A 1,082,529-nucleotide genomic window follows, 5' to 3' on the forward strand; every position below is an offset into this window, starting at 1 on the left:
TAATTTTTTTCTCAACAAGAAAAAATGTTATTATGTGTAACTGGGGCATATAAATACAGTACCAAAATATCAACATAAATACATTCAGAAATATATGTCTAGTGTCCACTGCTGCACTAATACAAATTTAGTATGCATCCTTCTTGTGATATGTTTTGAAACAACCACCAACGCAGATCCCGATTTTGCAATTGGGGCAGTAGAAGTGTTTATCGTTGCATATTTTCTTATAATATTTTTTATGTTGCTTACACATGAAAGGGTAGAATGTCAGACATGTCCATTGTGTTATTGTAGGCTATGACACCACAAGGCTTAGTGACTTCCACAAATACCCTGACAAGAACATTGACAGTCTCTGCATTTTATGAGGCTAACATTTTTCTTGCCTAAAAACTTGATTGCAATCATTTTGCTTTTTTTTGCCACAATGATATTGCACCCCACTGCAACTTTACATGACTGAAGTCACCAAGAGTATCACAGTGGTTTGGTTGTACCATGTCATATTCATCAGGTTCGCTATAAGTGTTGATGTTTGATGACTAATTCACAGTGTCATCATTATCGCGTGATTCAATTAATGGTTCTGTTTCAGTTTGTTCTAAAACTGACTTTACAGATTGTCATTTACACACCATTGTGAGTTTTGGTTGAAGGCTCCACTCCACTCATGAATACTGACGAGTTACCTTAGAGCAGTGGTTCTCAAACTGGGGGGCGGGCCCCCCTAGGAGGGCGCGAAGTAACAAAAAGGGGGGCATGTGAAAAAAAGAAAACAAGAATCGAAAATATGAAAAATACATCTATTGAAACCAAAACAAATTAACTTAAACTACATTCTGATACTAAAAAAGTAAATATTGAGTTAGATAAATGTCGATAAAAGTTAAGTAGGTATAATGAAATATGCATCTATGATATATCATTAATTAAAAAAGAACAAATTGGTATTAGTGGGCTCCTTTCAAAAAAACGTTAGGGGGGGGCGCGATTAAAACTGTTATGAAAACTCAGGTCGCAAATACTTAAAGGATGAGAAACTCTGCCTTAGAGTGACAAAATGTAGAGCAATGTTCATGCTTTTTGTGCAGCATGATATTAGTTTATTCACTAGATGCCAACAGAGTACTGCCCCAAGTGTTCTTTGGGTTTACACTTTACATTTGGATCTTAACTCATTAACCTGAGAGACATTCATTTCTACATTTTTTACATAGAATTCTGAGCCCATGAGACACTTGGGGTTAATGCCATGGGGGTTACTAAGGGTCCTTAATAAGATTCATTTTAGCATTATCCACAGGGTTTAAGTATGTATGTCTCCTGAAGAGTAGATTTTCATGTATTGTTGATCTGAAGTAGAAGGTAGTGCAACTTTAGAGATTGCTTGTCCACATATGATGAGATTATCCTGTGTAAGATATGCATGTCCTAAGTGATAGTATTCCACATACCTAATTTATTTGATATTCTTTAGCACCAGAATAACAGTTAGTTGTTAAGCCAACAAAAGAACATTAACAGGACCCCTAATTAACACGGGGTATTTTATGTACTGTAAAAATTTCAATGTTTTTTATAACCATACAGTTAACTTTCTGTGATGATAAGGACTGTGACTGTTGCACAATGTAGAACAGATATATTTTTGTAGCTTGCCATTTGCTGTAGTTTGCCTTGGTAGTGCAGTAGTTATTACTTCATCCTTACATCTCTAAGGTTTGAATCCTTGTCCTGACATGGTGTGGATTTTGCAGTTTCTCCTTGTGTTCATGTGGAAGTTCTCCAAGTATTCTGTTACAGGTACTCAGATTGAGCTTCTGATTATATACTTCAGCAAACAAGCAATATATGCTCAGGAGCTGTACTGACACTGTGTAAAGTTACAGTATCGGAGATGTATTCCATTCTGAATTAAAAAGATATTATATAATTGGTGGCCTATCATCATATCATCTTTGAGTAAAACAGGTTTTACATGGAGATCTTAACTTTTTTGTTTGGTATAGTCATTTGTTTTTTGAGGCTTGCTGTTGTATTCATGCAGATGATTTGGGGTGGCATTTCAGGCTAATTGGATCACTAGTCTATGCAGGCCCAATGTTACAGGGATATCATCTGACTCTCCATGACTCTGGAATTTAAATAGGAACTTAAGAAAATGAAAGTATGGGGTTTATTATATTTATCATTTAGTCAGTGAAATAAGAGGGGTCTTTTCTTGCAGCACTTCACACCCAGAACAACACAGGTAGAAAAAGGTAAAATATATAAAAATATGACATTTGTATTAGAAAAAATGAGCCAGGGAGGTATACACAGAAGGGGACATCAAACTATAAAATAAACAAAGCTTAAATAAATGTTCCTACCAGTAATCGAGTTGCCTACCTTACCCTTTAGCATTTTCTTTATCTTTCTTTCTCTGTATTATTTCTGTTATTTTGGTGCACTGGCTTATTACTATTGTGAGCATGTAATAGACATACTGTCCACAGTGCACTGCCCCCTAGTGGCCTGTATGACTGTCTCTCCCACCTGTCTGGAAACTGTCTAGTGGACTGTTCTCTACCATGTGCCATCTTGGCTGTGCACTTGCCCTACAACCCCTTTGCCAGCTAAGAACTTCACTACATGATTTATAAATTATGGTGACCTGATGGGCTTTTTATCAGGGAAGATGTTTTAGAGTTCTGTGATTCACATTGATCATATATACCCATCCTGTTTTTAGTTTTAGTCTTTACTCCTTTACTTTTCAGTTTCCAAACATCAGTACCTTATCCCACAAGCCTGGCATATCTCTGTATGTGACCAAAATATCTTACATTTAGATACTGTACTACTGTAATATGCTACAATAAACAGCATTAGTGTGTAATCAAGATTACCCTGAGTTTAAAGTTACTGATATATTTATTTCCCTTGCTGTACAGAAGCACCCAGTTTCTTCATGGTTTACATGTCAAATTCATGTTTTGACACTAGAAAGACTGTAACTGTGTGGACTGTTGTTGTCAGTTGTAACATCTTTCCAGGTTTTTCCCTGCTCAGGGCTTTTTATTGTCATAGAAGGAGACAATTCATATTTTCACAATTTCCCTTCTTCTTTCTTTTATTAAAGAAGTGTTGTTATATGCCCCATATAGAAAATGTTTCATTAGCAATAATAATAATAATAATACTAATGCATTGGATATATAAACTTGAGAATGCTATGTTGTGTTAAAATAATAATAATAACTTCTTCATGTTCCTGAAAGTGTTCATTTAAACTGTTTTCAATTCCTAATCTTTAAAAACTCCCTTCCTCATATATGTTTACTTTCCAGCAGTCTGTGAGTGAAACATAAGATTAATCCTGTCTGGTCTCCCTGCTTGCTCTTGGCATTATTCTGATGTTTATTGTTCAGCCAATGGGCTGGGCTGCAGGGATGACATCATGGGCTCAGGAACAGCAAGGAGCCAGTGAAGCATCCAAGCTGCCGAACAGCCAAGGGTTGGGGTCAAGAGCCGGTCTGCAAACAGAATGGCAAGTGTGCAGATGGACTGTCGTTAGGGTTTTACAACTGGCAACAATCGGTCAGAACCTTGGGACCAAAAGAAACAGGAAAATAATGACCAGATGTCATTCAGGTAATGCTTGCATGTCTTGTGGATCAGTAAGTTCCTCTTTATTTGTGGCAATGGGAAATGCTCTGGTGTGCCTTGCAAAATGGGCTCAGGCATTGATGCGTGTGTTCTGTCTTTGTGGAAGTGCAAACAAACCACAGCATTTTGATGCTTTTCAGATGCTTAGCTTTAAACCAAAGCGCTGGTGTTTTTCTTTTTTTTATTTGATTCCCCCTTTTATCAATTCTCAGGGCCGGCACAGGTGCAGCACGGTTACCAATCAGCTCTTTCATGGTTTCCATGAATCAAAATGAAGGAAGACCTTCTTTAATCTTCGTCTCAGGATGCCAAATGCACAGTTTGATTTATTCATTTCTTTGATTATTCATTTTTGGAGGAGGAGTTGAGAGGCCATCTCTTTGTAACAACACTGAGGGGCTCAGTCCTGTTTCTTTCTTGAGGCCTTGTACATTGATGAATGAACAGTGAGTGGGTTGCTTTTGGTTGCATTGGGGGTTTTCAAAGGAACGGACACTGTAGTGGATCCTGACTGCTGAGGAGATGTCACTGGGGGTACATCAGCATGATCGTATAAGAATGAGGCACCTATTATAAAGAAAATGCTTTTTGTCACTGGCTTTGTTAACTTCTAGCCCTAATGTTGACTGCAGGGTTTTGTGTTGAATAATTCTGTGGCTGCAAGCCTGCCTTGAACATACATTAATTATACAGATTTTTTTTTAAGTGTACTTCAGATATGAGGGTTATTAACTGGATGCACTGAGAGAAGAGTGAGGGTGAATCTAATTGGATGAAGGGCGTTATTCCCGTTTAGCCAGAAATAGCTTATTTACGCAGTGAGTGTGAAAATGGAAACACAGACTATAAGCTATGATTATGGGCCTATCTTTGAAGTGAGACACACACACTATACATTCATATATTTGCTGGATATATATATATATATATATATAAATACCTTACTGTGTTTACTTTATCATTGCTCAGTGACTGCTTGTACTACAAAAGGTGCTACTCACATTTAAAACTAATAGGTTGTACTATAGAATATGTCTGCATAATAATTTAACTTATTCATACTGTATAGGTACTATTTTAAAGTAGAATTGACTTTATGCATGTGGAGTTTGCACGTAGTCTCTGTGCCTGAGTTTCAGCTGTGTATTTTACACCCTATTGAATATTATTATGTCCCAGCATATGTGGGTGTGTAGGTGGGTGTGCATGAGAGTCTCCTGTAATGAACTGGCATCCCTTTCTGGGATAGTTTCTGCCTTAAACCCAATCCTGCATGGATTAGCTCCATATTGGATCACGCCATTTCAGAAAATGATAAATGTAATGGATGGTGGAATGTATGGGGTTATCCCATCTGTAGTTGGTTCTTTCAATGAGCTCATTACAAAAGGGATGAGCTATGTTCCCCATAAATATTAGGTGGGTTCAGTAATCAGTGGTAAAAAAGAAGATGTCAGGCACACATTGGCAAAAAAAAAAAATTTAAAATTATTTTTATTTTTATTTTAGCAAGGCTAGAGATACAGTGTAGCTGTTAAGCTTTTGTCAGGTGTATAATTCACATGATAAAGGTTTCTCTTTATCTTTCAGAATGGTATTTGCTTCATATGCTTCTAATGTGCTTGGTGTGTATGTTAGTTGTTGAGACTGTTTCTTCGGGAATCTTTGCATTTTTGTTCACACATGAGAGTATACTTTATGTTGCAGTTACATTTAATGTATCCTTCATTTTGTAAAGATCAAAAATGCAACCAAAAAAGGCTGAAATCAATAGACAAAATACTTCCTTAACTGAATGTCATGTGCTTACTGTCACACCTCAGGCCTTATTATTCAAAAATAAACATTGTGAGTTGCACCTTAAATGAGCAGAGTGCTCGTGGGTTTTCCCATGCCTTGTCTTGAGCAGCTGAATGACTGCACTCTATGAATGAGTTAATAAAATGATTTTATACGGGGTGTTAAAAAAATCCACACAGTTTGAGAAAATGAAATTAGAGTCTTGTGTCTAAATGATGAATGGCACGGACAGAAATACATTGTTCAGAAATATTGATGAAAGGTTATAGGCGATCACCTGAAGTATTGCTAAAAACGGATAAGAGGGGAATGGGCTTTTATTATTACTAATTTATATTAATGACAGTGACTCTGCTGTAAGTTGTAAACTTCTGAAATTTGTAGGGACGCCAATACTGAAGAAATAGAAAAGACTCAAAAATAATTCAAAAAGACCTGGACAATCTTCAAAACTGGACAAATACTTTGAAAATACTTTTAATGTGGAAAAGAACAAAGTGCTGCATGCAAGCTAGAAGAGCTTTATTAATACAATGATGCAACATTCTCATCATCTACATGATTGATTAAATTGAAAAGACAAAATGATAGGTTATATTGTAAAAACTGTTGAATAGAAATCAAAGGGTTTTATACTGAGACTAAGGTGACCACATCTGTTTGCAAATTTTGGTTCCTGCACTTGAGAAAAGGCTCAATTGAGAGAAAGCACCCAAGTCCATCCTCAGACTAAAGGACGTGTCCTACCATGACAGGCTCAGGGAATTAAACCTGAGTAAAGAAGACTGTACAGGCTGGGTGGGGATCTAATCCAGGTCTTCCCGACTCCTTTAAGGTATCAATAAAGATGATCAGATTTAAAAGTGAATCTTGTACTTGAGGGGTCCTGTGGAAATGAAGTGTATTTAAGACAAGCCAGGAAGCACCTCTTCACTCAAAGGGTCATGAGAACCTGAAAAACTACCATGTAGTTAAAGCAGAATCTTTGACAAAATATATGCAGTAGTTTATCTGAAAGAGATACAGTAACTTTTAGTTAATCAGATTAGCTTGATGGACTGAATGTTTCCCTCTCATTTACTGAACTTCATATGTTTATTTTATATTCTTATTTATTATTATGATCAATTACTATGAGCATGCTTGCATTTTAGTATTCAGTATGACATTTTAAGTAATGAATTTTCCTTTTAGCTGTTGAAATTGGTGACCATGCAAATTAGCCCACATTTTAATGTCACATGAATGATAAAAGCAGGAGTTTTTAGAAGTGCTACCAGTGAAGCCCAGAACAAATAACAAATAAGAACATTTCAGAGGTGAGACTACAAACTGTCAAGGGAAGTCTGTCTTTCACAGGGGACCATGGAATGTCTGCGGGTTCAGCTCCTAGAGAGTAATATTCAAGAGCTTGGGGGTCATCAGTGAATGAGGGACCCATTCATGACTGGTGTAAAATAACATCAATAAAGGTCATGCTCACAATTTTTAATAGATTAATTCAAAGTTCTATCCCTTAGGGCATGATTTATAGAAAGAACATTGTTCGCCACCAAATCAGAACTCAAGTTCTTCATTTATTTACATCACTAGTGTTAGCTGTGTTTTCAGATTCATCCATCTATTACGTATAATCATTGAAGCACTTCAGAAATGTTGAGAGGGTTTTGAAGTACAGTCAGCTAAAATGCATCATTGTCAACTAGAAACACATTTCCCTTTGTCTGGATAAAATGATGCCTTGCAGTCCTGGAGTTTTTATACAGGAAGTTTTGAACTCGATTTGCTCTGGAAGGCAGAAACCTAGCAGGGTTTAGGTCATGGAAATCCATGGCATATGATGTTTAAAAATCAGATGACTCAGTTTATCTTGTAAATAAACAAAACTGTTCATTCTGGAAATAGACCATCACTAGTGAATAAATGCAAGATCACTACATAAAGAAGTCAAATTGCAGACAACATCCATCCATTCATCCATTTTCATGTTCTCTAGGTGTGTATGGGTTTTCTCCTCAAAACCCTCAAAGCACAAGGATTAGGTTAATTAGTGACTGTAAAGTGACCTCCGTGTAGGTGACGTGCCCTGTTTTCAGCCTGGAGATTGCTTCCTGTCTCATGCCTAGTGCTGCTGGGGAGTTTAACGTGTGTATGTATGACAATTGCACTAAACTAGGTAAATTACATAATATCAGAATGTATACAATACTGCAACTCTTTTAAAAATGTCTACATGGATTTTCTCATGTGAAGTCATTTCAGAATATTACCGGCACACAGCTCCCTTCTGTCCAGGACACAAATAATGTGCTGACTTAGAAATGTGAACAGAATTTATTAAATACCTCAGCCATCTGGTACAGTCAATAGTCAACCCTTCTTTATTCAGCCAGATTGTACAGAATTAGAATTGTACCATTAGAAATTGCACCACAAGGTTCAGGGACAGCTTTAAACCCCAGGTCATAAGGTTATTAAACAGCTACTCATACTAACAACTGCATGGTTGTTTCTTATATCTACCTCACCATGCCATCCTTAATTAACCAATTTAAACATAGTTTATCATATTTAAAACATAATAGATAAGCATACATCTTGTTGTTTTTGTGGAAGAGTGGAGCTCTGCTTGGGTGGAGATAGTAGTGTCAAAATATAGCTATTATGTGATGTTGTATTTAAGAAATGGTGGTGTACTCCTTGGCTTTTGTTAGTATGGCATTGCTGCCACTAGTTGGTGGCAGACAAGCAGGTAAGAATGTCCCTACAATATGTCCAAATAACAATAAATTTAAACTTTTACTTGAAATTAATTAATTCACTTCCTGTCTAGAGACACTTTTGATGCTTCTGGCAAAAGCTCCACCAGTGTACCCCAGAAACCGGATTAGTGGAAATTGGATAGATGGATAGATGGAAACTAAACTGAACAACTTCTAGTTGTCTTCATTCTCAGCTTTATAATCACTATGAAACCTTCCAGGTGACAATGAGACATTTAAAGCCACCTTATAAGGTACTGTGGTCCATTGCTTTGAGCTTTTAGTGACTCAGGATCTTCTCTCAGAAAAGCTACAAAGCTTTGGAAGAAATTCTTAAGATAAACCTCAGTAGCCAGTACTACACCCAGGAATAAAAAGTTTAAGCAAAGATGGTGGTCTATAATAAACATTTTCAAGAAAAGGATAACACACATAGAGCTCAAATTATAAAATTAACAGAGACAAAAAACAATTTAATGGCTTCCCTGAACATTCGAATGTGCAATCCCAACTATCAGACCCATCACTCCTCCCACGGCTTCATTGTCTCTTTGGAGTGAGTGTTAGGAGGATTTGCCCAGTGCTGGGTTGTGTATCACCTAGTGTCCTAGGGAAACATCAAGTGCTACCAATCAGGGTACACTTCTTGCTCTTTCTCTTTTTCTTTTATCTCCCTCTCTCATATGTCATGCCCCATCTCCCACTCATCTGGGCCAAATGGCACATATAAAGTTTCTACTGCCTCTTAGCTGCTTCTGTGCTTCCTCCACACTAACATATTCAAGACCACTCCTTTCTTTTAGAGAATTTCTGTGGCACTTACCTACACTGTACCATGCTGCTGAAGTAGATCCCCTTGTCACCTTTTGCTAACTGAGCACCCATCCATACTAACTGAAATTAAGAACAAAATAATTTCATATCAGCCACACAGTGGGCAGTGCTTCTCATGCATATAGTATGCTGCAGCTCGAAGTGCCCATCCTTTGCTTCTATCACTTGAGGAATACAATAGAGTGGCTGGTCATTAAATAATTCCTTTGTTTTACACTTAATTACCCAGAAATGGACTGGGGAATATTGCTGGGTGTGGACCTGTTTTATCCTCTATGCCTATAATGGTTGGGTCATTTGAAATTTTGAAATATTTTGTGTAACATTATTTTTTGATTGCCACCATTGAAGTACTCTTATGTCACTAATTTCTAGCATAATGTGAGTGCTACAGTGCCTAAGGTCATTCAACCTGGTCTCTTTCACATTATCAAGTGCCATTTATTGTAATTGGTTGGCAAGGACATGGTTCCTGTTCCATCTTACATGTGGAGTTTGCACATTTGTCCCATGCCTGCATTGGGTTTCTTAAGGAGACTGTGTTGTCAAAGAGTCAAAGGCTTAGATGGACTGTGGCTTTGAATTAACCCAGTGAGGGTGTGTATGCATGTCCTGCAATTGACTAGGCGGGTTTCTGCCTTGAAATTCTACGATATTGGCTGTATTGGAAAAGAGATTCAGATAATCAGTGGATGGTTGCTGTAGTATGTATGTATGTATGTATGTATGTCTCATACTTTTGAAAGAAATCAATAAATAAGGCTGGAATCCGGTCTAAGGATGGCTTCAGCCTCATGCCCTCTGCTGCTGGGATTGGCTCTGGGCCCTGCAATCCTAGAATGGATGAAATGAATTTGGTAATGGTTAGATGGAGTAACTCACAAATCAGTTGATACAGTAGTTTCTAAGGATGCAGTTTGTATTACACTCATTATGTGCATTACATAGACCCGAGTGAGAGTATGGAGCAGATGATCATCCCACGTTTTAGTGATTTAAGTGAGAATGACTGGCCAGTTGATGTAGAAGAACAGTGTGTGGTTGCTGAATCAAGTAGTCTGGATACTAAAACAGGAAATGTTAAGCTGAAATCTGTGATGCAAAAGTGACAGTGAGTAGTGCTGTCTCGACGGCTGTGAGCATTGACAAATCATCATGGATGAAAAGATTTTAAGAATGGCACCTTAGTTTTTCCTAGTAATATGGATTCCTAGAGCCCAGGCAGTAGACAAATGTAGAACTGTGTCCACAATTAATAAACTCAGGTTAATGGAGAAATGCATTTTGTCCCTAAATTAAAATCCCACAAGACTCTTGTGCCTCTTTGACCTCACCTCTGGCCTTTCTTGTGAGTTGAGCTTTTGCCCGTGCCTACCCTCCTGGCTTGAAGCTCACCAATTTGCCAGCCAGAGTAGAGGTGGTTAATTTTCTCTTCTGTGGTCATTCCTGGTCCTACCCCAAAAAAACATCCACATCAGGCGTGGGTGTACATTTGGCCCTGGTACACTAGGCTAGAACTCCGCTGAGAAGCCCCTTCTGTAACCCTAAACACTCTGCTGACTTAACTGTAGACACACAAACTTCATCACCCTTGGTGGATTATTGCAGTACATATTAGACTAGAAAGACAACTTGTGCAGTTCTCTTCAGGGCAATCTTTCCTCTTTTACTCAGTCTCCAAATGGCAGTCCCTGATATGTAATGCCCCCAGGCTCCTGTAATGTCAATTTTAACCTTCCACCCATCTACAAGATACACTTACACTAACTTTCCTAAGGCCATTTTCGTGTTGCCAATGTAGGTATCAGCATGTCTATGGATTGTGGCTTCAGAAGACACCTTCATGATCATAGCTAGAAGGTGTAGAATCAGGGCTTGAGTACAGTGGGGTGCATAATGATAACTGCTGTACTAATATCCTAACCTCCAAAGACATGTATAAGGAAAAAATGTAATAAGTGTAAAAATAAGTTAAAATATTGCTATGAAGAAGGTCAAATAAGGACAATACATTAAGGTCATCAAATGACTGGTTTAATTTATCATTAATAGAACCTCATAATGAGACTGCTATGTATATTTTTAAAGGTTACCAACTTTCCTGAATGCAAAAACAATGAAAACGGCCGAGCAGAGGCACCAGTCTGAAAAAAGGGAAGATGTGGAACAGGTTTGGGTTGAAAATTAGGAAGTTCTGGGAAAAAAGAGACCAACGTAACTGAATAGAGATCAAAAAGAGAGAAAACTGGCTTGGCCGCATTACTGGGAACAAGAGCCGGATTATCTGTGTTGTTTGAAACTAAGAAAGGGAACTGAGAATAATAAAAACATAAAGAGAGATCAGGTTAATTAGTGTATAGAATTGTCTAACAGGAAAGGAAAGACAGACAGACTGACAGAGAGACTAGCACATCTGTTTGAAAGTCTAATTGAACAAATTTTAATTTACACAAATCTGAAATTTCTACTTTACTGAACGCGACATAGAGGTTAGTCCAGCTGCCTCACATCTCCAGGTATAAAGTGAGTGTGTGCCTTGATGAATGTATCTTATGATAGGGCGAAAACTCATCCTGATTCTGCTTAGATAAGCTATGGTGCCTATTACACTTTAGTAGACAAAGCAGATTCTAAAAATCGATGGTTGTATGAAATAAGGTGCTGTATATACTGAATGTTAAAGGTTTTGTTTTGCTGAATGAAAAACTCAATATACTGTATAATAAAGTAAGTGTGAGGAAAAACATTACAGTCTTTCCACTGTCAATACAGAATCGTTGTCTGGAAAGTGTTTTTCCACTTCAGAAAACTCAGTATCATCAGTCACAAAACTCTCAGATCATGTGGCCAAGTCAGCAGATTTGTGCATTGTTCTCAGAATTATTATTTTTTTCATCTTTTTGTTTTTTTTCCTAATACTGTTTTTTCACTCTGGTAGTCCTCTGCTTTCTGAAGCTCCTAGGTGGTTGTGACGTCGTAACATCACCTTGATGATGGCTGCTGTTGTGCAAGTGGTGGGCAGGTGTGAGCACTCACTTAATGAGTGTGTGGAGATGGAGTGTACTGGTACGTGATATTACAACAGCCTACCTTTTCTACATAAGGGGCCTTAACCTGTCAGCTCTTTGGGTCTGTATTAGAAAGCTAGAAAGACTGCTATCCTACAGGTGTTTCTGTCCAGCTACTATTGTTAGTAATAATCCTTCTTTTGTGTCTTTTGCTCATTAACTTTTAAGCACTAGTTACTTTGTGGATGCTGTAGCTCCTTGGATTTTTCATATTTTCTCTTTCTTCTTTTTCATCTGTTTTCAGTACCATAGCATTATGTTTGTTCTCAATGGTAGCTATTTATATTGTGGCTGATACTCATTTTTGACTGTGTACAATAATGTGTGTGAAGGAGGCCCTTGCAGGTTTAACACAGGTTTGCTGCATAGATTCTTTTTTAGGATGGAGCTGGCATCTGCTAGGGCTTCACACCACATGCTTTTTTTGGAACATCGCACTGACAGTAATAATCCAGTAGTAGCCCAGGTGACTCCACAGTACGAATTTTATGGCCTCCCTTTGAAATTAATTAGTACTAGTCAGTCACTCAGCTTCCCTAACCTGAGATGCTGATCCTCCAAAATGGTAACCAGCTAGGCATACAAAATTACTTCAATTAAAGTCACTTTGTGTAAAATCTGTGGTCAAGAATACTGTATTTTTTCATCTGCATGCTTGAAATAAATGCTATAGACTAAAGCTGGCATCACACCAGAGGAGTTAGCATTACTTCTACGTGGACAACATGTCAAATGTAATCATATTGGTTGTTGAATCTTGTTGTCTCTCATGGTGTCAAATTATAACACTAGGAATTGCATGGGGTGTGACCGATTACACAGTTCCCTCTCGACTTTCCAACACGATTCTAAATCTTGTTATTATGTCGTGAAAGAAGCACAAGGTTGCCTCATTTTGGCATTCAATTAAAACAGAGCACATTGGAATCGAACAGGAGCTTCAAGAAAGCACCCAAAGAAAATGGAGGACAAACAAGTAGTTGCTGCCTTTGCTATAGCTTGTGCTCTCCTGTGATGTGACAAACCTGAAATATGAAACAGAAATCTGCTGGCTCCAAAGTTTGTTGAGCCTCTCTTCATTTTGCAGTCCAAAACAGTTGATTTCTTACTTCCCTGCAGCTGTCATTGTTCTTCACTTTTGTGGGCATTGTTTGTGTTGTACTTCCAGTTAAGCGCTCATTGGCTGTTAACTCTTGTGGAGAACAAGAGTCTATCAGTTTGATTTTGACTCAGAATTGCAGAGTCAGTAGGAGAGTCACCCTATACATCTGATGGTAACGGATGCATGCTGTGACTGTCTACAACCATCTTTGAGTTTCTTAAGATTTTGTAAGTGATTGGAAATCACAGGAAAAGTTGTATTGAATAACACTGTCCTTAACCAGTCATTATCTAAACATTATATTTTAAAACTTTAATTTGGTGGTGGGGGGCAGGCCTATCCCAGTGCCATCAGACATAAGGCAGGAAACAACACTGAATAAAATGCTAATTCGTTACTGGACCCTCTTACACAAACACTAAGTGTCACTAATGTGGGCCACATTAGAATTGCCAGCTATCCCAACCTGCACATGTTTGGGAAGTGGGAGGAAAATGGAATTGCCAGGAGAGGAAAACCCATGAAGGATGAGCAATCTCAACTCCGGTCCTGGAGAGCCCCAGTGGTTGCAAGTTTTCTTTCTACCCCTTTTTAATTAGTGTACTGTTTTTACTGCTAATTAACTTCTTTTGAATTAATTTTAATTGACTTGTTTTTTAAGATTTGTTCCCCTGAATTTCTTCATCATTGCTTTGAATTGCTTCATTTCTTTCCTTAAATGGCACCCAAACAGAAATGAAATGTAAATTGACTGAGCCAACAGAAGACCAACTAAGTCAGGACCTCAAACTCCAACCAATTTCACTCCAACCAGTTGCTTAATTAGGCACAGATTCTTGCTGTTAATTAAACTCGTACTTTAATTCCATGGCTTCTTGCTGCTCTCATTGTACAATAGCACACATTTCTGAAATTTCCTCTTTTCTAAGAACGGTGTTAAAATGTTTGAGGACCCTGAGCAGATCAACATTCCTGAGACCTTCACTTTTCTTTATTTTCAGATATTGCATAATGGACACAGTTTGCTGGTCATGTTTTGGCTCAGTTTGCATCTCGTTATTGTCTGGCTGCTAGTTAAGGAAAAAGAAACAAAGGGTCTGAATCTCCAAGAGCAAGTCAATTAAAATTAATTCAAAAGAAGTTAATTAGCAGCAAATACAGGTCACTGAATAAGAAAAGTGTTAAAATGAAAACCTGCAGCTACTGCCGCCCTCCAGGACCACAGCTGGGGACCCCTACTCTATGGTGTCAGTGGCCAGTTTCAGGAATCAATCCCTGGACATCCCATTGGCGAGGCCACAGTACAAACCACTGCATCAGATCAGGTCATTAAGCCTCATTTTTCTTTTCCTTTAATGTGTAAAATGGACAGAAACTAAATATGAAATTTGTTCTCATGTTGTTCCTCCCATAAATATTTTAAAGGTGTAATACACACAATTTGTGTGGAAGAAAATAAACAAATATTCTGTAAAATTAAATAGGATGACAAAATATTCAAAGTAGTATGTTGCTTAAAGCATATTTAAATAGTTTTGTAAAGATACCTAAACATTCCTCACATGCATCTTCATGTTTTCTATTTCCACCATCTGCGTTCATATAATTTAAGCATACCTCACCAAAAGGGCGACATTTCTTAAAGGGTTCTTGATAAACGAAGATTTAGTCCATCAAGCTTGTTGGATTGTGTTATTCCTAAACTGACCTACAGTAGTATTATATCCTGATCAATGACTTGAACGCACTTCTCCTAAATTTTCTGTGATATCTTCATGTAGTTGATTCACTATCTGATTGAATGATTTCTGTTGTATCAACTTTTATTAAAACTATTCAGAATTTTAAGAGCTGAATCAGGTCCTGACAGCTGGAGCTCACTTTAACCTCAATATTTAGAATAAATGGGAAAGAAAATAGATGGATAGTTTAGGTCCTCACATTCTCTTCTCTTCTCTTCTCATCTCTTCCCTTTTCTGCTCGAGACTGGAGATATTCACTTCGTTTATGCTGACCAAGTAGGACTTGTCCTTCTGGTCTGGATGCACTTGGCTGCTCATCATTTCAGAATGCTGAATGCTGCTTTATCGTTTCTGTTGTACAGTAACCAGAACTGCACACAGGATGTCAGGTCCACTAATGCATTTTAGTGTTGGATCCTGTGCTGGATTGTCCAGGTTATCCCTGCCTTGTGCCAAACATTGCCAGGATTTATTCTGGCCCACCTGACCTGGCTTTGGACTAAGCTAGTTCAGAAAAATTAATGAATGGGTGCCTCACTGTCTTTTGCAGTTTACACAGGACATCCCTAAATAATATGTAATAGTTTTTTAGAACATTTTATTAGTCTTTTCAATTGCTTCATCAAATTGCCTGTAGGGTGAGAAAGTTATGCCAAAATAAACATCTAAATTAAATAAAAGGCTTCAAAGGAAAAGTACAATTATATTAATAGAAAACTAAAAAAAATTATTAAAATATTAAAAAAATATTAATTTGCATGGAGTTAGCATGTTCTCCTTGCGTTCATGTGAGTCTCCATCTATCAGTGTCATGGAGCCTGACGTGATTCTCAAATGAGAATACACATCTTGGGACAACCTGATGTTGTCACACATGTTCATCTGTGGACCACTCTGCAGGCTCATCAGAAGTATGTAGTACTGCTCCAGGGCAAGAGGATGCACTGAAGCTAACATTCTGCTCTCTTGTTTCCACAAGTGAGGGCAACGGACTCCACCCCTTCCAGTCCCTGAGCTATAAATCCTGCTGCTGCTCGGAGGAGGTGTTCAGTCTTACATCAAAGCCAATATAGGATGGCACTCCTTCCCAACAACTTTCTAACCATGTGGCCTAATGGCAATCTTCTTTTGAAGCTTTTCGGTTGATGTGCCTAGCAGCCTTCATTTTTGTTTGACTTTAAATGAAATATGTTTATTGAAATTAAAGAGGGTGACTGGGTTGGTGCCCCACATTTTGCAGTGGCAACTTGCAGTTTGTTTACTCAACTACACCGTTAAAAAGTAAGTTGTGAATAGTGATGAAATCTGGTGCTGTAAAAGCTACACCCACAGGACTTCTTCCTAAAACACCAACCCTCAATTTCTCTAGTCTGTGTGTTTTAAACCACTGCCAGGGTTTCAGGGAGATAGCAAAAGATGCTGAACAAAAGACCTGATGTTGAAAGAAAATATAAAACTAAAATTGCTGTTATCCATATAGAAGCTCAGGAGCACAATGTAACTGAATCTTAACAACTAATCTGTATGTAGTGTAATAGATTTCACACCACACAGAAAGAGGTTTGGGGGCAGCTGCCCGAATACTTGAATTTGGCTGCCAAAAATAACGAAGGCTGTGCTTCAATGTTACAGATTTCAGTCCAGAACAAGAACAAAGCAAACAGGCAAACATGGTGGTTATATAGTGGGAAGTGGGAAGTTATGTCATCAGAGAGGAACTGGAAGTGACATCCTCAGTGACAAAATCAGAAGTGACTTCCTTGGGCCCGGGACCAGAAGTGACATGTCTGGGACCGGAAGTGGCGTCATCAGACCCAAGCGGAATTTGCCGTGACTGGTCTGTCAATGGAAAAGAACAAGGATTAGTTCACTCTGCCATTCCCTGGTTTGGTGAGGAATTACCATCAATTGAGCCTTTTAGCTGCCTCCCATGCACTTGTGTGTGACAGTAGTAATGAGACAGTAGAGACAGACATACACACACACACACAGACCACCGCAGCTACTGGGTTTCACATATTTGAGAAGTGCCTCTGTCCGCTATGATATCTTTCTGTCATTTGAACTATTCCATGACTATGTGACATAACAACAGCAAATAGAGTTTAGATAAGCATTGTGCTCTATAGATATACACTGTGTTAAAAACTCTGCATCTATTTTGTCATGGCATGTTTACATTTTCAATTAGACAGCGATGTTAAATTTCTTTAGCTATTCATTTAGATGTGTAGTCAGAAGGTGGATGTAGTATGAAGACAGAAGAGCAGCTTCAGCGACAGACTGCTGTCACTGTCCTGCTCCACAGACAGATTGAGGAGATCGTTCCTCCCCCAAACTATGCGACTCTTTAATTCCACCAGGGGGGGTAAACGTTAATATTTAACATTATACATAGTTATTGTCTGGTTTTTTTTTCACCTGTATTATTATCATTCTTTAATTTAATATTATTTATTGTATCAGTATGCTGCTGCTGAAGAATGTGAATTTCCCATTGGGATTAATAAAGTATCTATCTATCTATCTATCTATCTATCTATCTATCTATCTATCTATCTATCTATCTATCTATCTATCTATCTATCTATCTATCTATCTATCTATCTATCTATCTATCTATCTATCTATCTAGTGCAGCCTCATCTGTGCATCTACTGGTGCTGTTAGGCAGATTTGTTGGTTCAGGTGTTTTGAGTACTGAAATCTGCCTCTTCTGTTAATGGTAATTCTTTTGACGGTGTGAGACACACAATGTTTTCTTCAAATGCATATTTTACAGCTCATATTTTCACAAGATGCCAATATGTTCAAGCTTACATCAACTCCTACACTATTGTCATAACGCTGAACAGCAAAGAGCTCACATAACACCTGTTACAACGTATCGTTCACCATTGATGCCTTTCAATGCCAATATATAATGTGCTGCTACAGAAAGGTTTTTCCCTTGCATCAGGTTATGTTTATTTTTAAAACAGGTTAAATTTAATTTTAAAATGTGAAATGTGACCTCTGCACTCATGACGCACATTTATATGTCTAATAAGATTTTTTAGGAGACTTTTCGAGCGTAGTCTGTTCATTGTAATCAAAAGTTTGCTGACTGGGTTAATGGAAGCACATCTGATATTTGTAGTTCTAAATGACCAACTCTATTTACCTTCATGAGGTGTTGGATAGGTTTAGAAATGTGGCAGTTAGTGAGCCATCTAATTGTTCTCACCCAGTTTCAAGTAAAATTCACTCATGGTGTCTGCCTTCAGTTTACTGTAGTTCTAATGTGTGCTGTTAAACTGATTGATGTGACTAAATTTGCTGTGTGGCGTAGTATGCAATGTTGTGCTCTGTTTTGGACTGGAACCCCATCAAATACTGATTTTTGCTTTGTACTCATTGCTGCCTGAATAGGCTCCAGCTCCTTGCAACCCTGAACTAGAAAAAGTTGGATCAATAGACAGATAGACAGACAAATGTATCATTAAAATCTCTTATATTCTAAATTATAAATGATATATTTCTTACCATTTGGCATTCAAGCAGTTTTTAGAGATGCTACTTTACAGCTCCAGGAGATCATATTTAGTTTGTGTGCCTGTTCCAATATACTTTGTAGTCAAAAATGCTTATGAGAAACCTTAGGTGAGAAATTGTTGCTTGTTTTTCACATTACTTGAATAGCACAGAAAGCGAGTAACAGTTCAACAGTTTTATTCAGTTCAAACTGGTTGTTCTACCCTGCCACACCCCTCTAGGTGTCATATGAACATTAACATCCTCCAGTATAATACCAGAGTGACTAGGTGGTCTTTTAAGAATTGTATGTCCCATGTCTATAGAAGTCACCTATAAGTGCATGAGGTACATGTAAACAACAGTCAAATTCTCCTTTCTGCAACTGAAAGTTACATAAACTCTAACTGTTTGACAGCCAGCCAAGGATTTATGGGTATCTCCAAATATTCTCACAAGACCAGCCTTTGGGGTGACTGGCTTGTCTTGGTAGAATAATATATTACTCTACTTTCCCCTTTGGTATTATTAATGTGTAGCCTTTGTCAGAATGCCTCAAATCTCACAGACTTATCACTGTTTATAAGGTATTGTATTTTATAACTTCTCCCCACCTTCCCTTCTGCATTTATAACCTCAGGCAATTAGGTGTAGTAAAAGACAAGCATGAGTTAAGTTACAATTTAAACAATGTATTATTGATAATATTCATAAGTAATAACAATATGCAAAGTACATTTGAATATTGGCAACCATACAACCTGATAAATGCTGATGTGTAGTTTCAGGCGGCACACAGACTTGTTAGTTATTTAAAATGTCTCTAGTTAAGTCCTCATTTGTGGTCAGCTTTCTTCAGAACAGGCCACATGCCTGTCTCAATATGGCTGCTGAGCTGAGCTCTTCATCGTGTTGTCCTTTTCAGTTCATGGTGTGTGAGATGGTCTTCCACCAGATGTCTGTAAGAGAGAGAGAGAGCTGGGGGGGTAAAGCAAGCAAATTTATAGATTCTCTGTCCACACCCTACAGCCAATAGGGCATCATGGTACTTAACCCTTAAACCACCGGAACCAGCTATAGTGGTTTCCAATGCAATTTGCGAGCACACCGGAGCTCAGTATATTTGGTGATGTACATTCGGCAATGTACATTTGTTGAACGCCACAACTGGCTAAAGTTGGTTCCCAGTGAAGTGTGCCAGCACGCTGGAGCTGATCAGCCAGTGCTCATGACCGCTGCCACACCCTGCAGCACTGCAGCATTACTGTCCCTGGGGTTCTGCTGCTGTACTAGACTAGCCTTCAAATTGTGCTTGTGTGCTGCCAGTTCAAGCGCAGTTGGCTAGGTGATTTACTGAATTTCATCAGTGGCGTCAGTTGCACCTTGTACATATTGTTCCAGTAGTTTTTTAATAGTTTTTACGGTTCATTGGCAGTGTGTAAAATGATCAGTGTTGCAGTAATTGTAATGCTATTTACATGAAAAAAATATGTGTTCCATTAAAATTTCACTTTTTCTTGGTGAATTGTGACGTTTACTTAAAAAGTGCAGCAAAAAAGTATTTGCCGTCCAGGGGTGCATTAAGTCCCTAAGTATGGGGACTTTAAGGGTTAAAGGTTTCTGATACAAGCTAATTCCAAATAGCCATACTTCAGACCAATGGGGCACAGAATACCTTCACAACTGCCCCCAAACCCATGTGTTGAGCTGAAGCTTGCCAGCTAGGCTTTTCTGTGGGGGTTGACTGAGAGAGTCCTGCAGAGAATCACTTGCCAAACTTGTTTTAGGCACTTCCCCCAACCCTGTCGTAAAATTCACTATCCTAAATTAGTCCTTGGGTGGGTGGTGGTGGTCCTTGGGTGGTGGGGGTTAAACATGAATGCTTCTCACTAATGAAATACTAATATTACTTTGCTTTGTCTAAGTTACAAATAAAGACATACAAAATATTTATCAACTTGTAGGCAAAATTTCACACCACAACAGGAACTCACGAGTAGGTCAGTCTGTCTAATATGGAACAGACCATGTTCAGCCCCAGTGGTGCAATGCACACAGTAATGATTCCCAGCTTAAGTACCACCAGACCATATGAAACTGACTTGCAATGACTTAGAAATGAGATATCTAATGTGCTATTTGGAAATGCATTCTTTAAAAATGGTAGTCATACTGAAACCAGTGAATCCCCTTGCTCAATACCCATGGCTGAGATGTTAAGTCTAGTGATAAATAAAGCAAGAGCTTTGCTTGTTTTTAAAAGTTGGCTTGCACTCCAAATGAAAACAGCTGAAGGAAGACAACAAAAATCTTACCAGAGACTCTAGTGATGTGCTATGTGATCTGCTACTGTACAGTATGTGTCTTCCTCTGGGATGCAGGAGAGTTATCCTAGACACTGCCAGTAGGAATATCATTTTTTCCATTTGTCCAAATGTGACAAGGTGTGCTAACACTTTTTAGAATCATAATATAGTCCTTTGCCTTAAAAGCAAACCACATTTTCAAGAAATCACATGCTAGTCTGACTAAACACTTGTTTAAGATGTCCAAACTGGTCATAAGGATGCAGATGTTCAGCCTGTCTTCTCATGTGATCACTATCCCACCTGTACATGTCATGCACACTTTGGCTTTCTGGGAAATTACACCTCAAATAGTTAGATCAAAAGCTCTGTTTTCCTTTTTCTTCCAAACGGTGTAACAGCATCATGCTTTCATCGGGTGTCGTATCCGGATCCCACTGACACAGGTTTTTTTTTTGCTGTAGCAAGCTATATTTCTGCATTAATATTGATAACTGTTCATCTATTATTGAGTTAGTACTACTGACATGACTGAATGAAGGGATATTGTCAGTATAATCTTTAGCAGCACATCTTAAGGCTTGATTCCAGTCCTGGGCCATCTGTGACTCAGATCATGTCCAGCTCAACATACAGTCAAGCACATATATACTTACAGACTACAGCAACTTATTAATTATTACCTATTGTTCATCTCTAGCTGCTAATGGTATTATTATGTAAAATAAGATGAAAGATCAATGGATTCATGATTTTAGAGATACATGCATCTAGAGTCATCTTATCGATTCTCTTCGCCATCAGTTAGAAGCTTTCCGAACCTAATTAGTATTAAAAACATGTGTAGATATACATATTGAGCTATTAATATTTATTAAGTTACTAGGGGCTCTTCACCCCTGCTTGCTTCGCTTGCCCACCCCAGGGTTTGGTTTACCGGATAAACAATTTAAAGAGATTGTTATTTTCATGGGAATTGTTACATATGCATTACTTTCACTTTTACTTTAAAACTTTTGTAAAAACAATATTTGACATTTATTTCCTGCTCTGGGCGTGGTTAAATCTCTTTCTCGTGGTGCGTAAATCTCTTGCTCGCGTTGTGAAGGGGGGGGGGCTAAATGCACGCTAAAGAGATGCGGTCGGTTCAGCTTCTGTCTTGCTGCTGCTGCTGGCGAGCTGCATGTTCTGCTTGTTGTGCTGTGCGTCGATCATTTAAAAGCCTGTACAGCAGCTGTCCTTTTACCACTTTGCGTCTCTGCCGCTTGTGTTGTGAAGGTGGGGGGGTTGAATGCACGCTAAGGAGGTGCACTTAGATCATCTGCTGGCTTGTTGCTGCTGGCGAGCTGTGTGTTCTGCTTGTCACTTGTCGTTGTTTTAAGAGCTGGGAGCACATGAAGTGTGTCTGCCAAAAACATTCCAACAACTGTGAACTTGTTTTAAATTGTTTGCAAGTAGGGCGTGACATGCAAAAGGCACCGTCTCATGGGTCTTGCTTCCTAAGGTTGTAATGTCTAGTCTCGCATGTTGTCAAAGTGTCTCTCCGAGATGATCAGGTCTCGAGCGCTTCGCTCAACCCCCCCCCCCAGAGGCACGCTATGCTCCTGCCACTTCGCGTCTCTCCCATTCGCGTTGTGGAGATGGAGCTGAACGCACGCTAAGGAGATGTAGACGGATCAGCTAATGGCTTTGTGCTGCTGTTGCCGAGGTGCGTGTTCTGCTTGTCGCACTTTGCGTCGATCATTTAAAAGCCTGTACAGCAGCTGTCCTTCTGTCTCACTGCCTTGTCTCGCCTTGTCTTGCCATGACATTAAAGTGTCTCTCGTGGGATGTCAAATTGTCTTCCGAGAAGATGACGTCTCGTCTCCCTGGTCTCCCTGCCAAGGTTTTTTTTTTATAATAGAGAGATGTGTATTTATTTCTCGGTAGACATCACACTGTCACATGTTTCATTGTTTAGCACTACTGCCTTACTGCTGCCCCATCCATATGAGTTTTCCTCCCACATCCCAAACAAACACGTGTCAAATTAATTAGTAACTCCAAACTCACTGGTGTGAGTGAGTGTGGGTATTGATATCTGTGTGTGTGTGCTGACCAGAGTCGGTTCCCATTTTGTGCTCAATGTTGCCGGGATAGACACAGACCCCCTGAACCTGAGCTGAATCAGCTTGTTAAAAAATACTAGTCAGCTTCAATGCATCATCACATGAAACCGATATTGTAAATTTTGTGAAGTTAAAAGGGAAAATCCACAACACCTTTCTAAAACCAAAACCTCCACTACATATTAAACTAATATATCCATTGTTCAGTAATGAAAGACAGAACAAACTACAAATAAACAACTGAAGGAAGAACTACATTAACAAAGAGCCGAGAAAAGAGGATGGAAATAAAATTCTAAAATATAAAAAAAAAACAACTAATAAGGAAAACTAGAGGAAAGACAAAAAGAGAAGCTCAAAAGGGAGAACTAATACTACAAAGAAAATTCCAAAAATTACACAGCAAAACCTAAATCATGCAAGGATAACACATGATTCAAGCCAGAAACAGAGAACAGTAATTCAAAATAATTAAATAAAAAATTATGTAATACAAATCCTAAAGGAACAGATTGAGTTTTCCTATGATTTTCAGTCACAGTCTTTATGTACACTCTATGAATAAATTATGGGAACACCTCTTCAAATGACTGAATTCAAATGTTTCATTGCTAACAACACACAGCCATGCATCTCCATTGACAAACACTGGCAGCAGAGTGGGTCGTACTGAAGAGCTCAGTGACTTGAAATGTGGCACCGTCATAGGATGCATCCTTTGTACGAGTCAGTATGTGACATTTCTACTCTGCTAGATCTGCCCCAGTCAACTGTAAGTACTATTATTGTGAAGTGGACGTGGCTAGGAGCAGCAACACCTCAGCCATGAAGTGGTAGACCGCACAAACTCACAGAGCGGGGCTGGGCTTTGTTAGCATAAAAATTGCCTGTCCTCTGTTACGTCACTCACAACAGAGTTCCAAGCTTCCTCTAGAAACAACATCAGCACAACAACTGTGCATTGGGAGCTTCGTCAAATAAGTTTCCATGTCTGAGCACCTGCACACAATCGTAGGCTGGGTTGGTGTAAATGTGCCATGGGACTCTTGAGTAGTGAAAACGTGTTCTCTGGAGTGATGAATCACAATTCAGTATCTGGCAGTCTGATGGACGAATCAGGGTTTGACAGATGCCAGGAGAATGTGACTTTCTGGATTACATAATGCCTACTGTAAAGTTTGGTGCACGAGGGATAATGGTGTGCTGTTTTTCAGAGTTTTGGCAAGGTCCGTTGGTTCCAGTGAATAGTATTGCTAATGCTACAGCATACAGCATACAAAGACATTTTAGACAATAGCGCTCTTCCTGGCAACAGGCCCTCTGTGCAGGAAAGCCAAGTCCATAAAGACATGGTGGATCAGGAGTGGCCTGCACAGAGTCCTGACCTCAACCTCGTTGGACACCTTTGGGATGAACTGGAATGCTGATTGCAAGTGAGATCTTCTTATCCAGCATCAATAGTTGACCTCATTTTCAATTTGTTTGGAAAGCCATCCCAGAAGAGTGGAGGCTGATGTACCCACAAAGGGTTGGGAGTGTAAATCCATTTTAATGTCCATGACTTTGGGACTGATGTCTAACAAACTGTTCTATGTGTGATGAATGTAAAAAGATTAACAATTACAAGGGAAAATGAAAAAGGCAAGAAAGAGAAAAACAGTGGATCCAGGAACATTGCATGAAAACCTGACATCTGATTGATTAAGATTTCTCTTTTATTGTTTCTGTATCATTGAATGGGGTGGCACAAATACTTACATTTGCCATGATTTGCAAACAATGCAAGTATTTTAGATAGAATTTTGGCTGTTCTATTGATATTAACGATTAAAAATTTTGCACGGATTGCTCATCATAAACAAGTGATTAATATGGATGTTCCTCAATATGCTTTTCCAGCTCTTTCCTTGCTTGTTTGCTTTGGGAGTTGAAAGAAGTTCAGCAGCCTTATTTTGCAATGTGCAATACATAATAGAATTCCAAACTGAAAAATAAACGAATATGCCTTTAGGCATTGCCAAAGGTGGTAGTAGTTGGCAAATCACACATCGGGAACGAAAGCAGTGTACTGACAGCTATTTTCAAACCCCAGATGTTGTTTCCGAATGTAATCTCAAATCTGTAGGCATTCTCTGCTGGCCTTACTCTCCACATTAGGTTCATTTACCAATTGTGGCAGCTCTCTTGCAGCATTGGCATACAAATTAGGCCGGAAACCAGGCTAAAGTCCAATATTCTGTTATTCATAATGTTATAGAAACATCTTGGGGATAAACAAAGAGGGTACAAAGGTGTGTGACTGGAGTGAATAAAACTGACGGAAATGCAGTACATCAAATGGTGCTGTGATATTACAATTCCTGCCTAAAATCCTTGTGGCTTCCGGCTGCACCTGATTCTCCTGTCAACCAGCATTAGTCCAGTCTTTTTTTTTTTGCTGGATTTAATTCAATCTTTATTTGTGTGTAACATTTTCACAGCTGGTTGGTATGGTGGTTAATGCTTTTACCTCACAGCTCCAGGAATTTGAATTTTGTTTCTGGTCTGGTCACTTTCTGTGTGGATTAAAAATATTTCACTCACCACCCAGAGACACTCACGTTAGGTTAAGTGGTGCCTCTAAACTAACCACTTTGTATGTTAAGACTGCCCAGCATTGGACTAGTGTCCAACCCAGACCTTACTCCATTTTTGTGTTTCCTTTTGCCAGGATACGCTCCAGTTCCTTGCGATCCCACAGTAGGTTAAGCAGGTTAGTAAAATATATGAATCTACTTTTAGCAGCAGGGCTTTATGCTGCAGTTGTGGTCTCTGGAACTCTAAGTTCCATTTTCTGACCTGGTCACTGCTGAGGATGAGGAATTTGGATAGTCTCATTGGAGTTGTGTAGATTTTCAAGAAATTCTGGTTTAAACCCACATCCCAAAGACAGGCATATTAGGGAGAGTGTGTGTATGTGTGTATGTCTGCCGCTTGTCATAGATTAATTGCCACCTTGTTCCCTATGTAGTGCTGATGGCATGGTCGCCGAAGTACTATGCTGTACCTCAGCAGAGGCTGACTGAGAGGGAGAGGGAGAGAGGGAGAGCTCAGCTGACATCAGCAGGAAGCGCTCTGTTTGCAGTGTTCAGGTACGCTATCTGTTCAGCCGAGATAGAAGAGCTTCAACAACAACACAACAACATTTATCTTCATACAGGCAATGTAGCTCAAAGTACTTTGCAAGTTAACCAAAAGAAAGTTACATGAAATGAAAAACAAGTAAGATTAGGTAAAAATATTAAAGAATAAGTAACAAAGGCGAAAGGTAAGGTCAGATGGCCGGGAAGACAGAGTAACCAAAAAAAACTGCAGTTAGGCTGGAGAAAAAAATGAAATCTGCAGGGGTTCCAAGGCCAAGAAGACCACACAGCCCCCACTGGACATTCTACCTAACATAAATGTTCCTAAATCAGTCCTCTTTGTTTGCAGACTTCACATGATAGTAATCGATGATGGTAGTCATGTGGACATTTGGGACACCTGCCTTTAATCTGTCAATACAGGGTGCTGCATGGTGCCTTGATCAGGCGGTGATGATACAGATCACCACCACAGAAAAACCAGAAAAGGCAGCAGAGAGTAGTAGAGATTAGTACAGATTGTGAATCCCTGAAGAATATGATAATTCTATGCCCATACAGTCTATTAGGAATATAACTAAAATATAGCTACAAAAAGCCATATTCAAATAATGGGTTTTAGCAGTTTTTTTAGAATGATCCACAGTATATACCATATAAAATATCATGAGTCTCTGAAATAGAATCACCACAACTAACAAAGAATTTTCTACCTGTTAAGTAAGAGAAACCTATTGAAGACACTGCCAGAGAGGCCTACCCATGTTCTAAGGTGATTTACTGTATAGGAATCCTGTGGTCTTTGGTGCCAAATATTACACTCCATGTCTAAGAGAACAAGAACAGATAAACGACCTCTGTCTGCATTAACCCACAAATCATTCACTACTTTAACCAGTAATATGATTTGTTCTAAAACCTGAGTGAAACTTATCAAGAATAGAAAGTTGAATCAAGTAATCCTTTAGCTCAGGCTGATGAGAAGCTGCTTCCGTGAGCCAATGATATCCAGACATGTCAGGTTGTAGCTGGCCACTGCCAGTTGTCATAGTGCAAATCTGCAAACTCATTAGATGGCTAATGGTGTGTGTGTGTGTGAGTCCACAACAAAACATTGGGATCGACTCTGTCTCCCTGTGCTCCTTTAATCATAAATGTTCAATCGGGAAAAAAGATATGTAGCTTTTCCACAACAGATAGTTCAGAATACTGCTCAAAACAGTAATATAGCATGAAATTTTCAAACTTGCATAATCCAACTCAAAGCAGGAACCAGCCCTGGATGGGACAGCAGTCTATTACAAACTGTGCAATAATCTAACTCTAAAGTAATCAGTAAACATACAAACAGTAATTAGTCATGGGAATTATAAATCCATGAAATGTAATGAAGGGTAAGTATAGTAAAAGAGAGGAGAACAAACATTTTATTGTCATGCAAATTTTAGAGAAAAGAAACATCTGGGATCTATTAGCATAACATTCTGAAACCCATTTAATCTATTTCTGCCTTGAAGTGGGCTGGAGACTAGCTTGACAGCACTGGGCACAAGCCATCAAAGGGTTTGCTTGTGCATACGCCAACCCAGATCCAATTTAGAATTGCCAAATAACTGATCACATATGTCTTTGGGAATGTGGGCTAAAAACTGGAGCAAAAGCAAGGAGAATGTGTAAACATCACACAGAAAGACAACCAGGTGTGGGATGTGAACCCAGTGTGCTGTATTTGTGGGGTTGAAGTGCTAAAAACTGCACCACCCATTTGGGTCCCACAATAAAGTTAAATTTGGCAAGCGCTAACATGCCTGGGTCATCTATCTCTCTCTCTGGGTGATCCATGATGAATCAATAAGAAACTATTTAGACAGGTATCTAAGAACTATTCAGTCAAGTGCTCTCATGTGAACAACAACAACAACAACAACATTTATTTATATAGCACATTTTCATACAAAAAGTAGCTCAAAGTGCTTTACATAATGGAGAGAAGAAAAATAAAAGACAAAATAAGAAATTAAAATAAGACAACATTAATTAACATAGAAAGGAGTAAGGTCCGATGGCCAGGGTGGACAGAAAAAAACAAAAAAAAACTCCAGAGGGCTGGAGAAAAAAATAAAATCTGTAGGGGTTCCAGGCCACGAGACCGCCCAGTCCCCTTTGGGCATTCTACCTAACATAAATGAAATAGTCCTCTTTGTAGTTCGGGTTTTTCACGGAGTCACTTGATGCTGATGGTCATACAGATTTCTGGCTTTTAATCCATCCATCATTGTTGGAACATCATGGTGCTTTGGGTAGATGGTGGTGGCACACGCCACCACCAACAGGACACCGGAAAAGGAAACAGAAGAGAGAGTAGGGGTTAGTACAGATTTTGAATGAATGGTTATTATAATGAATTAGATATACAGAGTATCAGGATTAAATTACAGTGAAGTTATGAGAAGGCCATGTTAAAGTAATGTGTTTTCAGCAGTTTTTTAAAGTGCTCCACTGTATTAGCCTGGCGAATTCCTACTGGCAGGCTATTCCAGATTTTAGGTGCATAACAGCAGAAGGCCGCCTCACCACTTCTTTTAAGTTTTGCTCTTGGAATTCTAAGGAGACACTCAGTTGAAGATCTGAGGTTACGATTTGGAATATAAGGTGTCAGACATTCCGATATATAAGCCGGGGCGAGATTATTTAAAGCTTTATAAACCATAAGCAGAATTTTAAAGTCAATTCTGAATGACACAGGTAACCAGTGTAGTGACATCAAAACTGGAGAAATGTGTTCGGATTTTCTTTTCCTGGTAAGGATTCTAGCAGCTGCATTCTGCACTAGTTGCAAACGATTGATGTCTTTTTTGGGTAGTCCTGAGAGGAGTGCGTTACAGTAATCTAGCCGACTGAAAACAAACGCATGAACTAATTTCTCTGCATCTTTCGATGATATAAGAGGTCTAACTTTTGCTATGTTTCTTAGGTGAAAAAATGCTGTCCTAGTGATCTGATTAATATGCGATTTAAAATTCAGATTACAATCAACGGTTACCCCTAAGCTTTTTACCTCCGATTTGACTTTTAATCCTAATGCATCCAGTTTATTTCTAATAGCCTCATTGTATCCATTATTGCCAATCACTAAGATTTCGGTTTTTTCTTTATTTAATTTGAGAAAGTTACTATTCATCCATTCTGAGATACAAGTTAGACATTGTGTTAGCGAATCAAGAGATTTGGGGTCATCAGGTGCTATTGATAAATACAGCTGTGTGTCATCAGCATAGCTGTGGTAGCTCACGTTGTGCCCTGAGATAATCTGACCTAATGGAAGCATGTAGATTTGAAGAATGTCCTCTAGCAGGTGGATGCTCATTCATTGTATAGAAAAGTATGTTAAATATTCTGGCTGAACAACATGAGAACCAAGGTCAGGATCACCACAAAATATGCTGAACCCCAGCCAGGACTACATGTTGAGTCACATACTGTTGTCATGGCCTTGTTGGCACTCTGGCCCTGACTTTAGGTTTGTGCCTTCTTGTGTTAATTTCTTTCTGTTCGCTTTTTTTTTTAATAATATTTAATTAAGCTTCCTCTCTTTTGTAATCCATGTAATTATTATGTTTTCTTTTTATTGTGTTAATTAGTTAATTTAACCAATTTATAAAACCTGCCATGTGCACATTTGCACACAATTTACCCATTAATAACCATAATCATCTTGTACTGTATATGTAATTCCTCCCTGTTGCCACCCTAAAACAGCCATATATGGATTATGCTAATCAATCTCATGCATATTCAGGAAGCTGCAGACCTTCATTGGCTGGTAGAGTAGCCTCCACCTTGATGCATCCAGACACCAGCACCTGCATGTTGCCTGCACTTGAGGAGTCCTATGGTGTGTACTTGTTTTGTCTTGGTAGAGTTCTATATTACTCTACTTTCTCCTTTTGTATTATTAATGTGTAATCTTTGTCAGAATGCCTAAAATCCGATAGACTTGCCACTGTTTATAAGGTATTGTACTTTATAACTTCTTCCCACCTTCCCTTCTACACCTGTAACCTCAGGCAATTACATAGAGTAAAAGACAAGCAGGAGTTAAGTTACAACTTTAAATAATGTATTATTGATAATAATAACAATAAGCAAAGTACATGTGAATATTGGCAACCATACAACCTGATAAATGCTGATGTGTAGTTTCAGGTGGCACGCAGACTTCTAGTTACTTTAAATCTCTCTAGCTTTCTTCAGGACAGGCTTGTCCCAATATGGTTGCCGAGTAGTGCTCCTCCTGGCAATGGTGTGACAGAGAGATGCTTCTTCGTGATGATGGTGTAAGAGAGAGAGGGAGGAGTAAAGCAAGCAAATCTATACAATCTCTGTTTAAACTCTTACACCAACAGGGCGTCGTGGTACAGAATGGTCTCTGATTTGAACCCAAACAGATAGCTTTAGACCAATGGAATTCTGATGCAACACATCCCCCAGTTACGGGCTAATTTTTACACCTACCCCCAAAAATCATTTGTTGAGTGAAGCTTGCCAGCCAGGTAGTTGGGCTTTGCTGTGGGGGTTGATTGAGAGAGAATGCCCTGCAGAGAATCATTTGCCAAACTGGTATTAGGCACTTTGTCATAAAATTACAAAGACTCAGTAGTAAAGACTGGGGTGGGGGTGGGGGGGCTTTGGGGGTTCTTTAAACATGAAAGCTTCTCACCAATGAAAAACTAATATTACATTGCTTTTTCTAACATACAAATAAAGACATACAGAATATTTATCAATTTATATACAAAATTTCATACCACAACAGTACTGCATGGCATTAAAGTGTGGGGTCAGGGAAAGGAGAAAGGAGCCAGTGTCTGAGCAGGTAGCTACTATCACCTGGCACATGTAATGACATGATTGCTGTTACAATAAATAGTACCGGCCATATGAAACACTTAGAGTTCAGCCAGTTACCCTACTAACAAACCAGCCATCACATACTGTACAGTAGCACTGTGAGTAACTTGCCTATCAACGCTATTTTGCCTCAAAATAAATGAACTATGGGTTGAGCCAGGCCACTGAGTCACATCTTGGAATTGAAGATGACTTGTGTATTGATGAAATTTCACTGATCACAGTTAACAAAAGCAGCATCATTCTTGCTGTGTGCCCTTATTGGTAAACATGCTTTCAGTTGCTCCGATTATGTTAGGAAAACCAAATAGCTTTTTGGAGCCTAAATTGACTCATTATCAAAGGCAAAAAAAAAAATCCTACAAGTTCCTAAAACGTCATTCCCTTCATATATAAACATCTGCATAGTTTTCAAGCACTGCCAAAGAAGCCATGTTGTTTCAAAAACAGACTTTTTTTTCCACTAACATTTTTCACATTGGCCATTGTACAGCATTGGTTTTACGTCATAAACGTCTTTCTCTCCATTCTGCATAAAAATATGAGGTAAAAAAAAGTAGCAGGTCAGGTCAGGTCAAGTTGGAGAGCATACACTGGTACAGCACGTTGCCGTACCCACCACATAACGAAACAGCTCGGGATCCTGGTTGGCAACCTTCCAGGCAGATATGCGGTCCAGTCCCACTCTTTGGAAATGACCCCCTATCAGCCTCAGCCAGGTGTTACATGGGCATCCCCTTGGCCTGATCCAGCCATTTGGGTCTTCAACAATGAGTGGACCCAGAGATATCCAACGTCCTAGCCAGACCATCACCCTTAAACAGCTGATCAAAGTAGCCAGCCCAGTGGGTCAAGTATCATATAAAGACATATCATTTTTGGGTGGAGTATCTCTGGGCCTAGCATGACCCATACTGACTGCTGGACCCTCATTGTAGCTGGCTGCTGTCTGCCTCTTTCTTTTCAGTTTGTATTTGCTTTTTATTAATTTTTGATCATAAGTAATTTACAATTTGATATTTTTTGGCTTTCATGTATTTTAGGACTAGATGTAATTTGGCTGTTTTATAAGTTTGGTTTATGTCAGTCAGTCAGTCAGTCATTTCCCAACCCGCTCTATCCTAACTACAGGGTCACAGGGGTCTGCTGGAGCCAATCCCAGCCAGCACAGGTGCAAGGCAGGAACAAATCCTGGGCAGGGCACCAGCCCACCGCAGGGCAAACACACACCAAGCACACACTAGGGACAATTTAGGATCGCCAATGCACCTAACCTGCATGTCTTTGGACTGTGGGAGGAAACCCACGCAGACATGGGGAGAACATACAAACTCCACGCAGGGAGGACCCAGGAAGCAAACCCAGGTCTCCTTACTGTGAGGCTTCATGGCTAAAAATAATTTTTCTTTCAGTAATTTTTGGGCCTTTTTGTAAAATTGGGCTTTAGTATTTTTGGACTTCTTAATACCTTTGCCCTTCTCTTTTGTATATTTATTGACCTTTTCTCTTTTTGAACTACTTGGCCTAATCTTCCTAAGTGTTGTTTTGCTTCTAGTTGTTAATAAATCAATTAAATTAAAGTAAAGACATTTTCCGTTTCCATACCCATGCTAAAGTTCAGAAGCCTGCACTGATCCTTCCTCTTGTGTGTTGCCTTTCTCTGCCCCACCCATCCTATGATGTTGCTAGGCAATGCCTGTTACACAACAGTTTCCTGACAGATGGGGAAACAAAGAAGTAAAGTAGACTCCTCAGTATGGATTGAGGGACTGCGCTCTGTATATGTATGATGATGTCTTCTGCTCTGAATTTTTCACTTTTTGTCTGTTTTTGGCTTTGTTACTGTTTGTTGCTGACAATGTTACATAATTTAATATTTTTTTATCTCCTAACTCTCAGCTTCCACTTGTGTCATGGCTCCTGTGTTAACAGTTACCAACACATTTGGGTCGATTCTATTCGTAATCTGTAGTCAGTCCTTCTTCAGGCGCGCCCCTCTGACCTCTAAACTCCTAAAGCTTTGCAGTTGGTAGTCCACACACTTTAAAGGCACAGCTGGCCAACATAGACATGGCACACAGATGGAAATACTTTGTATAACTGTGAAATCACACTGTGCTAATTAATGTTACCCTTATATCCAGCATCAGTAACTAAAAATGAATTTACATTAAACACTGTAGGATAATCGGGTCAAGGCCCTAAAGTCCTACTTTCTGCCACACTACTTGGTAACGTATTCCATATGTTCATGGAAAAAAACTTAGTAACATTTGTGAAAAATTTCCCCTTAACAAGTTTCAATCTGTGTCCCCATGTTCTTGTTGAAGAATATATTTTAAAGTAACAGCAAGGATCCACCATACTAATTCCCTCAATAATTTAATCACTTTTATCGTGTCTCCCTGTTTGCGTAAACTGAAAAGTTTCAATTAATTTAATCTTCCCTGTATGCTCCTGAAAGTAGGAGTAAAAAAAAAACAAAAAACTGTAATGCACATTTTCTATCAAGGGGGATCTAAGCATATCTACACATTTTTCATATGTGCCAATCCTCTGGAAACATTTGACTTTTAACAAGTTTTAGTTTTGATATTTATACATACATCAACATGAAGATATTTACTAGAATGCTTTCTGGTAATCTGGTAATTCTCAAGGAAAATAATGAGCTGTATGCATAACCTACTGTCAAACCATTTGAACCAGTGGCAAACAGAGACAAACGGAGATTATAAATCTTAAGGGCACCATGAAGGATAACCAAAATAAAACATGTGGTATAGCACACTAGGAAAGAAAAAAACGTCAAAACAACCTGAGTCTCCATAAGACTGACTCAAGATGGCTTTGCTTCCAGAGATAAAGGTCCTGGGCAGGAAGAGGCAAGTTCAGGTGGGTGGAAACCTGGAAGTGATGCCAGAGGTTTTCATGGTTGTCAGTCTTCCTGTCGGCAGAGAGAGGAAGAGAAAAGGCATTAGTCGACAGCACCCCTTGACTTGTTGGAGGAATAGTACAAATATCTGAGCCCTTAAACTGTCTGCATTTGCACGCGTGTGACACCAGTTTAGTGTAATCAGGACTGTAGTCTACTACACCAGCCTGTAGGGGGCAGCACTGAATCACGGAAGTTGCATAACATCCTTAAAACTATTTAATCCAATTCAGGGCTACAGGGCCTGAGTTTATCTCAGCAGCATTGATTGCCAGACAGAAAATAACACTAGCATGTTCTAATGATTTATGATATTAAAAGTTCAGTAAAACAGTGAGTGAGGTATGTCCATCCATCCATTATCCAACCCGCTATATCCTAACAGGGTCACGGGGGTCTGCCGGAGCCAATCCCAGCCAACACAGGGTGCAAGGCAGGAAACAAACCCCAGGCAGGGTGCCAGCCCACCGCAGGGCACACACACATACCTACACACCAAGCACACACTAGGGACAATTTAGGATCGCCAATGCACCTAACCTGCATGTCTTTGAATTGTGGGAGGAAACCGGAGCACCTGGAGGAAACCCACGCAGACACGGGGAGGAGATATGTACAATAGAAAATTGTGGCTAAGCACCCTGATACATGCTAATAAGTTATTAGTACTTTATCGCCTGTAGGGGCAGTTGTGAGCTGTCCAAAAAAGCCACAAAGATACTGGAAAGGTGCAACGATGGCAGTAAACAACACGATAAATACAGAAGGGAAAAAAAAGAACCAATTCCCAAAATTCCCAAACAACAAATGAAGTGTCTAATGCATTTGTCTTGATTATGGCTGGAATGTGAGGTCTTATAGCCTTTTTTTGTTATTGAAGCCATTTTTGTGTACCCTGCCTTTCCATGGGTGTAGTCTCTGGAGTCGTGACCTCAAAATAATCAGAAGGCGGGATAAAAGGTCAGCCTTTTGAACTGACCCTTATCCAATCTGCGGATAAACCCTTCTAAACCTTTTTGAATTCTCTTTGTGATTATTTTTCATGTTTTGCTTGGTTTTCGACTTATTGCCTGATTATTGATTGTGATTTTTGCCTCTTGTCTGAGTTTTGGTTGCTTTGTTTCATTATTATTTTCATTTGTTTTGCCTTTTCTATGCTTCTCCCGGTTTAACTCAAGAAACTCTGTTTTCCTGCCGAGTTAAGACAGCACTAACCTGCCCCCTACTCCTCACTCCCAGCATTCTAACCACCTTTGGCCTCACTCCTTCCTGCTACTTGACCTCTTGCCTATTATGATTGATAGTCTTTATTTTTTATGTGTTTCTGAACCAATATGCATTGATAGTTTTTTTTTGGGGGGAGAGTGTCACAGATTTCATTTCTGACATTGCTCTCTTTCTAAAGTGTTGATTTCAGAGAGTTATGAATTTTTTGCATCCTATTTCGATGTCGTCTTGATTATTATACGTGGTTGTATTTTAGTAGACCCATTGTTGTAATGCAAAAAGATGACAAGTGAGCCTGACGTCTTTCACGCATCAGGTTAAAAGGTCACCTATAATGATTGTTCCTGATCCAAGTTTATGGATAATTGTAAAGAAATTTCTGTATAGTTGTTGTTTTGCTCTTTGTTAGTATTAATAGACCCCTTTGTGACTTTCATTTTTGTTTTACATGTAGGCTTTGATGAATTCTCAATTATGATATTTGTGCATGTATTTATTGATGTTTCTTCTCCCATTCACCTCCATTATTCAAACTCAGTCAGCTGGTCATTTTCTAACCTGCTTAGTCCTGAACAGGGTTGTGTGGGGTGCTGGAACTTATCCCAGCTTGCATAGTGCACAAGGCAGGGAAAAACCATGGACTGCATGCCAGGCCATCACAGGGTGAACACACACACACATGCACACGCACAAGGGCTAATTTAGTATCATCAATCCACCTGACCTGCATGTCTTTAGACATGCAAACTCCATGCCGGGAGGACCTGGGACACAAACCCTGTTCTCCTTACTGCAAGGCAGCAGTGCTACCACTAAACCACCATGCTGCCCATTATCCCAGGTTTGTTTCCTTTCATGGCAAACATAACAATTCAAGCATCACCTTTCCCAACCCTCACCTCAACTGCACTAAAACCAGATGGAGGTTTTTAGCTTCCTCTGGGGATCACTGCAACAGTGAGACCCTGGAATACCCTGCAAAACTCTGGATGCTATCTTCCTAGAACTTCCTCTGGCTTCCTGAGATATCCCTGCAATATTAGTTTATATTTAAATGTCCAGGCAGTATTTGCAGAAGTTAAGATTTGCATGCTCACAAATGGTGAAAATGTGTGAGGCCTCTAAAAGACTCCAGAATCCAGGCCAGGGTCTTCACTTGCCTGCCTACAAATAGTCCTCACATAAGACTGACCCCAAACTCTACTAGCTGACTTCGGCCTACCTGAGCCAAAAGGGCTTGGGCTCCAAAAGTTTAAAATACACTTTAATGTTCCAAAAGATATAAAAAATATGCTGTACAAGGGAGGGGAACTGTAAAAACTTGTGACTTGGAATTGCAAAAAATTCACAAATCACAAAAACATACAAAAAAGGCAAAATAGGAGCAAAAAGGATTTAGCTAAAAAAAGCATTCCAAAGCAAGTAAGTAAAATCTGCAATCCAATAAACAGTAATCCCAAAAACAAAAGCAAGAAATCCAGAAACCAGAATTTTCAAACAAAAGCAATACCTGCAAACTCCAATATATACTCAGATATATAGGCAGAGGGCAGCAGTGACATCACATTGACCCCACCTCTTGGGGTTCCACTCACAAAGGGCAAGAACCATAAGGGAATACATAATACATAGATGCAAAGCAATCTACTGTATAAACAGAACAATACAAGGTAATCTTAAGGGCTAATGTCTGGTTATCTCATGACTCTGCCATAGAGTCTCAAAGAATGCATAATGAGCGTTAGAGCTGCTCGTGAACGAGAAACCACCAAATGAAATGACGTTACAGCTGAAGGTTTAAGTAGACATATTAAAACATACAATTTTGTTACTTCACTCATAATGTTTTCAGATATGCTGTCTTTGTTGTCTAACTTGTTTAAGGCATGGCAAATGTAAGATGTTACAAGTTCAAGGAGGTTATGTCCAAGCTTTATGATGCACTGGTTAGGCCTCATCTTGAGTACTGTGTACAACGTTGGTCTCCAGGCTACAAAAAGGACATAGCAGTGCTGGAAAAAGTCAAGAGAAGAGCAACTAGGCTGATTCCAGGGCTACAGGGGATGAGTTATGAGGAAAAACTAAAAGAGCTGAGCCTATACAGTTTAAGCAAAAGAAGATTAAGAGGAGACGTTATAGAAGTGTTTAAAATTACAAAGAGAATTAGTACAGTGGATCGAGACTGTTATTTTAAAATGGAACATGGGGACACAGTTGGAAATGTAAGGGTAAATTTCATACAAACATTATGAAGTTTTACTTTACACAGAGAACCACAGACAGAAGGGATAAGTTACCAAGTAGTGTAGTAGACAGTAAACCTCTAGGCACTTTGAAAACTCGAATTGATGTTCTTTTGGAAGAATTAAGTGGATAGGCCTGGTGAGCTACGTATGTTGGGCTGAGTGACCTGTTCACATCTAGATTGTTCCGTAGAGCCAATCTTTCCAGCCACAAAACTATCCATCATGGAAGAGAAATACACTCCTAGTCGCCTAGTAGACATTTAAAAAAATGTCATTACCATCCTCCTGTTATGACTACAAAGCATTAAAGAATGACCAGGAGAAGAATGTACAAAAACAAATAAGGGGTCAGAACTGGAAAAATCAAAGAAAGCTGTGCAACAAGCCAAAATGGAGGACAACCTCAGAGTCAAAAAGAAATAACAAAGATCAGTACACAAGAAATATGACACACAAAGATTTTCAGAAAAATGACTTAAAAAAGGGTTCATCCATAGCTCGCATAGAGAAGGATTGACCTTTTAATGCTGTCACACTGAAATCAAAGTCATGACCTTCAATGGCACGCCCAGAAAAACTAAAAACACCCTAACAATGGGTACTCATAATAATGGTGAACATGTATGACCCTAAATAACTGTCAAAGTGGCCCAAAAGTAATAAATGATCCCAAAAATTGACACAAAATATCTGAAAAGTTACCAGAAGTAAGATAACTCCTAGCACCTCCAGACGAATAGTCAGATTTGCACACTAATTATTCACATGCTATTGTTATTACATTCAAAGCCAAAATTTATGATAAGTACAGAAGCATAATTGTTAACCACCTCAATGGAAGATTTCCTGATATGCCAATCATTTCCTGCTTTTCAAGTGCTGAAAGTTATCATCAAAGTGAGGCTGCTGAGATTCTTTTTGATTATTACTCTAAAAATGGCTGCCCTCCAGTTGTAAACTATGCCTGGACTACACAAGAATGGGCCATTGAAGCAAAAATGATTAAAGAGCAATCATACAAAAATCTAAATTCAAAGCAAATACTGCTAAAATTCTAGACAGAAAGAGCCTTTTTGAAATTTAGCAAAGCTTGCTGCTGTTGGACCGGTCATACCTGTGAGCACAGCTGAATGTGAAAAAGGATAAAAAACCTGTTTGATAACTGAACGCTGATTATTCTGGACGGACCACATTCATGTGATTTTAATTATGAAAAGCCTGCTGACACCTGGGCTTCCAAGAGATCAGAAAAATTAATATTGTATATAACATTTTAAGCTCAGTAATCACTATGAGTATTAAAAGGTTTTCATTAACTGATGACTAAAATATACTGTAGGCTACTCCTTTATTCTTCCAAGCTGCAAATAATTTCAAGGATGAACAATGCAATATTAACTAAATGTACATTAATGAAAATGCATAAAAATGCTTTAGAAATACCATAAATGACAAAAGAAAAGAAAAAAAGACATTAGTTAGAGGTGTGCCCTTGCTTGAACATCAGAATAAAAGCCTGTCCACCTTATGTTACATAACATATGCAGTATTGAGAGCCCCCCTCTTGAAAATGACCCAGCTGGACTCTGCAATATACACTTTATAGTAACTGCAAAAATCAAACTTAACTGTTGTGAGATATGGCCGGCTATTTATCCCGGCCAATACCCCCAGGCCGCCAGATGGAGCCCTCCTTGCAGCATGGATCTACCCTGAATGCCAGCAGGGAATTATGGACAGTGGACTTTTAATGCACAGCCCTGCTGGATACCACGGGGGCCGCCAGGAGTCGCTGCAGGGTGGCCCAGGGACTGTTATTTGCACCATAACCCGGAAGTGTGTCTTAATCACAGCGACACAAGGAATGACGTGCTTCCGGGGTGAAGAAAAAGGATTTTTATCTGACCTGGAAGTGTCCCATGTCACGTGGACAGAGAAGGCGATAGGACTGTGGGAAATCCCAGACGTTGATCTGAGCTGGGTGGTAGGGTGGCTAAGTGTCTAGGAGTGTGGAGGATTATTAATTATTGTAGTGATTATCGTTTATTGGAGTGGTGTGGAGTAGTGGTGCTTTGTGCACTGTATTATTATAATAAACCATTATTTGGACTTTTATCTGGTGTCTGACGTCTGGTCTGAGGGTTCAAGGGGTCGACAGTGCCTCTATTTGTCACACTGTATACATGCAGTTAACTCATTCTTCCATCCATTATCCAACCCGCTATGTCCTAACTACAGGGTCACGGGGGTCTGCTGGAGCCAATCCCAGCCAACACAGGGCGCAAGGCAGGAAACAAACCCCGGGCAGGGCGCCAGCCCACCGCAGAGTTAACTCATTGATTCATAAATGTTTCTCAAATAGCACTTTGAGTAGTGAGAAAAGTGCAATATAAATGTAAGGAATTATTATTATTATTATTGTCTTATAGGCAAATAAAATAAATAATTAAAATTTTTCTAAATTGATGAATAATATGTTTTCATAATAATAACTGTAATAATTCTTTACATTTATAAAGCACTTTTCTCGCTACTCAATGCGTTTCAGTGAGTAAGTGGGGAGCCACTTCAACCACTACTAATGTGTAGCATCCACCAGGATGATGTGACGGCAGCCATTTTGCCCCAGTACGCTCAACACACATTAGCTGTTAGGTGGTGAAGAAGTGAGAGTGATAGTTAGCCAAATAGAGACAGGGAATGATTAGGGGGTCAGAAAGACTAGGCCATGATGGGCAATTTAGCCAGGACATTGGGATACACTCTTGTCGTTACGAAGTATACCCAGGGATCTTTAATGACCACAGAGAGTCAGGACTTCGCTTTTACATCTCATCAGAAGGATAACGCCAGTTTTTTCAGCGCAGTGTCCCTGTCATTGCACTACAGTAAGGCATTGGGATCCACACTTACACCACAGGGTAAGCGCCCCCTGCTGACCTCTCCAACTACTCTTCTAGCAGCAACCCAAGCTTTTCCAGGTTCATCTCCCATCCAAGTACTGGCTGAGGCCCAAACATGCTTAGCTTCAGTTGGATGACCTCTTCTGAATGTAAAATGTAAAATTTTGACATCAGAGCTATAAAGACTACGGCATATACTGCATATGTAGAAATGAATGTGTTCTTGTAAAGTTAGCTTGATTAAATGATGTGTTACAAATGGTATATTTCACAATCAAGACAAAAAGACAGCATGCATTGTAAGCAGACAGCATTGTTAACTTCATATTCATAGTAGCAGTAGTCCGGTTGTCATGTACACAGGGGACAGTCATGTTCTTATTTGAGTGTCTGACCAATATAACGTATGCCACCATGTTAAAGAACAATGTATAAAAATACAGAAATTAACATTTGATACAAAACACAAATCAGTTTATGGTATATTAGTGAAATCAAAATGCATGATGTGCCGATTAGGCGCCACCAAGCTTCAAATCCCAGACACAAGTCCACGGGTTCAAAACAAGTATTTATTGAACAGTGTACCTTTATTGGGCTTCTTTTCACACTGCACGATCCTTTATTCTCTTTCTTTCTTCCACTCCTCCCAGGTGAGTGTCGTCCCATCTCCTCTCCCAACTCCGAATCTCCGAGTGTAGAGGAGGGCTTCCTTTTAAGCCCCAATCCAGAAGTACTTCTGGTACCAACTGCTTCGTTTCAGGAAAGCATTTTGCCTGAGCCTTCACTTGCCTACAGCTTCTATGGAACTCAATGAGGCAGTCTTAATGGGACTACAACTCCCATACTGCCCTGTGAGTGTTCATACCATGAGGGATGGCGTCATGCACTGTATGAGGGAACAACCTGCATATGAGAGGCATTGTCCCATCACTTATCCCGGTCATCCATCCATTTTGTCCTTTGGCATCCCAGCTGGGCATGTGATTCCCATCTATTGCTGCTAGGACGCCAGTGCTGCTTCTCTTCCCTTCTGTACAATTCATTACGTTGGCCTCCTGGTTAAATAATGGAAGGGAGTCCATCTTGGCTGTGACACCGGAATATCCGTTACAAAGAATACACAATGAAAAGGAAAAGCAAGCAATGCAGGTGAAAGAATTATATTTCATGTGCAGATTGTTTATATGACTACAAAGCTTATTAAATGCGCGGACCACACTGACAAAATGAATACTGATTGAACTACACTACCCAAGCAAATGTCACATGTGTATTCTGTAACAATTAGCATACTAAAATAGACATTAAACTGAATTTAAAATATAAATTAGAAAAGTGTATAATTGGATATTTCACATTAAGACCACAGATGGTAAAGCGCAGATTCCTTGTTGCATGCTGACTCAGTATTGGCTAATTTTTAATTAAAATTCAGGCCTGACGGAATCTGGGTCAAAAGGCAGGCTTGCGGAGGAGCAGCTACAGGTAGACAGCAAGGCAGAAAACAAGGATATGTTTGATTCAATGTGAATTCTGAAAGAAGGTTGGGCAGTGGGTAGCACTGCTACCCAGTGGGTTTAAATCCTAATTCTGGTTGTTGTCTGTGTGTCGTTTATACATTTCTCCCTGCATCTGCATTTTTTCTCAATACTCTGGTTTTCTTCAAATATCCTCAAAGACCTGCTTTCCTGGTTGACTTTTTGACTGTAAATTATTTACGTGTGTATATGTGAGTAGGCCTGGCACCCTGCCCAGGGTGGACTCCTGCTTTTCTCCCCATGTTGCTACTATAGGCTCTGTCCCACTGCAATGCTGACTTGGATTAAGTGAGTCAGAGAATGAGATGAGTTTTAAAAAACCTTAAAGAAAATGTTTAAAAACAGTGACAGATCTGTGCTCTCTACACATCCTGAAGGCCTTTGCTTGGTGCAGCCTGCTCATGAAGATGTGTACTCCTCAATCCACAATTCTTATCCAACAATGAGTTTGGTTTGAACAAAAGAAATCCAACTCTTTGGAGAAATGGGCTTGTAAGGAGAAGAGGAAAGAAAACAAGGAAAGGATGATAGAAGGGAAGAGTGGACTCAGCGTGCACCATGGAGTCACGCCCTGGGATTAGCTATAAGCATGGCCTTGGTGGATATGCAGCTCCTACATGACTCTGACACTGGACAGCACTGTCTTTTATTAAGAGGAAATCAAAATGATGAATAACATATGAATATAATACTTGCAAAAAATGTACAATAAATAAATATACTAAACACAAGGTGGCAACTGAGGCAGGACCTTTAGCACCTAATGAAAACTAGAAAATGGAAAGCCAATTGAAGTACAGATTGTAAACATGAATCATCAACATGAATCATGGAAAATATAAAAACCAATAAATTATGCAAGTAAAAGCTTTCAATTCCGTATTTCAACTTTTTACACATTTAACCAGGTACTTTTTGCACAGCTGGCATTGCCCACTCTGTTTTTGTGGTTTACATCCAACACAGAGTGCAGTTGGTCAGCTGAGTCAAACATAAACTTCTTTGGTTCAAGTAACTAGTCGAGCTTCAGACTGATAGTGTCTTTGTAGTGGGCATGTCCCATTTGAGCCCTCCAGCACCATGTTAAATGACATAAAATCAGACATTGTACTCTCCATTGCATTATCCATTCAGCTTGCCATTTTCTAAATGCAGGGAACCTGAGACTATCCTGGCAGCTTACAGGGCAACCCAGGAATAACATGGAATTGGGTACCTGTCACTGACAGCAAACACATACAAGTGCCACTGCCCACACCACCCCACCTAAAGCACATGTCTGGCATCTGTATGAAAAACTCTTATGAACGCTTTAGACATGGTGAGTATATTGGATTTTCACCCAGAACCCTGGAACTGTGAGGCAGTAGTGCTAACCACTGCACCATCCTTGTCTGTATTACAGAAACTTTATAAGTAGGCGTCAGGAGATGTTTCACGGTTTCAGGAGATGACCCATATCACCATAGTCATGGAGTTTAAAGTTCTCCCCATGACCTATTATTGTATTCTCTGAGTACGCCTAGCTCCCTCCTAAACCTTGGTAGGCTTGCATCTTTTATTAATTAATCAATTATTAGATCTGTATTAACCTGGGATGAGTAAGTTTGGGATTGAATGTGTAAATGTGGCCATGAAGTAGCACACTGTCTGGGTTTGTTCTTGCCTTAATCCTCATATCGTAAAGACAGACTCCAGACCCCACCACTGTCAAATAAATAATGCCAGTTCAGAGGAGAAATAGAGAAAGTTTTCTTGAGCTATATATTCTATGCTACATAGTAAGTATGAGTAATCATTCACAGACTTAATAGAAACATTTCCTGCAAATTCTACAAATGACAAGAACCAGATATGCGTTAAATCTGTAGTGGTGTACTTTTTGGTACTTCTGTTAGAAATAAAGAGTTCATGAGAGCCACTCAGAGATGGATATAATAATTAAATCGTGTTAGGTTAAATTATTAGATTAAATGTGATGGTGCTTCCCGCTTTTAACTTTTTTTTTTTTTTACTTACTTACATTTTTCTTCATCATATACAGAGGATTCAGAACTTATTCAATGCCCTTCACCTTCTGGACAGTTTATTGTGTTGGAGATCTAATTTTAAATGGATGCATTTGCCATTTTTGACCATCAATCAGTACAGAGTAACGGGGATTGTGGAAGAGAGGTGAAAAAGAGAGTGCAGGCAGATTGGAATGGGTGGAGAAGAGTGTCAGGAGTAATTTGTGACAGATATCAGCAAGAGTGAAAGGGAAGGTCTACAGAATGGTAGTGAGACCAGCTATGTTATATGGATTGGAGATGGTGGCACTGCCTAGAAGAGTTAAAGATGCTAAGATTTGCATTGGGTGAGATGAGGATGGATAGGATTAGAAATGAGTACATTAGAGGGTCAGCTCAGGTTGGACCATTAGGAAGACAAAGTCAGAGAGGCGAGATTGCGTTGATTTGGACATGTGCAGAGGAGAGATGCTGAGTATATTGGGGAAAAGGATGTTAAAGACAGAGCTGCCAGGCAAGAGGAAAAGAAGAAAACTAAAGAGAAGGTTTATGGATGTGGTGAGAGAGGAGATGCAGGTGATGGGTGTGACAGAGCAAAATGTAGAGGACAGAAAAATATGGAAGAAGATGATCCGCTGTGGCAACCCCTAACGGGAGCAGCCGAAAGAAGAAGAATCTAGACTCAATTTCCCATAATGGCAAAGTGAAAACATGTTTTCAGCAAGGTTTGCATCCTGTTTGCTTTATTTCTCTTTGAGGTGTGTCTAGAACTTGACTGGGGTCCAACTGTAACAAATGGAATTGATTGGACATCATTTTGAAAGGGGAACATCTGTGTGTATATAAGGTCTCAGAATTCACACTGCACTTCAGGTCAAAACCAAGACATGAAGTACAAGGAACTCCCTGTAGACCGCAAAAAGACATCAAATTGTGGTCAGGCCATGGGGATAAAAACATTTTGAAAGCTTTGAGTATTGCCAGAAGCACAGTGGCCTTAATGATTGTAAAACAGATGAATTTTGGAACCACCAGAACTCTTTCAAGAGTTGCCTGTCTTGCCAAACTGAGTAGCCCAGCAAGGAGGGCCCTGGTCATGGAGGTGACAAAGAACCCAATGGTCACTATGACAAAGTCTTCAGTAGTGAGATGTTCTGAGTTCTCAGTTCTGATATGATAGAACATATTGGGAGGATGAACATCTCAGCAGCTCTCCATCAGTTAGGCATTTATGATAGAGAGGCTAGATGGAAGTAAAAGGCATATGACAGTTTAAGGGAGAAAATAGATTCTCTGGTCTAATGAATCAAGATCTGAACTTTTGGATAGAACTTCAAGTACTATGTGTGATGAAGACTTGGCATTGCTCATCACCTGCCTTATACCAATGGTGAAATATGGTGGTGGCAGCATCATGCTATGGGGTGCTTCTCAGCAGAACAGACCGGGAGACTGGTCAAAATTGAGACAAAGACGATAGCAGCCATATACAGAGAGAACCCTTAAGAAAACCTGCTCCAGAGTGCCCACAATTTCACACTGGGGTGACACTTTACCTTTCAGCATGGCAATGGCTTGGAGCACACAGCCAAGACAATAATGAAGTGGCTTCAAATCTCTGAATGTCCTTGAGTGGCCCAGCCAAAGTTCAGATTTAAACCTCCATAGAATATCTGTGGAGAGCCCTGAAGATGGCAGTTTACAGATGCTTCCCATCAAATGTAGCAGAGCTTGAGAGGATCAGACCAAGAAGAATGGGATACAGTGCCCAAATTAATGTGTCCTTAGCTTGTAGAAACTTATCCAAGAAGATTCAAAGCTATAATTGCTGCCAAAATGGGCTTCTACAAAGTACTGAATTAAGGGTCTGAATACTTACATGTATGAATGAGAGATTTCAGTTTTTGATTTTTAATAAATTTGCACATCTTTCTGAAAACATGTTTTCACTTTGTCATTATGGGTTGTTCAGTGTAGACTGATAAGCAAAATGACAAATTATATTTATTTTAAATTAAACCTCCTACACAATAAAAGTCTGCAGAATCCACTGTACATTTGCCTAGCTCATGTGAAACTGAACTATTTCTTGCAATCCCTCCCACCAACTAACACTGTGAAAGAACAAAGAATAGATAAAACATGTTTGGAATGTTATGTTATGTACAAGAAAACAAACTAACAAAATAACTACAATAAAATGACACCCAGAAATGTAAATGATGGATTTTCACTCCCAGCACTGCATCCTGGTTTCTTCAACTACCTTGAATGCTTTGACTCTGCAAGGCACTCTTCAGACATTTAATAACATACCATAATATTCTCATACCCATTTTGAAGAAATTCAAGGTTGCCCTGAGGAGTGGTAGGGGTGGGCCTATCCCAGCAGCAATGAAAGCATAGCAGGAAACAGCCCTGAAAGGAGCATCCATCCATCCAGGACCAGTTCTTTAGGTAATCCATCAAATGCCACATCTTCAGTTAAAAAATCTGCAAATCTGCAACAGTCTAGTAAGTCAGATAGCTGGCTGAATGACATGTTGTTACAACCAAGGTTATTATAGTTAACGAAAACTAAAATCAAAACTGAAACTATTATTAAATTTTTTTTTTCGTAAACTGAAATAAAATAATTAACAAAACCAAAATGAAAAACTAAAACTAAATGAGACTATTAAAGTAACTGGAAAGACTAACTGAAATAAAATAATAATTTACTAAAATATTTTTAGTTTTCATTTTTGAATGATTATTTTTGCCATTAGTCTTTAACCCTTGTAAGTTTTAACTCTAAAACAGAAAGTCATCCACCATGAGCCGCCCGCACATATTCATCCAGTGAACGGCGGCTGGTGACTGAGGGCGGCTGTTCACACAGCATTTGCTGTGACAGAGTGAGCTGAATACAGGTGAAAGCCTGTGGAAAAGAAAGCGATTTACGTGCCGCCTTTCTTTGCGCTTGTTGTATATCAAGATGTAATTCAAATGGCTGAAATCAGAATGTGCTGGTCAACAAAATGTTTACCATATGGACAGAAAAATCACAAGTGAGTAACGTTTCAGTTTATTTCTCAGGTGACTGCCTTTTGTTGACAGCAATTCATCTGCCACTTCGCACAGGAAAAATGGTTTTTACTTTCTCATATACGAAGTTTAGAGAAAGTATAGTAATCATGACAAAATTCGACCTCGATATTTTGATTAATCTTGACATTATAGACCTCCCAGAGTCCAAAAATACCGTTTTTTGGAATTGTGTGCATGTGTGTGTGTCTATGTGTGTGTAAACATGGTAACTCAAAAACGCAACTAGATAGATAGATGAAATTCGGCATGTGGTTGTTACACCACAATTGTAGATCTGTATTAACTTTTGGGCCAAATCCATCACCCGGAAGTGGTACTTTACCTGAACATATACTTGATGTTTTTTATTTATTCATGCAGCTGCAGAGTCCGATTTATTCAACTTTACTTTTATAATAATTGTTCAATATATTATTAATTTGATTTGATTTGTTGTTGATGGTTCCTTAATGTACATAATATAAAAATATAATCATTGTCTTGTGGTTTACTCCTCAAATATCCATCCCCATATCTTAGTACACAAGTAAGTTGAGGGGAGACCACTCCCGGTTTTTGAAAATAAAACGGCACTGATCGAGAGACTGACTAGGTCATCATACAAGATCAGCATATTGTTGTTGACCAATCACTTTTGCTTTAAAAATATCGTTTAACAATGAAGCAATACAAACAAAGGCAGATAGGTGAAAAGAGTCTGCCAAGTGATGAAAAACTAAACATACTAATGGGTTTTTGTATTTATTCTATATCTATAATAATAAAAGGCAAAGCCCTCACTGACTGACTCACTGACTCACTCATCACTAATTCTCCAACTTCCCGTGTAGGTGGAAGGCTGAAATTTGGCAGGCTCATTCCTTACAGCTTACTTACAAAAGTTAGGCAGGTTTCATTTCGAAATTCAAAGCGTAATGGTCATAACTGGAACATATTTTTTGTCCATACACTGTAATGGAGGAGGCGGAGTCACGTATCGCGTCATCACGCCTCCTACGTAATCACGTGAACTAAAAACAAGGAAGACATTTACAGCACGAGTCACACGCGGGAATGAAGGTAAATGACGTTAATTTTTGACTGTCTTTTAATACTGTGTAAGCATACATATTAACACATGTGCAATTAAACGTGTGCATTTACGGGGTGATTTCTCAGGCTTAAAACCTCACCTTTTATCAAACGCGGGAAGAAAGGTAAATGACGTTGTTCACTGTCTTTTAATACTGTGTAACCATACCTTTTAACACATGTCCAATTAAACGTGTGCATTTACGGGGTGATTTCTCAGGCTTAAAAGCTCGCCTTTTACTAAAAAGGTAAATGCAAAACTATTTTCAATCAGTTTATTAAAACGCTCCCGTTAAGGATTGCAATAACATATTCGCGAGATAAAAGAACGAAGTAGGGGGAAATGGAGGAACAGCCGCAAACAGCGAAGAGCAAAAAATTAATTAAACAATTGAGAATGGAGCGAGTTAAACATACAAGCATGTTCATAAGTGGCTCACGTGAAGTGACTGAACGCAGCAGGAGTGATCACTTGCATTAATCAAACCTGTTCAAAAAACACATTACACAATTGATAAGGTAGGAAAAGAATATGAAACAAGGCACGGTATAAACCGTAACTTTAAGTTTATAGAAACGCTGCTGTTTGCAATACCATATTCGCCCCTGCGAAGCGCGGTGATTTTGCTATATATATTAAACTATTTCAACCATTGTATGATCTGCTTCTCGCAACTGAAAGAGGGCACCGTGGCAGAAGTTAGCCGACTTGCTCACCAACCACAAGCGTTACCTGGTAGGTAACCACCCATACAATCAGATTGTGAATCAGACTACGAATGCCTGCAATGTAATTACCCCGATCTACATGCTGTCAAATGAACGAACCTCACGCCGTGGCACAACGTTAGGGGCTTCGCCTCTACGTCCGAGGATCGATTCCCGTAAGGGAGTGCAGTAACTCTGTACTCCTGATGAGCACACAATTACGGCGAAACACGTGTCGCATACTATGCATCTTCAAAGCACGGTGTAAACAGTAAGTTTAAATTGAGTTTATAGAAACGCTCCCGCTGCCCTTTGCAATACGATATTAGATGACTTTGTAACAGAGTTAAAATTGCTGGAGCGATAAATTTTTAACTGCCGGGTCATGTCGCGTGTTCTTGGGTAGGTACACCAAAAAATGTATACATTTATGCATGTAATGGGCAAACAAAAAATGTACTATACCCGAAAGCACTACAGTAGTACTCAATGTATCTTTACTTCTTAAATGTTAATGTTTTACTGTTTAATAATTTATACGATTCTTATAGGTTATTCAGATTCTTTTATCAAAATACCAGTAACAGCGCACTCCACGATAACGTGGAGTGAATACACTTGACATGACCATTCATAGTATTTATCCTCTTTCTCTGTACGTTTACCATTCGTTTGCTCAGAGGTTGATGCGCTTGCTGCTTAATGAGCAGCTCTTGACCCTAGCGTCGCGCTGCTTCTCTTCTTTCGTCGGCATCTTTTCCCGTTAAAACTGATTTCTTTTAAAACTTAGTATGTTTTCTTTAATTTTTCAGTTAAGCTGGCACTTAAGTCTTCAATCTGCCTCAACAATGATTAGCGAAGGTGGTAGACAATGAAAATGTCAGCCGTACGCATCCGCCACGCACGCACTGGTGCGCGCAGCTGTGAGTTGATTCTACAATAAAATAAAATAAAGATAAAAAGAGTAATAACTTGCACCACCGCTATTCAATTACACTTGCCTAACGCCTCTCCTAAGGGGAAATACTGTGGGATCTGGACATCCGTCAAAGCAGCAATCACAAGCCCGATTACAAAGCGGGAAGCTGTGATTTGTCGTCTCCCTCCCATGTAACAATCACAGCCCGTGTTGCAACGCACATATGTATATATGTGTATGTGTCTGTATATGTATGTGTGTATATATATATATATATATATATATGTGTTCATATGTGTGGGAAAGTGAATAGTAGACGTGACGTAGTATCTGTGTACCAAATTTCAAGTCAATAGGTGAAACGGTTTGCGAGCTACAGCTCATTTAAAATCCTAAACAGACAAACTAATAGCCACGGTACTGTTTTATAGAAGAACATTTTAATGTTTAATAATTTATATTTATATGCAATGTGCTTCTTATATATTACTTCATATTCTCAAATGATAATGTTGTTTATATTGATTTCTATGTTATTGTAAGTGCTCTTTATTTGTTGAAAAATAAATTTGGCAATTTAACTTATTTTATACATACATTTTATTTTTTTCTCTTGCACTCACTGAGCGAATCCACTGGCTAATCAGCTATATATATATATATATATATATATATATATATATATATGTATGTGTATATATATATGTGTATATATATATATATATATATATATATATATATATATATATAGATAGATAGATATATGTGTATGTATGTAGATATACAAATATGTATATATATGTATATATGTTTATATATATGTAGATATACAAATATGTATATGTATATATATGTATATATGTGTATATATATGTAGATATACAAATATGTATATGTATATATATGTATATGTGTCTGCATGTGTGTGTATATATATATATATATATATGTATGTGTATATATATATGTTGATATATGTATATACATGTGGATGTGTATATGTATATATTTATGTATATACAGTATGTTTATGTATATATATGTTTACATAACCTCTTTAACACACTACTTCTCCGCTGCGAAGCGCGGGTATTTTGCTAGTTTATTAATAAACTCAAAATACCTGATATTGTGAAAGTAATCCATTAGCTGAATTATATTTTAAAATATTTGTCTCCCTTTTTCAATGCTTTTCTATCTCTCTTAAAATAGATAGTTGAAATATCATATTCTTTTTGTTTTTAACATCAGCCATATCATTCATATTGCATACCAGGGATTTTTCCTGCCTTACATCCAAACCTGCTGCGGTAGGCTCCAGGTTTCCTGTGATCCTGCTCTGGATTAACAGGTTTAGATAATGTATATATTGTTCTTAATCTCAGATGCTGTCTCTGTCGTTTTATGCCTGTCCATACTCCTATTACCTGCTCTTGCTCTGCTCATTATGGGTTTACTGTCCTTTATGTTGGGTTATTCAAGTCTCACTTCCCCTGACCTTGACACTACATGCTTGTTTTTCTTTGTTTCCCTCAATGCAGTTAGGTGGGGTCTGCACACTGATTCAAGTCTAAGAGCCCTGTTCTTCCTAAGCCCCCATAATTTTCATGAGAAAATATTTTCAAAATTATAAAATTGTGTAAAATTGTTCATATTCGGTATCTAGTTTTGATGATGCTTGTTTTTATCAGACAAAAATAAAACCAGACAGTAAACCATGCAGTATAGTAAGCTTCCACTAACATTAAACTCGTATCCAAATCTGTTAAGTGTACAGTTCAGTCTGATTGTGACACAAAACTAAACTTCATAGGAGCTCCATGACATAATTACTTAAACTAAAACTGAAACTAATGGATATACAAATAAAATAGAAATGTGTTTGTGAAATAAAAACTAAACTAAAACTAAAAATACACAATGAAGGAAAACTAAAACTAAACTGAATTTCCAAGTAAGGTCAGAAAAAATATAGAAATAAAAGCTAATATAAAAAGGCAAAACTATGATAACCTTGATTACAATGTGCATTATTGTAGCTGAGTGGTCCTCTTTCTTTTAAAGTTATGACACACCAAGTGCCTTGACTGTAAGAGATACTTTTTGAATGTGCACATCACTTATCCCAAAATATGTTGTTAGCATTTTATAGCGCAGTTTAGCACGAGTGTTAAGTCTTTATCTGATGGTTTGAAGAGTGTGTACGTGCAAAGCATTCCTTTGAGGTACCAGTATAAAGATCCGTCTGTTCATTTTCTCATCCGCTTAGCCATTTCTCCATTGTGTAGAAACTAAATAATGAAAAATAACTTTCTTTTCTTAGCGTGACACCTGTGGACCAATTCTCACAATTACAGCAAGAGAGAGTGCCGGGTGAAAAAAGCATTTTGCACAGGGAGGAGAAAGTCATTTTTTTCTTACTTAGCTCTTTGAGAGTGAAGTTGCAATCCAACACGGCATCACAGCTATTATGGCTGCTGGAGCAGGTCTTTTATATTAACTGAGATGCTGTAAACGAAGGCACCCTTCAAATCTTTGTTTAATATTAAAACTGTTTTAGAAGGGATCACGTCCAGTGTTCTGAGTACTGACTCTATGGAGTTTCCAAGTTCTCCCCAGGTCTGAGAGGCTATTCCTTTGGGTTCTCCAGATTTGCTCTGTGATGGACTGGCGACCATTCAGGGTTGGCTTCTTATGCTGCTAAAAAATGGGTTTCTGTCCCCTGCATTGAATTGAGCAATTCATTGAATTGGTATGTGACATGTGTCTTACTGTTAAAGATTATATTTTGTATTCTCAGTAGGTTTGGTGGTGGGATACCCCTAAAAAAACACGCTATACTTACAAAAATTATTACTGTAATTTAGAAAATGTCTTTCTAAAACAAAAAAATCACAGTACAGAGTACATTCTCTAACATTATCAGACCTGTTTAATTCAATTCAGGGTTGCAGGAGGCTGGAGATTATCTCCACAGTACTGTTCACAAGGCAGGAGTCAGGTCTAGTCATGGTCCCACTTCATCCACTGTACTGAATATACTTCAGTTTTTGTGGACTGATTGACTTTCAAACTCCTTTCCCTAAATTTGTCTTTTTTGAGCCAAATACCAGACTGCAAATGTGTGGCACACTTAACTTTCATATTTTAGATGATCTCATTGAATTTCTGAAATGCCAGACTGACCTGCCCATGTAAGAAGAGCTGCAACACATTCTGTCTGTGCTGGTTTTATGGTGTAAAACTGTTAGTTTAACTCCTAAGGTTCTTTGTATATTGGTGGACAAGTTAATATTGGAAATGCCTAAATTATTAGCCATGATTTACATATATACCCCACATTACTTACCTACTTAATTTTTACTCATTACTCACGTTTTGAAACACAATGGTGGGCCACAAAGGATCTGTTGCTGCCCCTGCCAGGTTACAGATCAAATACAAAGCAGAATACTACCTTTATGGAGATACAAGAGCCGACACTGGGCACTTCCCCTGAAATGGCCACATTACAAAATACCTTAGCAAAGGCCAACAGCAACTTCAAAAGCTGCACTTCAAACAGAGCAATATGGTTGAAGTTGGTGACCTCAGTTTGAATACCCTAGCAGGGGCCAGAGGATGGCTACCTTATTGTTACCCCAGAAGGGGCTGCACAATTCTAACAGAATGAGAAAAAATTGCACCTGAACAAACATGCAAGACATAATCTAACAATTTTAATTTAATCATTACTTATGCTTATATCCAGGGAAACCAGACATCAAATACTAGATGCCAAAAGTGGAAATAAAACATTTACAACCTGAAAGAGTCAAGTCAATGTCCATAAAATTAAACTTTGCTTCAGTTTAACAAGAGAGAGATGTCTGTGTAATTTAAAGAGTCCATTCTTCTTAATCCAACTGAGGCATTTTTTTTAAAAGTATGCACCTTTACAGCACAGCGTTGGTCTGCATCTTCATTTAGGTGGAGCTATACTTTCATTTTTGGACAGCATGACATTTTGGTGCATCTTCAAAATAACCTACACCTTCTTTCTTATATGAACGCTGCATTTACATATTTAAAACTGCATGTTATCTCAATAGCTGCGCTTTCTTCTATAACATGGCTTGATTGCTATTTTTAGTAAGTAAAATTAATAAAAATCAGAGGAATGACAATATGCCCATGGTGGTCTTGCTCTCCTGTTGGTCTGCTTTTCTTGGTGTTCTTCTCTTCTGAAGTTATTTTAACATAATTATTGGATACAAGTTAAACAATAAAGTTGCCAAAAGCCCCTCTTTCAAATCTTCTTAGAAACATGTACACACTGGTTAGTTTATTTGAGCTTAAGTATAACCATTCTAATAGATAGTAACAGTTCTTTATAATGTTTGCTTGATATTTACATATCCTTCCCATAATTCTTGCCTCATTTTCATATGCCACAATTCAACACTCTGTTAAAATACAATGCTATTCCCTATAATTTGTTTAGTTGATGGTCCAAAAGAAGACATTGTTTCTACAGTGGTTCCAAACTTGGCCCCCATAGTCTTCTAAAACTTTTACCTCTCTTACTAGCCTTTGAACCCTGTCTTCATTCACAGTTCAGCTTCACTGCCCCTGACAGTATGATGTCATTCTCTGCCTGTCAGCTTTAATCAAAACCAGTGCTGGTCGAAGCCCATTTGGAGGCCTAGGCAGGGAGGGGTACGGATGGTAAACAGTATTAGATTTTGACGACTGAGGTCATTGAGTCAACTATCTGGTATCCTGATCATGAGCCCCTTCAGTTACATAAATGAGATCCCACATACCACAGAATTTCCAGAGTGTGCATTGCTTACCATTAATATGTGGTGCCTTTCAGGGGACAGGCTGCAAACGATATTAATACAGTATATCAGAAATGTATTCAATATATATTAAAAACATTTTTTCATATATATATATATATATATATATATATATATATATATATATATATATATATATATTTATATACAGTATATATTGAAACATATCAAAAATGGCTTACAAGGGAGAGGGTAATCACAAATATCTGTCTTGCTGAGACAATCCAAGCAAAGAATTTTTATAAATTGATAATACATTGACAAAAAATGAGCAAATGGCAAAAACAGAATAAAAGGCACTGAAAGGGCAAAGAAGAATTTACCTAAAAGAAAAGCCAAGGTGAACAATTCCCAATACACAATCCAAGACCTGTAATCTAAGAGTAAAAGAATTAACCAAATAGACAAAAAAATTTGAAAGAAAGCAAAACTTCTAATAAACTTCTCAAAGTCAGTGTTCCAATGTTGGGGCCCTCCCTCTCACTTCAATATAAAGGGTAAGGGAGGACCCAGCAGCAATGATGTCAGGGTGGCCCGACCTCCTGAGGCTCCATCCATAAAACACAAAGAATGACAGAACATTTAAACATACAGTACAACAGTATTAAATAATAAACAAACCGAACCTAAGTGAAATAAAAACATAAACAGTAATTCAAGTAGAATAACATCCAAACATAAAATACATGTAAAGCACGAAAGAAATCCTGGCTGAAACATAACACTGCCATGGCCACAGTACTGTGCCATGTGTTCTTGGTCTTGCATGCTTTTCGACTTCCTTTTGTGGTTCCCCTGCTTTAGGATTGCACTCTTTGTGGATATTTTGGCTTGATACAGTTTTAGGTTAATTTAGTAATTTGAAATGATTGCTTTATGTTTGAAGATTTTGAGCTTGGATTTTTTTGTTATGGAGAGCTCTTCTTTGTTTTCAGAGTTTTTTTTTTGTTTATTCTATGAATTAGTTTGTTTCTTTTTTTCCTTTTGACTGCTTCTTTAATTGAATACTTTTGAATGTTTTTATTATTGATTTCCCTAATTTTGTTTTTTTATTCTTTATTTGATGAATAATTTCATTTTTAAATGATTTTATTAAATACAAGTACCATTCCATACAATCAAGTCAAACTTAACACGACTAAATTCAATTCATTTCAACTCCCACCCAAGAGAAAGAGCAGAAGGCCAACAGCCAAACATTTAAGAGTAGAAAAGAGGGAGGATAATCCTTTCCCCCAATATAAATGCTTACTCTAAAATGTTATTGATAATGAATAATTTCTTTAAATAATTGAAGTATTGTTGGTTGAGATGTTTACTGTTTTTGCATCTCCATTTTTGGCCCTAGTAGTAATCAGTTTCGCTTCTAACCTCAGTTCCTTCTTGCTGGTCACTGTTCACCTTCTCATCGACCATTCTTTTAAATGTAAAGTTGGATTTCTGGGTGTAGTCTTTAAACTCATCCTAAGGATACCTCCTGGGCCAGGAGTGTCCTATCAAATTCTATAGATGCTTGGACATGCCGAGGTGATAACATTCTTTCTTACCAGGGCTTTAAGGCAACCTCCAGGCAGCCTGCTGTCTCTTTGGGACAGCAGTGTCTTGCTTTTTTCAGTGACATCACTCTGGCCTAGCGGACATGAACTGTTAAACACGACTGTCATATGCCACTCTGCTGGCATTTTTGTCCCGCCAATCCTTTTTCACTTGGGCGACACTCCAAACCCTGTATATCTTGTGATCTTCTACCTCCTGACATTAGAGCCAGTTTTGAGCCTTTGCTTGACAAATGTTGAACACCCAAAGGTCTTATTGTTGTTCTCCCTTATTCAGGGTGCTTTCAGTATGCCTGTGATCCCTGTGAGTAGCTCCTCTGGCTTGTTGTCCCCATATTAGATGACATAGAGTCACATTAAATGGCTTGTCATCATAATGCAGCCCAATTTCAGTAATGCACATCAGATCATTCCTCGAGCATCAAATCAATGATCATGTACAACTTTCAGCATCCATCACCAGAACTGGAGTTGCTAGGCGACTGAACCACTTGTGTTCTTCCTGGAGCACCTTTGTGGCGGGCTGTGAGATGCAAGCCTGCCTCTTGCTACATATTTTTGTACAATTCTAATCCTCTGTTTGTTTGTCCATCTGTCTGTTTTTTTGTTTTTTTTTTTGTCTCTGCACTCCTTGAACGGTCATAGCCGTCAGCTAATTTCTTCAAAAGGCTGGCCAGTGCCCATTCAGTGGCAGGGGAAGAAAGAGCCAAAGCATAACAAAGGAGATGTGACAAGTGCAAACAGGAACAGCTTAAAGCAACAACTCACCTCTAAGAATAGGTGAAATAAGAGTGAAACGAGCAAGGCTTTCTCATGTTTTCCTTTGGAGAAATGAAAAGTGTGAAAAGGATGACAAGCATAGCCAAGAGCTGGAATAGGCAGCCTTAGTTTAACAGTTGGAGCAGCTATTCCCAGGACTGGGGAGGCAAAACAAAAGCAGTAAATCAGGTTAGACATCTTCAGCTGTTTGAAAGGTGCTGAATCGAGAACAATAGAAACGGAGGCAAGCGGCAATCTGTGTCCCACAGTCCCTGAAGGCCTTTTGGATTGGCAGACAAGGTGGCAAGCAGGGAGAACTAAAGCTATTCATCTGCTTTTAATAAAATGTCGCGGCTAAAATATTACAGATTTACATTTTGGAGGAGAGAACTAAATTCTCTAGCAAACCCAAGTGCATATGTTTGCACTGTGCGGTCCCTGCTGCTGCCAGGTTAGGGTTCAGCTCTCTGAGTAGCGGATAAGGTGGATTCACAAAATGAATGGATGGCTGCTTTTGAATTATGGCATTCATTGCCTTCTATATTATTTTTTTTTAATATTTAAATGCATCCTCATCCTGCTGACAGAGCATATTATTTTTTTCCAAAAATGATTTATTCATGATGCTATAGTGTCATTTTAACAGTATAGACGTATCACAGTACTGGAGATTTGCAAATGTCATTTAGCTTAAAAGCTACAGAAGCCTTGCTCATAATGTGTCACATTTGTAGTCTGGTTTGCAAACAGCAAGATCGCCAGTGGGAAATTAACACTTTAAGACTGTTTATAAGAAAGCAGTGCTTAAACACCTTTAAGATTTACTTTTCACTATGACAGTGAAGTTTACACTGGGGATTTTGCTGTGCAGAAGCACTTATCTAGCACCTTTCATATGTTTAAATCAAAACTAAAAACACCATTTGGGTTATTTTTTTGTTTGTTAATTTGTTATTTTGGAATTGTCTCAGTTTCTCTGCTGATCTGTAATGAAGTAAGAATCTTCTGAAACTGAGCGGATGAATGACAGGATGGCCAGAATTGACAAGCACTTTACTGCCCAATCCTACAAAATCCAGCCCAGTATTGATTAGGCCATTTCAAGCTAGCCACCGATTGGACAATTGCTCCCTCATTTGCATGAGAAGACCAAACTGGATAGTTACATTTTGAGAGCATTTTTTCCCAGTGGCTAACATCTGAAGGTACATCTTACAGGGTGAAGCTTTTAAATGGATTTCTTTAAATATGATGAACGATAGAAAAAAAACTATGATGAGAGCGTATTGGCTATGCGTGCTGCATTTTTATTTTCTTTCAGATAACACAACATAGCACACAGTGAATGGCCATGTCCGTGTACATCAGCACAGGGAAAAAAATGTTAAAAGTTAATTTCCATGCTGAAAAAAAAACAAAAGTAAGAGACCCAAAGTTAGGTCAGGTACATCTCTTACCTTCTTTTTTTGTCATCAAGAAAATAACTTTATTTTTTTTCTTTGTCAGAAAAATATGACACCACTAAACCCAAGCAATACAATTTCAAACATCATGGTTAAACAAAACACAGTTTTTTCACACATGATGCATCCTTTTTAAAAAAAAAGATGGTAACAAATGCGTAAATGTATTTAACGGTTTAATGTTGTGTTAAATGTTGCAGTTAAATAAGAAAGAATTACTGTATTGCCAACTATGTTGCAGGCTTTAACCTTCATATTGCATTAAAGAACAGAAGCGATCGGTTGTTTCTGATTGGGATTATCTTCCCATATCTTCTAATACATGTTTTTTCTATTAGTAAATATTTTTATATTTTTACCACATGTTTACAAAAGGTGCTCTAAAAATAGTAGACTTAAAATACAATACTTTCTTTATGGTTGTTTTCCTCACCTCTGCATTTCTGGTTTGGACACCCATTTGTACTTTTCAGTCAGCTGTAATGGGGAACCCCAACTGCATTGTTCAATTTTATCGATGATTGAATGGCAGTAGCTGTGACTGACAGGCCATTGGATGAATGCACTGAAACTATCTGTCAAACTGACAGGTTTTAAATTTTAAATGAGTGGTGAGGAAAAAGAGTTAAAAGGGCATGGAAATGCAAACACACATGTTTAGTCTTTGCAAAATTGTGCACAATTTCAAGAAAAATAGCCCAAAATGAAAAATCATGCCCAAGCCTTTTTGTCACATACAATGGATTTAAAAAATTATCCCAATTGGGTGTGAAACCACACAGTCTGGACTGTCCTATTGGTTAATATAAGAAAAAAGCAGCATGATATCGCGTTGAAATATAATTAGAATGAATTAGAACCATTAACATAAAGAATCCTGTCTTAATATTACTTTCTAGACACACATTCAAGCTTTCTGGAAAATTCCAGATCCCACTGGCATTCTGTTTCGATGGTTAACACATTAGGATGAAATTACTTCAGTAATAGTCTCCGTCATGGCAAAGGCCACAGGTTTATCTAAAAATTATTGCTGAGGAGTAATTGATCTTCTCAGTTTCAGTAAATGCAATCAAACGAAATGAGGAAATACAGAATCTGTTAGTCTCTACAGCCCAGTGTTGGAAAAATGAATAAATTAATAAATCCACCAGTCTACTCTGTAGCGCCAATTATTCATTAGCTCAAGGCCATGAAGACAGATTATAGTATACATAAAAAACATGATTATTGCATTACCAGTAAATCAGAAGAAAACACTGGTCATTTATTTATTTTGCAGAGTTTACACATGTTGTTTCTTTTGATGGATGGATGGATGGATGGATGGATGGATGAATAATATAATATAATATAATATAATATAATATAATATAATATAATATAATATAATAATATTCTCAAAACCCTTTCATCCAAGGGCCATGGGAGGCTGGCACCTATGACAGCTTTGCAGAAAACAATATAATATAATATAATATAATATAATATAATATAATATAATATAATATAATATAATATAATATAATATAATATCTGCGGTGGGTTGGCACCCTGCCCGGGATTGGTTCCCTGCCTTGTGTCCTGTGTTGGCTGGGATTGGCTCCAGCAGACCCCCGTGACCCTGTAGTTAGGATATAGCGGGTTGGATAATGGATGGATGGATAATATAATATAATATAATATAATATAATATAATATAATATAATATAATATAATATAATATAATATAATATAATATAATATAATAAAGAGAGACATAATAGTATTGTGATTCTGCTTCATTCCCCTCTGCTTCGTGTCTCTTGTTTGAAGTTTGGGTTCCATTCAGGAGTGTTAACTTTCCCCATATACACATGATTAAGTGGGCTGATAGATTTAAAATGGTCTCCTATGCTTGTGTGTGTATTTAGATAGGCTCCAGCCTCCTACAATCCCTATCAGGTTAACTAATTTAAAAAATAGAGAGATGATGTAAAACAAAACCTGAATCCAGGTGTGTACCCAGCATGGCTTGTGTGTCTATGTGTGCACTGAGGTGTGGCACATTCTCTGGTGGAACGCGTCCAGTTCACTGTGTGCATCTTGAGAGAACAGGTGCTTCCCACAGCATGTTAGAGCAATTTAATGTAAAGATAGTAAACAAATTATATGCATTTTCTGAATTCTGGGCAAGAGCTGTCAAACGATTAACTCGGTACAAGACATTCTGACTTCATTAAACATTAAAAAGTGCTTTCTCATTCTAAACAATCACGAAATCCCAGGTTCAATTTGTGTTGACATTTTATTTTATTTTGTTTTTTTCATCCTACACCAAACAATTAAGAGCAAAAGATAACTACAGCAATATAACCAAGTCTGTCCCTGATTTACTTCATATAGTGCCTTTCAGAGTGAGTACAATGCCAGTAGCATTTCCTAACCAATTTCGAGCTCTGCAGCACGGCGTCAAGCATAACTGCTCATTTCAGCACCATGAACAGTTCCCTTTGAATCTTAAGCAGCTGCTTCAGCCTACATCAGGGATGCTGCCATGCCAATCAAAGTGCCAGGGAAAAGTGTGTGGGTGTGCACGCGTGGGTGAACGAGACTTTTAATAGAAACATACCCTTTTAGTTCGGAAGGGCAGCAACACACACTGTTTATTGGTTTCATAGGTACAGGAAGGATGACATTTCAGAGTGCATGATGGATGTCTTGCAGCTGTGGATCTGATAAGGGCCTTCTTATTAGTTTGTTTTAATGAGCAAAGCCTTGGCTGGGTGATGACTCTGCCCTTTCTCAGTCACTGACACAGAGGACATGGGTTATTTTAGAATTCTGAGGCTCAATGACAGGGGTATCCCCAGGTGTATCGTGCATTCATTATTCTCTTACTATCATGCTACAGGCAGACCTAATAAAGAGGTAAGAGAAGCATCCTCACACACATTCATCAGCTCACCTAAAAGACTCTGGGTGGAGGAGTCATTAGACCTAAATAGGCACCTCTGGGTCAGAGACAATGCTAATCTCTTGGCATGTTCTAAATGACATCCAGGTCAGACTATAATGGCCCCTAATGTTACCCTTATTCTCTCTGGATCCCATCTAGCAGGTTGTTTCCTTGTTCTTCTTGTATTCCCTCTGTAGTCTGCAGCCTCTTCTAAATGAGCTTTCTTAGCCTTTGTAGTACTTGATCTTGTTCATTAGGTACTTTATTAAATGCAATAAATCTGGCTCCAACTTTGCTGAATATGACGCCATGTGTTCCACTGCCTTCAATACAAAGGCTGCTTATCACTAAATGTGGGCTATTGTAATCTGAAGATCAGTGGCGACACCAGAACTCCTACTTTTCCCCCAAAATGCTGCCTCCTGGAGGCTCCAGCTCCCATTACAGTCCTGAGTTATGTACAGTACACTGGCAGCCCTGTTTTAGTAACCTCATGCCCCCTAGTGGAAAATATGCACAGCATCGCTGCATAGTATCACATACTCCTTCATAGAATATAATTCGAAAATACTACCAATGCATATTTTTTCATAAGGTTAATATCTTTTTATTTGTGTTTCCATTGACTCCTTGTCCAGTTTGGGCCTCTTTCTATCCCACAAACTACAAATGAATTCAGGTCATCATTGGTAAATGCCCCTTTGTTAATCCTGGTGCTGTGCCTGTCTAGTGCCAATTAAGTTTTTGGATTCATGGATCGAATGTTGCATGTGATGACAATTTTTACTGCTAGGACAGTAGTGCGAAGGAAGTTTATTTTTATGTCATGAGTGCATTTAACTTTAATGATTTAGAGGTTTGAAGCTTGTAAAGTAATGGAAATCTCCAAACTGGTCCTGGCTATAGAGATTATTTCTTGATCTGAGTCTTTCCCTAAAGACTTCAGTCACATCCTTACAAAATCTGTGTTGTGTGCCACTCTTAGGCTCACTCTTAGGCTGGACGTATCCATACATTTTTTAGCAGCAGCAACTCTTTCAGGTACTTTGGTATGTCACCTATGATATTAGCAGAATGATGAACCTTTCTTTTGCTTTGGCACAGCTTTGTGGTGTTGAATTCAAACTGAGCTGCTATAAATTAAACAACATAAACCTGTTAATCATCGCCATGTCTGAAACAGCAGTCATCACAACATGTCACGTGAGGTTGACATCTGTGCACTGTCTTGGGGTCTGCTGACATGTGCGCTTGGAGGTGGTCTCTACACAGAACATTTGTCTTTCTGCTGTAAAGGGGCCCAGGCCTCACATTAAAAATACACATCATGAATGAATGAATCGTGGAGAGAGTATTATACAGTATTTAACATAGCGTTATACTATTACTATGTCTCTGGGATAATAAAGTCTATCTAACCTAACGTAACCTAACCTATTAGAATTATATGTTAAACAGGATTGACAATGCTATGTATTTATGACATTTATTATTATTAATAGCTATATTTTGGAGCCAGTCCCAATCCCACATAAATGGGGAGAGGTTGGCGTCAGGAAAGGCATCTGGGCACTAAAGTCACAATGAAACGTATAAAACCCCAGACAGCAATGGGGAAAGATGAAGAGGAAGAGAAAGAATTAAAATAGTTTGTTATATTTCCAGCTGAGCCAAGTTCATGTGCAAAGGGACAAAGCTGACAGCCAATGACAAATGATACACTAACCTGAAAAGAAAAAAAAAATCAAAGTCAAAATTTAAGAGCAGGAGATGAGGGGAACATTAGCACCAGGCAATACGATACACAGTAAAGGACAAGAATGTTGGACATGTTGTCTGATTGCCTGAATGGAAGCCTGCTCACTAACAGCCACTTGCATATCCTAATGATGCCTCTGACACTTCAAAAGCAAGAAAGAGCACTGCTACCCTCTTTAATAATGCAAAGGCAGCATGCTGTTTATCAATCAATCAATCAATCAATCAATCAACACATAAATCTTTCCATCTACCAAAATGAAATAATGGGCTTATGAAGCCATGCATGCCATCCAATTCAAGAGTATAGTGACAGCACATGGTGTATTGCCTATGAAACAATTCATTCACTAATAAAACAAGAAGCAATATTCTTATTGACAATGCTAACCTCTTCAACACTTCAGGGACAGCACACTGCCCATTGCCAGGCATTCATTCAATCAGTCAGTTATTCCATTTCCTATATTCACTTTAGGTTTGTTTTGTCCCAACCACTTGATCCCTGACTTAATCTAGGGGTGCTAGGGGTTGGTAAACCTCTCCATTTCAGGAACGTTTGCCCCTAGGATACCAGATCTGGACTTATTCTAGTGGCCCTTGGTGCCATGCTTACCTTTTAGTTGCCCTTAAAGGGCAGCCTGCTCCATAGGTCCCATTTGTTTCCTCTTGTCAGTGGGTGCTACCATCTTGGCCTTTCCTCTCCCTTGCCAGGAGGGTAAACATTTGTGCCTGCTGCTGGGTTGTCTCCCCCTGGTGTTCTGGGGGTGTGCTACATGATTCGTCCCATGCTGCCATCTCTCATATTTGTGCTGACACCCTGTCTCTTGCACTTTGCATTTCTGAGGCACTCAGCACACAAACACCAGTGTGACCAGTGAACACTTTAGTGGTATTTGCTGAGGTTTGGAATCTCCAAGCTGAGAATCAGAATTGCTAAACAGGCCGACAGTATATGACTGTTATGTCTCGCCAAAGTTCCTCCCGTGGCTGGGGTTCAAATTCATGTTTTGTCTCTTTTGTTCATTGTTGTGTTCTTTATGTGCATCATTCTTTATGGTTTTCTCTATGTATATAACCTGCTTTTGTTATGTTCAATGTGTTTTGTGGGTGGTTCCCCAAGAGGCGGGGCCACCTGACAATCACTCCTGCTGCCAGGCTTGTGTCCCTGTGGTCTATGGCACCATCCGCAGAACACCTCTCTCAGCCACTCCTTCCCCTCACTCCGGTGAGCCCCTACAACCGAGCAGCGCTTTGGCTACTCCAGCTCCCAGGTCACTCAGCAGCAGTGGCTCACACACTCCGAGGGACTTCCTCCCAGCTGCCTGTCTTCTCTGTCTTTCTTACGCTCACTTACACCGGATCTCATCCTCGCTCCTACCTTTTTCTCTACTTTTCACCTCCATCTTTCTTCAAATCGGTCTCTCTTTTGATTCTTTTTTGCCCTTCTCTTTTTTTTCCTTCCTGCACTCATGTTTCCCTTTTTAAGAGGGGATGTGGTACAGCTATGGCAATCAGCAGCTCCCTGCGCCAGCTAGGGTCACAGGTGATCCTACACCTGTGCATTGTGCAGGACCATCCGTGCCCACATCTCACATGGGAAATGCTCTCGCCCCGCAACCACACCCCCACCTGAAGACATGAATCTGGCAATTATTTATTTAAAAGACGCCAATCAGCCACGGACCTCACATTACCACGATGCAGCTCCAGGCCAGTGGTTCTTTCTGCTGCCTGAATAACCCATTGCTTTTTATATGGTTAGAGAGCACATATTATGGAGGAACTAAGGATGGAATCAGTGATTGTCCTTGAAAACGGGGCCAGCACTGATTGTGGTAGATTAAACTTTTTAAGATGATGGACGAAAAAATATTTGATATCAAGATAATGGCCACACTACTGGTGATCCCAGGTTGCTGGCAGTGATGCTTTCTGCCATCCACAACCATTTCAGCTGCTTGCATGTGTGAAGTATAAGAAGACACAGAGAATCGATTAAAGTTTGGGGAAACCGTTCCCGTATAGTGTATACAGCTCAGGCCAAGCAGCAGTGCTGAGGTACCGGTTGTATGCATACAAAGTACACGTTAGACAGAGAAACAGTTTCCAGAGGATGCTTTATGGGATGAAACCGGAAGAAGTACAATCATAAAGGAAATGAGAGTGACAGAGGAGTGGGGTGATGAAAGTGACGTCAGCGTGGGAAGCCTCGCAGGAGGACATCAACAAAGACATGAAGTCATCCTGGGGAACTGTAGACTGATGCGGAAGTGTGTTGTTGGTGAGTTGTCTCTTTACGTTTTGTTGGGTTTTGTCTCTTCATTTTTCCTGCTGAGAAAGAGAGAAAGGCGTTAGCACTCTGTCAAATAGTCCCCTCCTTGATTTTTCTACGCTCTGTCGAGCCCGTTGGCTGCCCCCTACTCGTTCATGTGTGACACATGTTATTTAGTTCCAAAGTGCTGATGGCAGACCGTATGGTCAGCCAATCCATCTCCATCATACACAGCACCTTCTTCCTGAGCAGTCAGTATGTCAATTCAGCATAAATTGTCAGAAAAAGTAACACAAAGAAAACAGAGTGAAAATGAAATTGGCTCCCTTCTTGAGACCCTTACTGCAAGTATAAACCTGGTTGCATATAAATCTGAACTGGATAAGCGGGTTATCAAGAGAGATTGTATGGATTTGAATGCTAGGACCAAAGGAGCTCTATGAACAGACTTTGGACGAGACTTCTGGAAACCTAAATGAGCAAGTACAAAGAACCTTTCAGAAAAGAAGAAGGTTACATTAATGGTGACCAGGGTGGACTGTCATTCAAGGAATTTCCATTTAAGACCATTCCTAGGGAGGATTCGGCAATGGAGCACATCCAGTGTAGTTAAACCCACTGACTGTGATCCTTGGCAGCATCATCTGGGGATTTGTCATGACCTTTGTGGAGAATATGAAGAATAACAGCCAAAGGGAGCAGATTGACTTTCACCCTTCTGATGTTAGTGTGCGACTCCCTGCATGCCAATGACCCCAGCATGAAGCGCTAGACGTGCAATTACTATATATTATTGATGAATGGAGCAGACTCTGCAAAGGAGCAGTCAGTGTTCCGCTTCAACCTTCGGATGGCTTAACCAACAATCAGGCCCTCAGTGTCTTTCCACAATAAAGAGCTTACAGAAATAATTTATTGACTTCATTAAGCCCCTGTTGAGAGCTGCTGGTGAATGGGAGGTAAAGACAAAAGACATTCCCTTAGCCGTCTGATTGCTTAGGCTACCATCTGCCTTTTTTAAATGAACAGAACCTCTTCAAGCAAAAGTCAAATTATTACATTCATTTCTCAGTGAAGCTTAATTGTACAGTATATCTTGTCGTTCATGGAACCACTACCCCAAAAAATGTAGTAAGCTAAAAGTACAAGTTCTTTGGTGAAGTGACTGACACAATATCTCACACTCAGCCTGGGGAACGGCAGTAGGAAGCCAATTTGGGGTTTACATTTACATTTATTTGCTTAGCAGATGCTTTAACCAAAGAGCTGTCCTTAGTTACAAGGGTCAAACAAAGCCATTATCAATCAGACAGATACACAGAACACGAGAGTCTTCTTAAATGCTTAAGAAATGCTTCTTAAACAAAGTGAGGGAGTCAGCAGTTCGGTTAGAGGTCAGCCACCTCTGAGCTACACATAATAAGAGCCTGCATTGAGAATTGATGGCACCTCTCATGTCTTTCATTATCAGGTCTGAGTGTGCGAGAAGAAGCTTTGGGCCTCATGAGTGATTCCATACACACTGATGCTGACCCACTGACTACTCTGTAGCCAAGCATCCAAGTTCTGAACTTAATGCCTACTGCTACATTGAGTCAGTGTAAGAAGAGGAGTGTCATGTGCCTGTCTCAGCAGGTTGAATACATGACTCATTTGAATCATGTGCAGCGGCCTGGTAGCACATTCCGGTAGTCCTTCCAGTAGAGAATTGCAGTAGTCAAGACTTGACAAGACCAAAGCTGGCCCAGGAGTTGTGCTGCATATTCTGGCTGATCTTGCAGCTTCAGGTCTAATAGCATATTCTCCCTTAAATCTCTGCCAGCTATAATGGAAATGGAGGAAAGTTGAAAATGAAAAGGAGTTCAAAAATGACACCTGACACTACAGCCCACTTGGTATAGAAGCTAACTCTCACTTTGTAGAGTTTTAGTTTTCAAGGCATGAATCCACTGAGAGATAATGCACACAAGAACTGCTGCCATAGTTACACTGTCACCTCCTATGACATCATTGATGCCAAAATCGCAGTCACATGACACATCCTACCATGTCAAAGGAAACAAAATGGGTAACGAATCTAAACCTTTTCTACATAAATCAAAATTATTAATAAACCCTTGAAAAGAATCTGCATAGTAAAAAATACAGAATACACCAAAATACACGCATAAAACATGTTAAATGTTACATTTACATGGTCGATGCCATTCTGACACAGTCTTTTCATGTCTCAAGCATATTGTTTATGGTCACCGCCTTCTGTTAGTCATGTGACATATTGTGTCATTTTGGTCCACCTATATAAGATAGAGGCACACAAACCCTGGCTTTCACATATTACATCAAGTTTACATTTACAACAATTCTTTCATTATTTTTCGTCTAGCTATCAGGAAACAAAAAGGTGCTTTTCAGTCCCATTCAGATTATTTGTATATACTGCTTTTTCCTTGAGTTCAGAGCAGGGCACCGTGACATGTTCTCCAATAAAATTCAAGCAAAAATTTTCTAATTTAAAATTCAAGTAAAAATTTTTTTATTCTTTAATACAGAATTCATACATGTAAATATACAGATTTGTTAAAGCACACAAAAAACAAAGTTGAAACTGATTAACATATATGACTGTTTAGAATCATGCAGGTTCACACTGCAGAACTTCCACAAGATCAGACCTTTTCTGACCGAGTATGCAGCATAACTTCTGGTTCAGGCTTTGGTCTTTTCACTTCTGGACTATTGCAACTCACCTTCATGCGCTATGAAGCCACTGCAGATGGACCAGAATGCAGCGGCCTGTTTTGTATTTAACCAGTCGAGATGGGCACATGTCACTCCTCTCTTCAGGTCACTACATTGGCTCCCTGTAGCAACACACATTAAATTCAAGTCCTTGATGCTGGCCTACAGAGTAGTTGACAGGTCAACACCTAAGCATGTGGAGACACTGGTTAGGTGCTGTGCTCCTTCTTGCTCATTCAGGTCTGCCAGCATACAGTGTCTAGTGGTATCAAGTCCCATTCCGGACTCTTTTCCTGTGTAGTTCCTAGTTGGTGGAATGAGCTGCCCACCTCCATCCAAATTGCTGATTTCCTCAATGTATTTAAGAAGCAATTGAAAACCCACCTACTCTTTGAATATTTGTCTAATTGATTGAAAAAATAACTTTACTCCGTGATCTTTTATATTGTTGGTTGATTTGTTGTTACATTACGTTAAATTGCTTTATTGATTGTTAATCTATGATTGTAAACTTATTAGTTATTACATCTTATCACTTGTGGCAATCAGCTTCTGTTACCTGTCCTACTATACTTGCTGAACAAACAGGTCCTAGCTTAATGTTACTCGACTATGTTCTAAGTCACTTTGGATAAAAGCATCTGCCAAGCAAATACATGTAAATGTACATGCAAATGTAAATGTAGTTAGGTTTGTTTTCTTGACCTTGATTCTTGTTTTGCATTTTGGATTTGTCATTTAGTATTCTCTGCTTTCTTGCTCAATATTCGGACTCCTTGCCTTTCCCTGGTTATGAGCTGATTGCCCCCTACTCTCCATTTTACTGGTCATAATCCAACTGTCTGGATTTTTAGTATTTAGTCTGATTGGATAGGTAGTCCACTTAGAATTAGATGAGCAACGTCAACCCTTGTCGGCTCTACAATAAGCTTTTGTGGTAGCTCCTTCTTTGGGGTTAATGGTAGAGGCCATCATGTGGTTGTACACATTTTTATTATAGTACATCAGAGGCAGGTTTTGTAAAGGCTAACATCCATAAGACTAATAACAGCTTTTTTCCCCCAATTTTATACTGTCTATTCTTAAATTTGTTAATGTTTTGTAATTTTGTTAGTCCTGGAAAGTACATTGTAATATTCAGTACTCTTAATGGTGCTATATAAAACAAGGATTGATTCATTAAAAAGTGGCTAATCGAGATGAACTGCTGGTATATATTGAAACCCAACGGTTAAGTCCATCATTTCTCCCCAGTGAACTGTTTTGCTTCATTATCAATAACACAGGCTCTCGAGAAAAGACAACTTGTGGTCTGCAGGGTATTTCTCTGCTTTTCTGCTGCTTTAATGTTCAATTTCATTTGTTTAAAATGACAGGTTAGGACTTTTTCCTTTTCTTTTCTTTTATTTTATAGTTTATCTTATCTTGCTGCAAATGTATCAGGAACTCAGGTTTTTTTCCAGATATCCAGTAGGTAGAAAGCAACATTCCTAAAGAAATACAAGCAGGTGAAATGTGACTGATGCATGCTGAAATCTGTAAGACATGTGCAGGGAGAATGGAGCCAAATGATTAGCAAAACATGAAAAAGCAGGGGAAAACGATTTAAGACTGTATGTGACGGATGGCTTGTGCTTTAAATATGTTGTTGCATCGTTTTGTGGATTTTTATTTCCTTATATTGTGTTAATGAAATTATCGCTAATCCAATTGAGATAATCAGTCAACCGTATGTCAGGAAGGTCAGGCCACTGGCCCCCACAAATGGTCCTCCTACAATTACCTGGGTTGCCCCTGAAAAAAACCATCAAAGCCTATTGTGCCTGGAGGCATTTGGCCATACTGATCAGATTACCAGAGGTTTCTGTAGTATAAGGCCACATCACGATAGTCCAGACATCGTGTTTGAATACCATTATGTTTAAAAAATCAGCCTCACCAATGATCTGCAAGACCCTTGCTGCGTTGACAGTGAAATGTTTACAATGGATGCTTCCACTTGCCAAAGGAGTTTTTTAAAAATTATTCTATTATTGGAGATTGAGGCAGTGCTTGAGGTCTGTTTTTTTTAAGTAAGCAAACTGGGGTGGGCAAAGTCATTCCTGGAGGGCCGCAGTGGCTGCTGGTTTTTGCTGCAATCCAGCTGCTTAATAAGAAGCCCTTATTGCTCAAGTAACACTTCTGCTTCATTTTAGTTGTCTCGCTCATTAAGATTTTGGACACTTATGGCTTATTTAGTCTTAAACAGCTGCATTCTCAATTTTTAATTGTTCCTTATTAGCAATAAGATGTAAAAGACAAACGAAACCAGCATTATTCCATTTAGCTAGTTTCCATTTACACCTGTGTGTATTTATCATGCACTATTGAGTTGAAGTAAATACTTGGAAGTAAAGTGCAGAGAAAAAAGTGAAGGACTGAGAATTACTCACCAGTTTTAGACTTCATATCATTTGGATGATATCCTTAGAAAGGGGAAGAAAATAAGGATATGAGAATAACTTGACATAGCAGAGTTAAAGCACTAACAAGACATTAAATTTAATTTACTAATTAAGCAACTGGGTTAGAACAAAAACCTGCAGCCACTGCGGCCCTCCAGGACTGACTTTGCCCACCCTTGAAGTAAACGGTCAGAACATCTCATCTGATGTGTAGGCCTGTGCAGTGAGGTTCATCTGGGTTTATTCTGCTATTTTATTCTCTTTGTCCATTCTTTATCTGTCTCTTTGATTGAATGAATCTCATTATTTGAATATCCTGAGCTGTTGTTGCTGTTATTCTGTCATTGATAATGACGGTCTTTTTCTTTCATAGCCTTTATTTCTCTCTTTATATGTTTAGAGGGTGCAAGTGTGTGCAAATTACAAGAATGAGGGGGAATCAAAAAGTTTTGTGATTATATTTGAAAGGGTCACTGTGCAGTGCTGATCTTGTGAGTGGCCAGGTATGAGCTCCAGTCTGCTAAAATTGTGCATTACTTGATTCTGGCACTTGTAGTTTATTGTGTAGGTTTCTTGTTTCTGTTGGAAATCACAAAATCAAGTATTGTTCCATTGTTATTTTACTAAAACTAGAGAATAAAACTTCTTCAGAAGTTCATTCTCACTAGCCACTCTGTACCACGACCAATAAACCACAGCCTAGAGTTTGGCTGCAGAATTGCATGATGGCAGGATGTCACTAGAAGATGACCCAAAGTGTGGCCAGTCTTCAATATGGACATATGGAGAGCATTTGTGACTGTGAAATGAATCATAATGTGAGACAGCAGATGCTAAAGTAGTGCTGTGTGGTTTACCAGTACTAAAAAAGTACAGAAGTATCACATTTTTGAAATGGTACTATACCAGCATTAATGCAAAATTTGGTAATTCTACTACATGAACATTTGACTGAAATTGCTTTACGCTGCTTGAATTGAAAAGTAAGCTCTGTGTTTTTTTAAAAAGGCATGGAGAGCACAGACCAGGTGTGCTGAATCTCTGTAGGGGTGTATGGAGTTAGATGCTCATGAAATGCGTGACGATCACACATGGACGTTTGGCAGTAATCTACCTGCAGAGTGGAGCTGCATCTGTGTGACTAGCAGGAGGCAACATGTCAGATCTTTCCAAGCATTTAGTCCTTGTTTATCCTGATGTCTTACCGGGGTTAGAACCCTACAGGTGTAAAATGATATTTACAATAAAAATAAGAAAAGTTAAGATTAATATATTTCAATGGGTTAACAAGTGCAGCATTTTCACAAAGCACAAGTTCTGAAAGAACCGCAAAGACACAAACACAAACTCAGTTATATTTGTGATTTTGTAAAGTGTGATGCAAAACATCATACTAAATAGTGTTAACCCGCAATAAATACTATGCATGGCACACACTGGTTGTGCATTTAGTGTTACCTTATGGTTTCTGTGTGGACCTCATTACCCCAGTCTAAAATGCAAAATGGCATTTCACAGGGTGTGACAAACAAGAATGTTGGATCACGATGCACCAAAACTGACTGAGGTGCATTGTCCAAGTTTATCAGTGACTTGCAGTGTGCCGTCATTTGTAGGTCATTTATTAGTTAGTGCTCCTGCTCTATGAGATGAAAAAAATCGAGCATTGTGCACACTGTTGTCACCGGAATGAGCTGCAGAAATGTGCATTCTCGAGAGTTCGTAAAGGAAAATTACTCTTATTAAGAGAATGGTCTGTAGAGAAGGGTTAGGTCTAGTAATAATTTCTGTGCAAGACCAGGTCGTGAAATGTCACTGATTTCAAAGTTTAATTGACATTTTTGCCAGGGTGGGGGGGGGGGGATACAAGGGAGAATCAATTGGTTGCTTACACTCTGCCCATCTCTCCTGCTGGCGGTCCTGGCAGTAGCGCAGCAATTTTAACTGTGTGGCGCAGCTCATCAGCTGTGTTTCATTGCTTAGTGGCACACAGGCATCATTTGGTCACGGGGGTCCCCAATCCCCCAAACCCCTTGATCATTGATTGTCTAGCATTTCCTCAAAGTGCGGATACCCCAACCCCCAGATTGTCAATCAAGTGTCTTAAGCTTCATGGGGGGCACAACCTCTGTTTGCTCTTTATTATTTACCACTTTACTGCTTTGCTTACACTCACTCCTGAATGTTATATGCTTTACAAAGCACTTTGTGATTGCCTTCTCTGTGAAAGATGCAATAAAAATTTAAAAATGATCGATCACTTAGTTTAAACATTAATTGAATAAATTGATCTTTATCTTAAATAACACGACGATAACACTATTGCTGTGAGTACTTTCACAAAGTGTCTGTCAAAGGAGAGAATATAATTAAATGCTTTGCAAATCATATGCACAACCAAGAACAGGGGAGTGTCAGAATGGGGGCTAAAACAGAGCATCAGGGCTTCAAAAATATACAGTATGCTTGTATCTCCTGCCCCAGACTCATATGTGACCCTAAACAAGACACCCAGATGTTTCAACTGCAAAAATAACCATAATCAGCTGTGCTCAGTCCCTGTACTTGTATACTGCTGTGTTATGGTGGTTATCAAAGAAAGGCACTATATAAAATAAGTCCTTTAAAGGGGTCATCATTCAAGGTCCACTCCTAGCAAAAGTTCTAGGCACATAAGTGGTAGCCTTTTTATTGTACAGTTTATTTTTCTAAGAAGGGTGAATGACTAGACTTTAGTAACATTGCCATTTCACATTGCTTGGGCTCCATATTGCATTTTTAGGCTGTGGCAGCCTCTCTGTGTATTGTCTCCTTCAGTTCAAAGTCACGCAGGCCATACAACTGATGACTAAATCTCCATTATGAGTGAGTGTGTGTGTGTGTGTGTGTAAGTCTTTGTGGGTGACATGTAGAGTCGTGCTGTTCCACCAAGTATTGGTTGCTGTCTTTTGCCCATTACTGTTATGGCAGCAGAAAGCAAATCCATCCAGCCATTGATAAATCCACTTAATCGAGCTCAGGTTTACAAGGATCAGAATCTATCTGAAGGCGAGAGGCAGCCATGGAAAGAACATTAATCTACAGTATGGCAGGCACATTTATCAACATCTAACAAATGTACAATGGGCAATTATTTACAGGGCATTCAGAAAGTACTTAGGTCACTTTGCTTTCTGAACACTTCACTATGTTGTAGATTTAATTTTAAATGGATAAGTTTCCCATTTGTGCTGTCAATCTACATACAATAACCCATAATCACAAAGTGAAAACAGGTTTTCAGAAGGATTCTTCACTTATTCATATAAGTGTTGAAACCCATCTTCAAGTCTTCTTAGGTAAGTCTGTACCAGCTTTGCACACCTGGATTTGGGCAGTTTATCCCATTCTTCTGAGTCCTTTCCACCTTTCTTTTTTCCTTGATCCATATTTGTTCCATCTTTGGATGAGCTGTGATATGCAACAGTCATCGGTGATCTCAGAGCTAACAGCTGAGTAGGGGAACATTTAAGATTTCCCTCTTTATGTGCTCAGAGTCTCCTACATTCTCCGATGTTTTAGACATAGGTAGCTGTCAGATTCTTTCAATCTTCTATGTTCATACTTTGATAACTTTCAAGTTCCCAACTTTTCCAAAAAGCAGTTTATATGGGATGACTGCTTGGGTCTGCGTCTACAACGACAGCAGCATATCTTTAATTTAAAAATTCATTTAAGATTAACTGTAGCAAGGCAGAAGCCACAGCTCATAATTATCATCTTATATATAAACATCTACACGTGGAAGTGTGTGTGTCAGTCTGTCTGGCCCGGAAGTGCGAGGCTACAGCATGAAGCTGAAAGAAATTGACTCCGTCGCCAAAGTGAAACCGCCGAGAAAAGAGAAACTCGCTTAGCTGCTAATACACAAGCGAGGCGAGCACATTGGCAAAACAAAACCTCCTGGGAGAGAAAAACTCACTTAGCCTCTGATAGACAATGGAGGCGAGCATGTTGGGATAACGAAAACACCAAGGAAAGAGAACCTCGCTTAGCTGCTAATACACAACCTATGTGATTGATTGATTGCAGTACCAGAATCTTAGGGTTCTAGAAGCCTGGGCTTTTTACAGCACAGGCTTACACAGCTAGTTAATAATAATTAAATAAATTGGTTCATAATCTAAAAAAAAAAGAAAGTTGTCCCAAATGATGATGACAGATAGAGAGAGAGCACACACATGTAAAAGGCAGCCATTTGCACGATGCCCACAAAAGACGAAGGGAAAAAAAAAATTGATGGACTGCGGTTGAGGTGGTCGTTGCCCTCACAGGCTCTCCCATCTCAGCAGAGAAGATCTGAAGCTCTGTTATAGTGACCACTGAATTCTTGGTCACCTTCCTAAGCAAAGCCCTTCTCACCAGGTTACTCAGTGTGGCCACACAACCAACTCTCGGTAGACTCCTGGTAGTTCCAAACATCTACCTAAACTATGTGGCTGAAAACTATCTAAAGAAAGCTACTAAACTACGCACAATCAATTCAATGTGTCACAGGCTGACTCCAATCAAGATTTAGAAACATTGCATGGAGTGCCACAGCAAAGGGTCTGAATACTTACTGTACATGAATGAGAGATTTCAGCTTTTGATTTTTAATAAAACGTTTCTTGGAACATATTTTCTCTTTCTTATTATGGGTTGTTTTGTGGTTTAGATTGAGTAGGAAAACTGGCAAATGTTTCCATTTAAAAATAAACCTACAACACAAGAAAGTGCGCAGAAAGTGAAGAGGTCTGAAAACTTTCTGAATCCACTGTAACTGCATGTTGTTGGTATGTGGATGCAAAACCAGAATATCCAGAAAAACAATCCACATGGACACAAGGTGAAACTCCACACAGCCAGTGACCTGAGCTTTGAATCCAGAAATGTGGGTCTGTGAGGGAGCAGTGCAAACACTGGTGCCTCCCTCTGGGGTGACACGACTGCTCATTTATTCAGAGCAATGTATAAATCAAATATTGATTGCATGGCTAAGTAGTTCTCATCAAACAAGTCCTCACACATACTGTAAAGTAAAAATACAGATGAAGATCAAAGTGTTCTCCAAAATAATTAATTTTCATGTCCTTGGGCTTTGTAAATTTGCTAAAGGATTAAGGCTATGTTCTGCAGGTAATGCTTCATGTCAGGCGTTGTGCATGTTATTATGTATAATGAATCTTCATTTTTCAGTTTGGAGGTCAGGTTTATGCCCTAGCTCAATGAAGTGCCAAGCATGAAGATTCTTGATTTGTGATGTACTTGGCTCTAGCCAAACAAAATGTCCTTTTTTAAAAGGAAAATCTCACTCACATTTTATGAATTTGAATAGTTTCCCAATGATCAAGCAGCATCGTTAAATGCGGCGTCCCTGAGGAAAGCGACGTGCTTGAATTACGTGTCGTGTTCGTTGGGCTCACTGGGTTGAGTTTTATGTCCCCAAGCTAGTCCTACAGAGCGACTGGAAGAAATTCCAGATTTACTTTCTTTTCAGGAGGAGGTGAGAAAGCACATTCACACAATAAATGAGGCATTCCAAAGGTGCATCCAAGACGTCGTGATGGGAGCTGTCACCATGGCAACGTGTGAGCAGTGAAGGATGCCTTAAGTGCTTATAAGCATGCTAACCAAAAATGAAAGTGTACTGCTTTTTATTTCTGTTCTTTAGTTGGATGCAACACTCTGTATAAATAAGAACTCATGTCATCCACAGGCTTGGCACCCAGTTTATGATCTCTCACCTGCCTCCAAGTCTTTTGAGCTATATGAAGTAATTTGTACTCTGCGAAAATTAGTCATTAAAACAATGTGCTAACTGACAACAATAAATATTTCTATCTTAGCTTGCGGCACCTGCTTCATGTCCAGCTTACCCTATGTAATCTGTACAAAGGGTGGTCAAAATGTTTCGAGCCTGATCTATTAAGGGAAGAAGCAGTAAAACCTAAAATGTTTTATGTTACATAATCCATGTGAATGCTTGGACTCTTCTTATAGAATTCACAGAGCTTGTCTATGGCACTCAAGGAAAACATTTGGTTTGTTATGCTCACTCTTCTATTGCAAACTCAACAGCATGGACATAGTGGGTCCCATGCTGGTAGTGACCCGGCGTCAGCTCTGAAGGACGGGTAGCTCAGGTATATCTTCAGATCTGCAGGGGTATGGGCAGGCGGCTTGTCGTGAACCAGAAGGGGGCTGATCGACAGCTTGTCGACCTCATTCTAATACCTGCTAGTAATTAATTGAAGACTACATGGAACTGCACGTCTGTGTCATGGTGGATGGGTGCACAGTGCTTGTACGAACAAAAGAAGGATGTGAAAATGGACAAATAACTCAAATGCTTACATGCTTCTGTGTATATCTGAAAAATGAGTTGCACTTTTAGCTTTATCGGATATGCTGCATGGGAGCATACGCACAAGATTCAAATTAGTGAAATGTAAAGTGTCATCCGTCAGCCATACACAGATACAAGGAAGAGAAAATAGGTATTGTATATTCTATATCAATTATAAAAATAAAACTGCAAAGACAGTACTAACAGAACTGAAGAACTTATTTTCACTGTATTTATAAGTTCAGTGCTAATCACTAATCAGTGTTGGAAGACATCCATAATTAAAAGCAAACATATTACCATCAAGAAATGAAAGTAAATACTGAAACATTAAACATGATATGAAAAAAATGTTACAATAATCCAAAAGATCTCAGTTACTTAGTATTTCTTCCATGAGCAGAATATCTACTTTAATCTTTCGTTAAGATTCTATTCAGGAAGATGTCATTGTGGGGGTAATAAGATCCAAAGAGTTCAGAACATGTTAGCTGATCGCATATAAAAATCCAAATGGGTGTGAGGACACTTATTAGTGATTAAAGGTCACTTTCAATGACCACAGTGTTATTTGTAGGTATTGAATGATGATTTTGCTGAGTTAACCGACATAATTGAGCTTGGGCTTCTTGTCAAGGCTTTTTATGAGGCTCTCAAATTCTGGTATTCAGGGATGACAGAGAGACCATCCCAATGCTAAAATGTAAACCTCCATTTTTATTAGCGATTGAATAAACAAACCACAAGATTAATGCAAACAGCTCAACCTTTTTAAGAGAATTGCGGCTGTTCAGAGAAAACCGTTCAGTATAAGTCTGTCTATCTATTCTTTTTCTTTTACATGTGTGAATATCTGTATATATCTATATTGGCATATCAAAATTCACACCTGTATATATATATATATATATATTGTAATAAAGGTGCTAGACTATATTGCAATAAAGGTGCTAGACACAGACTGACACTGGAGGCATGTATAACAACCAATAAAGTTTTATTTTTCTTCACCTGTGGGGCACAACTTCCCCGTGTCCCACAGGCAGTACACAGTCCCAAAGGCTCAACCAAAACCATAAAGCATACTCCTCCCGGCAAGCATTGTCCTCCTCCTCCCGATTCAGGCTCCTGGAGTGGTGGCTGCTGGCCCCTTTTATAGTGCTTCAGGTGCTTGACTACCTGCCTCCAATTGCACCTCCGGGTGTGGCTGAACTACGGCCCAGACGGGCCCAGGAACCCCTGCAGTGCCTCCTGGTGGCCACCCCTGATCCCTACAGGGCTGTGGAGAGCTGAACTACATCTGCCATGGAGCCTGCAGGTATCTGAGGCACAACAGTCATCCAGGGGGGCTGCCACCAAGTGTTCCGGGGGAGGTACTGCGCAGCCCATGCTTGCTCCCTTGGCACATACACAGAAGCGGCGTCCCGGCTGGGCCTATGCCCCAGCCATCCGTCACAATATATATATGTATTGTGGCAAGCAGCTGGGGGTGCAACCAGAAGGACTGGAGGAGGGATTACACCTCCTCCAGACCATGAGGGGGCGACTGCCCTGGTGCCTTTGGGGACCACAGGAACAGAGCTTAGAAGCTCAACCCTATAGGGGCCCGTGGTCACCGCCAGGAGGCGCCCCAATGCCTGAGGAGCCCTGGCCCTCAGCACTTCCACCACACCTGGAAGTGCTGGGGGGAAGAAGACCAGGGACACCCAGAGAGCTTTCGGGTGTGCAGTCGGTACTTCCGCCACTCCAGACAACAGAGAGTAGGATGCTGTCCACCAAAAAAAGCAAATAAAGAAATAAAGGTTTGTGTGTAATCGTTCATCTTCTGCAACACATTTTCACTAACATTAAAGATAAGCGGGGACCATTCAGCACGTACAGTTTTGTCTACTTTAATTCCTGCTTCAGTGTTATTTAAAGCAAACTGACTTTACTTGCTGTGGCAGGGTGCCCGCTGGCAGCATTGGCATGCCTCTGTAGAGAAGCCAGACAGCAGATAAAAATCTAATCTCTTTTTTCACCTTATGAGGCAAGCACACAGAAAAGATAAGACGCAGATAAGATCAATAAAAAGACTAATAAAATAAACTGCATCCCTTTGGGCCTTCTGTAACTGTAGGTTGCTCTTTATGGTCTGGCTGGCTTGTTTGCCTGCCCACAAATGAACGCCACCATAGTCTCCGTTCTCTTTTTGGAATTCTCTTGCCTCTTTTCCACTGTCTGGATGGGGAAGGACATATCTGTGCTTACTCTCCCTGGTCCTGTCTCCTCTCTCTGTGTTCATTCCCTGAGTTATGTCATGGAGTGCACACAGACCTTCATCTGCACCTTGCTGAGATCCAGTTATCCAACCATTTTGCCTACATGTTACAGGATACTGGGTGGTCTGTTTTGGCTACACTGAGCACGAATACACACTAATCAAGCACTCAAGTGCACACTCACATTCAGTCATTTAGAGCCAACGCCACATAGAAGCTAAAAGTCAAAATGGTTCCAAAGCTGTGGCACATTTAGCTGCTCTGAATGCAGAGTACATACTAAGGAAGCTAAAATCAAATAGAAGAGACATCTTTATTCTTAATAAAGTACAATAAAGCAATAAAAAAGGAACAAATAACAAGTTTATTTGGTATTCAATAACCCCTGCTGCCTCTCTTGGTCTGCCTACTCAGAGTAGTTCCCTGTCTGTTTGGTGGAGTGGTCGGCCCACTTTGCACTTTGGTGTCACACCCAGCACTCCTCTCTCTCATTCACCTTCCTTTGATTCCCTGGTGTGCCATTCTCCTGTCATTCAAGCCCTGGTACTGTCCACAAGGAGCTTGTATAGCCCAGCCCGAGAGTATCTTTGGGACAAATCTCCTAACTATTCTATCTTTGGGGTCAGAAATCCCCTGGAGTTCCTTCTATTCACCCAATGTGTTTTTGTAGCCCCAAGGTCCAGTTCACTTTTAAAGGGCCAGGCATCCTGCAAGTAGGTTGACTGCCATAACATTCAGCATGGGGCCAAACACACTGTACAGCACTGTATTAGACTAGGGGTCTTACATCACATTATCCAATGACCCCCTTTGCCATTGTCTTCTTCCTGTGCCCCACAGTATGTATAGTACCTGTAAGGACACTTTCCCAGAATAAAGGACTCACAGCCCTCTGAGGAATTTTATTTCTTTTTGTGTGTCGTTCCTGTTAGACATTTCTGCTGTCATCAGAGTCTTGGAAGGATCTACCCTTCGACACGTAGCACCCTGCTTTGCCTGCAGTACCCGTCTAAGCTGAGCACAACGCTAAAGATGGTAATGCATAATTATGTCACACCCTAGAGAGGATCACTGAGAGAACTTTGATTATTGTAGGACACTGCTGGGAACTGGAAAGTCATAGAATCTGCTTTATATTAACATAACGTGTAATCCAAAAGCTGCAATAATTTTGGCTAATTGGATGAATGCAAGTGCATTTCTACTTGAATTTTAACAGCCACTCAGATAGGAGACCCTTGAATTGGCTCACTGATAGCAACATCTCAAACAAGGATGCCCTACAATGCTTACAGTCCCACCACATCAGCCCATCAGCTGGTCTTCATACAGCAGAAATGTGCCCCTTGTGTCACTAACTGGGATTTGGGCCTGGCCACTGTTTGTGTGAATTTTGCATATTTTACAACACATGTGTGACAATGCATATTTCTTCCATGTATCCCAAAGACATGCGGGTCAGAGTCATGGTCATTTTTAAGCTGGCCTGGTATGGATAGATAGATAGATAGATAGATAGATAGATAGATAGATAGATAGATAGATAGATAGATAGATTATACTTTATTTGTCAAAAAGGAGAAATTAAAATTTTACATATTACAAATCCTCTTTAATAAAATCCCTGTGTGCGTCCAGGTGTCCGTGTGTGTCTTCCGGTGAAGTGCACATGCGCGGGGCACGGTGCGATGCACGATATTACTGTCAGAGAAAGTTACAGGCGTTTTACGGAAATACACACCAGTATTACTGCGAGAGGAAATTAAAGGTACACAATGCAGTGACGCATATTACAGCCACATACAAGCCAGTATTACTGTCAGAGGAGATTAAAGGCATATTACCGACGTGCACGCCTGTATTACCGCCAGAGAAAATTAAAGGTATATTACGGACGTACAAGCCAGCAGACATACAAGACAGTATTACTGTCACAGAAAATTAAAGACACACAATACACGGCGGCAGCCCACGAAGAACGGTCAGCTCAGCAAGTAAACCTCAACAAAAGAAAGGCTGAAAGAAAGAAAAATACGACCAACAAAAAGAATGAGGTCAAGGTCCCTTGCCATTTAATACAGACTGTTCCTACTAATGTTTATGCACTACTGTTCTAGCGCCCATTATTGTAACGGGCTTAATGACTAGTAAATAAATAAATATTATAAAAGCAAAGAACAACCCCCCATACACACAAAAATGAGTGCATACACACAATTATGATGGACTAGTGTTTCCTGCCATGCACCCAATGATGCTGTGACGCTGTAATGGGAAAAAAGAGTACAAGAAATGGGTGGAAGGCCATACAGTATATACCAATACAAATCAGTACCCAGTTTCAGTTATTTATTACCATTCAAATAATAATAATAATAATAATAATAATAGGTTACATGTATTGAGTACCTTTCACAAACCCAAGGTCGCTTTACATACAGAGTAAAAAAAAAAAAAAATTACACAGATGACAAAAGTTCGTAGAAAAGGAAAGTTTTCAGTTGCGATTTAAAAGTGCAGAAACAGATGCAATCTCGGAGAGACTGAGGAAGAGAGTTCCAGAGTTGAGGGGCTATAGCACTGAAGGACCTGCCTCCCAAGGTAGAGAATCTAGTGTTTGGGACAGTAAGGAGATTACTGCTTGAGGACATGAGAGAGCGACAAGGAGTGCAAGGAGCTAGTAGCTGAGTGAGGTAGAGGGGGGCAAGGTTATGTAGGGCTTTGATGGTGAGAAGCAGAAGCTTGAATTTAATCCTTGATGGTACCAGTAACCAGTGAAGCTGGGAGAGAACAGGGGAGATGTGAGCAAAACGCTTTGTGTGGGTGAGGACTCTAGCTGCGGAGTTCTGAATATACTGTAGCTTCTGTATAGATTTTGCAGGGAAGCCAATGAAGAGGGAATTACAGTAATCAATACGGGACATTATGAAACAATGAACCAGAGTTTGAACATCACAGCAGAGCAGTTATCCTTCCTTGCACTTTCTAAACTCCCTTTGTCCTTGAGGTAATCTGGCAGGACCCATTTTAACTCATTGCACTGGGATATTCATGTTAGATTTATGTCTCGAATGGGTGCTCAAGGAGTAAGTTGCAGAGCTAGGGTCCTGTCCACATTACTACATTTTAATTTAAAAACACAGATATGACTTTTGTATTTCATCTACAGTAACCTTGTGTTTTTAACCCAACTTCTGAAATTACTCTCCAGACCCATATACAGTACATCTGAAAACATAGCCTCAGTATTGTAATGTAGATGGTTGAAAATGCAGTTTTTTGAAAATTCGGATTCTAATTGTGTTCTGCTTGGTTTGTGCTTATTATGTGGTCCTTCTCTGATTGGGCCCTGCTCATTTCAACATCTTATTATATGATTGGTTACACTTCATGGCTGAAAGCCACATACTAACAAAGCTGACGGGGAAGAGTTGCTTGTTGTGTTGCATATCTGTATGTACCTAAATTGCATTTTGTGCAATTTAAATGCTGATACATCTGCAAAATTCAAATAATTTACTGGTTGCTACAATTTTGCTGTGGCCGGCAGAGTTACCATCCCTTTAGGGATTTTCTCCAAATGTGCACATGCCCAGTGCAGGCAAACATCTGTGTCATATGTTTTTTAAGTCATTTTAGTGTGGATGGAGATATTTTCATAAATTATATGAAAATGATAGTATTGACAGAGAGATGTGGTTTAAAAATGTCATTTTGAAAGGATAATAAAGTATTGAGACCAAAGCCTAAGACAGACTGAGCATTTTCCAGTTTGCTACTTATGTTTGAATATTGCTGAGATACACTTTCCTGCTTTAAATGGAATGTGCCAACCCAGCAACCAATGAGATTACAGACTGTCGGACATGCCCCTGTCACGCCCCAACACTGTATCTACATTAGTGTGTGCTGGTGGAGCAGCTAAAATGGTAGCCCTTGCCTTGAAACACTCTTAAAACTTGATTTTACATATTTTATTATTCCCTGAGGGGAAATCGTCTTTTTGAATGACCTTTGGAAGTCAAGAGTGCAGGGTCAGCCACTGTACAGTGCTCCAGAGCAATTTTCAGGTTAAGGGTCATTGCTAAAGGGCCAAACAGAGTAGGACCCCTTCTAGCATTAATGGGATTTGAACCAACAACCTTCCAGATACCAGTGCAGATCCTTAGCCTCAGAGCCACTAAGGTTAAAGTAAAATTTCAACATTAAAATCAGATATGCAAGATATTTTTTACATTTCCATTGATGATAAGGAAACCCAGAAGTTACCTGCTATAACTGATGTTTAAAAGTTTTAATGCAAAATAGCCATATGTAATGCATCTGAGCTCTGAGTCATCATTCATGCACTGTTGCCACTGATACTCACAGCAGTTCCAGAAGAGGACACATGACCTAAAAATCAACAAAAAAAGTGAGGATTTCTTTTTCAGGATTTCTTACAGTAAGATATGGTCTCTGGTTAACTGTTTATTGAATTTATGCTGCACACGATTGACATTTAGGAGCATGTCTGTGGCGTCTGACTTAATACTTGCCAGCACGGCACATGATTTTATTTATGCAGACAGGAACAGGTGGGGATGACGTTGGTCCTGTTTCAGCAGACAGGACTGAGATGAAAACTACAGAATACAATACAATGCAATTTGTTTTTGTGTAGCCCAGAATGTAGGCCAGAGTGAATTTTTTAAAATTTAGACACCTCTAGCTGGAGATTGTTCTGGTAGTAAGATGCACTAGGCAAAATGGTGAATGGATTACCAGTCCAGTACAAGGCAAGCTAATAAGCACATACTGACCAGCTTATATGATACTGTATGATTCAGAAGAACAGAATTCATAGAGGAGCCCGGGAAGGATATACAAACATCACATAGAAGACACACCAGCTGGGGACTGAAGCAAAGTCCTAGAGCTGTGCCACTACCAGCACTACTCTGGCCCTTCATCATATCCTAAGCCCCTGTGAATTTATTAGATAACAAAGTGTTGCTAACATTATTTAATGTCACAGTGTAGTGTAGTTTCAGGTCCAGCAATGCTAAGGTTAACTGAACTGCCTGGTTTGTAAGATGTGTTCACTAAGGTTTTCATCATTTGCTTGCAAACTGACATGTAGAATTGTCAAGTGTGAATCTGTCGAAAGCATCCAGTGACTCGGGATTAAAATACAAACAAAATCGGCAATGCTTGGAAATTATTTCTAGAAGGTAAGCCTCAGTGGTAACACCTCCAGCACTAATGAGTGAAATGTGGTTCAGGCAGCAAAAAATGAAACCGTCTCCAATAAATCAATGCCTGAGGAAAATGCTAATTAAATGGTCTGAAATGAAGTAAGACACATCAGTGCTGGTACACTCTGCTGACTCAATCAGTGAAGAAATATCTTTGCCTCTCAGAATAGGGTGATTATTCGCGTGATGTAGATGTGTACATTCCTACCTTGAATGTGGTGTAACATGCATTAAGACTCAAAGCCCCCCTCACCATTGGATTGCAGAGGAAACCAGACTTTCACTAACATAGCAGCGGGCTGTGTGGTGGCACATGGGTTAATGCTGCTGGCCCATGGCTCTGGAGGCTGGGTTTACATCCTGCCATGGGTTCCTGGGTCCATATAGAAGATCTCTGGGTACTCTGGCCTGTCCTGCCATGAGATGTGTGTTTTTAAGTTGGGTCCTATGATCTACCACAGACTGATGTCCTCTTCAAGGTGGGTTCTGCCTTGTTTCTGACTCTCCTGGAATAGACAGATTAATCAGGGCAGCATGGGGTGCAGGGGTAGTGCTTAGCCACTTTGCAGTAAGGAGACTCAGTTCACATTCTGGGTCCTCCCTGCACAGAGTTTGCACGTTCTGCTCATGTCAGTGTGGGTTTCCATTGGTGGCTCCAGTTTCCTCGCACAGTCCAACAGCATGCAGGTTAGGTGGATTGGTGATGCTAAATTGTTTGGTGTGTGTGTGTGTGTTCGCTCTGTGATGGACTGGCGCTCTGTTTAGAGTGTGTTCCTGCCTTGCACCCTGTAGTGGCTGGGACAGACTCCAGAGACATCATGCAATGCTGATCTGGATTAAGTGGATTAGAAAATGACATAACATGACAGGTTCATCAACTTGAAAGATCAATGAAAGGATAACATAACAGCAATGGTTGGCGGGGGAGTTCAACAAAGGTATGAAATAGAACAGTTAGGGTGGATCCAAGGTGGGCAAGGAGGGCTTATTTGGATCAGAACATTCTCCATTTACGCATTTTGTCGACAGTACTCCAGCATTTTCATCCCTCAAAGTGAAGACTTTTGAAAGTGCTCTCCAGTGTCATAGTGTGGGTGGGTGACAACACAGTTTTCGAAAGATGCAGGCTCCACTCACCCTCTGATTTGTTCGTGCTTATTACTGTAAATGGTACTTTACAACATCTCATGCCCAGAGGGGCCACTCTTCATAGAAGAAAATGATATTCCAACATGGCGGACATAAAGGAGTTGCTGTCCATGGCACTTGTTGTGTTGCTTACCTGCAGGCATCTAAATTGTGTTTTGTACGTAGAATTTGTTTGCTGCAAGCATACTCAAAAGACAAATAATTTACCAGTCACTACATTTCTGCAAGGATTTTTCTGCAGATGTGCTCATGTCCGTTGAAGGAGAACATGCACATCATACTCATTTTCAGTTGTTTTAGTTTAGACTTTTGTAAGTGATGTGAAAACGCTAGCATGGATGGAAGTAGTTTTATTTTAAAACAGTTTTTAAATGAAAAGGTAATAGCGTGGATGGAGCCAGAGTCTGAATAAAGATGTTAAATAACAAAATATAGAGACTACAACATATGAACCGGTGAAACATGCAAGGAAAATTCAACTCAATTCAGTCTATTGTAATTTTTGTGATCCCTTGGGATCTTCACTGAGTGCAGGCACAAAGCGCCATGACAAGTCCTCAGATTAAATGCAAATACAAACTGTAAAAATGACTAATTACATAACGAGCAACACATAAAGACAGGTTTGTTCAAACAGACAGGAAAACAAACTAGCTGGAAATGTCACCGTTACATAAATTCTGACAGGTACCTGTGAAGAATGTGAGCGTTTTAGTTGACATGATTTGCAGGTGTCACTCAATTTTTAAATCCAGGTAAGGAAAGGAAAAATAAAAAGGTGATAGAGCGTCATATGATGACATGTGGTAAACCTAAGAGGTATGAATGCATCAAAGGTGGCGTGTGTTCAGCTGCTGGGGAGAAGCATACAATCATTCCTTTACTGAAGACGCTAAATCGAGTTTTAGGATGGTGAGCAGTTGGAGCCTATCCTAGCAGTATTAAGCAAAAGGCATGAACCCCCTCTAGACTGGGTGACAGTTCCTCAATGGGCAAACTCATGCACACGTCCATAGTAAGTCATCTGGGCACAGTTCAGAGTCTCTAGTCAGTTTAAAGCCATGTCACATTAGATGACTTTTCCAGCGATTTTCATTTCAAGCTTTCATTTACATAATCCTGCGGTGGGTTGGCGCCCTGCCCAGGATTGTTTCCTGCCTTGTGCCCTGTGTTAGCTGGGATTGGCTCCAGCAGACCCCCGTGACCCTGTGTTCGGATTCAGCGGGTTGGAAAATGGATGGATGGATTTACATAATCTTAAAGAGTCCTGGCGTTAAGCCGGTCACATAATGTGACATACCCGGCTACTCACTCCAACAAAATCAAACTCTTAGAGGTCGTAGAGGTGGGCCGTGTGGGCACACGAGAGCTGACAGGCAATAAGCGCTCACCCAGAAGTACAATGCAGCAATGAGGAATAAGGAGTGTGGGTGTTTTGGACCTTGACAACAGAAGAGACACTTGTCTGTCTGAAGTCTCGAGTGAAATGTACCACAACAAAATAGAATAAAAAACAAATAAAGGGATGGAGATTACAAACTGAAGTCACAGTACCTGTTAACCCTTCATACAGCACCGACTCTTTCAGGTGCCACTTTGTTGCCTTTCCCTCAAAGGGGATAGTAAGATTGGGCCAGAGGGTCACAACACGGTTACTAAATCTGGCATGCCCCGGATTTTTCAGTTGTGTACATTGACACGTTCCAACCACAAGATCAGCAATATCCGTCAACAAGTCTGACATGGCTAATGACTAGAAGTTACATAATATGACACCGGTTTAGCCTTCTCATCTTTGGGATGTGTGAGGAGAGCACGTGCAGTAAAAATATCAGCTCCTTCTTCTTTGAGATCTGTTCATCTTCTTCCTTCTAAGCCCATCTTGTTCTTCTGAAAGATTTTACTTTCTCTTCCCTCTAGTGTGTCTTCACTCAGTCATTTGTTAACTTTCCGAGCTGTTGCAATTACTATAAAACTTCTACAGGGGTAAAAAACTGGGATCAAAAATTAAGTTTAAATTCGGGACTTACCATTTACCGCTTCTTTGCATTTCGGTGAGGGCAGTTGTGCGGTTAATTGGGAATTATCAACATATATTCAGCATTTTTCTCTTCATCTGAGTGTCTGTGTACTCTGTACGCGCCTCTGAAAAGCAGAGAAGATGAAAACTGATGAAAAATAAAGAGAATCAGAGGACAAGAAACTGGAACATGCATGGAAATAAGCAGAAGGTATTATACCTTCAAGGAAATGCAGGAACAAAAGCAAACAACACAAGAAAAGTAATAAATCAGAGATTAAAAGTGAAGAAAGCATCAGGATGACAGACTTAGGGTGAACTCAGCAAATGAGTGACGGGTAAGTAAAAAGAATTTCTTTAAATACAGGTGATAATTAGCAAAACAGAGCTGTCATCTAATGTCTGGAGTGCGGGCAGGAAGAGTGTCTTGGATAAGGACAGAAAAAAAAGTGTCCGACCCAGAAATAAGTGTAACAGACTGGCAACTTCATGTCACAAAAGTAAAGTGGAAATAAAAACTCACCCCTCCAAAGCTCTCCCTACTGTTTGATTCCATATTTATTTGTCCTTCTTCACAACAAGTAAGCGCATCTTCTCAGGACACATTCATCAGTCAAGCAATTGTGGGGACAAAGCGGTTAGCACTGCTGCCTTCCAATTCTAATATCCCGGGTTCAAATACTGCACCTTGTTGCTCACTGCGTGCAGTTCACACATTCTCCCAACGTCTGCCTGGGGTCTCACCTGGCCCCTCCAGTGACGTGCTGGTTAGGCCCTGTTTAGGTATGAATGCGAGTGGCTACTGTGATTCAGGGTGATGTCCTGCCTTAGAACATAAGAAATGTGACAAATGAGGGGTGACCATTCAGTCCATCAAGCTTGTGTGACTAACTAATAGCTAAACCAGGGGTGTCCAACTCTGGTCCTGGTGGTCTGCAGTGGCTGCAGGTTTTATTCTAACCATCTTCTTAATTAGTGAGCCATTTTTGATGCTGATTAACTTGTTTTGCTTTAGTCTTAATTGACATGACTCAGACCCCTTAGTTGTTTCTTTTTCCTTAATGAGCTGGCAAACAATAATGATACACAAAACAAGCCACCACGTGACCAGTTACCCTGAAGATAAAGAAAGGTGAAGGTCTCGGTTATGTTGCTCTGCTCAGGTCACCAAAACATCTTGATGGTGGTCTTAGAAAAAACAGAAAATCAACAGTCTGCTGTGGCAGAGTGAGAGCAGCAACACGTCCTGATATTCAATAACAGCTTTAATTAACAGTGAGAACTGGCATCTCATTAAGAAACTGGCTGGAGTTTGACAATCTAGTTTAGCTGGTCATCTGTTGGCTCATTTCACATCTCAATTGAGTTGGGGTGCCATTTAATGAAGAAACAAATCAATTCAGAGGACTGTATTCTTATAAAAAGGGATATTAAAATGAAGGGAAAAGGAGTTAATTAGCATTGAAAACTGCTTACTGATTAGGAAAAGGGTTAAAATGAAAACCTGCAGCCACTGCGGCCCACCAGGACCAGAGTTGGACACCCCTGAGCTAAACTCTCCCAACATCTCATCCAGATTCCTCTTAAAAGTTGTCAAGGTTCCTGCTTTTAATAACATGTCCCTGTAGTTTGTTCCTGATTCCAATGACTCTTTGTGTTAAGATGTTCTTCTTGGCTTCAGTCCTAAATGCCCTTCCCCTTAATCTCCACTGATGTCCCCAAGTACGTGATTCATCCTTGACCTGAAGAATGTTGCTGGACCTACTTTATCAACGCCTTTGAGGGGTTTAAATACCTAGATTAGGTCCCCACACAGTCTCCTCTGCTCAAGACTAAATAGGTTTAATTTTTTGAGTCTGTCACAGTATGACATGTCCTTAAGTCCCAGGATGCACTTGGTTGCTCTCCTCAACTAAGGGTACACTGTTAGAAGATGGTCTTGTACACCACTAGCTTAAAAACTGAAAATCTTTATCCTAAAAGCAGCACAAAACCTCTAGAATGACATACAAGGTGTGGACACTACAGGGCATTGGAGGTCCTCAAACCCAGAACACAAGTGCAGTCACACATTCAAAAGGCTTCAATAAAAGTGGTTTATTTAAATCCAATACTTTCAACAGACTTTTTTCTGCAATAAATTCTTTGTCTCTCCTCCTGGCAAGCTTTGTCCACCTTCCACCCAACTCTGGCTCACCTGGATGAGGCTGGATGGCTCCTTTTATCTCAGGACCCGGGAGTGTCAAATGACTACAACCTGGCAGCAGTTCCGGGTCAGGCAGAACCTCCTTTGAGGTGGGCACCATTCTTATAGCTCCCTCTGGCACCACCCACACACCCTGACAGGGTTGTTTTTTTGAGACTACATGACCCAAGATGCCCTGTGGGAGTATGAATGGAAGTACTGCCAGAGGGAAGCTGCCCCCCTAGCAAATTGGGGGAATAAACAGATCCCAGAGACAGCCCTTTCCTGTCCTTCCATTTTATCCCAGCCAGGAAAAGTACTGAAAACACATCCAGCCGGGACACCTGTCCATCCACCTGGAGGTAAGGAACCTTCCTTCTTCTTGGTTGAGATGGTCATCCATCCACCTGGGGCTTCCCGGCTGGGTAAGGAACCTTCCTCTTTCTTGGTCAGGATGCCCATCCATTCACCTGGGGACCCCTGTCAAATTAAGCACCTTTCCCCTCTCCTGGTCGGGCATCCATCCCGTATGACACTTACAAAGGATTCAGTCTCCCAGAGCGTTGATTAAAGAGTGCCGTCCATCTTTGATACTTTCTTAGCACTGTCCCCTGGTGACCCTGATGGTAGTGAAAGTGTTAAATCTACTTATCACGTTACAGGCTCTGTTTCAAAGGTGTTGGAACAAAAGAAGCAGTTGGCCATCAAACTGAAACTGATGAAATGCACACCACATTGGTAAATTTCCATTCCTATGAAACAAAGAGACATGGAAAGAAAATCCAGAACAAGCAGATATTTATCAAAAATGTGAATGGCATTGGGGGCATTCAAGTGAGCGGTTTTATTATTCACATAACAAGCTACCCCTATCATTAGTGGGTGTCCCCACCCTTCAAAAATGGCAAAGGTGAAAGCAAACAGGAATTCCTATGAAGAAAAAAGTTAGATATGCTATTTTTTTTGAGGCAGCCATACAGTAAGCACCATTTTGAGTATACCATACATAAAGAAGCAAAGTGAGAATTCAAGAAATTGTACATTTACCATTAGGGTGGAAAAAGAATGCAGATAACCAGATTCAAGTTCTCAAGTTAAGATGATCATAAAAATCAATGGGCATCAAGAGGGAGGTAGGCCTGCACCCACTGAGTTGAATACCAGAGATTAAATCAGGGTGACCCAGTAGTTGACATTGCCAGACAACTCTGCATTTACAGCCCAGTGATATCCACACTCTCTAGGGTCCCCAGCTGTGTCGAATATTCATGGTTTAAATCAGAGATGGACACATTGGTAGAGCTGAGGTCATCTCCTACCTGGCTGTGGCTTCAGTATCCATTTAATTTCAAAGCAGCACTTTATCCCGATAAATGTGCCCTAAAATAGACTGGTACTCTGTCCAGGGCTGGTTCCTGCTTTCTGCCTGGTGCTGCTGGGATATGTTCTACCATCATGTAATCATGAACCGGAATACATAGACTCAGACAATGGATGGGTGACTGGAACAGCTAAATGACTGATGCCCTATGAAATGATGATAAGTGGAGTGGGCACACTGTAGTAGGCTGCCCTACACCCCAAACCTCCAGACATTATTGCGTTGCAACATTTTACTGTACCTGACAAAACCTGAATTAAAATTTTGATAAATACTGTAATAATAATAATAATTCATTACATTTATATAGCGCTTTTCTCAGTACTCAAAGCGCTATCCACACAGGGAGGAACCGGGATGCGAACCCACAATCTTCCACAGTCTCCTTACTGCAAAGCAGCAGCACTATCAATTAGGGGCCTTGCCACCTGCTTGCTTCGCTTGCCACATCCACCCCCCCTCCCCCCATCCTGCGCTATGCGCCAGCCAGTTTGCATCTCTGACGCTTCCGTTGTGAAGAGGGGGGCTGAACGCACCCCAAGGAGACGCGGTCACTCCTCCGAAACCCCCTCTCTGCTGCTGCTGCTGCTGCTCTGAGGCTAGGGATATGCACTGACAATCGGAAGGTCGCCGGTTCAAATCCCGTAAATGCCAAAAGGGACTCTGCTCTGTTGGGCCCTTCAGCAAGGCCCTTAACCTGCAATTGCCGAGCACTTTGAGTAGTGAGAAAAAGCGCTATATAAATGCAAAGAATTATTATTATTATTATTATCTGCATCTCGCACGGCGCTTCGAACATTTAAAAGCCTGTACAGCAGCTGTCCTTTTCTCTCACTGCCTTGACTCTCTTCTCCCCCAAACATCCTCTGCTCCTGTTGGGGGTCCTGCTCCCGAAGTGCACCCCTATGAAGAGGAAGATTTTCTATTATTTTAATTGAGAGATCGGAACTGTCCCCTCCAACTACACACGGTGCTTGATTCACTCCTGAAAGAGACTTATATTTGTTTGAAGTGTTTGAATAATGTTCTGTCTCTAAAATCTCCTGTGTATCTGTGCAACTCTGTGAACCAAGCGTGACAGCGTATGTGGATTTCACTTTCACCAAACAACAAATCTTTAAATTCTTGGTGATTCACCTCTTCATTGGGAAGAAACACTACTTGTCCCTGGTGGCAACACAAATTAGACGATCTACAAGACTCCGACTTAAAGTTTAAATCCAAACAATATATTTGATCTCTTTTAGCTGTTCCATTATTTCACTGAGTAATAATTTCCATTTGTTTGCGCTAATGTGATCTTTCCTATCCTTTTTTTGAGACTTTAGAATTTTTGTACTTCCACTATCTCTAACCTGCTCTGCATGTGTATTGTGCCAATGTTATTTAATTCTTTACGACGTTCTACTTTGTCATCTACTCTTTGTCTTATTTCCAGCCCCAGGCGTAGTTAAATCTCTTGGCACAAAGTCTCTTCTCGTGGGACATGAAAGTATTTCTCTGAGAAAGTCACGTCTCGTCTCTCTTTCCAAGATTTTTTTGATTAAAATAGAGAGATATAGTACTGGGGTGGCATGGTGGCTCAGTGGTAGTGCTGCTGCCTCGAAGTTAGGAGACCCGGGTTCTCCCCGTGTCTGTGTGGGTTTCCTCGGGGTGCTCCGGCTTCCTCCCACAGTCCAAAGACATGCAGGTTAGGTGCATTGGCGATCCTAAATTGTCCCTAGTGTGTGCTTGGTGCTGCCTAGGGTGTGCTGGCAACCTGCCCAGGGTTTGTTCCTGCCTTGTACCCTGTGTTGGCTGGGATTGGCTCCAGCAGACCTCTGTGACCCTGTGTTAGGATATAGCGGGTTGGATAATGGATGGATGGATGGATATAGTACTGGCAGCACAGTATCATGGGGGTTAGGGCTGCTGCTTCAGAGTTCTAAGAAGGTCCATGTGGAGCTTGCATGTTCTCAGAGTGTCTTTGGGGGTCTTACTTTGTGTACTCAAGTTTTCCTCTTATTCTAATATGAGGTTGACTGATGGCTCACAATTGGCCCAGAGGGGCTAAGTGTGTGTGTGTGAGGGGGGACACCGTGAACTAGTGGTTAATTCCTGCAATATTACAAAATCTGTGACATTAATTGATACTAAATCTTTAAACTACACAACTCTTCTGCCTTCTTATTGTGACAAAATGAGACTTTATGTCTGATATTTTTATCTTGGCATTTTTTGGGTGCTTTGGGATGGAGTTCCTTGGGGAAGACCCCAGTTGACAGGTTTGGTATCACTTCGGATACCTTAAGCATTTTATGATAGTAATCTCTTTGAGAGGCACTATGTAAAATTACTTTACTGAAATGAGCACTTCCTCTTATGCTACCGTCCTACTGTCTGATTGCTTTATATGGAATTATGTTGTGGTACTAAATTAGGAAAGGCACGATTAAAATAAATAAATAAAAACAACTGATGGACTGGTTTAACAATTGCTTTTTTCCTCAAGCTGACATAAATCACCACTCTCTGATGCTGTGATCATCACTTGTCAGACGCGGTCTTTACCTTGAAATTGCACAAGTCCTCCTTTCCTAAATGGCACTTTACAAATAAATCTGACTGTCAGATTGTGGAGCTACAAGCATAGTTCAGATTTTTATGTTCTCTTTCTTTATATACAGTACTGTATATGCTAGCTGAAATACTCGGTGTTGCCCAGTTATATTTAGGTTACAGAAAGAAGGTTTATATGTTATTTAAATGGTGACGATGTTGTTATTGCTAGCTGTCCCATCTGTTATCCAAACTGCCTCTCTATCAACGTCTCTGCTCTCATGAGTCAAAGATATGTTCTTTTTGGGGTCTGATTGGATTCCAAAATTGCGGTAACTCCTTGCTGGGTTGAAAACAACATGAATGCTGTCATGTCTGACTTGTGCTTAGTTCATGGTGGGCAGTTTGTAATGTCTACATTATGAATTAAAGCTGTGTGTTAAACAACCACCCTTTGACTCTCCTGTTTCTGTGTTGGGCTTCCCTTCCACTCTCGATCAAGCCTAATCCAATACCACCCTTTAAAAGTGCACAGTACTCCTTTTTATATTACAGTAGATAGAAGCAGCACACCACGTTGCCCTGGTAGGTAATGTTAAGCTCTGGCCAATTTGTCTGATAGTTGGGCTTCACTCTAGATATTTTACTTGCTGTGAGCCAGCAGGTGGCACTGGTGTGCAAACTGTAAAGAAAAACAAACCCACTGGGATCCCCATGGTCGGAATTTTGGGTTGCTAAGTAATCTATCTTGTCCATATGAATCTAGACCAGGGGTGGGCAAATTCATTCCTGGAGGGCCGCAGTGGCTGCGGGTTTTTATTCCAACCCAGTTGCTTAATTAGAAAACAATCCTTGCCAATAATTACATTTCATGGCTTTTTAGTGCTTTAACTCTGCTATGTCAAGTCATTCTCATATCCTAGATTTTTTTTTTCCATTTTAAGGATATCATCCAAATACTTTGAAGTGTAAAACGGATGGGTAATACTCAATCCTTCACTTTTTTCTCTTCTTTTTCCTTCCAAGTATTTAATTAAACCAAATAGTGCACGATAAATACACACAGGTGTAAAGGGTAACAAGCAAAATGGATAACTGCTGGTTTCTTTTGTCATTTGCATCTTATTGCTAATAAGGAGCAATTAAAAACCGAGAATGCAGCTGTTTAAGACTTAAATAAGCAATAAGGGTTCATAATCTTAACGGGGGAGATAACTAAAATGAAGCAGAAGTGTTTCTAGAGCAGTAAGTGCTTCTTATTAAGCAATTGGGTTGGAACAAAAACCTGCAGCCACTGCGGCCCTCCAGGAATGAATTTGCCCACCCCTGTCCTAGACTGAAACTGTGCAGGTTTACAGCACTCCACAGGTTCACAGCATCACAGAGACAACTGCAAGCTCACTGCCTCCATGCGCAATGTGTCTGTTGCCTGATTGGTGATGCTGGGAACATTATAACTTGGCGCCAACCCTGGCCATTTGCTGTGTCTGTGTGTAGTAGAGTGGTAGCTGTTGCTGCAATCAATAAGCTGGCTGTTCCTGTTTCAAGTTGCATAAAGATGGTTTTCCTGAAGTCTGTAGACTCAGCCTCATCTTTTGGGTGCAACACAGCGACTCATACATCACTATATATCACTATCTATATATATAATTCACTAAGTAGCCGACCAGGGCACGCAAGACAACCACGGGATACGCATGACATAGCCATGCCCGCCAACTCACAGAGCCACGCCCACCAACTCTAAGACCATGGGACGAGAACGCCTGCCCGCCCACCTGACTGTTACCAGCATGCTCAACAATCAAATCAACATGTATGGTATTCATGTTCTACAAACTACTGTACGAGGGGGTACCCAAAAGAATCCGCAATAGCGCCACGCTGGACGGCGCTCCCGGAGCACACACCTCCCCCGCCACGGCAGGCAAGCACAGAACAACTTACTCCGAGGTAGTGCCCCAAGTTTCAACCCCGTCTCCTGCTGTTCTCGAACCCTGCGGTCAGCGCGCGGCTGCAAACCCCCGCCTCCCGCCGGGGAAAAAACGCCGCACCTCACCCCTTCCCAAACAAGAAAAGATTTTTCTCGCCTAAAAAAAGGTGAAATGTAGCACCTTCCCCAGCAGGAAACAAAAGCCCACAGCTGCACGCTGACCACAAAGAATGAGAAGAAGCAAAAAACGAGGTTGAAAGCTATTCCACACTCACCCACTGTTATACTATGTGTTTTTATTAAGTTTAATGTCACTGTTCTCTGTGCCCACTGTTATGGACTCATTCATATAGGAAGACCAAATATGGTACACAGGGCACAGCATCTTCATTTAGAATTGTTGAGCCAAGCACAGGACTTGATAGCCACAGACATCTGGAGAATTGAATAGTCAGCCTAAAGACAGACTAGTATATTTCTGTTTAATGTCAGTACACCATCTTATTTCCTTGTTGGGAGTATAAGAACTGTATGTAGGCATTGTGCTATTCCTGTATTTTTTGAAAGTGGGGCTGGAATCCTTCCTGCCCTTGTTTGGAACCAGAGAAACGCACCCTGCACATGGAACAACCAAAATAAAAGGATGGACCAACGACCAACACTTTGAAGCTTCCGGGCGGAAGAGTATGTCTTCTGTCCGAGGCTGAGCAGAAGATTATGTCTTCTGTCCGGCTAAAATCCTTTCAGCATGGCAACGAAAGATAACGGACTCCACAGATCAAGAGTCCCACGACTTGATATGTCTGTCATAAGCTTCCCGTTTGTAATGCGGCGTGAAACCGTCAATAAAGAGCTAAAATTATCCTAACTTGTCGTGTAAGCTTGTAACCGTCATTTTGCATGCTGGGTGGGATAATACCTTTTTATTTAAATTCAGGTTATTAAAACGCCGCAATTGAAAAGAACACATTTCCAGAGAGCTAATGCCTCTTAAGGAAACACCCACTGCAGCAGGAAAAACGTGACCCCCAAAAGCCCCGGCCAGCGCAGCACTACCGGTATCACGGACTCCCTTGGGCACCCCCTCCTATGTTAACTCTGGTTTAACAATCAACATGTATTCATGTTATACAAATTACCATATGTTAACTGCTTCTACATTTATTCAAATACAAACATGTCATCTTCTTCTAGAATATCATCACAACACTCCATATCTGAACCTGCAATTCCTTCCTGGATTTCTTTTGACTCTAATTCCTTTAGAATTAATGGCCCCAATCTCTCCTGTGCAGCAATACTGTTCTCCTTAAATGAACACTTCTTGTCCAGGTAACCTGCTCGTAGTGCATTGGCAACACAGCTTTCAGTGATTTTATCCCATGAATTCTTCACCCAAGTCACCACCTCTTGCAGCTTAGGCTTCACAAAGTCCCCCCCGCTGATTTCTGTCCATTCTGTTTTCAATGTAATCATTGACTTCTATTCGCAAATGGTCCTTGAATGGCTTGTTTATTGCAATGTCAAGTATCTGGAGATAGGCTGTCATTCCTGCAGGAATCATTACCTGATCTATTCTTCTCTCTTTAAGGAAGTTCTTCATGTCTTTAGCGCGGTGAGTGCTAGCAGAATCTGACTAGCAGACCTCTTTGGGCACCTCGCAAAACGGCTTGAGTGCACCATATTTATCTGATGTTATGCTGTACAAAAGACAACGTTTACTCTTTTAACTACTTGTAAAAGCGCCTTACCTTCTAACCAGGGCAGCTTCTAGGCTAAATACGGCAGCTCTCAGGACAGATGCAAAAACGGCGGATTAGCGGTAGGCCTTATTTTCGGGGGAGGGCTTATATTAGTGTTACATCAGAAATTACTGCTAGGTCTTACTTTCGGGGAAACACGGTATATATATATATATATATATATATATGGGAAATTTCATAAGGCAGTGGTCCTCAGTTATAGTGCTTTTGGTTTATTGAGTGTATCAGAAGTATTATCTGCAACTTTGTAACTAGGTAAGAAGCACTTTTCTGTATACAATATTTGCATTTTTTTTTATATTATTGGCAGGTATTGTGGTGTAGTAGTTAAGGCTTTAGACCTCAAAGGCTGACACTGTGTGACCATAAGCCAGTCACTTCACCTGCCTGTGCTCCAATCCATATTACTAACCGAGAATGGTAAACTGGATATGGACGCAGGGACCTGCCCGAGGACGCAGGAGACATAGTGCGCAGGCGCCACACAAAGCCCTCCCGCCCCAGAGCGAAACGGGAGAGACTACGAACCGTCTGACATGCCGCAAGCAGGATAAAGCGAGGTCAGAAATAAAAGACAGAGTAGGAAACAAAGTAAAACGTCATAAAGAGGTTAAAGAACGGGGCCAAACACATGGAGAGCAGGTTACAGATGATGAAAACTGGAATGCAACAGCTTCAAAAAAACCTAGGCACGAAACACATGCACAGCGAGGGACAGAATATAAAGGCGGAAACAACGACAGTTAAACGTCCACACCACACAGCTGAGGCAGACACGGAAGGTGCAGGCGCCTACATCGCGCGTCGGAAGGCGTGGGAAAGTACGAAAGGCAAAGGCGCCTACACAGCATGGTGAAACCCGACATAATACGGAAGGCGCAGGCGTTGACACCATATTGTGAGTGGCACTAATGTGTAGTGAAGGCGCAGGCGTCACCGCCATATTGTGCGTGGCACTACTGCTGAGTAAAGTTAGGAATAATGTGCTGCTTGGGATCGTACAAATGCGACCCACCATCTGAAACTGCGGAGGCAAAGCAGGCACGGGTTCAAACCGAACGAGCTTGACTGACGGATATACACCTACAACGCGCGTCTCAAACCGCAGAAGCAGGGCAATCACGGGTTCAAAACAACGCAAGCTCCTACAACGCGCGTCTGAAACTACGGCCGCCCAGCGTGAATGGGTTCTAAACGCCGGGGGTAGGCGAGCGAAGCGAGCAGGGGGCGGAGCCCCCTTGTTGAGGAAAAATACACAGTTGTCCATGAGCAAAACATTCCAGGTTAATTCCTGCTTTTCCTAGTGGCTTGGCTTTTGTCAATGACCACTGCAAAACACACTTTTACAGGATAACTGCATTATTTTGAATTAAAATGATAAAAAGAATAATGTGAAATTTGAGAACATATTATTATCATTATTAGATAATTATTCTTTTCTTTTTTTTTACATAATCTCTTCTTGTGCTATTCGTCATTTGTATGTGGTCCCCCTTTAAAATAAATACTTTGGGGAGCAGTAGGGTGGGGCGTGCAAATGTAAATGACTTCAGAGGGTGGGGTGAGTGTCCCTATATGCAAATGCGTATTTACCATGGAGTATTTGGTAGAAAACCCATTAAATTTAAGCTTTTTGCCATTCGTCCAGCTCTCTCTTGGATCTGAGGACATCCCTTCCTCCTCTTCCTGCTCCCTTCCTCCCTTTATGCTTTTAGCTCACAGCCACAGCAGCTCACTGGAGCTTTATATATTCAATAATGACAAAAACATATCCAGAAAAAAGTTGTAAAAAATATGTAATTATATAAAAAAATTATAAAAGATCACAAAGATAACAGAAGCGATTTCAGTTAAAATGATAAAAAAAACTGAATGTGCACAATTAAACAAAAAAAGTGCAAATAAAAAAAATGAACTTAAAAATAGTGTGGATCACCTAAAGCCTCCTGGGATTCTCGTGGAACTCTTCACCAATGAATGAGAGAGAGGGGCGGGTCTTCAATTCAAAAGGTGACTCAGCCTCCTGTTTATGATGTCTTGAGTATTCCAGAAGTAACTATTTAACAATACTTTCTCAAATATGCGTGCACTTTGCATGTTTTGAGCATTAATCTGGGCAACTGACATGTAGATTATGTGACACGAGTGAACTGAGATTTTTTTTTTTTTTAATTCCATGAATGTTTTTCACATTATTTGCAACTGCACAGCCTTGGTCACTGTTGGCTTCTCTTATCATAAACGTTTTTCACTTCATTCAGCATAAAAACATGAGATTATTTTTTTTTCTCGGCTACCACTGCAAAGTACATAAGTAATATATAAAATATAATATATAAAAAATATTATTTTGGGATGGAGTATTCCTTTAAGTAGATTCAGTAAGTGGATGGAGGGATTTGTAGCTTCTTACCTAAGCAGATCAAATGCATTTAAATAATGATCGGAAGAAGTATTGTTAATAGGACAGATAATTGCATTTTGAAGGTCAAGGTCATGAGTGATAATTTGATTTTAGATATAATTATGAAAGTCAGCCGGACATTTCACAATTTGGAAAAACTCCACGGTGATGAGCCAAGACAGGAAACCAGTTACAGCTTATACTGTGAGGAATGACAGTGATGTCTAAAGTATGTTAAAGTAATGTTAAAGTATGTTAAAGTATGTTAATGTAGTCGAGGAAATTCATACAAGAAGTTACAGTTTAGGAGAGCACAGTGGCTGTGAAGTGTCATAAGCACTGTGTAAATCCTAAAGGAAGCACGCTAGCTAATTATAAAATAAAAATGTTTAATTGTTTGCTACTTTGCATATGAATTAAAGTGCAAGCTGTATACTCTGTCAATGCTAAGGACTAATTTTAAATGTGAATATCTTTACCACTCTGGAGAGGCAGGCTGGTGCTTTGGCTGTTTTATAAATATTTATTGTTGTTGCCAAGTTCACTCCTGGGGTTGAATAGTCACAAAGTGACCCAAACACATTTGCACTGAACGCTTCTGGCAGCTCTCACTTATTTTAGGGGGGGTGACAGGTTCTGGGTATGGCTGGTGGTTCACAAATCCAGTGTTCGGCGTTGCTGTGTGTTTGGTGTTTACACCTTCTCTGGATACTTTGATTATCCTCCCACATCCTCCAAGCTGTACACTTCAGGTTGGTGGACTGGCTCCCTGTCCACCTTGTTTCCGGCCTTGCTTTTAATGTTCCCAGAATAGGCTCTGGACCCTGAGCTGGTTTAAATGAGGTTGCCAGTCTTATCTTTTGTTTCTATCAGCACTTCAGTGATGCGACTCAAACACTCATCCAAACCTTTTTAAACATGTTTTCATTTGTGAAAATTTTAGAAAGCTCATGTCACTACTTCAGATCATTGTCACTAATTTTTTGCTTACAAGGACCACCTTGCCTATCTGAACAGACCAGGCCACCCTCTCTAATCTATTGTGTCACGTTGGGGTGGTCTTACACATCTGTGGCCTAGGATACAACTGCTCCAGTCCGGGATTTATTGATAATAATGTCTTTATTAAATATCTAGCTGTGCTACTGTTCTAAGGGTTGAAATTTAAGTAATCAACATAGACTTCTACAGTTAGGTCCATAAATATTTGGACAGAGACAACTTTTTTCTAATTTTGGTTCTGCATATTACCACAATGAATTTTAAATGAAACAACTCAGATGCAGTTGAAATGCAGACTTTCAGCTTTAATTCAGTGGGGTGAACAAAACGATTGCATAAAAATGTGAGGCAACTAAAGCATTTTTTTAACACAATCCCTTCATTTCAGGGGCTCAAAAGTAATTGGACAATTGACTCAAAGGCTTTTTCATGGGCAGGTGTGGGCAAGTCCGTCGTTATGTCATTATCAATTAAGCAGATAAAAGGCCTGGAGTTGATCTGAGGTGTGGTGCTTGCATGTGGAAGATTTTGCTGTGAACAGACAACATGCAGTCAAAGGAGCTCTCCATGCAGGTGAAAGAAGCCATCATTAAGCTGCGAAAACAGAAAAAACCCATCCAAGAAATTGCTACAATATTACGAGTGGCAAAATCTACAGTTTGGTACATCCTGAGAAACAAAGCAAGCACTGGTGAACTCAGCAACGCAAAAAGACCTGGACGTCCACGGAAGACAACAGTGGTGGATGATCGCAGAATCATTTCCATGGTGAAGAGAACCCCCTTCACAACAGCCAACCAAGTGAACAACACTCTCCAGGGGGTAGGCATATCGATATCCAAGTCTACCATAAAGAGAAGACTGCATGAAAGTAAATACAGAGGGTGCACTGCAAGGTGCAAGCCACTCATAAGCCACAAGAATAGAAAGGCTAGATTGGGCTTTTCTAAAGAACATCTAAAAAAGCCAGCACAGCTCTGGAAAAACATTCTTTGAACAGATGAAACCAAGATCAACCTCTACCAGAATGATGGCAAGAAAAAAGTATGGAGAAGGCGTGGAACAGCTCATTATCCAAAGCATTCCACATCATCTGTAAAACACGGTGGAGGCAGTGTGATGGCTTGGGCGTGCATGGCTGCCAGTGGCACTGGGACACTAGTGTTTATTGATGATGTGACACAGGACAGAAGCAGCCGAATGAATTCTGAGGTGTTCAGAGACATACTGTCTGCTCAAATCCAGCTAAATGCAGTCAAATTGATTGGGCGGCGTTTCATGATAAAGATGGACAATGACCCAAAACATACAGCCAAAGCAACCCAGGAGTTTATTAAAGCAAAGAAGTGGAAAATTCTTGAATGGCCAAGTCAGTCACCTGATCTTAACCCAACTGAGCATGCATTTCACTTGTTGAAGACTAAACTTCAGACAGAAAGGCCCACAAACAAACAGCAACTGAAAGCCGCTGCAGTAAATGCCTGGCAGAGCATTAAAAAGGAGGAAACCCAGCATCTGGTGATGTCCATGAGTTCAAGACTTCAGGCTGTCATTGCCAGCAAAGGGTTTTCAACCAAGTATTAGAAATGAACATTTTATTTCCCGTTATTTATTTTGTCTAATTACTTTTGAGCCCCTGAAATGAAGGGATTGTGTTAAAAAATGCTTTAATTGCCTCACATTTTTATGCAATCGTTTTGTTCACCCCACTGAATTAAAGCTGAAAGTCTGCACTTCAACTGCATCTGAGTTGTTTCATTTAAAATTCATTGTGGTAATGTACAGAACCAAAATGAGAAAAAAGTTGTCTGTGTCTAAATATTTATGGACCTAACTATATATTAACATTTGCAGTCCCCAATGCAATGCCTATTTCTCTGTTATATGCCATTTGGTATGGGATTCGTAAAAAGCAGTGTTAATGTTTGTGATGTGCCTTCTTTTGGAATGACAGATACATAGCAATCAGACGGACACACAGACAGACACACAGATGCTTATCCTTTTATTAAGATGGATTCCAGCCAGTATAACCCATTTCCTTCTTCTTAAACCACAGTCCTCACCATGTATTTCTCCTCTGGCCCAGTCATAACCCATGCGTACTCCTGACATGCCAGGAGCATAGCTTGGAAGCAATTCCCGGTCAGACTGAGTCTCTAAAGGACAGGGAGTCAGCATCCCTAAAGCCCCCCAGTAGCCTCGAAGGTCCTCATTGGAACTAATACCTAAGCAACAATTCCCAGACAACCCTTGTGAGGCTCCAGACTGGAGCAGCCAGTGAAAGGTGCTGCTACCCTGCAGCCTGGGGGAACACATTGTCATGGTGTGCAGTCATCACTTGTATCTTCCATTATTTTACCCTCCCATCCGGGAATTGTCAACCCTGACAATTTGCTGAATTCTCCTTGACTGCTTTTACACTGCTTACAGTGCTTATTAAAATAATTCACCCCCTTGAAAGTTTTCACACATTATTGTTATACAACATTTAATCACAGTGAATATAATTTGGCTTATTTGATGCTGATCAACAGAAAAAGACTTTCGCTGACGACACTGCTATCTTGGGCTGCATCGGGAGTGGGCAGGAGGAGGATTATAGGAACCTAATCAAGGACTTTGTTAAATGGTGCGACTCAAACCACCTACACCTGAACACCAGCAAAACCAAGGAGCTGGTGGTGGATTTTAGGAGGCCCAGACCCCTCCTGGACCCCGTGATCATCAGAGGTGACTGTGTGCAGAGGGTGCAGACCTATAAATACCTGGGAGTGCAGCTGGATGATAAATTGGACTGGACTGCCAATACTGATGCTCTATGCAAGAGAGGACAGAGCCGTCTATACTTCCTTAGAAGGCTGGCGTCTTTCAACATCTGCAATAAGATGCTGCAGATGTTCTATCAGATGGTTGTGGCGAGCGCCCTCTTCTATGTGGTGGTGTGCTGGGGAGGCAGCATAAAGAAGAGAGACGCCTCACGCCTGGACAAACTGGTGAGGAAGGCAGGCTCTATTGTAGGCACGGAGCTGGACAGTTTGACATCCATAGCAGAGCGACGGGCACTCAGCAGGCTCCTGTCAATTATGGAGAATCCACTGCATCCACTGAACAGGATCATCTCCAGACAGAGGAGCAGCTTCAGCGACAGACTGCTGTTACTGTCCTGCACTACTGACAGACTGAGGAGATCGTTCCTCCCCCAAACTATGCGACTCTTCAATTCCACCCGGGGGGGGTTGGGGGGGTAAACGTTAACATTATTCAAAGTTACTGTCTGTTATACCTGCATTTTTATCACTCTTTAATATTGTTTTTTTATCAGTATGCTGTTGCTGGAGTATGTGAATTTCCCCTTGGGATTAATAAAGTATCATCTATCTATCTATCTATCTATCTATCTATCTATCTATCTATCTATCTATCTATCTATCTATCTATCTATCTATCTATCTATCTATCTATCTAATGTCAAAGTGAAAACAGAACTCTACCAAGTGAACTAAATGAATTAAAAATATTAGACACAAAATAATTGATCACATGCAAATTCACCTCCTTTAATGTGACACACCTCAGTCATCACTGGGGAAGCCAACTGGCTTTAGAAGTGGCAGAATCGGTTAAGAGGCAATCAACTGTCTGGGGTTACAATTGATTGTAATATAAATGCCCTTTTTTTAAAAACATTTCAACATTAGAAAGATTTAGACGGGAACAGGCCATTCAGTCCAACAAAGCTTGCCAGTTCTATCCATTTAATTTCTCCAAAATAACATCAAATCAAGTTATGAGAGTCCCTAAAGTCTTACTGTCTACCACACTACTTGGTAGCTTATTCCAAATGTCTATCATTCTTTGTGTAAAGAAAAACTTCCTCATGTTTGTGTGAAATTTGCCCTTAACAAGTTTCCAATGGTACCCCCATATTCTTTATGAACTCATTTTAAAATAACAGTCTCAATCCACTGCAGTAACTCTCTTCATAATTTTAAACACTTCAATCATGTCATCTCTTAATCTTCTTTTGCTTAAACTGTAAAGGTAGCCCTGGAATCAGCCTAGTCGCTCTTCTCTGGACCTTTTCTAGTGCTGCTGTGTCTTTTTTGTAGCCTGGAGACCAAAACTGCACCCAGTACTCCAGATGAGACCTCACCAGTGCATTATAAACCTTTAGCCCCTTATCTAGGATGTCCAACTTGTGGTGAGTCAGTATGGTGGCCTAACCTGTGCAATGAAAACAGAAAAATATTACTCTAAGAAACTCTGTAAACTCTGTAAAAACTCAGGGTATGGAGACAAGAAAATATCCAAGCCAGTAAATATCCCCTTGGAATCCACTTAAATACATCATTAAGGCACAGCTAAAAATCTGCTTAGAGCAGGATGTCCACAAAACCTGAGTGAATGTACAAGAAGAAGACTAGTGAGGGAGGCTACCAAGAGACCTCTGAGAGATGTAAAGGAGTTACAGGCTGCAGTGGATAGGACTGGCGAGACTGAAAGGACAACAACTATTGATAGGGTGCTTCACCAGTCACAGCTTTATGGGAGCATGACAAAGAGAAAGATGTACATGACACCTCAGAAGAAGTCACATGGGAGACTGAAGATAGCTGGAAGAAGGTCTTATAGTCAGATGAGACCAAAACCAATTTTTTGTCCATCAAACTAAACACCAAGTTGCATTACATATTTTTGTATAGCCCAAAATCACACAAGAAGTGCTGCAATGGGCTTTAACAGGCCCTGCCTCTTGACAGCCCCCCAGCCTTGACTTTCTAAGAAGACAAGGAAAAACTCCCAAAAAAAACCCTAGTAGGGAAAAAATGGAAGAAACCTTGGGAAAGGCAGTTCAAAGAGAGACCCCTTTCCAGGTAGTTCAGGTGTGCAGTGGGTGTCAAAAAAAAGGGGGTCAATACAATACACAAAACAAAACACAAGTAATCCTCACAGAGCAGAATTTAACAGTAGATTATATCACATAATAGGATTTGGATTTGTTCAGTGTCCTGGAGACAACTGGCCATCATGCTGCCTCCCTCAGTTGCCCATTCCACTGCCAATCCGATGAAAGGACCCCTCTACCCGATGATTCCTGCGATCCTCCATCAGAGATGACTTTACCTTAGGCAGGTAAAACAACTTGGTGGGTGGCCAGTGGCACCAAGTGCCACATTTGAGTACCAAGAAGAGAAACAGAATAGGTGAGGGTTAGTAACAAACTATAACTATCATGTTACTTATGTTTTAGTGCTAATGACTAACAACAGAGATGCAGTCTGCACAGTTAATCGGCAGCTCTAGTCAGGGTATGCTAAACTGAAGTAGTGAGTCTTCAGTCGGGATTTGAAAGCTGAGACTGAAGGGGCATCTCTTATAGTAGCAGGCAGACCATTCCACACTTTAGGGGCCCTGTAACTAAAAGCTTGACCTTCCTCTGTTATTTTATTAATCCTTGGAATCATAAGCTGACTGGCATCTTGAGATCTTAATGTGCACTCGGGTTTGTAAGTCATGATAAGTTCTGACAAGTTAGCTGGACCTTGGTCATTTAAGGCTCTATATGTTAAAAGGAGGATTTTGAAATCTGCCCTAAAGTTAACTGGGAGCCAGCATAAGGATTTAAGAAATTCTCATACAGTCTGCACCTTGAGAGAGCATTTGCTTTCCAGCAAGATAACAAAATGAAGCAGAAAGTCAAAGCTACACAGGAATGGATTAAAAACACTAAGATTAACAGCGTCCAGATCACAATCCAACTGAGAATTTGTGGCTGGACTTAAAAAAGGCTGTTCACTGTGAGCTTCATGAAGCCTGACAGAGCTTGAGCAGATTTGTAATGAAGTGCAGTGTCCAGATGTGTAAAGCTCATTGTGAGAGAGAGAGACCCGTGCACAGAGACTTAAGGCTGTCATGGCTGCCAGAGGTACCTCTACTAAAAACTGACTTGAAGGGGCAAATTCCTATGCAATTGTGTTTTATATTTGTAATTAAAGACCACTTGGCATAGATCTGTCTTCTTCTGTTGATTAGTGTTAAAAAAAGCCAAATGAAATTCATAATAATTTAATGTTGTTTAACAATAAAATGTGAAAACTTGCAAGGGCTGAATAATAATAATAATAATAATGGTGATGATGAAGATGATTATGATGATGATGATGATGATAATAATACATTTTATTTATATAGCACCTTTCCCATGCTCACTTATAGGCACCGAATTTCAAGGAATGCCCACCTTGCAGGCCTCTTAAAGCTGCCAAGTCAAAGCACATTTCTCTTGTTCACAATGGTATTTGGCTGCCTGAGTAATTCTCAGCGTGTTAACTGGCGCAGAAGCTGAGCTGCAGTATTTTTACTTGAGCCGGGGTGTTGCTGCTTTAGGAGAAGCTGCCTGCTCAAGGTTTTTTGATTCTAACTGAACTGATGGCTTTCAAGAGGAGTGCATTAGATAGCAAGATTCACCACTTTTGGATGGAAATTGATGGTATCTTCTTACACAAACATCTCCCCAGCTGCGGTAGGCAAACATTTTCTTAATGTTTAATTATTTGTGTTTATAGATTACAGAGGAGGAAGATACCGTCCTTGGGAAGTGCCCACTGCTGCACAGCTATTACCTTAGAAAGTCACTGGCGGACAGTGTGGCATAGTAGTTAAGGCTTTGGACTTCAAGCCATGAAGTTGTGGGCTCAGCTCCTGCTAATGACACTTGTAAATAAGCCAAGTCTGTAGGCAATTTAGAAGTAGTGTTTATTATAGCCTATCATATTTAGTTAAATAGTAATAGAGGAAAAAGTTACTTAGTTGTTAAAGTGCTCTAGCGAGGGAGAACACAGTGGCGGGGTAATGTTGAACCAAGTTTGATGTCCTTTTCCGCGTTGTCCCACTGACTTGAAGGCCAGGGAGTGAGACACATTCTCCATGCTTGAACTGGTGCTACGCAGAGATGTGTGTCCTATGCCATGATTTTATCCATAGATGCGCTTCCAGATTGAAACACCCTGATGACAAAGAGTGTGCCCGAAGAAGCTGCTGGAAGGAAAGAGTAGAGCACTGAGTTTAAGAGGTTACTGGCAGACAGAACACGTGTGCAGAGAAAGTTCACCGTATAGTGCTGAATAGACACCAACTGCGGACCTCCGCACTTCCAGTCTGCTGATCAAAATACACATATCTTGGTGCAAATAAATGACGTTACAAGTAGAAAATATGCTATCAAAATAAAAGATTTACTTGCAATTGGTGGGAAAAGGTAACGGTTTGATATCGTGAAACTGCACCTGAGCAGAGGAGTACAAGGGGAACTTGAGTCAACATCGCTTGCTATTGGGGAAGACGTAAAAAATGATTGGCTAGGCAAAAGCCTAAAACCAAAGTCGAGACCACCAGGGGTTGCTTTTGACTGGTCTTCGAACTTGCAGATGCTTCTCTATTGCTAAGTTGGTAGAGCAGAGAACAGATTGATCACATTTGTATATGTTAGTAAGGACAATTTACTTCTGATTTGTATATATGTTGTGGACACTAGGGACCACTGTTGCCCCTTAAACTCAACAGACAGCCACTCAGGACACCAGGTAAAAGCACCAAGAAGATATTTATTAATTCTTTTCTTCTTGTACAGTACCCCTAACCTCCACATCCACCAATAAACAGGCAAGTAAACAATAAGCACACGATAATAATTCTCTTTCTTTCTTTATTTTCTCCTCCACACCTCCCAGCAAGCTTTGTTCACCTCCACCCGACTCTGGCTCGCCTGCTGGGTCTTCAGTAGTCCTTTAAATAGTCCTTGACCCAGAAGTGCTTCTGTTCTTCCTTTCACATGACTTGCTAGCACTTCCGGGTCAGAAGAAGAACTCAAGTTCTTTAATACTTCGGGGCTTCCGTCCTCGTGACTTCGTACTTCCAGGCTATGGGGAAGATATGGGGTTCAGGTTCTCTCGCAGTGTCCCCTTGTGGCACCCACGGTACCCAGCAGGGCTGTGGTATAAAACTACATGTCCCATGGAGCCCTTCGGTATTCCAGGGCACCGCTACACTGCAGGGAAGCTGCCATCTAATGTCTTGGGGGGAAGTAGTGTCCCAAAGAGGTTGCCTTCTCCCATCCTTCCACTCTGTGAGGGTCCCAGTCGAGTTAACCTACCACAATGTGTTTTTGGGTGAAAGTGAACTGCGCTTGTGGGTGCTCATATCTTATTATTCTCTTTGTGCATATTTATTTTTTCACTTTTTTGTTTTTGATTATTTTTCTGTCGACCCTTCATTATTTGTTTATTGAAGAAGGAGGAAGAAAAGGCTTTTTTGCTTTTTTTGTTGGGCTTTCTCATCACATTTTGCTTTGAAAGTCACTATAATTATTGTATATAGCACCTACACTTTTTTCTTGATTTTGTTAATGTTCTTGAATTGTACCATATATATTTTCCAAGACACTACTGCAAATAGTTATCGGCACTTCTAGAATAAACCTGAATTCCGTTTTTTTTTTAACAGTCATTAACATCTGTATCTCAATTTCCTCATCTCCTGGTCGGTTGGTTACAGCTCTGTGTGCCATTGCACGGAGCACCACGACACTTGTGTGACCCTGATCAGGTCACTTCACCTGCCTGTGCTCCAATTGGAAATGCACAAGAAAAGTATCCAATTGTATCTCAGAAGCTGTAAGTCACCTTAGATAAAGTCATGAGCTTGATGTGCTGATGCTTTTGTTTTGGTGTCCAACAAAGATGCACACTTTAGACTACAGTCTAGGACCCCATCTTGAAGAAGCCAAACTGAAACACAAGACTCAAGTCAACTGAGGACTTGAGGACCGCAGGAAAATACACAGACAATGAAAAGAGAGTGACTGCTGATATCAAAGGGGTTCTTCAGTTAGGGAAAAGTGTTGAGACTAATACATCCATCCATCCATCCATTTTCCAACCCGCTGAATCCGAACACAGGGTCACGGGGGTCTGCTGGAGCCAATCCCAGCCAACACAGGGCACAAGGCAGGAACCAATCCCGGGCAGGGTGCCAACCCACCGCAGGAGACTAATACATTTCTTGTATTTTTTCACTACAATCCTCCATTTTAGAAGTGCTTATGCAGTTCAGGGTCCCAATACCTATCTTGTGAGTGCTGGACACAAGGTGGGAGCCAACCCTGGACAGGATGTGATTTTTTTACTAACATTCAGAATCTGACTGCCTCCTTACCATTTATTGAATTTACTTGTAAATGTCCGTTTGTGATTTTGCTATCCTCTTTTCTCATGGCTCTTATCTAACACATGGGGTGCACTAGATTCAAAGTCTTGAGCAAACCATTCCTAGAAATTAAATTAAATTAAACATGGAGATTAATGAAATGTTAATAGTAACAGAAACCTGCTGCAATGAAGTACTTTAGAAGTCACCGCGCCATCAAATCACCCCCTTCATCGCACATTAGTCACCCAGACAACTTTCCATTACATCAGCTTCATTGGCCTCAATTTCAAGTCGACCAGATAACATTTCAGATTTTCACATGAATGATCCTGAACCAAAGCAAGCAGCCTCATTGATTTCTGCTAGAAAACGGCACACCAACCAGACAAAAAAGAGCAAGTTTTCCTGCTAAAGAGAAAAAAAATATCTTTGAGCTCGGAGAAAAATCACAAACCAACTTCACTTTACAAGACGTCGCTATCAAGTCATTATTAGAAAACAAGTAAGGCACGGCCCATTCATTTATGGGTAATGTGTGCTGACAGACGTTACACGGGGTAAATATTATTTTTGATACGTACCGTGTTTTACAATTTAAATGCAGTGCTAAGTTGCTGTCACTTGATGCTGTACATGCAAATATGTAGAAGTATTTGTACCTTGGGGACCTTACTGAGTCAGCAGGTAAGAGAAACTGAGAAGAGCAGTCATTAAATAAGTGTGCGCCACCTCAACGCATTCTTCACGGTGACAAGCCAAGTGTCATCATTTGTTCAGGAAAATTATGCAGGTAGGAAAGAAAGAAGAATCACCTCCTAGGACGTCTCCTCTCAACTTACTGTCTCATTGCTGGAAATGAAAGTATGAGCTACCGTGTCTTCTGTGATAATAATAATAATTCATGGGGAAAAAGACATTAAGTCATAGAGGAGAGACAGGAAGTCATGTGCTCTCAGAATATACAATGAGATCAAAACAGTTAGCCATGCGCATCTTCATGATTCATAGGACTACATAATAATAGTTTGTCAATTTCATACACTAAGTGTTATGCTAGTAAGTCATGCATATGCTGGAAAATGTTTTAAAGGACTTAAATTGGATGATAGTCTGGGGGAGATTATGTGGTAGGGAGAGGGGCTGTGTACAGGTAAAGACAGGTAGACACGTGTTTCAGAAGTGAAGCTGGGGACAAGGAGGGTGGGCTGATGTCGAAAGATTAATGGAGAAGGTGAAGGATTTGGTTGATTTGTCTTACAATTTCATTTCGAGAGGTGAGGGTTTAGCGGGGAATGGTAGGAACTCAAATGAAGCTTTTTGAATCCTTTCAAGGGTGGATGTCGACTTTTGTCAAAAGTAGTGGTTGACGGTGGTAATCAACAGTAAACGGTGGCAAAACCCACAGTTATGTTTTAGTTGGACTCTCATTGCTAGAAGGAATGCTAGCTTCATTGGTCTGACCGACATTCCCTGCACTCACGCAAGTAGAAAGGAGCAAACAATGGCAAAAATGGCTTCAACATCTGGCAAGAGATCGAAGTGAATGTGTAAAGCAAAATACTCTGTGGGCGATGTTTTACACTTTATTGTCGAATTGGACTTATCAGACTCTAATTTTGACACAAGTGATTGAAAATGTGAGGTACTAGCAACAGCTGAGCAGGTTTGTGTAGCTGACGTGCCTATGGCAATGTTCGCCTGGGAGGACCGCCACGTAGAGTAACAAGAGGTACAGACCAGATAGCAATGCACTATGACCACCGCTGCTGCCCCTGTCCCCAGTCACATGAAGACAGCCATGGTAATCAGCCTGCCATGAATTCCTGGCAACCAATGCACATAGCAACAGACATTTTATGTTGATTTCTGTGTGAAACCATTGCTTCGTGTGCTTTTCAGAAAACTGCGTTTTTTGGAAAAAAATATTCAGTCCTCAAAGAGTTAATATGGATGATTATCAGTCTGGCAAAGAAGAGGGTATGGGATGCCAGGTGTATTCTGATAAAGCAAAAAACCATGTGCAGTGGGTACAAAAGAGTTTGGAAAAGGAGCTAGAAGAGAAAGCAAAGACAGACATGGAGAAGTGGGAATTCACAGCTGGTAAGGGGAGATGGAAGGGGGACTGGGAAAGAGGGCATTTACTGGGAATTACTCATTAATCAAAGATAAATGTAGGTAAAATGGACATTGGCACAATATTTTAAAAAGAGCAAGATTTGAGTTATGAAAAGAGACTATGGGAATTGCATATTTTCATTAAGGATATTTTTATTATGCTATGTAGTGGAACGGGATTTGTTGTCATAACAGTTTTAATTCTTTCGAGAGCAATGATGTAAGTGGTGGGAGACAAGAACAAGAAAAAGGTGCTTTGTGCTTTATATTTTGTCCTGTGTAAATAAAATTGGTTTTATCATTACTTCCCCTTATTTAATCAGGTTAGAGTGAATAATCTTAATTCTTTCAGTTTTGGATTTTACACTATTAATCACCATGAAAAATGTTTATTTCAAGGTGAAAACCAAATTCTATGAATCCTTCTAAAATGACTGTAAATTAAAAAAGAAAATGACAGACTAGGTACGTATTCTGCCTCTTTCAGTTCAAATTTGGTAGTGGCACATTTGGCACGCGCCTCTTTGGTTAATCACTTTTTGCCTCTTGATACAGTGGCCATGGCTTGTCCTGCCCAAAGAGGCTGAATACTTTGTATGGCCATTCTATGTAATGAAAATCTACTAAAACCGATGTCTAGCCATGGGGTATGTCAGGTATGTTAATTAAAAGTAAATTTGATTTTTCACAAGTGCCCACCCTCAGTAATTCAAATGCCCATCTTAAAATCTGATTTGGGCAACAATACTGCCAAGGCCTACAGTATTTTGGATTATTTTTAGAGATTTATCTGTTTTTGTCTTCTTGAAACCTAGTCTTAATTTGACAATTACCGTATATACTTGCGGATAAGTCGGGGCTTGATTTTACAGTATCATTTCTGGTATTTTATAATGTTGGTCATATAAGTTGAATGCGGAAAACTGGTGCTATTGATGTAAAAGATTATGATATGCTAACGCCCACCTGAGAGAGTAACCACGGAGCACATGGCCTTTTATTTCTATGTATTGTAGCTACGTGACCACATGGTAATACCTGATCTATTCCGAAGCGACGTTTGCACTGTTTTGTGTTTTTTGTATCTCACATCCTCATACACCTTTACTGTAAGAGCATCCCTTATCTATGATGGAGCGCTCGATCAGAAGAAAATATGAAGCTGGTTTTAAATTAAAAGTCGTTGAAGTGGCGAAAGAATTTGGTAACTGTACTGCTGCAACAAAATTCAATGTGTCTGAGAAACTGATGTGAGATTGGAGGAGGCAAGAAGATGTAAAAAAAAATAATAAAATTTAAGTGTCGCATTTTTGAATGGGCATATAAGTCGGGGTTTGATTTTATGATCGATTTTTCGCGTTTCAGTATATATGGTATATATTTTGTGTCTGTTTCCAGTCACGCTGTTAGGTGTGTTGCACTTGTTGCTTGGGTGCCGCTTTACTTATGTCAGTCACAAGCCATTTATTTGCCTGTTTTTCCACCATGGTTTTAACAATGTAAAATATATAAAATTGTACATTTCTTTTGATGGTTTCAAATTGGTGTGTGTGTGTGTGAATGTGCTATATGACACACTGTTTTCCTGTCCTGTACTGCCAGGATAGGCTCCAGCAACTTTGACTACGACTGCCATTAAGTGGGTTTGAGATTGCTGTGTCATGTAAATTTCCTTTGAAAAGCTTTCTATCCTTTTAAAACATTTTAAGTGAGAGCGGTGAGCCTACGGTGGACCAATATGAATGAGTGTGGGTGTGTGTGACAGACTGGCTTCTCATTCAGGTTTGGATTCAACATTCATTGTATTGTGCTTAGCTAATCCCCAACTGTCTGCACCCGTCTGCTTTAATAGGCAGTGGATCTGGATAACTGGAGGAGGAGGAGGAGGAGTAAGTGAAAACGAGCAGATCATCGATGACCAGCCGCTACTTAAATAACAACAAGAATTGTTTGGGTTGGCTTCATTCTGTCTCTTTCTCTTTGCAGGCTCAAGCAGCACCTGCTATTGCTGCTGACTGCAGTGCTCGCCATTTCCACTGACTCATGGCGTAGACCTGTTTGTGAATTTCTGCAGTTGTAGCCCAGTCAGGTTTTGGAGAAGGCCACACAGATAGTCAGATTTGTGTGTGTTTTAGCCAACACAGAGCACACGACGGGCATTGCCTATAATTTTTTTTGTGTGTATTCTACATTCACAGTGGGACTGATTTTTCAGATTTTCTAGAAGAGAGGTACATACTAGAAGCCTAATCACTTTGCTCGCTGTCACACAGTGAGTCAGTGGTGAGGAACTCTTGTGCTTTACCGTCCAGCGCCTCTGCTATTATGTCACACTGCCTGGAATTTGATGTGTTTAAATGAAACGAGTCATTCAGACATATTTTAAGGGCAGTGCTGTCATTAGTGCTGTTGCGCCACACTTCCAGAGTTCCTGGCTGTCTCTGTGGAGTTAACATATTCTCCATGTCTCTTAGTAGATTTTTTTCAAGCACTCCACGTTTTTCACAAATTGCAAAGGTGAGCAGGTTACTTTAATTGGTGACTCAGTAAAGATGAGTGTGGGGGTCCCATAATAGAGTAGTACTCCGTCCAGCGTTGGCAACCACTGCTAAAATAAAAGGCTGGGGTCCTGAATTCAAATAAGCAGATTCAGACAATGGGTTGATATTGTGGACAATGGTGGACACTGAACTTACACTACTGCCAGGGGAGACCACAATATGACAAAAATATGTTCATTATAAAAAATAAATAACAGGAAGAGGTAACAAAGGGGCAAATCATTTAGACAGAAACAAAGAGGCAAACAATAAAGCCTAATACAGGTCCTCTCTCCCTGACTGTTTTGTCGAATGGCTGGACCACTTAACCACACACCCTAAACTACGACCCCCTCACAAAACAAGCCCATTCTTTTCCATTATCTCCCCTTCTCTCTGAATTCTGGATCTTTACCCGCTGCCAGTAAGGAAGAGCTGCTTTTATACCCCAGAATAAGGTCATTTTTGTAGTGAGTGATCTATTTTGGAAGCTCTAACATGCAATAGAAAAACTTAGTAACTGCCATTTTTTTTTTCAAAATTGAGTTTTTTTTAGTTTTTGGAGTTACTAAGTCTTTCCTGATGTTATACGGTAGAGGTGATATCCAAATATCTCTTCATTCCAGTCATAGCATGATAGAAGAAGCTAGTATGTACACAGAATTTTACATACTGCAGGACAAAAACCTTGCAACTCCACTAACCAATGAGGAAAGACCGCCTACCAATGAAAACGTCGGATTACGATCACGTGATTGAAATGCTGCGACTGCCTGATTTAAATGGCAGGTGTTGTTGATTCGTGAAAAAAAATAATATTGTGTATCTGAAGCTCGGTAAAAATGAAATCTAGAGATTATTAATTATAGGGGCAACACCATTTTCTCAATTTTCCGAAAACTGGAAATGCTTTTCCACAGTTGGTCAGAGCTGTCCAGCTGCCTTCTTAAGAGTTCCCTCTTGTCGCCTTAGGTGTTTCTGAAATCCTGCAATTTCAGGGGGCCACCATTTTCAAGAAGGTGTATTATTTATTATTTATGACCCTGCCTGATCTGTGGATGTGATAGATTTTCATACTTCAGGATGGTATTGAGGTTGAGTTTGTCTTTATTAACAATAAATCTTGTAGGTTATACTTTGAAGAGCGGCAATCTTTACTTATAAAACATCTATAAGGAATATGTGGCATGATGATAATTTATTATTTAACTAAGAAGGAGTGAAATTAGCTAGGCCATGAACTGTAATCAAAGTACTGATAGTTAGGTTAAAACTTTTGGTCATAGTGACCTACAGCTTCCTAATAAAGAGGTTTATAAAGAATAAGATTTAGACATGCAATGTTTTTAATCCATTAAAATCAAAACGCTGTAAGTCTTGCAACATGTAAAATGTTTAGTTAGCTGTGTGCACTGCAGTTAAGGCGAGTCCGTTACTTTGTGGAAATGGTACAAATGAGCAGCACAGAAGATGCGGATCTGATAGCAACAGGGAAGGGCAGGCCTCAGGCAGCCAGTACTCCTCTATGCCGAGATGGTCAATCCATTAGGTAACATAGATGACCTCCTAGGGCTCCATTACCCGAGAGGTGCTGTTTATGGAAGTTATGGGGTACACAATCCAGACAGCGAGGAGGATGATCCTCAAAGTCTAATAATACTGAAGGTGCAACATTGACACAGTGAGCTCTGGCCACGTAGGGGTCCCCTGGACACCCCCATCCTCAAAGTCTAATAATACTGAAAGCACACCATGGATACCAAGGGGCATTTAATGGTGCCACTTTAAAGTTGAAAAGAAAAGGCACAGAAGGGTGCAATATAATGGCATCTGAGGTGAGCAAAACAAATGTCACTACTAAGTTGGAACTCTGATCGTCTCAGTCACAGGTCCATAATGAACGCCTTCTTCTGGTGGTCTCTTGGTCTTTATAGCGCTCTCCTGGAAGAGGCAAGCCTTGATGGAAGGTGAAGAATTGAGGTCACCCGGTAAACCTCTTAACTACAGGTGTGAAATAAGATGGAGTTAATAACAGGGCACCCTCTTGACTCAGGGTGGTATGTGGTATTGCACACCTTGCCAGAGCCCTGAGGTTGCCCCTGAAATGTACATGCTTGATACTATTTATATACATTGTGCCCTGTAGGGGGCACACCACTCCCCACAATCGACACAGACAGATGCAATTCACAAGTTCGGCACGCACATTTTTTTTATTTTCTCTTGTGGGAAATGCTTTCCCTCGTTTCCCACCGACTCAGCGCAGTTTACAATCAGAAAAAGGCACAATTTGTAGCACACAGCACACTTTTCCTTCTCTCTTTTCTTCTCTTTCTTTCCTTCCACCTCCACTCCTCCCAGCAAGCTTTGTCTCCCTTCCTTTCTGACTCTGGCTCCCCGAATGGAGTAAGGCGACTCCAGGGGTCCCGTAATCTCCATCTGGCAGTAATTCCGGGTGTGGTGGAAGTGCTGCAACAAAGGATTCAGCAATTCCTGCAGCACCCCCTGACGGCACCCATAGAACCCTACCATGTTGTCGTGTGGGGGTCAGAGGCACTGCTGCAACCCAGAGGGGCTGCTATCTAGCCCTCCAGTGGAGATAATGCCCACTGCATGTTCTTTCCCCTGGTCCTTCCGTCATATAGGCATCCTGGTCAGGTAAGGGTCCTGGCCATCTGTCACAACATTTGTATAGTGCCAGTGAAAAGTTTTAGCCCCTTTAGAAGTTTGCCTATTTTATTGTTATACAAATTCTAAATTAATTACAAACATAAAACACAGAATAACTGATTGCAGTCAGTATTTAGTAGGTGGTAGCCATGACACCCTTGAGTCTGTAAGGACAGGACTCTCTCTGCCTTTCACAAAAGAGCTGCAATTAACCTTTTAGTATTTATTTGTTATTATGAGGTTTATAATGTGGATTTGTCATGATGAATGTTCCCTTGGTGAATAAAGCCATTCAAGGTGCTGTCGGCCTGCTCTGTTTTCAGGTGTAGCTGTCATCCTCAGCCTTACAGAAATCACAGTGATTAACATGTCACTAGAGATTGGCGGCCAAAGTGTAATGTACAAGTAATAAACACCGGGAGGAACAACCAAGGGCATTCCTGGACTAAAGGGCATGTCTGTGTGTGACAGGCTGAACGAACTGAATCCCTGGAGTCTTCAATAGAAAAGGTTACATAAGGAGTTAATCCAGATGTTCAACATTTTTAAAGACATCAGAAAAGACCATCTCATAGAGTTCTTTTGTTTAAACATTGAATCATACTGTATGTGTGGACGCTGGATGAATGGATTGGTGGCAATAAGCGTAAAGTGCACAAAATAGAGTCAACAGTTGGTAAACAAATAACAGAGGTGCAAAAAAGTGCTGTATAAAAGAAACGTTTACTGTGATTTTGTCTTTTGGGAGGAATCCACTTCCTGTGGGGTGAAAGTGTTGCGCTAGTGTGTACAACTAGTGTTCTTTTGAAATGGCCAAATTTCATAATATTGGTGTTTTTTTGCTCAAAAATGACATGTAGATGTCATGTCATGACATGTATGCGTGTGTAATTGCAATACTCGGATCAATACTGAAAACCTGTCTTGGCTTGAAAAATGGATGTATTTTGTAAGTTTTAACACTAGAATTACCAGAGCCTACGAAAAAACGTGTAGATCTGGCCCACCTCTTCCTCAGCGTCTTTTGTCCTGTAAATGTGCCGATTAAGACAAGCAGCAAGCAGCCTGCTATTCCATCCCCCCACCGCCACAGAATGTGCACAAAGTTCTCCCAGCTCATGCCTTGATTATCTGGGAGTGAAGTGCTGGAGGTTTAGAGTGGAAATAATAGATTGTCATTTGGAACAAATGCATTTCATGTGTGTTCCGTTTCTACAATAATCTCTGTAAACACATTGTTAAAACAGAAACGTTTTCATATTTTAGTAGTAAATGACAAAATGTTGACATAAACTTTATAATGTGTGAAGCCTGAAGTCCAAAGACTTTCGTTGATCATCTTTACCCATGCACTGTTAATTTCGATGTAAAACACCAGTTTGGACAAGATTTTTTTTTAAATTTATAGAAAATGTTGGACTTTCTAAAACAATTTTGTATTGTGAATGCACATATATCATGTTTGTGAATAAATAAGTTTGACTTGAAAAATCCTGAACTTATTCCTTAAGCTTTTTCATAACATTGTCTTGGAATAATAGTGAACTCACATCATTTCAAATTATTTCTGTTTTGAATTCAAACAAAATCCATCCAAGATTTTAGGACAACAGTTATAAAAGTAAGCCATTACTAAATCCATTAATAACAGATGATTCATTACTGTTATGAAACATTATGCTCATCAGAATGTATGATATTAATCAGTAAGTAATAAACTGTCCTTAAAAGAAGTGACCTGCCAGCACTCCCAGATCAAATAACAACTGCATTGGTTCAATTAGTAATTATTTCACAAGCTTAGCATTGTAAAAACTATGCAGGATGGATCCAAATGGACACTTATCTGAATTTTACAAACACTTTCTTTTAAAACTTTCATCAATAATGCTATTAATGGACCAAGAAACTTTGGTAAAATGTGTCCTACAAAAAGCAATGTGTCAAGTTTTTATCAAAGAACAAAGTAAATAAACTCTTTTAAGTAAACTCTTAATCTATGAATAATATTGACCCATTTCTCTCCTAAACACCAACCCAAATATTCTGGCTAAAGCACTTACACATTCTAACCATCTTGTACCACTTTCCCTTATTTTACACTCTCTACAAAGTACAATTTATTTAGGGTAGACACTCAACCACACTGGTACACTCCAACGTGTTCTTGTTTCAGAATACAGAAAAGGCTTTAAATAGACTGGGATTAATTGTTTACCACACCGCATAGGTTTGGATTTGTTTCAAAAATTAAAGTTGGAGAAACTGGTGTATCCAAACCCTGAAACCTTAGGGACTTTAAATAATACAGACTTTCACATTTGTGCTATAAATCATTGTACACAGTAAGGGTGTCATCTCAGCACTCCTTTCAAGTGTGCAATAATGGGGAGTTTCAGAGAATTCAGAGGGATTGCTTACAACCAACATTTTCTATACATATAATTCATATTTTATAAAAGCTCTTGATTTTTCACTGTATTTCTTTTTATATGTCTACAACAAACTGTTGACAGGGTTATATATTTATCATTATTTATCTAATTTAAGTTTTGCCCTTATTTGCCCTTGTGAAAAATTCTACTCAAGAGCTCTACAATGGAAACAACTGAAGCTGCCTTACTGGATAGTGAGTCCACCAACAATGGAAATGTACAGTGCAGTATTCAGTATTATGTACATGATGTGCTGCATTACTTTAGTGTTCTGCTTTTCTAAATCTCAACATTTAGATTATTAAGAAAATTAAAAACAGGAACATGTCTGTTGTAGCGGACATAATAAGGGAAATGAACTGTAAAATATACAGTAAAGGAACCAGCAGGAAATAAGATAAAAAGAAAACACAGGAAGAAGAGAGTAGTCTACAGCTGAAATAAAGGCAGGTGTGGAATGTAATAGAAAATGGTCAATACGAGTGTCGTTTTAACAGGCAGCCTCATAATCGAATGTGCAAGGAAATTCCCAGAGCTGCATGAGTGATGAAGCTTTACAACAGTGAGAAGGTCAGACCTCAGTGGACTTCATTTGTCATCCAAAATGAATATAATTAGGGATTTTTGCATAGAGTATACAGGTATTCATTTTTATACGACCATTAGGCGTTGCCACACCGTTTTGTGACTGAGTGATGATTTCACAAAATTTGACAAATTAAAGTTTATTGTAATTATTGTATATTCTGGCCAACATCTTTTCTCATATATATATATATATATATATATATATATATATATATATATATATATATATATATATATATATATATATATAAAAGCACAAAGCCTTTTTTTGTGGGAAACTCCTTCACACCAAGTGTTTCTTGCGACAATCACAGCCACAGTCACAGTATAATAAAGCAAAGATTTTCTCTCACAAATCACTGTCTCCTCCACTCCTCCTCACAAGCATTGTCCACTTACCTCCCAACTCTGGTTCTGTCTCTGTCTCTCCTTCCACCTCTACTCCTCCTCCAGCAACTTTCATCCCTCTTCCTCCCAGAGCAGTGCCAACTGACTTCTTTTATCCTACACCTGGGAGTATTTCTGGTGGCCCATTAGCATGGTCCAGAAGCACTTCTGGGTGAGGTGGAAGCCCAATAAAGTAGGGCTCTGGAGTCCATGCAGCAACCCCTGGCAGCACCCACGAAACCCAACATGGTTGTACCAAACTCCAACTCCCATGGAGCCCAGTGGGAATCCAAGGCACTGCTGCAACCCAAGGGAGCTACCATCTAGCACTCTGTGGCAGATAATGCCCTGTGTATGTCCTCTGCCCTGGTCCTTCCTTGTTGAAGATGTCCCAGCCAGGTAAGGGCCAAATATATACACTAGCTGTGTTACTTGGCTTGACCTGGGAAATGTCTTTAGACACTGGGCTTCTGTTACAATGCAGTCAGTTAAATGGACATATCAGAAGCACCATGCAGGTACTTTTCTGTATATAATATTTGAAGGTTTTGTTTTCTTTTTTACCAAAGGTTAATATTATTAGTTCACTAGGATTCCTTACTCTTGAACATGTTACATACAGTTACCCAGGAAGGAAATATTCCTGTCGTAGGTCTTTTCCTACTGACTGACCTTGGCTTTTAATGATGATCATTGCAAAACACAAATTTACAGGAGACTATTCTTTTGAATTTAAAGAGGTGATCAGCCTGTATAACGTGAATTTTATATATATATATTTATATCATCATTAAATGTGTATGATTTTCATTTGTTTACATCATTCACTCAGAAATTTCTTTTTGTATTTTTCATCAGTTGTATGTTGCAAGCCTTTATTTTATTTGTAATTTGCTTTTTAAATTTTGCTTATACGGGTTTCCTTCGAAAGATACAGCTAGACAATAAAATTTCAACACTGAATAATGTTTTACTTTACTGTAATTATCTATGATGTTCAATGGCTGCACATTTATGTGGTCCATGAAATAAATTAAATGTTTTTTTAAATTTTGGGGTTGTTTTCTCCCTGTAAATGTAGCAGGTAGAGGAAAGAAGACATGAGAGTCTCAAATGTATATGGCCAGGGGATGAACTTATTATGAAGGAGTGATGCTCAAAACAGGAGAGAAGTAAGGATTGTACAGTAAAGAACCGGTGTAAATAAATGATATCATGAACAATGTACAGTGTCCCCCTTGTCTCTCTTCTAGTCGTGAGGCATCTGTTAACCGAGCTGCACAAATATTTAAACTGACCAAGGGATGCCACACCACTTGGGTTGTTTTGGACCAGAGGATGCCACTTTATCCTCCACTTTTCTCTCTCTAATTTTTTTGCTGCTAGTGAAGCAACACCTAAGCTCCCAGCCACAGAGCCTGGCACTCGCACTTGAGCTTTATAACATATTTGCTAACCACATCTTCTGTGAGCTTTGCTGAACATTCCACCTTCTGGTTCACAGCTCACTTTACAGCCAAATGTGATCCCATCTCTTTTTCCTGTGCAGAACACCTGCCCTCCTTCACTCATCCATCCAACCTATTGGTCAGTGCCGTTCTTCATGTAGCCCATCCATTGCTTCTGCTGAAGGCCTTCATTTGTGTAAAGAGGCAAGTCTCAGTGCTGTGATGACCATGTATGCAGAATGTTACGATAGCCTACCAGTTACAGTATTATTATTGACAGACAAAACATTTATTGACAAATGAAAAAGACACAGGTCAGCTAATCTTCTTTTTTCAATAACCTCACCAAATTTCAATCAAATCATTCAAAGCATGTTTTTTTTGTTGTAGTGGTTGTTTTTGCCCCTAAATACAATACAATACAATACAATTTATTTTTGTATAGCCCAAAATCACACAAGGAGTGATGCAATGGGCTTGAACAGGCCCTGCCTTTTGAAAGCCCCCCAGCCTTGACTCTCTAAGAAGACAAGGAAAACTCCCAAAAAAACCCTTTCAGAGAAAAAATTGGAAGAAACCTTAGGAAAGGCACTTCCAGGTAGGTTGGGTGTGCAGTGGGTGTCAAAAAAAGGGGGTCAATACAATACAATACACAAAACAGAACACAAGTAATCCTCAATACAATATCATAGTGCAGTAGAAATATTACAAGTACAGAGCAGAATTCAATAGTAGATGATATCACATAATACAATTTGAATTTGTTCAGAGTCCTGGAGACCTCAGCCATCAAGCTCCCTATTGGCCATTCCAAGCTGTGTCAGTGCTGGGCCAGCCAATCCGATGAAAGGGCCCTTCTACTCGACGATTCCGATGATAAATATTGATATATCAAAATGTCCTTTCTTAGCAGATATGTACTACTCAAGATATGCAATCCTGCCAAATTTCAGTTTTTAAATTAAAAGGAAAGGAGTGTTTTGTTGATGGGTGAGTGAGTGAGGTTTGCAATTTATACATAAATATATATTGCAATGAAAGACATGAATACAGTATACTGTCATCCCAACCAGAAGGGATGGTGTTTCTTACCCAGCCTGGAGTCCATCATAATGGATGGAGAACAGTGATGGATGGATGTCCCACTCAAAGCACCTGATACCCACTGTCCTAGACTCGAGGCTACCATGAAAGGACAACATGGATGGCTGGGCATCCCAGCCGCAATGGCTGCTCTTCCCCACCTCAGCTGAGAGACTGGGATAATGCATGGACAGAGGGTCTGCTTTCCTAGACCAGGGCTTCCCACAGTGCACTAGATGGCAGTGCCCCTCTGGTATGGCTCCAGTATGAACAGCCATAGAGCTTCATGGGAGTCATAGTTAAGGAGGACAGCCCCATTGGGGTCCTAGGGTATTGCTGAAGGGCCTGGACAGGACTCTCCTATTTGGTTTGACTCAGAAGTGCTTTCTGGGTGTAATGTTGTGGCACCAGACATACTCATGGGGGTAGCATAAAAGAAGCCGCTGTGCCTTAACTGGGGAGTCAGAGTTGGGAGAGGACAGGAGGAGGACAATGACAAAGCAGTTTGAGGAGTGGAGAGGATGAGGAGAAAAAATATTTGAAGAGGAAGCCTGTCAGAAAGCATTTCTTTAAATATAACCAAGGACTGGGGTGGAGTGCAGGTGTGCTTCATGTCTGTGGTCATGGGATGTTCCCAACAGGTCAGGACGCATAGGTAATACATACAGCAGATATTAGTATTTAATTAAAGCTTGGATTCTGAAAATCATTTCATTTTTTATGGAATGGATTACATAGTTATCATGATAGCAAATATCATAAATGAGAAATTTATAGAATAATAATGCCACCCTTAATAACTGGAGTTAAAATTTCAAAATCCCAGACATTAACTAATAAAAAACAATACAGGATACAGAAAGATGGAGACGGTTCTGATTTCTTGAGGGACATCGAGAATTTAATCACTTTATATTACAGAATAAAGAAGGTGGCAATAGAAAGTTCAAGGGAAATGAAAATATGTTGTTATGCTGTTATGCTTTCAGACAATAAAATTATATAAATAAATACGCATCTCAATATACTGTGTAAGAAAAGATAGAAGTAAAGGCGGATTGCTGTGCATATCTTGTGGGATATGTGGGAGAACATTTTTTCTATGATAAGAGATTTTATAATAATAAACAATTAGTTTTTTGGTATCACTTATGTAGTTTTGATGGTTATTCTTTTACATATATTTTGTTTAAGAACCAAAAATTCAGACTAGAGGCAGGACTGGAAGCATGATGCTGCCGACGTTTAGCCAGCACTGTTCTGAAACTGTTGCAGAGCAACACTACCATTGTCCTTTCTGACTATGAATTTAAGCATCATCACAGTTTTTTCACCATTAAATTAATTTTTTGGATTTTTTGTGCCTCAGAGCCTTGAGACTGATCCATTATTTGCCTTAGATTGTCTGCTAATATGCAAGAATTTCTTACCAGTCAGCCACTCAAACATGTAGCTTTATCCTTTTACGTCTATTTTTGTATGTAAGTTATAAATAAGATAAAAATTTTAAAAAGAAAAGGATGCAGTTGGGACCTGAACCATAATACTGCTGACTTGCAGTTGATCATACCCTGTCTGTGCTACTCTAGATCTGCTTCAGACCAGCACTAAGATGGCACTTTCTGACTATAACATATGGAGAGTCATTATGTTCTTTTTCTGATTTTGTTCATGACTTAATTAACTTTTTGGTGAGATTGGATTTTTTTTATTGAAAAACTAGGGGGCTTGCCCCCTGCTCGCTTCGCTTGCCAACCCCTGGGTGGGCGCTACACGCTAGCCACTTCGTGGATCTGCCATTCGCGTATGGGGAAGAGGATGTACAATTTAAACAGATTGTTATTTTCATGGGAATTGTTACATATGCATAATAGAACTAATGATTTTACATTACAGAGTAATTAACCATAGTAAAAAATAGTAAAACGAAATAAATTGAAAGAAAATGATTTTTCATGTTGCGTTAGAGGTATTCATTGCATTATACATTTTCATTCTGTTTGGCTTTGAAATTAAAATGCAAATACTTTTTAAACTTACAGTTTCTCAGTGCTAGGATTGCCCGGGTACTCATTTCTTCTGTTGATAACCCTTTGGAAATAATTCTTTAATAAGATTTGGACATAAGTCTTCTTTTACTGAGAACTTAAAGTGATGAAAACGTAAAAATTTAAAAGAGCTGAGAGTGCAGGAACTGTGTCTGACAAAAGCATTCACACGAATGAGAGGTGAGAGGACCGTGTGGGTGGTTGAAAATGGTTGAGAGGAGGACGGGACTTGAAAAAATCTCTTGGCAATAGTCTCGTCTCAAGATTTTCTTTTATAATAGAGAGATATGTTCCTTAGTTTACCTGCAAATAGCCAAGAATTTCTTGTCAGTCAGCCAGTCTATCTATCTATCTATCTATCTATCTATCTATCTATCTATCTATCTATCTATCTATCTATCTATCTATCTATCTATCTATCGATTGATTGATCGATTTTTCAAATTATTTTCAAGCAACAACCTCATGATTTTAGTTTCACTTCCCCCTAGTCTCTATGCCAAACAAACAATATTCATGGCAGACCGTGTAGTTTGCCTTAAGCTTTTTTTTTTGTTTGGTGCAGGTATCAAACAAGCTGTAAAGAAGCTTTGACTGCTTTTAAAATCTATTTGGCAATGGACTAACATACACTGTTTCTCCTTCTTGTAACAGGATACTGTGAGTGCCACTAAAGATGTCTGATAGTGTCGATATTGAAGAGAAGCCGCCGGCCCCTCCCTTGAGAATGAACAGTAATAATCGAGACTCTTCCGCATCCAATCACAGCACCAAGCCTCTTCCAATGGCACCTGAAGAGAAAAATAAGAAAGCCAGACTCCGCTCCATTTTCCCAGGAGGTGGTGACAAAAGTAAGCACTTGTATTTCATATTTGATGTACAACTCAAAGTCCACAGCAGAATGACTGGCACTAAAAGCAGGAGTGCAGAAGAGATGTCTTTGCAGTTCTGGTTAGTTATCTTAGAACAGAATTGTTTTATTTTACATATTGGTCTGTTAAACTAAAAACATTGAATGCAGATTTGTTTTCTGATTTACTAGCAGTAAAATTATTGTTTAACCGAATTTGTTAAATACAAAACATCAGAACAGGAGAAATCTTGTTGTTCTGTTTTCACTGTTTTCACCTGTTTTAAAGCTGCAATGCTTCAAGATGGTTTGGGCTGAAGCTGCTTTATTCTGATAGTGAGGAGCGAGGGTCTAAACTGGCCACAATGACTTCAAGAAAGACAAATGGTGGGTTGGCACACCAGTGCGTCTCCGCTGGCCTTAGTGTTAGGGGAGGTTGGCTAATACATTGCACCGGGGGAAGTGTGGCCAAAGGTGGCCTGAGTCTCTTTGATAATGAAGCTTAATCCCTCATTTGGTAATTATTTGTAGTTATTTCTAGACAGTCTCCCATTGTTCCTCACTTCTTTTGGCCTTCTAACTGGGAACGAAAACATCAACCATCCCGGAGTGGTTGCTTCATCCATTATACAGTCCATCCACTATACTGGCCTCCCTTTAATTCTGAATTTGACATTACTCTGCATCCGGAAAGTATTGTAAAAAAGTTAAACTATTTTGCCGTCTTCTCCATAACGTTTTTTTTGTTTATTGCGAGTGCTGCCATTTTATAGAGCTGTTGTTGCCATGTTGCTGGGTAAACAAACCCAGAAGTGACATCACAGAAATTGTGGGCATGAGGGTCATGATAAACACTTCTTATTTATCTGAGTTTTTGGAGATAAATGTAGAGATTTCCAAATATGTATTTTGCGAGAGTTTTCTTGGTTAACAATTCTAGTGCTCTGTGTTTTTAACTTTTTAACTTTTTAAACCTGAGGTTTTGTATTTAGTTTTGACTATTATGATTTGGAGTTTCCTTCAAGACAAAATAGGTGTGAGGCCTCCTAAAACAAGCCAGGGAGAAGGTCTGCCCAGCAGAGGCTTATCTGACTTCAGCCAGACCCCTAATGCTACCTGCTGACATTATCAAAAATCCAAGAAATTCCAACAAGAAACCACAATACTTATAGAAACCTGAATGATTCCCAACTCCTGAGCCTTCCCCGCTAATTTAAATAGCCTGAGGAGGGACCCAAGTGTGATGATATCAGGGTGGCCCCATCTCCTTGGGCCCCACCCACAAAGAACAAGGAATATAACAACATATAAAAGGACACTCCACAATGACAAAATCACATATAGAACCAACAAAACTAAAAATTACACAGGAAAACAATAAGTCAAAATGAACAAAGCAACAATCTAACATAAAACACACAAACCTTTAAGCAAATACATAACATTTATAGTCATATTATTGACTTTCTGGTTATGAATCTTGCCTGCCTCTCGTGTCAAGTCTTATCACCTGGTCCTTTTCAAAATCTTTTTCTGCTATTCTCATTCAGAGCAGTACACATTGGGCTGTAAAGAATAGCACAGACCACTACATTTAATATGGTCATATTTTACGTGTATATTTTTGCTTAAGGGGTTACAGATAGATTAAAAATTTAACATTAGTTTCACATTTATTTTGAAAATAAAAAGTAGATTTTTGATACCAATTTATTTTAATATTTACCACAATTCCATTTTGAATTTGCCTCACAGAGAGGAGACCAGGGCTCATGTCCCGGGTCCTCCCTGCATGCAGTTTGCATGCTCTCCCCGTGTCTACATGGGTTTCCTCCGGGTGCCCTGGCTTCAACCCACAATCCAAAGACGTGCAGGTTAGGTGGACTGTTGATACTAAATTGGCCCTAGTGTGTTGTTGGAGAGTGTATGTGTGTGTGTGTGTGTGTGTGTTTGCCCATTGAAGGACTGGTGCCCTGACCAGGGTTTGTTCCTGCCTTGCACTCTATGCTGGCTGGGATAGGGTCCAGCACCCCTCTATGACCCTGTTCAGGACTAAGTGATTTAGAAAAAGACTGGCTGACATTTTGAATTTGGTCACTTGATTACATTCATTGATGATGTCACAAGATGTGATGTCTAAATAGGGCGACCTAATCGCATCTCTCAGCAGATACTCCAGTTATTTTAATCTTCTAATTTTTCCAAATGTGCCTAGTGGTAGAATTTTTAAAAAATGTTGCTACGACCTTCTTTTTGTCTTTGAACTATAATTTTAGCTTCCTTTATGTCTTTGATCTATGATTTTAGCTTGTCCTTTTGATTTCAGTTCACCTGTTCCAACTTGTTACCCCAGCTTTGACCTTCTGCTAGTTCTGACCTCATTTTCATCTTAAAAGTCCGCTCCTGGCTTTGTTCCTTGTCACAATAATCCTCAGACGCCCTGTGGAAACTTATAAAATGCTACACCACTAATGCAAATCTTTAACGGAACAAGGGATTTTAGATAAGAAACTGGGTACAAAAAAATACCATTTCTTAAGCTAGCATGTGTGCTTGTGTGAGTCCATCCAAGCCCGCTCATACCTGGATGGTCACACACTCCCAAGTATGGGTGACATTTTCTTTAGTGGAGAAAGTGGGTTCAGAAAATGGATGGATGGATGAATGCATGAATAGAGAAACATTTAGGAAGACTGGCTATAGTTCAATGCTTTGTTAGGTGTTTATTGCTTCTTTATGTCTTTCAAACATGAACTATTACAAGAATAGGGACTAAAATTGTCTCTTAGAGTGAAAGCATATTTGCAGGTCTAATATGTGTAAATTGAGCCATGTGAACCTGGCAGCCCATCCAGTAAAGCTGTGATGTGCCTGCTACAGCTGCAAAAGAATAAAATGACAGGAGGTGTCTAATAATGTTGTGCTTGTAATGCCAGCTCTAAATTCAATCTCTGTTCAGTTTATTCTTATTGAGTGTAAGAGACCAGTGCATTTTACAACAGAAACTGAGCATGAAAACACAGAAATACAACATAAACGTAAAACGTAAATGGGATAACATTCTGCAATACCGCACTTACAAAGATACATGCTGTCTAGGTGGAATTTCTACCAACCAGGCTTTCATTTGGTTTTTCATATCTAGGATAAAGAACAGCCTTTTATTAAAGTCAAAATGAGAAGGCAAAAACGAGGCACAAGCAGCTGCTCTTCTAGGTCATCCAGAGTCCTGGTCTCTATGACTTCTTTCAAGAGAGTTTTCTTTTATAAAAGAAGACAAAAACAAAGTAAGCCCACATGTACTGTATCTATCTCCATGTTATCAGGGTGGAAAATATCTTTTCACAAGGCCCTTTTAGGTGAGCCAGGGTGGAGATCCGCTCCCATGAAGTGCTGGAAGTGAACTGACTGACTTTAACAAATGGCTCCTGTTATATCACACTAGGGTCAGCTGACCCCATGAGAAAATCCCTTTTCTATTCATAAACTTAACGGGCCTGGAAAACTGCGGCGTACATTTGGTGACCTTCTTGGGTGTGTCCTCAGAGAGGCATTTCTCATCTTCTTCTGAAAACAGAGTAGTGACGAACGAAACAGGCAAGTTTCAATGTACATACTGTTTTGCATAACTGACACTAAAATTTGTGTCATACTTGAAAAATGTGAAACTCACTAAAAAGTTTTTTTGGAGATTTTAAAGCTTTTTTGGGTGGAAATCAAAAGGTAAAGCCTCATTTACATTTTCACACAGTTATTGCATGTTCACAAGATAAATGGTTACCCAAAGCCAAGACTAAAATTCTTTTACCAAACATCCATCCTATCTTTTAGGATACCTTTTTGTCATAAACAAAACCAAAGCAAGGATTCTGGTAAACTAGAACATCAAACACACACTTGCACATCAACACGGAAAGGTTTGTTATAAAGTCTCATATAGCAGGAAGTACATGGAGCTGCCGTTTTTATCCTTGACCCCTGATAATGTGTGCATCCATAGCAATGCCACAGCACCTGTTATAACAACACTGCACAAAATAGTGACATCTAAGAGAAACAAAATTGCAACACAGGAGAATGTAAAATATTTTTAGGACCTTAAAAATGAGAGAATTTCAGATTTAAAATTAAATCCTAAACCAGAAAGCAAGAAAACAGTAAATTTACAAGCAGATTATGACACATGTGTACTTTTCGCAGCTGTGTAATGCGTGTAATCTGTAGCGCACCTCTCAAATCAAATCTCTATGTGTCCCTTGTTCATATCACTGAAGGGAAGTGCATTTAGTTTTTTGTATATTTTCCATATGATAAATCACTAAAATGCACCGTGGTGCACATTACTGTGTTTTCTCCACAGAAAAACTCACTACATGTGAGGCTGCTCCACCATTAACTAACAACCCCTCTTTCATGTTTCTTAAATTCCTGCAGAAGATCTTGATGACAGGTACACTCCAAGTGTTGTGGAAATTTGAGTTTCTTTTCTGTCTCAGATGCATCTTTAGGATTCCAATCACCAAGATTGTCATTATAATTGGCAAAGTGAGGTTTGTACTACCAGAAAAACATTTGGCAGCTCAACAAATTCACCAGATATCTTTACTTAAAAACTAAACAACAATCAGACACATGCAGAATTAACTAATGCAAAACCTTTCAGATAGAAACCATACATCTTTCTTATTGTGACAATGACGCAAATTCTGCTGGAAGCGAAACACCATTTGCTTTGCTCATTTTTTTGCAAAGCAAAACATTGAGCTTGGCTGCAAATTAATTTTCACACAAATTGTTTTACTCATCACTAGAGAAGGACTTACTCTGAAAAATTTATCTGGAGTTCTTCGCCCTTTCCTTTAATAAATCCCTTGTGCTTCTGGTTCTGGCCTTTGTAGAAGGCAAGGTTAATTGTGACTATATGCAGTCAACTTGATCTTGCTAATACAGTATTATTATTTTACAAATATTACTTAAAATGAGCTCATAAAGAATATGAGGGCACAGTTGGAAACTTGTTAAGGGTAAATTTCACACAAACATTAGGAAGTTTTTCTTCACACAGAGGACCACAGACACATGAAACAAGCTACCAAGTAGTGTGGTAGACAGTAGGACTTTAAGGACTTCAAAACTCGACTTGATGTTATCTTGAAGGAATTAAGTGGATCGGACTGGTGAGCTTTGTTGGGCTAAATGGCCTGTTCTCATCTAGATTGTTCTGATGTCGTAATGCTTTCCTGGTTAAGTTTTGCTAGTTATGGTGCAGCCAATTACAAAATGAAGGTGAATAAATGCAGGCAGTTGCACAAGAATCTATCCTTATAAAATCATATCTGAGCAGAACGACATTATGTTTGCACGAGTGCAGGTCATGAAGTGAACGTATTATTAGAAGATATGTCATTTATCCTGCCATTTATACTTTGTGACCACAAGGGGTGCCAGAGAGCCCCAAACCACAAACACAGTAAAGCACCATTCGTTGATGGAATAAAATAAAGGATTTTTATTCCTCTCTGAGTCTCCTCTCCAACTCTCCTTCCAGTAACACACCACAAATATAATTATAAACACGATAAACCAATGAATCTTTCCTCCTTCTGTCCTCGGCTGAGTGTTGTTCACTTACTCCTGACTCTGACCCGAAGAGTTATGGAAGCGAGCTTCTTTTAAGGTGAACCCGTGAGTACCTCTGGTAACGTTGCGTGCACATTTGGAAGCACTTCTGGCATAAAGAAAAGCCAGGGGGATCCTCCCCTTGCAGTGCCCTCCACCGTCCCCCTGGGAACCCTACAAGGCTGCACTTCTGGACTCCAGCTCCCATGCGGCCCTGTGAGTATCCAGACTGGGACCCTACATGAGAGACGCTGTCACCTAGAATGGTGGGGGATGAATTGCTCTCCTGCTAGTTTCTGACGTCTTTGAGCATCCTAGGCAGGATGAGAATCATAAGACATCCCAGCAGGGTATTGCCTGCGCTTATTCCATCCTTCCCTTATGGCATCCCAGCTGGGTAAGTAATTTAACTCCATCCTGGGCAAGAAGTCTACTTGTACACTGGGGCATCTACAACATTTTAATAATTACGCTTGCTTATTACATTCACAGGACACTTCTGCATAGTAGGTCTGGCGTCCTGTGTTGGGCTCACCCTGGTCTCCTCTGACCTTGAACTTGACTAAGTGGGTTTAAGAATAGAATATTGTGTCAGTTATGCACAGTAACAAAGGAGATTAGCAAGTTCAAATGCCTCACTTCATATTTAATTTATACAAATAGGCCTTTTGCCAGCTGTATAAAGAGAAATCTTTACCTTCTATAAAATGAAGGCTCACTGTTTCTGCTTTTCTTTTTTTCCTTCATTATCATTTGGATTGTGGTGGTGCACCTTTATGCTATATTACTTAATAATGAGTTAATGTCTCTATATTTTCTGTAGCAAACAAGAAAAAAGAAAAAGAGCGCCCTGAGATTTCCCTTCCTTCTGATTTTGAGCACACTATTCACGTGGGATTTGATGCAGTGACTGGAGAGTTCACGGTATGTCCCTTTTACTTTTTTCAATTAACATATAAACGTTAGTTTAATTATACATTACATTTTAAAATGAGACTTAGTAAATGTCATCCATGACCCTAATAGCTTCACTAACCATTTTATCCAGTGCAGTCCCGTAGGAAGGCCTAGCTTACTTCAGCAACACTTCTTCTTTGAATGTGTACTCTCATGCCCATGGCCCCTTATGCCAGACTACTTTAGAGATAACAATAATCACAACACTAGCACGTTATGAGGGAGAAGCAAACCCACAAAACTCGGGAAGAATGTAAACCTTCCACTCAGACAGTGACCAGGCCAGCCATAGTGCTGAACAACTATTGGGCAGATTTCATAACACCTGTTACTGAATGTACTGACACCACAGTCAAATAACTGTTCACCTCTTGGTAGTCACTTCACTTAGACTTCTAGGGCATTAGCTGGAGAGGCCTCAGAGACTAAGAATTCATGAAGAGAGCTTAAAGAATTTAATCAGCATCTGTGACTGTGAAAACTGTACAATCTACTGGTGAATATCATAACGAAAGAAGACTTTCCCAAAATCCTAGCAGGATGGTCCCTAGGTGTAACAGTGAGGGACTGGTGAGTGAAGACTTGCAGCAGGTATGGTGTTGGTAAGTAAGAGCCCAGTGGCAGAAGAAGTTCGGTGAGACCAGTACTCTTAGGTTGGCTGGTTAGGACTGTGGACCCCATTTTGTAAAGGGGAACCGAAAGCATGTGTCATAGTTACAGTGGAGTCAAACATACTTCCTGCCCAAGAAAGTTTGGCCTAAGGTACTTAAAATGAGAATCCAACAAGAAGTTGAACCTCTGATTCTGGACAAGTTATGTGGATATGGGAGAGTCAATCAATTCTTTGTCCTTGAACATTTAACTTGAACAATTATGATCCCTGGTTTCAGAACATCTGAATCCTCTATAGTTTGACTATTAGACAGATGGACGATACTCTGATCTACATGCTCCACAAAGCCTACTCTCAGCTGGACAAAGCCAGCATCACAGTCAGGATAATGTTCTTTGATTCTTCCAGTAGCTTTAACACCATTCTGCCTCACTGACAGGGAAAAAAGCTCAAGGCTATGCATCTTGGTGCCCCCACAATCTCCTGGATAACCAACAGACAACAGTTTGTGAGGCTGAGGGACTGTGTGTCAGAAATAGGGGTGTACTAGTACTGAGGCACCTCAGGGAACTGTCCTGTCATCTTTCCTGTTTATCCACTACACAACAGACTTCCAGCACAATACCAGCACTTGCCACCTACACAGAATTTCAGATGTTTCCTCCATTGTAGACTGCATTAATAATGGAGATACAGTAAGTCAGAGTACAGGAAGGCTGTGGAAGACTTTGACTTGTGGTGCAGGGAGAGCAACCTGCAAGTCTACAAGAACTGGTGGTGGACTGCTGGTGTGCCAAGAAGCCTCTGAAACTAGTCACCATACTGGGCGAGGTCATGGAAGTCGTGCAGAGCTATAAGTACCGGGGGGTCCATATGAACAACAAACTGTAGGCTAAGGTTTCTACACAAAAATGTAACATTGCACAGTGGATGATGAAGATAGATAGATAGATAGATAGATAGATAGATAGATAGATAGATAGATAGATAGATAGATAGATAGATAGATAGATAGATAGATAGATAGATAGATAGATAGATTTGTCTCCAAGGGTAAGTTAAAACTTTACAGAAGCTCAAGAAACTATTATATAACATAAAATAAATAAATAATATATAACATTTATGCCAAACAAAGAACGACCCAAAACCTACATAAGAACGTCTGGCTTAAATAAGAGAGCTACTGTGTCAATCACAGGCCTGTAGGTGGCGGTAAGACACGGTCAGATAGAACCCTAACCCCCAAGTTAAGTCAACAGCATTCTAAGGCCAGAATAGAATATTAGCACATAGTGAATAATTTCTGTTCTTGAGTCAATAAACATTAATGAGGGTGATGTAACTTATCTCCCAAGGCAGTACTTTGGACAAATCCAGTTTCAATAACTGAATAAAACATTTCAGTTCAAACTGTAATGTGCTCACTTTTTACCACTACTCATTCATTCATGTCCAGTCCACCTCTTGCCTCCTCCATTCCATGTGACTGAATCAAGTGAAAAGTGTCCAGCATTAAAATATTATCTGAAATAAGAAGTTTAAGCTGGTTCTCTGAAATAAACTAAAGCCACAGTACGTGAACTCACCATAACATTAAATATTTGAGGGAGACCACCCTCCATTTCATTTTATATGTGTTGCTCATAAAGTGTAAAAATATGTGTATGACCCCCTGGAGCCTGGTGGGGGTCTTAATCTGTTAATGCTATAACTCATTTTCTCAATTACATAGATAATACAGAAGAGCTGATACTTGTCATTCATTATGTGCCCAGGTTTTCCTAATAACTGAATTAGTCCAACAATCATCATTGTACTTTATTTCAAGAGAATAGAAGAATAAATAAGAGTAAATTAGAGATACAAGATAAAATGATTACTATTTGTTATTTTCAAAAAGGGGATTCCAGAACAGTGGGCCAGATTACTTCAAACATCCAACATCACAAAACTGGAACAGAAGAAGAACCCCCAAGCTGTGCTTGATGTCCTCAAGTTCTACGATTCCAAAGAGACTGTGAATAATCAGAAATACATGAGCTTTACCTCTGGAGGTAACTATAGAACTTCAGTCTATATGCAGGATATTTTGTAACATGTTTTTAACATTCACAAATTCAGAAACTAACTGGTCTGTTACATCAATCAAGGCAAATGTAATTTATGGGGAAAGGACAAAGCAAGTGGCCCACAGCATGCCAAGGAGTGTTATAATGGATTTCTGTATCAAACAAGTCTACATAACTTTTATACTAAACCTGATGTGTGTTTACAAGTGAACACTTGATATTACCATGAGATGAATAATGATCATAAAAGTAATAGTTCTCTGAAAAGGTAGTAGACTCCCAGAGACATTGAGTTTGGGTGGAGTGGTGGCTCTGAGGCTAAGGATCCACAGTGGCATCCAGAAAGTTGCCAGTTTGAATCCCCGTTACGGCCAAAAGATTTGCTACTCTACTGAGCCCTTAAGCAAGGCTCTTATAACCTGCACTTGCTCTAGGGGTGTTGTAGAATGGCTGACCCTGTGCTCGGGGTATGTGAAAAATAACAAATTTCTAATACAAGAAATTGTATAAGGCAAAACAAAGACAAAAAAAAAGTGTAACAGTAGAGTATAACACAAAGTGATGAGGTTTACATAATACTTTTTGGGGTCATTATGGTTGAGTGATCCACTGTGCTCTACACACCCCATTATGAGGACACCTTCCTCTGTCCTTGTCATTCTTTAATGACACTCGTTCAGCATCCACCCTATGCAGAGACTGTGTAGTCACGGCCAGTAAGCAGATGGTTGGCCATGTGAGTCTGTTAACAGTAATGTGACTTCTTGAGCATTAGTGATGAGAGAAACAGTTTCGATTTCCATACAATTTGGCAAAAGTGACATTAAAATGAATTTTTCAGATGGTTTCCCAATTGCAAAACTTATGAAGAGTTTTTTAAGGTTTGAAAGTTCGATAGATATTAATCCCTAAAGCCCTGTTCACATTTCTGTCTTTACCTTTGTTCGTTTCTACACCACACCACACCACCAGCAAGATCATTTCTGTTTATTCCTTTTGTTTTCTTTACTGCAGATGAAAGTAGTACATTTTATAAAAGTGTGACATGCAGCCTATTTACCACATGAACACCTTAAAACACACCATTGTGCACTTTACTCTGTTTTCTTCACAGGTAAACTATAGAGTGTGGAAACCCCCAACCTCCATTACTTAACAATTTGCTTAGCCTAGTTGAGGATTCACACACTTTTTTTTTTTTACTAAATATCTTTTTTATATTCTACATTCATACAGACACGTGCATGCAGAATGAATACATAAAAACACTTTGACACAAGTGCTATATGCCTTTCTTCTTGTAAACAGCACACATTTTGCTGCAAGCAGAGTGCATTTTATTTTCTCTATTTGCTAATTCAATTTCACATCATTTTGCTCATCCCTATTGAAAATCCTTTTGCTTTTTATTTCACCCTACTTTAGTATTGCGTTAAATCATTCATCAGGCTTCTCTTTTAGAACTCTTCTGTTCCAATCGTCTTTAGGACTGACATTCCAATGAGTGAAGAGGTAAAGATTATGAGGTTTTCAGACATGCAAAGTGTAGAGACTGATTTTATTGGTGGCAGAACACATAAAAACTAATAAATCTTAGTGATAAGAGGTCATTGAGCCCAAGCTAAGACCACTTCAATTCCAATTTGACAGTTGTGGTGTAGCAACAACAATAAAACAATAAAAGCAGTAGAGGTAAAAAGGAGCATTAATTGCTGGTAAAATGCCATCTAGTATTCTGCCCGAAGGCTGAGCAGGAGATGAAACGTGGTCAAGACCAGAAATAAGTTCATATCATGAAGATGAAAACTTTTACACCAAAGCCTAATTGCTAATCAGGAATTAAAGCCAGTTGGAAAACAAAAACTCAGAAAACAGAAATTTGAGAAAAAAATGAGCTCCATGTTCATTTGATTATGGATTGGAATGAAATGTCACGCCGGTATTTAACGGGTCACATACCATGGTACCGTTAACGAGAATGATAACACGGCGATGCCCATGCACAAAACAAAATAATGTTGTGGCACCGTGGAATAAATAATCAGAATGATCAGGAACAGTTATAATGCAAAGGTAACTGCACAGAAATGTACTCACCATAAAGAAACCCTTATTCCGATGTATACTTTTGCTTAGAAAAATGAATTCTAAAAGAAATAAACTCTCAAAGTGAACACCTCGTAACATCTAAGTTATGCAGTGACATTCTGCAGACAGTAATGCTGGATGCTGCGCAAAGCGAAAATGAAAATTACATGAGGTCATAAAATCTGGCTGAAACAATCCAAGCTGTGTTTGAAACATTATAGACCCAGTTGTGCAGATCTGTTTAAAGTCTTTGGCTGCTGTGTTATAAAATGTGTCATGCAATTTCCATCTTGTTTTTCTTGACCAAAAATAGGATCTTCAGGCAAATAAATGTGTATTTTGTTTAAACCTTATCCCTCTAACTGTTGACTCGTGTAATAAAATAATTATGGCTTTCATTACTCATTAGCTCCAAGCATTTAATAAACTGCAATATTTCATTTCTGCACCACTTGATGACAGGACATGCAATTATTTCACAGGAAATTTGTAAATTACCTATTTTTATTGCTTTTACAATGACTGCAATAAATAAATACAGCCAAATGCCAAATCCATGTATATGACTTGTAATAAATATTAATTTGCTTATTTTTCAGATAAGTCAGCTCATGGTTATATAGCGTCCAATGCTCTGGTGAGTTCTGGTCTTCCTCATCTACTCTCTTGTTGTCACTTTAATTATGTAACACAGAAAAATGCAAATGTTCCGAAGTATCCAGTGATCATTGATAGCACAAGTCATGTGTAAATGAAGATAGACTGAATTTCCCCTTGGGGATTAATAAAGTTATCTATCTATCTATCTATCTATCTATCTATCTATCTATCTATCTATCTATCTATCCGTCTTCAGTGAATTGGCTGATTTTTAACACTGGTGGAAGCCTTTTGCAGCAGCATAGAGTTTTAGTCACCTTTACATTTATGTCGACATTTATATGCTTAACAAATGCTTTTATCCAAATAAGTCAAAATAATGGAGTAAACATTAGCCAAGGGTACGAAAATGATTACCACAAGTGACGAGCTGAGAACAAAACACAAGGTAATCACACTTCCTAGATTATAAAAACCTAATCAGTTAGATAGAAATTCACCAAACAAGGGAGCTTCTTAAACACACTGGGGAGTCAGTAGTTCATAAGGAGGTGGGAAGGTCGTTGTATCAGCTAGGAGCGACACTTGAAAGGAGTCTGGATTGAGATTTGATGCCATGCAAAGGTCGCATCACCAGATGCCATTCATCAGGTGACCTGAGAGGTTCAAGACCTTACAAGTGTCTTCATTAACATAGGTGCTGATCAATTGACTAGTCTATTGACAAGCATCAAGGCCTTGAACATCATGTGTGCTGCTACAGGAAGCTTAAGTAATGATCTCAAAAGAGGAGTGACATGTGCCAGCCTTGGCTGGTTGAATACCAGACATGCTGTTGGTTTTTGAATCATCTTGGTGACACTTGGTGACTCCTGCCAGCAGAGCTGCAGTAGTCTAGACATGACCAGACCAAAGCAAAGACCAGGAATTGTGCTGCATGCTCTGTCAGATATGGTCTGATCTTGTAGATGTTGCATATAGTGAATCTGCAAGAGTAAAAGTGACATGGTCAGTAAAGGTTATCGATCACAACCCCAAGGTTGCATGCAGACCTGGCAGGTGTTAGTGGTAATGTGCCAAGCTGAACAGAGATAGGGTGCTAAACAGATGGACAATCTGGAATAGCAAGTAGCTTGTCTTTGCCAGGTTGAGCTGGAGATGATGTTCCTTCATCTAGGTTGCAATTTCAGTGAGAAGCGCAGAGATTCTAGCTGGTACCATATGGTCCTCTGGGCGGAACATCAGATACGGCTGTGTATCATTAGTATAGCACTAATGAGAGAAACCTTGGGACTGGATGATTGTACCTAGTGAGGTGGTGTATGGAAAGAGAAGAGGAGATGACCCAGCAGTGATCCTTGGGGCAACTCTGTGCTTGCCTAGTGCACCCTTGGTGCACAAGGGAGCACCACCAAGGCTCCAAACCCTACAACACACCAACACAAATACAAGTATGGGTTCAAATAATGATTTATTTTAACAAATATCTGTACAAGTGACGTACAAACACTGCACAGGCACAATTCCTCTTATTCTGTTCCTTTCCTTCCTTCCTTCCTTCCTTCCTTCCTTCCTTCCTTCCTTCCTTCCTTCCTTCCTTCCTTCCTTCTATCCCTGTCTCTCTCCCCCTCTTTCCATTCCTCCAGGTGAGTGTTGTCCAGCTCCTCCCCCAACTCCAACTGGATGAGGTCAAGCGGCTTCTTTTATGCCAGACCCGGGAGCACCTCTGGTGTTACGACAATAAAGGCTGGAGATACTTCCGGGTCAGGTGGAGGTTCTTTGAAGTGGGGACAATTTGTCCTTGCAGTTCCCCCTGGCAGCACCGATGAAAGACCACAGGGCAGCGCTGCTGGACTACAATTCGCAGCCTGCCCCGCAGGTATATGTGCAGGCACCGTAGTCCAAGAGGATTACCACCTATTGTGTCAGCAAACAAATTGTCCTTTACAATGGATAAATGGAAAGGTCTGCACTGAGGGACAAGTTTAACACATAAAGTTTAATGATATATCTTCAGCAAATAAGACAGTTAAATTTGTATCATAAACCTTTTTGAAAACTAAAAGCAAAGCCCACCTTTACCTTAAAATACTAAATCCCCTTTACCTTTTGTACACAAGCTACTGAAGTAAACCTGAAACACTGTGCCTCCACCATCCTGGTAAGGCTTTCACAGAAATTGTCAAGCTACACTCACTGGCCCCTTTATTTGGTCCACCTGTTCAACTGCTTGTTAACAAATATCTAATCAGCCAATCACATGGCAGCCACTCAGTGCTTTGAAGCCTGTAGACATTGTCAAGATGACCTGCTGCTGAAGTTCAAAGCTAGCATCAGAATGGGGAAGAAAGGTGATTTAAGTGACTTTGAACATGGCATAGTTGTTGGTGCCAGACAGGCTGGTCTGAGTGTTTCAGAAACTGCTCATCTACTGGGATTTTCACACGCAACCATCTCTAGGGTTTACAGAGAATGGTCTGAAAAAGGGAAAATATTCAGTGAGCAGCAGTTCTCTGGGTGAAAATGCTTTGTTGATGCCAGAGGTCAGAGGAGAATAGACAGACTTGTTTGAGCTGATAGAAAGGCAACAGTAACTCAGATAAGCACTCATTACAACCGAGGTATGCAGAAGAGCATCTCTGAATGCACAACATGTGAAACCTTGAAGCAGATGGGTTACAGCAGCAGGAGACCACACTGGGTGCCATCCCTGTTAGCTAATAACAAGCAACTGAGGCTACAACTTGAATGGGCTCACAAAAATTGGATAATAGAAGATAGGGTAAATGTTGCCTGGTCTGATGAGTCCCAATTTTTTCTGTGACATTAAGATGTTAGGGTCAGAATTTGACTTCAACATAATGAAAGCATGGATCCATCCTGCCTTGTATCAGCAGTTCAGGCTGGTGGTGGTGGTGGTATAATAGTGTGGGGGATATTTTCCAGGCACACTTTGGGCTCCTCAGTACTAAGATAGCATGGTTTAAATACCACAGCCTACCTGAGTATTGTTGCTGCCCATGTCCATCCCTTTATGAATGCAGTGTTCATATCTTCTGATGGCTGCTTCCAGAAGGATAACGTGCCATGTCACAAAGCTCAAATCATCTCAAACAGGTTTCTCAGACATGACAATATGTTCACTGTATTCAAATGGCCTCCACAGTCACCAGATCTCAATCCAATAGAGCACCTTTGGGATGTGGTGGAACTGGAGATTCACACCATGGATGTGTAGCCAGCTAATCTACAGCAACTGCGTGATGCTGTCATGTCAATATGGACCAAAATCCCTGAGGGATGTGTCCAGCACCTTGTTGAATTTATGCCACGAAGAATTGCAGCAGTACTAAAGGCAGAAGGAGGTCCAACCCGGTACTAGCAAGGTGTACCTAATAAAATGGCCGGTGAGCGTATGTGCTTCAAACATTGAAAGTGACTGAATGTCACATGTATTCTAAGGAGAAACAAGTGACAGTGACGTAAGGCTCAACAGTTTGCTTTCCGTCTTCACATATGAGACAGCCTTGAAAAATGAGCAAACCAGAGCTCCAAAAACACATTTCTTCAGGAGATAACAATAATAGCCACTGCCTGAAGCTTCACAGACTCCTGGCTGCCACAAGTAAATTATCATTCTGGTAATTACTTTCCGGCACCTCCTGCTTAAACCCAAAAGGTCAAATTTATCATAAAGTCATGCTTTAACAGTCTGCATTCATACTGAAAATTAAGATTGAACAAGCTTTTGGGCTGCTGATCCACAGGTGGTTTCATTCCCTCCTGGGCTACTGCATTACCATGTGACAGGTGTACTCGCGCCAGGATGAATATGAATATGAGCAGCAGGTGTCATTACTTATGTTATCCAGTGTTTAAACTTTCTTTCTATTATTTGTTAATCTCTCAATTGTATTGTCCAGATAGCCTGTTGAAAACAATAAGGCTGCTCTGATTGAGAGTCGTGTCACAGCGGGTAGTTCGGCCACCTCACAGATTCTGCATCCTGGCTTTGAATGCTGTGCCTGCTTGCTGTCCATGTAGAGTAAGAATATTCTCCCCATATCTATCTGGGTTTTCTTTCCACATACCCCTAAGGTATAGGTATAAGGTATTAGGTGGATTGGTGAGTGTCAGTGTGTGTGCTTGTGTGGATGTGTAAGCCCTGGCGCCCTGTCCAGGAAAGTTTCCCACTAGGATAATTGGCAGCTTCTGACTGGCATTAAGCAAGTTCAGAGAATTATATGTTTTGCTTTGTAACAGTTAAAACAAGATTAATACCATATTTAAGCTTAGGGGCAATATTTAAACAATAAAAAGTATCAATCAGTCCATATTTATTAAATGAAAAATTTACAAGTAGTTGTTTTAAGGTAGCTGTATGATCACTTCGTTAGAAAATAGTATTAGGTGGCTTTCGTGTCAGTGATGATGCGTGGATGCTGATTGTGATTCACAAAACATAAATACTTAGGGGTCTCATGTCACTGAAGAAAACACCTCTGAAGGACTGTAAAACATACACATTCTTTCATTATCGTCAGGATGGCCATACTCCAGTGGCCACATAGGAAAAATGGGCAACTGATCAGAAAAGCTGCAGCTGATCTGAGTAATTAGGGAAGAAACTGGACATTAAAACAAACTTCTTTAAAGGTTTTCAAGGCAAAGAGAAATTGAAGTGAATAGTACATTTTGCTGTGGTTGGTGATGGGGTATTTGTCTGTAATACAGTACAATATGAATGTGACACCAAATGAGTGACAGGAAGAATCTGGAGATCTAGATCTAGAGAAACTGAGATTTGCAGCTGTGAAAGATGGAAAGAGCACATAGGAATGAAAGTTTTCATTTAGTTTCCAAGTGGTATGTATGCATCTGTATTACTGAGGACTCACACCATAAAATGTGTTAGTTTGAAGATTTGTACTGTGGTATAACTACCAGTTCTCAATTATGAACCTTCAACTTCTGGCTCAGAAGCAGTCTCTTTACAGCGTGAGCTAATAGGACAACATCTAGTCTTAGCTGCATAGAAGCTGCTTCTGAACACTGTGAGTAGAGCACTTCAGGGTGATGTCAGCCGATGTCAGCTCCCACTTCTTCTACGTAAACCCACCACCACACTCCACCTGTCCTTAGTGCAAATCCAACCATTATCGCTAAGTGTATTGCTGTAGACTCACTCCACAAAGCATTTCAGTTTGCAGTTTGCACTATGGTGATCTCTTGGTGGTCATTCACGAGCCTGCAATGTCTGCCTCAGAAACTCGTTGCACCGTCAGCTAACAGGAGAACTCAAAGTCTCGGCCCCACGGGGCCCTGCAGAGACCATTTCTGAACACTGCAAGAGGAGCGCTTCCAGGTGAGGTTAGCTGAGCTCCCTCTCTCTCTTTCTCTGCCCCCTGATTTTGTTGCACAACACTGACACTACACTCCACCTGTCCACCTCATCATCAAGTGTATAACTATGGACTCACACCACGTAGCATCTCAGTTTACAGTTTATACTATGGAGAACTGCTGGTGGTCAGTCACAAATCCACAACATCTTGTTCAGAAGCAGTCGCATTGCACCGTCAGCTAATAGATAGATAGATAGATAGATAGATAGATAGATAGATAGATAGATAGATAGATAGATAGATAGATAGATAGATAGATAGATAGATAGATAGATAGATAGATAGATAGATAGATAGATAGATAGATACTTAATAGGAGAACTCCTAGCCTTGGCCCCTGCAGAGACCATTTCTGAACTCTGAGCTGGGTACTTGCTGGTCATGTCAGGTGAGCTCTCTCTCGCTCTCTGTCTCTCAGCCCCCACCTTTTCTGTGCAACACTGCCACTATACTCCACCTGTCCACAGTGCAAATCCCATCCTCGTCACCAAGTGTATCCCTGTGGACTCACACCACGAAGCATCTCAGTTTGCAGATTGCACTGTGATGAACTGTTGGTCAGTTGCGAACATGCAATGTCTACCTAAGAGGTGGTTTCCTTGCATAAGAGCTAACAGAGAACTCCTTAGGGAGATTTTTTTTTTGCCTGCATAGGAGTGTTTGGAAAATAGTGAGGAAAAGTTGCTTGTATTCAAAACTCTACATCTGTGGTGCATGGTAGAAACCGCAGAAAGAACATGCAGAACATGCAGAAACCAGCAGGTATATAAGTAAATAAACGGTGTTGTAGTGGAAAATAGTAAAAGGTAACAGCAATTTCTCAATGGGAAGATGTTAACGCATACAAAGAATAATGGGATAGAACACCATATAGCACTCGTAGAGTTAAGCCTTAGTGCTAGCAGAAAGTGAGGGCATATGCGTTCATTCCTTAGGAGGAAAGCATGTAATTTGAGTACTGGCAGGCGACTCACTTGTAAGTCGTAAAGAACTCCATGATACTTAGAGAGACATCTAGAGAGGGAGCGCCAATCAGGGGAAAGTCGTGGTAGAAACAGACAAGTGAATTACTAGCAGCAGATGTTCAGTAAGTGAGTTTTCTAAGTAGTGTGTAAAAAATTTTACTTGATACAATTCTTAGCATTCAACAAAATTAGCATACTTTAAAGGTCAACAGTGTAAGGGTTTATTAATAGAAAGGGGCACAAATGATATAAGCAGGGAGCTCCCAAGTATGAAATTTAATATAAGTAACTGTAAAGTATTACACGTAGGAAGTAAAAATGTTAGACTTGAATGCACAATGGGAGGTCTGAAATCTGAAAGTACACCTTATGAGAAGGATTTAAGAGTTGTAGTGGACTTTCAGACAGTGTTCAGAAGCCATTAAGAAGGCTAACAAAATGTTAGGTCATCTAGCGCCCTGATGTGTGGAGTTCAAGTCCAAGGAGGTTCTGCTCACGCTTTATAACACACTGGTGAGGCCTCATCTGGAGTACTGTGTGCAATTTTGGTGTCCAGGCTACAAAAAGGACAGAGTAGTGCTAGAAAAGATCCAGAGAAGAGCAACTAGGCTTATTCCAGGGCGACAGGGGATGAATTATGAGGAAAGATTGAAAGAACTGAACCTTTTCAGCTTAAGCATAAGAAGACTAAGAGGTGACAGTGTTTAAAATTATGAAGGGAATTAGTCCAGTGGATCGAGACTATTATTTTAAAATGAGCTCATCAAGAACACGAGGACACAGTTGGAAACTTGTTATAGTTAAATTTCACACAAACATGAGGAAGTTTTTCTTCACACAGCTAACCACAAAACATGTGGAGTAAGCTACCAAGTAGTGTGGTAGACAGTAGGACTTTACAGACCTTCAAAACTTGACTTGATATTATTTTGGAGAAATTAAGGGGATAGGACTGGCAAGCTTTGTTGGGCTGAACAGCCTGTTTTTGTCAAACCTTTTCTAATGTTTTAAGAGAAAAGCCAAGCAAAATGACACCTTTTATTGGCTAACTAAAAAGATTACAATATGCAAGCTTTCGAGGCAACTCAGGCCCCTACATTCATAATGGCTAACACAGCACAACCCCCTTCTACTAATGTTTTAATAATTGCAAAGTGGTCACTGCTTTTTCACAACTTTAGGAATATGAATTCAACTGCTTGGCCAGCCCTTGTCTCTTTGTGGGAGATCTCCAGAAACTTAGATATCCTCCCTCATCTCAAAGAGGTGCTGGTTAGGTTAAACAATGACTACAAATTTATGTGAAACAAGAGAGTGTGAATGTATAGTCTAGTGAACTGAATCGCCTCCAGTTCTGCATCACAAAACTTTGATATGCTCTTCTGCAAGAGTGTTAAGAAAATGGATGGATGATTTACTGTTTGCCGTCCTCTGGTGGTCAGTGCACTGTGTCAATCAACAATCACTAACTCCATTCATTTTTGTGCAGGGAACAAAAACAGCATCTGAGCCCCCCCTGGCTCCTCCAGTGTCAGAAGAAGAAGATGATGATGAGGATGATGATGAAGAAGAAGAAGATGATGATGATAATGAGCCACCACCCATTATCGCCCCACGCCCTGAGCACACCAAATCGGTAAAAAAATGCAGTTAAATATTGTAGAGGCAATTTGAAGACAGCTGTGTGCTAAAATTTAAAATAAGTGTTCTTTGTCAGTGCTGCTGGTGACAGTGAGAACATGAATATTTCAAAACAATATTGTTGACTAATATAAAAACTATTTAGATTTGCTAAATGTATGGAAATTTGATTGACTGAAAAAATAGTTGTGAATTAATCTGATTCAATTCAAAGTATTCTTGTATTGCGCTCTTCACTGAGTACACACTTCTTTCTACAGTCCAATGAGCGGCTCTAATGAGGTGCACCCTTATTTTCCCTCCACCTCACACTGCCACACTTTAACAGAAGCACTTGAGTCTTACACGTTTGGTGAGTTCAAGAGAGACAAAGACAGGACAGATAATTAGCTACATCATCGTCGCCAGCAGGGATTCTGGGTGCAGTGCGCAGGCTGCATTATACAGTAATTGGCTTGAAAAAGGCTGAATCATTTTCTTATGCAGATGATGGTCAAAGTGCAGACCTGCAATTAACGTCAAATAAGAAACAGATTTGAACAGAGGGCCCAGCATGGCCTAACTGGGGTCTAAACACTGAAACGTAGGTAGGACAGAAGCTCTGACACAAGATGACCTATCTGTAAGTGCACTGGCAGTAGCAACACTGTCTGTGACATAACACCACTGCCATTAGGGGATGATATGCCCCTCTAAAGTGGATGATGCCCTGGAGTTAGTTAATTATTCCTGTGGCAGACTGTAAATGTATATGGAGGACAGCAGAGGACCACATAATGTAGTTTGGGAGTCCCCCAAGCCCAACAATGCCCACTGTGTGCCAGTGTCCTAGCATGCTAAGGGGTTGCTAGGAGGAGTTCCAGAAGGTTAACCCCAGCAGTTCCTGATCCTTGACGTATTATATAGGCCTGTCCTTGAAGTGTTACCTAGCCTGGGCTTAAAAGTCCCCCTTTGAAGCAATAAAGCATTAAAGCCTTAGAGCTTAAAGTCAGGCAGTTTGGTATTGGTAAGAGCAGGAAGAAGAGTGACCAGAGTGGAGAAGAAAAGGACAGGTGGAGACATCAGGGGGTGCATTAGAGATATGAAGAGGTAAGAAAGGGTGCCAGCCACCCTGTCTAGGAGCTTGGACCCTGATGTGGCCATATGTTTGTTTGTGTTTCCTGCTATATGCCTTGGCCTCCTCAGCTCTATTTTCATTTTAGGGACTGTTCACAAGTGCTCCTAAGAGGAATATGCAATGAATAAGTTACAGATAAGTTAATATTGCAGAAGACACTACGTTAGATCGATTAGTTGATATCTGTGAAGCAGCTAAGTCAAGACAGACACTAGAAGGTTCTGGATTTGGGGAATATGTGGCAAATAAAGCCTAATGAAGCCATTAGGTGGAAGTGAGCTTCAAGAGTTTATTGAATGAATTGTAAATGGATTTAAGTGATATAAATTAATATAAAGACCCACTTAAGAGTATGAAGAGAAAAATCAGAGGGGGGCTTCCAGGTGGGATGATATTACACAGCACAAGAAAAACATACCTGCACTTGAAGCTGTGCAGATGAAAGAAACAGGTGCATCAAGTGCTACTCTGACAGACCCTTAGAATTAAACTCAAGCAGAGGAGACTGCATGGGGGCTTAGTCTAGGTATTTAAAATCTTCAAAGGCATTGATAAATCAGATCCAGAAGAGTTCCTTCAGCTTAAGGGTGAATCACGTACTCGAGGACATCAGTGGAGATTAAGAGGATGTGCATTTAAAACTGAAGCCAGGAAGCACTTCTTTACTCAAAGAGTAGTGGGAATCTGGAACAACCTACTGCGACAAGTAGTAAGAACAAACCTTGACAAGGCTTGAGAGGAATCTGGATGAGCTATTAGCTAAACAAATGGGCCTGATGGACTGAATGGTGTCGTCTCATTTGTGAAAATTCTTATGTTCTTATGATCCCCAGTGCGGTGCTGCACAGAACAAAGAATGCTGGGTTAGTTTTGAGTTGGGCTGACATTCTGACGAGGTAAGATGATTGAAGATCTGGATTAAGTTACTTTACTCTCAGCATTAGTCTATAGAATTGAAAGTTTAAGATTCGAGGACTATCTATTATTTGGAAATGTTGTTTGTACTATATACATTATATACCTTCATTGCTACTTTTGATGAAAAGATACAACATGTCTCTGCTTCTACAATTAGCTTACAGCCCCATTGGTGGGTTTAGCTTGCCAGTTATTTTTCAGCAATGTGCTCGTCTTTCTTTCAGATATACACCCGCTCCATTGTTGAACCTGCCACCCCACCTGCACCCGTGAAAGAGGTCACAACTTCGCCAGTGTCTTCAGTGCCCCAGAACACGAGCACGATGAGCAGTTTATATAGGCACACTGACAGACAACGGAAAAAGTCCAAGATGACAGATGAAGAAATCCTAGAGCGATTGCGTAAGTTCATGATGTATTATGTTTTCCTTCTTCTTCTTAATTCTTTTAAAGGCCCAGACATCTGCATGAAGCCTAGAATGTAATAAACATGGAGGTGCAGGTGTTCATACTCCAGAATCATGAGTTCAAATCCTGGCCCAAGCAGTGTGCAGGGAGTTTGCACGGTCATCTTGTGTCTATTTTCTGCTTTTTGGTTATCCTGGTTGGGCTTCAACATCACCAGAAATTTTCTGTATTGTTCAGATGTGTGTTTTTTTAATCTTAAGGAGCCCCTTTCATTTCTAGCATCTTTGAACTTGAGACTAGGGAAAATTCAGACATTTCAGCACCTGTCACAGATACAATACACAAACAACCAAACAATACACAACACTGTTACTTCTAAATGCCTATTAATTATCTGCAATGGCTAGAGCAGCTGTGTTTTCCTTGATTTTCTCTTGGAATTCTGCACAAATGCTGAATGCCACTTCTACTTTTGTCTGTCACAATGTAGCATTCATTATGCACTACTTGTTCAACAAAATCATTCCTGCTCTTTCTTTTAATTCTGTTTATTATGAAGTGATCACAGTGAGCACAGGACCAAAACTGGGAAGTGCTTACCTAGAATGGTGTCCATCTAATTTATCTATAAGTGTTGCTCTCATCAGTGTTGTAAAACTCAACACTTCGCTGCCTATTGGATCAATACAGTTCTCTGAGCTGCTGCCGACATCTTTATGGCCCTTCTCTTTAAAAGGATCGAAGTGGTTTGGGGGCAGGTACTTTTTCTCTTTATTTTGTAATAAATAGTTAAAAGAGTAATGTGAATGAATAGCAACTGCATTATGTGGAAAACTATTCTGGCTTAACTTGTTTATGTTCTGTTTCAGGAAGCATAGTGAGCGTTGGTGACCCCAAAAAGAAATACACACGCTTTGAAAAGATTGGGCAAGGGTGAGTTTTATATATTTGTTTTTCCCAAAACGAACACGTTAGGGTCCTTTATCTAGAAAGCTAAACAAGCCAATGTCTGTTGTGACAGCAGATGGCGCTATACCAGCACTTAACCCAATACAGACAGACGCAGGGGGCACACTTATAAAATCACGTTTTTTATTTATTCCTCGCTCGTGTGGAACGCGTCTTCCCCATTCCCATGAGCACACAACACAGTCCCCAAAGCACAAAACACACCTCAATTCTTACTCCTCTTCTCTCTATCTCCACCACTCCTCTTGTCCACTAACACCCGACTCTGGCTCCCTGAAGACTGTCTGCTGGTCCGTTATATAGGTCACCCAGAAGTGCTCCAGGTGCTCATTGACCTTACGGGTGTGGTGGAAGAACCGCCCACACAGGCTCAGGAATGATTGCAGCACACCCTGGCGGCAGCCCCCGGTTCTCAACAGGGCTGTAACGAACTCCAATTCCAATGAAGCCCTGCGGGCTTCTAGAGTTCTGGGGGAGGTGATGTTCTGTCCACACTTGCTCCACTGGACCTTCCAAGGCAGAGGCATCTCGGCCAGGCAATGGCCCCAGCCATCCATGACACTGTCCAATATTTTGTTTTTTTCTTCCAGCCTAAAGAGTTGCACTCAAGTTAAGGGGTTATTTATGTTAAATGAACCTAGTGAGTATGCAGAGGTCAGCTCAGTGGGTTATTGTGACCTCTACTGGGCACACTCTGTGTGGATGTGACTTGTACCCCTTGTATCCATGGCAGTTTTTTTCCTTCATTTGCTCCCATTTACTCTCATGCTAATATGTTGTTGGTGAAAGCGTTCATCACGTTGCTCAAAATTCTTTTCACCGATCAATAGCTTTGCAGGCCTGGAATGTTGTCATCTGTGGTCTTGACTGTGAACATGCTGGCAGTTACTACCATATACGTGAGCACGGTCACTTTTTGTGACATGCGATGCGTTATTTGGTTGCCAACATCAGAGTTACAAAAGTATAATGCAGTGGATGCATTGTTCTTAAGATCAGTGATGCTTTAAAATTTCACTGAGGTTTGGAAATGTGAATATAATAGTAATTACAGTACTAATCGTGATGCAGAACAGTGGCAGCCTGTCGCATACTGATTAGCACATGCAAGTAAAAATTTTCCTGTACTCTGTACACATGACAATAAATGACCTTATAAACCTATATCTTGAAGACACGCAAGTTATTCTGATTGGTGACACTTGATTGAAGCAGACTGAAGTGTAGACGGCTGAGCACGCCATAATATCAACCATGTCCAGGGTTGGTTATTTCCTTGAACCTATAATGGAAGCAATGGTTTGGTTGATGTTATGCGTTAGGCCTACATTTTAATTAAATCATCTCTTGCTGCCAGAATTAGTTTCTTCAAATGCATTGTGACCCTTTAAGTAATACAAGTAATACCTGTATTTTGAAATAAGATGAACATCCATCCATTATCCAATCCGCTATATCCTAACTACACGGTCACAGGGTCTGCTGGAGCCAATCCCAGCTGACACAGGGCGCAAGGCAGGAAACAAACCCCGGGCAGGGCACACACACACATCAAGCACACACTAGGGACAATTTACAATCGCCAGTGCACCTAACCAGCATGTCTTTGGACTGTGGGAGGAAACCGGAGTACCCGGAGGAAACCCGTGCAGACACGGGGAGAACAAGCAAACTCCACGCACGGAGGACCCTGGAAGCGACCCCGGGTCTCCTTACTGCGAAGCAGCAGCGCTACCCACTGCGCTACCGTGCTGCCCCATAAGATGAACATATTTTTGATAAATATCCTATAATAATTAATGATTTCTCTCACCATAGGTAACTTGCCATATATTGCATATACACTCACTGAACAAATTATTAGGCTCAGCTGCTTATTCGTGCACTTATCTAATCAGCCAATCACGTGGCAGCAGTGCACTATATAAAATCATACAGATGCAGGTCAGGAGCTTCAGTTAAAATTCATTTCAAACACTAGAACAGGGAAGAAATGTGATCTCAGTGATATTGACCATGGCATGATTGTCAGTGCCAGTCAGGCTGGTTTGAGTGTTTCTGGAATTGCTGATCTCCTGGTATTTTTACACACAACAGTCTCCAGAGTTTACACAGAATGATGCAAAAAAAAAAAACATGCAGTGAGCGACAGTCCAGAGGTCAGAGGAGAAGGGCCAGACTAGTTCAAGCTGACAGAAAGGCTATGGTAACTCAGATAACACTCAGAAAAGCATGTCAGAATGCACAACACATTGAACATTAAGATGTATGGGCAACAACAGCAGAAGACCATGTTGGGTTCCACTCCTGTCAGCCAAGAACAGTGCAGTGCAGTGGTCACAGAATCACCAAAACTGGACAGCCAAAGTCTGGAAAGATGTACCCTGGTCTGAGGAATCTCGATTTCTGCTGAGGCACACTAATGGTAAGGTCAGAATTTGGAGTCATCATGAATCTGTGAACCCACCCTGCCATGTTTTAACAGTCCAGGCTAGTGGTGGTGGTGGTGGAGTACTGGTGTGGGAAGTATTTTCTTGGCACACTTTAGGCTCATTAATACCAATCAGTCATCACTTGAATGCCACAGCCTATTTAAGAATTTTTGTTGACCATTTTGCTTCCCTTCATGGGCACCATTTATCCATCTCCTAATGGCTACTTCCTGAAAGACAATGCAGCATGTCACAAAGCAATAGTCGTTATGAACATTGGAGTGAGCTCACTGTTCTTCAGTGGCCTTCCCAGTCACCAAATCCAAATCCAAAAGAACACCTCTGGGATGAGGTAGAACAGACGATTTGCAGTATGAATGTGCAGCTGACAAATCTGCAGAAATTGTGTGATGCAATCATGTCAACATGGACCAGAATCTCAAACGAATGTTTCCAATGTCTTGTGGAATCCCTGCCATGAAGAACTGAGGCTGTTTTGAGAGCAAAAGGAGACCCCATAACCAGTATTAGTATAGTGGTCGTAAGGATTGGATCAGTGAGTGCTGTAAGAAAAGAAGCAAAGACAGAAAATGGTTTGGTGGTGCATCTATGACCTCGTATAATGTAAATAAATGAAAGCAAAATGATCCTTTTTGCAAAGGTGAAAATGCTGTCTTTTCAGGCAGGAGTCCAGTATAGAACTGATCCATCTTACTAACCGAAGGTTGTAAACCGCATATGGACGCAGGGCACTGGGCGCTGGGCACATCGAGGCGCATACGCACTGCCACCCGCCACAGAGCAAAAAAAGAAACAAGAGGATTCGAAGGTTGTATTACAGTACAGACGGAATCCCCACAGGTCCATGCTGTGACAACACGCGCGCACCTACAACGCGCTTGTGAAAGAAGTCACAGCTCAAACCAAACAAAACACAGACACGAGACTATGACCTGTGAACTACACCTGGGGTAAAGCGTGCACGCCGGGTTGTACAGCCGCCCGGACGAGACCGCCCACACCACCGCATATACCTTCCATGATATGTCTTCACGCAGCGGCTTCCCACCGAGGCGCATATTACGCTGTGGCACTCGCCCCACTGTCAGACGCAGCGGCTTCCCAGAGTCAGTAGGTGGCCCCCAAACGACACAACCTGTTCAAGCAGTCGGTGTCAGCGAAGGCAACACACTCACGCGCACTGCCTAATCCACTGTGCCAGTAATGTAGATCACATAACGGTCATTCACTTTGGCGCCCGCCCCAGAGTCCAGAGTCAAACGCAGCAGCGTCCCACAACACTGTGCCGCCCGCCCCAGAGTCAAACGCAGCCACTTCCCAAACCGCGGCGGCTTCCCAGAGTCAGTAGGAGGCGCCAAACGCAGCGGCTTCCCAAAACGCAGCGGCTTCCCAGAGTCAGTACATGGTGCCCAAACAACACAACCTGTGAGCTACACTTGCTCTAATCCACTGTGCCAGTAATATAGATCACATAACGGTCAGAGACTCAAACCCAGCGGCTTCCCACACTCAGTGGCTGGCACATGAACACCACAACCTGTAAACTGAACTTGCTGTGCAAAACTCTGCCAGCAGTCAGTGTCAGCACAGGCAACGGAATCACGTCTCCACAAAACGAGACCACTTTACTACAGATATGCTTATGTAGTTAAATGACATTTCCCCAGACACACCCACCCTCCATGATATGTCATCCATCCAGATATCGGACGGAACAGAAACTGATTGCCATTCTTGGATTTCCGATTCTCTAGCGAATCACGGGCTTACTAGTTTAAAATTACCAAACCTTCAGTCATATGAATTCCAGGCAGGAAGGGGAGGGTCCAGGAGGGCAGACCACAAAAGTGCCATCAGAAATAGAATGGTTGTCAGTGGAGTGGTGGCTCTGAGGCTAGGGATATGCACTGGCAATCGGAAGGTTGCCGGTTCGAATCCCGTAAATGCCAATAGGGACTCTGCTCTGTTGGGCCCTTCAGCAAGGTCCTTAACCTGCAATTGCTGAGTGCTTTGAGTAGTGAGAAAAGCGCTATATAAATGCAAATATTATTATTATGGTATTAGAACACAGCGCCAACTCCTGCTTCAGCGGGTTTTTACAATCACCAGAGCCCTTAAGCTACCTCCCATACACATGCGCGTCACAGCATACATAGCACTTTATGGTGCTGCTAAGAAATGAAACACAGTACTGGATATATACAATTGATTTGCATCTTTTGAAATAATGAAAAGTGTTCTTTTGATATTTTCTTTAGAGCATCAGGAACTGTTTACACTGCAATAGATATCGCCACCGGACAAGAGGTAAGTGGTGGTTTGTTAAGTTCTAGTGGACTTTAGTGTTGCGTTACTATTATGTTGAGAAGTTATTATGTAAAGCTTGTTTTGTTTTTATGCAGTCAGCTGTAATCATATATATTCTATATTTGTGAACTACTGGGGGTTGATTGTGGTTCATGGATTGACAAATACCCAGATGTACCTATTTAAAGATAGAGAAGGCTAGAGAAGACCATACTGGTGAATAGAGAATCCCTCAACAAGCTACCTCATTGGTTGACAGGGATCATCAGGTGGTGAATATGCCCTGTAAATGCAAAAGGTGGAATTAAAGGCAAACCTCGAGGGGCACCACATAAAGAGGGATGTCAGGAGGAAATGGCAGGCCACTAATTAAAGATCACAAATTGAAATCTGGGAAACGTTATATAGTAATATAGGGACTGCAAGTTATATAATGGGTCCAGCTGTAGCAGTTTGGACATTGTGGTATATTGGGGGGTGTCTCACACCCCATACCTCAAACACAACTGAATAAGGCACAAGCTCTAGTCTCAAAGGCTCATTTTTTAGCACAGTACCTTACACACAGACCAAAAAATTGCTGACAATATACAAAACCAGTGATAATTCCCTCTGTTTCTGTCCTTCCTGCTTTTCCTACTCACCCAGCTCAAGTGTAAAGGCTCGCATTCACTCTGGACCCAGGAGTATTTCTGGCCCATCAGTATTGCACTTCCAAGTTAGGTGGAACATCCACATGACATGGGAACCTCCTCCCAACATCTCCCTCCAGCAGTACCAAAGGGCCCCAACAGGGATGCCTGTCAGAACTACAACTCCTGTGTAGCCCAGCAGTTGTCCAAAGAGATCCTCTGTACTGGGGGATCAGTCTCCAATTGTCCATCCATTATATTGGCCTGCCAACTCTGATGCCAGCCCATCTCTCCCATTTATGATTTTGTTAAGTCCTCTTTGTATCTTGCAATGAATTCCAGAGAGAACTGTAAAAGTCATCTGGATGTGTCTGCCTCAGGCTCGTTGATAGCTAAGTCTGGAGTTTGAATGTCTGAAGGTTGAAAGCTCATCTCTCAAGGAGGGAATGTAGTCAAATTATAAAGTGAAAGAAAGAGAAAGGCAGAGAACATGTGTGCCATTCAATAGTGAGCACAACCTCAAGTCACTGTTCACATACAGAGAGTTGTTACAAAGACATGTGGTGTTGTAGAAAACAAGTTGGATACTATAAGTGACTTCCTGTGGGTCACACAGTAAGTCATTCTTGGGGACTGAAGCAGAAACTGTCATGGAGCTGACATCCTGACTGATTCAATGCAGAAATCTCCCATGTCGAGACCCCCTTTGTTTCTAAGGACTCATCTTTCAGGAGCAAAATAGCAGCCATACCACCTGCACTTCAGAACAGCTAAGCATGTTTGGGCCTAGCCAGTACTTGGATCTACCAAAGCTTAGGTTGCTACTGGGACAAATGTTGGTGAGGCCATCAGGGAACGCTCATCTTGTGGTCTGTATGTGGATCCCAATGCCCCAGTGCAGTGACAGGGATGCTGTGCTATAAAAATGGATGAGATGTAAAACCAAGGTCCTGACTCTCTGTGGTCATTAATCAGGGTGTTTCCTATTATCCTGGCTAAATTTCCACCATGGCCTGGTCATCTTGGCCCCTAATTATCTCTTGTATTGAATGGACTGTATCTACCACTCCTTTACCATCTAGTAACTAATGTGTGATGAGAGTACTGGAGCAAGAATGGCTGTCGTCGCATCATCAAGGTGGACACTGCACATTGGTGGTGCTAGAAGTGGCTGCCCACTGTCTATGTAAAGTGCTTTGAGTAGGTTAGAAAAGTGCTATATACATTTAATTTAATTATTATTATTAATTGAAAATGTCAAAACAGCTTTACAAAGCATTTGCAAATGTTAACATAAGTGAAGTGCTCATAAGGGACTTTGATAATAAAGTTCAAGATTAGCTTGAATGATTTCACAAAAAAGGACATAACTTGAAATCTGTTATTGTGTTTTGCAAGATAAGCCACAAAAAAACCCTGAAAATTGGATGACCCCTGATATGGGGGGAGTACACTCCAGTTAAACTTTTATGTGGAGGTATATGACAAAATCATAAAAGCTGTACATGTGCATGGGCACAGTAAGAGGGAGGGTGTAAACAAGCGCAAATGTCTTTGGATGTTGGTGAAAGGGGGCCGTGTGAGGTGGGGCCTGGGAAAACTGATGAGCAAAACCCATTGACTTAAATAATACTACTACTACTAATAATAATAATTCATTACATTTATATAGCGCTTTTCTCAGTACTCAAAGCGCTATCCACACAGGGAGGAACCGAATAAGCCACATTTGACAAAATTAACTTGTGGGTTTAAAATATGTGAAGGATTTTTAAGTGAATTCTAAAATTGGCAACATTTTATAGAAAATTAAATATTAAAACTGATATTTTGTTAGCTTCTGCTGGGTCTCACCATTTAGTTGAAACTATCGCAGCCTAATGTCTTATTTAGAAATGTGTTCAGTGTTACAGGATGACTCTGACAGCACAAAGTGAGGAAGAACTGAATGAGGTAGATCATTTTTGAGTAGTGTTGTAACACTAAAATGGTGTTTAACCACATCTTTAACCATAATAAGAATAAACAAGTGAATCTGGAAAAGGAATGAATGAAACGTTTTAATGTCAATTGGATTTCAGGTGGCTATAAAACAGATGAACCTCCAACAACAGCCGAAGAAAGAGTTGATAATTAATGAAATTCTTGTGATGAGGGAAAATAAAAACCCAAACATCGTCAACTATTTAGACAGGTAAGATGTTGTTATTGGACTATGGTTTTAAGTGCCGAGTCACACTTTTCATTGCATTACTAGCCTCTTCAGTCTTCCCTGTTCTTTCAAAGGCTTTCCATGCACACAAGTACACCTTTACTTATTTGGCTGATGCCTTTATCCAAGGTGACTTACAAAATTTATGATAAAATTGGTTACATTTTTTTTTGGTTTTCCAGCTGGCACACAGGCAGGTCAAGTGACTTGCTCAGGGTCACGCAGTATCAGTAGTGGGAATTGGACCCAGAATCAGGGTTTGAAGTCCACAGCCTTAACCATTACATCACACTATATATTTATATATATATATATATATATATATATATACTGTATATATACTCTCTATGTTAATACGCGGTGGTGTAACTCTGGACACATTAACGTCAAAATCTCCACTTGCTGCAGGGATATCGAACTGTTGGCCGTAAGTTTACGTCCCTACTACTTGCCCAGAGAGTTTGGACATGTCATTGTTGTCATCGTGTATATCCCTCCTCGGGCGGACGAGGAGTCAGCGAGTGACATCATCCATTCTGCTGTTGCTAAGTTACAAACGCAGCACCCTGAGGCACTTGTGCTAATCGCTGGAGACTTTAACCATGTGATGCTGGACAAAACATTACCTGCATTCTCCCAGTATGTGGACTGTAACACCCGGGGAAATAAGACTATTGATTTACTGTATGCAAACGTTAAAGACGCATACAGCGCCACCCCGCTGCCTGCGCTTGGGAAAGCAGATCATAACCTGGTTCTGCTTCAGCCTCACTATAAACCAAAAGTGAGAGTCCTACCTGTAACCACATGATCATTCAGGAAGTGGACCCCGGAGGCTGAGAATACTCTGAGAGAACTTTTTGGAACTACAGACTGGGATATCCTGCAGGGATCTCATAATGAGAACATTGAGGAAGTTGTTGACTGCACTACTGACTACATCAACTTCTGTATGGACATTGTAGTTCCATTAAGAACTGTACGCTGCTATGCTAACAACAAGCCATGGATTACAAGTGACATCAAGGGCCTTTTGAACCAGAAGAAAAGGGCTTTTAAAAACGGTGATCAGCATGAGCTCAAGCGCGTGCAGAAGGAACTCCGAGTCCAGCTCAGGGCGGCGAAGGAGCAGTACAGGAGAAAGCTGGAGCAGAAGTTGCAGAATAACAGCATGAAGGAAGTGTGGGATGGGATGAAGATCATCACTGGCTGCAGCTCGAAGCGGGGGTACCACCATTGAGAGAGACGTGAAGAGAGCAAACCAAATGAACAACTTCTTTAACAGGTTTGACCACCCTAACCCACTCTCACTCTCACCTCGGAGTATTGCACCCTCCACACATCCTTCTGCTGATACCAGCATAGGAAAGACATCCCCACCCATAATTACAACAGCGCAAGTGAGCAGAGAGCTGAGGAGACTTCGTGCCAGCAAAGCAGCGGGTCCAGATGGAGTATCGCCACGACTGCTGAAGGTCTGTGCATCGGAGCTGGGGGGCCCTCTACAGCGCATCTTCAACCTGAGCCTGGAACAGGGGAAAGTCCCGAGGCTTTGGAAAACATCTTGTATCACCCCAATCCCAAAGGTATCACGTCCTAGTGAGCTGAATGACTTTCGGCCTGTTGCTCTGACATCACATGTGATGAAGACCATGGAGAGGCTGCTGCTTCACCACTTTAGGCCACAGGTTCAACACGCCCTTGACCCTCTGCAGTTTGCATATCAGGAGAAGGTGGGAGCAGAGGATGCCATCATCTATATGCTACACCGATCCCTCTCTCACTTGGACAGAGGTAGTGGTGCTGTAAGAATTATGTTTCTAGACTTGTCTAGCGCCTTCAACACAATCCAACCTCTGCTCCTTAGGGACAAGCTGACAGAGATGGGATTAGATTCATACCTAGTGGCATGGATCGTGGACTATCTTAAAGACAGACCTCAGTATGTGCGTCTTGGGAACTGCACGTCTGACATTGTGGTCAGCAACACAGGAGCGCCACAGGAGACTGTACTTTCTCCGGTCCTGTTCAGCCTATATACATCGGACTTCCAATACAACTCGGAGTCCTGCCATGTGCAAAAGTTCGCTGATGACACTGCTATCGTGGGCTGCATCAGGAATGGGCTGGAGGAGGAGTATAGGGACCTAATCAATGACTTTGTTAAATGGTGCGACTCAAACCACCTACACCTGAACACCAGCAAAACCAAAGAGCTGGTGGTGGATTTTAGGAGGCCCAGACCCCTCATAGACCCAGTGATCATCAAAGGTGACTGTATGCAGATGGTGCAGACCTATAAATATCTGGGAGTGCAGCTGGATGATAAATTAGACTGGACTGCCAATACTGATGCGCTGTGCAAGAAAGGACAGAGCCGGTTATACTACCTTAGAAGGCTGGCGTCCTTCAACATCTGCAATAAGATGCTGCAGATGTTCTATCAGACAGTTGTGGCGAGCGCCCTCTTCTACGCAGTGGTGTGCTGGGGAGGCAGCATTAAGAGGAAAGACGCCTCACGTCTCGACAAACTGGTGAGGAAGGCAAGCTCTATTGTTGGCATGGAGCTGGACAGTTTAACATCTGTGGCAGAGCGAAGGGCGCTCAGCAGGCTCCTATCAATTATGGAGAATCCACTGCATCCACTTAATAGTATCATCTCCAGACAGAAGAGCAGCTTCAGCGACAGACTGCTGTCACTGTCCTGCTCCACTAACAGATTGAGGAGATCGTTTCTCCCCCAAACTATGTGACTCTTTAATTCCACCCAGAGGGGTAAACGTTAACATTCAACATTATACATAGTTATTGTCTGTTTTTCTGTTTTTCACCTGCATTGTTATCATTTTTTAATTTAATATTATTTATTGTATCAGTATACTGCTGCTGAAGAATGTGAATTTCCCATTGGGATTAATAAAGTATCTATCTATCTATCTATCTATCTATCTATCTATCTATCTATCTATCTATCTATCTATCTATCTATCTATCTATCTATCTATACTGTATATATATATATATGTGCCTGTCATACCCTTGAATGTTTTCACATTTTAGTGTTATACAACATTGAATCACAATGGATTTAATTAATCTCTTGACGTTGATCAACAGAAAAAAACTTTAATATTTTCAGATCTCTGCAAAGTTATCAAAATCAGGAATGTCCAATTCCGGTCTTGGTGGGCCACAGTGGCTGCAGGTTTTCATTCTAACCATCTTCTTAATTAGTGAGTCGCTTTTGCTGCCGATTTTGCCTTAGTTTTAATTGACGTGACTCAGACGCCTTAGTTGTTTCTTTTTCCTTAATGAGCAGTCAAACAATAATGAGACAAAAAACAAGCTGCCACATGACCACCTAACCTGAAAATAATAATAATAATAATAATTCATTACATTTATATAGCGCTTTTCTCAGTACTCAACGCTATAAAGAAAGGTTAAGGTCTCGGTCATGTTGGTCTGCTCAGGTCACCAAAACATCTTGACAGTGGTCTTAGAAAATAAACAGTCTGCTCTGGCAGAAGGAAAGCAGCAACAACTCCTGATATTCAATAGCGGCTTTAATTAACAGAAAGAATGGGCTTTTCATTAAGAAACTGGTTGGAGTGAAACTGGCTGAAGTTTGACGTTCCAGTTTAGCTGGTCATCTGTTGGCTCGTTTCATGTCTCATTTCAGTTGGGCTGCCATTTGATGAAGAAACAAATCAATTCAGAGGACTGAATCCTTAAAAACAGGGCTATTAAAATGAAGGGAAAAAGGAGTTAATTAACAGTGAAAACTGGTCACTGATTAGGAAAAAGGGTTGGAATGAAAACATGCAGCCACTGCGGCCCACCAGGACCGGAGTTGGACCCACCTGGTCTTAATTAATTACAAATATAAAGCACAAAATAATCCATCCATCCATTTTCCAACCCGCTATATTCCTAACTACAGGGTCATGGGGGTCTGCTGGAGCCAATCCCAGCCAACACAGGGCACAAGGCAGGAACCAATCCCAGGCAGGGTGCCAACAAAATAATTGATTGCATAAGTATAAATAATGTCTGGTGTAGAAAGTTGGCCTTAGAAGTCCCATAATTAGCTCAATGGAGGTCTACTTATCTGGAAGGTCCAGCTTGTGGTGAGTCAGTATGGTGGCTTAACATACACAATGAAGAGGAAGGAACACTTGAAGCAACTCTGTGAAAAGTCAGGATGGAGACATGAAAATATCCAAGTCACTGAACATCCCTTGGAGTTCAGTTAAATCAGTCATTAAAAATGAAAAGATAATGGCATGTCTATAAATCTGCTAGAGTAGGTCATCCACAAAAACTGAGTGATCAAGCAAGAGAAAGACAAGTGAGGGAGACCACCCAGAGAGTGAGGAGAACTCTAAAGGAGTTACACGCTGCAGCGATTCAGACTAGAGAGACTGTGCAGACAACAACTGTTGTCTGTGTGGTTCCCCAGTCATAGTATCATGGGAGTGTGGCAAAGAGAATACCACTGTTAAAAAAATGGCCAGAGTCTGATAGAAGGCACATGCAAGTCCAAGAAGTCAGCATAAGGAAGGATCTATGGTCTGATGAGACCAAACAAGAGCTTTTTGGTCTTCAGACTAAATGTCATATTTGGATATGCAAAGAACTGTACATTATCTAAAATGCACCAACCCCACCTTGAGACATTGGTGATGGTAACCTGACCCTGTGGCAATGCTGATTTGCAGCAGGCCCTGGAAGGATTATGAAGATAACATGACTGCAGCAAAAAGCAAAGAAGGAGGAAAATCTGATACAGCCTACAAGAAAGATTTGTTTTCCATTAAGACAATAACCTCAGACATAAAGCCAAGCTACACAGGAATAGCATCTCACTCCAATTAGGAATCTGTGGCTGGACTTAGTAAAGGCTGATCACTCAGACTTCTCATTCAGCAGTTTTGCAAGGAAGAATTGGGGAAAATGGCAGTGTCCAGAAGTGCAAAGTTGATAGAGACCTGAGCACACAGACTTCAAGGTTGATGTAGCAGCCAGAGCTGTGTCTACTAAATACTGACATGAAGGGGGAGAACACTTCTGCAATCAACTAATGCTGACCATATTTCAGAGGTGTCTTCTCACTTTGGCAGTAGAGAGTCTTTCTCTGTCGAACAGTGCCAAAAAAGCCAAAGTAAATCCTTGGTGATTCAGTGTTCTATGACAAGAAAATGTCAAAACTTCCATGAGGGTGAATACTTTTAATAGGCCCTATATACAGTGCATCTGGAAAATATTCACAGCGCATCACTTTTTCCACATTTTGTTATGTTGCAGCCTTATTCCAAAATGGATTAAATTCATTTTTTTCCTCAGAATTCTACACACAACACCCCATAATGACAACGTGAAAAAAGTTTACTTGAGATTTTTGCAAATTTATTAAAAATAAAAAAATTGAGAAAGCACATGTACATAAGTATTCACAGCCTTTGCCATGAAGCTCAAAATTGAGCTCAGGTGCATCCTGTTTCCCCTGATCATCCTTGAGATGTTTCTGCAGTTTAATTGGAGTCCACCTGTGGCAAATTCAGTTGACTGGACATGATTTGGAAAGGCATACACCTGTCTATATAAGGTCCCACAGTTGACAGTTCATGTCAGATCACAAACCAAGCATGAAGTCAAAGGAATTGTCTGTAGACCTCCGAGACAGGATTGTCTCGAGGCATAAATCTGGGGAAGGTTACAGAAAAATTTCTGCTGCTTTGAAGGTCCCAATGAGAACAGTGGCCTCCATCATCCGTAAGTGGAAGAAGTTCAAAACTACCAGGACTCTTCCTAGAGCTGGCCGGCCATCTAAACTGAGCGATCGGGGGAGAAGGGCCTTAGTCAGGGAGGTGACCAAAAACCCGATGGTCACTATGTCAGAGCTCCAGAGGTCCTCTGTGGAGAGAAGAGAACCTTCCAGAAGGACAACCATCTCTGCAGCAATCTACCAATCAGGCCTGTATGGTAGAGTGGCCAGACGGAAGCCACTCCTTAGTAAAAGGCACATGGCAACCCGTCCGGAGTTTGCCAAAAGGCACCTGAAAGACTCTCAGACCATGAGAAAGAAAATTCTCTGGTCTGATGAGACAAAGATTGAACTCTTTGGTGTGAATGCCAGGCGTCACGTTTGGAGGAAACCAGACACCGCTCATCACCAGGCCAATACCATCCCTACAGTGAGGCATGGTGGTGGCAGAATCATGCTGTAGGGATGTTTTTCAGCGGCAGGACCTGGGAGACTAGTCAAGATAAAGGGAAAGATGACTGCAACAATGTACAGAGACATCCTGGATGAAAACCTGCTCCAGAGCGCTCTTGACCTCAGACTGGGGCGACGGTTCATCTTTCAGCAGGACAACAACCCTAAGCACACAGCCAAGATATCAAAGGAGTGGCTTCAGGACAACTCTGTGAATGTCCTTGAGTGGCCCAGCCAGAGCCCAGACTTGAATCCGATTGAACATCTCTGGAGAGATCTTAAAATGGCTGTGCACCGATGCTTCCCATCCAACCTGATGGAGCTTGAGAGGTGCTGCAAAGAGGAATGGGCGAAACTGGCCAACAATAGGTGTGCCAAGCTTGTGGCATCCTATTCAAAAAGACTTGAGGCTGTAATTGCTGCCAAAGGTGCATCGACAAAGTACTGAGCAAAGGCTGTGAATACTTATTTACATGTGATTTCTCAGTTTTTTTATTTTTAATAAATTTGCAAAAACCTCAAGTAAACTTTTTCATGTTGTCATTATGGGGTGTTGTGTGTAGAATTCTGAAGAAAAAATGAATTTAATCCATTTTGGAATAAGGCTGTAACATAACAAAATGTGGAAAAAGTGATGCGCTGTGAATACTTTCCGGATGCACTTTATAATATAAATCTGTAGGATGAAGGAGCATGGTATTTTTCTGTTTCTCTCCTTTTATCTGTGTGATTTTCCCCAACATGCCATATGAAGTTTAAATTAGTTAGTCCCGAATGAGGAAGTGTCTGTGTTTTCATGATAGATCGGTGGTCCATCCATTTTTGATTCCTGTTTCGGTTCCCAGTGACTATAAACTGGATTGACCATGTTTCATAATGGAGGGTAGATAACTGAGTGTAAAAAACCCAAACGTCTACTCTTGCACTCTCAATAGGGAAATTTAGTGTTGTAAGACTGAATTTGAACCTGAAGAATTTCTGTGCAAAACATTTCCACAAACCTGGTGAAAGCATTACAATCACAATGAAGCTGTCCTAGCTCAAAAGCTGTGAGGCAGTCAAATCACCGAATAAGTGTGTCCCCCTACAATTAAAAATAAACCCAATGTCGAGTTTACACATGCCAAAACAGATTACTGCTTTTCATTTTGAACATGTTGATAGATAATTCATTACTGTTTGTGTCCTTCAATATATTTGGCAGCTACCTGGTTGGAGACGAGCTTTGGGTAGTTATGGAGTACCTAGCAGGGGGCTCACTCACTGATGTGGTAACGGAGACATGCATGGACGAAGGACAGATTGCAGCAGTTTGCAGAGAGGTAAAAACACATTTCTTTCTAAAGATTTTGGTATGGTGCCATTTTTAAAAATTAAGAGCTTTTACCTCACACTCATGTTATTAAAAGTTGAGCTTTAAAAAGAGGAGAAAAAAAGACAAGCCAGTGCTATTGGCTTTCCTAAACAGATGTTCAATTCCATGATTACCTGAAAGAAAGGATTACTAAACAAAATACTTTTCACATGTCCCTGCCCCTCATCTCTCACTCCTCTTTTGACTTCTCTTTCTTTACTTAAGAAGCCTTATAATTCCTTCTCAGACTTTGTGTTTATTATCAATCTTATACCACATCTTGGAGTTTATGAGGGATTATTACAAACCCGGGGAGACCCTGAAAGTGTTACTATCTGGATGCTGTAGTTCCCATCTAAATGTATTCTGTTTGTCTTGATAAATGGCCTCCTTCAGAGTCCCAAAAAGTATGGCTCTTTATATCGTATATACAGTCATATGAAAAAGTTTGGGAACCCCTGTTAATTCTTTGGATTTTTGTTTATCATTGACTGAGCTTTCAAAGTAGCAACTTCCTTTTAATATATGACATGGCTTAAGGAAACAGTAGTATTTCAGCAGTGACATTAAGTTTATTGGATTAACAGAAAATATGCAATATGCATCATAACAAAATTAGACAGGTTCATAAATTTGGGCACCCCAACAGAAATATTACATCAATACTTAGTTGAGCCTCCTTTTGCAAATATAACAGCCTCTAGACACCTCCTATAGACTTTGATGCGTGTCTGGATTCTGGATGGAGGTATTTTTGACCATTCTTCCATACAAAATCTCTCCAGTTCAGTTAAATTTGATGGCTGACGAGCATGGACAGCCTGCTTCAAATCATCCCATAGGTTTTCAATGATATTCAAATCAGGGGACTGTGACGGTCATTCCAGAACATTGTACTTCTCCCTCTGCATGAATGGCTTTGTAGACTTTGAACTGTGTTTTGGGTCATTGTCTTGTTGGAATATCCAACCCCTGCGTAACTTCAACTTTGTGACTGATGCTTGAACATTATCCTGAAGAATTTGTTGATATTGGGTTGAATTCCTCTGACCCTCGACTTTAACAAGGGCCCCAGTCCCTGAACTAGCCACACAGCCCCACAGCATGATGGAACCTCTACCAAATTTGACAGTAGGTAGCATGTTTTTCTTTTGGAATGCGGTGTTCTTCTACCGCCATACAAAGCGCATTTTGCTATGACCAAATAACTCAATTTTTGTCTCATCAGTCCAAAGCACTTTGTTCCAAAATGAATCTGGCTTGTCTAAATGAGCATTTGCTTACAACAAGCGACTGTTTGTGGCGTGAGTGCAGAAAGGGCTTCTTTCTCATCACCCTGCCATACAGATGTTCTTTGTGCAAATTGAGCTGAATTGTAGAATGATGTGCAGATACACCATCTGCAGTAAGATGTTCTTGCAGGTCTTTGGAGGTGATCTGTGGGTTGTCTGTAACCATTCTCACAATCCTGTGCATATGCCGCTCCTGTATTTTTCTTGGCCTGCCAGACCTGCTGGGTTTAACAGCAACTGTGCCTGTGGCCTTCCATTTCCTGATTCCATTCCTTACAGTTGAAACTGACAGTTTAAACCTCTAAGATAGCTTTTTGTAGCCTTCCCCTAAAACATGATACTGAACAATCTTTGTTTTCAGATCTTTTGAGAGTTGCTTTGAGGATCCCATGCTGTCACTCTTCAGAGGAGAGTCAAAGGGAAGCACAACTTGCAATTGACCACCTTAAATACCTTTTCTCATGATTGGACACACCTGTCTATGAAGTTCAAGGCTTAACGAGCTAATCCAACCAATTTGGTGTTGCAAATAATCAGTATTGAGCAGATACATGCATTCAAATCAACAAAATTACAAGGGGACCCAAATTTTTGCACAGCCAGTTTTTCACATTTGATTTAATTTCATACAACTAAATACTGCTTCACTAAAAATCTTTGTTCGGAAAAAACCCCAGTACTCAGATGTTCCTAGGAAATGAAAGACATATCACTGTTATCTTTTCTGTTGAAAGTAGAGTAAATTATTATGCAGGCTGAGAGGGGCTCCCAAACTTTTTCATATGACTGTATGTATCAATGGCCCCTTCCTCTAAAGATGATTTCTGCCACCAGTACACTGCATTATTAATACAATTACTGTTTAAATCCAAACTTGCCTTTCATTTGTCACACAAAGGTTGGTTTCCATTCTCATGTTTCCATTTTCTGGCATTTCCAGTTTCCTTGTGTTCAGGATTTCTGGTTTCTGATAACTCCAACTCCTCATGTTACTCTTTGAATCCTGTCAACTCTGTGTAAAGTGAGGAATGGTATTGAGATATATCACCACAAACTCTACTGATTGGTAAAGAGACAGTATGATTTTTTATCAGAGAACCAGGAAATATAAGAAGTCAAAAAACTAGGTGAGGTCAAAACCAAAAGACACCAGATCTATCAACGAAACCAAAATTAGAACAAGATCAAGCGCATAGGACTTGATATTTCAGTCCTAATATTGGGCACTTTCTTGATGTCTTGAATGGGAATAGGATAATTGCTTCATTGGGGTCATCAGGTGGTTACCCCGCTTCATAGGTGTTTTGTTAATAGGTCCATGACACCTCCATAGGGCTCAATAGCGACACCTGGCGTCCCAGGTGCTCTCCCCTCCATTTTAATACTCTTCCTTGTCATTTTCAGCCCAGTTTGGATTCTTTCTCCACAGTCAAATTCAGTTACTGCTTCATGTGGCAGCTTCTGATAGGGACATGATGGCTTGTTCGATGGCCCGTCCTCGTACTCCCATCCCCTTCAGAAGCCTTAGTGTTGATGTGGCTACAAACCCTCTACAGCCTACCTCTCCTGGGACCACCTGGGTATGCCAGCCGTGTTGTTCTGCCTCAGCTGCTATGACTGCATTCCTAAGAATTTTGCATTCAATTGCTTCATCAACTGCTGTGTCCTATGGCACAGTTAACAACATAATAAACAAGGACTTCTGCGAGGTTGACCCCAAGATCAGGTCCAGCCCAAGACTGGATGTAATTATTTCTGACAGAAAAATGAGCTTCTCATTTAGATCAACCTACATCTTCCAGTCCCGGGGAGTCCCCAGGAGAATCGGGCCCTTTCTTGTAGACAGTTTCACTGGAGGTTGTCCTGATGTTACGAAGGGGATGGTGTTTACAAATCTTTTGATTGGGGGAGAGAGGGCATTGGTGGAAGATCACCTTGCTTCCAGGTTAATTGCCAGTTGTTGTAGAACCTGGTTGTGCCTCCAGGTATAGCGGTCTGTATAAAAGGTCAGGGACAAGAGCAACACATTCAAGAACTAGGATTTAAAAAGTAAATGTCTTGAAAATCATAATAGAAGGGGGGTGTACTAACTGCAAAAACAACAGTCAATCCAGAAAATGAGAGAGATGTCAAGGGAAAGCGAGGGTCAAGACCAAAAGTCAAAATAGAGAATGTAAGAGTCAAATCATAAACCAAAAATCAGAGACAAAAGGCAGAGCTTTGTTTTAATAACCAATAATCAAAATATCAAGTAAAGAGAGTCAATAAGTTTGGTCCAATCTTTGATAGAAGTGACTGTTTTGGGGGAATCTCTATACCAGTGCACCGATGACATCACAACTAATGCAGCCCCAGTGCATCATGGGAGACTCTTCATGGTAACAGATGACACAAATGCCACAAAATGTGGGCACCCATTGTCAAAGCAAATTGGACTCAGAAAAGAAAGTAAAAATAACCTTCAAAATAGAAGCTCTAAGTAATTTTTACATTTATTAAATGTATAAATTATTTGGGATTTATTATTTAATGAATTATTGGGATTATTATTTGGGATTTTAAAACTCCCAAAACAACACCAAGGTTATGTTTTAAGCCTCAGGAAACCCCAAGAAAAATGAAGAAAAAAAAATTTAAATCATAAGAATAGAATTATCCATAAACTCAAATACAAAATGGACCTCAAGATGACCTTTTAATCTCTCAGCAATTGGCCCCTTGAGGTCATGACCCTAGAGGTCACATCCCTAGAAACCAGAACTCATCTCATGATAGTGAAATCCACAAAATGGTAGTGGCAAAATGAGCTTAGAATCAGAATCCCTGAGTTGCAGAAACATAGAAGAGACACATAATTAGCCAGAATTTATTCAGGATGTAGAATAAAACAATTATTAAAAATACCAATCTAACACAAAATACAAAAAATGAGGCCGAGCCCTCAAGTTCTAGGCCCAGGATTTAGACCTGCTGCTTAAAAATGGCTTGCCCTTGACTTTACAGTAGGCTTTGGCCTACATAGGCATAAAGCCCTCAATAAAACACTCTTCTTACTTCAAAAAATCAACGTATTGATTTAGAGGCACAAGACCATGTAAAAACTCTGGCTCATTGGAAAAATAAATGACGATAAATAAAGTTTAATGCAATAAAATATCCAAATACAAAAATTAATCATTATTATTAATTCATTTAACCTTTATATGGCACTTTTCTAGCTACTCAAAGTGTTTTACATAAACAATAGGGAGACACTTCAGACACCATCAATGTGCAGCATCCACCTGGATAATGAAACGACAGTCATTCTTTCATCAGTACACTCACAAAAGAAAATGCCACATAGGTGAGCCTAAAGAAGGCAACTCAGGAACCAACAAAACCAAATCCACAATCCCAAAGCCAGTAATCAAAAAGCAGAGCATAAAAAGGTTAAAATTCTTTAAATATAGGGACATAGTGCTTAACTACAGGTAGTCGTCGACTTATGACCATGTTAGGTTCCGACAGATCGGTCGTAAGTCTTTCTGGAAGTAAGACGGAGTTGTTCCATCAAACTAAAGAGTATAAAGAAACAAGTAATGTCACACATTTGGTATTTCAAAGCCATGTGTGCCTTAAAGATTTTTGAACTTATGACCAAATAGGCCTTTATTTCAACATTAGCAGCGGGCAGAACTAAAGTGTGGACATGAGACTCGTGCACACGTCAGCTGAGCACACTCCCACATTCATCCTGGTTTTGTGATGCTACAGTAAGTAGGTTGTCATGCATTTTCATGGAAGAAATTCACACAGAAGGGGGAGAATGTTCAGTTCTACAGTACATCTCCGTAGCCACTAGTCAGCTGCACTAACCACTACACCACTATGCTGCCAAACCATTACTGAGTTTTCATTTGAAAACAAAAAAGAACTATACTGTATATTCCTTCAATTAAAATATTTATCCATCCATTTTCTGAACCTCTTGTAGAACGTCTGTGATATTTGAAAATATTTTTTTAAATGAACACTCCCTGGCCTTTTTAAGTTAACTTTCACTGGCCTATTAACAATCAGACAACTCCCTCAATAATTAAGGAAGAGAAACTTGAGCTGGACAGGGGATGTTCTGTCCTGGAGGAGGCCAGCAAATTACACCTTGTGTCACTGAGGGTCCTCAGCAACTTGTGGACACTAGAGGGCTCCTCAAACCCAACACAACAGACTCAGGGCACAAGTTTAAAGCGCATGAGGAAAAACCCGTTCACAATCTTTCACAAAGTGTTTCCCACCACCATAGCCACAAGTAAATAATTGGCACAACACACAGTTATTCTTCTCTCTTTCTGTTTCTTGGTCTCTTTCTCCTTCACTCCTCTCAGCTAGCTTTGTCTACCTTCCACCCGACTCTAGCTCATTTCTGTGAGGCCGGCAAGTCCTTTTACACTGGCCAACCCAGAAGTGCTTCTGCTCTTCCACCCATGTGATCTGAAAGCACTTCTGGGTCAAGCCAAAACCTCATGCCATACGGCTCCTCCATTTTCATAGCACCCCCTGGAGGCACCCACGGTACCAAACAGGGCTGAGATAGCGAACTCCAAGTCCCATGGTGCCCTGTGGGAATCCAGGACATCACTAAAATCCAAGGGAGCTGCCATCTAGCATTTTGGGGGAGGCAGTGCTCTAAAGAAGCTGCCTTCCCCCATTATTCCATTTCTTGGCCGTACCAGCTGGGTTGGGCTGCCGGTTGTCCCTTACAGACTAAAGAGTACACTGTTAGGTGGTGGGTTCAAGACGGTGTAACAAGAAAAGCAGATAATTTGTTTTTTTAATAAAGAAAAAAAAGTTTGCCAAAGCTGTTTAAACTGATACAAAAACACAGATAAAGATTTGGGGTACCACCTTGGTAACCCCATATAATTTGACAGTTGTGAAGAATTAACTCGCAATTAGTTGCGGTGATGTCTTTACAGACACAAATCCAAACAGAACAGAAGGAAGTAACTGGTTTGTGAGTTTATGAAGGAAGATGGTGGGAAGGGCTAGGTCCAGAAAGACAGACGTCAGTGATGGTAGGGTCGTCAGTCATCTGGTCTGCAGAGAGAGGAAGAGAGAAAGGATCAGAAAACAGTGCCAACCCCTGGCTTGGTGGGTAATTACATTTACTAAAGCCCATATGCTGTCCTCCATGCACACGTGTGTGACAGTTGTAATCACTAAAAAGAAATATTAATGCAGAAATCATGTCAGTTATGAGAATCTGACATGACTTGACAGTTTGAGCCACACGATTTGCTTCAGTCATGCCGTCTTGCTGTGCTTACATCTGCTCTCTGTTACAAATTGCTATGTCGTGTTAAATTTTTTTTCTGACACAGTTTAAGTGCTAAAACAAGGCTGGCTTGATTGCTTTAATTTCCATAACAGCAGGGGACATCTTTTTAGACAATCACTTTGGTGGACAGTTACCATCCACACTTTGTCTTTATTGTGAAATTACAGGCTTTCTGTGTTTTTTGTTGTTTCTTTTTTTATAGCTGAGTGTAGCCTAGCAGCTCAGATAAGGTATTGTCTACTAGAAGGATGATGATTCTGTCCCCTGCTTATTGCAATTTTCAGCTCTTCACTTAACCTGCCAGGGTTTACACAGAAATATGGGAATGTAATGTGGACTTGGGATTTACAAACTGTTTTATAGAGAATCAACAGACATATTAACTATCATATTTAATACTTTCTTGCAGACTGTATCCTTTTAAAAGTGTTGTACTTATTATATTATTTATAAGCTGAAATTGTCAGTTATTTTTGTCCCCAAGTACTGAATGTTCTATTATGAGCACGGCATTAATGAATGCTTACTATATAGCATATCTTCTCCTCATCCATTACTAAAATGTGGCAAATATCATCATGTTTAATACAGTACAGCAGAAGATGTTTATATTTCTTGTGAAAAAATAGAAAAAGTGATGCCTGCAACTAAATAACAGAATCTTCAGTCGCTATGATATGTATCCACACATTTTGTTTCATTGTGCAAATGTATCAATTTAACAGGATTTTGTGCTTTCAGCAAAGCCAAAATGCATTTAAAATCTTATGAACAGTCCCTACTGTGTAAACATACACTGTATATATATATATAAAGAGGGGAAAGAGTTGTGGACCAGCTGGTACCATATTTAATGCTGGAAAACTAACCTCAACAAATATTTAAGAATGATCATGCATGTCCTATCCCTGTGATGCCTCATTCCTCAGGTGTCGTTATCTGTTTTTAATTCATTGAAATCCATGCTCTTTGGAACCTGATCCATATTTGAATTTTGAATGTGATCAATGAGACCTTGCATATCTTTCATTCTAAGTTTTTCTTGATTTGAGTTAATAAAGAATAGATGTTGAGATGGTAGAAGTGGGTTAAATACATTGGATCGTATTGCTAATTTTGACCTAAAATATCATGTGGGTGTTATTCGTTTATCTAATCTTGTGCGTTTCATATTTTATGACCATCCTGTTTCGCCATCAAGGAAAAGCAAAGGAAAGAGTAAAGAATCGTTTAACTCTTTCGATTCTAAGCTGCATCGCTTCTCTGGGATCATAAATATACACTTGACCGAATTGTGGCTTCTTCGAAATTGAATTTGTCGTAGCTTTAATTGTTGCGGGACCACAGATTCTAAGTTGAAAAAATCTCATGGCCAAAGTCTCGTATCGTGGCAGTTGAAAAAATCTCTTCAAAAACGTCTTGTCTTGTTGAAGGATTTTTTAATATAATAATATAAAATATAATATAATATATATATATATATATATATATATATATATATTGCTAATAATATGTAATGTCACGCTTGAGTCACAGATTTGCACAGAAACAAACACTGCAAACAAACATTTGTCTCTTTTTCAAAAGTTTAAACGTGCTCCATGACAAGTCAGAGATGACAGTTCTGCCAGGAGCAGAGAATGTCAGAGAGAGAGAGAGAGAGAGAGAGAAGCAAACAATCAATTCCAAACTGACAGAAGTCCGTACAAGCTTTTTAAGTAAGTGAAGTACCGCGCGAGAGGCTTATCACGTGACAGAGCCACCAGAAAGGTAAGGAGGAATGTGAAGGTAGTCTGTCAACGTTTTTCAGGGGTTTGCCCAGCAGCGTCTGTATTCTCTGGAGGTGCGATCAGCTCAGCAGCTCACACCCCCTCCCTCAGCTTTATTCACGTTTTCGTGAATCAAGCGACTCTCCAGACCAGATTCAAACAGTCGTGACACGACATCAGCATTGACATGCTCAGAGCCAGGTCGATGCCTGACTGTAAAACTGTAAGGTTGTAAGCCCAAGAACCCTCTCATGAGACGAGAGTTTGTTCTTTTTGACGGTATAACCATTGAAGTGGAGCATGATCAGTTACTAATGTGAAATTTCGACCCCATAAGTAATAATGAAGCACTTCTACAGCCCATTTAATCGCCAACCATTCTTTCTCAATAGTTGAATAATTGCGTTCCTTGGGGAGCAATTTCCTACTCAAGTATGTAATAGTGTGCTCTTCTCCATCAAAAACCTAGGACAGGACGGTGCCTACACCGAATGCACTTGCGTCCGTCTGTAGTACAAAATCCTTAGTGAAATCGGGATTCCGCAAAACCAGATAAGAAGAGAAAGCGGTTTTCAAATCTGAAAAGGAACGTTCGCAAATTTCTGTCCATAAAATAGGGTGGTTTTTCCTTCCTTTAGTAAGCTCTGAAAGAGGAGCAGCCCTATTTGCAAAGTCAGGGATGAATCTTCTGTAATAACCCACAAGCCCCAGAAAAGCATCTACCTGTTTCTGCGTTTTAAGCCGGGGGTAAGCAAGCATCTTTTCCACTTTTCTCAGCTGTGGACGAAGTAAACCCCTGCCCATGGAGTAACCTAAATAATGAGTCTCAGACATACCCAGTTTACATTTCTCAGGATTAGCAGTCAAGCCAGCCTGTTTCAGGCTGTCAAGGAGACGTTCTAAATGCGAATGCCAATCATTGCTGAAAATCACGACATCATTAAGATATGCCCCAGAATATTCAGAGTGAGGATGAAATATCTGATCCATCATACACTGGAAAGTTGGAGTCGCAAATGCTGTTTTCTCACAACTGTCAGCCTCTAGAGGCACTTGCCAATAACCCTTCGTGAGATCTAGCGGGGAGATATAGGTAGCCTGACCCAGATTTTCCAACAGCTCGTCAACACAGGGCATTGGATAAGCATCAAATTTAGAGACCTTATTCAAGCGCCTAAAATCAATACAGAAGTGAACCGAACCATCTTTCTTTGGGACTAATACGATCGGACTACACCAGTTACTTTTACTTTCACGAATTACACCTAATGCCAGTATCTTCTTGACTTCTTCGCTGACAATATTTCTTCATGCTTCTGGGACTCGAAACGGCCGCATCTGTACCCAGACACCGGGTTCAGTAGTGATTTTATGTTCTGCTAGGTTAGTCATGCCTGGCAAGTCTGAAAACACATCAGTGCTCCGTTCAATCAAAGTTAATAATTCTGTCTTTTGTGAGCCAGTCAAATCGTTACCAATGGCAACATCTGTATGAGAGACAGCAGCTAAGGAAATGTAAATACCCTGCCGATCATACCATTCCTTCAAGAGATTAACGTGTAAAATCTGGAATGGTTTTCACCGGCCTGGTATTCTAACTTTGTAATTTACTGGTCCCATACAGGGCCCTGCCATTTAGCTAGGAATTTGTGCGGGTCAGACAGAACCAGTACCAAAACACGATCGCCAGGTTTGAATTCGCGAAGCTTACTGCGCCTATCGTAAAGATGCTTCTGTGTTTCCTGCTTGCGTTGTTGATGCTCCACAGCAATAGAAGAAACCTTAGAAATTCTATCTTGTAACGAAACTACCCGATCTGCAAAGCTCAGCCCAAGAGCTGTTGACTCGTTTCCTATCCATTCCTCTCGTACAACATCCAGGATGCCTCTCGGGCGCCTGCCAAATAACAACTTGAATGGACTCAAGCCAGTGGACGTTTGCGGCGATTCCCGCACCGTGAACATAAGAAAAGGCAGGACAGAGTCCCAGGATGTAGGATCATTATGAGCAACTCGTCTGATCATTTGTTTTAAAGTCTTGTTAAACCGTTCAGTCAAACCATTAGACTGTGGATGGTAAACAGTGGTACTCAAATAGCAAAGCTGTCACATAATTGTTTTATCACGCGAGAAGTAAAAGTATGTTCATGACAACCTTTTCTACGACTCGCTCCATCTCGTCCCCCTCAAACCAGCAATGTACTTTATGAATCAAATCTTGTATTTGCGCCTGGATGGGACCTTCCATATTCAGTTTCCAGTCATAAAGTGTAAAACCTTTAGACAAAAAAGTCGTGGTCTTACGCAAAAGAATTTGATCCTTCAAGAAATAATAATTGCCGAGCTTATCATGAAGTACATTTCGTAAGGAAAGTAAGGTGTCCCCAGGCAAAAAAGGGGTAATTATAACAGCCCAGTGTAGTTTGTCCCATCCCAAAAAAGTCACCACTTGCTCAAAAGCCAAAAGAAACATCTCTGAGTCATTGGAAGGACCCATCTTCGTCAGCACATTCTTTGCATTTTCCGGTAGTGGAGGCAGTGGAACGATTCACTGAATATTTTGAGGCAGAACATTCTGGTGGGGGATTGGATCATCCTCCGGATCGTAAGGTAGCGGAACATTCTGAGCGATTTGAAATAACTCCTCGGCATCCATCTGTGCAACCACTCCTGGTACCACTTGTCACGCTTGGGTCACAGATTTGCACAGAAACAGAGGAGGTTGTAGAAAAACAGGAACTTTATTCAAACATTGCAAACAAACATTTGTCTCTTTTTCAAAAGTTTAAACGTGTTCCATGACAAGTCAGAGATGACAATTCCGCCAGAGAGAGAGAGAGAGAGAGAGAAAAGCAAACAATCAATTCCAAACTGACAGAAGCCCGTACAAGCTTTTTAAGTAAGTGGAGTACAGCGCGAGAGGCATGTTACGCGACAGAGCTGCCATTAAGGTAAGGAGGAATGTGAAGGTAGTCTGTCAACGTTTTTTCAGGGGTTTTCCCAGCAGCGTCTGTATTCTCTGGAGGTGCGATCAACTCCGCAGCTCACAATATATATATATATATATATATATATATATATATATATATATATATATATATATATATATATACTGCTTGTCCATTGCAGAGGCAACCACAGGTTCGCAGCGCAGCAGCAGTGGAAACAACTATGGGCCGATCAAGATCGCCTGTCGCCAATGGGTGATCCAGGAAACAGTATTACTTGGCCATTGACCTAGCCCCGACTATGCCTGTTTGCTCTGTCTGTGTATAGGAGAGTGGTAGCTCCCACTGCAATAACCCTGCTATTTCTGTTTCAAGTTGAATAAAAGCTGGTTTTGCTAAAGTACTGAGACTAGAGTAGTGATGTATTGAATATGGACTGCTACACTGAAGAGTTGCTAACCATTAGCATTTCTCAGTATCTCTGAGTGACTATTTCCTCACATTGAGTTCTTCTACTTCTTTGATGTCTAGATAGGTAGGTGGGGGAATGCCTGATCTGATCTGAATAAGATGTGGTATATCTGTAATTAATTCATTACAATAAAATCTTCAAATAAATAGAACAGCTATAAAATGGCTGCTTAATTCATATAGTCGTGAATTGAGAAAGTTATTTTGCCTCACCATTGCATTGATTTAGTACTTTAAAAACAACATCTTACTCACTCTCCTTCTTTCTCTCGCTTTACCTTGTGTTCATTTCAGTGTCTTCAAGCCTTGGACTTTCTGCACTCCAACCAAGTGATCCATCGAGACATCAAAAGTGACAACATACTCCTCGGAATGGATGGATCGGTGAAATTAAGTATGTAAAGCATCCAAAATGAATACAAAATATTATTATATTACTCTGCTTAATCAGCATAAGTCCCAGCAACACAGTGATTGTATCAGGCTAAAAATACTGCAGCAAACAATGGGTTGTATTTGCTCCATTTCAAATCAAAATAATGGCTGAAAGACTCAAAGCAACCTTGGAATATTCACCTACTACATACTGTAACTATGATGGTTTTGCAGGATGTGGCTCCATAAACATCATTTAATGCATGTCATTTTTCATGCTATAAGTGTTTCATGCTTTCTCCTTGTCAATGTATTGTATCCCACCCATTCCCTTGCTCTTCTACAGTACATGCTTTCCAATGTCTGTCACTCGTCATCCCTTTTTGTGTTCACCTACCTCCTTTATAATTTTGAAGGCTCCTATCAATCAGATGATACTCGGTGACTGAGTTCTTGCATTCAATTCTGTCTTGTCTTTAGCTTCTTACAATTTCAAACCCTGATCCTGTTCAAAGACTACCTTCATTTTTACTCTCTTCTTTTTACTAAAAATCATTGTCCATCTTTTAAGCCATTCTTCTATTTATGATTTAATTCTTCTTTTCTGTCTGATCAAATGCTGACTTGGCCTAACCTTGGTACTTTCTTCTTCCTAATAGATAGATAGATAGATAGATAGATAGATAGATAGATAGATAGATAGATAGATAGATAGATAGATAGATAGATAGCACTTTATTTGTCCCCAGGGAAAAATGTGGATTTTTACAGATGCTCAATAAATGATTCAATCAGTCAATTAATCAATACATAAATATTACAACAACTTATGAGATACACCATTCTTGAGTCTCCCAAACTCAAGTCTGCCAGACAGACAGTTCATAATCAAGGACACCACAGGCTCATCCACCTGCATATGTCTGAGTTTACCCCTTAACAGGTATAGCTGGATGGCATCGAAGGCACTAGATAAATCAAAAAGCCTAATTCTCACAGTGCTGCCTTGTGGAGCAGATAGATAATTGTATCTTACACTCCAACCTTTGTCCGATAGCCATACTGTAGTGGGGTCCAAGTGTTCCTTCATAAAAGGACACTTATACTCCAGGACATGCTTCCTGAAGGTCTTCATGAAGTGGGACGTAAGTGCCACTGGTCTTTAGTCATTAGGCGAAGAGGCACCAGCCTTCTTTGGAGCTGAAACAATGCAGGATGTTTTCCACAGCAGCAGCAGCATTTTTTGCAGGCTTAGTGACAGCCTGAACAGGTGACAGAGTTTGTTACTACAAGAAAAATGTCACTGAAACACCTTAAATACCATATCTCTGTTTGTGTTCTTGGCCCCTCTTTTGTTTTAACAATCGCGTCTTTTACATCATTTTTATGACCTCTCCGTGCTTGAAAACTTGCCTGTTTTTGACAACATCCTTGCTCACTACTTTGGTTCCTCTCGATTGTCTAGGGTGTATTCTGACCTTGTCAAGGTTTAATTATGTCTTCTTGTACTCTGACTGCCACAAATACATCAATGAACCCCTGTTTAATAAGAAACGCTTATCTGGTGGCGCCTCAGTAAATCCTTTACCACTATTTATCCCAAGGTCTTCTTACCTGCCAATAAATCCTCCTTTCATAAACATCTGACACATCTCTTATCTTACTTTGTTGTACAAAGAACCATGTCCCATTTAATTTGAAAAGAATGATATGGCAGAGGGGAACAAATGGTGTGGGTTGGTAGCCGACATCAATAGAACAGAGTCACAGAGTCAAGAGCCAGTTTAGTTCAGCCAGTTGCCTTCGTAAATTAGAGAACAACGAAAAGTGAATTTTGTTAGTCCCACTAGTGCAGCCATATCAAAAATGCAAAAATGGTATTGTGCATGGTGCAATAATGGTAGATTAAGCAATGGGAATATGCAACTGTGTCAGATAACATATAATAAATACTAGCAAAATACCCGCGCTTCGCAGCGGAGAAGTAGTGTGTTAAAGAGGTTATGTAAACATATATATACATAAACATAGTGTATATACATAAATATATACATATACACATCCACATATATATACATATATCAACATATATATACACATACATATATATATATATATATATATATATATATACACACACAGATGCAGACACATATACATATATATACATATACATATTTGTATATCTACATATATATACACATATATACATATATATACATATACATATTTGTATATCTACATATATATAAACATATATACATATATATACATATTTGTATATCTACATACATACACATATATCTATCTATCTATCTATCTATCTATCTATATATATATATATATATATATATATATATATATATATATACACACATATATATATACACATACATATATATATATATATATATAGCTGATTAGCCAGTGGATTCGCTCATTGAGTGCAAGAGAAAAAAATAAAATGTATGTATAAAATAAGTTAAATTGCCCAATTTATTTTTCCACAAATAAAGAGCACTTACAATAACATAGAAATCAATATAAACAACATTAACATCATTATCATTTGAGAATATGAAGTAATATATAAGAAGCACATTGCATATAAATATAAATTATTAAACATTAAAATGTTCTTCTATAAAACAGTACCGTGGCTATTAGTTTGTCTGTCCAGGATTTTAAATGAGCTGTAGCTCGCAAACCGTTTCACCTATTGACTTGAAATTTGGTACACAGATACAACGTCACGTCTACTATTCGCTTTCCCACACATATGAACACATATATATATATATATATACATACACACATACATACACATATATACATATACATACATAGTGCGTTGCAACACGGGCTGTGATTGTTACATGGGAGAGAGACGACAAATCACAGCTTCCCGCTTTGTAATCGGGCTTGTGATTGCTGCTTTGACGGATGTCCAGATCCCACAGTATTTCCCCTTAGGAGAGGCGTTAGGCAAGTGTAATTGAATAGCGGTGGTGCAAGTTATTACTCTTTTTATCTTTATTTTATTTTATTGTAGAATGAATTCACAGCTGCGCGCACCAGTGCGTGCGTGGCGGATGCGTACGGCTGACGTTTTCATTGTCTACCACCTTCGCTAATCATTCTTGAGGCAGATTGAAGACTTAAGTGCCAGCTTAACTGAAAAATTAAAGAAAACATACTAAGTTTTAAAAGAAATCAGTTTTAACAGGAAAAGATGCCGACGAAAGAAGAGAAGCAGCGGGACGCTAGGGTCAAGAGCTGCTCATTAAGCAGCAAGCGCATCAACCTCTGAGCAAACGAATGGTAAACGTACAGAGAAAGAGGATAAATACTATGAATGGTCATGTCAAGTGTATTCACTCCACGTTATCGTGGAGTGCGCTGTTACTGGTATTTTGATAAAAGAATCTGAATAACATATAAGAATCGTATAAATTATTAAACAGTAAAACATTAACATTTAAGAAGTAAAGATACATTGAGTACTACTGTAGTGCTTTCGGGTATAGTACATTTTTTGTTTGCCCATTACATGCATAAATGTATAAATTTTTTGGTGTACCTACCCAAGAACACGCGACATGACCCGGCAGTTAAAAATTTATCGCTCCAGCAATTTTAACTCTGTTACAAAGTCATCTAATATGGTATTGCAAACGGCAGCGGGAGCGTTTCTATAAACTCAATTTAAACTTACTGTTTACACCGTGCTTTGAAGATGCATAGTATGCGACACGTGTTTCGCCGTAATTGTGGGCTCATCAGGAGTACACAGTCACTGCACTCCCTTACGGGAATCGATCCTCGGACGTAGAGGCGAAGCCCCTAACGTTGTGCCACGGCGTGAGGTTCATTCATTTGACAGCATGTAGATCGGGGTAATTACATTGCAGGCATTCGTAGTCTGATTCACAATCTGATTGTATGGGTGGTTACCTACCAGGTAACGCTTGTGGTTGGTGAGCAAGTCGGCTAACTTCTGCCACAGTGCCCTCTTTCAGTTGCGAGAAGCAGATCATACAATGGTTGAAATAGTTTAATATATATAGCAAAATCACCGCGCTTCGCAGGGGCGAATATGGTATTGCAAACGGTAGCGTTTCTATAAACTTAAAGTTACGGTTTATACCGTGCCTTGTTTCATATTCTTTTCCTACCTTATCAATTGTGTAATGTGTTTTTTGAACAGGTTTGATTAATGCAAGTGATCACTCCTGCTGCATTCAGTCACTTCACGTGAGCCACTCTCTTGTGTGATGTTGCGATGTCCACGGGTTTATTTAATGTTAGCTAAGACCCGGCAGTTAAAAGTTTCTCGCTACAGCAATTTTAACTCTGCTACAAAGTGATGCAAACTGTCGTTTATACCTCGTGTCTTCTCATTAAACTTGTATCTCGCGAATATGGCATTGCAAACGGCAGTGGGAGCGTTTGTATAAAGTTAAGGTTACGGTTTACACCGTGCTTTTTTATACCTCGTGTCTTCTCATTAAACTTGTATCTCGCGAATATGGTATTGCAAACGGCAGCGGGAGCGTTTCTATAAAGTTAATTTAGACTTACGGTTTACACCGTGCTTTTTTATACCTCGTGTCTTATGAAGATGCTTGTATGCGTCACTCACTCGCTTCTTATTGTTTCGCTGCCTTGTCAATTGTGTAATGAATGTTTTCTTCTGCGCTCTTTGGGGCTCCTCCTTCTTTTCTACGTACTGACTTCACAGTCAGTTCACGTGATTACGTGGGAGGCGTGATGACGCGACACGCAACTCAGTCTCCTACGGCCATCTTGCTGCCTACCATTACAGTATATGGACAAAAAAGAGGTTCCAGTTATGACCATTACGCGTATAATTTTGAAATGAAAACTGCCTAACTTTTGTAAGTAAGCTGTAAGGAATGAGCCTGCCAAATTTCAGCCTTCCACCTACACGGGAAGTTGGAGAATTAGTGATGAGTCAGTCAGTCAGTCAGTCAGTGAGTGAGTCAGTCAGTCAGTCAGTGAGGGCTTTGCCTTTTATTATTATAGATTAGATATAACAATAAAGTACAACATGTACTAAAGCAGAATGGTACCAGTCACAATCTGAACAGATGTTTGGGAGTATGGGCCCCCAGAAATCACAGAGCTTTGCTAAAATCATTGTAAGACCATCAATGTGATATGTTGTTGCTGATTAAGCAGTCAAAGTGATAAATACTAAGGCTCAGCATTGACGTTCACATTAAGAGTTAATCCATTCTGATGGCAGCTCCAGTTTTTCAAGCCATCTGTGAAAGGAGACATTCCTGGTGCATAATAATGAAATTATCATTTGCCTTGTTTGGAGGGAAATATTATTTTAGGGACATAGATACTTCTTTTTTCATGTTAAGTCTCAAAATTTCTCCTGGAGCTGCTTATTCAGTCAAACCACAATCTCCGAAGATAATAGATTTTGAAGAGATTGTTGTTGTGCATAAACAGGTTACTGCTAAAAAAAACTTTTAAAAATGAAAATATCAAACCTCAATGTGCATCTGGCTTAACTAACTCAAGGTGCACCTCAGTAAGAGTTCACAGATTCTTGATGTAAGCGAATTTATATTAATAATTAGTCAAGCATAACACAAAAGTAAGAAAAGCAATTACCAATACCAGGCTCCTTGTCACCAACCCTACATGATCTCTGTAGCTTCATAAACTTTGAATTCATACATAGCAATCCTCCCTTAGCTGTACTCCAAAAGAGGGTGGTCGTTTATTATATCCCGACTGAGTCGCTGACCTTAAATGTTCTGATGCTGCACTTTTTACTTCTTTTGGAGGCTCACAACACTCTTGGCAAACCGAATGAAAGGATCAGGTTTTCCAGTGTCTCAACATCATGTCTCTTTACGTTAAAAGCAGCCCTGTATGATGATTAATAATTTAAATAATTATTGCATTCACTTTTTAGATAGGTAGATTTTATAAACAATCTTTATTCAAGTAAATAACAATAAAAGAACAAAACTCAGAAATATTGACCTAAAATACAATTAATACATATTGTAAATTGATTGATTACATCTTGCCTGAAGAAGGGGCCTGAGTTGCCTCGAAAGCTTGCATATTGTAATCTTTTTAGTTAGCCAATAAAAGGTGTCATTTTGCTTGGCTTTTCTCTACATTCATAATGGCTAACACGGTACAACACCCTAGTACTATACATATTGTAAAGAAAATTAATTTCTAACACTAAATAAGTACATACAGTATACACATGTTCTCTTCCTTCAACTGAATTTCATGAATCACATGTGTCTTGTTCTCCACACATCTTATATATAAACATCTACGCATGGAAGTGTGTGTGTCTGTAGTGACTATATGAATTAAGCAGCCATTTTTAGCTGCTCTATTTATTTGAAGATTTTATCGTAATGAATTAATTACAGATTTACTACATCTTATTCAGATCAGATCAGGCATCCCCCACCTATCTAGACAGCAGAGAAGTAAAACGACTCACTATGAGGAAGTAGTCACTCAGAGATACTGAGAAATCCTAAGGGTTAGCAACTCTTCAGTGTAGCAATCCATATTCAGTGCATCACTACTCTATTGTCTGTGGACGCAGCTATTTTAATATGAATATATATATCTTATATATAAACGTCTATGCATGGAAGTGTGTGTGTGTCTGTCAGGGCCAGAAGAGAGAGGTGGAGTCGGGGTAAGGGCTCCACCTCTGAGAAAACAGAAAACTCACTTAGCCACTAATACACAAGCAAGGTGAGCATGTCAGCAAAACGAAACATACGAAGAAAGAGTCACTTGCTTAGCTGCTAATACAGAAGCGAGGCGAACACATTGACAAAACAGTATCCCTTTTATTGTCCTTCACGCCACTAATACACAAGTGAGGCAAGCACATTGGCAAAATGAAACCTCAGAAGATAAACAAAGTTGCTTAGCCGCTAATGCATAAGCGATACGAGCACGTCGGCAAAACAAAACCTCCTAGGAGAGAGATGCCCAGAGTAGTTCCTTTCAATTACCTGACATCTCTACATTTGAATTTTTTTTCTGACGATTTCAATCGTTTCTAGGACCCCAGGCTTTTTACAGCACAGGTTTATATAACTAGTACAGTATAATTAAATACAAATTTTAATACATTACCACCATCACACCTCAGTACACTCCTCCTACTCTGCACATAAATTCAGATTGTATCTGTTGTAAATAAATTACTTCATCACCAGCACAACACCCCACTACACTCCACCTACTCCGCACATCAGATGAATACCTGACACATATAATTTAGTTCACCAGCACTCCTCCCCCAGTACATTCATCTTACACAACACATAAATTCAAACATTTGCTTGAAATATTACAAAATAATGCTTCCACTTTGACTCCAACACTACTGTACATTCCTACTCCTCACATATTTCACATATTATAAAATAATGTTAATAGTTACAGTCATATCTAGATTGACAGACAGATGTTTCTTAGAACTGATACTTGAACTCTAATCATTTAAATCATCAGAAGAGAACTGTACTACTCAAATACTCTATTGATTAGGTGATTTTGTGTTCCACAATATGCCAGAATCAAACATTACATCAGGCATTCTATACAGTATACCAAGGATGCCTGAATCTCAAAGCAAAATAAATAAAGTATGTTTATTAGAGGTATATTGAAATCCCAGTCCTTCAACAAATGGCTTCTTCACCCATGGCTTAGGAATACAAATGTGATGATGGCAGGCTAGTGTAGAGTTTATTTATAAGTCCAAACACTACAGCTTTTAATCAAACCTGATACCAAAGCTATGCTCTCATTCTGCCACTATTTTCAAAAGCAAAATATCCAATAATGATCTAATTCTTTAGGGTTGTAAAGCATTTGATCTTATCTCCAGGATACTGAAAACCAGCCCTAAACTGGGCGCCAGTCCATTGTGGCCACAAGAAATTAGTGGACCCCAAAAACTCAAGCACATTGTCCAAGTAGTCTTATAACTGCTGAGTCCTTATAATTACTAAATACAAATATGTTTATCTCTTATGAATTCAGCTAAATTCAGTTCAGTTTATTTTTATTTAGTGCTCCTCACTGAAATGTAGGCACAGAGTCCTTTGACAAGTTCACAGTAATATACAAATATAAACTTTACAAATTGCTAATTAATTACCTAATCCACTAACTAAGTGGAGTACAGTTATGCATATATTATCATTATTACCTTTATAGACTTCTCAGCTCCTGACCTTCTACTTTAGTACTTCGATTCTGATTTCTTGGGTTACCATTTGGGTTTGACGCTCTCTTTATTATTCTTCTGTTTTTGAGGCAATGCCTTTTTAAACAGCTCCTCTCCTGGTTGTACCTTTACATTTGGTTGCATTCCATTGCTAACTTAAGCAGCAAATCAGTTGAGAATAAGAAATCAGTTTCATGGAGCTGTAAAGCAGAAATGGAGAGCAAACTCCTTATTTTCTTTAATGCATGTTAACCATGAAACAGACAATAGCAACAAACTGTATGGTAAGTGATGTGGGCTTAATTAATTTTTGTGAGTGACAAAATATTACTATTGTGACTGATGATACAAACATATTTCACTCTACTATAAGCATATTGTAAACATGTATTTTCTATCTCTTTGCAGCTGACTTTGGCTTTTGTGCCCAAATTACTCCTGAACAGAGTAAGCGCAGCACTATGGTGGGCACACCATATTGGATGGCCCCTGAAGTGGTTACCCGAAAGGCTTATGGACCAAAGGTTGATGTGTGGTCTTTAGGTATCATGGCAATAGAAATGATTGAAGGAGAGCCTCCTTATCTTAATGAAAATCCACTCAGGGTGAGATTATATCTTCATGTTTCTGGTTTAATTCAGATTACCGCCACATGAAATTTAAGGAAATGCCAAGTGCAACTCTGGAGTCACCCACTGCCTATTTGCAGAAATATGTAACTATGATATTCACTTTTGTATTACACAAAAGAAGATAAAGAGGGAAAAATGTAGTGAAGTTCAAAACTATTTAAATATGGTAAACAGGATAGTTAAATTTTACTTTGCATTGTGAAACAGCACCTCCTAGTGACAATGAAAAGTAGCTCAGTATTATATTAGAAATGTTTTTTTTATACAAAAAAAATGGGAGGGATAAGCAATATAATGCAATGCATCAGATATAAATGGCAACACAAAGGAAATCCTGGCTGCCCCATGGACTTCATTGCAGAGGCTGACTATTTCAGAACCAGCTCAATATCACCCACAGAAATGGTCACCAATTTTCTCTGTCTCTATCATTAAATACTCAGGCCACACTATTTTCTCTAGGATGCCATTCTAAATTTATAAATGGCTGAGGAAAGGGTGACATTCACTCTGGGTGTCAGTAAAGACACTGCCAAAAATTGCTTAATTTGCCTTTACTGCTCAGTCTCGGATAAGCGGTGGAAAAGGAATGAATGAAAGGAAACTTGTGTGATAAACTGAGACCATGCCAGCCCAGGTGAATTGGTGCTGAAGCCAGTCCTTGAACTTGGGTGATTCCGCTATGCCAAGCCTGTCCTGCTGCAAGTACCAAAATTGTTTTTTAATGCTTAATAATAATAAGAAGAATTAATTTCATCTTTCAGGCCTTGTATCTAATAGCTACTAATGGGACGCCAGAGCTGCAGAACCCAGAAAGACTATCAGCAGTTTTTCGAGATTTTTTAAACCGCTGTTTGGAAATGGATGTAGACAGAAGAGGCGCTGCTAAAGAACTATTACAGGTAATTTTTAGAATTTATTTAAAATTTTTTTTTTTTTTTTAGCAATGCAGGATTACATTCATGGAATCTATAATGTAATGACATGAAGATAACTGATCAATAGTAGTTGTTTGAAATTTTTGCAAAAAGTGCATTAAGTAAGCTGAAATATATCAGCGCTAGTAAATTCTTTAATGTCTTCTTTCATACAGTATGTTATTATAAATCAGTGCTCCATACAAATTCCATCTGTAAAAAGTAGCAGCATGCAACAAAGCTCTCGGTCTGCCATTGGCGTACAGTCTGTGCTGAGCAAAGGGTGGAGGCTTATGGCGCTGTTGCATCACAGTGTGTTTGCTCATTTCAGTACGTGAGCGTGGAAAGTGTGTTAATACATTCTACTCATTTTACATGAAACTTGCTACTGTATCTTACAGAAAAAAGTATAGTAATCGATATTTTTGAATGGTACTTGATACCAAATGAGTACAGTTTGAGTATCAAAATATCGATTACTATGGTATCGATCTTCCCCTCCCTACTGCACAGTGCGCCTGATACCATTGCAGTGTGAGGTAAGGTTGAGGAGACCTCTGAACATTGGGACAGAGGACCATAAAAAGTAGTGTCAGTAATCAGCTTTATAGACTTTGCCAAGGATGTTATTGTAATGTTACATGGGGAGCTAAAAATTGCATACAAAATGAAGAACCCAAAATACATGGTAAGACGCAGGAAGAAGAAATCACTGATGTAATCTGCTAAGTTACCAATGTGAACAATCATCTGTATTAATCACAGCGGCATTCTGAATAAAGAAGGCCATTAGGATCTAGAAATTACTATAATTTTTACAGGCAGTTTTGAAACAGTAAGTCTATAATGTTACATTTAATTTCAGAATGAAAAATTTAAAGAGATGCAGCAAAATGTTAAAGAAACACTTCAGCCAAAAATGATAACTTCAGGAAAATAACAGCAGTACATGCAGAGGAAATGCAAACACGCGGGATCGAGCTTTTGAATTTAAGACCCACTTCTCCCCCTCATTCATTGGTCAAGAGTCCTGTGTTCTGTTCTAAAATGTGTTTCCTCTGTGTGCTCTGCTTTCATTTTCTGGAGTTATTTAATTAACAGTATTGTAGTAAAAAATGCATGCATTTTTCCCGTTCTGGTCCTGCGACTGAATGACTTGTCATGTGGATTGTGTGACTCGAGTAACATGGGATTTTTTTCATTGACAATTTTATACTGCTTGTTTTGGTCCAGCATTCATGCTATCAGAAAGTTTGTTATCTCCATTCTTTATAATAACATGAAATTACTTTTTTTTGGCCATTGCTAAAAGTACACGGGGTAAGTAACCTAAAAAATATCATTTTTGCGTGGAGTATTCTTTTAAAGGTGTAATTTAGGATAAACTGCTTGGTGTGAACACAGTTGAGGAGTAAAAGCATAGATGTAAAAGTGTGTTTCATACATTGTAGCAGCATTATGTGATATCTTCCATGCAAAACAACAGTATAATCCAGTAGTCTTCTTGTGTCCCACCATGTATTTGGATTCTTCAATTCAAAGTTGTGTGACTTTAGCACCCCATATAATATTACGCTAACATCCCTGACTTCTAAAGAAAATGCAGCTGCAAAGCATCTATATATTAATTCCAGCTCCATTGATGGCACTTAGGAGCACAATTTTAAAATGAAGTTAGAAACGTGATAAAGCTGTTAGAGCAAATATTCGTATATGTTTAATAATGCAAAAGAATTTTCAGTATTTTATCTGTAAGACCACAGATAGGGAAAAGATGAAATGCATTAATAACAGCAAGGGTGAAATAAAAGAAACAGAAAAGCATTTAGCAAGTTCTCTGGTTTTCTGTGATTTTGAATGGGGATGTGGTCAATAGTGTGACAACAGGAAATATAAAGGAAATGTTAAATATGCCAAATTTTTGTGTTTCATATGTTAAGTTTTGGTTTGCGTTTCATGTTTTTAGTTCATGTTTTTTTTTTTTGAGCTTAGCCCTTCAGAGCCACCGTAATACTGCAGTAGGACTAAAAAGAGGCTAAAAACAAAGAAGGCACCTGGAAAAGAGAAAGTTTAATTAGATTTGCTTAGTGAAGCTAGTGATTATATGAAAAAATCCATAATGTACATTTTTCAGAAATTAATTAATACTCTGGAAATTCAGAAAAACTGGCGGCTATCAACACAAATATGATTAGTAATTTAAACCCAGTTTGGTTAATTTGTATCAAATATTGCATAAATTAATGGAAGTTACATAAAACAGAAATTAATTGATATAAAATATTAACTATAATTAATTACATAATGAGGAGTCTGGATCTTAATACACCTTACCAAAAAAACTTAAGATTCCTATTATTTTTATCTCTGTGAATAAGTGGACAGGATACTGAGGAACCTCTAAGACAGTTTTAGTGCTGCTCACCAGAGGGCGCTAATCTAATACATTTGGCTTTGCTTGTTGAAAAGATCAAAGCAAAGCATTCAGTGCCACCACTCTCCTCCTGAAGGGATCCAATGTTTAATCCTGAGTGAGGCTTAAGGGAAATTCCAGCCAATGCATTTTGGATACCATACTGGAATTTGGAGACTGGATAGCAGACAACACGAGACAATCACAGGACGCACTCATTCACAAAACCATACCAGACAAGATTAGAATCAACCATTCAAGTAACATGTATGTCTCGTGATGTAGAAGGAAACTGGGCTTTCTAAAGAAACACAAACAAGTGACAAGGGGTTGAAGTCTGGTCTCTCTAGCACTGAGGAATCAACACTAACCACTGTGGTCATCTAGTACATTTTACGTTTTGCTCTTGTCATTTACTAAGGTTTCAATGCTTATCTTTCTCAGCACTCTTTTTGTTGCTTTTCTTACCATTTTCACATGTGTTGCTTGTTTCCTGTCTAAAACCTTCACCATCAACTAAACACAACACCGTTTCATGGCCTATCATTTCCGGCAGGTCATAACAAGTTAGAAAATGATGAAACATTAATTTTTTAACACCAAACACCTTTTTACTGTTTTCCATCCATCCATCCATTTTCCAACCCGCTGAATCCGAACACAGGGTCACGGGGGTCTGCTGGAGCCAATCCCAGCCAACACAGGGCACAAGGCAGGAACCAATCCCGGGCAGGGTGCCAACCCACCGCAGCTTTTTACTGTTTTGATCAATTGAATTAGAATATACCAATGTAAAATCAAAATTTAGAACGTAGCCTATTGAAAAAGCACTGAACATTATGGCTGAGTCACTTCCTATGGTAGGTAGCTATTGGTCCAGACCCTTCCTGCGACATAAGGTGCTTCCCTGTGTTTTGGATCACAGCATCTCAATCTGTCTATAGGCAGTCCTCATCCAATGAGCAGACAGGCAACACTCACATACGAAGGTCTGCTTTTGTAAAGGGTTTGAAGGTGATCAGCAGGTGATCAGCTCTTTGGTGAATGTATACTGTAAATAACAAAACAATTTGCAGAGGAATATTTATTTCAATTATACTTTTTGTTGGAATTGTAGATTTGTTTTGCCTATTTTTTTGTTTCTCCTTCTTGCTTTTGTAAGTTTACTTACCTCGGCAGTGATATTCATGTCTCTGGTGAGCCTTCCTATGAAGTCAGTAGATGGATTGGGAGAGCATGGGGTGGTCATGAAATCGCTGGAAGGGGTGTGTGGCACTCCCCATATCTCTGCAAAAGGACAAAGGTCCAAGTCTTTAGAGTCCTGATGCTTCCTGTCTTGCTATATGGTTGCATGACATGGACGCTATCCAGTTACCTGAGATGATGGTTGGACTCATTTGGTACTGTGTCTCTCTGGAAAATCCTTGGGTACCATTGGTTTGACTTTGTGTCAAATGAGCGGTTGCTTATGGAATCCCGAATGAGCCACATTACCTGCATTGTGAGAGAGCGTCAGTTATGGGACTACGGCCATGTGGCACAATTCCCTGAGGGTGATCCAGCTCATAGGATCCTCATTGCTGGGAACCTGAGTGGCTGGACCAGGCCAAAGGGCCCCCCATGTAATACCTGGCTGTGGCAGATAGAAGTTCATTTCCGGAGGGTAGGACTGGACTGCGTGTCTGCCTGGGGGTTTGTCAACCGGGATTCTGAGCTGTTTCGTCGTGTGGTGGGTGCGGCAATGCACTGTACCAGTGCATGCTCCCTATCTTGACTTGACTTGCTTTTGGTTTGTCTTCAGTTTGTTCTTTACTGTCTTTTCACCCCTGCTGTTATATTTTTAAATTTTATTTCTTCCGGCAGGCGTTTCATGTACCTTGAGTGCGCTGCAGCTTGTTCTGGTTACCAGGGTAACCTTTTATGCCATAGAGGGGTGTGGCTTTCAAGTTTGTCACCTGCTGGTAATTGCAGCAGGGGTTTTAGATAGCCACTCACTTCACTGTGTCTTTATCTCTGCTGAAAATAAAAAAAAAACTACTAAATTATTTGTGAACATTTCCTGCTTTCTGCATTAATTTCTTGGCTTCCTGACTTTTGGTTTGTCCTTCTGACCTTAATTATTATCTTACTGTTTGGCTTTGTTTTTTCGGCACTTTTCAATCTGTTGGTTTTGACCCTTTTCTGTTTCACATGTCTCTCCTGTTTTGCCTTTTAAAAATCTTTTCAGCTTCCTGACATTTCACCTGCTCATTTATTGTAGATTTTATTTATCCCAACAAAAGTTGTAGTCAAAAATCTTCTTCTTCTTTCGGCTGCTCCCGTTAGGGGTTTCACAGCGGATCATCTTCCTTCATATCTTTCTGTTCTCTGCATCTTGCTCTGTCGCACCCATCACCTGCATGTCTTCGCTCACCACATCCATAAACCTTCTCTTAGGCCTTCCTCTTTTCCTCTTCCCTGGCAGCTCTATCCTTAACATCCTTTTCCCAATATACCCAGCATCTCTCCTCCGCACATGTCCAAACCAACGCAATCTCGCCTCTCTGACTTTGTCTCCCAACCATCCATCTTGAGCTGACCCTCTAATGTCCTCATTTCTAATCCTATCCATCCTCATCACACCCAATGCAAATCTTAGCATCTTTAAGTCCTTGTTACCTCCAGCGATGTCTCCTGCTTTCTGGTCAGAGCCACCGTCTCCAACCCATACAACATAGCTGGTCTCACTACCGTCCTGTAGCAAAAGGCAGAACCAGAAGAGCATTTTAACTCAATGACGATCATAATTAGTGCTTTGAAGTGCTTTTTTTGATATTAGCAGCTTGAATAAGGAACAGAATTCTCTTACTGAAACTTTTCTTGACTGAGTGGCATTATGAACAATGCTGAACATCCTCTCTGTGACACACTAACTCTGAGGACTTTCAGCAAGTGATTTATTCAGCAGAAATTAGTCAAGAAACACTTCTGAGGCTCCTTTATACCATAATGCCTCACTGGGACTGTTACAGCCAAGTCAAAACTTTTCTTTCTTTTGATTTTTTCTTGCTTTATAGTCATTCCAGTGTGTGTTCAGACCAAAGTGTGTGTATATATTTATTTATTTACTTACAGTATCTACCTATTTATGTATTTATTTATTTAAAGAGCTTCTGTAAAAAGACATATTTCCCCTTGGGGACAAATGAAGTTCTATCTGTCTAATAATGTAAGCCCCAAAATGGTTGTGATTGTGAAAAACAAAATAGCAGCATAAATGCATCAAAACAATGACATAAATTTAAAGTAAATAGAGAATTAACAAATAAATATCAGTATAATTTTCTACAACCCACACAAATTCCAGAAAACAACTGTCAGATTTCAGAAATTCACTGAGAAAGGAGAATAAAAATAAAAAACACAAACTAATTCATAATACCTGAGATTCCTGTATAAATCTACTGCATGTCACAGCATTTCTCTGTGGAATTAGTTTGATTAGTGCAGTTCTGTTTCTTGCCTCCCTTTTGTGTTGCCTCTCGTGTAACTTTGCAGTCTTTGACCTTTTTGGCTTCTTGGATTTTTCTTGGACCTTCTATTTTGTTTCTTGAATTTTGGATGTATACTTTTGGAGGAGTTAATTCTGTTGTAGTTAATGTATATTAATGTCAGTTCTTTTTTGAATTTAAAATTTGAAGCTGTTTACATTTAATTTTTTATTTAAAAATACTAAATAAGATTGAAGGATAGTGTTGGACAAGACTTTTTTGGCAGTTTTGGATATGATAGTTGACTGTTTTTAAATATATTATTATTATTATTGTTTTAGTTGTACAGGGTGAAACAGATAAATTATTCTGGAAAGACTCTAACGACAATAGTTTGTTGCTAAAGTTTGATCTTGTTTTGGTTTTATTTTTCAGCATCCATTCTTGAAGTTAGCCAAGCCCCTCTCCAGCCTGACACCTCTGATTATCGCTGCAAAGGAAGCCATAAAAAACAGCAGTCGCTAACAAGAAACAAAATAAGAAAGAAATTTTGACCGGACAGAAAAACACTCAGCCTTATGGCAGAACCCTGATGTTGTCAATGTCATGGGAGTGAAAGACAACTGGACAACATAAAGAGAACACAATCGGAGCACTGCCTTGTCCACTCTTCTGTTAATAGAACATCACGTATGGAACTTCTCACTTCCCTGAGAGTCAATTGAGTTGGATGAACCAAATGGTTCCTAAAGTCTTCTCTTGAACGTTTATTTTGAGAAAGGAAAGAGGGGAAATCCCCTTTATTACAGCCATTCACTTGCCGAAACTTTTCTCCAAGAACTTGAGGTGTCCTTTGATCTTGTGATGTGGATGCAGATGATGGCGGCCTTGGTTTACTTCCTACTCCCAAAGTTCTGTTTGTCCAGATGTTTTGCCTTTATGGAACATGAATGAATTAACTTGCCTTCTTTTTCTGGTGCATTGTAGCAGCTGCGGCCGAATGGTGAACGTGACGCTCTTGATGAGTGATTGTCATGTCTCGCGTTACATAATGTGGTGACTTCTGTAAAAGTTATGTTTGCTGTCTCCGAAGTCACTTTTCTTATCGCTGTGATATATTTTTTCTTGCTGAAGCTGACCTCAGTTAGTCACATGGCCTAGAAGTGCTCCATAAGAAACTGAAAATTTGTTCCCCAAGTGCGAGACTACCCAGAGTGATTGGTTTACATTTATGAAATTGGACGTCATAAATGGCAGGGTTCCCTGGGCTCATATTCACTGAATGATAATGATGCCAGTGTGACGTAAGGAGACATCATCCATTCTTCGTAGATCTGGCCACCATTGCAAAATGTAGGTGGGAGCTCAAATCAGCCATCTAGTAGCAGGAGTCAGCCTTTTGGGGAATGGAGTGTGACTTCTTCCTGTACATAGAAAGCAGATATAATACAAGGAAAACTTTTATAGATATTAGGGAAAATGTGTGGTGTTGGGACCGCAAGGGAAGAAGTGATGTTTCGAGCATGGCAAATATTTGCTGTTCTTCGGCAGATAATGAGGCTCTTAGTCTACGTTGTTTTTCCATGAACCAGCAACTATATATTCATCTCTCACGTCTGAAATGTCATATCCCCTGATAATTTTCTTTGCTTTTTTTCTGGGAAGCTCCCTTAATCTTTTGTTTGCTTGAAGAAAGTTTTGTAATATTTACATTGATTGCCTAAGGATTCTAGGGATCTGGTCTGTTCAACAATTAAGAAATTGAAAATGTGTAAAGTTTTAATGGCATAAAAAATTAAAGCCTCTGTGACTCTGTTACATGTTTAGAGGTTTTGCTGTGATGATACCCACAGCGTAAGAAAGTCACATTTTTTAAAAGCTTATGGTTTGTGTTATAATGTGAGTTTTACTTAATTCATGTTCATGTAGGATCCATAATAATTTGGCATTCCGTGTGGCGCTCTGGTGCTGACCATTTGTATTCTCTACTCCATCCTTAGTTTGGATTTATAAGTGAATTATGTTATGATGTTAGGATGAACATTCAGAGTGAGCATAAAAAGTGGCAGTGGCCCCAATTCTCAGCAATCAATTATCCTAATTAGGTCATTAAAAGCGCAGAATTTGGTAGGCACTTTTGATTCATAGGAAGGCGGCGAACCAACCCCTCTGCACACAAAACGTCTGTCTTCTACCGCACTGAGCTGTTGTGATAATGGTGGCAACTTGCTTGCTCAATGTTTGAAATATTATGGAATTGTGCCAAGGTAATCTGTAATTAAGCAAATTTTTATTTTCTGATTGCAGCCTTTTTTGAAATCTGAAATGATGTTCTAAGATATCACGGGGCACTTTGTTATAACATTTCTAATGGTGTGGGGTGGGTGGGAGATTGTAGCCTAATTAGTCTGAATAGATTTCCTAACAAACAAAATGGTATGGAAGCACTCATTTTTAATATTCATCTTTTATTTCATGTTTACAGAGAAAGTAATTTTTTTTGAAATTGCAGTTTACGGAGTGGCAACTATGATCTTCAGAAATTTCACTTAAAAAAGAAACACTCCCCCTTCTTGTGCTTTAATTAAATGTATTTGTATGTGTAGAGATTAATACGGTTTGATTCTGTTTGAGCAAGCAAATCTATGAAGAGAATAGCCTGGTAAAAATACCACGCAAAATAAAAGTAACCTTATTTGTTGGGTGTTAGTTGATGGCAAATAGAAAAGTAATAGTAGACCTGATCATAGTTATTTTCAAATTAGGTGCCTAGAATGTCAGGAAAAGGTGAATTTTAGATTCAGTCAAGAAATCTTCTCACCCGTATCACTGTACTGTCTCTCAGAAGTGTAATTTATTTAATCTCATAGGATACAACAAATCATGAAAAGCAAAAAACAAACAGAATAATGAAGAGTTCATTTAAACTTGAAATCCAATTCAGCCTACATTTTGTTTTTTTAACTGAGCTCATGTTAATTCCTTTATCTCTATGCTCTTTGAAAAGCCTGAAAATATTAGTCTTTGAACCATCTACTAGCAAATAATGTCTGCCAAATTTGCCAGTAAACATTACTTTTATACGAATGTCCTGTACCTTATATCATGAGGCATTTCCTATGATATCTTTTGCCCTCCTAGGTGCCACTGAACACAAATCCAGCACCTCTTATTTTTATATGATGACCAAAACACCAGAGCTTACATTGTGATGCAAAGCTGCAAGGGGCAAAGTATTTAGCAGCATTTCATAAATCATCTAACCATCTGCTCATTGAACCTGCTTAGTCTCATTTCGGGGTCCTGGGGATCCAGAGCCCAACCGTCAGCATTGAGCAGTTCGTTTCTCAATCGTTTATTTAGATAGAACCTCAGCACTATTCCTGATGGAGCAGTAACGGAGATCATTACTGTTACCGAGGTGTGAGTCCATGGGGCAGGACATTTATGTCCTAACATTATCTGAGTATCTGTATTGAAAAAGAGACATAAGTGGTGTTAATCAAGAACACAGAGACACAGTTAGAAATTTAGTACGGGTAAATTTTACACAAATATTAGGATGTTTTTCTTCACACAGAGAACCACAGACAAATGGAAATTATCGTGGTAGACAGTAGGGACTTTAGGGACCTTCAAAATATCTAAAACTAGACATGATGTATTTTGGAGAAGTTAAGAATATAGGGCTGCCGAGCTTTGTTGTGTTGAATGGCCTGTTCTTGTCCAGATTGTTTTAATGTTCTAATGTTAAAATGCATTTCCCTACCCTTTCTTCATTAGGTGGTATCACGCTAGCTAAGAATGTCCTTTCACACTTCATCCTCATTGTTCTAACTAGAAACCTTTGATTAACCCTTTTCAGTTGGTTGACATGACACGTGTCTAGTGATGGAAAAAATGATTTGTGCAAAACTGAATTTGCAATGAAACTCAGTGTTTCATTTCTCAAACACAATCTACAAAATAAATTGTGATTTGTTTGCAGCACAATTCTTAGCAAGTTCAATTTGGTTTAACAGTTAAAAAATCCACAGGATTCCATTCCCTAAGTAACCATTCTCTTTGTTTCAAGTAATGTCCTGACACCTTCATTTTGTAAGTTAATTAGAGTTTGTCTTGAGACTCAACATTTGGTCTATGGGTGAAAATGAAGGAACTGTTACCATCTGCGATACCTCAGGGGTTTGGTTCAGGGAATGTACCTCACCAGTGCCCTGTAGATGTTCCCTATGCACACGCATGTGACAAATATATGTATATACATATTGTATATACTGTATATATATTATGTAGTGTATTAAGGGTGATAGATGTGGCATTATCTTTAGCATTCTTCTGTTACTCCTCAGATGCCTACATTTGGTTCAGGCTTAAATGAACTCTTTACTATCAATTATGCAGGACCACCACATGATCCAAATGCACAAACATTTAGATTTGCTCTAAGACCTGAGCAAGTGACCTTGGGTCACTTGTGCACTTTTCTCTGAATCTACTGATTCAGTTTTGCTGGGAAGATGTTCTTCACATTTATAAATCCAGCACACTTAATGGATTTGTTGCCTTTTGAGTTTGAGTGCATCTGCTTGATTGAAGAACCCTTATTCTGTTTTCTTCCTTTTGAGTGAAACTGAAAGAATACCTCATGTCTATCAGGCGTCACTTGTCTGCTGGATTAAGGCTGTCTTTATCTTACCGTATGTTTCAAGTTGGTTTACACTTGTGAAAAGCTCCTTGTTCTGTGTTATTTTTGGTGAAAGGAAGCTCAATTTAGTAAATTAGATGTGGACGCCACTAGGCACAGCTGCATGACATGAAGTGCAGTCCACAGGGAGAGTGTAAGCCAAGACTTAAGGATCAGTAACTTATAAAGTGAGCACTATAAAAGAAGAGGGCCTGAGATTTCCATCTACTGAGTGTGAAAGTGGTGCATGTGAGATATTGGCGGCTTATTTTTGGTTCTTGGAATGTCCGTGAAGTTTCTGGCTGAAGGTTGTTGGCTCCCATCCCATTATAAGGACCTGGCTTGTGGGGTGAAAACATGAGCACAAATATTCTTTTTCTCTGACTTGGGGCTCCAAAGTACAATAAATAGGACATACTTAACTGTGTTCAGCATCCTGTCACACTGTATCATAAACTCCTGTACATTCTTTTATGGATGACTTGTAAACCTGTAAATGTGATGTGAGACTCCTCTATTACTGTGTAAGGATTTTCTTTTTTTCTTTTTCTTTTTTAATTTGCAAAGTGTGGATCCATACCCTGTACCTCAGCATCAAGTTTTCTAAAATTCATTACAAAAAAAAAAAAAAAAAAAAAAAATCAAAACAAGAACTTCAAAATGTTTTTCGATAAGCTATTTTTAATTGTGGTTGAAGCAATAGAATTTTTTGGATTATGGATTATGCATGGCTGTGTCTTGAGTGTAAAAAAATTTGCAGTTTGGGAACTGGAACTAAATAAAAATTCAGAAAGTGTTGGCTTTTTTTTTCTTACATAAAATTTTTCATACCCACATGCCAGTTTGCTCCTCTGTTCATTGCCAAAGCTGTGAAAAAACATTGCTACATAATTTCTAGTCACGTATCTCTCTTTTCAAATATTCCTTATCTACGTGACCTTCAGTGCTTATAAAAAGTACTCACCCCATTGAAAGTTGGATTTAATTCGACTTTCTTGATACTGTTCAGGAGCTTGAATTCAATGCACTTCTTCTGGTTCTTCTGCTCGTGAGCCGTCCATGCTGTTCCCTGATGGATAGAGTGATGACCCAGATAGCTGCCAGGCATTTCTTAGGTAATGTAAGTTCTTTTTTCACCAACACTCCTTATTTATTCTAACTAATGAACTAAAATAGCCCTCATTAGCCTTCTTTTATCTCACAAGTTTCCCAAGTGGGTTTCACCTTTAAGATGCTCCATGTTATGGTAGTGTGGAAATTTGTATCAGGTAATTTTGGGCATTTTTGGATTTACCTTATTGAAGGGAAGATGGCTACAAACCAGTTGATTAATTTTTGTCAGGGCAACAAGACTATTATTAAATATAATCACCTTTAAACCCTTAATGCAGCGTTTCTCAACCTTTAAGTATCTGCAACCCGAGTTTTCATAAGTTTTAATCGCGCCCCCCTAATGCTTTTTTGAAACCCTAATAAAATTTTTTCCTATATTTTTTGCTGCTGATACACCGCTACAAGTTTAAAATTTCCCTACGAATAGCAAAATTATGCCACATATGGCAACATTCGCACCCCCTTTTTTGTTACTTTGCGCTCCCCTGGGGGGGGGCGCACCCCACAGTTTTAGAACCGCTGCCTTAATGCAACTCGGAACAAACAACCATCAATGTTAGATTTAATTTGACTTTCTTGATACTGTTCAGCAGAAAAAGACTCTTTAATGTCAAAGTGAGAACTGGTCCATGGAAAGTGGTCTAAATTAACTACAAATGTAAAACACAAAATAATCAGCTTCTTAAGTATTCACCCTCCTCATATGACACAACTAAATCATCATTGGTATATCCAATTGGTTTTAGAGGTTCCAGAATTTGTTCAATGGAGATCACCTGTTTGGAGTGGAAGTGAAACTTGTAGTGAGTCGGTATGGTTGCCTAACCAACACAATGAAGACAAAAGAACACTCTAAGCAAGTTTGTGAAAATGTGATTGGAGAGCACAAGTTAGGGGATGGAGACAAGAAAATATCCTTGTCACTTGGAGTTCAATGAAATAAATTATTAAGAAATGGAATGAGTATGGCACAGCTGTAAATCTGCCCAGAGTGATCGTGCGAGAAGAAGGCCACTTAGGGAGGCCACCAAGAAACCCACAAGAACTCTGAAAGACCTACAAGCTGCAGTAGATGAGACTGGAGAGACTGTGTAGGCAACAACTGTGCCCAGGTGCTTCAGCAGTCTGAGCTTTATGGGAGAGTGGCCAAGAGAAAGAAACGCTATAAACACTAGAAACGCATGCTATAATATATAAAACAATTTTAAAGTCCTTTTCTTTTTAAAGATCCCAGAGTACAGTGGGAAAATTATCTCTCACATAACATTTTAGAAAAGGAGTGGAAGGCAGCCATGCATAGAATTCACTATAGCTCCATATGCACAAAACATTCAATTATTCAACTTAAATTGTTAAAAATTGTCCAAAATGTTTCCAAGGCAAGATCCAACTTGCGAACGTTGCAATCGAGCTCCAGCCTCATTGGCCACATGTTTTGGGCCTGCACCAAATTAACATCATTCTGGACCAAAAATCTTTAAATGCCTATCAGACAGACTTGGTGTCACAATCCCTTGTAACCCATTAACGGCTGTGTTTGGTGTACCTCCAGATGGGCTTAAAGTGGAGAAGTGCAAACAAATTGTAATCGTCTTTACTACACTATTAGCATGTAGACGTATCTTGCTCAACTGGAAGAATCCTAGCCCACCTCTTTTAAGTCATTGGGTAACTGATGTTACAAGCTATTTAAAATTGGAAAAAAATCAAATTCTCTCTTAGAGGATCTGTTCAAAACGTTTTTAAAACCTGGCAGGATCTAATCAATAACATTTTAGAATAAGCATTTATATAGTGGAGAAAGACTCCTTTCTCTCATTACTTCTCTCAAAAAGTTTTACTCTGGTGGTTGTCCTGCCTCTCTTTCTCTTGGATTGGAGTTGAATTAAATTTAGTTTTGTTAAGTTTGACTTGATTGTATGGAATGATGGAATGTTACATACTTTTAATAGATTCAATAAAAGATAAAAAAGAACAAAAAACGTGCATGATATCTAGAGTTTGCCAGAAGGCACATGGGAGACACTGAAGTCCACTAGAAGATGGTTCTATTGTCTGATGAGGCCAAAATTTGGTTGGCTTTTTGGCTGTTAGACTAAATGTACTGCACATTATCAAAAACACACCATCTCTACTGCAAAGCATGGTGGTGGCAGCATCAGCCTGTAGGGATGCCTCTCTGTAGCAGGCCATGGAAGACTTGTGAGTTTAAAGTGGAAAATGAATTCTTGCATTCTGCAAGAAACCTGTGCCTTGGGAGAAGATTTGTTTTACAGCAAGAAAGCAACCCCAAGCATAAAGCCAAAGCTACACAGGAATGGCTTAAAAACCAATGAGGAGTGGCTGAGGCAGAGTTTGTGGATGGACAATTGAGAGTTTGTGGAAGGACTTGTAAAGGCTGTTCACTCAGGATCAACGTGCAGATGCAGCCTGACAGAGCTACGCAAAGAAGAATGGGAAAAAATGACAATGTCCAGATGTGCAAAGCTGATAGAGAGAGACCTGTGCACACAGACTCAAAAATGTCATGGCTGCTTTTGGGATAAATTATTTTGTGCTTTATATTTGTAATTAATTTAGACCACTTTGCAGAAATATGTTTAAATTTCAGCATTAAACGGTCTTTTTCTGTTGATCAGCATCAAAAACAGCAAATTATGTCCAATGTGATTCAAGGTTGTATTCATGTACATGAGGAAGATCTCTATGGAAAGGAGCTGGTGGAGCGAACATGCCGAAGGACAGACAGAAGACAAGTTTCACATCTGGAGGAAGTGTCTGCATGCTGTGCAAAGGTCACAGAGGTTTCAAGAGCCACAGGAAAACATGTGCTGGAGAGGAGATTGCAAGGAGACAACCACACATCTGTTGTGCTAGAAACTGTGACTGTGATCAATATGTATGCATGAGTTTAATGATTTGAACGATTTATAATCTTATATTCTGAGTTTACAAATTACATTTTTAATGTTTTGTTGTTTTTCTCTCAACGTTTTTACATTACCATGGCCATCATTGTTTTAGCAGCAGGTTGGATGCCAAGCACATGATCCAATGTCCTCTATGGGATGTAGGCTTTTGAATAAAGAACTAAACTCTGCTCCACGAATCTCCAATTGTGTTAGGGATAGGATTTTAGTGATGGTTAGATCATCTTCTGTTCATGTTGATTTCAGTTGCTGTAGTTTTCATATCCCAGTCCATTCTCAATTTGTACTGCCAGACCAAATCTTTTTCCAGTCTGAGATCACAATGAAAGGTTTGGCTTATTTTTACAGTGAATGACCCTAAAATGAAAAGAGTCTTACCTGAGATTAAAGGGTTTTAGAATAACCTATACGCTCAGAAAATAAACTAAATGATTTAATTGCTACCTTCCAGTAGATGTTGCTTGCATTCAATGCACTTCTTCTGTTTCTTCTGCTCGAGCCCCGTCCATGCTGTTCCCTGATGGATGTAATGATGGCCCAGATAACTGGCAGGCATTTCTTAGCTAGTGTAAGTTGTTTTTTGACCACACTCCTTATTTATTCTAACTAATGAACTAAAATAGCTGTCTTTAGACTTCTTTTATCTCACAGGCTTCCCAGTTGGGTTTCACCTTTAAGATGATCCATGTTATGGTAGTGTGGAAACTTTTATTAGTTAACTTTGGGCTTTTTTGGGTTTACCTTAATGAAGGGAAGTTGGCTACAAACCAGTTGATTAATTTTTGTCAGGGCAACAAGACTATTTTTGAATATATAATCACCTTTAAAACCTTAATGCAAACTGGAACAAATAGCCATTGATGTTATGTATTGGTTCAAAGTTATGTGTATTTTATGTTTTAATGTCATTTTTGTTTATTTTTAGTTATGATTTTTCATGTTTTTATGTTATTTATGTTGATTTCATTTGTAATTCTATAATTATATTCTCTTTATTTAAATATTCTGTTGTTCCATGTTCTTTGCGGGTGGAGTCCTAGGAGGCGGGGCCATCCTGACATCACTCTTGCTATATAAGTGAGCTGGTGAAGGCTCAGGAGCAGGTGATCATTCATTTTCAGTTTAGTTTTGTAAGTACTGCTTTCTCTGGGGATTTACTGGTTTTGTTATTTTTCTTATTTCTGATTAAGGATACTGATTTTTGGATTTTGACTTTTTTTTGGCAACTCCTTGTGCCCTCTTTTGAACTTTTCTTTGTATTTTGCTCTTTTTGCAAATAAACCTTTCATTTATAAAGATTCCTGTTAGCCCTTTTTTTCACAAGCTGGAAATTTACAATGGGAAATTTTGTGGGATTTTTTTAAATATAATTTGATACACTTTGTGTTTTATCAGCTCCCCATTTTTGGAACCTGCTCTGGCTGAAACCAGCAGGTAGTATCAGAGGCCAGGCTAAGTTCAAGTGAGTCTCTGCTGGGGAGACCAGTAAGGATTCTGGCTTGCCTTGATGGCTTATTTTGGAGGCCTCTCAACAATTACACCTTTGTGAACCTCCATATTATAACAATTGTTTTCAGTATTTAGATATGGTCTCTCTGAAGACTACAAAGATGTGGCAGCCAATCAAGATCTTGGGGACACTTTGGAAACTTTTATAAGCCTGAGATTGAAGTTGGGTATTAGACTGCAGAAGGATCACTTAAGAAGAACGGGAGAATGTTATGAAAATGTTACTTTTCCAAAAACCTCCTGAAAAAAAAACTAAACACAAAAAAAAACTCTTACTCTGATGGAGCTCAGTAAAATGTGGTTAATCTTTAAGAAATGCACAGATGAATTTTAGAGAGTCTTTGTTTTTATTGTGGCAGAGCTGGACATGCTGTAGCTAAGTTTCCTAAATTACAGGGAAACAAACTTGCTCACCGTATTTAGTTATTAATAGTGCGTGCAACTGCAGTTAATCTTATTTGAAAAATTGCATAAGTTGTAAATAATGGTGTTCTTAAAGTGGAAGCCCTAGTAGACTCTGAAGCAACAGAGAATTGTATTAAGTCAGGACTGCTAAAACAATTTTAAAATTGAAACAATTAAAAAATCCGTACTTTCACAATAAAAACAAACTACAAATTCACTCTACGGATGGGGATCATATTGGCAATGGTCTTCTGAAATACATAACACCACCTCTGAATCTTCAAATGTGGTCTTTCATTTTGGAAAAAAAAAACCTCATTTTTTACGATCGAGTGTTTGCATTCGTGACTACTTTTAGGGCATTAGTGGGTCAATCATCACAATCTAAGAATGCACTGGCCATCTAAAGGGTTAATGTCTTGGGGCAAAACTGCTTTGGGGATTGTTGAGGAAAGATTACACCACAATTATTCAACTGCTATGTTGCCCATCATTATTTTCTATTTATTTTCCTGTTTTCTTGTAATATTTTGCATTTTGATTTAAAGTATCTGTATTTTCACATTTTTCTGCAATGCCATTTTGTTTCCGGAAAGGACATGCTGTTCAGAGTCGTTATGTTTATAGCTGCTAGGCATCATTATCGGTGACATCAGAGGTCATCACTGGAGTGAAACACAAGGTCAAGGGAGATAAAGTTCACTCTCTTTGGTCTCTTCCTCATTTGAATTTGTGGAAATCAAAAAACAAAACAATTTCTAAGTTTCTTTGTGTTCTTCATGTTCCCAGCCTCCTCCTCCTCCTCTTTCTTAAGATCCTTCTTTGTTTTGTTTTTATTTTCCCCTTCTGTTTCTCTTCATTTCACGTTTAGGATTTGTCGCTGAGTTTCATTGCTCAGTACTGACTTTGGCTTCATTAGTTTGACCTCCCATTTATCTCCCAGTCTCTTCATTGCCATGAGGCATAACATAAATAATGGATCAGAAGAATAAGATGAATTACCCATTTCCACACTTATAATATCATGAATCAATCAAGTCACAGATTTCATAAATTAGATCTCAGAAGTGCTTACAATATACCGGGAATTAGAGAAGGAGACGAGTGGAGGACAGCATTTAACACCTCCATTGGATATTATGAATTAGTTTGTATTGATGATATTTCTACAGATTTCAATACCTGTGTTTGGCATGACTGAGAACTGCTGTTTAGACTACAAAAAAAAACAAACACATTTACACGTATAAGAAAAAAGACAAAGAAGTGCTTGATACCTGTGCCTGTTAAGCTAGGACACCCTGACTTCATTTGTACCAGAACACTTTACAGTAGAAAATGAGATCAGTTCACATGTATGAAGTCTTATTCTCTAAGTCCTACGTTCAGACAAGACATTTAATAATGAGCTATTTTGAGACCTTTGGATATTATTTAATTTCAGAGGGAAGCCTTTAATTTTGCAATGGAGAGTCTTGCTGCTCAAATAGAGGGCCTCCAACAGTTGACATAAATAAAGGACTCCTAATGACATGAAACTCAACAATATGTCAAAGTGTAAACTTCATTCACATATTTGTGTTGTTAAAATTTAAAAGAAAAATAAAAGCATTACAGTACAAACAGGTTAATATTTTTAACCAAATTTATTGGGCTGAGATTACAACACACATGTTGCAAATGTACATTGAAACAAATACAAATTGAATGTAAAAATGCCCTAAAAGCACAGTCACAGAGCAGATGTGTCTTCAAGGCAGTCCTCACCTCAGAATGGATCACTGTTAATTTTATTGTATTGTATTTTCAAATACTATGCGTACAATAAGAAGGCACTCATGTATGACCAAACAGAACACACTTAAATCACCGCTTTGAATCAGATGTTATGTCCATTTTTATAGCGAGGATTCTGTCCCTGCCAATCAGATTTGTACGATCTTGTTACACGTCTTTGGAAATGGGATATTTCAAGGTTCAATGGCAAAACCAGGGAGGTCTGGAGGAAGTGAACTGCTGACTAAAATCAGAGCCTTCTTATCAGAGGTACAGCGGTCAGTGTCAGCCACGCACGTGGATTTGAGGCTGCAGCCATGAGAGACAGACGCTCGGGATTCTGTGACCATGCACACCAAGACACGGGCCATGCATCTTGAATCTCTCGGTGGGTCTGTTTTCCTTAGCAAGCAACAAGGTCCTAATGCTATAAAAATCACCTACTATCTAAATCACAGAGTACTACCTAGCCTATAGATCCGTATTTTTCAATTTAAAAAGTCCATAATAAAATGTTTTATGTACAATTTGTTTTTGAATGGCACAAAAGGCAATTAAACAGTAACATGTTCATCTTACATAATAAATGACTGCTAAAACACAAACTTGTACAATCAAGCAAGAAAGTGTGACTCAAAGCTGCAATATATTTAACGGAAAAAAATGAGGCAATTTCCTAAATAGGTTTAAAAATGTCGGTATTAGTGCACATAAAAAATAAATGAAGCAATGTACAGTAACAAACAGAGATGGGATTTCAATTTACAGGTCTGAATGTAGAAAGGCATAGAAAGAAACCTTAGTAGAATACTAATTAAAGCATTTGACTGATGAGCTTTCATAATGTACATTTTGTAATGTTAATGAATGATAAAAATAACCATTTTGGAAAGTTTATTAGCCAGTTACATCATTGTTTATGGCAGCAGTGATCTGTGTTTCTGTCTTCTTGCTGGTTTTCATTTTTTATGTTATCGAGCTGAAATATTTGATCACAATCACATCTTAAAAGTGTCATTTACCGTTAAACAGTATAAAACTGTGTATCGTTCATTTTATTTATTTCAAATTATATTGAGAATAATTCATATGCACACGTATAACATGTTTTAACAATTCCAAGGTGGGTGGTAATTGTAAAACAGAGCGACCAATGCCAAAAGAAAAAAAATTGTTCCGCTCTAAATAAAATCTTTATTTATGGCATTGTATTGTTTATACAGAAGTGCATATTTTTTCTACATTTTACATTTCAGTGATGGAAATGATGAGACTGTCAGGGCCTCTAGTATGTCTGTGCTACTTGGACGGAATTCATAAAGTTCTAACTGTGCATCGGAAGATTAATTACCTAAAAAGTCCTTATAAGCTGTCAAAACAACAAAGAGCAAAATTAAATAATCCTAACAATTTACTTACAAAAATGAAGGCTACAGTTAAGAATAAAAAATTAAATCCCATTTAGTATAAACGAAGTGAGGAAATGAATATTTCTCTACCCTGTTATTCCTTTTTCTTGTGTAGGCCTGATGTCCGCAGGACCCAGACTGGAAATGGAGACCCGGTAGCCCCACCTCAGCCTGTCTGTTCGCCTATCGGACTTCCTCGGCTCTTGCTTTATAGCGCCCCAACTCCATCGGTTTCCTGTTGCTTTACGAAGTAAATGTTTCTGTTAGGAAATCGGATTAAGGCAAGCCAGGCTTTCTTAATGCAGAATATTCATTAGTTCAAAACATCTGTGTAAATGACAGGTGTCTGTAACAGTAAAAGGTTCCACAATCGGAGCCATCCCGTGAATTCTGAACATTGAATGTCTGCGTGTTGAACAATTGCAATGTTTTACTATTTTCTCATGCCACCAATGGTTTGGTACTCGGAACTGCATGATCCCAGTTCCCTTATTATGTAACGTAAATACTGCTTACTGTATATATTAGGTGCTACATGGGTGATTCACAGCTCCATGGACCCATGTTTAGTTCCAGGCTCAGCCCATGAGTAGAGTTTGCACATTCTCCTTCCTCCCACATCTCAGAGACATGTGGAGGGGATTGATTACTGGCTGTAAGTTGGCCTAGCGTGAGTTTTGGTGTGTGCATGAGTGTGCTAAGCGACGGACTGTCAGCCCCATCTATGGTTCCAGCACTCAGCACAAGGCAGGAGCCAGTCCTGTATCCACCATACAACTCCCAAATTGCAGACCAACCCATTTACGCGCCATTTGTGGTTATGTAGAAGTACTTCTTGGAAACTGAGCGAATGTAGACATTCCACACAGTTTGTCACGAGGCGAGGTGTTGAATCAAGGACCCTGCAGCATGACAAGCCACTGTGCCGCTAATTCAGTTTTATTTGGTTATAAACGTTTTGCAAGGGGGCACACCCATTATGGATCTTATGGATATGCCATTTTCTTAGGCAGCTTAAAGCAGAGACAGTAGGTTTGCACTTTTTCCTGGAGTACTACATGCAGTCAATGCTCCAGGTATGAAATGTTTCTTTACCCATGACAGTTGTATCTACTGCTTTGAAATATAAAATGAAAGACCTGAAAGCTCTCTGCCTACAGGTAAATTACCACCAGCTTCCAGACATGGCTTCAGGAGGTTACGGCCATATGAGTGTCTCATCAGACAATGAGTCTGTTTACATGCACACACAAAGCTGTTAAGGTTAAGGCAGAAACCTGGTTACTTAAAAAAAACATTTACACGTGCAAGTCCGCTTATGCTGTTCCCCATTCTGATTCATAAAAATGCACTTAAAAAGAAAGGTTAAACATCATCAAAGGCCACCATGAATCTGAGCCTGTGCCTCCCAAGATTGTGTTACTGAGCTTAGCACTCTTGGTTTAGCTCATGAACATGAATTGAGCAATTTCTGAAATATTCAGACAGATTATTTCAGCCAGGAGAAGGAATAGTGCAATCCCTTCAAGTATTTGCTGCAGGAAATTGATTTTTGAGACACTTCTACCTGTGGCTTCTGAAGGCTAACACGTGCACAGGCTGAGAGAGTGCAGTGGACATGCGCAGACTACAGAATCCTTAAGTGTAACCTGGTTAAGGGTTTACGTGGCCACATAACTGGGGTACTCACGGCGAAATCTACGTGTGTGTTAACTGATATCTTGGTTTCTCTAGCCGGAATACGTATCTACTTGGCCTTTTAGATTCTGGGTTTTTGTGAATAGCCAGGTTGTTAAAAGCACATGTAAACGCATCCATTGACTCCCTAAAATAGCTAGCCTTATGTTATAAAATATAAACGTTAGGCAAATAAATAAATAAATAAATTCTTTAATAAATAAATCATTATTGGTTGGGCTGGCTGTGTATACAAATCTGTACGAAAATGGCTATTTTAGCTCACAGAGCAATTTGCTTCTAATTTCTTTTACAGACGCAAATAGGGAACCTACTTGAATTAAGTTGTGAATATTATTTTTAATAAGAAAGAAAGATACCAGGCGGAGTTAAAAACTGCACACAAAAAGTGGAAGGCTTCCTCAATTCTGACAAGTTCTGGAAACACCAAACTCATAAAGACTGAAGGCTCTTTCCAGTGATTACCCTGACATTGCTCCTAATTTAACAACTTTTAGCTAATATTTATATATAAATCATAAAATAGAACTATTCAGGGTCCAAATTAATGAATGAAAGCCCTTATGTCATTTAATTTATTAGAGCTGATTGAAAAGGCCCAAAACAGCCTAATCCAGTAACATGTAGTAGAGTATCAGTTATTGGGACAGACAGGTGAGCTCTACGGGGAAATCATAAAAAGTATGACATTTGTATTTTGCACAATGAGGAGGATTATGCAGAAACACACAAATGGGATGCACATTTTAAAACATGACAAATGCAAATTCGTTATTCTTTCCACTTATGCAAAGGGTGCCAGCCCCTTTAGTTGAGTCTTTGTGCAAACAGGAGTACAAAGACAATGCTGGACACTATATTGTGAAGTGAATCTGAAAATATAGTTGTCCAAAAACACATTCAAAATAAAACTATGTCTCTAAATGGACAAGCTCACAATACGTTGACTTTTGTGCATCTCTCCTTTAGAAATGCAAACAGTTTGCTGTTGAAAAAAAAGCAAGCTAGCTTAAGAGTGTTTCTTTTCTTATACTAGCATCAACAGGAGCAAGTGGCCTATGTAAAGCACTTGTTAAGTTTCTTAGAAGAGCACACCAACTGTGTGACAGCTGAGCTCGCTTCGGTTAGGTCCTCAGTTCAATATACGCCTCTGCCATGCAGCAAGGCAATGCTATGAGGCAGAAGAAAGTCAAATACAGCAGATCTGCAAAGAAACAATCATTTTGCAGGTGTTATTCATCTCAAAACACATCGTCAGCTGCTGAGTAATACGTGTCTCTGCAGTGTAAAGCACGAGGACATGGCCTTGGGCCACCAAAAAAATAATATAACAAAATAAAGGACGTCAAGGAGTAATCAAACCCCCAGCTATTACAGAGCAGCAACACAACACTGCAAGGACTGAGAGAAGAAGTGCTGCCTAAATCAGACACTCAACAAATAAGGAAGGCGAAACCATTAATGCCCTCCCACTACCATGCACACAAACCAACAGCAAAAGAAGATTTATGGAACAAAGTATGATTGAAAAGTGTATCAGACAGCCATTAACAAGCCAACACATAAGTCACTGTACATTGTCAATCCAGCATACTGTTGCAGCCAATTTGAAAAGTGGCTTATAAAAAGGATTCATAATTAAGTAGCAAAGACCAGGACATAATGCAGAAGAATCGGGAGGAGGCAAAGCAGAGATCTGAAGCCAGGGAATCAAAGCCAGGGATTAAACTAAAAGATGAATGCCCATAATCACAGTCAAGAAAACTTTGCAAAATGGCCCTAACAGTAGCTGATGATCTGTCTTCCAACTAATTGTTAAACCAAATAAGAGCTTTGTAGTTTTTTTTTTTTTAATTTTGTTCAAAGGTTTGGTTACTGGGAGATGCATGCTGTCCTCTCCTGTAGGGAGACATGACTAGCAAATGGTGGAGTATATAGTATAAAATGGCGACAATGTTGAAGATTGGCGGCTATGAGTAGCCAAACATGTTTCACAGGACATGCCATCCAAGGATGTGTTAACAGAACAAAGGTGGAAACCCATATTTTACACCCAGATTGTTTGTCAGACTACGGTCAATTAGCTTTAAGAAAATGTAAAAACACGATAATCACAAATTGTGTAATATTCCCAAATCAGAATGAATTTTACATTGAAAAGAAAATTGTTTTTGTCATTAAGCATTTCTCGTCTGTCACCATGCAATGTGCTTGAATGCATCCATTTTAAAAAAGACGATCAGGAGAAGAGACAGCAATCAATTGATCAGCTTCAAAAATCTAAGAGACACTTGAAACCTTTTTAACGTAAGGACAGCAACAAAACCAATTAGTGATGTTTTACGTGCATTATTGTTATTGCTATTATTATTTTTTAGTGTCATAATGCTATTTTTTCTATAATGTACTTCTTCCTAGGTGTTGCCAATTTGTGAGTTGGTTACATTTGTGCTATCTCATTGTTTTTTAGTAATGACTTTAATGCTAGTTGTGTGATTAATGACCTATAACACTTTAAAAGAGGGCGGCACACTCACAAATGTATGCAATCTTTGGCTTGAAGGCCTCAGAAACTATAAAGTACTAACAACATTCTTGAAAAGGATAGCCAGCTAAAGTTAGGACTTTTGTGACTACAAATTGTTTCTCACCATGTGGTTGGATTCATCTTGGTTTTGGAATTTGGCCTTGCTATTTAAACGTGGTCAACACTCCTGTCTGAATGATTACTTTCTTCTTGCTTTACCCCTCCTGTCCTGTCATAACAATGGACGTTCTTTAACATTTGGAAAGGTCAGAGTTGATGACCCCATGAGTTATATATTTAGCCTACCTCGATGCTCACCACAGAAGTCAATTCAAATGTCAAAATCCATCTCACACAAACTACAAATATGTCCTGTCCCTTCCCGTGCCTTCCAATGTAGACTGTTCACACAATTATTTTCATGATTTATTTTTAAATGATATCAGTAGTTTTTTTCTCTTATTTACATTTTTTCTGATGTGTTACCTGAAAGTGCTCCTTCTTCTCACTTCTCAGAGCATTAAAAGGACACAAAATAAGACGTGGTAGACTTGTGATGACGAGAAAGTGGCTTTTGAACCATAGACATATTTTTTTCTGGAATAATTGATACGTGATTATTAGGAAGTGATATTTTTTTAGTTCATTTAAGAAACTTTCAAAATAGGTATTTTGAAATAAACACTAAATTAAATCAAAGGTATTAAGACAATTTGGACTATCAGTAAAGGTTAATGGTACCTAAGAACATAACACCCCATGACAAGCTTGGCTGAGATAAGCACTACCACTCCCAGGGGCGAGAATGGATGGTGTCGGTAACGGTATCCTCTCCTTTCTCTACAGCCCAGAGAAGATGCCCAGAGAGGGCACTCCCACCCGGCTGTGATGTCCAGAGTGTGCCCCACCCCTTCCGATCAACCCACCATATAAAGTGGAAGCCCAGGAAGGTGGGGTCTGATTGCCACCCAGGATTCGAATCTGTCAAGAGCTACAGGACCAAGAAAGAAGGAATCTCTGAGAGCACAGAGAGTAGTGTCTATATCTTTTCAGTTGTGTGTTATGCACCCTTTCGCTTTTCATTTTGTTATTTGGTTAGCATACTTTCTTAAATATTTAAATAGCATTAAGGTAGTAACCGTCTTTAAAGCCTCCATTGATTGATGATATCTGGACATCAAAAGATCTTACTTAGCTTAAATGCTTTCATCACTCTTGTTTTGACCTTTTCGCAAATCTGTAAACTCAGTGGTGAAGGTTTGTATACACTACTGGAGATGGTAAGGGCTGTCTCAGTTTGGATGGCATTTCTTAGCAGAACGTGGGATGCGCTTCTCTGAGAGCTGTCAGCTTAAGACTAACAACATTCAAGAGCAAGGCAAACAACAGTGAGATAAACTCTTGTTTTGTTCTACCAGTTTGTGTTTGATGTCTCAGTGATTCAGTGACCATAAGTAAAAGGGTCCTAATTTGGGTGAGGCATGGGACATCAAGGGCAAACCTGATACAAAAAGAAGGATGTAAAAGAATCTAACATTTAAATTTAATTAGCGGACAGTGTGAATTCAAAAAGTTGAAAATGAAATGTAAATGTGTTGAGTTTATACTGTAGTGATGCGTGACTTTTAGTGTATTTTTAAATTTTTTTGCTATTTTCTAAACTATTCAGATGAGTACAAACATATTTACTGCATGTATGCATGCACATGGAGACACCCACACAGCATATACATTCAGGAGAGGCTGAAAATTTATACTTAATCAATTTAAAGTGGTCTTAAAACATTCAGGTTATATTCGAAGATTACATTTTGGTACTGAAGCAACGGAATAAAGATCATGGAAACTTCCACCGCACCAATAGGACCACTTATACGTACCACCTCTATTTGCTTACTTGCTTAAATTGCACTTTCTGTAAACTATGTAAGCACTTTTTAGACAGTGGCTCTTTCAATACATTACAGCGATAGTTTTTCAATAATAATATTTGCTTGAAAGACAAAAGATCAGATTGTAAGCAACAAAACTGTTTGACCTCAAAATACGATTCCTCCTTGTTGAACATACCATTGGGGTCTTCTGCCAGCCTTACAAACAGTCTGCTTCATACAACTAAAATTTACCTTTAGCTTCTGAATGTCTAAAATCAATTTATGGACGTCCACCAAGGTTTACTGGTATTAAATGATCCAATTAAGTTACAGTTTAAAGAAAGATGGCAAATATAAAATGCAGATGCTTTTATAAAACAGTCAACAAAGCAAATTCTTTAGATTATGCTATTCCTTATAGTTGTGACAACCATCAAGTAGACTTTTAAAGTGTCAATAGAATATCATATGGGTGCAGACCTTGGAGGAGGATACAGAATCTGCAGATTTAAGTAAATTCTGCAATACAATATAGACTGATAATTTTTAAAATTAGACGCTATTTCGTGAATAATACACACCACACTTATGTGAACATTATTTTAAAAAATCAGTACAAACAGATTTCAGCTTCCCACAAAATAAACCTATTCAGCACGCAGTCTTGGTTAGTGCTGGGCTAAGATTAAATGAGGAGTCAATATCCAACCCACTATATCCTAACACAGGGTCTGCTGGAGCCAATCCCAGGGCGCAAGGCAGGAACAAATCCCTAGCAGGGCACCAGCCCACCACAGGGCACACACACACGCACAATTTAGGATCATCAATGCACCTAACCTGCATGTCTTTGGCCTGTGGGAGGAAACCCACGCAGTCACTGGGAGAACATAAAAACTACATGCAGGGAGGCCCCGGGAAACGAACCCAGGTCTCCTTACTGCGAGGCAACAGCGCTACCACTGTGCCACCGTGCCGCCCTTGCATTTCAGAATACTGAAATTAAATCTGTTAGAATTTCCCAAGCCAAAATAAATGTGCCAATGAAGTGCATTACTGAAACCACGCGCTGCTTTTTATCCATCAGTTGCATACAGTGGGGTCCAAAATTCCGATCCTAGATGCCTGTGGCCTTTCATTCCAGACACTTTCAAAATCAGTTGCCAATAACAGTTGTTAAAGGTGCATACTGTACTTTAATGCCTTAATTTTAATTGACTTGCCTTTTTAAGATTCGGAACCCTCAATTGTTCCCCTTTTTAACTTGATCAGCACTCAAATAATTATGAGAGGTAAATGGAGCCAAAAGATGAGCAACTACATTGCATGTGCACCTGTGCGCCCACAGCATATTTAGATGGTTCTCTCAGAAACATAAATAAAGTCTATAGTTCTGGAAATGAGAGCACTAACAAGCAATTAAAAAAACACTTTTCATTAACAGCTAAAATAGAAGATTAATTTAAAAAATTGTTAAGAGAGAAAACGGTTGCCCTCCAGGAGGTGGTTAGATCTCCAAGTGAGCTACTCATCATCTGCTGGCTTTCATTGCATCTCATTATTGAGAAAAGAAGAAACAATTAAAGGTTGTCAATCTTTGATGCTAAAGATGTTTTCGCTGTGAGCAACACAAACTGCCTACTAGTTAAGAAAGTGGCTGTAATTGAGGACCAGCAGACTCTCAACTGGACACCCTTGCTGTACAGTCTTGTTTCCAGCATATTGGATTTGAAGTGTTGATTTTGTGACTACATTCACCGATTAAAGACTAAAAAGAAGAGGCTCTGCTCCAAATTACATGGAAGTTCCATCTAAGTGAAACAGCAATGGTAAATCGATATGCTTAGTTCAGAGCCCCCTACATCTTGATTTCTTTAATAATGCCTACACCCAATGTGACAATGGCAGATTATTACTGTTTTGATAGATCCTGAAATATTTTCCATAAAATACGCCTAGAGGATTGTAGCACTACAGACTGTGCTGTACACAAAGTGGTATGCTGGAGGTAGGCAGGGTGTTGATTTGTGAAATGTGGACCTCATGGTTGCTGTCAGTGTTTTTAAGCCACTATTTATTTTCATATACATTAGTGTTTTTCAAAGTGGGTTTGGTTAAATGACAGAACTATACATAGCACCATTTGAAACAGACCTGAGTGTAGAAGTAGACGAGTTTGAAAGTTCAAGAAGTATTGCAAGGTAGAAAACCAACAAAACTCAAATGTAAAATTAGCTGTCAAGAGTTGCTTTTAAATTTAGGGGCAGTACATGTTAAGTGTACCCTGAAATTCTCCCCTTAACAAAAACACACGTTAAAAAGTTCTGAAAGCAGGTTGAAATGCCATGCTCTCAAAATTTTGGTTAACTTCATTGAAACTTCTCCATGAGTTTTTGTTACTTGTTCGACAAGAGCTCAACCGGACAGAGCTGTTCTTAATCTTGGCGTGTGCATGGGCACGGCAGCCATGTGTGGTCAGGAACAGAAGCAGCCGGCACTTCACAGCTCTGCACTGCCCAGTAGGACATTCAAATTTGTAAAGATTTAAAAACAAGATCATTTTGGTGCTTCAAAATGTATCAGAATGTGTATTTTTGTCTAGAAATACATTTCAAGGCATTGTATATTTAACCCTGTATTAAATATGGGAAGTGTTGCTGCTGAAGGGTGCAATGTAAGGAAAAAAAGGAGCTGAATTTGCTTTGTCCTGTTTTAATTAACAGTTATAAATGAGAATGAACAAAGTAATGCAAATATCCATCTATCTATGGAGAACAGCAGTGTGGCTACTTCATTTTGTTAAAATTGAAAGGAGGAACTGACCTTGAACTCGAATCCTTGTTACGATCAAAATGAATTTTTTTATATAAAATCATATTATCTACTCTGCCTGAAACCAATATGGGAGAGACATGAATTTTGTTAATGTGCTAATCAGATAACATTGCCCTAATAAAATATTGTATACTGGATTGACCATCAGCACAGTAATTAACTTTAAACAATACCAACAATAACTGCAGTTAGTTAAAATACCCACAAAAATAACAAAAAAACAAAACAACAGACAGTATAAAAGACAGAAAATACAGTAAGTCTTTGTAGAAAGACAAAACCAATAACTTAGTCCATTTCTTAGAAAGGCGCCACTACAAGTGACACTTGCATTTGGCAGAGTGGCGCTTTGTCTGGGTCGTAATGCACAACAATTAAATATTAGTGTAAACTGCTGTAGAAAAGGTTACAAAATAAAACGATCATAAAGCACACTTCTCATACAAAACAGAGAATCGCAAAAGATGTTCAGTTGTGCTGTTTAAAAAGCAGGATAATACCCAAATCTAAAAATAAAAAAAAAACAAACTCACCCAAAGTTATTTATTTTTGTAAAAGATTCACAGTGATCTGTGCTTTGTCCTACTGTTTTAACAAGTGCAGGTAGAAGAAAGGAATACAAAAGGAGGTGGATAATTCAAAAAGAGTTTCTAGTTGTTGTTATTACTGTCCCAAACGTTATGGATGCATATTCAAATATAAGGAACACAACAGGAAGATTTAGGTACGCCATAAAAAGTAAGGCTGCTTTTCATTGTGAAAGCATTTTTAATAATCTGAATAAATTATACCAGCATTTGGTTTCTGTGCTGGAATATGTGATTTTTATAAAATGTATTTTACTCCCAACTTTTGACTTGAGAAATGAACCCCATTGTGGATTACACTTTTTATTTTTTATAGTGTAGTATATGGTTGCATTATGACCTGTCAACTGTTTGCTCCCATGATTTACCCAAATGTCTTCTCAAGCATCGTAAAATGCATTCAATAATTTGAGATGTTTACTCTACTTTGCATGTGTAATTGGAGTTTGGAAATTGATTTTAGTACAAGACAATCAGCATAGCCGTTGGTCTGGACAATCATGGCACTGCATACTTTAAAGCAAAATTGCATCACCCAAACATTACATTAATGCATTCCAGGCAGCTAATCACTTATTAGGCAGTGTTTCTTTTACAAGATAAAATAGGAAAAGAAAGAAAGAAAGAAAGAAAGAAAGAAAGAAAGAAAGAAAGAAAGAAAGAAAGAAAGAAAGAAAGAAAGAAAGATATTTTTGACTTCCTTTTGGTGTTTTGAATGTTTTCAGCACCAAATTTAGCACTGCATTCAGCAGACGAGATTTTGAACTCGATTTTGCTTTTCTTCTCCATTCTCTGGCTTCTTCTCTACATCGAATCTCCAAGTGAATCAGAGTCATCGAGTGACAGTGGAAGGTACAGGTCCTGCGGTGAGAAAAAGAAGAAACAAACAAAAAAAAAACCAAAAGTGATAAATCCTGGATGCTCATCGGTAACATTATCTAACTTTGGGACCAGCCAGGGAAAAGTCTAAAAGGACAAGCTTGAATGCCAGTTGTTTAGCTTGAAAACCTTAACCATAATAAAAAAAAATATTGTGAGCAGTTTGGGGCTCCATGTTACAAAAATAATGGTAGATAGATAGATAGATAGATAGATAGATAGATAGATAGATAGATAGATAGATAGATAGATAGATAGATAGATACTTTATTAATCCCAATGGGAAATTCACAAATATAATAATATAATAATAATAATATAATAATAATATACCAATATAGAGAACAGCAACCAGGCTGATTCCAGCACTGTGAGGTATGAGGAGAGATTGAAAGAGACAAGCCTTATCAGTTAAAGCAAACAGAGATTAAGAGGTGACGGGATTGAAGTGTTTAAAATAATGAAGGGATTTAGTTCCATGGATTCTGGAAGATATTTTAAAATGAGTTTCCATCCAGAAAATGGTGGGCGCAAATGCAGGCTAGTTAACAATAAATTTTATGGAAATGTTAGAAATATTTTCTTCACTCGGATATCCATAAATATATGGAACACATTACCAAGTGTGGTCAACCATTTTGGACAGATTACCAGAGACAGCCCAAGGTCTGTTCTTATGATACAGCTGCAGAAAATCAAGACAGGATATGAACAAGCAGTGATGAAATCTAAATTGTTACTTAACAAAAATGACGAAAAGAGCTTGGGGTATTAAAATGAAACTCAAAATCAGAGCAGCTCAAATACTAAACATGAATAGAAACATAGTGTTTCAAATACCCCTACTAACCCCATGGGGTTCTATACATTCATCTTTTGGATTATTTCTATATTGTAAGAGCCAATCTTAGAAAGTACATATATGTTGACTGTGGAGTTATTTTGCTTTAAATTGGATAAGATGTATTATACAGGCTAATTGTAATGGGCAAGGCCCTGAGTTATGATGTATTACTGTCTTAGTAATGAATCAATCCAAATGAAATAAAGATCACAGTATTCCTGGATAAATGTACGAACGAGTGAGGCATGGCGCTCTTTTTGTCTTATTTGTGAATGAACTGGATGACTGTGAGATACAGTAAGTGAAGGTTATTTCCAGCAAGATAGGGCAACCTGCCACATGTCAGCTCACAGCATGGCACACATTGAATTGTTTTTTGGTAATCGGGTCATTTCAAAGGGACTATGGCCGCCTCGTTCCCTGGACCTGTCACCTCCGAAATTTCTTCCTTTGGGGAGCACTGAAAGGAAAAGTGTACAAGAACAAGCCTTTCACACTGGAACAATTACAGCGAAACACTGAACAGGAATTGCTGTGATCACCCCAACATTGCTTGCGGATACCTTTGCCAATATGGAGGGTCGTGTCGATTTGTGTTTGCAAGAAGAAGGCGACCATTTCCAACACCGAATGTGATTGGGTCATTTACACATCTATCAAGGTATGCGCTGTATTTATTTTGTTTCTATCACTTCATTATTACGGGAGTAATACATCATAAATTGGAGCCATGCCCATTAGAATCTCCCTGTATAAAGTTAAAATTATGTACAGTCATATGAAAAAGTTTGGGAAACCCTCTTAGCCTGTATAATAATTTACTCTACTTTCAACAAAAAAAATAACAGTGGTATGTCTTTCATTTCCTATGAACATCTGAGTACTGGGTTGTTTTCCGAACAAAGATTTTTAGTGAAGCAGTATTTAGTTGTATGAAATTAAATCAAATGTGAAAAACTGGCTGTGCAAAAATTTGGGTCCCCTTGTAATTTTCCATCCATCCATCCATCCATCCATCCGTCCATTATCCAACCCGTTATATCCTAACTACAGGGTCACGAGGGTCTGCTGGAGCCAAGCCCAGCCAACACAGGGTGCAAGGCAGGAAACAAACCCCGGGCAGGGCGCAAGCCCACTGCAGGGCACACACACACACACACACACACACCAAGCACAATTTAGGATCGCCAATGCACCTAATCTGTAGGAGGAAACCGGAGTACCCGGAGGAAACCCACGCAGACACAGGGAGAACATGCAAACTCCATGCATGGAGGACCCGGGAAGTGAACCCGGTTCTCCTAACTGCAAGGCAGCAGCGCTACCCACTGCGCCACCGTGCTGCCCCCCCTTGTAATTTTGCTGATTTGAATGCATGTAACTGCTCAATACTGATTACTTGCAACACCAAATTGGTTGGATTAGCTCGTTAAGCCTTGAACTTCATAGACAGGTGTGTCCAATCATGAAAAAAGGTATTTAAGGTGGTCAATTGCAAGTTGTGCTTCCCTTTGACACTCCTCTGAAGAGTGACAGCATGGGATCCTCAAAGCAACTCTCAAAAGATCTGAAAACAAAGATTGTTCAGTATCATGGTTTAGGGGAAGGCTCCAAAAAGCTATCTCAGAGGTTTAAACTGTCAGTTTCAACTGTAAGGAATGGAATCAGGAAATGGAAGGCCACAGACACAGTTGCTGTTAAACCCAGCAGGTCTGGCAGGCCACGAAAAATACAGGAGTGGCATATGTGCAGGATTGTGAGAATGGTTACAGACAACCCACAGATCACCTCCAAAGACCTGCAAGAACATCTTGCTGCAGATGGTGTATCTGTACATTGTTCTACAATTCAGTGTAATTTGAACAAAGAACATCTGCATGGCAGGGAGATGAGAAAGAAGCCCTTTCTGTACTCATGCCACAAAGTCGCTTGTTGTATGCAAATGCTCATTTAGATGAGCCAGATTCATTTTGATGAGACAAAAATTGAGTTATTTGGTCATAACAAAAAGTGCTTTGCATGGCAGAAGAAAAACACTGCATTCCAAGAAAAACACCTGCTACCTACTGTCAAATTTGGTGGAGGTTCCATCATGCTGTGTGGTTAGTTCAGGGACTGGGGCCCTTGTTAAAGTCGAGGGTCGGATGAACTCAACCCAATATCAACAAATTCTTCAGGATAATGTTCAAGCATCAGTCACAAAGTTGAAGTTACGCAGGGGTTGGATATTCCAACAAGACAATGACCCAAAACACAGTTCGAAATCTACAACGGCATTCATGCATAGGGAGAAGTACAATGTTCTGGAATGGCCGTCACAGTCCCCTGACTTGAATATCATCGAAAATCTATGGGATGATTTGAAGCAGGCTGTCCATGCTCAGCGGCCATCAAATTTAACTGAACTGGAGAGATTTTGTATGGAAGAATGGTCAAAAATACCTCCATCCAGAATCCAGACACTCATTAAAGGCTATAGGTGGTGTCTAGAGGCTGCTATATTTGCAAAAGGAGGCTCAACTAAGTATTGATGTAATATTTCTGTTGGGGTGCCCAAATTTATGAACCTGTCTAATTTTGTTATGATGCATATTGCATATTTTCTGTTAATCCAATAAACTTAATGTCACTGCTGAAATACTACTGTTTCCATAAGGCATGTCATATATTAAAAGGAAGTTGCTACTTTGAAAGCTCAGCCAATGATAAACAAAAATCCAAAGAATTAACAGGGCTTCCCAAACTTTTTCATATGATATTATATAGGCAACCTATTATTCATGAGGAAAAGTGATGAAATTGCTCGTACTGAATACATTTGTGGGTTTAATTTAACCTGCAGTTCTGGTGTTGAGTTTCATTTTGATACCCACATCTCACTTGACAAATCCTTCAGTTTTGGTTACAGAATAATTGGTATTTAATTGCTGCTTATTTTCATATGTTAACATGAAAACCAGCAGGAGATCCAGTATGCAAAATGTCATAAATTAAAATTAAAGAATTCATCTGAACTACAGTAAATCTTTTTCTTATGCATAAAGCATTTTCTGAAAGTTTCATTTTTTAAAATATCTAATTTGCAAAGCTTTTAAGACTATTTTGCATTTGCAGAGCGCTGCCTCACAGGTCAAGAAGGCTGGATTTGAATCTCAGACTGTCACCAGTTTTACTTCAATGTAATTTCTAACTTTATCTACCATAAATCAAACACACTATGTGAATATGCACCTGTCTCTATAATTATATGTTATATATCTGAAAGGTGGTATTTTAAAGTGCATTAATCTAAGAAATAACTCCACCAGCCTGTCTTTTACACGATGGATTCAGAAAGTATTCATATAACCCTTCGCTTTTGTCACATGTTGTGATTTTATGCTAGAATCTTTTAAAAAAATACAAAATAAAATAAGTAAAATAATTTAAATACAAGATAATTATATTGAGGATGTCAATTATCCAAATCTTATTATGTGATATCATCTACTGTTAAATTCTGCTCCGTACTTCAAAAAAATTTTTATTTTTTATTTTTTATTGAGGATTTGTTCTGTTCTGTGTATTGTATTGACCCCCTTCTTTTTACACCCACTGCACGCCCAACCTACCTGGAAAGGGGTCTCTCTTTGAACTGCCTTTCCCAAGGTTTCTTCCATTTTTTCCTACAAGGTTTTTTTTTTGTGAGTTTTCCTTGTCTTCTTAGAGAGTCAAGGCTGGGGGGCTGTCAAGAGGCAGGGCCTGTTAAAGCCCATTGCGGCACTTCCTGTGTGATTTTTGGCTATACATAAATAAACTGTATTGTTTTGTATTGTACTAGAGGCCCCAGAATCCAATTAAATGTAACTGTTTTAGTGCCACAGGTGAGTTTGGCACATTTCTCACTACAGCTGATATTTTGGTGAAAAACATGGAGATGAAAGTACAAGGATAAACATTTTTGATGAGGTATCTGTTATCAAATGCTTAAACATAAAGCCCATACCTTGTGCTTGCGAAGACTTCCAGGACTGGTGGGCGTAGAGATGGGAGACTGCTTGGAAATTGGAGTCGAGAGCTGGCTGCTCGATGTGCCATTAGCTACGGGAAACACAATAAGAAACAGTTAGATTGTGGAGAACCGATGGTGGACAGGTGTAAAATAGTCTTACCAGGATCCGACCTTTGAAGGATTCCACTGCCTTCTTAGGCCGGGGTTATACTTCACACGACGCGACGCATGCTGTAGTGCATGCTCCTGCTACGCAACCATTTTGCTGTTTATACTTGTGCACGTACTTTACGTAAATCTGGAGGAATCCACCAGGTGGCAGTGCGGGATATTATCACGGTGACTAAATGTTTGGCTTCGCTGTGTTGTAAATAGCCTGGAACTCCCATTAAATTCCAATGACACCATACCGCAATATCTCTGAAAAGGATGTTTAATGATTAAATCCATCAATCCAGGGATGTGTCCATTCCAGCAAGCATTGGGCATGAGGCAGAAACAATACCTGGACAGCGCATCAGCTCATCGCAAGGTGAATACAAGCACACACATATACTGGAGTCATTTTAGCAGCACCAAATCCCCAAATCTGCATATCTTTGGAAGGAAACTGGAGCACACTGTGGAAACCCAGCAGGAAAACATGTAAACTCAAGGAAGGGAATACCAGCGCAGTAACTCCCTGCAAGACAGCAGTGCTACCGCTCCACCACCATGTCACCTCCATGTGTGTAATTATTAACAGCATTCATTATTTAAACGAAATTAACGATTTATCTGTAAAATGTAGCATACATACTTTAATGCATTTCATCATGAAAGTGATATCAAGTATAAATCTAAAGATTCTAAATTTGCAGAGAGTTGGAATATTATACATTTAATGTGTTCTGATGGTGATCTATTGCTGCTTGCCGTACCGATTAAAAACGACGGTCTGCTTTAATAATAAAGTAAACTACAAGGTTAAAGTGGACATTTTGAGATTACAGCTGAAATTTCCACTTTAATCACAAAATACACGTTTTCGCCATGTCCTTAATTTTTTTTCTCTGTGGCTCAAATACAGTGCTGAACATTATGTTGCTGTTGCGAAGTTGCAAAAAAAAAAAGACGGCACCAAAGATGGTATGTGAGACTTTTAAAATGTATTGTGTCATTACGATCGGGAATATGCGACGCTTGAATATAAAAGCACCATGAATGCATTTGTATGTCGCCATTTTGCTTCACCACATTGAACCATTCACCAAACATCGAAGCACGCACATCGATCTCGTAGGATCCGCAAAGCAGTTTTCTGTCACATGTAGATAGTAACCAGAGACTCTGATGTCACATTCTCACTTTTAGCACACTGCGCCACTTTTTGCTGATACTGCAACTTGCGCACACATCGCGTTAATTTCTGAGGACCTGCTCAGAGGATGCTTCAAATGAATGCTGGGAATGCGTGGCAGCCATTATGCGGGTGTGTACGCGTTCTGAGCGTGAAGTATAAATGAGCCCTTAAACACCAGTCTGCCCAGGGAGGTGGGCTGAACAACAGGATGCTAGCCCACCAAAGCACACATGTAGACTTACCCACACAGGACAGAGTGACCAATCAAGCTAACCTGAACCTCTTTGGGATGTGGGAAAAAAGACAACAATACATAAACTCCACTAAGACAATGATGTGGAATTTGAACCCATTCTAAAAACCTCTAATTCTTATTTTGATTTGTGAAGATACAATTGAAACATCTGACATTAGGACATTAGGAATGGGCATTAAAACTGCGGTGTGCTCCATAATGTTTGGGACAAAGATATAGTTTTCCTTGATTTATCCATCTGCTCCACTGTTTAAAATTACAAATCAAACAATTCAGATGTGATTAACGTACACGTTACAGACTTTCATTTAAGGGTATTTGCATACATTTCGGTCACAGCACTTTTTCTACATGGTACCCCCATTTCAGGGCACCATAATGTTTGGGACACAGCAATGGCAGGTCTATTAGAAGCCGTCATATTTAGTACTTTGTTGCATATCCCTGCGGTGGGTTGGCACCCTGCCCAGGATTGTTTCCTGCCTTGTGCCCTGTGTTGGCTGGGATTGGCTCCGGCAGACCCCCGTGACCCTGTGTTCGGATTCAGCGTGTTTGAAAATGGATGGATGGATGGATGGATGGATGGATGGATGGATGGATGTTGCATATCCTTGCATGCAATGACTTCTTGAAGTCTGCGCTTCATAGACATCATTAGGTGGTGATGCAACCATCTTCAGCTGCTGGGGCCTTGTCTGCTTAAGTTTTCTCTTCAGCATATTGAAGGCCTGCTCAATTGGACTTAAATTGGGTGACTGGCTTGGCCATTCTATAATTTTCCATTTTTTAGTTTTGAAAAACTCTTGGGTTGCCTTTGTAGTATGTTTGGGATCATTATCTTCTTGTAGGAAGAAATGCCGTCCAATGCGTTTGGAGGCATTTACTGGAACTTGAGCAGATCAGATGTTTCTATACACCTCAGAATTTATTGTGCCACTGCCATTAGCATTGACATCATCAATGAAGATAGAGTAAAACCTTGAATTGCGAGTAACTTGGTCTGCAAGTGTTTTGCAAGACGAGCTAAAGTTTTTAATAAATTTTAACTTGATAAAAGAGCGAAGTCTTGCAATATGAGTAGTACATATACGCTTTGTCTGCTGAGCATCACGTGATCAGAACTGAGCTGATGGTTCTTCTCTCTCTCTCTCGTTGCAGGATTGTGAGTAATCGTCTCCCATTCTCGGTCTCAGTCGGCGTGACCCACTTATATAGTCAAAATCCATACGAGCGTATACTGTTTATTATAGCATTGTGACCACGTGTGTGAGTTGTAACGTGTGAGTCCCTGTCTTGCGCCCCAAAACACGAAGCCGAGTCTCAGTACTTTAGCGACACCAGCTTTGTTCAGCTTGAAACAGGAACAGCATGGTTATTTATTGTAGCGGGATCTACTGCTCTCCAATACACAGGCACAGCAGTCAGGCCAAGTAATCCTTTTATAATGTTCCCTGCATCACCCATCAATGGCAGGCGCTTATAGCATGACCGCGATCTTTTCGGTATTCGCTTTTACGTCGAACTGCTACAGCACTGGGAGCCTGCGGTTGCTTCGGGACGCTCTTCCGCGTGTCGTCCCGTTGGGTGGAATCCCAAAAGAGTTTAGAAACCTTACAGTGCGTTAAGCATTTTTTTTATTTTGTGTCCAAGTGTAGTGACTCTTCAGGCAAAAGCAACTGTCATTGGAGAGGTTTCCTTGTTAAAGTCGCAAAAAAAGAAGATTCCAGTGAGCCAACAGATAGCAGGGATTCCGTTAGTTAGAGTGAAAGTCGACCTAAACAATAACCCTCCTCTCTCTCGTCTCCCTCACACCGGCTGTGATTCTTTTCAAAGGTAATTTGTTTTATGTATTTTTACTTTATATTTTGTATTAATCATTTTTATATGAATAGTTTTGGGTTGTGGAACGAATCATCTGAGTTTCCATTATTTCTTATGGGGAAATTTGCTTTGATATACGAGTGCTTTGGATTACAAGCACGTTTCCGGAACGAATTATGCTCACAATCCAAGGTTCCACTGTAAATGTGCCAGTACCTGTGGAAGCCATAACACCTCCAGCACTGCCATGTTTAACAGATGAGGTGGTCTGCTTTGGGTCTTGAGCAGTTAATTTTCATCACCACATTTTGCTTTTGCCATCACTCTCATTCAGGTTCATACTTGTCTCATCTGTCTACAAGACCTTTTCCCTGAATTCTGCAGGCTCTTTTAAGTACTTTTTCGCAAACTGTAATCTGGCCGTCCTGTTTTTGTGGCTAACACACTTGCACTGTGGCCTCTGTATTTCTGTTCATGAAGTCTTCTGCAGATAGTCATCTCTGACACATCCATGTCTGCCTAATGCAGACTGTTACTGATCTGTCAGACAGATGTTTGAGGTTTTATCTTTACCACAGTGAAGGTCTTCCTTGGCCTACCTGTCCCTTTGCGATTACTGAGCTCACCAGTGTGTTCTTTCTTCTTAATGATATTCCAAACATTTGATTTAGGTAATCCTAAGATTTTATCAATGTGTCAATGGCTCCATTTTTTTTGCCTCTTAAAGGCTTCTTTCACTTTCATTGGCACAGGCCTTGTCCTCATGTTGAGCAATGGCACTACAGACTCCAAAGGGTAGAATCAATCCGAGGTATCTTATGGAGTAATGAAACACACCTGAGGAATCACAAACACCCAGAACACCAATTGCTCCAAATATGATGGTGCCCAGAAATGGGGGGACACCATGTAGAAAAAGTGTTGTAATTTCTGCATGGTGTGATTGAAATATATGCAAATATCCTCATATTAAAGTCTGAAGTGTTTGAATTATAATTTTAAACTGTAGGGCAGTGGGGTAAATCAAGGAAAAAATATATCTTTGTCCCAAATATTGTGGAGGGCACTGACTAAAAGTTAAAATAGCTTGTCATAATGTGGTTCACTTCAGGGCACAGACAAAGGCCACTTCAAAAACATGAAGCTCAACAGTGTGGGAGAAACGGAAACCCTGGGAAGAACAAGACCCAGACAGGAGAGCATGCTGGGAACTGAACTGGGGTCCAAATGATTTGTGATGACAACGTTTATTAGACAATGTACAGAATCATGTGCAGGACATGTATCTGCTCCATATTTTACAGAGTTTCTAGATATTTTGGAATACATTTGAAAACTGAATCATTTCTAAAAGAATAAATGAATGAATAAAGTAGCACTGAAAAGTGGAATAACAATGTTGCACTCAAAACCTATTAAAAGCATGAAGGATGCTGTGCAGGATGGGAGCCCAGCAGGGCTATTTTTAGGGGGTCACAGGGGAGAGGTTTTCAGAAGAAGTCAGATGGCTCATATGTCTGTCTGTTGCCTTTTCAGTTTTGAAATCGTTGACCCAGAAGAAGACCAGTGACCCCCAGGAGACTCCATTACCTCTCTGCCTTCTTCCATACCATTCACTGGACTCTTTAAAAGAATAATTACAGCCATCATGGCACCTTTCCTTACCTTGCTAACCTTACAGTTAATTCCTGCATCAGAGCTTTTCAGATTTCTTTGTGTTTTATCTTTACAATGCGGAATAAGGCATGCAATGCTCCTTGGAAAATTCTAGAGGCTGCATGAGAGTAAAAGCGGGTGGTTAACAGATCGATAGAGCATTTCATTATCACTCTGGAGCTTTAAATCATGTCCACGTTTGATGGAATGGATCATGCCGACAGAAGTGACAGGGCGAATTATTACAAGCACAACGGACAGGCAATGGCATTGGAAATCGTTTGGATCCTAACAGCAAGAAAACGTTGGGGAATGAGTCTGTAAATGGTGAGGTACAGTAAATGGCAGGGATTTACAAGTGACTTGGTTGTAATTATATTCTTATTGTAGCAAAGGTATACAAATGTAAAAAAAAATTAAAAGCAAAGTCAAAAAAAACTTGCTACAGTTATGAATAATTTACAGTCTACTGGATCTTTAAATGTAGAAGTCCATTAAGACCAAGTCAGCTCACATGGACTGAAAAGCAAACAGGAGTGATTTGTAAATTTATTTGGGCTTGTATTCAAACAAAAACTGCATAACAACAGAGTGTTTCAGGTTTGACCTAATCAACTACATTGTTTGTTGAGGATACACGTGTATTCTGATGACTGCGACACGTTCCAAAAACAATTAATGTGTTATGATTTGACAAGTTGAAATAACAAGGTGATGTGAAACAGGTGAGGTAATCATGTTATAGTGTATAAAGAGCCTTCAAAAACACTCTAGTCCTTCCAAGGGCAAGGAAGGGTCAGATCTCACCAGTTTGCCAACAGATTCATCAATGAATAATCTGGCACTTTGAGAACAACATTCCATCCATCCATCCATTATCCAACCTGCTATATCCTAACACAGGATCACAGGGGTCTGCTGGAGCCAATCCCAGCCAACACAAGGTGCAAGGCAGGAACAAACCCCGGGCAGGGCACCAGCCCACCGCATGGCACACACACACACCAAGCACACACTAGGGACAATTTAGAATCACCAATGCACCTAACCTGCATGTCTTTGGACTGTGGGAGGAAACCGGAGCACCCAGAGGAAACCCATGCAGACATGGGGAGAACATGCAAACTCCATGCAGGGAGGACCCAGGAAGCGAACCCAGGTCTCCTAACTGCGAGGCAGCAGCACTACCCACTGCGCCACCGTGCCGCCCTGAGAACAACATTCCCCAAAGACAAATCATTCCGGCCAGGTTGGTTGTTGATACCTTTCTCGGACAGGAGGCCATGGCAGAAGGACAGCAGATGTTATATTTTACACCAATACAGTAGTCAGCTGCATTCTCCTGGCAGAGCTCCCATTGGTACACCTGCAGAGCATGATGGGAATTGTAGTCCAAATGGCCAGCCCTATTGGAGTACTTGGGTGCTGCCATGAGAAGCTGCAGGGGAACGATGTTCCTACCTTGGTGGGCTTCCACTTGACCCAGAAGTGCTTGCAACTTGCACAGTTATGGCCTGGGTATTCCTGGGTCCAGTATAAAAGAAGTCGAAATTTGGAGATGAATTGGACAGCATTTACCTTTGAGGAGTTGAGGAATGAGAAGAGAAAGGGTTTGGTTTGCTTTGCTTTGCTGTGCTGTGAACAAATTAGTCTGTTAAAGGTACTTTGTAAAATAAAATTACTTGTTTGAACCCAGAACTGTGTCTGTGAGGTTGTGTTTGGGATTTAGGGAGTGCTGTTACGCACCCTACTGATCACACCATGCAAAGCAGAAGTTAAAAATCAACACCTGTCTAGGCTCTGTGTCATCTTAGATGAAAAGAAACAACAGTATTGTGTTTTGCGGTTTGACAAGTCAACATTTCTAATAGTTTTCGGTTTAAAAACAGCCATTGTGTTCTTCAGGCCAAAGAGGAAAATGATCTTCCCAGCCGTTAAAAGTGTCAGGTCCAAAAGCCACCATCTGTCATGGAACTGGGGTGTGACAGTGTCCCTGGTGTGAATAATTTGCACATTTGTGAGAGCACCATTAATACAGAAAGAAATATACGTTTTCTGCCATATGCACATCTGTTCCAGAGATATCACTACATTTCCAAGCAGGTCAAGGCCAAAGCACATTCTGTCTGGATTACAAGTGCATGGCTGCATAAGCAGAGAGTACGGGTACAAGAGTGTCCTGTCTACAGTCCTGACTTGTCCCTGATTGAAAATGTGTGACGCATTATGAAGTTCAAAATACGGCAATGAAGGCCCTGCACAATTGTGCAGGTGAAGTGATGCACAATGGTTGAATGGGAGATAATTCCTCTTGCTAAGCTTAAACAACTTGTGTGTTCAGCGTGCAAATGTATAATAAGTTTTATTAAAAGAAATGATGATGTAACACAGTGAGAAACACCAGATTGTCCCAATTATTTTGGAGCATGTTACAGTCATCAGATTGACATGGTGTAGATTTTCCATAAAACAATTCTATTCACAAGGTCTCTTTGTTTTTATGACCATTTTCCATACTGTCCAATCCTTTTTGGAATTGGGGTTGGACATATAGTAGAGAGCACAATGAAATTCCTCCCTGCATGAATGTTTTGTGAAGAAAAGGCACACACAAACACACTTTACCTTATATAGTGCCTTTCAATGTTGAACACCATCATCATTTGAGATTTAAGCAATGGGAATGCTGTCAGGTTAGGGCACTCGCTCGGGTTCATACAGATAGCCAGTGTGGAAGACTGAACCAACATGATGTTTGTTTTTGGTTCAGTGCCTGCCTACACTTCCTTTACGCAAAACCTTTATTCATGGAATCCGTCTTGGTGTGCTTTACAGGTGCACTGCAATGAAGACCTCACTTAAGCAAGCCATAAAGTGACCTATTACTTATATAGGTAGCTTCATACTGAGCCGCATTTCAAGGGTCTTTTCCAGAAATGCACATTGAGGTAAGTGACTCACTAATTTTTACAAAGCAAGTTGTGGGTGTACTTTGACTCAACAGCCTTTCAGTTTACAAGTAACTCAATTCAATTCAGTTTATTTTTGTATAATGCACGTCACTGAAAGCAGGCAATCAGACACTAATTCCAGGAGACTACACTTCTACCTCGACATTATGTATAATAGTACTGTTCAAAGAAAACTCCATCGCATCTCAAAGTGATTTACTTGTGCAGAACAATGAGGAGAAGTGATCCACTCGGGGTCACAGAGTGAGTTAAACGTGAACGTTGAACCAGCAGCCTAGTGGTTTACCATCCTGCGCCTCGTGCACAAGACTGTTCTGTCTGAGTAAACTTTATCTATACAGCACATTTCATAAAAAAACTCCATCCCAGTGTTGGGTGGGAGTTGATTGCTGATGTCGTTGGAGTGTCTTTAGAAGATACTGCAGTACTTGCTATGCTGTTTACATTTGCTGACTTATGCTGTGTTAGTTTGTATGTTTATTAAAATAAAATTTAAAAAATAAATGATTAACATCTCAATCCCAAAGTGCTCAATTTGAACATTAACAATGACCCCCTCAGGGTCACACAGTTCATTGGGGTAAACACTGAAGCAGCATCCTTGTGGTTTAGAAAGAATCCATTATCTCAGGTAGGAGACCATACTACCTGACTAAAATCTTTTTACACAGCATGCTTTACAAAGACTATCATCACAAGTTGCATTACGGGAACAGTGACATCAGGATGAACAATTGAACCTTTTGTTTCTACATTCCAGCATTTAAGGCAAGAAACTACATTGCCAGCCTGTTATTTATATAACATCGTTCATGATAAACTTCAACCCTAGGGGCTTTGCCTGAGTGTACAATGAGGTGAAGTGACTCACCCAGCGTTACACAGTGACTCAGTGATGAGGACTGAACCAGCAGCTTTTTGATTTAGTCTACCACTGGAGTCCACCGCCCACCTAAACTTATCTACAGAGCACCTGTAACGGTAAAAGTCATCCCAAAGTGCTCTACCTCTACGATGCAAATAAATGATGCAATTTTCCCTTTGACGAACACTAAATCAGCACACTTGTGGTTTACAATCCTGCATCTTATGCTAAACCCTGTGACTATAAAGAAGGGCTGGAGAAACACTCTTGCTGCTGATAGGTAATTCTAACCCTAACCCTAACCCTAACTTCATTAATAATTGCACAACCATCTCATTTGTAATGCTTAGCATTGGTTCTAAAAGGAGCTAAACCTTCTGAAAGGAGGAAAACCTTTCCAAAAAGGAGATGAAGATTTCAGATTAAGCAAAAGGAGATTAAGAAGTCAAATGATTGAAGTGTTTAAAACTATGAATGGGAATTCGTGCAGTGGGTTTGAGACTGTGACTTTAAAATGAGTTCAGCAAGAACACGGGGACACATTTGGAAAAGAGTTAAGGGGTAAACACTGCAAAGATGTTATGAAGTTTCTCTTCACGCAGAGAACCATAGACACATAGAATAAGATATCAAGTAATGTGGAAGACAGTAAGACTTTGGGGACTTTCGAAACTCGACTTGATGTTATTTCAGAGGAGTTAGATGGGTAGGGTTGGCAAGCTTTGTTGGGCTGAAAGGTCTGTTCTTGTCATCATTTTTCTAATGTTCTAATTACATGAGCAATATTTCTTTCCAGAACACAGCAACATCCATTCATCCATCCATTATCCAACCCGCTATATCCTAACTACAGGGTCACGGGGTTCCGCTGGAGCCAATCCCAGCCAACACAAGGTTCAAGGCAGGAAACAAACCCTGGGCAGGGCGCCAGCCCACTGCAGGGCATCCACACACCAAGCACACACTAGGAACGCCAATGCACCTAACCCGCATGTCTTTGGACTGTGGGAGGAAACCAGAGCACCCGGAGGAAACGCATGCAGACACGGGGAGAACATGCAGGGAGGACCCGGGAAGCGAACTCAGGTCTCCTAACTGCGAGGCAGCAACGATACCACTGTGCCACTGTGCTGCCCACACAGCAACATACTGTAATGTAAACCTATAAACCTATGAGTCCATCCCAAAGTGCTTTACCTGAACGGTAACAGTGGCTAACTCAGGGGAACACAGTTCATCGCACTGAACCTAACAGCCTTATCACTTACAGTCCAGGGCCTTAGCCATTAGGCCTCACTTGAGCGAGCAATAGCCATCTGGGTCAAATAGTGTTAAAGCTGCCCAGGGTCCAAAGTTCACATTATGACACAAGTGAATAACATGTTACTAAATCCCATTTCCTTAAACAAGTGCTTTGTTGTACATCTTAGTACTTTCCTCTAACAGATATTTTATAGTAGGAGCCCAATACAATTCGGCCATGCTGAAGACATTGAAGACAGAACATCATTTCCTTGAATGTATTTGGGGAGACAGAAAGTGAGCAATCAGCCCAAATAGTTTCTTCACCTGTCCATGGCTGAGATTTCTCAGCAGGCAGTCAACAGTAGATAACTACACGTACTAGGGGTAATTTTTAAACAGTTATGATTGCTTGTTTCTACAGGATATTGCAGGAAAACGTAGGGCTGTTGACTGAGAGCTGCCAATGCTTCACTACTGTGAAGTACTTGTTGCAGTGATCATTTCTTGGGATTGTTGTGTTAAATGAGAAAAGAGGCCATTGCATTATCTATCTCTACAGCTTGTTCAGTACGTGGTCACACAGAAACGTGTCTCTCTGTTTTGTGATCACATTTACATGCCTGTTTTAATTGCATTTCTGGTAAATGTTTTCAGCATGGTCACTAAGACTCACTTGATTCAACTGGTGACTTGCTGCTCCTTGTAGATCCTGGACCCTTGAGCGAGCCTTTCTGAGTAGGTGGTCCTCCTTTAGTTGGATTTCCTTTCATCACTCTGCACTCTGAATAGAGAAATACAGTAGAACAAATTTTGTTAATTCTGTAAGAGAAAAAAAATAAGTTAGAAAATATAGGCAAGGCATAAGAGTGTTTGGGGACTTACTGCTTTGAAAATCTGAGCATTTCTAACTTTTGTTCATGTCCTTCATCAAAGGTAGAAATATCACATTTTTCTTTATGAAATGTTTTTGTAACAGTAAGCCATATTCAAAAGTAATAATGATAATATATAATATAATTACATTTGTGCCTAAAATGTATGTTTTTATTAGCATTTGACACTGTCATGTACAGTAGTTGCAAATGGAGCCCAAACAGGCTTGTGGTGGCTCAAAAGCTTTCATAGCCTACAACTTCCAGTACAAGTGATGTAAAAATGGCATCAACTAATGTCCCTTTCCTAGTTTTTTGGTTGTGGATGATCTACAGTTAATTGTAGTACAAATTCTTAAACGTAACATTTTTGAGAGAAGTACCTGGCAGAGGGTTAGGTTCAAGTCTTTCCTGACATTTCAGTAACTTGTGCTGGGGATTTGATTTGCTGTCAGGAGGTGAATTTGAAGGAGTAAATTAATGATTGAGGTCACACAAGTGATCAAGGTGAAGTTAGTGAATTTCCCCTTGGGATTAATAAAGTATCTATCTATCTATCTATCTATCTATCTATCTATCTATCTATCTATCTATCTATCTATCTATCTATCTATCTATCTATCTATCTATCTATCTATCTATCTATCTATCTATCTATCTATCTACACAGAATGTTTGTGGTTTACTCATTAATGCTTTTTGTTTTGCGCCCTCCCCCACCATAACCTTTCATCTATTGGGGAGGAGCGAAAGATTTACATTCGTCAAAAATTTCAATCTTCGGTTTTCAATGGATCTCAGTGTTTTAGGGTCCCCGATATCAAAAACATTGATATCATGACGATAGGTGTGTGTGTCTGTGTGTCACAGTTTCTTGAGGACGATCTAGAGGTAAAACATCAGGACAGAAAAATATGAAACTCAAAACGTAAGCCTGTTTGAGATGACGATGTGCTGATTAGTTTGTGAGCCGAATTGTGCAAGAGAAAGAGGCACCCTAGAGGAACCCTCAAACACCGTAACCGAAATTAATTATGAATTCTTCTCGTCAATGGCTATTGCAATGACTTATTTTATGATCATAAAGATCAGCATCAGAGCAGTAAATAATTACTGAAATGTTACAGAATAGTTTGTGTAACTTGATTCCTAGGGCGCAAAGCCTACTGACACTCACGTCCAATTTTTTTAAAATTAGGATTCTTGAAATTGCAAAAACTTTGTACAGTACAACCTATTCAAGACATCTCAATGAAAATGGAAACTTCATGATGAATTTTCTTGAAGAATAAGTGCACCTAATTTCAACAAAATCAGTTACCTGAAAGGTACGCTGTTTCATAGTGACAGACAGACAGACAGACAGACAGACAGACAGACAGACAGACATCATGATGATAGTAGGTGCTTTAACATTTAATGTTGACACTCCAACAAATGAGCAAATGATGGTAGAAAATGAATAGGAAACATTGAAGATTCACACACCTGATCATTGTGAACAGGACCAGGAATTTCTAAAGAAGAATATCGTGAGAAATCAAGCCAAATGACACCTTTTATTGGCTAACTAAAAAGATATTGTAATCTTTTTAGTTAGCCAATAAAAGGTGTCATTTTGCTTGACTTCTCACTACATTCATAAAGGCTAACACAGTACAACACCCTAGTACTGCAAAGAAGAATATCTGATTTTAAGTCACTGGACATGTAATCTCACAGTCTTTAGACTTACATGGAGACCTGAATGGCGTTCTTCATATGGGCTTCTGAACTGCTGCACAGATAATAGCTGTAAAATTTTACAAGCCTACCAGTTGAATGCTTTATTTGGTCAGCATGTTATGTGATGCTGGCTATTTGAAGCATCTATGACAGAGAGCCCGAGGGGTGATCTGGACACCCCCTACCATTAGACATCTCTGCCTTTTACAGGTTAGGATCACAGACAAGGATGAGGTGCCATATTGAAAGGGGGTGAATCTGCCGGCCAGTTGGTACACCCCAACAATCTTAATTTGAATTCCCTGAAAACAGTAGAAATGAATGTGGATTTTAGGAGACACTCCTCACCTCTTTAATCCCCTAGATATTAATGATGTCACACTCAACAGAGTGGAATCATTCAAATTTCATGACACAACTATCTTGGTCACAGTGAGAACTTGCCAGCAGAAATCATCCATCCATCCATCCATTATCCATCCCGCTATATCCTAATTACAGGGTCACTGGAGCCAATCCCAGCCAACACAGGCAGGATACAAACCCCGGGCAGGGTGCCAGCCCACCACAGGGCAGCAGAAATCATTCACATTTGAATAAATCCTACCATAAAGACAGGAGCAGCCAGTTGAGTTGAGTTGCTGTAAACTAAACTGAACTTGCTCGTGACTTCTTCTCCTTATTTTTCAGTACACCAGTTTAAAACACTATAATGTGGCTTGGAAGTGTGCTCCATAAAGCACGGACTTGGCGTATATGCATTTCACAGTTTACTTATTGATAAATTTGGAGCTGAGAGACACTCTGGAGAAAGTTCATGTTCATCTTCAGATGGTTTCAGATACCCACTTGTTCCAGTACAGTCTTCCAGAGCATACCAGAAACCAGTGTTACATGGGATGCAAACCACACACGTTTTCACTGTCCTGGCCTGTTTGTCTTTGGTCTGAAAGAAAGGAAGGAAGGAGGGCAGAATATCTGGGAAAACGCACAGGAGGAATGTATAAAATCTGTAATGATTCTGAACAAGTCAGGATTTGGACTTAAGACTCCAGAGGTGTGAGACACCATAATGGCCTAGAATGAAGCTGAAGAACAAAACTTACTTAAACCATTGATCTCAGTTTGTTTGATGATAGGAACTGTGGAAAAAATAAGAAATGACAGAAAGACAGGACAGCATTACCATTACCTTCCTCATTGCAGGAATCATCCTTGTTGAATATTCATCTCATACAACATTGCAAAAAATGTACATTTTCTAAAAAGAAGGATGACAGCCACTGATAACTGTACTGTCACAGGGACTTGGGTTCAGCACTTATATGCATGGTGACACTTATTTGGTCCTATGCTGACTTTTGCCCACTCAGGTCCTCTGGTGATGACACCTTTGTGTGGCATGAAATTTCAATTTAGACTCTTCATGTGTAGCTCCTAGCTGGTGGAACAAGCTGGCCACCACCATTCAAAGTTTGAACTCCTTCAATATGTTTAAGATGTGCTTGAAGACACTCTTGTATGGTTGGTTTCTGTCTTGTTAGGTTTTTGTAGCCTAAGACTTGTAACTCTCTTGTGTTTTGTTCTGAGCTCTTCACTTGTGACAATCAAATTTGTAACCTTGTCCTGTAACACTTGTTTTTAAAACATCCCCAGACTGATGCTACTCGATTATGTTGACCTCTTTTGTAAGACACTTTGGAAAAAAGAGTCTGCTAAACAAATAAATGTAAATATAAAATGTAGATTTCCAGGTTAGTCACTGTCTGTTTGAGGTTTGCATGGTCTCCCTGTGTCCATATAAATATCAATAATCTCCAACATCTCAAAGACATGGAAGTCAGCTGTGCTGAAGACTCTAAACTGACCCAGGATGAATGAGGGTTGCTGGTGTCATTTCTGAGTTTGGACTCTGCCTTGTACCTTGATGCTAACGGGACAGGCCATAGCTCCCTTTTATATTGTAAAGAGTAGAATAAAAAAATAAGATTAATGAAACCAACATTAAGGTCTAAGCAATGCTGGCTGTTTGCATAGCACAGTAGTAAGAAATGGTGTAGACAGCTTTTATAAATCATCTGAATGTGACTTTGCGGCAGCTTAGCTATTACTCAGTCAAAGGGGGAAAATGGACTGTATGGTTTATTTTTGTATGCAGTGTCTTACAAATGTTATAATGCACAACTCCACCACATTATCAGTTATTTTCCAGCCGAAGACTCATATTATTCCCCAGATACCAATCCTGGGTGAGAAGCCAGTCCATCACAAGGCCCATTCATGCGCATACATCCTCAAAGGGCCAGTATGGAATTTCCATTCAACTCTAAAATTTTTGGGAAATGGGAGGAAACCAGTAGTACTTGAAGAGAAACCTGAAGTACTTCATGTTATACAAATATTTGAATGTAGCACAAGGGTGTTGTACCGTGTTAGCCATTATGGATGTGGTGAGAAGTTAAGCAAAATGTCACCTTTTATTGGCTAACTAGAAAGATTACAATATGCAAGCTTTCGAGGCAACTCGGGACCCTTCTTCAGGCAAGTATTTAAATGAAACTTGCAGTTCTCAAGTGTGGCCAGCAGAGGGGAGCCAAGCACAGCATTCAAATTCACTAAATCACTTGGCCCAGTTAGTCATGGCTCAGCCTTCTTCAGTGCGCTGCTTTGGTTTTATTCTGAGTTGCTAACTGGAAACCGAAGATTTAATAGTTGGAGACCTGAACGGATTAGTCTTAGATCAGTGATACAACTTATTACAGGATGGGTTTGAAGGAAACATTATCCCTGCAGCACGACAAAGCTAGGAGGTTGGCAGTAATAATGAAAAATGCCATCTACACTTTACCACATTTAATAAGTTCATACTACATATGTGAGGAGTTGAAGAAGTGAAGAAAATATTTACTAATAAATAAATAACTTAATTATTAACTGTTAATAAAGACATTAAACATATCCATCCATCCATTATCCAACCCGCTATATCCTAACTACAGGGTCACAGGGGCCTGCTGGAGCCAATCCCAGCCAACACAGGGCACAAGGCAGGAAACAACCCCCGGGCAGGGCGCCAGCCCAAAGCAGCATTAAACATATTTGCTCAATAATTTGTTTCATAGTCTTCCATCTGTTAAAGATGTCATTGTGGAAGATGAAGGTCAGTATGGTGTAAAAGGTGGCTAAGGTGGTAAAGATTCTGTTCTGTGCTTTTCAGAATTCCCACCTTGTCTTCATGCTCCATACCAAGCAGAAGAACATTAAAAACAAGAACATCTTCAACCATTGCTCAACAGCTCTCACATTTTCTAACCAGAAGGGAACCTGGAAAAGTCATATCAAGCAGGGGTATTACTTCAATGGGGAATGTATGTGACCATTAAAAATAATGTGTCCCTCACGTCAACCCTGAACCGAATAATGTGTCCAGCAGGCGAATGGTATACAAAAAGGTTAGTTTATTAACCAAATATATTAAAACAAATGATGAATAGCTCAGGAAAAGGTCAATGTACAAAATAAATATAAAGGAACAGATTTGCCCACATGTTTTTGACCTCCAGGTTGTATCTACAGGCAGGACATGAAATCTCTGAGTAACCCATGGGTTGCATCATGCATTTACAAACAATACTCTCACTAAAAAGAACCTCCACTTTCTCTTCCTCCCATCAGTCCATTGCCTGTCACACACTCTCCTCACTCATAGTAAGGCTGACCAAACAGGTGCCTAAGCCTGAGCCATGTAGTAAAACCTGGGGACACTTCTACTGTTTTATAGTAAGTAGTCCCTCCGGTGGCCCCAAGTTTTGTTACCCTTCTGATCCCCATGGCTCCATTAAAAGACACCCATTTCCGTGACATTTCTAATGGGATGCAGTGCAGTGTGTATAGCCCACTGTGTCAACCTGATGCCATTGGACTGTGCTGCCAACTAATATTTTATACAATTATGAGAAATAATGACAAAGGGATTTTTTTTATTCCATTGCCACCATCTAAATCCCGAAGGTCCTCCCTCACTCAGCACAATTGAAATTCAGGTTATACAATCTGCTTGGCAAGCATGTCACATACAGCATGAAGATAAAAAGCTGCGTGCAATTAGAAATTATCATAAAATGACTTTCTTAATAAAATGTTGAAGGACAAAGATGACAGAATACTGCATTTCTCATACATGTTTCATTAGTTCTCTCCTACTTTGTCTTTGAAAGGTGACAGGAACTGGGGACGCGCTTCCAATCCTGTGGTCACACATGTGACAGGCACCATTCCTGAAACCACGGTAGTGACATGTAATATACATACATATATCAGCAAATGTTTTTTAATTATGTGGGCGTGTGATGCAGCCAGTTTCACAATCTATCATTTGTTTATTTTTATTACTGTCTTGTTGTCCCAGCATGCAGTGTTCATGTGATCACAGTTGTCATATTTGTGATGTCATGGGCAGTTATTATAAATAGGCCTGAGTCCATGGACTCGGTTATCCCTCAATGAATTCAAAAACTACTTTTGTGACAGTTACTTTCTAATTCAAGTAGGACCTAGTGTTAGGGTTGTTTCTTTGGTTTTAATTGTTTCTGATTTACGACTTTGTTTTGCCACTTTATCAAGATTACCCCAATCATGTTTTGTTTCTGGCATTTTTAGACCCTCAGTATTACTGTTAAACACAATTTCTTGACCTCCTTTTATCTTTTGGTCATCTCTTGTTCTCAATAATCCTCAGACACCCTGCATGTCCTTAACGCTCAAGGTATATTCCACTACTCATATGCACTATCCAGAGTCAGGCATACATCTCTGTAGCAATCCTTGGCAAAGACATAACTAAATTATTAGTTTGAAAACACATCTCTCCTTCACATTCCTACTGCATAGATGTGTGTTGTGATGCCAACTGGGCAGCTAACCTGGACCAGCTTATCCGCTCCATGCATACAAAAGGCATTCCACGTGGATACTCACTATAGTGAGGCCGATGTAATTTAGGACAAGCCATGGGACACCATAGTGATGTCACCAAATTTTGGTGTGGGATTTGAAAAGTGGACCACACAACTGAAATCAAACATCTTCAAATGACATCCAGTATTGCTAATTGCCAAACAGATAATTTACACTTAAAACTCCTCTAACACAAAAACAGTAATGGAAGCCATACTGTAGTTGCAGTAGAAGGAATTACAAAGAACCTTGCAACAGCAAAGGGAGAGACCCGCTGTCGGCCTGAACTGGTCATAATTAGACTGGGCTTAGAGAGGTGAGAGATCATGAGACAAATCCTGGGCCAATCTCTGTTAAAAAGATGAAATAATGGGCATGCTCCCAACATAGAAACTTTTTTCTAGGCACCAGTGAACTCCTGTATGATGTAGGTCCTGGACCACTTATGGTCCCAGGATACTTGGGTGTGTTGCATTCCCACTGCACAAAAGGAACTGTAACCTTTATACAAAATATGTTACATGCTGTGTGAAGTGAGGCATGTTCAGGGGTTCACAGGGGACCCCCACACCTTAATGCTTCAAAGAGATTTGTGACTTCATGGAAGAAATTATTGCTTAATGTGATGCATTAAGATGCATGATGCGGTGCACCAGGGAAACATTTATGAAGAGTGATGTGGTGCAAAGCGTGGTGTGATCAAGACTTGACCAGGTATAATTCCAGGGTGCACCAAAAAAAGTGATGCAGTGTGAAGTATGGTTTGAAATCCACAGCTCCATCTTCACTGATAGCTCTCCAAACTACTACAAAGTCCAAACTACTTGCAGATTTGTAAGATGCCATCAGTGCATGTGGTCCACTAATCATCATAATTCATCACCCATGCCCCACCTATGATAGTTCTTGGTTAATTCAAAAGTATATACCCTAGAGTATGAGCTAAAAAAAGAACCGGGTACTACCTACTAGGAGTGGGAATACTAAAAAGGTTCATGAGTTTCTATAAAGTCCATGGTTCCTGAAAAAGTTCCTGCTGTGTGAAAGGGCCTATTGTGTGTTTTTGGCCTAAGATGAAAAATGTCAGCTTACAAGATATTTTCTGGCAAAACATCTCCATATAGATGTGATGAAAGGAAATAAGCAACAGCCAAGCCTGCCCACACACATCCACAAATCTGCACAAAAGATAAACTGATGAGCAACCAGCGCCAATTCGTGTGAGAATATGGAAGTACCGTAGTATGCTTTTGTTTTAGAGTTTTGACATTTTCTTTTTGTTTTTTTGTTTGTCTTTTCTTATTTTGCATTTGCAGCATCACATTTTGGTTAGGACAGTAAGTGCACTGTGGAAAGCAGAGTCCTGTGTCACAGACGTCATTGCAATGCTTGTGTTAGCCTCAGCGTGTGACATCACAGGCACCATTTTGTATATAACCAGATGGAAAGAACAGTGTGATAACAGATCTCTGTCTAGTGCAAAGCTGCACAGATTGTGACAAGATTTCACATAAACAACATAAAAAGGATAGTTCTAGATAGAACAAGGGGAAAACGTAAGTCAAAAATATAATCTTTGTTGGGTCCAAAATCTGATTGAGGTCATTGTTACTCCACTGTATTTTTGACTTGTTAAGATGACATAATTGTAAAGTTCTTTTTCTGATTCTTTGAGTTTTATTGTATCGATTTCTTTGATCTGACCCTCCTTCTGGGTTATTTGCTTTTTGAGTCAATGAATTTAATTCTGACATTCATTTGTGGTGATTCCATTTTGTTTTCATAGTTAATGCGTTTTTGCGACCATTTTGCCGGCCGTTTGTTCCAAAAGTCCACCACACTGATGTTTACTCGATTACGTTGAGCTCTTTTGGATAAAAACGACTGTTAAGGAAATAAATGTAAGTGTAAAGTTTGGGTTTTCACAATTTGGAGCTCTCACTATTAGGGCACTCATGCCCATTGTTAGGGGCGCATCTTCTGAGGGTCAGCGGGTTAAAGGGTCTCCCAGAGAGTCACTTCCTCATCTGAGTGGTGAATTCAAAACCCATCCAAATTGCTGTTCCTCCTTTTGCAAAAGTTATTTGGTTCTCGACTTTCTTGATTTTGTTTTATGAGCACAATTTTTGTCTGTTGTTTTGCAATTATGTTTTTTCCTTTTGAATTTGCAGCATTGACCCTTTTTTGGCTTTCATCTATTTCCTCATACATTTTCAAACGCTTACTCTTGCAGGCATAACAGACCTCTAATTAAAAAAAAAAATCAATTGTGACCTTTAAAGAAAATATCTATTTTTTGTGGCAAGCATAGTATACAGTACATTTTACTTATCAAACTGGACCTTTTGCACCAACCCAGCAGGGAAACAGTAATATCTTTATATAAAGGGCTGGGTGAAACATGCATTCAGAAAACAAGCCAATGACAGAACCGAGAATCAATCAACTTCTTTGCTCGCTTTGAGATGGAACTACCAGAGGCAGCTGTTACACACGCAGCAGCAGTTCACAACAACATCACCCCCTCCCTTAGGGTGGAGGAACACGAGGTGAGATGCTCGCTCCAGGCTGTCAATCCCAGGAAGGCAGCAGGTCCCGATGGTGTCCCTGGACGTGTATTGAGGAGTTGTGCAGAGCAGCTGGCTGGGGTCTTTACAAAGATCATTAATCTGTCATTGTCCCAGGCCTCAGTTCCTCCCTGTCTGAAATCCTCCATCTTACTCCCTTTACCAAAAAATTGCCCATAACCTGCCTGAATGACTATCAGCCAGTAGCGCTCACCCCGGTGTTGATGAAGTGTTTTGAGAGATTGATCCAATGTCATATCATGTCCTTCATCCCTCCCACCTTTGATGGACACCAGTTCGCTTACAGGGCTAACAGGTCTACTGAGGACGCTGTTGCAGCTGCTCTCCATGCTACCCTGTTCCATCTGGAGCACCAGGGGATCTACACACATCTCCTCTTTATTGTTTTTAGCTCTGCTTTTAACACCATCCTCCCTCACAGATTGGTGTGCAAGCTGCTAGCCCTGAGACTCCCGTATTCCACCTGTATATGGATTAAAGACTTCCTGAAAGGCCGCACACAAAGGGTTAGGGTGGGCCCTCACATCTCCTCGGCCATCAGCATCAGCACCGGCTCTCCTCAGGGCTGTGGGCTGAGCCCCCTGCTCTTCATGCTGTACACACATGACTGCGCCCCTGCCCACCACAGCAACACCATCATCAAATTTGCAGACAACACCACTGTGGTGGGGCTTATCTCTGGGGAGGATGAATCCACCTACAGGGACGAAGTGGAGCTGCTGACAGCATGGTGCACTGACAACAACTTGCTCCTGAACACAAGTAAGACCAAGGAGCTCGTTGTGGATTTCAGGAAAAAGAAAACGGACATCAAATCACTCTACATCGGAGGGGACTGTGTGGAGAGGGTGTCAGACTTCCACTTCCTGGGAGTCCACATCATGGAAAACCCGTCCTGGGGTGTGAACACAGCTGACCTGGCGAAGAAGGCTCAGCAGAGACTTTATTTCCTGAGAGTCCTCAGGAAAAATAACATCCTCCAAAAACTGCTGGTGTCCTTCTATCGCTGCTCTATTGAGAGTATCATGTACTACTGCCTCTGCGAGTGGTTTTCCTGCTGCACAACAGCGCAGAGGAAAACACTTCAGCGGATCGTAAATACTGCCCAGCAGATCATCGGCTGCTCTTTACCCTCTCTGGATGAACTGCACAGCTCTCGCTGCATAAGGAAAGCAGAACATATCTTAAATGACTCCTCACATCCTACTCATGACATGTTCCAACAGTTGCCATCAGGCAAAAGATATAGGAGCATCGAAACAAAGACTAATAGACTGAACAACAGTTTCAACCCTGTTGCTATTAGGGCACTGAATGCCACCTAATCACCTCCAATACAACAGTGCAATAGATGGCATCTTGTGCAATTGTGTTCATGTGCAATTAAGGTCTTATGTTGAATGTTTGTGTTCTACCTTATTTCTTCTTATCCTTTTGTAATTATATTTATTTATATTTTGACACTGCAGGGACTGCACCTAATTTCATTGTATTTGTTACAATGACAATAAAGATATTCTGATTCTTCAAACAAAATGGAAACAAAATTAAAAATCTTATGTCAAAACTGAGAGTAAGGGACCAAAAACTGGGAAAGAAAAAACAAAAAGCATACAAAGATTTAGAATGTGAGGTTTATCTGCAAACTCAGATACAAAATGGTTGCAGAGATAATCTTTCAGCCCCTCACTAACCGACCCCTTGATGTTGTGATGTTGTGCCGTGGCTACCAACTCTGCCTCAATGATGGGATTTACAAAATGGCAGCGAGAACAGAAAAAACAGAATGATGTTTCAGCAACATCATTCTTCAAAAACGATTTAAACATCAAATTTGACTTCAAAATCTGAATATCTGGCTTTTCAAACCTCAGAAAAGATAGTCAGAATCTCTTCTGTACAAAACACAAAAAGTTGATAAAAAATACCAATCATAACACCTTCGTGGAGATTTTGGAACGTCAGAGATAAATCAGCTTTGTTAACAGGTGTTATGAAATATAGAGGCACAAAGAACAAGAATGCATTTGGAACAGAACGGCGATTTCAATTGGTTACCATGGAAAAGACAGACTTGAAACAGAGCAGACGATGGTGTAGTCAGGGGACAGACGAGGGTTCATTAACCATAAAAAACAAAGAAACCAAAAGACCAAAAACCAAGATCCTAGGCAGAAATGTAGTCAAAACAAAAAAGTTCTAACACTAGCAGGAAATCACTTTTGTTAACTACAATACATTTGCAAGGAATTTATATATTTGCACAAAGTATGTAGCGCTGCCATATAAAGATAATGTGTTTTTTGCTGTCGATCGGGTGTTGTGGGGAACATTCTCACATCCAGAGATTGACAGCAGTGCCCCAGAGGTGGAACTTCTGGTTTTACTGTTTTCTTTCGGGAAGTGATTTGCATAAAGCGCACCGTTTTAAAGAGAGAAGAAGAAGAGGAGGAAAAAAAAAACAAAAAGGCATAGGATAATTAAAAACAGATCAGCTACTGCACGGGCCATGTAAGAAGTCTAGGAGCTCCTACAGTCCTGTCAGAAGGTGGAAGGTATTCTTTTGATCGGGGAATCGAATGTTCTGCTATTCCTACGGACTCGGGTGAGTTGCTTCAAAGGACTTATTGTATTGTTGTATCATGGCGCAAGACTGACTTTTTGTCTTTTATGACGAAGAGGTGATTGTACTAGTAGTCCGCAATTGTCAGGACTCCTCGTTTGGCCTTCTGGCATCTGCAGGGTAGAATAATGGACAACTGTGGATCTATTTACCATCTCTGCAAGGGGGACTGGGGGAATGAATATTGTTATTGTGTATATATATGTATATATTTGTGGCGCTGCAATATAAGGGTTATTTAGGGTGGGGGGTGCATGTGTAAGGGATTGTATTTTTTTTGTTTATTTTATGTAATGTGATGATAGATATTGACTATAGTTTTTGTGGGCTATAAATGCATCGGCATTAAGGGACTCTTCTGTGTAGAATAAAAGGGTATACGGGAAATTTATTGGGGCACGATATTGGCCTATTCTTTTATCATCTGCCGTCACCTAGGACAGATTAGAGGTAGCAATCGTCTCATGTTAGCGCTCGGGACGAATTGTTACAAGTATCCATAGTTAATAGGGAGGTCCTAATAACACAACACACCAGCTGGCTTCCACGGTATTCTGACATCAAGAAGATGACAGAGAATTTTAAAAATAATGAGCTAGAACAAGAGATGAGAGTCAGAAAAACAAGCGAAGAATCATAACTATGAAGTCAAAATATCCAAAATCATTGTCAAAAATGTGTAGTGCATACAGTAAGTCCTTACTAACAGCATTAACTAAATAAACATATGCTATCCTTTTGTTATTTTTCCACAAACTTGGGTACAAGATGGATTTTAAACTGACACCTTGAATTCATGTCTCCTAAGGCTTCATTCCTGGCAGACGAGACATGATTCATAACGACGAGATTCACAAAATGGCAGCGCCCAAAGAAAAATAAAACAATTAAAATAAAATAAGTTGCTCAAAAAATGTTTTAACCCCCAATTTAAGCTTTAAAAATAGAATTCTTGAAAAGACACATAAATCACTAGGATCCATTCAGGATAAGGCACAAAAATTAAAAATAATTGGAAATCATAACACATCAAGTGCAACTGGCATAGCGATAATTAATAGAATGGTCGCAGTCACATGAGGAAATCCACAAAATCATGGTGACCATTCAACAGTTTGAACACAAAATGGGGTTGACACAGTAACAATACATTTTTTAAGCAACCAAAAAATACATCAAAAAGAGTCCAAAACATAGATTCATGGTTATAGGTTCTTCCAAAGAACAGTCTTTAAAGAAGCAGAGGTTAAATGTTTTGTAACTGTGTGTCAAAACTAAAACACTACAGAGCAGTGCTTACCAAACAAAATATTTTCTTATTTATTTCATTTTTCCCTATTATTCCTTTCACAAAAATGAAACATTATTTGTAAATCAAAGTCACTTTCTATTTATTCTGATGTTTGTTGTTATTTTAAGCTGTCGTAATTCTTTTTTTTTTGGCATTGATCTGTGCCATTATGCTGGTAGTGCTCTGACATAACACCTACCAGCAGCCATGGCTTTTATGGCAAGAAAAAGCATGGTTACCATCACCAACATGGTGGCAATCATGTAAAATAATTATAAAAATGTGCAATAACAAAAAATATAGTAATAATTCCAAAAGTCACAACATCTTATGGTTGTTAGGTTTAATTATCATTTTGTTTACTTGTCTGCAATGCAATTTTGTTTGCCATCTTTTGTTAACAGACATCACCATTTTGTACCATTTGCTGTCAGTAACAACTTTCAATGCCAGTCACAGGGCTCACCTTTGGCGTTATTTCGACCTGTCTATTTAAGATGCCAGTGCACATTTCTTGACATTTAAGATTTTTTGGACTGATTTCAAAACCAAATAAAATTTGCTTTTTGACTTCAATGTTTGCCAAATGATCTGAACTTTGCAAATTGGTTTTCTTTTTATGGAGTTTTGGTATTCAAATTTTATCCTATCCTTAACTAATCTTGTGGGTTTCTCTTGGCAGTTGCTCTCATTCTCGTTTTAGCCTACAGGCACACATTTCTCCATCATGTCTATAACAGAGTCAGTGTGCAGACAGGAAGAATGGAAAAATTGGAGGTTCTTCCACAAAGGATAAGATGTTACTAACCATTGTGCAAGCGCTAACAAGAGACAATCTTGGTGTTAATGATAGTTAAGACTGTCTAACAAAAGGTTGGTTTCAAGGGGGCATCCATCTTCCTTGACGTTTTGCTGATTAGCCCACTACATCTTTAGAGGGTTTGACGATGACTCCTGATGTTCCAGAATCAGACCCCAGTGTCTACCTAATCTTCAGTATTATTATTTTGGACCTCAATTTAGGTCAACCAAAGCCACTGGATGCTCTTTTATATTGCATCTGAGGCAGATTTGATAGTTTGTTTAAAGGCCTGGCCCCTGATCCCCAGATCTTTGAGCAGCCTGGTGGTACAGGTTGACAAAAAAACCTTTGCATCTCACTTCCCCTGGGCAAACTTTAGTGCTCCAACCCAGATGTTTTGCTTCAGTAGCAATTTATGTATAGGGTAACTTCTGATGCTCAAATGTCTCATCCACTGATTCGTCCCAGGGTACAGTAAGCTCAATGATATAAACTGTATGTACTGAAGCAGACCTGAGCACTAGGTCAGGCCTTAAAAAGGTAACAGCAATCTCTGATGGAAAGGTGAGCCATTTGCCAATGTCTACCTTCATCTTGCAGTCACAGGTTTAGTGTAACTGGCCTAGCTCTGGGCATGAGGAGAGGTTCCTGGCTATTTTTTCTCCTTATGGATGAAGGGTATTGTTTTCTGAGCTTTAGTTCTTTTGGGCTTTAGTTGTTCAGTTCTCTGAGAATTGATGGTAACTCAATTGATTCCCAGGACTTTAGGACTTAGTTGTGCTTCCAAGTGTATGGTGTTGAGTAAGGCTGACCCTTGTCTGTGGGATGGTGAAATTTAACATAGGGTACTCCGTGGATCTTCACCATTCACTGATGGAAATTCAACAGTGTTGTAAGAACATTGTATGCTGCTGTGATGATAAAGCTTAACCGACTTGCTTCCATATATCACACATAATTCCTGCTGATCTTCCTCTGCTTCACACTTTCCCACCATCTCCTCTGCTCTTGTTTAGCTAGAGAGGCTGCTTTAGCACATGTTATTGTCTCCTCCTGGTGGCACATCTGCACCACCGCCAGTTTTCCCTGCTTTGATCCTGTGGCCTTTTTCCAGGACAAGTGCCTTAATAGCTGGAGAAAAAAAGGTCCAAGTTTGAAAAAAAGATATAGATGAATGAATGTGTTCTGGCACTAGGACACAGTTTAGAGATGTGGACAAGTGGACTGGCCACCCCACAGATTGGCAGGAACATCAGACCTAAAAAAGGAAGGCCCAGAGTGGCTTCACTTGTTTGTTTTGCTCAATCGATTAGTTTTTCTGTTCATTTTCCCGTGTGTTTCCCTGTTATACCATGTGTTTTTATTAAGTTTAATGTCACTGTTCTCTGTGCCCACTGTTATAGACTCATTCATACAGGCAGACCAAATATGGTACACAGGAGCACAGCAGCAGCATTTAGAATTGCCGAGCCAAGCACAGGACTAGAGAGCCCAAGACAACTGGACAATTGAATAGTCAGCCTAAAGACAGACTAGTATACAGTATTTCTGTATTCTGTCAGCACACCATCTTCTTTCCTTGTTGGGAGAATGAGAACTGTATGTAGGCATTGTGCTATTCCTGTATGTTTGACGGTGGGGTTTGAGTCCTGTCCTGTCCTTGTTTGGATCCGGAGCCAAGAACCTGCACATGGAGCAACCAGTATATAAGGATGGACACCTACGGCCAACACTTTGAAGCTTCCGGGCAGAAGAGTATGTTTTCCGTCCGAGGCCGGGCAGAAGATTATGTCTTCTGTCCGGTTAAAATCCTTTCAGCGTAGCGACGAAAGATGGCAAGACTGCGTAGGTCAAGTCTCCCACATGCTTGATTTGTCTGTCATAAGCTTCCCGTTTGTAATACCACGTGAACCCGTCAGTAAAGAGCTAGATTATCCTTTTGCTCTCGTGTAATCTTTTAACCATCATATTGCATACTGGGGATGGATAATACCTTTGTATTTAAATTCAGGTTAATTAAAACGCCGCAATTGAAACGAACACATTTCCAGAGAGCTAATGCCTCTTAAGGAAACATTCCCTACCCATCATTCTTTCTCTAATATATTTTTTTGGTTATTATTTTGGCCCTCTTTGTATTATCCTGCATTTGCTGATACCTTAAGGGCACCCATTCTTTTTCACAGTATTTTCTATTAAGTATAACTTATGTATAAAGCATGTTTTAAAAAGTTACTTTGATATTTGCTTTTGACTTCATTTGCAGACTACAGGACAAAGTCACAATGGCTAGATACATAAATTGGAATGTATTTCACGAGACAATTCATATCTGGGTCAAGTCCTCTTTTCTTTCAGAATAGGTAGAAACAGCAAGACCCCTGGCATGTGAGGAGGATGACCCAGATCAACACCACAAGAGGCTAAATCAATTAAGACAAGAACCATCTGGATAATGGCTATTTAAAAATAAAGACCTTATTTCAAGAACAGTTTCCTGTAAATAACAAGTACAATTATTGAAGGTTAAAGACAGTAAAATATACAAACAGTCTGTTGGCTTACAAAACACAACAAACATGGAAGTGTTGTTATCATGGCACTAAAATGACTGGTAGCTTAGTAAATCATAAATCCAAAATATAAATAGTCATTTTCTTGCCTAATGATAGGAAGGAAAGTTAATCTCAGGTTCATATTTTAGTGAACATAATATTTTCTGAAAGATCTGACCTTCAAGTACAAGCTCTGTTTAAGGAATTTGAGCATCGATTGGTCATATGGCAGTGCCACTTCAGTAAGCCCTCAATAAAAGTCATTCAGCATGTAGATTAGAGTACTGTATTAGCTGCGAAATTCCCTAATTAATGGATTTAAATGTATAAAGTTAGAGATTAAATGAAGCAATTGTATCACTAATAAATGATGCATCTCAAGCTCCACCTTTTGGTAATTTTTGCTAATCAAGCATATAACGCAGTAGCTCAAACGTGAAATACTGCTGGTAGAGGTCATACTGTGCATTTTTCATGGCTGCATCTGCAGATCTCAGGTTGGCAGACAAGCACTTACAGGTATGTGATGTTTCTGCTTGTAACTTGTACCTTCTGATTTAACCTTCCTTCATTAAAGTGTATACAGCTATAATATCAGTTTGCATCACTTTTGGATAGATCATCCTGCCATGAACAGGATTGACAAAACTATTCAGACTCAGAACTAGTAAGACCCTAGCTTGAGGTGAGAATAAAGAAAGTTTATCTGCACTTCCACTATAATACCAGATGGACTGAACCAACTAGCTATTTAACTAGTTAGAGCAACAAATGTATGAGCCAGCTAGCTGAGAATTCAACCAAGACGTATCAGATTTCGTGGTAAACAGATTTAACCGAGAGTTCTTATAGTAAACATTTCTTTGAACATCACCCACGGTGACTTGAAGAAAGCATGCCTGGGACAAGACCCTCCGCTACCTCTGAGCTGGCACAGTGCAACTTTGATGGCTACAATTCTAGCATAATCTTTGAGTTTGCCATTAACTTCCCTCTACCACAGTGACAGCTGCTAACGATGATCATAATATTAAAATCATTTCCAGTAAAATTTCCTGCTCATTCTCCTTTGACATCATATCCTATCTTAATGGCTGATAGAGAGACTGGGGGCAAGATTGAGTTAACTTAGGCATTCTGTCTCATTTGATGAGCTGTGTTGATCTTCAAGATAACCTTTCCCTGTAAAACTATACATGGAATTATGGGTTTCCTTTATCCAGGAACATTTCTGACTATTTATTGTGCAATAGTATTGCTTGCATAACATTGTTAATATTTGCTGTTATTAAATCAGTGCTACTGAGATGCCATTTTGTTTCTCTTCTGGATCATTCCTGTTGGTGGGACGCCTCTCCTGGTTGCCAGAGATGAGTTTATGACCATTGTCACATCACTGGGTCAACTTAAATACCGGTGCAACAAATCATTCAGTATTTGTGATTTGAATATAAACAAAACAGCTTTGTATGTGTTTTTTCTTTATTCTGGCTATTGATCTAATTGCTTTCCTTTTTTGATTTTTGGGCTGCAATCTGGCTTTGGTAACAAAATGACATCCTTTCAGTAGTGCCACATTTCTGAATTAGATTATGTTTCATTGACTGGTCCACTTCCAGCCTTCAAGCAGAAGAATTCCTGCACAAAAAAAGCTTTAAACCTGCTAAGCGTCAGGACCACAGTTATGTCTCACCCTCTTTTCAGTTTCCCTTAAGTTCTTATTGTCGCTCTGTTTTCATTTTCTCATATGTATCTTTTATTTTCCTCCAATCTTGTATTCCTAATGCTATCTTCATTTCATTTGGGTGTGCTTACCTTAGCTTTCGTTCTTTAGCATTAGTTTTCTGCCAGCTGTTGTGTCCTCTGCCCCCTCAGTAATGTGTTTTAGTTTTCTCTTTAGGAGTTCTCTCTTTGAGAGATTTATACTTCTGGCTTTGGATAATGTTTCCAGATTGGTGTTTAGGCTTATATTAATCAATTTGAACATTTATTTTGTTGGAATCTTGTATTATTTCATTTATTTAATTTTGTATTTATATTATTTGTTTCTTCCATATTTATACTTGTTTTGTATTGTTTAGGACTCATTTAATTAGAGAAATGTAGAAAAGATTTTTTTTTAATTTTGGGATTTATTTCTTTATTAAACAAAACTATTTCGTACACTTACTAAACTTTTTAAGCGGCTAGTCTGATTTTTGGAGGGGGTTTTACTATTTCACTCATTCCCGTCTTGCGATATTATCAGAGCGTTAAGTGCTTTAAGAAGCTGTTCAACTTAATGTGTTGTAGTTTTTCATTAGAGGTCGCAGAAAAGTGCTATCCAACTAAAAGCCTTCTTATTCTTTTTTTATCTATCTGATTTGTTTTATGAATACTTTAACTGTTATGAAACAAATCAAACAAATAAAAATCATCAGGTTGTGATGACAGTTGTTCAGTGCAGGTGGTTGTACATTCCCTTTAAGACGCCGTTGTTCCGTCACATTTCCTGCACTTCTATTGCCTCCACATTTTCCTGTTGTCTAACCGGAGGGTGCAGTGTGCTTACGCATCATTTACGTTCATTCGTGATTTCAGCAGTATTTTCGAAATGTGGAATTTGAGGGATTCAGGTGGTATTTCTGGTGAACTAACATATTCATTTTCTGCTCTGCAAAATCATTTTCTGTATGCAAGTTGCCATTTTCAGCTCTTGCAGTCATTTTGTATCTTCCTACAGTATTATTCTTTGAGTTTTAACTATTTTCTACTGCAGGCCATTACAGAATGTTTTATTCACAGATTTCTGTTCTGCTCATTTTTCATTTGAACTTTTTGCTGTAATTAACAGATACTATTCATATTTGTATCACTGTATTGTTTTCTTGTGCTTTGCTCCTTTTTAATTTGTATTTGGTACACTAGTTTCTTCCAGTTACTATCCAGTTAATATTCCCATTTTCAATTTTTATCGTCCCACTAGCTGACACTTTTTTCCTTAGATTGTCATTAATTTACAGTACTGGAATTTTTGATTTTGATTTTAAATTGATATACTTTATTAATCCATGAGGGGATTACCACCTGAAATTTGGGGGTCAGAGCCAGGGCTGTGGAGTTGGTAGATAAATCCTTTGACTCCGACTCCTTAGTTTCTGGTACTTCTGACTCCGACTCCTCTGTATTTAATATGCTAATGCATTTTCCATGTTGATTGGAGGAAGGCAACATACACGTCAGTTAACCACAGAACTACTGGATGGGAAGCTAACTCTCTACCTTATTGGCCAGTTTAAACAAAAGACAAGAACCCCATAACACACATCAGGCCATAGCACACACCAACACCTACATCATTACACTTGTTTACACTCAAATGAACATGTTAAACATATTATATCTGAAATGAAATGAAAACACTTTTTGTAATGTATCATAATCCAGATTACAATATATGAATGTCAGGTTGTATAATAGCTCAGATGAACTTCACACTAGCAGTAACACAACTATGCACTGGACTTTATTCTTACATCAGAGAAGTACTAAATTTGATTTTTGTTTGTAAAATGAGACATTTGAACTTGCTGTATTTTTTATTTTCATTACAATTTAAATTTATTAGGAGTCGGAGTCGGTACATTTTTGCCGACTCCAACCCCGACTCCACGTACCCAAAATTGTCTCCGACTCCGACTCTACAGCCCTGGTCAGAGCACAGGGTCAGCCATTTGTTGGATTTTCCCACTGTGGTTGATATATTAACAGTCCTCCAGGTAGAACAATGTGATAAGCCGAAGGTGCTATCAGATTGATCATTTTATAGCTGTGATTTCTGAATGCTCTTTTTCTCTTCATGTTAAGATTAACAGGAAGAATTTGAGGTGAGCCCAAAGTCACCTTGCACCATTTTCTCATTGTGTCCATTACTGTCTGTGAAAGAAGCCTGATCTGATAAGAAGTGTGGTCTGTCAGCGATGTCTGCCATATTTTGCATCCCTTGCTTTTGACTTCTTCGGGCAGAAAAATGAAATGAGGTAGCTAAAAATGGTAAAACACCAGGTTTGTTTAATCTTGTACATTAACACACAAAGACCATAAAGCATAAACGGTGCAGTTTGTCTTTGTGTAATGATGTACATATTATAAAAGTCATGTCTCTCTTGTAGTCATGAAGCAAGCACACCTCTCCCTATAATGTTATTGTTAAATCACTTAAGAGACATCCCAGCCCTCCATCCTCTCCACCATCCATGCTGGTAAATGAAATCTTGCTAAGGCTGCAGATTATCCCACCAGTGCAATTGCAAACATTTTTTGGACAAAGTGTCAGCCATTCTGTCATTAATTGTGGATCGTATGAGACCATGCTATCCCACTGGATGTTTCACGTTTAGGGTTTATGAAAACGCATTGAAATGAAAACAGCTGTTTGGTTCATAAAATTGTGCACTTTTGAACCTTCATGTACTGTAGCAAAACTGAACATTCCTGACCTATGATATCTCTAGAAATGTGTGACAATCCGACATGTTCCACCATAGGTTGCCCTCACCCTCACTAAGACACGTGTTCAGTACATTAGGACCATTGCTAAAATCCTCCTCTTCAATTCTTTTTAACAGAAAAATCAATTTAAAAGTTTTGCGTCTGATGTTAAAGCCTTCATCAAAGCCACTGAATTCAATTAAATTACTTTCAATCCAGTGGATGACAGACAAGACATGCTTTTTGTGATTGTATTTCAAATGACAAATTCTTATACAATTAATTTACATGTTAATTAAAGATTGGATCCTCTAATCAGGTTTTAGCATTAACACAAATAATTCTGATTTACAAGTAATCAGACCTGACTAATTAAACTGTTCCAAAATTCAGTGTTGAAAATAGCATGCTAATCTTTTCCTACACAGTAATGAATTTGAGGCTGACACAGAAGAGCCAGAAAAACAAGAGACGCCAAAGGGGTACAAGACAAGGGAAAAAAGCTCATAAGGCAAATAAAATTAGTGTGGGTAGGTCCCTTCACATATCTGTCTGTGTATCTTAAATCAGCTATTATAACACAAAAAACATCCATCTACTTACTGAAACCCTTTAACACAGTTTGAAGTTGCAGGCGGCTGGAACAATTGAGACGCCAATCCACAGCAGGCCTCACTGTCTTACTGTACACACCCAGCCGTGGCAGGTTTAGTTTCTTCAGTTAACATGGGAGGAAAAACTGAAGCACCACATAATAAAACAACAAATCTCCTCAGAAATACTGTAAATCATTGGTGTCAAGCTTGAGGTTTGCAAAGAGGCCAGCTTCAATAGTATTCAAAATATGTTACCTGTGACACTTGATGGCCTTGTTTTCTCAAACACCCCTTTAAAGTGACGATTATATCCATATTACCTGGCATTAAAATGAGTCTCCAGTGTCGTCTCATGTTTGTCTGTGCAGCACAGCACACTGCTGCTATTAAAATGGAGTTAGAATGGAAACTGGCTGCTTGTAAAGTGTTCTAGAAAAAGTGTAAAGAGAGTGACATACCACGTGCCCCACCATGATTCTTGTCCTCTGACTTGATTGCTCTATGTGCATGAACAGTAAACACATTTACATTTCCACTCGTGCTAAATGTGATCCATATCGATTTCTGACCAACTCCAAATGAGGTCTGGTTGAATCATCACCAGCCTGTTTAAACCTGGGGTTTTAATATGGCCAAGTGCCATTCGATTGGGACTCACGTTAATGCAGCTGTAAGTGGAAGTACTTTGCTTTAGGTACAAATTCTTGCATGTATCCATGTCACATTAGATGACATTTTCAGTCATAGCCTTCATTTATAAAATCTTAGTGATTTGGAGGCAGTCGGTGGTGCACTCCTGTGAAGACCAGTCATGTATTGTGACTTGCCCAGCGACTCAGTCCAACTAGTCTGTGACACATCAGAACAACATCAAACCAATCTTAGTGGTGGGCTCTGTGTACTTAAGAGCTGACAGCCAATGAATGGGTATCTGGAAGAACAATGGAAATAATGTAGTGATGACCTCACAGACAGAAGTGTGATTTATCTGTCTGATGTCTCATGTTTTATGTACCACAACGGAATGAAGAAAACGTCAGAGACTGTGACTGAACTTGCTGCACCTCTTAACTCTTTGTACAGCACTGGCTCCATCATGCAGCATGTTGATCACGACTGCCCTGGAAAGTCATCAAGCAGTTACTAAATATGGCAGGCCCTATGATTTTTGGTTGTCTTAACACAGTATGGCGTTAAGATTAGCATTTATCGGTCAGCAAGACTGACATACCCTACGACTAGAAGCCGCCTAATGTGACCTCAGCTTTACCCAGCTGATGTTATTTTTGACTCAATGCTCATGTTGATCCAGTGGTTTCGTAACCTGCTATAGTGTCCAAGATAAAGAAGCAAGACACTTTCAAGGGAGACATGAGACAGAATAAGTTAATTGGGATAAGCAGATAGGTACTTGTGTGTCTTGTTTGTAAAGGAAATGTGGTGCTAACTATTTGCTCATAAATTCTGTGCCCACGGCAGGTGTATAAAAGTGTTGTTTTTGGATCCAATAAAATTGAATTTCTCACCCCTGCTCTTAAACAATGTACTTACAGGCTTTCATTATTATTATAGAAATAACAGAAAAATAAAAAAATTTATATTATAGAATGAACCATTCATTAAGTTTAGTTTTAATCCATAATGAATTTAGAGGATCTATTTTTAATGATCTGCTTAACTGACAGCCTATTTTAAGCACCATCATTAGTGACATCAGACGATCAAATCAATGTAAGCACAAAGCTTCTACATGTAAGTCATTTACACCTTTAAATAGTTTTGAGTCATTTCTAAAATGTACAAAGTGTTCAAACTCACCATTTTCATCAAGTGAAAAGTCGTCCTGGGCATATCTGAATTTTTCTGGCCCACATGCAATGAAGACGTCATCATCCCCAAAGAAGTCCTGAAGACATGTAACCTAAAACAATGCAAAAGCGTTAATCGAAGGACATTGTTCTTTGTGTTCCTACATTGTCAAATGAGGACAAAGCTTCTGTTTGCAACAACCCCCCCCTTTGGTGGTCTGTGTGTTTGACTTTGCTGTGCTTTCATTATTCTGTGCAGTCTGGTGACCAAAGCTTTTAGCTGTAAACCCCATGGAGGCCACCTCTGACACGGCGGGTGACTGTTAACAAGTTATTTTACCTGCCTGCACTGAAACTGTAAATGACAAAAATAAACGATCTGCAAAGCTCTTTGGAATGGTGTTCATTGTAGAAAGAAGTTAGACAAAGCTTAAAATATTAAACTGCAAGAAATCTTTCCAGCTAAACATAGCTCACCATTTCCTTTTAGTTAATTTTCTTCTATTTAAGAGAGTGGAGCTTATCCTGCCAGCACAGGAATAATGAGGATACAAATTTAAGTTTTCTTCAGTTTGTTAAATACAATTTGTAATATTTAATTTGTGTGTCTTTATTTTAGTATTATTTACATAAAACGTATCTTTAAAATGAACTATGTGTATTTAAGCAGGAGTTTAGCAAAAAGGTTTGGAGAAAAGCAAGAGCAGGTGTATGAAATGTTGTCCTGACAGGCAGGCAGTCAGCTCAGAAATGGGCAGAGAAGCTGCAGTGGACAAGGTGTATGAGCCAGTGAGAGAAGTAACATTTTAGAGGACATTAGGGCTAAGTTTGAGACCACTTTAGAAAAGGATAGAAGGGGGCCATTAGAGTTGTTGTTCTCTTGAAGCAGCAGCTAAACAAAATGTCGGGAATAACAATGTGTTTTAACAGAGCGTTTATATTCAGGGGTATATTTATGCAAACAGACAAGGGTTCTGGGAAGGATATGCAAATGTAAAGCAAATGTTAAAAATAAGGGTTATCATTTATTACAATTTATATTTTTAAGTTCAGATAAACTAACCAGTGTGTATATGCTTGTAAGAAGATGAAAAATAGGGGCTAACTGTTGCTAACTTTTCCGCACATAAATAAAGAACAAGTGCCTGGGTGTCTGCCTGTGTGTCCTTCCGGTTGCCATGTCTCTGTCTTCTCAAAAGACAGCACATCACAAACATTTTTAGTAATAAAAATGCATTGCATTCATACAGATAGTGCATTGCATGGTGCACTTCAAACATTAACGCTAAGGTCTACGTTGATTGCCTAGATTTCAACCTGTATTTGTCAAGTAGCACAGTAAGTATTTCATAATTAGCTTAAAATAACTTCACTGACAGGTAGCAAGACCAAGAGAAATTCTCAGTCATCCAGCTTTTGGCAGATATCTCTTGGTAAAAATAGCCATCAAGCCACGGAATAAGAGTAGTCTCCTCCAATGCCTTGTCTGTAACTGGGCAGCTAAAGGCCCTTGGCCTCTGGTGTGTTTGAGATATAAGTGCTGAATGAATGCTAGGTAGATAATTATTGCACTACTAATAATTCAGGCATTTCCAGTCTTAACTTGTTTACCAAATAGAACTTTAGAGGTTAAAGTACATTTTGTGAACATTTCTTCATAATAAAACAATGACACACAAAGCAGAAATCAACCAAGGGTTCAAGTGATATTTCCAAAAATTCAGTAGGCTCACTGCTCAGCCCATGCTTCCATCCAACCTTAACTCCATTTTTAACCTACCGAGGTCCATTCAAGTTGCAAAGAAGCACACAATAAGACATTTAAAAACTTAAGCCAGTTTCATTCAGGTTAATGTCATGGGGAGGTGAAAGTAAGGGACAACCCCTAAAAAGGGTGCCTCTAACAAATAAATATAACATATGATCATATTCTATATACATTGATCCGTTTAGGTATTAAGTGCTTGATTTCATCCATCCATTGACCTGCTTGTCTATTTCAGGATCACGGGAGTTGGTGCCTAACCTCGCAGAAGCCAACATCTGGATGGTGGCTAAACTGTCACATTAGACATCCATGTACACAACCTGTGGCAAGCGGCTGGGGGTGGCACCCAGTCGGAATGCCCGGAAGGACCGGAGGAGGGATTACACCTCATCCAGACCACGAGGGAGCAACCGCCCTGGTGACTTTAGGGACCACAGGAACTGAGCTTGGAAGCTCAACCCTATAGGGGCCCGTGGTCACCACCAGGGGTCACCCCAATGCCGGAAGAGCCCTGGTCCTCAGCACTTCCGCCACTCCTGGAAGTGCTGGGGGGAAGACGACCAGGGACGCCCGGAGTGCTTCCGGGTACACAGCCGGTACTTCCGCCACACTGGGGAGTGCCGGTGGAAGATTATCGGGAGGTACCTGGAGCACATCCAGGTGATTATAAAAAGGTCTGCCTCCCTCCATTCGATGGCTGGAGTCGGGAGGGCAGAGGATGAAGTCTTGGAACAGAAGAGTGGAGGCAGACCTGAGAGGAAGGCATTAGAGAAAGGCCTGGACTTTGGGGGAATACTGGGGTTGTGTGTGTCACATTTTAAATAATAGTATTGTAAATAAACGTGTGTTGGGGTACTAACAATGTCTGCCTGTCTGTGTCCGGGCCGAGCTCCACAACCCTTATGGTGACAATTTGGAATTGCCAAATAAACAAACCTGAGCATTAGTGGAATCTTGGAGGAAAACTGGAGCATGAAACTGAACCAAGTATACTGGAGCCGTGAAGCAGCAGAGTTAACTACTTTGCCACCAATCATTTAACTGCATTATATATTTTAAAATAAGATGTGCAAAAAGTCATTTACTGTGTAAAAATAAGGAGAACAGTGTGTGCATGCGAGTCCGAGGGGGAGGAAGATGCAGCCCTTCAGTGGAATGTGTGTAAGTCTTTAGTCCACTGTGCTCAGACTGAAGCTCAGGCTGCTGGCTCTTTGAACAAATGACAGGAGGAGCTCACAAACCTATGGGTTACCATAGCAACCAAGCCAGTCAGCATGGCAACATCCCCTTGTCTCATTTGTAACTTGTCACTTCTTCTCTATATAGCAATGTCATTACTCTAAAGCCTGTGTGTTATCATTTGAGGAGGGAAATGAATTTCTAAAGACTTGGATGACCAAAACCTTCACTGCGGCAAATATTTACCAGCTGTAATTACCAAACCAGGCTCAAGTGACTGAGCTGAGAGCTTGAAGACTGCTTTAGGACAATAAGCAGTGATTGCTTGTTTATTTTGCAGGTGTTCTTCACAGAATTTTAAAGAAACAACAGTAAAAAGAATATTTACGGCACAAATCAAGGAAACCACCACACTGGGGGCTATTTTAAAGTAGAAGCTCATATTTTCCTTGAATCTATTCTGGTCACACCTTATGGCAGCACACATAATTCTGTCATTTTCAGTGTATGCAGACTATGGATATATGTTGTCACGTAACAGTGTGCTGTCCGTTGTTATTCCATACAGCGTATCTGTATCTAGTGGTCGATAGGACGACATTTCATTTATTAACAGAAGCAGGTTAATGCCTCCTGAGGGAAATTCATTCCCCTTTCAAACAAGTAGTTGAACCATGACTCAGAAGCTGTCAAGCTTCATTCCAGGATGTTTTAAAGCCCTCTCGCCCTAAGCACCCTTTGGTTAAAAGATATAAAGTAGTCTCCTCCAGCACTAAAATACCTTGGAAGACTCATAGAGTGTCTGAACGTAAAAGAAAAGTCCTGGAGAGCAGAGCTTAAATAGAGGAAAACTAAATTAAATTAACAGTCTACTATGAAACATTGAAGGGGTATATAACTGAATTTGACAAAGTAGTCCATTTTGGGAGGCAGTCCTATTTCTGTAAAATTAGAAACGATAATGCTGGAAATCCAAGAGTTTTATTCTCAACTATTGATCATCTTCTAAATCCATCTCAATTAACGGAATGCTTCCTGAAAACTTCAAGTAAAACTTGTGAGGCTTTTGCAGCATCATTAAACATGAAATAACCAACAGTAGATGTATTGTAATACTTCTCTCCAATGTTAATCCTGTTGAACCCCTTCACGTTCTTTTAGTAAATAAAATTCCTTCACTCAAATAAGTTTACCTGAACTCCGTCAAATAATTTCTAAACTAAAACTATCCACTTGTGTCTAAATTAGCTTTTTTAAAGAAATCTCTGATGTGCTTATTGGTAGCATACTTGACATAGTTAACTCGTCATTAAATACGGGGGTCTTCCCAGATTGTCTAAAGACTGCAGTAATAGACTTCTCTGTTTTTGACAACTTTGGACCTATTTCTAACCTGACTTTCTTGAGATAAAAGTACAGATAAAGCAGGTTTTCAGCAGTTAAATGATTATTTGAACAAACATTTTATTCTTGATAAGTTTCAGTCAGATTTTAGAACAAATCATGGTACAGAAACTGCACTGGTTAAAGTAGTAAATGACTTGCAGGTTAATGTGGACAGGGGTCTCGTATCTGTTTTTGTCCTTTTAGACTTGAATGCAGCATTTGACACCATAGACCTCAGCATTCTTATAAATCACCTTAGACCAGGGGTCTTCAATCACGGTCCTGGAGGGCCGCAGTGGCTACAGGTTTTCATTCTAACCCTTTTCTTGATTAGTGACCTGTTTTTGCTGCTCATTAACTTCTTTTGAATTCATTTTAATTGACTTGTTTTTTCAGATTTGTTCCCCTGAATTACTTCATCGTTTCTCTGAATTGCCTTATTTGTTTCCTTAAACAGAAATGAAATGTGAAATGGTGAGCCAACAGAAGACCAACTAAGTCAGGGCCTCAAACTCCAAATAATTTCACTCCAACCAGTTGCTTAATTAGGTTCTGATTCTTGTCGTTAATTAAACGCAAACTTTAATTCCATGGCTTATTGCTGCTCTCATTGTACAACAGCAGACTCTATTATGAAAAAAATATTGGAAGGAGATGAGACGTTATTGTCTCAGCGACACTTTCATGTACTGTGAGACGAGTCTTCGTCCCAAGTGATGTAACCACACCCAGGGCCGGAAGCCCTGCGAGACAAGAGCTTATGCAAAGAGATTTGGAAAAGTCCTGCATGGTTATGTCAGACACATTTCTGGAAGAGAGAAAGAAATGATATTCATTCAAGGGCAGTTATACGTTGCATTGTCACGATGTAATTCCAAACAAAAACAAAAATCAATGCGATATTGATGAAAAGGTAAAAAGCAAAAAGAGATCGAATATATGGACATAGGTGATATAACAGAAGTGCGCCCTTCAATGAAGATCACGTGGCACGACAGCAGCAGCAATCCAGCAGCTGATTGAGCAAAGAGGAGGTAAAAAAAACCAGTACGTGTCTTCATTGTATCACCATTTAAAAGTGAGTGTTGAAGGAGCAATCGCGTCTCCTTGGGGTGCGTTCAGCCCCCCTCTTCACAATGCAAGCGGCAGAGATGCAAAGTGGTTGGTGTGTAGCGCAGGCGGGGGGTTGGCCGAGCAAAGTGAGCAGGGGGCGAAGGGGTGAATTTCCAAAACTGTTAATTTTTCTCTTTTCTAAGAGCACTGGTGAAATGTTTTGGGGACCTGAGCAAATCAGCATTCCTGAGAATTGACAATTATAATTAAGGAAAAAGAAACAATTGAGGGGTCCGAGTCTTCAAGAGCAAATCAATTAAAACAAATTCAAAAGAAATTAAGTAGCAGCAAAAACAGGTCACTAATTAAGAAAAGGGTTAGAATGAAAACCTGCAGGCACTGCGGCCCTCCAGGACTGGAATTGAGGACCTCTGATCTACAATGTAAATAATTTGTCTTTGATGGAAGAAGTGCTAACAAGCCATATAGTTAAACACCAAGTTTCATTATCAGCAAGGACTGAGATCTAATTGGGAAACTGGCTGGAATGAAACCAGTAGCCACTGTGGCCCTCCAGGACTGTGATTGAGGTCCCCTGCCTTAGACAATGAGTGGGCCTCTCTGTCAGTGTCTTAAATCTTAACAGGTAGAAAATTCTTCAGTAGTTGTGATGATTGTTGTTCAGGGATCCTTGATATTATACAGGGCGTATCACATTATGCAATGTTACTGTCTGTTGTACCTGCATTGTTATCACTCTTTAATTTAATATTGTTTTTTATCAATATGCTGCTGCTGGAGTATGAGAATTTCCCCTTGGGATTAATAAAGTATCTATCTATCTATCTATCTATCTATCTATCTATCTATCTATCTATCTATCTATCTATCTATCTATCTATCTATCTATCTATCTATCTATCTATCTATCTATCTATCTATCTATCTATCTATCTATCTATCTATCTACAAGGATCTATTCTGGGCCCCCTTCTATATTCAATCTACATGCTCCCATTAGGATAGATTATCTGGAAACACAAGGCAAACTACCACAGTTATGCAGATGGCACACAGCTTTACTTATCTATAGCACCTGAATTGCATATCTGAAAGGATAAGTAGTAATTTTCTTCAGCTAAATAAGAATAAGACAGAAATGTGAAGGTTATAGAAATAAACTTGATCCCTTAGCTTTAAAAGTCAAGTCTGAAGTTTGGTGTAATCATGAAATCTGACCTAAACTTTAAATCTCATATTAACATGACTACCGGGACTGCATTTTTCCATTGATGAAAATTGCAAAAGTGAAACCTCTTATAACACTGCAAGATGCTGAGAAATGAATTCACATTTTTGAAATCCTGTTTCAAGGGGGTCATCCTAAAGCAGGTTGCTCCTTATGCTAGACTGTCAGACCCCTGGACATCATTCACTAGTAAGGTCTAACAAACGGCCTGCTATTAGAGACTTGGCTGTAAATCAGGATGGTGGCTCCAATTTGTCTGGAAGTGCTGCCCAGTACAGTAAACACTGCAGAGTCAAAGGTCCCAGCCAATCAATAAGTGCATTTTATGATGGCCGCTATTGTACTATGCCTGCACAATCCATCATCATTCTCAGTCTTTAATGTGTTAAGCCTTGTTGCCTTTTTGGTTTGGCGGTAAGAGCTAAATGCTGTTTGTTGGGGAGCTCCAGTTTGGTGTCTGAGCAATACATTTAATATTTTCATGTTAAGTTTGCCTGCTGGAGGGGAGAATGTCTTCTCATTGTGACGGCAGCCTCTTATTACAAACCATCTCCTCTATCTAGTGATTGAATGACTAGTATGTCAATATTGCCATTAATGTAACTGATATTGTCATCAAAGCTTTATTAAAATAGTTCCTGGAGCCAAGAACAGGATTAATTCACTTTCATATTGAAAACTAGGGGGCTTCGCTCCCTGCTCGCTTCGCTAGCCAACCCCTTTCACCAGCTGCTGGTGTGATGCTGCTGCCATCATGCGTGATCTGCAATTCATTCGTCGCCTACCCCTTCCCCCCCACCCCCCCGCCAGCGGAAAGTGCTGTTGTGAAGAGGGGGGCTGAGCGCACCCCGAGAAGCAACCACTCCTCCTAAACCCTTCTTAAATGGCGATACATTGGGAAACAAGTAACAGGTGTTTGTTTCACCTCCTCTTTGCTCGAGAAGCTGTTGGCTTGCTGCTGCTGCGTGCCGCGTGATCTGCATTTCTTGCGGAGCTTTGAACTTTTAAAAGCCTGTACTGCACCTGAATATTCAATCTCTTTTCACTGTTCCGTTATTTCTACGAGTAATATTTTCAGTTTGCTTGGCTTATGTGATCTTAACTCTCATTTTTTGAGAGTTTCGACTTTTCCTACTTCCATTATCTCTAACCTGCTCTGCATGTGTATCACGGGACTTGCGTCTGAAGGTTGTAAGTATGGCGTTATTTGTCGATCTTGCGGGATGTGAAAGCGTCTCTCTGTCTCTCTTCAAAAGATCAGCACCTCCTGACAGAAATCTTAATGTCTGGCTTAGATTTGGCTAGATAATTTTCTCCAGCCTGCTAACAAGACAAATCTCCTGTTTTTTCAAATTTTTTGCTGTGTTTTTTTCTTGCTGAGTTGAGGCTTCTAACAGTGTTTAACCTCAAGGGTGTATTTGGTTGGAATCTAAATCAATTCCAAGAGCCAATGAGATTTATATTGACAGCCTGAAAGAGTATACACTGGTTAGATCATCAGAGCGTTTCACAGTACTCTGTGGATATCAGTCCTTAAAAGCAGACAAGTTGGTGCGTAAAAAAGTTAGTTGTCATGCCCAAATGGACACTCAAACAATGTTTGTTCTACAGTAAACACTGTTCCAAAGCACTTTATAAGTGCACTGTCCTAATACATTTTGTACAGTTGATGGGTTATGTGACTTGCTCAGGGTCGCAGTGTTAGTGACAGGAGGCACTTGAACTCCAGTTACTTATGCCACTCTGCCACGCTGCCTGTGCCGTCTCACCTTCACACTCAGTTACCCATTCAGAGTCGCCAATTAATAGACATGTTTGGGATTGGGGTTGGAAAAGCCCTGCAGACACAGGGAGAACATGTATTAAATGAGCAGGCTGGGACTCAACCCACTCAGGCTGTGGCACTAAGCTTCGTGTCCCTGTGTCATCCCTGCTTAAGCCTCATAACATAAGGGTTTTACAGTGGCAGGGCTGCACTGAGCATTTTCACCTGTACAGATAGCTGAATTTGCTAGAATTGTGGTTGGATTTTTGAAGCTCCCCCACCAGAACCCCTAATATAAAAAAGTCATCACCTGCCACTCTTTCAGGGCACATGTTGACTTTTGTCGATATTCAGGGGTAGAGGGCAGTAATCAGCTGTAAACGGTGACAAAACTTGCTGTTACGTTTTAGTTTGACTCTCTTTGCTAGAAGGAAAGTTAGCTTTGTTGATCTGACCTCGATTCCCTGTGCATGCATGACTAGCAAAGAGTAAACAACCTCTAAAATGGCTTCACCATATGGCGAGAGATTGAAGCAAATGCTCCGTGGACGACGTTTTGCATATTATCGCTGAATCGGATTGTGACTCGGTGGACTCTAATTTTGATGTAAGTGATCTGGAGATAGATATCGAAAATGAAAGTGAAGTGCCAGCATCAGTGTTCTTCTGGGAGGACCACCATTTACAATGACAAGAGGTACAAACCAGACTGCATCTCACTACAAGTGCCACTGCTGCACGAAAACAACCAGACAGACGGCCCGCCATGCATTCTTCTGGCTATTAAGCCACCCCTGCACTGCCAGAAATGACGATCAGGCGCCAACAGCAGTCATAGCATGCAGCAACAGATGTTTTATGTTGATTTATATGTGAAACCATTGCTTTGTGTGCATTTCTGAATCAGCCCACAATCTAGGAGTTATCTTTGACTCTAGCATGTCATTTAAAGCGCATATTACAAAGTTGTCCAAATCATGTTTCTTCCATCTTAAAAATGTTAGGAAATTAAGGCGCTTTCTAAATAAACAGGATTCTGAGAAAATAATTCATGCATTTATCTCTAGTTAGATTGACTACTGCAATGCATTGCTCACTGGATGTTCAGACTGTTCTCTATACAGCCTCCAGTTAATCCAAAATGCAGCTGCAAGAATTATTACAAGAACAAGAAAATACGAACACATAACTCCAGTTCTTAAATCCTTACACTGGCTCCCGGTTAAGTTTAGGGCAGATTTCAAAATCCTCCTTTTAACATATAAAGCATTAAATGGCCAAGGTCCAGCTTACTTGTCGGAACTTATCATGACTTACAAACCAGAGCGCACATTAAGATCTCAAGATGCCGGTCTGCTTATGATTCCAAGGATTAATAAAATAACAGTGGGAGGTCGAGCTTTTAGTTACAGGGCCCCTAAACTGTGGAATGGTCTGCCTGCTACTATAAGAGATGCCCCTTCAGTCTCAGCTTTTAAATCCCGGCTGAAGACTCACTACTTCAGTTTAGCATACCCTGACTAGAGCTGCTGATTAACTGTACAGACTGCATCTCTGTTGTTAGTCATTAGCACTAAAACATAAGTAACATGATAGTTAGAATTGGATACTAACCCTCACCTGTTCTGTTTCTCTTCTCGGTACTCAAATGTGGCACTTGGTGCCACGGCCCACCTGTCAAGTTGTTTTGCCTGCCTAAGGTAAAGTCATCCCTGATGGAGGATCGCAGGAATCATGGAAAGGAGGGGTCCTTTCATCAGATTGGCTGGCCCAGCGCTGTTTCAGCCATGGAATGGCCACATGGGGGAGGCAGCTTGATGGATGAGGTCTCCATGACTCTAAATATATCCAAATCTTATTATGTGATAACATCTACTGTTAAATTCTGCTCCGTACTTCTAAAAGTTTTATTTTTATACTGTATTGAGGATTTGTTCTGTTCTGTGTATTGTATTGTATTGACCCCCTTCTTTTTGACACCCACTGCACGCCCAGCCTACCTGGAAAGGGGTCTCTCTTTGAATTGCCTTTCCCGAGGTTTCTCCGATTTTTCCCTTCAAGGTTTTTTTGGGAGTTTTTCCCTGACTTCTTTAGAGAGTCAAGACTGGGGGGCTGTCAAGAGGTAGAGCCTGTTAAAGCACATTGCAGCACTTCTTGTGTGATTTTGGGCTATATAAAAATAAATTGTATTGTATTGTATTGTATTTCAGAAATCTGAGTGTTTTTGGAAAAGCCCTCAAAGAGTTAATATTATTTGTGAATGCATTTTGCATTAAGACTTCTCAGCATCTGCTTGAATCATTACTGCTTCGATTGGGAAGACAGACAAATATTGCATTAATTCAATAAACAAATATCAATTTAAAGAAACAGAAAGGTGAAATTAAGGGGAATCCTGAACTAATACAATCTTTGGAATCTAATGAGTTTCATCCCTAGCTGCACCTTAGCTGGAAAATTCTTTCAATAGGAAGCCAAGGGGCATGGTGGACATATAAAATAATATTACAACAGAAATTATTAAATACTTCATTGTTTAAAATGTTGAAACTTTTATTGAAATGAAAAATGAGCAAGTCAAAGAAGTTCATCACCCTACCAGAGCTGACATAAACAGAATGAGTAGGTATGACCTGTAGGGGGTGCCAGTGAGCTCCCAAACCCTCCAACACACCAACACCAACACAAGTATCCATTCAAACAGTGATTTATTTTCACAAACACATCAACAGATGATACACAAATATCACACAAAGTACAATTCCTCTTATATTCTCTGTCTTTTCTCCTTTGCTCGTCTCCTTTTACTTCTCCAGGCAAGCTTTGTCCACATCCACCTGACTCTGGCTCGCCTGGAGGAGGCTGAGCAGCTTCTTTTATGCCAGACCCAGGAGCACTTCTGCTGTGACACGACCACAAATAGGAAGTACTTCCAGGTCAGGTGGAGGTTCCTTTAAGGGGGGATGATTTGTCCCTGCAGCTCACCCTGGTGGCACCCATGGAGCACTGGCAGGACAACACATTCCAGCCTGCCCTGTGGGTAGCCATGCAGACACTGTAGTGCAGGAGGATGACCGCTTATTGTGTCGGGTGAGGACTTAGTCCATACAATTGGTGCCCAACTGTCCTTCCATTAAGCTGGACTCCTGACTGGGTAAGGCACCTTGAACCATGCTGGCTGGAATGCCATCCCAGGCACAGTGGCCACCATATTGTATTCAAAGCATAGGCATCAGTTTGTCATAACCATGAACTGTATAAGTGGGCTACAAATTGGATGGATGGCTGTGGATGAAGTAGACATGGCAGCTGCTCCTGCAGTGTCAGGCTGAGGCACACAAAGTCGAGTTTACTGTTATGAGCGGGTCATTTCAAACATTGTAATGGATGGGAAAACAGAAACACCATTTCAATCCTTACAAATGCCAGTTTTTGAATTTTTAATTTTTTCATGATCGGGTTGGCAGCTCACTGGTGTCCAGTGCTGCCAGAATAGTCTTTATCCAAGAAAAAGAAAAAAGTGGGTGCTCCAAAATGGATGGATGGACTGTTGTTTATACTTGAGATTGAATTCCTGCTGCATTTTAAACAAAATGATCTTGCAGATGAAAATCACATTTGTGATGATCTAGAGAGGAATGATCTTTTAGCGTTAAGAAAAATGAACCTGTCACTTAGCAATACAAGTCTGATTGTTCATTTCTGTGGTTATTTTCCATGTTCTGACTGGCACCTCATTTTGGGATGATTCCTGGGATGATCCAATGTTGCCAGAACAGGCTTTTTAACCATGCATGATATTACGCAGGCTCAGGACGGATGAGTGAACTGCTAGTAATGAAGTAAACAGATTTTATGCAAGTCTCCCATTCAATTTCTAAACCCCTTTTTGCTATAGAGGATGACAATAAGCCAGAGCCTACCTTGGCAGCAGTAACAACAGAAACCAGCTTAGGAAAGAGCATTCGTCAATCACACACCCACATTCACTCAGAAACCATTGCTTTCAATTGGAGTGTATGAGGGAAACAAGAGCATCTGGAGAAAAGCCCACACAGATACAGAGAGGACACTCAAAACATCTGAGAATTAAAATGGGTTCCACATAATGGCGGAAGGAACAAGCTGTAGGCCATTTCTAGCCCTACTTCACACTCCCTGCCAATATTGTCGATATTTAACACTTAGTCCTTGACAGAGATTTTGAGGTGAGTTATGTAGGTATCTATCAAAAAGAAGGTCTGCAGCTCTCTCAGCACGACCAGCTGCTGGCACCCATTCAATTCAAATTAGGACCAATCTAATCCGATTCCCATAAACACGTGATGGCGTACTTATTGTCAAATTGTGTGGCCGCAGTGTAGAGCGCTGATGTCATACAAATTGCTTTAACTCTCTCGGTCTCCTTGACTTCATCCAGCAGCGATGCAATTCATCAGTTGTCATGGAGATGCAGAGTATTAATTACCTCGAGAACGATTACTTGATTTGTGCATGTTGAAGCTGTTTTAGAATACTAATCCAATTCTTTCAAGCCGAATGGCATGATTTCAGAAACAAGAGAGGAAATGAAAAGATAATTAATGGCAGTGCAAAGGACAGAACTCTGCATTTCCACCTTCGTTGTTTACCATAATGAGGCAGCACTACAGCTGTCATAACCCTGTTACTATTATGTGGAAAAATACAAAGCAGGTTACATCTGTAGATCGAACTGCAGCTTTCTGCAAATCTACTGCCTGGCAGAAATAAGGTGTTCTGAAAAATAGCTTTAAATGACAGTTTACAGTATCTCCAGAACAGTTTATGCCATCAATAAGTGCACCAGCCAGTTGTCCAAATACATTTAGACAGGTTTTAAATTTTTTTTTATTAAATATAACTCTCCAAGAGTCAATATCCCTGCTTTGAAATAGCTGATTTTTTTATTCTAAACATAAAAGTTGTTTAGAAATGCCAGATTTGAATTCTAAAAAAAGGAAATGACAGAGTGAGTTGTGTATTTTAATAGTGTAAATGTCCATCCCTCCATTTCTCTAACCTGCTTATACAGCTCAAGGCTGCACGGAGACAATCTCAGCAGCAATGGGTGTAAGGCGGACTCAGCACTGGAGGGGACATTTAAACAAACACACACACACAATGGCAGTTCACAAGAGATTTTGAGGGTCACTTTAAATTAGTCAGCCCTGCAACAGGCTGGCAGCCCAACCAGGATTGGCTTTCGTTGTTTTGCAGTGTAAATGTGTCAATGAAAGGCACTTTAACCACTAAGGTTCTTTTTATATTGGTGGACAAACTAATACAGGAAATGCCTAAATTATTAGTCTTGATTTAAATGTACATCCCACATTACTTACCTATATTACAAAGATAGATAGATAGATAGATAGATAGATAGATAGATAGATAGATAGATAGATAGATAGATAGATAGATAGATAGATAGATAGATAGATAGATAGATAGATAGATAGATAGATAGAGAAAGGCACTTATATACTGATAGTGTCACGCACAAGCGCATGGGGAGCGGCTTAAGGACCCGATGGGCGCCGCAACAAGTTGTGCCAGAGGAGAATGGCAGGGTACTAATCTCTCTTTTTCTATTCCTCCAGAAAAACCAAAGCATCACCGCCATGACCATTCCCTGTAGACTTCTGATTCCACCCACTTCCGGGTCCCTTTCTTACCTCTGGTCCCCTCCTGATGACATCATCTACCCATCCACCACCATTGCTTTCCCATCATTTCGTCACTTCCTGCTCCCCACTATAAGTTGTCCACCCAGCCATTTTGTCGCAGTCGGTTGTACTGTGCTTGAAAACACTGACTAAACCGGGGTCTAAACAACCCTAAACCTTTATGATTGTTGTGTCTTTTATTACAATAGATAGATAGTGAGGCAGACGGCCAGTAGCTTATCCCGGCCGGGGACGCCCCTGAAATGGAAGAATGGGGGAAGGCAGCTTTTTCAGGACACTGCCTCCCCCAAAACACTAGATGGCAGCTTCCGTGGAGTGTAGTGGTGCCCTGGAATTCTGGGACTTGGAGTCCAGTTTCTGTGAGGAGGCAACAAAAGGATACGATCAAAGTGGAGCATATGATATTATTTATCTGTACTTTCAGAAAGCATTTGATAAGGTGCTACATTAGAGGTTGGGCATCAAATTAAAAGAAGTGGGAGTTCAGGGTGATGTTTTTAGATGGGTGCAGAATTGGCTCAGACACAGGAAGCAAAGGGTGATGGTGCGAGGAACCTCATCAGAACTGACCGATGTTAAGAGTGGTGACCAGCAGGGGTCAGTGCTAGGGCCGCTGCTATTTTTAATATATATAAATGATTTAGATAGGAATATAAGTAATAAGCTGGTTAAGTTTGCAGATGATACCAAGATAGATGGATTAGCAGATAATTTGGAATCCGTTATATCATTTCAGAAGGACTTGCATAGCATACAGGCTTGTGCAGATTTGTGGAAGATGAAATTTAATGTCAGTAAATGTAAAGTATTACACATAGGAAGTAAAAATGTTAGGTTTGAATACACAATGGGCAGTCGGAAAATCGAGAGTACACGTTATGAGAAGGACTTAGGAGTCATAGTGGACTCTAAGCTATCGACTTCCAGACAGTGTTCAGAAGCCATTAAGAAGGCTAACAGAATGTTAGGTTATATAGCACGATGTGTGGAGTACAAGTCCAAGGAGGTTATGCTCAACCTTTATGATTCACTGGTGAGACCTCATCTGGAGTCCTGTGTGCAGTTTTGGTCTCCAGGCTACAAAAAGGACATAGCACCACTAGAAAAGGTCCAGAGAAGAGCGACTAGGCTGATTCCAGGGCTACATCACTTTAATTATGAGGAAAGATTAAAAGAGCTGAGCCTATACAGTTTAAGCAAAAGAATATTAAGAGGTGACATGATGGAAGTGTTTAAAATTATGAAGAGAATTAGTACAGTGGATCGAGACTGTTATTTTAAAATGAGTTCATCAAGAACACGGGGACACAGTTGGAAACTTGTTGCTAAATTTCGCACAAACATTAGGAAGTTTTTCTTTACACAAAGAACGATACACTAGGAATAAGCTACCAAGTAGTGTGGTAGACAGTAAGACATTGGGGACTTTCAAAACTCGACTTGATGTTATTTTGGAAGAAATAAGTGGATAGGACTAACAAGCTTTGTTGGGCTGAATGGCCTGTTCTCGTCTAGAGTGTTCTAACGTTCCAATATTCTAATGTTCTAATTACAAACATGAAACGAAAGAGAAAGAGAGCTTTTGTAAAGGCTAGTGCATACCTTAAACACACAAATCAAGCAATATGGCCAAGGCTGGCAACCTTAGCTTCAAAACAGTGCAAGCAAAAATACCTTAACAGGAGACAAGGGATCAGTGCCCACCAGGCAATTCCCCTGAAAGGACTACGCTTCAGAATCCCTTACCAAAACCCACAAGCCACTGGTGCCACTCCAGTTGGGTTTTTGTATACCAATGGCTAACTTTAAAATTTGCTACACCAACTAACAGGAGCCGGTTGTCTGATGTAAGATATTGTGTTATCAAAAAACTGGGACCACCGATAAGTTCTCATGGTCTGGTTGATTGTTAATTATGTTACTTTTGAAACATGTTCATCCTAAAGTCCCAGGCCTCCATTTCACATATTCTTTCAAGCATATACACATTGGTCACTTTATTTGAGCTTAAACATATTCAATAAATTCATAATTCAATTCAATAATTCATAATTCAACATTCAATAAATAGTTACACAGACGGACACGGGACACAAGTTCAACACACACACTTTATTTTTTTTTTCCTTTTTTTCCAACTCCCATGGAGCCCTGTGGGAGTCTGTGGCAATGCTGTAACCCAGAAGGGCTGCCACCTAGTGCTCTGGGGGAGGTAATGCCCTGAGTATGCTGTCTCACCAGGTCCTTCCAGTGTAGAGGCCTACTAGCCAGGTAAGAGTCTTGGCTGTCAACCACACACTCTTTAACAATTTTGTACTTATTTTCCCAGAATTCCTGTCTATGTCTATTTTGCATACACCCCAGAAATGTATCTAATTCCAAATTTGACACTCTTAGAAAGCTACCTCACAAATATTAATGATCTAATGATGCTATTTGTACAGAAATGTCAGCTCTGGGCCCACATATTAAGAGTCATTATCTAAATTATCTAAATAAAACACACCAATTAAATATTAAGAGTTGTATTTAGCATCCTGTAAAAGCACAATTTTGTAACATATTACATCCTCATTCTTCATTCACATATTACAGGCTCCGGTTTCCAGTAATGGATTAAATGAATTCTGTAAAGCTACAGGGTGTTACATTGTGATGAATGGAGCACAGGCTCACTCTGACAGCGATGAATTTAAATCGGACTCCATGAAGAGTTGGAGCTTGGCTCCTGCATACGTCTTCTTTTTTCAGAGTGACCTCAATGTGCCACCCCTGGAATGAGAGTAGTGTCACCAAATCCCCCCCCACTGACCCATTTATAAAATCCCCTGAAACCCTCTGGGTCATTGTGAAGACCTGGGAGGCAATAGGGACTGACTCCAGGTGAAATAGTTGGACAGTCTTACACATTGACATTTTTGAAATAAAGTTTTACCCACTCAAAAAAACAATATGGTTACATACTTCTCAAAATGTCAGCAATGTAAAGAGCTGTATTGCACTGTGTGCTGCAACTACAAAAAAACGAAAAGAGCATAATTGGACATACGGACAATTGGGAAGGCCTCGGACAATATGGTTTGCCTATTTTGCAGAAAGACCTGGAGGTGTGTAGTCTATGTCATTTACCATTGTGGGTTTGTGTTCTTCATGTAAACATTTCCTAAGGTACTTTTGTCACTGGAAATTAGGTTGTATGTGTGTTGTTATGTGATTAGCGAACTGTTGGAAATCAAACAAGTGAAAATGAGCAAGACAAGAGTAAAACTTGATGGTGACATCAAAAAATCAGCTGGTGAAACTCTCACAGAACAAGAGAGCTGACTGAAATTTATGACGTGACAGAAATTCCTCCAGTCATATGACAGCCAATTGTAAGATGGAATTGCACATCTCAACCCCTCTTATACTTCTTGTGAAAGGATGAAATTCTGGTTGACTCACAAAACCTTAAGAAAGGCTTAAGAAAGACAAACTGGATTATTAAAATCCCTGGCCATTCTGCACAGGCATTCTTCTCCCTCCTCAGTTTGGAGCCATTACCACTCACATAACTAGATTCAGGGATGGTGTCCACGCTCTGGTCATAAGGTCACACCCAACAGGCATTTGTACTGACAACCACATGAGCGGACCTGGTGAGTGTTTCCTGCGTCTTTTGTCTGATGTTCTAGTCATTGTCTTTTCTTTATCTGTTGTTGGTATTGTACTACTGTCACTACCTGTATTTGACAAGCAAGCAGAAATGTCTCTATACTGTGCAGACAACACGAAAACCTGAACTTGCAAAAGGTTAATACTTTGCAAACAAAAGGGAAACTACCCATTATGGATGAAAAAAATAGCTTTAATGTCCTGTTTTGTATTTTGATTTAACATCAGACAGTGAATTTTCAAATATATCCAGACAAAAAATTGAGTTTTAATACAAAAATATTTCATATAATATTTTATAATATCAACAAAGTGATTTTTTTCCTTTACAATCCTAGCCCCCAAATGCCAAATTAAGAGTTTTATAATCTATGCAGTATGCATACTGTATATCTATATACTGTATATTTACTGATAAGACATTCGTTCATCCGCTGTCCATGCCCTTGCTTGGGCATAATATCAACTGGTGTCCACAAGAGGGCATGAATGTCTGCTGAACAAAAGTAAATGGCCGGCATACATCCATCCATTTGGCATCTGCAACACAGCTTAAACGTCCAACAAAGAAAGACAACAAGCAGCACAACGAAAGGGGAATGTTAAGGGCCAGACTGTCAGTTGGAAAAGGCAACAAGATGCATAAAGAAAGAGGGATGTAAGTTCTATAAACGCATGACATGATCGAAACAGACAGACTTACCATTGTACTATTAAGCCCTTTTAATAAGCAGACATTTTACTGTGCAGATGCCATAATGCATGCACAGGTATCTCACCTGGGATGAGGAACAATACCTTACCTGGCAGGGAGGCCATGATGGATGGACTGCATTAGTGGTGGTGCAGCCGGGATGGTGCTAGGTTTCTATCTCAGTTGGGGCGGTCATATAATAGATGGACTGGGGCAGACTGGTTCTCAAGGACAGTTTATCCCCCAGGGCGAAAGGTAGTAGCACTAGTCTGGTACGGTCCCAGCTTAGACTTCTGCAGGGTTCCATGAGACATGTAGTGGAGAAGGGAAGCCTTGTCAGGGTCCCTGGGTGCTGCCAGAGTTTGCTACTAGGAGATGGTCACCCTACCCTTCTTTGGAGGTTCCACATGACCCAGAAGTGCTTATGTCATGCTATGTCGTGACATCAGAAGAATTACTCCCAGGTCCAGCAGTAAAGGAGCCATCTTACCTAACTTAGGTGAGTCAAAATCAGGAGGAACAGGACAACACTCAATGTGGAGGTGAAAGGAAACAGAACAGGGTATTATATCACAGATCTTGCAACTGAAAGGATGTGGTAAATGTTGGCCAATTGGCCAACATACCACAAGTGTTATCTGGTAGGTAACCATCCATATAATCAGATTGCAATTCAGATTTAAAATGAATATATATATATATAGTGATATAAGGCACTTTATTGGCACCGACCCAACACAGACTGACACCAGTGGCATGTGAAAACTAAACAAAAAGATTTATTTTCTTCCCTGTGTCCCACTGGCCCTACACAGTCCCCAAAACACAAATAAAGCACCCAAACCACACTCTTCTCTTCCTCCACTCCTCCCAGGGCAGCTTTGTCTTCCTCCTCCTCCCGACTCTGGCGCCCTGAGTAGTGGCTACAGGCTCCCTTTATAGCCTACCTGGAAGTGCTTCAGGTGGTAATTAACCTAAATTAGACTGCACTTCCGGGTGTGGCTGCGTTGCCGCCCACACGGGCTCAGGAAGCCTTGCAGCCCTCCCTGGTAGTGGCCATGGAGCCCAACCAGGATGAGCTCTGGTGTTCCATAATAATGGCTCCGATGCAACCCAGGGAGGGCTGCCACCAAGTGTTCCGGGGGACGTAGAGTGCATCCCATGGCTGCTCCCTCGCATCCAGTGTTGAAGGGGCGTCCCGGCTGGGCATGGGTCCTGGCTGTCCGCCACAATATATATATATTTATTTTATACATACTGTATATATATATATATATATATATATATATATATATATATATATATATATATATATATATATATATATATATATTGAAAAGGTTACTCTGTACTGTTGATCCCAAGTATTTAAATTCATCCACCTTCACCATCTCTACTCCCTTCATCCTCACCATTCCTCTGACCTCCCTCTCATTTACACACATGTATTCTGTCTTGTTCCTACTGACCTTCATTCCTCTCCTCTCTAGAGCATATCTCCACCTCTCCAGGGTCACCTCAACCTGCTCCCTAGTATCGCTACAGATCACATCATCATCAGCAAATTTGTATTGTCATCCGTATATTTATTTGTCAAAATTTTACACCAGATGCCCATCCTGATGTAACCCTCCAAGGAGAGCAAAACACAAGCATCAAAAATCAGAAACAAATCCATAAACCAATGTCAAAAGTCTATCACCATGGAGTAAAGAAACAAAGAAAATCACCAGAAGTTTGAAGGCGATATCTGATCTCGAATACCGAGCAAATGCCCAGTGCTGACCGTTTATCCAGTTTCAGTGGTGTCATTTCTTACTGAAACTATGACAACTGTAAATATAACGGCAGTGCTCATGAAAAAAAATGGCATCAAAACAAGATGTGAGAATATTTTAACTAAATAAAATTCATTTTAAATCAAAAACCCTTATCACTATTGCTTTCAGAAAGCTTCAAAACAAAATAAGAATGGAAAAGATCAGAAAACACAATATTAAGAGAGCAAGAAGGATCATAACATATTCACTCATAACAGGCTGAAGTGTTGTGATGCTGCCAAACAAAATGTCGAAAGCGGGTGAATATGCCTCAAAATTAATGACAGCCTGATCAGGATTTCACTGGTCAGCATCATAAACAAGCCTCACCCCAGGCGGCCATATCCCAAATTCTAGAAGCAGGCTTTCAGGACATCATAGACTTAAAATTAATCATTGGGTTAAAAAGTTCAAAAATCCTGTTCGATGTCCCAAAAACACAAAAATGGCATTCAAGAGAGGAAACTGTACAACCTCTATCTTAAAGAACAAGGCCAATAAGAAATCATTATAAATGAAGACTTTAGTTGCAGAAATCAAAAAAGAGAACAAAAATAGAAAAAAGCAAAATAGGTGCAAAAATATTTTGCCTAAAAAGGAAATCTGAAGCAGAACATTTCAAATCCCCTAACCAGTACTGAGAACCCAAAAACAGAAGCAATAACCCACAAAAAACAGTAGCTCCACAAACTCCAGTGACACTCCCTTGGGACCATCTCCTTAAGTTTGCTGAAAGCATAATATCATATTTGGATTTGCTTTGAATTCTCTACTACTGTCTTCTCTATTCTGTAATTTAAACTGAGAACATTACCAATGTCCTTTACAAAAACAGAAGAACCATTGCCATCTCTATCTATCCTGCATTGAAGATGTGCAGAGGAGAGTTATGAAGTGCATCCCAGGATTTCAGGGCACGTCCTACTGTGACAGACTCAGAGAATTAAACCCGTTTAGTCTCAAGCAGAGGATACTGCATGGGGATCTTCTCCAAGTCTTCAAAATGTTCAAAGGCATTGATAAAGTAGATCCAGCAGAATTCTTTCAACTTAAAGGTGAATCTCATACTCAAGGACACCAGTGCAAATTAACAGCAAGTGCATTCAGGACTGAAACCAGAAAGTTCCACAGAGAAGTGGGAATTTAGAACAAACTACTGAGACATGCAGTCAAAGGAGAAACTGAAACAATTTTTAAGAAGTGTCTGGTTGAGATACTGGGACAACTGAGCTATTGGCTTAACAAACAAGCCTGATTTACTGGATGGTCTCCTCTCATTTGTCAGATTTTATGTTCTTTATTGGTTCATGTCTGATTTTTAGCAGGGAGTTTAAAAGGGGCACTCCGTTTACAATTATGCTATTAGTAATGTATAATTTCTCGACTCCTTTTCTACAGTAATCCAATCTACTGGTAAAACTAAATGGCTTGCATACTCCAATGACTATTAGTGGGTTGTAAATATATAGATAACATGGTACTAGTGGTTGGCATTGCTACCACTTAGTCCTATGAGATGGGTTTTGCATTATGGTTCCAGTCACTTCTATATAAAGTGTTCTTCCATTGTGCATGTTGAAATTTCTCACATCCCAGGTTGATTGGAGATCCTAAACTGACCCAACATGTGTGTGACTCATGATAGATTGATTCCTGCCTTGTGTCCAGTGCTGCCTGGATAGGCCCCAAAGACCCTGAGTTACAGTCAAGGATGAAATTATTAGCCCCCCAATTGAAATGGAACTTTTTCCTAAATATCCTGAATATCTAACGATATTCATAACACTGTACCGAGTAAAACATTCATCAACGTAAAGGTCCCCATTTGGTACATGTTGGAATTTGTAAAAATCTCCTAGATTGGAGCATAACAAATTTATTGAAAACTAGCGGTACTACCTGTCTAAGACGGGTTGAAATTTAAGAAATCAATGTAGACTTCAGTGTATTCAGCATTAACGTTTGCAGTGCACCATCCATTGGAATGAGTTATGTAATACATGTAGTAATAAAATGTATTGCATTTTTCATTCCAACAGACGACGCATCTAAAACATTTGTAATAGTAAAATGCATTGAAGTTTTTATTCCAAGAAATGGAGCAATACAAACATTAGGAATCTTATGCCAAGTGGCATATAGCAGATGGACACACAGATACATAGATACACAGACAGACACTTTTATTAAGCGGGATTGGGGTGGTCAAAATTATTATCCCCCATGTGATGTCCTCAGGAAAAAAGGTTTCAAACTACACCTGAACCCCATATGATTTGATTGCCTCAATCAATCAGCACTGAGTTTTGCTAAATGGACACAAATCAGAAGGGCTAGTGGCACTTGAAGGGTAGAGGGAGAGCCACCACTCTTTAAGTCTTTGTAACAAGTAATTTCGTTATGCCAGAAACCGAAGAAATAAGCCTGGACCTCAGAAGGAAGGTAGTGGATGTCCATGTCAAGGGGTAGGCTACACTGCCATTTCCAAGCATTTCACAATTTCTAGAACAGCTGTAAGTTGCATCAGCACAAAGTACAAGGACACACATTCTGTTTGAAACAATCCTGGGTGTGATCACAACTGCAAGATTTCAAAGATTTTGAGAAGATAATTGTCACCGAACTGGCCTCTTCTGGACTCAAGGTGTCAAAAAAAAAACACAGTTGTGAAAGTTCTTCATCGTAGTGGGCTTTGAAGTCATCACCCAAGGAAAACTCCATTGCTCATACAGTGGCACATCTAATCCACATTGAAGTTTGCCCAGGACCATTTGAAACTTGGAGATGAGTTTTGGAAGCCAATCCTTTAGTCTGATGAAACAAAACTGGAGCTGTACAGGCACATAGATGTTGCTATTGTTTGGTGAAGGAAGGGAGAGGCCTTCAACATTAAAAACACAGTTGCCATAGTTAAATATTCTGTGGCTGTTTTACTGCTTTAAGCATTGAGAACCTTGTTTGGCTTGATAAGATCACGAAGAAGGAAGATTTTATTGACATTCTGAAGAATAATGTGAGGAACTGGGCTGTACAGTCTGACTATAGGTCGCCATTGGGATTTCCAGCAAGATGACAACCCAAAACACACAACAAAGTTGGTCCCGAACAACAAAACTCATAGTCCTGGAGTGGCCTTCTTAAAGCCCAGATCTCAGTCTTATTGGGAATCTTTGGTGGGAGCTCAAGGTTCAGATACATGCTGGAAAACCATCTAATTTAGGTGAGATGGGACAATTTTCCATGGGCTAAGATCCCTCAGGAGACACTTGCCAGTCTTTTTAGAAACTACAGTAGGAGGCTGCTGTCAGTTGGGACTCTGAAAGGGAACACTATTGACTATTAATTGTCAGAGGGTTAATAATGTTGACGTTGCTGTATTTGTTTTTTTCTTGTTTTAAATCATTGTATCAGTAAATAAGTATTTTCCTCACACTTCTTGGGGACTTTGTTTTTAATCTTTTCGAAATAATTATCTTATAAACAATTTTGGTACTAGTCACTTCCTTAGTAAAGCTAATGGTTGTGTTCCCTTTCAATTGAGAGGCTAATAAAATTTCATCCTTAACCTCCTTGGCGTTATATTTTACCATCTCTCATGCTCAAAATTCTGTGTAAATACAGTTAAACCCGAGTGTCTCTCTAGTGGATAAAATAATATCATATTGCAATAAAATCATGAATATTTCTATGTGTTTTGCCACACTCTATTAACTCATCAATATTCATTAGTGGGGTCAATGAAAAATTGTAAAGCCAGTTTTAGAACAAACTGAAATTGAGGCATTAGTTGGATCTAGCAATAACGGTGACAATGTGAATCGGTTATCTGACGTTGTCACAGATAGTGAATCTGATGCATACAGCTGAACTTCTAGGAGATGCCTTGTGAATTCAGCCACATGAAGCTTCACCAAGGCAAAAAGGTAAAGTGACTGTGATCAAGTGGAAGAACAAGAAAAATATTAGCCCCCTAATCACCGTTCACAATGCAGCAACTGTCAATGTTTGTGTCGGAGAAATGTGGAAGTCACTAAGCCTTGTGCTGTGGTAGCCTGCAATAACACAAGGGGCATGTCCATCATACAGATCAGGCAGTGGCATTGTACCTTCTCATGTGCAAGTAGCAGGAAAATGACGCTTTTACGTTGGGCTCTGCGCTGATGACTGTTTTCAAAACATGTCACACAAAGGACGTGAACCATATTTGTATCAGTACAGCGGTGGTCACCAGACATACCTTTCTTTATGTATTTATGTCACATTTTGACATTTTTTCTGTTACACGTGATAACATTTTGCTTTTTAGGCTCGCTTTTCTGGGAGTAAAAATGATGATAAGAAGGCTACCTATAGACAATTCAAGTAGAGAAAATAGGGACAGATACATTTTTGATCAATGTTTCATTGTAAAGAAAACTCTTAAATGTATAATCTTAATACACTGTGAGGTAGTTTTCAAATTACAATTTACAAAGAAACTGCCTCTGATTAAGTGTTGATAACATTGTCATCTAGGATTATGCAACTTATGTTTTAATGAAATAACATTCTTGCAGTAACCTCAAAACTGCTACCTTTCTTCTATTTAATGCACTGAACAGGGTCAAGTAAAAATCAAAATTAATAGCCAGTCGGCACAGCAGAATATAATTATGGACACTTGTGCTGGAGTATTAGATCAAGTGACAAAAAAAATTACATTTTCACCATTTAGGCAATTCAAGCTGCACCTTTTTCTGAATTCTACAATAGAAAGATACTTTATATAGGGCAACTACATTGTAAATATTTCAGATTTTAATTAACAATCAGAAGTGCTCTGCCTTTTGAGCCATATTTCATGTTTAGTTTGAAGTGGTGCATTTTCAATTGCCGTAATTAACAAATGAAGGCTAAACTGCCTGAATGCTAAAAAACAAGGCTGAGATTCAAACTAAACTGCTCTCCGCCCACCAGCACTGGATGGTTCAAACTGACAGGTCTGCCCCTTCCAGCTGGGGACTCTTTGTGCTGCACACCGTTACCTAGCAACCGGCTCCACCAGCTGTCAGAGCCACGGAGGAAATGCAGTTGAGCCTGGAAAGGGAAAGGCGCTGCACCAAAATCTCTGCACAGGAGCACGAGAGCCCAAAACAAAGAGACGTATTCAACGGCTCTGGGGAGAACTTGGCTAGCAAATGTACTTTGGAAGAATGTGTCGATAAACAGCAGGTTGGTCTGTGATTAATGACTGAAAAAGAATGAGATTATAAAGAATTTTAAAATGGTATACAGTATAAATGAAAGAGGGGCTAAGTGTTGAAACGCAAATGACAACAACCTTAATCATTTTAATATTCAGGTACAGAGACACAAAAAACGATATGGTTGATTTTTGTTAATTACTACTCTTTAAAGCATTGAGTCATATCAGGTGGGTGTTTAAATGCCATTAAATTGCATACATTATTAATTTTGTATGCATAAATAATTCAATCCATGCACCCATCTGCCAAACCCACTCATTCCAGTTAAAGGTCATGGACAGGGCTTTGCTCTTTTAATATTTAATAATGATTACAATATAACGTGTTTTACCATCACATTAATTCAAGTCTATAAATTCATCAATCCATCTACTTCCAAACTTGCTTAATATAAGTCTGAAGTCAGCCTATCAGTACACTTTTGGGACCAGGAACCAGCCGTGGATGAGTTTTGGGTCCGTCACAGAGTTTATAAATTGAGCCATTCATACATTTTCTGAGCCTACTTATTCCAGTTTAAAGTCATTGGGAACTGCAGCCTGTAATAATAGTACTGGCGCAGGACTCTCAGTCATTTATTAATTATTAAAATATGAATGCATACATATCACATTTATTCACACATCAGGCATAAGACAGAAGCCAGCCCCAGACAGGTTGACAGTCAATTGTGGGGTTTATAAATTGAGCCATCTGTCTATTATCTGAATCGACACAATCTTGTTTTTATGGTCATGGTGAATTGAAGTCTGTACTGGCTAAAATTAAAAACAAGGCAGGGACCAACATTAAGGCCGTGTCACATTAGAAGACTTCCAGTCGCAGACTTCATTTATACAATCTTAGGGAGGTGGACACAGTCACAGTGGGCTCCCATGGTTGGTGGTCATGTAGATTGACATCCAATTACAGTAGTTTGTTACTTGGTCCGATAAAATCAACAGGTTAAGTCATAGTCTTGAGTTGTAGGGGCAAACTATGTGTGCAAGAGTTGACAACCAATGAGTGCTCACCCAGAACTACAATGGATATAATGCAGCAATGAGGAATGATTTGGACCTTGAAAACAGAAGACAGGCTCATTTTCTGTCCCACGACAGAATGGAAAAAAGAAGAAAGAGCTGAGACTGTAGTTCAACTAACCATACCTGTTAACCCTTCATACAGCACCAGCTCAGTCAGGCACCACATCATTGGCTCTCAGAAAAAGGGGAGAGCATGTGGTTCTTTGGGAGTGTGGAACCGTACTGGAAAGTCATCACATGGCTGTGTAAATTGACATGCCTGGTGATTTCTACTCGTGTAAATTGACAAACTCCACAGTAACTGCCTTCGCCAAGCTTGACATCCCCTCTGACGAGAAGTTGTGTAATGTGACATTAGCTTAGACAGGTGGTCAGTCATTTATTAGTTACTCATTAAGAAAATATCACATACATACAAATCATATAGGTTACAATCTATATGTCCTTTCCTCCATGTATTGTCAAACCTCATTAATCCAAGTTTAACGTTTCAGAACCTAGCACAGTAGCATTAGGTGAAAGGTATGAACCAGCCCTCCTTCAGATCCATTACTAATATTATTATTATTGTATACTGGGATGACATATTCATCCAAGTTAACTTGCAGGATCAGGATGCATTAGAATTATCGTCACACATTTGTTTTAGAATTGCAGCACAGGCATGCACAATAGCTTGCTCAGGGTCACACAGTAAGTTGCAGATAGAAATCGAACTGTCAGCCTCATTGTTGAAGTCCAGTGCCATAGCTGCTATGCCACATTGGCAAATTAATCTAAATGAACTCTAGTCATTCATTTTCTGAACCCCTGGAATCCACTTTTTGAGTTCCTGGGTTGCTTGACTCAATCCTGATGGCTGTGGGCACAAGAAGGCATCAGCCTGGGGTGGGATGCTGGCCTGCTTCGGTGCTTTTTATTGTAATTTTTTTTTTGCATGAAGTACATGCATACAGTAGGTGATGATACTCCAATGTAAGGAATTAAAATCTATTTATTGTCCCTTTTTATGTCTTATTCTGCACCCGTCAATTCAAACATATTATATTATATTATATTATATTATATTATATTATATTATATTATATTATATTATATTATATTATATTATATTACACACTGATCAGCCACAAAATTAAAACCACCAGCCTAATGTTGTGCAGGTCCCCCTCATGCTGCCAAAACAGCTCTGACCCATCACGGCATGGATTCCACAAAACCTCTGAAGGTGTCCTGTGGTGTCTGGCACCAAGAAGTAAGCAACAAATCCTCCAAGTCCTGTAAGTTCCAAGGTGGGACCTCTGACTTGTTTTCCCGGCACATCCTACAGATGCTTGATCAGATTCAGGTCTGGGGAATTTGGAGGCCAAGTCAATACCTTGAACTCTTTGTCATGTTCCTCAAACCATTCCTAAGCAATTTTTGTAGTGGGGCCTTCTGAAAGAGACCACTGCCATCAAGGAAATACCATGCATGTGGTCTGTAACAATCTTCAGGTACTTGTCAACCTAACATCCACATGAATGCCAGGACACAAGGTTTCCCAGCAGAACATTGCCCAGAGCATCATGCAGACTCTGCTGGCTTGCCTTTGTCTCATAGTGCATCCTGCTACCATCGCTTCCCCAGGTAAATGACACACATGCACCCAACTGACTCCATGATCTTAAAGAAAATGTGATTCATCCGACAAGGCCATCTTTCTCCATTGCTCCATGGTCATTCTGATGCTATTGTGCCCATTGTAGGTACTTGGACAGGGGTCAGCATAGGCGCTCTGACCAATCTGCGACTATGCAGCCCCATACACAGCAAGCCACAAGCACTGTGTGTTCTGACACTTCTCTCTCATCTGTAGCATTAGGTTTTTGAGCAATCTGCGTAAAGTAGCTTTTTTGTGGGATCAGAGTGGTCACCCCCCATGTGTATCAATGAGCCTTGGGCGCCTGTGACCTTCTGGCCTGTTCAGCGGTTGTCCTTCCTTAGACCACTGCTGTGAAGTGCCTTGAGCATGGGTTAGGCGCTATATAAATAAAATGTATTATTATTATTAGTAGGTATTAACCACTGCATACTGGGAACACCCCACATGACCTGTTGTTTTGGAGATGCTCAGACCCAGTCGTCTAGCCGTCACAAGTTGGTCCTTGTCAAAGTCGCTCAGATCCTTATGCTTGCCCACTTTCTTGCCTTTAACACCTTCAAGAACTGACTCTTCACTTGCTATCTGTCCCACCCTTTGACAGGTGCCATTGTAATGAGATAATCAACATTATTCACTTCACATGTCAGTGGCTGTAAAGTTGTGACTGATCAGGGTATATTTGGCTAAACATTAATTTCTACCTTCACAGTCTAAAATTATGTTGCTGTTTTGTCTTTTGTTTCATATTAGCCCGGTATTACTGCTCTACCCATGAAAGCCTCCTAACTTATATCCAATACTTCATTGGGTTGGCCATGGCCCCTGAGACCACAATTAGATTCAGCAGTTTTGAGAATGTAATGTTATGAATGATAATGTGCATGTGGAGTCGGATTTGATTCATGAATTGCTGGATAACATTAGTACAGTCTGCTGAAAAATCATTCTGCTAGCTATGTGAGGCATGAAAATGTGCAGCGTAAGCGCTTCTGTTTCAATTGCTCACTGAAAGGCTGTAACAAACCAAAGAAACAGACTGGAAAAAATGACTGCCTAATGGAAATGTCCCTGTGTAATTTGATCTGTTCCTTGGAGGCGAGAATTCTCTAAATGCAATAATTTGGTCATGCAAAAGCCACACCTTACAGCACATCTTTGAACTGTGAGTGCTTAATACATAGACACACATAATTAAGTGGTGTGCATTTCAAGAGAGAAAAGGTGTTACTTCATGTTCAAGGTCACTTGGTGTAATTTGGCATGCTTCTGTAAATGGGGTGTGGTAAAATCTGTAAAGGAATAATTTGGCTGTGGATTTCGTCAAATGCTTTGAAAATTGTTCTTTTAATGAAATGGTGACAATGCATGAACCCACCCTACTCTTTGGAAAATTCTGTCATGGACGATGACAGAGCCATTTGGCAAACATCCGCCAAGGTTCAATCTCCATAAAGGGATGCAAAAGTGCGTACACCTGAAGAGCCCCAATAAAGGCAAAACACATGTCATGAACTCTTTGTATTATTTGGCAGATACTGTATAACATATATGTGATCTGCTTCTCGCAACTGAGAGGACGTGGCGGATGTTTGCTGACTGGCCGACCAACCATAAGCGTTACCTGGTAGGTATCCACACAATCTTGTTGATGAGAGAGATCAGATAATGGCTAGCTGGGCTTGAACTAACAGAAAGGCTACAATAACTTAAATAACTACTCTGTATGAATTTGGTTAACAGAAAAGCATCTTAGAATGCTGAACACATCAGGCCTTGAGGGCGACATTGGGTTCCACTCCTGTCAGCCAAGAACAGAAAGCTGAGGCTGCAGTGGGCACAGGCTCACCAAAACTGGACAGCTGAAGACTGGAAAAATGTAGCCTGGTCTAATGAATCTCAAGTTGTGATGAGGCACATAGAATTTGGTGTCAACAGCCTGAACCCATCTACCCAAACTGCCTTGTGTTAACAGTCCAGGCTGGTGATGTGGTGAATGTTTTCAATTTGTCACTTAAATGTCATGGCTTATTTGGGTATTGTTGCTGACCATGTGCATCCCACCATAACACAATTTACCCATCTTTAATGGCTACTTCTGGCATGATAATGCACCATGTCACAAAGCAAAAGTCATCTCAGACCAGTTTCATGAACATAACAATAATAATAAATAATAATAATACATTTTATTTATATAGCGTCTTTCCCATGCTCAAGACACTTCACAGAGTTTAAGATAGAACGGCAGGGCATACAGTATATAGCATTGTGCAAACCAGATGAATAAATAAAGAAGATTACAACAGTGAATTCAGAGAAAAAGCCTAATAGACAACATAATTGATGGCCTAGCACACACACACACAGGTTACATGAGCATCTTGACATAAAGGTAAACTGAGAGAAGGATAATAAAGTCAAATAGAGCTAAAGGCCTTCCTGAACAGATGAGTTTTGAGTTGTTTTTTAAAAGAATTCATGGAGTCAGCTGACCTGATTAATTTCGGTAGATCATTCCAGAGTCTGGGCGCTATACAGCTGAAGGCCCTGTCACCCATGGAGTGTAGATTAGTGTGGGGTACAACAAGATTGCCAGAATCAGAGGACCTTAGTGGGTGGACAGGCACATAGTGATGGAGAAGGTCACTGATGTAGTTTGGCGCGAGGTTATTTAAGACTTTGTAGGTTATTAGTAGGATTTTATATTCGATTCTGTAAGACACAGGGAGCCAGTGAAGATGGAGAAGGATGGGTGTGATGTGCTCGCTGCTGCTGGTTCGTGTAAGGACTCTTGCAGCTGAGTTTTCAATAAGCTGGAGCTGTGATATAAGATTAGAAGCAGCACCTGCCATTAGGGTGTTACAATAGTCGATGCGGGATGTGATAAAAGCATGGACAAGTTTCTCGGCATTAGAGAAGGAGAGGAAGCAGGAAACACGGAATATGTTATGGAGGTGAAAGTAAGAAAGTTTCTTAATGTGATTTATGTGGGCAGAATAAGAAAGGGAGGAATCAAAAATGACACCAAGATTATTTGCAGTAGAGGCAGGTCTGATGAGATCACTGCCAAGATGGACTTGGAAGGAGCTCATTTTCAATGAGTTTGGTGTTCTTCAGTTGCCTTCCCAGCTTCACTTGACGCTTCCCAAGCATTTGCCCGGTGGCAAAGATTACATTTTTTGTTCCATTAACAGCCATGAAACCAGGCTTCATTTCACTAACTTTCTCCTGACCCCCGATTCTTTCCTTTAGTACTTTATCAACCATCTGTCTGCTCCAAAAACCTGATTGCTTGATATGATTCACACTTCAGTGGACCACCCTTTCCTTTGTATACTGGAATAAGCACGCTGCTTTTCCAGTCTTCAGGAATCCTCCATGCACACACGATCATGTTGCACAGTTCCATCAAGCATTCAACTGCAGGACCTTGTGGACCACTGTGAGCAAGTGGCGTGAGCACAGATGGACAATCAATGTTGCATAAAAAAGCCCGTTGGTGAGCTTGTCAATCAGCCACTGGCTAAGGTAAACTTCTTTCTCCCTTTAGCTCAGCTTAATGAGAATTGCTACTTGTCACCCAGACATCCTGGGTTGATGTTTCAACCTGTGCTGTCTCAGGGAGGACATCTAAAGAGAACAGGAGAGCATCGCCTCCAGTAGTTCCCTGCTGGTGACAACTAAGGGCTCATCCACGTGCAGCATGCGATGTCACGGATGAAAGGTCAAGAGCTTCTTCAGCAGTTGGCCTCGGAGAGTACTTCTTTATGCTTCAGTAGTCTAAAGTTGTCCTTTCTGATCTGGAGGCCTGTGTTTGATTCCCACTGCTGACATCTCAGTGAAGAACTGAGTCACACTTGAATGAGTTTCTGGTGACACGCTGACTTCAGCACCTCAGGTGGGTCTACTTCTTTGTCTATCCTTTTCAGAGGTTTTGTGACCTTCACTTTTCAAAACTTCTAGCTCTGTACTTTTGTTCTCTCAAACTTCAGTAATTTTCCCACATGCTTCTTCTAGGAATCATTAATCCATTCATCATCAACCATGATGTTCTCTTAAGTTTTTTTTTGTTAAACACTACACATCTATCACATCCCGTCTTATTCTGGACATGTGCTTCACATTTCTTTTTTTCGATTCTCATTCTGGAGCTCAGTTGCCAACTCCCATCTCGTAGCTTCTTGTGCTTTCTCAATGGCTTTTCTTGTATTCTGCTTTGCTATGTTATACTGTAGATCACCTTGTCACCTTCTGCCACTCTTATTGTATCTCATCACTTTCTTCTCAGGTGCCTCATTGTGTCTCTTCAGTGCCTTTGTCCAATTTCTGTTGTTTTCAGTCAGACATTTTTCATCACTTCCCACTTTGAATTCACACCTGCTGCTTCTGAATCTTCACTTGTTCGTGCTGCCAACATCTCAACAAATTGCCAGGCTACGGCCAACTGATTACGCTTGCTGCTGACTTCTTTTCATCTGGCGGTTTGTGTATGTTGTTGAAATCACTAATTTGATTGGTTCATTGATTTCAAATTACTTATCATTGGTAGAAAATAGGATTATTTTATAATAGTTTACTGAGAAAAAGTCACATTTGGACATATAGTAGGCAAATGGGAATACAGTAAGAGTCGTGGTCCAAGTCAGCAAAGCCTTTCAGTGTAGTCAGAATTGCTCATATAGTGCCATTCATGGTTAAAACAGCATCAAGTGTTCACATACGAAAGCCTTTTTAGTAATCATTGGAAATGACATTAAGCATTAAAGATTTGTGACCGGGCCATATGATGGAAGGGCGTTCTGTCCAGCCCCCCATGACCCAGAATTGGATTAAGCAAATTTGACTATGAGATAAGATGAGGTTCATACCTGTGTAGGCTGTTCTTTAGTTCTTCCTCTTTTTGTGATCAAATTTTTTTGAAATACAAAACCCAATTCGTTACTGGAAAACATAAGCTATTTTGACAAAACTTATAATAAAATAAAATGAGGAGTCTGAGTGTTTGGGGCTTGTGAGTGTCCTGGATAAAAACCAAGATCCAGGCATTTGGTGCCCTCTTAGGCACAGCCATCAGCAGTGTGTCTGTCTGCAGAGAGAGTGTCGATCGCGTCAAGAGGTTTGCTTACCTTGGCAGTGACATTCATGTCTCTGTTGACTCTTCCTATGAAGTCAGTATACGGATTGTCAGAGCATTGGGGGGTTATGAGGTCGCTGGAAAGGGGTGTGTGACTTTCCAAATATCTATGTAAAAGAATGAAGGTCCAAGTCTTTAGTCCTGGTGCTTCCTGTCTTGCTATATGGTTGCGAGACATGGACGCTATCCAGTGACCTGAGATGAAGACTGGACTCCTTTGGTAGTGTGTCTCTTCGGAGAATCCTTGGGTACCTCTGGTTTGACTTTGTGTCAAATGAGAGGTTGCTCATGGACTCTCGTATGAGGCACATGACCTGCATTGTGAGGAAGCGTCAGTTATGGCACTACGGCCATGTGGTGCGATTCCCCGAGGGTGATCTGGCTCACGGGATCATCATTGTTGGGGACCCGAATGGCTGGACCAGGACAAAGGGACACCCACTTAACACTTGGCTTTCTTTATTAGAAAAACGTCAACTTAAAAAACAGCACTCAACAAGCAGAAACTAGAACAACTTTTAAAATTAGCAAGAACAAAATCAACACCATAACACTGATAGTTTAATTAACAATTAAACAATTTACTTAAACATCTTTCTAAATAAAGTTAACTTTTCATAGATAACAAATTCTTATATTAGTGAGCTTTCTACCACTGACAAGAGCAGATTAATTCTTTACAGCCAGAAGACAAGTGAGTGACTGCACAATGAACTTGTCACTGCAGATTTACTGTTCCTGAGATGTGCCTGTTAACGTGACTAAGTTTGGCACACTCGGCGCTCACATATAACGAGGGTTGCTTTTCCCAATGTCAGCAACTATGATGAGTGACAGCAAATGGAACTGCCATCTTCATACTGCTTACTCTTATTCTGCTCACAGCACACTTCAATTTTTTGACTCTCGCGTTTACAATGAGCCACCTCCTGATTGCCGTCGCCATACCCTCTTTTGTACGCCTCATCTCACCTCTTAATTATCTGCTGTGTGCATTTCCTGGTCACAGCCTATGAAGGAAGCACTCATGAGGCATCACAAAATCTTCTAATAAACTAATTTAACAAAGAGACAAACTGAGCCATTACATAGAATGTGCAGTTAAACATCTGAAAATGATTTGCGATTATGTGTCAGTTACGTTCAGGAGTTTGTCCATGCAGCACATTCAAGCGAGTCAGCCACAGGTTGAGAACCCCTGCCCCAGACTGGCACCATGTCAAGGGTTGGTTCCTTCTTTATGTCTGATGTTGCCAGGAATGGCAATGTCTCCCTGTGACCTTGAAATGAATTAAACAGATTGGCTAATGAGTGAACAGGTGACACTATAGATATGTTGGTGCTTTATAAGTTGGGCCAATATGACAGTATTTATCTTGATTTTCAGAAGACTTTGGATAATGTACCGCATGAAAAGTTAACAATTAAAACTAAAAGAAGTGGGAATTCATGGCATGGTCTGTACATTGGCTCATAACCAGCTCAAATACAGGAAGGAACGGATTATGATGAGAGGAACTTTATCAGAATTAGGTGATGTTAAAAATGGTGTCACCCAGAAAGCAGTGCTGGGGTCGATGCTCTTTTTAATAATCTTAAATCTGAAGAGATGGTTTGGCAGATAATCTAGAATCTGTTGAATCATTACAGAGGGACCTGGACAGCATACAGGCTTGGGCAGATTTGTGGCAGATGAAATTTAAAGTAAAGGTAAACATTTACATGTAAAGAGTATAAATGTTTAATATGAATGCACAATGAGAGGTCTGAAACTTGAAAGTATCCTTTATGAGAATGACCAGGGTGTCATAGTGGACTCGTTACTATCTACATCCAGACAGTGTGCAGAAGTGATCAGAGAGGCTAATAGAAGGTTAGGTTATGCATCATGATGTGTGGAAGTCAACAGAGGTTATGCATAAATTGTGTAACACACCAGCAAGGCCTCATCTGGAGTAATGTGTTCAGGTTCAGGTTCCCATTACACAAGAAACATAGCAGCAGCTTTAGAGGAAGTCCAGAGAAGAGTGACTAGACTGACTGCGGGACTGCCATGTATGAGGTATGAGGAAAGCCTGAAGGAGGTGAACCTGATCAGCTTAAGCAAACAGAGATTCAGAGGGGACATGATTGAAGTGTTTAGAAGTTTGAAGGGAAATAGCATAGTGGATCCCAGGCTATTACTTTAAAATAAATTGTCCAGCAACAACACAGGACACAGTTGGAAACTTGTTAAGGGCAGATTTTACACAAATGTTGGAAAGTTGTTCTTTATGAATATAGTAGTGTGGTGAAGAGAGTGAGAGTGAGAGAGAGAGAGAGAGAGAGAGAGAGTGAGGTTAGGAGCTTGCACTGTGTGATGGACACCCAGGCGACAGCCTGCCCAAACCCAGACACGATCACAAAAGCAAAGTCCTTTATCTAAACAAATGAAGGTTTTATTTGAAATACCTCCAAAAAGAATTACACAAAGCACAAAAACACTGGTCTTTCTCTCAACACAACATACTCTCTCACCACCGCACTGCCCTCCTCCAGTCAAGTGTTGCTTCTCTACCACCCAGCTCCGTCTCGCCTGAATAAGGGAGTGCAGTCCCATTTATTACAGACCCGGGAGTACTTCCGGTGCCAGGGCGATTGCCCAATGGAAGTACTTCCGGGTCACACAGAAGTCTATTATCAGAGTAGGGAGCTTGTTTCTCTGCAATGCCCTCTTGCAGCACCCCGTGACCCCAGCAGGGCTGCCCTGCCAGATGACATTTCCTGGCATGCCCTGCTGGCTTCCCACTGGGTGTGGATATCCGGGGTGCTGGGGGAATAACAATTCCCTAGTGATCTCCCTACTTTTATAGGGGCTGTCCATCCATCTTTTCCTTCTGGGTCTGCTTCCTTTCCTGCCCGGGATGTCCGTCCAGCCCGTGTGGCATCTACAACTGATACAGCATGTAGCCGCTCCCATCATATGACAAACCACCTCAGGATCCCAGATTAGGACCCTCAGCTCCACATTAGTTCAGATGGAATGGAATAGTGTGAGATTCTTTAGTGCCAATTCTGCCATCATCCACTGAGTTTTCCCTGCAGGTTGGAGGACCTGCTTTCCGGGCTGGATGCGCATTAACGTCATACCCAGGACATGGTGGAGAGCAGGACTTTAAATCTCAACTTGATGTTATTTTTGAATTGTTGGGCTCAATAGCCTGTTCTCGTCATAATTGTTCAAATGACCTAACATTCATGGTGTGATCAGACGGTGGCTTTTTGATTTGTAATATGATAAAGACATTTGGAGACTATAACGTTTACAGTCACTACTTGTTTCTTACATTTAAAAGGTTATAGTCTTATTGTATGCGTCTTTTGTTCTCTTTTTTTTCAGTTACTTCCACACTGTTGCAGTGATTGCTGCTGCTGTGTCGTAGCTCCTGGGTTCAGATCCTGGTCCTGTCAATGTCTGCATGGAGTTTATCTGCTATCCCTTTGCCAGTGGGGCTCTTCCTCTGTGAACTCAGTTTCCCTGCCAAATTGCCAAAGACAGGCAGGTTAAATTGACTAGGAGTGGGTTCAATGGAAGGACGGTTGTTTGTGCTGAGGGAGTAGACATTGTGACCTGTTGCAATGGCATTAGATTACAAACCACAAAATTGGCACTGAAGTCCCCAATGCCCGCTCAATGTGTGATCCTGAACATGGCACCTGACCTGTGTGCACTTCGTTTATAAAACACTAGCCACGATTCTTGTCAAAGACAGATAATAAAGTAATTTAAATATATTTGCCATCCCTTGCCCTACGTCCACTTTCAGCGCCTTTCCTCTGTTTTCTCATGTGTCTGAACCTCAATTCACGTAAAGCCTTAAAGTCTGCTTGTCAGACGCTGTCATTATTTTTGAGGCGCCTTTCTCATCTCCTGTCCAGTTTTATACTTTCTGTCTTTGAAGGTGACTCTCTCAGCATGCACCTTTACTTCTCCTTGTGTGTCTCACACTCGCATTTCCTCTTTTGTCACGTCACCACATCCAATCTGACCAATCACACTAAAGCCAAACTGACCAATCAGATTGTTTTGATGGACTGGATACACAGGCCATAATGTTTTATTAGATCGATAGATATTTAATAATATACTTGGGGTATAAAATTCAGGTTGTTAAGCCTTTCTTCTTCAATATAGACATTGGCTTTCCTCTGTCTGTCCTGCTTCCCAACTTTTTGAAATTCAGTTGAATATTGATCAAAATAACTAAAATGTTATCACAGGGAATTTTTTGAAATTTTTGCCTCTTAGTCATGTGAGTGTGGTTTTAACCACTTAAAAGATAATAATGTGTATAGAAGCACATGCTGAAAAAACCTAGTTTCACTTTTGTGTCTTGAATGTGACATTTTAAGGTGAATCAGGACACCAGGGAGACTGAAAGGTTAGCACAAAAATGCTAGTATAGCAGGATCTTCAGTAGCCTGCCTGTTCAAATTCACTAAATGAATGCTTTATGTCTTCCCACTGCACATCAGCACGATGGGGGGCAGATTTGGTTGAACATTAGTCTCTTTCTAGTCACAGTTTGCTTGACGTAAATCCTGCTAAGCCAATTATTTGCACATTTTAGACCTAAGACTGCCTGGCTGAGACTAACAGCTAAACAAAAGGACAGCGATGTAAGTTAAAAGCAGCAAGTCACGCTGATCATGAGCCAAGTTAAAAAACACAGACTCAGGAGACTGCACGAAAAGGCCAAAAAAAACATTATTTAAAAACTCAGATCACCTCTGTAGCCTAAGAAATGGCAACTATTTAAGTAAAAGAGGGAGACTGTGAAGCAGCTATTAAGATTTTTATTTAAAGCTCAACAAGGCTGAGTCAATAGCAGACAACAAAACTGCCAAAAGACCCTGGAAAACATGACTAAAGTAGTACCTGTTCATCAGTGCTTTTTGGTACTGGCAAAATAAGAACAAGGTAGGAAGTAAGCCTGTCAGATTGAAAATCACTATCTTTATATAGAATACGCTACCGTGGCTGTCCGTTTGTCTGTCCAGGATTTTAAATCACCTGTAGCTCGCAAACTGTTTGAACTATTGACCTGAAATTTGGTACACATATACTACGTGACGTCTACTATCTGCTTTCGGGGTGATGATTGACCTCCATGGTTATTCCTCTTTTTATTTTTATTTTATTTTATTGCAGAATCAACTCTTGGCAGTGGCCAGCAGGGCAGCCGTGCGGTGCATGCTTATGGGCGCCGTTCTCATTCCCTACCACCTTTGCCATCACTTCCCCTACCTCTTCATATCTTAAATCATTCTTGAGGCAGATTGAAGACTTAAGTGCCAGCTTAAGTGAAAAATTAAAGAAAACATGCTAAGTAATTGTAACACAAACACTGACTTAATCAGTTTTAACGTGAAAAGATGCCGACGAAAGAAGAGAAGAAGCGGGCCGCTAGGGTGGAGAAAAGAAGAGCTGCTCGGGTAGTAGCAAGCACATCAACCTCTGAGCAAACGAATGCTAAATGTACAGAGAAAGAGGATGAAAACTAGGAATGCTCAAGTCAAGTGTATTCACTACACGTTATCGTGCAGTACGCCATTACTGGTTGAATATAATTTGAATGAATTAAAAAAAAAAAAAACATTCTTCGAAGACAAAGTTAATATTCAAATGTGAACAAACAATAGTTATGTCTTACTTCCCACTAATTTCAACTTCATGTTACTCCGGATGCTCTAAGCAGTATTTTTGTATTTAATGGACCTTTTCTTGCATATCACTTCAAGGACCAGCATATTCATATTTTTAAATGGTTAGCTTGTGTCCCCAATTAGTAAAACAGATGAGAAATCCTTGAGTTGTACGCAATCTAAATCCACCCCTTTGACTTGTGGTTGTGCAGTGAGGATTCTGCTTCTTACACACTGAGACCCCTACACAATGCATTTCAGGACAGACGTTTCTACCCTCTCTCAGTTCTTGGTTCTGCACTTTTACTAAGAACAGATTTAAACTTCATCTCCTGCATCCTGAAAGTATTAGTCTGTTCCTGATCCCATTCTTGTTTGCTCTTGGACATGAGATCCCTAATGTTCTGCTATGTTATTTCAGAAGCATTCAGTAAAAAGCTGGTTTCTTTTCTCATTTTAGTTACTCTATAATGTTTATTAATTTATGCCTACAATCAATACAAATGTTTTCTTACAGTCTTGGCGAATTCAACAGCATCCATCCATTGGACTTGTTTGATCCAAACTCAATCCACAGAATCAACAGAAGCAAAGAGTGAAACAGATACATTTTGATTCACATACAGGCTTGTGAAAGTGACACCAAAATTCATCAAAGAGATTTTTGGGATTTTAATTTTTTTATTTTTGGAGTGCAAAATAAGGAATACTGCTCCCTAAAACGTCATCCACACTTCTGTGATTATCCGTGTTCTTTTCCACAGCTGCATAGAGCGTGTAATCCATACCACACTAGTAAAATCAATACTACTAACGCCTCTAGTTCACACCTCTGTTAAGAAATAAAGTGCGTTTTTTGAAAATGCGTCATACTATGTAATTTCCACATAAAGAAATGCGTCATGGATAACTTTACTGTATTTTCTCCACATGAAAACTCAGTAAACTTAGTGATCACTACCAACACTCCCCACCATTACATCGCAGCCATCTTATCCTAGTTGAGAATATGCTTGCCTTTTTTTTATTTTTTACTACACCTCTTTTTTTAAACACTAAATGACATGCAGAATTAGTGTATGAAAACACTTCCCAAACAGCAACTAAAAGCCATTTTTCTTGTGTAAAAAAGATGAATTTTGCTGGAGGCAAAACACAGTTAGTTTCACATATTATTTTGAGATGCTAAATGTCTAGTTTCACTTCAAATTCAATTTTGCACAAATTGTTTTGCTCATCACTAGTCACCAGTTAGCAGCCAGATAATGGAAGTACACACATGGACGCAAACTCTACACGTATGGCTACCAGGTTGGGATTATAAATTCTAGCTACTAGCACTCAATTATTAAAATATATGCAAGGTCAATCAGCAGCACTTTGAATTCTATGAGTTTGGCCAATCTGTACAGTAGGGTTACTATGATTAATCTTATTAAAGTAAATTAGATACTCTCATATATACCAATGATGGAGAATGTTCAGTGTGTGTGACTGTAATGATTTATAAGAGACATCATGTGTCAAAAAGTAAAACTTAGAATTTTAAAAATTGTACCAGTGGCTGGAAAAGTGTCATTAGGGGACAGGAGAGACAATCATATAGAAGAAACTGAATAAACTAAGCATCTAAAATGGAGTCACAAGGCAAGAACATATCTAAAACAAAGACTATCAAATGTCAAAAATCCTAACACTAACTTGTGTTTGAGTTCACCTAACACGCTATAATAGGGGTTAGACCAACACTAGGATACCAGAAGCTGAGCACCACAATCATTTGTAGGTCGAGCAAGATGACCTCCATATCACATGTCTGACTACAGCCTTTGGAAATGGTGACAAAAACAGGCTAAAAAATGAGGTGGCGTCACCACCATAATGAAAAAATATGTAAATAATGAAAAAAAAACATAACTAAGCATTCCAAAAAGGAAATGAGAAACTATAGTGAAGCTATAATGTACATTCAAGAAATGGACAGCTTTGGATTTCTTGATTTTGTTCCCTTAAATGGACACTAACAAAAAAAAAAAACACAAAAACATTATTATGTTACAATTCTTATTTCTATGTCAGATATGGACCCATGAGTAAGGTCCTAAACCCTAAATCCCTGTGTGTTGTGGTAACACAGAACAATATAGCAAGAGATGAGAAAAAGATTCAGAAGAAGAGACACAGATAGGAGGAAACAAAATTCAAAAATACGAGTAGCAAAATCATTAAACAAATACTGAATATCAAAGTGAAAAGGCAAACCAAAAATTCAGTAACAAAGTACAAAGAAAACTTTTGAAATCAGCTACAAGGATCCATGGTGTTATGTGCAATCTCAGATAAAGACGTGACCTTAATAACGATCTTTAACCCATTGTCTCAACGGCATCATGGACCACAACATTAAGATTTTAACCAAGGTGACCCATAAACAGCAGGTTAACAAAATGATGATGACATAAAAATGCAAAAAAATACAACAAAACCAAAACGGATCCAAGTAACAAAACCAAAAACCAACAAAATGAAATCAAATCCTTGTATTCAAAAACTCTAATAGGATGCAAAAAAAAAAAAAACACCAGGAAAACCTGCTTGGAAAAAAACTAACAAATGAAACACCAAACACCAATATAACCACTAATAAGCCACTCATAACCTGCAGGCTTTTAAATTGCAGGATGAAATGCAAACATACTAAATATTTGTCAACGGGAATTATGAGAACCACAAAGCATGGCTATCAGGCAAGAAGAAGAAAAGATCCCCTTAGAGGGGAGACAAAGATCAATCATGAAAGCGAAAGCCCCGGTAAGCAATCTGAGTAGAAATGTACCACCAGTGGACTCACCTCCTAAGACCCCAGTAATTGACCTAATTGGACTGCTCTCCATATACAGTAATACACCAATGTAGGGGTTGAGCATAATGGAGGAGCGTTTGGAGCCCTAGGAAAAGCCAGAACAGAGGCTGTACACAACAGTGTTGGCCCCAGTGTTTATTACCAAGGGTTATTGGTGCCTGTGTGTTTAAGGGGATACAGGCACACTGGGGTGTGTGGGTAGGTAGGGGCCATTATTTTGAAAGGTTTAGAGGTTTATACTAATACAGACTTTCTCATCCAGAGAATTCATCATTTCTATTTGCCACACTATTTAGAAAGAAAGGCATTGACTTTGGTGTGTCAGGTTCAAGAGGGGGTTGAGATTCTTTTGGTTACCTTCATATCCTTGTTAACCCTCAGTACTTCATGATGGCACACATTCAAGCACACAAAATGAATAAGGACCCTTACCTGTTTGCCATCCAAGGTATATATCCTCTTAACGACTCCACTTTCTAGCTTGATGGCCTCCGTAATGTCAGTGAGCACCTGCTCAAAGGAGTGCGCCGTCTTCTTGTTGAGGAGGACACGCACAGCCTTCCGTGGCTTGACTCCACTTCTCATGACGGTGACTAGCTTGGGCCGTACAAAATCCTTACTTTCCTTAAATTCATTGGATCCTTTAGCACTAGCCAGTGTCTGCAAGCCTTTCTGGTTAGCAGATGCTTTGACGTTCACTGACCAATTGGGATTGACATTCTTGGTGTAGTCTACCTTTTTGTAGAAGTTCTCTGATGCACAAACGTAGCTTTCCCCTGAAGAAACAAACCCAAAAAGCCAGAGATGAAAACAGACATACTGTAAATACTGTAACAGCGTTAAAGAAACAACTACATACAGTATCCTTATTTACAATAAAAGGCCTTAAACAGTGTTGAATTATAATCATTCATTTATGTTATATTTAGCAGAGCTTTGGAATTCTGTGTTATTTATCTATTTATCTTTTGTATAGCGCTGAGTATTGACTCAGATTGCTTACATGAATACACACCTGTAAATGAAGTGACAGCAAATTGCTAAACCGTATGACATTTACACACATAAACACACAAGCCACACGAAACACACAGTAAAACAGAGCGTGATGAATGTCTATTAGTATTTTAATTAATATATAGCCAGTTAACAAAGGAAAAAATAAAAAACAAAACCCCAGAAAACATCATCATTGCAGAAAATAAACTTTTTGTGAGTCCATAGTCAATAAAGTCAAAGTCAGACTGAGTCAGGGTTCTGATGATTTAGACTAACTAGCAAACCCTTGGTGGGCAAATTCTGCTGCCACTGAGGAAGGTCAAATTTCATGGAAGGGCAGGATACGTCTCAGTGTATCAGTACAATGGCAGTTCGATGTATCAGCTCAGCTCAACACACTATACCTTTGGCCTTCTTAGCATTATTTTGAACAAGGACAGTCCCCTCGCTATTGCACTGGTGTAGGTCCCTGTCTACATTATGTTAGGACTGTGTTCCTGTGTTTTAGTCTGTTTGTCTTTTAGTCATTTTTGTTATTTACCTTTGTGCCTTTGTTTGTTGTCTGTCTACTTTTTTCGGTATTTTACATTCTAGCACTGCAGGAGACATAGCAGTACAGTACTGTACAGTATACAGGTTTACCTTTACATTCTTTTTTTAGGGTAATGTATTAAGCTGAGTTTGAAATTAAATTAAAGTGTTTTGGGGGCATATTTAGGGTTTAAATTATAAAAATAGGCATTTATAGGCATTTTTTTGACCACATCCAAAATTTGTGGTTTTTCACAATTCGCGGGTGCTCTAGGAATGTAACCCCCGCAAATTTCAGAGGTCGTCTGTACTAGTGCATGTACATTTGCATTTATTTATTTGGCTGACACCTTTATCCTAAGTGACTTACAGCATTTGAGATACAATTTGCTATATTTCTTTTGTTTTTCCAATTGGAGCACAGGAGTGTCAAGTGACTTGTTCAGGGTCATACAGTGTCCGTAGTTGTAGTCTTCATGTATACAGGCTACAGTGAAATTTATACTTTTATGTTTGATCAACATGCAATACTTTATTTTACAGAACCATGATAAACTAATTATTAAAACAGATGTTATTAAATACTGTAGAAAATAAATGTCAGCATACCTAGTGTACTCCTTACCCGATTTCCACTTGTTAACTTACTGAAATTCTTTTGTACTTATTTTTAAAATCTTTGGACTTTTTCAGTTTTGCAATTTTATCTTGTTTATTTAATTTATAAATCTTTCCCCAGAATAGTTGGGACCCTTCCTTAAATGGAGAACAAGCAGCCTGGAAAATCCCCTTGCACTTTGACTCCTTAAGGGAGAGTTTGGGTTTGCAGATTCTGTGTCACAGACGGTGGCTAAACAAGACTGAGAACAAGAACAAGATAATCCTATATTTGCAACATCCATGCAAGCATACTAAGAATTTTCCAGTTTTGCATGAGAACATGTAACAAATAATATCATCATTACAGCTGGCAAAATCCTTTTACATTAGACTCTCAGTTATTGCTGAACATTAAGCAAAATCAAGTAGAACAAAGTGGAGCAGTGGAAGTCCTGCTGACCAGGGTTTGTGTCCCATGTCTGCATGAGTTCCCTCCGGCCGCCCTATGCTACCGTGGCAGGGTCCAGCCTTCCCTGCATCTGGATTAAGTGGGTTTGAAAATAACAAGTCAAGGTAAAAACTGAATGACTGCAGGAGTTTCATCATTCCAACAGGTGGAGTCTCATTCCAATTTATATGAATGATTCCCAGGATGCTCATCTTTTGAACCCCAAAGTGAATCAGTTCACTAGACAGCAGCAAAGGCCAGGCAGACATTCTCAGACCTTGCTTATCATGTGTCCTGAGATGTACAATGGACTGACTTTTTACTATTTATATTGTTTTTAATACCTTGACAAAAATTATTATTAGATGAATATAGTGGGTTGGATAATGGATGGATGGATGAAAAAGATACAGAGATTTCTTTTTCCAAAGAAATACAGTTGAACACAGAAGTTGGTAATGCACAGTTTTCTCAACAATTGCTGGTAGTGTAATGTGTTTTTATTCTCGAGTGACAGAAATTTGAACACAAAAACTGAAATTGTAAGTGTAAGACAAGTGCGTTCAATCGATCAATCAAACTTTCATTGTAGGATGTGGCAGGGCCATCTTAATGTATGGGTACTGGCTGGGGGGCTCCAAGAGCTTAGGGGCCCACAATGTTTCTGATGTCATTGTATGTTTCTGTTTTAAGATCAAACCATGGGCCACAGCACACTACTTTGTGCCTATGATGCCGTTTTGACTGCCCTGGGTGTGGAAGAATTTGTGTAACTTTAGAAATTGTATTTGTTACAATGACAATAAAGATATTCTGATTCTGATTCTGAAAATTTCAGTGAAGTTTGTGCTTATTTTTATGAAGTGAGACTGCTGGAATTCTGATCTACTTTATTGGGCAAGCTTTGATGTTTCAGCTTTCATTGATCGACTTATTTACTGTCCTTCTCAAGATGCACTCTGTACGCTTGGAAACAAACTCAGCTTTTAATGATGCAGGACATGTTTTCTAAGTAAAGAGCTCAAAGTGTAAAACTGCTCACTTAGCCTGAAGGGTATACAAACATTACTGATTAGGAGCTGGCGTGGGTTGAACTATAAATACCACCTGTGGCTGAAACATTCTCAAAATTAGATTTCATCTATTGCAAGGAGGATCGATCTTCCTGCGGGTTAAAATTAAAAGGCTTTCTGGACTTTCTACTTTTAAACACAGACTGAAGTGTTTGTTTCTTCCAGATGCTGAATATAGAATTCTTGCAAACAACAAATGCTTTTGATCTTCTCGCAAGGGGTTGATGAGTGCACAGTGCCACCGCATAAAACATAAAATGCGATATGAGCCAAAAATGATGCCATCAACAAAATAAAGGAAAACAAAGTAAACACTAAATTAAAATAAATTCTAGAAAACCAAACCAGTAAAAACACTTAAAATAATGCAAAACAATTGGAGATCATTACGGAGAATTTACCAGAAAATCCTAATCTAAACTGTTGAAGCTGTTTCTCCTCCAGGGTGGGCTCTCTTTTAGGAAGCGCTGTGTTTATTCACCTGCAGCTCCCAATACGACTGCAATTGCATCATTTAGGACGGAAGTGACATCACTTCTGGGTCAGGTGCATGACAATGGCAATGGCATGAGCTCTGTGTGGTGACTAACAATAAAGTCATTTTTATGACAATCTACATAAAAAAATGTGGCCGTCAGCGTCAGTAGGCCTTGTACCCTAGGAACCAAGTTACCCAAACTATTCTGTAACATTTCAGTAATTATTTACTACTCTGATGCTGATCTTTCTGATCATAAAATAGGTCATTATGGCAGCAATTGATGAGAAGAATTCATAATTAATTGCAGAATTACGGTATTTGAGGGTTCCCCTAGAGTGCACGTTTGGCACAAAAATTAATCAGCACATTGTCATCCCATAGCAGGCTTAAATTTTGAGTTTTGGTATTTTTCCATCCAGCTGTTTTAGCTCAAGACCATCCTCAAGAAACTGTGGTACACAGACACACATCCATCATCGAGATAATGATATTTTTGGTATCAGGGGACCCTAAAAAAATTCATTTTACTTGAGCATTAAGTCTCTTGCAAAGTTTTACTTTTATTCACACAAGAATTGGACACATACTGCATCTCTGTTGTTAGTCATTAGAGCTGAAATATAAGTAATATGATAGTTACAATTTGTTACTAACCCTCACCTATTCTGTTTCTCTTCTCTGTGCTCACATGTGGCACTTGGTACTGCTGTCCTAAGGCCAAGTTGTTTGCCTGTCCAAGGAAAAGTCATCTTTGAAATGGAAGCACGGGTAGAAGGGTCCTTTCATCAGTTTGGCTGTGGAATGGCCAGCAGTGGGGAGGCAGCTTGAGGACTGAGGTCTCCAGGACTCTGTGCAAATCGGAATCCTATTATCATCTACTCTTGCATTCTGCTGTGTACTTGTAGTTTTACTATTTTATTATTGTATTGTATTGAGGGTACGTGTGCTCTCTTCTGTGTATTGTATTGTATTTACCCCATTTTTTCACACCCACTGCATGCCCATGTAGTTAGTTAGTTGTATTAAATGTTTGCCTATATATTAGTGCATAGTCTATGGGAGGTTTTTATAACCCCACAAGCTGAATTAAATTGGTATATTCTGAGTATTTCTTGTCTCACTGATTATAGATTAGACTCAGTTAGTGACCTGCCTTGCCATGTGTAAGGCGTGGAGGGCACATGGTTTTAAAACATACCGTATGTGCCCAATAGTATGGAAGTTAACATGCCCTGTTGAACGTGCAGTGCCATACAGTACGTACTGAAGGTGAAGTAAAGCATCTTTAAGTATAGAAACAACTGAAGTTTGACAAGAAAAGTTTAGAGAAGGAAGGTTTTTTACCAATTTTTTTGCCTTTTATTCTGCGTGTGTGACAACCTTTTTCTTTATTCTTGCATGGACTGTGTGCTTTGAATTTTCACAAAACTTTTTAAAACGAACTTATGGACTGAGAGATTTCTTTCGGCACACATTTGACCCATGCTTGATCCTGCCTTACTCACCAGCAGCTACGCCCAACCTACCTGGAAAGGGGGGGTCTCTCTCTGAATTGCCTTCCCCAGGATTTCTTCCACTTTGTCCCTACAAGGGTTTTTTTCTTGGGAGTTTTTCCTTGTCTTCTTAGAGAGTCAAGGGGTCTATCAAAAATCAGGGCCTGTTAAAGCCCATTGCAGTACTCCTTGTGCGTGATATAGAAAAATAAATTGTATTCTATTGTTTTTTAACATCTTGGCCATCTTATGTGCCCTGATCGCCATGATGGCATGTGTCACATGTCACTTGCATCACGTTTACCAGCTACGTAGATTTATAGCTACTAGAGACACACAAAATGTCAGCAGTCATGAAAACTAGAAACACAAAATGGTGGTGCCCATACAAACAAATACACAAAATGCTGATGATAGCAGTGTCGTAAAGAAGAAACTGTAAACAAAAAAAACAAGATGAGAAATTATATAATTGACAATAAGCTTTGGCAGTATATTGTACTAAATATACCACAGAGAGATTTAATTAAGAGGTCGTCTTGCACCCAGTGTCAATCAGACAGAAATGCTAGGTGAGGTGAGGTGAGGTGTTAGGTGCACACACTGATACAGCGCATTGCCGCACCCACCATATGACAAACCAACCTAGGATCCCAGATTAGGACCCGAGTGCAACCATGCAATGGGTGACACCTCAGCACCACACTAGTTCTGATAGAATGGAACCAGTATGAGGTTTTTTATGGTGGCTGAAGTGCCAATTCTGAAATATGTAAGAATGACATTCATATATAATATGCAGGAAATCATCTATAAATTAAACATCAAGATATCAGCTACTTGAGGAAATTTCAGATAAACAAGTCTCAGTAATGTTGTGCCATGAGGACAAAAGGAAATACTGAGAGATAAAGCGGAGCTGTATATTGCAACAGTTAACTACTGAAAAAAAAACAAAACAAGCGTCAACACCCAAAACGTAAGCCTAACACATGGAAGTGGAAATAAAGTCTTAGAAACTTGAATCACATGAACAAACTTTTATCTTTTCTTTGTGAAATCTGCAAAGTTGCACAATCAAGTGATTGGGATCAAGGGATTGTCCTTGAATACCCCATGGTCCTTAACGCCACTCCATTCAAGACCCCAGATGTTGCTGCTAGCAACTGCATACCAACCGATAAACAAAACTACAGAAAATGGCCACTCCTACGGCAAAACAAAATGGCATTACAGGAAAATGCAACTAAAAAATAAAAACTTGAAAATGACCACAACAATAGGAATGGCTTAAATGAACACCAAAACGTATAAAGAGAAGAACATCCCACAAAAAGATGACACGATAACAGCATTAAAGAGACCGTCATGACAGGTAAAGGCTTGACATCATTATGGATGTTGCTGACCACAGAGGTTATTTCTTGGCATATCCCAGTAGTAGACAACTGGCAACATTTAAAACTTCAGACATGTCTAGTGTTGAGGGGTGACAAGAAGGAATAGGGGCTAAAAGAGACAGACAGACAGAACGTGACAACGATAGGAAGTTGTACTGGGAAAGTAGGAAACTAAGGCAGCCATCTCATCTGAAAGACTTACTTCTTCCTTGATATATCAAGCAGGCTGAACTGTTTTGGTTTTGTTCCTTTGGTAGTATTTCTCCTTATAAGCACTCCTCACTTGAGTCTTTAGTTTACAATATGACAACATTTTTATAATGTGCAATGATTTTTGTCCATTATTTTGGTTGCCTGGTGTGATGGATGGCCGGCTACATATTCCGGTCCTCACCCCCAGGCCGCCAGGAGGAGCTCTCCTGACAGCATGGATGTTCCCCGAATTCCAGCAGGGCCTCATGGACTTTGTAGTTTATGTGCACAGCCCTGCTGGATACCATGGGGGCCTCCAGGAGTCGCTGTAGGGAGGCTGTCGGACTCTTATGTGCCCTATAACAGTGGAGGTACGTCATGATCACATGACAGGAAGAAACGACGTGCCTCCGGGGTAAAGAAGAGTTTTTATATGACCCGGAAGTGTTCCTAATCACGTGGACAGAGAGGGTGAAACACTTCCGGGTCAAGGACTATAAAAGGACTATGGGAAATCCCAGACGTCGAGCTGAGCTGGGTGGAAGGGTGGCAACGCGTCTGGGAGAGGAGGATTGGTTTATTGATTGATTATTGATTTATTTATATGAGTATTGGGGAGTGTAGGCTTTTTTGTGCACTGTTTATTGATAAAATAAAGTCATATTGGACTTTTATCTGGTGTCTGACGTCTGATCAGAGGGTTCAAGAGAACGACCGTGCCTCAATCTTTCACACTGGATAGAGATGATCCATTCTGTGGGTCAACAGCTAACCACCCTGAGTAGCTGATGGAATGATGATGTTTAACACATTACTACCTCCTGCCAAACACCCTCCGTATGATATTTGAAATATGCTGAATTATTAACAAAAAGCTCTCCGAGGCAACATGTTCTTAGTAAAATTTGGGAGGTACGGAAATAATAAAATATACAGAATACCTGATGCTACCTAATTGTGCATTCATCGTAGCCTCTGGTTATAACTCTAACAGGTACAACAACGAGAGTGCCGACAATTCAGTGTACACTCCACTAATTAGCCAGATCTCTTTATCTCAGTCTCACTGTTTCTCACATGTGATTAGTTCTTCACGTACATAAACTAGTGTATTTTGGCAAATTCTTCAGGAAAATCCATTTAAACCTTCAACTGGTACAGGAATAATTAGAAAAATAAGCCGCCTCATTGAAAGTGTCACATCAGCAAATCTCTGTGATGGTTTCTACCATCTTTTACAGAGCCACATTACTATGGAAACCGGGTCAAACAAGTCAAGATGAAGGCAGACTGCATACCTAAGGGAGCCTCTAAAAAGACGGGGGTGGAAGCAGCCAGTATGCTGTTGGAATTTATATCTGATTTTGAGTGTTTTATCCTTGCTAATTTGGTTGGTTCTTATTTTATGTTTCATGTTTAGCACACAGTGGTGCAGTGGGCAGCCCTGGTGCCTCACACATTCAGCGTTCTGAGTTCAAAGTCCACTCCTGTGTGTATTTTTGTATGAAATTTGCACAATCTCCTCATTATAGAGGGGTTTTCCCTCACATATCTGTAAAGATTTTCAGCCTAGATTGACTGGTGACTCCATGTTGGCCTGGAGTGTGTGTTACTGAGCTTAGTGATGGACTAACACCTGGCACAAGGTTGTTTCCTGCCTTATGTGCCAGTGATACCAGGATAGGCTGTCAATGACCTTGAATTAGATTAAGTGAGTTACAAAATGATATGTCATGTTGTATTGTTTAACAGTTTTAATCATAGCGTCTACAAGCTTGAAGTGTGGAGGTATGAAAACCAGTGTGCCTTACTCTTGTGATATGTAGCACACTACAGATGAAAGACTCAGATAAATAAGTGAACATAATTATCAATGGCTAAATATTGAAAGTTTCATCATATTTGTAAAAACAGCACTCTGTATCTTCAATAACATTGTCTGTCTATCAGAGCATGTCAGCAATGTCATGATTTGAATGCATGTTGTATTTGGACTCCAGATCTTAAGGCCCGTTTATCCTTTATGCATGTACATGCCCATCAGAGTCCATGTGACATAAAGTTCATCAGCAGTCATGTACAGTAGAGTGCAGTCTTCTGCACCTGGGAACATCAACAGGTCATGTGCTGGACAACAAGACACGGCCATGTTCAAAGAAAAGGAATACCTCTGTATCAGCGCAGTACTCTGTGCACATGATTGTAGCATAAGCAGAAGACAGTGGACTTCCTCTGTCTGCAGCCATCAGTGTCCATTCAGTTTTGAAATGTAAACGTTCCTTTAGATGTCAGAGTGCAGTCAAATTAGGCATCAAGTGATATTTAATTGATTTATGAAATAAACCTCAGAACAGCAACAACTGGCCCTGAATGTTTTGTATACCAGACATCTATTTCTGCTTTAATAACTATTTTGTCATCTAAAAATGTGTTTACTTAGAAGTTCATGTCACCCACGTGACATCTCCAAATACAATTTTACCACTTTTCTGTAAAGCCTTTCTTACAAACAAGAAAGAAGTCACAAATCAGGAAGTTAAAAATGTGGGTTGGGGTGGGGGAGAATCAAAGGAAAAGAGTACAGAATCGAGGTGGGCCAATGTGAGGGTAGGCAGGCAAAGTGGTCAAGGATGTCCTGCAGGAGAGCATAGAGAAAGGTGTTCAGGGGGGTGGATCACTCCTATTGCAGTTAGGAGCAGGAGCGATCAAGGGCTAAAGGGGTCCTGCATATGCCAAGAGAGGCAGCAGAACAAGGGAGATGGGCTCAAAAGGTAGACCACATTCACCAATTTTCACACTTCTGCCATCCAAAAGAAATTACTGCAGCATCAGAGCCAGATCTGCCAGGCTGCAGGATAGTTTTTACCCCTAAGCTGTCAGACTCCTTAACACCATGCTGCCCCCTGGGATCTGTCACACTGCCTTAACCACCTCTAAAAACAGAACTTTTATACATGCAAGCCACTTTCCTGCAAAGACTAATGTGCATGTAGAAAAGAACTGCACACTGCACTTTGACATTCTTTGATATCCTTCTGCTGTGAAACATTCTGGAACCAGTCTCCTTGAGTGGGGCTGGACTCTCTACCACTCTGGAGTTGTCCCCGGTGAGAGGCGCCAAGTGGGTGTGGGCATACTTATTTCCCCCTGACTTGCAGCCTGTTCATTGGGGTTCACCCCGGTAGACAAGAGGGTAGCCTCCCTCCGCCTTCGGGTGGGGGGACGGGTCCTAACTGTTGTTTGTGCGTATGCGCCGAACAGCAGTCTGGAGTACCCACCCTTTTGGGAGTCCCTGGAGGGGGTGCTAGAGGGCGCACCTCCTGGGGACTCCCTTGTTCTGTTGGGAGACTTCAATGCTCACATGGAAGGGCGTGATTGGGAGGAATGCCCCCCCCCCCCCCCGATCTGAACCCAAGTGGAGTTTTGTTATTGGACTTCTGTGCTCGTCATGGATTGTCCATAACAAACACCATGTTCAGGCATAGGGGTGTCCATATGTGCACCTGGCACCAGGACACCCTAGGCCTCAGTTCAATGATTGACTTCATGGTTGTGTTATTGGACTTGCGGCCACATGTCTTGGACACTCGGGTGAAGAGAGGGGCGGAGCTGTCAACTGATCACCACCTGGTGGTGAATTGGCTTCGTTGGTGGGGGAGGATACCGGTCTGGCCTGGTAGGCCCAAACATATTGTGAGGGTCTGCTGGGAACGTCTGGCAGAGTCCCCTGTCAGAAGTAGCTTCAACTCCCACCTCCGGCAGAACTTTGACCACGTCCCGAGGGAGTTGGGGGACGTTGAGTCTGAATGTGCTATGTTCTGTGCCTCTGTTGTTGAGATGGCTGACCGGAGCTGTAAGGTGGTCGTAAGGTGGTCAGTGGCTGTCATGGCGGCAATCCCTGAACCCGTTGGTGCACACCAGTGGTGAGGGATGCTGTCAAGCTGAAGAAGGAGTCCTGTCGTGGTGAAAAATCAACTGAGCCGAAAGGCAAAGCTTTCAATTTACCAGTTGATCTACGTTCCTACCCTCACCTATGGTCATGAGCTATAGGTAATGACCGAAAGAACAAGATTGTGAATACAAGCGGCTGAAATGAGTTTCCTCCTCAGGGTGTCTGGGCTTTCCCTTAAAGATAGGGTGAGAAGGTCGGACATCCAGGGCGAGGTCAGAGTAGAGCTACTGCTCCTCCACATTGAGAGGAGTCAGATAAGGTGGCTCGGCACCCTGGTGAGGTGTTCCGGGCACGTCTAACCGGGAGGAGGCCCCGGGGAAGACCCAGGACATGCTGAAGGGACTATGTCTCTTGGCTGGCCTGGGAACACCTTGGAATTCCCCCGGAAGAGCTAATAGAAGTGGCCAGGGAGAGGGAAGTCTGGGCATCTCTGCTCAAGCTGCTGCCCCCGCAACCCCATATTTGATAAGCAGAAGAGAATGGATGGATGGATGAATTCTAATTTTAATTTAATTTTAATTTTTTATTTGCACTTCATGTTGTTACACTGTGGACTCCGAGCTTCACAATTTCGTCTATCTGTATACTTGTATATGGTTCAGATGATAATAAAGTTCGCTTTGACTTTGATTTGACCAGCGTCTCAGCTACTGATTGGTGAGCAGAGGGAGACACAAGAGAAAAGCAATGGGGACGAGATGAAAGAATGGCGATCTGGACTCTAATTTTATTGTGGTCTTAAATCTTTATTGGTTTGTGTCATTTTTTAAAGGCTTGCTGAGGATTTGCAAGATTTCTGACTGTCATGCTGTATGAATTCCTATGAGAAATATTGGACAGACAGCAGTAAAGGACATTCTTGCCCCTTAGGTGCCCTGTGGGCTTTTCTATAACAATCCACCGCACTGTATATGCAGAGGTGGGTAGCAACGAGTTACATTTACTCTGTTACATTTACTTGAGTAACTTTTTAAAAAAATTGTACTTCTAAGAGTAGTTTTACTGCACCATACTTTTTACTTTTACTTGAGTACATTTGTGAAGAAGAAACACTACTCTTACTCCACTACACTGGGCAACACTCGAATCGTTACTTTTTTCCCATTATATTTTTGCCAGAGAAAAGTCACCAGTGGATCTACTGCATGACTGTTTCACCAATCAGACATAGCAACAATAATCACATGACTATGTTTCACCAATCAGACATAGAAACAATCACATGACTCTGTTTCACCAATCAGACGTAGCCATGCAGTCACATGACCACACACAAACTTCCTGCGTCTGCAGCCTGTGAGAGGCTTTTAGTCATGCTATGAGCCCCTCCTGTTCACTGCTAAATGGTCACAGCTTCACTGCAAGAACCTTGAGAGCCAATTCCTGTTGAAGCTTAACCATCACTTCACTGAGTGAAGAACAAGCAGGTTTTAACCAAACATGCACAGACACAGACAGTCAAGGTAAAGTGAGACTTCTTGTATGTGCACAAGCTGCCTTGTTCTAATGTTATTTTCTATCAGCTGTGCTATTTGGAGAGCAAGTGTGTGATGATGCCAGTCCCCTACAGACTCTTTTCTTTTCTCCTTTTCTTTGATTTCCCCCTTCTTTTTTTTGTGCCAACCCATATATATACAGTCCCATCTCTGTGGGCCTTAATCACACGCCGCAGAAAGCCAATGAAGCAATTGAAAACGATCGCACCCGCACATGCAGGTGTGACTCGCTCCAACTACCTCATTAACTCCCCGCGGTCGTGCAATTGCACCTACGGAGAGTGACATGGCTTTATGGATTTGAAACTGGCCTTTTTTTTTTTTTTGGAAGCTGTGGACCCGCTACACTACAAAGTGAATATACAGTATTATACAGTCAGTGTACAGTATATCTTGTCACTGTGAGAAGTTTGCACTGTTCGAACATACATGTTACCTACTGTAAGTATTGGCTTCAAAAGCTTTGTTGTGAAAAACTGAGATTTGGAACTTTGTGTTATTTGTGCATCTTTATTTTGTAAAGATGTTATTTATTTGTACTCATTTTTTTATTTTATTATTTGGAAATAGCAGAATTTGCACATCCTCTTTAATAAAATCCCTGTGTGCGTCCAGGTGTCCGTGTGTGTGTGTCTTCTGGTGAAGTGCGCATGCGAGGGCACAGTGCGATGCGCAATATTACTGTCAGAGAAAGTTACAGGCGTTTTACGGAAATACAAACCAGTATTACTGCGAGAGGAAATTAAAGGCACACAATACAGTGAAGCATATTACAGCCACATACAAGCCAGTATTACTGTCAGAGGAGATTAAAGGCATATTACCGACGCGCACGCCTGTATTACCGCCAGAGAAAATTAAAGGTATATTACGGACGTACAAGCCAGCGAACGTACAAGACAGTATTACTGTCACAGAAAATTAAAGACACACAATACACGGCGGCAGCCCACGAAGAACGGTCAGCTCAGCAAGTAAGCATCAACAAAAGAACGGCTGAAAGACAAAGAAAAATACAACCAACAAAAAGAATGAGGTCAAGGTCCCTTGCCATTTAATATAGACTGTTCCTACTAATGTTTATGCACTACTGTTCTAACACCTGTTATTGTAACAGGCTAAATCACTATTTTATATTTTTGTCTGTCTTATTACGACATTTCTAAAAAATAAATCATTTTAACTGTATTATGTTAAAACAGTTACTCAGTACTTGAGTAGTCTTTTCACCAAATACTTTTTTACTCTTACTTGAGTAATTTTTTGGATGACTACTTTTTACTTCTACTTGAGTAATATTATTTTGAAGTAACGCTACTCTTACTTGAGTACAATTTTTGGCTACTCTACCCACCTCTGTGTATATGCTGCAGAGTCAGTTTTGTGTTTGTTTTATAAAGAAGCTCGTTTCAACTCAGCAGTTTTGGTCTTCTTGAAAATGAAACTGTGACATAAGAAGAGGAAAGATAAGTATAAAAGAAAAACGTATTTGAAAGTGCCTGCATTTTAACTAGGACATTCTGACATTTGTGCCAGTATATATAAATAAGAAATAAGATCATAAATAACACTTAACTGTATATTTTGTTCTCTGATAACAGTTTACATACAGTATATAAAGTCTTATTCCTTTTAACCAGGTATCACCCATGACTCTTACTATTTTGGGAATTTACATAATGCTTAATAGCAGAGGTGTGTTTCCGGATCATACCATTAATCTGTGCGGTGACTGGTGTGTTTGAAATGCTTCATAGTCATTATATGTAAATGAACCTAGTTGATTAAAGAAAGCTTCAGTGTTCCATGCTGCATTAAAATAGAGCATGTGGGACTCCACTTACGGGTGTAAATTACGGACATCCATGTTTGAATTTCATATATAATGATAACTCAAGACTCTTCTTTATTCACTAAATCCCTAATAAAGAAGTGTCATTAACCAGGCTTAGCCAGTTTACATCCTTTATGCTAGATATTAAAATGAAGAAAAATTTAAGTTATAAGTCAGAGAAAAGAAAAACTTACAGCAGTGTTTCTCATCCATTGGGTCGTGACACACTTTTGGGTCATGGGCTGCTGCTAGTGGGTGCTAAGTTGACATTGTTATAATGAAAGTGCATTGTGGTAGAGAGCCAAGTGGGAAGCGGTGGGTCACCTTTCAGATGATGGCAATTGAAACTACTCTGACAGGCTCGCCTGATATGATTAAGCAAAGGGGGATTCGCCACCCCTTGGTGCCTTACATGTGAAAAAATGGGTTGCAAAACCAAAAAGATTGCTATACACTGATTTAGAGAAAGGCTTGGTACCTTCAACGTCTTTTTTTTTTCTAGAAAATGAACCAACAAAATATTTGATTCATTTTATGAAAAAATATTTTAATTCGATTTACAATTCCTTGGAGTCTGCTTCTTGAAAACATGCACTTTGTCAAGCAGCGCTTACTTTCATGCCCTTAATTTTGTCTTCTGCACTTCACTGCCAATTACTCTGCAGTCACCTGAGGCCCATTTTGTCTAATCGCTGGTATGTTTATGCAGGCTCATTGCTTTCATTACTCACTTAACAAGTCCATTATTTTTTTGGTTCCTTGTGTTTCCAGTTTTAGTTTTTTTCCTTATGCTTATGACCTCTGGTTTTATTTTCTTAATCATAATGTACATGTTTACAGGGTCATTATTGAATTTTGTATCACCTTTTTCTGTTTTTCCTACCCAGACTTTCTTCACTATGATCTTGTTTTTTTCTATGTGCCCAGGTGCCCAGTTGAAGAGAACTTGGATGGAGTCTCAGTGTTGGTGGATGGCTCACCTGTGATAGCACTGGTCTGATGTGTCAGTGCTGCATATGTGTTGTGTATAGTGAAGGGACTGGCAGCTTGATTCAGGTCAATAAAAGTTTTCCTCTAATCTTTGTTATAGTTTATTAATGTGGACATTGGTGAAGCTAAGATTTGCACTGGATGTGACAAGGATGGATAGGATTAGAAATAAGTACATTAGAGGGTCAGCTCAAGTTGGACAGTCGGGGGACAAAGTAAGAGAGGCGAGATAGCGTTGGTTTGGACATGTGCAGAGGAGAGATGCTGGGTATATTGGGAGAAGGATGCTAAGGATACATCTGTCAGGGAAGAGGAAAAAAGGAAGGCCTAAGAGAAGGTTTATGGATGTGGTGAGAGAGGACATGCAGGTGATGGGTGTAACAGAGCAAGATGTAAAAGACAGGAAGATATGAAAGAAGATGATCCGCTATGGCAACCCCTAACGGGAGCAGCCGAAAGAAGAAGAAGATTAATGTGGACACTGGTGACTTTCTGTTTTATTCTGAGACTTGTAGGATTAGTTTGTTGTGATTCTGTCATGGTGTCTGTTTTATCTGGACTTTCATATGAATTTATATTTGATGAGTAAGGCCACTATGCCAGTGGAGAAAAGCAAACAATGAAAATGCCACCCAGTCATTGAATTGAGAGTAGCAGTTAGCCATGGCCTGTCCTACCTGCATTGGGTGCAAGGAAGGAACTAACTGTTCTTCCGGTTGGAAATTGAAAAATACATGAATATAACACACATGTGGGAAACAGCAAGTCAGATGTGGAAAATTCAGTGGATTTGGAAAGCTCTGCACAATTTATTGTGTTTTAGATTTAATTTCAAAGCATAAATTTGCCATTTTTGCCCATCAATCTTCACTCAATAGCCCATAATGACAAAGTGAATACGTATTTTCCTAAAGGTTTACAAATTAAAAATCAAAAACTAAAATCTCTCATTCATATAAGTATTCAGACCCTTAATTCAGTACTTTGTAGAAGTCTCTTTGGCAGAAATTACAGCTTCAAGTCTTCTTGGGTAAGTTTATCCCATGGCACACCCTATCAAAGCTCCCTTTCATTGGATGAGAAGAATCTGTAAACTGCCATCCTCTGATCTCTCTACAGAGGTTCTATGGGGCTTTGGGTGGGCTGCTCAAGAACAGTCAGAGATTTGTCACAAAGCCAATTCCACCGCTGCCTTGGCTATATGCTTTAAGACATTGCCATGCTGATAGGTGAACTGTCGCACAAGTCTGAGGTCGTGTACAGGTTTTCTTTGAAGACCTCTTGTATTTGACAGCCTTTTTCCTTCCCTCAATTCGGTCCAGTCTGCTTGTCTCTGCCACCGAGAAGCACCCCCATAGCATTATTCTGCCATCACTATGTTCTTGTTGGGGATGAGCAGTGCCTAGTCATCAGCGGACATAGTGCTTGAAGTTCTGCCCAAAGAGTTCAATTTATGTCACATCATGCTGTCAGAGTTCGTGAAATGTCATTTGGCAAACTCCAAGTAGGTTGTCATATGTGCCTGATAAATGGAATGCTTTTAACAGGACCTCTCATCTCAGAGTGATTATTGGGTGTTTGGTTGCCTCTCTTATTAAGGCCCTTCTTGCCCAGTTAATCCATTTGGCCAGACAGCCAACTCTAGGAAGAATCCTGGTGGTTCCAAACGTCTTCCATTTCACAATTATCGAGGCCCCTGTGTTCTTGGGTACACTCAAAGCTTCGGAAATGGATTTATACCCTTGTCCTGATCTATTCCCCAACACAGTTTGATTGTAGAGATCTTCACGGAGTTCTTGGCTCTCATGGTTTGAGTTTTGTCCAAAGGTTGCTGTTTTACAGCATATTGCTGCACCCACCACATGACGACCCACCCAGATTGGAACCCAAGTGCAGCCATGCAACAGGTGACATCTCAGCATCACACTGGCTGGAATGCCAATCCTGCTGTTGACCCTCAAGTTTTCCCTGTAAGTTGGAGGACCTACTTGCAGGGCTGGATGCAGATTAACATCATGCCCAGGACAATGCAATTGTAGGTTAAGGGCCTTGCTGAAGGGGCCAACAGAGTAGAGCCACTTTTGGCATTTACAGGATTTGAAACAGCAACCTTTCTATTGCCAGCGTAGATCCCTAGCCTCAGAGCCACCACTCCATCCTGAGATGCAATATAAATTGTAGGACCTTAGATCCACCACCGCATGCCTTTCTACACTATGTCCAAGCAATTCAGTTTGCCACAGTTGGACTCCAATCAAATTCTAGACATATTTTAAGGCTAATTAAAGTAAAAGGAATGTACATGACCATGATTTGATATGCCACAGCAAAGTGTCTAAATACTTACTTGAATGAGATTTTCTGAAAACATAATTTCACTTTGTTATTATGGGTAGATTAGTGAGCAAAATGGCAAATTTATCCATTTCAAATTACATCTACAACACACTGAAGTATTCAGAAAGTGAAGGAGTCTGAATATTTTCTGAATCCACCATACATTGTGCATTTTCTACTGCACAGCTAACAAACTGGTCACAATATCTGTGTAATCTCTTTGAATTTGACGGAGATACAAAGAATGAACTGAACTTGAAACGAAGCTCCTGTCTGCCCCCGTAGTCTGCTGTTTTGGGTAAGACAGCTGCTTTTGCTGCTGCTGCACTTGGCCGGCTTTCTTGAGGTGTCACGCCTGCCATCTGCTGAAGTGTGATAAAACTCAACATCTCTGTGGTTGCTACCACATTCTCCCTTTAATTAATTTTACTGAATTATCCACAAAAGTCCCTAGTAGTTTGTAAATGCATTCATCTTAATCGAATATTTTAATCAAATGTCACTTTCAGTCTTTCCTATATTGTAGATGCAGGGTAGGGTTCCTTGCCGTTCTATAATTCTATGTGTCTTCTTCAGACAGTAGTCAGCTGGAAATTTTGACAGGAATGACTGATTGCTTGGGATGAGTTTGCTGCTTTCCTGTCTTTTACATTTAGAAAATTAGAGTTGTTCTTTTTTTTTTTTTTTTTTTTATGAATACAGCTTTTGAGTGCAACCATTATTTAGGGACAGACCAGATAAAGAAAAGGAATTGTCACAGGGTACTCCGTAAAGAGTCAGTGCACATACTGCAAAACATCTGATGTGAAATTGGTGAGAGGTTCCTCTCTCCATCCATTTTCTGAACCTGCTTATTCTGTGACAGGGCCATAAAGAGCTAAAGATGATCCTGGAAGCATTAGATACAAGGTTGAATTGAACTTTGGAAAAGAATTTCAGTCCATCACATGCCATATTCATGTGCGCCCACACTCATATTGGGCTAATGTGATCTGCACATCTTTGGAAAACAGAAGGAACTCCTGAATCCCCCTAGAAAAACCTGCATGGTCATAGCATGTAAACTCCACCCAGACAGAGTGAACAGGGCTTACATATAAACCTTGAAATATTTATGAATGTTAGACATAGTGTCCCACATGGCTCAGCACTCAGACATTTCCTGCTTTCATTTTAAATGCTACCTCTGTGAGACATCATTAGAAAACCTAACATTCACTTTCACTCGTATGTAGATGACACTCTGCTATAACTTTATTTCATACCAAATGACATTAATTAATTGTGTCAGTGAGATAAACAGTGGGTGGGTGAGACCAACGTGTCTTTGAACACTGAAAATGCAGAAATGTTCATTAGTGAGCAATGATGTCCTTATCAGTCCTGTCATTGTTTTGTCATTCTATAACTCTGCATTCATAAATAACAGTTTGACTGAGTCAGCACATAAATGAGGTATTTTATATTTGACACCAATATGCCTTTTGAGATATGCATTACGACATTCTAAAACCTGATTTTCCAGCTTTAAAATTCTGGAAGATTAAGGTGTTTTTTTAATATGGAGAACACTAAGTAATGAATTCAAGTGTTCAACACCACTATGCAATATTCATGCACTGCTCAAATTATTCTGTTTACAGCTGTTATAATGCCTTTTGTTACTTAATTTTTTTTAACTTCTTTCTCCCATTTGGGGTTTATGACCTTGGAGATTATGTTTTCTGTATTTTTTTTTTGTTTTGCTTTCGCAATTATTGTACACATCTATAATTTATTTGTGATACTTCATTGTTATTCATGGGTGCTGCCATTTGTTTCTTTGCATACGAGGAATTCCACAGCATGCGATGTCATTAGGATGATAAGATATATAGTCGCACCTGATGACCTTTCCTTATTCATGTTTGTGGATATTAAAAAACGCCTTTATGCTCCTTGAAATAATCTTTAAATTTAAGAAATGCTGGTTGTGTGTTTAATTTTGACCCTTGTTTAATAGTATTGCTGCTCTTGTGATTTCCCAGTTATGATGTTTACCTGCCTCTTGACCGCATCTTTTTGCTTGATCCTTTCATCTTTAGCTGCTTGTTTTTTCTTATAGTAGTACAGTGGCCTTCAGTTAATTCAAGATGCTCTTGCAAAAATCATTACTACAGCTAACAGGTATGACAGCATAACTTCTGTTCTTAGGTCATTGCACTGGTTTCCAGTTAAGTTTTGGGCTGACATCAAAATACTTTGTCTGAGATATACAGATTTAAACAGCCTTTCTTGCTTATTTGAACTTATACTAATGATAAACCAATAAGATTGTAAGATGTCAGCCTGCTAAAGATTACAAGGATCAATAAAACAGTAGTGGGAGGTCAAGCTTTTAGCTACATGACCCCAAAACTGTGGAGAGATCTGCCTACTACTATAAGAGATGACCCTTCTGCCTCACCTTTTAACTTCAGGCTGCAAACTCACTGCTTTAGTTTGGTATACCCTGACCAGAGCTGCTGATTAGCAGTACATATTGCATATCTGCTTGTCAGTAATCTGAATATAAATATAATAATTATGAACTGTTACTATTAATTCTCTATTCTGTTTCTCTTCTCTGTATCCTCCTGTGTCTTTTGGTGTCACTGCTGTACTTCCAAATATTTTTTTGTCCATTGAACAAACACCTGAGATACTGGGAGCCTTGGAATCAATGGATGGAAAGATTCTCTCATTATATTAGGTGGGTCCAGCACAGACTTTACTGTAAATGCCCAGGAGACTGTGTCCGACTTGCCTTTTGACTTTGCCTTATAACCAAGCCTGTGCACAGTGTACTTACTATACAAGAAAAAAAATAACACCAGAATTGGACTTGAGACCTGAGCTCAAGTTACTGAATATGTGATGCAATAGTGCTACCGCAATGTCACTGTGTCACCCATGAGACTCAACAGCACAATACAATTCCAAAGATATCTCATCTAGTGAGAGGCACAAAAAGACAGGCAGACAAAGGAAGGATTGCAATAATGCAAAGGCGTGATATGAGGGGGAATTACTAGGCATGGAACAAATTAATAAATTACGCCATACGAATGCACTGTTCTGTTATATCTAAGAGTAGAGTTGTAAAAGCACTCAGACATTATACTTAAGTTAAATTAGAAGTACTTCATCAAATTTTTTACTTTCACTGAAGTAAGAAGTATTTCAGGTAAAAAATATTTTTTAAAAAGTATTTGGAAACAACAGTATACAGTATGGACCACCAGTTCAATTTAGGGCAATCAGCCATACTTGATTGAAATGTCAATGCAGACATGGGGCTAGAATGCCAACTCAATTCAATTTTAACAAATTTTAACAAAATTTCATTTATCTAATCACTACCTAGGTCATATCAATTCTATTTTTTAATTTTTATAGTGTTTTCCATACAAGACTGGCTATATACATGGTCAAATACAACAAAACTGATTTCTGCACATCACTTAAAGTAGCTGTATTGGTGTTTTGCTCAGGGTTTTTCCACACGATTTTCTTATAACTGAACAAGTGGGGTGGAGACTGGAGCAAGGTGTATTAAAATTGTTACACATTTTATACATTTTGCTTATTATGTTGCCAGAGCATGACAAAGTATTATTTATCTGTTAAATATGCTAATATGAATTTCACTGTATTCTGTGTATATGACAATACAACTACTACTAGTGTATTATGAAATAATTCCATGACAGCGTCAGAGGGACCAAAGCCTACCTAGGCACACAGACACAGTCACACTTTTGCTGACCTACTGGGCCAGTTTTACAAGTTTCAAAAGAGGAAACAAGAGCAGCCAGAGAAAACTCACGTGGATTTGGAGAGAGCATGCAATCTCCATACAGAAAAGAAAAACAAACCTGGGGCCTTTTGTATAAACAGTGTGTACACACAAAAATATTGCGTACTCCTGTTTCCACACTCAAATCGTGATGTTTAAAACCTAAACTTGGCATAAAGCCACGCACATTTTCACGGTAGCTCAAACCCAGGCGTACGCAAGTTCTCCGCTCAGTTTTGCACACTGGCGGCACCCAGTGTCAAAGCAGTGTTTTTGTTCCAATGTGGTTTCCCTTTCTTTTTTAGATCCACACTAGGGGGCTCCGCCCCCTGCTCGCTTCGCTCGCCAACCCCTGGTGTTGGGGCATGACAAAGAGTGAGATGTATGAATGAGATATAGAATAGTGTGAAGGTGTGGATGATGCATATAGAAAGCAAACAATACAGTGTTTGGCACAGAGTAATGGTTTATTGGAATATTTCTTTGTACACAACATTAGTAGTAAAGATGGTATCCTGTCCTTGAATGAGTCTTCCTTGGCATGGAGCATTTATAACTTTAACTTTAACGTCAGATGAACGTCGAACACGTGAGAAGGCAACATAAAGTTGTCCATGTACAAAAACGGGTTCAGAGAGGTAGATGCCAACCTTGTCCATGGTTTGTCCTTGTGATTTGTTGATGGTCATGGCAAATGCAGGTTTAATGGGGAACTGTTGGCGTTTCAATGTAAAAGGTAATTGTAGGTCAGAACTCGTAAGGTCAATTCTAGGAATGAGAACAGTATTGTTAGCATGTGATCCTGTAAGAGCTGTTGCTTGAATAACATTGTGTGTCATGGTGTTGACGACTAAACGTGTGCCATTGCATAAACCTTGTTTAGTGTTAAGGTTTCTTAATAGCATGATTATTGTTCCATTTTTAAGGCTAAGATTGTGTTGTGGTAATCCGGCTGGGTTAATAGTGTTCAAATATTCTAAGGGGAAATTCAGATGTTCATTGTCGTCATCAGAGTCAACTTTGTCAGAGCTTAGAAAGAGCCGTGCCTCTCCAGGAAGTAATGAAATGACCTGGTTATTAATGTGATCAACAGTAATATTTTTTGGACATAATATAGTGCGTTGTGTTAAAAGGGGTATTTGGTCTAATGAGATTGCTGTGCCAAATATCTCTGTAACTAAGTCGTCGCAGATAAAGGATTGGGGAATTGTAATAATATCTGGGTGAAGTCCATCTGTATTGGTGAGTGTACCATTTCCCAGTTGTAATAGCCAATTGTTATATTCTGGATCTGGACATCGCATGTTTTGTACTAACTGTATCGTTTGAAAGCAATGCCAATTGTCTGCGTATTTTAAGGTGGACTGAACAATAGCTGAGCGCATGGCATGTGGAACAATAGCCAAGCACTGTCTAAAATCACCTCCTAATAAAAGTACTTTTCCTCCAAAGGGAATATTATTATTCATCAACGTTTGTAGAAGTTTATCAATGGTGTTGAGTAAGTGACTGGATGCCATTGTACATTCATCAATAATTAACAGTTTTGCAAGACGGATGTCACGGGCATTGCTACTGTGAATGTTCATAGTGGATGCCGATGTCTCTGTGATTGGGACCGGTATTTTGAATAAGGAGTGACATGTACGACCATTTATTAACAAATTAGGTGCCACTCCGGTTGTAGCAGATGCGATAATCAACCGTTGTTTTGCAGCAAAGAAATGTATAAGTGTTTCATAAAGGTATGTTTTTCCGCTTCCTCCAGGGCCGTCAAGAAAGAAGCATTTGGGTATAGGGCTGGTGTCTTCCGTGGCATGAATAATTTTGTGAAAAGCAGCAGATTGTAAGTCATTTAAAGAGGAAAGCATAGTTTGTGCAATCTGTTGTTCTTGTTGGAGATCAATTGTTGTGGAATGTAGATACGGTAAGCAATCCGGAACATTTGGTAAATGGAAGTTATCCAATGTATACCCAAGGAGCATAAGAGCTAAGCGAATGTCGTTTATTGCATAGGCTTCACAGTCGATGCAGGAATCATTTGTCCCATGAAGCTTGTGGCATATGTCCTCAATCATTCCCACTTTGTTTGTATTCCAGAGGGTGAAAGGATCTGATGGGGAGGAGAAGGCACAGATATAAGCAAATAGTTGTCGAACTTGACATGGCATTGAATAGGATATGGCATCGTGTAGAGTTCTTTGCCAAATTGTATCATCTAATAAATATCCTTTGTCATTTACCGCCTGTTGGAATGTCTTACAGAGTTTGATGGTGCAGCCATCTCGTACAGTTTTAATGTCGTGAAATGATGTAGCTCCTGTTTCATGTTGAAGAAGTAATTGAAGGTAAAACCTTTCAGGTTCCTCAATACTGACAGTGTACATTCGGCCTATGACATTATCACCATGGTGATGTCGTTTTCTCCAGAATGTGCCATTGTCAATCCAAACATAGTGAAGAGGAATTTCCCAATACTTCCAACGGTGAGCCGTGGGATCGTTTTGATTGAGTTTAAACCACGCGGTTAGTTTAATATCTTTTGTGGCTGCTCTCTTTGCCGCTTGTAGCTCATTACCTGCATGAAAACAGACAGTTTGTTCGTGCTCCAAATGAACTGGCAAGCGACATATTGTGTGGCTCTGATAGTGCATAGGAAAGCAAAATATTCTCCAAATGGCCTCTGGAGCACTGACGTATCGTGAATCAACATACATTCGAGTTTCATCGTGAGCATTCGTTTCAGATATGGAGACATTAGCACAATCGTGTCCCTTGTAAACGTATTTGAATAGATGTTTAACGCTTTTTACTGTAGCGCAGATTTCAACATTTATATGGCAGTTGTAGCGTAAACATAAATAAAGATTGTATGGTACGACCCAGCTATTGTCAATTGAATGACCTGGACGAATTTGTAATTGACTTGTCTTTTGTCTTTTATATTTAGAGTATCCATTTATATTACCAAGTGTAACGTCTTGGAAGTCTTTGGGGAAGCTTTTTGAACATTTGCCATTAACCATACATGGACTGTTTGGATTTCTAGCGCCACATGGTGAATGAATCATATTTTTTATAACAATCTGAAAGAGGCGTGGAGAGGTGTCACGGTCTGGAATTTCAGCTTTGACTATTTTATCGATGTCAGATTCTGTGCGTATTTTGGAATCCTCATCAAGTATTAGTAATATATGGGCATGTGGTAAATCTCTCTTCTGAAACTTGATAACGTGGATAATGGCTGTGACAGTTCCAAATAGAGATCTATGTTTGATATCTTGTAGCAGATTATTCAGTTTAAGTCTAAAGACTCTTGCAACTAAATCAGGACGATGTTCGACTCTCTGCCAGGGCATAAGATTAGTTGTAATTTCTGTCCATTTAGGATTGCAGGTCATAGTGATAAACAGATCAGGTTTTCCAAACTTTCTTACGATAGCCATGGCATCTTGGTAATGTTGTTGCATATTGCGTGGGCTGCCTTGAAAGGATGATGGTAGAATAACAGGTTTTCAAGCAGGGTGTTCCATGACGTCAGCATCACGATTAATGTAGTCCATTAGTGATTTGTATTTATCGGCTCTAAGTGAAGGCTGGTTGTTTTTTATCCACTGTAGATCATTTGATTCCGCTCGAACATAAACGTCAACGATGTATTGTTGAGTTAGCTTTCCTGCATTGAGTAATGGATTAAAGTCGTTTCTTACTGAGAGTCTGTAGGAGAAATATTCTTTCATGGATACACGTGATCGTTTCTGTGCTTGATGTTTTTTAAATCTGGAAATTGTAGCACTCCATCCTTCCTGTCCAGTCGGAAACAATATGGGGTATATTAAAGTATCAAGTAGCGGAAAGCAAATGTCTATGCGTTGGAATGTAGGTTTGTTGGTTTTATCAGGACATAAATGTAGAACAATATCGCGGTGAAATGGAGGCTCCCCATCTTTACTTTGAAAGACAATTGCTACTTCATTAACGATGGGAAGATTGTATCGTCTTGGATCTTGTTCTTTGTCCTTTATCAAGACTAAAGCAATTGTAGTTGCTGCTATACCTTCTGCTGTTGCTTTTGTATTGGCCTCCTTTTCAACCTCATGTAGCATTTTTATAGACTTAGCTAATGGGTGATTGTTTATGACATGAGTGATGTTTCTCATTATAAGCTCTGTGCATTGTTTGTTTTCAGGAAGGTTCATTCGTTCATAGATTGCGTCATCTGGATCTAGGATGTAGATTTGTGCATATTTGCGTTGTTGATTTGTTTCAGGGTGCACTGTTCCAATGCGATGCAATATTTGTCCACATATGCGAAAGCAGTATGGGCCATTGCCTTTTGGTGGCCTGATATTTACTCCGGTAGATGCAAAAGCAAATGAACTATTGTAGGATCTAATGCAGTTCATAAAGTTTTTACTTTCAGGTACATCGTTAGTTAAAAGCTTCTGTAGATATTCAGGATATGAATGTAAAGGAGGCAGTCTAATCTGACCCTTTTGATAACAACGTGTAAATTCATTACTTGTATTGCCAGTTGTTTCTTCAGGGAAGTTAAGTGAATGACAATGATTGCAAATGACATTCATTAATCCCAATGAATTTTCCTCAATAGTGGACTCATTATTGAACGCGTTGTCAGCTAAGTGGCGCAAGCGTTTAGCAGGTGTCTGGCGTTGATGTCCGCGACGGGCATGTTTTGCTTGTGGCGTTTGAGAGGCGCGTTGTTGCATGTCCAGTATTTGGGATGCGCTATTTTGGAGGTGTAATCGATTCACCTGTGCTGTGCGAAAAGTCCGTTTCAGTCTACGTCGTGCATTGCTTGTATCGAGCCTTGTCCGTTTTTGTATGTCGGTCAGTTGAGCTTTCTGTTTTTGGAGCCTTGCTTGCTTGTTTTCCGGCAGTTCACATGCGCGTTGTAGACGTCTGCGTTCATTTATGCTGTCTCTTCGCTCCCGTTTTTGTATGTCTGAGACGCAAGGTCTTTCTGTTTGAACTCGTGCCTGTTTCGATGCAGCACTTTGAGACGCGCGCTGTATGCGTCTACGTTCATTGTGTCTGTCCATTTGGGCTCGTCTCTGTAACGGGGTTAGTTGAGCTTTGCATTTTTGGAGCCGAGACATTTTTTCTCCCGGAGTTTCAGAAGCGCGTTGTATGCGTCGCCGTGTATTTTGTTTTTTCATGCGGGTTTGTGTGTTTGGTCCCGTTATCCGAGCCGTATCGTTTTGTACCCGTGAGCGTGTATTCATGACTTGTTTGTTCTTCAGCGTGAGAAATATGGATAAGTAATAAGGAGGATCGCACTCACTGTTAATATGGAGCCTTTTCTGCAGTTGAACGGTTAATAGTGCTTTATTGTAAGGAGATCCACCTATGCTGCATAGTGTGAAGGTGTTGAGATGACGTATGTTTAATACGGACGGTTCCTTTAGAAATGGGGCTTTGGGTGTCACTTCTTATTGATGTTAGTGAGTTTGTGGGTCTGAATCGTCGTTTTTGTGAACGTTTCGTGCGCCATGTCCGTAGTCTGTCCTGTTTCGTCTCTAATGGGCTTGGTGTGGCGGTCACGGCTTCTTTTTTTTGGTGTGGTAGGAGCTTGTTGAATCCTCCTCTTTGTGTGCGTCCCGTTTCGTGTGCAATGGGATTCGTGCGGCACTGTGTGCTTTGCCGGCGTCTGGGGGGGGGGGGGATGTTGCTTGGAGGGGGTGGTGGGATTAGATAGATAGATAGATAGATAGATACTTTATTAATCCCAATGGGAAATTCACATTCTTCGGAGCGTCTTCTTTCTTTTTGTGTGCCAGGGGCTTGTTGAATCCTCCTCTTTGTGTGTGTCCCGTCCGTTGCTTGTATTGGGGGTGGGGGGGGGGGTTCGTTTTTTTTGTGTGCCAGGGGCTTGTTGAATCGTCCTCTTTATGTGTGTCCCGTCCGTTGCTTGTAGGGGGAGGGGGGTGCTTGGAGGTGGGTGTGGGATTTGTGGGGCGCGAGTGTCTTCTTTTTTTGTGTGTGCTAGTTTCGTGTGCAATGGGTTTCGTGCGGCGCTGTGTGCGTCGCCTTTTTTCTGTGCTGACTCCTTTTTTCTGTGGTCGCGGCGCCTCATTTCTTTGACTCCTTTTTTCTGTGCTCACTCCTTTTTTCTGTGGTCGCGGCGCCTCATTTTCTTGGGGCGCCTGCGCAGTACGTCTTTTTGCGGCTACGGCCCATGGCCGGATGTCCCTGCGTCCATCCGGTTTACCATTCTCGGTTAGTAATGTGGATCCTTGATGCGGCTTTATCATATACACTGAAATTAAAACGCATATTGTTTATTAGTTTAAGGCATCTGATTGTAATTAACCTGTAACAATATAATGGTCCATGGAATAGCCAAACTATTCTAAATACCATAGCTGCTTTAGCATTGTTACTCTCACTGCACCTTCTTCTTCTTTCAGCTGCTCCCATTAGGGGTTGCCACAGCGGATCATCTTTTTCCATATTACTCTCGCTGCACCACTCAGAGTATTTATATCACTATGTGGAATCAGAGATCTACAGCAGCTGATTGGAAAGAGAATTATCGGTTTACAGCATCAAGTACTGTACACGCTGCCTCAGCCATGCTGCCTCTTTGAACTGCTTCCATACGGCAAATGCTTCAGAGCCTTTCCTGTACGGACCCCGCAGTTCAGAACAGTTTCATCCCAAGAACTATAAACACACACAATTAGTCCATCAAGTGCTCCTTGTAGAACTGTTTGTACTTATAAGTTAAATTACCTCACTGTAAACTTGCGATGCAGTTATAATATTGCATAACCTGTGCCACTTTATAAAGCACGTACAGTATTTACATATGATGACTATATCATTTTTAAGATGAATTGCATCAAAATATGTTTATTATATCCATCCATCCATCCATTTTCCAACCCGCTGAATCCGAACATAGGGTCACGGGGGTCTGCTGGAGCCAATCCCAGCCAACACAGGGCACAAGGCAGGAACCAATCCCGGGCAGGGTGCCAACCCACCGCAAGACACACACAAACACACCCACACACCAAGCACACACTAGGGCCAATTTAGAATAGCCAATCCACCTAACCTGCATGTCTTTGGACTGTGGGAGGAAACCGGAGCGCCCGGAGGAAACCCACGCAGACACGGGGAGAACATTGTTTATTATATTATACAGATAAAACTTTAACTTCATTTAAATAATCTATATTGTTAATAATTAAACATGTGAGGACACAGTGGTGCTGGCGATGGCGCGACACTGGAAGGATAGTTGGATAGAATAATTAAACATGTACTACGAAGATATTTCAATGTTCCATAAAAGTTTTGAAGAATCTGTGTCTCAGCTTACAGATGGATTACTGTCTATTACTGAGCTGATTGTGTGGCGATTGGGTATTTGGAGAAAGAAAAGGAAGGACGGGAATTGGAGGTTAGTACATTTGAAAGAGACAGTACTGCTGCAATAAATTATTTTATTGAAGGTCGCGCACAGCGCACCAAGCATCTTGCATGAGGCATTAACAATCTCTGGATAAGGTGCCAGTTCGTCACTATTACTACGCCTCCGTGTCCCAATGTTTAATACATGCTTTAACTTCTATCATCATGAAAATGATATCATGTATACATCTCAGTATTTGAATTATTCAGAGAGCTTAATATTACGAATGCAATGGATACTGTGTCCTGTTGGAGGAAGAGAAAGCCCGGAACCACATAGTGATTCACCCACATAGAAGATCAAATACAAAACAAAGCATTTAATGTGCTACTTTACTTACGATGGGATTTGAAAAACTAGTAAATTAAATGATTTTAAGATGAAGTTTATGATGTTCTACTTTAATGACAAAATAAACTACGTGATTAAAATGTAAATTTCGAGATTAAAGTTGACATTTCGTGCTTTTTTCCCCACTGTGTCCCTATTTTTTTTTTCTTTTCTCTGTACCCCAATAAGCTTTCATATGACACTCAGATGGTGGGCTACGACTCTTTTTCACGGCGACTTTGATATCTGACAAGTTCTTTTTTATTTCGGGCACTGTGCGACTTTGTGAACTTGAGCTTTCAAGTTTCTCCGATACTCTATGTCACTCGATCAACTTCCTTTTATTGTTTATACCACTGTTTAAACCAACAAATAGTAAATTTTTCTTTGCCACCACTTGGTATTCGTTGAAATTCTTCTATTTCCCCCCATGCTGTTGCCATTGCCTTTTCACAGAACGCTGAGCTTAAGGACTATTTATATTGATTTGCATATTCAAAGAGGCGTAATTCTGGGAGGAGTTTGGGGAGTGGCAGCAGGCACGTGCACATGCGTTACTTTTCAAGCTGACCGGAATTTATGGAGTGCAAGAATGTGGAAGTTGGCGAACACATAGATTTATGCATCTGGATTTTTTTGTGCGTACGCACATTTCTGGTTTTGTCTGTACGTCATGTTATAGTGTGAATTCTACACAAGGCGTTATGCATGAGGCCCCTGGAATTCAGCTGGAGTTTAACTGCTGTGAGGCAGAAACACTACAGACTGTGCCAACATGTTGTCCTTTGCTAAGCAAGTATATGGTAATATTTATTCTCTAATTTGATCAGATCACATTTTAATATTCAATATTGTGTCAGACGCACAAGCTTAGTAAGTACTTTGTGGGTATGGGATTGGTTAAAAATACGGGAGGAGTTTGAATGTAACATCTGTTTTAACCTGATGTCTGTTTGCCCTACAGTGGAGGAGCACTTATGCGAGGAACTCTAATGTCATTCCTGGTCCTCATCCCATCTCTCCCACCTTCACCTCCATAAAACCACCTGACCTACGAGAAAGTCGTCATTTGTGACCTGGAGATCATGAGGGACAGACTAAGAGCTGCCATAATTTATATCAACTGACCATTACTAATACAGTAGTATATTTTTCAGGATATTAAATGGGGTCACTTTGATGGCCCACCTCTTTTCCTTTGTTTCAGAGTTTATAATTAATATACTAATCATTGTGCAACCCTACAAACACTAGTAAACCTAGGAACCTCTTTCCAATAAAATAAATGAATACACCTTTTTATACTTCATCCTGAAGATTCTGAGCCTGTATTAAAGGTATTAAAACTCTACATCATAATGTTCACCAAGAATTTTCAAATGGCATGCTTTAAAGAGCCTTAATGATCTTGTAATATTTTTTGTTCTTTTATTAACTTGAATTGTACCCATTTAGTTGTATTAAAGATTTCCAGTTTTAATCTTATTGGCTTCAGTTCCCTAATCACAGGTATTTGTGTTCATTTCTGAATTACATAAGCTCAAAAATGACAATAATTATCTTTGGTGCAAAAACAGCCATTGTTTATGTTTCATTTTCTCAAAACAAAGGTTGTAGGACCTCAGCTGACAATTTATTCCCCAATTCTAGATATACAGACTTCCTGCTATAGTAATTATGTACACTTTTAGTTGAGTTGACAGTGTCAAAGGGACCACCAAATCTAACTGCACACGATTATGAACAAGTGCCCTCAATTGTCATGATAGTGTTTGACTAATACCAAGACATCAGGGACAATGAGATAAGCCTGTGGACGAATAGGTGAGGTTGATACAACAGTAGGGAAACAATTAACAAGGAAACAGGAGCAAGAAAAAAATAGATAGATAGATAGATAGATAGATAGATAGATAGATAGATAGATAGATAGATAGATAGATAGATAGATAGATAGATAGATAGATAGATAGATAGATAGATAGATAGATAGATAGATAGAAATCCATAAAGGGGGTTAGTGAATTATGTATCTATAAATATGCAAACTGTATCACAGACCTTCACTTCTATATACAAAATACTAAGGGTTTGTGTCTGTCTGTCACTTGAGTACTTGTACAACGTTGGAGCTAGAGCCTTGATCCTAGTCATGCTGGTGAACAACAATTTCTAACAAAATGTTCAGTAAATGCTATTCCCTGTTCATGTCTTCTAATTTCTGAGAAATAAATGTTTACTCTCCATATTAATTTATGCATTTATGATATAAAATTAATTAGGAAAAACAATAATAAAAGGCAAGTCCTTCAGCCACAAACAAAATGAATTTAAAAGATTTTATCCACTCATCAAGTCACATTGCCTTATTTTAGTTATATCAGGGAACAGTTTCTGGTGCTGCTCCCACATCCAGCACTGCAGAGTGTGGAGTCCCAAGAGTTCCACATTTTCTTAAATAAAGCAGCCCGAAGTCAAGTTCAAATCAAAGCATGACGAGGGATTTCTACATGCTTCATACTCAGGTTGGCTTCTTGCTCTTCTTCTTTGCCATTGTGATAACCAAAGCTGCACATCAGCATCTGTTCTGTTCTCGCTCTGATGTTATGAAATGCTTTAAATATTTAGTTTAACTGCTGAATTCATGGTGGATGGCGTAGTCGGCAGTGCTGTTGTTTGACAGAACCCGTGTCCTGTCCAATGCTTGTTGTTGTCTGAATGCAGCATGAATGTTCTTTCTGTGGCTGTTTGGTTTTCCTTTTATTCCTGGGAGGTTCAGTTCTCCTCAAGTAATAATTTTGCATTTTTAACAAATTGTCTACTTCTATTTTCTAGTTATTAATATATTTCTTTTTAGTTAATAATTTGATATAACTTTCCTTCTTTAAAAGAGATGTAGCCTATTAAAATGGCATGGCAGTGCGTAGAACTCTATGATTGTGTCGTTTGACGAGTGGAAAGTGTCATGAGTGGGATTATCCACATGAGTACCTTTGTTTTTTGAAACAAAAAAAGTAAACACAAATTAGACGACCTCCATTCAATGATTAGACAAAGCACTCAGGATAAATTCTTAGTAAACGTACTCCATCAGTGCTCTTAGATGAGAGAAGTACCTGAGAGCTCTGTGACTAGAGGATACGAGATAAGATGGCCCCCCATAATGATAGAGCATGATGCTTCTCTTCTGTCTCATTTAAATAGGCACAGATACATTTCATTGCAAATCTGAAAAACTAAACAGCAGTCAGTGTGGGTCTGTATGTGGATGGCCTGGTCAGGTTAGGGCTTTTGCCCTTTATGAACTAGAATAGCAGACAAACGCTAAGCATACATCATGTTATGCACAGACTTTCAGAAAGCCACTTATGTGGTTCTGCACCAGAGATTAATCCTAAAGCTGGAAGCCATTGGCATCAACCATAATTTAGGAAATTGGATTACAAGATGGATAATTGGCATGAACTGTACTTTACAAAACTGGACTACAAGATAGACAGGAAACAAAGAGAACTGGCTATAGATGAGCACGCCACATGGGTGAGGACATCAGAAGAGTCCCTCAGTGATCTCCATGTGGATGGTGACTCTTTCTAATTTGCATTTACAATATAAATAGTAAATTACAGGATTCAGAGTATAATAATATTGAGCGATTCACTGAAATTAAGTAAACATAACTAATTTTAAGGTGACAGGAATATCTAGCAAACATCAACAAAACAAATTAAGACAGACACGGACAATTTACAAAAATACAGTTCAGAATATTGAGACAAACAGATAGATAGATAGATAGATAGATAGATAGATAGATAGATAGATAGATAGATAGATAGATAGTGTGGTGCCTGGCTGGGGTTCATGCCCGGCCAGGACGCCCAGGACAACAGGAGGAGGGTTCATACCTCCTCCAGAACACGAGGGAGCGTCCGCCCTGGTTGTATTGGGGGCCACGGGTACAGGGCTTGGAAGCCCAACCCTGTAGGGGCATGTGGTCACCACCAGGGGGCGTCCCCCTGCCTGAAGGACCCTGGACCCCAGCACTTGCGCCACACCAGGAAGTGCCGGAGGGAAGAAGAGAGGGAACACCCAGAGTGCTTCCGAGAGGACAGCAGGCACTTCCGCCACACTGGGCCGTGTCCGCGGGATTGCCAATACACACCTGGAACACATCCAGGTATGGATAAAAGGGGCCACCTCCCTTCATTCAATGCTGGAGTCGGGTGGAAGCAGGACAAGGTCGGAGAAAGAGAGAAGGAGGCGGTCCGAAGAGGCAGAGTGGTTGGCCTGGACTTTGGGGAAGATTGGGGTTTGTGGTGCACTTAGAGACATTGTAAATAGTAGTAGTGAAAATAAACGTGTGGTGGTGCAAAAATGACATGTCTGCCTGTGTGTGTCTGGGGCTCGTTCCACAATAGATAGATAGATAGATAGATAGATAGATAGATAGATAGATAGATAGATAGATAGATAGATAGATAGATAGATAGATAGATAGATATTCACAAATACAAACAGAAACAGATACAAGAACTATTAATTATGAATATAAAAATATCAAAAAATTGGACTAATGATCACATATGGTGTAAGCTACTAGTAAAGAGTCTTCATAACTGTTGTCATAAGAAATCGTTTTTGGATGAGACATCTTCTGCGTAGAGTTTGCATGGCTTCCCTGTGTCATGTCATCTAATGACCTGATGTTGTGGCAGCCCTCAGTTTCTGTTGTGTCCTTCTGGAAAGGTGTGTGTTCATGTGTGCCCTTCCTTATTTTAAATAGACAGACCTATAAAGAGAAGCTTATATACAGTAATTAATTATCTTATCAGATGGAGCTGATTGTAATGATTTGCCTGTTGTAATAATTTGTAGCATTTGTATCACCTTTTGCTAAAGATCATTATTTTTTATTGTTACATTTTATCAGTACTGTCTCTCTTAGATGGGTGCCACCATTTTGTACTGATTTTGGATTGTCACCACCACCTTGTTGTTAGTAACCCCCCTGAGTCCAGGATGACAGCAGCATAAATAACATTGTGCTAGTGACGTCACATGATGTGACTTCTGGGAGGTGTGGCCTAGCAACCTAGACCTGTTGCCTAGCAACTGTTACTTAAAATGGTGCCATAGAAAAAACAAAATGGGAATTCCAACAACAGCCTGCAGTAGATGAGCATCCTGTTCAAGGATTATTCCTGCCTTGTGCCCTGTGCAAGCCGGGTTAGGCTCCATCTTCCCTGTGACCCTGCCCTGGATAAAGTGTATTTGGAAGATGGATGGGTGTATAGCTGGGAATTCCAAAACATAACAGTAAAATTTTAAAAATGACTGTAGACATACGATATTCATAAAAATGAAGGCACCATTAGATTCCCCGTATTTCAAAACCAAAATAATAAGTTAGAACAGAACAAAGAAACATTTTTTCAGTCCAAAATAATAAAAAAGCTAACCTAACACTACTTGGATAACTCAGTTATTGTCTCAATAAAACAGGAGAAATAAGTTTGATGAACTGTTTGTACAATTTATTATATTCCAGTATTTCCAATAAACTATCAGACAATGAACACAAACTATAAATTTTCCTTAAAACCTTAAAGAAGACGCAGAACATCACACATTTCAAATTATCAGCTAAAATATTAACCCTAAAATTTCAGTTTTACCTACAGCACTGCTTGTTAAACCGAGTAATGGCACTCTCATTGTCTGTCATTTCTCATTCCATTGATGTAATAAATGTGTGGATTCATTCAATGCTGACCTCAGGCTTACCAAGCTGTGGTTTCTTACAAAGTAATCAAATAATTTCTGAAAATTCCCACCTGCTGACTTTGCTTTTCACTCATGTTCCTGTATTTTAACATGCCAGGCCATTAGACAACACAATACAACAAAGGAGAAAATAGCAACAGATTGTGTGACTCTTTGATTCAAGGCCATTATGAATGGCTGCCAACCTTAAAGAAACAATGGTTTATATAAAAACGTTGAGATATTACTCCAGCCAACGTTGAGACATTACTCCAGCCAACTGTAAAATATGTAGTTTGGAGAAATATATGAAGTCCACTGGACAACAAATGCAAACTGCCTTGAAATTAAGAAACAACTCCTGCAAGTAACTGATAGACACTTTCATAAAACACAGTGCATTGTGGTACACAGTCAAATTCCCATTACCAATTTGTGATAACAATATGGCGATTCAATCCACTCATGATGATTTGGTCTGAATTGACCTCACATTAGAAAAGCATTACACTGTTCTCCAGAAGATTAGTTTCATCAGTTTAAAAATGAATCATATTTTTTCAATAATCACGCACTGTAATAGGAATGAGGTCCCCAGGTCCCTGTAATTCAAGTGTGTTGAGTAGACCATTTGAGTAGACCGCTAATATGAAACTAGCGGAGGTCTGCCTCTGACTGTCGTTGTTACTTTTATTTACTGTTATTATTAAATGGAAGGTTTGCCCATTTTGAGATATGAGCTCATTTTAACTTTGTCCAGGGCTTGTGTTAACACCCCAAATCCATCTTTATCTGTTGCTTGAATTATTCAGAATTTTTATTTCACTCCAAAATATGAATTGAAATGTGATTCAACATGTGCTCAGAATGTCAATGGCTTACAGTGATATTGACAGTGAATTGAATGTTGACAGTACATTTCAACCAAATTTATACTTGATGAGGTGGTAGGTTTGGCCAGTGGATCCACTTCTACCTCACAGATCCACAGCTATGGGTTCAAATGTCCTTCTCAGAGGTCATTCTTCTGGAGTCCTCATTTTTTTCCTGTGCTTGTGTGGGTTTTCTTCTGGGTCCTCCACTTTTTGACAACCTTTAAGAAGCAGCTAGATGAGATATTGGGATAGCTTAGCTTTTAGCTAAACAAACGGGCTTGATGGACTGAATGGTCTCCTCTTGTTTGTTAAATTTCTTATGTTCTGTGCCATTCTCCCTAAGACATGCAGGTTAGGTTACCCATCAATTTCAAATTGGCCTGTGCGCGCATGAGTCGGGCCTGAAATAGACTAGCGTCCTGCCCAGTGCTGTAGCCTGCTTTGCACCCATCCAGATGCTGCCATTATAGGCTCCAACCCCCTGCAATCTTGACTTGGATTAAGCAGCTTGGAGCATGTTACATTATATATTTTTGAGTGACTCATAAATAAAACAAAGTCCTATTTTTTCAGCTCAAAGCTGTCATATCTTTTTATCAATTTCTGACACACTCTGTCATGTCTCTAGTTGAAATAGAGAAAGTGCCAGCCAGAAAAGTGAGTCCATATTGAATGGCTTTATTTTGAGGAAAAGCAAAATACAAAATAAAACCAACAAGTTAAACTACACAACAGTAAGTAGGACAATTACAAGGTTCTGGAGTGGACTCTCAACTAAATGATCTGCCGAGAGTAGAACTTTTAAAATCTCGTTTAAGACCTAACAAAAGGAATTCTATATGACACTCTCAGTAGAATCGGTCCTTAAAAACAAGAAATCGTCCCAAACTAGCCTGATAATTACTTTGAGATAACAGGCTGTGAAGGATCTCATGAATGGATGTGCAACCTGGCCGGGATGCTCTGCCTTTCCTGGATGGGACATCAATACAATGGATTTGCAGTGGTCACTGCCTGCTGGGTTAATATGTCCTCCCATTACACTGGGTTGCAGCTGCTCCAGTCTGGATGGCAATGGTCATTGTAGTGGGAGGCTGCAGATCTGTCAGAGACCTATTGGGACCACTGGAAGGAGCTCATTGAGAAGCAGCTTCCCTGCCCTTATCCATCTGCCCTGCAAGTGCTTACAAGCTCAGCCAGGTGAATTGGGAGTGGAGTGAGACAAAGCTCTCCTGGAGTGGTGGTGAGGACAGGAAGGAAGGAAAACCAGAAAAAAGAAAACAAAAGGTATGGGATTGTATTTAAATTGAGTTATAATATATTGTTATAAAGAAACCTACTTAAGGAAAGAAACAGAAAAATAAAAATGCTTATTTGAACCAAGAACTGTGTCTGGCATAGTTGTGTCTGGGGTTTGGGGGTCTGAGACGATCTCCAGAGTCCACAATGCCCTCATTGGACATTTTGTATTGATATTTCAAAATATAAACAATAAAAGACATAATTACTTGTAACACATTCTCAGACCCATTTATTCCAATTCAGGGTCACCAGATCTTAGCCTGACAGCAACTGGCACAAGGTAGGAAACATCCCTGGACATGATACCACTCCATTTAAGGGTCCACGCCTGCACATTTCCACCAAGGGGCAATTTGGAATTGCCAATTAATATAACATGCAAGCTTTTGTGATGGAAAGCCCAGAGGCACGTCTGGCTGTAGCATTTTTGCTACCCTAGTCAAAGCTGTAAATGGCACCCTGCCACACACATTGCTTTGAGTGGAATCATCATTGCCAGAAAATAGAAACCTAGGGACACAAGAGATGATCCGGGACTGGGGAGAACGAAATGTGGAGGGTTTGCATACAAAGCAGTGTATTTATAATACAATGTGAGAATGCTGAAGGGGATGTTTGATCTCTTATAGCAACGTCTGTTTACAAGACTGACTCAGAAAAACATGCACTTGAGGGGTCACATTGCAGAAAATACGTAGGAAGTGGACTCGATTAGCAGGCTTTGTTTATTGATTGATTGCATTTAATGTTTCTCTAAAGGAAAAAAAATGTATCACATAATCAGATTTTTTCTTAAACTATAACCATGTCCTATAGTGTTGTATTTAAACCAATATCTTAACAGGCAGTTTATGATGATGATGAAAATCTAGTTATAATCCCACCAAGGAAGGTCCACGAACATTCACATTTCATTTAGTTTACAGAAACAAAATGGCACATTTAATATAATCACAAAATTCAATGAAATTGAAGTATAATGATTATCTCTAAACATTTACCCATGATTTCCAATTTTTCCATCCTTGCTAACATATGCAAGTAAAGTAATATAACTATCCAATCAATGGATAACCTCAAAGAGTTTTTCCATTGAGAAACGGACGATGAAGAATTTATTTAGCGTACCAAGTGAGAATCACATAGATTTTGGTGAACAATCAAGAAAGATATTTGCCAAGTTGTAACTCAAGTTTTAATCTGAGCCCATTTCAGAGATTATTATAGTTTGAATTAAATGGGTCTTTAGCACTATATTGAAGAGCCGCAGTCCTGTTGCTGTTTTGTTTGTTTAATTTTACTTTGTTGTCTCTGTGTGTCCAATGCTATGCCAGTTATTATCATTATCATTATTATTGTTGATCTTGTTATTGTTGGATTATTATTTACTTGCCACGCTACCTGTCAGAGACAGGTAATAGAATAATTAAAAAATATTTGCTATCTCTTGCCCTACGTGCACTTTCAGTTATTTTCCTTGGTATTCGTGAGTTTATGGATGTTTCTTCACCAGCACTCCCATTCTTGAACACGTTCTTATTTTTGAGTTGCCTTTCTCGCCTTCCGTCAGGTTTAATTCATTTCATCTTTGAAGGTGACTCTCTGACAGTGTGCCTCCTTCTCCTTTTGTGTCTCAAATGCGCACTTTATTTTTCGTCATGTCACCAAAGCCATACCGACCAATCAGATTGCTCAGAGGGACTGGACATGTAGACTTTAAAGTTTTATTATATGGTAGAAAAATATTTTAGCCTATGATTTTTGCCCATCAAATCCAAACTAAAACAATGCACCTATACCTGATGGAAATAAACGAGAACATTCCATGTAAAGAGAGCAAACAGTACTACTAAGCAAAAGTAAATTTAAACAATGCCATCGGGTTAGTGGCAATCAGATATTTGTATTGGATCTGAGTGTTCGTAAATCTGTATTCTTTAAAAAAAATGCCACGTCCCTCCAAATTTTGCCACCTTGTTCACCTAAATGGTGGAGCTGGAGTGAAATGCATGTAGACAACAACCAGTGACAGGACTGATACCCCAGACACTGGAATTGTTAGGCACAGAGGGTAACTGTAGCACCGCTGTACCAAAAGACCACTCAAATAATCTATATAAAAAAAAACATGTCAGAACCTGACTAAGCAGGACAGCTACAGCTACAGGAAGGAACAAAGTGTGAGAAGTGTAAGACAGGGTTTGCTATTACACAGTTTAATGCAGAACAAATATAGTCTAAACGTATTAATGAAATCTCATTCAACAGTCAAGAGAGAAGAAAACCTGTTTAGGCTGTTTGTGTGTAACAGGGTGAACACTTGTTTAATTACTCATATTAGTATCATCATTATAGTCATCATGGAAAATACAATCTCATTCTATAATTATTATTGCTCTTTTAACTGTGTAAATGAGTTCTATGAAGCATGTCTCATTCTCTGATCTGATTCCTTTGCATCCACTGTTTTCTTTGTTTTCTTCTTCAAAGAGGCCTGCCTCCACTCTTTATTCTATAAATCTCTCAGAAAACTCTTCCTTTAATTCCACAATGGTCCTGTGATCTTGCTCCACTGGCTTCTCTTCTCTGCTGGCAAAATATTTTTAAAAATGTGAAACCCTGACTACCAATTCACCCAACTCAAAATAATCCATAGACTTTACCATACTCCCCATACATGTTTCCTTGTGGCTCTTGCTCCTGATTCACTTTGTCATTTATGTTCTCTTGGTTTACCTGGCACCTTCTTCCATATTTTCTGGCTTTGCACTCCTGGGGCCTCATGTATAACGCCGTGCGTAGAACTCACACTATAACATGGCGTAAGCACAAAAGTGGGAATGTGCGTACGCACAGAAAAATCCAGATGCAGGAATCTGTGCGCACGCAAACTTTCACGTTCTTCCACTACATAAATCCCGATCAGCGTGAAAAGTAACGCATGTGCACGCGCCTTCTGTCCCGCCCCAACTCCTCCAAGAATTACGCCTCTTTGAATAAGCAAATCAATATAAATAGCCTTCTGTGAAAAGACAATGAGAAAAGCACAGGGGAAAATATAAGTGGAGGCAAAGGAAAAACGTACTATTTGTTCGTTTAAACAGTGGTATAATCAATATAAAAAACTTGATCGAGTGACAGAGTGTCGGAGAGACTCGAAAGCTTAAGTTCACAAAGTCGCACAGTGCCCGAAATAAAAAAGAAATTACATATCAAAGTCGCCTTGAAAAGGCAAGTCGTAGCCCACCGTCTGACTGTCATATGAAAGCTTATTAGGGTACAGACAAAAAAAATAGGCACACAGTGGGAAAAAAGCACGAAATGTCAACTTTAATCTTGAAATTTCCACTTTAATCACGTAGTTTATTTTGCCATTAAAGTAGAACATCATAAACTTCATCTTAAAATCATTTAATTTACTAGTTTCTCAAATTCCATTGTAACTAAAATAGCACATTAAATGCTTTGTTTTGTATTTGATCTTCTCTGTGCTCTGTGTGTGAATCACTACCTGCTTCTTAAATGGGCTTTCTCTTTCTCCGACAGGACACATAATCCATTACATTCGTGATATTACAGCTCTCTGAATAATTAAAATACTGAGATGTATACGTGATATCTTTTTCATGATGATAGGAATAAAAGCATGTTATTAAACATGGGAACACGGTGGCGTAGTGATTGTTCATGTCTCACGCCATAGAGGCTTGCTGCGCCATGCGCGACCTTCGATGAAATAATTTATTACAGAAGTACTGTCTGTTTCAAAAGTACTAACCTCCAGTTCCAGTCCTTACTTTTCTTTCTCCAAATACCCAATCGCCACACAATCAGCTCTGTAATAGACGTGAAACCATCTGTAAGCTTAGAACGCCGATTCTTCAAAACTTTTAAGGAACATTGAAATATCTTCGTAGTACATGTTTAATTATTCTATCCGTCTATCCTTCCAGTGTCGCATCAGCACGAGCAAGAATACAACGCAATGCAGGAACAATCCATGAACTAGCTAGCGCTGCGGCACCGTGTCCTCACATGTTTAATTATTAACAATACAGATTATTTAAATGAAGTTAAAGTTTTATCTGTATAATATAATCAACATATTTTGCTGCATTTCATCTTAAAAATAATATCGTCATCATATGTAAATACGCGCTTTATAAAGTGGCGCAGGTTGTGCAATATTATAACTGTATCCCAAGTTTACAGTGAGGTGATTGTACTTATAAGTCCAAATAGTTCTACAAGGAGCACTTGATGGACTGATTTAGTGCGTTTATAGTTCTTGGGATGAAACTTTTTCTAAACCGCGAAGTCCGTACAGGAAAGTCTCTGAAGCGTTTTGCCGTGGCTCAGGCAGCGTCTGCTTCATGCTGTATACCGATAATTCTCTTTCCGATCAGCTGCTGCTGTGATTCCCCACTCAGATACAGTGATATAAATACTCCGAGTGGTGCAGTGAGAGTAATATGGAAAAAGATAATCTGCTGTGGCAACCCTTAACGGGAGCAGCTGAAAGAAGAAGAAGATGCAGTGAGAGTAACAACACTAAAGCAGTTATGGAATTTGGAATACTATGGCTATTCCCTGGACCATTATATTGCTGCAGGTTAATTACAATCAGATGTATTACACTAATAAACAATATGCAGTTACTTTCAGTTTTATAAAGCCGCGTCAGGAATGTGGGTCTAAGAAAGAAAGGTGTGACCACGCAGGAACAGTAGCACTGCTTTGACGCTGGGTGCCGCCAGTCTGCAAAACCGAGTGGAGAAATTGCGTACGCCAGGGTATGAGGTACCGTGGAAATGTGCGTGGCTTTATGCCAAGTTTAGGTTTTATACATCGTGATTTGAGCATGGAAACGTTCATATGCAACATTTCTGTGCGTACGCACCATTTATACATGAGGCCTCTGCTCTCTCCTTCTGGTTACAGAGAAGCCAGTTTCTCTCTTCCTTTCTGTGTGTAAACATCATTCTTTTTCCTCAAACTCTACTTCTGTTGGACCTTTCAAAGCTTTCTCTCACCTCTCACCAGTATGAACTGCTCTGTCGTGGTACAATAGCAACTAAATGACTTCTTGCTTCCTGTGGGAAGTCTCCTGACCTTCTTTCTTTTGACAATTGTCAATCTTCCTTTTTTAATTTAATTCATTTGGAACTATGTACCTCTCGGATTAATAGAACATCCTTAGACTCTATTGAGAACTGGTCTACCTTAGTTTAAAAAATAAAACTGAATGATCTGATGCCCATTCACATCTCAGTTACAGCACACTTATGTTCATTTGGTGATGGTCTTAACCCTTTTGTTACCTAATTATTTTCTTCCTCTTTATTTATGTATTTATCGATTTTAATTCTGCTGCAGGGCACTTGGGAATGCAGGATATGGGGGGAGTGGTTTGTGTGGGGGAACCAGGCGCTATTTGGGGTATATTGAGTTCTTCTTTTTCAATTGACCGTCTTCATGTGTATGTTAAATTCCTTGATAAAAATAAAATATTGATCCCAAAAAAACTATGCAAAAAAGTTCTGATTCAAACAAAATGAGCCTGACGTTACTTACAGTATCTATATTGCTCCACCTTACCATTTTCCCATTCCAATGTATTCAACAAAAGCAGAACACTAACCTTCCTCCAGTTCATCCATGGATCCAATTTTCTGGTTGCCATCAATAGTAAAAATGAAACGGACACCTTGCGGCAGGTTGATATGGTCAGACAAGGAGCGAGTGAGATCTGCCAGAAGAGCATCAAAAGTACGGAATCTGTCCGTGGCTACCGCATATACGATGCCCTTAAAATAGCGGTCGCCATTACGGTAGAAGCGCACCTTTTTTGCCTTCTTCTCACTGGTAAGTGTTTGCAAGGTGCGAGTGCGGTAGAAACTGCAGTGGGCACTGTGAGTAGGGCTCGGCAGTCCATTCATGCGGGTTCCTTTTGTTGTCCGGGAGGATTTGTCTCTTTCGTCGAAGTGTCCAAAATCTAGCTCCATTTTAAAGATTTGAACCAGGATGGTGGATGTATGGTGGTTTCAGCAGAGTTTGATTGTAGAAGGCCCTAAAACAAATGTAAAATGGACATTTTAGAATACAATTCTAACTAACTGGAATTAAAACAGAACATTTCATTGATTTTGTTTTTATTTGTGTCCCACCTTAAGTTCAGCAGAAAATTATTTAAAAATGTGCTTTCTGTTTGTTTGGCTGCATATCAGATGTTATTTCAGAACCATTCCGTGTGCTACCTTGGGTGATAATAAGCATTTCTTCAGACAAAAGAGACACTGATATGAAGTAAATTCCAACTGTTTTATCACCTTCAATTAAAATGTAACCTTTCCCATCATCAGAGTGTGCATCAAAAGGGCTGCCTGTGTTTGGAGTGCACGTTTGACAAAATAATACAACATCTACGCTGCCAAGTAACTAGACATGAAGCAATGATTTGCTCTTTAAAGACCTGTCAAGAGTTTTCTGAAATACTGGATTGTTACTAAACATGATTCGTGCAGCCTTAAAAGAAATAATAGCGTTATTACACCCATTCACTGAAACATGTTTTTTAATTATTTATCAAAGTCGTTTTTGGAATACTGCTTGTAACTGATTTAATTGTGTGTCCAGTGGCTTACGATCACTTAACGTGTGTAAATTAATATTTAATTGGCTAGAAGTTAAAAAAACGTATTTAGCTAGTTAGCTGAAATGTATGTGGATGAAAATATGTATAGATTATGGTGTGTGTGTAATGTACATATGTTTACATATGTAATGTACAGTATATATGTACAGTATATATGACTCAATATCTAGCATACTGTAGAGACTGATATACTTTTAATTAATTTTTAAGAAAATCTAAATGTATAATTTAGGGAAGTGACCCAGTCCATGTATGGTGATATTTATGACTTACCAGATCAAGCTAAGATATTGAAAATACCAAATCAGAACAAGCAGGAAGTAAGTACTGACTGACTAGCACTGGACTGGCAGACTGAGTCTCCTTACACTGAGAACTACACACACAGTAGTACAAGAGGTGTGTCAAGGAATATGTACAGTAAATGAGGCCTGTAAAGGCATGCTGCTATCTCCATCTGTATTTCTCCATTGTTCCGTCCATGAAGTAAGCCAGGACCTCTCTCTTTCTCTTCCATTTAAAGACTGCTCAGGTGCAAAAACCAAGCCGGACCAGAAACCAATTAACATACTAAGAAAGAGAGCCACCTGGTAGTAGCCATATGAGCACAAGGTGAACTTCTGCTTAGGTTGCATTCTACTATTTTACCAACACTCCTTTTACTCTGCTAATTTACATTTTGGCCGTAATTAGATTGGTGTTGCTTTCTCTCCTGCCTGTTTAAGTTCACAATCTTGTTGCCTGAGGTCATAAAGAGTATAAAGGGGAAAATGGGGCTATCCTAGGACCCTACCATGTCAAAACAACTCTACAATATCAAAGACATTTTTTAAATTATATTCTTATGAACAAATTGTCATTGGATATCACTTGAAAAACCCATCATGGTTAATTGTGTGGTCTTAGAAGCCTGAGGAGTCTCATAGTTGTATCGGAGTTTGAAACAGTAGGGACTCGTTGCTTCTTTTAGGAGTGATTTCTAGAAATACAGCAGATGTTGGGGTCTCACTTTGCCAGTGTGGTTTCTACTCTTTCTCTTTCTTTTGTGTTACTCTCAATGTGATGTACAACTTCATGATTCAGGCTATCATCTCCCTGGTATCAATGTTGATCTGGCCATTTGTAAGGTAGGCCTTGAGGTTGTCTCTGGCTTACCTCTGACTGTAGGGTTTGTATGGGGTGTCAGGAGTTCGCCAATCTACTTTGTACCATACCATAAAGTTGGTTTTATTGGGTCAAGTTTTTCAATGCTGGTTGTCTTTGTCACCATATGGATGCTGGAATTGGAGTGTTCTGGAGGGAACACTGGTGGAATTTCTTTAAGAATTTTTATGCAGACAGTATGTAATTCATACAGGAGAGCTAGGTAGCAAACAACTTTATAGACTGTTGGCCTTTTTTCCTTCTTGAGATCACAGTTCTCAGAATCCCTCAAGAACCTAGCTTACTAATGGAGGAACATATTGTTCTTACAGCAATGGGTAAAGGTGCAGTGGATTTAATTAAAAGATCAAGTAATGAAACACAGTCAAAAATAAAAGGGCCAGAAGTCAAAAAATGAAAGATATGTTTTGTTAACCAATATGACAAGCTAAAAACACTAAACAAAGTCATAGTCTAAGAAACAAGAACAAGAAATGCATAAGCCTTGAACAAACTAGAAAGTATGCTATAGATCTAAACTGAATGGTACCTACAAGCTTGGACAACCAGAAAGTGCATAATTCTGACATTTATACTGTTGCAATGATGACTTCACACATTGCACGTTCCTGTTGTTACTTCATACAAACCAAAGAGGCAACCATAAATAAGATGGTGGGGCAAGTACAAAACAAAGTAGTGCCATAATATGAAGAAAAAAAATCATTACAGTTAAAATGAAAAGTAACTTGTAAACAAATTAGTGAAATGAATTCTGCTCCCTCAAAACCCCCTGCTGGACTGCAAAAACATAAAAAAAAAGTCCAGAATAAAATCAAAAGGAAGGTCAGATGATAACACAGAGCAGCTTGTCCTGTGCAATCATTTCCTCTTGGGATGTTGAAAGTACTCAACAACCTTTATGGTTTTATCAGAGAAAAAATGATAGCTAGAGGCTCAGTTTCCTGCCTGGAGACATCTTGGACCTTGGATTTCAAAAGCCGATGTTCATCAGCCTTCACCAAAATCTGCATCATTACTAGGGGACAATACGTGGGAGGAAATTAATTATACATGTAAAACATAAAAGAAGTGTTTTTTCAAGTACCCAATCTCTGTAAGTCAAGTAATATTGGAGGAATCTTTGAAGAAAATTAGAACCATGCATGTTCTAGGATACTGTAGGTCTATCCCAGCTTTGCACACCTGGGGTGCTCAGTGCTCATTTTTGACTAGTCCTCTTTGTAAGTTTGCTCCAGCTCCCTCATGTTAGATGAGGATCAATGGTCCCAGGTATTTTTGACGGGATTGAGGGAAAGTACAGCCCAAAACACTGCCTTTTTTATTTTAAGCCATTGTGGTTTGTCTTTGATGGTATATTTAGATCATTCTTCTGCTAGAATATAAATGTTTTCAAATATTCCAGTCCTGTTTTTTCCCCAGGATTTCTAATAACTTTGCTTCATCTTTTTCACATTCAAATAGTCATAAGTCTTCCAGGAACTGGCGCAGGGACCAACCCCAAAAGTATAAAGAATATCCATGCTTCAAAATAATGATTCTCTCCTCAGTTTTACATTGGTTAACATTGGAGCCAAAAGGGCCCGTTTTTGAACAACATAATCCCCATTAACTTCTGCTTGATGTCTTTCATAAACCTTCTGCAAATGGCTTTCATGACCTGTCACTGTCCCCTCTCCTATAATGTGCTGTATGGGAGATACTTGAACTAGCAAATTTCAAGTGATGGGCCTAAGCCTGAAAATCTTGTCATTGAAAATCTTGTCATGCCAAATGCAGTGATCTTTGGAAAACTGAAAGGCATAGCAGTATTTAATACTGCTAGAAAGTCCAACAGGACCTTCAAATGTTTTGTATAGCCAGTCTGTTTGCAGCTTCAGGTAAATTTTGAGTCTCATGGAAATTGACTTTGAGCTTGCATGATAATGAATTAGTAACATTTTCTGTGTTTTAAGAAACTGTGCACCCTACTAGCATAAAGAAAGCCAGGTGTGTGTGCTTCTTTTGTGCAGGGGTTGGAGGGAGTGAATGCCTGCCTTTTCTTAGCCTTTTTTTAAAAAGAGTTTTCTTTTCTGTTCAGTTGCTACTTTGTGTAAAAATGGAGTGTTTAGTTCAGTTGCTGCTTTTCTGACTAACGGCAGAGCACAACACAGTGCATCTTCAACCTACCCAACGTGTTGTATTGTGTCAGCTTCTACTCGCTACAGTTACCACGTAATTTTCAAATTGCCTTTACTTTTTGATTTATTTTTGTACAATGAAACAGCCAAAATATAATTTTAATGGGATTATTCTGTTATAATGAAACTAAATGAGGTGAGAGTTCAGCATTATATCACACATTCAATCAACAAAACTTTCTCCAAATTGTATCACCGTTTGCTACCACTTGGAAAGGAGTTTACATAAAATCTTCCACTGAGGAAGCTCATATTTCCCATAGCACTTTGATATGGCATGACAGCTCTGAGAGCCAGAAACTTTAACCAGAACAGAAACCATGTGCCCAAGTAGCCTAAAATGCTACTGGACATACAGGAATTGTAACTTCACACGCAAAGAACAAGGTGCCCATGGCCTGTCAGCATTTCTGTTTACTCTCCTCTGAACTTAACTACTAAAAGTAACAGGGAGAGAAAAGAAGAGGAGAGAAGAGACGAGAAGAGCGCGAAGAGAAGAGAAGAGGAGAGAAGAGACGAGAAGAGACGCGAAGAGAAGAGAGACACTGCCTCAGTACATCTCAATGTGTCAAGAATCCTGAGGCTGCTCTAGAAGTGAAACTGTGGATCAAAAGAGACAAAATACTCTAGGTCTACCTCAACCTGAACCCACTTTAATAAAAGGCAAGAATGTCAAAAATTAATATATATACTGTAAATATACTTTAAAATTAGATTGTTTGATATAGTATGCACCTTTCATATTAATGACAACACACACTAAATATTATTGAAAGGAGTAAGAAAGAGGGTGCTAGATTCAAAAGCATAACCAGGTTAGCACAGGACAAGGGAAACTCTGACAAGAAGCCTTCAGAAAAAAAACAAGAGAACCACATTAAAACCATGGGTCCAGTCAGAGGATATAATCTATGCAAATGTACTGGCAACTGGCATGGACACCAAAACAGGTGAGACAGAGAAACATTTTAGGTGAAAGCAAGCAATGTTCACCTCTGCAATTGAGGCCCAGACAAGTGTTTTTGGATATCTCCAAGGAGAGAGCGGGCAAGAAGTTGTAGTGGCAGAGTTTGGCAGCTAACTGTGAAAGTTGTGCCTGGTAGCCCATTATTAAGTCATGTCAAGTGACTTTATGGTCATACCATCCATGCACAGTATTGAAGCAAACAGAAGTACAAAATAACGTTCCCCAAGACTGTGGTGCAAGATATACATAAAAACTCAACAAATGCAAGACAAGTAATGAACTGTGCTATACTATAATTAATTAATTCATTCATTCATTCATTCATTCATTCATTCATACCATTAAATTGAAATAGATACCTATATATAAATAAATACATGATAATAACTAATAATCAAAATAACAGTATTAACAAGTGTAAACAAATGTACTGCATATAAATAAGCTACTAGGATGGGGAAGCACAGAATTCAGAGTCTGGGCAACCAACTGGTAGAAGCTGTAGGAGAACCTGGTAAAACTCATTTGGATGCAACGGTACTACATGCCAGATTGAAATGGGACAACGAGAATGTGGAAGGGGTGGAAGCAGTCATACAGATGCTATGCTTAATAAAGATGTCTTTAATGGAGGGCAGAGAGGTCCCAGGGATCTTTCCATTGTATGACCTTGTGGTCAGAAACACTGCAGTTCCCAAACCAGATGTGACGCAACTGGTTAGAATGCTCTCGAAGGTGCCCCTGTAGAATGTTGTAAGAATAGGGGGAGTTAGATTTTTTTTCTCAACTCAGGAAATGGAGATGCTGCTGTGTATTCTTGGCTATGAAGGTACTGGTAATTGACCAAGTAAGGTCAGCAGCTAGGTGAACACCAAAGAATTTGCTTCTCTTGTCCAGTTCCACTGCAGAGCTATCGATACACAATAGGGTGTGGTCAGCATGGGCCTCCTTGAAGTCCACAATCATCTCTTTGTTTGTACCCATGTTAAGAGACAGATTGTTATACTTACACCAGTCCACCAATCATTGTATTTCTATTCTGTAAGATGACTCCACCCCATTGAGAATGGGACCCAACATTATTCTAGAACAGGGTTAGACAGACCACTTCTCTCTTGCCTAACCATGTGGGATCTTCACATATTCTTGGTGGAAAGGGGCTGTTGGCTCTCTTTTAGGAAATGGTCCACTGTCCTTATATTACATATTGTGCTGGTGATCAATTACAACATAATAAATGTTTTTCGAAAAAGGCTGCATGACCGAGTAGTGAAGGTACCAAAGTGAAAGCCACACATTTGTTAGTGCAAATCTAGAGACACTGATCCTAGCACAACTACATTATTAAAAGCATATCGAAACAACTGTACTGTAGTTCTATAGTCCTGTCAGGTACCTAGAGGTGGTCTTTAGTATGGAAAGGTACTATATAAAACAAAGATGACTGTAAAATATTTCAGTAGCCGGACATAACATACTGTGGTATTGTGTAGTGCTACATCTGGGAACTGTGGTGGTGGAGACGTAGCTGTGCTTGGTGTGTACTAAGTTACACATTAATTAATTTTAATGTGAGGTTACTAACTGCACAGGCATTTTCAGAAGAGAACATGCTGTTTGAGTAAGAATCAATTTATCAATTTTTTCTGCATGTAAAGATACCTGATTTTGAGGAAACATCAGTTTGGAATTGGTAATTAGCTAAGGGCATTTAAACAGCAGAGGCAAACTAAGCGGTGCTATTCGATTTCATGCTCTGCACAATCCTGGGTGATAAACATGTGCATCCTGCCACCTGTTCTAAAACATTTTTCATCTGCACATTTTGGCATTCTTCAAAAGTATCAAAAGCACAAACATACTAAAGGAGAACAGAGCAACCTACATTGAAAATACAACATACTGGATGTATAATTCATAGGTGGGACTGATTTGTTTTCTAGTAGCCATAAAGTCTGGACACTGCAGTCAACCGTGACATAAATGTGTACAGACTGAACACTAGGATTGGGGTACGCTACTACTACATATAATGGGGGACGTGACACAGGTGCAGCGATTAGCAGCTCCCGGCATCAATCATGGACATGGGCAATCCCACAACTGTGAACTTCAGTGTGGAAACTCCCAAGCCCGCATCGCACACTACCACACCCCCTCTTTAAGCCCCAAGTGTGGAGATTATTTATTTAAAAGTGGCCTGTGTGGAAAGCATACCCCCAGACACAGACAGACAGACACCAGAATGTCCAAAACACCCTTCTTTATTTCCTCTTTGCACCACAATGCCTTCCTTCACCAACTCTTTCTTCTTCTCTTTCTCTTTCTCTCTTCTTCTTCTCTTCTCACCTTCGACCTCCTCTCTCTTTCTCTCTTCTTCTTCTTTCTCTTCTTCTTCTCTTTCACCTTTGACCTCCTCTTGCCCTCCTCACAAGCTTCGTCTTCTTCCTCCCAACTCTGGCTCTCCTAGTGGAGGGAGGCGGCCCCTTTTATTATGACCCGGATGAGCCCCAGGTGCTCCCCCTGACATCCCTTCCTGGTGTGGCGGAAGTGGCAGGAGAGCACCTGGAAGCACACCGGGAGCCCTTGGGATTACTTCCGGCAGCACTTCCTGGTGTGGTGGAAGTGCTGCCACCCAGGACTCCCTAACTGTCCGGGCGCCCCCTGGAGGAGGCCATGTCTTCTCACAGTGGTGAGTGTCCTGGCTCCATGCCTGTGGCCCCCAATTAGGCCCGGGCGGCTACCCTCTCATGGCCGAGGAGAAGTATCGTCCAACTCGGGGACTGTCCAGGCGTCCTGGCCGGGCAGTGTCCCCGCTCATCCGTGACACCTGTTATATCAAAGGCCTCCTCTGGGTTTGCCTGCTTTTGTTGCTTATTTTAGAGGCCTCAAACCCTTTTCATGACTCCTAATCATAATTGTGGGAAAGCCCAGGAAGTTTTCTTTTTTTCCTATTATTCTGAGAGATTGTGTTCACCGTTTGTTAATCACTTACTTGTATGTAATTTCTTAATTAAATTATGCATTTACTAAAGTACACATTTTCCAGCCTTAGGCCCAGCCCACACTGCTAAGGTTTTCTTCAAAAGCGAAGACATTGGTCTCCATTTTTGCATTTCTTTCACATTATCCCAGTGTTTTCAGCCCCCGAAAACTGAGACTTTTGAAAAAGGTCTCCACAACCAGATACATCTGAAAGTGCAGTTTCAGTATTGTAATGTGAATCTGAGAAAAGGCAGACTGTAATTGCACTCTAATTGGTTTGTGCTTACTATGTGGATCTTCTTTGGTTGGATCCTGCTCATTACCTGATTGGTTACTATTCAGAGACGAAAACCATATTCCAACACAGCAGGCATAGAGGAGTTGCTTTCAATGGCCCTTGTTGTGTTGCTTTCTTGTATACATTGTCATGGGCGGCTGGGTGCCATACCCAGCTGGGACGCCTATATAGCGCCTCTGCCAGGAAAGGACAGCTGCCCTGGTTGCAGTGGGGGTCACGGGAACCGAGCTGGGAAGCTCAACCCTATAGGGTTCAGGTTCTGGATCCTGAAGCCCTGGAAGCTAGCACTTCCGACACCCCAGGAAGTGCTGGAGGACGGTAGTCCCAGGGTCACCCGGAGTGCTTCTGGTTGCTCAGCCGGCACTTCCGCCACACCAGGAAGGCTTCGGAGAGTGGGAGAAGGTGGCCCAAAAAGGACCATTGAGAGAGCCAGAAAAAGAGGTGTTTGGTGCAGGAAGCACTGTGTGCTGTCCGGGATTTTGCTTGTAAATACTGTAAATAAATGTGTGGTGGATTTAAGGCAGTGTCTGTCTGTCTGTGGTCAGGCTGACTTCCACAACATTTTAATTTCGTGGGCAAAGAATTTAGCATTCACTACAGATTTGCAATAAATCCCATGGCTGACAGCATTGCCACCCCTTCCAATGATGCATGCATGCCCAGTGTAAGCAAACATCTATGTCATATGTGTGTCCAGTCATTTCAGTGTGGATTGAGATACTTTTGTAAACAATTTGAAAATGCTAATATCAGCAGAGATCGTTGATGTTAAAAATATATATTTTTTAATTAAAACAGAATAGTGTTGACACTGACTTAAGGTCACGGTAAGTAGATCTCTATTCAGACCACATAAGGTGCAAGATATCAGCCAAAGGTGGATAGAATGATGGTCCTTCACAAGGCACCCTCTCGCTACTCGGCCAGCACAGATTTGTCAAATATGGATGTGTGAGAAAACAGGAGCAGAAGAAGAAGAACTAAGAAGAACAAACAGGAGGTGCAAACTCCGCACAGGCGGTGAGCAGGCTACAAATAAAGCCTAGGACTCTGGAACTACCAGGTAGCAGTATTAATCACTGGAAATCCAAACAATTGGACCATTTTGATAGTTTTTGGACTTCTTTGGCATTTATTCTGCATTATATTATACTATTTAGGATTGAAACATTTGAAAGCATGCTGACTCATCCCCTAACCAAAGCCCATTGCTTCATGTTGGAGCGTATTGTTGTAAAAAGATCTCCTCACCCATGGGATCAGCGTCACTGCAGACATCTGCAAAAATATCCATCTTGTAAAAACATAACTGAAATTCTCCACTCTGTTCATGGCAGATAAGTGCTTTTCTGTCATGCTGTCAGATCACTTGTGTATTATTTGCCCTCTCATAAAAAATGTATATGATAGAAGTGATTGAGCATTACGCCTGAAAGCAACACGCCGCCAGGTTTACAGATGAAGCCCACTTTATACCCCTGCACTGGTAAGGCTGCATTTAATTGCTCCACAGAGATGTTCTTGCAGTCTTTCCCTCTCATTTCCTGCCTGTCCACATTGTTACATGAGCTGTGCCTGTTTATGAGTGAGTGGGCCTTGTAATGGTGTAGAATCCAATTCAAGGCTACTTTCTGCCTTGACACCCATTCTGCTGCAATAGACTTGGGTCTCCCACCCTGAAGTGGATTATGTGGGTTTGAAAGTGGATGAATGTTATTATAAAGACAAAGGCTGAGTCTTAATATTTTGTTATGTTACTAGTAATCCCTTTTGTTTTATTCATCCACCATTTGAACTCCAGTTCAGTTTTTCATCATTTTCCTTGAACCCTCAGTCTTACCTCCCTTCAGAGTTCTACATTGGGTGCCAGCATTGCTTAATGTTAGATGTTTCTATTTTGGATTTTAAGTCTAGTGTAAAATGGAAAAAGTTCAAACTATTTTTGAGATAAACAGCATAAATAGTACAGAAACATCGTATTGCTTTCTGCAATCTGTTCTTCTCTGTTCTATCTGAAACTGCAGCACTCAAGGTTTATTTGATGCTTGAAGCCATAAGCGGCTTCTGTTAGGAACAGAATGACAGGCAGCACAAGCCTGAGAAATAATTTAAGAAGTGATGGATCATGGAAACAGAAAAGGTTTAGTGGGAAGGCCAAAATCATCAACAAAATACCAGTAGGGGTTTCTAAACCAACAGACTACTGAGGACTAGCAAACTAAGCTGAAATTTATCAAAACAGATTGTCTTGGCATTGCAGTGCCTTCTACAACAAGGTAATCTTATGTCATCATCAGTGATGAAATCTCATTCGATCTGTACTGGATATAACCTCTCCAGTGTGTCCTGGGTCTGCTCCATGATCTCCACATGGTTGGACATTTCAGAAATACCACCCCAGGGAGGTGTCCATGAGGCATCCCAACCAGATACCTGAACCACCTCAACTCACTTCTTTGAATGCAAAGGACCAGTGGTTCTACTTTGAGTTCCTCACAAATTTCTGTGCTCCTCATCCTATCTCTAAGGCTGAGTCCAGACACCCTGCAAAGGAAATGCATTTCCACCACTTGGTCAGCTTGTGGAACATAAAAGGCAGCTGACAGGTCAAGCAGAACATGGCAATGGCAGTTGCAAAAGCAAAAACTGATGTAGGAGGAGTTCAGTGAGGCCTCAAAGCGATTCTGGCAAATCATCAGGTGACTCAGGGGGGAAAAGTAATGCTTCACTCATGCTGTGTATAGCAGGGATGGAGTACTGAAGACTCTCTTATGGAAAGAGTCAAGGAGTGGAAAAAAACACTTTGAGGACTTCTTAGATCCCAGTTCCACACATTCCTTAGAGGAAGCAGAGTCAGGGGACTCAGGGGCATTCAACAATCATTGAAGATGAGGTAGTTAAAAACACTCCTCAGTGGCAAGGATCCAGGGGTGGATGATATTTGCCCAAAGTTCCTAAAGGATGTGAATGTTGTTGGGCTGTCTTGGTTGATATGCCTTTTTAACATTCCGTGGGAGTGTGGGACAGTGTCTCAGGATTGGCATACTGGGCTGGTATTTTTAAGATGGTGGACCAGAAGGTGTGCTCAGACTTTAGGAGATCACACTATTCAGCATCCCTAGGACGGTCTATACCAGGGTGATAGAAAGTAGGGTCCGTCTGGTGGTTAACCTCAGACTCAGGAGGAACAAGATGAATTTCGTCCTGGTCATGGAACACTGGACTATCTCTTTGCCCTCAGGAAAGTTTTGAAAAGTTTATGGGAGTATGCCCAATCAGTCTACAGTGCATGTGTTTTGTGCACTTGGAAAATGCCTATGACTGTGTCCCTCAGGGTGTCCTGTGAGGGGTGCTTCAAGAATATGGGGTACTGGGCCTGCTGTTATGGGCTATTTGGTCCCGGTAATGTAGGTTCATATATTTTCCATTTATTTTTACTGGACTGTGTCAGATATCTCCTGACAGCTCAAAGGTCAGAATCATGCCCACTCAATTATGAGGGCATACTCTACACTCATCGTTTATTAATAGACCACTCCTTCAACACTTCCACCAAGTCTCACCTGCCATTACCATCATACAAGGCTTGGCCCAGGTGACTTTGTCCACATTGAGTCTCCAGTTTCAACTTGTTGTAACGTTGATAAGCAAATATAATCTGCCCAGAATGGAATGTGTGCCTGTGATTGTGAGCACCAGGCAATGGGTGACACTCGTCTCTGGATGTCTATCTATCTGGCATTGAGTTTCAAAATAGATAAAAATGGACATTTTGTCGAAGTGGGACCTTCACAATTTTTGTATATATGTGGAAGTTCTAATTGACAATGTCTCGTAATAACATACAGTTTGTGAAAGGGACATGTTTGTGTAGTGTCACACACCCCAGGTAATATTGTGAAACCCATTCCTGACACATCCTGAAGCCTGATTTAGATTTCACTTGGAGGTGAACAGCAACTGCTCAACGTACACAAAGTGATGCCAATGGAGTGGAAGTGGAAGTGCGTATTTCATGTTGTGTGTCTGTTTACACAGTTATGCAGACTCACTGAAGAAGACGCCCAAATGATGTCTTTGAAGTCAGAAAAGGAGCAGGCTAGTGGACTGCAACCAATATACACTGTAAAAAATGCATATGCAAAAACTAGACAAACAAAAACTTTAAATGGGAGTTGTTTTGCTTTTATTTAGCAAAACAAAATCTGCCAGTGGGGCAAGCAAAATGTACTTGACAAGATTTCTTAAGTAATCTAAATAATTGTAAATACAACTTTTTTGATAAGTCAATAATTCTTATAATAAGGATAACAATATTTAATGTCATGATATAAATACTTTTCCATTTGTTTAGATTTCATTTTTTGCAGTGTAATACGGGAGGTGGACAATGTTAGAAAGAGGTGTTGATCCATTTGTCTAACAAGCAGCTCTGCTTCTGTGTGCAGTGCTGGTGTTCTGCCATTTTTAATGCCTTATCACATTTTTCTGCCATGTGTTAAAAGCTGGGAAAGCAAAATGTGGCAGACAGAGCTGACAGGTCACCCTCCCTTAACAGATTTTACTGCCTTCACAGACAGAAAGTGAAAAATGTGCAATTTTAGAATAAAAATAGAAAAATAAGGAAGAAATGGTATGTCTGGAAATAATACTGATAAAGGGCATTTCAAAAATGACACTTGTGGACTATTACTTCTTTAAAAATGACAATGGTGACATTAAATAGGTCATATTTGATTGTCACGTATTTCTACTCAGGGTTCAAGTTTAAGGTAAATTCAGTCTGTTCATTGGCCACTGTATGAAGGCACATGAATTGGTGTTAATATTGAACACAAATGTAAGCCATTGTTTAAACCTCAGAAGGAATTGTAGTAACAAGAACGGTGCAAAGAGATGCAAACGTAAATAAATGGGAAATTATGTAAGACATTCAAGATGCTTTACATGTAAAACATATTCATCACACTAGTGTGGCAATTTTCTAATTAACTCAATGAGAAGTGAAGTAAAATGACACCTTTTACTGGCTAACTAAACAGATTACAATATGCAAGCTTTCGAGGCAACTCAGCTCTCTTCTGCAGGCAAGTTGAAGGGAAACACAACTCTCGAAGAAAAGGAAATGGCAGTCGCACAAGTCGCAATGACTAAATGATGCAAACAGGCTTTTGCTAATCACATATTTCTCTTGCAGTTTTTTTTATAAATCTTAAAAATATACTAACAACCAGAATCACCAGTATAAAAAGTCTGAATTAGCATAAGCCTCCCTAATTCAGGATGTTTATATTATATTATTACTTCATGAGCTAGAAAGTATATAATAATCAAAAATTGTTGTATCAGATATTTGAAGTATTAAAATGTTGTTGTAGAAATTTTTCATTTTTCACCCTTCATTAGAAGTCCATAGAGGGCTAGATCCCTAGTAAAGCATCAAAAATCAAAACTAACATCATATTCATAATCACTGACATTAAAATGGTCTAAAGCGATATCCCTAATGCTTATGTTGGAAATTTGTCATTTTTAACCTCCTGAGAGTGCCTCTTAGAGAGCTAGGATGACCATTAAAGAACTAAATATTGAAAATGTTATGCTATTTGTGATCAGAAACCTTGAAATACTATAAAATGACGCTCATCATGTCTATATTACTGATCTCCAGTTTTGAGAAAAGGAGTCAGTTTGACCCCTCGTATCTCATTAGAGAATAAACTCTTCAGGTCGGTTGAGGTGGCACATACAACTTCAGTTTTTTTTGATAATTTTTCCTGAAGACACCGCTTGGTTTACTTTTGTATCATAAGGGTGTCAGAAATGAGGGTTTATTAAGTGTAGAGGGCCAAAAATAGGGGAGAACCTCAAAAAGCAGGACATCTTGCATAACTAGTGTCATGCACGTGCACTTGGGAGGCAGCTTAAGGGCACTAATGATGGTAACTACCCATTGAACCAGGGGCTGTCACTGTTTTTTGATATTTTCTCGGTTCTTCCCTCTGTAGGATGGACGATTGACAGCCATTCCACCGCTGACGTCACTTCTGTGGTCCCTCCTGGACCCACTCCTTCCTGCCTGGAATTCATATGACTGGAAATTCAGCCATTTTAAATCGGACTGCCATATGAAAAGATGTCATTTTCGCCATTGTTAAAAAATGCTTTCAATTATTCCCATTAAACGGGGGCACAGATGCTCCCTAAACCTTTTCCTGTGTTTGTTTCTTTTCTTACACTAGACATGAAGACAAGTTAAGCCATATATCACATGCAGGTATCTTCCCGTACCAGTGAGTCAGGAGGCACCGGACAAAAAACACCTGACGTGATTTCAAAGCATTCGTAAGTAATGTTAGGTTAGGTCAGGTAGACTTTGCTATCCCAGAGTTGCGAATCCTAAAGTAGCATGTGATAAATCTTCAGAAGGTGTGTTATCATATAATTTGTAACTGCAAACTCCAATAAATCACAGTAATGTAAAAAATTGGAAATATAAGTAGAAAAGCTTTGCAGAATTTGAAAAAAGTAAATAATTCAATGGACGTGCAGCAGCTGGAAGAAAATAACATAGTAAATGTGGATAAATGTGAATTTCCCATCGGGATTAATAAAGTATCTATCTATCTATCTATCTATCTATCTATCTATCTATCTATCTATCTATCTATCTATCTATCTATCTATCTATCTATCTATCTATCTATCTATCTATCTATCTATCTATCTATCTATCTATCTATCTATCTATCTAAATATGTTATACTAATGAAAGAAAGCAAAGGCAAAGTTTAGGATAACACTAAAATTCCTGAAATACAGACAGTAGCTAGTAAGTACATCAAATAAGTTAACATTACGAACAATTTAAAAACAAACGCAAAGGAAAAGCTGCTGAAACTGAAACCGAAAGTAAAAAGTACAAACTGGATGTGTGCAAGCGCTCTGCACTCTCCAATCTGAAAATGGGGAACGTTGAAGTGCAGGATTACTTGAAGGATAATAATAATAATAATTAATTTTATTTATGTAACGCACTTCCCATGCTCAAGGTGCTTACCACAATGTGACACAGAACGGTGTTGCCGATCTCTGATTACTCTATCCTAAGGCTCGGCGAGTTTTTGTGTATTTCACAAGCTAAGCTCCTAACTTGCTGTATTGCAATGATAAGTCGTTTTTTTGTCTGTGAGCTCTGCTGCTTACTGTGTTGTCTGATGCTTATCATCAATAGGAAATGTCCTCCAAACAACAGCACTCTTTATCAGCTGAGGCTCAGCTCAACATGAAGTATTCATGCAGCTTTACCATCAGGGCAGCCATGTACTGTATAAGGCCCAAAGCTACAGCAGCTGGGAAAACTGGAGAGCCACATGCAATTCACATTAAAATGATTTCTCTGTGCCTGCTCACTCCAATGGCTTTCTCCCATGCCCAGCATATTGCATTTCACCAGTAGAGTGTGGAGCATCCACCTTCACGGGATTCTGCAGCACACTAAAGACCTCAGTTTCCTCCAATTACATGTTTGTGTTGCAGTTTGTGTACATTATAAATAGAAAACCCGTGTTAGCTCCAAGCCTTAACAAACAAAAAGGGAATAGACACAAAATGAAAAGTTGTAATTTCTCCTTGGGGACAAATAAAGTACATCTATCTATCTATCTATCTATCTATCTATCTATCTATCTATCTATCTATCTATCTATCTATCTATCTATCTATCTATCTATCTATCTATCTATCTATCTATCTATCTATCTATCTATCTATCTATCTATCTATCTATCTATCTATCTGTTTCTTAGACACAGCAAGTTAAACTCAGAATCATCTCAGACTTCAGTAAGAGAAGTACACAAAATAGCACAATCTCAAAAATGGGGCCAAAGTGCACTGAGAGTGGAAATCAGAGTAGGCGTCAAACTCCGCTCCTGGAGGACTGTGGGTTTTCTTTCCAGCCACTTTCTTAATTAGTAACCAATTACTGCTGCTAATGGAGCAATTTTTGTAATTTTAAGTGGCTTGCTGTTTAAGATTCAGAAGTCTTAATTGTTTCCAGCAGTCAGACAATAACGAGATACAAAGTGAGCCAGCAGATGACCAGCATGCTTGTGTGAACATCATATCATATCATATCACATCTCATCTATTTCAGTAAAGTAGCCTGAAAACAAAAGAGTGACAGCCTCAGAAGTATTGATCTGCTCCTGGGTGAAAAACATGTTGACGATGCTTTCAGACAAACGCTTTTCAGGATTTGGGAATATCTGGTGTGGAAGAATGAGCATAGCATTAAATAACAGCTTTTATTAACAGCACAAAATATGCTATTAATAATAAAATAATGCTGTGATACAGAGGGTGGCCCTCCAGATACTTGAGTTTAACATGTCTGAGTATGTTGGTCATTTGTTAGTTGGTTAAAGAAACAAGAAACAATGAATTGTTCAGAAATGTTAAAAAGGAAAACATTAAAAATTATGTCAAAAGAAGTTTGTTCTATTTGCAGTAGCAATTGGTTACAAATTAAGAAATGAGCCCAAACAGGATCTGAGTTGACACCTCAGGTTAAGACGATGTATGCAGCTTCACTCCTTGAGGCAGTCCTTGACATAAAGAACTGGGGAGGGGGTCCGAAAGCATAAGGTTTAGTGGTCCAGTGCAATTACAGACCCCCAATGCACACCAGTACGCATACAATAGGCGCTGGTCCTCATAGAAGTAGAGAAGGGAAGTACTGGTAAGGAGTACCGGTGAGCATCAAAACACTTCATTGCACTGCCTTGTGGTCTGTTATGTTTGCTAGCTTTCTCTGCAGATGAGACCTTTCATAGCAGTCTCATCCATTCATTTTCTAAACCACCTTTATCCTGAGCAGGGACACGAGGAAGCTGGAGGCTATAGCAATCTCAATTATCCTTAACCCGTATGTAGATCATGATGGAGCAAAAGATTATGATGTCAGCATCAAGTGCAGGTCAAAAACAGCCCTGGACAGCATGCCAGCCCATTGGAGTGCCCACTCACTCACTGACACAGACCTAATTTGGAATCACCAATCCACTTAGCCTGCCCATTTCTGAAGATGCGGTACAATAGTAGAGTACCCAGAGGGTAATCCTCACAGACACCACATCAACTGAATGCAAGGTTTGAATGCTGCAGGCTGGATGTACAAGGCTACCAGGCCACCTTAGTTCAGCTTTCAGTCACTGAATAATCATTTCAACAAAAGTATTAATTTTCTGAAATCCATCCATCCATTTGTCTGCTTTCTGAATCCACTTATCCAATTCATCAAGCACAGGTCAGGAATAAAAGCTGGATTGGGAAAAGTTCTCTTATGTGGGACTTTTTAAATACGTTGTCATTATTTACATATACAACAAACAGGAGGCTGATTAAGGCAGGAGAGACACAGAGCCGTTACCTTCATGTCAGAAAGAATCTGCATGGCCACTTCACAGGACCACCGTGGGTCATTCAAGCAAAGGTCTAACGCTCAATTAACTCTCCGAAATTCTGGCTAAGGACAGGCTTATTCTTCAAATCAGACAAAGTTTCCTCTGCGCAAATTCAGCTCTCACAAGCAGCACCATCTGTCTAAATGCAGCATGAGGGACAACTACTGTGGTGATCTGGCAGATTCACTGGTAATTAGTTTACCCAACGAGGGCGCGGCTCGCACCTCAGTGATCTGGCAGACAATACTGTGGCATCAAAACACGGACTGGCGGATTCTGAAGTAGCTCCCCGGCCAAGCGGTATGTGCCATAGACGCTAAAACACTATGAGTGCTGGTCATCAATTCTGAGCCTGTTGAATGTCCTATGACATGCTGCGCACTGTCGTACATTTGTGTGTGTGGTTTTTTTTGTGCACTTTACATAACCTGATACATCGTGTATGGTCCATTCAAACATTTCTTGCATGCGCTTTACCTACTAGTGGATAATAAGTAACAAGACCTGGATGGTACAACACTTCATCACAAATCATACTTGAACACAAATATAAACTCAATCATGGTGGACCAACTTAGAGACACGAGTGCCTTAAAAAGGAGAAAAAAGTAAAGCCCTTCCATAACATCCATCCAGCTATATCCTAACTACAGGGTCACGGGGGTCTGCTGGAGCCAATCCCAGCCAACACAGGGTGCAAGGCAGGAAACAAACCCTGGGCAGGGCACGCATGCACACACACACACTAGGGACAATTTAGGATCACCAATGCACCTAACCTGCATGTCTTTGGACTGTGGGAGGAAAACAGAGCACCCGGAGGAAACCCACGCAGACACGGGGAGAACATGCAAACTCCACTTGGGGAGGACCTGGGAAGCGAACCCGGGTCTCCTAACTGCGAGGCAACAGCGATACCCACTGTGCCACCGTCTTCCATATCATAGTGAGGCAAAATATGTCCAAGGAATTGTCCTTCTGTTCTTGTAAATTCGGGAAAGGGCTCCTACCATTCAGACCTGCATAACTAGTTTTGATTTTCCAGACTGCATTCAGTGGTGCTGCTGGTCCAGTTGGGTATGTTACTGCAATGTGAGGGGAAAGTAAAAAACAAGAACAGCAGCAGCGCTGCATACCTACTGTATATAAATTCTTGGCACAAATATTGCAATGAGCACTTATGGTATCTACTCATAGTTCAAGAACATGTAAATCCTGTGAAGTAGTGTGGTCTAGTAATAAAAAATGAATCTGCTCTACTCTTTCTTCTCTAGCTCCTCTGCTTTATGAGACCACTGATGTGGAACCCCAAATACCTGTAGCAACACAACCATCTCTACATTCACTCCCTAAACATTGACTGGGCATAGCGGCTCTTTGATATGGTGAAAGTCAATGACCAGACAAGTTGTCAATTCTGTCGGAACCAAGAAACAAAGTTCTTCATTATGTGAAATGCATTATATAATAACACAAGAAGCTTTAAAATACAAAGTAATAAGAAATAATAATCTTAGTGCCTCCCTGGGAATGCCACTAAGGTCCTCCTTACTAACTCATGGGGTGTCCAGTCTACTTCCCATGAAAACCCCTTGCCTTCACTCATTCCTTCCTCCCACCTTTCCTTCCATAAACACTCTTGCCTTCTGGCCTCCTCACTAAGGGCCCATTTTAAGCCTCAGGTTTATAAGTTCTTCTAGGGTCACCTCCAGTCCTCTTAGGTCTGTAGCCTGTTCCTTGGCGAGGGACTTCAGGTGATAGCCCTCCTAATAGAACCTGCGGTCCTGCAGGAGTTTTTTTCCACAAAAACCCCTGAAAGATAAAAGGGAGCACTGGCTTGCCCAACTGGTCTGGATCTCTCATGGAACTGAAATATTGCATTGTCTAATTGGGGCGTAGTGGTGGCTCTGAGGCTAGGGATCTGTCCCAGCAATCGGAAGGTTGCCGATTTGAATCCCATAAATGCCAGAAGCGATTCCACTCCATTAGGCCCTTGAGCAAAGCCCTTAACCTGCAATTGCTCCGTCCTGGGTATGTCGTTAATCAGCAAGTAGGTCTTCCAACTTACAGGGAAAACTCGGAGGTTGGTGGCAGGATTGGCACTCCAACCACTTTAAAAAACCTCACACTGTTCCAGTGTGGTTGCACAGCTGCACTCGGATCCTAATCCGGGTGGTTTGTCGTATGGTGGGTGCAGCATGCTCCCAAAGACCTCTTCCTCCTAACTGTACATTACGGTAATTACAGAACCAGCAGCTCTGGCCACTCCAGCTATTTAACACCCAGAACATTCCTAGATGGCAGTGTCACTATTATTATTTCTAAATATTAAACAACTTCATTAGAATGACAATAGAGGAGTGAGCTGAAAACATCACTTTAAAACCAGATGGCTAAACGCAATTAAACGTCACAACAGTGCTGGCAGCTGTTATACCACACCCAAACCCACCCCCCTTCACACAGCCCACCTCACTTTTAGGCTGCACTTTTGTGTCCTTTTTATTGTTTAAAATCCATTGTTACTGGCACTTTAAGAACCTTGTGGTTTCCTTAATGCATTAACATTTATTGTCACGTTGATGGATGAGCCGGCAGATGCATTGTCTTTAAAGGCACAGCAGTGTCTTGCTATTTGTCTGTGCTTTGGTTGCGGTTCAAGTCGGCTCATTGTTGCCACATGGCTCACTCCGGGCCTTTGGGATTTCTTTACACACGCTACTTTGTCTTTCATGTTGGTTGCAGTGCTGGTCAGGTAATTTTTGCCACACAGCCTTCTTCCTGTCCACTTGTCTTATCCTCTCTTGTAAATGATATAAGGATATAAACATTTATTTTCCTGCAAAAGAACAACTAAACTGTCCTTTGAAAAAAAAAGTTATTTGTTTTATTTCTAATAAATTATAGTACTAGGGTGTTGTACCGTGTTAGCCATTATGAATGTAGAGAAAAGCCAAGCAAAATGACACCTTTTATTGGCTAACTAGAAAGATTACAATATGCAAGCTTTCGAGGCAACTCAGGCCCCATCTTGCCTGAAGAAGGGGCCTGAGTTGCCTCGAAAGCTTGCATATTGTAATCTTTCTAGTTAATAAATTATACTAACAGACTCATCTAATTGTGGTCCATATTACTATATAAAAATTATAATAAGCTACGGTGCCTTCAGAAAATATTCAGATTGTGTCACTTTTTACACATATTGTTATGTTGAAGCCTTTTGCTGAAATTGTTTAAATTCAATTTTTCTCTCATCACACAACACTCACTACCCCAGAATAACTAAGTGAAAGCAGCTTGTTAGAAAGTTTTGCAAACGTATTAAAAATAAAAAATTGAATTGTCTCACTAGCACAAGTATTCAGACTCTATGTTGTGACTCTTGAAGTCTGGCTTAGGTGCCTCCCATTCTGTTGATCGCCATTGAGGTGTTTCTACACCTTGTTTGATGTTCGCTGTGGTAAATTGAATTGATTGGACATGATTAGGAAAGGCACACACTTGTCTATAGAAGGTCCCACAGATGACAATGTGTATCCGAGCAAAAAACGAGGCCATGAAGTTGAAGGAATAGCCTGGAGAGCTTTAGAGACAGAATTGTGTTGAGGTACACATGTGAGGAAGGCTATGAAGAAATTCTTCAGCACTGAAGGTTTCCAAGAGCACAGTGGCCTCCATAATTCTTAAATAGAATAATTTGGAATAACTACAACTCTTCCTAGAGCTGGTCACCTGGATAAACTGAGTAATCCAGGGAGAAGGGCCTTGGTAACTGACGTGACCAAGAAACCAATGGTCACTCTGGCTGTGCTCCAGAGAACCTGTGTAGAGATGGCAGAAACTTCCAGAAGGACAACCACCACTGCAACACTTCACCAATTTAGACTTTATGGCAGAATAATAATAATAATGGCCAGACAATGCATGATAGCCCACTTGGAGTTTTCAAAAAGGCACCTAAAGGACTCTCAGACTGTGCAAAACAGTTATGTGGTCTGATAAAACCACAATCAAACTGCTTGACCTTTATATATAAATCCAATGGCTGTCTGCCTATGTATGTCTGTCCACTTTTCACAAGAGAACTACTTAACGGATTTAGATTGGGTTTTTTTCTATAATTTGCTTGAACATTATGGTTGATTTTGCGACTTCTCTAATCGCGCTATGTATCATAATTCGCTTGCAGGACCGATTTATTTGTGCAAATCCAAGAGAGAGGCTGTGAACTGAGGGGGCGATGGGGGGACAGGGCCCTCCTCACTCACGCACCAGCCTGTGTTTAAGTTGCCATACCTCTCGCCACGTGTTGGAGCGTATATTGCCTCCGCTTAGCTAGCAATACCTGTTTGTGCAGCAGACATTATCATCTAGAGATTGTTAAGGAGTAACGTTTGACTTTTTTGAGAGAGAGATCTGAGCTCCATGTGTTTTAGAGGGTACCTGCTCATTGGCAGAGATATCACGGCCATGTGCTTTCTCCTCATGTGGGGGATGCTCTCCCATCCCAATCAAGTTAAACATGATAACATACAGTGCCAACATTTGATGTTGGAGCATCCCTACATTCCACTTGGCCAGAATTACATTTTTTTTAATTGATTTTTAAAGGTTGTCTTGTTTCACTACTACATGGGCAGAGCCACAGAGGACAGCTCGAGCACTCTGGGCTTTAGACTGGACCAAATGTTCACCTTCGAAGAGGACAATGACCCTGAGCACAAAGCAAAGACAACACAAGAGTGGCTTAGGCTCAACTCTGTGAATGTCCCTGAGTGGCCCAGACAGAGCTCAGACTTGAACCCAAGTTCCGGAGAAACCTGAAAATAGCTGTCCACTAATGGTCTTCATCCAGCCTGACAGAGTTTGAGAGGATCCTCAAATCCAAGTGTGTGAAGCTTGTTGCAGTAAATTCAAGAAGACTCCAGGCTGGAATCGCTTCCAAAGGGGCTTCAACAAAATACTGGATAAAGGGTCTCAATACTTGTGTCAATGGAATATTTCAGTTTCTTATCTTATATATAAACGTCTACGCGTAGAAGTGGAGGCAAGCACATTGGCAAAACGAAACCTCCGAGGAGAGAGAAACTGTCTTAGCCGCTAATAGACAACGAGGGCGAGTATGTCTACAAAACGAAACTGACAACTCTGCATTTCAATTTTTTTTTCTGACACTTTCAATGGTTTCTAGAAGCCCGGTCTTTTTACAGCATGGACTTACACATCTACTTTTTAATACATTTACAAAACTTTCTAAAACGTTGCTTTCTCTTTGTCACTCTGGGGTATTATTGAGTGTTGCTTGATGAGGGAAAACATGAAATGAAATGATATTAGTACAAGGCTGTGACATACAAATGTGCCAAAAGTGAAGGGTCTGAATGCTTTATGAAGGCACTGTGGATGTAGATACAGTATAAAGTATTATTTGACCAAAATGGTACGTTTTTAATCTTTTATTTACTCATTCATTTTCTGAACCTTCTTACTTCAATATCTGGCCAGGGTCACAAAGCAGGTACATCTTCCATTCATGCATGATTTTATTTATTCATTTTTAAAATTGTTATACGCATGGTCACTAAATTCCATTGTGATTAAGGAGGCATTTGCAGAAGTGCCCTGTGCACGAACACATGCTGGAAAGGCACCCCCACACTTCAGTGGGCTGTTGACGTAGGCATGATTTAAATTGACTTCATTGAACTTCACACTTTAATCGTCAAGACGTATGGCATTCATTCACTCATTCATTTTCTGAATCTACTTATTCTAACGCAGGGTGGCAGTGGGGCTGAAACACATGGCAGTAGTCCAATCTGGAGGAGCCGCTAGGCCAACACGAGGCACATGCATGCACACAGCCCCACTGAGCCAATTTGGAACTGACACTCATAACGGAGCTGTGTGTCCTTGGGCTGTAGGAGGAAACCAGAAAAAAAATCAATGTAGGCATGAGGAGAATATGAGAACTCCAAAACTGGAATTTGTGATCATGTAAAGCAGGGAGGTGACTCCACTATACAGTGTGCTATTAATCCATCCAGTTGTGAAGCTGATTTCAAAAAGGTACCGCCATTTGTAGAGTGCTCTACAAATGAAATTGGTCAAATAATGCAAATCAAAGTTGGGACCAAATTAGATAAACTATATTTCCAAGTATACTGTATATATATATATATATATATATATATATATATACGGTAAAGTCATCTGTGATGGATGATCGCAGGAATCATCGGGTAGAGGGGTCCTTTCTTTGGATTGGCTGGTCCAGCACTGACTCAGCTGTGGAATGGCCAATAGGGGGGAGGCAGCTTGATGGCCGAGGTCTCCAGGACTCTGAACAAATCCAAATCGCCTTATGTGATATCATCTACTGTTGAATTTTTTCTGTACTTGTAATATTTCTACTGCACTATTATATTGTATTGAAGATTACTTATGTTCTGTTCTGTGTATTGTATTGTATTGACCCCCTTCTTTTTGACACCCACTATACGCCCAACCTACCTGGAAAGGGGTCTCTCTTTGAACTGCCATTCCCAAGGTTTCTTCTATTTTTTCCCCTACTAGGTTTTTTTTTGGGGAGTTTTTCTTTGTCTTCTTAGAGAGTCAAGGCTTGGGGGCTGTCAAGAGGCAGGGCCTGTTAAAGCCCATTGCGGCACTTCTTCTGTAATTTTGGGCAATACAAAAATAAATTGTATTGTATTGCATTGTATTGTATTGTATATCCTTGAAATTTCCTTTCATAGGATTGCATTCTTAAGCAATATCATGGAAAAACATTAAAAGAGACAGCAGCATACAGCTGGAAAAACAGAAAAGAGAAGGAGCAAATGACAAGCCACACTGGGTATGTTCTTTAAACTCCCAGCAGTCACTGTGGCACACGACTGTTTGTATTTAGCTCCCAGTTGACCGTTAGCTAGTGTTTGAAATACCCCCCTGCTAATCGAGGGTCTGAATTTGAAATCTTAATTGGCATTGCGAAACATACGGTTAGCTTTAAATAAGGACATGCATCTCTCAGATGGACCAGAATCTCACAGAGCAGCCACTTTTCATGACTCACACAGCCTTCTGTGCAGAGGAGCAGAAGCTACCAGCCCACCCACTTCAATAGCAACAAAATGTAGGGTTGATTTTTCATTGCTTGGAAATTGTCACGGCTCTGTTTGATTTTTTTTTTCAAACAATAAATCCAAAATGTAACAAGCAGAGAAGTTTACTTTCTTGTCTTTGTTTCGGAATAGAAATAGCACATTGCCACAGAACACAACTGTAGCTCTAGGTAAGAGCATGGATGGCAGAAGCAGGTCATGATGTGGGGATGCAGAATAAAATAAAAGAAGAAGAAGGCATTGCATTTATGTAGAGATCATCAAGACCCTCAAATCACTTTTCATAGAGGGGGTAGCCATTTCAACTACCCCCAATGTGAAGTATCCACTTGGATGATGTGAAGGCAGCCATTTTGGTGCCAGTACATTCACTACATATTCATTACGAGGTGGTGATAGATAGTTAGCCAATTAGAAACAGGGGATGATTAGGGGGCTGGAATGACTAGACTGTGGTGGGCAATTTAGCCTGGACATTGGGATACACCTTACTCTTTACAAAGGATGCCCAGGAATCTTTTATGACCTGTGAGATATGGCCGGCCATTCATCCCGGCCAATACCCCCAGGCCGCTAGATGGAGTCCTCCTTGCAACGTGGAGATGCCCCGAATTCCAGCAGGGCATCATGGACTATGGAGTTTTAATACACAGCCCTGCTGGATAACGTCGGGGCCACCAGGAGTCGCTGCAAGGAGGCCCAGAGATTTATATTTTCCATATAGCCCGGAAGTATTTCCAACTCATGGAAACGGAAGAAATTATATACTTCCGGGCTGCAGAAAAAGAGAAGTTTTTGCCTGACTTGGAAGTGATACAAAGTCACGTGGACTGAGGGACAAACACTTCTGGGTCATGGACTATAAAAGGTCCATGGGAAATCCCAGACAGTGAGCTGAGCTGGGTGGAAGGGTAGCAATGCGTCTGGGAGAGGAGGATTGGTTATTGATCTAATATTGTATTGAGTATTGATTATATGAGTAGTGTGGAGTGGAGGGTGCTTTGTGCACATTATTATTATAAAATAAATAATAATTGTAATTTTACCCAGTGTTTGGAGTGGTACCTGAGGGTTCAGGGGAGCTCTAGCGCCCCCTACTGTTACAGACCACAGAGAATCAGAACCTTGGTTTTATGTCTCATCCAAATGATGGCACCAGTTTTACAGCACAATGTCCCCATCACTGCACTGGGGTATTGAGACCCACATTCAGACTATAGAGTACGTGCCCCCTCCTGGCCTCACCAACACCTTTTCCAGCAGCAACCCAAGGTTTTCCAAATGATCTCCCATCCAAGTACTGGCCGGGCCTCAACGTGCTAAGCTTGGATGACCTCTTCTGAAGTGCAGGTGGTATGGTGGAAACTCCCTAACTAAGATCTTCTCCTAAAACTGCATTTGAGTCTTTTTTCCTAGAAACCCAGTAATGGGCACTGACTGATTTGTAACACCATAACATGTTTTCTGAATTATTTTCAGGGATACCCTATAATTTTGAATTTGAATTTTTCACAGTTTTCGGGACCCCCACTAGGACACCCATCAAGTTGAATGTAACAACTAGAACTAATTGCTTGCCTTTCATTCTTTTACCTCAGGCGGAGTGGTGGCTCTGAGGCTAGGGATCTGCACTGGCAATTGGAAGGTTGCCGGTTCGAATCCCGTAAATGCCAATAGGGACTCTGCTCTGTTGGGCCCTTCAGCAAGGTCCTTAACCTGCGATTGCTGAGCGCTTTGAGTAGTGAGAAAAGCGCTATATAAATGCAAAGAATTATTATTATTATTATTACTGGCTGCACAGGGCAGGGATGGAATCAAAAGATGGACCATACAAAATAACTCGCCAATATCAAAAACCAGAAAGACGCAATTTAGTAGACACAGCCCAGCTGTTTAGCGACTGAATGGTTTCCTCTCATTTGTCAGATTTCTTACGTTCTTATATTATTTTGTATGGCAAGAACTGTAAGTAGAGAATCACAGCTAGAAAGTCAGAAATCAATACAATGAAAAAAGCCAAAATGGTAGTTGTAAATCATAGTCAAGGGCAGAAAAAAGTTCAAAACTGGAGAATCTTTTATACATTCAAATAATAATGCTAGCTATTACTTGGATAACAAGCACCCCAAAGTCATCATGCTGATGATGTCACTTGGTGTGACTTCCCCAAGATGTTGCCTTGAAACTCGTGAAAGTATTCTTGTATACGGACGCGGTGATCAACAACACACCATAAGTAACAAAAACCAGTGTCACAAGTATCACACAGAGACATCAAGAGGGTTTGGGGAAGCCACCAGTATATTATGTCCTGGCTGCAAAAGGATGAAAATAAATCACAGATCTTTACAGATCAGAGTCTGGACAACTGAACTGATGATGTGGAGGTAAGATGGCGGCTTTAAAGGCCAGTGGAGGAAGTGAAGTCATCGAGGCCAGAACCGAAAGTGACCTCATCAGGACAAGAAATTACATCATTGATAGCCCCGGGACAGAAAGTGACATCATCAGAGGCACCGGAAACAAACAGGATTTCCCCAGAATGGTCTACACGGGATTGAGAGAGACAGTTAGTGCACCTCGCCGCCCCCTGGTCTGGCATGGAATTACTATTATTCAGGCCCTTTAGCTGTCTCCTATTCACACGTGTGTGACACCAGATGCCATCATTGCAAAGCATATTTCATTTTCAAAAACCATTAAAACTGCATCTGATCCAAAAAAGCAGACTAACAACCAAATTCTTGTATTTCTAAAACCCCCCAACTGAGTTCTCCATTATTTTTAGAGGCCAATGAGAAACTGTAAAAAATTTAAAAATAAATGCTAGACCAGGACATGATTTGATGATACATTCTCACTGTCATTTGAGGGTAGGACTGACACCTCCAAACAATGCTATCTCAATAATATGAGCAGATCAATTCATTATTGTAACAAACCCACAACCAGATATTTCTTGTGTGTACAATTGTGATTTACTTCACTATGATGCAGTTCTTTCATTTTGATACACTGGCTTGTCCCCCACCAGGGACTGGACTGCTTCACTCACAGAGTGGCCTACGCATACACAAGGTGACCTATAGTGAAATAAAAATGCCCCCCACCCCCATGCATTTGCATGATTGTTATCTGCAACAATGTAACAGGCTCACACGTTTTCTTGTTTTACCTTTTTAATGTCTGTTTACAGTAATGACGTTATTTTAATAGAAACATCAGCTAACTGTACAGTGAATGTGCAGCAGGCGATTGTGGTGCTACAAGGCATTGAATTTCTTTTCTTTACTACATGCAGTACTTAACAAGCCTCTTTTCCTAAGCATCCTTTTCTATCAAAGAAAGGCACCTTCACAGTGAGGGTCAATTCAAAAAGAGGGGTCTGCTGCAATGTAAAGTCATTCGCTGACACAAAACAATCAGCCGACACTTCTAAAGGTACCTGCTTATCATATTTCCCCAGGAGCCTTCTGATAACAAAGCACATTAGCAGCTGCTCAGTAAATGGACAGAAACAACATTCGCATTTTGTAATTATCATTGAACAGATTCACCCCTTCGCTTTCTGTATGTACGCTTCTCCTGTTCAGGAATGTGCGGAGTTGGAATCAGCCCAGCGGAGACGAGTGAACGGACGCATAAAGACAATGCCCATATGGCCTCGGCGTGGCCTTCCATGTCTTTGCAGGGTGAGTGGAAATCCACATGAACACGAGGAGAATATTTAGTATATACTGTAGTTGTCTTAAATAAAAAGATGACAGATTTAACTGTCATCTTTAGTTTTCTTCTTGCGTCCTGCTGTGGCACTTGATGCTGCTGCTACTTTGACCCACTTGCTATGATCAAGCTGACAGCCTGGATTGGAGTCTCATTTATGGAACTTGGCGTGTTTTCAATCATGATAAAATGTGCACCAATAAAAAAAGCTAAAAAGAAAATACGGGTACATAGAAAAGTATCAAAATACGTTCTCTATTAAAAAGTATGAAATTTGCCGTACATACATTTCTATATTATTTACCCTTTATAAATCACGATCACCACGTACATATGTGTGCGTGAGTGCGCCTTGAACAACACCCTGGAACTTCCATATATGGTGCATGCTAATCAACCTCATACATATGCAATCACGATGCTGAAGAACTTCATTTGGCGGGCAGAGCAGCATCTATGTACTTCCTGACGCATCGAGGACCCGCCCCCTGTATTCAAGAGTATCTGGTTGTGTTCCATAATTGAGAGCGCATGGAGGCCAAGAAATGTGTAAGATGCCATCGTCAGCACGGATAGCCTGGCACATGTAAAGATGTGATTGCTGTTACAAAGAAAAGTACCAGCCATATGTTGAGCCATTTACCTTAACAACAAGCCAGCCACCACGTACAGCACCTTCAGGTCTGTCATCGCTTCTTTGCCTCAAAATAAATGAACCACGGGTTGACCCAGGCCACCAAGGCAAAAGCAGCTTCATTCTCGCTATGTGCCCTTATGGCAATATGAGTGCGGTATATCGCTTCACTTACTTTAGGAGCACTGGTCTCTGCTGCAAATTGCCTTTTTACGTTGGCAAAAAGTTATGTCCCTGGCATGATGGGGTGAAGTTTGGCTGAGATACTCCTGACCTGTTGGCCTATTCCCTGAGAAACAACAACAGGTATGTCTAAACTGATGAAATAAAACAGTTCTTCAGTGCATATACGTAGCATTGGTCCTATTAAAAGGGAACTAAAGCAGAGTTTGTACATCATATTAATCACTTCTGAGCTTCAGTATGTTTGTCACGTTAACACACATTCGAATAAGAGCTAGTGATATGAATTATTATACTCGGGAGTCGTCATTTATCTGGTCTGGCTGCATTTCCCCGTTTGATTAATGATGCCGCTATTTCCCAGTTTCTCCAAAATGTTGCAAATGCATGTGTCAGAGTTGCTGTAAATATACCATTACCCTGTCAAGTTTTCTTTTATAAATCCTGATGTTTTCATGAGAAACTTGCATATGCACATTTCAAGTCTCTTTTTGTGCATAAGAAGGTTTAATAAATGATGCCCTTGGACTGGTAACAGTTTTGACAGAGAAGCCCACCGAATTAACAAGCTAATTAAAAGGGCAGGTTCATTTATGGGGCACGCTTTCGACCATGAAGACAAAACTAATTGGCCATTATGAACAATGCTACACATCCTGCTTATGAAATAATGAGGCAGCTAGGATCCAAAAGGGCAAAATGAGAAATGAAAGTTAAAAGGAAAAGCTAAAGTAAAAACCATGATGCTAGGTCCTACTTTGAATTAAAGCTAACCATTCTAGAGAAATTCAAAAGTGTTCTTTATCCACCGAGGAATAACGAAAGGAGTCACAAATTTATTTATAGCATCACTTCCACAATGTCATCAGTGCGACAATCGCAGTCATGTGATGCATTTGTAACAATGAAAAAGACGGCAAGGACATAAAAAAATTGAAACCTGATAACAAAAATAAAACATGATAAACAAATGTATAAAATGCATTATAAATCACTGCAACATCTAAATGCCTAAAGTAGTACCGTGAAGTAAAAAAAAAAAATACTGACGTCAAACCATCCAAAACCCAAACAGAAAGTTGCATTAGATGACTGGACACTGGGAGGCTGTGCAAACTTCACATAAATAGTGAACTTAGAGTTGTGGAGCTTCAAAGTATCAGCATTAACTTGTGGGCCACCATACCCCCAACGTACTGCATTTACCGTATATTGTGATGCAGTATAAAATTTCACTGATGCACACTTTCAGTATAGCACACTCCCATCTTAGGCAAGGAAAACAGACATTTCAAGGTAAGGCGTTGATTGACATGCAAGTAAGAACTTCACTGCACTTTGTACATGTCACAGTTATCCACCTTAGCAAAAGAAGTAGCGTCTGTGTGTGTGTCTGCGTATTAGAGTGTCCATCTGGTTGCTATGTCTCTGTTAAATTCCATATGGTATGGGATTCCTAAAAAGCAATGCTAATGTTTGTGATGCACCATCTGTTGGAATGAAAAGTGCCGTACATTTTATTACTACATCCATCCATCCATTATCCAACCCGCTATATCCTAACTACAGGGTCACGGGGGTCTGCTGGAGCTAATCCCAGCCAACACAGGACACAATGTAGGAAACAAACCCCAGGCAGGGCGCCAGCCCACCGTAGGGCACTCACACACACCAAGCACATCCTAGGGACAATTTAGAATTGCCAATCCACCTAACCTGCATGTCTTTGGACTGTGGGAGGAAACCGGAGCACCCGGAGGAAACCCACACAGACACGGGGAGAACATGCAAACTCCACGCAGGGAGGATCCAGGAAGCGAACCCAGGTCTCCTAACTGCGAGGCAGCAGCGCTACCCACTGCACCACCGTGCCGCCCTTTATTACTACATGCATTGCAAATACAGTCCAATAGGTGGTGCACTGCAAATGTTAACACTGTATACGTCCAACATAGACTAACTGCCTGACAGACAGAAATCAGCTTATCAGATTTAAACCCATCCTGGATGTGTAGTGATCCTGTAAAACTATAAACTTATTTATAGCTGAGACTCCTTCTATGAATCTCCTCAAATGTTTACTTCTTCGATGCTGTAACCACATGCTTTAAATATCATCATCATCCATCCATGTGTCCATCCACTATTGACTTCCCTCAATCCAGTTCAGGGTTGCCAGGGCTGAGCCTATTCTGCCAGGACCCAAACAGGAATGGGATGGCAGTCCATCACAAGGCGCTCTCACACCCACTAACTGTCACTTATAACAGGCTAATTTTGACAGGGCCTTTGCAGGTTGTGTAAAAATACAGAATAAAGTACATAAGTGAAGAAATCAGCATTGAAAAATAAAAATAATTTGTCACTTGAGGAGATAAATTCTAATTTAAGTTGATATTGAAACGTTATGAAATCACATTTAAAATGGTCTCCTCTGAGGAAATGATCTTTAATGTAAGGTGATGTTCAAAAAGTATATAGAATTAAATTTGAAATTGTCTCCTCTGGTGATGTGTCATTGCCGATTTCTTCACATTTGCACATTTTTCAATACATTTTATTACACACCATTTTAGACTGCATTACCTGATCTCATTACCATGACAGCTGAGCACTGGCTTGAATTTAAAAATGCTGGAGTCCCATGAATGGAAATGTGATCATTTACTGACTCCCAGCTCCAGTCACACGTCATCTGCAGACCTCCGTGTGAGCGGGCGGCCAGTTAATATTATGCAGTCTTCTATTTTGTGAACAAGCCTACACACAAATCCTTTTTTGCTTTCACAGGGAGCTAATAATTCACTTCAATATAATCCTCCTCTCAGTCCCACACACCTTCTCCTGCAGCTTTCAGAAAGACAGCCTCTCTTTTATGCTCCTGCTGGAAATGCGATAACAAATACACGTCTGTGATTTTTAATTTGTCCATGGCGCTTCTGTTCACACTATAATAGTGCATTGCTATAGCAATGAAGAGTCCTAACTCCATTACTTTGGGGTGAGCAGTTTGATCAACCAGTCATCTTCTTTTTTAGTGGGGTAGCATGGTGGCCCAGTGGTCTTCAGTGCTCCTATACAACTCCAGGGATCTGTGTTCAGTTCTCAACTAGACAAATGGTAGAAACAGGCCCAAGAAAAGCAGAAATACATGGACAGTGCTGAACTGCGAAATGATGGTTAATGCTTCTACCTCCTAGCTCCAGGGTTCAAATAATAATTTTATTTATAAGCACCCTTTATGACATTCAAAAATGCTATACAGGTTAGGGAGCATGCACTGGTACAGCATGTTGTTGCACCCACCACACCACAAAACAGCTCGGAATCCCGGTTGGCAACCCCCAGGCAGACACATAATCCAGTCCCACTCTCTATCTGCTGCATCCAGGTGTTATGTAAGTGTCCCATTGGCCTTGTCTAGCCACTCGGGTCCTCAACAATGAGGATGAGCTAGACCACCCTCGGAGAATTGCGCCACTTGGCCATAATGTTGCAACTGATGCTCCCTCACAATGCAGGTAATGTGCCTCATTTGGGACTCCTTGAGTTCATTTGACACAAAGTCAAACCAGTGGAACCCAACGATTCTCTGAAGAGACACAGTACCAAAGGAATCCAGTTGTCATCTCAGGTCACTGGATAGTGTCCATGTCTCGCAACCATATAGCAAAACAGGAGGGATATCGGGAGCGCCACACACCCCTTTCCAGCAACCTCATGACCCCCCATACTCTCCCAATCTGTCTACTGACTTCATTGGAGGAGTCACCAGAGACAAGAATGTCACTGACAAGGTAAGTAAACCTCTTGACAAGGTTGACACTCTCTCTGCAGACAGACACACTGCTGATGGCCCAAGAGGTCATTCAAGGCCTGAATGTTGGTTTTTATCCAGGACACTCACAAGACTCGACACTCAGACTCCTCACTCAGTCTCTCGAATGCCCTGATCAGAGCCTCCATTGACTCCATGAAGATGACAGCATCGTCAGCAAAATCAAGATCAATGAACCCTTTCTTCACCAACAGATACCCCACAGCCGCTGGACCCCGCAACCCTCCCCAGCACCCAGTCCATGCAAACAGTGAACAGAGTAGGAGCGACAACACACCCCTGACGAACCAACTGGGAAAAACCACAAAGGTTCTGCCTCCACTCTGCACAGCACTCACTGTACGGGTATACAGGCCAGCCATGATAGTCAACAACTTTGTGAGGATCCCATGAAGTCTCAGGATGTTCCACAGGGCAGCTCGATCAACTGAGTTGAATGTTTTATGAAAATCAACAAAGTGCTGCATGTAAATTAGCTAAAAAACATAGACATCTATGTAAGTAAAATAAGAATGACTGTGTGTCTGCACTGAGAATGGCTCAGCCGATTTGCATGACGTTTGATATGCATGTTCATCTTTATCGCAGTACAGGCTAACTTTTTTTTGCCCTCATTCTACTGATGAAGGCAGCTTCTTTGAGAAATTTTACTGTGCTACACATTATTTTCTTACATTTTCAGCCCCAAATCAAGGATTCGTACAAACAGAATGTCATGAAAACTTAGGCATAAATTAATGGCAGACCCACTTAAAAAGCACGGTATACATTACCTCGGTACTGGCTACAAACTCACAGACTTTGACCGTTTAAACATCCTCATTGAGGGTACACCCCGTCAGAGCTAGCCACTCATGTTCTGCCCTGTGTGCAGGGCTGTCTTAAAGAATGGGCACAATGGGCACTGACCGGGGGGCCCAGGAGGATAGAGGCCCACGATGTTTCTGAAGCCTAAGTATGTCTCTGTTTTGCTGTCAAAACAGGGGCACCGCACCAGTGCACGACTTTGCCCGGGGGCCTATGATCCTGTTAAGATGGCCCGGCTGTATGTTTGCCAGTTCTGATTCTAGAAAAAGAACCAATTTAATCCAAACGCTGCCAATTCTGAAACCTAAAAACAACTGAACAGCCGTTTGAAACAGTACACTGAAAATTATAGCTCTTCATGAGAAGGAATATTTTGCACAAAATTAATTAAAAAAATGAATAAATATGCAAATCAATAAAAGTACTGTGACATGACACATAAATATATGTGTCACAAAATATGTTTTTTGTTGTTTGTTTATTTCATTTTCTCCATAATATTCTTCCAAACACAACATGAAATATGGCTTGAATTTAAAACTGTTTTGTTCACTCGTCAAAGGTGGCAGGGTGGATGCTAGCAAGTGCTGATTTTTGATGGGTGAATCGTTCGCTGTACTTGTCTTACTTGACTTGGAAATCCTAAGGCTCATGTGCCTGCTCAAAGGTGCGAAATAGATATGATTTTGTCATGGTAAACTTTAAATGTAAGCTGAAGAATCTCATAAGATATGAAATGTTCAACAGGTCAAACAGACAGGGAGGAAAATAGCAACCAGAAGAGGAAAACGGTGCTTTCGCTCAACAAAGCCAAGAGCCATAACCAAAATCAAAGTCAGAAAAACCAAGAATTCTTTGAACCAGAAAATCAAGCACAAAAGAACCCAGCAATTTTTAGTGAACCTCAAATACCTGTTGGCTGACCTTTATGCTGTTGACAGGTTGTGACCTCCACTCATTTTATGGTGGAAACCACTTTAGCTACAGGATACAAAACATGGCCACTCCCTTAAAAAGCAAGCTGGCTTTGGTGTTTTTACTGAAAAGAGTCAGGAGATGAAATGTTGCTTGAAGTACAAGTTAAAGTAAAATGTTATCGAAAATTAAACCTCTATGCCAAAAATAAAAAGTTTAAATTGCAAAGGTCACACACCAAATGCTGTTATCATCCTAAACTTGAATGATTCGTGAATGCGTGTGCTGATAACACCACTCATCACAAACTCCTAGGTGGTTGTGGGTAGGAATATAGTAGCAACATCTGATGCAATGGCTACAAAGTGCCGGTGCCTATACACAAACAGAATGACATTGTGAGATAAATACTAAAGCGTTTACAGCTTTCTCGAAACAAATGCTAGAGAGAAATAAAAACCAGAATTGGATTTCTTGGGTCAAAAAAATTCAAGATCTCTGCAAAGAAGTCAACTAAACTTCACAGAAAAGGCAAAAAAAAAAAATGAATGAAAGTGTAGGGAAAAAATCCCAATCTCGGTTCCACTTAAGCACTCCTACATAAAAGGTCCTTTAGGCTAAAAAAATATATAATCATAAAACATTTACTTAACAAAGACACCTTTAGAGCACCCCTTACAATCATCAGTGATCAGGGCTGTGCTAGCAGTCCTTTGTTGGACAACGCCTTTATAGTACTGGAATCTACAAAAGCTTATTTATCAAATAACTGATAAAATGTTAATCTCATATAAGCAGGTCCACATATGGGACATTAGATCATCCTGTCTTAGATTACATAGAGAGATACCTGATGCCACCATCTGAATGTCAGGGGCTCGCTAAGGGTCCGCATACTAGAATGATTTCATCCTACTTAGATCAGTTAGACAAAAGGCAACGTAACCAAAAAGCTTAATGGACTGAATGTGTGACATAAAGGCTTTGTGCTACAAATGACACCAGCCACAACAGTAAGAAAAGATGCAAAACAAATTCAACATTGCCAAACATTATTCTCAGGTGAAATCCCATGTCATACCAAGCCTGCTTAATCCTGAGCATTGTCATGGGGGTGCTGGAGCCTAACCCAGCAAGCAATGGGCACAAGGCAGGAATAGTCCCTGGACTGGATGCCAGCCCAGCACAGTCTCATGAAATACAAGTGCACCAATGAATTCTGCAGAGTTCAAAACACCTAATGAGAAAGAGACAATTTGAAAAAGAGTAGAAATAAAGACTGACAAGCACTAAATATGACACAGTGCAAGTGTTATGGCACCAGGAACAAGTGCAGAAAGGAGAGAAAGGACCAGGATGTGAACAGCAGTATAACCACAATGAAGACTCGAAGTGGAATAATCAAGCTAACAAAGTTTAAGGGAGTGTAATACAGCACTATATAGCGCCCGACCCTGCACAGACTGACTCAGAGGCACGTGTAAAATCACCAAGACTTTTTATTTTTCTTCACCTGTGAGGCACCTCTTCCCCGTGAATCCCACAGGCAATACACAGTCCCAAAAGCACTCACAGTTATCAAAAAAACTCTTCTTCTGGCACCACCACTCCTCCCAGGCAACCTCGTCCTCTTCCTTTCCGATTCTGGCTGTCGAGTGGTGGTGGCTGGCCCCTTTTATAGCCCACCCGGAAGTGTTCCAGGTGTTTGACCACCTGGTCCCAATTGCACTTCTGGGTGGGGCTGAAGACTCGTCCAGCCGGGCTGTTGATTCCAGGCAGCACCCCCTAGCGGCCACCCCAGCTCCCAACCAGGCTGTGGAGGACTCCATTTCCCATGGAGGTTGGGGGATCACCGTTGACCAGGGAGGCTGCCACCAAGCGTTCCGGGGGAGGTATTGAGCTGCTCATGGTTGATCCCCCAGAACATATGCAGCAGGGGTGTCCCGGCCTGGCCCATCACAGGAGAAAACAACTCATTGTATGACAACACACAAAAAGCTCAAAGTTAGGAAGTTCAATAATAACACACATGAGAGCTTCTGTTGTGTATCCACAAAGCAGGACAGCATTGCGTTCATAATGGCGATCTTTGATATCGTCATGGAGATGATGAAAACAAATGTGACTTCCAGGGCCACGCCCCTAGCAACCTGAGGCTGCAAGTAGCAACGAAGTCACAAAATAACGATGGCATTGCGATAAATGAAAAATACGTTAGAATTTTTAGATTTTTACACACCACCTCCTCTGTATGTATAAAGCATGCCTAGGAAGTCGAGTTCTTTGCTAGAAAAATGTATAGTGTATCTTTCAGAAAAAAAATTAATTAATTCCCTGTTCATTACAGTAAGGATGTGAATGAAAGAGTTACATGTTCTCATGGCTTAGTGTGGGGTAAAATTCTAGCTGCAGAGTTCTGAACATGCTGTATCTGGTGGGCGTTATAATAATCAAGTCAAGAAGTGACCAAAGCACGAACAAGCATCTGAGTGGCATGATGTCTAATTTGTGAAATGTTCCTCAGCCAACAGACGGCAGATCTTGCCACATTCTCAAGTCCCAACTGACAAGTTAGAGTCCAAGATGATGGCAAAGTTCCTAACTTCTGAGGACATGGTGCAACCATTAATATTAACACTAAAGTTGCCAACAGATTTGAAAGGAGTCCTAGAACCTATGAGCAAACACTTTGTTACAAAACCAAGTATTAATGTGAGCCACACAATCAGCTTGTGTGTCTGGTGGAAAGTCAGAGATTTGCTCAGTGTGAACATCACACTGAGTGTCATCAGCATAAAAATGAAATCTTAACCCATACTTTCTAATGATCTTATCCAATGGGAGAAGACAAATAATAAATAAGAGTAGGCCAAGTACTGGCCACTCTAGTACACTTTCTATAAGAGAGATAGATAAGGATTTGAGGCTGTCATTAGATACAAATTGAGCCTAGCAGATAGACAGGACTGAAACCATGATGATGGTTCATCTGTAAGGCCTAAACAAGACTGAGCAACCACAGAATGGCACTCCATACCAAAGCCAGTAAAAGATACAGCAGAATAAGAACCAAACAACTGCTATTGTCAGCAGCCATAAGAAGATAAGCCTTCACCAGGCCTTGTAAGTGTCTGGATGGAATTCTTTTTGAGCACTCCAAGAACATAAGAACAATAGAAATTTGACAAACAAGAGGAAACCATTCAGTCCATGAAGCTTGTTTGTTTAGTTAATAGCTAAACCAGCCCAATATCTCATCCAGATACTTCTTAAAAGTCACCAAGGCTTCTGCTTCAACTACATGGCCTGGTAGTTTCTTCCAGACTCCCAGACTTCTTTGAGTACAGAAACCTTCCACACCATATTTTATGCCACATGCCAAGGACATGTGTGTTCAGTTCATAGACCTGTGTGTGTAAATGAGGGGGTCTTATGGTTGACTGCTGTGGTCTTCTGTCCTGCCTTGAACACAGTGCTGTCTGTGTTGTGACCGTCAACTGTATAAGGAATATTTGGTAATGGAAGGTGGGAGGAATAATAAATCACAGCATTTGAAAAACACAACTTTAGCAAATAAAAAAAAATAATAAAATAAATTATAAAGAAAATGTTTTAAAAATAGGTAGACTCAGAAGTGAGGCCCAGTGGGAAGTCCCCAAACACACAGCCAAAGAGAAGGTGTGAGAGTTACGCAGCACACAGCTGAATTACTTTGAGCCAGCAAAGCACTTCCAGGATTTTGTGACAAGACGCATTTCCATGGCGGCTGTTGACAAACACGCTGCCCACGTAACTCTCTGTGATGTTACAGTGTTTGATAATTTAGATGGCTTAGGGGAGTCAGCCAGAGTGTTACTTCTCATTTGCATACAGAAACCAGTTAAGGTTGGCGCAAACAAAAAAACGGACAATTCAGTTAGCAATGACGTTAAACACAATGGAGAAGAGGTGCTGTGGTCATCTTTGCTGTTTGTGTTGAAATCCCCACTTTCTGTGTTGGGTATGGATATTTTCTCCTTCATTGTTCGAGATGTTTTCTGAGTTCTCCAGACATGCATGTTAGGTGGATTGATGACTCCAAATTGGCATTGTGTATATGAGCTTGCCCAGTGATGAACTGGCACTCTGTCCAAGAGTTCCTTCCTACCTTGGCTCGCATGATCCTGAACTGTGATGATCAGGTTGGCATAATGCCTATAGCAACTGGTTATATCCTAAAGTCCTGCTGCGCATTATATTGCCATGCTCTATTTTACTGCGTGTTTATTGTACTTCATGTGTTCATGTATGTAAATGTGTGGTTTAGCAATTTGCTGCCAATGCACTTCAGTTGTGGATTTGTGCATGCATTCTAAGCCTGTGCTCAGTGATGAGCACTATGCAAAATTAATACATAAATAACAGATGGATTCATATATGTGACTTTACCTCAACTACTTCATTGTTAATATTACTTCAACAGCAGTTATTGGGTGGCATAGTGGCACATTGATTAGCGCTGTTGCCTCACGGCTCCAGAAGACTTGAGTTCAAAGACCTTCCTACTCGCTGGCCATGTTCCATTTGCACATCTTCTCAGTGTCTGAGTAGATTTAGCTCTGGAGATTCTGGTGTTCTCCCAATGATAATGCATGATATGATTGATGACACTAAATTGACCCAGTGGCGATGTTTGGATGAGTGTGGCCAGTGATGGGCTGGCACTCCATTGTGGCCAATACTGCAGAATCAGTTTGTGGTTCAGTAAATGGATTGACATCATCATCCTTTAACAATACAGCCTTGCCATCCACCTTAGTAAATGAAGAAGTTGCACCCTCACATGGCTCTGATTCCAATGATATGTGTACCTCTCCCCCAACTGGCTATTTTAATATCACCTTTAGAACCACATGATTGCCCTAAACCTTATTTCCTGTTTTGCATTTAAAAGGTGTCCACCAATGTGCACATGTGAAATTGACATAGGCCACATTTCACTTCTCTCGATCTTATACACTCCACTGTGTTTGAGATGGAATCGAAGGGCAATTATTGACACAATTGACACCCATCAAAGAAAAACTGCAAAGACTAAACTGAACTTTAATTCTAATTCTTAAATCCCCCCCCGTCCTGAATGACCGATGTCTTAGTCTTCTCACATGGCCATCATTTATGTATATGCACTCTGATCTTTCATTATTCTGATCTCTACTTGCTTTCTTTCCAACCATCTCTCCATATCTTTGTATTCACTATTCCAAGGCATACCTAATAAAGAATTAAAGGCAGAAGAAAGTATTCCTCACTTACTTTTCATCTTACAATTTAGATGTTTTTTCTTATTAAAAGTCTTACTGAGCAACCAAATGCTGACTACCGTATTACCCTTATCTGATGAGTACCGTCACGCCAACCCCTAGAGGTGACACAGAAGGACGGCGGCTCGTCCATTGTCACTCAGAGTGCTCTGTCTTTCTGAATAAATGTGACGTATGGAAGATCCAGCTTGGAGGGAGATGCCTAGCAACTGCTCTTCAGAGTGATGGCAGGAATCAATAGATAATAATTGATTAAAAACTACAAGGAACATGCAGTATTTAACATACAATGTTCCATTGTTGAGATGGAGCTGCAAGAATTACATCCCTAGTGATAGTTCTGCCTGATATCATGCATAAATTGCCTCACTGAGGCTGTGGATGTGAAGTGATACCCGTGGAGCAGCTTTCACAAGATTCCTTATTACTTTGTCCTTAGTCATCCCTTTTGCTTTCTTTTCTTCGAATTACTTCTGAAAATGTTTCAAAGACGGTCTATCAAGCATGACAATTTGAGTAAGCCATATTGTTGGGAACCTCTGAAAAGGCTGGACGATAAAAGGAAATTCCACAATTCTTCAGTACGTGGATCTTGTCCACAACCCGGGTGTTCCTTTATGAGACAGAATGCAGGGAGCTGCTGAGAGTAATTAAGCGCCTGGCAAACTCACATGTTCTCTGTCAGTTCATTGCACTTTATTCAGTTTCAGAATAATGGCAAGTTTGCATTTATTCAAGAGCATCAAGTTAAAAAATGAACCAACACTCCACAGGGTGCCAGGTCAACCACTGCTTTAGCCATTGACTGCTGCAGAGTCATCTCTGTAAAATGATCCAACATTTGGATACCAGTTTGATTTTCACCACTGTCCACATTAATTCTGATGTGAAGACATTACATGTTGCGTCATCATCGGCCCGTGTACTTTACAATGTGGTGTCATTGCAATATGCTTGTGCCCTTCAAAAAAGCCAACAACAATATAAAAAAAATAACTTAAAATTTACCAACAACATTGAAAATATGAATAAAATGATAAAGAGCAGAAGGAAATACTAGTTATTATGCTGTTAGATTTAAGCAACGCCTTTGACACGTTTGTAATTTGCAGCACACTAAATGTCAAAAAGGATGATAAAGCCCTAAAATCACACAAGCCAAATCAAAACTTCACTGACATTGACCACAAATTAGGCTTCATCCTGGACAGCCTGGCCACAGACACAACAGGCAGGCCTCCAGGTTTGCTCAGACTGAAATTGGAGCGCAGGTCGTCAAAAGTTCAAAATACTCAAAAATATATAAAAATGTCCTTCAAGGGAGATGGTAAACCATAGAAGACTTGAGAAGACAAGCCAATGAGTAATCATTATAAATTGGCCAAAAATGGAAATGGGCAAAAGGGATATCTTTAAAAATGCAACACAAGGCAAACAAGTCCAATCCTCTAACCAGAAAATCAGAATCCAAAAGTAAGGAAAAATCTGCAATAACTACAAAATCAAGTATATTAAGGATTCCAAGGATTATTAAAATAACAGTGGGAGGTCAATCTTTTTGTTACAGGGCCCAAAGCTGTGGAATGGCCTGTATGTTAATATAAGAGATGCCCCTTCAGTCTCATCTTTTAAATCCAAGCTGAAGATTCACTGCTTTAGTCTGGCCGACCCTGAGCTGCTGATTAGCTGTGCATACTGCACCCTGTTTGTTAGGCATTTGGACATAAATACAACCATGCCAATCCTTATCAAATGTGACTATCCCTTCTCTATTAGGTGTTTCATCGTGGTATCTTGTTGTGACATTTCTGCAATACAACAATCAATAGACCTGGGAGGTGATTCTGGCACCACAAAATAGTGAAGACAGATAAAAACAGCCCAGAATCCTCATTGGACTGCCCCAAGCAAGTCTGACCCCAGGCACACAGTGAGGCACTGGCCCTTCTTACTTATTTGAACTTATCAATTCATACATTGCCGTGCTCACATTATGATCAAAAGATGCAAGTCTGTTAAGGATTCCAAGGATTCATAAAATAATAGTGGGAGGTCAGGCTTTTAGTTACAGGGCCCCAAAGATGTGAAATAATCTGGCTGCTAATGTCAGAGATGACCCTTTGGTATCAGCTTTTAAATCCCAGCTGAAGACTCACGACTTTAGTCCAGCATACCCTGACTAGAGCTGCCAATTCATTGTGGATGCTGCATCCATGTTTGTTAGTCATTAGGGAAAAAATACAACCATGCCAGTCATTATCAACTGTGACTATCCCTCTTCTATTAGGTGTTACTTCTTGGCATTTTGTTTTGGCACCTTATACTACTGCTACACTACTAAGGTACTACTTCTGTTCATGGGAAAAATATTATAGATACTGGTAACCTTGGAATCAAACAGTGAAAAGATCCAATCTTCTTTTTACAATTTCCTGCACAAACGTATATAATGTTGCAGAATGTCCAGTAAGCAGTGGCCACCCAGTTGGTCTAAGTCACCAGAGCTGTGACTGTGTCTAATTGTAACTGATTGTGATTGTAGACATTGCAAAGGTTTATAATAATAATAATAATAATTCTTTTCATTTATATAGCGCTTTTCTTCCTATTCAATGCACTTCAGTGATTGGAGAGCCACTTCAACCACCACTAATGTGTAGCATCCACCAGGACGATGTGATGGCAGCCATTTACACTCCAGTACGCTCACCACACATTAGCGGTTAGTTGTTGAAGTGCTGGGAGAGATAGCCAATTAGAGACAGGGGATGATTAGGGGGCTAGAATGACTAGGCTGTGGTAGGCAATTTAGTCTGGACATCAGGATACACCCTACTCTTTACGAAGGATGCCCAGGGATCTTTTATGACCACAAAGAGTCAGGACCCCGATTTTACATCTCATCTGAAGGATGGCACCATTTTTACAGCATTGTGTCCTTATCACTGCACTGGGGCATTGGATCCACATTCAGACCACAGGGTAAGCGCCCCCTGCTGGCCTCACCAACACTCCTTCCAGCAGCAGTCCAAGCTTTCCTAGATGGTCTCCCATCCAGGTACTGGTCGGGCCCTAACATGCTTAGCTTATCTTCTCCAGGAATGCTGCTAAGTTTTTGTTTTGCAATCTTCTGTTGTCAACTGGCCATAGTTCAACTATAATATTAACGGACAAATATCACTAGGATCTGTTTATATTAACCAATTTGACATTGTTCTGTTTTACTGTATATTTAATCTGTATTTTTATATATATTGTCAAACAAGCATGAGTAGGGTGCATTCTCCAGGCTGGCGTATGAATTGTTATTCCACCCCAAGCTGGGGGAGGCACTGCCATTCACATCTTCTCTCTTACATCTGCAGACCAAATGTTCTGAAAGCTGAAGACTCATGAAGTAATGTCCACCTCTGCAAGTAGCTCTGCCTCTTCTGGTGCGGAAGCCTTTTAAAGGCCGCAACTATCTCCAAGCTTCAGCCTTGTTAATGTACAAATCATACAGGGATTACCAGCTGGTGCCCTAAATCTTTATTTGGGTTTGGTGTAATCTTTTACAATATACTGTACATCATGAAATTTGTAAAATCTGATATTTGCATTTTATCTGTAAACTTGTCACAGTGCCCTGATCTGTACAGAGTGAACATACAAAAAATAAATTGACTTGTACTGAACTGAATTAATTAACAGGATGCTAGCACTTAGCAATCAAAGTGAGGTGAGCGTAATTATACTTAAACAAATGAGAAGCTCTTTAAAGTCAACTCTGATAAGTAACAACAGTTATAATCTGCCTCCCTCCATTCATTGCTCAAGAGTGCGGTCTTCACTGCTAAAGCCCCCTCTCATGTGAAGACACTTCTTCTCTGCTCTGATTTTCCAGAAGTATTTATTGAACTATATTTTAGCATAAAATAGATGCATTTGTGAGTACATGACTTGATATTTGGATTATGTGGCACGGGTAGCATGAGCTTTCTTCAAGGATGTTTTTTATTACTTACTGTGGTCCATCACTGGTCTTCATAGATGACCATTCTATCAGAAACTTCATTCTCCATGAAAACATGAGATTTTTTTTTTTCTCGACCGTCACTACATCTAGCAACATATTAAAATACTATTTTGGGGTGGAGTATTTTTTTAAGGTAATCCTGGATTTTCAGTTCTGCTTCTTAAGTATTCATGTGGCTACCAGCTATGTTTTCAAATAACTGATGTAACAGACGTGCAACATTTAAATTAGAAAGCAAAGGATTGCTAGTTGTTTGTTTCTCAGGTGACAGAAATTTGAAAATATTTAACAGACAGCAAAGTCTTGGAACAAGTGAAGGTCACCTGATCAAGTGGCCAAGCCACCCATTGTCACAAACCACCATAACTGCAGCCTTTATAAAATTCTTATCAGTACTTACTGAGGTTTGTATTCATCAAAAGTAAAGGGACCCACAAATCACAAAACCTTTCAATTTTGACTCTTTTGTCTATAAATCAAGCCTCCAAGAAACATTGAGAAATATCAAGGTGATTTTTGGTAAATTTAAGACAAACGTTATTACTCCCATTAATGTAAAATGGTTTCCACCACACTCTACTCCCACGCTGTACATGGAGACAGTAGAGCCATGAAGCCAAGATGAAGAGGCCTGACAGTGCTGGGCATTGTTTCCTTTCTTTTTTAGGTAAAGCCCGCAGAAAATCTCTGCTTGAGCCTCCGGCTCTTAAATGTGACGTGTCTGATACATCATCAGCTGATGTGCACATAATGGTATGAAGTAAAACAAGGAAGCCTCCTTAATTACAAAAGGCAACACGAAGACACAGCATAGCATCATCAAGGTGGCAACAAACAAAACAACAGACACATTGAATAGAAATAATTTTTCAAGAAATTAAACATGGAACATTTTCCAAAACCTTATCAAAATAAATGAAACCTGCTGAAGATCCTGATGCTTTACAACTGAAGCTACAGATGAGCATGTTTTTCAATAATTTTGCAGACTTAAACCTGCTCTTGGTCTAAAAAAAGACATCCAGTTCCATGCTGATCAACCATTCAGTGCACAGGCTAAAGCAGTGTTTCTCAACCTTTAAGTATTTGTGACCCGAGTTTTCATAACAGTTTTAATTGCGCCCCCCTAATGTTTTTTTGAAACAATCTTTTTAGTTAGCCAATAAAAGGTGTCATTTTGCTTGGCTTTTCTCTTGAAACCCTAATAAAATTTATTCCTATATTTTTTTCTGCCGATACACCGCTACAAGTTTAAAATTTTCCTACGAATAGCAAAATTACGCCACATATGGCAACATTCGCGCCCCCTTTTTTGTTACATGGGCACGTCCCACAGTTTGAGAACCACTGGGCTAAAGAGATCTCACAAAAATACAACAAAGATCCACTTATTCAGAATTAATGCAAAGTTGATCCATTTTTAAATTGCTTTCCCAGTACATATTAACTGGGCACCTTATCCCAGAAGAAACAGGCACAACACAGATGTAGATTCTGAAATGCACACCAAACAGAGCTTGGTTCAAACAAACAGCAGACATGTAATCATCTGTTTCCATTTTCAAAAAGCTTTTAATATTATGCAGCAATGATCATTATTCCAAAGGTCAATGCCATTAGTTGTATTTATGGAACTGGAAGATAGACTGAAGAAAAAGCTTTGAGATCAGAGGAGAATGATCCAGATTAGGTGAGTCGTTCACAGCTCTCTGCTCAGACTTGGACTTTTTTTAATTTATATAAAATAAAGCTGGTTCAGGTAAGTAAGTAAGCTTGAAAATTTTATAAATGACCCCTTAATTGGAAGGCAGGTATTTACTGAAGATCAATCAACAAACTTAGCAGACACATGGAAAATACAAATAAATATAGAAAAGTCTGAAATGCCGCACACACAAAAGGAACATCAATGATAATTATGGACCGCTGGCCTACAGGATACAATGTCTGAAAACGAGTTGTGAGGTTTACATTGATTCTGATTCTCCAGGCACAAGCAATTCAGAAAGTAAGCAAAATGTGAAGGTGTTATGGAAAGACTGTTACACACTCACTGAGCAAATTATTAGGAACACTGTAGTAATACTGGTCAGGCCCTCCTTTTGCTCCCAAAAAGGCCTCAGTTCTTCATGGTATCGATTCTGCAAGATATCAGAAACATTCCTTTGATATTCTGATCCATGTTCACATGAGCGCATCGCACAATGTCTGTTGATTTGTCAGCTGCACATTCATTTCACTAATGCCCCGCTCTACCACATCCCAAAGGTGTTCTGCTGGATTCAGATCTACTGACTGGGAAGGCAGCTGAAGAACACTGAACTCATTGTCATGTTCATGAAACCCATTTGCTTTGTGACATGGTGCATTATCATGCTGGAAGGAGCCACTAGAAGCCAGGTAAAATGTAGCCATGAAGAGGTGTGCATGGTCAGCAACAATACTCAAGAAGGTTGTGGCATTCAAGCAATGATTGATTGGGATTACCAGGCAGAATGTGTGCCAGGAAAACATTCCCCACACCACTACTCAACCATTACCAGCCTGGAATGATGACTCAAGGCAGGTTGGGTGCATGGATTCATGCTGTTCGCACCAAAGTTGGACCCTACAATCTGTGTGCATCAGCAGCAATTGAGATTCATCAGACCAAGATATATTTTTCCAGTCTTCAGCTGTCCAATTTTGCTGAGACTGTGCCCCTTACAGCCTCAGCTTTCTGTTCTTGGCTGACAGGAGACAAACTCAATGTGGTCTTCTGCTGTTGTAGCCCACCTGCCTCAAGGTTCAACATGTGGCACATGTTGAGATGCTTTTCTTCTCTACACAGTCGTACAGAGTGGTTATCTGAGTTACCGTAGCCTTTCTGTCAGCTCAAAGCAGTCTGGTCATTTTCTTCTGATCTCTTTCATCAACGAGGCATTTCTGTCCACAAACATTCACTCAGTGGATGTTTCTGGTTTATTACATCATGTGGAGAGTTTTGTGTGTAAAAATCCTAGGAGATCAGCAGGTACATAAATACTCAAACCAGTATTCATGCTGTTCCTAATAATTTGTTCAGTGAGTGTGTAACAGTCTTTCCATAACACCTTCACATTTTGCTTACTTTCAGAATTGCTCGTGTCTGGAGAATCAGAATCAATGTAAACCTTACAACTCGTTTTCAGACGTTGTAGCCTGTAGGCTGACACTCCATAATTATCATTAATGTTCCTTTTGTGTGTGCGGCATTTCAGACTTTTCTATATTTATTTGTATTTTCCATGTGTCTGGTTTTATTAGGAACACTGTACTAATCATGCTACAGTCAAATCACTGTGATCACATTTGTTCCCCATTCTAGTGTTTGATGTGAACATTAAATTGAAGCTTCTGACCGTATCTGTATGTGTTTATGTATTGCACTGCTGCCACATGATTGGCTGGTCTGATAATTACATGGATAAGCTGGAGTACAGGTGTTCTTAATAATTTGCTCAGTGAGTGTAAGACAAGAGACGTCGTGTTCAGACAGTATAATGATCCAGTAAGGCTTGCTCTTGGGGTCTTGTGTTCTCTTCTGGTTGACAGATCCAAAAGCACACAGAAGCTCAAAAAGATGTGTAGAGTAGAGTGGACTACAGGTCATGCCCTACTTTGACAGGCCAAGGGGAATAAACCTCTCTAGTATTGAGCAGCGAAGGTTGCATAGAGACCTGACTCAGGTCTTCAAAATTCTAATCGAGGTCTCCATAGTTCTCAGTTGAATTCTAGCAGAATTCTTTCTGTGAAATTGTGAATCATAAACTTGAGGCCAATCAGGAAGCACTCTTTAAGATAAAGAGTCATAAACGTCAGTGCTGAATGACAGAGACATGTGGTTGAAGCAGACACCCAAGTGACTTTTAAAAGCAGTTCTAGATGAGACAGATGGAAGGCTTAGAAATCAGCTAAGCAAATGAGCTTAATGAACTGAATGAACTCCTGTCACTTGTAAAATCTCAGGTGTTCATTGGGTGACAGGGTGCATGCAACATCCAGTCTAGCATAATTTTAATTACAGAATGAATTTGAAAAGGCATGAAAACAACAGAAATTCTAAAATGTCAAAGTTGAAATACTAGACTCTTGTCATTAGCATTTCCATCCAACCATCCATTTTCTGAACCTGCTTCATTCAATCTTAACAGCATCAGCAGGGTAAATCCTTCATTTTACTGATTAACGTAAGGCCCTTCTGTTTACTGTAATCGACTGGCTTCTTTTACAGATTTGGTTCCTGCCTTGTGCCCAGCTGCATTAAGTAGGTGACTGGTTGAACATTTATCATTAGATGGTGGGAGAGAGTATCAAGGAGCCCAGAAGAAACCCCCATTGAGGTTGGGAGGACCTTCAAACTTCATGCATTAATTGGGCTGGGATTTGAACCCTATGTCCTAGAGCTGTGAGGCAGCCCTCTTTCTCCACGAGATCCCATTTTGTATTTTTGTTTTCAGAAACAAAGGAAATTGGTAATACCAGCAAAATAATCGTGGAGAGTTTTTTAATTGGTAATATTTACAAGGAATCTTATGCATTAACAACAAAAGAAAATGCGTAATAGGTGGGAGACATGTTCTTATGTAAATTCAGAGGTAGTCAGCCATGAGACAAAATATGCTGTATATTGTTATTGATATTTTACATTATAATAACCTTCAGGTAGAATCTTGTCAAGAGCCCAGGAGAACAAATGATCAAGTCAGCTCTGGCAAAGTCTCCAGGGACACTCAGTAGAAAATCCATAAGAAAACGGAACACCACATATCTCTGATGTCTCTCCTGCTTTTTAAAGACAAAGAGTGAGACTACTAATAAAGCGTAAGGCACTGTGTGCTGTGGTGGGTAGGATTAGCCCCCTGAGTTTGCTTTGCTAGAGATAATAAAGCTTTAATGCACTGACTCACAATAGTGAAGTCATACAGATTCGAGGGCTGTAGCACATGTAGCATCATCCACATCACATGGACTGTATTAGGCAAAATCAATGGGAAGACTAGGAAACAATGCAAAATTATTGATTAGTTGGTTCCAAGAAGTAATTAGATTTAATATTTAGAAATTATGAAAATGAGGCTGCCTGAACCTGTAGAAAATGTGGTATTGTAGCTAAATTAAAGAACTGTAATGCCAATTCTGCCATTGTGTGAGCTTGGGAGAGCTTTGCTAACAAGTTATAACAAGTTATATATGTTACAAATGTCTTCAGAGAATAACATTTGCTTATGATTTGTAAACTAATTTGGAATAAGGTACTTGCTACCTTAATAAAGACAGAGAGAATGGGAGATTCTTCATCTGATCTGTTAATCTATTCATAAAGTGTCAAATCTTAAAAATCTAGATAGATAGATAGATAGATAGATAGATAGATAGATAGATAGATAGATAGATAGATAGATAGATAGATAGACAGATAGATAGATAGATAGATAGATAGATAGATAGATAGATAGATAGATAGATAGATAGATAGATAGATAGATAGATAGATAGATACTTTATTAATCCCAATGGGAAATTCACATTCTTCAGCAGCAGCATACTGATACAATAAATAATATTAAATTAAAGAATGATAATAATGCAGGTGAAAAACAGACAATAACTATGTATAATGTTAAATGTTAACATTTACCATCCCCCCCCAATGGATGGAATTAAAGAGTCGCATAGTTTGGGGGAGGAATGATCTCCTCAATCTGTCAGTGGAGCAGGACAGTGACAGCAGTCTGTCGCTGAAGCTGCTCTTCTGTCTGGAGATGATACTATTAAGTGGATGCAGTGGATTCTCCATAATTGATAGGAGCCTGCTGAGCGCCCTTCGCTCTGCCACAGATGTCAAACTGTCCAGCTCCATGCCAACAATAGAGCTTGCCTTCCTCACCTAACCCTAAATCATGGTTTGCCCAGTGGCTCTGTTTGCAAGACAGAAAGCAGCTGCATCAGAGTAAACACTCCCACTCACATGGGGCCAAATTAGTCACCAGTCAACCCAAACCTGAACATCTTTAGGGTGTGTAAGGAAAACCTGAGCATCCGGAGGGGAACCCAATTAAAACACAAAGAGAACAAGTGGACTCCACACAGAAAGTGACCAAAATCAGGACTCTGGAGCAGTGGTGCACAATGCTAACCACTGGTCATTTGACCCGTTAATTCAGTGTGCCAAATAATTCAACTTGGTCCAAAGTGAAATTTCATCTCAAATTTTCTACAAAAGATAGAAAATGAGGTGATGCTGTAGAAATGCTGTAAGGCTGCTCAGCTCTCTAATATAAACCAGTTTCAAAAGGGAAGTCCAGTAAACGTGTTAAGTCAAGCAAGTAAGAAGGGATAAGCACTGAAAGACTACACTGCAAGAAAACACAATAAATAAGTGGTTTAGTTTAGGCTAGCTCATATTTAAGACATGTCGTACATACAATTTTCATAAATATTTTAACAAAATTCTGTTAGATAACTGTGGGGAAATTCAGAAAACCTACATGGTCACACAAAGAGCAAAGCATTTTCACAAAGACGTCATCACTAATCACTAAGGTGGATCAGCACTCCTCATTTCCAAAAAATATGCAGAGGATACCCTAACATCCTACTGGGAATACAAAACTTCTTTGTGAGGACACAATCAAGACAGCCCTTGCTAAACATACAGCTAAACTGTTTTCAAAAAGCAAAAGGTACACATGATATAGAAGGTGTAATCCAGCATGCATGATTCAGATCCCGGTGTGACTTGCCAAACTGGAGCTGAGCGTAGAAGAATCAGGCGTGTCATCTAAAGATAGGCCTGAAGAAAGTATAACTTTCTTAACACAATTAAGTAAGTTTATAACAATGCTGCAGCAAAAAAACTTTCCTGATTTTAATTATATTATTTTAAGAAGTAGACTGAGGTGTAATCTTTCTGTCCATTGCATGTGTTCTGATATTGCTTGAGAAATATACTGCAATGTATCAAGGAACCAACTGTTTTAAACACAACCTTTGCATTATAAATGTTCTGCCTGTCAGCAATGGCAGTCAAGTTGTTTTACAATATGCATATAGGAGCCATTTGTCTAGGAAACTAAAAAACTACGAACAAATTTAAAAAAGAGATCAGCTCATCTTAGGTAAAGCTGTCCTCTACTGATAGATAGATAGATAGATAGATAGATAGATAGATAGATAGATAGATAGATAGATAGATAGATAGATAGATAGATAGATAGATAGATAGATAGATAGATAGATAGATAGATAGATAGATAGATAGATAGATAGATAGATAGATAGAAAAACATGTAAAATGTAATGTTTTTAGATGTTGTTCCTTCTGGAAGCACTCTTAGATACTGTCTGTTGTGAGGTCTATCAGTACATCAGTGCATCATTAATTTAATGACAGACCCATCAAATGGATGTAATGTATGACCTCACGACCCTGAATTGGAATGAGATGGGTCAGAAAATGAATGAATAAACTTCAGACATGACAGCAGAGACCCACTCCAAGACAACCAGCTAATTAAAAAGGCAAGTTAAGTTATGGCAAAAACACACCAAGTAAGCAGACACGAAAAGTACTATAATAAATAAATGAACTTTTATAACAAGTGTACACTAGTTTTAAACATACATACTAAATGTATATATATATATATATATATAAACAAAATAAACAGTATAAATCCAATAAATACAGACATTTTATCATACTACACAAGTAGTATAACATATATAACAACAAAAGACATATACCACCCAATATTGAACAATCATATAGTGTTTACATAAACCAGTGAATAGGATACAATTTTCATACCTGTAAATAAAATTATGTACAGAATCAAGACCATATAAACCAAAATAAATATGACCAACAAGATCTCCTAGCCGCTGACAAGAGTCAACAACAGTTAAATAAATGTTATCAGTCACACATAGATCTAATGAATATATACTAATGAAGATATAATAATAAAGATATATAGATATGGCTAATACGTTTCAAGGAACCTCCTCTTCTTCAGGGCCGAGAAACCAAGTAGGAAACTATGATACAAAAACAGGCACTCACAGATGTAGGTCCACAGTAACTAAATTTCCCAGGAATGACAACTCATCCATGATCAAAATATGATTAGGAACACTCTTGTCCAAAATCCTTATAAGTGGCTCAAATAAAACTTAATCCATCATGTAACTCAAGAAGCCCCATAACTATGTGAACAGGAGTAATAACTGGAAGGTTCAGTTATGGGACATACAGTATATGCAACCCCTAAGGGTGGTAGTGGAGGAGAGAATGAAGACAAGACTGAGTGCCATTATGAACAATACTGCACATCCTACACTTTAAGTGAAAAAATAGTTAAGCAGATGTGTGTCAAGAAACACTGCTGGTGGCTCCTTTATACCAACAGTAATACACCAGCATTAACATCTTACTACGACTGCTCTTGTATGTTTAGCCTAGGCAGAAGTTTTCTTTCTTTTAAGTTATTCTGGTGTGCATTTGTTTGTCATAATATTTTTTATTTACTTTTTGAACAGTACACTTAACATCTATAATGTATCTCATGCTACATATCTATCATAGTCCAGTATAGTGACTTTCATGTATATGGTATCTATCTATCTATCTATCTATCTATCTATCTATCTATCTATCTATCTATCTATCTATCTATCTATCTATCTATCTATCTATCTATCTATCTATCTATCTATCTATCTATCTATCTATCTATCTATCTATCTATCTATCTATCTATCTCACTCACACTTCACACTTTACTAAGTAACACATGTCCTCCATCCCTGACTAATAAGCAGCACTGAAAACTGCATCTTTGCATTTATGTGGCCAGCAAGTGATCATCTTTCCAAAGGGAGCGCCTGACATGAACAATGTCACTTACCAAAACTCAAAACAGATTTTCTTTGCAGCAGCTGTTTTCAACCAAGATGATTTCCGGAATGACTGAATTAGATTTTCCCGGAGATCTGGATGCTCACTGACCAGTTGTTACCTCTTTTAAGTCCATCTGCCGCTGTGGGCAGAGGTAAATCAGTGTGACATAACCCCAGGAAGCTTGTGTCCTATTGTTTCAAGCAGCCACCCACTGATGTGCTTTTTTGTCACAGGGAACATTTTAAATGACATAAATCACAAAGATAAGAGAGCTATTAATGAAAAATAGAGCCCTACTCTAGAGGCAGCTCTCTGTATTCCCAGATTTCCTTTTTTATCAACCTGACACCTAATTTAGAGTAGAGCCACCGAGACTATGGCAAGCATTCAAGCACAAAGAACCCAATTTTTCCTGAAAAATGCACACACGTAGCTCCCCAGTTCAGACCTATTGTACTAATTGGATGACTTGTTGTTTAAGCTAACCAGGCTGAGTTTAGATACAGAAAACTTTGCTGTTCTATTATTAATGCTGGAAATGAGATTTATTTTATCAAGCACATGTTTCTTATAAATGGAGGCTTTCTGCAGCAAGCTTGTAGGTACAACATAAGCTCATAAAGAATTAAACAAATGACATTTTCACTTGGTTTCACTATTAATAATATTAATTCTTTATAGTTATTTTTTTTAGTTAGTAATACGAATGAGATGCAAATACAGTAGCATATTAAAAAACCCAAACACCTGACATGACAGCTCCCCACATTTCATTCATCTATGCCTTCCTATTTTACTGTTACGCATTTCATTTTTAAAAAGCCTTTTTTTTTTCATTTTCCATCAACAGTACTCACCCGAATGTCTAGCACTAGGAGGGTGTGGATGCTGCAGGGACAGAGAGACAATCTCACATTGCCTTTGTCTGGCTTTCAGACTACTTCTGTGAGGCTGCCAGTGATCACTGCTGGGTCCTAAGGACCGCCATGTATCCAGGCTCAAATTCTTACTTGCACGTTCAACTCATATGCGGCACATCGCCACTCTCCAGCGCCATGACAAACAAGCAAGCACAATTATAATTTACATAATAATATACTTAAATCAAGTTCACAGGAGGCCATAGCTTATCATGACAGCAGTGGGTGCAAGGCAATAACCAGCCTTAGACAGGGTGGAAGTCCCCCATAGAGCTCATTCACTCACTCACGCACCCACACAGAGCCAGTTGACCCAAAATGCATGTCTTTGAGAAGGAACACCAGAGGAGCACACAAACACAATGTGGAACCTGAGCAGCCAACATCCGGGGGCAGGATTTGAATGCTGGATCCATGAAGCACCTGGGTAACTCACTGAGCCACCATGCCTCACATGATACTATTATTATTGAATGCCTTTATTCAATGTAAATAATTATTAGTTTATTTCTTCTCATTTTGCTTTCCTTAATTGCTGAAGTTGAATGTATTACTGTCAATATTTGTTTCTATTAGAGAAAAAGGCTTCTCTTGCACTTTACAATAACACAGCAGTCTAATCTTTATACCAAGGGATAGAGTCATAATTTCATTTTTCAGCATCATATTAAGGCCCTGATCAAACTTCCAATTTTTAAAATATTTTTATTTTCTTACGTTCATTACACTAATAAACAAAACAATGGTCTTTTTAAAGCTAGACTGACCAGAATTAATCTGTTAAAAACAAAATTTCAATATAACATTGAAATGGAAAATAGATGCTGGCCATTCAGCTCGGATTGGGGGTGTTACAGTGTCCCCAACAAGCAGTACTGGTCAGCTAGCCTGCTTGTTCAGATGACACACCACCTTTATTTTATATAGCTCCTTGCAGTAGCACGTCATTTGCTAGGCCCCACCCACAGCCAGGTCATTAAATATTCATAAGCAGCCTCTCTTGTGTCCAGCCCTCTGGATGCCACACCTACTGCTAGTGAGCCCCCATTATCTCCTGATTCTGAGATTATTTAATATACATTTGTTCCCTACATTTCAATTTAATTTCAAAGACTTGTCTCTAGGGTCAGGTGAAGTGTATTTGTCGTGTCATCTGAGCTGAGTGTCTTCTGGTGGCTCGAAGCTCAGCTGCACATTGGTGACCTGCTTTGGATTTAAGAGGACCCCCTCTGTATTATAAGCAGCAATTGTACACACGACTGGGCCCCCTAGTGGTTGGTATCTAAAGCATTGTGCTCAGAGCATAAGAACATGTGAGAGGAGATCATTCAGCCCCTCAAGCTCATTTGTTTAGTTAAGCTGTGCCAGCATTTCATTCAGATTTCTCCTTCATCTCCATGTCTCGGTAGTTTGTTCCTGATTCACAAAACTCTTTGAGTAAAGGAGCGCCTCCTGGCTTTAGTCCTAAATGCACTTCCCCTTAATTTCCACAGATCTCCTTGAGTACATGACTCGTCAATAAGTTGAAAGAAATGCGCTAAATCTATTAATTTATCAATTTATTTTGTTAATATCTTTAAGAATTTTGAAGACCTGGATTAGGTCCCCACTGCAGTCTCTTCTGCTTGACACTAAACAGATTGAATTCTCTGACTTTGTCCCAGTAGGTCATGTCTGTAAGTCCTCGAATGCTCTTGGTTGCTCCACTTTTCCAGTGTATAAAATATGGCAAATGCAGACATCTAGAGACCTTATGGCTTTGCCCGTGTGTAATGACATTCTCCCACTGGGCCTTTGAGGTCATCCTTGTAAAAAACTTAATGCACCTGAACTTCTAAACAGTGAGGCAACTTGTAAAGCAGTCCCTAGTTAACTCAAACGTGATATCTTGGCTTGTGCCAGCTGGGCACTGAACTGTCACAGAACAGAAACGGGTAAGACAGTGTATGCATGGCGTAACATTCAGGTGCTTTTTGAGACTTAGTTATCTGATTTGAAGGTGGAGCATTTTATGTTTTTAGTTACTTCATCAAAGAGTCAGTTATGCTTATTAAGTATTTCTGTAACAGCGAGGCACACTCACAAATAATTCTGATAATATATGTTACTGGACCTAAGTAAATACATGCTCTTTAACAGCACCTTCCAATATTTCATGTTTAAAATTAAGTCCAAACTGGCTTGTGGTGATTCAACTGCTTTCATAGACAGCTGAGTCCAATTTAAGTGATGTAAAAATGGCCCTGACTGACGGCCTATTGTTAGTCACTAGTCATGGAGAGGCTGTGACTAATTGTGCATCTAATTTTTATATCATAACATTTTTGAAAGCAGTGCCTTTAGAAGCAGTTAAAATCTCCCTTTAAGTCTCAAGGTAAAACTGTTGGCTGGTCGGACCGTGGATAAATAAAGTGTCAGAGAAATGCTGGACTATTGTATTATGAAGATAACGCAGCCATGAAGTTGTTTTTAGTGCAGCACAAATCCTGAGTACATATTCAATCAATGTACGGTCACAGGGTGACGCTGGCATAATTACCTTCCTATTACATTAATTTACTACATTATGACTTTTATCATTTCTTTTTACTTTTATGGTAAACGTACCTGAAGCAGCCGGAGAGACCAGCTGGTGTAGCAGCACCTTAGACGCGCCTCTCCTGGAGTTTGACTAACTGGAATCTGAAATTCGTTGTGCTCTCAAGAGCAGTTGTTGAATGAGTAAAAGAAGAAAATGTACAAAGGATGAAAGTTGAAATGATGTCTGAAAGAAAATATGAATATAGGAAACTAATGTGTAATTGAAGAAACACGCAATGTTTTTAGCTGTTTTGAGGCAAATGACTTCACCTGTGCTCTCCATATTTAGAAATTTTACAAAGTACAATTCGTTCCTCAAGTGGAGAAAATGCTGATTTAGAAATGATTTGGGAAAATTCATTCAAAGGAAGAAATTGGGGGCTAATGAGATGCTAGATGAGTTTCTCCTAACTCAATCAGCGGCAGCATAGGTGTTCCTCCTGGGATAGCTGGAATTTTATTGTTTGTTTTTTTGAGAAAATGAGTTGAAGGATGAAACCTCTGGAAAATCTCTGATTTTGGAAGCCATCCAAGTTATGTAAGATTTTCCAGAAAGGATATACAGGTTAAAAAGCTATATCCTATCAGAGCTCCAACGAGTTTAAAGATGGTACTTACTGGTGTGTCGGCTGAAGGATGCACAGACTGTCACGCAGTAAGGAGATCAAGCGTTCACGTCCCGGGTCCTCCCTGCGTGGAGAGCGCTTTGAGTAGTGAGAAAAGCACTATATAACCATAGGGAATTATTATTATTATTATTATTATTATTATCTGAACAAGAAAAGGTGAGAGAAAATGTCTTGTGGTTATTGAGTAGAGTTAAGGAGGGGAAGCCAACCCACAAAAAAGTCAGAACAGTACCTTGCATGAGAAGGCTCAATAGCAGCAGACTTCCTTTGAGTTATGAACTGAAGTGACTGTTTAATAATACACTTCTCTTTGTGTTTATGTTTAGTTTAAACAAATTATATTTTAGACTAATTTTTCACTATTCCAGACACTAGGCGAGTGTTTTGCTATCAGGAACACAACATGGCAAACTAGGCTTCTGTCACAAACGTACGCACTGGGGACTCATTAAAGGCTCTGGTGGTGGTAACTGTTCGCCAATCCACTGTGCATACTAATACTTCTTCTCTTCCTTCCTCTGCAGACTAGATGATTGAAAACTTTACCTCCTGTCATGATCTGGGGAATCCTGAAGGCACAGGTACCAAAAACACTTTCCAAAGTTGCCCACTAGAGGGGGAAAATACCATCAAATACCACGAATAGATATCTGAAGGTCTGAGACAAATCTTTATAAAAATAAATGGTTTACTTTAGCAAAAAGGCTGTGCAAGTCCCAAAGCTCCAAAGAACGCAAAAGGCAAGGTAATACACATAAACAAAGATCTAATACAGAATTCAGATGTGTGGACAAAACCAGAGCAGAGGTTCAAAAAAATCAATAATCACAGTCCGAAAACGAAATCCAAAGATGAAGCTGAAAAAGAAAGTATGGGGTTGAATCCAGAAAACAATAGCAACAGCACCGAAACTCACAAAAACTCTCCACTCCATAGTGCGTTCGATGAGCCGCCAGGAACAATGGCAGGCTCTCTCTTAAATAGGGTAATAGGGTGGAGGGCCATTCCTGGCAGTGATTGACAGGTGGGCCCTGCCCCTAGAGGAGCCACCCACAAGACACAAGGAGCATTACCTAGGCCACACCCCTTTCCCAACACACACACACACACACACACACGCACACACACACACACACACACACACACACACGCACACACCCACACACACACACACATTATAATGAAAAGAAACATTAATATAAACAAATAATACAAAATTAAACAATACAGACATGGAAAAAAAACGTGAACAATGGCTAGGATAAAAATGCAGACTGAAATATGACTACACCTCTGACGTGACTTCTGGTGTCCGTCCACCTGGACCCATCCCTTCAGGCCTGCCCTGTACTTAATTGGAAGTTTCACCATCTTCATCTTGGGCTGTCTATTTCTCAGACCCGCATCTTCTGAGACATTGTTTTTTTGCTGAAAAGTATTTTATTGTTTTTTATTTACAATATATGGGGTTATGATGTTGCCCCTAACCTTAATCTATGTTTGTCTTCTTTTAAACTTCTAACTGAACAAAAACCTGACCAGGACCTTACTGGTCAGCCTCAGAAACAGACCTCACCTCAGGCAGTCTGACCCTAAACTTAAAAGACCTGCACAGGCCCAAAATGGACCACAATAAGCTTTACACAAGAGAGGATAATCAATAACATCTGACATTTAAGGACAGAGACAAAACAATGTCCATTAAATGTTTATTTATTAAAAAGAAAAAGAGAAATAAAAAGCAAAAAAAGGTAGATTTAAAATTGAAATTCATGGCATACAAGTCCAAACAAGGCAAAACCAAAGAACAGAGCAAAAAGTGCACAAAACCAAAAAATCCAAACAGTACTTGGAGGAATGACAAACACTCCACACGTTCTCAATGAACGTCTGCCAGTCTGAACTCCCAGTCAGAACAGAAAGGTGGAGGGCGGTCCTAGACCGTGATGTCGCAGTGGCTCCGCCTCTAGGGTGGTTCCATCCACGTGACAAAAAGAATGTAGCTTAAAAACTCATACATACAAAACATAATAATTAAAACATAAGTAACTAGACCTAACAAAGGATTCTTTTGGTATTCATAACACTTATAGGACATCAGTCGATAGGGCAGCATATTGACATGATAGTAAAATCACTTGGTAATATGAAGGATTCACTGATCTTATACTAAATATGTAACATCAAGACGATTGTGTCTCAGTTGAGCCACCTCAGACGACTCCAATGTGATATTTTGTTAATCGGTCACATTGCCGAGATGAATAAACACTTTACTGCTGCTTTATAAGTGTTTAGAAGGCCCAAAAGAAGAGTTTGTTAAGGTCTTGTTACATTATAGTAAATAAGTAATAGATGTATTTTTGCAGTACCTAGTGTTACCAAAGAAGATTTAAATAAAGAAATATTAACAAAATTTACATTAAAACAAAAAATACTTGAAAAATGATAATTCAGCAGTAACAGAAATAACAACAAAATGGAAAATAACTACACTGTAATAGAGAGCCTCTCGTGTTATTGAAGTCATTGCTTTATCGAAAGCTTCCATTTAAATCATAAAAAGAGAATAAATACATTTTCTTTGTACATCCATACAGTGACTACTGAAAGGCTGAGGTGATGTGGCTAATTTTTTGTTTTGAGAAATAATTAGTTAATAATAACTACAGACATTTTGAGACTGAGTAAAAAGCCTTCTAAAGCTTTAGTGATGAATAAAATCCTCAAGAAAATGACAATCTGTGTGCCAGGTGATCAAAAAATCAAACAGTTTAGCATGCAATGGTGAAGAATAAAGACGCTATGTTTAGATAAACAGCGCAATGTGAAATACCTTCAAAGACACCTAGGCAGGGCGACGCTTCCTCTGACAGAGGGTTGACTCTGCGTCTGGCTAATCTTTTAATCCACCCTTTTCATTTCTTACATTGCCACTTATCACCCCAAACCCAGCTCGTTGCTCTTTTTTTGGTTTGTTCCCCCTCTCTCCGCCCCTCTATCACAGCTGTGCCGTGGTGCAGACAACTTTCTTTCTTTCTTTCTTTATCCTTCACACTTCTGAAGACAATGCATTTGCTTCCCTTCCCCCAAGCCACAGTTGCACTCATTGGCAGCTGCTTTTATTTCTGAATATTATATTGCCTGATCTGTAATTATAAATAGATGAAAACTAAATAATCACAGTAGTATGTACAGGAAGGGATTAATCCTTGTTTTCTTAGCACTGCTGCTTCACAGCTCCAGAGTTCTGGGCTCAAATCACAACCCACACTCTGTCTGGGCAAACTCTGCTTCTTTTCCGTGTGTTTTTCTCCAACACCATCTATTTTGGTCCCACGTCCAAAAGCACAGTCAGACTAAACTGACTTTGTGTGATGGCTTGATGCCCATCTAGTTGAGGTTTCTACTTCGCACTTTATATTGATGGGATAAGCTCCAGCGGTCTTGAATCGGGTTAAGCAGGTGTGGCAATGGATGATGGGGGGACTTTCTCACTAGCACATGATGTGTTAATTCACGTGTAATAAAGAGACAGTGGATGTTGATAAAATAGAGAAATAAAAAAGGTTTAAGAAGCATTTAAGACGGGGGCGAGACGGTTAGATTTACTATATTAGCTAAACTGGGAGCAAAGTGAAAACCATCAAAGATGCACATCAGCACTTCTGCTTTCAGTCATATGGAAAGTTTCATTAGATTGAAAGACAGCACGTCAACGGCCATGTTGGCATCATCGGACCTCCGTGACAAAATGACAGTTGCTTTAGGAATGAAACTTTAGAATGGCCAGGAAGGGATGGATAGGAATGTGGCCTGATTTAACAACATTTTGTTTTTTTGAACTAATGAAGACAAAGGGCCCTAGAGGTTTATTTTCTCCAGGACATGGCTTCCCAAAATGTTTGTTTCTCTTTTCATTGCCATCTGACCGTCGCTGTTACAAAAAAATGGTGACTTCATTAGCACACCATATTTAGGACAAGCAGGCAATGGTTCTACCAACTTAAGTTACTCCACATATGTATATTTTTTAAATTAATAATTCACTCAATTAATACATTATAATATATTATATATATAATATATTATATACATATATATATGTATATATAATTTGTGCAATGGACATGGTCAGCGGTTGCGAATATATATATATATATTATATATATATATATATATATATATATATATATATATATATATATATATGTATATATTGTAATGGACAGCCGGTACCATGCCCGGCAGGGACGCCCCTACTGCATCTGTTCTGGGGGAGCTACCATGGACAGCTCAATACCTCCTCCGGGACGCTTGGTGGCAGCCTCCCTGGCAGACGATGATTCCCCAACCTGGCGCATGGCTCCATGGGAGATGGAGTTCTCCACAGCCTGGTTGGGGGCTCAGATGGCCGCCAGGGGGAGCTGCATGGAGCCTGTAGCCCGGCTGGTCACCGGCCCCACCCGGAAATGCAATTAGGGCCAGGTGATCAAGCACCTGGAATGCTTCCGGGTGGGGTATAAAAAAGGCCAGCCACCACCACTCGAGAGCCAGAATTGGGAGGAAGAGGACGAGGTTGCCTGGGAGGAGTGGTGGTGCCAAAGTGGAAGGAAAGTGTTGTTTGGTGTGCTATATTTAAGTGCTTTTGGGACTGTGTTGGGCCTGTGGGACACGGGAAGGCGTGCCCCACGGCTGAAGAAAAATAAAAGTGTGTTTTATTTAAGCACGTGCCTCTGCCTCAGTCTGTGCCGGGTCGGGCGCAATATAGCGCTTTTCACAATATATATATATATATATATACTGTATACAGTTAGGTCCATAAATATTTGGACAGAGACAACTTTTTTCTAATTTTGGTTCTGTACATTACCACATGAATTTTAAATGAAGCAACTCAGATGCAGTTGAAGTGCAGACTTTCAGCTTTAATTCAGTGGGGTGAACAAAACGATTGCATAAAAATGTAAGGCAACTAAAGCATTTTTTTAACACAATCCCTTCATTTCATGGGCTCAAAAGTAATCGGACAAATTAAATAAATGAAAATAAAATGTTCATTTCTAATACTTGGTTGAAAACCCTTTGCTGGCAATGACAGCCTGAAGTCTTGAACTCATGGACATCGTCAGATGCTGGGTTTCCTCCTTTTTAATGCTCTGCCAGGCCTTTACTGCAGCGGCTTTCAGTTGCTGTTTGTTTGTGGGCCTTTCTGTCTGAAGTTTAGTCTTCAACAAGTGAAATGCATGCTCAGTTGGGTTAAGATCAGGTGACTGACTTGGCCATTCAAGAATTTTCCACTTCTTTGCTTTAATAAACTCCTGGGTTTCTTTGGCTGTATGTTTTGGGTCATTGTCCATCTGTATCATGAAACGTCGCCCAATCAATTTGACTGAATTTAGCTGGATTTGAGCAGACAGTATGTCTCTGAACACCTCAGAATTCATTCGGCTGCTTCTGTCCTGTGTCACATCATCAATAAACACTAGTGTCCCAGTGACACTGGCAGCCATGCACGCCCAAGCCATCACACTGCCTCCACCGTGTTTTACAGATGATGTGGTATGCTTTGGATAATGAGCTGTTCCATGCCTTCTCCATACATTTTTCTTGCCATCATTCTGGTAGAGGTTGATCTTGGTTTCATCTGTCCAAAGAATGTTTTTCCAGAACTGTGCTGGCTTTTTTAGATGTTCTTTATCAAAGTCCAATCTAGTCTTTCTATTCTTGAGGCTTATGAGTGTCTTGCATCTTGCAGTGCACCCTCTGTATTTACTTTCACGCAGTCTTCTCTTTATGGTATACTTGGATATCGATACGCCTACCCCCTGGAGAGTGTTGTTCACTTGGTTGGCTGTTGTGAAGGGGTTTCTCTTCACCATGGAAATGATTCTGTGATCATCCACCACTGTTGTCTTCCGTGGACGTCCAGGTCTTTTTGCGTTGCTGAGTTCACCAGTGCTTGCTTTGTTTCTCAGGATGTACCAAACTGTAGATTTTGCCACTCGTAATATTGTAGCAATTTCTCAGATGGGTTTTTTCTGTTTTCGCAGCTTAAGGATGGCTTCTTTCACCTGCATGGAGAGCTCCTTTGACCGCATGTTGTCTGTTCACAGCAAAATCTTCCACATGCAAGCACCACACCTCAAATCAACTCCAGGCCTTTTATCTGCTTAATTGATAATGACTTAGCGATGGACTTGCCCACATCTGCCCATGAAATAGCCTTTGAGTCAATTGTCCAATTACTTTTGAGCCCCTGAAATGAAGGGATTGTGTGAAAAAAATGCTTTAGTTGCCTCACATTTTTATGCAATCGTTTTGTTCACCCCACTGAATTAAAGCTGAAAGTCTGCACTTCAACTGCATCTGAGTTGTTTCATTTAAAATTCATTGTGGTAATGTACAGAAGCAAAATTAGAAAAAAGTTGTCTCTGTCCAAATTTTTATGGACCTAACTGTATATATACAGGGGGCTCTGTCCTCTGCTCGCTTCGCTCACCAGCCCCTACTCCGTTCCCCTCCAGCACTACATGCCATTGTGAAGAGGGGGGCTGAATGCACCCCATGAAGACTGGAAATAATTATTCCTCTAGAAGCAAAACGTTTCATTTAAATCCATCTGCATAATTAAAATTCTATGTATAGTTTTTTTATATATATCTAATAAATACCACATATAACATTAACTAGCTTTTCTTTTTAATGTCTGAGTAACTGCTTAGTTAGATGCATACACACACACACACTCATATATATATATATATACATACACATACATATACACACATATATACACATATACAAATACACACATACACATATACATACATATACATACATATACACACACATACATGTTTCTACCATGTGTAATTTTTAGGGATTTGCGCATATGTATATGCTTTTGCATTTACGTTTGTTTTATTAAGTTCAAAATAAGCCTTATTTTGTATTTCTATTTTTCACTACCTTTAAAGCTTCTGCTTCTTTGTCCTCATTAAATTGAATCACATTCTAACCTGGTAAATGAATTGTTAATAATTCAACAGAATGACTTCGACCGTGCATTGGCAAGTCCATTAAATGCCACCTGCTTTCCATTGCACTGACGTACCGAGTATCTAAATATGCTTGAACTTCGTCCTGAGACTGTTCTTTGGATAAAGTTACGCGTACTCTATCGTGCCCTTTATGAATGTACTTGTAGATGTACTTAATACTCATAACCAATGCAAAATACTTAACATTAATATGACAATTGAATCAATGAATTATCGATCATCACAATTTTACCATCTAACCTTCTGTGATAAGTGTGCTGTTTGTGATAATTATCTCTTCGGCGATAATCTGGAAAGCCAGCCTTAGTCTTATCTGTTGATTGAACGTACGCTTTAGGAAATTTCTTTTAACACTTTTCTCTTTTGAGTCCCAGCAAACTGAATCTTTTAAAAGAGGTCCGTGGGACATGTGTTTAATGACTTTGTACCATAATTCAGGCTAGGTTTCTCTGTTTGGAATTTCAGCACAGACAAAGTGATCTACATCATCAGCAGTTAATAATTTATTTTGCAAAGTAACCAATAAATGCATGTGAGGTAAACCCCGTTTTTTCAAATTCGATTGTGTAAATATATGCTCTGATTTGACCGAACACCATTTCGATTCTATGTTGCATCGCTTCTCTGTTATCTCTAACCAGCTCTGCATGTGTATCACACCGTTTATGAATGTCATTATGAAGTCTTTTATTTCTGACCCCGACTGCACCTAGAGCTTTTCAATTCCACTTGTTCCGGGCTGATAATAACTTTCCTTATTTTCTGAATTTGCCCATAGATTATTATTGTTCTCTTGTGCATCCTTTTTTGCCTTATTTTCTCTCCAACGCTTTCGTGTCTTTTTTTGATGTGCTGCTCTTTCTTGTTCGCTTAGTCGTTCACATGCCATCTAGACCGTATAACATTTTTAAGAGCTGGGAGTGCATGAAGTGTGTCTCTCAAAATCATTCCAACAACTGTGAGGTTGGATGTCTGTGAACTTCTTTTAATTTTTTTGTAAGTAGGGTGTGACATGCAAAAGTGACCATCTCACGGGTCTTGCTTCCTAAGGTTGTAATGTCTAGTCTCGCATGATATCAAAGTGATTACATCTCGATCCAAGAATTTTTTATATATAGATATATACTAGGGGCTTTGCCACCTGCTTACTTTGCTCATCAACCCTCCGTCCTGCACTACGCGCCAGCCACTTTGCATCTCTGCCGCTCACGTATGTGCATTTCATTTTCACCAAACAACAAATCTTTTAATTCTCGCAGATATGCCTCTTCATTGGGAAGAAACACTACTTTTCCCTGATGGCAACATGAATTAAACTATCTACAAGTCTCCAACTTAAAGTGTAAATCCAAACAATATATTCAATATTTTTTTGCTGTTCCATTATTTCACCGAGTAATAATTTCCATTTGTTTGCGCTAATGCTATCTTTACTATCATTTTTTTGATATTTTCGAATTCTAGTACTTTCATTATCTCTAACATGCTCTGCATGTGTACCATACCAATGTTTTGAATTCTTTACGATGTTCTACTTTGTCATCTATTCTTTGTCTTTTATTTCCGGCCCCAGGTGTGGTTAAATCTCTTGGCACAATGTCTTGTCTTGCAGGACTTGAAAGTATCTCTCTGAAAACGTCATAACTGCTGCCCACGTCAATTGCACAAATGATGAGTCTTTAGTTCAGCATAAACAAATGACAGTAAGAAAGGAATTTAATGTCCAGTCCATCCTCCCTCATCATAAAGACACATGTGCCAAGTTAACTGCTAACTTTAAATTGTGAGTGTTTGCAATAAGAAGGCACACCACCCAGGTTTGGTTCCTGCCTTGTACCCACTGCTGCCAGCGTAGGCTCTTAAATGAATGAGTAGGTTTGAAAATAGATGAATGGATGGAGGGCTGTGCAGATTTTGAGTTTATTCTACAAGACCTTTCACTAATTAGGTTACATTGCTTGATGGTGTAGTGTCGTAGGAGTTCCTACACACTTCAGGGTTTAACAGAATGCCACAATCAATGCCTGTTTAGAATGCAGGAGGAGAGGAAGCCCAGCAGCATACAGGAATGATAGCCAGGGATCAGGAGTGCAGTTCACTCCACGGCCACCAGGAGGTACTGCTGTAGCCTGGTTTGTATAGAATCACAATGACACTGTGAAAGACACAGCAAGATGTTAGGCAAGTTAAGACTGGTATTCTAGATACACCAAACCAAAAAAAATCAACATACTATAAAAGAACAAAACCATTTTGTCATCCAAAAATCGAAATATTTTTAGCAGGTCAAGGAAGGTTACAGTACAATACATACCAAGACTTCATTCTGGGTGTCCATGCAGTTTCTTCTAACTCCACAAAAACAACTAAATCACAATATAAGGAAAAAGCTTAATATTTCCACATAAAGCAGAATCTTCTCAAATTTGAAATGAAATTATTCTTACATGGCATGTGTCATCTTTTAAATTTATCTGGAAATTTCTCAAAGGTTTGTTGGTCTGTACAAGAAAATATTCAGAGATTTTTTGCTAGAAAGGTTTTGAAAAAGGAATGCATGGATCTGGTTGATATTTCTATATTTGCCATGGGATTTACACTTGTTGCTTAGCAACAAGCCAACAGTCCTAAAAAGCTTTTCAAATACGTGAGAGGACGACATGTGTTGAACTAGCGAGATCATACAAAAACTGTGACTCAGACATATTGAGATAGATAGATAGATAGATAGATAGATAGATAGATAGATAGATAGATAGATAGATAGATAGATAGATAGATAGATAGATAGATAGATAGATAGATAGATAGATAGATAGATAGAAAAGGAAGGTGCTATATAACATACATAAATGGATAGTGTTATATAAGGTACTGAACAGTGACTCACCAACATGTGCTTCTTTTGTTCCTTTCATTTATTTTTTATAGCTCATGAGACTAATTTACACATTTAACTATAATTAAAATCAAAAAACAAACATCAATTTAAATAAAGCTATAAGGCATCATGAGCCATGTTCATACAAGTGTAGGTGTCCCAGCCGGGATTGCCTCCCTTCCCTTACCCTGCTGGTTGACAGTCCTGTTGCTCTGCCCTTCTATACTATTCATTATGTTGGCCTCCTGGTGACCCCTAGGTAAGGAAAAGGAGTCCATGCTGTCAGCTTTGCCAGTCCATCCATTATATTACAAATGATGAAAAAAAAGATGTAAAAATAAGGCACTGTAAAGTGCAAACGTAGCAGCTACCGCCAGTTACACAAAAAGTTATAAAAGGGGCACTTCTGTCAAGGAAGAGCAGACACAGGTCCAAAATAAATGCCCCTCCCAGTAGTCCTTTTGGTTTTATAGTACACTACCAGAAGGGGCGGGGCTTCCTGATGTCAGTCATCTTCTGCCTGCTGTCTCTTTGAGTTGCGAAGGAGAAGGCCGATTAAGTTAATAATACTGCCCCCTCTCTACATGGAGTAGTATTGCTTATCTTGAGCAAGCTTTGAAAACGTCCCCTACCTGAACATGTTTGACAACATTTATATTTATTTACTGATCGATCAATCAGTCAATCAATCAAAAGATAGATAGATAGATAGATAGATAGATAGATAGATAGATAGATAGATAGATAGATAGATAGATAGATAGATAGATAGATAGATAGATAGATAGATACTTCTAAATATTTTAAAGTATATCTGGTGTTGGTGTTCATAGTGATAATGTAACATTCTCCACTGAAGATTTGCTTAATCCAGTTTAGTGTCCCAGGTGCCTGAGCATATCCTGCAATCTCTGGGTGCAGGGCAAGTACCAGCTCAGCAAAGGGTGCCAGTCCTTCATAATACTCCCTCCTGAACACACATCCCCACTCACACAGGGCCAATTCAGAATCCACAGTTAACAGAAAATTAAATTATTTGGAAGAAATCCCAGGACATTAGATCCATAAGGCAGTAGCAGCACCAATCTAATCCTAGAGAAAAGTGATAATGCAGAATTAGATAAATGCTAATGTAAAGTATGCTACTGTAAGCTGTCTACTGTAAGATGGTTTAAATATAAATTTAAAACCTATTTCTTTGAGAAAGCTATATTTCAACTTGTAAACTAAATCAACATTATTATCATCCATATGAAAGGCAAGATTTTCTGCAGAAAGGTGCTATGTTAAAGAACAGGATACGACAGGATAGATAGATAGATAGATAGATAGATAGATAGATAGATAGATAGATAGATAGATAGATAGATAGATAGATAGATAGATAGATAGATAGATAGATAGATAGATAGATAGATAGATAGACACGGTGTTGCACTTTATTGAGTCCCTGAGGGTATTAAAGATGCCTGAGTCATAGAGCAGCCAGCTGTGCGTGTAAACTTGGTGTTGACTTCCTGTCCCCCTCCATTGATCCGTTGTCATTAATCTGCTGGTTTTCTGATGTTGAGATACCGCACTCCTCCTTTGTATTTTCTGCACATATGTCACAGCAGCTTGGATAATCTTTTTCTCCTTCTCTTTTTTAATCACTGCTCTAAAGTCAATTTCTCATTCAGTTTTTTTTAATTTACTGCTAGAAACTTAAATTGTAACACCATCTCCATCTTCTAAGATAATCTTGGACAGAGGCAGTTTTCTATTCATTTTTAAATGGTTTCTAGTTTGCTCTCAGTATCATTCTAATTTATATTCATGATGTGCCCCGCCATACTGTTTCCTTATGACTGACCTTTGGCTCTCTCTTTGCTCCTATAGCACACATCTTCTGTGTTGTATTTACTGCTCTCTGTTATTTGTTAACTTATCATGAACCTTCTATGAATATTTCTGCTGCTCCTTTCTTCAGTATATTATCTCTGTTGCTGTAGATAATCACTTTAACGGTAGACTGCCAATTAATTTTCTAACCACTGATCGACTCAAGGAGATCTTTTTCATTAAAATGTGAGTATTTGTTAGGAAGAATGCAATCCCAGACTGCAGCACCAGAAAGCAGACCATCTACTGTATCTCTTCAGCTCTCCATTAGATTTTATCTTTCATCAGTTTACCTTTTCACCTTAATTTCTGTTACAGTTCCTCCACTGAATCACATGCTTTTTATTTTTTGTGATTCATTTTTTACATATAAGGAGAGCCTTTGGGTTGGCAGTGTTCTTCTCCTAATGGTTTCGATACTCTTCATCCATGCATTCATTCATTTTCTAACTGGTTACCCAGTCCAGGATTACAAGAAGCCAGAGCCTATTGTGTGCCATGACTGGAAGTCACCCTGAAAGGGGCATCAGTCCATCCCGGGACACACTTACACTCACGCTAATCTTACAACCAGTTTAGGAGGAAGTAGAAAAAAGCACATTCAGACATGGAGGGGACGTGCAATTCAGACACACAGGCAGTGTCTGGATGCAGAAATTTAACCCAGGACTCCAAAGCTGTAAATCAGCAGCACAAAACACTGTGCCACTCTTTGAATTCTCTAACATAAATTACAAGCTGTAACAAAAAAAACTTCACTTCCACACTTAACAGTGTTAAATGTATACTGCCATTATTTGCACATATATTCTTACTTAAAATCAATTATCCTGCACAGATCTTACATATTATACAGTAAATTATGAATATATTGTCACACACATGTGCATGGGAAGCAGCTAAAGGACTTGAAGATTGGTAATCCCACACCAAACCAGAGGGTGGCAGTGTGCACTAACCCTTTCTCTCTTTTGTCCTGCAGACCATCCGAAGGAAATCCCGCCCAGGCCTGTCAACATCAGTTCTGGACCCGATGATGTGACTTCCTCTGCCCAACTATAAAAATGCCATCTTGTTAACAATGAATCAGTTCTGTTTTGGACTCAAGTCTGTAAAGATGTATTAATGATGCTTTCTTTGATGAAGTTTACGGGGTGACAACCTAAAAACTTTTTCTGTGTTCATCTCCTTTATTCACATTATTTAATATACTATGATGGACAGACGGCAGCTCAACCCGGCTGGGATGCCCCTGGAATGGAAGGATGGGGGAAGGCAGCTACTTGCTGACATTGCCTCCTCCAAAATGCTAGATAGAGTGTAGCGGTGACCTGGATTCCTGCAGGGCATCCTGGGACTTGGAGTTTGATTTCTCAGCCCTGCTAGGTGCTGTGGGTGTCACCAGGCAGAGCTGTCGAAGGATATGGGGACGAATTCTTTCTTTATATCCTGGAAATATGAGATAGTCACGAGGACAGAAGCCCCGAAGTATTACTGGGCTGAAAAAAATGTCAGTTCTTCATTAGACCCAGACAGAAGCACTTCCAGGTCAAAGAGTATTTAAAGGACAGATGGGAACCCAGCAAGCTGAGCCAGAGTTGGGTGGTAGTGGATAGAGCTTGCTGGGAGGTGTGGAGGAGAGATTTGAGTAGTATTTTGATGTATTTGGTTATTGTGGTGGACGTGTTTTGGGCACTGTACAAGAAGGCAAAAGAAATTAAGCAGCTTCTTGGTGTTTTAAAACATGGTGTCAGTGTCTGTGTGTCAGGTTAAGTACTGGTACAGTGCCATCTAGTGTTACAATACATTGTGGCCAGCAAGAGTCACTACTGAGCCCCTAAACTCAGAGACACAACTACACGGTACCGTTCTTGGTTTACACTGAAGCTGTTTTTATACCTTCACAGACCTCCATATCCTTATCCTTTTTCTCTTGTCTCTTTCCACACCTCCCACATAGTCTACTCCACACTCCTCCCGACTCTGACTACTCAAGCAGGAAACTTAACTTAATTTATATTGGACCTGGGAGTACTTCTGGTGCCACAGCATTGTACACTGGAAGCACTTCTTGGTCAGTGTACCTTCAAAGAGGGTGAAACGATTCCCTGCAGCTCCCCCTGGTGGCACCCAAGATCTCTGACAGGGCCTGTTTCATGGGGCTGCAATTCCCAGCCTGCCCTGTGAGTATCCGTATGGGCAGGGCTGGCGCAAGTGGGTGTGCAGGATGTGCACTGCACAATGGCACTAAATAGAGAGGGCACCAAAAAGTGACTAGAAAAAAATCCCACGACGAAAAAAATGTATTAATTTTTCGAGTGAGGCTTTTTGCCCACTGTGCACATTTTTCCTGGAACCACACCAAAATATGCAGCAATAATGTTGCAACAAAGTTGTTCCGAATTAGTTTACTAAAAATCGATGCAATGACAGCACAAATGTTTCTGTATGTTGGTCTTTTTTTCTATGGTATTTAAACATTTTTTCCCAACAGATGTAAAGGGGCTTTCCAGCCAGATGCAGTTTTGCGATAATATTGACTGACTCCATGAGTGGCGTTTACAAAGGAGGAAAGAAAGAAAGGAGCGTCAAGGCACACCTCTCAGAGCCATCGAGAGCTGCTATATTGTATTGGTACCCTTTCTTAGAAATTGAATTATTACTGGATTAAAATATTCTAAGAATCTCTACTTGGATTTTCCTTTAAGTCTATAGAACCCTCACCCCTCTCTTATCCCTTGGGTAGCTACGTTTAAAAGTTCCTGGAAGTTCCTGATTACCTAGTTGAGGTAAGGAAGTTCTCCCTCATTACCTGCTTCATGTGAACTCTGCATAGCATCAATCGGTCTAACGTTGCTCTCTTTAGAGGAAGGATCGCTCTGCTTGCGTGTATATTCACTTCTCCACAGTTGCAGGTTGATGCAGATAATTAGTTCTGAAAAGGTATGTAATATAAATTCAATGCAGTATTAGTTGTTAATGGCGCATGAAAGAAAATATAAAAATTAATATATGTAATTTCCATCCAAATATATAGTTAATCGGTGTGGAAAACTTAGTGAGGCGCGGAACAAGTAAGTCTTGTTTTTAATGTTTTTTTGTTTTATCACAGTTAAATACCACCTGTTTTGTCTTGGTAGAGTAATATATTACTCTTCTTTCCCCTTTTGTATTATTAATATGTAACCTTTGTCAGAATGCCTCAAATCTCCCAGACTTACCACTGTTTATAAGCTATTTTACCATATAACTTCTCCCCAACTTCCCTTCTACATTTATAACCTCAGGCAATTAAGTGTTGTAAAAGACAAACAAGAGTTAAGTTACAATTTAAATAATGTATTATTGATAATATTCATAAATAATAACAATATGCAAAGTACATTTGAATATTGGCAACCATGCAACCTGATTAAATGCTGATGTGTAGTTTCAGGTGGCACACAGACTTGTCAGTTACTTCAAATGTCTCTAGTTAAGGCATCATTTGTGGTCAGCTTTCTTCAGAACAGGCCGCATGCCTGTCTCAATATGGCTGCCGATCTGTGCTCTTCATTGTGTTGTCCTTTCCAGTTCATGGTGTGAGATGATGTTTTATCAGTTTGGTAAGAGAGAGAGAGTGAGGTAAAGCAAGCAAATTTATAGGTTTTCTGTCCAAGCCCTAGAGCCAATAGGGTGTTGTGGTATTTAAAGGCTTTTGATACAAGCCAGTTCCAAACAGCCATACTTCAGACCAATGGGGGGACAGAATACCTTCACACCTGCCCTCCAAACCATGTGTTAAACTAAAGCTTGGCAGTTAGGCAGCCTGGCTTTCCTGTGGGGGTTGACTGGGAGTCCTGCAGAGAAATATTAGTCCAACTTGTTTGAGGCACTTCCCCTAACCCTGTCGTAAAATTACAAAGAGACTCATTCCTAAAATGGGGGAACGGGTTCTTAAACCGTCAAACCACTGCTGTTATTATCAATAATGTAACACTAATGTTACATTCCATCCATCCATTATCCAACCCGCTATATCCTAACTACTGGGTCACGGGGGTCTGCTGGAGCCAATCCCAGCCAACACAGGGCACAAGGCAGGAAGCAAACCCCAGGCAGGGCGCCAGCCTACCGCAGTAATATTACATTGATTTGTCTAAGTTACAAATAAAGACACACATAATATTTATCAATTTGTATGCAAAATGTCACATCACAACACCACCTTTACAACTATAGTGCGAAATTAATTCTGAATGATTTTCTGTTGTGTTTAAGGGGGAGTTACAGCAACCATGGTGGTGAATACAGTTTTTAAACCAATTCAGTACACCATTTTATTTTAACAAAACATTTCTGTTGTATAGAATTTCCATTTAAAAAGTAACCATAAATGTAGTGTTTTTGTAAGTCCTTATACATACATTGAATCGCGAAAAAATGTATTCATCATCAGTATAGATTGAAAACGAAAATTGAATTGTAAAATGGTAATGTAGTTTTGAAAAATAAGTATTTTTTATAAAAGGCGCCAAATCAGTTTCTGCACAAAGGTGCCTTACATATCAGCGCCAGCCCTGCGTATGGCAGTAACACCAGTGGGATGCTGCCATTGTGTGTACAGGTGGGAAGACATAACGCTCTTGAGCAGACACCTTCTCTCCTTCCAAGCAGTCCTCCCATCCTGGCAAGGAACTGGCCCCCAGCTTGGATGGGATGCTGAACCAGCCTTGTCCTTCCATTACAGCCTCCTGTCCTGGGAAGAAACTTGTCTCCATCTTGGTTGGGACACAACATCAACAAAATGGTGGATCTGGGGAATGCTGCAATACTGCTTAAGGATGGTATGACAATAAAGCCACTTGAGTTGACTTGATCTCATTTGATTTGAGCAGTACACTCACACTTAAGCAAAAATATAAAAACATATATCAGTGGCACAGTGCTTAGTTCTGCTGCCTTGTAGATCCAGGATCCTGGGTTTAAATCCTGCTCGTGGCTGCTCACCAAGTGGAGTTAGCATGTCTTTCCTGTGTTTGTAGAACTCTCCTCCTACATCCCATGTCATGAACGTGATTATTCATCTCAACCTGCAATAAGGAAGCCAAGTGGATCAGAGGAGAGAGTTTAATATACAGTAAGTTGTTGCTCCGAGGTTATGACAAATGTGTTCCAAGGTATGGAAGACAGACGTTTCAAGGTAAAGTAGTTCTATTCACTAATCATGGTGTCAGAGACTGCTGCTGTGTTGAATGTTGATTAGGACATGCAAAGAAGAATTTCACTGAACTTAGTACACGGGACAGAAATGACCCCATTAACCATTTATGAAAGGAGCCAGAGGGCTCACGTGTCTGTGTTTTCTTTGGAATTCTGAAGTTTCTGACCAGGCAGCAGATCAGAGACCCCTTCCTCTGCACCCACTGCCACTCCTAACTCTGCTGTCTTTAAAAGGACCTTCATCAAGTTCAAGAGAGTTGTCCCAAGAGGCCATGAGTAACATCATTCATCTCTTACTACTGCGTGTAATGGTGGCAATGCCGGTAGGGTCTTAGCACACCTTGCATCTGTAGAAGCAGCTCGGCTACAGACAGACACACAGACCAACAATGTCCAGGACAGACATGTTTATTTTTCTTTGGCACAGCACAATGCACAAACCCCAATAAAGCTCAGTCCTGTCTTCTTTTCTCCAACTGCCTCTACTCCTCTCCCACAAGCTCCGTGTTCTTCCACCCGACTCCGGCTCCCTTGCTGGAGTGAGGCAGCCTCTTTTATACCACACCCGGAAGTGCTCCAGGTGCTCCTTGGTCAAGTTCCAGCAGCACTTCTGGGTGTGGTGGAAGTGCTGCAGACCACTGCTCTGGAACTGTCCAGGTGCCCCCTGGTGGTGGCACAGGGTTGAGCTTCTAAGCTCCAGTCCTGTGGCCCCGATGTAAACCAGGGGGGCGGCCCTCTTGTGTCCCGGGGAGGTACTTCTGGTGATATGTCCACTTCCCCGGTCCACTCCTCAAATGGGCGTCCTGGCCGTCTATCACACATCAAAAGGGGCCTTCCTGGCATGGGTCTGAAACCCATTTCTAGTTTTCTTCATGTTGTCTTTTTACAACCCAACACACACTGTGGGATTAGGGAGATGTTAACTAGTCTTACGGGTGTGTGTGTGTGTGTGCGTGTGTGTGACTGGGCCCTGTGATGGACTGGCAACCTGTCCAAGGCACTTCTGTTCCTCAAACCTGGTGCTGGTTGGGATAGCCTCAGGCCCCTCAAAACACTTCATTGAGAATATACCATCTTATAAATGCATTTCAAGGCAAAATCTAGTTATGTAACAAGCACTCTAATGCAGGGATTCCCAAACTCAGTCCTGGGGACCCACTGTGGCTGCAGGTTTTTGTTCCAACCAACGTCTCTTTTGAGTTGGACTCCTAGCCTAATCAACTGAACTGTTATTTCCTGTGTTTTGGGGTCAATGTAGAAATTACAAAACTAAGCTTAGTAAATTCTCATTAAAATGTATAAAATGGCTGCGGTGGGTTGGCACCCTGCCTGGGATTGGTTCCTGCCTTGTGCCCTGTGTTGGCTGGGATTGGCTCCAGCAGACCCCCGTGACCCTGTGTTTGGATTCAGCGGGTTGGAAAATGGATGGATGGATGTATAAAATGGATATACAGGGATAATGTAGAGTTTTTTTGTCTGCTTTATCAATATTTTGATCCTGATTTTCATCTGCTTTTCCATGTGTTTTACTTATTTAATTCATTATTTACTAATTAGTGGGTCTGACGCTGAAGTAGTTGCAGCCCTTCATCACTCAGTGTCATTTGCCCTGATGTCTGCTTTGCTTGTTTTAATTGTCATCATTAGGATGCAATGAAGAAAGCAAACTACATGGTAAAAGGACAAAATAACAGGAAAACAACATAAGAGAATGTGAAATGAACAGCCTCGACACACACAAAAAGGTTTGGGGCAGCCGCCCATATATTGTCCGTGGCTTCAAAAGGTTTTACGATGAGCACTCATGTGCACTGAATCGAGTCCTGAACTGAACTGCATGGCAGCTTTAAAGGCCATGACCGAAAGTGACATTGCAGGACCGGAAGTGACGTTTCTTCTGGGCGCCGGAGTCAGAAGTGATGTCTTTACGGGTGAATCAGGCAGGTTTTCCCATTTTTGGTCTGAAGAGACAACAGAAGAGGGTTTAGCACACCCCACCACCCTCTGGCCCGGTGTGGACTTACCTTCCCTTGGTCCATACAGCTCGTGTATGACAAGAGTTAAGCATTTAAACCTACAGGAAAAACAGAAGGGTGGCACAGTGGCGCAGTGGGTAGCGCTGCTGCCTCGCAGGTAGGAGACCTGGGTTCGCTTCCCGGGTCTTCCCTGCGTGGAGTTTTGCTTGTTCTCCCCGTGCCTGCGTGGGTTTCCTCCCACAGTCCAAAGACATGCAGGTTAGGTGCATTGGCGATTCTAAATTGTCCCTAGTGTGCATGTGTGTGCGTGGGCTGGCACCCTGCCTGGGGTTTGTTTCCATCCTTGCACCCTGTGTTGGCAGGGATTGGCTCCAGCAGACCCCTGTGTTAGGATATAGTGGGTTGGTTAATGGATGGATGGAAAAACAGAAACATTTCAGAATGACTTTTAAATATAAAAATCATATCGCTGTGCTTTTTTGAATACAGAATAACAGGAAAGAAAAAATCTCAGCTAATTCAATTATTATCAGTTATTATCACCGGTTGTGAATCAGTTTTGGAACAAAACCCAGCAGCCGCAGGGGGTCCCCAGGACTGAGTTTGGAAACCACCGCTCTAATGTATTAAAAAACATATTCTTCAATACAATAGTTTTATTGGCATTTCTTCCAGGGTTGGCTCCTACCTTATGTCCATTGCCAGAATGATAGGCTCCAGCTTCCTCTAAAGTAAAAAAAAAAAGATTCCGTTTAGGGATAGATAAAGTATTTCTGGACTATGCAAATGCCATACACTCCCCGAGCAAATTATTGCAAACATCTGTACAGCTGCTTATCCATGCAATTATTGAATCAACCAATCACGTGGTAGCAGAGCAATGTATACAGTCTTGCAGATACAGGTCAGGAGCTTCAGTTAATGTTCAAGTCAAATACAAGAATGGGGAAAAATGTGATGTCAGTGACTTTGACCATGGGATGACTGTTAGTGCCAGATGGGCTATTTTGAGTGTTTCTTGAACTGCTGATCTCCTGGGATTTTCACACACAATAGTCTCTGGTGTTTACTCAGAATCAGGTGAAAACCAAAAAAAAAAACCTCCAGTAAGCAGTAGTTCTGTGGACGGATATGCTTTGTTGATGACAGAGGTCAAAGAGGAATGGCCAGACTGGTTTGAGTTGACAGAAAGGCCACAGTAACTCAGATAACCACTTTGGACAAGTGGGGTAAACAGAAAAGCATCTCAGAATGCACAGCACGTCGAAGCTTGTGGTGGATGGGCTACAACAGCAAAGACCATGTTGGATTCCTCAAGAACAGAAAATTAAGGCTACAGTCGGCACAGGTTCACCAAACTGTAAGACTGGAAAAACGTAGCCTTGTTTGATGAATCTCGATTTCTGCTGAGGCACACGAATTATGGGGTCAGAATTTGGCAGGAATCCACATACCCAACCTTCCTTGTTTCATCAGTCCAGGCTGGTGGTGGTGGTGTAATTGTGTGGGGAATATTTTCTTGGCATACCTCGGTCCTGTTAATACCAATCAATCTTCAATTGAATGCCACTGCCTACTTGAGCTTTCTTGCTGACTATGAACATCTCTTCATTGTTACTGTTTACTCATCACCTAATGACTCCTTCAAGTATGATAATGCAGCACGTCACAAAGCAAACGTCATCTCAAACTGGCTTCATGAACATAACGATGAGTTTAGTCTTCTTCAGTGGCCTTCAAAGTCACCGCATCTGATGTACAAAAAATTAGATCATCAGTCAAGGCAAATAGCCCAATAACAGCTTATGTTTTCAGAAAGGAGTAGTTGTCTCCACTGGAGATCTATCATTGAGAGCAGGGTTCAACAAAGAATACTATTTTCTGGTTGTTATTGTTCTTAAATAGGGAACGGACTGGAAAAGGTGAGCCATATCTGGCAGTCAGGCGGAAGGAATATAATGTGTCTGGGGCTTTCTCCTCCTCTACTCTAGAGAAACAAAGTGAAACTTACTTACTGGATGTGTTACAAATAATTACTTCTCCATCATTTTTACCTGACCTGAGGAAGTGGCATGCTCCTGAGGCTTGCTCACGTGACTAAATAGATAGATAGATAGATAGATAGATAGATAGATAGATAGATAGATAGATAGATAGATAGATAGATAGATAGATAGATAGATAGATAGATAGATAGATAGATAGATAGATAGATAGATAGAGTCATATGAAAAAGTTTGGGAACCCCTCTCAGCCTGCATAATAATTTCCATCCATCCATCCATTATCCAACCAACTATATTTTAAATACAGGGTCATGGAGCTCTGCTGGAGCCAATCCCAGCCAACACAGGGCACAAGGCAGGAAACAAACCCTGGGCAGGGTGCCAGCCCACCGCAGGCATAAAAATTTACTTTCAACAAAAAAGATAAGAGTTGTATGTCTTTCATTTCCTGGGAACATCTGAGTACTGGGGTGTTTTCCGAACAAAGATTTTTAGTGAAGCAGTATTTAGTTGTATAAGATTAAATCAAATGTGAAACACTGGCTGTGCAAAAATTTGGGTCCCCTTGTAAGTTTGCAGATTTGAATGTGTGTAACTGCTCAATTCTGATTACTTGCAACACCAAATTGGTTGGATTAGCTCATTAAGCCTTGAACTTCATAGACAGATGTGTCCAATCATGAGATATAAAGGTATTTAAGGTGGTCAATTGCAAGTTGTGCTTCCCTTTGACTCTCCTCTGAAGAGTGACAGCATGGGATCCTCAAAGCAACTTTCAAAAGATCTGGAAACAAAGACTGTTCAGTCTCATGTTTTAGGGGAAGGCTCCAAAAAGCTATCTCTGAGGTTTAAACTGTCAGTTTCAACTGTAAGGAATGGAATCAGGAAATGAAGGCCACAGGCACAGTTGCTGTTAAACCCAGCAGGTCTGGCAGGCCAAGAAAAATACAGGAGTGGCATATGTGCAGGATTGTGAGAATAGTTACAGACAACCCACAGATCACCTCCAAAGACCTGCAAGAACATCTTGCTGCAGATGGTGTATCTGTACATCGTTCTACAATTCAGCACAGTTTGCACAAAGAGCATCTGTATGGCAGGGTGATGAGAAAGAAGCCCTTTCTGCACTCACGCCACAAACAGAGTCGCTTGTTGTATGCCAATGCTCATTTAGACAAGCCAGATTCATTTTGGAACAAAGTGCTTTGGACTGATGAGACAAAAATTTAGTTATTTGGTCATAACAAAAATCGCTTTGCATGGCTCATTGAACTGGATTCCAAGAAAAACACCTGCTACCTACTGTCAAATGTGGTGGAGGTTCCATCATGCTGTGGGGCTGTGTGGCAAGTTCAGGGACTGGGGCCCTTGTTAAAGTCGAGGGTCAGATGAATTCAACCCAATATCAACAAATTCTTCTGGATAATGTTCAAGCATCAGTAACAAAGTTGAAGTTACGCAGGGGTTGGATATTCCAATAAGACAATGACCCAAAACACAGTTTGAAATCTACAAAGGCATTCATGCAGAGGAAAAGGTACTGGAATGGCCGTCACAGTCCCCTGACTTGAATATCATTGAAAATCTATGGGATGATTTGAAGCAGGCTGTCCATGCTCGGCAGCCATCAAATTTGAACTGGAGAGATTTTGTATGAAAGAATGGTCAAAAATACCTCCATCCAGAATCCAGACACTCATCAAAGGCTATAGGAGGTGTCTAGAGGCTGTTAGATTTGCAAAAGGAGGCTCAACTAAGTATTGATGTAATACTTAACTTTGTTTTTTACTTTTGTTTATAATCAGTGTTTTGTCTATTGTTCGGTGTCCTTGAGTGTTTAGAAAGGCGCCTACAAATAAATAAAATGTATTATTAATAGTATTTATCTCTGTTGGGGTGTCCAGATTTATCCATCCATCCATCCATTTTCCAACCCGCTGAATCCGAACACAGGGTCACGGGGGTCTGCTGGAGCCAATCCCAGCCAACACAGGGCACAAGGCAGGAACCAATCCCAGGCAGGGTGCCAACCCACCGCAGGACACACACAAACACCAAGCACACACTAGGGCCAATTTAGAGTCGCCAGACCACCTAACCTGCATGTCTTTGGACTGTGGGAGGAAACCGGAGCGCCCGGAGGAAACCCACGCAGACACGGGGAGAACATGCAAACTCCACGCAGGGAGGACCCAGGAAGCGAACCCAGGTCCCCAGAATCCAGATTTATGCACCTGTCTAATTTTGTTATGATGTGTATTGCATATTTTCTGTTAATCCAATAAATTTAATGTCACTGCTAAAATACTACTGTTTCCATAAGGCATGAAGCTCAGCCAATGATAAACCAAAATCCAAAGAATTAAGAGGGGTTCCCAAACTTTTTCATATGACTGTAGATAGTGTGAAATAAATACACAAAACAGAATAAGGGTTGGGTTTTTTAGGCCCCATATACTGTAAATCAAAAGGTCAGTTCAGTTTCAGCAACTCAAAATTGACAATCAAAATAGGGAGGACGGACATTTTATAAGGGCGGACAGGAAATAACATGGAGGGATGCTGGGAAGTGTTGCGGTGGATTCTGGGAGTCTGACGTCATCAGGGCTCGTCAGATGTTACAAAGGAACCCGGAAGTGTGCGTTTCCTTGATATGTCCGGGTGCTCTTGACGGCTCTGCCGCCTCGGCCTTTCTGAGGAAGTAAAGAGACAGGGATTAGTACACTGTCGTAGCTCCCTCGCGGGACGTTTTAGGCAACAAACCGGGTCAATCAGCTGCTCCCTAATCGCTCGTGCATGACAATAGATAGATAGATAGATAGATAGATAGATAGATAGATAGATAGATAGATAGATAGATAGATAGATAGATAGATAGATAGATAGATAGATAGATAGATAGATAGATAGATAGATAGATAGATAGATAGATAGATAGATAGAAAAGTTACTTTCAGAGAAAGGTAATAAATACAGAATGAAGTGTAAATCCAAAAAGGCTATTGAAAAACAATATGGTGTGGTGCTGAGCATGGAAAGTGTAAGGCCAATGTTCACCACATGGCAGTTTATGCATATAAATAACATAAATTAATAAATATGATACACACAGTATACTTGAAAAGGGGTCAAAGAGCCTAAAATATATCAAAGTAGTGAAAGGAATAAACAGAAAGAAAGCAAAGTAAGAGATAAACAGAAAGTATGAACACAATAGATGCAAGTTTTTTGGTTGTCCACCTTTCTTTCTCATCTTCTAAAGTCTCAAATTTCTCCTTCTTATCTATTGCTCTGAAACTTGTACCCCAACCCCAGACACCTCCTGATCTAAGGATTTTCAGGCCACAGTGCCCTCTGGTGACTTCTGATAATATTACGTCCAATACCACTTCCTAAGGCCTGGTTGGTCCAATAATTTTTGTCACCTTTGATTGTTTGTTTTCAACATCTTTTTGTTGTCTGTAAGCTTCACACACCCTTTTAGTTTCCCTGGGTCTGTCTTTCTAAGTTGTATTCCTCTAAGACCTCCTGTCATGGCACTTCCTGTTCCTGAGTGATGTACCCCACCCGCAGGTGGCTCCTATTTTTTCACAGTTACCCACAGATGGGCTCTCTCCTAAGCAGTACCAGCTCCTGTCTTGTGTCATGCCATTGCCTTATCGTCCTGGGTAGACCATTGGCACCTGTGACTACTGGGCACAATAAAGAACTGTGTATGTTTAATATGTGCAGTAAATCAATATATCCAGCAATATGCCAAACACATCTGAAGCATGTTGAGCACTCGTGTGCCATGTCAGAGAAGGTCCTTATTGGGTGACATGGTGGCTACCACTGCTATGTAACTACTCTAGGAGCCTCAGCTCATTGTTCACTCTGGTCAAGGTCTTTGTGGAGTTTGCATGTTCACCCCATGTCTTGCAGAGTTGTTATCTTACACCCCAAAGTCATGAATTTAGTTTACACTCTGTCCCCTTGAACTGCTATGTTTTCTTAAGAATTAGATTAATGAAGTAATACAATATTATAGCATATTTTTAGGAATACAATCACAAAGTAAGGTGGCACTGTGATCTGTGCTGCTGATCCTGCAGATCCAGGTTCTGGTCCTTGTCTTCATGCATGTGTTCCTCCAGGTGTGTTTTCATCCCAACTGTTAGCTTACCTGGTGACTCCAACTTGACCCAGTGGTTGGGGTGCCTTAAGATAGACTGGTGTCCCATCTGGGGTAAACTCCCAACTTGCACCCAGTCACGCTGGGATCAACTCCAGTGCCTGATGAGTTTTTAAGAACAAGAGCAGTTTCAGAAAATACATGAACAAGAACATATCATGCAAGATCAACTAATTAAAAAACTGAAATCACACAAGTCAGCAGAAAATGTAGTCAAGTACATCAGAGAAGATGGCATGCTGGTCTACCGCCAGTCACCCTTTCAAATAAATGAAGTCTTTCATGTTGAAAATATTATTCCAAAACTAATCCAGCATAGAGCGAGACACCCAGGGAGCTGAGTATGTTTATTACTATATGAGCATACATAACAGTTAATTAATCTCTGCATTTTTAATGTGAATTTAGCTACAAGTATGTTAAGATGTGCTTACCAATCACCTTCTAAACAGACTGGAAGAAAACACCCTGATGTGAAATGAAATGACTTATTTGAAAATATAACTGAACTCAAAACGCAAGCTGATAGCAGAAGAAGGTGAACGTTCATGTGTCTGGTGTGTTGATAGTGTGGCAGAGTAGGAAGTACGGTGACCTCATGTCTTTTTATTTTAACATTTTATTGAATTTATTAAAATCAAACACCATTCCATACAAGCAAGTCAAATTTTACAAAAAACGTCAACCCCACCCATGAGAAAGAGAGCTAGGCCACCATAGTGAAACTTTAATAGTAGAAAAGATAAGTAAGTATATAAATAGAATAAAAAAGGGGAAGAGAATCCGCTTCCTCGATTTAAATGCTTATTCTAAAATATTATTAATTAGATCCTGCCAGGTTTTAAAAAAGTTTTGCACAGATCCTCTAAGAGAGTATTTCATTTTTTTCCAATTTCAAGTAGTATATAACAGTTACCCACTGACTGAAAAGAGGTGAGTTAGGATTCTTCCAGTTGAGCAAAATACGTGCCAATAGTGTAGTAAAGGCAATTCCAGTTTGTTTGTCCTTCTCCACTTTAAGCCCATCTGGAAGTACACCAAACACAGATGTTAGTGGATTAGGAGGGATTGTGACACCAAGGCAGTCTGAAAGGCATTTAAAGATTTTGGTACAAAATGATGTTAATTTGCTGCACGCCTAAAACATATGGCCCAATGAGGCTGGAGCTTGATTGCAACGTTTGCAGGTTGGATCTTGCCCTGGAAACATTTTGGACAATTTTAAACAAGACAGATGTGCTCGATAGATGATTTTAAGTTGAATAAATGTATGCTTTGCACATATGGAGGTCGAGTGCAACCTCACATCTTCAATAAGCCGCATTGAGATGTCAACCTGCCTACTATCTGGGTGGCCTTGTGACAGACTGGCCCCTGCCAGAGTGGGCTCCTGACCAAAGTGACATCAAGAAGCTTGAGACTTCGTGTGCTGGCGTGAAATGACTTCATATCACCAATCGTCCCATCGTTATGATATGAAGCATAGTTGTGATGCTACACACAATCAACACTAATCACTTACTCTGTTAAGGTGGCTGAGACTGATTGGAGAAAGCAGAGGTTGAGTGAACAATGAGAAGTGGACCACTTCATCGTGTGCTGCCTCAACTATCAGAAAAGACCCTCACATTTACAAATACCATTCCAATCTAAGGAATTGCAAACAAAATACTCTTAAAATCACTTAATTCAGTTCTTGGCTGAGGGGAGCCACAGCCCGTCTCAAGGCAGGAGACCCCATTGGAATGGGGTGGCAGTTGGGAGCCAATTTAGAATCACCAAATACACTCTTCAAAATAAAGGTGTCGGAGTGGCTCTTCAGAGCAATACTATAGGGGAACCGTTTTTGGTTCTTTAAAGAGGTGTGTTATCCTATTTTATAATAAACAGACATTGGGTACAAGCAGTCCTTTACATGGGGATTGCTTATTCCTTGTCTGATCTTTTTGTGTCTTAACAAAAGGTTATAAAGAGGAGAGGAGGTGTGAGCTAAACATGAGCTCTGCTGACGCCGGCTCTGTGACCACAGCACAAATCCTGTAGGATTTCTTAAGGCATTAACATGCACTCCCTTAAAAATGAAGGGCCCAGAGAGTGGTTCTTCACAGCAGTGCAATGGGGGAACCATTTTGATTCCTGAAAGGCCCATCCACATGAAGGTTCCATAAAGAACCCTTTATTTATTTAGATCTGTAGCAGGTTCCATATAATAAATAACCAAGATGGTAGCAGATCTGTGGAATGCCAATGGGTCCCGATTTTAAAAGGACTCCTCCTACACTCAATAACACAGGCTAAGTCCAGGTTTTCTTAATCTATTAGTGTCCTGCTAGGTAGCTTACCACACATTAAAGATTTTGAATCTTTCGATTAAAGATTTCACCTTCAAAGAACACGTCCTACAATGAAATAGTACTTGGTCAAGCAATGGCTTTATGAGGAACCACACAATCCAGTAAAGAACCATAAAATGCCATTAAAGAACCTTTACACTCTTCTGGGATGGAGGAGAAGTACCAGAGAGCCCAAAACAAGTAAGAATTCACTGTGCTCCGCACACGTGATAGTAATATGAATTACTACTTGAAAAGCCAGGCAGACATGGAAAAATGGACAATGGCCGGGCATGACATTCAAACCCGGATCTGTCAGGCAAATGTGCTGCCCACTTATGGTATCCACCCATTCATTATCCAACCCGCTATATCCTATCTACAGGGTCACGGAGGTCTGCTGGGGCACCAGTCCACCACAGACTTATGGTATCCTCCTGTGCAAAAAAAAAAATAGCATTCTACTTTATAGATTTAGGAGTGATGCATGCATTCTTGAAATTGGAATTTCTTTCTTTTTTTTAATATTTTATTGAATTTAATAAAAGCAAGTAACATTCCATACAAGCAAGTCAAACTTGACAAAACTAAATTCAAATCAACCCCCACTCATGAGAAAGAGAGGAAGGCCAACAGCCAGAGTGAAACTTTAAGAGTAGAAATGAGGAAAGAGAATCCTTTCCCCCAATATAAATGCTTATTCTAAAATGTTTTGATTTAGATCCTGCCAGGTTTTAAAAAGTTTTGAACAGATACTCTAAGTGAGAATTAGACTTTTACCAATTTCAAATAATATATAACATCAGTTACTACTGACTTAAAAGAGGTGGGCTAGGATTCTTCCAGTTGAGCAAGATACATCTAGGTGCTAATAGTGTAGTAAAGGTAATTACAGTTTGCTTGTCCTTCTCCACTTTAAGCCCCTCTGGGAGTCCACTAAACACCGCTATTAATGGATTAGGAGGGATTGTGACACCAAGGCTGTCTGATAGGCATTTAAAGATTTTTGGTCCAGAATGATGTTAATTTGCTGAAGGTCCAAAACAAGTGGCCAGCGAGGCTGGAGCTCGATTGCAACGTTCGCAGATTGGATCTTACCCTGGAATTTCTCTACCACAAACCGTTTGTAAGAGCCATTTTCCTTGTTCTATAAGATTCATGAATATTTCTTAGATGACAATACATAAATTATGGAAGGTTCCTATAACCCCTGTAAATAGAATCGCATTGGTATATTCTTGCCATTTCTAACAGCTTGGAGTAAACATTAATCTTCAGTTAGTTAGTGACAGCCTTGCCTTGTATAAGGTGTAGAGGCATACGGTTTTTAACCATGACCGCACGTTACCGTGCCTGGGCACTTGCCTATGTGCCAACCGGCTTACGAGCCTTTTGAGTGTGAGAAGCAAATATGTAAGAAAACAGCACTTAATTTATGTGTTGTGTCATACGTAAAGCGTACAGAAGAAGAAATTAAGAACCTTTACATAGAGAAGAAAAAATTAAGAACCTTTAAGTAGAGAAATAACTAAAGTCTTTCAAGAAAAGCTAAGTTTATAGAAGATACATTTTTTCCCTTTTCTTTTTGCCTTTTATTCTACGTGTGTAACTATTTTTTCTTTTATTCCTATTTGGATTATTTGCTTTTAACTTTCACTAAAAACCTTTAAAACGAACTCTCGGACTCTGAGAATTCTTTTGACACGCGTCTCACCCATGCCTGATGACACCTTATATTTCAGCAACTACACCGTTTATGCGAGAAAAACACCATTTTGAAAAAAAAAAAAAAAAAAAATTTATTTTAAATAAACTTCTTTTGTTTTACGACATAAGTATTTTTCATGGTCAGAATATCATTTGAAGTATACAATATGTTAAGCTGAAAAATGGCAGTCATTCCTCTTTCTTAATGTTAGTTGAAGTGGAGAGGGCCCTATAATTAAGTACTTATTACACATTTTTTGCTCTTTAGTTATTCTTTCAAACTAGCCAGGAGTGAATATTTAGGAGGTCAAGAACATGCTGATGTTTTAGTTTAAATGGCCTTTACAGAAATATGCAAGGTCGGGTTGATGTCTGGGCCAAGAGGAGATGGGAGCGATCGCTGAAGAACGTGGGTAATAGAAAGTGCAGTGAGTCTATGCTAGCAGACAGCTGTTGGTCATTCCACCACAAAACCTTCAGAGGAAAGAGAAGAAAAAAAAACGAAACTAGTAAATGACAACTTTTTGGAAGTAATAATTATGTTTAAAACAAGTAAAATCATAAAAATAAAGGTGCCAGAATGGTTCTTATGAGTGAGGCCATAGGGGAACCATTTTTGGTTCTTAAAACACTGATACACATGAAGGTCCCAGAAAGATCTTTAATTTATTTAGGACCATAACAGACTCCATATAGTTAATAACCAAGATGGCAGCAGATCTGTGAAACACAAATGGGTTCCCAATTTTAAAAGGACTATCAAAAGGCTAAGTTCAGGGTTTTCTAATCTGTTAGTATTCTGCTAGGTAGCCTACTGTACATCAGTATACATGCAGTGCTGTAAAGTTTTTTAAAACACAAAGAACCAACTTCATAAGTGAAGAGTCCCCCCAGAATGAACTGGTGCTTTGTTAAGCGATTGCTCTACAAGGAACCACACCGCCCAGTAAAGACCCATAAAATGCCAATAAAGAACTAAATTTTTAAGAACATATACACTGTAATTTAAATGTTTTTCATGTATAAATAATTTTTAAAATATATTGCTTTTTATTTTCCTCTAAAATAGCTTTTTTTTTTTTTCATTTTAAAAATGATTCTATCAAAATCTGGATGTGGCAGAGCAATTCTGTTGCCACATCTGGTTTAGGCATCTCAAATCTAACAACACCTGCAAATTAACAAAAGGATCTATAAACAACATCTACCTATTACCTGAAAATAATATTTAGGGAAAAATAACATCTAATAAAATAAAAGATTCATCATAATTACTCAAATGTGGGTGACATTTTTCACAGTTGGACATTTTGAACTGTGTAAATTGCAGTCTTGAAAATCCAGGTTCTTTAATGGCACTTTATGTTTCTTTACTGGTTTGTGTGGTTCCTTGTAGAAGCATTGCTTGACTAGGCACCATTGGTCCTTTGGGCTTTGAAAAACGTCCTAATATGTAGAAAAATCTCCAAATCTTTAATGTGTATTAGGCTACCTAGAAGGATACTGAGGGGCAAGGAAACCTGAACTTATGTCTGCATTATGGAATGTAGTATCCTTTTACTTCACTGTATGGAGCATGTCAAGAGTCTAGATAAATAAAAGATTCTTTCTGAAACCTTCACGCGGATGGGTCTTTTGGAAATCAAAACTGGTTCCCCTATAGCATTTGCCAAGAAGAACGGCTGTGGTCTATTTGTTTTTAAGAGGGCGCTTAGAAAGCTGTTTTAAAGGTTACATTGCTATTATCCATCCATTTTCCAACCCGCTGAATCCGAACACAGGGTCACGGGGGTCTGCTGGAGCCAATCCCAGCCAACACAGGGCACAAGTCAGGAACCAATCCTGGGCAGGGTGCCAACCCACCGCAGGACACACACAAACACACCCACTAGGGCCAATTTAGAATCGCCAATCCACCTAACCTGCATGTCTTTGGACTGTGGGAGGAAACCGGAGCGCCCGGAGGAAACCCACGCAGACACGGGGAGAACATGCAAACTCCATGCAGGTAGGACCCAGGAAGCGAACCTAGGTCCCCAGGTCTCCCAACTGCGAGGCAGCAGCGCTACCCACTGCGCCACCGTGCCACCCCATTGCTATTATTATTATTATTATTTTTAAATATCTTGCTAAAAAACAACAGTTTACCCACAAATCGGGTCATCGTCATTTTCTGTCCACCCACTTTTGGTCCCAGATATTCCAGCACAATTTCGCAAAACAAAGGCAGCAGATTTCAGTATTGGTCGAGACAGCAGTCCCCCTCAATCCTTTGCATATCCTCACTATTATGGTTGTTAACTTCATTACTTTTATTTCATTATTTTTGGGATACCAACCGCCCCCCACAGCCAGCCACTCGCATCCCGGTCATCATTATCACCTCAGTCATCAGTCACCATCACCTCTGCTATCTGAGCCACTTCAGCGAAGCACATTCGGGACTTAATTTGTCTAAAATATAAAAAAAAAAGAAGCAAGGATATTAGAATACAAGTGGTTGAAGACGACAAAAATCCTATAATAATTTGGTCATGAGTTTCAATGATATGTATTTATTTATTTATTGTGCTCATGGTACAATCTGATCAGAATCTGAAAAATGACAGACGCGCTATGCGATCTGACTGACTCAGCACATAAAACAGAATCCAATTTCATAGACTAAGCGGGTTATACGTCACGCTTTAAACGATCTTTTAGCATCAATGTACAGCCGCTACTCTCCCGTAACAAGTTCTTTTTATTTCCCATTCTCTCATCTGCATTTTGGCTTTGGTACTCGCATCAGGTCTCCTCCCGTTTCTAGAAGAGCGGCGCCGCCGTGTCGCCGTGCTGTCGACGCCATGTGGTGTAATTCAGCAATGACAGCCAACCCTGCCCTAATTGAGAAGTGCGCCCGGGCATCGGAGGACACCGCACAGTTAGACTCTGGCAGATTAGGAAGTGCGTGCTCGGCATATGAAAGAAATGCAAAGTGCAGATCTTGGCAGCAGAAGGGCGCCCCGTGGTGCACTTACAAAGAAAAGCGCTTTACGTTATCCCTGATTTTTTTCCCGTTAAAGTCCCTATTACTAAATAATGCACGCCTTTCATGTAGCATAATTGCAGTTCTGTCATTTGCCAATCGCTTGTCTCCGAGGGGGTGTCTCACTGCACGGACTTTCATTCTAACCTGTTTCTTGATCAGACGTGAATTCTGCACACCAGTTAATACAGGTATGTACTCCTATGGCTGTTCTCCTTTTACAATATGTAAGTTGTCAATTAACGTGTAGGCCTGCTTATGTTATGCTTTTAAAATACAACAATATTTTGCCAAACTTTTAAACACGGAAGTGAATTAATTTTATTACCTTAAAAGAAAATATTGTTCAGCGCCCCTGGGTCCGGATCTGAGAGGGACACGCTGCTCGGGTGGCCGTCTGGTATACCCGGGAGGGAGTCGGCAATATCAGCATACAGACACAAAACCGGGATAAACCGGCTAAGACAGACGCCTGCTTTACGTGCGCGATTCACCTTATGGAGTTCTTTCGTAAAACGCTGAGATGTGATAAAAATGCGCAAATAAGTAAATAATAAACATCATGGGAAACCATGAGTCCAAAAACGAGCATAGAGCCTGTGACTCCCAAGCAGGGTGGGAGTGTTACGAAGATTCCTGCACCCCGTGGAATTCTGTGTTTCTTCTGATTTGGCGTTACATTATACGTTACTTACAACAAAAGTAACTAATGTTTATGTAGTTATTTATTGTATCTGACTCCATTACTTTTGAGTTACTTGTATTCTTTTGTATGAAAAGCTGCAGGTTTGACAGGCTGGCATTTGTTTAAGATTCTAAGTCAGGGGTGGACAACACTAATCCACATTGGCTACAGGTTTTCATTCTTTCATTTTTTTTAAAATTACTGACTAGTTTTTGCTAATACAGTAATTAACTTAATTTAATTTATTTTTTTATTTAAGGCACAGACCCTTTAAATAAGGGTTGATTAATGTCGATCCTGAAGGGCTGCAGTGGCTTCAGGTTTTTGTTTCAACCCAATTGCTTCATGAGAAATCATTCATTGCTGATGACGCTCTTATTGCTCAAGTGACATTTTTCTACCTCATTATAGTTGTCTCGCTTGTTAAGATTTTGACCCCTAAATTGTATATTTTTTAGTCTTAAACAGCTGCATTCATTGTTCTAACTGCTCCTTATTAGCAATAAGATGCTAATGACAGTGGAACTAACAGTTCTACATTTAACTTGTCTCCATGTCCACTCGTGTGTATTCATCATTCGCTATTTGGTACTCAGAAGGAAACTGAAAAGAACGTGAAGAAGTGAAAATTACTCTTCCATTTTAGGCTTCAAATCACTTGGATGATACATATATCATTAGAAAGGAAAAAAAAATCTATGATTTAAGAATGAACAGACATGGGAGAGTTAAAACATTAACAAACTGTGAAACTAAATAAGATCTATGTGAGGATTGGCTTCTAATTAAGAAACTGTGTCAGAAAGTCCTTTGCCAGGTTAAATGGCGACCTCTAATGGCAGAACACTGGAAACCAATTGCAAAGCTTTTTTCTTGCATACTTCCAGGTGAAAGTTCATGCGTTTTTACTTTATTCAGTTACTTAGTTTACTTGCCTGCGGTGGGTTGGCACCCTGCCCGGGATTGGTTCCTGCCTTGTGCCCTGTGTTGGCTGGGATTGGTTCCAGCAGACCCCCGTGACCCTGTAGATAGGATATAGCAGGTTGGATAATGGATGGATGGATAGTTTACTTGCTGCACGTTGTGAGAACAGTTTGTCCTTTTCCCATATAACCTGAGCCATTAATGCTGTGCATCCTTGCGGAAAAGTAAGTTTATTCTAGATAATTTGATATGAAGAGGTTCAAATATTTGTTAAACGTAGACATGCAGAGTAGTTAAAATGTGTAATTGTTTGAAATATTGTGACTTAGTGTATTTACCGTATATACTCACATATAAGTTGGGTCCTGAATCCCGAAAAATCAATCATAAAATCAGACCCCGACTTATACGCCCCTTCAAAAATGCATCACATTTTTTTTTTTACATCTTCTTGCCTCCTCCAGTCTCACATCAGTCTCTCAGTCACATCAAAGTTTGTTGCAGCAGCGCAGTTACCAATTTCTTTCGCCGCTTCAATGACTGTTAATTTAAAGCCAGCTTCATATTTTCTTCCGATCGAGCGCTCCATCGTTGATAATGGATGTTCTTACAGTAAAGGTGTATGAGCATGTGAGATACAAAAAAACACAGAACAGTGCAAACGTCACTTTGGAATAGTCTGGGTATTACCGTGTGGTCACGTAGGTACAATACATAGAAAAAAAAGGCAATGTGCTCCATGGTTACTCTCTCCGGTGGGCGTTAGCGTATCATAATCTCTTGGATCAATAGTGTTAGTTTTCCTCATTCCATTTATACGACCGACATTATAAAATACCAGAAATTATACGGTCAAATCAAGCCCCAACTCATCCGCTGGTGAACTTATCCGTGAGTATATACAGTAACTTTATTTACAGACTACAGCAATTGGAATGAAAGTCCTTTCTGAGTTCAGACTGTGTTTGGAGCGATTTCTTACGTCTATACCACCTGGAAGGGGGAGTTTACAACAGTAAAATTGTGCAACTGTGGAGTTAATAGCGGCCAGACATCTGATTGTGTCTCCTGCCTTTCGGAGTTTATCTCACCGCATTTCCTGCACCGGCCTAGTGTACTGAGGCCAGCCCTCATTTACATGGTCCTTCAAGTTGGAACCAAGGATAGAGTTCAAAGGCAAATGGATAAGGAGCAAAGTGCTGATGAGCTGAGCCCTGCTCTTCATGGTACCACTTCAGATAAGGCGGACATAATCAATATGGCTGGAAATGTTAACCCTTCAGCAGCTGGTCAGGTCAGTCCTTCTGTTTCATTTACTGAGACAAGCACAACTCAACACACAAGTTCTGCTGCAAGTCAGCAGTCAGTTCACCTCCACATCCACTGGGAGACCTGCGTTCCACCCCAGCTAAGAGCCTATGAGGTGGGATATGACCCATCAAGACAAAAGGCACCCTCTGTTACAAGATATTCAGTATCACAATGGAATATTCCTCTGATGACTTTGGGCTCCCATGCAGGTCACAGCAAGCGGTCACAGCCCACCTTATCACAGCACACTACGCAGTAATGTTACACATTTGTCATTGAGCGATTCACAGAGATTTCTTAGAGAAAAAAGATAAATATGTGGAACTGCAAGAACTCAGAAAACAAATAGAGGAGGACATTAGAACTGATGAGTAGACTACTAGACAATCAGGCTAGAAAAGCATTGAAGGAAAGGGAGGTTATAGCACAGCAGCTGCCTCAGCAGAAGAGCTGAACAGGAGCTAGAAGAAGCCAAATGATTTCTTCATTTGTTTTGGAAAATGAACGCAAGGGGATTGTGACCCCTACTGTTCCACAGATGATCCCAAAGCACTTCACAAATCTGTCAGCATCAACTAAAGCAGTGGTTCTCAACCTGTGGGGCGGGTCCCCCTAGGGGGGGCCGCGAAGATGTGAAAAAAAGAAAACAAGAATCGAAAATATGAAAAATACATCTATTGAAACCAAAACAAATTAACTTAAACTACATTCTGATACTAGAAAAATAAATATAGAGTTAGATAAATGTCGATAAAAGTTAAGTAGGTATAACAAAATATGCATCTATGATATATCATTAATTAAAAAAGAACAAATTGGTATTAGTGGGCTCCTTTCAAAGAAACATTAGGGGGGGTCGTGATTATAACTGTTATGAAAATTCGGGTCGCAAATACTTAAAGGTTGAGAAACGCTGAACTAAAGGTTTGCTTAATGCGAATATGGAGCCCTTCACCATGTCCTAACCATTAGACCTGTGTGGCAAAGATAAGGAGGACAGTGCTAGGGTCCCTCCTGCAACAATAGTATCCCATGACCCCCAGGATTTGAGTTTACCTATAATTAATAAACCAGTCGAATACGTAACAAACAGTATGCAGAGTGGAAATGCCAGGCACCGACTTCCTGGGGGTCCACAACTTGTACATCACCCAGTCCCACTAATTGATGTCGCTCCTACATTTTTTGACATGCTTGCAGAATCACCCTTGCTGTCGAGGCCATCTGCCTATGCCCCTTCAGAATAAGTCGCACCCAATATGATGGATTTGCTCATTGCTTCTTCATGTGGGATTCCTAAGCCAAAACTGCCATGCTTTGTGAGTGGCAAAGACAGTGATTTTGCTCTCCTCAAAATGGGACTAGGCAGTCTTTTGCATGGCCATCCCCATCTGACTGAACAGAAGAAATATCAAGTACTGCTTGGATGTTTGAAATTTCCTGGTGCACACAAACTGGCCAAAGCATATACAGTATGTATAGCCCAAATCCATATTCGGCTTCTCTGTAACCTCTGAAGGTAAAATATGGTCAACCAAGGCACCTAGCAGAGTGAAACAGGAGCAATATTTAATGCCTCACCATTAAAATTTGGGCATGCTAAAGTATTTGAGGACTTTGTCCTTTCTGTGCATTCATTGGTCGGTATGCTTCAGGCCTTGGAAGGAGAAGGTGGTTACGAATTGAGGTGTGGATCACATGTGGGTCAGCTTTTGAGCAATTTGCTCCCTAGTTATTGTGATGGATTTGTGGAATATTGCTTTGCCTGAGGAATATTACAGTCCAATGCAGACTGTACCTACACACTGCAGAACTTGTCAATCTGGTGACAAACTAAGTCCCGTGCTAAAAGCATTTCAGAACAAGCTGCTGCCCTGTATCGGGGGAAACATTGAAGAATGGCAGAAAGGAGAATACACCCCCAGTGCGGAAGAAAGGTCCTACCAGCACAATTTAATATAATGCTGAGCCAGTTGTAAGTCAACAAAATCCTCAGCCCTCTCCTTCGCTTAAAAAGTCCAATGAAAAGCTCAAACCTTATTGCCCATTCTGTGATAACAAGGAGCTCTATCTGAGCACCTGCACAGACTTCAAGAAAATAAATGCTGAACAGTTTGCTAACTGGATAAGAGATAACAAGCATTGTTGGAAATGTGGCCGTACACACACACATACAAGGAGTTCCACCTTACCATTCTGCATGATACTGTTATGCAAAGAAGAGGACAGAGTGTGCTCATGACTGTAGTCAAGCCTGATGCCATGTACATTGACTGGAACAGACATCCACAACAAGTGCTACTTAAATACGTGAACTTTCTAGTGCACCATGCTGGGCGGTCAGTTGAGACCTTTGCTGTCCTACATGATGGATCGGAAAGGACCATTATCATGACTGCGGCAGTCAGCACACTAAAGTTACCATAAACTCCAGAGGTAATGACTATTAGAACAGTCCAGCAGGATATTGTTCGTGTTCCTGGAAGTGCAGTGAACTTCGAAGTCTCTTCAGTGAATAAACCCGACAAGAAATATGCCATTCAACGGGCCTTCACTGCCAACAGTCTGTGCTTGTCAGAATACTCATACCCTATTAATGTACCATTACCACCAATAGATCAGACATGATCTTTGCTTCTGATAGGCTCAGATTTTCCCCACCTGGTGATGCTGATTCAACCAGTCAATTTTGGTCCACCAGACACACCAGTTGCAGTTTGCACTGTTTTGGGATGGACAGGGACAAGATGAAAGTTGTGTACTGATGAATGTCTCCTCCCACACTATTGAACTGTTAGGAAATGTGGATCAGCTTTGGCAGGCGGACACTTTAAACTATTTGAACCTGCAGCATGTTCCCCGGTCCAAACAAGACCAACAAGCCCAGGACTTGCTTGAAACAAAGACTGTGAGAGTTGAGGTCCATGGGGTCAAAATATATGCCACTCCATTACTGAGATGTTCAGGAAGTTTACGCTTCCTTGCCTCTCCAGAAGCCATGCTTCCCCTCCTCAGATGTTTAGAAAGGTGTCTCCTGAAAGATCATGATTTGGCCGACTTACATACAGTGCACACCAGAAGGTTGTGGATGCAGGCCATGTCAGAATTCTGACCAAAAAAAAAAATAAAGGCATCTTAAGAGACTTGGTACATACCACATCATATGGTGCAGTGTAATGGTAAATACAGGCTTGTATTCAACTGTTAATATCAGAGTGACGGACTTGCCTTAAATGATCATCTGCTTGCAGGTCCAACTTTGAGACCCTCATTACTGGGTGTTCTTTTTAGATTTCGCCAGCATATAGTTGCCATATCTGGTGACATCAAGGCTATGTTTCATCAGAAACGATTGCTACCTTCTGACAGGTCACTACTGAGGTTTATATGGAGAAAAAAGGACTGTGATAAGTTACCAAGTATATTTGAATGGCAAGTCCTACCTTTCAGCACAACCTGTAGCCCCTGTTTTTGCCACATATGCATTGAGAAAGCATGCTCAGGACAATCAGGAAGGCTATGAAGAGATGTGGAATTGTGTCAATCAAGCTTTTTATGTTGATAACTGTCTGCAGAGTCTACCATGTATAGAAAGTGCCAAGCAGCTCATAGATAAGCTGTGTCAACACCTTTCCGTAGCAGGCTTTGAAATTAGACAGTGGGCCAGCAATTTTGTATCAATTGTCCAACAGCTCCCTGATGAGGCCAGATCAGAGAATTCTGTACTGTGGCTTTCATAGTATGGCAGAGACTCACAGGATACAACACTAGGTCTCCCTCCGCTGGAACTGTGCCATGGACAGTCTTGTTTACAGATGTTGCCAATTGAATGCACTGAGCCAACTAAGCGAAACGTTTATAAGGTGCTTGCCAGCCAGTATGACCCACTGAGATTTCTCACCCCATTTACCGCATGAGCCAAGGTTCTGGTACAGGATCTTTGGAAGACTGAAAGCAGTTGGGATGATCGCATTACCCCCAAAGCCCTTGTGCAATGATAGTTTACCTAGGTGAAGGAGCTAGGTGGTACATAACATGTCATCTTTTCTTGCTGCTGCATCCCACCATGTGCTGATACCCCCAGGGCTAAGAGAGACCTACATGTGTTCTGTGACACCGACACCGATTATATGGGTCTGTTGCCTATCTATGTACTGAAGATGAAAAGGGGGGAATACACATCAGCTTTGTGATTGCTAGGTCCAGGGTAGCCCCCAAATGGCAAATTTCAATGCATCGCCTAGAGCATTGTGTTGCTATAAGTAGCACAACTGCCACAGAGCTGAGCTTCCCTATCAGGCTGGTCCTCTTGTGGAGTGATTCCACTACATTACTGACCTGGCTGAAATCTGAATCCTGCTGGTGTAATGTGTTTGTTAGAGTAGCGGAAATGCAGAACTTAACCAATCTAGACAACTGGAATTACATTGCAACCCAAGACAATCCAGCTGATGACATTTCTTGGGGAAAGACCCTGAAGGAGCTTAGTGAGTCAAAGAGATGAAGGAATGGACCTTCCTTTCTCAGGGAGCCTATTAACGAATGGCCATGTTCCTTGATTACTGACCCACCTAAATGAGAAATCTTGTAATGGAGCAGCACACTAGACCTCCAGATCCCAGTCTTTTCCAGTCTTAGAATGACTTAGTTAAGACTACCATCCAGGATCTTCATGAGGCAGCTGATGGGAATCCAAATGCTTACTGCTTAGCAGAAACCTTGAGAGAGGCAGAGGTTGAGCTCCTTAGAAAAGTTCAACAGAGGATTTTTCCTGCGGAATTCAAGAATCTTCAATCAGGAGCAGAAATACCTCTAAGCAGTTGCTTGAGGACATTATCACCAGAATACAACCATACAATGGGTCTCATTTGAATCGGTGGCCAGCTAAGAAGAACAGAGAGTTTTGAAAGGGAAAGCATCCATCCCATTGTGCTGGACGAAAAATAAATAAATAACTAAATAAATACTAACCCAGCCAGAGGGGATGCACAAACCAGTGTGTTTCTTCATGCCGGTCCCAAACCCAGATAAATGGGGAGGGTTACGTCAGGAAGGGCATCTGGTGTCAAATTTTGCCAGATCAAAATGGATGGAGGAGAAAGATTTCTGGAGTGAGTTGGATGAAGTGATAGACAGTGTACCCAAGACAGAAAGTGGTGATTGGAGTGGATTTCAATGGACAAGTTGGTGAAGGGAACAGAGGAGATGAAGATGTGATGGGTAGGTATGGTGTCAATGAGAGGAATGAAGAAGGTCATATGATAGTGGATTTTGCGAAAAGGATGGGCATGGCTGTGGTGAATACATATTTTAAGAAGAGGGAGGAACATAGGGTGACATACAAGAGTGGAGGAAGATGCACACAGGTAGATTATATCCTATGCGAATGAGTCAATCTGAAGGAAATGAAAGATTACAAAGTGGTGGCAGGGGAAAGTGTAGTTAGGCTGCATAGGATGGTGGTCTCTAGGATGATGTTGGAGATCAAGAGAAGGAGGAGAGTGAGGGCAGAGCCAAGGATCAAATGCACTCACACTTGCTGGCTACCATTCCTGAGCAAGCTCTGCACTGATGGTGTCCTGATCCCGCAGCTGAATCAAGTTTAGGAGACGGTCCTGGAGATTGCTGGACTTTCTTGGGTGCCTTGAAGCCTTCTTCACAACAGCAATGGAAATGTTTTTTTTTTAGATTAAGTTCATTTTCATGGCAAAGAGGGACTTTGCAATTTGCAAATAGCTGGATTAAAACTAAACTGACACTTCATTAATAAGGTTTGTTTCTGGATTGCATGCAGCACACAGTTTTCTACTTGGCTGAACAGACCCAGCATACTTGCTTCCTGCTTTACACTTAGTGTTGCTGAGATAATGACAATTGCAAGTGTTTTTACTTCAATAGGTATAATGTTAGGTTATTCCTTACTTTAAAAAGTAATCGGACTACATAATACATGTTACTTTTAATGCATACCTCCAATACCTCCCAAGATAATGCTGCTGAATTTAGCACTGTATGTTCATCTCATTAACATAAATTTAGAGGTTTCTAAAATATCGAGAAAGATTATTTTAACCAGGAGAAGGAATAATGCGATCACCCAAGCATTTGCCTCAGAAAAATGTATCTTTGTGGCTGCTGGATGTGTATGCAAAGCAAAGAGTGGTGGCCACGGACATGCACAGACTGCAAAATCTTTAACTGTAACTGGGTTAAGGGTTTACATGGCCACATAACCAGGTTACTGATATGGAAAACTTTGTGTGTTACTATGGTTTCTCAAAGACTATTATCCCAGTTTCTTTAACTGGAATAAGTTTAAGAAATTTTAGAAATTGGGTTTCTGTGAATAATCGGGTTATTAAAGTACACATGAATGCTCCGATTATGAAAAAGCATTTCATTTTGCATCTCCCTTCTTCTGAGGACTACTGGCCTGTGTGCGTGGCCACCAGCAAGACTTAGGCATGTCCTTGGGTCGGCTCATGCAACTGTGGGATAGTGTGGCCATCAGCTGATCCCAGGTGAGAGAAATGAGACGGACCTTGTTGGTGTGAGTGTACAGGTAGATGGGACGAAGCAGCTTGGAGGGCATGGCGCCGCAGAAGACCTGGGCAGCATGATGGAGACGTTGCTGAAGAAGCCAAAGATTCCTTTTAGGGCCACACCAACGGTCTGGCATAAGGTGGTTGGTTCCATTCCTCCATTATACCAGGTACGTTCAAAAAGTTTCCGCACATTTTTTTAACTCTATTTATGAAGAATTTCAAAAATAAATTACATCAATTTTCTACATAATCACCTTCATTTGTGATGCAATTTTACCAGCGATGTACCAACTTTTTAATGCCATCAGCAAAAAATGTTTTTGGTTGAGCGTGTAGCCATTGATGCATTGCTGCTTTCACATCAGGGTTCTTTCTTCATTCCTTGTGGTCATGGATGTAGCTGGATGTCCGGAACACTCTGCATCCGTCACACTAGTACGGCCATTTTCGAACATTTCAATCCACTCATAGACGACTCTACGAGAGAGAACTTTATCCCCATGCTGAGCACACACACACAGATGAATTTGAGCTCCCGGCACACCTCCTGCCTACAAAAAGTGTATGACAGAATGCTGTTCCTTTTTGGTGCAATTTACTGTATATGTTTTGCAGCCATCTTCACTACAGGGTAACAACTCTTATACTAAACTGCAAGGGCAGCCAGCTTGCCAGGCAGAACTAGTCACATGACAATCTCAGACACGACCAGTTACTACTCCTCCCGCCTTCACCGTTTCCAACGAAAATATAAAAGTGCAGAAACGTTTTGAATGACCCTCGTAGTATTGAAAGTATGTTAAAACAATCAGTTGACACCACTTCATTTTGAGGTGTCCTCTTGATCGTGAAGAGATGTTTATCACAAATGGGCTTCAAATGACTCAGAACAGCTCATCTGAATCTTATTAATTTCATCCATCCATCCATTATCCAACCCGCTATATCCTAACTACAGGGTCACGGGGGTCTGCTGGAGCCAATCCCAGCCAACTCAGGGAGCATGGCATGAAACAAACCCCGGGCAGGACGCCAGCCCACCGCAGCTTATTAATTTCCAAAATTATTATTTGTTTTGCTCAGAAATAATCAATTTATCTGTGTTATACAAATAAGTAAACAAGACTGCACATTGATCTATAAAGATAATTTAAAATGAATAAACATTGAAAAAGGCAGGACATGTCCACTGTGACCACAAGGGGGCATAAACACACTCTAAAACTCTGACACAACTTCAGTAACACAAGCCTCGGGTTCAAATAAATCATTTATTACAATCTAACACCCTCCAGGTAGACTTCTTAAATTAAATTTAAAGCATAATTAAACATTCTTTTCTCTTTCATTTTTTCCTTCACTTTTCTTAGGTGAGCTTAGTCCTCTTCCAACTCCCTAGCTGAATCGGCGATGGTTCCTTTATGCTGGACATCGAGGTATTTCTGGTGCATACTACTCTGTGCCCTGGAAGCACTTCCAGGTCGGGGGAAACCTCTCTGTGACAGCAGCTCCTCCTACTGACACCCAAGGACCCCAACATGTCCGTCCACTAACACTACAACTCCCATGCAGACCTGCAGGTGTCCAACTAGGAGCCATACTGGAGGAATACTGCCTCCTATTTTACTGGGTTTAACACATGGCCCTGGGAGGTCTCCCTCCATCCATCCGTTTTAATGGCTTCCCGACAGGTCAAGGTACCACCAGCCGATTCAGTCAGGGTGCCCATTATGATAAGAATGAACGCAAGACATTATAAAGGTTTGGGCCAGCCACCCGTATAATATGCCCTGGCTGCGAAAGATTGAGATTTAGAACAGAGTTGTTCACAAAACTGAGTCCAAAACAGAACTGATTAACTGGAGGTAAAATGGCGGCTTTAAAGGCCCGTAGAGGAAGTGACATCATTAAGGGGGGCTGGAACCGGAAATGATGTCATCAGGACCAGAAGTGACATCATCCAAGGCGCCTGACCTTGAAAGTGATGTCATTGGGACCAGAAGTGACGTCATTGAGGGTGCAGGAACCTGGCGGGATTTCCCGGGAATGGTCTGCAAGGAACTGAGAAAGAGAGTCGGTGCACATCGCCACCCCCTGGTCTGTTGTGGTATTACCATTACTCAGGCCATTTAGCGGTCTCCTACTCACATATGTGTGATACCATCCATCTTTCTCCTTCTGTTATAAAGGTGTCCAGGCCAGGTAAGGACCCATCCACCTTGACTGGGATGCCAGTCAATCCATGTAATCTATGATACCACATGCACTCAGAGAAACAACAAATAAATATAGTGAGTGTGAGGACTGGCAGCAACGACAGATAAATGGCCATAGCGTATGCAGGAAAATAAGTTAGGAAATAAAACAAAATTGTACTAAAATCCCATTTGAATTATAAACAAATAAATAAAACACAAAATTGGCAGGGCATACACATAAACAATTGCCCATTCATTGTATTTCTGAGGTAGCCAGGTTTTTAATCTCTTACCAAAAATGCAAATGTATGTACCTTCACAAACTTAAAGTCCCACCTTTATGGGATTGCCTTTTAGATCCACTGCCACAGTACGTGGTCTCATGGAAGCAGCCAGTCCACCGAAGCACTGCACTTTGTGAGTAAATGTGCTGTAAGCATTTCTCGCAGTCACCCTGGTGAAATATCAGGGTAGACCCTCTTCAAGGGTGCCACGGTGGTTGTGCTGCTGCATCGCAGTACAGGGACCCGGGTTCTCGTCCTGGTTTATCCATGTGTGGAGTTTGCATGTTCTCCATGTGTCCTCTGGATGCTCCAGTTTCATCTCACAATCCCAAAACATGGAGGTTAGGTGAACTGGTGACACTAAATTGGCCCTAGTGTGGGGGTATGTGTGTGTTGGACTGGCCCAACGTCCGGGGTTTGTTCCAGCCTTGTGCCCTATGCTACCTGACCCACAGGGTTGGATTAAGCAGGTTAATCAAACCCATGACTGACATTCTTCGAATCTCTGACCAGCTTCAGAAGATCTGTTTTCTGCCGGAGCTTCATGATAATTGCATGTTTGTCTGTGTGCCTGTTTTTGTATTTGATGCACACACCCAGAAAATTCTACCAATTTGTAGAATTTCTCCCTTTGAAACTCCAATTATCCTCCTACATCCCCCCAAGACGTGAAGGTTAGGATAACTGGTTTCAAATTGGGCAATGTGTGAATGTGAAAAGTGGCCATGAGTACAACTTACTGGAGTCCTGTTTTGCGAGGATTGTCTCCAGCCCGAAGGAACCCTTAAATGGTCTGAGAAAGGCATGGCGTATTTGGGACTCTTTCTGAGAAAGTCACTATCACCTTCTCTGGTGCATTCATCAAACGGCAGTTCTTCTTTGTTTCTCTCCGTAGTTTATGATTTTTTAAAAAGCGTTTTCTTGTTGAATTGATCGACCTTTCAGAAACGAAAACAAAAACTCAAGAACTTTCTGCACATTATGAAAGTTACATTAATTAAATAACTGAAGGATCTGATACGTTAGCGCACTCGCCCCTGACTTTTACATTTTTGAGTTCATAGCTGGGCTGTTTGCAGTGTTCGTTTCTTGCGTGTCCCATCCGGCGTTTGTTCCTGTCTAATTAATGTTCCTTATTATTCTAGAGGGACAGAGAAAGAGGGCTTGGATCGTCTCTTATTCCTCGTGATCACACTGTATAAAACAAGTTTACAATGGCTGAAACAAATCAAATAAAGGGGAAATAGTAATTGGGTTAAAAGCAGCTGTTACGTGCGAGCATAGCAATAGGACAAAGTCTGCGAACACCCGATCTAGTCATGCAGGCAGCAGCAGTTACAGCAAGGAGTGAACTGTTTCCGATCGCATCTTCCCAGTGTCCTCCTAAAACAAACAAACAAAATCCCTGACGCCGACAACAAATCGTCTTCCTCCTGCGCTGACGCGGGGTAAGCGCGAGAGCAGCTGGGAATCCGACTCTTTAAATACGGGCAACCCAGCGCGTCTGAGCGCTTCTTTCAGTGGGATCGAGGGTTTCGGTTCAATGATCTAAGCAACGTGGCCGAGAGTGGTATTTAAATAAAATAAATAAAACCAGATAAATAAAGAAGAGAGCAGCTCGGATTTGACCACTTTCGTTTGCAGGCAGGTAAGCGTGAAGTTTGGGGTCCGCACTTCAGTTTGCTCGACTTCATTGCCTCAGCTGTTCTAAATGTTTCAAGCTTTTGTATTTTTCTTTTCAGAGCACACTAACGCTGTTTGTTTCGAGTACGTGCATGTTATTTGACTGTGTTGCCATTTATAATAATAATAATAATAATAATCATTCTTTACATTTACGTATATAGCACTCCATGGACGAACCAAGACTCTAAGCCATGACCATCTTACAACAGCGCTACCATTTATGTTCTTGTAAATGTTTCTATTTTTCAATTTTTGCTAATGCCAATGAAACGCGAGGATGAACGGCGGCGTTTTGTTCAATGGGGGTTCGAACAGACATGCTAGGAGAAACTTTGCGGCCAGGCGACAGCCCGGTGTCCGAACATCACAGCCGTCGACTGACCTCGCAGTTCGACTCTGTTGTTGGGGACCCCTCTACTGGCGGCAGAATTTAATTCCAACTAATATCTTAATTGCGGCTCTTTTTAGTTTCCTCCACTTAAGGGGGGTTGTTTTTGCCCCTGTGCAAAGTAGAGGTTCATAGCTGAAGGCAATGAGAGACGTCTTGATTATACTGTGGTGGGGAGCGCTTGATGTTTGGGTGTAAGAGATTCGAATGATTAAATGTTTTATTCGGGGCCCTCTCTTCACTTAAGGTAGCAGAAGGTTTTAGTATACTCGTATAATGGCTTAGTGCTTTTCATCATTTGCCTCTTCTGAATAGAAAACTAATGATCGTTCTTAAATATTACTAGGACGTGTGTTATCCTGTTTAATAACGAACAGACAATCAGTCCTTTACATGGGGATTTCTTATTCCTTAGCTCTTCTCTCTGTGTCTTAACAAAAGGTTACAAAGAGGAGAGGAGGTGTAAGCTAACTGTGAGCTCTGCTGACTCTCTCTGTGACCACAACAAGAAATCCTGTAGGATTTCTTAAGGCATTACCATGTACTCCTTTAAAAATGATGGGCCCAGAGTGGTTCTTCACAGCAGTGCAATGGGGGGGGGGGGGGAAAACCATTTTTGATTCCTGAAAGGCCCACCCACAAGAAAGGTTCCAGAAAGAACCTCCGTTTATTTAGATCCATAACAAGTTCAATACAGTAAATAGCCGTGAATAGATGGCAACAGATTTGTGAAATCCCAGTGTGTTATTGACTTTATAAGAACTCTCACTGCATATACTAACGCCGGCTAAGTGCAGGTTTTCCTAATCTGTTAGTGTCCAGGTAGCCTACCCAACATTCAAGATTTCAGGGGGGTTTTTTTAAAAATTTTTTTAAACATATTAATTTTTTCAAAGCATAAAGAACCAACGTCGTATGCAAAGCACCCATCCCAGAATGAAATGGCTTTTGGTCAAGCAGTAGCCCAACGATGAACCACCCAACCCAGTAAGGTACCATAAAGTGCCATTAAAAAAATCTGATTTTTAAGAGTGCTGCTGATGAGCATGGTAAGACAGCAGTTGAATTACAAGAGAAGTGATGTGTGTAAGATAGCAGTCTCTGTCCTCCTCCTGTCACCATCTTAAAGGGGTGAAGGTGTATAAAGATCAATATTTTCCATACTGTGTGTTTAGCTCAGATGGAATTTATAATGTTTCTTTTACAGATACGTTTTCAGAAATGGGGCAGTCAGGCAGTTCGTCTTATCTGATGTTACTTTGCACTTAATCGCTTAGAGGCAGTGCAGTATCAGCATCACCGACACCGTCGGGGGTCATGAAGTTCTCCCACAGATAGCCAGTATGGCTTATCAAGCTGTATGGGTCAGCTTCAAATGTCTGGAAAATTCTGGAAGATCCCATGATTGTTCAGCCTTAATACTATGGATTAATACATGTGTGATGTGTTTCTAGCAAAAATATGCTCCTTTGTGAGGAGGAACAGGTGGCGCACTGTCAGAGCCCTACAAAATGACGCCCATCTGGCTACTGGTGTACATGTTTCTGACCAAACTGTTAGAAACGTACTCCATGAGGGCCCAATGTCCTCTAGTGGGACCTGTGTTCACAGCACATTACTGGGCAGCTCAATTTTTCATTCGCCAGAGAATACCACAGTTGGCAGCTTTGTTATTGGCAGGTTCACAATGAGCACATGCAACTGACATGAGAGAGTCTGTAGAAACCGTGGTGAATGTTATGTGGCCTGCAACATCATCCACCATGAACGGTTTGGTGGTGGGTCAGTGATGGATTCGGGAGGCATACCTTGGAGTGTCGCATAGACTTCCATGTGCTAGGCAATGGTACCCTGACTGCTATTAGGTACTGGGATGAAATCCTCTGAGTTGTTTTCAGACCTTACACTGGTGCAGTGGGCTCTGGGTCCCATCTGGTGCAGGAAAATGCCCAGCATCTTGTGGCAAGTGTGTGTAGGCAGTTTCTGGATGATGAAGGCACTGGTGCCATTGACTGGCCTGCATGTTCTCCAGACCTGAAACAACTTGAGAACCTCTGGGACGTTGCGTATCGGTGCATCCGACTCTGACAAATGGCACCACAGACTGTCCAGGTGCTCACTAATGCCCTGGTCCAGGTTTGGAAGGAGATGCCCCAGGATACCATTCTCCTTCTCATCAGGGCCATGCCCAGACATTGGCAGGAGTGTATACATGCATACACACTACTGAGTCGCATTATGAGCTGCCATGGTGAAATTCACGCAAAGCTGCATCGGCCTATGATTTCAAGTTTTGACTTTAATTTTCAGTGTGATTTTGAATCAGCCCCTCGATGGGTTGGTGGTTTTGGTTTCAATTGACTGTTGTCACATCGTTTTGTTCTCAACAAATTATTCGATATTACTTGGTAAAGATTTTCCACTTGAACATTTCATTCATCGAGATCCGATATGTGATTTAAATGTTCCCTTAATTTATTTTGAGCGTTGGCTTTTCATTGTACGGGGAGTTATGGTGTCAATAGATTTTAAATTTTTCTTTATTTCTGTAAATTTCAAATGAGCCGTCTTTATATAGAGCCTTCTTTATTTTTTGGTGACCATTTAAGTATAGACTCCTGAAGTAACTAACTTAAGAGTCGCTTGTAACCTTCTGGTTTAAAGGTCAGTGCCTTGACCCCTGGGCCACGCTGCTTACTCAGCCAGGATGTTTGGACTGATTGAACCCCTGCCTGCGATTTGTTGCGCTGCTTGCTTCAGCTCCTTGTCATCTATTTGTGTAACATTTCATTTCCTTGGAATGGAACTGGCAATGACCAGGTACTTTGTACATATACTAGCATATTAATACAATTTATTTTTATGAAGAGCTGCTTTTCCAATACCACATCTTAGGGATGTTTTGCTTAAAACATAAATCTAGAACTGTTGATTTTACTGCTAAAAATAAAACCTATTTGCTCAGTGTGGTGGTGTTCAATTGTAGGTCAGCCTAGTGGCTCGATGGGTAGTGCTGCTGCCTCACAGAGCCAACAAATTAAGTCTGAAGTCAACGCCTGGTTGTTTTGGTCCATAGGGGTTTTGCGTACTTTCCCCTTATTTGTGTTTTTCTCTAGATTACTGCAGTGTTCCTCCCAGACCCCCAAGACATGCTGAGTTGGTTGAGTGATGATTACAAGTAAAAGGAAGCAATGCTCAAGATTTAGAACACCCTAGTTAGATCTCATCTGGAGTACTGTGTGCAGTTTTGGTCTTCAGGCTACCAAAAGGACTTAGCAGCGCTAGAAAGAGTCCAAAGAAGAGCAACTAGGCTTATTCCAGGGCTACAGAAGATGAGGAAAGATTAAAAGAGCTGAGCCTTTTCAGTTTAAACCAAAGAAGATTAAGAGGTGACATGATTGGACTGTTTAAAATTTATGAAGGGTATGAGTCCAAAGGATGGAGACTGTTATTTTCAAAACAGTTCATCAAGAACACAGGGACACAGTTAGAAACTTAAGGGTAAATTTCACACAAACATTGAAAGTTTTTCTGCACATAAAGGACCACGGACACATGGAATAAGCAACCAAGTAGTGTGGTAGACCGTAGGGCTTTAGGGCCCTTCAGAACTAGATGTTATTTTGGAGGACTGGCAATCTTTGTTGGACTGCGTGGCCTGTTCTCGTCCAGATTGTTCTAATGTTCAGACTGTGATGGTGTGTGGGCCTGTGCTTGACTGCAATATGTCATTGTGATTTTGTGCTTTCAATAAGCTTTGCATTCCTATAGATACTCTGCTCATGAAATATTCTGCTTTCATATATCTCTTATGTGAAATCCTCTTTATATCCTACATCTTACTTTTTGCTTTCAGTTGTATGCTGTGCCAATCAGTATGAAATGTATTTCTTGAGCTCTGCTAGGAGAAACCCTGAGAAAATTTTGTTTCAAGAGATTTCTCATACTTTTTAAACACTAAATGGTTTATTGTACCAGAACAATATTATTTTAAAGTTATGAAGGCGTTGCAACGCCCTTGCAACTGGGAACAAGAAAAAACAACTGGAGCACAGCACCACCACCACTGCTGACCTGGCACTTTTGAATGGTACCCTCATGATGTTCCAACCTCCAAACTTCTGCATTCTTTGACAGCACCTGGAGGAGACTACAGCCTGAGCACCAGAGCACCTCGGCTCATAGACATGAGGAGAGGGACATGGAGATGAAGATCAAGAGTCAGTGAGGGTCCTAACTGCTGGACTTATGCACATCTTTGACGAATTCCAGTGGGGTTGTATTGGCAGATCTTGAAGTGGATTATATTCTGTATGATTATCTAATACAAGCTAAGTTTAGAATAAAAATTTGTATCTTCATTTGCTTGTTGTTTTTGCTGTTGTGGCTTTGAGATGGCACTGTAAGTGAACCATCCTTCCAAAATGCATTCCCCAGCTTTGAAACTCATAAATTCATTTAGCCAGTCTCTCCTGACTGAATATACAGTGGTGTGAAAAACTATTTGCCCCCTTCCTGATTTCTTATTCTTTTGCATGTTTGTCACACAAAATGTTTCTGATCATCAAACACATTTAACCATTAGTCAAATATAACACAAGTAAACACAAAATGCAGTTTGTAAATGGTGGTTTTTATTATTTAGGGAGAAAAAAAAATCCAAATCTACATGGCCCTGTGTGAAAAAGTAATTGCCCCCTGAACCTAATAACTGGTTGGGCCACCCTTAGCAGCAATAACTGCAATCAAGCGTTTGCGATAACTTGCAATGAGTCTTTTACAGTGCTCTGGAGGAATTTTGGCCCACTCATCTTTGCAAAATTGTTGTAATTCAGCTTTATTTGAGGGTTTTCTAGCATGAACCGCCTTTTTAAGGTCATGCCATAGCATCTCAATTGGATTCAGGTCAGGACTTTGACTAGGCCACTCCAAAGTCTTCATTTTGTTTTTCTTCAGCCATTCAGAGGTGGATTTGCTGGTGTGTTTTGGGTCATTGTCCTGTTGCAGCACCCAAGATCGCTTCAGCTTGAATTGACGAACAGATGGCCGGACATTCTCCTTCAGGATTTTTTGGTAGACAGTAGAATTCATGGTTCCATCTATCACAGCAAGCTTTCCAGGTCCTGAAGCAGCAAAACAACCCCAGACCATCACACTACCACCACCATATTTACTGTTGGTATGATGTTCTTTTTCTGAAATGCTGTGTTATTTTTACGCCAGATGTAGCGGGACATTTGCCTTCCAAAAAGTTCAACTTTTGTCTCATCAGTCCACAAGGTATTTTCCCAAAAGTCTTGGCAATCATTGAGATGTTTCTTAGCAAAATTGAGACGAGCCCTAATGTTCTTTTTGCTTAACAATGGTTTGCGTCTTGGAAATCTGCCATGCAGGCCGTTTTTGCCCAGTCTCTTTCTTATGGTGGAGTCGTGAACACTGACCTTAATTGAGGCAAGTGAGGCCTGCAGTTCTTTAGACGTTGTCCTGGGGTCTTTTGTGACCTCTCGGATGAGTCGTCTCTGCGCTCTTGGGGTAATTTTGGTCGGCCGGCCCACTCCTGGGAAGGTTCACCACTGTTCCATGTTTTTGCCATTTGTGGATAATGGCTCTCACTGTGGTTCGCTGGAGTCCCAAAGCTTTAGAAATGGCTTTATAACCTTTACCAGACTGATAGATCTCAATTACTTCTGTTCTCATTTGTTCCTGAATTTCTTTGGATCTTGGCATGATGTCTAGCTTTTGAGGTGCTTTTGGTCTACTTCTCTGTGTCAGGCAGCTCCTATTTAAGTGATTTCTTGATTGAAACAGGTGTGGCAGTAATCAGGCCTGGGGGTGGCTACGGAAATTGAACTCAGGTGTGATACACCACAGTTAGGTTATTTTTTAACAAGGGGGCAATTCCTTTTTCACACAGGGCCATGTAGGTTTGGATTTTTTTTCTCCCTAAATAATAAACACCATCATTTAAAAACTGCATTTTGTGTTTACTTGTGTTATATTTGATTAATGGTTAAATGTGTTTGATGATCAGAAACATTTTGTGTGACAAACATGCAAAAGAATAAGAAATCAGGAAGGGGGGCAAATAGTTTTTCACACCACTGTAGGCTCAGGACCCCTGGGACCCTGAACTGGAGTAAGTGGGATTGAGAATGTTATCTTTTTGTATTATGTCAAAAAACACAACTGTAGCTTGAATGTGAATAACTGACACACTCTGTGGTGGGCTGTGGTGCTTTTTTGCCTTTTTCTTTGCTTGCTTCCAATTGCTAAGTACCTTATTTAATTTCAGCACTCGGTCTTAGGAAAGTTTAAAGTTCCCATTAGGTAAGGTGTAGAGCATTCTCTAGGCCAGTGGTCCTCAGTCCGGTCCAGTCCTAGTGGCCTATGGTGGCTGCAGGTTTTCTACATAATCAACTTCTCCATGCTATTTCTATTATCTAACGAAATTCCAAAACTTGAAATGTAGAAGGTGTTGGTTATATGGTGATAATGTGTTTTTTATCGTGGCTTTTAGGATTTAACATCTGCATGGTTTGATTTAGTGACCTGAGAAATCAAAATTCAAAAAATCTCTAGTAGTTTAATAGAAAAAGAGGGATAACTCAATAAACATGTATCACAGGGTAACGAAGAAACTGGAAAACATCTTGGCTGATGACATCCATTAGTGTACCTTTAGCAGATTACGCAGGATGTTCACTTTAAAGACCCCCAAACTTCCTCGGGAACTCCTTTCTTCCCAGTGCTATTTGGGTTTCAGCAAAAAATATCACATAGACGCACATGTCCTGGCTTATTGTGTAAACACGTCTACGTAAAAATGTCAAAGTTGTTATTTAATTGGCTATTTTACGACTCTGTTGTAATTCTAGCAAAAATCGTGAAATAATTAGAAGGCTTATTTTGGTTTTGTTAGAAATTTCAACCTAAGTTTGTTTCACTTAAGACATTGTCATATTGTACAATTTTTCCAGAGATTTGCAGTCGCATACTTCATTTGCATTATCTTAGGGAGATGGAGACGGGTGCAGTGTGCTCTTGTGGCATGTAGTGTGACATACCCTGCGACTCGATCCAACCAGTCTGCAATTTGCCCTGATTAAATCAAAATGGTCTGAAGTATTGCCTTAAGTCATAGGAGAAGACTGTGTGTGTGAGAGGGTTAAGAACCAATGAGTGCTCCGCTGGAAGGATATAATGCAGCAACAAGAAATAAGGAACACGGGTGTTTTGGACCTCCCAAGCAGAAGAGAAGCTCACTTGTCTGTTTTATATACTGCAATAGAATGGAAAAAAGTAAAGTGTCCAGAATTGAGGTTGAGCGCACCATCCTGGAAAGCATTCGTTCAGAACCAGCTCTGTTGTGCAGCACATTGTTGGCTGTCAGAACAAGGGATGAGCATGCAATACTTGGAAATGTGAAACTGTGCTGGCAAGTCATCAGGGAGTCATGTAATTTGTCATGTCCTATAATATCTAGTTGTTGGCTGAGGAAATCTGATTACTGTACACAAGGTCGGCAATATTAGTCACCCAGTTTGACATAATGTACCACCTGCTTTATCCAAGAAAATACGTAACCTGATCTGTGGACCCTCAAAAGGTACATGCTTAAAAAGTGGCTGCAGGGGTGATGACATCTTGTTAACTGGTTGCTAGTTAAGAAAACAATACATCATTTAAGAATGCAAATTCTAAACAAATTTGGTTCAAGTAAGAAGTTGCACAACTTTCTTCATTCTTGTAGGCAGCACATCTATGCTCTGTAGTCTAAATTTGGAAATAACAAAACCACCACTGATGTTTATTTGATCCGTTAAATAGAGTAGACTGCAGTTGGACAGAGTATGACTTTGTGGATGTGTTGGGGGTTTCTTTCCAGGGATTTGTTCATTTCATCGTTTGTTCAAAAATGAACTAAGAATTTCATAAGACAATTCTCAATTTTTGTTTTGTTTTTTTTCAAAACCCCCAAAACATTATTTCAGAAAATGAAGTTGCAATATCAAAATCAGTGAACCCTATTCCATTAGAAGTAAAACCACCACAGACCAGAAATAGTTAGAAGTCTTGATAAATGTTGTCAAGATTTTGACAAGACAGAAGTTGCATGCATTTTTTTTCTTAACACCTTATCTGAAACCCTTCTTTTCATTACCTTAATTTTCCTTTTAAATCTGAACCCAAAAATTGTATTCAGTAACTTGGACATTCCCATGAATGAGTGTTCTTCCAAGTTCAGTAAGGTCATAGCATTTCAGGATTGTAATTGGAGTGCCATCTTCAATCAGGATCTTCTAATCCATTCACAAGGGTTCTTGCAACAGACTCCTATTGTGATGTGGATTCTGTGAGGTATTGCCTATAGTATCCTAGAGGGATGTGTTCCATGCTTGCATCAGATTAAATAATGGCAAGTTGTTCCAACATGTGAAGCTACCAAGACACACACTTTCTGAGGTATTTGCTGGTTAGTAGACGTCTGTTTCATTAGATTTGATGATGGAGTATTTAACATCACAGGTTTGACTCACCAGTGCGCAATCTTCAATAACTTTACATCAAGTCACAACTAGTGTTCCATTGTGTTTCTCATGCTGCTTCTACTTTTGACCCTTGAATTTGTTTCTTGCTAATGAATTTACAGTTGCTTTATAATTTAAGCTTGTCTGATGTACCGAATTCTGATCCTGTCTCTCTGCTTTTCCATGTTGCTCATTAGATGCCATCACAGTCAAACATTCAGGAAGTGCTCAAGAGCTTTTCTTATTTGTGATAGATTGCTACATTTTTGTAGCAATAAGCACCCTGCCCAGGATTGGTTCCCTGCCTTGTGCCCTGTGTTGGCTGGGATTGGATCCAGCAGACCCCCGTGACCCTGTGTTCGGATTCAGCGGGTTGGAAAATGGATGGATGGATAATATATATCTGTCAGTGTAATTTTACAACTTGAGTTCTCCAGGCCTCTGCGGGCCAACTTTGTGGTATCCTTTCATCTGATCAGTCTGTCTCTAAGGCTCCAGAAAGTACTACTGCTGTGGAAATCATCCTGCAGTGTTCCTATTCTAAAGAAGGCAGGTGCCTCATCACCCAATGACTACAGACCAGTGGCACTTACATCTCACAGCATGAAGACTTTTGAGAGACATGGACCCACTGCAATTTGCCTATCAGACAAAGATTGGAGTGGAGGGTGCAATTTTCTGTCTGCTCCACAAGGCTGCTTCTCACTAGCACCAAGCTGGCAGCTCTGTGAGAATTGTTTTTTGATTTCTCCAGCACCTTTAGTGCGATCCAGCCATCCCTAAGGGATAAGCTCAGAGATGTGCAGGTGGAAAAGCCTATGCTGTCCTAGATAATGGACTACCTGTCAGGCAGACTGCAGTTTGTGAAACTTTAGAACTGTCTTTCTGATACAGACACGAGCAACACTGGACCACCACAAGGAACAAGGAACCACCACTCTGTACTCCTCAGACTAAAAGTATAACACCAGGTCATGTCACTTGCAGAAATTCTTAGATGATTCTGCACTTGAGTTGTATTAATAAAGGGGATGAGAGAGAGTACAGGATTCACGGTGAAGAACGTTTGTTTCTTGATGGAGAAAAAAATTGTCTACAACTTAACATCAGCAAAAACAAGGAATTGGGTATTGACTTGACATACCAAAGAGCATTTATGTCCGGTCACCATTCAGGGAGTGGATTTAGAGGTTTTCCACATCAATGACAGACTGGTTTTGTAACACAGAGGAATTATATAAGTAAGTGCAGAACAGGCTCTTCTTCCTTAGGAGATTATGCTCCATTCATGTAGGTAGTTAGATTCTTCACATCATCTACAAGTCCGTGATGGGTAGTGTGATTTTTTTTCTACCCTCTGGTCTGGTAACATCACTTCAAGAGGGGCCCACCGAATCAACAAGCTAATTAAAAGGCTAGCACAGTTATGAACATACTCTGAACCTCCTGGAGGTATAGGAGGAGATCATTTGTCTGTTTTGTTTTAATTACATTCTGTCTGAAATGTTTAATATAACAAAACAATAATAGAAAAACCTGTGATCACGATTTGAGAATGTTATACTCTAGTGCCCCTGACTGAAACCCCAAACACTATGGGCTCAAAATCTTGGCTATTGTTCTTTCATGATGAGGGATTTGTTGGATTAGGAAACTCCATAATTTGCTGTTAACTAATGCACCTTCAGTGTTTGTGGTTTTGTTTTGTTTTGCTTTTTCTGGTCATAATGGTAACCAGATACATTTATAGTGGGTGTAGCAGTAGACAGCCTGCTAAGTTGTGTACTCTGATATTATATTCTGTTATCTTTTAAATAGAAGTGGATGCATAAACTTCAATCAAGTAAATTTAGACCCACCTGGTAGTTCTCATCAGTGCAAAGGAAGCCTCTCTTACTGTATGTTTACAATCCAGTGTGACTGTAAATGTGAGCTCCTCACCAAAGTGAGGCACAAATGAATGTTACGTAAAGTGGCTCCTCAAGTGTTTCATGCTGCAGGTGACACTGTCATCATTCACAAAATAAAGGTTTGTTTGGGACGGCTTGTTCAAATTGCAGCAAGGAGAATCTTGATGAAAAAAGACCATTTGAGCACATACACCAGTATTAGCATCATCACACTGGCTGCCTGTGTCTTTTGGGATTGATTTTAAAATATTCAGTTGTACAGAAGGCACTCTGAGAGATGCAAGATTATTTTTTTTTGGAATGCCTGTTTCCATACTTCCCTAATTGTAATCTCGCATCTTATAACACTTATTTGTTAAATGCTCAAAGAACAAAGTATCTTTTTTGCACAGGACTGAATGTTACTATTTCTTAATTGTGTACCTGAAACATTCTGCATAGACTCTGCAAGCTCATCTTCTGTACACTTGTAGCCTTTGATTCAGACTGTAACAGTTCCAGTGTTGCTCAGTGGGATCACTCCTTCACCATACGGACTCTGCAGGATGGTCAAGTGAGTGGTGGTATCTTCTTGGTTTTCAAGTGGGCACCCTCTTTCCTCAATATTTTACCGATAGGTACACAATACCTTCAGATTTCACCTCTGGGCTCATCCCTTAGATGCCATACACTCACTTGAAGGCCCAGGTGGAGTCTTTCCTGTTTATCCAGAGGGACCAACTACCCTGCTCAGCAGTTCTGTAGAGGTCTTTGACAACTTTCTGGTGGGCCTTACCTCACACCCCTAGTTTGTTGAGCTGCCTTACTGTTGGTGTGGCTATGAATGCTCTGCAGCCTACAAGCTCAGCATACCTCGGCTTCTTGAGCTCGTAAGCCTCCTCCATTGCATCCTCCCAGGGCATGGTAAGCTCGATAATGTAAACGAATATAAAGCTGGAGTGAGGCCGACCATAGCACAAGGCCTGGTCTCAGGTTGGTTGCCGCAATTTCAAAAACCTAGTGAGACAGCAGTTTACTTTCTTGCACTTAAAAAAATCTGAAATTATTGAATAGGTTACTTTAGGCTAGTACTGTTAAATGCTTCAAAAAATATTGCTTTTTTTTTTTTTTTAATTTAGCCTGTTCATAATTTATTTATAATACATTTGCAACAGATTAACACTGCATGATCATGTATTTTAAGCTTTGAATTTATTTGCAGTTATAAGTATGTCTTCTTAGAATACAACTGCTAGACAGTCCTAAATATTTGCAGTACTATAGCACTGCTGACTGACACCACGGAGCATCAAAGTTCAAAGATTTGCGCAGTTGGGAGTCCGTCGCCAATTCACAATTTCCAGCAAGAACCTGTCTGATTGCAGCATGAGCTAACAGGAGAACTTATAACATGCTGGTTAGACCTCATCTGTGGTACTGTGTACAGTTTTGGTCTCCAGGCTACAAAATAGGCACACAGCACTGGAAAAAATCCAGAGAAGAGCGATCAGGTCGGTTCCAGGACTGTAGAAGATGAGTTATGAGGACAGATTAAAAGAACTGAGCCTTTTCAGTTGAAGCAAAAGGAGATTAAGAGAAGGCATAATTGAAGTGTTTAAAACAATGACAAGAATTACTACAGTAGATCGAGACTGTTACATTAAAATGAGTTCTTGAAGAACGCAGTTAGAAACTTAAAGGTAAATTTTGCCCAAACATTGTGAAGTTTTTCTTCACACAGAACCAGACACAAGGAATAAGTTACCAAGTTGTGTGGTAGACTGTAGGACTTTAGGGTCTATCTATACTCTATTTCATGTTATTTTGAAAGAATTAACTGGATAGGACTGATGAGCTGCTTTGAGCTCAATGGCCTCTTCTCTTCTAAATTGTTCTAAAAATTCCTTTAATCAAACAGTCCATTTCTGAACCCTGTGATTGGAGAACTTCCTGTCGAGGTTAGCTGAGGTCTGTTGCTCTCAGTCCTCACCTGTAGGGCACAACATCACCACTACACTGCACCTGTCCTCAGGGCAAATCCCAACCTCATCACCAAAGTGTATTGCTGTGGACTTGAATTGATATTTTTCACGGTACAAGGATTTGCACCGTGGTGAACTGTTGGAGGTGCGTCTCCTTGCAGCATGAGCTAAGATGTGTTGTAGATAAAGTCCACAGCAATACAAATGCATCTTTTTTTTTTTTTTTGCTTTTGTCTATTCCCCTGTGACCGGAGGATACAATGTTACTGTTCCTCTTGCATGTCCTGTTGTAAAAGGGAACTAAAGGAAGCTGGTGTGAGAAAGGACATCTGACTTTAAAAGTATCTGCTCCAATAACCCCTTTTCAGAAAGGTAACAAACGGTACAACCTCTGAGAACACAGTAGATTGATATTACACTGTCATTAATCCATTTCTCTTTCTGGTGTTCTGTCACATGGCAGCTACTTTTCATGCTGAAAAGGCTTAAGGATACCACTGCTGTCATGATCACTGCAACATGGAATTTTCTAGTTCTTTTCATCATACACAAATAATTCTCATCCAAAATTGTTGTCCAGGTATTGATTTGGCAAAATTTTACACTGGATGCCCTTCCTGATGTAACCCTCCCCATTTTTCTGGGCGTAGGACTGGCACGAAGAAACACACTGGTTTGTGCAACCCCTGTGGCTGGCATTAATACAGACTAAAGTTTATTTTCTTCTCCTCTCTCTGATCGTAGCATATGATATTATATCAGACATAGACTTTCTCTGTGTTAACTATTGGAGACTTATAAACCTTGGATTTTTCCATTTTACCTTATTTATATTTTTAATTCAATTTTACTTTTGAGTTGTACTTACGTGTGATAATAGCACTTATTACTATAGCACATTATGTTTAAAGAAGGCCTTGCATATTTGTATTTAGCCCTGAGTGTGTTTTCCGTGGGCTACACGGAGGATGTGAAGTAAAGTGTGACTCCATCAAAAGGGACTCTAACCTTAAATATCCAAGAGGAGTCTCCCAACACTTTTAGATTTAGAAAGTTGGCCAAAGCTTTGCAAAACAACGAATCTAAATGTAACCTGAGGCTTTAGAATTGATTCCTTGAATTGAGCACTTTTTGGTGTTTGATCCTCCCAGTCAGTTGATTTTATTTAATAATCTTTTTTTAAGAGCTGAATACAGTGATTATGAACTGCCTGGCATAGGCATACATGTGACAAGTGTGGTACCAATCTGGTCACTTTCTTGCATGCATCAAATAATAGTCAGAATTTTGAGTGAAAATCAACTTCCATAACTGAAATTAAGGAAAACTTGAATTGGTCTTTCTGACAGCTCTGTTCTTAGAGAGTGCACTGATTTTTATATTGTGCTAAAGTGTACACTGTTAGTTGTATTTCTTACTTCTAACTTCCCTTTCTCTTCCTCCCTTCAAGTTTACTGCAGCTAAAAATTGAGACATCATCTTGCCGAGTTCCTCGACATGCAGGCAGAGATGTCCCTGCAGACTGTTCACATCCACCCGGTCATTGAGGCAATGATCAATCTGACCGCAGGAGCCGCAGGTAAGCTGCTCAAAATGGTTAAACCTCTTGCTTTGCAATGACGATGATGACTTGGGTGCACCTTAGACTGCATCAGACATTGTTGGCTCTTTGTTATAAATGTTGATTGATGTGTTTCACCTTGGATCACCCTCCCACCAATCCATGGGACAGTGTGTCCTAGTTTTCTGTATCTTAACCACACAAGTTGTCCAAAGTGCACCAGGAGGCGACTTTGTTTAGTTTTATGCTGCGGTAAATAATGATAAAGGAATAGTGTCGTGTGGGGCTGATGCTAAAGGGCGCCTTGAGGAACAGAGGCCTACCTACCAGACTGCAGACTCCTACTCTGAGAACAGAAGGCGTTCTTTAGCGTCCAGTGCTCAGCTTGTCCCACTTTTTACTTGAATGCACTGGGCGCATCTTGTGCTTTTTTTTTTTCCTCCCAATTCAGTATATTAACATGGAAAGTTGTTTTTTTTTTTTTCTGCATTCTTTTATAGCCTAACCCTGTTTTGATTGATTTCTATGTTGTGGTTTCTGACATTTGCTCTTTTCCAGCAGCCTCTTAATCTCTATCGGTATTGCATTCTGTTTAGATAAGCAGTGTTGTCTAGTACAGTAGTTTTCAAAATGGGGTCTGCCACATTCTCGGGGGGCCACAGCACCCCTGATGAAGTTCACATTCAAAAAATAAAAAATCCATTCCGATTTTACAGATTCTCATGGTTTTTTAATATTCATAACTGAAAATGTTCTGCAGTTGCTTGCATGAGGGTGGGTCGGTATCAGTGTAGGTCTAGACGAGTGCTGCAGTTCTCAACCAGAGAGAGGGGCAGTGGGCTTTAAAAAGGACGGTTAGTTATACAGTGGTCTAACGATTACAGCTATACCAGCATGAATGCGCCCAATGTAATCGGATTGGGAGGCTAAGTAAGCTTAGGCTCAGTTAACGTACTTTGATGACAACCGTCTATCCCGAACCTCCATGCTAGGCTGTGTTTTCGGTTTTACTGCTTTGTCTCTCATTCTCCACTTCTGTTTTGCTCAGCCATCCGCATTATCCAATTCTGTGCCCGCCACCCTTGGTAATTCATGCCCCTGGTGTTCTGTCTTGCTTCCACTGCTCTGAGCCGATCTATGCCAGGATAGAGACTGCCCAGGTGCGACAATTCAAGACCAATGGATTTTTGCAAAAGAACATAGAAGAGAGCTGTCTTAAATACCCTGACAGAAAGCATCTCTCCTTCCAATGTTAGTTTTTTTAGTTTTGTATGGCAAGCCAAATTAACATTTAGAGATATCTTGAAATGAATTTCGGATATCTTAAAATGTAATTTACTTTTTAAGATATCTGAAACTCGCTTTGAGACATCTTAAAATACTTTCCTTTACATTTTAAGATATCTGCAATACATTTCGGGATATCTCAAATGCATTTCAAGATATCTCAAATGAATTTTCAGATATCTTAAATTGACCTTTCATGCATTTTAAGATATCTTAAATGCATTTCAAGATATCTCAAAATCATTTCCTGTAAAATTGCCTATTATTTCAATGGGACTTCTTGTTTATTATAAGATATCTTAAAATGTATTTGAGATATCTTGAAATGAGCAGGAAGTGATGTTGAGATATCTGAAAATGTATTTGAGATATCTGAAAATGGGCAGGAAGCTGTTTTGAGATATCCCGAAATGTATTTGAGATATCTTAAATTGTATTGTAGATATCTGAAAGTGCTATTGAGATATCTTGAAATAATTGAGTGTCCTTTTAAAGATATCTTAAAATGCATTTTAGATATCTTGAAATACAATTTTAGATATCTTGAAATACATTGTTAGATATCTGAAATAGAGCAGAGACCCATTTTAAGATATCATGAAATTAATTTTAGATATCTAAAAATGTATTTCAGATATCTGAAACAACAATGAATTTCAAGATATCTTAAATGCTTTTTAAGATATCTAAATTATATTTCGAGATATCTTAAAATAACTTCCTTCTCATTTTAAGATATCCCAAATTCATTTCAAGATATCTTAAAATGACTTCCTTCACATTTCAAGATATCTCAAATACATTTCAAGATATCTTAAAATGACTTCCTGCACATTTCAAGATATCTCAAATACATTTCAAGATATCTTAAAATGACTTCCTGCACATTTCGAGATATCACAAATACATTTCAAGATATCTTAAAATAACTTCCTGCACATTTCAAGATATCTCAAATACATTTCATGATATCTCAAAATCACTTCCTGTGCATTTCGAGATATCTTAAATGCATTTCAAGATATCTTAAAATAGGCAGGAAGTTCCATTGAAAGTATAAGAAATTTTACAGGAAGTGATTTTAAGATATCTGAAAATGTATTTGAGATATCTTGAAATACACAGGAAGTTATTTTAAGATATCTGAAAATGTATTTGAGATATCTTGAAATACGCAGGAAGTTATTTTAAGATATCTGAAAATGTAATTGAGATATCTTGAAATACGCAGGAAGTTACTTTAAGATATCTGAAAATGTATTTGAGATATCTTGAAATGTGCACAAAGCTATTTTAAGATATCTGAAAATGTATTTCAGATATCTCAAAATGCCTGCAGATGTATTTTAAGATATCTTGAAATGTATTTGAGATATCTCAAAATGCACATGAACATATTTCAAGATATCTCAAATTGCATTTAAGATATCTTGAAATGCATTTCAGATATCTGAAAATGTACAGCATATCACTTCAAGATATCTTGAAATCTGTTTGAGATATCATACAATTCTTTTTAGATATCTTAAAATAGATGTATTTTTAGATATCTATAATTCAATTTGAGATATCTAAAATGCATTTCCAGATATCATAAAATTCATTTTGAGATATCTCTAAATGTTAATTTGGCTTGCCATAGTTTTGCTTATTTGTTTGTTGGATCATTTTCAGAGCAGTTTTAGAAACCGGCACAGTAGAGCAAAAACATATATAATGAGGATGAAAGACAGATGTTTACAAATATTTATAATAAACATATCTGTGTTATTAATACAGCATCAAAACACCTCAAAGCCTTGAGTCAGTAACCTTCGTCCTTCCTAAAAAAAAATAAATTCAAGAACAGGCTGAAGGTAGAAGCAGAACTGGACAGCCATGAAGCAGGCTCGGCCTTTACATTCACTTGGAGCCACCTGTGAGTTAGTTCTCACTTTTTTTTTAACTATAATTTTTATGCACCTTGCGAATTTCTTTACTCCTGCTTTGATCTGAATTCAAATGTAACCGTGTACTTTCTGTAAATGTGAAGTATAGAATGGTCTTTGTTTTTTAATTCCATATCAAATCACACTACTGATTTTTACATTAAAAAAAATTTACATTTTTAAAAAGCATTTGGTATTTACATGGAAATTTATATAATGCCTACTTATTTTATCTTTAATAATAATAATTATATAGCTTCTTCCATTATACCATATGGTGTTGGGGTCTTGAGCCACTGATTACCGTATATACTTGTGTTTAAGTTCTCCTGCGAATAAGTCGGGGCTTGATTTTACTGCATAATTTCTGGTATTTTATAATGTCGTCGTATAAGTCGAATGCAGAAAACTCACGCTATTGGTCTAAGAGATTGGAGCACACTGCCTTTTATTCCTATGTATTGTGCCTATGTGACCACACGGTAATACCTAATCTATTCCGAAGCAACGTTTGCATTGATCTGTGTTTTTTGTATCTCACACCCTCATACACCTTTATCATAAGAGCATCCCTTATCTATGATGGAGCGTTCGATCAGAAGAAAAAATGAAGCTGGTTTTAAATTAAGTCATTGAAGCAGCAAAAGAAATTGGTAACTGCGCTGCTGCAACAAAATTCAATGTGTCTGAGAAACTCATGTGAGACTGGAGGAAGCAAGAAGATTTAAAAAAAAAAAAAAAATGTAAATGTTGCATTTTTGAACGGGCGTATAAGTATAATTTTATGATTGATTTTTTCGGGTTTCAAGACCCGACTTGTACGCGAGTATAAATTAAAAAAACACAGACCCATAAAACAAACTACCAAAAATCCCTTGTTAAAATTTCCCAAATCGATCTGGGGGGACTGTGAAGAAATATCATCTTTAATTGTTGCTAGTAAGAGTTCAGTACTTAACAATTTAAAATTTAAAAAATATATATATATATATATATATATATCTAGTGGTACTTCAAAACATTTCAAATCCAGGTTCAGCTTTGCAGCATTGGGCTTTATATTAGGGGGAGGCCCTGTCCAGATTGTGCCATGTTTTGGAGGGCCTTGGCATAAAGTTTGAGAACTACTAACCCAGGGGCATCTAGGATTTGTAGATATCAGGATCGTGGCATCCTCTGTTGTTTTTGAGCGTTTCAGCCGAGTCATAAATGTATGTTGGATGAAAGACCAGGAGGAAATATGGACTTGCCGATTTTCTATCCAATTTCTAAAAGCTGAGAGCTTGTGTCCTCCTTGGGGCAGTACATGTATGACAGATCGAAAAGCAGAGGGGAGTGGAGTCAGAAAGATCAGGACTTGGGCACCAGAGGTCCCTGAAGAAAAAAAAAAAGTCTGTTTTGTTTAATTCTGTTCATAAGTTCAATAACACTTCAAAATCCTGCTTTACAAAGACTGTTAATTTTTCATCCATCTGCTGAGCCCATTTTTCCTTTCATGATAGGAGGATGTCCGCGTGGCAGCTGTTCGCACACAGAATAAGTTCAAGGAGGCCAAATGTTTACAAACACAGCACTTTTTTTTTTTTTAAACTGCAAGGGAGGGAGAGCACAAAGTTCAAAGCAAGTGGATCACAAACTACACTTTTATAAAAGCGGGTTTGTTAATGGCACTCTATGGGGTTGTGGGGCTCATCTCAGAGTCTTTGCTTGACAAAGAACCATTTAATTCTGGGAAGGGTTCTTTGCCAATGAGTTTGGGTCTTTGTGCTTCAAGCAAATATGTGGAGAAAACCAAAATCTGTAATGTATAGTAGTATGGCAACCTACCAAGACGCAACAAGTTAAGAAAACCTGAGCTCAACTGGCATTATTGTATGCAGCAAATGCCCTGTTAAAATCAAGAACCATTGCAATTGCACAAATCTCTTTTCTGTTTATGCCAATTTAAGGAACCTGATACGAATCTAAATAAAAGGGTCTTTCTAGAAGTGCATGTGATGGTTCTCTTGAGTTTCAAAAGTGGTTCCCCTAATGCATTGCTCTGAAGAATTTTTTTGGCATCCTTTTATTTTCAAGGGTGTAAAAACTTCATCAATTTGCAGGTGTGACTACTTGGGCCATGTGTCCTTCTCTACTGACAGGGTGGCACATCCACTTATGCACTGCACAAACCCACTGGTCCCTGGCCTGTTTTGCCTTCCAGCTCATGCTTTCTTCACGCTTCTTCTGAAAACTTACAGTACTGTGCAAACACCTAACCAATTAAAGAAATGCTTCAGATCCAGGGGCACTAAGCTCCAGCTCAGTCTGTCCTCTTCACTGTCCCTAAAGCCTACAGCTTTCACTTCACTTTAAATAGCTAGACCTCTCAGACACCCTTAATGCTGGCTGCCATAAAGAGGCAACAAAGTGTGAATCCTTGTTGCATGGAACAGTCTGCTGCTATCTAACAGGCCTAAGATTTACCTTCTGCCAGTGCTTACCATTGAAAGGACACCATGGTACCACTTCTCTAGTTTGGGACCACGTACCATACCCTACTCATCTACATTTTGCCAACACTCTTAGCCTCCCACTGTTTGTAAGATCAGATATCCCTGTCTCACTGCTGAATTGCCTGTCCCCTAGTTAGAGCCGGTGAAAACCCATTTGGAACCCTAGATGGGGACTTGATGGATGTCTGCCTATCATTGTCCATATAGTGGGTAGTTGTTGTTGTTAGACTTCGATAACCTTGAACAAACTGCACCTTTTCATGCATCTACCACAGACTTTAAGGAGTGCACACCCCTTGGTGTACGCAGTGTGCACACTTTTACTTTCTTAATGGCACCCACTCTGCATCATCAGAGTCTGGAGATCAATGGGATTTCTCCAGTGAGTTTACTTTTACTAACGGTGCCCACTCATTATCCGAATACTTTGACAACCCTTTCCCCCCCCTCAGTGTTCCTTTGTGTACGTACCATGGACATTATTACCATACTTCTATGACCTGGGGGGGGGGTCCACCTTAGTGTCCAAAGCACACACCCCTTAACTTGTATAACTGTCTTCCCTCAGATTATGTGTTATGGAGGGAACATTGTATGATTCCATTTGAAATACTGCATACTCGATTTTCAAGCTGGATCGCCTAGTGGTTTTTGTGTTCTTGCACTGGTATATGCAGGACTCCTGAGCTGTGGGTTGTACCAGTTTTAAGACTTTCTGTAACCTAACCGATTTATCTTTTGGATATACCAGAGAAACATGTAAACTACAGACAGAGGAATTGAAACCAGGTCACTGGAGCTGAAAGGCATTGACAAGAACTACTGGGCCACTTTGCTGGCCTCTTTTTTTAGTAGTAATAATAGAACACAGGTTGACAAACACTTTTTTCCCTTTGGCTGGTACACATAAAACACCCTTTGACCTTTGGGCCAGCTCAAGGTGGCATATCTGTACTTTTTTGACAGCAGCAGCACAGCTAAGATTTCGACATGCTGCTGGCAATATGCCAAAGAGAGGTCAATATAAAATTACTGCAACTTCATTCAAAATAAAGTAATAGCATAATCTGCAGGTGACTTTTTAGATAACACTATCTGACATTTGTCTTGGTTAGCAGTGGAAGCTTATATGATGTGACTTGACATTTCAAAGTAGGTTAAGGCATTAAATTCCTGAAGACCTTCACCCCCAGCCATATGTGGACCCTGAGCAACTATAAGATTTCCAAGTACCTTGAGAAGAATAGCTGTGGCATTGGCATACTTGGTGGGTCAAGTAGTTGGTCATTTCAGTCTTCCTCTTTTGTGCCCTAATGCTTATTGTGGCACAGTCCATGTTCGGTCCAGTTCTACAGTAAAACACCATCTCACAGATGTGCAATGGAAGTCATTCTGAACTGCAAATTTGGAAACATTCTGCCATTCCTCATATAATAACACAGAATGAACAGAAATTTGTATCACATATAACAACAGTAAAACCTTTACCTAAGAAACTTCTGGTCTTCGTAGAAAAGTGGTTCATGCACTTAGATTTCCTGTTTGCTTTCAGAAGAGCTCTGTGATACCATTCTTTAAATTCATGCCATGCACTTTGTGTGAATCCAATGGAGGCTGCTTGGTAAGACAATGAGCCACAGGGTTAGCGAGCTGCGAAATGACTCTTTATTTGGGCCATGTGTATGTGTCAGCATCCTGCCATCTCACTGTTTGTCATTCATTGTCAGTGAAACGGTTCAGAATTTTGGGTTAACACTGAGGTGAGCTTGCACATTTTGTTCTTTTTCATGGCATAACTGTGTGGGTAAATTTGTTTTGAGATTCGAGTAAATGACTCTCAGTTACAATTAAAACAACCAGTCTGCTGTAGTGACCCAAGCAGGCAGCTGTCCATGCTTGTGGCTTCTGCATTGTGTATCTCTCAGCTGACGTGCGACTGGGTGGCCTGTGCGGTGTGCTTCACTCTCTGCTAATGTCACTGTTGTTCTTCTCCTGTCAGCCATGGTGTGTGCCTGTACTGCCATTTGCTGTGAAAAGGAACTGAGGCCTGCTTATATTGATGTGGTAGCCTGCACCTCGAGTTCATAAGCTCTCGATTAAAACCAAGAACATGATTCCAGGCCCAGTGGAAGACAAGTTTTTGTGTCATAAGGACAACCCTCAGCAATCCCACAGCGGAGCATCCATGCTCATTTAACTTTGCTTTTAACTAAACTAATGACAGAGTGCTACCCATAGGCCACTGTGAACGTGTTGTATTGCATCAGCTTCAGTCTGTTTCAGTTAGTGTAATTTTCAAATTGCCATTACTTTTGATTTACCGTCATAACTAGTAAATAATTAAAAAAAAAAAAAAAAACACATTCTTGGGACCCTAACCTTTTTTGTTGAATATATTCAATCGCACTGAAGTTCTTCTTCAAAAAAGAAAAATAAATATAGAAGTTGAAGAGGAAAAAGTAATTTACTCATGCATAGGTGGTCAAAATTGTTCTGTTGACTTTAAAGATCAGGAGTAGTCAATGATTAGTTAAGAGCGTCAGTTGAGCATTATCAAAGAAGGGCTATGAATGACTTTTTATAATTGCAAATAGTTCCAACACATTTTGAAATTTAGCATAGTTGGTGAGATGGGATTCCCTGATGATATAATAGTTTAGTGACATTTTTCACTTTGGAATGCTCAAAGAGCAGCGGTCTGCCTTCTGTTATTACTCTGAAGTGTACTTGCCACTAACTCCCCGTAACCGGCAGGTCTGTGGCTGCAAGTCATTCAGATTTGTTTAAACCGAAGAACGTCAAACAGGTTGCCAAGTCAGGAAAGTGAGATCGAGTCTAATTCAACAGACTGTTGAACATATATTTTTAAAATTTTTATGTTTAATTTTTTTTCTTTTGACAAATCCCACTGAATACTGGGATGTTCAATAAATTGTGGTGAATTAAAGGTATTAGTTTGCAAGTTTGTTTTTTTTTTTCCCATTTTTTTAGCACAGTTGTCACAAGTTGCTTATTTCTTTCTTATCAACTGCTTACTGTAACAAAGACATACCAGTGAATGAATACTGCTGGCATTCAGGGAAAAAATCCTGCATATGAATGAATGAGACCGTGTTCAGATGAGTTTCTTTTTTAGTCAGAGAGGCGAGATTGCGTTGGTTTAGACTTGTGCAGAGGAGAGATGCTGAGTATACAGTGGAACCTTGGTTTACGAGTGTTTTGCAAGACGAGCAAAAATTTTTAATAAATTTTGACTTGATAAACGAGCGAGGTCTTGCAGTACGAGCAATATGTATACGCTTTGTCTGCTGAGTGTCATGTGATCACAACTGAGCTGATGGTTCTTCTCTCTCTCTCTCGCTGCGGGATTGTGGGTAATCATCTCCTATTCTCCGTCTGATGCCTCACTCATATAGTCAACATCCATATGAGCGTATACTGTTTACTGCAGCATTAGCATTGTGCACACACAAGCGCACGTGTGCGCACACACGCGTGTGTGCTGTGACGTGTGAGTCCCCGTTTTGCACCCTAAAACACAAAGCTGAGTCTCAGTACTTTAGCAACACCAGCTTTATTTAGCTTGAAACAGCAACAGCGCGGTTATTTATTGTAGCGGGATCTGCCGCTCTCCTGTACACAGACACAACAGTCAGGCAGGGCCCTGCGCATTTATAATGTTCCTTGTTCCTTGTATCACCCATCGACGGCAGGCGCTTATAGCATGTCTGTGATCTTTTCGGATTCACTTTTACGGCGAACTGCTACAGCACTGGGAGACAGCGATTGCTTTGGGACGCTCTTCCGCGTGCCATCCCGTTGGGTGCAATCCCACAAGAGTTTAGAAACTCACTCACACCAGCCATGATTCTTTTCAAAGGCAAAGTGCAGATTAATTTGTTTTATGTATTTTTACTTTATATTTTGTATTAATCATTTTTATATGAATAGTTTTGGGTTGTGGAACAAATCATTCGAGTTTCCATTATTTCTTGTGAGGAAATTCACTTTGGACTACGAGCACGTTTCCGGAACGAATTATGCTCGCAAATCGAGGTTCCACTGTATTAGGAAAAGGATGTTAAGGATGGAGCTGCCAGGAAAAGAGGGAGGCCTAAGAGAAGGTTTATGGATGTGGCAAGTGAGACATGCAGGTGATGGGTGTAACAGAGAAAGATGCAGAGGACAGGAAGATATGGAAAAGGATGATATGCTGTGGCAACCCCTAACCGGAGCGGTCGAAAGAAGAAGAATTGCACTTGTACAGGGAGATTCTAATGGGCAGGGCCTCCAGTTATGATGTGTTACGTAATAATGAAGTGATAGCAACAAAAAATAATACAGTACATACCTTGATAGATGTAAATGATCCTATCGCATTCACTGTTGGAAATGGTCTCCTTCTTGCAAACACAGATCGACACGGTGCTCCATATTGGCAAAGGTATCCGCAAGCAATGTAGGGGTGATGGCAGCAACTTCCTGTTCAATGCTTCGCTGTAAGTGTTCGTGTGCGAGGCTTGTTCTTGTACACTTTTGATTTCAGGGGAGCAATCTGGAGGTGACAGGTCCAGGAAACAAGGTGGCCATAGTCCCTTTGAAATGCTCCAATTGCCAAAAAATGATTTCAATTTGTGCCATGCTGTGAGCGGACGTGTGGCAGGTTGCACCATCTTGCTGGAAATAACCTTCACTTACTGTAACTCAGTCATCCAGTTCATTCACAAATAAGACAAAAAGAGTGCCATGCCTTACTCATTCGTACATTTATCCAGGAATACTGTGATCTTTATTTCGTTTGTATTGCTTTATTATTAAGACAGTAATACATCATAACTCGGGACCCAGCTCATTAGAATCGCTCTGTATTTATTCCCAATAATGTGCCCATTTCAGCTCAGTTTGCTGTAAACCTCTTCTGTTGAAGCTCAGCTCTCTCATTTTCCAGAATGGCAATTCAAAACGCTCAGCTAAATGTTTTTGGTAGCCCAAATATCCATTCATATTATTTACTAACTTACCAACATTTTAATATATTTGTTAGACTAAAATGCTTCTATTAAAGCAGGGATGGGCAAAGTCAGTCCTGGAGGGCTGTAGTGGCTGCAGGTTTTTGTTCCAACCCAGTTGCTTAATTAGAAAACAATCCTTGTCAATTATTCAATTTCATTCCTTGTTAGTACTTTAATTCTGCCATGTCAAGTCATTCTCATGTCCTATATTTTTTTTCCTTTCTAAGGATGTCATCCAAATGATTTGAAGTCTAAAACAGATGAGAAATTCTTAGTGTTTCACTTTTTTCTCTTCACTTTCCTTCCAAGTATTTATCCATTCATCCATCCATCCATCCATCCATTATCCAACCTGCTATATCCTAACACAGGGTCATGGGGTCTGCTGGAGCCAATCCCAGCCAACACAGGGCGCAAGGCAGGAAAAAACCCCGGGCAGGGCGCCTGCCCACCGTAGGGCACACACCCACACACCAAGCACACACTAGGGACAATTTAGGATCGCCAGTGCATCAAACCTGCATGTCTTTGGACTGTGGGAGGAAACTGGAGCTCCAAGTATTTAATTAAACCAAATAGTGCACAATAAATGCACACAAGTGTAAATGGAAACAAGCTAAATGGAGACATGCTGGTTTCTTTTGGCATTAGCATCTTATTGCTAATAAGGAGCAATTAAAAACCAAGAATACAGCTGTTTAAGACTAAAATAAGCAATAAGGGTTCAAAATCTTAACGAGCAAGACAACAAAAATGAAGCAGAAGTGTTACTTGATCAATAAGCACTTCTTATTAAGCAACTGGGTTAAAACAAAAACCTGCAGCCCTCCAGGACCGACTTTGCCCACCCCTGTATTAAAGGGGAAAAAAGCAGCTCTGTGTGCGATAAGAAGGATCTGAGCCTCACTTCAGTGAGATATTGCTGAACTTAACTCAAAATCCAAAGTATAGCATTAAATGGTACTCATTTTAATTTTCCTTTTTCAAATTCATGTTGTTTTCTACTTGTTGCTGGAGCAGGAGGTGTTTTATGATGGTAATCTTCTTTCCACCATTGCTTGCTAGGATTCCTTGTATCCCTTTTCTACAAACTACATCCATTGTGTTTGACTGCTGTGCCAGATCTGCAGCTGGCTTGCCAATTATTTTAACGTACTAAAACAAAAAGCTCTTGGATTTTCTGCACAGCATTGCATGAATAACATTAACAACTGAACTGCTGTCCAAGTACAAGAAATTAACTTAAAGAACTAGAAATGGTGAAATATAATACAAAGTGAATATATTAGACCCCAAAAAAGGTTCCACTAATCATTTTAAATGGTTTATGAAACAACAAAAATGTCACGTTTTTTAAAAAAAAAAAAAATGTTTTACAATAATGAATAATTCCAAAAAAAAAAATAATACAAAAATAAATGAATTCAGCAAAAAGGTTCACACACAGACCAGTAGATTCTATACATCTTTGACTAGAAATTATCCAGTTGATTCCAATAGGAAACAATGGTGGGTGTAACTGAAGAAGGGACTGGCTTGTTAATCTGAGTTGTGCTGCTTTCAGTCTTCCTTGAATTGAAAAATGAAGAAAATCGGAGGATAAAATAAGGAAAAGGATGCATCAACAAAAATAAATGTCAATGTCAATTTATTTATATAGCACATTTAAAACAACATAGTAATGCTGTGGCCAAAGTGCTTTACAATAATGGAATAAAAGAAAAACAAAACAAATTAACATAAAACATAAATAGAAATAAAATATATGAACATAAAATATAATACATAATAAATAGAAGTAATGTTATATACATAAAAAATAGAAAATGTGTAGGGCCACTGAAAAACAAAGTCATTCATAATTAGTCCTATTGCAAAGCCCATATTTTTGAAATTATTTTCCAATATGGAATCTTAATTATGGGGATTTTCTCACCCGAGTGGCCCAGATGAAATATTCATCTCATTATTTTGGTGACACTTTCTCTCTAGACATCTTTGTTCCAAAAATCAGGTCATTGATTTCCAAGATTCTGTGGAATAGTAAGAAATATCATCTTAAGAACTCAATACCCTCTGTAGTATTTAGTCATGGCTATGTCTTCCTTCCAACCCACCTCCATGGTTCCTTATACAATTCTCCCTTTCTTCTCTATATCTTTTTCTGGGTGTTCTGTTGGTCTCCCTAAAATCTCTAGGCCCTTCTTATAATCTGTTTTCTCATATGCAATTATTGTCTAGCTTCATATGGGAAAACCTTCTTGATCTGCTGGAAGATGGCATGCACACAAGCATTCATCTTCCAAAACCCAACTTTTTCTTTGGGCAGTTGGTCCTGTGTATATGCCTCTTTGTGGCACACACAGATTAGTGTGGATGTTGATTTTTCCTTCTAGCCTTGGGCTCATGATGTCCCAAATTTAGACATTTTCCATTGTTTCTCTGAAGCAACAGCCTTAGTAATGAGGCCCAAATGTCCTTTTCCCCAGCCACACTTGCCAACTCATACTGTGGGATTCCAAGGCATTCCCTTGCCATCTGGAGATATTATCCTCCCAATGAGCCCTTGGGTCTTACACAGGGTCTCATCCCAACTGGTCATGCCTGTTAAACCTTCACAGGGAGGCATCTGTGAATTTCCCATTGGGATTAATAAAGTATCTATCTATCTAGGAGGCATTCATCAGATGCCCGAACCACCTCAATTGGCTCCTGTCGATGCAGAGGGTCAGTGACTCTACTCCGAGCCTCTACCAGATGTCTGCGCTTCTCACTCTGCCTATAAGAGTGAGCCCAGCCACCCTGCGGAAGTAGTTTCATTGTACCTGCAATATCATTCTTTCCATCATTATCTAAAGGTCATGACCATAGGTGAGGGTAGGGGCATAGATCGACTGGTAAATCAAGAACTTCACCTTCTGATTCCGCTCTTTCTTCACCACTACAGATTGGTATGGCGTCTACATGACTGAATTCACCACCCCCTTCTGTCGATCTCGCCTCCCCTTTTCCCCTCCTTGTCAACAAGAACCTGAGGTATTTAAACTCCTTCACTTGAGACAATAACTCGCCTCCCATTTGGAGAGGACAGTCCATCTTTTTCCTACAGAGGACCATGACCTCAGATTTGAAGGTGCTGAAGTTCACAGCCCAGTGAAACCAACAGGACCACATCATCTTTGTGAGATTCTAAGGTCACTAATCTGGCCTCCCCTCTGCTCTCCAACTGTGCCTTGAGATCCTGTCCATGAAAACCAGAAACAGGATAAGAGACAAAACCTAGCCCTGTCAGAGTCACACCCACTTTTTTTTTTTTTTTTAGGTGCTGATGTTTCTCTGAGTAAGGGGACACAACTCCACTGTGATTATATAAGGCCTGAATAGCCCTTATTTGGGGCCCTGAAACCCCATAGTATCCCTCAATGAACACGGTCATATGCCTTCCATAAGTGCACAAAACACATGTGGACCGATTAAGCCTACTCCCATAACCCCTCAAGAATCCTTATGAGCGTAAAGAGCTGTTCCACCGTTCTACGGTCTGGACAAAATCCTCATTTCTCCTCCTGGATCTGAGATTCCACAACTGGGCAGAGTCTCATTTCTTGTACCCTGGCATAAGCTTTCCCAGGGAAGCTGAGGAGAGTGATCCCCCTATAGTTGGAGCAAACTCTCCTGTTCCCCTCTTTTAAAAATGGGAACAGCACCCCAGTCTGCTACTCCAGAGGCACAGCTTCCGATGACCACACAACATTGCTCAGGTGTGTCACCTATGACAGTCCAACAATATCCAAAACCTTCCCGGGGTCTTGCCTCTGCAGAGTTGCATAACTATGTCAGTGACCTCCATCAGGGAAATGGTCATTGATTTCCCCCAACAGCTTCTGACTCTGCCTCATCCACAGAGGGCATGTCCATTGGGTTCAGGAGCTCCTCAAAGTGTTCCTTCCACTGCCAGAGAACTTCCTCAGTCCTGGTCAGCACTTCTCCAACCTTGCTCAGAACAGCCTGGGTGAATCCCTGCCTTCCGTATCTGTGTCACCTGATAGTTTGCCTGAATCTCTTTGCGCCCGATTGATAGTCACTTCCCATGGTCTCTCTGAACTCTTCCCACACCCAGGTTATCACTTCCCTGACCACCAAAGCTGCAGCCCTTTTGGCCTGCTGGTGGTACTTTGCTGCTCTGTGAGTCTCCCATGCCACCCATGCATGAAAGGCCTCTCTTTTCAGCCTGATGGCACCCCTCATCTCTGGTTTCCACCATTGGGTTCTTGGGTTGCCACCTTGAGGGGCACCTATGGCCTTCAGGCTGCAGGTCTTTGCAGCTGCTTCCACAATGGAGGCTTTGAACAAGGCCCATTCTTACTCTATGCCCAGCTTTATAGTTTTGTTTAAATCTTCATAGCATGACTTTCTTTTTCTACTTCCAATTCAGATCAGTGTCAATAAAATGTGACTCCCCTAACTGCTCCTGTACCTTCACAGCCCTAAGTACTCTCTTGCTTGTCCTTTTTCACCCAAAGAAAAACTTATTCCCTTTGGTCTGGTGACTGTTTCCCTCCCTCTTCCGTACGGTACAACTGGGAAGTCTGAAGTTGCCTTTGCGTCATTTGTAGCCTCTGTGTGTTCTCACTACCCAAGTGGGAAAGTAAACATGGATGACCCCAAAGAAAGCCAGTGTGGTAGCAACAAATTCTAACTTAGTTCCATAGTCCAGATCCAAGAAAAAGCTAAAGAGCAAGAAAGGTGCAAAGGTATGTTGACACATCTAAAAAATTTTACACTCCTGGCAATGATAAATAGTGCTGTTAGTGCTTGAAAGCTGCCTAATACAGAGAAGCATGCAGAAGTCTAATCTTCTGGGTTTCAAGGAACAAATATGTGCCACTGTTTGTGTAGGCTTCAGGCATTAAACATCACACATGATCAATTCTTTGCAGTCCATAAAACACAAAGCAACCATTGAGCTCAGTGTACGAACAGTAGCACGTATCAAGCTAACATTGGTTAGTCCATTACTGTTCATGCTGGTAATGTTAACGTTTACCTCCTCAATATTCAGTATTATGGATTAAAAGTAAATTCTTGTAATCAACAAATTAAACCTATAAAGTGTACTTGTACTTGCTGTTCACAGCATTTGCTGCCATTTGGGATTGGTGTCCTAGTCTGAAGACAGACAATCTCAGACTTTAGAGATGAAGTCTGAGTATGAAAGTAGTAATTCTGAGTTCAGGGTGTAATTTCTTTTCTGTTTCAGAGTTGGAAATTGCAAGTTTCAAGTTTTAGCCAAATGCGGCTTCATATTCTATGTTGTATGCTGCCAGCACATCATAAGCCAATAGTTTTCATGTTCAGTCCTGGGCAGTGGTCCGCATGTTCTGTAAGCTTTTATTCCAACCGGTCTCGCAATCCATGTGTCATTCTTGCTTTATTGATCTGTTTAGTTATCTGACCTAAAATATTTTCTAGGAAATGTAATAAATATTTGTATAGTTTGCCATAGCTTTGAGTTTTTTTTCATTTTCTTTGTAAACTTGCGCTTTTATATGAAATTTGCACCCTTATTCATATCCAAATGTTGATGATTAGCAATGAGAAGTACAGACACAAGTGAAAACAACAGTGAAGCAGGGCAATTACTCCACTGTCATTTTCACTTATCTTCTCATTAAGAGACATTTGTTAGCAATGAACACACAAGTGAATGCAGTGCTGATGTAATTGCTCCTCTTTAGCATTCAGTCTTGTCAGCATTTGGATAAAATTAAGGGAGCAAACACTATAGGAATACCAAAAAAAAAAAACACACATGGTCAAGGCAACTTAAGCATTTAATGTTTTGGCAAAGATACGTTTCAGAATTTGTTAGAATAAAATGATAGGTCATGAAAGAATGAGATCAATAAAAAAAAATAAATAAATAAAATGATGTACTCTTTATGAAACCAAACAGAATAAAAACCCACAGCCATGGGGGTCCTTCAGAACTGAACTTGAGAATCGCTGCCCTCTAATGGGCCTCGCCAATGACTCACACTGCCATTTGTTTCCCCAGGTATACTTGACCGCTTTCTCCACACTCCTTGACACCGTCTTCCCAATTTTTAGTTTTGTTTTGCATACTGTATGTTGCTCTTTATCTTATTTCTTTCTTTACGTATGTCTCTATTACCTTAACATTTCTTCTGTTAGATTCATCATAACACCTCTTCACCTTCCGACTTGTAAATTATTCTGTCATGGTTCTCCGGCAGCCAGACTTCTACTTGCTTTCTGTAGGAAGCCCCCAAGCTCATTACTGTTGGCAAATAACTAAACACAGGGAAAGCAAAAAAATGTTGGGGATCCACTCCGTATACTGAAGAAAATGCAAATACAAGTGAAGGTCTTTACAGATATGAGCTCCAGATAGAAATGAATAAGGTTACATCATGGTTGATATATGTGTAACAGACAGGAAGTGATGTAGACCGCAAGGTGGAATTCTGGGAACTGGAAAAAGAAATGATGTCAGGGTAAGGGGGGATCTTGAGGTGTGGAAGAGAGTGACGATATTGGAAGGTGACTTCTGAGGACTGAAAGAGGGATTAGGCTGAAAGATAAGGAGAAAAGTTAAGAGGACATCACCAACCCTGGTCTGGCAAGAAAATTGAAGTATTTGTGCCCATACATTGTCTCCCATGTGCACATGTGTGACAATAGATAGAACTATATTTGTCCCTAGGGGGAATCTGGCTTTTTACAGAAGCTCATATATATAAAACACACACAAAATATGTGCTGAAAGTACACCAGAGTGACTAAAAAGAAGTAACATTTAAAATAAAGACAAACTTTTTTCAGCCCCAGTACCATTGAGGCATTATGCAGGTGTGTTGCTGTTGGTATGAAGGAGCGCCCCCCATTGTGCATCTTGACACACCTCTGCTGAATATTCCATAGGCTGAATATCCCCAGTGTTAGTGTGTTGAATGTGTAGCATTGCTCATAATGGCACTCAGTTTTGTTTCAATTCTCTCCTTTTCTGTGACCTCCAGGGGGTCCAGAGTGTGTCCCATAACACTGGTCAACAAGCATTTTGCTACTGGAATTCTTTTACCTGTACTTTGACAAATTTTACTTGCCGACTCCAAATCTGAAAACCATTTTTGTCCAGCATGTCACGCTTTTTAGTTATGATGTTCCAAGTATTGGACAACTAGGGTGACTGGACAGTAAAGGCAAAGCATTTCTGCATTTAAGAAATAAGTTTGGTTTCAAGAAAAGTGAAGCCAAAATTAAGGAAGGTGTTTTTGTTGGCCCTGAAATACGTGAACTGATGCTTGACGAGGAGTTCAAAAAGAAACTGAAGCCAACTGAATCAACACCCTCATTCGTGCAGGTTGTCCAGAACTTTCTTGACAAGCACAGAGCAGAGAATTATACTGATCTTGTGGAGAACATGCTGAAAGTTTATTGGCTTATGGGAGCCAGAATGTCACCGAAGACGCATTTTTTTACATTCTCATCTCGACTTTTTTCCACCAAATCTAAGCAATGTCAGAGATGAGCATGGGGAAAGATTTCATCAAGATATAAAGGTGATGGAAAACTGATATCGGGGAAAATTCACTCCAAGCATGATGGGTGACTACTGTTGGTTCTTGCAAAGGGAGACAGATGTGCAGTACAAGCACAAAAGCGAGTGCGTCCAATATTTTTGGGCATGCTGACCTCACTTTTATATTGAGGTAAATTGACATAAATATACTTTAACATGTCTCTGGTATTGTCTTCTGGTTTGTTTTCAGAATAAACACATCAAAACAATTTTGGTGGGAAAGAGTTCAAACTCTAGATATTGTGTTGATCTATTGTATAGATATTCAAAAGTGTCAAATGGCAATGATGTGTATTTCAAAAAACCTGACATGTTAGCTTAATTCCAATTTCATATATGCAGTGCCGGATTAACCAATAGGCACATGTAGCATATGCTACGGGCCCCGCAATTTCGGGGGCCCCCAAATGGTGGACCCAATATTTAATGAAAAAGTGTAGCATTGAAAAACTGGTCTTTAAAAATATCTTTACGTTTTTAAACTGTAAATTTCTTACACAACAAAACTTTAGGGGCCCAACACATAAAATTCACATAAATATTATAAGATTCTTATTATAATCGAGAGTAAAATAATTATTTAGTCCGGTTTGAACTGTTCAGAATCTAAACTTCAGATGATGCAGACCAAAAGGGCCCCCAAATTTGAAATGTGCTACGGGCCCCCAAAGCTCTTAATCCGGCCCTGCATATATGAAATCAGTGTAAAAAACTTAATAAAGAGATGCTCTGAAGTTCCCAGAAGTAAACAAAAAATATTTTTGTAGACCAGTGTAACCTGCAGAAAGCATTAATTAGTATTGATTCAGTGGGACTTTCTTGAAGTGATGTTACCAGCCCAGCACACCACGATGTAGAAATTCACCCTGGCCATCAGAGTTGTAGAAGATGTGGAGGAGGTCACTTCCCACATTGAAGGAATGCCATCTCCTAAGGAAGAAGAGCCTGCTCTGCCCTTTCTTATATAGCTCCTCTGTGTTCTGAGACCAGCAATCTTCTTTCTACAATATGATTCAGCGTCAATAGTTTTCATCTCATATTAACAGAGCATCCTGCCAATCTGTTGAAAAGGAGGCGTCTTCAGCTCAGCTGTTCAAATTCAGGCTAGCGTGAGCACCGTGATACCACATTCTGCGAGTGCTGCTCTCTTATTGGTGTTTATCCTGCTGCGGTTTGTCTGTTGCGCCTTTTCACTTCTTTCCTGTTTGGACTGCTTACCCTAAAGTATCTGCACTTTGGTTCAAGTAGTTAGTTTTACTTTTTGTGTTTGTTACTCTGTATTTGATTTTATAAAAAAACACACAAATAAGAATTCATAGTTGAACTGCAGATTTTTAAAACATGGAAAGCAATAAGCGATAATTCATTTCATAAGCGCTTCCCTTTCCTATCTGTCTGGAAGTCCCATAATTTGTGTGATGAATTTTGTTTTCTTAAGTAAATGTCCCTTTGGAAGCTGATATAAAGCCTGATAACAATCCCATAATGAAGACCAAAGTAAATCCTGGGTAAAGCTATTGAGGAACGGCAATCTGGGTAAAACAAAAAATATGAAGGAATTTAAATATCTCCCCAATGCACAATCAACATTTCTTATACATAAACTAGCTGTGTAAGCCCATGCTGTAAAAAGCCCAGGGTCCTAGAAACTATTGAAATGGTCAGAAAAAATTTGAAATGTAAAGATGTCAGGTAATTGAAAGGAACTACTCTGGGCGTCTCTGTCCTAGGAGGATTCGGTTTGCTGATGTGCTCGCATCACTTGTGTATTAGTGGCAGGAGGAAAAGTAAAAGGGATACCATTTTGCCATTGTTAGCGGCTCAGAGACTGTCTTTCTTCTGAGTTTTCGTTTTGCTGACGTGCTGGCCTTGCTTGTGTTATTAGCGGCTAAGCGAGTTTTCTGTTTCCTTGGAGGTGCAGCCCTTACCCCAATTCCACCTCTCACTTCTGGACCGGACAGACGCACACACTTCCACACATAGATATTTATATTATAAGCTAGAGAAATGTAGCCAAATGCCAATCCATACACAGTAACTCCTCCAATAGAACACCCCATCGAATTCTATGGCTGAGACCAGAGAAACCGAATTCAACAGCAACAACTTGGTTCCTTCTCAGAAATGTTCTATAAGGGAGAATGTCGGACAAAACCCTTTACTGTTAATTACCCCTTTAAATAAGCCATTTCCATGACTAGTTCTGAACGGGGAAATTTGTCAAAGCATTTCTCACAGCATTGTTGGGTTTGCTAGTAGATAGATAGATAGATAGATACTTTATTAATCCCAGGGGGAAATTCACATACTCCAGCAGCAAAAAATATTAAATTAAAGAGTAATAAAAAATGCAGGTAAAAAACAGACAATAACTTGAATAATGTTCGTTTACCCCCTCTGGTGGAATTGAAGAGTCGCATAGTTTGGGGGAGGAATGATCTTCTCAGTCTGTCAGTGGAGCAGGACAGTGACAGCAGTCTGTCGCTGAAACTGCTCCTCTGTCTGGAGATGACACTGTTTAATGGATGTAGTGGATTCTCCATAATTGATAGGAGCCTGCTGAGTGCCCGTTGCTCTGCTACGGATGTCAAACCGTCCAGCTCTATGCCAACAATAGAGCCTGCCTTCCTCACCAGTTTGTCCAGGCGTGAGGCATCCTTCTTCTTAATGCTGCCTCCCCAGCACACCACTGCGTAGAAGAGGGTGCTCGCCACAACTGTCTGATAGAACATCTGCAGCATTTTACTGCAGATGTTGAAGGATGCCAGTCTTCTAAGGAAGTACAGGCGGCTCTGTCCTTTCTTGCACAGAGAATCAGTATTGGCAGTCCAGTCCAATTTATCGTCCAGCTGCACTCCCAGGTATTTATAGGTCTGCACCCTCTGCACACAGTCACCTCTGATGATCACGGGGTCCATGAGGGGCCTGGGTCTCCTAAAATCCACCACCAGTTCCTTGGTTTTGCTGGTGTTCAGTTGTAGGTGGTTTAAGTCGCACCATTTAACAAAGTCCTTGATGAGGTTTCTATACTCCTCCTCCTGCCCACTCCTGATGCAGCCCACGATAGCAGTGTCGTCAGCAAACTTTTGCATGTGGCAGGACTCCGAGTTATATTGGAAGTCCGATGTATATAGGCTGAACAGGACCGGAGAAAGTACAGTCCCCTGCAGCGCTCCTGTGTTGCTGACCACAATGTCAGATCTGCAATTCCCGAGACGCACATACTGAGGTCTGTTTGTAAGAACAGTGACTTTGTTTACAAAACTTTTCTCTAGAAATTTACAGTGTGGCAGTTGGTGGTGGGATTTTTATTCTCTCAAAAAGATATGACTTGTTATGCTTTGCAAGGCCAATTTGTTGGATGTGCCACCATCATTCCATCCTTATCAGCAAGCTGGTTGAGGCCTAACTGCCCCATCTCACCATCTATTCATCAGAGAGCAGCAGCAGCAACACCACCACCACCACCAGCCATTTTAGTGATAATCTGTTGGATGTGTGGAGTTTTTTTCCAGCCTCAGTGACACTGTCAGACACAGGGTGTTGGCAGCAGCAGTCGCCACCAGAGGCTGAAAAGCACAGTGAAGAGACCACCTCAGGTCCATTGGCACACTTCAGTCTATGCACACTGATGAATATGGAGTTCTGGGTCACAAGCTTGCTCGGTAAGTTCTGTAAATGCCATGCTGTTTGGTTTCCAGCACACTTTCTAAACAGGCTGGTAGTGTTGCAGGTGGGGTCTGTCTGTTAGACTGACATCCCTAGAAATGGGGGTGGCGGATCAGTGGAGATTTCCAGTCCTGTACTTCTAATTGCAGGGGCTTGATGGGTCCTTGTCTCTTACTCTCCCTTCTGGTTTTCTGTAACTTATATGTGAATTGGGCTTGTGGTGGCCAGGCCTTGGTGTATTCATGCTTCCTGTTCCTGTTTGCAATACATTTTACTGTTTTGATTTTACATTTTATCACTGTTGGGTGTATCGGTGGGAGATAAAGCTCAGTAAATTCATTTTTCTACTTCCTGTTGCCACGATTTGCAAGAAATGTCACTGTTCTGATATTTAATTCAGTTACTTAAATCTCAGGGAAGTGCAGTGGTTAGTACTGCTGCCTCACAGCTCAGGTCACATTTATAGTCACAATCGGTCCAGTGTGGATGGAGGATGGTTCCCTAACTGTTAGGGACACTTAAAAGATCTTTGCACCATTACAGTCCACTCAAAACTAATGTAGTTCTTCTTCCCTACTGTCTTCAATGCATTTTGCCAAGTTAAGCGAAACTCCTGACCCTTTCCCAAATTTTGCCAAACCTGACCTAGAAAGAATTCAGCAGGGTTCTCTCATCAATATCCATGACATCTGAAACTTTGAAGAGAATAAGAAAACACAAGTGAGACAATAATTGCAGCAATTTGGCCTTTGTTAACCAATATTCATATCTCACATAAATCCTCCTTCCTTCTAGGACCAGGATCAGTTATGTGAAAGACGGACAGTACTTTATTTGTCCCAAGGGGACCAAAGTTCATTAAATTTTGTATCAAACAGCAGCAACAATCCAGTCATACACATAAAGATGGGGGGGGGGGGGGGGGGGGAGAATGTCAGACTTAGATAATAAGAGAGCAATTACAGTGATGCGTTATGCAAGCATATTGCTGTTGGTATAAAGGAGCCCCCATAGTGTTTCTACACACGTCAGCTGAATAATTCATTGGTTGAAAGTCTTCAGTGTTAGTGTGGCAGAGAGAGGATGTGCCTCATTGTTCATAATGACACACTTAGTCACTCCGCTACTACCTCTAGGGGGTCCAGAGAGCGTCATATAACTGAAGCTGCCACCTTATTCAGTTTGTTCATTTGGCGGGCCTCTCCTGAAGTGAAATTCATACTGGCCGTCAGAGTTGTAGAAGTGCTAAGAAAGCCCATGGCTGTCAACAAGGGGCCTGCTATTTTTTCACGCTGGTTCACATTAAAGAACAACCACAGGCGAAATAATCATGGGTGTAGCTCAAGTCAAATTCACACTTGAATGCAGAAAGAAGGTGATAGCAGTTGAAAGTCGCTCTTTACCAATGGCCGTCATCCAGTTTGACTATTTGAGGAGTAAACACTGACCTATCTGGAAATGCAAAGCTGGTGTTGAAGAGGCCAAGGAGACTTCTGGCTGGAATTAACCATAGAGATTCAGTTCTTATGTGAATAATCTTTATTCAGTTTTCTGTACAGTTTAATTTCACTTGTAACTTATTCTATTAGCGATTTAGTGACAAACCAATTATATCATTAAATACAAGAGTACATAGTGGATGAGAAGTAGCATAGGACTACAGAAGTTTCACCTGTTCTGACCCATTGATTCTTCTGCATGCAAGCATCGTGGATTTGAAGTTTTTGTGAGCCACTCCAAGGAGCCAGTGTAGTGATAAGAAAAGGATGATTTGTGTCTGCTTCTGTTGGTAGAATACCAAACATGCTGCTGCATTTTGAATCCTCTACACTGGCTTGGTGACACATGCCAGTACTCATGCCAGCAGAGAGTTACAGTAGTCTAGACATGACTAAAGCAAAGCCTGGACCAGAAGTTGTGCTGCACACTCTTGGATTTGGTCTGATCTTGCAGATGATGTATAGAGTGAATCTACAAGACTGAGAGAGTATTGCAACATGGTTAGTGAAGGATGTCCATCATTCACCAGCCCAAGGCTGCATACAGACTTATCCAGGTTGCAATAACAGTGAGACATGCAGAGATTCTGATAGATTGTGGTCATCTGGAGGGGATGGCAGGTACAGCAGAGTATCATTGGCATAGCACTGATATGAGAAACCATGTAACAGGGGGCCAAGTGAAGATGTGTATAGAGAGAAGAGGAGAGGGTCTGGCACCAATCAATCATTAGGACACCATTGTGCTTGCCTGGTGCCCCCTTTACATCTCCATTCACCAGGACACATTGTAAGGTGTGCACAAAAATGTAGGACTCGAACCATCTGAAGGCAGTCCCAGTGATGTAAGGGCCAGAGACTGTGGCAAGGAGGGTCTTTACATGTAAAGCTGGGTGGTAGTGGGAAAACTGCCATCAAATGTGCAGGGAATAGGCAGGGTAGTGTGCCCTACACATAGGAGTGTGGATCAGTCATTCAGGGTTTTTTTTTTTTCCTCCATAAATTAACATTAGTAGCTTATACACAGTAAGCACAACTGTGATATAAAGGGAACTCGGGGGAGTCAAATTTAAAGAATGCACAGAAAAGACAAAGAGCTTGAAAATGTACCTGTCCTGTGCTATTCAAATCGAAGACCACTGCAAAGAAGGGTATAGTGCAACGCCACGATGCACAGCAGTGACCCACCCAGCAGCTAATTGTAGTAATCAAGACTGGCACACTGAGATCGCTTCAAACTGGTGAGCCTGGCAACACCCTTCAAATTTAAGGGACAACATTTAAAAAGTCAAACTGCAGGAGGCAGTTGAGTCAGAATTTGGGGATTTAGATAGAGAATTACAAATTAATCTAGGAGGGAGTTCTACAGAGTAAGTGGCATTAAACTGGATAAATTGTGTTGTGTGTTTGAATTGTGTACTAGGAATGTACTCCATATGCAGCATTGTTTGGTATTCCAGAGAAAATGCAGCAGATCTGCTCTAGAGGCAGGTCATTTAACAGTCCAAAAGTTATTTCTAAATCTTTTTGTGTTGGTTTCTGTGCTGTCTTTGCTTTTCCAGGTACCCCTTGATTCATCCAACTGCCACTGGGAGTCGTTTTCACTTTAGGAATTTTTTTCCGGTCTTGTTCCCTAAAGACTTGTATTAGTGCGCCGCCCTCTGGACAGTAACCCTCATGTTGGCCCCAAATCTGTGAAACTTAAAGTACACAAATTTGTTAAACCAGAACATTGCCATAAATACAAAAAACTACAATTCTTCATCAGTAGCATCTTTAAAATGATTTATATTTATTATTTGCTCCCTCTGTAGGTGGTGTTGCTTGCGTTGTAAGTGGACAACCATTTGATACAGTAAAGGTGAAAATGCAGACCTTTCCCACTATGTATAGAGGCTTTCTGGATTGTTCCGTGAAGACCTACAGACATGATGGGCTGAATGGGCTGTTTAAAGGAACAATGCCCGCCCTTCTAGCTAATGTGGCTGAGAATGCCATTCTCTTTGCTTGCTATGGCTTTTGTCAACAGTTCACTCGGCGCCTCTTCGGTTTGGAGAACACGTCAGAACTCAGGTAAGGAAAATGATGGAGCTCGTTTTGAGAAGACCCTTTAAAAATAGGCTATCATGAAAAGGAAAAGTAAACGAGTGCAACGTATAAGAATGCAAAGGTGCATAAAGGTCAATCAGGACTTCTTGGTGTGCTTGTGCCTCTGTATGTGAGATTTCTTTTGTCAGTCCATGTAATTTAAAGCTAAACTGGTGTGCTTTCTGTGTTCTGAGGTTACAAATGGGTTCCTCAGGGGGACTTCAGCGTCTTGTCAAGTGCTGTGATGTGGGTATGATCTATAATGGACTGCCATCCAACCCAAATTATTGTTGTAGAGGAAAAGGCAGGTTTGCAAAATGGACATTAAGTTTCAAATCTCTGTAGAGAAAAGTCAAGGAAAATGACACCTTTTATTGGCTAACTAAAAAGATTACAATATGCAAGCTTTCGAGGCAACTCGGGCCCCTTCTTCAGGCAAGATGTAATCGAAAGCTTGCATATTGTAATCTTTTTAGTTAGCCAATAAAAGGTATCATTTTCCTTGACTTTTCTCTACATTCATAATGGCTAACATGGTGCAACACCCTAGTACTACAAATCTCTGTAGAAGATTCTTCTACACCCCAAAATAGTATGCATGTTCATTTGACTGGCTGTAAATTGACCTAGCTTACATTTCATGTCCGGTTGATCCCTGCCCTTGCATTTAACTTGCAGAAATCCGCCTCGGCCTCCTGAGATGTAGACATCTCAATCTACAATGGAAATTCATGCATTCATTTATCCAGGCCTGCTTAGTGCAATACAGAGTTTGCATTGAGTAGGAATGTTCTAGAGAGAGATGGGACACCAGCCTGTTACACGGACACTTTAGGGTTACTGATTAAGCCATCATGCAGGTCTTTGGGATGAGGGTGTGTGTTCTGTCCAGAGTGTGACATTCACCCAGATCTTACAACTCTTAATTTCAGTTATGCCCATAATGGTGCACACCTAACGCCAAATACTACAAAATATGTAGCTTTAATGATGAAGATGGTAACAGTCTTCACTCATTCTGGCTTTCAAAATTGTTCAACACTGATTCAGAACTTGGGGGGTTTGTCCCAGTCACAATTTGGGTTGCCTAGCAGTTTGTCTGTGGGTGAACTTCAAAGCCATTACCATGGGTTCCTCACTTAAAACTCCTTTGTAAGAAGAATGGAGGCAAGAGTGGACTATTCAAAAAAAGGTGTGATGAACACTTCAAGCTGAGACTCTGTTTAAATATGAAGCACAAGAAAATTGAGATTAAGAGCTCTCTGAGAACTGAAAACCAGCATCCTGGAAAGTTTGCAATTCCTCTGCTAGTATTGTTACTCTAAATTACAGTGTTGTTAGGTTAATTTTTTTTTTTCATTGTGCTGAAATGTCCTTAAGAAGCAAATCTGAGCACCAAGTCCCATTGGACTTTAGATGTGGATCTCATAAAGCACATGTTAGCTTTGTTTTCTCTTTCATGGGATGTAGTTGAGGAATGAATGCAATGTGATCAACATATTCATGTAAATCATTACAACTCTCATAAATCTATTGCTTCTTCTGGATGCCACCCATCTGGCTTAATGCCACCCATTATTTTTGAGTGTTATTGTTTTCAACATCCCAAAGACATGAGTGTTCGGGCAGTTGGCAGCTTCCAATATGCTGTGATAGCCTGCTGAACCATCCTGATGACCTTTCATTCCCAGTGGGTTGAGTGAGATTAGTTAATGGAAGGAAGGTCATGTAGTTTTGCTATAAGTGAATATAAAATATGTGCCATCTAAATGTCCAGTTTTTTCCTACATGTTTGCTAGAAGGTTTCACATTAGTGGATTTTTTCTTTTAATCTGGGGTGATGGGGCTATGACCCAAACTTAAAATTCTTCAGCATTCTAACTTGTATTTTTTCTACTCCTTCAGTGATGTACAGAGTGCATTTGCAGGCTCCCTCGCCTCAGTGTTCTCGTCACTTGCACTGTGTCCCACGGAGCTAGTCAAGTGTCGATTGCAGGCCTTGCATGAAATGAAGGAGGCTGGCAAAACGTCTTTAGCCTGTCGAATGTAAGTAACATGTCATCCTGGTATTCCACCTGCTTGGCCTTTTTTCAGAAGTGAGCTGCCAGCTGAGTTAATGTGGTTACAAGGATTAACTCCCTTTTGTTTTTTTTCCCCCCACTTTGAGACTACTGGGGGGAGAACCTTCGGTGGAGCACAAAAAATATCAAGGCAATGTTTGATAGTTTAAGCTTATTCGAACTTGGGTGATGCAACACCAATGCCCCGAAACACCAGAGCAAATCTATAGCAGAACAGCTTAAACAGAAGAAAACTGGTGTTCTGGAATAGCCAAGTCAGAGTTCAGTGAGACCTCAGTGAGACCTGAGGTGCTGAAGAGAGAGATGTTCAAAAAAAAAAAAAAAATTGAAATATCAATGGACTTGAAACAGTTTTGCAAGAAGGAAGCGTTTAAGAATTGATCATGCACGTCTGATGAGAAGCTACAGGAAATGTTTGTTGGTGGATATTGCTGCTGAAGGATCTATCAGTTATTGAAATAGAGAGGTTTACAGACTTCACCCCATCTTCATTTTTTTTTGGTTTTTCCCCCATGTGCTTTCCTTAATTTTTTTTAATACCTAATGAAGTGATAAGGGGTGGCACTTAATAAACAATTATGACTCTCAGGAGCGACTGCTATTGGAGGTGCCATTGCGTTACAGATAACACCTGCTTGATATAGCTATTTGCTTCAGTATTATAATTTGCTACATTCATTAAATAAAATATATCCACCTTCTTGAAGATACATTTTTGTAAAGTATCAACAGACAAACTAAATGAACTGAGAACATTAGTGAACATAACTGAACGTTAGTTAAGCCTCGTTTCTTCCTCTATTCCATGGAGTAGAGTCTGTCCTCGGGAGAGTAGCTATGTGCTACACGTTTGCTGAACTTGTAAGAACTTCTCTGTACATATGACAATACTACTGCTACTGTTACCCTGTGAATGTTTAAACAACCTGTTCAGTATTTACAACACTAGTACAGTGGTTTGCCTTCAATTAGTTTAAGCAGATTGTGTTTGTCTATTTGTCACTTAACTGAAGAATAAACCACATTCTTAGGAGAAGTGAGGAGCAAAATATGTTATGATTTGTACAGTTTTCTGAAACTGCCGCTAAACTGTTTCACAGGTGATTTCGCAATAGCAAAACTTTGTGTTTACCTGAATCTCTTTTCTTCAGCCATGCATGCATGTAGCCAATCAGTTCTACTTATGCCTCTCATTCACATCATCGCAGAGGTGTGCAATGCATTTCTCTAAAATGAGATATCACAATCCACTCCCCTTTTCCCCAAGATGCACCATGCTAAGTCATGCTGTTTGCCAGCGATGGCGCTTTGCTGTTTGTTGATTCCAGCAGAAGGAGGTTTAGCACATTCTCTCTCCAAGAACTGTGCAGCTTCATGTTTCTTTTCTGTCTCTGATGCAGCCTTAGAATTGCAATCCCCAAGACTGTCGTCATACCTGGGAAAGTGGGACTGAATCGTACCTGATGAACATGTCTGGCGGCTCAACAAAATGTCCACACATGACAGAAAATGAGTCTGTTGACTCCCTACTAGTGATCTTTATCTAAATACTAAATAACAGGATGATGTACTGTATGTGGAATTAATGCATGTAAATGATTCAAGATTGGAGACAAAAAGAAAGATGTTTAGTTCCTATGGCATGAATTTCACTAGAAGTAAAGCGCAGTTTATTTTGTAAACTTTTTGGCAAAATTAAAACGCAATTTCACTGCAAATTGTTTTGATGTTAACTATTTATAAGTAGTAAGTACAGTAATTCCGAAGGGTTTACAAACCTCATGAATGGTGTATTTACATAAAATGTATTAATCCCAAGAAGAAATTCAGATGCATACAGAAACAGGGAAAAAAAAAACAAAAGTCAAGGACAAATAATACAGCCAATAAATGAGTACAGTTATATTGTGCAGCAAGTTCAAAATGAACTTAACGAATACATTGGGAGAAGGCATTGTATTGCCCGATAGCAGTGGACAGAAAAGACCCCAGTGGTGCATCTTAGCACACCTTGGTGGAATGAACCTGTGGCTGAAAGTGCTCTAAGAGAGCTCCTCATAGAGATTTTTTTCATGATGCCATCTAGTTTTTCCACCATTGTTTTTTTCTAGTGGTACTTCCAGTGTATCCAGGGTTTGCCAGGTGATGGAGCAGGTTTTCCTGACAAGTTTCTTCAGGCCTTGTTTCTTTAGAGCTGAAGTTGCTTCCCCAGGAGAGCATAGCATAGAACACCATGCTGGCTACTTTGGACTGGTAGAACATTTCATACATATTAAATAATGCCTCAAGATTATTGACCCTTTTGTACGCATACCTTGTAAGAATAATGATTTTTAGGATTCAAACCGAACTAGTGATCATAATTTAATTGTTTATTCTGATTAAGTGTACTTTCAACTATGATCCCAAGCATTATTATTTGCAAATGAATAAAACAAATAATAATATACAAAATACACATTGGATTGAGAAATATACAGGGTGGTCTTACATCAAGATTCCAGCTGTTCTAAGTCAGTATTCTGAATGTGTCTACAAACAGGGGGTGTCTGAGGTGTAAGCAAACGCTATGAAGTTTTAATTTCCCCACACCACACCACTGTAATTTTATAGCATCTTTTGGCACTTATAATTTTCCAGGGTACTCTTCGTATGTGATATCTGGTGTGTGTGTGAGAACTGATGAGAAAAGAACAGGCTATTCAGCCCAACAAAGCTTGTCAGTCCTATCCACTTAATTCTTCCACAATAACATCAAATCAAGTTTTGAAGGTCCCTGAAGTCCTACTGTCTACCACACTACGTGGTAGCTTATCCATGTGTCTAAAGTTCTGTCTGTAAAGAAAAACTTCTTAATGTTTGTGCGAAATTTACCCTTAACGTATTTTCAACCATGTCCCCTAAAATAACAGTTTCAATCCACTGGACTAATTCCCTTCATAATTTTAAACATGTCTTCTCTTAATAGTCTTTTACTTAAACTGGAAAGGCTCAGCTCTTTTAATCTTTCTTCATAACTTATCCCCCGTAGCCCTGGAATCCGCCTAGTTGCTCTTCTCTGGACCCTTTTTTGCAGCCCAAGAGACCAAAATTGTACACAGTACTCTAGATAAGGCCATACCAGTGCGCTATAAAGCCTGAACACATGGGCATTTTTAACAAATATTGTCATAAATGGTATTCCATATTGAATAGTAAGTACAACATTATATGAATGGCAATTATGAAATAATCACATGCAAAGGTACTGTGTTTTTCACAATTCATTTGTAATGAAACAAGTCATCTAATTATTATGAAATGTGAGTATTTTATAACAATTACATGTTTTATTTCAAAATGGCATTTTTAAAGACCATTTTTATTTCACAGTGCAATTTTTCCAAACAAGAGATTTCCAAATAGCTAAAAATGTGATGGGTCCAACTGCAGTCTACAATACATGTGACGAAGAATATGGGAGGCCCACATCATCAGTCACAAAATGACCTTCAGATCTTACCTAATGTGGGACACCTACCCTCCACCAGTGGCGTAGCGTAGTGGGGGCGGCAGGAGCAGCCCGCCCCGGGCGGCACTTTTAGGGGCGGCAAAATTTCACAATAAATAATAATAATATCTTGTAAAAATTTGAACTATACCTAAATAAGGGGGCGGCGGAATTTTCCTCCGCCCCGGGCGGCTGACACCCACGCTACGCTACAGCCCTCCACTCAAGTCAATGAGGCTCTTGTTATACCACCTTAATTAAAATGATTTGTTTCATGTTATATGATGCACAGTATACATTTCATTTTATTCCTGTGATATGCCTTTCATTAGTTGCATTGTTGTTTTGATTCAACTTCTTGAATAAAATATAAAGTATCTAAATTTCTAAAGGACTATGTCAAATGCAATGGTTCGATATACTGCCTCAAGACTTCAAATTTCAGGCTTCAAATCCCATTCTCACAACTCTTATTTCTTATTGGTTTGCCCCACCTGCTGCTGATCCCCTCCAGTCGTTGTCATGTTTGAGCTAGGAGAACTTCCTTTAGCCCAACAAAAGGCAGCATTGAGGCCTAGTTCAGGAGTGGTGACACCACTCCATTGCTCTTTAGCTGTGTTCCTCTGTGTTTTTAAGGGGGTGTCTCAGTCTACTGACACTCCTGTTTGATTTACTACCACAGTTAGTCCTTTAACTGAAATGGAATGCGCAAAGTGTATTGATTTTTTTTTTTTCTCTTTAGATCCACGTGGTCAATTGTCAGAAGTATACTGAGAACTGAAGGACTCCAAGGGTTTTTCCAAGGAATGACGAGCACTTGGCTGAGGGAGGTGCCAGGATATTTTTTCTTCTTTGGTGGCTATGAATTATGCAGGTCCTTTTTCACAAAGCCAGGCCAGACCAAAGATGAGCTAGGTAAGGGATCTGTTGTAACGCGTAATGTGCTCAACATTTTTTGGGGGGGCATGGGGGGGGGGGGGGCATTCCTTCATTCCCTCATTTCCTTCTGAATTTCAATATTTTTGTTAAATGAAAAATCATGCATTTCTGATGTTGAAAGCTTAAACTGAACACAGTTACTGGAGAAAGAAGTAAAAAAAGGCAAAGATAAATAATTTAAACCTAATTTTTTTAATTTCTTTTTACAACGCTTTATTCACATTTGAGACTGAATTTGTTTTATACTGCACTGTAAGCTTCTATCATTTATTTGAAATAAGATATCTGATGATAGGTTGAAGTGGGAAACAGGAAGTGCTCCATGTTTCACCTTTTTCACCTACACATGGAAGTTTCAAGATGGATATATTTTAAGCATGAAGATCAAATGGGGGGGGGGGGGGGGTCGTCCCAGGAGAAAAATTGGATTCAAAAAGTATTCACACTTCACTTTCAGTGCACTTTGTTTTATAGATTTTATTTTTTAACAGATAAATTTGCCATTTTTGCCCATCAATCTATACTCAATAACTCTTAGACGAGAAAGTGACATATTTTCAGAACTGCTTAAAAATTTATGAAAAATCAAAAACTGAAATATCTCCTTTATACAAGTACTGATATCCTTAACCCTTTTAGGGCGGATGTCAACTTTTGTCAACAGGAGGGGTTGAGGGCGCATGTCGACAAAAGTCTACATCCAGGGGTAGAGGGCAAAAATCAGCTGTTAATGGCGACAAAACACACTGTTACGTCACAGGCATTCCCGCTCTGCTTGGAGGAATGTTAGACTCATTGACTCGGCATCTGATCCTTGTGTGTGTGACATACGAAATGTAAACAAATGCAAACAAAGGCAAGATGGCATCGACAACTCACAAGGGAGTGAAGCGTGTGCAGAAAAGAAAATACTGAGCAGATGATGTTTTGAGCATTATCGTGGAGTCGGACTCTGATTTTTCAGAATCTGATTTTGTTGACAGTGATCAGGAGATTGAGCAAGAGAGTGAGGAACTAGCCGATGCTGTCCCAGCTGATTGGCTGCCAGCTGAGCGCATTTGCGCAGCCGACACGCCTACGGCAAGGTTCGTGTGGGAGGAATACCCAGACATTAATCCGTGGGAGCCAAACTGGCTACCGGACTTCACAAGACAGCATGGCTTGCTGTTGGACTTGACAGATTACCAGCCGCTGGACTACTTAAGGCTGCAATATCCTGATGCTGCTTTTCAGCTACTGTCAAATGAGACAAACAGGTATGCAGAGCAATTTTTTTGAATCGTGGGCTGCACTTACACCGCATTCTCGTTTTTCAAAGTGGAAACCCACAACAAAAGACTAGATGAAGGGCTTTGTGGCATTACAAACAGATGGGACTAGACTGGTGATATAACTTCAGGGAGCATTGGTCCAAACGTGCTTTGTCCCCTGGTGTCTTTGGACAGGTTATGCCGTGTGATAGGTACGTGCTGCTGCAAAGTTTTATTCACTTCTGTGGTAACCAGAAGCAAATCCCAAGGGGTGAGCCAGGCTATAACCCCATGTATAAAGTTCAGCCCCTGTTTGACATTGTGGAACCAACATATAAACAATTTTATCAGCCTGGCTGTGATTTGTCTGTGCATGAATCTATGATAAAATACAAGAGACGTCAATATATGCCAGACAAGCTCACAAAGTATGGCATAAAGGATTTTGTACTGGCAGAAGCAAACACTGGTAATTACATATACAGGAAAGTATTTTTTCAAAGAGAGAACTGTCCCTTGACAAGTCAGGTTGTGCTGGAGCTGCTTCAGGGCTATGAACATTTGGGTCATGTTGTGTACATTGACATTTTTTATGCATCACCAGAATTGTTCATGGAGCTACAGAGCAGGGAAATTGGAGCTTGTGGCACAGTGAGGGTGAACAAGAGAAACATGTCTTCACAGCTGAAGCCAGACAGGCTGAAGAGGAAAAGAGGTGACAATCCGGTTTTCATGTGGGCGGAAAACTTGGTGGCATTGGCATGGCACAATGTCAAACGGGTGACTTGTCTCTCTACAGTACACACTAACAATACATGTGAGAAGGTGCAGCAACAGACAATTGAAAAGGAAGCACCAGTGCAACACACATTGTAAGCAGTGCAATGTGGCAATGCATGCAATTGGCTGCTTTGAGCAATATCATACTTGTATGTGAAATCGTATAGTATGCAGGCTCATACAACATGCAAGACAGTAACATTTGTCAAAAGTAATTATTTTTTGCTGATTTGATATGTTAAACCATAGACCAAAGACTTGACCTGAAGCTACTTCCGTATTATCCTAGCGCTATCCTTTTGGTCATTGTTATATTGAAAGGTGAGCTGTTGCCCCATCCGAGGTCTGCATTCTCTTTATTTGACTGCATTCCATCCCTTAATTCCGACCTATCTCTCTGCTGTTTCTACTGAGAAGCACCACTGTAGCATCAAGCTGCCATCACCGACATGCTTCACCACAGGGATGGTATTAAGCAGGTGATGAGCAGACATAGTGCTTGGAGTTCTGCCCAAAGAGATTGTTATGTATATGTAAAAATTTAATACTAAATATAAGTTCTATTTAATGTTTCAAATAATTGCATTGAATGTGTTATGTGCCTGCACCCTGGTATTAAGGTGCACGTTACAGCCGGAACTTGTTTATATACATAAAATGGTGGAAGTTTGGTAATTGCCGTATTTGTGTCTTTCTTTATTAACTTACTATTATACTGTTGGTTTACGTGTAAAAACACAACAGAGATCAATTTTTGTCTTGTCGGACCACATCGTCCTTGGGTTCTCTGAGTCTTTAATTGGTAAACTTCAAAAAGGTTTTAATATGTATTTGGTTGAAGGAGTGCTGTTCAGATTGAAAATCCTGATGGAAGGACATCAATCTCATCAGAGGACTTCTGAAGCTCTGTTAGAAAGACCACTGGGTCCACGGTCACTTCCTTGACTAAGGCTCTTCCCATTTACTCAGTTTGGTCAGATGGCCAACTGTATGAAGAGTTGCTTTCGTTCCAGACTACTTGCGTTTCACAATTATTGAGGCCAGTGTGCTCATGGAAACACAGAAAGCTATAGAAATAGTTTTATACCCTTGCCTTGATCTATGCCTCCCCACAATTTGATCTACAGAGTATCTTGGATTTACGGCTTGTTTTTTGTCCTGACATGCATTGTGAATTGTAGAACCTTCAATACACAGGTGTGCCCCTGTTCAAATGATGGACTCCAGTCAAGTTCTAGAAACATCTCAAGGAGAATTCAAGCAATCGGGGATGTACATGACCACAGTTTGGAATACCACAGCAAAGGGTCTGAGTGCATCTATGAGTGAGAGGTTTCAGTTTTTGATTTACAAACCTTTCTGAAAACATGGTTGATAAGCAAATTTAAAATTAAACTTTGTGTTGTAGATTTTTGGGAGGGGTCTGAATACTTTCTGTATCCATTGTAGCCTCCTGTCAAACAAACAATGCAGAGGGGTTGTGAGAACTGACTGCTGGTATGCATGGACATTCACCCGGGACTTCATACAGCAAATCATAGAAGTGCCGGTGCAGATGACCAGTGAGTGCTTACCCACTTCAAGAACTGCAGCCCACCTCGTCTTGTCTTTCTGTAATTTCTTTTCAAATACAAATCTGTTTGTTTAGAGCTTTTAGGAAAGCCAGCTGAATAACGGAGTGACACATTTCAAAAGTGTGCTGCAATAAACGGCCAAGGATGTGAATTCTATTTTGTGTTTTCTCTCTCTTCATCCTTAGGAGCAATACCTTTAGTTGTGAGTGGTGGAGTTGGAGGAGTCTTCTTCTGGCTTGCTGTCTATCCGATAGATTCTGTAAAATCTCGAATTCAAGTCATGTCAATGTCAGGCAGACAAAATGGATTTCTTTTCTCCTTCATTAACATCATGAAAACAGAAGGTGCGTTTGTAACGTAACAGAGCCTGGAATGGGGTGGGGGGGACTTGTGATGAACCGAATTGTGAAACGAGGAGTCTAATGTTCATACTGTTAGACATTTTTAAAGATTTTTTTTTTTGGTGCAATGTGTTTTTTTTTTTTTGTTTTTTTTTGCATAAAATAGATCATTTTGTATTATAAAATATGTGATTATTATTCTAGTAATGTCTTTGTGTTATCAATTTTTTTTTTTTGGGGGGGGGGGGTTTGGATTTGAGTCTTAGGTGCTGTCATTTTTCCATGTAGGTTTCCATAGTAGATGTTACACTGTTTGTTTGTTGCTATCAATACAAGTATCATATGACACTTACAGAGGTCATGTGACCTAAGGGTATCTTACAGTATTTTACACATTTCGTGAACAATCTGAGGTGGCGAGTGAAGTGTGGTGAAGCATTTTTTTAATTTGTTCTTGCCCTGCAAATGAGTCAGTAGTTGTAATTCTGTTTTGTTGTAGCGTTATGTAGAATCAGTGTGGTGGAGCCTATTTAACTTTACTTTAGCCAAGTTACTTCAAATTTGAGATTAATGCTGTTTAAGTACATTGCCTTGTGGAATCACGTACTTTACATTTGTAACATTAAGCTAACGTTAGTGTAACCTCATCCTGCAAATCGGGGAGTGGCATTTTATTTTGTTAGTAGAGTTGTAAAGTGCATGCATAAGATTTCAAGACTTCATTAAATTACTACATTAAGTTAACTTAAGAATTTGTGCTAACTGGTGAACACACACGAGGTTAGATAAATGTAGCTAATGTTGCTCTCCCTGTATTAACATACCAATATGGCGTTCTTGTAATATAACATTGCAGCATGGTCATTCTCATGACCTCCTTTTCGACTTTCTCTCTGGTTGTTTGCTAGTAATGTTATCCAAGAGTGCTAACCTTTAAATGTTAAAGCAACAACATTTATTTATATAGCACATTTTCATACAAATAATGTAGCTCAAAGTGCTTTACATGATGAAGAAAGAGGGAAAAAAAAAAAGACAAAATAAGAGAACACTAATTAACATAGAATAAAAGTAAGGTCCGATGGCCAGGGAGGACAGAAAAAACAAAACTCCAGACGGCTGGAGAAAAAAAGCAAAATCTGCAAGGGGTACCAGGCCATGAGACCACCCAGCCTTCTCTAGGCATTCTACCTAACATAAATGACCTCAATCAGTCCTCATTGTATTCAGGGTTCTCATGGAAGGACAATTTGGCAAGGAGCATTAGATTGAAGCATGTTCTAGCAGAACCACTAAGCAGCAATTGTTTCCATTTCAAGTGATAAACATCTTACCTGAAGAAGGGGTCTGAGTTGCCTTGAAATCTTGCACATTGTAATATTTTTAGTTAACCAATAAAAGGTGTCATTTTGCTTGACTTCTTACTACATTCATAAAGGCTAACATGGTACAACACCCTAGTATTAAAGTTATAAACATAAAGGTTTTATCCCATTTTATTAAAAACAGTAGTAAACTATAAAACTTAGAAACATTAAGGTGCTGTTAATTTTACAGTAAATTTCTGGAAACCCTGCCATTTTTACATGTAAGGTATGTTTTGATGTAGTATTAGGGTTTTGACACATGAGGATTCTGTTTCTAATGCTTGTTATATGTTAAGATTTGAATTAACAAAGAGCAAATTCATTGGCATCTTAATTTTTCTTGAAATATTTTGTGACACTGGTCATCACACCGGATATGCTGTAAATATGGTGGCAATTTCCCTCAGTTATCCCTTAGACCAGGGGTGTCGAACTCTGGGCCTGGAGGGCTGCAGTGGCTACAGGTTTTCATTCTAACCCTTTTCCTAACTAGTGAGTAGTTTTCACTGCTAATTAACTCCTTTTCCCTTCATTTCAATAGCCCTGTTTTTAAGGATTCGGTCCTCTGAATTGATTTGTTTCTTCATTAAATGGCAGCCAAACAGAAATGAGACGTGAAACGAGCCAACAGACGACCAGCTAAACTGGAATTTCAAACTACAACCAATTTCACTCCAACCAGTCTCTTAATGAGAAGCTGATTCTTGCTGTTAATTAAGCCCATTATTTAATTCAATAGCTTGTTGCTGCTCTCATTCTGCCACAGCAGACATTTCCAAATCTGTTGATTTTTCTGTTTTTTCTGTCATATGGTGGCTTGTTTGATGTCTCATTATTGTTTGGCTACTAATTAAGGAAAAAGAGACCATTAAGGGGCCTGAGTCAAGTTAATTAAAACTAAAGCAAAAGAAGTTAATTAGCAGTAAAAATGTCTCACTAATGAAGAAGATGGTTAGAATGAAAACATGCAGCCACTGCAGCCCTCGAGGACTGGAGTTTGACACCTGCGGCTTAGACAATGCAGTGTCCAAGTTCTCCTGATGTAATTAGCTTCTTTACAAAGTAGACCTCAGTGCTCGTTTTGCCTTTGACTACTGGGAAACTAACGTCTTGTCCTTCTGGATCCTGGCTGCCTGGCTTATTTGATCTCATGGTGTTGACCCCTCGCTATCTTTGTTTTACTTATCTGCCAGTCCAAGTACTCACAATGCAGCAGCTGTACTTGGAATTTTGGCCTTTGGTGTTCTGGTGCTTGTACATTCGTATATTAACCCTAGCTATATTTTGCTCTTTTTTTTATTTATTTTTTTAATATATACCCCTAAAGGCTTGAAAAAAAATCTTACTTGCAGTGCTTCATCTGATTACAGGAAACTCAATTCTAGCACACTTGAATTCTTTTTCATAAGTTCTTTAAGTGTTAATTTAACATTGACAATTCTTCTGTGTTGGAGGTGCTGTACATTTGAAGTTTTGAGCTGAATGACATTTTTTTCCTTTTGATGATCTGCTCTAAGCCATGATGTAACATCAGTCAGTCATTTTCTAACCTGCTTAGAACAGAACAGGGTCGTCGGGGCGCTGGAGCCTATCCCAGCCATCATAGGGTGCAAGGCAGAAACAAACCCTGGACAGGGCGCCAGTGTGTGAAACTAGGTCTGTACCATCAAGAAAAACACTTTTGTGCCAGTTTAAAGAGCAGGAGCAAAAGAAGAAGATGGAATGGTTGGCCTGATGTGTCCTACCTCCTGTCCTAATCAATAGGAGTCAATACTGGAGGTATTTGATAATCTGAGTAGTATAAGACTATAGTTTTCTTGATGATATTAGATTTACTGTAGATTATAGAATTTGGTGGGAGTAGATTTTGTTGAGCCCTGAGTTGTATGCTGCTGTTCTGGTAGTATGATGCCCACTTTGCCAATTTAGAATGACAGTCTCTGTAATTGCAGTCCTAAAGATGCACTGAAGACAGAAACGATAATGTTGTATACATTTTAAGCTTCAACAGCAGGAAACATGAGAGAGGGCGGTTTCTAGGTAATGGACAGGTTTCCCATGTAGTGCAATTTCTGCTGGAGACAGCACAGTAATATGCACGGCAGTAAATGTTGGTGCATTATTGTGTAGAAACTATGCAGTGTTTATTAAAAAAATCTCCACTCTGTGATGAAAAACTTTAGAATACAGTTGGCGTGCTGTGAATTACCTACATTACACAGCTGCAGACGAAACGTTGAAATGGAGCAGTGTGAAAGAGGCCTAAGGCCGTGACACTCCTTGCTAAAGCCTCCAAAAATCATCTTTTAAGCGAGTTTCATGTCTCCTGTTTACAACATTACACGCAAAACAAATTTGAGGTTCAGTTTCATGAAATATAAAATTTGGCTATTGTCACCAGTGTTTAATTTCCTTAGCGTTATGCTTTTCCCCCCCCAGAGGAGAAGAGAGTCAAAATGTTTGAATTATTTTCCACAAGAAGAAATGTTATGTGCAACAGAGAGAATTAATAATAATAATAATAATTCTTTACATTTATATAGCGCTTTTCTCACTACTCAAAGAGCTCTCCACACAGGGAGGACCCGGGAGGCGAACCCACAATCTCCTTACTACAAAGCAGCAGCATTACCACTGTGCCACATCAAGACATCAACATAAATTATAGCAGAAGCCGTATGTCTAGTGTCCACTGCTGTACTGATCCAGATTTAGTATACGTCCTTCAAGCGCCATGTTTTGAAATGGTCACCAATGCACAGCCTGATGTTGCAACTGGGACAGTAAAGTGGGTTTCTTTGCACACTTAAAATTTATTCTGTTGCTTGTGCATGAGAAGGTAGAATGTCAGCACCTGATATGCCTGATCGATTTATTGCAGACTACCACAGATTGGCTACTTTCACGTTTCCCCTGAACGACTGACTATATTGTAAACGGTGCTCAGGGCGCTAGCATCTCCCTTGTCCTTCTTGATCAGTCATTTTGCTGTTTTTGCCATGTAGCTACAATCACATCAGTGAATTTTCAGGTAATTGAATTCAGGGCGGTTAGGGTGTACAATGCCATGTGTATCAGTTTCACTATCCTGTGTCAATGTCTGATGACCAATTCATATTATCATGACTATCACTTGATTCAACTAATGTCTGTTTCAGTTTGTTATAAAACTGCCTTTACAGCTTCGCGTTTACTCACCAATGTGATTCGGTTGAACTCTCCACCCATCTAATGAATGTTGAGGAGTTACTTTAGTGTGGCAGATTGCACAGACGTATTCGTTTTCGGCAAGATGTTTTTTATCCACTAGATGGCAGCAGAATACCATCCTGAGGGTTACTTGGGCTTAACACTGTAAAAGGGGTCATTAAATATCATCCTTGAGTCTGAGTCTGGCTTAACTGTATGTAAAAATGTCAAGCCAGGAGGTTAATAAAGGGAAAAAAAGCTTTACATCCTATTGTGCTTTTCATTTGCCCTGTTTGGCGGAGGGCACTAATTGGCCTACTTTAGCTCCCACTAATCTTTTTAGCATCAGGTCCCTTCCAACACAGTATAATTGTATTGAGTATATTTCATTTCTTTGTATTAACCTTAAACCATTTTTTTTTTTTTTTAAATCACGTCTGCCCATATCTGATTATTGCTTGTGTACATTAGTAGTGAATTTGCTGTCTCATGCAGCATCTTATAATTCAGTGTAACCACCAGTGTAACCCTAACACTTGCCTTTAAGGCCAAAACTGGAACTGCACCACCTTACATATCAGCACTGGTTAAGCAGCGTGTCACTTCTCGCTCTCTCAGAACATCAAGCACTGCTCGTCTCGAACCACCCTTACTTAAAAGAAGAGGACGACATGCATCAAGACTCTTTGCAGTGTTGGCTCCTCAGTGGTGGAACGAACTTCCTCTTGCTGTACGAACAGCGGAGACCCTCACTGTCTTCAAACGTCGTCTGAAGACACACTTCTTTAAACAGCACTTGGGGGGGTAAAGTCCCCATACTTTTTTTCTACCCTTTCTCTTAAAAAAAAAAAAAAAATTGTACTAAACTTACTCTTTTCTTCTAGCATGGTTTGTGTACAACTTGGTCAGCGGTAACTTGTTTAATGACAGTAGATTTAATCCTAGCCTAAAGACTGAAGAACAGTCGTAGACTACTAAGCACTGTTGTAAGTCGCTCTGGATAAGAGCGTCTGCTAAATGTTGTAAATGTAAATTGATATATTCATTCAGATATAGGTGAACTGTAAGTTATTTATATATATATATATATATATATATATATATATATATATATATATATATATATATATACATACATATAAATTATAATATGACAAGAAAGGTGGTGCCTCTAGCACTGGCTTATGAGAAGCCCCTTTTGACCCTAATAATGCCCACTTTGACATGTCGCGTCTCCTGTCTGTAAGCCAGTTTTGCACACCATGCATCACATCCTTATTTCCTATAGTTTAATTTCCTTCCACTTAGGCGTCAGTTCAAAAGCATTTTGATAGACCAGGCATGTAATATTGTACTCTACGCTGCCATAAACTGTGTTGTGATGGCATCATTTTCATTTTTTTTTTTCCTTTGTTAGAAGTTTATGGATACAAGGTATTCAAAGGTTTAGCATATTCTGCAGGTAGAGGCTTCTCTGAAAAGCTTATTTACTCCCATTTTTGCCACCATTTTGGGGATAGTTGCGTGGTCTTTGCTATAGTAATCTCTCACATGATGCGCTGGGAGCACGAGACAGGCAATGTCATTTACTGTATAAAGGTCACCGCATGCATTCTCGGCTTATCTGAGATTTATTTAATAGCGGCTTTGCAAATCTTATCTTAGTGCAGCTCCTGGCAATAAATTTGCCCTGATTTTGATTTTTGATAAGCAATTTGGCTTCCAGTATTAGATAGATACTTTATTAATCCCAATGGGAAATTCACATTATCCAGCAGCAGCATACTGATACAATTCATAATATTAAATTAAAGATTGATAATAATGCAGGTGAAAAACACTAACTTTTGTATAATGTTAAATGTTAACGTTTACCCCCCCGGGTGGAATTGAAGAGTCGCATAGTTTGGGGGAGGAACGATCTCCTCAATCTGTCAGTGGAGCAGGACAGTGACAGCAGTCTGTCGCTGAAGCTGCTCCTCTGTCTAGAGATGACACTGTTTAGTGGATGCTGTGGATTCTCCATAATTGATAGGAGCCTGCTGAGCGCCCGTCGCTCTGCCACAGATGTTAAACTGTCCAGCTCCATGCCAACAATAGAGCCTGCCTTCCTCACCAGTTTGTCCAGGCGTGAGGTGTCTTTCTTCTTAATGCTGCCTCCCCAGCACACCACCGCGTAGAAGAGGGCACTCGCCACAACTGTCTGATAGAACATCTGCAGCATCTTATTGCACATGTTGAAGGACGCCAGCCTTCTAAGGAAGTATAGTCGGCTCTGTCCTTTCTTACACAGAGCATCAGTATTGGCAGTCCAGTCTAATTTATCATCCAATATTGACTCCTGCCTGTTATTGATCATGTCCTTTTTGTCTTGATCATTGCTGATTTTATATAAAAACTAGGGGGCAAAGCCCCCTGCTCATTTCGCTCACCCACCTCGCAACCCCCCAGGAGCGCGCTTCACTCTAGCCACTTCACGTCTCTGCCACTTCGCGTTGTGAAGGGGTTCTGGACGCACGCTAAGGAGATGCGGTCACATCAGCTGCTGGCTTGCTGCTGTGTGATCTACTTGTTGCCCTGTGTGTCGATCATTTAAAAGCCTGTACAGCAGCTGTCCTTTTAATAATAATAATAATTCATTACATTTATATAGCGCTTTTGTCTCACAGGACATTAAAGTGTCTCTGAGAAATTGTTTGTAAGTAGGGCGTGACGTGCAAGTCATCTCGCGGGACTTCAAAGTGTCTCTCCAAGATGATCACGTCTCGACCCAAGATTTTTTTATTACAATAGACAGATATATGTATATGAATAAATACATTAAAGGGCTTATCAATATTATACAAATCTAATAATGTTTTGTTTCCTTTTTCAGGTTTTTTGGCTTTATATTGTGGACTGACTGCAACTATTGTTCGAGCTTTTCCATCTAATGGAGCTCTCTTCTTAGCTTATGAATTGACAAAAAGGGCTTTAAGTCAAGTGTCTACTAGTTGAATCTGCTTTTTCACCTGACATTTGATTTTATGATGCAATCTGCAGAGAAGAATCCTACTGATCATTAAGAAGAATGACATGTATTTTTAAAAAATGAATGTATATTTATGTATATATGATTGTATTCTAGTGCTGGAAATGAAATATGACTGTCTTACAGTTCAGACAACGCTTTTTAAAATGTGCTTTGATTTTTTTTTTGTTTTGTGTGTGTGTGTGTGTGTTTTTAAATTGGAAATGAAAAATTTGAAGCGCATCCATCTCCAGCTCGATGTAAATATTTTCTTTGTTGTGTTTTCAGTAAAAAGGTACCCTTTACATTTTAAAATTGTCAATAATATTTAAACATCATAAATATTCACGTTTTCTATTTTATGCTTATGTTGAGCATTTCTAAAAATGGTTTAATATGTCAAAATAAACCTTTGTCAAATCATCCCACTGCCCATCATTTTTCATTATTATCTAGTGTGCTTCATAAAGTTTGGGACAGAGACATTTTTGTCATTGATTTACCCCGCTCTGCTCCACAGTTTAAATTTACAAATAAAAAAATTCAGATATTTGCTCACATTTTGGCCACCACATGGCAACACTTTTTTTTACATGCCCCCCTCATCTCTAGGCACCATAATGTTAAAGGTATGTGGTGTTCCAGGTGTGTGTCATAATTTCATAAGATATCTTGATTTACTTCTACCCGTTGGAGTCCGCAGTTACCAATGTTCAACATGAGGACAAGACCTGTACCAACGAAGATCAAAAAAAGCCATAATCAGGATAAAACAAGAATAAAACCATTAGAGACACATCAGTAAATCCTTAGGATGACCTAAATCAACTGTTTGGAATATCATTAAAAAGAAAGAACACCCTGGTGAGCTCAGTATAATCACAAAGGGACTGGTAGACCAAGGAAGACCTCTGCTGCTGATGACAGAAGAATCCGCACTATGGGGAAAGTAAAAGCCCCAAACTCCTGTCCGACAGATCAGAAACAGACTTCAGGAGGCATATGTGCTTGTGTCAGAGACGGCTATCAGCAGAAGACTTCATGAACAGAAACAGAGGCCACACTGTAAGATGCAGACCACTAGTTAGTCACAAGAAACAGAATGGGAAGATTAGTTTGCCAAAAAGTACTTAAAAGCAACCTGCAGAATTCTGGGAAAAAGTCTTGTGGACAGACGAGACAAAGATGAACCTGCATCAGAGTGACGACAAAAGCATAGTGTGGAGACAAAAAGGATCCAAAGCAGACCACCTCATCTGTTAAACATGGTGGGGGTGTTGTGGTTTGGGCATGTTTGGCTGTCACAGGGACTGGCACACTCATCTTCACTGATGACAGAACTGCTGATGGCAGTAGTGCAATGAATTCTGAGGTGTATAGAAACATCTGATCTGCGTAAGTTCCAGTAAATGCCTCCAAACTAACTGGACGGCTCTTCATACTACAACAAGATAATGATGTCAAACATATTGCTAAGACAACACAGGGGTTTGTCAAAGCTACAAACTTGCAAATTCTTGAATGGCCAAGCCAATCAACCAATTTAAATCCAACTGAGCATGCCTTCCATATGCTGGAGAAAAATTCAGGGGACATGCCCCCCAAATAGTCAGGAGCTGAAGATGGCTGCATTAGAGGCTTGGCAGAGCATCACCAGAGTAGATCCTCAGCAGCTAGACGTCTATGCATCAGACTTCAAGCGGTCATTACATGTAAGGATATGTGACAAAGTACTAAATATGACTGCTTTAATAGACCTGCCTTTGCTGTGTCCCAAACATTATGGCACCCTGCAGTGGGAGACCAGGTATAAAAAGTGTTGTCACTGCTGGATGCTGTGACCAAAATGTATGAAAATACCCATAAATGAGTCTGCAGTGTGCACATTAATTGCACTCATCTAAAATTACAACTCAAACTGTGGAGCAGAGGGGTAAATCAATGATAAATGTCTTAGTCTTAGAGAACAAATTACTATTCTGGCAAGATGGACAGAAGGGGAGGTGTCCATTGTAAAACTTCAGGTAGAATGGCCTTACAATGCCATAAATGAGTGTTTACACCCAGTTTGATTTTCACAGTAAATTTGGTCAGATCTTTTTGTATCTTGTAGATGTATATAGAGGAAAGTTGGGGTTGGTTTACATTAAACTTATTCTTCTTTTGACTCTTTGATAATCAAACATGCAATCTTCATTTCACGGGAGGCACCCAGAGTTGACGTCACATCTGTACTGTAGGCTTCTGGGTAGCCGTTTCCTGATAAATACCCACACATTTTGCATTAAGACTTTTCAGTGAGCTATTTGTTATCAATAGCAAGCAGAGCCATAAACACCCACAGGTTTAGCATATTTACAGCTGTTTGTCTGTGTTATGTATGGACTACACTCTTAAGTCCCAAGTATAGCACATTTTCTTCACTATCGATGAAGAATGCATCTGCTCTGTTCAGCCATGGCGTCTGCCTAAAAGTGATGGGTCAGGCCTGCTTTAATCACTTAAGGTCCCTGCCAGAATAAACTTCCCTTGCTTCACAAATGAAAATTTCAGATCGTTCTATTTCAGTTCTGGTTACAGAAGAGGACTCTAGGAATAAGACTTGAATTGGTCCTGTGTGCCCTGTGGTGACCTGTCACCGTGTCCAGGGTTGGTTCCAGCCTTGCTCAGTCCCCGTAACTCTAAACTGCTTATTAAGAAGGTTAGAAAATAAATTGATGGCTAAATGATTCTAGAGTTGGAAAAATGACAAAATTTACCTTTTTGGTACTGGAAAACTGATAGTAAATATTATAGTAATGTTGGGTTCAGTAACCTTGATTCTCATAAAAATGTATGAGTGGAAACCTTAAACAGAAAACATCCATCCATCCATCCATTTTCCAACCCGCTGAATCCGAACACAGGGTCACGGGGGTCTGCTGGAGCCAAACCCAGCCAACACAGGGCACAAGGCAGGGAACCAATCCTGGGCAGGGTGCCAACCCACCGCAGGACACACACAAACACACCAACACACCAAGCACACACTAGGGCCAAGTTAGAATCACCAATCCACCTAACCTGCATGTCTTTGGACTGTGGGAGGAAACCGGAGCGCCCAGAGGAAACCCACGCAGACACGGGGAGAACATGCAAACTCCACACAGGGAGGACCCGGGAAGTGAACCCGGGTCTCCTAACTGCGAGGCAGCAGCGCTACCACTGCACCACCGTGCCGCCCAACAGAAAACATGATAATATGAAATAAACCTAGCATATCTATAATTCATGCACATGAATAAGCACCCATCTGGTGATTAGCAAAGCTTTCTCATTCTTCTGTGAAGGTCCTCGCACTTACTTGAGCAAACAATGGAACACTTAACTGTAGTTTCCTGGCACAACTTCAGACTCCACGAAGATGAGTTTTACCTGGATATATTTAGATTAGTGCTGCTCAACATATTCATAAAAATGGAAACAGATACACTAATGTGGTGGTAAATAAAAAAAATGCACTGAGACACAAAATTAGGAATACTGCCGTATTAGCAGACAGCTTTTTTTATTCATGTATAACCAGTTCTTTACATAGTAACATACATCACCATCCTAGGTCTCCATCACAGTTTGTTTTATTCGTCAGTTTTATTTACATCCAACATTAGATTCATGTCATTTTAATACAATATGTCAACTAATGTCTAATTTTAAAGAAATACTCTAAAAACAAAGATCAACTGCTTCTGAAGGAGAAAAATCAGATACAATTTTTACAGGCAGTGACAAGATCATTCCCATGAAAAGAGGAATGCATTTCACTTATTGAAGATAACCTCTCTTAAACAAACACTGCAGGAAGCGTATTCCCACGGACATTGTATGCGACTCCAACCCTTGGTGCCATTTTGTTTTCTCAACAATACAATACCATTACAGCAAGACTGATCATAGTAAACACCACTGGCAAGTTTTGGCTAACCGATCAAGTGAAATGCACAGATCTGGCCCATGATCCTAAGCATAGACTTATCTCCCATAATAAACAGTCAAGTACACAGTGAATGTAAACAAAAATGTGAAGTGCATTGTCTCCTTTTACCTTGTGATTTGCCATTTCTTTTCTACAGCATACACCTGTCACAACAGTACCAAGCACAAAACTTGTGCCACTGATATTTTCATTTCTTTCAAGAAAGACAACAGCAAGTGATTGTAGGTAGTGCCCTGCCAGCCCTAATGCTAAGACCAACAGGAGGGAGAATCTACCAAACAAAATTACCAAAGAGACAAAATAAATCATGAGTCCTAATAGGTTAAAGAGAGCCTAGTCTAAGAAACTTTCCCAGAATGCACTTGTACAAAAGATAAAACTACAGACTGAGGAAAGCAAATACACTGAGGGCTCAACCCAAACAAACAAAAACACAACAAAACCAAAGATATTAAAACAAAAGCAAAGACTCAACGATGTAATCAAACAACTTTGAACCTTCACAAAGCTGAGCAAAACAAACATGTAAATTATATCACTGGCAAATTTAGTTCACAATTTATACAATAAATGACGCATTTTTGTTTTTACTACAATACATAAATAGATTAAAAATAGTCTAATTTCCGGTATCTTACAATACAGATCATTGAATGATTGCTCTTATTTCTATATTTACACACTCATTCGCATACACACAGAAAATTGAATTATAATTAAAACAGTTGTTTTGGTACGTTTTCTCTTGATATATGTGTAAATCTTTCAAAGTTTTAACTATTTTCATTTGAAAGTACAAACTACGCAAACATCCATCTATTCGTCCCAATAAAAACACACCAATATATTTTGTCTTTAAATAAATCAAAAAGTATAAATCCCAAAAGCTATTTAATTGTTAAGTATAGAACAGTAAAATCATTTGAACCTGTCATATTTTCCTGTGGATTCTTCACATGGTAACAAAAGGTTAGCTAACTTCTCATTTTAACATTTCCAATACAAAATGTGCTTAATAACCTGAAAATGAAACAGATAAGGCAATGCTGTCAATTTTAAACACAACTTATCCTTTTACTTATGTCATTTTGGTTACTGAAATATGAACACATACTCATAATTCTGTTTTATCTTGTGTGAGAGAAACCTTCTTTTGGATGTCATCATCAGAAATATCAGACTCGTCTGTTTGGAGATCTCTTGCTCCTTTTGCTTTCTGCTTCTTTTTCTTGCCTTTACTACCATCCTTCTTTTCTCCCTTTTTCTTTTTCTTTTTACCAACAGTGGCCATATCTCCTTTCTTCCCAGACCAAGTTTCATTTAAGCACTCTAAAACAAATAATGAAAAAACATCAGCCATATCAATATACTGCCTATAATCCAGCTGATAGCAGTAAAGCACAATTAGTATTCACAGTGAAGATGCTATCAAAAGGAACTTTTCCATCCAACGTGCAAGTTTTCGGCTGGTTTAGCATATCTAGATTATTATCAGCATCCTAATAAAATCAACTGCATAAAGAAGAACATTACGAGTATATACGTTAGAGAGGTTAGTACTATAGAAAATGTATTAAAATGTCTAAACACCTGAACAGAACAATTATGATCTTTCCATTCCTAAAATACCAATAACAGTAGCCTTAATATGGTTGTCACACCTTGAGCATAGGTAGTGGACAAAATAACTTGGTAATACATTGTTTGCTATTCTGACAAATAAGATATGGAGTGAGGAGAACATTATACCGTGTTTCCCCGTAAATAAGACCACCTCCAAAAATAAGCCCTAGTCAAGATCGTCAGCTGAAAAGTAAGGCGCCTAAGGCCAGGTTTATACTTCACGTGATGCGACGCGTGTGCCCAAAACATCCATTAAATATTTTATTTGCCTTTTTAACTACTTCTTTATATGTCATAGGCAACAAGAATGTCTGCAATGAAAAATGAAGAGGCACAAGACGTGGGCAATCCAGAAATGGAGTTTAAAGAACTTGGTCCCTTTTCCTTGTCATCTTTTCCATCTTCACTATCCTTTCACTATCTCTCACAATCACTTATCAGCCCATAGCAATGACATCACAACCACCACCATTTCCTCCTTCTCAGTTTGTTCAGGGAGGCCAGTACAGCTACCGTTACTTATTTTTAATTACCTTTGTCTCCATCTTTCAGAACATGTTTTTCGCAAAGATAGGTTAAAAGTTCTTCATCTTGATGATTTTTGTACCAGTCCTCAATCACATCTTCATATTTTTCTATCAACACATCACACTGTTAAATAAAAAAAAATATATATAAATTGACACTTTTTTCCATGAAAACAAAAAAAACTTGAAAAAATTAGTATCAACTAATGAGTTCAAGAAATATTATTACAGACCCTTAAGAATCTATTTGTTCCCTGTGATCATCTATCCATCCATTCTTTTAACTATCTTATATTAGAATTCACAGGGTGGAAGAGACTATCCTAGTGGTAATGGGACTAAACAGGAAATACACCTTTGATGGTAATCTAGTCCACTGCAAAGGTATATGCACACGATTTGTAACACATGTGCCACCTGATGTCATGTCTTTGAACTACAAGAAGAAATAAGAGTCTCTGCAGGAGACTCATCTGATAATAAGTAAATTTTATTCAATTTCATCTGGCCTATTTGGTTAGCTAACAGCTAAACGGTCCCAATACCCAGATACTCCTTAAAAAGTTGTCAAAATTTCTCCTTCGACTCCAAGACTAAGTAATTTGTCTAGGTTGTCATGGCCTGTTGTGTGAAATGTCCTGTTTCCATCTTAAATGCAGTCATATTTTCCTTTAATTTCCATGGTGCATTTGAGTACAAGTGTTACTGTTTAACTGAGGAATTCTACTACATTGATTTTACTGAAAACTTTGAGAATTTTTGAAGATCTGGATTATGTTCCTAACAAAGTCAATTACTCTTTACATTTATATAGCATTTTTTCACAACTCAAAGTGTTTAGTGAGTGGGGAGCTACTTTAGTCTAGGGATAAATTCAGCTACAAATTTCCAATTTGGGACATGCAAGGCGGAGTGGTGGCTCTGAGGCTAGGGACCTGCACTGGCAATCGGAATGTTGCCGGTTCGAATCCTGTAAATGCCAATAGGGACTCTGGTCTGGGGCGGCACGGTGGCGCAGTGGGTAGCGCTGCTGCCTCGCAGTTGGGAGACCTGGGGACCTGGGTTCACTTCCCGGGTCCTCCCTGCGTGGAGTTTGCATGTTCTCCCCGTGTCTGCATGGGTTTCCTCCGGGCGCTCCGGTTTCCTCCCACAGTCCAAAGACATGCAGGTTAGGTGGATTGGCGATTCTAAATTGGCCCTAGTGTGTGCTTGGTGTGTTGGTGTGTGTCCTGCGGTGGGTTGGCACCCTGCCTGGGATTGGTTCCCTGCCTTGTGCCCTGTGTTGGCTGGGATTGGCTCCAGCAGACCCCCGTGACCCTGTGTTTGGATTCAGCGGGTTGGAAAATGGATGGATGGATGGACTCTGGTCTGTTGGGCCATTGAGCAAGGCCCTTAACCTGCAATTGCTGAGCGCTTTGAGTAGTGAGAAAAGTGCTATATAAAATGCAAAGAATTATTATTTCAATATTCTCCAGAAAGGTCTACTGGTTTGCTCATGTAAACTGCTTTCAAATGATCACCTTGTGTAAATGCAGAATAAATCCAATATTTCAATTGAAATATACAGACCTCAGAACTGTAAACATGGAATGCAATCTAAAATAATTTTGAATAAGATGACAAAATGTTGATTTATTAACATTACTCAAGTTCTGCTGTACTTTATCATTAACTTTCAGTTATTTACGAATATTCTTAAACATTACTCCAAGTTTTGTATATACAAAAGATTACAGCACACAAATGACACTTTTGACCTGCATTCAATAGGTTTTGCTTAATTCATTGCACGGATATATAAAGATGTGAGACAATGGATAAAGCCAATATTTTGAAGTATAAAAATGGGTGTCCAGTAAATGCCCAACTTGCCTGCCGGTTTGAGGATAGCTTGGAGAACTATTATCATCTACATACTCATCTGGCCATCACTCAGTGGAATTTCTTGGACCCTAGAAACACTACCTTGAGGGTTAATGCAGAGGGACAGTAAATCCAAGTTGAGTTTCAAAGAAAAACGGTAGTGAAGCCATATTTAATATGGAGCCAAAACAAACAGGTGTTCATCATTTGGTGTTGGCTGGTATTAATAGTGTGTTATCATTTGTGCTTGACTATTTCCTTGTGTGTGCAAAAAATTATAATAAAATAAAACTTGTGACTGGCTATTCATTAAATGAAAAACAATTTCAAAGAGTTTCAAATGCAAATATTAACATCTATTAATACTGCAAGACATACTTGCTTTTTTAGTTCAGCAACTTCAGCTGATGTTTCATTCCAGAGTTCATAAGGAATGTCCATCACCACCTTGACACCCTTGTGAACCAAATTATGTAAGGTCTGGAAAGTCTCAGACATCCCCTAAACAAAGACACACACAAAAAAATAAGTAACATTATTATAAATCAGAACAAATGTATAAATCAAATTAAAATGACCAAATGATTTAGTATAAAATGCTTTGTTATAAATCCATCTACCAAATTAATGTAAGAGATTTCAAACATTATATTTTACAAAATAAAATAAGGCTAACACAGTGGAAACCCAGAAAATAAAGTGTAATGGGATTGACTGGGTTATGAACAAAAATACAGTACATGACATTGCAATAGAGTGGTTTAATGGGTCCATCATCAGAGTCTATTTTAGAATCAAAAGACAAAACTTGAAACACCTAGCCACACTAGGACTTTGCAGTCTTTTCTAAGCAAAATGTTTTATCTTGTATGACTGAATAAACAGATGTTCCCTCTTTTATTCATGCATATGGATAATTTACCTAATCAAAATGCCCATTCCCAAAGTGCAGTGCTATAGGTCATGGCATTAGAGTATACACCATACTGTGCATTGTTAGGCAAACGTATTTGTATTATAAATATACTGCTATGTTTGTATCTTATTTATTGCATATGATTAATTTGTGTAAGAATAAAGCTCTTGCTGATTTAGTCGAACTATGATTATTTTCAAAATATCACATGAAGGAGGGAAGTAAACATACTTTTGGCTATTGTTCACTCTTATTTGGAAAGATTGGCATTAGTTCCTGCTGTTTACTATAATATGAAAATGACACATTAGTTATGTTGCCCAATTCACTAGGCTTGTGGGTATTATACGTGCAACACAGATTATTATTAATGAAATAAACAACTGTTCCTCCTTCAAATAAGGAAAGGCATATTAAAAGTGAACACTTGGTACAAAAAAAAATGCAATATCTTACACATGACCAAATTCAGATCAGTTAAAATACCTACCTTAGCAAAACGATTGCTTCCTTGTCTTTCTTTGTGCAAATTATAATCCATCAATCTTTGACAAATTGTCTCCATTACTTCTATAAATCTGATATCACTAAAACAAAAAAAATGTTAAGTATTATTTAGGCTTGCTTGGTTAAAGACGTACTATAAAATTAACAGTAGATTTTAAATTGGGCAAGTGCAAATGAGTGTGGTTAAATACAGTAAACACTTAAATAAACTGGTCTCCTTCAATACAGCCACAACTAGCCCCAGTACCTTAGAAAAGCAGGATTTTAATAACAGAGGAGTGTACTTTTTGTATGTATATGCTGTAAGAAGGTCTGCCCAGAATGTTTTCAATAGTTTTTTTTTATTTTTTAAAACAATAGTAACTATTAAAGTGTTTTAACATACTTATAGGGCAACAACATGTATAAGTTACATTCCTCATTTTTCTACATAATCTTCATCAACTTCAACTGCCTTGCACCAGAATAAAACAAAAGCACTTGTATAATAACCTTGCAATCATTTCAAAGCCCTTTCACTCAGGTGCCAACTCTCAGGCCTCCATAGATGTAGACATCTGAGTGAGCAAGATCTGTGCTATAGGGTGGATTGGTACAGAACAGTCTAACCTAGTTCTGCAATTGCTTCCATGGTTTTCATACTCATATGGCGCTGTGCATTATCATGTTAAAGGAGGATTTCAACAGCGTTTTATTTTTTTTAAATAAGGATGAACTCTCCTTGAACTAAAACTTTAAGAATTTGAATATATATATCTGTGTTAAGATTTGATCACAAGCAATAATATCTACCGAAATCACCACTTCTGCATCACAAAAAAGTGGACATGACATTCTCCACTGAACAGAGTAACCTTTAAATACTTCTGAGAAACCAGACAATGCCATTACATTCACTGTCTTTTGCATTCATGTTTCGTGCCCAGCAACAAAGCTTTTATCCTCGGCTTTATAAAGAGAATAAAAACTTGAACACATAACAGATTTCTTTACAGACAGTGTTCTGATGGACAGGTTTCATGTAACAAAACACACACACACACACACTTCTATCAGACTTCACCCCGTTCAGTTGTCAGTCTGGCTTCAGTGGATCCTCAATTATGTCCACTATCGTATTTTAGCTTGAACCTCAGGTCTTGTGTTGTTATATTTGTCATTGAGATAGCCTACTGTCTTCTTTTTGATGGTTTTGGTGAGATCTGTGTGATCCTCTTGCATTGCCAATATACAGTTGTTGAAGAAAGAGGTGGGGGGTTGGTTTAAAAAAAAAAAAAAAAAATACAAACACACACATACACACGCACTTCTCTCCAGAAAATGCATCTGTGAATTCAGCCAGAGGGCTCAGCGATTTATTGATGACCTCCAGTACATCAATGTCTTACAACAAGTGGCAAGATGTCTGGCCATTTGAAAAGACCTGGGCAAAGGCCTTCTGCTGCTCGAGACCCTGTCAATCTTGGCCTGTCTATATCCTCATCTGGTTGGACATTCTGACTTTAATGAATGTTCATGCAGATTCAGGTCTCTTCAGAGCCTCTGTGAGCTCTCTAATTTGGCTCCACCTGTAAAGAAGCTGTAAAAAGCTTCTTGCAAAGCCTCACTGCATGGTCGATTCTGGGATTCTTCATTGCATTCTCCAAGATTAAAACAAATATATATATATTTAGCATCATGATGATCTTCATATCCTTCATCAAAGTATCATCTGGCATCTGATCATCAAAGACCAGATGATATGTTAGTTACTTATTATTATTGTAAAAAAATATCACATATTACACACAGTCAGGGGGGATAGAATCCTACTTACTTATGGCCAAATGGAGTCTATGGCCGAAGCCTTGTCCATCCATTGATGACAGCCACCAACTTTATGTTTGGGGTGTTATCTGAACTGATAACAGACAAGCTTGTCCTCCGTTAAGCCCCATGCAGCCATCAGTTCCCATAGTCCATGGGAAATATTTTGCCTTGTGTGACCTTCAGGAAAAAATTCTCTTTGGAGACTCGTTGTCTTTAAATTGAATTCATCCCCAGTGTAATGAACCAATGTAAGGTTCCATGGTGCAGCTTGACCATATGTTCATTGTGATGGCAAAGTGTTTTGCTGTAGACACATCATCTGCAACTTCCTTGCTGCATTTATTACACAGGGCAGGCAATGAACCTCTGGTGAAATGGTGTTGAATAATTCTTGTCCATAATGTTTACTACTTTCTTGAATCCCTGGTTGCTAATTTCCCATTGGGATTAATAAAGTATCTATCTATCTATCTATCTATCTAATAGTGCTGATTGGGCATGTCTTTTGCTAGGAAGAATATGATGCCTTCTGTTATTGTTTTATGTCTTTGAGAACTGGACGGTTCGACACTGGCATTATAAAATGGTTTAATCAATGACGGTGTTGTGATACAAGAAGTTGAGAGGGCCTTACTTTTCTCCATTTTTATTACTTTATTGTTTGGTTAGAGACCACTTTGTGATCGAATTTCAGATGATTAAACAAACCTGTCATATTGCTGGGTGGTGCAGACATCTCTATGTAGCAAATTTTGCACAGAATATGTTGTTGTTCCTCATCGGACTCCTTGAAACCAAAATTTTTCCCAACAGATGAATCGATTTTACCTTTCCTAGTGACCAAAGGCTCTTTCTATCATCTTGGTTCAAGGTGAACTAAACATGCCACAGTCCAGAAGGAAGCTAGTTTGGGCTATTAGGGAGGAGCAAAAAAACGTGCCACTGGAAAATGGTGTGCTGGATTTACAACATAAGACAAAAACGGGAGCATCACCACAAAACAAAAAGCAACACAATAATCGCTTTATCTCCTTTGTTCTGTTTTCATAATTGTTGCAAGCTAAAATCGTAGCTAAAATTAAAATTCAATTAATTGTCCTGTCCTATTGGCCAAGAAACAATACCCTAGATATCGGGTATCTGAAAAGTCTGTAAGAGGAGAGCAATAGCAGTTGGTACTCAGTTCTGGGCAGGAGAATGATTAAGCCACTGGCAAGGTAGAATGTTTAGATTAAATATACAATGTAACAGTTCTGGGATATTCAGCTTACAGTGCTAGCTAGATGTGTAAATGTGCATCTATTATGAAAAGATAAATTATTAGGTGAATAATGGTTTAATATTCATGAAACATAAAAGGTTTCCTGAATGTAACAAGGATATAAGTTATGTTAAATAGTCATTATGTACATAGCAGGTTCCCATATAGCTTTACAAGCTAACATCATAAGTGAAGGTAAGCTTGTAAGCTTAAATTCAATGTGGCTATATGATAACATTAACAACACAAATGTAATATTACGCTTAATGATTATTTCTTTTTGGTACATCAAATGCAGTCAATAGTATTTGAGAAATGCTTTGGATCTGGCAGGGTAGTATGCACTAAATGCACCAGCATAAGTGCCAGGAACAGCAGCACTGCTTTCCTTTCACATGGATAACAAGAAAATACATGCAACTAATGGCAATCTGAAATAGACTCCTCATGAAAGATGCCTGCGAAAGAAGACATGAATTGAGAAGAGTATTGGATAAGCTACAGCCAGTTAACTTACTGTCGAGAATAGCACTAGTGCCAAAAGATGCATTTCAGAATGCACATCTCTTCGTACCTTATCATGGAGGGGTATGGCAATTTAATTTACTTATGTCAATGAAAAGCAAAAAAGATGTGCCTGCTGTGGACTAAAGCACCTTAAACACCATATGATTGGAAAAAAATGTCTGGCAAGAAGAATCCCATTTCTTGCTGTTTGATGCTGACGGCAATACTATGAAATGGTGAAAACTTCCCAAAGTACTTGGATATACCATACGGTATTGTCAATAACACAGGCTAGAGAAGGTGGTCTTATGATATGGGATATGTTTTTATGATATAGATTTTTTCTTATTACTGTAAATATCACAGGCTATCTAAAAACTGTTTCTATACGGTTACATTCATAGCATAAGTGTAAATTGCCCCTTTCAACAGGATAATGCACAAAGTTCCAAGCCTAGGAAACACCTGACCAAGCTGCTTTGAACAGAGGTCTAACTACTGCTAATTACAAAATAATATGAGATACACTGAGGTTGACATGGACCAGTATCCTCTGTCACACATTTAATACCTCAATGATCGTCAGGCTTAACAGAGGGAAACTCTCTATAAGGGTAGGAATATCCAGTAGAATGACTCAAGTCAATTAACAATACAAACAAGATTACAACACATTTTTGAACAGGAATAAGTTAAAATAATAACACAGCACAAACAGTGATATAAGGATAGAGCACTGATGCCAATGAGTATGTAAATACTTGACATCAAGAACAGAATGAGTTGATATAAAAAAATAAGACAATGAAAGTGCTAAGTAGAGTCAACTCCAAAAAAACGCCTCTTTAACAAAGCAAGCGTATTCAGCTTTGATGTCAGTATCACAATTATTATACAGCATCTCCAAATGACTTAAAAGGCAGGTTCCTGTAAGTTGGGTACTCGTATCTATATTCAAATCCTCCGCCAAATAAGTTACAAAAGCACTTTCTAGCACCGAACCTTTCTGTGAACATCTCCACAAACCATTATTCAAATGAACACACCTACACATCTGTCTTTTTGCCATCACTTGAGCACATGATTATTGTATAAACAAAATTAAATTCTGTTCAAACAACCGAACATTACCGTAAGAATTCAAAGACTAAATTTAAGTCACCTGAAAACCTGTGAACTTACGATTTGACGTATTTTATCGGTGACCCCTTCCCATCCATGAAGCCGTACTTCGTGTCAATCACCTCCTTGGTTTTCCCTGTTTCTTCAAACGCGGATTTCATTTCAACTGCAACGAATTTGCACACTGGCAAAACAAAATAAAGTGTCAGGTTGTGTCAAAAGCATTTCTTCACGAAACTTTCGCAGCTGGCATTCTAGAGGCTTCTATAAAAAACGTGCATATGTGCAGCAGTTCCTCTTTTTATTTCCGTTGTCATATACAACAAAGCAGTTTTAAATGATGTTACGGATTGGTCGGCAACATAATAAAGTTACAAGTGGCACCGCGAGAAAAAGTAATTCAATATCGAATAAATAGGGACACGTTGTGCACTTTTAAACTGAAAGCTAAAGTAATTCATATTAATGCCACTTCAAATTCGTTTTACTTTAACGGATATAGTTCAACCAGCAAAGGCACAAATTAGAGTGCAAGATAACCCGTCCTCAGTCGTTCCATCAAACACCCCACAATAATCTCATGCAGTAAAGAAAGCTCCAGTTTTAAACACTGAATATTTAACTGTGTAAATACCTTCGCACTTATTAGGCAGCTTAACCCATTCCTCGTCGTCATTTTTTGATCCAGATGCAGACATTAATAGCAGTAAACACAATGATGCAAAGATTAAATATTTCATGCTGTATCTTTGCATAACGTTTCTACACCTACTCGTGAATGAAAAACTCGCACGTATTTTAAGATACAGCTAGACATCCGCCGTAACTATGTTACGTAGAAATTCATTGGACTCCCTTGACCAATCACAGGCGGAGCAGTGGCACCGCGACCAGCCTATCTACCATAGAAAAATGAATAAACTAGATTGGCAATTCCAAGAGAGTTTTTCGTCCCTATTACCTGGGTTACTTCTCCGTTTATTTGATTTTACATTTTACTTTCAAACTGTTTTTGTCTTCCTTGCAGTTTGCATATAGTCTACTTTAAGAAGAGTTGCTCATGGGCTTCTTTTTTTCTTAAACTGTTTTACAGTGGCACAAGTGCTGTGTTGCTGCCTCACAGATCCTGGGTTTCGAGTTTGATTCAAACACTGGATATTGTCCAAATGGAATTTGTATGCTATTCCCTTGTGTGAATGGTCATTTCTCCCACATCCCAAAAGGTGTGTTGTTAAGTTGACTGGCTATTTCAAACTAGTGCATGAGTGAACCCTGTGTTGGACCGGCACCCTGTTTAAGACTATTTCATGGCATGTGCTTGTTGTTGCTATGCTAGACTTCACTCCCCCATGACCATGAATTGAATTAATCTGGTTTTAGAAAGCTTTGCATTTTATTCTGTTAATATTTTTGGACTGTTTTGGACTCAAACATGTGAACATCACAAACCATTCAACCCATTTGCAGCCAAGGCACAATATACGGGTGGCTGCTCCAAATCTTTTGATGTCTGTGGTCTGCTTTTGTGACAACAGGAAAACCCCAGGGTTAAGGTACAGTGTGTGTCACTTTCTCTGTTTAACGATTACAGACCAAAAGATCCTATTTAAGAGGTGGTTTATTAGTTGCTAGTGTATCTCAGAGAGATTTATTGCATCTTTTTTACCTGTAGCCATTTATGCATTAAGCTGTGCTAAAACATAAGACATTTCAAAAGACTGCTTATTGTATGTTTTAAACCATACTCGGCCTGATCTGGTTAAATCTCTTGTATGCTGTTGATGTGTCCTTCTCAGCACTAAAGGCAAGAGAACTTTGGGCCAATTGGAGTCTTGTAATATGGCACAGCTTTTATTGTGACACAATTGTGTCATATGTGTACTCAATAAAAGAATTCTAAAGGTTAGTAAAAATCATTCAAAATATTATGCAAAACAAGAAAACATGAGTCTAACCAAAATGGAGGCACCATTCTATTGTTACAGATTGCTCACAATCAAGTGCTTTACATTTGTAAACGATATGCAGTTAATTTTGGTGTATCTGGTAAAGCTCGCATCATGGATGCTAATCTAAAAAAGAAAGGGAAACTACACAGAAACAGTAGCAGTGCTTTGACGCTGGATTTACAAAATCGAGCAGAAACATGTGCACACATGGTCCAAGGCTGTTGTGAAAATGTGCATAGCTTTACACTAAAATTAGTTTTTCATACATCTTGATGTAAACGTGGAAATGGGAGTATGCAACATTTTGGTGCGTATGCACCGATTATACATGAGACCCCTGGCGAGTATTCCCATAAATATAGTGCCTCTTTCAAGTATGCAAAATCTTAATCAAATATCTACAAATGTCTTTATTTTGAGCTCAGATATTAATGATAACCTGAATAACAGACACACATACAAAAAATATCTTTTTTAGCAGAAATTTATAAAGGATTATTTATGCCAAAAATAAAAGCAGTCGGACATTTAAAATACAGTGAAAACCAATGAGTTTTCTATCTGGAAAATTAACTGATCCTGTTGGTTCAATAAATGGTTGCATTCTTTACCACAGGTGAAAAAACAGTTATTGCTGTTGTCCCATGTATCTGCTGCCCTGGGCTTAAATTCCATGCAGAGTCATGGTCTATGTGGAGTTTGCTCATTCTTCCTGTGTCCATATTGTACTCCAGTTTTATCTTATATCAAAAAATGTCACGTGTCTTAGCAGTCACTAATTATAATATCTGTGGGAGACATGTGTGAGAATGGTTATGATGGACTGATGTTTCAGGATTGGTCCATGCTTTGTGCCCAGTTGTAGGATAGGTCTTGGACTCCAAATTTAAAATGGATTAAGTTAGTCTGAGAATGTCATACACAGAATGTTGCATCCCTTAGCATCTCTAAGGGCCAGTTTAATGAAGCAGTTTGTTAAATCCTTATTAAAAGATGAAGTCTGTTTTATGTATTTGTGCTGAGAGTTTCTTAGTTTGGCTGAGATTAAAAAATGTGCTTTTTCAAAGACCTGATATTAGAACAGTGATTTTAATGCAGAATTTGAAGGTGCGATGAACAAACTAAAATGAGAGGCTTGTGTATCATTCAAAGAAGTAATTTCTATGTTTCTAATTAACAATAAATAAATTGTGAAAAGTGAAAAGTAAATTAATTAAGTTTAAGGAGTTTAGTTGAAACCTTATTATCAAGGCTCGCATTTTGGTTTTTTACATTCAGAATTTTTCCCTGAAAATCTTGAAGCCGGGAGGAGAAGCAGGATAAAAGATTCAGGAAATCGAGAACATGAAAGGAAGATACGAGGGATATTGGGATGTCAGTATGATGGTCAGTGCAGGATTTACGTATAAGCTACACAAGCTATAGCTTAGGGCCCCCGCCTTCTTGGGGGCCCCCAAAACAAATTGTCCGAGTGAGCAATTGTCATATATACTTAAATATACTACAGCATTATTTGTCCCAATCAGGCCCAGCCTTAGGCATAGGCGAAGTAGGCGACCGCCTAGGGCCCCGGCGTCCGGGGGGCCCCGGATCGACTCCTTGGTCTAATTTTCACGCATTTCACAGAGCTTCCAGGGGTGCTCTGCCCCCCTCAGGGGGCCCCTGGACCCCCCTTTCACCTAGGGCCCCATAATACCTAAGACCGGGCCTGATGATGGTGGACTACACTTGGATGATTCATAGGGACACACGAGAAAAGCATTATAAATGCCAGGTCACCTATCAAGGTTTTCAATCAAAACAACTAAGAAGTGACAAAAACTAGGGAAATTATACATAAGACAATGAATATGTATTGCTGATTTCTTTATATATAATATATATGTTTAGAAATATTACATTCACTAAATATTTTCATGTTAAATTGATTTAGAACAAACAATATTGAATACATGGAACAATTGTGTTATTATGTAATTTAATAAAATTTCCTTCCAGTTTTGTACTTTAATATGCAGTGATGGAAATATTCCAATTATAATTTTTCTATTGTGCTTATGAATGCAAATACAAATAACTATTGTGATGGATGGCCAGCTACATATTCCAGCCCTCACCCCCAGGCCGCCATGTAGAGCTCTCCCGACAGCATGATCGTTCCCCGAATTCCAGCAGGGCCTCATGGACTTTGTAGTTTATATGCACAGCCCTGCTGGATACCATGGGGGCCACCAGGAGTCGCTGTAGGGAGGCTGTCAGACTCTTATGTGCCCTATAACCTGGAAGTACGTCCTGGTCACATGAACAGGAGAAACGACGTGCTTCCAGGTTGAAGAAAGGACTTTTACCCTGACCCGGAAGTAATGAGGACTTCTGGATTGTCGGACAGGAACCACTTCCGGGTCAGGGGGTATAAAAGGACTCTGGGAAAGCCCAGACATTGAGCTGTGCTGGGAGGAAGGGTGGCTAAGTGTCTGGGAGAGGAGGATTGTGTTTTGAGAGTATTATTGTTGATTAGTTACTGTATGAGTAGTGTGGAGTGGAGGGTGTTTGTTGCACTGTATTATAGTAAAATAAATAATAGTTATACTTTTACCTGCTGTTTGGCGTCGTGCCTGAGGGTTCAAGAGGTTTATAAGAGCCTCTACTGTTACACTATTTATAAATAAAACATTTATTATGATGTTAATTTTGCAGACCTATTTTATTCTTAAATTGGTTGAACTAAAGGACCATGTAGCTCACTTGCTTTTCTATGAAGCTTAAATTTTAGATTGCTATATACCAATTTCTTTAACATTTTTAAGCCTATTTATACACACACAAACACACACACAGATATATACATATACACACCCACTACACTGTATATACAGTATATATAAATATGTGTATATGTATTGTGGAAGATCAGCCTTGACACAGACAGACACCAGGACAGACAAGTCCCAAAATACACACGTTTATTTTTCACAGTCCTTGGCACAACACACAGTGCCCAAACCAGTAACAATAATGCTCACTCCTTTCTTCTTTTCTCTCAGTCCTCTCTTTCTCTTTCCTGCCACCTCCACTCCTCTCCCACAGGCTCTGTCCTCAACCTATATAAATACTATACTATACTGCTATATATATAGTGATAAAAATTAGGCAGCAGACAGAAAAAGGTTTGGGTATGGCCACCTTGCATACTGAAGAAGATGGATTCTGGGTACTGAAAATGACATCATCAGGGTTTGCCGGAAGTGATGTCAACAGTGGGTGGACTGGTTGTGATGTCATTGAGAGGCAGTGTCTTTGCTGAACTGCAGAGGAACAAGTGGAGAGAGGATCAGGTGAGAGTGCCAACCACTGGTGTGTCTGACAAAGAACACTATTTGAGCCTGCAAACTGTCCCCCATGTGGATGTGTGTGACACGGTACCCTATCAGCCCAGACTCATTGGGTCAGGCAGCCCAAACCTGAGATGTTTTCAACCTGAGAAAGAGCATCAGCTTTGGCCTGGAGAGAATCCCGATGATAAAGGACAGAAAACATAAGGCTGGAGGTCTAAAAACCAATGAGTGACACACGGGTTAGACTCCTTGTGTAGTGTCATCCACTGCAGAGCGACATGATCAATGACCAGGGTAAACTCACGGCTCAAGAGGTAGTACCTCAGCTGTGTTACTGCCAATTTGATCACCAAGGCCTCCTGTTCCACCGCCGCATACCTGGTTTCCCAGTCCAGCAGTGTCCGGCTCAGGAACATGACAGGGTATTCAACGCCAACAGCACTTTGGTTTAGCACGGCAACAAGTCCTGTGTTCGAAACGTCAGTCTGTAGGATAAAAGGCAGAGAAAAGTTAGGAGTCATTAGAACAGGTGCCGATGTAAGCGTCTGCTTTACTATCCCATACCACGTTCTGAGGGACCTGTTTCTTTGTTAAATCAGTCAAGGGCAACACTCTCTCAGAGAACCAGGATACAAACCGGCAGTAGTATCCAGCCAGACCAAGAAAGGATCGGACCTGCCGCTTGGTTTTGGCAGGGGGCCACTTCAATATGGCATCTAGTTTGGAACACTTTGGTTTGACTGAACCACCACCTGCTAAGTAGACTTTAAAACTTTTGTAAAAACAATACTGTACTTGTCCTTTATTTCCGGCCCCATGCATGGTAAAATCTCTTTCTCGCAGGACGTATAATGCTGCTCGCGTTGCGAAGTGGGGGCGGCTGAACGCACGCTAAGGAGAAGCAGTCGGATCATCTGCTGGCTTGTTGCTGCTGCTGCTGGCACGCTGCGTGTTCTGCTTGTCGCGCTGCACGTCGATCATTTAAAAGCCTGTACAGCAGCTGTCCTTTTGCCACTTCATGTCTCTGTCCCTCTTGTTGTAAAGGGGCGGGGATTGGGGGTGGCTGAATGCACGCTAAGGAGAAGCGGTTGGAATCATCTGCAGGCTTGCTGCTGCTGGCGAGCTGCGTGTTCTGCTTGTCGCTTGTCACTGTTTTAAGAGCTGGGAGCACATGAAGTGTGTCTGCCAATGCATTCCAACAACTGTTAGGTTAGATGTCCGTGAACTTGTTTTAAATGTTGTCTCACTGCCTTGTCTCGCGTGACGTTAAAGTGTCTCTTGTGGGATGTCAAATTGTCTTCCGAGAAGATCACGTCTCGTCTCCCTAGTCTCGCTCCCAAGATTTTTTTTATAATAGACATATATATATATATATATATATATATATATATATATATATATATATATATATATATATATATATATATATATATATATATATATATATACATATAATTAGGGTGATGCACTAAGAGTTGCAAAGAGTTGATGTCTGTACAATCATTTCTCCACAAGTCTTAGTGTTGTCTGTTAGGTATAGTTTGCTTACCAGTAAAATAAATTTCAACCGAATTGTGAAACTTTTGAGGTCCACTCCATTCTAAAACACATTATTTGTATTGTTACTACGTACGTACTCTTGAGTGGGATTCTTAAATGTCTAAGTGATTAGTAAACAATAAAAAAATTTTAAAAAATGAGACATATAACATTCTACTAATAAGATGGAGTTCCCACAACATTCTAGTAATAAGGGAAAGTTTCCAAAACTATTTAGTATTAAGTAGGAGTTTCCAGATCATTCTAATAGTAAGTGGGAGTTTCTGTTTTAGCCCTTTCTGAGTGTCAGCAGAAACAAAGAAAAAGCTGATGCAAAGTCTGCAGCTGCCACCATTACCAGGCATTCTTTACCATCTTAAGCTGACAGATGAATATGAACATCTGAAGCTGGAAGATCTGGTAACACAAACAACAACATGATTCTTTGAAGTCCTTATGGAAAAATGCAAAGAAAAGGTCTTAGTTGTTTCTAAAGAAATCACCAAAACAATGGCCAGATGATCCAGTCTTCAGTGAACTTTGTGTTTTTCTTCGACTGGTTGCAAACAGGTCAGGTCAGATTCAGGTCAGGTTGGGGAGCATGCACTGGTACAGCGTGTTGCCGCACCCACCACACGATGAAACAGCTCAGGGTCCTGGTTGGCAACCCCCCAGGCAGACACTCTGTCCAGTCCCACCCTCCGGAAATTACCCTCTATCTGCCTCAGCCAAGTGTTACATGGGCGTCCCCTTGGCCTGGTCCAGCCACTCGGATCCTCAACAATGAGGATCCTGCAAGCCGGATAACCCTTGGGGAATCGTGCCACATGTCCATAGTGCTGTAACTGATGCTCCCTCACAATGCAGGTAATGTGCCTCATTTAGGACTACATGAGGAACCGCTCATTCGACACAAAGTCAAACCAGCGGCACCCAAGGATTCTCCGAAGAGACACAGTACCAAAGGAGTCTGTTCTTCATCTCAGGTCACTGGATAGCGTCCAGAGTAGACACACAAAAGTCTACTTCCTCTTTGCCTTCATAGGCTTTTACCTTGCTGTCTGAGGACAGCAAATATGAAAGTATCCAATATGTATTTCCATACTTCCCTGTTGTTTGTAAATCATGTTATATTCTTGGCCAAGTGTAGAGTCAATTGTTCCATTATCCTAGCAATCACACAGAAAAGGTGGTGATTTAAAGTTCAATATATATCATCTCACTTGTGATCATAGTATATGAGTATAATGACCAAAATAAAAAAGATTGTGAGTGCAGTTCAATGAAATAGATAGATAGATAGATAGATAGATAGATAGATAGATAGATAGATAGATAGATAGATAGATAGATAGATAGATAGATAGATAGATAGATAGATAGATAGATAGATACTTTATTAATCCCAGGGGGAAATTTACATACAAATGACACTCCTGCACAATGTTACTGGGCCCATTCTTTCTGATATGAAAAAATTTTGGCAATACAGGAGGATCTCAAAGTACAGCTGCTGCTTCTCTGAATTAAAAGGAGTTTCTTAGAGGTGCTTGTTCATCTATAAGGTTGCCACCAGGCACCTCCCACTACCTGACATGGCCTACTGGGACAATACCTATGAACAGACCCACTGCAGTGTTTAATATGTGGGTTATATAATCAGATGTTATATAAATTTAAGCACATTAGGCATCCAGAGAAGGTGTTGCCACTGCGCATAAATGTTTGCTGTTTTTGATTACATAACCAAATATTTATCACCAGTCTGGAAATTACGGGTGTAATTTATTTTTTTGCTTTGACAAGATGAGTTAGTTTTTTCTTTAAATTTGGGCTTCAAAATGGAGATTATGTCTTAAAGTGTAACTAGTAATGATTCTTAAGCACTATGTGAAGCTCAAGCCTTGAAACACAGATCTGTGCTGAGGTGCAAACTACAGGTGATTACAGTTAAGAGTGTAGTAACAAGCAATAAAAATACAATGCAAAATGTCACTTTTAACGTTGACAGAAAATGAGAGCTACTTGAAAGCAACAGTTAAATCATATAAGTATAAAAAAATATACACAAGCTTAGCTAGTATGTAAAACATAATAACATTCTCATCTAAAAATTATGCCACCATTATGCATTATTAGAAAATTGCATTTTTTATATACTGCACATTACTGCATGGCTCAAAGCACTGAATAGACCACTAAATAAGTAGCCAATAACCAATAAAAAGATAAAAAAGGTGTAAAACACATGTGTGGAGAACAAAATAATACAACACATTAATTTCTTCAAATGCGCTATTTCTGAGTCAGAATCTCGGGATGCGACCAAAGCTTATCCCGGTAATGTCACACACAACACAAAAGCCAACCTCAGATGAGGTGCCATTCCCTCACAGGACCCGCTCACGCATGCACCCACACTTGCATGTAGGATCAATTAACAGTTGCCACTTGCAGATTATGGGGATATGGGTGGAAAACAAACTTACCAATCAACATTGTCATGTTTTACTAATTTGCTGGAATCCTATGAGGAAGCAACAAAGGGATATGATCAGAGTGATGTATATGATATTATTTATCTTAATTTTCAGAAAGAATTTGTTAAGGTATTACATGAGAGATTGGGCATCAAACTCAAAGAAGTGGAAGTTCAAGGTGTAGTGTGTAGATGGATGCTGAATTGGCTCAAACAGGAAAGAGTTATAATAATAATAATAATACATTTTGTTTACATAGCACTTTTCCCATGCTTAAGACACTTCATTGAGTTTCAGAAAGGAACAACAGGTATATGTAACATTGGATACAAATGTTTCCTGAATAGAACACCAAAACAGATAGATGCAGGATACATAGAGCATTAAATAGAATAAAAGTCAATAAAGCAGAGTAAAATACTAAATTAAATATTAAAAGAAAACCTAGCAGATAACATCACTTTTGATATAACACACACACAAATTACACTGAGCATCTCGACAGTGTGGGGGCAGAATGTCAGGTTAAGTTAAACACCTTCCTGAACAGATGAGTTTTAAGTTGAAAGAATGAATGGAGTCATCTAATCTAATTAATTTCGGGTGGTCATTCCAAAGTCTGGGTGCTATACAGCAGAAGGCCCTGTCACCCATAGAGTGCAGGTTAGTGTGGGGTACAACAAGATTGCCAGAATCAGAGGAGCCCAGTGAGCCAACAGGAGGGTAATGATGGAGAAGGTCACTGATGTAGACTGGTGCAAGGCCATTTAAAGCTTTGTAGGTTAATAATAGAATTTTATACTCAATCCTGTAAGACACTGGGAGCCAGTGAAGGAGAAGCAGGGTGGGTTCATGTTAGGACTCTTGCAGCAGAATTTTGAATCAACTGGATCTATGATATAAGATTAGAAATGGCACCTGCCAGTAGGGAGTTACAATAATCAGTGTGGGATGTGATAAAAGCATGGCCAAGTTTCTCAGCATTAGAAAAGGAAAGGAATGAGTGAACACAGAATATGTTACAGAGGTGAAAGTAAGAAAGTTTCTTAATGTGGTTTATGTGGGCAGAATAAGAAAAGTAGGAATCAAAAATGACACCAAGATTCCTTGCATCAGAATAAGGTCTAATGAGATCACTGTCAAAAGTGACTGAGAAGGAGCTAATTTTCTTAAGTTGCGCTTTAGTGCCAATTTGCAGTTCACTTTTAATTTTAAAGAGTTCTGCTCCATGCAGGTTTTAATTTCACTGAGGCAGGTTGTGAGCTGATAAAGCCCTGATGAGGTTTTACTTTTAACATTGAAATAGAGTTGAGTATCATCAGCATAAAAATGACAACTCAGTCCAAACTATGAATTATATGGCCAAGGGGAAGCAGAGGGCTGAGGACAGAGCCCTGTGTGACTGACGTTGAGCTGGATCTGCTGTTGCCAAGACTAACAAACTCTTGACAATGCCAGAGATACCCAGCATGGTCTCCATTCTGGACAATAGAATGTCATTTCTGACAGTGTCAAATGCTGCACTAAGATCTAACAAAAGTAATATGCTGGTTTGTCGTGAGTCTGATGCCATAAACAAATCATTAGCTACCCGAAACAGAGCAGTTTCACAGCTGTGCTGCGCCCTGAAACCAGACTGAAAGGGTTCCATCAAATTATTAGAAATTAAGTAATTGGTGAGTTGGGAGGCTACAACATGCTGAAGAACTTTTAACAGAAAAGGTAAGTGAGAAATGGTCCAAAAATTGTTAAGATTGTCACCATAAAAGACCAGACTTTTATAACATTTGGGTTACAGAAGCAATTTTAAAAATGTCTGGCACAAAGCCAGTGTCAAAGGATGTATTTATTATTGTTGTAACAGTCAGGATTGTGGCATGAAGGCATGATTTAAGAAGTGTGGTGGGGATGGGATCCAGTACACAGGTAGGGGGCCTCATCTTACAAAGCATGTCATTAACAAAAGCTGGATGGAGTAGGAAGAAAGGGAAAGATATAAATGGATGATGGAATTATGTTAGTTGAATTATTTAGATCTTTAATTTTATTGTAGAAAAAGTGTAGGAATTTTTCACAGTGCTAAGTAGAGGAGGTAATTGGGTCAGATGCAGGTTGAAGTAGTTTATTAACTACAGAGACCAGTGCCCTTGGGTTATCATGACCACTTCCAATTATTCTGCTATAATGTGTGTTCTTGCCTGCAGTTAGTGCATCCCTGTAAGCCCTCTGATGGTCAGAGAAAGCCTGGGTATGCCCGGTGAGGCCAGTCTTATGTGACATTCTCTCAAGTCCTCAGCCAGCTGCTTTCATAGACCATAACTCTGAATTGTACCGTGGATCTGAGCGCTTAAATGAAGCATCCTTATGCTTTAAAGGAGTTGTTTTATCAAGTGCTGAAAGAAGAGCAAAGAGTTATGATGGTGCGGGGAACCTTATCAGAACTGGGTGATGATAACAGTGGAGACCTTCAAGGTCAGTGCTATTTTTAATATACAGTATTTAAATGATGTGGATAGCAATATCAATAACAAGCTGATTAAATCTGCAGATGATGCCAGGCTAGGTGAATTGAAAGATAATGGAATCCATTGAATCATTACAGAGGGACATGGCCAGCATACAGGTTTAGGCAGATTTGTGGCCGATTACATTTAATGTAAATAAATGTAACATATAGGAAGTAAAAAAGTTTGATTTGAATACACAGTGGGTGGTGTGACATGGTGTTATTTTGGAGGAATTAGGTGTTAGGATTGGTGAGCGTTGTTAAACTAAATGACCTGTCCTCTTTCTCTAATGTTCTAATATTCTAATAGCATGAGGACAATGTGCAATCTGCATATAGATAGCACCAGGACAGTGGATCTGTGAGGCAGCAGAATAAGATAAGATGATGAATTTGTTTTCAAATATCAAAACGCCTTTTAATAGTTTGTTTTTTTTTTGCTTTTTTTACATTAAATACAAATTTCTCAATATTTCTTAAAACGTTATTAGTTATTTTTTTACATATAGAATACATATTTATATGCGTTCATGCGTATATTCATTTACTTTAAAATTTTTTCGTTACAAAGCTTACAGTACTTATCAATACCTCACAATGAGTTATGCATTTTATTTGACAACGGCATGAGAAATGTTTCAATTTAGGTCTGTGCCGTTTATGGGGCTCTTCAAATATAGAGCACCTTTGGGGTACAGGGTAGGCCCGAGACGGGGCGAGCACTCTCTCGTCGGTCGCTATCTCGCCGCACCGCATGTCCCTTGACTCGAGTAATTAGTGTGGATTGGCACCACCTGCCGCAATAATCACACAAAAATCAGTTTGTAGCAACACGCGTTTTGTTCGACATCTCTCTGTACGCGGGGAGAAGTTTTGTCATTATTTTACGGATAATGTACATCTAAAACTCTTTCATTAAGATGCAGAAAAGCTGGAAAAAGTACTTTCTTCAGAAGCCACCGAGTGAGGTAACCATGGACGAGTACCTCGCCAGTTTGGGGTTGTATCGAAAAATTACAGCTCGGGACGCCTCATGTCTGTTCCGAGCTGTGTCCGAACAGGTGAGAAGCGAAGAAATGGTTGAGATTTAAATGAATACTCCAAAAAGGAGTTTTGTCTGTTTTAATATTTTCAACTGTTTGGTAACCCAGACCTGGCTAGTTCGGCGCAAAGTTGCGAACCCTTTGGGGTCTGCGCCAGTGCGTTTGCCAGAATTTCGGGTTACCAAATACTGCACAAGAAGACCACGGCACCGCGCCTTGTGTCATTCGAGGTTGTGATGTATCTCTGAGAAGTACACTAAGTGGAGTTGAAAAGAGCGCCCTGCATTAACACGTGTACTGTATACAAAGTAACGAGGTTACAACTCTCAGGGTAGACATTTTTTCGCTTTATTCCCCCAGCTATACTACTCTCAGAACTACTACGAGCGCATCCGAAAAGCCTGTGTCATGTTCATGAGGGCCAACCGGTGCAACTTTGAGCCGGTAAGTTACGACTTTTTGTTAAGCCCTTTGATGTATAACGTATTTATTTTAGTTTGTTTTTCATTGGACGGATATTTTTTGGTATTCCAAATTGTATTTTTGTGATAATGCGCTCTATTCTTTGTTTTTTTTATTACTTGCAGAATAAAAATAAATTATTTAATAGTGTAATTATATGTCATATGTTAGGATAAAAATATATAAACTGACGTGTATATAATTGGAGGCGGATTTATTGGTACGCGTAGGTGCCCCCACGACAGAGGGCCCAGCTCCAAATTAATAAAATGACGTAGTTTTGTAAGATTTACTAACTGACTGGTCGATAGTGTCCGATATTTTGAAAATTGATTTTAGGTTTGCACACTCGAACGTCATTTTGCGGATGTATTCACTGTGGTGAATTTCTTTCTGACTAATGGTCAGCGCGTGGCCATTCAGGAATACACCTTTTTCTGTCCGTAGATGTAAACTTTTGCCTTGCAGTAAGCTCTTATTCAGAGATGTTATTAACCCTTTTAATCGAAAGTGTAATATGAAACGTAAATCTTGATCGGGAAGTGGAAAAAACGGAGCAAGGGAGAGCCAAAGTATATTGAAACAACTTTTTTGACGAGGTTGAAGATGGCTACTTACCTGCAGCTCCTAATTCTGACACTCTTGGTGCAAACTTTGGGAAGCTGCAGTTGCCCCAGGGGGAAAAAAAAAACCTCAACGTGTGTACCTGGATCAAAAGAACAGTCACTGTGATGATTAAATGGCACTGTAAAGGGTTAAAAAGCATTGGGCCATCCCAGTTGTCACAGATGTCTTTGTTAAGTTTCAGTTGAGTTTTACTCAGCCCAACATGGGTACCTTGTCTAATGTTTATACCGTCATTACTACAGTCTACTTCTATATCACACAAAACCCGTGATGGGTCGTTTACCCGCATGCACACAAAGAATCAAACTACTGTACTTCGGTTCCGTACATAACAACATTTAGCAAGTACAGATATGCATTGCAAAAATGTACTTTTTGACAATTCACTCGACAGTTTTGTGTTAAAAATTGGTAAGAAACAAGCACTCCATATAGTTCATATGTGTAACTACACCTCAAGAAATAGAATAACAACGTTTAAAAATGTATAAATGTGGAACTGTAAAAAAACTATTAATGGTTAAAAATGATTCAAAACAAATGCAAGTATATTTACATTTTAAGCAGTGTTCAGCTTCCAATATCAATTGTTTCAAAGTGCTAAATTTTGATGAATTATTGTTGTATTACTAGACTCGCAATAATACTGGATTACAAAACAGAATATCCGTACAAATATTGTATGTAATACAAAATAGTGTTAAACCCATGACTTCTCAAATTTCTGGTTCTCATTCAGTTTTTCCTCGTATTCCAAAATTATAAAAAAAATGTAACGTTAAACTCTTTTCTATATTTATAATTAATGGATATACAGTATAACTAACAAGATTATAAGTTGTATATCTGTTTTATATTTAGTTAAAAGTAATGACTAGTAAGCCAATAAAAGCAGCTTAGCCAAATGCTCAGTTTAAAGAGAATTTGTTTACAGCATTTTCCTGTTCCACACTAAAGACAAATGTTTCTGTTCAACCAATAAACAAATATTAATGCAACAGTTTACAACAAGCTTTTTGAGTTATCTCAACATCTATAAAATTAAGTAGATTCTACTAATTGAAGTGAGTTATGTGAATTAGCTTTTCCTTAACATTTGAAAGTATTTTAAACTCTGTGTTCTTAATAACTAGGAACATAAACACAAATTTTTAAGTTGGTTGAATAAAATACCTTTACTTACTCTGAACCAACTTTTTTAAGTGTCATCTATCCATTTTATAAACACTTTCATCTGGAGCAGAGTTGTGGGGCAGTCTAAGCCTATCCAAGCAAGCAGGGGTGCAGGCAGGAGCAGTCCCTCTGGACAGGGAACTAGCCTATTGCAGGGTGAACACACATGGGACAGTTTAGCATTGCCACTTTACTTAAGGACAGTGGGGAAGAAACCCACACATACACAGCTAGAACATGCAAAGTCCATCACCATACTTAATTGCCACCACCATATTATTTTAAGTTGACATTTAACATATTTACATTTTTCAAAATAGGTTTATCTCCTTTGTTAGCATTTTCAAGTTAAATTGTGCCATTACCATAAATCATCTGTTCTATCACAAACATAGGCATTTATACAGACAGTCTTGTTTAGTGGGCAGATAACATGTCTACACAAGTTCATAGTATGTTAAGTGTATGGGAACTTCTTTTGCAAATGAAGGTGGAAAAAAAATTGCATCTCCCAACCAACTTAAGTTACCACAACAATTTTTTGTCCTTTTTATACTGAATTAATGAAATGGAGTTCAGATATAGTAAGTTGAAGTAATTATTATTATTACGAGGTTATTAAAACTTATTAAATAATGTTTGCAATTCAGAAAGTTTTACTAAAACATTATATTTGAGTTTCTACCTTGCAATCAGGCCTTTAAGTATTGGCTAAAGATCCCCAAAATTATTTTTCACAGTGAAATGGAACAGTGGTCTACAATTTTGTCAGGTGAATGATTGATTGGAATCTATTATCCATCAATTGAGATATTGTTCTATGTAATGGTAATGTGTTGGGTTACGGTGTTCTTTTAGGTCTGTTTTTAAATTTTTTATGTATAAAATAGGGTTCCCATTAAGGCCTTAGTATAGAGCCCTGTGACTTGGTAATCTGCCATTGTTAATGTCAATTTATGCATCTCTGGATTGCGACAGCCAATCAGTATTAAGAGCATGGCTGAGTAAATTTCAAAATATCTTTTTCTGTGCAGCTACAATCTTTATAACCAGAATTAATTAAATTGGCCTCAGGTAGAAATAATAACATGCACTTATTGAGTTACACGTTGACTTTCTGCACCAGGGAATAATTGAAAAATTTGGATGTGAGCGTCGGTAGGCTTTGCACCCTAGGAACCAAGTTACCCGAACTGTTCTATAACATTTCAGTAATTATCCTATTACATTTCAGTAATTAAATACTGATCTTTCTGATCATAAAATAGGTAATTATGGCAACAATTGACGAGAATTCATAATTAATTGTAGAATTACGGTATTTCAGGATTCCCCTAGAGTGCCTCTAATCTCTTGCATGATTTGGCTCAAAAACTAATCGGCACTTCATCCTCTCACAACAGGCTTAAGTTTCAAGTTTGGTATTTTTCCATCCAGCCAATTTAGCTCTTTTACCATCCTCAAGAAACTGTGACACACAGACACATCATCGAGATATCCGATGTTTGTTTTCAGGGGATCCTAAAATTTCGAGATCTGTTGCAATCCAGAGATCAAAACTTTTGACGAACCTAAAACTTTTGCTCCTCCCTCATAGATGATAGGTTATGATGGGGGAGGGTGCAAAGCAAAACTAATGCAACATACCATTCTCAAACCTGATTGTGAGGGGCACAAGGTAAAGCACAGCTCACAGATGACTGGGTGTGTGATTCACACCCACAGACGTGCATCCATGATGCAGCAGTAGTCTAAATTGCTGTTTTTCCTGTATCACTAAGCTCTTTGGATGAGGCGTGAAAAGATGAATATAGGGAATGAAAAGGAAGATGCATATGTTTATTTCTGTGAATGTTCAGTTTATTACATTTCAATTGCTGGTGGGGATGAAGTGAACACAGGTTGGTAGCAGTCTTCCTCAATTAACAAAACGGAGTGGAAATTCTGAGATTAACAGAGAACTGTTTGACCAAGGAACTGAAGTATTCTGTTGGAAATGGAGAAGCAGAGTAGTATTTATGCAAAATAACAAGGTAATCTTAAACATATGGTAGAATAAGCACTTGTTTGTGCACAGAAGCTTAGCCTAAAATACAACCATTCATCTATAAGTTTTTTTCTAGAAGAAATAAGGAAATGGGTGTTTTTTTTCTTCTACTATTTGTTGTAAACATGCAGTAGAAATACTTTGTAAAAGTGGAAACTTTGCTACTTCAAATTGGACATGTTTGGTAAGGTGTAGGATTTTAGTTTGCCTTATTGCTCCATTGTTTCCAATTGTAATTGGTTGGGCAGAGATATACTTTTATGAAGTACACTCACTTAGCAAAACAAGTTTCTCAAGGGGAAAAAAACTGAATGACACAGTAGTGTAAATCTTTTAAAACAATTTTTTTAATGTTGATGCTGGGTGGCAATTTTTATATGGATGTGGGCTAATTAATATAAATAAAACGGAAAAGCTTTAATGATCTTGGATGATATCTTTATTTCTGTGCTCCAAAGTTAGGTGGACTTCTAGGTGCTGCTTGTTGCATTTAATGTTTACCCATAAGAGTTGTAAATGTGTAGAGCAAGTTATTTAGCTTGAAGAACTATTAAACATGACCTAGCCTTTGAAAAATCAACAGTTCAGAGTTTTTAAACCTCTACAGTGCAAGAATTCACACTTCCAACAAAATATTCAAATTTCTACTCTGAGGTTGATAAAATGTATTAAGATGAGCAATGTTTATAATGTGCAGTGTTAAGAGAAACAGAAACCTTAAAGGAACATACTTTAATATTTCGTTTTTTTTTTTTTTTTTTTTTTTTCTTTTTACTGATTGGACATGGCTGTGTCTTCAGTTGCCTCATATTATTCCTTCCTATAACAGTAGAATATACTTGGATGCTTACAGAAACCTCTTAAAACATGTTTAGGCAATGAACCAACAAGTGGTATCAGTAGCATTTCCAGTTCACCTAACCTACACGTGTCCCTGGACTGTGGGTGAAACCCACAGATACACAGGGAGAACGTGCAAAGTCCATGCATGGAACACCCAGGACTCCGATCCCTATCTTTCTGATTTTTTTTTTTTTTTAATTCAAATTGATGTATGTGATGTTTGAACCTGAAAATCATGTTTATTTTAACCAAATTGTACAGTAAGACAGTTGAGCAGACACTTTAGTTTGATCAGTTGGTCACTTATAGCTAAATGATTGATGCAAAAAATGTGATGAGTGGCCCTTCTCTTACAAATGAGCTGGTTCCAAAGTCGGCTGTCTGGAATTAGCTTGAATATGAAAGATCTGATGTTGAACAAACTAGTAAAATGCAAAAGTTTGCAAAAAGGCAATAGCAGTTAAAAGTGGCAGCTCATCCAGTTTATTTCAGAACTTAAAACAGAAACCTCAGAATGTAACCAGTGCCAGAAAACATGGGAGGAAAATAAAACCTGTCCTTAACCGACTGCTTCAATGTACTGTATTTTCTACCCTGCATCAGCATGCATCGTACAATGTGCGCTCCCCATTATATAGCCAGTTAGACAGTGTGATAACATTAAGAGCAGAGACTGCATTTCTGGAAGAAAATGCCACTTTACCCTACAACAATGGCCAGGCTACAGTGGGAGAGAAGCACAAGAACATTGTCTGAAACGGTCTGGTTGGAGTGACTCCTCTATACATTTACATTTAGCTGCAGTCAAACATTTTTTTTCCTTCCTTTCTGTGGGGGGGAAAGGGAGGTATTTTCTGTAAAAAAAAAAAAAAAATGCAATCTCTTTTGCAATTTAATTTTCAAAGTCAACGTGCAAGAATGTTGCAAAAATTTAAAGGACAATGAATAGAACAGCATTTGCAATTTAATTTCCAGACTGAACAGCAATGAAGCTGCTTAAAATGCAGATAAGCACTGGCGCCACCTGTTGCTCAGTGTATTTTCATTTTCTCAGCATGCAAATAGTGTGGGTCAATGGGTGGAACTTTGCACCTCTATTTGCAAATGTAAAAACAAATTACAAAAAAAAAAAAAACAACTCCAGAAAAGTTTGCACAGAAAGTTATTGTGCACCTTGTCTTTATTGACAGCACAAATGTAATATTTAGATATATCTGGAATCATTAACTTATGTTAAAAAAAGTGCAAAACAATAAAACCCCAATCGCCCAGTCCTTGCTGCCAGTGTCATGAAATTGTTCATCAGATGGGTGAAGGTCACACACTTTTTTCACTGTTTTTCCTCCTGCAGAACTATGAAGAGCCAAAGCACATCTCTAAAGTAATTGCTGGTTGGCAGAAATTAACCTTGAATCACATTAAAGTCCTTTTCAGGGTGCAGCCTTGTGCATACCTCTGCACAGACCAGTTTTTACAGTTTTGAATTACCCTTATTTAATTGTCGTGGATGTGGTAGAAAACTAGAGTAGCTGTAAAGAACCTATATGGAAAGGCTACATCTGGGTAAAGTCCTCCCATAATTTGTGGTCTATTATGAATACAGTTCGCTGTGGATCAATATTGCTTATTATTGTGATGTTCCCACATTTTGTGTATATGCATTGTAAAGCTGGAGCTGATGTTTCTGTACAACACTAAAGGGATCATAGTTTCCACCAAGTCCATACGATCTGCATATTAACTGGTCTGGTATGAGTGAGTGGTAGTGTTTTTGTGTCTAATGATTTGGTGTCCTTTGGTTCATCACCTTGCTATGTATTTCTTGAATAGGCTCTAACCACCTTCAACCATTTGGATCATCCTGTCCAAAAAAAAAAAAAAAAAAAAGGATGGATGGTTACAATTCTTGGCAATGACTGCAATATTGTTTCCAACCTCTGACTGAAATAGAAGCTTCAATGTAGAGCACTTAATAACTTTGTTTCAAAATGAAGCTAAAATAGCCATTTCAATAGGTACTCTCCTGAAAACATTTTTTATTTTCTCCTAGTTTGTAGAAGGATCCTTTGAGAAATACTTGGAGCGGTTACAAGACCCAACGGTACAATATTTATTTGTCTTTAAATGTATATCCTTTGAAGATGTTCTTTTTGTATGTGTTTAATTTTTGCTGACTTCTCTTTCAGGAAACAGCTGGTCAGGTGGAAATTAAGGCTCTTTCTCTTTTGTATAAGTAAGTTTTAAGTATTTTCATTTGCTAAGTCCTGGCAGAGAGAAATGTGATTCACCCACATTTCTGGAATTTTAGTTATATTTAGCTGACTTTAAACAGCAGTTTGACAGTTTTATATAAAAACTTTAATCCATATATATAGATATTCTATGCTGTAGTTTTCAGCTTAATGTTACTGTATATTAAGCATTTACAGTATGCTACCAGCAGAAGTGCCACATTCTGTCAAATACAATGCAGAAGCTATGTTAACATGGAGATGCTAACTACAACACTTTTAAAGTCTAGTTTCAATGGTAGAGAAGAGAACTACCAGAGTGACATGAAATTTAGAGAAGATACATTTCTGCGACTTAGTAATCTTAAAGGCCTAGCTATAAAATCCCTGAGTGGTTGTCCTTTATTCTGATGGTATTTTGTGAAGGATTACTTTTTTAGCAGTTGAATGGGGATCATTATTTTTTTGCATATTGAACAGAATTTTAGGATTTTATGCACAAGGCTGGGAAAAAACTTCCCTTTTTTTTCAAGGAGGGGAAAAGCTTCTAAACATGCATTTTCTTTCAAATGCGAAAGAAATGCAAGTTTGCACCAACTACTAGAATTTATGTTAAGAAAATACGGGGTAGTGAAGTTTTGTGTAATAGGTTTTTACCTTGTGTCTTTCTGTAGGAGATGTTTTGTTATATATCGTCATCCAGGAAAGCCACCCACAGAAATATCTGAAAAAGATTTTAAAGAAAAGGTGAGGCATACTGTTATTTAAGTCCAATGTTTATTAGGCTCACTGTTAAAGTGATCTTGAAATAGACCTAAGCAACTGATTTTTGTTAGGCTTTATCTATTTATCTTGCACTGATCTTCCTTTGTCTTCTAAAGAAACTTAAATACTAGTTTGTATACACCAACTATTCAGCAATAGCAGCACAATTGCTGAACCTTTCTTTTGTCTTGACATTATGAAATAGTTTAAAAACGTGTGTATTACTAACATCTTGAAGTAGGGGGCAACTTCCTTGGCACATGCATTGCTGGTGCTTGTTGACCCTTAAAGCTTACATAATTAAAGTAATGATGATTGATTTAATATACTCAAAATTGTGAAACTTTTGATATTGCAGTTAATTCTGTAACATGTGCTTTATAGGTCAATATTCTGCTTTTTTGCTGGTGGTGTTTTGCTTGACTTCTCACTAAATGCATTTTATATAAAATGATCAATCTTAGCTATATGTTTGTTAGCAATAGGAATTGTATTGGCATATTTTAACCTCCCCAAAAACACTTTTTGTCAAATCTTGTAGGGGTCTATTTTTTTTTTCTTTGAAAACAGTTACTCTGTGACTCTGGTTTCCATAATCCAAGGACATTGTTAGGACACTCTTTAACAGTTTCAAGTGAAAGTGGATGGAAATTATTTATGGCTTCACTTTTTTGATAAAAGTAACAAATTTCCAGTTTGGATGACTTGCCAAGTGTAATTGCTGAGAACCTGTTTATCTTCCACTTACACCTGTAAGTTTGGTTGATGCCATGTGTGAAAGGTGCTGTCTGTAAACCTTACCCGGTCGGGTCACCCACTGTATGACCGAACAGGGGGAGACAAATTGCCAGGGCTTTGTCTCAACCTGGGTGTTAGATGGCAGCCACGGATCGCCACAGATTGCAGCATCATCACTGATTTCCACAGAGCATCATGGGAATTGAAGTTTATTGGCAAAGCCCTGTGCTAGTTGTCTTCCCTTGTCCTTTTTGGAATGTGTGTCTGTGATGAAATGTTTGTGGATGTTGTTACTTGAACTAATGCCCTGATTGTTTTAGTAGCTGGTTGTAATGAATTTGTAATTGCTCTTTTTTTTTTTTTTTTTTTTTTTTTTTTTTGTACCTACACAAGCTTTTAATTTTCAAAATTTTAAGACAAAACAAACGTCTTGAATGTTAAGATAGTCTGACGTGTGCCAGCTGGGGAACTCTGCAGACCACCTCATTTAACATCCAGAAAGCAGGGCTGTACCCTGTTGATAAAAGAAGGGCACAGCCACAGGCTGTAAGCAATAAAGGCACAGTAACTACTGATCCAAGCCCTTCTGGTTAACAATGTTGCACAGGGCAAGTTGTATAGTCGGTGGGAGGTTAAAAGTTTTATACCTCCATTTATCTAGCAACCCTAGTTGATGGCTGTCCCTTTTGGGCCCATAGAGGTTTTACCTTGCACATTGTATGACCTTTTTTTAAACAAAGGAGTTATGTCATCTGCACATGACAACTGACAAGGACAACACGTTAATTTTCATCTTGTGAAGGACCTCTGGATCTTTATTTTCAGGTTTGTACATGGTCATGGTGCTTCAGTTTTAAAACACAGATATGGTTTGCTCTGTTTGGTATATTAGCATTACGAGGCTGTTTCAGGATGTTCAAAAAAACTGTAGTCCTGTTCATTAAACTACCAGCGGAACTTTTTCTGCTTTTCTTTTGTTTAGATGCATGTAGCACTTCTCATGTAGTAATGTCTCCTCCTGTTTCGTTAGGCGGCACTTTCCTGGATGGAGTTTTAATTCGCTGCATAGAATTTTTGTACTACTTGTAATGCTTCCCAATCACCTTTTGTTTCCATAAACCAGATGTTTTAAGTCATTTATATTGATATGAGTAGTGTATTGATCCTACAGCTAAAACATGAGATCCATTCATGCCTCTAAAGGCATGATCTGGGGCTGCCAGTGGCATCAGCCAGAAGAAAAGTATGTCTTGGATATGGGTTTGGATATAAGGGCCAACTTTCAGGAACCACTCTTTCAATATAATGGAGAGTGCCATGCTGACCTGTTACCAGATTCATAGGTAAACTATTCATTACCTATATCATTGTGATCCTCAGTGAGATCTGTTTTACAGTAGTTGTCTTTCACTTGCAGAAATACATTTCTTTAGAAATGAACTGCTGCACAGGAACAGACTAGAAGATATCCAAGTGACGTGGCATTGTCTGGTGACTTGTAAATGTACTTTTCTTTAAAGAAAAAACAAATGGATTCCATCCAACATGCAGGATGAAAAATTTACATTTGAATGGCTGAAACAATTTATTCACAAAACATACTTAATATGTGCAAGATGATTTACAGAAATATCTCGAGCCGTTCACCATCATGTTCAACACATGTACCATATGTGGCAAATTGTCCATAAAACTTGTATATAAGTATATACATAGCAGTACCATAACATAATTTTGACTCGCCCTGTACATGTGAGAAATTCTCTTTAAATGCTTATGTCAGTTTACTAAATCCTAACAATATGTCTGCTACAGTAGCTCTTCCAGCTTAGTATTATCACTTGATAGTCCCAGAGCTCCTAAAATCTGTCACAACTGCTGGTTCAAAGATAAGATGAAGATAAATTACACCATTCAAAATGGCTTGGGAAAACAACTGAAAGTCATTGTCTTTTTACAGATCTCAGCTTTCTTAAAAGTTGAGGCTGTAAATCCAAACTGTAGTAATTTGAGCATGTAATAAATCATGATTTGTGGTCCTAAATTTGGAAAAGAAACTGCTGACAGTTGTGTATAAAGAGCAAAAAATTGTCTGGTTAATATTGCCGGCCAGGCTGCTGCTGCAAACTGCTGTATCTACCACCTAAAGTAACAATACAATATTTATTGACTGGCAAGCAATGCTCTGAGACGAGCATGAGGAAAACCTTTCCTTTTTTTGCTAATTTTCTTGGCAGATGCACAAATATTTGTTGCTTTGTTCAACTTTTTATGAAAATCTATTTAATAAAAAACAACTCACAACTAATTATGCATCTTCTGTAACAATTGCCACAGTTGTGCCACTCCCTTAAATCCTTTAATTCTCCAGAGTAACAGTAAGCTTTTAGTTATGAGCAGGTTTGTGTTTTTTTAATCTTAAATGTAATACTCAATTAATAGACCAAACCTTTTAGGTGACTTTCAGTTTTGTTTTCAGAAGCAAATAGTCCCCCAACATCTGCATTTGCTTTTCTGTACTGTGTGTGTGTGTGGGGGGGGGCGTTGTGTGTTTTTTGTAATTGTCCTCATTTCTACCTCATCATCACTGTTCATTTTGAGAGGTGTTGATGCATGGGTTTGTATATCACTTAAATTGAACATTAATGTAGAGACATCTTATTGTCCAAGATAGATTTTTAAAAACTATATCAGTTTATTAGTATAAAGATAATTCTGAGAGGGGTGGCACAGTGGGTAGCGCTGCTGCCTCGCAGTTGGGAGACCTGGGGACCCGGGTTCGCTTCCCGGGCCCTCCCTGCGTGGAGTTTGCATGTTCTCCCCGTGTCTGCGTGGGTTTCCTCCGGGCGCTCCGGTTTCCTCCCACAGTCCAAAGACATGCTGGTTAGGTGGATTGGCGATTCTAAATTGGCCCTAGTGTGTGCTTGGTGTGTGGGTGTGTTTGTGTGTGTCCTGCGGTGGGTTGGCACCCTGCCCGGGATTGGTTCCTGCCTTGTGCCCTGTGTTGGCTGGGATTGGCTCCAGCAGACCCCCGTGACCCTGTGTTCGGATTCAGTGAGTTGGAAAATGGATGGATGGATAATTCTGAGAGTGTTGGTACACTGAACAGATTTTATGTAGAAGATCCAGTAGCTTCTTACCTAAAACTTGAGTCGAACAAGAATGCTTAGTGTACTATAATATAAAATTGATATTTTAGACTAGTCCAATAATACTTCTTTTAATATTCAATAATCTTTTGACTTCCTAAGTTTTCTTAAGAGTTAAAAGCAAAGGAGAGCATTTTTCAGTTAAATTCTATCCTTGTCCTTGTGTGGCAAATCTCTAGTATCGCAATCTTTAGGGAATATGAAGAATATTAAGGAAGCAATAGTGACATGACTTCACACATTAGCTTGCTGCTCCTCCTAATGCTCTCTGAGATGCATCATTAACTTATTTTGATTTTAGGCGTGTATCCTTTTTAAAAGGTGATGTGTGTCATGGAACATGTGATACTTTGGAAGTATTTGAAATCATATTTGTTCAACCACGGACTCTGGATGTATTAAAACAATGCACTCTGAACGTTTACTTATGCAGTGTTGTTAGAATGTTATGAATGGTGGTGTTCTTAGTTGTACTTTTTTCTTTTAATCATTCCAGTACTACAAGAGCTGCAAGTCGGGTAACACAATAGATGCGGAATCTTCACTGTGATTATTAGAATGGTTATGTCTACTTGTTGAAGTAAAATCTAGTATAGTATACAGTCCGTATCCTTCACTAAAACTCCTCATATGTTAGTGTGGTAGCACACATTATTATCTACAACATAAATTGTATATTATTGTGTAACCATTTAATGTTAATAAATAAACCCATTAATAGGTCCCCTCCACACAGTCTCTGCAGTGAAGCATTCTCTCTTCACTTTTAAAAATTGTTTTCACAAGAGGCAGTCAGGCTAAAGATGGCTTAATTCACTTCATAAACATTTTTCCAAAATTTCTTAACTATATTTCATGCAATGTTCCAACTGTAGTTTGACACCAAGCTCGAAATTGAGCTCCGGTGCATCCTGCTTCCCCTGATCATCCTTGAGATGTTTCTGCAGCTTAATTGGAGTCCACCTGTGGTAAATTCAGTTGACTGGACATGATTTGGAAAGGCACACACCTGTCTATATAAGGTCCCACAGTTGACTGTTCATGTCAGAGCACAAACCAAGCATGAAGTCAAAGGAATTGTCTGTAGACCTCCGAGACAGGATTGTCTCGAGGCACATATCTGGGGAAGGTTACAGAAAAATTTCTGCTGCTTTGAAGGTCCCAATGAGCACAGTGGCCTCCATCATCCGTAAGTGGAAGAAGTTCGAAACCACCAGGACTCTTCCTAGAGCTGGCTGGCCATCTAAACTGAGTGATCGGAGGAGAAGGGCCTTAGTCTAGGAGGTGACCAAGAACCCGATGGTCACTCTGTCAGAGCTCCAGAGGTCCTCCGTGGAGAGAGGTGAACCTTCCAGAAGGAGAACCATCTCTGCATCAATCCACCAATCAGGCCTGTATGGTAGAGTGGCCAGATGGAAGCCACTCTTTAGTAAAAGGCACATGGCAGCCTGCCTGGAGTTTGCCAAAAGGCACTTGAAGGACTCTCAGACCATGAGAAAGAAAATTCTCTGGTCTGATAAGACAAAGATTGAACTCTTTGGTGTGAATGCCAGACGTCACGTTTGGAGGAAACCTGGTACCATCCCTACAGTGAAGCATGGTGGTGGCAGCATCATGCTGTGGGGATGTTTTTCAGCGGCAGGAACTGGGAGACTAGTCAGGATAAAGGGAAAGATGACTGCAGCAATGTACAGAGACATCCTGGATGAAAACCTGCTCCAGAGCGCTCTTGACCTCAGACTGAGGCGACGGTTCATCTTTCAGCAGGACAACGACCCTAAGCACACAGCCAAGATATCAAAGGAGTGGCTTCAGGACAACTCTGTGAATGTCCTTGAGTGGCCCAGCCAGAGCCCAGACTTGAATCCGATTGAACATCTCTGGAGAGATCTTAAAATGGCTGTGCACCGACACTTCCCATCCAACCTGATGGAGCTTGAGAGGTGCTGCAAAGAGGAATGGGCGAAACTGGCCAAGGATAGGAGTGCCAAGCTTGTGGCATCATATTCAACAAGACTTGAGGCTGTAATTGCTGACAAAGGTGCATCGACAAAGTATTGAGCAAAGGCTGTGAATACTTATGTACATGTGATTTCTCAGTTTTTTTATTTTTAATTTGCAAAAACCTCAAGTAAACGTTTTTCACGTTATCATTATGGGGTGTTGTGTGCAGAATTCTGAGGAAAAAATGAATTTAATCCATTTTGGAATAAGGCTGTAACATAAGAAAAGGTGGAAAAAGTGATGCGCTGTGAATACTTTCTGGATGCACTATAATATAATATGTATTTTATATGTACATTTTATATAAATAAAAAAGGGGTCATTGTCTATAGTAACCAGTGCGAGAGTGGGTGAAAAGTTACACTCCTAAAGCGGCTGTTTAAAAAAGAGAAAATCATAAATGGCCGTCCTAAAAGATTCAAGATTCTTTTTTACTAAGCAACTGGCTACTAGGTTTTTGCTTATCCAGTAACTAGATTTGGATTTTTTTTTTTTTTTTTTTACAGTTAGCTAGCACTGAGCTGTATCAATATATAGCAGTAGTGCAGAGTTTTCATTCCATCCTGTGAAGACGTATTTCTCAGTTTTCTTTTAAGTGAACATTAGTATTCTTGGAAATAAAGAAGGAAGTCTCATCTGTAAGGCCAATTTCAGAATGAATTTTATTTTGCTTCAGAAATTTGTGGTGGTTGGCTGTGTATTCAGACTTTATGGCAGTTAATTTACTTTTCTGGTTAAATAGTGACCTGTACAGATAGAAAGACTTGTCTGTTATTGTGCGAGTAAAACATGCATACCTTGCATTTATATGCATTTTATATGTAAGGTTTTGTTTTCTAAAACTAAATGGCTTAGTTTTTCATGTTGTATTTATCGTTCAAATTTTAAGTATTTGTTTTTTTATATCACTGCCTTATTTGTGAATTTTACAAATGTGACTTCATTTAGTGGTGTATTTAGTGTGTTGTATTTTAAACTTGTGTCCAAAAGAGAATTTTTTAATTGGTTACATAATATGGTGTCCATTTTCAAAACCGGTCTGAATGATATTTTGTAAAGGTGCAGGGTATGCTGCAGTGTATGCCAGCAAATTTAGGAGGGTACTATATTTCATCAAAGAAAACATTACACTTTAATAGTAACAAAATGGTTGCATCCCCATAATCCTCTTTCTATACTCCAAGTCTATACCCTATCAAATTTTTACCAAGGACATTTTGTTGGCCCATCTGGGCATTTTATTTGAACACTTGGGTTATTTTAATTTGTACAACTGTAATCTGTTGGAGTATATAAATGAATGAATGATGTTGCATGATGTGTTCTGTATACAGTCCAATATTGCAGTACCTGTGATATAAAAATTCAATATGAAAAACTTAATACAATCTAATTACAGAAAATGTGGGAGATGACGATGTTTTGAGTGGATATAGATGGAAATATGCAAAGAAAAGTTTTGTTCTGGATGGTTGTGCCACATTTATGATACCATTGTTGCTTTTCAGATTCTTCTTTGCTGTTCCAACAATGGTCACTATGATTGCGTGTATCCAAAGCAGTATCCTATAGATGCAGCTGTGTGCCAAGGTATTTAGTCTAAAGTTGATATTTTATGTTTTCATTTGTGCCTTACTCAAGTCAATAGAAATTTTAGTCAAACCAAATTGAATATTAATGAGTAGCTATATTTTTTGGCTTTGCCTAGGAAGTTTTCTGTTAATGAGATGCATCAGATGTACTTTTTTTTTATTTTTTTTTTTTTTTTTTATTTTGTAAACAATATTTGTAGAGTTGTTCTGTTTTTTTTTTTTTTTTTTTTTTTTTTTTTTTTTTTTTTAAACTTGTGGCTAATATTCGTGCACTCAAACCACTTATTATTGAACATGCTCCATACAATTGCCCATGAGTGAAACATTAGATCAACCCTTGTTATTCCTAGATACTTGGCTGTTGTTGATGGTCCTTGCAAAACTTTATTTTACAGGAAACTGTATGCTTTTTGAATTGAAACAGGTAATCAGTAGGTGTAATGTCAACTTGAATATACATTGTTATTAGAAGTGTATGACTTTCATTTGTTTACGTTATTCACGAAAGCATTTATTTACATGGTTGGGTAACCATATAACCTCCAAGCTTTTTTGCCCTAGATGTACCATTCTGCCAAATTTTAGCTTTTTAGCTGAACCTGAAATAGTGTTTTAATTGAACTTTATCTTTCGCTCTATATATAACTAGCAATATACCCGTGCTTCGCAGCTGAGAAGTAGTGTGTTAAAGAGGTTATGTAAACATATATGTACATATCTACATATACACCTATCTATCTATATACACATACACACATAAACATATATATATATATATATATATATATATATATAATATGTAATATATAAATAAATATACACACATACAGACACATATACATATTTACATAGACATATCTACACATATATAAATATATATAGCCAAATCCCCGCGCTTCGCAGCGACGAAGTACTGCTTTTAAATTTTTATTAAGAAGAAAAGAAAACCTTTTTAAATTGAGGGAAAATATACCAATAACAATTTAAGGATCTGTTTTTTTGTGAAGCTGCCTTTACACAGCCTCTCCGCTGTTTTATAAACGAACGCCATATAAGGCCTTCCTTTCTCCTTGCTAAGCGGTTCTGTATTGTTTTATTGTTCGTTTATTACGATTGTTATAGTTATTGTGTAGCTATTTGAGACTCACTTTTCTGTTCAGGTACCCATTTCCTTTATGTAGTCCGCGTTTCCAAAGTACCTGCACTCATGAATATGTCTGTATGCGTCAGTCGCTTCATATTCTTTTCCTACATTATCAATTGTGTAATGTGTTTTTTGAACTGGTTTGATTCATTGAAGTGATCACTCGTGCTGCGCTCAGTCAGTTCACGTGAGCCGCTCTCTTGTGTGATGTTGCGATGTCCACAGCTTTATTTAATGTTAGCTAAGACCCGGCACTTAAAAGTTTCTCACTACAACAATTTTAACTCCGTTACAAAGTGATCCAAAGTCTCGTTTATACCTTGTGTCTTCTCATTAAACTTGTATGTCACGAATATGGTATTGCAAGCGGGAGCGTTTCTATAAACTTAATTTAAACTTTCGGTTTACACCTTGCTTTGTTTCCGCAGTAGCTGCACTTATGAATATGCTTGTATGCGTCACTCGCTCGCTTCTTATTGTTTCGCTGCCTTCTCAATTGTGTAATGAATGTTTTCTTCAGCGCTCTTTGGGGCTCTTCCTTGTTTTCTACGTACTGCGCTCACAGTCAGTTCACGTGATTACGTGGGAGGTGTGATGACGCGATACGCAACTCCGCCTCCCACGGCCATCGAGCTGCAGTCTATTACAGTATATGGACAAAAAAGAGGTTCCAGTTATGACCGTCACACGTAGAATTTCTAAATGAAACCTGCCTAACTTTTGTAAGTAAGCTGTAAGGAATGAGCCTGCCAAATTTCAGCCTTCCACCTACACGGGAAGTTGGACAATTAGTGAGTGAGTGAGTGAGTCAGTGAGGGCTTTGCCTTTTATAATAGCAAGGCAGCTTCACTGTTTAACGTGATCATCACTTTCTTGTATCCACCTTCCTTACATAGTCTTTTGCCATGAATGTAATGAACCTCCTACTTAAAAGCTTTAACAGATTTTTCAGTTTTGAAAATGTTAGAATAAAACTCTGTTATGCAACACTTCCTGATGCACTTCTATGTTTATTGCAAGAAGCAAACATTTTGACGACAGGCCATTTGGCATGTCATAGCTTGTTAATTCTGTGGTCGAAATGCCACATCTTATAAAAGAAAGAAACGTCCTCTAACACAGGCATGTCAAACTCGCTACCATTGGTGGGCCGCTTCGACTGCCATACGTGCATCAGCGGGCCGCACTGTAACTTATACTATTTATACAGAGTTACTGTAGCTTTCTTTCCAATACTGAAAACTTTAAAATATGTAACACTTAAGTTTAAAGAAAAGCAATTTATTTCCATACAGTCTCCATATAACAGTGTAGAATTAGAGTCTTAGCCTCTTAGCTAGGTCCTTATTATATTCTATTCATTATATTATATTCATTGCTTATATAGGAGTCTTACAATCTGAGATCTATTTCTTTTGTCCCGACACTTGGCATCTCTTGTTAGTAACCAGTTCGTCGATATCAGGCTTGAAATCTTGTGCAGCTGCAACTTTTATGAGGGATGAAAGGTGCTCGACGGTAAGTCTTGAGCGATGTGGGGTTTTGGTAGCTTTCATTAACGAAAACAATTGCTCACAAAGGTAAGTGCTTCCAAACAGACAGTACTCTCGATGCCAACTTACAGATCTGCACATACGAGGGTGGCAGGTAAGCATACAAGCCTGGCACACCAACTTAGTTGTATTTTGCCTTCAGAATAGAATCTGACGGCACTTCAATCAATTCCATTTGGATATTCTCAGGCGCGTTCTCATCATTGTAAGAGAACAGCGCAATGCCATGTTTGTGTGAACTGAAAATCACGAAAATGCTCACTGAATTCATTGCTCAGTAATTCAAGTCGGAAAACAAATCCTCCAAAAATCAAATTTTACTTTTACTTCGTTTACTTCAAAGTTTATATTGTAAAATAAGCCGATATGCAAAAAGCCACCTGACCTACAATAATTTTACAAACTCAAAATCACAAAAATATGTAAATAAACAACTCGCCAACTTCTCGCGTCCACTTCAGATCTTCAGCTGTAGTCTGCACTAACTGTTCGGTACAATACTAGCACAAAATTACATGAAACTGGAGCAAAAAAAACGTGAAAATATGCGGGCTATTACTACTCGTGATGGTCAGTTCTGCCCAGTGGCCAGTCTCAGCAGCCCAGTCAGTAGTGTAGCCTTAGCAGGGGCGGTTCTAGGCTCGTGGCGGCCCTGAGCAGAGAGAGAATCGGGGGGGCCCCTTTGCCTGGCAATATCAATACGGTATCTTATGCACGGCGGATGGCCACATCCATTGCGGACGCTGCATAGCCGCCTCGTGCTCATGACACACTTCTATATACGCGTGTCCATAACTTGAAAACCAAGTGGCGGCCCATGATATTCTCATTACGGCAGAACGTTATAATACTACATATAGCTTACTGCTCCGACTCTAGCGACATTTGTAAATACAGCGTACTAATTAACAAGAAACACTGTTTTTCGGCCACATTGCCGTCAGCTGTGTCGTTATTTTCTCTTTGTTTTATATTCAATATATATTGGCGTGGCGGACCCTGGGATTTGGCGGCACTGTGCAGATGCACAGTTTGCACATGCCTAAGGCCACCCCTGCTGCAGCCTAGCACTTCAGTTGTGACGCTGCGGCTCATTAACTTTGGTCAAGGCTCGTGGCTATACTAGCAGATGACGTTTCCGGTACCGTAATGCCATGGGAAAACGCTCTTTTGTCAGAAGGCAGAAGTAAGAAAAGTCAATAAGTAACACCAAAGATGCAGAATGATTCAATCAAGAACTATAGTAATAATTTTGTACAAGTTCAGTGCTAACTAGGATCTGTCATGCGGGCCGCACAGATTTCTGTTGCGGGCCGCATGCAGCCCAGGGGCCGCGTATTTGACATGCCTGCTCTAACAGGACAATTTAACGAATCGGGCAGGAGAAAAGTTGTTCATTGTATCTTTTAATTACTCCACGGCAAAATGCCTTGGAGGGAGCATTCTTCAAAAGCAGTCTGTTACAGCATGATCATAGTGGTCCGAATGGTCAGAGAAACAAAGAATAGAGGTTCATTTTATAAACTGTACATACAGTGTCAGTCAATACATATATACATTTTACTCTGGTTGGTTCGTTGGTTTACACCCAAATGATTTAGATAAAATAAAAGTCTATTATATTCTGGTGGTTCTTATACCTTTTGAGATGAGCCACCACCCTTGAAATTTATGTGCATATAACAATTGTCCATTCTCGTTTATAGGAAATCTGCTGATTTCTTAGTCAGCCTTCAGTACGTTTTGTATATTACATCAACCTTTCTTCTGGTTCATTCTTTATTTACTTGACCGCCTCAGTATTTCTCCTAAACCAAATCTTATATTTCAGTGTACATTTTGTTGTTCACTTGACCGTTATTTGGTTTCCCACATTTATTAACCCTTTATGCTATTTCTTTAAATTGAATACTATGTTACCCTATTCTTCCACAATCCCTATTTTGCTCCTTTGCAGGATGGTATCAGATGAAGATGTAAAAGTACATAAAGAATTGCTATAGACTACACTACTAACCATTTAGTATCTGCGGTGTTCAGTAGGATGAAATGGATTCTAATGATGTGTTATGGAGAACTATTTCAAGATTAATGTACAACTGCTACATAACATTTTTGGTTAGAGCAGATCAACAGTACCCAAAGAAAATGTATTTATTCCTATGGAAACATTTTATGGAAGTATTTGAGCATAAATATGAATATTATTCTGAAGAAAACCGTATAATTGGCTGTAACATAGAATGAAAATCAGATCATGCAGTAAACAAAAATTAATATTTACAATTTAGCTCCAATAAGTGCTTATTCGAAGATGATGGCATGTTCTATATTCATCATAGTAATGATTTGCAACTTTTGCATTAAGTACACACTTTCTCATAAGAGACACAGAAATGTCTACTTTGCTTCTTGATTGTTACTAAGAACATAATCTACAGTTAGGTCCATAAACATTTGGACAGAGACAACTTTTTTTCTAATTTTGCTTCTGTACATTACCACAATGAAGTTTAAATGAAATCACTCTGATGCAGTTGAAGTGCAGACTTTCAGCTTTAATTCAGTGGGGTGAACAAAACGATTGCATAAAAATGTGAGGCAACTAAAGCATTTTTTTAACACAATCCCTTCACTTCAGGGGCTCAAAAGTAATTGGACAATTGACTCAAAGGCTATTTCATGGGCAGGTGTGGGCAAGTCCGTCGTTACGTCATTATCAACTAAGCAGATAAAAGGCCTGGAGTTGATTTGAGGTATGGTGCTTGCATGTGGAAGATTTTGCTGTGAACAGACAACATGCGGTCAAAGGAGCTCTCCATGCAGGTGAACGAAGCCATCCTTACGCTGCGAAAACAGAAAAAACCCATACGAGAAATTGCTACAATATTACGAGTGGCAAAATCTACAGTTTGGTACATCCTGAGAAAGAAAGCAAGCACTGATGAACACAGCAACGCAAAAAGACCATGGACATCCACGAAAGACAACAGTGGTGCATGATCGCAGAATCATTTCCATGGTGAAGAGAAACCCCTTCACAACAGCCAACCAAGTGAACAACACTCTCCAGGGGGTAGGCATATCGATATCCAAGTCTACCATAAAGAGAAGACTGCATGAAAGTAAATACAGAGGGTGCACTGCAAGGTGCAAGCCAATCCTAAGCCTCAAGAACAGAAAGGCTAGATTGGACTTTGCTAAAGAACATCTAAAAAAGCCAGCACAGTTCTGGAAAAACATTCTTTGGCAGATGAAACCAAGATCAACCTCTACCAGAATGATGGCAAGAAAAAAGTATGGAGAAGGTGTGGAACAGCTCATTATCCAAAGCATACCACATTATCTGTAAAACACGGTGGAGGCAGTGTGATGGCTTGGGCGTGCATGGCTGCCAGTGGCACTGGGACACTAGTGTTTATTGATGATGACATAGGACAGAAGCAGCCAAATGAATTCTGAGGTGTTCAGAGACATACTGTCTGCTGAAATCCAGCTAAATGCAGTCAAATTGATTGGGCGGTGTTTCATGATACAGATGGGCAATGACCTAAAACATACAGCCAAAGCAACCCAGGAATTTATTAAAGCAAAGAAATGGAAAATTCTTGAATGGCCAAGTCAGTCACCTGATCTTAACCCAACTGAGCATGCATTTCACTTGTTGAAGACTAAACTTCAGACAGAAAGGCCCACAAACAAACAGCAATTGAAAGCCGCTGCAGTAAAGGCCTGGCAGAGCATTAAAAAGGTGGAAACCCAGCATCTGGTGATGACCAGGAGTTCAAGACTTCAGGCTGTCATTGCCAGCAAAGTTTTTTCAACCAAGTATTAGAAATGAACATTTTATTTCCAGTTATTTAATTTGTCCAATTACTTTTGAGCCCCTGAAGTGAAGGGATTGTGTTAAAAAAATGCTTTAGTTGCCTCACATTTTTATGCAATCGTTTTGTTCGCCCCACTGAATTAAAGCTGAAAGTCTGCACTTCAACTGCATCTGAGTTGTTTCATTTAAAATTCATTGTGGTAATGTACAGAACCAAAATTAGAAAAATGTTCTCTGTCCAAATATTTATGGACCTAACTGTACTTGCACAGTGGCTCGTGGATTGATTGGGGATGATCATCAAGTTCTGATGTTCAGAGTGTGTGTGGTATTAGGTTTCTTAAAGCTGGGATGGGAAGAAAGCTCAAGCAATAACTGTGTTAATCTATTCAATTGCTCCTGTCCTCTTGAATATCTCATTTTAACATAATAGATGACATCTACTTAATCTAAACAGTAGTTTTTGTTGTGTATTAATATGAAAGGATTGAGCTCAGTCAGTCTTTTTCCTCATGCCTTATTCTTCTTAGTGTTGGGATTGGTTTACAAGCTTTTTGTTCTTTATCATTTTTCTTTTAAGTATAATATGGAAACTTGTTGAATAAATGTGATGCTTCTGGATTAGATAAATTAGAAAATCCATCCACATTTATTTGTAAGCATAATTTTTTTTATAATAGAATATTTGCAATAAAGTGTGTGTTTTGAACAGAAGTGTACTGTATTTGTGTGTCATAAATTTGAAGTGTCTTTTGAGCAGGAGGCTACATTTAAAGCCTAGTTTCTTGACTTCCCTAATGCTTTCAAAAAATTAAGCAAGCTAAATGCACTTTATGATATTCAATATATAAACTGCATTATTAGTGTGTTTAGTTTGAAATGTTTAAAACTGGTCAGCCATCCATAATAGGTGGCCATACTTGTTTGTTTTTTTTAACCTGCTTGACAGTACTTTTTTGTTTCCCTGACTAGTTAAGTTAATAATCTTATTAGTTCTTTTGTATGAGTTCATAACCATCCAAATAGGGCAACAATAAGAAAAAATATCTAATTCATTTTGATGAAATGAATTTTTGTAGTGGCTTTTAGAAACCACAAGGTGGAAGTATTATCTGAAAATTCCTTGGTGAAGGAAAGACTTAATGGACCACTCAAGTTGTTTAAATGAAGAGCCTTCCTTCTGCTTTTGATGAATTCTGTTTGTTTGCTTCTTTATATGGTAAATGGAACAGTTTTGTAGTGTTTTTTTTTAAATTATATCTATTGTATTGGACTTACCTAAAGTTCTAATCGGTACCAATATAATAAATGGAATTGGGCAAGTATAACAAAAAATGTTTGCTTTATATTACAAAAAAAAAAAAAAAATTTGTAATAGTGATTTGAAGATTTTCCTAATCTGTGTTTAGTCTTTCCAATACTTTTCATTAAAGGCTAGCATTAATCTGAATAATTTTTGGAATGATTTAAATTGATAGTAGGCATAGAATAAACCAGAGGGTTGAGAAAATGTTGTTTATTTGTGCTTTAACATTATTGGTTCAGTTCTTCAGCCATGAGCATACTTTTCAACATATTCTGAACTCCTTCCAAGTAAATGCCAATTTCTCTAAAATCCATACTTTTAATACAAAGGTGTCTTGTGTAATTTTTATTTGGAATTACTAAAAGGGTATCTGAACCACATATCTAGCTTTTCTAGAATTCATTTTCAAAGTGTTTTATTTTTATATATTCAGTTTCTAAATATAAACTTTATAATATTGTATATAAATAATCTATAGGTTCTCCTTTTAACATGATCTGTAATTTTGTGAATACCATCCCATTGTTTAATGTTCTTATTATACTCGGTTAAAATGTATATAGTGATTTTTATTAGGTAATCCTATGTAATTACATGATGGACAGATATATACTTTTAGCAATTATTGGGAAAATCTGAGCTGAAAATTACATTAATTGGGAATTTCATGTTGGCTCCTGTGTAGATTGGGTGCATGAGTATGAACTATGATTGACTGGTAAATTGCACAGGGCTGTGTGGTGCCTGCATCCATTGTTCCTTAATTGTTTTGTTTTTTTTTAATTCTTTTTTTAACATATAATATTGCTTCTCTTGCTGATTTGAAACAATGACAAAAACCAAAGCATACATACAGTTCAAGCTTTCACTTGTAAAAGTCGTCTCTATGAAATTTTCACATTAGAGACCTGATGTTATAGCTTTTGTTTAGTTCTGTACAAATTCTATGGTATTTTTTTACAATTCTAAATATGAATTGGATGGTATTATCACCACATCAGAATATGATTTAGGGTGCTAATTTTATGTGCTACTTTAATTCTTCAGTAGTGACATGTGCATTTTCTTACTGTTTTGTCATACAAAGATATCATTTGATTTAGTCCCTATAGAAGTGTTTTAATTTTTAAATTTCCCTTTGAAGCTCTTCTTTATGAAATACTGTACAAAGATGTGTTTGGCATTGAAGAGGAGGAAATTTATTTATGCACTAGAAGCATTTCATACTGGTGGCAGGAGATACAGGAATAGTATGTCTGTTGGAAGTGAAGATGCCAGCTTTGATACTTGTGAAGAGAAGAACCAAAAATCTTTCACAGAAAATTGGTAAGAGTCCCAAAATCCACATTTTCTGTTTTTTGAATTATTAGAAGTGACTAAAACAATGGTAAACCGAAAGAATTAAACAGAAGGAAATAGGGAATTTATAATATACATCAAATTGTCACACTTATTCCTTATTTTATTTTGTTTTTATTTAGTAAACTTGTAGTTTTTAATACCATGATAAGCTGTTTTCTTAAGTTATGAAGGTAAAAGTAGTAGTTTTGAACAATTACCCTCCACTATGGAGGATGAGGAGTTTGGGAGCATGCGCTTATCGTGTGTTGCTGCCCCTGCTGCTCGACAAACCACCTGGATTGGGACTGGAGTGCAGCGGGTGACATCTCAGCACTCCACTGATTTTCTTTCTCCATAAAAGTATAACTAACCATCATTTAGTCCTCTGACTTCACATGCCAAAACTTTGAATGGGCTTGAGATCTGTATTTTGAATTATCAGACACTCTTCAAGAAACATGTAAACTGTCCATAAACAAAAGCACTTGAACATCAATGAACTGAACCAGTTTTGTGAGGAAGTGGTGGGCCAAAATTCCTCCATTCATAATGTACTATAAGGGACAGAAAATGATTGCTGCAAATTCTTGCCACTAAAGGTAGTTTTTAATAAGTTACTGAAGCATCAAATGTACTTGGGGCTTGACACTAGTTATTCTATTTACATGATTTTTAGGGCTTGGTGAAGGTTTTCAGATGGTTGGTTATGTACTGATATCTAAAACAATAAAATTGAAAGAGTACATTCAAATGAATGACGTGTTCTTGAAAAATCAGATTTTAATTTGACCTAAGAGATCCTGATTTGTGAAAAAATCAATAGTCTTATTGACTTGTTCCCAACTAAAAAAAAATGCTCAGTGTGGACCCTTTTTAAAATAGACTAAGAATGTGTAGGACTTTTTTGATTAATCAATAAGACACTCGCCACAGGACCTGAAATTAATGCGGTGAATAGGGTGTAGGATATCTGTTTCACGTTCCAGCTGTGATACCAGAAATATGAAGAGATCTGTACAATTTACAGTGCATCCAGAAAGTATTCACAGCGAATCACTTTTTCCACATTTTATGTTACAGCCTTATTCCAAAATGGATTAAATTCATTTTTTTCCTCAGAATTCTTCACACAACACCCCATAATGACAACGTGAAAAAATTTACTTGAGGTTTTTGCAAATTTATTAAAAATAAAAAAAACTGAGAAATCACATGTACATAAGTATTCACAGCCTTTGCTCAATACTTTGTCGATGCACCATTGGCAGCAGTTATAGCCTCAAGTCCTTTTGAATATGATGCCACAAGCTTGGCACACCTATCCTTGGCCAGTTTCGCCCATTCCTCTTTGCAGCACCTCTCAAGCTCCATCAGGTTGGATGGGAAGCGTCGGTGCACAGCCATTTTAAGATCTCTCCAGAGATGTTCAATCGGATTCAAGTCTTGGCTCTGGCTGGGCCACTCATGGACATTCACAGAGTTGTCCTGAAGCCACTCCTTTGATATCTTGGCTGTGTGCTTAGGGTCATTGTCCTGCTGAAAGATGAACCGTCGCCCCAGTCTGAGGTCAAGAGCGCTCTGGAGCAGGTTTTCATCCAGGATGTCTCTGTACATTGCTGCAGTCATCTTTCCCTTTATCCTGACTAGTTTCCCCAGTCCCTGCCGCTGGAAAAAAAAATCCGCACAGCATGATGCTGCCACCACCATGCTTCACTGTAGGGATGGTACAGGTTTTCCCCAAATATGACGCCTGGCATTCACACCAGAGAGTTCAATCTCACTGGTGTTTTGTTTCTCATGGTCAGAGAGTCCTTCAGGTGCTTTTTGGCAAACTCCAGACGGAGCTGCCATGTGCCTTTTACTAAGGAGTGGCTTCCATCTGGCCACTCTACCATACAGGCCTGATTGGTGGATTGCTGCAGAGGATGGGTTGTCCTTCTGGAAGGTACACCTCTCTCCACAGAGGACCTCAGGAGCTCTGACAGAGTGACCATCGGGTTTCTAGGTCACCAACTGACTAAAGCCTTCTCCTCCGATCGCTCAGTTTAGATGGCCGGCCAGCTCTTGGAAGTCCTGGTGGTTTCGAACTTCTTCCACTTACGGATGATGGAGGCCACTGTGCTCATTGGGACTTTCAAAGCAGCAGAAATTTTTTCTTTAACCTTCCCCAGATTTGTGCCTCGAGACAATCCTGCCTCGGAGGTCTACAGACCATTCCTTTGACTGCATGCTTGGTTTGTGCTCTGACATGAACTGTCAACTGTGGGACCTTCTATAGACAGGTGTGTGCCTTTCCAAATCATGTCCAATCAACTGAATTTACCACAGGTGGACTCCAATTAAGCTGCAGAAACATCTCAAGGATGATCAGGAGAAACAGGATGCATCTGAGCTCAATTTTGAGCTTCATGCGCAAAGGCTGTGATACTTATGTACATGTGCTTTCTCAGTTTTTTTATTTTTAATAAATTTGCAAAAATCTCACTTTTTTCACGTTGTCATTATGCGGTGTTGTGTGTGGAATTCTGAGGAAAAAAATGAATTTAATCAATTTTGGAATAAGGCTGTAACATGACAAAATGTGGAAAAAGTGATGCACTGTGATGAACAAGTTCTTAAATCGGGGAAGGGAAGTCTACATTAACACTTTTTTTGCTGTGATTTGAAACATGGCCAAATGACTTGCTTTCACAAATAACCCTTGTTCTTCAACATTCTTGTTGAAATAAGCAAAGTAATAAATTTATTTTAAACATAAGGATAGTAGAATATGGATATATGAAAATATTAGTGTGTGTGTGTGTATGTATATATATATATATATATATATATATATATAATAGAAAAGAGACAAACACAAAACATTAAAAAAACGAAAAAGCTTAGTTTAACTTTTTTTCTCTCCTGTAGCAAGGCACATAGAACTGATAATTTATCTTTTGGCTTAGACAGAAGTTTCTTATAGGAAAAGGCACATGACTTATGAATCCTGAATCTTCAATTAATGAGGTTAAAATTGGTAAGTTTTCTGGTTGGTTATGAAGTTTCTGTTGCTGACAGGTGGTTCATTTGCTCACAGCAGCTAGCATTTGTCCTGGCTCGGGGGCCAACCACACTACACCGAGTTAGTTATCGCAGTGTGTGTGCATGTAGTGTGAGGCGCTGCTTTATCCTTTCCCTTTGGGATTTAGGGTGAGTAACCTTAACTTTGAAGGATAGGTTTAGGCTATGTAATTTATTATTATTATTGTCTTTAGTTATAGTATTCACTGATAACCCCCTAATACATTAGCTGGCTTTGTCTATCTTTTAAATTGCACTTAATAGTTTTTTGGAATCAAAGTATACTTATGGTTTAAGGTGAGCGATGCTTTGGTTCCTTTTCTGGTCACCTTTCTCCAGACATGTGGAAGGATTTTTTCGGTGCACTACCTTTTCCTTGTTCAGGAGTTCTCCTCCTTTGTCTTTGGTCTCGCTTTCTGACGATGTGTGTGGTACTGCAGTCTTTGGTTTTACACAAAGCATCAATAGATGCTAGAGCAAACTTACGCCTGCTAATCCAACTGTACATCAGTCGCTGACCGTCATTAGCAAGGCAAGTGTGTATTTTACATAGGCCTCTTTCTCTCTTGCTTCTGTCCTTTGGTGTCCCTCAGCATGGTTGGACTAATGGCAGCCTCGTCCACTCTCTAACACAGATGAATATTCCACCTTTTCATTCCAGCACAGTTGCCCTTTGGAGTAAAAGGATTGCTTTGCCCTCTGTTGTGGCCATACCCTATCAGCTATAGGTTCTGGCTATTGGGCAGCCAAGTTATGGATAGGTCAAGCTGTAACGTAGTGAGAGAAGAGCAATTAGTGTTACAGGGTTTTTTGTAGGGAGTCGAGGTTGTGCCATTGGCTTCTTGGGTGCACATAAGTCCATCCTCTTGGTTGAACACTGTTGCAAAGTTCTGTCCATCAGTGTTACTTAGTCCATTTCATTCCTTAGAGAGAGAGAGATGCACCTGTTACATGGTCTGGAATCGATCATCTGAGCAGATAAGGCTGCAGATACTGCATTCCAAAGGGAGGCCCAGTCAGGCACAGAGGCTTTTAGTTGGCGAGAAGAGTGTCTAATCCACTAACATCTGTGTTTGGTGTACTTCCAGATGGGCTTAAGTGGAGAAGGGCAAACACACTGTAATTGCCTTTACTTTGCTATTGGCATGTAGATTTGTTCAACTGGAAGAATGCTAACTCACCCTCTTAAGTCAATGGGTAACCAGGACCGGTCTTAGGCCACTGCAACCTATGCGGCCGCAGTGGGCCCCCGCACTTTCATAGGCCCCGCGCTAATTCTAGGTGTAAATTATTAAATTAAACCATTATAACCTTATAATCATGTATAGGTCAGCGTGTTTGTTCTGTTTTTATGTTTTTACAGTGTTTTTTATCTATTCCGTCGTTGTTTTCAAGTGATTACGACAAGTAAATAAAATTGAAAAAAAAAAAATTGTAGCTGCTCGGGTGCTTTATCTCTAAACTCGTCATTTAGGGGAACATGGGGGTAAGATGAAACAGACACCGTTCTTAACCTTATGATGGCTCAGCTCAGTGAAACCAATCAAATAGGAGGAGCTATTTATGGAGATGATGTTATCGATTTTTTGGATGAATAGTTTGAATTTACCCGGTAGTGGTTTAAAATTTTCTCTTTTCTGCCAGACGAAGATTTTTTCACTGGTGAGTAAAGCTTGTTCCTCAGAAACAAGCGTTGTATAAAATTCGAAGATCCTGTACATTGATAACCCACCCTATGTTAACAGTCAGCCATAGAATCATCGGCACGTCAACTTGTATCTTTATACAATTTGTTTTATGAATAGTCTCTCATTTCAAATGTTTAAGATAGTTTTACAAAATAAAATAATGTGATTCGTCTACCCCAAACGATTGTTTCATCTTACCCGTAGTAGGGGTAAGATAAAAAAATTTTTTTCACAAACACTTGCTCAAAAACGTACCGATTCATCCCTAAGCGACAAGCGCATGCATATGCAGATCATTAACAATAATTTGACTGAAAATTACTGGTAAAAAGCAAAAAATGTGGATTTGACAAGGAATTTTAAAAAGTGGTTCATCTTACCTCAAGTTCCCCTAAATTGGTAGACTTAAGGTATTTTTTTTAATTTTATTTACTCGTAATCAAATGCAAACGTGACAATCAAATGCAAATTGTCGTTCAAACGTTAAATCACGTAATCAAATGCAATAACGACGTAATAAATCAGTAAATACTTTATTTTTTCATTTTTTTAACTGTGGCATCTGGTGAAAGAAGCTTCTCGCGCCTCAAACTAATCAAGAATTACTTGAGGTCAACAATTCACGAAGATAGATTGAACAATTTGGCAATTCTTGCTATTGAGCGTGATCTATGTAGGAAACAAGATTTTGATGTGATATACCTGTGACTTCGCTACACGCAAGGCTCGTACTAAAGTAAAGTTAATTCTGATCGTGATTTTTGTACTTAGTAAAGAATGAATAAAATGCCAAAGACGAATTTATTTTCTATATACAAAATCTAAATTTTCACTTATTATCCTTATCCCCTACCCCGGCCTGGGCCCCGCGCAACTCCGTTTCGCATAGGGCCCCGCAATTGTTAGGGCCCGGCCCTGTGGGTAACTGATGTTACTCGCTATATAATCTGAAATTCGGAACACAATCAAATTTCACACTTAGAGGATCTGCTACAAACCTTTTCCAAAACTTGGCAGGATCTAATCAATACATTTTAGAATAAGCATTAAATTGAGGAAGTGGTTCTGTCCCTCTTTTTTTTATCTCTATTTATATTTGATTAATTTATTTACATATTTTTACTATTAAAGTATGTACTCTGCTGGCCTAGCCTCTCTTTCTCATGGGTGGGGGTTGATTTGTTTCAAGCCCTAGTTTTGGTTAAACTTGACTTGCTTGTATGGAATGTTGTTTGAAATTAATAAATGTTTTTAAAAAAGTGTCTGGAAACAGTTTTCTAGGACTCTGGTTCCAGGCCAGTAAAATGGATAATGCCATTCTGTCCTACAAATGTACGAGATTTGATGGACTCCACCTTTTAAATACTTAACATACTGTGGTTACCTCTTTCACAGTTTAGTCCATTGAGATTATAGCAGGCAAAGTACTAGCATCTTCCTTATAGTAAACATTGCTTTTATGCCAGAGAACTTTTAACACTGAGAATGAAGACCGGATTCTGAGTTTTGGTGAGAGAGTGCCAATCCTGGCAGCATCAAGTGCAAGATGAAACCAGCCCAAGACTTGGTTCCAGTCTATCACAAGACATGCATGTAGTATGTGCGAGCACACACAAACCCCACACTCTTGTACAATTATGAATTTCCAGTTAACCCAACCAATGTATTTGAGGGTGTGAATTCTTTGAGGAAAATCTATATAGAAACACTCGCCACACAGATGACTGGTGTGTGGGATTCAGGCACTGGATTCTGCTTGCACCTGGGTAGCAGCATAAAACTGTTGTGCCATATTGCTGCAATAAGAAGCTGAATGTTCCATCTTAATATTTAAGGTAGGTTAGAGGTTACCTTGATGCCATGTAGGCTTCTCCTTTTTTATAGCGTAACTTCAATTGGTAACTGGAGGCTTACATGCTGACAGTTTGTAGTCAGTATCTGATATTTCGGCTGATTTCTGTCAGACCCCTATGACAATTACCACCTCCCCAACACATACCATCTTTAACTTTTTGAAAGCTTTCTGAAATCTGTTTCACTGAGTACACTCGAGTTTTATTACATCTTCAGGTTAAGACAGCGACTCATTCTCTCTGACTCTTGTGTGCATACACTCTCTCTCTCTCTCCTCTCTCTCTCACTCATCAGTTCCTTGAGTTTTAATAGCTTGGTCTCCTCTTGCATCCATGCAATTAACAACTGTTATTCGCTTTATCACTCACTGTAACTTACTACAATCGATCGATTTTATAAGTGAGTAAATACATTGACTACTCTGATACTTTTATGCAAATGTTTGTTTCTAAATTTAGAATACAAAGCCAATTTTCTTTTTAAATTTAAGAATATTTCCTTCTTCATAATTATACATGTACAGCTATGTGGTTGCTTGTTATTAGTATAAATATATGTCCTGTGAGTTTTTAAGCAGACTTTTTTGTCCCTTTTTTTGCCCTAAGGGCATTCATTGTTTTAAAAATAGAAAAAGTGTGACTGTAAATGTTAAAGAAAAATTAAAGGATTAATTAGGCTAGGGTTCCCAGAACTGCAGTAGCTAGAGGTTTTTGTTCCAACTGAACTCTTAATTAAAAGCTAGTTCTTGCTGTAAAAAGTTTACTTTAATTAGTCTGTATGCCCTGGTCCTTTGTTCACAATCAGCAAATTATTTTTTAATGTACACAAGGATGCAAAATATACAATAAATCTTAGTGCAGTTATTGCTTTTGGATCACGGGGTGTCTTCTGCCATTCTTTTGGTTTGGGCTTATAAGACTTGAACCTTTTTAATTTGTAGTGTGTCAGAAAGTCAAGAGGTATCATTAGAAGCAAGTGATGTGTGGCTGGTAGATATTTGTACTCATATCACGTATCTACTGATATGTTCAACATTTTCTCAATATAGAACTGTGCAGGACTTTCAACACGGTTATATTAATTCCGTATGTAAATTGTTTGTTGCATGGCGCTCAACCCCCCCCCCCCCCCCCCCCCCCCCCCAAGTTAAATGTTGATCTAACTAGGCAATACATCTTCTGCTTTATAATCTTAGGTACATCTCCTTAGAGAGAGAATCGGTTGGTACAGTTCATGTCTCTTTTTGTTTACAGGTACACTCTGGTATTCATTCACCTAGGATTTGTAAACCGTATAGAAACAATTTTTGCCATATCCAATGTTATACTTTGGTTCATTCTTCTCCAAGGCCCTCTTCCTACCTAGCCTCAATTTTTTAACACAAAGGTAGAATTTCAAAAATAGCATGCATTTGTAGTGTTAAAAATATCTGTTCATTGACTGTGCATCCACAGCAAGACGAATACACAGTGGGAGTATTGAAAAAAATTTTCAAGTGCTTTGTGGAGTAGTAACTATTAATGTGCAATGAATGTGTGTAATCGGAGTACTTGTAACTTATTTGACCACCATGGGTCATGGGTCTGTGTACTTTTCAAAATATAGTGAGGGGAGTATCATAATGTTTGAAGAGGTAAAGTAGGTTCTGTGTAGTAATGTGTTTTAAGAATCATTTTTTGTACTTTTTGAAGTAATTTTTTGTGGAGTTAGTGTACTGCCATTTGCCTGAGACACTTGCTTTAATTGAAGTTGTAGACTTATACATTTTTTTTTTTTATATAAACATCTGCCCAAGTGTCTTGCATCCAATAGCACAACAGCCCTAACATAAAACAAAAGCCTTGAAACTTACTGAAAGCTTTTTCTTTTTGAAGAAGAAATCTGTTTCACAATATATTTCTTCTGTGTTTTGGAAAGACATTTACACAAACTAAATGAAACTGGAAATCTTCTTACTGCAGAGGAGCTAGTTCATTCACTGGGACAGTGTGGATGAAGTTTTCTTTTAAGCAGTAAAAAATGATATATGGTACAGTTTTAACAAAGTGCCTGAGGTAGAAAATAGCCAACTGTCTGGAAATTTGTGTCTAGCCGCATCATTCTCTCATTCTAAATAATTGAAATAGGTGTATAAATTCAATCCAAGATATGAGGGAAAAATTGTATGTCTCAGCTCTCTTTTCAACCAATTCATAAATTCAAAGACTTTTCAAGATATAGTAATTAGTGCTTAGGTTGAATGTCAATAGCACAGTAAAGCATATAACACTGCAATAATGTGTTTTAGGAGATTCATTGCAATTCAAGTTAGATCTTGCCACCATAAGATCTTGTTGTAATGAATAACTAGCCAAGTAATTGCACTGCAACTATGCAAAGTCAATAATCTGTTTTTTTTTTTTTTTAATGTCTGTTTGGGTCATACTGCGAAGATAGTATCTTCTGTTTAATTGTTTAGAAATTGTCCAACGAACCTAAATGTTTGGTGATGACTGAAAGCTTGTCTGTAATATGCATGGCATAGGTGTGCCAATGTTTTCCACCAGCAATAGGTTATACAATACAATACAATACAATACAGTTTATTTTTGTATAGCCCAAAATCACACAGGAAGTGCCGCAATGGGCTTTAACAGGCCCTGCCTCTTGACAGCCCCCCAGCCTTGACTCTCTAAGAAGACAAGGAAAACTCCCAAAAAAAAAAACCCTAGTAGGGAAAAATGGAAGAAACCTTGGGAAAGGCAGTTCAAAGAGAGACCCCTTTCCAGGTAGATTGGGCGTTGCAGTGGGGTGTCAAAAGAAAAGGGGGGTCAATACAATACAGTACAGTACACAGAACAGAACAATTTCTCAATATAGTAAGAAATAAAAAATATAAATTTTAGAAGTACAGAGCAGAATTTAACAGTAGATGATATATCCCATAATAAGATTTGGATTTGTATAGAGTCCTGGAGACCTCATCCTTCAAGCTTATAGCACGATGTGTGGAGTACAAGTCCAAGGAGGTTATGCTCAACCTTTATAATGCGCTGGTTAGGCCTCATCTTGAGTACTGTGTGCAGTTTTGGTCTCCAGGCTACAAAAAGGACATAGCAGCACTAGAAAAGGTCCAGAGAAGAGCGACTAGGCTGATTCCAGGGCTACAGGGGTTGAATTATGAGGAAAGATTAAAAGAGCTGAGCCTATACAGTTTAAGCAAAAGAAGATTAAGAGGTGACATGATTGAAGTGTTTAAAATTATGAAGGGAATTAGTAAAGTGGATCGAGACTGTTATTTTAAAATGAGTTCATCAAGAACACGGGGACACGGTTGGAAACTTGTTAAGGGTAAATTTTGCACAAACATTAGGATTTTTTTCTTTACACAAAGACCGATAGACACTTGGAATAAGCTACCAAGTAGTGTGGTAGACAGTAAGACGTTGGGGACTTTCAAAACTCGACTTGATGTTTTTATGGAAGAAACAAGTGGATAGGACTAGCAAGCTTTGTTGGGCTGAATGGCCTGTTCTCGTCTAGAGTGTTCTAATAGTAGCAAGACTCCCTTTCTACAGCAAAGGCTTTTTTATTGGTGGGCCATTGTTGAACATTTCCCACATGTGCACAACTGGTTCCCGTGAGCATTACAGCACCTACAGGCTGTAAATATTCCTCCTTCTGTGTCTTTGCTTAAACACCTCTTTATTCTCTGTCCTCAGTCTGTTGCAGCAACTCCTCACCAGTGTATTCTGGCTTATAAAGGTAAGGCTGACTGTTACTTTAGCATCGGAACATATAACTGAAAACTGCTTAGGGAAAACCAATTACCCAGTAAAAAGTATAGCTGAACTTGCAGAATGCTATCAAATCACTTCATTTATATTTTTAAAGGAAGATTTTCTATTTGTAACACTGGGGTTGAAAGAGAATTGTCCTAGTATAATAACAGAATCAACTACACTTTTTTTTTTTTTTTGTATCAGTAAAAACATTTTGGATGCAAATATTAATATGTACACAATCTTGGAGATGAGCGATTCCTCATGATACCAAGCTATTCAACTCTTATACTGTCTATAGGATTATTGTTACATGTATAGTACAATGAAATTCTTACTTGTGTATGCTAATCATCATGCAACCTGTTGTTACTCTCCATCACTGTAAGGCAGTATTAACAACATTACTTTGAAACTGTCTTACCTTAAAAGTCTCAGCAATGTTTACAATAGTTCCTTTCCACTTTTAATAGTTTTCTTTCTGGTGACATTTCTTAAGGCTTACAAGTCTAATACTGTCACACTCTTTAATGTAACACAGAATAAATCCTACAGAACACTGCTATGGGTGTGTTTGCAAACTGCCCATGAGTTTCTTTACAAACTATACTGAAAAAAATTCCCAATTTTTTATTATATAATTTTTTTTTTTTTTTTTTTCTTAAACTCTTCTACTTGCATTTTACCAAAAAATGAAAGGCTTAAGATGGTGAATAAAATAAAGTAGAAATTAACTAAATGACATATACCTTTTTATATGTCATTAAGGAGATTTCAAATTTGCCAGTTACATAAAACTATTGGTAAAGTACTGGTTCGAGCATTGTTAGCTTAATAAAAGTTGTGGTGAAAATATTTCAAGGAAAGAGACTTTACATCAGAAGCTGGGTACCCTCATATCACCTTCCATTTCATAGCAATTTTGCAAAATCATTTGGTTTTAGGTGGTAATAAAATTACATTACTTTGGTTCATAATACTTTTTGTTAACACTACATTTGTTTAAAATTGCAGCTTCTACTATTATGCATTTTTTAAATCTTCAGCTATTTTGTGGTCCCCAGTTTCAAAATAGAGCTAAACTAATTTTGGGGTTTCTGGGGATGGTATTAAATATTTGAGCAAGGTGTTCTTGTACACACTTCTGAAGTGAAATTGTCTTTTAAAAAAAAAAATAAAATAAAATAATGTGTATGATTTTGTTTTTATTTATTTATGATTCAGTAAACCAGTTCATAATTGTATTAAGTACTCCCATGACAGTATTTTCATATGCATTTTCCTTACCAAACAGGAGACTTGACCATATAAATGAGTATACTTAGTAAGGTAAGTCTTGAACTGGTTAAAGTTGTAGCAATGGACTGAAACTGAATGAACTGTGATAATTGAGGATTTCAATAACGGTGGAATTGCCTTGTAGTGGGTAAGCAGTCAGTTTTAATTTTGTATGAAGTAATCTGGGGCAACTATTTCCCAGTGGTCTCTTGTAGGCAAAATTGGATCTGAAAATAAGGTATCCAAGCAGGGAAGTCTTTGTTGTTTTGATAAAGTAATCATTAATCTGATGTTCCATTCAACGTTGTCCCAGTAAAGGTGAATAATAGATTTATTTTAATCCTGCGGCTGTCTGTGATAGGTGATTGAAGTGATTTTGAAGTCCAGTTTGATTTAAGTGGAATGTATGGCAAAAATGTTGCAACCTAAGGCTTATTTTTAAAACTATCTGGTCAAGAATATATTCTCAGTTTAAAAGTTAAAAGGGATTTATGTGACCTACAGTTTTGAACCAGAATAGATCATGTATATACAGGATACTCTTAACTGTTTGCATTGTTGGTTTCAGCAAAGAGGACAATGAAAAATGTCATTTTGAAGTTTCTGAAGAACTTTCTAAAGTGGAGGATTTGAAGGTAAGAAGTTTGCTCCTACAGGCTGTTCTACGAAATATTATAAGCATAGAAGTATCCTTTTATTAAAACTTTGGGATAAGGGTGGAGGTGGCACATTTACATTTTTTCTTTGTATTTAGAACGTTTATAGTATGGTGTTGTATTAATAGTCTTGTGGTCTTGGTATACTGTACTACTGTCTGTAATCTTTGGGAGAACTGCTAGGAAGAATAGTGTTGTACTGTGCATAAAACAATCCTGAATGTGATAATTGCAGTAATGTGGTGGTGCTATATGAGGTTTGCCTTGCTGAACATGTCTAGTTTTGAAACTGGTATGCACTAAAGATTAAAAGATTTGTTTTCTGTTGCCTCATTTTTTTTGAGGTGTAGATTGAATTCAAAGTGTGTCAACTTGTTGAATTTAAGAAGTCTCTTATTCTGGTTAACAAGTCCAATTGTGGCTCTATTTTAATGGCTTCTTGTTTTTCTTAAGTTGTGAAAATCAGTGTTTATATTATGATATAGATGGTTGGAGGAAGCTCCTGACGAGCACTCTCATTTGGGCATTGTATAAAATCTAATAGGGTTTAAATTGGTAACATTAGGCTATTTACCTTAAGGGGTGTTGCCGTACAATTTTATAATTATTCTTAAAGACAAAACAAAGTACAGTACTATGTGTATCTACATTTATGGAGAAGTCAATAGGGTCGATAATCTTAATACATAATTCCCCTGCCTCCTCCCTCACTTACGTCCGTCCGAAGCAGAATGCGCAGTTGCCTTCTGCACAGCTGCCTCAAAAACCTTATGAGACCGACATCCAACCCCAACATCGCGGCAGGCGGCGGATTTACGGCCGCAAAAATTCAAAGAGAAAGGCGACTTCGATTAAAGTTTTAGAGGCCTGAAAGGCGATTTCGACTACAGCTCAAGGCCTAATTACGCATTCTGATTCAATTACGCATTCATTCAATACACCTATATCAGGTTTGTGGTGCTTATACTTATTACTATTCCATATTGTACTGGAACATTCATCATTCAATATTATACTATAGGCCTGGAAAATTTATCAACTAACAGTACAAGCCTGTACAATAATGAGTAAAGCGGACTACAATCATTACAAAACAACATCTTCGTTACTTATCATTTGTTCTTCATTCACTGCTCGACACAAACTCGTGCCCGTTTTCATCTTACGTTGTCGAAACGGGCTCTTTGTCTAGTTTTCCATATTTAAGGAATTATACATTTCACCATAGTGGTTATTTATCATGATTTTTAGGAAGAGTTTTTAAAATAAGGTTTGTCTATAGTGGGCAGTGATCAAACTACAAGAAGCAGAAATTCAAGGCAAAGTGTTCAGACTGATGCAAATTGATTTAAGCATGAAAAGCTATATTTGAGAATATGCTATATGCACACTGTAGTGCTGGCATACTTCCAGTGAAATTTCAAGCAGCTCAGTCACTTCCGTTGTCCATACAGCAGTTGTGACTTTTGTTTAGTGGCGAGAATGTCCGAGAAAAAGCCTACATTTCAGCATACACAGCTGAACATTATCTTCCAGTAAGCTGAACTAGGTAGTTTGGGCTTCCACACTGAATATATGAAAACTAATCTAAATGGATCGTCGCTATCCAGAGAGAGAGCTTTATGGTTAGTCCCCATATCAGAGTTTGTAGCCAGCATTTTAAAGGATTTTTCTTAGACAGGGTGGCGACTGGTAAACAATGCAGGAACCACTCCTTTATTCAAGTGAAATGATTTCTCCGTTCCACTTGAATACTGCGGGTTTCAGAGAGGAGAAAGCGGCCAATGAAGGTTGACATATCGGATTAGGATGAGGATGATAAAATCTTTGAGGACCACAACTATGCTTTTGGCTCCAGATCCAGCAGTTACCAACCTAGCGTTTGATGAAAACATCCCTGAGAGGAGATGCTCCTACTGAGGAAACAAATTGAGACCCTTACAATGAAGCAGCGGTTTGGCATTCACCATTTTGCTTTTTTACAAGGTAAAATGTCCAGCAGACTTCTGTATTGTAGCATCAGCACCGAACACCACAATGGATGGATTCTCTGCCCTTTACATGGGTCTTTGAGGTGGCTTACTATCTTTTAAAAGGTCTCTTTAGAGTTGCTACTTTTATGTTTGCTCCTGCTATAAATTTTGTGATGCCAGCTCATTCTTTTGGTAACTCAGCCCTGCCTGATATAACTTATCCAGTACTGTTGCATAGCCTTGACTCTCCCTAGTAGCCACTTACAACTCTTTGCATTGGCGCACAATCTTGTTGAAATGGAAGGGTGGTCCTCTCTGCCGCTTCAGTCATGCAGCTGGTGACAAGGGCACACCAGTAGGGTTTAGGAGCTATGTGTTGTCAGATGGGACAGCAGGAATGTTGCATGAAGCACTGGCAGGTGGCACAACCGGCAAGTTAAGTGCTGTTCTATTTAGCATCATGTTCAGTGCTTGTCAGCTGTAGGCAAGCAGGCAAACTTCCTTGTGTGGAGATGCAGATGTTCCAGTCTCTTTGCTGTTTTTCTTTACTGAACTGGCACTGCAAAATGCCAGGCCTGGATCTTAGCTTAGAGACTCTCCCTTCAACGCTCCTTCACCATGCCTCTGCAATCTGCCTTGTCCTTTGCCTGCACATTTTTACCATTGGTCTTGCTGACTTTGGGTCTGTGGCAACTCAACCTGCAACACTTTTCCCCAGCTCCATGAGCCTGAAGCTCCACCAGTGTCTGCACACCCGGGCTAATGGACTTTAGCTAATGGAGAAGTGGTGATGGAGATGCAGAGGTGCCAGTCTCTCGGCTGTCTCCATCCCTGTACTGTTGCTGTAAATGGCACTCCAGAGTATGGATCTGAGCCACGAGACTCCCCAGCACCTCCTTTGAAGAGTCAAGCAGGTTTGTTTTAGGTCTCTGAAGTACTGTTGATGGAATGCAAGTTCTCTCCATGGTCCCTCTTCTAACACCAATGTAACATTGGCGCCAAGCATAACAATGGATGGATTCTCTACTCTTTACATGGCAATTTGAGGTGGCTCGTAATCCATTAAGGACTGCTTCCACTTTTATAGGAGCACCTTGTATTGATGATGCAATACCAGTTCATTCTTTTGCTGAATAAAGATTAATGACTAATTATTGAAATTCCGTTCTTTTTTAAAGAAGCCTAATGTAATCAACGGTTTGTTTCATGTAAGTTCATATTAGACACAAGTTTTTAAAATGTCTGGGATCTTCGTAATTGTGGGATGCAGTTTGAAACATACAGTATAGTTTCAAGCCCTTCTCCTTTTTAGCTCCTGACATTTGGCAAAGTGTATGAATAATGCAACTTGTCATTTACCATAAGTCTGGGAGTTTCTTGAAGCAATCGGGTGAAAAATGCCATAGCTGGTCCATTTTGATTTCAGCGGCAGAAGTGCAGCAGCTGGCTGATGCAGAATCCCGAAGAGAGTGTGCATATAGCCTTTTGGGTGTTGGTAAAGGTGGTGTCCCTAAGTGATCTGGTCTCCGGCTGGTACTCTGATACCAATGATTCAGGTAAAAATGTAGCTAACACGTTGGCTAATCCAGCAGGTGACACACTATGGTGGTTGGATTAGCAACTGCACTAAAAAAAAAAAAAAAAAAATGGACCTGCACTAAAGCAAGTATAAAGATGAATAGCATTATTACATATTGCTCTCAGTAGTACAAGCTGAGTGTGATTTTTGTTTGAAGATTTGAACTCCATGTTACTAAAATGACATAGCAGCCTAGAAAAAAAATAGTTACAGAAATAATGGGGGAAGATTATGGTAAATGAGCTATAAGAGAAAGTCAACACCCTTAACCTTCACTTCAGGCAAACATATTATCATTATAGATGTGCTTTAAGTTATTGAAGGAAATTTGGGTAAATTCTAGAGATGTTAAAATTAGTTATTCAGCAAGAACTTGAGAGAAAGAGCGCATAGTTAAAGGTAACTTTTGTACAAACGTAAAGGAATGAATACCTAAAATGTCATGCAGTATAATAGATATCTATATGTGGCAGACATTCAGTGGCCTAGATTTTGTATTCACATGTTTTTGTTAAATTGTATAATGTTTTGTTTTTTCCTTCTGTGCACTTAAATGAAATCTATGGGTACAGTACTGGAGCAGTACTATAGAATTATGCAAAGTTAATCTAATTCTGGGAGATTTGTGCTGGCAACCTGAAATATTTTTAGCTGGTGTGGAGTAATTTAAAAACAATGCTCCATCTTAAGTGCCTCAAAGTAAGGAGATCAGTGTTCACATCCCAGGTCCAACCTGTGTGGAGTTTTGCATGTTCTCCCTGAGTCTGTGTAAGGATTATTTTGGGTGCTTTGATTTCTTCCAACAGTCTGAAAACATCAGGTTTAGGTGAACTGGTGATCCTAAATTGACCCTAGTGGATGAGTGTGTGTTTCTAGTGGGTGGTTGTCAGTGTGTTCACCCTGTCCAGAGATTGATACTGTCTTATGCCCCTTGCTTGCTGGGTTAGGCTTTAGGCCTGCAAAAACCCTGCTCAGGATTAAGTGAAATTTAATATTGCCTGTCTTGCAAATCTGAATTAGATTACATAGATTTGAAAATATTTAATTCTTTGATAATTAAAAATGGTTGAAAAGATTCAAATGCAATTTTGTAATGTCTTTTTAGATTACTGATGGGCCATCAAAGATTTATTTTCCTTACAAAGTTTTGAAATCTCTTGATCCGGATATTTATCGTAACATTGAGTTTGATGTTTGGCATGACAGCAGGAAAGGTAAGTTTTATATCTGATTTTAAAATTCTGTTAAATAATGCCTGCTAGAATTAAGTTTCTGTTAAATTGGATGTTCTGTCATGTCTGCTTGTTTAAATTCAAATATTTCAGTCAGATTGGACAATGAAATATATTGATGTGCCTTGTAGTAGTTTTTAAGACCCACATGGCACATTTATAAAAATAAAAAAGCTGGTTTCTGATGCTTGCTGAAAACAGATGTAGCCTTTTAACTAAAGATGCACTACCAAAACCTACTAGATATTAATGGTGGTACCATGAAATGGGAATGGTTTCCACTAATGGGTTTTTAATCTGTGGCGTATGAATGAACAATATTGAATATGTGACATTTTCTGATGAGGTCTAAGTGTTGATGCCTTTTGATTATTTAGCAGTACCTGTATTAAAAACGCCATCTTCAAATGTTCAAGCTTTATTAATTACAGAGCAGCAAAACTTAATGCGAGTGTTAATTTTATCATTTTGAAGGGAATTAGGATAACCAACCAACCAACAGATGTTACTGGTAATGTTTGTAATGAGTGGTTTTACAAAACATTACAAATTGTATTTTGAAACCTTTCAGAGAGAACTGGTATTTTATGGTTGTAAATTCTTCACCTATAATAATCATTCCATATAAGACTGGACTTCTGGAAAAATCTCTGGATTCAAAACTGTTTTGATTTATAAATTATCCCTAATTTGAAGTTTGTGTTTCTGCTGCCTGTCTTATTCTGTGGCTTCCGAGACTTTATTGAACAATTGAAGAAGTTGTTGGTAATGTTTTGCCTATCCTAGTTTTGTGAAAACAAAATTGGCTAATTTGACTACTCCATTTAGTGCTGGTGTTCCTTGGTATTAAAGAAAGATACATGCATTCAGGAGTGATCTGCTGTTGAGAATTAAGATTTTAATCAAGAATTGTCTATTTATTCCAGAGAGGAGAAATTTGAACTAATGCTAATTATTTAGTTACAATACAAATTTTATCTCTCTTAATTTGGAATCGATCATATGTATTTAGCATAAGAGAACCAGAATCCACATTTTAATCTTTTTTTAAAAATCTACCTTTTATTTCTTCTAGCAGATACTATATGAAAAAAATTCACTAATTATTTCATACAGAATTTCATCACAGATCACTTTAACAAATGGACAAAAATACCAATAGGTTTACAACAACATTGTTTTGCAAATTGATGCTCCTATATATTTAAATAAAATATAAATGATAAAAAAATAGATTTAAAAAAAAAAAAAGTCCAAGATTTCTTATTGCTCAAATTTTTCAAGTATAGTGGGGTCATCCAGCGTACTATTACTCAAGGGAATAGAAAGCTTGTTAGCCTATTTCTTCTTCAGATCAAGTTCACATATTAACCTGTGATCTGTGAGATGCTAAACACTGAAATCTTAACTTGCATTTTACAACTGAGCAAGGGTATTTAGTTAGCGTTAAAACCTTGGATCACAGCTTATGTAGTGATTCTTTATTTCTGTAATTTAATACAGCAGCTTCAAACACAAGTGCTTTGCCAGATAGTGGTTGCTAATTGTAAAGTCGGACTTGAAATTGAAATGATGTTGCGATTACTACCACAGAGAATCGCGACGAATGAGAGAATTATCTCTCTGAATTGTGGGTTAGTTACAACAAAAACTAAGTTGAAAAAGTATGAGACTTTTTTATGGACTAGAAGGCTGAATTATCACTGACTCCTACAGTGGGCTTTCTGAAAGGCAATCTGTTACACTTTCAGAATTTTTTTTGACCAACCGTGTCTTTAAAAATTTGCTCCAAGAAATGGTTTAGGCATTTTAAGAGCATAGCCCAAACACCAGTAAGTGTAATTTTCAGAGCACTAGTGATTTATCTAGTCATGAGCATACACCTGCTTGCTACTCCTCAAATTAATATTAACTGAGATGCTGGACATCTCAAAGTGTATTTGGTAGAAAGATTCTGTACTTGCTTTTAGTAATTTTTATTTGTGAAATGTCTACTCACAACTGTATCAGCTATGTAAAAAATGACGCAATGTGCTTGACTTCCAAAGCTTGGAGAGAAATCCTAAGTAATATATGGTCTGTGGAAATTCAGTAAAGAAATTTTGTAAGTTTTATTTGTAGGTTCAGTATTACTTCCATTTGCCGAGAAATTTGGAACATTAACCACCAAAGGAGGTAAAAAAAAAAAGCCTGAAGTCCTGAAAGAGATTCAAATTCATTACAAAGGATGACAACAAGCCAAGTTGCATATCTGGCAAAATCCTCTTCTTTCTGATCAGTTTACAGTTACAATTGGGAAGATGAACAGATGTTAGCTATTGCAACTGACTCCTTTTCTTGTGAAATTTTGAACAATGGGAGGAAAAAAGTGAATAAATTGTACCAAAAATTAAATGTGCTCACCTGGCAAACTGTAACTATTTTATTTAGTCTTCTGACTTAGCAATAAAGCATTCGAAAAACACACGTTGTCCAAAGACATTAGAGGAATACCACTGTTGTTAAATGCATTTTAGAACTCTTTTCACCAAATGCATAGGTTGAAGTACAAGAATAATGGGTATTCTGCTCTCAGATCAAACAATTCTCCATCTTAGACATTCCCCTTTCACATTGTAAACTGCACTCTTCCTGTTGATTTGTACACAAACCCATAGTCACACCTTCAGTTGTGCCACTGCCATCCAGTTCCGTCTCTGATACATGTATGTTGAACCATGTGCAAACTGAAATTCTTTATAAACATGCATGTAAGACAGGCAGGCAAGCAGTTTAAAATATAAATGTACTTCTATGTGGCTGTGGTTATTCGTATTGCAATAGCTTGTGGTGTTTCTCCCGCCACCCGAGGAAAGCACCTGAAATGAGCCAGTTTATTGCCCTGCCTTTATCTAAAGCCTGTTATGAGTCTTTTACTATACTGGTTCACATTAACTTTTTTAGGTGAGGATTCCTGCTTATACAAAAATGAATGGCGATTATACAATTTTCCATTTGTAATTGCCCTGCCGCGGGTTGATTTATGGGCTATTGCTACACACTTTCTGCTGACTGTTAGTCTGGTATTACCCGGCATAGGAATGTAGAATCCAATCAAGAAAATGGGCAGAATCCTTTTCTGTTTTCAACTGTGATCTTGTGCATCTCACACACACATACACACACACACACACACACACACACACGTAAAAGTAGCACATTTCTCTTGGATACTTACATTTTATTGGTTTAATGAACACTGGTATTTCGTGTTCCTGCTTTTCTTGGGGTTCATTTTTGTTTCTGATCAGTGATATTAGATGTCTGCTCAGTTTAAGTAGTACATGGCCTTTGGAAAATAAAGGATAGACATTGTGTAAAAGATAGTTTTGGAGCTGACTTTGACATCCTTAAACATATTGATTTGTTTGTTATGTAAAAATAACCTGTAAAAATTACACAATGACAGTGAGCTCCAAAGTTGAACTACAGGGATTCAGGGTTATAATTGTGCTATGTAGAGTACCAGGTTATAACAGTTACACTTAACATGCAAAATGTGAGCGTCCTGGAGTACTGTATGCAGCTTTGGATGAAAAAACAGTGCTAGAAAATGTACCGAAAATCGCTATTAAATGTATATGTACAAATTGGACACATTTTCAACTAGTAATTCAGAACTTAAGATACATAGTGCAAGCTGACAAGTGCAGTTGACTGCAACATTTTAGAGAGATTCAATTTTCTTTGTGGTGATACTTGCGTAATATAACATCATTGCTTGCTGTTCACCCTGTGTTAGTGTGAATGGCTCATTCTCATCATCTCTCCATTTATGCATTTGTCCATTTGAGTTTCCAAATGTAAAACACTGTTAATACACAATTTCTCTCAATTTACCTTGAAGTTTTACCTTTATGCAAAGAGGCACTTCCAAGTGTTTAACTCTATCACTAGCAGATTAACTGCAAATTTATCTAATTTTTTTCCCATAACACTTGTCCCATGTTACTTGATGTAGATGCTCCTGTGTGACCTCTAGAGCGCATGCTTATTTGAGAAAACCGTAACTTTAGAGATTTCATCTTGACCATTTTGCACTTTGTTGCTACATTAGAAAGAGCTCTATGGTCCACTAGAAATAAATAAAGGACAACTTCATCTTCAAAATCCCTTAGAGTTTTGGCATTGCTTTGTGGTCTATATCGTGATTGAAGTAGTGTTCCAAAAAAGTGTTCTCAAATTTTTCCCTCTGGTCAAAGGCAGTGAAGTGATTTGTCTCAATTACATTATGAATATTTCTACATAATGTGCATTAAAAAGAACAGAATGCAAAAACATCCTTAGAACTGCCTGGCTTCAGCTGGGTGAGAATACCTTCAGCTAGTAGTTTGTCATAATCATGCTAACATAGGCAAAAAAATTTGGATTGAAGCTTTTGGCTGTGGGTGCTTTCAAGGCAATAAATCTACACAAGGCCTTTCCTAACTTTTGAAATTTAATTACAGGAATCAATAAGGTCTAGAAATGAGAACAGCAAAATTCTGTAATGTGACGTGTTCTATGACAGCAAGGTAATTTGTGTTGTGTTTTATAATATGTCAGGATAAATTACATTTTTAGCTGGCTGAACTTGCACTTTTGAATGTTCAGTTTTCATCTGACTAAGTTGGCTGCAGACTAAATTTCTTCAGTTAAACTGAACAGAAAACATGGGTACCCTGACCGCAAATTGATGGGTAAACTTTTTAAGCAGAACCAGGAGATGTGTGTACAAGAACATAAAAGGTGGAAGCCTGGAAATCACTAATAGAAACCAAAGCCAAGATGTGAGACAGAAATGTAAGAACAAACTTTTTGAGCATAACCAAAGGATTCATGTAGAGAAACAAATGGTCAAACCAGGAAATCACTAATAGAAACCGAAGCTAAGATGTGAGACATAAATCAAGGTTGAAAGAACAAGCAGGAGGTCAAAACGGAATGAAACACACAATAATATTAATAGCAGACATTTTGTTTGATAATTTTGGTATCCACAGATCTATTAAGGACTGTATCCAGCAGGGAGCACACTTTCTCAACTGGGATGTTTCTTGATGCAGAACTGACTAGAACCAATACTATCCCTTTTGTACCCATAGAGGATAATAATTACAAGAGAGAAATATGGTACATAATAATAATAATAATAAATTACATTTATATAGAGCTTTTCTCAGTACTCAAAGTGCTATACACACAGGGAGCAACCAGGAAGCAAAACCTTAACCTTCCACAGTCTCCTTACTGCAAACCAGCAGCACTACCACTGCGCCACCTGTGAGGACATCCCAGCTAAGTGGGAGAATGCTGACACACAGATGTCCTATTCAGTGAGAAATGTCTGCGGTATAGCCGTGCTGGATTCTCATCATTATAAACACTCACGTAATTTAGATATTCATAGAATTCATGTCAGATATGGGAGACCACCAGAAGCACTGGCAGGTTATTAATACCTTCACAGGCTCTGGGTTTTTTAAACCATACTGGTCAAGCAGACATCCACACCTTTTAAAATAACCTGCTTGTGTCCTTCAAGTTTTCTGCCCATCTCCCTAACCTGACTTACAGCTGTCATTTGTCAGTCTCTCTCTCTCTCTCTCTCTCTCAGCTGAATTGCATGGCTTTGTGAAATAAATTTCACAAATTAAATTTGGCGCAAGTAACCTTGCTACAGTCCACCCTTTGATAGTGTAATTTGTGAATATTCTCAAAAATCATGTCTAATATTCCTAGGGAAATGGAGTGTACCTTGTACTTTTATGGTTAATTTAGCAAGTATACATAATCTGTTTACATATTACAGCTACAAATGACAAACAGAACTCATCCATCCATCCTTTTCTGCTTATCCGAGATTGGGTCGCGGGGGTAGCAGCGCGAGCAGAGATGCCCAGACTTCCCCATCCCCGGCCACTTGTTCTAGCTCTTCCGGTGGAATCCCGAGGTGTTCCCAGGCCAACCGGGAGACATAGTCCCTCCAGCGTGTCTTGGGACTTCCCCGGGGCCGCCTCCTGGTTAGACGTGCCCGGAACACCTCACCAGGGAGCCACCTCATCTGACTCCTCTCGATGCAGAGGAGCAGCGGCTCTACTCTGAGCCCCTCCCAGATGACTGAGCTTCTCACCTTTTCTTTAAGGGAAAGCCCAGACATCCTGCTGAGGAAACTCATTTCAGCCGCTTGTATTCACGATCTCATTCTTTCGGTCACTAGCCATAGCTCATGACTATAGGTGAGGGTAGGAACGTAGATCGACTGGTAAATTGAGAGCTTTGCCTTATGGCTCAGCTCCTATTTCACCACGACAGACCGATGCAGAGCCCACATCACTGCGGATGCCGCACCGATCTGTCTGTCGATCTCATGCTCCATTCTTCCCTCACTCGTGAACAAGACCCCGAGATACTTGAACTCCTCCACTTTGGGCAGGATCTTGCCTACAACCCTGAGAAGGCACTCCACCCTTTTCCGGCTGAGGACCATGGTCTCAGATTTGGAGGTGCTGATTTCCATCCCATCCCCTTCACACTCGGATGCGAACCGATCCAGAGAGAGCTGAAGATCATGGCCTGATGAAGCAAACGGGACAACATCATCTACAAAAAGCAGTGACCCAATCCTGAGTCCACCAAACCGAACCCACTCAACGCCCTGGCTGCGCCTAGAAATTCTGTCCATAAAAGTTATGAACAGAATCGGTGACAAAGGGCAGCCCTGGCGGAGTCCAACTGTCACTGGAAACGGGTTCCACTTACTGCCGGCAATGCGGACCAAGCTCAGACACCGGTTGTACAGGAACCGAACAGCCCTTATCAGGGGGTCCGGTACCCAATACTCCCGGAGCACCCCCCACAGGATTCCCCAAGGGACACGGTCTAACGCCTTTTCCAAGTCCACAAAACACATGTAGACTGATTGAGCAAACTCCCATGCACCCTGCTAAGGGTGTAGAGCTGGTCCACTGTTCCGCGACCAGGATGAAAACCACACTGTTCCTCCTTAATCCAAGGTTAGACTATCTGACGGACCTTCCTCTCCAGGACCCCCGAATAGACTTTTCCAGGGAGGCTGAGGAGTGTGATCCCTCTGTAGTTGGAACACACCCTTTGGTACCCCTTCTTAAAGAGGGGGACCACCACCCCGGTCTGCCAATCCAGAGGCACTGTCCCCAATGTCCATGCGATGGTGCAGAGGCGTGTCAACCAAGACAGTCCTACAACATCCAGAGCCTTGAGGAACTCCGGGAGTGTCTCATCCACCCCCAGGGCCCTGCCACCAAGGAGTTTTTGACCACCTCGGTGACCTCGGTCCCAGAGATGGGGGAGCCCATCTCCAAGTCCCCAGGCTCTGCTTCCTCATTGGAAGACATGTTAGTGGGATTGAGGAGGTCTTCGAAGTACTCCCCCCACCGACCCACAACGTCCCGAGTCGAGGTCAGCAGCACACCATCCCCTCCATATACAGTGTTGACACTGCACTGCTTCCCCCTCCTGAGACGCCGGATGGTGGACCAGAATCTCCTCGAAGCATTCTGGAAGTCGTTCTCCATGGTCTCCCCAAACTCCTCCCATGCCCTCGTTTTTGCCTCCGCGACCACCGAAGCCGCATTTCACTTGGCCTGCCGGTACCTATTAGCTGCCTCCAGAGTCCCACGGGACAAAAGGGTCCTGTAGGACTCCTTCCTCAGCTTCAACTTCCTCAGCTTGACGGCATCCCTCACCGCTGGTGTCCACCAACGGGTTCGGGGATTGCTGCCACGACAGGCACCAACCACCTTACGGCCACAGCTCCGGTCAGCCGCCTCAACAATAGAGGCATGGAACATGGCCTATTCGGACTCAATGTCCCCCACCTCCCTCGGGACGTGGTCGAAGTTCTGCTGGAGGTGGGAGTTGAAGCTACTTCTGACAGGGGACTCTGCCAGACGTTCCCAGCAGACCCTCACAACACGTTTGGGCCTACCAGGCCTGACCGGCATCCTCCCCCACCATCAAAGCCATCTCACCACCAGGTGGTGATCAGTTGACAGCTCCGCCCCTCTCTTCACTCGAGTGTCCAAGACATGTTGCCGCAAGTCCGATGACACGACCACAGTCTATCATCGAACTGAGGCCTAGGGTGTCCTGGTGCCAAGTGCACATATGAACACCCCTATGCTTGAACATGGTGTTCATTATGGACAATCCGTGACGAGCACAGAAGTCCAATAACAAAACACCACACTGGTTCAGATTGGGGTGGGGGGGGGCATTCCTCCCAATCACGTCCTTCCAGGTCTCACTGTCCTTGCCCACGTGAGCATTGAAGTCTCCCAGCTGTACGAGGGAGTCCTCAAAAGGTATGCCCTCTAGCACCTCCTCCAGGGACTCCAAAAAGGGTGGGTACTCCAAACTGCTGTTCGGCACATACGCACAAACAGTTAGTACCCGTCCCCCCACCCGAAGGCGGAGGGAGGCTACCCTCTCGTCCACCGGGGTTAACCCCAATGAACAGGCTCCAAGTTGGAGAGGGCAATAAGTATGCCCACACCCGCTCGGCGCCTCTCACAGGGGGCAACTCCAGAGTGGTAGAGAGTCCAGCCCCGCTCAAGGAGATTGGTTTCAAACTGTTCGTCGAGGTGAGCCCGACTATATCTAGCCAGAACTTCTCGACCTTGCGCACTAGCTCAGGCTGCTCCCCCTTCAGAGAGGTGACATTCCACGTCCCAAGAGCCAGCTTCTGTAGCTGAGGATTGGACCGCCAAGGTCCCCGCCTTTGGCGACCACCCAACTCACACTGCACCCGACCTCCTTGGCCCCTCTCACAGGTGGTGAGCCCATGGGAAGGGGGACCCACGTTGCCTGTTCGGGCTGTGCCTGGCCAAGCCCCATGGATGCAGGCCTGGCCACCAGGCGCTTGCCATCGAGCCCCACCTCCAGGCCTGGCTCCAGAGGGGGGCCCCGGTGACCCATGTCCGGACGAGGGATAACACCGTCCAAATTTTTCTTCTTCATAGGATGTTTTTGTTGAACCGCTCTTTGTCTCATCCCTGATCTAGGACCAGTTTGCCTTGGGTGGCCCTACCAGGGGCATAAAGCCCCAGACAACAGAGCTCCTAGGATCGTTGGGACACGCAAACCCCTAAACCACGATAAAGTGGCGGTTCGAGTAGGGGACAAACATAACTAGTTATATTTAACATATTCTAAGTGGATGGTGATCACTTAGTGAAAATTCTCACAAGTGGTGTATTTGGAGATTTCCTTAATTTTTCTGCAGAGGTGAGTATATTCTTTCTCCTGTTGTCTTGCATTACTTAGTGTTGAAACTGAATATCACTGGTCCCTTTCAGTGGGTACCATGGCCTCACATTACATTATGAATCTATGAAACACCATAGTGGACTCATTTGGCACTTAACATTTTCTAACTAAAGTATATGGATATATGTGCCCACCCCTTTTGGTGTCTGATCCCTTTTAATGAGTTATAATAGTTATGGCACAAATCAGATGCTACTGTAGTATTTCCGATCTATTGCTAGTATTATCATTGGTCTTTACTAGTATTATTGAATCATTTTTAGAGAGAAAGCATTCCACTATACTCTATCCTCTCCAGCTTCACAATGGGATGCTCTATTCCCCTTTGGTTTACAATTCAATATAAGTGGTTGTGATTTATGCACGTCCTCATACCCTTGTGCTCCTCTTATAATACTTTCAAATATTTTTTTTCTAAACTTACTATACATGACTTTTTCAACCCAGTGGTTTGTAAATGAGTCTCTTCTTGGTGGCTTTGTAGATCCCTCTGAACAAATGTGTGGCTGGTACAGGAACTGAAGAGGCCTTGCCATTACTGGAACAGAAACTAAACAGTCTGATTGCCATTACAGAGCAAATGAGATGCAGACATGTTGACTTTTCCAGCAGTCAATCATGAGAGCCTGCAGCCAACAGGTGCCATCTCATCTCTTTACGTCAGTGGCATTTCATAGTCTGTGTTGCAAATCCATAAACACTTCTGCATCAAATGTGTTCACAACCATATTATGCCATCCGGTTTACTTAGCTGGGCTTACAATCTTGTTTTCTACTGTTCTTCCTGTCTGGGTAAGCGTTAATTCTTCACCAGCTATTATCATGTATGTGCAGCACACCAAGAGTCATTGGTACAGTACAGTCCCTTTTGAATCTTCTTGAACACCACCAATTCTTTGTTGATAAAACACCACCACTGTGTTATAGAGATTTGAACAACCACTAAATTCAGCAGCCAAACTAAAATACTTGATATACTAATAGGGTTAAAAAGGATCAAGGGTAGAGCAAATGCATAACTAAACTAATATTGCAAGTTTACATTTTGAACCAGATTAGTGAAAGTGTTTCTTCAGTAGTATAATACACTAAACAAAATAAACACATTGCATCAGTTATCCATCAGTTGTTTTAAACTATAACAAGATGTTACATATTTCAACTTATGGGTGTATTCTTTTTATCTATAAAGCAATACCTTTATAACAAACTAGCTTATCTTATCAAGATACAAATAAATTATTATAAAAGCACAGTTTCTAACATCTGTATCTTCATATACCACATTTTCTGATGTATAACTGACTTGATAATCAACCCATCTGAGTACATTATCACTGAGCACTAACCTTACAATATATTGATGTATAAACAAAAGCTTCATAAAATTAACCACTAAATTGTTAAATGAATGCACATTTCAGTTCTACAATACATTTCATTATTACTGAAGTAATATTTTCCTGTACATTAAAGTATGTAAACCTTTTTCTCTTACTGTATTATATATGAAGACTAGAGTAGGAAATCAATCTTGCATGATGTTATAATATTTCAGAGCTTGTTTGTGCCTCACGCATTATATTTTGTATCAATTTTGAGCATTTTATTCTACAGAATGTCAAACCCTTACACTTGCACACTTAACCCAAACTTCCATCTAAACTTGTTTTTCATGCAGCTTGTATTGTGTGTTCCATCCACTGGTCACAGTGTTTGTGAATTTGGAGAAAAAGAACATCTATAGTTCTAAATCTTTAATGCTTTTAATACGTAATTGAAATTCAGATCTTACAATTCTTAACTGACCACGCTACAAGCTGTCCTGCAGTTTTTGCTGGCTTCACTAAAACTCAACAGGGTCAGTAGGTCATTGCCTTGTTTAACATTGCATCTGGTTTTTAAGCTTCATCAGTGACAGTCCAGGCCCACTGACTAGTATACAGGATGAATTACCAATCAATATGTATTATTATTTTACTTGCTGTAGCATTTCTAAAAATTCACATGTACTGTATTACTATGTCTGTAATTTGGATACAATCCCATATTACTATGTGTGGTGTCCCCCAGCCTTTGGGATCTGCTTCACTTTACTAATTAGTCGGCTTACACACAAAGAAGCACATACTTTTAATAGACACAGACTTTCACATAATGACACATGAGGGTATCTGCTACCCCAGACCCTGAACAAGATTCTTTTTAATCCTCTTCAGACCCCTTTATCAACCAAAATACTCTTCTTTCATTTCTAACTAGATTTTATCCCACTTCATTCCCAAGTAGGTTACTTGGCTAAGGCAGATGTACTTTATTTCATTTAAACAGGACAACATTCAGCACACTGGAGAAAACTGTTTATGGAAGACAGCCTTCGCTGTCCCTCTATAACAGTGGTCTCCTGTCTTTGAATTTAGTTATACACACTTTTTTTTTTTTTTTTTTTTAATCCATCGTTCAACGAACTTGTACACTAATCGCAGTTCATGCTTATATTTATCAGGAATAACAAACACCAAATAGCCTTTCAGGATGCAAGCTGATGTTATCGTCATTGAATTGGGAGCACATCCAGTTCAACTTCATGTGACGCTGGTCTCCAGTCAAATGAGACTCCATGGCGAACCGAGTCAGCGGCAACAAAGAAACTTCCGTGGTGATCTAATTCTGCGGCAACAAAGGTTATATCCAATCATTGGGAAACCACACAGTACGATACCACAATGAAAAAGCAATCCCAGAAAAAAATCTATGCAATCACAGAATATACCAACTCGACACAAAAAAAACATATAAGCTTGAACCTTCACTTTACATTTCTAGTCAAGAGTGCTAACGTCAGCACCACCACACGCTCCACCTTAATAGTTCCTAAAGCACACAACCTCCACATACACATCGGGCAGATTTTGATTCTTGCAAGAAATTATCTTCCTTGTCTTTCATCATTATCGGAAGAACATTTTTCCTTAAAACCTGATCAGGAGATGTTTTGCACATTTATGACTAGTTTTAAACAAAAGTGGAGACATTTTTCATTTCACCAAATAGTTTAACCCAAAATTTCTTTAAGATCAGATTTCTTTCTGTTATGTGAGAAGGTGTATTTTTTAAATCCAGACTTATCCAATGGATACCTTCATAGTGTATGGCCAGTACTCTCAGGAAGGTAACTTACAGACATGCTTCTCATTGCAAGGTTAAAACCAATTATTATTTGTTCTTTTTCCAATTTAAGTCGGAGCTCTTTATATTTTAGCTTTATTTGTGTACACAATCTGCTGTTTCTTTTTTTTAACAATTGCTAATAGATACAGTGTTAATATAAGCTTGTAATTTTAACAACTATCGTTGTTTCTTGTAAACAGAGCTGCAGAAAACTGATTACATGGTGTTTGCTGGGAGGCAGTATTGTTTGGGAGACAAATGTCAGGTAAAAGTTTTGATTTTACCAGAAAGTTGTGTAAATGAGTTTGCAATGGTTTTTTTTTGTTCCAAACATAGGAATCCCCAGTTTCTTTTTTGGTACATAGAGGGTAAAGAAAAATGGTTTGTGATCAGGGAATAGCCATTAACCCTTTAAACTAGGCCTAATTTATGTCAATTTTCTGCCACTTTAATTTAACTGGCTATAACTTCGTCATGTTATACCCTTCGAAATAATAAAGGTCAGATGTTTCCTTTTCAGACTTTTTATTTTGTACCTGGGGAACTAGTCATGTTGTACACAAGTTGCAAAATTAAGTAGCATTTTTACCACAAATACACTTTGAATATGTTTTTTGTTTTACTTAACATAGGTGTTGGAATAAACTTCAAAATGCTAAAGTGTCTGTCTGTGAATGTCAGGAACTCCCAGGAAAAATGTTACAAAATATCTACAAGTAATATTTCTAGTGGGTGGGTGTTTTTTTTTTTTTTTTTGAAAAAATACTAAAAAATGGGATTGTTTTTCTCCAGTTTTACAATTTTCAAATAAGGATCCATAGCATACATATCTGCTATTGAAGACCCATGGCATGCATATTATTCTGAAGGGCAAATCTTGTTTTGTAGAATTTCTTTACCAACTATATATTATGACAATGTATCCAAATTACAACATCAATGCAAGACAACTTTATAAAAAATATTCTGAAATATAGTAGGTGTTATTTCAAAAAAGAAAACACCCCTCTCATTTAGTAGTCAAATTATACACAAGTTAATAAGAACATTCAAGAAAGCCTTTGGTATGGAGCAGGGTTGCCTTAACACAGCAATTCACCATCTTTTAGAGAAGCAAGTTTAACCTTGCAGTGTGGTTTTGGTGGTATGCAGTGTACTTTAATTATAACAGTGAGGAAATGAATGATTTTATGCAGTATTTCAAAGAGTTTGGTTTATTGTTCGATCCTACCAGCCGCTCCATACCAATGGAGCTGAGTTTAGAGTTAAGCTAAATACTCCTCCATGTTATTTAAACAAGAACTTAAACATCTACACACAAGTTTAAGCTATTGTATTTTATGGGAAACTTTGGTTATGATAGGTGCTTCATTGTCAAGCAGTGTTTTTGATGACATGACTAATACAAAATTTGTGGGTTATTTAAAGTACGCCTGTTTTGGAAGCTGCAATATATTACCATGGGACCAAAGTGGAATGCAGAAGGCTAAGCAATTATCCAGCTTCATTTTTATTTATTTATTTATTTATTTAACAATGATTTGCTGTTGTGTTTATGAAAATTTTCATACAACAAATGACTTGTGTTTACTGTAGCCTAGCTCTATTCACCAACAAGGAAAAAGTTTTTTTTAACTGGTCTCTTGATTTTAGTGTACAATTTACATAAATGGCAACACTTGGTTATTTTTATGTAATATGCTTGTCTTTTTATAAGCAGTGTCTTGTTTGTATTTCCCACTAGTGCATTTTCTGTAGATATTTGAAATCTGCTTGGCAAGATCATCTATAATCTTATTGATTTCACTTCAATTGTTTTCTTGTGTGCCTTGTAATGATTGTTTATAAAAGGTGAAAAACAAGTGGTTATATTTGTTCTTTTTTTAATAAATTAAATACAATAATGCAAACAAATCCTGTGGGTTTCTCACAGAAACTGTTATCTGACAGTATGTAGACATGAACTTGGGCTACTTGCCAAGTCTGATTTTTGGTTTTGTGATTGGAAAGTGTGAATGTGGGCATTAGTGAACCTAATTCTGTCCAAAATTGGTTTCTGCCTTTTTTTTTTTTTTCTAGTTCTTTTCTGAAAGTACCAAGCTTGCAGAACTGCTGTCCGGCTACAACTGCTAATTCACCAAAGTCTGTAGAGAATTCTGTTGAACGTGACACTCGCTTTGTCTAGTGATGTATCAAGGTGAATTGGTACAACAAGCTACTAATTGCTGATTTGCTGTTGGGACAAGACATACTCTCCAGACATTATAAAGTTTTGGGGCATCCACCTGTATATTATATTCTGGCTGCAAAAGGTGAAAAATAATTGAACAGAGATATTCAAAAGACTGACCTCCAGTCTGGTAGTTCTGTTTTGGACTAAGATGGTGGTTTTAAAGGACCAAACCGGAGGTGACGTCGTCCAAGGTGCCGGAACCGGAGGTGACGTCGTCCAAGGTGCCGGAACCGGAGGTGACGTCGTCCAGGACGCCGGAACCTGGTGGGATTTCCTGGGAATGGTCTGCAAGAAACTGAGAAAGACTGTCCGCACACCCTCCCACGCCCTGGTCTGATATGGTGGTATCACTACTCAAGCCCTTTAGGCTGTCTCCTATTCACACGTGTGTGACAAGAGATACCAACAAATAAGCCCAGACCCATAGGATTGGGTGTTTTGCACAGAGAAGTTGTGTACTCGAGAGATTGCATTGGCATGGAGAGAGCACTTACGATGGACAAGTGAAAACTTGTATGGTTGAAGATCAAGAACCCACCTAGTGACCTGCAGATTCGACTCCTTGTGGAGGGCCATCCACTGTAGAGGCGCATGGTCAGTCACCAGAGTGAACTCATGACCCAGGAGGTAGTACCTCAACTGCGTAATCACCAACTTAATCGCTGTCTTTCCACCGCCGCATACCTGGTCTCCCTATCCAGCAGTTTCTGGCTCTGGAACATAACAGGGTGTTCAACACTATCGACACTCTGAGTCAGCATGGCACCCAGGCCTGTGTCCGAAGCATCCGTCTGGAGGATGAAAGGGAGAGAAAAAGTAGGTCCTTTCAAAATGGGAGTTGAAGTAAGGGCCTGCTTCCATGTCGCAGAATGCAGCATCCATCTTATCCGTCCATACCACATTGTTGGAAGCCCTCTTCTTTGTCAAATCAGTCAAGGGCGCTGCTCTCTCCGAGAAACTGAAGTACGAACCGGTGGTAGTACCTGGCTAATCCGAGAAATGCTTGGACCTGCTGCTTAGTTCTCGGACAGGGCCATTTCAGAATAGCCTAAATATTTAGCCTCTTTGAATCCAAAGAAACACTTCTTAGCCTGCCTTTGGCTAGCGTCTGCAATACCGCTTTCACCTGCTGTACGTGATCCTTTCATATGCTGGAAGAGATGACAGAATCATCTAGATAGGCACTATACGCATTATGGGGTCGGAGCACTTTGTCCACCAGATGTTGGAAAGTCACAGGAGCCCCGTGTAACCCGAATGGAAGGACACAATACTGCCAATGTCCGCTATGGGTGCTAAACACAGTCTTAACCTTAGTGGAGGCTGTTAAAGGAATTTGTCAGTACCCCTTAGTCATGTCAAGTGTAGTCAAAAATTTTGCTTGCCAAGTCTTTCGAGGAGGTCATCCACTTGGGGCATTGTATAAGCGTCAAATTGGGAGACTTGATTAGGCCAACGGAAGTCATTGCAAAACCTCCAACTCCCATCGGGCTTAGTAACCAAGACGATCGGACTGGACCAGGGACTATGACTTACCTCTATCACTCCTATTTCCAGCATACATTTGATTTCAAGCTCCACTTTTACTTTCTTTACCTCGGGAAGCCGATAGGGTCGCTCTTTAATGATAACCCCCTGGGCGCTGTCACTGTTATGCGCAATCAGAGAAGGTCCTTCCGGGTTTTTCACTCACCACCTCTGTGACGGACAGGATAGCTGTTTCAAGTTCCCGTCTCTGTCTGGAATTTAAATCTGCACCGAAATTAAGGTTGACTGTATGAGCAAAGAATGAGCTGGGCTGAGCGGATGTGGGATCAGGATCCCTCTCCTTCCACGCTTCGGCAAATGCACATGATAAATCCGCTCACTCGGTTGACGATTGGATTGTTTTACCAAATAATCGACAAGCCTGTTCCTGTCCTTAATTTCATAAGGTCCTTGCCAGTGGGCAAGTAATTTCGAATGGGAGGCTGGAACCAAAACCATGACACAATCCCCTGGATGGAATTCTCGGAGGGTCATACCACGATCATAATAGTGGGTCTGTGCTGCTTTTGCGCTTCTTTCAAGTGACTTTTTAGAACAGGTTGAATTTTTCCAAATTGATCATGTAACTGCGCGATATACTCATATATTATATTATATATTGGTAGAGGGAAGAGCCTCCCCTTCCCATCCTTCTTTCAAAATATCCAATCATCCTCGAGGTTGTCGTCCATATAATAATTCAAATGGCAAAAACCCCATAGAGGCTTGTGGGACTTCCTGATAGGCAAAGAGTATGAGGGGGACGAGCTGATCCCAGTTCCTTCCGTCCCCGCTGACTACCTTGCGAAGCATTTGCTTGAGAGTCTGATTAAATCTCTCCACTAGACCATCAGGTTAAGGATGATACACCGCATTCTAAGTGCTTTAAGTAACTTGGTAACTTCCCTGAACGTGTCTGAGGTGAATGGCGTCCCTTGATCTGTAAGGACTTATTTAGTCATGATGAACACGCAAAGACCCCTACAAGTTCCCATGCGATTGCTTTCTAACTGGCTGAGCACAGGGGAACAGCCTGGGGATAACGAGGAGTATGATATATTTATGTCCTCAGGCTGAGGGCTCTAAGGGTCCTGCAATGTCGACCCCAATTCTCTCAAAAGGAACATCAATCAGGGAAGGGGAACGAGAGGAGCTTGGTCCCTCCTAGGAATTTGCCATAATTGACAGTCTGGACAAGAGACATAAAAACCGCGAACCTCCTCAATTCCTGGCTAAAAAAATCCGAGCTTAATCCGCTCTAGTGTTTCCTAGGAGGTGGGCGTGTGCTAATTCACAGACTTGCCGCTGGTAAATTCGTGGGATTAACAACAACTTTCTCACCTCCCTCTCATGCTCAGCTATTCAATATAATAGGTTGTTTTCTATCACAAAGTGAGGACCCTGTGACATGGGCTGATGAGTGCGTTGGCCAGTGACAAGTACTGCTGCATTTTTTTCATGTTTCAGGGAGTTGGCATTCCACTGCTCCTTTTTGAACGAAGTCGGCGTTTCCCTGAACTGAAAGTGCATCTAAGAGACAGGGTCCGGTCTGACCTCAAGGGGGTGGGGATTCTTCTGGGCTCGTCGAGGCACGGGGTGATGAAGTGTCCACCTGAGACGGCCTGGGAATCTCACCCGTCTACCTCTGGGACTTGTATATCTCTCTCCACCGGCTGGTGGCACTGTGTGGAGACAGCTGAAGTCGAGTCATCCCTGTCTATAGCTAGGCCTAAGTTTTGTCCGGGAGTAGTGCCGTAATTTTCACACCATAAGACGCACTTTTTTTTTCCCCCAAAAGAAGGTTGGAAATGTCTGTGCGTCTTATGGAGCGAATATTGCGTCACAGTCCATGATGTGCATTACCTGACAAAAGTCGACAGCCAGGGGTAGAGGGCGACAAAACTCACTGTTACGTTTAGGGATGGGAATCGAAAACCGGTTCTTGTTGAGAACCGGTTCCCACTGTTTCAATTCCTTGGAATTGTTTGCCATTTTTGCAAACGATTCCCCTATCGATTCCAGTCGCCTCGAATGACGTCACCGCGTTGCGTAGCGTCATTTACCCAGCAGGAAACATGACGCCTAAGCGGCACAAATGCTCAAAAGTTTGGTTATACTTTACGAGAAAGGATGACAACAGGGCAACTTGCAATACTTGCAAAGTAGATATTTCATCAAAGGGAGGAAACACTACGAATATGCAAAAGCATTTGCACACAAAACACATGATAACCTTAAATGAATGTTGTGTTTTTGATCCGCTCCGGACTAGTGAATCTCAACCCAGCAGCAGCGGTAACGTTTGCAGGTCCTCTCCTGTTAATACGGCAGGTAACTAATCAACTAACATTGCATATTATGTTAGCGCGATTTGCCTTATTGCAAAACCTGCTATTACTGTGCATTGCATTTAGATGACCATGACGAGATAGACAGACAAGAGTCTGACTGTCTCAGATGCTGGCAGTTCTCGCTGCAGTCTACCGGTAGCTTCTCCTTTCACAGAGGCGGGGAAAAGTAAAATGACACAGGCCAGGATAGACGAATGTCACCGAGCAGTGACTAAGTTTGTGGTAAAAGGCTTGCACCCATTTGCCACAGTAGATGCCCCCGATTTTCGGTAAGTGAATGTGTTTAATTGTAGGCTAAGTCAGGGAATGTCAAATTTGCGTGTTCTCCTCTTACCAGATGTTTCATCCGTTTCCATTTCTGAGCTGAAACGTGTTGAAGGCAGCCGTCACTGCAGATGGATGGCAAGTTTTAGTCAAGATCATTACCTCACAGTAACGCTGCATTATGTCAGGAATGGCCAGGCTCAAGAAAAAGTCCTCAAAACCAAACCAGTGTACCAGGCACAGACAGGGACAGCTGTAGCAGAGGAGACTGATGAGATCTTGGAGGAGTATGGTATCAAAGACAAGGTTGTGGCAGCCACTGTTGATAATGCGGCCAACATGGATGTAGCTGCCAAAATAGTTGATGGCTGCAGAATTGCACTGTGCACAGTTCCATTGGACTTGAGTTGATTGTATTTGTTCCTGGCTGATGTAGTTTTATTTTTGAGTGCTCAGCTCATATATACTTTTAAAAAGGAGAGTGTAAATGTTACTGGACTTTCTTGTGTAATTGCCACAAAATAATTTGTTATACTTTGTTATTGCTATAGAAGAATATTTATTTTATTATTTTACATTTACAAATTTTTTTCTGGGGACCCCGTGGCACCCCATCGAGGAGCCATAGGCTGTGGATTTCTTAAGATCTCACTGTTGGGTTTGTAAGGTCATGCTACTCCTAAATTTCTATCTTGTTCAAAGATAAGATATAAAACAAAGTTCTAAGCTAATCGACCTGTGTTCTCCTTTTTTAAAAATAAGAATCGATAGGAGAATCGATAAAGAATCGAATTGTTAAATAGAATCGAAAATGGAATCGGAATCGTGAAAATCTTATCAATTCCCATCCCTAGTTACGTTACAGGCATTCCCTCTGTGCTTGGAGGAATGTTAGACTCATTGACTCGACATCTAATCCTTGTGTGTGCGTGAGTTGCGAAATGTAAACAAAGGTAAGATGACATCAACATCTCACGAGGGAGCGAAGCGAGTGCAGAAAACAAAATACACAGCAGACGATGTTTTGCGCATTATAACTGATTTTTGTTGAGAGTGATCAGGAGATCGAACAAGAGAGTGAGGAACTGGCATCAGCTGATCGGGACACCAGCCGATGCCGTCCCAGCTGAGCGCATTCGTGCGGCCGATGCACCTATGGCCAGGTTCGTGTGGGAGGAATACCTAGACATTGATCCGTGGGAGCCAAATTGGCTACCGGACTTCACAAGACAGTATGGCTTGCTGTTGGACTCGACAGATTACCAGCCGCTGGACTACTTCAGGCTGTTCTTTCCTGAAGCTGCCTTTCAGCTACTGTCAGACGAGACAAACAGGCATGCAGAGCAATTTTTTGAATCGAGGGCTGTGCTTGCATCGCATTCTCGTTTTTCAAACTGGAAACCCACAACAAAACACGAGATGAAGGGCTTTGTGGCATTACAAATATAGATGGGATTAGACTGGCGATATAACTTCAGGGAGCATTGGTCAAAACGTGCTTTGTCCCCTGGTGGCTTTGGACAGGTTATGCCACGTGATGATAGGTACATGCTCCTGCAAAGTGATTGTGAGCAACTGAGCTTCATAATTTCTGACACTAGCGATGAGGAGTTCTTGGGGTTTCCATAAAACTAGAAGAGTGCTTGAACCTTAAAGTCTCTCCTTATTTGTTAATGACAGTGATGATGTTTCTTAATACCGCTGTTGAATATTTTGGTTGAAATATTATTCTGCTATATATTATTAAACATATTAGTACACCATTTGGTTCAGAATATTTTTTTTCTTGTTTTCCTCCTCTAAACCTAGGTGCATCTAATGGTCAGGTGCGTCTTATGGAGCAAAAAATACGGTAATTAGTACATTGCTTTTAATGTCTGACCAGTCCCGCCCCAGAATCCCAACGAAAAGTGGATTTGGGAAGAATGCCATGGGGATTTTTTTTTTTTTTTTTTTCCAGCAATCCACCATAGCTGATGAAATATAGGGCAATTTTATATTTGAGTTTCCCCATGTACACAGGTAACACTGGTCTTTATTTTTATCCACTGTCACAGTAAAACATATCGGCAAGTAACAATGGAAATGTTGGTGCCGGAATCGGAGGGCTTCAACTTTATATCCATTAATTATTACTACTCCTGTATGCGCTAGCGATAGGGGGTTGACAAGTGCACATAAACTGCCTCTCCCCGTCCACCTGTATCCCTCTTCGTCCCCCGGCAGGTTGCACACCCTGAGGCCCGGGAACTTTGGAACAGGCTCTGGTTTACATAAGAGACCTAGTCTGTGTGACGTAATCCTCATGGAATCCACTAGAGGACCGTTCTGCTCCCTCGGATTGCAAGGCTGGCTCGGATGGTTCTAGGAGCTGTATAAGCTCCTCCATGGTATAGGAGTCTCCCCAGACTGGCTGGGCAAATTTTTTGGGGAGTCCCTTTAATAGAAACAGGCAGGCTACCTGGTGCATATTTGAAATGAAGACGCTCAAACAGCCTTAGCCAATGAGCTATTTGTTCCCAGAGAGCTTCTGCCTGCCCCAGGGTAGATCTCTCGGGGTCTAACTCCCAGTTTTTTTTGTTTTGTACCTGCTGGTTTGGAAAGAGCCCATATTTATCTGGAATCATAACCCCAATGGGCTGCTCAGCTCTCTCCTCCAAAAGAACATAATGAGCCCTTTTTGTTTCCTCCATAGGAACCAGTGCATGCCCGTAAGTCTCATCCATATTCTTCCTTTGAGAAAATACTAGCCCAGTTTCATATTTAGGAAGTGGAGCTGGAACCAAGTTACTCCTGACCCCCGGACAAGCTTCCCACCCGGAAGCTCGGCCTCAGTACTTTCTCAACTGGTCAATTCTTTGGTCCTGTCCCGGTTTCTTCAGGTAACCAAAATCCTGCTGGCTACACCACTGTGACACAAAATACTCTCCAGACATTATAAAGGTTTGGGGCAGCCACCCATATATTATATCCTGGCTGCAGAAGTTCGAAAATAATTGAAGAGAGAGGTTTACAAGACTGAGTTCAAAACAGAACTGCCAGACTAGAGGTAAGATGGCGGTTTTAAAGGACCGGAGAGGAAGTGATGTCATACAAGGCGTCGGAATCATAAGTGACATCATCCAAGTTAGTGTAATTTGACTTTTAACCCTAATGCAGACAGCTGTTCTTCACTGGATAGACACCTGTCCGCTTCATTTATCCAACCCAATAAGTTGTTACTGAATTTGACATACAAGATGACAGACTGAACATTTGCTGCATATGTACTTACGTGGAAAGTTGGTTTTAAATAAAATATTTGTAGTGGATTCAGGGTTTAATGTGTGATGATGAAACTGAGATTTTAATGTTTGTTGAAACCCAATACATGATTATCTATAAACACCTTGGTTAATTATAAAGTGTCAGAGGTGTGTGTGTGTGTGTGTGTGCATGTTTTTTATTTAAATTTTTTTTATGTGTATTGTAAAAAAAAAAAAAATTTAAGTATCTCGATCACCTTAGTTACCTTAGATAAAGGTCTTAGTCAAGTGAATACTTATTTTGTGAGCTTTATTTAAAAAAAATTTTACGTAATTGTTTTTTTATTTACTAATATTGCATCTTATTTTTCTTAAATTGAGTGTGGTTCAGTTATATCGGAGTCTGCTGGCTAGAACCCTGATCATAATTGAAAAGTTTTGGGGAAACGTATAGCAAAACCCCTACTAAAATTGTGATTGTTTGCTTTGCCAAAAGCTCCTTCTTTTTTTTGGCTGCTCCTGTTACGAGTTGCTACAGTGGATCATCTTGCTCTGTTACACCCATCACCTGCATGTCTTTTCTCACCACATCCGTAAACCTTCTCTTAGGCCTTCTTTTTTTCCTTTTGCCTGGAAGCTCTATCTTTAAGATCCTTTTCCCAATATACTCAGCGTCTACCCTCTGCTCATGTTCAAACCAATGCAATCTCGCTTCTCTGACTTTGTCTCCAAACTGTACAACCTGTGCTGACCTTCTAACTTACTCATTTCTAACCCTGTCCATCCTCTTCACACCCAATGCAAATATTAGTATCTTTAACTCTGCCACCTTCAGCTCTGTCTCCTGCTTTCTGGTCAGTGTCACGGTCTCCAATCCATATAACAAAGTTGGTCTCACTACCGTCCTGTAGACCTTCCCATTCACTCTTGCTGATAACCGTCTGTCACAAATTACTCCTGACACTTTTCTCCACCCATTCCACCCTGCCTGCACTCTGTTTCACCTCTCTTCCACAATCTCTGTCACTCAGTACTGTTGATACCAAGTATTTAAATTCATCCACCTTCGCCAGCTGTGTTCCCTGCATCCTCACCATTCCTCTCATTCATGCACATGTATTCTGTCTTGTTGCTACTGACCTTCATTCCTCTCCTCTCTAGAGCATATCTCTGCCTCTCCAGGGTCTTCTCAACCTGCTTCCTAATCTCGCTACAAATCACAATGTCATCAGCAAACATTATAGTCCAAGTGGACGCCTGTCTAATCTCATCTGTCAACCTGTCCATCAATATTGCAAATAAGACAGGGCTCAGGGCTGATCCCTGATGTAATCCCACTTCCATGTTGAATGCATTCTTCTCTCCTACAGCAGACCTCACAACTGTCACACTTCCCTCGTACATATCCTGTACAACTTTTAGATACTTCTCTGCCACTCCCAACTTCCTCATACAATACCACAATTCCTCTCAAGGCACCCTGTCATATGCTTTCTCCAGGTCCACAAAGATACAATGCAACTCCTTCTGGCCTTCTATACTTCTCCAACACCATCCTCGGAGCAAACATTGAATCTGTGGTGCTCTTTCTTGGCATGAAACCATTATGCTGTTCACTAATCATCCGCTCCCTTCTTAACCTAGCTTCCACTACTCTTTTCCATAACCATGTTGAGGCTGATCAATTGTATCCCCCTGTATTTACTACAGATCTGCACATCCCCCTTATTCTTAAAAATCAGCACCAGTACACTTCTTCTCCACTCCTCAGGCATACTCTCACTTTCCAAGATTCCATTAAACAATCTGGTTAAAAACTTCACTGCCATCTCCCCTAAACACCTCCATGCTTCCACAGGTATGTCATCTGGCTCAACAGCCTTTCCATTCTTCATCCCCTTCATAGCTGTCCTTCCTTCCTCCTTGCTAATCCGTTACACTTCTTGATTCACTATCTCCACATCATCCATCCTTCTCTCTTTTTCTCTCCCTCACTCTCTTCATTTATCAGCCTTTCAAAGTACTCTTTCCATCTGCTCAACACACCCTCCTCGCTTGTGAGTATGTTTCCATCTTTATCACCCTAACCTGCTGCACATCTTTCTCAGCTTGGTCCCTCTGTCTGGCCAGTCGGTACAGGTCCTTTTCTCCCTCCTTAGTGTCCAACCCCTCATACAACTCATCATACTCCTTTTCTTTAGCCTTCACCGCCTCTTTCTTCACCTTTTGCCTTATCTCCTTGTACTCTTGCCTACTTTCTACATTTCTGACTATCCCACTTCTTCTTCGCCGTCCTCTTCCTCTGTATACACTCCTGTACTTCCCCATTCCACCACAGGTATCCTTTCCCTCTTTCCTCTGTCCAGATGTCACGCTAAGCACCCTTCTTGCAGTCACCCTTGTTACTTCTGCTGTAGTTGCCCAGCTGTCTGGTAAATGTTCACTGCCACTCAGTGTTTATCTTACCTCCTCCCTGAACTCAACCTTTCAGTCTTCCTTTTTCAACTTCCAACATTTGGTCCTTGGTTCAGCCATCACTGTCGTCCTCTTCTTGATCTCCAATGTCATCCTACAGACCACCATCCTATGCTGCCTAACTACACTTCCCCTGACACCACTTTGCAGTCTTTAATGTCCTTTGTCTTTTGCATAGGATATAATCTACCTGTGTGCATCTTCCTCCACTTTTGTACGTCACCCTATCTTCCTCCCTCTTCTTAAAATATGTATTCACCACAGCCATGTCCATCCTTTTCACAAAATACACTGACATTCTTCATTCGTCTCCTTGACACCGTACCTCCCCATCACCTCTTCGTCTCCTCTGTTTCCTTCACCAGCATTTCCATTGAAATCTGCTCCAATCACCACTTTCTGTCCCTTGGGTACACTGTCCATCACTTCATCCAACTCCAGAAATCTTTCTCATCCATCACATACCCAACTTGCGGAGCACATGCACTTACAACATTCAGCATCAAATCTCCAATTTCCAGCTTCATAATCATTACTCTGTCTGACGCTCTTTTCACTTCCAAAACACTCTTGACGTCCTGAAGGAACAGTATAACCCCTACCGCATTTCTCCTCCCATCATTGAGCAATTTGAATCCACCTCCGTTCCACCTGGCCTTACTCCCCTTCCATTTAGTCTCTTGCACACACAATATATCAACCTTCCTTCTGTCCATCATATCGGCTAACTCTCTCCCCTTACCAGTCATACTGCCAGCATTCAAAGTTCCTATACTCAGTTCCACTCTCATTACCTTCCTCCAGTCCTTATGTCTCCAGAGATGTCTCCCCTTCTTAGCACCATGTTGGCTAATAGTACTGGTGGCGGTTGTTGTTTAAACCCGGTATGGAAATCTGTATTGTTGTCCTCATGTTGATCAGGCAAAATTTTACACCGGATGCCCTTCCTGACATAACCCATTTATCTGGGCTTGGTACTGACATGAAACACACTGATTTGTGCATTCCCTTTGGCTGGGTTCTTTGCTTTGCCTAAAGCATTCCTGTTAAAAGAATAAAACACGCTTTTGTTTAGTACCCATTGCTGCCAGGGTAGGCTTCGGTGCCCAGGTTTCTTATGGCCTCCTAACAGTGGTAGCAGGTTTGAAAATATTGAGAGAAGTCAACAGCCTTAAAACTGGACAGACGCATTTGTAAGCAAAACTGCTATAAAGAAAAACAATCAACAATATATGCCACTGTAAAATATAGTCGCTAAATAATTCCTTTTTCTGCCAAATGTAATTTTTCTTATTTTGAAGCAGTTAAGTCTTAAAGATAATGGAAGAATAAAAAAGAATGGTTGAAATCTGTAGTGGCCAGCACCTTAGTTTTCGTCTTTCAAATTGTAATAAAAAAAATTTGGCTCTGAAGTATTTGACAGTAGTAAGTTAAGAACTTAAGTTTAGATTAAGACTGCTGATCTCTGAAATACTTTTTACACTAATATTCAACAAATAAATGTTGACTTTTTCAGACCTAGGCATTCAACAGGATGTTTTTTTTTTTTTTTTCTCCTGCTTTGTTGGAGATTTAAGCTCTTTATGACTTAGATGATAGTGCTGTAGAAGCTTTTTAAAGTTTCTGATTTTTTTTTGTGTGTGTGTATTGTGTATATATATACATATATTGTTCAAATTTTAAACAAATACAGTGGAACCTCGGTTTGCGAGCATAATTCATTCCGGAAACGTGCTCGTAGTCCAAAGCACTTATATATCAAAGTGAATTTCCCCATAAGAAATAATGGAAACTCAGATGATTTGTTCCACAACCCAAAACTATTCATATAAAAATGATTAATACAAAATATGTTTTATGTATTTTTACTTTATATTTAACTTGCACTTTACCTTTGAAAAGAATCATGGCTGGTGTGAGTGAGTTTCTAAACTCTTGTGGGATTGCACCCAACGGGACGACACGCAGAAGAGCGTCCCAAAGCAATCACAGTCTCCCAGCACTGTAGCAGTTCTCTGTAAAAGCGAATCCGAAAAGATCGCGGACATACTATAAGCACCTGCCGTCAATGGGTGATACAAGGAATGCTATAAATGCGCAGGGCCCTTCCTGACTGCTGTGTCTGTGTATAAATAACCACGCTGTTGCTGTTTCAAGCTGAATAAAGCTTGTGTTGCTAAAGTACTGAGACTCCGCTTCGTGTTTTAGGGTGCAAGACGGGGACTCGCACGTCACAGCACGTACACATACACATACATACACACACATACACTCTCACACACACACGAGCGCGCACACTCGGTCACAATGCTAATGCTGTAGTAAACACTGTACGCTTGTACGGATGTTGACTATATGAGTGAGGCACACCGACTCAGACGGAGAATAGGAGATGATTGCCCACAATCCCGCAGTGAGAGAGAGAGAGAAGAACCATCAGCTCAGTTGTGATCACATGACGCTCAGCAGACAAACTACTCGTACTGCAAGACCTCGCTCATTTATCAAAGTGAAAATTTATTAAAAATTTTTGCTCGTCTTGCAAAACACTCGTAAACCAAGTTACTCGCAAACTGAGGTTCCACTGTACTGATGTAGCCTTACTATGCAAAAATTGCAAGGAATTATCTTAACCTTTACTGTCAGTTAAGCAAATTTATGTCACGCACTTAATGAAGTCATGAACTGTGGCTTAAATCACAGCCTCTGTTTTAAAGGTGTCCAGTCAAAGCAAGTGACTTTTTAAACTACTATAGTGTCTGTTTGAATCTGTACTTATTGCATGCCTTTCGAGGTTTTGTTTTCGATTATTCTGAAAATAAGTAATATCAGACCTGATGAACTGCAATTTTTTTTTCACTAGGTCAATAAATAGCTTCTTAAAGAAGTTAACCACTAACAGACTGAGCAGGATGTTTGCAATCAAAATTTGCAAGAAATGGACATATTTTTCCTTCTAGTATTTGTTGTTAGATATTCTAATATAAGATGTCCTGGTAATTTTCAAACATTGTTTTCATCAAGATGTAGTCTTTAAGCAAATACTTAATTTATTGCAACTATTTAAGACTATGTATAACGATTAAGTTTTGTTAAAAAGGTGATACAAAAATCTGCTGCAGATGTTTTAATTGCACTCTAGTGTCAGTAAAAATTTCTTAAACATACGAAGTTTGTGTGTTATTGCTAGTGTGTTTCTGCTGTTTGTGGGTGATGGATATTGTCAATGTATATGTTATTGAAATCAAAAAGGTGATTTTTCTTAGTGCTTTCCAGTTTGAAGGTTAAACAGCTGTAGCTGAGCATGTGGGTTGCATCTTGAAAATGGATTAGTAATTTTTTGTTACATACTGTAGCTTCACAGTATTACTTGGCTCTCCTTCCAAGTTTCTAAGACATCTATGCAAGTTTACTGACCAGCTCAAAAGAGCCTTTTATACAGTGTGGGCCTGTGCGTATGTGACTTTGCCCTGCAAAGAACAACTGTTCCATCCACTGGTTCCTGAAAGTTGTTCATAAATATTTGTTTTTTTGCTTATAGGTACGATTAGAGCCAGGTGGGAAATACTACAATGCTTTTATCCAGGAAGTTGGACCTCATACAAGCGCAGTGACTGTCTTTATAGAAGAATTGGGTGAAAAGTGAGACAATAAGCAAACATTTTATACATTTTGTTTGTGTATACAGGATTGTGCAACTTAAATTACCATGCAAAATTATTCAGATCATTTTACAATTTTAAATTCCTTGTCAGATTATGAATATCTTTTTACACTTTTATTATAAATTTGAAGGCCCAGGATGAAAACTTCAAGACAAAATGAGTTGTTAGTAGATACCTTACAATGTGCCTTTTGTTTAAGTATTATTTCCCACATGTTAATAGTTAAATTCAAAAAACTTTTGCTATATTAACAATGAAGTCTTTTTGCTTCCGTCACAACTAGCTATGTAAACTATTTAGCAGGGATTTCTGATGATTTCCTCTTTGCAGGTTTGATCCTGCTCCTTAGAAAATTTTAGTTCCTTTGGTTCCAAAGATTTATTACAGATCTGCTAAAAAGCAAATCTTTTACCAGATTGAAATACATTTCCTTGCATTGTTTTCCAGTTCTGAGCTTTATCTGTGGAATTTATTTATCTTTTATAAAAGCACTGACATGCTTTATCACAGTGTTCTTGTCCATTTCCTCAAATCTGAGCTAGAGTTATTCTACAAAGCAAGCTATGTGAATTAGCTTCACTTAATTTGTCAAGCTGGGCTAATTATGGTCACTTCCACCTTCACCAAAAAGAACTGGGTCATGTCATGCTTGGTGGTTGAAACAAGTTAGCATCGCCTCTTAGCCCACTTTGTACCAGGGCGAAGTTCAAAGCTTATTGTATCATGATAGTTGGTGAAGCACCTGTTTGAAAGGAAAGACACCCAAACCAAATACCTAATGTTGTATTCTTCACCATTGTTTAAAAGAATCTAATATGCTTGACACTAACTGGTCAAACATTTAAAGCTATACTTTCCATTGAAAGTATGAAAAAAGTGATTTTTTTTTTCCCCCATTCTTTTTATGTCAGTGAGTCCATTGCTCATTTCTTTTCAGAAATGAATATAAATAAAGCCCATCGTCATTTTTGATTATATACAGGGTGAGTCAAAATTGTTAACACTAATGGTACTGCTATTTATATACTTATATACAATTTTTATGAGCCCCATATGGTACATGTGTTGAACAGGTTGAGACATTCCTATAAATCATCTTGCACATATGAAGTATGTTTTGTGAATAAATTATTTCCGCCATTCAAATGTTAACATAATTTTAACTCACCCTGTATATCATAACAATATTTTTGGACAATAGCCTACAAATTAAGACTAATAGTTCATAAAAATTGTCCATTATGGTCTGGTACCTGTACTGGTGGATTACAAACAGATGCTTATGAGTAGATTCAGTACATAAAAAATCGGTATTCTGTCGGTGACCTAGAAGATCATTCATGGTGCGCTCTTTATCTTACGAATGAGGGACCTCAAATTGCACAATGGTCATTTAGAAACCCAGTAGCTGCATACAGTACTTAAAGCAAGGACAGATCCTTTAGAATTCCCTGCTGATTTTGTCTATTAGACAGTTTTTACAAATCAAACAGTACATGAAATTTGTTGAAACCGTAAGTCAACGTTAACCTGCTATGGCAAAAGTAACTGTTGCTCAAGCAATTTGCATCCGGTGCGTTTCTGTACAGGGGTGGTAATGCAGAAAAACTTTTCCAAAGATTCATCATTCTAAAGACATATAGACTTTCTTGTACTTGTTTCTGTTGAAATACATTAAGTTAATGAATGCAAAACCATAGCTCTTCCTGGCATATTTGTTTTATCGTGACTTTTTATAGAGATTTCGTGTTAAGAAATACTTGAGCATCTGGTGGAAACGGAATTAGAAACTGCTTCTTACCTGCTGCTCTAAACCCAACTTGAAACTGATATTAGTCCTGTTTTCCTGAAACCTGGTATTGCCTGGTTTATAAAATTGATGGATCAATTGCCTTTTGCAGCCTGCTTCACTTGAGCACCTTTGTGTTAAAACCCAGCTGTTATGTTAACTTATTTGTTGTGTTACTGTTAATCTCTACAAAGAAGCTGAACGGAAAATTAGGTCTTTTTTCTATTGGCACTGCCTGGTAAGGGCTTTGGCTTTGCCCAAAACTGGAAAAATATATTTGTATGTGTTTCTTGTGTAAAGTTTTATATTCAAATGTAATTTGCAAAGGCTAAAAATATGTAAAATAGTGTGTGTGTGTGTGTGTGTGTGTGTGTGTATGTATGTACAGTCATATGAAAATGTTTGGGAACCCCTCTCAGCCTGCATAATAATTTACTCTACTTTCAACAAAAAAGATAACAGTGATATGTCTTTCATTTCCTAGGAACATCTGAGTACTGGGGTGTTTTCCGAACAAAGATTTTTAGTGAAGCCGTATTTAGTTGTATGAAATTAAATCAAATGTGAAAAACTGGCTGTGCAAAAATTTGGCTCTCATTGAAATTTTGCTGATTTGAATGCATGTAACTGCTCAATACTGATTACTTGCAACACCAAATTGGTGGGATTAGCTCGTTAAGCCTTGAACTTCATAGACCGGTGTGTCCAATCATGAGAAAAGGTATTTAAGGTGGTCAGTTGCAAGTTGTTCTTCCCTTTGATTCTCCTCTGAAGAGTGACAGTGTGGGATCCTCAAAGCAACTCTCAAAAGATGTGAAAACAAAGATTGTTCAGTATCATGATTTAGGGGAAGGCTACAAAAAGCTATCTCAGAAGTTTAATCTGTCAGTTTCAACTGTAAGGAATGTAATCAGGAAATGGAAGGCCACAGGCACAGTTGCTGTTAAACCCAGACCTGGCAGGCCAAGAAAAATACAGGAGTGGCATATGCGCAGGATTGTGAGAATGGTTACAGACAACCCACAGATCACCTCTAAAGACCTTCAAGAACATCTTGCTGCAGATGGTGTATCTGTACATCGTTCTACAATTCGGTGCAATTTGCACAAAGAACATCTGTATGGCAGGGTGATGAGAAAGAAGCCCTTTCTGCCCTAATGCCACAAACAGTCACTTGTTGTATGCAAATGCTCATTTAGACGAGCCAGATTCATTTTGGAACAAAGTGCTTTGGACTGATGAGACAAAAATTGAGTTATTTGGTCATAACAAAAATCGCTTTGCATGGCAGACGAAGAACACTGCATTCCAAGAAAAACATCTGCTACCTACTGTCAAAGGTGGTGGAGGTTCCATCTTGCCGTGTGGCTAGTTCAGGGACTGGGGCCCTTGTTAAAGTTGAGGGTCAGATGAATTCAACCCAGTATCAACAAATTCTTCAGGATAATAAAGCATCAGTCACAAAGTTGAAGTTATGAAGGGGTTGGATATTCCAACAAGACAATGACCCAAAACACAGTTCGAAATCTACAAAGGCATTCATATAGAGGGAGAAGTACAATGTTCTAGAATAGCCGTCACAGTCCCCTGACTTGAATATCATTGGAAAATTTATGGGATGATTTGAAGCAGGCTGTCCATGCTCGGCAGCCATCAAATTTATCTGAACTAAAGATATTTTGTATGGAAGAATGGTCAAAAATACCTCCATCCAGAATCCAGACACTCATCAAAGGCTATAGGAGGCGTGTAGAGGCTGTTACATTTGCAAAAAGAGGCTCAACTAAGTATTGATGTAATATCTCTGTTGGTCTAATTTTGTTATGTTGCATATTGCATATTTTCTGTTAATCCAATAAGCTTAATGTCACTGCTTAAATACTACTGTTTCCATAAGGCATGTCATATATTAAAAGGTAGTTGCTACTTTGAAAGCTCAGCCAATGATAAACAAAAATCCAAAGAATGAAGAGGGGTTCCCAAACTTTTTCATATAGATAAATGTGACCGTATGTATGTGTGTGTGTGTATATATATGTATGTATGTGTGTATATATGTATGTATGTGTGTATATATGTATATGTATATATATAATATATGTGCGTGTGTATGTATTGTGGAACGTGCCCCGGACACAAACAGGCAGACATGGTATTATGCACCACCACACGTTTATTCAGTCCAAAAGTGCACACAGACAAACCAAGACTCCCCCAAAGTCCAGGCTTCTCTCTCCTCTCTCTCTCCCCCCTTGCCTCGTCCTTCTCTCTCACTTGACTCCAGGCCTCAATGAAGGGAGGCGGCCTCATTTATAGGCAGCCGGCTGGGTACCACGCCCAGCCGCGTGCCACAATATATACAGTAACTGTGCTGTTCCTGTTTCAAGCTGAATAAAGCTGGTTTTGCTAAAGTACTGAGACTAAGCCTCGTGTTTTGGGGTGCAAGACAGGGATTTATAGCGCGACCCTGATCTTTTATGATTTGCTTCTATGGTGCTTCACTGCAGCAATGTGAGCCTCCTATTGCCGTGCCCCAGCAACGGACAAACTATCTTCCACAGACTTTGCAATCGCGCTTCAGGACGCACTTCAGCATGTCGTTCCTGTGCTGTACACGACATGCTTCCACATATTTGTGTAGAATTCCTCCTACCCAATTGCACTGCAGTGCTTCAGCCATTGGATTTGGGCATCATTCGCACCCTGAAAATGTATTATCGCAAGGAAATGCTGAGAAAAATTCTCGTCAGCATATCTTGTAGGCATATCTTGTATCTTGTAAAATGAATGCGAAATAAGCTATTGAAATGATTGCAAACGCCTGGATACAAGTTAAAGAAAGCACTGTAGTAACAAATACAGAATCTCATTACAACAAAATTTTCGTTACGACGAAATACTTTTTAGGTTCCTGGGAGTTCATTGTAACAGAATTTTATCTGTGTATATGTGTGTGTGTGTGTGTGTATATATGAATGTATATATATATAATATATATAGTATGTATGAATGTATATAATATAAATATATACATTTTTTTTAATCACAGTAGTGTTTTTTTTTTTTTTTTTCTTTTATAAGGCATCTCGTTCCTCTAACAAATCTGAAACCAGTAACTCAAGTGAATCCAGTGCCTGCCTGGAGTAGTGCCCCAAGAAAAAGTGGAAGTTATACCAGAATGGCAGAGGGATATGTAGCTGAAATAGGTCTGTTGACTTTTTTGTTATACTAAAACTTTTTATTTTGTTATTAGCTTACCTTTAAAACAAAGTTTTAACATTCTTTTAGCTAATTATAGGTGTTTGCTAAATATTAACGAAGTTTTTTTTTTTTTTTTCCCCAAACAAGAAAATGTATACATCACAGTGACACAAATGATTTTGTTAATTAGCTTGTTTGGGCAATTGTTAACAATCTTAACATCACAGTTTCAGGAACCTGTTTTCATTTCTGCTACTTCCATGGTTTGTTTAGAGTTTTCTTTTTTGCCTTCCCTGTGTCAGTGTGGATTTTATCCAAGTAGTTTGGTTTTCTCCTGCCTTTCAGGCTCCTCTCTGTTTTTAGTTAATTGCCATCTCTAAATTTGCCCCATATTGAATTGATGTTTTTTTTCGTCATGACTTGTGCTTTGTGACTAATGCTGCAAAGATGGCATGCAGTGCCCTCTGACATGAAAATGGACTTATTTAAAAAAAAATGATGAATAGGCAGTATGACGTAATGGTTAAGTTTTTGGACTTCAGTCTTGGTACTGACCGTGTGACCATGAGCAAGTCACTTCCCCTGCCCATGCTCCAATTGGGGGGGGGGGGAGAAATGTATTTCAAATGCCTTTATCCAAGGTGACATAAAACATCAGCAAAATAAGTAGTACTAATAGTAATGTTATGAACCATTTTTTTATACTTGGTCAGAGCTGTGTGGAATTTAGTATGATATGCAACTGGTAATTTGTAAATAATGCATTTTGAAGTATTTAATTACTCGTTCGTTGGTTTATACCCAAATGACTTGTATAAAATAAGTATTTTATTATACTCCTGTTATTCCTATATCTTTAGATTTAGCTATTACACTTGAAATTTCTATGTATGTGACAATTGCCCAGTCTTGTTGCTACAGTACATCTGTTGGTGTTAGTCATCTTTTAGTACATTTTGTGTATTGCATCTTTCGTCTCTGTTGTTCACTGGTTTCCAGGTATGTTTGAACAGGTTTCTGACTTTTATTAACCTTTCATGCTGTTTCTTTAAGATGAATGTTCTGTTACCCTAAAATGTTTCTCACATTTATTACTCAAAGATTTCACCTATCTTCTACACAAATGAAAACGGAGAGTAATCAGAGTATAGCATCAAGTCAATGAAACGTATTCATCTGGTCAGTTAAGTAGCAGAGGGGGTTGTTAATCAGTTTCAGCTGCGTTGGTGTTAATGAAAGGATCAGGTGCACTAGAGGGGCAACAATGAAACGACTCCCAAAACAGGAATGGTTTAACAGGTGGAGGCCATTGCCATTTTCCCCTCTATCTTTTCTGAATGTCTTTTCGCTAGTTTTGCATTTGGCTACAGTCAGTGTCACTACTGGTAGCATGAGGCGATACCTGGACCCTACAGAGCTTGCACAGGTAGTCCAACTTCTCCAGGATGGCACATCAATACATGCCATTGCCAGAAGGTTTACTGTCTCCCAGCACAGTCTCAAGGGCATGGAGGAGATTCCAGGAGACAGGCAGTTGCTCTAGGAGAGCTGGACAGGACCGTAGAAGGTCCTTAACCCTTCTGCTCCTTTGTGCAAGGAGGAATAGGATGAGCACTGCCAGAGCCCTACAGAATGACCTCTAGCAGGCCACTGGTATGAATGTCTCTGACCAAACAATCAGAAACAGACTTCATGAAGGTGGTCTGAGGGCCCGATGTCCTCTAGTGGGCCCTGTGCTAACTGCCCGACATCGTGGATCTCGATTGGCATTTGCCATAGAATACCAGAATGGTGCTTTTTCACAGATGAGAGCAGGTTCACCCTGAGCACATGTGACAGATGTGGAGAACGTTATGCTGCCTATAACATTGTTCAGAATGACTGGTTTGGTGGTGGGTCAGTGATGGTCTGGGGAGGCATATCCATGAAGGGATGCACAGACCTCTACAAGCTTGACCATGGCACCTTGACTGCCATTAGGTTATCAGGATGAAAGTCCTTGGACCCATTGTCAGACCCTATGTTGGTGCAGTGGATCATGGGTTCCTCCTGGTGAAATTTCGACAAAATGGACTAGCCTGCTGCATCATTTTTTCACTTTGATTTTCGGGGTGTCTTTGAACTCCGCCCTCTGTAGGTTGATAATTTTCATTTCCATTAAACGATGTGGCATCCTTTTGCTCCTAACACATTACCCAGTCCATATCAGTATAGATATACAGCATGATTGTTTTCCCATTGAGATCTGATGTGTCTTTAAAGTGTTCCTTTGATTTTTTTTTTTTTTTTTGAGCAGTTTTTTAGTCATGGGTACATTACTGTCTACCCTTTTTATGCTTGTTTTTGAATTTGTGAGCATTTGGATTTAATTACAGGAGCATTATAATAATCAGAAACTTGGCAAAAAGTGTTCATCTGTAATTATCGATTATCAGAAAAGACACTATACCCCCGTCTGCTGAGCATATACTTTTAATTTCTTAATATAATGCATCTTAAAACAATAAAGTTCCCAACTCATTGTAAGAAATATCAAATGGAGAAAGAGTCCATATCATAGCACATCATTCTTATTTTTCCTCCATAAATTACTGGTTTGTTGCTGAAATAGAAAGTTGGAAGAGCTCTGGTGCCATATTGACATTCTTTTTTGTACTACTTATTTTCAGCAAGGAAGAGATTTGTGGTCCATAAACGTGAAGTAAAATGTACACGTATAGTATATAAACATTTTACTATACTTAATGTCTCTCTCAGTAACAAAAGCAAAACTAATAACTGATTTATAGCAAACATTTTGATTTTATAGCAAAATCTTTCCTTTTTTTTGGAATGCAGGTTTTAATAGATTAAAATAACTAGATTAGTTAATAGTGATGGTAGCTCTTGCCCTGCTAGATTTTAGAGTTCAGACTTTGAATAAAGTTGAGCTACTTTCAGCAGTATCTGTTGGTACGTGCAATGTGGCATAGATTTTTCAGCCACTGAAACAGGCTAGAAACACTAAATTAGTGTTGAACAAATCCAGCATTGCATTATTCTTTGTCAGGTGTATACTTAATAACCTCCTATTAGTTGAGTCAGTAGGCCTGGCCTGAGTGAGCTCAAATGGTTCTGCCAAAAGCTCTTTTTTCTTTAGGGAGAAAGCACACATACTTATAGACATGGAGGTGTATTCTCACAGATGCTTGAGGCTTTGTGATACTTTCCTTAGTTTCAATGCACAGGAGTTTTATAATTGCAAAATACTGACAAAAATAATTATAAAATCTCTACTGGTTTTGAAAGTGGGAAGCAATTGATAACTGTAACAAGCCAGCTAGAAAAGCTGGAGTTTTAGGCAAAGTGAATATGTACAGCTTGAGCACAAACCACACACACAAATTTGCTACTGTAAATTCCAAAAAAAAAAAAATATCTTGGACCCAATGGGATGGTATAAAGAAGCCAATGTAGCCTTAACAAGTATATTGCTAATTGCTTATATTTGCCTCATACATTAAAAGGAGATGCATCCTTGTGCCCAGAAGTGAACTGAATGACGGAAAGGGCAGTGGCTTAAGTACTATACTTGCCCCTTTGGTGCACATCCCTATATGAGACTCCTACTTTTCCTAACTTTTCTCATTGCATCAGAGAGATGTACATAGCATTTTTTAAGAAACAGAATAATTTATTAAAACTATGCATCTTTGTAACTTATATCTTGTGGAAAAGGTTCTGTTGCTTTAAAATTGAGCAATTTTAATTCAAGTCAACTTAACTTTATTTATAAAGCACTTTACATACAACAGTCGCTGACCAAAGTGCTGAACAAAGACTAAAATAAATTTTAAACAAAAACAAAACAATAAGTAAATAAAATACAATAAATAAAACTAATTAAAATATAGTAAAAACAACTAAACAGAGTTAAAACAGAGTAAAATCAATTTCTCACACAGGATCAAACGCCAAACCAAAAAGGTAAGTCTTGAGAGCAGACTTAAAAATGGGCAGTGAGGAGGCCTGTCTAATGTGGATCGGCAGTGAATTCCAGAGCCTTGGAGCCTCAACGGAAAAAGCCCTATCCCCCTGAGCTTTCGCGGAGTCCTAGGCACATCCAGAAGCAGCTGACCAGCTGATCTGAGTGAGCGAGAAGGAGAGTGCAGATGCAGCAGCTCAGTGAGGTAGGGCGGAGCAAGCCCATTTAAGGACTAAAAAACAAATAAAAGAATCTTAAAATGAACTCTAAACTGAACAGGCAGCCAGTGCAGTGAGGATAATACAGGTGTGATGTGCTCATTCTTTCGTGTGCCAGTTAAAAGGCGTGCAGCAGCATTTTGCACCAGCTGCAGCCGAGACAGGGTGGACTGGCTAACACCAACATACAACGAATTACAATAGTCCAACCGGGTTGTAATGAAGGCGTGGATCACTGTTGTAAATTGATCTTTGGAAAGAATGTTTTTTATCTTCGCCAAACGTCTTGGCTGAAAAAAAAAAAAAAGATTTCACCACCGCACTGATCTGACCGACCAGTCTAAAATCGTCATCTATCCTAAAACCCAAATTTGTAATAACAGGCGTACCATATTGTGCAAGGGGACCCAAATCCACAGGAGCAGAAGTAGAAATAGACCCACTGGTGCCCCCAGGACCAAAAACTATAACCTCTGTCTTAACTCATCCCATTTATTAAACCATTAAATCTCTCTCTCTCTCTCTCTCCTTGCTTGACAGCTTCATTGGGAAAGTGCAATACTTATATGGGGCAAAATTCCTTTTTATTTTAATTTTATTTCTGGGAAGCACAACATTACAATAATTTATCCAAACAAGCAAATAATATATCTGATACAATTCAGAGTCAGAGGAAACAAAAAATTGACATACAAAAAAAAATATTCAACCCCCATCCAAGAGGAATAAAGGTACTAGTAGGAAATACACATGCACATCTAACTTTTTAAATATAATGGAACAATTCATAGTATTAGAGAGTTGAGCCCATTATGCTGTTACTAAAAGTATAATAATTTTTGCAGTGTTTTAAGTTTGGACGTATTTGATTTTTTTCTTTTAATTTGGGACAATGTAGAACTTTCACTGAGTTACAGAAAGTGGGTTGAGATTCCACCAGGTAGGCGAGATACGTCTATGAGCTGGTAGTTTTGGTCTAGAATATTAGAATTGATTTTCCCTATGCACTTTAATCCCATCAAGGAGTACACGTATTGTTGCTGTTAATGGATTAGGAGTGATTTTTGACACCAGTATGTGTAAATTTTTGTCCAAAATCTGAAAATTAAGTGCATTCCCAATGGCCTAGTGATGCTGGAGCTAGATAGCAACACTCCAAAGTTGGCTTTTACCGTGGTTACATTTTAGATACTTAATTTTAAATGAGAGAGATGTGATTGATTAAAAGAAATTTACATGAATTATGGAATGATTGGTGCATATACACTAGAGCAGTGTTTCCCAAACTCGGAACCCCCTGTGGCTGCAGGTTTTTATTCTAACCGGATTCCTAATCAGTGACAACACCTGATAGCACTGATCTCATTTAATTAGCTGGTATTTTTTTCTTTTATTCAACATTCAGAAAAGCACAGCAGCATGATTTTTACATTTATAAGACATTTAGAAATATTTCTGCTTTTGGTAAAGATTTAAACTCTCTTTTGTTGATTTCATTATACTTTGCCCTTTCTCCGTGCAGTTTTTCCCTCTTCGTTGTATCTTAATAATGATAATTTAAAACGAGCAGATCAGACACCCAGGCAAACCTGAATAATCAAAGGCTGCAACTACGGTACTTTAGAGTCAGACCCACTAATTAGTAAATAATGGATTAATTAAACAATTAGAACACCCAGAAAAGCAGAATGAAAATCAAGATGAAAATATTGTTAAAAAGAAACAAAATACATTATTCCTATACAACTGCTTGCTACATTTTAATATATAATATATTTAGCAAACATAGTTTTCTAATTTCTCTATTGTTCCCTAAACACAGAACTTGGGAAATATCAGTTCACTTAATTAGCCAAGGAGTTCAACAGAAGCTGGTTGGAACAAAAACCTGCAGCCACAGGGGGTCCCCAGGACCGAGTTTGGGAAACACTGCACTAGAGTGTATTCTGTTCATGGCGGAGTTCACTCCTTTCCTCCTTACTAATTTAGACGGTCCTTTTCCCACTGGTCCCTAGGTTCATTTCAAGGAATCTACCCTTCAATATTTTTATATACATTATTGTTGAAATGCTGTCGGAGTCTTCAAGATTAACCTTTATAATCCCTGGGATAGATTTGGGTATGGGTTATAGAAAATTGGGTAGATTTCTTTATAAAAAAGTTTCTGAATTGTATATAATGGGGAAAAGATTGTGTAGCAGGAAAATTTTTAAATTTAAAATTCACATTTTAAAGCAAAACTTTGTTCACATTAATTCAGAGTATGTGCTTGACAGACCAAGAGCTTAGCAAAAGGGTAACATAAAGACCCAATTCTCCCGTAATGGGTTTGCTATTGTATAAAGCAAGAATATACCTTCTTCTGATTTGGATCATAGATATTTTTTTTTTTCTAAAGGCCATTCACTTTGACTATTGTTTTTTCAGTGTACTAATTTGAATTCACAAAAGTCACCTTTTTTTGATTACGGGTGGCATTGGAGGGAATAAAACGAAAGCTTTGTCTTTATAAAAGTGTCATCACAACTATTTTTATTTCCCCAAGATGAAATTTGAAGAACTAGCTGAAGAGACAACAGGTTTTCCTTCTTAGCATTCTACACCACATATCAAAACCTTTTATCTGAGAAGACTGTATGTGCTACTAAAAGCTTAGACATAAAGAGTAACGGGCCAAGCAGTGGAGAAAAAAACAAAAGCAAAATGTGTATTGTAACCTATTAATGATTAATTTTAAAAATAAATCTCAATCCACCAAGTCACTGGCTACATACTACTACGGCTTAAAAGGCCCCTGCAGTTAGTATACAGGAGACATTGGAGTTTGGGAGGAAGCCACTGCTAAAGTGGCTGGACAAGTAAAGAAGGCTTATAGGTATGTGAGGGGTAAATAGAAGGGCCAGAAGGCTCAATTTTTTTTTTTTAGCTTCTGTGTGTTTATGGGGTAATTGTTTAGATTTTTCACTTGCTTTGGCAATAAAACCCATTTATTTATTACTTTTTGTTCTGTTTGCTCGTCATTAGGGGGCATTTGTGCTTCATCCCTGAACCCAAAAGTTCACAATGCACTAACCTTAACTATGTAAACATTTTTAAATTATAGTGCTCTTTCAGGTGCTACCTATGCTAAATATTCGTCAAACATAGAATACCTGAGTAGCAGATGATGTGTGGAGGAATTGTAATTTAATTTACTGTCTTAAATATACCAAAATACATATCTGTGGGTCACATTCACAAGATTATGTATGACCATTTTATTGTAGACCTACATGAGACTAAGAAATAATTGTGTGTGGTTCCATTTTTAATATTAATTGATTTTTAGCTATAAATGCCTCATTGGTGTTAATATTCATATTTTCAGTTCCAGAAATGTGAAATGTGTGTTCATAGGCTAGTGAATCAAGGTTATCTTAAGTATTTCATTTGTCATGCAAGGTACTGGTAGTGACCAAAATAAGTGAAACTTTCAAGTATAGATTGCACATTTTGACTCCTAGATTCAGGTGAAAGCAGCAGGTACAGTCCACTGTAGTGGTTTTTACCTTTTAAAGTACTGTTTGCTCTTTACTAAGAAACAAGCAAGTATTCTTTTATTTTACATGGGCAAAACCAGCACAAGGTACATAGTGCATCTCTCACCATCTATAATATCATCTTTTTTTTTCTTTCTAATGTTTATAAATTTAGCTTTATGATTGATGGATGGATAAAAATGAAGAAATTTTAAGACTAAAGTGAATTCAGTGCATTTTTAGTAAACTATTTGTATATTTTAATCTTTCAAACAGATTTTGAATTTCAGTTTGAGTCCATTTGACATTTTTATATTGCCTAGAAGATTTGGAAGTTTATTATCAGCAGTATATTGGTTGACAGAAATGCATGTGTACATTAAGTAACCATTTACAGATATGTGACAGGACTGCAACTTTAATTATTGGTCATAGTGTTAGAATATAATAAGCACTGTAAACTGTAGATGAACTAATATGAGAAATTGTCACAGTCCTAAAGTTTTTCAGATGGATATTTAAGAAAAGAATGCTCAAATGAAAACAAAAGCCATAAACAGCAGGTGATTTATCCTACTACCAAATGCACATTGCCTTTAAGTGACTTGTTCACATTAGTTTAATTTGGGAGTGTTGTGATTTGTAAAATAAAATTAACAGTTCTGCTGTAGAATAAGCACTGTATAAAAATATTTTGATTTCATGAACCAGTAAATGAAAACCCTGCTGTATTTCAGTGCTGTTCCTATAGTGTGAGACAACTTTATGGATTGACTTTAACCTAAACCTAATCTTAAATGCTTGGAAAATTCAGCAGATTTAACATGTCTGTGGTATGCTGGTACTGAATAAGCACCAGTAAAGCACAAATTTTAAAATGGTACAGTTACCAGCACTTTAGAATTTCCAGTACTGAAAGTTAATGTCAGATGCTTTTCTCTCAATCCCCCCTTCCCTTTCCTCAACACATATCGCATTTGTGTAATAATATCCATTTTGTAGACTTCATAAAACAAAACTACATGCTTCATGATCAGAACTTCACGGCTATCAAGAGAGAAGTGGTGCGTAGTGCAGCAAGATGTGATGGTGCACAAGGGAGGCTAAAGTAACAGGTTTTGGAGTTATCTGTTATTTGCTTCAGAACTGTTTCGGTGCCACTGCTGAGGTCTGGAAGCTGGTATAGATACTGAAGTCAAAATATTAGTACTGATCCAACACAGTTGTGGTAAAACAGAAAATTGCATGTTTGATACTGCATATATACTAGGGCTGACAGATTGAACTTCACTATTCAAAAATATTTTCAGTTTTTTTGAAAAGGCCTTATTCAACAGCAAAGGCTGACATTCGATGGGCAAAGGACGGTTATTTAGATTTCAAAGTCGCAGAGTTTTGCAAATTTGGTTTTGCACATCTGTCTTCATAATCTTGAATTGTAAGCTTGTTCTCTTTGTCAGTATCACTTGCTTCCACCCTGACTCACAGAATAGTTTGAGACAGTTTTGTCAATCCTATTACTCCATTAACAGAGCATTTTTTTCTGAATATATCTCTGGTACCCTAAAAGTATTGTTCTGCTTCTGATCCTGTCCCGAAACACTTCTAAAACAGTGATCCCGAATTGTTTAATGCTAATATGTTCTCATTAATGCAAATGAGATAAAGCTCGTAATTCTGTTTTTCTATTTAAAATTTCCCCAGTGAAGAGTTTCTTCAGGGTCCCCAATGCAGGTTTAGCTACCTCAACGAATTTGTGGTGTCTCTATCTCATGAAGCTGATTTGACATATGATGCCTTAAACGAAGAGGCGTTGGGGAGCTTTTTTTTTTTTTTTTTAAATATAACTATTGTCATGTATTAAAGGCTCTCTTTTACCCTCTTATACTCTATAAAGAGAGTTTATCTTTATAGTTTAGGCAGCATGGTTATCGAGACATGTTAAAAGTAATTCTACAAGAATCTGCAAATCTAACAATAGAAAGCATACTTTTAATTTTCACATTTTTTATATATTAATAATTTCATTGTATATTAATAAATCCAGTGTTTTATTTATTTTTAACTATGTTCTGGACCTTCATTTTTTAAATGCCTTTTAGATGTAGATCACGAGATAAGAGGAAGAAAGAGATTTTATAAGAAAGCCCGTGGAAAGGAAATGTTTATGGCTGTTGCATACACCAGGGGCCAGTCTGGATTACCTCCTCGTCTACAGCACAGTATTCCTTCTGCCAGGTTTTCCCAGATCCATAGCCCATCTGGCAATTCTACCTTGGCTGAACAATACCGATCCCATCCTTCCAGTCACCGTTCAGGAAGAGGTTATGGACCGTCAAGGTTAGTATACTGTGCTTCTCTTTCAAGTGTCCTTCAGTTAACAAATGCATATTAAAAGGAGTTGATTGTACTGTTCTTTCCATAGCTTAATGAAATTTATTCTGCACAGACATTTAGACCAACACACATTGTTTGCTTAGTTCCTTCATTCATTACTGTTAATTATTTGTACTTCCTTTGCTGAATTCAGGGTTGGGGGGGGGGGGGGTCAGAACCTATCTGGCAGCAATAGGTGCAAGGCAGAAACCAATCCTGTACTTTTGTTCTAGTTGACAGCAGGGCACACTAAAAACTTTTAATCATTCAAGTGGATTTATAATTGATAATTAACGTAGCACACCACCTTTGTGGAGGTTGCCTATTTGTCCTTCAACATCATACTCAACATGTCTTATGAATCTAATGTTGTCACCTGCATCTTTTGAGGGGGCAAAGCTAACCACTGCCATTTTCTGTCCTATTGTATGTGTCCTAAATGGCACATTAGTGTATGATGTAAAAATTGGACTCCAGTCCAGCTTGTCCACATTTCTCCTCATAAACCTCCTAGCGGATACAACCCTACAGGAATCAGTGCTAGTTTGTCAATTAATACATTCTTGTAGGTTTTAATCATCCGTTTGGATACTTGATAACAACATATGGTGTATTTCTTACTACTCCAACTAAAATCAAGGAAAAAAAGGTATGTATATTGATTTATTAGGCTTTGAACAGAAGCGGTTTGTAAATCTTTTTTTTTTTTTTTTTTAATTTTCACTTTTTACTTTGCCTTTTGTCTGTGTTTCTTTCAGCTAAAAATTTTCTGCCACTGGCATTCATGGACTGCAAAGCTGATCTTGTTATGAAAGCATTGCTTTTATGTTTGTTGCACTGCTTTACAAGTTACTTCTCTATTGTTCGTGGAACATTTTGTTCTCAAAATATACTGTGTACTTCAAATGACCCAGTGCTTTTGTTATATTGCCTGAATTTAGTTGGAGCAGGTTGTTTTTTATGTAATAAAAATTACAAAAGGTCCCTACTGATGACTTAAACTGCATTTTATATTCTCTCATTATGTGAGCATGACTGCCGAGAACATTAGGGTTTTGAGGTAGAAGTGGAGAAAATGGAATGAAAGCAAAATCTGTACACAGTGAAATAAAATCAATACTGTAGTTTTAAATGCTCAAAACTCCTATTATGTTTGTTAACCAGAATTCTTTAATTGCATTAATTAGGCTGCTCTGATCTCCAAAGAACTTGGAACCTTTTTGTTTCTGTTCACAAATAGGGGCTGTGGAAAAACAATGAATGTAGGGCCCCTTTTTCCTTCTATATAAAGATAAGCTATAACTTGCAAATGTCAGATAATAACGCAATCAACCACAATGTAAAATCAATACAGTTAAGCATGAAATGTTCGAAAGCATGGCCTGAAATTGAGGAATAAGTATACCTAACAATTTAGCAAAGTTTAAAGATCATCCAAAATAAAATTTTAAATGGTTTCCTTAAATATGCAATCATATAGATTGCTTGCATTTGAAGAGACACTTAAGTAGTGTCCTAATACCACTTATCCCTGCTTGTTAGGTGATTACAATTAGATCATCAATTACAAATTACACTATGTAATGACTACAATTCTTCCCAGGTGTAAATAATAGGAATAACTATGTTATTTATGGTAATGTGCAGCTGCTTGCTGTAATTTTTTTGCAGATGAAATCCATTTTTCTTATTAATAAGTAAATACACTCATCTTCAGCTCTTTCGTTTTTTTGAAGTACTTAGTCATTACAGTGCATATCAATAGGTACAATTATATCTTTATAGATAGTCAACTTAAAAAACCTTAATCTAAGTACAGGTAATTGTTACCAGATGTTGATTTGAATATAGTTCAAGTCAAAGCATGTGGCTTTTCTTTTGTGCTTAATGATCTTCAGTATAAGATGTAAGGAGACATTGTGTTTCTAAATTTTAATTTTCAGACTCATCTGAGTAAATTCCAACACTTTCTTCGTTTTAAGATATATTGAGGGCATTTGCATACGTCAGTAACAATTGGGAGGGAAAAAAAGAAGCCTTTCAGTCAATTTATATTAGGAAATAATCAAAGTAAACTTCTCCTGCGTGTATGTAAAGAAACACTTAAGCACATAAATTTACATCAGCTTTCTCGGTATAATTCACCCATACCCCCTAGCTGCAAATCTGGATTGCATATTTGCCAGTCCGTAAATCAAAAATACAAAAAAAAAAAAAAAAAGCACAAAAGAAAATCTGATGATACTAATCTTTTTATCAAGGTGAAACTACAAACACTTCACGGCTAACAGCTGCATAAGCAATATTTTTTTTATATAGTTTAACCTCAAATTAAATGATGGTAAAAAATTATATTGCTAAATGATGGTAAAAAATTATATTGCTTATTATGTTAGACATATAATACCTCTTTGTAGACAACCCCATCTCACCAGCAAATAATGGTAGCAGTAATAATGTATACCAGTGAATATTTCTTATCCAAAGCAGAATATAGGTTGCCCCTTGTGATTCATGTGTTTGATATAAAAATCTGTCTATTTGAGTATTTGTCATTAATGATTAAATGGAAGATATTTTGCGACATATTCCAGGGAACCACAGACTAAGCTGTGGCAGCTCTACTTAAATGGTGTGCAAATCCCAGCAGCCCCAGGAGTACTGTGACATTGATTAGGTTCGTCAGTTGTCACAAGGGATGCTGGGTGAAAAAAGATGAAGCGCAGTTTTTGAAAGGGAACCATAAGATTAGGATTAGAATTATCCCATCAGATTACAGTTTTCTTTGGATTTGTTTTTGTCCTATGCCCACTTGTTTGTATGATTTGGAAAATGTTTCAGCTTTTACAAATCATGATTTACATTGCATCACGGTAGAAAAAAAAACTCAAGACTTTGAGGCTGTTCACAGTGGATAACTACATATAGTAACATACAGATGTTCTATCAAACGGTTGTGGTGAGTGCCCTCTTCTATGCGGTGGTGTGCTGGGGAGGCAGCATAAAGAAGAGGGATGCCTCACACAAACTGGTGAGGAAGGCAGGCTCTATTGTAGGCACGGAGCTGGACAGTTTGACATCTGTGGCAGAGCGAAGGGCGCTGAGCAGGCTACTGTCAATCATGGAGAATCCACTGAACAGTATCATCTCCAGACAGAGGAGCAGCTCCAGCGACAGACTGCTGTCACTGTCCTGCTCCACTGACAGACTGAGGAGATCGTTCCTCAAACACACTATGCGACTCTTCAATTCCACCGGGGGGGCTGGTAAACGGTAACATTATACAATGTTATTCACTGTTATACCTGCCTCGCACTCTCCACCTTGCACTTTTTAACTTGCACTGTGTTTTTATCATTGTTTAATTAATATTGTTTTTTATTAGTATGCTGCTGCTGGAGTATGTGAATTTCCCCTTGGGGATTAATAAAGTATCTCTCTCTGTCTCTCTCTCCCCCCACCTGCAAAACTGGACTGTGTCGTGAATGTTTGCTTTGTGCTTAGTGTTGTAAGATTTATTTTCAGTGTCTTTTACACGCACACCATTAAATTAAATTTTGAAAAATGTTAGTTCACTAAAGCACTGTAGAAATACTTCTTTTTTGGGGGACCCCATGCAACTTTTTCTTGGCTGCCAGCCTCACACCTGTGATTTGCTTGTCTAGTGATTTGTTCTAGCTCACATTTTTTCATAACTTTTTTCATCTTATTTAGTGCAGTAATCTTGGAATACTATATAATCTTGGACCTAAAACATATAAGATGGGTTCCTGCCCCCTTAATCCCTGCACATTACAAGGGATAAATATACTGATATTCAAACAGATTTTCAGTCCAATATTTGATTTCCTTTTCTGTCTATGCAATCTCACAATTTTAAAGCACAGAAAATTCTGTTTCATACAGCCTTATTAACAAGAGACCCATTGTAGTTCTTGTGTATATTAAAACCTTAACAAGAAAATCAAAGAAGCAGAAGTACATAAAGCATATTTCTGAAAAGTGCTTTTCCCTGTTTCTTTCGAAGGGGGAAAAAATTGTAGTTTAGATGGTATTATACTTTTTCCATTATTTTATGTAATCAAAATAAGCCATTATACAAGTGATATGTGTTTTGTATTGCTACATAATCTTGTTACAGCTGGTATTTGTCCAAACTGTGCCTTTTAAGTGATTAGGAACAATAAGACTGACAGTACCTGACAAATAGGCATATTTTCCCCAGGAACATTGTATTCATTTATTGCAAGTCATTCCCAAAAATTGTGCATCATTCATAGTTAGGATCCAATCCCTGATATATTTTGTTTTTCATATACATCTTTTAAAATTGAAATTACAGTATTATGGTAAATTAAACCATGTTTTTTTTCAGATTGATGAGGAATATCTGATTGACTGAGAGTTCACTTTGCCATCATTTCCTAAGATCATTTATAGTATATGTGCACAGCAGGTAATTTGTTGATAAAGTCTAGAAATACTTCCCATGTACCCTTCACACACATCAAATCTCAATGGGAAAAAAAAATCATGCTGGATATCTACCCAGTCCATACCCAGTATAATGTTAGGAACGAAGGGATGCCACATCGTTTGATGGAAATGAAAATTATCAACCTACAGAGGGCTGAATTCAAAGATACCCCAAAAATCAAAATGAACAAATACAGCAGGCTAGTACATTTTGCAGAAATTTCATTGCAGCAACTCAAAATCATACTCCGTAGTTTGTATGGCCCCCCACGTGCTTATATGCATGCATGACAACATCTGGGCATGCTCCTAATGAGATGACGGATGGTGTCCTGGGGGATCTCCTCCCAGATCTGGACCAGGGCATCACTGAGCTCCTGGACAGTCTGAGGTGCAGCCTGGCGGCATTGGATGGCCCGAAACATAATGTCTCAGAGGTGTTTTATTGGATTTAGGTCAAGCGAGCATGGGGGCCAGTCAGTCGTGTCAATTCCTTCATCCTCCAGGAACTGCCTGCATATTCTTGCCACATGAGGCCTGGGCATTTTCATGAACCAGGAGGAACCCAAGACCCACTGCACCAGCATAGAGTCTGACAATGGGTCCAAGGATTTCATCCCGATACCTAATAGCAGTCAAGGTGCCGTTGTCTAGCCTGTAGAGGTCTCTGCGTCCTTCCATTGGTATGCCTCCTCAGACCATCACAGACCCACCACAAAACCGGTCATGCTGAACGATAGTGCTGGCAACATAATGTTCTCCGTGGCTTCTCCAGACCCTTTCACGTCTGTCAGATGTGCTCAGGGTGAGCCTGCTCTCATCTGTGAAAAACAAAGGGTGCCAGTGGTGGACCTTCCAATTCTGGTATTCTATGGCAAATGCCAATTGAGGTCCATGGTTTGGGGCAGTGAGTACAGGGCCCACTAGAGGATGTTGGGCCTTCAGGCCACCCTCATGAAGTCAGTTTCTGATTGTTTGGTCTGAGACATTCACACCAGTGGCCTGCTGGAGGTCATTTTGTAGGGCTCTGGCAGTGCTCATCCTGTTCCTCATTGCCCAAAGGATAAGATACCGGCCCTGCTGATGGTTTAAGGACCTTCTACGGCCCTGTCCAGCTCTCTTAAAGCAACTGCCTGTCTCCTGGAATCTCCTCCATGCCCTTGAGACTGTGCTGGGAGAGACTGCAAACCTTCTGGCAATGGCCTGTGTTGATGTGCCATCCTGGAGAAGTTGGACTACCTGTGCAACATCTGTAGGTTCCAGGTATCACCTCATGCTACCAGTAGTGACACTTGACCATAGCCAAATGCAAAACTAGTGAAACAACATTCAGAAAAGATGGAAGGAAAAATGTCAGTGGCCTCCACCTGTTAAGCCATTCCTGTTTTGGGAGTTGTCTCATTGTTGCCCCTCTAGTGCACCAGTTGTTACTTTCATTAACACCAAAGCAGCTGAAACTGATTAACAACCCCCTCTGCTACTTAACTGACCAGATCAATAGCCCAGAAGTTTCATTGACAATGCTATACTCTGATTAAAAAGTGTTCCTTTAATTTTTTTTGAGCAGTATATATACATATTGGCGGGACAAAGCACAATAGTGAAATTTCATTTTTCATTACCAATACAGTCATTTATAATCATGGAAACAAAGCCGCAAACAGGAAAACAATAATGAAAGGACAATTAAAAGCTGCTATTTTTTCTGACCATCTCTTGCATCGACCACTGCTTGATACCTTTGATGCATACAGCCAATTAGTCTCTGAATCTGCAGTTGTGGGAGGTTAACGCCATTCCTGCAGAATGGCCTGGCAAAGTTGTTAGCCTTTGGCAGGCAGAGGGTCACATCTCAGGGTGCTATACTCCAGTGTACCCCAAAGTGAAATCAGCAGCTGTACCTGGCATTGCCCTTCTCTAGAGTGAAATATCTTAACTTTTGTGAGTCGAGGGTCTCTGACTGGTAATCTCTGCTAAGTTCAACAGTAGAAATTCTGTCTCATGTCAAGCATCATGCCTTTTGGCAGTTTCAGCTGCAGTATGGGTGGCAGATCTAAAATAGTCTCCTAGATCAGTGGTTCTTAAGCAATATGCAAATATGGGTTGTGAGAGAAGAAACTTTGTCTTCCCAGGTCATAACCGTGTCAGAACAGTGGCCGATCATTATTCTCCTGAACATAAGCCCCTGCAGAGAATTGTCAGGCCCCCTTGAAGATTTGCTGTCAAACAATGTCTCTGGGGTTAGTTTCAGACATGAAAGCTGTGACCCATCGTGGGGCTATCCGCAAACCTTTTGCAACCCTTTCTCATTCACTTTGTTATTCACGACTCTGTGCAGCCAGTTACTGAAATGCTGTTCTTGATGATGGAGTCTGATTTGTTGGTCCTGCTCTGGTGAGGTATTTCGGTGACAATCAGACTTTGATAGTGTCTGGCAACTCCGTCACATAATATGCCACTCACACTCTCACTTGCTTTTGGTGACCTTCAAGGCATTTTGAAATCTATTAAAAACTGTGTTTATTTTGCTGTAATCTAAGCCATGAATTAAAGCCTTTTTAAAGGTGACTTGCTCAGGTCTTGATGGATCTTGGTGGATAGAAGTGCACCTAACATGTTTTTGTGTGTTTGGCAAGATGCAGTGCTTCACTGAATGATCTGTATTGCTGGACTTGGGGCTAAAACAAATTGAAAACATGAAATTGACTGTTTTAAACAATAGAGATCTTGACTTACATTCAATCTCCACAGAAATGATGTCTATTAACCCAATTTTTTTATATTTTTGTGTATTAACAATGTTTGGTCTTCATGTCTAATGAGCTATAAAAGCCCTTTACAGGGGGATTTCCAAAACCCAGCATACACCATTCTCCATTTCGCAGAGGCTTTATTTATTTTAAGAGTCTTTGTTTCTCTTTTCTTCAGGTGCAGGTTCATAGATTTAATTTTGTTTTTGTACTGTTTCCCTTTTAGCAAGTTTTTCATTTTCAGCATTAGATTGATACATATTTTGGATTTTATACATATTTTTTCATTTCCTTATTTTGTAAGCAAAGGGTTTTAACATAACTAGCAAGTTTGGATGGATCGTTCATGTGCCTGTTAAGAATTCCATTATTTAACCTTAATAGATAAGGAAGAATAATTCAGCAAGTCTTAATTTGTGCCTAATCACTGAACTGGTAATCATACACTTTCAGCACTGGCATTTCTTGAATTTGGTTCTATGTTTATTATGCCTTTTTATATTACTACTATTATGTGGTATTGTGGTGGTGATGAAAAAAAATATAGAAAAAATCGGATCATAAAACATAGAAGGAACAGCACCATTTTCAGTTTTGTCTAAGAGAGCAAAAACAGTATGTATATTTGCATGTCCAATGCCATTCTCTAGTACCACAATAAACAAGAATGCATTAAAATGCATACTGTAACTGACCCTTTATAACTTCACTGCAACTAAATGCATTGTAATTAGATTAGCCTAGGCTATTTGGAAATAGTTAGACCATGTATCCCATCCCAGGGAGAACCCCAGCAGATACAATTGTTCTTGACCTTAGAGAGAACTGCTGAAGAGGAGCCTTGCTCAGTCTTTATCTCATGCATTCATAAGGCAGCAAAAATTTATTTTGCAAGAGTTCCTTATAGGGTAATGGAGGAAGGGGTAACAGTCATGCTTGTAACACAAAGGGAAGTAAATGCTATGACTTCCTGGCCCTTTAGAAATGCCTGCTAGCATTCTTAGAACTTCTCTTTCACCCTTAAACAGAGAAAGGGCCTGCATTCATTTGCCTTCTAGCTGACTGAGCTGCAACAATGTCTGAGTGCCTCAAAAAACCTCTTTAAAAGCAGCTGATTACCAGTCAAAGGGACATTTTGTCAGGCATTTTGAAATTGACACTCTCTAACTTTTAGCTTTCTAGACATTATCTGTAGATTAAGGGCTTTTATTTCAGCAAATTAACCTTAAGCACACACTTGCATATCTAGTATTTTCCACTTATTTAACCAGACAGAAATACTTTAATACCCCATTTGAGGACAAGTACTTGCTCTTAAGTTACAGCAACACACAACTGAAAGGATAAAATTTGACTTTTTTATATCACTTAATATGTTTGCAGCTATTTTGTGGGAAAAGCTTAAAGGATTGGTCTACTATATTTTTAAGCTCAAGTTTTTCTTCACAACCATGGTATATGTTAATTTGCCACATGAAATTGTGTTCCAGAGCAAAGCATTTTTATTTTATTAATTAAAAAAAATGAGCCTGCTCTTCCATTTTATATTGAAGATAATGGCTACTAAGGTCCCAACTTGAAAGAAAAAGCTTAGAAACTTACCAAATATATCATCTTTGATGCAGCAAAGGTTTTAATGTAAGAAAACTTCCCTTGTGCATTTGACGCTTGATGTGCCAACTAAAGTTAACTAGCAAAAATAGATTTTTATTATAGATTCTTGGTATGGTTTTCTTAAGGTATGGCTAAGTTTCTCATTCAAGTCTGCTTGCAGTGGGCATCATGGATAGTTTTTTGCCAATCAACCCCCTGCGAAGCTTCCAAAGCTTTCTCTGTAATTCTGTTTTTAATGGTTATGTTCTGCCCTGGCTTATAACAGACAGATACTTGCTCACATCATAGGATTATATTTTCCTGAACAGTGCTTGGTTTTCGCTTCTTACATTCACATGTCCTATGAAGGTAGATTTACACTTGGTGGCAGCATGACGGTGAAGAGTGTGCCTAAGAATGTGAATTTCCCCTTGGGATTAATAAAGTATCTATCTATCTATCTATCTATCTATCTCTATCTATCTATCTATCTATCTATCTATCTATCTATCTGTCTGTCTGTCTGTCTGTCTGTCTGTCTGTCTGTCTGTCTGTCTGTCTGTCTATCTATCTATCTATCTATCTATCTATCTATCTATCTATCTATCTATCTATCTATCTATCTATCTATCTATCTATCTATCTATCTATCTATCTATCTATCTATCTATCTATCTATCTATCTATCTATCTATCTATCTATCTATCTATCTATCTATCTATCTATCTATCTATCTATCTATCTATCTATCTATCTATCTATCTATCTATCTATCTATCTATCTATCTATCTATCTATCTATCTATCTATCTATCTATCTATCTATCTATCTATCTATCTATCTATCTATCTATCTATCTATCTATCTATCTATCTATCTATCTATCTATCTATCTATCTATCTATCTATCTATCTATCTATCTATCTATCTATCTCATTGTACTTTGTAATAATACATCTGAATTAAATTGAGTATACTACATTGCATTTTTTTTAAAAAAGCTTTATAATTTTGAAAGAACCAGGCCACCTGCACATTAATAAGTTCATAGAACCAATCCACACTCAACCACAAACAAAATACTGTGAAAGTGAAAATGAGTGTGTGACAGAACCAAACTTATGATGAAACAGAGGAGATCCTCAAACTAATTATAGTATTTTTAAGGCGTGCTGAGTTGCTCATGCTAAGAATACGGTAATAAGTGAAGATGTTTGAGTTAGTAAGCTCACTGATGCAAGTCAACCTTTAATATCCACAAAGAATTTGCAAACTCCATGCAGACCCTAGCACTGTGAGGCAGGAATGACAGCGGGGCACTACCATTCTGCCTCTGCTAAAATATCTGTACTAAACTATCTAAACTTCAATGTGATTAAAAGTAATGCATAGAGTGCCTGTTCAGTTATTGTCGCTTGATTGCATGGTTCATCTTCATCCTCGCTAAATCACTAAAAAGCAAGTGTACATAAGGATACTGAGTGGCAGCAGTATAATGCGGTATAATGAAAAAAGCTTTCTGTTTGTGTGAGCAATCATACTGTAAGTGTGTAATTTTTCTTTCAGTGTTGTCTACGTAACAGTAATTCACATCTGGGTTTCAAGATTGAATAATGTCTCAACATGGTGTTATTGACAAGTTTTCAAGGTGAGATGTAGATGCTGGAGCAAACTGTAATTCTAGGGGTGAAAGGTTGCTATGGAGGAAGACAAGTAGTGAGGTGAACTACATAGCCAGTTTGTGAAAATAGCTGAATTTCACAACAGTAATTTGCTTTTTGCCTTTTTCCTTACTGAAATGACAAAAGTTGTTTTTGCATTGTGTGCAATCTTACAACAGATAAATACTTTAATCGTACTTTTTGTTTGAAAACCGAACACTTTTTTTTTGTTTTCACATTGGGATCCTAGTACTCTACACCCCCTTTATAAAATGGGAGAGCAGAGTACATATTTATTAAACTTTATGAAAAATGCTTCACTTTACAGCGCAATTTTATGTGGGAAATTTAACATTGTGAAGAAATAACTGTGACTTCAAAAATGGTGAACTTTATCCTGTAACATTTTGCAGTTATCTTTATCATCCAGTACCTTTAGAAGCCTCATCTTCTAAAAAATCTTTTTAAAATTATTAAACCATTCCTCATCCTGTAGGTTTTAGCTACTCTGAAGTCAATTTCAAAATATATCCTTCTAATCCATCCAAGGTTACTGAGAACATTTTTTTTAACTATCTGTACACTGGGGAAATTCCTAAGGACCACAGACTAGAAGATTATCCCATTATATAAAAAGAGTAATTGGTCTGATCAAAATAAAAATCGACCAGTAAAACTGTAGGATCTGAGTACATGGTGGGTAGTGGAAACCTGAACATATGCTTTATGAAAAGGATCTGAGGTTTATATTGGAATAATCACTGTCTGTACACACAGTGTACAGAAGCCATTAAGAAGGCTGACACAATGTTAAGTTATATAGAATGATGTGTACCATACAAGTCAAGACATGTTACGATTAATGTATATAATTCACTAGTGAGGCTTCGCCTGAAGTACTGGGTACAGTTTTGGCTGCAATACTAAAGAGAGGACAATGCAGCATTAGCAAAAGTCCAGAAAAGAGCAACTAGATGGATTCTAGGACTGCAAAGTATGAGCTATGAAGAAATATTGGAGCTGAACCTTTCTTACTTTAATCAAAGTGAGATTAAGAGGTAACTTAACCTCTACTAATTCTTTCATAATTTTAAACAGTACAATTATCTCAGCTTTTTCCTTGAGTCATTCAGAACAATAGGACATGGAGATATTTATGGGAAATTTGTCCTTCCATACTAATTTTTCCTTCACACACTGAACCCCCTGACACAGAATAAGTTACCACAAAGTGTGCAAGGAACCTAGGAGGACCTTCAAAACCTGATTCAATGTTATTTTTGGAAATGTTGGATGAACCGGATTGGTAAGCTTATTGTGCCAAGTGGCCTGTTCTCATGAATTTGAATTTTATTGTGTATAGCCCTCTTCACTGAATGTAGGTGTAGAGCACTGTGACAGGTTCTCAGGATTATGCAAATTTAAACAGTGTTTGCATTTCATCAGTATTGTTCTAATACTTTCATGACCTGGGTATAAACCTGTCTTGATTTTATTCTGATTTTAAGAGAGGCGAGTATGATATGTCATTTTAAAGATTTATTATTCTGCTTTTATATGTACATAAGTGATCTTTTAAAAGTGCCACTTTCAGTAAGAGGTTTACTAATTTGTAGCATATGAAATCCATCTGTTTTTTTTTTAAGGTAACAAGTTATTCTCCTTTTAACAGACATCATTTGATTGGCCCTGATGTTGCATACTATAATTCTGGAAAGCGATGCTATCAAAGTTTTGACAATTTCTCATATAGGACACGGTAGGTTTAACAGATATTTGCAAAATGAATGCTATAATAGTTTGTCTGTAATAGGTGCAATAAGTGATTCTTCTGCCTGTCTTTTAAATATGTAATGTATTTTTTTTTTTCAGTGTTTTAGAGAGAGGGAGGTTAGGAGCACACGCTTATAGTGATTGTTGAAATTAGGACATACAAGAAAATTCAAAGTTATAGAGAATGTTTTAGTGGAGAAAAAAATATCAAATATTAATCATCATAAAGCACAACATATACATATGACTAATTTTATGTGCACACTTTAGTGCTACTGGAGATTTATTTTTTAAGAGTTCAACTTTAAAAAATTGTACTCCGAGCAATAACTTGGATTTTAAAAGAGGACAATTTGGTGCTATATTTTGTGTGTTTATTGATATATTTTTCTGCTCCTTTTAGTTCTTACAGCAGAAGTCGACGACAAATGCACTGCGTTAATAAAGAGTGTCAGTTTACGTTTGTGCCTGAAAATGGGGAGGAGTCTCAGGGAATGGAAGGAACAATTACTTTTTATGAGATAGAAGAAGGTGATGAGACAGCATTCCCTCCTCTGCCAGTAAGGTTCACAAATTGTTAAACATTTAAGCCCATAAACTAAGCTACAGACCAAACTGATGCAAGTTTAATATACTGTGTCTGATATTTGAGATGGTTTGTATAAATGAAAGGCTGTGCAGGTTTTTCTGAATGTTATGCAGATTTTGATATTTAAGAGGGTAATTTAAATACTTAAGGAAAAAAATATTAAATATGCATTTAAAAATGTAGCAAGTTATTTTCAGCAATTTGTTCATGTCAATTTTCTGTGATGCAACACTTAACGGGCGTTTCCTGAAGAGGCATTACCTCTCTGGAAATGTGTTCTTTTCAATTGTGGCGTTTTAATAACCTGAATTTAAATAAAAAGGTATTATCCCACCAGCATGTAAAATGACGGTTACAAGCTTACACGACAAGTTAGGATAATTCTAGCTCTTTATTGACGGTTTCATGCAGCATTACAAACGGGAAGCTTATGACAGACATATCAAGCTGTGGGACTCTTGATCTGTGCAGTCCGTCATTTTTCGTTGCCACGCTGAAAGGATTTTAGCCGGACAGAAGACAATCTTCTGCTCAGCCTCGGACGGAAGACCTACTCTTCTGCCCGGAAGCTTCAAAGTGTTGGCTGTAGGTGTCCATCCTTATATTCAGTTGTTCCATGTGCAGGGTGCGTTTCTCTGGTTCCAAACAAGGGCAGGAAAGATTCCAGCCCCACCTTCAAAAAATACAGGAATAGCACAATGCCTACATACAGTTCTTATACTCCCAACAAGGAAATAAGATGGTGTACTGACAGAAGACAGAAATATACTAGTCTGTCTTTAGGCTGACTATTCAATTCTCCAGATGTCTGTGGCTATCTAGTCCTGTGCTTGGCTCGGCAATTCTAAATGAAGATGCTGTGCCCTGTGTACCATATTTGGTCTGCCTGTATGAATGAGTCCATAACAGTGGGCACAGAGAACATTGACATTAAACTTAAATAAAAAAAAAACACATAGTATAACAACGGGGTACAATTCAGCAGACAATTCTATAAGGATTTCCTTTTAACATTGTGGCAAGTGTTACAAAATGACATCGCTTAAGTGCATTTGATTCATACCAAAAAGGTTTTTCCAGTTTTGGTTTTAAAATATTTACTGCAGAGAAACATGTACATTTCAAAAAAGCACTATTTACCAAAATCCTTCCCCCCTCCCCCCATGGTTCCAGTTGCTGAATATGGCCTGACCTGTCTTACCCTGTTCTTTATTTAAAGCTATAAATCTCAAGGTCAAATTACATTCAATATTGTAGAAACACACACGTTGTTAGACTCTCTCCGGAGGTTTCTCAGCATTTACGAGGCACAGATGAGTGCTTGGTACAATGCTAGCCTGCTAAAAGGCTACAGTCTGAGGGAACCAGTCCTAGCAATTGGTAATTGAAAGTGGCTCTGAAGACATGGAGCATTACGATTCGTGTGGAGGGTACTGAACTCATGAATGAGATTGAAAAAATATGGGCTAGATTTACAGTATTAAGACTTCCCTTTATAAATAGCAATGGCTCTGGAAGCAAACTTCTTAAGGAAGGGTAGTCTTTTCTCCAGCTCTGATGTTAACCCACGCGGAGGCCATGAATGGATGTACAAATATTTAAGTCCCTTTCAGGGTACCATACCACTGGTGTTTATTGTAGTGGATGACATGGTCACCTCATTCTGAATTAAAGATGCCACAAGACACTATCTGTTTTACATGTATGCACCCAACAACTATGCAGAATAACTGGCTTTTTTTTTTTTGTTTGTTTTTTTTTGTTTTTTAGAGACCTTGGACATAGTGCTCAAAAGGGTATTGTTAGACGTAAACACAAGTGTGAGTAGAGATGGAAATACCAAGAATACTGGAGGATTGGACTGTGTTCTGTAAATACAAGCAAGGAATTGTTAATGCATTTCATGGATGTTAAGGATTTTGAACACTGTTGAATACTGTGTGTATTGGGCAGAGTTCCTTGGGCCAAAGTTTAGTGATGGACTTGATAGTTGTCTGTTTTGAAACTGCATATTCTGGACATTTAGGTCAAGAGTGGTGCTGAAGTGTCAACTGATCACCACTTGGTGTTGAATTGGCTCAAACAGATGGTATGTCTGTTGGAAGGACCTGGAGGACTCAAATGTGTAGTTAGGTGTGCTTGCAAAGACTAGCAGATGCCTTTGCGTTAAGGATGTGTTTAACTCCTTACTCCATAATTGCCTCTCCTGGATCTTGTAAGAAGAAAAGAACATGGATTCTTCATGGACCATGTTTGACCTCTTGTCAAACGGCTATGGGTCAATTCATGATTTTCATGAACATGTTTTTAGGGTGTAGCTCATATTTGGTGGGTTCTCAAACAAAATACCAGCAAGTTGTATCTGTGCTGTTTAGAAATATGCATGTCCACTTGCCCACATCAGACTGTGATCCCTCTAGTAAACACTGGATCAATTTGCAGCTGGTTGTAGGTGCTCATTCTCATCACAAGTCTGGTCTAATTAAAAGAGTGACTTGTTCTGTGAAGGTAAGGGTGAGTATCTATCCCAATTTGAGAAGTTCATGTATCTTGGATTATTGCTCACAATTTAGGATAGAGGGGATTGTGAGGCTGACAACCAAAAATTTACTGTGGCAGCAGTTTTACAAACCTATTGGACAGTGATTGGGAAGCAGGAGGTAAACCTGTTAACAGAGCTGGCAATTTATTATTACAATCTCCATTCTTGCCAATGGGTAGTGACTGAAAGAATGGGAGCATGAGTACAAGTAACTGAAATGAGGATCCTGTGCTAGGCTCTCTCTGTGGTGGGTGGAGGAGCTCAGAGTAGATCCTCCATTTATTGGATTTTCAGTAGTCTGTTATGGTGGTTTGCACATGTAATCAGGATGCTTCCTGGATGCCTCACCTGTAAGGGTTATAAGGAACTACCTACTTGAAATAGCCAAAGAATCATACCCAGAACATTTTGGAGGGGATATAGCACTTCATTATCCTGGGAATGTCTGGCTGTTTGCCCAAGAAGGGCTAAAGCAAGTTGCTGTGAAAAGATAGATAGATAGATATTTTATTAATCCCAGGGGGAAATTCACATACCCCAGCAGCAAAAAATATTAAATTAAAGAGTAATAAAAAATGCAGGTAAAAAACAGACAATAACTTGAATAATGTTCAACGTTTACCCCCTCTGGTGGAATTGGATGTAGTGGAGTCTCCATAATTGATAGGAGCCTGCTGAGTGCCCGTTGCTCTGCTACGGATGTCAAACCGTCCAGCTCTATGCCAACAATAGAGCCTGCCTTCCTCACCAGTTTGTCCAGGCGTGAGGCATCCTTCTTCTTAATGCTGCCTCCCCAGCACACCACTGCGTAGAAGAGGGCACTCGCCACAACCATCTGATAGAACATCTGCAGCATCTTACTGCAGATGTTGAAGGATGCCAGTCTTCTAAGGAAGTACAGGCGGCTCTGTCCTGTCTTGCACAGAGAAGGAAGGCCCAGTTCAGCCTGTTGCTGCTGCAACCTTCACCAGGAAAAGTGGAATGAAAATAATGGCAATAATTATGATTTGCAGGGGGATATAATACTGAGCAGTAATATTAAGTGAAGAGTGACTTGAGTAGAAATTTGCAACATAGAAAGTTCTGAAGTAAAAGAGGTTTTGGGAAAACTACTCATTAACTTAAGTTTTTATTTGGAGGAAAAAAGTTATCCTTTTTCTTTAATTATAAAACAAATTAAGTGTATCTAGAGTGCAGTGGAAAATATGAACAATCTACTGTATAGACTAGTGTATTAAGTTTCTATCCAGATTCCTTAACGACGATCACAGGAGCAATGTACAGAGCTAGGCATACATAGCAGTGTATCACCGTTTAAATTTCATCAGTCGCAAATGACCAAAGAACACCTATAGAATGCAACAGTTTAATATTCTTAGTCCAGTATTTCCTGCATAGCCTTGAAATCTCAATACAGTATTAGACTGCAAAGTGCAAAGGAGACTTGAAATCTGGGATGTCAACAACGGAGAAAGGTTTAAAATGCTTGCAAATGAAGTCTATGGAGAGTTTATTAGCACATGTGGAAGTAGTGGGTTTAGATCCACTAATTAATTTTTCATGTTGTATTTATCTTTTTATTGATATTTCCTCTTTAAAATGTTCAATTCTTATTGTTGTATATTTGTGTTGTGTTAGTACATTTTATATCGCATTTCACTGAGTTTAGTATCACAAATGCACATTATACACATCCAGATTATTTTGTTGGGAATGTAATTACAAGAAATAATTATCATTGTTAGTGTGTTTGGGTTTTTTCTTTTTTTTTTCTTTAACTTTTCAATTAGTAGTGTTGAAGATTTAACCCTGCTGTCTCAAATTCTCATTTTCTCAATTCCCTGGTATGTTTTGTGGTTAACCAGTATTTGTGTATTTCTCTTGCTATGCTAAGGGCCAAGCTGTTTCGTCACCAGTGGTTCCTGCTCCGGCAGCATATTGGGTTAGGAGAGGGCATAGCCCACTTCATCCAAGCAAACAAACTGTAACATCTTCAGAGGAAGATATTGATGATAGAAGTAATAATGGTAAGAAACCACATGCTTTCTGTGTTATTTTCTTTAAAAGTTGTTCAGAATCCTGTTATCTTTGCACATAAACTCTTGTATAAAATAATTCTCTCCTAGTTACCCTGTTAGTTTTTTCTTTGTGAAACATTTTTAGTCATCACCCTTTGAAGGTGATGTGGACATGTAAAATTTCCAATTTCTTTCCTTTTTGGGATTTATAGAATGTAAAATTTCTATGTATTTCTGACCTATGTCACTAGGTACTTAAGTATTTTGACAATAACAGGCTATTTAGTTCACCAATCTGAGTGACAACAAAAATCCGCTGATTTTAATTTTTAAATACTTAAATCATGTATGTAGGAGTCATTATTGTCATTGTGCATATAGCACAGTTAAATTCACCTCTTAATCTCAGTTTGCTTAATCTAAAGAAAGTTCAGCTACTTTATAGTTCATATCATATAGTCTTGAAATTAGAGAGAGCCCAGAGAAGAGTGAATATGCTAATGCGGCTATATATTTTGCGTAGCTTGGAGACCAAAGCTGTACACAGCACTTCAGGTGAGGCTTCTCTAGTATGTTTGTTTATACATCTTAAGCATAACCTCCCTTGATTTGTTTGCTATAAATCATGCTATATAATATCCTGTTGGCTTTCTTGATTGCTTGTATGCACTGGATTTAGACGGCATTGAGTCCATTATGACTCCTGGGTCGTCCTTCTAAACTGTACTTTCAAGCTTCAGACCTCCCATTATGTTCAGCTCTACCATTTTTACTTTTACTTCCTACATGTAATAATTTACATTTGCTTAAATTTCATCTGCCTCGCATGTAATCGGCGCATCCTCCCAACCTCCTCCTTCTCACATGTGACTAAGCCTGTAAGCTCTCCAGGTTCCTCTGTAATGATTCAGCTGGTTCTACATTATCTGCCCTTCCACCTAGTTTAGCATAGTCTGCAAACTTGACCAGCTGTGTGTTTATATTCTTTTTTCAGTTTAATTTTAAAAAACAGTGGCCCTAGCATTTATCCATGAGGGAGAAAACTTTTAATATCACCTAATTTCGAAAAGGTTACTTTCATCATAACTGTTTGTTTTCAGTATTTAAAAAATTTGTAACCACATATACAAGGTGCCCTGAATTAACAGTTTTTGTTTGACTGGTACCTAATCAAAACCTTCTGAAAATAAAATTTTTTAGAGCCACTCTGATCATATGCTCTTGTTGCTTCATCACAAAATTACAGTGCAATAATGAAACATGATCTCCTCTATTTCATTTCAAGCATGCAATTTTCCTTAGTAATTGCTTGAAATTTACCTGTGGTGCATTTTTAACTGCTGTTCTTGTAGGCCTTTTGGGTAGTGATGGAGTTAGTCCTACAAGCCTTGTATGTTTTTTTTTTTTTTTTTTTTTTTTTTTTTTTTTTTTTTATAATTTCCACTACGTAGTTTTCTTTAGCTCAAAATTTAGAAACCGTAGGGAATTAAACTTGTCCTGCACTATATACAAAACACTTTTTAAACTAGCCCCACATCTCAACTATTTCCATACTTAAAGCCTATCCCAGTTTGTTTATTTGCATTGTTACAACTGCTCAAACCTTAAAAGCTTAAGATTTTCATTTTATGGGACTGTTCTCTATCAAAATGTATTGAAATTTATATTATGGTCACTATATCCTAATAGTTCGAATTCTATCATGAATATTAACATGCTGTGTTAAAAGCTGTCAATTATGTCCAAGAACTCCGGTTCTTGTGTTCTGCTATTTGTAATGTTAGTCCAGTTAACATTTTGTTCAGGTCCCCCATTGCTGTGACATTTCCCCTCTAAGCTTCCTTTTTTAATATTATGAAAAGATTTTTATTAAAACTTATTGCCTGCATGGAGAGGGTTGTTTTATAACACACACCTAATATAAGGCCTCAGTCCCTAATGCTTTCTACTCTAATCCAGACATCCTCTCTAAGATGTGGCTCATCTACAGTAATTGAAGACTTGCATTCAAGTCCTGTTTTATATAAAGGGCAACTCCCCCAGCTTTTTAATTTAGCTTATCTTTCCTAAATAATGGGTACTCCTTTCTTGTACTAATTCCCATTGCTATTATTTAGACCAGCTTCTGTTATTGATATTGGTCAAAATGTATTGGCTAAGTACTATATAAGTTTAAATGTTACTCTTAATACTACATGAATTAAGGCAAGCAATTTTAAGGATTTTTTTTTTTTTAACCAGTGGGCTAAAAGTTATCTTGTATATGTTTATACTTCTGTATGCTCCTTTTATATGAAGTTATAAACCTGGCCTCATTGACATTTGTGTAGCACAGACAGAACATTATACAGTTCATGTCTACATTTTGTCATTTATTACTAAAACATGAAAAAATTTCTGTTTATACGATGTTTACATAAATTGTTACAGACATGGAACACACGTGAAATTATTTCTCCTATACAACTCTAGGTAGCTCACTCCCAGATAATCAAGGCTTGAGCTGGGAGAACTTCTTGCCCATCCTGCAGCGGTAGGGGGGATGGTATGGCAGGCTGCTTTGGCTTATCGACACATTTATAAGATAAAAGGTGCTGATGGAGAGGTGCAAAGGGACTTAAGGTGGGCTGGATTTACGATTTTTTTCGCAGGCTCTGGTAATTCGAGTATTAAGAGACAATTACCTTTCAGTTCTGTGTGTCACTTAGGTGCCAGACTTCAGGGTCTCATTTTCCCCCATCCACATCATTACTGTTCTTTCTGGGGAACTGGTTTTGAGGTGACCCAATTGGACTACTTGTCATCTCAGAGTTATCAGGGTTACATCTTGAGCTCAGGGATTGATACGCTGGACAAAGTTGCATCTCTTACCTTATGCTTATATCCAACAATGAGCCACCTATTTCTACCTCTCTGGTGTCAAGTTTTCTCATAAACCACTTTTTTTTTTTTTTGCTGTGTACACTTTCTCCCTAAAGGATACCTGGGAGAGATGTGCCAATTCCTCACTACAACATAAGATATCCACCACCATGTCAACGTATTGGGTCAGTTGGCATCTTCTGCAGGTGTAGGCCAAAATCACACTGGCCATGCTTTGTATGTACACATTTTTCCAATTGGTTTGGATGATAGTTAAACCCTTTTAGTAAAACATATTTTGTATACCTTATTTACATATAAAGGATGTAGCTTAAAAGTGCTTTAGAAAATAACAAAAATAGTTAAAAGCAAAGAAAAATCAAAATTAGATAAAAATAACATGCAATAAAAAATGCACACTTGTATATATGATTTAATAGGAGTAGAGTCTTGAATAGAAATTTTTTTATATGCCTCTTCAGAGGTGTCCAATGATGTCAGTTGGCTAATGAGAACAGAAAAAAAATTAACTCCAGTTAAGCTGGAGAAAAAAAGTCTCCAGAAAATCTACTGTGAAATATAAATTAAATATGAGTTAAAATTAAGTGCAGTACTTGTTTTAATGTCTATAGGTCCACTCTAAGCCCCTAAATGTACTGTTTAAGATACTTGTGCTACTTACCACCATTACCAAGCACTTTCCTCTAGACTCTTACACTTCACCACTTCCTTTTTTTCCTAACCCCATACAGTGATCAATTTAATAGCTAAATAAATGTCTTTCTCTCCTTAAATGTTCCCTTTATCATTGCATTCCTTCTAGCACCAATGCTTGATGTGTGTGTTGCTGATTTAACTTGTATTCTTACTTCCTTCTTTACTGGTAGACTCACTCGTTTATTATTAACAGATACAAAGCCATTTAGATACTTACTATCATGGAGAACTATGCTACACCTGTTGCTACAGCTTTTGCCACTTCACCCAGATGTGATACTGTGATACATATGCCCTTTACTCCCCACATGCTCTGTGCAAAAAAAAAAAAAAAACTTTCTAAAGGTGTGAAGGGGAGGTCTGTAAAAAGTACTGCCTGGCCCTTTAAGTGGTGGCAACTATAAATGTAGTCTAGTTTAACACACAAGCAGCACCCAGCTCTCGCTACAGTCTACCAGCAAGGATGATGTCAGCATATGTAGTACACGATCTGTACTCAAAGCTACTTCTAGCATTCAATCAGTATATTTTAATCCTTGAATCTGCCTTATAATTTCTTCTGAAAAATATATTCCTTGTCCAAATGCATTTCTGTAAAATTGATCTTAAATTTCAATTAAGACTCTTCAAACTCCAGTTAAGAGTATATTTAGTTTTTCGCCTCATCGTAATCTCATATTTAAAATGAGTTTGCAACATCATTATCATAAATATAGATTATAGTCACAAATCCTTAAATGTCAGAAGGCAGCAATATTCAACTAGTAAGACTACTAATTATATAATAGTTTAAGAGGAATAGAATGATGGAATTTACCAAATGTAAAGGTAAACTTAACTCTGCATATAAGGTGGCAAATTGTGGTCGCTGTGCATTTTTAAGGAATTTGAATTGAGCCTTATATAAGTTTTCTCAAACCAATTTTTTTTTTGTTCCAAACTGTTTAAAAGTTTTACTATAGTATAAATGGAACTGAATAAATGTGTGTTTATTTTCTCAGGAGAATTTTCGGAAGACTACATTTATGGAGGTTTGTATTCAGTAATTTTATATAAAACATTACAGTTTTGATGCATTGTATTCATCTGGTATGAATATAAATCTGGACTGAAACCCTATTACTTTTTGCTAGCCCTTTTAACTTGCTGTTTCACATTTATGTGTAAAGAATGAAAATCTATAAATCTGTGCAATACTTAAACACTATGAACTGAAGCACCTTCATTTTTTATCTCCTTGGTACTGTATATTTTATGTACAAATGAGTGTCAAAGCTTGCATTCTTTTATATATTTTTATAACCCATCATCTCAAAGGTATTTTAACATTAAGATATCACATTTTATTGAATGATGCTCTGATAGTTTTCCTTTTGTTAAATGTGAAAAAGAAAAAAGTGATCAATGATTTGCTTGAATTTAAGGATTTCACCACACTCAATTACATATCAGTGAAACATACAGTACTATACTGTATCTTTGTGCCTTTTCCATCAAATGAGCAAAATTTAAATCAAAGTGTCTCATATTGAAATATACAAAATGTTTGCAGTTACTCAGCATGTTGTTATAAATAAAAGAATTGTTTCACATAATTTAAGCAAAATATGGAATCCTTTTCTCATTCTATGAGCTGGTCAAGGTGAAAATGGCATGGTAGCAGTGTTGAGTAAGTTGTAACATTAGGTTGTTCATTAGTTGATACCCCAAACAGCTGGTAAAGGATTAGATGTAAATCTAAAACTGATGACTAAGCAAGCATTTTATTCCAATGTGTTCTGAGCATGGGACTTTTCCTAGCACATTTCACACTGTGAAGGCAGTGCCTGATGATATCTCTGATAATTAGTGTCATAACCGGTGTACATTTTTGTGGTGTTAAGATTTGGGGAGATTAGTTAGGTTGCTTTTAGCCATTTTTTTTAATTTAATTTTATTTTTTTTTAAGTAAATATTTTGATGAAAGGTAATATTTTACTCACAGCTGTTTAAAGTTTGCAAATATATTTTCTTTATGCGTAGCTCTAATGGTCTCAATACTGAGGGCATTCCTTACATTAAATATTGTGTACTTCTAGGATCATGGTAATATGGCAGGATTTTAAGTGTTGTCTATCCATTCTTCATTTCTGTCTCTGCACCCCATTTTGTAAACGAGCGTTCAACTGACACATCTTTCTCTGGCAATAATTAATGGTAGCTGATGCACTGGGGAGAATATACATGTAAAATTTTGCACAGAACTTAAACTCCTTAGCTAAACAGGAGAGTGGAAATTTTTATCTGATTTCATCCATTGTCCATTTTTTAAAGATCAAAGATTTAGAAAAGGAACGGAAAAAGTAGTTTCCCAGCTAAGGAAACTTTGTGAGACACATCCTATAAATTTTTCTGAATATGTTGAGATTTTCTGGTAAATGACAAGAAAGACTTGCACATCCAAGTATCATCACCTGGGGGGAAACCTTGGCAGACAATGACAGTCCTAGGTTTTTGGGTTTTAAAGTAGTTCTGTGCTAACTAGGAGGGCAACAGTCTCTTCAGTGTTGTACTGTAGTTGTGTGCAATCATCCGATTTGTTTCTAAGCGGGCCCTTGGTATCCATAGTACTTTTTATCACACAAACTGTCTATCCACCAAGGTAGATTTGTTTACATGATTTGTGACTGACTAATGCTTGATTCTGACTAACTATACACTCTTTCGGCCACACTATTAAGTCTGCTATTAGAGCTTTGAATTTTTGAATACAAGCCATGTCCTCAGATCAAAAGTACATATACTAGATCAGTAATATAGCAATAAAACATTACATGTTGGTAATAGTAATGTTTTTTTTTTTAATATAGCTTTGGACTAATAGAAAAATTACATGATAGGAAACCAAAAACAGAACAAACGTTTATCATTCAAGTTTCCCTCTGAACTGTTAGTACTGATTTGTTCATATATTCCTAATATTTTACATTTGTATTATTGATTTTATTGCAGATGCAGGATACCAAAGTCCAACTGTCTTTGCTGCTGCTGAGTCAACCTCAAGCTTGGTATGTTTTGTCTTTGTATTTACATAATCATTTTGGGGGGATAAATTGTTCATTTTGATTGCACAGCTGACATTCTACAACTTATCCTGCTTAAATAATAAAATATCTTTGTAGTTGAGAAGCTATTATCACTCTCTCAGTACAGTAGATTTGTTTTAATTCTTTTAAAATACTGTGTGAACAAAAATTATACTTTTTGCCTTTACATTTAACATGTAAAAGGTATGCAGTAATTCCCATGGCAAAGGCATTGGTTTACATTTCCTAAACTTAACTTTTTTTTTTTACAGTCTCTTCAGGAAACCACACCCCCTACTGAAACTCCACCTGATGGTGTGGCTGCTGCATTCAGTTATTCTCAACAGGTAACAAAAGGTTTTTAAAAAGCACTGATTATGTGTTGTGGTGTTTCACCACTACTGGATGCGGTTTTTCCTATTGTACACTAAGCAGGGGTGCAAACCAGATACAATAATTCCAAAGTTCCTAAATGCTCAACAAAGTTAAAAATCAGGAAAGTGGCGTGCTACTGGCTTTAACACTATACATTTGCGATTTGGAATAGTACATACTTATTTGTACTTAGTCATTAGCCAATAGTAGCCGAGTAAAGTGATACCTGTTGGTTCTTTCCCGTAATTGTTTTGCTGTTATATTGAATAATTTTAGATGTGGTGGTGCAGTGCGATTTATTTTTAACCATAGAAAACATTAACATGTTTAAAGTGATGTATTATAGCTTAATATTAATAATTTGCAAGCTGGTAATTTAGAATGGTTTGTTCAACTTTGACACCTGTGTGCACTACTTACAAAGTTTATAAACCAAAATGCTTATGTTTTTCAACATTTTTAAATGCAAGTTACAATTGTATTGATCTTATTTCTGCCCCCACCTCTCAGGTAATGGTCAGCTCAACTGTAATCTCCTCTGCTTCTTGTGCTCACACTGCTCCCATCACCGTTTTCAGCTCCTGTTCTGGGGGAGCTCAGAATTCTGTATCTTCGTTACCCCCCTCAGTCTGTTGCACAACCTACCCCAGTACCATCACCTCCCCTTGAAAGACAAGGTAATGTAAAAATATCACATATTGGTAGGTTTATGCATGAAAGACCATTTCTTTTCCTTTTACATCAATTGATTTCACAAGTAAATAGGCTAATCCTTTTTGTTATCTACTTAAAGACCAGGCTTTGTGTCTGCCTGTTTTGTTTTTGAGAATGGTGATAAAATGAAATTTAATTTGGTTTTGGACTTGCTGTGCTTTACAAAAAGATTGTTTCTAGAATTGAAACTCATGTTACGAGATATATATATATAACTCTCTCACACACAAATACACTAGTTTAACACTATCCAGAATGTCCTTTTGTTCATGCTATGTGAATACATACTGTTCTTCTAGATGTACATTTTCAAGTCTTTCTAAACAGCCTTAGTCAAAACTGCATTAAATGCTTGCACCTGGTCCACTGCCACTTTAAACTGTTACCATTGGCCACAAGTGAATAAAAATTAGTTGAGTATGCAGCAGTAGGAAGGTGAAATCATTAAGTTCTATAGTAATTCCTTCAACTTTACTGAATCAACCATGATGTAAATATGTCAGACATAAGATTAGCAAAGTAAGTTATCTTTTCCATGCTATAAAAATTCAATACAGCAGACGAGGCATTTCAAGAATATCCTCAAATGAAAACCGATTAAACAATATTTTGGAACTACAATTCTAGATACTGTCAAATCTATAAAAATAGTTTCAGTATTTCAAGGTGGAATGGTACAAATATAAATATTGACGATGTAGGCTTTTTCTGAGAGGATTTCCGTAACACGTATACCACAAACACACTTCAGTTTGCTAGACTGGGAATTCTTTTTTTGAGCATTATTCCATACAGTATAAATGTGCATATTTTGGCAATACAACATAAAGCCATAATATTGCGTTCCAAAAAACAACTTTTATCAACACTGTGATGATGATCGTGAGATTTTTTTGAAGGTCTGAATATTTTGATTGAAAAAACACATATTTAGAAGCACTTAAGTTCTGTTCTGAGAAATTATTCTGTCGATTTTTTTTCTCGGAAATCGAACAGTCTGATACTGTAATCTTATGATTTGATAAAATGTACACTTTGATTACAGTCATTTTAAAGTGTTCCTGTTTTTATTTTAGTTGTTTTGACCTCTCCATCTATGCTGTACCCCCCAGCTGCTTTGTATTTTGTAAATGAAATGGGAGAACCAGTGAACACTCCACCTCCTCCTCCATATTCATGTGATCCAAATGGAAATGATCTACCAAGAGGTAATATTTCAAGATTTCTTTAATGTCATTTTTGGTAATGGTCAGCTGCTCAAGATTTCTAGTTAAGGTCCAGTAGGTGCCAAAAGGATTAAACTGGTTTTAGACTAGTGAAAGGAAAACTGTTCTGATTAATCATGCAGGTCAATTTAGGCAGGTCAATCGCAGAAACCTCATTGTGTATTGGAGAACATTGAAGGATTTTCTAAGTGCAACTTCTCCTGGGGCTTTGCAAAGACTCTATGTCTTGCTAACGTTTAGACCTATACCTGTGATAAACTAGATTATAAGTGCTTTTAGAAAATGCCCACTATGTAGTCTGTGAAAGTACAGACAGATTCAGAGCAGTGCCTGGTTTCTTAAATGTGGTTGCTGGAGATCAGTAGTGTAGTTTGGTCATTACATTTTGGAAATGAATCCAAACCAGAAAATTACTTGCAACCCTGATTAAAAAGGTGCAACTCTAAAGCCAAGTGCTAATCAGGAGAAAATATTTTGAAGCTAGACAGTTCTGTAGATGAGATGGAAAAAGGAGGTAAGTTTTAGTGAAGGTTCTTGCTTAAGCAAACTCATTGGGACAGCAGGGTTTAAGTGCCTCTGTTATGGTCTTTGTAAACTCTTTACGTTCTAACATAGGTTTTATTTGAGGCATGTAATGTTCACGTCGTTTATTCAACACCCCAGTGACATCACAAGGTTATTCCATCACATTTTAGATAAGGGGTCTGTAAGTGTTAAAAAGATGAACCTGTTTTTATTGCTGTATACAGATATTATACATTTGTGATACTTCATAGTGCTGATTTAGGACCATTGTCCTCTTTTCTCCCAGCTGTAGTATTTTGACACATGCTGACTTTGGTGGAAATATGTTTCCTTTGTTATCTTTGTATATTACAAGGTGCCATATAGCATATGATTAGCGCTTACAAGTAAGAATTACACCGTACTCTGTATGTGTGATAATATTATGAAACCATTTTAGAACACTTTTTTGTGTTCAGGGTATTCCAGCCCCTTTAATGGCATTATTCAAGGGGAGCACACCATGTTAATGTGCTTAAAATAAATAAATTTCCATAGGAAGAGTATCATAACAGATTGTAACACTGATTTGTGAATTAAATGTCTTAACCATACAAAAATCAACCAATTATTTCAATATGCATATTACTTATGTGGTAAAAGTAAGACAAATGTTAATAAATGTTGATTTGAAAAAAATACTATAAATATTTGTCATTGTTCATTCTGAAAATATACTGTAGATTTTTAATTGCTGATGTAAAGTCTAAAATTAAATAAAACTACCTTAAGAGAATGTCAATGAGCTCTATGCCACATAATAAATTTCAATGAAATTAGTGCATCATGACCTTCATAATCTGTTTTTGAGTTCTGTCTCTGAGGATTTCTATTAACATCAATTCTTGGAAGTTTGCTACCATGTACTATTTTTCAGTTCACACAGTTCTTCCCATGAGTCCTGCATTTTCTCCCAGTGGGCTGTGCTCATTGTACCTCTGTCTAGACTCTAGACCACTGTGGGTATCCTCACAATGTCCCCAATGTTGTGTTGCTTGTTTATCTTGATTCTAAGAGGCCCAGTTCAACACCGTAGTCTGTTTTATTTATTTATTTATTAACTCTATCATATAGAGTAAACGTAGCAATTCTGCCACACTGATTTTTAGCTTTATCTTGCTAATGAACAAGATCCCGAGGTACTTTGGCTTACTCTACCAGAGGGTAAGTTTTTCTTCAGTAGAAGATCATGACTTCTGTAATGGAAGTGTTCATCCCCTTTCCAGCCGCTTTACACTAAGCTAAAGTTTGCTACAGTGCATGCTGAAAACCTAAGTCTGGTGAATCTGAAAAGGCATCATTTGTAAATGGCAAAGATGAAACACTTTGGCCTCAAAACTGAATGGTCTCCAGGCCTTAGCTCCACCATGAAAACCTGCCCATGAAAATCATAAAATCGAGAGAAAATAAGAAAAATGCTTCTCAAGCCAAACTCCCCAATTTAAATTGATTCAGTGTAAGCCTTAATACTAAGTAAGTATAGATTACATATTATGCAGTTTCTGCTTGCTGGTGTTCTGCTCATAAAAGCCAACCGACTTTCTTGCATTAAGCATTTATAAGGTAGACTTATCCATATACAATGGATTTGGAAAGTATTCACACCCTTTCACTTTTTCACATTTTGACATGTTGCAGAGTTGTGTTAAATCATTTTAAAAATTTCCTCCACATGAAGTAACAATACCCCAGCAAAAGCAAAAAACGGATTTTAGAAAGATTTGCATATTTATAAAATTTATATATTGCATAAACTCAAGTATTTAGAACTTCGGTACTTAGTTGCAGCATCTTTGATGGTGATTAGAAGCTGGAGTCATCTTGGGTATGATGCAGCAAGCTTCATATGTTTAGATTAGGGGATATTGAGGTGATTCTTTTCAGCAGATCCTCTCAAGCTCTGTTCGATTGAATAAACATCCCTGGTGGACTGTGTTTTTCAGATCTCTCCAGAGATGTTTATTGGGTTCAAGTCCAGGCTTTGGTTGGGTAACTCAAGGATACTCCCAAAGATGTGTCCCTAACCAACTCCTGTTTTGCCTTTGCTTTGTGCTTAGGGTCATTGTCCTGTTGTTAGATGAGCCTTCTGATCCTGAGACCTCTGGACCTCGGACTACGCTGGTTTTTTATTAGGGATAACTCTGTACATAGCTCCATCCATCTCTGCCTCAACACTGTTTGGTCTCCTGGACCTTGCTACTGAAAAACAACCCCAAAGCATGATGCTATGACCGCCATACTTCACCTTTGGAATGTTATTGCATAGGTAATGATGGGTGCCTATCTTCTTTGAGACATTACCTTGACCTTGATTTCATCAGACTGTGAATAATAATTTCTGGTCTGAGTGCTCTTTAGGGTGCTTTTATGAAAACTCTCTAAGACTTCTGTCTGGTTGCTTAGTCATAATGTCCAGCTCAGTGTAATTTTTCAATGATGGTTGTCATTCTGGAAGTTTATCCCACCTCTACACACATTCTCTGAAGCTCAACCAAAGTGATCATTGGATTCTAAGTCCCCTTTTTTACCAAGGCCCTTCTGACACAATTGCTCAGTTTGTCCAGGTGGCCAGCTGTACAAAGTAGTGGTTGTTCCAAACAACATCCACTTAAAAGTATGAAGGCAACTGTCAAGAGGTGTGTGTCTTACCTAATCCTCTCCAATCAATTGAATTGACTACATTTGGACTTCAAATGAGGTGTAGAAACGTCTCAATGATGATCAATAAAATTGGATACACCTGAGCCATATTCCAAGTGTTATAGCAAAGGGTCTGAATGCTTATGTTAATGTGAAATTTCAGTTTTATTTTTATGAAACTTGCAAAAAAAAGTTGTTTTTTTTTCTTTTCATTCTGGGATATTCAGTGTTGCTAGATATGATTTAAATGATTTTAGAACAGTGCTACAGCCTGTCAAAATGTAAAATAGTGGGATAGTCCGAATACTTTTCGAATCCACAGTATGTGTATATGGATAAAAGCCAAACTAAATCTAGAAGTAGTTACTGCTTTTCATTAGTGTGTTGGGAACTACATGAATAATTGTCAGAAGTACATAGCACAAGTCCAGGTTTTCTGTGGAAGTGTACCCATTCAATTCAGTCAGATTCTTCTGGATTAATTTCACTGAGACTTTATATTTGTGTTAGAATAGTGACTTGTTTAAATGTAAAACATTACATTACAGTTCATACTGTTGTATTTGTTGCAGTATATTATTAAATCACGATTTCTCTTTGAAAGTCATCATTCAGAGGTATAAAACATCCCAGATTTGTTATGTTGCATCCCACAAGGAGTTTACCAGATGGCAATTTACAGGTTTTGTTTTTATCAGTGTATTTTTTCCTTTGCTAAAGTGTATTTTTCTTTTTTTTTATATATATATATAAAGATGGCAAAATTCTTCAGTATTACTTTAATCTGGGAGTTCAGGTAAGAGAACAAGTGTCTAATCAAATAAAAAGCATATTATAGGCCATTAAACTATATTGTACTATGTTTTAGGCTAGAAGGCTGTATTACAATTTGTGGTATAAGTCTACAGCTGTGCCACTGTAATTTGCATAGAATTTATTTGTGCAAATGTATCTGCTTTTTTTGACTTGAGGTTCAAATTCATATTTGTGTAACTTGCATTGTGTTGGCTGATCTACAAAGATAAAATTTGTAAAAGTATATAATTTGTGCAATGATTTTGAACCTTGAAGTGTGTGTATTGCTATGCAAGTACGTCAACAAAGTATAATGTAAAGGTCGTGGTTCAGGGTATAGTGTGTACATGGGTGTACAATTGGCTAAATCACAGAAAATGGATGGTTATAGTAACTAGGAACCCTATCAGAATTGTCTGATGTTAAAAGTGGTGTCCCACAAGGGTCAGTGCTAGTGCTGCTACTATTTTTAATATATTGATAGGAATGTAAATTAGCTGGTTAACTTTGCAGGTGATACCAAGCTAAGAGGACTGGGAGATAATTTAGAATCCATTGAATCATTGCAGAGGGTCTTGGGCAGATTTGTGGCAGATGAAATTTAATACAAGTATATGTAAACCATTACACATATAAAGTAAAAATGTGAGAGAAAACACAATGGAAGGTCTGAAAATTGAAAATGCACAGCATACGAGAATGATTTAAGAGTTGTAGTGGACTTGTCACTATCAACTTAGAGACAGTGTTTGTTAGCCTTTTTAATAGCTTCTAATGTTTTATTCTCCAGGCTACGAAAAGGTCGTAGAAGCACTAGAAAAAGTTCAGAGAAGAGTAACTAGGTTGATTCCAGGGCTACAAGGGGATAAGTTATGAGGAAAGATTAAAAGAGCTGAGCCTTTTCAGTTTAAGCAAAATGAGATTAAGAGATGACATGATTTGAAATGTGCAAAATTTATTAAAGGAAGTAGTACAGTGGATTGAGACTGTTACTTTAAGTTCACCAAAAACACGAAGACACAGTTGGAAATTTAAGGGTATATTTTGCATAAACATTAGGAAGTTTTTCTTCACACAGACACAGTAGGACCTTCAGACCTCAACTTGATGTTATTTTGGAAGAATTAAGTGGATAGGACTGGCAAGCTTTGTAGGACTGAATGCCTGTTCTCATCTAAATCTTTCTAATCTACTTGAAGCCAAAGTATTTTATATACTACTGGTTTATTTTGCCTACTAGCTAAAACTGAATAGTTCAAATGTCAAACTATTGAAAGTAAACAGAATATACTATACACCTTTTCCTTGTTGTTTTTAAAAAAAAAAAAAAAAAAAAAAATTTATTCCAAAATAAGAGCAAAAGGTATCTAGTTATGTTAGGTTAATTGGCATCTTTAAACTGAACGACTAGGAATGAATGTGGGTGTATATGTGTGCATTGTGTTTTGGGCTAATGTCCTGTTTAATGTCAATTAATGTATCATACAGGAAGCAGTAGTAAAATACTCAACAAAATTGCGTGTGTGTACTTGGATCTCAAGTATTATTAACTATCAGTTTGACATTTTCAACTTTTTTTTAGATTGGGCCTTAAAACAGCACTTGTGAACCTCACTCCTTGAAAAAAAGGCATATAATTTCTAGATCTACTAATTGCATCTATGAGATTTCCCTGACTTATGACTTCCCTGCCTTAGAGTATTTCTTTGGTGGAACGACTGATATTTTTTTTTTTTTTTTTTTTTTTTTAATTTGTCAGCCATGTGCATGCACATTATCGAAAAAACGTACTTATTGCTGAAACATTGAATTAGTATTGCTGTCAAAGCTTTGGGCTAGTACAGGTTTATTAATAAAAAGTAATATTAAATTTTGTTTTAAATATGAAAATTATATAAATTCTCATAAACCAAAACTCTGTGCAAGGGCTTTACCTATCAAAGAAAATTTGTGAATATTTATGCTTCCAAATGGATTGTTTTCACTAAATTCAAATGTTGTTTCTACACAGTTAGAATAACATAATGTTTTGACAAGAATTAATGCTACTTTCAGTACTCCCTTTATTTTTGCAGTCATTACAACAAAAGTAATATAGGAGACAGTTTACTAGCTATTATGTACTTTTATAATTTGCTGAGTTTCTTTCAAGGGCACCAACACCAAAAAGATTTCCTTTTAAGGTTATTATTTTGACAGACTAAACATTAAAGTGATTTAAGGCTGTGAACATCAATTGTTTTTAACCGTTGAAACCGTTGATGAAAGGATTATTCTGTCTTCATTTAGTGGCATCATCAGAGCTATTGGAATTCCATTATGCAAATGCAGCAGATATACCAGCAACCTCCAGTGGATCACTACCAAACATATAATGCTATTCCAACTATTCCTGACCAGCCACTGCAACAGCAGTACAGTGACTCGGGAAGAATGAATAATGATAGGGTAACTACCGAGGCTCTTCAAAATGGTGAGTGAACTATTGAATAGTCATTGATATATATGTAAAGTTTTCTTTTTATATATTTGTATCCAGTGTGTGTAACTGAATTATCAATTGTAAATTTGAAAGATTTAGCTGCACATGTATATTATGCAAAATTAACAACTTTTCCTTGGGATGTTAAACATTTAAGTGGTTTCATTCTGTATACTTAGTGAATACATACAGTAACTCAAGAGTTACATCTATTAATTTTCTACTTTAGTATGAGAATGGAAAGCAGCAAGTGATGTGAGTTGAAGTGCAAAAAGATATATAATTTGGTAGTATCTCCCCCTCAAAAATTTTGTTAAAGGAAGATGGTATGTCATTTTGAGGCCTATACATTTTGACATCCAATAAATACACTTTTTTAGCTTCAGAAGACAAAATTTTATTGCTTTTGTTTGGATCCTTGACAACATAATAAAAGTATAAAGGAAACACATATTAGTTAGAGCTGCTACCTCATAAATTCTAGGAGACAGAGTTTTGATCCGTTAGCTTACACTTTCCCTGACTTTGTCCTGACCAGTTTCTCTGTATAGTTCCACATGTTGATAATGTACATGTTGAGATGATTCGTAAATATAAAATGGGTGAAGACCTGCAAAAATAAATAGGTGCTGGAGTATTCCCTATTTTGCAGTGCCATTAAAGTTTTGTTGCCACCCTGGGTCTGTGGTTATATCTCCAAACCACCATATAATGAAAAGAGCAAACTTGACAAATGGTTGAATGGTTGGTTATTGGTATTTTGTTTTTCCTTAATTATGCTTACAATTTGAAATTATAATTTTCTTAGTACAAACTACTAATTGAAGGCATTTTTCTTTGTTTCTCTAGACTGCTTACCTTCTCTAAGTATATACCAATTTTATTTTTATAAATGTTCAATATTCTAAATGGAAAAAGTATATAACTTGCTTCTCTAGTGTTTGCCTTAGGTTAAATGTAGTATTTTCCTTCTCACTGAATTTTTTACTCCACTAGCTCAGTCAAGATTTTCAGTTATCAGCTAGCACATCAGTTGTTTTCAGCTTTGATTATCCGCATATCAATCATACAAAATATAATTTTATTTTCTATTCATGTAAGATAAGGATCAGAGGATTCTTGGTCCAAATTATTCCAAAAATACAATGCTTTAACTCAACTTGACATTTAGAAACCGTTTGAATTATCCCATAGAATGCAATATGATTGTAGACTGCCAGGTGACCGACCAATTAGGTGGGATTCACAATCACAGAATTAACAAAAAGTGAAAGTTACTTTAAACAATATACAGAAAAGCGATAGAGGTAGTAAGTTAACAGTTTGTGATTTAGACACTTCTCCACAATAGCTGTTGGAAAAGAAAAATGTAATAGGACATATTCCTCAAAATGTACACTATTGTATATGGTAATTCAAAAACCAGAATGAAATGTACCACTTCTGATACTATATTTTTGATCAGCTTATACATTAGATCAGGGGTGCCCATTGCATCGGTCGCGATCGACTGGCAGATCGCAAAGGTGGTGCAGGTAGATCGCGTTGCATTCAAAAAAACATTTTTTTTAACATTAGTCTATCATATATCCTCCCTATGGCATTTGCAACTTGATTGACATACAAAGCGGCCATGCTGAGATCTCTCTTCTTCTAACACACTGGTCATCCCGCACGCACGATCAAATGCGCGAGCTACTGCAAAACTCCGACTGTGATCTAGTTAGCCTTCCAATTTACAGTATATCGACTAAAGAAGGGATTTAAAAAAAAAAAAAAATTGTTTGGGAGGGTGTGGGCTGGATGTGGAATTGGAAGAGGATTTTTTTTTCTCACAATGTCACAATCGAAGTGCGTTTGTCTGATCTGTCAATCTATCATTATTATTCCAAAGAAGGAAAATGTGGAAAGGCACTTTCGAACTGTTCATAAAAACTACAAAACTGACTTCCTTCCGAAAGCGATCTGAGAAAGAGAAAGGAGAGGGAACTAAACTTGCAGTTAATCGGACAGCCGTCATTTTTCACTCGGCTGAATTCAAAAGCAAAGGCAGACACACCGAAGCATTGTTCCGGGTGAGTCACTCGATCATTGAGCATAAGAAGTCCTTCCAAGATGGAGAGATGATAAAAAGAGGCCTTCGTTGAGACAGATGGCTAGGGAGAAATTCCAGCTGAGATTTCAAGACTCCTGGCCAGAGAAAAAGGAGTTTCTCCTTGTCATTAAACATGCAGAATACAAGCAACTTAACGATCAATGGCCGCTTGGCGTTTTTTTTTTTTCTGATCTGACCAACATGTTGAATGAGCTTAATTTACAGCTGCAAGGAAAAAAGAACTCCATGGTCAATATGATTAGCTTAGTTAATGCTTTCAAACGAAAAATGCAACATCTGTCCTCAAAGCTGCAGCGCCTTGATTTGGGGAACATTCAAAACCTCGCGTCAGAGTTGGACACTCAATGGAAGGCATGCGCTCAACTTGACAGCATACGCTACACAGAGCAGATTGAAAATTGCCTGTCAGACTTTGACAAATGGTTTCAAGACTCCGCTTTACTTGAGCTAATCGCTACATTTAAGTGCTATCCATTTAGGGAAGATGTTGAGGGTGATTCACCCACATCAAAAATTGCAACACTGTTTCACCTAAAACTCCTCTACAGTGGAGGATGAGATTTTGACACTACAGGATGACATTCAGCTGAAGTCTGGGGCTCTTGGACAGTTTTGGAACTTACTCAGAGGAAAAGTACCCAAACATGAGGAAATGTGCTACCTCCTTGACTGCATTATTCGGCTCTACTTACTTATGCGAGTCCGCCTTTTCCCACGTGAAGATTATTAAATCCAAATACTGTAGTGACCATAAATGTATTGAATTGTTATTGTGCCATAAAGGTTATTCAGTTATGCAAGGTACGACAATATGCAGGTAGATCATTTCGACCTGGTCATTTTAAAAGTAGCTCACAAGCTGAAAGTGTGGTTACCCCTGCATTAGATGGACTTTTTTCCTTTATTTTCAATATGAAGCATTTATAGCTAACCCTAGTGCAATTGTTCAGTCAGAAAATAACAATGCAAAGTAGCTTTATCAGATATTTGTTTTATTGATTTATTTTTAAATAAGTGCTAAATAATCTTATGTCACTCACATATGTTTGTTTGTTTGTTTTTGAGGGACCATTACGAGTGCTGAATCCACAGCAGCTCCTCAAGGGACAATCTATTACCCTGTCGTGACTGAGCAATTTAATCAACAGCTACTTCCGACCTATGAACCCTGTTTTTCCATGGTGCCCGCATACCACTATGTCTCTCCTTGGCCACCTATTAACCAACCTCGAATTCATGGAACAATCTGCCCTTCTACAGGTCATCAAGTGAGCTATATCACCTCTCCAACTCCTGTACATTATGTTCCTTAGATAAAACATTTCACTTAGAAACCAAACTTTCTATGTTGAAAGAAAACAGTTAAGTAGTTTTTGCCTTTCTAATTCATGTATGTGTGTAAATCTTGTTCATTTTCTTGTTTTGCTGTTGTTTGAAATGTTCTTAATTGTTTTAAGTGAACGGTAAAATTCTAAGGCACTTTTAGGTAGCCTGGAAAAAATTGATTCCAGGATTTATTTATTGTTTATGTTGTATATTGTAGATGTTTGCACATGTTCAGGTCAGGTTACTGTTATATCTGTCATTCTTTGTTAATTTAGAGGTTTTGCATTTGATTCATCAATGTGTTGTAATTTTTTTAGTATTTTAACTATCATAAAAATTGCAAATGCTAATTTTTCTAATAGTTCATCTACAATCCACGGTTATCTAGAAAACTAAAAACAAACATACAGCTTATTTAATTTTGTGGTGGAGGATTTACATTTTTTTCTTTATTTTGAAAACTTTTAATTTTCATAGAAAGTTTTTCTATTATTTTTAAGCTTTATTTTCATTGAAAACATTATTTTGACAATTCACTTAACAAATCGAAAGCAAACCAAAAGATTATTCTTAAAATGCTTTTCTAGATTTCAAATAGCAAATGTGTAGACATCTTAAGTTGCACTATGTGTCACTTTCACCTTTGGTTTATAGGATGGTGTTTAAATTACGGGAATATATGACTGATTAAAACACAAGCATTAACACTAAATCATTGACTGTATTTGTAATTAGTTGCAATAAATGTAGTTTCTTTCAAATAAGGAAGCTATGCCTGTCATATACATATGGGCATTCAGAACCTGTAGTGGTCTGGGGACTGGTTCAGGTGGCTTATTTATTTTGTATTTTAATTGTGAGGCTCCGGTTAAACTGGTGAGAAGCATGTTAACCTAAATGGGACTTTAATACATATAAGAAGCTAACATTAGATGTTGTTCTTGTTCCTGCAATGTGGATGAAGTTAATGCTTATCATGATTACATTAACAAATGTTTGCCACCCTTACTCTGGTTTCCTATATTATTGCAACTTTAGACACTGAATGTTTTCAGGTCTTCAACAAAATGTAATATTAAAGTACCAGAGTGAACAAACAACTTTTTTCAACTTCTTTATTTAATAAACAAAATTTTCCAGCACTGTGGAAAAAGTAACTGACCCCGGCTAAATTAACCAAACTGCAGATAATTCTGAAAATATAGTTTGTTAATTGGACACCATCAACCTTGATTACATTCAGCCTTGCTCAATATTAACCTCATTCTTTGATCCTTATAAAAATTGCTAGAACAAAAATTCAACAAACACATAATGCCAAAAATCATAGGTAAATCCTGAAGAAAACAAAATAAAGTTGGTCCTGTTATGCTAGAAAACCAATTTCTAAGACATCAGGGAGTCCACCAGACCACAGAGAGATCCACAATTCCAACTGAGATCTTTGAAGAAGTGGACAGCCTACCAAAATTACACCATGTTTGCACCAAAAATCAGTATATTGCAAAGGATTGGGGGGTGGATATCCAAAGCACTATAGTCTACTGTTCCCTCAGTGCAAAGTCCGTGTTTGGCTCTGGAATCTCAAAGCCACTAGAAGTTAAATGTCCTTCTTTGGAGAATCGCAATACAGAAAGAACTACTGACCAAATGGTTACTGTAAAATAGACAAGCTTTTAAGTTCCGAGTGGATGGCTTCATAAGCATTCCTGGATAATGTTTAAGCACAAATGACAAATAATGGGATCTGTGTAATCTAATAAAGTAACTTTTGTCAGTTGTAAAGCAAACCTAGCATTCAAAATATCATGGCCATAGTGAAACATGGTGGTGATGTGGTAGTAGGCACTGGGATGGCTTTCTATACTTGAGGAATACTGAATTTGCCATGAATTCAGAATGTTAAGGTAAGTCTTGTATTTGGTCTGTGAGGCATGCAGTTGGGTCATGCAACATAATAATCCAAAACAAAAGTAAACCCCCATCCAAATGGCACCAAAGAAGAAAAATTTTAAATTTGGACTGTCTTAGTCAAAGTTCAGACCTAAACCCAATATAGATGCTGTGGCTGGACCTAAAACAAGCACTTCATCCTCCACAATCGACTAGTGTTTCTGAATTAAAACAGCTGTTCCCAGAAAATTTAATTAAAACTGCTATGGAAGTTCTTTTATTAAGGATCTCAATCTCTAATGACCCATGGAGATGTATATCTAAATTCAAGAAAATTATATGTAATTTTTTCTTTTTCATTTTAGCTACTCAAGAATTGAATATTTTCTTGATAAACTAGAGTATGGGGAAGTAAAGGTCTTTTATATAAATTTTCTATTCTTGAACAATTGTGCATCAATGCATAAAATGACAGACTTTTATATGGGTTTATGAATGAACTGTAAAATAGGCACAGTGCAAAACATTTCAGATACAAGGTATAATAACAAAATAGAAAAAAATAATATAGTGCATCATTACAGCTGTTGTCTTACAACATTCTACCTTATATAAAATTGAGAAACACTGTGTGATAACTGATTTCTATGGGTTTTTTTTTTTATTGTAACTTGTATTACCAAGAGAACTTGTATCAATGCGCATACGCACACATAATGGTTAATGGTATACATACACAACAAAAAAGTAGATCCATTAACACACTATACATAACTCCTCCCATGTAGCACTGAAGCTATTTCAAAAAAATATATATATTCTCACAAATATTTTAACTATAACAGTATTTAAAATTTAACATTCAAATCTTTTAGGAGGTTTCCTAACTCCGTCAGGGTAACTTCTAGTGCATGTTAGGCTAGAACTACCAACTGAGTCCTGACTCTCAGGTTGCGTTGTCTCCTGGTTGTCTATGGTGATGGTGGACTCCTGACCATCACACTCTGGTACAGTCATGTCCTGTGATGAAGTTGGCTTTGCAATTTCTTCCTGTTGGTGGTTGTCAGAAGGAGTAGTGTCTAAAAATTGATCTGTATGTCGACACCAGACAACATAATCCCCCATGTCAATAGTATGTCAGTGGTCCTGTCTGTGAGGCAATGACATCTTTCTGCCATGACCGGCTATTGTTACGATAATCGTGAACCAAAACTCTCAGACCCATACAAAAGGTACGCTGGGTTTGTGACATTCAAAAAAAAAAAAAAGGGCGGAATGGTGGCTCTGAGGCTAAGGATCTGCGCTGGTATCCAGAAGGTTGCCGGTTCGAATCCCTGTCACTGCCAAAAGAGATCCTACTCTGCTGGGCCCTTGAGCAAGACCCTTAACCTGTAATTGTTCCAGGGGCGCTGTACAATGGCTGACCCTGCGCTCTAACCCCAAGGGGTATGCGAAAACTAACAAATTTCTAATACGAGAAATCGTATAAGATGAAATAAAGAACAAAAAAAAAAAAAACTTGGCCAAAGTCTGCTAATCTGTTCAGGACTTTTCCTAGATTCTCTAGATGCTCCTGGTCATCCGCCCCTGTAACAAGAATGTCATCAAGGTAGCAGTGAGTGCCAGGAATTCCCTGCAAGACTTGTTCTATGGCCTTCTGCCATATGGCTGGTGCTGGAGCAACTCCAAAAACCAAACGGTTACACTGATACGGACCCTTAGTAGTGTTAATAGTCCAATACTTTTTGGATGAGTCCTCTATTTCCATTTGTAGGTATGCTTGTGCAAGGTCAATTTTTGAAAACTTATCACACCTGCCCAGAGATGCAAAGATGTCTTCTATACGGGGTAAGAGATATTGTTCAGTTTTTAACACTGAGTTCACTGTCACTTTAAAGTCACCACAGTTGCGCACAGTGCCATCACCCTTTACGACTGGCACAATTGGTGTTGCCCATTCAGACCATTCCACTTTTGTTAGTATGCCTTCCTCTTTGCAATTCTGCTTCTACTTTGGGGCGTAGAGTATATGGCCCTGGCTTTGTCTTGTGAAACCTTGGCACTGCATTATCTTCTAATACAATCTGGGTTTTCATATGTTTTAATGTGCCAATGCCATCCTCAAAAACCTGTGCATACTTTGAAAGTAGCTCTTTAAAACTGTTATTTATGTACTGATTGCTTGATTTTTCTAAGGTTTGCATGGCTTTGATTGACTGCCAGTCTAGCTGTATCTTCTTCAGCCACTCGCATCCCAACAGTGGTTAACCCCCTTTTTTAATTACATAAAGTGGCAATGTATGTGTTTTCCCTGTATATTTCTCATTTACATTAATTGTTCCCAAGGGTGCTAGTGCTATTCCTCACCAGTATGCTTTTAACATTACAGGGGCTGTCTTAAGGATGCAATGTGCAAAATGTTCCTTATAATCCTTATAGCATATCACTGACAGGGCTGATCCTGTGTTCAGCTCCATCTTAAAAGGCACGCCTTCCTCTTCAAGGGACACCTATAAAATTCCTCTGTCAGCCCTTTTTAAGTGCATAGATATCAAAACAAGCCAGCTCATTGATTTCAGAAGAGTCTGATGTAGTATTATTCATTTCATGCATGTTTTTATGTTTATTCTTTGCAAACTTTTTGTCACATGGGTGGGTTTTACATGTTTTCTGAATATGCCCTGCTTTTTGACATTGACAACACACTTTGTCTTTAAACCAGCACTCAGTGTGTTGTGACTTTTTCCCACATCTGTAGCATGGCCCATTTCTTGTGTGTGTCACTTCTAATTTGTGTGGTACACTCTGTTGCGATCTGCTGCTGCAGCTCGAGAGTATCTTTAGCAGCTGTCTCCATTGACGCTGCAAATTCTACAGCATGAGGCAGGGTTAATGCACGCTCAGTCAAGTCGTTTTTGTATATTTTCATTATGCAATTAATCTCGTTCGCCAGGCAGTACTGTTTGTCTTTCAACATACGTGGCTCAGTCCTCCACCGAACTATCAAAACTGTCCATTTTCCCCACACAACCAGACATTTTTCTCTCTACTCTGTTCACTTTTTCGGTTGTTTAATTTGTTTTACTCACAGCACTGTGTATCCTGGGTAGATAGACTCCTGCAAATGCACCTGCTTTTCGATGCTCATTTCTCTCCGTTGCTTTCTTGAGATACTGTGGCTCACAAATAGCTCTGTAGAAATTCAATTTTGGTTCGATAGTATGGTGAAAACAAAGGTGCATGTAAACCCCATCACTAGTTGTGTCTTACAACATTCTATCTTATATAAAATTGAGAAACACTGTGTGATAACCGCTTTCTATGTTTTTCTTTGTAACTTGTTGTAGTATTGTTGTGAATTTCCCCATGGGATTAATAAAGTATCTCTATCTATCTATCTAGTACCAAGAGAGCTTATATCAATGCTCCTCCTCGAGCTGCCACCTTATCGTGGTGGAGGGGTTTGCATGTCCCAGTGAATCCTAGGAGCTCTGTTGTCGGGGGGGCTTTATGCCCCTGGTAGGGTCACCCAAGGCAAACTGGTCCTAGGTGAGGGACGAGACGGAGCGGTTCAGAAAACCTATGATGATTAAGAAATTTGGATGGCGTTTTCCCTCGCATGGATGCGGGTCACCAAGGCACCCCTCTGGAACCAGGCCTGGATGTTTGACTGCATGGTGGCTGGGCCTGCACCCATGGGGCTTGGCCGGGCACAGCCCGAAGAGGCAGCGTGGGTCCCCCCTTCCTATGGGCTCACCACCTGTAGGAGGGGCCAAGGAGGTTGGGTGCAGTGCGAGTCGGGTGGTGGCCAAAGGTGGGGGGACCTTAGCAGTCCGATCCTTGGCTGCAGAAGCTGGCTTTTGGGATGTGGAATTTCTCCTCTCTGAAGGGGAAGGAGCCTGGGCTAATGCGAAAGTTCGAGAGGTTCCGACTGGATATAGTCGGGCTCACCTCAATCCACAGCATGGACTCTGGAACCAATCTTCTTGAGAGGGGCTGGACTCTCTACCACTCTGGAGTTGCCCCTGTAAGAGGCGCCGAGCAGGTGTGGGCATACTTATTGCCCCCCGACTTGGAGCCTGTTCATTGGAGTTCACCCCGGTAGATGAGAGGGTAGTCTCCCTCCGCCTTCGGGTGGGGGGGGATGGGTCCTAACTGTTTTTTGCGCATATGCGCTGAACAGCAGTCTGGAGTACCCACCCTTTTTGGAGTCCCTGGAGGGGGTGTTCAGGCATTGGGGTGTCCATATGTGCACCTGGCACCAAGACACCCTAGGCCTCAGTTCGATGATCGACTTTGTGGTTGTGTTGTCAGACTTGCGGCCACATGTCTTGGACACTCGAGCAAAAAGAGATGCGGAGCTGTCAGCTGAGTGAGTTGCCTTTGATGGTGGGGGAGGAAGCTGGTCAGGCCTGGTAGACCCAAATGTTTTGTGAGGGTCTGCTGGGAATGTCTGGCAGAGTCCTCTGTCAGAAGTAGCTTCAACTCCCACCTCCGGCAGAACTTCGGCCACGTACCAAGGCAGGTGGGGGACATTGAGTCTGAATGGGCCATGTTCCGTGCCTCTATTGTTGAGGCGGCTGACCGGAACTGCGACCGTAAGGTGGTCGGTGCCTGTCATGGCAGCAATCCCTGAACCCGTTGGTGGACACCAGCAGTGAGGGATGCCATCAAGCTGAAGGAGTCCTACAGGACCCTTTCGTCCTGTGGGACTCCAGAGGCAGCTAATAGGTACCCGCAAGCCAAGTGGAATGCAGCTTCAGTGGTTGCTGAGGCAAAAACTTGGGCGTGGGAGGAGTTTGGGGAGGCCATGGAGAACGACTTCCAGACAGCTTCGAGAAGATTCTGGTCCACCATCTGGCGTCTGAGGAGGGGGAAGTGGTGCAGTGTCAACACTGTGTATGGTGGGGATGGTGCACTGCTGACCTTGACTCTGGAAGTTGTGGGTCAGTGGGGGGAGTACTTGGAAGACTCTCCTCAATCCCACTAACATGCCTTTCAATGAGGAAGCAGAGCCTGGGGACTCGGAGGTGGGCTGTCCCATCTCTGGGACTGAGGTCACCGAGATAGTCAAAAAAACTTCTTGGTGGCAGGGCCCCAGGGGTGGATGAGATACGCCCGGAGTTCCTCAAGGCTCTGGATGTTGTAAGACTGTCTTGGTTGACATGACTCTGCAGCATCGCATGGACATCGGGGACAGTGCCTCTGGATTGGCAGACCGGGGTGGAGGGTGTGTTCCAACTACAGAGGGATCACACTCCTCAGTCTCCCTGGAAAAGTCTATTCGAGGGTCCGTCAGATAGTCTAACCTCTGATTCAGGAGGAACAGTGTGGTTTTCGTCCTAGTCGCGGAACAGTGGACCAGCTCTACACCCTTGGGAGGGTCCTGGAGGGTGCATGGGGGTTTGCCCAACCAGTCTACATGTGTTTTGTGGACTTGGAAAAGGCATTCAACCGTGTCCCTCGGGGAATCCTGTGGAGGGTGCTCCGGGATTATGGGGTACCGGACCCCCTGATAAGGGCTGTTCGGTCCCTGTACAACCAGTGTCAGAGCTTGGTCCGCATTGCCGGCAGTAAGTCGAACCCATTTCCGGTGAGAGTTGGACTCCGCCAGGGCTGCACTTTGTCACCGATTCTGTTCCTAACTTTTATGGACAGAATTTCTAGGCGCAGACAGGGCATTGAGGGGGTCTGGTTTGGTGGGCTCAGGATTGGGTCACTGCTTTTTGCAGATGAGGATTTCCTGTTTGCTTTATCAGGCCGTCCGTGATCTTCAGCTCTCACTGGATTGGTTCACAGCCGAGTGTGAAATCGGCAAATCGGTTCGGCATCGGCCTGTCATGGTGAAAAAGGAGCGAAGCCTAAAGGCAAAGCTCTCAATTTACTGGTTGATCTACATTTCTCCCTCATGGTCATGAGCTGTGGGTAGTGACCGAAATGAATGCGAATACAAGCGGCTGAAATGTTTCCTCCACAGGGTGTCTAGGCTTTCCCTTAAAGATAGGGTGAGGAGCTCAGAGTTAGAGCCACTGCTCCTCCGGATCGAGTGGAGTCAGATGAGGTGGCACGGGCATCTGATCAGGATGCTTCCTGGACGTCTCCATGGTGAGGTGTTCCGGGCACGTCTAATTGGGAGGAGGCCCCGGGGAATACCCAGGACACGCTGGAGGGACTATGTCTCCTGGCTGGCCTGGGAACGCCTTGGGATTCCCCCAGAAGAGCTAGAAGAAGTGGCCGGAGAGGGAAGTCTGGGCATCTCTGCTCAAGCTGCTGCCCCTGCGACCTGATCTTGGATAAGTGGAAGAGGATGGATGGACTTATATCAATGCGCATATGTACACATAATGGTTAACAGTATACATACACCACAAAAAGTAGATCTATTAACATACTATACATAACAGCAATGAACAAAAAATTTATTGGGGGGGGGGAGGATTATGAAAGTAAGTTAGAATAGCTTAAAAAAAACAGCAAAACACGCAAAGTAGGTATTAAAATGATAATGTAAAAATAAATGCATGTATACATACAGAAGTAAAACATTTCAAGTAACACAATTAGCAGTACCAGTCAGTCAGAGAAAGCCTAAGTACCTGACTCAATCTCAAACCCCGTCTTTCTCACATGATCAGATAGCTATTGACCCAATTAAAAACAAAGTGTGATTTCATGTGTGATTGCATTGATCAGTCCTGAGCCGATAAGTGCATCCAACGCTAAATCCCCCGAATCCTTTAGCATAAGAGCACCACAATACACACAGTTAGCTGCATCCTGTTAATGTGATATCCCTGAGGGTATGATTCAGGCACTGGAGGTGCATCTTAATGGTTGTGTATTATGACTGAATTATACCTTGATACAATCCAGACATAAAACCTGATGATTCTAGTTGTAAAAAATGGCAAAACCCTGCAAAAGAAGCTGTAATTTGAACATCTTTTGCTACGCACTTCTTTAATAACCTTGTATCCCAAAGTGTGAATTAAGTGAAAAAGTGCAATAAAATGCATTAGTAACTGGGACACCTTTATGTTAAGTGATTTAGAATATGCTGAAATTCATGTTACACAAAAAAAAAAACTACAATGTAGTCACACCTTTCCTTTTTTGTTGATGCTATACTTTGCTGGAAATTATACAAATGTGTGTTGCATTGTGGTATATCACAATTCTTTTTGTTATATTGTGATGGAATTAAATGCAGCATATATTCATCAGGAATTATAAAGATGGTTTTAAAAGAAGAAAGTGGTCACACAGTTTAAATGAGAAAAATCATTATGTATGTTAGTTAAAAATTAAGATGCCTTGAGAATTGATTTATAATTACATTGTGGCACCCTGAATTTTAATTACATCAAATTGTGTAGTGCCTAGCGGTTCACACACACAACTAGATACTTACCTTTGATTTAAATGTTGCAAATAAAAAAAAAAACACTTTAATTCTAATCATTATGCCTTATAAATTCCACTTGCAATTGATAAAGACTTTTTTCTTGTTTATTTTGGTGGCGTTTTATATTCCTGAGGTTTTGAAACCTGCCAAGTTCAGTTTTTTGCATCCATTCATCCATTTTATATTTTAAAATTTTAGTTACTGTACTATGCAATTGATGGTGAGGGAAGCCAGGAATTATTTACACACAGTAATTCTTCTAATCTAGACATTAGCTTAAACAGAATTTTTAAAAGATTGTGACCATGGGCAGTTTCAAGAACATTTTTTTTTTTTTTTATATATATATATATATATAAAGAACCAAAATATAATTCAGATAAAGTCCTAACAAACTGTAGTTAGAACTTTTTGACTGAGGTTCTAGTATCTCTTGTTGGGTACTACATATACAGTGTGTTATTCAAAAGCTACCCTTTAAGTCTTTTTCAAATAGCAGTAAAGACTCGCATAGGGTCATTGTATAGGAAGTATTCAAGAAACCAGCTGTAAGATTCAGGGAGATGGTTTCTACTTACAGCCGTTCAGAAACTGGACTGATGCGAATCTGACACCAAAGGATGCTCCACGCTTCTAATACTGTATATCGAGAGAAAACCCTGTTAAGCATCCAATAATGCCTGGTTTATACGCGCCGCATAAAGCTGGCATGCAGACCATAACACAAAGTGTGTGTGTTGAACAATCGAAACACATTCATTCTTGTTGCATCACATTTATATTCTCTCAAGTCAGTGTTGGGTGGTTAATAATGTCACAGCCGAGGATGTGAGACTCTGCTGATGGAAGAAGGATTGTGCCCGCTATTACGGACTTTAAAAAAAGGTGTGTCAGACTATTGACTCGAGTATAAACTTGGCATAAGGCAGCCGTGTGACCCTGTCGACATGGCACAAAGTGGCCTGCAGTAGACACACAAATATGCTATTTCTCTTTTACTGCAGTATAATTTAAGTATGGAGTTCTAAGTACTTTATGAGCATTATGATCAATTATTATGAACAATGTTGCACTTCCTCTCTCTGACACACCAACAATGAGGAATTTCAGTCAACAAAGCATTCAGCAGAAGTGTGTCAAGAAATGTTACTGGGGTTCCTTTATACCAATAGCAATATGTCTGTATAATGCCTCACGGTGACAGCCAAGTTAGAACTTTCCTTCTTTTCAATTTTCTTAATAGGAATTACAATGCATGTTTTGACCGAAGTGTGTGTGTACATTTATTTACTTATTTATCTACCTTTTTTATGTATTTAATAAGCTTCTGTAAAAACCAAATTTCCCCTGGGTACAAATAAAGTTCTGTCTATATGTCTATGAATAATGTACTTGTATGGTAAGAGCTCTGTAAATCAAATATCACGCACTGGCATAAGCAGAAAAATGAAGAAAAAAAACTCAAAGATGCATTTCCAACTTGAGGGGGAATGCCTAAAAACAGGAATGATGTTACATTCTCTCAAGTAGAAGATTTTGGTGAAACCTCCAGAATATTGTAATGATTTGCAATACTCAATTTTCCTTTGAGCTCCCTTAATACAAGTTTGGGATCATAGGTGCATTTGTGGCATCTGAGGGCAGTTAGATTACAATTGGCAGTTAATTTAATGTCCTAAACTGTTTTCAAAAAAAAAAAAAAAAACGACAATGAATGGCTGAAAAATGGACAAGACAGACAAAAGAAAACGTTTTCAAACCTGCTTAATCTAAATCAGAGATACAAGCTGCCTTAACCCCTTTTGTTCATATGGAGATTTTGGCATTATTATGCCTAAATTACATTTCTAAAAATGTATGACTACAGTATTATTTGGCTTATGTGATAAAGGGGCTTTAAATGACTAAAGAATGAGGAGTATAACACTTCAATTTAAAAAAAAAAAATCTTTATATGAATATAAAAGGCCTTTGTTGCACACCAATATCAACTAAATAAAACAAAAAAAGACATTTTAGGAATTTCTCCCCAATAACTGGATTTTACAGTATATTTGCATGACATTTTATGATGCAGAATCAGTTCTGGAATCGGTTTTGTTTTTGTGCTAATCTGTTATCAATGTACCAAGTTTGCATGTCTTATCCCATAGCATTGTCAAGGTCTACTGGTTTGCACCTAAATCTCTCAAAACAAGTATTGCAGTTTTTTTTTTTTTTTTTTTTTTAAGAAAAAAAAAATATGTATACATCATTGAGACAACAAGTAAACAATGTGTAACTGTGAACGTATAATTATGTACTCATCCCAACATTTTACTTTCAGAATTATTTTTCATGTCAGTCCCTGAAACAATTTCTGTTTCCCACTAAGCACAGTAAGACCTTACCTTTTGTAGAGTAGATTAAAGGTTTGTGCTGCAGTTCACACATCTCCTGATTTCGGGTGTAATTATTTTGTATTTTGTTGTTGCATTTTTTTTTCTCCTTGCATTTGACATCTGGAATAAAATAAGTACATACAGTACATCTGTTTTCATGCCAGCTACCTCCAGTGCTAGGGACAATGCCTTTCCTGACAGTCTTGGACGCATCTGGCAAACCGCCTTGAACAGGGCACCCATATATACACCTAAACTATTCACACAGGGGCCAATCAACCTAAACAGTACGTTTTTGGCATGCAAGTCGAAAACTGGCACAATCCGTAGCAGTGGAGTGGAACAGTGACATTTTAATAATTGTGGGTGAAACTGCAAGTGGAGGTGTGATTTAAATATCCAAAGTTTGAGCAGTGTGCTTCAGCTACATTTGATGGTGTTGGTGGTTCCCCACATGAAATAGCAAAGGATAGTCTGGGGCCGGGTGATACAAATACACTTGATCTGACAGCTGTACCCCCCATAAACGTTTGCTCTGTCTAGTTAGTGTGATTCAGTGACATTCAGTCAGACACAGGGGCCTCATTGTGAAACTGTGAGCAGTGGCACATTAAAGGTTCATTTGATTGAAGAGCAGTCCCCTGTAAAAGTTCTCACCGTGTGATTCATTGACATTAAATGGGGGTTGTCCCCTTGTGAAACCCTGGGTGGGTGCAACGCAACAATACTTCACCGGTATGCTAAAAAGTTGAAAGTGAAGGAGCACTTCTGTTGATATCTAACCTTGGAAGAACATACAGCAGACAGCGTCAGGATATGTTAATCGAACCCATGACCCTTCAACATTAAAACCGCATGCTAGGACGCCTCAAAGATTTAATGAGCAATACTTAGAAATCGAGCATTGAATTGAGTCCTTCAGCAAACACGTGGGTTCTTGATAGAGTCAATACTGTAACTCAGGGTCTTCATATTCTGTGTCAATCTGTAACATTTTCAGGAGTTCCTCAACTGTATGTTTACTTTTTAATTTTGCAGAAAGCATTTCCTTAGTACAAACTTCGTCTTATTGTGCACCAACTAAGCTTTCTGCTTTGTGAGTAAAGATGAGCTGTCACATATGCAGTTTGTTTCCAGCAATTTTACACACAGCTGTGATGTCATATGAATGACCAATCCTAGACAGCCATACATCATTGGAATTCTCTGAACCTCAGCTATTAAATGTTAATAAGCCTTTTACTGTACATAGCTCAAGGTAGGTGTGATCTTTTGATAAAAGCAGATTCACAAAGCTGTGATACAGTGCTCACTTCTGCACATATGTGTGCAAATCACATATTTTACTAGTGAAGGAGAGCAGTCAGCATGGAAACTTGCAGTTTATTTGAAAGAAGACACTCTTGGTTATGTAAGAATACCATCCTTGCTTTTGATTGACTTGTGGGGTTATTGCAACATACACAGACCACTTTGAAATTTGGCGGAATCCCACTGGAGGGACATCATGTACTTAAGTGGCAATACAAGTTTAAAAAATAAAACACTTTATAGACTCTTGCCTGTGTTTAGGGGGCTTGCTGGATACGTTGTGGTATGAGGCATTTAGCAGGTGTTAAAACCATGGGTTAAGATATACAGTATACTTCTACAGAAGGGTCTACAGAATTTTATGAGAATATATTCCTTCCGATTATGGGTTTCATTTTTTCTGAAAAGACAGCTCTAGTAGTCAACCACTCACAAAGGCTGGTTTTAAGAATATAAGCAAACTTGCACGTTGATAGCAATGATTTATTTTTTTTCTTAAGCTGTCCATGTAAAAGGTTACAAAAAAATCAAACACAACAAGTCTAGTTAAAAAGTTGCTTTAATAAACATTGCAAAAAAATATATTTTTGCAAGCTAATTTAAGGAAATTCAATTTATTGAGCAGATTTTCAAACCTAACTTATTGCATGTGTACAATGAGTGATTGCATATCAACCAGCTCTGAAAATATTCTGAAAATTACATTTCAGTCAACTTTTATAAGTAGTAGTAGACGTTTTACATAAAGGTCTCCTTGTCCCATAATCTCAACCCAACCCCCACCCATACAATATCCTCCCTCAAAAATTTGCCCGGAATGGCAAATATAAAATCTTACTTTTTGACAATATAGTTTGCATATATCATGGTTGGGGATTTTAAAAACACTTTCCTCCCAGTTATTTTAAGCCTTTTATATAATATGAAATGCATTTGAATTGTACCAGAAAAAGCTCAAAAATGTTTATAGTAAAAAATAAATAATGCACACAGGTGAGAATTCTAACACATTAATAATTTAGATAAATAGATACATAAGACAAATCAAATATATCTGCAAGGATAAATTTAAAAGGAGACTTTTTATTAAAAAATATATTTTACTCTTGGTCTAATTTAAAAAGAACACAGCTTCAAAATGTGAGTTACGGACTGTAGCTAGACATTCCTCTACAACATTGCAGAAGGTAAGGCATTTGATGTGATTTGAATCAGATCAAGTGTACTTTTTGGATCTTCAGAACTCTGTTATTTGTGTATAATGAGAGCTGGGTGTGTAGGTAGTTTTAAATACTTTGAATGCTTATCTCAGCAGCCAGCCTCTCGGTTCACATTTAGAGTGATCCAATCTGTTAAAGGATTTCTCATGATCAAAAAAGATTAAAATGTACAAATACATTAATGGCAGTTTGACACTCCTCATGTTGGACTTGTTCTGTACATCTCCTTGCTCTTTAGTTTCATAGCAGTAAATTTATAAAGAGTATTTGGCACATCCTGTGTGTGTGTGTTTTCTATTTTATTTATAAGTCATGGCAAAATACTGTCATGAATATTGTAAATTAGAGTATTGTGTGAGAATTATGAACTGAAAGAATTTCTACTGGTCTTTATAGGTGAAAAGTATCTGAAAAAGCAAGTGTGGTTATTACATTATTTGGCTAAAAAACTGGTTTGACAAAGTCTCAGAAAAAATATGAGTCTAGCACACTGAGTCTGTGACAAATAATGAAATTCTCTTCTCTTTTTTAAACTTTCTGAGTTGTGTAGTGCAGTGCACCATAGTTTAAAATTTTTTTTTATACACAAACATTGAATATTGCTTGTTTCAGGGGTTTTTCTAATATAAAGAATTTCTGTTTTGAGGGATGGATAACAGTGACTTTAAATATACTCCATGTTATCTTCTTTGCATAATTGTTTAAAATATGTATATTAAACTTTTTCCTACAACTTTTATATTTGATTTTTTTTAAATACCACTTTGTTTTTGCAAATTTTGGAATTCTTCTAATTAGATGATGATATTTAGGATTTGAGGTAAGGAGTGTAATTTAAGTCAAGTGGACTTTAACTGTTTTGTGTTCATTGCACTGAGCTTCTGAAAAGTTTTATAGTCCTGTGTGTGATTAAAGACCACACGTCCAAACTCCAGCATTTCCTTTTGTATTACATCACATACAATATGCTATTGTTATTAGCACCACACATGTTCTTCTACTAGGATCAGAGTTTTAAAAGTCTGTATGCAAAGTCTGCACTTTCATTCGTACTTTGTAAATGTACCTCCAACTAATACAGCTGTGAAGTGTAAGAGTTGGTGCTTTGACTCTGAGCTGAGAGGTCTTTTATATGTATATCATATCCATCCATTAACCAACCCGCTATATCCTAACTATAGGGTTATGGGGGTCTGCTGGAGCCAATCCCAGCCAACACAGGGCGCAAGACAGGAAACAAACCCCGGGCAGGTCGCCAGCCCACCACAGTTATATGTATATGTTTTGTTTTTTTCTATTAAATCTTCCAACCTTCTTTTACTTGGAGACTTGGGGTTTCCTCTAAAAGTCCACAGACCTCAGATCATCTCTAAATAATGTGTATTTATATATATATATATTTTTTTTTTTTGTTTAACTTCCTAGTTTTTTTCTTGGAATTGTTTAAATAAAAAATAATTTGACATGGATTTCAGTTAATTTGAATTTTTTTCCCTAATAGTACTAGGTAGCAATGAAAGTCTGCAATTCCTGTGACTGCTGGAAAATGACCTTGCTTCTATCAACGTAGTTTCTGCCCTCTTTATGGGCTGTACGGCACTGTAAGTGTTTCTCCTCAATAGTAGACCACCATTGCGATAACTGAAGCACTACAAATGAAACTTCTGTATGATGCCTGGTTAACTGTTTTGATTATTAATGTGTTCCTCAAAAATTAAAGTCACAGCATCTATATATAACCGAGAGGGTGGCTGCAACTTACATTTTCATTTTTATCTCCAATTTGCAATTATTTTATGATAAATCAAGATAGCAGTTTTATGTATTAGATGTGTTTGTTTTACTACCCACACATAAAGTCTGTATAATGGTATTTTCAGTTTTGCTTTTTTCCCATAGTACAGTTTCTGTAGTGTATGATGATCTTGCCTATATTAAATGTCATCTTAATATATAGCATAAGATGAGCAAATCACAATGCAAAAATAAGCAAAGAGTGCTATTAAATGTAGTTTACAATGCAAACAGTATTATTCTTTCCCTTTCAGAAGTGATTTTCAGAAATATACTGAGAGGGAACAACATCCCCTTGCCCATTTCTGAAGGCTGTGTTCAAGGTCAGAAGTCAGAGTCTCACCTTTTCACAGTGTATGTTGAATGCCAGATTTCTTTTTCTTTATAAATCAAGCTGCTTTTCTGCCTTCTAGTACCCTCTCCCTTCTTTCTGGGAAGGCTGAACATACCCGTGGCTGTTGTCGTTTTATTATATAGTAAATTAAAAATTCCACAATTATTTATGCAGGATAAGCACTGATCACCCACTTTCCACCTCCTCTTTAATAATAATAATAATTAGCAAAAAAGAAAAATAGAAAACTTCCCAGCCATTCTAGCAAATCACCTTATTCCTTCTTGTTGTCCTTTCAGACAAAGCCTTAATGCATACTCATAAAGACCCCAGTATATTTAAAATGAGCGTTTCTAACATAGTGTTCTAGAGCTGCACATCAAAGGAAAATTTTAATTGATAAACTATAAAAAAAATAAGAAGCAAATCTTCTAGCTGTCTAAGCTAAATATGAGACATATCTTGGTAAACAATATTTCTTCCAACTTCTTAGTTATGTACAGTAGCTGGAACTACTGTGTATATCTGTTCAAAAGGTATTGCAAACAATTAAATTGTAGTTTTGAAAATAATGAAATTTAGTATGCTTGTTTTCATTTTTGAAGTGGAAAATCTTGAATTGGTTTCACTTCTTTTACTTTATATGAAACCATTCATTTGGATTTAATTGAACAATCCTGTCCAGATTATATATTATCTATAATTATGAAGTATAAAAAGCGTATATTGGGATTTTGACAATAGTGCCATCTTTTTTGATTCATAGAGTATAAATTTGAAGCACCCTCTTATTTTAGTTGTCTCATAAGTGATGAAATAACCAGACACATAATAAATATAAAAAACATCTCTCTAGGCTTCCCTTTCAGATTTATTTGGACCTTTTAGGGCCAAAGACCACGTTTTAACCCACCTGGACTATGTTTGACTGAGTAAAAAATAATCTTTAGACAGCAAAATTATACATGAGAAACAGTGTTCTGTTAATTATTACTATTGCAATCATAATATTCTTGGTTAGTCTTGACTGCTAAAAATGATCTGTGACAGTCAGTTAAAGCAGAATGAGTCAGTGCTACAGCCTTGCTCCTAGCTGTTGGAAGCAAATTTGCTGACCTGGGTTATAAACAAAGCTTGACATCAGTGATTATTTTTCCCTCCAACTTAGGTTGGTGTTTTTATAACATAGTTGTAACACTGTCCTCTTGGCCAGTTTTCCACTTGTTGTTCACAAGGCCACAGCTCCCATCCCATGCATCAAATACGTCCTCATTGGAATCAATTAGCTTACAGTTGGAAGCCGTGGTACTGGAAGCACAGTGAAGGGAGTTGCTGCAAACAGGAACCAAAAGATTGTCCGTGCCATTGACATTCGCAGCCTCACAGTTACCCACCTCATTTAAGTGACTTTCACTCCTCGTCACATCTTTGTCTTTAGCGATTTGAGAATACTTAAAATCCTGCCACATGAACTGGGGCTGGATCAGCCCATCTGAAATAGTGTACATTGGCTCTGAGTTCTGCTCCGGACGATGGCTATTCATTTTGGAGAATAGAAGGCCAAGTCTTTTAAAGGAGTCTTTTTTGGAATTGGAAATTCTTTGAAGTCTGTTTCCATTCTTGACAAAAGACTTCTTGAACCTGTTGTTCTTTGGTTTCTCCTCTACAATGTCAGTTCCTGACATGGACCTAAATAAAGCAGACACACTAAATGAATCGCTTCTTTTCTCTGCCACCCGGAACGAGACACTTCGAGATTTCGAGTGTTCTGTGGGGCACCCATCCTCATCATTCATTTCATCTTTGAGAGTGGCTTCACTGCTGGAGGAAAAGGTTCGCCTTGGAGGTTTTCTGTTGCCCAATAGATCGAGAACTTCATAGCGGAAACTGGAAATATCCTGTTTCAGTTCCTGCAGGAAGATAATAGAAATTTTAAAACAATATAGTTTTTGAGGAAGGCTCTTCTACATAGCTATCATTTTGCTTTCTGTTTTTAATAAAACAGAACAAAATATAACCAGAGTTTTGCCTGTTGCTTTGCACCCTTCATTTAAATTTAGGATTTGCCAGTTATATGAGTATTATGGTTATTTATAAAGTCTTTAATGACTACAGTTTTTTCTTCCTGTGATTATCCAAACAAAAGTTGTATATTCTTAAGTATCTTGTACATTGTTTAGAGCCTTAAAAGTAACAGCATTGCATATTATAGTTGTACATACTCTACATTAACTTAATGTTTTGTATAATTACACAAGTCTGTAAAAATCCTGTTTTTTATACTACTGTAAATTCCATGTAGGAGTTTTAGAATTCTTTGACGATTAAGTATTATATAGAAAAACTATAAACCTTCTATCCCCTGTGCAACATTTTTCTAACACAATTATTCAGCGTTTGCCTTAGATTCAAAGTTTGCAATGCATAGTTTTGTTTCTTTTGTTTTACTAGATAAAAAAATATCCAGTGCCGCAGCTGCTACCAATTTGTCTTCTCCCAGTTCACTTTTATAACAATATCCTCGATCTTACTTAATCCAGTTTAGGGTTTAGGAGGGGCCAGGGCCTTTGCCAGCAGCAGGTTCAACATGCTTTGCAACTATTATCAACTGTTGCTAAATTTCAAGAAATGAGTGTTTTTTTTAAAGAATTGTGTTGTCACAGCTGAGAAACGCCAGTTATGAGCAAAACCAGTGGGGATGGTGAACATGTATATTTCACACTTACATACTAAGAGGGGTGGAACTCTTAAGTATAGAAAACTCCTTCAAAACTTTTCTTGAAAGTATGAAGTTGTTGGGGAATTGCCAAACGTGTATCCTAATCTAGAACATCGATTACTATTTCGTGGTGAAGGCTTGAACCAGCAAACCTTCCAGTTCACAGTCCATTTCTTTAGATACGTTTGGCCTTGAACTTTAGTTTATTGTGAATATTTAGTGCTCCAATTTTCAATGCTATTTTGGTACCTCTTTGTCACACCCTCTGAAATGCCATCCTCCACCGCCTGGGGGTATGGGATCCCCTTGTCTATATTTTATTTTTATACCATTCACATGCAGTAAGGTCCTGATGTTCACTCACTTTCTGAAGCTCAAATTGATGGGGCTTGGTGGCTAATAGGCATGTTTGACTTGAGAGATACAGAGGTGATCATTAGAGACATTACCCTAGCGCAGTCTACAACTGTTTAGCTGATGAACTGTTGCTTCATGAGATTTTCTTTTCCCATACTTTCCCCACAGGCTTTCAATATGTATTTCTGATTAATAAAATGGTGACTGGTGCCAATGATATAGGGATAGTGATTTAATTCCACTTCTGTCAGTGGCTCATTTATTACAGACAGCTCAGTTTTGTTTGTTGTCATTTTCTTTATCCTTGAAGCTTTTGACAAAAATGAAGCCTTGGTGGTTGCCAAGTTTATACCAGCCAAAACAATTTTAATTACTGTAATTACTGGTACTGCAATAGTCATCCATTGTTAATGAGCTGATCCATATTTTAGGCAATTATTCTTTATTATGGCTGAAACCCAGCCACAGGGGATGCTCAAAGTAGTGTGTTTCTTCAAGTTGGTTTCAAGCCCGGATTAATATGGGGGGGATGGGGGGGGATTTGCATCTGGAAGGGCTTTCGGTGTAAAATTTTGCCAGATCAATATGCAGACAACAATACAGATTTCCATACTGAATTGGTCGAGGCCTGGATTAACAACAGCCACCACCTGTACTGTTAGCCAACAGGGTGCTGGTGGAAATTGGGCTACTGTTGGCCAAAGAAGGAGAAGAAGAGGGGGGAGATGTGTCCGGAGGCAGGAGGAGAGGAGGAAGGTAAAGAGAGTGGAACTGAGGGTAGGAACTTTGCATTTTGGCAGTATGACTGGTAAGGGGAGAGAGTTAGCTGATATGATGGAGAGAAGGAAGGCTGATATATTGTGTGTGCAAGAGACTGAATGGAAAGGGAGTAAGGCCAGGTGGATCGGTGGTGGATTCTAATCATTCTATCATAGTGTGGATGGGAGGAGAAATGGGGTAAGGGTTATTCTGAAGAACAGTATGTCAAGAGTGTTTTCGAGGTGAAACGAGTGTCAGGCAGAGTGATGATTATAAAATTAAAAACTGAAGCTGTGATGATGAATGTTGTTAGTGCATATGCCCCACAAGTTGGGTGTGCGATGATGAGAAAGAAGATTTCTAGAGTGAGTTGGATGAAGTGGTGGACAGTGTACCCAAGGGAGAACGAGCGGTGATTGGAGCGGATTTCAATGGACATGAATAGAGGGAAAGAGGAGGTGAGAGGTAGGTATGGTGTCAAGGAAAGATGGTCAAATGATGGTGGATTTTGCAATAAGGATGGACATGGCTGTGTTGAAAACATATTTTAAGAAGAGAGAGGAACATAGGGTGACTTATAAGATTGCAGGAAGATGCACACAGGTAGATTATACCCTATGCATGAGGGTCAATCTGAAGGAGACCAAAGACTGCAAAGTGGTGGCAGGGGAAAGTGTAGTTAAGCAGCATAGGATGGTGGTCTATAGGATGACGTTGGAGATCAAGAAGAGGAAGAGAGTGAGGGCTGAACCAAGGACCAAAGGGTGGAAGTTGAAAAAGGAAGACTGAAAGGTTGAGTTCAGGGAGGAGGTAAGATAAACACTGGGTAGCAGTGAAGAGTTACCAGACAGCTGGGCAACTACAGCAGAAGTAGTAAGAATGATGGCAAGAATGGTGCTTGGTGTGACATCTGGACAGAGGAAGGAGGAAAAGGAAACCTGGTGGTGGAATGGGGGAGTACAGAAGAGTATACAGAGGAAGAGGATGATGAAGAAGAAGTAGGGTAGTCGGAGAGATGCAGGAAGTAGATGAGTACAAGGAGATAAAGCGTAAGGTGAAGAGTGAGGTGGCAAAGGCTAAAGAAAAGGCAAATGATGGGTTGTATGAGAGATTGGACACAAAAGAGGGTGAAAAGGACCTGTATCAATTGGCTAGACAGAGGGACCGAGCTAAAAAAGATGTGCAGCAGGTTAGGATGATCAAGGATAAAGATGGAAACGTACTCACATGTGAGGAGAGTGTGTTGAACAGATAGAGTACTTTGAGAGGCTGATGAATGAAGAGAACGAGAGATAGAAGAGGTTGGATGATGTGGAGATAGTGAATCAGGAAGTTCAACGGATTAGCAAGGAGGAAGTAAGGACAGCTATAAAGAGGATGAAGAATGGAAAGGCTGTTGGTCCAGTTGACATATCTGTGGAAGCATGAGGGTGTTTAGGAGAGATGGCAGTGGAGTTTTTAACCAGATTGTTTAATGCAATCTTGGAAAGTGAGAGGATGCCTGAGGAGTGGAGAAGAAATGTACTGGTGCCGATTTTTAAGAACAAGGGGGATGTGCAGAGTTGTAGTAAATACAGGTGGATTTAATTGATGAGCCACAGCATCAAGTTATGGGAAAGAGTAGTGGAAACTAGGTTAAGAAGGGAGTTGATGATTAGTGAGCAGCAGAATGGTTTCTTGCCAGGAAAGAGCACTACAGATGTGATGTTTGCTCTGAGGATGTTGATGGAGAAGTATAGAGAAGGCCAGAAGGAGTTGAATTGCATCTTTGTGGACCTGGAGAAAGCATATGACAGGGTGCCTCAAGAGGAGTTGTGGTATTGTATGAAGAAGCTGGGGATGGCAGAAAAGTACATAAGAGTTGCACAGGATATGTACAAAGGAAGTGTGACCATGGTGAGGTCTGCGGTAGGAGAGACAGATGCATTCATTGTGGAGGTGGGATCAGGGATCGGCTCTGAGTCCTGTCTTATTTGCAATGGTGATGGATAGGTTGACAGATGAGATTAGACAGGAGTCCCCATGGACTATAATGTTTGCTGATTACATTATGATGTGTAGGGAGCAGGTTGAGGAGACCCTGGAGAGGTGGAGATATGCTCTGGAGAGAAGACGAATGAAGATCAGTAGGAACAAGACAGAATACATGTGTGTGAATGAGAGGGAGGTCAGTGGAATGGTGAGGATGCAGGGAATAGAGTTGACGAAGGTAGATAAGTTTAAATACTTGGAATCAACAGTACAGAGTAATGGGGATTGTGGAAGAGAGGTGAAAAAGAGAGTGCAGGCAGGGTGGAATGGGTGGAGAAGAGTGTTGGGAGTGATTTATGACAGACGGAGTATCAGCAAGAATGAAAAGGAAGATCTATAGGACGGTAGTGAGACCAGCTATGTTATATGGGTTGGAGATGGTGGCACTGACCAGAACAGTTAAAGATGCTAAGATTTGTACAGGGTGTGGCGAAGATGGGCAGGATTTGAAATGAGTACATTAGAGGGTCAGCTAAGGGTGTACAGTTTGGAGACAAAGTCAGAGAGGAGAGATTGTGTTGGTTTGGACATGTGCAGAGGAGCGATGCTGGGTATATTAGGTAAAAGGATGCTAAGGATAGAGCTGCCAGGCAAGAGGAAAAGAGGAACACCTAAGAGAAGGACTATGGATGTGATAAGAGAGGACATGCAGGTGATAGGTGTAACAGAGCAAGATGCAGAGGACAGGAAGATATGGAATAAGATGATCCGCTGTGGTGGCCCCTAACGGGAGCAGACGAAAGAAGAATTCTTTATTATTACTGATGAACACTGAAATCCTCCATTTCCGAGCAGGGAGTTAATCTTTACGTGTGTTTTCCTTCTGCAACTGAAAACTATAATCTTTCTTCTTTTGCCAATATAATACAGATTGCATATTCTTTTGAGGTAGCCCAAGTGACTTTAGGAGGTGAAGTTGGTGAGAGTACTTTTGAACCAGTGAATGTCTTTAAGATGAACTTGTTATCCACTGCAGTACCCAGATTTGGAAAGTGGCTCTTCCTCACCCAAGTGAACAACACTGACAGACTCCGTGTTCTGAAAAAGTTGACACAGAAGTTTGTAACTTACATTTTCTGACAAACTTGTTAAATGAATCATGAAAGCAGCTTTTTCATACTACTGTTATTAAAATCACAGGACACTTATTTTTCCTGAGAGCTATTTAAATGCCCTCTCATAGACTGGGGTTCGTAGTATTGCCACTGTGATTTCTGTGCCTATTCCCTTAGCTATGTTCACCTCTGAATAGCTCAGCAGGTTTTGTGCACACATCCCAAGGCTAACCACCTCTGCCTCCAGTGCATGCATCAGGACAAATACTATAGAATTATGTAAATGCAAGAGATCTGAATAAGTTATGAAAATCAAATGGCCATTTCTGAGAACTTTGAAGGCGAAAAAAATAAGTTGGCCAGCTCAGTGTGAACATCTGCAGTAAAATTTTGATGAATAAAATATTAAAAGAATCATGCAGTTATTTGGAATCTAGCTGAGATCATAAATTATTCAATCAGGTTTGTGATACAGTAACAGTGTTAATCATGCTTGTAGCCTTGTGTGTGTGTATGAATGTCTAGGTTATACATGTGTGTGTGTCTTTCTCTGTTTGTGTGTGTGTGTGTGTATATATGTATGTATATATAACTTATGTATACTGTATGAGAGAGAGAGATCATATAAATATTTTTTCCTGCACAGGCCTTGTTTGACTAATCACATTGATATGACTGCTGCTGTATTAAATCATTCCTTTCCAGATGTAGCCTAAGATTTTTTTTTTCTGTTTGCTGGCTATTGTCGTCTACCCTCATCTGCACTACAATTCTTTTTTCATCTAGTTTGTGTTGCCAACCTTACTACTTACTGGCTTTTTACATTTTCTTGTAATCCTTAACTTTATTGGACTTGACTCCACCAAATTTTTATTTGTGTCTATGTGTGCTTGCATCTCTTAAATCCCTTTCTCTGTCATCAGCTTATCCTTTCTGAACATTTAGCACCAGTATCTCTAGGGATTGCTTTCTGCATTATGTTTCTCTGACTAAGTGCATTCCTCACCAACATCTTTCTATTGAGTCATTGAAATTACAATCAGTCTCTGTAAGGTCACCCTGGCTTGTAGCATATGTCATAGCAAGACATTTTGGGCTATATTACTTATGGCATTTATCAAAATATATGTAGAGTAATGGACAACCCTGTTGCCTACTGCAAGTGTAGAATGTAATGGTGATTCCAACAGAGGCATGTAACCACAGTTTCACAAGTGTTGGCAAACAAGGGTAGGAAAACATTGCCTGCGGTGATGAATCCCAATTTGTTCTACATCATGCTGATGAGAAGCACCAGGATATTTCTAGTCCTGTAGATACTTTAGGCCTTCTTGGTGGTGGTTGTGGTATTCTATTATCAGAGGTGTTTTTCAAGGCACACAGTGTGTCCTTCATTACAAGAATTGTAATGTTAAGCCAACTGTAAATTACGTTTTTCAGCAAGGTCATGCTTTATTGTATATGGTGAAGGTCCTTAAATGGTCCTGTGAAGGCCAGTCCTTCCTCAATGGGGTGAGATCCACCACCAGTCAGTTAGCAACAATAACCAAACATTTTGGAATTGTCATGGTTTGGTATTCCACTTCTGATCTTTTGCCACCTTATTCAGTGTTCTGACAAACTCAGGTTGTTCTGCTGACAAATTGGTGACCAACTGATTATTAGGTATGTGAACCTAGTAAAGCGGGCACTCTGTTGACTGATGATACTTAATACAAAAAGTTTGTTTCTGACCCCGTCTGGTTTGACTGGACTGCCTTCCTCTCAAAAATTACTCCAGAGCAATGATTGCAGGAGTGTCCAAGGTGCTTTAAAGGGAGCATTGCTGGGTTCTCAATACCCAACTACTCTGGCACTGATATTGGCCAAATTGAGACTGCATTGTCATCTGATTTTTGTTCTGTATGTTTCTAAAAAATGTTGCATTGCTAGCATAAGAAAACCCTTAACAGGAAGGTTGAGTGTGCGGCACATGGGGGCACTGTGGCCAGCTTTGATTTTGGAAGGGGTGAAGATGCTACAACTATAGAAGGTATCTGCCACATCGAATCTTTTACAATGTAAGATATGACAGCGTTGTTGATTATTTTGTATGTACTGTAGCATTCCTGGAAGGGCTAGGAGGTCCTTTGGTACTGGAACAGCTGTATTGTTTATTTTCTCTAATATGTAGCTGGCTGGAGTTTTTGGTGTTCCCCTCCTCTCTGGCCATCTGACCACAATATAATATACTAACAAATCAGTCTCTGACATTTGCCTCTGTAACCATTAGATATTTTACAACTGTATATAGACAATTTAATTTATGCTCTGTGTGTGTGTTTTAACTGTCTAATAGTAATGTTTCTTCTATTTTTGTGCAACACTTTGTGCTGTTGTTTTTATATGAAAATGAATCATTAAATGTTCTCTCAAGGAAAGAGTCACAGTAGGGAAAACATTTAAATTGCTGTACCAGGATAATCTATAAAGCTTTAACCAGTAACTTAAAAACAGATTTTTTCCATTATCCCGTGAATGGGGTTTGTTCCATATGAAGCTGTTCCGTCATGAGGAATTATGGACTGGGCTTCTCCCTGACGGAACCTCTGAACAAGCAGGCACGAAATTGATGGCCAGTTTGTTCTTACCTTAAAATTCTCTTCTGTTAGGCCCTCATCTGTTTTTGCGCTTCTGATCATTGCTGCCACATATCTCTTCACTAAATTTCTTATGACTTCCTAAAAATCAGTTAAATATTAATACATGTTAAATTAAACTGCTTCAGAAAAATGAACATCAAAGAGTATTCCTTCCATGCCAGCACATACACACATACAGCTGCTGCTCTTTTGTCTTTTTGAGTTACAGGCAGATTAAAAATACATGAAATGAAAAGTATATACTGTATGATTTGTGGAGATGGATACCTGCCACACTTACCTGATAGTGTTGATTTTGGATAAGATTGTCAGCATGGCGTTCCTAAAAGTAAAAGAAGATAATGTTACCTTTGTATTAGGATGCAGGTGTAAATGTGCCGACGCTGCATCAAAGGAAAGGAAAGCAAAGGCTGCTGTCAGGACAGGGTACTGGTCTGATTCTCCGAGCCACAGAGTGCAATAAATGAGTAAAATGTTGTGTGTGTTTGGTGTCACTCCAATAAAGCAAGGAAACATGAGCCCTTTTTACTCTTTCAGAAAACATCTTTAAGTGGAAAATTCACAGTTCTACGTTGCCCGCCATAATAGTTGGGACACCATATGAGCATGCCTTCCATGTGTCGAAAAGGAAACATTTAAAAAAAGCAAGAGCTGAAGATGGCTGCATTAGAGGCTTGGCAGAGCATCACCAGATAAGATCCTCAGCAACTAATAATGTCGATGAAGTGCAGACTTCAAGTTGTCATTGCATGTAAAGGATATTCAACAAAGTACTAAATATGATGGCTTTAAAAGACCTGCCATTGGTGTGTCCCAAACATTATGGTTCCCTCAAATGGGGAGACCATGTAGAAAAAAAGTGTTTTTATTTCTACTTGCTGTGACTGAAATGTATGCAAATCCCCTTAAATGAAATTCTGCAATGTTCACTTTAATCATATCCAAATCGCTTAATTTGTGATTTTAAACTGTTGGGCAGAGGGGTCAATCAAGAAAAAACATGTCTTTGTGCCAAACATTATGGAGGCCACTGTATATGTTTTTCACTAATGCTGCTACCTAAGGTGGCCTCCAATATCATTATAGCTGAGTTAAATGACTTACTCAGAGTCTCACAGAAAGTTAGACAATGGGAGTTGGCCTGACAGCCCTGCGAGTTGAAATCCAGTGTCTTTACCTTATAGCTAGCAAGAGACGAAACCATGAGAGACCTTTTCCCATAGATGGTCAGTCTATATTTAATCTGACTTGCACATGTTTGGGATTTGGGTGGAGACCAGGGGACTCTTTAACAAACACCTTCACAGGTTCTGGGACAACCCCAAAGACAAAGTGATGTAGCTGAGCCCCAAAGCCTGGCACCCACACCCGTGATTGAGCAGTGCTATCCACTGTGCCACTATAATGCCCTTCTAATCAGTCTAATTGTGTTCATGCACCGCTTCATGTATTCCAAGATGTGCTTGAAGGGACTTTACAGCAAGAAAAGTTAACAGAGACAATGGCAATAATAAAAGTTGACACTGTAGAGTTTGACCACTGCTAAGCACCTAAAGGTTGCATGGAAATAGATAATAATAATAATAATTTTTTGCATTTATATAGCGCTTTTCTCACTACTCAAAGCGCTTAGCAATTGCAGGTTAAGGGCCCAACAGAGCAAAGTCTATATTGGCATTTACGGGATTCGAACCGACAACCTTCCGATTGCCAGTGCAGCTCCCTAACCTCAGAGCCACCACACCACCACATTAAACTAAAAATGTATGATGGAATGGGGCAATAATGAATTTTTAATAATAAAACCAAATCCTTACTTGTACCCCCACACACATGAAGAGCATCAAGTACGGGACTCCATTTACCCAGCAAACACTGAATCACGAAGTGGCATCCCTCTTAGCTGTAGTGTTTTTACCTTATACACTCACTGACACATGCAGTAAATGGTTTCATCTGAAACACATTAGAATGTGATGCTTTGAACCCAACTGTACTTAGAAGAAAACCTCTTTAGTGCTCCCAATTGTGCCTGTTTTATTTAGAAGTGCTTTAACTAACTAACATAAATGGTTGTATAGTTAGTTAAGAATGTTAGTGAAATTCATGTAGCCCCTCATTTCTCAACCTCATCAGCAAAAAAAACTAAAGGCTTTTATCTTCCTTCTCCATTATAACTTAATGAAGTGGCGCACACACACACACACACCCCTCTATGAAGTTAAACAGCCGTGCAGCTCGTGAACTGTCAAGTGGGAAAACAAAGCCCTAGACCTCTCCTTCTGTCCTACATAATGTTTAAGAGCAATGTCTTTAGTAACCAAAAACAAAAGTGTCACTTTCTAGAACAGGGTATGAAATAAATGTAACCACAGTGGGACTGTGAACTGAACTTGTATGAACTGTACGTGGTGCCCAAAAAAAACCAGAACAGTACACACAAAGTTTATACAGTACCACTGAATTTTAACAGAAATATAAAGATTAAAAATAGTTAAAGAAAAAAAGATTATAAAAAAGAATCTGAAAGTTTTGCCAAACAGCACCCCAGAGCACAGCTTGAAATTGGTAAAAGAATACTCGGGCAAACGAGACTTCAAAGAGAACAAGCTGTCCCATAAGCGAGAACCATAATATCTGCATTCATTTACTGAAGATGATCTAACGTTTGTCACAGAGCTTAGTGACACCTCAGTTGAAAGGTCCCTAAGTAGTGACATAGAGATGAAAAGCTCCTTGGTCTTGGGCATGAAGAGTGTGTTATGGAGGGCTTCTGCACCGTGCCAGGAATGAAGCTAACCTCCTCCTGCATGGGGTACTGTAGGGGCAGTACACAAATACAAGATGCGCCAGCTAAAGGAAAAAAGGTCCTTTATCTTTGAAGTGTAATACTTCTAGAAGTCTACACAAGTCTACTGTTGCCTGTAGGACGCATACTGTTTTGGGTATAAAGTAACTCTGATGTACTAGAATTTAAAAGACTGACATTATTCAGAGTTAGCAATGCTGGTATTAAAGAAACAGAGAAGGATTGCAACCCAGATTATTCATAAGGGCACAAACATCCATCTTGACTTAATCTTCTGAATCCACTTTTTTCACTACATGGTGAAGTGCACAGCAGGAGCACATGAGGGCATGGTGCCAGTCCCCAATGGGTGACACTCGTGTGCACAGGGCCGATTCAAAATCACCAGTTTACCTGACTTTCACATGTCTGGGATGTGGGAAGAATCCTCATGACCATGAAGATGTGGATAGGATATATGGTGCTGTATATATTTTATTAAAACAGTCAGTGTGCTGGGAATTGACTCCAGTTCCATGCAACTTTAGTTGGCAGAGCTAAACATCTGGGCAAAAGCAAATCAATTTAAGTTAACCATCAGTAACTTATAGTCAGAAAAACATCACCAAAAATTGTCATTTTAATTTATTCATGTCTTACTGTGAAAGCTCTGAAGTTCTCATGCTTCTTTTGCTCATCCTCTGGATTCTTCCATGAACACAGTTTCCTGTGTATCCACACAAAGAGGTACCAAGTTGATTTAGGGCTTGGAATGATGTTGAACGGAGGTGGAAGTGTGCCTCCCTCATCAAAGTAACTCATCCACAGCTTTGTTCGTGCAAACTTCCATTCAATATCGGCATGATCCTAAAGATTTTTTGGGACAATGTTAAGGAAGCTCCACTGGGCAGAGATCATTAATTACAGTTTTTTTTCAATGACATTAAGAGGCCTTTTTGTCTGGGTTGTTCAGCTTAAAGAGCATTCTCAGTCTAACATTGTGACAAAGAGATTTCATTAATCACAAAATGCATTCAGTGATGTCACCAGAGCAGAAAACTGCATTCATATACAGTGACAAGGACCTCAGACAGTAAAACCTCTTCGTCACACACTGGATTTCAAAGATTTTGCTTCCTGAACACTTTTGGGTGTATCCTGCAGATTTTGGCCTGCTGATCACAAAAATCACCCTCTCATGTACCATTTCATTACATTTTCCTATTTTTGTGATTTCCTCTCATATTGCAAATAGACATTTATCAGTACAACAACTACAACTGGAACATCTGTGGAGATCTATAAGTAGTGGCCCTGCTGATAGAAATGCAGCTCAGAGATACCAAGTCCTGTTGTTTCATTTGCTGTGCTAGAGAGTTTCATTACATTACATTACAATTAGTGTTGTGGCACATAAACTACTTGTCAATCCAGCAAAGACATTTTTGCCTCTTCATATAAAACATGGACTGATGAAAAATTTTATGAAAGTGATGATCAAGGAATGTGAAGGACTTCAATTTCACATAAGCTACAGTTGCCAAGATTAAGGAAGGCAGTTTACTTGGTCAATAACACGTCATCAATGACAAGGAGTTGGAAGATCTGCCGGTGGCATCTGGAGGGAATTGAATGGAAGGCATTCAAGGATGTTGTTAACAATATTTTTGGCAACTACACGGCACCAAAGTATGTCAAAATGGCTAACACAACGCTTCAAGCATACAAAGCTAAGAAGGGCATCGTGTTGCTAAAGAATCATTTCCTGCATTCACTTCCCTGCTAGTCCTGGTGCAGTCCGTGACAAAGGTGGTGAAAAGTGTCACCAGGACATTGCAATGTTGGAAAAGAGTATCAGGGCAAGTGGAATGCATCAACACTGGACGCTGAAACCAGAAGCATCAGACTCTTGAGTATAAACAAAAATCAGCAGGCTGAAATTATGTTTGTGTTCATCCTGAAGCTATCACCAAAAAATTTTCAGGAAGAAAAACCTTTCCCAAACACTTTGTTCGTCAGTGATTTTGGTAACTCCATTTATAATTGAATTTTCAAACCTGTTCAGCATACAGTACACCAGACTGCTGCAATAACAATGTAACAACAGTAAAACAGTGCATCCTGGTGCCACTTTGGCCTCAATCAGGGTGAAGCGTGCACATAGTTGATGGCTAAAGACTTGCATTCAGTTCTCTGCTTGCTCTCTTTTGTCTTGATACGAGGGAAATGACATTCAGGTGGGTGACAAAGTGTATCTAACCCAGGTTGTGACAGGCAGCAGTGCTAAACAAAAAAAGTACGACAATTACAACATTTCCTCAGCACCAGTAACAGTTGTCTTTTCAGGAAAGTGATGTCCTGTCACAGCTGGGGGCAGGTGGGATTCTTCAAAAAGACCTTGATTGTCATACTTCAAAAGGCCTCCTGTGGTTGTTTTGTTGTCATTTATTTAACTCCATGCTGACATTTCAGCACCTACCTGTCATGATTAATAATGAATGCCAAAAATGAAAAGAGCTGACGTATTCTTTTTGGTTGCCAGACTCCTAGTTCATTTTTTAGTCGTAGAGGTTTGGCAACCATGAAATCAAGGCATCTTAAAAGAAACTGAATAAAGGGAAAAGTAGAAAACATGTCAAGGTGATAACCTCAAGTTAAGCTTTTAAACCATTTAAATTTCGGCCCAAAACAAAGCTTCTTTTCTTCCAAGTTATTGCCTTTTTGATGCTTGTTCTTTTTCTACTGATAATTCCAGTTATTTTTCTAATCCTCCCATACATATTTCATCTCACATTTACCAACTCCTTCTAGACTTAAAAAAAGCACACCAAGCTTTCTAATCTGTCGATATATAAAATGGCCACCTTTGTGCCACTTATAGTAATGACACTCATCGCTTGGCTAATGGTGTCATCCACAGGCAATCCCCTAAGTGCCAAATCACAAACAAGAAAGTGAAAGAACATTAAAACAAGCAGGACGAGAATAGTCGTATGCACTTATTTCCTCCAAAATTATATGAAGTCTCGCTTTGAGGGTCCCTAAAGTCACTACTTGGTCCGCAATGTCACACACTAGTTGGTAACTTATTCCATGTTTCTGTTGTTCTCTGTGTGAAGAAAAATGTACTAACATCTATGTAAAATTTACTCTTAACAAGTTTCCATTTTAAAGTAATAGTTTCAATCCACTGGACTAATTCCATTCATAATTTTAAATATTTCAGTCATGTCTGCTCTTAATCTTTCACTTAAACTGTAAAGGCTCAGCTCTTTTAATCTTTCCTCATAACTCATCCTCTGTAGACCTGGAATCAGTCTAGTCGCTCTTCTCTGGACCATGTCCTTTTTGTAGCTGAAGACCAAACCTGCATGCAGTAATCCAGATATCTAACTAGTGCGTTATAAAGCTTGAGCAGAACCTCCTTAGACTAGCACTCTACACATCAAGGTGCTATATAACATTCCGTTAGCCTTCTAAATGATTTCTGAACACTGTCTGGAAGTTGATTGTACTGAGTCCACTACAACTCCCAAATCCTTCTCATATGGTGTACTTTCAATTTCCAGACCTCCCATGTTGTATTAAAAGCTAACATTTTTACTTCCTATGTGTAATGCTTTACATTTATTCACATTAAATTTCTTCTGCCAAAACATCTGCCCAAGCCTGTATGCTGTCCCAATTATGTAATTATTCAATGAATTCTAGATTATCTGCTAATTCAACTAGCTTGGTAGCATCTGCAAACTTAACCAGCTTGTTACTTATAATCCTATCAAAATAATTTTTATATTTTATTTTATTTAATTATATTTTATTTTTATAATTTATTTTAAAAATAACAGCGTTCCTAGCACTGACCCCTGTGGAACATCACTCTTAACATCAGCCAATTCTGATAAGGTTCCTCGCACCATCACCTTCTGCTTCCTGTATCTGAGTTAATTTTGCACCCATCTACACACAACACTCTAAACTCTCATTTCTTTTAGATTGATGCCCAACCTCTCATGTGACACCTTATACTCATTAAATGAAAGATAAATAGAAAAAAATGACAAACAATAGCTTTAATATGTGCTCAAACACCACCACATCCTGACTTTCTGAAGTTCAAAGATGATGGCAGAATTTATGTTTTAAAAATGAGTTATACTCACGGCAATGAGTTGGTATGAATTGTTCATCATGGCTATCAGCATATTGAGCAGCACAACCAATGAGATCACGTTGTATGTGCCAAACATGGTAGCTCCAACAAATTCGGTGAACTCGTGCCTTGCTTTCACATTTGTGACATAGAGGTTCAGTAGGCCAAACACTGACCAGAACAGTGACTGAAGAGTCTCGAACAACCTGCAAAGTGAATGTCATTCAGAGTCGTTAGTGCCATCTCTCTTACTCTGCCTGCTTTGTTTCCTAACAAGCATTTGGCAAAGTTTTAGCAAGAATTAGAAGTTTGTTAGCAAATTTTCAGTTTTGTATTGGTTGTGTCTTAGTGTGCCTTCTTTTCTGCCCTGCCTGATGTATGTGACGCCTAAGGAGGCAGAGCCACTTAATTATGCATCTGGACTACAGGCCGGCACCAGTGGTATTTAAGCTGAACCTGAAGAAGGCTCAACAGCTTTGGCATCAGGATTGTGGTGTTGCTTCCTGCTTGAGATCTTTGCTTCTGCTTCATTGACTTCTGCTTCATATTTAAGGTGCTGTCTCTACTTCTCTCTTTTGGATTTATTCACCAGATCTATTTGGTTTCATTGAGTTTTTGGCTTCTGCCTCTGTTTTTTTCTGGACTCATTTTGAATTCTTTCAGTGAATAATTAAATATTAAGTGCACTTTGTTTTGGTGTTAGAGGTTTTTAATGGTTTTCCTCTTCTCCTTCTTGACATTTTTGTTATTTGTTTGCTAAAAGCCTTTGTTCAATCTGTGTGCTTTTTAATTTAAAAATAAATACCTTTATTTAAAAAGATTATGAGTTTCCTTCAACAGAAATTTTCAATTTGATATTTTTGTGTATTTAAAATTTTTGAAGTTAAGCCTGTTGTCAATGTTTTGGGCCTGGTTAGTCAGGCTGCCTGGGGTAAGGCCTATGCTGGGGAGGCTATAAAGGGCCTCAGTATGGTCTGTGGGTCTTTTTCAAGGTCTCATACACTGTTTGTATTGGGATTGCACTCATGTCATGACAGCATGTAGGTGACACAAGATGCTCTCTTCATGTTCCAAACTGTGTTTCTCTTACTGTTTATTTCTGTTTATAGTGCATAACAGCAAACGTTCATGAAAATGTGTGTTCATATTCTAAAGAATGCTAACAATTTTGTGTATTTTTTATTTTGTCACAATGAAAATGAAAGTAACTTATATTTACAATGGGAAAGCATTTGCACCTCTCATTGAATGGAAAGTGACATGGACAAATTCTAAATTCAGTTAGATAAGCTTGCATATCTGGCAGATCATTTTGAAGTCTGCCTGTTGACTTTGGGGATTGGCCGCCGGTAGTGAGGCAGACTCTGGGGAGCCAAAGCAAGGTGAAATTCTTGTCTGGTTGGTGGTTTTGTTCTCATCTTCCTAGGGGAATATTCACTACAGTTTGCCTGTTATTTGGAAGTTCTCACAAAAAGAGAATTATAGAACACATCACCGGGTAGTAACCTTTGCACACTCTTTTGAGCATATCATGTGAATATGAACTGAACAAATATATTAGGCTGACAGTGGCCTATTTGCAACTAAATAATTGTGGTGAGCACACACTTTATACTTCACTTGGAAAGACTGGAAGCAAAATAAATGAATGCATATTAAAGAAGATGACCTCGAGACACTGAGCAGCCGTTTCTTGCTTTCTTCTAGTGGTTAACTGGAAAGCAGTTGTCAAAGTTGTGTGTACAAGGAGGTGTCTAACACAGGTTATCATAGGTGCTGTCACTCAATACAAGTGCAGTGAGAGTAAAAGTTTTGCTATACTAATTGAATCTTACTGCCTTCTTGTATTAGCAGCACTTTATTAAATTGAAAATATTTATTAGTGTGTCATATTGAACAAGCATGGTGATATCCATGGCAGTGGTAATGAAATGCGTTGGCCACTCTGTAATGTGGCTATGACACCAGCAGCATAAAATTAGCCTGTCACTTCTGTTTTAATCAGTTATTACTCCAGCTGACAATCTCAGAGTCTTCACATCGTCTGCTTCAGGGTGACTGTGCATGTAGATATGACTCACTGAGGCCGGCCGAAAGTTGTTTTTGGTGCCAAAATCGATTACATTTGAACTTACAACATGGATTCGGTTTCAGTTGTGGACATTTGTTTTTAGCTGTGATTGGATTAAAATGCACGCTGAAACTCCTGAACATGTTAGGTCTGGTGAGGTGTCGTGACCCTTGGCTGCCTATGATTATGAATGCATGCAGGCAAGTAGTTTGGTGCAATGGTTACGGTATTAGACATCAGACCTTGAAGTTGTGTGTTCAAATCTCACTAATGACACAGTGTGACCATGACTAAGTCACTTCACATGCCTGTACTCTAATTGGAAAAACAAAACGAAATGTAACCAGTTGTATCTCAAATGTTGTAAGTCACCATGGATAAAGTCACACTAATCTCTCTGAAGACGACCATTGCACGTTTTACAAATGAACATAACCTGATGCAATTGAAAAACCTTTCTGTAGCATCAGACTATGCATTGGCATTCAATCACATCAACAAATGCATGGAAAACGTGAAGAATACGTTGTTGCAGGTGCTGTGTGTGCTCTGTGTTGTTTAACATTACAACGATAGTGTAGGAGTCAATGTTATATTGTCAAATATGTGAACAGCAAAATACACATTTGAAGGAAACCGTGTGTCACATTCTGTCAAAAGGACTTCTGTTAAGAGATCTGATTATGAAGAACCATAGGGGATACATATTTCAGTATTCAAAACACCTGAATCAACAAATCCGCCTAACAACACCAGTAGATTTACAGATGATGCTACACGACATGTTCCTTCTTACTGCAAGTTGTCACACACGTGTGCATGGGAGACGGTTTACTAGTTCAAATATAAGAGCTCAGCTGAGCCAGGATTTGGCACTGTTGGGTAATGCTTTCTCCTTTTTTCCCTCTGCACACCCTCACCAGAGCCTGCCTCCTAATGACATTACTTATGGCTCTCAATATTGCGACTTCTGATGACATCATTTCCTGTTCCGGTCCCCACAAGATCCCTCCACTTCCTGCCTTCCCAATATAAATCGGCCATCTTTTTTTTTTTATGTCCTTCTTTATGTCTTTTCGTTTGTGAACTTGCTCTTGATTGAGTCTTATTACAATGTCTAAATGAACAACTATAGAAATTTAACATTACTGTCTAATTTGTAATGCAAATATGCCATGACAAAATCGCTGTAGTGTTTTAACACATTATATATCTATAGACCATAATGGTTATCTGAACTCTGTTTGCTGTTGTTATGTCACATAGTGATGCAACAGTTTAAGTGACAGAAAGATAAAGTAGCAGACAGTGTGCTACTCTCAAACATGTGGAGCCCAGTAGCTGTGGTGGTCTACATATGTGTGTGCGTGTCAGTCTACAATGTACAAATTAATTATTAAGATTCAGTTATCTTGTGCTACTAAGCTTCTGAATGGATAACAGCAATATAGCTTTTAATTTTCTTTCAGCATCATCTTTTTTACAGTATCTTTTGTTCTCTTCCTGAAACCCGATTGGCAGTCTAAAATGCACGGACTGGAAGAACTAGGGGCGGGTGTTTAAGGATGAACCCGTATGGGTGTAGCCTTTGCAGTGAAGGATTTTGCTGCTGTTCATTACACACTTTTTAACATGTTGTTCCCATTTGAGAATCGCGTCTGGCCCTGTAAGACTAGAGTCACCCTAATAATATTTTTTTCTTTTCTTTCTCATGTTCGGTGTACTGCAGGACTAAGGCTGTCTCACACCCTTTTTCCGTCAGTTTTCACATTTTTTACACATGTGCTCTTTCCTCATGAATGATAGGCAAGCTTGAATTTTTCAGGTGGGAGAAAAGGAAAGCCAACAGACACATAGTTTAAAGGTGACAGACAAGTGAGGACTAAACAAAGGCAAGATCAGGAAAGTAAGGAGAAATCATCATAGTCAGATGTTTGAAAGCCAAAGGCCAAGTAGCACATACAGACAAAACAAAAGCAGATGGTGGTATAGCATATTCTGAGTGAGTGTTAGTGAATTTGTGATTTGAAACCACGTGAGGTTTACATAAGTACTGCAGAATGGTTAGGCTAAAAACTGCCTGTGGAATTAGGAGGTCAACCTGCCTGGTTGAGTGAGGCCTATTCTAGGCCGGCTGGGGAAGGCCCTGGACTAGTTTATGGGTGTTTTTCAAGGCCTTCCACCCTTCCACTATTGCATTCAGATCAGGACAAAATGTAGGTGGCACCAGGTACTGTCTTGATTTCATGAAATGGGGGTCCTCAACCACAATCCTGGAGGGCTGCAGTGAATGCAGATTATTACTTTTTTTTATCAGTTTTCTAATTAGTAGCAATTTCTTGCTGATAATGAAACTTGGTATTTAATTTCATGACCTGTTAATACTTTCATGATTCTACCACACTAACACATTATGGATTGATTATCCATTATCCATATTTTTGTGGACCAAAACAGAATTGTACTTCTTAGCCTTTACATTTTCTCTCTCATTTATTTCAAACATTTAATTAACACAGAAACTTCATGATGCATATACACAGTGTAAAAAAGATCCAATTTAGCTGGAGATTTAGTGGGTCCTTGGTCATTTGCATCTCATTATTAACTACTGGCTTATTAAGAAAATAATAAACAATTAAAGCCTAAATTCAGTTGTTTAAAACTGAAATAAGCTATTAAGAGTTCTGAATTGTAACAAGTGAGTTGATTAAAATAAAGCCCAAAAAAACATATTGCTTTAGCAGCAAATAAATGACTTGTAATTAACAGAAAGGAATAAGCAAAAAAAACCTGCATCCCTCCTGGACCATGATTAAGGACCCCTGCTCTAGAATGTGATGGTCTTACTGTTTATTTCCACTTTTAGTGCTTTTTTAAATTCCAGAACATAACAGCAGACATTAATGGAAATCCTGTGAATACTTTGTTTCATTTTGCCACAATGAAAGTGAAAGCAGCTTCTTTTCACCCCATTTAAGCATTCGTACCTCTCCTTGAATTGAAAGTCCTAAATTCAGTTAGATCACTGCAAATTAACACACAAATCTTGCAAGTGAGTCCATACGCTTCATTGTACTTTTGGTTTTTAATCTACTTAGTCATCTGTTTTCTGTACTGCTTACTCTGAAGCAGTTTCTGTGTAGCATGTTATGGTTTTTCACTCTCTAGTTTTCATTTATATTCTTTTAAAGATAGTTTGGGTTGATTTTCTATGCTTTGAAAATGCTTATTCTTATGATGGTTATGTTTTCCCCGTGCTGTTACTTTGGGCTGATTCTGTCTGGTTGCAGTCGTGATGTTTAAGTTGACGACATGTACTTTGATGTTTGCTACTGACCTACGTGTGTGCAAATGTTCAATTTTTGGAACTCACTTTGCGCTCTGTATTTTTGATCATTGTTCTCCTGCTTGCAATAAGCTTAGTCTTTCCCTTTGTCCCTCATATCCTGGCCCTTTTTAGCTGTCCTTTTTCATGTCAATGTCTTATTTTTTAACCAGGCAGAATACCAGCTCTCTCGAGTGCAATATTTGGTTTTACCCAGTAAAAAAGGTTCACCCATTTGATAGACCACCATTTGTCTTATAGTTGCAAGTTCTGCTTTATGTTCAAACCTGTGCCACTTTGGAATGCAACAGTTAAACTAAAAAGTTGGAATCACTACAAGATCTAGTAAAATTTCTTTGGCATGGCTTAGGACTTTGGCATGGCTTAGGATGCTCTGCAATCGCCTGACTTGTTATTTAAGGAGATTCGGCATTAGTAGCTTCTTTTGTAACTTTTTAATTTATGTATTTTCTACACAGAAATTCTCCTTGCTTATTTAATGCTGATGCCAACAACTGTAAAGTCCTTACATACTGCTACTTACAAAAAACAAAATCAAGATCTTTAAAGTTGGTAAGAAACATTGAAATGCATGCCAGTAAAATTCAGCTTAGGGGACGTACGTTGAGAAGGCATTGTTTTGTTTCTCACAGCGAATGCCTTTGCAGTGGTTGGGCTCATCTGTGCCATTCGTCTCATAATAAAAGTAGAGCTGGTTGAGTCCATTAGCAAAGGCCAAAAGCACCAAACAGTAAATAAACAGGAACTTGAGAATATCAAGGAGCATACGACCAAGGGAAATCTGAAGGGGTCCCAGATGAGAATTGGCCGTGAATAAAGAGATGAGTCGTAGCGAGCTGAAGATGTTTGCAATGGCAAATAGGGCCTCTGCAATCAACGTAGGGTGCCACATTTCCCATTCTTCTCTTGGACGGGAACCGTTATACTGTTAAAACAATAACAGAAAAATATGTTAAATTCCAGAGCGTGAATATTAACTTAGAATGCTTTCACTAACTACTCATGCAATGGTTTCCAGAAACCAGCTAGAGTGCCATCAATCAGAGGAATGCAACCCTTGATGTTTTATCCTCCATAACTGCACATATTGGTGGCAGAGCAAGTCACTGTCCATACCGTGTTGCACTGTGTGTCATGAAACAGAGCCTTTAAAAAGGTGAAATGGGTGTAAGGCCTCCAAACAAAACCTAAGACGCAGGGCAGGATCATGACTAACCTGTCCAGAAGATGCTCACCTATGCTGAGTCATACCCCAAATACTACCTGCTGGCTTCAGCCTGAACAGACCCCAAAAATGGTGATTTGCCAGAACAACACAAACGTCCTCTTCCCCATTCAGACTCATTTCCTTCAAAACTTCATTTTGCACAAATCTATCATAAAACCCCACAAGAGGGAGGATACCTGTCAACTCCCAGCTTTAGAACAAACATAGTAACGATGAATCTTTATAAATTACAAAGATTTATTTATCAAAAATAGAAAACTTCTGGAAAACGCTCAACAGTGCAAAAAGAGAGAAAAAGGATTTGCCTAAAAAAGTCAATCCATGGCAAGCAAGTCCAAAGACAGAATCCAGAAAGCAGAATCTTTGATCAGAAGCAAGAAAATCGCAAATGGCGTTTTGATTTCCTTTTGCTTTTCACCCTCCCTCACCTGAACCTATTGTCTGTAGGGGGAGGAGCAAAAGCTTTAGATTCGAGAAAAATTTCAATCGCCAGTTTTCGACACATCTTGATGTTTAGGGGTCCCCTGTTATCGAAAACATTGATATCTTGATGATAGGTGAGTGTCTGTCTGTCACAGTTTCGTGAAGACGGTCTAGAGGTAAAACGGCTGGATGGAAAAATACCAAACACGAAACTTAGGCCTGGTATGAGGTGATTAGGTGCTGATTAGTTTTTGAGCCAAATCGTGCAAGAGAAAGAGCACTCTAGATGAACCCTCAAATATCATAACTATAATTAAGTATTATTTCTTCTCATCAATTGCTGCCGTAATGAGCTATTTTATGATCAGAAAGATCAGAATCAGAGTGATAAATAATTACTGGATAGTTTGGGTAACTTGGTCGCAAAGCCTACTGATGCTCTCATTCAAATTTATTTTATTTTTTTGCTTTATTAAAATGTTTATTAAACAAGTAAACATTTATTTTTCATTGTTTTTTAATATTGTTAAAATTCTGCTGTTAAATGTGTTTGTGTTTGATGTTTTTATTTATGTATTACTCAATTAGTACGGTTTTGTTTTCTGCTTACTCTTTATTGTATCATGTTGATCACATTTGCGTTTTTCATACTCTATCCCTCTCATACTATATGTTCCTTGTAGTTTAAATTTTGATCCCAAGTGGGAAGTCCACCCTTAACTGTTTTATAGACCTGTGCCACTCACACATTAGGTTCTCAGTTGTCTTTGACTCTGTTTTTTTATTATTATTATCATTATTTTGCCACTCTTATTTTAACTTCACCTGTTTGTTGTCTGGTACAAATCTTGTAATCGATATTTAACCCACTTCCTATTGTCCAAATGACTTGAAATTGTGCACACTTACTCACTTCTGATGACAATACATTGATCAATAATCAGTTTCACTAATTGATCAATTAATCCATGTTAATTAAGAAATGAAATTTTCATATGAAGAATAGTTCAAGATTTCACCAATAGATGGCAGTAGTAATGGATAGAAATTTTAAAGGAAGTGCTAAAATATCGATTATAAAATTATACTAAAACAAACCCAAGACTAAAAAGTAAAATAAAAGCGTGGGTACTTTTCATCAATTAACATTCAAAAAACACTTCTTAAAATCTTAGCAAAAGCGCCCACCTTTTATTTGGAGAGATGATGTATGAGAGACTTACTTTTTAGTACACTTTTTAACTTAATATCCATCCATCCATTTTCCAACCCGCTGAATCCGAACACAGGGTCACGGGGGTCTGCTGGAGCCAATCCCAGCCAACACAGGGCACAAGGCAGGAACCAATCCTGGGCAGGGTGCCAACCCACCGCAGGACACACACACACACACCCACACACCAAGCACACACTAGGACCAATTTAGAATCACCAATCCACCTAATCTGCATGTCTCTGGACTGTGGGAGGAAACCGGAGCGCCCGGAGGAAACCCACGCAGACACGGGGAGAACATGCAAACTCCACGCAGGGAGGACCCAGGAATCGAACCCAGGTCCCCAGGTCTCCCAACTGCGAGGCAGCAGCACTACCCAATGCGCCACCGTGCCGCCCGTTAACTTAATATAAGTGTGCTTTTTAAAAAGTTTTTTTTTTATGTATTTGATGTGCAGCTCATCATTGTAAGTGGTTGTTCTTGATTTCCTGGATGTTGAACTTCACTGTTGACTTTGGTTTTCAAGTATTACATTTTGGACATGGTTTTGTTCTATAGGTTACACTGCCAGTGACATTGTTGATTGAGTCACTTAAATTCCACTAAATTCTCTATCACTTTGAGCTTGTCATAATGTTAGGAGTTCACTATATATCTCGTAAACCAAAACCAAAATTTAAACCAGATTACATGTTCATTGGTGGCTAGCATTGTTAAAGATTAATAGTAAAGCATAGAGTTTGTGATGGTGCGGGTTAGCTGCACACTCTCTGTTGCCTCAGACCTGCCACCATCGATAATGTAACCAAGGATGAGCTAGGCAAATGAGGAATACAGGAAGGAGTAGGCATGCAAGTGCTCAGTGCTTTTATTTAAAACAAAATCAAAAACAAGGTGTCCAAAACAGTGCAGTGCATCTTCATAAATAAATAATCCTTTTAAAGCAGTGATGGTCCATGAGTTAAAATCCAGAATTACAACAGGAGTAAAACCAACACAGTCACTGGGTCCTTAGTGTTTCTTCTGATCTTAGATGAGCGCAGCACAACTCCCTCTTCATCTCCCTGGCTCACCCATTACTTGCTCAGCCAGTGGAGACTTGAGCAGCTGCGGTCCTCACCACCCGACCCCTAACTTAGTTGCCTCAAGTGGTGCCATTCAGACTGCTCAGGGTCGGTTCTGCTTCCATCATCCTTAATACCCCCCTGTTGTACCTTGGACCTAAGGGTAGGACACCACCTCAATCGCACCCTCTTCTCTACAAATAATTAGTGGGGACGAACTGCCCCTAGAGTGCCGATCCTTCACTGCTCCTCTGGGCCAAAGTCCATGCCACCTTTCCCACACTGGCTGGCTGGCTGGCTCATCCTGCCTCTAAACCCAATGCTGTTCTCACAACTCTCTGTTTGTGATCCCTCTGTTCTTGTTTTCTCTGGATCCCCATCTTACTCGTGCAGGCTTCTCTTATGCTGCCTCTCCTAATGCGGCATAGATGTGAGAGGGTGCTCCCTCCAGGCATTAATAAGGCACCTGACTGACGTTCACACTTGCTTATGCATACTCAATCAGCCAGGCACCTCCATCATCCCTGGAGTGAAGCGTGATTGCGCATACCCACCCCGCGATTGGAGCCTGCACATCGTGGGCTACAATAATTTATTTAACATCCACCTGAAGCCACGGACCATCTATCACAGAGTTTAATTAGCATTACTGAAATGCACAGATACTGTACATATTTGCTCTGAAGTTACAGTTGTTACAAATGCAGCACATTTCAGCCTAGCAGTAGATAAGCAACAACTGTGAAAATAACGGAGGCGAGCTAGTGATCAGGAATCTCAAATAGAGTGCAAAAAAGTCTGATGAGCTGAAAGGGATCACAAGTATGGAGATGCCTCTCAGCGGCCCTGGCATTTAGAAGGTTTATAGAAAGGATTGAATTCTTCAGCTCAGCTGGTAGAACAGCACTTGGAATTTTTGATCCAGCATTGAGTACAAAGTGCAGTCCTCAGCTGAAAAGTGCCTCTTTCTACCGATACCAGCTTTGGGTTTTACTAAATGTCACACATTTCATCATGTCTTTTTCTCTTGCATTTCATTGATCCTGGCAAACTAAATGTCATTCAACATAGATTTTTACATTTTCACCGGTATTTTACTGGGTCTGTTTGAATGTACAGCTAAGGAAGTAAACCGTAAATTCTGTCACAGATGACTAAAGGTTCTCCTATAGTTAGCATGCACTGCTGTATGGCTCTTAAAAACAAACTCAATGTGCAGTGGCCATATACCTAAAATACAGTATATACTCACATAAATACATTGATGGCCAAGGCCAGACAGACTTACTTAATGGCCCTTGAGAAGGAGTTCAGCATCCTAATGGCTCCTACCTTCAAACTCAATTGAAAATGAGGCTGATTACTCCTCTTTTGTATCCACAATGTTTTAGATTAACATAACCTGCTGAGTTCTCCATACCCCTGCTCTGCTTTAAATTTGAAAAGATCTTAAAAATTAAGAAGGAGCAGAAGACCAAATGTTTCATTTGACCAATAATATTGTGGAAATTTTTCTTGCCTTGTCCAGTAATAATAATCTGAAGCACAAATGTGTGGAATTTGATGGTGATTAGCGTATTAGTGTAAGAGCTCATATACAGTAGGGTCAATCAAAAATACCTACTTATTGGGCCTATGAATTGAATAATGCAAAAGACTGAATGATATAAAATATTACATTCATAACTTCTTCTTCTTTCTCTTCATCTTTTCCCACTTCTATGTGCAGTCAATGTGCTTGATCAACCTTCTACATGTAGCTTGGTCCTGTACCTCTTCCCCAGTCAGACCCATTTCCTTCAAATCTTCTTTTTGCTTTATCCATCCACCTTCACTTTGGTCTCCCTCTTTTTCTTTTCCCCTATAATTTATCCACTGTTTATAATAGTTGCAGGCTATCGTCTGAACCCTGATCATAATTAGACCTCATATATTCTGTTTTCTTCCTATTAAGATTCCAAAGCCTTTCTCCAATCTTTCAGCTTCCTCACCACTTCCTCTTTCCTGGTGCAATACAACACAATGTCATGAGCAGCACTGCACCAGGGGCATTGGTCTTTTATCCCTTGACTCAGCAAATCCATAATCTGATCAAAGAGGTAAGGACTTCAAGAAGATCCCTGGTTCAGACCTCCTCTAACTGGGATCTTTTCTGTTACTCCAACACTGCTTTTAGTCCTCACTCCATCATACATATCCTGGACAATCCTCACAAACAATATTTCTCTGGTTCTCTTTTCTCTCTCCTGCACCTCCAGACCTCTTGACGTGGCACTCTATCATCAGCTTTCTTCAAATCAATAAACTGCATATGCAAGCCTTTCTGTTTTTCTCTATCAGATGTCTCGATGCAAAAATTGCTTGAGTTATTTCTCTCCCTGGCATCAAAGCAAACTGCTCTTCCCCTGTGGTGGTCAGTTCCATAAACCTTCTCTCTATAATCCTTTCCCAAATTTTCATTGAGTGTGACATCAGCTTTATCCCGCTATAGCAGGGGTAGGCAATGTCGGTCCTGGTGAGCCGCAGTGGCTACTGGTTTTCATTCCAACCCAATTGCTTAATTAGAAACCAATCCTTGCCAATCTCAGACCTTATTTAATTTTATGGCTTGTTAGTCTGTGCAATGTAAGGCTCTTATATCGTAGATTTTTTTCCTTTCCAAGGATATCATCCAAATGATATGAAGCCTAAAACAGATCATTTTCAGTCTGTCACATTTTTCTATTAAGTGTTTTATTAAATCAAACCGTGCATGATGAACACACACAGATGTAATTGGAAAAAAGCTAGCTGGAGAACTGCTGGCTGCTTTGTCTTTTACATCTTATTGCTAATAAGGAGCAATTAAAATACTGAATGCAGCAGTTTAAGATTGAAATAAGCAATTAAGGTTGGAGAACCTTAACAAGCGAGACAACTAAAATGAAGCATTAAAATGTCACTTAAGCAATATGTGCTTCATCAGCAATAATTGAGTTCTCGTTAAGGAACTGGGTTGGAACAAAAACCTGCACACACTGCGGCTCACCAGGACCGACATTGCCCACCCCTGAGCTATAGTTTCCACAATCCTAAATATCACCCTTCTCTTTATAAATGGGTACAATCACATTGTTCCTCCACTCCTCTGGTGTTCTCTCCTGTTCCTAGATCTTCTGCATTAGATCCCACAACACATCCACTCCCTCTTCTCCTAAACTCTTCCACACTTTAGCTGTTATTTCATCCGGTCCTGTGGCCTTTCCATTTTTATTCTTTTCAGTTCCTCCTTTACTCTCTCCCTTCCTATTCCTGGTGCAAGCCCTTACACTCATAAATTATGTTACATTCAGAAATTCTACAGGCACTAAAGTCCAAACTGTAAACTCTTAACTATAATTATCTCTTCCCTCACTACTGGCAAGGTCCCCTCTCACTAAAAATGGCCATAATTACTTCATTTCTGAAAAAAACCTGGCTTAGACCCTGATCTCCTTAATAATTATTGGCTTACAGTATTTCAAATCATCCATTTATATCAAAAAATTCTTGAAAAGATACTGTAGTTGCCTCCCAACTTCAGTTCCACCTTTCAAAAAATAACTTCTTCAAACAGTTTCAATCTGGCTTCCATCCTAAAGACAGCACAGAAACTAAAATCAATTAGTCAAAAGTACATATGATCTCTTGGCAGCTAACATGGGGCTCTTATCAATTCTTGTACTTCTTGACCTCAGTTCCATATTTAACACCACATCCCATTAAATAATTTTGAAACATCTAACTAGTTTTGGCGTCTGTGGCCTTGTCCATTAATGATGTTTTTCCTGCCTCACTGACAGGAGGAAGTTTGTTTAAACGATGGGCTTCAAGTCAGATAATGCAGTAGTTATTCAAGGAGTTCCACAGAGCTCTGTTTGGGGGCCGCTTCTTTTTTTCATCTACATCTTCGCAATAGGCAATAACTCTCGACACCATGGCATTAAATGTCACTGTTATGCTGATGACACACAGCTTTATCTGTTCACTAAATCCACTTCTGTGCTCCCTCTAAATACTCTTATGGCATGTCTCCAAGATGTAAAGTCATGGATGACTCACAGTTTTCTTCAGTTAAATAGCAATAATAACTGAGGTGCTCCTCATTGGTTCTAAATCTGCACTCACTAAGGTTAGCAGTTCTTCCATTTTAATTAACAACACTATCACAAACATCTCTTCCCATTCTTAACAGTCCTCTCTTTCTCATCCTGTATAAATAATGTTTTTTGGACTGCCTTCTTCCATCTTCAAAACATTTCTAGACTCCATTCTGCTCTTACGCAATATAGTACTGAACTATTATTTAATACCTTAGTTACTTCATATATAGATTACTGTAATGTCTTTGTATCTGGCATTCATAAAATATTTATCTATCGCTTACAGCTTATACAAATTTCTGCTGCTAGGATAACTACCTGTTCTAAGTCCACTGAACATGTCACAACTATTCTCTCCTAACATCACTGGCTCTCTGTCTATTACCGAATACAATTCAAAGTCCTGCTCTTAACATTTAGAGCTCTCCACAGTATTCTTCCTTCCATCCTCATTGAATTCTTAGGCATACACTCCAACTGATCCTCATCTGCAGTTTTACTTTCTGTACCACACATCAAACTCTGTTCAGTGGGAGCTTGAGCATTCACTCATTGTGCCCCTCAACTCTGGAATTTACTTCCCTCTCACATCTGTCAGCTGGACTCAATAACACAATTTAAAGCTGCTCTCAAAACATATCTTTTCAAACTGTCATACCAACTATGATTTTACCAGTGTTACAGCCAGCTATCTTTGACGTTTGTTACTACTTCTGCATCCTTATTGCTATTTGTTTTTATCATTTTAACTGTTGTTTAATTCTTTGTGAGGTGACCCTGAAAACTAAGGCAGGTGCCAATTAAATAAAATTTATTATTATTATTAATAATTATAATAATAAATAATTTGAGTTCCATAATTTTCAGAACATGCTGCTAGCTGTAGTTAACTTCTCCAAATCATAGCTCCAAATTCCATTATGAGGTTAGCAACTGGACTGAAGAGGAACACGAAACTTACAAAAACAAAAGGGTAGTCAGGATTTATTATGCTTTGAAAGCAATGCGGAGTTGCATCTTTCACTTCAGGGGACACTGGTAACATGAGAAAAACCTGTTATGTCTTAAGTACATGGAAACTTTATAACTTTAGTCATGAATTTGATCCAGAGACACTTTAGGTGCTGTTGTGCCTATGATTAAAATGTCAAAGCCTCAAGGACAGAAAGATTAGGGATCTGGTGTTTAATGAGAGATGAGATTTAGAAAAATAGATTTTAACCTGACAAGATCAAAAAGCCTAACTCCAAAACCAAAATCCTAACTTGCTCCCAAAAAACAAAAGCACTAGCCCTATACCAAACTTTTAAACACATTTGCTTATTCTTAAGTTCATATCCACAAACTCGGATAATCCAGAGGTCTAAGGGACTGAACTTCATACCCTTTGACCTATGACAGAACACAGAGCATGACCCCAACCAACATTCTGTAGGAACACCTTACCAACATACTGTAAATGTAAAACAGCAACTTGTAAGAATTTCAAAATGGCATTCCGGGAAAACGTAAAATATTTATTAACTACCAAAAAATGAAAGCATTCAGAAGACATAATAACAGAAAAGAATTCTGTGATCAAAAAAGAAAAAAGAGAGAGAGAGGTTAAAATTGCAATTTTAACACAACAAAGAAAATAAATGCAAATCATAGCCCATTGCCACTGAGATAATGAATAGAGGTTTGTGCCTAGGAAAAATGATTGGAATTTCCAAATATCTAAGAAAAGGAGCAAACATAATTAATATTGCAATAGGTGAGCACCGTGAAGCTGTCTCTGCATCTAGAATAATATCATGAAGATTCAAATATGAAAATGTGAATGTTTTTATTAAAATAAAATCACACATACAAAGGACAACACAAAGCATAAAGTAATGATAACACACAAGCAGTCATGGATGGCTGTCTTTGTTGGGTTTGTTCTATTATTATCACACCGGTTGCCTGTCTTTCTAGTGCTAGAACAGCACACTCCAGTGTCTCTGTCTTTCTGTCCATGCAGGCCTTCTCCTCTCAACAGGTAAGCCTTTGTGTCTGGCACTCCTACTGACCGAACTCATTCATCCACTGCCATAAGTCGGTTTAATCAACTTGTCCCCACAATGATTTCTGCTAGTATTACAATCCCTCCTAACCCACTAACAGCTGTGTTTGGTGTCCTTCCAGATGGACTTGAATTGGAGAAGGACAAACAAACGGTGATTGCATTCACTACACTCTTGGCACGCAGACTTATTTTGTTAAATTGGAAGAATCCTAATTCTCCTCTTATAAGTCAGTGGGAAACTGATGTTTTATATTATTTGAAATTGGAAAAAATCAAATTTTCAGTTAGAGGATCTGTACAAAATTTTTTCAAAACTTGGCAGGATTTAATCAATATTATTTTAGAATAAGAGAATTAACTATTATTGCATTTAACTCCCTTCTCCATCTCTTATTTATATAGATATTTACTTCTCCCCTTCTTTTGTCTAATGTTGCCTTATTAAAAAGCTTAAAGAAATTTTCCTTTAGCTAAGCTCTCCTTCTCAGGGGTGGGGTTTGATTTGTTTTCAAATTTGTTGGGTTATAAATTGATCTGTTTGTATGGAATGATTACAATGAAAATTAATAAAATAAAAATATTAAAAACTTGTCCCCACAATGATTTCTGCTTGTTTTGACTTTATATTTTGAGGATTTTCTAATGTTATGAGTTTACAGATTTAAATGTTATTCATTTGTTTTTATTATTATTATTGTTGTTAGTTTTTCCCATGATACCATTTTATTTTTGATTTCTACTTCTGCGGCTGTATGCACATGAGCCGATGTACCGTTGCATGTAAAGTAATTACATCAGACTTATATAAGATGGTGGCAAAAGTTGCTCTGCATCCTAGCTTTTGTATAAAAAAAAAAAACAAAATAATTTCTGCTCAACAAATCTTCAATTAGTATAGTTAGAGAGTTTTTTGTCTATGAATTTTGTCACACATTTTGATTTATATCTGCTGACTTATTTATTTATTTATTTATTTTAATTTTATTGATTTTATTGTAATCATTCCATACAAATAGATCAATTTTTACAAAAAATAGGATTGAAAACAAATCAACCCCCACCCCTGAGAAAGAGAGCATGGCCAACAGAGTAAAACTTAAAGCTAGTAAAAATAAATAAATTGATGAGTTTAATAGGCGGATAAAGATAAATGGAGAAGAAAAAGAAATGGGAAGAGAATCTGCTTCCTCAGTGCTTAAACAGCTTATTCTAAAATATTATTGATTAGATCCTGCCAGGTTTTGAAAAAGTTCTGCACAGATCCTCTAAGTGAGAATTAGATTTTTTCCAATTTCAAATAATATAAAACATCAGTTACCCACTGACTTAAAAGAGGAGTGTTAGGATTCTTCTAGTTTAGCAAAATAAGTCTGCGTGCCAATAGCGTAGTGAAGGCAATCAGTTTGTTTGTCCTCCACTTTAAGCCCATCTGGAAGAACACCAAACACAGCTGTTAGTGGGCTAGGAGGCATTGTGACACCAAGGCGGTCTGAAAGGCACTTAAAAATTTTTGTCCAGAATGATGTTAATTTGGTGCTGACTTATTTTTATTTTCCTTGAGATATCTTTTTTTAGTTTTATTTTTGCTAGGCATTTTGTATTTGTTAATTATTTCCTCTTAGCTCCTTTTATTACTGCTGTTAATTCTTCTTTGTATTCTTCCAGTTATATTTCAAAGTTTTGTGTGAAGGTAACAGTAAATAGTTGCACTCAGGTAATGTTATTAAGTTTAAGACTATGTAAGCACCTCTTACCACTGCTTAGATGCAGTGGCATTAATCTTTTAGAGGTGTTCTTCTGCTCCAAAATATACAATAAACATACATATTTTTTTACTTCATGATATGAAATTCAAAAGTAAAATTTATTCAATGCAAAAGTGAAAATGACAAATTGTCTAAAATAAAAAACTGACTGAAATACACCAAAAAAAAATCATTGAGTTAGTTTACCTTGACATATGCAACGATTTTTAATGAAATTGTAGCAAGGTACAAGGAGTTCATGGCAAAATCCATTAAATTCCACCAGTCATGTACATATTCAGTGAATCCTCCATCCCACATTTCTTTAATTTCAGCCCATATAAAACCTGGAAGGAAAAAGCAGAGCATGAAATAAATCACAAACTATGTCAGATACAACAAATTGCATTCCTTTATATTCACATAATATTACTGCTTGTTGTTTGTGTTAGACATGTCTGTTTCGCTGAGGGTTGCTTCAAAACCTGACTCTGCTTTGAAGTTTATCCTTATCATTTGAGGACTCATCTCAGATGACATTTTTTTTCAATTAATTTTCAGAAATTCAGGGGTTTTTTTTATTTTCCATTGATGTTGCACCATATGATGCAGTCTTACAGTACCACTGTATACATCAATTTATATCAAATATGATGTATACTGGTCTTAAATATTACAAATGTGATGGGAACAACCGTAAAAATTGAAGCTCTGTGTTCACCATGTTGATTTCTGTGTATAAGGATTCAAAACTGTCATCAGTGAAGTACTGTCAGGATCTGGATGAAGTTAGGCTTAATTGCAAATCATCTTTTTTACTTTTTAAAACTCTGTTAATAAGTAATGATGTTGTTGGTTCTTGTTCAGGTAATAATAGATTTACTGATGGATTGTTGTGCACCACTGATGTTGCCTGTCTTTTTTGGTTTCTACAGCCATTGCTAAGATGATACGTTCTTCCTGGAGAAATTTTGTTGTACATCGCTCCTGTTCACATTTTTCTTTTAATTTGTTTTTATTCCTCCCACTGCCTCACCCCTGTTATTTTTACGTTCTATGTCATGTTTTATATTTCCCAACAGTTCCTTGTATTTTGTTGTTTTCCTTGTCCAGAGCAGTAGAATCTAATTAATTCTCAGCTCTCATGAATATGAACAGTTTTTCATTTTTCTCTGTGATTATTCCACATATTCCTGTGATTCTTTTCCTCTTTCTAGGAATGAATTCATATTTGTAAGTGGTCTTCTCAGCTGGAGTCATTTTCAGTATGTTAAAAATATTTTGAGTCTAGGCATGTTTTCCTTATGGACACATGACAATGGATGGTCACTAACTCCTGATGCCATTAATATGACAGTGTAAAAGTCGGCGTCAACCATCTTCCATTCTTCTAGTTTCTGGATCAGTACTTGCTCTGCTAGTGGTTTCAATGGTTTTCTTTGATTACTAAGCAATTTATTTTTGACTTTGATTTTGGTTTGACTTCCCAGTACTTGACCTTCAACTGCCTGTAAACTTTGTTTCAGCACTTTTCCATCTCCTGGTCCTTTTCACAACTTCTTGGTTGTCTGCCATGCCCTGAACTTGTTTGGTCATCAAAGCTGCAGCTACCTGTATGCTATGTGTGCTATGTAACAGCCCTGCTGCCACAGTCACTTTGCTATGGCATTGTATTCACATTAAGTAATTGAATAAATGGAAGTATTTTGTTGGACAGGCAGTTTGGTGTAGTAGTTAAGGCTTTGGACTTCAAGCCCTGAAGTTGTGGATTCAAATCTCACTACTGACACCTGTGTCACCTGAGCAAGTCACTTGATTTGCCTGTGATCACATTGGAAAAACAAAAGAAATGCATCATAAATGTTGCTTTGGGTAAAGGCATCCACCAAATATGTAAATGGGTATACAGTATTTGTTTGGTTGTTTTGACCTTCAGTTTGAGAAATTCATGGCAGGAACATTATGGCAGCCATCTTAACTTAAAAGCAAGCTTTACATTAGAAATGTGTCTGCAGTTTGTTTAGTACAGTATATATAAGAAAGACTTCTTTGCTAAGAAATATTTCCAGGGCAGTAAAATGTGCAAGAGTCTAGTGATTATGAGGTTACTTTGTCTGTGAAACTAATATTTGTTTATCTGTCAGTTAGTGTACAACTCCCACTTTCGACTTAATGGGTTTGTCAATCTTCTTTAAGTAGCAGTTTCTGCTAGTTGTTAACGTTTCTGAGTTGATTTGCATGCATTCTCACTAAAGTGATACAAAATCTTGATTTGCTGGCATTTTCACAATTTGCAAAACATGAAGGGTTTTTTGTTGAGGTAGAAAACAAGCCTTGCTTACAATCCTGCGTTTATACTTGTTTTTGTCCGCAGCTGTGTAATACAAGCAATCGCCTACTCACAGTAACGCCAGTTCCATGTATGCTTCTTGTTCCCATCCCCATGTAGCTGTAGGGTGTTTTTAATAAATGTCACATGCAGCCTGTGTTCCACATGAAGACACACTGAAATGAACTGTCCTACAGATAAGAGTCCTCACACTCCACACACCATGTAGCTTTGAGTTTCATTTTCTGTCTCCGATGTATCTTTAGGATTCCACCAGAGCTTCAAGATAGAGGTGGGCAGATGGGTAGGTGGGGTTAGGGTGTCAAAGTTAAGGTCTGGGGAACATTTTAAAGTGGTCTGCTTGATTAATTCTCAAAATATGTCACATACATCATTATTGTATGCTTAATTTAAAAAGTAATACTTAACCAAATGTGCAGTGAGCACCTTTTGTTGTTATCAAAAACATCTGCAGTGGCAAAGTTAGGTAATTACTGGTTATGCTTTATCCTTAAAGTATTCTCGTGGTATATTCTGGGACCTTGGAGGAATAAAAGTTAAGAACCAAGGATATAGGTGAAGAGTCTGCTCTAAAATCATTTCTGATAATGTGTCATTTCTAGCTTATTCTGCTCCTCAGAAATGTTTCCTACTGGCAGATAGGCAAAGTGAAATATATTAAAAGAACACATTTCTCAGATTTTAATAATTCATTTTTTGTCCATGTAAATCATAAAACTAGAAGAGTGATGTTAAAAGGATTATTAAAAGTGATGCATGTGCAGTGTGCCACAAAAGCACATTTCAGATGGAACATGTGCATTTATACGAGCGCTCGGGGTAATAAAACACATTAATTTGATAGAAGAAGCGATCAGACAGACCTTGATGAGTTCAGGCGATTGAGCCCCCATCGATTGCTTGGGCCGCCCCAGAATTAACTGGCAGGCATTTTGTTAGTTGGCGAGGCCCAAGCTTATTCACTACTAGCAAACATTCAGTGGTGTTTGTGTCCTTTGTGCTAAGATATGCTTTCATTGCCACTAACTGACAGTTATGTATTTTTGTACAAATGCAGTGTTTTCATTTGCTTGCGAGTAGAGCAGCATGACTAGAATTTACAAAAAAGACTAATTCCTCCACTTAGAGCACTCATTTATCCTAAGTGCCAATTTATATGGGAAGCCAGCTGGATAACACTTTAATGAGAACTCAGAATTGCAAAAAAAAGTGCCATTCATTAGCCATAGACGTAAAATGTAAATGAACCTTAGGAGTTTGTATTAAGTGTCAAGCCATATGTCTCACTCTGTCTAATAATTATGTCTCATTTACTTGTTAAGAGTCTTGGAGCCATTCAACTTTGGAGTATGAAAAACAAACTGAAAATAATACACATTTTAAAAATGCATTACTATTACTATGATTTAAAAACAGCAAATGATACACTTTGGTGCGATAAAGTTTACAAATGAGAAGCAGTTCTGTTTTCGCATCTCATTTGGCTGTGCTGCTGATACAAGTATCTCATTCTGCGCACACAGTATTACTGTCTCCCTGTGATCATCCCTCCCCCATGCATATCTCGGTCAAACAGAATATCTGCATTCAAAAAAAGCAAGAATAGTAAAGCAGTAGCGGTGGTGGTGATGGTGGTTATCTGATCTGAAAAAGATGTAATGCTGTACACTTACTGTACAAATGTTAGGGACTCCAATACACCTGCTTATCCATGCAATTGGCAAATAAGCCAATCATGTGGCAGCAGTGCAATGCATACAATCCTACAGATAGAGGTCGAGATTTAGTTAATGTTCACATCTAACATCAGAATGGGAAAACAAATTGTGATTTTGACCACGGCATGATTGTTGGTGCCAGGCGGGCTAGTCTGAGGTTTTCTGTAACTGCTGAACTCCTGGGATTTTCGTGCACAGTCTCCAGATTTTACTCAAGATGGTGTGAAAAACAAAACTATCAGACAGAAACGCGTTGGTGATGAGAGAGGTCAGAGGAGAATGGCCAGACTGTTTCAGGCCACAGTAACTCGGACAACCACTCTGTACAAGTGTGGTGAGCAGAAAAGCATCTCAGAATGTACAACATATTGAACCTTGAGGTGGACGGGCTACAACGGCAGAAGAGCACATCATGTTCTTCTCCTCTCAGTCAAGAACAGAAAGCTGAAGCTGCAGTGGGCACAGGCTCACCACAACTGGACAGATGAGGACTGGAATAATTTAGCCTGGTCTGATGAATCTCAGGCACACATGGTAGGGTCAGAATTTGGTACCAACAGGATGAATTCATGTACCAACCTGCCTTGTGCCAACAGTCCAGGCTTGTGGTGGTAGTGTAATGGAGTAGGTAGTGGTTTCTTTTGGCCCATTATTACAAATCAATCATCATTTGAATACCAGGTCCTGTTTGAGTGTTGTTGATGACCATGTGCATCTCTTCATGGACACAATTTACCCATCTTCTAATTTCTACTTCCATCATAGTAATGCACCATGTCCCAATGCAAAAGTCATCTCAGACAGGTTTCATGAACCAACATGCATCAGTAGAAATTGAGATTCAATACATTTTTTCAGTTATTAACTGTCCAATTTTGCTGAGCCTGTGCCCACTGTAGCCTCAACTTTCTGTTTTTGGCTGACAGGAGTGGGACTCAGCAGTGTCTTCTGCTGTTGTAGCCCATCTGCCTCAAGGTTCAACGTGTTGTGCATTTGGAGATGCTTCTTTGCTCATCACAGTTGTATAGTGACAATGAGTTCAGTGTTCTTCAGTGGTCTGCCCGGTCACCAGATCTAAATCCAATGAAACACCTCTAGGATTGGTAGAGTGGGAGATTTGCAGCATGAATGTCCAGCTGACAAATCTGTAGAAAATGAGTGATGTAATCATGTCAACATGGACCAGAATCTCAAAGGAAATTTTCCAACATCAATTTGTGAAGAATTGAGGTTATTTTGAGAGCCAAAGAGAGGCCCTACCTAGTATTTTTATAGTGGTCTTAATAATTTGCTCAGAAGGTGCACTGTATGTCTTAATGATTTATCATGTAATTTATAACCACCCATAGCACAGCAGCTTTGTAAAAGTGAATTCTTAATGAAAAGAGTGGCTTCTGAAGTGCCTTGTCCTTTCTGACATATGCAGACAATTCAGTTGTCCATTCACGCCTGTTTTTTGAGTATGCGTCTTCCTGTTGTGTTTTTTTTATTTTTATTTTTTTTTGTTTAATTTTACTCAAGGCTGAGGTCATATTGGTGGGGTCTTCAACCCACGTTCACTAACACCATGTTTCCCAGTTGTCTCAGGATGAGACTCAGAAAGCTGGCTAAGCTGAAGGATTGGTTTCTTGGCTTGTGTGTGTTGTATCCTTGAAAGATCAATTCTACTTGTTGGAGCTTCACTGACTTCCTAAATTCTCCTGCACACTTTCCTTCTAACGCTTGCAGCAACTTTAGTTGTTGTTTCTTCACTTGGCACCCTGGATTTGAAGAGCTGGTAGCTGTGACTGTTCTGAGTTGGTAGGTACAGAGATCTCAAGGCCAATTGGCTCCACCACACATCTAGTGGTAAATGACCTGTACATCCAACCTGGGAGATTATTCCACAAATTCCATCACTGATATCGTAGATCTGTTAAATACACCAATTACTAAAAGACATATGGCTCCTGAAATGTAAGTGTTTGATTAAATTTAATGTACAGGGACATAACCACATTGGCATAAACATATGTTGTAATGGACAAACATACTGGTATTATTGGGAATTCCATCTGTTCAGTCTCTTGTTTTCTTACCTCTTTGGTAAACTGGATTAGCAATGGGCCAGGCATAAAGAACATGCAGTATGTATTATGGACTCACCTAACACCCAAGGTAAAATCATCCACTCCACAATGGTAGGCGGGGGTCCTTGCATATGCAGGTCAGTACGAACAATGTGCTGGGATGCTAGCAACAGCAGGAACAGAAAAGTCAGATAGGAGGCGGTGTGGCAGATAAACTTGATGAATGGCTTTTTAATGAACTGTCCTAAGCTGCTCTTGGGTGCAATTAAATAGATTACAGAGAAGACGGGGAAGAGAAGGCCAAGAATAAAGCATGTCAGCAGCTTCACTGCCCAATGCCGCCGGCGCCAGCCTGGGAATCCATCATACCACAGTGTTGCCAGGAGTTGTTGACAGTTGGGCTGAGCCACGAACTGGAAAAACAGAGGGAAAGAGAGACAAGCAAACTGGGTGAGAAATACGGAAATCCCTGAAATGCTTTAATGGTTTGAAGTGAACATTTTAAAGCCAACTGGCTCTTGTAATTTCTGTCTATCTGTCTGTCTGTCTTTTATAGTATCTATCTATCTATCTATCTATCTATCTATCTATCTATCTATCTATCTATCTATCTATCTATCTATCTATCTATCTATCTATTATATAGTGTCTTTCATCTGACTATCTATCTATTATATAGTGCCTTTCATCTGACTATATATTATCTATCTATCTATCTATCTATCTATCTATCTATCTATCTATCTATCTATCTATCTATCTATCTATCTATCTATTATATAGTGTTTGTTCTATCTATTATATAGTGCCTTTCATCTGACTATATATTATATAGTGCCATCTATCTATCTATCTATCTATCTATCTATCTATCTATCTATCTATCTATCTATCTATTATATAGTGTCTTTCATCTGTCTATCTATCTATTACATAGTGCCTTTCATCTATCTATCTATCTATCTATCTATCTATCTATCTATCTATCTATCTATCTATCTATCTATCTATCTATCTATCTATCTATCTATCTATCTATCTATCTATTATATAGTGTTTGTTCTATCTATCTATTATATAGTGTCTTTCATCTGACTATATATTATATAGTGCCATCTATCTATCTATCTATCTATCTATCTATCTATCTATCTATCTATCTATCTATCTATTATATAGTGTTTGTTCTATCTATCTATTATATAGTGCCTTTCATCTGACTATATATTATATAGTTCTATCTATCTATCTATCTATCTATCTATCTATCTATCTATCTATCTATCTATCTATCTATCTATTATATAGTGTTTGTTCTATCTATCTATTATATAGTGCCTTTCATCTGACTATATATTATATAGTGCCATCTATCTATCTATCTATCTATCTATCTATCTATCTATCTATCTATCTATCTATCTATCTATCTATTATATAGTGTTTGTTCTATCTATCTATTATATAGTGCCTTTCATCTGACTATATATTATATAGTGCCATCTATCTATCTATCTATCTATCTATCTATCTATCTATCTATCTATCTATCTATCTATTATATAGTGCCTTTCATCTGTCTGTCTGTCTATCTGTCTTTCATAGTGCCTTTCATCTGTCTGTCTATCTTTTATAGTTCCTTTCTGTCTATCTATCTATCATTTATAGTGCCTTTCATCCTGACTATCTGTCATATGGCAGCATACTGCGGGAGAGGTCACTTGTGTATACAAACAGATTACTCTGGGCTGAGTCGACTTTGAGTTCAACCAGACAAACCATAAAAACAGATTCAGCACAAACAGCAGATTATGAAGAACAGAATTCAGCCACTGAGTTACATTACATTAATGTGAACTGTATAGAAATATATGATTTCATTATCTTATTTTCCTTAATTACTACCACCAGGTGGCAGCATTGTATTCTCCAGCCACCCAGAGGGTGAACAATGTACAGTAATTCCTTCTTGAGAGACTGAAAAGAAAAATGTCATTCCAACTCAGTGGATAGAGTGGTAGAAGAAGTGGTCCACAAAAAGGAATTTAACCAACCAGACAAACTACCAAAATTTAAGGTGAATATGCAATACTGTCCAAAGCCATTTGTGTACAAAGCTTGTAGAGAATTACCCAGGAAACCCTGAAGCTGTAATTGCTACCAAAGGGGCTTCTACAAAGTACAAAAGTTAATTTAAAAAAAGTTCAAAGTTAAGTTCTACAAAGTTAAGGGTCTGAATACTTATATTAATGAGAGATTTCAGGTTTGGATTTTTATTACATGTGCAAACCTTTCTGAAAACGTTTTCACTTTGTCATTATGGGTAATTGAGTGTACATTGATCCTTTTAAAATTAAAATCGACAACACAGTGAAGTCTGCAGAAAAGGAAGGAGTCTTAAAACTTTGGCTAACAGTGTACACTACGACTGTATATGAAAAGAGACGATCAAGAGAAGCCATAATGCAGTAATGTAGGACATTTCAGAAACTTAATGATGAGATGGACAAGGTGAGGCGGAACTCCAGCCACCATTTAAATGTTATATCTCATGGAGGCTCATAAACAGATCTCATCACAAAAACGTCATAGAAAGACTTCTTCCAAATGAAAGCAGCTATGCAGGTTCCTCCCCATGAACTCCACAGACTTTTACACATCTCAGTCATCAAGTGTGTTTCATCTTTCAGTTTTTATTTCCACTGTCACTGTAGCTCAATGATGAATCAGTCATAAAATCCCATAAAATTGGGTGAGCTCTCTGAAAGGTTGACAGGTATGGCTTTGAAACAGCGAGAAGGGCCGTGTCAGAAGATCTTAGCTGTCCCTCAGGCTTACAGAGGGCGAGCAGCCTAGACGGATATTCTGGGATGTTGATGTTGACAGCTATGTAAGTTACAGTAATAGCCAAGTGTTTGTATTGCAAGATACCTGACCATTTCGAAGACAGTTGAGATATTCAGTGACTGTCAGCATTTTAAACATTAAAAAACTTTTACAAAATGTTTAAGGGAGCATTTCAGTAATTCTGATGACAGACTTCAGCATCTGACAAGCAGAGGATGGCGGGGGGGTCCACTGGAATGAAGACAAGACTGCAGTCAGGATGAAATAATCGGATTACACCAAGAAAAACCTGAGTGGTCTTTGTAAAAATGGTGCATTGTGAAACGGGGGAAGAACAGGAGATGCCAAAAACGTGAAGGTTCAAAATCATTTCCTGTTGTGAGAGCATTAAGCAGAAAGCTGTAAGCATGTTGTGATCTGTCTTCTCACTCTCTTAGGGCTGCCCTCAGACAAACATTACAGAATGAGGTTTGTTAAAGGAGGCTTGTGAATTTTTTGAATGTTTTAAGTGTTAAAAGCACATAACCACGGCATATTATGACATGAAAGGAATACGGCTATTTGGGCGAACTGGCCTGGCTGAGAAATTCATTCAGAGGGCGTTCATCCTTGGAGCAAACTGGAGCCACGGCATTCAGGGTACAGAGAATGGCTGTTTTAGATAAATAGATAGATAGACAGATAGGATGAAAGGCTCCATAAAGGATGGATAGATAGATAGATAGATAGATAGATAGATAGATAGATAGATAGATAGATAGATAGATAGATAGATAGATAGATAGATAGATAGATAGATAGATAGATAGATAGATAGATAGATTTCCACAAAGGGAAATTAAACCTTTGTTGAGCTAAAGAAGAACTCCATCTATCAAGTGACTGACTTGGCAACAGTGTCTTCTGTTTGCTGTTGGGTGATCTTCATTTTCATTCTGACTCGCAAGGATACAGAAAAATATTTTTTAATGGGAGAGGACAGGGTGGTGGTCTTAGTTAAACACAGAGCAGGGTTTCATGTATCAAACAGTCTAGAAATCTTAAATTAAAGCCAAATTGCTAAGCCAGAAATTTTTCATAGAAAAAAAACAGAGTAAACCCTAAAGGATCAGTAACCCACACACAGTTTAACCAGATTTTGCTGTTATTAATGATTAATGATGTTATTTTCTTTTATTTGTCCTGCCTCCTGAACTGGTGTGGTGCTGAGGTGTCACCCGTTAACTTATTTCTGGGATCCTGAGTTTATTTGCCATGTGGTGGGTGATGCAATGCGCTCTGCTCCTAACCTCTCTCTCTCTCAGGTCGTTGTGTATGTTTTAAATGGATTCTGGGGTTTTGAAGCCAGAATATAAATTGCACATTAATTTTGTGAAATTCACAACGTTTCAAACATTTGAAGTTTTAAAATGTTTTATTGTGAAGCTATTTTGTTTGTTAATTGGACGCCACCTTTTGTTCATTTAGAGTCAGTCATTGCTGCAGTGATCCATCCCAACAGCCCCTGTGGTTGAGTGATGTGTGACGTCATCCGGAGCACCGGCATAAAGTTTGATTCAGAGCAAAAAGATGTTTCCAGTATAATTTTATTTTTGAAAACGTTTGGATTTTGTTTGGAATTTACCATGGCATCATTTTGTTTTATCATTTACACTCCCATACACGTGTCAGTAATGACCTAATAATCTTATAAAAGCAGCAATTCATTTTCCATGTTGAAAGTCAGTCTACTTTCTTAAGCATTTTTGATACAAGGGTCTAAGGAGAGCATAAGGACCCAAAATGTGCAGATCAGGAGTGAAATGTACACGAGCTGTCGGTCTACTACTGAGCACGCTGACCTACTCACACTGTCACGGAAATCAACCAAACTACTGTAGGTGTCCTTAGACTAAGAGAGGAAACCAAAAAATGCTGAAGTGAAGTGAAATGAAGAGTACAAAGATGGAGAGAATGTTCATCCTTCTCACAAGAGGTGTCCTGCCTGGAAAATGAACTGGGGTCTGGGTGTCATGAGCCAAGTTTGGTGACTTCTGTCCTGCTGTTGACCCTGTCTAATAAAGGAAAATTTCAAAGGGTTCTTATTCTTCATAAGAAGAATATATAGTAAAAGAAACTTGGGGAAATGTTTGCTTTACTTTATTTATTTCAGTATGTTTTGTAGTGTTGCTGAATCACCTTCCAGATTTATAGCAAATATTTACATTTCATATTTTTTAGCCAAGATATGCTAAACTGAGTGATTGACCAACATCCTTCATTGCTCTTTCAGTGATGGTTACATGTATAACCTGAAGTGTATAAAATAATACAATTCTTTCTTTCTTTCTTTCTTTCTTTCTTTCTTTCTTTCTTTCTTTCTTTCTTTCTTCAACAATGTTTACACAATAAATTAAGAAAAGCATAAATGTTGTGCTTTTTACGCCTCCAGATTTCTTAGCTTGACTTTCGAGGACTTGGCAGTTCTCTTGCTGACTATGCCAATGTGAGATTTTACAGAAAATCTTTTGTGACTTTAAGGTATTACAAATTGCTGGAGATGTTACTTGCACTTCATATTTTTTCCAACTACAATAAATGAGTAATTTGAGATGTGCAATTTTAGACAAGCAAGTACAGTCATTTCTTTGTGAATCAAATGAATATTTCTGTGTGCTATCATTTTTGGACCCTTGTGCTGCATGTCTGAAGGGAAGAGAGATAACAAATTTAATCAAATATTGGGTCTTGAAAAAGAGAGGAAGGCAATGAAATTGTTTAGTTTTTGTCTTTTTTTAGTCACTCACAGTGGAGATGTTAATTCTTGCGTCATGTGTATTATATAATATTGCTCTTTTCAATTCTTCAAACTTTAGGCATACTTTTAGTATGACTGTTTCACTTGTCGTCACTTACGTAAGACTGGGTGGTTCACAAGAAGGTTTCTGGGGTTGTTTTTCCTTCCTCATGCGTCTTTCACAATGGTCCTGGTTTGTGTTGTTGCCTTGCACCTTCTGAGCACTTTTAGGTTCATGTTGTGGCTCAATTACTACTGAGCAGTCATTTTGTTTTTAGGTCATCTCTGTCAATGTCATGATCTTGAACCCAACGTCATTGAATGTCATGGGTTCTCGTATCAGTGCTATGCTGACGATACGCATCTGTAATTATCTTACTCATATCTCAACCTGGATGAAGGACCACCATCTGCAGCTCAATCTGGCAAAGACAGAGCTTCTTGTCATTCCAGTCAGCCAGTCTGTTCAACTCCCCATCTGTGTAGTGTCAGTGTAACATCTACCAAGTCAGCACACAACCTTGGGGTGGTGATTGATGAGCAGATATCTTTCTCTCATTTCTACTGATTCATGCAGACTTATGCTGTATTACATCTGCAAGATCAGACCTTATCTGATGGAATATGCAGCACAACCTCTGGTTCCAGGCTTTGGCCTAGACACATCTGGACTACTGCAGCTCACTACTGGCAGGAGTACACATACTGTATGTGCTATCAAGGCACTGCAAACGCACCAAAGTGCTGCAGCCTTTCCTGTACTCAACTAGGTAAGAGAGGTGCATGTCACTTCACTCATCAGGTCACTACATTGGCTCCCATATTAAGTCCAGATCCTTGATGCTTGCCTACAGAGTATTCAATGGATCGGCCCCTGTGTATATGAAGACGCTGGTGAGGTGCTATACTCCTTCTCGCCCACTCAGGTCTGCTAGTGAACAGCCTAAGGTGATGCCACCTTTACATGGTACCAAGTCTTAATCCAGACACTTTCATGTGTAGCTCCTAGTTATTGGAATGAAGTGCCCACCATCATCCAAACTTACAACTCCTTCAATGTGTTTAAGGAGTGACTGAAATCCCCTACTGTTAAGGCTTTGGACACCAGACAGTAAGTGAGAAAGGCACCTCGAAAATAATGACAGGAGTCTGAGAAGCAGGCTTTATGGGAATGTGCATGCTCGAGATGAGAAGAGACTTTCACATACGCAAACACAGGGAAGGTGCCAAAGGTACACGTAGGGCAAAAGATTGCAAATATTTTTCAATTATCTGTCTTTGCCAGAAACCACAATAAGTGCATATACAAAACTATAACAATGCTTAAGTAATATCTTAAAACTAGACACCCCTAAGGGAAACAAATGGGTAAAGATGGTACTCTGACTCTGATGGACTGGTGAGAAAATGAATGTTTGTTTAGCTTTGTGGTTTAAGCAATGAACCTAAACAAAGTTGCAGAGTTAATGACAGAATTTCAGCTAAGAGAAGTGAGAAGTTACCGGGTTCCATCTTATTTGCAGGATGTGCTGAGGCTTTTGATGGCAGCCCATGTTATTTGAAATTGGAGAAACGCTATTAGCTTATGATAAGAATTCTTTGTTGGTTTAAGATTAAAACATGAATGGCTCTGATGCTGCGAGTTCCCATGGATCTTGTGGTTCAGTCAGCAAGCTAAAGAATATCCCAGAGAACCTGCTTTACGAATGTAGCCATATATCAATGACATATTTTAATAGGAAACAGCTATTGATACTTTATGCCAACCAAGCCATACATCCTGAAAACTATAGCAGTAAGGAACATAAAAATTAATTGAAGGTTCTTTTTATAGCACGTTTCATAGAAAAAACAAGAGCAGGGTAATACTGCTGATAAAACTCCCTAAAGAAATCCGCAAAGTAAAATGTGGCATGTCTTGAACATGGAGGAAATATAAAGTGACGTAAACTAAATAGCTTATTGGTATTATTAGAGCAGGAATGTGATTTGGCGAGGCTCATTTGGATAAAACATCAGCACAGACACCCCATACAAGGACAGTAATGGTCATTCCCAACAACCTCCAGAGAAACGATTCAACATAAACACACTTGGGAATTCAGGAAATCTTAAGGTAAATGTACATTTCACAGCTTGTTGATAAATGTAACAGTGCCATCTGATAGTCCTGGTCATTATTGTCCTGAGCTGTTTACAAATGGAAAGGAAATGAGCAAATGGTGGATGAGGTGATGAACAGTAAAATATGGACAATCCTCCAAAAATGAATGGTTAAAAAACACTACAAAGGCAGAATTAACGTAGCGTCTTATGGTATGGAGAGCCAGTCATAGTCCAAAACACAATTGATGAAGGCATGTTTGGGAGTCCAACAGCAAGCAGGGAAAGAGCAGTTCATAGTCTCTGAGAACCACTCTTCTAAATCACAACTGTGGTGACAAATCTTAATGAATGGTCGCAGAAAAATACAGATGAAAGGGGATTCCTGACACACAGCCATTCATAAAAGCTGATGTTGACAACTGGGAGATAGACCAAGGCTGGGAAACAAATGGTACAGAAGGGGCTAGATGGTTGACCTTCTGCTCTGTTAAAACCATTAAATGTAAAAGGCAGAAGGGGGGCTTCCAAGGTTAAGGATCTGTGCTGGTAAATGAAAGATTACTGGTTCAAATTCCGGTACTGCCAGAAGGGACCTTCCTCCGCCGGGCCCTTGAGCAAGGCCCTTAACCTGACAGTTGCTCCAGGGGTGCTGTACAATGGCTGACTCTGCGCTCTGACTTCCAAAGATCTTGTCTGAAGAAGGGGCCTGAGTTGCCTCAAAAGCTTGCATATTGTAATCTTTTTAGTTAGCCAGTAAAAGGTGTCATTTTGCTTGACTTCTCACTACATTCATAGTGGCTAACACGGTACAGCACCCTAGTATTAAAGATCATGGGAAAATACAATTTCCTGTCAGGGATTAATAAAATATATCAATCAAAGTTCAAGTCCTTGATGTTTGCCTACAGAGTAGTCAATGGTTTGGTACCTGAATATATGGAGACACTCATGAAGGCCTATGCTCCTTCTCGCCCACTCAGGCCTGCTAATGAACAACGCCTGGTGGTGCCACTTCACTGCGGCATCAGATCTCAATCTTCTGTAGACTCTTTTCTTGTGGAGCAAGCTGTCCACCTCCACAGAACATGCTTAAGAAGCATCTGAAGACCCTCTTGTTCTGTGAATATCTGTCTAGTTGATAATATCTTTGATAGACTCTAGTAACTAAGAAAAGACTAACTAGACCAGTGATGGCGAACCTTTCAGAGACCAAGTGCCCAAACTGCAACCCAAACCCACTTATTTATCGCAAAGTGCCAACACGGCAATTTAACTTGAATACTGAGGTTTTAGTTTAGAAAAAAAAAGCTCATACATTAACATCTTTTGTCTTAAAAGAAAAACACAATAACAGAGCTTTCAATGATACAAACAACTTTTTATGGAAAGGTAAAAGTTTGTATTTGGTGTGCTTTTGAACAATTCATGTGATTTTTGCTGTTGTATTCATGCTGATAATTTGTTTAACCTTGGCTCATACTTTGTAAGTTTGAGAGCAACACATGCAGCACTCAGGGTCATCTGTTAGTCTGTTTCTGGTGTCCGATTTGATTAAATTCAAAGCTGAAGACAGCTGCTCACAAGCATAAGATGATCCAAACAAAGTAAGGAAAGCAATCCCAAGTGCTTTCATTGACTTAAAATGACTTAAAATTATTTGGCAGAGAATTCCACACTTTAATGATTTCATTTTCAGAACTAATTGTGCTGTCCTTTGTCATCTCTTCTATCTTCTCAATTGTTTCACGCAGGTCTTCCCCATTAACCTCCGTTGCCGTTCCCTCTTTCTTTTCCCCCTTTCCATCCACCTCGCTCTTCTATTATATATTACGGGGATGTGGATCAGGTGTGGCGATTAGCAGCTCCCAGCAACAATTACAGATGCAGACGACTGTGCACTTAAGCGAGGACCGCCTGTATCACGAAGCTCCAGCCACACTGCCAAGCCCCCCTTTAAGCCGCAAGTGCGGAGATTATCTATTAAAATTGGCCTTTTCAATTTTTAACTGTGGACCCGCTATACCACATCCCCTCCAACCTAGCTCCTCTCCATCCCCAAACACGGGAATCGCCTTCGCCACAGACTCGACAGGCTGCAGTCCGCGCCGCACCCTCACGGCGCATGTGAGCCGCCCGCCTTTCCCCAAACAGGAGAGGGAGGAAGCACTTCCATTGGGCTGCTGGGCAGAGGGGCGGGTGATGTGAGAAATGTCCTCAGGCGCAGAGGGAGAGGGGAGCAGTCTGGCCCCACATCCCTCTGGCTTTCTAGTAATGAACTATGTGCTGGGGCGATGGCGCGTGTGCCCACAGAGAGGGCTCTGAGTGCCCCCTCTGGCACACATGTCGTAGGTTCACCACCACTGAGTTACTAAACTAACTAGTCTGGCGCTCTGTTTGTTTTAATCCCTTCAATTTTGTAACCCTGTCCTGTAACATTTTCTTACTTGATTGTGTTCACCACTTTTGCAAGTCAATTTGGATGATAGTGCCTGCTAAGCAAATAAATGTTAACTTATTCCACATGTTGTAATTATCCATTTTTAATCTAAGAAGAACTTGAATTTAAAATGACACAAATAATGACCAAGAAATGGTGGTTATTTATTCCTTATACAGATGTTGTCTGTTGTCAGATGTTGCCCTGCTCCTACTCTATAACACAGAATGGCTCCTTGGTAACTTGGCACTACATCCTTGAATGGCTTTCCAAATTTCTTCTTAATCAAAAGTTAAAACAGTACCTGACCACCCAAGGAGGGGAGAGCTCTGAGCGGTGGGTCGTCAAATCGGCCAAGCCGAAGCTCCAGCTGCCTGGACACATGTGCTGGACAATTCATTTTAACCCTTTAGTCAATGAGCTCTTTGGCTTCCCACTCTGTCACGTGTATTCACGCCTTGTTTTTCTGGCCTGACAGCCCCCCCATTCAGTGATCTCCTTTTCTTTCTTCACAGTTTTGCTTATCCAGAATTGAAAAAGCTATTAAAACTTCTAGATCACACTGGAATGCTTTTGTGAAGTGTTATGAAAAAAAAAACATTAAGCCATTCATGAAGCAGTCCATATTAAATAACAAGATACAGGACTGACTGTAACAAAGAAACAGAATGGCATTTCTAAGACTCGTTACCTCTTTTTGGTGATACTTGATGGCCAGTTTAAGCTTCGCCAAGTCGTGACACTCATGCGGCTCCAGCTCCTCGCTGTGGTCATCCCGATGGTTGAGGATAATCTCCAGCTCTCTGGAGCTACGGGCTTGATCCAGCAGGTCCTTTGCAAAGCGCTTGCACTGTTGAGACAACTCCTCGTATTCCGCTTTAAATTCATTTTCCACTTTACTGAGCTCCTTCAACTCCCACCCCAGTCGGAATGCCGTAAGGATTGGGTCCTCACTGGAGAGAGCAATGAGAGAAGGGCTAGCCAGGGCCTTGTAGATGTTAAGGCGGGAGCGTGAGTGCCGCAGACTGTCCACTTCGGAGCTGGAAACACATTCCACACAGTTACAGTGAATCTGGTGAGGTCGGGGAATCGTCACTTTCCGCTGAACTAGCAGTTTGATGATTTCATAGTTATTGGTGTGGGCCGCCAACATGATTGGGGTGATATCTGGAGTAAACTCCGAAAACTGACTGTCCATCATCAGACAGGGGACCTGTTTGGGACAAAAAGAGAAAAAAAATTAGGAATAAATTCTGTTGATACTGGGAGCGCTGAGTGGTCAACATAGCTGAACTTGAAGGTTCAAAAGTGCACTACATGTGTTATCAGTGGCATAGCTAAGGGCGGGCGGAGGGGGCGGTCTGCCCCGGGCGGCACATTTTTGGGGGCAGCATTATTGGCCAAAAGGCTCAGTACAATTCGTGTGTAAGCAGCAGGGTTCGGAAAAATATCACTCATGAATGAAAAAAGTAAAATTCTCTGATTTTTATCCACAAATGCTTCAAAAATAATTTTCAGACTGTCCTTCTGTGACAGCATCAGACACAGCAGTTGAAATTTATGAGGCAATAACAAAAATGAACAGAAACATTACATCGATAATAATTTCTAGGAAGATAAACAACTAATTTACAATTTTGTTTCGTTATCAAGCCGAATGCGTTCTTGTTCTGCGCAGAAAACATCCCCAACTATCACTTGTACACTACACTGGTTCTGGTTTTCGTAATGTAATTATATTAAAACTAATAATCAGAACACAGCTTATCAGTGCGTCTATACTATATTCTTGTCTAGTTGATCTGTATAAATAATTATATGTGAAAAATGATTGCTGTTTCTCTATATATGAATAAATCTATGCAAAATGTATGTTAATGTTTCTCTATACGTCATTTTAATTTTCTATTTAAATAAGTTAACATGTTCAGATATGTTGGAGGGCAGCAAATTGAAGCACCGCCCCGCCCCGAGCGGCACAAACTCGAGCTACGCCACTGCGTGTTATCTAGGACAGGAGTTTAGTAATGAAAAACACAGAAATCTAACTACCACAGCAGCATGCTATGTGTTAACTGTAATATTCTCATCTTTTGTATATCTCGAGCTACATTCACTGTCTAGACTTTGTGACTTGTACCTTCATGTACGGGTGAAGGACCTTTTGTCACAAGCAAAATGTGTTAAGATAGCAAGCAACTGAAATGAACAAGACATCTGTAGGCTTTGTGATGTTTTGCTTCCCCTATGATTTTATTTTCATAATAATGGCAATGATTTCAATTTCAATGAAAGAGGACATGCACCCAGGGCAACAAAATACCCACAGAATAAATGTAGGAGAGAGTGCTGCATTGGATGCGTTATAATGATACATACAATTTCTTTTCCTATTCTCAAATTTCCGATATAACTCCTGTATTAGAATGCTGGATGGTGGATCAGTAGACGGATAGATTAGTTCTCTAGAGCATGTCAGGACTTTGGCCTCACCATCAGTCTGGAGAAAACCAACATGATGGGCCAGGGTGTTAACAATCCATCCTTGATCATCATCACTGACTACAAGCTGGGAGTGGTGCATCAGTTCACCTCCTTTGCTCCACAATTTCTAGATGTAAAGATTAACCATGCTGCCTCAACCTTTGCCAAGCTGACTCATAGAGTCTGGACCAACTTGAAAATGACTCTCCACACCAAGATGGCTGTCTACAGCTCCTGCATGCTCAGCCCTCTGCTTTATGGCAGCAAATCCTTTCTTTGTTAGTTGTGGTGATTGTAGTCTGGAGATCCATGATATTGTATATGGTGTACCACACAGATCTGTTATGGGCCTTCTCATAATATTTCCATTCTAAAAGCTCTCATTGGGACAGATTATCTCAAAACACAAGAAGAACTACCAGAGCTATGCAAATGACACACCGCTTTACTTATGTATAGCACCTGATGACCCTGATGCTCTGGCCTCTCTCATCTAATGCTTTACTTGTATCTCTGAATGGACGAGTATTAATTTTCTCAAGCTAAATAAGAAAAAAAAACCAGAAATCTTAGTTTTTGGCAAAAATGGAGATAGTGAAGGTCTTAGAAATAAATGTGATCCCTTAGCAGTAAAAAGTCAAGGCTGAAGTGAAAAATGTAGCTGTAATCACGGACTCTGACCTGTACTTTAAAGAGCATTCTACCCAGATTAGCAGGACTGCATTTTTCAATTTAAGGAACACTGCAAAGGTTAGACCTCTTATAACACTGCAACAGCCTGAGGAATTAAGTCACATTTTTGTTTTTAGTTGACTACATTACTGTAATGCACTACTAAATGGACTACCTAAGAAAGGCATGAATTGGTTGCAATTTTTGCAGAATACTGCAGTAGGAATTTTAACTAGAAAAAGAAAATCAGAGCACATTTCACCAGATTTGGTATTGTTTCTGGCTACCAGTGTCCTTTAGAATTGACTTTAAAATACTATCTATCTATCTATCTATCTATCTATCTATCTATCTATCTATCTATCTATCTATCTATCTATCTATCTATCTATCTATCTACTAATGGTATACTGTATAACGCTTTAAATAATGTTGCTCCTTCCTATATTTTGAAGTGCCTGTACCAATACATTCTGATGCAAATGTCTCTGTTTCTTGCCATTGGCATGGGATTCATAAAAGCACTGTTAATTTTTGTGATGCTCCATATGTTGGAATGACAGGCACACAGTAACAGGACAGACACACAGACACTTATCCTTTTATTAAGGTGGATGTTATGTAATCCTGCATTGGATTCTCTTCTTTTATTTATTCATTATTATTTTTATCTAATTGTAATTCAGGGTGGCATAATGGCGCATTGGTAGCACAGCTGCCTCGCAGTTAGGAGACCTGGGTTAGCTTCCTGGGTCCTCCCTGCGTGGAGTTTGCATGTTCTCCCCATGTCTGCGAGGGTTTCCTCCCATGCAGATTAGGTGCATTGGCGATCCTAAATTGTCCCTAGTTTGTGCTTGGTGTGTGGGTGTGTATGCCCTGCGGTGGGCTGGTACCCTGCCCGGGGGTTTGTTTCCTGCCTTGCGCCCTGTGTTAGCTGGGATTGGCTCCAGCAGACCCCCGTGACCCTGTAGTTAGGATATAGCTGGATGGATAATTTTAATTCATGTCCCTGGTGACTCTTCCTATGAAGTCAGTAGACGGATTGGGAGAGCATGGGGGGTCATGAGGTCGCTGGAAAGGGGTGTGTGGTGCTCCCGATATCTATGAAAAAGGTCGAAGGTCCAAGTCTTTAGAGACATGGTGCTTCCTATCTTGCTATATGGTTGTGAGACATAGGCGCTATTCAGTGATCTGAGATGAAGACTGGACTCCTTTGGTACTGTGTCTCTCTGGAAAATCGTTGGGTACCGCTGGTTTGACTTTGTGTCGAATGAGCAGTTGCTTATGGAGTCCCGAATGAGGCACATTACCTGCATTGTGAGGGAGCGTCAGTTACGGCACTACGGCCATGTAGCGTGGTTCCTAGAGGGTGATCCAGCTCGTAAGATCCTCATTGTTGGGGACCCGAGTGGCTGGACCAGGCCAAGGGGATGCCCATGTAACACCTGGCAGTGGCAGATAGAGCGTCATTTCCAGAGGGTGGGACTGGTGGGTGCAGCAATGTGCTGTACCAGTGCATGCTCCCCAACCTGACCTGACTAGTTTTAATTTGTTTACTTTCTTGTAGCTGTTTATTTGGCATATTGTAAAGCACTTTGAGGTAAATAATGTATATGAAAATGTGCTATAGAAATAAATATGGTTGTTGACGTTAGTAACTAAATGCCCCGCATACGGACAACCTCAGGCACATTCTCAACATTAGCTGTCAGAACCACATGACGATCAAGCAGACCCTCGCATGTGCTTAAATCCCCAGTCTTTACACCCTGCTGATGATACAGTGCCAACCTTGCTTGATTGGCCATATCCACCGGACGTCCAATGGGAGGATCTCCAAGGATCTCTTGTGATATGAGCTGGCTGCCGGCTCCAGGATGCAAGGTTCCCCCCTACTGCTGCTTTAAGGACATCTGCAAGAGTGATACGATGTTCATGGGCATTGACATAACAGCTGGGATGAATGTGCCAGCTACCATGTTTGAAAGACCCCACTAAATCAAGCTGCAGTATTGAAAACAGCGCTGTGAAAAGTAATCCAGGGAACAAAGCCAGGCAGCAGCGCATTTTTGTGTAGCCACTGCCAGTGGGACTGCAACACACAAACTGGACTCATACAGCCTCAGCAAGTGCTGCGCCGTCAGCACCTCATGATCCTTTGTTCTCAAACATGTGTGCATGAGCCATGGTCTCTCGAGACCAACAGACGCCTACACAAGAACACTCTGTAGCGGGGCTGCATAGTTAGTGTTGTCAAATGTCAGTTCTGAGTGCGTCTCATTTCCATTGTCCCGTTTGCTGTTTGTGTGTATCAGTGAATGCCGTCCCCGTAAAGGGGGACGGATGATGGAAGAAGACCACAGCCTCTAACCAGGAAAACACCTGTTCTTAATTAATCAATTACAGCCGTCACAAGGACTATTTAAGTAATCAGAGAGGAAGAGAAGAGAGGAGAAAGGAGACCATTCATTTCAACCACGTATCAACTTACTTGCTGTTTTTCCACATCGCGCCTTTGCACCAGTTTGTTTTTCATTTTGCCGGTCTGCTTTCATCCTTCATCTGCTGAGACCCTGGGGTCGATTCGCCATCCACCATATGCCGAGGAATCATGGTGAGATTGCTCCATTTGCCGGGAAAATCAAACAACTCATTTACCACTAGTTCAGTCATCTGTATTCAGGACAGTTTTTTATAACCGGACTCAAGTTCACAATCATTCAGTATATCATTCATTTTTGTTATTCGTGTTGTGTGTTATATGTTACAGGGGCAAGGGAGGGTTTTGTTGTATTTATATATGGTGGTGTCTCATTGTTGATGTGGTGGAGGGATATTTATATTTGTTTCTATTTTTGCATTTGTCTTGTGGTTTTATTTAATACATTTAATCAGTTTATTTTTACATCATCTGCCTTTTGCGTGCTTATATTTGCATCGTCGATTGTGGGGGAAATGTGTAATTTGTTAAGAGGTACGGCTTGATAGTTAGATTCATCTCAGTAAATTATCCAGGCCACAGGTCTTGGAGGTGTAGTTGCCGGCTGGGTAAGGGGTCGGCCGTTACAACTTGATTACATCTTTGAGCCATTTTAACTGGGATCTCACATGTGACATATCGACAGAAGAGGAAGGAGTCCCTAGCAGGGCACTTAAACCCTATAGTCTACAATATCAGTGCACTAATGGTAAAGCAAGAATGACAACACAAACAGACATTGTAAATCCACCACAAGTACTAGTTGTTTCTGGAAATCTCAGTTGGATCTCTCATGGCCATTTGAACACACAATCACTACAATCAACTCAAACAACAGAAGGTGATCTCCATTGCACTGATTCTTTGACTTCTAAAGCCAAATGGCTGCACCAGAGATGATTTATATGTGTCATATTAAAGGGATCAATTATTTAGTGGTTTATATTTGTAAATATCTGAAATACCCGGTGTTGCCTGGAAGGAAAAAAAAGTTTTTTTTTAATTGTTTGAGAAAAATATAATAAAAAAAACCCACAACTTTAAAAATAAAACAAAATTAACAAACAATGAAGACTCACTAATGTGTTTGTCTTGCAGTCTTATATGTATGTTATCATCCAGTTGATGCTCAGAACCGGCCAAAAATAACAGGGGGGCAGTGGAGCTCAAACATAAAGAATGCTAGCAGTCACCTCCAGTTCACCCTCTGGTGGTCAACTGGATGATAACATGCATAGAAGACAGCAAGAGCACCTCCCACCCTACGCAGAAGGGAATTGGTTAGGGCTGATTTCACCCTACAGTATTTTTACTGTAAAATAATACAGTGAAAAACATGCTAGCCCTTCTCTCATTGCTCTCTCCAGTGAGGACCCAATCCTTACGGCATTCCGACTGGGGTGGGAGTTGATACAATGAAAAACATGTGTACTGTACCAAGTTTCATGAAAATTGCTCCAGCCGTTCGGAAGTGATGCTGGAACATACATACACACACATACAGTTAGGTCCATAAATATTTGGACAGAGACAACTTTTTTCTAATTTTGGTTCTGTACATTACCACAATGAATTTTAAATGAAACAACTCAGATGCAGTTGAAGTGCAGACTTTCAGCTTTAATTCAGTGGGGTGAACAAAACGATTGCATAAAAATGTGAGGCAACTAAAGCATTTTTTGAACACAATCACTTCATTTCAGGGGCTCAAAAGTAATTGGACAATTGACTCAAAGGCTATTTCATGGGCAGGTGTGGGCAAGTCCGTCGTTATGTCTTATCAATTAAGCAAATAAAAGGCCTGGAGTTGATTTGAGGTGTGGTGCTTGCATGTGGAAGATTTTTCTGTGAACAGACAATATGCGTTCAAAGGAGCTCAACTTGCAGGTGAAAGAAGCCATCCTTAAGCTGCGAAAACAAAAAACCCATTCGAGAAATTGCTACAATATTATGAGTGGCAAAATCTACAGTTTGGAACATCCTGAGAAAGAAAGCAAGCACTGGTGAACTCAGCAACGCAAAAAGACCTGGACGTCCACGGAAGACAACAGTGGTGGATGATCGCAGAATCATTTCCATGGTGAAGAGAAACCCCTTCACAACAGCCAACCAAGTGAACAACACTCTCCAGGTGGTAGGCGTATCGATATCCAAGTCTACCATAAAGAGAAGACTGCATGAAAGTAAATACAGAGGGTGCACTGCAAGGTGCAAGCCACTCATAAGCCTCAAGAATAGAAAGGCTAGATTGGACTTTGCTAAAGAACATCTAAAAAAGCCAGCACAGTTCTGGAAAAACATTCTTTTGACAGATGAAACCAAGATCAACCTCTACCAGAATGATGGCAAGAAAAAAGTATGGAGAAGGCGTGGAACAGCTCATTATCCAAAGCATACCACATCATCTGTAAACACGGTGGAGGCAGTGTGATGGCTTGGGCGTGCATGGCTGCCAGTGGCACTGGGACACTAGTGTTTATTGATGATGTGACACAGGATAGAAGCAGCCGAATGAATTCTGAGGTGTTCAGAGACATACTGTCTGCTCAAATCCAGCTAAATGCAGTCAAATTGATTGGGCGGCGTTTCATGATACAGATGGACAATGACCCAAAACATACAGCCAAAGCAACCCAGGAGTTTATTAAAGCAAAGAAGTGGATAATTCTTGAATGGCCAAGTCAGTCACCTGATCTTAACCCAAATGAGCATGCATTTCACTTGTTGAAGACTAAACTTCAGACAGAAAGGCCCACAAACAAACAGCAACTGAAAGCCGCTGCAGTAAATGCCTGGCAGAGCATTAAAAAGGAGGAAACCCAGCATCTGGTGATGTCCATGAGTTCAAGACTTCAGGCTGTCATTGCCAGCAAAGGGTTTTCAACCAAGTATTAGAAATGAACATTTTATTTCCAGATATTTAATTTGTCCAATTACTTTTGAGCCCCTGAAATGAAGGGATTGTGTTAAAAAAATGCTTTAGTTACCTCACATTTTTATACAATCGTTTTGTTCACCCCACTGAATTAAAGCTGAAAGTCTGCACTTCAACTGCATCTGAGTTGTTTCATTTAAAATCCATTGTGGTAATGTACAGAACCAAAATTAGAACAAAGTTATCTCTGTCCAAATATTTATGGACATAACTGTACATTGACTTTTATTTATTTTTATATATATATAATATAGATTAATGTAGACCACTTTGCAAGAGACCCTTTTTCACTTTGAGATTACTGAGCCTCGTTTTCTTGGTCAATTTTAAATCCACAGTGTTTCAGTGTTAAGTGACAATAAAATGTGAGCACTTTTTATATAATCACTTTATATTCAACTGTTTTGTACGGAGAATCAGACACTTTTAACCCAACTTGGCCGTTTCTACTTTCATAGTCTTGACTTTTCCCTGAATGATTAATTGTTGGGTGTGACATCCTTGGAAATTTTGGGCAGAAAATAAATGTGCTATTAGGCTGCTTCTGAATTAAAGGTGAATTACAGGTTTTGTTACTTTGATAGACATATTTTTAAGGGACACTAACGGAACAAAAGGAGGAGGAGGAAGGCCACTTTCTTGTATTGTGATTATTGTCAGTTTCATACTGTATGGAGCTATGGACTACAGACTGTTAGATGAATATCTCTGCACATCTCTTATTGCCAGGCTGACTTAAGTAAATGTGAATTGCTACCTTTTCTGAACTGCTACCCCATGATAATTGAGTCTCCATTATGTGTGGCCATTAGTGGAACTGCTGATTAAAACTGTAATTACTAATGCTAAAAGTCATTTAAATAGCCGGCACCATCTGACACCATCAGCCGACAGCATCACCCAGAGTTCAAGTCTGAGCAGGCAGAGAAGCCTCCAGAAGGCACACATTAGCACGACGCTTGCTGATTTATGGATTCTCGTTCACACAATGCATTCAATTAAATTGTAATAGCCATGTAACTGAAGTGTGACTGGATGGCAGCAGTATGTCCAGCAAATGATGACCCATTCAAAACAAGCCAGACTGCCATGCTTGGACATTGACATGACTGAGAGTCAGCAGCACTGAACCTCCTAACTTGGATCAGGCGCATTATGTGACAACGTTTATTAAAGCACAACCGTTCTGTATCCTCTGAAGAGTGGGAATCAAAAAAACTCTTAATAATAAAGATAACATTCATTGTCACTTGCATAAGACACCAAGAATCACTAAAACAGAAGCACAGTATGGGGGTCCACAATATTCATCAGGATTGCTGCTGGTAACATAGGGGCAGACAGCTTGGCCATTCAAACTAGTAAGAATGCAGTGGTGTCTACAAGCCACTGGGGGTGCTGTAAACATTCTTGGGTACCACCTGAACCTACGTAACCTGAGCACAGGTTAAGAAATGAGTGTTGTGTGCCCCCCATGGCGCATCTAGACACTAGTGCTTAGTGATTAGCAAATGTAGGAGCAACATCTCATCAGGTAGGATTAGTCAGGCATGACTGATGTCCATTTCAGATCACTAACATGGTGAAAGACTTTAGATTTTCTTTTTACATAAATGCCTTTTTTATTGGTGCACAGTAAAGAAAAAAGGATGCACAAAAATACTTTATATAGCCAAATGTATGTGGGCACCAATCCAAATTACTGAGTTTAGATGTTTCAGCCTCACCCATTGTTAACAGGTTCATAAAATGGAACATACAGCCATGCAATCTCCATTGACTTCCACCGGCAGTAGCGTGTGTTGTACTGAAGAGCTCAGTATCTGCAAACATGGCACTGCCATCGGATGCTGCCTTTGCCACAAGTCAGTATGTGAGATTTCTGCTCTGCCGGATCTGCCCCGCTCAACTGTAAGAGCTATTATTGTGAAGTGGAAACGTTGAGGAGCAACAACAGCTCAGCCATGAAGTGGTAGATGACACAAATTCATGCAGCAGGACTGCAGATTTCTGAAGTGCCTACTGTCTAAAGCTCACCTTTCCATGTGTCACATCACTCATATCAGAGTCCCAAACTGCCTCTGGGAGCAACGTCAGCACAAAAACTGCATATTGGGAGCTTCCCATAATGGGTTTCCATGGCCGAGCAGTTGCACACCAGCCTAAGATCACTATGTGCGATGCCAAGTGTCACTGAAGTGGTGTATTGGGCTCTGGAGCAGTGGAGACGTGTTCTCTGGAGTGACGAATCAAACTTCAATACCTAGCAGTCTGATGGATGAATTTGGGTTTGCTGGATGCCAGGATAGCACGACTTTCAGGACTGGATAGTGTCTGGATTTCAATAAATATCAATAAAGCTTTATTATAAAAAAATAATGTTGCATGTAAGGTTAAGAGAATTGGCAGCTACATCTGTGGAAATAGGAGTTGCAAATATGCATTCAAAGATAACATTGTGTCATACCCAGTCAAATGAGGTGGAACAGACTGCCGTTAAGAGAGTTGATAATGAAGACCCACAGGAGAGACAGATTACGAATAATTCAAGTAAGTTAACTTCACTGCCTAACTGGAAATGCAATCATGCCACGCCAGAATATGGCTGCCGCTTTTTAACACATTGTATATTGTGGCCACAAGAGGGTGTCAGAGAGCCCAAACCCCCAGACACAACCACACAGACACAAGTCCCATTTAAAAAGACGGTTTATTTTTACAGCTGCCTTCCACAAAGGTTCCACTGGTGCAAGAAACACAATTCTCTTCATGTTCTCTCTTTCTTCTCTCCTTCTCTTCACCTCCCAGACAAGCTTTGTCCACTTCCACCTGACTCTGACTCCTTTTATATAAAACCTGGGAGTATTTCCAGTGTCCCAAAGGTGTGACCTGAGAGCACAGAGTAGGGCTCAGCAGTTTTCTCTGTGGCCCCTGGCAGCGCCCATGGGAGCCAACAGAGCTGAACTGAGCTGAAGAATTCCAGTTCCCATGATGCCCTGTGGGAGTCTGGGGCACTGCCACATCCCAGGGGGGCAGCCATCTATTGTCCCAGGGGAGATATTACCCCATGCAGGTCATCCTCCCTGGTCCTTCCAGACCAAAGTTCCAGGTGGCACCCCTCACAATATCCATAGACCATAATGCTTATCTAAACTCTGCTTTCTGTTGTTATGCTATTGTGATGCAGTAGTTAAAAAGACAGGAAGCTGTCATAGCAGACAGGAGCATTTCTCAAACATGGAGCCAAGTATCTGCAGTGGTCTATATGATTGTGTCTCTTCAGTTCCTGCACTTATTACAATGTATAGTTTACACATTAAACTTCATTTACTTTGTGCTACTGAGCTTGTGATTTAATAACAGCGGTGTTAACTTTTCATTTTTTCTCAGTGTTCGGTTTCTTTTAGTCTCTCTCTGTCTTTCCATAGTTATTTTATGTGTCTTCTAATATATGAGTAGAGATGGGTCTCTGTAACCCAGAATGTGTAAAGTGCGTGGACTGGAGGAAACTGGGGGTGAGTGTTTGGGAAGAAACCCTGTGGGTGGAGCCTTTTCAATGGTGTCAGCAAGTTGTCCCCAACCCCAGGGTGTTCTCGTTCAAGAATCACATCTTCCTCCGCTATGCAACAAATGCTCTGAATCATCACTGAAGTTCACACGTTTCATTTCTGTTTCTTATTCATGTCTGTGTTGTTCACACTTGCACAGAGTGCCACTGTTTACCCCCTGTACCTTTGTGAGTCTCTTGGAGTAAAGGCAGAATTTTAGGGAGAAAGTGAGACCCTACTGTCAGTCATATCACTTCTGTTTTGTCTGTGCTGTAGTCCCATGGTGTTCCAGTGGAGGGTCATTAGGATCGGCCTACAGCCAGACTGTCTTTCACGGCCTGGAGGACCTGTTTAAATCTCTAAATCAGATGATAGCCTTTGCTTTTATAATTCATTTAACTTAAAAAGACTTGTCCCAGTTGCTGCTGCTGCTGCTGCAAAAAAAATATCTAAACATTACACTGAAAAAGAAATGATTGATTTTCTAGGACAATAAAAGATGAGGGGGGGGGGGGGGGGTCTCTGTGGCCCAAGCAGGAGTACAGACGAGAGAGCGAGAGAGGGGAATTAGAGACAGTAGGCTTGAAATAAAAGAACTGGAGTTAACATTGTGTGAAGTTCAATTACAGGCACTTGGTGATTTACTGAACACATAAATTCAGAGTAAAGTTATTAAAGAGGAAAGGAAAATCAAAGAGAAGGAGGAGACATGCTGAAACGGAGGGGGCCATGCAGGTCAGCAGCACAAAGAGTCTATCAAGATTAAAGCAAAAGCAGAAGACTCGTCTGTTGGAATAATTTTCATGGCAGATGGTAGGGAAAGCGAATATTTTAGGACAGGAGATCCCAAATCCAGATACTCGTCTGGGAATGCTTATGGCATGAAGTTCAGACAGAATATGCAAACCCAGAATGCTTGTGTGCCTCCCATGTGCCAGTAACACACTGCTCTGATGGTCTGGCCTGGGGGGCTTCACCCACATGTCTTCTCTCCCTTTTTTTTTTTTTTTTTGCATTTTCCTTGTCTGTTTCTAACAGGATTTTGTTTTGAGCATTACCCATTATGGTGTTACACCTGGGGTCCTTTCCCTAGCTTAAGGTATAGCTGTGTTTATTTATTTTTTGTTATAATTTAGGTACAAGTTTTTATATTCTATTATTGATTTTGTTTTTGTTTTGTTTTTATTGTGTTTATGTAATATTGTCCATCCATTATCCAACCCGCTCTATCCTAACTACAGGGTCACGAGGGTCTGCTGGAGCCAATCCAGGCCAACACAGGGCGCAAGGCAGGAAACAAACCCTGGGCAGGGTGCCAGCCCACCGCAGGGCACACACACACACACCAAGCACACACTAGGGACAATTTAGGATCGCCAATGCACCTAACCTGCATGTGTTTGGACTGTGGGAGGAAACCGGAGTACCCAGAGGAAACCCACGCAGAAACGGGGAGAACATGCAAACTCCACGCAGGGAGAACCCGGGAAGCGAACCCAGGTCTCCTAACTGCGAGGGCAGCAGCGCTACCACTGCACCACCGTGCCGCCCGTGTAATATTGTGATGTTATTAATTATTGTGTAATTGTCTACCATTTTAATAATAGTTTCAGCTAATATTAGCCCTGTCTCCTGTGTGTGGCACCTAAGGAGGCAGGGCCACCTGATGTTGCAGCTCGGCGACTGGCTCAGCTGTATAAAAGGCCTGTTGAGGTTCCAACTCTTGTGATTCACACACACACAATGGCAGAAAGGTGTGAGGCATCCTAAACAGAGTCAAAAGGCAGCCCAGGCTCCCCACTAGCCTGCCCTGATAAGGCTCACTCCCAGGCAGCCTAACTGCCTACTCCAATGGCTGGCTTCAGTCTACACCAGGCCAAATGGGCTTAGGCTTCAAAAGTAATGTTCACAAAATATACTGCAGGGAGGATGACTGTAAATCTCCTCTGAGGATGAAAGGGCAAACATTAAATCTTTATAAGTAAATCATTTAGTTCAAAAAAGGGGAGAATACAGAACAAATGCTTAAAAGAACCAAGCAAAGCAAAAAGGAGATGCCTAAAAAGGCAGTTCACAGTAACCAAGTGCCAAATGCATTAAACAAAAGACAAAATCTTTAAACTGAGCAAAAATGTCAAAAAGACCAAAATTCCAAACAGCAACAATAAACAAAGAGAGGAGAACTCACCAACATCAAGAACAAATACAATGAACGGTGAGGGACTGCAAATCCCATGAGCCTTTATAAGGCTGGGCGCAATCCCTCAGTGGAGACTGACAGGTGGCCCCGCCTCTTGGGGAACCACACACAAAACACAAAGGACAATGCCGAACAAAGATCCACACAAAGAAACTAAACAATAAATAATAAACATGAGTAATAACATTATCATTAACAATAATAATAATGAAGTAATTAAAATTAGTGAAACAGACATTTAAAAGAAGTTCAAATATGAACTTGGGACGTTGACTTAAACATAACATAACAACAGCAGTTTCGTGTTGCATTATGTGTTTTATTGTTGTACTGCTAGGAGGAGGAAAATTAGCAAGGCTTTGATCCGAAGAAGAGATGTGTAAAGATCGAAACAGAGAAGTCAAAAGAACTGTCGTCAAACCCTGTATGTGTGCCAAAAAATCAGAACTGAAGAACGTACTTAGAAAGTGGACTACCAGAAGATCAAGAAAAGAATCTTTTATACAGAGTTTTGGTGTAGAAATGTATCTGCAATTTTGGATAACAACAGAATGTCAGAGGTGAGCTTGTATCTCCTATTGCATGTTTGAAATCATGTGTAGTACTCCTCCGTGTAGACAACAAATATGAAACCAAACATGGCATTGAAAAAAATCACAAACATTACTGTATTTGAGAAATGTGAAATTAATATCAAGGTAAAGAGCCAGAGCTAAATATATATTCCCCATTAAGGTTTCTCATAGAAAATCACTAAAATTCAGCTACAGTTGACTGACGTAAGTGTAATAAACTGCTAGACATAGATAGATAGATAGATAGATAGATAGATAGATAGATAGATAGATAGATAGATAGATAGATAGATAGATAGATAGATAGATAGATAGATAGATAGATAGATAGATAGATAGATAGACGGCAAGGGATTTTGCCCCACCAGGATGCCTGGAACCCGGAAGAACCGGGAGAGGGGCAATACCTCCCCCTAGACGTGAGAGGGCAGCCCCCTAGATTCCATCAGGATCACGGAGCTGAGAAGCTTAGCCCTGTGGGGGTTTGTGGTTGTCACCAGGGGGCACCTGGATGGTTCCTGAGCCAAAGACAACAGTACTTCTGCCACACTAGGAAATGCTGCCGGAAGACCATCACGGAGTACCTGGAGCACATCAGAGGCTGGATAAAAGGGGCCACCTCACTCCATTTGAGGAGCCGGAGTTGGGAGGGAGAAGACGGAGCTTACAAGAGAAGAGTTGAGGCAGCTGAAGAATAGCACAAAGGACTGGGCCGTATGGTTTGTGCACAGTATTGTGTGTGTACAGTATTTCACTTAAACAGTGCGTGTTTTTGGGACATCTGGAGTCCGTGTCTGCCTGTTGCTGGGCTGATCTTTCACAATAGATAGATAGATAGATAGATAGATAGATAGATAGATAGATAGATAGATAGATAGATAGATAGATAGATAGATAGATAGATAGATAGATAGATAGATAGATAGATAGATGAATGGCACTATATAATAGATAGACAGATGAAAGACACTATATAATAGATAGATAGATAGATAGATAGATAGATAGATAGATAGATAGATAGATAGATAGATAGATAGATAGATAGATAGATAGATAGATAGATAGATTTACTTTGACTTTTATTTCATTGCACACAGTTTGAACCCAAGCTATTCATGTTTTGTCTCATCAACTTCATTTCTTTTGCTAATAACACATCAATTCCTGCATTGGGATGAGGGCAAATTAGGGCCAGTGATGAGGTCAAATAATTAAATAATGATGTGATTTAAACAGGTGATTGTAATCATGATTTGTTACAGTCTTTGAGGAGCAAAGATGGGCAGAGAACCTCCAGTCTGACAACAAATGTCTGAGAAAATTATTGAAATATTTTAAAAACAATATTTCTCAAAGAAAGATTGGAAAGGATTTGCATATTCTCCCTCTACAGTGCATAATATCAATAAACTATTAAAGGAATTGAATGTCAGTGTGTAAGGGGAAGGTCACAAGCCTAAGCTGAACACCCGTGATCTCCGATCCCTCAGACAGCACTGCATCATCAATAGCTGATATAACAACAGGGGCAAGGGATTCCTTTGGCAAACCTTTGTCAAGCACTACAATGTGGAGTTACATTCACAAATGCCACTTAAAACTTTACTGTGCAAAAAAAGAAGCCTTAATTTAACCATGAGGACATTGCCCCAGACATCTTAGAGCTGCAAGTAAGTGAACTCCTGTACAAAGGTGAACCTAAAAATACATTTACCCAAGTTCCTTTGCTTGATTTTCTGACTGTGCATCACTCAGGGTTTGTTTCTAAGGCTCATTCCATCTTCTAAATGTTCATTAGCATCAGTGCTTTTGACCTCTAATTGGGAACATTAAGGACTAGGACAGAATACAAAGACTAAATTTGTTTTTGGAATTCACCGTAGAAACTTAAGAGAGCCTTTCTGCTGATTTTTTTGTTGTTTTTCTGAACAAAGTATAACATAGAGATGAAGGGATTGGAATGTCTAACGGTTATAGTTACCCTGTTAAATGAATGTCCTCATTTACTATCCTGGCACGTTGTTGTCAGTGACATGAGATGGCACTTAAAGCTTCAGCTCAAGTCACTGGTACAAGGCCCAATTGGAATTAACTAAAACATTAAGGATGGAGAATTAATGTTTACCTGCTGTGTGGAGTTACATCCAAAATATGACAGCACTCGGCTTTGGTAGTGCTTTTCGGGGCTGATCACACCTCTCAGGGGCATTAAGAAGTATAAATATTGTGTCCCCCTGCACTTCATCCCATTGTTTGTGTCGACTGGGGGCTTCTTGCTGGCTACTGGATATCAAGATGTCACTTAGCTCACTTCTGCCCTGGTGTTCTTCACCCAAAAAAACTCTAAAAAAATGGGTGGAGAGCATTCATGATCTTCATGCTTCGTCCTGATGTCAGAGTTTCAAGCAATCTCTATGACTTCATTTTTTTTATTGGCTGCTAATAAAATTGCAACCATTTATTCACCTGGAAATGATGGTGCAGCAGCTGTGACAAGCAAATTGTTTACCTCATGTTATTTTTTTCTGCCATGTGCGGCTCTGACAAAAAGGTATGTTAGGAGGGACGAAAAGCACACATCAGAAAAAACCCACTGCCGGGCTCTTAACTAACAAGAATACACACAATCAGTGTATTTAGTGCTGTATTCATTGTGAATATATCTACAGTATGTAACCAGCAGACATGCCTTCCAGCTACTCAGGGATGAACACCTTACAAATAAACATGGCGTATGCTGAGGGATGACTGCAGGCAAGAGGCTATGAACTGCAGGTAAAATTAAATAAAAAGGAGCCTGATGTGGGACAGCAAGAAGAGGAGTGCAACAAAGACAGCAAAGCAACTGAGGAACAGTGTGAGTTTGATGCCAGCCTCTTCCTGGAGGGCAAGGAAAGACTTTGAAAATTGAAGCGCTCTCTTCAGGGCTATTAACCTGCAATGTGTGCAGTTCTTCCTATTTTGTACCTTGGGTTGTTAATATTGATATTGTGATGTAACTGGGACAGTGGCGAGTCCCAAACTCCAAATACAAAGACACAATCACAGTCCCGGGTTCAAATAAAGGATGTGTCGCAGGTGGCTGGGGGGGCGACCCGGCCGGTACACACCGGAGGACCGGAAGAGGGCTTACGCCTTCCCCAGGCCACGTGATGGTGACCGCCCTGGCGGCTATGGGGACCACGGGTACAGAGCTTGGAAGCTCATCCCTGTAGGGGCCTGTGGTCACCGCCAGGGGGTGCCTGAATGCCTTGGGATCCCTGGACCTCAGCACTTCCGCCACACCCGGAAGTGCTGGGGGGAAGAGGATCGGGGACACCCAGAGTGCTTCCGGGTACGCAGCTGGCACTTCCGCCACACTGGGGAGTGCTGGTGGAAGATTGCCGGGAAGCACCTGGAGCACATCTGGGTGAGGATAAAAGGGGGCCGCCTCCCTTCATTCAGGGCTGGAGTCGGGTGGAAGCAGGACGAGGTCTGGGAGGAGGCAAGGAGGTGGCCTGAAGAGAGAGAGAAGGCATTGTGTGTTGGCCAGGACTTTGGGGACTTTTGGGGTTCATGTGCTCTGTAAATAATGTTCAATAAACGTGTGTGTGGGGTGATTTGAACGTGTCTGCCTGTCTGTGTCCGGGTCATGTTCCACAGATGGTTTATTGCAAAAATACCTCCACAAAGCACCAAGTGCAAGTTATCTCTTTCACAGTCACCTCTCCTCTTTCTCTGTCTCCTCCAGTTGAGTGTTGCCTAATTTGATGTAATCTAATCTAACATCATCCGATTGAACTACTGCTGTGCACCGACGCTTCCCATCCAACCTGATGGAGCTTGAGAGGTGTTACAAAGAGGAATGGGCGAAACTGGCCAAGGATAGGTGTGCCAAGCTTGTGGCATCATATTCAGAAAGACTTGAGGCTGTAATTGCTGCCAAAGGTGCATCGACAAAGTATTGAGCAAAGGCTGTGAATACTTACGTACATGGGATTTCTCAGTTTTTTTATTTTGAATAAATTTGCAAAAACCTCAAGTAAACTGTTTTCACGTTGTCATTATGGGGTGTTGTGTGTAGAATTTTGAGGGAAAAAAATGAATTTAATCCATTTTGGAATAAGGCTGTAACATAACAAAATGTGGAAAAAGTGATGTGCTGTGAATACTTTCCGGACGCACTGTATGTATATATATATATATATATATATATATATATATATATATATATATATATTGTCACAGATGACTGCGGTCATTACCTGGCCAGGATGCCTGGAGGGACCAGAAAGGGACATTAATAGCTTCCGGGGCACAAAGGGGCAGTTGCCCTGGATAAAAAGAGGACCACGGGACAAGGACAAAGAGGATTTGTACTATTGGGAACCGTGGCCTCTGCCAGGGGGCGCTTTAAGCCTCAGGAGACCCGGATGTGATTACTTCCGCCACACTTGGCAAGATGGCGGAGGGATCGGCCAGGGTCGCCCGGAGTGCTTCCGGTTCAAAGGGCAGCACTTCCGCCACACCAGGAAGTGCTGCCGGATGGACATCATCAGCCACCTGGAGCACATCCGGGTGGGAATAAAAGGGGCCGCATCCTTTCAGTCAGTGAGCCAGAGTCGGGAGTGGGAGAAGGACAAAGCTCCCTGGCGGCAAAGGACTGAAATAGTGGTGATTATTGCTGAGTGCATTGTGTGTTGTGGTGGATTTGTGTTTATTTAATGGAAAATAAACGTGTGTCTTTTATAAAGATGTGGTCTCCGACTGGTGGTGTCCAGGCAACTATCACAATATATATATATATATATATATACTAGACATTAAGGAACAGTAGTGCATTCTTTTTGAGAATTTTTTTTATGCTCATTTTCCTGTTCCTCTATAGATCTATTTGCTCTTCTGTATCTTTCTCTTTTAGCGTTTTTCTGACGCTCATTATCTTTTTTGGGTGGCATGTTGTTAGTAGATAGTCACAGTAATATAGGCTTGTACGTCCGTAATATTTTCTGTTACAGTAATACTGGCTTGTATGTGGCTGTAACATGTGTCACTGTATTGTGTGCCTTTACTTTTCTCTCGCAGTAATACTGGTTTGTATTTCCGTAAAATGCCTGTAATTTTCTCTGACAGTAATACTGGCTTTGATGTCCGTAATATGCATTTAATTTTCTATCACAACAGTGGGCAATCAGCAGAGTCTCCCCAGGAACTGATGTAATGTGTGGCGTGCAGCTGATAATTGTGGCTGTGGCGTCTCTCCAGCAAGTACTGTGCAGTTCCCCAGCAAGCATTTTAATCTGTGCTGGCGTGCAGCTGATTATTGTATGTGATTGCGTCTCCCCAGCAACGGATTTTATGTGCGTGAAAATAAATCTACTTTTAAAAGTCATCCCATTGTAATATCATGAAAATTTATATATTTAGGAAAACCCCTTCAACGACTGACACTTTACTGGGCCAGGCTTCTTAATCGCAAATCTGACATCCTCAGAGTGAACACTTGCACAACAACAAACACTAATCCCACCTCTTTGGGGAAGCTGGTCTCCACGTCTCAGTACCCGATTGGATTTTTCTTGCCTTTTGTTTTAAGTCTTACCTCATTTCCAGAAATCCGATTGGATCAGCCGTGCAATATTTTATAGGTCCCGCCCTCTCTGTCTTGTGTGACGCATCAGGCGGCCTTTGAAGCATCACACAGTGCCTCGCGCATGCGCACTTCACCAGAAGACACACACACACGGACACTGGACGCACACAGGGGTTTTATTAAAGAGGATATGTGTTTGTGCAAGGGTATGGATGTTGGGGTACTGTAGTCTAAAACCCAAAGCTAAGTGTTGCTTGGTTAATCATTTCTCCACAAGGCTTATTGTTGTCTATTAGGTATTGCTTGGCCTGATTTAAAACATTTAGAGGTCCGCTCCATTCTAAACATTTTATTTGTGTTCTTATTTCATATGTACTCTTCACTGGGGTTCTTAATGGGCTAAGTGATTACTACACAATTAAAAAAAGTAAAACAGAACATTCTAATACTAAGGTAGCTATCCCAGAACATTCTAGCAATAAGTGGAAAATTCTAGAAACATTTTGGTATTAATTAGGAGTTTCCAGAACATTCTAGTAGTAAATAGGAGTTTCTGTTTTAGCCCTTTTTAATGAGAGAAACAAAGAAAAAGCTGATGCAAAGCCTGCAGCGACCACCATTACCAGACATTCCTCATCGTCTTAAGCTGAAAAACAAATCTGAACATCTGAAGCTGGAAGATCTGGTAACACAAACAACAGCATGCTTCTTTGATGTCCTTATGGAAAAAGACAGAGAAGGATCTTAGTCGTTTCTGAAGAAATCACCAACACAGTGGACAGATGATCCAATCTTCAGTGAACTTTGCAAACTGTTTGCTCACATGATGGTAGTGAATGACGCAGCTGAAAGGGGAATTAGTCTCATTAAATAGTACAATGATATACTGACGAAAGATGAAGAACAGAAACAGTTTATTCTTCAACTGGTCACAAATTATCACAGGGTTTTACCAACTTCATCAAAGACAGTGCTAATGTTGTAGACCTACAAGTGTCTTGTCCATCCTCAAACCATTGAAACACTCCAGCAGCTCCACTTTGAACATCCGTCATGTTGTCCTGGCCTTGTACCAGTGGCCAGCCCCTCTCTAGGTGTTATAAGAAGCCTGTTGAATAGATAACATGGCACAAAGCACTGCATGACTCAAAAGCACTACAATAATGATGTATACTGCTGAATGGCTGTTCTGAATAAGCAGCAGATGATTTAGCTGATGTAAAGAATATAAAGGTGTGTTTTTATTGGGTAATGACACCATTACTGCCATCTGCTCTTAAGCCCATCATGGGGACATATGGCACAATAAAACCATTGCACAAAGCCATCAGTGTTGTCTGAAGAATATATTGTGTCTAATTACTTAAGATCACACATATACATTGTGTACATTTTGTTCTTTTTTTATTAAGAACTCCTTTTATTACGCAACGTGTATTTTGACAGGTGTCATATTGTAAACATTACGTTTTATTGATGGAAGCAAACACTGAAAAGGATTTACAGTACAGATTTACGTTGACATGACATTCTTCTCATCTTGGAAATGCACACAAGCAATTAAAAGGCAAATAAAATTTTAGAATAAATTGTGAGCATTAAATCAGCTGACACTCAAACTCCATAATGCAATGCCGAGATTGGATCTGGTCAGTATGCTCAAAAAAAGATGCAGTAGTTCCAGCAGCCATGCAGAGTGCCATCCTGTTTTACCGGTATCAGTTTGTATGAGGGACGTTCAAGAGGTCTCCGCACTTTTTTTTAACTCTATTTATTAAGAATTTCACAAACAAATGTCATCACTTTTCTACATAATCACCTTCCTTTGCAATTGCAATGTAATTTTCCTGGCTTCATACCAACTTTTTAATGCCATCAGCAAAAAATGTTTTTGGTTGAGTGTGTAGCCACTGATTCACTGGTGCTTTCACATCAGGGTTCTTTCTTCATTCCTCATGGTCATGGCTGTAGCTGGATGTCCGGAGTGCTCTGCATACATCACACTGGTACGGTCATTGTTGAACATTTCAATCCACTCATAGACGACTCTACGAGAGAGAACTTTATCTCCATACTGAGCACTGTGGGGAATGGCTCGGACACAGACAGGCAGACACACTCATGTCACCCAACACACGTTTATTTACACTATTATTTACAATTTTCAAGTGCCACAAACCCCAATCTTCCCCAAAGTCCAGGCCAACAACTCTGCCTCTTCGGACCGCCTCCTTCTCTCTTTCTATCACCTTGTCCTGTTTCCACCCGACTCCAGCCTCGAATGAAGGGAGGCGGCCCCTTTAATCCATACCCGGATTTGTTCCAGGTGTACACCGGCAATCCCGCGGACACGCCACAGTGTGGCGGAAATGCCAGCTGTCCTCCCGGAAGCACTCTCTTCTTCCCCCCAGCACTTCCCGGTGTGGCGGAAGTACTGGGGTCCAGGGTCCTTCAGGCAGGGGGACGCCTCCTGGCGGTGACCACTGGCCCCTACAGGGTTGGGCTTCCAAGCCCTGTACCCGTGGCCCCCAATACAACCAGGGTAGACGCCCCCTCGTGGTCTGGAGGAGGAATGAGCCCTCCTCCTGTCTTCATGGGTGTCCCAGCCGGGCATGAGCCCCGTCCGGGTGCCACAGCACACATACAGAGATGGGCACCTTCTGCCCACAAGAAGCGTATGACAGAGTGCTGTTCCTCTTCAGTGTAATTTATAAGTTTTGCAGCCATCTTCACTATAGGATGGTAACTCTTATACTAAACTACTTGCCAGACAGAACTAGTCACATGACACTCTCAGAAACAACCAATTACTACTCCTCCCGCCTTCACCGTTTCCAACGAAAATATAAAAGTGTAGAAACTTTTTGAACGACCCTTGTATCTTTAGGTATTTGCTGAGATTGATATTGTATTCTTTTGAGCAAAGAATACTGAACTTCAATGGAATTTGCTTGGAATCAGCAGTTCTGCTTTGGTCTGGTTCAAGTTCTACTTGCCTGACTGATCCATGTGTGTCTCCTGCTTTGACTCCTTGTCTTTTCCTCAGAAACACTCCACAGGTGTGCCTCAAGGATCAGTGTTGGGTCCACTTCTCTTTTCTCTCTCCACTTGTTCCTTATGCAATGCCATTTCTTCTCATGGCTTCTCCTACCGTCTCTGTGCTGACAATGTACAGATTTTCTTCTAATTTCCCTCTTACAACCCAGCATTAATCTCCAGCTGCCTCTCTGCCATCTCACCCTGGATGAATGATCATCATCTTTAAACGGAATCGTTCAAAGTGAGATTCTCTTGTATTTGTCTTCTGACTCTACTCCTTCAGATTAGTCTCTAAACCTTGCCAGTCAGGAATCTTGGCCTGACTCTTGACTCCGCACTTTGATTCATTAAATGTGTATCTTCAATGACCTTTTGTTTTTTTCTTCATAGTATTCAGATGATTCGACCCTTCCTCACTAAAGTCATACAACTCCTTGTTGAGGTGCTGGTTTTCTCATGGCTGGACTCTCTCCTGGTGGGCCCTCCTTGGACTTTTATCTGACCTCTTCAGCTTCTCCAGAATGCATCTGCTCGACTGGTGTTCCCTGTTCCTCATTTCATTCCTACTACTCCTCTGCTTATGGTTGCTTCAAGGATTCCATTCAAAACTTACGGTTTTTGGAATGGATCTGCTCCTCAGTAACTCCGGTCTTTGGTCTTTCCAAATGTCTAATACTGTAATTTGCACAGTGAATATTGATTTAGCTGCATTTACATGCGCATTAAGAGTACTTTATCTGTACTAAGAGCATGAGGCTCTACATAAGCTACACAACATGTAAGCATCAAGTGATTACAGCTGGAGTCCTAGAAGCTGCCAGAATGTCTGATTTTAAAGGGAAAAGGGGGGCGTATGTGAAGCCGTAGCTTTCATTGAGCAAATATCGAAAACAACATCTGAATAAGATGAATAAAGGAGGAGGATACAATACTCTGTTGCTGCTGCTAACAAAGGTTTCTTCAGTGCTTCAGCATCTGAATGCTGACTGGTTGGAGGTCTTCAAGCCATCCAGCCATTGGACATTTTCTCTGCTGGAGTTTATGTAATAACAGCCTTGTAGCAATGATGGCATCATAAGACAATGTGGTTTAACAAAGCATGTGCAAGAGGGAGAAAAAATCCCTGATCTTGCAAAGTGAATTGTTTGTGAATCTCTTGAAGTCAGTCAGAGTTTCACTAGGCTGTGAAATGTCTGCAGCGCTGTGGCTCGTCTTGCAGGCTCATTTCCAGCACTTCATCTCACGCATTGTAGATCACACTGTGAGTGGGAGACACGAGGTGCCAACTTGTCTGCCTGAATTCTTTCATAAAAGTGCTCGAAAATGCCCAACTGTGAACTGAAATTTCCAAGAGTTTCATGTAAAATATGGAAGTGGAATAACAACTTGGGATGTTGTATTAAGGTACTGAAAACACTTAAGATTTAAAGGCTTCTTGCAGCTTTGACTGAGGTATGTGGCTTGGAAAATTCAGATGTTGTAGTTAACTCCATCCATCCATCCACACATTAATTTTTTAAGCCAATTATCCATGTAAAAATAATTCAGGTAACTACAATAAATACATGTGAATAGTTTTGGTATTTGAAAAAGTGACATATCCAAAATTGAATTTATAAGCTAGTATAGAATTCTGAACCCCACGTATTCATGGTTGTGGAAGCTGTGGCTCATCCCTGCAGCCCTGAGTGCAAGGCAGAAATAAGGCCTAGACAGGCTGCCAATCCATCGAATAGGCCCGGTAATACACCAAGCCAGGCGCTTTTGTTCACACCAATCCCCACGCTAATGGCAGGCCCACAAAAGTGACCAAAGAAAAGTCTGTTTAACAACATTTTGGTAATCCTAATAAAGCCTCAAATAACAATTTTATGATGTTTTAAAAGGGCACATTGATTGTTTAAACATGTGAAGTCGTGACAAAACTTTTCCCCCCGACATGCTGTGTGTAAAGAACTTGGGAACACCTAAGCATAACGTCCCAAAAATTATAGCAACAAACCCCCACAATTAGAAGGGACCACAAACCTTCGACTTGTCTAACAGAGGTTTGTTTCACATCAGAAAAAGAGAAATTTGTTCCACTTTTAAAATATCTAGAAATGTATTTGTGGCATCTTAAAATGTGTTTCGGATATCTCATAATAGCAAGGATGTTATTTCAATTTTATCTTAAAATGTATGCAAGGTTCATTTAAGATGTCTCAAAATGAATTTGAGGTATCTTGAAACAGCCATGCAGTTATTTTAATATATTTGAAAATATATTTGAGACATGTTGAAATGCATTTGTGGTATTTCAAAGTGTATTACAGATACCTTAAAATGTAACAGAACCTATTTTGAGATATATGGACATGTGTTTCTGACATCTTGCAATGTGAATTGCATCTTAAAAGATCTGAAATTCATTTTTAGATCTGTCTTAAGTTTGTTTGGCTTGACATAAACCTTCTTAAATACTCGAAAGATAAATGTCATCTGGTCCTGGTGATTTGTTACATTTCAGTTTGTTTAAGCCAAGCCGTAGTTCTCCCTCTGTAATTTCCAAATCATTAAGTACCTTCTTGGCTGTGTGTGTTACTGCTGGGAAGACATTGACTTCTTCACACATTAAAACTTCCAACAGATGCCAGTTGAGATAATTTTCTACATTTGTTTGGATGGTTGTAAACTGCTAACCACTTTTAAGATGAAGTGTTCAATAGAAATTAAACGTGGAATGAGATGAAGTGCAGCGGCTGTTTAATACCTACTGGAATCTTTTGAAGATCTCTTACTAAAGATTCTTTATGTTTATATAGCACTTTCTCACCACTCAAAGCACTTTACATAGTGAGTAGGTAGCCACTTCAACCACCACTAATGTGTAGAATTCACCTGGATGATGTAAAGGCAGCCATTTTTATGCCACATGCTCACATGTACTCAAAAGGTGAGTAGGATGTGTTGAGCAGATGGAAAGAGTACTTTGAGAGGCTGATGAATGAAGAGAATGAGAGAGAGAGAGAAGAGGTTGGATGATGTGGAGATAGTGAATCAGGAAGTGCAACAGATTTGCAAGGAGGGAGTAAGGACAGCTATGAAGAGGATGAAGAATGGAAAAGTCGTTGGTCCAGATGACATACCTGTGGAAGCATGGAGGTGTTTAGAAGAGATGGCAGTGGGGTTTTTAACCAGATTGTTTGATGGAATTTTGGAAAGTGAGAGGATGCCTGAGGAGTGGAGAAGAAGTGTACTGGTGCCGATATTTAAGAATAAGGGAGATGTGCAGGACTGTAGTAACTACAAGGGGATAAAATTGATGAGCCACAGCATGAACTTATGGGAAAGAGTAGTGGAAGCTAGGTTAAGAAGTGAGGTGATGATTAGTGAGCAGCAGTATGGTTTCATGCCAAGAAAGAGCACCACAGATGCAATGTTTGCTCGGAGTAAGTATTGATGGAGAAGTATAGAGAAGTCCAGAAGGAGTTGCATTGCATCTTTGTGCACCTGGAGAAAGCATATGACAGGGTGCCTCGAGAGGAGTTGTGGTATTGTATGAGGAAGTCAGGAGTGGCAGAGAAGTACGTAAGAGTTGTACAGGATATGTACGAGGGAAGTGTGACTGTGGTGAGGTCTGCGGTAAGAGTGACGGATGCATTCAAAGTGGAGGTGGGATTGCATCAGGGATTAACTCTGAGCCCAGTCTTATTTGCAATGGTGATGGGCAGGTTGACAGATGAGATTAGACAGGAGTCCCCGTGGACTATGATGTTTACTGATGACATTGTGATCTGTAGCGATAGTAGGGAGCAGGTTGAGGAGACCCTGGAGAGGTAGAGGTATGCTCTAGAGAGGAGAGGAATGAAGGTCAGTAGGAACAAGACAGAATACATGTGTGTAAATGAGAGGGAGGTCAGTGGAATGGTGAGGATACAGGAAGCATAGTTGGGGAAGGTGGATGAGTTTAAATACTTGGGATCAATAGTATGGAATAATGGGGATTGTGGAAGAGAGGTGAAAAAGAGAGTGCAGACAGGGTGGAATGGGTGGAGAAGAGTGTCAGGAGTACTGTACTTTGTAACAGACGGTTATCAGCAAGAGTGAAAGGGAAGCTCTACAGGACAGTAGTGAGACCAGCTTTGTTATATAGGTTGTAGACGGTGGCTCTGATCAGAAAGCAGGAGATAGAGCTGGAAGTGACAGAGTTAAAGATGCTAAGAGTTGCACTGGGTGTGCTAAGGATGGATAGGATTAGAAATGAGTACATCAGAGGGTCTGCTCAGGTTGGACGGTTTGGAGACAAAGTCAGAGAGGCGAAATTGTGTTGGTTTGGACATGTGCAGAGGAGAGATGCTGGGTATATTGGGAGAAGGATGTTAAGGATAGAGCTGCCAGGTAAGAGGAAAAGAGGAAGGCCTAAGAGAAGGTTTATGGATGTGGTGAGAGAGGACATGCAGGTGATGGGTGTAACAGAACAAGATGCAGAGGACAGGAAGATATGGAAGAAGATGATCCATTGTGGCAACCTCTAATGGTAGCAGCTGAAAGAAGAAGAAGAAGATGCCCAAGTAAAGTGAGCTTCAGTTGGATGTGCATGTGGTATGGCTGCTGGTTACTAATACAACTATTACACAGCTATTAGCTGTATAAGCTGATTTTTACATTTTTTTAATGGAAGGCATTGGCTGATGCAGTGTGTGCTCTAATTACCTGTTTCTGAAGGAGAATAAGGACATGTTGATATTTGCAGGTGAAGGACAAAATGCTATCTGGCAGCAATCTTTGCAAAAACTGTTGTATTACCCGACAGACCTGTCCTGGAGGCCACATGCCTGTATCTTCTTACAAGTAGGAAACCTAAATATTGACAAGGCGTGTTTTTAATGGACAATAGACAGCTGTGGGCGGCACGGTGGCGCAGTGGGTAGCGCTGCTGCCTCGCAGTTGGGAGATCTGGGGACCTGGGTTCGCTTCCCGGGTCCTCCCTGCGTGGAGTTTGCATGTTCTCCCCGTGTCTGCGTGGGTTTCCTCCGGGCGCTCCGGTTTCCTCCCACAGTCCAAAGACATGCTGGTTAGGTGGATTGGCGATTCTAAATTGGCCCTAGTGTGTGCTTGGTGTGTGGGTGTGTTTGTGTGTGTCCTGCGATGGGTTGGCACCCTGCCCGGGATTGGTTCCCTGCCTTGTGCCCTGTGTTGGCTGGGATTGGCTCCAGCAGACCCCCGTGACCCTGTGTTCGAATTCAGCGGGTTGGAAAATGGATGGATGGATAGACAGCTGTCAACTTCTGGCCTTCTGCCTTTCTATAGCAGTGTACTCAGAGCATGGAATCTCCTCAAACATTGTGTTGACCGGAGCTCTGCCAGAGTCTTTTGGGCTCTAGAATACCCAGTCCTAGACCTCAAAGTCACACAGCCTGTCATTACTAATGAATAATCCATGTCTGCAATCTAATAGATATGAAAAGGTGCTGCTAGTACAGTACTGAGAAGATGGTGGAGGTGTTGAGGCTACACTCACTGAGGCAGGATAACCAACTGCTGCAAAAGATCCATGCCAGACTCTCAGCTGAATTAAAATCACTTATTGGGAATTTCCTCGCTTGCTGAGATTCACCTGAGTCCAGTGAAGGCTTTCTTGATGTGACTGTAACACTGGCTACCTTGAAAGCTAGGGATACTGAAGTCATGTATGCACGCTGTCTACAACACATACAGACTATGTGAACTGGTGGGAACCACTGAACACAACAGCAGAGACACCCTGGAGCAGCAGACCTTGGGGGGTCGGGGGCAAAGACACCAAGGCCAGCTTGGTGTAACTTATGTATAGTAGACCACCATTGAACAAAAGAATTGGCAATTTGCAATGGGGTGTGTTATGTGGCTTTACTGCTGTTAATTCCTATGTCTCACTGCTTGATCCTTCAGTCACAGACAAAGATCCTTTCTATGGAGAGGGAGAGAGATGGAGAGAGACCATCTTCTACTGTTTCCTTTTCTGTAGTAGACTTCGGCCTCTTTCAAATATTCTTAACTTTGCTTTTATTATTCTTAACTTGCCTTTTAATGATTATGTTTATTTATGGTGTTAATGGAAATAAGAATAACTGAGATGAAATTCCCTAATTGGACATGCCCAGCTGGCCATTTATTTATAAATCCAGAAAAGAGCAAGTGAAGTCAGATAAACAACACGACTGGTAAGAATTTTACAGATTGACAGAAATTGTGCTATTCTTTTGAAGAAAAATGGTGTGAGATAATGAGTTGATTTTTCTTCTTATTTGACATATGAATTAAGTATTGTTTTCAGTTTGGGGTGATTTGGAGTTTTATTTGTTTGCTTTACTTACGATATTGTAAATGATTTCTTGATTATCGATTAATGAAGTTCAATTCAAAATTCAATTAAAATTTTCTTTCTTTCTTTCTTTCTTTCTTTCTTTCTTTCTTTCTTTCTTTCTTTCTTTCTTTCTTTCTTTCTTATCCAACATCAAGCTGCTCAATTATGCACTTATTGCCCATCTACTTCTTCTGTACTGTGCTGCCACCCACCTCTTCCCCTTCACACGCTGTCAAGCTGCAATCACACAACCTCCACTTACAACATGTTTTGCTCCTGGGCAGCTGAAAAAAACAGCAAAACCCCTTCTAAAAGGGAAAAATGCCATAAAAAAGTACTCCGCAGCTCCTTAGTGGCAGCCAAAAACAAAGTTCTTAGAAGTGAATGCTGTATGTTAATTAAGTTCATCAAAGAAGCACACTGTACATGTATTGGAGGCCAAATATTCTCTGTATCTAAGGCCATGATAAAGTTAATAGTAAGAAAACATACAACTTAAATTACTAAATTAAACAAAAACGTAGAAACTCAGACTAATATTGTTCCACTAAAAACAATCAAGTTCTTCAATCTGAATAAACTGAAACAATAAATTGAAGACACACAATCGAGGATTAAACAAGAAATTGCAATTAACCTACTGTTGTGATGTGAAATTTTACATATAACTTGATGAATATTTTGTATGTCTTTATTTGATTTTTAGGCAAAGCAATGAAATTTAGTGTTACTTTGGTGAGAGGCATTTGTGTTTGCCCCCCCTTTTAGGACTGAGCCTCTTTGAATTTCACGACAGGATTTGGGGGAAGATGTGCCTTAAACCGGTTTGGTTAGTGTTTCTTTGCTTAATTCATTTCTACCCCCGCAAGAAAGACTTAAAGACATATGGTCTTGGGGGTGGCAGGTATTAAGATGTTTTATTCCCCCATTGGTCTGAGGTATGGCTGTTTGGAATTGGCTTGTCTCAGTGGCCTTTAAGTACCATGATGTCCTATTGGCTCTCGGGTTTGGACAGAACATCTATAAATGTATGTGTTACTAACCAACATCTGAAAGAAGCATCTCTCTTGCTAATCTGTGATGATGAAGACAACACAATGAAGAGCACAGCTCAGCAGCCATTTTGAACAGACATGTGGCTGAAAGCTGAGCACCAATGATGCCTTAACTAGAGACATTTAAGTAACTACAAGTCTGTGTGCCGCCTGAACTACATATCATCATTTAATCAGGTTGTATGGTTGCCAATATTCAAATATACTTTGCATTGTGTTATTATTTACTACATCTAATTGCCTGAGGTTATAGATATAGAAGGGAAGGTGGGGATAAGTTATATACAATAGTACCTTATAAACAGTGGTAAGTCTGTGAGATTAGGCATTCTAAGGCTACATATTAATAATACAATAGGGGAAAGTAGAGCAATATATATTACTTTACCAAGACAAAACACCTACTTAACCCTCACAAGATCTTTGGGTCACATTTGACCCATTCTTGTATTTGAAATCAGTAAAGGCACCTTAAATTCCACCCATTAAGGATGAAACATTGTGACTTTTTCCCCAAATAAATGAAAAGTAAAAAAAAGATTAATTTGTGCAGCTTCTAAGCAGTTTGAGCGTTGCTCAGTTTTGACTCACCATTGACTTTAATTAATTTTTTTGCTTCATTTAGGATAATTAAATTATTCACCACCCACAAAAACATCCTAAAAATCATCTTTTCAAAATGAACAAACTTTTAGTATAGTGATGTAACTTTACAAATAGCAAAAACATTTGTAAATATCACATTTTAGCAGAGCTGCTGCACATTTTGGACACAGCAATGTCCTTCGGCTCATTTTTGACTCACCATTGGCTTTAATGAATTTTCCGCTGTGTTTAAAGTAGTTTGTTTCTTTGCAATTCATGGAAACATTTTAAATGTCATCTTTTCAGCTCTTTTTAGCAGTGTTCTAACTTTACAAACCGCAAAAACAATTTCAAATGTCCAATTTTTATACATCTGCTAAACATTTTGGACACTTTTACTGAATTTTCAGCTGCATTTAAGGTGGTGTTTTATCGTGGGCTGGATAAGACTTGTCACGTTGGTTTATTAGGTTGGTCTTCACTCAGACCTTAAGATTAACACACACAGATACACACAGACACATACTTGGAGATCCTATTTGCACAACTATGTTTGAGTGATGCCCTAAAAAGAAAGAAAATTTAGAACAAAAGAAAACTTGGTGGTCCCAGTCACACTGAGACATTATGCAGATGTATTGCTGTCGGTATGAAGGAGCCCCAGTAGTATTTCTTGACACACTTCCGCTGAGTGATTCATTGGCAGAATGTCCTCCTCAGTTATAGTGTGTCAGGGAGAGGATGTGCAGCATTGTTCATAATGGCGCTCAGCTTTGTTTTCATTCTCTCCTTCTCTTTGACCTCCAGGGGGTCCAGAGTGGGTTCTATAACTGAGTCCGCCCTATTAATTAGTTTGATGATTTGGTGGACCTCTCTTGAAGTGATGTTACCAGTCCAGCACACCAGAGCGTAAAAAATCACACTGGCTATCACAGAGTTGTAGAAGATGTGAAGGACATCACTTCCCACATTAAAGGAACGCACTCTCCTATGGAAAAAGAGCCAGCCCTGCCCTTTCTTATGTAGTTCTTCTGTGTTAAGAGACCATGCCAACCTGTCATTGATGTGGAACCCCAAGTATTTTCAGGAGTGCACTACCTCGATATCCACTCCCTGAATAGTAACTGGACATTGGGGCTCTTTGGTGCAGTGAAAACCAATAACCAGTTCCATGGCTTTGCTGACGTAACGATGCAGATAATTGTCTTTGCACCAAGAAGCAAAGTTTCTAACTTTCTAAAGGCAACAACAAAGAATGGTACAGGACTTTGGAAGCAGAAATCCAATATACGAGGGAATAATGCAAAATGAGAGGCACGGCGGTGCAGTGGGTAGCGCTGCTGCCTCGCAGTTAGGAGACCTGGGTTCGCTTCCTGGGTCCTCCCTGCATGGAGTTTGCATGTTCTCCTCGTGTCTGTGTGGGTTTCCTCCGGGTGCTCCGGTTTCCTCCCACAGTCAAAAGACATGCAGGTGAGGTGCATTGGCGATCCTAAATTGTGCTTGGTGTGTGTATGTGTGTGTGTGTGTGTGTCCTGCAGTGGGTTGGCACCCTGCCCAGGATTGGTTCCCTGCCTTGTGACCTGCGTTGGCTGGGATTGGCTCCAGCAGATCCCTGTGACCCTGTGTTCAGATTCAGCGGGTTGGAAAATGGATGGATGGATGGATGGATAATGCAAAATGATAAGAGCTTTCAAATCTCCATCTTCATTGTCTACCATTCTCATTTTCTGCACCTCTTTTTCCTCCCACCAAATGAACTCTCCTCCACTCTGCACCCCATGCTAAATTCACTTAAGCAATGGCCACTGGCTTCTTCTAAGCCAGATTTATGGATTATGTCTTAGGTCACTTCTGCTCTTCTCAGAAGCACTTGAGGACCAGACACAGCCCTATAGAAGGCCTGGAGTTATCTGGCTAGAACTCCTTCTGGTGGCCACAGCTACCCCTGACAGACTGCTGGGCCATTTTTATGAAAAGGGACAGACAACCCTACAAGGGTCTCAATGGTAGGTTCCTGCTGCCACCAGTTAAAGGAGTGGGCAATTTAGAGTCTATTAGCAAGCATTTCATACTTATATCCATTGAACGATGCAAAGGTCTCTCTCTCTTTCTTGTATCTCCACCTTGCAAACCCTCAAAGGCAGGGTAAGACTGGCCTTCTGTCCAGAGTGTGCTGCAACATCTGCTGATATAGGCCCTGAGCCAGATAACGTTTACTCTGAAAACAAGACTTATAAAATCCATCAAATACGTTAGCTGACATAGTGATTAAATACCATCAATTAGGCCCTGATCCTGTGTGAGATAAGAAAGTTACCAATTCTGACTAAAGCTGATGTCATGTTAACATGAGTTCTAATCAGGGGTGTCAGACTTGACAAGTGCAGTTACTGGTGTAGTCACCTGCATATGTCAGATAACAACCAGAAATTACCAGCATATGTCAAATTAGACAACTTCCCAGTACAATTTCTTATTTCCAAAGTACTGCCAGATCACCCCTCTTTCTGACAGCCAATAACATGCTGACTTACAGAGCTGGTGACATGCAAAGGCTTTACAGCTACAGTGAGTTCAGACACAGTCTCTGACCTTTTCTTCTTTTATCCATTCTGCTGTGGTATGTAAAACACGAGACATCAGACAGACGAGTTTCTCTTCTGTTCAAAACACCCACATTGCATATTCTTTGTCGCTGCATTGTATGCATTGTACTTCTGTGTGAACGCTCATTGTTTGTAAACTCTAACGCACATATGCCCACACCTAAAATTGTTTGATCTTGTCTTGACGAGTTATAGAAGGTATGGACCAAAAGGCTGGCAACCACAGAAGTGCATCACAACTGCCCCAACTTACTAAGATAATGTAAATGATATCTGCAACTGGAAATTACTGAAAAATCTGTGTAATGCGACATAGCCTTAAATTCACACTTAGACTCCAGCTGCTGTTTAAACATTCTCATAATTTAATTGTCCTACCTGCTTCTCTTTACTCGGTTTTCTGTGGCTCAACAGGAGCTCCACCGCACCGACCACCTCCTTTCGAATAGCATACAGCAGAGCGTCCCCGACGTAGACATTGTAGTTTAGAAGCAGTTCCATGATCTCCAGGTTCTCGTTCTCAATGGCGATGAGGAGGGCACTGCGGCCTAGAGGGTCGATGCAGTTGATGTTAATGTTGTAATAGATTTCCGCCTCCTCCAGAGCATGCTTCACGCTGGCGTAGTCACCCTTCTCAACGGCACTTAGATACGCCTTCTCCTCCAGAGAGAGTTCGGCCTCTGCACGCACGATCTGAAGTGGAATACGGTCTCTGTAGGGTGAGTAGTTCACCTTTTTGTAATAGAGCTGTGCCATTGTTCATTCCATTGGAGAAGGGCTGCTGGGAGACATAAACAGAGTCAATCATTATTTTCATGCATTTGCTTTATAATGCAATTTAAAAAAAAGTAAATTGACGCAAAATCACTTTAATGCCAATCTGAAACAACATCTCACATGTAATCCATCAATCCTTCTTTACTTTTATATGGGCAACCACTTACACCTTATTTTGCGCCCTTTGAGCCCCTGATTAACAGAGCATGTCATTCTGGCCTACCTCTTGATGTTCTCCCATCAGACCCCTGTACACCCTGGCAGTGCACCTAAATTCAATGTAAAGTGTCAGGCTGGACTCCCAAGAAGAAGAGGTCACTTAGGAATGTTCCTACTACCCTGGACAATGAATCTCACCCCCTGTATGAAGGTTCTGCCTAAGCAGAGGAGCCACTTCAGTAAAAGTCTGGATTTCTCTAAGGTTCTCCATGTCAGGTTGTTTCCAACCTCAGCCATCAGGCTGTCACTCCTCAGACAAAGTGGTCTTGTTCCCTGTGTGTTAAATGGTATTGAGCTGTTCTAGCTGACATCTTAACAGACAATGATATCCTGCGCAATATACTGTGCCAATATCAGCAAGAGTGAAAGGGAAGGTCTACAAGACATAGTAGTGAGACCAGCTATGTTAAATGGGCTGGAGATGGTGGCACTGACCAAAAACACAAGACAGAGCTGGAGGTAGCAGAGTAAAAGATAGTAAGATTTCCATTGGCTGTGATAAGGATGGATAATATTAGGAATGAGTACATTAGAGGGTCAACTCAAGCTGGACGGTTGGGAGACAAAGTCAGAGAGGCGATGGTATGGACATGTGCAGAGAAGAGATGCTGGGTATATTGGGGAAAGGATGCTAAGGATAGAGCTGCCAGGCAAGAGGAAAAGAGGAAGACCTAAGAGAAGGTTTATGGATGTGGTGAGAGAGGACATGCAGGTGATGGGTGTGACAGAGCAAGATGGAGAGGACAGGAAGATATAGAAAAAGAAGATCCGCTGTGGTGAGCCCTAACGGGAGCAGCCAAAATAAGGAGAAGAATGACTGACAGCCTATGCTGTGAAATTGTAACTGATGGGCGCTTGTGCTATAAAGATAGGGAAAGACAAGACAATCCCAAGGGCCTTTGACAGACAGGGGACCCAAAAATATTGCAGTATGATTTTATCAATTTTTATTTAAGTTTAAGAAAGTAATGGTTTTGGTGTTTTCGTGTTTTTATTGGCCAAAAGTAGCCATCCAGACAGTCTCTATTGTATTTCCCACCACTCTTTTACTCAGAATGGTTGAGTCCAGTCCTCTCAAACTTGAGCTCTCCAGCAGTAATCCACACATTTAGTAGCCAATGTTACATACATGTTTATTTTGCTTAAATTGAAACGTCGAAGCCAAAGTCTGGTTTCCAGAAAAGAAAAGATAGGCAATAAAAGTTTGAAAGAGAGATATGAGAAGGCAACAGTTGGTCACCCAATTTTTCACAAAGAAAAGTCGGATAGTTAACGTTAGTTCATTCTTCATATGTGATCCAAATAAGCCAGTTATCAGAATCGTTCAATGTAGCCAACAACCAAAAGATCATAAAAATCTAATTTTTAGCCTGGTCAAATAAGATGTGCAGGCATATGCTTATTGTAAAGTGCTGTGAGCCACAAGGAATGGGCCGTATCACAGTAGATAGAAAACAAAATGCTTCTGCTGCTAATGATTTGAATGCTAGACTGCTTTTTAATAAGATGGTATATTAACTAACTTTCTTTATGACTGTCACTAAATCAGTTGTACCCGGGAGAAACCATAGATGTACAGTAGATTAAGCAACCACTTTGTCAGCCCCTTAGTGAAAGAGGTGGGCAGTGTTAAACTCACGGTTATTTTGCTTAGTTAGTTTAAGACAGAGATAACCCCAGTCCTGGAGCTAATGCCATGAATTTCAGCTTCTAGTATAAAAGTAGCAACCCAGATTATTTCAAGATCAATATTTATTTTGAGACCAAATGTATCTAGTGTAAGAGACGGCTGGCAGCTCAACCTGGCCAGGACGCCCCTGATATGGAAGGATGGAGGAAGGAAGCTTCTTTAGGACACTGTCTCCCCCAAGACGCTAGATGGCAGCTCTGCTGGAGTGTTGCAGTGCCCCAGATCCCCACAGGGCATCCTGGGACTTGGAGTTCGGTATCTCAGCCCTGTTGGGTGCTGTGGGTGCCCCCAGGGGGTTCTGTGGAAGGACATTGGGGTGGAGTGGTGGCTCTGAGGTTAAGGATCTGCGCTGGTATCCCGAAGGTTGCCGGTTTGAATCCCCATCACCGCCAAAAGAGATCCTACACTGCTGGGCCCTTGAGCAAGGCCCTTAACCTGTAATTGCTCCAGGGGCGCTGTACAATGGCTGACCCTGCACTCTGACCCCAAGGGGTATATGAAAACTAACAAATTCCTAATACAAGAAATTGTATAAGGTGAAATAAAGAAGAAAAAAAAAAAAAAAAAAAGGTTCTCACCTAGCCCGGAACAGAAGCCCAGAAGTACTTCCGGACTGATTAAAAAACTGGAATTCTCCATCTGACCTGGAAGTGTTGACAAGTCACGTGGACGGAAGAACAGAAGCACTTCCAGGTCGGACACTATATAAAGGACTGCTGTGAACCCAGCAGGCGAGCCAGGGTTGGGTGGAGGTGGAAAAAGCTTGCTGGGAGGTGCGGAGGAGAAAACGAGAGACAAGATTTGTGTTGGTGTTGGATTATTTGCTTGTTTATTGTGGCTGTAGTGCTTGGAGGGCACTGTACAAGAAGGAAAAGAAATAAAAATACTTCTTGGTGCTTTTACCCTATGTCCTGCGTGTCTGTCTGTTGGGTTTAAGGAGCAACAGTGACCCCTAGCGTCCACACTAGTTACAGTAATAAGTGAAATGATCATGGTTATATGGATCCTTTCCTTTTTTACATTGTTCTTTTAGGTGCCTTCCTAGCCTTAAAAGGACAACTCGCTGTTGCTGCAATGGTAGGAATTTATTTGTGACTTTGTCAGGCTTGCCATTTTTATAGGCTCTCCTGCAACTGCCTCAGATGCTGTTCATTTACATGATGGAATGCCAGCTCATTCTGTTAGTGACTCTTCACTGGGCTGATGCAACTTGTGAGCATCATTACAATATTATATTGTATTGTTCCAGGGGTCTGGTTACACAGCCATTGTACAGGCTTGGTTTGGTCTGGGTGGGGGGACCAATAGAATATCTTTTCATGCAGCTCAAAATTTACAGTTGCACCCCTACTGATAAGTATGTGCAATTTTAATAACTTTACATTTAGTAAATACTTATCAACCTACTTACAGATAATTCTTGTTATTTGCATATGTGTATCTTGCTAGAAATGTAAGATTATTACAATTCTTATTATACAGTATGTGCCTTTTTTATCAGCTGCTGTAACCTTGCAATCTTCTTGAGTATTAATAAAGTTTTTATCTATCTATCTATCTATCTATCTATCTATCTATCTATCTATCTATCTATCTATCTATCTATCTATCTATCTATCTATCTATCTATCTATCTATCTATCTATCTATCTATCTATCTATCTATCTATCTAATGTTGTGTTCTGCCTTGCTGCCAGGTTAGGCTCCAGCCCCCCTCAATCCAGAGTCATCATAAACAGGTTTGAGATTGGGTTCCTGTCTCAGGTGCTCCATGTGTGAATGTTGCATGTTCGCCCTGTGTCCATGTGGTCTTCCTCTCACAGTCCAATCTAATGCCTGTTAAGTGGAAGGGTGATTGCCCCTAGTGTGTGTGTGTGTGTATGTGTGTGTCTTTGTGTGTGTTTAATCTGTGACGGGCTGGCACCCTGTCTAGGGATTGTTCCTGCCTTGTACCCGATGCTTGCCCAGTGCTTGCTGGGATGGACTCCAGAGTCTCTGGTGGCTTACAGGCTGAAGGCAGACAAGCCGGGTAAATTCCAGCTCTTCAGTCGTCTGGCCTGCAGGCATATTTTATGTACGTGATGGTAAACCCAATAAGCCTCCAGCCTGGCGCCTGTGACTGATTGTGCTAATAAAGGCCATTCTATTTATTTTTATATTAAAGTTCAGCAAAAATAAGAATTGATCTGAGTCAAGATAGGCACTGAAAAAATAAGAAGATTTATGTGCACATGCTATAAAAAAAAAAACAATAAAATTGGGGACGGCACTCTGACAGTGACTCTCAACCAGAACAGCTGGAAAGAGAAGCAAGTGAGAAAGGATCGATGAGCAATTTATATCAATTGATGTGCTTTTTTAATTCATAGATTCAAAAAAAATGTAATACACTTTTATTGAAATTTAATGTGGGCTAAAGGGGCACTTATGAGCAGACCCCAAACTTAGAGATGGGAAGACCAAAATAGCAAACAAACTGGGGTTTAATAACAGAAGTAGGAGCAATTACAGAAGGGGATGACAGAAGCAGCAACACTCGATAAGGTAACAGACCCCAAGCATCTCTACCACCTACCCACAGGGATATAACTTCAAGTACAGTTACCTCTTCCTGTGCACTCTTTCCTGTTCCCTCTCATCAGCTGAGTCTCTGAACCCGGTACCACCATGCACTAAGCTCACCTGCCTGAGGAGGAGGGGATGCTCTTTTAAATCATGGCCAGCAATTACTTCAGAGCACCCTGCAGTACATGACCCAGCTGGCATCCCTAGCCATTACACACTCCCTTGGGGGGCTGAATGATGACCAGCTATCTTTCATTGACCACGTTAAAACAGTCTCTCCTTTACGTAGATTCACTCTAATACATCCACAAGATTCGGCCATATCTGACAAAGTATGCAGCACAACTCCTGGTCCAGACTTTGATCTTGTCCTGTCTGGACTACTGCAACTCTCTGCTGGCAGGACACATGTCCACCACATGTCACCAAGCCACTACAGATGATTCAAAATGCATCGGCACATCTAGTGTTCAACCAGCAAAGATAGAGTGAATCTCACTCTGCTTTTCAGGTTGCTTCAATGGTTCACAGTAGCAGCACCATTAAATTCAAATTCTTGATGTTTGCTTACAGAGTAGTCAGTGGGTCAGCACATATGTACAGGATGGCACACATGAAGTTCTAAGCTCCTTGTTGTCTACTCAGGTCTGCTATTTAATGGCATCTTGTGATGCCACCTCTGTGTGGCATTAAATCTCAATCCAGACTCTTTTCATGTGTAGCTCCTAAGCTGGTGGACCTCCATCCAAACTGCTGGCTCCCTAATTCTGGGTAAGAAGCATTAGAAAGGTCTTTTAGCCACCTATGGCCTTCCCATTTTCTCTTGTCAGCTGAGTTCTTGTACCTCCACACTCTAAAAGCTCAGTTTCCTGAGGAGGAAGGGAAGGTGTATCACATCATACAATAATTTCCAAACACCCTGCAGTATGTGACCCAACTTGCACCCCTAGCCATTACAGATTTCCATCACCTTAGGGCCAGGTAGACTAACCTCAAGAGTACATTTGTGGTGCTATAATATGCTGCCCTCTAGTGGCTTGGGGAAGTGAAAACACTTTTATAGCTTGAATCCTACCTCTCGGGTTGATCCCAGTGTGCATCCTGGAGAGGAGCAATGTCAAAGGGTGCCCCAGGCAAGGACAGGGGTGCCTCAAGGATCACTTCTGATCCCTCTCCCCATCTCCTTGTACACCACCCAACTAGGCCCAAACGTCCAATCCCATGAATTCTCATATCAGGGCTATACTGATGAAATGCAGCTATATCTATCAATCCCTCCAGAGGACCACATGGCATCAGCTAGAATCTCGGCATGTCTTACTGATACCTCAACCTGGATAAAGGAGCACCATCTCCACCTCAACTTGGCAAAGACAGAACATCCTAACTCTGTAAATCTTAGTCAGAATGTTACCTTGGGGTGGTGAGTAATGACCAGTTATCTTTCACTGACCACACTGAAACTGTCCCTCATTCATGCACATTCACTTTGTATAACATCTACAAGATCAGTCGTGCTCCAGACTTTGGTCTTGTCATGTCTGGCCTACTGCAACACTCTGCTGGCAGGGAGTACCAACATATGTTACCAAGCCACGACAGATGATTCAAAATGCATCAGCCCATGTAATGTTCAACCATCTGAGATGGGGTGCATGTCATTCCTCTTTTCAGGTTGCTACAATTGATGTATGTATATATATCTTCTTATATAATACGTTATTGTGGCTGTTCGTTTGTCTGTCCAGGATTTTAAATCACCTGTAGCTCGCAGACCGTTTGAGCTATTGACCTGAAATTTGGTACACATATACTACATGACGTCTACTATCCGTTTTCAGGGTGATGATTGACCTCCAAGGTTCTTCCTCTTTTTATTTTATTTTATTGTACTGTAGAATCAACTCTCAGCAGCAGCCAGCAGGGCGGCTGTACGGCGCATGTGTACGGGGGCCGTTCTCATTCCCTACCACCTTCGCCATCACTTCCCCTACCTCTTCATAATCTTAAACCATTCCTGAGGCAGATTGAAGTGCCAGATTAAGTGAAAAATTAAAGAAAACGTACTAAGTAATTGCAACACAAACACTCACTTAATCAGTTTTAACGCGAAAAGATGGCGATGAAAGAAGAGAAGAAGCGGGCCGTTAGGGTGGAGAAAAGAAGAGCTGCTCAGGTAGTAGCAAGCACATCAACCTCTGAGCAAATGAATGCTAAATGTACAGAGAAAGAGTCGGAAAACTAGGAATGCTCAAGTCAAGTGTATTCACTGCCATTACTGGTGTGTATATATATATACAGTATATATATATATACTGTATATGAAGGCACTCATGAGGTCCTATGTTCCTTCTTGCCCACTTAATGAATGGTATCTTGTGATGCCAACTCTGTATTGCATTAAATCTCAATCCAGACTTTTCTCATGTATAGCTCCTAGCTGGTGGAACGAGCTGCCCACCTCCATCCACTCACTCTGTGCAATTAATGTAAATGTTAATAGGATTTCACTTACATAAAAGGTAAGTGTCTGACCCAATTAAGCGTTGGTAGCAACTCTTTGGGTTGCACATGGCATCACTACCCCTAACTCCTTCACAATAACTGAATACAGTAAAATAAAATTTAAGACCATCCATTCATCCTGAACTCCCTTAATCTAGAGATCCAAAGCCTTTCTTAGAAGTGTGGGTGGGAACGAACCACACAGGACTTGTCAATCCATTCAAGTTGACACCACACTGGCCTAATTCAGAGCCACTGTAAAGTCAGACAGGCATGGCCTGTGGGAGAAGGAGAACGCACATGAACACAGGAGGACATGCAGTCTAGCGACTGGGTCTCTATGCTCTTATGATTATACATATTATAACAGTAATAATACACAATTGTATTATTAATTATATTAAAGTATGTCCATCAATCCATTTTCTAACCTAGTATCTGGTTCAGGAAGCCTGCCCTTGCAGCACTGGGTACAAAGTGGGCACTAGTCCTGAAATGACAGTTCTTTGCAGGACACACTAACACACACACACTGGACACACAAATATGTGAACACAACAACAACACCCAACAATGGGATGTAGACTCAATGAGAAAAGAGCTCAGTGGTGCCATGTCCAAGTCTGACTCCAGGATAAAAGAGTTGTCCCAGGAAGAAGACACAAATACACAAATCCTGGGCCAGAATCCTTGCTTGGACCTAAAAGGAGTATCCCAAAGTGTGGTTAAGCCCATTCTCAGTTCCAGTCCACAGTCATGGCAAAAATTGAACTGCCGCCAGGGAAATGCTTTCTTCCCAGGTTCAAAGAATCTACTCAGCCCCGGACTGCCATATTCTCAGCCTACTTTCAGCAGGACCTGTGCCTGCTTTGAAGGAGATGAATGTTATGAGGGGAATCGAACAATCCTTGGAATTAATGAGCTTTGGCAATCTCCTAGGATAACATATGGGGAGTTTATAACTGCTATTTATCTAGAAAAGGCTATCATCTTTATAATTTGATGCCCAGACACATCCAATCACTGTTCCTCCAAAGCCTCACTGAAAGATAATGAGAGAGAGAAATACTGATACATCGTCCTTGTCAGAATACGGAGACACACGATAAAGCGCAGTTTTGTTTATTTATTTATTTTGAGGGAGTTATGCGATGACTCAATGCTTTTAGCTAAAAACCAGCACAAAGGCCAGTCTCTTTGTCCCTTGTGACTCAGATGAATCCCTTAGGCAAATTGATATCATTCAACCCTTGTCTGTTTTGGTCACTTTCTTTAAACAATTACATATTTTGTCATTACTGTTCACCTCCATAAGTAGGGGCACTAAAGAGTCACATCCTGTCTTGCCTCTTTGTAATTGCCTGCTCTCAGACAGAATCTTCCTTTTCAATGCTAACACATCAGCCCGTGCTCTGAACCTGCTTTACCAGTTCAGGTTTGCTGTGACTTTTTAACTGAGTCTATCCAGTGTGCAGGAGGCACAAGGAAGAATGCCTGCCTATAACAAGAAACACTCACTTACATACACACCTGAACAATGTAACATCACCGGTCCAATGAATAACAGGCATTGTAGTCAAGTGGCAAAGGCGCAGGAGATTAAACCCAAAAGGCGCCGCTCAGTTCCAATCAAGTCATGTTTATTGTTGTATGTAGGGAGCACAATGCAATTCTAACCTGTGTGTCCCCTAAGAAGAGTTTGCAAAAATACTATACAACCTACTGTATATAATACAATATAGATATACTGTATGTGGGCGGCACAGTGACACAGTGGTAGTGCTTCTCCCTAACAGATAGGAGACCTGGGTTCGCTTCCTGGGTCCTCCTTGCCTGGAGTTTGCATGTTCTCCCCGTGTCTGCGTGGGTTTCCTCTGGGTACTCCGGGTTCCTCCCACAGTCCAAAGACATGCAAGTTGGTGCACTGGCGATTCTAAATTGCTTGGTGTGTGTGTGTGTGTGTGTGTGTGTGTGTGTGTGTGTGTGTGTATGCGCCTATGCATCCGGGGTTTATTTCCTGCCTTGCTTCCTGCCTGTGATCCCCGTGACCCTGTAGTTAGGATATAGTGGGTTGGATACTTAATGGATGGATATACTGTATGCATGCATGTTGTGAGGGATGCCACATGTGGACTGGCAGTCCGAATGGAAGACCCACCCACAGCATGAAAGGACAGGGGGAGAAAGTTCATGCAGGACATTGTCATCCCTGGAATGCTAGATGGCAGCCCCCTTTGGTTGCAGTATTATCACAGATTTCCACAGAGCACGTTGGGAGTTTGTCAGCTCAGCCCTGGTGTGCTGTGTGGGTACTGCCAGGGGTCGCTGAGGGGAGCTTTGCCAGGCTCCATCCTCACCAGGAACTGCTTCCAGGTCACAGCTTTGAGACACCAGAACTGCTTCCGGGTGTTCCATAAAAGGACCAGCACCCCTTCAAATGGGGGGGGCAAAGGAGAACAAAGCTCCTAAGTGCTAAAATTGTCAGTCTTTGTTATTTACACAATTTTGTAGACTGCTTGCTAATTACAATAATAATAATAATAAGAAAAAGACAATTAATACAAAAATTAACAAATAAATAATACAAGAATAAACTCTGCATTTTGCGTACTCACAACTGTATATCTACTTTTGCCCACCCTGTATAGATAGATAGATAGATAGATAGATAGATAGATAGATAGATAGATAGATAGAGTTAGGTCCATAAATATTTGGACAGAGACGTTTTTCTAATTTTGCTTCTGTACATTACCACAATGAATTTTAAATGAAACAACTCAGATGCAGTTGAAGTGCAGACTTTCAGCTTTAATTCAGTGGGGTGAACAAAACGATTGCATAAAAATGTGAGCCATCTAAAGCATTTTTTTTAACACAATCCTTTCATTTCAGGGGTTCAAAAGTAATCGGACAAATTAAATAACTGGAAATAAAATGTTCATTTCTAATACTTGGTTGAAAACCCTTTGCTGGCAATGACAGTCTGAAGTCTTGAACTCATGGACATCACCAGATGCTGGGTTTCCTCCATCTTAATGCTCTGCCAGGCCTTTACTGCAGCGGCTTTCAGTTGCTGTTTGTTTGTGGGCCTTTCTGTCTGAAGTTTAGTCTTCAACAAGTGAAATGCATGCTCAGTTGGGTTAAGATCAGGTGACTGACTTGGCCATTCAAGAATGTTCCACTTCTTTGCTTTAATAAACTCCTGGGTTGCTTTGGCTGTATGTTTTGGGTCATTGTCCATCTGTATCATGAAACGCCGCCCAATCAATTTGACTGCATTTAGCTGGATTTGAGCAGACAGTATGTCTCTGAACACCTCAGAATTAATTCGGCTGCTTCTGTCCTGTGTCATATCATCAATAAACACTAGTGTCCCAGTGCCACTGGCAGCCATGCATGCCCAAGCCATCACACTGCCTCCACCGTGTTTTACAGATGATGTGGTATGCTTTGGATAATGAACTGTTCCACACCTTCTCCATACTTTTTTCTTGCCATCATTCTGGTAGAGGTTGATCTTGGTTTCATCTGTCCAAAGAATGTTTTTCCAGAACTGTGCTGGCTTTTTTAGATGTTCTTTATCAAAGTCCAATCTAGTCTTTCTATTCTTGAGGCTTATGAGTGGCTTGCACCTTGCAGTGCACCCTCTGTATTTACTTTCATGCAGTCTTCTCTTTATGGTAGACTTGGATATCGATATGCCTACCCCCTGGAGAGTGTTGTTCACTTGGTTGGCTGTTGTGAAGGGGTTTCTCTTCACCATGGAAATGATTCTGCGATCATCCACCACTGGTGTCTTCCGTGGACGTCCAGGTCTTATTGCGTTGCTGAGTTCACCAGTGCTTGCTTTCTTTCTCAGGATGTACCAAACTGTAGATTTTGCCACTCGTAATATTGTAGCAATTTCTCAGATGGGTTTTTTCTGTTTTCGCAGCTTAAGGATGGCTTCTTTCACCTGCATGGAGAGCTCCTTTGACCGCATGTTGTCTGTTCACAGCAAAATCTTCCACATGCAAGCACCACACCTCAAATCAACTCCAGGCCTTTTATCTGCTTAATTGATAATGACATAACGACGGACTTGCCCACACCTGCCCATGAAATAGCCTTTGAGTCAATTGTCCAAATACTTTTGAGCCCCTGAAATGAAGGGATTGTGTTAAAAAAATGCTTTAATTGCCTCACATTTTTATGCAATCGTTTTGTTCACCCCACTGAATTAAAGCTGAAAGTCTGCACTTCAACTGCATCTGAGTTGTTTCATTTAAAATTCATTGTGGTAATGTACAGAACCAAAATTAGAAAAACGTCTCTGTCCAAATATTTATGAAGCATCTGATAGATAGATAGATAGATAGATAGATAGATAGATAGATAGATAGATAGATAGATAGATAGATAGATAGATAGATAGATAGAATTTTTATTCTTATGATGGACTTCTCAGCCTGTGGGTAGACTGAGTCATTTCTAATGCACAAGCATAAGGAAACACCATCACAAAAGAACCTGGGGTGATGTTCAGTATAAAATGGCTCCACAGTATGTTAAAGTAACTTTGTCTGTAGTTTGAGCTAAACAAATTTATCAAGCACCACCCAAGATACTTTGCGGGACTGTGGACTCTGACATCAAGTAACGGGACCAATGACAAGTGCCACAGTATTAAAAGAAGATTCCAGGAATGCAACTGTGAAAAAAACTGTAGATTTTATTGGGCAAAGGAAATGTCAATAAATAAATAATGATTAAAAACAGTCCAGGTGCATTCATTGTAAAACAAGTGATCAATAAACAGTGCAAAAATAAATGTTCTTTAAAATTCCAATAAACAGAAATAAAAAAATCTAAATAAAATCTTCCCTTTTTTATGTGAAATGGGCTTAAAAAATAAGCAGTCCCAGGAATCCACAGTGCAATAGTAACTCCATCCCACCTTATCTCTAAAGAACTATTGTTCAAAAAACAAAAACCTTGTGACTAGCACTGGGGGCATATACTGGCAGATACATCTATTTGGAGTACCACCTAACTAGAGCTGGCTCTAGCTTTTTTGCTGCCTTAAGCAAAGCTCTAAATGGCATCTAGGCAGCCCCTATACTTGAGTGGAATCATCAGTGCCAGACCTATACGTGGAAATCTGAAGCAGGACTGGGGAGCATGAAATATGGAGGGTTTGGATATAAAACAGTGAATTTACAGTTTAATAATGTGGAGGGGAACATTTGAATACTTATAGCACGCTTGAGGAGTGTCATTTAAGAAAACATGTAGAAATTAGATTCTATTAGCTGGCTTTATTTATTTATATATTTTTTGAATTTGACCTTTTTCTAGGCTGGCACAGTGGTGCAGTGGTGGTGCTGGTGGGTGCCCATATCTGCGTGGGGTTTCCCCTGGGTGCTCCAGTTTTTTCCCACATTCCAAAAAAATATGAGGGGAATCACCAATGCTAAATTGATCCTAGTGTGTGTTTGGTATGTGTGTGTGTGTGCACGTGTTCACCCTGTGATGGACAGGCTTGTTCCTGCCTTGTGCCCCATGCTAGCTGGGACAGGCTCCAGGCCCGCCATAATGACCATGGTCCTGATTAAGCAGGTTAGAAAATGATATGACATTTCTCTAAAGAAATAGAAATCAAATTTCCACTTAAACTATACCTGTGCCCTGCAGCTCAGTATTTAATCTGCTGTCTTTTCAAATAGTTTAAGGTGATGGTGACAACCTTGTTATAATCTTACCATGGCAGCTCCATAAACTTTCATCCATCCATTTTCCAACCCGCTGAATCCGAACACAGGGTCACGGGGGTCTGCTGGAGCCAATCCCAGTCAACACAGGGCGCAAGGCAGGGAACCAATCCCGGGCAGGGCGCCAACCCACTGCAGGACACACACACAAACACCCACACACCAAGCACACACTAGGGCCAATTTAGAATCGCCAATCGACCTGCTCCATAAACTTATACTTTACATATAAATTAATGAAATAAATTGACAAGCTTAATATAATCACAAAATTCAACGAATTAAAAATATAGCCTACACATTACTAGTGTTGCTAATGGCTATTACTGCTTGAAATGACTGATTTTTAATTTATTATTCACAGATGACTGCAAAGCCCCATTTTCAGCCGCCATTCCTTCAGTGTCCTAACAGTCAACTCGTTTAGCTTATCCTTAATACACCATGCACAAATGCTAATTGGTTACTAATGAAACATTTGTGATTGAGGTTAGCACCACTGGAACTTGTTATTTTGTTCACATGGTCTTCAAGATGCTGGCATTCCTAAAGTTCAGTTCTGCATTCAAAAATGGCCGACATAAGAATGGCTTCTCAAGAAACATGTCAGTCTTTTGCTTGTTTAGAAGTTTATTCCGTGTGACAGAGAAACTGAAGATTTCATACAAAATGTCTATTGCTGTCTTGAGAGAAGATGGTCAACTGTATCTAACCAGCAAAGAAGAAGAAAGGGAAGGACCAGATGCACAACTACGTAACAGGATAAGGACATCAGAGAGTGTAGTGTGGAAACAAACACCTTACAGGATCTCAGTTGGCTTCCTCTTTAAATACAAACACTAGTGTCAAGGGAAAAGATGACTCCAGGATGTTGACTGAAACTGAAAGAAAATACTATTTGTGAAACTAGAAAATAAAAAAGGTTAAAATTGGCAAAAGAATACAGGCAAAGGACAGATGATGGCTGGACAAGTGTGTTATGGCCGTCGACCGCTACTCTCACCTCCTCCAGGACCAATTGCTGTCTGCTCCTTTCCTGGTGTCATGTCCTAATTGTTCCTACCATGTCCCGATGCTTTAGTCGTTACTCTACCTGCATCACTGCTGTTTCTGCTCTCCACTTCCTGGTGGTCTAAACTGGTACTCTTGACCTCCGAGACTTTAGAGTTGCTGGACTCTCGATACCACAGCACCTCCCTCACACGCACTACCTCAGTAAATTTCAAAGCAAGCCTCAGTGTGCAGTTGTTCCAATAGAGGGGGATGCTGCCAGAGCTCCACCACTTTCTACATGACCACCTGGCTTTTAACGTTAGCCTCTGATGTCATATATAAGGACTCTATGCACACCATTGCACGTCATTACACATACTAACATCAGAAATTTAAATGACAACCCTAACCCTAACCCTAATTTTTAAGAAGGGCAATCAAAGGGCTGTTTTACTCCTTTAAGTAGGAGATGGTAAGTAGCTCTTTGTGCAATTCCTGCTTTAAGATGTCAAAGTGTTACTTTAGATAGATAGATAGATAGATAGATAGATAGATAGATAGATAGATAGATAGATAGATAGATAGATAGATAGATAGATAGATAGATAGATAGATAGATAGATAGATAGATAGATAGATAGATAGATAGATAGATAGATAGATAGATAGATAGATAGATAGATAGATAGATACTTTATTAATCCCAAGAGGAAATTCACAATGCTGATTGGCTGTCCTGGAATCACAGATCTGATGCAGAGAAACAGAAACCTGCAGAAATTAAATCAATCGGCATCATCCGGCGGAGTCAGTCAAGGATTGGGGGTTCTTTACAGTACACCACTTTCTCCACTGGTTCAAATAGATGATATCCGCCCAGTATCTCCAACTCATGATGAGAGTCAGTGGTTTGTCTTTTTGCTGATTTTTCTGTTCACATTGGAGCTTTCTTACCAATTCTTGAACATTCAATAAAAGAGTTAAAAGGCACCTGGAGACCCAACTGGTGTCTGGCTATTTAGGATTTTCTGCCAACACAAAATGCCTCACCATTGTTGGGTCATGTCTTTCACACATGTATTGTTTGTTTTTGATTGCTGATGTCATTCCACATTTAGAATGACCTCCTTGATATTGATTCTTCCACAGTAAATAAGGAGGTCATCCTGCAGTGAGCTTTCATGGTTTTTGTGATACTCACCAAGGCCTCCTCAAACAGCTGTGATTTGTGTCCTGGTCAACGGGGAGATTACAAGCAGCAAAGGGCAGATTTGAAAAGGGGAAGAGAGAGAAGCTCAGACTGGCAGGGATTACTTATTGTTTCTGTCAGAGCAGACGGAAGGGAACTGCCAGGGAGCACAATGCCCTGATTGTGTACTGGATGCCCTGGAAGTGCTAAAGAACAAGGAAACCAGGAAGAAGAGAGGAAGGCAATAGACAGTAATCCCACACGGTACTTGAGGGCAGGAAATTCAGCCGTGGCTAAGAATAAATGGAAAGAAAAAGAGAGAGACAGAGTAAGACATTGGATGATGGAAGATGACTAAAATATCTGTGGGCTGACAGTGCACAGCACGTGGTCACAGGAAAGGAGAACAGGGACCACATTGGTCCTTTAAGAGATCCTGCAGTGAGAAAGCTGTTTTAGAGATATGACTCTCTTAAGATGACTGAAGCCACCAGGTGTTAATAGATGAAGTTCTTTTCTGGTGTCCCAGTTACAAAAGTAGGCCCAAGTCTGTAAGAGATTTGGCAGTAAGTAAACCCGGAATGGTGTTTAAAGCTACAGTTCCTCAAGCCCACACAAGCAGAATGAAGTCAGATTCAAGAGATGGGCTAAAGAGAAGAAGAGTGAGGTCAAAGTGCAGGGAAAGGCAGGATTGCCGCATTGGGATCTTCCTGATTAATCTATATATATACAATGTTAGGGGTTGTGTCTTTCTGTCAGACGGTTATTTGAAAACCACTGGGTCTAGAATCTTGATCTTGGCCTTACTCGAAAGCTAATGATGTGATATGCACTGGTGAAGCAAAAAATGTGGGTGGCGGCAACCTTTGCAAAGCTATCAGAGATCACCTCTCTCTTACAGAAATCTGCAGAGGAAAACTGATTGAGAGGGTGACCTGGAAGAAAAGAAAAGAACAGTTATGACATCTGCTAAGCTTGAAGCACATTGCTGAGTTCGCTCTTATGAAGAGGAAAAAGAACAGCAGCAGCACCATCTGCTGAATATCAAGTGTAGCAAACAGAATGCATGCATAAAGAAGACAAACAAATGCCTGTGCAAACTGACCTGTGCTCCTGTCCTCAAACCTCAGCCACATACCATGATCTAAAAATACAGCAACTTTACATCAGACCAAACATGGAAGGCGCTTCAGTGACGAAGAACAGTGAGAGGTAAGCCTGACTATAGAGCTATGAGCAGTTGTCTAACACTATGTCTCACTGACATGCAAAACATACCCCACAAAACAGAGAAATGTATGCCGACAAATGAGCAGATCGTCAAATACTCAAAATACTTCCATTCATATATATCTTCCATCCTTACATTAATGTTTGGATGAAGAGACCTACTTCGATGGTAGATCGATTGCAGATGTGCTCACTCTATTTTTTCTTACTCAAAACAAAAGAATGTGTGGCCAAAATGTAAATATTCAGCTTGTTCTAAATGAACCCCCTTTACTTGAGGACCCGAGGTCCGTATGTTTTCTAGTTGGCAATACAAATGAAATGACTTTGACACATCCTTTTCTGTTTCTCATTCTTCATTATTCTTTACAACCACGACCATCCACCTCTCACTTCCGTCTATCTGCTAAACCCCCTTGTAATGTCACAATGGCTGTGTCTCCATTGCTGCCTTGGTGGGTAGCTGGCCAAGTCATCCTGCCTGATAGACTGGGGACAACAGCCTGAACCATTAGACTTGCAGAGGATGGGCGTTTGGTGGTTTTGTATGTTGGTCTGCGCCTTTAATTAATCCCTTTGTCCATCTGTTTCTTGTGTTTATTAAATCCGTTCATCTCTTTTGTATATTTTGGCTTTGTGGCCTTAATCTGAGTTAGAGCCTGAGCACACCACCATCATCATTGCACTTTAAGTGACAGAGAGACATGAGAATAAGTATAAAACCAAATAAAATATGATAAATAATCAGAAGAACACAAGACTCAGACTTCAGCTGGCCTGACTCCTGGAAAACAATGGCATCCCCACAATACCACAGTCTGGTTGTTTTCCTGCTGGTCGTCTTTTTTGTTCCGGTTGGATTAGCCACATCTATTTTTGACAGAGCTCATAATGGTGCAATGCTTTGCTCGACGCAACACTGACACCACTCTATGATCCTCATTACACCTTCAGCACTGATGACAGATGACACAATAGTTTCCTCGAGGTGATGGCGAATCTTGCTGCAGTCCATCATTTCAACTCTGTTTTCCTTTCAGCAATAATGAATTCAGATGCAGCCAGTCTCATAGAGACGTCTCCAATGCAAAATGCTTCTTGCAGGTTTAATCAAAAACGGCAAATATCAAAACTACAAGGCTGATACTTTCAAGAAAGAATTGCAAGGAAATGACAAGGAATGAAATTTGAAATCAGAAATACCAGGGTTCTTTGTTAGAGCAGTCACAACGATCATTCACAAACCTTTGATGAGAAGCGGCCATTCATCTCGCTGCTGCTCAACTACAAATTCGAAGCCGAGTGAAGCTGGTGTTTTAACGCTTCTCTGTGTGCATCTCGTTATTGACGCTGTATTCTTCAGGATTAGGTTGGGACTCCTGCCTTCAAATGTCACATACATATGCCTTCAGCCTATGTGGAAATCTGCACATTGTAGGTGTGTTGTTCTGGCTGTCATATCAAGCTGTGCCTTTTTTATTGGGGCTGCTACCCATTTTAAGAGTATATAATACTTTGGTTTTATTTTTATTTTTTATTTTCTGCCATGTCCTTGATGATTTAAAAAACTAGGGTGTAGTTTGTACTCTCTTGTACTGAGGTCTGTGTTCCCCTGCACCAGACATTGGCCTATAATCCTGTATTTTGCTTTCAAAGATCCCAGCTGTCCCAGTTTGAATACAAAAGCAGAGAATGGACAAGCATGGTCAGGTGACAACGGTCCATGATGACCATAGCCTTTACTGTGCCTATAAAAAGTATTCACACCCTTAGAAGTTTCCATATTTTTATTGTTATTGAATCACAGTGGGTTTCATTTGGCTTTTTGATGTTGATTAACAGGAAAAGATTCTTTAATGTCAAAGTGAAAAAGGATCTAAATTAATTATAACTATTCAAAACAGAATACTTGACTATGTAACTATTCAAGTCAGGATTTCCGTTGGTAGATGCACCTTTTACAGCCAGGACACCCTTGAGTCTCTGTCAGCTTTGCCCATCTGGACACTGCCATTTTTCCCCATTTTGCTTTGTAAAATTGCTCAAGTTCTGTCAGGTGCCATGGGGTTCATAAGTGAACAGTCGTTTTCAAGTCTATTCACAAATTTTTAATTGAATTGAGATCTGGACTCTGCCCTGGCCACTCCTGTTTAGAAGCCATTCCTGTGTAGCTTTGGGTTTATGCCTGGGGTCGTTGCCTTGCTGTCTCCCAGCGTGCAGGTTTTCTTTCTCAGCATCAGGTTGTCCTCCAGAATTTTTCTGCATTCATTTCACTGCCTACTCTCACAAGTCTGCTGCAGAGAAACATCTACACAGCATGATGATGCCATCACCACAGTGGGGATGCCATGTTTTTAATAATATGCAATTTTCAAATGTGGCATTTATTGTGAAGGCCAAAAAGTTCAATATTGGTCTTATCACACCATAAATCCTTCTTCCACCTGACTTCAGAGTCTTTCATGTGCCTTCAGCAAACTGTGATTTTTTGAACAGTGGCTTTCTCTATGCTACTCACCCATCAAGATGTGACTGGTGAAGCATCCAAGCAATGGTTGTTGTCTGCACAGTCACTCCAATCTGAGCCACTGTAGCTTCTAATATGATTCTTGATGGCCTTCCTCACTGATCTTCTTACACGATCATTCAGTTATTGTAGCAGGCCTGCTCTAGAAGATTTACAGCTGTGTCATACTCTTTCCATTTCTTAATGATTGATTTAACTGGACTCCAAGGGATATTCAGTGATTTTTCTTTTCTTGTCTCCATCCCATGACTTGTGCTTTTCAGTAATCTTCTCACGGAGTTTCTCAGAGTGTTCTCTTTGTCTTCGTTGTGTATGTTAGGCCACCATACTGACAAGTTGGACTTTCCAGATCAGGGGCATTTATAATACAATCCACTGAAACCCCAGACAGATAATTTCTATTGAACTAATTCTGTGACTTCTAAATGGCTGCACCAGTGATGATATAGGTGTAATGAATTAAGGAGGTGAAAACTTATTCAATTGAGTATTTCGTGTTTTACATTTACGATTAATGTCGATCACTTTCCAGAGACCTGTTTTCACTTTGAAAGGACACACAGACTGAAGGGTGTCATGGCCGTAAAAGGTGCATCTACCGACATATATACTGACTTGAATAGTTATGCAGTCAATTATTCTGGTTTGTACAGTTGTAATTAATTTAAATCAGCTTTCACTTTGACATTCAAGAGTCACTATCTGTTGATCAACATCAAAAAGCCAAGTTAAATCCACTGTGATTCAATGTTGTATAAAAATGAAAAATTAAAACTTCTAAGTGGTGAATACTTTTTATAGGCACTGTGTGTGATTTGTTTTTGCTGTATTCAAAAACTTACACATAGATTTATCGCATGTTTATGTAGTGTGTGAGATGAGACAACATACAGACAGGATGTCAGCTAGCTGGTGAGGTGGTACAAAGTCCACATTCTGCTGCTTAATGGCGACAAGACAAAGGAAAAGATTGCGCACTTCAGAAAAATTTCCAATTAAACATAACCGCTGAACATCAGAGGCCTTGTGGTCAGCATATGACCTTTTACTGAAGATCTCCATGGACCCAGCATGTCTCAGTCCTGATCATCAAAATTATTTCCTGCAGTGCTTGAAACAGACAAAGCTCGTCCATCTTGTCCTCTTTTTAAATTATATTTATATTTATTACAACCTGCATCGTAGTCTGGTTTGAATCCTGCAGTGCCATCTTTCCTATGGTTCATTAAAACAGCAGAGAAGACTGCCGGACATGGACGCTATATTTGGAAGGCCACTGGTATGATTACAGACACATCCCATGCCTCTCATAGTCTCTTTGTTTCTCTACCATTTGGAAGTAGGTTCTATAATTTTAAAGCCAGAATCGCTTCTTTCTCCAGGCTTTAAGACTACTGACCTCCTTGGCCCATCTCATTTTAAGGCTAGGTTTACTAAATTTGGTTAATTGCCCCTTTTCCTGGATTGAATTCGTAATGTATTATATTTAGGACTTATCACTCATATAGAGATGAGCATTTTGGAATTCATATATTTTGGGACTGAATAAACCTCACAGGTGGCGCAGTGGTAGTGCTGCTGCTTTGCAGTAAGAAGACTGTGGAAGATTGTGGATTCGCTTCCCAGTTCCTCCCTGTGTGGATAGCGCTTTGAGTACTGAGAAAAGCGCTATATAAATGTAATGAATTATTATTATTTTATTATTAATGTTAAGATTTCTTCTGCTTTACAGGAGGGATTACATGTACTTTGGTGTAGAGAGGGAATTGCTGAACTGACATTAATGGAATTGCTTAACTTGGTTTTAGGTTTCACAGTTGGTCTGTTTTAGCAGTCTTATATAAGTAGGTTAAGGTTTAACAGTTGTTTTTCTATAAGACAAATGTTTCAAGCATTTTAAAGTATCGACAATAATCTAGACAGAGGGTCTTCTTTTCCATCTGAGATCGAGTCAAGCTGCTATGAGTCTGCCACTAAATAAGCTGCCTGGACCGAGAATAAAGATCATCCTAAAATGGCAGCAGCTTGTCTACTTTATGTAGTACTTCTATCTAGGCGTCTGCTTATGGTATCACACCTGCACTGCATCGATAGAACAACAGTGTGTGTTCACTGCTCTTCTGCCTGTGCTCATTATTAATTCCAGGTCAGTAGCGGTGAGAGAGGACATACTCAGTAAATAGTCATAGTGGCCTAGTCTGGGCTGGGTGGTCTTGTGGCCTTGGAACCCCTGCAGATTTCGGTTTTTTTTTCTCCAGCCCTCTGAAGTTTTTTTTTTGTTTTTTCTGTCCTCCCTGGCCAATTGGACCTTACTTTATTCTTTGTTACTTAGTATTGCCTAATCTTATATTTATATTTTTCTTTTACTTTCTTCATCTTGTAAAGCACTTTGAGCTACATCATTCGTATGAAAACGTGCTACTGTATATAAATAAATGTCGTTGTTGTAGTCTGTACATAGTGTAGTCTTGGGTGATACCGTACTGTATGAGTAAGCGTGTACCTTAGTGGCTGGAGTGGGCAGACTATGGCTGACAGTCCTGTCCAAATCAATGCAATGTCATGTATGTGTGCCTGGACACCACTGCCCTGGCTCTGGTGAGGTAAACAATTCCAACTCTGGACGAGAGGGGTCAGTGACGCTAACAATTTCTTTTCTTTCCTCCTCTGCATCCAGGAAAAGACATCCAAAGATGACCCGTTCTCCCACAGATGAAGGCTCCATCCCTTGCGGTACAAACACTATAAATGCGACATACATTCTGAAGGTGGAGTTAGCTATCAAACTGACACCTGAGACAGACAGAACTCCTGATCTTTAGTAGCCTTATGCTTTCTGTTTTGTGCTGTTTGTCTTTTTATTATATTCAAAGGGGTTACCCGGCTGATACCCCAGCCTTTTTTTAGCTGTCAACCCTGGTCTGCTTTCCCAGCCATGTTTCAGCACTATGTATTGCTACAGTTTGAAGTTAATGCTTCAAATAGTAAAGAACCCAAGATTTCAGGACAGTGTGTAAAGCAAGGCATTTTCCAAAATATTATAGCATTTAAATAGAACTGCTTTATTTTATTTTGTTTCCCCTTCTGCTATTTGTTATTGTCTTGTTGTTCACAGTCAATTGGGATTTTTTAACTGCATTTGTCTTATGTCTTTGAATTATGTAATTTTACAATGGTTGTCTGCTCTCATACATTTATGTACATATTTTTGATTTTAATTTTAATATTTCTATACTGCACTATGACCAAAGGGGTATTAAGTTATATTTAACTGTATGTTAGGTAGACAAAATATTTTTATGTCTATTCAGCTCTAACACTCATATATACAGTGTAAGTATTTTTCCTTGTACTAGGAATACTGGATGTTATATAAATATCTCAAGGCTGTAAAACAAGGTCCATTTCAAAGTTTAAGCTTTCGGAGGCATACCAAAGAAATAAAAGGTCAAGCAGCAGTGTTTTTTTTATTTAGCCAGAAATGGAGAGAAGTAACACGAATCAGGAGCTTTGAGGGCAACTGCATCATCTGTTGGACTTATGTTTATTAGCAATATTTAAAAATGATGATAAAAACACACCCTGCTGCTGAATGCTTATTCATAATTCCATCCATCCTTTGAAGTGTTTCTGAACCAAGCTGCCTGGATACAGCAGCAGATCCAAGAGCTTAGCAATAGACTAAAAATGTTCAAAATGTCTGCTTGCACTGTTAGATCAGTTTTTGCCAGGGTAGAGTCCTAGGGAAACTCGATTCCCCTTTGTACTCTTTATTAAGCAGACGGTAACAGAATGCCTCAAATCCCACGCTATTAGGTACTGGAGTTCATTGCTATCTTTGTCTTTCTTTTCCTCTTTCTTGTACATTCTACAACCCCAGACAATTTGATAGAATACCGTACCAGGCAGGGGTTACACATTAATTCATGCATTATACACAATTTTCCCAAAAAACACAATGATAGAGTATAATGAAATTTGGTAAAATAACACAACCTGATAATAAGCAGTTCATCTTGTGTCCAATATGCTTACTACCAGGTGGATCTCTGTCTTAGTATGTTGAAGTAATCTCTGGTCCGACCTGGTCCGGCCTAGCCTTTGACGGCCCCTCTTCAGAATGGAAAATGGCAATGAGAGGAAGCATACCCTGTCTGCATAGCATAGGTGAGAAGGACAGAGACCAGCATGTCTTTGTAGGCCTTATTTATCCAATTCTAGTGGTCCTTGATGTACATCTTGACTCAGGTCAGGTAGATGCAGCCCCCATTCTAGTCCAGTCCACTCCAGACTGGCTGGAAAGTCACTTACAACCAGATTGACACAAAGTCTTCATTTCCCAGTCCAGCACTTAACAGAGGTTCTTATCCAATCTAGTAGGATCATAAAAGTGCCTGAGCAACAACTGCCTTGTCCTCCTCTGAATTTTAATATGAGATATTGTTTGACATTAACTTCCCTGCCAGGTTTAATATTTTAAAAATTGGAGTAAAAAAGTATGGCTCAAACGTATTCAATAAAGAGAGTCTACAAAAATATCTAGCATACTAGGTAATACCAATTTTTTCTCTTCAGTACAGCCAGAAACGTTCTTCTTGTCTGTATGGCTGCTTGTATACAGAAATGCTGTTTTCATGTACTATCTGAGTTTGCAGAGACCTGACTTGTGAGATATCATCTTCCCTCTTCAGTACATTCACATGAATTTCAGGTCAGACTTTTTGGAAAACCATGAGGTCATCACTGGTTTTTTTACTTGGTCTGCAAAAAAAGCAACTAAAGAAAAAAAATAAAGTGCAAGCTAAATCAATTAAATGCTGTCATGAATGTGCGTCTCTGGACCACTCTCCAGGATCGTCACAGGTATGTAATACCGCTTCGGGTTGAGAGGGGGCACCAGTGCTAACATTTTCCTCTTTTGTCCCCAACGCAAAATGGAGACAACACCCAGTGAGGGCAACTGACTCCAACCCTTCATGTCCCCGGCCGCTGATGGGAGAAGGTGTTCAGTCTTGCACTGAACCCAAGACAGGATGGAGATCCTTCCTGAGAACTTTGTTATTGCATTAGCTGACAGCAATCTTCTGTAGAAGCTTTCTGTTGATATGCACAGCAGCCCTATTTGGGTTTGTTCTAAAGAAAATATTTTTGGACAAACAGTTTGGCACCCAAACAGTTTCCAGTGATGACTTGCAGTTCCTCCACTTAACCACAATGTGTATTACTTCACTCCAAATGCCAACCAATTCAACCACAAAAATTACATTTTTGGCTGACCAAGTTATACTGATTTATCTCATACAATTGACTGACGTGAAAGGTTACCATTACATTAAAACTCTGCAAAGTTGGGTAGGTTTATTGCTTCACATGGAATTTCCACCTCATAAACTTGTATTTACTGTCTGTCTGATAGCACATGGACACACCAAAAGTAAAACCAGCCTTAAAAGTCAAGCTAAATGACATTTTTCTCTAAATTTCGATCCTCGTCCACTGGTTGTTGCACATTTGTGAGCTTGTACATAATAATAAAGGAATTAGCTTTTCAGGCAGCAAGTGACCTTTTCAAACACAAGGTGAACATGCAAACGCCACACAGACAATCGCCAAACTGGAGATTCAGAAAAATATCAAAAATGTGGATTTTTAAGAAATATTTTTCCAAAACTGTACCAGGCAGGACTCATTCTAGATAGTAAACCGCTACACAGGTGGAGAAATCATCCCCATGAAAAGAAATATTAGATATCAAAATAACACTATTTTGTTTGTGAATAGCTGGCCCATTTACTTTATTCATAGGAGTGACATGAACAAATGGAGCCCAAGCATCTGCTGTTCAGTCCCTTTTGAAAAACCATCAGACCCCAGCCATCCTCACGCATGCATAATCTCCCTGCCTCTCAGTTTCCTAGCATCCACAGAGTGAGGTCTACAGGAAAAGGATCCATGCAATCATAATAGATTAAGCTAAAAAAACTCAACAAAGGCAAAGAGGGAGCTGAGTCATGAGGCATAACAAAAAGGTAAAACACGGTGTGAAAGGAAAACAAATTTACAAACAACCCTGCAACCATAGATGTTCTGCATAAACAAGTTTGAAACTGAAAAGAGACAAGAAATAAAAAAGCACTTAAAGGACGTTGTGTACACGAGGGCAACAATATGGCACTGACGTTTGAAGATGACATCAGCAATGCAGGCTGGTGATTTAGTCCAAAGTGACTTCCAAACCGTAAGTACATGAAACCAAGTGTTTTCATTTTTCCTACAGTGTGGGCCCTGGGAGCAAAAGAAATGTATTCAGCAAGTTCAAACCATCCATCACAAATGGCCACTGAATGAAGAATGCATTGCTTAACCCCCAAGGTCAGTCACATAATCAAGTGCACACAATTATCTGTAAAATCTGCGGTTTATTTTAGTGTTCTTTTAACTTTTATACAGACAACTGTACATGTATTTGTGTTTCCACTTTCAGCACAGAAATGGCATTACAGACTTGGTTAGACAGACTTTACGCACTTTCTTCTCACACTCCAGGGTATGTACTTTTCGTTACGCCAGGAACAATTGTGGATAGGATACGCGTGATGAATTGTGCTGTGTGATAAAACATCAGACAGCAGTCTGAAAAAGGTTTGGGAATGGCCACCCCGTATATTGAAAATCAGCAGAGCAACAAAAAAACACAGTTTACAAAGTGGAGTTCACACCTGAACTGGCTAACAAACTGAGACTGCTCTATAAATATGGTGGGTAGGGGGAAGAGGTGGAGTCAAGATGACCAGAACTGGAACTGATGTGGCAGGAAAAGGAATTCTGGGTAGTGGCAATGATGTCATCAAGGTTGGCCAGAAGTGATGTCAGCAGGGGGTGGTTCAATGGTGATGTCACTATGAATCAGGGTGCTCAGCTGGGTTGCAGGGGAATGAGAGGAGAGAGGGCCAACCCCTGGTCTGGCTGACAGATACCACTAATTGAGCCTGTAAACTGTTCCCCATGTGCACGTGTGTGACAGCTGATTTGTTGACCACAAGAAATAGCGCCATCTTAAAAATCTGTTAGTTGTTTAGACTTTGGAGAGTTATTGGCGAAAATGGAGTGCTGCCGTTTCCACCACATCCCTCTTCATAGCCACCTTCCTAGTGCACTGCACCGTACATAGCATACAACATAGCTGTTTCTAGTGAGTTTGCACACAGTTTGTGTGAGGAACGTTCAGATTTGGGTACGACTGCTGGTACTAATGTGATGTGGGAGACCTTCTGTGTCAAGACCCTGAAGGTTGCTGAGGGTTGTGTTGGTGTTACTGGTGTTCCCAGAAGGAGGTGTTTCATCTCGCAGGGTACCCTGGATATCATCGAAAGGAGTCGCAGCACACGGCTCAATGGCAACTCTGGTCTGTACCGGGAACTGAGAAGGATGGCTGCAAGGGCTCTGAGGGCAGATAAAGAGGAGTTTGTTAGAGGAATCTGTGAGCAAGTGACACACCATCTGTGGTCTGGTGACCCATGTCCTGCTTACAGAGGAATCAAAGTATTACGCACATCTGAATCTGTTCCTCGGAGAGTCGCAGTCAGGGAAGCTGATGGAATGGTCCTTACGGATGACACTGCAGTTGTGACCTGCTGGGCTGGCTACTTTGAGCAGTTGTTCAAAGCTGATCCTCCGGCTAGGACGTTGGATATCTCTGGGTCCACGGTTCTTGAGGCTGATCCTCCAATTAGCTGTGAACCACCCAATCTCACTGAGATTGCACAGGTGGTGAACCAGCTGGGGGAGGGGGGGTGGGGGGGGGGGGGGTGTATGGGGCTGGGATCTGTGGTATCTGCAGGGCCGGATTTATATGAAAAGAGGCCCTAGGCTATTCCACTTATGAGGCCCTTTCACCTTCCATTTTTAAGTTTGTAAATTACATGAGAGATAATAAAATATGTTAAATGAAACATGTCGTGATTGGTACTAACCTGTGTGGAAAATTAACGCGTTGATCTTAACCAATACATTTTTATGTTTGTTTATTAGTCATATGCGTAGAATTTCTCCTTATTTTCGGTTCAGTGTTTTAGTGTTCACTGTTTTTAGAATAGTGTAATTTTAACTTTGCTAACAGTTTGAATGTAGGCCCCTCTTGATCTTGAGGCCCTAGGCTGAAGCCTAGTTAGCCTATAGGAAAATCCGGCCCTGGGTATCTGGGGTGAACTTCTCCAGGCTGTTGGTAAGGCTATCCACCAGGCATTGCAAGCAATCTTTGCTTCCTTTTGGGAGACAGGCATCATTCCAACTGACTGGAAAACGGGACTTGTCGTCCCTATCTGGAAAGGGAAGGGTGATCGCCTGGATTGCAACAACTACAGAGGGATAACACTGCTCTTGGTGCCGGGTTTCATGTGTTGGGTCACATATAACTGGGATCTCTTCTGGGTGAGACCGCATTTCTTCAGACAAGACTGTATGCATCCGAACAGATTTGGAGCCCGAGTCCTCTCCGAAATAATCTCAAAGGTAATCTGTCTTTCCAGACTACATAATTCTAATCCTAATACTCTCCATAATACATTGCTAGGATCTGATAATTCTGTATCAAGCTCATCTTTAGATGTGCACTGTATTAACAATATAATAATGAACCATAGTTTAAGTTAAAGACCTGGACAAAGCGGAATAAACGCAAATAATTACTAGTACTAATTACTATTTCACCTCTAGATGTGCACTGTATTAGAACTATAACTACAGATTACAGATTAAGTAAAAAATCAGCACAAACTGCATTAACACAAAACACTTAATTACCATTTCAAGCTGTCGCAGCACTCTAATTCAGCTCTGCTTTTCCAAGACCTTACTAAATATAGGAAAATCGACTTTCTTACATTAAGTGAAACGTGGCTTAGCTCAGATGGTGCCACAGTTTTAATTGAAACTGCACCTCTGAATTACAGCTTTACTCATGCAGTTCGTCAAGGCAAGAAAGGCAATGGTTTAGCAAATATTTACTCAAGCTGATTAAAGTGTAAAGATGTCTAGTTTGGTGCATTCACGTTTTTTTAGTATCTTGCCATTGTTATTCAAGGTGTGTCCCCGTCTCTTGTATTGTCCATTTATAGACCTCCTACATATAATGCGTCCTCCATTGAGGAATTCTCAAACTTAGTATCTATAATAATAACTAACTTTGACAGGTTTCCAATTGTTGATGATTTTAACTTTCATGTCGATAACCAGTTTGACACGAAATCAAGAAATTTCATGAACCTCCTGCACTCATTTAATCTCAGCCAGCACATCAACCAGCCCACACATAAGGGAGGACACATGCTGGATTTAGTCATTGCTAATAGATTAAAAGTTGAAGTGAGCCAGGTTATGGATATCGGTATATCAGACCACTTTTTCATATTTTTCAATATAGAAATACTGATAGCTACAACTAGTTTATTGTTAAAAAATGTTATCTTTGATACATCTGCAGCTTCTAAGTTTGCAGTCCATTTGTAGTGATTACTTCAACAACAGTAACAATGGTAATAGCAAAGTGGAAAAATGTTATGCTAAGACAAGAGCTGCAGCTGACATCCTCGCCCCTGAAAAGACAGTTAAGAAATCCTCCAGCAATATTATACCCTGGAAAACGCGAAGAGTGTCTGATTTAAAGAGAACATGTCGGAGAGCTGAGTGTAAATGAAGAAAAACCAATAGTTCATTATGACAAATTGAAGGCTAAAATAACTGAATATAAAAATGTAGTCTGCCTTGAGAGGCAGTCCTATTTAAGCAGAATTATAAATGATAATTCTGCCAATCCAAGAGTTTTATTCTCAACTATTGATTATCTTCTAAACCCAGCTCACTCAATGGAATGCCCCCTAAAACTACTAGTGAAACTTACGAGACTTTTACTATAACACAAAATTAGTGACATTAAAAATAATTTGGTACATCCCCCCAAAGTTAATTCAACTGAACTGCAGGATTCCATTTTAAGCGAGTTAAATTATTTCACCTGAACAGATCTACGTGGACCACGTGGAATAATTTCTCAACTGAAACCCTCCACCTGCGTTCTTGACACAATACCAAGAGGCTTTTTCAAAGAAGTTTCTAATATTCTAATTGATAGTGAACTTGACATAGTGAACTCATCATTAGATACGGGGAGGGTCTTTCCTGATTGTCTTAAGACTGCAGTTGTCAAAACCCTGCTCAAGAAAAATAACCTTGGTTTCTCTGTTTCTGACAATTTTAGACCAATATCTAACCTGCCTTTTTTAAGTAAAATTCTAGAAAAGGCAGTCATCATGCAACTAAATGATTACTTGAATAAACATTCGATTCATGACAAGTTTCAGTCAGGTTTTAAAAGAAATCGCAGTACAGAAACTGTACTGGTTAAAGTAGTCAATGACTTGCGGGTAAATGCAGACAGAGGCCATATATCTGTTCTTGTTCTCCAAGATTTGAGTGCAGCATTTGATACCATTGATCACAGTATTCTTATAAATTTCCTTAGTCAGTGGGTGGGCCTCTCTGGCAACGTCTTAAATTGGTTTCAGTCTTACTTAACAGGCAGAAAATTATACCTCAGAGACCCATGATATTTTATATAGTGTACCACAAGGATATCTTCTGGGTCTGTTGCTCTTCTCACTCTATATGCTTCCATTAAGTCAGATTTTTATCAAAGCACAAGTTGAGCTACCATGGCTATGCAGATGACACACAGCTGTATTTATCGCTAGCACCTGATGACCCTGACACTCTTGGCTCTCTAATTCTGTGTCTTACTTGTATTTACAAATGGATGTGCAGCAACTTTCTCAAACTAAATAAAGAGAAAACATAAGTCTTTGTGATTGGTAGAAAATGGACAGAGTGAGGGTATTAGAAATAATCTTGATCCCTTAGGATAAAATTTTAAATCATATATTAATCAGAGTACTAGGACTACATTTTTTCACTTAAAGAATATATCTAAAGTTAGACCTCTTATAACTTTACAAGATGCTGAAAGATTAGTTCACACTTTTGTTTTCAGTCAACTAGATTACTGAATTACCTAAGAACGACATCAGTCAGTTACAGTTAGTGCAGAATGAAGCAGCAAGAATCTTAACTAGGAAACGAAATTTCACCAGTTTTAGCGACATTGCATTAGTTAACTGGGTCCTTTAGTATTGAATGGTTTATAAAGCCTTAAATGGGCGGCACGGTGGCGAGCGCTGCTGCCTCGCAGTTGGGAGACCTGGGGACCTGGGTTCGCTTCCCGGGTCCTCCCTGCGTGGAGTTTGCATGTTCTCCCCGTGTCTGCGTGGGTTTCCTCCGGTTGCTCCGGTTTTCTCCCACAGTCCAAAGACATGCAGGTTAGGTGGATTGGCGATTCTAAATTGGCCCTAGTGTGTGCTTGGTGTGTTTGTGTGTGTGTCCTGCGGTGGGTTGGCACCCTGCCCAGGATTGTTTCCTGCCTTGTGCCCTGTGTTGGCTGGGATTGGCTCCAGCAGACCCCCGTGACCCTGTGTTCGGATTCAGCGGGTTGGAAAATGGATGGATGGATAAAGCCTTAAATAATCTCCCTTGTCCTGTATTTTGGAATGTTTCTCCCCTTACACCCCTTATACCCCAAACCTGGAATTTTTTTTATTTATTTATTTTTTTTTTCTGTCCTCCTGGTCATTTGACCGTACCTTTTTCTTTGTTACATACTGTATAATATTTTTGTCTAATCTTGTTTGTTTATGTTTTATATTAACTTCTGTTTACTTAATTTTGTAAAGCACTTTGAGCTACATTATTTGTATGAAAACGTGCTATATAAGTAGATGTTGCTGTTGTTGTTCACTCTGCTTTGGTGATTTTAGAATTGAATTACAGACTGGATTTCTTTGCATTTGTTTTGCTTTCTTTGATATATCTTTTTGGCATTAAATTTTTAGAACATTTTGAAGTATTTTATTGGATTATTTTTTTAATCAATTTTTATGCTTTCCTCACCTCCACTAATATTTTATTGAAGGATACACAAGGGTTGTTCTGAGTGTGGGCTTTCTCCTTTAGGGTCTTATGGGTTGAGTGTAGGCCCACCTGGGATACTACACTGCAAAGGAAGTCTGCGGTTAGATTTTGGAGGCAAGATCTCACTTGGAGGTTTCATGTACATAATAAAGTTTGAGGCTCCATTTCAAAAGTTTAGGCCTCATTTTGTAATTTGTACATTTTCTGGGCCAGAATATCATTGCACCATGTGTTCAGTCCCAGTCGATTTGTGTGAACAAGCATGCTTGTGACACTCCATAACACTCTTATTGTCATTTTGTGCCACTGACCTGGGAATTTTATCACTTCATTAATACATAAGCCAAGGTTTTAAATTCCTGGAAATTGTTCTAGGTCTAGACATGGTAATTTGCCAGGCCAGGTTTTCTGGATTATTGATGGTCACTTTATTTCACACATGACCTTGGCCTGCTAACTTCTAGAAAATATCTGGGATAGTGTGTGAATGGAGAAGAGATTACTGACATTTTCTAGAGAGCTCCAAAGTACCCTTTGGTCAGGCGGAACATGCATCTACATATTGTGGGGTGACAACATCATCATGATGACATGGGCCCACATTTAAAGACCAGACTGGCCTAATTTATGCCTGTTTCCTTACGGAAAGGCTGCCACAATTGGCCCAAAAACAGATTCCATTCAGGGATGTGTTCATTTTTTGACACGAATGCAGTGCATGAGCATCAGAAACCTTTTTGTTGACTAAGATCCCTTTTTTGTATCACTGTGACCCAATTAAGGAATCACCTAAATTCAGTGTCAAACCTTATATAAAATTTTGAACATATGTACTATATATACAACCAAGGAATTCAAAACAAAAGAACAACCACTTCCAAAACTCTGAAACTTAAGTTGGTCAAATTTCCAACATTTTTATTTTGTAGCATTATATTCTGCGTGTACTAAAGTGAGTCAAAATGTGATATGAAGTTATTATTTCCAAAGCCATTATCATTTTTATGTAATACATAACCACAGACGCCAACACTGGCACACAAGCTGAGAGCTGACTCACCCTACAAAAGCACTGATATCACACATTTTCTCAAATCCTCTGTACGATTATAACACTAAATCACCAGTCACCAAGCAGATTCGTCCGGCACACAGGTTCTCTCACAGGAAGCAACAGCTCTCCAATTAATAGATTCGTTGTGAATGTCAAAAGCTTTGGCCTCTGATCTGCACAAAGAGTTATGTCCTCTCTACCTTATCTCAATGAGTACATTTTGTTTTGAGATAAATTAACTGTTTGAGAGGTCAGCTTATAAACAAAGTGCCACTTTAATGCGATTTTTCAATCTGGGATAAATAAATTGCTATACATTAGTAGTTACTCTGAATAGTGAGGAAGGTCACAGTTCATTTGCTTGATCTTCAAAGAAATAGTTTGATTTTTGTTTTGTTTTTGGCAAAACTAAAATACTACAATTCAAGTTATTTTTGATGAAGTACATTGTCATTTATACTGAAAGTACAAAGTGCCACACAATATTCCAGACATATTTTAGTTAAAACAGAACAGAAAATAAAGGCAGCAATCCAAAAAAACGCCATCTAATGTGCACATATCCATATCCTTCTTCCCATTCCACCATTCCTGAATGTGCTTAATTCAGTTCAGGGTATTTGGGAATAAGGCCTAGTTAGAACTACACACGTATACACTCACTGAGTAAATTATTATGAGCACCTGTTTATCCATGCAATGGTCTAATCAACCAGTCACGTGGCAGTAATGCAATGCATAGAATCATGCAGACACGAGTCAGGAGCTTCAGTTAAAGATCACATCAAACAGCAGAATGAGGAAGAAATGCGATCTCAATGAATTTGTCTATGGCATGATTGTTGGTGCCAGATGAGCTGGTTTGAGTATTTCAGCAACTGCTGATCTCCCAGGATTTCCACACAAAACAGTCCCCAGAGTTTACTCAGAGTGGTGTGAAAAACAAAACACATCCAGTGAGCGGCAGTTCTGTGGATGGAAAAGCCTTGTTGATTAGAGATTATCAGAGGATAATGGTGTAACACGAATGTAAGTGTAATGTCACTGTGCTCTGTGCAAGAAATTGTTTTATGGATTCATTCACCTGTGCAGGCCAAGTTTGGCACATGGCGGCTAGGCTGCATTTAGAAACCACTAGTCTAGCAGTTTGGAGAATGAAGGGGACAACTGCGAGGGTAAGCATTGTGCTATTCCTGTATTATGAAGATGGGGTTAAGTCCTTTCCTTTCCTTGTTTGGAGACCAGAGAGGGGCCTGCACATGGAGCAGACAGTATAAATACATGGACAAGCTGTCAAACCTTTCAAAGCCGATGGCCAAATGAGTGATATCGTCATTCGTCCTGAAAAACCTTTCCTGTGCAGCGGACGAAAGATGACAGACTGCATAGATCAAGATCCCACCTTGATTAAAATTTTGTCATAGGCTTCCCGTCTGTAATGCCTCGTAAATCGTCAGTAAAGAAAGCTAATTTATTTCCTCTTATATGATTTTTACCGCCGTATCATTATGGGAGGGATATCGCCTTTTAATATCATATCTCTATGTTTTTCGGTTACTTAAAATGCTGCAATTTAAAAGAACTTATTCCAACTAGGGAGCAATTGCCCTAAAGGAAACAAATGGCCAGAAAGGTTTGAGCTGACAGAAAGGTCACAGTACTTCAGATTACCACTCTGTACAAGTGTGGTGAGCAGGAAAGCATCTCAGAGTGCACAACACATCAAACGTTGAGGTGGCTGGGCTACAACAGCAGAAGACCACATTGGGTACCAATCCTGTCAGACAAGAACATAAAGCTGAGACTGCAGTGGGCACAGGTTCACAAAAACTGGACAGTTAAAGACTGGAAACATGTAGTCTTGTTTGATGAATGTCAATTTCTACGGAGGCACACAGATGGTAGGGTCAGACAGCATGAATGTATGCACACAAACTGCCTGGTGTTACCAGTCCAGGCTGGTGGTGGTGTAATGCTGCGGAGAATGTCTTCTTGACAAACTTTGGGCCCATTAATACCAATAAATGATCACTTAAATGCCACCGCCTATTTGAATATTGTTGCTGACCAAATGCATCCCTTCATTGTCATGATTTACTCATCTTCTAATGGCTACTTCCAGAACAATAATGCACCTTGTCACAAAGCAAAATTCATCTCAGATTGGTTTCATGAACATGGTGATAAGTTAAGTGATTTTCAGTGGCCTTCCCAGTCACCAGATCTGAATCCAGTGGAATACCTTTGGGATGTGGAAGAGCAGGAGATTCACAATATGAATGTACAGTTGTGTGATGCGCTCATGTCAACATGGACTAGAATCTCAAAGGAATGTTCCCAACATCTTGTGGAATCCATGTCATGAAGAATTGAGGGGGCTTGTGAGAACTGTTATTAGTACAGTTTTTCTAATTAATTGTACAGTGAGTGTACACTTATTGTACATACAGTATAGACACATTTTTAGTCATTTTAGTTCTTAATGCACCTAAATGTAAATAACTAGATGTAATAGAATAACACAGTGGTTCTCAAACTCAGTCCTGGGGACCTCATGTGGCGGCAGGTTTTTGTCCAACTAGTTTCACAGTCAGTCATTTTACCTCAACTTGATCTCTGAATGCACAAAGTTAGGACAGGCCAACAAAGGAAAAAAGAAAACAAAACTTCACCCTGTAATATTCTTATCGACTCCTAGTCAGCTGGTCACCCCACTCCCTCAGTCCTGTGGTGTTACCAGTTGTATATCATGAAGTAAGCAAACACAAAGACTCTGACAAGTCGATGTATTCATATGCTCCTCAAAGCTCCTGGCATGGTTTGCTTCCAGTACTCTATCTACACCAGTTGATTCCTTCTTTCATCTGCTGCCTCCTGTTCTCTTATGACCTAGCAGTCCAAATAAAATAACAAGACCAGCATTTCCTTACAGAAGTCAGAGGTCAGTGCTGCCACCTTACAGCTCCTGGTGACTGGGTTCAAATCCTTGATCTGCTCCTGTTCATGTAAAATTTGCACATTTTCATATTTCCTGATCTTGGTTTGGTTCTACCTCTGTTCACATACCTTAAAATTTCATCCTTTGACCTTACTTTGTATTTTTGACTGACAAGTCTGACCAGATGGCCCTCAGATATCATTATCTAATATTGAAAGCATTACAGGAATACTCTTGTTAATTTCTGTTACTCTCAACTGTGTACAGGCTCAGAAGACAGGCACATATCCACAACTATAATTTATTAGCTGGCAAGTGCTAAACCACGCAACATCTACCTACATGAAATGCATTAAAGATTCAGTAAATCAGTGGGGCTTCAGTTTTTGAATGTAAACAAATGACAATATAAGGTTCTTAACATTATAAGTGAGACAAGAAAAACTGATGATAGGGGGAAAATAAGAACTTGATGCAATAGCATCATTGGAGAGCAAAACGCCTGGGGCATCTATGGTCTGTTAAAGCAGACAAAGTCACAGCTCTGGAGGTCTAGGCCACCTGCCTGTCCACCTTGTCCCGGACATTTTATAAAATCATTAAGTACATGGCAAACTATGAAAGAGAAGATGAATGCTTTCGTGTTCCCAGTTTCTCAGATACTGCGTTCCATTGACAATGTAGAATATAAGCAAGTAGCAGTGGCGCCACATGCCACAGAGAGAGAAATACTGACACACCAAACCAAAGATAACCCACACCTTCATCTTTTCATTTCTTTCTCCTTCTCCTTCTCCTCCTCTCCAAGCAAGAGTTGTCCTTCCCCACTCTAGATTTTGACTTCCCTGGCCGAGGTGGAGGACTTCCAAGAAGCACTTCTGAGTCAGACAGAACCTCCACATGACATGGCAACCACCTCCCGTGGGCTGTCCTTTGGAACTGTAACTCCCATGAAACCTTGCAGTTGTCCAAAAGGGAGCTCAACCAAGGGGGTGTTATGAAAAAATACATGAGTCTGTCTGTTTTATTTGCCGCTGGGCCAGGGAAGGAAGCACTTCATGTTTGAAATTCTTTTTATCTTCTTTGATTTTTTCACTATCATTCGTTCTTTTCCATTGTTCTGTTCATTTATTATTTTTTAATTACACATTATTTGTTTTTTTTATTCTGTTTGCTGGTTATTTAGTATTTATGCATATCTTACAATTCTCTCACGTTTCTTATATTTTATGATTGGATCCCCAGGAGGCGGAGCCACCCATTCATCAAATTAAGGAACGCACCCCCATCCCTATAAAGGCAAGTTGGGAACTGAGGGTTCATTTGAAAGCACTTTGGAGGAGTTGTCAGTCTATTTAGTGAGTATTGCTGTTTTCATAGGATTTTCATTAGATTTTCTACTCTTTTTGCTTCTCTTTTAGTATTGCGATTTAGAACTTTGTATTGGGCCATGCTTGTTTTCAGAGCGTCTGTTTGGCAACTTTTTTTGACTCTTTTTTGCTCTTTTGAGCATTTTGCCACATTTTCTGATTTTGTAAATAAATCCTCCTTTTAAAAAGATTTCTGTGTCACCCATCTCTCTTCAGCCCATTATTTTAAGGTAAATCTGTCTCTTTTAATTACAGTGCATCCGGAAAGTATTCACAGCGCATCATTTTTTCCACATTTTGTTATGTTACAGCCTTATTCCAAAATGGATTACATTCATTTTTTTCCTCAGAATTCTACACACAACACCCCATGTAAAATGTAAAAAAAGTTTATTTGAGGTTTTTGCAAATTTATTAAAAATAAAAAAACTTATATATTGTATAAGTTTTATATTGTTTTAAACTTTTGAAGCGAACGCCCATTTGAGCCAGTGTAGGCCAATGCTAGCCTGTAAAGTACAAACTCCAGCTGCCCTAAATTGTTCCTTATCTGGACAGACTAGTCAGGATTTTGTCCTGCTTTGTGGTTATATTCTGAAGGCCTTACACCACTTTGTCTATTTTGTGTACTGCAATAACAGCAGCCAGACCATCAATGCTGTCTTTCACAACCCAATATACACGCACCAAGGTTTCAGGGAGCTAAATTATCAGTAACACTGAGCCCAAACAAAAAGAAACCTTGGATGGAGGGCACATTCACACATACACAGCCATATGTTTATATTTATATAAAATACACAGTATATATTATATATTAACCTATATAACATATATCATCATCATTTATTTCAAATGTAAGGCATTGCTAAAAGTGAAAATGAGTGAAGTTTTGTAAAGATTGCAAAAGGAAAGCTTCAAGGCAATAATTCTAACATCAAAAGAATGTCTTAATGTACCTGAGAATTAGCAAAAGTATAAAAAAAAACTTTATTTCTTGCCCCCTTTCCATAGAAACATTTTTTAAATCTGCAAACTGGCTTTAACAAGTAGTAAGAGTTAGATGTTATCCTGGAACAGGAGCTTAGCCAGGAATTAATTCCAGGGGCCGTTGAGAAAGTACAGGAGTCATACTTCTGTCTACAGTATATGATCAATCAGTTGGAACTTTTACAAAATATATTTCAGGGAGTTCAAAACCAACATACCCTCAGAAGTGGTAAAGCTATGCCTGAGAGCGTTTGAAAGGTTTACCTTTGATGGGACAAAGGGAAGCTGATGGAGGTTCAAAACAACAGCACGTAACAGATGGTCTTTGCAAGTATGCCTGTGTCTGATAATGCCTTATTAATCTAAATATTCCTTTAAAATAAGGAATAGGGCCCTAGGCTCCTAGCCCATCATATCAGAGGTCCAAAGCTCACTGCATCAGTTCAGCACAAATAAAAGAATACAAAAGGCAGAGAGTGTGTGCTTTCAAAATGCTGAAAAGGCTGAGGAAGCCTCACTAAACACATGAGTAGCAGTTCAAGCACAGAGTCGACTGTACTGAGAAACCGGTTGCCCACACCACAAGGGCCAGTGACCCTCTCCTAGGCACCAATGGCTTTCCTTCACACACTATATGGGCTAAGGTGTAATGTAGACCTTCCTAGTGGCACAGGGATACCAATGGAATGCAGACAATTCCATGTAGCATGGACATAAGGAGCTGGCTGCCAAAGCTAGTGCTGAATAAAAAAAATGACATTTTATTTCATACTGGTCAGTTACTTTTGTCAGATTTTCTACTTGTATATGTAAGAGGAAGACACAGTGAAATGTAACAAATCTCTAAAATGAAAAGAAGGCCTATCTGGAGGAGGTGGTGAACCTGGCATCATGGTGCCAGGCAAAGAGCCTTTAACTAAACATCAACAAAATTAAGGAGGCGTTTGTGGATTTCAGCAGGAAACTGTAGCAGTCCTTCACACCTGTCTATATCAGTGGGGCCACGGGATGTGATATGCATATTCAAGCACAGATCAAAAAGGCAAGCCAAGGTCTGTATCATACAATCTGAGGCAAATAGTGACATTTAAGTTTCACCTGGAGATCCTAAACCTCCTTCTACACAGGCGCTGTAGAAAGCTTCTTAACATAGAACATCACATCCTTGTTTGGAAACTGCTCTGTCCAAGACTGCAAAGCTCTGCCAAGGGTGGTGGGAACAGCGGAGCGCACCATAAGATCTGCTGCCCTCTCTCTGCTGGCCATTTACAGTAGGCAATGTAGGGCCAGAATAACCAAAATCATCAAGGACTTCTCCCATCCACGTAATGGACTATTCCACCTGCATAAGTTGGTCAAAAGGTTCTGCTGTCTAATGGCCAAAACAGGGAGGCCCGGAAGGAGCTTCTGCCCTCAGGTAATGAGACTTCTCAATCAGGACATGTCCCACAATGTCTTTACCTACATACTTGTTACATTAGCATTAATCTCATTTGTTCACAGTCTCCCAATATTTGTAATTGTGTGATTTATTGATATATATCAATTACTGTATAAAATTAGTATATAAATTATATATATATATATATATATATATATATATATATATATATATATATATACAAGGGGGCTTCTCTGCCACTCGCATAGTAAAGGGGATGGCTGAACGCATGCTTTAGAGATGCGGACTGATCACCTGCTTGCTTACTGCTCCTCCTGTGGTGCTGTGTGTTGTGCTTCTTATACTGCATGTCAATCATTTCAAAGCCTGTACAGCAGCTGTCCTCGCTTCGCTCACTTATCCAAATTTCCGGGGCGTGCTAAGAGCCTACCATTTCACGTCTCTGCCGTTTGCATTGTGAAAGGGGGAGGAAGAGCTGAACACAAGCTAAGGAGATGCGGACAGATCAGCTGCTGCCTTTGTGCTGCTGAGCTACGTGTTTTGCTTGTCCTTTGGTCTCATTGCTTTGCCTTGCGGGACGTTCAAGTGTCTCTCACGGGACGTCCGAGCTGATTATTACTTTAATTATTTTCTGAATTTGCACATAAATTATTATTGTTCTCTTATGCATCCTTTTTTGCCTTCTTTTCTCTCCAATGCTTTCATATCTCTTTTCGACATGCTGCTCTTTCTTCTTTGCTTAGTCGTTTACGTGCCATCTAGAACATATAACATTTTTAAGAGCTGGGAGCGCATGACGTGTGTCTGCCAAAAGCATTCCAAGAACCGCAAGGCTAGATGTCCGTGAACTTGTTTTAAATTGTTTGTAAGTTGGGCGGGAAATGTAAAAGTCACTGTCTCACGGGTCTTGCATTCCTAAGGTTGTAATGTCTAGTCTCGCGTGAAGTCAAAGTGTCTCTCAAGTGTGTATATATATATATATATATATATATATATATATATATATATAATATATATATATATATATATATATATATATATATATATATATATATATAAATATATATATATATATATATATATATTGTGACAGGCGGCCAGGGCTCTTACCATGCCGGGATGGCTACTTAAAGGAAGGACCAGGGGAGCACATATGCACAGGGCACTGCTTCCTCCAGACCACTAGATGGCAGCCACCCTGGGATGCAATGGTGCCTCAGATTCCCACAGTGCTACATAGGACTTGGAGTTTGGCATAGCCCTGTTGGTTTTCTGTGGGGGCTGACCAGGGGGAGCTGCAGAGCCCTACCTTGTCAGGCCTCTGCCACACCTGCGAGTGCTTCTGGACCTCGCTGTCAAGCCACCTGGAGTACTCTCAGGTGCAGCATAAAAGGAGTCGCCTGCCTTCATTTGGAGAGCTGGAGTCAGGAGATGGAGGACAAAGCTTGCTGGAGGAGGAGAGGAGGCGGAAGGAGAGAGGAAGAGAGGAAGAGAAAGAAGAGAAGTGCTGTGTGTATTTGCTTGTTGGTGCTTTGCCATATGGTGTTGTGCAGGTGGAGAACTAAGGGAAAGCGTTTCCCACATTAAAATAAAGCTGTGTGTGTTGTTGGACTTGTGCCTAGTATCTGTCTGTGTCGCACCCCCTAGTGGACACAATATGCATATACAGTATATAATTCAATGAATGCCTTTGCCTTGTACAATGGTTGTATGAATATTATGTCACTTACTATATATTAACACACTACTCTGTGTGTATGTGTGTGTGTGTGTTTGTGTGTGTGTGCGTGTGTGGGTGTATGTGTGTGTGTGTGTGTTTCTGGTCCCTCAAAGCAATCTTATTGGTCAGTTTGGCTGTGGTGGCTCAATGGTAGAGAAGCTGAGACAATACATTTAGTTGAATTGAACATTTAGTTCAATTCCTGATTGTGACCTGAGTCAAGGTAAAAAATATGAAAGATAGTTTTCACAGTGGTTAACAGGGGCCCGTCTATTATTGGTGGTAGTCAAAAAGCTGACAGGAGGCAAGCAAAGCACTTCGAAATGACAAGAGTCTAAGAAGCAGGCTTTATGGGAACGCGATTGAGAGAGGAAGCGTCAGTCAAGAGAGGTCGAAGCACACGAGCATCCCAAAGAAAAACATAAGAGCAATGCTGAGAGCTGCCTTCACAGAATGGAAGTACTCGCAAGAAAATGAATGATGTTTTGCAGGCAATGGGGGTCCGTGAACCTTTGATGGCATATTCACATTGCAGACAGGAGGCAAGCAAGGCATCTCAAAATGGCAGAGTCTGAGAAGCAAACAATCGAGAGAGGAATGCAATTGAGAGAGGAAGAGCCAGCCAGTGCAGGTTAAGACACATGAGAACACCAAAGAAAGGAATAAGAGGAATGCTGAGAGTCATCTTCAAAGATGGGTAGCATTTGTGAAGAATATAAATGATATTTTCATATCAGGTAATGAGGGCCCATCTTTCATTGGTGGTAGTGAAAATACAGACAGGAGGTGAACAAGGCATCTTGAAATGACAGAGTCTGACAAGCCGGATTTACAGGAATGCAATGGAGAGTGGAAGCACTGAACAATAAAGACACACAAAATCCTGAAGAAAGGTGTACAAACTTAAAAATAAAGATGCCAGCATGGCTCTTTAAAGCAATGCAAAAGGAGAAACATTTCTTGTTCCCACAAGAGCCCTCCATTTCAGAAAGAGCCTTTATTTGTTTACATTTATAACAGAGTCCATAATGATCCATAAAGACATAATAAGAAATTTATGAAATACCAATGGGTTTCTGATTTTAAAAGGACTCTTGCTGCATATAATAACACAGGCTTAGTTCAGGTCATCTAGATCTGTTGGCCTTTTCAAAACCCCAAACACCAGTTTGCTATGCAGATAACTCTTCCAAGAGTGAAATGATTATTTGTCAAGCAAACGTTTTGTGGGGAACCACAGAACTCAATAAAGTGTCACTACAGAAGTAATACTTTTGGGGGTGTTGGAGGAATGCTGTGGGTACACATAGAGCCAGAGATATCAAATATTAAATATTTTTAAATTTGTTCTATTACGAGACGGGTAAGCTAGTAATAAAATAAATTACATTATGTCATTTTGTCATTGTGTGTTATGCCTTGATATTTTAATTTATATTTATTTTTTTTAAAATTAAAAATTAAAGTAGTATTTAGTCTTACTTGCTTTTGCATTTTTCTATATTTCATTTTTTATTGTATTTTGCATAATTTGGTTAGCGACATATACGGTAGATTGACATTTCACCGCACTTTGAACGTGCATAATGTGTACGTGACAAATAAAAAATCCTAAATCTTAAAATGTTAATGTCTGCGACGTATATTTCCAGAAGAAGCTTCCCCATAAACGATTGACGCTTGATTCTCTCTCTTTTCTTAACTACCCTACAGAACTCCATCCTTTCTTGGGTGTTCACATCAGAAGGGTACGCTGCCCGAATATTACGTGCACGCCATTCACTTCGTTGCCTTACTTGTGCCGCATGTCCAGTCTGTTCACACTCAGACTCGGTTAGCAGCTGTCCAGATCCACGGGAGCTTCGCTTGTTGTTAAATTTAGGAATGGCGACAGTGAAAGGTTTGGCAGGACAACAGAAGGATGCGCGGGGTGTGCTTTGGAGCGCCGTCAAAATGACACCTCGTCTGCTCCGGAGGCTGTGCGCGGTTGTCGTCTCTTGGCTGTTATTCCCTCGTGATCCATGTAGTGTGCAGCTGTCGCTGTGCGAAAAGAAACTGTCGCGAGGGGGCCGATTAGGATCAACATTATGTGAGCCAAATATCCGGTTAGGCTGACGCCGCAGCTTCACATTCAAATTCCCATGAATCACGTTGGCATGAAATCTGCCCAAAATATGAGGGGAGAGAGAGAAAGAGAGACGACGGCTTTTCATTGACACAAAGCTGAGGCGGCCCTGATGCATCCGGAGGCTGAGTGACAGAGTCGTGAAGCACAAACACAGCTGGCAGCGCTGAACGCGCGTCCCGTGCCATGTTGGCAGGTGGGCAGAGCAGAGCCGCAGGTGCCATTCGGGATGCGCAGTCGTCTTCGCGGGGAGAGCAGAAGCGCCTGGGTGGATTCATCACAGTAAGGGGATTATCTCTGATGGGACGCTTGTGCCCCATAGTCACTCAGTCTGCCTGCATAAACAATTCAGTAAGGTACTGCATATCAAATCGTCCAGGTCTGGGCTTGCAGGATGTCCAGGACGAATGCCAACGTGATGTTCATAGCCACCAGCTGGCTGCTGCACTACATCCCTAAAAATGTCTAAATAAAAGTGAGGGAAGGATACTGTATTCTTCATAAGCTGCTTTGAGATGGTATTTGCCTTAATATTTTAACAACTCGGGCATGCGACATACAAGAGACTGGTATGTTGATTGCTGGTGAGCGGCTTTTAAAAGAACCACTGGCATCTTCTGCATTGTCTCTGCCCACCGCTCAGGTCTTCAGTGAGACCACGTCCCCTCATGCATGCCACCCAACTCCACCTCACCTGGGGGTCAGAGGCAACCTATATGCCATACTATTCCCCCGACTCTCTGTGAGCCCACCCAAATGCAAGGTCCGATCCAAGACTTACCAGTGGGAACACCTCTGAGCCAATGGGCTTCAGCAGCTGGGAGAAGTGTCCAATAGAAGTGCTGTTCTAAGTGCTGTGTTGGTGCCCTGTGTCCACCTTACCAGCTGCTCACAGGTTGCTTTATAGCCAACTTCTCCCAGTGTTTCTTCCTCCTTAGAGATTCCACTGCCACCTGAGGAGCATGACCCTCTGAGCTCCAGACCCTGGGCTCATTACACTGTCTCCTCCTTTGAAAAACCTCAACCTGGAGATTTAATATTAACTCTATATGCCGGTACATTACGGAGTGTAAGGCACCTGGTTAGTCCTGCCTGAAGCATCGTGCGTGCCATCTTGATTGAGGGGTCCACCAGCATTTGTGCCAAACCAGTCCTCTGTCTCATGATCGTTAGCCTGTTCTTCTCCCAACCGCTGCCACCAAAGTATTGATCCATGGGTGCAAGACATGGTGGAATGGAATTAACCTGTTAACAGAAATTGCTGGTGAGTGGCCCTAAGAAGGACTGTTGGCATCTTCAGCACTGTTTCGCTTGACACTCAAGTCTTCAGCTGTGCCACTCGCTCCCAGCTGCTTGTCCTTTGGTCCCTTAATACACACAACCCAGATCCTACTAAGTGCTGTGTCCTCGCTCCACACCAATACCCCTTATCTGCTGCACACAGGCCGATATCCCCCCCAGACAGTCCACCACCACCACCAGATGACCATGTCCCTCTGAGGTCCACACCCAGAGCTCATTTCAATATGTTTTGGAACAGATAGTTGCGGCTAGTAGATCCAATGATGTGGGTTCACATCCATGCCCAGTCACTGTGTATGGAATCTGCCCATTCGTTATGGGATCCCAGGTTCATTCTACCCTTTGGGTTTGGTTAAATGGCACGTCTCTATGTGACCTTCATGAGTAAGTGTGTCCCGTCTTTCATCAGAGCTGACTTGTGTTGGGACAGCTCATCATAAGCCCACAATTGAAGATGTGGGTTCAAAAAGTACACGAGTGTATGGCTGATTTGGTCAGTTGGTGACACTGAGCAGTAAATTTTAAAATAGATGAATTATCCCATGGTGAAGTGTGATAGTCAGTCCACTGGCTTATCCATTATAGGTCCCACATGTATGAAAAAAATGTTTTTGATTAATTTTCATAATTTAGAAGAAATGGGGAGCTTCAAAGGCCTAAGAAACTTCAAGAATGAGTATTTCAATAAAGTATTAAACTATCTGCATGAAAAGGCCAAAGGAGGCACATCTTTAGAAGGAGAGTCTGTCCCGGGGGAAGTGAACAGAATGGAGGAGTCAAACTTCAAACTCTTTCATGTTCATAGTGGCACAGATGAAATATTTTACATAATTCACGATTATCAAAGCTGGCCCAGTGTGAGTGAATATAACTGAGCGAATGCTTGTACCCTGTCATGCACTGGCATCCCATAGGAGATGTTTGTTCCTGCCTTGCATCTGATGTTACCAGAATAGAATCCTGCAACCCATGTCCGAGGGTCCACAAAACAGATTGATGGGTGGGCTTTGTCTGATAATTGAGAGGTGGCAAGATCTTCAGGCTGACAAAATACAGGTATGTGTGGTACATTAGACAGATGCAAGGTTAAATCAAAAAGGAAAGGCAATTTGACAGCTGACACCTTACGGATATTTAAAATACACACAACACAGCACTCTGCCATTAGTCTAGTTGAAGCCAAGGTCTAATGAACATGGACACTCTGTTACGGGATTGCACCTTTGTTGAACAACACTCCTAGTTTGATTTCTTTGGGAAGAGGGAGTGGAACCTACTGAAATTCACTAAAAGATGTTGGCTTGTGCAGATCAGTAAGCTGTTTGGTACCCATCTTGCGACAAACTTTACAGTACCCCAAATCATCATGCACTATGCAGATCCATATTTGACATCCAAATATGTGGCAACAGCAGACAATGTAATCCATCGGTTTTCTCTGATGAAGGCGTTTGCCATGTCGATGTGCTCTTGTGTGTGCAGTGCTGATGGTCGACCAGATGGAGTTTCATAGGTTACACTTATTCTTCCTGCTTTAAACCTTACTGCCCATTCATAAACGTTTCGTTGAGTCGTGTTGTTTTCACTTCTGTACTGAGCTAACATCCATCAGTAATTTTCAGCAGGTTTCACTCCCTCTGCCTAAGGGAATCTCACTAAGGCGCATTGTTCAACAATGGTGCAATCGCACAATGGAGCATCCATGTACATTCAAGCTTGGCTTTAACTAGATTAATGGCAGTGGGCTGCACTGTGTGTGTTTGAAATACCTATAAAGCATCACAAACATGTTGTATTGTGTCAGCTTCTATACATTGCAATTAGCACATCATTTTCAATTTGCATTACTTTTTGATTTGCCATCGCATATATACAGAGTCAGTGTGTGGGCTGAGGTGATGATGTGCTCAGTAAGGGTGGCATTTTCATGTAATGTTTTCTTTTTTTTAACATTACATTACAAAGTAATAATACTAAAAGTTAATTGTGAACCTTAAGAATTACATACACTTCCAGTGCCTTATTTATGTACTACTTTAAAAACTGTTAGAAGTATTTTTATTTTCAAATTTTCAAATTTCTTATAACACAGTTCATAGAGCCTCACCACACTTTGAGCACCCAAGAATCAAAAGAGCTGTGGCCTGTAGGAGGTGCTCCAGCTCCCCAAACCCAACACAGACAGACACAGATACAAGTCAATCACAACCAAGGCTTTTATTTGGGAAACTCTTCCCTAAAGCGATTCCCACACTATGAGCACAAGTTACAGAAAGCACAAGCAAGCCCACAGCGATGTATCTGCCTCCAGTCCTCCTAGCAAGCTTCATCTTCCTTCCTCCCAACTCTGGCTCCCAAAGTTGAGGCAATGGACTCGTTTATGTAACACCCTGGAGTACTTCTGGTGTCCCATAAGCGTGGGGCAGAAGCACTTCCAAGTGAGGTGGGAGCCTGACAAAGTTGGACTCAGCAGTCCCCATGGAACCCAACAGGGCTGAGCCAGCAAACTCCAATTCTCAGTGTGCCCTGTGGGAATCTGTGGTGTTATAGCAACCCTGGGGGGTTGCCACCTATCAATCCAGGATAGATAATGCCCTCAGCATGCTCTCTCCCCTGGTCCTTCCTTTATGAAGGTGTCCCAGCTAGGTAAGGGTCCCGATCATCCACCACACAGTGCATGACCACTGCAGAACCAAGTTGTCAGTACGAGGTCTTGACATTTGCTTCTCTGATTTTTACAAATCATTTTGTAAAAGTCTGGTTTAGAAGTGATCTTCTAGCAGTGTGAGCTAACTGGAGAGCTCCTTTAGTCAGCCACACAGAGCCTGACTTTGAACACTGCAAGCTCCCACTTACTGGTTCTTTAATGGCACTTTATGGTTCTTTACTATGTTGTGTGGTTCCTCGTAGCTCCATTGCTTGACCAAGCACCATTTCATTCTGGGAAAGGATGTTTGTATATAAGGTTGGTTCTTTGTGCTTTGAAAAACTGCCTAATATGTAGAAAAATCCAAAAATCTTTAACGTAGGGTGGGCTGCAGGACACCAACAGATTAAGAAAAAACTGGATTTATCCTGTGTTATTGTACATATGTAGTGACAGACATTTAAAAATCAGGAGCCATTGGTATTTCACACCTTCTGTTTTTTGGCTATTTACTGTATGAACCATGTTATAGAGCTAAATAGGTAAATGTTCTTTCTGGAAACTTCATGTGGATGGGTCTTTTGGGAACCAAAGATGGTTCCTGTATGACATCACTCTGAAGAGACACTCTGTCACCAATTATTTTTAAGAGTGCATCTTTTGTACACAGCATCACCACTATAATGACTAGAGCTGCTGCTTAGCTGCTGATTAACTGTACAGACTGCATCTCTGTTGTTAGTCATTAGCACTAAAACATGAGTAACATGATAGTTATAATTTGTTACTAACACTCGCCTGTTTTGTTTCTCTTCTCGGTACTCAAATGTGGCACTTGGTGCCATGGCTCACCTGCCAAGTTGTTTTGCCTGCCAAAGGTAAAGTCATCCCTGATGGAGCATCGCAGGAATTGTCAGGTAGAGGGGTCCTTTCATCGGATTGGCTGGCCCAGCGCTGACTCAGCTATTGAATGGCCAATAGGGGGAGGCAGCTTGATGGCCAATGTCTCCAGGACTCTGAACAAATCCAAATCCTATTATGTGATATCTACTGTTAAATTCTGCTCTGTACTTGTAATATTTTTATTTTACTATTATACTGTATTGAGTATTACTTGTGTTCTGTTCTGTGTATTTTATTGTATTGACTCCCTTCTTTTTGATACCCACTGCACGCCCAACCTACCTGGAAAGGGATCTCTCTTTGAACTGCCTTTCCAAAGGTTTCTTCCATTTTTTCCCCACAAGGGTTTTTTTTGGGAGTTTTTCTTTGTCTTCTTAGAGAGTCGAGGCTGGGGGGCTGTCAAGAGGCAGGGTCTGTTAAAGCCCATTTTCTGCACTTCTTGTGTGATTTTGGGCTATACAAAAATACATTGTGTTGTATTGTATTTTACAATGAGGTCCTCTAAAGAACATGGAGGACACTACACAATCAAGGACACCACGGGCAGGATTTATTGTGTGTAGCTGAAAAGGTCTGCGGTGCTGTTAAAATGACAGCAAGGAACACTTTATCACCGTCTGTGGTGCACTGACATTTTGGACATTGGAGGCCTTCTCTGCAGTATACTAACACTCCACGACTCTCTTTTTATGATTTAATAACATCCATCTATTTCTGTCATTTGCCGTCTCTGTGTCAAGTTTGAATGTTCTCCCCATGAGTGTGCAGGACTCTCTCAGAGGTGTCAGGTTGACTGGAGACTCGGCGGGTTCAGAAAATGAATGACTTTGCTGTGTTTACCTGCTGCCCGTCTTTCATTTTAATTGTGGACTTTATGCTGACGGACAATAAAAACCGACACCAAAGTTCCTCTGCCACTCAGCTCGGCTGGCATCTTCCTTCTGTTTCATTATGAAAATGACTGGTCTTTCAGGAGTTACTTGTCCTAGATTGAAAGCTTTCTGGAGTCTAACAGTGCTTTGCTTTTTTTTTTCCAATTACACTTTTCATTTCTCCGTCTTTTTTGATCATGCCGCTTTTGATGACACACTTTGAAAGCACATCATGCAAGCTCTTTCACTTTCTTCTTTTTGAATTAAAAAGATGTTAAAATAGTAATACATCCTGGTGAAGTCCTTGAACACATTACCGATGCTCGGAAAAATTCAGAGTCTAAATAGACAACTCCTTATTTGTACCATAGTAGCAGGACCAAAAAGACAGCAGGCCGAGTTTCTTTGAATTTCACATTATGTTATGTCTTGAAAAGAAGTTTATTTACAGCGTCATTCTTTCACTCTTGTATTTCCCCACAGCTTTCCAGAACCTTTAGCATACAAACTGTCAAAAAATGTGCTCAGGCAGTCTCGTCTAAGCCAAAAAAATAAGGCGAAACCCTGCCAAATCTGCACTACAGCTTAGCTCATTCTGAATTGGTGGATGGCTACAACGTCTGGCGCCTGATGGACGACCAGAATATGCACTAGGACAGCGGTAGAGGTCTGCTATGCATTAAAACCACTTCCACTCAGGAAATAACTTCACTCTCCAGTGGTAGGGAGACAGAGCCCGTCCCAGCAGCAGGAGACAGGAGACCACCCAGAATGGAGCGCCAAAGCAGAATCCAAACTGTGCTACAGGACCACCACTGGAGACGAACGGAGGAAAAATGGATGATGGGACGATCAGAAGAACATCATTATTGTGAATATCTTTTATTTATCATTTTTTAATCCTTAACTTGAAACGTTTGGTGAGTTGATTACTTGTTGGGGTCCTGAATCCACTTCTGACATTAGCTGTTGGTTTTCACTTCATTTTGAAATAGCTGGACCATTTTTTACTTTTTCTCCCAGGGCCATTTTTTATATTTCGATCGCCAACATTTTAAGTCAGGGTTGCCTTGACGCTAGTGTAGGAAACAACACATGAGGACTAGGTCAGCGGTATAAGAGTTCAACGCTCATTATCGAAGTTTGATGGATTGTCCCTGTGAGAATTTGCATTTGTGTTTTCCCAGCATTAGAACTTTTTTTCTGCTTTTCTTTGACTTGGAATCAGGATTTAGTTTTAGCTCGACAAAAGATCTGTCTGCTTTTCTGGTTTTGATCTTGTCGTGTTTTCTCTCTTATGTCTGATCTCCTGGTCAGACGCACTGTAATACATCAACTGTATTAACAGGACCTGCTTCAGCCTCACAACCTATTGGCCATTTAACAACACTATTTTGAACAGAACATTTTCAACGTGAATTTTATAACATTTCAACTCAAATGCAAAATATTACCAGCATGTATTTTTTTTACAGTTAAAGCCAAATGTAAAACAGCTCGCATTTCTTGACACTGCAAGTCAAATGCAACAAAAATTCTTTTAACATCATGGGAAACAAATCTAGTAATTTACAGATCCTATAATGCTACCATAATTCTACAGAATCATCCGCGGAGCTTTCACAGTTGCATTAATGACATTTCCTAAATCCACTTGATGCGCAAGCTCCCATGCTATGGGCAGGATTGCAAGAGCGTTCAGTCTTCCCTGATATATCATTTCCTGTAAGTAATTCCCATGGATTTCAGATAACTTATCTTTAAAAGTATTGCTTGGTCAGCCACTGTGGAATAAATGAAATCTGGCGGAGGTTGGGAGGTCACTTTTGTCCTCTGGCTGGCAGTGGTTGTGTTGGTTTGTATACTGACACAGTTGGTTCAAGTCATTATGTTGTGAGCTGCGGAGCTGATCGCACCTCCAGAGACGCTGCTGGGAAAACTCCTGAAAAACGTTGACAGACTACCTTCACATTCCTCCTTACCTTTCTGGCGGCTCTGTCGCGTAATATACATCTCACGCGGTACTCCGCTTACTTAAAAAGCTTGTACGGGCTTCTGTCAGTTTGGAATTGATTGTTTTGCTTCTCCTTCTCTCTCTCAGACTTTTCCTGCTCCTGACACATACACCTTCGAAGAAGAAGATACCTGTGCTTACTTTTAATTGAGAAACGGAAGTGTCAACTCTATCCTGTCAAGGAGCATGTTTAAAACCTTTTAAAGAGACACATGTTTGTTTGCAGTGTTTGAATAAAATTCCAGTCTCTTCAACATCCTCTGTTTTCTGTGCAATTCTGTGACCCAAGAGTGACAAGTGGTACCAGAAGTGGGGTTGCACAGATGGATGCCGAGGACATATTTCAACTCGCTCAGAATGTTCTGCTACCTTATGATCCAGAGGATGATTCGATCCCCCTACAGAATGTTCCATCTCAAAATATTCGGCGAATCGTTCCACTGCCTCCGCTACCAGACAATGCTAAGAATGTGCTGACGAAGATGGGTCCTTCTGATGACCCAGAGATGTTTCTTTTGGTATTTGAACAAGTGGCGACTTTGTTGGGATGGGACAAACGACACTGGGCCGTTATCGTCCCCCTTTTTTGTCTTGCGACGCCTTATTTTCCTTACGAAATGTACCTGATCATAAGCTTGGCGATTATTATTTCTTGAAGGAGCAAGTTCTTTTGCGTAAGACCACAACCTTTTTGTCTAAAGGTTTTGCACTTTATGAATGGAAACTAAATATGGATGGTCACATCCAGGTGCAAATACAAGATTTGATTCATAAAGTACATTGCTGGTTTGAGGGGGACGAGATGGAGCGAGTCGTAGAAAAGGTTGTCATGAACATAGTACTGGCCGGGATACCTGCACTTCTCCGAGATGAGTTTCTCTGTCATAATATTGAATCACTGACGATTATATCTCAACGTTTTTCAGGAGTTTTCCCAGCAGCGTCTGTATTCTCTGGAGGTGCGATCAGCTCCGCAGCTCACAATGTGTTTATGCCTTCTGTAGCCCCATGCAGTTGTCGGCACTGCTTTTGCTGATAGTATCACTGATGGAGCAGTTACAAAATCAATTCATTTTGTACGGACCACCCTGTGCCCACCACCAGCCCTCGGTTCAGGACAAGTGTTCCACTCCCAGCATCTTCGTCCCTGCTCATGCTCCTCATTTCAAATCTTTTTTGCTATTCTTTAGCAGAACAATCATGCACAATGGTACCCATCCTCTCCACAATGCATTATTTTATACAACGGTCCTCTGGCAAGATAACACCAGCTCAGGGAATGCCATGTTAAACTGATCTGGAAGGACAGCTGGATTACAGGAATGACCAAAAAAAGTGGAATATGGATGATGGCAAATTTAGACGCTATCATCTTCTCCATGGCACTTGGTCCTGCCACTGGCTTATTCCACTATCGTGTGCTCAGAGGTAGAGTGTCCTTTCTGTGGGACAGACATAAGTGTGATTGGATGGCTGAGTGTTAACTTCCATCTTAAAACTGTACTACTTCAGGGTATGTAGTTTTTGTTCAGCCAGGAACTATCGTGAGTGGGGCCTAGGCAATGAATTGTGCTGATTGGTTGACTACAAGCAGTGGCACCATCTTACAAAGATGTTAGTAGTTTGGACTTTGGAATGCAATCAGTGAAGATGGAGCACCACACTTCACACCACATCCTGGCACCATACACCACATCAAAGCAGTAAGCTGTGGGTGGTCCTCCGTGAACTTATGAATGCCTGTTACTTCACCCCACATCTCTCGTCTTTGCTTTTCCCATATTTTGCTTAAAGGTTACAGTTCCTGTTGAGCGGTGGAAATGCAACACACGAAAGTGGCCAGGGGCCACAAGTGCTTCAGGGTCTACATCACATAAGAAGTGATTGGTTCCTGAAAACAAAGCTACCTGTGGTGGGAAAACAACCATGGTAAAAAGCATTTAAGTTTCTACCAAAAAGATTAAACTAACAGCTAATAACAATCAAGACTTCAAAGTTTTAAATGACAAAGCAGAGGATCAAAAAGCCAGAAACACGCTAATAAAAAAGTTGCAAGGACATGTTGTATTTAATCGAATAATTCGGGTTAAAATGTGACAACCCTAAATACCATCACGTCAATGACATCAAAGGTTACTCAATCCCAGTGGATCATGGGAAGGAATGCCATAGAAATGGCCGCACTAAACCACCAAAGCAAGATGTTATTGCATAACAACAAGAATAATTTTTCACTTTTAAACATTAATAAAAGAAAGAAATAATAAATTTATTGAAGTAACAAAGAAAAACTCAAAAAGAACATTAACAGCAGCTAGAAAGGTGACAGGAAATGAGAAAAAAAATTAAATAAGAATGCTAATTGCAACACTAAGACTCTGACATCCCACCCCAATAGTGTCTGCTTCACCAGGTGAGCATTACTGAATATGGGAAGAGTCTGACATCCGACCCCGCCCACATGAGTCTATCTGCAGCCTGCAATTAGGTGACATAGATCACATAACGGCTGCAGCACTTCAAAACATCCACAACATCAGTCACAAAATGACCCTCTGATAACCCTCATCTTACGTATAGTGTAACCACGTATTCGATGGCCGTTTCGTGACTGACGTTGTGGGTGTTGTATGATGTTGAGGCATTATGTGACTGACCTCACAGGTATTGCTGGTTGTATTTACACTCGGTTGGCAAGGGGCGGTAACTCAGTTGTGCTACTGGGACTGCTTTTCCACCATCAGACTGTCTAAAGCCCCAACCAAGCTGCAGATATAAAGCGATGTCTGTAGTCACACAGAGTGCACAACCCCTTTTTGAAGTGGACGCCTGTCTTTTGTGAGCACATTCATACTGAAACACACCAAGCCAGTTCACAAGCCCCAATTAACCAAACACGCGCATTTATGTAAATCTGTCTTAATAAAAGGATACCGTATATACTCACATTTAAGTTCTCCCGCGGATAAGTCGGGACTTGATTTTACTGTATAATTTCTGGTATTTTATAATGTTGGTTGTATAAGTCGAATACGGAAAACTCACACTATTGGTCCAAGAGATTAAGCTATGCTAACACCCACCTGAGAGAGTAACCACTGCCTTTTTTTTCTATGTATTGTGCCTACATGACCACACGGTAATACCCAAACTATTCTGAAGCAACGTTTGCACTGATTTGTGTTTTTTGTATCTCACACCCTCATACACCTTTACTGTAAGAGCATCCATTATCAACAATGGAGCGCTCGATCAGAAGAAAATATGAATCTGGTTTTAAATTAAATGTCGTTGAAGTGGCGAAAGAAATTGGTAACTGCGCTGCTGCAACAAAATTTGATGCATCTGAGAAACTGGTGTGAGATTGGAGGAGGCAAGAAGATGTAAAAAAAATGTAAGTGTCCCATTTTTGAACGGGCGTATAAGTCGGGGTCTGATTTTATGATCGATTTTTCGGGTTTCAAGACCCGACTTATGCGTGACTATATACGGTAACTGTCTGGGTATCAGTGTGTGTGCCCCTGCGGTTGCCATATACTGTATCTGTCATTCCAAAAGATGGCGCATTACAAATATTTGTAGTAATAAAATGCATTGCACTTGTCACTCCAATAGGTGGCGCATCTCAAACATTAACATTGCTCTTACAACAAATGACTGAGAGAAAACTGCATGGTGAATGGTACACTTCAAACCTTAAAGCGCGGTTCTAACTGGATTACTTAGACTTCAACCCGTCTTAGACAGGTTGCACAGATGTTTGTTTGAATATTTTATTTATGTGCGCTTTCTAAACAGCTACAAAGGAACATAATTAGACAAGATACATTATAGGATCGCTGAAATCCAAGGCACATCACAATGTGTGAAATGCACAACTTAAAATGGAATGTTGTGCGAGCCTCATCCATACACATCAGCCCGACGAATCCTATCTTGCAAGGAAGTGGAGAGGCTGCCGATAATACAAAGAACAGAGTAGAAATAGAGAGAGAAGCCGATGCTCTCTGTGGTGACAGAGAGACCGGGTCTGTTGTAACCGGATCTTGATGGCAAAAGAATCAAATTTAAAGATAACTCACAAATACTATACAACTTATCTTAACAGCCTTCTTAATTAAGCCGCGGAGTACCAAGGCCAAGTCAACAGCACTAGGGTAGTATGGTCCTATCCATAGCGGCCCTAGAACATCAACTGGACTGGTAGGTTACAGCAGGGGTCCCCAACCCCCGGTCCTCAGCCGTTTGACAGCCGGGCCGCGAGAGAACTGCCGGCAACGGCGACTCACTCAGACTTTTCAGAACGCTTGGCGGGCGGGGCTTTGCAGCGGTGCTGAGAGAGGAGAGAGACCGAGGTGAGAGAGTATTACAACAAAGTATTTTTATGGTCCCGACAGTTTCCCCATATGACACGAGTCTATAGAAATCGCGTTACTACGAAGTACATTCAACAGATGCTTTCATTACAACAAAGTGACCTTGAAATGCTTGAACGAATCATCCACAGAGCAGTTAGATCTGTGGTCGCAGCTCAGTTGTGCACGTTTGCACAACGATCCCCAAACAGAAACATTGTAAAAAAAAACCTCTTTCTTCGAACTTTCCTCATACTGTTTTTTTTTTTTGTTTTTTTTTGCTGTTTTTGTTGTCTGTGGTTTTCATTGATTCCTTTTGCTTATTGCTTGTCAACATTTGAAAAACATCGATTGGAATTTAATATGTCTTTGTTATATGCAAAAAAGAAGAAAAATCCCAGATTGCAAACGTATGCGAACTGCTTAATAACTTTAATAATAATTATAACTTTAATGATAATAGAAATGTTATGTAAATTGTGTATAAAACTGCAACCAACCCAACCACCCCCCCAAACCCGACCGGTCCGTGGAAAAATTTGCATCTAATACAGGATAGCAGTCAAGAGAGAGGTGTGTATATTCGGTCGCATCCAGAGAATAGGTTTAGTCAGTGCGTATCAAGAGATACGGAATCTTCTTTTAATATAGTAATCGCAGAGAAACAGAATTTAAAAAGTAAAGCAGAAGTGTGCTAGCGTTTCTGACGGCAATTTTTATTTATGCATTTTAACTCGATCACGCAGTCCTTCTCACAGCTCCAGCAGTCTGCGTGTATTCTGCACGTTCTGCCAGTGTGGTTGTGCCCGATTGTCACTGGCCTAGTGGGGGTGCGGAGAGCGGGGCGCGACATCCGAACTACTCCAGTCCTGCGGCTGCGTCGAGCGCTGCGGTGCGTGCGCACGTGTGTGTGTGTGTGTGTGCCACACTTCGTATCCCGGCTGTATTACACGCTTTCAGTACATGGATGAACCGTTTAATAAATTTGAAAATTGTGTTTGAGAATACATTATTACCGTATTTCTAAAATCAAACGATACATTCTCTCTTTCTATTAAAGCACGTGGAGCTATACTGAAAGGCACTGAAATAAACTGATGATTTCCGCAGGAAAAATAAAATGATTCACTAACGGTTAATCGGCTTTACCCTCGATGATGAAACCTTTTGTAATTAAATTTTTGTGGCCCTGAATTTAATTAAAATGGACTGAAAATGTTAATGGTATGTTATGTTACTTCCTAAGAAGCAGGCTGAATCTAGCCGAAATGCCAGTAATCTCTCGTCTTAACTGTGTCGCTTTTTATTTTAGTAGTCTTATTAAATTGCATTCTTTTAAAAATATTTTAGAAAGGGAATCTACTAAAAGCTTTTCTGGATTTTTAGTTCTCTTGTCATACTTTAACGATGTTTTACGTGAATTTTTTTCATGTCATGTTATATGTTATGTTATGTAACTTCATAGCTTACACTCTGTGGCAAAAAAAAAAAAAACAGCGACAGCCCAAAGCAGCAGGCCTCTCTTCATAAAAGTCGGAGTACAGAGCATGGAAACCTTAAGCAAGAGATGACTTCAAGGCCTGTGCGGATCTGCCATTTATTGGTCCAGGAAGACGTTCCACAGGGAGGTTCATAAGAATAGAGGCGACTGGAGATGCAAGGTGGCTCAGCATTGTCTCTTGACCTCCTATAGATGCCCAATGGTGAGTTGGGACGCCACCACTCAGGCAGTGCTTTTGCACCAGTCATCCCAGAAGGTGCCGCTCAGCTGGTATTAAAGCCACACACTTGGGATAGCATCTGTGTGAAAGCTTGGAAAAGGATGACTGGATATCAGAATTTTCATGATCAAATCTCTCCTAATAACTTTCACTGCACCAAATAGTCATTATGCCCTGTCACTAATCAGGGAGTGGATACAGAGGTGGTGCACTCTTACAAGTACTTGGGGGTCCACATTAATGACAGGTTGGACTGGTCTCGTAACAGAGAGGACCTGGTGTGCTGGGCTGGTAATGTCACTTCAAGAGAGGCCAACCGAATCAACAAGCTGTATAAAAGATCAAGTTCAGTTACGGGACATACTCTGGACCCCCTGGAGGTAGGAGCAAAGAAGAGGATGACAACAAAACTAGGTGCCATTTTGAACAATGCTGCTCATCCTCTCTGTGACACACTAACACTGAGGACTTTCAGGCAATGAAATATTCAGCAGAAGGGCCTCAAGAAACACTGCGGGGGCTCCTTTATACCAACAGCAATACGCCTTCATAACACTTCACTTTGACTGGGACTGCTGAGTCAGATGTTTTTCTTTCTTTTTAATCATTCTGGTGTGTGTTCAGACCATAATGTGTGTGTGTGTGTATGTATCTATCAATCTATTTAAAGTTTCTGTAAAAAGCTAAATTCCCTTGAATAAAATTCTAGATAGATAGATAGATAGATAGATAGATAGATAGATACTTTATTAATCCCAATGGGAAATTCACATCTATCTATCTATCTATCTATCTATCTATCTATCTATCTATCTATCTATCTATCTATCTATCTATCTATCTATCTATCTATCTATCTATCTATCTATCTATCTATCTATCTATCTATCTATCTATCTATCTATCTATCTAAGAGTGTGTGAGGGGTTTAGGTATAGTAGGTGATGCCGCCTGCACCCCAAATCACCGTGATGCTAACTCATTGTGGAAGCGTGCTGTTGACAGTCCTGTTCAGATTACATTGTTGTCTCCCTGTGTGAATCCAATGGTCATCTGCCATAAGAGAGAAAAGTAAATCCATTGCACCAGTCCAAGTTTTAATTATTATCATCCTGTGTGTGAAGACAGGGTTCATGATTTTAAAAGGGTTCTTGCTGTACAGGATACAGAACTCAGGCCAAGTTATGGTTTTCTGGACCTGTTAGCATCCTGGTAAGAGAATTGATAGATAGCTACTGCTAAATCAAAGATTTCTCTTTTGTCCACATCCATCCTTCTCAAAGCCCAAAGAACCAATTTTCTAACTAAAGAATCCACCCTGAAATGATTTTTTTTTTTTTTTTGCCAAGGCATCATGTTACACAGAACCACACAACCCAATACAGTTCCATTAAAGAACTGCTATTTTTAAGAGTGTAGTGGTGTGCAAGTGAATAAGCAGATTCAAAAAAGCAGCCAACTTCAACCCTATACTGCATACATACTTCAGACACCACAGTATATAAAAAGATTAGAATTATCTTTATTGGTCGAGTATGCACACATATACTGTACAAGAAATTTGACTTTGGCTGTTGGTAACCCTCACAGAAATTTATAAACAGTAATTTACAAGTACAAGAAATACACTGGCCAAAATGTACACAAATTGAATGCAATCACTTCTTCTTTTCAGCCCGCTGTTTTAATCATCAGCAAACAGGAGTAAATTTAAATCAGAAAATGGCACCTCATGCTATCCATCCATCCATCCATTTTCCAACCCACTGAATCCGAACACAGGGTCACGGGGGTCTGCCGGAGCCAATCCCAGCCAACACAGGGCACAAGGCAGAAACCAATCCCGGGCAGGGTGCCAACCCACCGCAGCCTCATTACCAATCACAAGCACTGGATGCCCTACAGCAGATGATGGCCTTGCTGGGTCTATGATCTGAAAATATCTGACCAGATGCAATTAAAGTGGCTGTGGTTGACTCCAGATCAGTAAGTGATAGTGAGCCTTGAAAATTAATTGTATTAAAGGGCATGACATATTGAGTCAGTCAATTTGAGGCAACATTGGTGGTCCTCTTATGGTGCTGTTCCTCTAGCATCGCAGATCCTTCAAAACAGACACAAGAGACTACCTGCAATTGTATTCATCAGCCCAAAGTCACCTCTGCAAAGCAGACATGTGCTGCAAAAAATTAGACTAGATACGCAGCTGGCAATTCTGCTCCTATTGAAGACCTTCAGATGATTAACCCTACTGCTGAGACATTCTCAGATCTTCACACCGCCACCATAACCTGACTCTACCCAGTTATCATCATCTTACGACAAGCTTAATGTGAGGCCTGGTGGTAGTCATATTTGCAGACCTAATTACTGTATTTACATGCTTGTCCATACTGATATGTCACTGACATTTTAATATAAACAGCAACACTGCATGACTTTTACCACATGGCGTATATTCTGAAACTGTCATGGAAATGGCTCATTTCAATTCTATGTATATGAACACAAAAGCCAACATTTATGATTGCATTGCCGGTAGTTGCAGAGTAAATTGTCATCAATATTCAATACAGAGAGACTGTAGCAATCGGAGTGATCTTCATAGGAGTTATAAGGTAAACAGCTTGAACTGGACACCCCCAGGAGGTCTGCACCCTGACCCAGAGTCCTATGCTGTTTGTGATCCGATGATTTGAGTGTGCTAATTGGTGAAGAAGTTAGAATTTTCAACACAGTTGTCAAACACTTGTGTATCAGGAGTGTCTTGTTGTTATGTGTGCAGGGGACAGAGGGGCTTTTTAATGATAAGCACTGGTAGAAGAGACATGGTAAGCAAATATGCCAAGTTTGTAACTGGGAAGTCCAGATGATCTTTCAAACATATCATAAACACTGCACCAAAATTTAAAGTCCTTACAGAAAAGCTAAATCTTTTACCACCAGAAATACACCAAAAGAAATAATGGAAAACTCTCAGTATCCAGGGGCCTCATGTATAACGCTGTGCATAGAACTCACACTATAATAGGGTGTACGGACAAAAGCGGAAATTTGCTTACGCACAAAAAAATCTATATGCATAAATCTGTACGTACGCCAACTTCCATGTACTTCCGCTACATAAATCCCGATCAGCGTGAAAAGTAACACACGTGCAGGCGCCTGCTGTCCCGCCCCAACTCCTCCCAGAATGACGCCTCTTTGAATATGCAAATCAATATAAATAGCCCTTAAGCTCAGCCTTCTGTGAAAAGACAATGGCAAAAGTACAAGGGAAAATAGAAGAATTTCAGCGAATATCAAGTGGAGGCAAGGAAAAATGTACAATTTGTTGGTTTAAACAGTGATATGATCAACAAAAGGAAGTTGATCGAGTGACATAGTGTGTCGAGGAAACTCGAAAGCTCAAGTTCACAAAGTTGCAAAGTGCCCGAAATAAAAAAGAACATGTCAGATATCATAGTCGGTGTGAAAAGGCGAGTCGTAGCCCACCGTCTGAGTGTCATATGAAAGCTTATTAGGGTACAGAGAAAAAAAAAATAGGTACACAGTGGGAAAAAAGCTCAAAATGTCAACTTTAATCTTGAAATTTCCACTTTAATCACGTAGTCTATTTTGTCATTAAAGAAGAACATCATAAACTTCATCTTAAAATCATTTAATTTACTAGTTTCTTAAATCCCATCGTAACTAAAGTAGCACGTTAAATGCTTTGTTTTGTATTTGATCTTCTATGTGCTCTATGTGTGTGAATCATTACGTGCTTCCAGGCTTTCCCTTCCTCCGACAGGACACAGAATCCATTATATTCATAATATTACAGCTCTCTGAATAATTAAAATACTGAGATGTATATGTGATATAATTTTCATGATGATAGGAGTTAAAGCATGTATTAAACATGGGAACGCGGTGGCGCAGTGATTGTTCATGTCTCACACAAATTGCTTGCTGCGCCATGCACGACCTTTGATGAAATACTTTATTGTAGCAGTACTGTCTCTTTCAAATGTACTAACCCCCAATTTCTGTCCTTACTTTTCTTTCTCCAAATACCCAATCACCAAACAATCAGCTCTGTAATAGACGTTAAGCCATCTGTAAGCTTAGAATGCAGATTCTTCAAAACTTTTAAGGCACATTGAAATATCTTCATAGTACGTGTTTAATTATTCTATCCATCTATCCATTCAGTGTTGCGTCAGCACCAGCAAGAATACCGCACGAGGCAGGAACAATCCATGAACGGAGCGCCAGATCCTTGCTAGCGCAGCACACCGTGTCCTCAAATGTTTAATTATTAACAATATAGATTATTTAAATGAAATTAAAGTTTTATCTGTATAATATAATAAACATATTTTGCTGCATTTCATCTTAAAAATGATATCTTCATCATATGTAAATACGCGCTTTATAAAGTGGCTCAGGTTGTGCAATATTATAACTGTATCGCAAGTTTACAGTGAGGTAATTGTACTTATAAGTCCAAACAGTTCTACAAGGAGCACTTGATGGACTGATTGAGTGCCTTTATAGTTCTTGGGATGAAACTATTTCTGAACCGCGAGGTCGGTACAGGAAAACTCTGAAACGTTTGCCGTGTGAGAGCAGTTCAATAGACAGCATGGCTGAGGCAGCGTGTGCTTGATGTTGTATACCGATAATTCTCTTTCCGATGAGCTGCTGTAGATCTTTGATTCTCCACTCAGATACAGTGATATAAATACTCCGAGTGGTGCAGTGAGAGCAATATGGAAAAAGATGATCCTATGTGGCAACCCCTAACGGGAGCAGCTGAAAGAAGAAAAAGGTGCAGTGAGAGTAACAACACTAAAGTAGCTATGGAATTTGGAATACTTTGGCTATTCCCTGGACCATTATATTGTTACAAGATAATAACGATCAGATTCCTTAAACTAACAAACAATATGCAGTTAGTTTCAATGTATTGTATATGATAAGGCCGCATCAGGGATGTGGATCTAAAAAAGAAAGGGTAACCACACTGGAAAAGTAGCACTGGTTTGACGCTGGGTGCCACCAGTTTGCAAAACCGAGCGGAGAACTTGTGTACGCCAGGGTTGGAGTTACCGTGAAAATGTGCATGGCTTTATGCCAAGTTTAGGTTTTACATTGCGATTTGAGTGTGGAAACGTTCGTACGCAACATTTTTGTACGTACACACCATTTATACAGGAGGCCCCAGGTGCTTGATACACAGTTAAAAAAATAATGTTGGTAAAAATAATAACATATCATGTCATTTTCTAACCCATTTTTCCCAGACTGGGGGTTACGAGGGATGCAGGAGCTTATCCCAGCTAGCACTGAGTGCAAGGCAGAAAAAAACCCTGGATAGGGTGGCAGTTCATCACCTGGTGTGAACACACACACACAAACACACACCAAACACACAGAAGGACCAATTTAGTGTTGCCAGTTTGTCTAACCTGTATGTCTGTGGACAGTGGAGAGGAAACCAGAGTAGACACAGAGAGAACATGCAAACTCCACGCCGGGAGGACCCAGGGCACGAACACTGGTCTCCTTACTGCGAGGCAGCAGCGCTACCACTGCACCATTGTACCAGCCAAAATAACAACATAACGTCCTCAAGCCGCTTAATCTAATTCAGAGTCCCAAAGTGCCGGTGCCTATCCTGTCATAACAGAACACAAGGCAGGAAACAGTCCTGGGTGTGACGCTAGTCTATCATAGGGTCCAATCACTCACGGAACATGCATGTCTTTGAGGATGTGTGAAGAAAGCTGGGGAGCTTACAAATTTTAAAAAAGAACTGGCGATGGTGCCATCTACTGAATCTGCTTATTCCAATTTTGGGATCATAGGTGGCGGGGGGCTAGTAATCATTGGCGGAATTTAAAATTAAAATGTGATATCTGTCTCTTTGTTGAAGCCAATAAATAACAGAACACAGTCCAACTTTCAAATCACTTAACTAAGTCCTTGCATGCATTGAAATATTAATCCATATTCGCATTTTCTAACTTGTTAAAAAAAGTACTTATTTTGCCACAATTACAATAAATAAACACATAAGCAATGTTTTTTGTCATTTAAATATTATTAATGGTATTAGTGTACTTTTTTGTAATTTCAAAGTTTTAAATGTGTTAATGAAAGTGGCACTTGATTCAGATGGTAATTTTATATCAAAAACAATTTATCATGTTTATCGTGGAATGTGATGTAACCATATAGCATGTTTTGTTATATGGTTGGGTGACATGGACATTATCCAGTGACCTGAGATGAAGACTGGACTCCTTCAGTACTGTGTCTCTTTGGGTATCACTGCTTTGACTTTGTGTCGAATGAGCGTTGCTCATGGAGTCCTGAATGAGGCACATTACCTGCATTGTGAGGGAGCGTCAGTTACAGCACTGTGACCATGTGGCAAGATTCCCAGAGAGTGATCCGGCTCACAGGAGCCTCATTGTTCTGGACCTGAGCGACTGGACCACGCCAAGGGGTCGCCCACGTAACACCTGGCTGCGGCAGATAGAGGGTCATTTCCAGATGGTGGGTGGTTTGTTGTGTTGTGGGTGCAGCAACATGCTGTACAAGTGTATTCTCCCCAACCTGACCTGTGATATAACAATGCAGCAGTAGAGCTGTGACTCTAAAAAATGCAATCATATTTTATGGTCTGTCAGCCCCTCAAGCATAAAATGTCAAACTCTGCCAATGCTAGTAATATCAGGTTCAAAGCAGGGGTCAGCGCTGGACAGGTCACCAGTTTATTTGGTGGTCACACTCGCACATCCATGCTCCAGTCTTTACGTCTAACCCAGCATGGACAAGGGGAGGACATGCAGACTGCACACAGATCTACTGTAGTCTGCTTAAGCTTTAAGGCCACTGCGTCACTTTGTCACTCCCTAAGGCTGCAAATCCATTACCAAAGTATCACTAATTTTCTTTTGCCACATGCATTTAGCTGCATTTTTTATTTATGATATTTATACTATCAGAAAAAAAAAACGTTAAATGTTTAGATAGATAGATAGATAGATAGATAGATAGATAGATAGATAGATAGATAGATAGATAGATAGATAGATAGATAGATAGATAGATAGATAGATAGATAGATAGATAGATACTTTATTAATCCCAAGGGGAAATTCACATTCTTCAGCAGCAGCATACTGATACAATAAATAATATTAAATTAAAGAATGATAATAATACAGGTGAAAAAAAACAGACAATAACTATGTATAATGTTAAATATTAACGTTTACCCCCCCTGGTGGAATTAAAGAGTCGCATAGTTTGGGGGAGGAACGATCTCCTCAATCTGTCTGTGGAGCAGGACAGTGACAGCAGTCTGTCGCTGAAGCTGCTCTTCTGTCTGGAGATGACATTATTTAGTGGATGCAGTGGATTCTCCATAATTGATAGGAGCCTGCTGAGCGCCCTTCGCTCTGCCACAGATGTTAAACTGTCCAGCTCCATGTTTAAGCATAGTTAGAAGAAAATCCTGCTCATGCAGCTGGCCTTGTATTTCCCGGTGGGCCGAGGGTATCACTCAGCAGGAGCTGGAATCTTTTATAGAAGGAAACATATTTGTGCCTTGTAATGTTTTACCTCTACAGCTTGCCAGCTGCAAGTGTGTCAGTCTGCCTTTTTATACTGAGGTGATTTAGTGTGTTTCAGTTTAAGAGACTTCAAGTTTTGTGTTAGCAGAGTGAGAGACGTAGGGTTGTAGAGCTGGAGTGAGTGACATATATTTTTTTTTACCATAATCAGGTAATAAGCTGGAGTGACAAAGAAGGTTGAAGGGTCACCCATTGCACAGGTGACCCTTCAGCCAAGCCCTACGGTGCAGGTTACAGAGAAGTCAGTGTCTGAAATATTATTTTTGAGCTTGTGCTGCTTTTAAGATTGATAAACAGTTCCAGCTGCTTGGCTTCTTGAAAATTTTATTTCTTCATATCTGAAAGCACTTAGCCGCTATCTCTATCACTACAGTAAACTGAAACGTGAGCACTGAGTCAGTCTGGTATTGTCTCACTTAAGATTAAGTCTAAGGTGACAATCCATCCATCCATTATCCAACCCACTATATCCTAACTACAGGGTCATGGGGGTCTGCTGGAGCCAATCCCATCCAACACAGGGCGCAAGGCAGGAAAAAAACCCCGGGCAGGGCGCCAGCCCACCGCAGGGCACACACACCCACACCCCAAGCACACACCAGGGACAATTTAGGATTGCCAATGCACCTAACCTGCATGTCTTTGGACTGTAGGAGGAAACAGGAGCACCCTGAGGAAACCCACGAAGACACAGGGAGAACATGCAAACTCCACGCAGGGAGGACCCAGGAAGCGAACCCAGGTCTTCTAACTGCGAGGCAGCAGCACTACCATTGTGTCACCGTGCCGCCCTAAGGTGAAAATAGTTGCTTCAATTCTATTAAGAAAAAAATATTCTTTGAGATATTAATGGCATAAACGACTAGCTCACTGATTAGCTTGCTGCCTCACTCACAGCTCCAGGGTCCATGTCTGGTCATGGTCCATGTAGAGTTTGCATGTTCTCCCCATGTTGGCAAAAGTTTTTTTCCCGCATCCCGAGAGATGTGTTTATTAGGTGAAGCAGAACTCCAAATAAGCTTTAAGTCAGCGTGGTGTGTGGATAACTGGTCAGGTCCAGGGCTGGTTAATGCCTTGACCCACTACTCCAGACATAGGCTCTGACTCCCAGCAATTCTGAACTGGATTAAGGGCGTTTGAAAATGTTATGTTAATGGAAAACATAACTGGACTTTAAGGACTCAGTGCTTAGTAGTGCAGTCTCCCAGCTTGGGAGTCCTGCGTTTGAATCTGATCACCCGTCTGGGTGGCTCGTTCTTCAGGTACCCCAATCTCAAAGGTTAACTGGTGACTCATAATTGGGCCAGTTTCAGTGTGTGAATGTGTTAGTGCTGAACTAAAAATGTTTGTGTTTTCTCTTTATGCATAATTTTTTAAGCAAGGTTTGTTGGAGTAGTGTTATGATTTTGTTATGATTTAAATTTTTTTCATCCTCTCTAAATTTTTTCCTTTCAGTTTAGAGTAAGAGGTCAAAGAATCTAGTCATTCCATTTATGTTTGCATTTGAAGTGTTTTTCATTGTGTTAAAAATAAATAACTTTTCCTGTGCCACCATTTTGTTTTTGCTATGTATGCCACCATTTTGTGCTATTTTTGGTTTGTGTTGCCAGGCAGTTTCTATTCAGACTTAATCAGAAGTGTGTGATGCTTCACATCACAGGGTCGTAGGCAGGGGTGCATCTACCATCAGGGAATTCTGGGTACTCGCCCAGGGGCCCGTGACGGCGAGGGGCTTTTTCATCAATACCCCCTCCTTGCTGGATGAAAAGATCAAGTATCTGTGAGTTGACATGACCAAAGGGGAGAATACCTCGATGAAGCAATCAAGTCTCATGTCAAAATCAAGAGCGAGAAATACCACACTGCTTTAAATAAGCCATTATCTGCACTTTACATTGTTAAAAGTATGATCAACTGTCTGTTAAGGAGCTGAGTCACCCAGGAGCATGTGGGGGTCCTAATCCACCTTGGTAAGAGGTATAAATGTCAGCCTTGACACTTCCAGGTCAGTTTAGGTTTGTGGATATTGCAACTACACTTTGTGAGTGAATCTCTTGTTCATTCTGGATAACGACTTTCAGTTCTGTTTTTTAACTTTGATTTTTGTATTCCGCTTTTTGACAGACAAAAGATTTGACTATTGTCCATTTTACAGCCCCTCCATTGATCTTCTGTACACTTGTGTGGTGGCAGAGAAATGGGAATATTTTAGAAGTGTTTAAAAGCAACAACAGCTTAGCCATGAAGTGACAGACCACATAAACTCACAGGAGTGCACAGCACGTAACAATTGCCCGTCCTTGATTGTATCACTCACAGAGTGCTGGGAGCTTCATGAAATGGGTTTCCATGGCCCAGCAGCTGCACACAAGTCTAAGATCACTAAGTGGAGTGGTGTAAAGCATGGCACCATTGCACTCTGGTGCTGTCTGCCTGAAATCTGTATCTTCCAGATGGCATAGCACCTACTGTAAAGTTTGGTGAAGGAGGATTAATGGTCTGGAGCTGTTATTCATGGTCTAGGCTAGGCCCCCAATGATACTGTTAATGCAATAGGATTACAATGTTATAGTATACAAAGACATTTTAGACAACTGTGAGCTCCCAACTTTTTGGTAACAGTTTGGGGGAGGCCCTCTTCTGTTGCAACACCTCTCTAATCCTGCGCACAAAACCAGGTTCATAAAGAACATGGAGGAATATGAGTGAATAGCAGATAGCCCTGATGTCAACCCTACTGAACTCCTTTGGTGTGACTTGATGATGACATCAGTACCTGACCTCACAATTGCTCTCTTGGCTGAGTGGAGACTGCCAAGGGGGTGTCAACTCCATTTTAATGTCCATAGTTTTGGAAAGGGATAGCCAAAAAGCTCATATAAGTGTGATGGACAGGTGTCCACAAACATCTGGACATATACTGTATTTTATTTCATAAAGGTGAAATCACCTTTGTTGTCTTATTAGAGTTACAGCCATTAATCTATTTGCTAAACATGCTTAGTTAATTGGTTGATTAGTTCAGTAGCTCAAGTTTACTGTTATGTGTATTGTGGAAGCTGGCCCGGACACAGATAGGCGGACAGCGATGGTTCAACCCACACACGTTTATTATACATAATTTACTACAATTAGTGCACACACAACCCCAAACAACTCACACAAAAGTCCAGGCCTTTGCCCAATGCCTCTTTCTTCAGGCCGCCTCCACTCCTCTCCAACAAGACTTGGTCCTCTCCTCACCTGACTCCAGCCCTCGAATGGAGGGAGGCGGCCCCATTTATCCCCACCCGGACGTGCTCCAGGTGCCTCCCGATTAGCTTCCGCCGGCAAATCCCAGTGTGGCAGAAGTACAGGCTGTGCACCCGGAAGCACTCTGGGTGTCTCTGGTCTTTTTCCCCCCAGCACTTCCGGGTGTGGCGGAAGTGCTGAGGGCCAGGGCTCCACAGACATTGGGGCGCCCCCTGGCGTTGACCACGAGCCCCTATAGGGTTGAGCTTCAAAGCTCTGTTCCCATGGTCCCTAAAGCCACCAGGGCAGTTACCCCTACGTGGTCTGGAGGAGGCGTAAGCCCTCCTCTGGTCCTTCTGGGCGTCCCGGCTGGATACCACCCCCAGCCGCTCGCCACAGTATATAGTACCATGAAATTCTTACTTGCATGTCTCCTCAGAAAACTGACAGTAATACAGGGAGATTCATTCGAAAGAGGCCCCAAATCTTCTGAAATAACTCTCGCTAGGTCGAAGCAATCTGAACGAAACAACGTGCAATGTGCACCTCAGTATATGGAGCTTCGAACAGCTGCGTCAGAGTGATGTGGTAGGCACCAGACAGCTGTCACGACATTTAAGCTCTGTTTGCAACTGCCCGTACCCCTTCACTCAGTCACTTGACTTCTCATCAGGATGGTGGTGTACAGTATTGAGTAACATGTCATCACGGTGCGAACCTACTGGGTCACCAATTCGATTTCAGAATCAACTGGATGATCGTGAGTTAACGGAAGGTTACTTCCAGCAAGATGGAGCAACATGTCACACATCGGCAAGGAGCATAGCAAAAATTGAGTCCTTCTTTGGCAACAGGGTAATTTCAAAGAGGCTTTGGCCACCACAGTCGCCAGATCTGACACCACCAAACATCTTCCTTTGGGGTGTGCTCAAAAGAAAAATCTTTTGGAACAAGCCTTGTACTGTGGAAGATTTGAAGGAAAACGTCCTATGTGAAATTGCTGCTATTCCTCCTGAGATGCATGTTCAGGAACATGGAGCGTCATGTCGAAATGTGTCTGGCAGAAAATGGAAACCATTTCCAGCATTGCATGTAATGCAATTGATTACACATATGTCAAGGTATATAGCGTATTTTTTTGGTTCAGATTGCTTCATCCTAATGGGAGTTACAACAGAATATTCAGGGCCTCTTTCAAGTGAATCTCCCTGTACTATAAGAAATGAAAAACGCACACACAAAAATGGCATACAGTATACTGCATACATACCATACATGAAGACATACAGTATTGTTATTTTGACTAGCCTTCCATCCAAGAACACATGCAGAATATTGTTAATATGGCTGGCTCTTCAGGAATTTTATGGTGTGTATTTATAGAAACTGTCCCTCAATTTACTGGTGCAAATGTCAGTAGTCCTGTATGGTTTGCCAGAAAGGAGGAAGAAAAGTGCAGGCTCTCTGAGTTCTTTAATAATCCTGTTTGCCTTTCTAATGCAGCGAGTGTTAGACATATTCTGCCCAGAAGGCATCTCTGTGCCAGTGATATGCTGTGCCGACTTCACTCTGCAGTGCTTTGTGGTTTTCCACTCAGTAGTTTCCATACACAGATAGTGACGTCGGACGCCACCGTGCACATATACAGTTTTACTTAGTGAGAACAAATGGAGAAATCCAAGCTTTTCTCAGACATCTAAGGAAGTAAATGTATTGGTGTGTCTTCTTGAGAAGAGCAGAAATGTGTGTGTGTGTGTCTGAGTGTTCACTTCAGCTCATCAATGATGGTGACTCCAAGAAATTCAACGCTGTTCACCCTGTCAACAGCATCTCCTCCTGTGTAAATGGGAGTGTGTTCCATTTAGGTTTTTTCCTTCATTTTTGTCAAGATACTTCCAAAATGTCAACAAAAACAGATACCATTGTCTTTACACTTTTATGTGTATCGAAAACTGCCCACTTCATGAAGATATGCAGGATATTAATAAGTAATGGAGGAGCCTCATTATGTAAGCTCACCTAAGAAAAAGAGCGCAGACATTTGTGGAAAAATGAATAAGCAGGAAAGCTGATCTTAGATAAGCAACACATTATAACCTACTTTCAAATCTTAAGAATTCAGAAACAAGGAGTCAGAAAGCCCAAGGATTCAGGAAGCACTGCTCATGCAGTTTCACTTGTTGTGTTGCTTAACGCTTAAGTTACGAGCTAGGAAGATGTTGCATTTTTAGTGAAGACATTTCTGTCTTTTAGGGTGGTAGAAATCACTGTGAATGTGGGAGAGATAAGTCCAAAGTTATTGTATTCACATTCCATAAACCAATATTCTTTTAGGGCAACACATGTATGGATAAAGCTGAGAGACAAAAATTAATTTCACTTTATTTTAGCTTATAGTCAATCATATGCCAGAGACAGCACTAAAGGAGAAAAATATTTCTGTCCATTTTCTGAATCTATTTACAGTGCATCCAGAAAGTATTCACAGTGCATCACTTTTTCCACATTTTGTTATGTTACTGCCTTATTCCAAAATGGATTAAATTCATTTTTTTCCTCAGAATTGTACACACAACACCCCATAATGACAACGTGAAAAAAGTTTACTTGAGATTTTTGCAAATTTATTAAAAATTACAAAATTGAGAAAGCACATGTACATAAGTATTCACAGCCTTTGCCATGAAGCTCGAAATTGACCTCAGGTGCATCCTGTTTCCCCTGATCATCCTTGAGATGTTTCTGCAGCTTAATTGGAGTCCACCTGTGGTTAATTCAGTTGACTGGACATGATTTGGAAAGGCACACACCTGTCTATATAAGGTCCCACAGTTGACAGTTCATGTCAGAGCACAAACCAAGCATGAAGTCAAAGAAATTGTCTGTAGACCTCCGAGACAGGATTGTCTCGAGGTACAAATCTGGGGAAGGTTACAGAAAAATTTCTGCTGCTTTGAAGGTCCCAGTGAACACAGTGGCCTCCATCATCCGTAAGTGGAAGAAGTTCGAAACCACCAGGACTCGTCCTAGAGCTGGCCGGCCATCTAAACTGAGCGATCAGGGGAGAAGGGCCTTAGTCAGGGAGGTGGCCAAGAACCCGATGGTCACTCTGTCAGAGCTCCAGAGGTCCTCTGTGGAGAGAGGAGAACCTTCCAGAAGGACAACCATCTCTGCAGCAATCCACCAATCAGGCCTGTATGGTAGAGTGGCCAGATGGAAGCCACTCCTTAGTAAAAGGCACATGGCAGCCCGCCTGGAGTTTGCCAAAAGGCACCTGAAGGACTCTCAGACCATGAAAAAGAAAATTCTCTGGTCTGATGAGACAAAGATTGAACTCTTTGGTGTGAATGCCAGGCGTCATGTTTGGAGGAAACCTGGCACCATCCCTACAGTGAAGCATGGTGGTGGCAGCATCATGCTGTGGGGATGTTTTTCAGCGGCAGGAACTGGGAGACTAGTCAGGATAAAGGGAAAGATGACTGCAGCAATGTACGGAGACATCCTGGATGAAAACCTGCTCCAGAACGCTCTTGACCTCAGACTGGGGCGATGGTTCATCTTTCAGCAGGACAACGACCCTAAGCACACAGCCAAGATATCAAAGGAGTGGCTTCAGGACAACTCTGTGAATGTCCTTGAGTGGCCCAGCCAGAGCCAAGACTTGAATCCGATTGAACATCTCTGGAGAGATCTTAAAATGGCTGTGCACCAACGCTTCTCATACAACCTGATGGAGCTTGAGAGGTGCTGCAAAGAGGAATGGGCGAAACTGGCCAAGGATAGGAGTGCCAAGCTTGTAGCATCATATTCAAAAAGACTTGAGGCTGTAATTGCTGCCAAAGGTGCATCGACAAAGTATTGAGCAAAGGCTGTGAATACTTACATACATGTGATTTCTCAGTTTTTTTATTTTTAATAAATTTGCAAAAACCTCAAGTAAACTTTTTTCATGTTGTCATTATGGGGTAGAATTCTGAGGAAAAAAAATGAATTTAATCCATTTTGGAATAAGGCTGTAACATAACAAAATGTGGAAAAAGTGATACGCTGTGAATACTTTTCGGATGCACTGTAATTTAAACTAGGGGGCTTTGCCCCCTGCTTGCTTTGCTTGCCAACCCCCTTGCTGGTGCTACGCACTAGCCTCTTTGTGGTTGTGCTGCTCACGTATGGGGAACAAAACAATTTTTTGAATTACATTTTCGCCAATATCACATTGAATTGTGATTCTGTGTTTGTACTTTCATCGTGAAAACTGCACGTATAACTGCACGTGATTGAATTTCGTTTCTTTCTCTCTATTAGATAAAACAACTTTTTCAAATGTTTGGCTCTGAGATTTGTAAATTGTCTTTGCAAAAGCTATTCTAACGGAAAACTGTTAACCTTTTAATATGAATGGCATATCAAGATCTCCTTTGTTGTCTAATGTTATCCCCTGAAGATGTGCTACATTCCCTTTCTTGGATACATTCTTCTTTCTACAGTAATTCGTGCGGAGGAAGACCAGGCAGTGTTAACAGTTGTAGATATTCTACGAGGTATTGTAAGTTGATGTTTTCATCTTCTGCACGATCACCACCAACTGTTTCAGCATCGTCTATTGATACGCATTTAACCAATCTGCTGTGTAACAATCGACAATTTTCACGTTAATTCGTTTAACTTCATTATTTCTCAGTGCTAGGATTGCCCATGTACTCATTTTTACTGTTGATAACCCTTCGTGATGAAATGTCTCGTCTTGTCAGAGCAAGAACCGTGTCTGTCAAAAGCATTCACACAAATGAGAGGTGAGAGTACCGTGTGTGTGATTTTCTTGAGAGGAGCGCGTGACTTGAAAACATACTCATGGCCAAAGTCTGGACTAGCGGGACTTGACAAAATCCTCCAAAAAGTCTTGTCTCGTTGCAGGATTTTTTTATTATAATATAGAGAGATTTAAAATCACAGAGGGCTAGAGCCTAAGCAATGGAGGCAAGACAGGTACCAACTCTGAATGTGCCACCAGCCCATCATAGGGCACCCCAGCACTCAAATCCACTTGTACCAGCCAGTTTAATTTTCCACTTAAATTGACATCCTTAGATTTATAAGAAGAAACCAATAGGCTCTGAAAAAAATGAAAACAAAATCCTCAGTGACTGGGCTGGAGTTTAAAAATGTGTCTCCTGCAGCTGTGATTCAGCAGTTCTAACAACTGCACCTTCATACCTCATTGGAAGACATTTGTACCTTAATTAGTGATATAAAGGAGCCCAGTATAGTGTGAGCTAATTAAAAGAATATTAAACATTTTATTGTGTATTCTGTAACTGAAAAGTATGACCAAGCACATTTTAATATCTCTTTATTGCTCTTGCACTGAGGCCACAAGGGAAACTGAAAATAAACCGTATGCACAGGCAGCTTCAGCCTACTGTCATCACACACATCCTTTAGCTTCCACAGAATTTTAATATTAGAGCTTGGCCAGCCTTGACTTCTTTAAGACGGATACAATATCTGTTTCTAAAGATTACTCCTTTAATATAGTACATCTGTCTCCTGAAATTCAATTTATTGAACTTCATTTATATTTTTGCTGTTTCTGTCTATGTAGCACTTCCCAGACTTCATCAATGTCCTGACCAAAAATGCTTGCTAAATGCCTGAATATCTTCTGGGTCATACACATTATCCCACATTTCAAAACATTGAAACACAATGGGAGCATTTGTGAGACCGAAGGGTATTCTAATACATTATCACTGCTCCTATAAAGTATGTATGAATTGCATGCCCTCTTTAGGGTGATGATAAGGTCAAAGATTATCGTGTTGGTCAACCACTCTGACAAAACAGGCTTTTCTGATAATTTTGAACATATTGCATAAGCTTGTGTCCTGTGATGGATATGCACATCCATTACTGACCGTGTTTCAAGGACAGATTCAAAAATCACACATCCCTGGACTTGATAAGTAGAGTTAAAAACAGAGAAATGGATATATGTACTCCATCCTGAGAGAGAGAGAGTGGGAGGCAAAATCTTTCACATGGAACTCCATTTGTACATTGGGAATATGTTCAGTGTCACATTCAATTTTTGGGAAGATGATCTTCCACAAACCTTTTGAAAGCTTCTAAATTAATAGCCAATATGGTGCTTTTGTCATCAAAACTCTTTCAGACAGATATTACTTCAGCTTAATTACAGCATGTGTTTGCTGTGCCTATTCTGCCAGAATGGATTTCCAAAATTATAAATAAAAGGACCAAATGTAGGGGTAAAAATTGTCATTAAAAACAAACAAGCAAATAAACCTGAACCAAAACATCAACAGAATCTAAAGAAAAATGCAAAATGCGTGTCAAAATTGCATTCATAGAATACACAGATTCCCGACTCCGTAAAAATATTTTGTATACTACCTCCAGGACTAGTACACCAACCTCTTAAATAAAATCATTGTGATGATGTCAAGCTGTATAACTTGTAAAAGACAATATGGCTGTGGACAACTAAAAGAATGCAAAATGGTGGATGGCAGATAAACAAAATGACAGTGTGAAAATGAATAAAAAATATAATTATCAGAATTAACAGTATAAAATGTATGAATAGAGTACAGAAATAAAATCTGTGATATCAATAACCCCTAATTGACAACAATGCCATGTTTTGGGAGCCATCTTTGTTGGCTTCTTTTGCTTTTTGGAAAGCAGTAACTATGTCCCTATCAGCGTACATGGACATGAACTGCATTATTAATGTTGACGGGCTGTTGTTAAAACTATCTTTCTATAGTCCACTTTTCACCGCTGCCCTATTTGTAACATAGCTGAAATAAGTCATCGTGACTCTTCCCGTTGCTCACACTATTGTAGTTTGAGGTGATCGTTTTGCTTGGTCTGTCTTGGTCAGTTCTTTTTGTTTGTGAGGGGCTAGCATTAGGCTCTGCATATTATGATCCTTAGTCTGGTGGATACTGCCGGCCAAGTCATGAATGTGGCCATTTGTCTTTCGATCTTTTGAAAGAAGACCAGAGAAGCGGTTTGATTTTTGTTGGGCGAATATAGTAAAGAAGCTGAGATTCATACCTGTTTAAGCATTCAAGTGCTTTATCCTTCCTATGCCTATACAATTCAGATTACACTGTAGTAACTGATACATTTTAAGTGGATTTTGATTTAATTAACTATTTATATTGCATCCATTTGATTTTTAACTCGATAAAATTTAATTCAGTTGCATCCTGCTTTCATTTATTTGCATGATGCAAGTTGTTTGCCACTTGATCACAATCAAATAAATAAATCACAATTTATATCATAATGTAATGATATAAATATGGCAGTGATTCAATTTTTATCCCTTGGTGGCTACACTTTGATTCATACAAATGTCTATTAGAGATAGATACCTTTAGATCAGGTAGTTCCTAGGGTCTAGTTTTGTTTTTCATTTTTGAATTAATTTTTTCCCTTAACTTTTCATTTTCCTTTTTCCCCTTTGACTTTGCTTGCCTGATGGTGATCTCCCAGTTCTGAACTTTTGCCTGTCCCTCACTATGAATTCTGGTGTACCCTTTCATCTTCTGGTCCTTCTGGTTTCACTCACAATAATCCACCTTGCAACAGAAACCAGGCTAGGGTGCAGGGTGCTTCGACATTAACCACTGATAAGAAGCTGTTGACCTCATTGATAGGAAATAACAGCGGCTTTACAACTAGAAGAGGATGTCCACTTTCAGGTGAAGAGGTTTTGCATAAATGGCTAGGCATTCAACCAAGCCATTATTATCATGTGGAACACTGAAAAGCAGGTAAAGCACACTGAGAAGAAAAGCATTCTGAAGAGTCTGTAACACAACTAAAAAATTACTGGAAAAAATTAGGGAGAGCCTTTCTAATAGTTGCTTGGGATTAAAACCATAACTGGAAAAGGAAAGTCTGGCTAAGTAAACATCTACATATGAAGTACAGTTCAAACAGTTGTGTAGGGACAATCCATATGCTAGAAGGAGCTACAACTCATGCTATGTTTGCAGGAAAAAAACAAGGAACACATTTTATTTATTTTTTATTTATTTTCTCTTCTAAACAAGGGAAACAGAATTGTTCTACCTGTCAGGGAATTGTTCTAAACACAGCAGTGAATGTTGTTATTTGCCGTTCCATAAAGTAGGTACAGTACATGCCAGACAGTCCTTGAACTTGATTTTGCTTTGTCAAAAAGACATTTTAACCAAGGCACAGATTTCATATTTAATATAATCAAACAACAGTGAGAAACGTTTACATATTTCCTTATTCTTCTCAATGAATATACAGATTGAAGGATTCAATCAGACATTACAATAGATATAAGGAAATGGATGATTATAGATGGAAAAGAGAGGGACTTGTTACCACCTTCCCTACTCATGAAGCACCACAGGCTGCTACTGGGTTCTTCTCACTTGAGGTCCTGTTTCCTGCACCACATTCGACTACTTCAGTCAACATGGTGCAAAATGAACCTGGATTTGCCTTACCGAGCAACTTTTTGATGCCTAAATGGCCTAGTTTGATGCTACCCACTGGAGATGCTCTTTCCTATTTTTTGTTGGACAATACTGGGACACACCATCTATTTGGCTGTTGTAGGCCATTTTAGATAAAGTCTGATAAGTAGAATGTTTTGAGATGATATTCTGCACACCACCGTTGAATTCAGATATGGTTTGGTTAGTTGTGGCCCATCTGATTGCTTGTAAGATTCTTATCAATCTCTTTTGACTCCTCTCATCCACAAGCTGTCTTATCTATCACTGGGAGTTTTCTGCGTTTGACACCTTTTTCAGTAAACCATTGAAACCGTTGCATGAAAGGCCCATTGATGAAAGCTATTTGAGGGATTCTAGAACTGACGTGTCTAGTGTAATCTACAGTATCATGCCACACTCAGATGCGCTAAGATCACTTGTTAGGCCTCTTCTAATGCTCATTTGAATTTGTGTTGGAATGCAGAATGTGCTTGAGAGGTGGAAGATGTGCTAAATAAACTGGCAACTCAATTACCCTAACAAGGTAGTCTTTTGCAGAACCTGAAGGAAATCAGTATAGACAGATGTGATCATGCAAACACCACCCAGGCATTGACTGGCCTGAGAACAGAACCTGGCACCTTGGCATTGTAGGAAGCAGTTATAAGTACTGTGCTACCAAAATCCTAAGACTCACTTCAGAGGATGAGAAATAACAGTTCTAAGGTGATCCAGACTCACCCCAAGAGATTTATGGTTTTGGCAACCCATCTATCCATCCATTTCCAAACCTACTTATTCCATTCAGGGTCATGGGGAAGCTGTTGGCAAACCCCTAAGTATAAAAACAGGGTTGGAATATCCCAAGTCATGGTGGCGCTTCTGGACACAGAAGCTTTGCACTCTCATTCTCTTATGAACCACTAGTGTGAATTGTTCATACAGCTGCATGGAGTTGATGTGAACATAATTTTTTACAATTCTTTTAACTTCAGTAGTATCCCAACAGAGATAGCCCAAAATACCAGAAGCTCCCTGCATTACCATCCCGCCAAGGTGGAGAGAGGGGTCGAGTCAGAAAAGGAAATAGAAAAGTGGACAGCATGCGCTTATGCAGGCCCGACTATGTAAGGCTTCACGCAGATCACCACTACCAAGCATCTTTCTATCAAATGTCCGGTCACTTACCAGCAAACCAGACAAATTAAGGCTGTGGCTCAATACGCAACAATCTATGAGGGACTGCTGTGTGCTGATTTTTATGGAGATGTGGCTGAACAACCTGATTCCCGATGGAACTGTGGAGCTAGCTAGCCAGTGTGTGTATTGAGCCGACAGGACAGTGAACTCTGGTAAGAGCAAGGGCTTAGGCTCTGCGTCTATATAAGTAATGACTGATGCAAACCACACTGCTATAGACGGTTACTACTCCTCAGATTTGGAATACTTAATACTCAAACGCAAGCCATTTTTTATCTACCAAGGGAATTCTCTGCTGTTACAAGGGGGCTCCGCCCCCTGCTCGCTTCGTTTGCCTACCCCCGGCGTTTTGAACCTGTGGCTGCTGGGCAGCCGTAGTTTCAGACGCGCATTGTAGGAGCTTGCGTTGTTTAGAACCCGTGCTTGCCCTGCTTCTGCAGTTTGAGACGCGCGTTGTAGGCGTATATCCGTCAGTTGAGCTCGTTCGGTTTGAACCCGTGCCTGCTTTGCCTCCGCAGTTTCAGACGGTGGATAGGAAGTAAAGAACGCATTGTATGGTAAATCACAAAGATTTATTTTAATATCTCTTTATATACAATATTTGTAGTAAAGATGGTTTGTTGTCCTTGAATGAGTTTTCCTTGGTATTGGAGTATTTATAACTTTAACTTTAATGTGAGATGAACGCCAAACTCATGAGAAGGCTACATAAAGTTGCCCATGTCCAAATACGCGCTCAGAGAGGTATATGCCAACTTTGTCCATGGTCTGTGCTTGGGATTTGTTGATTGTCATGGCAAATGCAGGTTTACTGGAAAATTGGCGTTGCCCAAGTGTAAATGGCAATTCAAGGGCAGAACTTGTAAGGTCAATTCTAGGAATTAAAACAGTATTGTCAGTATGTGATCCTGTAAGTATTTTTGCTTCAATAACATTGTTTGTCATGGTGTTGAAGACTAAACGTGTACTGTTGCATAAACCCTGTTTAGTATTAAGGTTTCTTAATAGCATGACAATTGTTCCAATTTTAAGGTTAAGATTGTGTTGTGGTAATCTGGCTGGGTTAATAGTGTTCAGATATCGTAAAGGGAAATTAAGATGTTCAAAGTTCGTCTTCAGAATCAATTTTGTCAGTACTTAGAAAGAGGTGGCTTTCTCCAGGAAGTAATGCAATGACTTGGTTATTTATGTGATCAACATCAATATTCTTTGGGCATAATATAGCCCGTCGCGTTAACAGTGGTATCTGGTCTATTGTTTTGGAGGCGTGAGCGCAACTCCATTAGTTCTTCCTTGTTTAGCGTTAGTAATATGGATAATGGATTGCACTTACTGTTAATATGTAGCGTTTTCTGTGGTTGAATTGTTAGTAATGATCGTGTTTTTGCTTGCAGGTTATTAGAGGTGCGTGGATCATGCATGTGTAGTGTGTTTGCGTACTGTCTGGCGCTTTCCGTACTCCAATTGATTTGTGACCCTTTCTGGACTCCGTAGTCTGTCCCGTTTTACTTTGGAGTGGCGTATCATGTCGGCTCCGTATTCTGTCCCGTTCTACTCTGGGGTGGGGTGCTGACTCCTGTTGTTTGTGTGATTGTATCACTGTAATGTGATTCAAATATGTTGTGAAGTCCGTATTTGTTGGATTTCTGTACTATATCGTGTTTTTGCTTGCGGGTTATTAGAGGTGCGTGGATCATGCTGTGTAGTGTGTTTGCGTACTATCTTGCGCTTTCCGTACTCCAATTGATTTGTGACCCTTTCTGGACTCCGTAGTCTGTCCCGTTTTACTCTGGGGTGGCGTATTATGTTGGGTTTGATTTGTGAACCTTTCTCGACTCCGTATTCTGTCCCGTTTTACACTGGGGTTGGGCGCTGACTCCTGTTGCTTGTGTGGTTATGTCGTTCGTAGTCTCCATGGACTCCGTAGTCTGTGGGGGGGTTTGTGTGGCACACCAAGCAGCACATTATTCCTAACTTCACTCCGCAGTAGTGCCACACACAATATGGCGGTGATGCCTGCGCCCTCACTACGCATTAGTGCCACTCACAATATGGCGGCAACGCCTGCGCCTTCCGTATTATGTCGGGTTTCACCATGCTATGTAGGCGCCTTTGCCTTTCGTACTTTCCCGCACCTTCCGACGCGCGATGTAGGCGCCTGCACCTTCCGGGTCTGCCTCCGCTGTGTGGTGTGGACGTTTAACTGTCGTTGTTTCCGCCTTTATATTCTGTCCCTCGCTGTGCATGTGTTTCACGCCTAGGTTTTTTTGAAGCTGTTGCATTCCAGTTTTCATCATCTGTAACCTGCTCTCCATGTGTTTGGCCCCGTTCTTTAACCTCTTTATGACGTTTTACTTTGTTTCCTACTCTGTCTTTTATTTCTGACCTCGCTTTATCCTGCTTGCGGCATGTCAGATGGTTCGTAGTCTCTCCCGTTTTGCTCTGGGGTGGGGGCGCTTTGTGTGGTGCCTGCGCATGTTCGTAGACTCTCCCGTTTCACTCTGAGGAGGGGGGCTTTGTGTGGCGCCTGCGTACTATGTCTCCTGCGTCCACGGGCAGGTCCCTGCGTCCATATCCGGTTTACCATTCTTTGCAGTGTACATTCCACCTCAGTCTAATGCTAAGCTAGCGCTGGTATAGCTGCACTTGGCTATCAGTAAAAAACAGGAGACTCATTCAGATGCTGCCTGTGTTATTGCTGGGGACTTCAACCATACAGATCTTCAAACTGTGCTCCAGAAATTTTACCAATATGTGCAGGGCCCCACCAGGGGATCAAATACCCTGGATAATATATATTCAAATGTAAAAGACTCCTACAAAGCCCTCCTTACCCCACCCCTTGGACACTCTGACCATTTTTCATTATTTTTTGATGCCTGCCTGCAGACCTCTTATCCGCAGAAACAAAGCTGTCACAAAGACAGTGAAAATATGGCCTAAGCAAGTCATACGTATCATAACTCAGGGACTGCTTTGAATGCACACAGTGGGAATTGTTTGCCCAGCAGGCTGCATGGGGCACAGAGATAGACCTGGAGGAATACACATCCAGTGTTCTTTTCTGTATCCATAGTTGTGTGGATAATGTCACTATGGAGAAGAAGATGGATGAACAAACCATGTATGAACAAAAAGAGGTGAAACACCTTTTCAAAGCATGTAACCAGGCATTTAAATCGGGGGAACCCACAGCCTATAGTTTTGTCAGGTCAAACCTAAAAAAGGTAAAAAAAAGGCCAAATACATCTACTGGAAATGTGTGGAAGACCATTTTAACAGCATGGATACATGGGGCATGTGGAAAAAAGCATTAGAACTATTACTGACCACAAAGGCAGCCCTGTCTCTCTCCACAATGATGTCATATTGGCCAATGATCTCAACACATTGTTTGTTGAACCTAACAACTCTACTCCACCTGGAAAGATTATAGCCACAGAGGAAGCCAAGTTTCCCACCATCAGACTGAGGATGTATGATGTATGGCACACGCTGCAGAGGGTCAATCCATGTAAAGCTGCTGGACTGGACAGTTTCAAGACAGGTGCTGTACTGAGCAGCTTGACATTGGAAATGGTCCTGTATTCCTTAAGTCAGCCATTATTGTGCCAGTGCCGAAGAAAACCAACATTACTAGTATGAATGACTATCATCCAATTGCTCTGACACTGATAATGATGAAGTGCTTTGAAAGACTTGTTCTCTGTTACATTTAAGCTAACGTCCCCACCCCCTGGACTCATATCAATTTGTTTACAGAGCCAATGGATCTGCAGAGGATGCCATCTCTCTGGCTCTGCACACAGACCTGACTCATCTAGAGGGAATGGATACATACGCAAGGATGTTATTTTGTAGACTATAGCTTTACATTCAGTAAAGTTGTCCTCTCCCAGCTCATCCATAAACTGCACCAGTTGGGCCTCAGCATACCACTATATAATTGGATCCTCAGCTTACTGTCAAACCTCCATCATGTGGTGCAGCTGGGCCCCCATTTCTCCTCCAGAATAATCCTGAACACAGGCACACCACAAGGCTGTGTACGGAGCCCCATCCTCTACTCCCTCTGCTCTCACAATTGTGTACCTGCATATACCACCAATCCCATAATAAAATTTGCAGATGACACAACAGTGATTTGACTAATTTCCAGTATTGAGAAATCAACCTACACAGCGCAGGTGAGATGGTGCTCAGTGAGCAACCTATCCCTCAACAAAAATGGAAGACCAAGGAGCTCATCACCGATTTCAGAAGATCACGTGACGAGGATCAAGCTTCAGTTTTCATCAATGGGGACAGGGTGGAGTGTGCATCAAGCTTTAGGTTCCTGGGGATTTATATCACCAGGGACCTTTCAAGGATGAGCTAACACCACAGTACTGCTGAAGAAGGTACAGCAACAACTGTTTTCTTAAGAATGTCGAAAAAAGTTGTCCACCCTTGACAGGTGCTGCTGACCTGCCACCGCTGCACCACTCAGAGTATTTTAAACCATTGTATTTGTGTGTGGTATCTCACATGCACAGGTGATGATTGGAAAGCTCTACAGTGGGTTGTATCGAGAGTGCAGCTTCCAGTCCTGGAGGACATCTATAGTGCATACCGTCACAGGAAAGCCACCAGCATGTGCATGGATTCAACTCAGCCATGCCAAAGTTTATTGGAATCTCTCCCACCTGGGAAAATGCTACAGAGCAGTTCATGCATGGACCCCGAGGCACAGAGACAGTTTCATACTAAGAAGTCCATTTAGTGCTCCCGGTATACGTATGTATTCGTACTGTACATTGTACCTATGTTTTCATATTGTATGTTTGTATTGTTTTATTGTGCTATTTGTGTCATTTTAATGGGAAAATTATTGTTTTTTGTGGAGGAGTCACACACTGAATCTCTTTGTACTGTGTACAATGACAATAAAAGAATTCAGTTCAATTCAATTCCAAACGTTTGCTCTGATGTAGTCAAAATGACCTTAATCAGCACACCTTTCACATAGTATGAATTATTCAACAATATTGTTGGCACCATCACCGACTCAGTCTGTTCTCCATGACAGAGGGTTTAAATCACTGCTGTGCACCGACTTTGTGATTTTGCAGGAGAAAATAAAAATGGCACATTGTCTGGCTTTTTCTTAAGGGCTCTGATCTCGGCTGTTGTTTCAGATGGTATAATAAAAAATAACTGTCATAATCGATCTGTACCGTGGTTCCCATTTGTCATGGAGAAAGTGAGTATTTTAATGAAGGTTATTACTCAGCAATTGAGAGCCAGATTGCCCTGATGTTTCAGATCACTGCATACGGTTCTTTAAAGTGACATTGTTATAAACAGGCTAAGCTAAGCTATGGCTTAAAGTAAATTTAGCAATCACATAATCCACACCATTAAACGGGCTTACTTTGCACAATTATTTACATTTAGTTATCCCTAAGTGAAGAAGCTATCAGAATTAATTCTGTTATTAAAGTCATACTATATTTGCAATATACTGCAGTTGTGCTTCTTTCCTTGCTATTATAAAACTATGGTAGTTCAATTAAGGACCAGATATACATTTAAAATATGGGGCAGCATCTACTGCTGCTGAATTTAGGTGCTGGATAGTATATATACTGTTTCAAAGTTAATAATGCTGTTTAGTGCTTTTCTACAGAAGGTTAGACTCCAAACACCTCAGGGGCCACATTGTGACCAGATGACACATGAGCTTGTGGCGGCACTGAGAAGATCCAGCATGTCCCAGAGGCAATGCTTTTGGTGGGTTAACAGCCTAAAACAAATCACTCATTCCAGGCAAAGACTCCACATAATCCATTAGAATTTCTAAACAGGTCACATAATGTTATATCACCGGGGGAAGTGATGAAAAAAGAAACTAAAAGGAACTAATACATTTATGACAACTTACAGTATGTGCTTGCTTCCGACATGCATTCCTCTGCCTTAAAGCCACAAAATTATTTATATTCCAGAAACACACTGTTCTTGTCTAGTCATCTTATATTTTTCTGACAAGTAAGTCCTTTCAATTACTGCATCTCTATTTTATTGTGTGATCCAAAAGCAATTAATACATTATGTTGCATCTGTCCCACACTGTTACACTTCATGTTATCTTCATCTCATCCTTAAAGATGTCCAGAATATGCTTCGGAATGGTGCTATTCTTACGGGAACTGATTTTAAGGGTACAGTAGTGAATGAATTGGAAGTTGCACATCCATTCATCCGCTTTTACCCCACAACAATTAGAGGAGCCTTGACATCACCTCAACACCCACTCAGCTCCTATGTCCCAACTATTCTGTGAGTCCCCAGCTTAAATAATCAGTAGAACTCTAAGCGTTGGTCACCTTCAGACCATTAAATAGGCTCGCCCAGTGTTCCAACATTTGTTCTTTGTCTGTTTAAAATTTCAAACTAGAAGCTGTAGGCATCAGAGGTAACCTATAAGACTGGATCTCAAGTTGGTTAATTGGCAGAAGATAGAGTACAGATCAGAGAAGAACGCTCCACGTGGAGTGAAGTCATCAGTGAAGTTCCTTAGGGTTATATCCTGGTGCTGTTACTTTTTCTGATTTATATAAATTCCGTCGATTCCAGTGTAGTTAGTAGACTTGTGAAATACGCATATGATACTAAAATTGGTGGAATGGCAGACATCGAGGAGGCAAGAAAAACAATCCACAAAGAAATGGGCGAAAACCTGGAAAAAGTGTGTTTAGCAGGGGATGTTTGCTCCCTGGAAATATATTTTTAGAAATGCAGCACATACTTGAATCTGTATATATACTCCATCAATAACCATGGCGGAAATATTAAGACAGAAAAGTGATACCAAAGGATATATATATATATTTAACTTGCTTTAAAATGAGCGTCGCATCTTGTCTAATCACTCATGGCCTCTGCCTAAAAGTGATGGGTCAGGCCTGCTTTAATCACTTAGGGTCCCTGCCTGAAAGAACTGCTCTTGCTTCACAAATCACAATATCAGATAGCTACTTTACAGTTCTGGTTAATCTCATGCAGTATAAAGTAGAAGAGTGTTAAGTGTTGCATGTGTTGATGGGAGACACGGATCTAAAGGGGGCATCTTCTGAAAAGGATTCAGGGTTGGGGTATCCAACCTGGGTTGCCTGCTCCCCCTATGGGGTATGAGATGGCATTTCAGGGAGAGTGACAAAGATGAAGGCTGCATCGTGAATCGCCAAAATTGAGTGTTGAGTAAATTTGTCCAACTTCATTATGGTACAATTGGTGTCTTGCCGTGTGCTGTCATTTTTATGGGGAACTTAAATTATAGGTCACTTATTAGTTAGTGCTCCTGATCTATAATATATAAAGAATCAAGTATGGTACTTGCAAATGTCACCTGTGAAAGAGTCGCAGAAATACGTGTTCTCATAGACTTCTTGCTGCGTGTGGAGTGTTTGGAAAGACAACTTATTATTTTTTTCAAGTGGACCTTGCAATGATACAGTATGTAGAGAATGACAACGTCTAGTATTGATTTCTGTGCAAGCCTTGATTGTCAAACATCGCTGATTTTGAGGTTTGATTGACATTTTGCTGTGGAGGGACAAAGGGGATTGAATTGGATGCAATACCTGCTGCTTCAATAGACACTAGCTGAGGACCTCAAGAGATCCACTCCATCAAGGAAGTTGTTGGTTTATATTATATGTGTCAGTGATAACACCTGGTTACACTATGGTTAAGATTAGGGATGGGGTGAGGGTTTATCTGACTCAAGTCGAGAAAACCAAGTGACAAAACCCTGCGATCCAACTGGCTGCTCAGCATAGCCACTGAATCGTGGAGCTGTGGAGGTCTGTAGCTGGACCCATCTCTATTGCTTACTCTCAGCCCATTTCACCTACTGGCAGTAGCGCAGCAATTTTAACTGTGCGGCACATCAGTTTCTGAACTGCAGAGCAGGTGTTATTGGGGGGCAAAGCTCATTGACTGTGTTTCAGTGCTTAGCGGCAGGCCGGCCTCTATTACTTCTCAGGGGATTTCGATTCCCCCGAAACCCTCGATTGTTGGTCGTGTGTCATTCCCTTGTGATGCTTGATGCTTTGCAGGATACCCCAACCCCCAGATCGTCAATAGAGTGTCTAAGCTTCACAGGGAACAGATTTTCAAGATTAATGGGGTATAAAAAGATAAAATTGCTAAATTTATATTTACATGTTATGCACTGAATTAAAAGCTTATTTTCTGATTTCAGTTTGTTTGCCTGTATGTGGTTCAAAAATTAGAAATTTGACTTCTTCATCTTCAAATGTGATTTTACTTTTGTAGGGGGAGCGAACATTAACCAAGTATTTTCTAGGGGTGTGGGACATAGAAAAGGTTGGGAACCACTGATCTAGGGGTTCATACCAACACAATATTTTCATCATCTAAGCAATGTGCAAAAACTATTATAAGAAAAATCACGTTAGGTTTATACCATAACCTCTGTTGAATATAAATCAAGGGATGTTTAGGCTCAGACTGTATAATTCACTAGTGAGATCACATCATGAGTATTGTGTGTAGGGTCTGGTCATGACACTGCAAGAAAGACAAAGCGCACTTGAAGCTGTGCAGAGGAGTTCAACCAACTGCATCCCAGAATTTAAAGGACAAGCGTCGTACTCTGACAGACTCATAGAAATAAACTTGTTTAGTCTCGAGCAGAATAGAGCTGCATTGGGGATGTAATCCAGGTCTTCAAAATTCTCAAAGGCACTGATAAAATAGATCTAACAGAATCTTTCAACGTAACAGTGAATCATTAGGACACCACTGGAAAATTAAGGGGGAAGTGCATTTAGAGACTGAAGACAGGCCAAAAGAGTTTGGAAGCAAACGGCCAAGTCATGTAGTTGATGCAGAAACCTTGAAAATCTTTAATCTGGATGAGACACTGAGATGTCTTAGGTATCAGCTAAAACAAACAGGCGTGATGGACTGAATGGTCTCCACTCATCTGTCAAATTTCTTATGCCCTCATTTTTTGTAATACAATGCTTGATTCAATGTAGGGGTCATGGAGCTTCTCTCAACAGTACTGGGTGTAAGGCAGAAAACAGCCATGGAAACTCTGCTTATTGACTTGCAGTAGAAAAAGTGAGGGTATAAGTGAGGCTTTTGTTTTTATCCAACTAGATTATTTTATGGACAGCCATCAGGACTTACCAAGAAAAAATTATAGACGTTACCAGCATCAGCAAGAATGTGGAGATTTTGTGATAAGCTATATGAGATGAACTTAATATCTTGGGCAGCCCGGGTGCACAGTGGGTAGCCGCTGCTGCCTCACAGTAAAGGAGACCTGGGTTTCACTTCCCGGGTCCTCCTTGCGTGGAGTTTGCCATGTTCTCTCTGTGGGTTTCCTCCCACAGCCCAAAGACATACAGGTTAGATGCATTGGAGATCCTAAATTGTGCTTGGTGTATGGTGTGAGTGTGTGTGTGTCCTGCAGTGGGCTGGCGCACTGCCCGGAGGTTTGTTCTTGCTTGAGCCTGTGTTGGCTCCAGCAGATCCCCGTGACCCTGTGTTAGGATATAACGGGGTTGGGAAATGACTGACTGACTTAATATCTTGAACATAAGAGTCTTCAACCTGAAAATGATGAATTTCTCCAAATGTACATTTGTGAAAATGGCTGTTTGGAAGCCGTTCAAGGGAAAGATGGTAATATGTTTTTCTGTATGTTGTATTTTTTATGTATGTTTTATATGAGCTTCACCAAATCAGATTCCATGCATATTATATTGTTTAGGATATTAAAGGTAAAGTAATAAGGGATACATTGTTTGAGTGAAGTAATGTGAAAGAAGGAGGCACATGTTTAAGGACTTTGAACATAGCAGTATTTTTGTCAAATTGGTTGGGAATTTTATAGGCAGCCAGGGTGATAATGCAAGGCACTGTAACTGTGGTATACAGTACATATTTGGTGGAGAAGACTTGTACTTCAGGGGTTTCTGAATGTTCTGTCTTTCTAAATGTACATGAAGAAAAACTGCAAAATGATGCTATAAAAATATGGTAATAAATTACATTTCTCAACAGCTAAAGCAGGTCAGAGCAGGAGTAACTAAGTTATCTTATACTGGAGCATGAAGCAGATTTAATCCTGTCATTAAAATAAGCCTGAAAAAGGCTGAAAAGATAAAGTGGAGTTCATCGTACAGTAATTTCTAAATTCCTCACTTCAATACTCTTATCAAGAAACTGAGGCTCATAGAGGAAGGGTGGGATTTTGTTACTACTTGCTAATGAGAATCTACTTGTAAAACATCAGATTTCTCTGGATTTAATTAGAAAAATTATCATTTACCCAATTAGGTATTTTCAGAAAACAAAGATCATTTATCCACTTACTTATTTTGGAACCACAATCTGACAGAGAGGACATAGTAGATTAAATCCTCTAGCTCATTTTAAAAATAGATGTGTCACACTTGCTTTGATCTTTTGAAACAAAAGAAACCATCAAAATGGCACTTTGGTTGGAAGTAATTGGCTGACAGTCTTTTAAGGGAGAATGGCAGTGAAGAAGACAAATTGTCAGAGGGTTCTGTTAAGTGTGTTTTTAAACAGACTTTGGGGAAAAGATTGAAAGGCCTGAGAAAAAGCATCTGGTCAGAGGTACAACCTGATATTAAACAAACGAGTCCTTCACCAAAACCAAAATTATCTTCACAATTCTTAGGTGTATGTTCACACTACTTGGTCCTGAAGAGCTAAAGAGGAAAAGAGACTAAATTCATTTAAGCTATGGTGCTATCGGTGTATGTTGAACAGTAAATGGGCTGATAAAATAATTAATGAAGAAGTTCTAAGAGTAGGTGAAAAGTGCAGTTTGTGGAAACCTGATAAAGATGAGCGCAGCTTGTGGGACACCTACTAAGACAAGAAGGACTCCTGAAATTGATAATGGAAGGACAGGTGAAGGGGAGAAGAAGTAGAGAAGACCACGTTTGTGATATCTTGAGCAAATAATGAAAGATGTAGGATGCAGGAAACTACCACAGATTTGAAAAGGAAGGGGGCAAAAACTAGAGGAGCGCAGAGTATTTGCAAAACAATCTCCAGATTGAACACTAAAAGAAGAAGAGATCTTCACCACTGCCACATTTTTGTTCAAAAAACAACAGACATTAGTCCCACTCTGTGTTTTTAATCCCCAGATACAAAAACTTTTCAAAAACACTATAGACGGTCAAAAAAAATACACTTTTAAAGACGCAGACTCTAGTCGTGCTCTGATTCGTTTATGCTGATCATGTAGCTCTTCCTGATTGGATCCTGCTCCATTACAACATCACATTTCCTGATTGGTCACAATTCAGGGAAGAAAATCATATTCCCAAATAGTGGACATGTAGGAGAATTCCTCAGCACAGCACTTGCTTTGTTGCTTACCTGTATACATGTAGATTGTGTTTTGTACAGTTTGAATTCTGCATAAATGCACAAAAGGCAAATTATTTACCTGCCATTACAAGTTTGCAGTAAATCCTGCAGCTGGCACTGTTATCATTCCTTCAGGGATTTTTCATCAATGCACACACGTTCAGTTTAAGTCAACGCCGTATAATTTTTTGTGACAGAGATGCTTTCATAAACGTTGTGGAAAGGCTGTGTGACAGAGATTTATAGCTTTATAGTATTTTGACTGCAGCTTAAGTCAAACGTCAAAGCAAAGTCGTAACTAAAACAGGTAATTTTTTGTTTTTTGTTTTACCAAAACATGCCCTAAATTCTCATTCAAAACTAAAAGCAAAGTCATTACTATCTATTGTTCCTTTAAAATTTCCTGCTTGATTTGCTTTAGTAGTTGCAATCAGTCATTAGTTTTATTTTTTTTATAGGAAAGTCTGCTCCACTCTGTCTTTCAAAGCAATCATTTGAATGTGTGATATTACGACACACAGCTACTCTTTGTGGCTGGCCTTTAACGCCACCAGTGCTGGCCCACAGCTACTTACAGTACGGACCTGATTCTCCAACATACTTTTCCAGGTCCAGTTGATTAAGACAGGAGAGTTGTTACACACTGCTTTGGGGATTCCAACTTCCTTGGCCACAATTTAATCCATATTGTCTTTGAAAGGAGCTCTGGAATGATTTAATGCTTCCCAATACTGGCAGCACCCCATGAAAATGGTAAACATTTCTACCACTAAACAACTGTAATAATTACTAATAAATAAGTAAAAGAAACCATAACATTCTCTAATGCAGTTGTGGTGGCCAGAAGACACTTCACACAGATCATGTTGGGCTGATGAAGTAGGTGTTTACTTTATTTGTTCAATATGTGGCCAAAAATATTGGTACCCCTCGTCTACTTTAAAATAAATAAAACTCACAATTTCCTCTGAACTAGTTTGCAGTCAAAAGTATGTTTTATCCAGTAGTCTCCACTTCACATTTAATCAAACAGAACATTTATGTTTGATTCATGATCTAAAATATTTTAATATTTTAATTTTTATTTAGTTTTTTAAATATTTAAATATTTTAGTATTTTAATTTCCATCAGTGTCCTTACATATGTGATTCACTATGAAGTTGAAAGAATTCAGTTTGATATACTTTACTGGTGCATTTGAGAAATTTGAAGACCTGAATTAGGTCCTCATACAGTCTCCTTTGCTTGAGACAAAAACAATGTGAATTGCGTAGAAAATTATAACAGCTTTTGTATTAATAATTACTATGCTTGTTCTATAAAAAATTATACTTAAATTTGAAAACTGTATTAATTGTTCTGCGGTGGGTTGGCACCCTGCCCGGGATTGGTTCCAGCAGACCCCCATGACCCTGTGTTCGGATTCAGCGGGTTGGAAAATGGATGGATGGATGGATGTATTAATTATTACCAGTTAGGAAACCATAACACATTTATTCTAACAAATTAGTGTGAAGTGATTTGCAATTTTTTTTTCTTGAAATGTAAGAGGTGCCTCTTTAGATAGGCTATCAGTTTGAATGCTGTCTCTGTGTGACTGAGTGAGTTTTCTTTAGATATTCTGTCTTCATCTCATAAATCCAAAGTAGCCCAATAGCATTCATGTGTGCCAGAGTGTGGCCTCTGATGGACTGACGTCCCATGCTGCACTGCTTGCTTTGTACCACCCTGTGTTGTTAGGGTTGGCATTATTTCCCTGATAACCTTAAGCATTAAGTAGGCTTTAAAAACAGATAACTGATTTTAATTATTTAGTTAAGCTATTCAATATAAGAAGCTGGAATGTTGCTTGAGCTGTCTGTTACATACAGTATCTCTGATTACTCATAACATGCAGGTTATTTTTCTACGCTCTGGTGCAGAAGAATGACCTCACTGGTGAATTTCAAGTTGCAGTAGGAAAATGTCAGATGTCAGTTGTCACAGGTGGAAATGAGCAATGTATTTAGAGCTCTAGTCAGTTCTGTGGTTACAGAATAAAGCTGTCACTTGCTTCTTGTAAGCAAAAATAACTGTCATTGAAACGATGAAATGTGTAGTAGAGGTCCCATGGTTTCCCATGTTGTAGAGGTCCCATATTTTCCTCACATCAGTACAGGTTTTGTTCAGATATTGAAGATAAAAGGTTCTATTTATGACAATAAAAACTATTATGAAAATAAAAACTATTACTTGAATCTTAAAGTGTCTTGTAATTATGCTCACTGAAACGTTTATTACAACATTACAATACTTGGAGGATATTGACGAGAACAGGCCATTCAGCCCAATCCTTTCCATCTAATTCCTCCAAAATAAGATCAAGACGAGTATTGAAGGTCTCTAAAGTACTGCTTTCTACCACACTACCTGGTAACTTATTCCATATGTCTATGTGTGAAGAAAAATGTTCTGACGTTTCCTTTAAATTAACCCTTAAGAAGTTTCCAACTATGTTCCTGTGTTCTTGACGAACTCTTGGTCCCACTGTACTCATTCCCTTAATAATTTTAAACACTTTGATCCTGTCACCTCTTAATCCCCATTTACCTAAACTGAAAAGATTCAAATAAATGCACAAATACTGGCTTACTGAACATCTGGAATTTATAACCCTTTTTATAGATCTCATTATGAAACCATTATAGAAATTATAGAAAAAAATTAATTCACTTTCACCACAGGCAAAGTGTGAATCCCAACCCAGGTCACTATATGCAAAGGAGTTTACAAGTTTTCTGTGTTTCAGTAGGAGTTTTTCTCAAGGTCCATCAATACAAAGTGTGGGTTAAGTAGGTCTATGACTGTAAACTGGCCCTGTAAGAGTGACGGTAGTGGTGTTACAGTGCAGCCTCACATACACCATGAAAACACATACTGTATGAAGCAAAATTGACCAATATGTAGAAAAAAAAAACGAATAAGATATAAATTCAAAATTCTTTCCGACATGTTTGGTCAAGAATGTGACAATTCTCTTGTGACAATGGAGGAATAGTGTAGCTTTTACAATGCCTTTGGGTCAAACCTAACCCATTTTTGTGTTTGACATCAATCCTAATCTGCTGAAGATGAAAACTGTGACTTTTCCAACATTTCCCCAGATTAATGACCTGTAAAAAATGTTGAAGATCCTATAATTTGTATAGCTTCTAAAATGTCTTTAAGGTCAGTCTTGACCCACCATTGACTTTAACAAATCTTCTGCTGCACCACCATTAAAAACGTCCTTTAAAATCACCTTTTCAGCTCAGAAATGTGGAGGACATTTAGCAAAACATTCTGACTTTACAAAAAAACAAAACTGTTTCCAAATATTACATTTTTTACGGCTGCTTCTCATTTTGAATACAACACATTTTTGGTTCACCATTGACTTTAACGGACATCTACTGCATTTATTGTAATTTTTTTTCATGTTTTGTCTTTTAAAGTTGTAGGTGTTCCTGTTTTCCCCTTTACAATCGTTTTGTTATGTAGACTTTACCAAAATACCTCAAATCCCATACAGGTACTGAATTTCAGCACTTCCTCCACTTTTTCCTTCTTTATCTATAACCTCATGCAATTAGATAGAGTAAGAGGCAGAGAAGGAGTTACACATTCGTCTTCAGTCTATCTTGGTCTTTGATACCACAAGGCCTTTGAATGGAGTATTAAAACAGGCCACAGGCCTGTCTCTATATGGCTGCTGAGACACAGTTGTCTTCATCATAGAGAAATGGTGGGAGAGGTGGTCTCCTCTTTATGACAAGAGAAAGCATGCTTTTGCAATCTTCCCTCTTTATTGTGCTTCTGCAGCTCCTGACAAACACACACACACACCTCTAGGACATTCCATAGGCCATTCACCAATGAAACATCTCAGACACAGCCCCCCTTCACTGCTCAGCTACATTTACAGCATCGGTGTAACTTTCACTAACAGAACAGCTTGTGCAAGCTCAACTCCAACCAAAGTCTAGCATTTTCTGCAGTTCCAAACAAGCAAGAAAGAAATAACTCAATTAAACCATAAAGCTGGCCCAGATGGTGCTCTCTTTATCAATAAAACTCTGGGAATTGAAAACTGGTTTGACCTGCTTCCCGACTCTTTAAAATTACAAATAAAGACATACAAAAAATGTATCAACTTATATGCAAGCTATCTCTGTATTGTACACTCCACCACAGTTCACAACCCATAAAAATCATCTAAGTGCTGTCTTTTAGGTCAGAAAACGTTAAAACTTTGAATAAAGTCCTAACTTTGCAGGAAAGCAAAAAAGTTCCAAAATGCTGCATTTTTATACAGCTGCTACACATTTGGAACACTGCCTAGGCCTTCAGATCAGCTTTGATGTATTGGATTTCTAGGGCTTCTGTATAAGCTAAATTTTCCCTTAGGACAGATAAGTGCTATCAATCAATCTATCTATCTATCCAGCCATCCATCCATTATCCATCCCACTATATCCGAACTACAGGGTCACGGGGGTCCTGCTGGAGCCAATTCCAGCCAACACAGGGCGCAAGGCAGGAAACAAACCCTGGGCAGGGCGCTAGCCCACCGAAGGGCACACACACACCAAGCGCACACTAGGGAAAATTTCGGATCAGCAACGCACCTAACCTGCATGTCTATGGACTGTGGGAGGAAACCGGAGCACCCGGAAGACATGGAGACACGGGGAGAACATGCAAACTCTACACAGGGAGGACCTGGGAAGTGAACCCAGGTCTCCTTACTGCGAGGCAGCAGCGCTACCACTGTGCCACCCCTCTATCTATCTATCTATCTATCTATCTATCTATCATGAAAAGACTGGTCTGACATAAGTTCAAATCTTGGGTTACTAGCCCAGTAACCCCATTTAAATATTACAAAAAATGGCAACAAAATGCACAAAGCATCCACTGGTAACAACAGGCACTAATCCTATGAATGTCTGGAGAGGATCTGTTCTGTCACTCTCTCGCTTGTAGGTCAAAAAATAAGAGACATGGACTTCCATCAGGGCGGAGTTATATGTATCTCTAATCTGGGAAAGGGTGTAGCTTGGGAGGTGTGCAGGAGCATGGGCAGACGTTGCCTGGGTGCAGTCTTTTGGATTATGGATAGAAAAATTAGATTGTGAGCGATAGCACCTCCTCTCAACCCAAGGTGGTAGTACTTACCTTATTAGAGCCTGAAAGGAGCCCACTATAGGCACATCTATCTATCTATCTGTCTATCTATCTATCTATCTATCTATCTATCTATCTATCTATCTATCTATCTATCTATCTATCTATCTCCACTTGATTGGCTTTTACCTTCCATGTAGGGGCTATTTGTTTACATCCCATAAACATATTCTCAGTTCTATCTGTTCAAAACATAGGATCATCACTACTATGGATTAAGATGGCCAGTCAATATAAAATAGGTTCAGGGTGACTATTTTGAAGTCAAGGACACCTACAAAGGGGGTGTCAGAATCAGGTCAAAAGGGACCCAGAAATGCAAAGCATTGAGTCCGAATTAGAAAACATTTTTGAACGTTAAAGGGGAGCAGTTGTGCTTGAGATGGAGATGTGAGGTATCGATTTGTATTTTATTTTGTTATTCTAGATATCTTAACCTGGAAGGAGAACTCTGACCTCAGTCTTTCTATACTACCATTTCCACCCTTTAAAAACCTACCATGACCTTCCATCGTCACCCTTTCAACTTTGCAGAACCTCTTAACTTCTCCTGTGACACTGTTACTGCCAGTTTTCATTGATACTCTTTCAGTAAATCCTGCTGGAAAACCAAGAAACCATCCTTCCTTCTGATATTTCCTGGTCTTATTTTGCATATGGATGTTGGTGTGCTCTCTTTGTTTCCATGTGGTGTATTTGTGTACTCTTATTTTGTGACAGTGATGAGCGTGCTTCTTCAGTTGACTCTAATGGCACTGTTGTGTATGAGTGTACAGTATGTGTGGGCCTATTCTGAACTGCTGTCCATCTCAGGGTGGACTCTATTGTACTTATTTATTGTAATGTATCATATTTTATTTGTTGCTATTGCATATTGCGCCTTGAGCATGGGAATGGTGCTATATAAATAAAATGCATTATTATTATATCACTGGCTAATTTGTAAGCTGCTGTGCCACATAAAGAGCAATTTGTACAAAGACTGTAATGCAACAATGCCAACCATTTTCCAACCCACTGAATCCAAACACAGGGGTCTGCTGGAGCCAATCCACCACAGGACACACACCAGGGCCAATTTAGGATCACTAATCCACCTAACCTGCATGTCTTTGGACTGTGGGAGGAAACCGGTGCACCCAGAGGAAACCCACGCAGACATCATGCAAACTCCATGCAGGGAGGACCCGAGAAGCGAACCCAGGTCTCCTTATTGCGAGGCAGCAGCACTACCACTGTGCCACCATGCCGCCTGTGACAATACTATTGTTCTAATTCAATTCAGTTCATTAGTTTGTTTTTGATAGCATCTTCTTTTCACCAGCAGTTCTGGAGAATACCTTGAATAAAATGCAAAAGGGTTTTTGAATAAAAGTTATAAGCGTAGTACCAATAAATCCTAAAATTCTTCATGGCTGTTATATTTTTCTCTATACTCTGATGGCAGTCATATTTTTGCAAGCTTTTTCTAATTATAATAAAAATGTGCAGAAGTAATGGAAAATGAAAGCAGAGCTGTGAACTTAACAAGACAGAGAAGCAGTTATGAAACTTTCATAAAATGGTGTGCTGACCATGTGAGTCAAGATAATGGAAGACATGATGCATTCATTAAGAGTTGGAATGTGAAGGAAGTCCACTTTTTAAATCCTTAATTTTCAGAATGAATGCTTACAGCAGTGAAAGTGGAGGAGCTCATATTCATTAGACATTTTCAGAGTTATTGCTGAACGCATCGATACGTGCAGCTATCCTTTAACGTCCAGGATTGCAGTGCATAGCAGATAGCAGTAGTTATTCTACTTTTACTCAGCATCCTGCACACTGTTGTACAGTACAGTGATTTTATTAGTTTCCATCCGTCAGGTTTACAATTGGCTTTTCTGCCACAACTCTTACCATTTTTTAGGTATCAGTCTTTCTATCAGTTTTCCAGGACTTCAAACCTTCTATTACAAGCCAATTGACTCATACAGTTGCCTTCTTTACAGCACCTTTCATTCCTGGCATAGTAAAACTTTAACAGTTCCTTACACTCTACAGGCTCTGCAGATATGAAGGTGACTTCTGTAATGAAGCACTCAGGATTAGCAGTTTCTTCACTCATAGACGATATCCTTCTCATGTATTGTGGACAGGGCCTTCAGACATGCTAGGAGTAGACCTCATATTATCCACTCTAAGAGAAACCCAAATAATTGGACCCTACTGGTCCACCCATTCCAACGTAACTCTCTGTCTCTACCAAGGTCATCAAACAAAATTCCTCAGTTCTGCAGACTGATCCTTCTACAAAAGCCTATTTCCCTAACCCTCCCTTGATACCCTTCCATTAACATCTTCACTGACACAAACTTCTCAGCCACAGCTTACTTCTCAGAGGAGAGCCACATGCATCATCAGGCACTTTGAGCTGTTACAGGAGCCGCTGTGTCACTTGCAAACATGTCACCAACAAAACCCTTGCATCTGGTGCCTCTGGTAATTCAATATTAAACAACAGGCCTCTCGTCTATCTAATAATCATATTTGCTACATTTCATGTAGGAAGTGTCCTGCCATTTACATACAGTAGGTGAAACAGGCAGATGGCTATCAGACCATTTCAGGGATCTTGCTTAAGCCATTAAAATCAAAAGCCTTTCAAAGCTTGTTGTAGGACACTTCACATCCCTTGATCGCAGCCACAATGATCTCTTGGTTTATGTTCTTTCACAGGGATTCAAAGACACTTCTCAAAGAAAAACAGAAGAAGCTCAGCTCATTCTCAATTTAGGATTACACATTTCTCTAGGTCTTAGTGACTGCTTATCTTCTCTAATGACAGCCTTTTCTCAGCTATTCTCACCTTTTCTCCTTTTATATGTCGGGACTGTGTCCCTTCCTTCCCATCTTATTTACGTTCCTTGCTCTTTCCTTTTCAGTTGCATGCCTGATGAAGGCTATACAGCCAAAATGTTGTGTCTTTAACCTTCTTTCCATTTCAATATGAAAATAAGCGTTAACAATTTTCTAAGCAAAGTGCAGTATGTTGGAATGCATTTCCATGCTCGGTGTGTGTACATGGCTGTTCATTTCAGTTCTATTACAGTATTTGCTTTTTTAGGGCAGCACAGTGAAACAGTGGTTTGTGCTGCTGCCTCACAGCTCCAGATTCTAAGTGTGAATCCCCAGCCCAAGCTCGGCCAGTGGGAAGTTAACTTGTTCTTATTGTGTCTGTGTCGGGTTTTTCTTTCCACATTCCAAATATGTATAGCTTCAGCTAATCTATGACTTTATTTTAGCAACTGTGACTGAGTGTCTGCGTATTCATGAGCATGTCCTGTGAATGAGCTGATACTGCATAAATGGCCTTATCAGGTTACTAGGTAGATGGATTTGTCTTTTGGTTATATACAAGCTGAAATCTGCTCCACTGCCCACCGGCCATATCTTGGAAAGATGGAACATCTGTTAGCAGAATCTGATTACACTTTAGCCAAAGACATTGAGATCTCTACTATGGACATGTGTGTTCATGAGTGTAAATGCTGTATTGTTGCGTTATGTCAGCGGTTCTCAAACTGTGGGGGGGGGCACGAAGTAACAAATAAGGGGGCGCGAATGTTGCCATATGTGGTGTAATTTCGCTATTCGTAGGGAAATTTTAAACTTGTAGTGGTGTATCGGCAGCAAAAAATATAGGAATACATTTCATTAGGGTTTCAAAAAACGTTGGGGGGGCTCGATTAAAACTGTTATGAAAACTCGGGTCGCAAATACTTAAACCAATACATAAATAAACTGTTACTGAGACAATAAACCTGAATAAAGAAGTCTTAGCACACACTTGGTCTGTCATGAAGCAATTTATCATGTCACTATTCATTTTAAACAGTGGATTTTTTCATTAACCTTATTCTTCTTCTTCATTTTCACCCACTTTTATGTGGGGTTGATGTGCTTGATCAGCCTTTTCCAAACATCTCGGTCCTGCAATGTCTTGCCAGTCAAGCCATTTTCCTCCAGATCTTCTTTTACTTTATCCATCCACCTCCGCTTTGACGTCCCTCACTTTCTCTTTCCTTGTACTTCCATTCCCATCAATCTTGCCCACCCATTCTTTGGCTCTCCTCATCACATTTTCATACCACTTCAACCTGCTTTCCTGTTTTCTTAGATATCTCTCTCCCACTTTTGTTGTACCTCTGATTGTCTCATTTCTTATCCTGTTCTTTTTATTAACTCCACACATCCATCTCAACCTTCTCATTTCTGCCACATCTCACTTCTCCTCTGCTCCGTTTACCGTACTTCTCAGCTCCATGCATCATTGCTAGTGTAACCACTGTCTTAAAAACCTTACCTATAACCTTTGCCTTAATTCACAGTGCTCCTGATACTTGTTTCCAGTTGTTCCATCCACACTACAATCTGTGGGTTATTTTTGTATTTAGTTTTCCATCTTGGGCTACCACTGATCCTAGATATTTAGATTTATGCACACTTTTCAATAGCTTTCCCTGCAGGCTAACTTCTGAATCCTGATCATCATTAAACCTCATATATTTTGTCTTCTTCCTATTTATCTTTATCCCTCTGTCTTCCATTCTTTCATTAACCAAACACACTTATTTCATTTCAGGACCAGGGGAGCAGCACTAGGCGAAGAGCAGGAACCAAACTAGATGGGATTCTCCACCTACTGACAATCAACTTAACCTTCCCATCCTGGAGACATGAAAGGAAACCAGAGAAAAATCCACGCTGACACAGAAAGCATGTGTAAAGTGTACAGAATGTGACCATGCCAGCATTCAAAACACCATGCGCTCACTATAGAAATAAAGTCCACAGCAAACCCATCTTATGCAATACAAGTATATAAACATGCTCTGCGCCTTCATTTTGTTGCAAAAGCTGGTGTTAAATGTCAGTACAATTTTTCCCATAAATTATTACATTCATTAATTCATTCAGTATAATTCAGTGTCACAGTAGTTCAGAACTGAGTCATTTTTTTGTTGTTGTTTAAATTTTGAAATGTACTAATTAGCGAGATAGCAATGCTCGACTTCCAGTGTGGGTGTGACGAACCTGCCAGGCTGCACTCTTGTGATCTTCTTCCAATTTGCTTTCTTGAGGACCAACAGTGAAAGAACTCGTATGGCCAGGAAGGAAAACAGCAAAGGAGATTATGACAAGCCTGCTCTGACAAGAAGTAGCTGTTTGCTTCTTTAAAAACATTGTTTTTGGGAACAGATTCAGCGTACCATAGTAATTTGATGAGACTTTTAGCTTATTTTTGATGATTCAGAAATGGAAGTTTTAGAGAAATAATACAACCAATGAAAAATCATATTATAAATTATGTTATATATAACAGATGTGATGTTATCCCTGTTTTTTCTCGGAGTAGCACAGTTCTCCTTCCATATCCCAAAGATGTACGTATTACATTAATTGGAAATTCTAAACAAGCCCCATGTGTATGAGTGTGACTATTATGGGGTGTGTGAGGGATTTCTGTTTCACCTTCCAACCTGATGCCAGAACTGTAAAGAGATGAATATAAAATAACATTCACTTTCTCCGTTTGTGTTTCAGACATGGTGAGAGAATTTTTCAACAAATAACCCCAACACATTTGCTGCAGCAGCAAACCAAATACAATTTAATCTTAGCATAAAGATAATAAAAGATGAAAATATGCAAGTATATAGAATTAGGCATTATAAACAAAAAACAAATTTATTCTAGCTTAGTCTAAACTTTTTCTCTCCTTTAGAAACGGCACATAACGGCACTAATCTTCCCATAAATGTGGTCAAGATGGTTAAGTTCTTTAGCTAGTTATTACATTTCTAGTGTGCGTACCGTGATGGTGGCATTGATTTGCTTGCACTGGTCTACTCGCCGACGCACGTTTTTTGTGTTGATTGTGTGTATGAAGCTGACCCTAATGAATTTAGGTAGAGAATCTTAAAACAGCTAGAAGCATACCCTTCATCCCAATTGTTACTTTCCAGTTCCATTGATACCAATACCCAGAATACATTAGTTAAACATAATAGTTTTTGGATTCAAAGTAGGTACCTTTGTTTTGGTTCCTGTAGACTCTGGGTCTAGGCAATACTTTATGCCATTTCCTCTGGATTATCTTTCTCAGGCACACATGGAAGAATGTTCAGTGAGTGTTTTCCTTCTTTCTCTGGTAGCTCTTCTCCTTCTTCACTTTGATTCTACTTTTGGTTGCAGGTGATACTGCAGTTGTTTCTGAGGTTTCACACACTATGGTCTTCTTTTGCTATCATAAAATTTAAGTCTGCTGGGTAGTTGGTGATCAGTGGATTACCATCTTTATTAAGACAAACTCAAGACTTTATGTACAGTCACTCTTGCTCGTGCACCCTGCTTAACATTAGCAAGATTACACTCCAACACCAGGTTGCCCATTACAGTAAAAGGGATCACTCCAGCCTTTGTTATGGCCACAACCTGGGCAACATGGGATCTGCTATGGAGAGTGGAGAGAGCAAATAGAGAGCCCAGACTTAGTGCTTCCAATGGGTTATAAAGGAAGGAGTAGACATTTTGTCAACGTTCTCTGTACACGTAAGTCCAACCTTTTGGTTTCCACTTTGTGCAAAGTTATGTCCTTCAGTGTTGCCAATTATTGAGTTATGGCTCTTTGTTCACTGACCAAGTGTTTAAGTGCTGCATTACGAACACATCTCTAGATGTCACTTTGTCTCTGACTAATCAGTCATATACAATACAATTTATTTTTTGTATTGCCCAAAATCACAAAAGGAATGCTGCAATGGGCTTTAACATGCCCCATCTTTTGATAGCCCACCCAGCCTTGACTCTCTAAGAAGAAAAGAAAAAACTCCCCAAAAAAAACGTTATAGGGGGAAAAAAACGGAAGAAACCTTGGGAAAGACAGTTCAGAGAGAGACTCTTTTCCAGGTAGGTTGAGTGTGCAGTGGGTGTCAAAAAAGGGATAAAATAAAATACAATACATAGAACAAAACACTATTACTATTATTGGTATTATTGGATTGGCTTGCTTGAGAAATCCTCTATACAATACAATAGTACAATAGTAAAACTACAAGAACAGAGCGTATCAGGTGAGACCCCAAAACCACATTCCAAAGAGTGGCCCTGTGAGGAGAACTGACTCTTTAGCTGAAGTTAAGAGGAACTGACAGCTGCCTCTTAAGCAAAAGATGTGCGTGCCAAAGCAATTTAAAATGGGTAAAGCCAGGCTGTCCTACACCTTGAATGGGTGTGTTGGACGGGTTCTGCTTCGTCTTGCTTTCTGCCAAATTCTGCAGAGAAACTACGACCTACAATGACTTTGAATTGGTCTGGATCAAGTCTGTTTGGGAATGCTATGCTATCATATGAAAGAATTGGAGTAATTATACAGGCCCTGTTAAAAGCTATAATAAATCAGTGCAACAAATAAAATGCTAGGATCGGATACTGTCACAAGTGCAGCCAGCTTGACACCATCAAAATAAAGGATCCACAAAACTCAAATGAGGGGCCCACAAATGTGACCAAAAATAAAAGCTGAGCTTGGCTTAACCTATTTGAAATATTAGCTCTACCTCTGGATAATGTGGTGAGGATGGAGTCATCTTTATTTATAATGAATGTCCAAATTCCTACGTACACGGCCACTGAGCCTGATATTAACAGTATCTTGTTTTATTAAATTTCCAGAGTGTTGCAGTGCACCAGAGGTACTGTCAATAAACAGAGTGAAAAAGAATTTCTTTGCTCAAGTGCGCAATAAGCATAGCTTTAAACTGAATACTCAGCCCCACAGTTCTTCAAGCATTACGACTTAGTTCATCATACAGCACGGGATTTGATTTATGGGTAGCTTTCCTGACAGTATGTAATCTGATTCTGCCACCTTCCTTAATTAATGTGAAGAACGGCGCGTACTTGGGCAAACAAAATCATTCAGTCTTTCATTCTGTATTCACATCAGGACCACAAGGGAGGCGGAACTTGAGAACAGTTTCTCTGGGAGCAGGACAGTCAACCATACCAGTGCACCACAGGGAGCACACCAGCCTGCCCTCACACTGGAGGTTTCTAAGTTAAACTGAATGCATGCCGTTAGATTGTGAATAGGAGAACATGGAAAGAACATGCAGACGCTGTGCCAAATACACCCCAGCCTGCAATGGACATTTTTATTATATATTCTACAAATAAAGTTGGCTTTTATAAATTGCCTTCTTATTTAATAGTGGAATCATTTTTGAAATCTATTTAAGGATGGTAAAGATGTCAGATAAGGAACCTAAGGCAGTTGTACTGTTCTATTTATCTTTGTAATATATTATCTTAATATGACAAGTTTACATTTAGCAGAAAGAAAATACACTGTGACAGACAGACAGACAGACAGACAGACAGACAGACAGACAGACAGACAGACAGACAGACAGACAGACAGACAGACAGACAGATAGATAGATAGATAGATAGATAGATAGATAGATAGATAGATAGATAGATAGATAGATAGATAGATAGATAGATAGATAGATAGATAGATAGATAGATTTCAGAGTAGGAAATCCACCTGAAGGTAAACATGTATTTGGGTGGGAGACTATCTAGGAAAAGCTTTGGTACTGCTGGAAGAGATATTGGTGAGGCGCTTACCCTGTGGTCTATGTGTGGATCCCAAAGTCCCAGTGCAGTGACAGGGACACAGTGTTGTAAACTTTGGCCCCGTACTTTGGAATGAGATGTAAAACTGATGTCCTTACTCTGTGTGGCCATAAAAGATCCCTTGACATCTTTTGAAAAGTATAAGGAGTTTCCTGATGTCCTGACTAAATTGCCCACCATGGCCTTGCCCATTTTAGCTCCTTAATTATCCCCTTACTTTAATTGGCTCTCTCACCACTTAACCACTTAATAGCTGTAATGTTTTGTGAGCGTACTGGCACAAGAATAGCCACTGTTACATCATCCAGGTGGATTCTACACATTGGTGGTGGTTGAAGTGGTTTGCACTGTTTATGTGAAGTTCTTTGAGTAGGTTAGAAAAGCGCCATATAAATGTGTAAATGTAATTGAAAGATAGGCCTGTATAACAGATGGACTGTATAAATGCTGGCCGGGAGGCCAACAGAAGTGAGGGACAATGGGAGACTGCCTCATGTGCAGATAATTCACCGATACAGTGGGTGGCAGCATAGGAGTTGTGGTTCCATGGTTGTTACAAGGGGGGAGCTGTCAAAAAGAAGATCCCATGTCTCAGAGTGGCTTAGCCGGATCCAGAAGTGCTTCCTGGAGACAATTGCTTTATCACTGGAAGTACTCCAGGTTTGAGTTTAATAGGGAGCCCTCCATGTCGCCCTGGGAGTCTGTGTTGAGAGGGGAAGAGGACAAAGCTTGCCTGGGAAGAATGGAGGAAAAAAACAGATTATATTGTTTATTTTCAGAGGAAGACTTCTGTACAAAGTATTCTGTGAAAATAAACGGTCATCTATACTGGAGACTGTTGTTTTGCAGTTGGTTGTGAGGTTTGGGGGATGACATGATCCCCCCCTAGTGGCGACAGACAGACAGACAGATAGACTCTCTGTTTCAAGTTATTTCAGACACAATCATGGATTCTTCTTTTTTGTGGAGGGGTACCAACAAATTGTTCACATCTATAGCTACGCAGGTAGACAGATAGATAAATTGGTGACGCTAAAGTGGCAGTGGTGTGTGTGTGTGTTCAGCCTGTGATGGGGGCTGTTGTCTTGTCCTGCCTTGCACCCTCTACTTACTGGGTTAGGCTTAGAAAATGGTATGATAGATAGATAGATAGATAGATAGATAGATAGATAGATAGATAGATAGATAGATAGATAGATAGATAGATAGATAGATAGATAGATAGATAGATAGATAGATAGATAGATAGATAGATAGATAGATAGATAGATAGATAGATAGATAGATAGATAGATAGATAGATAGATAGATAGATAGATAGATAGATAGATAGATAGATAGATAGATAGATAGATAGATAGTCACTATATCAGATTGAAAGAAGGGTCCCATGTGCATCTCACACAAGCAACAGACAGAGAGCGATGAAGGCAGGGCCCTAAGACAAGACGAAGCACTCCAGCCCAGACTGTCACCGCGACACAGCAGAGACGCAGAGTGCCCTTGAAATTGTGTGAACATCTGTCAGTGATGATTTGTAGGATGGACTAGAAACGCTGGTTCTTTATGAGCTAAAGAGCATCAGGCCTTCAGGAGAAGCTGATCAGAGTACAAATATCATCCTGTCACCTTAGTAACTAATGTTGCCATAAAGTCATAAAGTGCATTATAATAATTAGAAAAGGGTGTCATTTCAAAGGTCAGGAAAAGTATCAGTCATACACTACAAGTGAAATAAGCAGTAACATGATTGTTAGATTGACATATAACTGGAGCAATATTCTGAATGACCATCACTTTTATTTGTAATCAAAAGGCACAAAGGTCTTAAAAAATCCTAAATACCACAAAAAGCAAAGAACCTAACCTAATGGATTAGAGAAAAATGGAAACCACAGAGCTAAAACCCTGATGCTGATTGTTTAGCTGGAAAATCTTTTGATAATATTCCAACTGTTCATTGTTCTTATTAAGGTCAGGTTTATTTATGATAAGCATTACTATTATTGGATGTTACAGTCAAAGCTGGCTCATTTTACTTCATCTCACCAGCTATTGGAGATGGAATTTGCACTGTGCTGTATTTTCGTTCACATCAAAACACATGTAGCACAAATGCAGCAACAATATGCTATAAAAGAGACAAAAAAGCAAGTCAGTAATTACCAGGATCAAAGTAATTAAAACGAATTACGAGGATTAAGCAAATAAAGCACTGGGTAGATGAATATTGGCTTGCTTGAGCAAATACCTTTCACTGGGATTTTATGCTATTGAACTCATTCATACTGATAATATTATTATCTGAAATAATAAAACACTAAGATACATTTCCTTGTCTTTTATGTATATTAAATGATCATAGAATTTTAACGCTATACTTTATCAGAAATTTTCTGTCACATCTTGAAATTACATAAAGCAAATGGAGTAAAGATTAATTACATTCATTGTTGTTATGCTCACATGAACACAAAAGTCTGAGAGGAGAGATAGCAGAAGCGAAAGTGCTAAATAATATGCAGCTAACAAACAGGCCATTGTGTGATCGACAAGATGGTAGGTTTCCTAGTCGTCCAACTGTCCAAATATACGCCTTAGTGCTGCTGTACCTTTCATTATATTTTAGGTCATTGGCATTGAGGGATGTCTGTCTTTTCCTTCTTAAATAAGATCTAATCTGAGTCAACCAAGAGCTGGCCTCTTCACTGCCTAGACAGCACTAGACACCTGCACACACAACAATAACAAAGTTGTCATCGACATTACTTTGTCATTTTTATCAGCTTTTCCTGTAAGCTGCATGGCCACATTTCATATCTTTGGGACTGCGGTGCATTGCTGTATTCATGTCATGCCATGAAAAAAATGAAACAATGTAGATAGCACATTCTGGCTATTAAACCAATTCCTCTCATTCCTGGGTACTTGTGTTTGTGAACTTCGCAGCCCTCATTTTTCTTTGCAATCTATGCTAAAAGAGGACATACGTAAACCTTGACATTCATTACTTTATTCTTGAAGTTCTCTTATTCAATTAAAGGGTTGAAGGGAGAGATAGCTGATCACAGCAAGAGTGAACCCTGGAGGGAATTTAATCCACTGCAGATATACTGTATAATAGTGCCTATTTATTTATTTATTTATTGAAAAATGAATTCACATTTTAAACGCAGAAGGCAGTCCACGGGGAGATATTCTTCTTCTAGCTGTCCTTTGCAGATTGGCCTTCCTGTGAAAATGCTACAAATGGAAATGCAAATCAACAAATTCATTAAATAAAATAAAGAAAAAAGGCTAGCTATACCAAAATAAATGTTGAGGATTTAATAGTTTGTAGTTTATAACAGATTAAGAAAACTACATGCTTCAGCCTTCAAATATTGTTATTTTTCTGCCAAGAATAAAACTGCTGAGCAATTTGCTACGGCTTGTGTAAATTGAATTGAGGTCTGCCCCCATCCTTGTGTGAATACGCTTGTCACTTGCTGAAACATTTCTGCAGGATATAATGAACAACCTGCTACCTCGAGCCTCCCAGGCCTGCATTGAGAAACGGAACAAAGTGAAGAGTTGAAAACAGTAGTAGCTCTTTGTAAGCGATCCACAATGTTCTGAAATAGTCAAAAATACGAAGAATCAGACTGGTATAAAACATACTGCAGGAGCCATTTATGCAGGTAAACTGCAAAGGCTGGAATTTTTAGTTTATTTTTGGGGGTGATATTAAAGTGAGTTACATATTTCTAAATATTACTCATTTCTAAGAAAAATAAATAAGGTTAAAATAAAAAAATATGAAAATGAAATGTCCACCTACTTACACTGTAAAGAAAAAAATGCTAAATTTACGGTAAACAACTGGCAGTTGTGGTTGCCAGAATTTTACCATAAAAAATAAGGTGGCAAGATTTTTAGGTCTATGGTATAAATTTATAGTAAATAACTGTTTTTTCTTTATAATACATTATAAGGGGAGTCAATGTTTAACCATAACCTGAAATCCAAGTACTGTAATAAATATATCAATCATTAAACTATTAGAAAATGTTGTCAGAATTAAATACCAGTATACAGTTTGCATCAGTAAAGTAACAACCACCAATAGTAAATCTGTTGTATTATTTAATTATATACAATGAAAAGAATTTAAAGTTTAAGGAAGTTATGGCACATTGTCTAGTGGAGAAGTAAAGTTTGCTTTTGTGGTGTTTGGTGTCCTAGAGGTGTGCCAGCTTATTGAAACACAACCCACCATAAATCAACTTCCATAACCTCAAAAAACCTTCAACATGCAGGGAAAAATAAGTCTGCTAACTTTGTTTAAGTTTTTGCCCCTACTGTTCATAAGTATGTGGTTCACCGGGAACAATATGGTAAAAGGGGACGTGTCCTTATGCAAATATCATAACTTCGGTGTTACTGAAACAGTGCTTTACAGTTGTTTACCTTCACTATTTAAGAATTTTATACTGTAAAATTAACAGAGATTTTTTTCAATGTATCCGTAATGTATCAGTAAACTGTATGTAGCATATTTTGAAGGTAGAAAAATATCAATTTTACAGCACTTGGCTGTAGTAGATAGATAGATAGATAGATAGATAGATAGATAGATAGATAGATAGATAGATAGATAGATAGATAGATAGATAGATAGATAGATAGATAGATAGATAGATAGATACTTTATTAATCCCAATGGGAAATTAGTACTATTAGTACTATTAGTACTTAGTACTAGGGTGTTGTATAGTGCTAGCCATTATGAATGTAGTGAGAAGTCAAGTAAAATGACACCTTTTATTAACTAAAAAGATTACAATATGCAAGCTTTGAGGCAACTCAGGCCCCTTCTTCAGGCAAGATGTAACTGGTTTAGCCTCAATTGACTTTAACCTTCTGAGGTGTTTGCCTCGTGTGTAACGTAACCTGTCCCCTCAGCAGAGAGTCAGCTCCCTACAGGATGCCTTTGAATTTGTTTAATTTGAGGAAGTCACAAATTGATTGATCTCCTTTGGAAATTAATTAGGTTTGGCTTTAATCTCGAAAGACTTTAAGTAGAAGAATAAGGAGTGTTTTCTTTAAAGAGCTATTTTAGTTTGATTTCATAATTCTGGATCCAATATGTGACATACAGTATAATACAATAATGAATATCCGGGCAGTAAAACATCTTGCAGAGAAAGGCAATAGGACCAGGAAGCATGAATTCAATGAAGCTTGGGCCACACAGATACAGTACATGTAAGATAATAGTGAGAGAATTTAAGATTAGAAAATGGTAAAATGTATTGCAAACAGGAGCAGGAAACATGACTTTACTAAGAACTGGCCACCACAATCCCAGTGTATATAAGACTTACAGAAAACCAGTGGGAGAGCAATAGGCAGGGACAGACAAGGGACCCATCTACTCCCTGGAATTAGTGGTAGGGAGCTGGAAATCTCCACTAACTCAGGACTCATTTGTGTATATGAATATCAGTCTGTCCACACAATCACAAAGTAATGACGGCTGGAAATCTGGCAGTTGGAGATGCTGACTTTCATTAGCTAGCAGAAGGGGGCTGGAGCTGCAGTGTCAACAACTTTTTCAGATACCAATTTAGATGCTGGATTTGGGGGTGACTGGCTGGGACAGGCCTCTTATCTGGTTCAGGAAGGACTGGCACTGTATGCTAACAGGAAGGTTAGGACGGGTGTGGAAGAAAACGAAGAGCTGCACGCTAGCCACCCTGGGCGTGAGCCTCGGCTCTCTGTTCTGTAGCATTACATACTTGGGAGCTGTCCCATCCAACACTGGTTGTTACAGCTCTGTGATGTCACATTAGCCTACAAAGCATCATGGGGCACTAGGAAAAAAGTGGGCCTGAGCCAGTTTCACAACAAATTTTCAGGAGAAAAAAAAATTGGCAAATGTAATCCTGGCGAATCCAGCAAATTCACGCAAAAAACACTTTAGCAAATTTCTCCGATGTACACTACTCCAATGTAAAGTATAATTGCACAGGGACATTATTGACTGTAGCTTTGCGCATGTCTACATTTTATACAGTGGTATTTGCTTCGATCTCTGGACTCATGCACTATAAGGGAAATACAAGCTTCCCATTGAAAAACATCACATGAATGTCCTGTGATGTGGTAGCTATGATGGATGAAGTATTCAATATCCACTGGACAGTGCTGTAAACCTGATTCCTCACTCCATTTTGATATTTAAAATAAAATAACAATTAACTAGGTACTTTAAAATACTTCTTATTGTTTACAAAGCCTTAAATAATCTCGTTCCATCTTATATTTCGGAATGTCTGACATCTTATATTCCAAATCGTAACCTTAGATCTTCAAATGAGTGTCTGCTTAGAATTCCAAGAGCTAAACTTAAAAGAAGTGGTGAGGTGGCCTTCTGCTGTTATGCACCTAAAATCTGGAAAAGCCTGCCAATAGGAATTCGCCAGGCTAATACAGTGGAGCACTTTAAAACACTGCTGAAAACACATTACTTTAACATGGCTTTCTCATAACTTCATCTTAGTTAAATCCTGATACTCTGTATATTCAATTATCATAACTATTCATGTTGGCTCTAAAATCCGTACTAATCCCTACTCTCTCTTCTGTTTCTTTTCCCGGTTTTCTGTGGTGACGACTTGCGCCACCACCACCTAATCAAAGCACCGTGATGTTCCTACATTGATGGATTAAAAGCCAGAAGTCTACATGACCATCATCATCAAGTCCTTCCACGAGAACCCTAAATACAAAGAGGACTGATCATTTATGTTAGGTAGAATGCCCAGAGGGGGCTGGGCGGTCTCATGGTCTGGAACCCCTGCAGATTTTATTTTTTTTTCCTACAGCCGTCTGGAGTTTTTTTTGTTTTTTCTGTCCTCTCTGGCCATCGGACCTTACTCTTATTCTATGTTAATTAGTGTTCTCTTATTTTAATTCTTACTTTGTCTTTTTTTTCTCTTTTCTTTATCATGTAAAGCACTTTGAGCTACATTATTTTTATGAAAATGTGCTATATAAATAAATGTTGTTGTTGTTGTACTTTGCAGTCATGGTATATTCAGAGTGACTTGATACTCACCTAATGCATTTTCTTTTATTATTTTTTATGTAAAAGATGACTGAAAATTTTGAGTTGCTTTTTGTCAGATTTAAAACAGCAAATTAAAAGCAATCTTACATTTATACTATGTCTACAAATAAAAATGCTTATGAACAGATGAAAGTGGTAATGCTTATGATAACATAAATGTTAACCCCCTCAAAATGCCCATAGTGCATATGCACAGCAATGCAGTAGGCAGTCCATTGTCAGCACATTCATGTTCAGACTACTTTGTCCATTTTAATGTTTTTACCACCTACATTATGCATTGCACATGCTGTCCTCCCTTGTACTGGTAAACCAGCGACAGTGAGAAATGAATGTGTTCAGCAAAGACGTCAAGCTAGGCCATATGCAGACAAATGATACAGGCATGGCTTTTACTTGCTTGTCCTTTTACTTGGTCACTACAAACACATTCTAAAAGAATTTCAAGGTTAGTGAAATCAGGAGTAAACTCCTCTTAACCACATCAATTCTATAAATTAAAACTTTCTATATATACTGTATATAGAATTAACAGGATATCAGATAATGAAGGAATTAAGTCAAACTCATTTCCAAGACTATAAAAATGACGGAAACTCTGTTACTTTTTGGGTCTTTTTGAATCAAGCTCACTTTTTTCCATTAATTATCCTTTTTTAAAATCTTTTTTAATACATCCTCCTGGTCCACAAATCATCCCTTCTCAATGCTGTTTCCATCCAAAATATGTTAAAATCTCTTCCAAAACACAGCAGATCAAAACATTACCTAAAGAACAGTGAACAGGAGCGAACAGCTTGCGTTTCTTATATTCTCATGCTCTTTTCACATTTCCTTAGGCTCCCGCACTGTTTCTACAATAAAACTGACAACTATAATGAATTCCTCAGGATGCAAAGCTTTTTCATTGATTTCCCTCCTGTGTCCATGACAGCAACCTGAGTCAATCATGAAGAATCCTCTGCGATAACTGTACATAAGCAAAAAAAAAAAAAAAAAATCCCACCCACCCACCCTTTCTCTGGCAATTTTCCATTTCTGCATATTACTAAAGAAAGACTGATTTTAAATGTGCAATAATTAATTGGGGTTTTTTTAAAACCCCCTCCCCATTCAATACTATGTGGTTGGATGCTATCCAGTGACCTGAGACAAAGACTGGACTCCTTCAGTACTGTGTCTCTTCAGAGAATCCTAGGGTACCGTTGGTTTGACTTTGTGTTGAATGAGCGGTTTCTCATGGAGTCCCGAAATGAGGCACATTACCTGAATTGTGAGGGAGCGTCAGTTATGGCACTACGGCCATGTAGCGCGATTTCCAGAGGGTGATCCGAGCCACAGGATCTTCATTGCCGAGGACCCGAGTGGCTGGACCAGGCCAAGGGGTCACCCATTTATCACCTGGCTGCGGCAGATAGAGAGTCATTTCTGGAGGGTGGGACTGGACAGCGTGTTTGCCTGGGGGTTGCCAACTGGGATCCTGAGCTGTTTCATCATGTGGTGGTTGCGGCAACATGCTATACCAGTACATGCTCCCCAACCTGACCTGACCTGACCCAATCATGTCTGACAGCTGACAACTTCACCTACTCATTCATCAGGTCCATTGTATCTTTTGTCTTTGTAATTTACAACAAACTGTAAATATTTTATTTTCTCCAAATGTCCACTATGTGTGGTCCATCTATTCAATCACGCAGAGTGTCACTTACTGGTCTAGTAGTGGTGATCCTTTTATAACTTAAGGCGATGTCACATTACACCACATTTCCAATGATTTTCAGCTGTGGTCTTCATTTCCATAATCTTAGAGAGTAGGAGGCAGTCGTCAATGTGTTCCTGTGAAGTCGATCATGTAATATGACATGCCTAACTTGTCCACGACTCGCTCCGACAATAGTAAACTAGTTTGATATGGTCTTTACTAGTAGCAGCAGTTGTAGCAGCTTGCAACCAATGAATGCTCATCTAGAAGTAGAATTCATATAATGCAGCGATGAGTAATGAAGAATGTGGGTGTTTCGAGACTCACAAACCAAAGAGAAGCTTGTCTGTCTGATGTTTTGCGTTTTACGTACCACAAAAAATGAAAAAAGAGAGATAAAAAAAACAAAGGCAGTGATTTCTGCTGAACTTCCCATACTTGTTAACAATGAGCTCAGACAGGCGGAATGCTATTGGTTGTCAGAAAAAGGGACAAGCATGACTATGCTAGAAGGTCAATTTTCAGATCAGCAAATGCAGTCAGCAAATCTGACATACCCAACAACTAGAAAACATGCAATGCCACATTGGCTTTATCAGTCGCTACATATCAACCCCTTATTTCTCATAGTCACTATCTAAAGAATGTGGTTTTCCTTTCTGAAATTTATAAAAATATAACACTATCATAAGTGAAAACAGACCAAATGAAAAAATAACAGACTATTAATAAATGTCATTTTCTAACCCATATAATCCAGACCTGGGTCGTGGTGGGTGCTGGAGACTTTCACAGGTAGCATAGGGTGAAAGGCAGGAACAAATCCTGGGCAGGGTGCCAGTCCATTGTAGGGCAACACACAAAGATACACATACATATCAAGCACACACTACGGCAAATTTAACATCGCCAATCCACTTAACCTGCATGCCTTTGGACAGTGGGAGAAAACCTGAGCACCCTGAGGAAACCCACACAATCTTCTTCTTCTTCTTTCACTGTTCCTGTTAGGGGTCACCACAGATGGATCATCTTCTTTCATATCTTTCTGTCCTCTGCATCTTGTTCTGTTACACCCATCACCTGCATGTCCTCTCTCACCACATCCATAAACCTCCTCTTAGGCCTTCCTCTTTTTCTCTTGCCTGGCAGCTCTATCCTTAGCATCCTTCTCCCAATATATCCAGCATCTCTCCTCTGCACATGTCCAAACCAATGCAATTTCGCCTCTCTGAGTTTGTCTCCCAACAGTCCAACTTGTGCTGACCCTCTAATATACTCATTTCTAATCCTATCCATCCTCATGACACTTAATATAAATCTTAACATCTTTAACTCTGCTACCTCTAGCTCTGTCTCCTGCTTTCTGGTCAGTGCCACCATCTCCAACCCATATAACATAGCTGGTCTCACTACCATCCTGTAGACCTTCCCTTTACCTTTTGCAGATACCCGTCAGTCACAAATTACTCCTGACACTCTTCTCCACACAATAATAATAGCTTAATACAGAACTGGTGCTCATATAAATGCAGATTTGTTAAAATACCCAAAGAATAAGGTGGAAACTGATTAAACATGAATTGAAACCAATAATATCTGTTCATTAATCAATCAATGAACTATGGTCAGTTGACAATGGTGGAGATCAAAATTGAAAACAGAAATTAAAAAATAAACTCACAGTCCTGGAAACCTCACCCAACCTACTGCCTACCCGCACCCGAGTTTTCTGTAGTAGAGTCTGTGCTAGCCATCCAATCTGATGAGTGAATCTTCCCATGCAATGATTCAGACATAACATTTTCAAAAGCATTAAATCCAATTCCAGGTTGCAGGGGTCTGGAGCTCATCCCAGCAGCACTGCACACAAGTCAAGAAGCAGCCCTGCACAGGGCACCTCTCCATCACTGGGCTCACTCACATACACCCCACTTACAGGGGTTCAGTTTGGAATCGCCAGTCAAACTAACATAGCGTGTCTTTGTGCACGTGATATGAAAACCTAGTTTGAGGAAAACCCAGACAGACACAAGGAGAACATGTCAAGTCCATGCAGACAATAACTGGGAGAAGGACTTGACTCCAGGACCTGGAAGTCTGTTAGGCAGAAGTACTACTACCTGTCTCACCTCCTCTGAGCCCATGCTGACCTAAATCAGCTTTGTAGACATCTCTGAACATGAGTTAACCACTTTGATTGTGATGTCTCTGAGTTGGTGTGTATGCTTTTGAGTCAAGATGTCTGACTGTAGACACAATAAGTAAAAATGAGTCACACCATCTGAATGAAACTTGGCAGTTATTATCTATGTAAACATATTCAAGACATTTACATTCATTACAAATATTCATTATTTTATGGTGTCCCACCTGCAACACAATTGAGAAAGGAGAATATATATTTTTGTTCAACAAAATAATACCTTTCCACTTTATTCCACTTCATGAAATTTTTCCATTTAAATTTGCAGCTTTATGTATAGAAAGTGATGAGGGGGAAAACAACAGATTTTTAAGAATGGCAGCCACTACTAGGATTGCTTACATGGGCAAATTACCCCATTACGTTTTTGTCAGCTGGACAATCTGCCATTTCACACAGAAACATCTCCAAAACCGCAAAATAGATGAAGCAATGGGAAAAAGCAAAAGGATAACATTCAAGATGATAGCCCTTAATGCATCAGACAAAATATTAGTTTCTTTGGCATGTAAGTTTAACACCATTTCTTTATTTGGTTGATATGATAACTCAATAAGAATGTCTTTTAGCTCCTAATATAATACCACAAGATTAGTAATCATGGAGGTGAAAATGATAACCTACACATCCTATACATATTAGCTGTTTTGTTTTTGTTGTTCTTTTATGCATTGGTTTCGACTTCCATAATTCAGTTTTTAAACCCTAAATAGACTATCCAATCACTTACAAAGTAACAAAATAGACTAGACATCGTGCCCCATGAGGTTACACTGCCATATACAAAGGTATTAGCTCTAATGTATTCTCCAAATAAAACGTAAGGGAATTCACATTCACCAAAGAGTCCATACATTTATCAGAACAGAAAAAGACTGTTTGTCAAAATGATCACAGAGGTTCAACAGCTACTCTCCTACTCTGGCTTTATCATTTTGCACATCCAACTTGCAGATGTAACTTCCTTCAACTCTTTATTCTAAAGAAATGAATACTCATGAGGCTGTGCTTATGGTTGTTGGGAACTGTCTGTAGGGGCAGCGCTGCACAATAAAGGTGATGGCTGACAGAGAGAGAGAGAGAGAGAAAAAGAGTCCAGCCAACGTCACCAGGAGGTGCTCCACTTGCAGTGTTCAGAAATGATTCTCCTAATCCTGCGGACACAAAGTATGAAGAATGTCAGTCCGAAGATTTGCACCAGGGTGAACTGCCAGTGGTCAGATGTGAACCCGCAACACCTGGCTGAGAAAGGGTCTCCTTGCAATGTAAGTGGAGGCTGCTTGTGAACACTGTGAGCAGAGTGCTTCCTGGTGACATCAGCTGAGCGCGCCATCTCAGTCCCCACCTTTTCTGCCACTACACTCCATCTTTCCACTGTGCAAATCTCATCCTCATCGCCAAATGAATTGCCATAGACTCTCGCCATGAAATATCTCGGTTCAAAGATTTACACTGTGATGAATCGCTGGGGGTCATTCGCAATCCTGCATCATCTAGTTCAGAAGTGGTCTCGTTGAAGTGTGAGCTAAGAGGAGAACTCCATTAGTCAGAAACACAGAGACCATTGCTGCACGGTGCAAGTGGAGTGCTTACCGGTACCATCGGCTGAACTTACTCTTAGCCTCCACATTTTCTGCACAACATTGCCACTACCACCTCAAAGGGGAGAATGTCACATGATTAGTCACATACACGTTACTCATCTGGGATTGTTTTTCCCTTTTAGGACTAATACTGATGCACTTTGTTGCCACTTGGTGGATCCAGCCAGCAGTGCAGCCCATCACTTGAATATAATCCAAAAGATAGGCATCCAAAACACTATCCTTATAAGCCAAACCTGTGCCCATCATGATTCTGAGCTTTGTAATGTTAAGTTTAATTTTCCTAATTTTCAGAGTTATGTTGGTGAGGTTGTTTTATTTTGACAGCCATCTCAGTTGTGGTTTGATTGGGTGTTGTAGGTCACATGACCCTAACATTGCAACACAAGATATCATCACCGCAAGTATAAAAAAATGGCTGTGCAGTAGTCGGGTTAACCTAGCTTGGTATGAAATCCTAAAGAATCTTTGACTTGAGGTTAGTGATTTTTAGAATTTGCTTTCTGTTGTTTCCTGATGTTTTTCTGTAACAGCTTGATCAATATTTTTGATTACTATGTTTTGATGTTGTTTTCCTAAATACTGGTACTTTGACCTTGGCCTGTACTTTAGACTATGATTTTGTGTCTGCTCCCTAAAGCTCTTTCATTTACTGAGCATATTAAAAGATAAAGGCTAATTCTTTCAATTATTACCATCATTATACCCTTTGACCCCATATTAGAATTTCACCTGGACATATTTAAGCTAATAGCCTAAAAATGGTATATGCTACCTTTAATGGTTATCTTTGTCCAGAGTCCATAATTAATTTTGTACAGTTTTTCTCCACTGCAGCTTTACAGCATGCAGAATGAAGAGTTTGAACACAGTACTGCATTCTATAACCATACCTTACAATTGAACCATAACGTTTATGAACCATTTTAAGTATTTCTGCATAAATATGACCAGAAATGTGATCAGATTTTTACATAAGTCCTAAAACTGGAAAAGGAGACCCAGATGAAACAAATGACACAAAAATATCACACTTGGTTATTGCTTGATTGAGGAAAGTGATCCATTGTTATGTTTTTGTGTGTAATAACAAGTATGTGAACCTCTAGGGTTATCATTTCATTTGAAGGGGAAATTTAAGTCAATGTTGAGTCAATTGTGTTTCACTCAATGGGGTGACAATCATGTGTGAGTGTAAGAGGCACTGCCCTATTTGAAGCACAAAAATCTGGATCTTCACTGCAAAATTCTGATCTTCACCACACAGTTTTATAAAAGTGTGCCTCAATCAATGGAGATTTTTGAAGATCTCAGGAAAAAAACAATCTTGACAGTCACTAGGCCAGAAAAGGTTACAAAATCATTTTGAAACAGTTTGGACTCCACCAGTCCACAGTCAGGGCAGATCTTGCAAAAATGGAGGAAAGACAACATCATTATTACCCTCCCCAGGAGTAGTCGACCAACAAAGATCACGGCAAGAATTAGGCAGGTAATATTCCAGGAGGTCACAAAGGACCCCAGGGTAATGTCTAAGGATCTAAAGGCCTTCCTTGTATTGTGTGACAAGTCATGTCATAGACAGTTATAATGTGTTAATTTATTAATAGATTTTAGCATTATTTTTTTTTAAGTACACGTCCAAGTGACTTAATCACCATTGACAAGTGGCCCACCCATGACTGCATGCGATCACTAATGTTAAAGTTAACTGTGGAAGGAGCAGCCCATACTTAATGAATGTCATCTGGTGTTGCCACAGTTAGCAGCAGTCAGGGTAAGTGCTATGGGAATAGGAGGAGGTTGGGAGCATGCGTTGAGAGTGTGTTGCTGCACCCACCACATGATGAACCACCTGCAATGGGACCCTTAGTGCAGCAGGTGATAAGGAGAAAAGAAAAGAGTGATCAGTCTGAGAGAAGGACACTTGGTGGGATGTATTCCTGTTTGAGAAGTCAAGATTGATGGCACCATCTCTGCTGAGCTTGGTATGGTGGCAGGACTGTTGGCTGTGGGGAATTCCATGAGGCAGCAGGATTCAAATCTGTAAGCACTCATTGACCCAGAGAGAGAGAGAGAGAGAGAGAGAGAGAGAGAGAGAGAGAGAGAGAGAAAGAGTGTGAGAGAGAGAGAGAGAGAGAGAGAGAGAGCGAGAGAGAGAGAAAGAGGACAGGAGAGGAGAGGAGAATAGTGGCCACATGAGCAGTGTATGAGGCAGAATCCAAAAACAGTGACATTGGTGAGTTCAGAGCTGGAGGAGGTTATTGAGGTCCTCATCAGGAGGGGTGATGTGGTAAACTCACTCTGCTGAGGGACTGCTCTACAGGTACCGATGAAGGTGTCAGATTGGGATGCTGTGGACTGGCAACAGGAGAAAGCCACTACTTTCCTAGAAGAACATTGCTACCTTTCTAAAGTTTGTCAAAGACCATGTGGATAAGCCAGAAAGCTATTGAAAGAATATTCTGTGAATTTTATGAATTCTGAATTGTATCAGCAAATTCTATAGGAAAGTCTTGGGGTATCCATCCATGAACCAAAGCTGAAGAGAAAGTGGGTCATGATGTAAGACAATAACCCTAAACATATACTGTGTCAATCCATCAAAGAATGAATAAAGCAGATAAAAATTGATTATGGAATGACCAAGTGAAAGTCCTGATCTTAATCCTATAGAAATGTTGTAGTTAGAACCTGAAGAAATTAGTTTATGCAAGGACGATCGCCAACATCTCCAAGCTGAACCAGTTCTACAGGCTGATCAACAGTTAGCGTAAAAACATTTAGTTGAATTTATAGCCGCACAAAGGGGTTATGCCAATTACTAGAGCAAAGATTCAAATTCTCTTTCATACACAAATACATAACACTGGATCCTTTTCCTCAATAATCAAATGAACAAGTTAAATATTTGTGTGTCATTAGTTTAATTGGATTCACTTTATCTAATTTTAAGACTTATCATATATTAGGTCATACTTATGCAGAAATAGAGAAAATTCTAAATAGTACAGAAAAATTCTAGCATCGCTGTTTTCAAGCACAATGATATTAATAGTCTGGGGTACTGGAGGGGTCATTCTCAACTTGAAGATGACATACTGCAGGGAGGGGGACTCACAATCATCTTGAAAAGGCCAGGTTCTTCTCCCTCAGTATGACTCAAGCAGGCTTGACTTGAAGAGCATGAGAACCCTACTTTGGGACTCTGCTGACCACTAGCAACAGAGGTGTAGTGACATTGACTCTGCTTCCAGAACTGTAACCCTAAACTTTGTGACTGTGATGATTTTGTGCTTCTTTCATTTGTCTTTTCCAGTAGAGCTGGGAATTCCTGACATTCATAAAGAAAACTAACAAGTTCTGGACTGTGCAGCATGCTGGGGTGCAGCTAAACACGTGGAATGAAGATATGATGTAACATGAGGCACGTGGTAAGCTGGTTTTATACATTTATTCTCCTCAAAAGCAGCAGTTTTATAGCCTGTGCTGAGTTTATGTCAAGCAAAACTGTATGTGGCTTTGCCAAGTAGGTCACCAGTACATAGAGTTATAGCCAATTGTAACCCTGCCAGGACTTATTTATCACCCTGGTTTATCCAAAGTTCCAGACTCACTATGTGTGTGTTCACTATGGGGAGTCTGGGAATGTCTTGGTCTTCCTAGTAAGTGACACATTAGGTCTTTTCTCAATTTAGCGTGATGGTCTGCATTTCCATCTGTGTATTGAATAGACCATTCAAAAAGAGACTCAAAAGGTCTCTTCTACAGTAAAATCCACTCAATATCCCCTTCAGTTCAACTCAGATTAAATATATGGTCAATTTTAAAAAGTACTATTAAAGCTAAATAGACTGTATTTTGGCACTCTGACATTGATTTTAAAACCCTTGATCTACTCCATCCTGTGCCTAAGATTCCCCCTGCCTTCTGAGGCTTTCATTTTAACATGATGGCCACTTCTCATTTTCTTTTTAACTCCCACCAGTCCAAGTCCACCTGGATCAAGTAAAAGTGTTCAGGCTCAATAGGCAGGAACGGGCAGACAGGCATACGCCATGCCTTCTACTGTTTACCCATTTCCATAGTAACAAGCCTATGCGTGAAAGCTAGGAGTTTGCAGAGGAAAGCCAGAGCATTATATCTCCACAAACATGACAGCCAACAGCAGCTCATTTATCACACTCACGCACAGGAGGCTTTGCCAGCTAATAAAGACCCATTTTACAAGGCTTCCGCTAATTGTGCCTACAATTTTGGGCTAAAACCAACTGTCACATGCAAAAAAGATGCTCCTCACTTGTTATCGTTGATGAGGGTTTAACAAGCTGGAGCCCCATAGCTGCTAAATAAATAAATTCAAAGCCAGAGGGAAAAAAAGTGACATGGAGAGACGCGATCAATGGGAAGGCGGTTCCGCACCACTAGTAACAAGCAGGCTGCTTGCTTGATTTCAGTGTTTGCCTTACTAGCGATTACAGTATCAGCAACCATCCTTGACACAACACAAGGACTTGTGTGAAAGTGATGTTCAAGCACCTTATCTGGGGTGATTCTGCAGGAGTGTGATATGACCTGGGCACACCTTCCTATGAGCACTATTTCAGGCTCTATTACTCAATATTAATTGTCAGCAGTCATACCACCTACACATCAGAAGAGGTCACCCACCTGAATCTAAGCATATTCAGGCCTGGCCAGTACTTGGATAGAAGACCAACCAGGAAAAGCTTGGGTTGCTGCTGGAAGAGGCTCAGGCGAGACCAGCACAGGTTGTTTACCCAGTGGATCCCAATGCCCCGGTGCAGTGACGGGGACACAGTGCTGTTAAAAATGGTGTCATCCTTCAGATGAGACATAAAATCAAGGTCCAGACTTTCTGTGGTCAACAAAGATCCCTGAGCATCAATTAGGGTGTGATTAGACTTCCCGATGTCCTGGCTAAATTGCCCACCACGGCCTAGTCATTCTGGCCCCCCTTTCTCCAATTATCCAAACAGCTCCTACCCCTTCACCACCTAACAGCTAATATATGGTGTGCGTATTCGCACAAAATGGCTGCTCTCACATCATTCAGGTGAGTGCTGCACATTAGTGGTGGTTGAAGTGGCTACCCACTCACTATGTAGAGTGATTTGAGTAATGAGAAAAGCACAATATACATGTAAAGAATTATTATTAACAATAATAATAACTATTATTATTATTAATAATATCTTTCCTAAAATTATATTTCATGTTTCATTAAGAACAGACTTAGTGTTAGCACAAAAATCCACAACTGTAAGGCATGAAAAGCAAATTGCAAACTGTGCCATATAAATGTGCTTTATCATTTGAAGTGCATCATATTAAACATGCAGCATTTTTTAATCTAATTTAGTCCACTAGAGAAAACAGAGGGGTGGAAAACAAGAACTCAACTCAACATAACACCTCAGCGGTGTCCACACTTTCACACACATGCGCATGGGAGACGGTTTGCAGGCTCAGATAGTGTTGTTTCTCAGTCAGACCAGGAGTTGGTGCTGTCACCTGATCCTTTCTGGTTTTGTCCCTCTGCAGACCGTGCCTCTCGGTGACAATACCACTGGCCCACCCACTGATGTCACTTCTGATCACTTCCTGTACCCAGAACCCATCGTCCTGCCACATCAGTTCCTGTTCCCGCCTCCCTGACTCCACCTCTTCCTATGTTCCACCATATTTATAAACCTGTTTTCATCCTGTTAACCAGAAAGCAGGAGACTGAGCTGGAGGTAGCAGATTTAAAGATGCTAAGATTTGCACTGGGTGTGACAAGGATGGATAGGATTAGAAATAAGTACATTAGAGGGACAGCTCAAGTTGGACGGTTGGGAGACAAAGTCAGAGAGGCGAGATTGTGTTGGTTTGGACATGTGAAGAGGAGAGATGCTGGGTATATTGGGAGAAGGATGCTAAGGATAGAGCTGTCAGGGAAGAGGAAAAGAGGAAGGCCTAAGAGAAGGTTTATGGATGTGATGAGCGGGGACATGCAGGTGATGGGTGTAACAGATCAAGATGCAAAAGACAGAAAGATATAGCAAAAGATGATATGCTGTGGCAACTCCTAACGGGACAGTTGAAAGCAGAAGAAGTCAGTTCTTTTGTGAACTCGAGTCTGTAAAGATGTACTGTATTTTCTTTTTTTCCCTGTCTATTTTTCAAGTATACGGGGTGGCCATCCCCAAACCTTTTTATGTTTGCTGCCTAATTTATTACAACAGTCACTTTTAAACAGACAATGTAACAGTCCCAGCTTTAGTGACCTGGGTCAACTGGTTTCCCACCATCTTGGACATTCAATGATGTGTCATAAGCAATGCTGTATAATATGCGATATGAAAACATAAATTCCACAGTATAATTAAGTAATAGCCATGACAGTGGTTCTCAAATTCAGTCCTGGGACCCCATGTGGCTGCAGGTTTTTGTTTCAATTAAATGCCATTTTTAATAGAATTTATTAACTTATTAAGCAAGCAGTTACTATAATAATAATAATAATAATAATTCATTACATTTATATAGCACTTTTCTCAGTACTCAAAGCGCTATCCACACAGGGAGGAACTGGGAAGTGAACCCACAATCTTCCACAGTGTCCTTACTGCAAAGCAGCAGCACTACTATCTCCTGGGGTCAGCGTACAAACTACAAAACTAAGTTTGGTCATTTTTTTTTTTTTATTAAAATCATCCAAACAATTACTATTTTACATGGGGATAATTTAAACTTGTGTTTTAGATTTTAATTATCATCTTGATGTTCATTCTGCTTTTCCAAGTGTTCTGGTTATTTAATTGCATAATGAGCAGGTAAGTGGATCTGACACTGAAGTACTTGTAGGCTTTCAGCACTCAGTGTTGTTCATCTGGGTGTCTGCTCTGCTCTGCTTGTTGTTAAATGTCATTATCATGACACATACAGTATAAAGGAGCGAACAAAACAGAAAAAGGCAAAATAATAGGAAAACAACAAAAGAGAGTTAAGAGTGTAAAGATATAACAAAAACACACATATTTCTAAATGTCTGGAAAATGTTAATACATTTTAAGTGCACAATAACACAAGCGATAAATAAAGGCCAGATAATTAAATGACATCAACTAAATGTAAAATGACTCACTGATTGTGAAACTGGCAGGAACAAAACCCTTCAGCCTTATGGGATTTCCAGGACTGAGTTTGAGAACTTCTCACCTCAGTTAGAGGTCAAATCATATTTTATGGTAGCCTTTTATCAATGAGGCATTTTGAAACTAAGCACTTTTTTCTGTCATTTTCATTAAGTGTTTTTCATGAAGTATGGAATATTATATAGTGCCAGCATTAAGAAAACTTCAGAAATCAGCTAATCACAGTTACATTTATTTCAAGCATCTTGTGTTCTGTAGTATTGCACAGCACTAAACAGGCCAGTGAGATATCAAACTTTCTTTAATATGATTGTCAGGAGTACAACAACAACAACAACATTTATTTATATACAGTAGCACATTTTCATACAAAAAAGTAGCTCAAAGTGCTTTACATAATGAAGAAAAAAAAAGACAAAATAAGAAATTAAAATAAGACAACATTAGTTAACATAGAAAAAGAGTAAGGTCCGATGACCAGGGGGGACAGAAAAAACAAAAGAAAACTCCAGACGGCTGGAGAAAAAAATAAAATCTGTAGGTGTTCCAGGCCACGAGAGAGCCTAGTCCCCTCTGGGCATTCTACCTAACAAAAATGAAATAGTACTCTTTGTATTTATGGTTCTCACGGAAGGACTTGATGATGATGGTCATGCAGACTTCTGGCTTTTAATGTAGTTGTACATGCAAAGTGATCAATAAATGAATTGTTGTTATGAAAATCTTTTTCATAACCTCAAAGCCAAGAGGGTGGTACAGTGGTAGTGCTGGCGCCTTGCAGTAAGGAGACCAGAGTCTGCATCCCGGGTCCTCCCAGCATGGAGTTTGCATTGTGGGGGATGGCTGGGGAGCCTGCCCAGCCCGGACGCCTAGAAGGACCGGGAAAGGGATAATACCTTCCCTGGATCACAAGAGGGCAGCCGCCCTGGTCTGCATGGGGGCCACAGGATCAGAGCTTACAAGCTCAACCCTGTTGGGGCCCATGGCCACAGCCAGGGGGTGCCTGGAGGATTGTGGAGCCCTGGATTGCAGCACTTCCGCCACACCAGGAAGTGCTGCCGGAAGATCATCTCAAAGCACCTGGAGCACATCCGGGGCAGTATAAAAGGGGCCACCTCACTCCATTTAGTGAGCCGGAGCTGGGTGGAAGAGAACGGAGCTTATGTGTGGAGGAGTGAAGGTGGCAGAAAGAGAAGAAGAGAGAGAAAAAGGGGACTGAGATTGACTGGTTAGAGCATTGTGAGGTGCTGTATATTACAGTGAAAATAATAAACGTGTGTGATTTTGGACATTTGCTGTCTGTCAGTCTGTGTTTGGTGGGGTGATTCCCTACAACATGTTCTCCCTGTGTCTGTGTGCATTTCCTCTGGGTGTTCTGGTTTTCTCTCACTGTCCAAAGACATGCAGGGTAGATGAATTGGTGATGCTACACTGTGTGTGTGTGTGTGTGTCATCCTGCGATGGACTGGCACCCTGGCTTGTGCCCTATGCTAGCTGGGGTAGGATCCAGCACCCCTGTGACCCTGGCCTGGATTAAGAGGGTTAGAAAATTATATGACACGACAAGCCAAGAAATCAAAACTGCTTTCTATGTAGTGCCCCCCACGCTGACCAAAATCAGAAGGTGCTTTAAGAACAGATAATAATTGCTGTTATGGTTAGCCCTGGTGCAAACAAGTCATTCAGGTTTTCTTATACAGTTAGGTCCATAAATATTTGGACAGAGACAACTTTTTTCTAATTTTGCTTCTGTACATTACCACAATGAATTTTAAATGAAACAACTCAGATGCAGTTGAAGTGCAGACTTTCAGCTTTAATTCAGTGGGGTGAACTAAACGATTGCATAAAAATGTGAGGCAACTAAAGCATTTTTTTAACACAATCCCTTCATTTCAGGGGCTCAAAAGTAATTGGACAATTGACTCAAAGGCTATTTCATGGGCAGGTGTGGGCAAGTCCGTCGTTATGTCATTATCAATTAAGCAGATAAAAGGCCTGGAGTTGATTTGAGGTGTGGTGCTTGCATGTGGAAGATTTTGCTGTGAACAGACAACATGCGGTCAAAGGAGCTCTCCATGCAGGTGAAAGAAGCCATCCTTAAGCTGCGAAAACAGAAAAAACCCATCCGAGAAATTGCTACAATATTACAAGTGGCAAAATCTACAGTTTGGTACATCCTGAGAAAGAAAGCAAGCACTGGTGAACTCAGCAACGCAAAAAGACCTGGACGTCCACGGAAGACAACAGTGGTGGATGATCGCAGAATCATTTCCATGGTGAAGAGAAACCCCTTTACAACAGCCAACCAAGTGAACAACACTCTCCAGGGGGTAGGCATATCGATATCCAAGTCTACCATAAAGAGAAGACTGCATGAAAGTAAATACAGAGGGTGCACTGCAAGGTGCAAGCCACTCATAAGCCTCAAGAATAGAAAGACTAGATTGGACTTTGCTAAAGAACATCTAAAAAAGCCAGCACAGTTCTGGAAAAACATTCTTTGGACAGATGAAACCAAGATCAACCTCTACCAGAATGATGGCAAGAAAAAAGTATGGAGAAGGCGTGGAATAGCTCATTATCCAAAGCATACCACATCATCTGTAAAAACACGGTGGAGGCAGTGTGATGGCTTGGGCGTGCATGGCTGCCAGTGGCACTGGGACACTAGTGTTTATTGATGATGTGACACAGGACAGAAGCAGCTGAATGAATTCTGAGGTGATCAGTGACATACTGTCTGCTCAAATCCAGCTAAATGGAGTCAAATTGATTGGGCAGCATTTCATGATACTGATGGACAATGATTCAAAACATACATCCAAAGCAACCCAGGAGTTTATTAAAGCAAAGAAGTGGAAACTTCTTGAATGGCCAAGTCAGTCACCTGATCTTAACCCAACTGAGCATGCATTTCACTTGTTGAAGACTAAACTTCAGACAGAAAGGCCCACAAACAAACAGCAACTGAAAGCCGCTGCAGTAAAGGCCTGGCAGAGCATTAAAAAGGAGGAAACCCAGCATCTGGTGATGTCCATGAGTTCAAGACTTCAGGCTGTCATTGCCAGCAAAGGGTTTTCAACCAAGTATTAGAAATAAACATTTTATTTCCAGTTATTTAATTTGTCCAATTACTGTACTTTTGAGCCCCTGAAATGAAGGGATTGTGTTAAAAAAATGCTTTAGTTGCCTCACATTTTTATGTAATCGTTTTGTTCACCCCACTGAATTAAAGCTGAAAGCCTGCACTTCAACTGCATCTGAGTTGCTTCATTTAAAATTCTTTGTGGTAATGTACAGAACCAAAATTAGAAAAAAGTTGTCTCTGTCCAAATATTTATGGACCTAACTGTATAGTGCTTTTCACAGTAAGCATGGCTCAAGTCATATTTGTTTTCACAGAGGCATCATCCCTGATGGAGAATCGCAGGAATCGTGGGAAAGAGGGGTCCTTTCATTGGATTGGCTGGCCCAGCGCTGTTTCAGCAGTGGAATGGCCAAATGGGGGAGGCAGCTTGATGGATGAGGTCTCCAGGACTCTAAACAAATCAAATCTTATTATGGGATATCATCTACTGTTAAATTCTGCTTCGTACTTCTAAAATTTTTATACTGTATTGAGGATTTGTTCTGTTCTGTGTATTTTATTGTATTGACCCCCTTCTTTTGACACCCACTGCACGCCCAACCTACCTGGAAAGGGGTCTCTCTTTGAACTGCCTTTCCCAAGGTTTCTTCCATTTTTTCCCTACAAGGTTTTTTTTTTGGGAGTTTTTCTTTGTCTTCTTAGAGAGTCAAGAGGCAGGGCCTGTTAAAGCCCATTGCGGCACTCCTTGTGTGATTTTGGGCTATACAAAAATAAATTGTATGGCAACAAGCCGCCTTAAAAGACCACAACACACACTTCACTTATTTTTAGACTTTATAATAAACATTATGATAATGCACTTTCCATCAAACTTTTACATCTTTTCATCTGTCAAAAATGTATATATCTGGAGGTGTAATCTCATAATTATCTTTTCATAACATCTCATCCCATTTTTAATTACACATAGATATATAGTGCCTCCTTTCATCTATCTATCTGTCTAAGATACAGACATGGATAAATTTGTGGTACTCTAATGACTCATTAAAGATATGCTATATGCTTCCTGAAAAGTGACTAAATGAAAATGCCTTTGATATGTCATCGAGTAAAGCAAATCAAGTGTGAAAAAAGATAAGGCTTTGCTTATTCTACAAAGACATTCGACAATAGCCTGGACATATTTGTTGGTACCCCTAGAAAATAATTAGATTAGAGTGAGTTTTTAAGCTAGCTGTTTTCTTTAATGAGTATCACACATGTCTTCAAATCGTGCTGTCAGTCATTCAGCATGTTTAATTAGAGAAAAGTAGTCACTCTGCTGTTTGGTATCATCGTGTGTCCCACACTGAACATGGATCAGGGGAAGCAAAGGAGAAAGTTGTCTGAGGAGATCAGAAAGAAAATTATAGACAAGTATGTCAAAGGCAAAGGCTATTAGACCATCTCCAAGCAGCTTGATGTCCCTGTGACAACACTTGCACGTATTATTAAGACGACCCCAGAATGGATATAAGAATCATGAGAATGGTGGGTAAAAGCCTAGGACAACTTCCAAAGAGATACAAGTTGAACTCCAAAGACAAGGTTCATCAGTGTCTGTTCACACAATCCATTGTTTTTTGAATGACAGTGGGCTCAATGGAAAGGGGAGGACGTTGAATGAAAAACATAAAAAAGCCAGACTGGTATTTGTTAAAATTCATATGGACAAGCTACAGTACTTCTGGGAGCTTTTTGGCAAGTCACATCAGCTCTTTGTCCATAGATGAAAAAATAATGCTTTCCAATAACGAACACCATACCTACTGTGAATCATGGAGGAGGCTTGTTTATGTTTTGGGGCTGCTTTGCGGTTTCTGGCACTATGTAGGGAACAATGAAATCTGAAGACTTTCTGTGTCAGAAGGCTCTGTCTCAGTTGCAGGTCATGGATCCACCAAAAAGGATAATGACCCAAAACACACAACTAAAAGCTTTAAAGAATGGCTAAGAACAAAACATTGGACTATTGTGAGTGTGGCCTTCTGAGTCCAGATTTGAATCCTGTCAAAGGTCTATGGAAAGAACTGAAACATGCAGTCTGGAGAAGACACCGATCAAACCTGACACAGTTGGAGTGGTTTGCTGAGGATAAGTGGGCCAAACTACCTGTGGACAGGTGCAGAAGTCTCACTAAATTGCTCATTTGCAGTGATTACCTCTAAAGGTTGCTCAACAAAATATTAGGTTAAGTGTCCTGTCATTTTTGTCCATACCATTTTCATTTGTGTTATTATTTGAAATATCCCTTTAAGTCAAAGCGCTAAAGCAAAGTCTGATTTTTGTTAAATATGGAATAAACAATGATGGATGCCAATTACTGTTCTCTGTTTCAAGTTATTTCGGACACAATCATGGATTCTTCTTTTTTGTGGAGGGGTATCAACAAATTGTTCACATCTATAGCTACGCAGGTAGACAGATAGATAAATTGGTGACGCTAAAGTGGCAGTGGTGTGTGTGTGTGTTCAGCCTGTGATGGGGGCTGTTGTCTTGTCCTGCCTTGCACCCTCTACTTACTGGGTTAGGCTTAGAAAATGGTATGATAGATAGATAGATAGATAGATAGATAGATAGATAGATAGATAGATAGATAGATAGATAGATAGATAGATAGATAGATAGATAGATAGATAGATAGATAGATAGATAGATAGATAGATAGATAGATAGATAGATAGATAGATAGATAGATAGATAGATAGATAGATAGATAGATAGATAGATAGATAGATAGATAGAAGTAGAATTTCATATACTGCAAGTCCTTTTATAATGGGACACACAGCAAGTAGCACTGTTGCCCCAAGATCATTGGTCATGGGTTCAGATCACGAAGGTGGTTGTTGTTTATGTGCAGTCTGCATGATCTCCCAATGTCCGTTTTGTTTTCTGGGTACTCCATTGTTCCACTGGTATCCCCTAAGATGAGCAGGTTAGGTTAAGTGGTAATGCTAAATTTATGGTGTGTGCGTAAGTGGTCCCTACAATGGACTGGTGCACTCCTGCCTTTCACATGATGCTATCGGGACAGCCTTTGGTCCTCAGATTAACAAGTCTAAGATAATTATATTACGTTATCTTTCTTAATTTTTGCTGGTACAAAAGAACTACAAACATCAAATGATCATTAAAGATTCATAAAATAAAAGAAAAAAAAATTATCTAAGTACTCTAATAAGGAAGAAAAGTAAACCTCAATTTGTCATTTAAATGGAGCCTTGCCTGTTGCTCACAATCATGATATTCTTTTGCAAATCAACCTATCATGCCTTTAATGGGGAGCGGTATTAACAATAACTCAAGGCTACATTGGATACCCTTTTTAATGTGCATCGGTACAAAGGAGCTATAAACTAAATGGTTAATTTTGGCTTTCAAAAAGACCTTATACTTTTATAAAACACTTGAAAAGCTTTTAGTAGAGTGCCTTGCACATATGACGAAAAGCTTTTAAGAATAGTCAGAAGTTCATATCACTTAAGGTCGTTCATAGTGAGCACTATTGCATGGCCCTGTAAAAACCAGCAGTCCATCAAAATGTTATTTCTATAACACCTTTCATGTTATAAACACTATATATGTAGGCCTCTGTCAACCACATGAGCATGAGGATTTTCTTGCAGCAGCTGATTTCAATGCCCATCAGGAGAAAGAGAGACATTAAGGGCAGTTACTAATGCATTCTTTGCTTCCCTCCTCAGAATGGAAGAGAAATCCAAGGAAGAAAATAACTGACATGCATCCACCTGCAGAGCCGCGGCACTATACGTCACCACAGGTCACCGGCCGCTATAAACCAGCATTTTGAGGACAGAAGTGACGTCACACACATCTAGTCCGCTAGTTTGGTAACAGAAGTTTATTAGAAGTTTGAATTGACACGCTAGCCACACCAAACCTTAACAACACTAACCCGTAATGTTAAGTAGCCCTTAATCTTAACTGTTTATAGTACACACTAACCATACACACCTCTTACCTTAACATCTGCTCTGAATTTGCTGGTGTAGACCTGCAACTGATGTTTGTTTGCGTGGTTCTGAAGTTGCATATTATTGACATCACTGCCTGGTCACCTGTGGCTCCACCCCTTCCAGTTTGACCACATAAAAACAAGACAATAAAGGAAGTGGGTACCATTTGACACACAGCACTCACAATAGCAGCACAGCTATGTTGAGAGAAACTCTTGTTTGTTTGTCTTTATTAGTGATGGCATAAATGGAATGCTTGAGAGATAAAATTAACTGAAACGTTTGATTCATAAAACGATTCGACTTTTCGAAACATTCAAAACATCACATCACAGTGACATCTAGTGGTAGAAAGTAATCATTAATGTTCTTTTGAAGGCAACAGATTCTCTTGATCTATGGTCCAATGGTGTTTGTATACCTATACTTGTCATATATCTATATCTACTGTAGATAAAAGAGAAGCATGTATCAATTCCTGAGCTTTCAACACCTGTCGGATATCATCATAAGAAGACAAATGATTAGACATAAGGAGAGAGCAGCATTTCACATGGAAGGAGGTGTGAGTCATTAATGGCATAGAGTCTTTAGCTTCAAGCTGGGCATATACAGAAGTCAGGGCAATTCGTGCGTTATTCAGGTTCTCCTGCACGAGTCACGCCTCGCCAAACTCTCATTCGCTTTAGGAGTTTCCCCTCGTCCTAACTTGAGCCACGTTCAAATTAAAGTTATGTCCAGATGAGTCAATGTAATCAGATTTTAAAATTTCATATGTCACTGTGCTCTGTGAAAATATTTTAAATCTGCTTTTCTTTTCTTCTCACATGTACAGCTAACACAAAGCCAGATTTAGCACACAGGGGCTCATCATTTAGAACAGCTAGGCAAGCATTTTAAGAGAAGACAAGTTAAGAACAACTGCAAATGGGCAACATGCATTATTTCTGTGTGTCAGAGTTAGCATGACATTGGATCTTCTTTTCCTTATTTGGAATGGCATGATTTACCTAAGTGGGGGCCTGCACATGGAGAAAGAGTATAAAGCCTTGGAACATTGCCCGGCGCACCTTTGAAGCCGACGGACGGATGGGAGATAACGTCATCCGATCCCGAAAATTCTTCCAGCGCAGTAACGAAAATGGCAGACTGTATACATCAAGCTCCCATTTCGGTAATAGTCTTGTCATGGCTCCCTCGTCTGTTATGCTGCGTAAATCTTCATTAAAGAAAGCTAAGTTATTTCTCCTATGTGATTCCTTACTGCCGTATCACTAAGGGAAGGGTATCACCTTTTAATATCAATAAATATAGTTTCGGGTTATGTAACATACCACAATTACAAAAGAACTTATTCCAACACGGGAGTTAGTGCCCCCTGCTAGATAGAGTCAATGTTGTTGATCAATTCATTTTGGATCTTTTCTCTTCACAATATTTTGAGAGTCATGAATCCACATGCCCAGTTTCTTACATGTTTGTCCTATCTATGTGGCAGTGACCAGTCGTCAGCCTAAAAGGTGGCCTTTCATATAATCTATCTAAATGTTTATTCCAGATGCTAAAACACTTAACAAATAACTCAGAATATTCCATAGACAATTTTGAGGTGGCATTAATAAATTGACATGAACAGCCCATCACAGATGACAAGATGGTGTCTCTGTTTACATTCATAACTGTCTTGCTGACCACAGAAACATGGCTGACAAATGACACCACCCTGGGTGCACAAGCAAAATGGTCTACTAAAGACACCATGATATTAGTGACTCACTGCCTTAAAACCCATTTTCCATTTCAATGGGAAATATTACCAACAATTAGAGGGCATGGCTATGGGATTCCCGCTATCTGAACTGCTAGCAGAATTAATCATGCAACATTTTTGAAACAGGTGATGTATTGAAGTCCCATTTCATATAGTTTTTGTGACTTCTTCCTTTATGAGCAGTTCTGAGGGCAGGAGAGCAGCACAGAGTTCCACATTTGAACATCTCAGGGGTAGAAACTGTTGCAGAACCTGGTAGAAATGGTTCAGATGCTACAGTGCCTTCTGCCAGATGGAAGTGGGACAGAGACCATGGGAGGGTAGGAGCGGTTCTTTCATAATGCAATAGTCTTTGTGGATACAAAGCTTTACAATGATGTCTTTAATGGAGGGCAGAGAGGTCCCAATGGTCTTTTCTGCTATGTGCACTATCCGTTGTAGGACCTTAAGGTCAGATACACTGCAGTTCTCAACAGAGGCGTAGCTAGGATTTTCAGCGCCCGGGGACAACTGAAGATTTCGCACCCCCTCCTGTTTGCCAAAATGCAATGGGGAACATCAATTTGACACCCCCTGGATGCTGCACCCGGGGACAGATGCACCCTCCCCCCCCCATCCTAGCTACACCACTGGTTCTCAATCCAGACACTGATACAGTTTGTCAGCACACTCTTGATGGGGCCCATTTGAAAATGAGAGAAGGTAGGCTTGCCTTCTTCAGCCATCAAAGGATGTGATGATTCTGCTGTGTTTTCTTGGATAAGGAGGTGGTGTTAATTGATAGAGGAAGGTCAGCTGCTAGGTTCACACCAAGGAATGTGGTGCTCTTGACCAGTTCCACTACCCTTGATGTGCAGTGGAGTGTGGACAGCATGGGCCTCCCTGAACTCAACAATAATCTCTTTCAGCTTGTCTACATTACAGACAGATTTTTGTACTTGCACCAGTCTGCCAATCATTGTATCTCCATTTTAAGCAAGCCGACTCATCCTCATTGCTGATGAAACCTGCCACCATTGTGTCATCTGCAACCTTAATGATGGAATTAGAGCTGTATGTAGCCAAACAATTGTGAATCATCAGAGTGAACATAAGTAGGATGAGTACACAGCCCTGAAGGGCAACAGTGCTCAGAGAAGGTGTTTCTGATGCCATCTGTCTGGAAGTCCAAGATCCAGTTTCAAAGGGAAGTGTTGTAGCCTAGCAGACAAAACTTTCCTATGAGCTTCTGAGGGATGATGACTTGAAAGCTAAATTGACATTAATGAAAGCATTCTAGTATAAGTGGCTCTTTTGTCCAGACGGGAGAGGACCCGATGAAGAGCAGATGATATGGTATCCTCAGTGGTGCGGTTTTAGGTGATAGGCAAACTGCGGAGGGACTTGTGATGTGGGAAGTCCGGCTTTCAAGTGACCCAACACTAGCCTTTCAAAGCACTTCACTTTGACAGGTGTGAGTAGTACAGGGTGCTAGTCATTGAGGCACGAGACAGAGAACTTCTTCGGCACTGGAATGATGTGGTTTTGTAACACTTGTGGGGACAACTACCTGTCTCGGGGAAATGTTGAAGATGTCTGTAATGATATCCATCAGCTGCATTGCACATTCCTTTAGGACTCAGCCAGGTATGTTGTCTGGTCCTACAGCTTTGCATGGGTTTACATTCAACAAAGTCCTTCTCACTTCAGCAGTGGACAAGCACAATACCTGTTCTTCCTGAGCAAATATGGACTTCCTTTCAGATACAACAAACAGTTCAGGACAACAAACCACTTGTAGAATTTATTTAGAACATCTGGAAGGGAGACATCAGCACTGCACATAGGTGATATGGCTTTATAGTCATTGACGGCTTGGATTCTGTGCCACATGCGCTGTGTATCTCTGATGTCCTGAAAGTGGCTGTGGATTTTCTTGATATGCTTTAGCTTGGCTTTGATGCTTCAAGATAGGTTTGCCCTCTCTGTTCTGAGGGAAACCTTGTCACCCGATCTATAGGCAGCATTATGGGCATTTATCAGTACCAATACCTCCAATGTCACCCATGGTTTCTTATTTCCACAGTTTCTGATGGTCTTTGAGACATTCATATCATCTATGCATTTGTTAATATAGCCAGTGACTGATGATGCATACTCCTCTAAGCTGATCTGATGGTCACAAGTGCAGCTGCTTTAAACATGGCCCAGTCCGTGTTATCAAAACTGTCCTGCAGGGCTAAAATGGCACCCTCTGGCCACATTCTGATCTGCCTGAGAGTTGGTTTGGACTGTTTAAGCAGCGTTCTCTGTGCTGTCTCCCTAGAGCTTTAAATAGTCTGGGCATAATGTCCCCCGATTTATATTCAACAGTTTTAACAATATAACCTAACATTTTTTTTTGTCCTTTTAATTGCTTTTGTTCATTGCTTAAAATGATGAAAATGTTGTTATACATAAATCCCTAAATCTTTTTCAGAAGTCACTATATGCTTGTTAGGGTCTGGAGGATAAAATAAGGGAACCCAATCATGTGTCCATGCCATGTCTCAGCTCAAAGCTCAGTTCACACCCCTTTGTCCAATTATTTTATATAACACCACCCCCTAGTGGCCCGACGTTCCCCACACATTCTTTTCTCGTTAGATTGAATCTTGTTTTCATATGCGTCGACATTCTGACCTCCATCCCCTACAAGAGGTCCCTGCAGATGTCCAGATAATTAGGGAATCAAAAGTGAGTGAGGTGGACTGTGTCTGTCACACCAAATATAAATTCAGAAACACTTCGGCCAGCTTAGACTGGATTTCCCACAAATCAGGGTTCAGCAAAGGGATTGAGAGATCATTGAATGAGAGTGTGAAATCCAACAAAAAACTTTCCATTCTTTCTAAAGCACTGTACTGAAGCCATATTCAAACAGATTGAGTGTTCTCCAGAAAGTCAGCCATGCGTGGACGAGAAGAGCATTCAGGAATAAAGTATACTCAGTGGCATAGACAGCATACGTGAGGCTGACCCCCCAGAAATACAAGACTCTTCTTTCCTGGCAGGCTACCGCAGCCTGTCAACTGGATCTGAATGTTTTGCTTCATTCGCCACTCAATTATATAATCATGCAGCACAAGTCAACAGTAAGCATTTCAGGTTTCATAACAGATCCTGATGTTTTGCACGTTCACAGAGTGGTGATTTGCTTTAGAATATTTAGAGCTTGTTGAATAGATGTCTACTATAATTCACTCTTCTACTGAAAAAAATAAACAGTTTGCACCCTTTGTCATGTGCGGGCAGGGCTGGTGATCAGAGTGGAAGAGAGGGTAGCTACTGGGTTAGCCAAGGTTGCAGCCCTGGTTCACCTTTATTTATTTGCTTTGCTATTTTTCAAATATTATTTGCCTTTTTATTTGTGTTGATTAGGTTTGTGGTTTTAAATTGTATTTTTTCTGATTCCTGCAAAATGATGTTTTTCTTTGCTTATGTTTTATTTAATCTGTAAGCATTGTGCTTTTATGTTCTCTTGTGGTTTGTGGGTGGAACCCCCAAAAGATGGGGCCACCCTGACATCACAGTTGAAGAACCATCCTCCGCTTATTTAGTGTGAGGCAGAGGAGTGGATCCTTCAGTGGATCTTTGATGTTCAAGGAGTGTCTGTCATTGCGGAGTATTCTTTTTCTGGTTTCATATATATTATTTTCAGTTTTTTGGTTTATTTATCCTGGATTGCCTCTTTAGACATACCTTTTTTGCTCATTTTTGTAATTTAAAATAAATTCTTCATTTATAAAGATTCATTGGTGGATTGGTCTCTCTAGTCAACAGTTACATGTCCCTAGAGGAGCATGCTTTGATAAAGTATATGTTGAGTATTTTGAACTTTAAAAGCCAGTTCCACTTTTTGGGCCTGTGTAGGCAGAAGCTTGCCTATGAACTTTGGGGTTCAGGCTGCTGTGGTAATTGTAGGCAGTTTTAGAGGCCTTATAGAGGCTTTCACCCCATTCACTATCTAGAATGTACTCTTTTCACAGCAGCAAGATTTTCAATCACATGATGGGAAATGAGTGATATACTGTATCACAGGACAGAGAAAGAAATAATGGAGCCACAGTGCATACTTAGATGCCACAAGGAGACCGTCCACTCCCAACATCATTAGTATTTTGGAATATGGGTCAAGCCTAATAATTGTAGATTGTAAATGTTACCAAGTGTTGTGGTTACTGTAGCACAGAGAATAGCAAAGCGTGAGGCCTTCCAAACTAACCTACAAAACTGGTCTCAGCCCAAGGCAATCCTGACCCCAGGACACTGGGAGGCTATAGGCCTCCCTAAACCTCAAAATGGAGATCTGACATTTAAACTGAAAAGGAATTGTAAAGATCCTCAAAAGCTTGAAGTATATTTCTCCAGGGATAGTACTGTAAAAACTCTGGCTAAGGGTAGACATAAGTCACAAGAAATTGCTATAAAATTGAAGATTTATTAACAAAAAATAGAAAATGTAACAAAATGCTCAAAGAGCAAAAAAGTGAGCAAAAGGAATTGCCTACAAGGCAATCCTCAGTAAACAAGTCCCAATACATAAATCAGAAAGTAAAATCCTTAAGAGATGGAAAAAAAATGGTAAAAAAAAAAAAAAAACACTACAAAGAGTTCAATAATCAAAAAGGAGAACTCACCAAACCACCAAGTGCATTTAATGAAGAGTGAGGGGCTGCATGTCCCACCAGCCTTTTGTACCTCAGTGGTGGTGGACAGGTGACCTTTGGGGACCACCCACAAACCATAAGAAACAAGGCAGAACATGGAAAAACTAATAGTAATCAAAACTGACATAAATACTTTATCAGACAAATAATAAAAAATAAATAACAATATAAACATAAGCAACAATATTTGAAGGTCTCAGCCAAAGGCAAAGCTGGCCAGGACCAAAAATAAATAACAAAAGAACATAAAAAGGAATTTAAACGCAAGCCAGGCTTAAGCATAACAGCCAGGTTTATAATACATCAAGTGGAATCCTGCATTGGCCACCAATTGTAAGATTCTCTACTAAAACTGATTATGGGATAAATTTGAAGGACAATGGGAAACAGAGCTAGCATTCAGGTTCAGCAGTCTTCATGGTGGCAACAGGATGTCACATTGTCTAATACCTACCTCCTGATGCCCATGATTTTCTGCCCCTTTGGGTTTGCCTAAGACCTTTATGCAAAGTGGACCCGTGGGATTGCAGGGCCACCTGGGGCCACTTGTAGGACAACCACAGGAATTTTATAGGATTAAGCCTGGTTTTTTGAAGCAAGTGTGAAGGGATTGTGTGTGTCCATTGAAGTGATTGTAGGATCTTTAAAAGGCCTTCTGGCAGATGATCTTGGAGTCCGGTGTGGAGTGTTATAAATAGGCAGATGATGGGTGACAAGTCGACATTTACACATTCCAAGTCAGTTAAAAATAAATGGTCAGTGAACTTTGCACTGCTGATACATCAAACGAATATCTTTGGTATAGTGAACTCAACACCACTATATTCCTGTTGTATTTTCCATGGAAGGAAATTAATCAGAGTTTATTATTTAAACACAGAACAGTTTGTTTCCCTTCCCTTGGGTCTGGCTGTGTGTGATGGAGCCCATTATAATTTGCTATAACTGTTTTGTTTGCCCACTGATTTCCAATGAACATAGTGCCTCATTTTGTTGTCATTTTGGCCACTTAATCTTAATGATTGCTGGTCAGGAGCACCCCTTTGACTTTGAAGTGTAACAAAGAGACTTCAATGATCATCACATTCCCATTTATCTAAAGCATTACCCTCTCTGAACTGGCAATCTGTGACCCTCCCAAAAAACACCACAAGGGAGCACGGCCGGATCTAGAAAGGGGCGGCATGCGCGCAAATTTATGCTCTGCTCACCCAGTTGGAAAAATATATTCTGAAAATTCTTATCACATTTATTTCCTCTACTCTTGTCACAATTTCCTAATTTCTGATTTGCTGACTGAATAGAATAAAATAAACAACGGTACTGCCACACCATCCAGTGCCATTTTGTGGAGCATTTCTGGGTGCCTGTTATTTGGAGAAGAACATTCGCACATTCTTAATGAAGCTTTTCTTTTTTTTTTGTGAAAATTTCCGTTTTTGTTGCTATAGTTCGTTTTAGTGTTGGATTTAATAATATGTTTTAACATTATTGTTAGCTTTCTAGCTCACTAGGACACTATTTAACATTTAAGTATTTTAAAATGACCTATTTACAAAAGATGATATTTGAATCCTTACTGGATGTCCCTAAAAGAAGTCATAAACACCATGCAGCAATTTTTGGTTTGCAGATCAAAGTTTGTTACCAGCAATTCGGGCCTCTGCTGCTGTTAAACTCTAACATCCAGGCTTCGGGGGCCAGTGCCTTCAGATCAAGTGGGCAGTTCAAGCAGTAATGTTACACCTGCTATGCCCATTTCGCACCTACACAGTGCAGCTAGCAGTGTAGTTCTTACAGCTAAAAATTAACAGATGGCTCATGATTTCACAGCTTGTATTTATCCCCCTGTATGTTATTTCATTAAGCTTAAATATCAATTCTTTCAGAGCTGAAATAAAAAAAGATGAGCTGTCAATCTTTGTAAATTAACCCCTGGTCCTAAGCCAAGAAGCTCATCCGTGTGCGGACACCTAATTCCCACTCACCTGTCTTCCCTAGTTTGAGTCTGTTCTTCTCCACGCAGTGTTTCTCAGGATTCTCTCACCTGCCCTTACAGGTTGTGTTTCTTCTTTATTGAACACTTTCCTTATGGCTATTAGGGGTATATTACCACCCCAGGCTACATCTCGGGCACAGGATAGTTTTAGTGTATCTGCTCTCAGAATCCTTGGAATTCACATATAGATATTCAGCATGCTGCCTAAATTCAAACTTAAATAATTAAAACACAAAATATTGCAGGCATTTGATTTATTATAGCCAAGAGCTCTGTAGAGTCACTCTGGAGCTATAATAATAAAATCATAAGCCATTTGGATGTGTTTATGTCTGTTTTGTCACACAAATAATGGCTGAACCATTTTTGTGAAATTTTGTATGTGCCTTGCTGTTGGTCTAACTTAAGATATAGGCTTCATGTCGTATCAAGAATAAGCTATAATGAGACAGATGAGCAATTCAAAAAACAGCACTGACATGGGGTCTGCAATTCACATGAGGCAGCAGGAGTATGCTGGAGCAGAGCCGAGGATATCATTATCAGCAGCACCAAACTAAATTTTGTATCGTCCAATGCAGAATCTTATCTACCACAGGAACATACAACTGAAAAAACACAGGTGAGCAAGGAGGCCTACAAACCTGTTCCAGTTACACCAGGTCTGTCTGGAGGAATGGGCTAAAACTCCAGCAGCTTATTGTAAGAAGCTTGTGGAAGGCAACCCAAAATGTTTGGCTCAAGTTAAATAATTTAAAGTCAATGCTACCAAATTTAACAAAATGTATGTAAACAAATGACCCCACTGGAATGATATGGTCAATAAAAAGTGAAATACTCTGTCATCATTGCTGGAAAATATGACTTTTGCCCTTAATGTCTTAAATGACATACCAAAATTTATAGTTTATTAGTATAAAATCTGTGGAGGGGTTATAAAGTGAGTTTAAAGAATTCACCCTAAGTGTATGGAAACTTCTGACTTCAAATGTACAATGAAAAACAAAAAGAAGTGCTGTTGAATATTTACAATATGTAGAGTGGCTCTAAATAACACATGATGGAAAAAATAGCAAAAGCAAATAATTAGATAACTCTTCACCCTCCTCCTTCACTAGACAAAATAAAAAAAAAAACAAAAAACAGTTAAAACAGGCAAAAAGTGAAAAATAGCACTGGCACAAAAAAAAAATACACAAGAAAAAACTGGAATCGATAAATACAAGGAATATTTTAAATTTGCTCCTACAAGACACCTGCCCTGCATTCATGCACCTACAAATGCCAGATGCTAAAAAGACAACTGCTGGGTGTCCATCGGTTTGATATAGTATGCCAGCACAGACTAATTGGCCAGCCTTCACTAACTTTTTATCCAACACAACTCAATTAGAGACACAGTTGGGATGTTCCCACTCCATATAGCCTCGTTCCTGGTGGATGTCCCTTCTTTTCCAGTTTTTCTTCTCGATTGCTCACATGCGTAGTTGACAGACTGTGCAAATGTCTCCACTTTCAAGGAAATTTCCTGAACTTGTCAAGAACTGTCACTCTTACAGGTCCTTCTTTTGCACACCCAGCATGCATGGTCTTTTCTCTCCTTCCTGCACCTTTTTATAACTAATGATAAATGACAAAATTAACCCAGTATTACAGCCAGGCACATATGGCCTAGAGACTAATGGAGTTGGACTGGATACAATAATGTAACAGGAGGACATTGCTTAGCCCAAGTGTATGGATAAGCACTTATGTGTGCACACTTTGAATGGTCAGGGCTAGGGCTTGCATGTGCTGCTGAACAGTAACATGGCCATGTAGGCCCTAGTAATGTATTATAATGTTATTATAATATATTTTGCTTAATGCTTTATCCAAACTGACCTAAATGATCAGCATACATTATAAGTGTTGACAGGTATTTTTACAGGTGCTACACACAGCAGTGCAAATACAGGAACTGAAAAGGGAGACTGTGTGGTTTAAAATCCATTACCTTATCCACTACAGAGCCCTGTCTAGCTATCATAACTGGAAGATCACCAGGGGGCATTATGCTTAATGAGAATCTGGGTGCCCTGCAAGGGCTAGATGCAATTGCATCAGCAAGAAAGATAATATGTATCCATGTCATACACCTGCAAAGTTCCTCCAGGATATCAGGGGCAAACCTAAAGATCTCCTTTAGTAGATTAGAGACTTAGACCAAGGAGAAGATGTTGGAGAGGAACCATGTGGAATCATGCTGTCCTTCAGACAATGTGGAAGCTGCTGAAGGGTGCTGTAGCCAGCCATAAAAAGACATCCTCCAGACAGGGCTTACAGAAGTTTAGAGTTGGGTGTAAAGCTAATGGTGGACACTCAAACGCAGGAAGAAGGGAAGCCAGATGCTGGAGCGAGATAAAGATTATTACAGTAGAGAAGAAATGGATTGACAGGTATGTAAGAGTGTTGGATTGCTACTAAAATTGAGTGTTTGGTATTCATACCAGTTTTCACACCGTAGGACCACAGCCAAAATAGATTCCAAAGCAAATAACACATAACTCCAAAACCCTACCATCTTGCTCCAGCCTCCTTGGTCCACCATACTATCATGCCGTACTATGCACCAACTCCCTCTTGATGGTATGAAGACATGAAGTGTGCAATCGTTGAAGCAATAAAAGTCCCCCTTTGAAGTTTTTCTTTGAGTCAAAGTAAAAATGGGGGAGATCCCCTATGAAGTCTTGATTCTAGCAGTGAAAGGGTGGGGTCTAATTTTCTTCTTCTTTCGGCCGCTCCCAGTAGGGTCGCCACAAAGTCCTGATCACATTGAAGAAATAATTAGGGTCCCCTGTGAGCCTGTGGTTTCATTACATAAAGTCTACAGAATGGATTGTTGGAGTATTGAGGGAATGTACCGAATATCCAGAAATCCTGGTACCATACTGTTTTGTCTTATTAGAGTTCTATATACTCTACTTTCCCCCTTTTGTATTATTAATGTGTTGCCTTTGACAGAATACCTCAAATCCCACAGACTTACCACTGTTTGTAAGGTATTGTAATATATAATTTCTCCCCACGTTCCCTTCTATATTTATAACCTCAGGCAATTAGGTGTAGTAAAAGACAAGCAGGAGTTAAGTTACACTTTAAAAAATGTATTATTGATCCATCCATCCATCCATCCATTATCCAACCCGCTGTATCCTAGCTACAGGGTCACAGGGGTCTGCTGGAGCAATCCCAGCCAACACAGGGCACAAGGAAGGAAACAATTCCCCAGGCAGGGCGCCAGCCTACCGCAGGGCGCGCACACACACACACACACACCAAGCACACACTAGGGACAATTTAGAATCACCAATGTACCTAACCTGCATGTCTTTGGACTGTGGGAGGAAACCGGAGCACCGGGAGGAAATCCACGCAGACACGGGGAGAACATGCAAACTCCACGCAGGGAGGACCCGGGAAGCAAACCCGGGTCTCCTACTGCGAGGCAGCAGCGTTACCCACTGTGCCACCCTGTATTATTGATAATATTCATAAACAATAACAATAAGCAAAGTACAAGTGAATACTGGCAACCATACAACCTGATAAATGCTGATGTATAGTTTCAGGGCAGCACACAGACTTGTTAGTTACTTAAAATGTCTCTAGTTAAGTCCTCATTTTTGGTCAGCTTCCTTTAGAACAGGCCACAGCTTTTAAACATGAAAGCTTCTCACTAATAAAACACTAAAGATTACATTGCTTTGTCTAAGTTTATATATAAAGACACAAAATATTTATCAACTTATATACAAAATTTCACCCCACAGCACATTCCATTTTAAAAATGAGTTTTTCGTTACTTGTCCAGTACCAGTATACCTCACAAGCCAAGCATGTATAGTACTACAGTAGGCCACCCAGTGTCTCTGTAAGAAAGTTCTAGTGGCCTCAACAGGACTATTATTTTCAACATTTCTTATGTATTTCTTTTCTCCTTATGTCCACTCTTATCTACATGCTTTGTTTTATTTAATTTAATTTTTTTTTTTTTTTTTGTGTTACTTGTGGTACTCCCGGGTATTATCCTGGAATACGCTTTACAACCCACACCCTATTCAAAGCATGTTCATGTTTATTAAAAATCCTGTTTTATTTCTGAGTTTCAGTCTGATGCCATATTGTTATTTCATATATTATCAATTGCTTGTATTAATCGATTGTTTGCTTTAAAGGAACTACATTAAGTCAAATTTGCTAACTTGTTTGACTGACATCAGAAGAAACTGGAAACAAGGCTCTCATCAAAAAGCAAAAACCTCATGGGTGACAGGTGTTTGTGAGGAACACAACTCAAACACGGGGGACAAAATAAAAACAGCACACAGCAGGTCATCCAATGTGCTAGGAACTGTGACACCAGCATGTGGACAAGGCTGATACGTCGCTCTAAACAAACCACCCATTTACTTGTAAACAGTCTTTCTGAAATCATGGCAGCCACAAGCTAACTTGGGAGTCACAGGTGCAAGGGAGGCCTTAAACCTTGGCACAGTTCTTTATTGAGTATACACATAGGTCAGCTTCTGATCAGCCAAACACCTCATGAACACATAAGAAGTCCCACAGAAAGTGCTACAGCAGTAGCTCTTTTCAAGGCCACTATTTGGTCTTTTCTCAGAATACAAAAAATTCATGTATTCATTTATTTTCTGTAAACCATTTAGTTCAATATGGAGTTGTAGTATGAAACCAAGCCTGGCAACATCAGGTAAGAAATAAATAACAACTCTGGATGGGGTGTCAATCTAGCAAAGACCACACTCACACACACACACACACGCGCGCGCGCGCGCGCACCACACACACACACATCAGGCCAGTTTAGAGAAGAAGAAAAACGTAAGACAAAATTTCTTTGAAATATGTGGGGTAAGCAAGAATACCTGGAGAAAAACCCTTATGACTATGGAGAGAAGATGACAGCTAGTGACCCACTCTGCATGCGAATCTCAGTCCCTAGAGATGCGAGGCTGCAAAGCTAACTGCTCTGTAAATGTGTCTCAATAATGTACATGTAAAATCGAAAGTTACAAACAGATTTGACTGGGGGCATGCAGCTTATGAGAGCATGAATAATTTATTATAATTACAGGACAGTTCGCACGAGAATAAGCTGCAGAATACAAACAATGAAAACATTCAAGAAATGAAGGAAAAATTGGATCCATGTATAATTTCAAATGGTAATTACAGATTTTGCACAGCTAACTGTTTTCTGAATTAGCATTTTGTGGGGAGCCAAAGGCCCAGTCTCAGAGAGGACACCAGTCTGTTACAGGATACACTCAACCACCTAATTAACCTAATGTGAATGTCTCTCTTGGATGTGGGAGGAAATCAGTATATCTGGAGAAAGCCTATGCGGACACAGTTGAACTATACATCTTCTGATGCACCCCTCGGACACATAATCAATGATGCAACCTGGGGTCATAGGGTGTTTGGGGTTTTTCAACATCAGGCATCCTTGTTCAAGTAACCATGCCAAAGCTGATCATGCCCCAGCCTGTGTCCCAGTAGCAGTCACACTTTGCCACTAAGTCCTCCTGATCCGTAGCCAACTGGAGAAATGTTCTGCCAGCTCTAATCTCCTGATTGCCCTGTGGCGAGTCAGACATGTAACCACAGTGCCACCATGCAGCTCTTTCCTTATTCCTTTAAACAATATTCATTTTTAGTTAAACTTCATTGTCTAATGTAATTGTTATTAAAATCTGCTCATCCACCCTAAACAGCTACTAAACTAATTGACTTACAGTTTTGTATAAGCACCATGCTGCTTTAATTTGATCTCCTTCATATTTTCATTTTATGTACCTCATCTTTAAATAGAATTGTGATTTCTGATTTTTGGATGGCGACTCCTCCTTCCGTTTCATTTGTGAGATTCCTATTCTTTCTGTCCGCCTACATTACATGTAGAAGAGCAAAGTATGTCTGACTGCTCCAAGATATTGTCACATTTAACGACCACTGCTTCTGGGCATCTGAAAATAGCTCAGGGGATTCATGCCTAAAATATCAGTAAATTCAAGACATGGAACAATGAATTGTATAATAGAACATATACTGTAATGAAAACTTCATCCTCCGTTTTCCAAAGTAGCAAGCATAAGCGTTAAAGTCATTACTGATGTTCATTTTATGATTGTCATATCATGGTGACAGAGCGATTAGAAATACTGTCACACAGTATTGAATCCCACACTTGGTCATTGCCCGTGTGGAGTTTGCACGTGTCCAATGCCCACATTGACATGGAGGTTTTATGGGATTAAGGAATGTTATGTTGTTTGAGGAGGCATGGTGTCTCATGTGTAGTGCTGCTGTCTTCCAGTTCTAGATACCCGAGTTCAAATTCCACCTCTTTTGTATTGTCTTTGTGCTGGTCCTCAATGTGTCTGTGTGGGTTCTCTCTGGGTATTAATGTTTCTTGCCACATCCCAAAAGATGATGTTAGTTTAACTAGCAGCTCTTCGTCATCCTTCTATAAGAGAATGTTCTCTGTGATGTATCTGTGTCTCATCCAAGTCTGCTTTGTCACAAGAGAAGTGCTAGTTCTCAGTGACTCTGCAACAGAATTAGTGTGTTAAGGAAATGAAAGTCTAATGTTTTGTTGTGTAGCCATATTAATTACTAGTCTACAGCAGGAAATCAACAAACTTAAGAAATTATGTAACATGCCAGAGTGTGAAACAAGAAACCCTACAGTTTGCTACAATTTAGAAGATGGTGTATATATAGAAGTGACCCTACAAAAGGTGCATCAGAAGCATCTTAAAACACGACAACCACCTGCTTTGATCAGGTCAGTCAATTTAAATGTCTTCACATACATACTGTACATTACAGCATTAGACAAATTTTCATGACAGCAGGCCATTTCATGCCATCCAACTAATTTCTCCAAAATAAAGTCCTAATCTCTAACAAATTAATTGGCAATTTACTCAATGTCCCTATTGTCTTCTGCATGAAGAAAAACTTTCTAAATTTATCCTCACAAGATGCCAGCTGTGCCCCGGTGCCCTTGAAGAACTCATTTTAAAGTAACAGCCTCAATCCATTCTACTAATTTCTTTCATAGTTTTAAATCTTCAATCATGTCACCTTTTAATCTCTGTGTACTTAATCAGAAAAGGTTCAATTTATTTAATCTTTCCTCATAATTCATCCACTGTAGCCCTGGAATGAGCCCAGTCACTCTTCTCTGAACCTTTTCTAGTGCTGCTATGTTCTTTTTGTAACCTTGAGACCAAAATTGCACACCGTACTCCAGAAGAGGCCTCACCAATGCATTATAAACCTTGAGCAGAATCTCCTTAGACTTGTACTCTACACATTGTGCTATATAATCTAGCATTCTGTTATTATCTACATCCAGACAATGGACAGAAGGCTAAGTCCATCATGGCTCCCAGATCCTTCTAATAAAGGGTACTTTCAAGTTTCAGACATTCCGTTTTGTTATCAAATTTAACATTTCTACCTCACCTACCACATAACCACCCAGATTGGGACCCGAGTGCAGCCATGCAACAGATGACACCTCAGCACCACACTAGAACAGCGTGAGGTATTTTTATCTTGGCTGGAGTGTCAATCCTGCTACCAATCCCTGAGTTTTCCCTGCAAGTTGGAGGGCTTGCAAATTAATGACATACCTAGGACAAAACAATTGCAGGTTAAGGGCCTCGCTCAAGAGCCCAGCGGAGTCACTTCTGGTGTTTATGAGATCTGAACTGGCAGCCTTCCGATTGCCAGCGCAGATCCTTAGCCTCAGAGCCACCACTCCGCCTTACATGTACTTACATTAAATCTCATCTGCCACAAATCTGCCACAGCCTGTATGCTGTCCAAGTCTCTCTGTAACAATTTAGCTGATCTGCTCTTCCACTTAGCTTGGTATCATCTGCAAACTTAACAAGCCAGTTATTTGTATTCCTATCTGTTGTGATGTGAGATTTTCCAACAAGTTGATAAATATTTTGTATGTCTTTATTTGTAACTTGGGTGAAGCAATGTAATATTACTGTTACATTAGTGAAAAGCATTCATATTTACAACCCAACCCCCCCCCCCCCCCCCCCCCATACACACACACACCTTTTTCAGGAATGGGTCTCTTTGAATTATACAACAGAGTTGGTGGAAGTGCCTGAAACAAGTTTGGTAAATGTTTATCTAAAGTTTCTCAACTCCCACACAAAGCCAGGCTGCCTAACTGCCAAGCTTTACCTTAACATATGGTTTTGGGGGATGGCAGGTGCTAAGATGTTCTTTGCCCCATTGGTCTGAAGTATGGCTGTTTGGTACTGGCTTGTATCAGAAGCCTTTAAGTACTATGATGCCCTATTGGCTCTAGGGGTTGGACAGAGAATCTATAAATTTGCTCACTCCCTCACTCTCTCTCTCTTACTAATATCTGATGAAGGAGCATCTCACACCATGAACTGAAAAAAACAACACAATGAAGAGCACAGCTCGGCAGCCATATTGAGACAGGCATGCGGCCTGTTCTGAAGAAAGCTGACCAAAAATGATGCCTTAACTAGAGACATTTTTAAGTAACTAACAAGTCTGTGTGCCACCTGAAACTACACATCAACATTTCAGGTTGTATGGTTGCCAATATTCAAATGTACTTTGCATATTGTTATTATTTATGAATATTATCAATAATACATTGTTTAAATTGTAACTTAACTCCTGCTTGTCTTTTACTACACCTAAATTGCCTGAGGTTATAGATGTAGAAGGGAAGGTGAGGAGACATTATATACTATAATACCTTATAAACAGTGGTAAGTCTAGGAGATTATAGGCATTCTGACAAAGGCTACATATTAATAATACAAAAAGGGGAAAGTAGAGTAAAATATTACTCTAACAAGACAAAACACTATCCAAATCTTTTAAATATATTAAAAACGGCACAGACATCTGAAGAACCCCACTTTTAACATCTCCTAACTGTGATAATGTTCCTCACATTATAACCTTTTGCTTTCTGTGTTTTAGCCAGTTTTGCACCCTTCTTGCACATTATGCCTTTAATATCCCACCTCTTTAGTGTTTGATGTCCAGCCTCTTGTGTGGGACCTTATAAAATGTCTTCAAAAAAAAAATCAAGATAAATGTTAGATGCACCTCTCTGTTCACATGCATTTGTTGCTTCGTCGTTGAATTCCAGCATATTTTTTAAAACACAATCTCCTTCTTCTGAACCAATCCTGACTATTCAGTAAAACAACAACAACATCTATTTATATAGCACATTTTCATACAAATGCTTTACAGCATGAAGAAACAGAAAAACACAATATATAAAAATAAAATTAAGCAATACTAATTAACACAGAATAAAAGTAATGTCCAACGGCCAGGGAGACAGAAAAAACAAAAACAACTCTAGATGGCTGAAGAAAAAAAAAATCAAAATCTGCAGGGATTTCAAGGCCATGAGACCACCCAGCCCCCTCTAGGCATTCTACCTAACATAAATGATCTCAATCAGTCCTCGTGGTTTTCAGGCTAAAACTCCTGCTCTTGCCAGTCTTTTCCATAATATTTGCTTTCATTATCTTTGATGCATGTCAAAAGTGATGGTTCTTCCATTGCTAAAATTTTGAACAAATCTCTTTGGGTAATATTTTATCTTTTCTCTCAAACTCCATTTTAGCTCCTCTAATATCTTTTTTAATGGTTGCATTCATGAGAAGTTTGGAAGAAGCTGTGATCTAATACAATGTAACTTGGAAATATTGTGTATTCTGCAAGAACTGTGTCTTGGACCATCTAAATTCGAGAATCACTGCTGCAGCAGGAACAGTCACTCTAAACATGTTTCACTATTCTTAAATGGAAAATTGTTAAATCTTGAATGTTTGTAAGTGTGCAGTTGGTAACCACATGAAGAACTAGATACTAGGAAATTGCATCTGGAGATTATTTACTCTCTTAAGAGGATTCACATAAGCCCACTGAGACACAGCACATTAGATCATGAGAAAAGGATGCAATAGAGACCAAAGAATCTCGCATATCTTTGTTTCCTCAGTAGCTCCTGTCAGTAATGAGGAAGATTTTTAAATCCCAAATGACTGCACTTTCGTGCTCATCAACATTACCGCAGCTGCCATTAAAGCCAGCACAGAGAGGACAAAAGCCTGTCTGCTGCCCATGAGCATGCAGAGACTCAGTTATTTTTCCATTTTGCTTGAGAGAAACACCATCTGATTATCACTACATGTTGTTTTCCAATTGGATCCCTAATCCTATCACCTTTTATTGTTGGTTCTTTTACAACTAAATTTCATAGTATTATTATTATTATTATTATTATATCATATATTGAATTTTAAGATGTTTAACAAGCAGTAACTCTTTTTAATGACAGCGATTGCAGTGGCAGTCCTAGAGCATGATATCCAAAATAAAAGCATATAATTAAAGCAAACAACGCAACAGTTAGTTACTGACTTTGCAGTACAGCACATTCACACAAATACTGAAGGATCCATCTGGCAAGCAAGGATTCTTTTTTCTTGGAAACGATGCACAGATTTGACATTTTGCATTTGCTAGAATTCCTGTATGCATACACAAGTAAGAGTTTAGTGAGTGAAATGGGAGAACATCAATCAGTGCACACCCGCAGCAACACGTTCAAAATTTTAGCTTTTCTTTGAAATGCAAATGTTACATTTAAGATGGACAGAGAGCTGTGCCCAGTCAGAAAAATTATCAATAAGAATGCAGCACAGTAAATGCTTCCTTTAAGGTAAAGAAAGATTTTTCCAAATACATACATGGAGTATTGTTATATCTTTACACCAACGCCAAAACAATAAGCCACAATGAACATCAAAACAGAACAAATGTCTAAACCAATATTGTTCCTAAATTAGTCTATTTTTTAATTGTGTGAGCACACATTGTGGAGGCTTTCCTTTAAGATGTCTTAAAGTTCACGTGCTAGTTTAATACAAATAGCAATCTAATATATCGTAGCCACCATGATGTCACCTGTAACATTGCACTGGTGTCACAAGCCTAGCAACTAGCAACCACACAGTGCAACAAATGGCGGTGCCCATGAAAAAATAAATACATAAAATGGCAACATAATGACATTGCCAAAATAAAGATTAAAAAATTTTAACAAAAATTAATAGCACATAAACAAATGAATGGTATGTTCCGGACACTGAAGAGCAAATGCCACATCAAGTTTAGATAAGCATTACATATGCATTAGGAGTAGTTTTGATTGGTGAAATTCTCCAAAGTGTTCTTCAGAGCAAATTAGACTGGGTTATCTGCTAAACTTGTTCACAATTTTTCCCTGAAAATATGTCATGTGACCAACTTAGAATTTTTTTTTTTTTTTGCCAGTGCCATATGAGGCCAGCATGACATCACAGAGCTGTGGCAGCCATGTTGGATAGGGATGTCAGTACCAGATCTGGACTAGCGTCCGATTTGCATTGTGCATGTGCAGAATTTTCACACATAATATAACCTCATGCCTTATCAATCTGCTTTGTGCATGTGTGAACAATTTACATTGCTTACAAACATAAGGTCACTACCTGATCGGCACTCCTTGCAGATTTGCATCCTGTATACAGTGAGGTCCATAAATATTTAGACACAGACAACTTTTTTTCTAATTTTGGTTCTGTACATTACCACAATGAATTTTAAATGAAACAACTCAGATGCAGTTGAAGTGCAGACTTTCAGCTTTAATTCAGTGGGGTGAACAAAACGATTGCATAAAAATGTGAGGCAACTAAAGCATTTTTTGAACACAATCCCTTCATTTCAGGGGCTCAAAAGTAATTGGACAAATTAAATAACTGGAAATAAAATGTTCATTTCTAATACTTGGTTGAAAACACTTTGCTGGCAATGACAGCCTGAAGTCTTGAACTCATGGACATCACCAGATGCTGGGTTTCCTCCTTTTTAATGCTCTGCCAGGCATTTACTGCAGCGGCTTTCAGTTGCTGTTTGTGGGCCTTTCTGTCTGAAGTTTAGTCTTCAACAAGTGAAATGCATGCTCAGTTGGGTTAAGATCAGGTGACTGACTTGGCCATTCAAGAATGTTCCACTTCTTTGCTTTAATAAACTCCTGGGTTGCTTTGGCTATATGTTTTGGGTCAACTAAGAAAAGCGCTATATAAATGTAATGAATTATTATTATTATTGTCCATCTTTATCATGAAACGCCGCCCAATCAATTTGACTGCATTTAGCTGGATTTGAGCAGACAGTACAGTATGTCTCTGAACACCTCAGAATTCATTCAGCTGCTTCTGTCCTGTGTCACATCATCAATAAACATTAGTGTCCCAGTGCCACTGGCAGCCATGCACGCCCAAGCCATCACACTGCCTCCACTGTGTTTAACAGATAATGTGGTATGCTTTGGATAATGAGCTGTTCCACGCCTTCTCCAAACTTTTTTCTTGCCATCATTCTGGTAGAGGTTGATCTTGGTTTCCTCTGTCCAAAGAATGTTTTTCCAGAACTGTGCTGGCTTTTTTAGATGTTCTTTAGCAAAGTCCAATCTAGCCTTTCTATTCTTGAGGCTTATAAGTGGCTTGCACCTTGCAGTGCACCCTCTGTATTTACTTTCACGCAGTCTTCCCTTTATGGTAGACTTGGATATCGATACGCCTACCCCCTGGAGAGTGTTGTTCACTTGCTTGGCTGTTGTGAAGGGGTTTCTCTTCACCATGGAAATGATTCTGCGATCATCCACCTGACACCAGAGCAAACAACACTGTGTGATGAAAGGCTACAACTGCTTCAACGTCAGACCCAGTAATTAGTAAATAATTAATTAAATAACCAAAAGAATTAAAATATTGTTAAAAAGTATTTAAATGTAATGGATTATTATTATTATTAAAAAAAAACACATTACATTATCCACATATAAATAAACATTAATAAAAATTTACCAAACCTAGTTTTATAATTTGTACATTGATTCCAATACACAGAAATTGGGAAATATCAGCTCACTTAATTAGGCCAGGAGTCCCAATTAAAAACAGAAGTTGGTTGGAACAAAACTCTGCAGCCACAGTGAAGTACTGGGACCAACTTTGGGAAGCACTGGTCTAGAGCAGCGATTTTTAAGTTCAGTCCTTGCAGCCCGCTGTGGTTGCAGTGCTTTTATTCCAACCAGTTTCACAATCAGTTTATCATTGCTGCTTTTAAATAAGCTCATTATTTTGTTATCTGGACTACATATATTTCTGAGAAATTCATAAATACTCAGATTCTTTGCCATAGCTTTAAATGCAGTTTTTTTTTATACTGTTTTCTTGTAATTTACCCATTTCTGTTCAGTTTCCTCCTTTAATTGTATCCAATTGCTGATGATTAGCAGTAAGCAGTGAAGACATAGGTGCAAACAACACTGCGTGCTAAAAGAGAGCAGTGACTTCACCGCCATTCTCACTTGTCTGATCATTAAGATTTTTTTTTTTTTTTTTAACAAATGTGCAGATGAGTGAATGTGCCAACAAAATAATTGTACCCCTTTAGCATTCAGTGTCAGCATTTGGATACAATTAAGAAAATAATGAATCAATAAGAAAATTGTAAAGGAAGCTGAAGTGTTTCACGTTTTCACAAAGTACAGATATTTTAAAATTTTTAGAATAGTGTTTTTTAGATTTTTTTTTTTCCATGTCTTGTTAGAGAGGCAAGGCTGGGGTCTGTCAAACGTCATGGCCTGTTAAGTCCATTGAGGCAATCTTTGGGAGATTTTGGGCTATACAAAAAATACACTGCTCAGAAAATATTAAGGGAATGCTTTATCATCCCAGTCTCAGGCACTTAAGCTTTTGGGATCTCAATCTGTTCAATTAGGAAGCATAAGAAATTGTGAATCAGTTTCACCCGCTTTAGGTGCAAATGAAAAGTGACAGCAAGTGCACTGGAGAGGCAACAAAAATACCACCCCCTAAAAGGGAATGGTTTTGTAGGTGGTGGCCACAGGAAACTGCTTGCTCCTTATCCTCTCTCATTGATTCGTCTCTAGTTTTGTGTTTTGCCTGTGTCTTTGTCACTACTAGTAGCATAAGGTGGTACCTTCCGCTGATTCATGTTATACAGGTATACATCCATACGTACCATTCCTGTATCTCCCAGCACAGTCTCAAGAACATGGAGGAGATACTGGGAGATGGGCTGTTATACAAGGAGAACTAGACAGGGCTGTAGAAGGCCTCAACCCAACGGCAGGGTTGGTATCGACTCCCTTTTGTGAGGAGTGCAAGAGCTTAGAAACTGACCTCCAGATGGCTGCTCTGTTCATTGTTTCCTGACCAAACTGTCATAAGCAGACTCCATGAGGCTGGCATGTTGGTGCCCAGAGGGGGCTGGGCGGTCTCATGGCCTGGAACCCCTGCAGATTTTATTTTTCTCTCTCCAGCCGTCTGGAGTTTTTTATTTGTTTTTTCTGTCCTCCCTGGCCATTGGACCTTACTCTTATTCTATGTTAATTAATGTTGTCTTATTTTAATTCTTACTTTGTCTTTTATTTTTCTTTTCTTCATCATGTAAAGCACTTTGAGCTACATTATTTGTATGAAAATGTGCTATATAAATAAATGTTTTTGTTGTTGTTGTCTGATGTCCTATCGATGGACCTGTGCTCATAGCCCATCACCGTGCAGCTTGATTGGCATTCACCAGAGAATATGACGATTAGCAACTCCGCCACTGTTGCCCCATTCTCTTCACAGATGAGAGAGGTTTCAAACTGGGCACATGTGACAGATGTGAAAGAGTCTGGAAATGCCAGGGTGAATATTATGCAGCCTGCAACATCATCCAGCATGACCAGTTTGGCGGTGGGTCATTGATGGATTCAGGAGGCATACCTTGGAGTATCACACAGACCTCCGTGTGCTAGGCAATGCAATCCTGTCTGCTGTTAGGTACTGGGATGAAATTCTCAGAGCCATTGTCAGACCTTACACCGGTGCAGTGGGCCCTGGGTTCCTCCAGGCGCAGGACAATGCCTGGCCTCATGTGACCAGAGTGTGTAGATGGTTTCCAGATGATGAAGGCAATGGTGCCATTGACTGACCTGCACATTCCCCAGATCTGAAACCAACTGAGAATCTCTGGGATATTATGTATCAGTGCACCCAGTGCTGCTAAGTAGCACCACAGACTGTCCAGGAGCTCATTGATGCCCTGATCCAAGTCATGGAGGAGATCCCCCAGTACACCGTGTGCTGTCTCATCAGGACCATGCTCAGACATTGCTGGGACTGCATACAGGTATGTGGGGGCCATATACACTACAGAGTCACATTATGAACTGCCTTGGTGAAATTCGCGCAAGTTGGATCAGCCTGTGATTTCAATTTTTGACTTGTCAGTGTGATGTTGAATCAGCCCCATAATGGGTTGGTGATTTTGGTTTCCATCGACTATTGTTGCAGCATTTTGTTGTCAATGTATTACTGTACTGTATTATGCAATAAGAAATTTTACACTTGAATATTTTGTTCATCAAGATCTAATGTGTGAATTAAGTGTTCCCTTAATTTTTTTGGACAGGGTATTTTGTTGTTGTTGAACTCGCTTGTTGTTGGGGGGGAAAAAAAAACCTGCAGAAATTAGACACCCACAATTGAACTTGGGCACAGCTGATTTATGGCATTAAAATGGATCTAGGGTGAGATAAGAAATCTTGAAAATACTGCCAAATGGTTGTGATAAGTGCACAGCTGAAGTGCATACATCACTATAAACTTTATGATGCAAGTTGGGAATGTGAGAGGCTAGCAGATACGGCGTGACTCACTGACTGCTGCTAGGAATGACTGCATGGATAATATTAAAGACAGTTTGTTTCATATTATTTAACATTTGGAATTCTTGTCTTTTTACTTTCTAAATGGTTTCTTTCATGTAATTTTTGGAATTAATGTAATTATTTTCATTGTTACAACCTGTATTTTAAATTATTAGTTTGCTCTGTGTAATAATGATGTTCTTGTTAATTCATTGTGCAAAAGTAGCATTATCAGTAATATTTTTTGTCTGTTATTACTGCATTTGTTGCTTAGCAATGCCATGTTGTTTAACAAAGTGATGAAATTATTAAGTAACATTAGCATTTTTTAGTAGTTTTATTTGTACTACATTTATAGTTACTGTATGAATGATTGTTTCTCATTGCATCTGAAGGGGCAGTTGTGCTGCAATTTCATTATACATGGTATAATGACAACAGATGCTTCTAATTAATTAATTATTATTTTGCATCATGTTGTTGACATTCATTGAACTCGCTGCTAGCCATGAGAGCTGGCAGGAATGCAACACATGATGTCTGTGCACTGCTGACATAAAAGATGCTGGAATTGCCGACACACACACACACACACACACATACTGGCATCCAAACTTCAGATCAACAAAGCAATCACTCATGACAGTTTAATGCTAGAGCGACACAAGAAGAAAACAGATAGTAACCACTGACTCCATTTGGGTAGCACTTTGCTTTTGACTAGGATTCTGAGTAACCTCTTTGTCAGTTTTCGTGGTACGCTATTTTGATTAACATGCACCCAACTCCTGCCTTAGATTCAACCTCAAAGCAAAGACAGTATTGTTATAAACTGGCAGAAAGGAAATTGCACAATAAACCCCAACAAACAGGACTATTTCTGGAAGATTGAACACACACACACACAAAGTACAGTATATATAAATATATATATATATATATATATATATATATATATATATATATAATAAATAAATAAATAAAACAAAACAAAAAAAAATCACAACCACAGCCAGAAAATCAAGTAGAGCTAATAGGTAAAGAGAGGAAACAACAAGAGAAGAAATGGTGGATACACACAAATCAAAGTGCCCAAGAATACTGAAAAAAGAACCATTATAAGAGAAAGAGAATAAATTCAGTCATGTTCAAGGTCCTGCTATTGGAGTCTGGTCCACATAGACTTGATAGGACTGCCTTAAGCTGCCATTACAATGTGCAGCTTTTCCAGGGATTTTTTTACTTGTACCCTTTATTTACGTAATCTTAGCAAGTCAATGGCATTCATTCATGTAGTCGGACATCCCCAGCAACTCAGTCTTATTGGTCAGTGACTGGCCCTGCAAAATCAAACCAGTTAGGGGCAGGCTGTGTGTGACAACCAATGAGCACTCATCTGGAAGTACAATGAATGCAATGTGTGTGTTTACACACACACACAAAAAAAAAAGTTTTATAAATATGATTAGTTCTGAATGCACTGTGAAGCAATAACACTCATCCCCTTTTTACATCCTCAACATGAGCCACTGAATACTCGCAATATGAAAACATCACCCAATCTCACTATTCAATACATCTATAGCAAATAACTGGATGAAAACTGGCTTTAATATTCTTTTGTTACTTGGCTAAACAAATGAGCCCGGGTAGTGACCCGCAAACTAGTACTTCATGCCTTATGCCCAGAGCTGCTGGAATATAATAATGCAGTGTGGTCCCAAGGGGCCACTGCAGCTCCCCTAACACCTAGGCTCGGACACAGGATTGCCAACAAATGAAGGATTTTTATTGTGTTAAACTCTTCCACCACATTAAGCATTTCCCACACCACAGTATTAAACCCATAGCACTCTTTGTCGTCTCATTTTTTCGCCGCTGCATGACTCTGGCTCCCAGACTGAAGTGGGGCTGCTCCTTTTATATTACACCCAGGAGCCATTCTGATGTCCTGAAGCTGTGGCTTGGAAGCTCTTCCGGGTGGGGTTGGAGCCCGACACAGCAGGGCTCACTAGTCCTCTTGGCCCCCACTGGCAGCACTCACAGAGCCCAACAGTACTGAGCTGATGGGCACCCGTTCCCAAGATGCCCTGTTGGAATCTGTGAAGACACTGCCCTCTACAAACTGTCTCCCCCTGTCCTATGCCATGGATGTCCCAGCCAGAGAAGGTTCTCAATACAGCGCCACCTAGGTTGCCAGTCTTTGTGTGGTGTCCCTCACAGCAGGTATTTCTTCAATAAAGTAAGCATTGCTTAAAGTTATTTTTGAAAAAAAAAAAAAAAGACTATGTAACACATGTAACTTTTAACATGTTACCTCCTGCACTGCTCCCAAGATTATGCTGCTGAACTTAGCACTGTATGTTCAGCTCATCAATATAAATTTAGCAATTTCTAAAATATCAAGACAGATTACTTTAACCAGGAAAAAGAGTAATCCGATTGCCTAAGCATTTGCCTCATGAAATTTACCTTGTGTAGGGTCTACCCAGGGCTGCTGAAGGCAGATGCAAAGCTAACACATCTGCAAGTGAACAGACTGCAACAATCTGATGCCCAGGTTGTCCACAGCTGGCACAATGGCCTTGAACCCAGGCCCTTGATTGTCATGACCAAGAATGGACTGGGCAAGGACGATGCATAAAACAGCAAGTTAAAAGTATTCAGTGCTTTTAATTATAAAAATCACTTTTCAAAACATTTGGTGCAGACCATAGCAAATCAATAATAATTCTGGTGGAGATTAAAGTTCAATAAATACATACAAAAGCAGGTTAAAATCATAATGTTAAAAACACAGTTGGGACCCATCCCTTTAAAACCTAACACAAGCTTCAGAGCCTCCTTCTCAAACCAATGTCTCCTCTGCTCAACTTTTATAGTCTCCTCAGTGATAGGAGGCTCTAATTCAGCAAGCACAGTAAGCCCTCTAACTGGTTTGTATCCTTACCTTCATCCATTGGCATCTGTGGCCCCCATGAGCCCTGCTCCCCACTCCTGCTGCTGTCCCTTGGTGTCCTGCAGGGATCTTTCAGAGCGGTTGGGTTCCCTTACTCACCGGACGCTCAGCAGGATTGACCCTACCCATGACCAATGTCTGCTCACTCTGATCAGGGCCTCATTCCTAACCATTTGCCTCCACTCCCGACTCTTCTTTTCCTTTCTGTTTAATCTCCCAATTCTCTTTTCATCCTTTGTCTTTCTCAGGCTCCTTTATACACCTGTGGCTTCAGAGTCCTAATTACTATCTGCGGAGTGTTGACGTGGAACAGCTGTGCCAATCTCGCCTATTAAGAGGTAATGAACTTGCCTCGAAACTGAACACTCCACAGCATCCAAGACTCACTGTTTTAAAACTAGAAAGATGCACATAGCCATGGACCATAAACCTACTTCTCTATAAACAGAATTGTGTAGACTACAAAATCCTTAAGTGTAAGCAGGTTACTTGTGGAGAAATCTACATGCGTATACAGGTCTCCCACAGACCAATAACCTGGCTTGTCTGACTGGAATAAGGGTTTACATTGCATTTTAAAAACTAGGTTTCTGTGAATTAAAGCGCATGTATACACACTCAATGTGGATTCAGTGAAAGATGAAAAATGGCTGTTTTAGACCATACCATCAGAAGAGAGGCTCGTCTATTCAATATTTAGTGTTTTTTTGTGCCACAACACAATGAACTCACCATACCTGGAAAACATTTATAGATTTTTAGGAAATAAATTAATTGGCTGTCAGTTAGTAGCTGGAAACTATGCTGATGTATTGCTAAGAGTAATTGAGAGTATAAGGCAGGGGTTTCCAAATCCAATCCTGGAGGGCTACAGTGGCTACAGGCTTTCATTCTAACCACTTCCTTAATTAGTGACCACCTTTAGTGGGTAATTAACTTTATTTAACTGATTTGCTGTTTAAGACTCAGACTGTTTAAGTCAGGATCCTGGATGGCGGTTTTTATCCAACCCAATTGCTTCATGAGTTGTCATTTATTGCTGATGAAGCCCTTATTGCTTAAGTGACATTTTTCTGCTTCATGTCTTGCTTGTTATGTTTTTGAACCCATAATTGCTTCTTTTAGTCTTAAATAGTCACATTCTTTTTTTGAATTGCTCCTTATTAGCAATAAGATGCAGATGACAAAGGAACTTACAGTTCTCCATCTAGCTTGTCTCCATTTATATCTGTGTGGATTCATCCTGCACTATTTGGTTTAATAAAGCACTCAGAAGGAAACCGAAGAGAAAGTAAAGAACTGAAAATTACTCATCCATTGTAGGCTTCAAATCACTTGGATGATATCATTTGAAAGGAAGAAAAATCTATGATTTAAGAATGACCTGACATTGCAGAGTTAAAACGCCAACAAGTCATAAAATTAAATCAGATACTCTTATTGGCAAAGATTGTTTTCTAATTAAGCACCTACAGCCTTACTGTGGCTCACCAGGATCAACATTGATCACCCTTGGTAGAAGGGATCATAGAAAGAGACGTAGTCGAAGAACCAAGCAAAGGTCAAGATCACAAAATGAAGTAAGAATAACATCAAAGCCCAACATGTGAAACAGAAACTTAAGTCAAGAGACGCGTCAAGTAAAGAAACATGAAATTTCTGAAAAGTCACTACTTTTGATTGTTTATCTGTAATTTTAGATAGAGATAAGATGTCAGTGATGACCTTTTATCCCGTTGCACTAGAGATGTCACATACCACAAATATCTGGGACATAACCAAGGCGACGGGACAAAATCCCACAAAACGATGTCCGCAACATTACAGATAAATGTCAATAATCATAATTACAGGAGAAAAACATAAACTAATTGATAAAAATCCTTGCTGAGCTCAAAAACATTATGTAAAGCAAGAGAAAATGGACAAAAAAAACAAATAAGCAAGTGTCACATAAGAGCTGAAAAGTTTTGAGGCAGTTCTATAAGCTGTCATCCCCTGCGATCACCAAAAACATTTAATTTGACATCCTCAAGGCGACGAGATCCAGCAATGGCAGTCATTAAGTGTAATATGCTCACCAATTGATTGTTGTGTAGTGTGCCACTAGCTTTAGGTGACTGCCCCAAGAAAGGAAAACATGATTAATCAGAAGACCCCGTCTCCCCCCATGGATTTCACCTTATGTGTAACACAAAGGGAACAGGACAGTAATAAAGAATGAGTAACAAAATGGAAATCTAGGATCAGATCATTAACAAAAAAAAAACAAGAAACATGATTTAAGACAGCAAAGTAAATTCAAAATATTTGTAAGTAAGAAATAATAATACATTTTATTTATATAGCACCTTTCCCATATAATTACTAAATGATAAGAAAATAAACAGAATAAACAAAATCAAAGCCAGAGGCCATGCCCTGAGAAAACTCTGACAGCCAGCCCCTGCCACTGGAGCTATCACAAAGTCGGCCTGCAAAACTAAGCTTAACATTTTCTTTCACACAAAATCTTTACCCACCAAAGGCACTGTGCTGCCTGCAACTTTAAAAATGAACAAATTATAGTCTTAAAAAAACACAGCAGAGTGTTTGTTACATCACAGAGGATGAAAGCGCTAAACAGAAATTGTAGTCTGGAACGAGTGAAAGAACCTTTGAAGGGGAGAAATCACAGTCTCAAGTGCTTAGCCAGAGACCTGGAATTCTCAGCACTAGTCTTTCTGTTTAGTTCTTTTTGAAGAGACTCTTTCCCCGTTTTTAAGGAAATCACAGAAAGAGTTTTACTGGAACCCTAAGCTCTTAAATAGGTCACGTCAGATACGTTATGAACAGGTAAACGCACGGCAAAATGCTGCAACAAGAAAGCATCTGCAGAAAGCAAATATATCATGGAGATGAAGACAGAAAACACAATGACACAATACATAATATTCATTTGGAAAGAAATAAATGTAAACATTCCCCTTGAAAATAACATAATACATTTAATTTTCTGGAGATCTTGACAGAAATACCTTGAATACAATATGACATGGCACTAAATCATTTTGATTCATACTGGTGCATTTTTCCCCTTTAATCTAATGTTACATTTTTTTTACTTTATCAGGCTCATCAATAAATCATAATTTCATATAGCACCTTATTACAAGGACCTGCCTGTGTCAATTGCTTCATTATTTCTTATTCTTCTTAATCAAGATGTTTCACTTAACAGATGCTAGGATCGACTGCGTCACCTTTCCATTTTGCAAAGATTCTACCCACTGAAGCATGGCAAGCATTGAAACAGTAAAATGTTTGAACAGCACAGCTTGAGGCTGACATTACGCAGATACTTTACTTTTAACTATTCTGAATTTTAGTGAGGGTAGTGGGGGCTGCTGCCTCACGGTTTCAACGTCGGGAGGTTCAAGCCTCAGTAGGGTCGCCGTCTAAGTGAATTTTCCACATATTCTCCATGTCTGTATTGGTTATTCAACCAGTACTCTAATTTTCCTCCCTCATCCAATGTTAGATTAATTACCAACTCATGTTGGCACCATATGCTGTGCAAATTTGCCCAGTGAAACTGGCACGCCATCCAGAGTTGGTATCTAAGGCTACCGGGATAAGCATCAGCATCCAGTGACCCTGAACTGAATTAAGCAGGGTGGAAAATGAACGTGTGTACAAATATTTCAGACTGAATTTGACTTTAGACAGTCACCAGGCTGCAGTGCCAGCAGGTGTTGCTCTAACCGCCATTATCACTTCCATCATTCTTTTAATAATACTACAAGGCCACATATGCCTCAGATTGGCAAGTGAATACAAACATTCTATCAGGTTGGCTGAATTGGTCATATTGTGTGTGTGTGTGTGTGTGTGTGTGTGTGTGTGTGTGTGTGTGTGTGTGTGTGTGTGTGTTCACCCTATGATGGACTGGCATCCTGTCCAGGGTTTGTTCCTGCTTTGTACCCAATGCTAGTGTGGATAAGCTCTAGAACACTCCATAGTGACCCTGGTCAGGATTAAGCAGGTAAGAAAATGACAGGACATATCTAAAAATATTCCAATGTGTCAAAGGTATACATTGAAAAAGTAGTTTAAATTATTTCATGTCATTTGGAATTATTCAAACTCAAAAATGAAAACCATTTTTCTCCATCATGTAACATTTTTTCACAAAACACATTTTTTAACTTTAACTGTAGGTTTCATATTGTTTTGCAGTATAAGCAATTAAATATCAATATTTAATTTTAATAATTTGTTTGAATTTATATAAATGTAAATATATTCTAATACGAAAATCTGTGTTTAAAGCGAAACAATTATTTTATTCTATAATAAGGTCAAAATGTAGCTGGAATTGAACACGTTCAGGAGTCTTAGCAGCAGTCAGGGCATACAAAATTCCCAGGTTTTTCTCTGTGACTGGGACAGCAGAGGCAAGAATTGTCATTGGGATCAGAAGGAATGGCCAGCTAGAAAAGAGTCACAGCTTGGTGGCAAAAACAAAGTGCCACCACCACCACCACTACTTCATATTAAGATTGGTTTAATGAAGCAGTTTGTCAAAGCTCTATCAAAAGATGGAGCCTGTTTTATATAGTTGTGCTGAACGTTTCTGGGGTTGTCTGAGGCTAAACTGATCAGATATTAGCAAACTGACTTCTAATTAGATTTGATTAGATTAGATTAGATTAGATTAGATTAGATTAGATTAGATTAGATTAGATTAGATTAATTTTATTAATACAATGGGGAAATGCTGGTGATGCAGAATTTGATGATATGGCAAATTGACCTGGAACATGGAGACTTAGGTATCCATCCATCCATCCATTTTCCAACCCGCTGAATCCGAACACAGGGTCACGGGGGTCTGCTGGAGCCAATCCCAGCCAACAGAGGGCACAAGGCAGGAACCAATCCCGTGCAGGGTGCCAACCCACCGCAGGACTTAGGTATCATTGAAAGAAACTTTTTAGGTAACAATAACGATCCAAATTGTAAAGAAACTGTGAAAAATGGATTAGTTAAGCTTATAGAATTGAGTTGAGTCTCAAAGGTCATTTTTTGGGTTTGCAATTGGATTTTTTTCCTTGAGTGAAGAGCAGGGTGAAAGGTTCTATCAGGATTTCAAGGACATGAAAAGAAGGTACCAGGGATGTGGGAATGTCAGTATGATGGCAGAGTACTGCTTGATGCACCAAGAAAGGTCACCAAACAAAGTTTTTGATCAAAAAACTAGGAAGTGACAAAAACTAAAAAAGTCAGATGTAAATCTATAAATCTGTATTGTATTTTCCTTTACATACTGTATATGTTTAAAAATATTAGATTGGCTAAATGTTTTCTTGATAAATTGATTTTGAACACCATTGTATACATGAATGAACTGTAATTTGTCAGTCATTTTCTGACCTGCTTAGTCCTGAATGGGGTTGTCGGGGTCTGCTGGACCCTATCCCAGCTCAGACAGGGTGCAAGGCAGGAACAAACTCTGGAGAAGGTGCCAGTCCATTGAAGGGCGAACACACACACACACACACACACTCACACATCCAGCCACTAACCACACACTAGGGCTAATTTAGCCTCACCAATCCGCCTAACCTGCATGTCTTTGGACTGTGGGAGGAAACCCAGGCAGACACGGTGAGAACATGAAAACTCTACACGGGGAGGACCTCGGATGCAAACCCTGGTGTCCTTACTGCGAGGCAGCAGCACAACCACTGCTGTGCCATCATGCCGCAAAACTGTTGAACAATTTTTATTACATTAGTTTTCAATTTTGCTCTTACATGTGAAGTGATGGAAACATTCTAATTATATTGTTATTGTGTTTTTGAATGCAAATAAAAATAACTACTCAGAATTAAAACAATTTGGTATAAGGTTTATTTTTGCAGACGTGTGTGCACATACATTAGGAAATAACAAAAAAGCAAAAGTGCCACAGTATTGTGAACCATGACCCCCTATAATGACTTATGCATTCAGCCAGTGGCAACATTAGAAATGTTTTGACTACTTCACAGACCCTAAAATCCTACGATGGTAGCAGCCTAAATGGCTTATTTCCAGATTTCAAGGTGATTTGGTGTTCAGACAATGAAACTACCACACATAATTAATTACAAACAGCAAAACGTAACTTGAGGGAGAAAAACTCTCTCTTTAAACGTGGCTGAGACACTGCAGGTCTGAACGCTTCGTTAGTCCTCAGCAGCATCATGTTTGGTGACAATGCAAATGAATCCTGCTCGGTATCAACAATGTTCTCCCGTGACTGAAACATGCATACTAATAGCCAGGAATGATAATTTGTAATTGGAGTGAAACCCTGATTGCATGTTGAGAGGTCAGTTTTCATTTTGCTGATTGTCGTCTGTTTATGTAATTACATCTAAAATATTACGTTGGGCACACTGTATCCCCCAGGACAGGAAATCTGTTCCTTCATCATCTTCTGCTCCCGTGAAACTGATGTGCTGCACATTAATCAACTTACTTCTCCCAGGGGACAGCATGGTGGCACAGTGGGTTGCACTGGTTACCTCACATAGCAGCACCCTGGGTTTGAATTTCCTACCCTGTTGTTGTCTCCGTGTTCTCTGTATCTGCTTGTGTGTAACTCGGTTAAATATCAGCTTTACTTCCACATCAACAAGAACATAATGATTCTAAATGGGCTGCATTGAAGGTGTGTATGTGTGTGTATAAGTGTTAACCCTGTGATAAACTAGAACCTCATCTAGGACTTGTTCCTGCCCTGCACTCAGTGCTACCAGGAGACACTCTGACTAACCATCGATCCATCCATCCAGCCAGTTAATGTAGGACATGGTTGTGGGAAAGCTGGAGCCTATCCCACCCAACATCAGGTTCAAGGCAAGAACAATCCCTGGGCAGTGGACCGTGTGCAAGTCCATCACAGGGTGAACATACCAACACACACGCAAACACACGGGACAATTTAACAATGGCAATTCATCTAACCTGCATGGCTTTGGACTGTGGAAGGAAACCAGAGTTCTCAGAAGAAACCCATGCAGATACAGGAGGGACCCGGTTACAAACCCCAGCCTCCTTACTGAATGGCAGCAGGACTAAAACTGCACCACCATGCTGCCCATAACCATGAACTGGATTAAACAAGCTTTAAAATATAATGTTATGGTTCTTCTTCTTGGATGGAGTCTGGATAATATTGGGCACAAGAGAGAAGCCATTCCTACCGAAGATGCTTTATTTAACTGGGCACACTCATGCATGCATCCTCCCACACTCCTACCAGGGCCAGTTTACAGCTGACCTCACGTGTTTAAAGAAACAAAAAAGACTGTAAACATGTAAAGGCTCACAACAAACAAAGCTAAGCATCTTGTAACTGGTTCAAGAGAAAACAAGCTTAATGCGGCGTCTGCTCTCTGCAATTCTCACATTCTGCGTCTGTCTGTCTGTGAGAGGAGTCTCCTCATTCATCTCCCGGCTGATGTCTCCAGCCTTCTCCTCTCTTGTATACATTTCCATCCGTTATCTTTGGCAGGTGGGATTCTGAATCGACATTAACCCCTCCTTTATCTCACGTGCTGCTGGCTGCTTGCAGTTTCATTAAGTAACACTTCAGATCACCACCTGCATTAGGAGGCATTTATGTGTGGGTAATTACTGCAGAAATCACAGTGCATGGGCCCCTTTGAATTCCACGTGGGGGTTTGCAGGTCTGCTCGTGTCTGAGTTTTCTCCCACCCATACAGTATATTGACATATGGATATTTGATTACTTTGCATCTCTAACCTGCCCAGAAGTATGGGTGCTTATGTAAGTATGCCCAAATTCTTCCCAGAGTTGGTACCTGCTTTGCAGATGCTGCCAGGTCAGGCTCTAATTCAATGCAACCCTTACTGGACTCAGCAGATTTAAAAAATGGGTATTAAAAATAATATGCTAATTATTATATTAGTCAGAAAAATTACATTTAATACATTAATCAATTTCATTAGCCCACTTTGTCTTATCAGAGTTGGAGAGAATGTAAGCTTCTTCTGGTAGAAGAGGGTACAAGGCGGTATCCAGCTCTGGATGAGATGCCATTCTATTAGAGGGCACGCTCACCTTCTGGGCCAATTGAGATCCCCCAGAAAATTATCTTTAAACTGTGAGAGAAAGCTGGAGCTCCAGAAGTAGACACACATGAATATGGAAGAGAGCCTGCAGATGCTGAAACACAACTGTCTGGCCATGCTGCCTGCACACTTTAGAGTGAACCAATCACAGGCCCCATGCACAGAATAATGTGGCACTGTCCACACTATATTGTGGTGAGATTTTAAATAATAGAATCTAAATATAAACAGAAAATCAAGAAAACACTATAGAAAAGAACATTTTATCCATATTAAAGATTTCCTTTTTCCTTTTCTCTATTGTTAGGAATTGTTTGTCTTTGGTCAGTTGATCAGAAAAACCTTGATGTCATATAGTTCCTTTTATAACAGCCTGACTCTGGCAGTTGCTTCATTATTTCTTAAACATTTTAACTAAGATATTTAGCCTCCTGACCCTAGAAAGGTCTTCATGAGCTTTCTAATGCACAAAAACTCTGCCTGCCAAAGTGTGATGGGCACTGAAGTAGTAAAACATTTGAACAGCAGAGCTTGAGGCTGACTTTACACAAATGTCATCTTTTTAACTACTATCATTGTTTAATGGGTGGCACAAAGCTATAATGGTTGGACTTCTGCCTCTCAGCTAAGCTCTGAATCCTTGCCTGGTCATTGTCTGTTTGGTGGCTGGATGCTCTGCCTTTGCCTGAGTGTCTTTTATTTTCAGGGCACACTGGTTTTCTCACACTTCTCAAAGATATCTGTATTAGGTTAACTGGTGGGTCTACAATGACCTGGTATGGTGTGATTATGCCAAATGGTGCTTTGGCACCCTGTGCCAGGGTAGTTTCTGCTAAGGACTCTGCGTGGTTGGGTAAGGCTCCAGCCATCGTAACCTGGAACTGGATTCAATAATGAGTGAACAGACGGATGTATTTTTGTATTTGATTTGCTCGTTTCTGTCTTCCAGTTGTGGCCCTCCAGAGGTTTATTTGTCTCCTATGGCCCATCGTCTGAGTTTTTTTGCTTTCCTTTTCTCCATATCATCTGGTCAGACATTCACATTCAAGAATCAAGAACTTCATCTAAATCCTAAATCAGCAGAAATTGCTATGGACTGTTATATTTGCTTTTGTATCTTTTCATTACCTTTAATACGATCAGACTGTTTCTACTCAATGGGTTGCCATGTACATATGCCTGGGTAAAATATAGATATATACTGTATATATTTATTTTTATATATAGTAATTAGATCTGGTTCTCTATTGTCTGCCATAATGTATAAATATTTTAATTAGAAATCCTTGCTCTGATAAGCATGAAGGTTTGTTCTGTACTTTAGTGGTTACATTTTTGTTTAACAATATCTGGCTGATTTTACATTTAGTGTACTTACATTTATTAGAAATGATTATAGTATTCATAATCCAAGTAAATGTGGTATATTGTACCTTTGTCTTTGTTGATAAATTATGAATTTCCCCTTGGGATTTGTGAATTTCCCCTTGGGATTAATAAAGTATCTATCTATCTATCTATCTATCTATCTATCTATCTATCTATCTATCTATCTATCTATCTATCTATCTATCTATCTATCTAAATCTAAAAGCACCTTGAGTTGCATGTAAATGTATGATAAGGTGCTATATAAATAAATAAAGTTAAGTAAGTTATTATTTATAAAACTCAAGGAAAAGTAGCTTTACTCCATCCTTCCCTTTTATTACCTGCATGCCTCTTCTCCCATTATAGCGCAAATTATATTTAGTTAAGAACACAAGAAATGTGACAAATGAAAGATGACCATTCAGTCCATCAAACCTGTTTGTTTAGCAAATAGCTAAGCTCTCCCAGTCTTCTTAAAGGTTGTCCAGGTTTCTGCATCAACTCCATGACTCTGAAGTTTGTTCCCGAGTCCCACTTTGCAAAAAGAAGTGCTTCCTGGCTTCAGTCTTAAATGGTCATCCCCTTCATTTAAGACTGATGTCCTTGAGAATGTGATTGACCCTATTTAATTAAAAGGGCAGCACAGTGGCACTGTACCAGTGCCCCGGCATCACAACAAAGAGGCCAGGATTAATGGCCTGGGTTCCCACTGTGTGGAGCTTGCATGTTCTCCTCTTGTCCGAGATGGTTTCCTCATGTTGCTCCAGATTCCTTCCACAGTCCAAGGCACTAGGTGGGCTAGCATTGTTAAACTGGCTCTAGTGTATGTGTGTATGTGTGTGTGTGTTCATCCTGGTATGGACTGGTGCCCTGTTTCTGCCTTGTGCTTGTATGCTCATTGAGCGTAAAGCCAACCCTACACAGGATATAGCGGATGGATGTTTAATTATGTGCTATGACAGCCTGTTCATAATGGAACATATTTATGTAACACAGCACATCCAGCAATAAATGTTGATTTAATTAGTAAATGTTACCAACAAATAACTAAAGAATGAATGTCTGATATTGCAGTCACTAGAGTAAAGTGTTACCATCTGCGTCTTCCCACGTGGTGTGTTCCTCTTAGGATGTAAAGCTCTCACTATGAAATTCGTTATATAAAACACAGGCTGACTGACTGGGATGCACTAGATGGGGTTGCTTTTATGCTTATCCAGACCCAGTCTTTGTGGAGTTTGCTCGCTCTCCCCGTACTCCCGTGTAGTTTCTCTTCCTGCATCCCTCCCAGGCCAGACAGTTGCCCACTTATGAGCTGCCATCCCTGCCAACTTTGTGCCGTGTATTGCGCACTTGTACCCGCCCGCTCCCGGTGACCCTGAAATGGAAACAGCAAGTTGAGAAACGGATTGGATCGATGAACGGTTAATTTAAGGCATTAATATTTGATTGACACAGCCTTGGCCGGGAGAGATGTTAAGCAGGTGCAAGAAGAAGGATAAAAAGCGTGGGGGCGAGTGTTGGCAGTGACAGCGGCCACGTTGAAATAATCACATTGAGTGTCTAATAAACACAAACAGCACCACCATCACCGATCCCAATCGCGCACACGTTCAGCCCTGTGCTGCCTCAGAAAGAATCAATACTGGAAGACGACTGTACGAGTAAAATCCCAGCCCTGTCCATCTGAGACTTGTCAATCGTGCGTGTCAACTTCTCCAGATTCTTAAATCATCTTCTCTAATGAAAGCAACTGATCATAATTCAAAATGCACGCATAATGAAATGTGCACGTTAAAGGGGATGAGTTCCGTAATGAATAAAAAAAAAACGCCTGATCCCCCTTCATGTTTTCCCTTCTATTACCGTAATTCCACCAAAACATAATTACATACTTGTTTAGAAAAATTCCCCCAGTGTCGTATATCAGCATTTAGCGTTTAGAGATGTTTTGCATCCTCGTTAAGTTAAAAAATCCACTTTGCTTTTTTAGCCCGTTGTGAAAAGATTGCCTTCCTATACGAGGTACAGTAGTTATATAACACGTTGAGCGGCTACAGTAACAATGTGGATATTAGAAGTGCGTTATTCGTCACTAAATATATATTCATCTTTATTAACATCAGTAGCAAGAATAATACAACAAGAGTGGGAAGTGTCACAATATTACTGTGTTAAAAATTCAGCTTTTAGGTAGAGAGCAGCACAAGCGCGCGCGTCAGATGAAAATTATTTTTTTCTCGCTACTAGGAAAAATAAATAAATAGAACACAGGAAAGAGACGAGTAGAAGAAAAGAAAAGAAAAAAAGACGACTGCTTACTTGCAGAGCTGGAACTGAGATGGAGGTCCAAACGAAGGATCACATCTTCATTGCGCTGACAGACACGGGGACAAGCGCCGATGCCCACAGCTGTCACCATCGGCGGCTCGATTCCTTAGCCATGTTTCGCGTGAAACCGCAACGGTCCGCTGGCGTCTAAATCGCCGAGCAGGGACGAAGAAGACGCAGAAGCACTGGCACTTGCCTTCCTCGTGAAAAGAATCCGATGAGCGTAAAATAGTCATCCGAATCCTCTGCGCGGAGAGCGCTTCTTCACAGAATACAGATGTGCGTCTGAAAGCTAGCCGAACGAATGTATGTGTGTGTGTGTGTGTGTGTGTGTGTGAGAGAGAGAGAGAGAGAGAGAGTGTGCGTGTGCGTGTCTCCTTGCCTGCCTCAGATCGGGCTTGGCTCTTGCGCCTGGTCTCCTGTCACAAATCACCCCGATCCCGTGTCTTGCCCCCTGTCACATATCGCGCCACTCCTCTTACTGCGTTTAGTCCCGAGGCAAAGATGTTACCGTTCCTCGCTCGTGCTCCCCTGTGTGACATACAGTTTCCCGCTGGTCCTGCGTGCCCCTTTTCAGAAAGCTCCCTGGTCCTGCATGCCCCCTCCAGTTGTCATGGTTTTTGATCGAGCTCTCGGTCTATCCGCCTCTGTTCATACCTTTCACACAAAGGGCGTCAGCGGCAACCAATAGCACTGCAATTAGGAAAATAGCCGCTTTCCTTCTCTACCCATCCCTCTCTTCGTCTCCTCTATTTATTCCATATAGTCCAGTAGCTTTTTGGTTCTTTCATTTAAAAAAATGACTTCGCTCTTGAATGATTCTAGTATGGCATCATAAAATGTACCTCAATATTTAGAGATCATTATAATAACAGATGCCTATGTACACAACCCAGCGTATGCTAGTGTCCTTGTCACGGGTCTTCGAGAAATGAAGCTCTTTTTCTTCAGTGCGCACAGATTATCTCTCGGTGTCTTGAACACCTTGCTGTCACATCTCATCAAATTTCAGAAGCCATGGTCTGACCAATGCTGGGATGTGAAATTAGATTGCCGCTACAATTGGATCAGAAATGATAAACTACAGAAACAGCGGATACTGTGTAATAGGGCAGGCATTAAACTGAAATTTTATCTAGTCTAGTGGTCGGTCCAGATCGGAATACACCTGGAAGTCGATGCTTTCCAAGAAAATGTCCCTCACTTTTAATTCCTTCGAGCCCTATAGGTTAAAAAAACACACATTTACTCGTTTATGTTGAACTCAGCTTCATAATCCAAACCAACGCTATTTCAATTTAATCTCACATAATGCCATTCTTTAAAAAGAGCCCCGCAGAGCTCACAGTCTTGTAGAACTGAACAAGTGTGGGGCAGCAGGCCAGCACACCTCCATAAACCTGGGTTCAAATTTCAACCTTGGGACTGTCTCTGTGGAGTTTGCACATTTTATTTCTGTCATTGTTTTCCAGGTGTTAAGGGCACATCACAAAGACTTTCTGAGATATTTTGGTTTGATATGAAATTAATTTTTTATGATCAATTATATTTTGGGTATTTGCAATTTAGTGAATTTAACAGAACTGTAAAGAATATTTACAAAAGAACCCATGGATGTGACTAATTTAATACCTGCATTGTTATCACTCTTTAATTTAATATTGTTCTTTATCGGTATGCTTCTGCTGGAGTATGTGAATTTCCCCTTGGGATTAATAAAGTATCTATCTATCTACACTGTAAAAAATGTTTTGTTGGATCAACCAAAATAAATTACTTCACAAGGTAACAAGCAATTTAATTGATTTCTTTCAAATTTTAAGAAGTATTTGAGTAAACTTAATTCATTTGAGTTTGTTTTAACCTTTTCAAAAACTTGAATAAAAGCAAAAAAATGTATTTAGCTCAAACCAAATTTCTTTAAAAACTCAAATTAACTGCGGTGGGATGGCGCCCTGCCCGGGGTTTGTTTCCTGTGTTGGCTGGGATTGGCTCCAGCAGACCCCCGTCACCCTGCAGTTAGGATATAGCGGGTTGGATAATGGATGGATGAACTCAAATAAAAATTTTGCCCATTATTGTATTCACTGTAATGCCAACTTAAATTCTTAATTGGACTCAACTAAATATGTTCTTTATATGGTGTTGAATTCACTGTTTGTTAGGGTGAAATTGTTTTTAATAAAACAAACCACAACAATGTTTTGCTTTAAACAATGGAAGCAAATTTATTTTAATTAGTGCTACATTTTGTACAGTGCCTTCAAACATGAAACATGTTTTTAAACTGATCTAATGGTGGTGAATGTTACTGAACCAGCTATAGCAAAACTCTTTTAGATTTATTACTGAATATTTGCAACACAAAAATCAAATTTTTGGTCATTCCTTGAACATGTTTTTTCTGTAAATATTCAGAACAAACATTTCACAAAAAATACATATATATACATATTAAATACACAATATATTTTATAAGCTTTTCACAAAAAATGTTTATAAATTATACATAAAATATCTATTTGAAATAATTATATATACATATATTAAATACACCTTATATTTTGAACATTACATAACATTATATAGTATGCATAAAATGTATATATATATATATATATATATATATATATATATATATATATATATATATATATATATATATATATATATTATATATATATATATATAGAGTCACAAACTCGAGACAGAGTCATATAAAGGTTTGGGCCAGCCACCTGAATAATTTGGTTTCCTGGCTGCAAAGTTGCTTTTCAAAGTAATACAGCACTGATGTGCACAAAACCGAGTCCAAACACAACTGAGGGAATAGGGAAAAGGTGGAGGCTTTTAAAGGGGGAGACAGGAAGTGAAGTCAAAGGAGTCGTGCTTATTTAGGTCTTCTGCCATTGGTGCGAGCCCGGACATGACATCACATGGTTCAGAGCCGGCAAGGTCTCCAAAGTGATTTTTTGCTTTAGACTAAATAGAAGAAGTTATATTAAGTGACAGCAAGGTTTTTCAATTTGAAGTAAGGCAAAAAATTACGTTAGGTGAACAAACATATTAATATAGCTCATTACAACTACTAAAATTACCTTAAATCAAAAAGAACCCTTTTTCTCTTTTTAGAATCTATCTATCTATCTATCTATCTATCTATCTATCTATCTATCTATCTATCTATCTATCTATCTATCTATCTATCTATCTATCTATCTAATTTCCACCCAAGAGGCAAAAAATCAAAACTAAACTTGTAAAGTGAAACTTGATCCCTAACCCTTACCTATTATACAGTGCATCCGGAAAGCATTCACAGCACTTCACTTTTTCCACATTTTGTTATGTTACAACTTTATTCCAAAATGGATTAAATTCATTTTTTTCCTCAGAATTCTACACACAACACCCCATAATGACAACATGAAAAAAGTTTACTTGAGGTTTTTGTAAATTTATTAAAAATAAAAAAATTGAGGAAGCACATGTACATAAGTATTCACAGCCTTTGCTATGAAGCTCAAAATTGAGCTCAGGTGCATCCTGTTTCCCCTGATCATCCTTGAGATGTTTCTGCAGCTTCATTGGAGTCCACCTGTGGTAAATTCAGGTGACTGGACATGATTTGTAAAGGCACACACCTGTCTATATAAGGTCCCACAGTTGACAGTTCATGTCAGAGCACAAACCAAGCATGAAGTCAAAGGAATTGTCTGTAGATAGATAGATAGATAGATAGATAGATAGATAGATAGATAGATAGATAGATAGATAGATAGATAGATAGATAGATAGATAGATAGATAGATAGATAGATAGATAGATAGATAGATAGATAGATAGATAGATAGATAGATAGATAGATAGATAGATACTTTATTAATCCCAATGGGAAATTCACACAGGATTGTCTCGAGGCACAAATCTGGGGAAGGTTACAGAAAAATGTCTGCTGCTTTGAAGGTCCCAATGAGCACAGTGGCCTCCATCATCCGTAAGTGGAAGAAGTTCGAAACCACCAGGACTCTTCCTAGAGCTGGCCGGCCATCTAAACTGAGTGATCGGGGGAGAAGGGCCTTAGTCAGGGAGGTGACCAAGAACCTGATGGTCACTCTGTCAGAGCTCCAGAGGTCCTCTGTGGAGAGAGGAGAACCTTCCAGAAGGACAACCATCTCTGCAGCAATCCACCAATCAGGCCTGTATGGTAGAGTGGCCAGACGGAAGACACTCCTTAGTAAAAAGCACATGGCAGCCCGCCTGGAGTTTGCCAAAAGGCCCCTGAAGGACTCTCAGACCATGAGAAAGAAAATTCTCTGGTCTGATGCAACAAAGATTGAACTCTTTGGTGTGAATGCCTGGCGTCACGTTTGGAGGAAACCAGGCACCGCTCATCACCAGGCAAATACCATCCCTACTGTGAAGCATGGTGGTGGCAGCATCATGCTGTGAAGATGTTTTTCAGCAGCAGGGACTGGGAGACTAGTCAGGATAAAGGGAAAGATGACTGCAGCAATGTACAGAGACGTCCTGGATGAAAACCTGCTCCAGAGCACTCTTGACCTCAGACTGGGGCGACGGTTCATCTTTCAGCAGGACAACGACCCTAAGCACACAGCCAAGATATCAAAGGAGTGGCTTCAGGACAACTCTGTGAATGTCCTTGAGTGGCCCAGCCAGAGCCCAGACTTGAATCCGATTGAACATCTCTGGAGAGATCTTAAAATGGCTGTGCACCGACGCTTCCCATCCAACCTGATGGAGCTTGAGAGGTGCTACAAAGAGGAATGGGCGAAACTGGCCAAGGATAGGTGTGCCAAGCTTGTGGCATCATATTCAAAAAGACTTGAGGCTGTAATTGCCGCCAAAGGTGCATCGACAAAGTATTGAGCAAAGACTGTGAATACTTATGTACATGTGATTTCTCAGTTTTTTTATTTTTAATAAATTTGCAAAAACCTCAAGTAAACTTTTTTCATGTTGTCATTATGGGGTGTTGTGTGTAGAATTCTGAGGAAAAAATGAATTTAATCCATTTTGGAATAAGGCTGTAACATAACAAAATATGGAAAAAGTGATGCGCTGTGAATACTTTCCGGATGCACTGTATAACAGGCAATGATAATGTAGCTATAACCTATTAGTTTGGTTGTAGATAATAGAGAGCACAATGTTTATATTAGTGGTGTCATTTTTAAGTTATTGTTTTGACTGTTATGTTGAACCCAACTTTTTAATTTACATTTGATTGATAATCTGTGCTTGTAGATTTGTTAGTTATTACACCTTTTTACTTGTGGCAATCAACTTTTTTTTTTTTACCTGTCCTACTACACTTGCTGAACAAACAGGCCCCAGTCTAATGTTACCCGATTATGCTTACCTCTTTTGTAAGTCACTTTGAATAAAAGCATCTGCCAAGCAAATACATGTAAATGTAAATTAATTGTAAAATTTAGAGAGGTGGAGCTCCTTTTTGGGTTTGGATTGCATTATATCTGGCAGAATAGAGGAGGAAGGGTTGAAGTAAAGTGTTGCAGTTCTTCAAGTGAAGAGTCGGTGTACTCCATACACTATTTACAGAGAACTGAGGCTCCCAAGGCCCTCAGCTTTCCTTATTTGTTGGTGGCAGAAGTGATCCTTCTGAGTAGCAGCAATCGTATGCATCCCGTTAATATGGATTTCTGACATTGTATGGACTTGTGAGTACAGCAGCACACTTCTTTGGTATATGAATTGCTACTCTTTTTTTAACTTTACAGAACATCGTCTTTTTAATTTTTTCATTCACCATGACTTATTCATTGTAGAAATATATATATATATCTCATCATATCCCACTGCTACCACCAATAAATATATAAAACAGAAAGTCTACACTAACTTCACAGGAGTATTTTCCCAAATTTTTCCCACAAAGTGTAAGAAAAAGTGAGTGTATAAATGAATGAGTATTGAGCACATCAGAGAAATTAGATGTTTTTTTCTTATTAAAAAAAAATTGAGTTGCGTTTTTTTTTTTTTGATGCATTCTTATTTGTGATGGTGCCAGCAAATAGTGACGTGTTGCAGTTGTTTGAATATGCAAGTAAGAATTTCACTGTAGTCTTTGCACAGGATGATATCTATACTAATAAAAGGCAAAGCCCTCACTGACTGACTCACTGACTGACTCACTGACTGACTCACTCATCACTAATTCTCCAACTTCCCATGTAGGTAGAAGGCTGAAATTTGGCAGGCTCATTCCTTACAGCTTACTTACAAAAGTTAGGCAGGTTTCATTTCGAAATTCTACGTGTAATGGTCATAACTGGAACCTGTTTTTTGTCCATATACAGTAATCCCTCCTCCATCGCGGGGGTTGCGTTCCAGAGCCACCCGCGAAATAAGAAAATCCGCGAAGTAGAAAGCATATGTTTATATGGTTATTTTTATATTGTCATGCTTGGGTCACAGATTTGCGCAGAAACACAGGAGGTTGTAGAGAGACAGGAACGTTATTCAAACACTGCAAACAAACATTTGTCTCTTTCAAAAGTTTAAACTGTGCTCCATGACAAGACAGATGACAGTTCAGTCTCACAAAAGAATGCAAACATATCTTCCTCTTCAAAGGAAGAAACAAATCAATAGGGCTGTTTGGCTTGTACGTATGCGAAGCACCGCGGCACAAAGCTGTTGAAGGCGGCAGCTCACACCCCCTCCGTCAGAAGCAGAGAGAGAGAGAAAAATCAATACGTGCCCTTTGAGCTTTTAAGTATGCGAAGCATCGTGCAGCATACTTAAAAGCTGCACACAGAAGGTAGCAACGTGAAGATAATCTTTCAGCATTTTTAAACGAGCGTCCGTATCGTCTAGGTGTGCGAACAGCCCCCCTGCTCACACACCCTACGTCAGGATCAGAGAAAGTCAGCGCAAGAGAGAGAGAGAGAAAGAAAAGTATGCTGGGTAGCTTCTCAGCCATCTGCCAATAGCGTCCCTTGTATGAAATCAACTGGGCAAACCAACTGAGGAAGCATGTACCAGAAATTAAAAGACCCATTGTCCTCAGAAACCCGCGAAGCAGCGAAAAATCCGCGATATATATTTAAATATGCTTACATATAAAATCCGCGATGGAGTGAAGCCGCGAAAGGCGAAGCGCGATATAGCGAGGGATTACTGTACTCTAATGGAGGAGGTGGAGTCACGTATCACATCATCACGCCTCCTACGTAATCACGTGAACTAAAAACAAGGAAGAGATTTACAGCATGAGTCAAACGCGGGAACGAAGGTAAATGACGTTAATTTTTGAGTGTCTTTTAATACTGTGTAAGCATACATATTAACACATGTGCAATTAAACGTGTGCATTTACGGGGTGATTTCTCAGGCTTAAAAGCTCGCCTTTTATCAAATGCGGGAACAAAGGTAAATGACGTTGTTGAGTGTCTTTTAATACTGTGTAAGCATGCATATTAACACATGTGCAATTAATCGTGTGCATTTACGGGGTGATTTCTCACGCTTAAAAGCTCGCCTTTTATTAAAAAGGTAAATGCTAACTGTTTTCATTCTGAAGGGCACAAACCACGTTAGATTTCAGCCGTTAAACGTGCAAAAATGTCGGTACACCAGATAAATAAGCGCAACATATTATCAGTTGTATTGTATGCTTACAATACATATAGAAATGTGTTAATCGTTAACTAATAGTATGGGATGGTGTTTTTCGACTCGCGCCTTGATTTAAACGATTCCATGTCTTGGTGGGTTTGCGTAGCTTATTGTCAATATCTTTACACCTGATTTTAAGACTTATTGACTGAAACGGGCTTTCACGAAAAAAGTTAGGGCTTTGCTACAGGATACACCCTCCACAAGTTAAGGAAGTAAAAATAAAGGTATATATTTCTATTTTATTTAAACCTTTTAAGTTCATATGCGTCCTGCGGTGGGTTGGCACCCTGCCCGGGATTGTTTCCTGCCTTGTGCCCTGTGTTGGCTGGGATTGGCTCCAGCAGACCCCCGTGACCCTGTGTTCGGATTCAGCGGGTTAGAAAATGGATGGATGGATGGATGGAAGTTCGTATGCATAGCCCCATTTGGCTGTTTTAGTTTTTTTTTTTTCTTTCTTCAGTAATATTTAATCTCCTTAAAGAAAAACAACATATGCATTTTACTTTTTTTGTATCTCTTTGGTAATATTTTAGTGTAAAAGGATAACCAGTATTTAAACCTTTTATGTTACTTTATAAAGTTATTTTACACAATGTTGAAAAATTAATAAGAAAGCTACATATTTTGGCAGCTGCTGCTTTCATTTTCAATGAAATGAAAAAAGCTCTCCAAGAGAAAACCTCAATGAAGAAGAAACAGTTTGCACTATCTAAAAAGGAGAAACCCTCATTTATAAAGGTTTGCTGCAGATGACTTAACTGAAAATAAATGAATAGTTCCTATGTGTATAATACATATTTATCTATTTGACTTATGCCTTTATTCCAGCAACTTGCAACATCTGAGGTACAATTTGTTACATTACTTTTGTTTTTTGCAGCACAGGCAGGTGAAGTGACTTCCTCAGGGTCACACAGTGGTGTCAGTACCAGGATTTGAACTGACAAGCTCCGGGTTTGCTGAAATATTACTGAAGAAAGAAAAAAAACGAAAACGGGCAAATGGGGCTATGCATACAAATGTCCATCCATCCATTATCCCACCCGCTATATCCTAAATACAGGAGCCAATCCCTGCCAACACAGGGCACAAGGCAGGAAACAAACCCCAGGCAAGGTGCCAGCCCACTGCAGGGCGCACACACCCACACACACCCACACACCACAGACAATTTAGAATCGCCAATGCACCTAACCTGCATGTCTTTGGACTGTGGCCTCTTTAACACACTACTTCTCCGCTGCGAAGCGCGGGTATTTTGCTAGTTATTAATATTACTACAATACTTTACTACTATACTACTATAAACTCGCCAGTAGATGTGTCAGTGTGTGAACCTTAAAATGAACTGATGTCTTGTCTACTATTGTTTCCTGTTGTGCACCCAACATAACCAGGAAAGCTCCATATCTCTGTCACCCTGAACTGGAGTAAGTGGGTATGAAAATAGATAAAAGTAAAATGAATCTGTTATGTAGATATTTGCCCATGTACTGCAAATGACCTGATTGCAGATTTTTATTTGTTACCTTTTGCTAAACATATAATGAGCTATTGTAGCTACCTGTTAGTGAATGCTGTCTAGCAGAATTCTTGCTCTTTACTGTCTACATGCCAGATAGAAGTTCACTGGATGTTTGCACTGCAATCACTTAAACAAATTCAGACATATGCTGTATATCACTAGGAACATTAGGATCCTTACTTTCACAGACAGCAGGAAATAAAACATTGTCTTCTGTACTATTATAGAAATAAATGTTTGTATCTTGGTGCAAGTGTAGGATCACATCCTTACAGACAGGACTAATTCACTTGTTCACGTGGCGTAAGCTGGTCAATGAAGTCCCAGCCTGCACAGCTTAATTTACAATGGTGGCAGGTTAACTTGAGGCTTTCTCTTACAATTCAAGGTCCTTAAACATTGTTATGTGGCATAATGTTACCAATACGGTCAGATCCAAGACTGTCAATGTCGTGATGACACAACCATGACATCTTTCTCTTCATAAACATTAAAGGGAGAGTTGAGTCTTTTTTATTTTCTCCTTACTTTATTTCTGTCCTTTCTCTACACCCTGAGCTGCTTTCCTCCATTTATTTTTGTACCTTTCAGTTTGCCTGTCTGCTCTCTGACATTCTGCACATGACTCTCCATGATTAATTTTATACAGAACTTTGGGGTGGGATATTAGCCATTTATCTCTGTTAGTTTTGGATGATGATTAGGAGGTAGGGGGTGGCTTTGCTGTTTAAGGTCTGGCATTTTATGATGTTTTCTTATCCCTTTCTTACTGTATTTGTTATTTTTGTTGGAAAGTTACTACTGCATTTGTGTTTTATTTGTACTGCTTCAGAAATTCAACACAAAACTTGTAAAATTAAACAAAGTTATTTATCAGCATATAGAAGGCCAAATACTGAAGCAAAGTACTTGATCATTCATTCATTCATTCATTCATTCATTCATTCATTCATTCATTCTCCAAACAGTTTTATTGTAATCTGTCATTATGAGCACATACTCAAACAAATTATCTAACATCCGGCGCCGCCAAGAGTGGCAGCCTTTTCAGCAGCTCCGTGTAGGACTATATGTGTATGTGTATTTTTCTACTTTTATTTTTCTATTTTTATTTATTGATCACTCCTACCACTTTATTTTATGTGGATTTGTTCCCTGGACACACTTACTTTTACAACATGGGCATGGATTTTTACACGCCGAGACTCGCCTATTCAAGTACTCAACTTCGAGCGCTGAGAACAAATGCCAGTGCCGGTGTGGTTCCCTATTTACCTGACGAGGTAAGAAGGCGGTATCGTGGCAGCAGAGCCGGCACTAAGCTAAAAATGAAGCGGCTTGCGAGAAAGTGGCGTTTTAAGCCTTCGGTGCCTTCTGTTATTCTGGGGAATGTAAACTCAATCTCAAATAAGATCGACGAACTGGCTGCGCTGGTGAAAAATGTCAGAACCTACAGAGAATGCAGTTTGTTGTGTTTCTGCGAAACGTGGCTAACTAACACCATCCCAGATGCTAATGTGGAGCTACCCGGGTTTAGCACAGTTAGCGCGGACAGAGACGCAAGTACCTGTGGGAAGCACAAAGGAGGAGGACTCGCTCTCTATGTTAATACATGGTGGTGTAACTCTGGACATGTTAAAGTGAAAATCTCCACTTGCTGCAGGGACATCGAACTGTTGGCCGTAAGTCTGCGTCCCTATTACTTGCCCAGAGAGTTTGGACACGTCATTGTTGTCATCGTGTACATTCCTCCTCGGGCGAACGTGGAGATAGCGAGTGACATCATCCATTCTGCTGTTGCTAAGTTACAAACGCAGCACCCCGAGGCACTTGTGCTAATCGCTGGAGACTTTAACCATGTAACGCTGGACAAAACATTACCTGCATTCTCCCAGTACGTGGACTGCAACACCCGGGGAAATAAGACTATTGATTTACTGTATGCAAACGTTAAAGACGCATACAGTGCCACCCCGCTGCCTGCGCTTGGGAAAGGAGATCATAACCTGGTTCTGCTTCAGCCTCACTACAAACCAAAAGTGAAAGTCCTACCTGTAACCACACGATCATTCAGGAAGTGGACCCCGGAGGCTGAGAATGCTCTGAGACAATGTTTTGGAACTACAGACTGGGATATCCTGCAGGGATCACATAGTGAGAACATTGAGGAGGTTGTTGACTGCACTACTGACTACATCAACTTCTGTATGGACACTGTAGTTCCAGTAAGAACAGTACGCTGCTATGCTAACAACAAGCCATGGATTACAAGTGACATCAAGGGCCTTTTGAACCAGAAGAAAGGGGCCTTTAAAGACGGTGATCAGCATGAGCTCAAGCGCGTGCAGAAGGAACTCCGAGTCCAGCTCAGGGCGGCGAAGGAGCAGTACAGGAGAAAGCTGGAGCAGAAGTTGCAGAACAACAGCATGAAGGAAGTGTGGGATGGGATGAAGATCATCACTGGCTGCAGCTTGAAGCGGGGTACCACCATCGAGAGAGACGTGAAGAGAGCAAACCAAATGAACATCTTCTTTAACAGGTTTGACCACCCTAACCCACTCTCACCTCGGAGTACTGCACTCTCTACACATCCTTCTGCTGATACCAACATAGGAGAGACATCCCCACCCACAATTACAGCAGCGCAAGTGAGCAGAGAGCTGAGGAAACTTCGTGCCAGCAAAGCAGCAGGTCCAGATGGAGTATCGCCACGACTGCTGAAGGTCTGTGCATCAGAGCTGGGGGGTCCTCTACAGTGTATCTTCAACCTGAGCCTGGAACAGGGGAAAGTCCCGAGGCTTTGGAAAACATCTTGCATCACCCCAGTCCCAAAGGTATCACGTCCTGGTGAGCTGAATGACTTCCGGCCTGTCGCTCTAACATCACACGTGATGAAGACCATGGAGCGGCTGCTGCTTCACCACCTGAGGCCACAGGTCCAACACGCCCTCGACCCTCTGCAGTTCGCATACCAGGAGAAGGTGGGAGCGGAAGATGCCATCATCTATATGCTACATCGATCCCTCTCCCACTTGGACAGAGGCAGTGGCGCTGTAAGAATTATGTTTCTAGACTTCTCTAGCGCCTTCAACACCATCCAACCTCTGCTCCTTAGGGACAAGCTGACAGAGATGGGAGTAGATTCATACCTGGTGGCATGGATCGTGGACTATCTTACAAACAGACCTCAGTATGTGCGTCTCGGGAATTGCAGATCTGACATTGTGGTTAGCAACACAGGAGCGCCGCAGGGGACTGTACTTTCTCCGGTCCTGTTCAGCCTATATACATCGGACTTCCAATATAACTCGGAGTCCTGCCACGTGCAAAAGTATGCTAATGACACTGCTATCGTGGGCTGCATCAGGAGTGGGCAGGAGGAGGAGTATAGAAACCTCATCAAGGACTTTGTTAAATGGTGCGACTTAAACCACCTACAACTGAACACCAGCAAAACCAAGGAACTGGTGGTGGATTTTAGGAGACCCAGGCCCCTCATGGACCCCGTGATCATCAGAGGTGACTGTGTGCAGAGGGTGCAGACCTATAAATACCTGGGAGTGCAGCTGGACGATAAATTGGACTGGACTGCCAATACTGATTCTCTGTGCAAGAAAGGACAGAGTCGCCTGTACTTCCTTAGAAGACTGGCATCCTTCAACATCTGCAGTAAGATGCTGCAGATGTTCTATCAGATGGTTGTGGTGAGTGCCCTCTTCTACGCAGTGGTGTGCTGGGGAGGCAGCATTAAGAAGAAGGATGCCTCACGCCTGGACAAACTGGTGAGGAAGGCAGGCTCTATTGTTGGCATAGAGCTGGACGGTTTGACATCCGTAGCAGAGCAACGGGCACTCAGCAGGCTCCTATCAATTATGGAGAATCCACTACATCCATTAAACAGTGTCATCTCCAGACAGAGGAGCAGTTTCAGCGACAGACTGCTGTCACTGTCCTGCTCCACTGACAGACTGAGAAGATCATTCCTCCCCCAAACTATGTGACTCTTCAATTCCACCAGAGGGGGTAAACGTTGAACATTATTCAAGTTATTGTCTGTTTTTTACCTGCATTTTTTATTACTCTTTAATTTAATATTTTTTGCTGCTGGAGTATGTGAATTTCCCCCTGGGATTAATAAAGTATCTATCTATCTATCTATCTATCTATCTATCTATCTATCTATCTATCTATCTATCTATCTATCTATCTATCTATCTATCTATCTACTATTACACAGCTAATTTAAATTGACCTTACTTAAAACTGAACAGATTTCAAGGCTTTATGCATCCATTTTTAGTACTTCTGAATTATATTTGTTTGGTGCTGCATTAAGAAGTACAGTTTATGTAGGAACAATACAAATGAATTTCATTGCTTTAAATACCAGTACCACTCACAGAAATAATTTATAGGTTATTAGGGGGCTTTGTCCCCTGCTCACTTCACTCGCCAACCCCGCTGCCTGCGCTACACACCAGCAACTTCGCATCTCTGCCGCTTGCGTATGTAGATTTCACTTTCACCAAACAACATACTTTTAATTCTCGCGGATAGGTCTCTTCATTTGGAAGAAACACTCCTTTTCCCTGATGGCAACACGAATTAGATGATCTACAAGTCTCCTACTTAAAGTTTAAAGCCAAACAATATCTACATACTTCTGTCATATCACCTATGTCCATATATTCAATCTCTTTTCGCTTTTACCTTTTTGTCAATATCACAGTGAAATTTGATTTAAAGTTTGGAATTACATTGTGACAGCGCAATGTATAACTGCCCATGAGTGAATATCGTTTCTTTCTCTCTACACGAACTGTGCCTGACAATAGCATTCACACAAATGGGAAATGATTGAACTGTTTGCGTGGTTAAGTGTTTTAGATGTGGGCAGGACTGTTCCAAATCTCTTTGCATAAAGTCTTGTCTCGCGGGGCTTGAAATTTTCTTTCCCGGGATTTCACTTTCACCAAACAACAAATCTTTTCATTCTCACAGATACGCCTCTTCATTGGGAAGACACACTACTTTTCTCTGATGGCAACTCGAATTAGACGATCTACAAGTATCCTTCTTAAAGTTTAAATCCAAACTGTTTTGTTATTTCACCGAGTAATAATTTCCGTTTGTTTGCACTAATGCGATCTTTACTATCATTTTTTGAGACTTTCAATTATTTGTAATTCCATTATTTCTAACCTGCTCTGCATGTGTATCATGCCAAAGTTTTTGAATTCTTTACGATGTTCAACTTTGTCATCTACTTTGTCTTTTATTTCCGGCCAAAGGCATGGTTAAATCTCTTGGCACAAAGTCTTGTCTAGTTCCAAGATTTTTTTATTATAATAGAGAGATATTGTCATTATTCATTTGACTTAGTTTGAATTTACTAAAATTAACATGTTTTAAAAGTTGAAAACATATTTTTTTTGGAAAAATGCACCTTACCTGCATTGTGAAGGAGCGTTAGTTACGGCTCTATGGCTATGTGTCCCGATTCCCTGCAGGGAGATCCGGCCAAGGGGGTGCCCACGTAACACCTGGCTGCGGCACACAGATGGTCATTTCTGGAGAGTGGGACTGGGCCACACGTCTGCCTGGGGGTTGCCACTCGAGATCCTGAGCTGTTTCATTGTGTGGTGTGTGCGGCAACACGGTATACCAGTGCATGTTCCTCACCCTGACCTGACCTGATGGCTACTTTAAGGTAAATTCAGCTCATTTTTAGGATCTACATAGCCGTTTTTTATGTAATTTACATAAGTTTGCTGAATGCCATAGTAACAAATGGTTTTTAGTGTTTGAAAAGCAAACCAATATCATTAATATAGAATTACCATATGTGGCATGCAGAAGTGGGTGTTTTCCCCTAAATCAGGTGATTTTTTTTTTCTTATTTTCCACTGAAGGGAAATGGGTACAGTATTGTTTTTGGGGAAATTTTCTAGAATATTTGTATAGGTTTTCAGTTATTTTCCTTGGGGTAGAATACTTTATTAGCATAACTTTAACTAATTTGTACGAAATGATCACTACTTTTCTAAAGATATGGCAGAGTTCTGGTTCATTCCACATCCTGCGCACATATTGAATCATTCAGGCGCTGTCAGAGACTTTCTTAGCTGGTTAAAAAGTATTTTTAAATTTCCTATTCACCTCATTAAAGAGTTATTTGGTCACCATTTTTTATATTACATATTTTTGTAACAGCAAGTCATATTCAACAGTGATAATAAAAAGTAATTACATGGATTAGTAGTGTACATAAAATTTGTTTTTAACACCTTTTTACAATATCGGGTGGCTGAAATTGCATTCATAGACAGTAGATTTCAGCTCAATTGACGAGAAGATTCATGTACTATTGTTAGTTTTTGGATACAGAGGGTCTGTGGTTGAGTGGAGTTCAAATTTTATAAATGTTAAGATCTTTCAAAGGATTACTCAATGGAGACTTATCTGTGGCAACGTCTCACGCTAAAATTGTTGGCTGCATCAGAATCTGATAAATAGTGGGTCATTGTGGCGCTTTAACAATAAATTACAGCGTTAGAGAAATACTGAATCATTGTCATCTTTAGATAATGCAGCCTTGAGGGTGTTTTATGAGTAACTGAAATATTCAGTACACATTTAGTTACTGTAACATAAATTGTCACAGAATCATCTTTCATACATTTACCTATGTTAATTTGCTTTCATTTTCCTTTTTGCTTTTATGAATACAGTATGAACATCATGTCACTTGGCTGCTTTGACTTCAGGGAGCAGAGGAGGTGAGTTGCTGTGATTGAGGATCATGTAAGACCCCATGCAACTGCAAAGACGAGTGCAGGATGAGGCAGAGACAAAAATGAGACTGTTATAAAAATGGAATAAAAACATACACGTTTAACATCCTACCGTTCTTGTATGATAATGCTCAGTCATCCAACCCTGCCTACGTCTGACCCCCATCCTTTCCCAAGGTGTTTCATTGCTTTGCCAGAAGGACACAGTTGTTGAAGGAGTGAAACAAAAAAAAAGGAAATATACAAGCTAAGTGATTGCTGTTCATGTAAAACTGACAGAATAAACTAATCCATAATTAAATTTGCACAGAATATTTCTCAGTTTTAAAATAGACAATTAGCAGTTTTCAAAAATGCTTTTCAATGGGAGATTTTGAAACTTCAGAAATATGTACAGTACACTATATTCAAGATATGTCAATGGAAACTGAATTGTCCAGACAAATTTCCTAGAAGAATAAGTCTGAAAAATTTTAACAAAATTGTTCCACTGGGAGTTATGTGGACAGACAGACAGACATCGCTATTGGACTATTATATGCAAACATACCTTTTTCTTCCTCTTCTTCATCTTTTCCCACTTCTATGTGGAGTTGATGTGCTTGATCAACCTTCTCCATACTGCTTGGTCCTGCATTTCTCCCCAGTCAGGTCCTTTCCTTCTAATCTTCTTTTTCTTTATCCATCCACTTTGGTGTCCCTTGCTTTCTTTTCCCCTGTACTTGCATTCCAATTACTCTTTTGCCCACATTTTCATTGTCTCTCCTAATCACGTGTCCATACCACTTCAATTTTCTTTCCTGTACTTTCTTAGATATCTCTTCCTCTTTTGTTGGGCCTCTCATTTCTTATCCTGGTCTTTTTTGTAACTCTTCACATCCATCTCAACATTTTCATTTCTGCCACATCTCACTTCTTCTCCTGTGCTCCCTTTACTGCCCATGGCTCAGCTCCATACATCATTGGCCGTCTTCCCACTGTCTTAAAAACTACCTTTTTACCTTCACCTTAATTCTTCAATCACACAATACTCCTGATACCTTCTTCCAATATTGTTCCATCCACACTGTACTCTGTGGGTTATCTCTGTATCTAGTTTTCCATCTTTTTCCACTGACCTTAGATATAAATTTATCCATTCCTTTCAATAGCTCTTACTGCAGGCTAACTTCTTAATCCGGATCATCAATAAACCACATATATTCCATTTTTCCAGCTTTCTCTCCCTCTTCCACTTTTCTGGTGCTACACAGCACAATGTCATCAGCAAAAGGCATACTCCAGGGGGGATTGGTCTTTTATACCATGACTCAACGCATCCATAACCAGATCAAAGAGATTAGGACTTCAAGATGATCCCTGGTGCAGACCTCTTCTAACGAAGATGTTGTCTCTTACCCCAACACTGCTTTTAACACAAGTCCTCACTCCGTCATATCCTGGAGAATCCTCACATACTTTTCTGGCACCGCTTTCTCTCTCATGCACCTCCAGACCTCTTGACGTTGCACACTATCATAAGCCTTCTCCAAATCAATAAATACCATATGCAGTCCTTTGTGGCTTTTTAAATGTTTCTCTATGAGCTATCTCAATGAAAAGACTGCATCAGTTATTCCTCTCCCTGGCATACAACCAAACTACTCCTCCCCTGTGGTGGTCTCATCCCTAAGCCTTCTCTTTGCAACCCTTTCCCAAGTTTTCTTTGTGTGTGACCTCAGCTTTATCCTTCCATAGTTTCCACAATCCTGAATATTACACTCCTCTTTATAAAAGGGTACAATCACACTGTTCCTCCACTCCTCTGGTATTTTCTTCTGTTCATTGATCTTCTGCATTAGATCCCACAACACATCCATTCCCTCTTCTCCTAAACTCTTCCACACTTCTGCTGGTATTTCATCAGTCTCTGTTGACTTTCCATTTTTCATCCTTTCCAATGCCTCCTTTACTTCCTCCCACCAAATTCTTGATATTAACCCTTCATTTGAGACTCCATCCCCAAATAATACCCTTGGATTTTCTTCATTCAGCAGCTTTTCAAAGTTCTTCTTCCATCTATTCTTGATCCTATCATACTCATTCAAGACCACACCTTGCTCATCTTTCATCTGCTTTATCTGACTAAAATCCTTCCCAGCTTTGTTCCTAGCCTTCACTATTCTAAAAATCATTCTCTGTCCCTCTTTTGTGTCCAATTGTTTTATACACCCTCTCCAAAGTGTGTTCCTTGGCTCTTGCTTCTGTCCTTTTTGTGTCCTTTTTTGTCTACTTAACTGTATACATTTCTCTACTGTATCTTCCTCCTTCCCTGATTGGTACCTTGCCTCCTTCTTATCCTTTATCACATCCTGCACTACTCTCTTCCACCAAAAGTCTGTATACAAACACACTAATCCATTTGGCTCTATTAGTTTATTCATTAACATCTTTTATAAACAAATGCTGTTACTTTCAGGGAGCCTTAGATAGGATTTAATTAATTACAGGAAGTACATTGTAAAAGAGAAATGTAGATGTTTTTTATTTTTTGAAAATGTTATTTTGCTTTAATGTATATGATGGTGAAAGATGAACAAACCATTTTATGTTAATGCATTTTTAATTAACAATGAAACATGTTTCCGTATTATTTTTAAAAATATGTTAAAAATTCATTTGAGTTTAATCAAGTTTGTGGTTATTTTCTCAGAAATTCTGTAAATTGGATATATACAGTAAATAGCAGCAATGGGCACAAAGCAGGAGCCTTTATTAGACAGGATCAATTAGTCACCAATTAAGAGAACATGCACACCTTTAGGATATGGGAAGAAGAACGAGATACCCAGTGGAAAACCCACACAGATAACAAAATAATGTGCAGTCTCTCTACAGACATGACAAGACTGACAACTGAAGTGAGGACTTTGGAGCTGTACAGCAGCAGAACCTTAAAAATGCAACATATGAGTCTGCATCATCTCAGGCAAATATATAGCAGTGTACATTAATTCACAGAATGAAACTCAGAAGCATGTCAGTAAATAACAGCAGTCTGATTAGTGGTGCATTTACTAATTAAAGATACACATTGCTTATGGATAATCAACCATTTGTAGAGCTGGTGGTCTTTGTTTTGATGCTCATCCTGCCTGATCAGCCTGAGAGGTGACAATAATTAGTGCCACAGGATTGCATTACAGCAGCATTTGGTGTAAAATTCAAATCCCGATTTATTGAGAAAGACATCACAATGCTATTCAGCATTTTATATATTTATGTTTCTGCTACTGTACCATCTTGTGATATCATCTGTTTGGACAGTCAACCTCACAAATTCAAGAGCATCTCAAGCCCTGGAAGATTTAGAAACAGTGACTCGGAAGTACCAATTGAATCTACAGCCTTGTGATTTACAGTTGTGGCCAAAAGTTTTGAGAATGACACAAGTATTGGTTTTCACAAAGTTTGTTGCTTCAGTGTTTTTAGATGTCAGATGTTTCTATGGTATACTGAAGTATAATTACAAGCATTTCATAAGTTTCAAAGGCTTTTATTGACATTAAGTTTATTGAACGATTCAGTATTTGCAGTGTTGGCCCTTCTTTCTTTTTCAAGACCTCTGCAGTTCACCCTGGCATGCTGTCAATCAACTTCTGGGCGAAATCCTGACTGATGGCAGCCCATTCTTGCCAAATCAATACTTGGCGTTTATCAGAATTGTTGGGTTTTTGTTTGCCTCTTGAGGATTGACCACAACTTCTCAATGGGATTAAGGTCTGGGGAGTTTCCTTGCCATGGACCCAAATTTTGGTTCCTTGAGCAACTTAGTTATCACCTTTGCCTTATGGCACGGTGCTCCATCATACAGGAAAAGGCATTGTTCATCACCAAACTGTTCTTGGATGGTTGGGCTGTCCATCACGACAGCTATAAAATAATTACTTCCTATTGGTCCATTTGGAGATCTGGCATGAGTGACTTTTAATTTAGATGAACAAGATTTAGGGCTGAAGCAGGAACCATGTTGTAGCCCATCTCATGCCTTAGCCACGAGGCCACACTCTTCTTCGATATACAGGGCTTGTCAACAGATTTTTCTGTAGCAGCCCTTGTGACCACCTGAGAAACAGAAATATCATTGTAGGTCACTCATTTAAAATGACCTGTTAATTAAAAGACATTTAAAAAGAAGCAGTTGAATATTAAACAATATTAAACTTTATACTAATAAAGTGAGAGCACTGACGATTAGTAAAAGTTACAACCAGAAACCACATTTTTCTTAAATTCATTTTAAATTTTCTTGCAGAGTGCTGAAAAGGGCAAGGAAGAAGTTCAATTCAAAGTTGGAAACAAACTCAGATTAAAAGATTAGTTCCAGTGATGAAATGCTGCCACCTCAGTGCTTTACCTCTTAACATCACAAAATTGGATTTTCAACACAACTACGAAAGGCAGGCACAGTGGCAGAGCAAGCAGTATTGCTGCTGAAATTGAAGGCTGGTACGTAATCTTTATGGTATTTAAATGTTCTCCTGGTGTCTGTATAGGTTTTCTGCAAGGACGTTGGCTTCCTTCCACATGCTGTGAAGTGATTGTCAGCAATGATTTGTCTTACAGTTATGAGGGTGTGGATGAAACCTGACCCAAGTTGCTTCCTAAATTGCATTCATGATTGCATTCATGATTCCTGGGCTGACAGTAAGCAAGACCAAGATGAAGAGATCATCTGAACATTAGAAAGATTTAGATGAGAACAGGCCATTCAGCCCAAAAAAGCTTGCCAGTCCTATCCAGTCAATTCTTCCAAAATAACATCAAGTCGAGTTTTGAAAGTCCCTAAAGTCCTGCTGTCTACCACACTACTTAGTAGCTTATTCCATGTATCTATGGTTCTCTGTGTGAAGAAAAGCTTTTTTAATTAAGCTGATGCCTTTGACTCAGGTGACTTACAACATTTATGATACAATTGGTTACATTTCTTTTGGCTTTTCAATTTGAGCACAGGCAGGTCAAGTGACTTGCATATAGTCACACAGTGTCAGTAGCAGGATGTGAACCCACAGCCTCAGTGTTTGAAGTCCAAAGTCATAACCACTACATCACACTGCCTGTTCTAATAAGCATAAGTTTAATATGTCACTGTACAATATACCTTATAAATCTGCCTTTTTCTATACAAATGCACAGTTGACACAGAGCCATATTTAGCACAGGGGTTCACCATATAGAACTGCTAGGCAAGCATTATAATATAAGACAAGACAGACAGACACAACTGGGAAACGAGCAGTCAGACTGAGGACTGTTGTATACTATTTTTGTTCGTCAAAGTCAGCATGAAAATGTATCCTCATTTTTAACTTGTTTGGAATTGCTTGATTCACCTAAGTGGGGGCCTGCACGTGAAGAAAGAGTATAAAGCTGACAGACGGATGGGAGATAACATCATCCGATCCTGAAAATCCTTCCACTGTAATGGCGAAAATGGCAGACTCTACACATCGGGCCCCCACTCCTGAACTGGGTTCTTGCCATTGGCTTCCTCCATCTGTTATGCAGATTAAGCCTCATTAAACAAAGCTAAGTTATTTCTCCTATGTGATTTCTTACCGCAGTATCACTAAGAGAGGGGTATCGCCTTTTTATATTATATCTATATAGTTTTGGGTTATGTAACACACCGCAATTACAAAATAACTCATTCCAAGGGAGCTAACGTCCCCTGCTGGATACACCTACCTAATGTTTGTTTAAAATGTACCCTTAACAAATTCCAACTGTGTCCCGGTGTTCTTGGTGAACTCATTTTAAAATAGCAGTCTTGATCCACTGTATCAATTCTCTTCATAATTTTAGACACTTCAGTCGTGACTCCTCTTAATCTCCTTTTGCTTAAACTTAAAGGCTCAGCTCATAGAGATGGATAATGGCAGTATGAATGGCTGCACTTAAAATCACTAAGTCAAAGGTGCTGGTCTTTAGTCGTTAGAGAATTTTGCCTGTGTTTCTTAGACCGTTATGGTTAATATATTATTCTACACTTTGAAAACAGTTTCACTTCAGATACTAGTCCTATAAAACCAACTTATGGTATTTTGAACCACCAGTGGTTCATGAAATAGTAGTCTGTCACTAATTAAGACCAAGCCAGCTGGTGGGACGCAGTGATCCACTAGGATGAAGATTGACAACTCTAGAAGCCTCAGAGCCTGTATCGTTTTCCTCTCAGGAGGGGACCAGAAGTACATTGGACAGGACATGTCCAGGAGGGTTTCAGGGTTTGCCTGAAAAGAAGGTCAAAGAAGGTCCAAGGGAAGAAAGAGAGGATGGAGAGAAATGAATGCAAAGGATAGTTGGCCCATGGTCTCTGCAAAGAACAGCCATCCTTCCAAGAAACTACTCTAGATGAGTGATTTTGGAGGGCCTCTGCTCTGCTAACAGGGAAAGGACATTTAAATTGCCTACATTTGATACTTAAAAAAGTTCCGATATGTTAACTGGGAAAAGGGAAACTCATTTTCTAATGCCTGAGTAAAACTACGGTAATTAAAGATTACAGCGTGTCTGGGCTGAAAAAGTATTATTTAGTCTTGCATCTTAGTTTGTTTCTTCAATTTAATTTGTGGCAGAGCACCATTTGTTTCACAATTTTTTGTAAAGCAAAACATTTTCGCTGGGAATTCAGTTTCACCAAAAATCATTTGGGTCATGATTAGAGGAGACAATTCAATGCCATAAGAACCTAAAGAACATGCCACAGCTCCAAAGGAGAGAACAATGAGGTCACCAAAGCTTAGATTTATCAGTGTTACTAAACAGCTTTATTGGTATTCATTATCCTTCATTTGCTTCTGAATGGCATGCTTGATCTGTTTCTCCATTGTGGTCATCTGAAGAATAGAAGGGTCTGCCACTAGAAGGAGAATTTTTGTGTGCTAACCTGGCCCTCCCCATTTACTCTTAGTCCTTTTCAACAAAACAGATGCTTGATGGCATGAAGAACAAAATAAACAGCTGCCACATGAGGTGAGTAGCTATCACCAATTCAGCACTGCCGTTGAGTCTGTCAATATTGAGCTCTTTCGCTCAGGTTGTCTGTCCATCAAGTGATGCTTCCTTTGGGGCAGTCAACCTTTTGAAGCCGAGGGACCCAAAGGGGTGGAGTCAGTTGCCTTCACTGAGCGGTTTCTTGGAACCATGGAGGAAGAAAATGACAAGACAGTTGGTGGCAGTGCCCCTTCTTGGCCTGGGGTGGTATCAAATACTGGGAAGAGCTTGGATGGTGATCTTCAGGTACGTATGCTTGACACCATATACTGGCATGCCACATAATCTTCTACATGTCCACACTCTAAAAAACATTCTTTAAAGTGGCCCACTATATATCTAACAACTATTTTAACCTCAACAGTGAATTTCATTAAACAATGGACTGGGTAGTTTTTTTTTCTGTGTTTAGATTTTGTTTTCAGTAGTTTTTTGTGATGTAATTGGGAGGATATGGGGACTAAAAATAAAAATTAATTCTTTATAACTTATATTAGTTGCATCATCATTACTGTAAATATATTCATTGTCTGTCTTTTCATTTATTTAAATTGGTCATTGGAGAAAAAAGGTCAGTCACTAAAGGGTTTAGTGCTGGCCACAGGCCCAAATAAGGTACATTTGTAGTCTCATGCAACATTAGATAAGAGCTACCCGGTGTAGCTCATCTGCAACAGTTAGATAAAGGATAGATTTCCAATAATATGTCACATTTAAGTTTATTCCCTGTAGAGGTTGTGTTAAAATTTCCTCACTTAGAAAATCAACAAAACATGTAATTTGTTTAGAGGTGTCCAAACCCATGTACACAAACACAGCCAACAGTGGCTGGAAAAAAGAAGTCCAACATAATGGCAAAGGAAAGCCTGCATTTGAGAGGTTACCATAAAGAGCATGAGAGTCTGCAGTAAAAGGATTAACACAATTTTCTGTAAAAGTGAGACGTCGCCTTTTAGATGCTGCAATTCAGCTCTTAAACATGCCTGCATAATGTCTGATTTGTCACTATAACTGCCATATCAGAAATTTAGGAGGAAAAATATACAATAAGAAAAAAGGAGAAAACATAGTCAAGTAGCAAACAAAGATTGTAACCCACAATTCAATATTTCAAGGACCAAAACCATAAGACATGAAGGAAAACACAAAGTCAAAAAGGAGAGCAAGAAGTTGTAACTAAAGTACAAACAAAATTAGAATTTTGAACCACAAGGAACATGGGTAATATCCATAATCTTGGATGCAATCTTTTATCCAGTCACATCTATGATGACATGGGCATCACCAAAGGAACACATAAACAAATGGGTTGTGCCCATAAAAATAGAAAATTGATATGAAGTGGTAAAAATAAAAACACAAAAATATTAAAAGTCATAACTACAAAAAACATCATAAATAAATTAATTGGTCTTAAAAACCCCATCAGAGTGCATGAAATCCAGGAATATATATATATATATTTAACGTGCTACTTTACTTACGATGGGTTTTGAAAAATTAGTAAATTAAACAATTTCAAGATGAAGTTTATGATGTTCTACTTCAATGACAAAATAAACTACGTGATTAAAGTGGAAATTTCAAGATTAAAGTTGACATTTCAAGCTTTTTTCCCACTGTGTCCCTATTTTTTTTTTCTTTTCTCTGTACCCTATTAAGCTTTCATATGACACTCAGATGGTGGGCTACGACTTGCCTTTTCACAGCGACTTTGATATCTGACAACTTCTTTTTTATTTCGGGCACTTTGTGACTTTATGAACTTGAGCTTTCGAGTTTCTCCGACACTCTATGTCACTCAATTAACTTCCTTTTGTTGTTTATACCACTATTTAAACCAACAAATAGTAAGTTTTTCCTTGCCTTCACTTGATATTCGCTGAAATTCTTCTATTTTCCCCCGGCTTTTGCCATTGCCTTTTCACAGAACGCTGAGCTTAAGAGCTATTTATATTAATTTGCACATTCAAGAGGCATAATTCTGGGAGGAGTTGGGGCGGGACAGCAGTGCGTGCACATGCGTTACTTTTCACGCTGACCGGGATTTATGTAGCGGAAGAACGTGGAAGTTGGCATACGCACAGATTTATGCATCTGGATTATTTTTGTGCTTACGCACATTTCTGCTTTTGTCCGTATGCCATGTTTTAGTGTGAATTCTATGCACGGCATTATGCATTAGGCCCCTAGTCCTTTTCTATAAATCTTTTATTATCTCATTGAGACAGAACAAGTATGTATAGTTAATTGCAACCAACTGTAAAATTAAAACTCTTGATGATATCACATGTGAATGAATAATGATAAAAAATTAACAAAAGTGAAACATAAAAGTAAAAAGAACATATGTTTAGATTAACAAGCTAATCATGACATTAATGATCATTCAAAGTGCAAATTCAGGTTGTTTGTGTACTATTATGAAATAAACCGCATATGAAGCTCAAAACCTTCAAAAAATCACATCAAAAAACTCTTAATAGCTTAATTTAATTTATTAAATTAAATATAGGTATCAGATACTCCACATTTTAAATCTGAAGTACAAAAATACAAATCTCAAAATTAAAAAAAGAGTTAAAACCAAGGTAAAAAAACAAAACCACAAAACAATTAACAAGAAGAATTTCTACAACATTAAGAAAGAAAACTGAGTTTAATTACTAAAACTGCTACTAAGAAAAACTATTTTGCCTAAATCACTTTCTAAAAAATAGAAAGCAATAGCAGCAAAGTGTTAGAAAACCACATATAAAAACAGCTGTTGAAAATGGAGCCAATGATCACAATTGCAAGCAACTAATGCCACTGCAAAGTAGCTGTGGTAGTAGGTGTTTTATATAGATCTTGGTCAACTGCAGCTGTAATGAACACAGCAGCTAAGAGTGTTCCTTCAATTCAATGCCTCAATCCAAGGACTATAAGAAAGGGTGAGAGGTAAAGGCCAAATAAAAAATATAAAACAAAAACAAAACAGAGGGAATATGGATTAACAAAGTCAGAAATTAAAATAAAAATTAGGAGAGGCTGAAGTCATAACACTGAATACTGCCTGTCATGGATGAAGTTTCAGTTTTTTTCTGTAATCATAGAACAATTCAAACAATGTCCTGACAGCTCACTGTAACACTTGCGCTTAGGAGGCAGCCAACAAGTCCTAAGGTGAGTGATATTTTGCAAGATAAGGGGTTGATTATAGGTACTAATGCCTCTCTCTCTCCATCTACAGAAACAAAGAAGAAATACAATAATTCACTGACAATACTTCTGGGTTCTTTCAAAAATGAGAAAATATGACTCAATATCATCTACCTGAATTAAATAAGCCAGCTGGGGGGGGGGGGGGGGGTTAGTGACCGAGCAGTTTCTGTCCTAATGGCCACCGCTGCCTGAGCTTCCAACTCCGCCAGTTGAGTCCTAGTTTCACCCATCTAATTTTGTAGCTCAGTCATCATGGTGACAAGGATGGTGGTAAGGTCTTGTTCCTCTGTCATCTTCGGAACAAAGTATCCTGCCAGAAAAAAAGGACTCTGGAATACTCAAAAAGAGTTGGGGAATTTCCCTGTATAATGTCTGATGGACAATATGAAAAAATAAGGTCAAAAGAATCAAAAATATGAGACATTTGACAAAAACATGTTGGGTACAATGGATTATATAGCAGAAAATGGTGGCAAGAAATGTGAAGACAGGAAATGACAACATGGAAGTGACGTCATCGGATATAGCCGGAAGTGACATTATCAGGAATGACCAGAAGTGGCATCTTTGAGCTGGAACCGGAAGTGATGTCATCGGGGATGGCCGGAAGTGACATCTTTATGGCAGAGCTGGAACTGACATCATCAGAGATGGCCGGACGTGACATTATTATGGTGGAACCGGAAGTGATGTCATCAATGGATTGGATTGTGGGATCATGGCTATTTTGAGAACCCAGAAGTATGGTCAGTGAATTATTGTTTTTCTTCTTTGTTTCTGTAGATGGAGCGAGAGAGGCATTAGTACTTATAATCAACCCCTTATCTTGCGAAATATCACTCACCTTAGAACTTCTTGGCTGCTTCCTTAACATGCATGTGTGACACCACACAGATCTAACAGCTTGTTTTTTACATACCCAGTGTGTTCAGCAGAACCTCTGATGTTCATCGGTGCATAAAACTCAAATATTGTTATCTAATATTGTTATCTCTTGTAAATGCCTAGTATTTTCAAAAGTTCATACTTAAATGATATCCATTTACAGAATCTTTGTGAATTGTATTGTTTGTTTGTTGCATTTCATAAATGTCAAAACTTTAAAATCACAAATTAAAATTTACGCTCACATACTTGATAGCTGCTTGAATTGACTGAAGCATTAAACATTTTTAGGTTAGTCCTTTGAAACAAAAAGAAACCATTTATAATATTTGAATGTTAGTTCTGTGATGCCTCTGATTAATTATAAAAAGCTAATCACTGCTAATAGGGGAGGGCTGTCGGATAGTCTGACATACAAAGTACATATTCTCAAGGAGAGCCTGAGGCCAGGTAGCCACTAATTACATCAAAAAGCAATAAAAGCACCCTCAGAGTAGACACACTGAAGATAGCATGAAGAGCAGGATGGTTAAGGAGAGAACAAATCCCCAACCCCCCTGTGAATATAAACAGACCTTCTGTGTGGTGACAACTATGTTTCCTGAGGTGTAAAGTGAGACAGAGGACAGAAAGAACCCCTGCACAGCACTGGATTAGCAGCACAGAAAACCATCTGAGATGATGACAAGTCATCCTAAGGCAAAATCAGAGAAAAGCCTGCACAAACATGAATTTGGGAATGCTAATGAAGAGTCAGAAGAGAAGAGAGGATAATGGCTCAAGGGTAGGGAGGATGGGAAGCCAGGAACCAAAAACAAGAGAGGCCACTAAAACACCAAAAATGTAGCATCTTTCACACCTACTGTACATCTCCTCTGAAAGCACTGTACAATTTTTTTTACAGAGATGTGTATTTCCAATAAAAAACTTTATCTTATTGTCAGTTAAATAACAGGGATGGAACAGGAGACAAGGGAAACCGTTTTGCAACTTATATATTTAAAAAAAAAAACGCTTATACCCAGTATTAAAATATATAATATTAAGAAATGCTTTGAAAAAAGTAAACTGCAATATTTTCTGGATTAAATTGACAAATATTAAACACACCATTTTTCTACAATAACCAATGAAGCCAATAGTACAATGTTTGACATTTAGGAAGATATATAAAAACTTTTTTGTTGCAGAAATGTTAATTCATTGCAGCACAACTTGTTTAAATACTTTAAGAATTACAGGCAAACCTATCAAAAAAAAAACTTGCTTGATTTAAAATAATAAAATTGTATCACATACTGTATATTCCATTTAGTTTTGAATTAAGCAGTTCTAATATGAAAAAATGTGTAGAACATTACATCAATCTAGACAAAAACAGACCATTCAGCCCAACAAAGTTTGTCTGTCTTATCCACTTAATTCTTTTAAAAAATATCAAGTTGAGTTTTGAAAGTCCCTATTGTCTACCACACTATTTGGTAGCTTATTCCATGTGTTTGTGTTCTCTGTGTGAATGAAAAATGTCCTAATGTTTGTGTGAAATTGACCCTTAACAAGTTTTCATCTGTGTCCCAATGTTTTCAATAAACCTATGTTAAAGTCACAGTCTCAATCCATTGGACTAATTTCTTTCACAAATTAAAACAGTTCAGTGATGTCACCTCTTAATGTTTTTTTGCTTAAACTGTACAGGCTGAATAGTTTCCAACCAAATCAGTTTCTTCGTGTCCTACTTCATCTACTCTGCAACCTCTATAACTGGTCTGCCTAGAAGTGGTTGCACCAACATTCTGGAGTATATGCAAATTGTCATCATAGAAACTGAGGCAGCAAAGTTTGTGAAAATTAATATTTGTGTTATTCTCAAAAATTTTGGCCACGTCTGTACATTTGATGTGTTGTCACCATCTGTATTGCTATATAGTATCTTTTACTGTTTCTTCACACTTTCACTTTGCCTCCTGTCTCTTATTCCCACTACAATTATGTCCCTTATACTCTCCTCTTTTAGTACTCCAAAGATGCAATGCTCTACCAGTTAATGTACAGCTGTGATGAATGACTCTACACTCTTTCCTTCTTGCTGACATCTTATATTAAACTATGCTCTCTCGAAAATCACATTATGTTTTCCTATGAAGTGCTGTTCGATTGCTCTCTTAATAGCCCCATATATCTTCTTATCTGCATCAGTCAATGGGAAAACTGTTAAGATGTCGTCAGCTGTATCCCCCATATAAGAGTGAGTTTACCTGGTATTCCTCTTGTTTCGTATTGAGTATGGACACTCCGTGAAACCTTTCAAACCTTCTTATCTATTTTGGCCATTCTGATGGAATGAAAATGTCAAATAGCCCGGGATGCAGTATTTGCACAACAGTCTTTATCATCTCTTTTTTATTTTTTATTTGTTTAACATTCTGCAACAAAACAAAACTCCAGACTTTTTTTCACTCTGTAGAGCTTCTGTGCAAACATGCTTTTTACCTTATTTTTGCAAGCTTATTCTCACTGACTTTTACAGGTAATCTTCACTGACTGAACCACACATAATATTCTTAAGCCAAGAAATACTGCTGTGACTTGGGTGTCATCACTTCTGATACCGTATACAGTGGGGGCCAAAAAATACATACACACCTAAACAGTTGTTATCGCTGGACTTTTCCAAAGTTGAATCTAATTAGAACATTAGAACAATCTAGACTAGAACAGGGCATTCAACCCAAAAAAACTCTCCAGTATCCACTTAATTCTTCTAAAAAAACATCAAGTCTATTTTTGAAAGTCTCTAAAGTCTTACTGTCTACCATGCTACTTGGTAGTTTATTCCTAGAGTCTATCATTCTCTGTGTGAAGAAAAACTTGCTAATGTCTGTGTGAAATTTACCCTTAACAAGTTTCCAACTGTGACCCTGAGTTCTCGATAAACTCATTTTAAAATAACAGTTTTGATCTATTAATTCCCTTCCTAATTTTAAACACTTCAATTATGTCACCTCTTAGTTTTCTTTTGCTTAAACTGAAAAGGCTCAGAGTTTATATATGCACTCGCTAGCCTCTTTAAGAACTCGACAGTAAATATTATCTGGTCCTGGTGATTTGTTTGATTTCAGCCTATTTAATCTGAGCAGTACTTCTCCCTCTTCAATTTCTAAATCACTCAGCACCTCCTTAGTAGTCCCATTTAATGCTGGGAGGTTATCCACTTCCTCACTTGTGAAGACCTCAGAAAAATGCAAGTTTAGATCATCCGCTATTTCATTGACTGTATCTTTTATTTCCCCTTTACCATTCCTGATGCACTTCACCTCCTCCCTAACTGTTCTTTCACTACTACAAAACTTAAAGAATCTCTTGGGATCATCTTTTGCCTTATCTGCTATATTCCTTTCCAACTGTCTTTTAGCCGTCCTGATATCCTTCTTAATGGTTGCCCGCATGTTCTCATACACCCTACGATTCACCTTGAAGTGATTAGTCTTATATGCCTTATAAAGCAGTTTTTCCCTTTGCAGCTTCTTTTTAAGTCTTTATTAACCCACTGTGGATTTTTTTTCAAATGTAGGTATGTTCCTATCCTACATTACATGTAAAACATTTTTAAACCTGTTCCACTGCTCCTCGACTGTATTCACACTTAAAAGCTTATCCCTGACTATCCTCCTTAGACTTTGCCACATCTGCTAAAAATCTGCCTTACCAAAATTCAACTTAACAATTTTAGTCTTTGTATCTGCACTCTTACAAACCACTGAGAATTGTATTATATTATGGTCACTTGACCTTAGTGGTTCAATCACCTCTACACCCTCAATTCTGTCCTGATTATTACAAAATACTAAATTCAGATGTTTCATCCGACATTGGTGCTTTAATATACTGAGTTAAAAAACTTGTGCTCCACCATTTGCAAGGTTATCCCAGTGGATAGTTAACATTCCCCATGAGTCTAATATCCTGCTGTAAACTTGCCTTTTTAATACTACTAAAAGGATGTGTGTTAAAATTACTGTCTGCATTGGGTGGTCTAGAACACACTCCTAAAATAAGACCTCTTTCCCTAATATTTCCAGGCGAAGCCACATGTCCTCACTAAGACGGAGCTCATTGTTCAACTGAAGAGGACTTACATTTAAGTTCTGTTTGACATAAACAGCAACCCCATCTCATTTTCAGTTTTGTCTATCCTTCCTAAAAATGTGTATCCATCTATGTTTTACTCATCTCCATCTTTTTTATTTACCCAGGTTTCTGTTATTGCTATAATATCATAATTATGCTCTGATACATAAAACTCACTTGCCTTATTTTTGATACTTCAAACCTTGGGGGTTGGTGGCAGAATTGGCACTCCAGCCACCATAAAATAAAAAAATTCACACTTGTTCTATTCCATCTGAACTAGTGTGGTGCTGAGGTGTCACTCCTTGCATGGCTGCACTCGGGTCCTAACCTGGGGTCATGAGTTGGTTTGTCATGTGGTGGGTGTATCAGCGCATACTCCTAACTTCCTCCTCCTCCTCCTCCTAGAATTAAGGCAAGCTATTTTTAATGTATTACTCCTTCTATATTTAAACATTGGGTTAGAATTTACATTACTACGCATTTTTATTTCTACACTATTGTTTGTTCTTCCATGTATAATTCTAAACCTGGCCTGTCCTAAACTCCCTGCCTCCCATTCCATAGTTTAAAAAACCCTCGAGTAACCTACTCATATACCTACCCAGTACATTGGTGCCCCTCTGGTTCAGATGTAATCCTTCACAGCAGAACAGGTCCCATCTGTTCCAAAAGAAGTCCCAATGCCCCATAAACCTATACCCTTCTTCCCTGCACCAAGATTTGAGCCCTGCGTTAAGCCTTCTAATCTCCTCAATCTTACCTGGACTGGCACGTGACACAGGCAGAACTTCAGAGAAGATTACCTTGTCATTTACATTTACATCATTTAGCAGACGCTCTTATCCAAAGCGACTTACAACAGTGTTTGTTAGTTTTTTTCGCATACCCCTTGGGGTCAGAGCGCAGGGTCAGCCATTGTACAGCGCCCCCTGGAGCAATTACAGGTTAAGGGCCTTGCTCAAGGGCCCAGCAGAGTAGGATCTCTTTTGGCACTGATGGGGATTCGAACCGGCAACCTTCGGGATACCAGCACAGATCCTTAGCCTCAGAGCCACCACTCCGCCCCGTCAGTTCTGCTCCTTAGCCTGGTACCTAACTCTTTGAATTTGGTTCGCAGAACTGACAGACTATCTTTATGAATTATGGCAATGATGTGTAGTATTGCATTATTTTAGAAGATGTAGTTACTCGCATGAATGAAACCAGCTACACTGGCCGCACTTCAAGAAAAAATTGAAATCAGTCTCACTGTAAACTTTTGCCAGCGTTGTTCAAGCAGTTGTTTGCCATAATCAGAAGTGTCTGCACACTCATTTTAACCATTTTGAACATCTGTTATAAATGTAGAAGTCAAAAATTACTTAAATTCATCTCCTGATATCTGTATGAATTGAATATCACAACTTTAATACAGGTGTTTCTTATGTGGAAGTGTGTATAAGTTTTTTGGCCCCCTCTGTATAATCAGTGAGGCAAGACACTGATGGCTTGGTGAAAAGAACAACAACTCTGGCTACTTCCATACAGCAAACAGCATCATGGGAATTGCAGTTGTGTTGCATACGGTCAGAGAGAGAGAGAGAAAGAGAGGTAGGGAGCATACACTGATTACAGCACGTTGCCATACCCACCACATGGCAAACCACCTGGACAGTCAGACACAAGTTCTCCTGTCAAGTTTTCTTTTATAAATCTCCATGTTTGCGTGTGAACTTTTGTACGTACATTTCAAGCCTACTTTTTTGTACGCATCTTCATAAATGAGGCCCCTGGTGTCCTACATTGGATTGGTTCCTGTCTTAAACCTTAGTAGCATAGCTTTTGGCCCTTGTGAACATGAATTCAGGGCTGGGGGTTCATGTTGTTTCTGATACCTATGTATGTTTCTGTTTTGCTATCAAAACAGGGTCACGGGAACCTATGATGCTAGTATTGATGCTGGTATTGATGCGGGAACCGATGATGCTGGTGAATTCAGTGCTTAACATTGAAAAAAATCAAAAACCTGATGGATGAATTCCCCCCATGCTATTTTTCTATATGCTAATCTTTTTATAATGGGGCATAATTTAAAAAGTGACTTTGATAATAAGTATGTCTTTACAAACTTCCAAAAAATGATTTCTTCATTTTTTTTTTTTGCTCCTTGAGCTTTATTGATTGTTGATACATATGAATCATGCGAATTTTTATTCTGCCCTTCTTCTAATTCAAACCTTTCAACAATATGTTCCATTCAGTCTTTATTAGCTCCTTGTGGACCTAAGGTTATCTTTTCAATTTGCAACCAATAAACCATCAGGATATACTAGAGAAAGAGTTGATTTTATTTGGGGCTAATTAGGATCTCTTCACTTGATGTCAGGTAAATGTAGATTGCCTTTTGTATAAAATCTGTTACATGATTGGTTAAATAGGGACACAGTTACATCCCTCGGTGAAAGATGAATGGGCTTATAACTTACTAAATTTTTAGCTTTCCTTAATGTTTTGTTTTTCATATAAAAATATTGGTTACAATATTAAATAGATCTTATAAATGGTGAAAAAGGCTTATCATGATTTTTCTTACTCAACCTATTCGTCACCCACCATTGTCTTTTTTTAAGATCAGTGGAATTTAAATCAATTAATCTAGGCTCTTCAAACTTAACAGAGTTTCAGTTAAAGTAGGAAATGTTCAGAGCTCAGGAAGCAGGTGTAACACATCAATACAGCTGAACTTAGAAGTTGTGCTTTATAAAATGAAAGTGATCCTTCACTTGGACTCTGTCAAGTCGTTCTGGAATCCACCTCAGGGTTCTCTCACTGCTGTACTTTCCTACAATTTGAAGGGATCTGAACGAGACAATCTTACAAAAACAGGCCCTCTACTTAGGAACAGCAGAAAGGGCCACTTCAAAATGCAAGAGATCATCTCCTAAAAGTTTTATTTCTAGCAATCTGCACTTATGCTTCTAAACATAACCTTTTAGCATTGCATTAGCATGGTGGGACACTCAACTAAACAGATCACAAATTCTCTAAACAAGTTTTCCATTTTGGAAACAAAGTAATGGTGGTATCACTTTAGATTAGGTGTCCCTAATATGCTGTACTTACCATGTAATTACCTGTATTACTGTATTACAGAGTAACTAGGTGTTATTACCTTGTATTTACTATGTAATACAGTGTAACACTTTAATTAAATACTCAATTGTAATTGTTATTCCACAATTTTTATAAGTACATATGTATCTACCACAAATAAAATAAGTAAATAAATTGTCTATATTATTATTTATGCTGTTTAAGTCATGTTCTTTGGAATTTTTTATGTGTTTTTTGTTTTCTACTTGTAGAGATTTTGTAATTTATTATAATTCTATTGAATGAGGTGCTTTGTTTCAGCTAGGGTATGCCCCTTGTCTTAGGTTGATTTTCTTTTGTATTGTTACTTCTGTTATTTTTGAATTATGATTAATGTGATTTTTGTTATTATTCAATTTTTCTTAATATTATTAGATTAGATTAGATCATCTTTATTAATCCCAAGAGGAAATTCACATGAATACAGCAGCAGAAAGTAGCTAAAAGTGCTCCAAGGGAGCGCCTCCTGGAGGAGATGGAGAGGATTTTCTCATGATGGCATCCAATTTTGCCATCATCCTCTTTTCTACAACAGCTTCCAGTGTGTCCAGGGTCCATCCTGTGATGGTACATGCTTTTCTGATAAATTTATTCAGGCATTGTACTTTCTGAGCTAAAGTTGTTTCCCCCGCTAGACTACAGCATAAAACACCACACTGGCTACAATGGACTTATAGAACGTTTCCAGCAGTCTGCTGCACACATCAAAAGACCTAAATCTCCTTAGCAAGCACAGTCTGCTCTGGCCCTTTTTATACAGTGCCACTGTGTTGTCTGACCAATTAAGTTTGTTGTTTATATTGATCCCCAGATACTTGTAGCTATGCATCACTTCCATGTCTTCCCCCTGGATGGCAACAGATCTCAGAGGCTCTTTGGCACTTCTGAAGTCCACCACCAGTTCTTTTGTCTTGCTGATATTGAGCTGCAAGTTGTTCTCCATGCATCACAAAATGAAGTTCTCCACAACATTCTTGTGCTCTGACTTGCCTCCATTATTAATGCAGCCAATGATGGATGAGTCATCTGAAAATTTGTGTAGATGGCAAGAGCTGGTATAATGCTGGAAATCTGTTGTGTACAAGAGTGAACAGGAAGGAAGACAGGACAGTTCCCTTAGGTGCTCCAGTATTACACACCACTATTTCTGACACACAGTCCTTCAGCGTCACAAACCGCTGTCTGTTGGTCAGGTAGTCCATGATCCAGGAGATTGTGGGGGTATCAAGATTCAAAGGCTTGAGGTTTTCTCCTAGAAGATAAGGCTGAATGGTGTTAGAAGCAATTGAAAAGTCAAAGAACACTATCCTGCCTGTGGTCTTTGTCCAAGAGGGAGTAGGCTATGGGCAGAATATAGATCTTCCATACCTATATGTGTCTGATAGACAAATGGCAGAACTCCAGATGTTCTGAGACCAGGGCTTATAGCTGGTTTAGGGCCAGCCTCTCAAAGGTCTTCCTGATGTATAAAGTAAGAGCAACTGGTCTGAAGTCCTTGGAATCACTGGAATGACCTTTATTTGGCACTGGGACCACACAGCATTTTTTCCACTGTTGAGGAACCTTCTGCAAATTCAGGGAAAGGGAGAACAGGTCTTGTGGGACCCCACAGAGCTGGCTAGTACATGTTTTCAGCACCTTGGGGCTGATTCCATCTGGCCCAGAAGCCTTGTTTATGCAGACTTTTTCCAGCTCTCTCATCACTTCGTCAGCAGAGACACAAAGTCCAGAAAGAGGAGAGGAGCTGGAGACCACAGGTGTGATGTCATCGTGGGGGAAGGTTGTGCATGGTGCAGATGTCAGTTGGGAAACCAGAACTTTCACAGATGCTACTAGTGTTAGGAGTTGTACTAACAAGAATGAGTTAACCTGTTGAAGAACTGGTTCAGTTCATTAGCTCTGTTCTTGTTCCCTTCCTCAAGATGTTTTACAGCCTGCTTGTAGCCAGCGATAGTCCTCAACCCATTCCACACTTTCTTCATGTTATTTTGTTGTAACTTGCACTCATGTTTGTGTCTTTTGGAACTGTACCTGTTTATTTTATTTTTATCTCCAGACCTGAAAGCTCTCTCAATAAGGCTTCCAAGTATTTTGTGATTCATGGTTTGGTGTTGGGGAAACAGTACACTGTCATTCTGGGGACTGTGTTATCCACACAGAACTTGATGCTGTGATACAGTGGCCGAGTTCTTCAATGTCCTGGCCGTTATGTTACACATCATTTACTATTTCTGTATTGTGAATTTATGTTTTTTGATTATGTTTCTTGTGCTTTATGAGTGCAATCCCAACAGGAAGGGACACCATGATCTCACTGCTGAGGGATGCTCTCAGCCTTTATATTCATTTGTAACTTTTATTGTTGAACTAGCAAAATACCCGCGCTTCGCAGCGGAGAAGTAGTGTGTTAAAGAGGTTATGAAAAAAAAAAAGGAAACATTTTAAAAATAACGTAACATGATTGTCAATGTAATTGTGTTGTCATTGTTATGAGTGTTGCTGTCTTTTATATATATAATATACACACACAGACACACATAAACATATATATACATATACATATATATATACATATCTACATATACACATATCTACATATACATACGTATATACACATATACACATCCACATAAACATATATATACATATACAAATTTACATATCTACATATATATATATATATATATAGACATACATATATACATACATACATTCACATATATATATATATATATATATATACTGTATATAAAGATATGTACTTATTGGCTCCTGTATTTAGGATATAGCAGGTTGGATAATGGACAGATGGACATCTGTATGCATAGCCGTATTTGCCCGTTTTCGTTTTTTTTCTTTGTTCAGTAATATTTCAGTAAACCCGGAGCTTGTCAGTTCAAATCCTGGTACTGACACCACTGTGTGACCCTGAGGAAGTCACTTCACCTGCCTGTGCTGCAAAAAACAAAAGTAATGTAACAAATTGTACCTCAGATGTTGTAAGTTGGTGGAATAAAGGCATAAGTAAAATAGATAAATATGTATTATACACATAGGAACTATTCATTTATTTTCAGTTAAGTCATCTGCAGCAAACTTTTATAAATGAGGGTTTCTGATTTTTAGATAGTGCAAACTGTTTCTTCTTCATTGACGTTTTCTCTTGGAGAGCTTTTTTCATTTCATTGAAAATGAAAGCAGCAGCTGCCAAAATATGTAGCTTTCTTATTAATTTTTCAACATTGTGTAAAATAAATGTATAAAGTAACATAAAAGGTTTAAATACTGGTTATTCTTTTACACTAAAATATTACTAAAGAGATACAAAAAAAGTAAAATGGATATGTTCTTTTTCTTTAAGGAGATTAAATATTACTGAAGAAAGAAAAAAAAAAATGAAACAGCCAAATGGGGCTATGCATACGAACTTAAAAGGTTTAAATAAAACAGAAATATATATTTTATTTTTACTTGCTTAACTTGTGGAGGGTGTATCCTGTAGCAAAGCCGTAACTTTTTTCGTGAAAGCCCGTTTCAGTCAATAAGTCTTAAAAAAACGTGTAAAGATATTGACAATAAGCTAAGTCATCTGCAGCAAACTTTTATAAATGAGGATTTCTCCTTTTTAGATAGTGCAAACTGTTTCTTCTTCATTGACGTTTTCTCTTGGAGAGCTTTTTTCATTTCATTGAAAATGAAAGCAGCAGCTGCCAAAATATGTAGCTTTCTTATTAATTTTTCAACATTGTGTAAAATAAATGTATAAAGTAACATAAAAGGTTTAAATACTGGTTATCCTTTTACACTAAAATATTACTAAAGAGATACAAAAAAAGTAAAATGGATATGTTCTTTTTCTTTAAGGAGATTAAATATTACTGAAGAAAGAAAAAAAAAAATTAAACAGCCAAATGGGGCTATGCATACGAACTTAAAAGGTTTAAATAAAACAGAAATATATATTTTATTTTTACTTGCTTAACTTGTGGAGGGTGTATCCTGTAGCAAAGCCCTAACTTTTTTCGTGAAAGCCCGTTTCAGTAAATAAGTGTTAAAAACAGGTGTAAAGATATTGACAATAAGCTACGCAAACCCAGGAAGACATGGAATCGTTTAAATCAAGTATCATTACATCTTCCTTTCTTAAAGAGAAGTAAGGCAGTACTTATAAGCTTACATATTTATATATAGACATACATATATATATACATATATATCTGAAGCCGTGCAAGCACACTCTTGAGAATGCAACGTATAGTTGTACAGAAGAAAAGCAATCTTGCCTCAAATGAATGGCAACGTTTTGTAGGTCTATGAACTTAATTTAAACTTTAGGTTTACACGGTGCTTTCTTTCCGAAGTACCTGCACTCATGAATATGTCTGTATGTGTCAGTCGGTCAAATCCACGCGCTTCGCACCAGCGAAGTACCGCTTTTAAATTTTTATTAAGAAGAAAATAAAAAGTTTTTAAATTGAGGGAAAATATACTAATAACAGTTTGTTAAGGATCTGTTTTTTTGTGAAGCTGCCTTTACTCGAGTGATCACTTCGACCTGACTTGGTGGCCAAGTATAAGCGTTACCTCGTAGGTAACCACCCATACAATCAGATTGTGAATCAGACTACGAATGCCGTGAATGTAATTACACACTCACTGCAGTTGCTTACGGTAATCGAACCTCGGACGTCAGCGCTAGAGGGGCTTAGCAGCGGTGAAGTATTGCTTTTAAATTTTAATTAAGAACAAAAGAAAACCTCAGAGCTTCGATTCCCAAAAGGGAGTGAAGTGAGTGTCCGGTTACCTACCAGGTAACGCTTATGGTTGGACAGCAAGTGACGTAACATCAGCCACGGTGCCTTCAGTTGTGAGAAGCAGATCATAGAATGATTGAAAAGAGTTTTGCATTTACCTTTTTAGTAAAAGGCGAGCTTTTAAACCTGAGAAATCACCCCGTAAATGCACACGTTTAATTGCACATGTGTTAATATGTATGGTTACACAGTATTAAAAGACAGTGAAGAACGTGATTTACCTTTGTTCCCGTGTTTGATAAAAGGCGAGCTTTTAAGCCTGAGAAATCACCCCGTAAATGCACACGTTTAATTGCACGTGTTAATATGTATGCTTACACAGTATTAAAAGACACTCAAAAATTAACGTCATTTACCATCAACCACGGTGCCTTCAGTTGTGAGAAGCAGATCATAGAATGATTGAAAATAGTTTTGCATTTACCTTTTTAGTAAAAGGCAAGCTTTTAAGCCTGAGAAATCACCCCGTAAATGCACACGTTTAATTGCACATGTGTAAATATGTATGGTTACACAGTATTAAAAGACAGTGAACAACGTCAGTTACCTTTGTTCCCGCGTTTGATAAAAGGCGAGCTTTTAAGCCTGAGAAATCACCCCGTAAATGCACACATTTAATTGCACATGTGTTAATATGTATGCTTACACAGTATTAAAAGACGTCATTTACCTTCGTTCCCGCGTTTGACTCGTGCTGTAAATGTCTTCTTTGTTTTTAGTTCACGTGATTACGTAGGAGGCGTGATGACGCGATGCGTGACTCCGCCTCCTCCATTAGAGCAGGGGTAGGCAACGTCGGTCCTGGAGTGCCACAGTATGTGCAGGTTTTTGTTCCAACCCAGTTCCTTAACGAGAACTCAATTATTGCTGATGAAGCACATATTGCTTAAGTGACATTTTAATGCTTCATTTTAGTGGTCTCGCTTGTTAAGGTTCTCCAACCTTAATTGCTTATTTCAATCTTAAACTGCTGCATTCAGTGTTTTAATTGCTCCTTATTAGCAATAAGATGTAAAAGACAAAGCAGCCAGCAGTTCTCCAGCTAGCTTTTTTCCAATTACATCTGTGTGTGTTCATCATGCACGGTTTGATTTAATAAAACACTTGATAGAAAAATGTGACAGACTGAAAATGATCTGTTTTAGGCTTCAAATCATTTGGATGATATCCTTGGAAAGGAAAAAAATCTACGATATAAAAGCCTTACATTGCACAGACTAACAAGCCATAAAATTAAATAAGGTCTGAGATTGGCAATGATTGGTTTCTAATTAAGCAATTGGGTTGGAATGAAAACCTGTAGCCACTGCGGCTCACCAGGACCGACATTGCCTACCCCTGTTTTACATCTTATTGCTAATAAGGAGCAATTAAAACACTGAATGCAGCAGTTTATGATTGAAATAAGCAATTAAGGTTGGAGAACCTTAACAAGCGAGACCACTAAAATGAAGCATTAAAATGTCACTTAAGCAATATGTGCTTCATCAACAATAATTGAGTTCTCGTTAAGGAACTGGGTTGGAACAAAAACCTGCACATACTGTGGCACTCCAGGACCGACGTTGCCTACCCCTGCATTAGAGTATATGGACAAAAAATATGTTCCAGTTATGACCATTACGCGTAGAATTTTGAAATGAAACCTGCCTAACTTTTGTAAGTAAGCTGTAAGGAATGAGCCTGCCAAATTTCAGCCTTCCACCTACACGGGAAGTTCGAGAATTAGTGATGAGTCAGTCAGTCAGTCAGTCAGTCAGTCAGTGAGTCAGTGAGGGCTTTGCCTTTTATTAATATGTATAGATTGTCTGGCACAGTATTTATTTTTTTCCTTCTTGTTTCTGGATTTTCTCTCTGATTAATGAATATAAATTGTTTGCCTTGGGTTGCTTTTTTATGCATACTGTACATTTTTACCTGTTTTCACCTTTTCTGCTTTACTTGTTTATTCATCCTTTATTTTTAATTATTTAATAAAGTCTTTACATTTGAGGAAACCTGTTTTGTTATCCTCTCCTATGAATGCCAATTTTGTGTATTTTGGATAGTTTTGAATTTTAAATGCCTGAGCCCCATTATCAGCCTTTGTAGGCATTACAACCTGCCTTTTGAGTGTAGGATCAGGCTACCTTGGGCAAAGTTTCTGTCTTAGTGACACCAGTGAAGTCCTAGTCTGGGTTTTTGTGACATTTTGAGGCCTGTTTACCTCATTTTGACAACATTAGGAGGCAAGGCTATATGGAAAACTTACAATCTAAATAAGGATTATGTTTTTTAGCAGCTGCTTTGGGCTCATTTTGGATTTCTTGCATTTTTAAAAGTGCTCATCTCTGGGTTTTCATTTTTTTTTTCTGTTGTCTAGGCTAATTTTAAGACTAAGAACATGCATCTTTTGTCTTTTTGTTTGCTTCTGATAGACAACCTTTTCCTACTTTTTGATTTTGTTTGTTTTGGAATCTTTTGTTAAAAAAACTCTTTCAGTATGAAAGAACTTTGACGTCTTTTCTGAGGCCTAGTCAGGCATGAATCCTCCAATTTTCCTTAGGTCAGGCATGCCTTGGGGTGAGATTTGTTTTGTGGGCTATTTTGGAAACCTTCCCCCTTTGTTATTTTGTGCTGTCAGAGCAATCACAACAATTGTTATAAGGACTGTTGGCTTTGATTCCATATTTTTCTTTTAACCCTAACCCAGGGAACACTTGGATGAATCGAGTGGGGCTCTTTAAGGCTATTTTGATCTTACTGAGCAATTCTTTTTCCGTGGACTTAATCCTCCCAAGACACTTTACAGACCTTCCTGAGAAAAGAGAAGAAAATGCTTTGAAGTATCTGTAGCTACTCATCCACTCCCTGGGTTTTTCTTGTGCTCCCAGATTGAACATCACAAGCAGGAGGTGTGAAATATGACATATAGGTTTTCTGGCCACATGAAAATGTGAAATGTCTGCTTAGACTAGCAGAAATAATATTAGCCAAAGATGGGCTGCCCATTAAGAGAATACACTGTATGTACTGTATTTCTGTTACTAAATGAAACCATTTTTAGATAGTCACTATGTGCTCTCAGTCTGTTTTCAGAAATACAAAGTAGTATGTGCTTAATGTTTTTCTGAAATATATAATAAACTGTAAACATATTATATAAAGAGCATTTACTCAAACACTAATTTCTTTTTGTTCTTTTTTTTTACAAGGAGCCACTTAATAGTTAGTACACACTGTTCTATTGGCACAGAATCTATAGCTCCTTAGTAAGATTTATTGTCTTATTCATGTCTGCTTATTATTTAAAAGAATAAAAATCATATTGATAACACTTTTATGAAATCATAATCAAGAAAAGGATGGTAAAGCAAAAAAGGGAAATGGCAGCACATCTTTGATCTAAATTTATAAAGAACAAAACTAGCACCAGTGATCACTTTAGAGGGCACAAAAGATGAATGGAGTATCCACGAGTCAGCATGGCATGTTTTCATAAACGTGACTTGATGATCAAAAGTCAAAAATATTCATTGAATATTTTTTTACTTAACAACTACTTTAATGTGAAACATTTTTCAAATAACCAGACTCACAGTACCACTGTAGAAATACCAAGAAATGCTTCAGCGCTGTTAATTTTTCATGACTTCTTTTAGGAACAGTTCTCAAAAAGGCAACATTTAAGGTCTCTTTAAAAAAGAGCTCTCGTATTCAATACCATAGACACAGAATTACTAGACGCCGCATGACCAGCAGCATTGTAAGTCAACGTCACCGCCATATTGCGAGTGGCACTGCTATGGAGTGAAGTAATGGATAAAGATGCCTCAAGCATGTGCTGCTTGGGATTGTACAAACCACTGTATACTCAAAACCAGATCCCAGGGGATTACATTTCATAGGTAAAGCTGAACAATTGTTTTTGGTATATTTGGCCATTAGAAAATCCCATTTTATAATCTTAACTTTAGCTATGCCAGACTAAGATAGCAATGCTATGCATTTATGTGCTCACGTAAGCCTCCAAAAAACATTTTGGCTAAACGTATTTAGTCACTAACTATGTAGCTGTCCTGTGTTGTGTGCCATGCTAGTTTGGTAACAGATGCTCTACCGGCATCATATGATCAAAGCTACCACTTGCTCACATTTAAAAACAAAGGAGGTTTGATGATTCCTTCTGAGGGTACAGTCAAGGTGGTCAAAGTAGCTGAGTGTGTTATCCGACAGTCGACATTAGGACAAGCTGTCAGTTTGTTCGGCGTGAGATTGGTTCAGATTATGTGTTTTTTCTCAAGGAGCACACTGAGGAAACACAGTTTGAAACTGACAACCATCATTTTATGCTTATGTCTTTAGTTGTGTCTGTCTTCCACAAACTAAGGCTGCACCATATTGCCAGACTGAATACTCTCAAATTACAGAGTGGCAACACAAGGAAAAAGCTATGTAAGACAGTTCTGTTTCATGGATTTTAGATCCTATTCTGTATATATTTAAGTAACCACATTGTGTGTGTATGTCTGTGTGAGAGAGAAGAGAGAGAGAAAGAGAGAGAGAGAGCGAGATTGAGAGAGGAATGAGTGAAATATTTTCAGAAATTATTAAGCCAATTTGTATACAATAAAATTGTTTATTTTTGTCATTGAGTGTATCATTTCACTGTTAAAAGAAAGACAAACAAAGATAACTGGCAGTAACAGTGGAAAATTCACAATTGGTAGTTAGAAAAGATAAGTTTTGAGGGTAGTTTTAAAATGTGTTATTGAATCGAGCTGACGTATATGAGAGGAAAGAGAATTCCAGAGTCGAGGAGCACAATGAGAGACACTCGAGCTCCCATAGAACAGAGTTTGATGTGCGGCACAGAAAGTAGAGCTGCAGATGGGGATCTGAGTGAGCGAGAGGGAGCGTAAGTCTGTTGGAGATCAGTGAGGTTGTGGGGAGCTTTAAATGTTAAGAGCAGTATTTTGTATTGTATTCTGTAGTTAACAGGGAGCCAGTGAAGTTGAGAGAGAATAGATGTAATATGTTCAGTGGATTTAGAACAGCAGGTTATTATCCTGGCAGCAGAATTTTGAAGAAGTAGTAAGCGATGGATACGTTTTTGTGGGATGCCAGATTGAATAGCATTACAGTAATCTATACGTGGGGTGACTAGGGCATTAACCAGTATTTCAGTACTGTGTTGCATAAGAACAGGACAAAGTCTAGAAATGTTTCGGAGATGGAAGAAGGCAGTCCGAGAAATGTTACTTATATGGGAGAAATTATTTAATAATAATAATAATAATAATAATAACAATTATTATTATTATTATTTAATAATTGCCATTATTAGTATATAAAAGGATATAAATAATTGCATTTAAATGATTCGCCAAAATCTGTTGTATGTAAACGATACTGTTTTAAATGTTATTGTTTTTTCATCAGAAAACCCAGTTTCCACGTCTACCTGTATTAGTTTAAATGGCACTTTTGCCACTTGCAATATGGCGGACATGCTGACATATCGTGTCGACTGGGCAACACAGGTAATGCGGCGTCGATCTATATATGTCTATGTTTAATACAACAGAAGGACCCCTGAATTTGTTGTTTTCACTTATTGCATTTCAAAATTCTAAAAACAGTGCCAATTTTTCAATTGGCTGATAGAGTCATGGTTAATGCAACATACAAAAACAGAAATGCATACTGATAACATTATGTTCATGGATGCCTAAAATGTGTGAATCTGTTGGAAACTTGAACTTCAAATTTCACCTCTGGTATTATTCTGGTGTGTGTATATTTACTTATTTATTATTTACAGTATCTATCTATCTATTGTCACACACAAGCAATTGGGAGGCAGCTAGAGGGCCTAAATAATAGTTATACCACAGCAGACCAGGGTGTGGCAAGCTGTACCAACTTTCTCTCTCTGTCCTCTGCAGACTATCCATAGGAAATCCCACTAGGTGCTGGTGCTATTGATGACGTCACTTCCAGTACTGGCGCTATCGATGATGCCACTGTTCCGGTACCAGCGCCATGGATGACGTCACTAACCCAAAGACGGCACTTCCGGTCCTGGCACTATGAACAACATCAGTTCCGATCAACATGACATCACTTCCGGTTCTGGTCAAGATTCATTTCCTGTCACGGCCTTTAAATCCGCCATATTCTCAAACTAAAGTCAGTTCTGTTTTGGATTTCAAACTGAACACAACTCAAAAAAATTCCCATTTGCAACCAGGGCATATTATATGGGTGGCTGCTCCAAACCTTTGATGTCTCTTGGCTATACACTATCTATCTATCTATCTATCTATCTATCTATCTATCTATCTATCTATCTATCTATCTATCTATCTATCTATCTATCTATCTATCTAATTAATCCTGCACAATTTATAAAGAAAGTATAACTAAAGAAGAGAATACACTGTTACCTTATTGTTCACCTGTGATGTCAATCTCCACCTAGTTCAAAGAAACTGAATCTACACTAGTGTGAATTCTGATGTAAACAACTGTAGGCAAAATGAACCATCTAGAATTCTCAGGTGAATAGGTTGGTTTTAATGAAAACTAGCAACCATACTGTAGGTGCCATATTATATTGAAGGTGAGAGGGCTTTGCATGCCATAAGACATAAAATCAGAAGTTTCCTTTCCTGAAAGAGTAATATTATAAAACCCTTTGGTGAAGGAAGTACACTTTTGTGATGTTTGATGCTTGCTTTGAATTCTAGTGAGCTACTCCGTGAAATGTCTCACATGTTTTAAAATGACAACACAAAAAAAGAACAAATATTACTTTTGCATTGACCTTCTTTTTAACAGCTAATGGAACCACTAATGATAAACTGTGGACAGTATATGCACACTATAAGATACCTTATATTACGGATAAGAAGGATAAAATGTTCAAAATGGCAAGGCAATAGGCATAAATAGTTTGGGTTTTTGCAAACTGTTTTATGCTATAAACAAAATTACCTGGGGGCATGTGTTTTTATCTTGTTTATTTGGTAACTATGGAAACAGAAGCCTCATTGGTCTATGATTACACCTAAGATGAAAGGATGATGGCTAAGGGCCAGAGGGTCATTCTCTGTTGGCAAAGCTAGAAGAAAATATATGATTTCCAACAGCCATAATGGTTAATTAACTGGAGTACACACTAAAAATGCCATTCATTGTCCCAGTGATGGGAGAATAAAGTCCCATTTGAAAGGTAATAAGTGTCATATTTATTAAAGATACATCTACATGTTGGCAAAAGCAATGGGAATTTTTTTATAGAAGGGTTTTGTTATTATTATTTTATTTCAGTTGATTCTACAATGATTTTTTTGAGATTCTGGCTAAGTAAGGCTACATTGAGATGTTGTGTTTCTCATTTAATTAAAAACATTGATAATGCTGAGTGCAACACTGTTAAATGACTCATTGTGTATTACTACAATGAAACATCAGATGATTTAAAATCTGCCTTTTTTGGAATGAACATTCCCAGGTTGATTGTCCTTGTGGAGGTTAGTGGGCCTTAAGATGCCCTTGTGTCTCATCCAGGGCTGATTTCTGCCTTTTCTTCAGTGGTGCCAGGATTGACTTTACTTCCATATGACTTTTGAAGAGTTTAGCCAGATGTAGAAAACTGATCAATTCTTCTTAACCTCTTTTTATAATTTGTAGCCAGTGTGTCATACAGGGAAATAAAGGCCTTTTGATTCAATCACCACCACTATTTAACTACATGACTCTGAGGAAGTCTTTTAAATTGACAATGCTCACATTGTAGAAATATATGAATAATAAATCACTAGTTTGCATGGACTGATACTCTTAAATATTACAGTAAAGCTCTTTTCAGTGAACAAACTGTTTACTAAGTTACATAATGCAATCTTGAACTAGCATAATCCAATTTAGAGTTGCAGGGAGCTAGAGCCGATCCTGTCAATATATAGTATAAGGCAGGAACTAAGCTTGAACAGAGACCAGCCCCCTTAAGAACTCACTAACAGGTGCAACCACACTCACATGGGTTCAACCCAGGTTTCTCAGTTTATCTCAGAAGGAATGCTTTTTGATTTTGAAACAAAAGCCGCGCATCCAAAGACAAACAAATGCAGACTTGAGTAGAATGTGCAGTGAGTAGGTGTGGATGTGGAACCCAAGGCAGTCAACCCTTGAGGAATACTAATAATCCTCTTACATTTTATTTGGAACTAGCAAAATACCCGCGCTTCGCAACGGAGAAGTAATGTGTTAAAGAGGTTATGAAAAAAAAAGGAAACATTTTAAAAATAACGTAACATGATTGTCAATGTAATTGTGTTGTCATTGTTATGAGTGTTGCTGTCTTTTATATATATAATATGCACACACACACACATAAACATATATATACATAAACATATATATATACATATCTACATATACACATATCTACATATACATACGTATATACACATCCACATAAACATATATATACATATACAAATTTACATATCTACATATATATATATATAGACATAGATATATACATACATACATTCACATATATATATATATATATATATATATATATATATATATATATATATATATATATATATATATATATATATATATATATATATATATATATATATATACATATGTACTTATTGGCTCCTGTATTTAGGATATGGCAGGTTGGATAATGGATGGATGGACATTTGTATGCATAGTCCTATTTGCCCATTTTTGTTTTTTTTCTTTCTTCAGTAATATTTCAGCAAACCCGGAGCTTGTCAGTTCAAATCCTGGTACTGACACCACTGTGTGACCCTGAGGAAGTCACTTCACCTGCCTGTGCTGCAAAAAACAAAAGTAATGTAACAAATTGTATTTCAGATGTTGTAAGTTGGTGGAATAAAGGCATAAGTCAAATAGATAAATATGTATTATACACATAGGAAGTATTCATTTATTTTCAGTTAAGTCACCTGCAGCAAACTTTTATAAATGAGGATTTCTCCTTTTTAGATAGTGCAAACTGTTTCTTCTTCATTGACGTTTTCTCTTGGAGAGCTTTTTTCATTTCATTGAAAATGAAAGCAGCAGCTGCCAAAATATGTAGCTTTCTTATTAATTTTTCAACATTGTGTAAAATAAATGTATAAAGTAACATAAAAGGTTTAAATACTGGTTATTCTTTTACACTAAAATATTACTACACAGATACAAAAAAAGTAAAATGGATATGTTCTTTTTCTTTAAGGAGATGAAATATTACTGAAGAAATAAAAAAAAAATTAAACAGCCAAATGGGGCTATGCATATGAACTTAAAAGGTTTAAATAAAACAGAAATATATATTTTATTTTTACTTGGTTAACTTGTGGAGGGTGTATCCTGTAGCAAAGCCCTAACTGTTTTCGTGAAAGCCCGTTTCAGTCAATAAGTCTTATGTGTGTGTTTATGTATGTGTGTATATATATGTAGATATGTGTATATGTAGATATGTATATATATGTATATGTATATAAATGTTTATGTGTGTGTGTATATTATATATATAATATATATATATATATATATAAAAGACAGCAACACTTATAACAATGACAACACAATTAAATTGACAATCATGTTACGTTATTTTGAAAATGTTTCCTTTTTTTTTCATAACCTCTTTAACACACTACTTCTCTGCTGCGAAGCGCGGGTATTTTGCTAGTATATACATATATATATATATATATATATATACATATATAAATATATATATATATATATATATATACATATACACACATACATGCAGTTTCAATAACATAGAAATCAATATAAATATTAACATTATTATCATATGAGAATATGAAGTAATATATAAGAAGCACATTTCATATAAATATAAATTATTAAACAGTAAAATCTTCTTCTGTAATTTGCTACCGTGGCAATTTGTGTGTCTGTCCAGGATTTTAAATCACCTGTAGCTCGCAAACCGTTTCACCTATTGACTTGAAATCTGGTACACATATAGTACGTCACGTCTACTATCCGCTTTATGGGTGATGATTGTATTACTCTTTTTATGTTTATTTTATTTTATTGTAGAATCAACTCCTATCTGCGCACACCAGGGCGGCCGTGGGCGGATGCGTATGGTGTATTCACTCCATGTTATCGTGCATTGCGCTGTCACTGGTATTTTGATAAAAGAATTTGAACAACATATAAGAAGCGTATAAATTATTAAACAGTAAAACATTAACATTTAAGAAGTAAAGTTAGATTAAGTACTACTGCAGTGCCCTCGGGTATACCTCATTTTTGTTTGTCCATTACATGCTTAAATGTATACATTTTTTGGTGTACCTACCCGAGAACACGCGACATATAACCGAGCGTGGGAGAAGCATGGATTTTAAACACGCGTTGAGTTCATCTGCTGGTCTCCCTCGTGGAATAACTGGTAATGTTTGAATAAAATCTACAGCGAGTAAAACGACATTACCTCCTATTTTTTTTTTTACGATCTCTGAGATGTTGCTTTTTTCGGTTCAAGGCTTCATAAGCTCTTTTATGTTGTATGGTGTACTTATCCCAAACCATCATCTTTGAATGTTGCAAGACTTTCGGCTTGTATGTAGATCGGGGTAATTACATTCATTCCATTCCTAGTCTGAATCACAATCTGATTGTATGGGTGGTTACCTGGCACTGTAGGGTTGCCACCCATCCTTTAAAATACGGAATCGTGCCGCATTTCAGAATGAAATTGCGCGTCCCGTTTTGAATCAATACTGGACGGGATTTCTCCCGTATTTTTTTTATCATTTTTTTTAAAGCAGCGTCTCATGCAAATCATCCCACACGCATTTTATGAAGATGCCTCCTTTCCTACTTTTGATTGGGTAATACTTGATGTCATCGTTAGTTTGATTGGTCTTTTTAACTGTCCAGTGAGGAGGGCGTGTGTTTTAAGTAGAGTCTGGAAAGTGTTGGCACTGAGATGTGGCATCAGCGCCAGAGTTGAAGCCCCTAATGTTGCGGTCAGCAAGTCGGCTAACATCCGCCATGTGCCGTCTTTCAGTTGCGAGAAGCAGATCATAGAATGGTTGAAACTGTTGCCCCTAACGTTGCGCCACGGCGTGTGGTTCGTTTATACCTCGCGTCTTCTCATTAAACTTTTATCTCGCGAATATGTTATTGCAATCCACAGCGGGAGCGTTTCTATAAACTTAATTTAAACTTACGTTTTACACCGTGCTTTGTTTCCCTTATGAACATGCTTGTATGCTTAAGTCGCTCCGTTCTCAATTGTTTAATTAATTTTTTGCTGTTCGCTGTTTGCGGCTCTTCCTCCATTTCCCCCTACTTCGTTCTTTTATCTCGCGAATATGTTATTGCAATCCTTAACGGGAGCGTTTCAATAAACTGATTGAAAATAGTTTTGCATTTACCTTTTTAGTAAAAGGCGAGCTTTTAAGCCTGAGAAATCACCCCGTAAATGCACACGTTTAATTGCACATGTGTTAATATGTATAGTTACACAGTATTAAAAGACAGTGAACAACGTCAGTTACCTTTGTTCCCACGTTTGATAAAAGGCGAGCTTTTAAGCCTGAGAAATCACCCCGTAAATGCACACGTTTAATTGCACATGTGTTAATATGTATGCTTACACAGTATTAAAAGACAGTCAAAAATTAACGTCATTTACCTTCGTTCCCGCGTGTGACTCGTGCTGTAAATCTCTTCCTTGTTTTTAGTTCACGTGATTACGTAGGAGGCGTGATGACGCGATACGTGACTCCGCCTCCTCCATTACAGTGTATGGACAAAAAATATGTTCCAGTTATGACCATTACGCTTTGAATTTCGAAATGAAACCTGCCTAACTTTTGTAAGTAAGCTGTAAGGAATGAGCCTGCCAAATTTCAGCCTTCCACCTACACGGGAAGTTGGAGAATTAGTGATGAGTGAGTCAGTCAGTCAGTCAGTCAGTGAGTCAGTCAGTCAGTGAGGGCTTTGCCTTTTATTATTATAGATAATACAGGAGTGAGAAATGGAATTGTCTGGTACATTTCTATTCTGTGTTACTAGCAGTGAATGTTTGGATTTCTTAATCTAAACAGCATAATTGTTTTTATGATGCTCATTCTTTTATTACTTTTTATGTACTCAAAAAATATTAATGGTGTTCTTGTAGTTTTTCTAGAGTGCTTGAAAATATGTTTAATTCATTCTTGGTCTTTTTCTATGGGCTTGTTATGATAATGCAGCACAAAATAGACAGAAAGGGTGAACACGACACAAAATTAAAAAATAATAATAATGATAAAAAGTCACAGCAGACTGCCTTGGCAACAGGCCTCACCAGCAGAAGCCTGGCCCCAAACTCAAAAGATCAGCTTTAAGGTTTACATAGGCACAAAATGGGGCTCAGGCTTTTAAAAGTTCAAAATTCTCTAAATACTCAAAATATATAAACATTTCCTTCAAGAAAGAGGATAACCATAAACCCCTGGCTTGAGAAGAATCTTTATAAATAATTTATTTATAATAAGGAAAATTAGAGGAGCAAAGGCAAAACAAGGAAAAAAGCAGAAGAGGCATAAAGGCTAGCAGGTTCAATTTGTAAATCTAGAAATGAAATCCTAAGGCAAAGTAAAAACAACCACAAACCAGAAAATCCAAAAAGAACTTACAAATAAATAAACTTAACTCCACAACTCTTGATACACCTCTGAGGGACTTATTTCTTAATCTGAATATAAAGGCAGAGGGTGGTCCCTCTGCAATGATATCATGGTGGAACCACATACTGGGGTTAGGGTTAGGGGGTTTACATCCACAAAATACAAGGAACACAATCAAAAAACATTAATACACAATGCCTAAATACTAAATACTGTATAAACATAACAATAGTAACAAAAACAAAATAGTAACAAAACCCATGAAAAACAATAATTCTAAAACAAAAGAAATAACAATGAAAAGCAAAATAAATATAAGCCACAGAACAAACTCTTGCTGGAATATAACTGGGCTGAATTTATTTTGTAACAAATTATTTTGTTTAACCATTATATCTTTTATTTATCTACAACGGCACATTTGATTTTTCAGAGAACCCTATTTTGTAATCCCTTCATCAAGATGGAGGTGTTTGGTTGCTAGGGCTGTACGACTCAGAAATTGCAGTACATGACATCATCAGTGCAACATTATTTAAGTAAGGTAAAGCTCAGTTTACTATAAGGTTATGGACAAATTTGCAAATGTGTTTGGTGTACTTTGGTTTAGAATCAGAGTTAATGGTCTTTCTGTCAATGCTTATTTGACTTTGACTTTTGCCTGGGTTTTAGCGTTTGGTTCTCAGTATTGCCTGAATAAAAATAACAACTTTGGAAAATCTCTAAACAATGAGATTTAGTTAGAGGTTAGGATTTTGATGTATGGTTTAGTTTTCATCATTAGCCTCCTGGTTTACTTTGCTATTTTTCATTTTACTGGTCTTTTTCCAAATGTATTCCATTCACTGAGTAGTTGACATTGAGATTGAGCAATAAGCAATCGCAATACATTTATCCTTGGTGCTTGCCACTGTCATAAATTTAAGTTAAAGACTGAACACAGAATTATATGATTGCTTTCTAAAATTAAACCTTCTACTAATGCCTCAGAGCAAATTGTAGTAGTTTATTGAAAACATCACTTGTTGTTATCTTTATTGAATGCTGAAAGTAACTAATAAAATTTAATTGAACAGCATTGTCCACAATTACTTCACACTGGATACTTTTATACCTTTTTAATGTAAACATATTTAAATATTAGCATTTTTTATGATTTATTTCAGAATCACCATTTCTTTTAATAGTTTAATAAGTTCTAATTTTGTGTCTAGAATTATATTTCAGAATAGATAAAGAATAGAAATTGCTTTAACTTGTTTTGGAAATGGTGTTAAATTTCCTGTTGGCCAATGCAGGAAATGCTACAGTTGCTTTGGTTTTAGATTTAAGTGAAGCATTTGACCTAATTAACAACTGGGTTCTAGTACACAGGCCTGAGAATTGAATTGACCTACCAGTTCTCAGGTAGTTTACTTCACCTAATATAATCATTTTCATTTCCTAGTCATTTTCTAACCCACTTAGTCCTGAGAGTCTGCTGTAGCCTATCCCAGATAGCATAAGGCACAAGGCAGGAACAATCCCCAAGCAGGGCACCAGTCCTTCGTAGGGCAAACACTCACACTCGCTTCAACCACACACTAGAGCCAATTTAGCGTCACCAATCCAACTAACCTACATATCTTTAGATTGTGGGAGAAGACTAACCCAAGTAGACACAGGGAGAATATGGAAACTCCACACAGGGAGAACCCATGATGCAAACTCTGGTCTCCTTACTGCAAAGCAGCAGCACTACCACTGCATCACTGTGCTGCCCATAATCATTTTCAATACTAGCAAAATTCTAAAATCAGTACTTCCTCATTTCTGTTTCAGTTCGAGTTTATTGTGTTATGTCTGACGTAATTAGAAAGCCGCACGAGCAGTATTTTAAAAAATAAAGATCACAATCTTAAGGAACTTCACAAAGAGAAAAATCAAGAAATGAGAAAAAGACTAACACCAAAAAGAATCAAAATTTTAAACAGAAGACACAAATCATAGTTTCTTTTTAAATCAGAAACAAAGCTCCAAATCTAATATCCTTTTCCTGACTACTTATTAACATACAGTATGGTGCTTCTTATGATAAATAGCTCCAATGTTATTATCTCATAGGACATGTGTTATTTCTTGTGCCATTCTCAAAAGACTGACAAAATACATCATTAACCATAAACAGTTCGTATCCCTGCTTCAGCACCACAATATGGTGTCACCTATGAACACAAAATGAAGATATGATAAGTAATAAATTTGAAGCAATAATAATTACATTGTTAAATATCCTGAAATATCAAAATAATAATAAAAAACACATTTCTAAGTGAATGCATGCATGCTTACATATTGTTTTGTGGGCAGAGTACTATGAACGGCTCATCTGCATGTCTAAACAGGGCGCAGTGCTGCAACAAGTCTTTATTCTTTTGACATTGTGTGATGTCTTTCAGAAAAGGGAATGGTTTGTGTAGATGAATAAAGCAATGTCAGCTATGTATAAGCAACAGTTTTTCTTGATTTTTCTTACTGAATCACTGACGATACTTCTGAGGTGTAGACATTAAGAAATCCTACACCAGATAAAACAGCATTCAAAGCAAAGCAATCAGTTGTAATCAATAATGCTTCTTTTATCTAAAATGTAATAGGGAAGGTCACAGCTCTCAGCCAGGAAAATGTCAGCAAATGCTCAAATCGACACACAAGACATTTTTGTCAAAATCCACAAATAGATAGATAGATAGATAGATAGATAGATAGATAGATAGATAGATAGATAGATAGATAGATAGATAGATAGATAGATAGATAGATAGATAGATAGATAGATAGATAGATAGATAGATAGATAGATAGATAGATAGATAGATAGATAGATACTTTATTTGTCTCCAGAGGGAATTTGAGTTTTTACAGAAGCTCTTTAAATACATAATTACATATATAGGTAGGTAAGTAAGTAAGTAAATAAATAGATAGATATATACACACACACACACTTTGGTCTGAACAAAGAACAAAAATAAAAAGAAAAAAATGTTCTGACTTGGCTGCCAAAGTCACAGTGAGACATTATGCAGATGTATTGCTGTTGTATAAAGGAGCCCCTGTAGCATTTCTTGACACACTTCTGCTGGATAATTCATTGGCTGAAAGTCCTCAGTATTAAGTGTGTCAGAGAGTCACTGCCAGTGCAGCATTGTTCATAATGGCATTCAGTTCTATTTTAATCCTCTCCTTCACTATGACCTCTGGAGGTCGAGTGAGTCCTATAACCAAGCCTTCCCACTTAATTAGCTTGTTGATGGGTCTCTCTTGAATTGATGTTACTAGTTGCTGACAATTCTCTTTGTACCAAGAAACAAAGTTCTCCACCTGACTCCTATTCTCTGTCTCATCCGTTTTATCAATACACACCATTAAGTGAAGAATCATCAGAGAATTTCTGCAAGTGACATGACCTGGTGTTATATTTGTAGTCTGAGGAGTACAGAGTGAAGAGAAAATGAGGCAGGCATGTTCCTTGTGGTGCTTCAGTGTTGCTCACATCCATATCAGAAACACAGTCCTTGAGCTTCACAAACTGCAGCCTGCCCGAGAGATAGTCCATTATCCAGAACACCATAGTCTTATCCACCTGCAGATCCCTGAGCATAACCCCTCATCAGGGATGGCTGGATGGTAGTGAAGGAACTGCAGAAATCAAAAAACATTATCCTCACAGTGCTGCCGGCTTTGTCCTGCTGAAAATAAGCCTTGTGGAGCAGATAGATCATTACATTTCCCACTCCAATCTTTGTCTGATAGGCAAACTGCAGTGGGTCCAGGTGGTCTACCACAATAAGACTCATATACCTGTAGTCCAGGACCAGATCATCAATAGTATTGTTTTTTTTTATTACGTTCTTTGTGATATCACTCACATAAGAGTTACCCTTTAATTAAAGGAAGCTATCCTGTTATATCCTTACTACACTACCATCTTTGACCATCTTCTTTCCTGTCTGAATTTTAAAATAATTAAAGTTTTGTTTTTCAAAAACATGTTTAAAAACAACAATTAAATAATAAAGTATTTAAGTTCTTAGTTACAGCTTGTCCTTGACTTAGACTTTTGGTTTAGCCATGTTTATGAAAGTTCCACCAAATGTTTGATGCCTGCTGATTTAACATTGCTACTGGCTTCTAAACCTCCCTACTTTCTTTTTCTTTCACTGTTGTGAATGTTATGAAAGATGTTCCTGTTGGTCACATCATTTAAGCAATGGAAGAAATCTCATGAAGGGAACATGCCAGGGTCAGAACTGAGAATTTCCTTTCAAGCAATAACACCTGTTACAGTATATAGGTTTATAGATAAAACTCTAGACAGAGGTTGGCACAGTGGTAGCACTGCTGCCTCGCAGTAAAGAGACCCGGGTTTGCTTCCTGGGTCCTCCCTGCGCGGAGTCTGCATGTTCTCCCCATGTCTGCGTGGGTTTCCTCCGGGTGCTCCAGTTTCCTCCCACAGTCCAAAGACATGCAGGTTAGGTGCATTGGCAATCCTAAATTTTCCTTGGTGTGTGTGGGTGTGTGTGTGTGTGTGCCCTGCAGGGGGCTGGCGCCCTGCCCGGGGTTTTTTCCTGCCTTGTTCCCTGTGCTGGCTGGGATTGGCTCCAGCAGACCCCCGTGACCCTGTGTTAGGATATAGCGGGTTGGACAATGACTGACTGACTGACTCTAGACAGACACTTCATGCATGAGACACCTGCTTCTGAGGCTGGGAGATGGCTTCCTGTAGACCACCAAGGCTGTTTCAGCAAGCCATACAAACAAGACAGAAACAGACCTTTACTAGAACCGCTATTGGGCAGCAATAGTCCCAGTGAACCCTTTCTGGAATAGTGACCAAAAAGAAACAAGATGCTGCCCCACTGCTTGTTCGATAATTAGATAGGTACATGACAGGCATTTTCTTTTTGAATGTATGTCTCAACAGACAAAAGACAACTACCTCTCTGCTAAAAATGTGGCTTAACATATACATAAGAGTTGTCACTTATTGTGAGTCTGCCAGTTAAAAAGGACAGCTACAAGTCGAAGTGATATGGTTCTCTAAACAGGGACAAAGCAAAAAAATAATCTCTAAATCTAAGCTTTTTATACTTAGTGTTGCAACACTGTAAAATATCACAATGCGGCTTGAGGAGTATCACGAAGGTAATGCTTTAATTTGTTCTAAATTTTCAATTTCAATTTTGACTTCTAAATAGAACAAAAATAATCAGGTAAAAACAACAGATGAGGGGTTCAAGTCTTGATCTGAGTTGAACCTTGGAGCATTAGAACATTACAAAAATTATGATGAGAATGGGACATTTAGCATAACAAGCTCATCCTTGATGTCCAAAATAACATCAAGTCCCTAAAGACCTACTCTCCACCACACTATATGATAATTTAGTTCATGTGTCTGTCTTTACCTGTATGAAGAAAAACTATCTAACATTAGTGCAAAATCTTTCTGTAGCAAGTTTTCAAGCGTGTCCCTGTGTTCTTGTTGCATGATTTAGCAACAAAGATTTAAAGCAACAACTGGGATCTACTGTACTAAATCATTTTGTAATTTTAAACACTTTAATCATGTAATCTCTTAATCCCGGTTTGCTTAAACTGAAAAGGTTCAACTTCTTTTTTTTTTTTGTAATATGGAGACCAAAACTGAACACAGTAGTCCAGTAGTGGCCTCACTAGTACGTGATGTAATTTAAGCATAGCCTCCTTTGATTTATAATCCACACATCATGATATATAACCTGAGATCCTATTTGCTTTCTTGATTGCTTCAGTACACTGTCTGGATGTATACACAGAGTATACTGCTTTGTATGCTTTTGTTGCTTCCTCATAGAATACAAGCATATTACTGAAATATGACCTTCCTCATCTGAACCCATGTTGAGTATACAGTAATACTGCTGTTCTAGACATGTGCTGGATGATATTTTTCCTAATAATTCTTTCGATTAATTTACCAGTGAAGCACATTAAGCTGACAGGCCTATAGTTACTTAGATCAGCCCAATCACCCTTTTTATATAACAAGATGATATTTGCTAGCCTCCAGTCTTTAGGAATTTCCCTAGTGAGCACAGGTTTTCAAAAAATATGTGTCAAAGGTTTATATATGTACTCACTAACTTCTGTAAACACTTAGGGATAAATGTTATCTGGTCCTGGTGATCTGTTAGATTTCAGCCTATTTAAACTAAGCAGTATTTCTTCCTCTACAATTTCGAAGTCACCAAGTACTTCCTTAGTAGACCTCATTACTTTTTGGGAGATTACCAGCTTCTTTACACATATAAACTTCAATAAAGTACAAGTTAAAAGCATTTGGTATTTTATTGCCTGTATAGTCTAGTTCACCTTTGCAGTTTCTAAGACTCTTCATTTCCTCCTTGACTGTTCTTTTATTGCTAAAATATAACTTATAAATAAATTTCTCTTTGGGTCATCTTTCACTTTTTTGTGATATTTCTCTCCATCTGTCTTTTAGCTTTCCTAGTATCCTTTTAACCATTGCTTTCATGCTCTTATATGCCTTACATTTAGTGCTTCAGTTACTTGGTTTATATGCCTTTTACAGCTATTTTCCTTTTGAATTTATTTTTTAGCTCCTTATTTATCCGCCTCTGAATTTTCTTTAATTTCTTACTGATTCTAAAATTTGTTGCTAACTTCCTCATCTTTTCATTAGCAGCTGACCATGTCTCACAGATTTCCCAAGCCCTTGATCCTTCTGGGTTTCCAGGTGTTTAGATGGTCGCTTGACTGAAGTTGGCATCTATTTTGACCCAGGACACAAACAGAGAGAGATACTGAATTGAAGAATCACTCCTGATTCAGTTTTATACTGTAGAGTTTCTTATTAGCTGCAGTGGCCAGGACTTTTTGTTTTAACTATTTTGTTGATTTTCATTTAAACAGGTATATGCAGATTGGTTCCCCAATATTTTGATCCCATGTACATCCTTCCTTTATCACAATGTAAATTTAAATGTGCACTCTGCCAAAACATTGTGAAATGTATTGTATTAAGGTCATGAGATCCTAATAGTCCAATCATCTTTACCTCCTCTATTCTGTCAAGATTATTACAGAATACTAAATCTAGACAGATACCCCCCAGCCCTATTGGTCATTAACAAAATGTGCTAAAAACAGTCAGTGACTTTGCATAACAGGATGCCAGCTAAGGACTGTTGGTAAGACCCGGTGGTTAGTGAATAACATATAATACTAATCTTACTTAAACTAAGTTTCCCTTTTTCCCTCTCTTTACAGTTAGAACTAAAATGTCATTTAAATGAATATAATGTGTACTTTTGTTAAATCTTTCTTGTATGCATTGTGTGTCTAGCCAGCACCAACTTAAGATGCAGACTACTTGTTAAGTGTGAGTTGGCTGATGTAGCTAAATGTGCTTTGCTGACATTGGAGAGGCTCTTTAAAGTCGTGATATTAACCCTGTTATGCAATAAGAAAAGGAAAATCATAAATGTGGCACATTATTAAAACATTAAAACACAGAAAGTTTACAATGTCTTAATAAAAAATATGTGGGTTAACTGGTCTCAAATTTGATCTAGCAGCAATAAAACCAACCAGTCATATTTGAGTCACTTACTTTTGAAAATCTTTAATTAAACAAAAAATTGTTTAAAAATTGTTTGTGAAAGTAAACATGTTTTTCCTTCTGTGCTATCCTGCTAAAATGATACTAGATATGTATCAGGCAGCGTTGTGACTCTGAGGCTAAGAATCTGCGCTGGTATCTGGAAGGTTGCTGGTTCCACTCCTGTTACTGCTAGAACCCATATGTTGCTAAATCTAATAATTAAAAACAACAAGGTAGTGTAAGTTTGTAAAAAAAAAAAAAACGAAAAAAAAAAATCAAGTACAAAAAGCATCACCAAATAAGGTAATTTATTTTTTTACTGTTTTATGCTGGAGCCACCTCTTGACCTGCTTTAACCAGCAAAACATCACCAGAATGAATTATAAATAAAGGTGTCTATGACTTCATCATCGTGACACATCCAATGATGTCTTTAATTTGCAGCACTTATGAATTCTATAACATAAAGAAAACAAATCGGAAACACCAAACAAAAATAAGCAACAGTGTGCTCAATTCTTATGCCCAACAAGCTTCTCAATTCTATTAATCTAATTTGTCCAGAATAATATCAAGTTGAGTTTTGTAGGCCCCTAAAATATTACAATTGATTTTACTAACTGGTAACTTACTATATGCCCCTGTGTTCTTTTTGAAGAATTTGTTTAAAGTAATAGCCTGGATCTAACTTACTTATTCCCTTCATGGTCATAAACAATTCAATAATGACAAATTTTAATATCTGTTTACTTAAACTTAATAAGTTCAACTTTTTCAGCCTAGTTGCTTTTCTCTGGACTTTCTCTAGTGGCTGCTACATCCTTTTTATAATATAGAGAAACAGTACTCCACATGAGTTGTCACAAGTGATTTTGGTCTTGAGCAGAGAAGACTGCATAGAAACTTAATCCAGGTCTTCAAAATTCTCAAAGGTATTGATAAAGCAGATTCAGCAGAATGTTTTTAACTAAATAGTCACTCTCATGTGTACTCAAAGGCATCACTGGAAATTAAAGGTAAGTGCATTTAGGAATGAAACCAGGAAGCCCTTATTCACTCAAACAGTTATGGGAATCTGGAACTAACTACCAAGTCATGAAGCTGAAGTGGAAACCTTGACCACCTTTATGAAGGGCCCGGATGAGATATTGGGACAGCTTAGCTATTGGCTAAACAAACAACCATGTTGGACTGAATGGTCTCCTCTCATTTGTCAAATTTCTTATGTTTCTAATCTAATAATTTATTAGCATTGTTCCTTGTTTCTGCACCCTGTTTCCTTAAGGTTAGTTCTTCAACAAGAACGTGAGGACACAGATCGAAACCAGATTTTTTCAATTTAGATATTATGCTTTTCAGACATAAATTTTCTGTATTTTATTGTATTTAACTTAATGTTTATGTCCATGTCAGGAGGACACAATCTCAGTGCTTTCCTTCAAAGGTTCTGAGGCTGTACTCAGTGAAGTGTACAATATAAAATGTACAATATAAAAACTGAATTAGTAAACTATACACTTATCTGTGTCAATCTGATTCCAAAAAGTCAACCGATTACTCTAAGCACTTAATGTAACAACAAAAACATTTAAAATTCAAAGAGTACACAGACCACAGATGTGGTCAAATTTGTTGGTACCTCTCCACAAAAAAAGAACAGCCCACAATTGTCTCTGAAATAACTTGAAGCTGACAAAAGTAATTGTCACCCATCATTGTTTATTCCATATTTAACAAAAATCAAACTTTGCCTCAGAGTTTTGATTCAACAGAATATTTCAAATAATAACACAAAAGAAAATGGCATGGACAAAAATGATTGGACCTTTAACGTATATTTTGTTGCATAACCTTTAGAGGCAATCACTGCAAACAATGGATTCCTAGAGCTTTCAATGAGATTTTTGCACCTGTCAACAGGTAGTTTGGCCCACTCTTCCTGAGCAAACTCCTCCAGCTTTGTCAGCTTTGAAGGGGCCTTCTCCAGACTACAGATTTCAGTTCTTCCATAGAAATTAAATGGGATTCAAATCAGGGCGCATAGAAGGCCACTACAGAATAGTTCAATGCTTTGTTCTTAACTGTCCTTGGGTGCTTTTAGCTGTGTGTTTTGTGCCTTATCCTGTTGGAGGATCCATGAAATGCAATGCAAATGACGCAGAGCTTTCTGACTCTGGGTAGTACGATTCACTCCAGAATGTCTTGATTGTTTTGATATTTCATTGTTCCCTGCACAGACTCAGGGCACCCTGTGCCAGATGCAGCAAAGTAGCCCCAAAACATAACTGACCCTCCATCGCGTTTCACAGTAGGCATGGTGTTCTTTTCTTTGCAAGCCTCATTGTTTCCATCTGTGGACACTGAGCTTATGTGTCTTGCCAAAAAAATCTAGTTTTGTCTCATCTGTCCAAAGGACATTCTCTCAGAAGCATTGCAGACGGTCAATGTGCATTTTAGGAAATCCCATACTGGCTTCTTCATGTTTTTCTTTCAACAGTAGAGTCCTCCTGGGTCTTCATCCATTAAGCCCACTGTCACTCAAAATGTGATGGATGGTGCGATCAGACACTGATGGACCTCGACCTTGGAGTTCAGCTTCTATCCCTTTGGAAGTTGTTCTTGGCATTCTGTCTACCATTCTCACTATCCTTCTGCCCATTCTGTGGTCAGTTTATCTCTTGCAGCCATATCCAAGGAGGTAGGCTACAGTCCCACGGACCTCAAACTTCTTATATTGCAGCTGTTCTCACAGGGACATCAGACTGCTTGGAGATGGTCTTCTAGCCTTTGCCTTTGACATGCTTGTCTATAATTTTCTTTCTGATGTCTTCAGACAGCTCTCTTCTTTATTTTCTCTTGTCCATGTTCAGTGTGGGACACACGATGAAACCAAACAGGATAGTGACTACTTTTCTCTGTTTAAATAAGACAAATGACTGTTTACACGACATGTGACTGTGTGATATTAATCAAGGAAAATAGCTAATCCATCTTTTTATGACCTTTTCTTCATTTGAACTAGTGTGAGGCTGAGGTGTCACCAATTACACAGCTGCATTTGTGTCACAAATTGGGATCCTGAAGTGGTCCGCTGTTTCAGTGCATGCTCCCAACCTAGGAGAACCAACAAATGTGTCCAAGTAATTTTAGAAATATCTTTGTAGAATAAGCAAAACTGTATTTCTTTTCACACTTGCTTTGATTTACTCGATGACATATCAAAGGCATGCAGTCATACAAGAACAATTGCTTTTCATTTAATCACTTTTAACAAGGCAAACTGAAATTTTTCAATGAGCTGTAATCATACCATTAAATTTGAGCAAGTCCATATCAGAGCACCTTTTTTTCAATACTGTACTAGACGTTCTGCAGACGGAAGATAATCCAGGCGCCGAGTAAGAATGAACTGACGGTACGCCGTAAGGCTCATTTATAAATGATCGATTATTGCCAAACAAGCTAACTATATGTGTTTGAATGTTTTAAAGAAAATCAGAATGTGCACATGTTAGTAATAGAAACTCAAAGAGAATAAACATGCTGTCTACCAGTTTCCTCATAGCAACTAATCTAACGAATTAAGATGTAAACACTATGTGCTGTCATGTGCCATGTAAAGGTATGCTATTTGACTACATTTCCCGAGGTGCTTCAACTTTAACTTCCGCCAAGGGAACCAATGGCCTGTACATATCGAGAATCACATGACTTACACGAGAAGTTCTTTTCTCTAAATCTGTGAAGCGGAATCAAGAGAGTAGTTCACAATACTGGATGAGTTTTGGTAAGAAGTGTTTAATTTAAGCATTCGTAGTTACTTGTTGGGCTTCATCTTACGTGCTACTGATTTTACACTGTAGCCAAATATGGACGTCAGTTGTCTAAGAGTAACTTACTAGAGCAAAGATGTAAGAGTCAGGCCTTCGATTTCCTGGTTCAAACGGGCAGCTTCTGGTGCCCTAATTAGGTAGTTACCAATATAGCCAATGTCTGTAAGTTAGTTGGCCACGGTAATGAGTTTACAGAGAAGACAGGATATCAAACAAAGTGAGCTTTTCAAGCCTGGGTCCGCGGCATGTTGAAGGAACACCAGCTGATGCTGTCGAGTTCGTTTGTTTTTTTGACGCTCAGCTACTTTGATTGTGTCTGTTTAGGCTTTGCCCGTAAAAACCTCTGCAAACAAAGTGTTTCCTTAAATGCAGTGCTGCGGTTTGTGGTTACCTTATAATGTGTTTATATACAATTGTGCAAATTGCTAAACGCTGCATTTGCGAAACGTGTGTTTTTAGAGTATAGACATCGCGATGTGACGTAAGTTTGAAAAATGACACCCTAACCCTGTTGAGAACTGGCTTGTCTCAGTAAAATTTCATTCATGTCAATTGTAAAAATTATCAGTCTCATTGTATTTAATACTGTTCCATCATTTAGTAGAGTTAACGGATCTCCGAGTAATTTTACTATTGTTGATAATAAGAAATAATATTCAAACTGGGACCTCAGTAACCCTTAACATGGTATATAGCATTTATATACACATCCACATCTACACAGGGGCATTGATGCGTGTTAAAGTTCAAAAGTTTATCAGGCAGCTGAGGCAGATCAGTCTTTGTGGATCCAGGAATTCTCGCTCAATGTCTGATCGACTTAAATGAACTGGTTTCTCAATTTTACGTGGTCAGTGTGTCAGTAGTGCCAGGCCACTTGATAGGACATAAATGTGGTGTTAGTCGGTTCAAGTAATATCCTTCATGTTACGAGTGTGCTGCACATGCTAATACTGAGAATTTAATCACGAACCTGATTCATTAGTTCGTTTAGTTCATTTCGTACCTTGTATGTACTTAATGGCTTCAAAGTTCCCTTTTCTCTTCACCGTGAACGCAGTCTTTAAATGTTTGTGTCTTGCAACTCAATTACCAGCTGCTGATAGTGTGTTTATTTAGATTTTAAATGCAAGCTGTTTTTATTTGTTTAATTTGTGCCAAGTTAGGTTTGATGAGGTGCTTTGTGTTGTGTAATGTGACTTGAATCAGCAACTTTGTGATTATATAGTACAGTGTCCTTGTCATAGGACTGTGGAACCTACATCTTGTATTTGTTCCATTTTACATGTGGAAGATTTTAATAATAAAAAAAAATGTATACTATTGCATAATTAAGTAGTTGTAGGAACTGTAATATTTATGATTCTTTAGTGCAATAAATTGTGAATCAGTAGATAATGAATACTTGAAAACTTAATTACAATGCACAAGTAGGCAGGGCAGTAAAGCAAGTTTAAATTTGAATTCCCCACCTAACAACCTTGTTCAGATTAATGTGAACTGGTCATTCTTGAATAAAGGTGTTCATTTAAAGTCAACAATTCACCATGTTTAAGTAATCATCAAAAAGTCAAGAGTTTCATTGCAAAATGGTATAAATCCATGTTAGACAAACAATTGCAGTGTAGAATACAAGGTAAAAATTTTATAAGTTTATTGACTTATTGAGGCGTTTTATTTTCAAAAGTAAAACTTTACGTAATGTAAAATATAAAGTAAATTTAAATATAGAAGTGAATGCTTAAAATAAGAAGACAGGATAACCAGAAAATAAAGAGGAAAAGCAAAAATTTATTCAAAAACACAGCAAAGAATTTCACAATGTCACCAGGCAGTTCCACAATAATATCAGGAAAAGCCTTATGAAGTGCAGTTTATGCATTAATTATTCCCAAGAGTACATACACACTGCATTGAGAGACTGTTGTGATACACTGCACAGTGCACACATATTCACAACCTTCATTTTGCAGCTGTTTCTGAATTGCCAGTACCAGGCAAATGAAACAATATGAAGCACATTACGAGTTTGTAAGTCAATTTAATAATAATGCTCTGTTAAATGTATGTGTAAAAACAGGAGGAGACAAAAATTTAAGTGATGAATGACTGGTGAAAAATAACCTATGACATGAAGTAGTTCTGTTGCTTAATGACAGGAGGAGTTAAAAATGACAATGTGCTAAAATGGGTACTGAAGGTATAGTGTATATGTTTCAATATACAATGTATAAGACCAAATCTCAGTACTCACTATATTTTGCTGTATGTGCTAAAGTGTAAAGTATGTATGGTTAAGAAAAAATTCTTTTTAATGACATTTCATACATGATTAACAATAAATCACTAAAACAAATACATGTAAAAAGAAAAAAAAGAGTAAATGAAGCACTTTGTCAATGCTGACAACAGTGAAACATCTTAATGTCTCAATGGACATTTAAAAGAAGACACTTTCTGTTTTAGGTTGTTGGACCTGACGAGAAGTAACGTTTATTGCATTCTGAATTTGAACTGTACGTTTTAGCTTGTAAGACAATAACATGCGTCATGTTTTTTTCCTAAAATGTGGTCTCAGTACCGTATGGGGCTCTTAATCAATGATCTTTCTGCAGCATGAATACCTGATATCACTTTGATTTTTATTGCTAGAAATTCATTGGTAGCTCATGATCTTTGGTTGACTTGGTCATGTTGACTTGGTTTTAAAATAAGCAGCTTGTGATTTATATATTTTAGCACACCAGACATAACCTTTGGCCACTTACGAAATCAACACTATGAAGTACTGCTTTTAACTTCAGGGTTAATGCATTTTGCAGACAGAGGGCATAATTTTATCTTTTAAATATTGGGAAACATTAGAAAAAATAGGCAGGTTTCCTTTTCTAAAGTATCTACCTTGTATGTGATGCAATGTTTGTTTTCAATTACATTTATTTGTATTTGAGGCAGATTTGATTGATGGATTGGATCCAAATATATTCTCAATAATCGGGTCTGAATATCCTTGTGACCTGGGGTTTTAATAAGGTGGCTATCTCTTTAGCATGTTGTAGTGATTAAAGGATTTTGGCATCTGGAAGAGCATCCAGCCATAAACATCTTTGCTTATGATTTGAAGGGAGTTCTTACTGGCGAAAACTGAGTGAACCCAGAAAATGGCAATTAAAGTGAGACGTAATGAAAGGTATGCAGGTGTCTAAAGGTCTGAAAAACCATAATATCCCATGTGTTTAGTATTTTATACAGTACTATTGGAACATTGATTTTCATCCAAACACTGTAACTGCTTTTCCTACACTAAAAACAATCTGTGTTTCTTTTATTAATTAACTAGGGGGCTTTGCTTGCCAACCCCCGTCCTGCGCTACGCGCCAGCCACTTTGCATCTCTGCCTCTCGTGTATGTGGGTTTCACTTTCACCAAACAACAAATCTTTTAATTCTTGCACATATGCTTCTTCATTGGGAAGAAACGCTACTTTTCCCTGATGGCAACATGAATTAGACGATCTACAAGTCTCTGAGTTTAAATCCGAACAATATATTCAATCTCTTTTCGCTGTTCCGTTATTTCACCAAGTAATAATTTCCATTTGTTTGCGCTATTGCGATCTTTGACATTTGAATGTAAAAGAATATTTGTGTGCTTTGTATTAATTTTGGCATCATATTACATATTGATGCAACATTGTTGTATTTTACAGATGCTTTCCCTATTCATTTTGCATGATCAGACGCTTCCTTTTTTTTTTTTTTTTTTTTTAATTTTTTTTAAAATCGCAATGCTCTTTTAGCTACTGCAGCCATCATTTACTATAGTTTAGCCCTGTATGGTATTCCTTGACTGACTGCTCCTGCCCTTAGTAATGAACTAGTGTCCTGCACGATCAAGTATCAAGCATGTCCAGCACAACTTATCTCCAGCCTACAATAGGTTTTTTTACTTTAACATTTTACTGTAGATTGTTTGTTAATGTAGCAGTTTTCTGATGAACACTTAAAGCTTTATTTTTACAGAATTTTACTGAGTTGCTACAAAAAAATAGGAAATACTTATTAAGACTATTATAACATTAATTATATTGTTTTACTTAATTTGTGAAATATGTATAACCTCGCTGTGCCTCTGTTTATATAAAAGCGAGATGGACACTGAAACTGCAGACCTCCAGGAGGAAGAAAAGAAGCATAGCTGGCAAAAACAATATTAATGGCTTTGATCAAGTACAATTCTTGCTTGGGTTTCTTATGAGTATTACAGGGGTTGCAAAGTGTCCACAGCTCCATTTTCTCTTTGATTATGTCACTTTGTTCAGAACAAGAATGTTATTTTTGTGTAGGGCTGTATTTTCTTGTCTCGTACTTGTTTAAGTTTTCACATACTTTTTAAGCAACAGTGCAAGTTTCATAAGCACTTAATGCTTTACAAACACATTTTGAGAAAAAAAGAAAAAATAATAGTAATAAGAAAAAACTAATAGGATCCATAATTTTTAATATGTGATCAAATATGTTTGAATCATTTCTTTTTTTAATAATGAATATTCAAACCATAATTTTTAGCTAATTTGACAACCATAATGTGCAGTTATTCTATGTTAATAACTGTGCTCATTTTAATCAAATAATTATAATTACTTCACCTTGATAAAAAAGAATAACATTTACCACTACTGCTACCATATCTATCATGTGGTCTTTTTGTTGTATTTGCTGGAAATGCTTTGGACAGTTAATGTAGTGCTTAGAGGTAGGCATGTTATGACTACCACTTATGTAGTGAATTGTTAAGTTTTTTTGAGTTATTCAAACATTACAGGCAAATTTTAATTAGACATTTTTGTGGAAAATGTAATGGTTATTCTAGAGATGCCTGGCTAATTGTTGAGAAACTACAGTATATTGTTGTATGTCTCCTGTAATGTATGAGTGTCACTTTAACTCAAAATTGAAATGAAAGTGTAAATAAAAAACAATACATTTTTCACCTTTTCTGTATCACTTCAAGTTTTTTTTTCTTTTCCCAGTACAAGCAAGCACTGTTAGCAAAAGTTTAGTTTCAGACTGTTTAAAAAAAAAAAAAAAGGCTAAAGTTGAGCAGCCTAGTCTATAAAAGTGGACAGTGAACATATTAAGGGTTCCTTTTTCAGAGGTGTACTGTGTAATGTGCTTATGGGTTCTTGAGCATGTCTAATAATAATAAATATCTGATAACTTGAAATGGTAGGTATTGTATTGCAGGACCCTTGTAGGTATGTTGTTCTTTGCAAATGGCAGTGAATTGTTCTTTTCTTGTTTATTTTTATGCCTAATATCGTTTACATGAACATAAGGCAGGTGTCTCCTTTCATGCAGGCTGAATATTGTGTTTCAGAAACTCAAAAACTCAAAAATATCTTCAAGAGTGGGACATTTGGGTCAAACCCTTCCCCACCCCACCATCTAATTCCATTGTGGCTTAGCTGGGATTTGGAGCCTAAGGTGAAATATCTATACTGTATAGGCTTCCAACAATGCAGGTAATGCAGAAAGTATCACTGGATGGCTTGCCATGGCAAGGCACATTCATAAGCAGACCAAGAGTCTTTCCAGTTTAGTCAGACATGCAGGTGCTCACTCTTGGTTTGTGGATTGGGGTATCAGGTTGGACAGTACAAGCTTCAAAATGTGCAAACTACATGGGGACTATGGCTGGATCGAAATTTGAACACTGATCCCTGTAAGTATGAAGTACCAGAGCTCACCATTACTCTAACAGTACTGTTATGTGTTTAATATTTAGATATCCATTTTTGGTTTAAAGCTGTACAAGGAAGTAACTTGTAGCAGACTTGTTTGCCTATTATAGAATGATTGATAGAACATTGTGTCCCCGGGTAGAATTTGGTTTTTACAGAAACTCTTTAAATATTCATTGAAAAATCTGCATTTAACCAATGGTTAGTGGGTAAATTCATATATTGCTTTTGTCTTTTAACCTCTGCCCGTTTTAGTACAAGCACAGTATGTCAGGTTAAAATCCAGCCTAGTGGAAAAACACAGATCAGAAGATTAAATCAGGCATTCTAGATTTTGATGCGAGTTAATAAGAATAGGTGATGTGATTTTAAAATAAAAAAAGTGAATCTAAGCAAATGGTCATATGACATAACACGTGTGCAGCAAATATTTAACGATCAATCTAATAGGTATTTGCTGTTGAGCACATGGCTTTGTTTCCAGTAAATGTAAATATTTTTTACTGGCCAATACTTAGAGCAAACAGTGTCTAAAAATGCTTTGCCAGCAATCTGTCTTTAAAATTCCATGCCATTTACTTTATTTATATAAAAACAAAAAAAAAAGTCATTTTTCTTTTATTGATTTTATGGAATATTTCACTCATCTTTGGAAAATCTATTGTAAAATGAGGATTTATCCAAGTACTTGTCTGGATTAAAGAGATGTGAGATACAACCTAGTTTGTTGTCCGTCCATCCATTATCCAACTCGCTACATCCTAACTACAGGGTCATGGGGGGTCTGCTGGAGCCAATCCCAGCCAACACAGGGCGCAAGGCAGGAAAAAACCCCGGGCAGGGCGTCAGCCCCCCGCAGGGCACACACACACACACCAAGCACACACTAAGCTAGGTGTGGGCGGTATGACCAAAATTCTATATCACTGTATTTTTTAAATTATCCCGGTTTCATGGCATTCGACGGTATTTTTTTCCCCATGCATGTCAAGTCAAGTCAACTTTATTTATAAAGCACTTTACGTACAACAGCCGCTGACCATGAGTGGATGTTAACCACATTTTCCACTGCAATTACTGGCTAAGAATAACCTATTCCACTGTCAAGAGTATTGTACATTGTACAAACAAAAAAAAACATTTTAATGTGCACACAAGTATTAATACAGTTTTGCATTGCCCCATAAAGTGATAGTTTTCAAGGGGGTGGCACTAATGGAGAAGGTATCACATTGCATGACAGATGCAGTCAAAATATAGAACCTTTTTATTGAACAAATTTTGCAAAAACAAACTATAATTTTGACAACATATTTTCAACCATACAAAGAGGCATTTAGACTTAGTAAAATATCCAGAAGTGCTTGTCAAAAATTGTATTGCACCGAATATGTCTTAGAAAAGGAATAAATAGTAAATATTTTTTTGTAAACCAACTACACTTTCTGTTAATGTTAACAATCTCTGTCCACTGACACGTTAAAGTGACTTTTTAAACAACTTTATCATCATTAAACTGCATAATATTTAAACTAATAAATAATAACAATAAAATAAATAATAGTATTATTACTGATAGTTGCACTATTACTTCAAGCCCAGGTGCATTGCACAGTATTCACCAAATTAAAATAAAATAAAACAAGTGCAACTTGGTGATGACATCTTTACCAACTGAACCATCATTTAGGCAAACTGCATTAATATGGACCTTGCTTCAAGCTAAGCTATACTGGGTAGAAAAAAACAAACTATATGTCGAGAACAAAGTCAACATTTCCACTTTATTCTCGCCGTTTATGTCGAGATTAAAGTTGACATTTCCACTTTATTCTCATAGTTTACTTCATAATTAAAGTAGAATGTCGTAAACTAAACTTCTTCCTAAAATTAATGTTTAATCAATTACTTAATTTACCCCGTCATAAATTAATGCAGCACATTAAATGCTTTGTGTTACGTTCCCCGACCCAGTGGTTAATCACTACGCTTCTTAAACTGACTTCCTCCGCACTAAGAGAAGACAGTAATCACCATACAGAATCCATTCACTTCATGATATTCCTGCTTTCTGAAAATTTAGAATGCTAAGATAAATACTTGATATAATTTTCATGATGAAATGCATTAAAGCAGGTATTACACATGCACGGTAGTGAGGCGGTAGTGCTGCTCCCTCGCAGTAAGGGGTCCCCAGGTGTATGTTCAGTGTAGAGAACTTTATGGCAGGTGTGACGAGGCTCCAAAAAACTGGATGTATGATGTATTGTGTAAATGTTGGGTTTCTGATCTGCTGGTCGGAGACATGAACACAGAATTCAATGCATGTTCTTCTGAGCGGGCTATCTTTATTGCATGCATGCTGTCTCTATCTGACGTACCAAAACCCCAGTTCCTTTTTCCTTCCTTCCTTTTTCTTTCACCACATAACCAATCACCACACGATAAACGTCTTTGTGAAATTAAAACTAGTTATAAACATAGCCCACGGAGTGTTCAGAACTTTAAAAATATCTTCGTTATACATGTTTAATTATGCCATCCATTCAGAGTTGCTCCCATCTCTGAACGAGTTGCCAGCACATCGCAGGATGAATACAAGCAAAACATACACTAGCAGGGTCAATATAGCACAACACAACCCCACATCCTACATGACTTTGAAAGGAAACTGAAGCACGCCGAGTAAACCCACCAGAAAAACATGCAAATGCAAGGCAGGCACGCTGCCGTGCCCCCATATGATTAATGCATGCTTTGCATTTCACCATGAAAATTATATTAAGTATTTATCTTAGCATTCTAAATGTTCAGAGAGCAGGAAGATCATGAAGTGAATGTATTCTGTGTGGCGATCGCTGCCGGCGCCTCCTCTTAGTGCAAGAAGAAGTCAGTTTAAGAATCACTTAACACAAAGCATTTAATGTGCTATATAACTTATGACGGGGTTTGAGAAAATCTAGTAAAATAAATATTCATTTTACGATGAAGTTTAGTTTACGATGTTCTACTTTAATGACAAATTACGAGAATAAAGTCAACATGTCGTCACACTATTACACAGTACCCAGGTACATTACACTGTATTGAAAACAAATAAAACAAGTACAACTTGGCTTGCAGTATTATCCAGTAGTATAGAAACAGTATTTACACATCTGACCTTTTAAAACTAAAGTATCTCCAGGCGACGGACGTGACTCCTTTTTTTCAGCAAAAGTTCTTCTGTTCATCATGTTCAACTTTACTTTTAGTTCAGTTTCGGAATGCTCTCTGTCCATTTTCACCGCGTGGCATACCTATGCTACCGCCCTCTATTTGGTGGTGTAGCAGTGAAAAAGAGCCCTAGTGCAACAAATCTGTGTTTAGCGGTGTAGCGGTGAAAAAGGTCCCCACTTGAACAGTTTCCCGCTGCGCCACGTTCCGAACGTCGTTTAGGCAATTTAAACCGGTGTTGCGGTATAAGAAAAATCCATATCATAAAAAAAAATAAACGGTTTTCGGTATGAACCGGTATACCGCCCAGCACTACACTAAGCACACACTACGGACAATTTACGATTGCCAATGCACCTAACCTGCATGTCTTTGGACTGTGGGCGCTAGCCCATCGCAGCTCGTTTGTCATGCAAGTGTGAAATGGATTTAGATTATTTTGAAAATAATAAGTCAAATAGCTTGTTATATATAATGTCTTTTGAAAGATTTTGCCTTTACACTGCTTTCAAATGAGCTAGTGTCTTTTAAATCACTGGACTGCCTCCCATGCCAGTTTCTTTACTGCATAATTTTGAAAATCAAATAGCTGCTAGCTTGTCTGATCCAGTAATTCCTACAGTATATCTTTTAACCTTTGAAATCCTTTGCTGTGCCTTAAAGTTTACAACTTTTTAAAAGGAGTAGTCTGTTCACTCACCATCTTATACCCATTTTTGATGCTAAATTTTTACCCCACCACCCCATTATCATTTTTGATAGGTAGTTTTGTTTCTTGAAATAAATAAAAATAACTCTTGTGTTGGTTTATATGGTTTTTATTGTCACATGTACAGGGTACAGTGAAATTCTTTCTTGCATGTGCTAATCAACATGCAACACTCCATCACTCTTGTGATGTTGCCTCTTCATTCACAGTACTTTTCAAACACTCGTCAAAATGCCAGAGTCCTGAATTACAGCATTTCATGCAACTACATTATCACTAGTCATGGCCAGACTTAAGTCATTTAGCTGAATCTTAAGAGTCTGTAGCCTTTCTATGAATATAGCAGAATAATGGGTGTGTATTATTTTAAATTATATGTCAGTGGAAGATGAATGAAAAAGAAGGACCATTCAGTTTTAACTTGTTTGTATGGCAGCTTCTCTTATACTCTTAATTCTTATGTAGCTCTTTGACTGCCTTGTTACATACATTTACCTGAGACACAATTGTTCATGGGTTATAGTAAATAAAACAAAATGACCACATTAGTTATTTTCCTTTCAAAACAATTGTATTGTGTTAGTGGATGGAAAATGTTTAAATGAACTGAAACAACTCAAAGAAAACAAAACAGTTGGGAACAGTTATTCAGAAAGCTTAATAAGATGGAGAAGTGATTGTGATGTCTGACCATTTTAAGGTGCAAAATCAGAGAACAGATTCAATCAGCATCATTAAAAGAAGTGTTTAATCTGGGAACCAGGATAAATTAAATGTTCTTGAAATGCTGTTAGTTAAACAGGATAGCTGCTTGTTTCAAGATATTCCAGAAGAATATAAGGTTAGATTTGTAGTTCATAGAGATTTCTTTTGCTATTTACAGTTTTGGGCTCAAGAGAAATTACCTATAAAAGGGTATCCTGTTATTATTGTTAGAAATATTAATTTGTGCTTAGGGTGGGCCAGTAGTTGTCATTTATTCAGACTTTGGATTACTTCACTTTGATTGTAATGTTACAATGTTAAGTCTGCTGTAGTTCAGTAAAATATTAGATGTGTTTATATTGTGCTGGATCTAGACCTAATGAAACTAACCTAGAAATATTGTGTTATCTGCCATGTGCAAATTGTTGTCTCTACATGCACACTGTTACTGAAGCACTTTCAGAAGAGATTTAAAAACAGATCAAAGATCATGTCAGCAAAATTTAATCCAGACTATTTCTTAGCTGAAACTGGACCTGATATAAGCCACTTCCCGGGAAAACTACTTCTAACTAGGTCTGATGCCTTTGATTTGCACATTCATAATTGATGCTGGTCTTCTGCCTAGTGCTGTGGAGATAGGTTCCAGAAATTATTGACTTTGCTTTGGTAAACATTTAATGCAGATTTTCTCTGCATCTAAAAATATGGAGGTACTCTTGTGTGTCCAACTTGCGTCCTTAGGGATTTGCATCTTCTAAATTCCATAATTTTGTTGGTGTTCAGATGGTCTTGGAAGAATATAGGTCTCTGGAGCCATCAACCGTGGTTTCAGTATTGCATGTTTGTGTTGATCGTAATGTTTTTATCCATCCATCCATCCATCCATTTACCAACCTGCTGAATCCGAACACAGGGTCACGGGGGTCTGCTGGAGCCAATCCCAGCCAACACAGGGCACAAGGCAGGAAACTATCCCGGGCAGGGTGCCAACCCACTGCAGGACACACACAAACACACCCACACATCAAGCACACACTAGGGCCAATGTAGAATCGCCAATCCACCTAACCAGCATGTCTTTGGACTGTGGGAGGAAACCGGAGCGCCCGGAGGAAACCCACGCAGACACGGGGAGAACATGCAAACTCCACGCAGGGAGGACCCGGGAAGCGAACCCAGGTCCCCAGGTCTCCCAACTGCGAGGCAGCAGCGCTACCCACTGCGCCACCGTGCCGCCCTAATGTTTTTATAATTACAGAAATTATTTTGATTGGCCACCAACCACAAAGTCCATTTACATTCTTTTTCTCTTCATGTAGAGGCAATTGATGTCATGAACATTTTGATTAAGTTCTCTCTCCTGATTTTGGGAAGGGCCTTGGTTTGCAATTGCCATAATCGAGGTGTAACCTGTTGTAAGATCTTTGCTGTTGTGGTTAAATTTCTTGAATGAAGTCTGAAGGAGACAGAGCTACTGAGGTAAATCCGCTTCTTAGGCACACAAACAAGTGCACTCTTATGGTAGGATCAATACACATTTTGAGATTTAATATAAAACTGCTGCACCAGATGTAATGTATTTTCTTTGATTCTGTATACAACCAGTGTTACATCACACGTTTGTTTTATATCATTATGGAACACCCATCCCCTAGGCTTTTCAGATTGCCACTTGATCAGTGATCCTTACATTATGTATAACTACATAAGAATGCTAGCAATGGACTAGCTTGTTTATTTTGAAATATCAGTAATCATGCCAAATGATTTAAGCTGTTCCTCAAACAGAAATATTGATATTTTCCCTAAATTTATTTATATACAGTAGCTCCCTGTAGAAATTGTTCTAATTTTAATGGGGGATAAAGTAGTAATCTTCCAATTTGGATTAGCTAAGACAATTTATTCATTATTCACTCTTTATTTCATCATAATTCCCTCTTCATCATACTTTTTCTCTATTTAATCCAAACAGGGTTTTGAATAGATATTTGACTATAGTATTAAAGATTATAAAACATTCTAATTTGAACAATAAATGATACCCTTTGTGTCACTTTCACTGTATTTTGATAGGTTATTGTAAAAGGCCAGTCATATTTCACTGTTTATATAAAAAAAAAAAAAAAAAAAATCCTTGCCGCACTCTTCAGGGGTTTTTTTGTGTTTTTTTTTTTTTTTTTTTTTTTTTTTAAACTTAGGTGGCTAAGTGTCTAAGGCAGCAGTCTTAAATCTTTGTTCTTCAGAACCCTGTCAAATCTGATTTTCATTTAGTAATTATTAATCAGAGACCACAGCCTGCCTTTCACACTGTTCATTTCTGTGCTTAATATGTGAATTTGAGAATAAGAAGTGATGTGTGGTTTACTTGTCAAAGAAACAAAATTCAGACAAATGTGTACTGCTGTCTTTGGTTTACATAAAAATTAGAATTTCTTTTTTTGCTAGCAAGTAACATTTGCAAGTAACATTTCACCATACAGTCCTCCTCAGACTAATGACAGTATTACAATTCCTTCAAATGAAAAAATATTTTTTGCTTGCTAAGATATGTAAATAAAGATGTTTTATTCTCCTCTTTTCTCACCTGTTTTTTTGAGTAGACGAGTTTTTTCGTAGACTCTTGTAATTCTAGTGTTAAGTAGATAACTGGGTTGTTGTTCATTCTTTAGTCAGAAATACTTAGTAGTTTGCATGCCTAAATTTTCAGTAGGATTTGCCAAAAGTGACAATTGCTCATTATGATTTTACTCCCCTCTTTTGCTATTTATGAGCTATGTGATGAAGAGTGTGTGCTAATAACTCTGACACACTTCTATGGGATGCATTCTTAGTCCCACCTGTATATGTGCCTTAATAATTTTGGGTTTTTTAGGAGTAGATCTTAAGAAACCAGATACATCTGTTTTTGGTATCCAATATACAGCAGTCAATATCTGTCTATATACTGAGTTACACATTAATTCTAGCTTTATGAGGATTTTCTTGTATGTCAATTCTATTTTCATGTTGGTTTATATTAAGGACCAGTAAAAAAGATCAATTAATTCATCCTGCCATCAATCAGTTATGTGTGCTGTTGGCGATAGTTTTTTTTCAGCTTCTTGTTTAGATCCCATTGTGTGTTTTGGTTGAAGGCTCCACCCTTTTCATGAATACTGATGAGTTACCATAGAGTGGCAAAACGCATAAAAATATTCATGTCAAAACCTTTTTAATATTTTATTTGGGCACAGTAAAAAACTTGTGAAATGAATTACTGACTTTGTTGTTTACCATTCAATAATTTAGACTGATAGCATACTGCTCGTAATAAACAAACTTTATTTTGCTCGGCATCTTTTCATAGACAGCAGCATGCTAAGATATTTAAAGTATAGTCATCAGTTCATTTTTTCCATGTTCAAGTTTAGTATACTATGCATTAGTTATGAGTAAAGCAAGTTTTTTTTTCTTTTTTTTTTGATTCATGAAACCCTGCAGTCATGTAAGTTATGTCAGAACTGTGAAAAAAGCACACGGAACATCCAGATTCATATCCAATGCATTTTTTTCAACTATTCTTTCATAGAGAATTGTTTACACTTTTCTATATGCTTTTGATTCTTTGTGAATATATCTCTCCTTTCGTAGTGAAGTTTTCTGACAAGCTCTGCCTTTGCTGCTACAGGAAACACAGTATGCTTAATTGATTAATTGGATAGCTTAAGTCCTCCCCTATCTCCTGTTCCCGCTGTTTTCTGGATCTACAAATAGCAGTGGTTACAAGTGTTTTTTAATATAAAAATGACTAGTTGCAATTCTATTTTTAATATCTATAGGTAAACTCTGACTAGTGAGAAACAATTTGGTCAGGTAATAATTCATGATATGTCCAACATTTAATTTGTGGCTAGCATCGGATGCATTACGTGTCAATATTTTAACTGTCACTAGTCTGCTTTCTATCTCGGATGCTGTTGTGAGTAATACAACTAGCACTTTACAATACATGCAATACTTTTTACTGCTGAGCAGAAATGCAAACACACCACCCTCACCCACTCTCACCTCAGAGTACTGCAACCTCCACCTATCCTTCTGCTGATGCCAGCATAGGAGAGAGTTTCCCCCCACCCATAATTACAGCAGCCCAGGTAAGCAGTTGGCTGAGGAGACTTCGTGCCAGCAAAGCAGTGGGTCCAGATGGAGTATCGCCACGACTGCTGAAGGCCTGTGCGTTGGAGCTGGGGAGTCCTCTACAGCAGGGGTCCCCAACCACCGGTCCGCGACCCACTACCGGGCCGCAGCCATCTGACAGCCAGGCCGCGAGAGAACTGCTGGCAACGGAGACTCACTCAGACTTTTCAGAACGCTTGGCGGGCAGGGCTTTGCAGCAGCGGAGAGAGAGGAGAGAGACCGAGGTGAGAGAGTATTACAACAAAGTATTGTTATGGTTCCGACAGTTTCCCCATATGACACGAGTCTATAGAAATCGCGTTACTACGAAGTACATTCAGCAGATGCTTTCATTACAATGAAGTGACCTTGAAATGCTTGAATGAATCATCCACAGAGCAGTTAGATCTGTGGTCGCAGCTCAGATGTGCACGTTTGCACAACGATCCCGAAACAGAAACATTGTAAAAAAAATTCTTTCTTCAAACTTTCCTCGTACTGTTTTTTTTTTTTTTTTTTGCAGTTTTTGTTTTCTGTGGTTTTCAGTGATACCTTTTGCTTATTGCTTGTCAACATTTGAAAAACATCCATTGGAATTTAACTCATTGTCACCCTCCTATAGAAACGGCAGACACGAAAAAAACGATAACAGTGTTAATGTTTGTGATGTGCAATCTGTTGGAATGGCAAATGCAAAGCATATGTCTTTGTTATATGCAAAAAAGAAGAAAAATCTCAGGTTGCAAACGTATGCGAACTGCTTAATAACTTAATAATAATAGAAATGTTATGTAAATTGTGTATAAAACTGCCCGCCCCCGACCGGTCCGTGGAAAAATTTGCATCTAATAAAGTGGTCCTTGCTGTCAAAAAGGTTGGGGACCACTGCTCTACAGCACATCTTCAACCTGAGCCTGGAACAGGGGAGAGTCCCGAGGCTTTGGAAAACATCTTGCATCACCCCAGTCCGAAAGGTATTACGTCCTAGTGAGCTGAACGACTTCCGGCCTGTCACTCTGACGTCACATGTGATGAAGACCATGGAGCGGCTGCTGCTTCACCACCTGAGGCCACAGGTCCACCACGCCCTCTGCAGTTTGCATACCAGGTGAAGATGGGAGCGGAGGATGCCATCATCTACATGCTACACCGATCCCTCTCCCACTTGGACAGAGGCAGTGGTGCAGTAAGAATTATGTTTCTGGACTTGTCTAACGCCTTCAACACAATCCAACCTCTGCTCCTTAGGGACAAGCTGACAGAGATGGGAGTAGATTCATACCTGGTAGCATGGATCGTGGACTGTCTTACAAACAGACCTCAGTATGTGCGTCTCGGGAACTGCAGGTCTGACATTGTGGTCAGCAACACAGGAGCGCCGCTGGGGACTGTACTTTCTCTGGTCCTGTTCAGCCTATATACATCGGATTTCCAATACAACTCGGAGTCCTGCTACGTGCGTAAATTTATGTACGTAAATTGGACTGGACTGCCAATACTAATGCTCTGTGCAAGAGAGGTCAGAGCCGACTATACTTCCTTAGAAGGCTGCCGTTCTTCAACATCTGCAATAAGATGCTGCAAATATTCTATCACACGGTTGTGGCGAGTGCCCTCTTCTACGCAGTGGTGTGCTGGGGAGGCAGCATAAAGAAGAGGGATGCCTCACGCCTGGACAAACTGGTGAGGAAGGCAGGTTCTATTGTAGGCACAGAGCTGGACAGTTTGACATCTGTGGCAGAGCGATGGGCGCTGAACAGGCTCCTGTCAATCATGGAGAATCCACTGCATCCACTAAACAGTATCATCTCCAGACAGAGGAGCAGCTTCAGCGACAGACTGCTGTCAATGTCCTGCTCCACTGACAGACTGAGGAGATCGTTCCTCCCCCACACTGTGTGACTCTTCAATTCCACCTGGGGGAGTAAACGTTAACATTATACAAAGTTATTGTCTGTTTTACCTGCATTTTTTTTTATCACTGTTTAATATTGTTTCCTTATCAGTATGCTGCTGCTGGAGTATGTGAATTTCCCCTTGGGATTAATAAAGTATCTATCTACCTACCTACCTACCTAATAAATAAATTCCTGACTTTGCTATAACTGCTGTGCTTTCTTCTTCAGCCTGTTGAACACATCATCGCGCTGGCATGGTTCATCATGTGGCAGAGTTCTAAATCTTGCATCCATCAAAGAGTTCTCCACAAGAAAATCAAAGTCCCTACTGTATCTGCCTGTGAAGTTTGCAGTCTTCATGTTTGACACAGTGGTTCAGTCTTTCTTGTTTGGTGCCATGCTCACTTAATCATGTGCTTCTGTGGCACAATTACAGACACTGGGGATATGTTCATCATATAGCACTGTGGTAGCTGACTTGATGTGTTTAAGCAGTTGTACAATGTCCTTGGTGTCACTAATGTTAGTGCCATCCAGCATGTTGATTTCTCGTGCATTTCGCTGTGTCTGTGTGCTTATGAGGTCTGCTACTATTGCTGCTTGGTGCTCAAGATAACAATCAAAAGCTTTTCCAGTGTACTATTCCACTGCTTTGTAATGCTGACTATTAGTATACTTGATGCAAGGCCCAGTAATTTCTGTTTGGTGGTGAATACAGCTTTAGCTCTGGGGCTCCAGTGGAAAAAAACGATGACCTGTCTCACTCGACCAAGCCGATGACTAACACATGGTATGCTCAAGCCTGCCTGGGTAGCCAAATTCAGAGTACTAGCCAACCCGCGGCGTAGCATACGCCGCATAATTATGTATTGATGGGTGAACACTTCCTGAACAACACAGTTGTCCAAATGGGGTGGGTTTGTGGATACCACTGTGAGTGAATGAAAAGATAGACCTCTGGAGAGAGCAACATATAATTGTCCGTGACTGAAAGCGGGATCGTCTGTGACGAAGAAGGCCACACTGGGGAAAGTTACTTCGTCGGTAGGGATAAGTGTCAGTACTTGTAGATTAAGGTGTAGCGAGTCTTCGTTGTTGACGCTTAATATAGCTTTTGTACTGAGATGTTCCGGAGTCACAGTTGAGAAACACCTTTTTAATGTGTTTTAAGCACAGGGGAAAAATGAACATGTGAAACATCCGTAATGTAATAAGCCACCAAGAAAACTAACATTGCAACAATGCTATCTACGACCCGATCTCTGTAAACAGAAGTGAAAACAAAATCGAGCCCAGTGTATTCTTTAACTGCCTTGTAGCGCTGTAGTAGTGCTGTTGCTTTGCAGTAAGGAGACTGTGGAAGATTGTGGTTTCGCTTCCTGGTTCGTCCCTGTGTGGATAGCGCTTTGAATACTGAGAACACCGCTATATCAATGTAACGAAGTATTAACAGGAAATTGTCTTCGTATAATAGTAAAAGGCAAATTATCCGCGACAAACAAACTGTTTTACACACTGAATACCAACCCGTGGCATAGTATACACCACATAATCACGCTGCTTTTTGAATGTTTTTTAAGCAGAGGGAAAAAAATGAACATTTGCAAAATCCATAACGCTGCTTTCAGAAAGTACAATGCACACGCGTTTAATTTGTCGGCCACTTTTTGCAGTCCGTCTTTTCTGGTTTGGGCTGCTTTTGCAATGTTACCGCTTGTGCATATTAAATCTTGAAATCCTTCGAGTAACTAATTAACTAACTAACACCAACCCAACCACACACACAGCTTGTGTGAAACAAATGCGCCTGTACTTTCATAATTTTGTTGCAGCCTATAGTGGAATCAGGCACAGAGAAGGTCAGCTGCTGAGAGAGCGTCTCGACTGTTGCAGGGCCTGCATCGGTGAAGCAGGTGAGACGCTAATGAAACGGAGGCACAGGGCTTACTGGTTTTTAAAGACTGCTTCCTTCATTGTGTTTTAACCTCAGTTTTAAAGTATTGTTTTAAGGATCCCATGGGATACCCCTCGCAAACTGTTTTAGATACGGGCCGGGGAATAAGGAGTGTTGGTGGGCAGGGAAACGTTTTCAGTGTTCCTGCAGGACCATCTAAGAAGACGCATGTTTGTCACGGATGCGAATTGCTGTATGTAGCGTGTAAAACAGTTCGCGATGTTGCACACGGTCGTGCGTTGTAACCGAAAAGTCAACGTGGCTCAGAGCTGCATCTGGACTGTAGCACAGACAAACAGAAATAACGGTGTGTTTTCTGAGGCGTCGCGTCCGAGTTGGTGGGTGTGGCTCTGCGAGTTTTCGTCGTATCCAATAGTCTTAGACTTGGTGGGCGTGGCTCCTTCCTGCGTGCTTTCATGGGTGTGGGCGTGGCTCCTTCCTGCGTGCTTTCATGGGTGTCTTGCCCGCTCTGGCGGCGGCTTAGAGAATTATATATATAGATGTGCAAGGAGCAAAGCCCAGCCTCTCTGACTGCTACATACATGTTACATGCATTATCAGTAAAAATAGTGATGTTGCAATTGGCCCTGTCAAGTTCCCACTCCAAAACACCTGATTTCAGCTCCTTAGCAATTTTGCATCCAGAATATATTTCAAAAAGAGGCTGTCTATAGTTATTCTCTTACAGTGCTTGCAAATGGTCTTTGTCTTATCAACTATTTTCTCTCCATTTTCTCTTTTAACCGTATATACAAAATGCTGCCAGAAAGCAGACTTAAAAGACAATGGGACATCCTCAGTTTCTACTTTGCCTGACTCCAGTATTGTTTAGGCTACTCTGCGCTGACAAACACTCGGACTATGGCCAGGGCTTGTTAATAAATATGATGCTGACTGCACCATCTGTTGTTAAAAATGAGCATTTAATATTTAACTACTCACACTGGTGTATTTCGTACATCAATCTGTTATTTTTGTCCAAAATCCTTTTACTTGAACCTACCAGCAGGATCCTCCATCTATCCTCAACTTGATTCACTACAAGTACAGTGTCGCAATGCCGTCCCTCCAGTGTGCCCCCATTGGTTTTATGAGTGGATGCACAGTCGCAAGTTCCATATAGTGCATTTCGTACACTGCATGGGTACTTCCATATGTATGACAATGATGAGATGTTCTTGTTGCAGTGACTTTTTTTGTAAAGAACATTCAACAACTGAAGTGAAATGTGCTACATGAGCAAAGCCTGCAGTGGATGAAAGTGTGACCAGTGACGAATGAGTGCTGGAGAAGTGAATCAGATTTGTTTTCAGATAGTCTTCGACTATGTCATACTACTCAGTAGTATGGTATTAAATTACATTAAAAACATGTACAATTTAAAATTATTGCAATATTTTATATTACAACCTCACAGTGTACATATAAATAGCCATTTTAACACTGGCACATAAAGTACACCATGTGAGTACTTATGAGATGAAAAATGGTGCAAATAGTTAAGGGTTAAGAGAGAACGCATAACTTTTTGTTAGCGCTTATAGAAACCGATTCCACGTCATTGCGATGAACATCTATATATCTACGAAGCATATTGTATTTTTGAATGACAAAATTTTGTGGCATAGAATACCGTTACATTCCTAACTAGTAGTCATAATTTTTTTTTATTAAACTTTAATCAATTTTCTTTGTCCAGAATTTGGAATAATTGCATTGCTCAGGCACAGTGTTACCTTTGCTGTGGCTTTCAAATTTTTTTTGCATCCTTACCATGATTAATGGAGTAAGGATGTGGTGAGGAGTTTCTGAAGTTTCTGGTAATATTAGAGCTTGACTGTGCTTCTTTCATATTCTTCTTTTTTTTTTTTTTTTTTTTTTTTTTCTTTTCAACCACAAAAGTGTGTTTGTTTATGCTGAAGCTCATGGGACACTCGCTGCCACATGCATACTGAACACATTCAGGGAATAACAAACCCCCTTTCCATATATTAAGCTGACCAATCTGAGCTCCTCTGGGTTCCACAATATCAAAATCCACAAATTTTTGAGTAAATATTCTATTAAAGGTTGATTTTTTTTTTTCTGTTTTTTGTCTTTCCCCCCCCCCCCCCCCAATTATGTATACTTAATAGATTTTGACACACAAGAAAAAAAAGGATCTTCTAATCTTAAAACTTCAAGGTGTATGATGTAGCATCAGGGGTTAGAAATTAAATGGACGATGAAAAGTGAAGGCCACTTAATTCAGCTACATCTAATTTTATGTTCAACTATTCCTAATCACTTCAAACGAGCACATTCAAAGAATAACAAAAGTGACAAGCCACAGAAAAAGGACAAAAACACCAGGCAATATAGCAGTATATCAGTATCTAGAAATATGTATGTATTAGTTTAATAAGTGTTTCTTAGTGTCAGTGGTAATATTGTACTGAGTGTACACACTGACAGATTACACGCCGTACTATTGCTCAGGGTCATAGTTTGACTGGGATAGTGAGTGAACCAGTAGCCTTTCTTTACTGTCAAACACCATAACTTAATAGACTGTGACAGCTGCCAGTAATTGACAGCATTAGTGAATATTACAGGTAGCTAAGACCGTAAACTTTAATTTTCAAATAAATATTAAGTTGGTATATTAATGATTAGGAAGAAATGTCTTTTAGTGTACAAAGGTTTCAGACACTTGTAGTGAACAGTGAGGCCTTCTCTGTAGCTTTAATCAAAACACACTGCTACATTCCTCTGGGATCTCTATGGTCACAGAATTTTGTAATCTCTGCAGTGTTTCCTTTTTTTCTCCTGCTCAAGAATTTTCCCATCTTTCACAAAGCACTTTCATTTCTTTTCTCAGATGTTTCTGGTCTGTGACAAAGCTCAGTGTGATCCCTTACTCGCAGGAGAGCTCGTTTTCATGCTTCGATTAAGGACTGCAATCTGAGCAAGCAGCTGGTATAACCTAGTTCTACACCCCCATCTCTCAGGACTTCAAGAGACTAAACAACTTAATATGCTTTCACCATGACCAAATTTGACTCGCATCATTTGCATGTAATCTCATTTGAAGCATTTAACTACTTTAGCAAATTGTCAGTTTGTTGCTTTCACTTGGCCTATTTCATTTTTTTCTGTTTATGAGTAGTAATATTTATGTAATAGAAATTAGAAATGTGAATTGCATATTTTTTACTTTTGAGATGTTAATAGCTGCCAAGGGTTAGATTTTTTTTTTTTTTTGTAACAGTGATGTTATGATGTCTATTTCATATGTTAAAGAATAATAATTTGATTTTTAGGCACAGCTGTTGTGACTTTTATTTATTTAAATTCTTTTGAATGTTGTAGCAAAAGCACAGTACATAAATATTTGTCTAGTGAGTGGTGAAAAACATTGTGTGTTTGACTTCAGTGGGGGTACAGTGCAAGAGGACAGTTTGGATTCAACGCTATATGATAACTTCAGGCAAGAAATGAACTGTATGCACAGCTGCAGTGGAGGTCTTTTTTCCTGTGTTATTGCCAGTCTTTTGTCAGTAAAACAGCAGCCCATTTCAAACTTAGTTTGATTTGGATATTTAAACAAACTTGAAAGGGGGTCTCTTTCTGAACACTTCATAGATGTCTGAACCATTTGTTATATGCGGCAGCAGCTGTAGACAGAATACAAGGAGGTTCTGAGCTCTTGCTATTTATAAATCAAATACAGTGTGCAAGTAAACACATTTAAATTTAAAATACAAATAGTATGATCAGTGTCAAAATAAAGATTTTATTTGTCAATGTCCAAGACAAATTAAAAATTGTGCTATCATTTCTCCTCTTCATGTCTGCCCGCTTCTATTAGGTTTCCATTATCTTATCAATGGGAGCAGTGTGGTAAAATTTCACACATCATTTATAAAGTTTAAACAGTCAAGTGAAAAAGAGAGAGATTTTACATTTCTTGATTTTACTGGCACAGTATAGAGTGATGCTGCCTTACAACTCTAGGACATTCTTTTCATTCCCAAGTCTCAGTTTATCAGTGTATGATTTGCATATTCTCCCAGTGTCCTCGTAGATGTTCCCTCTCTATCCTTAAGACTTGTCATACTGATTAATTGGCTGCACTTAGTTGTCCTCGTATAAGTTAGCATGTTCTGAGATAAACATAATACCCTGTCCAGGATCTATTCCTACCTTGCATCTTATTTTGCTGGATTAGGTCCCAACCCCTGATAAACCAAATTTACTCCAATTTATGCTGTAAATTCACCAAGGTTGATTAGATCTGTCTTTTTGTCTCCTTTTTTCTGTTCTCTCCCCCTGTCCTGCACAGGCTCCTCTTTGTACTGCTAGAGATGCAGGAGCCCTGATTACTGTCCTTGGAGCACTAATGAGGCAGTCGACTGAACCACACACATCTACATATGAATGCCCTATCAGCCACTTCTGGAGCTGCTCTGCTACGCTATCATGCACACTTCTGTCCTGTATTTATGTAGTTAAAACTACACACTGCCACGGACCGTTACGTGCTTCACCACATAGACAAACACTGAGTCTCTAGGGTTTTGTACTTAACATGAATACCACTTTGTAACTTGTAATCTTCAGAAACAGTTATTGTAACAGTAGGATTACTTGGGTAGGTTAAGAATGAATCATATTTACAGTGCATCCGGAAAGTATTCACAGCACATCACTTTTTCCACATTTTGTTATGTTACAGCCTTATTCCAAAATGGATTAAATTCATTTTTTTCCTCAGAATTCTACACACAACACCCCATAATGACAACGTGAAAAAAGTTTACTTGAAGATTTTGCAAATTTATTAAAAATAAAAAAACTGAGAAATCACATGTACATAAGTATTCACAGCCTTTGCCATGAAGCTCAAAATTGAGCTCAGGTGCATCCTGTTTCCCCTGATCATCCTTGAGATGTTTATGCAGCTTCATTGGAGTCCACCTGTGGTAAATTCAGTTGACTGGACATGATTTGGAAAGGCACACACCTGTCTATATAAGGTCCCACAGTTGACAGTTCATGTCAGAGCACAAACCAAGCATGAAGTCAAAGGAATTGTCTGTAGACCTCCGAGACAGGATTGTCTCGAGGCACAAATCTGGGGAAGGTTACAGAAACATTTCTGCTGCTTTGAAGGTCCCAATGAGCACAGTGGCCTCCATCATCCGTAAGTGGAAGAAGTTCGAAACCACCAGGACTCTTCCTAGAGCTGGCCGGCCGTCTAAACTGAGCGATCGGGGGAGAAGGGCCTTAGTCAGGGAGGTGACCAAGAACCCGATGGTCACTCTGTCAGAGCTCCATAGGTCCTCTCTGGAGAGAGGGAGAACCTTCCAGAAGGACAACCATCTCTGCAGCAATCCACCAATCAGGCCTGTATGGTAGAGTGGCCAGACGGAAGACACTCCTTAGTAAAAGGCACATGGCAGCTCGCCTGGAGTTTGCCAAAAGGCACCTGAAGGACTCTCAGACCATGAGAGAAAATTCTCTGGTCTGATGAGACAAAGATTGAACTCTTTGGCGTGAATGCCTGGCGTCACGTTTGGAGGAAACCTGGCACCATCCCTACAGTGAAGCATGGTGGTGGCAGCATCATGCTGTGGGGATGTTTTTCAGCGGCAGGAACTGGGAGACTAGTCAGGATAAAGGGAAAGATGACTGCAGCAATGTACAGAGACATCCTGGATGAAAACTTGCTCCAGAGCGCTCTTGACCTCAGACTGGGGCGACGGTTCATCTTTCAGCAGGACAACAACCCTAAGCACACAGCCAAGATATCAAAGGAGTGGCTTCAGGACAACTCTGTGAATGTTCTTGAGTGGCCCAGCCAGAGCCCAGACTTGAATCTGATTGAACATCTCTGGAGAGATCTTAAAATTGCTGTGCACCGACGCTTCCCATCCAACCTGATGGAGCTTGAGAGGTGCTGCAAAGAGGAATGGGCGAAACTGGCCAAGGATAGGTGTGCCAAGCTTGTGGCATCATATTCAAAAAGACTTGAGGCTGTAATTGCTGCCAAAGGTGCATCGACAAAGTATTGAGCAAAGGCTGTGAATACTTGTTATTTCTCAGTTTTTTTATTTTTAATAAATTTGCAAAAACCTCAAGTAAACTTTTTTCACATTGTCATTATGGGGTGTTGTGTGTAGAATTCTGAGGAAAAAAATGAATTTAATCCATTTTGGAATAAGGCTGTAACATAACAAAATGTGGAAAAAGTGATGCGCTGTGAATACTTTCCGGATGCACTGTAGATATTCAGTTACAATCACCATTGTTGCCATTTTAAAATCTATCTAATGTATTTATTATAGTGTAAAACCTCGATTATCCGTCACTCAGTTAAACATCAGCCTACTTTAACTGTCGGGGGGAAAAAAAAAAAAAACATTGCACACACCAGCGTCCACCTATTACTACTGCCGCACAATACGCTGCAAGCTCCACACATTGGAAGAACTAGCTCAGTGTTTTTCCTCAGCACCATGTGTCGTGCCATATTTTGAAATCACAGTGTCAGTTGCATACCTTTAGCTTTAATAGCGTTTTGTACCTTTTCTCTTTTGTTATATTTAAACTACTGTATATTGTTACAGCTCATAAACACTCTGTGTGTGGTGTTGGAATTCTCAAAGAAAAGTTTAATTATTAAACGTTTACGAAACGGCAAAAGCGCTTCAAGTATTGCTTTCATTTATGGAGTAGGAAGAACAACAGTGTATGATATAAAATGTGATGCTGAAAAAATTGAAAAACGTGTCAAATGGAAACCACTGACGGTAATGTTATTCTGTATTAATGATGTTCTACATTGAAATTTTCTTTTTAAATACCGTTTCATTATGTTTTGTTAATGTATTGTGACGTGCAGCTAGCTTGTGATGCACTGTGTGGGAACAGAAAGAGCAGAATGCTGTGTAAGTGATAGGACTGGGTGAAGGGCTTCTGAGAGGTGCGGACGCATCTGTTAGGAGATGAGTGATAGGAGAATTTAAGAGAAAAAGGAGGGTGCAGCAGAAGGAAGTTTTGAGTAGTGGGTCCGGAGACAATAAGCAGGAGTTTTTGCAGTATAGAAAATAACAGAATGTAAGTGGCAGGAGATAATTATTGGTAGGGAAAGCATTCTTTTATTGTTTTGGAGATGTGCTCTGTAACTTAGATAACGGTGTACAAGTTCCATTTGTTACGGAACGAAGACTCCAAGTAAAATGTAGAAAACTCCAGTTCCTATGAATAATATTTGCTTATTACGCTGGTCCATCCATCCATCCAACCATTTTCCAACCCGCTGAATCCGAACACAGGGTCACAGGGGTCTGCTGGAGCCAATCCCAGCCAACACAGGGCACAAGGCAGGAACCAATCCTGGGCAGGGTGCCAACCCACCGCTGGGGACACACAAACACACCAAGCACACACTAGGGCCAATTTAGAATTGCCAATCCACCTAACCTGCATGTCTTTGGACTGTGGGAGGAAACCGGAGCACCCGGAGGAAACCCACGCAGACACGGGGAGAACATGCAAACTCCACGCAGGGAGGACCCGGGAAGCGAACCCGGGTCTCCTAACTGCAAGGCAGCAGCGCTACCACTGCGCCACCGTGCTGCCCTATTACGCTGGTCATTACTATATTATATAAATTTTGTTAATAATATATTACATTTTGTTAATATAGTGGCTGACCCCTGACGGATAATCAAGGTTTTACTGTATTTAAATGTATTGTTCAGAATGGGTAATGCACCTAAAGCTATGTTTGGAACTGGATAGTACTTGGATGGCAGACTGTCTAGGAAAAGCTTGGGTTACTGCTAAAGAGGCTTTGGTACAGTCATCAGGCGGTGCTTACCCTGTGGTCTGTGTGTCGATCACAATGCCCCAGTGCAGTGATTTGAACACTGTGCTGTAAAAATTGACACATCCTTAAGATGAGACTTAAAATTGAGGTATTGACTGTGTCGTCGTAAGAGATCCCTGGGCATGTTTAGAAAGATCCTGATGTCCTACAAAATTGCTTGCCTCAGCTTGGTCATTCTGGCCCCCTAATTATCCCCTCTCACCCCTTCACCACCTAATAGCCAATGTGTGGTGAGAACACTGTCATGAGAATGGCTACTGTAGCATCATACAGTTGGATGGTACACATTGGTAGTGGTTGAAGTGGTTCTCCACTGTATATGAAAGTGCTTTGAACAGGTTAAAAAAGCACTTGCAGTTAATTATTTTAAATTAAAATATTTATTGCTTGTCTTGGTTGTGATAGCACTAATGGTAAGATGTCTGAAAACAATGACTATCAAATATACTGTTGAGCATACCTTTGCAATTCTTCCCATGTCATGGGTTTTCACTTTTTTCTGTTTACATATTTTGCACCCTACCCGTATTGTAAATATTTGTGCCTAACATTTCTGATAATTTTTTGGATTAAGAAATAAAAGCCCAGGATTAGTTAACAAAGCTCATTACTCTGTATGAGCTATATACCATCATCTTGTAACAAAAATACTTGTATTTGCAATTTAGCTTTGTCTTTTCCCATGAGATGTTAATTCTTTGTTTTGTCCTTTACAGAAATGTTGTTTGTATACGGATTATATAAAATTTGACGCTGATGTTTTGATGATCTCCAATCTCATGTGTATTCTTTAGTGCAGCAGTCATTTTTGTTTATTCTCTGAAGCACCCCTTCTGTACCAGATGAAAATAACATCCTTAAAGTGTGAAGATTTTGTTTCTCAATATTTGCTTTCCTTTTGACATTTTTCTTTATTTCTCTGACAAACTCTGCTTTGATGATAATCCTGACACATGTAAGATTCTGTATCATAAAGAAAAATATTAACTTCAGGTGCCTAATAATCTTAATTTTTCCACCAATTTTATGGAATGTTGTATGAAAAGTGATTTTGTTGAAAGTCAGATGTTTTGAGCTTGACATTTTTAATGAACTAAAATATCTTTAACAGAATTTGAACATATGCAGTACAATTTAATCATATGAAGTAGAATTATATAGGGGATAAATTTAATTGAAAGTGTATATTAAAAGCTTTATACAATCTTGCAGTGCCTAGTTACTGATGCTCTTGATGTCCACTATGTCAGCTCCAAGGTTAGAGCCCATTGTTTTGAATGGCCTTTTCCAGTACAGTATTAGCATCCCTATTCTGAAATGTTCCAAAATCCGAAACAGAAGCCACTGTTTTTCAGTTACGAAGATAGTGTAGGAGTCGATGTAAGGCTGTAAGAATTGGCAGCTATATTCATGAAAATATGAACTGTAAAATAAGCATTTGAAGTAAAAGATGTCACACCCTGTCAAAAGCAACTGAAAAGTACTGCTGTAAGAGAGTTAATAACAAAGAGCCACAAGAGATGCAGGTTTCAGTATTCAAAACACCTGAATTGGTAAATGTGCCTGACGACACCAGTAGAAGAATGAAAGAGGCTGCACAGCACCCACCTTCTCACTGCACATCTGAACAAATAACTCTGGGAGATTAATATTACTGTCCAATTGGAAATGCCAATATGTTATGCCAAAAAATAGCCACAGTGTTTTACCACATGGTATATCCATAGACCATAATGCTTATCTAAAAGACTTTGCCATTGTTATGCCATGACTACAGTAGATATTGTAGCAGACAGAAGCACTTCTCAGTGACATGGAGCCAAGTAACTTCAGTGATTGTGTGTGTCTGTCTGTTCTGCCTCAGCACACATTACAGGGCAGAGGTTAATTGCCAAGCTTCAGTTAGCTTTTGCTACTGAGCTCCTGAATGGATAACCGCAATTTCAGCTTTTTATTTTCTAACAGCATCAAGTCTTCCGCTCTCTCCCTGAAACTCCAGTAATTTAAATTGCACAGACTGCAGGAACTGAGGATGGGCGTTTTAGGAAGATGCAAATATTTGTAATCTGAAAATATCCATTATTCAAAATACTTCTGGTTGTGGTAGTCTTGTATCCTAGCATGGTACACAAACTTCAGATGAATAAAAAAAAAAGTCTTTAAGTGGGACATTTTAAATTTACTTAAGGAGAAGGAGAATGTCATGAGTTGCTATTTTGATAGTAAGAAAGAAAAGAAGCACATTTATCAGAGAAAAGCTCCACATATGCCACAGTTTTTCATAACATGGCCAAATACCGCCTTCCCCCACCAATAAGGAAACAAACCAAATGTAGATATGTTGTTTTGAGCCTTCTGTCTTAACCTCAGCTATTAAGGTGATTTTGCAGGAAAGAAGCAATGTTTTAAACTTAATCACTAATAGTGCTTCTTTGACTCAAAAGTCATGTTATTGTAATATAGTTTTCTTTAACTTTGTAGGTTCTACATTTATTTTAAAATCTCCCTGAACTTATGGCTTCAGCATCTGTATCAGCATTAAATTCTAATTCTTTGGAAAACAGTTCCAGTAAGAATGTAAGTATGGTTTTGGGATTTATTTTTCTTAAGTAATATTGTTTATCTCTTATATACAGTGGTGTGAAAAACTATTTGCCCCCTTCCTGATTTCTTATTCTTTTGCATGTTTGTCACACAAAATGTTTCTGATCATCAAACACATTTAACCATTAGTCAAATATAACACAAGTAAACACAAAATGCAGTTTTTAAATGATGGTTTTTATTATTTAGGGAGAAAAAAAATCCAAACCTACATGGCCCTGTGTGAAAAAGTAATTGCCCCCTGAACCTAATAACTGGTTGGGCCACCCTTAGCAGCAATAACTGCAATCAAGCATTTGCGATAACTTGCAATGAGTCTTTTACAGCGCTCTGGAGGAATTTTGGCCCACTCATCTTTGCAAAATTGTTGTAATTCAGCTTTATTTGAGGGTTTTCTAGCATGAACTGCCTTTTTAAGGTCATGCCATAGCATCTCAATTGGATTCAGGTCAGGACTTTGACTAGGCCACTCCAAAGTCTTCATTTTGTTTTTCTTCAGCCATTCAGAGGTGGATTTGCTGGTGTGTTTTGGGTCATTGTCTTGTTGCAGCACCCAAGATCGCTTCAGCTTGAGTTGACGAACAGATGGCCGGACATTCTCCTTCAGGATTTTTTGGTAGACAGTAGAATTCATGGTTCCATCTATCACAGCAAGCCTTCCAGGTCCTGAAGCAGCAAAACAACCCCAGACCATCACACTACCACCACCCTATTTTACTGTTGGTATGATGTTCTTTTTCTGAAATGCTGTGTTCCTTTTACGCCAGATGTAACGGGACATTTGCCTTCCAAAACGTTCAACTTTTGTCTCATCAGTCCACAAGGTATTTTCCCAAAAGTCTTGGCAATCATTGAGATGTTTCTTAGCAAAATTGAGACGAGCCCTAATGTTCTTTTTGCTTAACAGTGGTTTGCGTCTTGGAAATCTGCCATGCAGGCCGTTTTTGCCCAGTCTCTTTCTTATGGTGGAGTCGTGAACACTGACCTTAATTGAGGCAAGTGAGGCCTGCAGTTCTTTAGACGTTGTCCTGGGGTCTTTTGTGACCTCTCGGATGAGTCGTCTCTGCGCTCTTGGGGTAATTTTGGTCGGCCGGCCACTCCTGGGAAGGTTCACCACTGTTCCATGTTTTTGCCATTTGTGGATAATGGCTCTCACTGTGGTTCGCTGGAGTCCCAAAGCTTTAGAAATGGCTTTATAACCTTTACCAGACTGATAGATCTCAATTACTTCTGTTCTCATTTGTTCCTGAATTTCTTTGGATCTTGGCATGATGTCTAGCTTTTGAGGTGCTTTTGGTCTACTTCTCTGCGTCAGGCAGCTCCTATTTAAGTGATTTCTTGATTGAAACAGGTGTGGCAGTAATCAGGCCTGGGGGTGGCTACGGAAATTGAACTCAGGTGTGATACACCACAGTTAGGTTATTTTTTAACAAGGGGGCAATTACTTTTTCACACAGGGCCATGTAGGTTTGGATTTTTTTTCTCCCTAAATAATAAAAACCATCATTTAAAAACTGCATTTTGTGTTTACTTGTGTTATATTTGACTAATGGTTAAATGTGTTTGATGATCAGAAACATTTTGTGTGACAAACATGCAAAAGAATAAGAAATCAGGAAGGGGGCAAATAGTTTTTCACACCACTGTATACAACTGTTTTGTATTATTTTTAACCAAAGCCTCTAACTCGTAAGATCAAGAAATCAAATCTTGGAATTTTACATTTTTAGTGTGTAAAAATTGCAAACTTTTTGAGATCAACAGTGTTTGTAGCAATGCACATTACTATATACAATAAATGTAAGATGGCTGTATTAAAAATGATCAATATATTATTCTTTTTGACTGATTTATACCAAGGCAAGATTCAAAATGAACAATAATGAAATTGTAAATACATATGATTTGATTAGAATTTTTAAGATAGCTTTTTGAAAAGCTTGTAATCAAACTAAACCAAAGTTAATTGACAGATACTTGTGAATTTGACTCCAAAGTTACATTAAGTACAGTAGTTCCCACAGAAATTGGATATAGCAGTGAGGACATCCCTTTTTGTAGGTATATTGAGGAAGTTGGATCTGGTTGGTTTCCATAGAAAAATGCCACTTTCTTAGTCTCATGACCATTTGTGTTTTTTGTTTTTTAGCGTTTTTCAGTTACTTTTTTGTGGGTTATTATGCATATTTTTGGTTATGATGATTGTTTCTATTGTGCAAAGTGATAATCCAGGTAATTAAAAATAATAATAATAATAATAATTTTAACAATTATTTTAATAACAAGTAAACAATGATTGAATAAAATAAATAAGCTAAATAACAAAACACAAAAGGAATTTTTAATTAAAAAATAGTTCTCTGAATAAGATGAAAATTGTAGCTGCTGTGATGATGCAAATTTACTGAGTAACAGAGCTAATATTCAAAAGGTATTCATTTTCTGCAGGTGAGCAGTGTCTCTTCTTCTTTCTTGTTAAGAACACACATCATGTACAATAAGTACATCAGGTCAGGTTGGGGATCATGCGCTGGTACAGTGCATTGGTGCACCCACCAGTACATTCCAACATTTTAATAGACATTGCAAGGGAAATGTTACAGTGAAGTGGTGAAATAAAGTTGCAGTGCGTTTCTGTTTAACAGCGTTTTTTTTTTTTTTTCTTTTTCTTTTAAATCTGAGGTTGCGTCTAGTATAGTCATAGTTTTCTACGCAGCCTGCATGAAACAGCATACAATGACAAAGTTTCAGTTGTGTCTGAACATATGTAATTTAGTTTGTTGCAACATGTCAATATAAAGTAATACAAAATGTTGACAGCCCTTACTAAAATTATATGCATGTTGTCATTGGACTACCCTATTACTGCTTGGACACTTAGTACACCCTTGTTGCCCAGAAGGCAATAATGATATTTAGCTGAACAAAACACTTGAGAGTATGTACAATAATGAATAAATACTATAGCTTGACCAGTTTATTAGTGCAGGTGAATCACAAGGAAATCTGGTTATGTAATCATTCAGTGCATAAGAAAATATATAGATACATTTTAAATGGGTATTGATTTTACGTAGACTGCTAAAACACCCGTAGTAGACATTGAGTGTTGCCTCTAAAGCACAGCTTTACAAAAGCTCTGACAAATCAATTAAACAGAAATAGATCTTTTCATGCACAGTTTTCACGGTTTGAATTTAGAAAAGTTTTATCTGTGAAAAATGGTTAAGATTTTCATGGGAAGTTCTGAAAATGGATGGTTAATGCTTGATCCAAAACCGGTACAATATCATATTCTCTGACCTTAGGAGGAATTCAAGCTTTACCATCCATACTTTGGATATTTTGTGAGCCACAAGTAAAAAAAAAAAAAAAAAAAAAAAAAAATAAATGTCACATTTTCCAGAAAATAGTTCTTTACCAAACTTTAAGAAACATATATTTTTCATGACTTGCTGCTCCAGGATTGGTTCTTGCCTTGCATGCTCTGTTTCTTTAATTGATGCTGATGGCTGAAATGCTGAGCTGGAGAGACTGAGTTTCAAAATTGAATAAATTAATTTTCTTGAAAGTTTTCTGGCCTGAACCATAATTGTGGATTTCACTTTAATTTGTAAACATGTAAAATTTGACATGTTTTATCAGAGTTAATTCTGTGAAATGTATTTTGACTTTGCAGTATATGTATTGGATTTCTGACATTTGTTTGCTTCAGAAGCATATTTATTTATTTATGCAGACATTAAAAGAAGTATCAAGAATACTGGCCAAAGATGTTTCAAATTTACATTTGTATTTTCCAAGGAAAATAGTAAACGTAGTGTTTTATCCAAGTATGTTTGGCAGGATTACTTCAGCAGTTGACCTAGGATAATCTTCCACTGTGCTGGTAAATCAATAGCATTTTTATTTTTATTCATTTTTTTTTTAAATTTTATTGAATTTATTAAAATCAAATAAACTTGACTTGCATGTATGGAATGTTAAGAAAATTAGGTTTGAAACAAATCAACCCCCACCCCTGAGAAAGAGAGCTAGGCCAACAATAAAACTTTTAATAGTAGTAAAAAGGGAATAGAGTCCATTTCCTCAATTTAAATGCTTATTCTAAAATGTTATTGATTAGATCCTGCCAGGTTTTAAAGAAGTTTTTTTACAGATCTTCTAAGTGAGAATTTGATTTTTTTCCTATTTCAGATAATGTATATCATCGGTTATCCACGGACTTAAAAGAGGTGAATTCAGATTCTTCCAGCTGAGCAAGAGAAGTCTATGTGCCAATAGTGTAGTAAAGGCAATTGCAGTTTGTTTGTCCTTCTCCACTTTAAGCCCATCTGGGAATACACCAAACACAACTGTTAGTGGATTAAGAGGGATTGTGACTCCAAGGCTGTCTGAATGGCATTTAAAGATTTTGGTCCAAAATTATGTTCATTTGGTGCACATCCAAAACATATATGGCCCAATGAGGCTGGAACTTGACTGCAACATTTGCAGGTTGGAATCTGCCCTGGAAACATTTTGGACAATTTTAAACGTGACAGACATGCTTGATTATATAATTTTAAGTTTAATAATTGTATATTTTGCGCATATGGAGCTTGTATATTTTGCGCATATGGAGCTAGAGTAAATTCTGTGCATGGTAGCCTTCCACTCACACACACAGAGATCCTTTTCCCACTGTACTCTGGGATCTTTGAAAGGGAGGGACTTTAAAAGGTTTTTCATATATTGCAGAAATGTTGTCTGTTGTACTCAAGATTGATCAATATTTTTTGTGGAATAAAGCTTGGTGGGAGGTGAGGAAAATTGGGCAGGTTTTGTTTAACAAAGTTTCTGATTTGGAGGTAGTGAAAGAAATGTGTTGCTGGAAAGTTAAATTTGGAATGTAATTGTTCGTAGGATGCAAAGATGTTGTCTGTGTGCAGGTCTCTAATTGATCCCGAATGTTTTCCAGACATTATAAACTGCGTATGTTTGAGAGGGTGGATAAAGGTTGTTATTGTGCAGAGATGCCACAGATAAAAGCTTCTCTGTCTTGAAGTACTTCCTACATTGGTTCCATATCCTAAGTGAAAGAAGCACATTTGGGTTGTTAGTATATTGGCGATTACTTGTACTTATTGGGGTACAAAGCAAGGAATATAAAGAAGTACTGCAGGATTTTACTTCTATTGCGGACCAAGCTTGTGTATGTTCATTTATTTGTGTCAATGTCCAGTTTTTTATTGCTTGTATATTTGCTGCCTAGTAATAAAATTGAAAGTTAGGTAGAGCCATGCCACCTTCTACCTTAGGCCTTTCTTTGTAGGGTCACCCTTTGGATACGCAGATGTGTTGAATTCCAAATAAATGAGGTTATGTTTGAATCTAACTTCTTAAAAAATGATTTATGTATGTATATTGGAATGTTTTAAAATAGAAAAAGAAGCTTAGGGAGGATATTCATCTTGACAGTGTTCATTTCCAGCTAAAGTGAGATGGAGGTTAGACCATCTATGCCAGTCTTGCTTAATTTTTAACATACAGATAGAAACATTTTGTTGATAAAGAGCTTTATGTGATGTTTACCCCTAGGTATTTAAACTGATCTACAATGATTAAAGGGAAGGTGTCCAATCTAATATTGTGTGCTTGAGAGTTCACTGGAAAGATCACACTTTTATTCAAATTAATTCTGAGACCATAAGTCTTTTGAAATTCTGTCAGTGCTTTATCCAAGTATGTTTGACAAGATTACTACAGTAAAACAGTTGACCTCAGATAATCTTCCACTGTGTTGGTAAATCAATAGCATTTTTAGATATGCTTTATTTGTTAAATTTAGAAAAAAGGCAGGAAACAGAAAATTAATGATAAAACACTTAATGGGGCTAATGGGATGTTGAGTTACATAGCGTAAGGGTGTCTAGCCTCCCTTCGGTTGACTTTATAAATACTGTGCTATGGCTAGACCAGTGTACTGTCCCAGTCAGACTCTCTACATGCCACTGTCCCAGGAACAGAGGGTTGTACCCAGACTGATGATTGGCACCAGAAACAACAAACCGATAAAGCTGTTCCCTGCTTTTCCATTTTTGTGTGCTTTTTGCTAAAATGCAAGTATTTTATGTTTCTATTTCTTTCACACACATTAACACTTAATGCACATAATAACCCCTCCACATGGACACCCTACACGGCAATATTGGCTACATTGTTAGTGTATTGAAGATGATGCAATATGGTCATCAAACCAACAGTGTGGAGAAAAAAAAAAAAAAAAAAACAACAACACTAACCACAAAGTTGAAAACTTTATACCAGAAGTAATCGTCAATATTCCTCCTGGATTCACTGAGTGCTGGTTTAGAATTTGCAAAGGCAGAATTTACTGCAAAGTGATATTTTCTGTGTTGTGAGATTGCTTGCAGGCAGATTAACGTGTCCACAATCATTTGAGGGATCTTGTCTGTTTTGTGTATATTGGACTGGAATTTAATTTTAACACACCATTGTACAGCCAGCAAAGTACTTCATACAAAAATGTATTTACTGCAGTGCCTGCATAATTTTCTGTAATGAGAAATTAGCAATATGTAAAATGCAGAACAAATACATTTTTGAGGGAAAGGTCAGGACAGCTAGAAGAAGAAAGGAGTGGCATTGCGTTTTTATGGACCTGGAGAAAGCATATGACAGGGTGCCTAGAGTGGAGTTGTGGTATTATATGAGGAAGTCGGGAGTGGCAGAGAAGTATATAAGTTATGCAGGATATGTACGAGGGAAGTGTGACAAGGGATGAGGTCTGCTGTAGAGTGACAGATGCATTCAAGGATTTCATCAGGGATCGGCTCTGAGCCCTTTCTTATTTGCAATGGTGATGGACAGGTTGACAGACGAGATTAGACAGGAGTCCCTGTGGACTGTGATGTTTACTGTTGACATTGTGATGTGTAGCGAGAGTAGGGAGCAGGTTGAGGAGAACCTGGAGAGGTGGAGATATGCTGTAGAGAGGAGAGGAATGAAGGTCAGTAGGAACAAGACATTACATTTGTGTAAATGAGAGGGAGGTCAGAGGAGTAGTGAGGATGCAGGGAGTAGAGTTGGGGAAGGTGGATGAGTTTTTAAATACTTGGGATCAATAGTACAGAGTAATGGGGACTTTGGAAGAGAGGTGAAGAAGAGAGTGCAGGCAGAGTGGAGTGCTTGGAGAAGAGTGTCAGGAGTGTTTTGTGACAATCTGGTATCGGCAAGAGTAAAAGGTAAGTTCTACAAGACAGTAGTGAGACCAGCTATGTTATATGGGTTGGAGACGGTGACACTGACCAAAAAACAGGTACAGAGCTAGAAGTGGCAGAGTTAAAGATGTTGAGATTTGTAGTGGGTGTGGCGAGGATGGACAAGATTAGAAATTAGTACATCAGAGAAGCTCAGGTTGAATGGTTTGAAGACAGTCAGAGAGTAGAGATTACGTTGGTTTGGACATATGCAGAGGAGAGATGCTGGATATTTTGGGAAAAGGATGCAAAGAATGGAGCTGCCAGGCAAGAGGGAAAGAGGATGGCCTAAGAGAAGGTTTATGGATATGGTGAGAGAAGACATGCAGGTGGTGGATGAATCAAAGCAAGATGCAGAGGACAGGAGGAAGTGGAAAAGATTATCTGGTGTGGCAACCCCTAACAGGAGCAGCTGAAAGACAAAGAAGAAGGTCAGGACAGCTAAATAGGAATGGAGTTAAGAAAATGTATATGGGGAACTTATGGTATCTCTGGTTACTCTATGTATAATACACTTGTAAGGTCATATTGGAAATACTGTGAAGAGTTTTGCTACTCATCTTTTTTAAAAAAAAAAAAAAAAAAAACAGGTCAAAACTTGAATGTCCAGAAAAAATTGACTAGACTGAATCAAAGACTGTGGGGTAAAGGAAAAGCTGAAGCACTTGAAACCATTTAGCATACATAAGCAAAGACAAAAGATATATATATTCTTATTATAATATTATTACTTTAATCTGTTATAAAATCTTTTTAGGAGCATGGGGATACAGAAAGCATCTGGTTAAGAGTTGATTTTGTTCAAATGATAAATATTTCTTCACTCAGTCTCCTGCAGATACATGGAACAATTTACCATATAGGGTAATTGAATTACTTTGCTTCATTTTTTTTTTTTTTTTTTTTTTTTTTTTTTTTTTTTAGAAACATTAGGAGAATAAGAATTAATGAACTATACCGAGTTGTACCATTTTCATGAGTAGTTAGAACATAAAAAGAAATTATAAAAAATGTGACATATGAGAGTAGACAGTTCAGTCCGTCATTCATTGTTGGTTTAGCTAATAGCTAAGCTGTCCCAATATCTCATCCAGATACTTTTTAAAGGTTTTCAATGTTTCTGCTTCAGCTATAAGTCTTGGTAGTTTCTTCCAGATTCCCATAACTCTTTAAGTAATGATTTCTGGCTTCAGTTCTAAATACACTTCCCATTAATTTCCACACTTTGAGTACATGATTCACAGTTAAGGTGAAACAGTTCTGCTGGATCTTCGTTATCAATGTTTTTAAGAATTTTGAAGCCCTGAATTTAAGTCCCCACACAGTCTCTTCTGCTTGAGAATAAAATTGTGTAATTTTCTGGGTTTTTTGGAATTGGATGTGACATTAAGTCCTGAGATACACTTGAAGCTGTGCAGAGAAGAGCAACCAAGTGCTGCTACAGTGTCTTTCTTGTAGAGGGGTGACCAGGGGCCTCATGTATAATGCCATGCGTAGATTTCAGACTGAAACATGGCTTATGGACAAAAACAGAAATGTGCGTACGCACAAAAAAAAATCCAGATGCATAAATCTGTGTGTACACCAAGTTTCACATTCTTCCACTACATAAATCCTGGTCAACGTGAAATGTAACGCCCCACCCTGACTCCTTCCAGAATCACGCCTCTTTGAATATGTTAATTAATATAAATTGCTCCTTATTTTCAGCGTTCTGTGAAAAGACATTGGCCAAAGCACAGGAAAAAAAAAAAAGAATTTCAGCGAATACCAATTTGTGGCAAGGAAAAACATACTATTTGTTGGTTTAAACAATGGTATAAACAACAAAAGGAAGATGATCGAGTGACATAGAGTGGTGGAGAAACTTCAAAGTTCAAGTTCAAAAATGTCTGAAATAAAAAAAAGAAGTGGTCAGATATCAAGTTGCTGTTAAAACTTTAATCTCGAAATTTCCACTTTTTAAGTATGTAGTTTGTTTTGTCATTAAAGTAGAACATCATAAATTTCACCTTAAAATTATTTAATTTACTAGTTTCTCAAATCCCATCATAACTAAAGTAGCATGTTAAATGCTTTGTATTCTGTGTGTTCTTCTGTGTACTCTGTGTGTGAATCACTATGACCTTCGATGAAATCATTTATTGCAGCAGTACTGTATCGTTCAAACGTACTAACCCCCAAATTCCTGTCCGTCTTTTTCTTTCTCCCAGTAACCAATCACTACACAATCAGCTTTGTAATATATGTCAAGCCATCTGTAAGCTTAGATTGGTGATTCTTCAAAACGTTTAAGGAACATTGAAATATCTTCATTGTACATGTTTAATTGTTCCATCCAGGGTCATAGCAGTCCCAGCAAGCATACAGCGCGAGGCAGGAACAATCCCTGAATGGGGCACTGACTCATTGCTACCTCTGCGCCACTGTGCCCACAAGTTTAATTATTAACAGTATACATTATTTAAATAAAGTTAAAAATTTATCTTTATAATGCAATATACATACTTTACTGCATCCATCCATCCATTTTCCAACCCGCTGAATCCAAACTGCTTTACTGCATTTCATCTTAAAAATATCAAGAGCTCCAAGAAGATAGCGCTTCAAAATCTAAATCGACTTAGAAGCCAGTTGTTATCATATGTAAATTCCTTTATTGTTATTGTATGGTACAATGAGATTCAATATGTAAATCCTCCATAAACTTATTTGCCTATAAAATGATAAAATAACAGTAATAATGATATTAATAATAATAATACTGTTAAAAAAAAACAATGAAACATACAAATATGAAAGCATAAGTACAATGTACATGTATTGCAAGATCGTGCAAATGGTTCATAAAGTGGCTCAGGTTGTGCAAGTTTACAGTGAGGTGATTGTACTTGTAAGTACAAACACTTCTACCAGGAGCACTTGATGGAATGATTGAGTGTGTTTAGAGCTCTTGGAATGAAACTTTTTGAACCGCAAGGTCCCTACAGGAAAGGCTTGGAAGCATTTGCCGTATGGGAGCAGTTCAAATGGACTGTGAGCATGGCTGAGGCAGAATGTGCTAGATGCTGTATCCCGATAATCCTCTTTCCAATCAGCTGCTGTCGAGCTGTGATTCCACACTCGGATACAGTGGGTTAAAATACTCTGAGTGGTGCACTGAGAGTAACAACGCTGAAGCACCTGTGGTATTTGGAATAGTTTGGCCATTCCATTCACAATTATATTGTTACAAGTTGATTACAATCAGATGCCTTAAACTAATAAATGATATGCGGTTAATTTCAGTTTATTTGATAAAGCTGTGTCAGGGATGTGAATCTAAAAAAGAAAGGGAAACCACACAGGAACAGTAGCACTGCTTTGACACTGGGTGCCGCCAATTTGCAAAACTGAGCCAAAAACTTGCATATGCAATGGATTGAGCTGGCATGAGAAAGTGCGTGGCTTTATGCCAAGTTTAGTTTTTATACATCGCGATGTGAGCATGAAATTATATTCGACAAGTCTTACAATAATGCAACTTAACATTTTATTTGCCTTTATAATTGCTTTTGTGCTTTGCTTAGGTGATGAAAATGTTGCGTCAGCTCTAAGATTGTGTCTCCCATTTTGTATTTAATGATGTTCTCTTTACCTACATGTAACACATTTCTATGTTTTAACTGCTTTTTAAAAGTGTTTGCCCAGTTCTGAAACTGTTGTTTGCCATACCTTCAATTTTAGTATCATCAGTGATTTTCACAAGCTTACTAACCATACTGGAATCAATGTCGTTAATATATATCAGAACAAGTAACGGTCCAAGGGCAGACCCTTGAGGGGACTCCACTAATAACCATGTGGAACATTCTTCTCTTATTTGTACTCCTTGTCTCTTGCCAGTTAACCAACTTGAGAGCCACTTTGTATACATTACCTCTGATACCACTCTAGTTTCTAGGAGTGTTTCAGAGGCTTTTTGAAAGTCTAAGGTAAATTAATGTCTACTTAAGCCTAAGTAAAAATGCTTTTCTCTTGTCAGCTATTTCTGTTGCGTGTTCAAAAAAAAAATCTAAAGGTTTGGTTTGGCCAGATCTTCCTCTCCTAAACCAATGCAGGCTGCTATTTAGTGTATTATTTTCAAATAAATAAGAATAGTTCTATATTCTTATCATGATATATACTGCCTTTGCATTCAATATGTCTACAATGGAAGTATTTGTTTTCATGCCATCTTTCAATCCCTGTTTAACTGATTTCTTTTGGTAATCCCATTACATTACAGCTCTAACAGATATGTTACTGACAGAATCACAGCTTTGCCACATTTTGCCTGATAAATTAAATTTTTTTTTGGGTCATTAAAATATCTTTTAATGAAAGTGAAATTGTAAGACGATTTCCACAGAGCAGACCAATGTTTTATTTTCCCAGGGTGTGAATTTAAATTTTTTTTTTTTTTTACACATGCATTTAAGGTATCAAGAGAAAGTCTTAGAATGGAGCCATTGACAAATATACCATATTTGCCAGGGGAAGAAAAAGTTACAGGTAAGTCTTACCACCTTTGCTCTTACTGTTGTGTTTTGACCCTATCATATTAACATCTTTTTTCTGTGAGCTACTGTCTTTAAAAGATTAGACTAAAATGTTTTTACGGCATTTTGCAAAAATGTCTTTAAAACTGCTTTTTTAAGTGGTTCTGCATAAAATCGATAAAACTAGTATGCAAAAATGAGTGGATATCACCAAGATTGTGCCCAGTATTATTGAACAGCAAATGCAAAATTTCTGTTGTTATAGGCACAATTTTATAGTTATGATTAAAAATAAATATGACAAGTAATCACAGATAATAAGGGGAACACTTTAAATGTTGGATTACTGGCTTCCCCAAATCTCTCCTCATAACACTTAATACACATTTACTAATAAATGCATCTAGACATACACAGAGGTCTCCAAAAGTTAATAGTTTTTGTGATGCTTAAATAATTTAAGTAAGGCAAGCCAAATTAGTAGGTTTTCTGATTTGTTAATCTGGGTATATGTGTAATGATATGTACAGTGGAACCTCGAGATACGATCACCTCTGTATACGAGAAATTCAAAATACGAGGAAAGTATGAGCGAAAAATTCAGATCTAAATGCGAGCATTGGCTCGCGTAACGAGCCACGAGCCAGGCTGTGGGTATAGCTCGCAGCTTAGTGAGGGGGCGTGGTAGCAGTTGCGAGCCGCGATCTGCGGTGTCTGCGTTTCTCACTTAAGTGCACAGGTGGGAAACTGCCCACATCTATGATTGTTCCTGTGGCTGATGGGCTGCAGCTGCCATGTCCTCCCCGCATATATAGAGAAGCGCGAGCCGGTTAAGGGGGAAAAGAAGTAAAAGAAAAGAGAGGAGAGAGAGCGCGCGCGCAGAGGCAGGCAGGCATCAGGAAGTTGGTGCGGGAGAGCGAGCGAGCGCAGGCTCGCGTGTAGCTGAACAGTGAGCTGAACAGGCGAGCCAAACAGCTGAAGCAGGACGGTGTAGAGAAGGTCAGCTGCATTAAGAGTGTCTCGCCTGTTGCAGAGCCCGCAGGTGAGACGCTAACAGAAAAGAAGCACCGGGGATTGTCATCTGTTTTTTAAAGACTGCATCCTTTTGACGTTTTAACCTCGTGTTAAAGGATTGTTATTCTTGTGTATTTTAAACCTCCACTTCACAACTGTTTTAAGGATTATTTATTTAAAGATTTATTGAATGCTCTACTGCACTTTGGACACCTGTTTTGATTCTTTTAATAATCAGTTATATTATTTACCAGTGTTATTTATTAAAGGTAGACTACAGTATATATAATTTATCAGTGTTATTTGTTAGGAAAATTGATTTTTATGTTAATATATTTGGGGTGCGGAACGGATTAACTGGATTTCCATTATTTTCAATGGGGAAGTTTGTTCTAGATATGAGAAATTCGCTATACAAGCTCAGTGCTGGAACGAATTAAACTCGTATCTAGAGGTTCCACTGTATTATATTAGAAGATCAGTCATTTCTCAGTTGCAGAAAATGTAGGATTCTAGCATGTGGCTAACTATACTAGCAAGCAGAGATTTTGTGTATTATGTTGTACTCCAGCAATTTCAAATGCTGCATCATCACCTATTGTTGAATTTTATCTTCCCAAAATATGCTTTAAAGCAGTGTTTCCCAACCACTGTGTCACGGGCTACCACTGGTGGGTTGCAAGTTGTTTATAATAGAGCTGTGAACTGATGGTTTCTTGTCAATTCATGTCAATTTTCGATTTTTTCCTGACAGTTTGCAATTAGATTCAAAATAATACCTATACATTTAAAAATAAAAAAAGTATTTACCAAACAAGTTAACAAGTCTGCCTCTGTAAATTAATCCTCAATAGAATGCAATAAACTAGGGCTTTTCAAATAGGAAGCTGCAGCAGCCTTGCCAAGGTTAACATTCTTAAAAAATGAACCCAGATTTTAAAGATTGTCTTTAAATAAGTATATGTGAAAGTATGACAAAAAACCTCTGAGTGAAACTTTTGAGACAAAGAAAACAAAGTAGCTATATTTTATTTGTATTAAATACATTCTCTTAGTTCACAGTGCAACATTTTGACAAGTATCATTTGACTAAATGTAAACAGTTTACTCAGGGTTTCCCAAACTTATTTAAGCCGAGGTCTCCCAAAGCATTGTACCTTTTGATCAGGGCCCCCACTAATATAATACCAGTGCTGCAAAGTAGAAAATGATCTTGGATCTCTAACACAGCATGATTTGGGATCACAGTAGACCTATCAAGATCAAAGTAAATGCTTAACTATTGTAGACTACTGACACACATGATATTAAACATTGTCACAGTTCTGTTCAAAATGCTCACCACGAGTTGGTCGCCTATGGTAAGTATGATTTTGCTTTCCTTCAAAGAACAGTGGATCTTCTGCCCAATCCTAGTGTAATGTGCATAAAAACTGTTATGACTCAAACTGAATTTTGCCTTCCTGCCGCTTGCCAAAAGGGTGACTAAGCAAACTGTTAGTGATTTACAATTCACGTTTCTTTTGGCGGGAAAATCATTCAACATACTTAATGAACTAGGGGATTTGTCAACTACTTTAGCTTTCTGAAAATGGATTTTCAATGTGTCGATTCAAAAAAGTTAACTTTAACATGGAGGGATTAATAAAATTCTCTCTTGATTTAATCTAGCAACAGTAGTTTATAATGGTAGTGTGCCTTTTCCCCTGCTCTGAGGATAACACTTGAATCACCAATGGACACACACCCTAACACCCCATTCCCCAAAGTGGGTAGCAAAGACACTTACATGGGGGGAAAAAGTAGGTTGTAACACCAAAAAGATTGAGAAATGCTGCTTAAGGATCAATAAAACATCAGTTTTAAGTGATTAGGTGAAGCAAGTCCTGAAATAGGCAACCAAAAAAAATCTGTTAGAATCCTACAAATCCATATTGAAGGAACTAAAAAGAAATGTTATAAAAATCACATGCATAACTATATAAAAAGTGATGCTGAAAAACCTGATTATTGGTGCATCCATTTTATTTACAGAATTTTTCTGTGGTGCTAGTGTACCTCACTGTAGAATTAGTTAATTCTCTTGCCATATTGGCTTTTGAAAGAACACTAAGACCCCTTAATCTTTGCTGCTGGTATACCAATCTTTTTCAAATTAATTTGCTTGCCTTCTTGCCTTGCCATTTCTGCTTCTAGTTTTCTCTTACTTGAATTCCAGAAGTTACTGACATTAATTCTGGAATTTGCTTTTTAAACATTTTGCAAAATAAAGCAGTGAAATTTAAGTTTAATTCCCTGTTTATCCAGAATAGTTAAAAGGAGGCATTTCATGTAATTTGTGCAGAATGTTCACTACCTGCCCCCTTACAGTATTTTGCATTACAATTTATGTTTAGCCATATCTCAGTAAAAACTATTATGTTGTAGTATATAAAAATGTTTTAAACCTCTGATCAGTAGTTTGGAAAATTATTTACTGTATTTAGTGCATCATTTGGACTTTTTTCCTACACAGATAAAGAAATCATTTATATGTGTCCCTTTAATGGTGCGGTGAAGGGAAAAGTAACCATTACAAACTATAGACTGTACTTCAAGAGTTTTGAAGTGGTAAGTATCATAATTCATTGACTCATTTTGTTACTGGTAAATATTAGGCACACATTTTCAGGTGAATCATTTTGTTTGAGATATTTTTTAAAAATACAGTGAATATGGAGTGATATGAATAGAGTAGCTGATCCTTATAAAAACAAGACTGATTTTCCTCACAGGATGTCATAATAAAACTTGTGGTGTGTGTGCGTGGGAAGGTTGCTTTAAAATGACATCTCTCCCTCTGTCGCATATGCACATGTGTCCAAGGACACATTTATTACAACAGTAATGTGAGAAAATATAATCAATGCAAGTAAAATATATATTTTTTTTTCCTCTAAAAGTAAACTCAAGCAATTGCATAGTTTTCTCAGTTCACTTTTGGAAAAGCAAATCCAAACACTGTTTTGACATTTGTTTTGTTTTTTTTATTTAAAAAGTTTTGTTAAGAATTCTGAAAATACTATTATATGAGAGACTGCTGGGATTATGAAACATCTTTTCATTTGATAGTCTTGTTTGCAGCCTTTTTGTTAACGAGTACATCAATCTGCAGACTTGCTCTCATTAATATTTTTATTTCTTCACGCCAAAAATGACTTCAATGACAGCCAGCCATATTCATTTATAGAAAATGAAATGCCTCTGAATTCTGATGTGGAGGTTGTAAATGTTACCTATGTGCATTATTTGATAGCCTTAAATATGTTTAGTCTTCAGAGCAAGAGAGAAATGACTAGTTGAAATTCTTAATAGAAAATGTACATTGGACAGACTTATAGCCATATAAAATGTATCGATGTAGAGTTTAAAACTTTATATATTGTTTGTGATCAAGTTGTTTTTTTTGTTTGGAAGTGCATAATTACATTTAGTTTTAAGTTTTGTCTTTAAACTGTAGTATCCATTCTGAGTTAATATGGACTTAAAATATCTCTTTAGTGGAACAGGTGTATTTCAGTATACAGAAAGTGTGGAAAACAAAAAAAATAGTTTTATAATTAAGGGACTTTTTCTTTTAATTAAGACATGTACATTTTGGTAGAGGTATGGCGCAGTGGAGCAGCAGTTATAACTGTAGCCACAGGCATCTGGTGTCTTGAGTTTGAATTCTGTGACCGGTGGTTGTCTTTGCGGAGTCTACAGTTCTCTTCATGACTGTGCAGGTTTTCCTATAGGTTCTGATGTTGTTCTCCTACATCCCAAAGACATAAGTGTTAGCTTAACAGTGTTTACAAACTGGCCTATGTGTGAAGATGTGTTTGTGCTAGCTATTTGTCATTTTTTCCCCTTGTCAATATGTCACTTGGACTTTCTTTAAATATCTTATGTTAGGTACAGATATGCAGTCAATACTTTCAAATGAATTAAACATAATGAAATCGCCTTCTGTGGGCAGTCCCATTGAAACACGATGTCAGAAGGATTGTCTCCATGGAAGTCTTGCATGTCTTCAGTGACAAACCTGGAGGCACGGAATAACATTTTGTTGAAGTGAGTAAAATATGAGACATACATAGAGAAAGAAACAAAACAAGTAGTTGAAAGTGTCTTTGATGTAAAACTTCCTAATGAAGAATTTATCTTGCATGTTCCTATGCAGTAAATTAAGATTTGAAAATTAAAATTTTCATGTGAGGAGTGTCCTTGTGAAGTGCACATCAGATCTCTTCAGTGTTAGTGATGGGGGGAATTTGTATTACATCCACGAGTAGTAGAAGAAAATTGAACTATTTTTAATGAAATGGTCAGTAAGAAAGCCAGCATCAATGTATTTTATTTATTCAGATTAGACTGGGGGAAATGGGGGGGGGGGGGGGGGGGGAATAAATTGTTTTATGGGCCAGTGACAAAGTTGTAATAGGTTGTTAGATAGCCACAGATGACTGAATAATATGTGGTCAAAGTAGGAAGATCGATGATTGTGAAGGAAAGTCTTTTGGCTGATGAATGTAATGTCCACAGGGCTTTAATACCACAGATAAGGATGACTTTAGGTTTTTGCAGGCAGATTGATGAAAACTGTCCAAGACAGATGGCCACTTAAACTGAGAAAGAACCATTACACCTGCATCATGGGGTTTGGGGTGGGGGGGATTAGAACCATACACTTATATTTACTTTTTCTTTTTTTTTTTTAAATCATCATGACAAGATAATCAACAAGACATCTCTTGCATAATATAAATGTAGATACAATGTAGCTCAACCATCACTTATAATCTCTCTGAATATGTTGCTTGAAGATTAAAATTGAAATAAGGGCCATGTTCCTGTGAACACAAATAACATTTTTTCGAGAAAACATAGTTTATTATTTCTGTAAATTAGCTTGAGAAAACTAATGTGTTTTTGAGGGAGGTGCATTATGTGTTGGACACAATTCGGTTATTAAATCAACTATGGCATAAGTGCATTAAGGAGAAAATTAAGGCAAAAATCAGACAGCAATAATTCAAATACCTAAAAAATATGAAAATGGAAATGTTATAATTAATTTAAAAAGTGAATAATTTTTATAAGAAAAAAAAACTTCCATGCTTCACAACATTAAACTTCCATCCCCCATGTCAGATACAGTTGTAGAGTTGATTTTTATTATCCAGTTGTTTTGTTGCTAGCAGCTGGTGAATTATTTTTAAATCTCTCTTAAGATCTTTGCATAATATAACAACTCATTATGTGTATTTTTTCCTTTAAGGATAAAGTATTTTGGTTTTTTTTTTTCTCCACAGCATTATTTTTTTTTTTTTTCATCAAGCACCCAATAATTATAAATTGGATTATTCAGATGTAGGAAATAGTTGGATTTTTATTGTTCCTCTCATTTGTGAACTCATCACCAAGAGTTAATCTGCTGTTGATTAATGTTTTTCCCCCTTGCAGGATCCCAGCATAATCTTAGATGTGCCGCTTGGAGTCCTTAGTCGGATTGAGAAGATGGGAGGCGCTTCTAGCAGAGGAGAAAATTCTTATGGGCTAGAAATTACTTGCAAGGTAACTGTCAGATTCTTTTATTTGGAATTCTGACCACAACCAACAATCAAATGACATCTGTTTACATTAAAAAGGAGTATTACCAATTGACAAGTTGTGAGATGCTTTTGTACCATGATTGTCAATAAATGACTTATGCATTTAGGAAATTTTCTCTCATAACGCATACACTTACCTCAAAAGATAAAGTTGACTTTCAGATGGACAATGTCTTCAGATCTTGGATCAAAATGTTTTTAAATTTATATCCATCATATAACACCAAGGTGTGTTTTTTTTTTTTTTTTTTAGACAAGCCAGAATATCCATCTAATTTAAAATAATTGATTTCATTGACTATGCCATGGTGCAGTATGCTATGTTAATTTTATTGGTACTTGTGTTGAAGCTGATTGGCTTAACAAATCTAACAATCAGAATAATTGGTTTGAAATCCAAAAAATAAAAAAATCATAATTAGAAAACTGCTGCTGCCGCCTTACAGCTCCAGGAGGCTATGTTTGAATCTGTAAAGATTGTAGAATTTCACCTGATTTCTTAGTGGTTTTCTCTATGTAGTCTACTTTAGTTTCCCCTCCCACATTCCAAAGGTTAGGTTGATTGACTACTTTGACGCTGGCCCTAAGGGTGTGTGGGTGATAGTATGCCTTATAATGGTCTGGTGCTCTATCCAGGCTAGGTTCACACCTTGTACCTAAAGCTGTAAGATAGACTTTGAAAGGCAACAGACTGTATTGAATAGCGAATTTTGAAAATTGATTTGTGGATAAAGTAAATACAAGATACAAGACATTTGGTTACTACAAAAAAAACATCAGTGGTTAGATTTAGTGAGATTAAACTAAACCAGTAACTTGTTTATACACCCTGCCTGTCTCATGCTATATTGCTTTTATATTCATTTTGTGTGTCTTGTGTATTAGATATTGTGCAATTTTTAATTGCAGCTTAATTGTACTTGTAAAATAGGACATGAGAAGCTTGAGGTTTGCACTAAAACAAGAAGGACATAGCAGAAGAGATATTTTTGACAGCCTTTTTAAATTTGCCTTTCCACAGTCCCATAATATGGTGAGTATTCAAAAAATAAGCCGTTTTTTGTGAATTTAAATGATTTTGCTTTCATGAAACTGGTTCTGCTCAATTCCTTTTTGTAGTGGAAAATCATTAAGTGTAATGAGAAAATGTATGCACTAAACCGTTACCTCAACCTTTTGTAAAGTTCATGAGAGAATGTTCTTAATGAAGCTTAATGCTACGGTGCAATTCTGCAGTCAGATGTTTTAGAGTTGTGTTTTGTCCACATTTACCTCAGCTGTTGGTGTCTTGTTGTCTGACTTCTGTGTTCCACATTAAACATTACGTTTGTCAGAATTTGACACTAAAAGCTCCCGGCCTTAGAGTCCCCTCTTTTCCATTTTTTTTCTGTTCACAACAGCTAATATAATGGACAGCTGATTCTGCTTAGTGTTTAAGTGAATTAAAAAAAAAAAAACACAGGATATTAATTTCATAATTATCTTAGTGATCACTTTACTGTGAAACACCAGCTCCTAACTGAGTTTATAACCATATTAACTCAGGTATTTCTTTTGTCAATTACCTGTTGGTAACGATTTTGTTTCTGTTTCTACTGATACCCATAAGAAAGTGTCGTCTTTTGCCATATATCTGTAAGTCGCTATGTACGTTATATTGTGTTTTATTTTAGTGTTCTCAGAGATTTTCAGCCTTCTTACTGTTGTCTCCATGATTATTAATATGGGTCTGAAGGTTGTTTCAGTTTTTCTTGATAGATGAGTTATATTACATTATTCTGATGTTAAAGTAGCTTACTCTACTCGATTTCTTCCTGTTGTTGTAGATGGAGCTAGGCTTTAAATACCAAAACGTTATTTCCTGATCAAAGTTAAATAAGCAAATGCAATTTTTTTTTAAGAACCAGTGCTGTTGTTCAGGTGCTTTAGTAACCAATAAAGAGATGTAAACCACAAGCCTGGCCATACTACTTCTATGTTGCTGGAAATGTAAGTAAAATAGAAGACAGATGGAAGTGGAACTTTAAAATATGAGTGATGGGGGAACAAAATCCTCCTTGTATCTTCTGCTATCAGAATAGTATAAATCAGATAAAAAGCTGATTCATAAATAGGGTGAGAGTGTGTTGTTTCTGGTTTATGTGTGTATCTTTGAAGCCTGTTGGTTGAATCTAATGAAGGTTTTAACTTTGCAGTCATTAAAATTAAAATGGGTCCAAGCAGCAATAGTCCTGCTACTATTTCCTTTTAAATGATGTTCTGCATTTACAGTCAGGAGTCTTCTTGGAAGGGATTAAAATTCAAGTCTCAGTGTGGATAAACATGCTTTGATGAAGGTTACAGCTGCCTGCAACACACTTCTGGATTTAATATAGCATATTACTGTTAAATAGAGAGTGCAAGATAAAACATTACAGCACAAAGACTTTAAAGGGGAAAATAATATTTTCATTGCATGTGCTACATGCAGTGTCATATGAAATGAGATAGAAGCAGTATATACATCCAGTATTTTCCAATTCATCCAAATGTTGTATTTTTGTAATGGACATATTTAATAAAGGATACTTTTTATAATGTTCAAGGGCCAAATTTTAAATCTAAAAAAAAAAGTTCAACATACTAGAAAAATGTTTAATAATGGTTTGTTTTCTTTTCTTATAGCCATTTTTTGCTTTTTTAAGTCAAGAAAAGTTTCTTGAAAATGGCTGGAACGTTTATAGTCCCATTAATGAATACAAAAGGCAGGTGAGTAATATTTAAACTAAAATTATTTTTTATGCAGCTAGAATCATAGAAAAAAATAACAAATTGTTTTATTTAAAAAAGCCCCTTTTTTAACATGAAACTGCACTTAGATGTGCACTGTTTCAGAAAATGTAAGGCTGCTCGTCAATAACATTCATGCATTTTGTCACTCACCCTATCATGCATGTATTACATTTGTATGCACTTCTGTTTGTTTGTATATTTATTATGTCTATAAGGATTGTTATGAGATTGAGACGGATTAAAAACATTCAAAAAGCATTAAATATTTCCTATAGTAGGGGGTCAATCTTGCTGCTTCTTTACACACATTATTAACTGTATAATATGTGCGCTTTTTTCTTTTAAGGTATGTTAATGCATTAAAAATATGTGGCAAAAGTTTTTTATTTCGCACATTAAATGTTTATGCTTACTGTATGAAAATAGTAGCACGTGTTTTACAACAATTTGTTCTATTACCATCAAGAAGATTACACACTAAAGTAATTACACTACTAAATTTTGTTCAGTACACAGTGTTACTTCTGTTACTGAATCTCTTAGAAGGTCCATTACAATGAAGTCAACAAAAAATTAGGTATGGCGTGTGAAAATTCAAGCACCTCTCTACTAAAGCACAGTGGAAGTCACCTCTCAATATGGTATAATTGTTGCTTGTCGCCGATATAGTACATACTGTAGAACAGTAAGTAATTATACATGAGTGCTTAGGTATTTCACTGTAGTTATTTAAGTATTTTTCTAAAGTAATATAATTTGCACAGTATGTCATGAAAGTGTAAAGTAATATTTATATTATATGATAGAAATTAAAATGCAGATTATAAAGAGCGTAGAGGCTGGTTTTTAAAAACAAAATGCAATATTGCAGAATCTGGGGGTTAGTACACAGGATTAAAGGAGTGGGAGTAAAGCATTCAAGAGGGGATGTGAATAGAGAGCTCTACTAAAATCCATTGACCTTGGGGTGTGGCTACTGGTGAGCCTGTTTACCATCCATAGGCATGGTTCAGCTCATGGAGTTGAGAAAGTGAATAAGGTATATAGTGTCACCTTTGACTCCATGTGAGTAGATACAGAGCTGGCTGTGTGAATATCCAGAAGATAAAGCAGTTGGTGACTGGGTGGAGCCACATCAATGGCATTGGAGGTACCCACCTAAATACCAAAACATCCACCTCCCCAGCCAGGTCATTACAATATGTATTCATATTCCTCCAGTTGTACATCCACCACTAGTAATTAAGTTTCTTATAATGAACTAAAGCCCTTGAATGTGTTATCTTTGTTAACTGAGGTTTTACTGTGTTAAACACTGAACAATAATACTTCGAAAACATTTACATTTTTCTCATACTTGGAATATTTTAGATATTAAAAAAAGTTTGCAAATTTGCACAAAAGCCTGAATCCATAAGTGGATGTGTGAGCAATCTTTGTGAAAGCTTTATTAGATTTTCTTAGAGCGGCTAGTTAAACAGATATTTGCAGACAAGAGTTAATTGCCAGAGATTCTCAGTGCTGTCTTTCAAATTTCTTTTTGTAATCTTCACTATGGCTTTTACTTAGTGCTGGGCGGTATACCGGTTCATACCGAAAACCGTTTTTTATTTTTTTTATGGTATGGATTTTTCTTATACCGCAACACCGGTTTAAATTGCCTAAATGACGTTCGGAACGTGGCGCAGCGAGAAACTGTTCAAGTGGGGACCTTTTTCACCGCTACACCGCTAAACACAGATTTGTTGCACTAGGGCTCTTTTTCACTGCTACACCACCAAATAGTGGGCAGTAGCATAGGTATGCCGCGCGGTGAAAATGGACAGAGAGACGAAAAAAAGCAGTCACATCTGTCGCCTGGAGATGCTTTAGTTTTAAAAGGTCAGATGTGTAAATGCTGTTTTGACTTTATTCTCGACATTTCCACTTTAATCTTGACGCTTATGATGAGAATATATTCTTTTGACTTTATTCTCGTAATTTGTCATTAAAGTAGAACATCGTAAACTAAACTTCATCATAAAATGAATATTTAATTTACTAGATTTTCTCAAACCCCGTCATAAGTTATATAGCACATTAAATGCTTTGTGTTAAGTGATTCGTTCAGAGATGGGCGCAACTCTGATTTTTAAAGTTCTGAACACTCCGTGGGCTAAGTTTATAACTAATTTTAATTTCACAAAGACGTTTATCTTGTGGTGATTGGTTATGTGGTTATGTGGTGAAAGAAAAAGGAAGGATAGGAACTGGGGTTTTGGTAGCCTACGTCAGATAGAGACAGCATGCATGCAATAAAGATAGCCCGCTCAGAAGAACATGCATTGAATTCTGTGTTCGTGTCTCCGACCAGCAGATCACAAACCCAACATTTACACAATATTTAAGTTAAACCTATGCGATAGCTATTCATACATCCAGTTTTTTGGAGCCTCGTCACACCTGCCATAAAGTTCTCTACACTGAACATACACCTGGGGACCCCTTACTGCGAGGGAGCAGCACTACCGCCTCACTACCGTGCATATGTAATACCTGCTTTAATGCATTTCATCATGAAAATGATATCAAGTATTTATCTTAGCATTCTAAATTTTCAGAAAGCAGGAATATCATGAAGTGAATGGATTCTGTATGGTGATCGCTTAAGAAGCGTAGTGATTAACCACTGGGTCGGGGAACATAACACAAAGCATTTAATGTGCTGCATTAATTTATGACTGGGTAAATTAAGTAATTGATTAAACACTGATTTTAGGAAGAAGTTTAGTTTACGACATTCTACTTTAAGGGTTAGGGTTACATAATTATGTACATAATTATGAAGTAAACTATGAGAATAAAGTGGAAATGTCGACTTTAATCTCAACATAAATGGCGAGAATAAAGTGGAAATGTTGACTTTGTTCTCGACATATAGTTTGTTTTTTTCTTCCCAGTATAGCTTAGCTTGAAGCAAGGTCCATATTAATGCAGTTTGCCTAAATGATGGTTCAGCTGGTAAAGATGTCATCACCAAGTTGCACTTGTTGTATTTTATTTTAATTTGGTGAATACTGTGTAACACACCTGGGCTTGAAGTCTTGAAGTAATAGTGCAACTATCAGTAATAATACTATTATATTATAATATTATAATAAATATTTACTATTTATTCCTTTTCTAAGACATATTTGGTGCAATACAATTTTTGACAAGCACTTCTGGATATTTTACTAAGTCTAAATGCCTCTTTGTATGGTTGAAAATATGTTGTCAAAATTATAGTTTGTTTTTGCAAAAGTTGTTCAATAAAAAGGTTCTACATTTTGACTGCATCTGTCATGCAGTGTGATACCTTCTCCATTAGTGCCACCCCCTTGAAAACTATCACTTTATGGGGCAATGCAAAACTGTATTAATACTTGTGTGCACATTAAAATGTTTTTTTTTGTACAATACTCTTGACAATGGAATAGGTTATTCTTAGCCAGTAATTGCAGTGGAAAAACAGTGGTTAACATCCACTCATGCATGGGGAAAAAAATACCGTCGGAATACCGTGAAACCGGGATAATTTAGAAAAATACCGTGATATAGAATTTTGGTCATACCGCCCACCCCTACTTTTACTACTTTATTGCTTAAGTCAACCAGTAGAGATGGGGGTCAAAAATTAGCAAACACTGTTTAGCGCTTTACTTATGGCATCTGGTAAAAGGCATGGTTGGATCATCTATACTAATAAAAGGCAAAGCCCTCACTCACTGACTCACTCATCACTAATTCTCCAGGTAGAAGGCTGAAACTTGGCAGGTTCATTCCTTACAGCTTACTTACAAAAGTTAAGCAGGTTTCATTTTGAAATTCTACGTGTAACGGTCATAACTGAATCCTACTTACGTACATATATACGTCCATAGCCTGCAGCTCAGTCACCGTGTGAGGCGGGGTTGCGTCCTGCATCCCCCGGCCTCACACGTAGTTGGCTGCCTGCCTATATTGCGTCTCCCATCCCCATGCCTCCCACGTAGTTGGCTGCCTGCCTATTTTACACGTTTGGTGACGATTTGAGTAGTGGACACTTTGATGTTTATGAATGTTTCAACACTCAAAAGCTGGATGCGAAGTTATCAATGAAACCAGTTGTATGCTTACAACGCTTGACAGATGCCGAATGTCACTTCAACAACACAAGTCCTGCAAATACTAACGTAATTGAAACAAACCATGAAACTCAAACCGATTATGACAGCAGCAATCCAAGCTGTGAGAAAACAGTAAAAAAGAGGTGTGTCAGACGTCGTGGTACATTTTCTGATGCAGCTAGATGGAAACAACTTTGTGACACTGCCGCCAAATACTCGCAGAAAAATCCACAAGTTAATAGACACGCTGTCTCTAAATATTCGCACGCAAATCCACAAGTTAATAGAGCTTCTGTTTCTAGGTATGATCCCAATAATAAAAAGCGGCTCATATGAAAACAACAGGTTTGGCTCAAAAAAGCCGATTGTGGATTTGCGTACAGCCACCGAAACTTTGTAACGGCACAAGACTTCAGGTCACGTGTCTGCAAAAGAGCCTAATTGAGGCAACTATTTTTACTGGCAGTGGCTTAGGGGAGAGAGTTTTTATTCCTCGCATCCCCGTTATACCCTCTGATCTCCCATTTCAATTCGAACGCCTCCAATTTCCACTAAGGCTCTGCTTCGCAATGACAATTAATAAGTCTCAGGGACAGACCCTACAAAAGGTTGGCATTGATTTGAGGCAAGATTGCTTTTCACATGGCCAACTGTACATTGCATGCTCAAGAGTAGCTCGGCGCACAGCTTGGTCATATTACAACCGGAGGGCCGGATGTGCAGCGGCGCTATTTAATGACACTTGCCTAACGCTTGACTTTATTGAAAAGAAACTGAATGTGCAGCTGCGCTATTTAATGACACTTGCCTAACGCTTGATTTTATTGAAAAGAAACTGAACGTGCAGCAGCACTATTTAATGACACTTGCCTAACGCCTAACTTTATTGAAAAGAAACTGAACGTGCAGCAGTGCTATTTAATGACACTTGCCTAATACTTGACTTGGGAAAAAAACTGAACGTGCAGCCGTGCTATTTAATGACACTTGCCTAACGCTTGACTTTATTGAAAAGAAACTGAATGTGCAGCGGCGCTATTTAATGACACTTGCCTAACTCATTTCAGAAACATTCTAAAGGGGAGAACTAAACAAAGCTCCTTGGACAGGTTTCTATTGAAACGCTCTGTGAATGAAAGTGAAGAAAGCATGGCAAAAAAGAAAAAAACTAGTGAAGAAGAAAATTAAGTTAAGCAAAAGTGAAGTGAAAGAAAAAAACATTACAATACGCTAATCGGCTTCACCAACATCTGTTTATTTCTTTAGATTCTCTTTTATGTATTAGGTTTTATTTTGTTTGTGTACAATATTTGTTCATTATAAATACATTTTTATTATGTTGAAAACATTTAACAAAGAATTGGGGTGGTTTTTTGGGGGCTGGCACAGATTAATCTCATTTCAATTAATTTCAATGGGGAAAATTGATTTGAGATGCGAGCATTTTGACTTACAAGCTCGATCACGGAACGAATTAACTTCGTATCTCAAGGTATCACTGTATAAGAAACATAATTATTGGTTATCTCACTTTTGTTTGCTACCTCATATGATTATGAATGACTATTGCAGATCTGTCCTGAATTGTAGAATGTAGCGTCATTCGGCTCCTTGCAGATCCGGCATTCCGGGTTACATTTCTGCTTCAGGTGGTTTATCTGTGTGGATTATACATATTTTCCAATATCTCTGTGGGAGTTTTGTCCACATTCCTAATGTCATGCCAGTTAAGGTATTTTGCAGTTTTAAATTGGCCCAGAGAGTGTGTGTAATGGACTGGTGTATTTTCCAGGGCCATTTCTGGTCTTGTGCTAGAAGGGTGGGGTCCACCTAACTGTGATCTTGAATTAGATTAAGTGGGTTTGCTTGAGATATTTTTTGGTATATTCTTCAAAACAGCAAAAACAAATAATGTGGCCATAGTCATCGGCTGGTTAAAAAAAACAATGTAACAATGTCACAATGAAATTGTTCCACCATCCTTCAAAATGCGTTAAGATATTATTGTGATTTGCATCTCAAAAGGGTGACAAGTGTGTATACCTCCATTAAATATAACTGGTTGCTGGGCACATTGTAAAAGGAAAAAAAATATGTACAAACATTGTTTTATTTAAGCTTTGATAAATATTTTATTTATAGTCACAACTGACTTTTGTACTGCACTAAAAAATTGCCACTAAATTTAAAATTACATTTATGTAAAAGTCAAAGCAAAAGTCTTAAAAAATAATCTCTTCATAAAATAAAAGGGCATCATGTTAGCTTAGAATAGAGTTTAATATTAGGAGCTGCTTTTCAAAAATTAAAAATAGGCTCTTTTTTGAAATTAGTTCAAATATCATATGAAAATATTATTTGATTGCATATGTTTTTTCCATTATTTTCTGCATATGATTTGTAAATGTTCTTTGAGTAATGTTTCTCATCAAAAACAAAACCCTGACTTACAGTATGCCTTCATATTTGAATCAAGTAAAATTTTCAATCTTATGCAAATTGTAAAATTATCATCGTAACTGGCAGTTTGTTTTGAACGTTAAAACAGACTGGTCTTTTTGATAATAGGCCATTCAACCTGATAAGCCTTTCAGTCTCATTCACCTAATTTCTGCAAAACAGCAAGTCAAATTTTCAAAGTGCCACTGTGTTCTCTATGTGAACACACATTTATAATGTTTATGTGAAATTATGCCTTATACAAGTTACCATCTGTATTCCCACATTCATGTTGAAGAATTTATTTTAAAGTAACAGCCAGGATCCACTTTACTAATTCCCCTCATACTTTTAAACATTTCAGTCTTGTCACGCATACTCTGCCCTCCCAAAATCATTTTAATTGCTCCTCTGAGGACTTTCTATTGTGCTGTTACAGTATGTCTTTTTATAACATGGAAATCAAAATTGCACATAGTACTCCAAATGAGGCTTCACAAGTTTATTATATAGCTTAATCTTAACCTCTCTTGATTTGGACTTCATGCCTGTTTATATATAACTAAATATCCTATTGGCTGTCTTAATTGCTTCTGTACACTGTATGGATGAAGAAAGTGAAGTGTCCACTACAGCTCCTAGCTCCTTCTCATATGGTGCACATTCATGTTTTAAACCACCCATTGTATATTCATATCTTACATTCTTACTTTCTGCAGGTAATACCTAAATTTATGTACATTAATTTTCATCTGTCATAAATATGCCCCATGCTGTATTACATCCTGGCCCCTCTGTAATGTTTGGTCTGATTCTTTATTATTTGCCATTCAGCTTAATTTTGTATGATCTGAGACTTAAAAAGGTTGCTTGCTATTTTATATTCCTACCAAGATCATTTATGTACATAAATATGAGCAGCAGCACTACCACTAATAACTTCAACTAATTCAGAATAAATTTCATGTTGAAGCAGATGTTGTACCTATCTACATACTGTACCTTGATTTCCCACATTTTTAAGTTTTTATACCTAACCTCTCAGGACGGAGCTTATCAAAAGACTTCTTAAAAACAAGTTAATTTATTATCCCCTCTTATCCTATACTTTTTAGCTTCCTTCGAAGAATTCCATTTGATAAGGAAAATGTTATCTCCCTTGTCTAATTAATTGTGGACCAGTCTGCCACATGATGCACTGTGTTTTTCTTGATGATTGCTTCTATTAATTTATATGCATGTTAAGTTTACTGGTCTATGGTTTGATCAATTACATTTTTATATATGTATATATATATATATATATATATATATATATATATTATACATATATATATATAAAATGTACTTGTTTTTTTTCCCCATTTTTCTATACTTTCTGCATTTGAAGTATTAAGCAAACCAGTTCTGGCATTCAGTAGCATAATTTAATCTCCCAGTGCTCATTATTGTACTGTATCATAAGATGTTACAAAGAAAGATTTGAATGTAAAAATTTGTTTGCTTTACCTGAGATCACATACTACACATTTCAGATCACATCCTGTTGCTTTGCTAAGTTGTGCCCCTATTTGAAGATATAATAACAAAAAGACTTTTCAAAAGTAAGGATTTATTTATAGGGTGATGATATACAATGAGACATATTCAGCACATAATATTCACATATGATCTGTTTTAAATAAAGACAGTTTAACAAAATAACTTTCACAAGAACATTAGATAGAGCCATCAGAAAACAATATTTTTGGCTCTGTTCAACACTAGTCCATCCAGGTGGTATTTGATAATAAAAAACAAATGATTTTCTGTATCGATCAGTCCAACAATCCATTTCTAAAAATTTGTAAAAACTAAGTTTATAGTTAATGGCAAACATTTCTATTACTACTTTATTACTTTCTCAGCTCATTTAACAAAAGAATGACTTGAAGGTGTAAGCCTCTTCTTACTGTAGATTTGATTGTAAATAAATGTTAAGCTTTAAGTAAGTGACCTCTAAGTTATTCAATTTTTTAATATTTTAGAGTTTTTCATCTGCTTCCTAATCAAAGAGGAGCAGACATTTCAAATGTTTCTTCATTCTTTTTTTTATGTTCTAGGGTTTGCCAAACGAAAAATGGAGAATTACATTTGTGAATGAGAAGTATGAATTGTGTGATACATACCCTACGATTCTTGTGGTGCCTTTTAAAGCAAGTGATGAGGATCTAAGAAGAGTTGCAGTATTCCGATCCCGTGGTAGAATACCGGCAAGTATTAACTTTAGTAAACTAAATGCACTTTGAGTAAAAGGAATATTCTTTTTAATAATCACCATATCTAAAGTTTCAGGTTTTATATCAATGAGTAAAGAGCTCCTCTGCCACTTATTTTATGCTGTTCACACACACTATACTCAAAGGTTAAATTGGTGTCGAATGTTTTAATTTTATACACCAGCACCGGTCAGGCGTGGTAGTCCCAAACGTGTTGTGAGGGTCTGCTGGGAACGTCTGGCAGAGCCCCCTGTCAGAAGTAGCTTCAACTCCCACCTCCGCAGAACTTCGACCACATCCCGAGGGAGGTGGGGGACATTGAGTCCGAATGGGCCATGTTCCGTGCCTCTATTGTTGAGGCAGCTGACTGGAGCTGTGGCCATAAGGTGGTCGGTGCCTGTCGTGGCGGCAATCCCCGAACCGTTGGTGGACACCGGCGGGTGAAGGATGCCGTCAAGCTGAAGAAGGAGTCCAACAGGACCCTTTTGTCCTGTGGGACCCTGGAGGCAGCTGATAGGTACCGGGCAGGCCAAGCGGAATGCGGCTTTGATGGTTGCTGAGGCAAAAACTCGGGCATGGGAGGAGTTTGGGGAGGCCATGGAGAACGACTTTCGGACGGCTTTGAGGAGATTCTGGTCCACCATCCGGCGTCTCAGGAAGGGGAAGCAGTGCAGTGTCAACACTGTATATGGTGGGGATGGTGCGCTGCTGACCTCGACTCGAGACGTTGTGGGTCGGTGGGGGGAGTACTTCGAAGACCTCCTCAATCCCATTAACATGCCTTCCAATGAGGAAGCAGAGCCTGAGAACTCGGAGGTGGGCTCCCCCCATCTCTGGGACTGAGGTCACCGAGGTGGTCAAAAAACTCCTTGGTGGCAGGGCCCCGGGGTGGATGAGATACGCCCGGAGTTCCTCAAGGCTCTGGATGTTGTAGGACTGTCTTGGTTGACACGCCTTTGCAACATCGCATGGACATCAGGGACAGTGCCTCTGGATTGGCAGACCGGGGTGGTAGTCCCCCTCTTTAAGAAGGGGGATCGGAGGGTGTGTTCCAACTACAGAGGGATTATACTCCTCAGCCTCCCTGGAAAAGTCTATTCAGGGGGTCCTGGAGAGGAGGGTCCGTCGGATAGTCGAGCCTCGGATTCAGGAGGAACAGTGTGGTTTTTCGTCCTGGTCGCGGAACAGTGGACCAGCTCTATCCCCTTAGCAGGGTCCTGGAGGGTGCATGGGAGTTTGCCCAACCAGTCTACATGTGTTTTGTGGACTTGGAAAAGGCATTCGACCGTGTCCCTCGGGGAATCCTGTGGGGGGTACTCCGAGAGTATGGGGGACCGGCCCCCCTGATAAGGGCTGTTCGGTCCCTGTACGATCGGTGCCAGAGCTTGGTCCGCATTGCCGGCAGTAAGTCGAACCCGTTTCCAGTGAGAGTTGGACTCCGCCAGGGCTGCCCTTTGTCACCGATTCTGTTCATAACTTTTATGGACAGAATTTCTAGGCGCAGCCAGGGTGTTGAGGGGGTCCGGTTTGGTGGGCTCAGGATTGGGTCACTGCTTTTTGCAGATGATGTTGTCCTGTTTGCTTCATCAGGCCGGGATCTTCAGCTCTCTCTGGATCGGTTCGCAGCTGAGTGTGAAGCGGCTGGGATGAGAATCAGCACCTCCAAATCCGAGACCATGGTCCTCAGCCGGAAAAGGGTGGAGTGCCCTCTCAGGGTTGGTAGTGAGATCCTGCCCCAAGTGGAGGAGTTCAAATATCTCGGGGTCTTGTTCACGAGTGAGGGAAGAATGGAGTGTGAGATCGACAGGCAGATCGGTGCGGCATCCGCAGTAATGCGGGCGCTGCATCGGTCTGTCGTGGTGAAAAAGGAGCTGAGCCGCAAGGCGAAGCTCTCAATTTACCAGTCGATCTATGTTCCTACCCTCACCTATGGTCATGAGCTATGGGTAGTGACCGAAAGAACGAGATCGCGAATACAAGCGGCTGAAATGAGTTTCCTCCGCAGGGTGTCTGGGCTTTCCCTTAAAGATAGGGTGAGAAGCTCAGTCATCCGGGAGGGGCTCAGAGTAGAGCCGCTGCTCCTCCGCATCGAGAGGAGTCAGATGAGGTGGCTCGGGCATCTGATCAGGATGCCTCCTGGACGCCTCCCTGGTGAGGTGTTCCGGGCACGTCTAACCGGGAGGAGGCCCCGGGGAAGACCCAGGACACGTTGGAGGGACTATGTCTCTCGACTGGCCTGGGAACGCCTTGGGATTCTCCAGGAAGAGCTAGAAGAAGTGGCCGGGGAGAGGGAAGTCTGGGCATCTCTGCTCAAGCTGCTGCCCCCACGACCCGACCTCGGATAAGCGGGAGACGATGGATGGATGGACGGTCACCAGCACCAGAAGTTAAAACTATTAATAAAGAAATGATTTCAGTCACGGGTGCTGCCACATGCAGTCCAACGGAGAAGGAAAACCTTCTGTTTTTATTTTATAGTAGGAGGAACAGTCAGGGTTACTCATCCAACCTCCTCATCTGTAGAGAAATGCAGTGGTGATCAATGATTTATTATCTTTGGTCCTGCATATTACATCAGTAAGTAAAAGACAAGGTAACCCCAAGGTGACTGAGAACTAAACGTTTTTTTCAGTCCGAAAACATAAATAGAGCATACTGAAAAGGCACATTTCTACAGCTTGACAGGAATACTTTATTGAGAAGAATGCTAGGAATTATTTTGTTAGAGTTAAGAAAATAGTTTAGTTTTATAGTTTGCATTTTAGTTTTTTCCACATTTGAATAAAAAATTATTATTATTATGGTGTGTTTACCATTTTAAAATAAATAAAACTTGTTAGCCAGATTTTTATTACAGCAAAATATTATTACTGTACTTTAAACATTTTCACATTACTTGGTTTTAACAAACAGCAAAAAGTGAAAACAATTTTCATTGTATTACAGAGAAACTAAAGATATTTTTTACTTCATCTTAAGGCATAGAAATGAGCAAGTAGAAGCTTTCATTCATTATTTTTCTTCATTGAAATACAAGGGAAAGTACTGTTTAAACCTAAAATGAAACTTATTTTCTATTGCCAGAAGAAAATGCTTGGAATATCATTTTATTTACAGAAAACAGAGAGGCTACATAAAATTTTACCAAATATCCAGATGCACCTTATACAGTAGTTGGTCATAAAATTAGAATATCATGACAAAGTTAATTTATTTCAGTAATTCCACACAAAAAGTGAAACTTGTATATTAGATTCATTCATTACACACAGACTGATGTATTTCAAATGTTTATTTCTTTTAATGTTGATGATTATAACTGACAACTAATGAAAGTCCCAAATTCAGTACGGGCAATCCTAGCACCTAGAAACGAGGAAGACAAATGAATTTATGCCAAAAATGTTGATCAGTAAGAAGGCAAAATGGTTAAATGCATATCAATAGACTATGCTGAAACAGATGGTGGTGATCGTGTGGAAGACAACAACTTACAATATCACGAAGATTATCTACAACCGTTAACACTGTACGGTCTTCCACCGCACAGATTACTGTAGAAAGAAAGGTGTATCCAAGAAAGGTAATGTAGTACATCTCCTGCGGATAACATTAGACACCAAAGGAAATCTTGATATGCCATTTGTATTAAAACGTTAACAGTTTCCTGTTAGAATAGCTTTTGCAAAGACAATTAACAAATCTCAGAACTAAACATTCGAAAAAGTCATTTTATTTAATAGAGAGAAAGAAACGAAATGCAATCACGGGCAGTTATATGTCACATGGATGCAAATGTAACACTTCACATGAAAATTAAACTTTGTTTAAATTGTACATTCACATCCCTATACGCGAGCGGCAAAACCACAAAGAGGCTAGCGCGTAGCACTGGCCAGGGGGTTGACGAGCGACGCGAGCAAGGGGCAAAGCCCCTTAGTATATAAAAGATGGAAAAAATATCATGACACAATAAGAACTGTTTTACTATTTTTCCACTGTCTTATATTAGCACTGTTGGCGGAGAGAGTGTCGACCTTGTCGAGAGGTTTACTTACCTTGGCAGTTACATTCATGTCTCTGGTCACTCTTCCTATGAAGTTAGTAGACGGATTGGGAGAGCATGGGGGGGTCATGAGGTCGCTGGAAAGGGGTGTGTGGCACTCCCGATATCTATGCAAAACGATGAAGGTCCAAGTCTTTAGAGTCCTGGTGCTTCCTATCTTGCTATATGGTTGCGAGGCATAGACGCTATCCAGTGACCTGAGACGAAAACTGGACTCCTTTGGTACTGTGTTTCTCCGGAAAATCCTTGGCTACTGTTGGTTTGACTTTGTGTCGAATTAGCATTGCTAATGGAGTCCTGAATGAGGCACATTACCTGCATTGTGAGGGAGCGTCAGTTACAGCACTACGGCCATGTGGTGCGTTTCCCCGAGGGTGATCCGGCTCGTAAGATCCTCATTGTCGGGGACCTGAGTGGCTGGACTAGGCCAAGGGGTCGCCCACGTAACACCTGACTGAGGCAGATAGAGGGTCATTTCCAGAAGGTCGGACTGGACCGTGTGTCTGCCTGGGGGGTTGCCAACCGGGATCCCGAGTTGTTTCGTTGTGTAGTGGGTGCGGCAACACACTGTACCAGTGCATGCTCCCCAACTTGACTTGAATATTAGTACTATTAATAATTCTCATACCTCTAGAGTAAATTGAAATTCTTACTTTCTTGTGTGACCAGTGTGCAGCATGTTGCCACTCTCAGGCGCCATGATAAACAAGAATATATTAGAATACATAACTATTTTAATTAATAGAAACCCAAATCATCTTACCAGATGTACTTATTAGTCCTATGTCTATGCTTAAACCTGGACAACTTAGAAAGGAAAAAAAAATCCTAATATCCGTACATATTTCAAATAAGGCTACAGTCATCATTGATAAATGCTGTGTCGTCTTCTGCTCGCTTCTGCTTCTTGGTCAGATGAGAGTGATGCCAAAATCAAACGGCAACTAAAATGTTTGTTGGTAGTGCTTGGCAAAAAATCTCAATAGGAGAAACTGTCACTTCACTGATGTGAGTGGATCAGAAGCTTAATGAATGTATTGTATACAAATGATTACTAAACAAATACAGTTTTGTTCTAATATGATTTATTCTAATTTGCCTTATTTCTAATAATTATATGAAAATTGAAGCAGGAAAAAGTAGTACTACAGTAATCCCTCACTTATCGCGGGAGATAGGTTCCAAGGCCGACCGCGATAACTGAATTTCCGCAAAGTAGGGACACCATATTTATTTAATTACTTAACGTGTATTTGGACGTTTTTAAACCCTCCCTGTATTGTTTACAACCCACCCTTTACTCTATTAATAACAGGGACAACTGCTAAGCAATATGAAATCGGTAGATAAGTTTACACTTACTGTATAGCGAAGTACACATAGCTATATATAACGTGATGATGGTGATGAATATGCTGCGCAGTAAAAATGATGACGATGAAGGTGATAATCCCCTGAATGCAGTAGCAAGAGCACGTTAATGCTGAATGAATGAGATGAGACTTCCTGGTTAATTCAGCACTCCGTCGCTGAGCCAATCAGCAGCACACAGGAACTTAACTGCGTGCTCTGATTGGGTAGCTTCTCAGCCATCCGCCAATAGCATCTCTTGTATGAAATCAACTGGGCAAACCAACTGAGGAAGCAAATACCAGAAGTAAAAAGACCCATTGTCCGCAGAAACCCGCGAAGCAGCGAAAAATCCGCGTTATATATTTAGATATGCTTACATATAAAATCCGCGAAGTTGTGAATCCGTGAAAAGTGAACCGCGAAGTAGTGAGGGATTACTGTATTGCAAAAGATTAAAACATTTATAGAGAAAATTCTCAGAAGTAAAGCAAGAAATTCTTTAATATTGCCTTATTTTCATACATGTTTAAATATACCCCCAAAAACCTGTTTTGATATCTATATCTAAATACTTGCTAGAGGATACTACATATCATTATTGAAAGTTGTACCAGACACCCTGGTAATGTGTTAAATGAAAATATATGACTGAATCATGAATAAGTCTCAAGTACGGCTTTGTAACAGATTACCCCACAAATTTTAAGTTTTTTTTTTTGTTTTTATGATGTAACCAGGTTTAGCTTTGATTGAAGATAAAAAAAAGTTTACATCAGTCACTTTTCTATATTTTAGATAGAATAGAATTATTAAAAAAAAAAATACCAATACTGTGCTTTAGTAATCTTACCTCAGTTCATATGTGTGCTTGGTAAAAGATAGTTTTACTTTTGAATTAGAGTTTGACATTCAAAATAGACCAGCTGATGTGAGTGATGTAAGATATCCTATATAATGAGTGTATAGCATTTGTAAAATATATGGAGTAATAAAGTTGCCAGATGGCTGCTAGCATCGCACATGTTAAGTGCTTAAGCCTGACACACAGCTTGAAAAATGTATTATATTTTATGGTGATTAAAGCAGAAATTAATTTAAATGTCAAACGTCTTGCAAATATCTCTTAAATACTACTTTAGGGGCCTGCTGTTGAACATATTTGAAGAGTAAAATAAGATTGACGTGCTACAATTGAGAATGATTTACTGTAACCATTCAACTAATGTTAATGTTAATTTTATTTGTAATATACCTGTTAAATCTTCAAACAGAGAAATAAATCACTGGTATTAACTTGAATAATTTAATTACTAGCAACTAATAACAGAAATGTGCTTTTTAAAATTTGCATGCAGAGTTTTTACATTTTGCAATGTTTAGTCTTGCACAAATGTCAAAGTTTTGTCAGTTTTTAATTAGTTTTAAATGTCTTAAATGAATCCTGAAAAAAGTAGATTTCAAAGGATGGTGTTTGTTTTTTAAACGATATTTTTGAGGACTTTGGACCTTATAAAAGTTTTGTCTTCTTTCTGGATTGCATAAGTTGTTTTAGTTGATAAATTTAAGGAAAGATCACATACCCAAGAAAAGTAAATAAATAAACAGAAATAATATAACCTACTATGACATACTGAACCATGTTCAGTCTTGTGGGTGGTGGAGCATATCCCTACAGTATTGTACCTCATTGTATGGTCTACTTATGCACTCCCAACAGTACTCATACTCTCATGGAACCAATTTAGAAACACCTAATAATGGGACACATACTGTACACTTTGGGGAATTTGGTAAGACAGTTAGTTAAAATTAATTTGTCAGCAGATATCTTTAAAAAATGATTATCTCGATGAGGATAATTGTGTTGCTATGGCCTCCTGTCTATACACTCTTGAAGTCACATAGAGTATCTAAAGTAATATTTAAATGAAGAAAATTATAGATGGTGATAATTCCTAATTAGGAAGAATATTAAAATAATACTAATAATAAAGAAAAGGAAGCTGTATTACACCACCTGTCAAAGCTGACTGTTAGATCACAGAAGACACTTACTAGGGAAGCCGCTGAAGTTAAATAAATAATAATCACCCACAGGGCTTAGTGAATAAAAGTAAAGTTATATCTATCAGTAGGTTAGGGTGTTATAATTGAATGTTGTCAGTAAGTATGACTTTTTGTGATTAGGGTGTAGGTGGGTGAATTGTAAATACTGTATTACATGTTTGCTGTTGTAGGCAAAACCAAGAGGGGCAGTGAACATAGCTTCTTTAAACTACCAAGGACTATTCTCTCTAAGCTTATCTAATTCGTTCTCGGTCTGGTGAGGTGAATTTTGTGTCAAAATTACTCTGGTTTTTTTATTGTCTTTTTGGGAGTGTTTCCTTGTTAGTTAGCACAAATGTCAGAGAAATATGTTTGCAAAAGCAGAGGCAGACTGTTAGATTTGCTGAGTCACACAGTAAGTCACCAGTAAAATAAGAACTCCCAAGCCATTGACTTAAATTCCAACTATATGCCTAGTATATCCTGCTCCCTGTATATATAAACAAATGGGGAGAAAACAATTTGATTCCTGAATGTGTATTTGTTTCATTTGGGGTTGGAATTGAGACCTGGTATGTTGTCATCAGTAATCGAAAAATGATTTTGATGGAATTCATTTATTTTTTGTGGATCATGCAATTTAGTTGGCACAGTGGGGCTACACATTAAACGAACAAACTTTCTATTCACTATTTTAAATATTTTTTTTCTGTATTATTTTGCCTTTTCTCTTGCAAGTCCAAGCCATTTTATTTTCTTTTTAGTTTATTTTTTGCATAGTACTGTTTATACAAACACAGTGCTGCGATAAATTCTGTCATCACATGTGAACACAATTCCTTAATCCTTGTGTCCTCGTGTGAATACAACATTATCAATTGCACGTTGGACAATGACTGACTGACATAGCTATCCAGTTCATAAATGGGATACTTGGTAGTCCTTGTCCAGGAAAATCGTAAATAGGATAGGAAACAAATATGTACTCTTACCTGCATCAGGCTTTATGTAAGACCATGTTTACTGTATGAATACAACTTTCACTCCACAATTACAGGAATTCAGTAGCCTCAATCTTTTTGATTACCACTACACAAGAAAAAGATTGTTGGAAAACCACCCTTTATTGTATTCATAGAGCAGTCCAGTGTTGACCGGTTTGCCAAGATGACTGAGTTAACACTCATATATTTTAGAAATTCCCCAAATGACAGATACATTAATTTATTTTGTTGTAATATTGTTTTATAGATCCTCTCTTGGATTCATCCTGAGAATCAAGCTGTAATTATGAGGTGCAGTCAGCCTTTGGTGGGAATGAGTGGGAAGCGCAATAAAGATGATGAGAAGTACCTAGATGTTATTAGAGAAGCAAATGGGCAAACTGCAAAGCTAATTATTTATGATGCCAGGCCAAACGTTAATGCAGTAGCCAACAAGGTAAGCAGAACATTTCTATTGTTACAGTGATTTGATGTCTGAATTCTTACTGTTTGAGGAAACACAGTTCTTCATAATGCTCAAAGTAATTAAAACTCTTCAAGCTATTAGAACTCTATCTTTGTCAGTATGTCTACCATGTAGTCCTCGTTACTACAGTTAGGATGCATGACGTACTATGTTGTCCCATTCATGTTGTTTATAGGCACAGATTGAGCATAAACTTTCTGAAGCAAGTTACCTGTAATATTATATACCAGAAGCAATATCGGTTTGTGACCTCATGAAATACATAACATTATGATTCTGAACTAGTATGCTAATATGTTTCTGTATGAAGTATGCGTTTTTGTCATGTTCAGGGGGTTTCTTCCAGGGTCATGTTTCCTTACTGATTATTTACATTAGTTAATTTTAGTGGCTGACTTACACTCATGTCTGTTTTTGTGTTATTGGATTAGACTAGAAGCCCATTTGTCTGTGATCATTTCTGCCAAGTCAGGCTCCAGAGTTCCATGACACACACGTGTTTAAGTAAGACATATTTACAGTAATAGTGAACATATTGATTTCTGACATAAACATGTTTATTTAATCTTAATGTGCAACAGCTGCTACAAAATGCTTTTGAATGTTGCAGATTAGAATATTTGTTCATTATGTTTTAATTTTTTTTATTTTGGTTTTTCTCAATTTTTCCTCTTAACTCTCATTTCAAAGCTAGCTGTATGCTGGTGTATGACAGCTCTGTCTAGTTTTCTACTTTAGTGAACATTTGCTATATAGCTTTTAATGTTGATATCCCTGTGATTTCTCAGTTTTTGCCCACCGTAATCTATCGTCTATGGGGGAGGAGTGAAAGCTTAAGATTCATCAAAAGTTTCAGTCTCTGGTTTTCGATGGATCTCAACGTTTCAGGGTCTCCCCGATGCCAAAAACATCGATCTCGAAGATGTGTGTATGTGTCACAGTTTCTTGAAGATCAACTAGAGCTATAACAGCTGGATGGAAAAATTCCAAACTCGAAATTTAAGCCTACTATGGGATGATGATGTATTGATTAGTTTTTGAGCCAAATCGCGCAAAGAAAAAGAGGCAATCTAGAGTAATCATCAAATACCACAATTCTGCAATTAATCAGGGAGCTCAGCATCAGAGCGGTAAATAATTACTGAAATGTTATAGAATAGTTTGGGTAACTTGGTTCCTAGGGTGCAAAGCCCACTGACACTGACGTACGAATTTTTTTTTTTTTTAATTGGGTTACAGATGATTTATTTGGAAATGCTGTAATGCAGATCTTATGTATTCTACATATATAACAACTTTGAATCAATTCAGTCTATTGGACAAATACTCCATGTGCATTAGAGTCGTTTTTCCAGTACCTGCTGTATATGGTATTGCTCCATAAATATAAGGAAGTGTACATTTTAGAGTAGCTTCTCCATGTTGAAGATAGACAACATGTTTCAAAAACTCCATCATTTGTTTAGTCAAGAACATACAAAATATTTCCAAATCAGTGTTTTACATTGGAAGACATTCTGGCAATTATGTCTTTATTTGCACAAAATTTCAAAACAGTATAAGCAGCCAAACTTCTCAAAAGCAGTTTGATCGATTTAGCAATATTTATTATTAGGACACCTTGCATAGTAATGCAGCCCTGTAGGTATCAAGCAAAAAAAAAAAATCCATTTGAACGAAATTATTATTAATTCGTTCACAGATTATTATTGTTTTTACCCTTTTCAGTCCAGTTTTTATTATAGAGCCCTGTATGGTTTTCCTGGCATACAGCTCAGTGAACTATAAGTGAACTATAAAGTGTGTGCCAAAATCGGCGAACCAGAAAAAGAACTAGTTGGAAGACAGTCATGGTTGAAATTGTTCTTTTGAGGAGTCCTGAAACAAGTTTCAAATGCAGGAGAAGTTACGAGAATTGATTTATGGAATTTTCTCTGAGAATGTGATATTCTGGAGTCAGTGGTGGAAATGTTAATAGAAGAAAAGGTAAGTTTAAAATCTAGTTGATAATGGCACTGAATATGGATGGGTATCGAAAACCAGTATTGAATTGGTACTGGTTCTAGACAGGTAGTTAGCAACATGTCAATAAGCTCCTGAAAAAATGATAATTCATTCTAACATTAGCAGCATTTTTAAATTCCTAACTGTCCCCTAATCATGACTGCACTGCAGATGTCAGGCGATCACGTTTCAGGCTCATGGCTACATGTATAGCAAAGAGTAATTTGTCTTGCAATTATTTTTTTTTTGTTTTAGTTATGAACATCCACAAAATGAATTGTTGTTAATAGTTAGTAGCATACTGATTGTATTGTAATGATCCAGCTGGAGATTCAGAGGGACATGTGATTGTACAGCTACTGAGCACTGCGCTTTCAGAAGGCGCAGTGCAATATGCAAATGAAACACCTCAGCAGTATCAGGAGGTCCCGTTAAAAGGGTGGAAGGAGAGCGAGAGACTTGATGGAGGGTGGAAAGTTCTGGAACAGCATGTGTGTGCTGTCTCGGCATGTGTAGGGACAAGAAGGAAACAGCACAAAATGAATGAGCAAGTACTGTAGAAGGAAATGAGCGAAAGAGCACCGTGCTTCAGGCTGTAATACTGAAGTGGAATACGAGCAGTGTAAAAGAGTTAAACGAGTCCGATTTATGATTAGAAAGTTGAGACATCTCCTAAGGTTAGAACAGTGTGAGTTCAGATGGAAGGGAATTAACAAAGACACTTTGAGCAGCTGTTCAAAACTGATCTTATGGCTAGGTTGTTAGATATCTCTGGGTCCACGGTTCTTGAGGTTAATCCTCCAATTAGCTGTGAACGATGCAGTTTCGCTGAGTTTGCACAGGTGGTGAACCAGCTGAGGGAAGGGAAGGCTGTAGGGATCTGGGGTGAACTTCTCCAGGCTTGGTGGTAAGGCTGTCCTCCTGGCATTGCAAGCAATCTTTGCTTCCGTTTCGGAGACTGGTGTCATCCCAACTGACTGGAAAATGAGACTTGTCGTCCCTATCTGGAAAGGGAAGGGTGATTGCCTGAATTGCAGCAACTACAGGGGGATAACACTGTTCTTAATGCCGGGTAAGGTTCTTGCTAGTGTTGTCTTCAATAGGATCTGTGATCACTTGGTCACCTGCCCGCAACCAGAGCAGTCTGGTTTTATGATCTATGTTAATAATTGCTATTCATTCCAGAAAAATGTGACATTCTATTCTGACACTGAAGGTACAAGCTGGCGTATCCATATTACTAACCGAGAATGGTAAACCGGATGGTATGGACTCAGGTTTACTAACTAAACCGGATGGCATGGACGCAGGTACACGGCAATGGGACCATGAGACGTACTACGCAGGCGCGTACAGCGCACATCTCATAAACCACAATCGAAGTCGTATCCACCGCGAACGAAGGACTCACGGCCCAAAAACGAAACAGCTCAACGGACGTGAATGAGAAATGAAGCAATAAGGCGCCCATTGGTAACGACTACCGACACAGCCACGCCAAAAAGAGGATTCTGTGCTGCAGCCCGGATTCAAACGGAAGAGGCTACAGCGGCCCCACAGGTCCACAAAGATGGTACGAAAGGCGCAGGCGTCACCGCCATATTGTGGGTGGCACTACTACGGAAGGCGCAGGCGTCGCCGCCATATTGTGCATGGCACTATCTGTGGAGTGAAGTGAGGAGTAATGTGCTGCTTGGAATCGTACAAACCGCTGAACGCTTTACACCAAATTCAAACACAATACAGCTCAACGATACAAACACGAGCTCACCTGGATAAGATCAATGAACGCAGGCGCCTACAACACGCGTCTGAAACTGCAGAAGCACAGCAGACACGGGTTCAAAATGAATGAGCTCGACTGACGGATATACAAACACGCGCCCGGCTGGATAAAATCAATGTACGCAGGCGCCTACAATGCGCGTCTGAAATGCCGCAAGCAAAGCGGGCACGGCTCCAAGACAAACGAGCTCATCATATAAGAGCTCACCCATCAAAAGACACTCAGTCATGTGGTACACACAGATCATGTGCTCTCAGCACATATAAAGCGTATAAGGACAATACGGAGAATAGAGACCCAAAGGCGTTGCAGAGAAAAAAAGGCAGATAAAATATTATGAAAGCAGTGGAATTCGAAAGGCTCCAACAAACGATGGCGCGATACACATGCAGAGAAAGGTACAGAATATGAAAGCAGTTAGATCCACAAGTATTGTAGCATCCCAGCCAGGTTCAGGGCTTTTTGGTTTTAAGTGACTGTTAGGTCCGATTGAGGGAGGATGGAGTTCAGCACGGAAGACTGATAGCGGGGTATTGATTGATGCGGTAAGGGGGGGGGTGTTGGAGAGGGTGCTAGAAAGTTGTGTTTGGAGTTAGGAAGTCGGCGATTGTTCAAGTAAAACTTTTGTGACATTTTATCATATCAGTCGCTACAGTATCAAAGAACAGATAGAAAAGATCGCATTACCGCAAACAAAAGGTGATTAATCATCAGAAACAGGGGTAATTGAAAACAGCAGGACAAATCGAGGTTCGAAATAAAAGGTAAAGAGTAAACAACAAAGTCTTTTCGCATTTGCATCATTCAAAGCACAAAACGTGGATTTACACAATAATGGACCATACGCTATGAGAATCTGTAGTCCCAGAACAGTTAAAACAACAAGAAGTTAAATTTCAAAGAATACACAATTCGGTCAGGTGTATATTGATGATCACAGAGAAGCGATGCAAATTTTACCCAACGCCGGGGGTAGGCGAGCGAAGCGAGCAGGGGGCGGAGCCCCCTTGTTACTGCTGACAAACACACCCCACTTTCAGAAAGTATTGGAGATTTAAATAATTTTTATATATAAAAGGTTTTATTTAATACAGGTCACAGTACTTTTTGCTTATCAATACAACCACACTGCAACCAAGCAAAGCAGCACAGAAAAAAGAGGGCATTACTAACAGCTCTCCAGTGAACTTCACTGCACTGTTTGATTTAGTGCAGTTGCATTAAGGCACAGTTATTACAAATCTGTACTTGCTTCTGTGCCTTTCTCCCCTCTTTCTATATCTCTTTATTATAAAAAAAAAATCTTGGAAGGGAGGTGAGACATGATTTTCTCGGAAGACAATTTGACATCCTGCAAGAGATACTTTAATATCCCGTGAGACAAGGCAGTGAGACAACATTTAAAACAAGTTCACGGACATCTAACCTAGCAGTTGTTGGAATGCTTTTGGCAGAGACACTTGCTCTTAAAACAACGAGAAAGCAACAAGCAGAACATGCAGCAAGCCAGCAGATGATCCGAGTGCTTCTCCTGAGCGTGCGTTCAGCCCCCCAAATCCCAACTCACTTTACAACGCGAGCGGCAGAGACGCGAAGTGGCAAAAGGACAGCTGCTGTACAGGCTTTTAAATGATCGACGTGCAGTGCAACAAACATAACAGGCAGCTCGCCAGCAGCAGCAGCAAGACAACATGATCCGACAGCATCTCCTTAGCGTGTTCAGCCGCCCCTACTTCACAACGCGAGCAGCGTTACGTCCTGCGAGAAAGAGATTTAACCACACCCAGGGCCGGAAATTAAAGACAATTATTGTTTTTACAAAAGTTTTAAAGTTAAAGTGAAAATAATGCATATGTAACAATTCCCATGAGAATAACAATCTCTTTAAATTGTATATCTGGTAAACCAAACTCGGGGTTGGGTGAGCGAAGCCCCCTAGTCATATATATCATGATCTAAGATAAATAAAAGATACAGAAGGAGCATCTTTGGGCTGAGAAATGTTGCTACTTTATATAAGTGGATAGGAGTTATTACCGTTATTTTAAATCTTATTTTATTTATTTTGTATTAATCAATTTGATTTATTATTTAATAGGCATAGGAGAGAAGGTGATTGCTTTTTTTTAATACTTGTTTCTGGAAAGATGTGCTACTCTATTTTTTTGTTAAGAATATATTATAAAGTCAGAATATTTTTATTGTGCGAGACTATTGATATTGTAAATAGTTTTTCCTGACAATAATGTATTTTAAAAAGTTCTATATGTTTAATAGTTCTATAATGTTTAAGCTTAGCTTATGGTAGTGAAGCAGCACTACATGAACAGGAAACTAACTTATTTTTGAAAAAGGTTATATTAAAATAACTTGAATCTCTTCACATTGTGTCATGTCTTTATTTTATGCTCTATATTATGGAGGGTAGTATCAATAAAGAGTATAGATAAGTATATGTTGATAAGCAGTATCAATATTGATAAAATCCTAAAGATACTCTGAACAGCGTGGAATAGACTGAAACCTATTGGCTGGCTGTACTCTTTCGATTCCAGTTCACTAAACTGCATACCAGGAACAATAAATAGCCAGTGAATTAAGAGTCAGGGAAAAAATAATCGGCTTGAATGAATTACAATATGTATGTGTGTGTATATATAATATATATACATATACAGTTAGGTCCATAAATATTTGGACAGAGACAACTTTTTTCTAATTTTGGTTCTGTACATTACCACAATGAATTTTAAATGAAACAACTCAGATGTAGTTGAAGTGCAGACTTTCAGCTTTAATTCAGTGGGGTGAACAAAACAATTGCATAAAAATGTGAGGCAACTAAAGCATTTTTTTAACACAATCCCTTCATTTCAGGGTCTCAAAAGTAATTGGACAATTGACTCCAAGGCTATTTCATAGGCAGGTGTGGGCAAGTCCATCGTTATGTCATTATCAATTATGCAGATAAAAGGCCTGGAGTTGATTTGAGGTGTGGTGCTTGCATGTGGAAGATTTTGCTGTGAACAGACAACATGCGGTCAAAGGAGCTCTCCATGCAGATGAAAGAAGCCATCCTTAAGCTGCGAAAACAGAAAAAACCCATCTGAGAAATTGCTACAATATTACGAGTGGCATGTATGTATGTGTGTGTTGGAGGTATGGGCTTTTTGGCTGCAACTCTTCCATGAAGACCACTTCTGGCCAGACTTCTCCGGACAGTAGATGGGTGTACCTGGGTCCCACTGGTTTCTGCCAGTTCTGAGCTGATGGAACTGCTGGACATCTTCCGATTTCGAAGGGTGGTAAGCTTGATATGTCTTTCATCTGCTGCACTAAGTTTCCTTGGCCGACCACTGCGTCTACGATCCTCAACGTTGCCCATTTCTTTGTGCTTCTTCAAAAGAGCTTGAACAGCACATCTTGAAACCCCAGTCTGCTTTGAAATCTTTGTCTGGGAGAGACCTTGCTGATGCAGTATAACTACCTTGTGTCTTGTTGCTGTGCTCAATCTTGCCATGATATGAAACTGTCTTCCACAACCTCACCTTGGTAGCAGAGTTCGGCTGTTCCTCACCCAGTTTTAAGCCTCCTACACAGCTGTTTCTGTTTCAGTTAATGACTGTGTTTCAACCTATGTGTGACATTGATGACCATTAGCACCTGTTTGGTATAATTGGTTGATCATACACCTGACTATAATCCTACAAAATCCCTGACTTTGTGCAAGTGTACCTATAAGAATTGATGCTGGTTTGAAGGCAAAAGGTAGTAACACCAAATATTGATTTGATTTAGATTTTTCTTTTGTTCACTCACTTTGCATGTTGTAAATTGATAACAATAAACAGTCTTTATTTATATTTCTGAAAGCATTCTTTGTTTACAGCATTTTTTCACACCTGCCTAAAACTTTTGCACAGTACTGTATATGCGTGTGTGTGTATATGTGTGTATATGTATGTGTGTATATATATATATATATATATATATATATATATATATATATATATGTATAATATAAAAATATAAAAAAATTTTCCCCCGGTCTGACACCTACGGGACTGTGTATAATAATACTGAAAATAATACAGGGATGTATATCCTACAAAATGAGTTATTCATGCTTTGTAAGTGTAACAGTTTTCTTTGACATTAAGGGAGAATGTGTTTGAAAAGCAATTTATGCATTTTTGTTTTATAAAAAGGAGTATATTGACATGCTTAGGTGTCTTATGCTCAACCTGTTGACTGTCAGGCTGGTAGAATTATGTTGAGGTAGCTTCTTCCCACAGTTAAGACGCACTTTAAATTCACACTTACCACAGTAGACTTTGTTATTCTTGCTACAAAAGGTGACTCTGCCATATATTAAAGTGTGGGGAATGCGTACTTAACACAAACACCACATTTCCCTGTTCTCTTAAGATCTTTTTCAAACATAAATGAATTGGCTATTAAATAAAGCTAATTTTGTGTTTCAGTGCTTTCAAGTAAAAAATATTAGAGAATAACATTTCTAAGGCCCTTCACTGATAAAAATTACATAAAATGCAAAATATTAAAAGACAAATGTCAACAAAAGTTAAGCTAAGTGCATAAATAGTTGATGCACAATTGAAACTATTTAAACTGATTCAGAACAAGTACCTTCAACTTGTAAAGTGTTAAACTTTTGGCAGTCTGCATCAGATAATGTAGGGATTATAAAAAAAAACTTGAGAAAGATGTCTGTCTATGATGGAGAATAAAAAGTGAGTATTGCCTTTATATGAAGCAGGCACAGACAAAATAATTATCTACATTAAGGACTTCTGTTCTTCTTATACAGGTGCATCTCAATAAATTAGAATATCATCGAAAAGTTAATTTATTTGAGTAATTCAATTCAGAAAGTGAAACTCATAGATTCATTACACACAGAGTGATATATTTCAGGCATTTATTTCTTTTCATTTTGCTGATTATAGCTTATAGGTAATGAAAACTAAAAATCTCAGAAAATTAGAATATTACATAAGACCAATAAAAACAAAAGATTTTTAACACAGAAATGTTGGCCTACTGAAAAGTATGTCAATGTACGCACTCAATACTTGGTCGGGGCTCCTTTTGCATGATTTATTGCATCAATGCTTTGTGGCATGGAGGCGATCAGCCTGTGGCACTGCTGAGGTGTTATGGAAGACCAGGATGCTTTGATAGTGGCCATCCACTTGTTTTATCATTTTGCTGATTATGGCTTATAGCTAATGAAAACCCAAAATTCAGTATCTCAGTAAATTAGAATATTGTGAAAAAGTTCAATATTGTAGACTCCTGCTGTCACACTCCACTCAGCTAATTAACCCAAAACATCTGCAAAGGTGTCCTGTGCCTTTAAATGGTCTCTCAGTCTGATTCAGTAGTCCACACAATTATGGGGAAGACTACTGACTTGACAGTTGTCCCGAAGACAGTCATTGACACCCTACACAAGGAGGGTAAGTCACAAAAGGTTATTGCTAAAGAAGCTAGCTGTTCACAGAGTGCTGTATCCAAGCATATTAATGGAAAGTTGAGTGGAAGAAAAAAATGTGGCATAAAAAGGTACACAAGCAACAGGGATAACCGCAGCCTTGAGAGGATTGTGAAGCACAGCCCATTCCAGAATTTGGGGTGGACTGCGGCTGGAGTCAGTGCTTCAAGAGCCACCACACACAGACATATCCAGAACATGGGCTACAACTGTCTTACCTGGGCTAAGGAGAAAACGGACTGGACTCTGTTGCTCAGTGGTTCCAAGTTCGTCTTTTCAGATGAAAGTAAATGTTGCATTTCATTTGGAAATCAAGGTCCCATAGTCTGGAGAAAGAGTGAAGAGGCACAGAAGTTTTCACAGTCGGTGATGATTTGGGGAGCCAATGTCATCTGCTGGTGTTGGTCTACTGTGTTTTGTCAAGTCCAAAGTCCGCGCAGCCATCTACCAGGAAATCTTAGAGCACTTCATGCTTCCCTCTGCTGACAAGCTTTATGGAGATGCTGATTTCATTTTCCAGCAGGACTTTGCATCTGCCCACACTGCCAAAAGTACCAATACCTGATTTAATGACCATGGTATCACTGTGCTTGATTGGCCAGCAAACTTGCCTGACCTAAATTGTCAAGTGGAAGATGAGAGACACCAGACCCAACAATGCAGACGAGCTGATGGCCACTATCAAAGCATTCTAGGCTTCCATAACACCTCAGCAGTGTCACAGGCTGATCGTCCTCCATGCCACGAAGCATTGATGCAGTAATTCATGCAAAAGGAGACCCGACCAAGTATTGAGTGCGTACATGGACATTCTTTTTAGTAGTCCAACATTTCTGCATTAAAAATCTTTTTCGTTTTTATTTGTCTTACGTAGTATTCTAATTTTCTGAGATACTGAATCAGCAAAATGAAAAGAAATAAATGCTTGAAATATATCACTGTGTATAATGAATCTATATAATACGAGTTTCACTTTTAGAATTGAATTACTGACGGGACTCTGTATAATAATACTGAAAAATAATACAGGGATGTATATCCTACAAATGAGTTATTCATGCTTTGTAAGTGTAACAGTTTTCTTTAACATTAAGGGAGAATGTGTTGAAAAGCAATTTATGCATTTTTGTTTTATAAAAAGGAGTATATCACCGTGTATAATGAATCTATGTAATACGAGTTTCACTTTTAGAATTGAATTACTGACTTTTCAATGATATTCTGATTTATTGAGATGCACCTGTACATGTTTATTTTATTCGTTTACTTATAATTTTCTAGATGGATCATGCTCCAAATGTTTTTACCTTTATATGAATCTGATTTTTTTACTGTTCTCTCTGATGTAGGAGATGAAGTTTATAGCATTTGTTTTTACTTGCCAGTGCCACTGATATGGTAGGTTGCTGCAGTCCATCATCACAAGTGGCATGTTTGGGTTATCTGTGGTAATGCATTGTGCATGTACTGATTTTTTTTGTTTTAACACAGCATTACACAGTTTTTAGTAACCTTTGTTCCCTTTTCACTGGAGAATACCCCCAATTTGAGTTAAATTACTTAATTTACACTGAAAGCATTTATTCTGTTTCTAGATGTAAAACACTCGGACATGTAACTTAAATACTTCCGTCATGCATCTATTTACTGTAAATGAACAATGCCTTAAAGTAATGCTGCTTTAGACACTGCAATGCATCATGGTGATTAAAATTCCTAAAGCATATTTAATCATATAATCGTAATCATTAACATTTAGTTTAGACCCTTGATAAAAGATAATTAAACAGGGAGTTCTGATATAAGTTTGTCTTTAAATCTGTAGGCAACTGGAGGAGGTTATGAAGGCGAAGATGCTTATCAAAATGCTGAGCTTATCTTCTTGGACATCCATAACATTCATGTCATGAGAGAATCCCTTAAAAAACTGAAAGACATTGTCTACCCGAACGTTGAGGAATCACACTGGCTTTCCAGCCTGGAATCAACACATTGGCTTGAGCATATTAAGGTACACATAATGCAGACATCCTTTGAAAGACAAGCTGTGAAACATGTAGTGTGTCCGATTTAACTCTGCTGTGATTTTTCTAAATTACATTAAGATTTGTTGGAAAGAGGAGAATATGGCATTTGCAAATCAGCACAAATCATTTATTAAAAAAATAGGAGGATCTTTACTCTGCCTTTTTTTTTCTTGCAGTATTGAACTTCACAAATTGTCGCAGCCTTATGTGTGCAGTACTGGCATAGTCACTTTTATCTGTTCCTTATGAATAGTAAGGATGTAGTGCAAAAACCTAACAGTATGTTTGCAAACCCATCTAGAAGCTTACTTTTTGTCATTTTCAGGATATTTACAGAAGCATCTTTGTAAAAGTCTTAATTGCTAATTATAGACATGGGCAATTGCAAAATTATATTTTGAGATTTAATTAAATAGGGGTTTATGCAACAAAATCAACTGGCTTAATTACAGTTGTTTTGGTTTAGAAATGATAAAATCCTTTTTTTTTCCAGCTCTCTTTGGAGGTGGGTTGTGTTCAACACATTCTTTTAATTTCATCTGCTACCACTTCCATTCAGTGTCTTCTTGACCTCATTTTCTCCCCTGCCATAGTAGTGCAGCACATAGTAGTACATTTTTCACTTATTCTTTTATTGTTCTTACTACATATACCTACATAACCCTTTTGAAATTCAACTTTCCTCCTATACTATAATCGTTTCTCATAATACACCACCAGTCTTACTGTATTCTCCATCAAACTCTTCATTAGTACCTTGGAAGCTTACATTTACTGGTATAGCAGTTGATTCTTATTGATTTTGTAATTTAAATAACACCTTCATAAAGTAATATAAAACTTTGACAGTTTTTTTGTTTTTGTGTTAACTTCAAGTTTATGGTAATGTAACATGCTTCTCTTTATTTTTTTTTTTCCTCTTCTTCTTTTGATTGATTGGCAGTCATCTCTGAAATAAGGAATTAAGCTAACCATTCATACTAATAACCAAATTAAGAAAAAGAGGAACAGACTTGGCTTTGGTTCATCTCATATTGATACATTCTTACAAGATTAAAATCTGTTCTTGAAATGTTGAGGCTTTACTCATTTCAAATAACAAATCCTTAATTTGTAACATTTTTCAGCATAAAACTAAGACTGTTCTCAACACATTAAATTTAACACAGCTGCTTTAGCAAATGAAACATATTTAAACCTTTTCTGTTCAGTACCTTTCCTTTTACATCTGAAATTGCAGAAAAAATGTAGTAAACTGCTTATCTTTTTTTTATAGCTTGTCTTATCAGGTGCAATTCAGGTAGCTGATAAAGTATCTTCTGGAAATTCAGTGGTGGTTCATTGCAGTGATGGCTGGGATAGAACTGCACAACTCACTTCACTTTCCATGCTAATGTTAGATAGCTATTTCAGAACAATATATGGCTTTGAAGTCCTTGTGCAAAAAAGAGTGGATCAGTTTTGGCCACAAATTCTCATCTGTAAGTATATCCTAAGATACAGTGTTTTGATATATAAATTTATTCTCTGTGTCAAATATTACAAAGCTGGTGGAATTTATCCCCCTATTGCCCCATAGTTTAATATTTTATGCTAATGGCCAGAATAATATCCTTATTATGGTATTGACTACTTTGTTGTAACATCATATGCTTCCCCTTGAATACCATCTACATCCCCATTTAAAGTCCAATATAACCTAACTTTCAGAAAAATCTAATTCTTAAATGTGGAGTGCAGTTCAATTTAAAACACCTGTTTAGGGTCACTTGGTAATTAGGCAGAGAGAACTGAACATCAGCTGTTTGATATTGAATAGAAATTTTTATGAATGTTATGTGAGGAATAGTTTTCTCTTTGAGAGTGAGACATGGATGATTAAGATGGAACATGAAGTAAAGCCAGAAAGAACAGAGATGAGAGAGATTAGGTGGATTTGTACAGTGTTGCAGAATGAGTGAAACATGAAGGAGAAGGCTGAGTTATGAGAAAGAGTTGGTGTTATGTCTACAAAAGTGTATTGTATTTTTACCATGGTAGCCAATTCCAGGTCATTATTTTCCATTGATTTTTCTCAACCTCTTACACCACAGGTTGAGGGGCTGGTATTTATTGTGGCCATATTGAGCAGTGTTTGAAGCCATGCTGCCAGTCCATTACAGGTCACAATAAGTGAAAGGTGCAGAATTAGATAGAGACTTTATTGCTGCTGTTTAGTAAGTGTTGGTCGGGACTGGTGATACTGGAATCATCCATGTGATTTTCAGTTTAAGTAGACATCAAGTAAAGAGTATGGTTGAGGTTAATGCTACATTTATTTTTTCACATCATGATGTTTCACATCTTCCTTACTTTTTCATTTTACTTAATTTTCATGTTATTTTTCTAATTAAGGTTTTGAGATACATAATATTGTTTAATAAACTATGTACTAGCTATTTATCTTTGCTGACAAATTGAGGGTACAAGTTACTATCTGTATGCATGGATGTGATGGGAATGTACTATAGTATAGTTTTTATAATTCCACTGTGTACTAGCTATTATCTTTGCTGACAAATTGAGGTACAAGTTACTATCTGTATGCATGGATGTGATGGGAATGTACTATAGTATAGTTTTTATAATTCCACATAGAAGTATCTGCAGTTTAAGAAATGCAGTCTTAGCCCATGCAGCACTTATTTAAGCATTGCCATATTATTCAAACATTAATGGTATGACTGTTTGATAGAACTATATATTTTATTTTGTTTTTAAATTTTCAGAGAATTGGCCATGGAGATAAAAATCACACAGATGCAGACAGGTCTCCTATTTTCTTGCAGTTTATTGATTGTGTTTGGCAAATGACAAAACAGGTAAGGCTAATTTTGAGTTGTATTAGAAATTTTGGCTTTATTTGCACGTTACCCAAAAAGTAGTTTTTTTTTTTTTTTTTTTAAGTTCTTTTAAGATTTGCTTTTTCTTTTATTATCTGTTTCATAATCCAGCATGTCTGGTGGTCTATGCCTATACCTTTAGATTGTACTGTCTTTTGTTAGGTGTATTTTATGTAATAAATGTTTCAGTACGCCTTAATTTTGCTTTTTCAGACCCCAAAACTAGATTTCTTCCTTAAAGTTTAACAATGTCATTTATTCTATCAGCTTATCTTTGGACCATTGAATAAAACTTGTGAGAAAAATGAGGGAGGCATTTCTGGTTAAGGAAAGGTTAGGTATTTTTTTTAAAGTCAAAATTATTTTTTCAAAACAGTGGCACATATTAATTTGCACTGGACACTGGGATTTTTAAATGTAGCACTGGCTACTAATTAAGAAATTGACTTAACAAAGTGCTGCAGTCATTGTACCTTTCCAGGACCCTTAATAGAAATATCTGAAATAGATAGCAGAGAGTCCAGATTTCACTGTTAACTGCCACAAAGTTGAGGTGAGGAACTGTGGATCATTTCACTCAATGTCAGTCATATGTGGGAGTATAATGTTTTAAGAATGGGTCCAACAAGAGCTTCATAGAAAGGGTACCTAAACCACATATTAAACCTGAAAATACATTTTTTATTGGTAACATGTAACCGTGATTAGAAGGGAAAATGGTCATCTGGTTAAATGAGGTGTCCTTCTCCTTATACTCAACAAACAGATTAATACATGTCAAATGAAGGCTACTACACAGGCCCAAATGCCAGTCACCTACTGTGAAATGTTCTGGTGACTCCATTGAGATGTGGTGGGTATTTGTCCTGAAACAGTTTAGGTCCATTGATTATCATAAATGGCAGTGGTAAATTGCAATACTTGCAAAGCAAGTGAGGCACTTCTGTCCGTAATGGTAGCTGAATAGCCCAGCAGGAGAATGTTCCCAATATGGAAGATATGAGTAATGAGCTGGAAGAACGTAACGGTGACATGAAATATACACCATCAGGCCCTAATTTCAACTTCATTTTAGCAATTGATGGACAGCTTTTTCCACAAAACTGTCACGAGTATGTATATATGTAATGATGAAGTTTACCAGGGAAAAATAGTGTAGCATCCTTCTAGTGCCTTTCCAGGCACTTGAAGTATTATGGATTATGGTGGTGGCACCAAATTGAGTCATTTTAAATAAGTACTTTCTGTATTTTTTTTATCAATGTAATTTCTATTTGAAGCATACTGTTTGTCACTATACAATTAGAGTCCAAAAATATTTATAGCAAACAAAAATTATAAAATATTACTGGAAATATCTGTAGCATTTCATAAACTACAAAAAAATTAAAAACAGTTTTACAGCACATACCGGTATTCTTTGAGCAATACAGTAAGATTGTCTATTGGTATTTTTTAACTGGTAAATAAACACTACCTATTAGGTATTTTATATGACAATATGTCTGCAGTCTAACAGTATAATAAACAAGATAAACTTTGTAATTTGAACTTGGTTTATTTGCAATTTTTTTTTTATGTTTTCAGTTTCCTACTGCATTTGAGTTCAATGAACATTTTCTGATTACCATTGTGGATCATCTGTATAGTTGTCGTTTTGGCACCTTTTTGTTTAACTGTGAAAGTGTTAGAGATTCCCAGGTAAGAATTAACCTTATTCTGTTAATTAACATTGCATTTTTTCATAAATGGGAGGGAGGTACATTCCAACATAGTCTACAATTACAGTTTTAATTATGTCACTATAAATGTATTTTTTTTACAGACTTAATATTTGAGAGAAAAATACAATGGAAATCTTACCTGTAACCCACTGAGCTGTTACCATTTTTAATTTTATCCACTTACTTCAAATATAGTTCCCTTCGTACTAGGCTCTTACTCAGGTGTTTATCTTTACAAATACTGTTATAATAAAGAAAAAAAATATTTTTTTTTTGTAAAAGTACTTAAATGTGCACATATGGATTACTACTTTTGATGTTCTTGTCATCTTTTTAAAATTTCTAATGAATAATGATGATAATGATAATGAAACTTAAAGCAAGTGAATAAAGAGAATTGGTTCAAGTGAACACAAATTTCTGATTGCTCATACTTTTTGAAGAAAATAATATTTCAAAGCCATCTCATCAATTAGCCAATTCCTAGATAATTTACAACATATTACAGTCTTCTTCTTTCAGCTGCTCCCGTTAGGGGTTGCCACAGCGGATCATCTTCTTCCATATCTTTCTCTCCTCTGCATCTTGTTCTGTTACACCCATCACCTGCATGTCCTCTCACCACATCCATAAACCTTCGCTTAGGCCTTCCTCTTTTTCTCTTCCCTGGCAGCTCTATCCTTAGCATCCTTCTCCCAATATACCCAACATTTCTCCTCTGCACATGTCCAAACCAACGCAATCTCGCCTCTCTGACTTTGTCTCCCAACCGTCCAACTTGAGCTGACCCTCTAATGTACTCATTTCTAATCCTATCCATTCTCGTCACACCCAGTGCAAATCTTAGCATCTTTAACTTACTACCTCCAGCTCTGTCTCCTGCTTTCTGGTCAAACCACCGTCTCCAACCCATATAACATAGCTGGACTCACTACCATCCTGTAGACCTTCCCTTTCACTCTTGCTGATACCCGTCTGTCACAAATTACTCCTGACACTCTTCTCTACCCATTCCACCCTGCCTGCACTCTCTTTTTGACCTCTCTTCCACAATCCCCATTACTCTGTACTGTTGATCCCAAGTATTTAAACTCATCCGCCTTTGCCAACTCTACTCCCTGCATCCTCAACATTCCACTGACTTCCCTCTCATTTACACACATGTATTCTGTCTTGTTCCTACTGACCTTCATCCCTCTCCTCTCTAGAGCATATCTCCACCTCTCCAGGATCTTCTCACCTGCTCCCTACTATCGCTACAGATCACAATGTCATCAGCAAACATCATAGTACACGGAGACTCCTGTCTAATCTCATCTGTCAACCTGTCCATCGCCATTGCAAATAAGAAAGGGTTCAGAGCCGATCCCTGATGTAATCCCACCTCCAACTTGAATGCATCCGTCACTCCTACCGCAGACCTCACCACTGTCGCACTTCCCTTGTATATATCCTGTACAACTCTTACGTACTCCTCTGCCACTCCTGACTTCCTCATACAATACCACAGCTCCTGTCGAGGCACCCTGTTATATGCTTTCTCCAGGTCCACAAAGACGCAATGCAACTCCTTCTGTGCTTCTCTAAACTTCTCCATCAACATCCTTGGAGCAAACATGGCATCTGTGGTGCTCTTTCTTGGCATGAAACCATACTGCTGCTGACTAATCATCACCTCACTTCTTAACCTAGCTTCCACTACTCTTTCCCATAATTTCATGCTGTGGCTCATCAGTTGTATTCCCCTGTAGTTAGTGCAGTCTTGCACATCCCCCTTATTCTTAAATATCGGCACCAGTACACTTCTTCTCCACTCCTCAGGCATCCTCTCACTTTCCAAGATTCCATTAAACAATCTGGTTAAAAACTTCACTGCCATCTCTCCTAAACATCTCCATGCTTCCATAGGTATGTCATGTGGACCAACGGCCTTTCCATTTTTCATCCTCTTCATAGCTGTCCGTACTTCCTCCTTGCTAATCCATTGCACTTCCTGATTCAGTATCTCCACATCATCCAATCTCTTCTCTCTCTCGTTTTCTTCATTCATCAGCCTCTCAAAGTACTCTTTCCTTCTGCTCAACACACTCTCCTCGCTTCTGAGTATGTTTCCATCTTTATCCTTTATCTCCCTAACCTGCTGCACATCTTTCCCAGCTCGGTCCCCTCTGTCTAGCCAATCGGTACAGGTCCTTTTCTCCCTCCTTAGTGTCCAACCTCTCATACAACTCATTATACGCCTTTTCTTTAGCCTTCGCCACCTCTCTCTTCACCTTGTGCCAATATTTTGTTACCTAGTAAGCTTTTTGTAGTTGAAGAGTTTATATCAGACACGATAAATATCTGGTTGTCACTTTGCATTTTAATCAATGAAATTAAACACTTAAGGGTCACTTAACACTAGAATTACCAGAGCCTACGAAAAAACTTAGATCCGTCCCACCTTAACTCTTTTAGGGCTAATTTTTTTTTTGTTTCTTTTCTCCCAGGGCTGAATATTTTTCCAAAAACTAACATTTTTAAAAAAGAACACAAAGCAATTGTTTAACACATCAAATCAACAAAAAAATTTACTTTTGACAAATGTTACTGTCTTGCATGTTGTATGAGCCTGCATTACTCTATGATTTCACATACATATCACATACATTTTACACAGCAAAGTCTGATCTCGCTCAAAGCAGCCAATTTCAGTCATTGCCACATTGCACTCCTTACAATATGTGTTGCTTTGATGCCTATTTTTCAATTGTCTGTTGCTGCACTTTCTAACATATATTGTTAGTGTGTACTGTAGAGAGACAAGTCACCCATTTGCCATCGTGCCATGCCACTGCCACCAAGTTTTCTGCCTGCATGAAAACCGTATTGTCACCTCTTTTCATCTTCTGAAACTTTATGAACTTTATGTATGGCATTATAGCCTGGACACAACAGATCACCAGCTGCTGTACTTCAGGCTGCTCTCTCCTGATGCTGCTTTTCAGCCACTATCAGACGAGACAAACAGGTAGGCAGAGATTTTTTTTGAATCGTGGGCTGCGTTTGCATCGCATTCTCGTTTTTCAAAGTGGAAACCCACAACGAAAGACGAGATGAAGCGCGCTGTGGCATTACAAATAGAGATGGGACAGAACTGGTGATATAACTTCAGGGAGCATTGGTCCAAACGTGCTTTGTCCCCTGGTGGCTTAGGTACGTGCTGCTGCAAAGTTTTATTCACTTCTGTAATAAACAGAAGCAAATCCCATGGGGTGAGCCAGGCTATAATGCCATACATAAGTTCATAAAGTTTCAGAAGATGAAAAGAGGTGACAATACGGTTTTCATGCAGGCAGAAAACTTGGTGGCAGTGGCATGGCACGATGGCAAATGGATGACTTGTCTCTCTACAGTACACACTAACAATATATGTGAGAAAGTGCAGCAACAGACAATTGAAAAATAGGCACCAAAGCAACACATATGGTAAGGAGTGCAATGTGGCAATGACTGAAATTGGCTGCTTTGAGGGAGATCAGACTTTGCTGTGTAAAATGTATGTGATATGTATGTGAAATCATAGAGTATGCAGGCTCATACAACATGCAAGACAGTAACATTTGTCAAAAGAAAATATTTTTTGTTGATTTGATATGTTAAACAATTGCTTTGTGTTCTTTTTTAAAAAATGTTAGTTTTTGGAAAAATTTTCAGCCCTGGGAGAAAAGAAACAAAAAAAAAATTAGCCCTAAAAGAGTTAATTCAGATTTATTCTCTCAAAGCTAACCTTTACAAGTATCATAAATTACACCGGCTGTTACAGACTGGAATCAAATGTATGTTTTTATTCTAAAATAGTAAGAATACAAGCAGCTCACTTCTTGAAACGGACTTGTCCAGGGTCGAACCCGTGAAATTTTGATTACCAGTCAGTAGTTGATACCGTTGCGCCACCAAAGCGCTCGTAGCAAATGCGTGTCAATGTCGCACCCTAACGCGGGTTCTTTTTCTGCAGTTATATTTTTGAATAAAAGTGCATTTGTTCTGTTATATTTGTACATTTTGTGAAAGTGTTTCTTTCATATTTGGAATTCAGACTTCACACATTATATACTTCATGTCTACATTTTGTCAATTATTACTAAAACATGAAAAACATTTCTGTTTTAACGATGTGTTTACATAGATCATTGTAGACACGGAACACACATGAAATGCAAGTGTTCTAAATAACGATATAGTATTTATAAAAGGTGTCATTTTGCTTGACTTCTCACTCTATACAACTTGCAACTGACATGCAGGTAAACAGACTTGAGTTGAGAAAACTGTGCGGGGTGGGGGATGTGATAGCAGGCTGCTTGCTGTTTGCTGCTTATCCACACATTTACAGGACAAAGGACTCTGACGGAGAGGTGAGAAGCGATTTAAGGTGGGACGGATCTACGAGTTTTTTCGTAGGCTGTGGTAATTCTAGTGTTAATATACGTACTAATTTTGGCAGATCATATTACAAATAAATGTATTTTTAATAGATGTGAATAGTGTACAGTATTTCTTTGCAAACACAGTATCCACTGCATCCGTTTTCTGACAGAACGCAACACAATACAAATGTGTGTTGCGCTTCATAATGTGAAGTTTTGTTGGTGTAGTTTTGTTACTTGCTATATAACATTCAAACAAGCACTGAACAAAAACTTACATGTTGGTTTTATTGGCTGTGTGTGTCTGCATCAATATTGATGACTCTGCATTCAAATTGATTATTTTACTAGAGCAATGTTATTTTTGCTTTTGTCTAAGAAAGACCACATGTTTCTATCCCAATTCATTATTTTAATGTTCCATATACTCACAATTAAAATGTGTTCAGTGGAATATATCTCATTCTCACTAAGATAGATATTCCTTTGAAACTGCATATTTTAGAAATAGATTTTCACAAATGTGTGTCCAGAACATGATTGTGTCAATAAATTTGAAGAATTTTAATTTCTTTTTGCTAATTTAAAAAAAAAATCCTTAATTAGCAAAATTTCTTAAATATAAAGCATTTTGGAACAATCTTTTCAATTAATTACATAAAATATCTTTAAATGTATCAAAAATTTTCTATTGAGGACATAAAACTGGAATGCACATAATCAGAAAAACATGTTTCCTGTTGTAGATATAAGAATCGATTCTTTTCAAATAATCTATACAGCCAAGGAGGCCAAGAGATGGTGTTGCTGGAGCTGCATAAATTGTGTGGCTCAGAGACAGCTGAACAAGGATTATGCAACACTGCGTTCTGGAGTCTGTGGAAGGACCAGCAGAGTACTAGTTCGAAGTTTATGTTTAATGAGATTGTTGATGAACATGCAGCAACATCAGTGAGCTGTGTTCCAGTAGCTGCTGCCATTCAGCTGGAAACATACCTACCAAGTTTCCCTGAAATAAGACCTACCCCGAAAATAAGCCCTAGCATGATTTTTCAGTATGCTCGTAATACAAGCCCTTCACCGAAAATAAGCCCTAGTTACGATCCCACGCAGGCACCTTTGGATGAGTGATAAATGCCTACCGCTACCGTATATACACAGATGAACAGGAAAGAATACCGGTATTTTGACCCCCCCGACAAGATGAGTGCAAAAAGAAAGAGCTGTTCTGTTGAGTACAAGAAAGGAATTATGGAAGAGTCCCAGGGCAAAAATCTTAGTGCTTTCTGCAAAGATAAGTTGGATATCTGAGTGCACTACGAGCAGGCTACTTGGACAAGAGGAACTCATTTAAGGAAAGCTCTGTTGCTAGACATGAGAGATTGGGGCCAATTGTTCGTAAGGAAATGGAGTCACAAGAAATTCATAATGGAATTTGGGGTTTAGAGAGTTATGATGATGTTCCAGAAGATGATGACATGACTGTATTAGAATAAATGTAGATTTTGCTCCAGAATACTAGGGGGTTGTGCCCCTGGGGTGCACTGCGCACCAGCCACTTCGCATCTCTGCAACTCGCGTTGTGAAGGAGGGGCCTGAATGCATGCTAAGGAGACGTGGTTAGATCAGCCGCTGTCTAACTGCTGTCGTGCTGCGTGTCGATCATTTAAAAGCTGTAGCAGGCTTTTTGTCTCACTGCCTTGTCATGCGGGTCGTTAAAGTGTCTCTGAGAAAATCGTGTATCATCTCCTTCCAAGCCTTCCAAGATTTTTTTTTATAATAGATAGAAATGTAGATTTTTGTTCACGGAAAAACAAGACATCCCCTGAAAATAAGCCCTAGCGCATCTTTTGGAGGAAAAATTAATATAAGATCCTGTCTTATTTTCGGGGAAACACGGTAGGAGAGACCACATTTTCTTGTTTAGACAAACTACTTAATTACTGGTCAGTTAACAAAGTGCAGTTCCACACCTTGTTTCAGACTTCAAGGAAATACCTTTCAGTTCCATGCAGTATGGTAGAGAGTGCAAGATTATTTAGTGCACTGTCACATATTGTTAGTGAAACCAGAAACAAGCTTACAGCTTGAGAAGCAGAGATGCTTCTGTTCATCAAAAGGATATCTGCCACTTACTTTCCCAAAACAGTTGTAGAAGTATCCAGTGGTAGGTGTTCCTCAATGATTTTTTGACTTGTATACCTTTATGCCACTGAGCTAGCCATCTTAAAAAGTGGGATACCTGTAAGAGAAATATTCTTATGTTTAGCCAAATTTCTGTGTTTTAGTATTGCATCCCAAGACTTGAAACAATGTCGGTTTGGTTTACATACATTAATTGTATGTGATTTTTGATATTTTTTTTTTTCTGTGAAATATGAACCATTTTAAAAACGGTGGTGTAATCTAATATATGTAATGTGCCCTACTTTGAGTTATTTGTTCAATTTTGAAATATTTTATTCCAAATTCTGAATCTTATATTTAATGTTAACAGTGAAGTTGACAGTTGATGGACATAAAATAGCCTCACTATAATGGTATCTGTGAATATTAAAAGCAAGTATCGGTAGTTGTACTAAGTTAGAGAAAAATGGTATTATTGCATTCCTACTTATAGCAGAATATTATGCATTGAAAATATTTATTTTTATCATTCTAACTTTTCCATATTCTTTTTTAAATTTCATTTCAGGAAGTCAAATTAAAAACCCCATCTTTATGGTCACTAATTAACAGCAACATAGAAAAGTACACAAATCCTTTTTACACAAAGGATTCTAGTCGAGTGCTCTACCCTGTTGCCAGCATGCGTCATCTAGATCTCTGGGTAAATTACTATATCAGGTGGAATCCAAGGATCAGACAGCAGGTGAGCACAGTATAATGCAAAAAAAATCATCAAACCATGACTTTTAAGACACTGAGTTACTTTTGTTTGCAGTGAGTGTTTTAATATGCTCATAAAAAGCCGTAGTTGCATACGCATTGCATTCATTTCCTGTCAATCACTATATTTTGAAAATGATGATTCAAGAATAAACTTTTTTAACACTAGAATTAATTCTGAAGTTTTTATTTTTTGCTTTTTGTATCTAAGCCTCATCTAGGTATATTACCTGACTATAAGCAAACAGTTGCCTTGTGATACACGGTTCATGAATAATAAATGGTTAACTCATATTTACATCTAGAGCAGTGGTTTTCAAGTATAGTCCTGGGATACAGCTCTGATTGCAGGGTGTTATTACAACCAGTCTCTTAAATCAAAGACTGTCTTGTTTATCATTGATATTTAGCAGGCCTTTTTAATTTTCTTATTCTGTAATTCAGAAAAGTGGTCTGGCGTGATATTTGCAGTTATAAGAAATTCAGAAATTTATATTTTTCATTACACTGAACTTTCTTTAATCACTGTCTTTTTAATTCACCTTTTTATGTGATATTTACCGTTAGTGATGAGCAGTGCAGGCACAGGTGCAAATGACACTGAATGTTAAAGGGAGCAGATACTTCAAAGTTATGTTCATTTGTGTGCTGATTAGTAATACAAGGCTTAAATCCATGGTTCTTAAATTCATATAAACTATTGATAATGAATAACCCAAAAAGTGGCATATTAGTGTATCACAGATTTTCTAAACAAGTTAAGTCATATAAAGAGTCAGCAATGTGTGCTGAACTTTGAAAATTCAGCCTTGTGAGCTTCTAGTTCATACAATTAGTCCATCTTAGTTACAGTGTGTTTTGCTATAGTATAATGTTATGTAAACCAATCTATATATAGTCTGGAAATAAAGATAAGTATAGCAAAAAATAAAGATAGACATTATTTAAGTATTTAGTGGTGGTGTTTGGCACATTGTGTCAATTGCATTGCCAGAACACTTATTTGTGCTATTTTTTTGTCTTTTAAAGCCACAGAACCTTGTAGAGCAACGCTATATGGAACTACTGGCCCTGCGAGATCAGTATCTTAAAAAGTTAGAGGAACTACAGCTTTCAGACTCTCCACGGATCTCCAATAACTCTGCAAACTCACCAGTGTCCCCAAATCAAATAGTACACCAAATACAGACTCAGTTTTAAGGAAGCTACAAAGTGTCCTGTTCAGTTTACAAATAATCATGCAATAAATTGCTGCATAGCCCTCAGTTCCAATATGTTTTTAATGCCTTAAACCATGGTGTCTTTAGAGTTAAATATACTCTGTGAGGGAATGTCAGAGCAGCTTCATGCATTGATTACCTTTATGCCCCTTTCAGAGTAGCATGTAGCACTGGCTGCTGCAGAAACGTATTAACAAGGGTAAGGAGGAAGAAATCATTGCTGTTTGGAAAAATGATCATGTTTAACTGTTAGCTATGGTTTGATCTACCATACAGACTAGTTTACCATAGCTAGCAAATATGAAGAAAAGTTAGTTAGTTTTTAAGTTTTGAACAAAAATGTGGATTTTATGCTTATGTACACACAAACGTAATAACTATATAATTACCTCTTTGAAAATAATGTGGTCAATTAGTGCAAATTTAAATCTTGATTACAATAAAAATATATATTTTTTGTAAAAAAAGATTTAACAGATTTGTACCAATCGCGTTTTTTCCTTTCAAGACACAGAATTGTAATATTTAGAACCACTTCTAAACTTACATTTATAGAAGAACTTTTTTTTTTTTAATTTATGTGATCTTTTGTGGATTTTCAACTCTATATATAATTGCAATTTAAACTCAAAGTGACTATATTCAGACCTGTTAAATAATAGTATATATATATTATTAGAACTTTGTAAATATTTTTAGTTTAAATTATTTTAGAAGTACTGAAGCTGTTTTTGTTTTCACAGATGACAAGTCTATAAAGAAAGATTTAATAAGTAACTTTACTCTTAAGCTGCTTCATAATGACATTTGGTAAATTAACATATTAAATCTGCCTGCAAAAAATTCTAGTGTGATATTGCTAAAATTTAAATTTATGATGGCAAAGCCCATTTTCAATGTATATTAAATTTGATAAGAAATATAAATGCTTATCTATACTTTTACTTTCCATTACTATATACATGATGTTCAATATGATTAGCTATTTTCTTGTTATTTACAAAACATTTGGCCCTTTTTGCTTTCTGATGCCAGTGGTACACTGTTAAGTAGTGTGTTTTTTTTTTTTTTTTTAAATCCCTGTTTATTTATGCAGTGCTTGGTTATGTAAGTTTTAAAAGTGTTTGGTAATTTAAAATTACAGTAAATCTCTAAATCCTGAACCAGTATTCCAGATAAAGTTACTGTTTTAATGCTTTCAGGAAAAATACCTTTTGTATATTAAATATGAAGTTTTCTGAACTGCGTCTTTCATTATTATTTTAAGCTATGCACAAGTGAATCTAAAATCTTGTACACAGCAGTAAGGTCAAGCACACAGTATTCTGTTACTTAAAAGTACAACCTGTAGTTTGTATGTCTGGCACAGAGTCTTATTTATGGTGAATCAACATATACAAGATTTGGTTAAAGTAATGTGTAATTTGAAAGATCTGGAAGGTATTTTATTATGAACCTTTAAATGGGATTAACATCACTCTCTCTTCTAGCCTGCCTGATGTAGAATTCCAAGTTCCTGATGCTTGTGGTCATGGTGGCAATGTTATTTTAAAACCATGAACTATATGTTTACCAACACACATCTCAATTATTTTCTGCCCCATGTATGTGGAAACTAACAATTTTTCACTTTTCACTACCCCATGTTTTTCAGTGTTTCTCCTTGGCACATGAAATTAATTAGTAAGGTAAGTTAATTCATACAAAGTGCCAAACAGCACATCCATCCATCCATTTTCCAACCCGCTGAATCCGAACACAGGGTCACGGGGGTCTGCTGGAGCCAATCCCAGCCAACACAGGGCACAAGGCAGGAACCAATCCCGGCCAACCCACCGCAGGACACACACAAACACACCCACACACCAAGCGCACACTAGGGCCAATTTAGAATCGCCAATCCACCTAACCTGCATGTCTTTGGACTGTGGGAGGAAACCGGAGCGCCCGGAGGAAACCCACGCAGACACGCGGAGAACATGCAAACTCCACGCAGGGAGGACCCGGGAAGCGAACCCAGGTCCCCAGATCTCCCAACTGCGAGGAAGCAGCGCTACCCACTGCGCCACCATGCCGCCCCCCAAACCGCACAATATATTTACATTTATAATGGGCCATGAAGTGGCTTTAAGGTGCAGATCAGCTGAGTGAATTGTTAGTGCTTTTCCTTCATTGATAAGGGTCAGGAAGCTAGCAAGATGAATCAATTTTACATTTCCAAAGAGAGTATGATGTAAGGATGCATTATGCAATATGAATATGTCAGCAATACAGAAGTAGATTTTTTTAATGGGAAAGATCGATACTCATACATAGCTAACAAAGTGAGTGATTTGAAAATGTGGGCTCTATTTAGTTCAATTAAAAAAAAACGGAGTATTCATGTTCAGAACTAGTAGGAGATGACTCAGTAAGATGTTAAAATATGTTGTACAGTAATCCCTCCTCCATCGCGGGGGTTGCGTTCCAGAGCCACCCGCGAAATAAAATCCTCGAAGTAGAAACCATATGTTTATATGGTTATTTTTATATCGTCATGCTTGGGTCACAGGTTTGCGCAGAAACACAGGAGGTTGTAGAGAGACAGGAACGTTATTCAAACACTGCAAACAAACATTTGTCTCTTTTTCAAAAGTTTAAACTGTGCTCCATGACAAGACAGAGATGACAGTTCTGTCTCACAATTAAAAGAATGCAAACATATCTTCCTCTTCAAAGGAGTGCGCGTCAGGAGCACAGGCTGTCAGAAACAGAGAGGAAAGCAAACAAATCAATAGGGCAGTTTGGCTTTTAAGTATGCGAAGCACCGCCGGTACAAAGCTGTTGAAGGCGGCAGCTCACACCCCCTCTGTCAGGAGCAGAGAGAGAGACAGAGACAGAGGAAAAACAAACAGTCAAAAATCAATAGGTGCCCTTTGAGCTTTTAAGTATGCGAAGCACCGTGCAGCATGTCGCTTCACGAAGCAGCTGCACACAGAAGGTAGCAACGTGAAGATAATCTTTCAGCATTTTTAGACGAGCGTCCGTATCGTCTAGGTGTGCGAACAGCCCCCCTGCTCACACCCCCTACGTCAGGATCAGAGAAAGTCAGCGCAAGAGAGAGAAAGAGAAAAGTAATTTGGGTAGCTTCTCAGCCATCTGCCAATAGCGTCCCTTGTATGAAATCAACTTGGCAAACCAACTGAGGAAGCATGTACCAGAAATTAAAAGACCAATTGTCCTCAGAAATCCGCGAACCAGAAAAAAATCCGCGATATATATTTATAGTGAGGGATCACTGTATTGAAACAAAGCTGTATCACAAGCCGTGGATAGATAGATGTGGTATGAGCTGTTAACCAGCCTTGGTCTGGGTTATTATGGGTTATTTTAAGAGTGGTGTTCCTCTTAATCCCATGTAGGCGGTAGGACCTGTGAGGAAACAGCTAATTCTCAGTGCTGATCTGAAGATGAAAATGATCAAGTCTTCAAAATGACATTTTGCTGAAGTTATGTCAAGCTGTTTCAATTGTTCAAAGTTTTGTGGCTGTACATTACTAGAATATTAGCAATAAAGATAATATATTTATTTGGTGTGACCGGTTTGTGCAAGTCTGTCATCTCAAACATGAACAATATCTGATCAGGTTTTCAAACACCTGTTGGTCACTGGTACCAGCAAGAGTTCTCCAGACTACAAATTTCTACCAGAAATGATCTATTTCAAGGCAGACTCCTTTAACAAAATTTGTTTCTCCCTGCTTATTCCTGCACATTCCAACAAAAAAGATTCTTTCCATTGCTCCTGCTTTTCAGAAAACTATGGCAAACACATTACATTGATGGCAACGTCATGGTTGAGTGATTAGTGCTTCTGCTTCATGGCATCAGTCTGTCATTGTCACCGTTAATGTGGGGTTTATACATCTGCCAATGACTTCACCAGTTTTTGTTCTGAGAGATTTAGAGAAGGGCTGCATCAGCATGCACTTGCAAAAAGGAAAAAAAAAGTTTGTTCAATAGTGCATTGATTACTAGGAAAATGAGCCTATTGATATTATTTATTTATATATGATACATGACAACATCTTTAGCCCTCCTTTACCAAAGTGTAGGAAACTGCTATTCTTCACTCATATCTAAACCTTATTCCATGATGGTTTCCTGACAGTCTAGTAACCTAGATATCCACAAAATATGAATTGCTCAGTTTCATTTGCTTTTAATTTTTAACCAGTGTATACTCTGAAACAGCTAATAGTTGAACAATAGCTGTCTTTTAATTGAAATTCCCTACTTGTGTTAGTACTGCATTTGTTGACTATTGTTACAAACTCTGGTGGGACCATACTAGAAATTTCCTTTCTGTGTGCAGACTTCTCAAACATGAATTTTAACATACTTAACTAATAATGTCTGTCCCTCCTTTGCTAATGACCAGTGAGATATACAAGTTCATGCAATTATTGTGTCACAAATCAAACAATGGGATGCTGGTCTGTCTCAGTTGGCATTGGATCATTGTGATACATTTTGACATCGTCATCATTTGACAAAATAGAGTAATAAAGATTTACATTTTATGTAAACTGAATGCCTTCCACCAATAGCTGTCCAGGAAAATCTATTAATCACGAACTGCCTAAATTGACCTAGAAACACCTCAAAGAATTAAACAACTTTGAGGTGAAAAAGGACAAGCAAAATAATAGACAACTTGCAAACTACACACGTGTAGTATAACTAACAACCATGCAGCCACTTGTCTGCTTAACAGCAGAAGTCCATCAAATAATTGGAAAAAATTATTTCTATGTACCCGTTCTTCCTTCACCAGAAATCTGTGCTTCTTTGAAATGGGCCTCATACTTTGAAGTGAAAGGAACACATGTAAAGATTCTTTGGTGACATTTTTCAAATTTAGCACTGCCACATGGACCTCCTTAACAATGGGTGAAGATCAACATGCCATCCCCACCAGCATAATGTCTTGCATTCAAGGCATTTCTGATATTTGCTTACATTTTTTTTTCTGTAAGAGAGCAGATGGTAACAGACTGGTACCTCCTCACTGACTTACACGTCAGTCTTAACTTGTGTTTAAAAAAAAGAAAAACCTTAACTGGTAGTGCAAATGTGCAAAAAAAAAAAGTGCTAATCTTCATTTTAATACAGAGAACAAGGAGCTTAAGTGACACATGCACTTCCACAATCCGGAGGTGAACCTAGGACACTGCAGGGCCAACTGGTTCCGCCCTTATTCTAGAAATAGGCTTGCAGCACAGGGCAACGTAACAATTTCATATACTACAAAAAGGTACATTTTTCTAGATAAGAAATTACATTGGGTTTACAATGGAAATTTGGAAGAAAATGGTTAAGGACAGTCAAAAGTTATAAATACTCAAATAAATTACTGAGTAGAGCTCATTACTTACTTTGCACATCATTTGGTGGGGTTGTGCAGCCCACTGGCCCTTAATACAGAGATAACACTGATTAAAAAACACAGTAATAAATATATTGCATGTACAGAGTTGGAAAAGAAAGTTGCAAAATAACATTGTCACAGGCTCATTGTCTGAGCTCCTTTTAATAAATACATGTATTATTGTTTCAGGGGAAAATGTGAAATATTGTAATGGATACTATTACGTTGTTACAAATCTGCTCTGTAACACTTCTAAGCTGGTCATCTCCTGGGTCCAAATCTACAACCTTGTACTGACCAGCCATGTGACAAAATATCCTTTTGAACTGAATGAACAATTCTGACCTCTAAGAAGCTTCAGTCTCCCTTTTTTTCATTGTGTTATTTGATTACAGAACTGCTTCCCTCTTTAACTCTGTTACACTGTCTCCATCTTAAAGTCACTATCCACAGTGAAGTGCTGACTACTCTTCACTGGCTTTGCATGCAGAAGAAAAATTGCAGACTATCTATGCAAAGTAATCACCAACTTGGAAGTTTTCACATTTTGTTATACCACAATGGAACACAATGTATGTTATAGGGCTTTTTTTTGACTCTGCCGAACATAAAAATAGTCTTTTAATGTTAAAGTGAAAACAGATCTCTGCAAAGTGATCAAAATTAATTACAAATCTACACCATAAAATAACTTATTGCATAAGTATTCACCACCCTTCAAGTCAGTATTTAGTAGGTGCACCTTTAGCAGACATGCTACTTTTAAGTCTATGTGCACAGGGCTCTCATTGACATAGTCCACCTCTCTGATAATGTGTTAGATGCAAAAGTTTGTGAGGGCAGGGGAGGGAGGTGTGTCACCAGTGAAGTTTTCACACTTTCTTCCATGCATATCAGAACACATAAACCCTGTCTCACCCCCACCCCACTCAATCAACACTGCTGATCTGGACATTCCCCATTCAGCTCTGACAGAGTGACCATCGGGTTCTTGGTCACCTCCCTTACTAAGGCCCTTCTCCCCCGATCGCTCAGTTTAGATGGCCGGCCAGCTCTCGGAAGAGTCCTGGTGGTTTCGAACTTCTTCCACTTACGGATGATGGAGGCCACTGTGCTCATTTTTTTGTAACCTTCCCCAGATTTGTGCCTCGAGACAATCCTGTCTCGGAGGTCTACAGACAATTCCTTTGACTTTGTGCTTGGTTTGTGCTCTGACATGAACTGTCAACTGTGGGACCTTATATAGACAGGTGTGTGCCTTTCCAAATCATGTCCAATCAACTGAATTTACCAGAGGTGGACTCCAATTAAGCCGCAGAAACATCTCAAGGATGATCAGGGGAAACAGGATGCACCTGAGCTCAATTTTCATGGCAAAGGCTGTGAATACTTACGTACATGTGCTTTCTCAATTTTTTTATTTTTAATAAATTTGCAAAAATCTCAAGTAAACTTTTTTCACGTTG

At 39.4% G+C, this 1,082,529-nt stretch overlaps 7 protein-coding genes across 11 annotated transcripts; 4 read left to right on the top strand and 3 right to left on the bottom strand.

Annotated features, from left to right (window-relative positions):
- The first annotated feature begins 3,424 nt into the window (after positions 1-3,424).
- On the top strand, positions 3,425-197,869 carry LOC114662570 (serine/threonine-protein kinase PAK 3). 2 transcript variants are annotated; one of them, XM_051935210.1, is made up of 16 exons: positions 3,425-3,639; positions 25,600-25,641; positions 125,769-125,965; positions 132,407-132,507; positions 135,057-135,210; positions 137,913-137,950; positions 145,773-145,919; positions 148,184-148,361; positions 149,237-149,300; positions 154,048-154,096; positions 156,810-156,922; positions 164,365-164,482; positions 176,608-176,707; positions 185,363-185,559; positions 186,351-186,488; positions 192,822-197,869. In XM_051935210.1, exons 3-16 carry the CDS (start codon positions 125,791-125,793, stop codon positions 192,909-192,911), a joined length of 1,662 nt encoding a protein of 553 aa, XP_051791170.1. In that variant the 5' UTR covers positions 3,425-3,639; positions 25,600-25,641; positions 125,769-125,790; the 3' UTR covers positions 192,912-197,869. The 2 variants fall into 2 exon arrangements, with proteins under 2 accessions (XP_051791170.1, XP_028671943.1); XM_028816110.2 differs by lacking the exon at positions 25,600-25,641.
- Positions 197,870-204,657: 6,788 nt separating this feature from the next.
- Positions 204,658-401,325, bottom strand: LOC114662571 (neuronal migration protein doublecortin-like). Of its 2 annotated transcripts, none has more exons than XM_051935214.1 (7): positions 401,271-401,325; positions 340,766-341,194; positions 298,197-298,540; positions 255,904-256,006; positions 232,281-232,388; positions 221,445-221,539; positions 204,658-216,597 (listed from the first exon to the last, which is right to left on the bottom strand). In XM_051935214.1, exons 2-7 carry the CDS (start codon positions 341,127-341,129, stop codon positions 216,541-216,543), a joined length of 1,071 nt encoding a protein of 356 aa, XP_051791174.1. In that variant the 5' UTR covers positions 341,130-341,194; positions 401,271-401,325; the 3' UTR covers positions 204,658-216,540. The 2 variants fall into 2 exon arrangements, with proteins under 2 accessions (XP_051791174.1, XP_028671945.2); XM_028816112.2 differs by lacking the exon at positions 401,271-401,325 and adding an exon at positions 395,163-395,243.
- Positions 401,326-443,951: 42,626 nt separating this feature from the next.
- On the top strand, positions 443,952-502,697 carry LOC114661543 (mitochondrial ornithine transporter 1-like). Of its 2 annotated transcripts, none has more exons than XM_028814676.2 (7): positions 443,952-444,281; positions 458,557-458,685; positions 483,975-484,233; positions 486,154-486,294; positions 490,562-490,734; positions 494,548-494,706; positions 502,135-502,697. In XM_028814676.2, the coding sequence occupies exons 2-7, from the start codon at positions 458,604-458,606 to the stop codon at positions 502,254-502,256; spliced, it is 936 nt and encodes a 311-aa protein (XP_028670509.1). In that variant the 5' UTR covers positions 443,952-444,281; positions 458,557-458,603; the 3' UTR covers positions 502,257-502,697. The 2 variants fall into 2 exon arrangements, with proteins under 2 accessions (XP_028670509.1, XP_051791176.1); XM_051935216.1 differs by having other exon boundaries at positions 458,567-458,685.
- A 3,085-nt stretch (positions 502,698-505,782) lies between these two features.
- cnpy3 (canopy FGF signaling regulator 3) lies at positions 505,783-517,218 on the bottom strand. Its single transcript, XM_028816113.2, has 6 exons — positions 517,015-517,218; positions 516,441-516,564; positions 511,665-511,761; positions 510,637-510,759; positions 508,402-508,519; positions 505,783-507,574 (listed from the first exon to the last, which is right to left on the bottom strand). The coding sequence occupies exons 1-6, from the start codon at positions 517,133-517,135 to the stop codon at positions 507,360-507,362; spliced, it is 798 nt and encodes a 265-aa protein (XP_028671946.1). The 5' UTR covers positions 517,136-517,218; the 3' UTR covers positions 505,783-507,359.
- An 11,718-nt stretch (positions 517,219-528,936) lies between these two features.
- Positions 528,937-651,808, top strand: LOC114662573 (putative bifunctional UDP-N-acetylglucosamine transferase and deubiquitinase ALG13). Its single transcript, XM_051935405.1, is given in 25 exon segments — positions 528,937-529,250; positions 529,593-529,676; positions 536,435-536,485; positions 536,571-536,617; positions 537,290-537,362; positions 544,780-544,861; positions 553,837-553,892; positions 553,894-554,018; positions 566,246-566,312; positions 570,991-571,099; positions 583,816-583,880; positions 599,252-599,352; positions 604,246-604,370; positions 614,168-614,405; positions 626,597-626,683; positions 627,101-627,257; positions 631,723-631,855; positions 636,427-636,456; positions 638,417-638,472; positions 638,763-638,837; positions 639,376-639,523; positions 640,656-640,787; positions 644,765-644,805; positions 647,094-647,277; positions 650,468-651,808. Coding segments are annotated over 25 exon segments (2,655 nt in total). The 5' UTR covers positions 528,937-529,109; the 3' UTR covers positions 650,716-651,808.
- Positions 651,809-666,067: 14,259 nt separating this feature from the next.
- On the bottom strand, positions 666,068-921,222 carry trpc5a (transient receptor potential cation channel, subfamily C, member 5a). 2 transcript variants are annotated; one of them, XM_051935204.1, is made up of 11 exons: positions 920,014-921,222; positions 751,600-751,999; positions 717,832-718,353; positions 707,051-707,387; positions 701,045-701,184; positions 689,593-689,915; positions 683,581-683,776; positions 680,078-680,284; positions 676,910-676,951; positions 676,618-676,707; positions 666,068-668,976 (listed from the first exon to the last, which is right to left on the bottom strand). In XM_051935204.1, exons 2-11 carry the CDS (start codon positions 751,975-751,977, stop codon positions 668,245-668,247), a joined length of 2,967 nt encoding a protein of 988 aa, XP_051791164.1. In that variant the 5' UTR covers positions 751,978-751,999; positions 920,014-921,222; the 3' UTR covers positions 666,068-668,244. The 2 variants fall into 2 exon arrangements, with proteins under 2 accessions (XP_051791164.1, XP_028671951.2); XM_028816118.2 differs by having other exon boundaries at positions 751,600-752,002; positions 920,014-921,221.
- Positions 921,223-983,211: 61,989 nt separating this feature from the next.
- mtm1 (myotubularin 1) lies at positions 983,212-1,076,895 on the top strand. The gene is given in 16 exon segments (XM_028816119.2): positions 983,212-983,322; positions 1,012,112-1,012,207; positions 1,023,957-1,024,029; positions 1,027,546-1,027,640; positions 1,030,515-1,030,625; positions 1,031,595-1,031,696; positions 1,033,328-1,033,411; positions 1,042,104-1,042,253; positions 1,050,976-1,051,164; positions 1,062,328-1,062,513; positions 1,063,806-1,063,973; positions 1,063,975-1,064,010; positions 1,065,298-1,065,390; positions 1,066,999-1,067,112; positions 1,074,240-1,074,416; positions 1,075,463-1,076,895. Coding segments are annotated over 15 exon segments (1,812 nt in total). The 5' UTR covers positions 983,212-983,322; positions 1,012,112-1,012,144; the 3' UTR covers positions 1,075,634-1,076,895.
- Positions 1,076,896-1,082,529: the final 5,634 nt, after the last annotated feature.

Source organism: Erpetoichthys calabaricus, chromosome 12, assembly GCF_900747795.2.
Source record: "Erpetoichthys calabaricus chromosome 12, fErpCal1.3, whole genome shotgun sequence".
NCBI classification, from domain to species: Eukaryota; Metazoa; Chordata; class Cladistia; order Polypteriformes; family Polypteridae; genus Erpetoichthys; species Erpetoichthys calabaricus.

Bases quoted from the DNA above. Each gene is read 5' to 3' on its own strand.
- LOC114662570 (XM_051935210.1), top strand. From the start codon at position 125,791: ATGTCTGATAGTGTCGATATTGAAGAGAAGCCGCCGGCCCCTCCCTTG. The intron at 154,097-156,809 runs GTAAGTGGTGGT...ATTGGATTTCAG, and splicing joins ATATCGCCACCGGACAAGAG to GTGGCTATAAAACAGATGAA. The intron at 156,923-164,364 runs GTAAGATGTTGT...TATATTTGGCAG, and splicing joins ATCGTCAACTATTTAGACAG to CTACCTGGTTGGAGACGAGC.
- LOC114662571 (XM_051935214.1), bottom strand. From the start codon at position 341,129: ATGGAGCTAGATTTTGGACACTTCGACGAAAGAGACAAATCCTCCCGG. The intron at 298,541-340,765 runs GTTAGTGTTCTG...TTGTTTCTTCAG, and splicing joins CATGGATGAACTGGAGGAAG to GGGAAAGCTACGTTTGTGCA. The intron at 216,598-221,444 runs GTATGGGCTTTA...TTCTCACCGCAG, and splicing joins GAAGTCTTCGCAAGCACAAG to GACCTGTACCTTCCACTGTC.
- LOC114661543 (XM_028814676.2), top strand. From the start codon at position 458,604: ATGCAGGCAGAGATGTCCCTGCAGACTGTTCACATCCACCCGGTCATT. The intron at 458,686-483,974 runs GTAAGCTGCTCA...CTCCCTCTGTAG, and splicing joins TCTGACCGCAGGAGCCGCAG to GTGGTGTTGCTTGCGTTGTA. The intron at 494,707-502,134 runs GTGCGTTTGTAA...TTCCTTTTTCAG, and splicing joins TAACATCATGAAAACAGAAG to GTTTTTTGGCTTTATATTGT.
- cnpy3 (XM_028816113.2), bottom strand. From the start codon at position 517,135: ATGCAAAGATACAGCATGAAATATTTAATCTTTGCATCATTGTGTTTA. The intron at 516,565-517,014 runs GTATTTACACAG...TTGTTTTGCCAG, and splicing joins GCTGCCTAATAAGTGCGAAG to TGTGCAAATTCGTTGCAGTT. The intron at 507,575-508,401 runs GTAATTAAAAAT...TATTTGTTTTAG, and splicing joins TCTGAAAGATGGAGACAAAG to AGTGCTTAAATGAAACTTGG.
- trpc5a (XM_051935204.1), bottom strand. From the start codon at position 751,977: ATGGCACAGCTCTATTACAAAAAGGTGAACTACTCACCCTACAGAGAC. The intron at 689,916-701,044 runs GTAAACTAACTC...TTGTTTTAACAG, and splicing joins AAATCGTTGCATATGTCAAG to TATAACGGTTCCCGTCCAAG. The intron at 680,285-683,580 runs GTGAGTATAACT...AAAAATCTTTAG, and splicing joins ATTCATACCAACTCATTGCC to GATCATGCCGATATTGAATG.